Below are 1,153,433 nucleotides of genomic sequence, written 5' to 3'. Positions count from 1 at the left end.
CCAAGTATGATGGGTTTTCCTGGTATGATATGAAGGGCTTCTCTGATAGCTCAGTTGGTAAAGAATCTACCTGCAGTGTCAGAGACCCCAGTTCAATTCCTGGGTTGGGAAGTTCCCCTGGAGAAGGGAAAGGCTACTCACTCCAGTATTCTGGCCTGGAGAATTCCATGGACAATATAGTCATGGGGTCACAAAGAGTTGGATACAACTGAGCGACTTTCACTTTCATTTTCACATAATGTGTTTTCAGATAAACAAGTTAAAAAGCATTCATTAAACAATTATTAGAAATTATCTTAGAACACTTACTAGGCTCTGTCTCCTATTCCTGATTTCAAACTGTCTTATACTTTTCCTTGATTTGCATTCCACTGCCTGTGTGTGGATCACAATAAACTGTGGAAAATTCTGAAAGGGATGGGAATACCAGACCACCTGACCTGCCTCTTGAGAAATTTTTATGCAGGTCAGGAAGCAACAGTTAGAACTGGACATGGAACAACAGGCTGGTTCCAAATAGGAAAAGGAGTACTTCAAGGCTGTATATTGTCACCCTGCTTATTTAACTTCTATGCAGAGTACATCATGAGAAACGCTGGATTGGAAGAAGCACAAGCTGGAATCAAGATTGCCGGGAGAAATATCAATCACCTCAGATATGCAGATGACACCACCCTTATGGCAGGAAGTGAAGAGGAACTAAAAAGCCTCTTGATGAAGGTGAAGGTGGAGAGTGAAAAAGTTGGCTTAAAGCTCAACATTCAGAAAACGAAGAACATGGCATCTGGTCCCATCACTTAATGGGAAATAGATGAGGAAACAGTGGAAACAGTGTCAGACTTTATTTTTCTGGGCTCCAAAATCACTGCAGATGGTGACTGCAGCCATGAAATTAAAAGACACTTGCTCCTTGGAAGGAAAGTTATGACCAACCCAGAGAGCATATTCAAAAGCAGAGACATTACTTTGCCAATAAAGGTCCGTCTAGTCAAGGCTATGGTTTTTCCAGTGGTCATGTATGGATGTGAGAGTTGGACTGTGAAGAAGGCTGAGCGCAGAAGAATTGATGCTTTTGAACTGTGGTGTTGGAGAAGACTCTTGAGCGTCTCTTGGACTGCAAGGAGATCCAACCAGTCCATTCTGAAGGAGATCAGCCCTGGGATTTCTTTGGAAGGAATGATGCTAAAGCTGAAACTCTAGTACTTTGGCCACCTCATGCGAAGAGTTGACTCACTGGAAAAGACTCTGATGCTGGCAGGGATTGGGCGCAGGAGGAGAAAGGGACGACAGAGGATGAGATGGCTGGATAGCATCACTGACTCGATGGATGTGAGTCTGGGTGAACTCCAGGAGTAGGTGATGGACAGGGAGGCCTGGCATGCTGCGATTCATGGGGTTGCAAAGAGTCGGACACGACTGAGCGACTGGACTGAACTGAACTGAACTGCCTATCCTTCAACCCCTACTGATGAAAGTAGGGGTTGATTTTGGGATGATTTACCTAATTGCCTTGAGGAAATGATATTCATGCCCACATAATATTTGTACATTAACAGTAACTGCCTTTAGTACTCCAGACCCTGCTTTTCAACAGTAGGAATGAGATCTTGAACCGAGAGAAAACTAACCATAACTAAACTGGGTATTGTATTTTACCTCTTGGTTGAAGCTATGACACTAGGGACATCTGAAGATCATCATCTGCTCAACTGCATGCTATCAGGAAAGATAACAAGACTGGAAATCAAGGACCCAGAATTCTGTTTGACAGAATCTGGTCCTTCTTTTGATATATAAGTGCTCTGCTGTGCTTAGTCACTCAGTCATGTCCAACTCTTTGCCATCCCATGGACTGTAGCCCACCAGGCTCTTCTGTCCATGGAGATTGTTCAGGCAAGAATACCGGAGTGGGTTGCCATGCCCTCCTCCAGGGGATCTTGCCAACCCAGGGATCGAACCCAGGTCTCCTGCACTGCAGGCAGATTCTTTACTATCCGATCCACTACAGAAGCCCTTTGATACATATATTTAGATTCATTTCCATTGTAGGTTATTGCAAGATACTGAATGTAGTTCCCTGAGCTATACAGAAAGTCCCTGTTGTTTATCTATTTTACATATAGTAGTTTGCATCTGTTAGTCCCAAACTCCTAATTTATTCCATCCTTCCTTTTTTCACCTTTGGTAGCCCCAAGTTGGCCTTTCCCAAGTTGGCCTTTTGTCTGAAAGTCTCTTTCTGTTTTGTAGATAACGTCATTTGTATCATCTTTTTAGAGTCTACATATAAGTGGTATCATATGATATTTGTCTTTCTCTTGTCTGACCTACTCTACTTAATATAATAATCTCTAGGTCCATCCATGTTACTGCAAATGGCATGGATCACATTCTCTTTTAAGCTGAACAATATTCCATTTTATATATATGTGTGTGTGTATACACATAACGCTCAGTAAGTCATGTCTGACTCTTTGTGGCCCCATGGACTGTAGCCTGCCAGGCTCCTCTGTCCATGGAATTTTCCAGGCAAGAATATTAGAGTAGGGCTCCATTTCTTCCTCTGGGGGTCTTCCCAACCCAGGGATCGAACTTGTGTTTCTCAAGTCTCCTGCACTGTCAGGGAGATTTTTTACCAATAGCCAACACACACATACACACATTCGTTTATTCTTTATTCATTCATCTGTGGATGGACATTTAGGATGCTTCTGAGTCTTGACTGTTGTAAATAGTGCTGCTATGAACACTGGGGTACATCTTTTCAAATTACAGTTTGTACCTCTTCTGGATATATGCCTAGAATAGGGATTGCTGGATTGTATAGTAACTCTACTTTTAGCTTTTTAAGGATGCTCTATACTGGCCCTTTTTCTTCTACTTCAGCTCTTACACATTTTCAGTACTGCTGTTTCATCTCTTGTTCTTCTTGCCACTGAAATTTAGAGGTATAATGGGTTTTTATTGTTCTTTTTTTCAATGTCCTATATGTTGTTGGTTTCCCCAATCCTTTCTACACTTTTGTAAATAGCCTCTTTAGCTTATTTCAACAGTATTGTTTCCTATACCCTCTCTAAGCCACAGGTTTCTGATCTGTAAAATTATGAGAACATAGTATTTGCTTTATAGGATTGTCCTGAGGGTTAGTAAAATGATATAAACATTTATGATAGACCCTGACAATTGTGTACTAAGTGTGAGGTATTTCTATTATTATTAATAGCTTACAGAGGAGTTAATGTAATATGCTAGAAATGAAAAATTTCATTGGCTAATCAACACAGTCCTTTCAGTTCACAGCTTATTAGATGCCTCACTTATGATCCTTGCTCAATAAAATCTGTTCTCAAGATCAAAGCAAAATATTGAATATATTACTTAGTGATGACTGTTAGTTACATAAGCATCTTGTAATAATGCAAGAATAGAGTCTAAAAACTTAGAGAAAAATAGTAATTTTCATTCTTTAGAAAAAACAATATGAATAGCCAGTTTCATTGTCATGTTCCATGGAAAACTGGGTGTGTATTACCAATGATATTAATAAACTTAAATAACCTCAGCTATGCAAATTATACCACTCTAATGGCAAAAAATAAAGAGGAACTAAAGAGAACCTTGGTGAGGATGAAAGAAGAGACAAAAAAAGCTGGCTTAAAACTCAGAATTCAAAAAACTAAGATCATGGCATGCAGCCCCATCACTTCATGGCAAAACAGATGGAGAGAATGTGTAAACAGTGACAGACTTCATTTTCTTGGGTTCCAAAATAACTGCAGATGGTAACTACAGCCATGAGATTAAAAGATACTTGCTTCTTGGAAGAAAAGTTATGATCAACCTAGACAGCATAATAAAAAGCAGAGACATTACTTTGCCGACAAAGGTACGTCTAGTCAAAGCTATGGTTTTTCCAGTAGTCATGTATGGATGTAAGAGTTGGACTACAAACAAAGCTGAGTGCCAAAGAATTGATGCTTTTGAACCGTGGTGTTGGAGAAGACTCTTGAGAGTCTCTTGGTCAGCTAGGAGATCCAACCATTCCATCCTAAATAAAATCAGTCCTGAATAATCATTGAAAAGACTGATGCTGAAGCTGAAACTCCAATACTTTGGCCATCTCATGTAATGAGCCTGACTCCTTGAAAAAGACCCTGATACCAGGAAAGATTGAGGGCAGGAGGAAAAGGGAATGACAGAGGATGAGATGGTTGGATGGCATTACCGACTGAATGGACATGAGTTTGAGCAAACTCCAGGAGTTGATGATGGACAGGGCGGCCTGGCATACTGCAGTCCATGGGGTCACAAAGAGTAAGACATAACTTAGCGAGTGAACAGCAACAAAAACTAAGTAATACAAGCATTATAAAAATCCCAAACAATGCTGGTCTGTGTTTCCAAATGCATAGCCTAGTTAAACACCTGGTGTTATCAAAGATCTGATGATCTCCTGTGTGTCCTTTGTAATATTACTGACCTACAGAAAGATTATGATCAAGGGTACTTTTTGTAAGGTTCTTTTGTAAACTTTTATAAAAGTCTATAGTCTTTCATTTTTCATCAATTTAGATAAAAATATGCTACTTCCAGTAATATACATCAAATATTTGTTATCTGGTTTTCTGCTAACCTGAAATTGCTTTCTTATGTTTTATTCTTTTCATTTTTGTTGTCTGCTGCTATTAGTGTTTTCACTATTGACTGCTTTCTTTCTGCTGTTGAGTTGAATCTATACTGTGCCTTTAGCAGAAGAGCCATTTTTGGTATATATTCTAAGCATTTGCAGATGGTCCACTGCCCAGGACCAGACACTTTTTGATAACATTTCTTAAGCAAGAAAAGTTTAGGGGCATTACTGCAATACTTAGTCATCACACCTACTTTTTATGTCCTATACTAGATATTGACTAAATGTTCACTGCATTGCCACACATATGTGTGGTTATTATAATCTGAGCCTTTCATAAACTGAGTTTATCATCAACATGAGCCTCAGTAACACAAATGTGAAAATCACTCATCGACTGTAGCCTGCTAGGCTCCTCTGTTCATGGAATTCTCCAGGCCAGAATACTGGAGTGGGTAGCCATTATCTTTTGCAGGGTATCTTCCCAACCCAGGGATTGAACCCAGGTCTCCTACATTGCAGGTGAATTCTTTACTGTCTGAGCCACCAGGGAAGCCCCTGTAACACAAAAGACCTAAGAAAAGTAAAATCTTCATTGATCTTTGAACTATCACTCACTGTGTTAACCCTCACCTAGTACTCATAGTCATGTAGAAAGACATTTATAACTGGACCATCTGAATATAAACAAGCTGATAAATCTCACTCATATTATTATTTAAGATTAGTTAATATAAACTGATATAAACTGCTAAAAGAACTGATAGATTCCTTTTGTATAGTTTTAAGTCTAGTATATTTTAAGTGGCACAGTGTTAGGAAGAGTTCTTACAAATCTGTATTCTTTGTTCTCAAAGCTACATGTGTACACTGACTGGATGTCACATTCCCCTAGGACAGGACCAAATGAAAACATTTTTGTGGTATGACAGATATTTTATAACTTATTTGAAGGACAGATATCTTGACTAAATATTTCTATAACAGGATATAGAAGGGTTTGCGCTACTGGTGTTGTTTTCAAAATTCATATTTTTATGGAGAAAAAATAAGTTACAAAATAAATAAATCACCTATTGGAATGAGAATTATTTCCATGTAACATACAGTCAGCCTCATCACAAAATATACAGATCTATTAGAATACAAGACACTGTCATTACAAAGTAATATTCCTTTGCCCTTTCTGATGTATGAACAAAGTAATCTTCACATCTTACATGTGTTGGTCATGGTTACAAGGACTTGAATAGATCCCTGAATCCGAGGGTAAACACCAAGTGGATTGAAGTAGTAAGATTCCTTCCCCTCAAAGGTCCATAAACTAGAACACAGATAGATTCAGTCAGTTTTCAATGGGCAGTTAAGCTAAGAAACTAGGGTCATGTAGACTCAAAGCCTGGCAGTGGTATTGTACTGAGCATGAGGAGGCATAGTGTACTTTACATGGGAACAGGCAGACCTGGACAGAAAAGACGAGAGGGAAATCAGAGAAGCTGAGAAAGGAATTCTTTCAGATCCAGTAAGAGAGGAACACAGTGTCAATCCCAACCATCATTTTATAAAGCCTAATTTGTCTCCCTACATTAAATATTTTGTTCCTTTTATTTACTTGACCAATAATTAGTTATTAGTTATTGACCTAGAAGTCAAGTTTTGTCCCCTTTTAAAAAACTTCTTTAAAAAAAGACAAACTAAATTTCTATTGGGAGCATTAGCAGGTATTTCCCAGGATCTGTTTACTGTGAAACAATTTTAATTAATTTGCATCAGAAAAAGTCTCAGTTCCTCATCTTCTTGCTCAAGTTGCCTTAACTTTCTTTTAGGTGACTTATACATGGGGCTTCCCTGGTGGCTCAGAGGGTAAAGAGTCTGCCTGCAATGCAGGAGACCTGGGTTCGATCCCTGGATCAGGAAGATCCCCTGGAGAAGGAAATGGCAACCCGCTCCAGTACTGTTGCCTGGAAAATCCCATGGACAGAGAAGCCTTGTAGACAACAGTCCATGGGATCACAAAGAGTCAACACGACTGAGCAACTTCACTTTCTGTCTTCCATATGTGACTTATCTCATCCTTGTCTCTCTTGAGAAGTTAACATTCTTGTATCAGAGTCTTTACCTATGTCTCCATAGGAACTGGCTTTAAACACACATAGCCATCATCCAAATTATTTGTCTTTTCAAAATGATTTACTTCCTCCAGTGTTCTGCAAAATGTCTGTTATTGATTATTACCAGGAAATATAACAGTATGATATATAGACAAATATCAAAGTATATCAACATGCATACAATGACCCTCTATATTTGTGAGTTCTGCAACAGTGAATTCAACCAACCACAGATTGAAAATACTGGGAAAAAGAGTTTAGGAAGTTCAGAAAAGCAAAGCTTGAAGTTGCCACACACTGGGCAACTATTTAAAGAGTACTCACATGTATTTACAACTATTTACATAACAAATGTTCAAGCTGGTTTTAAAAAAGGCAGAGGAAGCAGAGATCAAATTGCCAACATCCTCTGGATCATCAAAAAGCAAGAGAGTTCCAGAAAAACATCTATTTCTGCTTTATTGACTAGGACAAAGCCTTTGACTGTGTGGATCACAATAAACTGCAGAACATTCTGAAAGAGATGGGAATACCAGACCACCTGACCTGCCTCTTGAGAAACCTATAATCAAGTCAGGAAGCAACAGTTAGAACTGGACATGGAACAACACACTGGTTCCAAATAGGAAAAGGAATACGTCAAGGCTGTATATTGTCACCCTGCTTATTTAACTTATATGCAGAGTACATCATGAGAAACACTGGGCTGGAAGAAGCACAAGCTGGAATCAAGATTGCTGGGAGAAATATCAATAACCTCAGATATGCAGATGACACCACCCTTATGGCAGAAAGTGAAGAGGAACTCAAAAGCCTCTTAATGAAAGTGAAAGAGGAGAGTGAAACAGCTGGCTTAAAGCTCAACATTCAGAAAACGAAGATCATGACATCTGGTCCCATCACTTCATGGCAAATAGATGGGGAAACAGTGGAAACAGTGTTAGACTTTATTTGGGGGGGCTCCAAAATCACTGCAGATGGTGACTGCAGCCATGAAATTAAAAGACGCTTACTCCTTGGAAGAAAAGTTATGACCAACCTAGACAGCATATTGAAAAGCAGAGACATTACTTTGCCAACAAAGGTCCGTCTAGTCAAGGCTATGGTTTTTTCAGTGGTCATGTATGAATGTGAGAGTTGGACTGTGAAGAAAGCTGAGTGACAAAGAATTGATGCTTTTGGACTGTGGTATTGGAGAAGACTCCTGAGAGTCCCTTAGACTGCAAGGAGATCCAACCAGTCCATTCTGAAGGAGATCAGCCCCGGGATTTCTTTGGAAGGAATGATGCTAAAGCTGAAACTCCAGTACTTTGGCCACCTCATGCAAAGAGTTGACTCACTGGAAAAGACTCTGATGCTAGGAGGAATTGGGGGCAGGAGGAAAAGGGGATGACAGAGGATGAGATGGCTGGATGGCATCACCGACTTGATGGACGGGAGTTTGAGTGAACTCTGGGAGCTGGTGATGGACAGGGAGGCCTGGCGTGTTGCGATTCATGAGGTCGCAAAGAGTCCGACATGACTGAGTGACTGAACTGAACTGAACATTCATTAGGTATTATTAGTATAATCTAGCTGCTGCTGCTAAAATATACAAGAGAATGTGCTTAGGCTGCATGCAAATACTACTTAATTTTATATAAGGCACTTGAGCATCTGTAGATTTTGGTATCCTGTGGGTAGGTGGGGAATAAGTGTGGGGTCTTCAAGCTAATCCACTGTGGATGCCAAGGAAGAACTGCAATATAAATAGAATCTCCTTCCCACCCCTATTCGGAGAAGGCAATGGCACCCGAGGCAATTAGTACTGTCACACTCTTGTTTATCTACAAGTTAACAATGTCTTTGTCTTTTATAATGGTTTATACTTTTAATATTTTGAGTATATATTGTACTCATATGGTTCAATAATGTAAAGTTACCAAAAAAAAAGCACAAAAATTTGCTCCCACCTTCAGCCTCAGTCACATAAGTTCCTCTTCCTGGAGAAGTAAATCTTACCATTTTTTTGTGTGCCCTTTTGGAGGTATTTTATGCATATGCAAGTAATGACTCAGTTCAATTCACTGTTATCATGAAATAGTGCTGTATTTTGCCCTGTACTTTGGTTTTTCTAATTAATATATATCAGAAGTTATTCCATAATGGTACCTAAAAGGCTTTCCCATTCATTTTTATGGCAGGTTTTAGGTCTTCCCATCTGTGGATTACTTGCACAACTTACTGACTGACAGTCTTCTTTCCTTCTTCAAGAATTACAAATAGTGCTGCATATATTCATTTTATACCTATGTCTACTTGTAATATTAATAGATATTACTAAGTTGTACTCTACAGAAGCTACACCAATTTATTATCCACTTTATCTTTGTATCGATGCAGCTGTGTATCAATCAACCAATCATTATATATATTACTAGGCATATTATTCAATTATATAACTATTAGATATATATGTCAATATTAGATTGTTTTATATTTGCTAATCTAAGAGATAAAACATTATATCTCACTGAATATTTTATCAACATTTTATGTATAATAAAAGTGTTCAACTCAGTGAAATTTTGTATATGTATATGCCTGTGCAACCTCTACTCAAAAATCAAGGCTTATAACCAGTATTCCAAAATCTCTTGATCTTTTTCAAGTCAATATCCAACCTACCAAGAGACAAACACCACTCAGAATTTTATCACAATAAAAGGCATGCTTATTCATGAATATAAATTAAATTATGTTGTTTTAGTTCAGCCGCACGCTAGGCTTCCCTGTCTTTTTACGGATATTTTTGTTTTTGACTTTTTTATGCAACATGATGTTCCTTCAAATATTAGTAATTCACTTTTTCATGTTATATATAGAATTCTATTAGTTGTGTTAGATAGTTTGAATAGGAAAAAGGAGTCCAAAATGGCAGTGGCTAAAAGACAAAGAAGGGAAAAGCCTTCAAAAATAGAACAAAGGAGGGTTCGAGGATGGAAGTGAGGACCTCACATAAAACAAACAGCCCTCCTGGCTAGCCCAATTTACATAGGGCAGGCTTAGGTGGAAGAGAAAAAAACATATATAAAGAGGAGCCAAAATTGAGCTGGGGGCTTCTCTTCTCATCTTTTGGGTCGTCCCACTCTCACATCTCAAGGATGTATTTTCCTTTGCGTTCTAAAAAAATTGAGTTGTAACATGGAGCTGTAACACTAGTCTGTCCATTGCTTCAAATTTTTGTTGCAACAAGACAGAACCAAGGAAATTACAAACTCCCCTGACAGTTGATTGTATCACATTGTCTTTTTAATTTTGTTTTTGAAGTTTCAGAATGAATTTCTAGTTAAATGAAGGTGAATTCACTTTTTTCTTTTTTAATTCTGTTTTATTATTTTTTTACTTTTATTTTTTAATCATTTATCATTTCTTTATTATTATTATTATTTTTTTTTATTTTACAATATTGTATTGGTTTTGCCATACATCAACATGAATCCACCACAGGTGTACACGTGTTCCCCTTCCTGAACCCCGCTCCCACCTCCCTCCTCATACCATCCCTCTGGGTCATCCCACATTTTATTTTTTTAAAAAGACCATTTGTATCTTTAAATGCACTTTCCATGGGTGGTCTGATAGTCTTTGTTCCTCTTTCTATTAGAAATATATATAAGACACTGTTTATGTTACAACTATTTTTTCCTGTTTGTCAATTACCTTTTGATTTTCTGTGCATCATCTAAACATTTCACATTCCTAATGTGACTTTTTAACATTTATACAAAAATTTAGCATTTTAACAGAAATCAATTTTTAACACTCAGACTTTGATTTTTTAAAATATTAATGCTTTCTTCAATAATTTTATGGTTTAATTTTCTACATTTAAATATCTGATCAATTGCAATAAACTGCATCCTAGTGAAAGGTGAAAGTATGAGTTCAACTCCATCACCCTGGCAATCCCACTCTTTTGGATCCTGGCCTTCAGATCTTGCCTTTGGGGAAAGTCATGTGGATGGTTTCCTCCCTATTGGATACTCATCACATGAAAGCAAAACTGACCTTAAACATGACATTAGGGCAGGAAAAAGGCTCTACTTTCCTCAGATGGATCTCAAAACTGTTAAATGTTGTATAACTAGACCACAAACTAGCACAAGATGATCCCTTGTGAATATTTTTTCACAAAGCTGACCAAAACTAAGAACTGAGCATGCTTTCAATAAAAGACCATTCTCACTGCAAAAGAATCTCTCCTGGCTCCCAAATCACCTCTCTCACTGACTGTGGGGATTAAAAGGAGCAAATACCCACTCCCCCATAATGAACAGTAGAGACTTTATCAGTATGGTAATACAAGGCTCATCAATTTTCATTCCAATAAAATGCTCTTAGTTATTTTGAAATAAAACCAACCAAAAACTAAATAAATAAATCTTCTCAGTAGTAAAGTCTTCTATAATCAATACATTCCCCATAGAAATCATAGAAGTGGAAGAAAGGAAAAGAGATGTAAATCTAAAATTGCACCAATATCACTGTGATGTGGTTTATGTAGTATAAAATGGAAATAAAATGACACACTATTTGACACTTAACTGCAATATTACTCACTTTCTCCAAGCTGTTGTATGTCATATTGAACTAAGACATACTTTTCAGAAGCTATCATATTACCTAAAATCATTCTATGGGCATGATGGCCATGAGCCTCCTGCCAGTATTTTAGAAAATACACAGTATTTAGAGGAAGAGTGAAGCTGCTCAGTCATGTCCTACTCTTTGCGACCCCATGGACTGTAGCCTACCATGTTCCTCCATCCATGGGATTTTCCAGGCTAGAATACTGGAGTGGGTTGCCATTTCCTTCTCCAGGGGATCTTCCTGACTCAGGGATCAAGCCCGGGTCTCCCGCATTGGAGGCAGATGCTCTACCATTTGAGCCACCAGGGAAGGAGGCCTAAAATTTAAGAATGCAACTAGCTGAAACACTGGAAGAATTAACCAGGTTTGTAAAGCATTATTTCAAGGTTCTCATTCTACATTAACCTTTTCTCATCACATGATCTCTCTGTGTGGTTCAAAATTAGAGGAAAGACCTTTCTGTGCTTGATAGATATATTAATATCTGCCTTTTTCTGAAAAAGCCTAATACTTATATAATAATACTAAATTACTCAGATATTTTAAGAAATGATTATTTTTAAATGAGGTTAACTTCAGAGTTCATCTCTAAAGCAAACTTTTGTTTACCTTAGGTCAAATTCTATTACTTTTGTACAAAATCTATTATAGAATTTAGGGAGTAAGAAGCAAATAAAGTAAAATTATCAGAAAAAGTTGCTAAGTTAGAGTGAGTTTCTGAGCATAAGCATCTGTAACATTTCAGGTTATACCATAAATATTAGAAAAGAAAATCCTGCCCCCTGTGTCAAGTGAATGACAGTTTTTAATTTACATTATCTAATTATGATTTTTTTTAGTAAGTTAATGAAGACATCCTATAAAATTATGCATTTTTCAGTGTAAAGGATAGATGACTTAAGGAAGTGATAATGAAGGACGATTAGTTAGAATTTCCATATAAAGAGGCGCCATGTAATAGATCTGGATTCTGTACTGAGGAGTTGTACTGTGGCATATTCTGTGATTTAGTAAATAAATGACTTTGTATTATTATAAGTGTGTGTATTATCTGAAAATGAATAGCAATAAAGGATTGTTTGATTTTGAAAAAGATAGTTAAATATTAAGATTTATGCTTATTACATTTTAATTACATGAAAGTATAAAATTCAACATAAGCAAGGATAGTAATACATTCTAAGGACTCTGTAGACACTTTAAAGTTTCCATTATAAGAATAACTTAGTATTTTATACATCTAGATAATGAAATCATGTTTAAATTCCCCTCATCTATACATAACCTGAAAAATGACAGAAAATATATGAAAATTAAACTTAGTATAATATTACAAATGCAAACTCCTAAAGAGGAAAAGTAACTTACAGTAGACAGGAGCTTTAACGGCATGCCTGACAAGTGATGTCTCAGAGTATAAGCTAGTGCTTGCCATAGGCAAGGGCATCCCAAAAGATGGCACAGTTCCAACTAAAAACACTTAGTCTGTCATTTTAGTAGGTGTTCACTTCACTGGATCCATAGAGAAAACAGCTGCAGCTACCAGGGCTGGTGAGGATTCAGAGAGTAAGGGGAAAAATCCAAAAAAGGCTAATATTTTGAAAGAGAAAATGCAGAAGAACATTTTAAGGTTAACTGCCTAGGAGGGTTTTCAGGTTCCAGGGATATGAAGATAGGGCAGTCCTGATACAATGTGACACTCCCTCAGTATCTTACAGGCTAAGAGTGATATTTTATTCCTTCTTCCTGGGTCTTACTCAACTGCTGCTGAAATCTGCAGTAGAAGATTGGGGTAAAAATTTCCAAGTTCTCCATTTCATCTCCTGGGAGTGACATAAACTAGCAAGGGAAAATTTGGCACTAGATTAGATAAGTGAATATGGAGGGAATACGGGTAACTGTAGAGAAATGTCAGAAGTAAAATTTTCAGAGAAACAAATAGTAGAGACATCATTGCACAAAGCGAATAAAAAAAAAGAAAGAAATTAGTTACTAAAAAATCAGAAAAGAGCTTTAAAAATGAGTCTATGAGACAATGAAAGGAATCATTGCTAAAATTAAAGCAGGATAGTATAAAACAAAAGAGAGGACAAGAAAACAAGTTAGATATTTAATAAATTTAGTTATTGGTATGAGACAAAATATATGGATAAAGAGCACATTATACGTAGTTGGTAACTGTACAATGAACTTTTCAGAAGACTCCTTAGAGTGCCTTGGACAGCAAGATCAAACCCATCAATCCTAAAAGAAATCAACCCTAAATATATATTAGAAGGATTGATGCTGAAGCTGAAGCTCCAGTACTTTGGCCACCTGATGCGAAGAGTTGACTCACTGGAAAAAACCCTGGTGCTGAGAAAGACTGAGGGCAGGAGAAGAAGGGGATGACAGAGGATGAGATGGTTGGATGGCATCACTGACTCAGTGGACATGAGTCTGAGCAAACTCTGGTGTGCTGATGTTCATGCGGTCACAAAGAGTCAGACGTGGCTCAACAACTGAACAACAACACGGTGAACTGAAAGATCAAATTTAGAAATCCTTTCAGAATCAAGCAAAACAAACAACAGCAGCAAAACCCAACTGTACCACTCCAAAACACAGAAATAATCTAAACATAAAATAAAAACCAAAAGAGCAGAAAATTATAGGGAAAATGAAAGATTGTTGCTTACCAAAGAACAATCACTAAAAAAACAAAAAAAGAACAAATACTGAAAAAAAAAAAAAAAACAACCACACAACCTAATCAATGAGGGAGAGAATAGACACTGGGAGGAATTAATGAAGAAAAACAATAGTAATTAAGTACCAGTAGAAAAAAGAACTAAAATAGAGTAATGTTGGCAAATTTATACAAGTAAGATTGAAAAAGCTAGATAAAATGAGTTTCTAGTGATACAAATATTATTAAAAACAAATTTAAGATATAATTAAAACATACACAGACATATACAAAATTACCCAAGCTCATATACTACTCAAGGAAAAAAAGTAATTATCATTTTACCAATTGTTTTAGAGCAAAGAACCAGATGAGTTATAAACCAATTGATCTAACAAGGCATTACCTAAGGATAGAAGAAAACATAGGTTTTTTTCCTATAAACAAAGTGAATCAACAGCTTTAAAATGCATAGAAGTGATATAACTCAACAAGCTTGCTTTATACAGGATCAACATAAGAGTTCAATTCTTTCTTATTATTTTGTGTTCTCTACACAAGCAACAACCAATTAAAACCTATAATAGAAAAATGATGCATTGCTGCAACAATACTAATATTATCTTACATTTACAAAATGTAAATTGAAAATTTTGTAATTTATAAAAAGCGGTGCAAGAATTTTATGGACACAATACAAAGACAAATTATAGAAAGACGAAAGTCTAAAATTCCAGAGTCATGCTATTTTGAGGGTGACAATGGCAGTTTTATGTAGATACAGATTCCTTTTATAACACTTTATAATCCAAATTAATACCTTTCAAAATCCTACCAAAGTTTTACAAACTCTCACAGTTGAGTTAAAAAGTTATTAAAAGGATAACTGTGTTTTTTAAAAAAAAAGGACAATTTTTTTTAAAGTACAAGGTTGAATTCACACAAAAATCACTGAATATGAAAAACAAGATATGAAGCTAAAATAATTAAACAATAGTGTTAGAGCAGGAGTAGAATAATGGAAACCCTGCTGAAATTATTACTACTATTGGAGTACATAGTGTATGCATAATTCACAAATAATCACAAGTGAGCATATTTGCAATTTATATGTGTCAGATCAGATCAGTCGCTCAGTCATGTCCGACTCTTTGCGACCCCATGAATCACAGCACGCCAGGCCTCTCTGTCCATCATCAACTCCTGGAGTTCACTCAGACTCACGTCCATCGAGTCAGTGATGCTATCCAGCCATCTCATCCTCTGTCATCCCCTTCTCCTCCTGCCCCCAATCCCTCCCAGCATCAGAGTCTTTTCCAATGAGTCAACTCTCCACATGAGGTGGCCAAAGTACTGGAGTTTTAGCTTTAGCATCATTCCTTCCAAAGAAACCCCAGGGCTGATCTCCTTCAGAATGGACTGGTTGGATCTCCTTGCAGTCCAAGAGACTCTCAAGAGTCTTCTCCAACATCACAGTTCAAAAGCATCAATTCTTCAGCGCTCAGCCTTCTTCATAGTCCAACTCTCACATCCATACATGACCACAGGAAAAACCATAGCCTTGACTAGACGAACCTTTGTTGGCAAAGTAATGTCTCTGCTTTTGAATATGCTATCTAGGTTGGTCATAACTTTCCTTCCAAGGAGTAAGCGTCTTTTAATTTCATGGCTGCAGTCACCATCTGCAGTGATTTTGGAGCCCAGAAAAATAAAGTCTGACACTGTTTCCACTGTTTCCCCATCTATTTCCCATCAAGTGATGGGAACAGATGCCATGATCTTCGTTTTCTGAATGTTGAGCTTTAAGCCAGCTTTTCCTCTCTCCTTTTTCACTTTCATCCAGAGGCTTTTTAGTTCCTCTTCACTTTCTGCCATAAGGGTGATGTCATCTGCATATCTGAGGTTATTGATATTTCTCCCAGCAATCTTGATTCCAGCTTGTGCTTCTTCCAGCCCAGCATTTCTCATGATGTACTCTGCATATAAGTTAAATAAACAGGGTGACAATATACAGCCTTGACATACTCCTTTTCCTATTTGGAACCAGTCTGTTGTTCCATGTCCAGTTCTAACTGTTGCTTCCTGACCTGCATATAGGTTTCTCAAGAGGCAGGTCAGGTGGTCTGGTATTCCCATCTCTTTCAGAATTTTCCACAGTTTATTGCGGGGCGGAGGCTGGGAGGAGCTACCCCACACCCAAGGTCAGGGGCGGTGGCCGAGAGGAGCAACCCCATGTCCAAGGAATGGTGGCTGCATGGGCACAGGAGGGCCGAGAGGAGCTACTCCACGTTCAAGGTCAGGAGGGGCGGCAATGAGGAGATACCCTTCGCCCAAGGTAAGGAGCAGCGGCTGTGCTTTGCTGGAGCAGCTGTGAGGAGATACCCCACGTCAAAGGTAAGAGAAACCCAAGTAAGACAGTAGGTTTTGTGAGAAGGCACCAGAGGGCAGACACACTGAAACCATATTCACAGAAATTTAGTCAATCTAATCACACCACAGCCTTGTCTAACTCAATAAAACTAAGCCAGGCCCTGTGGGGCCACCCAAGATGGGTGGGTCATGGTGGAGAGGTCTAACATAATGTGGTCCACTGGAGAAGGGAATGACAAACCACTTCATTATTCTTGCCTTGAGAACCCCATGAACAGTATGAAAAGGCAAAATGATAGGATATTGAAAGAGGAACTCCCCAGGTCAATAGGTGCCCAATATGCTACTGGAGATCAGTGGAGAAATAACTCCAGAAAGAATGAAGGGATGGAGCCAAAGCAAAAACAATACCCAGTTCTGGATGTGACTGGTGATAGAAGTAAGATCCGATCATGTAAAGAGCAATATTGCATAGGAACCTGGAATGTCAGGTCCATGAATCAAGGCAAATTGGAAGTTGTCAAACAGGAGATGGCAAGAGTGAATGTCGACATTCTAGGAATCAGTGAACTAAGATGGACTGGAATGGGTGAATTTAACTCAGATAACCATTATATCTACTACTGTGGGCAGGGATCCCTTAGAAGAAATGGAGTAGCCATAATAGTCAACAGAAGAGTCTGAAATGCAGTACTTGGATGCAATCTTAAAAATGACAGAATGATCTCTGTTCGTTTCCAAGGCAAACCATTCAATATCACAGTAATCCAAGTCTACGCCCAAACCAGTAATGCTGAAGAAGCTGAAGTTGAACGGTTCTATAAAGACCCACAAGACCTTTTAGAACTAACACCCAAAAAAGATGTCCTTTTCATTATAGGGGACTGGAATGCAAAAGTAGGAAGTCAAGAAACACCTGGAGTAACAGGCAAATTTGGCCTTGGAGTACGGAATGAAGCAGGGCAAAGGCTAATCGAGTTTTGCCAAGAGAATGCACCGGTCACAGCAAACACCCTCTTCCAACAACACAAGAGAAGACTCTACACATGGACATCACCAGATGGTCAACACCAAAATCAGATTGATTATATTCTTTGCAGCCAAAGATGGAGAAGCTCTATACAATCAGCAGAAACAAGACTGGGAGCTGACTGTGGCTCAGATCATGAACTCCTTATTGCCAAATTCAGATGGTCAGTAACCAAAGCCAAACTGATTATATTCTTTGCAGCCAAAGATGGAGAAGTTGTATACAGTCATGGAAAACAAGACCTGGAGCCAATTGTGGCTCAGATCATCCACTCTTATTGCAAAATTCAGGCTCAAATTGAAGAAAGTATGGAAAATCACTAGGTCATTCAGGTATGACCTAAATCAAACCCCTTATGATTATACAGTAGAGGTATGAATAGATTCAAGGGACTAAATCTGGTAGACAGAGTGCCTGAAGAACTGAGGACTGAGGTTCATAATATTATACGGGGGTGATGACCAAAATCATCCCAAGAAAAAGAAATGCAACAAGGCAAAATGGTTGTCTGAGGAGGCCTTACAAATAGTTGAGAAAAGAAGAGAAACAAAAGGCGAAGGAGAAAGGGAAAGATATATCCAGTTGAACACAGAGTTCCAAAAGACAGGAGAGATAAGAAAGGCTTCTTAGGTGAAGAGTGCAAAAAAATAGATGAAAGCAATACAATGGGAAAGACTAGAGATCTCTTTAAGAAAACTGGAGCTACCAAGTGAATATATCATGCACAATAAAGGAAAAAAAATGGCAAGAATCTTAAAGAAGCAGAAGAGATTAAGAAAAGGTGGCAAGAATACACATAAGAACTGTACAAAAAAGCTCTTAATGACCTGGATAACCACGATGGTGTGGTCACTTACTTAGAGCCGAATATTCTGGAGTGTGAAGTCAAGTGGGCCTTTGGAAGTGTTACAATGAACAAAGCTAGTGGAGGTGATGGAATTCCAGCTGAGCTATTTCAAGTCCTAAAAGATGATGTGGTTAAAGACTGGCACTCATTAGGCCAGCAAAACTGGAAAACTCCGCATTGGCCACAGGACTGGAAAAGGTCAGTTTTCATTCTAATGCCAAAGAATGTTCAAATTACCATATAATTACATCCATTTCACATGCCAGCAAGATTATGCTCAAAATCTTTCAAGCTAGGTTTCAGCAGTATGTGAATCAAGAACTTCCAGATGCACAAGCTGAATTTAGAAAAGGCAGAGGAACCAGAGAGGAATCAGCAGAGGAATCAAATAGCCAACACATGTTTGATCATTGAGAAAACAAGGAAATTCCTCCCCCCCCAAAAAATCTGATTCTGCTTCATTGACTATGCTAAGTCCTTTGAATGTATGGATTATAACAAACTGTGGAATATTCTTAATGAGATGGGACTACGAGACCACATTACCTGCCTCCTGAGAAACATGTGCACAGGGCAAGAAGCAACAGTTAGAACTGGACAGGGAACAATGGACTGGTTGCAAATTGGGAAATAAGTACCCCAAGGCTGTATATTGTCACCCCACTTATTTAACTTACATGCTGAATACATCATATGAAATGCCAGGCTGGATGAATCATAAGCTGGAATCAAGATTGCTGGGAGAAATATCAACAAACTCAGATATGCAGATGATACCACTTTAATGGCAGAAAGTGAAGAGGAACTGAAGAGCCTCTTGATAAAAGTGAAAGAGAAGAGTGAAAAAAACTGGCTTAAAACTCAACATTCAAAAAACAAATATCATGGCATCAGGTCCTATCACTTCATGGCAAATAGATGGGGAATATGTGAAAATAGTGTCAGATTTCATCTTCTTGGCTCCAAAATAAATGCAGTCAGTAACTGCATCCATGAAATCAAAGGACACTTACTCCTTGAAAGAATAGCTTTGAAAAACCTAGACAATGTATTAAAAATCAGAGACAACTCTTTGCCGACAAAGGTCTGTATAGCAAAGCTATGGCTTTTCTAGTAGTCATGTATGGATGTGACAGTTGGATTGTAAAAAGGCTGAGCACCAAAGAACTGATGCTTTTGAACTGTGGTGTTAGATAAGACTCTTGAGACTCCCTTGGACAGCAAGGAGATCAAACCAGTCAATCAACCCTGAATATTCATTGGAAGAACTGATGCTGAAGCTGAAACTCCAGTACTTTGGCTACCTGATGCCAAGAGTTGACTCATTTGAAAGTACCCTGATGCTGGGAAAGATTAAGGGCAAGAGGAGAAGTGGATGACAGAGGATGAGATAGTTGGATGGCATCACTGACTCAATGGATATGAGTTTGAGCAAACTCAAGGCGATAGTAAAGGACAGGGAAGCTTGCTATGTGGGAGTCCAAGGTGTTGCAGAGTTGGATATGACTTAGCGACTGCAAAACAACAACAATAATATATCTGTAATAACCATACTATATAATTAGTCTCATTTAAGAATAAATACAGTCCTCATTGCTGTAAATACAGTCCTCATTGATCACCTCATGGTGATCAACATATACAACAACGACATTCATTCTGGCATTTATTCTCATTTATTCTGGCATTCAACAATGTTCGGGTTTCACTCTCCAAGGAGAAACCAACACATTTGACAAGTTCACCTCAACTAAACTAAACCAGATAGGTAAATGTGCTTTAAAAATTCAATAATCTCAAGTTGAATCTATATGACATAGGATTGTCCCTGGTCTTCTGGCCAATCTCTGTTATCACTGTATTCCATTAGCAACAGTGTGGGAGAGAGTCCTGAAATCACATTTTCACCATAGGTAACATTTAAAATCATATTTCTCAAGAACTTTCACTAAGTTATCTTTAGAAATTGACAGGCACATTCATTTATACTCAAGTGTTAAAGTATATAACTAAGAATCTAACTATCCATTGCTGAGAGAAACAGAGCATGTACAAACGAATAAGAAAACAGAATGATCCATTTTGATGTATGGCAAAACCCAACACAATATTATAATTATTCTTCAATTAAAAATAAATTTAAAAAAACCAATCATGGGAAATCACTAGCTTCAGGAGTTTGGGCCCCTATGGTGCCTATTCTGGTTCATATTTCTGGAGATGGAAATGTTAATCTATTTGGGATCATATTCCAAGAGAAATATTAATCTCTAATGAAGGATAAAAAATATATTGCTTCTTTATTCACCATTTCCTTTGTCTCCTCTCAGATAGGATTTATAACAGACTGATCATTTTAAAATGTTGAAGTTATTAACAGATAGGAAATCTGGATTCACTTGAGTGAATTTAAATATATGATCAGAGTACTATAAAATATTCTGGTCAGCCAAAGAGATGTCAAAAGCAACAGAATCTTATGAAATTTAGTGTAAAACTGCATGAAAATCTACTAATAACAATTAAGTTGTTGGCTTTGTAGTACTTTAAGAAATTGACCTTAACTAGTTCCTGTTTCTCCTAAATTAATTTTCAAATTGAAGCAAACCAACAATTTGTGCTGGGAAATCCCTTTGTTACTACTCACTGTGCGAGTAGATAGAAAAATTACCACATTATGGGAAAAATCTTTGCAGATAATTCATCATTTGCTTAGCTGTAGCCTGAATAGTAATGTAAGAATGACTATCAGGAGCTTCATAAGCCTTCTCCAAGAATTAGGATCATCACAAAGAGAAAACTCAGTCCACTCAACCAAAGCTTTCTCAGACATTTGACCTCTGTGGCAGCAAGACGAAAAGCATTTTAAGTAACATTTCTGCTCTGTAATTGGCCCAATCTTAATGGAAAATATTCACTAACAGTAAAATACCAAGACAGGATTTTGGTAAATGGTAAGTTATTTCAAAAAGATCAGTGTTCAAGGTAATTTACAAGAAAGAAGAAGGCTTACTTAAAGCTGCCACTTAGGATTGTATCAAGTCAAATCAATTTCATAGTTCCTTTAAATTTTATTGATGTTTCTTCAGCGTTTGTATTTCACAGAGTTGAAATAACAAAATGATCTCTAAAGATGTCTCAATTTTAAGTCCACTTTAAACTCAAATTTTATCTTATTTTCTTTTTCAAGAAAAAAGCTTGTTTCCATTTCAGGGACTCTGAATACAGAGGTAGAAACCATTGTACTAAAGAGTGTTCTGACAACTCTTGGTATTTAACTGAAGTGTGGGCAGAAAGCCAAAAACCTTGTTCTTCCTGTGTGAAGGTATAGATTATAATATTTGGGACTTGTGTTTTTAGAGTGAAGGAGAAATAAGGGCTCTACACATTGTATATGGAGCAAACTGTGCTGCGGAGAGTTGTGGCAAACTCTTTGGTGGAGTCTGTCACCTGACTTGGCTCTGCTCTAGGCCCTATGAACCAGATCAGCTTTGCAGCTCAAAGTCTGCCGCATTTCCATTTGTTACCATTAGGCAATCACTGTCCTGAAACTGATATTTCACTTATTTTCCTTCACTTGTAACTTCAGAATATTTCTGGTAATTATCACACTGTTTGCATTTTTATATATACATCAGATCATCAGATCAGATCAGTTGCTCAGTCGTGTCCGACTCTTTGCGACCCCATGAATCGCAGCATGCCAGGCCTCCCTGTCCATCACCAACTCCCGGAGTTCACCCAGACTCATGTCCATCGAGTCAGTGATGCCATCCAGCCATCTCATCCTCTGTCGTCCCCTTCTCCTCCTGCCCCCAATCCCTCCCAGCATCAGAGTCTTTTCCAATGAGTCAACTCTTCGCATGAGATGGCCAAAGTACTGGACTTTCAGCTTTAGCATCATTCCTTCCAAAGAAATCCCAGGGCTGATCTCCTTCAGAATGGACTGGTTGGATCTCCTTGCAGTCCAAGGGACTCTCAAGAGTCTTCTCCAATACCACAGTTCAAAAGCATCAATTCTTCGGCGCTCAGCCTTCTTCACAGTCCAACTCTCACATCCATACATGACCACAGGAAAAACCATAGCCTTGACTAGACAAACCTTTATTGGCAAAGTAATGTCTCTGCTTTTGAATATGCTATCTAGGTTGGTCATAACCTTCCTTCCAAGGAGTAAGCGTCTTTTAATTTCATGGCTGCAGTCACCATCTGCAGTGATTTTGGAGCCCAGAAAAATAAAGTCTGATACTGTTTCCCCATCTATTTCCCATGAAGTGGTGGGACCGGATGCCATGATCTTCATTTTCTAAATGTTGAGCTTTAAGCCAACTTTTTCACTCTCCACTTATAAATATATATATATATATATATATATATATATATATATATATATATTTTGGTCAGAGCCTACTTCATCAGAGTCTATTTCCAAAATTTGATTATCACTACTAATTTTGAGCAATAATGCTAGCCAAGGAAGCAGTGGGAGGTACTTAATTTTTGCATTCCAGGAGAACCTGAAAGCATCCTACATTTAATTCCAATCTCTTCCAGCCACAGTTCATGAGCAGTTCTGGTGACAGAGATAAGATGCAAGACGGTCATGTCTGTACCTGAGAAATTTCTTAAAAGATCCCTAAACTCGGTTCTGATACGAAGTGTTAACTCATTGGAAAAGACCCTGATGCTGAAAAGATTGAAGGTAGGAGGAGAAGGGAGCAATAGAGGATGAGATGGTTGGATGGCATCACCGACTCAATGGACAAGAGTTTGAGTAAACTCTGGGAGATAGTGAAGGGTAGGGAAGCCTGGTGTGCTGCAGTCCATGGGGTCACAAAGAGTCAGGCACAACTTAGTAATTACAAGAACAACAAAACTCAGCTCTAGACACTCCAAATTTGTTAATGGATGTAACAAACTTAAAAAGATACACAGTATGGCCTCAGTAGCCTAAAATGTGGGGAAAGAGGTGAAAGTACAGAATTTTTGTGTGCAATTGAAGATAAGTTGTTAGAGCTTAAAATGGACTGGGAGGTCTGTAAGATGTTTCAAGGAAGACTAGTGGTAATCACAAAGAAAAAATCTACACTAATTACACAAACAGAAAGAGAAAGGAATTAAAGCACACTTAACAAATCTCCAAGCAAAAGATACAAAGTGACTGAATGGATAAAAAATAAGATCCAATAATATGCTGCCTACAAGAGATTCACTTTAGCTTTAAAGACATGTGTAGTGTCCCTAAATGAAGAGATAGAAAAATATATTCTATGAAAATTGTTAAAAAGAGAGAGAGAGAGAGCTTATATAAGGAGAGAGAAAAAAAAAAAAAGACTTTCAGAAAAAATCAGTCACTAAGCTATGCAGGTCATTACACAGAGACTGTTAACATTCATACACACACACACACACACACAAACCTCCATCCATTCATCCAAAATTGGAGCAAGTAAATATATAAAGTAAACATTAATAGTACTTAAGGGAAAATAGAGAGCAACAAAATAATAGTATGCAACTGCAATATCCCATTTCAATATTGGATAGCTCATTCAGACGAAAAATTAAGGAAAGAGTGAACCTGAATAATACTGTAGACCAATGGACCTTACAAACATATACAAAACATTCCATCCAACACACCAGAATATGCATGATAGTCATATACAAAGGAATGAAATTGGACATATACCACTCATAAATTTAACTCAAAATGAATTAAAAACACACAGAAAACACAGGGAAAATAAATCTTGGCATTGGTTTTGGCAATGGGTTTTTGGATATAACTTTCAAGCACTAGCAAAAAATGACCAAGTAGGACTGTATCAGACTAAAAAGCTTTTGCACAGCAAAAGCTACAGTCAACAGAAAGAGGCAAACTACACAATGGAAGAAAATATTTGCAAACCATGTATCGGACACGGAGTTACTATTTAAAACCTATAAGGAATTCATGTATCTCATAGCAGAAAAATTCAGACTGATTGAAAATTGGGCAGGGGACTGAAATAGACTTTTTTCCAAAGAAACCATACAAATGGTCAACAGGCATCACTAATCATCAGAGAAATGTACATCAAAATCTCAATGAGACATCACCTCATACTTTTTAGAATGGCTATCGTCAAAAAACAAGGACCTACTGTATGGAACTTTGCTCAGTGTTAATGTGGCAGCCTGGATGGGAGGGGAGTTTGAGGGTGAATGGATATATGTATACATATGGCTGAATCTCCTCACTGTTCACTTGAAACTACCACAACATTGTTAGTTGGTTATACTCCAATAAAAAATAAAAAGTTTAAAGTTTGGGGGGAATTAAAAATAGAATTATCATAAGATCCAGTAATTTCACTTCTCAGTATACAATCAAAGGAAATGAAAACAGGATACTGAAAAGATATTGTGCTCTCATGTTTGTTGCAGCATTACTTACAGTCACCAAGATATGGGAACAATCTGTTAGTGGATGAAAGAATAAACTAAGATGGTGTGGTTGTATATATACAATTTAATATTATTCAGTCATGGGAAAAAAGGAAATCTTGCTATTTGGAATAACATGGATGGACCTTGAGGACACAGTTGTTGTTTAGTCACTAAGTTGTGTCCATCTCTTTTGCAATCCCATGGACTGTAGCCCACTAGGCTTTTCTGTCCTTGGTGGTTTCCTAGATGGATAAGGTGAGGAGGGAGATGGGAAGGGGTTTCAGGATGAGGGGGACACATGTATACCTGTGGCTGATTCACGCTGATGTATGGCAGAAACCATCACAATACTGTAATTATCCTCCAATTAATTAAAAAAAAAAAAAAGAATACTGGAGTGGGTTGCTATTTGCTTCTTCACGGGAGCCTTCCAACCCAGGGATGGAACTTACATCTTTTGTACTGGCAGGTAATTCTTTACCACTGAGCCACCAGGGAATTCCCTGAGGGCATCATGCTAAGCTAAATAAATCAGAGAAAGACAAATACTGTATAATCTCACTTAAATGTGATATCTAAAAAGAAACTTAGCCCATAGAAACAGTAGAATGGTGGTTGCCAGGGCCTGGAATGTGAAGGAAAAGAGGGTATACACTTCCAGTTATAAAATGAATACATTCTGGGTATCTAATATTTGGCATGGTGACTTATGCCAAATATTAGATTGTCAAATACATTTAACAAAAATGTATTATATTGTTGAAAGTTGTTAAGAGTAAATCTTGAATGTTCTCACCATAAAAAAATAAAATTGTGAACATGTGAGGAGATGGATATGTTTAGCTAACTTTAACTTGTTAATCATTTTGGATTATCTACATGTATCAAATCATCACATTGTACATCTTAAACTGATGCTGCTGCTGCTGCTGCGTCGCTTCAGTCGTGTCCGACTCAGTGTGACCCTATAGGCGGCAGCCCATCAGGCTTCCCGTCCCTGGGATTCTCCAGGCAAGAACACTGGAGTGGGTTGCCATTTCCTTCTCCATCTTAAACTGATACAACCCACTATATACCAATTATAAATTAATGTGTGTGTGTGCTCAATCGTGTCCAACTCTTTGTATTCCCCTGGACTATAGCCTGCCAGGATCTTCTGTCCATGGAATTTTCCAAGCAAAAATACTGGAGTGGGTACAGGTAAGGAGAAACAAAACTCATTGTTGTTAATAGTGAATTGTAAATTAAAACCACAAGTAATGTAATTGCATATATAATAAATAGGGGTTCCCAGGTGGCGTAGTGGTAAAGAATCCACCTGCCAATGCAGAAAATGCAGGAGATGCAGGTTTGATCCCTGGGTTGGGAAGATCCATTGGAGAGAGAAATGGCAAGCCACTCCAGTATTCTTGCCTGGAAAATCCCATGGACCGAGGAGCCTTGTGGGCTACAGTCCATAGGGTCACAGATTTGGACATGACGGAGCACAAGCACATAAATAAATAGCTGAAGTTAGAACCACTGGAGATGATACAGAACAAGAGGAAATATCATATACTATTTATGGGAATTTGATATAACCAGTCTGAAAAACTGTCTGTATTCACTAAAGATTAACACATACATATCATGTGACTTGACTTCCTTGTTGTTGTTGTTTAGTTGCTAAATCATGTTGACTCTTTTGTAACCCCACAGACTGTAGCCCCAACAGGCTCCTCTGTCCATAGGATGTCCCAGCACTGGAATGGGTTGTCATTTGCTTCTCCAGGGGATGTTCCTTGGATGTTCCCGACCCAGGGATTGAACCCATGTCTCCTGCACTACAGGTAGATTCTTTACTGCTGAGCCACCTGGGAAAGCTAGATTTTCTAATACTTGGTATATAATCAATCAAAACACATACATATTTGCACCAAAAGATAAGTACACAATGTTCAGAGCAGAATTATTCTCAATGGCTACAAACTTGAAAAAACAAATAAGCATCAAAAAAAGAATACGTAAGCAACTCAGGGTATATTCATACAAGGGAACCCACCCATCTGCCTGGCTTTATAAAGAATTATTTCTGCATGAGAGGTCATGGTCAATTTCACAAACCCAGTCTTGAGGGAAATGTCTGAAACATAAAAGAGTACAAATGATGTCATTGTATTTAATATAAGGGCTTCCCTGGTGGCTCAGCTGAAGTTCAAGATCAGGCAAAATTAATCTTTTGTAATTAACTTTTAATAGAAATTAGTGATAATGACAAGGAGGTCCTAGATGGGGCTTCTGTGGTGCTGGAGATATTCTATAGCTTGATATCTTGACATGTGGTAAGTACATGGGTATGTTCAATTTGTAAAAAAGAACTATTACTTATATCTGTATAATTTATGGGATTTATATATACTATACTTCATTAAATATTAAAATTTAGAATGTCCAACTATATAAAACATTGCAACTAGTTAAGCAACACAGTAAAAATTAAATGGTGATTTATATTTCATATAAAGAATGGCCTTGGTGATCCTTTCATAAGCTATTTGAAAGTAGTAATGAGGATGATGAATTCTTGGAGTTAAATGAGTACAGATGTTATTGAAAAATTAGGTAAAGTGATGTAAATGGTTACCAATAAGTTTAATGATAAGTATATGATAGAAATATCCAGAATGCAATGGAAGTCTAGGTTAAAGCCTAAGTCTAACTAAGCCATAAGTGAAGATTTAGGGAGAACATCATTGAGGAAATGATGTTTAAATTTGGTAATGAAGGATCAATTAAGACTTAGAAGAGGAAGAAAGAAGGTGGGGTGGGAAAGGTGGGCATTCCAGGCAACACAAATAAAATCAAGCAGTTATGAAACTGCATAGATACAAAAATCAGCTTGGTATTAATCCACTAACTGTAAAGTGGAGGGGTTTAGGAAACATGGCTGAAGAATCAGGCAAGGCACCAACAAAGGAGGAACATTTTTATGTTCCATGTCTAGAGGGCTGTTTGTTTGTTTTTTTTTCTTTCTTATTGATTCTGGGTATCTATTCACAGGTTATAAACAGAGATGAGTCATGATTAGATCTGTCATTAATGAATTGGTTAATTAACTTAAAAATTTTACCTATTTATATTTTTCCTACCTCTCTGTATAAGTTTAAGGTGTACAGCATAATGGTTTGACTCATATACATTATATCTTTTAAACAGACACCTAGGAGAAGGAAATGGCAACCCACTCCAGTGTTCTTGCCTAGAGAATCCTGTGGACAGAGGAGCCTGGTGGGCTGCTGTCCATAGGGTCTCACAGAGTTGGACACGAATGAAGCAACTTAGTACGCATGCATGCATTGGAGAAGGAAATGGCAACCCACTCCAGTATTTTTGCCTGGAGAATCCCAGGGACAGAGGAGCCTGGTGGGCTGCCGTCTATGGGGTCACACAGAGTCGGACACAACTGAAGCGACTTAGCAGCAGGAGCAGCAGGATTGAAGTGGAGGCTTGAAAGCAATGTGATAAAAACAGAATATGGGAATAATTTTTTTCCTGAAAAATTGCAATAAGCTAAAATGGAAAAATCATAGGGGATCAATAGATATACACAATAGCCAGCTCTTGAATGCCTCAAAAGATGATTTTCCTTTGAATGACTTATTTTCCTAACATTGGCCAATAATTGTGAGGTTTGCACCGACTCATCCATACTTCATTCAGTTTCCTATTTGGCCAGTGACATATATTTGTAAATAGTTTGCAATCATTAGTACTCAATAACTTTACTGTTGATTTGTTGTTGTTGCTACACACAGTTGCCCACAAAGGTCCGTCTAGTCAAGGCTATGGTTTTTCCAGTGGTCATGTATGGATGTGAGAGTTGGACTGTGAAGAAAGCTGAGTGCTGAAGAATTGATTCTTTTGAACTGTGGTTCAAAAGAAGACTCTTTTATGGAGAAGACTCTTGAGAGTCCCTTGGACTACAAGGAAATCCAACCAATCCATCTTAAAGGAAATCAGTCCTGAATATTCATTGGAAGGATGATGCTGAAGCTGAAACTCTAAGACTTTGGCCACCTGATGCAAAGGATTGACTCATTTGAAAAGACCCTGATGCTGGGAAAGATTGAAGGCAGGAGCAGAAGGGGATGACAGAGGATGAGATGGTTGGATGGCATCACCGACTCAATGGACCTAAGTTTGAGTAAACTCTGGGAGTTGGTGATGGACAGGGAGGCCTGGCGTGCTGCAGTCCATGGGGTCACAAAGAGTCGGACACGACTGAGCTGAACTGAACACATGGTTGACAGTAAAAATCACGGAGTCATGTAATAGCTGTGTATGTGTGGGTTTTTTTGTTTGTTTGTTTGTTTGTTTCCTCTGTGTGAAGTTAATTGGACTATGTAGAAATTAAATTCTCTCCTTGGCCTGAAAAAAATCCTTTTTATCATCTCAGCAGGAAACTCATTTTAGGCTTTTTAAACATACTTGCATGATTTTGATGAGATTATCATTACCATAATGATTATTATTATCCCTCATTAAGTGCCTGGAATACAAGGACATACCATCTCAAGCTTTCACTATTTTTAAACTGCAATAATTACAGCAAATTCTGAATTCTAAGACTCTTTGCATCATCTGGGTTAAAATGCTTAGGGTCTTTGGTTAATAGTTGTCTTCATCTTTATAGAGACATGTTGATAACTTTAAACAACCAAATGAGACTTTGTTAAACACACAGACACGCAACGAACAGCTGCTTTGGGAAATATGTATAATGTATGATATTTAACAGATTTAAATAATAGATTTCCTTTAGTTTAAAACCTGTTTCTAGTCTAAATAGCTACTATACTGTACAAAGAAATATAACTTAGAGCATTATTTTCCACATCAACTAGGGAAAGAGCAATCTGACACCCTTATTTTTCCTGGACTCCCTGTGCCAGGGTCTCTCTTCTTTAATCCAGACTGCATATTGCCACCAATATAATTTCAGTTCAGTTCAGTCGCTCAGTCGTGTCTGACTCTTTGTGACCCCATGAATCGCAGCGACCCCATGAATCGCAGCATGCCAGGCCTCCCTGTCCATCACCAACTCCCAGAGTCCACCCAGCCTCACGTCCATCGAGTCAGTGATGCCATCCAGCCATCTCATCCTCTGTCGTCCCCTTTTCCTCCTGCCCCCAATCCCTCCCAACATCAGAATCTTTTCCAATGAGTCAACTCTTCGCTTGAGGTTGCCAAAGTACTGGAGTTTCAGCTTTAGCATCATTCCTTCCAAAGAAATCCCAGGGCTGATCTCCTTCAGAATGGACTGGTTGGATCTCCTTGCATCTCTGAGGCACAATTCTGGACATGTGCCCTCTCACAGCTAAAGGAATTCCAATGAATTTCCCTTTTGTACACTCAAAAAAATCTAGAATTCAAAGCCCTTTACCACCCCCCAGTAAGTCTCCACCAAGTTACTTAACACCCTTGGCCAGGCACCTGGACATAGCAATGGAAAGGAATGACTGGAAAGAGTTTAAAACTGTCATATACCTAGGAAACATGAAAAAAAAATGTAAAATATTGTTCAGTGCTATGAAGAGTATAAAATAGGCTAATGTTACAGACCAACAGGGAAGTGCTTTAGTTAGGTAGTCAAGGAAGGATCTCTGCAGAGAGGAAATTTGACTTGTGTCTGAATGTGGTGAATTAAAAATTCATGAAATGATATAGGTAAATGACCTTCCCAAAGGAAGAAACAAAAATCCTGACGTGGGACAACCTCACCATAGATAAGGGACAGAAAGAAGACTGCTTTGCCCAAACCTATCCTTCCAGACCTCAGCTTTTCTTTCACTGAAAATCTAAACATCGAACTGAAATATGTTTCTCTTCTTTCTGTGTGCTGTGTATTTGTTCCCCTTGGGAATTTACTTGTGAGCATCTTTCCATAAGGTACAACGTATCCTATCTCTGCATGAGAAAGCCCTGTCTTCAGAATCCACTGGGACCTGGCATCAGTAAGAGTTATTCCACATGCCTTTAGGGAACATTTGGACTTAATCTGGTGTCTGGATATCAAATACAGAGCTTAGCTAAAAGACCCTCTCCCCCCAAAAAAAAAGGTAGCAGTGGAGAAATCAGGCAGGTGAACTCTCCCAGGTTTTTCCAACACTAAAGCTGTGCCCTGTCCACTAGAGAGTCCAGTAAGGTAAGGGACCTTGGGGGCATTACACTAAGTGAAATAAGTCAGACAGGTGAGACTTATGAGCATATGATCTCACTAATATGTGGAGTAAAAAAAAAAAAAAACAAAACTGTGAACTCATAGATACAGAGAACAGTCTGGTGGTTACCAGAGACAGGGAGGTAGGGGATGGATGAAATGGATAAAGGGGGTCCAAAAGTTTATTCCAGTTACGAAATAAACAAGTCATGGGATGTAAAGTAAAGCCTGGTGAATATATAATGTGCTGTGCTTAGTCGCTCAGTCCTGTTTGATTCTTTTTGACCCCATGGATGGTAGCCCGCCAGGTTCCTCTGTCCATGGGCATTCTCCAGGCAAGAATACTGGAGTGGGTTGCCATGCCCTCCTCCAGGGGATCATCCCAACCCAGGGATCGAACCCAGGTCTCTTGCACTGCTCGCGGATTCTTTACCATCTGATCCACCAGGGAAGCCCATAGTTAATAGTACTGTATTGCATATTTTCAAGTTTCTAAGAGAGTAGATCTTAAAAGTTCTCATCACAAGAAAAAAGTTGTATCTGTACAGTGACAGATGTTAACTAGACTTGCAGTGATCAATTCACACAGAAAGAAAACCAAATAAAAGAGTTACAATTGTAGGGCTGTAAATTTTCCCAGCTGTGTTTGGGGTTATTAATTAAAGACAGTTTATCCAAAGTGTCATCTCTGGTCCCATTATAGGACAGTCAAAGATCCCAAAAGGCAAAATGTTTTATTTTTCTAAGATAATTCACATGACCTTTTCTAGCATCAGGATTTATTCATTTATTAATTAATTTATTCATTTGGTAAACACTGGGGGTTCACTATGTGCCAAAAATATATATTTTCTGGAAATAACATGGTGAATAAAACCAACAGTTGCCTCCAGTCTTTATTTCTGAATGACAAAGGTCTTAAGAATACAATTGTATACGTCCATTGTTATCTTCTATATGTGAATGTGGTTCACACATTTTCTCAGCAAGATTCTAATACTTTGAGAATACTTGAATTGAAAAAAAAAAATGGAACAGGAATGAACATTTGCTTGGACCCAAAATCAAAGCGATAAAATGTCCAGGGAAAGCTGCAGCTCTGAAACTTGTTGAGGGAAAGGCTGGGCTGTCCCTTGACAAATGTGATGGGACTCGGGGACAGGCGCAAGGAAAAATCTCTAAACTCGACCCATAGGGAGGACACATTAGGATGGAAAACTAACCCCACATCAAAAGCCTAGATTCCTAGATGCTTTATTGAAACTCTTGCTGGATGTACATTTTGACTCTTAGTGGGAATTTATTTATGAAGAATGATTTAACAATCCGAGAAAGAGGCATTTGGGCAACTTGTTTAATTTACAAAAGATGCCTTCCAGCAAATTTATGGAACCTTTTAGGTTTCTAGTCCTGAGGACTTAACATAATTCTACCATAATTTAAGTACAAAAATACCACCCCCCCAAAAAAATTATACAGCTCTTAAATTAAAAAGCTAAGATTCATTAGTCTTCCCTGATGGCTCAGTCTGTAAAGAGTCTGCCTGCAATGCAGGAGACCTGGATTCAATCCCTGAGTCAGGAAGATCCCCTGGAGAAGGAAATGGCAACCTACTCTAGTATTCTTGCCTGGAGAATCCTATGGACAGAGAAGCCTGATGGGCTCTAGTCCATGGGGTCACAGAGTTGGACATGACTGAATGACTAACACACAAGTCTAAAGAATTCACGGCATCCTTCTTTGTCAACACAACTAGATATTCTGCATGGCATGTATATGTTAATACTGCTGCTGCTAAGTCACCTCAGTCGGGTCCGACTCTGTGTGACCCACAAAGGGCAGCCCACCAGGCTCCCCCATCCCTGGGATTCTCCAGGCAAGAACACTGGAATGGGTTGCCATTTCCTTCTCCAATGCATGAAAGTGAAGTCACTCAATTGTGTTCGACTCTAGCGACCCCATGGACTGCAGCCTACCAGGCTCCTCTGTCCATGGGATTTTCCAGGCAAAAGTACTGGAGTGGGGTGCCACTGCCTTCTCCAATATGTTAATACTGATTTCTACTAACTCCAACTTAAAAATGCAGAGAAGGCTTTGCTGCAGAGTAACCCACCTCCCCGCATCTCAAAGTATAGGTTTTTCTTCATGAAAAAAAAAAATGCACGTGAACAGGGAGCAGGTTGAACACTGTTACTGAAGGCCTGCAGTAAAGGGATGTAGGAGAGAGCCTCCAGAAGCTTCCACTGTAGTAAAAAGAGCAGCAGCAGTTGCTCCAAGCCTGGCCCTGGATGAGTGGAGGATTTCCCTAAGCATCAGCCCATCTGGGGCTGTTACAGGGGCTGCTGCATCTTTCATAACAGGACACAACCCCTTCTTTAGGTCTTAGGGCATTCATGATTATTTGGGGCTTCTAATCCTTCCAAGGGGTATGATTCCCAGAACTGTCCCTACTGCAACTCTTGTTCTCAGTACATGTAAAGGCAAAATATAACTATCATTTTTATGACCTTATAAGCCATGTCATCCTGTGTAAGTTATTCCGGTTTAGATGGTAGGATTTTTCATTTAAGTCATTGATATTCTTAATTGGAATGAAATAGTTTGGAGACTGATCTCACCTGCTGCTTCATTTGTTGGGACTACCTCCTGTAGCTATATCTCAGTACATAACCCAATGCAAAGCGCATTCATTTCAGAACTTAATACAAAATTGTCCAATTCTTGCATAATTTACACTGTGACCAGACTTTGCTAGAGTATCTGATAGAAGATTCCAGTGCCTTGTCATGAATTAATTTATTACAGATAAGATAGGAATAATAATATACTTTATTCTAATAATATTTTCTTAACTGATTCACCTTTTTATATGGCAGAAATCAATACAACATTGTAAAACAATTATCCTCCAATTAAAAAAAAAAAAGAAATCAGTCCATCAGTCCCTAGCATGGCATAACAGAGACACAGGGACAGTACAAGTGACTGAAGATTTATGAGAGCAACAAGCAGTTAAACTACCACACTGTTGTGACTACAGATCTATTACTGTGCATATTGCTGCTGTGATTAGATGCTGTTCAATTCCCAAAGTCTGTGTATTCTCTTTCCTAAGACTTGAAGGGGAGGTATGACATAAACTTCAGAATCCAAAGAGGCTTGATATAACCCAGGTTTAATTTCAGAGCTGAGACTTTATGATAAAATTAGATACCAAAAAAAACAAATTCAGCATCAACTGAGTTCAAACAGGGAAGGTTCACAGCAACCTCATGATTGATGTTAAAGAAATGCCAATAGTTTGGGAGGTAGAAATAGAGCTGAACATGGAAATTGCAATGCTTGGCTTTATAACAAGAGCTTGGGGAAACCAGCCACATTTTAAGTGATTAGTACTGAAGAGTGGTTCTCCAAAAGTGGCCTCCAGCGTGCACTGCCGCCTCCCTCTCATCACCAGACCTTGACTTCTTTTCAGCTCCCATCTCCCAGCTCCTTGTTGGGCTCTGGGTCATGAAAGAACTTCAGAGTCAACACTGAGCAGGTATGTGGCACAACGTCAGACCCTGGGAGAACACCACAAGGCAAGATTGAACCCGATGACTACATTTCTCTGGGGCACAGATACCTGCACAGGTATCTTTCACCTGTAGAGCTTCCTGTAAAAGTCAGACCTACTGATTAAGACCACTTAGAGAGTTGCAGCATTTCACCCCAAGAATGAGGTATTCAAAGCAAACTGAGGAAGCACACATTAGAACGGACATGATTTTTATTTTATTATTCTTCAAGCTCATAAAAGAGCATGAAAGTTGGAGTCAGAGGAAAAGCAGTCCAGAGTGTCACAGTGATTTCCCTAGGGCACTGAGGTTCACAGTGGGGCCCTGACATTTTTGTTTTGCCTCAGAAGATACAATGCTTTTTTCCCCTTGAAGTATAGTTGATTTATAATGTTTCAGATGTACAGCAAAGTGATTCAGTTATACATATATATTAGTATTGTATAAGAACATATATATTTATAAACATATTGTTACACACATATATTCTTTTTCATGTTCTTTTCTATTATAGGTTATTACAGGATATTGATTATAGTTCCCAGTGCTATAGAATAGGTTACAATGTTTTTATTATCAGGTGAAATTTTCAGAGTAAAAACCCATTGTCTATTTATCATGATATAAGTATGTGTGTGCTAAATCGCTTCAGGCATGTCTGATTCTTTTTTACCCTATGGACTGTAGCCCAGCAGGCTTCTCTGTCCATGAAATTCTTCAGGCAAGAATCCGGGAGTGGGCTGCCATGACTTTCTCTGGCGTATCTTTGAAACCCAGGGATTGAACTCACATCTCTCATGTCTTCTGCATTGACAGGTGGGTTCTTTACCATTAGCACCATTTGGGAAGCCCCTATATAAAGCATATACCCAACTCATCTTGAAGAAGTTAAAAGCAGAAACTTCTGGCTAAACATGACAACAGATCAGCTTTGTCAAAAGATTCTTATCTTTCTCTGAAATTTTATGTGTACTGAAACCTACAGAATGAAACAGAAGATGAATGACAGCAATATGAAGTAAAAGGCCAATGAGACCTCGGAGATAAACCTAACCATAAGCGGATAAGAGTCTGAATTTGTGTTTAATATTCTATATTATCTGAGTATTGGGACAGAAGTAGTTTGGTCTCTGCATCCTGAGTACCCACTGATATCACTCTAAGCACCTTGTTAGGGAAACAACTCTGTGTTTGTGTGTGAACATGCACACTGCATGTGCATGACAATCTGGGTGACAATGAGTTCCAATACTTGGTGCTCAAGTGGGTTTTACTATGGGATACTTGAGCCATATACATAGTCCTGGGAGAAACAGCAGATACTTACCTCAGCACCACAGAGGCAGTGAGATGGCACTGCGACAGCAGTGATGGGTGCTACATGTGAGGCATTTCTTCATGTAGTAATGGTTTAATCAGTAACTCTAAGAGCTCAATGTGGTTAGTGGAAGGAACCAAGAACAGCAGACCAGGAGGGCACCATTGTGGTAGTGGGCTCGGAGGAACACCCCTGAACCTTCAGTTTCACAGTAGATAACTTTCATACAAAGGAGGAATGACACAAAGATCTGAGTAAAGAACCCTGGGGATCCATGAGAGAATTTGCAGAGAGACTACAGATGGAAAAGAATGGACCTCCAGCTAACCTGGGAGGTACTGTCATTTGGCCATGCTGTGAATCCATGCTGTGAATCCATGCTGTGTTACAGATGTGAGATCTGAAGCTAGAGCAATGACTTTATATTATAGACTGAATGTTCATGCCCCCATTCCCTAAATTCACATAGTGTAGCCCTAACCCCCAATGCAATACTATTTGGAGATGGGGCTTTGGGGACGTAATTAGGGTTGAATTTAATTGAGTGGCGGGTGGTCCTCATGATGCAATAAGTATCCTTTTAAGAAGAGATACCAACAAGCTTGCTCTGTCTCCCCCACGTGCATACAGAAGAGGTTATGTGAGCACCCAGCAAGATGGCAGCCACCTACAAGCTCAAGAGAAAAGGCCTCAACATGAAATCTACCTTGCTGGCCTTTTAGTGGTAGACCTCCCAGCTTCTAGAACTATGATAAATAAACTCCTGTTGTTTAAATCACCTTATTTGTGATATTTTGTTGTGAAAACCTGAACTAAGATACTAGCAGAAAAAAATAGTGATTTTTTTTTTCTTCTACCTTTTTTGGTCATATGGAATTCTATCTGCAAAGTGCAGTAAAATTAGCTCTGAGTTTCTTTCTTTCTCTGTTTCTGTAGTCCAAGATAGACTACAAATTTTTCTTTTCATAAATCATTTATAATTTGCTACAAAATTCCACCACATCTGAATGTTTTGAAATGTTAATGAGAAGTCTGACCCATGTATATTTGGAAGCTTGGTAAATTGGTTATTGTCACTGGTTTGAAGTTTAATGCTCTTTTCTGTAAAGTCAGGTTTGTAATTGGTTATGTTATTATTTTTGGTTATCATTTTCTGTATTGTTTAAACTAGTAAACAGTGATAAAAGGAAAACAAAACTGAAGGGAAAGGTTACTATTTATAGATTTGGAAACATATCAGGATATTTGAATATTCATTTGTTTGTACAATCATGAAAAGTGAAAATGAAGTTGCTCAGTCATGTCTGACTCTTTGAGACCCCATGGACTGTAATCTACAAGGGTCCTCCATCCATGGGATTTTCCAGGTAAGATTACTGGAGTGGGCTGCCATTTCCTTCTCCAATCATAAGGAGCATCAATTAACAAAGCACAATATTAATGCAGATTGTTGCTTATATTCTGTTTTAACATACTGATCTGCCTGAGTCTGTAAGTTTCATGTAATTAGTTCTCTATCATAATTTATCTTAGTATATATAATAACAACTAGAGATCATGCTTGCTCAGGGAATTATTTATATCTCTAGAGTTGGGTAATAGTTAAACCTAAACAAAAAATTTGAACATCACAGTTGTCTTTGGAGTTTACTGTGATATTCACAATCAAAGGCATAAGGGGTGTTCTGGAAATCAGTGGAAGCTGAGGGGAGGGGGTGGGGACCCAAGCCAATGTCTGAGTAGAAGAGGTGGTGCAATCTCATCATTGCAGAGTGGAGATATTGTTGAGGAAGAGGTTCAAGAATCAGGTGATTTGGTGACCATGAAGTATCCTCTCATTTATCTCATGGCAAGGAGAATAACTGATGGATGGAACCAAGTGATATATACTGAAACTCACCGATGTGTCTGCTCAGGGGTTACACTTCCCACCAGGTTGCTCACAGCCAGTGACTGAATAAAACAAAGGAATAAAGCCCGGCCATCTCCTAGGAGATATGAGACTCCTATGACTGGTAGCTTGAGTTACCCTCATTAGCTTTGCTAAAACTTCCTTTCAACTGCATTACAAAAATTTGTCCTACTCAACCTTTCTTGCTTCCTTCTCTTCTTCAGAAGAATTAGACCTGCATCTTGGTCTGAGAGTTCTGCCAGTCTTTGCTGACAACTTCCTGAGTTTTCCTCAAACGCATTTTCTCCAATAATTTTCTTACACAGATAATCCCACTTTGGCATCCACTTCTCAGAAGACCCTAACTTACTCAGGTGAAAAGCTGGAGATCAATAAAATTGTTCATAATCATGTTATGAGTTTCTGCTGATATCAATAATTTAGATAGTAAGTTTGCCAATTTAGGAATTTTCTCTAAGATAATAAAAGTTGAATCTTCAGGGTATGTCAGGATCCTATTTTATATATTAATACCAGTGTGATATGGAGAAGGCAATGGCACCCCACTCCAGTGCTCTTGCCTGGAAAATCCCATGGACGGAGGAGCCTGGTAGGCTGCAGTCCATGGGGTCGCAAAGAGTCGGACACAACTGAGCGACTTCACTTTCACTTTTCACTTTCATGCATTGGAGAAGGAAATGGCAACCCACTCCAGTGTTCTTGCCTGGAGAATCCCAGGGACGGGAGAGCCTGGTGGGCTGCCGTCTGTGGGGTCGCACAGAGTCGGACACGACTGAAGCGACTTAGCAGCAGCAACCAGTGTGATATATGGTTCAAAGATCAGGAGGTGTGTTTAGGGCTCAGTCAATTGAGGCAACTGAGGAAAGCAGGGGTTCCATTCCTCTCTACCCTGAAGTCCACAGATAAGCAAAGAAACTGGAAATAAATGAGTATGAGTGACTGGGTCCATCTAAGGTGTTGTGAGGCTTATGGTCTTTTTAATTTATGCTGAATTCAAACTGAGTCCCCCCTTCCCTGCCCCATTCTCCTTACTGTGGTAAAATACTTTGCTTTTAAATGGAAGGTAAACAATCCTACCAGTAGTTGATAGTAACTAAACCTTTATTTGTGCCAGACTCTAAACACTTTAAACTACAAACTCATAAGGTAGAAATTTATCACTATTATTCTGATAGAGGAGAAACTTGAGGTTCAGAAGGGTAAGGAGTTTCCCATTTCCATAGCTATCAAAAGATGGAGCTGGAATCTGAACTTAGGCAGTAGGAGCCCACAGGTCTTGTTCTCAATCCTCTGTAGCATGCCTTTCAGAGGCTATACTTTTTAAGATACAGATTATTGGGCAAAAAATTAAAGTTTAACTATCACATACCAGTTTATTCTAGTCATATTGTATATAAAATATACAGAACAATTTGTTGTTATCTGGAGCTTCCTGTAGTACCTGCAGTAACACTGGTCCCTAGAAATATTGCAGAGACACTCTCCTGGGAGTGTAGGTACTGACAAGTATCTACCCAGTACAGGCCATTCAGCCTTGAAATCAGCCGTGTCTTAACCTGAATATATTTATTTTAAGTTGCTCAAATGCTATTAGCATATTATGTTAATATGCATGGTTTTGAATAGTTTTTTTCCTGGTATGTAGGGATTTTTTTTTTTTTTTGCTTTTTTACTAATACTCAAAAATGAACCAGGATAAAGAGGAAATAAAGCTGGGTTATTTAAAAGTGCTGGGTTGAAAACCAGACATACCATCAAAATATTCTCTGAACAGACATGAATTTGTTCAGTTCAAAATATTTTTTGAAAATGTCTGTTTTTCTCCCATTGGTTCTTAACTTTCCTTCCATCTTTATTTCTGATTGAAAACAAACTTGTATGAAAGAAAATACACTTCGTAGTATATCTGTATTTATAAATATCTATGAAGAAACAGAATCCTAAATAAGAAAAATAAATGTATAAAGAATGGAAGCAATATTGAGGGAGTATCTGAAATATTTCAAATTTTTCAAATGTATACTTTTTCTCTGAGAGAAAAAAACAATATGAAATGTCAGACCTAAATTCCTATCATCTAATTTTTTATCTGCCTTCTATTAATTGGTTTGATAATTTTAAGCCATCAGTTAAAGTTTATACTGACAAAATGGTAGTGATGTCTAATTTCATCATCTAAGTATACACCACCTTCCTGGAAACCAGAGATGAGAAGTAATTCTCCCTCCTTCTCCCTCTCTCCCTTCTTGGTCCTCCCTTTACATCTGAAATATTGGTTCCAGGTATAAGAGATCTGAAATGATGACTCAGAGTAACATCTACCGAGGATATGCTTATCCCCAGGTTAGGTCATATACCATGAGGGATTAGTGTAGCTGTGACATCCTCAGTGCTCATTTTGGTAATGTTGTCATACCTCAATCCAACAGAGATGAAGTTATTGTTGAAAGGGAATTTAGCCTGACTGTATCTATACACTTGCCGGGGACTTGGCCAAATAAGAATAAGTATTATAAACATAAGCAATGTTTATTAGTAATAAATATATAATTCCATTGATCAGTGGGATATCACCAAGAACTAATAGGCAAGTTCAGTTGAGTTACACAGTCATGTCTGACTCTTTGCGACCCCATGGACTGAAGCATGCCAGGCCTCCTTGTCTATCACCAACTCCTGGAATTTACTCAAACTCATGTACGTTGAGTCAGTGATGCCATCCAACCATCTCACCCTCTGTCATCCCCTTCTCCTCCCACCTTCACTCTTTCCCAGTATCAGGGTCTTTTCAAATGAGTTAGCTCTTCACATCAGGTGGCCAAAGGATAGAAGTTTTCAGCTTCAGCATCGGTCTTTCCAATGAATATTCAGGACTGATTTCCTTTAGGATGGACTGGTTGGATCTCCTAGAGTCCTGTCCAAGGGACTCTCAAGAGTCTTCTCCAACACCACAGTTCAAAAGCATCAATTCCTCAGCACTCAGCTTTCTTTACAGTCCAACTCTCACATCTATACATAACCACTGGAAAAACCATAGCTTGGACTAGACAGACCTTTGTTGGCAAAGTAATATCTCTGCTTTTTAATATGCTGTCTAGGTTTGTCATAGCTTTTCTTCCAAGGAGCAAGCATCTTTTAATTTCATGGCTGACATCATCATCTGCAGTGATTTTGGAGCCCCCCAAAATAAAGACTGTCACTGTTTCTACTGTTTCCCCATTTATTTGCCATGAAGCGATGGGACCAGATGCCATGATCTTAGTTTTCTGAACGTTGAGCTTTAAGCCAACTTTTTACTCTCCTCTTTCACTTTCATCAAGAGGCTCTTTAGTTCTTCTTTGCTTTCTGCCATAAGGGTGGTGTCATCCGCATACCTGAGGTTATTGATATCTCTCCCAGCAATCTTGATTCCAGCTTGTGCTTCCTCCAGTCCAGCATTTCTCATGATGTACTCTGCATATAAGTTAAATAAGCAGGGTGACAATATACAGCCCTGATGTACTACTTTCCCGACTTGGAACCAGTCTTTTGTTCCACGTCCAGTTCTAACTATTGCTTCTTGACCTGCATAAAGATTTCTCAGGAAGCAGATCAAGTGGTCTGGTATTCCCATCTCTTTAAGAATTTTTCACAGTTTATTGTGATCCACACAGTCAAAGGCTTTGGCGTAGTCATTAAAGCAGAAATAGATGGTTTTATGGAACTCTCTTACTTTTTTGATGATCCAACAGATGCTGGCAATTTGACCTCTGGCCTTTTCGAAATCCAGCTTGAACATCTGGAAGTTCACAGTTCAAGCACTGTTGGAGCCTGGCTTGGAGAATTTTGAGCGTTACTTCGCTAGTGTGTGAGATGAGTGCAATTGTGTGGTAGTTTGAGCATTCTTTGGCATTGCCTTTCTTTGGGATTGGAATGCAAAGTGACCTTTTCCAGTGCTGTGGCCACTGCTGAGTTTTCCAAACAGGCAAGAACTTATATAAAACCTCAGTTGTCTATTGTATAGACTTTTGCAGTAGATCTGCAAGATTAAGAATTATGCAGTGAAATTTTCTGTTACTTAATGAACTGGAAGGTGGGGTATGGAAATTTAGTAACAGATGCAATGTTTAAGAAACTATACTTGCAATGGAGAAATACTAGTTCTTTTCAGTTTTTAAAAAGTCTAATATTTTGGAACTAAAAGACAGCAAATGTCAGGAGAAAAGGGTGGTATGAGTCAGAGGTTGCATAACTGACCTGGACCATATCAGACTATCAGAACAGCACAATTTCCATTCCTAAACCCCAGGGTTCTGCAACTGTGTATTTCCATATCCATGAGACTAGCAAACACCATCTCTCCACTCTTTTATTCTTGCCACAGGATTTGAGACAAGAGAAGGAGGAAGAGAAGCAACATTCAGCTTTATGATAAAAAGTAGAAACGGTAAGAACAAAAGGAAGAATCTTAAACATTTTGCTTTTCTTTCACTCAAGAGAAGAAATGGATATTTAAGACTGCCAGAATCAGACCTATTTTTTCACTCTCCTTGAAGAAGTAAAGACACCCATCACACAGGATGGCGCATGTATAAAAGAATCGAGCTGTCTCTAGACAGAGTTGTGAGAATAGATGTGATGGAAATTTTGCATTTGCCAATTTCACTTTGTGAGCTACCTGCCTGTGTTTCTCCCCACTCCCCCATCAATGAAAAGACTTACAATGAATTAGAGCCAGTAGGAAAGCACGTGATAAACTCATCCTTTCCAAGGTATAAATGGCTGATAACATTTATCCCTGATGATGTAATTTGTATTTTAATTGGAAATTACACCAGAAATGCCTCTAGTAAGTTTCTACAGTGAATACCAAAAGCTTGAAATGTAAATGGGGAAATTTTAGGCAAAAGGGACCAACCAGTGAAAAATAACATTTTTTTTCAGTTGTGCTAGGCAAGAGAGTATTTCATTGAAGGGGAGGACTTTAATGAAATAATCAATGGCCACTTAATTGTTATTGACTACTTTCTTCCAGGACTTAATGGGGATGCACAGAAAGTATATAAAAAATTAACAGTGATATACTAAATTGCTAGTATTGCATTTTCTCCTCTTCTTCTGCAGATATGCTCTATTTCCCAGACTCCCTTGCAGTTAGATGTGTCTATATGACCAAGATGTAGTCAACAGAATGTAAGTTAAAATTATTTCTAGGCTTAAACTATATAGACATTTCCTATTTTCTAATTTTTTTTTTCCCATGACTTCTGTTCAGATGAATTAGAGATGACATCCAAGGAAGATTTGGGTACCAGAAGGTGAAGACACAAGGTTCTCTGAGTTTTTTGTATACCACAAAACAGCAGCCCCACAGATGTATATACCCAGTACTTACTAAAAATAACTTTAATAAAGTTATTTTCTTGAGCTTGCATTATACTAATTTTTGCAGTCTATTTGTTATGATAGATAATCAAGCATTCTATACAGTACAATAATGAGTGGTTCAATTATAAGGAAATACAGAGGTAAATTTTCCATTCCTCTTTTTACCAACAGAAAAATAAGGCCAAAATTTTAAGTGATTATACCCACAGTATTTTCTTCTGGAAAAGGAGATTCCAGCCTTAGGTGAAAGTAAGTGGGAAATGCTATATTACATTGTAATAAAAACCACAGACTTTTTAAATGCCAACTTATTACTTACTAAAAATAGTTGCTTAAACCATTTGAAAAGTGGCTTTATAGTAACATCTTAGAGTGTTCCCAAAGGTTAAATAAAACATATTAAAAAATGACTAGCCCTTGTTGTCATAATATTTATTGATCATGAAGAACCTGAACCTTTAATTATAATAGAGAACACTTGTAACAATCATTGCATCCAGTTCCTATTCTTAGTATTTCACATAGTCTGAACCATTTAAGTCTCACAATAACTCTGAGATATCGCGGTAACTTTTGACATCACCTACCCACAGTTAACAACAGACACCATAGATGAAGTGCACAGTCCTCCATGATACTGCCCCTCACTTCAGACACCAGCTTCAAGTTCAAGGGTCCACAGGCCATCCTTACTCCTGACCAACTGGCTACAAATTCAGATATTTTCACTACCTCCTCAGGTTTAATGACTTACAGAACTTAAGAAACTACTATATATATGTGAGCATAGCTTTATTACAGTCAAAAAACAAGCACATCAGAACCATCCAAAAACAGAGGCATATAGAGCAAGGTCAAGAAGGGTTCCCAATGTGAAGCTTCCACTATCCTTTTGTGCCTTCTGTGGCGTCAGGACATAGATTGTTACCAAACAGGGAACATAGCTTATTTGTCCACAGTTACAATGAGGCTTCTTCATATAAGCATGATTGATTAAAATCTTAGCCATGTAACTCAGTCTCCAATCTACTTCTCCCTAGAGGTTGACCCCATATCATGTGGCTCAAAGCCCCAACCTTCTAATAACATGATTGGTCTTCTTGGCACAGCTAACTTCTATCCTGAGTCAAGAGCTTAAACTTTCTAGGAACAGATCTGAGTGATCTTATTAGGATAAATTATCAGGGGTTACAATGAATAGCAAAGACATTTCTATTACTTAGGAAGTAGTATTTGTGGGATTTCCTAGGAACCCAGGTCAAATACCAGCCAAATTCTTTTTCCTAAGGGTTAGGAGTCTATCTCTGAGCCAAATTTCCTATTACACAGATATGTGCTATCATTATCTACACTTTTAAATGAAGAAATTGAGGCTCAAAGTGGTTAAGGGACTTAACCTCAGGTCACACAGCTGGGAAGCAAAAGAGATGTTTTGAAGTTGCACAATTTGATACTGAAGTCCAAACTTTGAGCTTTTATTACTAATACTCAAATAAAACCATTCATTCAAATCTATTAATAAATAGATGGCAGAGTATTGTAACAAACTAGTTTATTTTTTTATAGAATACCAGTTCATCTGGGCAAAGTCATTTGTACTTCTGGGACAAACTTTTAAAAACAGTGTGTACAAAGTTAAACCTGTTACTTTATCCATTAAGTCAAGAGAATTTTACTTAGTGTCTACAAGGTAGTAGCCACTGTTCTGGGTCTAAATGAGCTCTGAAGTCTCTTAACTGTAAGAACACATGATACTCCACTATACCGGTACAGCAGGTTTCCATTACAAATAGCTCTGAAACGGCTAGTCTAAACTTATTTTTGGTGCAATTTTCTCTTCTTAAAAGAAATACAAAAAATACCATGCCAAGAAACAAGACCCTAGAGGAGAATATTTGATTCCTAGTCAGGCAATTACATATTTGGATGGTGTATAAAGTACCTGCATGCAAGTCAAGGAATAAAAACACACAGCATGATGATTAAGGCACAGCATTATTTGTAGTCCATTAAAAAACAGAAACCACATGCTCTCACAAGCATTCTCATTTTATGTAAATTCCAAACCAGTGAACTGGTGAAGCTGCTCACAGTCATTTCCAGCTCTCTGTGATCTCAAGGACTGTAGCCTACCAGGCTCCTCTATCCATGGAATTTTCCAGGCAAGAGTACTGGAGTAGGTTGCCATTTCCTTCTCCAGGGGATCTTCCCGACCCAGGGATTGAACCCAGGTCTCCTACATTGCAGGCAGACGCTTTACTGTCTGAGCTACCCAAAATATATAACTATAACTCATATACATATACATACATCTATACACTAAGTAGGACCCACAGCTAGGAAAATTTTTTACATTTATAGGAACAGGAGTGAACACATGGAGAGGGCCACACAGGTCCTTCCTGACTTAACATCCTTTTACAAGAACTATTTATGGACCAGGTGCCATGGAGAAAATCCTAGAACACAGGGGTTGTAACACAAAGACCAAGACAGACTACTTTAGAAGGGTAAGAAAAGAAGTTTTAGGTTGATAGCACTATCTCTCCCCCAGGCCTGCACAGCAGTATGGTCAGAGGTCTACCCAAGTCTACCTTTCCTCCAGTGGGAAAAGAGAGACTAGCGTCACTTTGGGGGAGTGTCCATTCTGGTCTTACCCTTACAAGGACTGAAGGGGAATCTGTGGGGAGAGATGGGGGAAGGGGTTTGCAACAACCAGAACTAGAATCTTGATAAATGGGGATTCCTACCTGCAGCATCCAAGTTGTTGTCTCAGCCAGTAGCTCTGCTGTTTGCAGAGCCAAGATGGTGGAAGTCTCGGGAGAAAACGCGGTGGGATGCAGGGGTCATCAGGCAAAGTTGCTGAGTCATAGCCTGGCTCCCTGCTAAAGTAAGCTCCCTGGCTTCTTCCCAAATTGAAAGCCTGATCAGCAACACCTGGACACTGCATAGCCCAACAGTGCTTGAGCCAAGGATATAACAAGCAGAACTTGCAGTCTACAGAGCAAAGTCAGTGACAGTACTCGACCAGTGAACTTTGAGAGCAGGTCAGCTTGAGTCAAGACTAAAGATTAAAAGCCTTGCCAAGCTTGGAGGCTTCCCTTACTTCACCAAGCAGAAGAGCTAATCCATAGCCCCTCCCACTGCTGAGTGTAGCTCCAGGTCCTTAGCAGCCAAAAAGCCTAAGTAGGAACACCTGAAGTTTGTTTGGACCAGGCCTTACAGTCCTGACTTCACCAGAAAATTGCTAGATCTAGTAAAGAAATTCAATAAAGTTGCAGGTAGAAGTTAACATGCAAAAATCAGTAGTGTTACTAACAATAAATTTTCTGAAAAAGTAATAAATAAAATAACCCTATTTACAATAGAATAAAAATAATATAATGCTGAAAATTAAATTTAACCAAAGAAATGAAAGATTTCTTTACTTAAAACTACATGACACTGATGCAAAAAGCTGGAGGGAGAGTCTAAAGAACAATAAAATGAGAAATGACTGTGTAAGTTGTGGTATTCTCACTCCATGAAATTTTCTGTGTAATTTAAAATGCTAGCTAAGAATGCTAGCTAAGAAATAATGTATTATGAAAGTTATAATAGTAAGTAAAAAAATAGTCACCAGTACACCACTGCTCTAGATCTTGAGAATTGTGGCATAGTGCAGTAATGTTTCTATCATTTCTCTGAGTCAAGATGAGACAAGGAGACTGTGCCAACTATGTTTTAACCATCAACTTGGGTTGCTATGCTCTTTCCTACTGTAGAGCTGCAGATCTTGACTGAGGAGATAGAACACTGACAACTTCTGGATTAACTAACTCTTCTATTAAAATATTTAAATACCCTTATCTCTGAAGTCTTTGTTAGTGATAGTCCCCTCAAATTGGCATCTGAACCCATTGTCTCTTAAGGAACACTGTCCCTGGCACTGTGTCCTATATCAAGAACCAAGGAGACAAAGTGACTATGTGGCCCCAAACAATTTATGAGAATTTTTCTACATGTCACAGCCAGTTTCTGAATTCTAAGGCAAATACCACCCCCACAATCTCAGCAGGCAGAATAAAATCCCCACCGGTCATGGTTCAGGATGCATTTGCTTCTTCAAATTGACAACGTGATTGTGAAAACACAACTCTGACAGGACTGGCATGTGAAGAAAATTGATGAGGGCAGCAGAATATCTAAGAAACGGAAGAGGCCTCCAGGATGGGCAGTGTAATGCTTCAAGCTTGTGCCAGAAATCAGCCAGAAGCATTGAAACATCTCTATAAGCAGCAAAAGAACAAATTTCATGCTGCCAAACCAGGTGAAATAGCTCAATTGGAAACAAGGGAGTCAAGGCTGGTGCTGCAATTCAAAGTATGATCTTCCAAGGAGACTTACTGGATATGAACCAAACAACACCATTCCCTTTAAAACAGTATTGCCAAAAGAGCCTCATTTATCAGTCAGACTTTATCGACAGCACATTTCTTTCTCATTGGCAAAGACAACTAATCAGAAGTTAGGAAATCTGGAAGAGACTTTTCCTAAAGAGTTCAGATTTTCATATGGCTTTTTTTTTTTTTTTTCTGTTTTCCTTCTGCTCAAGTTAGAATAAAAAGGAATCTGGCTATTATTCAAGTTGGTGAGAAAAAATAAAATGATTGGGATAATAGACAATAAAAAACACTTAGTAGAGGGCTGCTGGTTATAAAATATGTAAGACAATAGCTGCATATCAGAGACATAAGAAACGGTCACACTTGAATAAGTACAGCAACTATTTGAATTGAGTAGCAACAAATCCTAGAGTGCCTAGCCTCTTAATAAAATGAGATTTCTCCGGAAAGTTCCAAAAGCTTTAAGTTTGCCTCATACAAAACTACTTCCCTAAAATAGACATCTCAAAAGACAACTTCACCAGTCCTTTTCTAATATTGGATTTCCCCTTCCTGGACGTGCAGTAGTTGCCAATGACAGCAGAAGAATCTACCATAGCACATTCCCCTATCTATGTAAATATGTCATGAGTCCATATTTCATTATTACCTCTCCCATACATAGCCATCGCATTTTTAATTATTCAGTACCAACAGATTTTGAACTAGTATAATTACAGTCTCAAAGTCAATATGTAGATAACATTCGGGTAAATTCTCTAAAGATTCTCTGAAGGCCATTCAAAAGAAATGGATTTTCTTCTACTCATCATTCTTCTTTGAAGGAAGCAACCAAACAAAGAAGCATTATTTATTAACCAGACATGGATGTCTATCTTACACCATGTCAGGTAATAGAAGAAACATGGATTTGGGAACCAAACAGATACGTAGGTACAAATACAGCCTCTTCCATTGTGCACAGACTGCCAATAACTTTTCAGCATTTGCTATCATTTTCTTAACACATAGTTTGCTTATTTAGTTTTCTTCCTCCTCCAGTAAAATGTAAGCTCCATAAGAACAAGGTATATCACTATATCTGTCTTGCATATAGTAGCTAAAAACTTTATTTTTATTGAATAATTGAGGAAATCAATATCCAGGAGAAATTCCAGCTTGTCTCACCACTTGCAGAGAGCAGTAGAAGCATTATGTATGGAGGAGTAGAAATATGCACCCAGATGATAATAGTGATACTGTCTCTGACCAACAGGATCAAACAAAATCCTGGAATTTATAGAGATTATATGATAAATATCTCTACAAATCAATGTAAACTCTCAAGTATGTGTTAAAGCTTTATGTAGGCCTGTGAATTTTATATCTTCAAGAAAATACATCATACCTGTGGATAATCTGAAAATTAAAATAACTAAACAACACCTCACATCCATTAAATATTTTATCAATTAATCAAGAAAGTTTTTTTTCACATCTACTCTTTGGTTGAAAATCTAGGCTTTAATATATAAATTATATAATGTATTTAATAAATTGCATGAAACTTTGCAGACTGGTGCTCTGTGAATTTGTATTACCCCAAATCAACTGACAAGCTAAGAAAGTTTTTCATCTCATTCTATTACTCAACAAATATTTATAAGGTCTCCTGTGTTCCTCATACGAGTCTAAGAAATTAAAAAATAACATTGAACAAGAGAGGAAAAATTCCTGCTCTCATAAAATGTCTCCTCTCAAAAATGTATTTCTAGGATGAGACAATTAAAAAAATATATAAACACAAATACAAAAGTAAATGTATTACCAGCTGAGCCACAAGGGAAGCCCAAGAATACTGGACTGGGTAACCAATCCTTTCTCCAAGGGATCTTCCTGACCCAGAAATTGAACCAGGGTCTTCTGCATTATAGGAGGATTCTTTACCAACTGAACTATGAGGGAACCCATATAGTAAAATAGTAGATTACAAATTGCTGGAATAAATAATTCAAGGCTAAATGTATGAATAATAAAGTAAATATTCTGTTAGACTGGTGGTTAAAAAAATCCTCTCAGGGGAGGAGATATTTGTAAAAATACTTGATTGAAAAGAGAAAGGAATAATGAGAGTACTTCAGAAAAGAACCTTCTAGTCAGAGAAAACAGTACCTGCATGGGAAATGTGTGGTCTGTTTGAGAAACTGCAAGGTCCCTGTGACCAAAAGACAGTTGAAGAAGAGGAAGTTGTAGAGATTGCAGATGAAACAGAATCTTAAAGGGTGTTGTGAGAACACTGGATTTTATTCCAAAACAGTGTGAAGCAATTTAAAAAATTTCTACTTTTATGATAGTAATCTGTCTTCTCACTGTAATTTAAGCTCTAGGACCGTGAGATGCAGGGCGACAAGGTAGGAGGTTATTTCTATCTTAACAATAGCAAGTGGGAAAAGATGATGAACTATACTATGGTGGTAGTAATAGAGATGAGGAAAAGAGATAGATCAGCTTGGGATATATTGTGAAGGTAGGATTAGAGGGACATGATGATAAGTTGGTGATAAGGATGTGTGATTCATAAGAGGCAGATCCAAGAGGATGCTCAACAGTTTAAAATGAGAACTTGAGGGGCTGATCGAGCTCTTTTCTGAGATGTGGAGCACTGGGGAAGGAATGAATTTGTGAAGGCAAACCGAGAGTTCATTTTGGACCTTAAGTTCCTGATTACTAGGAGGCATTAAATGGTGGTTTTGAGTTGGCTGTTGAATACACAAGGAAAGTCATACCCAAAGAAACAAAGTTAAGTACCAGCAGTGTATAAAGGATTCTTTAAGCCCAGATACTGAATAAGATAACATAGTTTGTGTAATAGAGACAAGATGATATCTGAAGACTAAGCCCTGGGTTACGCCAACATTTAAAGACTGGGGATATAAAGAGGCTCTGGAAGAGAAAAAAGCTACAAATAAGAAACCAAGCAGGCTTAAGGACAAAATATAAATACATCCTGTTCGAGTCAAAAATGAAGAAATTGTTCCAAATAAGAAGATCAATAAATGCTGTTGAGAACAGATTATTATGAGGTTTGAACAGGACCTTTCTTGGGAATGTTCTGGCTGAATAAGATGTGTTATTTGAGTTCATCTCATGTCCTGAGTACTTTAAATACAATATATTTGAATTCATTTCTGAAATTCAATTATAGCACTGTTTCCAATATTACATACTTCATGTATTGTATACAGATAATTTTTAGAATTCTACAAACTCCATGAAGCCTATTGAAATTTCTTGCATTAAGATTAAAATTAAGTATTTTATTACTTATGATAAATATTAAGATTAAATACTTGTTTTAAGATTAAAATTAAGTCAAGTTGAAGGTAAATGTTAGTTCTAACAGGATAATGTAATGTCATTAAACTAAATTGAGAGCTTGATAGTCAACATCAGTGTATACAGATAAGGATGCACATCCAGATAAAAAAACAATCCACAATGACTAGACTCATCACATAATTTTTTCCACTCAACATTAATTTTGCCTTTGTTTCAGTCAATGTTGAATATACCTAACAACTATATAAGGAATGAGTAATTCGAAGACTATGTTAGTTGTTTCCTAATGAACTATTTCTATAACAAATTATCTTTAGTTTCTCAAAGTCTTAGAAATATGTAAGTAATCTTTTTGCCCAGAAACTATGAATAACTAATGACAAAGGATGAGAGCCTATTAAAATATTTTCTTAAAGAATGAAACAGTCTCATGAAGAGACTCATGAACAGTCTCATGAAGAGACTTCTCTGAAGATGTTATATGCTATACCCATGCCAAATAATTGAAATATGTATTTGAACTATCTCTCTGATAAAATGGAAGTGAGGAAAATATTTAATTTATAAATTGTTTCCCCTAAGACTTTTTAAAGTAACATAGCACTCTCATGAGTGTGCCAGGGCTGTGAAGTACCTCTCATTTATTTATGGCTGAGCAAATTCACTGCTGCTACTGCTGCTAAGTCGCCTCAGTCGTGTCCGACTCTGTGCAACCCCATAGACGGAAGCTCACCAGGCTCCCCCATCCTTGGGATTCTCCAGGCAAGAACACTGGAGTGGGTTGCCATTTCCTTCTCCAATGCATGGAAGTGAAAAGTGAAAGGGAAGTTGCTCAGTCATGTCCGACTCTTAGTGACCCCATGGACTACAGCCTACCAGGCTCCTCCATCCATGGGATTTTCCAGGCAAGAGGACTGGAGTGGGGTGCCATTGCCTTCTCTGGAGCAAATTCACAAGTTCACATAATTTTATCTCTATGATTCAAACCATTAAAAATTGCCATTTGGGAATTGACTCAATTCTACTAGATGTAATAAGAGAACACAACCTCAAGAGTATGTAATACCCATCTTATGTCAGAGCCAAATATTTCCATGATGAACAGAAAATTACACAGATGGTGAACAAAGACAGTGAAAGCTTCACATATGAGGGAGGAGAAGACACCAAGTATACAGGTCAAGCATCACCATTTGCTTCTACATCTCTGTGCAATTAGTAATATCATTTTTTATTTTCAAGCAAAATTGGCTTTCGTACTCAAGGGAAATTCAGGATATTAGTTAGTGTGGAGGATAGCTGAACAAGACATGATCCTCACAGGTGATCAATAAATGGTGACAAATTGACTAAGAAATGAGAGTTCCTATCATGACCCTTGTCAATAACCAATGTATGTATGTGTGAGTGTGTGTGTGTGTGTGTGTGTGTGTTGTGTGAAAGGTACTTCTTAATCCTTAGGAGATTTCTGAAAAAGCATCCGAATAGAAATAGAGAAAGTAGGATGAAGTCTGGGGAGACAGATAATTGGCAACTGAAGAATTTCTCCATTGAAAACTTGGGTTTAACACCAGGTTTGTGCTCGCAAAGCAGAGTTCTTTTCTATTAATACACAGGCAGCAACACGGCATCCAATTAAAGTGCAGAAGCAAGAAGCTTTTGGACTTGGATAAAGCTTGGTAGAGGGTAGGAGAAAGAATAAGGATCAACATGATTTAAGAACAAGAGAGCAACTAGTGTTCATTTCTAGGAACACCTAGTCTGAGTTTTTGCACAGAATAAATTATACTAAAATCTAGCAGATAAGGGCTAAAAGATGTGGCAAGAATACACAGGACTGTACAAAAAAGATCCTCATGATGCAGATAATCATGATGGTGTGATCACTGACCTAGAGCCAGACATCCTGGAATGTGAAGTCAAGTGGGCCTTAGAAAGCATCACTACAAACAAAGCTAGTGGAGGTGATGGAATTCCAGTTGAGCTATTTCAAATCCTGAAAGATGATGCTGTGAAAGTGCTACACTCAATATGCCAGCAAATTTGGAAAACTCAGCAGTGGCCACAGGACTGGAAAAGGTCAGTTTTCATTCCAATCCCAAAGAAAGGCAATGCCAAAGAATGCTCAAACTACTGCACAATTGCACTCATCTCACATGTTAGTAAAGTAATGCTCAAAATTCTCCAAGCCAGGCTTCAGCAATACGTGAACTGTGAACTTCCAGATGTTCAAGCTGGTTTTAGAAAAGGCAGAGGAACCAGAGATCAAATTCCCAACATCTGCTGGATCATGGAACGAGCAAGAGAGTTCCAGAAAAACATCTATTTCTGCTTTATTGACTATGCCAAAGCCTTTGACTGTGTTGGATCACAATAAACTGTGGAAAATTGTGAAAGAGATGGGAATACCAGACGACCTGACCTGCCTCTTGAGAAACCTATATGCAGAAAGCAACAGTTAGAACTGGACATGGAACAACAGACTGGTTCCAAATAGGAAAAGGAGTACATCAAGGCTGTGTATTGTCACCCTGCTTATTTAACTTCTATGCAGAGTACATCATGAGAAACGCTGGGCTGGAAGAAGCACAAGCTGGAATCAAGATTGCTGGAAGAAATATCAATAACCTCAGATATGCAGATGACACCACCCTTATGGCAGAAAGTGAAGAGGAACTAAAAAGTCTCTTGATGAAAGTGAAAGAGGAGAATGAAAAAGTTGGCTTAAAGCTCAACATTCAGAAAACTAAGATCATGGCATCTGGTCCCATCACTTCATGGGAAATAGATGGGAAAACAGTGGAAACAGTGGCTGACTTTATTTTGGGGGGCTCCAAAATCACTGCAGATGGTGATTGCAGCCATGAAATTAAAAGACGCTTACTCCTTGCTGCTAAATCACTTCAGTCGTGTCCAACTCTGTGCAACCCCATAGACGGCAGCCCACCAGGCTCCCCGTACCTGGGATTCTCCAGGCAAGAACACTGGAGTGGGTTGCCATTTCCTTCTCCAATGCATGAAAGTGAAAAGTGAAACTGAAGTCGCTCAGTTGTGTCCAACTCTTAGCGACCCCATGGACTGCAACCTACCAGGTTCCTCCACCCATGGGATTTTCCAGGCGAGAGAACTGGAGTGGGTTGCCATGCTTACTCCTTGGAAGGAAAGTTATGACCAACCTAGATAACATATTCAAAAGCAGAGACATTACTTTGCCAACAAAGGTCCGTCTAGTCAAGGCTATGGTTTTTCCAGTGGTCATGTATGGATGTGAGAGTTGGACTGTGAAGAAAGCTGAGCGCTGAAGTTGATGCTTTTGAACTCTAGTGTTGGAGAAGACTCTTGAGAGTCCCTTAGACTGAAAGGAGGTCCAACCAGTCCATCTTAAAGAAGATCAGTCCTGGGTGTTCATTGGAAGGACTGATGCTAAAGCTGAAACTCCAATACTTTGGCCATCTTACGTGAAGAGTTGACTCATTGGAAAAGACCCTGATGCTTGGAGGGATTGGGAGCAGGAGGAGAAGGGGATGACAGAGGATGAGATGGCTGGATGGCATCACCGACTTGATGGATGTGAGTTTAAGTGAACTCCGGGAGTTGGTGATGGACAGGGAGGCCTGGCATGCTGCAATTCATGGGGTCGCATAGAGTCGTACTTGACTGGGTGACTAAACCGAACTGATTGTTGTCTTGGGAAAAGCAAAGGCAAAGAAAATAAAGTGAGGAGTGACAGTTAAGTGAAGTCTAAAGTTGTAATCCCACATCATTGGTCGTGCTTGATTAAAGAGATTTCCTAGTGAGTTGAGTCCTTCTGAGGATAACAATTGATTGGGGTCATTAATTATTTTTCTAAGTTTACATTAAAATTATTGTAACAGGCAGAATTCCAGTGTGTCTAGAATATATTCCAGAGAGTGTTTATAAAGCTTTGTCGGACCTTTAAAAACTATTAGATCACAGTTTGTTTGTTTGTTTTTTTATATAAGCAGACAGAAACAGGGCTTCACATAGTATATTAGGTTTCAACAAAGAATACATCTAGGTAACTTTTAAAGTCATATTTATTTTCAGCTTGAGGAAACAGCTTTATTTTGTAACACTAAAATTTTAAGAAATATTCTAAGAAATTTCAGTCTTTAAATATATAATATAAATATATACAATAATAAATAAAATGTTAAATGCATTTTAAATTCAGCAATGTAAAATACAGCATATTTCCATATCATTTGCTTCTGATTTTTGTTCTTTTATTTTGGCATGTTTTTTGTTAGAAATGCATGACTAACACTCTTATACCATTATGCTTTTTATTGAAAAAAAATATTATTGCATTGAACTACAGTCCAGGTAATTTACTGAATAACTAAAAAAGCTGCTTTGTATGTACAATAGTGCAAGTTACTTCACCACAGTATAATAAAAAATGTTTTGTACAGAGGATACAAAATAAAATTATTGGATTATGTATGATATTGCTGGATTATTGTCCAGTTTAGTTACAAAGTAAATACTTTAAATAGAATTAAACTGAGAATTTGTTTTAAAAAGCTACATAACCAGTTTACATTATTAGCTATTTTATAATTTCTCACAAATAGAAGGAAGTGACAATTTCGGTTGGAAGAAAATAAATATATCTAGACGTTGACTGTTTTAAAATGTGGCTGTGTTTTGAAAAACATTATTCTGAACAAACGTCAAGATCTTTAAAGACTAAAGAGTATATTTCTAAGAACACACACTCATATGTACACACACACACACACACACAATTTTACAGATTCCAATTTGCCTGATTTATCTTTCTTTCCTAGTCTCGCTATTTAAGAAAAGGGGGTGGGGTGCAAAAGGAGGCACTGACTTTGGGAAAGGATTTAAGAGAAGGATTGGGAGGTCTCCCTCTGATTCAAGACTGCATAAAATGAAAAAAAGACCCTTTGGCTTATCTTTCTAATATTGGCTTATTCTAAACCTAACTGATTCAGCCACTGTTTCCATTTTAATACAGCTTAATCCAAAGCAACACAGCAATCACCTTCAAATGTCTACATAATAGAAGTGGATAATGTTTTCGCTGGTATGAAATGATAACCTTTGAAAATCCTCTAGACCCAGGAAAATATACTTTAGGAGGAAATTTAGTTTCAGTCTGAGACACAAGGGCAGTCAACTGTTTTCCTAGCTACTTGTGTGCGTGTGGTCACATACTTGCTTTTTAATACTTTAGTTTCTAATGAGAGGACATTTCTTTTCAGGCATTCATTCATTTAAGGAATCAAAATTAAAATTCTTCCTGACCCCTGCTGGGCCAGAGATAAGCCCTAGGTCAGTTTTGCTCCTAAGTACATTAGCTACATACACAGATGTGTGAGATTTGTATTCTTTGGATCTGATACTCACATATATGTCTTCAGAATGTTTCAGAAAACCATCTTTCTGAAAAGTCATGGAAAAGTTTTTAGGGAAGATAGAAAAATATGCTACTGATTCAAAATGTTTGGCAATGTCATTTCACTATTTATTTTTTATATAAATTTATTTTAATTGGAGTTTAATTACTTTACAACGGAGAGGGAGAGGGTGGGAAGACTTGGGAGAATGGCATTGAAACATGTAAAATATCATGTATGAAACGAGATGCCAGTCCAGGTTCGATGCACGATACTGGATGCTTGGGGCTAGTGCACTGGGACGACCCAGAGGGATGGTATGGGGAGGGAGGAGGGAGGAGGGTTCAGGATGGGGAACACATGTATACCTGTGGCGGATTCATTTTGATATTTGGCAAAACTAATACAATTATGTAAAGTTTAAAAATAAAATAAAATTAAAAAAAAATAAAATGATATGAGAGAAGCATTGAAAAAAAATAAAGTAAAGAATATATGTATATGAATAACTGAATCACTCTGTTGTATAACAGGAATTAACAACATCTGAAATCAACTAGACTTCAACAAACATAAATAAGATTAAAAAAAAACACAATATTGTAGACTATCATTTCACTATTTAAATAGCAGTGAATTCTCCATACAGCCTGGGGAGGGCACTAGACGTTTCATTTATGGACATCTAGAACATTGGGAATGGTAGGCTCTCCACGAGGGAGAGCCATCTTCACTATCTCCAGTTATTGATCCAAATGCTTGAAATACAAGTCTTTAGATCAGCTTGAAAGTACTATGGTAAAATTCAGAAGCTGTGTTGCTGCCGTTATTGGGAACTTTATAAGTAACCAAAAATTTCATGCATGAGGGAGATAGCCAGAGCTGGAAATATGATTCTGAGTAATTTTTGCTTATTACATATTCTGTCTAATGGGAAGGCTGTATAGGATTAATTTCTTTGAATATATTTCTATTCAGAAATAACAGGGAGATTCCATTAAGTCCTGGCAGAAACTGAAGAAAAGGAGTCACTGTCAAAATCCATTTTCTATAAGTGAAATAGAAATTCCAGGGGATCATTCTATGAAATGTCTGCCTGAGTGAAAAATTCCTGGGAGCTTGGAATTTTCCAAACTACTCCCCGTGTTCTAATTACTTCCTTTATTTTACAACATACATAAAAGTGAACTCAAAGGAAATATTGAAATATAGTTTTTTATAACCCACTCTAGTTATTCTTGCTAAATATGACAGGGAATGAAAATGTAGATGAAGTTTTCCAAATTTACAGTTCTTTATACAAAGCACTTATTTTATTTAATGATCCCTTGAATCCAGTGAGTCTGGATTCCTTCTCAATCTCCAAGAAAAATATATTGATAGCTGTGTGCATGTATTTGTGTGTGTAAAGATTTTATAGTCTTTCTTAAAACATTTTCATTTTTAATTAAGCATTTATAGCTTAAGACACACAAAAATTTGTCTCTATGATCCAAGTGTGAAAGAGTAATCCCATAAAGAGAATAATTCCATAAAAAAACAAGTAATAGGCACAAAAGGAAAGTCAACTGTTAAATAATTATGCACGTGAAAGAAACAAAGTTGAAAATAAAATCTGTCACAGTGGAAATTATTTAAAAATAATCTATTTTATAATTCAATATATAATTAGAATTTTTATTTAATTTTCTTCCAAAGTATGCTTCAAGTGAAAAAGAGAAAATTGAGCCCACAAACTAATTTGGGGGAAGTAAGAGAATGGCTCAGAATGTTCTCTAGAGCAGGAATATTTTGAGTATAATCAGATGAAAAAAATGTTAATTTAAAAAGAAGCCCTATGAATCAACATTTGGAAATTATACTAGAGAATAACTGGATATGTCATTGATCATAAGCAAAATTCTAGAAAAAGTATTCTGAAAAGCTCTATTTTTTTTTTTTTTTGCTCATCCAAATATGCAAAAGTTCTTGAATATTTCAGGATGGAGATTTTTACAACTTTATACAAATAACTTAAATTGTTGAGTTATTCTTCATGTTGAGTCAACATCTACATTTTTGTAGTATTTACTGTTTCTGCCTTAAAGATAATAAATATGATCTTCCACTGTATACATTTCTGTGCTAACTTTTAGATATTTAAAGTTAGAAAGTTATTCTCATATATTTCTTTTACAGCAAGTGTTCTTTTCTTTGCAGTGCACATATTGATTTCTTTATTTTTCATATGGCAATTACCAGAGTCTGTTCTACAAAGCATTAATTCCATAAGAGAGTGCACAGGCAAAAAAAAAAAATCTGTTTTCATTACTTTTGGAAATTCAACATATTCTATCCTTCTGGAAATGTCTAGTGCATGCTGCTTGTCAATTATTCTGAGATACACCAAAGTAAAGTAAAACTATTTAGCCCAATATTTCTCTAGAATATTTAAAAATTTAACTTGTATTTAGTTAATAATTTTTGTTAATTCACAGAGCTGATGTTATTCATAAGTGTAAAAGCATAAAATTAATCTGATCTCTTAACTGGTCACATCTGCCACTTAGGCATCCAATTCAGTTTGCCAACAACTCTCTTAAATTGTGTCCTGGAACAGCACAGAGTTTTCCACAAATGGTCTATTCTATCCAAGTTCCAAAAAAATAAAAAATCCTTAAAGAATAAAAAGTGCTATCTTATACTACACAAAAATATTAACTCAAAGAGGATTAGAGACTTGAATGTAAGATTGGAAAACATGCAACACCTTGAAGAAAACATAGTATGTAAATTTCTTGACATAGGTCTTTACAATGATTTTTTTGGATATGACACCAAAACCTAAGGCAAATAAAAGCAAAAATAAACAGTTCATCAAACTAAAATTTTTCTGCACAGTAAAGGAAACCATTGACAAAATGAAAAGTCTAACCTATTGAATTGGAGAAAATATTTGTAAGTCATATATCTGATAAGGTGTTAACATTCAAAATATATAAAGAATTCATACAACTCAATAGCAAAATAAAGTTATTAAAAAATGGGCAGAGGATCTGAACAAACAATTTTCAGAAGGTATACAGATAGCCCACATGTGTATGGAAAGACTTGCAACGTCACTAATCATCAGAAATAAAAATAAAAACCACAATGAGATATCACCTCACATTTGTTAGAATGGCCGATATTTAAAAAGACAAGAGATCAAAGAGATGTAGAAAAGGGAACGAACCCTCATACACCTATAGTGGGAATATAAATTGGTGTAGCCATTATGGAAAAGAGTATAGAAGCTCTTCAAAAAATTAAAAATAGAACTACCATATGATCTAGTAGTTCTACCTTTAGGTATTTGAAAAAGCAACATAAAAAACACTAATTTGAAAAGATGCATGCACTTCCATGTTCATAGCAGTATTATTTACAATAGCCAAGACATGGAAACACCCTAAATGTCCATTGACAGATGAATGGATAAGGAAACGTGATATATATATAAATGTGTGTGTGTGTGTGTATATATATACATATATGTATACATATATATATGTATATGTATACAATGGAATATTATTTATCAATAAAAAAGAATGAAATCTTGACATCTGCAACAACAGGGGTGAAACTAGAGGGCATTATACAAAGCAAAATAATTCAGAGAAAGTAAATACCATGTGATCGCACCTACAAGTGAAATCTAAAAATCAAAACAAAGCAACAATCAACACATAAAAACCTTAAACTCGTGGATATAGAGAACAGATTGATGGTTGCCGGAGGCAGGGAAGTAGGGCTCAGAGGTTGTCAAAAAGAAAGGGTTTAAAAGTAAAAATTTCCAGTTATAAAGTGAATAAATCAAGGGTGTATAATGTACAGAATGGTGACTATAGTTAATAATACTGCATTGCATATGTGAAAGTAGCTAGGAGAGTGGATCTTGAAAGTACTCATCAGAAAAAATTTGTAATGATGTATGATGATGAATGGTAACTGGACTTATTATGATGACCATTTTGTAATATAGCAAATAGCAAATGATTATGGTTTATACCTTAAGTTAATGTTATATAAGTTATATATTAATAAAGTCTTAAAAACATGAACCCCTTTTTACTAATTTTGTATAATTCCTATGCTATAACTTAATATTTCATAACTTTTTGCAACTTCTTAAACATCATTGAATCATATGCACCTTGAGCCTACTAAATCTTTCATTTTATTGATGAACTAGAGTTAGGTTCTGTCTCCCCAATAATCTACATATACAAAGCTCTGTTAATTAAAGATAAATGTAGAATTTGACATTTATTTATGCTAAATTTCTCCTTTCAAATTTTGTCCCATTTTTATCCTTTCAAATTTATTTCACATTGCATTGTGCATTCACTACATTCCTAGTCTTGGGTTTGTGTTTCCCTATTTGATAGACATGTCTTCCATGATTTTGTCCTTGTTTATAAAAGGTTGACTGTAACAGAGTACTGCACAAAGACTTATAAGCAGTCTCTATAACCCTCTCTCAAATTTGAAATTAGTCCAGGTCTCAATATACCTTGTTTAACGAGCACATTTGTCATACAGGGCTGACTACAGTTCATAAGAATATTTATAAAATGTCTCTCTATAAAATACCATACATTTTAATGTATTTCGCTCCCAGTCACTTCACCACATCTCTGATGAAGGTAACAAAGAAAAACTACGTGACTAACGAGATACTTAATTTTCTGTCTTCTTACCTGACTTAGCAACATGTGACAGAAATGATTATTCTCACTTCTTTGAGTCACTTTCTTTACTTGCCTGATAGGCACACACATTTTTCTGATTTTTTCCTATGAAACCTGGAAGTTCATCACGGTCTTGTTTTTATGGAAAAAAAAAATTCTGAAAAAGAACTGGATATATGGTTCCTCCTACTTCCACTCTTAAAGTCAGAGTGACCTAGGGTTCAGTCTCTGAACCTCTTATCCATCATACCTATCCCTTTTGGTATTATTCAGGGTAATGGCTGCAGACTCTTTCAATAAATTAATAATTTCAGAAATTATTTGTCCTTTCACACCGCTACTCAAACTTTAGATTCTTATTACCAACTACCAATGCAATGTTTCTACTTCAATATTTAAAGGGATCTCAGAATAGTTAAACTAATTATCCTCCTGCAGTGTTCTGCATTTCAGTTAACAGTAAATCCATCCTTCTAGTCGCTTGTACAAAAAGTATGATGTTACCTCTGATTTCTTTCTTTGTCTTATACTTTACACCCAATAGGAAGCACATTTTCTCAGCCCTACATTTTACCTTTTCTCAATATTTCCACTAGACTAACACTGAGCAAGTCTTTGCATTCTCTTGCCAGAAACAGTCAAAAAATGAAAGTATTAGGCACTCAGTCATGTTTAACTCTTTGTGACTCCATGGACTGTGGACCTCCAGGCTCCTCCGTCCATGGTATTTTCCAGGCAAGAATACTGGAGTGGGTTGACATTTCCTTCTCCAGGGGATCTTCCTGACCTGCAATCTACATATTGGTCTCTGTTCTCCAAATTCACTTCCCCAGCAACTATTCACAATGCAATAGCTGAATGAGCCCGGTAAAATCTAGTGAGAATCATGTTGCTCATCTGCTAAAATTATCCAATAGATTCTCATCTCACAGTAAAAGCCAGTCATTATAATGGTTGGTGTGATTCCCACATGATTTTGCTCCAAAATTACTTCTCTAACCTTATCTCCCATAATTCTCTGAAACCCTCTTTTCTAGTCACAGTGTTCTCATAGTTGATGTTTGATGAACACATGCAAAGACTTGTTGAAACCTGATCTTAGCCTAGAATGCTCACTTCCTTCAGGTTATTGTGAAATATCACTGCACAGTACAGCTTCCTCTAACTAACCTACCTAAAATTGTATTTTAGCTACTACTCCTGACCAAGCATCTTTATTTACTTTCCCTATTTATTTTCCTCAGTAGCATTTATCACCATCTAGGATAGTATTATATCATTTTAGTTGTCTATTCTGGTTTTTATTTCTATAACTCAATTAGAATTAAATTACATTATGGTATTATTTTTAGTTTTGATTATTATTATATCCACACTAGTCAGATTACTGCCTAGCACATGGTCCTTAGTACATATTTGTTAAATAAGAAATAAAATAAAATGAATACATGAGAAAAAAATAATTTTGCTTTCATATTATCTGGTCTTAGTGTTAGACCACTCTAACTAGTTATTAATTCTAACTCTAACTGTTAGAGTTACTAGTGACTGTCTTTTAATTAAAGACCATCATTAAATATTCTGCTTAAGCAAATTTGGTATTGTAGTACAGAATGAAGCAGAGCAAAGGCTAAGAGTTTTGCCAAGAGAATGCACTGGTCATAGCAAACACCCTCTTCCAACAACACAGGAGAAGACTTTATACATGGACATCACCAGATGGTCAACACCAAAATCAGATTGATTATATTCTTTGCAGCCAAAGATGGAGAAGATCTATACAATCAGCAGAAACAAGACTGGGAGCTGACTGTGGCTCAGATCATGAACTCCTTATTTCCAAATTCAGACTAAATTGGAGAAAGTAGGGAAAACCACTAGACCATTCAGGTATGACCAAAATCAAATCTCTTACAATTATACAGTGGAAGTGACAAATAGATTCAAGGGACTAGATTTGGTAGACATAGTGCCTGAAGAACTATGGATGGAGGTTCATAACATTTTACAGGAGGTAGGGATCAAGACCATCCCCAAAAAACAAATGCAAAAAGAAAAATGCTTGTCTGAGAAGGCCTTACAAATAGCTGAGAAAAGAAGAGAAGCAAAAGGCAAAGAACAAAAGGAAAGACAAACCATTTGAATGCAGAGTTCCAAAGAATAGCAAGGAGAGATAAGAAAGCCTTCTTCAGTGATCAGTGCAAAGAAATAGAGGAAAACAGTAGAATGGAAAGACTAGAGATCTCTTCAAGAAAATTAGAGATACAAAGGGAATATTTCATGCAAAGATGGGCACAATAAAAGACAGAAATGGTATGGACCTAACAGAAGCAGAAGATATTAAGAAGAGGTGGCAAGAATACACAGAAGAACTGTACAAAAAAGATCTTCATGACCAAGATAATCATGATGGTGTGATCGCTCACTTAGAGCCAGACATACTGGAATGTGAAGTCAAGTGGGTCTTAGGAAGCATCACTATGAACAAAGCTAGTGGAGGTGATGGAATCCCAGTTGAGCTATTTCAAATCCTAAAAGATGATGCTATGAAAGTGCTGCACTCACTATGCCAGCAAAGTTGGATAACTCAGCAGTGGCGACAGGACTGGAAAAGGTCAGTCTTCATTCCAATCCCAAAGAAAGGCAATGCCAAAGAATGCTCAAACCACCACACAATTGCACTCATCTCACGTGCTAGTAGAGTAATGCTCAAAATTTTCCAAGCCAGGCTTCAACAGTACATGAACCATGAAATTCCAGAGATTCAAACTGGATTTAGAAAAGGCAGAGGAACCAGAGATCAAATTGCCAACATCTATTGGATCATTGAAAAAGCAAGAGAGTTCCAGAAGAACATCTACTTCTGCTTTATTGACTATGCCAAAGCCTTTGACTGTGTGGATCACAAAAAACTGTGGAAAATTCTGAAAGAGATGGAAATACCAGACCACCTGACTTGCCTCCTGAGAAATCTGTGTGTGGTTCAGGAAGCAACAGTTAGAACTGGACACAAAACAAGAGACTGGTTCCAAATAGGGAAAGGAGTATATCAAGGCTATATATTGTCACCTTGCTTATTTATCTTTTACAAAGAGAACATCATGAGAAATGCTGGGCTGAATGCAGCACAAGCTGGTATCAAGATTCCTAGAAGAAATATCAATAACCTCAGATATGCAGATGACACCACCCTTATGGCAGAAAGTGAAGAGGAACTAAAGATCCTCTTGATGAAAGTGAAATAGAAGAGTAAAAAAGTTGGCTTAAAACTCAACATTCAGAAACCTAAGATCATGGCATCTGATCCCATCACTTCATGGCAAATAGATGGGGAAACAGTGGAAATAGTGACAGACTTTATTTTGGGGGGATATAAAATCCCTGCTATACCAGGTTGAAGGTCAGGAAGGGAGGTAGTGAGGAGATAGCCCTCGTCAAAGGTAAGGAGCAGCGGCTGTGCTTTGCTGGAGCAGCCGTGAAGAGATTCCCCACACCCAAGATAAGAGAAATCCAAGTAAGATGGAAGGTGTTGCAAGAGGGCATCAGAGGGCAGACACACTGAAACCATACTCACAGAAAACTAGTCAGTCTAATCACACTAGGACCACAGTCTTGTCTAACTCAATGAAACTAAGCCGTGCCCGTGGGGCAACCCAAGATGGGCGGATCATGGTGGAGAGATCTGACAGAATGTGGTCCACTGGAGAAGGGAATGGCAAATCACTTCAGTTATCTTGCCTTGAGAACCCCATGAACAGTACAAAATGGCAAAATGATAGGATACTGAAAGAGGAACTCCCCAGGTCAGTAGGTGCCCAATATGCTACTGGAGATCAGTGGAGAAATAACTCCAGAAAGAATGAAGGAATGGAGCCAAAGCAAAAACAATACCCAGCTGTGGATGTGACTGGTGATAGAAGCAAGGTCCGATGCTGTAAAGAGCAATATTGCATAGGAACCTGGAATGTCAGGTCCATGAATCAAGGCAAATTGGAAGTGGTCAAACAAGAGATGGCAAGTCGACATTCTAGGAATCAGTGAACTAAAATGGACTGGAATGAGTGAATTTAACTCAGATGACCATTATATCTACTACTATGGGCAATAATCCCTCAGAAGAAATGGAGTAGCCATCATGGTCAACAAAAGAGTCTGAAATGTAGTACTTGGATGCAATCTCAAAAACAACAGAATGATCTCTGTTCATTTCCAAGGCAAACCATACAATATCAAAGTAATCTAAGTCTATGCCCCAACCAGTAATGCTGAAGAAGCTGAAGTTGAACGGTTCTATGAAAACCTACAAGATCTTTTAGAACTAACACCCAAAAAAGATGTCCTTTTCATTATAGGGGACTGGAATGCAAAAGTAGGAAGTCAAGAAACACCTGGAGTAACAGGCAAATTTGGCCTTGGAGTACGGAATAAAGCAGGGCAAAGACTAATAGAGTTTTGCCAAGAAATTGCACAGATCATAACGAACACCCTCTTCCAACAACACGAGAAGACTCTATACATCACCAGATGGTCAACACCGAAATCAGATTGATTATATTCTTTGCAGCCAAAGATGGAGAAGCTCTATACAGTCAGCAAAAACAAGACCAGGAGCTGACTGTGGCTCAGATCATGAACTCCTTATTACCAAATTCAGACTTAAATTGAAAAAAGTAGGGAAAACCACTAGACCATACAGGTATGACCTAAATCAAATCCCTTATGATTATACAGTGGAAGTGAGAAATAGATTTAAGGGACTAGATCTGATAGACAGAGTGCCTGATGAACTATGGAATGAGGTTCGTGACGTTGTACAGGAGACAGGGATCAAGACAATCCCCATGGAAAAGAAATGCAAAAAAGCAAAATGGCTGTCTGGGGAGGCCTTACAAATAGCTGTGAAAAGAAGAGAAGTGAAAAGAAAAGGAGAAAAGGGATGATATAAGTCTCTGAATGCAGAGTTCCAAAGAATAGCAAGGAGAGATAAGAAAGCCTTCCTCAGCGATCAATGCAAAGAAATAGAGGAAAACAACAGAATGGGAAAGACTAGAGAACTCTTCATGAAAATTAGAGATACCAAGGGAATATTTCATGCAAAGATGGGCTCGATAAAGGACAGAAATGGTATGGACCCAATAGAAGCAGAAGATATTAAGAAGAGGTGGCAAGAATACACAGAGGAACTGTACAAAAAAGATCTTCACAACCCAGAAATAATTTTCTCTGTATGTCCCAAACTTCCTCTCCATGTTGGTTCTACAATTTCCACTTTAAATAACGTGTCTCCTTAATAAGGAAAGCAAAACAAAATCAGATTGAAGTGACATTATTATTATTAGATCATCTCTTCATTCATCAAAATTAAAAAAGCAATTTGTTTTGATTTTCCCAATATTTGGGTTACCTAAGTGGTTTTAACTTGGTCTCTCTGTTCATTTTTGATTTATGGCTATTGTCTTACTGTTTATGAATGTACAAGAATTTTTCTGTTACTCTGAATGTTTTTCTTATTCTGTTTATACTGGGATGTTTAAAGGACTACATTTTTCTTTTCATTGAAATCTTTTGTAATGGTAGATTTGCTCATGTTATGCTACAACTTTTATAATTTCCTACCCAGAGTACAAGTTATCTTTTATTTAGATTGCAAGGTCTGTCTTCTCACCGTCCAAGAGAGTAAGTATATCCAATGAACATTTTCATCATTGATAGTATAAGATAGTCATTTCCATGCCATCAATTCTTATCAGTCTACCCTTGGTAGTCAAAATTAAGTGCCCAAGTAGAAGTTCCCTGTTTTAACCTTCTGAGATATTAAATTGTCACCAAGACAATTATAAATATTAATCAGGTGCTGTTTTTTTCATGATAAGTCTCCTGGTGAGTTCCTGTAATTCTGTCTTGGCTCTATGTCAACTTCATAATGTTTTAGGAAACAGTCATTCACTTTAGTTTTCCTTTTATGTGTTGGGTCATTTGTCATCTATTTTTTTAAAAATCATTTATGTTTATCAAAGGTCTTTCATAATAACTTTTATGGAGTTCCACACAAGTATAGAATTTTTTGCTATTTGATGATTTTTTTCCCCATTTTTTTCTATTTCTTTTAGATAAAATAGGATTTTTCACTGCCATACTCCAGTCAAAACTTCCATCCCACAAGTTTCTGGTGGTATCTAGGAAACTATGTCACTTCTTTATGCTAAAATTTTTTATTCAATTTATTCTCTATCTCTCCCTTACCAGCATCAATTGTTAGCAAGTGTTAAGGACTTAATCCTTCAACTTCATTTTTCCTCATCTGTACAGAGGAATGATAATATTGATCTCAAAATACATTTATGAAGATTAAATGAGATAATGAGGGTCTAGTGCTCAGCCTGACTCTCTTGATACACAGGAGAGTTTCTGTAAGGACAGCTCTCTTACCTGTGAAGCCAAGGCTGAGTAAGCCATCATTCTCATGTTTTAGTGATAAAGGAGTTTGCATCATCATACACACTGTGGTGATGGCTGATTACCTCCAGTTTTGTTTAATTTGAATCGCTCTGAAACCTGTGCTTGTGGGAGCTGTGTAGTCACACAAGTTTTCTATGCTTTTAAGAATATAAAACAATGAACTGAAGGGCCAGTCAGAAATATAGATGCAAGAAATGCAAATTCTGTGGGTCAGAAAGTATTTTGAATGAATGTTTAAAATTGTTTGCAAAATTACAGGAATGGTGACTTTATTCATAATTCACTGTATTTTATTAGTTTCTAATAAAATTGAACAAAACACACCAAATACTTTAAAGTTTTCTCAATAAATATCAGGTAAAACTTTTGACATTGTCAAACTTTTACCTCTGTATGTAATTGATATACATATGTTGGCTGAACACAGATTTCTGAGAATAAAGAAAACTTAATATTTTAATCCCAATAATATTTGAAAGTTTGACCAATGTATTAAAATATTATTCATAGTATATTTTAGTTTTATTTTGCATGATCAAATACTAAAGATTGCAAATATGTGTTTTCTTATACAAAAATTAAATATTCTTAACTTCAGATATTGGTGATTCTTACAATTACAAAATTCTCTTAACATAGAAGTGTGTGAAATGAAGATAACTCAATTTTCCACATAAACTCAGCCATACAATGTGGATAAGATTGTTTTGCATTGAAGAGTAATTTTTAATCTGAATTAGTTAGAAAATTTCTTGCCATCTCTCATTTCTTATGAAAATATAGTTTATATTGGTTGAAACAGATTACATTGATTGAAAGCTTAGTAAATAGTGAACCATAGGAACTATTTTTACCACATAATTAGCTTGTTTCACTGACCTTCTATTATTACCTGATGAATAAAAACAAATGTGCATTCATTCATTCATTCACTCACTCGTTCAATGAACACCTAGAAGATAGAGTATTATGTTCCATTTAATTTTTTTCATATTAATATGCCTAAATTTTTTGTTTTTTTACATTACATGAGAACTCATCCAAAAATACTCCTCTGCCTTTCTATCAAATTACTTTGCTGCTGCTGCTGCTGCTGCTAAGTCGCTTCAGTCGTGTCTGACTCTGTGCAACTCCATAGACGGCAGCCCACCAGGCTCCTCTGTCCCTGGGATTCTCCAGGCAAGAGTACCATTGCCTTCTCCGTCAAATGACTTTAAATTTGTCTAATTAATTTCAGCAAATTAAGAGATTCTTAAAATGCTTCTATTACAATATTGGCAATTCAGTTTACATTTCTATATTGGTCACATTTTGCATTGGGGTACCACTCTTTTAAATATAATAATAATCAGACCACTTTAAATACATCACTTTGTAGGTACTGACAATTTGTTTTATTTATCCAGAAGAAGGGCTTTTAGTTCAAGCGAGCTGACACATTTAAGGCCTCTTTCACTCCATTTAATGGTTGCATCTGACTGGAGCAAGAATGATGGCAAAGATCTTGACCTTGAAACACTGGTTGAATTAGAGGATTCAAGTGGATGATAGAAGTTGTAGCTGGGTTGAAGTGAGGGCCAAACAAGGTGGGGATAAATGCTGCAGGGGGCAAGGGCTGAAATGTTATGTGAGATGGGTGGAAGGGAGCAGTGGTGACTAAATGCAGGGGATGACCTGCTAAGAAAGTGGGGTGTGCAGGGATGATGGTTGGGGTCAAAGGTGAAAATGTGAATGGATTAAAACGTGGCTGGGAAAGAGGATGTAGATGAGCTATAGGAAGATGACTGCTATGGGCATTTATGGAAGCAGAAACAATATGCTGCAGGAATGTGTGGTGGATGGTGGTTATAGAAGCCTGCTGGTGACCTGGAACTGTCTGTACAGTGGAGGCCGAAGAAAAAGCGGTGGGCCCTGCAGCAGGCAAAACTCGAAGATGCTTTGATAGGAGCTGTTTCTGCATATGCTGCTGGGCTTGTAGCTGTAGGAGCTTATATTTATCTATTTCATCAGGAGAATATGTTATAGGCTGTTGAATTAATGGAGGAGAGAGAGATTTATGACACACTTCTAAGTCATCTGCTACTTTGTCATGCTTCTGCATAGTTCTGTCATAGTAAGAGTTTATATTCCCCTCTATCTGATTCATTTGCATGCTTCCATCCTGTAAGTCTAGATTCATATCGTTCTCTTTGGTCTCCATTGAATCAGTAATACCACTATATCTGTTAGATGGAAAAGCACCAGGGAAACCATTTGGTACTGGGTCACAGCTTTGAATAGAAGGTTGGACTTCACTAATTAATGATTTTGGTTGTTCTTTTGTTGTTGGGTTCTTTTTCATGTTTGGTGAGTGAGATTCTGCTACTACATGAATTATATCTTTAGAAAAATGATTATCACAATCAGTGCCCACTAAAACAGTAAAATCATTTGTCGGGGAACTTTTGACTTTGTTTTTATCAATAGTTCTTTGCATCGCACTGCCTTTATCCTTTCTTCTTCTGCCTTTGTTTGGTGTTTTTTCAGGCAAAGGCAATGAAGGTCTGTTACAGCCTTGTGGCGTAAATGGAATTACACATTGGATTTGTGGAAGAGTCTCTGATTCATTTTTACAGCTGTTTGATGAGATCTCAAACTGAATTGATTGTTCCTGACATTTCTTGGCTTGTACTCTTTCTAAAAGGCTTTTGGCTGTCAGGGAGGTCCTCTCTCCTTCTATAGGGTTCAACTCTGTGGTATCTGAAGGACTTCTTGAACAGTTCCTTAGAAGGTAGCTGATATTCCCAGAGTTACATTGCATGGGTTTTACTTTTCCCAGATCACAAATATGAGGGCTGTCCAAAGACTGTTGATTCATTTTACTTTTATTTAAGTAATACATTTTCTCTCTTGAGTGAGAGCCCAATCTGCTGTGCTGAGGTCCCTGGCAATTAGGTGGATTTTCACTGTTTCCAGCACAAAAAACCTGTGAGCTAAAATCACACTGGGTGATTCTTTTGGATTTTTGCCCTGAAAATTGTTGATTTTTGCCCAGTTTATGTTTTTCTCTGCAATAACCATAAGCATGTTTTGAATATTTTTCGTTTTTAATTGATTCCCACAATTTGCAGCTCCTGCCTCTCTCGGTTTCAGACTGTGGGCAGTCACTCTTTGCTAGCTCCTCAGACAAGCAGAAACAGCTGTGCTTTCGGCGTTTCCGTTTGTGTCTTTCAACTGAGTTATGCTCTCGCTTGCAAAAGTAGAGCAAATTACCTCTATCATGTCCACTGGACCCATAATTGGAATGAGAACGTCTCAAGCTGGATGTACTGACATGGGATGTGTCTGAAGGGCTAGAACATCTATTCAGAGACACCTTCGGAGAACTTATCTTGTAACTTGCTCTTCCACATCCAGAAACCCCGCTGGTTGTACTGATGTAGTTACTATTCAAAATTACACTGAAATCCTTCCCATGGTCACTGTGATCCCTTATTGTGTAAGGACTAGACTTCCAGGTGAACTGATTCACTTCTTCAACATCCAGATGAGGATCACAAGAAATCAGTTTATGTTTTTTCGTCCTAGAGGTGCAAGGAGAAAAAGATAGGCCCTTATTTGCATCATTTAAAATTACCCTTTGACAGCTTTGCCAATGGGCCCTTGAAGGTTCTTGAAGTTCATTACCACCATTTTTATTGTTTCCTACACAATTCTTTAGAGAGATATCAAGGTAAGCAGGCACTTCAGGATTTTTCATTTCCAAATCGCTTGCACTAAAATTGCGTTCACTCATACTGGACTCAGAATTGTTGCCGCCCAAATTATATTTCCTCTGGAAATTTTCCCAATCTGGATTAGCTATCTTCATCTTTGGTTTCAGAGACCGATTATCTTCTTGGATCAATTTTTGTTGGTCTTTAATTAAACCTGAGACTTGATTCTCCATTGTAGTCTTCATTTCTGAGGCCTCTTTCTGCAATTCTGTTTTTAAATCCTCTGGATCACGGCCATCCTTTGTGTTTCGAGAAAGCTTAAAATCAAAATATAATGGGTTGCAGCCATAAGAGATACAGGGCTCTGTTTTTGTAAAGAGAAGAAGTTCTGTTGGCCATTGGAGAGTGGTATGGCCATCCTTGCTTTTTACGTGGAGAAAAGGCAATGCTTTGGACTTCACATCATGGGGATATGCTTCTCTTATAAAACTTTGTGCATTTCTGCTAACTCTTTCTGTTTTATCTAATGATTTTTCTCTCTTCTGTTTTCTGGAGTTGGGATTCAGATGAACTGAACTGCTTTGTTCGCTTGGCTCTATTGATGAAATCTCACCCAGACATCCAAACACCCTGGCATCACTATGCTTGTAAATGTTTGTTGGGCTAGAGGAAACATTGGCTTGGCATGAGTGACTAATGTGGTTTTCTGAAGTGTTCTTCAATGTATTTCTGGTTTCCTTTGCTCTGCTTGAAGGAGTAAAATCCACATCTGAAAGATGAATGTTAGACTTACTGAATGAAGCATGAATGCCAATCGAATTTTCCAGCATTTCATCAACAAAGTCATTCTTGTCTTGCAAAATTTGAGAGTTTATGGGGAGGGTATTGTGTAAAATACTTTCCAGATGGTTTGATGAGATGTTTATATCTTTTTCCTTAGTGAGATGTGTATCTTCATTTGCAAACCTGCAACACATGCATTTCTCTGCAGTTGATTTTGTCTTATAGATGGGTGACTTGTTACAATCGTGGGTTTCTTCTGTGTTCTCACTGAAAACTGATGCTGAAGATTCTAATTTTAGATGCACTTTTTTGGAAAAAGAAAATGACACTCCCGTCCTTTGATTTGCATTGCTGAGATCTGAGGATGTTTGTGGTACCCTATTTCCAAACAAACGACGTCGGTCTGTTTGCAACTGGTGTCGATTTGCTGTGGTGGACCGCTGCTTATCGGCAATGCTTCTGGAGAGATTTTTTCCTTTAAGGAGAAGAGCATTCTTCATGCACGATACCTTTCTGCCATTCTTAACTGGGAAAATTCCTTGCTGAAGTTGTTTTTCTATAGGTACTTTGGAGGCTTTGTATGCTGGTCCATTTTCAGAAACACTGCAAATAAAACAAATATTTAAATGATTAAGACATCAGATTTGAAATCTTATCTATATATGAACATTCATAGTGTATGATGATGGGTTCTGATACTATTTTTGAACTACATCTATTGCAGTACAACAATTTCACTGCATTTATGTAACTTAGTATCTCTATGTCTTACAGTAGCTATTTCTAAAATGCTTTGCTTAAGTCAGTTTTTTTGAAGTTAGCAAAAAGCAATAGCCGTGAATATCTTATGCTAGTGCTGCTAAAGAAAATAAAGCATTGTATTTACATCACAATATGTCCCCCAGAGACTACTAATTCTTTGGAATATAGATTTAACCTTATTTTGCAAAGAGTTTTCCAGTCAGTGCCTTCACCTAAATAGGAAAAAAAATGGAACTGAAAGTCACTCACAAAGCATAAATATATCTCTTTTATTCACTTTTTTAGTTTAAAGTTCAGTTCAGTTCAGTTCATTTGCTCAGTCATGTTTGACTCTTTGCGACCCCATGGATTGCAACAGGCCAGGCTTCCCTGTTCATCACCAACTCCCAGAGCTTCTCAAACTCATGTTCATTGAGTTGGTGATGCCAAGTTCAAGCACTATATAATTTTTGTTTCCTCAGTCTTAAAATCCCTTCATGTTTGTTTTCTTACAAAACAGGGTGATTAGTTCTGTCTTTATGACTTGTCACTAATTTGATCAATTCTAAGAAAGTAACACACATTTTTACATGCCACCTCAATGTCTTCAATTAGTCTAAAACCCTTTTTTTAGCTTCTTACTCGTCATAATATTTTCCTTGTAACTTTTTTGCATATATATGTTTTATCTTTTGACAGATTTTTAAAGATTATTTTTTTGAGCTTGACTAGCAATTCAATCAGAAACTGGAAAGGGTGATACATAAAATAGATGAAACTCTTTAGATTAAAATTTTCTCTAATGTTCTGTGAAACATCTACTACAAAACAAATCTTATTGCAGGGGAAACAATACAAATTGCATAATTGTGAGCTGGCTTTGTTTTCCTTTTTCTTGCTTTGAGCTGACTTGCTTTCAGCTGCTTTGCTTGTTGGTTTTGAGCTGGCTTTCTTTTCCTTTTTTATTTCCCTCCACATTTTTGGACATGCTTTGTTGGCTTTTTCCTATTTTAGATTTTTACTTCATTTTTATACAGTCATTTATTGCATGCGCAAATAGTACTAAAATAACAGATATCTTTTTCACATGTAGCATAACTTCTAATGGGGAGGAGTCCTTTCCTAGCCTTTGTTCTGACAAATTCTTTCTTATTGTTTTTACTTAACTATTTGATCAACTGCCATAGAACTCTGGTGTCCTGATATTCTTTGTGTTCACCAAATTTCATTGCTTTCCTTCACTGTCTTTATATGTTTAATATTACAGAAACATATTTAATTAGCCTACTTTTATTCATATTGAAACAAATCCACTTATGTATTTGCATGATTTTATAAACTTTCCTTTTTCTGTATACATAATATATTTTTATACTGATTTCAAACAATGAACTATGTATTATACATAATTTACATATATATATTTTATTATATATACATCGGAGAAGGCAATGGCACCCCACTCCAGTACTCTTGCCTGGAAAATCCCATGGATGGAAGAGCCTGGTAGGCTGCAGTCCATGGGGCCGCTAGGAGTCGGACACGACTGAGCAACTTCACTTTCACTTTTCACTTTCATACATTGGAGAAGGAAATGGTAACCCACTCCAGTGTTCTTGCCTGGAGAATCCCAGGGACGGGGGAGCCTGATGGGCTGCTATCTCTGGGGTCACACAGAGTCGGACACGACTGAAGCAACTTAGCAACAGCAGCATACATATACATATATGTGGGGCTTCCCTGATAGCTCAGTTGGTAAAGAATCCACCTGCAATGCAGGATACCCCAGTTTGATTCCTAGGTTGGGAAGATTCGCTGGAGAAGGGCTAGGCTACCCACTCCAGTATTCTTGGGCTTCCCTGGTGGCTCAGCTGGTAAAGAATCTGCCTGCAATGCAGGAGACTTGGGTTTGATCCCTGGGTTGGGAAGATCCCCTGGAGAAGGGAAAGGTTAGCCACTCCAGCATTCTGTCTGGAGAATTCCATGGGCTACAGTCCATGGGGTCACAAAGAGTTGGACACAACTGAGCAACTTTCACTTTCACACTCACACATACATATCAGTTCAGTTCAGTCGCTCAGTCGTGTCCGACTCTTTGAGACTCCAGGAATCCCAGCACTCCAGGCCTCCCTGTCCATCACCAACTCCCGGAGTTCACCCAAACTCATGTCCATCGAGTTGGTGATGTCATCCAGCCATCTCATCCTCCGTCGTCCGCTTCTCCTCCTGCCCCCAATCCCTCCCAGCATCCGAGTCTTTTCCAATGAGTCAACTCTTCACATGAGGTGGCCAAAGTATTGGAGTTTCAGCTTTAGCATCAGTCCTTCCAATGAACACCCAGGACTGATCTCCTTTAGGATGGACTGGTTGGATCTCCTTGCAACACCACACTTCAAAAGTATCAATTCTTCAGCACTCAGATTTCTTCACAGTCCAACTCTCACATCCATACATGACCATTGGAAAAACCATAGTCTTGACTAGACGGACCTTTGTTGGCAAAGTAATGTCTCTGCTTTTGAATATGCTATCTAGGTTGGTCATAACTTTCCTTCCAAGGAGTAAGCGTCTTTTAATTTCATGGCTGCAATCACCATCTGCAGTGATTTTGGAGCCCAGAAAAATAAAGTCTGACACTGTTTCCACTGTTTTCCCATCTATTTGCCATGAAGTGATGGGACCAGATGCCATGATCTTCGTTTTCTGAATGTAGAGCTTTAAGCCAACTTTTTCACTCTCCACTTTCACTTTCATCAAGAGGGTCTTTAGTTCCTCTTCATTTTCTGCCATAAGGGTGGTGTCATCTGCATATCTGAGGTTATTGATATTTATCCTGGCAATCTTGATTCCAGCTTGTGTTCTTCCAGCCCAGCGTTTCTCATGATGTACTCTGCATATAAGTTAAGTAAGCAGGGTGACAATATACAGCCTTGATGTACACCTTTTCCTATTTGGAACGAGTCTGTTGTTCCATGTCCAGTTCTAACTGTTGCTTCTGACCTGCATACAGATTTCTCAAGAGGAAGGTCAGGTGGTCTGGTATTCCCATCTCTTATAGAATTTTCCACAGTTTATTGTAATGCACACAGTCAAAGGCTTTGGCATAGTCAATAAAGCAGAAATAGATGTTTTTCTGGAACTCTCTTGCTTTTTTCCATGATCCAGCGGATGTTGGCAATTTGATCTCTGGTTCCTCTGCCTTTTCTAAAACCAGCTTGAACACTGGAAGTTCATGGTTCATGTATTGCTGAAGCCTGGCTTGGAGAATTTTGAGCATTACTTTACTAGAGTGTGAGATGAGTGCAATTATTCGGTAGTTTGAGCATTCTTTGGCATTGCCTTTCTTTGGGATTGGAATGAAAACTGACCTTTTCCAGTCCTGTGGCCACTGCTGAGTTTTCCAAATTTGCTGGCATGTTGAGTGCAGCACTTTCACAGCATCATCTTTCAGGATTTGAAATAGCTCTACTGGAATTCCCACCTCCACTAGCTTTGTTTGTAGTGATGCATTCTAAGGCCAACTTGACTTCACATTCCAGGATGTCTGGCTCTAGGTGAGTGATCACACCATTGTGATTATCTGGGTCATGAAGCTGGTTTTTGTACAGTTCGTCTGTGTATTCTTTCCACCTCTTTTTAATATCTTCTGCTTCTGTTAGATCCTTACCATTTCTGTCCTTTATCGAGCCCATCTTTGCATGAAATGTTCCCTTGGTATCTCTAATTTTCCTGAAGAGATCTCTATTCTTTCCCATTCTTTTGTTTTATGTATATGTATTTTGGTATACTTAATACATACAAATAATTATGTGTATATCTCACTTTACCAAGCTATAGTTACAAACTGATTTCTTTTGGTTAATTTTTGCCAGCATTTCTGGGAACTTTCAATTCAACTTCTTCAGCTTAGATACATTTTCTTCTCTGATTTATCTGATTATTGCCCCTCCCTGTCCTAGTATCTTATCCTAGAATTTATACATTAAATTTATTTGCTCTCATGATATGCTTGGGTCTTATTACTTATATTAATACTCTAGTTGTTTTAGTCTCTTGTTCAGAAAAAGAATTTGTTTTTAATTTCTATTTTATGGATTCAATATTTTTCAATGTCCAATCTGTTGTTTATTATATCCATATGGATTTTGTTTTACAAACAATAAATTTAGTCACCAGTTAATAATTTCAGATGGCTCTTTTTCCATGAATTAATAATGCCTGAAACTTTAGAGTTGTATTCTTGAATATTGTAGAAAACTAAATTTGGAAAAATTTTAAAGTGTCTGCTCCTTACTCCTTTAAAGTGTAACTATTTCATAATGAAAACTTTTCTCTTATTCATCACATTGATCTCCTTTCTTGAATTATTCCATTATGATCTAGATACTGAACTATTTTTTATATTCTCTTTTTCCTTAATAATGGTTTTGCTTATTATTCTGGCACTGTTTTGTGCATTTTCTTTCTTTACTTTATGTTAGTCTAAATATTCTTTTCTATATTGCTGTTTCAGTTCACCATTTATCTTTCTAATATGGGTAAATCTTCTTCCTTTTGTAGTATTCCAAATATGTTTAAACTTCTTTGCTCTTATATGTTACATTCTGCTCTTCTTGTCCTTATTCTGTTCTCACTTTACAATTCAATATACATTTATGATTATATTTTCACAATGTTAACATGTCATCCTTATTATTCATATCTATATCTTATATTTATGCTTTAAACTTTTTATCTCATTGTTTTATAAAATTTAATTTCCTATACCTTAAATCTAATTTATTTTTATTACTTTTGAAGACTCTAGTTTTCTATCTCTGTGATATTTTAAACTTTATTATTTTAATTCAAGTTTATACCTTGTGACATAATTAAAAGCTTAATCTTTGCTGTCATCCTCCCATTTACAATTTCACTCTCTCCTCTAGAATAATTTTTAGTTTATTTCTGTATTTTTACCTAATTATTTTTATTTATAATTTTGAAATGACATTAGTTACCCTTTAGTTCTTATTAATGGATTGTCCATTTCACTTGGTAACTCAACACATGCATAATTTAATTCTCTCCTGGGCAAAAAGTACACTTTTCAAATAGGAAGCAAAGCATATCAAAATAACATGATTTCTTTAAGTGATGTAATTTCCTAATGTTCCACATTATCCAGCTCTTATATAAAGAATGTCATACTCTCAGAAGCATGGTCACAACTTTTAAAACTTGAAAAAAAAATCCATATCAAGATGCATTAGACTTATACATAGTAGAAATTTATGAACAGAGTGAATCTCCTTCCTCTCCCAATAAGAGAATTAGTTTTACTGAAGAATCATGTTGTGTTGATCTACCTAAGAGGTCGCTAAGGTTGACTGCCCTTTATAAGATTCATTAACAATTTTCTGCCATCATTTCTTTTAATTAATCTTATTCAAATATTCTTACTACCTGTAAATTCACCTCTCATCTCCATAGGGTCATGGAAGAATTCTATTATCTATGTCATCTTACTCAGAAGCCCTCATTATGAGAACAAAGGACAAAGAAGGGTTATCCGAGGAGAAGTAACACAGATGACTTTTTTCCCTTGTCAATTCCGTTGCCAAAATGAAAATATTTAATAATGCTATGAACAGACCTCCCATAGAGCAAGCGGCTACTAATCTGAGAGAACAATTGTCTGGAGGGCAGATGGTGGGTAATAGAAAAAAAAAAAAAGAAGTAATTTTCCTAGTTCCAAGTTCTGGAAATTAGGAACAAGTATCTGGGAAGTTGAATACCTATCATTTCCTAACAATATGATCAGGTTGGGACCCAGAGAGCCTAACTACTCTATGGAAGAAAATGCCTAGTTTTGTTTTCATTTAGTTATTAAGATTTCCAAAGGCAGATCAACCCCAATAGAGTTTATCACTTATTTTAATTTTCAAGACACTTCCTAGATAATTCTGTATACTTAGAACTTTTAAATAAAAGCATCATCACCATCATTGTCCTACCATCAAGGCTCCTCTGATCCTTTGTCTACCTCTTCCAAAAGAAAATAAGGAATGAGTGAGGAGAAATGTAGAAATGTGACAACTTTCATAATAACAAAGGAATCAAAATTCTGTATATTAAGACTACTAGGATTTCTTTTTTGTTGTGTGACTTTAAAGAACCTACCTAAAGGGTCTGTCTACAGTGAGACTCGCCCTGCTTTTATAATTTGACTTTTTGTACTTCATAATTAATCACTCAGGAATTAACACATTCCCTCAATTATCTCCTGAATACGATCCTAATGACCATAAGACCTTTCCTTCTAAGCCCTGCTTTGACAAGATATACTGTCTGATATCTTATTGGCAATGTGTTTGATCTCTATTGTGTTGACAAGTAATAAGTTCAGTACCAGTTATGTGTCCTGTTTCTGTGATCGCATGTGCCCTAAAATCATGCATTTTTGTATTAACCTCACCTCTAGACACATGGTCTTCTAACCTTTATTATTTTTTTTCTTTATACTAAATTTCTCACTTATTTTTTCATATTACGTTTTTATAACTTTATAAGCAAATTAAAATATTCTAGTGACAAAAATACTTGAGAACTTGCAAGGTGAATGCTAACTGAAACAATTCAAAGTTGATCTTAAAAAATATTTTCTTAAAGTAAATATGAAATCTAATATTTTATGCTACTATAATTGAGTCATTCACTCCCAAGCTTACTGTATATTGTTTCTCATTTAAACAATAGGAGTTTAAATTTTGGCACAGAACTACAAATGTCACAATTCACCAGCTTGCTGTCAGCTACATTAATTAGCTACATTAGTGTTCTACATTATGATTCATATGAACACAAATCACAATCTGCAAATGTAATTGAGCTCCAGGTAACAATCTCCTTACTACAAAACATTCAGGAGTTCCGAGCTCATGTAAAACTGCTATTTTTCAGCTACAAGAATGTATCAGTGTAATACTTGTTACAATTATCAATTTAAATGGCACCATGTGGTAAATTTAACTGCATTAATTACATCTTGTTTGTCATACAGAGGATAGTGCCATTTATTCTAGTTTCAGGTGTGTACAGAGGAATGTACAGATTTATTTCCTCTCCCAGAAGATGCATTGTTACTTATGATTTTTTAAAAATTAACATTATAAGACAAAATAACTGTGAAGCACCATAGAGATACATAAGATACCTATAAATCACCTGGATACAATAAATGCCTGTATATTAGAATCATTCTTGGGTCGTTTCGTTAAAGAACACATTAACAATATTAGACAAGAAAAAACTCAGATGTCAAACTCATTAATTTATAACGCTTTAGCTATTAGGAATATGTACCTTCAGATGTATCTTTGATTAATTATATTTGTTTACAATGTTTAGAGAACCAAAAAAATATATCATTGAAATTTCCTGAGAAGCTGAAGAGGGTTTTGAACAACCTGCTGCTGCTGCTAAGTCACTTCAGTCGTGTCCGACTCTGTGCAACCCCATAGATGGCAGCCCACCAGGCTCCTCCGTCCCTGGGATTCTCCAGGCAAGAACAACCTGAGGCACCTTGAATTCTTACCATTCAGACTGTTGCCTTAACTCAGCCAGCTGATGAAGTCGCTTAAGTGCTTTTTCTTGTTTCTTTTCATCTTTCCATGACTTGGAAGCTACATTTCGAGCAAATTCACGTTGCTTTAATTCTTTCAGTCTCTGTGGACAAAGAAGCAAAACAGAAAGGACGCTATGAATAAGTAATATATCTTTTTCCATCCAAAAGCTTCATTATTAAACTCGGTCCAGGATACAGGGTGACTTTCTGGATAGGGAAGCACCTTTTCCATCAATTCTCTTCTCTGCTCCAAGATCAATTAAGTTGTCAACTGGGATATTTATCAAAGCTTGTCACAATCACTACAGAATTGTACTGCAAAGCTGGACCCCAGTCTTTACCAGGACCACCCTGGGTATGTAATTGCAATCATCTCTGTGCCTGTGAAAACATAAATGGAGGATACTGTGCAGTATATGAATGGGTATAAAGGGAGAGAAAGTTATGCAATGCACTTTCCTCCATGCAATGTCACCAGCTTTCTGGCTTATAAAACATAAATACTCTTATTCCTGAAAATTGACATAATGAAATACACTGGGTAAAATGAGTTTATTTCAGTAAAGAAATATGTTATTGTGTAAGATTTAGTTCAAAGCTCTAAATGCAATTCTTAATTCATTTTTTTCTCTCATGGAGATATTTATCCAACTCTGATTTCTTTTTTTTTTTTTTGTCATAAATATATCATTTTATTTCTCACTATGTTCTTTTTTTTTAATTTAAATTTATTTATTTTAATTGGAGGATAATTACTTTACAATACTGTATTGGTTTTGCCATACATCAACATGAATCCACCACGAGTGTACACGTGTTCCCCATCCTGAACACCCCTCCCATCTCCCTCCCTGTACCATCCCTCTGGGTCATCCCAGTGCACCAGCCCCGAGCATCCTGTATCCTGCATCCTGCATAGAACCTGGACTGGTGATTCATTTCTTATATGATATTATACATGTTTCAATGCCATTCTCCCAAATCATCCCACCCTCTCCCTCTCCCACAGAGTCCAAAAGACTGTTCTATACATCTGTGTCTCTTTTGCTATATTGCATACAGGGTTATCGTTACCGTTTTACTAAATTCCATATATATGCGTTAGTGTACTGTATTGTTGTTTTTCTTTCTGGCTTACTTCACTCTGTATAATAGGCTACAGTTTCATCCACCTCATTAGAATTGATTCAAATGTATTCTTTTTAATGGCTGACTAATACTCCATTGTGTATATGTACCACAGCTTTCTTATCCATTCATCTGCTGATGGACATCTAAGTTGCTTCCATGTCCTGGCTATTATAAACAGCACTGCGACGAACATTGGGGTACACGTGTCTCTTTCAATTCTGGTTTCCTCGGTGTGTATGCCCAGCAGTGGGACTGCTGGGTCATAAGGCAGTTCTATCTCCAGTTTTAAGGAATCTCCACACTGTTCTCCATAGTGGCTGTGCTAGTTTGCATTCCCACCAACAGTGTAAGAGGGTTCCCTTTTCTCCACACGCTCTCAGTATTTATTGCTTGTAGACTTTTGGATAGCAGCCATTCTGACTGGCATGAAATGGTACCTCATTGTGGTTTTGATTTGCATTTCTATATTATAACCAGGAGGACAAGAATGGGTCAGGGATTTAAATTCAGGATAGAGGTTTGGCCTACAACTTCTTTTAATTAATCTTGTCTCTAAAACAATTGGCTTATGTGAAGACTGGATGCTACTCATTACCTGTTTGGATCACTACTTCAGAATATGCCATTGTGCTTAGCCGCTCAGTTGTGTCCAACTCTTTGCAACCCCATGGGCTATATCCTGCTAGGCTCCTCTGTCCATGGGGATTCTCCAGGCAAGAATACTGCAGTGGGTTGACATGCCCTCCTCCAGGGGATCTTCCCAACCCAGGGACTGAACCCAGATCTCCCACACTGCAGGCAGATTCTTTTACCACATGAGCCACCAGGAAAGCCTAATGATAATGAACAAATTGAGATACAGACACAATCAAATGAGCATCTTGAAGTTTGGGGCTTAATCCTGATTTAAGAGTATATTTGAAGAGTAGTCCTCTTAACCCATATAAAATGATTTTAAACCACCTGAAATCTGTGTCATTTAATCTGCTTTTATTTGCCAAATCAAGTATAAGAAGACATTTTCCAGGAAAGGCAAAATAGGCAATTACATTGTGGTAGACTATTTCTCACCTATAGAATAAGGGCCAAGACCATGATCATTAGTTTCCTTTTTGAAAGGGAACATGCTCAGAGGAGATTGTAGTCAAATCACTGTTCCCAGGCTAAGTATTTAAGGAGGGAAACAGAATACTCTTCCAAAGAAAATATTCTGAGCAGAAAGAGCAAGAGTTTCACAAAACTAGAAACAACCACAGAGAGAAAAGTAGAGTTAACCTAAATTTGGTTTTTGACAAATGCTTCAAGGCCTTTTAAAAAGCAAGAGACTTCAAAAAATAAAAGTATGGCCCATGTATTATCAGAAAAAAAAAAAAAAAGGATCAACAATTCTCTAGAGCTGATAACTCTCTAGAGCTGCACGACCTAAACCTTAAAGGCTAGCCTTGGTCAGAAGACTGCTGCTAAGTCGCTTCAGTCGTGTCCGACTCTGTGCGACCCCATAGACAGCAGCCCACCAGGCTCCCCCGTCCCTGGGATTCTCCAGGCAAGAACACTGGAGTGGGTTGCCATTTCCTTCTCCAGTGCATGAACGTGAAAAGTGAAAGTGAAGTCACTCAGCAGTGTCCAACTCTGTGCGACCCCATGGACTGTAGCCCACCAGGCTCCTCCATCCATGGGATTTTCCAGGCAAGAGTACTAGAGTGGGGTGCCATTGCCTTCTCCGTCAGAAGACTGAGAGGCTTATAAAAAAACCCATTTCTACTTACCCTCCTACTTTCACCTCCTCAGCCCCCATATGCATAATTATCTAGTTACTGGGTTAAATTATCTTATGAGCAAAGACATTTTGGAAATTGTCCAATATAAGAGACCACAGAGAATGCAGTTCAACTGAGTGAAAGACAGACCATGGCTACTTTGATAAAGAGGAGAGGGATTTATTTTATTTTTTACTCTTAATTACTACTGAACATAAAATACTCTATGATATATTTATTTAATATTTGAGATTCAGTTCAGTTCAGTTCAGTTCAGTCACTCAGTTGTGTCCGACTCTTTCAACCCCATGAATCGCAGCATGCCGGGCCTCCCTGTCCATCACCATCTCCTGGAGTTCAAACTCATGTCCATTGAGTCGGTGATGCCATCCAGCCATATCATCCTCTGTTGTCCCCTTTTCCTCCTGCCTCCAATCCCTCCCAGCATCAGAGTCTTTTCCAATGAGTCAACTCCTTGCCTGAGGTGGCCAAAGTACTGGAGTTTCAGCTTTAGCATCATTCCTTCCAAGGAACACCCAGGGCTGATCTCCTTTAGAATGGACTGGTTGGATCTCCTTGCAGTCCAAGGGACTCTCAAGAGTCGTCTTCAACACCACAGTTCAAAAGTTCTTCGGTGCTCGGCTTTCTTCAAAGTCCAAATCTCACATCCATACATGATCACTGGAAAACCATAGCCTTGACTAGATGGACCTTTGTTGGCAAAGTAATGTCTCTGCTTTTCAATATACTGTCTAGGTTGGTCATATTACTAGGATATAAAACCTGAATAGCCTACAAGAGGAAACCTGTTCTCATTTACTCACAATATCTGATGAATCTCATTATTCAAATCTTGTTTGAAATTTCCAGGTATACCTGGTTCTTTCAATAGCCTTTCAGATTCCAATATTGTACTCCTATTTCCGAGTTACAGAGATGATTGAGAATTTTGTCTCATTCATCCTACAACAAATACTGTTAATTTCTACTATGTACTGCAGATATAGAAATGCACAAATCAACTATCTTTCCCTCAAGGGAGACAAACAAGTGAACAGATATTTTTATAATATGGTATTGAGTTTCTTAAGAGTGGACAAGTTGCTTTAGAAGTATACAGGAAAAGTTAAGATAGACTGGGAGGTGGGGATGGAGAACTGCTGTGTTTAGGAAATCAGCAAAGCTAAAATATTTTTAAGGAACACAGAAAACTAGAAAATGACCTGAAGGCACAGTCTTGTCTTGGCCAAAGCAGAGTGCTCAAGACTATACAAGTAAATCCCTTCAGAGATCTGCAGAGAGGGCCCTTCAAAGTTCAGCACTCATTAGCACTACATGTGTATGAGAAAACTATTCCAGGTCAAGAAAATAACCAACTGAAATAACTAAAGGAAACAATACCTAGCATTCATATAGAACCAGAAATAGTGCCTGTTGTTGCCAACAAAATTGGAAAAGCTCTTGGGACAATGAGTAGAGAATTCAGGGAGTCTTGCTTCAGCAGAGGATAATTAGCCACATATTGAGCACTACATTACATTTGCCTAAGAAATGATTTTTATCATTTTATCAAAGCTAAAAGTATAAATCTGATTCCAAGCAACTAAACTGCATTTCAGAACCAATCTCAAGAATATTTATAAAAATATAAACTTTCACAAACAAGGAAAACTAAATGACATCTAATCAAAGATTTTTAGGCATGCAAAGAAGTGAGAAAACACATCAAAAAATGAGGAAGTCAACCAATCAAAACCAATACAGAACCAACACAGATGCTAGAATTGGCAGAAAAGTATATTAAGACAGTTATAACTGCATACCATATATTCAAAAAAGTAGAAAAGAGACAGTGGACAAATGTGTGGTTGGAGTCTCTGAAGAAAGAGGAGGGAATATTTGAAAATACAGTGGGTGATAATATTTCAAATTTTGTCAAAATTATAAATACACAGATTCTCTCCCCTCTCCCCTAAAAAAAACTTCAAACACAAGTGATGTGAAGACAACTACACCAAGGCTCAGCATAATCAAATTTTTCAAAGCCAGGAAAAAAGTGAAAATTTTAAAAAAGTATCCAGAGAGAAAAGACATATTTCTGTACAGAAGAATGAATATGAGGATGGCAGAATTCTCACTAGAAACAAGCAATTGAGGATATAGTGGAGCAACATTTTCAAATTTCTGAAAGAAAATACAAAACTTTTAAAAATCAAATTCCAGACCCAGTGAACATAATATCATTGGACAAAAGTAAAACATTAACAGGTAGATGGATATCTCTCTCTCTCTCTCTCTCTCTCTCTCTCTCTCTCTCTCTCTCTCTCTCTCTCTCTCTACAGAAAACAATGACACTAGAAAGAGTAGCCATAATGATGACTAAGACATCGGGACAGTTTTACAAGGTCAGTGGGTGGAGACTTTTCTAAAGGAGAGGACAGAAAAGGGAAGCATGTTGAGTATATTCCTCACCTTGTGTTGAATAACTTATAATGTTTCATGGAAATATTTGTATTTTCTGTGAATCCAAGATCATATGTAACTACTGAAGAAAATAATAAATTTAGGATTACAGCATTGATTTGTTGTCAAATTTTTCCTTGATAAATTTTATTTGAAGCTTGTCCTTGGGCTTCTCTGGTAGCTCAGCTGGTAAAGAATTCACCTGCAATGAAGGAGACCCTGGTTCTATCCCTGGGTCAGGAAGTTCCCCTGGAGAAGGGATAGGTTACCCACCCCAGTATTCTTGGGCTTCCCTGGTGGCTCAGACGGTAAAGAACCTGTCTGCAATGAGACCTGAGTTTGATCCCTGGGTTGGGAAGATCCCCTGGAGAAGGGAATGGCTACCCACCCCAGCATTTTTGCCTGAAGAATTCCATGGACAAAGGATCCGGGAAGGCTACAGTCCATGGGGTCACAAAGAGTTGGACACGACTGAGCAACTTTCATTTCTTTCACTTTTGCCCTTGGTTATTAGAATCTATCAAACCTATCGCTCAGTTGTGTCTGACTCTTTGCAACCCCATGGACTGTAACCTACTAGGCTCCTCTGTCCATGGGATTTTCCAGCCAAGTGTACTGGAGGGGGTTGCCATTTCCTTCTCCAGGAGATCTTCTCAACCCAGGGATTGAACCCAGGTCTCCTGCATTGAAGGCAGACACCTTACCATCTGAGCCACCAAGAAGGCCCTATGATATCCTACGCCTTCCAATATATAGGATATCATATTTGCACTACCAAAACAAAACATTTCCCTTTTAAACCTTTAGATAGCTGTCTGTCTGTGATGAAAAGTAAAAATTTGTGTTCCTCAATATTTCTCTGTAAAACGGAATGTATCTTATGCATATGTGTGTGTCATAGAACAGTAATGATATTGGATATGTTTCTTTGTATTACAATTTCCTTATTTGCCCAGTGGAGATGATGCAGGTCCCTAACAAGTTCACTGCTGCTGCTGCTGCTAAATTGCTTTAGTCGTTTCCAACTCATGGTGACCCCATGGACTGGAGCCTACCAGGCTCCTCCATCCATGGGATTTTCCAAGAAAGAGTACTGGAGTGGGTTGCCATTGCCTTCTTGGAACAAGTTCACTAGGCTATTGCAAACATCAAAGAGATCATTTATGTGCATGTTTTTAGAGATAAGTAAAGCATTATGGAAAATGTCCTTATGCTGATAGCAGCTACTAGGGATTAAGTTAGATCCCTTTGCGTAAAGAATACAGAACTTCGTCTATTATAGCTAGGTGATAAGTCCTGCCTGTTCTTTGGTTCACAGCTGGATAAACCTAGAGAAGAAAAAACAAAACAAAAAACAATTGAGATCTTTCTAAAGCTGGTAGGCGTATTAAAAAGCAGAAACACTACTTTGTCAACAAAGGTCCATTGAGTCAAAGCTATGGTTTTACCAGTAGTCATGTATGGATGTGAGAGTTGGACTATAAAGAAAGCTGAGCACCGAAGAATTGATGCTTTTGAACTGTGGTGTTGGAGAAGACTCTTGAGAGTCCCTTGGACTGCAAGGAGATCCAACCAGTCCATCCTAAAGGAAATCAGTCCTGAATGTTCATTGGAAGGACTGATGTTGAAGCCCAAACTCCAATACTTTGGCCACCATGCAAAAAGCTGACTCATTTGAAAAAGCCCTGATGTTGGGAAAGATTGAAGGTGGGAGGAGAAGGGGATGACAGAGGGTGAGATGATTGGATGGCATCACCAACTCAATGAACGTGAGTTTGAATAAACTCTGGGAGTTGATTGACAGGGAGGCCTGGCGTGCTACAGTGCATGGGGTCGCAAAGAGTCGAACATGACTGAGAGACTGAACTGAATTAAAGGCTGGTAGGAAGATGAATTTTCTTGTGGATACAGTTGGTACATATTACATTTAAACTTGGCCTTTAATTTCCACCTATTGCCCAAGAGTTTAAAGAGACATGGCCACACCTGCCAAAGTAAGAGATAAAATGGTTTTGTCTATGGGTAAACACAAAATCACATCTCTGCCAAACAGACTGCTTAGGTTTAACATCACTACTGAAATTTTCCTTTCAGAAGCTGTCACTGAATAGACATGTCTTATGATTGGGGAAAAGATGCCTGGATAGCATCACTGACTCAATGGACAGGAGGTTGAGCAAACTTCAGGGGACAGTGAAAGGCAGGGAAGCCTGGCGTGCTGCAGACCATGGGGTCACAAAGAGTCGGACATGACTTGGAAACTAAACAACAACAATTTTTCTTAAAAAAAACACCCCCAAATATGCTTCACCCTTTATCACTGCCCAATTAGCTAAAATTTGAATGCTCCTCCCATATTTTTAAGTAGAAAAGGATAGCTTTATTGTTTTGCCAGGTAAAGGGGGACATAGCTGGTTCCTGCCTGAAAAACTAAGTGCCTCAAGCTTAAAGAATTGATGAGGGACTTTGTAACAGTGGTTCAAGGCAGGGATCTCTGACAAGACTACGGTGTGTGCGCAGCTTTGCACTCCCTTAATCTCATCTCAGGTGGTCTCCTACTCTTGATGAGCTTCTCTGTCCCAGACACATTTTAAATAAAGCACTGTAAACATAAGCATCTTGTCTAAATTTTTAGCTCCTACATAAAAACCTCAGCATAGGGTTATTAATATTATCCAAAATAGAACTCAATCAGGGAAGAGGGTAAAAGACCAGATGTCTAATATTTTCTAGAGGAAAACAGGGACATCCAGTTTATATCCTTGTATTTGTAAAAGGAATTTAAGAGAAATGGTAGAGAGATATTCTTCATGGTCCTGAATGGCAGCTACCTAACTTGGTCTTTGGCCAGATAAAAGCAGTGCAGTAAAAGACTAATGCAGAGGTCAAGGTAAAGAAAAGTATCGACAGCTCTTAGATATCTTCTCCAACTTTCACAGTGCATTTTATTCTCTCTCAGCAATAAACAAAATAAGGCTTAGGGAGGCAAACTTGTTTAAACACCTTTATGAAATATGTGCGATTTAATTTCTTTCTCAGGTTCATTTTAACAGCACAAATTAAGCAATCTTTACTTCCCTACCTGCCAACAAGAGTTCTTGGCACATGCATTGCGAAAGTGGAATTCAGCTATGAATAAATAAAGAGGCAAATTGATCAGGGCAGTGAGTTTCCATGTGTTTTGAATAGCAATACTCCCAATATTATTGCTTCTGAGTCAGAACATGCCTGCAAACAGCATCCCACTCCAGTGAACACTCTCCGTTCACCTTCAGTGAAGCAGAACACACATGTGAGATGAATTTACTCAAGCATATTTACGTTTTCCTCTCTGATATAGAATAATTCCTTCCATCTCTAGACTCTCATCCATAGATCCCTGGGCACTTTGCAGACATTAATGTTTTTCTTCACAGTGGAGCAAAACCCCAATGCAAAAGGTTAAAATGATTAACCTCATATTAGATATGAAGAACCAAAGACATAGAAGTTAAATGACTTGATCCACATCAAAGAATAGGCCAAGGAAAGAACTGTGACTTGAAAACAGGAGATCTAATCTTCATTAGAGTAAAGAAAAATGAGAAGAGTTTAAAGTCTAGACACTGAAAACAGTTCCACTTTGTGAAATTAAAAGTCTTGAAATGTTTAATTAATTGCCTTGAAATGTTTTGTACCAAAATGATTTGGAAGACATTTATAGATCGTTAAACAATAATTGAGAACAAGAGTGGATATAACTTGAACAGCAATATGGTCATGATATAAGAATTAAATTATATAAAAAGTAGTATGTGTCAAAAAATTCTCCATGTTGAAATGGGACTTTCCTTATTTCCTGTTTTTTTGCATGCCATCATTTTTACTGCAGTCTAGAAGCTGTAGAAATACAGATAGTAAAATAAAATAGAATATTATTTTTAAGTCTCCCATTTTATTTTAAATACATTTTTATTGACATGTAGTTGATTTGCAATGTTATGTTAATTTCTGTTGTACAGCAAAGTGATTCAGTTGTACATATATGTACAATTCCTTTTCATGTTCTTTTCCATTATGGTTTATCACAGGATAGTGAACATAGATCCCTGTGCTATATATAGGGATATATATATAGATCCCTTTGTTGTTTTAAAGGGACTTCCCTGGTGGCTCAGATGGTAAAGCGTCTGTCTACAATGAGGGAGACCCAGGTTCAATCCCTGGGTTGGGAAGATCCCCTGGAGAAGGAAATGGCAATCCACTCCAGTACTATTGCCTGGAAAATCCCATGGACAGAGGAGCCTGGTAGGCTACAGTCCATGGGTTCTCAAAGACTCAGACACGCCTGAGCAACTTCACTTTCACTTCACATTTGTTGTTTTAAAAAGCCCTTATTAAAAAAAAGTGTTTTTTTTGGCCACCCCATGCAGCATGCAGAATCTCAGTTCCCCAAGCAGGGATTGAACCTGTGCCCTCTACAGTGGAAGTGTGGAGTCCTAAGCACTGGAGCACTTGGGAATTCACTGTGCTCAGTTGCTCATTCGTGTCCAACTCTTTGAGGCCCCAGGGACTGTAGCCCACCAGGCTCCTCTGTCCATGGGATTTCCCAGGCAAGAATACGAAGTGGGTTGCCATTTCCTCCTCCAGGGCATCTTCCAGACCAAGGGATGGAATCTGTACCTCCTGCATCTCCTGCATTGGCAGGCAGATTCTTCACCATTAGGCGACCTAGGAAGCCCTGGGTAATTCACTATCCTCCCTTTTTTTTTTTTTTCTTTACATTTTATTATTATTTTATTTATTTATTTATTTTTAAATTTTATTTAATTTTTAAACTTTACATAATTGTATTAGTTTTGCCAAATATCAAAATGAATCCACCACAGGTATACATGTGTTCCCCATCCCCCATTTTTGAAGCTACAGTTCAGTCTACTGACCAGAAGGAGGTCCCTGGTCCTTTAAGTATAATCTCTCAATGTGATCATTTAAGTATAATCTCTCAATGTGATTCCCTGCTCCAAGGACCAGTCATGCCACAAGCAAGCTAAAAATAGCTGAGAAGAAATGAACCTGGGATAGATACTCTGTCTCAAACTTCTTCACATTCAAGCACTAAGTTAAATACTTAAAACAGGATCTGGAAGTTTCTTCTTACACATGTTGGAACATGAATTTCTGGTCTCTAGATTTAATTGCTGGTAGTCAGTCAACTGTACTTCGACAATTAGGATCTGGAGATGCCATATTGGGCTCATATATGGATTCTTTGATGGGCTGAATCTGATGTTCCGAACAGACAGAGCCAAGCCTGAAGACACCACTGTCTAAATTCTAGGATGGGGATGTTTCTAGATTCTAGAACAACCTGCAAATGTGGTTCATGCAGAAAATAATATTGTTTCTAACTCAAAGTAGCTTGTGACACTTCCACAGCTTACAGAGGAGCATATAACTAGGTAATTAAAGTATATGCCCCAAGCAAGGCAACCAACCATCCCATTCCAAGGCCCATGATTCCCTGTCTTCAAATAGAAAATGGATGGCTGCAGTGTTCCCATTATTTCTGAGAAGTTAGCCAGATCCTTCCATTCTCTAGATATTATGGTCAGGATCCAAGTCAGCAGTGATACAGGCACAGACTTTCATTTGGTTTAACTGCAAGGTTTATTTTCTGCACCATGGCATAACTAAATCTAAGGTTTGTAATACCTTTGTAAGCCACATTAAATCAGGTAGGAATATAGCCAATACTATACAAATATCCCTAGTGATTGCTGTTGTGAAATAATTAACAGCAATACAAAGGAAGTACTTTGGTGATTGGGTGCTAAAATTGCTTTTTATACTGGTTTTGTAGGAGAAGTTAAAGGGCTTTCAATCTCTACTCTTCTTGATGTTCCTAGTGTGATAAGAACACACCTGCCACGTTAGAATACTATTAATTCCCATGAACTATCTACAGATAGTATGTTCAGATTTGGAGAAATCTACAATTTCTGAAATGAGCAAATGAAAATTCATTAATTAAAGATTAAGTCTTGAGTAAACATGGATTAGACTAATAGTTAATAAGACCTCAGAAAAAACCATTTTGCATTCTATAACAGCCTAGGCCATGGAGAATAAACTCAATATGGGAAACAAAAGAACAATTCTAGACCAGGAAAATCCACACACTTTTCTTCATGCAACAAAATTTCAAAATTATTTCCGTAGAAAAATACTGGAAAGTGTCAGAATGTTTCATACATTACAGTCTATTTTGGAAATTACATATAATTTCTCTTAAAAATGTTATTCGTGCCAAAAAGTGCTCAAATATTTTATAAACCTCTTTCTTTTATAAATACTTCCAAATATCAAAATACAGAGTTAGAATGGGTATCAGGAGATTTTGGTTATCAGGAGAGTTAGAATGAGTATTGTGAGAAAAATCATTATGGAGATTTTTCTGTGAGGCTAATTTTTATTTCTATCACTCTCAGTTACATGTGTAAAAGACCAAGGCATTAAAAGAAACTATTTATTTTTAAATATAAAGAGAATTAACCACATTCCTTTTGGCGACATTTTAGGAAATAAATGTTTCTACACTAGGTTCTAGGAGTCTCAAAAGAAAATCTTAAGAAACCCCATGGACAACCTCTGCCCTCCTGGAAGGCTGCTCGGTTTCCGTCATGACACAATCTTTATTTAGCAGGTTATTATCTGCTCTGTAGCTTTCTTTCCCAGCTGTGTAACGCCTCCACGGTCAGCTCCTCCTAGTTCAGTTCATAGAGAAAACTTGACCTAATGCACTCTGACCCAGCTCTCCAGCTGTTTCTTTAAGAGCAATTTCTTGTATTTCAGCATCTTATACAACCTAGCATTATATTGATTTTTAAAAGCTCTTTCCGCTTCCACTTCATCCTCCCACTCTTTCATACCCTAGTTTAGGGCCAGCAATGCCTGCTGAGAATATTGCAGGTGAAAGTACTTAACCTGAACAAACCTGCAAACTAAGATTGTCTTAGCACAGAGAAAGTGTTTCTGAGATTTTTTTCATGTCTTAGCACAGAGAAAGTGTTTCTGAGATTTTTTTTTCTTCAATTCCCTGTCTAAATGCTTTTCTGAAATAGAACTGTCTTTAAGAAGAAACTATTAAAATAAAGATAGAACAGACATGAGAAATCAATGAAATTAGACTCTGGTATAAAATTGAATTTTGTATCATGTGACTCATACAAATAGAGTTGATGTTTTAAAGCTCATGATACCAGATACCAGTTAATAATGAGTAGAGCTATATGTATCAGAAACTTGGCTATAGTGACATAATCAAATGAAGTTTATTTCACTCTTAACCAAGAATCTATATTCAAGCAAACCATGGTACTTATGCCTTCTTAAGGAAGTCCACAGCCCAATCTTCTTTCAGCAATCAGTTTTTAGCAATTTTATCCTTCTGGTTGCAATATACTTGAGAAATATCAGTTATCAGAATTGCTCTCCAAGTAAGAAGAAAGAAAGAAGTTCAGTTCAGTTCAGTTGCTCAGTTGTGTCCGACTCTTTGCAACCCCATGAACTGCAGCACGTCATGCCTCCCTGTCCATCACCAACTCCCAGAGTTCACTCAGACTCACATCCATCGAGTCGGTGATGCCATCCAGCCATCTCATCCTCTGTCGTCCCCTTCTCCGCCTGCCCCCAATCCCTCCCAGCATCAGTCTTTTCCAATGAGTCAACTCTTCACATGAGGTGTAAAAGTACTGGAGTTTCAGCTTTAGCATTATTCCTTACAAAGAAATTCCAGGGCTGATCTCCTTCAGAATAGACTGGTTGGATCTCCTTGCAGTCCAAGGGACTCTCAAGAGTCTTCTCCAACACCACAGTTCAAAAGCATCAATTCTTCAGCGCTCAGCTTTCTTCACAGTCCAACTCTCACATCCATACATGACCACTGGAAAAACCATAGCCTTGACTAGATGAACCTTTGTTGGCAAAGTAATGTCTCTGCTTTTGAATATGCTATCTAGGTTGGTCATAACTTTCCTTCCAAGGAGTAAGCGTCTTTTAATTTCATGGCTGCAATCACCATCTGTGGTGATTTTTGGAGCCCCCCAAAATAAATTCTAACACTGTTTCCACTGTTTCCCCATCTATTTCCCATGAAGTGATTCGACCGGATGCCCTGATCTTTGTTTTCTGAATGTTGAGCTTTAAGCCAACTTTTTCACTCTCCTCTTTCACTTTCATCAAGAGGCTTTTTAGTTCCTCTTAACTTTCTGCCATAAGGGTGGTGTCATCTGCATATCTGAGGTTATTGATATTTCTTCCAGCAATCTTGATTCCAGCTTGTGCTTCATCCAGCCCAGCGTTTCTCATGATGAACTCTACATATAAGTTAAATAAGCAGGGTGACAATATACAGCCTTGACGTACTCCTTTTCGTATTTGGAACCAGTCTGTTGTTCTATGTCCAGTTCTAACTGTTGGTTCCCGCCCTGCATATAGATTTCTCAAGAGGTAGGTCAGGTTGTCTGGTATTCCCATCTCTTTCAGAATTTTCCACAGTTTATTGTGATCCACACAGTCAAAGGCTTTGGAAGAGCCTAGAATAAAAGCTGACTCTACTATTTTTTCTTAAAGACAGCAGTGTTTTGGAAACTGGACCAAGTAGACTTCATTGCAATATCATTTGCTAGAGGTTGTCACATGCTATTAACATTTAAGCAAGTGGTATGAGAAATTTCAAGATTTTAGTGAGGTGTGTGGCCATGCCTTATACAAATCTGGATTTTTTCATAAGGAAAAAGAGTGGAATAGTCAGTGAGTAGCTGACTAGTAGCGTCTGCCCAAATGAAGTTGCCAAATGTTGTCAAAAGAGATGAGTGCAGTTAGTGTTCAATTAAGAGCATGGCTTCCTTCAAATATAAAATTCTCCTCTAAACGATCTAAGGCATTGGACAGCAATGCAGGATAGAGAGAAATTTCCAGATCCTTTTACTCCACAACATTATAAAGGCCTTAATTTAAAATTACTAATTATTTCAAGAAGGTTTGGAATTGATTTTCTACTTAGGTATACAGTGTTAGGTCCCTGAGTCAAATTTGGCCTTCAGCCCATCTTTGTCAATGAAGTATTACTGGAATATAGCCACAACCACTTGATTACGTCTCCTCTCTGGTTACTGTCAAGCTATAATGGTGGAGGTAAAGTCCCTGAGACACACCACGTACATACAAGTTCAAAATATGTACTATGTGACCTTTTCTAGAAAGTTTGCCAACTGCAGGGAGAGAAACCACCCTGTTCTTGTAAGTTCAGGTTAAGGGCAATATTAATTCCATATTTACACGCCACATGAGATATTTTCCCAGTGAGAAATACATAACACAGTCAAGGAAAGCAGTAAAGAAGCAGACAGTAGTGGTGGGAGAAAGACATACGGTATTTGGAGGAATATCCAGTTTCATTTAACTGATAGTAATAAATATGAAACTCAAGAACCTCCAGTGCTTCTGGGATAACTTCTAGAATAGGTATACCTCGGAGATACCACAGCTTCAATTTCAGATGACTACAATAAGGTGAATATCAAAATAAAGCAAGTCACAATAATTTTTTTGGTTTCCTATTCCACATAAAAGTTCTGTTTATACTCTACTGTACTCTATTAAGTGTGCAACAACGTTATGTCTTTAAAAATACACATACCTTAGTTAACAAAACTTTGTTGCAAAACAGGTTAAACATTATCTGATAGCTCAGGGGGTCCTACAAACCTTCAATTTCTAAAAAGTATAAAATCTGTAAAGAATAATAAAATGAGATACGTTTGTATTTCTATTAACATGTTAACTTACCTTTAACATTCCCAACTTTCCTACAGCAAGTCTAACTGAAAAAAGCCTGGCTTTGTTAAGAGATCAAGCCCTGAATACTCTTGCTGGATAGAATCCCCCAGAGCAACTTAATGCACAACTAATTTCAGAACTCAACAGATAGAATCATCTCTTATTTCAAGTGTTTCTCCAGCATTGTTCACACAAAACAACATTAAGCAGATATGAGATTCATGGTCTTTTTTTATACCTTGCCTATCTTTGCCTGGAGGTACTGCAGAGAAAAGAAATAAGAGAAATATAGTTAAGTGTTTGGACATCCGGCCCCACTCCAATTCAGCCAAAAATAAAAAGAAGCATTGATTTTGCATAATACTAAAAAAAAAAAAAAGTCAGACGTCTTTGTTTTTTGCAAGTGAAAATGATAAGTGGTCTTTTAAAATACTTTTATTTTGTTTTTGTTTTTCAAAAATATAGCTCCATTTATTAGATGCATTGTGAGAAACCATATCACATGCCTTGTTGCTAATTTTAAGAGTCTGGGAAACCACAGTTGTAACTGAATATATACTTGATTGAAAGTGGATTTTGGGCAAGGTTGGGCAAACGTCTTCTCTTTCAATATTAACTCGATTTATCTCCTAAAATAAATTGGATTTTATTTATTTTTAGAGAAGAGTTTATTTTCAAAAATTTTACTTCCTAGATAATAGAAAGTTAGGTTCACATTAGCTATTTTCTCAATAATTGGCACTTTTTTGACAAGCAAATAATTTGATTGGCAATGTAGTCCTTGCAAAATTGAAATTACTTGAATAAAATTTTATCGACATCCATAGCCATTGCTAATCAAAAATAGCACTTCATATGTTCTTTCTTTTTCTCTTAGTGATTGCAAAATCTTCTTGGAAAAGTATTCCAAGTGGATGAATTACCACCGAGATCAAACTTATACTTTACTTTGAAATAGCAAGATACTTTACAAATTTTAAACTTTTAAAACATTGAAAGAAGTTTTTTCAAAATTAGTTTTCTCAGGTTTTTCAGTAAATTTTGATATGTAAGTAGAATATAATCATTAGTGTGCCTTTAAATGTATAACATTTATATAAAATTTGTCCAGGGTTTAAATGACTTAAAATTTTGAGGAATGCTATTTACTGTTTTAAAAATATTAAAACAAAGGGTTATATTCATAATTTTTTCTAAAACTGCATTATTCATTGTGTGTTTTGTATTAATATCTCCAAATGTGCTTATTACTCAAACTTCTAGGTTGAAATGCAGAAGTACTAAGAAAGGTGACCTAGATTCATTTTTACTGTTAAAAATAAAATAATCATATTCATAAAGAAATATATCCATCAAAGAGACTCCATTTTTCTCACTTTTCAAACTAACAGTCATTTTGTTTTTTAACTTTTTTTTTTTTTAATTGGAGGATAAATGCTTTACAACATTGCATTGGCCTCTGCCATATATCAACAAGAATCAGCCACAGGTATACATATGTCCCCTCCCTCCTGAACCCTGCTCCCATCTCTCACCCCATCCCACCCCTCTAGATTGTCACAGAGCACTGGGTTGAGCTCCTGTGTCACATAGCAAATTCCCACTTGCTATCTATTTTACATATGGTAATATAAGTGTTTCCATGCTATCCTCTCAATTTGTCCTGCCTTCTCCTTCCCCTGACGTGGAATCTAGAAAGACGGTACTGATGAACCTATTCGCAGGGCAGCAATGGAGATGCAGACATAGGGAACAGACTTGTCATTGTGTTTTATAATTACTGTTGCTGGTTAGTTACTAAGTCGTGTCTGACTCTTTTTGCAACCGCATGAACTGTAACCCATCAGGCTCCTCTGTCCATGGGATTTCCGCAGTAGTACTGGATGTATGAGGAAATGGCACATCCATTCACTTTTGGTGTGAGTCAAAAGGGGTGCAATCCCTTCAGAAGGGAATTTGGCAACAGCAATTATATTTCTATATATACTATCCCATTGGCTGTGCAATTCCTTATCTAGAAATTCATCCCTAGATAAAACTGTACAAATGAACAAAATCTGTTCCTTGTAATAATATTGCCAGGATTAGTAATAAGTTTTGGGAAAAAAGTCTAATTCTTGAATCTTTGTTCTTAACAACTACTCAAATTGCCTATGATAGCTTCTTTCTGGGAATGATATGCAAGTTATAGTCATGTCATAAGATGTCTTGCTTTAATTCCTTCATATATTAGTATCTTTACCATCAGTTCTGAAATTAGCTGACTTAAAAAAGAGAAAGTCTACCACATTATTTCTGCTGTTTTTGTTATCTTAAGAAACATCTGAAACTAATGAATTCAGTGCCTCAAAATTTTATCTTCTCAATGTAAGAGTCACATAATATTATAGCGTTTAATATGCCTATAAAAAAAAAGAACACCAGTTGATATGAGGATATTTCAAGCAAAATAAATAAATACAATTTACAGTTGTGAGTCAAAGTACAGTGGAAAGATTTCAGGACTTGACAGAATAAGAAGAGAGATAGGCAAAGTGAGATTCTTGACCTTGGCAAAGGTTATCTTTTTCTTCTATTTCCTTCCTTATTAGTATTTGACCTGCTTTCACATTCAAATCAAAAAATACCATGAAGACACAACTATAATTTGATTATGCAATGAACTGAAATTTGGAGATAAATTATGCCTCACAAAATGAAATCTGTTTAGATAATTCAGCTATCAACAGCTATTTAATGGTGTTCTCTATTTACCCATTATTTCATTTAGTCTATTTTTAATCAAATTTCCTAAACCTCATTAACTATGGTAATTCAAAACTTGGGCAAAAATTATTAAATATATTAGAAATGATAAGTTCAGAAGGCCACATATGTCATTTTTCCTAAACAAAATCATCCAACCATTGTGTGTGTGTGTGTGCATGTGTGCTCAGTCATGCCTGACTCTTTGTGACCATTAGCTGCTTTACAAATTTATTAGAATAAATATGATCATAAAATAGCATACATCAATATTCAAGTATAACAGGTATGAAACCATAAGTGAATCAATTTCATATGAAGTTCAAATATAAGTGAGCTGAAAAAAAACCCTTTTTAAAAAATAATACCAGAAAAAGGAAAATATGAATATATAAAATAATCTGGTGGAGCTTGAAACCTTATTAGCAAAGCCCTTTTTTTCCTTGGGGATATATAATATTTATGTTTATCATACTTATTATGATGAAATATTGAAAATCAGTTACTAGGTCTTTGGGGCTGACACTCCCCTCATCCCTAGAGCTAAGTGTTGGAAGCCAGCAGGTTGTGCAGAAATACAACTACTATAATCTGCTAAGAAACAAGTCTGTCTGAAGGCAAATGCTTTAAGAGACCGAACTTCAGGTCTTCTTTAGATATTTTAGTTAGCAAACATTCTCTTATGTACACAGAGACAAACATGTCCCCCTTGTGTTTTCATTTTTACCATAAATATGCTTGTGATATAAAAAAGACTGCACCAGACAAGCTGAATAATCAAGGAAGATTGTATTCAATAAAGGAGGTGGACTGTTGCAACAGGGGAGAGACACTGAAGGTAAATCCAGTGAAACAAAAAGCAGGAGGATTTTCAAAGGCTGCTGCTGCTGCTGCTAAGTCACTTCAGTTGTGTCCGACTCTGTGTGACCCCATAGACGGCAGCCCACCAGGCTCCCCCGTCCCTGGGATTCTCCAGGCAAGAACACTGGAGTGGGTTGCCATTTCCTTCTCCAATGCAGGAAAGTGAAAAGTGAAAGTGAAGTCCCTCAGTCATGTCTGACTCTCAGCGACCCCATGGACTGCAGCCTACCAGGCTCCTCCATCCGTGGGATTTTCCAGGCAAGAGTACTGGAGTGGGGTGCCATTGCCTTCTCCGTTTCAAAGGCTAGGATGTGCTAATGAAATAGTACTAAAGGATACTCCAGGGAGGCCCATCAATGGAAGCAGGCCATCTGTGTTTATTAACTGTCCCATCTTGAAATTAGGCTTCCATCCTCCCCCAAAGACTAGGTGACAGGGACTCTTTCTCATCCCATGATTGTATTTCAAAGGACTGACTCTCAGGTCTTAAGAAAGACATTTCTGGAATATAGAACATTTACATCTTAAACTGACAGAGAAAACACTTACAATTGCATGTTTTCCAAAATAAATGCTCTAAGGAAAGGAAAGTCAGGGGTCTATAGCAAGGAAGAAACTTGTCTAAAGTTCAGTAAAAACTGAGCGGAGCTTTATGGCCATTTTTATTGCACAAAATAGAAAGAATTAAAAATATTCATTCAGCTAATTTATTAGCAAAGATCCTTGTTAACATTTTGATGTTTGCCCTTTCAAGTTTCAAGTACCATTTATTTATAAATAAATGATGAAGTTTTATAGTCCTTTCCAACCAATTTATAAGAGTCATAAAACAAGTAAAATCAGATGAAAATCTGCCTATAATGGCTACAACAAAGCAAGAACAGCACCCGCCCACATAAATTATGAGATTTTCACATGTTAGGCATTACACTAAGCCCTTTACTTAAATAATATGATTTAATTTCCCATGAAGCCCTGTAGCTACTATTTGTACCCACAACTTACTTTTTTCTGAGGAGAAAATTGAGGCTGAGAGATGCTGAGTAACTTGCCCAGGAGTATACAACTAAAAACCAGTTTTACAGAATTTACCTGAAGTCCATGCTGCTTGACTCCATCTGGCTGGTAACCTCTACACTCTATTTTCCCTTATAGATTCTTTACGTACTTTGTTACCCAGCATCACTTTCCCTTAGCATCATGCCATTGCCATCCTCACAGGGCCAAGATTTTTACATTACATTTCATGTTATATTTTTCATTTCACTTAAATTGTAGTTTTAAAAACATGCATCTGTGAAAGCTTTGAAATGTTCACTTGGGATTTAACATCCGAAACTTAGAATGTCTCTGGGCCAACAACCTAAGAACATCTGCCTTCTCCTTGGTTAACAAGTAAAACCTTTGGAATACAATTCTACTGCATAAAAATTATTATTTACTAAGGTTCCTATTCAGGAAATAGCTTTGCTTTTTCCAAATGCATGTAAATTACTAATATGAAAAGCCAATTATGCTCCTTATTATACTTGAGTCAAATTTAGTAATTCCCAGCACAGGTTTATCCAAATCCAGGGGCTTAGAGAAAATCTCAAGGATTTTTATAAAATGCTACCAAAGTTCTCAAAGAAAATCAATTTAATTCTCTTGTTAAATATGTCTGATTCAGTACTCTGAGCAGCACGGTATTAAATTCAAGATTATAAATGGTAAAAACAATCGACTTCCCTGGTGGCTCAGACAGTTAAGAATCTGCCTGCAATGCAGGAGACCCAGGTTTAATGCCTTGGTCGGGAAAGTCCCTTGAGGAAGGGAATGGCTACCCACTCTAGTATTCTTGCCTGGAGAATTCCACGGACAGAGGAGTCTGGTGGGCTACAGTCTATGGGATTGCAAAATCCGACATGACTGAGCAACTAGCACTTTCACTTTCAAAACAATTAAGCGTTATCCAGATTGTTAATACCGTTCTGTGTGAGGCACTGAGCTAGGGGTTGTGCATAAAAGAAGTTGAAAAAGATGCTCATATGGCTACTAGCACATAAAAGGAAAGAAGATATGGATGTAGTCTCCAACAAGGATGACTTTCTTGTTAGTAACAGAAACTTGCTCAAAGCAGAGATGATTTCATGCAAGGGCATAGGATACCTCAATTTAAAGACCTGGCAGGAAGTGTGGTTAGGCTTCAGAAAGTACTGACACTAGAAAAAAGAAAGTTTTGAATTTAGATGATTTTATCTGTCAATAGATTAGATGATTTCCATCTCTCCTTCTTTGGGCACTCAAATGCCATTCTAGTATGTCTTTCCATCATGCCTTTGTCTGTTTTGGAACATATTAGACTTCAACATGGCCACTCCAGGCTCTGGCTTTACTGGGCTCAAAGTGACAGATTCTCTAACTTTAATTTCTTTTTTTTTTTTTTAATTTTATTTAATTTTTAAACTTTACATAATTGTATTAGTTTTGCCAAATATCAAAATGAATCCGCCACAGGTATACATGTGTTCCCCATCCTGAACCCTCCTCCCTCCTCCCTCCCCATACCATCCCTCTGGGTCATCCCAGTGCACTAGCCCCAAGCGTCCAGTATCGTGCATCGAACCTGGACTGGCATCTCATTTCATACATGATATTTTACATGTTTCAATGCCATTCTCCCAAATCTTCCCACCCTCTCCCTCTCCCACAGAGTCCATAAGACTGTTCTATACATCACTGTCTCTTTTGCTGTCTCGTTCACAGGGTTATTGTTACCATCTTTCTAAATTCCATATATATGCGTTAGTATACTGTATTGGTGTTTTTCCTTCTGGCTTACTTCACTCTGTATAATAGGCTCCAGTTTCATCCACCTCATTAGAACTGATTCAAATGTATTCTTTTTAATTGCTGAGTAATACTCCATTGTGTATATGTACCACAGCTTCCTTATCCATTCATCTGCTGATGGGCATCTAGGTTGCTTCCATGTCCTGGCTATTATAAACAGTGCTGCGATGAACATTGGGGTACACGTGTCTCTTTCCCTTCTGGTTTCCTCAGTGTGTATGCCTAGCAGTGAGATTGCTGGATCATAAGGCAGTTCTATCTCCAGTTTTTTAAGGAATCTCCACACTGTTCTCCATAGTGGCTGTACTAGTTTGCATTCCCACCAATAGTGTAAGAGGGTTCCCTTTTCTCCACACCCTCTCCAGCATTTATTATTTGTAGACTTTTGGATCGCAGCCATTCTGACTGGTGTGAACTTTAATTTCTATGTCAAGAAGGGAAAGAATATACCACACAAAACAAGGGCCAGGGTTCTAGCCAAGTCCCAGTTACCTGTAACAGAGGAGTGAGAGCTGTGGCTTACTCTCATTTAGTAGAAGCTGCGAGTACAAGCAATTTGGAAAAAGGAAACAAGTCTTCTAAAAACTTGGTGTAGAGCAGAGGAAAAAATGTTCAGCACCTGAAATTATTCAGTGGTATATACACACACTTAATGTTCATCAGAATAAGATAAGTATGTCACAGATGATAAAATTGTTATGATAGTGAAAATGTAAGAGGTTATTTTTGGTCACATATATATGAGTGTGTGTGTGTGTGTGCTTATGTGGATATGTATAAAGAATTGTAATATATAACATTCCATTTAAGTTGATAGTTCAAACCAATATCATGAGATTTTTATAATATAGTTATAACATTTAAGGCTTCTCTGGTGGCTCAGTGGTAAAGAATCCGCCTGCAATGCAGGAGATATAGGAAATGCTGGTTCGATCCCTGGGTCACAAAGATCCTCTGGAGAAGGACATGGCAACCCACTCCAGTATTTTTGCCTGGAGAATCCCATGGACAGAGGAGCCTGGTGGGTTACATTCCATGGTATTCCCAAGAGTTGGACACAACTGAGTGACTAACACTTCCATAGCATTTAAAGTGAGTCTTAATAAAGCTATCAATATCAATCATTACATGCTTATTTTTATGTCACTCTTGTGAAATCTGTTATTACAATATGCCACTTAATTTTTAAAGCAAGATTATAAGATAGATACTGCTTTTTTCCCCATCTTAGAAAAAGGGAAATTGGCCCTTAGGAGAAGGTAAGAATGTGGCTCAGCAGGTTCGACCTGCCTGCAACACAGGAGATGCAGGAGATGTGGGTTCAGTCCCTGAGTTAGGAAGATTTCTTGGAGGAATAAATGGCAACCCACACCAGTGTTCTTCCCTGAAAAACCCCACAGATATAAGAGCCTGGTGGGCTAGTCCATGGTGGTTGTAGAGAGTCAGACACAACTGAGCACAAGTATTAGTTGAAGGCCACATACCCAATAAGTTAGAGGGGCAGATTCTAACCCATGTTTCCTCATTAATTCTCTTACTCACTATGCATTATCATCATTCCAATCCCTGATGATGGTAGAATTTTATTAGACAGATAGGATTCTAATATGTCTTACTGAAGACTACAGAACAAAGCGAGAGGATAGCAAGATTCTGGAGTGCTTAAGGAACACAGAGTAGTTATTTTTTGCTGAAACATGGGATGTATAAGTGATAACAAGCCTGAAAGATAAATTTTGTCCTGAACATTGTGGGTCATGAAAACCATGTTTAGCAGGAGAGAACATTAATAGAATTTGTTACTGAGGAAAATTAATGTGATGGTAGTGAGATAGGTTTACAGTTTGGGTTGGAAGGTAGAATAACATGTCATATCAATTCGGCAAGGAGAGCAATGCATTGTCCTGACAAGATCATCTATTGCAGTCCACTTTATTAGATAATATAAATAACGAGCATCTTGTAGTCATACATGAATGCACCTGGATAGCCAAGAGATCAGCTAAAGTCTAGCAAGGTGGAAAGTTGTTAAAATAAGTGAGCGTGTAAGCTTCAGGCATCTATTACAGTTTCTTGTCTATCAGCTGTTATTTCAGGGGGAAAAAGGGAAAAACTTGAAAAATACTAGTCTTTAAATTCTCTACCTAAATGTAAGACAATTTTCTTCAACTCTCTATCCATTAGCACATCTATTTGACTCTACTTCTAAATTATAGCTTATATTAATAGCTTTTTTGATCCAATACTTCCACTCTAACCCAAGCTATCATCATATCCTTTCCAAACATCATAGAAACTTTCTAGCTGGGCTCTCACCTGCCAATTTCATTCTCCCTCACATTTACCCACTATTAATAAAGCAAACAGATAAATCATTTAAAATATCTTTAGACTAAGCCTCTTGTCTGATTAAAACTTATCAGTGATTTAGAAATGATCATCGACTAAATCCAAATCCTTTGAATAGTCTGTAACTCTATACATGATTTAAACACTCTATCCCTCTCCAGCTTTATATTTTACCATTTTTCCTACCCTGGTTATTCCATTCTATAGCTCTTCAGCTCGGCTGGCTTCTTTCTATTGCTTTAGTGCTCCATAATCTTTTTGAACTCAAGAATCATGCCCTTTCTGGAATATCTTCATTTTTTCCCTAGATGCTAATGTATTCTCATCTTTGGAATACAAGATCCCAGAGTCAGAGATGTATACATGGCCAATTAAAAATAATCATCAGCTCCTTCCCCTAGTCACTAGTAAGTACATCAAGGAAGAATAATTAACTGGTAAAGGGCAAAAACACTGTGGAGTTTTCCGGATCAAAGAAAGAACATGCACACAGTTCCATACACATAAGTGCACCTATAAGGCTATAGAGTACAGTTGCAAGCAGATTAGGGGTGAAAAGTAGGCAAAAGTAAGAGAGGAGATAGGAGAGGTAAGATGGGATCTGCAGAGTTTTGGCTCAGAGGGTAAAGCGTCTGCCTACAATGCAGGAGACCTGGATTCGATCCCTGGGTCAGGAAGACACCCTGGAGAAGGAAATGGCAACCCACTCCGGTACTCTTACCTGGAAAATCCCATGAACAGAGAACCCTGGTAGGCTACAGTCCACGGGGTAGCAAAGAGTCAGACACGACTGAGCTATTTCACTTTTCAAGAAGGTTAAGCATTATTTTGAATTATAGAGAGGTACTTGGGAAGGAATGTAATGAAATGTTCTAAGCAGAGAAGTGGGATATAGATATAACAGCATTTTAGAAAGATGAGTTTGGCTGCTGGTGGGGGGGGGGGGGGAGTTGGGGAATGGGGCACAAGATGGGAGCCAAAAAAACTAACCAAGCAGGAGATGATGGGTCCTGACCTAAGATGAGAAGCAGTGTGATGAGTGGTTAGCAGAAGGGGAATACTTAGGCGCAGAACTAATTGTTGGGATATTGTTCATCAATTAAAGATCTATTTGTACTCTTGACATCTTTTTTTGGGTGTTAGTTCTAAAAAGGTCTTGTAGGTCTTCATAGAATTATTCAACTTCAGCTTCTTCAGCGTTACTGGTTGGGGCATAGACTTGGATTACTGTGATATTGAATGGTTTGCCTTGGAAACGAACAGAGATCATTCTGTCGTTTTTGAGATTGCATCCAAGTACTGCATTTCGGACTCTTTTGTTGACCATGATGGCCACTCCATTTCTTCTGAGGGATTCCTGCCCACAGTAGTAGATATAATGGTCATCTGAGTTAAATTCACCCATTCCACTCCATTTCAGTTCGCTGATTCCTAGAATGTCGACATTCACTCTTGCCATCTCTTGTTTGACCACTTCCAATTTGCCTTGATTCATGGACCTGACATTCCAGGTTCCTATGCAATATTGCTCTTTACAGCATCGGACCTTGCTTCTATCACCAGTCACATCCACAGCTGGGTATTCTTTTTCCTTTGGCTCCATCCCTTCATTCTTTCTAGAGTTATTTCTCCACTGATCTCCAGTAGCATATTAGGTACCTACTGATCTGGGGAGGTCCTCTTTCAGTATCCTATCATTTTGCCTTTTCATGCTGTTCATGGGGTTCTCAAGGCAAGAATACTGAAGTGGTTTGCCATTTCCTTCTCCAGATGTCCTTTGCATTATAGGGGACTGGAATGCAAAAGTAGGAAGTCAAGAAACACCTGGAGTAACAGGCAAATTTGGCCTTGGAATATGGAATGAAGCAGGGCAAAGACTGATAGAGTTTTGCCAAGAAAATGCACTGGTCATAACAAACACCCTCTTCCAACAGCACAAGAGAAGAGTCTATACATGGATATCACCAGATGGTCAACACTGAAATCAGATTGATTATATTCTTTGTAGCCAGAGATGGAGAAGCTCTATACAGTCAGCAAAAACAAGACCAGGAGCTGACTGTGGCTCAGATCATGAACTCCTTATTGCCAAATTCAGACTTAAATTGAAGAAAGTAGGGAAAACCACTAGACCATTCAGGTATGACCTAAATCAAATCCCTTATGATTATACAGTGGAAGTGAGAAATAGATTTAAGGGCCTAGATCTGATAGATAGAGTGCCTGATGAACTATGGAATGAGGTTCATGACATTGTACAGGAGACAGGGATCAAGACCATTCCCATGGAAAAGAAATGCAAAAAAGCAAAATGGCTGTCTGGGGAGGCCTTACAAATAGCTGTGAAAAGAAGAGAAGCGAAAAGCAAAGGAGAAAAGGAAAGATATAAACGTCTGAATGCAGAGTTCCAAAGAATAGCAAGAAGAGATAAGAAAGCCTTCTTCAGTGATCAATGCAAAGAAATAGAGGAAAACAACAGAATGGGAAAGACTAGGGATCTCTTCAAGAAAATCAGAGATACCAAAGGAACATTTCATGCAAAGATGAGCTTGATAAAGGACAGAAATGGTATGGACCTAACAGAAGCAGAAGATATTAAGAAGAGATGGCAAGAATACACAGAAGAACTGTACAAAAAAGAGCTTCATGAACCAGATAATCACGATGGTGTGATCACTGACCTAGAGCCAGACATCCTGGAATGTGAAGTCAAGTGGGCCCTAGAAAGCATCACTACGAACAAAGCTAGTGGAGGTGATGGAATTCCAGTTGAGCTATTTCAAATCCTGAAAGATGATGCTGTGAAAGTGCTGCACTCAATATGCCAGCAAATTTTGAAAACTCAGCAGTGGCCACAGGACTGGAAAAGGTCAGTTTTCATTCTAATCCCAAAGAAAAGCAATGCCAAAGAATGCTCAAAGTACCACACAATTGCATTCATCTCACACGCTAGTAAAGTAATGCTCAAAATTCTCCAAGCCAGGCTTGAGTAATATGTGAACCGTGAACTTCCTGATGTTCAAGCTGGTTTTAGAAAAGGCAGAGGAACCAGAGATCAAATTGCCAACATCCGCTGGATCATGGAAAAAGCAAGAGAGTTCCAGAAAAACATCTATTTCTGCTTTATTGACTATGCCAAAGCCTTTGACTGTGCGGATCACAATAAACTGTGGAAAATTCTGAAAGAGATGGGAATACCAGATCACCTGATCTGCCTCTTGAGAAATTTGTATGCAGGTCAGGAAGCAACAGTTAGAACTGGACATGGAACAACAGACTGGTTCCAAATAGGAAAAGGAGTTCGTCAAGGCTGTATATTGTCACCCTGTTTATTTAACTTATATGCAGAGTACATCTGAGAAATGCTGGACTGGAAGAAACACAAGCTGAAATGAAGATTGCCAAGAGAAACATCAATAACCTCAGATATGCAGATGACACCACCCTGATGGCAGAAAGTGAAGAGGAACTCAGAAGCCTCTTGATGAAAGTGAAAGTGGAGAGTGAAAAAGTTGGCTTAAAGCTCAGCATTCAGAAAACGAAGATCATGGCATCTGGTCCCATCACTTCATGGGAAATAGATGGGGAAACAGTGGAAACAGTGTCAGACTTTATTTTGGGGGGCTCCAAAATCCCTGCAGATGGTGACTGCAGCCATGAAATTAAAAGACGCTTACTCCTTGGAAGGAAAGTTATGACCAACCTAGATAGCATATTCAAAAGCAGAGACATTACTTTGCCAACAAAGGTCCGTCTAGTCAAGGCTATGGATTTTCCTGTGGTCATGTATGGATGTGAGAGTTGGACTGTGAAGAAGGCTGAGTGCCGAAGAATTGATGCTTTTGAACTGTGGTGTTGGAGAAGACTCTTGAGAGTCCCTTGGACTGCAAGGAGATCCAACCAGTCCATTCTGAAGGAGATCAGCCCTGGGATTTCTTTGGAAGGAATGATGCTAAAGCTGAAACTCCAGTACTTTGGCCACCTCATGTGAAGAGTTGACTCATTGGAAAAGACTCTGATGCTGGGAGGGATTGGGGGCAGGAGGAGAAGGGGACGACAGAGGATGAGATGGCTGGATGGCATCACTGACTCGATGGACGTGAGTCTGAGTGAACTCCGGGAGTTGGTGCTGGACAGGGAGGCCTGGCGTGCTGTGATTCATGGGGTCGCAAAGAGTCAGACATGACTGAGCGACTGATCTGATCTGTACTCTTGACACTACTATTTTCAAAACAAATAATTTGTTTCAGTAAGATATTTTCCTTTGGTTAAGGCCATTAGTGGTCTAGTTAAACAAGAAACTCTTCTCTGATAATGACAAAGAGATATTGTAAATAGACACACGTATTTTATTTTTAAGAGCTAAAATGCAGTTAAACCTCAGACCCTTAGGGAAAATAAAACTAAGCCTGTTATCAGGCACTGGAGATTTTAAAGCAGTAAGTCAGGTCAAAGGTGTTTAGTCCACAATGAAAACTAGACACTCCCCAAATGACAATGTTGCTGAAGACGTTCAGAATGAAGCAGATGAGTTTTGTTGTTACTATTCTTGGAATTTTTGTTTGCATTTGTTTTTGAAGGTTTAAATACATGATATCTCACTTCTTTAAAAATGCATTTAGTTGTCATACATGATAAAACTTAAGGCAGAATCAGATATCATAATCCCAGAAAGAAGAAAGAAACAACTTCTCCCATTTATAAAGTTCAATTTCAAGAGTGACATCACCAAGATGGAGACATGGGAGACTTCAGTCTCTATTTCCCTTTCTCCCTTACAAAGTAACAACTAGACAGCTATCCATGAATGAAAACAGCTCTGGGAGAGCTCTACAGTCCACATAAGAAATTTCAGCAACATGACAGAACTAAAGACTTGAGAATAACAGCACAAACAAGGGAAGAAGTTGGCTTGTTTTGCCTGCAACACCCTATTCCCTAAGTTGGCACTGCTTGGCATGAAACTGAACTCCCTAGCTACGAAGAGTGTATAGATGTTGAAGTATAAGTTCTGTCTTTGCTGATGACATATTCCTGTACATAGGAAATCCTAAAGACTACCAAAAACCTGTCAGACATAAATAACGAATTCAGTAAAGTTTCAAGATACTAAATTAATGTACAAAAATCAATTGCACTGCTATACACTAATAATGAGCTATTTAAAAGAGAAATAAAGAAGGCAATCTAGCTTATATCATCAGAAACAATAAAGTTCTTATGAATAAATTTAAACAAGGAAACAGAAGATTTATGTACAAAAAATACAGAATGTTGAAGAAAGAAATGAATACACAAATAACTGGAAGGATACCTTATGTTCACATTCAGAAGAATTAACATCATTAAAATGTCTATACTATCCAAAGTCATCTATAGATTCAATTGCAATTCCTATAAAAATTCCAATGACATTTTTCACAGTAACAGAAAAGCAATGAAATACATATATATAACTATAACAGACTCAAAATAGACAAAGTATTCATGAGCTAGAATGAAGTTGGAGGTATCAAACTTCCTGATTTCAAACTATATTACAAAATTATAGTAATCAAAACGTGGCATTAAAACAGACACATAGACCAATGGACACTGGTATAAAAATAGACATAACGACCCATGGAACATATTCAAGACCTCAGAAATAAATTCACACACATATGGTCAACCAATATTTGATAAGGAAGCCAATAATTCTCTACTGGGAAATAAGATTCTCTGATAAATGGTGTTAGAGAAAGTAGATATTCACAGGCAAAATAGTGGAGTTGGATTCCTATTCTATAGTACATATAAAAATTAACTCAAAATGGGTTGAAGATTTAATGTAAGACGTGAAACCACAACTCCCAAAAGAAAGCAGAGAGAATAATCTTGATAAGAGTCTTGGCAATGACTTTATGGCTATGCCATCTAAAACATAAGCCACAATGCAAAAATCAACAAATGGTAGTACATTAAACCATTAAACTAAAAATCTTCTCCACAACAAAAGAAACAGTCAACAACATTAAAAGGCAATGTATGAAATGAAAGAAACTATTGACAAACTATATATGATGGGCTTCCCAGGAGGCACTAATGGTAAAGAACGCACCTACCACTGCAGGAAATGCAAGAGATGCAGGTTCAATCCCTGGGTTGGGAAGATTCTCTGGAGAAGGGCATGGCAACCCACTCAAGTATTCATACCTGGAGAATTCAATGGACAGGTGGGCTACAGTCCATAGGGTTGATAAGAGTCAGACATGACTGAAGTGACTTAGCACACACACATATGACAAAGGGTTAATATGCAAAATACATAAGAAATCCATAAACATCATTAATAAAAAATGAACAACCTGATTTTTAAAATTGGTAGTGGACTTGAATAGAAATTTTCCCAAAGAAAGCAGACAAATATCCAACAAGTATGAAAATATACTTAGAATTACTAATAATCATCAAAAGCAAATAAAAAATGCAGTGAGATATCACTTCTAACCTGTTAGAATAGGTATTATCAAGACATAAATGGGTATTGAATTCACATTGTTCACCTTGATTATATCATGTTATATGCCAGTTATATGTCAATAAAGCTGAAAAAAATCAATGAAGTTTCACCTTCAAAGTAACAACATTAAGAAAAATATTATTTTAAATTGCAAAGGAAATTTGTGAGTGGCAAAATAACATATTCCAGATAACTGTATTAAGGGCTGTCTAACTTGATAATCAAACATAACATAGAATTCCTACAATAATGCATGAATAGTTGGTTGAATGGACTATTCAACCTGAATATTAAGTCCCTCAGTTAAACTTGTGAAAAAGTTGAAAAGCAGACAACTCTTAAGATCTTGGAGAAGAGCTTGGCAATCTGCATAACTGTATAATTGACAGATCATAAGCTTCAGAAAACAGAGGTGGAAAGAAGGGCTGAATATTTATTAGGGAGTTCTAGAAATCTGACTAGTAATCTTATCAAGGTACAGGGGTGTTATCTGTGAAAATGGGCATTGGCTACAAAAATAATTGTTGTGGAATTATTCCAACTCTAAAAAAAAAATTTTTTTTTTTAAATCATCGATTAATTTTACCTATTCTAGTACTGGCAACTCTCATACATATTTGGTAGGAATACAAAATGAAACAACTACTTCAGAAACAGTTTAGGCAAGTTTTTGTAAAAGTAAAACAGTATTTATCCTATGATATAGCAATTTATTCTTAAGTATTTACTCAAAATAATTTTAAATGGACATACACAAAATTAAATTAAAAAGAACTTGCACAAAATATTTAAATTCAATTAATCACAACATCCAAAAAAGTAACAATTTCCCACCAATTCAAACTGCTAAATAAACATAAAATATATACAAATAATATAACAGTAACACACAGTGTGAACAACTGCTCTCTGCAAAGACATGAGCACATTACAAAGTCATTATGCTGAGCTCAAGAAGCCGAACACAAGATATAAAAACTATGTTTGCACCTATAAGGAGGACTGAGATGATGGGGATATCTTATGTATTGAGGTAGTGCTGATCACAGGCATTCATCATAATTAAATATATGCAGTCTACTACACAAAAATTTTACCTCCCCATCCAAGAAAAGAACTATACACAAAAGGATCATGGATTAGCAGTATTTCAAATTAGAAGGGACCAGAAAAGATGCAGGGAAATGTGATCTCTGATCCCTGTTTGGATCCTAGTCCCAGGAAAAAAACAGTTCTAAAGGATATTATTAATACAATTGATGAAATTTGAATATGGGCATTAGAAAACAGTGCTATCTCAATCTTTAATTTTCTGTATTGGTAACTCGTTTATGTTTATGTCAGATGCTCAAAATTCTCCAAGCCAGGCTTCAACAATACATGAACTGTGAACTTCCAGATGTTCAAGCTAGTTTTAGAAAAAGCAGAGGAACCAGAGATCAAATTGCCAACATCTGCTGGATCATCAAAAAAGCAAGAGAGTTCCAGAAAAACATCTATTTCTGCTCTATTGACTATGTCAAAGCCTTTGACTGTGTGGACCACAGCAAACTCTGGAAAATCCTGAAAGAGATGGGAATACCAGACCACCTGACCTGCCTTGTGAGAAATCTGTATGCAGGTCAGGAAGCAACAGTTAGAACTAGACATGGAACACACTGGTTCCAAATAGGAAAAGGAGTACGTCAAGGCTGTATATTGTCACCCTGCTTATTTAACATATATGCAGAGTACATCATGAGAAACACTGGGCTGGATGGAACACAAGCTGGAATCAAGATTGCTGGGAGAAATATCAATAACCTCAGATATGCAGATGACACCACCCTTATGGCAGAAAGTGAAGAGAACTAAAGAGCCTCTTGATGAAGGTGAAAGTGGAGAGTGAAAAAGTTGGCTTAAAGCTCAACATTCAGAAAACTAAGATCATGGCATCTGGTCCCATCACTTCACGGCAAATAGATGGGGAAACAGTGGAAACAGTGACAGGCTTTATTTTGGGGGGCTCCAAAATCACTGTAGATAGTGACTGCAGCCATGAAATTAAAAGACACTTGCTCCTTGGAAGAAAAGTTATGACCAGCTTAGACTGCATATTAAAAAGCAGAGACATTACTTTGCCAACAAAGGTCTGTCTAGTTGAGGTTATGGTTTGTCCAGTAGTCATGTATGGATGTAAGAGTTGGACTATAAAGAAAGCTGAGCACCAAAGAATTGATGCTTTTGAACTGTGGTGTTGGAGAAAACTCTTGAGAGTCCCTTGGACTGCAAGGAGATACAACCAGTCTATCCTAAAGGAGATCAGTCCTGAATGTTCATTGGAAGGACTGATGTTGAAGCTGAAACTCCAATGCTTTGGCCACCTGATATGAAGAACTGACTCATATGAAAAGACCCTGATGCTGGGAAAGATTGAAGGCAGGAGGAGAAGAGGAGGACAGAGGATGAGATGGTTGGATGGCATTACCGACTCAATGGACATAATTTTGGGTAAACTCTGGGAGTTCGTGATGGACAGGGAGGCCTGGTGTGCTGAAGTCCATTGGGTTGCAAAGAGTCAGACACAACTGAGGGACTGAACTGAACTGAAATAAAGACAATGCTCCTACTCTTCAATAATTCACACTCGATTTATAGGGACATGAGGTCTCCAACTTATTCTTAAATGGTTAGAGGAAAAAATATAGTTGCATTTCTAGAGAAAGAAAACAAACAAACAAAATAATAAAAATACAAACAATTCGTGAATTGGATATATCATAATTCTTTGCACTATTCTTATAAATATATATAATTCTTATATATACATATATAAAAACATATATATATATATCTTTCAAGTATAAATTTAAAATTATATTAAAATAAAAAGTGTCCACATACAACACCAAAGAAAAGTGACAAATGTAAAATTGAAATTTCAAAGTTCTAAGGGATATATTATATACATCAGAGTTAATTTGGGCACAACTCCTTTCAGAAACTATTTCACAATTTATGTATCACAGACAGAACAGAATCTCAGACAAGCTTCTCTGAACTGTGATTAAACTTATGGTTATATTTCTGGAAGTGGGATACACTGAAATAGACAATTTATTTTTGGAAAATAGCTTTCAAAGGTGATGATTATAACTTAGTAGTTTAAGAGTAAGTGATTCTTTTCTATTTAGATAACAAGACCAGTTGTCTCCAGGGATGACCAGCCATCCCTAAAGAGAAAGCATTTCATCAATACAAAGAAATGCATATATTTCTAGTTTTATTACTCCAGGTTAGCATGTGTGCAATTAATTGACTTAGTATAAGGTCATTTAAAAGGAAATATAGTGAAAGGGAATTAAAACATAGTCCTAGCATACATTATTTGAAATAGTGACTATGTCAGCCACAACATTTTTTACCTATACCAGTTAAGATGGTATTGAAAGATTTAGATTTCATGAGAATGTTAACACCTGAAGAACTATGTTAACTGTATACCACTTGAATCAGTCCAATTACATGCTCACAATTATTTAGCTAATATAGAGCAGCAAAAACTACAAGTAGTCATACTTGACTCAAATGATTTTCCAACAAAGTGAGTACATAACAAATTAATATTAAAATACTTTCTTTGGAAACTCAGGCTCCCACATTTAAGGCAGGAGATAGGAGAGATGGGCCAGCAGCTCATTAGGGAAAAAGTTGAATGGCTCTAAAAAGTTTAAAAAAGTTTTGTGCACTTAAATATTCCCTAGCTAAAGACACCATAAATGAGTATATCTTAAAATATACCTTCTTTCTTAGCCCTTGATTATCACCCATCATAAAACTTCATAATACTAAAAATTAGATGAAAATAAAAAGGTCAGGAAAAATAATGAAAATCTAGATAAATGAGGATGATATTAATAGATCCAGAGTTTTACCTTGTCTTGAATAGTCCAATTTTAAACACTCAATAATTTCATGAAGGGAGTCTGCCATACTCTAAAAAAGCCAATTTTTTATTATCAGTTCAGATCAGTTGCTCAGTCGTGTCCAACTCTTTGCAACCCCATAGACTGCAGCACACCAGGCCTCCCTATCCAGTGCCAGCTCCTGGAGTTTGCTCAAACTCATGTCCATTGAGTTGGTGATGCCATCCAACCATCTGATCTTCTGTCCTTCCCCTCTCCTCCCACCTTGCATGTTTCCCAGCACCAGGGTCTTTTCAAATGGGTCAGTTCTTCATATCAGGTGGCCAAAGTCTTAGAGTGTCAGCTTCAGCATCAGTCCTTCCAATGAATATTCAGGACTGATCTCCTTTACGATGGACTGGTTGAACCTCCTTGCAGTCCAAGGGACTCTCAAGAGTATTCTCCAACACCACAGTTCACAAGCATCAATTCTGGAGTGCTCAGCTTTCTTTATAGACCAACTCTCATATCCATACATGACTACTGGAAAAACCATAGCCTTGACTAGATGGACCTCTGTTGGCAAAATAATGTCTCTACTTTTTAAAATGCTGTCTAGGTTGGTCATAACTTTTCTTCCAAGGTACAAGCGTCTTTTAATTTCATGGCTACAGTCACCATCTGCAGTGGTTTTGGAGCCCCCCCCCCAAAATAAAGTCTATCATTGTTTTCCCATCTATTTGCCATGAAGTGACGGGACCAGATGCCATGATCTTAGTTTCCTGAATGTTGAGCTTTAAGTCAACTTTTTCACTCTCCTTTTTCACTTTCATCAAGAGGCTCTTTAGTTCTTCTTCACTTTCTGCCATAAGGGTGGTATCATCTGCATATCTGAGGTTATTGATATTTCTCCCGGCAATCTTGATTCCAGCTTGTGCTTCATACAGCCCAGCATTTCTCATAATGTACACTGCATATAAGTTAAATAAGCAGAGTGATAATATACAGCCTGATGTATTCCTTTTCCTATTTGGAACCAGTCTGTTGTTCCATGTCCAGGTCTAACCATGTCTGGTTGCTTCCTGTCCTGCATACAGATTTCTCAAGAGTCAGGTCAGGTGGTCTGGTATTCCCATCTCTTCCAGAATTTTCCAGAGTTTGTTGTGGTCCACACAATCAAGACTTTGGCATAGTCAATAAAGCAGAAGTAGATGTTTTTCTGGAAATCTCTTGCTTTTTTCAGTGATGCAACAGATGTTGGCAATTTGATCTCTGATTCCTCTGCCTTTTGTTAATTCAGCTTCAACCATGGAATTTCATATTTCATGTACTATTGAAGCCTGGCTTGGAGAATTTTGAACATTACTTTACTAGCATGTGAGATGAGTGCAATTGTGTGGTAGTTTGAGCATTCTTTGGCATTGCCTTTCTTTGGGATTGGAATGAAAGCTGACTTTTTCCAGTCCTATGGCTACTGCCGAGTTTTCCAAATCTGCTGGCACATTGAGTGCAACAGATGATACTTTCACAGCATCATCTTTTAGGATTTGAAATAGCTCAACTGGAATTCCATCACCTCCATTAGCTTTGCTCGTAGTGATGCTTCCTAAGGCCCACTTGACTTTGCATTCCAGAATATCTGGCTCTAGGATGGTGATTACACCATCTTGATTGTTTGGGTCATGAAGATCTTTTTTGTACAGTTCTTCTGTGCATTCTTGCCACCTCTTCTTAATGTCTTCTGTTTCTTTTAGGTCCATACCATTTCTGTCCTTTATTGTGCCCATCTTTGCATGAAATGTTCCCTTGGTATCTCTAATTTTCTTGAAGAGATCTCTAGACTTTCCCATTCTATTGTTTTCTCCTATTTTTTTGCAATGATCACTGAGGAAGGTTTTCTTATCTTGCCTTGCTATTCTTTAGAACTCTGCATTCAAATGGGTATATCTTTCCTTTTCTCCTTTGCCTTTCACTTCTCTTTTATTCACAGCTATTTGTAAGGCCTCCTCAGACAACCATTTTGCATTTTTGCATTTCCTTTTCTTGGGGATGGTCTTGATCCCTGTCTCCTGTACAACGTCATGAACCTCTGTGCATAGTTCTTCAGGCACTCTATCAGATCTAATCCCTTGAATCTATTTGTCACTTTCACTATATAATCATAAGGGGTTTGATTTAGGTTATACCTGAATGGTCTAGTGGTTTTCTCTACTTTCTTCAATTTCAGTCTGATTTTGGCAATAAGGAGTTCATGATCTGAGCCACAGTCACCTCCTGGTCTTTTTTTTGCTGACTGGATAGAGCTTCTCCATCTTTGGCTACAAAGAATATAATCAATCTGATTTCGGTGATGTCCATATGTAGAGTCTTCTCTTGTGTTGTTGGTAGAGTGTGTTTGATATGGCCAGTGCATTTTCTTGGCAAAACTCTGTTAGCCTTTGCCCTGCTTCATTCTGTAGTCCAAGGCCAAATTTGCCTGTTACTCCAGGTATTTCTTGACTCCCTACTTTTGCATTCCCATCCCCTATAATGAAAAGTACATCTTTTTTTGGTGTTAGTTCTAGAAGTTCTTGTAGGTCTTCATAGAACCAGTCAACTTCAGCTTCTTCAGCATTACTGGTCAGGGCATAGACTTAGTTTACTGTGATATTGAATGGTTTGCCTTGGAAATGAATAGACATCATTATAATCAAATAATATATTTGAACTTGAGATGATTCAAATTTGCATATTTAACATAATCTGTATTTTCCATCCTGACCCAAATCCAATGAAATGAGACAACACAACTTTATGATACAAAATTTAACAGTGGAAAACAATCAAACAAAAATGAGACTGATTATTTTGACCATTTCAGAAAGACAATAAATTAAGGGAAATCATTCAGTAGGAAACTGAAACACAAAACATTTGCAGAAAAATAGTCTTCGAGGTGAGAAAGTTTCCAGGTAATATGCAAAGTCAGAGTCAATAAGAGAGCTTCACAGAAATCCAAAAAGTGAATCACTGCAGAATTGCATTTTGAGTAACTATGCTACCCAGCATCTTGTGTTGAACAGTGGACAACAGTGGTATTTACTCCTACTTTAGGGTGGGATACAGACATTGAGAGCAGAGAGCTGTAAAAATGAGCCCAGAGAGTTGCTGGCTTTTAGGAGAAGCAAGAAGCCCTCACCTTCAAAATAAAACCTATCAGAAATCTCACATAATGACACAGGCTGATCTTCTACATTACTATCAGAGATAGAATAAGATCTGTTGAACTACCATCCAAAGACCAGGCAGCAGGAACATGCAAACACAAAAATTACTCCCTGCCAAGAATCATCATAATTGAGAACTAGTGTCATGAAAATCTTTGCACTGAACTTGAAAAACTGCAATTATCATTATCAATATTCATTACTAGGTGACAATGGAGCTATATCATTAATGGTCTGAGGGAAAATGATTTTGAATCTTGAATTTTGTACTTTATTAAATCAGCATTCATATTTGAGGGCAAAATACAAATATTTTCAAAGATATTGAAATTAAAATCTAAAATAGACTGGGTTCTGCTTAAAATGTAGAAATTTGACAATGTCATTATTCCCAACAACCAGGAGAAAAGGGATTAGAAAATTTCAATGAAATAAGTTCCCTTTCATTTCATACTTTGATTCATTTTGTTAGCTGTATTGGTTATTATATTAGTTTCCTATGGCTGCTGTAATAAACTTCCACAAACTCTGTGGCTTGAAAACAAGAGAAACGTACTATCTCCCTTTCTGGCAGCCAGAAGTTTGTAATCAGTTTCACTGGGCTGAAATCTATGTGCTGAGAGGCCCAAGCATTCTCCACTGGGCCTTGGGGAGAATGTGTTCCTTTTTACTTCCAGCTTCTGGTAGCCCCAAGCTTCCTGGATTGTGGCTGCATCACTCCAGTCTCTGCCTCTGTCTGAAGGAGATCAGCCCTGGGATTTCTTTGGAAGGAATGATGCTAAAGCTGAAACTCCAGTACTTTGGCCACCTCATGCGAAGAGTTGACTCAGTGGAAAAGACTCTGATGCTGGGAGGGATTGGGGGCAGGAGGTGAAGGGGACGACAGACAATGAGATGGCTGGATGGCATCACTGACTTGATGGACGTGAGTCTGAGTGAACCCCGGGAGTTGGTGATAGACAGGGAGGCCTGGCGTGCTGCGACTCATGGGGTCGCAAAGAGTCGGACACGACTGAGTGACTGATCTGATCTGATGGGCACTTAAAATGTTATCTTAATATTTGAGAGAATACTGATGGAAATCCAGTCCTCCAGAAGTTTCTAAGACTCCTACATAAGGTAATTAATGTAGAGCTGTTGTTTTTTTCTCCCCTGAGAGCAAAATGAAGATTACTAATTAATGTTTGCAGTCCAACTTAGAAAATAAATTTAATACCATCCCAGCCTATCACCTATAGCTATTATAATAGTATGCACACCTTAAAGAAGTGTCCTTTAAAGAAAAAATATTCTATAATACAAACCCATGAGCACCAGGATATATGAGTAGATCCACCAGACACAATTATGCTGCTAAAATCTCAGCATCAGTCATGAAGTTAAAGGTGCAGATGGTCACGATACTTTTGAAGTTTCATATAAAGCCTAATAATTGAATTCAGATTAGCTATTATATCACAGATATTAAAATATAAGCATCTTAAAAAATTCTTTTACATGTTGTTGATGGTGGATCTTTAGCATAAAATATGAATTATAGCACACAAACTACTAGTACTAAACTGAAAAATTCAACTAAATTTGACAGTCAACCAAATTATATTAAATTATTTGAGTGTACATTTCTATTGCCCATGCAAGCAAATTCAGGATATACACACAACCCTCAAACAAAAATATATACACTAAAACACACATAATAATTTTTAGGAAAAGTGAAAAAACTTATTAATACAGCTTCTATGATTTAGAGAATTCTATCTCTGTTGTTAAACAGATTGATGTGCTAAAAAGACTCTGAGGCGTATTGCAACACCTATAGATTCATATTAAGTACAAACACAAAAGAAAGTTTTAAAATGGTCAATTCTCCAAATATGTTAATACAAGCTAAGTTCAAAATTTATCTAAATATGGTCAAGTGTCCAGTTAGGTCTTATGATTATAATAAAAATCATTTCAGAGAGCCTCACACTCCTAAGTACTGAATTAAATTTTTATGATTTTAGTTTGACTGTCACAATATATTTAAAATTTCACCTTTAAACATGCATAAAATAGCTTTTTAAATATATCTTCAGTTTATCTCAGAATTTTCAATCTACTGTACTCTTAAAAAAAAAAAAAAACATACGTTTTTGGTAAATTTAAAAGTAAGTATTTATTTTTACTAAATCTTCCCCATTAAAACACAACAGAGCTTTTGGGAATAACATGCAGCTGATTAGCAATGCATATATCTAAAAGCACTTTTTGAGCCTGGTTACCCATGTAACTAGCTTTGGGCAATTTATACAAAGCCAGTAGGTCACTTTTCAGTTCAGTTCAGTTCAGTTCAGGTGCTCAGTCGTGTCCGACTCTTTGTGACCCCATGAATTGCAGCACGCCAGGCCTCCCTGTCCATCACCAACTCCCGGAGTTCACCCAGACTCACATCCATCAAGTCAGTGATGCCATCCAGCCATCTCATCGTCTGTCGTCCCCTTCACCTCCTGCCCCCAATCCCTCCCAGCATCAGAGTCTTTTCCACTGAGTCAACTCTTCGCATGAGGTGGCCAAAGTACTGGAGTTTCAGCTTTAGCATCATTCCCTCCAAAGAAATCCCAGGGTTGATTTCCTTCAGAATGGACTGGCTGGATCTCCTTGCAGTCCAAGGGACTCTCAAGAGTCTTCTCCAACACCACAGTTCAAAAGCATCAATTCTTCAGTGCTCAGCCTTCTTCACAGTCCAACTCTCACATCCATACATGACCACTAGAAAAACCATAGCCTTGACTAGGTCACTTTTATAGTCTAATAGGTATAGGTAAACTGTCTAGGTGTTGGGAAAACAGTATCACAACAGGAAATAATCTTCGTCCTTGTGGCACTTACTTTCTTGTAGGAGGAAAACAAAAAAATAAATTCATAAGAAAAATATACAGAATAACAGATGATGAAAACTCTAAAAAATAACAAAGTAGGAAATGAGCGATGTGAAATAACAAATGGATGGGCTGCTGCTGCTGCTGCTGCTAAGTCGCTTCAGTCGTGTCCAACTCTGTGCGACCCCATAGACGGCAGCCCACCAGGCTCCCCCATCCCTGGGATTCTCCAGGCAAGAACACTGGAGTGGACTGCTATTTCCTTCTCCAATGCATGAAAGTGAAAAGTGAAAGTGAAGTCACTCAGTCGTGTCCGACTCCTAGGGACCCCAAGGACTACAGCCCACCAGGCCCCTCCGTCCATGGGATTTTCCAGGCAAGAGTACTGGAGTGGGTTACCATTGCCTTCTCCAAATAGACAATCAGAAAAGGCCCTTTTGCAAAAGATGGAATTAAATCAAAGATCTGAAATAAACTGATGAATTTGCCATGTGGGGAACAAACATTCCAGCCAGATAAAACTATAAGTGCTGGAGTACTGAGGACAGAGCAGCTAGGGCTTAGAGAGCAATGAAATAGAATAAATGAGTAAGAGGGGGTGAATCCTTCTCAGCTTTGGCTTCTACTTTGAGGCAGATGCAAGAGGTGAAGGTTTTGATACATGATAAGAATGATTTGACTATTTTTTTGAGAGTACAGTAAGTGGGGAATGGGCAAGAGCAGAAGCAGGCGGACTGGTTGAAATGCTATTACAGTTAGGCCAAGGTAATAATCAAGAAGGTGGTAAGTAGTTGCTATCTTTTTATAGTTACAGCATGTTTTCCTGACTTTATATTCAATAAGAGAGAAAAAGAGAAGTCAAAGTTTTCAGCTTGAGTGACTAAAAGGCTGGAATTTCCATATATAGGGACACAGTGCTTAGGGTTGTTATAAAAATTGAGAAACAGTCTTTTAATCAGTTAAAACATTTTCTAGAATCAAAAGAAAGAGCTGTTTTAGTTTTTAAACCTGAAGCTACACAAGCATTTGAAAATCAATTTAATAGTATTTGTTTTTCTCTGCTTCACAAACGCTGTCAGAAGACATGAAGGCAGTATAAATGCAATGTTTGTCCAAAAGCCAAGGAGTAGGTAAACAGAATTGGAGTTGGCCTTTCCAATGTTCTGTCTGAGAGAGTTAATTAAATGCTTGTTTAGTTTTCTTGATCTGATGGTGGGTGGTATATATATTGTTTCTTTAAAAAAAAAAAATTCACCTATAAATCTGAGAGAGAGAAACAGAGAGGATGAAATAATACTTTTCTTCTATAACTCTCAGAGTGTTGATGTGCTACAAATAAAGTTCAAATGATCATTTTAAGAAGTGACAGGAAAATAAAGGGATAGCCACAAAATGAAAGCAACTTCTTTTGCTCCTTTCCTGTTTGCCCATTTCTGCTCCCCTCTAACCTTAAAACACCTAATTTTATGAATGAGATCAGTAGGGAATTTAACCTGACTCCTGGCTTATCATGACTTACCTAACCTATTGATTCTTTTCCTGGGTTAAAAGAATAAAGAATTAAGTAAAGAATGAAGCTGGATTTAGAAAATGCAGAGAAACCAAGGATCAAATTGCCAACATCCATTGGATCATCGAAAAAGCAAGAGAGCTCCAGAGAAACATCTACTTCTGCTTTATTGACTACGCCAAAGCCTTTGTGTGGATCACAACAAACTGTGGAAAATTCTTAAAGAGATGGGAATACCAGACCACCTGAGAAATCTATGTGCAGGTCAAGAAGCAACAGTTAGAACTGGATGTGGAATAACAGACTATTTCCAAATTGGAAAAGGAGTACATCAAAACTGCATATTGTCACCCAGGTTGTTTAAATTATATGCAGGGTACATCATGCCAAGTGCTAGGCTGGATGAAGCACAAGCTGGAATCAAGATTGCTGGGAGAAATATCAATAACCTCAGATATGCAGATGACACCACACTTATGGCAGAAAGTGAAGAAGAACTAAAGAGCCTCCTGATGAAAGTGAAAGAGGAGAGTGAAAAAGTTGGCTTAAAACTCAACATTTAGACAACTAAGATCATGGCATCCTATCCAAACACTTCATGGCAAATAGATGGGGAAACAATGGAAACAGTGACAGACTTTATTTTCTTGGGCTCCAAAATCACTGCAGATGGTGACTGCAGCCATGAAATTAAGACATTTGATCCTTGGAAGAAAACCTATGACCAACCTAGACAGCATATTGAAAAGCAGAGACATTACTTTGCCAACAAGTACCTTTGTTGGCAAAGTAATGTCTCTGCCAGTAGTCATTTATGGATGTGAGAGTTGGACTATAAAGAAAGCTGAGTCCTGAGGAACTGATGCTTTTGAACTGTGATGTTGGAGAAGACTCTTGAGAGTCTCTTGGACTGCAAGGAGATCCAACTAGTCCATCCTAAAGGAAATCAGTCCTGAATATTCATTGGAAGGACTGATGCTAAAGCTGGAACTCCAATATTTTGGCCACCGGATGTGAAGTGACTCTCTAGAAAAGACCCTGATTCTGGAAAAGATTGAAGGCAGGAGAAGAAGAGGATGACAGAGGATGAAGTGGGTGGATAGCATCACTGACTCGATAGACATGAGTTTGAATAAGCTCCAGGAGTTGGTGATGGACAGGGAGGCCTGGCACGCTGCAATCCATAGGGTTGCAAAGAGTCGGACATGACTGAGCGACTGACCTGAGTTCTCTGGCGCCGACAGCCCCCTTAGCGATTCTGCATGCCGTAGATCATGCAGCAAGATAACATCTGAAGAGAGAGTCAGGCATTCTGCATGTAATGGAGAATGATCCAGAATCCAAACTCCTGCCTCAGTGATTTGCACCGATTCTTACACACTCTATTCTTTTTAAAAACTATCATAGCTGAGCAGAATCTTTGGAGTTAGTCTCCTTGGGACATGAGTGCATTTACTGCTAAGATTACTGGTTTTTCTGATTAAATCATTTTTCCTTTCTATGGACTCTTGCCTCTCAATTATTGGCTTCTGAACAGTAAGCAACTAAACCCGAGTTCAGTAACAAAATCTCAATAGTCATTTTATGGAATATATTAAAGGATAATACTCTGAGAAGGAATCTTGATTTTGAACCCTGTTTTTGACTTTCATTAACTTTATTTAAAATTATTAAGAACATTTCTCCAATTAATTAAGCTGTAAATATGTGCACAGTTTTTTTTTTTCGCCCCTGTTTTACTTGTTTAAGGGACAAGTTTACCACATTAGGTATCACATCACCACCTGATTAAAATATGTATTTCAGTTAATAAATTGTAACCAATTTTGAAAAAAAAATCTTATACTTTTTTATCCGAACTTAGAAACTATGAAAATGAAGATAAGTTAAGTGCTATCTAATTCATTTATTCATAAATCAATATATATTTTTTGAGCATCTACTATGTGCTAAGGACCTTTCTATATCATTTGAGTATGAGTTCAGTGGGGAAGGGTTTCCTGGCAGAAGGAACAGTATGAGCAAAGAAATGAAGCTGTCCAGAAATATAACATGTTGGGAAAATGGCAAATATTTTAAGGTGGATGAAATATGGAATGGGCAATTGTGGGACTGAGAAAATGAGACACTAAAAGAAAAATTTAATGTTAAGCAGTTTGAACCTTACCCTGTAAGCCAAAGAGACACCTTGAAATGTTTTAATAATCCTCAGTTTCCTAAAAGACAGCCATCTGGTTTAGGTGCATTATGCCTGCTACCTAGAATGAGGGAAGATTGGAAACTGTTGACACAATAGAAAGCTATTGAAATAGTTTAAGGAAGTTCTATTGATGAGATGGCTTCAATGTTTATGGGAAATAGGAAATAGTCTCCAGATAAGATTTGCTGACATTTTTCATGTGCAGATGAAAAAGTAAGAAGCCAATATTGATTCTTATATTCTTAGGTGCTTTAATTAGGAATTCAGTGGTCATTCAATCATGTGGAAAAAGAAGAGGGAAAGAGAGGGGTTATTACAAAAAGTCTGATTTTTTTTTTATATAGGTTGTTTTTTGTTTGTACCCACTGATGTGCAGTTGGAAAAACTGGCTTGTACTTTTGGATAATGTCCTGGAAAACAGATAATGAATTTGTGTGTATTGTCATTTAGGGATAATCAGTTCAGTTCAGTTCAGTTCAGTCATTCAGTCATGTCCGACTCTTTGCAACTCCATGAATCGCAGCACGCCAGGCCTCCCTGTCCATCACCAACTCGTGGAGTCTACCGAAACTCATGTCCATAGCGTCAGTGATGCCATCCAGCCATCTCATCCTCTGTTGTCCCCTTCTCCTCCTGCCCCCAATCCCTCCCAGCATCAGGGTCTTTTCCAATGAGTCAACTCTTTGCATGAGGTGGCCAAAGTATTGGAGTTTCAGCTTTAGCATCAGTCCTTCCAATGAACACCCAAGACTGATCTCCTTTAGGATGGACTGGTTGGATCTCCTTGCAGTCCAAGGGACTCTCAAGAGTTTTCTCCAACACCACAGTTCAAAAGCATCAACTCTTTGGTGCTCAGCTTTATTCACAGTCCAACTCTCACATCCATACATGACCACTGGAAAAACCATAGCCTTGACTAGATGGACCATTGTTGGCAAAGTATTGTCTCTGTTTTTTAATAAAAGCTATGAAAATTATATCAAATATGAAAGGACATTGCATGTTGGAATAAAAACAGAACTCAGGGGAAGATTTATTTAATGGATAGAGGAGGAAAAGAAAGAAATTCAAAAGGAGGTACAAGTTAGAAAATATCCTGTAGTATAGAGATGTATTATAAAGGCTAAGACTCGGCCTCGAAAAAAGATGATGTGATCAGGTACTATGTAAAAAAAGAAAAAACAGGCAATAATTGTAGGAAGGATTATGTCCTTAATAAAATATAGGAAAAAAAAAACCTTTCAGTAGATTTTGGGTCAAAGTATCCATCTCAGCAAGATGAATAGAAAGAGTAAGGTGAAATGTGCCACCATTTATATGACAAGAGAGAGAATCAGTTGCAGAAAAAGTAAGAATGAAATCATAATGAAGGAGGGTTGAGAAACAAACATATTTAAAGGATTTCTGTTGCTTGCATATTCCTCCCTCTCTTCTCTCAATAAGAAAAATCCTTCTATTAGAAAACAACTTCTTCCCCACTATTCATTTTTTTTTTTTATTCTCTCAGTAGTTCTAACCTAAGAATGTGTGTCAATCACTCAATCATGTCTGACTCTTTGCGACCCCATGGACGGTCACTCTCCAGGCTGCTCTGTCCATGGAATTCTCCAGGAAAGAATACTAGAAATGGGTTGCCATTCCTTTGTCCAAGGGATCGTCCTGCCCCAGGGATCGAAACTGGATCTCCTACATTGCGGGCAGATGCTTTACCATCTGAGCCACCAGGGAAGACCCAACCTAAAGAATATATCAGACATCTGGAAATTCTCTCTTTTCTTAAGCTACTGGCTTGGAGAAACAAAGTATCTAGGTACCTACAAGTGACCCATGTGGAACTAGACCATATTTGGTGGAAGCAAGTTTAACCAAAATAGAGAAGTAGAATGAGTAGATGAAAGAAAGATATAATCATTTGAGTACCTGAATGCAGTCATGTCTAAAACTAGGTTTTTCTTTGGCTTCTCAAATTTTTAAACCAGTAAATTTCATAGATAATCACACTATTTTGATTTGACATTTGCAACCACCAGAATCCTGACAATATCAGCCAATGTCAAATATACAGAAGAGAAATATTACTAATGGATAGAATTAAGTTCACAGAGGATAAGGGAGATCTAATTTCCAGCAGTGAGAAATGTATCTTTGAAAAGAAGTAGGGGTATTCCATAGTCTAGAGGTACCAATAAGAGGAAACAAAGTATCTATATCAAAAAAATCAAGTCAGGGAATGCAAGGATATAAAATAGGGCTTAAATCAAGGTCTGAAGAAGGATAAAATAACCAGTTGGCCAGCTTCCCAGGTGGTGCAGTGGTAAAGAATCTGCCTGCCAATGCCTGAAATGCAGGAGACGTGGATTTGATCCCTAGGTTGAAAGGATCCCCTGGAGGAGGAAATGGTAAGACACTCCAGCATTCTTCCCTGGGAAATTCCATGGACAGAGAAGCTTGGTGGACTACAGTCCATGGGCTCAAAAAGAGTTGGATATGACTGAGTGACTGAGCAAGCACAAATGCAGATCACTCCAACCAATGAACTTCTTAATTATGGAAAAAAAAAAAAACTTTCAAGTAAGTAATTTTCCCAATATATCTAGGTAGCACAAATTTATTCCAGTTGATTTACAAGATACTGATACAACTCATTATATGCAGCTTTAGTAAAATTTTCTGCATTGCTCATAAGTTTTTAGAACCATTTTTCAACCTTTTTATTTCTGGAAAAGGAGAAATAAATCTTTTTATAACACCTGATGAAAACTATTCTTATCACAATTACAATAATTCTGGAATCAAATAAGGAAAGATAATGAAAAAGGTTGTGTGGCTAAAGTGGCAAAAGAAGTACAAAGTCTGATTCCTCAGAGTGACAATTTAGCTCACCTTGAAGTTAAAAGAGAGATCAATATTAGGATAACATCTGTAGGAAGGTGATTCGTCCAAGAAGAACTTTGGGATTATTTGGACTGCACTTCTCATTTTGGCTGCATATGTTGAATTGTATTACATATTAAATAAAAGAATGTTCTAGGTTAAATCTACATTTTTGTAACTAGATAGAATCAGTGGTATGTAGCCCTCCTATAATTCTTGCTGTGGTGTAATTATTTATGGTCATTGCTACTCAGAAATGTGAGAGTCCATCTTATCTACTATATGCATTAACATGTGGCAATGCGGTCACTCAAAATTCCTAAATGTAAATATGGCCTTTGTTGTGAAGAACACTTCTTTTGTCCTAAATGATTATGTGAAGAGGAAAGATGTCAACCTTGGTGCTAGACTGGTAACATCAGAAATAGCAACAGCAGGGCAGTAAGGGCAGCTATTCTGGTGGTTTGTTTAAGACAAATAGACAAGTGGTTCAGAAGAGGAATAGAAATGACCATTTCCGAGGTCAGTGAAAGCCCCGAATGGCATCTTCAGGAACAGATTTGTAAACCTCAAACCCTCTGACAAGTAGTGGGAGGAAAAAATATAAGCACAGGTACCAGTAGAACACTTGCATCAATTACTTGTGCTCATTGTTACAAAGAATCCTTAAAATTCTTACTTCTTCCACTAGCCAAGATGTCTGTCGCAAAGTGGAGTGACCAGAAGTCATGCCCTGAAAGGACTGCAATGTGGGAACTTACTCTGAGCCCTTAATGCAAATTAATGTGGCTGTATCCACTCCAGGGGCTGGTTTTTATCTCTGCCTGGAACTATTGCCAAGGATCAAGGGACAAACAGATGGCAGGTCACACTGCAGACAGAAAATGCCTTATTCCTGTTGCTCTTGGTTCTTAACTAATGTGGAAAAATCATCTGCATTTTCACAAAATACTTCTATTTTCTTCTAATATTATTAATGTATCATTTCATTCTTTCAAATTATCCTATAAAAATGGTTTTAAAAAATGCAAAGTTCAAGTGAAATAAAACAGTAAATTTCAGCAATGCAAGAAAGGACAGGGGTCTATCTTTTCATATTATTTTAAATATCAACTCTTTAACTTAGCATGGATGGCCTTAACCAGTTAGGGCCCAACCTGACTTTCTCCCATCACTTATATTTGAACAGGAGCTTTGGCTCCACACAAATTAAGTTCTGAATTTCTCCTTAGTGTCTCCTTTCCCCGCCTCCAATCCTTTCTGGTTTTGTTTCCACTGCCTAACACTTGCTTTTGGGGCTCATCCATTTATTTGCTGTAATAATTTATCATAAATCACAAACATACAAATACATACTTGTCCTATGATTTTTATAATCTATAATCCTGGAAAATAAATTCAGGGCCAGATGCTGCCTTGCCATTTTGTCCGTCTGTCATCAATCGTAGCAGTTTTTCTTCTGACTCTGGAGGTGACCTCTCTCTCCTTCTCAACCCTCACTTTAGGCAGCCTCTACAAGTCAATAGGATATAGTGCTTGAGATAAAAATGATATATCATTCTAGATCCAATTTGAACATCCCCTACACCATAAAAAATAATTGCTTAAATCAGATACAGTGGTAAGATATAGGAGGACAGGATATGATTGTTATCATATACCAAAATAAAGAAATACATAGCACCACTCAAAAAAGTCACTCTGCATAAACCAGAAACTAGAGAATCCCTGAGGAATAGAAAGCAAAAAGAGAAAATGCCACAGAGCAAACCATAGTGGTGAAATATACAAACAACATCATGATAGTCTACAGGGAGGATATGAAGCTCATGAGCAGGAGGGGCCTGAGAAAGAACCCGCTGAGTTATTAGCTATGGTATCATAGAAGCAGCCAGCTAGATTACCCTTGGCAACAGCGAAGAAAAGTTTTCCAGGTAGAAATGGTAAGTGAAGGAGATTAAAGAAAGGGAGGCACAGACAAATCACAAATGGCTAACAATATTTTGAATAACCAGCCTCAGAAAGCCAACTGCCAAGGGATGCCACTCTCTCAGTCACTTAAAAAGAAGACAGCCGCAAACCAGCCTGCATGCATCTCTCTAAACAAAAAAGAGGAGACAGCCATTTTAGGACTCTTCAGCTACAGAGATAAGTGCACAAATGAGTCACAAATACTAAACAATCCTGAAAGAAAGACAGGAAATCTAATCAACGGATAACTTACCTGTGTCCGGAGAGTTAAGAGTAATTCAAATAGAGTTTTTAAAATATATATTAATAGTAACAGAGAGCTAGAGGATGATATCATCCTCATAGCAGTCTTAGTCATCATGCTTAACTGTTAGAGCATGAAAATAACAAGCTTGGACAGGAGGCCTAATTGAATAAATGATAGTAGAGAAACTCTCTTAACTGAAGAAAGACATAGAACTTCTCTGAGAGCAAAACTGATTAAAAAGTTTAAAAACCCAAAATGACAAATGCCCTATCTCTACTCTATTTTTATCTTCTTTTGTAGGGCCCAGGAGAATCAACAAAGTTGATAATGGAAGAATGTGTGTTTCTGTAATTCACAAGGTGTTTTTATTCCCTTAAAAGATTTACTAAAAACCTCTTTCTTCTTTCAAATTAAGATTAATTAGGGAACGATTCTTAAATCCTGGAGTTGCATTTTCCAAAATATTATTTCTAGATAATCAACATTAAAACATAAACACACCCAGAGAGAGTGATTCACATGGAAAGAAGATTCAAATGACTAGACTATGGGATACTCTCTCATTATGTGATGTGCTTAGTTGCTTAGTCCTGTCTGACTCTTTGCAACCCACGGACTGTAGCCTGCCAGGCTCCTCTGTCCATGGGAATTCTCCAGGCAAGAATACTAGAATGGGTTGCCATGCCCTCCTCCAGGGGATCTTCCTGATCCAGGGATTGAACCAAGGTCTCCTGCATTGCTGGTGGATTCTTTACTGTCTGAGCCACCAGAGAAGCCCTAGCTGATTATAAGTATACTATAAATTTTCTTACTATTTACACCTGTATTTTATTCTCCAGTTACAAAAGTGTTGTCTTGCCTATTTATTTGGGCTTCCAAGGCGGCACTAGTGGTAAAGAACCCAACTGCCAATATAGGAGATGTAAGAGATGCACGTTCGATACCTGGGCCCTAGGTGGAGAAGTTCCCCTAGAGGAGGGTGTGGCAACCCACTCCAGTATTCTTGCATGGAGAATCCCAGGGACAGAGGAGCCTGGCAATCTATAATTCATAGGGTCGCAAAGATTCATCCTATATGATTTTTTTTTAATTATTTTGTTACAATACAACTATACAATCAAAATCAATAAGCATACCATGACATTATTACTCATACCTCTCTGACATGGCTAAATGTTAAATACTTAGCTTGGGAGAACAGGACACTGAGCAGCTAAGGGGAATAAAAATGTCTTTTGATGAGGGATCATTCAAGGTTGGCACATTTGGATGGGGTGATTATGATATACCAATGTATATTGTACCAGAAAGACAGGTAGAGTTTCTCATTGAAAAAAAAAAAAAAAGTGATTACAGCTAAAGAGTCGTAATCTGCTTCATATGTAAAGGACATTATTGTTAGCTTAATTCTGTGTGACTATTTACATAACAAAAGTATGGATATTATATGATGAAATTAGGGTTCAGAAATTAGATTTATAATACACAAACCCAACATGAACTGAAATTCTTCTTTCAGTATTCTTTCCGCCACACCATGATATATGGCATTTTGTTTAGGGCCAACCATATAGAACTTTATATATATCATATGCTGATTTCAAAGCAAATTTTAAAAAGATTCATAGAAGGATGTTTGATAATTTCTTTTAGGAATTAATTTCAGGATATAATGTTGTTGTGTAATTGAGGGAAATTTCTTCTGCTACAAGAGAGAATCCAGCCTCTTAGTTCAGGTAATTATGTGTAATTTTAATTAAACTCAGAACAACTGATGAGAAGAAAATATTCTAAAATTTGTTCTTTAATAAGCCATTTTGCAGAGTACTAACACACTAGGAAAAGTAGCAACTTGTCTAACTCAAACGTCTGGCCCACAATGGCATTTTATATTTCATAAGCATTTACTATACTAAAAAATAGTAATTCTAATATTTGTCATAAATTAAAAGTAGATGGCTCAGTGGTGAAGAATCCACCTGCCATGTGGGAGTCATGGGTTTGATCCTTAGGTTGGGAAGATTCCCTGGAGCAGGGAGAGGCTACCTACTCTAGTATTCTGATCTGGAGAATTCCATGGACTGTATATGGGGTTGCAAAGAGTTGGATGCTACTGAGCGACTTTCACTTTCAAAAGTAAACTTAAGACATGCAGCTTAGAGAATAAGTTTAAAAGGACCTATGCAATCACTACCAAACTTAAGAAGGTATCATCAGCTGCCAGCACTATAAATGTCTCCGTTGTACCAACACTGCACCTCTAACCTGCCCCCCACCCCCCGTCCCAGAGGTAACCATTCTTCTGAAGAGTATAAATCATTCACCTAACTTGCATTATAATTTTACCACCAAAGCATGTAAACCTAGACAATATGCTATTGCTTCACATGGTTTGCAGATTTATGTGAATCAAAGTATATTGTGTGCCTTCTCCTATGAATTGACTTGGTTTGATCAGTATGTATTTGAAGTTTATCCATCTGGATATAATAGTGATAGAATGTTTATTTACTATATTTTATAGCATTTCAATGCATAGCTATTCCTCAGTACTTTTTGTCAGTCATTTTTGATAGTTTATTTGAGTTGTTTCCAATTTCTTGCCATTACAAGTAATCTTGTTAAGAATATACCCTTCCGCATAATACTGGATGCTTGGGGCTAGTGCACTGGGACGACCCAGAGGGATGGTATGGGGTGGGAGCGGGGAGGAGGGTTCAGGATAGGGAACACATGTATACCTGTGATGGATTCATTTTGATATTTGGCAAAACTAATACAATTTGTAAAGTTTAAAAAAAAAAAAAAAGAATATACCCTTCATAGTAGAAAAATATCTCTTGAAACAAATGTGAATTAGTCTATATGCATGGGAAAAGATTTGCTTGTGCACAAAGTATATTCATGCTTAACTATTTTTAGTTAAAATCACCAAAGTGGTTTCTATCATCTATACTCATCTCAACATAAATATTGAAAAATTATTAACTTTTGCAATCTGTTGTCTATGTTTTGGAAATGGGTGGGGTTTTAATGTCAAGTTTTCTGATGACTACTAAAGTTTAAGTATTTGTAAAATAAGTTTATGGACCATTTATATTTCTTCTTGTACAAAATGCCTATCCAAGTTTTTCATCTATTTTTTATTAACTACCTATTATTACTGCTTGTATTCTTAATATTGATTTTCTGCCAGTTGTAAATACCAGAAATATCTTTTAAATTATTACTTGTATTGTGCTTATCTATAAAGTGTCTTTTGATAAATGCTAAAATTATCAATTTCTTCCTTTGGACTTTATACTTCCCATAATTTGATTTCAAAATTCCCTCCATTATAATTATAAAATATTTTCATATAATTGTGCATACATATAAATCTTTAATACATTTATTTGTATAGAATATGAGACAGAAATCTAATTTCATTTTATTATTAAAATAGATGACCAAATTTCCCAATATTATTTATTTAATAGTCTCTGTTTTTGCCCATAGATTTGCAATGCCCACTCTGATATAAAACAAATTTGCATTCATGAAAAAGATGGTTTCTGGGCTTGTTGTTTTATTCCATTTGTTTACTTGCCTCTCTCTTCATCAACATTTTTCTGTCTTAGTAACTGCAGTATTCAATAAAACCTGCTGCCTAAAAGGAAATTCCCTCACCTTACTTTTCATCTTAAATGGTTCCCTGGGTGTTTTCAATCATTCACTCTTTTATATAGAATCACTTTACCACATTCCACAGAAAATACTGTTGAGTTGTTGTTGTTGTTATTGTTATTTTTTGAGTATCATAAGTTGACAGAGTATTGACATATGCAATACCAAAATTTTATATCTAAGGTCATGTTGTTTCCTTTATTCGGGTGTTTTTCTAATATCTTTCAATAAAATCATATGTATTTTTCTTCCCAAAGAGCTTGCTTATTTCTTGGTAGTTTAGTTAATATTGTTTTTCAGTAGCTTAGTTGTGTCTGACTCTTTGTGACCCCGTGAACTGCAGCATGCCAGGCTTCCCTGTCTTTCACTATCTCCCAGAGTTTGCTCATATTCATGTCCATTGAGTCCATGATGCCATCCAACCATCTTATCCTCTGTGGCCTGCTTCTTCTCTCACCTTCAATTTTTTGCAGCTTCAGAGTCTTTTCCAGTGAGTCAGTTTTTCCCATCAAATGGCCAGATATTAGAACTTCAGTACGAATTCTTCCAATGAATATTCAAGGTTGATTTCAAGAGCCTACTCTAGCACTACAGTTTGAAAGCATCAGTTCTTTGGCACTCAACCTTCTTTATCGCCCAACTCTCGTATCCATACATGACTAATGGAAAAACCATAGCTTTGACTATATGGACCTTTGTCAGCAATGTGATGTCTCTACTTTTTAATATGCTGTCTAGATTTTTCTTTCAAGGGGCAAGTGTCCTTTAATTTCATGGCTGTAGTCACCATCTGCAGTGATATTGGAGCTTAAGAAAATAAAATCTATCATAATTTCCACTTTAGGTATTTTATATTTTTGATATAATTGCAATTACTATATTTTTATATGGATTTCTCCCAGGTGGCTTGATAGTAAAGAATCTACCTACCAATGTAGGAGATGCAGGACACATGAGTTCAATCCTTGGGTCAGGAAGATCCCCTGGAGGAGGATGTGGCAACTCACTCCAGTATTCTTGACTGGAAAATCCCTTGGACAGAGGAGCCTGGCAAGCTCCAAAAGAGTGGGATACAACTGAGCATGCATGCATGTGTATCTTTTAATAAAATTGTATTCTCCAATTGATGGGAATACCAGACTACCTTACCTGTCTCCTGAGAAAAACATCTACTTCTGCTTTATTGATGATACCAAAGCCTTTGACTGTGTGGATCACAACAAACTGTGGAAAACTCTTAAAGAGATGGGAATACCAGACCACCTTATGTGCCTCCTGAGAAATCTGTATGCAGCTCAAGAAGCATCAGTTAGAACTGGACATGGAACAATGTACTGGCTCCAAATTAGGAAAGGAGTACATCAAGGCTGTATATTGTCACCCTGCTTATTTAACTTTTATGCAGAATACATCATGTGAAATGCCAGACTGGATGAAGCACAAGCTGGAATCAAGTTTGCTGGGAGAAATATCAATAACCTTAGATATGCAGATGACACCACCCTTATGGCAGAAAGTGAAGAAGAACTAAAGAGCCTCTTGATGAAAGAGGAAAGTGAAAAGCTGGCATAAAACTCAACATTCAAAAAATGAAGATCATGGCATCTGGTCCCATCACTTCATGGCAAATAGATGGGGAAACAATGGAAACAGTGAGAGACTATTTTCTTGGGCTCCAAAATCACTGCAGATGGTGACTATATCCATGAAGACAAGTTATGACAAACCAAGACAGGGTATAAAAAAGCAGAGACAGTACTTTGCCAACAAAGGTCCATGTAGCCAAAACTATGGTTTTTCCAGTAGTCATGTGTGGATGTGAGGGTTGGATCACAAAGAAGTCTGAATGCAGAAGAATTGATGCTTTCAAACTTTAGTATTGGAGAAGACTCTTGAGAATCCCTTGGACTGCAAGGAAATCAAGCCAGATAATCCTAAAGGAAATCAACTCTGAATATTCATCAGAAGGACTGATACTGAAGCTGAAGCTCCAATACTTTGGCCACTTGATGTGAAGACCCAAATCATTGAAAAAGACCCTGATGCTGGGAAAGATTGAAGGCAGGAGAAGAAGGGGATGACAGAGGATGAGATAGCTGGACGGCATCACCAACTCAATGGACATGAATTTGAGCAAGCTCCAAGAAATGGTAAATGACAGGGAAGCCTGGCGTGCTGCAGTCCATAGGGGTTACAAAGAGTCAGACACGACTGAGCAAATGAACAACAATTGATGTTTACTGTTGTATACCATGTAGTTTCCTCCTGAATATTTATGTTTAAACAATAACCTGACTAAATTCTATTTTCAGTTTGTTCAATTATGTGTTAGATATAATGACAGCATTGTATCTTCCTTTCTAATTCATCTCTCTGTATTTTATCTGTCTGCATTAACTTGGGTTAATACAATTTTTAATAGAAACTGTGATACTAGGATATTTGTTTCTTATTCCTATTTGAACTGGGAGCTTTCAACATGTACCATTAACATGACAGTACATATTATACATATATATTTAATAAGAATCATTTACCATTCTAACAATGTTTCCTTCTATTTTTAGTGGGCTAAGAATTTTTATCCTGAAGCAATATTGAATGTTAAAATTTCCCCCTACATCTACTATAGGAATAATGAGATGAATTATTTGATTCATTTTCTAGTAGTAAATGAATTTTGCATTCTTGGGAAAAATTTAGTCCAGATCATATATTTTTATTTCATAAGTGGATTTAGGTGCAAATAATATATTTAACATTTTTGTTTCTGCTTATGAGTCATTTTGGCCTGCAATTTCTTTTTAAACTTTTTATATTCTTTACTCTTCGTTGTCAATCTTTCTTTTTTAATATGGTCTAGAAGAAATGGTGTCAATTGAAATTATCTGAATAAAAAAGCTTGCTTTTGTAACTACCTAGACCCACTCCAGTATTCTTGTCTGGGAGCCTGGTGGGCTGCCGTCTATGGGGTCGCACAGAGTGAGACACGACTGAAGCGACTTAGCAGCAGCAGCAGACCTAGCATTATCACGATGAGAATGTTGAAAATCAATTGCTTATTTCTTGATGGTAATAAAACCACTCAGATTTACTATGTCTTCTGGAGTCAGTTTGAATGGATTCTTATAAGAATTTGTTCATTGCTTCTAAGTTTCCATATGTATAAAGTTTTCATAATATTGTTTTATTAGCTATATAATACCAATAGCATCTCCAGATGTAACTATTTTGTGTTTCAAATTAGTGTGTTTGGGGTGCCTTTTTTATTAGCCATCAGGGAGTTATATTGTTTATTCAAATATTTCTCTTTGGGCTCTGTTGATCCTCTCTGCAGGAACCCCAAGACCTAACTAAGAAGCAGAAAGGCACAGAATAGGCTTGCTTTTCAGATCTGGGATAGAACAGCATTTGGATAAAATTTCAGTGCTTTAGGTAATGTTGTTACCTGAACTTACTCAGATCTTAAGCAGTTCACCAAATGATGCAGAACATTATTGCAACAACTCTTTCTCTTGTACCATCCCCACTTAACACATCCACAGTTTCCATCTGGGTGTTTTTGTTTCCACTCTTCCGGAAGAATTAAACATCAGTACACAAACAAAATAATAAAACATTTTCTGCCAGGCAGGACTTGTCATTCATTCTGTTCTAAATACAGAAGTCTGATAATGTGCTTCTGTAATTTTTTATATAATGAAATATGAAGAATCATCTGACAGTGATTTGGCTGTCGCTAACAACTATGAAATTAACTGTCCCAAGGGTTTTTTTTTCCAATTTAAAGAGGGTTAAATTGCTTATTTGCATGTTGATTAGTATTCACTTAAAAAATGTGGCAAATTTAATTCCTCTGTATCCAACATTTAATGACAAACTTAGCTTATCTAGCCATTAAATATAAAGGGATCACTGTTCTGTTTGCTAGATATTTCTTAGATAGTAATGATCAAAATAAACTTCTTATTCCAAACATACTGTTTCCAAATATTAAAACTGCCAATTTATTTGTTTTCTTCGCCATAAAAGAAAATGTTCCCAGTGTGGCAGGTATAGCATTTCTTAATAAAACCCAGCTGTCTTCACAAATGCATATATTTAAAGTTAAAAACAAATTGTGCAAGCTGACATTTAAAACTGAAATTTAACTGAAATTTATTCCCTTAAGGCAAAAGCAATCACTGCCCTGTGTTCAGTGGCATTTGATTATTTAAGTTTTTCTCCTACAGCACTGCTCTGATACATAGTTATTTAATAAGCAAATAAAGCACATCATTTAACCCTTTATCAAACTAATAAATTCTATGTTCCAGCATTTAGAAGATCAGTAGATAAAAATTTAAGTGATAAATAATTGTTTTTCAGTTTGCTATGCCATGTCTTTTTGCAACCCCATGGGCTGCAGCATGCCAGCCTTCCCTGTCTTTAATTATTTCCCAGAGTTTGCTCAAATTCATGTCCATTGAGTCAATAATATAAATATAAGAAATGAAATAATTAAATGTTATTTTCATGTCATATAGGCTTTGGAAATAGTACATATTTTGACATCTAGTTTTCTCTGCTTTCACTTATGCAGAAATTAAATAAAATTCTAATGTTTTAAGTTGTTTTTACCTTTTTTAATAGTGCAAGAGATGATTTAATGCCTTCTTTGTATATAAAACCAAAAATATTCAGAGATCATCTGCCAGCAAGTTTAATGGTGGTTACAAATTGGAAATGAAGGGATATGGTTAATTGCATGATACCATAAAAGTAAAGTCAATAAATGAGAAGGCCAGTATTAACTGTGCTCATTTGAGGCAGTAGGATAGAAAATATTCCATAACTGTACAGATTTCATTAAAACCATTTCAAAATCTAACAATAACTTATTTCTTTTTAACACTATTGATAAGTATAATTTATTATCTGTTTAGTGTCTGGACATGCTAAATACTGGTCTAGGTGCTGGATTCACAATAATAACAAATCCAGTCCAACCAATTTAGGACATTGCTAATGGGATAAACAGGAAGTTTGTAATTCAGTAGATAATATGCCATGAAAGGAATAAATATTGGAGGCTATGGCAGTTTATAAACAAAGGTAAAAAAATATTTGAAAGAGTAGGACAAGGTTTGTAGAAGACCTGTAAACTGAGTTTTACATTATGTGTGGGAAATAGTCTGGGAAGAGAAGTTGGTGAAAAGTGTAAAAGATCATAGTATATTGTTCTTCTATGGGGATAAAAAAGAAAATTAAAAAGATAGGCTCTTCCATAGCCTTTCATTGGAACTTCTTTTTCTGTAGTGTTTGTAGTGATTCAGACAGAACTGCAAGAGAAAGACTATTCTCACCACATGACATTGTATTACTGTTGATGGAATCACAGACATCGATGACAGTGTGCAAGCTTCTCATAGGCAACCATGAGTTTTGTCACACTGGTGACCACTGGGATGGTTCTATCCACCCAATGTGAAATAACTCATCCTATTGAGACACAGAAGAACCAGAGTTATATCTAGGAGAGAATACTTAGAAGCAGGAGATTATAAAACTTATTTTAACTAGATGCAATGACTTTAGAGCATGTACTAGTACGTTAGGCTCTGTACAATACTTCTCCCCAAATTTACTCCTTTACAGATGAGGGAACTGTGACTGCAAGAAAATGCTGAAGGAGATGCTGAGACAAGGATTAGAAGGCAAGCACTGTATTTAGGAGAGCCAGGAAAACTGGCAGGGAATAAGTCTAGTGGTAGAGAGAGAAGAAAGCCAATAAATAAAGGGTATGTCCATCTAGTCAAGGCTATGGTTTTTCCAGTGGTCATGTATGAATGTAAGAGTTGAACTGTAAAGAAAGCTGAGTGCCGAAGAATTGATGCTTTTGAACTGTGGTGTTGGAGAAGATTCTTGAGAGTCCCATGGACTGCAAGGAGATCCAATCAGTCCATCCTAAAGGAGATCAGTCCTGGGTGTTCATTGGAAGGACTGATGTTGAAGCTGAAACTCTACTACTTTGGCCACCTTATGTGAAGAACTGACTCATATGAAAAGACCCTGATGCTGGGAAAGATTGAGGGCAGGAGGAGAAGGGAAGGACAGAGGATGAGATGGTTGGATGGCATCACTGACTTAATGGACCTGAGTTTGGGTAAATTCTGGGAGTTGGTAATGGACAGGGAGGCCTGGCGTGCTGCAGTTCATGGGGTCACAAAGAGTCGAACACTGAGCAACTGAACTGACTGACTGACTGACGCTATTTAACCGTTGATCTAGTGAGCAGCTGAAGCTTCATTTCAGAGAAAGTACAGGTTTCCCCCGTATCTGAAACTAGTCTGTTCCTATGAAAACTCTTGTACGTTAAAATGGTTTAAAGTGTGATCTTAGGACACACCTTGCTAATGGATGCAAGTAAAAAGTGAAAGTGTTAGTCATTCAGTCGAGTCTGACTCTTTGAGATGCCATTGCCTGTATGTAGCTCGCCAGGCATCTCTGTCCATGGAATTCTTCAGGATAGAATACTGGAGTGGGTATCCATTCCCTTCTCCAGGGAATCTTCCTGACCCAGGGTAGTTTATAGGCAGATTCTTTACCAACTGAGCCCATCAGAGAAGCCCAATGGATATAAGACTAAGATAAAGCATAGATGCCCACAGGCAGAGTTCAAAGGTGTGCAGGCTTAAATGCTGAGTGCAGTTCCCAAGGAAGAAGCCTGGTGGCGCCATTCTGATGCTTGGGGTGCACAGGGCCTTTATAAGCGCTCACAGTGAAACAACGCTAAACACTATTTTTCCTTTATATATATATTTTTTTAACAAAAGCAAAAAAACCTCTTTTGATTTATTTCAGTTAGCAGAAAACAGATATAAATATAAGTGATTCAGAAAAGCAAAGTGATGCAATGTAAACTTTCAAAAGGCAGGGGACACCTGTACTGTGAAAGAGATGAAACCCATGCCTGGGAATTCTCCTGTAAGTAGAGAAAGGGACTGGGATATTTATACTCAGGAGAGTCATTTGTTTGGGATTCCTGGGGATGGGTCAGTGTTAGCACAGTCTCTTTTATACGTAAGATTGGGTTTCTGTTGTTTCAGGTAGAGAAATGGAAATAAACAATTCAGGTTGAGAGATAGGTATTGACAGTTGAGAGAAATTCAGGGAACATTGGAAATTCTGAATGATGAGGATGGGGCACTGTGGGCATCTGTGACAGAAACTGTACAGTTTGGAAGAGTAATTAAATCTAAATAAAGACTAAATCACAACTACAAATGGGCTAAAATAAGTTGAGTCTATCATGTCTTTAAAGCAATGTACTAAGCCCATTCTGAAATACTGAAGTCTTATCATCTTACTAACCAGTGGATAAAGTAATTTTAGATTAAAATTTAATAGGAAAATTTCAAGTGCTGAGTAAGAAATTATGCTCTGCCCCCAAGGTTTGAGACTATGTTTTTAATAATAATATTTGGAGGAGAGCGTTGAAGATGAATATGAATGAGAAAAAAATCTAAGGTAAAGTAAAAAATAAACCTGAGATGTACCAAAATAAAATAAAGCTGAGATGTATCAAAATAAAATAGAGATGTACCTAATATGAAATACGGGTATAAGCAGAAAATATAAGAACCATGTCAATTATAAATCAAGCAAGAGGTCAGCAAAGAGAAAATTCATTTCTAACTTATAAATAGCAGAGGTTATTTAGGGAGGGACGAGATACATGGTCAACTACATACTGAGTTTTCAGTTTAAAAAGTAACCACAAGACAATGCCAGTGGCACAAAACACACTTTTTATAGAAAAAGAAGAGAGGGGAAAGGCCTTTCACCCCATCATAGGCTTTGTATAAACAAGTACAGGCAAAGCTCACATAATCATGAGGGGATCTATAGACATATTCTTTCTAAAAGTACTTCAGAAATACCTCATAAAAACTGGAGGAAGATAAAAATTATTTTCAAACTAGAAATAAATGTCAGGTTCTGTCAATACTCACAAGCAAAATGACTTTAGAAAATTATTAAAAGAACCCAGTTTCTAAAGAACTGTTTTCTACTTGTAAAATGATAGTTTGATTATGATGATATATAAGATAAAAGGGAACCTTTTTAAACATATTAGTAATTGGAAACCAGAATAGCTTATTCAACATATTTATAATACTTAATGAACTGTTATTTCATCCCTGTTTAATGAGCAATTTACAGTTGTAAGGATGGACAAGTATTTATTTTAATTTAGAATTTAGATCTGATTTACCAATGTGAGAATGTGCTTGCCCAATATTGAATACTCATGAATAAAAAGAAATCATATATATTGAAAGTGATATCCATAAAACTTTGAATATTTTCAATAATAGTTCTGAAACCATTGGAATAAAAAGTCAATCAGTTAAATTCCACGTGTATCAAGAAATTCCATATTGTTAAAAGCTTAGTAAAAGTATTAGCAAAACATCTATTCATGTCATTGTGTCTCTAGGTATAAATAAACTGATCTGTGTTAAGGAGCCCCTATGGCTAGATGGGCTACCAATAATGCCAAACACAGAATACGTCATTAAAAAAATAAAAGCTTACATAGCTGAATACTTTTCAAGAGCTTAATTTGAAATTCAACTGATAAATACCTTACATATTCACACACATAATAAATCAGCCAGTAACAGACACTTGATGTGCTGTAGAAAGAATAAGGTTGAGAATAGGATTTAGAAAAGTTAAAGTGCTATGTTGTTCTGAGAATGTGAGAAGGGCTGAAAAACTATGATTTGAGAAAAAGCTGAAGAACTAGGAGGACTTAGGATATAAAAGGGTCACACTTCTGACCTCTGGAGCACTATGTCATCTCTCCACCCAGGACCTCTTCAAAGAGAGGGAAGGGTTCAGATAATGATGCTATGGCTTCAGTTTCATTTCATGATATACATTTAATTTTACATTCTGGCCTCTACTGATCCATGTACATATTCCATTCACTTTGGGAATCTTCAAATCCGCCAGACTCTGTCCTATATAGACCAGCCCTTTACCATGCTTAGAACTTCAGCCAACTTGTACCTGCCATTCTGAATATCAGAGCCTCTGAGGCTTTCAGATTGAGCCCCTACATTTAGACACAAATTAATCCGAATGACAGGCTCTGTTTTCAAATACATAAAAATCCTTATTGTACAGAAGTGATTAGATTTATAGTGTGGCACCAGAAGAGAGAACTATAGATAGTACAGGTAGACTTTAAAAGAAGGTAGACTTGAGGTTCAAAGGAAAAGCTATTTTCTAACAGCTAAAGTTGTTTAAAATAGATGATTACCCTATACTAGTCTAGAAGCTCAGTTCTGCCACCTTAGACCAGGACACAACAACCAGCAGGATATCGTCACTAATGATTTTGCTTCCACTGGGCCTAATTTCTAACCTTAGATCAACATCATTAGTTTCTTTCTGTATTTGTGCTCTGGCTTCCTGGCAATCACTACAGAAAGGCAGGGCATCAAAGTCTCTAGCCCAGTGATCTATATCAGCAAACTATATCCCAGCTCTATTTGCCTTTTGGCAACATTTTTATTCCATTCATAGAGATCCTGCAGTTCAGTGGCCTTTGAATTTTTTTTTTATTATACTCCACAGAAAAACAATCTATTTTATATAATGATCCCAGATACCCATACATATATGTTTAACAGCAATTAAACTGTTCAATTAAATTGCTGCATTAAACAGCAATAAAATTGCTTGAGTTACCCTTACAAAATGTATTCTGATATTTTTTTGTTTTAATTCTATTTTTGAATATACAGTTTTATTTTGAACATTTCATTTGCAGCCCACTGAAATGATTTTATGATCTGAAAATGAGTTATGACCCAGAAATTGATCATAACTTTATGTGTGGAAAACTTCTAGTTTTATGATTTAGGCATGTATGCTCGGTAAAATGCAGTGAAAGTCAAGATGCTAAGATTTAAGTTTCTTCATCCTTCTCTTCTACATGTCAAATATGCATTGTTATAAACAGTCTTCTACTAATGCTTTGATTCTCAGTGTTCTGCTCCTCTCCTCCTTTCCAATCTGCTTTGTTCATGCTTTGATCCAATCCCATTTTGACTACTGAAAACTTTTTGTTTGATTATTACCACTACCCTCATCCTCTTAAACTTCACCTTCCCCAACTTGGATCTCCCACTTTATAGATAAATATACTCAGGTCAGTTTGCTCATAATTTGGGAGGAAAAAAGAGCCTTGTTTTGAGTCAGCCTTATTAATATCATTTGCCAATTAATTTATATTCTTTGTGACTCCTGACAAGTGATTTAAAGAATTTATTTTTTATCATAGTTTTATGTTTATTTATTATTTATCTGCCAGGACTTGTAAGTGCTTTGAGAGTAGAAACTGCCTATCATTAGTACATACTTTTTTTCTGAATCTCATAGCTTAGTGCTGGCAGCAGTCAGCATGCATTGAATAACTGAAATAGTTGACAACTTCATGACAGGCAGTGCCTGTGGTCCAGCTTCTCTGGAGCATCCCCGGCTTTGAACCTAAAATTCGGCAGATCTGAGTTGGGCCCAGGATCTACTAACTACCTCATCCCAGCTTTTCTGGACTGCTCTCATCTCTGTAGTTCCTGCCTCAAGTTAAGATACTATGCAGCTAGACTTGTTTTGAAAGTTAAGATGAGAAAAATAAAGTCTGTTTTTGTTTCAGAGTTGATGGAGTACTTTAACACACATCATCTTAATTCATCATCATCATCACATCAACTTTCTCAGATGGATGGGGCCAGTCTGCAAGCCCAGCTTCACATCTGAGGAAACAGAAGCTTAAAAGACTTGGCTGAAATAATGAAGTCAAAAAGTGAATGAGCCAGGGAACCGCCCTGTCTTCTGACTGTGAAAGCAAGGCCTTTTCACCGTGTCAGCCTCTTCCATACTCCTGAGTCAGCTGTAAGCACGTTTTCTACTAGCCGGCTAGGATTTTAAGAATATATTTTGAAAATTACTAGCTCTACACAAATATTGAGTTATAAATTTTATTGTTATTCAGGTTTACATAATACCTTATATTTTTAGAACCCTCCTAAGCTTTTTCACAATTACTCTTTCCCTGTGGGCTAGGGGAGACAGGTATTATTATCATAGTTTTCAGACGAAGAACTGTAACTAAGAGAAGCTATGTGACTTTCCCAAATTCTCATGGCTCATTAGTGGCGGAGTCATAATTTTAGCCTCTGGCCAGGCCGTTTGCCCACTTTCCACATTACCTTTATATCCTTCACAATGTTAAAATCCTTCCTGATATTTGGCATATAAAGTCTGAAAAACAGATTTGAATTTTAAAATTTGAATCCAATTTTAATTAATTGGAAAACAATATCCTAACCCTAAAAATAAGATTGCAGGATTCTAAACTTACTCATCAAAACACTTCAATGGAAATCCAAAAATTATATCATGAGATATGATTTACTAACATAAGCCATGCTTATTTCCTTGTATAACAGCATCAACTCTGAAATTTAAAATTATACATGCTTATATATATATACACACACACATATATATAATTCACTTATAATTAATGAATTCATTATATATAATAAATATATAAAATAAGTATAAATTCAAATCTCATGACAGTCTAGGATCCTAAAAGCCTTATAGCTTGCAAAAAAATGAATACAATAAAATAAACATTTCTAATAATACTAAGTGAACAGTTGAATGCCGCATGTACTGCAGATAAACTGGAATGTTCCACTGTTAATCTTGAGAGGGAACCAATTTTCCCTGTGTGAATGGACCTTTGCTATACATTATTGGGCTTGCCAGCGGGCGCAGTGGTAAGAAAATCATCTGCAGACACAGGAGACACAGATTTGATTCCTGGGTTGGGAAGATACCCACTCCAGTATTCTTGTCTGGAAAATTCCATGGACAGAGGAGTCTGATGGGTTACAGTCCATGGGGTCACAGAGTCAGACGTGACTGAGCATACACACACATTGAACTGCATATTGACTTCTCCTCCCTATTTTCAGTCTCCACGGAAAATTTTGTATCTGTCATAATACTCGACTTAGCATATTAGAATATGTGGATATCTGTCTTACTCTCCTCATCTTACTTTTCTAGGCACCTCACAGTTTCTGTTCACCAGTTTCAAAAATAAAATCTGGATAGTTGTTTACTACGCATATATCTACTTCCTGAAGACTGGCAACATGTCTTCCTCAGATTTTCCTCATGAATCAATTTGGGCAGGTATTGGCAAATAGCAGGGGCTAAACAAATGTTTGTTGAATTGAATTTGAAGGTTGACTATAAGAGTAGGAAGAATTTACCCATTACAGTCATTAGTAAAGGCACTTAGCCTTACATACATTACAATTTTATTTGTATTTAAGGAGCTACATAAACTTGGCAATGAACTTTAAGAATACATATGTGGTTCTCAAATAATTACTCAGAATGAAAATGACTTTCGAAGGTAGCTTTGATTAAAAATATTTTAAAATTTTAGGTTTTAAACAAATATTCATTTAGTACCTATTACTAAACATTTGTTCTGAGTACACATTATGGAAAGTGATAAGAAGACCATTTTATATAGCCAATAAAGTTAATATTTTGTAATTAGTTCAGAAAAAAATTTAAAAAGAAAGCAAATTTATTTTCAGTTTTGCCAATTGTTCAGTTCTTCAAAATAATAATGTTGGCCCAAATTAAGGTGGTCATCAAGTTTTTCCTGTATAAGAAGAATAACTTTGTCATCCATAATCATAAAAAAAAAAACTGTTTTGAAGAATAGGTGACCATGAGTCTTAGTATTATGATCAATTAAATTATTTTTTTAAGTCATATGTCTGGATTCAGAATACTTTCTTACAAAGGGCAACTTTTACACTTCAAATTTTATACACATTAGCTTATTCAAAATTGAATCTCAAATTGATTTCAGTTTCTTTAATGATGCATTGAACATATGGACTTCCATAAAGTCTGAAGATCATTCAGACTTTATTATAGATCAAGGCCATATTTATCACCATTACTTTGTGGGGGAAAAAATCTCATTTTGTTTATTTCCCTTTAGCTTTTGAATTTATGAAGAGGATTTGGATATGGTATAAGAAATGAATGCTCAATAAACTACTATCTGCTAATGCTCATGAAGCTTTTATACCTCAAAAGTCTTTAAGATTCAAATTCTTTGATATTCCTCTGGAATAAGAATTTGATTATATTTTAATTTTTAGGTTTGTCATTTGATGATATTCTACGAGATTGAAAACTGAAACTCTCAATAGAAAAGAACAAGATAAAAATTCTACTATACACATAATTTTAAGAGTGTCTTTATACAAGTAGCATTTATTTGGATCAAGAACTGCATTCAGCAATTTTATTATGATTTTTTTTTTTAATTCTATGAAGTAGGTATCATTACAGCTCAAAGAGGCTGAGTAGATTATTATATCTTGGGTTAGAACCTAGTCTGATTGCAAGAGTTCTTTTCAGTTTGGTTCAGTTCATTTCAGTCACTCAGTCATGTCCAACTCTTTCCAACCCCATGGACTGCAGCACGCCAGGTCTCCCTGTCCATCACCAACTCCTGGAACTTGCTCAAACTCATGTCCATCAAGTCAGTTATGCCATCCAACCATCTCATCTGCTGTCGTCCCCTTCTTCTCCTGCCTTCAATCTTTCCCAGCATCATGGTCTTCTCTAATGAGTCAGTTCTTCACATCAGGTGGCCAAAGTATTGGAGTTGCGGCATTAGTCCTTCCAATGAATATTCAGGACTGATCTCCTGTAGGATTGACTGGTTTGATCTCCTTGCAGTCCAAGGGACTCTCAAGAATGTTCTCTAACACCACAGTGCAAAAGCATTAATTCTTCAGTGCTCAGCTTTCTTTATGATCCAACTCTCACTCACATCCATGCATGACTACTGGAAAAACCATAGCTTTGACTAGATGGGCCTTTGTCAGCAAAGTAATGTCTCTGCTTTTTAATATGCTGTCTAGGTGGTCAGAGCTTTTCTTCCAAGGAGCAAGCATTTTTTAAATTTCACGGCTGAAGTCACTATCTGCAGTGATTTTGAAGCCCAAGAAAATAAAGTCTGTCACTGTTTCCATTGTTTCCCCATCTATCTGCCATGAAGTGTTGGGACTGGATGCTATGATCTTTGGTTTTTCAATATTGAAATTAAAGCCAACTTTTTCACTCTCTTCTTTCATCAGAGGGCAAACAGAATGAAAACCACAATCACTGAAAACTAACTGAACTGATCACAGGGATGCAGCCTTGTCTAACTCAATGAAACTATGAGCCATATCATGTAGGGCCACCCAAGATGGAGAGTTCTGACAAAGCAGGGTCCACTGAAGAAGGGAATGGCAAACCACTTCAGTGTTCTTGCCTTGAAAACCCCATGAAAAGTATGAAAAGCTATTTTACTCAAAGTCAATTCAGTATAATTCTTCCCATTTAGTTGATTATTACAAAACAAAAGATTTTTTACCACAATTAAAAAATTTAAAAAAAAGAAAGAAAAGGGAGAAAATCTACTACAGAATCATAATTTCAATCAAAAGGAGTAAATGCAAGTTTATATACTTTAACCATTAATTGGCTTGTATTTAATAACTCCACTTTGATAACAAGCTCATTATATTAACTAGGTATGCATTTCATAGTTCATCTTGGGGTATAAGTCAGAAAGCTATATCATTGAGCTAAAAATTTTAATGGCTATTGACTGAGATGACTTTATTACTACATTGAAAATATAGTTCACTTTTTTACAAGTTGTTCAGACTTCATTTCTAAAAGTTTTCTGTCTAAAATTGAGTCAAACTCACTTATAAAATATTGAGAATTTTACTCTCTGCACCAGAATAGATATAAAACTACCTCTTAAGAAAAATCTTGGCTATGTTTTTCAGTGTTCCTCCAAACTAGTCCTCAAACAGAAGCCCATTTCCACACTGAGATGAACTTGAGTTTGTTTCTCTCACAGAACCAAAGCATAGGGGTATATCTTTAGCCTGCAAATGAAATGACTATATTCATACTTAACAAAAACATCTCAAATTTATGGCTATTGAAAGAAAACTTCACTATGCACTTACTGTTCTGCTCAGAATTAATTTCTGAGCAACTCATACAATCACATATATTTATGTGTGCTATGCTTAGTCACTCCGACTAAGTCATGTCCAACTTTTTGCGACCCCACGGATTGTCGCCCTCCAGGTACTCTGTCCCTGGGGATTCTCTGGACAATACTGGAGTGGGTTGCCATGCCCTCCTCCAGGGGATCTTCCCAACCCAGGAATCAAACTGAGGTCTCCTCCATTGCAGGCTGATTCTTTACCAGGTGAACGACCAGGGAAGTCCACATATATTTATACCCTGGCATAATTTCTTTGGTTCTCCCACTGAATTAACTTTATGAAAGCCATTGCTACTATTGCTCAAAGAATCAGAATTGGTGAAAAATATTTTAAGAAAGAAAAAAGTTATCAATTTTATAGGCATATAGTTGTTCATAATACTCCTTTATTATCCTTTCAAATTCCATGAGATCAGTAGAGATGTTTCCTGTTTCATTTTTAATATTATTTTGATATTTCATTTTTAATATTAGTAATTTGTGTCTAGGCTCTCTCTTTTTTTCAGTTAGCCTGGCTGGAGGTGCACCAATTTGATTGATCTTTTTTTCAAGAACCAGCTTTCAGTTCAGTTCAGTTCAGTCACTCAGTTGTGTCCGACTCTTTGCAACCCCATGAATCACAGCACGCCAGGCCTCCCTGTCCATCAACAACTCCTGGAGTTCACCCAGCCTCATGTCCATCGAGTCGGTGATGCCATCCAGCCATCTCATCCTCTGCCGTCCCCTTCTCCTCCTGCCCCCAATCCATCCCAGCATCAGAGTCTTCTCCAGTGAGTCAACTCTTCTCATGAGGTGGCCAAAGTACTGTAGTTTCAGCTTTAGCATCATTCCTTCCAAAGAAATCCCAGGGCTGATCTCCTTCAGAATGGACTGGTTGGATCTCCTTGCAGTCCAAGGGACTCTCAAGAGTCTTCTCCAACACCACAGTTCAAAAGCATCAGTTCTTCGGCACTCAGCCTTCTTCACAGTCCAACTCTCACATCCATACATGACCACAGGAAAAACCATAGCCTTGACTTTAGGTTGTATTAAATTTATTGCTTTCCTGTTTTTAATTTCATTGGTTTGCTCTAATTTTCATTTACTTTGAAATTAATTTGCTCTTTTCTGTAGTTTCCTAAGGTAAAAGCTTAAATTGTTGATTTTAGATCTTCTAAAATAACATTCAATTCTATAATTTTTTCTAGGCTCTGTTTTGATTGCAGCCCACAAATCTTGATAAATTACCTTTTATTTGAACATGTCAAAATATTTAAAATTTTTTCATTGAGACTTTCTTCTTTGATTCAATTTATTTAGAAATAGCTTTAGCCTCCAATTATTTTGGGAGGAGGTTCCAGTATCTTTCCATTATTGATTTCTAGCTTAATTTCATTTTTATCTGAGAGCATATTTTGTGTGATTTCTATTTTTTTAATATAAGTTGTGTTTTATGACTAGAATATCTTGGTGAATGTTCCATGTGAGCTTGTGAGGAGTATGCATTTTCATGCTGTTGGACGAAGTAGTGTATAGATGACACTTGGACCTGTCAGGATTCAGTTCAGCCATGTGTTTATGGATTTTCTCCCTGTTTGATATATCAATTACTAATAGAAACACTAAAAGTGTTAGTAGTGGGTTATCAGTTTCTCTTTGTAGTTCTGTCAGATTCTGGCTCATGTATTTTGATGCTTTGTTGTTAGGCACACACACATCAAGTATTATTATGTCTTTGATGTTTTGGGGCTTCCCTTGTGGCCCAGCTGGTAAAGAATACGCCTGCAATGCAGGTGACCCTGGTTCGATTCCTGAGTCAGAAAGATCCACTGGAGAAGGAATAGGTTATTTTCTCCAGTATCCTTGGGCTTCCCTGGTGTCTCAGCTGGTAGAGAATTAAAGAATCTGCTTGCAATGTGGGACACCTGGGTTCAATCCCTGGGTTGGGAAGATCCCCTGGAGAAGGGAAAGACTACCCACTCCAGTATTCTGGCCTGGAGAATTTCAGGGACTATACAGTCCATGAGGTCATAGAGAGTCAGACTTCAGACACGACTGAGTCACTTTCACTTTCACTTATGTTTTGACCTCTTTATTGTTATGTAATGCCTGTCTTTTTATCTGATAATTTTCCTTTCTTTAATGGCAGCTTTGTCTAAAATTAACATAGTTACTCCAACTTTCTTTTGATTAGTGTTATCAAGGCATATACTTCTCCATCACTTTTAATCTGTCTTCCTATTTAAAGTGGGTTTCTTTCAAACAAAATATATTTGGGTCTCTCTTTTTTTTTTCTTTTTTAATGAACACTGACAGTCTCTGTCTTTTAATTGATAAATTCAGAACATTAACATTTAAAGTGATTATTGATATAGTTGGATTAATATCTATCATACTTGTAACTCTTTTCTATTAACTGCTCTTATTGTTCTTATTTTTTGGTTTTAACTCTTTTTCTGCCTTTTCTAGTTTTAATTGGGATTCTATTTTTTTTTCCTTTCTTAGCATATCAATTATACTTCTTTAACTTCTTTTAGCAGTTTCCCTTGAGTCTATAAAAAAAAATATTTACAAGAAATCCAAGTCTTTCAGATAACACTCTAGCTACTTCCTGGGTAGTGCAATTATCTTATAGCACAATATTTCCAACTCCTCCCTCCTGTCACTTATTTCCAGTTCTTTCCTGCTGTCATTCATGGCTCTTATCCATAAGCCTTAATTATTGACTACATGGTTGATACTATTATTATTTTGAATAAATAGTTATTTGTTAAAACAAGAATAAGAAAATATGATTTATTTTACCTTCATTATTTCTTTGATTTTTCATTATCTCTTCTTGAATGCTCTTCCTTTCATTATATAAATGGAATTTCTGACATATATTTTCCTTCTTTCTGATACATTTAACACTTCTTATAAGCTAAATCTACTGGCAACAAATTCCCTCAATTTTTCTTTGCCTGAGAAAGTGTTTACTTAGCCACCACTTTTAAAGGACAGTTTTACTGAACACAGGATTCTAAACTGGCATTTTTTTTTTCTTTCAACTTTAATATTTCACTCTGTTCTTCCTGATTGCATGGTTTCTAAGGAGAGATGTAGTGTAATTCTTATCCTTGCTTCTCTATATCTAAGGTGTTTTCCACTGACCAATGGCTTCTTTCAAGGTTCTCTCTTTGTTCTTAAATTTATGCAGTTTGAATATGATATGCCTGGATAAGTGTTGTTGTTTAGTCCTAAGTCATGTCCAACTCTTTTGTGACCCCAATGACTACATACTACAAGGCTCTTCTGTCCATGGGATTTCCCAGGCAAGAATACTGAAGTAGGTTATCATTTCCTTGCCCAGAGAATCTTCCCAACCCAGGGATTGAACCCTACTTCCTGCATTGGGTGGAATCTTTACTGCTGAGACATAAATATATATGTATCTGTTAAGCATTTTGGTATTTCTGAGCTACCTGAATCTTTAGTTTATTGTCTGTAATTAATTTTGGGAAATTCTCAGTCATGATTACTTCAAACATCTTGTTTTTTTTTCTTCTGTAATTATTCCTTCTGTAATTGTCCATTGAGTCTTGGATACTCTGTCTTCTCCTTTTCATTTTTTTCTTTTTCCCATTCAGTTTTGGGAGCTTCTATTAGCTCCCAAGCTCACTGATTATTTCCTTAGCCGTATCTGCTTTCATTACTCACCTGTCTTTATGTATCCACTGTTACCATTAGAATCATTAGCAAAATAATCATAGTTGCTTTAAATTCCTAATTTAAATTCCTAATCTTAGAACTCCAACAACTTTGCATATTTGAGTCTTGTGCTGATTTTGGATCTGTTTCTTCAAATTGTGCTTTTTGTTTTTTAGTATGTCTTGCAATTATTTTCTTGAAAGCCAGACATACTGTACTGGGTAAATGGAACAGAAACAAACAGATCTTTAGAGTAAGGTTTTGCAGTTATTTGGCAAGTAGTTTGGTTGTCTTTACTGTTTGGTACAACTGCAGCTATAAGGAGCTAAATTTCATCTGATATACATGTTTTTATTTCCTCTGTAACACTTCAGGTTTTCTTAGAGACTTCTTAAGTAAGGTTAGAAATATATTCTTTCTGATGTATTCTTCTATTATTTTGTAGGAGCCCTACTGATGTGATGGTAAAAGCTTGGTGGGAAAAGACAAGGAGTTCTGTAGTCCTCTAATTATGTCTCAGTCTCTAGTGATCCCCTGGGCTATAACCTTCATAAATGCTTCTCAGGGCTGGCTATCCCTGTCCACACCACCACTGGTTGAGAGAGGAAGGTTAGAGACAGAGATGGGTATTTCTATTTCCAATGTTGGTTGCTGCTGCTAAGTCACGTCAATCGTGTCCGACTCTGTGCAACCCCATAGACAGCAGCCCACCAGGCTCCCAAGTCTCTGGGATTCTCCAGGCAAGAATACTGGAGTGGGTTGCCATTTCCTTCTCCAATGCGTGAAAGTGGTCGCTCAGTCGTGTCCGACTCTTCGCGACCCCATGGACTGCAGTCCACCGGGCTCCTCCATCTATGGGATTTCCCAGGCAAGAGTACTGGAGTGGGGTGCCATTGCCTTCTCCTCCAATGTTGGTTAGGCTCTGGTAAAACAGCTTTTCTTGAGGACAAATCCTGTTAAGAACACCAGAATTCTCTGACATTTTTAAATGGCTACTTTTCCTCTACCTCTGCCAAAAGCACAAGGGAATCCCCCCGCCCCATCTTCACTATAAAATAGAGCTTCCAAAGGTAAAATGCATAAACTCATGATGGTCTACCTAAGGTTGCACCCTCCCCACTAGAGTTTTAATTCAAACTCTTCTACTTTGAGCTTCTGGCATTTCCTCAACTATAGTTTATTTTTTCCTACCCTGCTACCGATTCCTTGGGTTTCCCTGGTGGCTCAGACAGTAAAATAAATTCCCCTGCAATGCAGGAGACTCGGGTTTAATCCCTGGATCAGAAAGACCCCCCTCGAGAAGGGAATGGCTACTCATTCTGGTATTCCTTCTGAATTCCTATACTTCAACAAGTTGTGATTTCTGTATCCACTCATCTATCTCTCCAGTTTTGAGTGGAGCAATTTTCCCCGGAATCTTAGTTCTCTGATGGATCAAAGAAATGTTGCTGATTTTCAGGTTGTTCAATTTTTTTTCCTGGTTATGTGGATAGGAGTGACAAATTCCAAGTTCCATATATAATGAACTAGAAATTAGAGGTGCTTATTTTTATATTTATAGAACACACAGTTCTATATACACAGCACAAATGATTTTTGAACAAATGCCTAAAATAGTAAATTACTGAATGATTGCCATGTATGCCTGGTAGAATTACATGACTATAGGATAAAAACAATGAATTAAAAATGATTTACATATAAAGTATTGCTCCTCTTTCTATCCTCTGGCTTTATCATTAACATATGTTTGCAGTGAGCTCAGGCCTGACCTACACCTCTGGAATATTTTAGCTATTTTATTATACTGGGTATTATTTTATTACCTAAATTACCAGCAGTTAATTTATATTGTTGTATGGAGAATCTCATCTAGAACCAGATATTCAAAATATAGTACCACTCAATAGGTAAAAAGAATAATATTGTCACTTGTAAATTTTGAACAATGAGATAATAGATGCTATCATTAAACACAGCAGAATTAATTTCATGCAATACTCACTTAGTATGGAGCTGTCATAATATGCTGGAATATTGTGTCAGGAAGCTATAATGGAAGCTGAAAAAACTAAAAATTAAGCTAGGAAAATGGAACCTATAGATCTGCAAACACAAAAAGCCTATGCATGTTTTAGAACCAAGACTCTGCCATACAGTTTTTCATGCTGTCTGAAATCTGACCTACACCCAAGTGAAGTTGCTAAATTATGTTCATGAAGTAAAAGGCCAGTAGATGTTATGGCTCTAGGGACTGAAGAGCAGTAGCAAATTACTATTTTTTTCTCACTGCCTAGTCCAGGCTCAAGATTAAATTAAATGAGAGAAAGTTGTATTTAACCACAAAGTTATACAATAATAACTTCAGAGATAAAAGATACATTCGAGGTTTTTTTTCAGTTTACTTTCCATTTGATGAACAAATTTCTCATACATTATTCTTAAAAAATCACCCTCTAGCCTCCCTTTGATGAGGGCTTCCCAGGTGGCTCAGTGGTAAAGAATCTTCCTACCAATGCAGTAGGTGCAGGAGATATGAGTTCAGTCACTGGGCTGAGAAGATCCCTGGTGAAGAAAAGGGCAACCCACTCCAGTATTCTTGCCTGGAAAATCCAATGGACAGAGGAGCCTGGTGGGCTACAGTCCATGGGGTCAAAAAGAGCCAGACATGAAGACAGTATGAATTTCCCTGGGAAAGCATACCTAATAAAATATGCCTCCATCAGCTCTACTGTGTACTTATGCTAGACATGGGTTAGGGGTTGTTGTGCATTTTTAAATTTAATTGTCACAGTACCTCTCTGAGGAACATAGCATTGGTTCAGTTTTACTAAGAAATAAAGGAGATAGTGGGGTACATGGAAAGAAAGAGAATGAGAGAGAGAGGGAGGGAGGGAGGGAAGGAGAGTAAGAGGGAGGCAGAGAAGAAGAGGGTGGAAGGGACAGAGGCAGGCAGGGAGGGGAAAGAAGATGTGCATCAAGGCAGACCAGACTGCTGAGATGAGGATAAGTTGACATTAATCTAACAAACCCCTGCTATGAAAGTAGAAGTGGAAAAGCAGAGACTGGGACTAAAAACAAGAGAACTGGCTAAAGTACACAAGAATAAATGAGCTACCAGGCTCCTATCCTGTTCTGACAGATATCCTGTTCTGAGCAGGCCTACTCTCTTGAGAGAGTGAACCAGCTAGAAATCTAGGTTTAGGAATATCTGATTCTGTGACTGGTGATGGAAATAAAGTCTAATACTGTAAAGAGTAATATTACATAGGAACCTGGAATGTTAGGTACATGAATCAAGGAAAATTGGAAGTGGTCAGACAGGAAACAGCAAGAGTGAATATGGACATTCTAGGAATCAGTGAACTAAAATGGACTGGAATGGGTGAATTTAATTCAGATGACCATTATATCTAATACTGGGGGCAAGAATCCCTTAGAAGAAATGGAGTAGCCACCATAGTCAACAAGAGTTTGAAATGCAGTGCTTGGATACAATCTCAAAAGTGACGGAATGATCTCTGTTCGTTTCCAAGGCAAACCATTCAATATCACAGTAATCCAAGTCTATGCCCCAAACAATAATGCTGAAGAAGCTGAAATTGAATGGTTCTATGAAGACCTATTTCAAATCCTGAAAGATGATGCTGTGAAAGTGCTGCACTCAATATGCCAGCAAATTTGGAAAACTCAGCAGTGGCCACAGGACTGGAAAAGGTCAGTTTTTATTCCAATCTCAAAGAAAGGCAATGCCAAAGAATGCTCAAACTACTGCACAATTGCACTCACATCACACGCTAGTAAAGAAATGCTCAAAATTCTCCAATCCAGACTTTAGCAATACGTGAACTATGAACTTGCAGATGTTCAAGCTGGTTTTAGAAAAGGCAGAGGAACCAGAGATCAAATTGCCAACATCTGATGGATCATAGAAAAGGCAAGAGAGTTCCAGAAAAACATCTATTTCTGCTTTATTGACTATGCCAAAGCCTTTGACTGTGTGGATCACAATCAACTGTAGAAAATTCTGAAAGAGATGGGAATACCAGACCACCTGACCTGCCTCTTGAGAAACCTGTATGCAGGTCAAGAAGCAACAGTTAGAACTGGACATGGAACAACAGACTGGTTCCAAATAGAAAAAGGAGTATGTCAAGGCTGTGTATTGTCACCTTGCTTATTTAACTTATATGCAGAGTATATCATGAGAAATGCTAGGCTGGAAGAAACACAAGCTGGAATCAAGACTGCTGGGAGAAATATCAATAACCTCAGATATGCAGATGACACCACCCTTATGGCAGAAAGTGAAGAGGAACTAAAGAGCCTCTTGAAAGTGAAAGAGGAGAGTGAAAAAGTTGGCTTAAAACTCAACATTCAGAAAACGAAGATCATGGCATCTGGTTCCATCACTTCATGGGAAATGGATGGGGAAACATTGGAAACAGTGGCAGACTTTATTTTTCTGGGCTCCAAAATCACTGCAGATGGTGACTGCAGCCATGAAATTAAAAGATGCTTACTCCTTGGAAGGAAAGTTATGACCAACCTAGATAGAATATTCAAAAGCAGAGACATTACTTTGCCAACAAAGGTCTGTCTAGTCAAGGCTATGGTTTTTCCAGTAGTCATGTATGGATGTGAGAGTTGGACTGTGAAGAAAGCTGAGCATTGAAGAACTGATCCTTTTGAACTGTGGTGTTGGAGAAGACTCCTGAGAGTCCTTTGGACTGCAAGGAGATCCAACCAGTCCATCCTAAAGGAAATCAGTCCTGGCTGTTCATTGGAAGGACTGATGCTAAGGCTGAAACTCCAGTACTTTGGCCACCTCATGCAAAGAGTCGACTCATTGGAAAAGACTCTGATGCTGGGAGGGATTAGGGGCAGGAGGAAAAGGGGACGACCGAGGATGAGGTGGCTGGATGGCATACTGACTTGATGGACATGAGTCTGAGTGAACTCCGGGAGTTGGTGATGGACAGGGAGGCCTGGCGTGCTGCAATTCATGGGGTCGCAAAGAGTCGGACATGACTTAGTGAGTGAACTGAACTGAACTGATGAAGACCTACATGACCATCTAGAACTAACACCCAAAAAAAGATGTACTTTTCATTATAGGGCACTGGAATGCAAAAGTAGGAAATCAAGAAACACCTGGAGTAACAGGCAAATTTGGCCTTGGAGTAAGAATGAAGCAGGGCAAAGGCTATTGAGTTTTACAAGACGATGCACTGGTCATAGCAAACACCCTCTTCCAACAACACAAGAGAAGACTTTACACATGGATATTACCATATGGTCAATACCACAATCAGATTGATTATATTCTTTGCAGCCAAAGATGGAGAAGCTCTATACAGTCAGCAAAAACAAGACTGGGAGCTGACTGTGGCTCAGATCATGAACTCCTTATTGCCAAATGCATAGTGAAATTTAAGAAAGTAGGGAAAACCACTAGACCATTTAGGTATGACCTAAACTATGAATATAGAGTGGAAGTGACAAATAGATTCAAGGGATTAGATCTGATAGAGTGCCTGAAGAACTATGGATGGAGGTTCATGACATTGTATAGGAGGCAGTGATCAAGACCATCTTAATGAAAAAGAAATGCAAAATGGCAAAATGTTGTCTGAGGAGGCCTTACAAATAGCTGTGAAAAGAAGAGAACTGAAAGGCAATGGAGACAAGGAAAGATATACCCATTTGAATGCAAAGTTCCAAAGAATGGAAAGGAGAGATAAGAAAGCATTCCTTAGCAATCAGTGCAAAGAAATAGACAAAAATAATAGAATGGGAAGGACTAAAGATCTCTTCAAGAAAATTAGAGATACCAAAGGAACATTTCATGCAAAGATGGGCAAAATAAAGGACAGAAATTGTATGGATCTAATAGACACAGAAGATATTAAGAAGAGGTGTCAAGAAAACACAGAAGAACTATATAAAAAAGATCTTCACGATGATGGTGTGATCATTCACTTGGAGCCAGACATCCTGGAATGTGAAGTCAAGTGGGCCTTAGAAAGCTTCATTACAAACAAAGCTAGTGGAGGGATGAAATTCCAGTTGAGCTATTTCAAATCCTAAAAGATGATGCTGTGAAAGTGCTGCACTCAACATGCCAGCAAATTTGGAAAACTCAGCAGTGGCCACAGGACTGGAAAAGGTCAGTATTCAATACAATCCCAAAGAAAGGCAATGCCAAAGAATGCTCAAACTACTGCACAATTTTACTCATTTCACACACTGATAAAGTAATGCTCAAAATTCTTTAAGCCAAAAAAAAAAAAAAAAAATTCTTTAAGCCAGGCTTCAGCAATACATGAACCATGAACTTCCAGATGTTCAAGCTGGTTTTAGAAAATGCAGAGGAACCAGAGATCAAATTGCCAACATCTGCTGGATCATCAAAAAGGCAAGAGAGTTCCAGAAAAACATCTATTTCTGCTGTATTGACTATGCCAAAACCTTTGACTGTGTGGATCACAATAAACTGTGGAAAATTCTGAAAGAGTTGGGAATACCAGATCACCTGACCTGCCTGTTGAGAAACCTGTATGCAGGTCAGGAAGCAACAGTTAGAACTTGACATGGAACAACAGACTGGTTCAAAATTGGGAAAGGAGTATGTCAAGGCTGTATATTGTCACCCTGCTTATTTAACTTATACGCAGAGTACCTCATTGTCACCCTGCTTATTTAACTTATATGCAGAGTACCTCATGAGAAATGCTGGGCTGGATGAAGCACAGGCTGGAATCAAGATTGCTGGGAGAAATATCAATAACCTCAGATATGCAGATGATACCACCCTTATGGCAGAAAGCTTAAAAGAACTAAAGAACCTCTTGATGAAAGTGAAAGAGGAGAGTGAAAAAGTTGGCTTAAAGCTCAACATTCAGAAAACTAAGATCATGGCATCTGGTCCCATCTCTTCATGGCAAGTAGATGGGGAAACAGTGGGAACAGTGTCAGACTTTATTTTCTTGGGCTCCAAAATCATTGCAGATGGTGACTGTAGCCATGAAATTAAAAGGTGCTTGCTACTTGGAAGAAAAGTTATGACCAACATAGACAGCATTTTAAAAAGCAGAGACATTACTTTGCCAACAAAGGTCTGTCTAGTCAAAGCTATAGTTTTTCCAGTAGCATTTATGGGTGTGAGAGCTGGACTATAAAGAGGGCTGAGCACCAAAGAATTGATGCTTTTGAACTGTGGTGTTGGAGAAGACTCTTGAGAGTCCCTTGGACTGCAAGGAGATCAAACCATCCATCCTAAAGGAAATCAGTCTTGAATATTCATTGGAAAGACTGATGCTGAAGCTGAAACTCCAATACTTTGGCCACCTGATGTGAAGAACAGACTCATTTTAGAGACCTTGATGCTGGGAAAGTTTGAAGGCAGGAGGAGAAGGGGACGACAAAGGATGAAATGGTTGGATAGCATCACCAACTGAATGGACATGAGTTTGAGTAAACTCCGGGAGTTGGTGATGGACAGGGAGTCCTAGCATGCTGTAGTCCATGGGGTCACAGAGTCAGACACGACTGAGTGCCTGAACTGAACTGAACTGGTACCTCCTAGCAGGCACTATGAAAATGTTTGATATGAAATGAAATGCTGCTGCTGTTGCTGCTAAGTCGCTTCAGTCGTGTCCGACTCTGTGCGACCCCATAGACGGCAGCCCACCAGGCTCCCCCGTCCCTGGAATTCTCCAGGCAAGAACACTGGAGTGGGTTGCCATTTCCTTCTCCAATGCATGAAAGTGAAAAGTGAAAGTGAAGTTGCTCAGTCGTGTCCAACTCCTGGCAACCCCATGGACTGCAGCCTACCAGGCTCCTCCATCCATGGGATTTTCTAGGCAAGAGTACTACAGTGGGGTGCCATTGCCTTCTCCGTAAAATGAAATGAGGAAGAGTAGAGTCTATAAGTTTCTGAAAGGAAGAATTAGGATCCCAAAGGACATATAACTTTTCAGGAGCAACACTAAAGGCTAAAAGCCAGTTGAAAAATAAATAAAATGTAAGTGTAGAATAAACACATTTATATTTACTGATAGACAAGGGCCGTAAAATTTTACCTTGTAAGTACGCGCTTAGGAAGCTTCTGCAGAATAGATTCCACCAAAAGGAGGAAATATGATATAGAAAGTCATGAGATCAAGGAAACAAGGAATATAATCTAGGAGAGAAATAAAAGCAATCTAGGAGAGAAATAAAAGCATTCATAGGATGGTGACAAAGATAAATCCTGAAAGAAGATCTGTGCAGATCTGGAGAGCAACCTGGTAACACTGGAGCAGAAAGACAGAGGACTTCGTCCGAAAGGGGAGGGGCTGGACTAGGACTGATTGACCTAGTATTTCATTTATCTGATATTTTGTAATGATACTTTTTTCTTATTTATGGTAGATAGGTCAGAGATGAATTAGAAATAGGCAGCAACTTTAAATAATGAAGCACATATAAGAATAAGGCAGTTTCTAACTCCAGCAATAAAATAAGTGTAAAAGAAAGAAAATATGATCATAAAGTAAGCATAGTACCTTATGCAGATCAAATTAAAAATATTTACAAGTCACAATGACATAAATTCTGAGCACTGAATTAACACAATAAAATATAAGTCCTATGGATTGCTAAGATATAAACAAAAACATATGAGGCAGATTAATATGTGTAATATAATCATATTTTATGTCTATCTTTTATACAAAGTTTATGATTTGATAATAAGCATTTAGAAACTTATGGACCAAATTGCAATTAAGTACTATTACTCAGTGTTCCGTATTTATGTATTCCTTAATTTTTTAATATGAACAAGTATTCAAGCATTCCTTTTAAGAATTAATTTTATATAAAATATAGATCCAAAATGATTTTAAATTGTACACAGAACTTTGGTTTATGTGTATCATAATTTAGTTATTCTCTTTTCACTTTATGTTTAGATTACTTATGGTATTTTTCTATTTTATATATCCTTGTGTATAAGTCTTTGGCATTAATGCGATTATTCTTCTAGAATATATGCCAGATGGAAATGTTAATAGGAAAAATTCACATTTTAAGTCTTTTGATAAATAATCCAAAGCTGAACATCAAAGACTGAAACAATTTATATCCCCCCAGTAATGTTTTACAGTTTCTAGTGTCTTACATCATGTCAACAGTGGGTAGTAAAATTCTATTTCATATTTGACATTGATCACAAGTGATATAAGATCATGTGTTCACATACTGCAAGCCATGGACAATGTTCTAGATGTACCCTTCTCCCTTCCTCTCCTTGTCACTGCTGTAAATACTTGAGTCATCTCTCTTAGGCTCCCTTCTGACTGCAGAACTGAGCTCTCTTACCTTCTGATCCTTAAACTGCTTTTAGGTTTTTTCTTCTAAATCACTAATCTGATACTATCATTTGCTTACTTAAAAGCCCATGGAGACTAGTAATTTCCCACAGAGTAAAGTCTAAAAGTCTTAGAGCAGAACACTGCTGCTGCTGCTAAGTCACTTCAGTCATGTCCGACTCTGTGTGACCCCATAGACGGCAGCCCACCAGGCTCCCCCGTCCCTGGGATTCTCCAGGCAAGAACACTGGAGTGGGTTGCCATTTCCTTCTCCAATGCATGGAAGTGAAAAGTGAAAGTGAAGTTACACAGTCATGCCCAACATTAATATAGGTCCAAGCATTTTCTAAAATTGTAAAAATGGATTTTCATGACAGCCTTTTCTTAACAATTATAAAGAACTTGTGATGTTGCTCACTACATTCACGTTACTTACCTAAGGAGTGATTAAGGGTAACATCACAAAGATAGTGACATAGGTCATTCCTGACTTTGTTCCCTCTGGTGAGAACAGCTAATAACCATCCAAGAACAAGACATCACTGAGAAAATCCTAGAATAAAGAGGTGAGGCTAAAGCACCCCTTGCACCATGGAGACCATGATGCTGAATTGCAAGGTGAGAGAAGCAGTTACTCATGGATATTACTGTCCCTTCCCTAGGAGGCCAGCACTTACCACGTGGAAGGGTATCCCCTCAGTCTTCAGATTCTCCGGTGAGCAAGGACAATCCAGGGTGGACAGCCAACCCCTACCCCCAACACTGTGTGTCACTTTGTGGGAGCCCGTTCCTTGATCTTGCCCCAAATTGCAAGGGAATCTGTAGGGCTCGACCACTGGGAATCTTATTATGACAGAGAAGTGAGGTGGAGGGTCTTAAAACAGCCAGCACTTGGACTTGGCAGACTGAGTTCATACCTACAGTGCCCAAGTAGAAATCCTAATCAATAACAAAGTGAAAAGATAACCGATGAAATGGGAAAAACATTTTCAAGTTATCTTTCTGATAAGGGATTAATATCTAACATATATGAAGAACTCATATAACTTAGTAAAAAGCTCAATACCATCTATTGTGGTTATCATTTCATAGTATATGTAAATCAAATCATGCTGTAACCTAAAACTTACACATTGATGTACAACAATTATATTTCAATAAACAGCAGAAAAAAGAAGCTGTGATTAATCAATGATGTGTGAATATATTGATATAGGACAGAGTAGCATGATAAATTCTAGAAACTCACTTATTCAACTACTCATTCATTAAAAAATTTTTATTAAGTCTTTCCTATGTGCTGCTGCTGCTGCTAAGTCGCTTCAGTCATGTCCGACTCTGTGCGACCCCATAGACGGCAGCCCACCAGGCTCCCCCGTCCCTGGGATTTTCCAGGCAAGAACACTGGAGTGGGTTCCTATGTGCTAGACCTGCTCTAATTCCAGAAGTACGGGGATACATAGCCAATAGAGACAATGATGTCTCGTTCTTCTCTTTGTGAAGTTAATGGCAGGGAACAGGGTAAGGGGCAAAAATTTCAAAAGGCAAAATTTTTTTTCTTTTTAAAAGAGTATTAAACAATGGTGTGCTGGTATATCAAGTCTAAGGAAAAATCAAATGAAATATATAAAGCCCTATTTGAATGTTTGTGGATCTCTTAACATGGATAATTTCAAGCTACCAATGGTTTAAGAACCAGTTCACAAAATTCTTAAATATTAGACAGTTGGCTCTGGAGAGCCAGAATAAGTTGATTCCAACCCATAGACAATACCAATAAGGTACTGGAATTTGGAAAACTGGCAACTGACTACCCAAGTTAGAATGTAAAAGAAAGACCATGCATAATAGATGACACTGAGCTAAGGTTCAAATGAAGAGAGGAATCAGAAATTTGAAAATCATCTGAAAGAAAATTTATGGAAGAAAGAGATATGACAAATGCACTAAGGCAAGAAATCACTTAGCACATCTGAAAAACAAAGCCAGAACATAGATTTTTAAATTGATTTTTCAGTTAGGAGGTAATCTTAAGATTAAAAAGCCTCTAACTAGGGTGAAACCAGTATTATGATCCAGAAGCTATTATAAGATCAGTCTTGGTTCTTTTATACTTCTTTGCTAATAGAGTTTCCAATTACTGGTGGGTAATTCTTGGGTGAGAGGGGTGTGGATCAGATATAGGAATTTAAAATCTACAAGAAACCTCAGGTTATAGAATGCAAAATACAGCAGGAAATAAGTGTGATTTTGTTTTACCAACATTTATGGTTCTGAGAGTGTTCATTCTAGACACTATAATTTGTATTTCTTCTTTAATCTTACAAACCATACAAATAAAATATACTTTGAAATGCTGTTGCCATATAAGATGAGTAGTAGTTTAAATATGATATAATGAAATGCATCATTGAGCAATATTTGGATAAAACATAAATCAAATTATAGGAACAATGCAAGGGTAATTAAATCGAATTCATTTAGCATCTTTGAGAATCTTTTCCACTTGGAGTCAAGATAAAAAGAGATAATTTTGTTTTGCTTATTTTATCTGCAGCAAGTAAAGATGGAGGAAAATCTGAGACAATAATTTAAGAATGAATCAGTTGGAGTTCAAATCCAAGCTTGAGAAGTGAACAGCTACTCCTGAGTGAAAATAAATCCTATTGAGAAGCAAATGAAGATTAGTAGGATTAAATGTCACATGTGGAGGATCTAAAAGTGGATTTGTTTTTTATTACTGAAGATATATTTATGGGTTAATTGTACGGAGATTCGGCTCATTTGTGTTTTCTAAACTGAGATGAGTCAGAATGTCTCTGGGGCAGAATAAACTTGTATTCCTTCTGAGAATGTGTATTATTTGTTTCAGTATTATGCATTTGCAGCTAACAGTCCCGAAAAAAAGATTATAACTTGATAGTCTCAGAAGGAATTAGATGTTATTGACATGGTAGTTATATTAATAGTTACAATATTTTCTTTATCCAAGCAATAGTAATTTGTATACACATTCAAATTGCTTTAGTATTAATGCCCAGTATTTCACACAAAATTTTAAGAAGTTCAAGGCAATAGCTAAAAAAATCATTATTTCTAAAAACTTGAGTTACATATAGAACATGATTGTCAAATCTAGAAATTCATTTTTTATTGTTGAAATTGAAAAAAAAATAGCTTTGTAATTATTGATAAGCTTTTTCTAAAAGAAGCATATCTCAATTTTTATTAAATTATAGAAAACATTATTTGGAGAAGGCAAAGGCAACCCATTCCAGTACTCTTGCCTGGAAAATCCCCTGGACAGAGGAGCCTCCTACGCTGCAGTCCATGGGGGCGCTAAGAGTCAGACGTGACTGAGTGACTTCACTTTCACTCTTCACTTTCATTCATTGGGGAAGGAAATAGCAACCCACTCCAGTGTTCTTGCCTGGAGAATCCCAGGGATGGAGGAGCCTGGTGGGCTGCCATCTATGGGGTCACACAGAGTCGGACATGATTGAAGAGACTTAGTAGCAACAGCAGCGGCAGCAGAAAACATTATTAAATGTCCAGTGGAATTAGTTCAAAGCTATGAGTCCCAGATTATTTTACTTCATTCTTAAAAGTTATGTGTTAACTTCAATTCAGTTCAGTTCAGTTCAGTTCAGTCACTCACTTGTGCCCGGCTCTTTGCCACCCCATGACCTGCAGTACGCCAGGCCTCCCTGTCCATCACCAACGCCTGGAGCCTACCCAAATTCATGTCCATTGAATCCATGATGCCATCCAACCATCTCATTCCCCATTGTCCACTTTTCCTCCTGCCCTCAATCTTTGCCAGCATCAGGCTCTTTTCCAATGAGTCAGCTCTTCGAATCAGATGGCCAAAGTATTGGAGTTTCAGCTTCAACATCAGTCCTTCCAATGAATACCCAGGACTGATCTCCTTGAGGACTGAATGGTTGGATCTCCTTGCAGTACAAGGGACTCTCAAGAGTGTTCTCCAACACCACAGTTCAAACGCATCAATTATTCAGCATTCATCTTTTTTATAGTCCAACTCTCACATCCATACATGACCACTGGAAAAACCATAGCCTTGACTAGACGGACCTTTGTTGGCAAAGTAATGTCTCTGCTTTTTTAATATGCTGGCAAGGTTGGTCATAACTTTCCTTTCAAGGAGTAAGCATCTTTTAAATTCAGGGCTGCAATCACCATCTGCAGTGATTTTGGAGCCCCCCCCCCCAAATAAATTATCTCATTGTTTCCACTGTTTCCCCATCTATTTGCCATGAAGTGATGGGACCAAATGCCATGATCTTAGTTTTCTGAATGTTAATGTTTAAGCCAACTTTTTCTCTCTCCTCTTTCACTTTTATCAAGAGGCTCCATAGTTCTTCACTTTCTGCCATAAGGGTGGTGTCATCTGCATATCTGAGGTTATTGATATTTCTCGTGACAATCTTTATTCCAGCTTGTGCTTCACCCAGCCCACCATTTCTCATGATGTACTCTGTATATAAGTTAAATAAGCAGGGTGACAATATACAGCCTTGACATACTCCTTTCCCAATTTTGAACCAGTGTGTTGTTCCATGTCCAGTTCTCACTGTTGCTTCCTGACCTGCACACAGGTTTCTCAAGAGGCAGGTCAGGTGGTCTGGTAATCCCATCTCTTTCAGAATTTTCCACAGTTTATTGTGACCCACATAATCAAAGCTTTGGCATAGTCAGTAAAGCAGAAATAGATGTTTTTCTGGAACTCTCTTGCTTTTTCCATGATCCAGCAGATGTTGGCAATTTGATCTCTGGTTCCTCTGCCTTTTCTAAAACCAGCTTGAACATCTGCAAGTTCATGGTTCACATATTGCTGAAGCCTGACTTGGATAATTTTGAGCATTTCTTTACTAGCGTGTGAGATGAGGGCAATTATGCGGTAGTTTGAGCATTCTTTGGCATTGCCTTTCTTTGGGATTGGAATGAAAATTGACCTTTTCCAGTCCTGTGGCCACTGCTGAGTTTTCCAGATTTGCTGGCATATTGAGTGCAGCACTTTCACAGCATCATCTTTCAGGATTTGAAATAGCTCAACTGGGATTCCATCAACTCCACTCGCTTTGTTTGTAGTGGTGCTTCCTAAGACCCACTTCACATTCCAGAATGTGGCTCTAGGTGAGTGATCACACCATTGTCATTAACTGGTGTCTGAAGATCTTTTTTGTAAAGATGGCAGAAAGTGAAGAGGAACTAAAAAGCCTCTTGATGAAAGTGAAAGTGGAGAGTGAAAAAGTCGGCTTAAAGCTCAACATTCAGAAAACGAAGATCATGGCATCTGGTCCCACCACTTCATGGGAAATAGATGGGGATACAGTGGAAACAGTGTCAGACTTTATTTTTCTGGGCTCCAAAATCACTACAGATGGTGACTGCAGCCATGAAATTAAAAGACACTTACTCCTTGGAAGGAAAGTTATGACCAACCTAGATAGCATATTCAAAAGCAGAGACATTACTTTGCCAACAAAGGTCCATCTAGTCAAGGCTATGGTTTTTCCAGTAGTCATGTATGGATGTGAGAGTTGGACTGTGAAGAAGGCTGAGTGCCGAAGAACTGATGCTTTTGAACTGTGGTGTTGGAGAACACTCGTGAGAGTCCCTTGGACTGCAAGGAGATCCAACCAGTCCATTCTGAAGGAGATCAGCCCTGGGATTTCTTTGGAAGGACTGATGCTAAAGCTGAAACTCCAGTATTTTGGCCACCTCATGTGAAGAGTTGACTCATTGGAAAAGACTCTGATGCTGGGAGGGATTGGGGGCAGGAGGAGAAGGGGACGACAGAGGATGAGAGGGCTGGATGGCATCACTGACTCGATGGACATGAGTCTCAGTGAACCCCGGGAGTTGGTGATGGACAGGGAAGCCTGGCGTGCTGCGATTCATGGGATCGCAAAGAGTCGGACATAACTGAGCGAATGATCTGATCTGATCTGATCTGATCTGTGTATTCTTGCCACCTCTTCTTAATATCTTCTGTGTCTGTCAGGTGCATACCATTTCTGTCCTTTAGAGCCCATCTTTGCATGAAATGTTTTCCCTTGGTATCTCTAATTTTCTTGAAGAGATCTCTAGTCTTTTCCATTCTATTGTTTTCCTCTATTTCTTGGCATTGATCACTGAGGAAGTCTTTCTTATGTCTCCTTGCTATTCTTTGGAACTCTGCATTCAAATGGATATATCTATGCTTTTCTCCTTTGCTTCTCTTCTTTTCTCAGCTATTTTTTAAGGCCTCCGCAGACAGCCATTTTGCTTTTTTGCATTTCTTTTTCCTGGGGTTAGTCTTGATCCCTGTCTCCTGTACAATGTCATGAACGTCTGTCCATAGTTCATCAAGCACTCTATCAGATCTAGTCCTTTAAATCTATTTGTCCCTTCCACTGTATAATCATAAGTGTTAACTTACTTCTCTATAATTACAATAAATCTGTGAATAATATGATCTCTGCAATAAAGTGAATTAAACACATAGGACTGCTATTTAGATACAAGGTAACATAAATGCTTTAGAAATCACTTATTAAACTGCAGGATCCTGAGTAATTATAAATGAGAAGAGGAAAGTAGAGAGGGTTATCCTGTCAACAGAAGAGGCCAGATATTTACTCTGAATCCCCATGGAAAATAAAATTAAGGCAACTGTTCCTGTTAGGCTAGAAAATACTCCCATCCAAAACCCTACCACCGTTATTATAATCAGCATCACAATCAAGAAGAGCTGTTAGTGAAGCAAGAACCAAATAGACATATTTAGCTTCGGAATTTGAAAACAAAAAAAAAAAGTTTTTGTATATTTTACTTTAGTGCATACTTCCTATTTTCTGTATCTAAAATTGTTTCATTTAAAAGGCAAATTGTAAACTCAGCTTCATTTAGAGTTCAGGTAATTTTCAAAATATTTTGGGCCAAAATAAATCTTTAGATGGAAGTATTTCAATATTGATCTAGGAAAGTAATCTTACAAGGTCTGTGGTAAATTTAATTATTTCAGTGTTACCCAAAGTGGGCAGCAAGTACAAAATTCTGCACAATATTAATGATCCTTTGATCAAAAGGAATTTAGAAAATGTTGATAAGTCCGCTTACCATGAGATCTCAGCTTTTTTCATATCAAGATGTAAGTCATCAATCTGTGTATTAAATCTACTGAAGCGTATGTTGAAATATAGCCATAAGATAGGAGGGGATCCCAGACAGAGGGAAGATTATGAGCCAATATGAGCAGGTGGAAAAGCATAATGAATTTTTTAAGAAACTAGGAAAATTCTGGGTTTGAAGGAGATAAATCTGGAAATAGATGCCAGAGCCAAACTGTGGGTATCTTGAATGACAAACTAAGTAATTCAGACTTTTACAAAATGTCAGCCAGCAGTCATTGAAGATTTCCAAGGGGAGTGATTGTATAAATGTGAGAGTTTGGGAAGATCAATCTGGCTGGAAATGGATAGGTCAGTGTAGAACATGGAAAATACTAGAAGCAGGGAGTCCAGTTAGAAGGCGCTAGCAAAGAATCAGGAGTGAGATTAACATAGATGGTGAAAAGAGAATGCAAAGGGAAGATGGAGAATGAGGTCTATTGCAAGAGAAGAATGGGAGGGATGAAGAAGAGCTTCAAAGATTTTTAAAGTCCCCAAGACACTGATGATGACTTTAGTGATCACAATGGATCCTTTTGCAGCTTCTTTATGTGTGGGTCATGCTTTATAACTGCCCCCATGCCTTTCTACCATAAAGGTAACTTTCCATTCTTAGTTGGTTAACATGGCTAACTTCTAATTCATTTTTAGGATTTCTATTTCATTTGTCAACTCGTCATTGCTAAACAATTTTTATATGTTCTCTTAGTATCCTAGATAATAATTTCTCTAATATTGAATCTTTGCCACTGCATGGACTGTAACCTACTAAACTACTCTGTCCATGGAATTTTCCAGGCAAGATAATAGGCCTCCTGAAATTAGGGATCATTTTTTCCACTCTCTATAATCAGCACAAAAATAAATAATGGAAACTCAATCACTGCTTGAACAAGGAGCATGCCTAGGAATGTTAGAAAGCTAGGAAGCCTTAAAAAAAAAACAAAAAAAAGCAGAAATGGGGAAATAGATGGAATATAAGGATTGAGGAAGGGTTGTTTTATCAAAATGTGAGAAAGACAATAGAAATAAAATTAAGGAAAGTGATAAAAAAGGGAACTGATGAGGCAGAATTCCAGAGTGAAAGGCAGGCTGTAGAAGGCAGATCAAGTGTGGACAATTCACCCTCCTGGAGTCCAATACTTTCTACAAAAGAGGCCTTGTACTCCTCCATTTCCTCACCTTAGCTCCTTGTGTTTCCACTATCAAGAATGCTATCCCATCTTGAATCTCTTTTTCCATATTTACTTGTATATATCTAAAACACAGATCAAATATCGCTGTCCCATGAGACCTTCCATGGTCACTTTTGGAGATTTCTCCAAACCTCCAGAATAAATTTTTTCTTAAAATGCAGCCTGAAGCACTCCTACATAAAATTCACTTCGGGTGATACTTTCGGGAAATTTGTCTTTATAGACATATTTTATCTAATAAAAGACACAGAGATAATATAATCATTTTACAGCTCCAAATGAAGTAATAGATTTAAGCAAACTGTAGGTGGGGTAATTAACGATCAAGGCAATTGTACCTAAACCCACTCATAAACGGCAAGTCATAGAAAGAAAGAAAACTTGATCTCATATACTTCCTTATGGAAAGATACAACACACTCTCTACTCCGTTTTTGCTAAGGAACCAGCATTTGACAGGTTTTATCTGTAACAATCAGTTTAAAGGAAATACAGAAGACAGAAAAAATGTGAAAAGACAACACTGATTCATATTCAGCAAAATCTCAAATGTGTGAAAAAATCCAATTTTTCAACAAACAAACTGCAAGGGGCACAATTTAAAGGGGGAGTGGAAAACCCATAGTTTAAATAAATATTAAAAGAAACTTATGTATCAGCTAAAATTGTGACACATTTGGATTTCAACAAATCCAAACTTACAAATCATTTATGAGGCAAATGACCTATACCAAGACACTGTTAACTTTAGGTATGATGATGGCTATGTTGTCTAAGCATAATTAAACATCTTGAAATATTTTCACATGAAATGATACGATATCTGGAGCTTGCTTCAAAATAATCCAAGGTGGTGGCAGGTGTGAGGAGTAAATTGTGGTACTATGAATGAAACAAGACAGATCGTTGTTGGAGTTGGATGGTAGTCACATACTTCATTTTTATATATACATTTGAAAAATTATATTTTGTATCACTTTAAAATGCAAGTTCCTGAGCCCTATCTTAGAACTACTGAGTTAGAATAGCTAAAGGAGAATCTAGATATCTGCATTATTAACAGATTCCAAAGTGATGATTACGCACATTAAGATTTGGAAATCTCAATCCTGAACAATGATTCCTGTTGTTCTTGTTCTTGTCAGAGACATCCAGTCAATTATATACTCATGCTCTAGCTTTAAGGATATTAATAGAAACTGTAAAAGCCATATATTTTATATGTACTCAATACATATTAGTGATGTTATTCAAAATATTTATTGCTTTTCACTCTGAATAAATATTATAGGTCTAGATTATACATGATTTATCCATATATTCCATGATATTAGGATTGTGCAGCTTTTAGCAATAATCCTATGGCCATATGGGATTTCTTTCTTAGTGGTGTTTGATACCTATAATTCCTAAAGTGCTAATATCCTCATACATCATGCAGCAATGATAAAATTTAACAGATAAGAACAATAACCTGCTCTTTAACAGACAAATGGAAAAAGATAATCTTAGAATTTTGTGTAGAATGTCAACACTGATTTTATTTATATATTTATATATCTTCCATTACCCCCCAACTTTGCCTTTGTCTGAGATTGTCTTCGTTAGCTTGTCTGCAATGGTTCATTTATTAAGTAATCACTTTGATTTTCCTAAAAGGATATTCTTGCGAAAAATATAACATTCTCTTGAAAAAATTTTCTCCCAAAACTTAGTATTCCCTATACCTTGGAACTCAAAAATATTCTATGCTACATCTTATCCTAATACTTGTCCAATATTCTAGATCTGCCACTAAGTAGCTAGGTGGTTTTGAATCTCGCCTTATTTTTACTGAGTCCTGGTTTCCTCACACATATAATCCTAAAATAAATGTCAATCTACTATTGGATCCTATATTCTTTCTAGGAAAAAGTATTTCACTTAATATTTAAACAAAAAAACACAACTTTCGAGGAAAAAAAAATGGTATAACATCTCAGGAACTTAGATGAGGATAAATAAGGCCAGTTACATACGTTGTATTCTGAAAGTAGAAATCCAGGAATACGAAGGTTATTTCCCACTTCAACTTACCTGCTTATGAGCATGGTCATAGGAATTAATATGATTGTCAAACTCCTGGTGTTTGTGGTACTGCTTGTCACATAACTCACAGTAAAAGTTCGCCTTTACATCTTCCAGGGCCTTTGCTGTGGACTTCTCCTTTTCTGGAAAATCCTTTGGAAAAAAAAAAAAAGGTAAAAATGTTGGTTATATTTCTAATAGCATAACCAGATCTCATATTAATCAAGTTGGTAATTTAATTTTACTGTGACTCAAAGGAAATGGTTAGCCTCGTTACATTTAAGAACTCTATGGCACAATTGAAGCAACTTTCAGCCTGGCCTAATACTAAAGTATCAATGAACATATAGTGACTTATCCTAAAGGAGCTGAGCCCTCAGCTTCAGTATGGTCATTACTCTTTGTCTTCTTGCCACCTGTTTCCGGATGTGGTACTTCTGACCCATCTAACTATAATATCACCACTATGTCCTCTACCTATCCAGTGACCCATCCCGAAACTGTGACCTCTCTACTATCATATTTTATCGGGCATTGATTGCATTGTTTTGTATTATTCACCTACTGCTTCATGTACTTTAGCCTACCTGAGATCTTAAGTGTTGGGATTACTATTCTCTCTTTACATTATGCATTCCCCACCTTGATAACTGGTGAGAGCCTTTTCTCAACACCCAGTTCTTGGACCCTCTTGGAATCCTTTTCCATGGTATTTCAGGGAGGAGAAAGCCTCCATTATGTTTCTTACTACCAAACACATCTATGATCATGCCTACTTTGTTTTTTCCACAGACATTTCTTTGATATTACCCCTTATATTTTTGTATTCCACACAATTCCATCTTCAGTCAACAGATTTATCCAATCCACACACTCTCCCAGGGTGATCCCTTTCATACCATAGTTCAGTTTAGTTCAGTCACTCAGTCGTATCCAACTCTTTGTGACCCCACGAATCACAGCACGCCAGGCCTCCCTGTCCATCACCAACGCCCAGAGTTCACTCAAACTCATGTTATACCACAGTTAGAGCCTTATTTATCCAAAACCTCTAACTTCAGCCTAAGCTTCTTCCACAAACATTAGCTCCTGCTAGGCATTGCTAATGAGTGTGTTACAATTTTCAAAGTTATTTTTAATTAATTTTCATCAGGGTATAATTGCTTTAAAATGTTGTTAGTTTCTATTGTACAGCAAAGTGAATCAGCTATATGTATACATATATCCCCTCTTTTTTGGATTTCCTTCCTATTTAGGTCAACAGAGAGCATTGAATAGAGAGCTCCCTGAGTTATATAGTAAATTCCCATTAGTTAACTGTTTACAATTTTAACTATGCTCTATCTCAAACAGAATTCTGGCCACATAATTCCCCCACTTAAAATCCTCTTGAATTCGCTCATTGCCTATAGAATAGTAGTGAAAAATGCATATGTTCCCATATTACCCTCTTTAATTTTATCATCAGACATGCCATATGATATTAAAAAATTGTTTTCATGTCTATGGTTCCCATAAATCTTTTAAAGGCAAGAACTGTTTTATTCATTTTTGTGTCAACAGTACCAAACATATTATCTAGCCCAGAATAGGTCCTTACTTAATATGCATGACATAAATTAATGGATAATGATGGCTTACATATTCATGCCTCTTACCATCCTGCAAGTTCTGCTCTATTATCCCAGTGCCTAGATGAAAGAATGGCTGGCACATAAAGAATGCCAAATAAATATGCATAAAGAATGGGTGAACAAAATAAAGAATGGATTTTAGCTTTGTTTCTCCAAAATGACTAACCTTCTATGAAAAGAAACTGGGCCATAAGTCTAAATCATAGGGGTATCATTGCCCAGACAAAAAAGCAATCTGGGCAGATTCTCACAGGGTTGGGTGAACTGATGAGGCAATTAATCTAGATATGGGAACATAGTGATTCAAGTCCCAATATGGCAAGAAGCAGGAAGGGCATTAGTACATTCATAAAGAGCAAATTAGACTAAATATCTAGAGTGCCTAGCTAAGAGAGTTGAAGTAAAAATCTGGTTACATTCTAGGTTAATGGGGCATATCAAAGCTACTTGATAGGATATATTCAGAAACAAGAATGTGGACACCAATTTTAAGACCAAAAAACCAGTTGTTGAAGGAATTGAGATCATACAGTTACTTAATAACTGTGGGAGCAGTAGTAGTAGGCTACTATTTAGTAGTAGACTTAGGATCAGGGGAAATAATTATTTTTTCATCCAGTCTCTCTCACTAAAAATTACGGTCTTTCTCAGTATAATTTTAGCAATTGGATTGGAAAGAGGGTCTACGTTGGTTTACCCATAGCTCTTACTCTACAATGACACAGCCTCAGAAAATTGACCATGTGCTTGGACATTAAGCAACTCTGCCTCAGCTTCATTAACTGGAGTTGCAGTAGGGGTAGCAACTGAGAATTCAGGGTGAATTTGTCATTAAAAATGTATTTTCATATTATTCCAGATTATGTATTACACAGAGGATTTTATGACAATAGCTCCATGGCCAGAGTAGAGCTTTTCCAGTTAGTCTCAACATCTATATCTAAACATCTTTTATTTCTAAAACACCCTTTAATTATGATATTACATGGCTCTCAATGAAAAAAGTTATGAGAGTTCTACCAATATTTTAGTCTATATCATTCCCTATAAATATTCACATTTTACAAAGCCATCTGACTAAATTAAATACCCTGTTTCTTGCTTAATTTTTCTTGTCAGGATATGGGGCTGATATATCTCTTTCCTCTAAGAGACTATTGATATTCCCCATGGCATATCCTAGTCCCCTGATTAAAAGAGGAAGGATACATAAGTGGATAAATTAGCAAACTATACAGGGTTCACAATACAGTTTGTCCTTCAAAGCCAGAAGTAAACGCATAAGCCCAAGAGCAGAGACTAGGAATAGAAATGGGAAAAAACCTGAGAGTCTCAGGCAGAGGAGACTACAATCCAAGAGTTGGGTAGGCATAGCAGGAAAAAGAAAAGGAAAAAAAAGAAAAAAAAAAAAAAAGATTTCTTAAGGATTTTTGGCAAAACTTGAAACTGAGAATAGAGCAAGAGCTGACTTTCAGTAAAAGAACTACAATCTAGTCGTTCATGGCATTGCTTGGAATAAAGTAGACCAGTTCTGATGTGTGAAAGTAGACTATGGAGATGAAGCTGAGTTGGTCCAGTTGTATATGTGCCAGCAGGCTGGAGCGTAAGGTCTCAGACTAGTAGAGAAGCCATCATGTAATTTAATCTTGCAATTTATTAATAGCAGAACAGGCAACAAATACTTAGTAATTTAATGATTTGAATAAAATCAGGTAACATTAAAGCAGGGGTGCATTTTCCATTGTATCATGCTGTCATCCACTCATTTTTCCACTTGTCTAACCATACTTTCATCCTGCTATTATCAAGCACTTGTACAGGCAAGAATCTCTTATTAGGCAACTTTAACAGTTAATTTCTTAATAAGTCTTTCTTCAGACTTTAACAGTGTAGCATGGGAGAATTACAGGCTTCCCTAGTGGCATCATCGACTCAATGGACATGAGTTTAAGCAAACCCCAGGTGATCGTGAAGGACAGGGAAGCTTGGTATGCTAAAGACCGTGGGATCTCAAAGAGTCGGACACGACTGAGCGACTGAACAACAACCGATATCTCAGTGGTAAAAGATCCACCTGCAATGCAGGACATGTTCATTCGATCCCTGGTTTGGAAAGATCCCCTGGAGAAGGAAGTGGCAACCAACTCCAGTATTCTTGCCTGGGAAATCCCATGGACAGAGAAGCCTGGTGGGCTACAGTTCACAGGGTCACAAAAGATTCAGACATAACTCAGCACCTAAACAAAAACAGCAGCAAAGTGGAAGAATTACATGTGAAGAGATGAACACTGTAAATTGCAATACAGTAATAATCATAAGCTGTTATAGAATGTACCTAGTTCACACTAGTTAAGAATAATTGAAGAAAATGTCAGAGTCTTTTTCCTCTCTTTTTCACACATAGCGTTAGATATGCTGCAAATTCTTGGCATTCCTTGCCTTCTTTGTTGAATGACAAGATATTTTTGCTGGTCAAATACCCTTGAAGGCAAATTAAGGTGAGATTTACTATCTGAAATAATTACACAGTCTTTAAACATATTCACAGTTAAGTTCAGTTCAGTCACTCAGTCGTGTCCGACTCTTTGCGATCCCATGAATCGCAGCACACCAGGCCTCCCTGTCCATAACCAAATCCTGGAGTTCACTCAAACTCATGTCCGTCGAGTTGGTGATGCCATCCAGCCATCTCTTTCTCTGTCGTCCCCTTCTCCTCCTGCCCCCAGTTCCTCCCAGCATCAGGGTCTTTTCCAATGAGTCAACTCTTTGCATGAGGTGGCCAAAGTATTGGAGTTTCAGCTTTAGCATCATTCCTTCCAAAGAACACCCAAGACTGATCTCCCTTAGAATGGACTGGTTGGATCTCCTTGCAGTCCAAGGAACTCTCAAGAGTCTTCTCCAATACCACAGTTCAAAAGCATCAATTCTTTGGTGCTCAGCTTTCTTCACAGTCCAACTCTCACATCCATACATGACTACTGGAAAAACCATAGCCTTGACTAGACAGACCTTTGTTGGCAAAGTTATGTCTCTGTTTTTGAATATGCTATCTAGGTTGGTCATAACTTTCCTTCCACGGAATAAGCTTCTTTTAATTTCATGGCTGCAGTCACCATCTGCAGTGATTTTGGAGCCCCCAGAAATAAAGTCTGTCACTGTTTCCACTGTTTCCCCATCTATTTCCTGTGAAGTGATGGGACCACATGCCATGATCTTTGTTTTCTGAATGTTGAGCTTTAGGCCAACTTTTTCACTCTCCTCTTTCACTTTCATCAAGAGGGTCTTTAGTTCCTCTTCACTTTCTGCCATAAGGGTGGTGTCATCTGCATATCTGAGGTTATTGATATTTCTCCCAGCAATCTTGATTCCAGCTTGTGTTTCTTCCAGCCCAGCATTTCTCATGATGTACTCTGCATATAAGTTAAATAAGCAGAGTGACAATATACAGCCTTGACATACTTCTTTTCCTATTTGGAACCAGTCTGTTGTTCCATGTCCAGTTCTAACTGTTGCTTCCTGACCTGCATATAGGTTTCTCGAGAGGCAGGTCAGGTGGTCTGGTATTCCCATCTCTTTTAGAACTTTCCACAGTGTATTGTGATCCACATAGTCAAAGGCTTTGGCATAGTCAATAAAGCAGAAATAGATGTTTGTCTGGAACTCTCTTGCTTTTTCCATGATCCAGCGGATGTTGGCAATTTGATCTCTGGTTCCTCTGCCTTTTCTAAAACCAGCTTGAGCATCTGGAAGTTCGTGGTTCACGTATTCCTGAAGCCTGGCTTGGAGAATTTTGAGCATTACTTTACTAGCGTGTGAGATGAGTGCAATTGCAGGTATGGATTAAATATGAAAGGAGCAAAAATACCCACCTATTCTCAGTATCAGTATTTTTAAAAATAAAAATGAATAAAATTCATAGAAATACAGTAGATATATAACATATGATGTAAAGTTCCATCATTGATTTGCTAGTCATAAAAAGCTCCCTTCTCAAAGACTGCCTAGGAGACTGGAAGCTTATTCAATAAAAAAATAACATTTATTAAATAAAAGAAAACTTGTTAAACATTCTCAATGATTCATTAAATGTTGAAAAAGTATCATAAATTTAATATGAGTTATCTGAATAAGTCATTTTAAAACAGTATGCATTGCCAGTAGGCATTTATGTTACAATTCAGTAAGAATTTTGTAGTAATTAATTACTTTTCATAACTCATATTTTGGGTGCAATGAGAGAAAATACACTTTTTCACACCAAGAATTTCATATTCATACATATAACAGGTATGCCTGTAAGGTGGCAAGTGTTCTGACTAGCATAAAGCATTTAGTTAGAAACATGAGTGCTTTCTACCAAATTATTCTTATTATTGTAATGATGATGCTTACACTCTAAAACCTCTTTTTGATAAACAGAAAACTGTCAAGCACTTCACACTTGTTGACTCTTTTAGTCTTCACAGCAACTTTATAAAATATCATCTCTTCTTTTCCCATATAAAGAAGGCAAGCCAAAAACACATCTAGAAATTCGCTCAATGTTGATGAGCAGGGACAGGATTCAGACTCAGATCCATCTGACTTCAGAGCTATTAATCACCAGGCTCATGGCTGCCCTAATTACTTAGCCTGTATCTAGATGCCGCCTAATTCTGAGGTACCTCTGCTACCTGTTTTAGTAGATTTGAAATGATACAGAACCCCTAGGTCCCAGAAAGAGTCAGAGGACTGATTATAATTTTTAAAATCTATAAAGCTCTTGAAGCTGAGACAGGCACTAGGAAAGAACAAAGTGGCAGTCCTGTTTCTACTGGATGTACATATGTGTCCTGATTATTGAAAAGGAAAAGAAGGAATCAACTGCTCTTCTTAGTATCTCCTTGATGGTATTGGAGCTTTGAGGATGGAATTCATATTCTTTCCATGAAAGTTTCATATTTGACCTTTCACTGTTATGTGTAAGAGACTGCTTTAAGAATTTTAATATTCTCTAATTTGTTCTGTTACACTGGCCACGAATAAAATCCTGTTTCAAAAACAGTGAATTTTCCTCCTCCTCTGACCAAGTGACTAACGCTGATTGAAAACCCTCTGTAGGTCCCCACTGTTTTCCTGGATCTCTGTAACAGTTTGGGTAATGAAACACTTGCTTTAGACAGTTTTCTTTATGTGTTTATTTTATGTTTGTGACAGGGAAAAATAATCCTTGAAGACTGACTAACTTGGATCTCAGCCTCTTTCTTAAAAGTTTAAATTCTTAAGTTTTTAGTTTTATCAGTATTAGAAATTAAGGGGAATAATGAGTAGCTTGCAGGATTGTTGAGAGTATAAAATGAGATCAGTTTCATGAAGTACTTACTAGAGTATATGCTAAAAGTGGGTACTTGATGTTTTTGGACATTTTGTGTGTGTATGTGTCTGTCTTTTGTGTGTATCACTGTATTCATGTGACATTAATTTTTTAAAAATATCATACCATTCTCCTACAAGTCTACAAAGTAACTTTCATTTTCTGATGAAAATATGAGCAAGTGATAGGAGTCCTTATCCTCTTCAACCCACCATCTCATATGAAAGCACAATCCCTGATAGTAAATTCAAACCTGGTTTATTTGAATAGAATTTTCAGGGTGTTTTTATCTCACAATTTCTTTTTAACATTTGGACTGTTTAGAAATTCCACAAATAGGCAAATGAGCATTGGATGCCCTAACATTAATATTACTAATATTGATTTCCCTAAATATGTGACTGGCTTATTTTATTAAAAAATGGTCTTGTATTGTATCTAGTTTGTTACCTGTTACTTAGAAAATACTCAGTATTTGTTGAATAAATTAAATTAATGATAAGAAGTATAACTTCCTACTATGTAACAGATAGCTTGGCTTACCTTGGCAATGTTAAATCATATCATAGGGAATTAAACTGTTGAACCTATGGCAGAATAAATAGATGAGTATGATTCTAAATATATGGAAATTTTGGAACAATCCTTTTAAAAACTATAGATCCTACGGAGCCTACTAAAGAATTATCCTAAAGTAATACTGGGTGGCAACTGCATACAGATTCATAATCAGATCTATAGATTACTGATTTCCAATGCTCTTCTCATTTTACCATAACCAATAGTTCTCCTTACAATTTCTTAAGAATCAAGTATTGGTTTCCCAGACTGAAACTGGACATAACTAAATTTAGACCTTTCCATCAATGGCCAGGTAAATATAACATCAGCCACATCCTGGATTTTAAAAAAAAGAGCTTTCCTCTGTTATTAGTGATTCATTCAAGCTGATCAGAAGACAACCATATTAAATATATGAACTTGTCACCGGGTAGCATGCTTTGGGTACATCTTAGTATCATTTCTAATTTGGAAAGAATGACACATTTCTAACTCACTGGCAAGATGCCAGAGTGATGATTGCCTTTATATTCATGAAACAACAATTAAATATTTAAAACTTGCTTATATAACTGCTTACTTATTTTGGAGAAGATTCCTAATGGCTGCATCTGAACAGAGATTATTTTTGAAAAGCACATATTTTGTTCATCAGTATTCTATACTACCAACTTCATCTTTCTCAGTATAAATTAATATACAATTCTTCTATTAGAAAAACACGTAAGCATATAATGCAATTCCAGTTGCACCCTAAAATAATCATAAGAGTAGCTATTGCTCTATTACTTGTGAATGTCTGACATAAAGGAAAAAAAGGGGGCAGGTATAATTTCCATATCGCTTACAGATACTGCATTGCACAAGTTCATAAGGGTTATGAACTGGTTTCCAGAGTATTTCTAGCAATCTGTGAAATAGTAAAACACATGTAAACCAATGAGATTTAACTGGACACCATGTAGTATGAGCCCATGAAGATGCAAGGACTACCAGTCTCTTACAGAGAACATCAGCCCTCACCAGTAAAAATAGGCAATATTCTAAGGTGGGGTGGAAAAAGAGGGTGCATGAAAATATGTGTAAATTTGCCCAAGGTCAGAAACAAGGTTGAATCTATTAAATAGCAGTCCTTGGCCTAGAGTGCATGCCTATCAAAACCCATTAACGAATTCATGAATGAATATATGTAGTAAGTGAAGGAATAAATACATTTAATGTCCTTCTAACTTTTTGTCTATTTATTTATTGTGTCAAAAGGGAGAGAACCAGAAAGTCTGAAATGAGTATGGTGATATCAAAACCCATATAATTGTATGCTTTAAAGAGTGAACCCTAATGTGACCTATGAAGTGAAGTGAAGTCGCTCAGTCATGCCTGACTCTTTGCGACCCCATGGATAGTAGTCTGCACCAAGCTCCTCCATCCATGGGATTTTCAAGGCAAGAGTACTTGAGTGGGTTGCCATTTCCTTCTCCATCAGCTCAGTTCAGTCGCTCAGTCGTGTCCGACTCTTTGCGACCCCATGAATTGCAGCATGCCAGGCCTCCCTGTGCATCACCAACTCCTGGATTTCACTCAGACTCACATCCATCGAGTCAGTGATGCCATCCAGCCATCTCATCCTCTGGTGTCCCCTTCTCCTCCTGACCCCAATCCCTCCTAGCATCAGGGTCTTTTCCAATGAGTCAGCTCTTTGCATGAGGTGGCCTAAGTACTGGAGTTTCAGCTTTAGCATCATTCCCTCCAAAGAAATCCCAGGGCTAATCTCCTTCAGAATGGACTGGTTGATCTCCTTGCAGTCCCAGGGACTCTCAAGAGTCTTCTCCAACACCACAGTTCAAAACCATCAATTCTTCGGCACTCAGCCTTCTTCACAGTCCAACTCTCACATCCATACATGACCACAGGAAAAACCATAGCCTTAACTAGACGGACCTTTGTTGGCAAAGTAACGTCTCTGCTTTTGAATATGCTATCTAGGTCCTTCTCCATAGACTTTAGCTAATAATAACACATTGATATCAGTTCATCAACTGTAACATGTTCATCTAACACACTAATGTAAAATGTTAATACTAAGGGAAACTATGTATAAAATTAGAACAGAGTATATGGGTAGTCTCTGTACTTTCTGATCTATATTTCTATGAGCCTAAAGCCTTGGTGGTTCATGGTAAAGAATCCACCTGCCAGTGCAGGAGACATGGGTGGGATCCCTGATCTGGCAAGATCCCACATGCTGCGGAGCAACTAAGCCTGTGTGCCACAGCTACTCAGCCTATTCCAGTGCTCTAGAGCCTAGGAGCTGCAACTACCGAGCCCACATGCCCTAGAGTACTGAAGCCTACATGCCCTAGAGCCCATGCTACTCAATGAGAGAAGCCACCACAATGAGAAGCCTATGCATGGCAACTACAGAGTAGCCCATGTTCATCACAACTAGAGGAAAGTCTGTGCAACAATGAAGATTCAGCAAAGCCAAAAATAAAGAAAATTATAATAAATTGCCTATTACTTAAAAAAATAAAAATGTACAATGAAATCACATTTTGATAGTCCTACCTTCACTGAACTTAGGAAGAACAATGGATGGTATAAAAATAATTCTTGTTATGTAATGTACATGGCTGAGTTCCAGGTGGACCAGATGACAAAGAGAGCTCCTCTTTATGGAGATATCTTGAAATCCCCAGTTCTGTTCTGTTATTTTTCATGAGAGAGAGAGACCCTCAGCAACCCTTGAGCAAAGCAGAACTACTGACAGATCGTATTTACAATCATTAGATACACTGGAAATTCAAAGGGTGAAATTTAGACATTCAAAAGAAAGATTTTGGAATGTGTCTATTATGCAGGTGTGTAAAATATGGTAATAAAATGTATTTTCTTCCCCCAGAATGACAATAGTGCCCCATTTATAAATGTAGTAATTACTACCACATCAATTCAGCCCACAGATATGTATAACTGTAATGAATATAGACATATTACATTCATCTAAATTGAATACATTGAAATTAATAAACTATTGTGCATTAGACAGGAAATACTTTCATTTAGCCATTACTCCTGCTGTAACTACTTATTGTAAAAATGCAATTAATAGTGTCTGACATTTCATTTTCTAATATAGGAGAAATCAATGAAAACTGTCAGGTAACTAAGTTTTCTGGAAAGTTGCTAGTGACACCGGCTCAATTACAAATCATTTTTTAAAATTCAACATCTGCAACAGCTGTCTAGGGGAGAAATGGTCATTAAATGATGTTGACATAGACATTGTTTCACTTTTGCTTGAGAATTAACTGCAAACAAGTTTCCTTCAAAACGATCCAGGTTATTGTCAAATAAATTCCTGTTATAAGGCCTTCTCAGGTGGTTCTGGAATCAATCTGTACATTTCTAAAAAGCCCTGTTTCCCATCCCCTTTCACTAAAATAGGCTTAGCAACTCCTAAAATGATGGGCTAAAATAATATAAAGCCAAAGTCTTTGCTTTTAAAAAAGGACATATGAGCCAGATAAATGCCAAAACTCCAAGGACTTTCCCTCTGTTTTTCTGAATGTTTGCTATCTTGTTTGATAAAAAGTCAGCTACATTTGGTTTACTTGTTCTATAACCAGAAATGTTTAAAAAGTGATTGTGCTCACAAAGGCACTTCATTGTTTCAAACTGGCTGCTGCAAGTTTCTATCTATTGAAATTCTAATAGGTAATTTACTTTCAAACTTAGAGAAAACTAGCAATTGTGAAAGAAGTATGCTATACAAAAGCTCGGTGTCTCAAATCTTGAAATATTAACTTCAAGCTGGGAAAAATGTCTCAAAAGTGAGGAAAGTCTATTAGAATGCTAGTTTTCTTTGAGAGGAAGTCATTCATATGGACTAAAGGAAAAGCTCTAAACTACATTATATTCATTTTAAGATCATGAACTGATGTACAAAAGCTTGGGTCTGCTTTCAGATATTTTGGAAGAAATATTTGTCACATATTTTATCTATTATTATTCTCATAGAACTTTGTAAAACTTGGGTCACTGACTTTACAAATCCTTAAAAGAAATTGTGCATACCAGTTTTATAGATACACTTTTGCTTTATTGAAAACAAATACAATTGTCAATTGAAGTCAAAGTCTGATGAGCTGAAAACTGGAGTAAAAGTTAATATGTGTCACAATAGCAGAACCCATAGTACAGCCTATCTAGACTTTGGTGAAGAGTTGAAACAGATTTTCACAGTTGCTTGAGCAGTTGGAGCATCTGTACTTATTGTTAACATGAGCACCAATTCAATAAGCCATACAGCTGTGTCATAATCTATTGTGTGTGTTCTCACTGTGTAGAGCTAGACTAAAAAGAAAGTCAGCTACACAGAACAGAAATTGTGGGTCTATTGTAAAAGAAGTGGGAAAGAAAGTTAGAATCATCTTGTAGGCACGCACGGGACTTCAGAAATTCTTTTCTAATTAAAAGATATTTAATCCAGAAGTTCTTTGGTTTTGCCCAGATTGATGTAGAATGATAAGTAGTAGATCTGGACTAATTCAACTCCTTGACTTCAACTTCTGAGAAAAACAGCAGAGCCACAAATTCTATGAAGTCTATTTTCTTTCTTGGAAGAGGAGATTGATCTAAAGGATGAGCTTTTGCATCTCTGAAACTTAACATATATAAATGAGTATATAGTATTTAAGCTGATATATTAGATACAAATATATACTCTTTCTCTTCTTAACACAATCAAAATCTAAGAACTTATTTAGAAAGTATGTTCTGACTCCTGAAATGCCAGAAATAAAATACTTTGTTACTTCTTACAGAAGGAGATAGAATCACTCTCAGTAGAGGACTTCTTTCTCCTTTTATTTTCCTAAGGTTTAAAAAAATATTAAGAGCTTTGCTAGTCTATAGATTGTTAGTTATAGATAGTTTCAGTGGATTGAACACTGAACTGAGCCAGTACTAAAACTGGCTTTAGAAAGGGAGAAGCTACCTTCTTTTCTGATATTGGAGGGATATCTTAGATAAAAAGGAAGGAAAAGCAGAAGAAAAAAGAATTTATTTCTAAAATGATTTTTTGTTAACTCCTGTGTTGTCCTTGAAGCAATTTAGCATATGGCGGAGATTTAGTTATATTATAAACGTTTGGATTATTTGCTGTGTTATTCTACTGTGCAAGATAATAATAACACATTACTCCTATTTTCAAGAGGCTCTCAGACCACCCGAAGGGATAGAATTAATTCACAAATTGCAAGTGACAGTAGAAAGGAATATACAGTCACATGGTGGGGATTTTAAGTGCTATGTATTTTCAAAGAAGGGAAATAACTTGGTTCTTTATAAGGTGCCTACATACCAGAGCAGAATAAACCTATTAAGAGAATTTTACAAAAAGACTAAATTAGTTGTCTTGCATTCCACTCTTACATACAAAATATAAATGGCAGTTGATGATCTAATTCTGGAGTTTAAGAAGGTGACATAAAATATTGCTGAGAATGAATAAACTCACATTTTGCAATGAGAGTAATATAGATTTTACTCTACGTATTGATAAACAGGAAGTCATACACACTTTAGAGAGAGGATGAATTCCTATTCTCTGACTCCTATTACAGCTGGTGTCATTTCTGAGCAATAGTTAACACAGGAATTATGATTCTGCCCATATTGTTCCTCAGTGTTCTCCTTGTGATTATTTTCCCTGGACATCTCTCTTGGACTGTCTGCTCGTGTTTCAGAGTGTTTACACAAAGTCTGAATTCACTTTGAACACTAAAGCATAATTAAGTTATTTTTTTAATTGATTCATATATATATATATATATATATATATATATAAAATTTCCCCCTCCACTCATTATGCCCTGGAAAATCTTGACTGACTGCTGTCTGAATATTCTATTACAACTCTGGGCTGGAATCTATGTTCTCACTAGTGGCCATTCCTCAGCAAATCTCTCTTCTGTGCCAGCTGCAGTGATGGCAGGGATGCATATAAACCCTTTAGTAGGAAAAAAAGTCATTATAGTATTAAAAAATACAAATTTCACTGATAAGAAATGACAATGCCCTTAAACTTCTAAATACCCTTAGGGCACTCCATAGGGGTAGCAGCAAACACTCACAAAGGAGCAGTCCTCTTGGTCTATTGTGTGCCCAAATACCATAAGCGGGCACTTTGATGCCCATCTAGGGAGGAACAGGACCAGGTTAAGACTCTGAATCCTTGATCAACTGCTTGCAAACTCCATGGTTTTCAACAGTGAAAAAGTGAAAGTCATTCAGTCGTGCCTGACTCTTTGTGACCCAGCAGACTAGTCCATGGAATTCTCCAAGCAAGAATACTGGAGTGGTATAGCCTTTATCCATTCCAGGCAATGTTCCCGAAACAAGGACTGAACCCAGGTCTCCTGTATTGCAGGTGGATTCTTTACCAGATGAGCCACAAGGGAAACCCAAGAATACTGGAGTGGATAGCCTCCAGCGGATCTTCCAGACCCAGGAATCAAACTGAGGTCCTGCACTGAAGTTGGATTCTTTACCAACTGAGCTATCAGGGAAACTCTGTACAGCAAGGATAATAATGTCACCTTCCCATAATGAGTATAATGATTAAATAAGTTCAAACATAAAAATGACCTAAAATCATTCTTGGTGGAGCAGACATTAAAGAATTTGTCTGTAATGCAAAGACTTGAGTTCCATCCGAGGGTCAAGAAGATGCCCTGGAGAAGGGAACGGCAACCCACTCCAGTATTCTTGCCTGAAAAATTCCATGACGGAAGAGCATGGCTGGCTACAGTTCATGAGGTGGCAGAGCCAGACACAATGGAGTCACTAACACGGTCACATTCAATACCCTTCTAGGTATACTCAGCAGTCACATTATCTATCTGTTTACTGACCTACCTACCAACCTACCTACATACTTATCATCTATAGCTATAGATTTAAAAAAACAACAACAACTATAGCATTAAATGCTGAAAAGTGAAAAGAAAGTGAAGTCACTCAGTCGTGTCCGACTGTTTGTGATCCCATGGACTGCAGTCTACCAGGCTTGTCTGTCCATGGGATTTTCCAGGGAAGAGTACTGGAGTGGGTTGCCATTTCCTTCTCCAGGGGATCTTCCTCACCCAGGGATCGAACCCAGGTCTCCAACTATAGTGTTAAATGCTGAAGCAGTGGCCAAAATGAAAATATGCCAGGAGGAAGGGTGTCTAGGAGTTCTAAGTTTTGAAATTAATTAGTAAGAATCATGCTCCCTATCCATGGAATTCTCCAGGCCAGAATACTTGAGTGGGTAGCTGTTCCCTTCTCCAGGGGATCTTCCTAACCCAGGGATTGAACCCAGGTCTCCCACTCCACAGGCGGATTCTTTACCATCTGAACCACCAGGGAAGTCCATTAAAAATAGATGAGGTGATATGTCCTCGTGGTTAGGAATATAGTTCTGAATCAGATGGACTGAGTTTAAATCAAAGGTCTATTCTTCATGAAGGGCACCCAGAAATTTCATCTTTATCTGTGTCTTCACTCAAATCAAGAGTGCTTGATAACAGTAACAACTCATAGGACTGTGACACTTATTGTGAAAACAAATCAAATGAAATGCTTTGCATAGTACCGGCTGTATATTGCTATTTGTTTATACTTTCTCAATTTTGTTTTGTTCCATTTTGTTTTTATAGAGTTTAACAGGAAAGACAAAAACATGGCATTAGATTTGAATGCAGTACACAGTGACAGCTGAAGACAGACATCTGGCTCGTGAGAACAAGAAGTGTCTGGATTGGGAGTGGAGATTTGATGGGAGTTGGGTGGAAGGTGGTCCATGAGGACTGAACTAAAAAATGCTGGCTCTGTTGGGGAAGGGGAGCCTAACTTCGCATAACTGAAACCTAAACAATGTATAAAGAATGGGCCCACAAAGTTCAATAAAAAGTATTTTTCCCCCCACAGGGAAGAGATGAAGTTATCTTCCCAGCTGAGTGATGTACTATGTGGATGACAAGTTTTTCTTCCCATGGAGATCTGTCTTTGTGTTGCAAACTAAAGGTGGGGAAATCCAATGCAAAAGCAAGCAGAAACCTCAGCCAGACACTTAATTCTGTTCCTATGAGGACACAGTGCCCTTTATTGCTGACTCTTTTATTTTTAAACTCCCCACGGTGCCATATACTGGATAAGTTACTTGTTAGAAACAATGTTCCTTGCAGTAAACATACATTTTTGTCTTTCTATAAACAGGCTCTGCTTTCTACTATAGACAGTGAACTGAGCTGGCTTCCTGACCTGTCCTTTTGCTACTGTATCTTTTAGATTTCTGCCTTTGGCAGAAGTACCGAGGGACTAATGTTTTAAGGACTTTGCTTTTGATTTTTTTAAAGTTTTGGATATTTTCTATTAAATTTTTACTACGCTATAGAAAAATCATGATTTGAAAGTTTATCAGTTTATAACATACAGAAATGTACCTCAGATATTAGCAGTAAATAACATATACTTATTCTATAAGGATGTGTATTAACTTTCATTGCATTTATGTGACCATATTCCTGATGTGACATGACAAATAACTTCAGGGTCTCAAGGTTAATTTTTTATTTAGTATAAAACATGTACCAACTTAGTGTTTTTCACTAACAGCCTTATGATCTAAGTGATTCTATAATGTTTTCATTAAAGGAAGAAAAAAATGTATTCTTACAAATACTACTGTTATTGTACAGAAATAAACACTCACCCAGGGTGAGCACAAATTTAGAAGGTGATTTAAATGTTAAGCATTTTATTATTAATAACAAAATGACAAAGATAAAATTTTATGGACTTTCACTAAAAAGCCTGTCTAGACCCACATCATTTATTATGTTTAGCAAGTAAAAACTTTAAAAATAACTTGCATGTGTATATGCATTTGTGTGGTAGTATTTCCAAAAAACATTTCCCACTTAACTTATGAGCCTTAAATCAACTCGTAAGTTTATCCAGATAGTATCATAATCAAACATGAGTTTGTAAAGTTTTAATCATAAGGACAGAAATGGTAAGGATTTAACAGAAACAGAAGAGATTAAGAAGAATGACAATAGTAAACATAAGAACTGTACAAATAAGTTCTTAATGGTCTGGATAACCAAGATGGTATAGTCATTCATCTAAAAAGCTAGTGGAGGTGATAGAATTCCAGCTGAGCTTTTCAAATCCTTGAAAATGATGCTTAAGTGCTGCACTCAATATGCCAACAAATTTGGAAAACTCAGCAGTGGCCACAGGGCTGGAAAAGGTCAGTTTTCATTCTATTTGCAAAAAAAGGCAATGCCAAAGAATGTTCAAATTACCACACAGTTGCACTCATTCCACATGTTAGCAAAGTAATTCTCAAATCCTTCAAGTTAGGCTTCAACAGTATGTGAACCGAGAACTTCCAGATGTACAAGGTAGATTTAGAAAAGGTAGACGAACCAGAGATCAAACGGCCTACATCTGTTGGATCATAGAAAAAGCAAGGGATTTTAGAAAACATCTACTTCTGCTTCATTGACTACGCTAAACCCTTTGATTGTGTGGATCACAACAAGCTGTGGGAAATTCTTAAAGTGATGGGAATACCAGACCACCTTACCTGCTTCCTGAGAAAACTGTATACAGGTCAAGAAGGAACATTGCAACTGGACATGGAACAATGGACTGGTTCAAAATTGGGAAAGGAGTATGTCAAGGCTGTATATTGTCACTCTGCTTATTTAACTTATATACAGAGTACATTATGTGAAATCCCAGACTGGTTGAATTACAAGCTAGAATCAAGATTGCTGGGAGAAATATCAATAACCTCATATATGGAGATGACACCATTCTAAGGGCAGAAAGTGAACAGGATCTGAAAAGCCTTCTGATGAAAGTTAAAGAGGAGAGTAAAAGCTGGCTTAGAGTTCAACATTCAAAAACTAAGATCATGGCATCCAGTCACATCACTTCATGGCAAATACCTGGGGAACAAATGGAAACAGTGACAGACTTTATTTTCTTGGCCTCCAAAATCACTGTGGACGGTGACTGCAGTCAAGAAATTTAAAGACACTTGCTCCTTGGAAGAAAAACTCTGACAAACCTAGAAAGCATATTCAAAAGCAGAAACATCACTTTGCCGACAAAAGCCCATATAGTCAAAACTATGCTTTGTTTTGTTTTTCCCATTAGTTATGAATGGATGTGAGAGTTGGACCATAAAGAAGGCAGAGTGCCAAAGAATTTATGCTTTTGAACTGTGGTGCTGGAGGATACTCTTGAGAGTCCCTTAAACAGCAGGATCAAGGTAGTCAATCCTAAAGGAAATGAACCCTGAATATTCATTGGAAGAACTGAAGCTAAAGCTGAAGATCCAATAATTTGGCCACCTGATGCAAAGAGCTAATTCATTGGAAAAGAACTAATGCTGGGAAAGATTGAGGGCAGGAGGAGAAGAGGATGACAGAGGATGAGACAGTTGGATGGCATTAGTTAGCTATTAGCTAATGACTCAATGGATATGAATTTGAGCAAACTCCCGGAGACAGTGAAGGACAGGGAGGGGGGTTGCAAAGAGTCGGACACGACTAAGAGACCAAACAACAATTATCTGCTGATGTTTGCCAGTCCTTCTTTTGTTTTTCCATTTAACATTTTCATGAAAAATTGGGTGGCCTAAGGTCAATGTTCCATTCATCAATCTTTAATGTCCATATCTGTATGTCAAAATAAACTCATAAAAGTCATTACTTTAAAAGATATTTAGTAACATCTAAACATTCAATTTGCTAATCAATTGAAGAATAATTTATTCAAATAAAAATGAAGTCATGTTTCCTCAATATTAAAAATTTTAAATGCAGAAAAATATCCACTTTCTTGTGTCTCCATTTAGCTAAATTTCACCAACCTATGTGTAAACCATCTATTATAATAAGGGGGAAAATCATGACCCTAAGTGGTTCTTATGAACTTAATATGGGTTCCAGTGAATGACAAAGATATTATTAATAAATTAATAGCTAAGATTCCCATTTCCTCATAAGTAAAATTTCAAAAATATTTCTCCCCTTCTTATATTAATGCAGAAGTCACAAGATAGAAATAACATATGAAAACATAACATATATAAAAACAATTATAGTCATACAGCCAATGCAAGGGAATAAAAGGAAAAAATGGAAGAAGTATCATATAGATATGCTGTTTAGTAAAAACAAATTTGCAAAAACAAGCCAACAACAAACGGAGAGTTGGTTTTGTGACAACTTTTTACATATTTTGCATCTGCTTTTTATCCATTTCCTGTCACACTTTTGTGGAAACCTGTATTAGTATTAAAGGAATTCTTAAACTTGCTACAGTCAGGCACTGAGGACTTTTTGTTTGTACTGTTTTGTTTGGGCCATAGGAACTGAAGGATATGAAACTGAATTCTTAATTAAATAACATACACGCCTTATCAAAAATAACTAATTAAATATTGTTTTACTTTTTGTCTACAGAATATAGAATCCAATAGGTTTGTATTTCGTAAAATTTTATAAAAATGTATTCTTTTTTGTCTGACTTTTCACTCAGCATAGTTGTTTTGACATTAATCCATGTTGTGTATATTACTTGATCATTTTAATTGTGGGATGGCATTCTATGATATGGATTTGTCACAATTATGTATCCCCTTGTTAAGAGGCACTTGGTTACTTTTTAGTGGTATTTTCAACTGGGAGACAAGAGGGAGGGGTAGAAGGAAGGAAGCATAAGTGGGTAGTAGGAAATGTTTGGTAGTGACATGTGAAACCATCTTGATTATAGTTGTGACTTTGTGTAATGTATGTCATAACTCATTAAACTGCACACTTTAAATATGTACATGAAAAAGTTAATGATTTGTTTTCCTAATTTATTTCCTGTACTCTTGATAGGAATTCTTTATTCTTGCACTGTTGAGAAAAGATCTGGGCAGATACTATCCCAAACAGAACAGCATGAGTAATATTTTTTCAGTATATACCTATTTTTCTTTTATTGGAATAAAATTGCTTTACATTGTTTTTCATTCTGCTCCCTATGTAATATCCTCAGGCAAGTATTTTTCTCTTTTTCATGTGTTTGGTCTGGTGATATATTTTACCTTTATCTTATGAAGGAGTAGAGAATGCTTGAGTGTAAAATGAGAATACAATGAATATCATTCAAATTTTTTAATATAGATTTCATTAGAGAGAGATCAAAATATTCCTGAAGTGATAACAAGTAATTCAGTTGATAAGATAGCTAACTCATACTCTGTAGGCATCAACATAACAGCTGATAAGTTATTCAGCATCTAGTTGAAAGCAAATTCAATAATTTGGTGAGCTATTCTTTGCATTCCATCAGTGTTTATGAGGCATTAACAACATTTAGGTGACAATTTTATGTCATAAAAGGTAATTTTGTGTACCTTATGACTACTTGACAGTGGTTGCTGAACATCATGGCTAATCAATATTAAATTATATATTGCAATTAATGGCTCACTTGAACATTTTGTAAATTCATAATAAATATTGAAAATTAAAACATTGATACAAATGTATATGGAAATAGCTAAAACTTACTTTTGTGGAATACACAGGAAAATTTTATATTTAAAAGAATATTTTAAAATTATGCAAATTTTAATTTATGTTATTCTTAAAATTTTGGTTCTATTTATGTTTTTTTTTTTTTTAATTCTGTGTTTAGCAAGCATTTATCTTACCTAAACTGGACAGTTTTTAAAAGTCATTCATATAAAGAAAATGCAATAAATGATGTGAGACTCTTCTTTTGAGGTAGGAGACAGGGAAATTAGCTAAGTTAATATCTAGCCTTACTTCCAGATTGATTTGCATGACTACCTATCTCTAGTGTCTTGTCTCTAGCTTTCGTATTTCTAAAATAGGGGTTTGGTTAATTAACAAGTTTCTTTTGAACTCCAAGACTATGCCATTAATTTTTGTCTTTTAAGGACAGTCTTCTTAAATATGAATGTGTGTTTTTGAGGAGAAAAGAGTTAGTTAATACAATCTTTCTGACAATAAAATATGAAAGTGAGGAAAGAATTTGGGAATAGGAAGCTGAATTTTTCAGCCTCCTTAGTTTCCCAGGGATTCATTCATTTAGAATGGATGGATACTCATTTACTTCTCCAAACCTTTTCTACTGTAGACAAAGCCCAGGACACATAAAGACACTATACTAAATGGCATTTGTTAAACCCTCTTTTGATTTAACAGCATATCAAAATCTTCCAAATATCTTGATTCAACTTATTTATGCCAAAATGAAAGACTAATAGAAATAAAGACACAGATAAACAAATGGAAACTAATTAAATTCAAACACTTATGCACAGCAAAGGAAACCACACCAAACAGAAAGGCTACTCACAAAAAGGCAGGAAATATCTGTAAAAGATGCAACCAACAAGAGATTAGTCTCAAAAATTTACAAACAGTTTGAGTGGCTCAATTATCAAAACAAACAACCCAATCAAAAAATGGACAGAAGACCTAAATGAACATTTCTCCAAAGAAGGCATACAGATGGCCAAGACATGTAAAGATGCTCAACATGATTAATTATTAGAGAAATGCAAGTCAAAACTACAAGGAGTATCACCTCACACCAGTTAGAATGGCCATCATTTAAAAAATCTACAAGCAAAAAATGCCAGAGAGGGTGTAGAGAAAGGGAACCCTTCTACACTGTTGGTGGGAATGTAAACTGGTACAGCCGCTATGGACAACAGTATGGAGGTTTCTTAAAATACTAAAAATAGAGCTACCATATGAGCCAGAAATCCTGCTTCTGGGCATATATCCAGAGAAACACATGGTTCAAAAGGATACGTGTACCAGAATGTTCATTGCAGTGCTGCTTATAATAGCCAAGACACGGAAGCGACCTTACTGTCCACCAATAAATACCTAGATAAGAAGATACAGTACACATACATAAATGGAATACTACTCAGCCATCAAAAAAGAATGAAATATTGCTATTTGCAACAACATGAATGGACTTGGAGATGTACATACTATGTGAATAAGTCAGACAGAGAAAAACAAATATCATATGCTATTGTCTATATTCAGAATCTAAAAAAGTGAAGCAAATGAACTTATTTACAAAACAGAGGCTCACAGACTTAGAGACTGAACTTACAGTTACTAGGGAGAAGGATGGGAGTGGAGGGATAGAGTAGGTGTTTGGGACTGCCATGTATACACTACCACATTCAAAACAGATAACCAATAAGGACCTACTGCACGGCACAGGAATTTCTCTCAAAATTCTGTAAAACTTAGATGGAAAAATAATTTGAAAAAGAGTAGATACATGTATACTTACAACTGAATCACTTTGCTGATGCTCCTTAGAAAATGATATGAGCCCTTCGCAATATAATCTCCAAGGAAACAATCATTCTGAATACAACACTGTTAATCAATTATGTTTTGATATAAAATTGAATTTTTTTTTAAAAAAAGACATCTGATTATACAATTATAATCTAGATGTGTGACACCACTTATTTAGCCTGATTTTCATTTTGTTTTTATTTGTTTTCAGTTGCTTGTTTTGGTGCTCCCTTAGCTTCTACTTACCCAAGATAAATGACTCAAAGAAATTAACATAATTTTTTATTGCTGAACTGCCATATTTACAATTCACTAACAAGAAAGAATACAATCGATTGAAATTTTCAGGTAGAAAATATTCTTTTTCAGTTAAATGAGTTTCCATGTCAGGAAACAAAAGAAAAAGATGGAAAATTGAGAGGATCAAGCCCAACCACTAAGAACCAAGTTTATTTCTCTGCCCATGGTGGTGAATGCAATGATTAGAGGAGATACACCCTTGCATTTCAAATGTGGAGCACCACAAGGCAACATTCCAAGTGCAGAGCTAAGGATTAAGTGAATTTCCAAAAAAATCAAAGGACTCTGATATCTGTGCTTTTGCGAACAAAATGCTGAGAGTAACTTTGGAATTGCATCCTAAGAGAGTTATCATGGTTGACAGAATCTATCAGATACCTTGGTAGAAAGATTTAGATTAGAAAGGCAGAGGCTTGTCTATCTAGGTCCTCAGAATGATTGTTTCCTTGGAGATTATATTGCAAAGGGCTCTTATCATTTTCTAAGTGAGTATAAGAAAAGTGATTTTCTCAGTTGCCAAAAGATGTATTTATAAATGCAACATAACTACTAAGCCATATCACTCCTGGCTCATGTAGGTGAACAAATATATTGTTTCCTTTTTCTAAATGTCATTTTTAATCAAGAAAAGATTACTCTGGCAGGGAGAGAGAATTACTTTTTTTAAAATCAGATGGTTGGTATAAGGCATATCAGGAATAATCCTTCAGATAGGAACAAAGTCCTTTGCCTTATTCTGCACAAACGAAGAGTTGGGGCAAGAGATGTAATCTTTAAAAGTAATATACATGTTGGGGAAAATGAACTCTGAAAGTATTTATATTTAGATGTTTGTTTTTATGCATTTGACTTCATGACAGGAATAGCTTTCTTTCTCTTAATTTTCATGTTTTTGCCCCTATTTTGGGGGGTAGCTCTTATAAAATAATATAGAAATATTACTATATCCAATGATTGAAGACTTTTTCTATGTAAGAATAAAACTGTTGTTATTTATAGTGAGATATCTTCTTACTCAAAGACTAACTTTTAGCTGGCACAAAATAAACTTGCTTTTATAAAGTTCATCAATTTTTTTTTAAAACAGAAATTAGCATTATACTATGCATAATAATATTTTTAAGATATTCTCACTTGTTGCAGTGGTAATTTATTTCATAAGTACTTTCACTTTCATTATATATGTGGAAAAGGTGTTTTATACCTTTTATTTATAAAATTATTTTGTTAATACCATGTCAACATCTGTGTATTTTTATTGATTGTTTAATTTTCATAGTTTCCTTTTAATAGCTAACCTTTGACTGTAAAACTACAAGGCTTAAATAGTCAGTTTAACATATCAATATTTGTGTGTAGGCACAATAAATTTTAATACAATGATAGAATCCTTTCACATGCCTTCCATATTTTTAATGCAGTAAGTGTTTTAAACAAAACTCAAAACTCAAAAATGTTCCCAGGCTTTCTGCGAGAGTCCTAACACCGAATATCCTGGTTGTCGCTAGGACAACCAAGTTTAGGTTTGGAAAATAGGTTGATTATAATATTGATATCAAATAGGCATCTAGGTTAGAAGTTGTGGGCTGTCTTATATATGGTTCTCTAGAATCTCTAGAACAACTTGGGTTTTAGCCTCTAAAGGTGGGATAGTAGCTTATATAAGTAGGATGACACAAAGTCATAGAAATTATAGAACTCAATGATGAAATTTGTCTGTAGGAAAGGAAGAGAGTTAGGAGTATTCTTTAAATACTAGGGGAAATAAGCACCAAAATAGCACTGTTTCTAAATATTGAAATCATGAAACATCATTAACAAAGAACACTAAAAGAATATAAGAGAGAAATAAATTGCATTTAAAGTTAACATAATCTATGTTAAATACCTTATAAAGACTATATTATTAACCATTCGTTCTCTAACAGAAGGGGAAGAAGAAGAAGCAAAAGACAAATCATTTATCCTTTTCGAAACTGTTTATAGCATCTATGAAATGAATCCTTAAACTGGATCCCATGAGCTGCTGTACTAGGCATGCAGTTTCCACTGCTATTTTATCAGAGAAAAATTCAGTACTCTATTTAAAGCAGACAAAGAGATGCTGCTTTGATGGAAGTGTGTGTGCATGTGCATGTGTGAGTGTCTGTGTGCTCGTGTGTTTGTGTATGTAGGTTGCAGTCCTTGAAACTCAAGGGCTTGTCCAGAGTTCTTTACAGCATCTCTGCACACGGTAAAGCTCAGCTCAGATGATTCCATCATCCAAGTCTGATCTTATTCTGAACCACCTTCCATACATCTCCTTTTCAACCAGACTAGCCTTTGCATGACGGAGAGCCAAGAAACTGTGTACCTATGTACTGGCATTTGCTTGATTCCACAGTGACAACCACTCATAAAAAGGCTAACTGTATCAAAGATTGTAATTAAGGGCCCACAAAAAAGATTCATTGGTGCCTGTCATTCCTGCTGGCTTCTGAGTGACTCAGGCCTCCCCACAAGATCCTGTATTTGGAAACTGAATATTTAAATCCCAGAAGGATTTAGATATGAATGTGCAGATGGCTGTATAAATAAATGACTGTCACTGACTTCTTATTTTTCTTCATAAAATGGGTGTTATGATCCTGGTCAATCTTGTCACAGCCATTTTGCCAGTAAGGAAGTATTAGTCACTCAGTCATGTCCGACTTTTTGTGACCCCATGGACTGTAGCCCGCCAAGCTTTTCTGTCCATGGGATTCTCTAAGCAAAAATACTGGAGTGGGTCGCCATTTCCTCCTCTGTATTCTATTCGCAACTGAGATTTGTTCTACCTGAGTTTGCAAATGTACTTAAGACTGTGGATTCAGGGGTAAAGGAACAAAAAACAACAACAAAAAAATTAGCAGGAGGAAAGCTTTCTACCTTAAAGAATATTCCTTCCTTAAAGAATAAAAGAAAAAAAAATACGAGTTTTGTCATTTTTTTTTTTTTTTGCTATTGCTTATCCTAACTTTTCTCTTGCATAGATGAGTAGACCAAGTTACAGTGTTCCTTCAGGGGTTCTTTGTATGCAGCGATGCATCCTACAATATGCAGCAATACATCTTACATACTGTTGCCCAATGGGCTTCCCGGATGGCCCTAGAGGTAAAGAACCTGCCTGCCAGTGTAGCGGGCTTAAAGAGATGTGGGTTTGATTCATGGGTATGGAAGATCCTCTGGAGGAGGGCATGGCAACCCACTCTAGTATTCATCCTTGGAGAATTCCTTTGACAGAGAAGCCTGGTGGGCTGTGGTCCATAGGGTTGCAAAGAGTTGGACACAACTGAAGCAACTTAGGACACACACACACACACACACACGCAGTTCCCCAATAAATAATGTCATTTGGGTCACTTGCCTAATGAACAAAATACCAATTCTAATTCCTCCGTGATCTGGCTCCAATACATATTTCAGTCTAATTTCTCATGGTGTTCCTGTACATGTCTCATGTTCCTGTCACAGTAAATGATTCACTATTACTATGAGTGACCATTATTTTTCCTCCTCTGTACCTTTGCTCAAACCCTTCTTCTTCCTGGAGTGCCATTCTCATGTCACTTCACATTTATGCTTCAGCCAGCTCAATGCATTTGCTATGCCTATGCCACTTTTAGATATAAACTGGCACTTGCCGTGGGTCCTAGCAATCTACCTCTACAAGAATTAAATCATATGCTGCTGCTGCTGCTGACCTCCCTCCAACACCCCCTGAAGGAGTTTGTGGTGAAGAGCAGAAATGAGGCACTCTGCTCTGGGAAAACTGGCAGCAAAGGTCTTCAGACAGATACTCTTAGGAGCTGATTTTATGAGCCCAATTCATTTATCTCCTCAAATCTAGAAAAGTACTAAAATCCTTCAGGGTGATGACTCTTTCTCATGACTAGCAGGAGCTTCATGAGACCAGAAGAAACTTTTTACACACACACACACACACACACACATATACATACACACTTGACTGCATGTATTCTCCCTTTACCAAAATCATATATATACTGTCCTTCCCCTTTGCCTCTTTGGAGCAGATTTTCAGACCAGCTAAGGTGCTATATCCCAGGTTGTAGTCCTCATTTTGCTCCAAATAAAACTTAACTCATAGCTCTCAGGCTGTACATTTTTTTAAAGTTGATATCAAGAAGTCATCTCTATCATGATAGCCAAAGGTAATATTTTGCCATAAGCTCCCATTGCCTTCTACTCTTTTTATATGATCTGTAACAATTTTGTCCTTCCTACTTATATTGTTTTTAGTGTTTATTTCATGAAAAAGATCATTCACTCATTTCTGTATTTTTCTAGAATTTAACACACTTCCTGGTAAGGAATAGACATTCAAAGTATATGTTTTTGAACAAATAAATGGACATGCCCTCACATGTGGGGAGAGAAGCTCTGCTGCTGCTGCTAAGTCACTTCAGTCGTGTCTGACTCTGTGCAACCCCATAGACAGCAGCCCACCAGGCTCCCCGTCCCTGGGATTCTCTAGGCAAGAACACTGGAGTGGGTTGCCATTTCCTTCTCCAATCAGGGAAGCTCTAGTTGTAGCCAAAATGCAATCATGAGTAGAATTAGATAATTGTTAGATCAAATCAGAGACTACAGGTAAGCAATGAAAATATTCAGTTCAATTTTGATAATTTCCACTAAACAATAACTTTCCATAATCATGGCATATTCTCTGTACTACCCATCATTATGAAAACAGAAGCAGAGAAGCATTCACACTGTCTCTCTTAGTTTTCTGGAGGGAGAGGCAAGCTTGTCTTTTACAAAGTAGTCAAGAAAAGCTTAATTTAACATTCCCTCTTTCATGTCACTTCAAAACTATGTTTCTGATAACTAATGATAAGGTACATTTCTTCAAATTTGTTGGTCAACAATAGTAAGATATTATTCCTCGGGTTTTTACCTAGTACATGCTTATTATGGACAGTAACTACAACTATACTAGTTCTGTCTTACCACATCTTGACATCTAAAGTCTTCTAGCATCATATATAATTTTTATGAACATCTCAGGATGTTGCATTTGCTGAATTTGGATTGCTGATAAGGTTAAGCTCAAATTAGCTTCATCTGACTTTGGAGAATGTTCTTTAACAATACCCCTAGGTGTCTTCTCACATGTTACTTAAATTTTTGATTCATGAATGTTACCAACCATATCATGCTTCTAAAAATAGAGTGAACAAAAGCAAGTGATTTAGTATCTGCAATTAGGTAGTACACAACCGTAATAGCATCTTTAGGAAAGGGCAATTTCCTATTTGATCTTACTTGAATTAAATGTCATCTACTCAAAGTTAATTTGTTGTAGTTTCCATTTCAATTAATTCAGAAAGCTTATAGGTTGAAATATTAAGACTGCATCCTATTGGTTTGTTTGCTAATAAGGAATAAACTGGCACATAATATGCTTCTTAGGAAGCTTCTCTCAGCAAATATGCTTTTTAAAGTACAATTTTTGTTAAACATAACTTACATACAGTAAGGGAATGAACCATAAGCTCAATGAATGTTTATAAAGTGAACATTTTCTTTTCACCAGCAACCAGATCAAGAAACAGCAAATCATCAGTGCTATATAATATCATCAACCTTTCTCATACTTTGACTCCCCCTCTGAGAGATAATTATTATCCCAACTTTTAACTCTGTACTGATCAGTTTTGCCTGTGATAGACTGTCTTAGTCCACTCATAATGCTATAACAAAAATACCATAAACCGGGTGGCTTAAACATTCATTTCTCACAGTTCTCAAGGCTAGAAAGTCCAGTATCAAGAACCAACAGATTCAATGTCTGATGAGGGCTCACTTCCAGTTCAAAAAGGGCAATTCCATTTCACAAAATGTGCTATTTATAACAATTCTATGAATAGTTCTTGCTTTGTCTTAATATGGGAAGACAAGCAAGGAGCTCTTTGAGGTCTCTTTAGTAAGGGCACTAATCCTATTCATGAGGCCTGTACCCTTATAACCTAATCACTTCCCACTGACTCTGCCTTCAAATAATATCACACTGTGGATTAAGATCTTAAGATATGAATTAGGATGGGATGTAAATGTTTAGTTCATAACAGAAAGGTAGGTAGGTAGGAAGATAATTAGACTCATTAGCATATGTGCTTTTGTGTCTTGCTTTTTTTTTTTTTTTTTGCTTTAAAGTATAGTTATCAGATTTATGTAACTACTTATGATATTGTGTTCATTTTCATTACTATGTGGTATCCCCTTGTAGGAATATATTGTCATTCACTTATCCATTCCATTCTTGAAGAACATCTAAATATTTTAGTTTGGGACTCTGTTGAATTGAACTGCTATAAATATTTTAACATATCTTCTAAAGTAAATTTGCTGGGTCATAACATACACAAATGTTCAGCTTTGTTCAATATTTTATATAAAGACTTAATGTAACCATTTTCATACTTACATGATATTCAGTGATCTATAAAACCTTTATGTCAAATTACTCAAATGTTAAAATTTGACTAGATAAGGAGAATTTGGGTACCACTATAATAATAAAAAATACAGGGGAGAGATGAGATTACTGTTGAGTGGGTAACAGTGGGATTTAATGTAAAATTCTATAACTTTGAATCTCAATTTACAAGGAAAGCCAGACACATGTTTCGTACAGTCAAGGATTAACTTTTGGAGTCAAAGAAGTCGTGCCATTAATATTAGGACCTTTGTTAAATAATGTGTAACAGCAAGAGTTCAAGGGATTAATTGATGCCCCAGGTGGGCTCATGCAGCAGCTTTCAAATTGCAATCAGTGCCTTGAATTGTTTCTAGAAGCCATGAGTCTCTATGGCACCACTAGAATCACTCATTACCTTCTGTTTTAAGCATTCTAAGCAAATATTGTGATGGAATTAGCTCTGTTTTTCAAAGCTTATTCATTTTGAGGGAAAATGAAGATGAAATATATGCTATTGGTGCATCAAAATACTTGCTTAAACTTTTATTCCATTAAAAGGGCAATTCTGAACCAAAGATCATGTTTTATTACTTCAAACAAGAGTGGAGGAGTGGGAGAGGATAAGCCTGCTTTAAATTTTAAACTATGAATGAGATTCAATTCTCTTTCTTTTGCTTAACCACAATAAATTCTGGTTATTTATAAAAACCTATATTTCAAATGCCAAGTTCTATATATATAAATTAAGCACACTAAATTTGTTACGTGGCTATAAAACCTATCTGGTAAGATATCTCAAGTTTATTCTATTAGGTGGGGGAAAAAGTAACTCTACAGTCAGTGGGGGGAAAAAAACTACATTGGAGGGAATAAAAGCAACCCTTGTTGCTAGGTGACCTTCTATTTATAAATAGTTGACAGCCCTTGGCATAAGCTCTCTAGACATGATTTTTGCTTAACTGAAGAGTTTTACTGGGGTATCTATTTAAATATTTGGAAAGACAGACGATACTGACTCTATACTATACTCCACGTTGGAGTATAGTTGCTTTATAATGTTGTGTTATTGTCTGCTGTACAGCAAAGTGATCATCTCGTGCTTAGAGAGGCCTAGCAGTGAAATAATCTCTCATTTCACTGCTGTAAAGAACAAGGGCAAAGTCATTAGTGTAACTATAGTTTCTACATGCATATGTTAATTACTAAATAAAAAAAAAAAGATGGACACATTTAGTAATTTGCCAAAAGATTCAAGGTTATGACGTCAAACTTCAGGTATTCAGTTCAATTCAGTTCAATCGCTCAGTCGTGTCTGACTCTTTGCGACCCCATGAACCGCAGCACGCCAGGCCTCCTGGTCCATCACCAACTCCTGGAGTTTACCCAAACTCATGTCCATTGAGTCGGTGATGCCATCCAACCATCTCATCCTCTGTCGTCCCCTTGTCTTCTTGCCTTCAATCTTTCCCAACATCAGGGTCTTTTCCAATGAGTCAGCTCTTCGCATGAGGTGGCCAAAGTATCAGAGTTTCAGCTTCAACATCAGTCCTTCCAATGAATACCCAGGGCTGATTTCCTTTAGGATGGACTGGTTGGATCTCCTTGCAGTCCAAGGGACTCTCAAGAGTCTTCTCCAACACCACAGTTCAAAAGCATCAATTCTTTGGTGCTCAGCTTTCTTTATAGTCCAACTCTCACATCCATACATGACTACTGGAAAAACCATAGCCTTGACTGTGGTTTGACAAAGGAATGTCTCTGCTTTTTAATATGCTGTCTAGGCTGGTCATAACTTTCTTTCCAAGGAGTAAGCGACTTACTGCATTATGAAAAAGAAAAAAGTATCTATTTTTCCCCTCTTTTGATATCAGTTGTGTCTGTTTGCAATCCCATGGACTGTAGCCCAACAGGCTCCTCTGTCCTTGGGGATTCTCCAGGCAAGAATACTAGAATGGGTTGCCATGCCCTCCTCCAGGGGATCTTCCCAACCTAGGAACTGAACCCAGGTCTCCTGCATTGCAGGTGGATTCTTTCTAGTCTCAGCCAGGGAAGCCCCAATTTTGATATAAAGAGTAAAATTTTATAATTCTGGTCATATCAAACTCAACTCTATTTTCACACAAAACTTCACAAAAACATGTTTAGTGACTTCATTTAAAGTCAGTAGCTACAAAACCTTCCAAATAACTATTTCATTGTTCTTTTCTGTCTGGATTCTAAGTGTACAAACAGAAAGTTGAAGTAGATTTGAAGTGCACTATAAGTTGGTTTTTCATTTTATCCAGAGATCTTTGAAAGTTTTCAGTAAAAGCACTCTGAATTGATCTCTAAATAACTGACTTGAAGGCTTACCTGTAACTTCTTGTTCTTTCTTAACCATACTCTCTGAATCCTAGGATGTGGTGAAAGCTTGTCCTGTATACCATGCTTCTGAATTTGAGCACTTGACATCCCAACATTCAAGTCGTATGCTTTCATAAATTATTCATATTTCTTCCCCAATCTATTCATGGCACTACATTCTTGCATGGAGTTATATTTAATTGAGTATTTTATATATTGTTAAAATAAATATTTAAAATGTAAAAGCTGTTTCTATGAAAAACAGGTTCAGTGGTTTGGAAAGACTCAAGAATTGATGTTATTGAATTACATGTGAGAAAAATGACATTAAAATAGGAGAAATAGCACACATCTAGAAAGCTTTGGCATTCATATTGCTTCACAATTATCAATTAAGATCTCATTCTACTTTGAGTAATCCAAAGAAATTGTGGATGATGAATTACACTATGTTTTATGTAAAAAGACATAAAATGCAGCCCCACTTCAATAAGTATTTTCATGCTCAAAGAAAAGTATTTAATTGAACTAAAAAATATTAAGAAATATTCTAAATAAAAATCTGTAAGCTCTCTATGTACTATGTCTTATAATCTCTGGGTTTGATGATTCGCTTTTTATGAACAAACCACTAACCACAAGTCCAGTAATAGTAACTAAGGTTTCAACTGCGCATTAGGACTTTTGAAGCCCAAAGTGAAGAATATCAAATTCCCTTTTAAATGCATAAAAAAATTAAGAGGTATTAGCACAACTGCTGGAGAAGGCAATGGCACCCCACTCCAGTACTCTTGCCTGGAAAATCCCATGGACGGAGGAGCCTGGTGGGCTACAGTCCATGGGGTCGCTAAGAGTTGGACACGACTGAGCAACTTCCCTTTCACTTTTCACTTTCATGCACTGGAGAAGGAAATGGCAACCCGCTCCAGTGTTCTTGCCTGGAGAATCCCAGGGATAGGGAGCCTGGTGAGCTGCAGTCTATGGGGTCTCACAGAGTCAGACACGACTGAAGCAACTTAGCAGCAGCAGCAGCAGCAGCAGCACAACTGCAGCTCAATCTTTTACTATCTTTTTCTCTCCCTCAATTTAGCTTTGAGATGTGTTAAAATAATGTAGTGGAACAGCTTGCCCATGTATCTAAAAAAACACTATAGGGATTTCATTTAGCTTCAGAAGGTCTGTAAACACTTATTTTCACACCATAGGTTTGTGTTTTCCTAACACGATTTACTACTGAAAAAGCTTATGATAATCGGTATATACTACGAAAACTACAGAAGGAAGAAATAAAAGAAAAAAATCCCCATTTTTAAGAGAGAGTAATGGGATAGACATGAGTTTGGGTAAACTCCGGGAGTTGGTGATGGACAGGGAAGTCTGGCATGCTGCAGTTCATGGGGTAGCAAAGAGTCAGACACGACTGAGCGCCTGAACTGAACTGAATGGGATAGTTATATTTTTTTAGTTGATAAGTCTATCTCTGTTCATAGTTAATTTCCCTAATCATTTTATTGAATGCCATGTTTAAACTTAGATTATTGGTACTCAAAGTTAAGAACAATGTACTGATTTTGTTTGAATAGGTACTGTATGTTATTATTAAATCTTTGTGTCTGTGCTTTAAAGACTATTTTACTTCACTATTCTTGCTAGAAAAGGTCTTTTCTTGGTGGTTTCTTTAGTTTGCATTTAAGATGTAATAAAAGGTGAGGCTACATAGAATAGTAGAATAATAAGATAGTTTATAACAAGTTGTATAATTTAATGGTCACCACTTGGGCCCCTCATTTTTCTGTTGGAGATTCAAGTCCAGTTTCATAATAAATGTCATAATTTGCAGTTCTACCTGAGCTGGAATATGCAGCATTCAATGAACTCTAAAAAATTTTTATAGCAGGACTTCTCTTTTATTCTCCTCATAAAAGTTATTCTTTAATTTTGGCAACTCTCATACCAACTGTTCACAATCTTTTAAAAGCATTGTAGAATCGAGTACACTCTGCATATGTTCTAACTTCCTTTGTTGGGAATGAGTTGCTTTGTTTAAAATCCAACATGGTAATTAAGTCCCATGCTTTTCTGATGCATAGAAATTCGTTTCATGTTGGAATCCCAATGTACACGAATGCATGTTAAAGAAAATAACGGCCTACTGAGCAGTATAACCTGCAAGCACTGCATGTTTGGGGACCGGAGGGTGGAATCTCAGTCTAGAGACTCTTTTTAAAATTATGCAAATCATGGTGGCATTCTGAAATCACTTCTATGCCAAAAAGGGTCACTAGTAACATAAAAGTCATTTTATAAGGAAACACAATGTAATTTTCAAGGCATAAAGTGAAATGCTTTATAAAACTACCTAAAACACATTCTGATAACAAATGCATGGGAAACCATGCAGGATGTTCACACTGATACGCAATGATTCTATTTAAGAACTCTCTTATTTCTCCTCCAAAATCATCTAATAACATTATTGTATATTTGGGTTGTTTAATTTCATAGTTCCTCAGAGAAGGTGAGTCAAATTGATGTATTTTTTTTTAAGTCTGGGTTTCTATAATCTAAGCCTGGCACAGCACCTCATAATCACATGTTCTAAACAGAATCTGCTGCTTGGAGTGCAGTGTAAATTTTCTTTACAGACTGTATAAAGAGAAAAATTATTACCCAAAAAATTTGTGTTAATTTCAGCTAGATATAGGCCAACCCATAATACAGGCATTTAAACATGTCTCTACAGGTGATTTCAGATGTTGCATTCTGGTGCTTTTATCTAGTTCTTGTTTGATTACCTTTCTTTGGGTTCTTTAAGAAATCTAAAAAAAAAAAAAATCTTCCTGCAGTTTCCATGCTAAAACCCCTGTCTTGGATTACTCCCGAGCTATAAGTTAGAGATGTTTCTGACTTTCAAAAAATTTTAAAATCTGAATCATTGGACAAATGTGCTTGCCCCCAAATTTCTCATTTCTTTTAATTGTTTCCCTCATTCTGCTGCTAAGTCACTTCAGTCGTGTCCGACTCTGTGCGACCCCAGAGACAGCAGCCCATCAGGCTCCCCCGTCCCTGGGATTCTCCAGGCAAGAACACTGGAGTGGGTTGCCATTTCCTTCTCCAATGCATGAAAGTGAAAAGTGAAAGGGAAGTTGCTCAGTCGTGTCCGACTCCTAGCAACCCCATGGACTGCAGCCTACCAGGCTCCTCCGTCCATGGATTTTCCAGGCAAGAGTACTGGAGTGGGGTGCCATTGCCTTCTCCTCCCTCATTCTACTTTGCCATTTTTTATGTTTTTGAGAAATAAAATATTTTCATTATATTCATCAATCCAATCTAACTCTCTTGTATTTATCATCTTCTGAAATTCCTCTCTGTATCCTCTATACCTTGTAGAGACCCCAGACACTTCACTATCTGCAGAGTCCATATCTCATTAGCAGAATATCTAAAATTCAGAGAGAGCTTAGTGGTGGATGGACTTCCTCAGTTATACATATATTTCCACACTGGTGGAAAGACAGAGAATACTATAAAAATAAACTAATTCCATTTGTAGCTTTCTAGTTGTAGTGTGAGGTAGAATAATCAGTTTAGAATACAAGCTCTGAATCTGGCAGATGTGGGTTTGAATCCTGAATATTCTACCTGTTAGCTCTATAATATTGGGTAAACTATTTAATCTTAAAACACTATTTACACATATTTGAAAATAAGGTAGAAATATATGTCATTTATAGCTACCATCAGGATTAAGCGACATAACATGGGAAATATGTGGTACACAGTCACATGGAAAACACTTCGTAAATTGTCACTATTAAATTATTATTCTCATTATTTATCATAAAAACAAACAGTCTTGAATATAATTAATAGACATTAGTGTTAATGTTCAGTAGCATCACTGACTCAGTGGACATGAATCTGAGCAAACTCCGGGATATAGTGGAGGACAGAGGATCCTGGTATGCTACAAGCCGTGGGGTCTCAAAGAGCCTGACATGATTTTGCAACCGAACACCAACAACAGTAAAATAGGGTTTGCAATACATCTAAACCATCAAACTTATATGAGTCTTTAAGAAAATCTGGAAGCCTGTAATAAATTTTAGAAAGTTTGCCATCAAAATAGTAAAGATAAAGATAAGTCTGGTATTGAAATAAACACAAAAGGAGGACATTTTTTCTGTGTTGTTTAAAGGCGTGATGGAGAGTTACTGGGAACATCGATGTCAAGAACAAAACCCACAACAAGGGAGTCACGTAAGTGCCCAAAACCTTCTCCCTGGGAGCTTTCCTTAGACTATGACAACAGAAGCAAGATTGTTTATCATAATGCTTGCTTTACAAAATATCCAATCTATTAAAGTTAATTTACTCATAATTTTTCCCAATGATACTCTCCTCAGAGGTGTAAAGAACTGGGACACTTATGAGATCACATGAATGGTTTTATACAACTATAATTAGCTCACTTCAGTGTTTCTTAAATTGCTGTCCCTGGGAAAAGAGTGCCACATAATATTAATTGGTGAGACACAGAAATTTTTGCAGTTATTTTCACTTATCTCTTTATATACTAATGTCAATAAGACTGTTTTAGACAGCATGGAGATCAAACCAGTTAGTCCTAAAGGAAATCAACCATGAATATTCATTTGAAGGACTAATGCTGAAACTGAAGCTCCAATGCACTTGATGCAAAGAGCCAACTCACTGGGAAAAACCCTGATGCTGGGAAAGACTGAGGGTAGGAGAAGAGGGTGATAGAGGATGAGAAGGTTGGATGGCATCACTGACTCAATGGACAGGGGTTTGGGTGGACTCCGAGAGTTGGTGACGGACAGGGAGGCCTGGTGCGCTGCGGTTCCTAGGGTCACAAAGAGTTAGACATGACTGAGTGACTGAACTGAACTGAACTGAAGAACTATTTACAGGGCAACAATGGAGAAACAGACATGGAGAATAGACTTATGGACATGGGGAGAGGAGAGGAGAGGGTGAGATATATGGAAAGAATAACATGGAAACTTATATTACCATATATAAAATTGATAGCCAATAGGAATTTGCTATCTGGCTCAGGAAACTCAAACAGGGGCTCTGTATCAACCTAGAGGAGTAGGATGGGGAAGGAGATGGGAGAGAGGTTCAAAAGGGAGAGGATATATGTTTATCTATGGCCAATTCATGTTGAGGTTTGACAGAAAACACCAAAATTCTGTAAACCAATTATCCTTCAATAAAAAAAATAAATTAAAAAAGAAGAATTTCCTATTCAGAAAAAAGAAAAGTGTTTAAATTAAAGCAAAACTTTTGTTTCTTAATCATTTTAATTCCAATTTTACTATCTTCAGTTTAATACTAATAAAATTATGAAAATTCTAATATTACCTTAGTCATTGTTTCATGTACATCAGTTTGTTCCAATAGGAGAATTGTTTTTAATATAAAATCATAGAATGTTGAGTTCACAACACCCAGGAAATATTCTGTGGGCTTCAGTGTCAAAGCTTAGCACCAAATTTAGTACGTATAGGTTTAAGAAGAGTGTTGACAGGGCTTTCTCTAGATGAATCCTGCTGGGTTTTAGAAATTGCTTGATTTCAGAAGTCATGCTGTGCTGCTAATCAGAGCAGAATTGCACAATATGCTTTCACAGGCGACAAAGGTCTCTCTGCACAGCTGTGGGAGTCAGTCCTCAGCTCTCAGGCAGAAATCACCTCTTCCCTTCCTGGTGAATACAAGTCTAGCCACGAGGCAAGCTCTACAGGAAAGGTGATTTGAATGCCACAAGGATATGGTGTCTGGGCAGGACATTCAGTTTTGTTTAAGAGGACAAGTGAGCAGCAGAACCTGGAGACTGCAGTTTTTGTAAACAGAACAAAATATTTGGATTCTAGTCATCTCTCCATTACTTATTAGCTATGTGACTTTTGTTAATTTCACTGGCTTAGTCTCAGTCTCTTCAACTAGCAAATGGCAATATTGATACGGGAAAGCAGCAAAACTAAGTGCTGTAAAGTGCTTACCATGGGCAAAGCATTCAGTTCAGAATCTAGCTCAACAGTATATAAATAATGACGATTTCAGGAGACAGACTCATCCAAAAGCCAACCAAAAGAAAAAAAAATACAGATTAAGTTTTTAATCTGTGATGTCTTTATTCTTTCATGTCATTGTCTTATAGCTCTTGTATTCATATAAAATATGGAATTTTTTTGCAATATTAGGTATGTTACATTTTATAACCCTGTGTTATATAATGGCTATTGATAAGCTTAATGTGAATATCTCTCCATGAGTTTTGTACTAAAGTCCTAAATTGATCTTTGTGGCTGGAGAATTTTATTTTATAAAGGTTACTTCAACAACTTGGAAGTACATGTAAGGTTTTGAAACCACTGCAGAGCATATTTTTTAAGCATTCTCCAAGTTGTCACCACATATGGTTATTCATCACAAGGTCCCAGAGCATGTCAAATTTTATTAGTGTTATATGATGGAATATGACAGGGGAGACACTACTGAGCCTGATTTATTGCACACGTGCACACATACAAAGTGTAAACAAAGATTTCACAGGAAGTGCTGTCTCAAAGTGCAGCTGCCAAAATTATAGATCGTCTAAGCCAAATTAAACCAGAATAATTCATTATGAAGTAAAAATTCCTTCGGAAATATGTTGAACAATGGGATGTTCTAAAGGGTAGTATCTGCCCTGGAATTACCATTATTTAAAAGCATCAAGATGAAGAGAAAATTAGTAGATATGAATATCACAGCATCATTTGGCTGCCCAAATACTCTTACGTCACCACTCAGCTGGGCAGCTATCTTTATAAGAGATATTAGCTTGATTTAGACTTGACTTTGAGTGCTCGTGAGTGTTCCCATGATTCTTTAGAAAGGATGACTGTTTGAGGAACATTGCAGATAATTTATATTCTTAATCAACTTAGAGTTGGTTCTTAAACCTTCCCTAACCTGATGCAGGATTTTAAACCATGGATAAAGGCTTCTTATTTTACCCTGAATATTTTCCTGTTAAAGGATTACTGAGCAGAAACTATGTAAATATTTTATTTCATGTCAGTGAGCACAATTCTATACTGATAGTTAAAGATTTCAGAGATAAATGTTAGAAGAAAGTACTCATTTATGAAATATTATCAGATGTTGACTCATGAAGTTAGTGAAGATCACTAAAGGTTTGTAATAACAGGGGCCGCCGTTGAATATATGCCTATTCTGTTCTGTGCTTTCCCTTCACCAGCTCTGTTAATTCTCCCAACTCTCTACAGTAATGTAATCTTATACCAGTTTTACATATGAAGAATCTGGGGCTCAGATTAATTAGGTAACATATCCAAGATTACAGAACTAGAAAGTGGTAAAGCCAGAATCTGTCCACCTTCAAAGCCGTTGCTCTATTTGTTCTGTTACATGAGCTCTTTGATCTATAAAGTTCTATACATTTCCAGTTGCTTATCTACTCTGAGCTTTAGTAGGTACTAGCCCAAGCTATCACCAGATTAATGTCAAAGATGAGGGTGGAGTAAACTTGCAGATCTGAGTGGAGGACAGATTGACTAATGGACTTCACCTTTTCTCTGGCCAGCACTCACTAATGTCTTTTCCTGTACAAGGCAACACCCTCACAGTTGGGAATAAAAAGATGACTAAGCAAATCCATTGTTTTCAAGTCCTGGAAGCTTCTGGGACTCCATTCCCAGAAATAACTCTAAAGAAATGTACAGTAGAGTTCCATAGATTGTGTAGTTCTCTTGTTTAAAAGTTCCTCAAGAGATTCGGGTAATCAGCAAGTGTAAGGAACAAGCTCTGCATTATATTATAAATAAGGATTTTCTAAAAGTACTATGAAGTTCATAGCAAGAGGAGGTTGACCTTTGTTGGGGTCTTAGGTAAATGTGTCACAGAGAAGGGACATTTGAACAGACACTTAAAGAATCACTATTTATTTGCCAGCTGGAGAAAGACATATGTAAGGTTGTGAACAGGAATTTTAGTAGAGGAAAATCTTCTTCAAAGATATGGAGGATGAAAAGGTGGATTGAAGAAGAAAAGAAAAAAGTATAAAAGAATAATTTAAGAGAATTGTTTAGGGTCATGTTGGAAGATAACATAAATATAAACACTAATTCATTTACAAACAGGCATTTTAAGCAAGGGGAGAAGATTTATATTTATACTATTATTTTGGTGGCAGTTAGAAGAAGAAATAGAGTGCATGAGAATAGGACCAAGACAGCAGTTAGAAAGTCAGAGTAATAATTAAATTTAGGAAAGGTGAGAGCAGGAACTGATACATTGGTCCTGAGCAAAAGAAAGAGAAAATAATCCTAGAGGTGTTTCAGAAATGAAGCTGACAGAACTTGGCAGCAGAAAAGGATGGAGGGTTGAAGAGAGGATAGTAAAAGGTGACTGGGGCTTCCCTGGTGGCTCAGTTGGTAAAGAATCCATGTGCAATGCAGGAGACTGCCTGGATTCGTTCCCTGGGTCCAGAAGATCCCCTGGAGAAGGAAATGGCAACCCATGCCAGTATTCTCGCCTGGAGAATCCCATGGACAGAGGAGCCTGGCAGGCTACAGTCCATAGAGTCACAAAGAGTTGGACACGGCTGGGTGACTTAACAACAGGAGATTTTCAGCTTAGGATATTTTATGGAAGGCAGTACCTTTAACTTAAACATAATACTATATGAAGAATTGACGCTTTCAAATTGTGGTGCTGGAGAAGACTCTTGAGAGTCCCTTGGACTCAAGGTGATCAAACTAGTCAATCCTAAGTGAAATCAACCTGGAATATTCATTGGAAGGACTGATGCTAAAGCTGTCCAATGTTTTGGTCACTTGATGAAAAGAGTCAACTCATTGGTAAAGACCCCATTGCTGGGAAAGACTAAAGGCAAAAGAAGGGGACAGCATAGGATGAGATGGTTAGATAGTATCACTGACTCAATGGACATGAATTTGGCAAACTCCAGGAGATAATAAAGGACAGGGGAGCTTGGCATGTTGCAGTCCATGTGGTCACAAAGAGTTGAATGTGACTTAGAAATGGAACAACAATATGATGATTTACTTTAAGGAGATAAGAAATCTAGTGACAAACATTTTTAAATTGAACAACTCTGGATAATTTAGCACATGTTTGAACCAGAGTCTGGATCTTATAAAGGAGTTTGAGGCTAAATCAAAGAAAATAATTTAAACTATATTCATCATGTAAGTTTGTTGAGATGTATTCCTTTTTGAAAGCTTAAGTTGGGGTTAGGATTTAATAAGATTCTTGCCTGGAGAATCCCAGGGACGGGGGAGCCTGGTGGGCTGCCGTCTATGGGGTTGCACAGAGTCGGACATGACTGAAGCAACTTAGCAGCAGCAGTTGTCATAAAAACATCCTTATGACATTTTCAGAAATTAGTACATGTATTCCAAAATATTAAAATAATAGGTTAATTTCCACCAATTGTACTTTGTGCTGTTAGTCATTAAGCTAAGTATATTTGGCAAGTTCATCTAATTTACAGTATCAAATTTCAGTGTATTTTCTACTTTTGTTTCAATTAGTTATTCTCAGCCTCTTATGAAAGCAATTTTTCAAATTATATCTACTTTCCTGGCTCAGAGTCAAATTCACACCTGACCTGTGTTTTAGATTCTCTATATAACTGTGCACAAACAAAGGAGAAGACAGAAAATGTTTGAACCAGACACTAGAGAAAAATTTGGCCTTATGTGCCTCCCATCGATTTAGCTTATGAGCTTATTTGTAAAATGAGACACACCTGGGGAGTTGAGGGAAGCACAGTATGGTTAAGTCTAGGAAATGTTGATGTTCACGTCCACACAATCTGCTGTGTGATACCCTGTCACTTGTTCCTGTTGAAAGGTCAATGTCAATTCTGTAGTAAACTCAGGAGTAAGCCCTGGAGGTCATTACATGATTATAGAGCTATGCTTTTTACACTACATACTCTCTTTCAAATATAGCTTGTTGTACTTGGGAATCTTTGTTCACCAAACACCATGAATATTCTATTCCTCTCCACTGTATAATAACATTCACCTTCAGGGCTTTTCATGACTCAGAGAAAGATGACTGCCAAAGATAATTACTCCACTGTGATTAATGAATCCCCTTCAAAATTGCAGGCACCAGATTGGAAGTCTGATAACTTTTATAACATCAAAGAATACTATTATCAAAGACTTTATTCTTTGTCATTTTGTTGAAAAAAAAAATAATGTCCCATTACATTTTACTAGGTGACAATATGTTCATCAAAGAAATGTTTGAGTACATGTTTCACAGCTTATAAAAAGAGAAAATGACAGCTACAACAATCAAGAGCTTTCTCGCTAATCATGGAGGAAAAGTGATAGTTGAGAAAGATAGACCACTAATTAGTTTAGGAGATCTTGACATTTCCTTTTTATTACATAGGATGTGTTAATTAATTTGTGTTTCAGATAACACTATTTGTGTTTTAAATGATTTGAAAGAATAAGAGGAATTTTGCAGTTAACTATGCTCAACCTAATTGTATCCCATGTATAGAGGTAGCTCCTCCAGGGCCTCCAAGTCATATTGTTCCTGTTTGTGTGCCCTTGGCTTAAATATAAAGAGCAACCCTAGCAGACGGCCTGTCACACATCGGTTTTGTTATGCCTCCCCTCCTACATCTGTGCCGTTCTCAAGTACATGAGGGTGATTAAAATGCCTGGTTTGTGAGAGGAAAAGGAAACAGGAAGAAGGGTAAACTCCACAACTGTCTTTTCCTCTTTTCCTCAGTGTTTATCAGGCTCTGAATTACTCTTATTACAACAATAAGGTTTTCCCAGGTGGCATGAGAGGTAAAGAACCCTCCTGTCAATGCAAGGAGACAGAAGAGGCACAGGTCCCATCCCTGGGTTGGAAAGATCTCTTGGAAGAGGGCATGGCAACCCACTCCAGTATCCTTGCCTGGTGAATCCCATGGACAGAGGAGCCTGGCTGGCTTATAGTCCATAGGGTCTCAAAAAGTTGGACTTGACTGAAGTGACAACGCACACGCATCACACAACAATAAAATACCCAGTAACTGCCACCTTTGGGGGAAAAAGAAGGCAAGGCTAAATTACTTGAGCCTATTTTATCCTTGACAGGTGGAGACCTTCAGTCTTGATGTATGTAGATACCATCACTTACACCTCTCATATTTTTCAAACTCAGAGATAATGTCCAAAGGAAATGTATTTTAACATTGTCTAATGGAAGTGGTACAAAAGCAATCATTTAATTGAATTATAATAATAATAATAATATAATATATATGAAATATATAATATAATATATTAACAATATAATAACAACAAAACTACAGAGGAGGCAAGTTTCTACAACAACATAGAGATAAAGAAAAAAGAGTCAATGCTGAATACTCACTATGCATTCCTGGCATTTTTAAACTACCTTATCTCATTTTACTCTCACAGCCGTGTTCAGAAGGGTAAGTTATTATTCCCATTTTATAGCTGTGAAGTGGATAATCAGAAAGGACTGTAATATGACAAATTTACTCACCCAGAAAAGGTCTGCCAAGATATTAAAAACTGATTCTCCTATAGATGGCATACTGCATCTTTTCAAATAAATGTCATTTTTAATTTGTATTCATTCATTGCAAATTTTATATTAATTACCTCCAATTTACAGGCAAATAGAAATTTACAAAAAGAAGACATAATTCCTACCTGAAAGGAGATATAATCCAGAAGAGGGGATAAGACAAAAGTGTTATCACTGTCAGTGCTATAAATGAAGTAACACTAAAGCTCAGCAAAGGAACACATGCCAGGGAAATAAATTCTTCTTGTGAAAGAAGAGGTCAGGAAACTTCTTAGATACTGCAATGTTTATAGAAAATGCTGGGGTTGTGGGGGGCGGAGGAAAAGAAAGCAAGTGTTCATAATCAAAAAAGGCATTCTAGGAAAATCTATAGAATGAAAAATTATATAAAGACACAAGAGAGACTGTTATGTTTAGACATATGCAGGGCATTCAGGATGGTTGAAGTAGCAATAATGAGACTGCGAGGTGGAGGGAGCACAGGAGAGGAAGGCTGGTGAGACCAAAAAGAGCCACGTAAAGAAACCCCCCCTATGCCAAGACATGATGCCATGACACAGAGATTTTATAGAAAATGGAGGAGAGAAGTGGCAGAGAACAAAATAGGTGTGTATTTTAGAAACCTTGGTGACAGAAAATTGGAAGGCAGATCAGAGGATGTGAGGCTGGAGGATGGAAGGCCAAGTAGGAAAGAGTCTGCAATGATCCGAGTGAGAGATGGTGAGATAGAAACAGAGGACAGAAACATGGGGCATTTGGTGAAGGGAGAACTCTGGGCTGACTTTTGTCTTTATGGTTGGGCGATCACATGGATGTGTCAGATTCATCCTACATGAAATACTGCAGAGCAGCCAGTTAGAGACATCAAAATAAAAGCCAAACAGTTCCACCCTCTTTCCTTTTGGGGATCCCTGTTGGTTTAAATACTTCTGGATGTTCAGTCTCCTGTCCTGCCTGTTCTTTCCTCACTTCTCCTCCAACCCTCATTCTACTCAGGCTGTTGTCTGGGCATCTGATTGGAGTCCTTCCCAAGATTCAAACAATAATACGATAAAAGGATTTACAGAGCACATGTAAGTTTCATGCTGGTGATAAAAAAAATAAGAAAATACTTACAAAATAGTATACTTTTTAGTACACTTTTTAAGTTGTAGCATCGTTTTTTTTTTTTTTTTTGCCTTCATGACTTTTTTATTGTGGTAAAATATTCATAACATGAAACTTACTATCAACCATTTATAAGTGTACAGTTCAGTGGTATTAGGGCTTCCCAGGTGACTCAGTGGGAAAGAATCTGCCCACCAAAGCAGGAGACACAGTTTCGATCCTTGGGTTGGAAAGATCCCCTGGAGAAGGAAATGGCAACCGACTCTAGTATTCTTGCTTGAGAAATCCCATGGACAGAAGAGCCTGGTGGGTTACAGTCCATGGGGTCACAAAAGAGTCGGACATGACAAAATGACTAAACAACAACAATAATCAGTAGTATTAAGTATACTCATATTTTTGTGCAACTGTTACATCCATCCATCTCTGGAACTCGTTTCATTTTGCAAAACTAAGCCTATCGACTAAACAGTGCTCATGACGCCCTGGGCTCTCCCAGCCCTGGCAACCACTCTTCATTTTTCTTCCTCCCTTCCCCCATCCTCTCTCCCTCCCATCCTTTACTTTTTCTTTTTGCTCTCTTTTCTCTCCCTGTTTTTCTTTTTCTTTCTTCCTCCCTCCTTCCCTCTTCCTTCCCTTCTTCCCTTTATCTTTCTTCCTTCACTTCCATCTTCCCTCCCTTCCCTCCATGCCACAGGCACTGGTAACCACCACTAAGCCTAAAGGGCATTATACTAAATTAAATAGGCCGGTTACAGAAAGAAAAATATTGTGTGATCACATTTATATGTGAGATAGATAAGATTTATATGTTACATAGAGATATAGTCAGACTCATTATAAAAGAGTAAGCTGGTAGATATTGGGGTCTCCTGAATTGCAGGCAGATTCTTTACTAACAGCTATGAGGGAAGCCTGGTAGATATCTAAAGATATTAAAATAGTTTATAATATTCATTTTAAAAGATCTTGTTATGGAAACCATGACATCAGAAAGAGATAGGTGGCACTCAAAGATGCAGAACAGGGTTTATTCAGCACTGGTGAGGGCCCAGTGGAGTCACCTCCAAAGGCTGAGCACCCTGACTTTGTTCTGGATATCTTTTATAAATGATATCTTCCCACTCAAACATCTCGGATCCCTCCCCTCACCAGGTAGCCCTACTTCCCACGGATGTAACCAGCAAGCAAGATTAGAGAAAGGAAAGCAGTGATTGATAAGCAGCAGCTGTTTAAAACAAGATAACGGAAGGGAAAGCAAACAGTTATTACTTTAATTGAGGGCTTTGATCTTGCTCCTATCTCAATATGACATTTTAGTTTTTGTTGTTAATATCTTTGTATATACCTGTGCTGCTACTGCTACTGCTAAGTCGCTTCAGTTGTGTCCAACTCTGTGCCGACCCCATAGACGGCAGCCCACTAGGCTCCTCTATCCCTGGGATTCTCCAGGCAAGAATACTGGAGTAGGTTGCCATTTCCTTCTCCAATGCATGAAAGTGAAAAGTGAAAAGTATATACCCATGGATGATACTAAAAATGCTTAAGGACAAAGGGACATGGGAAAGGCCAGTCAGAACAGATGGTCAATGATCTACAACATGCCCCAGTCTTCACTCCCTACAGGTTCTTGTCATCTGAACATCAGTTGGCATAAGCTCAGTATATATACAAATATGTCTATCAGCAACACTTTAGTAATTTAGACTAAATTTTGGAACAAGAAAATATCAAGGTGAATTTAGTTTAGTTGATATTAACAGCAAGAAAATAAGTAAATATATCTTGTATTTTTAAATAGATAATTCTGTTTTTTTTTCTTGAAAGATTAAGGCATGTTTATGAAAAAAATAAAACAACAGAAAAGACAGTGAATAAAAATTTAAATGAAATAAAACTGAGAAATCAGTTCAGTTCAGTCGCTCAGTCCTGTCTGACTCTTTGCAGCCCCGTGGACTGTAGCACACCAGGCTTCCCTGTCCATCTCCAAGTCCTGGAGCTTGCTCAAACTCATATCCAAGTCAGTGATACCATCTAACCATCTCATCCTCTGTCATCCTCCTCTCCTCCTGCCTCCAATCTTTCCCAGCATCAGGGTCTTTTCCAATAAATCAATTCTTTGCATCAGGTGTCCAAAGTATTGGAGTTGCAGCTTCAGCATCAGTCCTTTCAATGAATATTCAGGACTGATTTCCTTTAGGATGGACTGGTTGGATCTCCTTGCAGTCCAAGGGACCCTCAACAGTCTTCTCCAACACCACAGTGCAAAAGCAACAATTCCTCGGTGCTCAGCTTTCTTTCTAGTCCAACTCTCACATCCATACATGACTACTGGAAAAACCATAGCTTTGACTAGATGGACCTTTGTCGGCAAAGTAATGTCTCTGCTTTTTAATGTGCTATCTAGGTTGGTCATAGCTTTTCTTCCAAGGAGCAAGTGTCTTTTAATTTCATGGCTGCAGTTCACCATCTGCAGTGATTTTGGAGCCCAAGAAAATAAAGTCTCTCACACTTTCCATTGTTTCCCCATCTTTTTGCCATGAAGTGATAAGACCAGATGTCATGTTCTTAGTTTTATGAATGTTGAGTTGTAAACCAACTTTTTTACTCTCCTCTTTCACTTTCATCAAGAGGCTCTTTAGTTCTTCTTTGCTTTCTACCATAAGGGTGGTGTCATCTGTGTATCTCAGATTATTAATATTTCTCCTGGTAACCTTTATTCCAGCTTGTGCTTCTTCTAGCCTGGCATTTCACATGATATACTCTGCACATAAGTTAAATAAGCAGGGTGACAATAACAATGATCATTTAATAATGTATGACCATTATTTTTGACACCTCTTTTTCCATGTGTCTGGAATGTTCAACAGACTAAAAAAAACAAAAAATTAATTTTTAAATAAAAATGTCTTAATTTTGTTTAAATTTAGCAGAAGGAAAGGAAGTTCATTGAAACTTAAGAAACTGCTGAACTGTACACAAATGTTCTCTTAATAAGACCTATGAATTCCTAAAATATTTCCCTAAAGTAAGGGCAATTGGAAAACCAAATTTAAAATGTACTGTGATTTGAAACAGTATTATTTGACTCCTTGCTATGAAAGACAAAGTAATTAGTTCACTTATATGAAATAAATCTGGGAAAACTCTAAACAAAATATCCAAATCCATATAAATATATATAATAAATCAATAAAAATAATGTAAACTATTTATAAATCTATATAAATAATAGTGTACCTTGTCCAGCAGCTTCCCAGGTGGGGTTAGTGGTAAAGAACTCACATGCCAACTCAGGAGAATTAAGAGACATGGTTTGATCCATGGGTCAGGAAGATCCCCTGAAGGAGGGCATGGCAACTCACTCCAGTATTCTTGCCTGGAGAAGCTCATGGGCAATGGAGCCTCGTGGGCTATGGTCCATTGCGTCGTAGAGTTGGATATGACTGAAGTGACTTAGCATGCACACAGATACAAACATACGCATATTGTCCAATTGGGTTAATTCCAGGGACACCAGGATGATTTAACATTGATATTTCTATTAGTGTAATTCATATGTTAACATCTAAAAAAGAGAAAATTAAAAGGATTATCAAAATTAATGCCCCCAATTTTTCAATAATATCTAACACCTGTACCTGAAAAACAGGCAAACAAACCAACAAACAAAACCATATCTGCATCCTGTGGTATAACCCTTACACAGTGTTCCTTCCTGGTGGTAGGTCTTCAACAGCAAATATGGCCCATGAATGTGGATTCTCCTGTACCTCCATCTACCCTGCCTAACAGTGCTCTGGATTTATAGCTCTAATCGGAGAGTCTTGAGACAGGCCTCTTAGGACTGTGCCACTTATTTTGAGGGAAATTGCTTTTCTCAGGAGGTAATAGGTTTGTTTAGATGCCCATTCTCTATTACAACTTGGTCTATATTCTAGAATACTTAAAAGAGTTTCACATTTTGTAGCAAATTCATTTACCATCTTGCAGCCAAAACCACATTCTGAATGATGAAGCTTAATGACAGTAATCATGAAAAACACCTGTGGTCTCCCTACTCAATGAAATAAGTTATTTTCTGTGAGTTCAGTTCCACTTTGGCATTAATTTGTTTCTTGAGAAGAGACCACAGGTGTTTTTAATAATTAAAACAATTTCTAAATCAAAGTATGTGTCTTACTATCATATAGGAATGGATAGATCAAGATGTCAGTGATAAGACTGGTGGTGGTTTAGTCATTAAGTCATGTCCAACTCTTTGAGCCTCCAAGGATTGTAGCCTGCCAGGATCCTCTGTCCATGGGATTCTTCAGGCAAGAATACTGGAGTGGGTTGCCATTTCCTTCTTCAGGGGATCTTCCCGACCCAAGAATAGAACCTGGGTCTCCTGCATTACAGGCAGATTCTTTACCTACTGATCTACCAGGGAATACCTATTATTAATAAAATAATACATTGGATCAAAAAATAATACAGCAAAATCTCAATGTAGTCTTTACTAGGAATGGAGAAGTTTCAAGGGTCAAAAAAATACCATCTTTTGCTTTCCCCCACTTCTCACATAAACACCAAATGTAGTATTCCAAATTTCAGATGTGGTGGTGGCTGGGAAGGGAGACATTCAATTGAGTCTTCTGTGTTTAATTTAATCATTTTGAAAAATGGATCAAACTAAACATTATTTTTTTCACAATCTGATAATTTTATGTCCATATCTCTTTTATCTTTTTCTTTTCTTTCTGAAATGTCCACTCTAGTATACTCTGCAACAGTTATTCTAGTTCTAATATACTAATTTTAGTTTAATCTTTAATAACCTATCCTTCTCTTTTTAGTCTAACACTCCTTAAAGTCCCAATTTCTCACCTGCTTAAAGTGTGTACCAGCTTCGTAAGTAGAATAGAAACTCACAGAATAATATTTAAGGACATCGCAATATTGAGACAACATCCAAAGAGCCTACTATGTACTCCAGGAAAGATTAGCCCCTCAGAAAGCCTGAGCTAGTTCTCCTTCCTCCTGCCTTTTCCAGAATATTGCTTACACTTTTTCTTGACTCTGAGCTTTCCCATTTTGTCCGTGGGGATAAGCACTTAACTTCTCAACTCCATCTCTTGACAGTTACTTAGCAGTGACTCAACATAGAAATATCACTTTAGAAATGAAAGAGCTATTAGAAGATCTATGATCGCTATAGCTCTTATATCTTTTAAACAATCTTAAAATCCTCACACTTTCCAGATAAAGTGAGATACAGAGACATTAAGTTATGTACCTAACAGCAGAGATTTAACTTTTGCAAAAAGTGGGATTACAGGTCAGGCCAACAGATTCCTAGCTGTGTGCTTCTCTAGTTTTCCTGTGTTCCCTAGATTTTCTCAATAAGAATGCATTTGCATATACATTTGTAGCTCCCTGGGCCCTACCGCATAATCACTGAATCAGGTTTTCCAGAGAGACAGTGACCTACCATATTCAAAATATTTAATAATCATTCTGGCACAGATATGGACCATTCAGAATGGAGCCAAATCTGGTCCAGTTGTCAACAATGGATGTTTTGAAGTGGTGTTTAGTAGATAAACATCAGTGCTGACTTCACATGATGTTGAAAACTCCTGAATAAACCCTTGGCTCCTGCCAGGATGTGTTTCAAAAAGGGGTCTACTGTTTGCTTCCTTGGGCTGGGATTGCATGAGTTTTCAGAAGGATGGAATCTCTAAGATTAAGCACTTACAATGAAAATAGAATTCAGGATTTTTCTCACTACATGTTAAGTGATAAAACTCTTATCTCAGGTTTTAGATAATGACTATTTTGACATTAAGATTTGAAAAGTGCCTTACCATTTTTACAATAGCTGAGAAGACAAAAATTACCACCTCTGTATATTCACTCACTACATATTATTTACAAAGAAACAAAATAATAATTCCCTTGTTAAGTTATTAACAGTACTAGCTAACACCAGGTAACTATAATTACCTTGAATGGAATGACAACTTTGTATATATTGTATAATTGTATACAATTTGTATAATTATATATATATATGATTGAAATTCTTGATCAAGCTTTTGTAACTTTATTTAGAATGGATCACACTAGCAAAGATAAGACAGGTAAGTTCATGACTGGCAGTTCAAATTCTGTTCTTTTGTACATGTTTTCCTAGGAAGCCCTTGGGAAATTGATTTAAAATACTGAATGGGAATTCAGTGAAAAGACACTAAAATTTTACAATGGACAAATAAGATATGACCCATCCCGGGGAACAAAATGAAAGGTTCATGCAGTAGGGTCAGTGACTCTGACTTCAATTTCAGCTCAGTGGTAATCTTCTTGTGCCTTCTTCTATTAAGTGACAGGATAAGGAGTCAGAAGCAGAAAATCAGCCTAAGTCTCCAGGGCAGAAACTCAGTTTCTAAAGAAGCCCTGGGAGTGACTTAGAAAGAGCAACATAATTCTCATAGGTATCCATCGACTTGATTGTTTATGGCTGGCTTGTTCCTTTTTTTTAAAGGCAGCAATAGAGAGAAAGGGAGTGAAACTTAAAACATATATATATATTCTTCAGAGAATAGAAAAAAACTGAAGTGAGTTCACATAAGGGACTACTGAGCAGATGCAGTCAATGCCACATAATTTATTAGATTCTGCTAAGTATTTTCTATCTGACAAAATGGCCTGTGTTATGTGATTATCAAAAGTTCTATTCACAAACCTCTTGAGTTTCTGCATTTCAGTAGCAGATGTTGGGAAGGGGGGTGAGTAGGTAAATCAACTTCTTTTGATTTCTTTAGAGAAAATACTGATTTAATTTCCAAATTAGTTTTTATTTTACTCAGCAAGATACTGATACTAATATTATAAAATAGATAAAATTATTTTGGAATTGCTTCAGTAATATAATCCTCGTTTTTCTTTGTTTATAGTAGACAGAGTTAAAAGTAAAAGTAAGATTGAATCTTACAAGAAAATGAGCATCTTGCCTATTTCTTTTCTCTTTCTTGCTCCTATACTCATATTTGTGGTTTGTCTGCTAGAAGTATCTGGAAGCCGTTTACTTATACTATGAATGCTGGGAAAACTTTTACGAGCAACTAATACAACTGAATTATAATCAATCAGTAAAATAACTAACAATCTGTTGAAAAAGGACTATCTGTGAGGTGCCCTGCTATGTATTTTACAAGAAGTAGTTTAACTAACCATTTATAAAATCCTCTGTTATAGACATTACATCCTACTTGAAAGCTTGGAAAATGCAAATTTACAGAGGTTAAGTGATTTGTTCAAGGTTATAGGTATTGAATAGGAAAAGGTATACGTGAAGGCTGTATATTGTCACTCTGCCTATTTAACTTATATGCAGAGTACATCATGAGGAACGCTGGGCTGGAAGAAGCACAAGCTGGAATCAAGATTGCCAGGAGAAATATCAGTAACCTCAGATATGCAGACGACACCACCCTTATGGCAGAAAGTGAAGAGGAACTAAAAAGCCTCTTGATGAAAGTGAAAGAGGAGAGTGAAAAAGTTGGCTTCAAGCTCAACATTCAGAAAACTAAGATCATGGCATCTGGTCGAATAACTTCATGGGAAATAGATGGGGAAACAGTGTCCGACTTTACTTTTCTGGGCTCCAAAATCACTGCAGATGGTGACTACAGCCATGAAATTAAAAGACACTTAGTCCTTGGAAGGAAAGTTATGACCAACCTAGATAGCATATTGAAAAGCAGAGACATTACGTTGCCAACAAAAGTCCATCTAGCTAAGGCTATGGTTTTTCCAGTGGTCATGTATGGATGTGAGAGTTGGACTGTGAAGAAAGCCGAGCACCGAAGAATTGATGCTTTTGCACTGTGGTGTTGGAGAAGAGTCTTGAGAGTCCCTTGGACTGCAAGGACATCCAACCAGTCCATTCTAAAGGAGATCAGTCCTTCTTTGGAAGGACCAATGCTAAAGCTGAAACTCTAATACTTTGGCCACCTCGTGCAAAGAGTTGACTCACTGGAAAAGACTCTGATGCTGGGAGGGATTGGGGGCAGGAGGAGAAGGGATGAGATGGCTAGATGGCATCATGACTCGATGGACATGAGTTTGAGTGATCTCCAGGAGTTGGTGATGGACAGGGAGGCCTGGCGTGCTGCAATTCATGGGGTGGCAAGGAGTCACACACGACTGAGCAACTGAGCTAATAGGTATTGAAAGTAGCAGAGCTGCAATATGAACTCATGTCAGCCACACTCCTGAACACCTCCACTCTGTGGTATATTTCCTCTCATTATATGTATGCAAATCATGTTAAGTGTTAGTTACTACATTCAAGAACCAAAAAAAATGCTGTTTAATTCAACATGACAATTATTTTGACCTTTCCCTCATGAATATTAGATCATTTTTTATATCACCTGCTAATATTTGCTAATGGGAAAACAAACACAGGTGCAAGATGAGAAATGGAACCATTATCATTCTATAGTTGATAATTAAACCAATGAAAATGGTCTTTGCTCCCCAATGTCTGGGTTAGAGATTCAGCTGGTGATTGGTCAGAGGATGGAAGCATATACATGGTCTGCCTAAAACATGATAAAATTTCTTTTAGGACTACTTGTAGAATCACATTTTAGTCATGGATTTCTTTACATTTTACATGTTCATGTATCAACACTTTCAGGATGTGACTTATCTTTAACACTTTTAATTTACATACAGTTCATTTTATCCTGGTTCATCTGAGCCACAGAATACCTGTTTGTCCCAATTAGTTATCTTTGCTATTCTGATTTCCTTAGCTTAAAACATGTGCAGGAATTACTTCTGAAATATTTTAAGGTGTATCAATTTGAGAACTGTATACTTATATGGAAGATAATAGGAAGAAAAAAATATTGTCTGTTAACATCTGAATGACTTTATTTCCATATGTCTACAAGACATCTATGGGAAAACTACCTCCAGATTGTCAATTAAGCTCACTGTTGGATTTTAAATTTAACACAATTTATAGGCCCATAATTTCAATACAAGCGCTCTTAGAAATTCTTGATTGGCAGTTTCAATTGCCATGTTCATTATCCCCACATTTAGATAAATGTCATATCCTAATATATTTATAAGTAATTCTGTAGTTTCATGGGTACATTATTGCATCCTACAAAATGGGCTAATGTTATAAGGTCATTTTTTTCTCTCATTATTGATAAATGTTCATTGATTTTTTTCTATCTTCTTTTGAGTCATGTTTAAATTTACAAAAAAGTGGATCCCATCAATATCTTTGACCATGTACTAATGTTTACAGATGTTCTATTTTTACCATAGAAAATAGAATGGCAAAAATAGAACATCTATATCTATCTCATCTCACACGCTAGTAAAGTAATGCTCAAAATCCTCCAAGCCAGGCTTCAGCAATACGTGAACCGTGAACTTCCAGATGTTCAAGCTGGTTTTAGAAAAGGCAGAGGAACCAGAGATCAAATTGCCAACATCCGCTGGATCATAGACAAAGCAAGAGAGTTACAGAAAAATATCTATTTCTGTTTTATTGACTATGCCAAAGCCTTTAACTGTGTGGATCACAATAAACTGTGGAAAATTCTGAAAGAGATGGGAATACCAGACCACCTGACCTGCCTCTTGAGAAACCTATATGCAGGTCAGGAAGCAACAGTTAGAACAGGACATGGAACAACAGACTGGTTCCAAATAGGAAAAGGAGTACGTCAAGGCTGTATACTGTCACCCTGCTTATTTAACTTACATGCAGAGTACATCATGAGAAACGCTGGGCTGGAAGAAGCACAAGCTGGAATCAAGATTGCTGGGAGAAATATCAATAACCTCAGATATGCAGATGACATCAACCCTTATGGCAGAAAGTGAAGAGGAACTCAAAAGCCTCTTGATGAAAGTGAAAGTGGAGAGTGAAAAGTTGGCTTAAAGCTCAACATTCAGAAAACGAAGATCATGGCATCTGGTCCCATCACTTCATGGGAAATAGATGGGGAAACAGTGGAAACAGTGTCAGACTTTATTTTTGGGGGCTCCAAAATCACTGCAGATGGTGACTGCAGCCATGAAATTAAAAGATGCTTACTCCTTGGAAGGAAAGTCATGACCAACCTAGATAGCATATTGAAAAGTAGAGACATTACTTTGCCAACAAAGGTCTGTTTAGTCAAGGCTATGGTTTTTCCAGTGGTCGTGTATGGATGTGAGAGTTGGACTGTGAAGAAAGCTGAGCGCCGAAGAATGGATGCTTTTGTACTGTGGTGTTGGAGAAGACTCTGGAGAGTCCCTTGGACTGCAAAGAGATCCAACCAGTCCATTCTAAAGGAGATCAGCCCAGGGTGTTCTTTGGAAGGAATGATGTTAAAGCTTAAACTCCAGTACTTTGGCCCCCTATGTGAAGAGTTGACTCATTGGAAAAGTCTCTGATGCTGGGAGGCATTGGGGGCAGGAGGAGAAGGGGACAACAGAGGATGAGATGGCTGGATGGCATCACTGACTCGATGGACGTGAGTTTGAGTGAACTCCAGGAGTTGGTGATGGACAAGGAAGCCTGGTGTGCTGCAATTCATAGGGTTGCAAAATGTCAGACAAGACTGAGCAACTGAACTGAACTGAACTGATGGTAAAAATGTGTCTAAGGGGTGATAGTTTAATGCTTCCCTGTTGGAAGATAATGAGTTTATATGTCATTTGGAACCTCAATGTTCTCTTTATTTGGACACTGATTCAGAGCATGCTGAAGATCCCAATTCATTTTGGTATCATGCCAAAAACTTTTTGAGAATGGCTAATGCAGTGCAGAATTCAGGAAGTAAATAGAAAATATGCCTAATTTTTGTGACTTTAAATTTAGAAGATTAAGGAACAGATTTTTTTTTTTAATTTCCTAAACTAAGCTTTACAGAACTAACTAAAAATTAAAAAAAAAAAAAAAAAGAGAGAGAGAGAGAGGATTTATCCTCTGGGTTAGTACACTGAACCAGAATCCATTGTAACAAATGATTCCAAGTAACCTAGGCAAGGAAGTACATTGCATTTGTCACACTTGCTCACTAACATGGAACAGCGGATCTGGCCCACAGTGGGAAATAAGTATATTTTTATGGAATGAATCGATTAATATACCAAAGTGATCAGAATTTGTTATTTTCTTTAGGGTTCTAATTGTTTTATAAGGTATAAACCACTCTTTAAATCAAAATCTGATGGTTTTAAAGGCTGACATTTGAACAGATATTTGTATAACCATATTCATTGCTTCATTTTTCACAATAGCCCAAAAGGTGGATGCAACCCAAATGTTTACTTATGAATAAATGAACAAAATTAATATATACATACAAGTAATATTATTCAGGCTTAACAAGGAATTAAATTCTGATACATGCTACAACACACATGATCCTTGAAAGCATGACAAGTGAAAGAAGTCAGACAAAATGACAAATATTGCATGATTTCACTGAAATGAGCTATCTACATAGTCAAATTGATACAGACATAAGATAGAATAGTAATTACCAGAATCTGGAGTTAGGGTGGATGAGAAATTATTATTTGTTGGTGTATCATTTCAGTTTGAGATTCGAGATTCCCTGGTCGCTCAGACAGTAAAAATCTGCCTGCAATGCAAGAGACCTAGGTTTGATCCCTGGATTAGGAAGATGCCCTGGAGAAGAGAATGGCAGCCCACTCCAGTATTCTTGCCTGGAGAATTCCCATGGACAGAGAAGCCTGGAGGGCTACAGTCCATGGGTTTCAAAGCGTCGTACACAACTGAGTGACTAACACTTTCACTTTTCATTTCAGTTTGGGATGATGATGATAAAGTTTTGGAAATGAGTTGTAATGACTGTACAACAATGTGAATGAACTTAGCGTTACTTAATTGTACCCTCAAAAATATTACATGCAAGTATCAAAAAAAAAGACAGCTAGTGCTGGTGAGGATGTGGAGAAATTGAAACAAGAACAATGTTGGTGGGAATGCAAAATGCACATTCATTCTGGAAAGCAGCATGAAAGTTCTTCAAAAAGTTATTATATGATCCAGCAATTATACTTCTGGGTATTTATCCAGAATAATTGAAATCAGGATCTTGAATAAATACATGCATTGACATGCTCATTATAGCATTATTCATTTTAGCTAAGATACAGAAACAACATAAATGTCTATCAACAGATACATGGATTAAGAAAATATGGTATATATATATACAGTTGGATATTCTTCTTGGGTCTTAGAAAAAAAAGAGAATTCTGCAATATGCAACAACATGAATGAATTTTAAGGATATTATGTTAAGTGAAATAAGCCCACAGAAAGAAAAACACTTTTATTTAAATCTTTGATTCCCCTCATATGAAGAAATAAAAGTGAAACTGTTAATTACTTAGTTATGTCCAACTTTTTGTGACCCCATGGACTTTAGTCCACCAGGCTCCTCTGTCCATGGGAATTCTCCAGGCAAGAGTACTGAGGTTGCCATTCCCTTCTCCAGGGGATATTCCCAACCCAGGAACTGAACCCAGGTATCCTGCACTGCAGACAGATTCTTTACCATCTGAGCCACCAGATAAGTCCTCCCATTATATGGGGTATCTAAAATAGTCAAATTCATAGAATAAGAATGGTGATTTCAAGAGGCTAGAGTAGCTTTAGTTGCTGCAAAGAAGATCAAAGATCCTGTGTGCTGCAACTAAGTCCCAGAGCCGACAAATAAATAAATATATATATATATATATATATATATATATATATATTTATACACACACACACACACACACAAATTAAAAGAGGCTAGAGGAAAGTGGAAATAGGGAGTTACTAATCAGTGGGCATAAAATTTCAGTTATGTATGATGAGTAAATTCTAGAGATCTGCTGTATAATCATTGTGCCGATAATCAACAACACTAATGTACACTTAAAAATTAAGAGGCTAGTTCTCATGTTATAGTCACAATAAAGTAAAAAAGAATGGGTTAAGAATGTATAATAGTTTAGAGTGCATAATCTCTCTTGGGTACAGAGAGACTAAAATTTATACAAAAAATTTAAAGGTATTAAAAAGTTAAAATTATTCTGTGTGGTTTTTTATCATAATGAAAAATAGTACAAAGACAAACAGAAGAAAATACCATTCCTACCTGGTGAAACAAATGTGGTTAAGTACTCTTTTAGCAAAATATTAACCAGGCCACACAAAATACAAAAAAGGTCAAAGTACCCTTACTTAAAGGAAATATCAAAATGCCTGAGTTTATTTCTTCTTAAGTGGAAAAACAAACGAAGATTATTTGGAATCCTAGCAGTTATGTTAAAAAATCATCTTGTTCTACATAAAATCTGCTGCTTATATTGTTATCATTTTAGGACATGACATCAGCATGCCATAAGTAAGTGCCAAGCTCATAAATTTAAAACCACTTTCCAAAATTAAAAAATAATTCCAATACAAAAATGCAGTTGATATTTCTCAGTTTTCTCTTTACTATTATATAATCTATCACTACAGAATATTAAGCTAAATGATAGCTTCACATTCTGTTAATTTATGCCAGTTTCAAATGTATTTTAGAACATCTAAGTCACCAATCTTGTCTTCTCTCTAGGGGTAAACACATGTAAGGTGGTAAGAGGCACGTTCGTGTTACCTGTCAGACAAGAATATGTAGAAAGATGTCAAAAGTATATAGATTTGTAATACTATTTTTCAGAACAAAAATATGTTAAAAATATTAAAATCAAGTCTGATAGTAGGAGTAAGATAACAATGAGCTCAGAAAAAGCCTTCATCTGAATACTCTCCCTGTGCATCACATGGGGTCTGTGAAAGTACAAGGAAGAAAGTACAAGGAAGATATGAGAATATCAACATATCTAATGGCTTGTACAGTTAAAGAATTTACAGCTAACAAAGACCTTTATGATAGGAGTCCTGATGGGAAATAGCTACATGAGATAAAGCAAATGTTATTCAGCTATACCTTTTCAAAGTCAAAACGTGGCAAATCAAATTAAACTCTGATACAAGCAGAAGAAAATGTGACTCTAAAGAGCTGCTTAGGTGGAGTAAAGGAGGAACAGAGGCACCACTGGCTTAGAGAAAAGACAGTTGCACAGAAAGTTTTTGCAACATTTGGAAAATATCCAAGAGCAACGAATATGTAAGCTACTTTCTTGGCTTACATATGGCTTCATATCTCATGTAAATATGTACCAGAGAATGTCCAACTTTCTCAGGTTTTTTGAATTAGAAAAAATAACTTAGGGTTTAACACCTGTAGATTTCAACTGGAGGTCAGACATGAAAAAGAAAGGTGATAAGCATTTCAATTAAGTCCTCATTAACTTTATAATTGCCAAATAAAATTATTGTTTTCTAATCAGTAATTACGGAGAAGGCAATGGCAGCTCACTCCAGTACTCTTGCCTGGAAAATCCCATGGATCGCGGAGCCTGGTGGGCTACCATCCATGGGGTCGCAAAGAGTCGGACACGACTGAGCAACTTCACTTTCACTTTTCACTTTCATGCATTGGAGAAGGAAATGGCAACCCACTACAGTGTTCTTGCCTGGAAAATCCCAGGATGGGGGAACCTGATGGGCCGCCATCTATGGGGTCGCACAGAGTCGGACACGACTGAAGCAACTTAGCAGCAGCAGCAATCAGTGATTAATAACCAAATACAATTAGTGTTTTCTAATAATTTTGTAGGTGAGAACAAGGGTTCATATTGAGTGATTTAACAGATCATCAATGTAGGTTTTATAATACAAATACTGCTTCCCTACTATTGAGATATATATACATAAAGGAAAAAACTTTATACATATGGAAACTTAAAAGCAATGAACAAATTCTTATAAGAATCCATTCAAATTGACTCCAGAAGAAATAGTAAATCTGAATGGTTTTATCACCATCAAGAAATAAACACTTTCTTTTTAATCTTCTTACAGCATCCCTGGCGGCTCAGTTGGTAAAGAGTCTGCCTGCAAAGCAGAAGATACAGGTTCAGTCCCTGGGTTGGGTAGATCCCCTGGAGAAGGGAATGGCAACCCACTCCAGTATTCTTGGCTGAGAATCCCATGGAGAGAGGAGCGTGGCCAGCTACAGTCCATGGGGTCACAAAGAGTTGAATACGACTGAGCAACTAAACCTACGTATCTAAAGGAAAAAGGCCAAGGAGATAGAATTGTTTAAAAATAACAAATTTTAATTAGCCAGAGATCTGCATCCACAAAGAAGGCTATAATTAGCAGTTAAAGTGGGTTAACAGGAGAACAGGATATTTAGCAATACATACAATTACTAGCAAAGGAAATAGGAAATATTATCTCTAGGAATAAAGATCAAGCATAATGACGGTAACTGCTTTACACAGAAGTTACCCCAAAAGACCACCAAAGATGACAAGCATTAGAATCTTTCAGAACTGACTCGAGTGATTCTTGAATCTATAAACTTGAGGTGAGCGGGAGTGATGGGGGCAGTTGTGGGAACCATGTGCAGAGAGCAGTAGGGCAGATGCTCCTCCTGAGCAGTGAGTAGTAGGTATTCCATTGAGCAGCACACCTAAATGAGTTAGCGGATGTCACTGCAATTTCCTTAGAAACTCCAAGGAATTCTTTATTGTCATTCTTTATTGTCACTTCTGGGTGCAAAGATCATGCTCTGGTGGGGATGTCAATTTGTCACTGAGCAGAGCTGGCCTGAGACAATGAAGCCCAGAAAATGGCAGCTCCATTCTTGTTGTCACACATTTGCCCAGAAGCCTCATATTTCACACATTTTCTCTTGAAAATTTCATCTTTCTCACCAAGAACTTTCAAATAACTACATGGTTAGTTACTCTAACAGACACAGAATTATTCTATACTTAGTTTTATTTATTAAATTCAAACAAGTCCACAAAGTGTTGCCAAAATACATATTGAAATAGGTAAAGGTTTTTTTCTGGCTTATTGATTTCTACAGATAACATTAATTGTGTTTTTTCCCCCTTAAATTGAGTGACTAATTTCATGAGACACTAAACCAATTCATTGAAACAATCCTTTCCATGAAATAAATAATCCACTTCTATGTACTAACAAGTCACTTTATTGTGACTAGTTAGTACACAGAAGTCACAATTCCCTGTGACTTAGGTCCTTATATAAAAATTGGAGAAAATGATGCTTTTTACGTATTTCTCAGAGGTACTCAAAATAGTAATGAGATGGTGTCTTTTGAGCACTTGGAGTTCCCCAAGGAGAGGTATAGTATTAACTCAAATTACCACTCCATTATGATTTATCTTTACTTTATACAAAACATTTACTGTTAGCAGCATTTTTCTTGTAGAAACCTCTTATATTGCTGAAGTGCATTAGCCCTGATGTATATTTCTACCCCTTGCTCATAAAGGGTCTAAGGCTACAAAACAGAGAACTCAACTGCATGAGGAGGAGTTAATATTGTCTGTCTCTTTCAGACAATACTTTGTCCTTCTGTAAGTGACTTTTGTATAGCAAGCAGCTCAGAGAATGTCATGTCAACAAGAGCCCCTGAGGGGTTAGTGAAATGCAACACAGGTTAACAGGAGAGTTAATTTCAAATCTCATGAAGACAAGGAGGATGGGTCCAGCTAGCATCATAAAAAATAAGGAGATGAATGACAGGCTCCATAGCTCTGGGCTTATGTGGAAGGTATGGTACCACTCTCCATGCCAGCCCTTCAGAAGCCACCATTCTCCTGGTCTTTTGGACTCCATAACCAAGAGTCACTATCTCTTATGTTCAAATCCCAGAAAAACATCCTATCCACTTTCTTTCCTGCTGAGGGAATCTAGTGCCCTGATTCTGCTTTCTCAGTCTCAGTGACACCAGGCTCTTCCGTCCATGGGATTTTCTAGGCAAGAATACTGGAATGGGTTGCCATTTCCTTCTCCAGGGGATCTTCCCGACCCAGGGATCGAACCCAGGTCTCCCGCATTATAGACAGACGCTTTACCATATGAGCCACCAGGGAGGTCTCCCTCAGTGACACCATCTTGGTTCATTCACCTCACCTTACCTAGAGTACTGCCACTGACACCAATGGCTACCTGGCTGGTGTTCTTGAGTTTGGACTCTTTTCTGCACTGAATTCATCTAGCACACTTCTGTCTGATCCCTTGCCAAAATCTCAGTGCTCTCTAAGATTTAAGTTAAAGCAAGGTAATGCATTAATTCGGAGAAGGCAGTGGCAACCCACTCCAGTACTCTTGCCTGGAAAATCCCATGAGCGGAGGAGCCTGGTAGGCTGCAGTCCATGGGGTCGCTAAGAGTCCGACATGACTGAGCGACTTCCCTTTCACTTTTCATTTTCATGCACTGGAGAAGGAAATGGCAACCCACTCCAATGCTCTTGCCTGGAGAATCCCAGGCACGGGGGAGCCTGGTGGGCCGCAATCTATGGGGTCGCATAGAGTCGGACACGACTGGAGCAACTTAGCAATGCATTAATTTAAAACATCAGGGTGAAGACCAAAAGACCTGAGTTCAAACTCTTGGCTGTTCTCTATTAGCTACAGAATTTTTGAGGAAAAAAAAATGCTTCTCTAATTATTAGACCCTTTATCTGTAAAGTGAGAAGAATTGTGCTTCCTTATCCAGGAGGTGGTGGCTGGGAATACAAGAGAAAATGCAGGCAAACTATTGAGCACAGAGTCCACCAGACTGTAACAAGGGGTATTTCCTGTTGTTACACATTTCAGTTTCGCTGTAGCCATGAAAATCACATATTATAACAGTGCACAACAACAATAACAAAAGTAATAACTAACATTTGTTGATTGTTTTCTTGATAGTCCTAATATAAGTGTTTTACATATATAAACCCATTAGTGCTCAAAATAATCCCTTAAAATGGAAGTGCTATTTTACTGACAAGCAAAATATGACATAGAATGACCACATAATGTCTAAGGTTACACCTGTTGGGACTCAAATCCAGATAAACCTGGCTCCAGAGGCTGTTCTTAGTTACTGTGCTACACTGGTTCCCTAGTTCAATCTCCTTGCCTCTCCTTTTCTTGAACTTTTTGGCTGCTATCTTTCTTTCTTGAAATATCCTTCCTTTCAATCTCTGAATTTTTGTCGCTCATACATTTTCCAAGCTCCAGTTCAAGTTCTTCCTTTTCCAGAACATCCTTTCAGTCTCTTTGCATTAATTTTTTTCTGAAGTGTCATAATCCTATGTTCTATAACACAGTACTTAATTGCACAATACATTATATATATATTTTTAATTTTTCTCATGTATGTTGCTTTTTTTCTCCCTAAGAGCCTTCAGGTAAGTAGAAAGCTAGGAGTTCTTTAGGGCTTCCTTGGTAGCTCAGCTGGTAAAGAATCTGCCTTTAATGCAGGAGAGCCCAATTTAGTTCCTGGGTCAGGAAGATTCCCTGGAGAAGGGATAGGCTACCCATTCCGGTATTCTTGGGCTTCCCTGGTGGCTCAGCTGCTAAAGCATCTGCCTGCAATGTGGGAGACCTGGGTTCGATCCCTGGGTTGGGAAGATCCCCTAGAGAAGGGAAAGGCTACCCACTCCAGAATTCTGGCCTGGAGAATTCCATGGACTGTATAGTCCATGGGGTCGCAGAGTCAGACATGACTGTGCAACTTTCATTTTAGGGTTCCTTTATCCTCCCCATCCAGGGTACCGTATTGAGTTCATTTTAACAAATACTCAATACATATACACAATATCACCTTACCTATATAGTACTGTACTAGATTATCTCATTCAAAATTGTGTAATTATTCGTATATGATATCACTCAAGTAAATGTTGATGAGGTCTTATCTCAATTTTTGTGTTACCCAACTTGAATGGGAATTAAGTGTCTCTCTGAAACTACTTTACAGCCCAAACTCAGGCAAATCCTGAGTCTCTGAAGAATGGGGTGCTATGTAGAAATAATTTCTCTACAGTCTGAAAATACTAAGCTTGATGTATAGGATGCTTAGTTACGTCCATTTCTTATTTAAGACATTTTGAGAACTTACAATTTCCTAAGAAGACAATTTTCTTAAGAGTCATACGTAAGTAGAGTTCTTACCAAGCAATTTCCTCTGACATTTTCCTTTAAATTTTCCCATCCTTTCCCCTTCATCAGATGACTCTTCCTTGCAGCTTTTGCTATTTTCTGAGCATTTTCTCCCCAAGTCCTCTGTGATTACAACCTTCAGACACAGCTAGGGCAGTTCTGAAGTCTACCCTTTAATCAACATTTGTACATGTTATGTATAATGGATCTTTTCATCTTGTCTGGGTCTCAGTAGTGATGACGGCTGCCTATGGAGGCTGGCAATATTTTATTACTCTCACTAATTAATATGTGTCCTGTAAAACTGAAATAACTTAATGTGTGGATCATTTTGGCAGCCTTTTTATTTTTCAAATAAATTATGCTAAATTTAAATCCCTGTTTACTGAGAGACCTCCCACAGTGAAGATACTGTGATTATCTTTTAAATTAGAACAAAGCAGATTTAGATATTAAGTTTCTTTCACCTAATTCTCTAAAAAGTGTTGCATAAATTAAATTTTAGTTCTATGTTCTCTGAAATCAAAGCTCTTTGCAAATATATGAACTTACCTCTAACCTTTGTAAGAACAGTAGACAGGAATCCAAAGCCATACCATGTCTGGCTTTGGTACCAGGATCATCACAATCTAAAGAAGGAGAAGCTTGTGAGATGTGTTTGCATATATTGGGACGGCCAAGAAATTTGTTTTTTCCTAATGTGGTACAGAAAAACCCAAACAAGCCCTTTGGCCAACAAAAACAAAATGGAAAATAGAAATAAGTCAGCTTAAGAGTAGTTGATGAAACAGTTCTTCAAAACTATGAGTTTTTTAATAGTTTGGGTTAATAAAAAGATTTCATAAAACTTAGTCCTAAAGTTCCTAAAATACTGGAAAACTTGACATAACTTTTCTCAAATGTGTTTCTTCAGTAAGAAAACGCCCTATTTCTAAAGGGAAAATACAATCATTCTTGAATTCTACTTTGTGCCAAGCAGTGGGCTACACATTTTTCATGGTCGTCTGTACTGAAATTTCCTTTATGTGGTCAATGCCTTCCCCAGAAATCTGCTTTGTTCTACTTCGGCTGCTCACTGCTCTCCCAGGTCTTTCTGCTTTGGTCAACCTCCTGGGATATGTCCCTTCACAGTGGCAGATGGACTACCTACATCTTCCCAAGGTTAAGTCCCTCATGTTGTCCCAGGTATAAAGGCCCCCTCACCTACTTTTACTCTATGGCCAGACAAACCATTTTAGTTGGTAAGTTCTCTTGTTAAGGATCAACACTAATCACTATAATAAAGTCTCCAAAAGGTTCCCTTGAAACCTCTTTCTTATTTAAGGGGAGAGGGGAAGAATATACAGTTTTTCCAGGAGGGGATGAAGAGAATAATGACTTTTCTTCAAATACATTCTCACTGTTAGTGGTAGGAACCTCTACATCTTGCCAAATTCATCTTTTTTCTTTGCAGGCTGATGCCACTGATTTCATTATCCCTCAGGATAGAAGGGAGCTAGTCTGGTTTGGTAGCTAAGAGCATTGTTCTGGAGCCAGGCAATCTGGGTACAAACCCTGGCTCTGCCATCAACCTGCTAAATAAACTTAATGAAGTTCTTAAACTCCTCATGCCTGATATCCTAATATGTGAATGGAGATACTAATAGGTAGTAGCATTTTACCTAACCCAAGAGAAGGAAATGGCAACTCACTCCAGTATTCTTGCCTGGAGAATTCCATGGACAGAGGAGCCTGGCGGGCCTATAGTCTATGGGGTCGCAAAGAGTCGGGCATGACTGAGCAACTAACACACACACACACACAAAACCCAATAGGGTAGAGGATCAATAAACATAAAGGTGTTAGTACAGTTACTCAAATGTAATAAGGACTCAAAATTTTTAGTTATTATGTACATAATAATCTGGCATTTACTATATTATTCTCAGCCTTGGAGGCCTTAAGTGCAGCTAGCAAGAGAAGATCACATTCTACTGTTGTTACATTAGCTTACTTGAATACACATTTATTATTTTTCCTTCCTAGTTTCCAAATGGTTTGTGGTAGTTTATAATAAATGACAGAAATGCAATAGAAGAATTATGATAAGGTTAAAGGCTATAATGTCATGTAATATATTTCTGGTATAGATAATTATACCAGAAATGTAAATCAATGGAATATTTCTAAACTGAGCATTAATTTTAACTTTGGACTAAGTGGAAGTCATAGTGACCAAAGGAAAAAAAGGTTATATGCAGTTCTCATCTAACAAAATGATATCACTTACTGAGCTACTAAGCTTCTTAAAGTATTGAAAATGTAAGATAAAAGATAAAAAAATAACATGAATATCTTTTTTTATAATGATGTCCTGAATATACACAGGAATTAAAGAAAAGTTATGACCAACCTAGACAGCATATTCAAAAGCAGAGACATTACTTTGCCAACAAAAGTCCGTCTAGTCAAGGCTATGGTTTTTCCAGTGGTCATGTATAGATGTGAGATTTGGACTGTGAAGAAGGCTGAGCGCCGAAGAATTGATGCTTTTGAACTGTGGTGTTGGAGAAGACTCTGGAGAGTCCCTTGGACTGCAAAGAGATCCAACCAGTCCATTCTAAAGGAGATCAGTCCTGGGTGTTCTTTGGAAGGAATGATGCTAAAGCTGAAACTCCAGTATTTTGGCCACCTCATGCGAAGAGTTGACTCATTGGAAAAGACTCTGATGCTGGGACGGATTGGGGGCAGGAGGAGAAGGGGACGACAGAGGATGAGATGGCTGGATGGTATCACCAACTCGATGGACGTGAGTTTGAGTGAACTCCGGGAGTTGGTGATAGACAGGGAGGCCTGGCGTGTTGTGATTCATGGGGTTGCAAAGAGTCGGACACGACTGAGTAACTGAACTGAACTGAACTGAATGTTCAAGTATTAATGAAATCAGGGGTCTCAAAATTGACCATATGTAAGAAACACCTAGCAACTAAATGCAGGTTTCTAGGTCTGCCCTGGAAATAATAGGATTGCAGAGGGAGCAAAAAGTGGCTGTGGAGCAAGCATCACAGTGAACTCTGATGTAAGGAGGATAGGAGGAAACCCTCAGCCAAACATGGGCATGACTGATCTTATCTGAGACCAACCATTAAAGAGCCACAGATAAGGCATGCTTATGAAGATCTCACATCAGTGGGTCAGGCTGTTATTGGAAGGCCTAGATCTCATGCCCATAAGCTCCACTCTCATTTTCAGAGTATAAGAGATATTTATAATAGCCAACACATGGAAACACCTAAGTGTCCCTCAACAGATGAATAGGTAAAGAAGATGTGGTATATATATACATTGGAATATTACTCAGCCATAAAAAGAATGAAATAATGCCATTTTCAATAACATGGTTGGTCCTAGAGATTATTATACTAAGTAAAATAAGTCAAAGAGAGAAAGACAAATGTCATATGATATCACTTATACATAGAATCTAAAATATGACAAAATAAACATCTATGAAAGAGAAACTGACTCACAGAGAACAGACTGGTGATTGCCAAAAAGGTAGGGGTTAGAGGATGGATGGATTGGGAGTTTGGGATTAGCAGATGCAAACCATTAGATAGAGAATGTATAAACAACAAAGTCATACTGCACAGTACAAGGAACTAAATTAAATATTCTGTGGTAAATAATAATGGAAAAGAATATGAAACAGAATGTATATATATGTATAACTGAATCACTTTGCTATACAGTAGAAATTAACACAATATTGTAAATCAGTACTTCAATATACTTCAATAAAATACATTGGGAAAAAACAGGTATTTACTTGTAATGATGCATCACACACAAAGACAATTACCCACAAGAATAGAAAAATACAGATAAATGAGAAAGTATCTTTAAAATAAAGTGTTAATACTAATTTAAAAGTTATGAGCAAATTATATGCAAAAGGGAGAAAGAAAAATCAGCAAATTGCACAAAGGGAAAATCAAAGGCCAATATAGATATGGAAAAATGTTTGACCTCATTGCGAAAGTCACTCAGTCATGTCGGATTCTTTGCAACCCCATGGACTCTACAGGGGCATTCTCCAGGCCAGAATACTGGATTGGTTAGCCGTTCCCTTCTCCAGGGGATCTTCCCAACAGAGGGTCCCAACCCAGGGACCCAACCCAGGTCTCCCACATTCCGGGCAGATTCTTTACCAGCTGATCCACAAGGGAAGGCCAAGAATAGTGGAGTGGGTAGCCTATCCCTTCTCCAGTGGATCTTCCCAACCCAGGAAGATAACCAAGGTCTCCTGCATTGCATGTGGATTATTCACCAACTGTGCTATTAGGGAAGCCTTGACCTCATTACTAATATGTAAATACAGACTGAAATAATGTGACATCACATTTTACCCATCAGATTGGGTAAGGGAAAAACACATTTGTTAACACCTTGATCATAATAAGAATATGGGGAAAGGGCATTTTCATATAATTTTGTTGAGAAAATGGCCATTTTTCCAAAGGAGATCTAGCCATATGTATAAAATTTTAGGAGTGCTATTTTGATTAAGTATAACAATTGCATATCTAATTGAATCTTAATAAACAATTGTCTAATGTTAATATTTAAATGTTAATTTAAAATATTTTGTCATCATAGGTTTTACACTAGGAAAAAAAACTAAAAAAAAAGTCGTATAATTGTAACAGGCTAAAAATTATGATATTAATTTCAATGGAATACCATGAAAGTATGAAATATTATTATCTGCAATTATGATATCCACAAAAAATATTAAGTACCAAAAGCTTATGAAACTTTATACATGACATGATCCCATTTTTCTAAAGAAAATCTCTTCTCACATGGTAGAGCAACATGCTCAGGATTTTATATCAAAGTGGTAATTATAAATATTTTAGATAAAGTAAAATCGAATATTAGATGAATTTTCTTTGCCTTTCCCTTTGTTTTTGCTTGAATTTATCACCAGAAAGTACAATTGCATTTTACTTTTTTTTTAATTAAAAAATGTATTAATTGTGTTTAAACTAGATCTCTGTGTGATTTGTGTTAACCTAAAAATATATTATTCAGTAATGTAATAACAGTATGGCCTTCCTATGGGACCAAAAAGAACTACATGTTTTCTGGGTTTACATTTTCTTTCCTTAACTATTTCCGTAGAGACCCAAATGTTGTTGAAGCATCTGGGAGTATATAAAAATCAAAATTGAGAGCAAAGACACATTCTGACCTGTATCTTTAAAAATTACTGTATAACTTTTCCAAGAAGAAAACATTCTGATCATTGAGGCACTTTCAGTATATTTTTTCACTGTCTCAGAGACTTGCACTTAAAATAACTCTCCCTTGAACAACACAGTAACTTTAAAAAAATATATTCATAGGTATGTGTGCTCTTCCAATGTTGTAAGAAGAAAAATAGTCAAAAACTAACCACTTCAAAACAAAAATTACCAGACTTAATTATTTTCACTTTCATAGCTTTTTAAAGAGCTGATCTCTAAATATTTAGAAAGTGCTTAAAATCAATATCAACATTTATTTATCTCTTCTAGTATTTTTTCAAAATGAATTATGCTTTGAAGTAAACATTTGCCTTGACAAATCTGTGTTTGAACGAATGTTTTGCTTTTGTTAGCTTATGAGCTGTTATATCTTTCAGAAATCATCAGGTACAATTAGGACTCATGATCATTATCATTATTGAATTCTCTGGTCTTTGTAGACTGCTTTGCAATTTATAAAAGACTTTTACACATAGTGTATTATTTTCATTTTGATTTTCTGACAACCCTATTAAGTAGGCAGTACAGGTATCTATTTCCTTAGAAAAATCCACATTATAAAAGGTAAAGCTATTTGTGTAAGATCTATTTATCATGCCACTATTTCAGTATTCTAATGGTGCTTTAACAGGTTACTGGCCTTCATATGGGATCATATCATGTAAAATTTACAGAAGAAGTGGAAGATCTTAATCTCAAAAGATCCTGCAAACTAAAAAATCCCTGATCCCTGAATATGTAGAAAAATATGAACATTTGAGTCTTTCATATATTTCAAAAACCATTGGGTCATCAAAACAAAACAAACAAAAAAATCTTAAAATTTGCCAAAAGCAGAAGGAGTCTTTAAATTCTAGCAATTTGATATAAAATTCTGATACTCCATTTTTTAAATAACTAACAATATTGTCCTTGTATTCTGATTTTTGACATGAATAAGCTCTAAAACTTATTATTTGTAAGATAAGTAGGCATCATGAATAAAGTAAACTCAGCAGTCTATGTGGGGATTATTTCATGTTTTGACTAAAAATTGGTATTAATCCAAAACTGGCTTCAGTTCCATTTTCCAGAAGCTTTAAAATGTTCTAATCCAGTATTTCCCAAAGAACAATCCATGACCATGGAATCATCAAGAAGTTCCTCTTTAAAAAAGATTCGGAGGTAAGTATTTTTGGAAAATCCAGTATATGGCACTACACTTTTAGATATTATGTAAGAAAATTAGCATAGTACAGATTAATATAAAAGAACTTTATGCAATATGGATTGCCCAGAATTTTTCAATTTCTTCCCACCAAAATCCACTTTATAGCTGGCTTAAAACTCAACATTCAAAAAACTAAGTTCATGGCATCTGGTCCCATAACTTCACGGCAAATAGATGGAGAAACAATGGAAACAGTGACAGAATTTATTTTCTTGGGCTCCAAAATCACTGCAGATGGTGACTGCAGCCATGATATTAAAAAACGCTCGCTCCTTGGAAGAAAAGCTACGACAAACCTTGACAACATATTAAAAAGCAGAGATATCACTTTGGCAACAAAGGTGTATATAGCCAAATCTATGGTTTTTCCAGTAGTTATATACAGATGTGAGAGTTGGACCATAAAGAAGGCTGAGCACCAAAGAATTGATGCTTTTGAACTGTAGTGAAGACACTTGAGAGTCCCTTGGAAAGCAAGGAGATCAAACCATTCAGTCCTAAAGGAAATCAACCTGAAGCTCCAATACTTTGACCACCTAATGCAAAGAGCCGACTCATTGGAAAACACCTGACTCATTAGAAAAGACACTGAGGTGGGAAAGATTGAAGGCAGGAGGAGAAGGGGATGACAGAAGATGAGATGATTGGATGGCATCACTGACTCGATGGACATGAGTTTGAGCAAACTCAGGGAGATGGCAAAAGACAGGGAGATTTGGTGTGCTGCAGTCCATGGGATCACAGAGTTGGACACAACTGAGTGACTGAACAACAAATAAACATTTCAAGAAACCAAAATATCAATAGGTCACTGGAGTCATTTTTTTTTGCTCAGAAACTCAAACCACTTTTGAAATAATTGAATATCTGGTATAAAAATATGTTATTTTATCATAAACATTACATTATACTTTAAACTATCTTAGGTGGAGTTTAGCATAGTGCTCTGAAATTAGCAGTTTGAAGGCACTTGAGAGCAAAGGATGTGTACACAAACTATGATGGCTATAATGTACTCATTCTGTTCTATAAAAAAACATAAAGATCTAGAGGTGTGAATTAAAGGAAAAATATGTATAAGGTATATCCATTACACTGGAATTAATAAAAATTTTGTCTTTGAGCATTTAAAAAGAGTATGTTCCTCACGAGCTATCTTTTTATACGTATACAAGGTATACGTATGTCAGTGCTACTATCCCAATTCATTTCACCCTCCCCTCCCCGCACAGCTCCTGTGCCCCTTCCCCCACTGTCCCTTCTCTATGTCTGCATCTCATTCCCGCCCTGCAAAAGGTTCATCAGCACCACTTCTCTAGATCCCACATATATGCTTTAATACATTTGTTGTACTCTTTCTGACTCACTTCATTCTGTATGACAGACTCTAGGTGCATCCACACCACTACAGGTGAGTATAGGTGTGTAACACAAGGGGCTCAGCTGCATGCTCTGTGATGACCTAGAGGGGTGAAATGAGGGTGGGGTGAGACGCTTCAAGAGGAAGGAGATATATGTGTACATAGAGCTGATTCACTTCATGTAGCAAAAGCTAAAACCATACTGTAAAGCAATTATACTCCAATCTAAAAATAGTATTCTCAATTTAAAAAATTTTATTTAAAAAATTAAGCTAAAATCCATACCCATATTCCTTTTCTCCTTAACAGAATACTTGTGAATGCTTGACAGTAACCTATACTGTTTACTAAAATTATTAGGATTTTTAAATTTATCTTGATAGAAATTAGTTTCCTTGAACTTTTTAAAGAATTAAGAATAACAAAAGCAAGGATTTTAGAAGTCAGTACAAAAATAACTTATTTTGATAACTCATATTTCTGACAAGCTAATTAATCACACATATTATATGCATTATATATGTATTCTTCACCCATGAACCATATATACAATGTATATTATCTGTGGTTAATTAGCTTATGTAAATATATCATACATATATTTCCATGGTAACATATAATATAATAGAGTATGAATAAGACCACTTTGGAAACAGACTACTGTTTACAGTAATTTTACTAGTATACCATTAAGTTCTCAAAGTCTATTTAGGTCTTCTCCTTGGTGCTACTTACAGAAGGGACAGCCAGCTCATCACCAGAATCAGGCCTGCTGTTAGACACCCATGCAAGCTTATGAGATTAAGAAGAAAGCCAAGAAGTTTCCCTGACATCTGTTATTTTGACACACCAAAATTAGTACATCTGTAAAATATTAGGAAACATTGCCTCTAGAGTTTTCCTCTTGAGAAGAGGGAAGGTCAATGGTGATGCCAAGCATTGGTCCTGAGAACAATAAAGAACATAACCCTACTCAACCAATTCTAGACTGTCCTACAAAGGTGGAACAAAAAAGGATGCTTAAATGAGAGCAAGTTTTTCTGGGCTGAGACTACTTTTAACACTTTCTCCAAGGATCTTGAAGTTATCTAGGACAAGAAAGCTGTACATTGGAATTACCAACCAGATCCCTTTGTGTATCTGGTCCTGAATAAAACTACAAATCTCTCCTGGCCTTCACCTACAGACCACATTGTAAAATTATAATCACTGACTTTTGAAACAGGCTGATAGAGTTTTACTAGAAGGGATATATATGGCTGATTCACTTTGCTGTACGATAGAAACTGACACAGCAGTGTAAAACTATACTCCAATTTAAAATGGAGAAGGAAAATGGCAACCCACTCCAGTATTCTTGCCTGGAGAATCCCCATAGACAGGAGCCTGGCAAGCTACAGTCCATGGGGTCGCAAGAGTCAGATATGACTTAGCGGCTACACCACTGCCACCACCACCAATTTAAAAAAGTAGGATTTATGATGTGCTGTTTAAGTCAGGATTCCCCAAGCTACCTCCAGAATCAGTTTGCTTACTGATGCTTTTCACAGCTCATAACCTGTTTGACAGCCAGGTTTGACTAGTAACTAAAGTGAAATGAAGTGGCTCAGTCATGTCCTACTCTTTGTGACCCCATGGACTATAGCCTATCAGGCTTCTCCATCCATGGGATTTTCCAGGCTAGAATACTGGAGTGGGTTGCCATTCCCCAGGACGCTTTACCGTCTGAGCCACCAGGGAAGTCCTAGTAAGACTAGTAACTAAAGGGTATAACATACCGTGCCAGCAACTTCTACATTAAACTTTCCCAAAGCCAAATTTATTACAAAGCTCTTGGTGGCACAATGTGGGGGCAAAGCTCATGTGTGTGTGAATAAGGACCTGAGGGGAGTTTGCACCTAGCTGTGTCTTAGAACCCGAATGATTGCCTGTATTCTCTCTTACCATATCACATCTCTTGGGTTAAAGTGAAGGTCATAGGTAATTATGCTCTGTGCTAAGACTGCAAGGTCTTAAAAATATCTAAAATTGTCATACTATTCCTAGATACAATACCAACTCCACCAATTACTCTCCGTATGCCCTTTGGCAAATTACTTGTTCTCTCTTTGTGTCTGGTTCCTCACCTGTGACATGGTAATAATGTTACCACCTACTTCATAGGCTGTTAGAAAAAATGAGTGAGGAAATGCAAAAGAAGCCCTTAGGGCTGAAGAATGGTGAGTGGTACATGGACATTAGCTATCACCATCATCATAGTTAACTTTAATTTTTTTGTGTTTTATTCCTAACAAGTAAACTTACATATTAAGGTCAGATAAAATATATTAGTCCTGTTAGTATTCTCAGTATCTACCAGAGTGCTTAACATGAAGTGAGCTCTTTATTATGTTTTATACTGAGTTAAGTAGAGCCATGAAGAATTTCAGAATATTGATTACACCTGTAATAATTTGAACATTATGGAGAATTTTGATATATGCAAAAATAATTTGCTTGCCATATTAACAAATCTTATGTGCTCTATCCTGATGCTGCTAAATCGCTTCAGTCGTGTCCAACTCTGTGTGATCCCAGAGACGGCAGCCCACCAGGCTCCCCCATCCCTGGGATTCTCCAGGCAAGAACACTGGAGTGGGTTGCCATTTCCTTCTCCAATGCATGAAAGTGAAAAGTGAAAGTGAAGTCACTCAGTCGTGTCCGACTCCTCGAGACCCCATGACTGCAGCCTACCAGGCTCCTCCATCCATGGGATTTTCCAGGCAAGAGTACTGGAGTGGGGTGCCATTGCCTTCTCCGACATGCTCTATAGTCCTGACAATATAGCTAACATACATGCACTTCATTTTAACTCTGGTCCTCTTGCCCCTACTCCGAACTTACAACTAAGTTATTCAAAATAATGGTAAAACTCCCTCCCTTCTTTCCTTCTTCCACAAATGTTTACTTAGTGACCCTCACAAACAAGCCCTGAACTGAGTCCTGAAGGCTCAGAATTGGATGTGTCATTTCTAATATATTCTAGGATTTCATATTTTCTCAAGCTTGAGACAAGCAAATCCCCCTGTCAAATGCACTGTAAAAGCAGTATGAAAACAGTATGCACTGATGCTGTTGAAGCACAAAAGTGGGCCAAGGATGACTTCCTATGGACCTTGGAATGGCTATGACCCGAGAAGGTTTTGCAGAATATAGATTACAGTGGAACAAAGAATGAATGGGAGACAACCATGGAATATCATTTCAGGAAATCAGAATGTGAAAAGAAATTAGCACATTTGGTTACCTTTTAATAAACCCTATATTTTATATGAATATTAATTCAGGCTTTTTTTAGTTATGCAGTTGCCCTTTTACACACATGGAACCAATCACACACAGTTTGTGCTGAGAATAAGTTCAAAGCAGTTTGGAATCATTAGGGCTTGTCTCCGTGCAGGTTATGTCTCCGTGGCACTACCTGCGTTGTTGCATGCTCAGCCACTCCGTCCTGCCTGACTTTGCAAGCCCATGGACTGTAGCTGTCCAGGCTCCTCCTTCCATGGGATTTTTCAGGAAATAGTACTGGGGTGGGTTGCCATTTCCTCCTCCAGGGGATCTTCCCAACCCAGGGATTGAACCTACATCTCTTGTGTTTCCTACATTGGTTGGTGGCACTACCCAGGGCTCCATTAATGATGTTAATAACATAATGATTATAAAAATGGAAAAAGAAGTCATGCTATCTTTCTGTATAACTTGTAGGAATCTATGTATTAAAAAATTTTAATTGACAGAAGACTAGAAAAATAACTTGTAATTTTATGATCAGTTACTATGAACAACCCACATGTAGGTATTTTGTGTTTTTTAGAAACAAATTTATGTAATTTAAAAGTACTACAGGTCACTTTTTTGTACTATAGCATTTATTTGTTTTCTTTTCTTTTTTTTCTTTAATTTTATTTTATTTTTAAACTTTACAATATTGTATTAGTTTTGCCAAATATCGAAATGAATCCGCCACAGGTATACTCGCGTTCCCCATCCTGAACTCTCCTCCCTCCTCCCTCCCCTCGCCTCCCTCTGGGTCGTCCCAGTGCACCAGCCCCAAGCATCCAGTACCGTGCATCGAACCTGGACTGGCGACTCGTTTCATACATGATATTATACATGTTTCAATGCTATTCTCCCAAATCTCCCCACCCTCGAATTAAGTATGTTTATGTAAAATTTCAATAAACTTTTTTAAATTGCATTACTTCTCTAGTGATTTTTGCCATTTATTCCATTCCATGATTATTACTACTTCTGTACTAGAGAGGATATATTAAAAATGGGCTGTCAAGTATGCTAGGTATACCTCCAAACTGAAGATACCTTAACACTTCACATAGAGACTTTGTAGAATTTATGTTCCCAGGTAAAATTATAAGTAGTACTCATGTGGGTCTTATATATCAGTCCAACTCCTAGAGGAAATCAAGAGGTTTTTGTGAATTCCAAGCCAAATAGCAAGTTGTTACTCTAACCACAAAGCAGTTAGCTCTCTACAGACAGGCCATAAAGTCTTGAGAAGCAGAGGGCTTGGTGGTATGAAGTTCAGCAAGGGCTGCGAAATCACATTTTGGCTCTGCCACCTCTTAGGCAAGTTTGTTAATCTCCCCAGTTCTCAGCAGCTACCCTTACAAGATGAGGAAATGAAAGTCTTGTACAGTACACGCCATATCAATGACAGCTCTACTTTTACTAGAAAAAGTTTCCTAAGTATTTCGTTTCCCTAAGTATTTCAACTCAACACATTAGGCATTAACACAGTCCTACTTTTAAACAATCACTACAATTATTGTTGTTTTCCGCTTGCAAAATATTTGAAGAGTTGACAAAAAATTTTGTCTTCTGCCACATCAAAAAAAAAGGAAGTAAAAAACAAACAAACAAATAAAAAATACCTATATTAAAAGCCAAGGCATCAAACTTTAGCTGTTGATGATTAATAATAGTTTGGGGCTTTGTTTTTTTAGGGAAAAGTGGTGTGTTTTTCTTTTTTATTTTTTTATTGAAAGATAATTGCTTTACAGAATTTTGTTGTTTTCTGTCAAACCTCAACATGAATCAGCCATAGGTATGCATATATCCCCTCCCTTTTGAACCTCCCTCCCATCTCCTGCCCCATCCCACCCCTCTAGATTGATACAGAGTCCCTGTTTGAGTTTCCTGAGCCATACAGCAAATTCCCATTGGCTATCTATTTTACATATGGTAATGTAAGTTTCCATGTTACTCTTTCCGTACATCTAATCTTTGTTTTTTGAAGGATCAGAAAAGCTGTACCTGAAATAGTGTTATTTTAAGAAACAATTTTCTGTTTGTGTTAACTCTTCTGTGACTCATGAGGGTTATTAGTTGAATTTTACTAATAACTCTATACCTTATTCCATCTCTTTTTCAACCAACGAGATGAAAAAAGATGCTACACAGGTTAAAGGAACCCAACCCACTTGGAAAAATAAACTTTGCTAGAGATATAGAACATGTTGGGTAAACAAACAAAAATGAAGAGAGAAAATCAATAAAAGCTCATATTTTTTAAAATTATGTACTTTTATTTGATTTTTATGCCTTAGTAGTCTCCCATGTTAGAATTATCAAACAAGGTTGGTTCTGCCTGAGTGATTAGTTTGCTATACTGAAGTAAATGGACACAGCCAGGTGTAGTGTTTTATGCTCCCTTTCCTAATTCTCTTCCCTAGAATTCCCCAGAAAAGATACATGTTTTTGACTTATAGAAGGAATGAGTAAATTAAATATAAAGAAGATAAACTGAACTGTATCAGAGCTAGAGGTGAGAATCCTTTGGGAAAATTATTTTATTATTGATTTATTTTGATTATGAGGAAGAATGAGGGACAGCAAATTGAATTAATATTTCAATATCTCATACATAATACAGGTTGTTTTTGGCCAGAAAGATTGTTCAATGAAGAAAGGCCTCTCGAATTTTATAAGCTGACCAAATAGAGGTAAATGGTATAACATTTTTACCTAAAAGCTTATGATCTTTCCATAACCCAGGTTTCATATTTTAATTCAGATGGGAGACTTAGAAAAATAAAAAGACAAAAACAAAAACTGATACTTGTCTCAGACCTTTTGACAGTGTCTGATGTGATTTTTCTAGAATGCTTTTTAGGCCAGGCTTCAATAATTTTCAATGTCTCTAGATATTGCTGACATGCAGCCAGGATAGGAAATCACTGTTAGTGATTTAAAGACCACAGTGGCCATGTGAGGTAACGTACGACAAGAGTTCAGTCTAGTGTCTGGAATATCAGTAAGTCCTTACTTATCAGTAAGTACTCAAATGTCATATTCCTTTACTCTTTCATTGAACTGAGTCTAAAGATGATGCATTAATAGATGCAATTGGCTTATAAAATTTAAAAAGGGTGCATATGTTGAAAAAAATCTAATGTTGACCTGGTCATGACTGGGAATGTATCACAGAATTCTTCATGGTGGAACTTTCTTTCTTGTCAGATATGCCATCATCTATCATCATCATCATCACCATTATCATCAGTTCAGTTCAGTTCAATTTATTTTTTTTTAATTTTATTTTATTTTTTAACTTTACAAATTGCATTAGTTTTGCCAAATATCAAAATGAATATGCCACAGGTGTATACATGTGTTCCCCATTCTGAACCCTCCTCCCTCCTCACTCCCCATACCCTCCCTCTGGGTCATCCCAGTGCACCAGCCCCAAGCATCCAGTATCGTGCATCGAACCTGGACTGGCAACTCGTTTCATACATGATATTATACATGTTTCAATGCCATTCTCCCAAATCTTCCCACCCTCTCCCTCTCCCACAGAGTCCATAAGACTGTTCTATAATCTGTGTCTCTTTTGCTGTCTTGTACACAGGGTTATTGTCACCATCTTTCTAAATTCCATATATATGCATTAGTATACTGTATTGGTGTTTTTCTTTCTGACTTACTTCACTCTGTATAATAGGCTCCAGTTTCATCCACCTCGTTAGAACTGATTCAAATGTATTATTTTTAATGGCTGAGTAATACTCCATTGTGTATATGTACCACTGCTTTCTTATCCATTCATCTGCTGATGGGCATCTAGGTTGCTTCCATGTCCTGGCTATTATAAACAGTGCTGCGATGAACATTGGGGTACACGTGTCTCTTTCCCTTCTGGTTTCCTCAGTGTGTATGCCCAGCAGTGGGATTGCTGGATCATAAGGCAGTTCTATTTCCAGTTTTTTAAGGAATCTCCACACTGTTCTCCATAGTGGCTGTACTAGTTTGCATTCCCACCAACAGTGGAAGAGGGTTCCCTTTTCTCCACACCCTCTCCAGCATTTATTGCTTGTAGACTTTTGGATCACAGCCATTCTGACTGGTGTGAAATGGTACCTCATAGTGGTTTTGATTTGCATTTCTCTGATAATGAGTGATGTTGAGCATCTTTTCATGTGTTTGTTAGCCATCTGTATCTCTTCTTTGGAGAAATGTTTATTTAGTTCCTCATTCGTGTCCTACTCTTTGGACAACATGGACTGCAGCATGCCATGCTTCCCTGTCCATCATCGACTCCCGGAGTCTACTCAAACTCATGTCCACTGAGTAGGTACCATCCAACCATCTCATCCTCTGTCATCCCCTTCTCCTCCCACCATCAATCTTTCCCAGCATCATGGTCTTTCCCAATAAATCAGTTCTTTGCATCAGGTGGCCAAAGTATTGGAGTTTCAGCTTCAGCAACAGTCCTTCCAATGAACACTCAAGACTGATCTCCTTTAGAATGGACTGGTTGGATCTCCTTGTAGTCCAACAGAGTCTCAAGAGCCTTCTCCAACACCACAGTTAAAAAGCATCAATTATAGTCCAACTCTCACACCCATACATGACTACTGGAAACACCGTAGCCTTGACTCGACGGACCTTTGTTGGCAAAGTAATGTCTGCTTTGTAATATGCTGTCTAGGTTGGTCATAACTTTCCTTCAAAGGAGTAAGTGGCTGCAGTCACCATCTGCAGTGATTTTGGAGCCCCCCAAAATAAAGTCTGCCACTGTTTCCATTTTTTCCCCATCTATTTGCCATGAAGTGATGGGACCAGATGCCATGATCTTAGTTTTCTGAATGTTGAGCTTTAAGCCCAGTTTTTCACTCTCCTCTTTCACTTTCATCAAGTGGCTCTTTCGTTCTTCCTCACTTTCTGCCATAAGGGTGGTGTTATCTGTGTTCTGAAGTTACTGATATTTCTCCTGGCAATCTTGTTTCTAGCTTGTGCTTCATCCAGCCCAGCGATTCTCATGATGTACTCTGCATATAGTTAAATAAACAGGGTGACACTCTACATGAAAGTGTTATAGTTTTATAAAGTGAAAGTGAAAGTCACTCAGTCTTGTCCAACTCTTTGCAACCCCATGGACTATACAGTCCATGGAATTCTTCAGGCCAGAATACTGGAGTGGGTAGCCTTTCCCTTTTCCATTGGCTCTTACCTATTCAGGAATTGAACCCGGGTCTCCTGCATTGCAGGTGGATTCTTTACCAACTGAGCCACAGGGGAAGCCACCATTATCATTGACCTCATCTAAATTATATGCATGCCTTCCTAGAGAGAACTCTAGAGTTATAAAAAGGGAATGTTGGACAGAAGTATGATAAGGACAAATCTTGCAATTTTTAATGAGGACTTAGATTTTTATAACTTCCTGCTGAAACAAATTTGAGCCTGCTTACCTTTTAGTTAACTGAAATAATCCAAAACTAATAACTAGGTTGTTAGTGCATTTGGGGATAGAATTTAATTTCATGACATTAAAAGTATGAGGTCCGGGGGCACTTTATGTTACAGTGTCCTCCCGCCCTTCCTCTGAAAAATTCATTACACTGCATTATAAAACTCAAGAGGTGACATTTTGTTTTTATTTAATCAAACTAAGCCCTATTTCATTATCTGCTGAATGACATTTTTCTGTAATTTCTGAGAGAAGATGGATTTTATAAAGTGTATGGACAATTAAAATCCCATTTTCTATATGCAAATAAAGTTAAATGGTCTAGGAACCATGGGGTTGTTACAATAATTAATTAAATGATTGCAATATTAAGATAATGCTAAATGAAGGCAGGAAAGAGCCAGTTGGACCTGGCTCCCAGGCCTGACTCAGTACTCCAAAGAGAAGATATTTAATTGTTCTAAGCCTTAGCTATTTTAGCTGTAAAATGAGAACAAAAATAAATATTTCATAAAATAATTATAAGATTAAGAGCACAGCATGTGGTAGCATTCAAATGTGTATGTCAATTTTCAAAATAATTTTTTTTCAGTTCACTTGTGAAATAAGGTGTATTCATTTTCCTTCTGATCTAGGTTAAGATTAATTGCTCCTTGATTGAATTTTCTTTGTTCAAACACAAAAACCTTCTAGGCACAAAAGAATTTTACCTATTGTACATCAAGTGTACAACACAATTAAAAGTCTGCTGACAAATGGTACGCTTTTCATCACTTTTTAAAAAGGTAGCTTGAAATGCAGAAAACGTATTCATGATCAGCCTTGAGAAAATGTCACAGAACTCAAACTCTAAAAACTTTACTGGAATATTTTAAAACTTCAATGTAAGATTTTATATTTATGTACAAACTCTAAAAGAAAGCATCATGATTACAAGCTTTTAAAGCTTGTTTTCAACAGTCATATGGTTTATGAATAAGAGAATATGAATGATAAATTTTCTCAATGCCAAAAATATCATGTTTAATATACCTACAGTTCAGTCTAGACAGCATCAGCGTTATGGCTGACAAGTATCACAATCTGAACCTTTTCAGACTTCACTCCACTGAGCAAATTACTTGAACTTATCCAGCCAGGTATTATACTGGGTAATGGCTCTTTTGATTCATGATTGGAGAAAGTCTTCACAAAGTACAATTTAAGTTATTTTAAAAGGTAACCAGGGAGTTAATTGATTACAGTGAATAAGCTATAATAACATAAAATGTAGTGTTTTTTTTTAAAAAAATGATGTTTTGAGAATTCTTTTATCTGAGTAATATTCAATTTAAAAGAAACATATGAAAGTCATATTGACCTAGTATAACCTAGCTGTTGTCATAAAATATGATTATCTGCAGATAATGCATGGTGCCCAATTTAATTTCTATGGCTGCTATAACATATAGCTACCAAATTGTCTTAAAGCAAAAGAAACTTATGCTGTCTTACTTCAGCGAGCTGTGCTGTGCTTAGTTCCTCAGTCATGTTCAACTCTTTGCGACCCCATGGACTGTAGACTGCCAGGCTTCTCTGTCCATGGAGAATCTCCAGGCAAGAATACTGGAGTGAGTTGCCATGCTCTTCTCCAGGGGATCTTCCCAACACGGGGATTGAATCCAGGTCTCCCACATTGCAGGTGGATTCTTTACTGTTTTAGCCATCAGGGAAGCCTGAAAGCCTGAAATCAATAACACTAGGCCAAAATCAGGTAGTCAGCTGGGGCACACTCCCCTGAAGGCTGTAGAGGAGAATCCGCCTCTTGCTTATTCCAGCTTCTGATGACTAACAGAAGTTGTTGGTTTATGGCACATTACTCCAATCTTAAAGGCCAGCATCTTCAAGCCTCTCTCAGCTCCATCTTCACATTTCTTTCTCCTTTCTGTGTAGTTCATCTCCCTCTGCCTCCTTTTAATAAAGACATACATGATTGCATTTAGGGTCCATGGTAATCATGGGCTTCCCTTGTAGCTCAGCTGGTAAAGAATCCACCTGCAATGTGGGAGACCTGGGTTCGATCCCTGGGTTGGAAAGATCCCCTGGAGAATGGAAAGGCTACCCATGATAGTATTCTGGCCTGGGGAATTCCATGGACTGTATAGTCCATGAGGTTGCAAAGAGTCAGACATGACTGAGTACCTTTCACTCACTTATGGCAATCGAGGATATGTCTATCTCAGTATTCTTAATCACATCTGAAAAGTCTTTGCCATATAAGGTAGCATTTACAGGTGCTAGGCATCAGGATCCACTATTTCGGGGACCATTATTCAATCTACAGCAGTGCTCTAATGGAATCCATTCCATTGAAGAGTCTGTGAAAGTGACTCAGTCATGTCTGTCTTTTCATGGCCCCATAGACTCTACAGTCCATGGAATTCTCTAGGCCAGAATACTGGAGTAGGTAGCTGTTCCCTTCTCCAGGGATCTTTACAACCCAGGGATTGAACCCAGGTGTCCTGCATTGCAGGCAGATTCTATACCAGCTGAGCAACCAGAGAAGCCCACTGAAGAGTCTACTCATGGAAAAAAAAAATTTTTTTTTCCAATTATTACCTCCAAATTTCATCATTAGAAGAAGAAGATATAAGGAACTATGCTGGTGCATCAATAAACAATGAAGGTGAGGGTTGTAAGTTACTTTCATGAAAATGCAATCTATGCACTATTAATTAGCATAATTGGTAAGAAGACTTTATTACCTCTGGAACTGAAGCTTAATCTTTGAATCTTTAAAATAAATTTTAGGAATAATTTATTTCATATTCTTTATACAAGACATAAGTTTTTATAATTTTATTTTAATCACAGAGATTATGAAGACTCAAAATTTCCCATTTGGGGATTTAAGGGACAAATATAGAAATGGAGACTCACTCTTTTGAGGACTTTTCACATGGATTTGGAGATGCAGAATCCTCAGTTATAATGAAGCTACCTTGTTTTCCAAGTCTTTTAATTAAGATAGCAACATAAAGTTTTTAATAACCATGCCTGTCATAAATTATACACCTACTGAGCCAGTCCTCCCCTGTGGCTCAGCAGTAAGGAATCCACCCGCAACACCGGAGACACAGGAGGTGGAGGTTCTACCCCTGGGTTGGTAAGATCCCCTGGAGGAGGGCGTGGAAATCCACTCCAGCATTCTTGCTGGGAAATTCTTATAGACCGAGGAGCCTGGACGCTACAGTCCACAGGGTTGCAAAGAGTCAGACAAGACAAGCAATTGAGCATGAGCAGACAATGCAAATACCTTATTCAGGACTGATGGTCTTTTCTTTCTGTCCTCAATTAAAAGAAAAATCTTTTTCATTGATTTTTTTAAAAAATAACTAATTAATATTCACTAATAATGATGACTGTAATTAGCCAAATCTCAATCTTCTTTCTGTTAAGAAATTAGACATGTTCACAATAGGTAAAACCTTGCAAGAATTTTTGTTTCACATTTAAGGCCACGGTACAATATCCTTAGAACTTTATCATTATTAAAATACACATAATTTCTAAAATACACATAATCAAAAACATGTCTAATCGGAGAACTATGAAAAAGCCAAGGGAGATAGAACTCAAGTAGTCTACCTTCTTGGAGAAGGCAATGGCACCCCACTCCAGTACTCTTGCCTGGAAAATCCCATGGACGGAGGAGCCTGGTAGGCTGCAGTCCGTGGGGTGGCCAGGAGTCGGACACGACTGAGCGACTTCACTTTCACTTTTCACTTTCATGCATTGAAGAAGGAAATGGCAACCCACTCCAGTGTTCTTGCCTGGAGAATCCCAGGGACTGGGGAGCCTGATGGGTTGCCATCTATGGGGTTGCACAGAGTCGGACAGGACTGAAGTGACTTAGCAGTAGCAGTCTACCTTCTATTGAGATTCTCAAATCTATCAGAGTTCAGACAATCAGAACACTAGCAGCCTAGAAAAATAAACATGTTTCAGAAATTCTATACCTATTGTTTCTTAGGACAAAGAGCATATTGGAAAAAACCTTTAAATAGAGAAAATGTGGCTGTAATGAGAATGCATCACTGTTGGTAGCTTGAATAACCTAAATAAAGTGGAAATTGGTGACATACTAAAAAAAATGGAGATTTTTCTTTTTTTAACTACACCGTAACCATACACTTGTAGGTCTGTCCCTGGTGGCTCAGCTGGTAAAGAATCTGACTGCAGTGCAGGAGACCTGGGTTTGATCCCTGGGTTGGGAAGATCCTCTGGAGAAGGGAAAGGCTACCCACTCCAGTATTTTGGCCTGGAGAATTCCATGGACTGTGTAGTTCACAGGGTCGCAAAGAGTTGAACACAACTGATCAACTTTCATTAGCCACACACTTGTAGTTCTGTACAGCATGAGCAGAGGTCAAATGGGAATGGTTTTGGTTTCAATAGAAATATGGTTTCAATTCAGTTTCAATTATTTTTCCTGAGAATTTAAACAATGTATCTATATCATTAATAAGGGGTTCTATAGACTTATGATTTATGAATATATCTGTATGCCTGTAATAAATAAATAAGCATATTGTAAAAACCTCTAGCCAAAAACATACTTATAGTCCCTTCAGATCATTTAACTTCATTTTGTTACTATATCCAAGGGACATATGGATACGTTAAGTACTTAACAAAGTTATAATTGGAGTTTAAAACAATATTATACCTGCAATATAATTTATTTTCTCAAACAACATATTTTATGGATGTTTGACCTTATATAAGGCAGAATGAGCTATTTGGAAAGCCAGATTATGTAAAAAATGAATATTTTTTTAGTTCTACCCATAAAATACTTGAGAAGGAAATTGCAACCCACTCCAGTATTCTTGCCTGGAAAATCTCATGGACAGAGAAGCAGGCTACAGTCCATGAGGTTGCAAGGGTCAGACATGATTTAGCAACTAAACCCCACACCCATAAAATACACATAAAGACAGAAACAGTTTTTTGAGGTAGCATGTTCACTGATTGGTTGGCTGTTTCATCTATTCAATGTGAAGCATTAATTTTCAGGAATATAGCTTTCTGCACACAGATTTTTGTTTCTATAGGTAGGTTTATTCCTAGGTATTCTATTTTTTTTGTTGCAATGGTGAATGGGATTGTTCCCTTAATCTCTCTTTCTGATTTTTCATTGTCAGTGTATAGGAATTCAAGGGACTTCTGTGTATTAATTTTATATCCTGTGACTTTACTATATTCATTGGCTAGTTCTAATAATTTTCTGGTGGCATCTCTAGGGTTTTCTATGTTGAGAATCATGTTATCTGCAGTCAGTGAGAGTTTTACTTCTTTTCCAATCTGGATTCCTTTTATTTATTTTTCTCCTCTGATTGCTGTTGTTGGGACTTCCAAAATTATGTTGAATAACAGTGGTGAGAGTGGGTACCCTTGTCTTGTTCCTGATGTTAGAGGAAATGCTTTCAGTTTTTCACCATTGAGAATAACGTTTGCTGTGGATTTGTCTTATATGGCTTTATTATGTTGAGGTAGTTTACTTCAATGCTTACTTTCTGGAGACTTTTTATCATAAATGGGTGTTGAAATTTATCAAATATTTTCTCTACATCTATTGAGATGATCATAATGTTTTTATCTTTCAGTTTGAGAATATGGTGTATCTTATTGATTTGCTTATATTGCAAAGTCATTGCATCTCTAGGATAAAGCCCACTTGATCATGAGGTATGGTCCTTTTAATGTGTTGTCTGTTTCTGTTAGCTAGAATTCTGTTGAGGATTTTTGCATCTTTGTTCATCAGCGATATTGGCCTGTAATTTTCTTTTTGTGTGTGTGTGCAAAACCAGATCTTTGTGTGGTTTTGGTATTAGGGTGATAGTGGACTTGTAGAATGAGTTTGGGAGTTTTCCTTCTGTACATTTTCTGGAAGAATTTGAGCAGGATATGTATTAGTTCTTTAAACTTTTGGTAGAATTTGCCTGTGAAGCCATCTGGCCTTTGGCTTTTGGTTGTCGGAAGATTTTTTATTACAGTTTCAATTTCCATGCTTGTGATTGGTCTGTTCATATTTTCTATTTCTTCCTGGTTCAGTTTTGGAAGGTTATACTTTTCTAAGAATTTATTCCTTTCTTCCAGGCTGTCCATTTTATTAAAATATAGTTGTTCAGTGTAGCTCTTAAAGGATCTTTAAGATCTTTTTTCTGAATTGCCTGTTTTAACTTCTTTTTCATTTCTAATTTTATTGATTTGAGTATGCTCCCTTTTTTTCTTGACGAGTCTGGCTAATGGTTTGCCAATTTTGTTTATCTTCTCAAAGAAACAGCTTTTAGTTTTATTGACCTTTGCAACTGTCTTTTCCATTCTTTTTCATTGATTTCTGCTCTATTCTCTATGATTTCTTTCCTTCTTCTAAAGTTGGGACTTTTTTGTTTTATTTTTTCTAGTTGTTTTAGGTGTAAGATTAGGTTGCGTATTTGATGTTTCTCTTGTTTATTGAGACAGTCTTGTATTGCCATAAATTTCCCTCTTAGCATTGCTTTTACTGCTCCCATAGATTTTGAGTTGTCATGTTTTCATTGTTATTATTTCTAGGTGTTTTTTTTTTTAATTTCCTCTTTGATTTCTTCAGTGGCCTCTAGGTTATTGAGAAGTGTATTGTTTGGCACAAAAATATAAATATAGACCAATGGAACATGATAGAAAGCACAGCAACAAATGCCCACACCTATGGGCACCTTATCTTTGACAAAAGAGGCAAGAATGTACAATGAAACAAAGAGAGCTTCATCAGTAAATAGTGCTGGGAAAACTGGACAGCTACATGTAAAAGAATGAAACTAGAACATTTCCTAACATCATACACAAAAATAAACTCAGACTGGATTAAAGACTCAAATGTAAGACCACACATGCATCCTAGGTCCGCTCAGTCGTGTCTGATTCTGTGTGACCCTGTGAAATGTAGCCTACTTGGCTACTCTTGTCCACAAGATTCTTCAGGCAAGAATACTGGAGTGGGTTTCCATACTGTCCCCCAGGGGATCTTCCCGACCCAGGGATTAAACCCACATCTCTTACATCTCCTGCATTGGCAGGCAGTTCCTTACCACTAGTGCCCCCTGGACCAGAAACTATAAAGCTCTTAGAGGAAAATATAGGCAGTACACTCTTTGACATAAATCACAGCAAGATCTTATTTGTCTTAAAGAAGTCATTCCTAAAGTAATGTCCATTCCTAAAGTAATGGAAATAAAAACAAATGGACCTAATTAAACTTAAAAGCTTTTGCACAGCAAAGGAAACAATAAACAAGATTAAAAGACAGCTTCAGAAAGAGAGAAAATAATTGCAAATGAAACAACTGTCATACAGCTCAGTATCAGAGAAACAAATTGCTCAATCAAAACAAACAAACAAATGGGGAGAAGACCTAACCAGACATTTCTCCAAAGACATACAGATGGCCAAGAAACACACAAAAAGATGTTCAACATCATCATTAATTGCTAGAGAAATGCAAATTAAAACTATAATGAGGTAGTAGCATATACCCTGAGAAAACCACAATTCTAAAAAAAATCACAATTTCCCCAATGTTCATTGCAGTACTATCTACAATAGCAGGACATGGAATCAACCTAGATGTACATCTACAGATGAACGCATGAAGATGTGGTACATATACACAATGGAATATTACTCAGCCATAACAGAGAATGGATTTGAGTCAGTTCTAGTGAGCTGGATGAACCTAGAGCCTGTTATACAGAATGAAGTCAGAAAGAGAAAAATATGCTTATATTAATACATATATATAGATTCTAGAAAAATGGTATGGGTGAATCTAAAAATGGTATCAATGAATCCAGGAAAGGAATGGAGATGTAGGGAACAGACTTGTGGACACAGCAAGGGAAGGAGAGAGTGGAACAAATGAAGAAAATAGCATCGACATATATACACAGTCATGTGTAAAATACATAGCTGCTGAGAAGTTGCTATATTACACAGGGAGCCAAGGCTGGCACTCTGTGATGACCTAGAGGTGTGGGATGGGGAGGGAGGGAGGAGAGAAAGGCTCAGAGGGAGGGGATATATATATATATAGTTATAGCTGATTCTCATTATTGTATGGCAGAAACCAATACAACAATGCAAAGCAATTTTCTTCCATTTAAAAAATTTTAGGAATAGAGCAGATTAACTCTGGAACAAAAGGATCAATGCTTATTTTGAGTCTCAAACTAGTTATGTTCTTAGTAGTACTTTATTATTAAATGAGATTATTAAAGATAGAGATTAGGATTGAGACCAAACTGCCTCTTATTTATGGATCTAAAGCTGGAGTGCAGATGTGTGTTTTAAACAGGGATGGGGTAGGGGATTCATCTTCTATTTTTATCAATGGGATATATTTAGCTGTACACTCTCATGATGGGGCCATTACATACTTGAGGCAGTGTGTAAGGTTGAGGAGGATAGTGTTTCCACTTGCTCTTGGCCTATGCCAATAATATAGCAATTTGCCAGAGGAACCTAGATGGAAACATAGAAAATGAGATAATGTGAACCTTCAAAAGTGGCCAGAAGTTGACGGGAGGAGACCTCAGATACGGAATCTGATAAAAAGAGACAATACTCCCAACTTTAGCAGCTAGAAACCTGTCTAAAAGATTGGACTGATCATCAAGCAATCTGCAGAAGCCCCTCAGAGGGGAAGATGGCTGTTTTAAGTGAAGGCAGCAGAAAACAACCATTGAATACACATACCCACCTCAACCTCTAAACAGCACCCTTGGGAAGAGGAGTATGATAGGAAACCCTTTGCAAAAGTAAAATCATTCTTGATGGATAAATTAAACATTAAATTGAATCAAAGTGATCACTTCAAATTTTAAACTGACCTTTAAATAGAGCATTTAAGTTCCATGTTACCCAAGTCACATTAATAGTAATTAACAGAAGAATTCAGAGCAAGGTGAAAGCATTATAGAAAAGAATGTTTCTTTTCTCTTTTACATGTTTTGAGTATAAATTTTGACTCCCTACCACATTTTTCAAAGTTACCTATTTCAGCAGTCTTCAAAGTGAAGTACATGTAGACATTCACAAAAATTCCCAAGAAATACAGAGTTATGATACTTTTACAAGAATCCATTTTCAGACCCTCAACTTCCATAGTGATTTAAAAATGTATCTACTTGAAGATGCGTCTGGGGTCAAGACGTCTTGCTCTTCATTTCTACCATGTTGTCCTGTCTGCCCCTGAACAGTTATGGGTGTAATCTCGCCTAGTGTTATTTTAATATCATGTTGCTCCCTGGGGTGGGAAAATCTCCAGGACACCAGACAATGATGCATCAGCTTCAACCATCAGTCTCTGTGATTCTCCTCAGATAATAAGTTTGTTGCAGATGTCTTATTTCTCCATTAACAGTAAAGATTGGCATTAGATATTGAGTCTTTTTCTCCATGTTTGGAATGTCCTGAATTCAGATACATTGTTGAGTGGTTAGTAGAAAAGATGGCTATTTTTGCTGAAAACCCTCTTCTACCCTACAATCTTGTCAAAAATGCTTCTAATGGAAAGTTCATTTTGCCAGTCATAATTTTGTTTTGCCCTTGGTTCCCTTGCCTACTTCTCCGTGTTCTGCTGTGCATTTTAAGGAAGCCAAGGCCCTTCCTGTAAACTACATTTTCCAGATTCCTTGGCCACATTTTTTTTTCCCGCTATAGAAACTGCAAGACAGGAAAAAGATTCTCTTGCTGCCAGTCTCTGCAGACACAGTAAAGCTAAATGCAATTCTGATGCCTATAGGGGAAAACACCATACTTAGCCCAAGCCTCAGTACTCAAATCCTCACAGAGTTCCCAGCACCTTCATGGGTTTCCTTCATCTCTCTGAACTAGATCCAGGAAATACTTCAGGATTATGAGCTCTGGTAACCTCATATCTTATTACTCTTCCCCCAGCTATGATCATTTAACTCTGGAGTTAAAATCTAGATGTTTCTCTGTCCTGCACTTCCAAGCCTTTCAATGTCTATGTAATCAATTCTCTGCATTAAATTCTCTATAACTGGATTATGAAAGGCCAAGAAAAACGAACATCAATAAGAAATATAAAAATCAGTGGCACCAGATTTCATTCAAGGAACAAACTTATAAGCAGAATCTATGCCTTATCTATCCATCTATCTGAGAACTGTACTGTTCAAAGTTTGTATAAATTTGCAACAATGTCTGATATTGCTGCCTTGTCCTTACTCTCAGGAATGAGAGAGAGCGTGAGGAACTGCCTTCTTGACTCGTGTCTCAATTTTATCTGTATATTTTGCACAAATTCAGGAAGAAGGAGTCAAAAATTTCTGCTTCCAACAAATCAATGCTAAGTTTTAAAGTAGGACATTGGAGGTAAGTTAGTTGAATATTTTCTTGAATATTTATTCAGGATCAGAGGAAAAAAATCTGTATTAACTTTTGAAAATGATTATTAAACACTTGGAATTTATATTCCTTTTTTTCTAGGGCCCAAACATCAAGTTTTCTGTCATTTGATCATTTCTCTATTCATTTTCTTAATTGCTTGAGAGAAAATTCCTTGTCCAGGTTAATTTCTGCATTTGTGATTGGAATCACATTCCTATTCATCACTTTGGGAAAACATCCTTCTATCTCACCCCCCAGGCTTCTACTAGTTCTTTGCCCTCAATATATAAAGGCGCTTCAATTTATACCGGCTAGATGACGACGATGACGACAATGATGCTAATGGTGACAATAGTAACGATGATTACTATAATTCTCCCTAGGCTCCTCCATCCTTAATTACAGTGCTCTCTCTCTCAGGATAAGCATTTTTTAATGAGTCGTCTACATTCATGGCTCTATTAATTCATATTCGTGAGTTATATAACTTTCTCACTTTTACTCTTCATGCTATTTTATTACATTTGGCACTACTGGGATGTTGCTTTCTTTAAATTCTTTTCTCTTGTAGCTTCCAAAGCAACTTTTTCTACTGTTTATTGTTTTATTTCATTTCACCTCTGGCATTTTCACAGTGGTTCCTTTCTGGGTTCCTTTCTTATATATACCCTTAACTCTTTATATATTCTAACATGTTTTTATATCTCTTTTCACATCATCTGTTCTCCCTAGGCAATATCATGCATACCCATGGGTTCAATTATAGGTATGCTGAAGATTTCCAAATCTTTATATCCCAACCAGCCCCAGTATTCCAGATCATTTTGTTTGATTGCATCTTGGTTGTATGTCTCTGATTTTTCATGTAGAAATTCAAATTCTAAATAGTCAATAGCCAGTTTATCATTATCACATCAAAATCTTATGCCGAACTCACTGACAAGACCCAATCAAAGATCTGAAAGTGATCCCTAAATTCCTGTGTTTTTACTCTCCATTTAAAATAAGCACTGAACAACTTAACATTGCAATGTTCATAGCAATTTACAAAATTGTTAATATTATTAAGATGTCAGTTATTTCCAATTTGACCTATATTTTCAACATGTTTATAATCAAAATTCTAGTGGTTACTTTGTGTTTATTTATAAACTGATTCTAAAGATTGTATGAAAAAGCAGAACACCTGGAGTAAGCATCGCATTATTAAAGAAAAAGAAGGACTTTTTGTAAAAAGGAGGACTAACATTGCTCAACCTTAAGACTAAGGACAAGGATAGAGTGATCAAGAAAGTGTGGTATTGAACAAAGGATAAAGAAATATGTCAATGGAACAGAATAGAGAGCCTTGAAATAGACCTACAGGAATAGAACCAACAAATATTTGATGAAAGGGCAAAGGCAATTTCATAGAGAAAGGATAGTCTTCTCAACAAATGGTGCTGGAAAAACAAGACATCCACAGACAACAAGGTGAATCTGCACATTGACTTTACACCTTTCACAACCATTAACTCAAGTAGATCACAGGCCTAAGTGTGAAACGTAAAACTGTCAAACTTGTAGAAGATAACGTAGGTGAAAATCTTGGTGATCTTGGGTATGAAAATGAATTTGTGTATATGTGCCCTTGTGTGTGTGTGTGAAAATGTACATGACATAAAGCCTGATATTTTAATGACTTTTAAGTGTACAATTCAGTGGTTTCACATAGTTGTACTGGTAAATAGTTTTTAGATACAATACTAAAAGGATGATCCTTGAAAGAAAAACTTTAAAAGTAGGATTTTATCCAAATTAAAAACCTCTGCTGTGCAGAGACAGTGTCAAAAAATGAATGCACAGATATAAACTAGGAGAAAATATTTTCAAACACATCTACTAAACACACCCATTCAAAATATATGAATAACTATTAAAACTCAACAATATGGAAGAAACAACCCAATTAAAAAGTGATGAAAAAATTTGAACAGATAGCTTGTTAAGAATATTGGAAATAAAAGCAAAAATAAACAAATGGGACCTAATTAAACTTAAAAGCTTCTGCACAACAAAGGAAACTATAAGCAAGGTGAAAAGACAGCCTTCAGAATGGGAGAAAATAATAGCAAATAAAGGATTGACAAACAACTAATCTCAAAAATGTACAAGCAACTCCTACAGCTCAATTCCAGAAAAATAAATGACCCAATCAAAAAATGGGCCAAAGAACTAAATAGACATTTCTCCAAAGAAGACATACAGATGGCTAACACATGAAAAGATGCTCGAAATCATTCATTATCAGAGAAATGCAAATCAAAACCACTATGAGGTACCATTTCACACCAGTCAGAATGGCTGCGATCCAAAAGTCTACAAGCTATAAATGCTGGAGAGGGTGTGGAGAAAAGGGAACCCTCTTACACTGTTGGTGGGAATGCAAACTAGTTCAGCCACTATGGAGAACAGTGTGGAGATTCCTTAAAAAACTGGAAATAGAATTGCCTTGTGATCCAGCAATCCCACTGCTGGGCATACACACTGAGGAAACCAGAAGGGAAAGAGACACGTGTACCCCAATGTTCATCGCAGCACTGTTTATAATAGCCAGGACATGGAAGCAACCTAGATGCCCATCAGCAGATGAATGGATAAGAAAGCAGTGGTACATATACACAATGGAGTATTACTCAGCCATTAAAAAGAATACATTTGAATCAGTTCTAATGAGGTGGATGAAACTGGAGCCTATTATACAGAGTGAAGAAAACCAGAAAGAAAAACACCAATACAGTATACTAACGCATATATATGGAATTTAGAAAGATGGTAACAATAACCCTGTATACGAGACAGCAAAAGAGACACTGATGTATAGAACAGTCTTTTGGACTCTGTGGGAGAGGGAGAGGGTGGGATGATTTGTGAGAATGGCATTGAAACATGTATAATATCATATAAGAAACGAATCGCCAATCCAGGTTCGATGCAGGATACTGGATGCTTGGGGCTGGTGCACTGGAACGACCCAGAGGGATGGTACAGGGAGGGAGGAGGGTTCAGGATGGGGAACACGTGTATACCTGTGGCAGATTCATGTTGATATATGGCAAAACCAATACAATATTGTAAAGTTAAAAAATTAAAAAAAGATACATAGATCGTAAATAAGCATATGAAGATATGTTCAATATTATATGTCATTAGGGAACTACAAATTAAAACAAGATACTACTATACACCTGTTAGAATGCTAGAAACCCCAAACACACACGGAATGCTGTCAAAGTTATGGAGCAACAGGAACTGTTGTCCAGTTCAGTTCAGTCAGTTTAGTCGCTCAGTCGTGTCTCTTTGCAACCCCATGAATTGCAGCATGCCAGGCCTCCCTGTCCATCGCCAACTCCCGGTGCTCACTCAGATTCACATCCATCAAGTCGGTGATGCCATCCAGCCATCTCATCCTCTGTCATCCCCTTCTCCTCCTGCCCCCAATCCCTCCCAGCATCAGAGTCTTTTCCAATGAGTCAACTCTTCACATGAGGTGGCCAAAGGACTGGAGTTTTCAGCTGTAGCATCATTCCTTCCAAAGAACACCCAGGACTGATCTGGGTGATGGACTGATTGGATCTCCTTGCAGTCCAAGGGACTCATTGTTAATGGGAATCAAATATGGTACAGCTACTTCGGAAGACAGTTTGTAGTTTCTTGAAAACTAGGCATACCCTGACTGAATAATCCAGCAATCACATTTCTTGGTATTTATTAAAATGAGTTAAAAACTTATGTCCACACATAAAACACTATACTTTGGTATTTACAACAGTTTTATCCATAATTGCCAAAAATTGGAAGTAACCAAGATGTCTTTCTGTATGTGAATAGATAGCAAACTAAGGCAAACTCATATACTAGATTATACACAATAAAAAGAAATGAGCTATCAAGCCACAAAAAACATAGAGAAACCTTAAAGCATATTGCTAACTTAGAGAAGGCAGTCTAAAAAGATTACATACTGTATGATTCAACTGAATGACAAAAGGTAAAAAAGTAAAAAGATCAGTGGTTTCCTTGGAGTTAGTGAGGTGGGGGATGAATCTGTAAACACAGGATATATTTAAGGAAGAGAAATTATTCTGTTATCATAGTGTATTGGTAGACATGGTATTGTGAATTCTTGTTGATTCACATTGATTCACAGTTGGTCCCCATTGATTCACAGTTGATCCCATAAAACTGTATAACACAAAGAGTGAACACTAATGTAAACTATGGACTGGAGTTAATAATGCATCAATGCATCATTCATCAGTGGTGGCAAATGTACCACCGTAAAACAAGACGTTTATGATAGAGAAAATTGAAGTGTCAGTGGAGCAAGTATATGGAAATCTCAGCACTTTCTGTTAAATTTCTCTGCAAACCTAAAACTACTCTAAAATATAAAGTCAATCAACTTAAAGGAAAAGCAGAGTTTTTTCTTAAACTTGTCCATCCATGCTGGTACCCCTCCGTCCAGAGCCACATTATAGCTCAGCTGTCTCGCTGTCATAGCCCTCCATCTAGTCAACTTGCCCTCAGTTCATTCAACTTGAGTACATCCTCCACACTGCTTCCAACTGTTTGCTTCAACACTGAAAAATGTATTATGGTATTTCACTGTTTCAAGTCATTTAGGTCCTGCCCACTTGCTCACTATTTACCCCATACTGTCTTTTATCATCTGGCAATAGCGAACTAATTATACCTTTGTGAACGCACTAAATGGTATGACATTTCTGTTGTGCTATTTTATTTGCTTGGGACACCCCCGACTCAACTACCCACCTGTACCTAGCAACTCACCCACTAGCTTATTCTTCTGAAACGTTAACTTGTCTTTGCATTTCTGTGCTCTTCTTCTGAATTCTAATGTTGAAGCCATTGGTTTGTCACCTGCTGGCTACACCACATGGGTGTGCTCCTCAAAGGCAAATGTGATAGATGTTTGTCTTTTCCCTGTTGCAGAGCCATCTTTATAATTATTAGGATCCAGAACAGAATTTTGTTCAAATAAGCATACATTTAATTTCCACATGTAAATTAAGCATATCACATGAGAAGAATGACTTATGCAATGGTGAACATATAATTCTCTCTAGGGGCAGAGTGGCAAAATATAATGTTTCATCTGCTAGATAAGAGAAGAAAATGAATAACTGATAACAAAGGAGAAGTTCAGGGGTGCTATTGGTTTTTTGAAAAAGAGAGTAAAAGTGATTACAGATGTGCTTAAGACCAACTAGGTATTAGATTTAAAAAGAGAATTAAAAAAAAGATGCGTCATGAGATTGACCCCTGACTCCAACAGTGATGCAAAGATGTGACAATAAGAGTCTGTGGAAGGGAAGTGGCAATGAAGATAAAATCAGAAGGCAAAAGGATGACAAAATTCAATGGTTTCTGGTGCTGAGTCCAAGGGACTGTGTCATGGCTCAGATTCTACCAGATCAGCAACCAGCACTGGGACAGCTGACAGACTATAAAATGACTTGCAGAAATGGTCTTTCCCATTAAAGAAAGAGAGATTTAATTTCAAATAAATTAAAATGATAGAAACTTTAATAAAGTTAGAACATTTTGACTACTATCACAACTCTTTAGGAGCACAGGCAGTCCTTTGCTATCTCACAATAGTTTTATTCTCACTTCAATGTGCTGTTACAATAAATAGACAATAAAATACATCACAAGCATCATGTTTTCATTTAAAATAGGTCGGTAAATTAAATAGAATCATGCTGTCAAATTACTTGCAAAGATCTAAGTATTCTTCCAGTAATTATACCTAATGCATGATTTATTCCAGGACTATTAGTGATTAAAAATATTTTTTTCCTTTATTGATGCTCTCTTACTAATTATACCCCAACATGATTTACTTTTGCTTATGAATAGATGATAACTATTAGCTGGACATTTTTTTCTCCTACACTAATGACACAACTCTGCAGGAAAACATTTATTTATTAAATAGATCTACAGTTTAAATGTAACAGCAAATCAGGAGCTCTTTTTCTTCTCTCCCTCCAGGATTTTAAAGCACTATCTCTCTATTGGAGTCTTCCTTTCCAGCATACATTTTACATAAGTTATCCTAACATTTGCCCTTTTACCAACCACTTTATTGTGGGCACATATCTTGATTTTCAGCCATTTCTCTCCTCCCTTCAAGAATTTCTTACTTAACCCCTGTAATTTGTCTTCTGCCAGGCTCTCTACAGACGTGGTTTTCTAAAAGGTCACTATTGACCTAGATCTTTCCACATCTGATAGAATCATCCTCCTTGACCTTCTGTGAGCTGTCTGCTGCACTGTCCCTGCATTTCCAAGTAAGCATGACCCTCATTCCAGAGAGGACCTGTAAGATTACTTAAAAGAAGTGAAATCATTCTAGAATAGGGGAAAGTTTTAAAATGTGAGTCACTTTTGAGGTAAGTTCTGTATTCTGTAACATAAAAGGTATTGAAGATATTTCTTTCTTGAAATGTTTTACTTCCTTATTGTTTGTGGTGATGATCAGCCATCTTTCTCTTATCTCATGCCTCATCTTTCTTTAGAAACCACTGACCCCATGACAACTTTTATTTCTTCTCTCCCTGAGAATCCCTTGAAAGATCAATAGTCAAGTCAGTGCTCTTCTCTCTGCACTTTCTGTCTGAGATACAAGCCACCCATCCCAGCTCTCTGTGGATGGAAAAAGAAGAAAATAAAACAACTAACTACTTTTATTATATCATAACTTATGCTCACTAATAGGTGAATGGGAGGAAATGATTAATCTATTTTAATCACAAATTGTTTATGCCTACATTCCTCTTTTTCATATAGAAAAATTATATTCTACATTGCGTTAGTTGTTGAGACAAGCAAACAAGAAACGCCAAGTTGTTATGGTTATGCTGTCACCTCTCGTTATTTGGGACACTTGTGATTTGTTCCATGCAGTCATACCAAATCATAATGATAAAGGTTTTGTTTTTGTATTGAAATTGCTTATAATATGGCTAGCAACAGAAAGCATAAAATAGATGTGTCATTGCTACAGCCATGTAAAGACTTGTGCACCCATATGGATATAGGATGGTAGTTGATCATAGAGAAATAAACGTGGTTTTCCTAAGAAACTGTTGAAAAGAAAAAATATTCATTATATTATTAATTATTGTTCAGATGATTCATGTTTGCTTTTTTTTCCTTCTGATAACTGACTTCCTGGTTCTGACAGTCCTAGAAGATTGAGATGTTTCCTTCTCTAGCCCCAGACAGGTGACCCACGCCACAACTTGTTGAAGTCTTGTTCTTCACCCAAATCAGGAGACTTCCTGGGAGCATCCACTCTTGCTCCCATTTCAGTTCAGCACCCTGCACAGAACTCACAGGAAATGAGTTCTGGTTACCTCCTGAGTACAGGTTACCTCCTATGCCACTTGGTAATTGCTGAGAGCTTTTGAAAGTTGTCAATGGCCCACTCCACTTGTCCGTTTTGTTTAGATTAAGTCTGAGATGTAGGACACAGTTCTGCCATGTTCTCACAATTGCAAGGGAATCCCTCACCCCAGGTTCATGGGAGAGGGCACAGAGTGCATGTGAATATATGCACACATTGCACCTTTCTTCTTCCCCAAATTAACCATTCTACCCCCAGTTCTCTCTAGCCTCAGTTCAGTTCAGCTGTGCAAGCATGTCCAACTCTTTGGATTATAGACCTGTGTTCTCAACCCTGAGGGTTACACTGGGGTTCAGCACCACTGCTCAGTCCCTTGTTAACTCAAGTATCATCTGGATCAACAGCATACACATTACTGGAAGCTTCAGTTTAGTCACTCAGTCATATCTGACTCTTTGCAACTCCATGGACTACAGCACGCCAGGCTTCCCTGTCCATCACCAACTCCCGGAGCCTGCTCAAACTCATGTCCATCAAGTCAGTGATGCCATCCAACTATTTAATCTCATCTCATCTCGTCCCCTTCTCCTCCTGCCCCAGCATCAGGGTCTTTTCCTACGAGTCAGTTCTTCGCATCAGGTGCCTAAAGTACTGGAGTTTCAGCTTGAGAATCAGTCTTTCCAATGAATATTCAGGACTGATTTTCTTTAGGATTGACTGGATGATCTCCTTGCAGTCCAGGGGACTCTCAAGAGTCTTCTCCAACATCACAGTTCAAAAGCATCAATTCTTAGGCACTCAGCCTTCCTTCTGGTCTAGCTCCCACATGTGTACATGGCTACGGGAGAAACCATAGCTTTTACTAGACAGACCTTTGTCAATAAAGTAATGTTTCTGCTTTTTAATATGCTATTTAGGTTGGTCATAGCTTTTCTTCTAAGGAGTAAGCATCTTTTAATTTCATGGCTGCAGTCACCATCTGCAGTGATTTTACTATAGTGGTAGTGTTAGTCGCTCAGTCATGTCTGACTCTTTGCAGCCCCACGGAGCCAGGCTCCTCTGTCCATGGGATACTGCAGGAAAGAATACTTGAGTGGATTGCCATTCCCTACTCCAGAAGATCTTCCTGATCCAGGGATTAAACCCGGGTCTCCTGGATTGCAGGCAGATTCTTTACTGTCTTAGCCACCGAGAAAATAAAGTCTGTTACTGTTTCCATTGTTTCCCCATCTATTTGCCAGAGTCAAAAATCTTGTCTAACAGCAAGACAAATTCTGGCTTTATCTATGCACACATACACACACAGACAAACCCAAAAGGTTGGTCACTCAGTCATGTGTAACTCATTGCAACCCCATGGACTCTAGCCCACCAGGCTCCTCTGTCCATGGAAATCTCCAGTCAAGAATACTGGAGTTGCTTGCCATCCGCTTTTCCAAGGGATCTTCCTGACTCAGGGATCAAATCCAGGTCTCCTGCACTGCAGGCAGATTCTTTACCATCCGAGCCACAAGGGAAGCCCTTATCTATTCATGCACATCCCTTAATCAATTGAAAATCTCTATATTTAAAACTCAGAATCTTAAAAATGTAAAACGTTTTCAGCTATGGATTCTTCCTAAGGCACTAGGAATCTTCCCCTGTTAACAAGGGAGTCTCAGTGACTGTAACAGAAAGTCTGGGAAAAGCTTATCAACTTATATTTCACATGCCACTCTACCATAGATATCTCATAATATACAAAAATATTCCAAATATACTTAGTGGTAGATATACTTAGTGGTAATGATTAATATAAATTTTCATGTAAAACATCACTGAGTTTATAGTTCATCAGTATATTTTCACATATTAAGAAAATAACTTAACTCTCATCATGCATGATGATAAAAAGTGATCCTCAGTATTAAAAGAATTAGAAATTACTGCAGCTTATGACACTAATTATAAATAAAAATTGTTTATATGTTAGCTAATATTTAAAACTAGCAGGTTAATTTTTCATTTGGACTGCATTCTTGAAAATTTACCCATTTTCTTCATTTTACTTTTAATAACCAAGCTTTTAACAACTATAGCTCCATCTCAGAATATGTTCTTTATCTGAGTTCCATAATGATATTTACAATTTCTGCTGAACACTTCCAGTAGGAATCACAGTCATCAAATGCCTTTAGCTCCAAACCAAAGTATTCATCTCCAAAATAAAACTTCTGGTGTCCAAAGTATATTCAGTGACATCGCCTGCCTGCAATGATGTTACCATCTCCTGCTTAGAGAACTGATCTATCTTTTGTTCCCCCTATTCTAGTCCTTCCTCCATATTTAACTGGTCCTCTTTCCATTTTATAAAACATAGCACTGAATTGCCTTTTCACTCATAAATTTCTCCTACCACATCTCAGTCCAGGCTTTTTTAAACCTTATGTCTGCATTGCCACAATAACATTCTACCTGGTCTCCCCACTTTCCAGCACATCTTGGTAGAAGTAATGGACTTTTGTAAAATATACTTTTTTTGTCTTATTTTATTTCTCTTCACTGGGATTCAAAATAGCTTTAATTGTATTACCAATTATTCATTTAGAAGTCTGATAGTCAAACCTCTCGGTTAAGAGTCTCCACTTTTCTCATCTAACTCTCCTGTTTCTCCCTACATGAACTCTCTGCCTCCAGCTAGCCTCCAAAGGCATTCATTCATGGTCACTTGCCCATCCCTCCTTTTAGCTTATATCATATATCTTACCTTAAAAGCGTTTTGTATTTTCTTGTTCTATTCCTATGTATTCTAAAATACTGAATTTTACTTCTCTAACTTCTGAATGCTAAATTGAGTGGTATAGAGCCATAGACTATGAGCATCTTGCTGTGTCACTTGATTTAAAACACTGAAAAAGTAGCACATAATACTAAACATCCTTAGAGCTGCTATAGTATAAAGACTAGTTCCCAAGAGTTTAAATAATTACATAAAGTGTCGCAGAAACCTCATGATAAATGGGTATGTTTTTAACAGCTGTCCACCGAGAAAACAAAAGTGTAATGTTAAATTATATGTCATAAATCTATTAAATTTGCTTTGAATTCATGCTTCAGCAAGTGTGTCCTGAGGGCCTTCACATGCTGAACTCCATGCTAGGTACTACATATAAAGTAGACGCTAAGACTGACACCACCTCTGCCCTCTTGCAACTTATATTTCATTTAGAAGTTCTTTTAAATAAATTGATAGCATTATCCAAAAATTAAATGTAAAAAGCAATATAATTTTTGCATTGTGTACACACTAGTTATTTAAAATGAATTACTTCTGATTCTACATACAAAATTAGTCAACTTTTTGTATAGTCAACTTTCCTCTTACAGGAAATTGAAATTTTTGCTCCTTTTATAAATGTGAGCTAATTTGCTTTATAGTTTTAAAAGTGAAAAATAATTGAGATATTTGATCATTATAAATAGATATGATTGTATATTTTAAGAGGGGTAGCTATTTATGTTCACCTCTAACATCACACTAAGTTTAATGAATGCAGATTACTGTGAAGAGTTTGAGGATAGCAATATTGTCATGAATGAAATATATCTGATAATGCAAAATACTCACTTCTGACCTGTCTGTGTGAATGCCAACCGTGCCAAATTGGCAATCTGCACACCATGCAAATAGCTCAAAGCTAAGCTTGCCTGCTGGAGGAGCTAGTGTATATAATGAATACAGATTATTGAGTTTTGCTGTAGTGACTGTGAGGAAATGAGATGCTTTGGAGTGTTCGTATGCACTAAAACTGCTACATTAAAGGATTTCATTCTGAAATTGTATTGCTTTTTGTATTCCATTAATGAATTCTAGTTTGAAGAAAAATGATTAAAATAAAAAGAATGGGTTCCTTTATTTCCAGCAGTAGCTTGATATAAATTACATTTGAAAGTTTTTGATGAAACAGAGGTAAAATATGTATCTAATATCAATATAAGCCTGATATACATATATCATACACATGGTATATAACCTTGAAACTACCTTGACAATATGGTTTATTGCTGTCATTTTCCTGAGAAAAAATATGTTGGTAAAATACATGTGCTTCATACACTAGTTAAATTAATCTGAGGTGATTTAAATGCATACTTTTACCCTCCACCTGGATTACAGGTTTCAAAATTTACCTTCTTTAAACTGTGCTATATGAGTCAACATACAAAGGTTGAAGCCTCTCCAAGATTGAAAAAAAAAAAAAAAAGAGTAACAACACTTTTGTGCAAGTGTCTTGGGATTGCCATGGGGTCATCTCTGCAGATAGTTTGGTTCAGATATCACACCACCGAGTTACTATACCCAACCTGCTTCAGCTTTGCATCTCTGAGTCTGACTTTCGTCTTTATAACTTCACTAACACTTCTAAAACTAGAGGTGTGCCTTATTCTTGGCAGTTGATGTCTTACCTCAAAATCCCAGTCCAAACCCTACTGAGCATTTTCCCCCAGGCAGAGATCTCTCCACAAGAAAACCATGGAGATGATTTGGCCCTGAACTCGTGATCACTACTCCAATCCACCACCTACAGCACTTCCATTTTATAGGTTTGATACCCATGATGCCCATCTCTGCCTAAACCTCCAGCTCCTTGTGTTTGTCACATCTGAATACCATTTTTCTTTCACTATGTCTTGTCCCAGTCCCTAGGACTGAGTCTATTTCTTCGAGGCTGCTCCTTTCCCAGGGAACAGGGAGATTTCAAAACACGTCTCCATATATATAAGACATTAGGACATGTAATTTAACATTTTGGGGAAAATAATTTGCATTCTATTCTCCCTTTTACCTTTTTTTCTTGCACAGCAATCGTTAGATCATCACTTCAAAGAAAGGATATAAAGTTATGATGTAGCATAAGAGCAGGTACTTCACAGGTCTTAGCTCTATGATCTCACTTTCTGGGGGTGTCCTCAAGGATTTCCAATACAAAGTTCATCACAGTATCTAGCTAGTCTATTGTTTTGTTCTTAGCATATTTCTGAACAAAACACTCAGTTTAGAAAAAAAAACTGATATAACACAAGGTGTTTATTAATAACTGTCTCAGTTACTATATTTCCACATGTCCTGAATGCACTGATAGAATCCAGGCATTTCATTTAAGAAAATATTTCAGCTAAATTCAAATTTTACTATAGGGAAAAGTTGATTAAGGTATTTATGATTAAAGCTTTCAGAAGGATTGGTTTATCTATGCTCATTATGGCCATGGGTAAAAATGCAAATTTCAAAGGACTTAGAACAGGTATCTGAGCAAGTAAACAATTATTTATTGAAATTATAACATCCTGGCAGTTTACAGTCTAGAATCATGGGCTTTTCTCTGTCATTCTGTTTTGTACCCAAAGGTGGAAAGGTAAGAGTTTGGGGAGTATAGAAAGCATATGTGGTATAGGAAGAGCATGAAATTCAAAGTTAGACAACTGGGATTTGAGTGCAGAGCCACTGAATGGCCACATTAAGATGGCCGCATTAATGGGCACATTAAGATAACTACTCTGTACCTCAGTTTCTTCATTAGCAAAACTTACTACAATGCTTTTTGCTTTGCACAGAATTTGTAAGGATAGCATGGTGATGAAGAACATGCATTTTGAAGGTAATCCAGGGCTTGAACCTAGGCTCCCTTTCTTACTGTGTATGATCTTAGACAACTTACATCTCAGCCTCCCTTAACCCCCCCATCCCAGATTTAAAATTGAGATATAAATTGTTCATTGATCCTACTTCAAAGGATTTTTTGTAAAAGATTATACTTGATAATATATGTAAAATGTGAAGTTTTTGAGTCATTGTCCAAGCTAGTACACTATCAGCATTAAATATAATTATTACATTATTATGGAACTTTGGAATTTTTTTAAAATGCCAAGTATATGACAGCTCAATGATATGATGAGGCAATCACAACTTTATCAAAGCAGATAATTTTACTGAAAAGTTTTATAACCCCCTTTATGCAAAAAGGGGGTGGTTCATTTGCAATAAAACAAAATTTCCTTCAAGAAACTTCATCATAAGATAAATCAGAGTTTGCAAGTTTGTGAGATGTCCAACTCAATAAAGTCCTTCACAAATTTATGTAAATGAGAATATTTCTACAATTATATAATCAAGGTTCTGAATTATAATTTTTTAATTGTCATGATGAAAAGGAAAAGTTACAATTTTACATAACCTCCTGCTTGTTCTGCCTCTGTAACTCAGCTTGCTCCTTGCAAAGTCTGGATCATGTAGGTCACTGTAGTCTCAGAAAGTGGGGACTTACAATAATAGGAACTGGAGCTTATCTCACTCACCATTGTCCTGTTCTTCGCAATTGCCCAGCCCCTGCAAACCTGCTTAATCATGCCTGTCCCTGTAAAGGTCAGGCATACCCGTCCCCATCTTGACTGCTGTTCCCTGCACAAAAACCCTTTGTTTAAACCAGCGTATTAGAAGCTAGTGTTGCCCGTTATAGTCTGTCTATAAAAACTTTGTAACCCCTTTGTTCCAGGCTCAGAGCTTGGAGTGTTAACTCCTCTGGGCCTGCCTCTGTAATAAACCTGAGTTCACCAACTCTCTGAGTGTGGTGTTTGGTTTCTTGATCACTGCTTTCTGCAACAGTGTTAGGGATCCTATTGCTTCCAAAATATAAACTGTTATTATGTTTCTATTGATTTCTTGTTAGGTTTTGAGTTGAAAGCTTTTGTGATTTTCTATAATAACTTTCAAACCATATACTTATTGGTTTATGCTGATACATTCTTCTATTTAACTGATAGTCTCCAGCTTGGTTCTTTTCGCCTAAATTATTTAATACTTGTCATCATTTAAGTTGATTGAGTGCCTCTTAGTACTCACACTCAAACTTTCTTCTCCTTGAATCAGGTTTCATTGCCCTTCATTATTTCCTCTGCTTCCAATTCCAGCTTCATTTGCAGACTCAGAAATTTTGTTTCACTGCTTTCATCCAACTCATTTATGTGTATTACAAACATCCACACTGCCGAAATTGATCTGTGGCCCAAGTACAAGAAAATTCAGCCTTCAAGTGGAATAAGCCAGCAAGAAAGTCATTGCAACAGAGTGTGTGCTTTGCTCTGAAGCAGTCACAACAACCCTTCAAATGGTTAAAAGGCAAGTGAGGAGGACTAAAGGGAGCAAGGGAAGATGAGGTCCACCTGGAGATGCAGCTGCACGTTTCCCATTAATTTCGGTTGGGGACTCAGCATGAACTTGAATATAGGATTTAGCTGGAAGCAATCTGTGAGGCTTTGAGGATGTTGGTCTTTGCAACTGAAACGACTTTCATGATAAGCAAAGATTAAGGATCAATGATGCCAGGGATGAAATGTAAGGTGGGAATAATTCAACACTGCATGCATGAGGATGACAGGAGGATCTGAGGAAGTGTCTGCTGGGACTGTCTGCAGCTGAATAAAATACCCAATTTCGTGGTATAATTTCAACTTGATTTCCTTTTATATACATGTAGTACCCTATAAGTGGATCTGTTTGTCAGCCATCTAGATTAAAAGTAGCTAATCAACTCAGAAAACGTACATGTATGATAAAAATTACTTTGAAGAGGAGTGCAATAGGAAACCTGCATTCAAAAATACAAATGAAATAGATAATCTAATTTTAAGGGGTACAGAAAAAATTAAGACATCTTTCTGAAATTCCATACTTATCTTTCAGACTAAATTATTTTAAAATCAGGAACTGAAAAACAAACAAAAAAAAAACAACACTCACCAAAAAAACAATTTGGCAGCAATAGCAGCAAACATATTACTTCTCATACTACAATGTATAGGTCACTTTGGGTCAAAAAAGACCACAAAAGGCAACCAAAGAAGGCTCTAGGCAACTCCAAGGAAAAGGAGCATTTGATAAGAACTACTGGTCAACACCTGCCACGTGATCAATGCTCCCATTGAGTGCTCCTTGGACAACTGTATGTCCATGGTTCCTTTCTGCCTATCAGACTTGTCTCATCCTTGCCTGTATCACCAGACCTGTCATACTTCTTCCTGGTGTTCAGTTTTGATACTTATTTATCTGGTCAAGCCTTAGATTAATACATTTCTTATTTGCTGGGATATTGATTTTTCAAACTGGGCTCTGCAGGGATGGATTTTTAATAAGCCCTACAGGAAGCTCTAGGAGAGCTGCAGAAGTTCAACCCAAAACACTTTTGTATATATTTTTAAAGAGTTAAAAAACTTGAAAGAAAAAAAATACAAATGTATTGTGTATCAAATTTTAACATGTTGGAGATCCCATTTGCTAACTTCTGTAGTATAATTTAATTTTATACAGATCTTGAAACAGTTTTCTTGCTTTCCCATAGCATATACTTAAACTTTTGTAAGCTTATCACTGATTATGAAAAATGATGATTTACACTGAATTTTGTTTCATACTTGTGCATGTCTGTATAATCATTGGTCTAACATCAGGCAAGACCCACATATACCTTTCAATATATACTCTCATTTTGGCACAACTGTCTCTTGTACAACCATAAATAATAGAACATGCTGTATTGTGACAATAGAAGTTTATAAGAATTTTCATGTTTATATTTTTTGGAATGCTTACCTTTTAGCTTTTCCATTTATGAAAAATGTAGTCCATTATAGATATTTCTAGAGACTTAACTCTGAAACAAAGAGTATTGCTGCTCTCCTTTAAATGTTTTCAATCAGATTAAATTGAATCATATCCTGCGACTACAAGTCAAATTATTTTTTTAGGTCTGTTGTCATAGGCACTGACTTTTTAACGTGAATTTTAACAGCACCAATCTTGTATAAGCAAAATAAAGAATTCAACTCATACTGAAATTGATATAAAAGTGCAATCATCATTTATGTTTTGGAAAACAGGCACAGACTCAAAATGTATAAACAAGCTTTTACTATTAATAAGAACTACATTGTAGGAATGGAGGAATGCGCCCATTGTCAGAGTCTATAAATAACTGCACCTCAGGTGCAAATGCATCAAAATTCCTTGTTTTTCCTTGTTATAAAAATTACCTGAACATACTCACACCATCCATTTTCAGATTCTTCTCCATTATAGGTTATTACAAAAATATTAAAGTATGACATATTTTAAATGAGGTCAGACGTGTTTTGGGTCCCCCCCCCAGCTTTACTGAGATATAATCAACACATAATGTTGTATAAGTTGGGCTTCTACAGCTGGTACATATATATATATGTGTGTGTGTGTGTGTGTGTGTGTGTGTGTGTGTGTGTGTGTGTACCTGGTAGCTCAGCTGGTAAACAATCTGCCTGCAATGTAGGATACCCTGGTTCAACTTCTGGGTCAGGAAGATCCTCAGGAGAAAGTATAGGTTAACCACTCCAGTATTCTTGGGCTTCCCTGGTTGTATAAATTGAATTTGCATTACCACAAAAGTTTACTTAACACATTCAACACTTCACATTGTGTGTGTGTGTGTGTGTGTGTGTGTGTGTTTACTGAGAACATTAAAGATCTACTCTCTTAGCAATTTCAAGTATATAATAGAATATTGGGAAATTTTAGGGCGGTTGCAACTGTTCTGACACTGTAGGGGTCAATAATGAAGCTATGTAGTTGTCAATACTCATAGACTAAGGCACAACAAGCTAACTTTAAATTTTAAGACTTAAAAAATCATTTAGAAGTTTGAGGGGTTTCTAGAATGGAATGTGATAAAATAATTTCACTATATTTCAAATTATGAAACAATCTCACTTCAAGAATAGAGGGGGAGTGTGCTGCCCTGACTAACTTTAGAAATGAGAGGGGTCCTCAAGACTAGAGGCAAGGGGACTTGTACACAGCACTGTATTTTAGTTGAAGAACTTATTCCCCACAGTGATAGAGGTAATAGTTCTGAAACTACTTTTCATGTATACTGGAAAAGTAAGTAAATGGGTTAGAGTCAGTTTTCTTACAGTCAGAGTGGGAGATCATAGACAAATAAGAGAAAGCTAGGATTCATGTGGTCATAGGTCAAAGTTGGAGAGAACAGAATGAACACCTTTTTAGTCTAGTATAGATATCTGTGGTTACACATAAAAATTTATAGATCTAGACTCTTTGTGACTCCATGGACTGCAGCCCATGAGGCTTCTCTGCCCATGGAATTTTATAGGTAAGAACAGTGGAGTGGATAGCCATTCCCTTCTCCAGGGGAAGTTCCTGACCCAGGGATTAAACCTGGGTCTCCTGCATTGCAGGAAGATTTTTCACTGTCTGAGCCACCAGGTAAGCCCTTGCATGGGTTAGTATGCACATATTAAAAACCAAGATGTAAATGTTAGGTATATTCATTGCTACTGATGTGCCATTGCTTCTAGGCTCTTTCAACTGAAACAGCAGGGAAAATAATGACAAGAATGGAAGTATGTAAAGGGGCCAAACAAACAATGGAAAGAGCTCCCAATGGTCAAAACTGGAAAAGTCTGAGCAACAAAATAAATATTGGAACATAACCCTAAGTATAAAATAAATATTTAAAGTCCATATAACATGAATAAATAGGGAGAACAGAGAATTTTTCTGTCTCTAACAATTGCACATACTCTATGTAGAGACTGACCACCCAAGCAGGTAGAACATAAGATTCTGAACAGGCACATGTTGATGAAGGAAAAGGAAATAAACACAAAATGCCTGGAACTCACAGTTTCACTCATTTACTGAAACCCTGTGTGGGAAGCCCTGAGCAGACGGTGTGGCATAGGAAGGCACAGAATCTTGGTGGGTGGTTTCAGGGAAAAGAAGAAGAGGCCACGGAGTGGAAGTGAAGCCACAAGCCAGCTCATTACTACTATGTACCATTGCTCCTGGCAAAATATATTCAAAGTCCTAGGAACCAAGTGTTTATTCTCTTTCAATTAATAAGACTGTGTCATGTTTTATTTTGTACATACTTTTAGTTTGAGGCTACTTACTTATCTGTGCTCTGTTTTTACTCAGATGTATTTACTCACAGCTGTGAGATTATTCATCCCCCCAAACTAAGGCAAATCTGGTGGAAGATTTTTATAAAATAATAAACCATTTGCCTTACAGTAAAGGTGAAACCTGTTACTACTACTGTTACTGTTTTAGTCAGGTCTTACCATGTTTGGCTTTCCTGTGGCTCAGTCGGTAGAGAATCAGCCTGCAATGCAGGAAACCTGGATTCGATCCCTGGTTGGGAAGATCCCCTGGAGAAGAGCATGGCAACCCACTCTAGTATTTTTGCCTTGAGAATTCCATGGACAGAGGAGCCTGGTGGGCTGTAGTCCATGGGTTGCAAAGAGTCAGACATAACTGAGCGACTAACTACCCTACCATGTTTGAAAGAAAATTGTTGGTTTCTCTTTAAAATGATGTGATTTGCATCTAATTTACATCTAAGTTAGCTAATTTGAAAGACTTTAATTGCTTTACTTTCCCTTACTGACATTACCCAAGGTGATTGACAACCCTAAACCCATACAATTTTAGCCTTGCTCCAAACTGTTTTGATAAAAATGAAGTAGAATTCATAAAAAGATAAAATGAAGGATATAATGAAAATTAGATAAAAGTAATAAGTAAATCTGCTCTTTGCTGCTCAATGCATGTCCAAACTTTCCTCAAAAGTGTTACTTGCTGTCTTTTATTCTGAATGACACATGTGTTCCCTCAGCATTTTTGCATTTGACTCAGTCTGTATCAATCTGTGCTTATTAATTGTTTATTAAATGTTTTTGGTGCCTTAATATCATGCGCATATAAGTGTGCATGTCTCTGCCTTACACATGTATGTATGTGTTTGTATTCAGTCTACCAAAATAAATCACAAAACTCTTTAAGATCAGCATAGTATCTTTGAATTTTATGAAGGGTTAAAGGAGGTATAGAAAAGCCTTTACATTATAAGAGGTCATATTATGGAGGTCCTTTGTATTATGGGGAACTGAGAAGGCAATGGCACCCCACTCCAGTACTCTTGCCTGGAAAATCCCATGGATGGAGGAGCCTGGTAGGCTGTGGTCCATGGGGTCGCTAAGATTTGGACACGACTGAGCGACTTCCCTTGCACTTTTCACTTTCATGCATTGGAGAAGGAAATGGCAACCCACTCTAGCGTTCTTGCCTGGAGAATCCCAGGGGCGTGGGAGCCTGGGGGGGCTGACGTCTATGGGGTCACACAGAGTCGATACAACTAAAGTGACTTAGCAGTAGCAGAGCAGTCCAACATTCCCAAATAACCAGATAGGTTTTCTTGATAAAGTAGTCAGTAATGCTGAATGTTCTATTTTCCTACCTTTATACTCTAATAATCATCATGAGGCAACTGATTATACAGAAGTAGTCAAGAAACTAAAACTACACTTATATACAATGATTTGGTTTAAATTTACTTTGTCAACCTTTTTTGATAACCCTTCTTTCCTATATGCTAAACATTTTTACTATTCATTTAGGAGATAAAGAGAAAGAAAATAATCACATCTTGAAAACCCTGAGTATCAATCACTATCCCCTGATACATTTAATCTCTTCTTATATCTTTCTAACATTTTTATTTTCATATTTATTCAGGCCACAAATATTTATCGAACACTTACTATATGCAAGGAAGCCTTCTATAAGCTAGAGCTATAGAAATGAACAAAACAGAAATTTTATCATGTGGACATTTCATTCTCTTCCTGCTTGGATATTGAAATTTTGATGAGAAAAAGTTAATATATAAGGCATGAATGCAATCAATTATCCACCACTAATTAATGATAAGAAGAGAAAGCCCAGTTGCCCACTAGATATTTAAAGCTCAGAATATGCTTTCAGTTTCTTTTTGTGTTTCACAGTTATAATGACTAACTGTATTTGTTTTACTTTCTCTAAATTTAACAACTACTTTAAAAATCTGAGAAAAAACTCAGGCCTCGTAATTTTTTTCTAACCAATCCAAATATATAGATCTCTGGAAGGTTCTTCCTCATAGATTCCAGATAGTTCAGCCTAGAATCCATTCTAGGTAAATACTGTCTCGCTGAGGATTATTCAGTGTAATTTTCCTTAAGAATCAGTACATGGAAAAGGGAACTCTCTTACACTGTTGGTGGGAATGCAAACTAGTACAGCCACTATGGAGAACAGTGTGGAGATTCCTTAAAAAACTGGAAATAGAACTGCCTTATGATCCAGCAATCCCACTGCTGGGCATACACACTGAGGAAACCAGAAGGGAAAGAGACACGTGTACCCCAATGTTCATCGCAGCACTGTTTATAATAGCCAGGACATGGAAGCAACCTAGATGCCCATCAGCAGATGAATGGATAAGAAAGCAGTGGTACATATACACAATGGAGTATTACTCAGCCATTAAAAAGAAGACATTTGAATCAGTTCTAATGAGGTGGATGAAACTGGAGCCTATTATACAGAGTGAAGTAAGGCAGATAGAAAAACACCAATACAGTATACTAATGCATATATATGGAATTTAGAAAGATGGTAACAATAACCCTGTATAGGAGACAGCAAAAGAGACACCGATGTATAGATCAGTCTTATGGACTCTGTGGGAGAGGGAGAGGGTGGGGAGATTTGGGAGAATAGCATTGAAACATGTATAATATCATGTATGAAACGAGTCGCCAGTCCAGGTTCGATGCACGGTACTGGATGCTTGGGGCTGGTGCACTGGGACGACCCAGAGGGAGGGGAGGGGAGGGAGGAGGGAGGAGGGTTCAGGATGGGGAACGGTGGTATACCTGTGGTGGATTCATTTCGATATTTGGCAAAACTAATACAATATTGTAAAGTTTAAAAATAAAATAAAATTTAAAAAAAAAAGAATCAGTACATGAAATGTCTTTAGAAAGTAAAATTAGCAGAAAATAAAACAGCTGCATTTTGAATATGCACTTGCCACCTGCACATTTGCAAGTACATAGTATCAAATCAAAATTACAGTGACCTGAGAATGAATTGAATTTAGTTCTGTTTGAATATTTATATTGCAACATATTTAGATGTTTTATTTGAAGGTGTTTCTGCCTTTGGACTAGGCAAGTGTACTGGGTGTGTGTGTGTGTGCATTGATATGTTGTACATGCATTTTGCATACGTACAATAAATAAAAAGAGTTTTTCCTCTACCTCTTATAAAGCATTTTAAAATAAAAATACTTGATTTAAAGTACCACTCACTTTTCCTTTTAGGAAATCTTTCAGACATTATTTGCTGTCATAGCAGAATACAAATAAAAACTCTACATACTTAAGTGTGTGATTCCATAGACACCTATCCAGAGAAGTGAGAAAATGTTTCCCAAGATACAGTGATATGTATCTAAGCACAGTGCATTTTTAGGCAACTAATAATCACAACTAACAATCACAATAAAACATTGTATCTTGTTATAGCAAAAGAATAGTAATTTTAACATTGTAGAATTCCTGTTCAAGAGTTAGCACTGAGCTGAGAAATACATTTTACTATATAAAATAACAATAAACATCAGTTAAGGAAAATTCTTGAAGGCCACTGCATGAAGCATTACATGGGTATTGCTCTAGAGGAGGCTGATGGCTCAGTCCCACCAGACCTCTTCAGAGAGGCATTGTAATAATAGCTGCATCTTTGAAGAGTAGCTTAGGAGGAGAGAGAAAATAACTGCTAGCTACCATCTTCCGTTGTTAAGCTTTACCTCCACATGGTGCTAAATCCCAGTATGTTCAGATTGAGTGGAGCTGGTTCAAGGCAACAAGGAAACCCAGAAACTGGAGGCATAGGCCACGGTAGGGTTTTGCTTCCCAACATCAAAAGCAACATTTGAGGCAGGAGCTAACCTGTCTCCAGGATGCAGAAGTGTGCAAGTATTATCTAGGCCATTCTGAAGAAAAAGTAAAGGCAAGTGCAGGACCCAAGGGAAAGTGTCAGTTGAATCCACATTGCCTGAGAACTTTACCCATGGGTCTAACTCAGATTGTATCTCTTTGCTCTACTAAAAGCCAGCAAGAACACGTCATAGGTAAATAATAGCTTGTAATGAATTGTAAGGGACTACCATATAGCCTAAACTTTTTAATAGTTTAGGATCCATTACGGACTCCTATTGCCATTCTGTATTTTTTATGTCTTCATGAATGGAAAATGTTTTACTTGTTATTTCCCTCTTAGAATTTGTATTTTACTTGTTATTTCCCTTTTAGTATTTAGTTATTTCCCTTTTCATATTTCCCTTTTAGTGTCTGATTGATCTAGTTTTCAGATATCTCCCCCTGTCTGTTTGACCTTATTTATCATGCTTTAATATGAATAATTACCAAAACATAAAACACATAAGCCACAGAACACTGATAGAAAAGCAGCTTCTCAAGTCATCCTGATGAATTGTAATGCTATCTCTAATTCTTAGAAACTGCATGGATCCAGGGAAAACTTACTCTCTTGTCCATAGTATCGAACATGCCTATCTTGTAGAGTAGTGGTGGAAATTAAATAAGTTAATACATAAAAACACCTAGAAAAGGGCCTGCTACAATATAAGTGCTGTATAGATCACAGCCATCTGATTGCTGAGAGATTTTTACTGTGAAAGATTTTCTAACTGAACATGGCCATCGCCTCTACAATCTCTTTTTGGTTGTGGCCAAGAAGAGAGCACTCTGCCCAGCACACAATATATATTCTTGTAGTAGGTAATGAGAATAATACAATAAAAGATTTGGGAAAAGGAAAAAAATGGGAAATGGAATCAATCACCCAATTATTTGTATTACATATAAGACAAACATAAGTGGAACACTTTAGGGTAAATCCTCATGGCCAATGGGTTCCACAGTCAAAAATTTTTAGTTAAGTATATTTTAAGATTTAAAAATCAACAGATACTAAAAGCAAGAATTAAATATATGATGTGTTGAAATATGTGAATAAAAACTTTAAGTATATACTTAAACTATTTAAGTGAGCAACTGTGCTTGTACATTCAATTAATTTTAATATTTACTCTTTTTACATTAATGCTATATTTTTAAAATTAATGTTGATCTTTATTTATTTCTTATCTACCTAGTCACTTAAAGGATTTGAAATGACTTCCGGGATTTTCAAGCTTAATGGTCATATTAACTGCTTAAAATGTGGACCTTTTTTTTTTTTTTTAATCAGAAAACATACAATAATTGAGATGAATATCATTTTGGCACAACTGCAAACTTAAATGAGGGGAAATCAAAAATTGAAAATAATGACTGTCTTATCCATTTTCACACTTATGCATTAAACCTCTCAGTTACATTACCAAAAAAATGAAATCCATTTAAACCTTTGAGCATACATCAATTTTGTCTTGTCACTTCACTGATGCATTCTAAAAAATCAATAAATACACTGAGTTCTTTGAAAATTATGCTTCCTTTCATTTTCAAGTATCTATGCTCTGAACACTAAAGAGTATAATTTGGCATGGATTCCATTTTATACAAAGACAGATTTCCATTATAACTATATTGACAAATTACTTATACACAAGCTTCCAGGCAGAACTAACTTGTAATAAAAGTCATGTACTAGATCTCACTTCAGCAAACTTTCCAAAAGCACCCATGAAATGTTGCATTCTGTAATTCTACCATCTGCTGCATGGTTCAACATCATATAACCTTTGCCAGATAGGACTGTTAAATAATTCCATTGTACTTGCAACTAAGATAGGGTAATTTTACCCCAATTTATTAAGTATGAAAGGGTCTAGAGAGTCTATCTTATGTCTAATACCAAAACTTTTTGCATTTTCTTATCTTTCATATTAGTCTTATATCAATTAATTGTTCCCACCAACCAAACACCATAAATTACTAATTAGAGTATACCTTATAAAATGGCTATGTGGTAAATGCACTAGCTACAGAAGAATGAGATACGATCTCAAGATACATATTTGGATGTGAATTGTCATTTTCATATACAGGAGATCATATGCATGATAAAAAATGCTCTTTAATAGAATAAATAACAGCTGAATATCACATTTTTGCATCATGAAACACATAATAAGTCATTTTTTACAAATTCACTTCAGTGTTATTGCTAGACCCTGAAAAGGCTTACAAATATTTTTGTCAGTACCTGAATCTGCACAGTGAAAGCTTATTGCTTGTAAGTTAAAAAAAAAAAAATCAAATCATATCAGGCAAGCAGAACAGGAAATGATAACAGACTCTCCCCTCACTGCCTTACCAACTATCTCATATTTAGTCAGTAGATTAAGTCATGGAAGATTAAAATAGAAGCTTGCTCAGGACATGTAGAAAATGTAAAATACTTTATTTGCAAAAATGTAAAGAGGAAAAATGGGTTGGAAAAGCAATCAAGTTTAAAAAGTCCCTGAAGAATCTAAATACCTTTCTATTATATTTTTGAGGGATTGCCATAGTTTGAAGATAAACCATTAAATCTTTAAAATTAACCAACAGGAGGGCAATCTGAATGATAAAGCCATTCTAATGAAATGCAGACAAACACTAAAAAGTATTAAAAGTGACAAGTAAAATCCATTAGAGAACAGCATTTAACTACTGGAATCAGAAGACTACTTACTTTATCAATTTATAGCTCCTTTGCACAGAAACAAAACATCCTACAGAGTGTCACAGTCACACTTGTAAGGCAAACAGAATGTGGTCATTTGAGTGGTATACAGAGTATTCATGCTTCCAAGTGAAACATCCAAATATCATTGAATCTACAAGCCCACAATTAACTATGCTTCAATGGGTTAACACTCACTCTTGCAAAATGAACATAGCAGATTTAGGAAGTAATTAAAAGCCAGAAAATTGCAGTTCAATTCATCAACTACAAGAATGTTTCTCAACAACTAGAAAAGCTATCCTTAGGTGAGCAAATAAGAGTTCCTGTTCAAAACTCTTCAGAAACTGTAAGTGAAAGTGAAGTCGCTCAGTTGTGTCTGACTCTTCATGACCCCATGGACTGCAGCCTACCAGGCTCCTCCGTCCTTGGGATTCTCCAGGCATGAGTACTGGAATGGGGTGCCATATCCTTCTCCAGGGGATCTTCCCAACCCAGGGATCGAACCTGGGTCTGCCGCTTTGCAGGCAGATTCTTTACCATCTTAGCCAGCAGGGAAGCCCTCAGAAACTGTAGGTGACCAATAAAAACAATAGATGATTCCCTACTTGGAGTTCTATAAACACTAAAAATCCAATCATTTCTTCTGGCAAACTGTTGTAAACCTTAAAATATGCAGAAAAAAGGGATGAGAGTAGAACTTTCCAAACACAGAAAACATCTCCATTTATAAATGCTCACCAACAAAGGCAGCATTGATTTTTGAAGAGAACTTTGATTTGAACAAGCATATTCTAAGCTTATAGAATGCATGCTGAACAGGGTTACTACTTTTGGAAACATTAATCTAAGAAGGGATCAAGGAAAATGAAATTGTATACAGAATCAATTCATCCCCTTGAAATGAAAAAAGCTACAGTGCATGTTTTTCAAAGACTATATTCATCTTTTTTATTAGTAATACAATAAACTGATAGCTTAAATGATTATTTAAAGAAATTACTATATTTCAGATTTCACTATGATAATTTTATTCATTAGAAAACATTAGTAAAAAATATTAGGAAATAAGCACTAAAAATCTAGCTTGAAAAAGAAAAATATGTAAAAATAAATCAGACAAATAATTAGCAGTTATTTTAGAGAATTCATGTGATTCAGGGAAACTATTTTGTTAAATAAAACTACTTGCTATTATCTAAACATTTCAAGGCATTTACAGATATGGCAACCCAGTCTAGTTTCCTGCCTGAAAAATTCCATGGACAGAGGAGTCTGGCAGACTGCAGTCCATGGAGTCACAAAGAGTCAGACATGACTGAGTGACTGAGTGCACACACATACATGTAGAGAGATTCCAAAATCAGTCTCAGTAATGTATGCCTCTTACCTGAACTTTTTGATACAATATTCTATGTCAGTTCCAGCAGTACCAAAATAAATGGTTAGAGTTTCAATACTAATATGAATAAGCCTATTTCTGGTGTCACTAAGACTGGCCTGTCATGCATAGCAATGCTAAGCCCTTGCCATGGTGGGAAATATTAGCAGCCATTGCCCAGTAAGGTTGGCTCCACTGTGCCGGAGATAAGGGTCTGTGATCTACAGACTCTGCTAATAGCACAGCATAGTTTATTCTGTATCAGCCAACCTCTCTTTGAGTATTTCAATTTTACAATAGGTCCTCCTGAGATTCAAACTTTCTCTTGAAATCCAATCAGCCTGCTAGGTTTCTATCATTCTCTCTCCCACGTTCCAACCCTCTTCTACCCACTCACCCTCACTCTGTGAGACTGGCAAGAGTACTCAATGGCTGTGAAACTCCCCTGGAATAGTATTCCTCATATAGTTTATGGGATTGTGACAGTTGAATTTCATCATCTTCTGGGCTCTACCCATAGATCAAGTTGCTTTGCCATTTTGATCAGGGACCTGAATACCTAGACCACTCCCCAAGAGCATTTGGCCTACAAGCTGTTTCGTAATCTTTGTCCTATTTCATCTGTGCCCAGCTTCTTCTATTTCCCCAACTGTTCTCAAGAGCCTTTATAACCAAACCACAGGAGATACAACAACATGGCTGAAATCATGGTCCTGTACCGGAGCTGGGCCTCAGGCGTGATCAAATGGTCCCTACGGCACATCTGAAATACCCTTGGAGACATTTAGTCACCATATCTTCCTATCCTCTAGGATTCAATTCAAAGACAAACAGGAGAAATAAGTTTCTCTCCAGTATGAACCTGCTGCATAGGCTGCAGCTGTTACTTTTTGGAAACAAAAATACCTCCAGAGGTAAAATATCTTACGATGCTTAACTAAGTTAGAGGAAACAGTATTTATAATGGTTGCAATTCTTTTCAAAGTATATGCGATGAATTTGAGCAAGCTCTGGGAGTTGGTGATGGATAGTGAAGCCTGGCATGATGCAGTCCATGGGGTAGCAAAGAGTTGGACATGACTGAGCGACCGAACTGAACTGAAGCCTGGAATGTGTGAACATGTCTTATCTAGCCATAAAAAGTTATTCACATATCCTTAAATACATGGATTTCTTAATATGATATCATAATAAACAATTTGGGAAGAAATGGGAAATAAGAGTATCTGAAGTATATAGTAACAATCATGATCATTCCTTCTTGGTTTGGTTTTATATTTAATTTTTGTAACCTTGCTCTGATTTGCCCCCAGACGATTAGAGAGTCAAAATTAGGAGAGTTGATTTGGAAAGGAGGCAATGAGCTGAAATTACTAACAAATTTGATTATAAGCACCTACTGTTTTTTATTTCACAATATTTCAGAAAGTTCAAATAATTGCACATATTTATTCAGAAAAATTTTGTAATATTAATGGTTTTATCTGTATTGCTGGGAGAAATTTCAATCATCTCAGATATGCAGAGTTTGAGCAAGCTCTGGGAGATGGACAGGGATGCCTGGTGTGCTGCAGCCCCTGGGGTCGCAAAGAGTTGGACACGACTGAGCAACTGAACAGCAACAATCTGTGTGTGTGTTTGTGAAATATGCTTCATACTATATTTATTTCTAGTAAACATAGTATATTTACCCTTGCTAGGCTAATTTTCAGAATTTCAATTAAATGGTATACTAAAATATTTTGCAAAGAGGATCTTTTTTTGTCAAAAATTCACAAAAAATAAAATCCCTTTGAAACTTCTTAACTCCAAATAGCATTGAACATAAAAGCATATCACAAACTATTACATTTAAAATAGATAAACAACGAGGTCCTACTGTATAGCACAGGGAAGTGTATTGGATATTTTGTGATTAACCATAATGGAAAAGAATACAAAAAAAGAATGCACACATGTGTATAAGTGAGTCACTTTGCTATACAGCAGAGATTGGCACAATATTGTAAATCAACTATACTTCAATAATTTTTTTAAAAAGGAACATCAAATAAAACAGGTTGTTATTAAAATACTTTTTATGTTAATAGTAGATATCAACCCTCATGTTCCCAATAAATGTGGTCACCTAAAAACTGAGTATCTAGGGAACTGTCAACTGTCACTAATTTAGTTGAAGAATTGAAATTATCTTCAGCAAATTAATTTATTTTACACGCCATAAGATTTTTACACTTATTTAAATCATTAAGAATATTTTCCATTGAATACTGTGAGATCCATAAAGCATCACATTTTTTTCAAATAAGGGTTTCATCCAAGTTGGTGATTTATTTTGTTTTTAACTACTTCGGTTAGTCCTTACAGGTTAGCTTAGTTAGAAGGAAAGTAAGAGTACAATTTCAGGTTTATGAACCTTGAACCCACTCCCACTCCAAGCACTAACTTGATTATCAATGGCCCTTCACTCAGAGATAATTTTTTTTTCTTTCTTCTTTTTTTTTTTTTTTAAACTTCATGTGGGTCATACAACAAACTATATAGTACAGTCTTCTACTCCTTCAAGTGAGGAAGATTTAAAGATTTTTATTTTGTTTTGAATTTGAATGGAAAAATATAAAGTGAGTATTAGTCTAGTAGGTATTTGTGAGAAAAAGAAATGATAAGGAATACTTAAATCCAGTTGTCTTAATATACAATTTTGAGTTTGAGAAAGCCTAACTGGGAAACATATGTAGACAAAACAAAGAGATAATCTGGATCTTATTTTCTATTATTTCAATGATCTATTTTGCAGTTGAATAGACACATATATGTCTCAAAATTATTTAGGATGACTCGCTAGTTGTCTCTTTCATTTATTATATTTCACCAGCTCAATATTATTATTATTAGTGGCATTTACATATAATATGCAGGTGCATTTACCAAGATCCCTTCATATGTAGTTTGGTTATTTGGTTGCTCATAGAAAAATAAATACCATATAGATCTTGAACAACTGATACAATATATATTTCAAAATGCACAAGCTGAAAGGTTGAAATGTTCCCTCCGTATTCTATAAAGAAATAATTATTAGAACTGGATAGTGTTAGAGTTTCCTGAAGCTTAGAAATCATTTCATTAAATTTATAGAATTTAAAGGAAGAGAAGATGGCTCTTTAGATTTGAAAAAAGGACTAAATTGTTTCAAATATAAGGGATGTTTCAAAGAAGAAAACTATAGAAAATTGAATATAAAGTAATTTGCTTTTTCACAGGTTATCAACAGGATAATCCATAAGACTAAAGTAGAGAAATATGAACAATTTGCTCAGTAGAGATGGGAAAGTGAGAAGAATGAACACAGATTTTTTTAAATAGTGAAGGAATGTAGGAAAATCCATTTTCCCAAAATGTTCATTTTAGAGATCATTTAAATTTATAGTTATACCTTAGAATGATCTTCATGTAATTTAAAATTAATTTGCTCAAACCTTGATCCTCTGATGACCTATTTTCCTTCATCTCTCCCTCATTTCCTTCAACAACTGACTGAGTTCATTTACTTACCATATGCTAAGCTTACGCATAATGTTCCCAGTGGTGAACAAAACCAGCCCTGGAGGAATTTACAAGCATATAGTGGATTTGAAGTGAGCAATACTGATCAAATATAAAAATGTAAATTTATAACTATGATAAGGGACCATTCAACAAGTTATGAGAACATCCAATGAGGCAAGTATATCAAGTTGGAAAGGTTAGGAGGGTGTTTTCAAAGAATAGGGGGTCCAGCTCAGTTCCTTCCCTGACTAGTTGATAATTTGATTCAATTCTACCTTCAATTTTATTTCTCATTTTCTTTTCCTATCACTAAATTTCAAATTTCTGGCCCTGAAATTGACCAATGTCTCTGATGAAGGGTGAGTTCTTTCTCCCATGAGAGCAACTATATGCAAAATAACAAAAGCCAGCTTATCTCTATTGTTTCAACATCCCTTTGGCTATCTGCTCCTTGTCTCTGAAAGTCCAACTCTGTTATAGCATTTATAGAACCCTACATCAACTTTTATGTATCAAACCAAAACACTCAGGACACATCACACTTTTCATATTTCAGTGTAAAGAAAATTTAGTTATTGCTTTTTGATAGATAACTGTGGATGGATTTGAATATGTAGTTAAGATTTAGTTTTTTTTTTTTCCCAATAAGATTAAAGTGCCTATGTGGATTCTTTATTATAAAAAAAAAAATGAAAACACTATATCATGCTTTAGACTTGCTACAAAATGCACTTAAAATTTACAGGAGGACCACTCTTTATTGCAGATCTCCTCTCACATTTCTGGAGATTTCCAGATGGAGCATGCTGGAGCAGAACTGAACTGATCCACTTATCAAAGGGAATATTCCTCAGGACACAGGCTGAGGCCAGATGACACAGCTGCCAGAGATGGACTATGAAGAGTTGCTTTGATTTCTGCAGATCAGTATCCTTATTAATCAAAATCCTGACAAATGCAAATTCAATAAGGTTTCTTTGGACCTAAAGAGATCAAATTGCTAACATCCATTGGATCATCAAAAAGACAAGAGAGTTCCAGAAAAAAAAGATGTTTTTCTGCTTTATTGACTATTTCTGCTTTATTGACTATGCCAAAGCCTTTGACTGTGTGGATTACAACAAACAGTGGAAAATGCTTAAAGAGATGGGAATACCAGACCACCTGACCTGCCTCCTGAGAAATCTGTATGCAGGTCAAGAAGCAATAGTTAGAACTGGACATGGAACAACAGACTGGTTCCAAATCGGGAAAGGAGTACATCAAAGTTGTATACTGTCACCCTGCTTATTTAACTTATATACAGAGTACATCTTGAAGAAATGCTGGGCTGGGTGAAGCACAAGTTGGAATCAAGATTGCTAGGAGAAATATCAATAACCTTAGATATGCAGATAACCACCACCCTTATTGCATAAAGCAAAGAAGAACTAAAGATCCTCTTGATGAAAGTGAAAGAGGAGAGGAAAAAGTTGGCTTCAAACTCAACATTCAGAAAACTAAGATCATGGCATCTGGGCCCGTCACTTCATGGCAAATAGATGGGGAAAGAGTGGAAACAGTGAGAGACTCTATTTTGGGGGGCTCCAAAATTACTGCAGATGATGACTGTAGCCATAAAATTAAAAGATGCTTGGAAGAAAAGTTATGACAGCATATTAAAAAGCAGAGACATTATTTTGCCAACAAAGGTCTGTCTAGTCAAGGCTATGGTTTTTCCAGTGGTCATGTATGGATGTGAGAGTTGAACTATAAAGAAAGCTGAGTGCCTAAGGATTGATGCTTTTGAACTGTGATGTTGGAGAAGACTCTTGAGCGTCCCTTGGACTGCAAAGAAATCCAACTAGTCCATCCTAAAGGAGGTCAGTCCTGAATATTCATTGGAAGGACTGATGCTGAAGCTGAAACTCCAATACTTTGGCCACCTGATGCAAAGAACTGACTCATTTGAAAAGACCCTAATGCTGGGAAAAAATGAAGGCAAGAGGAGAAGGGAACGACAGAGGATGAGATGGTTGGATGGCATCACCGACTCGATGGACATGAGTTTGAGTCACCTCCAGGAACTGGTGATGGACAGGGAAGCCTGGCATGCTGCAGTCCATGGGGCTGCAAAGAGTCAGACATGACTGAGCAACTGAACTGAACTTAACTGGACATAAGGAGCTTATTATATGGATTCCTATATTCAAAAAGAAAGTATAGCACCTCCTGAAAATGATGTAATCCTGCACATTCAGGCTCTGGAAAAGTCTAATTTTAGATACTGCAAATGCCCCAAATAGCAACTGGCACTTATTTAATTCTTACAACATGTATTTCACAATAATTCTGTAAGCAAAAGTGCAAATAAGATGCTTTTTTTTTTTTTGTATGTGAATAGACCAAAGATGCAATATTCTTCTCATTTTCTCTCACAATGTCTTTTTTTTTCAAATTCAATTAATTTCTATGGATTTGACTAAAATATCTTCAAAATGTGTCTAGACTTTGATTACTTCTTACCACCACCATCACCACCCTGATCCAAGCCACCTTATTTCTCCTAAATGACTGCAATATCTCCTAATTGCCTTCCCTGTGTCAGGGACTTCCTATCTTCAGTCTATTCTCAACACAGTGGCCAGAGTGATCCTGTAAAAGTATATGTCAAATCACATCGTGCCTATGGTGAAAGCCTTCACTGGTTTCCAAGGACCTGTAGGGTGCTTCAGAATCACATGCCCCAGGTGACTCTGTTCTCATCGTTTTCATCTTCTCCTCTCCTACCACCATCCTCAAGCTTGTGCACTACCTAACAGCCATGCAGGCCTCTTGCTGCTCCTTTAACATGCCAGTATGAATCTTATCTCAAAGCTGTAGACAAAGTATGTCCTCATTTTAGAAAGCTTTTACACTAGATATCTGCATGGTTAGTTTACTCAGCAGTCACTTCTGAGAGGAGCCTTCTCTGGGCCATATCTAAAATATCAGTCCTCATGGATCAGTTATTGTCCACATTCTATGTGTGTATCTCCCCTTCACTTAATATCTAAATTATATATATTTTACTTTTTCATCTTTTTAAGTTATCTGTCTGCCCCAGCTAGAATGTAAGTCTTGTAAGGACAGCTTTATTTACTGTAGTATTTGCATAAGGGTACTTGAAGAGAGAAAAGTGTTTAATCGCTATTTGACTCTAAATAAGTGAAGTTCTCAGATGTTGAATAATTGATTGAAGGCCATATGGCTAAGAGTAAAGGACTCTGTAGTCAAATTGGGTCGTTCTTATTTCATAGTATTTTATTAATTTGTGACACCTGCCTAACTTTCTTAAGCTGCATTTGCTTCTAAACATAGAACTGCAAAGAGAATGTCCAGATATAAAGGCTGTGCCCCACAGCTTGACTCTGGGTAGAAAAATGATCAAATAACATTTAATTTTTCAACTTGAGCTAGAATATCTATATCTATATTCAAGAATCACAGCCAAGGCTGCACTTCCATACCTTTATTTTTCCTTCCAAAATGACATCTCTGTAGTTCTTGAAGGAGATTGTGAAGTGCAGTTGCTCAGTCATGTCCAACTCTTCACGACCTCATGGACTGTAGCTTACCAGGCTCCCCTGTCCATGGGATTTTCCAGGCACGAGTACTAGAGTAGGTTGCCATTTCCTTCTCCAGGGGATCTTCCCGACCCAGGGATCTAACCCAGGTCTCCCACATCGCAGGCAGATGCTTTACCGTCTGAGCCACCAGGGAAGTCCATTAGTTCTTGGCCTTTGCCAAAATGTATTCTTTGTTAAATGGATATGTATATTTTGGAAATTTAAGAGGGATTTTGTACACTTGAATGTGAGATGAGGCAGTTCTACACTGAGCCTTTCAAAGCTAAAAGAGTTATGGATAAAAGAGAAATTTAAAAAAATTAAATGGAGGAAAAGAACAAGAGCCATAAATGCTACTTCCTAATTGTCATATTATATAGCCCCATACCCCATCTCTTTCTGTCTCCTGAAGAAGTTAAACTTGTTCTATCTTATATTAACAAAATTATGGTTTAAATCCAATGAAAGATTTTTGAAAACTTAAATACTTTTTCAAATGTGTAATGATTGAAAGAAAAGGAAGTTAAAGAACTGAAAAATTCTATTTCTTAGACTCCTGAATTTCTTCTTCTTCAATAGTCATTTTACTTCCTTATAAGAGGAACAGGCAAAACTGTAGATCCTTTGGAAACAACTGAAAAGGTTTTAGGCAGAAAGAAAATATTTAACAGGTTTGATAGGTAACAAACTTTTAAACCACAATACTTTTGTTGTTATTGTTGGTTTGTGTGTGTGGTAAAAATTACATAATGTAAAACATATAGTTTTAACCATATTTATATTGCTGTAACATCTTATTCATCAGATTACAAAATATTTAGATAATATTTTAGGAAGAAGAAAACCCTTACTATGGCAGGCTTTCCTATCATAGTAAATATCCCTCATTGATGAGAATAAAATGCCCTGAACTTTCATGTACTGGTAGAGAAGAGTAAGAAAACAAACATTTTCTAGCTAAAATAAGAAAAATATTCTATTTTCACAACAATCTATTAATTCCAGAGACTGTTGCATACTGGTCTTTAGAGGATATCACAAATTAGAAGCAAGACCAATGATTTCTAAAATTCTTAATTGAGTATTTCCAATGACTTCACGCTATGCTAAACGGAGATGAAACTTGGGGATTTTTTTCCTAGCACATAATATACTGATTACACTTTATTGCCCTCAGTGCTCAAGTCACTGAAGCAGTAATATACTCTGAGATACTGTGGAAGTCCGAAAAAGTTAGTTTCTCTTCATGGTACAATCTACCATACTAATGGAAAACAATTTATACACTTGCAACATTCTAACTTATTATCCCACTAGTAAGTTTGTAAACGTTTAATGTCAATAAAATCTTGTCCTCCTGACTTTCAATAGTCATAGAAAGCTTCTGTTAAAGAGTAATACCTTCTGAGTATGGTTCTTATTAGTCTTATTTATTACAAAAACTATTTAAATATGAAAGAGGCTTTAATAGAATGCATAATTAATTAACCTGAATAAATGTGAAAATAATAGTTCAACCAGATGTCATGTAAAAAGTTTCCCTGGTGGTCTTTCTGGAAATATTTTTAAGTTGGATAACACTTTAGGTGCTTTTATTTATACTGATATAGTTAAATATTTTTCATTGTTAATTCACCTAGCTTTTGTTGAATTCCCTTGATTAGCTTAAGAAAGGCAGAACCTTGGGGGAATCTAATATAATGTTTTTCCTTAAAAGAAAAAAAAATAAATGATTAGGAAGGAGCAGTGTTTCTAATCAAAAGATCAATCATATCTTCAAATTCAAGACTCCTAAAAAGTTATTTTTTGAACTTGAGCAGGACATAAGTTGCTATAGCACCAAGAGCCATTAGGTTTTCTCCTTTTCTCTGTTATTTCAAAATCTTACTGAAGAATAATCAACTTCATTAACTTACCTCCCTGAAAACAACACCCAACTAAAACAATTCCAGTTTTTAAATGTTTAATTTTTGTGAGCAATTTTATACCTTCTAGAAGTTAGAAACTTCTACATTAAAAACTGTCAGGAATCACACATCAAAACCACAGTGAAATAACATTTCATGCCAGTTAGGATGGCTATTATCAAAAGAGACAAGTGATAAGTTGCGGCAAGGATGTGGAGGAAAGAGAACTCTTCCTTGCACCCTGTTGGTAGGAATGTAAACGGATATAACCGCGATAGAAAACACTACAGAGGCACCTCAAGAAGTTAAAGATAAAACCATCACGATTTAGAAAATCATTTCTGGGTACATATCTAAAGGAAATGAAATCATTATCTCAAAGAAATAGCTGTACTCCCTTGTTCATTGCAACATTATTCATAATATCCTTAAAAACAACCTGAGTTTCCATTGACAGATGAATGAATACAGAAAATGTGGCATATTATTCAGCCTTAAAAAAGAAGGAAATCCTGTCATCTGTTATAGCATGGATGAAGCAGGAGAGCATTAAGTGAAATAAGTCAGAGAAAGACAAATACTGTTTGGCATTACTTATATGTGGAAACCTCTCCTCCCCTCAAAAAAAGAAAATTGAACTCAAGCAGTAGAATGGCTTGAGGATAGGAGAAATGTTGAGAAGTTGGTAAAATGGTACAAACTTTCAGTTATAAGATGAAAAAGTTCTTAGTATCTAATTCATAATGTGGTGACTATAGTTGACAGTACTATATTACATCATTGAAATTTGTTACGATCTTAAGGATTCACAATTTTAAAAAGGTAAATATGTAAGGTGATGGATGTGTTAATTCAATTGTGGGTACCTGTTCATAATATATATATGTATCAAATCCCACATTGTACACTTTAAACATATTACAATTATATTTGTCAATTATACATTAATAAAACTAAAGAACATTGTCAAACTTCCTTCTTCACTGATTTGCTATGATTCTGTGGTCCATTATTTTAATCAATAACTCTCCTGTCAAAAGTCTGCAGCCTGCTACCTTTCTGCTTTTACTCCTACCCTCACTCCCCATTTAAACTTCTGCAGTTCTTAAGGATCCCATGAAACCAGCTCCCTGTAGCTTCCCTGAAGCGGTCAAGTCTTTTGAAAAAAGTGACACAATAGAACTGATTATTGAGTCTGAATTTACAGAGAAAACAACATCAGAGGAGCCTTCTAAACTGCCTGTGTAGATAGCTCTTTACTGTCACTATGTCAAATATCCTCCATTGTTCTCCTAACTATAGCCCCTGAACATATCCTCTGACTATAGACTGGGCTTCCCTGGTGGCTCAGACTACAGATTATCTCACCTAATATTTTGTAGGAAATTGAAGCCATTAGACAGGAGCCATCAGCCATTCTCACTGACCTAACACACTACACACTGCCCCTTTTGGGCTACCCCAGAAGGGCTCTTCTTATTGCTTTCACCTCCTTCTTCCAGCAGTACTTTAATTCCTGCTGCTGCTGCTAAGTTGCTTCAGTCATGTCTGACTCTGTGCGACCCCACCAGGCTCCGCCATCCCTGGGATTCTCCAGGCAAACACTGGAGTGGGCTGCCATTTCCTTCTCCAATGCATGAAAGTGAAAAGTGAAAAGTGAAAGTGAATTTGCTCAGTCGTGTCCGACTCTTAGCGACCCCATGGACTGCAGCCCACCAGGCTCCTCCATCCATGGGATTTCCCAGGCAAGAGTACTGGAGTGGGGTGCCATTGCCTTCTCCAACTTTAACTCCTAATAAATGGAATATTGCCTTCCATATCAGTAAACAAAGGATGCCACAGTCATCAGTGATTGCGGTCACAGCCTATGGTAAACTAGTGATCCCTGAGGGAACTCAGGAAGAAAAAGAATACCTGCCTTCTAGCAGCCACTAGACTGCAGTAAAAAGAATACCTGCCTTCTAGCGGCCATCAGACTGCAGCCACTTGCTCCAGTGATACCTGAGGAAACTCAGGATGTGCAAACACAGGATACTGTTCCCAGATAGCTGAGGCGCATGCTAAAAAGAGTAATTTCTGTGAGGCCAGACTCTTGCATCATCCCATAAATAGAAAAGCACTAAATTCCTTAGCTTGAGATTTCTATTAATAGTTCTCTTTAATTAAAAGTAATCTTTTGCTCACATTACCTGCCCTTTGGTGCAAAGCTCCTACATATCAATTAGCTCCACCCCCTCCCCCACCCTCACTCTCTCAGAGTTACTTGTGATGCTGCCTCCTGGGTTTAAAGTCCTAAAAAGTCCTGCCAAATAAAACATAACTCTCACCTTTTATGTTGTGAGTATGTTTTTTTAGTTGACATTCCCAACCCCTTCTGTCCTCAGAAAACCATCTTAGCATCAACTCTTTTTCTCAAACATTCACAATTCCATCCTTCCTATAAGTTTGCAAACATGCTTAAGCCTCTACCATTTTTAATAATTCTCATTACCATCATGCTGCTTAGCTACTACAGTTCATTTTATACAAAAATTTTCTTTAAGAATCTTTCTGTAATAATTACTAAATATCACAATCATATTATTAAAAAGTTATTTGGACTTAAGTAATTGTATTGCTCAGCAATGTTTTTTCTTATAAGGAGAGAAAGATTCTTAATAACTGATTTTTTGATCTGAATATATGTATCTACATATTTTTTTCCTAGAAAGGGAGTATAGATCATTTTAACCAAACTCTTTTGACTCTACAAAATGCCCAGCTCCAACTGGCGTCAAATAATTGGAATTTATTGACTCACAGAAATGAACACTCAAGGAGATAGCTTTTGTTTCTGGCATGGTTGTATCCAGAACTTAAATATCATCATCAATACTCTACCTTTCTCCATTTCTCATCTTTACTTCCCCTGGTGTTTTGTTTTGTGTTATGCTATTCCTACAGATATTTGCCTTGTGGTGTCCCCTGGCATCACCGGGGAATAATCCTATTCATGGCAGCAAAAGACTTTTGTGGATGCTAAATTCCTGACTGGGATTATGAGATCATCTCAGACTCGATCTCTGTAACCTGACAGAGGGAATTTAAGATTGGCACCATCTTGAATATTTTGTTAAACTCTGCCAAGAAAATTAAAATTTAGAAGCAAAGAGTAATTTTATAATAATAATTCAATGATCAGTGGTTAATAATAATTGATAGATCAAAAATATTTAAAGATCTGCAGGCAACAGTTATTTTACAGGTGACTTTCATATAACTTTGAAAAATAAATAAGTCTGATATTATTCAAATACTAAATTTTATCCTGAATCCAACAAAACCAATACAACAAAATGGATTAAAACAAAATAATATACTAACTTCACTTATGAATACAGCCAAGCTCCAGAAAGTATTAAGAATCTAGCAGCATTACAAATACAAAAATGCAAGAATGGTCTGATATAAGAAATCTATTAAAATAAAGGAAATGATCATATCATTATGCTGGTATGCTCAGAAAACCAATTAAGTACAAATAAGTAGTGTTTTATAATAAAACTTAAAGTATAATAGCAATATAAGAAATTCTTTTTTCTACTAAAAATCTATTTTAGTAAGCACCTTATTCACTCATACATTTGAGCACCCTTCCCCAATGTAGAGAATGCCTCATCTTATTAATTCATACCTCCTCAAGGTGCAAGCTGAATACTTTCTAAGCTGTACTTACAAACTACTATTTTGTAAAATATGTACATAATTTCTACAAAGCAATAAGGGACTTAATTAAAAGTGTTCATGTGTTCCTTTGTGTGTGTGTGTTCTACAGTGGCGACTATCTTATTTTAGTCACTAAACCCCAATCTTTTTAAAGTTCACTTAACATGTTTTGACAGAAATTTAACAGCAAAATTCTGAAAAGCAATTACCCTTTGATAAAAAATAAATTAATTAAAAAAATGTTTGTGGAATTTATTATTTTATCAGTTTTTATAATGGGTCATCATTTCAAGCTTTGGTTTTCTACAAGCTCTGGTTGAAGACTTTTAACTATTTTCTAGTTTCTTGAACAAACTATTTGAAGACCCTGACCTGAATGCATTTCAAAAATCTAATTGTTCATTACCCAAGTGCATCTCTGAGTCTTGAGTTTCTCTTTATGATATATAGTAGAAGATCAAAATAAAAGAGCTCATCTGTGATTGCCAGGCAAGAGCCTTATTTCCTCTTTGTGTATTTTCATTTTCTGAATACAGTTGAAACAAGAAAAATATAACAAAAAGGGTCCCTAGAGTTCTTCTTTAAACAACAGGTTATTCTATGTTGCCTTTCTGATTATATTTATATATCCTCATGCCACTCTTTTGAAATCACTTTTATTGGGAGTATTCTTATTCATTTTGTATGGAATTTTTATTCACAGAGATATATTAAGTCACTTACCCAGATACCTAAAGGGAGAATATAATACTTGGCCCCCCCTGCTGCAGTGTCCCAGATTTCAGGTAATAATTTTGAAGAGAAGGTCAGTTTAGATGGATTAAAGACAGTTCATGCTCTATCAGATACCCACATGTTTAAGAATTATTAAAAGAATATTTCAAGTATAGTCCAGTTCCAGTGTTCATTCTTTTACTGAAAAGCATTGACTGTGTAGTTATATAATCTCTGGGCAGTAGGAACTAAAAAAGGAAAGGAAAGCACAGAAGTACTTTCTATAAGCCTGGATCCCTAGAGTTTCAAGAGGTGGCTGCCCAAGTCATTCTAACCATGGGGAAAGAAATGTACCTAAAGCCTCAGAGAAAACTGGACTCAAGATCATGGGAGACAAGTGTGTTCTATCATTTATGCAGCTTTCTGTCTTTTGCAGACTGATCTCATTTCTTTCTATTTCAGACTAAATAGAAAGTCTGGGTCATGGAAGTTCAGTTCAGTCACTCAGCTGTGTTCGACTCCTTGGGACCCCATGGACTGTAGCATGCCAGGCCTTCCTGTCCATCACCAACTCCCGGAGTTTACTCAAACTCATGTCTATTGAGTCGTTGATGCCATCCAACCATCTCATCCTCTGTCATCCCCTTCTTCCTCGTGCCTTCAATCTTTCCCAGCATTAGGGTCTTTTCAAATGAGTCAGTTCTTCACATCAGGTGGCCAAAATATTGGAGTTTCAGCTTCAGCTGAAAACTTCAGCTCAGCTTCCAGTGAATATTCAGGACTGATCTCCTTTAGGATGGACTGGTTGGATCTCCTTGCCGTCCAAGGGATTCTCAAGAGTCTTCTCCAACACCATAGTTCAAAAGCATCAATTCTTCGGTGCTCAGCTTTCTCTATTGTCCAACTCTTACATCCATACATAACGACTGGAAAAACCATAGCCTTGACTAGATGGACCTTTGTTGGCAAAGTAATGTCTCTGCTTTTGAATATGCTGTCTAGGTTGGTCATAACTTTTCTCCCAAGGAGTAAGCGTCTTTTAATTTCATGGCTGCAGTCACCATCTGCAGTGATTTCAGAGCCTCCCAAAATAAAGTCTCTCACTGTTTCCACTGTTTCCCCATCTATTTGCCATGACGTGGTGGGACTGGATGCCATGATCTTAGTTTTCTGAATGTTGAGCTTTAAGCCAACTATTTCACTCTCCTCTTTCACTTTTATCAAGAGGCTCTTTAGTTCTTTTTCACTTTCTGCCATAAGGGTGGTGTCATCTGCATATCTGAGGTTATTGATATTTCTCCTGGAAATCTTGATTCCAGCTTGTGCTTCATCCAGCCCAAGGTGGATGGATCCAGCCAAGCTGGATGGGTCATGGAAAGCACTCCTCTAAAGCTTCATATTTCTCTCTGAAGAGAAGGGTGGGCGAAAATTTTTTAGGGCTGTGTCATGAAAAGCACTTCTCTAAAGCCTCATATTTCCACCTGCAGAGAAGCTAAGACTTAACCCTTTTATTTCCAAGTTTAACTTTCTGGAAAATCTCTGCCCTTAGGTTAGCTCAACCTCTCTTCCCCATTCTAATCACCTTCTGCCAGGGTGTATTGGTCTTTCCAGCATGGGATACGTCCCAACTCTGATAAATTAGACAGAGAGCAAATGGAGTTTGTTAGCAAATTGCAGGAATGACAAAAAGGATTTCATGATCAGGAGGGGAAAAGAAGCATTTCTTAGAAGGATGCACTTGGAAGGTAATTATATGTGTGTGACTGTATTGTATGTGTGTGTGTGTGTGTGTGTGTGTGTGTGTGTGTACATACACACCATCTCTTCTGCATACTTGAAACATTTTATTTAAATAAATTACAAATATTTATACTATTAGATAAGCACATTTCCTTTGTTAAAATGTGGTCCTATCGTATATTTTAAATTGAAAATTGAGCAAAATGGACCTGAAATTGAGAATAAGAAAACTGTGATCTAATGAGACAGAAATCAGGCTACAAGCTAGTGCCTGAATTTGCCATTTACTGATTATTTCTGGGAATAAGGTTTTATGGGAAGGACTCTCTTCTGATACTATAGTTTCATTTCTATATTTCTTAGATAATCATGCCTTTGTCTGAGTCCCTTGATCCCTTCATCACATGAAATGATCCTACAGAAACATTAACTTTAAAAATGCCTAAGTCAGAGATGGCAATTTAAAATTTAACATTCCTATCAAAGATTTATTTATGCACTGAGATTTCCCGATTAAGCCAGTCTTTGTAGTATTTTGAAATCTTGATAACTAGGAATTGGGATAATGTTATAATATGAGAGGAATTTTTTCTCTTTCTCTACAAGTGGAATCTTGAATACCCATTTAGGAACAGCATACCCTTTAGTTCGAGGCAAGGGTACTATTAATAGGCTATTTGGCTTTACCAAAGTTGTACCTACAATTAGCCAGAGAGGCTAAATTTTATTAAATTTTTACTATGTGCTAGGCAGCATGTTAAGAATTGTTACATGCTATAACTCATTTAGTCCTCAAAACAGACCAAGGAGGTAGATCCTGTTATTGCCATCAATCTATATATGAAGAATATATATGGTTTAGGAGAGGCTAGTTAACTTGCTCCCAGCTCACCCAACTAAGGAATTAATCTCAGCCAAGATGAAATTAGTAGCCTAATGCTAATGTTTAACTCACCATGGGGTTTAAGCCCTCCAGTGATGTCACAGTACACACTACACCACATTGGGATCTCTATCCTGACCTTGAGGTCGGGCTGAGCCCTCCCCTCTGTACTCACTCATTCTTAGTGTGCCTCAGCCACTCATCAACTTTCTGTTTCTCAAACTTGCTAAACTCTTTCACAAACCAGGATTTTGTGTTATTACTGTTTCCTCAAATTTTTTTTCACTTGGACCACAACAAAAGTACCTTCTAACTGCCTCCAACCCATTACCACAAGTGTTGCTAAACTCCAGGACACCTTACAGTTCGCTTCCTTCATAGCACAAAACACAATCTAAAATACCTTGTTGACTGATGTGTTTAGTTCTTAATTATCTGTGTTTGAAAACATATTTAGGCAGGAGGTATAAAACAAACAATAATTTGCTTGTTTTTAGGAAAACAAACTCAATGGAAGTTAACATTTATCAAACACTAAGTATGTGGTAGCATATTTCTTCTTGTTTTGTGTCTATTATCTCATTTAACTCTGTGCCACTAGCTGGCATATTATCTTAACCTTCAGATGATAATATTGAAACTTTGTGAGGAGAAATACTTTCCAAGGTCATTCAAACAAAAGGTGGTTAAAATTGAGTTTATCCAGTTTGAGCATCTATGCTTTCAAGCAGAACGTTAAATACTGAAACAAAATACTGTAAAACAGATGATAGTGATTATTTTCAATAGTGTGAAGATCTTAGCGTACAGATCCAAATACAACACAATCACAAAGTAGAATATTGTGTAGTCATGAAAATTATTATATAAATATCATAGAAAATCACTCAAAATGCTTATTGAATGTTTAAGTTCAAAAAGTATAAAATCATGTGATCAATTACATAAATGAAAAAATTAATTGTGCATTAAAAATATTGAAGGGAAGGAATCAGTGATTGTCTTTGGATGACTAGACTATGCATAATATCTTTTTTTCTCCTTTAAAAAATGTTCTACCTATCCTTAATGAGCTTCAAATATACTTCTGCAATGGCATAGACTTTTCATTTCATATACACAGTCTCATTAGAGACATTTAGATTCTAACTGTATGTGAGACCTCCTGGGGGAAAGGATTGCCCTTTAAACCCTCTGTACCCCTTCACACTCTGTCTACTCAGTTGAAGTCTTCTGGATAAAGAGGCTTAAGGAATTTTTCTTGTTACCTTGTTCAGGGTCATTATGGCAGGAAAGCGTGGAACTTATGTGTCTCCCTCTTTCATTAGTGCAGACACATGATAAATAAATAGGCCAACCCTGGAAATTCCCCTTCTTTTGTCTTCTGTCTACTGTAAGTCAATGCTGGTTTTGTTGATGTGGGAAAGTGCCTGACTGTCCAATCATGCTCAGTGAAACCCAGTCATCAGCTTGGAGCACTGGACTTGATTCAGTTATCTCAGAGGTCTTTTCTCCTGGGCACAAAGTCAGCTCTGCTTCTACAACTGTCTGCAGCCTTCTAAGTGTCTGTAAGAGTTTTTTTTTTTTCCTTACAATGGAAATTTTTCTAGACTAGTTAGGCACAATTGGCTCTTTTTTCAATTACACATTCTTGGAAGACTTTTTGATTAATCTTGTTCACATGATGGTTAATGGTGAGATTCTCAGTCACAATGTGGATTTTTAAATGGCAAATCACAAGTTTTAAAGATCCCAGATAGACCTCTTCAGGACTATAATATATCTAGTCTGTAGCTTTATTTCTTGTCTAGTAATTTGCTCTCTATTTTCAATTCAGGGCAACTAAACCTAGCATAAGATTTCGTTTAGAAAAATGTAAGGATAACTTTCTTTCAAATGAAGTGTTTCTTTTTAGTAATGTACTAACACTTTTGATGGCATCCACTCTCCTTGCAAAGAGATAAATGAATAGAAGTTATTTATAAATTGATAATGACGTCAGGCAAACATTTGGGTTTTAGGGACATTGTTTCTACATCATAAAATATTCATACAACAGCATACATAATTAGGTAGAATATAATACAAATATTATCAAGCTACAGTAATATATACATTATTCCAAATGTCATAGTTAGTTAGCTCAGTCTCTCAGTTGTGGCCGACTCTTTAAGACCCCATAGACTACAGCACACCAGGCTTCCCTGTCCATCACCAACTTCTGGAGCCTACTCAAACTCCTGTCCATCGCGTCGGTGATGCCATCCAACCATCTCATCCTCTATCGTCCCCTTCTCTTCCTGCCTTCAGTTTTTCCCAGCATCAAGATCTTTTCCAATGAGCTGGTTCTTTGCATCAGGTGGCCAAACTATTGGAGCTTCAGCTTCCGCATCAGTCCTTCCAATGAATATTCAGAACTGATTTCCTTTAGGATGGACTGGTTGGATCTCCTTGAAGTCCAAGGGACTCTCAAGAGTCTTCTTCAACACCACAGGTCAAAAGCATCAATTCTGTGGGGCTCAGCTTTCTTTATGGCTCAACTCTCTCATCTATACATGATTACTTAAATACATGTCATACTTATACAATATATAAAAAGTCACAGGATGGGATATGTTGCTGTGACTTTAAAAAGATAAAGCTCATAGTATCTTCCTAATCACCCAGCCCTGTCATTATAACTTTCCAACAATAACTACAAAGGTTAAATGAAAAGGTATAAACAAAAGAATTAATTATGTTGTCTGGTAGAAAATAGTTGATATTTAAGATACTCTTGAATACCAACATTCAAGTGTTTTGTCACCCCACTGTGTTCAGCATTTTGCATGGATTATCTCATTTAAACTTTCTACTTTTTAAGCATTAGCTCTCTAAGAAGTTACCATGGTTCACCTATTTAAAGTCATACAAGTTGAATGTGATGAATACTGGACTTAAACTTAGATCCTGTGACATCAGAGCTCCTATGGTTAATTACTGTTATTGCCTACATACACGCTCAGTCACTCAGTTGTGACCAACACAGTGTCTTTGTGACACTGTGGACTGTAGCCTGCCAGTGTCCTCTGTCCATGGAATTTTCCAGGCAATAATACTGGGGTGGGTTGCCATTTCCTCCTTGAGGGGATATTCTTGACCCTGGGATCTAACTTGTGTCTCCTGCATTGGCAGACAGATTCTTTACCACTGATTCACCTGGGACTAGCCTGCTTCAGTTCCTCAGAATTTACTGGCTGGGATACTTGTGAATCCAATAAGATAATAAGCACAAAACAGAATAAGAGAAGTACAATCTTCTAACTCTCATCGTTATTTTCACTAACAACACTAAGAGTATTGTCATGGAGTTTTGATGTGTTAGTTTTACTAGACTTAGCTATGGGAAAGGAAGGGAGAGGAGCAGTCACTTTGTTCCAGACACATATCTTTTCCCAGTTATTCAAACAAACACTAATCTCAGTTCTGGTATAAAGGTATTTCTGCAGATATAATTAACCATTGAACAACACAGGGGTTAGGGCACCAACCTTCCAAATAGTTGAAAATCCATATGTAACTTATAGTAAGCCCTCATTGTCTGTGGACCCAACCAAAAATTGTATAGTATTATGATACTTAGTGTAAAAAAAAAAAAAAAAAATTCCATGTATAAGTGGACCCACACTTTAAATCATCTTGTTCAAGGGGCGAATGTATGAGTAGCTGACTTTAAAGAAGAGAGATTATTTTAAACAGGCCCACTCTAGCCAAGTGAGCCCTTAAAAGGAGCTAAACTCTTCCTGGTAAAAGAGAACCCCAGCAATGGTTTGGTCTACTGCTACCCCTTCCCTGGATTTTCCCTTTTTCACTACCTTCCTTATAGATCTCAGACTTGCTTAACCAGCCTTCAAACATAATCCCATAAACTAGTTTCTTACACTACACATTTCCCTATAGATAGGTATGTGATAGGTGTGTGGATAGATAGATGAAAGATAGGTAGGCAGGTAGGTAAACACATAGAGATAGATAATCTGCTTTTCTGTTTAAACCCTGGCTGATACAAGTGTTATCAGTGACAGATTCTGATTCTGTGAGGCCTGCATCTTACATAGATGGAGGTGTATGTAGAACTATGGGATCCTCTTTAAGACAAAAAAATAAGACATTTAGGTATCAAAGTAAGTATGCAAGATAAGAAAAAACTCACAAAAAGTAAAATTTTTATATCTGACAAGGATCACAAGATCACATAACCCAGAAAAAAATTATTTTCTAGTATCTTTGCTAATATTTTTATCATGAACTGTTTGGTACAGGTTTAAAATACTTTTTTTCTCTAAATATTTTTAACTCATTGTCTCTTCATATAACAAAAATTTGGTAATACATTTTCTATAAAGAGAATAAAAAATGTAGTTTGTTCTGCAGTTCAGGGTTTGTATCTATAAAGAAAGCTGAGTGCCAAAGAATTGATGCTTTTGAATGGTGGTGTTGGACAAGACTCTTGAGAATCCCTGCAAGGAGATCCAACCAGTCCATCCTAAAGGAAATCAGTTCTGAATATTCATTGGAAAGACTGATGCTGAAGCTGAAACGCCAATACTTTGGCCATCTGATGTGAAGAACCAACTCATTGGAAAATATCCTGATGCTGGGAAAGATTGAAGGCATGAGGAGAAGGGGACGACAGAGGATGAGCAGCAGCAGCAGTAGTCCTAAAACAGAATCTTCCTGAGGGCAGGAATTTTTTAATTCATTATCTATAGTCAGCACCAGAACAGTGCCTAGCTACTCATGCATTTACTCAACAAATTGCGATTCACTGTCTGCTATATGTCTTGATATTTAGAGCACATTAAGTGAACAAATAAACAAATGGATTATTGAGTGAGATAGTAAGCTCTTCCTCCACAAATGTAAACAACTTTAGTTAAATGCGGAGAAGGGGATGGCACCCTACTCCAGTTCTCTTGCCTGGAAAATTCCATGGACGGAGGAACCCCCTAGGCTGCAGTCCATGGGGTCGAGAAGAGTCGGACATGACTGAAGCAACTTAGCAGCAGCAGCAACTTAGTTAAATCATTTGAATGCAAAGACAGTATTTTAAACTTTTTCATGGTCTTCCTCCTTCTCCAAATGAACAATTCTCTGTTTTTTTCACTTCCTATAAATCATAGTGTATAGGGTGGTTTACATATACTTTCCTTATTACATATTCACTGGCCCACCTTATTCACTGCTAACATTCCTTTACAATAATCATATGAATAGTATGAAACTTCCTTCTGTGAGTCCCACTGGGATGAAATGTAATAGGTATTTGTTGATTGATCATTTGTGCTGCTGACATTTCAGTTTAATTTACATTTAAGACAGGTCTCTATTTTTCTTTTGCTTCCATCCTGCATTCCAGGATGAACATTTTGAAGAGGATGAAACATAGACCATGAGATCCTAGACTGAGGATTCAGTCTTACACAGCTATGCTCTCTGAGACTAGCACAGCATCTGATATATATATAAAGTCTCCAAAATGCCCCGAATTTGACCTCTCTTATGATGGTAAAGGGGCTTCCCTAGTGGTTCAGATGATAAAAAATCTGTTGTAATAAGGAGACCCAGGTTCAATTGCTGGGTTGGGAAGATTCCCTGGAGAAGGGAATGGAACCGACTCCAGTATTCTTGCTGGGAGAATCCCATGGGGTCACAAATCAGACACAACTGAGCAACTTACACTACTACTACAACTCTGATGATAAAAGAAGGCTTCCCAGGTGGTACAGTGGTAAAGAATACACCTCCCAGTGCAGGAGACACAAGAGAAGCAGGTTTGATCCCTGTGTTGGGAAGATCCCCTGGAGTAGGAAATGGCAACCCACTCCAGTATTCTTGCCTGGAAAATTTCATGGACAGAGTAGCCTGACAGGCTACAATTCACTGTGTTACAAAGAGTCAGAAATGACTAAGCATCCACAACAGCATGATGATAAAGAGCAGAGAAAGTTGCTTAGTCTGACTAGCACTTCCGAATATTTGTTTCCAGTGGGGAGGAGTGTGTTGAGTATAAATGATATTTATTGCTAGTAATTACAAAGCATTTACTTTCATGTCCAACAGTGTACCAAGTATTATGTATATAGATTATCTCCTCACAAAATCTATGTGAAATAAAATTTTATTATTATATTAAATGTGAGGATGTATCTGAGGAAGTTAAAGTATATTACCTAAGTATATATTACCTGAAGTATATTACTCATTTCTTAAATGAGTAAGAGCAAAGTAAACTTTCAAAAGAAGTCTGTCATTAGTCTGTCTTAAGTTCTAATTATAGCAAGTTTCTTTAGATGCCATAAATGAACTATTTCATAACTGAATCCTTAGAATATCAGCAAGTAGAAAAAGACCATAAAAATTTAAATATATATATATATAAAACTACATGCATATATTTAAATTATTATTAAATCTACTCACCTCAGTTAACCTGAGAAATTGAGTTGATATATGTCCACTCAATAGGAAATTATAGGTGAACAGTTATCTCAAATTATTTTATTTACCAATTCAACAGATATTTATTTGAATGCCTAATATATTCTGGGATCTTCTTTAGGTACGAGGAAGCAAAAATTACAAGCTATAAACTTGCCCTCAAGAGCTTATGATCATGTAAAGACAAAAGTTAATGTGTAAGTAAGAAATCATAAGATAATATAACAAATGCCAGGTCTGATGGACTGATTGTTCCTCTCTGACTGGAGCACAGAGAGAAACGACTTTTAGGGGCTGTATGGTGAGTTGAAGTCAGGAAAGCTGTCACAAATAAGGCTCCCTTCAACTGAGGGGCAAATAGGAAATAGGTGGACAAAGTAGTACCTAGAGAGTACATTCTGGCAGGCAGTCAAAATAGACAAAGGCATGGAAGCCTGTTATGATTCAGTATAACAACATGAGCATTCATTTCAATATTGCTTATAGCAAGAGTATTTTGGAGGGATAGAAATGGGGAGGTGACATGTTCCAATAGGAGGTAGGGGACAAAAGGCAAGAAGCTGCTAAGAAAGTAACCATGAGTGCCGATCACTTCTTGTCAAGAAGTTCAAATGCTCTTCTGTGTAGAGTGAAGACACACAGAAGGACTGTCAAGCAGAAGGTGGACAGGATTGTATTTTCTGGATCAGTAGTTCAGAAATACTCCTCTGGCAACAGTGCTAAGGGTGGACTAGAAGAGCCCACAGGTTGGAAAATAAGTTCATCAGAAGGCTATTATGGAGGTCCAGTCTGGACTTGGTGTAAGTTGAGTCATGTGAAGGAAGCTGGGATGAAGGTGACGGCACTTTTGATAGGTATAGGAGGCAGAACTGCTGGATTGAGGAACTAACTAGATGCAGTGGAATTCTGAGGAAACCAAAATTCCTGACCTGGGTAATAGTCAACATTTGGTATAGCCAGAAAGAAGAGATTAAGCAGAAGGGAGAGAGATGACACATACTGAGCTCAGGTGTTTGCGAGACATCCCCATAGAGATGAACTAGAGGCAGAAGAAAAAATATTAATGATAAATATCATTATTTACATGGCATTGTTCTCAGCATTTCATATTAACCCCTTTGATCATGATGCAATCTAAGAAGAAGGAAGTGAGTTGTAGAAGCAATTAACTCACAGATGCTCACACAGCTGGTACAAGGGAAAACTAAGACCATCTTGTTCCAAAGCTTACATTTTACTCAAAGACTTTTGGAGGTTATTGAACCTTTTATGTATGACATGTTATATTTAGATGGCTTTTAAGGAAAACTATTGCTAGTTGGGCAATATTGGGAGGAGCGGAATCATTTCTTCAACTAAAAAGTGAACACAACTACTAACTGGCAGGGATTATTTGTGATCCATGTTGTGCCACTTGGCACAATGGGGCAAACAATTTAATATGGAGCCAAACACAGACCCTGGCACAAAGTCTACATGTAATACATCTTGGTCTCTCCCCATTCATTTCTGATTTCCTTTCCTCTTGCTTTATTGAAAACAAACAAACAAACAAAAAACACCCTGCATTATCCACAGTTGTACTGCCTTGCAGAAACAAGTGTGGGTCTAGGGAGAGAGCATGAGCAGTTTTGGATATGTACATCTCAGAATTAAATACACAGGTGGCAGTTAAATCTTTGAACACAGACAAGGTGAAATTCACGCTCTCTGATGTGTCCTTTCCCCTGATATCAATACACACACATGGAGGTTCATAAGTATAGTCTCGGCATATTTGAATAGGGCAAATGAATTTGGTCAAAAGAGGATTATTTGACTTGAAAAGAACCTGTGAGTTCTGAGGGGTAATTTTGGCTTCTCTCAGTGGACTACAGTCTTCCTTTTGTTCTTTGATTTTTGTCAGACTTACCTATTCCTCATTCTGCATCCTCATGATAAGTCTGATAAAAGGTAAAACTTTAAAATGCTTGCTTTAAATAAAAGAAAAATATTTATTTAGCAGCAATGTTGTAGCACACTGCAGAGTACATAGAATATTATAGTAAAAATACTAATCAGAAGTGTGGAAAGTAAAATCCATTAAGACACTTTTCTGGTGAATCATTTTATAGTGATAATATCAGTATAAAATTATGTTATACCATAAAGGATCTTTCTCAAGCTTGTACTAAATTTTCTGGTTTATGATCTTTAAACAATTAAAAAGCTATAAAGGTAGAAACCTGATGACAATAATTATTAAGATATAACTGAAAGCATTAGCCTCTATCATACCTAAGCAGTTTCAAAATGTCCCCATATTTCAACACATTTTATTTGCAGATCTTCAATATAAAAGTTGTTTTTATAATAAATATAAGGAAATTATCTTACTACCAGTTATCAGGGCAAGTAAGCATCTTGAAAAATGTAATCAAGTCAGTGAAATGGGATGTTATGTTAATGTTGTTTTGATGTTACCAAGCCTGAAAATTGACCTCTCCCCAGAAAGTCTGTAATACTTCTCTCCTTTCCTGGGACCGAGTATGCCTCAGTTTCCTCCTCACCTCTACATTTAGGCTAGGTCACCATCTAGATGGATTTTCATACTGATGTACTTTACTACTCAATTGTGCATTTCTTTATGTTGGACAGGAGGATGCCTTAGCCTAATTTCTAAGCAGAAATCAGGCACTAAACTCTTCAATCTGGGGAGGAAACTGAGAAGCTTTTGGTTGGTAATGTAATAGCACAAGAGTAAACTATAGAATCAATATTTCATTTACTCACTTGAAAAAAAAAATAATCCCCACTTGCTCCTACTTCAAGTCCACTCCACAGACATACTCCCACCACTGCTGCTCTCAATGGCTATTTATCATCTGACTCCTCCCTGCTCTAACAAGACCCATCTCTCTCCATCTTCCACACCCCTTCAGTGTCCTACTATTAACCTGGACATTCATGAAGCCAAGGATAATGTAAATTTTATTTCTACTTCTCTGTATCCAGAAATAAATATTTTTCATTAATTAATAATTTTTAAAAGCTAAATGAAGAGAGTCTGTTTTGCATCCTAAGTCCTTGAAGGAGCTGTGGTCCTCACTCTGAACCCCTGCCACCAGCCAGGACTGTACAACCTGCTTCATGGCCTCCTTTTCCCTTTAATCTTTCCCTTTACTGCCCTCTGCTTAGATGTCTAGTTGGTTTCAGGAAATTAGGTGTATCTGGTCAAATTCAAGCCCATTCTGACAGATAATTAACCTTCTACCTCATCCCATTTAAAGAAAAGTAATTCATTGACTACTTCTCTGAAACCTGAATGCTGTTATGCTTTTCCTGCAATGGTTCCATCCTGTTTGAGTGTTATAACAACAAAACTGCTCCACACAAAGGACACATCAGGTTTACAAATGGGAGGTATTTTATTTTCTTTATTAGTAGGCTTCTAGTTTTGTCATTCAGTTCAGTTCAGTCGCTCATTCGTGTCCGACTCTTTGCGACCCCATGAATCGCAGCATGCGAGGCCTCCCTGTCCATCACCAACTCCCAGAGTTCACTCAAACTCACGTCCATCAAGTCGGTGATGCCATCCAGCCATCTCATCCTCTGTCGTCCCTTCTCCTCCTGCCCCCAATCCATCCCAGCATCAGAGTCTTTTCCAATGAGTCAGCTCTTCTCATGAGGTAGCCAAAGTACTGGAGTTTCAGCTTTAGTATCATTCCTTCCAAAGAACACCCAGGACTGATCTCCTTTAGAATGGACTGGTTGGATCTCCTTGCAGTCCAAGGGACTCAAAAGAGTCTTCTCCAACACCACAGTTTTGTCATAGTCTCTTCCTAATCTTATGCTTACTTTCCCTGTGACAAAGAAGACACACACTATTTTCCTCAAGACCCTATGATCACTCATTTGACTTTACTTCCAAATTGTGCCATTATATCTACTCTACTCCTTATTTAAATTAGCATCAGCACTTCCCTTATAGCTAAACAACCAGCATGCCTGTCCTTAGGCTCCTAGCTTTACTAGGCCCACTCTTGCCCACCTTCAGCTTCACCCTTCCCTAAGGGCAAGGAATCACTGAGTCAAGGCATTCATACCTCTCAACACTCCACCATCCCATTTCCACATCTATTTCCAAATACAAGGGTTCATGGAATTTCCTGCTCAAGTGACTGTAGTGTTCACTTGTATGTGTGAGGCTCTGCACAGAGGGAAAGAGTGTCCTCAGTTCAGTTCAGTCACTCAGTTGTGTCTGACTCTTTGCAACCCCATGGACTGAAGCACGCCAGCTTCCTGCGGTGGGTGGGGTGGATAGGCTGTTTGGTCAGGATTCTTCATTTGTTCCTAGACTAGTTTCTTGCCTGGAGAATTCCACGGACAGAAGAGCCTGGTGAGCTACAGTCCATGGGCTTGCAAAGAGGTGGGCACGACTAAATGACTAACGCACACAACACACAAATCTTAGAGATGGACCTCGTCATCCTAATTATGATGCTAATCCATTTATCCTGTCCCCGAAATGATCTCTCTGCTGATCCCCAACCATACTTTCTCAACACAGCAACCAACTCCAGATCAGATCTTAGCATTTTGCTACTTATAACAATTCATTTTCCTCCCATTGAACTCACAGTGGCCTCCAGGATCTCATCCACTATCCAGCCACGAGGCCTCCTCCACCAGTTCAGTCCTTCCTCAGAAGTGTTTCACCCTCTGTCCTAGAACTCCAGACGAATGGTTTTTCTCTTTTGTTCATACAGCTTCTCAGGTAGGTCTTCCATGGCCACCCAATCTAACACTCAACAATACCCTGATTGCTCATCACACTACATTTTATAGCAACCACAATGATCTTAAAATTTTGTACCTAAGTATTTGTTTTAATTATTTGCCTCCCAGCTTTAAAATATAAGGCTTCACAGTAGCAAGGGTCTTGCCCATTGTGTTTACAGATCTATTGCAATGACAGCATGGTAGACATTCAAGAATACTTGTTGAAAGAAGGAGGAAAACAAGGAAGAAAAAAGATAAAATGTAGGGAGAGGAGAAAGATGCCAGTAGGGAGGGTCTATCATCAGAGAGGGGTAGAGATCAGCTTCCCAGAAAATATCTGACTGCTTCTTCATTCCACACTGTAAAAATGAAAGAAAGAATGATTCAGACTTTTCTACTACAATAAGCAAGGCATTTTCCTGTTGGAAGATGGAGACATTTGGGAAGAAGATGTGCCTTTTCTTAGTACCTTGTGTCCACTGAGAAATAAAAATGAAAAGATTTACTCAGTGCTTGATTGTCCCTTCTTGGGTCTCATTTCTTAGTTTTCTTCATTTCTATGCCACAACCATTTCTAAGTGGCAATATGCTCTGGAATTTCTTCAAAACACTAGTCTTTAGGGGAAAATCACGTGCCAGGCACTGCACTGGTGTCTGGTTTTTCCCACCCCAGGAGGTCTGAATGGTTTTATTATTACATAGTGACCATATAAAAGGTAAGAATTAATTTTCTGAAAGACAGCATGAATGCCAGGAAAGAGAACACTGAAGGAGAGGATCAGGCTAATTAAGGACAACTGCTCCTATGAAAGCCTCTGCCTGCCAGGTAAGTCACATACCTAGGAGACAGTTAGGGCTCTGAACTCTGCATGAAACTTGGTGGGTAAAGAAGAGCTTTTTGTTGTTGTTTTTAATGTTTATTAGAGTATAGTTGATTTACAATGTTGTGTTAGTTTAAAGTGTACAGCAAAGTGAATCAGTTATACATGTACCTGTATCCACTCTTTTTAGATCCTTTTCCCATATAGGCTACTATAGTGTACTGAGTAGATTTCCCTGCACTACACAGCAGGTCCTGATTAGCTGCCTATTTTATATATAGCAGTGTGTATGTGTTGTACTGAGTGAAACAAATCAGACAGAGAAAGACAAATATCATATGGTATCACTTACATGCAGAATCTAAAACAGAGGGGCACAAACGGACTTATTTACAAAACAGAAATAGAGTCGCCGATGTAGAAAACAAACTATGGTTAGGAGTTTGGAGTAGAAGTAGGAGAGGGACAAACTGGGAGATTGGTATTAACAAATATATACTATTATATACTACATATAATATTTTGTGTGTGTATATATATATATATATATATATATAAAGAAGGGTTTTAAGGATTAACACTACATATTAAGCAGCAGGATGGCTACAGTTGTGAATATGTGATTTTTCCAGGGTAAGAAGAGATTTAAGTCACATGAGAGTGCTTACACTGGAAATGGTGGTGATGACTCTTCAACATAGAACCTATGACCTATGTTCTATGTTCTGTAACACTACTATATCAATAGAAGACCAGTAACGAGCATTATGTTGGAACTTCAATTTCTACCTGCAATTCTCTTATTATTCTCATATTATTAATATTACCTTCAATACAAGAGGGTCTCTATACAGATTTGGGGATTTTTTCAAAATCAGTAAGAACATCTGATCTGTTTTATTCAACAAAAGACAGAAAGAAAAAGAGAGAGAAGGAGAGAAGAAAATCACTGAGGAAGACAGAAAGGGAAGAAGGAAGTTACAAAGAATGGTTGTTATCCTAAAACAAAAAGCAATTATTATGGCAAAAAACAACAACAAAAAAAGGCATAAGCCTCTGTCAAAAATGATAACATTTATGCAAAACTCTGCTTTGATCCCCACAGGAAAGTTCAAATACAAATTAGTTTATTTTTAATATTAATATTACTACAGTAGATATTCAATATTAGTAGCTGAAGAAAGAATTCATCCAAATCAACTTTACAATTCAGCTTAAGCTGCCAATATATTTTTATTGTTTTCTAGATACTAGAGTTAACACAGAAATGAAAGCACCTAAGAGTGACAAGAAACATCGCTGAGTTCAGCAACAAGATTCCAAGTGTCTGTCAGATTAGAATTTATTACTTTTTGCTATAAAGACAATGAGAAGGTAAATGGAATAAGGGCATGGTTTTGACTAAAGTACTGTAACTTATTCATTCATTTGATAGAATATCCTTCTGACAACTAGTATTATAAAAATCGCAATCAGAATTTTGCAAATTCTCCCATAAGAAACAGATTCTATTCAATTCTATAAAATATTATGAAGCTATTATATTTATATCAACAGAATTTTTGGTAGTGTTTAAAATGTTTTAATTCTATGGAAGAAATGAATGATTTTGTTAAGCACAGTTAGGTGTAAGTAATATATTAGAAGACAAATTTGGTAATATTTATTAAAATTAAAATTCAGAGAGCAATACAAGTAAACTTTCTTATATATATTTTTTTTTATTGCAGTAAAAGTAGGTAATGAACACACACAGGGATGCACACAAGGTTTGTGAGTGAGTGTATGAGTGAAAAAATGATACCTATAAGAAACTTTTGAGTAAAAACCTAGTTGGAGGACAAAGTTCATGCTATTCTTTCATAGTAGTAAAATGTCAAACAAAATAATAATGAAATATATTTATGTGTGTATGTATTTGTACATATTTTGAGAACAATATGAAATGACATACACACTGTCAAAAATTATTGCTATAGAAGGTAAGAATTAGGAAGAACTAGAGTTATGATTAATTTTTTCTCTATTTGTCTCTATTATTTCACTTATTTAACAAGCAAGTTTTGTTAAATGAAAAATGAACCCTGTTTTGGAAAAGGAAGACAATTTCCTAACTATTTTACTGAAAGGTCTTTTAATAAGTAACACTTTAGCAGATGAAGATATTTAACGCACCTTTAAAAGATCAGCACTGTATTCTCTATTGAACATTAAACCATCTCTGAGAAGAAAAAGTCTATTATAAATGAGTCGTGATGGACAGTGAATTAATAAAGTGACTCTGATCACTCAGGACATAACTTCAAGGCTCATGTACTTATAAGAAATGAGTTGTAGAACCGTTAACTATAGAGCAAGCATTGGAATTTTGCCAATTTTCCATTTAAATTATAATATAGATTGAAAATGGTGTGACTTTTAGAGAAACAATTATTTAAAACCACTTGAATATTAATTTAAGATTCTCTTCCATGATGCCTTATTTGGCAATAAACTATAACTCCCTTTCATCTGGGACTAGAAAGGAAGTCTTACAGAAAATTTATGATGTTGCATTGGTGGATAAAATTCCATATGTAAGTCACCTGGTAATAATCTTTTTTGTCATCTCCATTTAAATATGTTATAAAACTTTAATCTATCTTCTAACATATGTTTTTAAATTGAAAGCATCAGCACTTTGAACCTAGAACAGCCAAACTGTGGTACTCTGTTTATTAATGGAAAATTACATTTATTTCTATGTGTACTTATTTCTGGACTTAGATGGAAATTTTTGAAAGGAGTTATATCCAGAGTAGTATAGATTCAGAAGTATATTTTAAATCTTTTTCACTTGAAACTTGATAACAGAGAATGAATATATGCATCAGGATCCTGTTGCTTTTGGTAATAGCTAAGTTAAACAGAAATCAGGTTTCCTCAACCAACTCCTGATATCTGTATCTCTGCCCCATAGTGATTAAATTTAGGGTTATGTGACATTCACTTTGAATCCTGAAGTTGTGGAAGTGAACCAGATACGCTAACAAATGTTGAACAACAGGATCTTTATGGGTTAGAAGGGCAGAAGCATTTGCAACGTATGTGCTATAAATATTTACACTATGGCCAATCTCAAGCTATTAAATATTTAAAAACTAGGTGGCAAATGTCCTAAAATTTTAATAGTCAGCTCTTACAAATCAGTACAGGTCAACTCCAACACATCATCCAAGTGAACCACAGGTTATTCTGATCTTCCAAGAGAACCACAGGTTATTCTGATCTTCCAAGAGTGATGGTCAAGCTGATATGGAGCAAAATGGCAGCCTCCATTTGGTGGAATATTGGATTTGGTGAGAAAATTTGCTTCTTCCTATCATCTCCCACATAACATGCTCATTGACCTTGTACTAATCAAGGTGATTTCCCATTCTTATTGTATACAAAGTACCTCAAAAAGTCCCAGAACATGCCAGCATTATTAAATGTTCACAATACTTGATTATTAATGATATGATAATGATGAACAATAACTAGTTTTAACAAGCCAAAAAGGAGAGACTTGTGAAATCTGACTACAAACGTGTTTGGCTATTTAATGAGAAAATAAAAATATATTTTTATTTGTCAGCAAATGTTTTATACTGAAACATAATCGTGAAACTGAAGCAAAAGTCTAGACAATTTGTCATATAAATTTAATATCTAAGATCTTTGCTTTACCTAAAAGAAATCCTTAGTCTACATTGAACTCGGCTTTGACTTATCTAATAAAATGCACAAGAAGAGGTTAAGCAAAATCATTAGCTAATCCAAAGAAAGGAAATAATTAAGAGCAGTACTAAAGGAATGGTAAGACATGTACTATAACCAGTTAAGTAAATATTGTAAAGGAAATTTTTGTAATAAAAGCTTAGAATTTTCTCTCTTTAACATTTTTGCATTACATAATTTCTTATTTCAAGACCATCTTTCAACCTGGCATGCATGCTAAGTTACTTCAGTTATGTCCAACTCTCTGTGACACTATGGACTGTAGCCCACCAGTCTCCTCTTTCCATGGGATTCTCTAGGCAAGGATACTGGAGTGGGTTGACCTTTCCTCTTTGAGGGGATCTTCCTGACAAAGAGAAATAGCAGTACCAGAGTTAGCAGATTTATATTCTAATTAACTTACCTTCTTAACATAATTGAATTAAGACACTTACTTTTAATTATAATGTATTATCAATAGTTAAATGATTATCATCATAGTTTATATGTAAAAGGGCTTCCCAGGTGGTACTATGGTAAAGAACTCACCTGCCAATGCAGGAGACAAGTAAGAGATGCAGGTTCAGTCTCTGGGTCAGGAAGATCCCTTGGAGGAGGGCATGGCAACCCACTCCAGTATTCTTGCCTGGAGAATCTCATGGACAGAGGAGCCTAGTAGGCTACGTCCACAGGGTCACAAAGAATCAGACACAACTGAAGCGACCTACCACACCACAGCACAGCAATATGTAAAAACTGCCAATCACTATTCTTGATCTTTTAATATATGCTATATCTAATATTTTTGGTGAAAAGGTCAAACTGTTCTTTTTCCCTATGAGTAAATGAAGGAAATAAGAGTTTGGGAGAATTAACATTTAAAATCACACAAACAACAAAAACAGTAAATATTAGTGCCAAGATCTGAATTCAGCTCTATTTTGATAGTCTATACTATATTTTCCGTATTTTTTAATAAGAGAACTGGCATTTGCATTACTGAGAATTGTCTTTACTTAATGGTATTTGATTGTCAATATTACTTCCAATAAATATTTCCCAACAGTTCCCATAAAATGTTCCCAGCAGTCAACATTACTTCCAATAAACTCCAAGGCATGAAAGCCTACATGTTATTGGTGTTAAGGAATTATCGGTGGCTGCTGATATTTGTGCGCACAAAGAAGTGAGGTGAGTAATGTGAGGTATAATGTGAGGGCTTCCCAGATGACACAGTGGTAAAGAATCTGCCTGCAATGCAGAAGACACAGGAGATATGGGTTCAATCCCTGGGTTGGGATGATCCCCTGGAGGAGGAAATGACAACCTACTCCAGTACACTTGCCTGAAAAACCCAATGGAAAGAGGAGCCTGGTGGGCTATGGTCCATGGGGTTACAAAGAGCTGGACATGACTGAGCAACTGAGTATGCACATCACAATGTTAGCTGTGGGCTATATATTGGCATTCCAATCAGTCCTTGATTTTAATCATTTCCAGTCCCTTGAAATGAAATGAAATGAGATTAAACAATGAGACATGAAAACTTTGCAGAAAAAGTTTGTCACTTCACTCAATGAGAGCCAATACAATATGGTTTATATTCTCTATGAGCACTGATTTAGAATTTAGAATATGTAAAGACCTAATAACATTTCAGAATATCTTGTCTTGTTCCACTATTCATTCCATAAACGCTTAGCCAAATTTAGTGCCCTGCCTATATCACAGTAGTAAATTAGCATAAACTCAGAATTACAATCTAGGCCTTCTAATTATCAGTTTCTCAATCAGTAAATTGAGAAACTGACAATTTCACAAAGTATTAAACAGGGAAACATCTAAGTTAGTCTATGAAATACAAAGTTAAATAAGACACTTATTTTGAGTATAGGAGAGTCAGAAAGGCAAATCAATAAGCCATAATTCAGTGGAGCAATTAATCCAAAATCTTGTGAAAAGAGAGTCACAAAATACACAAGGAAGAGATCAAGTGAGGTTTTTAAAAAGCTTCAGAAAAAGCAACACTTAGAACCAAATATGTAACAACAGCCTGGTTCCAAATTGGGAAAGGAGTGCATCAAGGCTGTGTATTGTCACCCTGTTTATTTTACTTATATGCAGAGTACATCATGCAAAATGCTGGGCTGGATGAAGCACAAGCTGGAATCAAGATTGCTGGGAGAAATACCAATAACCTCAGATACGCAGGTGACACCACCCTTATGGCAGAATAAGAGGAACCAAAGAGCCTCTTGAAGGTGAAAGAGGAGAGTGAAAAAGCTGGCTTAAAATTCAACATTCAAAAAAATAAGATTATGGCATCTGTCCCATCACTTCATGGCAAATAGATTGGGAAACAACAGAAATAGTGTTGAAATAGAAAGACTTTATTTTCTTGGGCTATAAAATCACTGTGGATGGTGACTGCAACCATAACATTAAAAAGACTTTTGTTCTTGGAAGAAAAGCTATGACAAACCTAGACAGCGTATTAAAGAGCAGAGACATTACTTTTCCGACAAAGGTCCATCTAGTCAAAGCTATGGTTTTTCCAGTAGTCATGTATGGATGTGATAGTTGGACCATAAAGAAGGCTGAGCACTGAAGAATTGATGCTTTTCAACTGTTGTGCTGGAAAAGATCTTGAGAGTCCCTTAGACTGCAAGGAACTAACCAGGCAATCCTAAAGCAAAACAACCCTGAATATTCATTAGGACTGATGCTGAAACTGAAGCCCAATACTTCAGCCACCTGATGCAAAGAGCCAATTCATTGGAAAAGAGTGCTGGGAAAGATTGAAGGCAGGAGGAGAAGGGGTTGACAGAGGATGAGATGGTTGGATGGCATCGTCAACTCAATGGACATGAATTTGAGCAAGCTCTGGGAGATGGTGAAGGACAGGAAAGTCTGCTGTGCTGCAGTCCATGGGGTCACAAAGGTTCATACACAACTAAGTAACTGAACAACAAGAACTAATAGATGAGAAGCATAATTTGCAGTAATTTAAATAGTGGATGTATTAACACACAGCAAGAAGTACTCAGGATATACCAAGACCTGGAAGCCAAGAAAGCAACAAGTAGCTGAAATATAGCAGGAAAGTCAGAAAAGAGCTGAATGAGACAAGAAATAGGGCTAGAAAACACATTTCAGAATGCTTTTCAAGCAGGAACAGGGAGACAACAGAGGATGAGATGGTTGGATGGCATCACTGACTCAATGGACATGGGTTTGGGTAGACTCCAGCAGTTGGTGATGGACAGGGAGGCCTGGCATGCTGCAGTTCATGGGGGCCCAAAGAGAGTTGGTCACGACTGAGCGCCTGAATTGAACTGAAAGCACGATGCTAGAGCACTTGGACTTAATTCTGTGAAAGGACAAAACAATGAAATGTTCAAGCAGCTATATTCAAGATTGTGGTTCTTAAGTTCTCTTTGACCACAGAGTGGAGGATATAATGAAGAGAGTTAACAGAGATGGAGGCAGGAAAACAACAACAAAAGAAGAAATAATGATAACACATAAAGAGAGAACGTTAAGATCTGGATTTGCTTTAATATGGAAGAAGCTAGAAAATAAGTAAATTCAGGATGACTCTGAAGTTTCTAACTGAACCCTTGGATACAAGATGACACCACTAACTCAGCATAAGGAAAAGAAGAAATAATCTAAGGAGGAGGGAGGAGAGGGTCAGGTCATGAATTTTTCCTAAGTCTGAGGCACCTGGGAGAATATCCTGGTACATATAGGCAACAGACAGTTCTACCACAATCTTTTCCTGATTTTTCCCCCCTCTATAAACTTATTTTGGCCCCTAATATCTCTTAACATATATTCAGTGAAGCTGGTCTTATTACAAGGATGTCACTGACCCCTTTTGGAAGGTGGCTGATGCTCTGAATTTAAACAATTATCCTTACTGTCCTTAAAAGGGGGTTTTGTGTTCTGTGAGCACTTTGCCCTTAGCCAGATCAGCAGATAGAGTGAATCATAATTGCTTTTAACTATAAACTACATAGTGCTTTTAAATGTAAACCACAGTACATTTGGTAAAATGTTTTCCCATAAAGATTTACAGATTCAAAGCGTGCATTTGCAAAAGTTAATAGAGAAATCCTTTGAATGGCTTTCAGTGAGTTTCTCATCAACCATGACATTTTATGGCTGATGCTATATTATGTTTTCTCAATGACATCGTTTCAGACACTTCCATGGCTAAATGTACTCTATAACCCACTCAAAATATTCCATTTAATTAAACAAAAAATAATTAGATGTTTGTAATTAAAAGTAGGAATTAGTTTTATTGTGCCATATTTGAAACAATGAAGGTTGATGATGTAAGACGATTTAAACACCATTGTGTTTAACTGTAAATATTTACATCAAAGCAATTTCTACCTTAGGCTGCAAATATTTGTGATTAAATAATAAATCTTGGGAATGCATATCTTTAAAATGGCCCTCATCTTTCATCAAAAACTTAAATTTTTCCTTCTGTATGCTATTAGTAAGCCTCAGAGAACTCTGGTATTAATCTGGAGGAATGTCAGACATCCATGAGTTGATTTAGGAATCACTTTATTTTTTTAAAAGGAGCATCTCAAATTTCTTCTTTCAGCATTTTGACTTTGATTTACTTCACAGCTATCCTTGATTTCCACATTAGTTTTACACATACAATCCCTGTATAAGAAGTCAATAAAACATGTAAGAAAGCATAGAAATGAATATACTCTCATATTTTATTAGAAAAAATTGAATTGCTAATTATGTCTTGTGTACACTATATACAGTATTTTGTTATCTCTCATCCAGATTTTAAAAATCTGCTTCCATCTCATATCTCTACAATACTAGTATCATATATTCTGTATCATTTTATTCTAGTATCATTTTATTCTATGAAAAAAAAGTGTTTTCAGCTAATTTTGCCTCAGAAGCCTAAAAGGAAAAAACTCGTTCATAGACTCTAGATTTCAATGTCATCACTGATTCTCTTGGTTATCTTAGAGGGGATGGAGAACTCATTAAGTAGAACACATTTCTTTCCATCTTTCAGAGTAGCACCAGTTCTGCACTGTCAGAAAAATATTATAGCTGAAATTAGAGCTCATTTCACATTGAGATCTTTTCTCTCCTAAAACATAGAGGGACTTTATGCTAATGATATAGGAAAGCAAAGTTTAAAAATCATTAGGAATCCAAATCCTTTAATATGAAGGTCAGTAGTGAAAAATTCTCATTTAGCAAACATTTTAAGGCAATCACTCAGTTCAGTCCAGTAGCTCAGTCGTGTACGACTCTTTGTGACACCCTGAACCGCAGCACGCCAGGCCTCCCTGTCCATCACCAACTCCTGGACTCCACCCAACCCATGTCCATCGAGTTGATGATGCCATCCAACCATCTAATCCTCTGCTGTCCCCTTCTCCTCTTGCCCTCAATCTTTCCCAGCATCAAGGTCTTTTCAAATGAGTCAGCTCTTCACATCAGGTGGCCAAAGCATTGGAGTTTCAGCTTCAACATCAGCCCTTCCAATGAACATTCAGGACTGATCTCCTTTAGGATGGACTGGTTGGATCTCCTTGCAATCCAAGGGACTCTCAAGAGTCTTCTCCAACACCACAGTTCAAAAGCATCAACTCTTCGGTGCTCAGCTTTCTTTATAGTCCAACTCGCACATCCATACATGACCACTGGAAAAACCATAGCCTTGACTAGGTGGACCTTTGTTGGCAAGGTATGTCTCTGCTTTTTAATATGCTATCTAGGTTGGTCATAACTTTCCTGCCAAGGAGTAAACATCTTTTAATTTCATGGCTGCAATCACCATCTGCAGTGATTTTGGAGCCCCCAAAAATAAAGTCTGACAGTTTCCACTGTTTCTCCATCTATTTCCCATGAAGTGATGGGACCGGATGCCATGATTTTCGGTTTCTGAATGTTGAGCTTTAAGCCAACTTTTTCACTCTCCACTTTCACTTTCATCAAGAGGCTTTTTAGTTCCTCTTCACCTTCTGCCATAAGGGTGGTGTCATCTGCATATCTGAGGTTATTGATATTTCTCCCGGCAATCTTGATTCCAGTTTGTGCTTCTTCCAACCCAGCATTTCTCATGATGTACTCTGCATATAAGTTAAATAAGCAGGGTGACTGTATACAGCCTTGACGTACTCCTTTTCCTATTTGGAATCAGTCTGTTATTCCATGTCCAGTTCCAACTGTTGCTTCCTGACAGAATGTAGCCCACTGGAGAAGGGAATGGCAAAGCACTTCAATATTCTTGCTTTGAGAACCCCATGAACAGAATGAAAAGACAAAAAGATAGGACACTGAAAGATGAACTCCCCATGTCAGTAGGTGCCCAGTATGTTACTGGAGATCAGTGGAGAAATAACTCCAGAAAGAATGAAGGGATGTAGCCAAAGCAAAAACAACACCCAGTTGTGAATGGGACTGGTGATAGAAGCAAGATTCGATGCTGTAAAGAGCAATATTGCATAGGAACCTGGAATGTCAGGTCCATGAATCAAGGCAAATTGGAAGTGGTCAAACAGGAGATGACAAGAGTGAACATGGACATTCTAGGAATCAGTGAACTAAGATGGACTGGAATCGGTGAATTTAATTCAGATGACCATTATATTTACTACTGTGGGCAGGAATCCCATAGAAGAAATGCAGTAGCCATCATAGTCAACAACAGAGTCCGAAATGGATTACTTGGGTGCAATCTCAAAAATGACAGAATGATCTCTGTTCATTTCCAAGGCAAAGCATTCAATATCACGGTAATTCAAGTCTATGCCCTGACCAGTAACACCGAAGAAGCTGAAGTTGAACAGTTCTATGAAGACTTACAAGACCTTCTAGAACTAATACCCAAAAAAGATGTCCTTTTCATTATAGGGGACTGGAATGCAAAAGTAGGAAGTCAAGAAACACCTGGAGTAACAGGCAAATTTGGCCTTGGAGTCCAGAATGAAGCATGGCAAAGGCTAATAGAGTTCTTCCAAGAGAATGCACTGGTCATAGCAAACACCCTCTTCCAACCACACAAGAGAAGACTCTACACATGGACATCACCAGATGGTCAACACCAAAATCAGATTGATTATATTCTTTGCAGCCAAAGATGGAGAAGCTCTATACAGTCAGCAAAAACAAGACCAGGAGCTGACTGCGGCTTGGATCATGAACTCCTTATTGCCAAATTCAGACTGAAATTGAAGAAAGTGGGGAAAACCACTAGACCATTCAGGTATGACCTAAATCAAATCCCTTATTACTATACAGTGGAATTGAGAAATAGATTTAAGGGACTAGATCTGATAGACAGAGTGCCTGATGAACTATGGTTGGAGGTTCATGACATTGTACAGGAGACAGTAATCAAGGCAATAATTATCACTATCTCAATCAACACCAAGTAGGCATGTCCTATATCTAATCCAAAGTGAGACAATTTTAACTATAGTTTCTATTTAAAAAAATCCTCATGAAATTCCTCAAATAGGTTTTTTCATCTTCCAAAGTCAGAGAACTTCAAACAGAACTTTCAGAAATATTCTCCTATCTATATACAGTAAGCGGAGAAGGCAATGGCACCCCACTCCAGTACTCTTGCCTGGAAAATCCCATGGGCAGAGGAGCCTGGTAGGCTGCAGTCCATGGGGTCACTAAGAGTCGGATAAGACTGAGTGACTTCACTTTCACTGTTCACTTTCATGCATTGGAGAAGGAAATGGCAACCCACTCCAGTGTTCTTGCCTGGAAAATCCCAGGGACGGGGGAGCCTGGTGGGCTGCCGTCTGTGGGGTCGCACAGAGTCGGACATGACTGAAGTGACTTAGCAGCAGCAGCAGCAGCATATACAGTAAGAACACAGCAAGTAAACATTAAAACTGAGACTAAAGTTCAATTCCTTCTCTAAATCCATAGCCAGAATTGGTGTTCTTTACCAGTACCCTTGTGACTATCTGTAGTTGAGCTGAACTAGAAAAATTGTAACTCATTTCTCAGTCTTTGATCTTTTATCATATTTCTACCCCACTAGAAGGAATAGCTTATTAAAAACTAACTCTGAATCTTAAGTTTGATGCTGCTGCTAAGTCGCTTCCGTCATGTCCGACCCCATAGACAGCAGCCCACCAGGCTCCTCTGTCCCTGGGATTCTCCAGGCAAGAATACTGGAGTGCGTTGCCATTTCCTTCTCCAATGCATGAAAGTGAAAAGTGAAAGTGAAATCACTCAGTCGTGCCCGACTCTTAGCGACTCCATGGACTGCAGCCCATCAGTCTCCTCCGTCCATGGGATTTTCCAGGCAGTGGTTCCCAAAACAGCCCCATGGTGTAGGTACTATTATCTCCTCTCGTACTTGAGGATTATAGTGTGCTTAAATTTTGCTCAGTCATGTCCAACTTTGTGACCCCATGGACTGGAGCCCTCTGTCCATGGGGATTCTCTAGGAAATAATACTGGAGTGGGTTGCCATGCCCTTCTCCAGCAGATGTTCCCAATCCAAGGATTGAACCCAGGTCTCCTGAATTGCAGGCAGATTCCTTACTGTCTGAGCCACCAGGGAAGCCCTGAGGATTAGAGAGGAAGAGAGAAAATAAATAATTTACTTATAGCTATTAAGTTGATGAGTCAAACCAGCAACCCAGCAAATCTAAGAACTATATATCCCAATATAGGTTTCATTTTGCTTTGGTTTACAGGAAATTCAGAGTTAAAACTGAGTGCTCAACTATTGTGAGAATTGTAGATGCCTCATATTCTGTTTTGCTCTATTCCTTTTAACTAGAATCCTGTGTTTAGTTTTACAATCCACATCAAATAAATGTAGAGGAAAGAGTTTCAAATCGTAAATAAATCACATATATATGAATGATCACAAAGTACTCAGTGTACTGTTTTCCCTTCAACGTCCTACCAGAAATACCACATTTTAATGTGTCCAGTATGCTTGAATCTTCATAAATTTTGGAATCTGCCAACTTTTTCCTTTGTTCCTTACATTTCTGAAATAGGATCATATTACCTGAGTAATGCCTGAAAGCCTAATTCATTGTTAACCAATCAAGAAATTGCCTAAGGTTAAGAAAGACTAATCAAAAGCTTGTCACTTAGAGCTTTGCCCAGAATATCCACTTCATTCCCAGGCTTTATTCTAAAGATTTATGTCTAACTCAACTCATCTCTTGCATCACAAGTGAAACATAGTCTCTTCAAAATAAAAAGCCAATGGAGGTGATTAAGAAAATATACCATCTTGTTATTCTAATAACACAATTGGCTCCCAGAGCAAGAAATCAGAATAACACCCTTGGGAGACTTTTGAACCATAATGAAATTAAATCCTATTCATTGCTAGTGATAGAATTTTTTTTAATATAAATTTATTTATTTTAATTGGAGGTTAATTACTTTACAATATTGTATTGGTTTTGCCATACATCAACATGAATCCGCCACGGGTATACACCATGTTCCCCATCCTGAACCCCCCTCCCACCTCCCTCCCCATACTATCCCTCTGGGTCTTTTTTTAAATGAATTGCCTGTGATATTCCTGCTCCCACAGCATCCCCTCAGAATAAAAAATTACAACAGTAATCATGTTGTTCTTTCTTTGAACAGGTAGGTCTTTTCCAAATAGGCTGTGTAACAAAAAATAAATGATACCTGGTGTTCAATTCAGTTCAGTTGCTCAGTCATGTCCAATTCTTTGCAATCCCATGGACTGCAGCATACCAGGCTTCCACTCCAGGCTTCCCTGTCCATCACCAACTCCCAGAGTTTACTCAAACTTATGTCCATTGAGTCAGTGATGCCATCTAACCATCTCAACCTGTCATCCCCTTCTCCTCCCACCTTCAATCTTTCCCACCATCAGGGTCTTTTCTAATGAGTCAGTTCTTCGCATCAGGTGGCCAAAGTATTGGAGTTTCAGCATCAGTCATTCCAATGAATATTCAGGACTGATTTCCTTTAGGATGGACTAATTGGATCTCGTTGCAGTCCAAGAGACTCTCAAGAGTCTTCTCCAACACCACAGTTCAAAAGCATCAATTCTTTGGTTCTCCAACACCACAGTTCAAAAGCATCAATTCTTTGGTGCTCAACTTTCTTTACAGTCCAACTCTCACATCCATACATGACTACTGGAAAAACCATAGATTTGACTAGATGGACCTTTGTTGGAAAAGTAACGTCTCTGCATTTTAATATACTGTCTAGGTTGGTACTAGCTTTTCTTCCAAGGAGCAAGCATCTTTAAATTTCAGCAGTATTTTAAAACATAAGATTTTTTAAGTTATACCTGGTGTAAAGCACTTTAAAAAATTCTCTTTTAAAATACTGTTGAGAGAGTTAATTGCTGGGCAGGTTGATAAGAAGTCTGGGATCCCCAAGGAAGAGAAAGGAGTCTGGGGGTCTTGAGGAGATAGGGATCTGGAATTCTCAAGGAGGAGGAAAGGACAAATGTCTTTTTTTTCTTCTACATTCCTTAGTCTTAGTCACATAAATGGTTTTTTATCTTTAAACCTGGAACTGCAACAAACAACAAACAACTCAGTTTAAAGATTATACTAAAGATTATATAACAACAGCAGTATCCAGTTTGAGGTCAGTTTGTCCTTCTTGAAAACCTTCTGACTAATCCTGTTAAAATGTATATTATGGGAGTGGGTCTGGTAAGATCTTTCTGTTGTTAAGGTCTAATTCTGTTACCTTAAAATGTAAATTGTGGGAGTGGGTCTGGTAAAATTTTACAACCTTCTTTTGATTTATTGTAATGACTAACTAAAAATATATAACTCCCTTGCTTAGACTAGTGAGGGGGACACTCTCCACCCCCTTCTGATGTCTATGTCAGAAGCTTGTTCTGTCCCTCTTCACTGTAATAAAACTTGTGTCACACAAGAGCCCTGAGTGGTCAAACCTGGTCCCTGGTGTTGAAGCTAAATCTTCTTCAGAGATCAGGAATCTGAAATCTTTCACTGTAAGCTATCAATGCTTTCACCATTATATTTCTCCAGAATGCTTATTAGTATCGTTTCTGGATGCAACTGTCTGTGCTGATATGTGAATGCACAGTGTACAACTATAGAAATTTAGTCTCTATTGTTCCCTCAACAGAAAATTGAGTGATTAACTATCAGCTCTAAATTTTATATATGATGAGAGTAGCAAGTAATCAGTAAATTATGCACTAACTTTTAAACTTCATTTTTCTAATAAAGTATATTGAATCAGACAGGAAAAGTTATATTCAAGCATGGGCACTCTGGGTTTAGTGGATGTGATTTGACAGTTAACAATATTTTTCCAAAAATCTATTCTATTTGATTATAGGGCAGAGACTGCATTTTATTTACCTATTATCTCCAACCTCCAGAAGAATTAATGCATGTGATCCTCACTAGATTCTTACTGAGTGGATTAGACATAAAATGACTTTGAAATTATTTACTGGTATTCAATCCAAATAATACCATAAATATGAATACATAGGAAGAGATTGAATATACTTCAAAATTCATTCAGATTGTACTACAAAGCTGTAGTCATCAAGACAGTATGGTACTAGCACAAAAACAGAAATATAGATCAATGGAACAAGACAGAAAGCCCAGAAATAAACCCACACACCTATGGGCATCTTATTTTTGACAAAGGAGGCAAGAATGTACAACAGGGCAAAGATAGCCTCTTCAATAAATGGTGCTGGGAAAACTGGACAGCTAAATGTAAAAGAATGAAATTAGAACACCTTCTAACACCACACACAAAGATAAACTCAAAATGGATTAAAGAGCTAAATGTAAGATCAGAAACTATAAAACTCTTGGAGGAAAGCATAGGCAGAACAATCAGCAACATAAATCAAACAAGATCCTCCATGACCCACCTCTTGGAGTAATGGAAATGAAAACAAGAGTAAAGAAAGTGGGCCTAGTTAAACTTAAAAGTTTTTGCATAGCAAAAGAAACTATAAACAAGGTGAAAAGGAATGGGAGAAAATAGTACCAAATGAAACAACTAACAAATAATTAATTTCCAAAATATACAAGCAGCTCATACAACTCAATGCCAGAAAAATAAACAACCAAATCAAAAAGTGGGGGAAAGACCTAAATAGAAATTTCTCTAAAGAAGGCATACAGATGACTAACAAACAGATGAAAAGATGCTCAAAATTGCTCATTTTTAGAGAAATGCAAATCAAAACTACAACGAGATATCACCTCACACCAGTCAGAATGGCCATCATCACAAAGACTACAAACAATAAATGCTGGAGAGGGTGTGGAGGATGCTGTGAAAGTGTTGCACTCAATATGCCAGCAAATTTGGAAAACTCAGCAGTGGCCACAGGACTGGAAAAGGTCAGTTTTCATTCCAATCCCAAAGAAAGGCAATGCCAAAGAATGCTCAAACTACCGAACAATTGCACTCATCTCACACGCTAGTAAATTAATGCTCAAAATTCTCCAAGCCAGGCTTCAACAATGTGTGAACCGTGAACTTCAAGAGGCTTAAGCTGGTTTTAGAAAAGGCAGAGGAACTAGAGACCCATTGCCAACATCTTCTGGGTCATCAAAAAATCAAGAGAGTTCCAGAAAAATATCTATTTCTGCTTTATTGACGATGCCAAAGCCTTTGACTGTGTGGATCACAATAAACTGTGGAAAATTCTGAAAGAGATGGGAATACCAGACCACCTGACCTACCTCTTCAGAAATCTGTATGCAGGTCAGGTAGCAACAGTTAGAACTGGACATGGAACAACAGACTGGTTCCAAATAGGACAAGGAGTATGTCAAGGCTGTACATTGTCACCCTGCTTATTTAACTTCTATGCAGAGTACATCATGAGAAATTCTGGGCTGGATGAAGCACAAGCTGGAATCAAGATTGCCAGGAGAAATATCAATAACCTCAGATACACAGATGACACCACCCTTATGGCAGAAAGTGAAGAATTACTAAACAGTCTCTTGATGAAAGTGAAAGAGGAGAGTCAAAAAGTTTGCTTAAAGCTCAACATTCAGAAAACAAAGATCATGGCATCCATTCCCATCACTTTATGGAAAATAAATGGAGAAACGGTGGAAACTGGCTGACTTTATTTTTGGGGGCTACAAAATCACTGCAGATGATGACTGCAGCCAGGAAATTAAGAGACACTTGATCCTTAGAAGAAAGGTTATGACCAACCTAGACAGCATATTAAAAAGCAGAGATATCACTTTGCCAACAAATGTCCATCTAGTCAAGGCTATGGTTTTTCCAGTAGTCATGTATGGATGTAAGAGTCGAACTATAAAGAAAGCTGAGCACCCAAGAATTTATGCTTTTGGACTGTGGTGTTGGAAAAGACTCTTGAGAGACCCTTGGACTGCAAGGAGACCAAACCAGTCCATCCTAAAGGAAATCAGTCCTGAATGATCACTGGAAGGACTGATGCTGAAGCTGAAACTCTAATACTTTGGCCACCTGATGTGAAGAGCTGAGTCATTAGAAAAGACCCTGATGCTGGGAAAGATTGAAGGTGGGAGGAGAGGGGATGACAGAGGATGAGATGGTTGGATGGTGTCACTGACTCAATGGACATGAGTTTGAGTAAACTCTGGGAGTTGGTGATGGACAGGGATGCCTGGTGTGCTGCAGTCCATGGGGTTGCAAAGAGTCAGACGTGACTGAGTGACTGAACTGGACTGACCTTGTACTGTTGGTGGGAATGCAAATTGATATAGTCACTATGGAAGACAGTATAAAAAACTAGGAATAAAATCAACATATGATCCAACAATCCCACTCCTAGGGATATATAGAGGAAACCGAAATTGAAAGAGATACATGTACCCCAATGTTCATTGAAGCACTATTTATAATAGCTAGGACATGAAAGCAACCTATATGTCTATCAACATATGAATGGCTAAAGAAGCTGTGGTATAGATATGCAATGGAATATTACTAAGCCATAAAAAGGAACACATTTGAGTCAGTTCTAATGAGGTGGCTGAAACTAGAGCCTATTGTCCAGAGTGAAGTAAGTCAAAAAAAAGAGAAAGATAATGGTAAAGATGAATTTATTTGCAAGACAGCAATGGAAAAACAGACATAGAGAACAGACTTATGCACACAGGGAGAGGGAGGAGAAGTTGAGATGTATGGAGAGAGTATCATGGAAACATGTTACTGTATGTAAAATAGATAGCCAATGTGAATTTTGTGTATGTCTCAGGGAACTCAAACAGGGACTCTGTGTCAACTTAGACGGGTGGGAAGGGGAGGGAGACCAGAGAGGGGTCCAAGAGGGAGGGGACATATATACACCTATGCCTGATTCATGTTTGTGTTTGACAGAAAACAACAAAATTCTTAAAGCAAGTATCCTTCAATTAAAAAAATAAATAAATTTTTTAAAAAAAAGAAAAAGAGAAGATATAAATCTCCAATAGTAGGAGTGATGAAAGGCATATTACTTGAGAAATTTCAGACATTAAAAGGATAATAAAGTAAAAACAACTTAGGCCAATGCACTCAACAACTTAGAGGAGGAAACTGACCGCAAAAGGGTACTAGAGAATTTTTGAGGTGCTGGAAATATTCTACATCATTATTGTTGTAGTTCCTGAACAAATGTAACCACTTGTTAAGATTCATCAACCTATACAATTAAATGCTGAATTATACTTCTTGTAAATTATACCTTAATAAAGCAAATATCAAAAAATTATATTTTAATGTGCTTTGTGGAGAAGGCAATGGCAACCCACTCCAGTACTCTTGCCTGGAAAATCCCGTGGATGGAGGAGCCTGGTAGGCTGCAGTCCATGGGGTCGCTAAGAGTCAGACACAACTGAGCGACTTCATTTTCACTTTTCACTTTCACACATTGGAAAAGGAAATGGCAACCCACTCCAGTGTTCTGGCCTAGAGTATCCCAGGGATGGGGAGCCTGGTGGGCTGCCATCTGTGGGGTTGCACAGAGTCGGATACAACTGAAGCTACTTACCAGCAATGTGCTTTGTGTTTAAAATAGAATAATGAAACATATACTTGTAAATGTTGATACTAGTGATAAATAAAATTTAAAATGATATAGTGAATGATGTTCATAATTCCTTAACTAGCTAGTGGTTAATTTCATGAATGTTATGATTGGGAAATCTGAAAGTTCAGAAAAAAATTACTTCTCATCTGCCTATTAATAAACTTCTCATTATTTCCTAGCTATATCATAATGGCTAATCATACCCAGTCTTTGAACTGCTATTTCTTTCACAGTATCTTTAATTATGTTATTTATCTAAGATGGCATTTTTTCTTTATGGATAAAAGCATTCACATGGAAATTTTATAAATTCATGTTTCAAATTTCACCTTAAATTCAAAAGGAAATATGTTTGTCTTCCAAAGGCAATGGCAACCCACTCCAGTACTCTTGCCTGGAGAATCCCAGGGACGGCGGGGCCTGGTGGGCTGCCATCTATGGGGTCTCACAGAGTCAGACACGACTGAAGCGACTTAGCATATTTGTCTTCCAAAGGTAAAGGTTTCTGCATTCTCAAGCAGATCTTGTTCAGAAATTGTAACAATTTCACATCTAATTTCTGCTCATTTGAAAGTGAAATGAAAGTTGCTCAATCATGTATATTTGCGACCCCATGGATTATATAGTCCATGGAATTCGCGCGAGGCCAGAATACTGGAGTGGGTGGCCTTTCCCTTCTCTACTCATTTATGTCCCTTCTGTTTTCAAACTGACATTCATACTCAAGGCTGCTCAAGTCCCTGCTCAAGGCTTCTCAAGCTTGTAAAGTCCCAAGCCTTCTTCCTGATCATATATTTACATGCAGTGCTTCTTATACCCAGTTTTATATATATTATTTTGTCTCTGGATCGGAAATCTCTTTACATGTAAAAAAGCCTTATTAAAGTAAGGCTGATCTCATGATTTTAAAAGTATTCTGGAAAAAATAAAATAAAAGTATTGTGAAGTCAAGATAAAGAAAGGTAAGCATATAAATCTATTTTGTCTGTCTCATATAAAATGAAAAACTTATTATTCTTGCTTCCCATGTATTAGTTCCTAACATTTAACACTTACTTTAAAACCTAGCCAGATTATCTCCAGAAATATTTAGGTATTTATTGACTCTAAGTTTTTTCCCTAAATAGTTCCCTAGTGGCTCAAAAGGTAAAGAATCTGCCTGTAATGTGAGAAATCAGGATTTGATCCCTGGGTTGGGAAGATCCCCTGGAGAAGGGAATGCCCATTAACTCTAGAATTCTTGCCTGGAGAATACCATGGACAGAGGAGCCTGATGAGCTACAGTTCACGAGGTTGCAAAGAGTTGGAAACGAGTGACTAACACTCTTTCCCCCATATACATTCTCTCTATTCCCTTCCTTCTCCCTATCACCCCACCAACACATACACATTCTCCAGGTACCTGGAATGTATTACAAAAATCTATCAGGGCATATATTTTCCACATCTGAAGTAACAAAAGTTTGAAATCATTTCTGACTTTCTTTGAAATACCGTGTATTTGAAAGTATACTTTCAAATACTTTCTTTGAAATATCACTGACATAAAAATTGAGGGAAAAATTCAGCCTCCTGAAAATGCTACAAGATTAGCTAATCCTATCATATTGAGTAGCTTGATGTTTATTTCAACTCAAAGTAAAATAGTTGATGTGATCTTGGCCTGAAACTTAGATAATATATTACTCATACTCCAAAACTGAAAGCTTGAAAACAAAGGAGAACACAGAGTATTTGCCTCCAAGTCATTGAATAGGTTGTATCAGGAGAAAAAAAAGTAGTGTGGAAATATTAAAGTACTGGCCAATACAAAATGAATTCTAGCTATGCCAAACAAACCTGCTCCCTTTATGTACCTCAGCTTTGGAACCACATTGATTATTGAAAAGGCTGCCTTTCACCTAAAGATGTAAATTCACCTTTAATAGTCCTTCCCAGGAAGTAACCTACTAGTCTCTAGAATATGGTATTTGCATGATATTGCTGGAGGAGTGTGTAATTTCCTTGGTTCTGTCTTGCTGCAGCAAAGATTTGAAACAGCAGACCAGTGTTACAGCTAGGTTACAGCTCAGAGTTTTATTCTCAAGCAAAGGATAGTACATCCTTGAGGCATGAGGGCGGGCCAAGGGTGGCCCAAAGGAGAGGCCTCAATCTGTCTTGGCTTCCTCCTTTTATACATTTGTCTTCTCCCTGCAGAGCCTGCCCTATGCAAATTGGGCTAGCCAAGAAAGGGGTGTGTTTGTTTCACCTGAAGTTCTCACTCCGGTCCACATGTCTTCTTTTGTTCCATTTTCACAGGTTTTTCTCTTTCTTTGTCTTTTAGCCACCACCATTTTGGACTCCTTTTTCCTATTGTAACTGCCTAACAATATGATATAAATTGTTTGAAAAATAAGATCATGCAGCCATTATAAGAGACACAAAAAGAGTTTGTTTAGCTTATTCCAGTGGTCTCAATATAGGCTTAAAATATATTTTTGCTGAAAAGGGACTTGACTATTCAACTCTCTGTAACTATGTGGAAAGCCAAAGTCTACAGAGAATATCTATCTTTTCTACATCCTATAAATTTTAATGGCAAAGTAAGGAAAACAAGTAGAATTCATTGTTTATGCTTTGTTTATACTATGTTGTTGATGAAATTTACCATTATCTATAATTTGTGAATTGAGTTCAACAAAATTTTTTTTTTATCCTCTACCCTGTATCAAGTCTTCTGGAAATTAAAGAGAAGAAGCTGAATGTGCTATGCCCATAAGTAGCTCAGTGTCTAGTGGTAAAGGTAGTTATAGAAACCATGATGGGAAGAGAGATATAGGCAGCCATAGAAGAATACTGTACATGGTGGCACAGGGACAAGAGTGAGTATCTCATTCTACATGAGACACAGGGAAAGTTTAACAGTAGAAGAAATAACTGAGTGGAGTTTTGAAGGAAGAACTAACATTTGACAAGTGATGAAGGCCAAAAGAAGGACAGCCCAGGAAAGGCTCACGGTACATACAAACAGACATCAGCAAGAATACATACAAAAGAAACATGCATTTAATAGCTACAACAGTATAATGTCAGAAGAAGAAACCACAAGTCAGTAAGACTGGAGAGGAGGTCAAGGTTACATGTCTTTACGAAGGGCCATTAATGTTAAGTGAATGTGGAAACTCAGGGGAGCAACTGAAGAGAAGTGATGTGAATGATTTGGTTTTGAGAATGATACTTTTCATCTATTGTGAAAAATAACTCAGGGAAAACACAGGGAAATCAAAACTATTTTTTTCAAAAAATTTATTGATAAATGAAGCTGGACCAATAGGAATGGACATACTGCATTTAAGGGTAGAACCTTAAAATATAAGACTGGTGAGTGAGAGAGAAAGAGAAAAATGAAAACAATGTAGTAAACCATGAGGTTGAAAGAAGTATTAATGGATTTACTTATCTTTCATCTTTTCTTTGTCATAAACAGCTGTTCACATTAATTAAGAAATAAATATACTCTCTAACACTTGGATTCAAGATGGGGAAATGACTGCCTAAACTCAACCCTCTCTCACTCCACCAAAGTCAAGAATCAAAGAACTGGTTCACTTTCCCTTGGTCCTTGAAAATACAGTTTAAAAAAAAAAATGTAATGGGAAAACTTAAATTGTTTATGAATCAATGAGGTCCTACTGGGCACTAAACTATTTTTCTCTGAGTTTACTATTGGTCTGTGACTGTTTAGAGAGGCTGATCTTGCAATGTAGCAACCAATTAGGAATCAGAGCTTTCTTCAACCGTTATGTTATTTTCTGTTATAATCACAGTGACTCATCTCATCAGAAGACTGTGTTAGACTTCCTTCTGCATCTCTTTCACCCAAGGAACTGAATTAACTCATTTGTAAGACACTCATGACTAATGCCTACAGCTGTTAACTTAAATACAACCCTAGTATTTTCAGTTGTTTTGTTCCCAAAATAAGTCTCTTTGTATATCAGATTTTGTATCAAAATCGAGCCCTGTCTTTTGTGCAGCATTGCTGCTCCTCTATTTAGGTAAACATCAGAATATTACTAACATCGTACCACCTGAAATTTGTAAGCAGCGCCCATCACTCCAACTTTCACCACCCAGGAGAATTACATTACTAGATGGAGAAGTTAATTAAAATTAAGATGAAAATTACATTTTAGGAAGGAGAAAAATTACTATCCTGAGATGCTTTGTCATAATATTTTAAGTCTAACAACTGAAAGGTAAAAAGTGACAGGAGAAAGGCAACAGTGACCTCAGTGATGAAGCTGGTGGTCACCTCTTTGGCTTCCCTGGTGGCTCGGTCAGTAATGAATCTGCCTGCAATGCAGGAGACACAGGTTCGATCCCTGGGTTGGGAAGATCCCCTGGAGAAGGAAATGGCAGCCCACTCCAGTATTCTTGCCTGGGAAATCCCATAGACAGAAGAGTCTGGTGATCTATAGTCCATGTGGTCACAAAGAGTCAGACACAACTTAGCGACTAAAACACCACCACCACACCACCATTCACTTCTTGAGTGAAACTATGTATAGTCATCACTACAACTCCATGAGTTAATACCATCATATTCATTTTTCAAATGAACAACTTTAAACTCAGGGAAATTTAGCAATCTGCTCAATCAAGATCAACCAGCTACAAACTCAGTATGATTCCAAAGTCTGTATGTTTCTTTCTTTTACTTCATATTACATCTCAGAATATCCTTCCACTGTTACTATCAGTTTTTCCCAAAAAAAAAGGTATTTATTATCTTACCCACTGTCATTCATTTGTTCAACAAGCACTTGACATAGAACTGCTACACTTGTTAAGCCTGCACTAAGCTCAATAATAAGAATATCATTGATAAATAATATATATGAGCAATTTTAATTGAGCATTTAAACTGTGTCAGACACTGCTTCACATTCTTCTTATGTGTTAACTCATATGTGTGAACTTGTTTAACCTACAAAATAGCCCTAAGAAATAGGCATTATTAATATCCATGTTTGACAGGTAAAGAAACTGAAGCACTAAGAACTTAAGAAAATGACCATAGAAGAGTAAGCATAAAGGAAGCATAATTTTTAATCTAACAAAAATGTATTGTATAGCATCTCTTGCTTGAAAACGCCTCACAGAGAATGAAGCATGTGAGTTGATACTTAAAGGATCAGGCTTCTCTTAATAAATTAATAGAAGTAGAAAAGAGCATTCAAAGCCACAAAGACCGCTCCATAAATGCACTATCACCATCACGCATTTGACAGTTGTATGCAATCAGGACACTATATCTCCATGGTTTCCAACCTCAAATGGCTTGTGAAGTTGCCCAGCAATCCTATTTTTCTTGCTAGAGTGTTCTCTCCAATGCCATTTCATGCTTCTTCATCATACTGAAACCTACAAATACCCTACTTCCTGCTCACTCCTGGTACATGGCTCTGCTTTCTATTTCATAGGAGCTAATCAAGTTAATGTTTGTAATCACCTCAAATTCCTACAATGTTTGGGCTAAGATTATCAGAGAAAATACCCATCTACCTTATTTATGTTATATATTGGTATTTTTAAAAATAAGTAACATGTAACAAATCATTATATAATTATTTGTCACCTAAATATTCCAGAGGTCTCAGGCTAAATAAATATGATGAGCCTAGGAATCATGGGTTCAATAAATATGTAAAGTAAATCCTTCTTAGACAAATGATAATAAACAAAATCCAGAGGTAAAACAAAGGATTATCTAACTAGCCAGTCTGATAAGCTTCCATATTTGCAGACAAGCCAAATAAGGAGCTGACCAACTGCAGAATCTTTCCTGTAACAAGAAGCAGAACACTGAGGATGTCAAGTGAGACAGGTAGGGTCATTAGGCCAGAGAGTCATGTGTCTGTCTCAGAGATGAGATTAAGATTTGCATCTGCCCTAAACCAACCCCTAGGGTCTTGCCATGCAAAAAAAGACATGCTCTAAGGACAGATTCTTCCACAACATTTTCTGTTTCTACATTTAAATTTTGCATGTACCAATGTAGAATCATCTAGAAGAGGTCCTCTCTTCCTATATATAACCAAAAAGAAAAAAAATAAATAAAAGGAAAAAAGAGAGCAATACATATAGTATTCTGTGTTTTGACCACTACACCCTCGTAGTTTTAGAGTCTGGATGTCAAAATTACAAAGTTTTAATTAGCCTCCTGCATGGCAGCAAGAAGTACTGAGAAATCTATGGTTGGTTTCTTTTCTCATCCATAGGCTCTAAAATTGCCATTCTAACTACGTTTTTGCTTATATTTTACTTCATTGAAATTCCTTTCCCATATTAAGATCAATTTTGTGCAGAACGTTGTCTCATCCAATATCCTCAGAGAGCTAGCCCTTAAAGATTCTTCTTTCTGTTCCCTGTATCTTCAAATATTTCTCTCTTGTCTCCTTTTCTCTGGCATTTAAACATATTAAGCTCTATCACTATCGCATAAGCCAACAATGATTTGCTTTTTACACAAACCAGTGGAGACTTCTCAGTCAATGCTTTACTTTATTTGATCTATCACTCTTTGAAACTCTGTATCTCAAGAATTTTCTTTATTATCATCATTTTCTTCCTGCTTTTCTAGTCATGTTTTATTTCACTTGTGAACTCTTTCCTCCTTATTGACACTTCAAATATTGATATTTTAAGTGACACAATCTTAGATGTAGAACATCCAAAGGACTACACACACACAAAATTATTAGAACTACTACATGCATATAGTAAAGTTGCAGGATACATATTAACATACAAAAATAAGTTGCATTTATATATACTAATGATGAACTACCTGAAAAGGAAATTAAGAACACAATCTCATTGAAAATACTAAAATAATTAGGAATAAACTTAATCAAGAAGGTGAAAGATTAGTACAAAATTCCCTAATTTTGAAAGATACTACAAAGTTAAACGTCTTAAACTATACACAAAAATAAACTCAAAATGTACTGAATATTTAGATGTAAAACCTGTAATTATAAAACTCCTAGAAGAAAATAGAGGTGAAAATCTTCATAACACTGGGCTTGGCGGTGATTTCTTGGCTACAACACCAAAAGAACGATCTATAGAAGCAAAATCAGACAAGTGGGAATACATCAAAACAAAAAGCTTCTTCACAGCAAAGGAATCAATCAACAAAATGAAAAGGCAGTATAAAGAATATGAGAAATACTTATAAACCATGTATCTGATAATTATTAATATCCAAAATATCAAGGAACTCCTACAACTCACTAACAAAACAAAAAACAAATAATCTGATTTTAAAATCAGGAAAGGACTCAAACATTTCTCCAAAAGAAGATAAACAAATGACCAAGACATATATGAGAAGATGCTCAACATCACTACCCAGGAAATGCAAATCAAAACCACAATGAAATATTGTTTTATACATGTTCGGATAGCCATTATTAAGGGAAAAAGGAAAATAACAAGTGTCAGTTAGGATATGAAGAAACCAGAACTCTCATGGCACTGTTGGTGAGATTACTAAATTGTACAGCCTCTATGAGAAACAGTTTCTTCAAAAAATTAAAAATAGAATTATCATATGAGCAATCTTATTTGTAGATATATCTATTTATATATATCATACTTATATGTCCAAAAGTGTTGAAATCATGAACTCAGAGAGATATCTTCCCCTCCATGTTCATAGCAGAACTATCTACAATAGCCAATATATGGAAACAACCTAAATGTCCATCAACATATGAATGGGTAAAGAAATGTGGTACATATATGTACCACATATGTGCAATTGCTTTTGAAAATAAAAAAAAATTTAATTAAATTTCATCTTGACAAACTATGAGGAAATAGCAGTGGTTTGAAATTGCTTCAAGAAATAATTTGTCTTATTAAACATGTGAATAACCTCAAAGCAGCTTGATTTTCTATAATGCATTAAATAAAATCATATTTAATTCTGGAATGGTGTCCAGACACAGCATCTCGATTATCCAAATACTAACACGTTCCCTTGTAATACAGACTTTAATTAACAGACAGGTTATCTTAATTACTTTGTAATTCACTGATTTCATAACAAATGACAAGTCAAGGACTCAAACTGTAGCATGCTTAATTTTATATCTAGGTTAACTAATTACAAATAATAAGACCTATATCACTCATCAAGTACAACATCCGCCCACTTCAATTTCATTTTAAAGTGTCTCTACTGCCATGACTGAGTTGCCTCTGCAGATTTAAAATACCTCTGAGTTCAATCAGTTCAAACTCAGTTATAAGTACTTGAAAATCAAGAAAATGTTTAAGACTAATTCTTAAGTCACTACTTTAAATTGTGTAGTAAGCACTAAGAAGAAAAGTAAAAAGAGTTGAGAAGTAGTAAAAGTGGGCAAATCATGTACCGTAAGAGTGACTTGTGTGACTGTCTCCGTAAGAAGATGTAATTAGCTACGTGAAAAATGTCATCCCTTCCCATTCCCTACAGGCCTGAAATGGGCACCATATGCTTCTGTTAAGATACATTTCTATATTCATAGGGTTCATATAGATATGTACTTTAAGGCCTGTTAGCATTAATCACCAGTGCATTTTGGTGCTATATAGCCATGCATGGCTGTGGTGCAGAGATTAGAAAGAAACAGTTTTTCCCCAAAGAGACAAACTCAAAGCTCAGAATATGCCCTAACTTCTTTTGCCATCAAGCCTTTAAGGGTTCCTTTTAAAGACAACTCTAAATGGATCCTGCAATGCAGAGGCCGAAGATACCTGAGATTAGTGGGTATTTTGAGATTCAAGCTAAAGCAAATGTAGGTTTTTTTTTTTCCCCAAATCCTGGCTAAGGCAATGCTTCTGGTTAGTAGTGCTTTCAAGGAAATTTCAATTCTCTCAGACATTTACTCGTGTGTGTTTTTTTTTTTTTAATTTACATTGCAGGAAATAGCAACAACTTCAGGTATCTCTCACTATGTTTGTCTCTGAGCCCAAGAGACATTAAGTACCATAAATGCAGGTACATGGGAAGTGGTATTAATCAGGACCACCCAAGGGAGTAAACACTGTCCTAGTTACTCTTCAGAAAAAAAAAGGAAACCCTTCTATGAGAGGACTCTGGAAACTGTTTATAAAGAAAGCAATAGCTTTTTCAACAAGTCCCAGAAGAGGCAGTTACAGAGCCTCCTACTGACTATGCCACTGCTTATAAATGAACAGCTAACCATGTGTGAAGGCAGTGATTGTCCAGATTTTGGAGTACACAGAGCCTTAGTGACAGTCACATTTTTACCCCATATGTAAAATAAATATTATCATCTATAGGTGTTATGATAGGTAAAAGGAAAGGTAACCATAAGTTAGTGAGCTAAATTATTAGTTAATTCGGGAGAGAGAAGCTAAAACTCCGTAACAATAAACTATCAAAAGCTAAGCAGTGAAACATAACTCCCACACTCAATATTGTCACCGAAAATAAATGATTATCAAATACTGTGAAGGAAATTATGGGGTAGGTTCTATCAGGAGAAGAAATCATGCCTGCTTTCTCTCAACAAATAAGTGGTTATTCATAGTCTAGTTTCATGAGGGCTAAGCTATATCTCATCTACTCAATTGAGATATTATTAGACATGAGAGTTCTGCAAAAATCACAGCTGCTTGGCAAAGAAGCCTTCACTATTTTAATCTAAAATATGAAGCATCTAAAGACATGTCATGGACTGTAAGAAGACATACAGAAAGGGTCAAAGTGCAGCTCCAGACATCTTCCACTTGGCAGGGTCTTGTCTGTTGCTGCTGCTGCTAAGTCGCTTCAGTCATGTCTGACTCTGTGTGACCCCATAGATGGCAGCCCACCACCACCATCCCTGGGATTCTCCAGGCAAGAACACTGGAATGGGTTGCCATTTCCTTCTCCAATGCATGAAAGTGAAAAGTGAAGTCGCTCAGTCATGTCTGACTCTTAGCGACCCCATGGACTGCAGCCTACCAAGCTCCTCTATCCATGGCAAGAGTACTGGAGTGGGTTGCCAATTTGACAAAGAATCCTATGCCAGCTTAGTTTCATTATACTTTATTCTCCATTTCAAACTTCTTTATTCCATGGGAAAATGTGGGGTGAACAATGACACAAGAGCAATCCCATGCTGCAGTCAAGAAAAGTTTAAGTATAAGAGCTGAGGCCTGAAAGGAAGGAGCAGCTGAAGTGGGGGGTCAAGAATGGTCATACAAGAGAATTAATGAAAAAAGCATTACACAGAATATTACCCCTCCATGGCTTGATTTTCTGTGTGTTCCTCGTGTAAATGTTTGTGAATCCTGAATGTGGCTGGTGTGAACAAATGCATTTGTCTTTAGTGATATGAGACACTGAGGCTTGCACAAGACTACATTCCTAATGGGAAATTATTAAATGTGATGAAATGTCCAAGAACATTGACATGATTGAAAAGTGAAAGTGTTAGTCACTCAATCATCCAATTTTTTGTGATCCCATGGACTATAGCCCTCTGCCCATGGAATTCTCCAGGCCAGAATACTGGAGTGGGTAGCCATTTCCTTCTCCAGGGGACCTTTCCAACCTAGGGATCAAGCCTGGGTCAGCTACATGGCAGGCAGATTCTTTACTATCTGAGCCACCAAGGAAACTCCTTGAAATGATTAGTAGAGATGAATTAATCAATGTAAAATTCCATCTTTTAAAGTATTAGTTTAGCTGAACTTCATGTATAATCTTACTTCATTCCTGTGTCAATAAAACAGAATTCTTGGGGTGTTTTTCCTTAAAGCAGAGGAATGATAATCTGTTTCTGTCAAGACATACTGACCACTGTGTTCAGTGAGGAAAGACCTCTATCATCTTAACATATTTTCCCACTAGGGACTTAAACACAAGTCTTTGGATTCCTCAGTTGGGTGTTTGAACAAACTGAGCCAATTAAGTTCACTAGTGAGACAGACCCACTGGGAAACTTCATATTATGCGGTTCACTGTTAGAAATTGCATTTGAAAAAACACCTAAGGCAGTCACCACCTACCTATTCAGCTATTAAAGTGGTAGAATTGGCAAAGGAATACCAGTAACAAAGGAGCAAATAGCATGATTCTTTTTGTGATCGACATTTGATATTTCTGGATTTGGAAGTCTGATGTGTGGATATGGCCAACTTCTCTCATTGTCCTTGATGACAAAAATCTGTGGAAGTCAGTGCTTGTGGTATGTATGTTTATTTACCCACCAGGTTAATTTTTTCTTAGACTGTGTGAAACTTGCCTCATGGATGAAGGTGGACTACAATGAGTTATTATTTAAAGCACTTGATTCCCCTTCTATTTTCTTTCTCTATCCAGCCACTGTTTTCTTCTATTTAATTTCGCCTTGCTCTACTCACATGGGGGTATCCCATGTTCTCTTTCACTGATGAGCAAAAAGTGGACGTTAAAAATAGTTAAGTAGCTTGCACAGTGCGGAGTCGCCAGCATCCTGTTCTTTCATCGCTGGTTTACCGGCCTAGTTACTCTTACTCATCTTCAGTCGTCCTGTCATCTGATCTGGTCGTTAGAGTCCTTGGGAAGGACTCAGATAATCCCAGGAAACCTGGAAATGGACTCATTGGTCTTTGAGGATGTGGCTATGAACTTCACCCTGAGCAGTGGGGTTTACTGGATTCTTCACAGAGGAAACTCTACAGAGATGTGATGTTAGAAAACTTCAGGAATTTGGAATCAGTAGAAGCAAGATAGGAAGATCATGACATTGAAGATCAGTTCAAAAACCAGAGGAGAAAATTAAGGTGAGCCATGCTTCTCAGGCGGTGGTAGTGGTAAAGAATCATGCTGCCAGTGCAGGAGATTCAGAAGTGGGTTCAGTTCCTGGGTGTGGAAGATCCCCTGGAAAAGGAAATGGCAAACTACTCCAGTATTGTTGCCTGGAGAGTCCAATGGGCAGGGGCGCTTGGCAGGCTATAGTCCATGGGATCACAGAATTGGACATAACTGAGCGTGCAAGCGAAACTCCCAATGCAAAGCATGTCTTCTGTGGGAATCATGGTCTGAAATGAAAATTCTAAAAGAAGCAATCAAAACAGAATGCCCATCTTCAAATTTAGTTATTCTTAGAAAATGTCTCTGAAAAATATTTTCTTGAATTTGATATAAATGTTCAGTGTTTGCAATATAGTGCATGTACAGTCAGTTTTCACGAGCCCTATATTTCAGTATCACTTTTTAATAGCAAAGGGGGTAGTCCTATTGCCAAACATTCAGTATATTCAACTTCTAACAACTCACAAAAGATTTAAAACCTCACTCTTCCTACAAATGATAATAAATATCATAAATATAATTAAGAAGTAAATCATTAATAATGTGCTTCTCATTACTTATGGAAGTCCTATGATAGACTCTCTGAAAGGAAAGATATTCATTCTTGGGGAGAAAATGTGAAGCTTATTCCAACTCTCAGTGTGAAGAAGAAAACTGCTGGTTTTAAACCAAGGGAATGCAGTGCATGTGGAAAATTCTTCTTGAGTCATTCATCCCTTAATAGACACATGTTATGTCACATTGAATACAAACCAAGAGAGCATCAAAAGTGCCATGAGAAGGTATATAAATGTAAAGATTGTGGGGAGACATTCATTTCTCCCAGTGCTCTCAGAACACATAAAAGGAGTCATACTGGAGAAGCTCTATGAATGTAAACAATGTGGAAAAGTCTTTCAGTATGAAAAATCACTCTAGAGCCACAAAAATACTCACACAGGGGTGAAACCCTATGAATATAAAGAATGTGGGAATGCCTTGACATGGAGATCAACTTTTTGAATAGATGTGGTAACATGCACTGGAGATTTACCTTGTAAATATAAGAAATGTGAGAAAACATTCATTTATCCCCATTCTCTTACAATGCATCAAAGCAGTCACAATGGAGGGAAACCCTATCAATGTAAACAGTGTGGAAAAGCCTTTAAAAGTCCTAAAAGAATCCAAATACATGAAATAATTCACACCAGAGAGCAACCCTATGATTGTAAGCAATGTGGTACAGCCTTCAAACATTTTGGTTCCTTATAGGCACACGTACGACTTCACAGAGGAAAGATACCACATGTATGTATAACATGTTCTAAAGAATTGACTACTGCCCAGAATCTTTGAGATCATGAAAGAATCCACACTGGAGAAAAGCCCTATGAGTGTAAGGAATGTGGGAAAGCCTTCATGTGGCAAGTAACTTTTCGAAAGCACATGGTAACACACAGTGAAAAAGCATTCCTTTATCCCCGTTTTCTTCAAACACATGAAAGGAATCACTGGAGAGAAACCCTATGAATGTGAGCAGTGTGGAAAAGCCTTTCCATATAAAAAAATCATTGCAAATACACAAAAGAACTCACTGAAGGGAGAAATCCTATGAATGTAAAGAATGTGGGAAAACTTTCCTATGCAAAACAACTTTTCAAAAACACATGGCAATACGCACTGGAGGTTTACTTTATAAATGTCAGAAATGTGAGAAAACATTCATTTCTCCCAGTTGTCTTAGAATGCATGAAAACAGTCACAATGAAGAAAACCCTATCAATGTAAACAGTATGGAAAAACATTTAGAACTCCTAAACCTGTTGGAATACATGGAAGAATTCACAGAGGTGAGAAAACACTATGAATGTAACCTGTGTGGTAAAGCCTTCAATTATTTCAGTGCCTTCCAATCACACAAAAGATTTCACATAGGAGAGACACCATATGCATGTAAAAAATGTTCTCAAGTGTTGAGTAGTGTCTGCTTGCTTAAAAACCGTGAAAGAATCCACACTGGAGAAAAACCTTATAAGTGTAAGGAATGTGGGAAAGCCTTCACATTGAATATAACCCTTCAGAAACACATGATAATACACACTGGAGATGGACCTTATACATGCAAAGAATGTGAGAAAGTATTCATTAATCCCAGTTCTCTTAAAATACATGAAAGTAGTCATACTGGAGAGAGACCCTATCAGTGTGGCCAAAGTATTGGAGTTTCAGCTTTAGCATCATTCCTTCCAAAGAAATCCCAGGGCTGATCTCCTTCAGAATGGACTGGCTGGATCTCCTTGCAGTCCAAGTGACTCTCAAGAGTCTTCTCCAACACCACAGTTCAAAAGCATCAACTCTTCGGCACTCAGCTTTGCTTGTGAGTAATATTAGGACCAAACTTTCCAGAATCCATCCCATTTGTAGTTCCATATCTGCAATCACCAATAGCTTGTGTGTGTGATTTAAAACCAAATGCATTGAAGACATTCTTCAGATATTGGAGCTCCCACACTGGGAGAGAGACAAATACATAAGAGCTTCAAGGACACCATCTTCCAGCTTATTTTCCAGAATCTGTGTCCATGTAGTCAACAGTAGCCTCAACACCAGCAAGCAATATTTGATTTCCATTTATATAGAAGTGTGGTTTCCCCTCATGTCTTCAGACCTTCCACATCAAAGATCCAGCAGAGGTTGAATTTCTTCTGTAAGGGAACTTGTATCTACTATGACAGTATTTCAGTGTTTTATGGTAGGGAATAGTCTCTGATTCCACCCTTCTCTGGACTGTATTTTTGTTTCTCTCCTACATGTCAGTTTGCTTCTTCAGTGCGTTGTGCAGTGCCATTCTTGATCCATTGTTTCCCTGTAAGAAGAAGCACCTTCCTTCTGTCAGGAAGGCTGTGGGTGTTTCCTGTTACTTGTAGCTGAACATAATTCTTCAATGTGTTTTTTTTTATTGTATTTTATTTTCTATGCCCAAAAGTATGAATTTTTTTGTGAAACAACTATTTCTGTACTCATTTCAAATATACCAACTCTTTGTGAAGCATTTTTAGCTAACATATGTTGTTTTTCATATCCTCAAAGAATGTATTAAAGTACCAATTTTATTCATAAAAAAATAAATAAATAAAAATAGTTAAGTATCTCTGTGATACTATGCCCTTATCTCAGAATTAGGGAAGCAACTCTCAAGCTTATTTTCAAAGGAGATACTGCTGATCAAGAAATCTTCCCTTTAGGAAATTATAGAAACCCTGTCCCACACACCTGTATGCCCTTCAGTAATCATTCACAGCACAAACAAGCAAAGAAATTTAAATTAGATTTTCATCAAAACTTGGAATTTTAAGAAAACAAAGTAATTTAAAACAAAACAACAAGAAAAGCCTAAGATACAGTCTAACAAGATTCTCAGGTTTAAGTGAAGAAAGGAAGGTAAGTTCCACATTAATGGAACCCTCACAAGTGCACAGATGCCAGCTGTCCACCATCATGAAAAAATGAGGTAGATTCAATGCTTCACTTTTAAGTAAATGGCTCATGAGCTAGAGCTTTTTTAATAGTGAGTACTAGCTTTTCTAATTCCCACCTGTTTCTTCTGTCTTAATTGCTCTGAGGAGCATGACTAATTTAAAATTACCTTTCTGTGATAAAATCTTATTACTCTCAGGATAAAATACTGAAATAACTATATTTTCACTCTGACAAAACCTTTTACACAATAATAAATTATCTCTGTACAACAGAAATCCTGGACTTTTCCTGTGAAGAAGCTTAGCAATGAAAATCTAATATTTTATAGAAGAAATGTGTTCCAAAGTGGGATTAAAAACTGTAAATTTTATATGACCTTTCAGTAGCCTTAAACTCTGGTTTGAAACACACAGTAACTTTAGCTCCCTAATGGTGGGTGAGAAAAGCAGCCCTTGAATGAGTTTTATAAGATGTAAAGATAACCCTTTACAGCAAGGCTATCTGCTCTCAGAAGCTTTGGGTGGGAAACGAAGCAAATAACACTTAACAAAAGTTTTGCTTTCCCAGAGTAAGGTGAAAAATCCTATTAAATGCTTCTGTGGAGACCGTATTTTCAATAAGTGAATGTTGCCCATTTTGTAGAGAAGCTTCTCAATTTTCCATATCTTTTTTTACTCTACAAACCCTACCACCCACTCCAGGAATAATCCTGCTACCTAAATGCTAAAAAAGGAAAAAAAGATAATCTTTACTAAGAAAGAATTAGTAGCAACAGCTTTAGATTAACAGTTAAATATGGGCTTTTTTTCTAAGTTATATCATTCTAGATGACTGAGAAGTTGATAAATAGTTATGAATAAGCATCGAAGCAAGTTCAGGCAACACAGTTTTCTCTTGTTTGTCCTTTACAGGCTATGAAACTTAGCAACATCCTTTGACCTCTCTGAGCTTCAGTCACTAGATTACATTAGAAAATAATATGCTTTGAAGATTATAAAGTTATGCAATGTATTAATATGTTAATTACTAATTAGTTACTTGAACTGTTTAAGAAAAAGATAAAATCCTTTTGTTCAGGTGGCTTATAATTTAGCTGGGAAGTAAAATAAGTGCATACACACAAAAAATAAATATAACACTAATACAAGGATTTGGTGATGGATTTAAAGCTGAGGACAAATTTGGGAGATAACATTCAATAACACTGATAAGATTTAATAATAACATTGTGTTTATGGAAGTAAATGAAAGTCTTTCTTCCCATGAGATTTGGAAAAAATGTGTTAATATTTTTGAAACTAGTTTGGCCTAATAGGAACTCCATTTTGTGAAGAGATATAGTGTTTTTGAGATGTATTAAGTTGTCCATGAGAAATATTTATCTTTTAGGAGCAACTGGAATTATATGACTAGAATTTGAGAGGTTCAACCTGGAGGTATATTTTTGGATCAAGTACTAAAACAATGAAATTATGAGTATGGCTCATATTCAGAGATTGATTGAGAATCAAGGGTAGAGTCCTGACAATAAATGCTATAATAACCAGGCAAAGAGAGTGGCAAGGAGAAGCCTCCAGAGAATGCTGAATCACAGATGTAAGAAAGAAAACTGAAAATCAAGACGCTGATACGGCAGGATTTATGAAAAAAATTTGACACTAGAGGATAACATTTGAGAAAGGATTTTTTTAGTAACATGGCAGCAAAGGTGAACCTCAAACTCCCAAAGTTTAGTAATGAAATAAACAATTACCTTGTGGAAGCAGCAAGGATGAGGACTCCTTATCTAGGAGTTCAGCTGGCATATGAAGGAAAAAAAAGTCTTCACAGAAAGAAAGGGAGCCGAGAGCGGTGAAAACATGTAATGTGAAAGAAACTTGAACACAGGTGAAAAGAAAATAGTCATTGGAATAGGAGAGTTGAAAACACTTAAGAATGAGAGGTTAAAGCTGGGAGGGACTCAAAGAAATGGGAATGAAAAGAGTAGAAAGATTTACTTGCAAGAGAAAGAAAATCTCTGGCTGAGTGGAATCCTGCGAGGCATGTACTAAATAGGAGACAGAAATGCAGGAGGGAAAGTGTGCCAGGTGGTCTCAATATTTCTTAAGTAGAGGCTAAGGTCATCTGGTACAGGTGAGATCGGAGAGCAGGAGAGGTGAAAGCTAATGAGAAATTCTCATTCAATAGAGGTATGTACTTTTAATTAATTTTCCATTAACTAGACCACAATAGAAGTTGAAGTTACCTTGCACAGAACTGTCAAGCAAATGATTACTATCCATAGCAATGCAAATGAATTTCATTTGAGATAAAATTGATTTCCTTTCTCTAGAAAACATGACATTTTATTGCTCTACATGTAATTAACTAGTTTTATATGCATTAGCAAACTTCAACATCCTGACCACCTATATTCTTTAAATTTCTCTTTTTAACTGGTCTTAATATCTGGGCCTCTTTTTATTTGCTTCTATACAACTATTTTTTCCTAAATTTTTAATGCTTTTAAATGTTTGTCTATGTCCCTTCAATTTGTAAAAGCATTATAATATTTTTTATATATATATATATATATATATATAAATTGCACCATGGATAGCTTTATATAACACATTCAAAGACTGAGTTCCTCTTAAGAGTTTCCTAAACCTGGAAAACCCAACCAAATAAGCACCCCAACCTTGTGGACTTAAGTAACTATAAACATAAATTAGGTTAACAACAAAAGACCTTTAGTAAAATGCCTTTTACATTTTGGAAAGTGTAAGTGAGAAATGGAGGCTCATTTAGCATAAATGATAGATTAAGGTTTGCTTCTTCCAACTCAGGTATAAAATCCTGCTGTAAAAAAATCATGCTCTATCCACGGTAAGCCACTTTATCCTCCAAAGACTGCCTAGTTACCCTTTCCCTCTTGTGAAGGCTGAGAAACCAACTTGCAGCTTGGAATGAAATAAAAATGAGTTTAACTAAATGAGAGCTATTGCATCTAAGGGTGAAAACTGTATGACCCAGAGGGCTCAGCCAGAAAACAAGGGAGGCAGACACCAGTTTGCGCTGGGAGCCAAGTCTGGCCGTCCCGGTTATTAAGAAGGATACCTTTTGTCACTCACAGAGGTGTTTAATGGTCTATGGTGACATTGTTAGTGCATAAGAAAATAATATACATGATCAAAAAAATAGTTAAAATATCCACATTTACAGAGGAGGTCAACTGAGACAAACAGCTGAGAAACCTCTCGTGAAAAAGATGCCTCTTATGGAGTCTATCAGCAGAGCTTGCTGGTAGAGAACTGTTTTCAGAACTTTTTGTTCCTTCTTATCTTATGTGAGGTAAGTACAGACATCGAATGTAACAGGAAATTTTGATATGGCCATGACATCCAATCACATGTAATTTTTGTTATATAATTATTATAAATAAAATAAACACTAATTGTTTTAATGGATTTTTGTTATATTTTTCAAAGTATTATTCCATATAAGATTGAAAATCAGATAAGCAAAATACTGGTCCTTCACAATGATGAAAATGAGTAGATTACACCTGATTTATATAAATTTGTTGTATATTCTGCTGGATATTTTCCTATGTGTGACCATATAAAATATAAAGTGTCTTAAAAATGAAATGTATCCATGATGAAAATCATCTGAATACAGGGAATTAAACAGAAAAGAAATGTTAGTTTAATAGATTAAAACAATTAAAAAAACAAGATCTCTTTGGATTGTAATCTGGGAGATTAACATTGTATGGTAGCAACAATAAAAAACATTATTTATCTAGCACTGAATTCTCTTTTCTTGAACCCCCTTTAAATCCAAAGGATTTGTTGCCAAATTCCAGTACAGTCTGTTCTACAAAGCATGATGTATACCTTGCTATAAAATTGTCTATCAAAAATCTAGTTACAAAAACAGTTACTTTTGTGACTGAAAACTATCTGGGCCAAAGAGAATACCTAGTCGGATTTTCCCTTTGTTCCCTAAATTACAGAAGAATAATTATGCCTTGTAGAGAACTGCCAGGTGCGTTTACATAATAAAAAATCTGGGGCAGTAAAGAAAAAAAAAATACTCAAAGCTCATTGGAGGGTGAGTTTCTGAGGAGTGTTACAGGTCTGCAATGAAGGCAGTTTCAGGGGAAAAAAGGAGAAATTTATTAGTGTTATGTTTTGAAACACTTCACATTTTTTAAGACACCCAAGTAAAGACTTTGAACTATTTGATATAACTTTTGATTACTGGACTCCATTTCTTTGATCATAACACTGCTTTCAGATTGAATCAGTGGCTCTAGAATTTATGAGTAACTTTCATATAAGCGGTATCATATTTTATGTCTGCAATAACTAACTTTTCCTCAGTAGAAAATCTCACTAATGAAGGGTTTTATTAACTTGAGTATTTCGTTTTTACCTGGGAAAAATAAATTGGCTTACCTAAATCAACAGCAATAGTTTATTTGTACTTCAATCTACATACTTATAAGTATTTCAGCTATAAAATCCTCCTTGACCTTGACCTTGTAATTTTGCTTACGATAAAATTCATAACTATTAAAAGAATGACAACAACCAAAAAACTGTGATGTATACTACAAAGCTTCCAAATTCCCTGACATTCAGTGCTTTGTACCCAGCCAGTGGAAGACCCCATAAAACCTACAGTGCTCCCCACTTGGATAATTCATTTTACATTCACATCAAGTTCTACAATCTGACATTAGAAATGCCCAGTTTGGGAAAACTTTGTGTAATAGAAAAGATGCTGCATTGGAATGGAATAAGGTAGAAAGAAATGAGTCAGAAGGGTTAGTGAGATGAGATGAATTCACAAATAATGAGAAGAATGGTGAAAAGCCCAGTCAGAAGGGTATTTCAATGATCAGTATATGGTGAAGGCTTGATATTTGTGTGAATGGGCTAGAAGGGGAGGATTTTAGAACTCTCATAATAAAGAATGGTGCTGTTGTTGTTTAGTTACTAAGTCCCTCTGACCCTTGCAACCCCATGGACTGTAGCCTGCCAGGCTCCTCTGTCCATGGGATTTCCTATGCAAAAATACTGGATGCTGCTGCTAAGTCACTTCAGTTGTGTCTGACTCTGTGCGACCCCATAGATGGCAGCCCACCAGGCTCCCCTGTCCCTGGGATTCTCCAGGCAAGAACACTGGAGTGGGTTGCCATTTCCTTCTCCAATGCATGAAAGTGAAAAGTGAAAGTGAAGTCGCTCAGTCATGTCCGACCCTCAGCGACCCCATGGACTGCAGCCTACCAGGCTCCTCTGTCCATGGGATTCTCCAGGCAAGAGTACTGGAGTGGGGTGCCATCGCCTTCTCCGAAAAATACTGGCATAGGTTGTCATTTCCTTCTCCAGCGGATGGATCTTCCTGACTCAGGGATTGAACCCACAGCTCCTACACTGGCAGGCAGATTCTTTACCACCGTGTCACCAGAAAAGCCCATAATAAAGAATAGCAGGTAACTAATGATTATAGTGAGAGAAAAGCTAGAAAGAAATTTTAAGAAATATAAATATTATACTCTGGGAAACAAGGAAGACAGTGGCCTTATTGACAGACATTTATTGTTTAAATTAGAAGACTCTTGCCCAAGCTTCCTTTCTGGTATTCCATACCTAAATATCTGAAAGGAGGAAACACTGCATAAAATTATGCAAGATTTAAAAAAAATAGAAGTGACTTCTAATTTAGGTTCCAAATTTTAAAACAGAAAATAATAGAACCACTAAAAATATCCACTGCTGCATAGAGCAAAAGCTGATGGAACAATAGTAGTAGTCATGGTTACCTGTGTGGCATCAGCACACTATTATTATACAATTCATTCCTATGAATAACACAATCATAGCCTAACATAATACAAAATAATCTTGCAACAGTGATACAAAAAAACCCAAACCAGAAACTGTTTAAATCAACTAGGCTCACAGCTTCAAAATATAAATTTGCATTTCTTGTGTGAGTAATTCAACTGTTCTATATGTATTTCCTTAATTTTATAATCACACTTCATATTATTCTTTTGAAATCATTAAGTCATGTCTGACTCTTTGCGACACCATGGACTGCAACATGCCAGACTTCCCTGTCCTTCATTATACTGGAGTTTGCTCAAATTCATGTTCATTGAGTCCATGATGCTATCTATCCATCACATTCTCTGCCAGCCCTTTCTCCTCTTGCCTTCAATCTTTCCCAGTATCAGTGAGTCAACTCTTATTAATGAGTCAACTCTTTGCGTCATGTGGGCAAAGGATTGGAGCTTCAGCTTCAGCATTAGTCCTTCCAATGAATATTAAGGGTTTATTTCCTTTAGGATTGACTGGTTTGATCTCCTTGCAATCCAAGGGACTCTCAAGAGTCTTCTCCAGCACTACAGTTTAAAAGCATCAATTTTTTGGCAATCAACCTGCTTTTGGTCCAGATCTCACATTCATACACGACCACTAGAAAAACCATCGCTTTGAGGGTACAGACCTTTGAAGGCAAAGTAATGTCTCTGCTTTTTAATATGCTGTCTAGGTCTGTCACAGCTTTCCTTCCAAACAGAAAGCATCTTTTAATTTCATGGCTGCAGTCATCATCTGCATTGATTTTTGGAACCCAAGAAAATAAAATCTGTCACCACTTCCTCTTATTCCCCTTTTATATGCCATGAAGGGATGGGACTGGATGCTATGGTCTTAGTTTTTTGAATGTTGAGTTTCAAGGCAGCTTTTTCACACTCATCTTTTATCTTCATCAAGAGCCTGTTTAGTTCCTCTTCACTTTCTGCCTTTAGCGTGGTTATCATCTGCATATCTGAAGTTGTTGATATTTTTCAGACAATCTTGATTTCAGCTTGTGATTCATCCAGCCTGACATTTCACATAATGTACTCTGTATATAAGTTAAATAAGCAGGATGAGAATATACAGCCTTGATATACTGCTTTCCCAATTTGGGACCAGTCAGTTATTCCATGTCCAGTTCTAACTGTTGCTTCTTTACCTGCATACAGATTTGTCAGGAGACAGGTAAGGTGATCCAGCATTCCCATCTCTTTAAAATTTTTCTAGTTTGTTATGATTCACACAGTCAAAGGCTTCCTAAAAAAACCTTCATATTGTTATTGTTCAGTCACTAAGTTGTGTCTGAGTCTTTGGGACCCCACGGACTGCAGCACACCACATCTCCCTGTCCCTCATTATTTCCTAGAGTTTACCCAAGTTCATATCCATTGACAAAACAGCTTCATAGTAAAATGACTAAATTATTCATGGGAGTCCAAAGTTTAAAAAGTATTATTTTGAAAATATATAACCAAATTCAGAAGAAAAACAAAAATCACCCTTTCTTAAATAGGTCAGTTTTATATCAACTGTTTTAAAAAATAACAGTTAAATGCAATTTAAAAATCATTTCACTTTCATTGACTTTTTTTTAATTAATATGTTTAAAGATCTCCAAACAGATATTACTGGCAACAAATCCATTAATTCTTGCCTAACATGGAAATAAATTTTGAATTGTTGGAATGTCTTTAAAAAAAAATATTCAATATCTGATCCTCACATTATATTGTAAAATCCTTCTTATCTTGTTACTTAATAAACTGAACATACAAATTTATGCCTGAAACTCCAATTTCAGAATAGCTACACAAATGTATTCCTCCTGAGACTATGGTATTCAGAGTGAACTCTACCACATGTTGAAACACAACTGATATAATTGATTTGGCATGAGTAATGAATGGGTTTTCTTTCACATTAATTATATCCTGGCTATGAGAACAGAACACTATTTATAAATTGACTAACTGCATTAAGCTTATGAAACAGGGGTAGACTAATATGAGACAGCGGGAGGTAAGATAGGGCTTCCCAGGTGGCGCTAGTGGTAAAGAACCCACCTGCCAATGAAGGAGGGACAATAACAGACTTGGGTTTGATCCCTGGGTTGGGAAGATCCCTTGGAGGAGGTCATGGTAACTCACTCCAGCATTCTTGCCTGGAGAATCCCATGTAGAGAGGAGCCTGGTAGGCTCCAGTCCATAGGACTGCAAAGAGTAAGACATGACTGAAGTGACTTGGCATGCAGTAGGTAAGATGCTCAATATATTAATAGTACTTGGTTTTGAATCTGAAAATTTAGATTACATTCTGATTCTGAACCCATTTGACTTCAGACAAGTCACTTAACTTCTTTGAGCCTTAATTTCTTTACGGATAAATTGAGGGAGTAGATGCTAGATGACTCAGTCTGGTACTAAAACATTATGACCAAAAATCATTCTGTATACTAGTCACACAGCTCTCTAGTTTCTAGGAATTGCATACAAAGTTTTGCCAATATCTTCTTTCTGCCAATTTGTCTCAGCTCTTACATGCATTCAGCAAACTCCAGATCACAAATTATGCCAGTGAACATTTTGAACCTGGCAAAGTGAAGTGTACTATTTTGAAATATCTGCACAATATCCAGCAAAACGACTAAAGGTATTATGAGCTTTTCAAAATCAAACATCTCAGCTAACTCTGCAGTGACTTATCCCCATATTCAACTATGGGTCTTTTTCTTTTGGAGCATTCTGTTACATTGCTTCATCCTAAAGTAGTAAATGAACCTTGGATACACTATATATACCATTTCTGTGCTTTTATAGTCGAGATGAAACTTCTCAGATAGGAAATAGTTAGCTATTACTCTGCAAATGAAATTGAAATGCAGGGGTTGTACATCCACTTATCCCAACCCTGGCCTCTGGAAATTGGTAAGGATTTGGGGGGGAAAAAAGTACAGGATAGCAGTGTGAAAGCAATTGTAATTGGTTATTTTGTGTAATAACTATGTCTCAAATCACTACTGAAGACTTCTTCAGAATTAGACTGATTCACATTTAAGAATTGAGTTGACTTCTATCTTAGCATGGACTCCAGCTGTGCCCATATAGAAAGCAGTGTGATCAGCTGATTTTTAACAATTGTTGGCTTTATCTTCCTCTATCATTTTTATGAATACATTGTTCCCAACAAAATATTTGGTTCACTTTCCTTTTTTTCTCATCCAATTGTTTATTGTTCATAGATCTAGCTTGAAGATATCCTCCAATATGAGATGAAAAGGCAGCAGCTAATTTGCTTCCCTGAATATGGCACAAGAGCTTTTAAGTCCATGAAAGGCAGGGTCAATAAAACTTTAACAACATAGCACTTGAAGGGAAATAACTGTGGATTCCAGTCCCTTTTCGAGTATTTATAACAAGGGACTTCATCTTTTGTATCATTGCTAAAGATGAATTGCTAAAATAAATTTGTAAACTGTTGTTCATTGTGAAGCTTATTATATCTTCCTATATTTACTTTATAACTTAAGCACTTAAAAAGTATGGCCTTATCTATACATTACACTCAAAAATCATTTATATGATGGTTGCTTAGAAGTGCTTTAAATTTATATATATTATAAAATTTTTACATTTAAAAATCCTAATTTTTTATCCAAAGAAGTTTCACATTGTTTCCTAGTGATACAGCAAATCCTTTATCTAAAGCACAAGAGTAGTAGCAGTATTTTTGAGTAAAAAAACTCTATCTTCTCTTTGTCTACAAATGAAATGACCTCCTTTCAAACTACCACTTCTTTGAGTCAGTGTAGAAATTGTCCCATGATGTTTCACGATACCCTTGGTAATCTTTCTTGTAATTAGCTGGCAAAGGAAACTCATAAGAGTAGGGATGTGCTTTCTGGGATACCATATGCATTGCATCATTATACAAAGAAACTGTGAGAACCTTCAGAAGAGACTTAGACTTGCCTAAGGCCACAGTATTGGAACTGAGATCTTCTGGGATCTGGACCAGCCATCTTTCTCATTAGACTCAGCTCCTTGCTGCTTCCATCACAGTTACAAAAGAAAGTAGGAAATGATTCATCTTTGTATAGTCATATAAAAATGATTCTTTCTTCCCATTTCATTCAAATGGGCTTAGGTAGAACAGCTGCTGCTGCTAAGTCGCTTCAGTCATGTCCGACCCTGTGCGACCCCACAGACGGCAGCCCACCAGGCTCCCCCGTCCCTGGGATTCTCCAGTCAAGAACACTGGAGTGGGTTGCCATTTCCTTCTCCAAGGTAGAACAGAGAAGTAGGCAATTATCTCCTTTTCTATCTCAAGTGTCTCTAGAGGGTGTGACCCTCTGTTTGAAGGGTGTTTCTCTCCTATTTGCCCTCCCTTCCCAGGAGTGTTATAGGGTTGGATTTAAATGACTGGATTCACAGAGAGGATCTTCAAAGGACAAAAAGAAACCAGAATTGCCCATAGAGTCCTATAAAGTGCTCCAGGAGCATGCAACAATGGAGTCCTGCTCTCCATTCACCTGCTCTGCACTCACTCAATTCCTGTGTTAGCAATACCAGATTGTTCCCTGTTTAGAAGTTATTAACTAAATACTAGGAAAGATTTTTTAGAAGATAAATCATTTTAATTTATATTGTGCATATTATACCTGTTTCAGGTTCTCAGTAAGCATGTGTTGACTGAACCAGCAAGTACTCTTATACTGTTAACATTACAGCTCTAATAGCCTGCACTGAATAGAAGCGCGGAGTCCCCCTTATGATGACCACATTCCCAGTGAAGTTTTATTGAGCCTTTTCTATTTGTTATGATCTATGTGACTATGCGTGCTTAGTCATTCAGTCATGGCTGACTCTTTGAGACCCTTTAACTGAAGCCTGCCAGGCTCCCATGTCCATGGGATTTTTCAGCAAAGGATACTGGAATAGGCTGCCATTTTCTTCTCCAGAGGATCTTCCAGGCCCAGGAATCGAAACCGCCTCTCCTATGTCTCCTGCATTGCAGGTGAATTCGTTACCTGCTGAGCTATTGGGGAAGCCCCTGTGTGATTTAATGAGCACCAAATGTCATAATCAGATTATTCAGCAAGAAGTAAGAAATATATAACTGGGACTAAACATGAGAAAATTTGGTCTGTCCATTATTGATATAAAATAATTTGAAGAACCAATTAATATCCCCTATAATTACAAAATGTGAATATTCTTTAAGGAAATCACTCACTTATAATTTAGTATCAGTTTTCTGGATGAATATGTACTAAGTGTCTAACAGTCTCCACCCTTGAAGAGGTCAAAGCTTGCAGATAGACAGATGGGGAAGGAAGCTTTGTCTAGTGAAGAAGGGACTGCAAGAGACCAGCAAAAGTCCTGGAAGCACAGAAGAGGTAATGGTACTTGTGGGCTGTCACAGGAGGTTCCAGGGAAAGAATTAGTGGAGACAGGTGGAGTTTACAGAAGAAAATAAAACAGAAAGACATTGCAGAGAAAGAAAGTGGAATAAACAAAGGCACCGTAGTATAGAAGTAGAAGATGTACTCGTGAATAAAATGACATTCAACAAGGGAAATATGTAGGGCATTTAAAAAAATAATTGGATAAGATCATGCCGCATTAGCAGTTTTTAATATTATCCAGTAAGAAATATGGAGACATACTTGAATTTTAACCAAGGAGGGACAGTGGAATAGAAAGAGAATTGTGTCTAATCTGTCTCCTCCTTTTCCTTTTCTACCACTATTACACATTCTAACTGACTTTTATTTTACCCTGACTCTTAGTCTTCATACCTTGAGATATTCTGGAGTGGGAATTAACTGGAATTTATGACAAATCTAATGTAGTGTAAGGGAGGCGGAAATCTAAAAGAACATTTTGGGAATTCTTGAAGATATGGATGGATGTTGACGCCATTAAAGAGACACAAATTATTCAGGACTCGAAACAGTGTGGCTGTGCAGAGTATGGAGGGTAACGTAACACATTTATTTGGATCATCTGGTACTTGAAATACTTGAATGTTCTTTGCAGGAATGGGAAAGAAATGAAATGCCAAGAAAGGGAAGAGTTTGGAGCCTGGTAGTGGAGTTATAGGGGTCCCTAGCATACAGACGGAGAAGGCAATGGCACCCCACTCCAGTACTCTTGCCTGGAAAATCCCATGGATGGAGGAGCCTGGTGGGCTGCAGTTCATGGGGTCGCGAAGAGTCGGACATGACTGAGCGACTTCACTTTCACTTTTCACTTTCATGCATTGGAGAGAAGGAAATGGCAATCCACTCCAGTGTTCTTGCCTGGAGAATCCCAGGGACAGGGGAGCCTGGTGGGCTGCCGTCTATGGGATCTCGCAGAGTTGGACACGACTGAAGCAACTTAGCAGCAGCAGCAGCTAGCATACAGACCATGACCATATGTGTGATTGTATAAGAGTATATGTTTGCTGTACACCTGAAACTAATATAATATTGCAAATCAACTATACTACATTTTTTTTAAAAAGAGGATTATAAAATAAGGAGAAAAAAGAACCTTGACTAAAACCCTGGAGAGTACTGAGGAGATGAAATCAGATTGAGGGAAATATTAATACTATGTACACAAAAGAAGAGAACATTTCAAGAAGACCTGAGTCAGCAGCAACAATACTTCAGAGGACAAGGGAGATGAGACCACAGAGAACCTACTGGGTTTTGCAAATTAGGAGCTAACTTTTGTTACCACCAAACCTGTTTTAGCACACTAGTAGGTTGAGGTATGAAGAAGACCTGAGCAAGAGAAGGCAAGAAGTATGAAATTCTTTCCCCAAAAGTCAGTTCACAACATAAATGGGAAACCAGTAAAATTATTGGATTGGATACCTTTTGATGCTATTTTTCTTTTCAGACTTTAAAGGTTTATTTAGAATTTCATCAAGAAACTGGGTATTTATCTTGGAATCACCCTACAGACATATGACCAAAGCACTTACCTACTGAAACAATCAAATTATCTTCACATTATTCTTCTACAGTCCATTGTGTAATGATGTATTGTTGCTGTACATAAAATATAAGTCAATCAAAATCACAAATGATTAACTCGCCTAAACATAAAATTTATTGTTAATAATGCATCCTTCCTCTACTTAGACATTTAAATGCATCATAGTATGTATAATTATGAAATTACATATAAAACTGTAATTTAAGACAAGTGTATTTTGAGTTATGATAACCTTCACCACCATCTGGAAAATGTATCTATCATTTTGTTTGTGTCATGTATATTTCTTCAAAGAAGACATACTGATGGCCAAGAGGTACATGAAAAAAAATGTTCAATATCACTAATTATTAGAGAAATACAAATCAAAACTACAATGAGATATCACTTCATACCAGTTAGAATGTCCACCACCAAAAAGTCTACAAAAACTAAATGCTGGAGATGGAAAGGGTTTCCTCCAACACTATTGGTAGGAATGTAAATTGGTATAGCCACTATGGAAAACAGTATGGGGTTTCCTTAAATTCTAAAAATAGAGCTACCATATTATCCATCAATCACACTCCTGGGCATACATACAGAAAAAAACAAAACAAAACAAAACATGGTTCTAAAGGATACATGCACCCAAAATATTCACTATAATGCTGTTCACAGTAGCCAAGACATGGAAGAAACCTAGATGTCCATCGACAGATGAATGGATAAAGAAGATGTGGTACATATACACAATGGAATATTACTTGGCCATTACAAACATTTTGAAATAGTGTCATCTGCAGCAATATGGATGGACCTGGAGATTATCATACCAAGTGAAGCAGTATAGTAAGTCAGAGGTAAGTGAAGTAAGTGAGAAAGACAAATATATCACTTAAATGCAGCACCTAACAACAAAAAAAGGATACACGTGAATTTATTTACAAAACAGAAAGAGACTCGAAGACTTAGGAAATGAACTTATGGCTACCATAAGGGAAAAGTCAAGGAGAGGGTGAGATTGGGAATTTGGGACTGACATGTATGTGTGTATGTTAGTTGCTCAGTCCTGTCCAACTCTTTGCAGCCCCGTGGACTGTACCTGATCAGGCTTCTCTGGCCATGGAATTTTCCAGGCAAGAATACTGGAGTGGGTTGCCATTCCCTTCTCCAGGGGATCTTCCTAACCCAGGGACTGAATCCCACTCTCCTATATCACAGGCAGATCCTTTATAGTCTGAGTCACTAAGGAAGCCCAACGTGTATGCATTGCCGTATTTAAAATAGAAAACCAACAAGGTCCTATGCACAGGGAACTCTGCTCAATATTCTGTAATTAGCTAAATGGGAAAAGAATTTGAAAATTAAATCAATACATGTGTATGTATAACTGAATCATTTTGCTGTATACCTGAAACTAACACATTGTTAATTATACTCTAATATAAAATAAAAAATATCTTGAATTAGAGAATCAGTGAAGGAATATTTAATAACAATTGTTGCAGATGTTGATGTCTTTTTGAGTCTTCTTGGGACAGCAGGTTTATGTTAAAAGACAGTTCCATTCCAAGAGTCTTCTAGAACCTTGAATTCTTTCTTAGCAAATAACATTTCTCAGTCCTACTCAAGGAAATAATGAAAATACTGAATAATCAAGGGATTTCTCCTTTATGCATTGCGTTAAGAAAGATATTTTATTTTTAAATATCACTGAGGGAGGAAACAAAGAATATAGTTGTTAACAAATTTTCAAAGGGATTAGACTAAATAGAATGTTAATTAGGTGCCTAAAGAAAATATGTGGAAGTAAATTTTTTTCTAGTAACCAGTGGAACATACACAAATCTCCCTTCTGCTTATCCCTTTGTGAATTTTCTGAATTGAATGTTAAAAATTAAATCATCTTTTCATAAAAAGGAAAAACATTGTGATATACTGATTCATTTGTCCCCTATTCTTCATAAAATGCTATTTTTAAATTTCAAACAGCTATTCATTTTTTTACTAAGAAAAGTATCAACATTTTAAAGAATAAGATGATAAAAATGCTTTGATTACAATTAATCTTTGTGTACACTGAATGAGAAACAGAATCTTTATTGGAGAAGCAGCAATCAAATCAGTAGATACTACAAAACAAGTTATAAAAAGTTCTTTAATTATGAATTGCCCTTGTCCACACTTTTCTCTTTCAATGATTCAAATTATAAATCTAGTTGAAAAAAAATCAATAAAACATGATGAATAAGCAAATTATTTTCCTCTAGTGCTAGTCTTTAGGTTAAAATAGGGACAGCAGATTTACATACCATTGGTATGAGACATTTTAGTGCTAATATGAAATATGTATTATTTTTATTAAAAAATTTAGGTAAATTGTACTGTTTTAATTTTATCAGTAATGAACAGGAGTCTAGGATGATTCTCTGAAAATATATTGGTAATCTCTAAAGCATAAATTATTGGCTTTGTTCTAAAATTGATGGAAATCTTGTGATTGCTGTATATGCCATTCAAACAATATTTCCAAGTGTTCTGCCACAGGTTGAGAAATTCTGAACAAAAAAGAGAATAAAGTTATGGCTAAATACTAATAGCAAATGATTGCTTCAGATGAAGTAAACATCCCACATGTTTTCCTTAATGGTTAAACATATTTAACAAAATCTTGGTAGTCTTATTGGAAAAGCCATTTTACTTCTATTTTACTGAGAAGTATTTGCAGCCAGCAGAGTTAATGCAGGCTCATTAAGGAAGCCACAGCACTCTGTGCATTAGGACTTTGCACTTACCCCTGCTTTTAGCCCAATTATCCCATATTGTGGGATGAGGAAGACCATTGTTCCTGCTCACTAGTTCTCTTGACATTTTATGTCTCTGTGAGCTTACCACCAATTTATCCAGGGTTTTTCAAAATTAACCAATCTTAAGTAGCACTCTGGAACTTTAAAAATCAGATTTCTAGACCCCTTCCTCACAGGATTATGATTTGCTGAACTTAGGGTAGAGTATCTGAATCTACATTTTAACAAAGGGGCAAGGTACCTTTTAAGATTAAGTAACTTTGGAAATAACATCTACTTCTCTGCTCTTCTTATATCCTGGGCATGATCTCTCTCATGCATCGTGATTCTAGGCCATGGAATAGTCTTTTCTCTACAGTTCTGCATCCAGTGTGTCTTCTATGTCTTGCATACATGGAGTTGTCACTCGCATGCTTTCATTTTGAAGGGCAAATCCCACTTTTCTACTTTCTTCTTCAGTATCCTGTGGGGTAGAGTATCTTCCTCCAAAGCTCTGAGGTTTATGAGCAGAAAATGAGTAGAGGACTCGCTTCTACTAGATGAGTTGAGGACTAGGGCTTCCCTGGTGGCTCAGTCAGTAAAGAATCTGACTACAATGCAGGAGATCTGGGTTCAAACCCTGGTCAGGAAGATCCCTTGGAGAAGGAAATGGCAACCCACTCCAATATTCTTGCCTGGGAAATCCCATGGACAGAGGAGTCTGTCAGGCTACAGTCCATGGGATGCAAGAGTTGGACATGACTTCTCAACTAAACCACTACCACAACCAGAGGACTAGCTAGGATTAAATGGACAGGAGGATACTAGAAATAATAGATGCTCAGAACAGGAGGACTAGAGATGACATACCTGGGGCAGAGTATGGATGTGAGTAGGAGGAGCAAAATTTAAAAAACAGGGTGGAAACATAAGGTTTTGGCTAGTGACCTTACCTGGAAGGCATAGTGCCTCTGCCTGGTAAGACTAAGAGTGATAAAGGGGAAGACAGTCCTCTCCAGGAGTGAGAGACTAAAAAGGGTATTGGTACCAAGACATGTACAGAATTTCAATCACATCCCTTATTAACTGGATATGATGATAACCACAAAAAGTGACCACTCTAAATACACAGTCTCCTGCCTGCAGTGCAGGAGACCCAGTTTCAATCCCTGGGTTGGGAAGATCCCCTGGAGAAGGGAATGGCAACCCACTCCAGTATTCTTGCCTGGAGAATTCCATGATCAGAGGAGACTGGCAGGCTATAGCCCAGGGGGGTCACAAAGAGTCAGACAGGACTGAGCAACTAACACTTTCACTAAATATAAAGAAGTGATGATGGATTTAAAAAAAAATGATGCTGACTTAAAGGTTGATTAGATGGTTCTAAGGGTATCTCCCAAATCTAGTTTGGGATGGTGGCCCCCAGGTCACATTTTAAACATTCCAAATGTATATCAGTAAAACACATACTGCTTTTAAAATGTTATGCACAACGTTTCTAATAAAGAATTGCATTCAATATGCTAGACAGTCTAGTTTATACAAACACACACACACACACACACTCACCCTCTATGTGCACAAATCTTTTAGGGTGCCCATCTGTTGAGTCAGATGGAAGGAAACTACAGATGTCTTCCAACCTAAATGTCATGGTAGTGAGGGCATCAGTCTTGGCTCCCTACCAATCAATTCTACTTTATATCTCATTATGTCAAGATTTTCAAATTCCCCTTGAGGCCATTCACACACTCTTGCTACTTAATAGAGTAGTGATTTGTTCTTTGTCAATCTATGTTGCAAATGTTTTAAATAATGTAACAAGAAAAAAAGTCATACTACTGCTTTAAAGTAAATAGCCTGTGATAGCTAGACTCTACATATAGGAAAGACTGTAAATGCTGAAAATTTTAGATTGTTGTATTTCAACTGAATTTTTCACAACCTCCCATTCAGAGTTGTCATCCAAAGGCACAATGCATTGCTTCAGGTAGGCATGGTAAAGGTAATCTTAATATGTGATTAAAAAAACGCTTGAGGGAGATAGATGGTGGTATCTGTTCACTAAAATGTATCAGAAGGCTAGTCCAAGAACATTAAATATGCAGAAGAATCATGGTCAAGAGCCAGTAAAAAAGAATCACATAAAAGAGCATTCTGTGTGTGAACACTAGCAATGGGATGTGCCAGCTGAAACCAATGCAATTTTTTTCCCCAAAGGATGAAAGGTTTAACCTTATATGATAGAAACTCCTTTTTGCAAAAACATAAAGTCACTATTTTTATGCAAAAATACAAGAGGGATGTATAAATTATTTTCTTTGAAAATACATAGAATTTGCAATCAAGAGACTTTTACTATTTCCTATATTATTAACACCCTGTTGGCATTATATATTTGTTAAAATTAAGGAATCAATATCAATACAAATGATCTACTAAAGTTCACAGCTAATTCATATTCTCTTAGTTTTTACTGAATGCCCATTTCTGTTCCAGGATCTCATTCCTGACACCACATTATATTTAGTCATGATATTTTTTTAGATCCTCTATACTGCAACAGTTTCTCAGACTTTCTTTGTTTTATATGACTCTGACAGTTTTGAATATTGGTCAGATATTTGCAGAATGTCTTTCATTAGGAATTGTCTGAAGTTTCCCCATTATCAAGCTAATGTTATAGGGTTTGGGAGGAAAATCACAGAGGTAAACAGCTATCCTTATTACACCATAACAAAGGTATATATTATCAACATAATTTATCATTACTAGTATAAACCTTCTCACCTGGCTAAAGAGATATCTGTCAGGTTTACGTACTGCGTGATTTACTCTGTTTCCTCCTTTCCACATTATACTGTGGAAGAAAGTCACAATGCACAGCCTGGAATGAAGGAGTGGCAGTTATCGTCCTCTTCCTTGATGGCTAAAAATCTACATTAATTATCTGGGATTCTACTGCACAAGAGATTTGTCTATGCTTTCATTTGTTTCTTTACTCAATCATTTATATCATCATGGACTAACTGGCATTTGTTTTATACTTTGGGTGATAATCCACTATACTTTATATATTTTGTTGGTCAAATTATTCCAGTTTTGGACTTTCCAGTTGACTCGTATGTCTCCTTGACATACAATCATCAATGACATGTGTTGGTTTGTTTTTTGAGTACTTCCTTACTTTCTAGGATATCAAGATGCTCCAAGATAATCTTGTATATTTTCTGCCAAGCCCTAGAATCAGTCCACTAAGCATTTCTCTAATTGTCCTTGGTTTCTTTATTTGGAGAAGGGTATTAGAAACCAATACATGGGTGCTTGTGTGCTTATTGCTACTGGGGTGTCATTGCCTTCTAGGCTCTCTCAGCTGACAAAGCAAGATAATATATTTATGTATACTATCCTGTGTGCATATGTATGTCTATGTGTGTGTTTACTGCTCCACTAAACATACTTCTCCTCTTACTTATCTATAATCTCCCACTCAAACAGTAAGAAACTCAACTCTACTATTTGCCATCCATTATTCAGTTAAGTGCTTAATTCCCTGCTGCTGCTGCTGCTGCTAAGTCACTTCAGTCGTGTCCAACTCTGTGTGACCCCATAGACGGCAGCCCACCAGGCTCCCCCGTCCCTGGGATTCTCCAGGCAGGAACACTGGAGTGGGCTGCCATTTCCTTCTCCAGTGCATGAAAGTGAAAAGTGAAAGTGAAGTCTCTCAGTCATGTCCGACCCTCAGCAACCCCATGGACTGCACCCTACTAGGCTCCTCCATCCATGGGATTTTCCAGTCAAGAGTACTGGAGTGTGGTGCCATTGCCTTCTCCAGCTTAATTCCCTAGTAGTAGTTTTTAAACTTAGAGCCAAACCCTGTTGTTTCTAGAATTTTTATTGTGTATAAATAGCATCTGGCATTTAATTTAATATTAAATAGAAATATACCTTTCTTTATTCTCTCATGCCTACATCACTAGAAACATATGTTTTATTTTATTTATTTATTTTTTTATTCTTCCAATTTTATTTTATTTTTAAACTTTACATAATTGTATTAGTTTTGCCAAATATCAAAATGAATCTGCCACAGGTATACATGTGTTCCCCCTCCCGAACCCTCCTCCCTCCTCCCTCCCCATACCATCCCTCTGGGCCGTCCCAGTGCACCAGCCCCAAGCATCCAGCATCATGCATCGAACCTGGACTGGCAACTCGTTTCCTACATGATATTTTCCATGTTTCATTGCCATTCTCCCACATCTTCCCACCCTCTCCCTCTCCCACAGAGTCCATAAGACTGTTCTATACATCAGTGTCTCTTTTGCTGTCTCGTACACCGGGTTATTGTTACCATCTTTCTAAATTCTATATATATGCGTTAGTATACTGTATTTATGTTTTTCCTTCTGGCTTACTTCACTCTGTATAATAGGCTCCAGTTTCATCCACCTCATTTGAACTGATTCAAATGTATTCTTTTTAATGGCTGAGTAATACTCCATTGTGTATATGTACCACAGCTTTCTTATCCATTCATCTGCTGATGGACATCTAGGTTGCTTCCACGTCTTGGCTATTATAAACAGTGCTGCGATGAACATTGGGGTACACGTGTCTCTTTCCCTTCTGGTTTCCTCAGTGTGTATGCCCAGCAGTGGGGTTGCTGGATCATAAGGCAGTTCTATTTCCAGTTTTTTAAGGAATCTCCACACTGTTCTCCATAGTGGCTGTACTAGTTTGCATTCCCACCAACAGTGTAAGAGGGTTCCCTTTTCTCCACACCCTCTCCAGCATTTATTATTTGTAGACTTTTGGATCGCAGCCATTCTGACTGGTGTGAAATGGTACCTCATAGTGGTTTTGATTTGCATTTCTCTGATAATGAGTGATGTTGAGCATCTTTTCATGTGTTTGTTAGCCATCTGTATGTCTTTTTTGGAGAAATGTCTATTTAGTTCTTTGGCCCATTTTTTGATTGGGTCGTTTATTTTTCTGGAGTTGAGCTGTAGGAGTTGCTTGTATATTTTTGAGATTAGTTGTTTGTCGGTTGCTTCATTTGCTATTATTTTCTCCCATTCTGAAGGCTGTCTTTTCACCTTGCTTATAGTTTCCTTTGATGTGCAGAAGCTTTTAAGGTTAATTAGGTCCCATTTGTTTATTTTTGCTTTTATTTCCAATATTCTGGGAGGTGGGTCATAGAGGATCCTGCTGTGATGTATGTCGGAGAGTGTTTTGCCTATGTTCTCCTCTAGGAGTTTTATAGTTTCTGGTCTTACGTTTAGATCTTTAATCCATTTTGAGTTTATTTTTGTGTATGGTGTTAGAAAGTGGTCCAGTTTCATTCTTTTACAAGTGGTTGACCAGATTTCCCAGCACCACTTGTTAAAGAGATTGTCTTTAATCCATTGTATATTCTTGCCTCCTTTGTCGAAGATAAGGTGTCCATATGTGCGTGGATTTATCTCTGGGCTTTCTATTTTATTCCATTGATCAATATTTCTGTCTTTGTGCCAGTACCATACTGTCTTGATAACTGTGGCTTTGTAGTAGAGCCTGAAGTCAGGTAAGTTGATTCCTCCAGTTCCATTCTTCTTTCTCAAGATCGCTTTGGCTATTCGAGGTTTTTTGTATTTCCATACAAATTGTGAAATTATTTGTTCTAGCTCTGTGAAGAATACTGTTGGTAGCTTGATAGGGATTGCGTTGAATCTATAAATTGCTTTGGGTAGTATACTCATTTTCACTATATTGATTCTTCCAATCCATGAACATGGTATATTTCTCCATCTATTACTGTCCTCTTTGATTTCTTTCACCAGTGTTTTATAGTTTTCTATATATAGGTCTTTAGTTTCTTTAGGTAGATATATTCCTAAGTATTTTATTCTTTCCATTGCAATGGTGAATGGAATTGTTTCCTTAATTTCTCTTTCTGTTTTCTCATTATTAGTGTATAGGAATGCAAGGGATTTCTGTGTGTTGATTTTATATCCTGCAACTTTACTGTAGTCATTGATTATTTCTAGTAATTTTCTGGTGGACTCTTTAGGGTTTTCTATGTAGAGGATCATGTCATCTGCAAATAGTGAGAGTTTTACTTCTTCTTTTCCAATTTGGATTCCTTTTATTTCTTTTTCTGCTCTGATTGCTGTGGCCAAAACTTCCAAAACTATGTTGAATAGTAATGGTGAAAGTGGGCACCCTTGTCTTGTTCCTGACTTTAGAGGAAATGCTTTCAATTTTTCACCATTGAGGATAATGTTTGCAGTGGGTTTGTCATATATAGCTTTTATTATGTTGAGGTATGTTCCTTCTATTCCTGCTTTCTGGAGAGTTTTTATCATAAATGGATGTTGAATTTTGTCAAAGGCTTTCTCTGCATCTATTGAGGTAATCATATGGTTTTTATTTTTCAATTTGTTAATGTGGTGTATTACATTGATTGATTTGCGGATATTGAAGAATCCTTGCATCCCTGGGATAAAGCCCACTTGATCATGGTGTATGATCTTTTTAATGTGTTGTTGGATTCTGATTGCTAGAATTTTGTTAAGGATTTTTGCATCTATGTTCATCAGTGATATTGGCCTGTAGTTTTCTTTTTTTGTGGGATCTTTGTCAGGTTTTGGTATTAGGGTGATGGTGGCCTCATAGAATGAGTTTGGAAGTTTACCTTCCTCTGCAATTTTCTGGAAGAGTTTGAGCAGGATAGGTGTTAGCTCTTCTCTAAATTTTTGGTAGAATTCAGCTGTGAAGCCGTCTGGACCGGGGCTTTTGTTTGCTGGAAGATTTTTGATTACAGTTTCAATTTCCATGCTTGTGATGGGTCTGTTAAGATTTTCTATTTCTTCCTGGTCCAGTTTTGGAAAGTTGTACTTTTCTAAGAATTTGTCCATTTCTTCCACGTTGTCCATTTTATTGGCATATAATTGTTGATAGTAGTCTCTTATGATCCTTTGTATTTCTGTGTTGTCTGTTGTGATCTCTCCATTTTCGTTTCTAATTTTGTTGATTTGATTTTTCTCCCTTTGTTTCTTGATGAGTCTGGCTAATGGTTTGTCAATTTTATTTATCCTTTCAAAGAACCAGCTTTTGGTTTTGTTGATTTTTGCTATGGTCTCTTTTGTTTCTTTTGCATTTATTTCTGCTCTAATTTTTAAGATTTCTTTCCTTCTACTAACCCTGGGGTTCTTCATTTCTTCCTTTTCTAGTTGCTTTAGGTGTAGAGTTAGGTTATTTATTTGACTTTTTTCTTGTTTCTTGAGGTGTGCCTGTATTGCTATGAACTTTCCCCTTAGGACTGCTTTTACCGTGTCCCACAGGTTTTGGGTTGTTGTGTTTTCATTTTCATTCGTTTCTATGCAGATTTTGATTTCTTTTTTGATTTCTTCTGTGATTTGTTGGTTATTCAGCAGCGTGTTGTTCAGCCTCCATATGTTGGAATTTTTAATAGTTTTTCTCCTGTAATTGAGATCTAATCTTACTGCATTGTGGTCAGAAAAAATGCTTGGGATGATTTCTATTTTTTTGAATTTACCAAGGCTAGCTTTATGGCCCAGGATGTGATCTATCCTGGAGAAGGTTCCATGTGCGCTTGAGAAAAAGGTGAAATTCATTGTTTTGGGATGAAATGACCTATAGATATCAATTAGGTCTAACTGGTCTATTGTATCGTTTAAAGTTTGTGTTTCCTTGTTAATTTTCTGTTTAGTTGATCTATCCATAGGTGTAAGTGGGGTATTAAAGTCTCCCACTATTATTGTGTTATTGTTAATTTCTCCTTTCATACTTGTTAGCATTTGTCTTACGTACTGTGGTGCTCCCGTGTTGGGTGCATATATGTTTATAATTGTTATATCTTCTTCTTGGATTGATCCTTTGATCATTATGTAGTGACCTTCTTTGTCTCTTTTCACAGCCTTTGTTTTAAAGTCTATTTTATCTGATATGAGTATTGCTACTCCTGCTTTCTTTTGGTCCCTATTTGCATGGAAAATCTTTTTCCAGCCCTTCACTTTCAGTCTGTATGTGTCCCCTGTTTTGAGGTGGGTCTCTTGTAGACAACATATGTAGGGGTCTTGTTTTTGTATCCATTCAGCCAGTCTTTGTCTTTTGGTTGGGGCATTCAACCCATTTACATTTAAGGTAATTACTGATAAGTATGTTCCCGTTGCCATTTACTTTATTGTTTTGGGTTCGAGTTTATACACCGTTTTTGTGTTTCCTGTCTAGAGAATATCCTTTAGTATTTGTTGGAGAGCTGGTTTGGTGGTGCAGAATTCTCTCAGCTTTTGCTTGTCTGAAAAGCTTTTGATTTCTCCTTCATACTTGAATGAGATCCTTGCTGGGTACAATAATCTGGGCTGTAGGTTATTTTCTTTCATCATTTTAAGTATGTCTTGCCATTCCCTCCTGGCTTGAAGAGTTTCTATTGAAAGATCAGCTGTTATCCTTATGGGAATTCCCTTGTGTGTTATTTGTTGTTTTTCCCTTGCTGCTTTTAATATTTGTTCTTTGTGTTTGATCTTTGTTAATTTGATTAATATGTGTCTTGGGGTGTTTCTCCTTGGGTTTATCCTGTTTGGGACTCTCTGGGTTTCTTGGACTTGGGTGATTATTTCCTTCCCCATTTTAGGGAAGTTTTCCACTATTATCTCCTCAAGTATTTTCTCATGGTCTTTCTTTTTGTCTTCTTCTTCTGGAACCCCTATGATTCGAATGTTGTAGCGTTTAATATTGTCCTGGAGGTCTCTGAGATTGTCCTCATTTCTTTTAATTCGTTTTTCTTTTATCCTCTCTGATTCATTTATTTCTACCATTCTATCTTCTAATTCACTAATCCTGTCTTCTGCCTCTGTTATTCTACTATTTGTTGCCTCCAGAGTGTTTTTAATTTCACTTATTGCATTATTCATTATATATTGACTCTTTTTTTATTTCTTCTAGGTCCTTGTTAAACCTTTCTTGCATCTTCTCAATCCTTGTCTCCAGGCTATTTATCTGTGATTCCATTTTAGTTTCAAGATTTTGGATCAATTTCACTATCATTATTCGGAATTCTTTATCAGGTAGATTCCCTATCTCTTCCTCTTTTGTTTGGTTTGGTGGGCATTTATCCTGTTCCTTTATCTGCTGAGTATTCCTCTGTCTCTTCATCTTGTTTAAATTGCTGAGTTTGGGGTGTCCTTTCTGTATTCTGGCAGTTTGTGGAGTTCTCTGTATTATGGCGTTTCCTCACTGTGTGTGGGTTTGTACAGGTGGCTTGTCAAGGTTTCCTGGTTAGGGAAGCTTGTGTCGGTGTTCTGGTGGGTGGAGCTGTATTTCTTCTCTCTGGAGTGCAATGAAATGTCCAGTAATGAGTTATGAGATGTCTATAGTTTTGGGGTGACTTTGGGCAGCCTGTATCTTGAAGCTCAGGGCTGTGTTCCTTTGTTGCTGGAGAATTTGCTTGGTATGTCTTGCCCTGGAACTTATTGGCCCTTGTGTGGTGCTTGGTTTCAGTGTCGGTATGGAGGCATTTGATGAGCTCCTGTCAATGAATGTTCCTTGGAGTCAGGAGTTCCCTGGAGTCAGGGTTTGGACTTAAGTCTCCTGCTTCCGATTATTGGTCTTATTTTTACAGTAGTTTCAAAACTTCTCCTTCTATACAGCACCATTGATAAAACATCTACATTAAAGATGATAAGTTTCTCTACAGTGAGGGTCACTCATAGAGGTTCACAGGGTTACATGGAGAAGAGAAGAGGGAGGAGGGAGTTAGAGGTGACCCAAATGAGATGAGGTGAATCAATAGTGGAGAGAGTGGGCTAGCCAGTAGTCACTTCCTTATGTGCACTCCACAACTGGACCACTCAGAGATGTTCACAGGGTTATACAGAGAAGTGAAGAAGGAGGAAGGTAACAGAGGTGGCCAGAAGGATAAAAGGGGGAATGAAAAGGAGGGAGACAGATCCAGCCAGTAATCAGTTCCCTAAGTGTTCTCCACCGTCTGGAACACACAGAAATTCACAGAGTTGGGTAGAGTAGAGAGGGGTTAGGGAGGAGACACAGGCGACCTGGTGGAGAAAAAGGAGGGTCCAAAGGGAGAGAGAGCAGTCAAGCCAGTAATCTCACTCCCTAGTGAAAAATGGGTCCTGAAGATTGGGTCCTTAAAGGTACAAAATTGGTAACAAATACATAAAAGCAAAAATTAAAAATCTAGAGTAGAGTTTGGAATTTCAAAAATACGATGTTAAAGAAAAGAAGGAAAAGAAAGAGAGAAAGAACGAACAAACAAAAACAAACAAGGTCGCGAAAATTATAAAGAAAGTACAGGTACAAAATTGATAACTAATACCAGAAAGCGAAAATTAAAAATCTAGAGTAGAGTTTGGAATTTCAAAAATACGATGTTAAAGAAAAGAAGAAGGAAAAGAAAGAGAGAAAGAACGAACAAACAAAAACAAACAAAGTCGCGAAAATTATAAAGAAAGTACAGGTACAAAATTGATAACTAATACCAGAGAGCGAAAATTAAAAATCTAGAGTATAGTTTGGAATTTCAAAAATACGATGTTAAAGAAAAGAAGAAGGAAAAGAAAGAGAGAAAAAATGAACAAACAAAAACAAACAAGGTCGCGAAAATTATAAAGAAAGTACAGGTACAAAATTGATAACTAATACCAGAAAGCAAAAATTAAAAATCTAGAGTAGAGTTTGGAATTTCAAAAATACAATGTTAAAAAAAAAAAAAAGAAGAAGAAAAATAAAGAGAGAAAACAAACAAACAAATACGAACAATGTCACAAAAATTATAAAGAAAATACAGGTACAAAATTGATATCAAATACCAAAAAGCATAAATTGAAAATCTAGAGTAAAGTTTGGAATTTCAGATATACAATGTTATATAAAAGAAGAAGAGAAAGAAACAGAGAAGAAGAAGAAAAAAGAAAAAAAAAATCACAGAAATTATATAAAAAAAAACTATAGGTACAAAATTGATAACATATACCAAAAAGCGAAAATTAAAAATCTAGAGTAGAGTTTGGAATTTCAAAAATACAATGTTAAAGAAAAGAAGAAAAAAACAAAAACCAACAACAACAACAAAAAAAAACAACTAGGTCAAAAAATTATAAAATATATATATATGAAGTTTGCTGAAGAAGAAAAAAATAGGGTCTTTTTTTTTTTTTTTTTTTTTGCAAAGTAATAGGTTATAAAAGTGAAAATTAAAGGAACAATAGAGGACTTAAAATTTTTTTTTTTTTTAATAAAAAAAAAAAAAGAAAGAATGATCGTAAAAATAATAAAAATATATCTAGGACTTTTTTGTTTCTTTTTTTGTGGGTGTTGTGGGTTCAGTTCATTTTTGGCTAGTTCCTTGGTCAGATTTATATTTCTCAAGATCTATAGGCCCCTTCCTATGTAGTCCGTAGTAACCACAGGGTTTTGATCTATTGCCTGTAGCTTCCAAGGCGTTTCCCTCTGTTATATCTTCTTCTGTTTGCTAGTCTCTTCAGTATCTGGTTTCCGCCCTGACTCAAAGGGCATGGTGGAGGACACTTTTTTTTTTTTTTTTTTTTTTAGGCTTACTTGTTCAGTCGCGCTGTGGGGAGGGAGGGAGGGAGGGTGCAAACAAATAACACTGGCGTGGGCTCGCAGTGCCTCAGCCACCCTGGGTCTGCCCCCGCTCACGGCGCGTGTAGCCTCCCTGTCCACACTGCTCGGACTCTAGGTTGTTCCGCCGGGAACAATCCGAGGCTGGCCCTGGGCTGCATGCACCTCCCAGGTCCAAGCCGCTCAGGTTCAGGCACTCGGGTAGTCCTCAGAGGCGCAGACTCAGTTGGGCCTGCGTTTTGTACTCTTTCCAGGTCCGAGCGCCAATTTGCTCTTCCCAGGCGAGCGCCAATGCTGCGACTTATCGCCTCCCCGCCACTCGGTTATCTGGATGTAAAACCGGCGCACCTTCTCAGGCAGATGTTGACCGTCCAGACCCCCAAGAAGTTTTAGTTAGCAAAGAAGCCTGCTTACAATTTTATAGATAATGTCTCTCTGGGGCTGCGATTGCCCCCTTCCGGCTCTGGCTGCCTGTCACCGGAGGGGGAAGATCTGCAGCCGGCTATCTCTGTTCAGTCCTTTGTTCCGTGCGCGGGCCTGGCGGTCTTAGGTTAGGGCTGGCTTTTCGCGTGGTAGGTATCCCACAGTCTGGTTTGCTAGCCCAAATTATTTCGCTCAGATAGCGCTCAGGGTATTCAGGCCAGATTCTTACTCTCAGCGATGCAGCCCACGCCGCGCCTCCCTGCCCAGCCCCGATTCGCTAATGGCGGATGCAGGCGTCTGCGCTGCTTCTCTGCTGGGGGAGTTACCGTAGGGCTCGCAATCTGCGAGTTTTAAATTGTTTATTTATTTTTTCTCCCTGTTATGTTGCCCTCTGTGCTTCCAAAGCTCGGCACAGATTCGGCAGTGAGAAGGTTTCCTGATGTTTGGAAACTTCTCTCTTTTTAAGATCCCCTTCCCGGGACGGAACTCCGTCCCTCCCTCTTTTGTCTCTTTTTTTTTGTTTTTAATATTTTTTCCTACCTCCTTTTGAAGAGTTGGGTTGCTTTTCTGGGTGCCTGATGTCCTCTGCCGGCATTCAGAAGTTGTTTTGTGGAATTTACTCGACGTTTAAATGCTCTTTTGATGAATTTGTGGGGGAGAAAGTGTTCTCCCTGTCCTACTCCTCCGCCATCTTGGCTCCTCCCCCTCGAAACATATGTTTTAACAAGCAAGCAAAGTCTTCCTCTGAGATTTGATCTTGTTTCTTCATTTGGTGTTATAACCAGTGGGAATGAAATTACAAATAGATTATGTTCCAAATATTTGCTTTCCAGTCAGTCATTTGGAACTTGTGGCTTTCGTTTTAATTGAAACACTTTACAAATAATGGTAAGATTTCTAGGCTAGCTCACAACGGCCTATTTAACCCAGAATATAATTGTAAGGGTATATAATTGCAATTAAACATGATAGAATGTAACATTAGTAAGTAGAAAGGGAAACATTAAAACAAATAAGAAGTAGTGTTATATTAATCTTAGATATAATTGCTTAGGCAAAGAAAGCAAGGCCTGAGAGTAAGAAGTCTACTAAATGCAGAGAAAACATCTGTGAAGGGGCAAACCAGCATGATGAATTCTGAGATGGCTACAACACACAGAGTGTGATGTCGAGTGGATTCTAATAAGCCTGGGCAGGCGAGCCTTGCAATTATTGTAGCCTTCATGTGCCATGCCAAGAAGATGGGGTTTAAGTTTAGGGGATGGGAAGTTAATGATGAATTGTATGTAAAAGTATGGTGTGATCTGATTAGCAACTTGAAATCTTACCCTGATGACAATCTTAAGGATAGATAAGAAAGGGGTGACAAAAGAGGCAGGATCAATTAAAAAATATTGAAATGGTGGAAAGAAGAGATGAAAGCCTGACTTAAGTTATAATCCAGTATTCCGAGGAAGGGGAAAAGTGGTCGGATATGAGAGGTGATAAAGAGATAGACATTTGGTTTCAATTACTAGTTATTATCATTGGGGTGGGGGAAGAATGAACCTTTATGATTTCCCCTTCACTGGTTTGAGAGATGGAAAAATTAATTGGGCATCTCTTGGTGCCATTAATCAAGAAACAGGGTGTGGTATGAAGAGAAGTCTGGAAGAAAACGTAATGAGTATTTAGTAACATGATTTGCATGAAAAGTAGTCTTATCTTTCAATCATAATCCAGATATTTTATAATAATTTATAGTGGGAGTGATTTCCTAAGATAACCTGCCAGAAAAGGGAGAACAGAAAGGGTACAGAGGTGTTATAAAGAATTTATGTGTACTTACAGAAAAGGATTATCAAAGGTGTACTTTCATGACTATAAGAAATGCCAGCAGGAAAAATTAGATGAAAACAGCTTACATTAGATCTCTTGAGAGGGAAGAAGGAAAATTCGACAAAGAGCCAAGGAGTTACCAAACCAGGCTCCAGTTTGGAATGGGTACCATCAGTCCAACTGGAGGTGGGGCTTGTTTGGGTTTAAGGGAAAGAATTTAGGAGGAAATGTGTAATGGCTTGTTTAGTCAGATGCATGTTTTTATAGTATTGGAATAGCACCATGGATTATTTTAGTTGTGATTTCCACTCTTAAAGTTTTCCTAAGACTCTCTTTGAGATATAACTTGATAAAATTAAAATCATCCTTGCTAGGTAGATAGTATGTCTATTATATGTGCTATACCTATAGTGTATTTCACATGACTTAAAATTTATAACTCCTTATAATATTTTGTAACACAGGTTCAATTTTCTCACCACTTAATTTCATCTTTGCCCATCTGTTTTCCCACATGCAAATCAAAGATCTTCCTCCTCTGACACCTAATCTTCCCTCTCATTATTTTTCATGTCATTTACATGCCTGCGGGTACAGGGAGAATAGAACTGTAGCAATAAAAAAGCAGGCAATATGCCGGTATCTTTGGAAATTTGAAAGTTCTTGAAGGACTAGTCATCACTTAGCATTTAGTTTTCTTCCAGAAAACAAAACAAAATGAATGACATTATCAACAACAAAATCAAACAATCTAGTCCAGACCATCAGCTGTTTTTTGTGTGCGTTAATTGATTTCAATCTGAAAGCTGGCATATGGCCTGGAATTAATTTTTATAATTTGCTTCTTCTCTACAGAAAATGGATCCACAGGAAACTGATGAAGATGATAAGTTTTTATAACCAACTCCTATGTAAGCCTTATTATACTTATGAATGTGATAAAAATAAGTGAATGTGACTAAAACAAAGCAAAAACAATATAAGTATTTTTAAGAAAGTGTTGCAAAAAATAAATATGTGATGAACCGATAAAGTGGGGGAAGATCTCTAAACAGAATCATTTTCCTTGAAGGATGACATTAAAGATAGGAATATTTCTATGGAAGATTTCTGAAGTGTACACTTAAGTCAAACAATCTAAATAAATACAATATTATCTTAGTTGAAGGTTTTAGCTGACAAGTAGCTGAAAACTACACTAGCAAACTTAAAAGTATCCAAGAAAAAACTTCAACATTTAGCTTATCATTTGAAAACTGCCATGGCAACAAATATTGTCTACTTTTTAAGCCAAACATATTTTTCATATGTTTTAGAGGCTTTGTAGATACATTCAAACAACATAATAAAAGTTACACAAATGCATTAATTAATTAATTTACTAAAACTTTAGTTAGTTCTAATCTGTTATGAGAACTAAGATATACATCAGTCAAGGAAGAACATATGAGCAATCTTACTTAAGAGACAGACAGGAGCACAAATAAAGTAAAATACAATGTTCTTTAGCAAAATCAATATCCTAAATTTGAGTAAAATTAATTATAAATGTCATGAAATATCTTAAAAAACAATTTCACTGGCATGTTGTAATAGGTCAAAATTACATAAATGCATTGCCATCATCTCTGCACATTTAATGAATATGAAAGAGATGCTATAGAAATAAGACACATAATTTCTTATAATAATACTGCTGCTGAATTTTATATAAATACTGCATCATATTATATTTTGAAATTTTCTACAACTGAGTGCATTAGACAAAAGTCAGTTGGATAAAAGAAATTAATAGGGAAGAGTTAGCCTATGATGAAAGAATTAAATCACTCAGATTTAACAACATTAACTCAAGCACAGTGAAAATTATGTAAGATAATATTGTTTATGATGAAATTTATGTAAGATGAAGAATCAAGGAGATAAAACTGATTTTATGAACAAGTTGTAATATTAATTGAATAAATCACTACACATATATGATCAAAACTAAGAAAAATCTGCTTAGAAAGAAAGTCTGGAAAAAACATATCTAATACTATATTGATAGTGAAAGCTTTTGGGAGAGAGCCTGGATAATCTCTTGTTACTTTACATTTTATTCCAACGCTTAGAACAAAGACTTATTAGTTTTATAAGGATAAAATCAAGTAAACTTTCTTAAAATGAATGAAATGAAGCCTTACTCCAATAATGGCATTGCTTTTCTCAAAGCCCAGCAGCAAGACCCTATACTTTCATTTATATATTACACAGATGTCCTAGCATGTGAATGAGCTTGTGCATGATTGAAATGAGCAGATGCTTATTTCTCATTGCTTTGTTGCCACTTTTGGGGTGGAGTTAGATGTAAAGGCCAGTGTAAGAAAGTTGGAAGAGAACTGCAATTCTGCCATATCTACTCAAAAACGACAGAAAGATCTCTGTTCGTTTCCAAGGCAAACCATTCAATATCACAGTAATCCAAGTCTATGCCCTAACCAGTAATGCTGAAGAGGCTGAAGTTGAACAGTTCTATGAAGACCTACAAGACGTTTTAGAACTAACACCCAAAAAAGATGTCCTTTTCATTATAGGGGACTGGAATGCAAAAGTAGGAAGTCAAGAAACACCTGGAGTAACAGGCAAATTTGGCCTTGGAGTCCAGAATGAAGCAGGGCAAAGACTAATAGAGTTTTGCCAAGAAAATACACTGGTCATAACAAACACCCTCTTCCAACAACACAAGAGAAGACTCTATACATGGACATCACCCGATGGTCAACACCGAAATCGGATTGATTGTATTCTTTGCAGCCAAAGATGGAGAAGCTCTATACAGTCAGCAAAAACAAGACCAGGAGCTGACTGTGGCTCAGACCATGAACTCCTTATTGCCAAATTCAGACTTAAATTGAAGAAAGTAGGGAAAACCACTAGACCATTCAGGAATGACCTAAATCAAATCCCTTATGATTATACAGTGGAAGTGAGAAATAGATTTAAGGGACTAGATCTGATAGATAGAGTGCCTGATGAACTATGGAATGAGGTTTGTGACACTGTACAGGGGACAGGGATCAAGACCATCCCCATGGAAAAGAAATGCAAAAAAAGCAAAATGGCTGTCTGGGGAGGCCTTACAAATAGCTGTGAAAAGAAGAGAAGCGAAAAGGAAAGGAGAAAAGGAAAGATATAAACATCTGAATGCAGAGTTCCAAAGAACAGCAAGAAGAGATAAGAAAGCCTTCTTCAGCGATCAATGCAAAGAAATAGAGGAAAACAACAGAATGGGAAAGACTAGGGATCTCTTCAAGAAAATCAGAGATACCAAAGGAACATTTCATGCAAAGATGGGCTCGATAAAGGACAGAAATGGTATGGACCTAACAGAAGCAGAAGATATTAAGAAGAGATGGCAAGAATACACAGAAAACTGTACAAAAAAGATCTTCACGACCCAGATAATAACGATGGTGTGATCACTGACCTAGAGCCAGACAACCTGGAATGTGAAGTCCAGTGGGCCTTAGAAAGCATCACTACGAACAAAGCTAGTGGAGGTGATGGAATTCCAGTGGAGCTCTTCCAAATCCTGAAAGATGATGCTGTGAAAGTGCTGCACTCAATATGCCAGCAAATGTGGAAAACTCAGAAGTGGCCACAGGACTGGAAAAGGTCAGTTTTCATTCCAATCCCAAAGAAAGGCAATGCCAAAGAATGCTCAAACTACTGCACAATTGCACTCATCTCACACTCTAGTAAAGTACTGCTTAAAATTCTCCAAGCCAGGCTTTGGCAATACGTGAACTGTGAACTTCCTGATGTTCAAGCTGGTTTTAGAAAAGGCAGAGGAACCAGAGATCAAATTGCCAACATCCGCTGGATCATGGAAAAAGCAAGAGAGTTCCAGAAAAAACATCTATTTCTGCTTTATTGACTATGCCAAAGCCTTTGACTGTGTGGATCATAATAAACTGTGGAAAATTCTGAAAGAGATTGGAATACCAGACCACCTGACCTGCCTCTTGAGAAATGTGTATGCAGGTCAGGAAGCAACAGTTAGAACTGGACATGGAACAACAGACTGGTTCCAAATAGGAAAAGGAGTTCGTCAAGGCTGTACATTGTCACCCTGTTTATTTAACTTACATGCAGAGTACATCATGAGAAACGCTGGAATGGAAGAAACACAAGCTGGAGTCAAGATTGCCGGGAGAAATATCAATAACCTCAGATATGCAGATGACACCACCCTTATGGCAGAAAGTGAAGAGGAACTAAAAAGCCTCTTGATGAAAGTGAAAGTGGAGAGTGAAAAAGTTGGCTTAAAGCTCAACATTCAGAAAACGAAGATCATGGCATCCGGTCCCATCACTTCATGGGAATCAGATGGGGAAACAGTGGAAATAGTGTCAGGCTTTATTTTTCTGGGCTCCAAAATCACTGCAGATGGTGACTGCAGCCATGAAATTAAAAGACGCTTGCTCCTTGAAAGCAAAGTTATGACCAATCTAGATAGCATATTCAAAAGCAGAGACATTACTTTGCCAACAAGGGTTCGTCTAGTCAAAGCAATGGTTTTTCCTGTGGTCATGTATGGATATAAGAGTTGGACTGTGAAGAAGGCTGAGCGCTGAAGAGTTGATGCTTTTGAACTACGCTGTTGGAGAAAACTCTTGAGAGTTCCTTGGACTGCAAAGAGATCCAACCAGTCCATTCTGAAGGAGATCAGCCCTGGGATTTCTTTGGAAGGAATGATGCTAAAGCTGAAACTCCAGTACTTTGGCCACCTCATGTGAAGAGTTGACTCATTGGAAAAGACTCTGATGCTGGGAGGAATTGGGGGCAGGAGAAGAAGGGGACGACAGAGGATAAGATGGCTGGATGGCATCACTGACTTCGCTGGACGTGAGTCTCAGTGAACTCCGGGAGTTGGTGATGGACAGGGAGGCCTGGCGTGCTGCGATTCATGGGATCGTTAAGAGTCGGACACGACTGAGCGACTGATCTGATCTAATCTGATCTCTGACAGTGCAAGTAGTATCTCTAGTTATATCTAGCAATAACCTATATTTTTCCTCTTTTTTAGGAAATAATCAAAGCAGCATTGACACAAACCGCCTGAAAATTTAAAAACAAACACTAATTAGTGTTTGCTTTGAAAGGACATATATTAAAATTGGAAAAATATAGACAGAAAAGATTAGCCTGGCCCCTGTGCAAAGATGACATTCAAATTTTTAAAGCATTCCATATTTTTATCAAAAGGTAACTGGATTAAAATGTGGTATACATATACAACAGAATATTACTCAGACATAAAAAAGAATGAGATATTGTTGTTAGCAGCAAAATGGATGAGCCTAGAGAATACTACATTTGGTGAAGTAAGTCAAAGACAAATATTATATGATATAACTTATATGTGGAATATAAAAAATAATACAAATGAATTTATATACAAAACAGAAAGACTCACAGATACAAAAAAGAAACTTATGATTTGATCTCTGCTCCTTTTCTTATTAAAGCTTTCCAATAACTAGTGTTATAATTAAGCATTTATGCTGTACACAGATCAGTGAACACATAGATTCTTGCCCATTTGAAAATGGTGTTTAAAATATATGCTCCTATGTCAAGTATCACTCTATGTGAAAGAGAAGAATAAATCTCTCTCACGTTGACCAACAATTCAGACAGTAACTTTGAATATCCACAACTCCATGTTTTCAAAAGAACAAATAAAACTTTGATCTCTCTCTGGTGATATTTTATTTTCATTCCACATCTCATTTCTTTGTCATTTGAATTCATACTCTCATAATGTAGAGAGATTTTATTTTTCTTTTTATGGTGGTAAAACAGTTTTTAGTGTGTTCTTACTCCTTTAGCTACAGAGAAGTTTTGTTTAATACACCAATAAGAAATGTGTTCTCAAAATAAAATTAAAGTATGAAAAAGGAGGCCAATTGGTTCAGCAGTAAAAATCCACCTGCAGTGTAGGAGTTGCAGTTTCCATCCCTGGGTCGGGAAGATCCCCTGGAGAAGGAAATGGCAACCCACTCCAGTATTCTTGCTTGGGAGATCTCAGGGACAGAGGAGACTGGCAGACTACAGTCCATAGGATTGCAAAAGAGTCGGACACGACTTAGCAACTAAACAACAACAATAACAATTCCTTACAAAGCCAAGACTGTTGATGTTTATTATGTTTCTATCAGTAATATGTTAGGTTTTCACGCAACTCAAAGATATATAGACAAGATATATGATTTCTTTCTAGTGCTTAGAGTCCAGTAGGGGAGATAAGCCTTACACTTGAAACTTTTCCTTATAACAATGTAAAAATATAAATTCTATACAAATCAAACTCCTGTATGTTCACTCTGAAATAGGTGAGGCCGCATGGCTGATGTCATAAGGGTATGCTCGATTGCTTATTGAAAGAGCTTCAGCTGAAGGATGTTTTGAAATAGTTACAAATGTTTATTGTACAGAAGACAATGACATACAAATGTAAGAATTAAGCATTTGAGGATTATGTAAATAACCATCTTCTGGGAAAAGCATAGGAAAAAAACCCAAGCTGTACTACACAGAGCTATTTGATGGAGGACTTTGAATAATAGACTCAAAGAGAGGAAATGACTTAAATTATTTCAAGTTAAGAAAGTATCACCATTATTTAAGAAATGATTTTCTTGGAAATGAGGTACCACTTAAGTTTATTTAGTAAGTACGTTTGTCTTTGTCCAACTTCATTCAACTTTAAGCCCACTTATCTTCTGTAGAATGAAATCGCCCTAACATAGGATCTTAAGGTCTAGAACTAGATTTAGGGGGAGAAGAAAAGATAAGCATCAAGCTCCGGAAGTACACTGTGATGAGGGCAAATGCAGCCTGGTATGTAAGGTGAGTCAGAGGTAAATGCCAGAAGAGATACATCAAGTAAAAGTGATACACTGTGTAGAGAGCAAACAAAGAAAAATATAGTAAGATGTTAGCAACAGGGAATAAAGCAAGCTACAGAGCAGAGCAAGGCAAACAAGAGCTGGAATTTGTTTATGTACTGGAATCCTTGGTGTTTCCTTTTACTGGATACATGGTTCTTAAGTATATTGTGTCTTTCATTTTACTGGTGTTTCATTTACTTGGTGTATACTTAGTGTTTCATTTTACTGGATACATGGTTCTTAAGTATACTGTGTGTGTATGAGTGTATGTGTGTGTGTGTGTGTGTGTACTCTCAGTTGTGTCCAACTCTTTGCAACCCTAGGATTCTAGGACCCTGCTAGGCTCCTCTGTCCATGAGGTTTCCCAACAAGGATACTGAAGTGGGTTGCCATTTCCTCCTACAGGGGATCTTCCCAACCCAGGGACTGAACCCATGTCTCCCGGGTCTCCTGCATTGGCAAGAAGACTCTTTACCACTAAACCACTGAAATGCTCATCATTTGTGTAGGCAGTAAGCATTAGGCACTTTGGAAAGGAATTTGATTTCACTCCTTAAGAAGCTAAACACAAAAAGCTAGAAAATAGACTGGTATTATTTTCTAAAAATAGATTATTTGTGCTGTGGGGCAGGAAGGAAATTCCACAATTAATAAAAATATGGTGAATCACAAATCATTAGTAGTCATTAGTGCCATAAGAGAATCGGAGGTATGAGAAGGAAATAAATTGAATGAGGATGTTCGAAAATATTTATTATCGGAATAGGGACTAGAAAAAGGGAGGAGGAATTTAAACAATTAGGCCTTCTAACCCAGCTATATTGCTTTAATATTACATTAATGTATTGTATGACTATCAGAATCTTTGTTTGCCAGAACTTGGATATGCCCTGTTACCTTTTTATGAATTGCGGATCCATCCAAAGAAAAAAAATACTGGAAATTATATTTCCATTTACGTGGGAATATTTGAGGCACAGGGTGCATTATAGTGAAGGAATACTTAGGTTTATTGGCTCCTATTAGAAGAAAAATGTATCATCCATAATGTTTTTTTTTTTTACATCTAAATTTACTTCTGCTTCCAATCTATTCATTTTGGCATGTATGCAATCAGTTTGTCAACAAGAAAGAATCAATAAATCATCCATGGTGGGTATAGAACTATTTTATAATGCTAAAGGGTCTGTGGTCGCTGTACCTGTTACAGTCTTCTAGTATTTCTGATCCTTGCCCTTTATATAAGGTATGTTGATTCACATCTTCCTATTAAAACAGGACATACGACCTTTCCTGGTGATTCAGATGGTAAAGAGCTCGCCTGCAATGCAAGAGACCCAGATTCAATCTCTGGGTCAGAAAGATCCCCTGGAGAAGGAAATGGCAACCCACTCTAGTACTCTTGCCTGGAAAATCCCATGGACAGAGGAGCCTGGCAGATTACAGTTCATGGGGTTGTAAAGAGTCAGACACGACTGAGTGACTTCACTTTTTCAACTGTTTTAGAGCATGAATTTTTATGCTTCTTCCTTTTTCTGTAATGGTAGTGCTACTAAGCCAAAGATGCAAGGTTAAGGAACTCAGACACTTGAACTGGTCACAGAGGAGTTTCTGCTGTGTGCTGTGTACAGAAGTCCCTGCAAATAAGGAAGAGTCACCATATTTCCCTTACTACCCTTCATACATCTACACACAATGGCCTGCATCTCACAGAAGCTGCCCTCTCCTAGTTCATGGACCACTGCCAAGTAGAATACATGCAGGAAAGAGCAAGATTTCAGTAAATTAAATTTTTAAATAAAAATGAATTTATATTTTAAAAAAAGGCATTTTAGGTTTTTTAATTAATTTTATTTTTTAACTTTACAATATTGTATTGGTTTTGCCATATATCAAAATGAATCCGCCACAAGTATACATGTGTTCCCCATCCTGAACCCTCCTCCCACCTCCCTCCCCATACCCTCCCTCTGGGTCGTCCCAGTGCACCAGCCCCAAGCATCCAGTATCGTGCATCGAACCTGGACTGGCGACTTGTTTCGTATATGATATTATACATGTTTCAATGCCATTCTCCCAAATTATCCCACCCTCTCCCTCTCCCACAGAGTCCAAAAGACTGTTCTATACATCAGTGTCTCTTTTGCTGTCTCGTATACAGGGTTATTGTTACCATCTTTCTAAATTCCATATATATGCGTTAGTATACTGTATTGGTGTTTTTCTTTCTGGCTTACTTCACTCTGTATAATAGGCTCCAGTTTCATCCACCTCATTTGAACTGATTCAAATGTATTCTTTTTAATGGCTGAGTAATACTCCATTGTGTATATGTACCACAGCTTTCTTTATCCATTCATCTGCTGATGGGCATCTAGGTTGCTTCCATGTCCTGGCTATTATAAACAGTGCTGCAATGAACATTGGGGTACACATGTCTCTTTCAATTCTGGTTTCCTCGGTGTGTATGCCCAGCAGTGGGATTGCTGGATCATAAGGCAGTTCTATTCCCAGTTTTTTAAGGACTCTCCACACTGTTCTCCATAGTGGCTGTACTAGTTTGCATTCCCACCAACAGTGTAAGAGGGTTCCCTTTTCGCCACACCCTCTCCAGCATTGATTATTTGTAGACTTTTGGATCGCAGCCATTCTGACTGGTGTGAAATGGTACCTCATATTGGGTTTTGATTTGCATTTCTCTGATAATGAGTGATGTTGAGCATCTTTTCATGTGTTTGTTAGCCCTCTGTATGTCTTCTTTGGAGAAATGTCTATTTAGTTCTTTGGCCCATTTTTTGATTGGGTCATTTATTTTTCTGGAGTTGAGCTGTAGGAGTTGCTTGTATATTTTTGAGATTAGTTGTTTGTCAGTTGCTTCATTTGCTATTATTTTCTCCCATTCTGAAGGCTGTCTTTTCACCTTGCTTATAGTTTCCTTTGTTGTGCAGAAGCTTTTAAGTTTAATTAGGTCCCATTTGTTTATTTTTGCTTTTATTTCCAATATTCTGGGAGGTGGGTCATAGAGGATCCTGCTGTGATGTATGTCAGAGAGTGTTTGCCTATGTTCTCCTCTAGGAGTTTTATAGTTTCTGGTCTTATGTTTAGATCTTTAATCCATTTTGAGTTTATTTTTGTGTATGGTGTTAGAAAGTGTTCTAGTTTCATTCTTTTGCAAGTGGTTGACCAGTTTTCCCAGCACCACTTGTTAAAGAGATTGTCTTTAATCCATTGTATATTCCTGCCTCCTTTGTTAAAGATAGTGTGTCCATATGTGTGTGGATTTATCTCTGGGCTTTCTATTTTGTTCCATTGACCTATTTTAAAGGATTACATTCTTTAAAAATTAACTTCTTTATAAAATGAGTGAGATGGTGGATTTTTTTCTTGATAGAAACACAAATGTTTAATGGTTTTGCATACCAATATAAAGCTAGCAGATGCGGTGAAATTCTAGCAGAACTATTCAAATTGCTAAAGTATGATGCCATCAAGATTTTGCATTCATTATGTCAGCAAATCTGGAAAACCCAGCAATGGCCAAAGGACTGGAAAACATCAGTCCTCATACACAATTCCCAAGAAAGGTAGTACCAAAGAATGTGCTAACCATCAGACAGTTACACTCATCTCCCATGCTAGTAAAGTCATGTTTAAAATCTTGAATGCTAGGCTTCAGCATTATATGAACCAAGAACTTCCAGATGTCCAAGCTGGGTTTAAAAAAGGAAGAGGAATCAGAAATCAAATTGCCAATGTTCTCTGGATTATAGAAAAGCAAGGGAATTTCAGAAACATTTATTTCTGTTTCGTCGACTATGCTATAAAACCTTTGACTGTGTGTATCCTGACAAACTGTGGAAAGCTATTCAGTTTAGTTCAGTTCAGTCGCTCAGTCGTGTCCGACTCTTTGCGACCCATGAATCGCAGCACACCAGGCCTCTCTGTCCATCACCAACTCCCAGAGTTCACTCAGACTCATGTCCATTGAGTCAGTGATGCCATCCAGCCATCTCATTCTCTGTTGTCCCCTTCTCCTCCTTCCCCCAATCCCTCCCAGCATCAGAGTCTTTTCCAATGAGTCAACTGTTCGCATGAGGTGGCCAAAGTACTGGAGTTTCAGCTTTAGCATTATTCCTTCCAAAGAACACGCAGGACTGATTTCCTTTAGAGTGGAAAGCTATTAGAGAGATGTTAATACCATACAATCTTATCTGTTTCCTGAAAACCCATATGCTGGTCAATAAACAACAGTTAGAACTCTATATGGAGCCACTGATTGGCTCAAAATGGAGAAAGGAGTATGACAGGGATGTCTGCTGTCACCGTTTGTTTAACTTATATGCTAAGCACATCATGAGAAATGCTAGACTGGATGAGTTACAAGTTGGAATCAAGATAGGAAGGAGAAACATCAACAACGTCAGATATGTGGATCAGTCAGTTCAGTTGCTCAGTCATGTCTGACTCTTTGCAACCCCATGGACTGAAATATTCCAGGCTTCCCTGCCCATCAACAACACCCAGAGCTTGCTCGAACTTGTGTCCATCAAGTCATTAATGCCATCCAACCATCTCAACCTCTGTCATCCCCTTCTCCTCCTGCCTTCAATCTTTCCCAGCATCAGGGTCTTTTCTAATGAGTCAGTTTTGTGCATCAGGTGGCCAAAGTATTGGAGCTTCAGCTTCAGCATCAGTCCTTCCAGTGAATATTCAGGACTGATTTCCTTTAGAACTGACTGGTTTATCTCCTTGCAATTCTAGGGACTCTCAAGAGTCTTCTCCAACACAGTTCAAAAGCATCAATTCTTTGGTGCTCAGCTTTCTTTATGCAGATAATGCCACTCAAATGGCAGAAAGTAAAGAGGAACTGAAGAGTCTCTTGATGAGGGTGAAGGAGGAGAGTAAAAGAGCCAGTTTAGGACTAAATATTTAAAAAACTAATATCATGGCATCTGGCCCCATTACTCCATGGCAAATAGAAGGGAGAAAGCTGGAAATAGTGACAGATTTCCTCTCCTGGGCTCCAAAATCACTGCGGCTGCAGACATGAAAACAGAAGACAATTGCTTCTTGGCAGGAAAGTGATGATAAACTTAGACAGCCTGTTGAAAAGCAGAGACATTACTCTGCTAACAAATGTCCATATAAGTCAAGGCTATGGTCTTCCCAGTGGTTAGGTACAGTTATGAGAGTTGGATCATAAAGAAGGCAGAGCACTGAAGAATTGATTTCTTCAAACTCTGGTGCTGGAGAAGACTCCTGAAAGTTCCTTGGACAGCAAGAAAGGAGATCAAACCAGTCAATCATAAGGGATATCAACCCTGAATATTCACTGGAAAGACTGATGTTGAAGCTGAAATTCCCATATTTTGGTCATCTGATGCAAACAGATGACTCATTGGAAAAGTCCCTGATGATGGGAAAAGAGGAGGGCAGGAGAAGAGGATCACAAGGAGGCCTAGTGTGACCCCTCTTTCCATGGGGTCGCAAAGAGTCGGACACAACTAGGCAACTGAAGAACAACAACAATAAAAATCTGATTCCCAATATTTTTGGAAAAATATTAGTCATTCATCCATATACCTTTAAACCTCTACTACAGACTATAGAATGTTTAAAATAGAGATATTCTGATGTCTGCAAAATGGAAAGTTTAACGTGATAAAACTGTAACTCTTGGTACTCATTTAGACAGTCAAGTGAAAACTATGAATGAAGGGAAAGGATTTCTCTGATAGATTTAAAAACCATTTCAACATTGGGTTAATTTCAAGGCAAACCATTCACTGAATGCATATGTATTTATACAAATACATACATATATACATATATAATGTGGACACACACACATACACATACAGACATATTTCACCCATGTCCTTAAGAAAATCATCTTCTAATCAGAGGGATGAACATGCAGTAGACAACTTCAATAAAACTGTAAGTGCTATACTTATAATTATTAAAAAGGTTATAGGAATTTAGAAGAGAAAGATACTGTCTACTTATTAAAGAAAACAACATACAGTTCAGTTCAGTTCAGTCACTTAGTCATGTCTGACTCATTGCGACCCCATGGACTGCAGCTTGCCAAGCTTCCCTGGGTTTACTCAAACTCATGTCAATCACGTCGGTGATGGCATCCATTTTATCCTCTGTCGTCCCTTTCTCCTCCCACCTGCAATCTTTCCCAGCATCAGGGTCTTTTCTAATGAGTCAGTTCTTTGCATCAGGTGGCCAAAGTATGGGAGTTTCAGCTTCAGCAACAGTCCTTCCAATGAATATTCTGGACTGATTTCCTTTCAGATGGACTGGTTGGATCTCCTTGCAGCACAAGGGACTCTCAAGAATCTTCTACAACACCACAGTTCAAAAGCATCAATTCTTCAGTGCTCAGCTTTCTTTATAGTTCAATTCTCACATCCATACATGACTACTGGAAAAACCATAGCTTTGACTAAAGCTGTGGGCCTTTGTTGGCAATGTAATGTCTCTGATTTTTAATATGCTGTCTAGGTTGGTCATAACTTTTCTTCCAAGGGACAAGCACCTATTAATTTCATGGCTGCAGTCACCATCTGGAGTGATTTTGGAGCCCCCAAAATAAAGTCTGTCACTGTTTCTCCATCTATTTGCCATGAAATGATGGGACCAGATGCCATGATCTTCACTCTCTTCTTTCACTTTCATCAAGAGGCTCTTTAGTTCTTTTTTGCTTTCTGCCATAAGTATGGTGTCATCTGCATATCTGAGGTTATTATATTTCTCCCAGCAATCTTGATTACAGCTTGTGTAATTACATCCAGTCCAGCATTTCTTATGATGTACTCTTCATATAAATTAAATAAGCAAGGTGACAATATACAGCCTTGATGTACTCCTTTCTCATTTGGAAGTCCAGTTCTAACTGTTGCTTCTTGACCTGCATACAGCTTTCTCAGGAGGCAGGTCAGGTGGTCTGGTATTCCCATCTCTTTAAGAACTTTTCACAGTTTGTTGTGATCCACACAGTCAGAGGCTTTGTTATAATCAATAAAGCAGAAGTGGATGTTTTTCCTGAACTCTCTTGCTTTTTCGATGATCCCAGCAGATGTTGGCAATTTAATCTTTGGTTCCTCTGCCTTTTCTAAATCCAGCTTGAACATCTGGAAGTGCATGGTTCATGTACTGTTGAAGCCTGGCTTGGGGAATTTTGAGCATTACTTTGGTAGTGTATGATGTGAGTGAAATTGGGCATTAGTTTGAACATTCTTTGGCTTTGCCTTTCTTTTGGATTGGAATGAAAACTGGCCTTTTCCAGTCCTATGGCCACTGCTGAGTTTTCCAAATTTGCTGGCATATTGAGTGCAGCACTTTCACAGCATCATCTTTTAGGATTTGAAATAGCGCAACTGGAATTCCATCACCTCCACTACCTTTGTTGTGGTGATGCTTCCCACTTGACTTCACATTCCAGGATGTCTGGCTCTAGGTAAGTGATCATACCATCGTGATTATCACCACACAGAGGTACATCAAATAGCTTGAGTCATTTATTTCCACATGGCTGACTTGGAATGTAATAGTCAAGGATACTTTCCATTGACCCAACCAATGCTTTGCATCATTACTTGTGTCTGAACCACTCAAGAAGTCTAAGAGAAAAAGGACTACTCAGAAGTCTGTCACACATATAGAAGAAACAGCTAAATAGCGTCCAGTTTCATAGAATGTACTATAATTAAATAATAACTAAAAAATGATACAACATATCTAATGGTATCTGAGTCTAAGAACAGCACTGAACTGGCCAATCAACAAAAAGCAATTTGAGAGGCAATACATTTAAAAGTACTAAGATTTGCAGCATGAAAATTACACTGCTCCATTAAGAAGGAATGATGGCTTATTCAAAAATAAGCTGCCAACAGACAGTATTTACTCCTATGTAAAATTCTTATAGATTTCAATTTGTACAAGCTGAGCAGACCGTCTCTAACTAACTCAAAAGAACAAATTTTCTCACATTGCTGTTCCAGAGTAGAGGCTGCACAGTGAGGTAGAAAAGAATAGACTTGAAAGTCAGAAAACCTATCCTTGGATTTCACTTGCTGGAAGAGGAAATTCAGTATGTTGTTTCTTAGGATTCTCCTTTGAAAAAAGCAGACAATAATAGCCTTTGGGCTTCTCAGGTGGCCCATTCAGTATAGAATCCACATGCAATGCAGGAGACCTGCGTTTGATCTCTGGGTCTGGAAGATACCCTGGAGAAGGAAATGGCAAAATACTCCAGTAATCTTACCTGGGAAATCACAGAGGAACCTAGCAGTCCCTGGGGTTATAGTCATTACAATGACTTGGACATGACTTAGAGACTAAACCCCCATCACCCTATGTTTCTTGGGCTTCCCAGGTGGTGCAGTGGTAAAGAATCCACTTGACAATATAGGAGACATAGGTGACGTGGGATCAGTTCCTAGGTTAGAAAGATCCCCTGGAGGAGGAAATAGCAAGCCACTCTAGTATTCTGGCCTGGAGAATCTCACGGACAGAGGAATCTGGCAGGCTACAGCCCATGGGGTCTCAAAGAGTCGGACACAACAGAACACTCATAGGTTTTAATAAGAATCAACAGGCTATTAGACATATAACCCAAAATGTTAAAATTGTAACTTTCCCTAAGTTGCCAAGATTTGTTAGTTATGACATACCAAAGATACATTGCCAAATAATAAATCTGTAATGGAAGTGACCAAGAATCAGGTTCAGAAATCCCTCAGGAATCCCTCAGTCAGATAGAGATCAAAATAAAAAATGCTGGTCAATAGGAATATAAGGTAAAGCCATACATGCAATTTGAAAGTTTCCAGTAGTCACATTAAAAATAATAAAAACAACAAAGGTGAAAATAATTTAATAATATATTTTATTGGACTCAATAGATTTAATAGCATTTCAACATGTAATAAACATAAAAATTATGTGATGTATTGCATTTTCAATACTAAATCTGAAATTAGGTGTGTATTCTATATTCATACGCACATGTCAATGCAGAGCACAATTCATGTGCGTGATAATACCACATGACCATACTGTAGTATCAGATAGAGTAAGGACTAACACAGTGGTTCTCAAAGTGTAATTCCTGGACTATATCACCTGGGAACTTGGTTAGAAGTACAGATTCTCAGACTCATTCCAGATATATTGAATAAGAAATTCTGGAGGTGAGAGCTAGCATTCTGTGTTTTAACAAGCTCTTCAGTTAATTAGGATATCTACTAAAGTTTGAGCACCACTAGTTTAAAACAGCATGATTCTCAAATACTGATATGGATGCACATCACTTAGGGAGCTTGCTAAGTGTGGAATTTGGTTCATAGGTCCCATGTGGGGCCTGAGCTATTTCATTTTTAATAAGCTTCCAGTTACAAAAAAGCTACCAGGTACAAAAAAGATCATGACCAAGATGACCATGATGGTGTGATCACTCACCTAGAGCCACACATCCTGGAATATGAAGTCAAGTGGGCCTTAGGAAGCATCACTATGAACAAAGCTAGTGGAAGCAGTAGAATTCCAGTTGAGCTATTTCAAATTCTAAAAGATGATGCTGTTAAAGTGCTACACTCAATACGCCAGCAAATATGGAAATCTCAGCAATGGCCACAGGACTGGAAAAGGTCAGTTTTCATTCCAATCCCAAAGAAAGGTAATGCCAAAGAATGTTCAATCTACCACACAATTGCACTCATCTCACACATTAGCAAAGTAATGTTCAAAATTCTCTAAGCCAGGCTTCAACAGTACATGAACCATGCACTTCCAGATGTTCAAGCTGGATTTAGAAAAGGCAGAGAACAAGAGATCAAATTTCCAACATCCATTGGATCATAGGAAAAGCAAGATAATACTGTGGAAAATTCTTAGATAAATACCTGATCACATGACCTGCCTCCTGAGAAATCTGTATGCAGGTCAAGAAGCAACAGTTATAACCAGACATGGAACAACAGACTGGTTCCAAATCGGGAAAGGAGTACATCAAGGCTGTATACTGTCACCCTGCTTATTTAACTTATATGCTTATTTAACTTATATACATCAGGTGAAATGCTGGGCTGGATGAAGATTGTAATTAAGGTGGAATCAAGCTGGAGTTAAGACTGCTGAGAGAAATATCAATAACCTCAGATATGTAAATGCCACCACATTGGCAGAAATTTAAGAGGAACTGTAGAGCCTCTTGATGAAAGTAAAAGAAGAGAGTGAAAAAAACTGGCTTAAAACTCAACATTCAATAAGTTAAGATCATGGCACCTGGTCCCATCACTTCATGGCAAATAGATAGGGAAACAATGGGAACTGAAAGAATTCATTTTGGGGGGCTTCAAAATCACTGCAGGTGATGACTGCAGCAATGAAATTAAAAGATGCTTACTCCTTGGAAGAAAAGCTATGACCAACTTAGACAGCATAATAAAAAAAAGAGACATTACTTTGCTGACAAAGGTCTGTCTAGTCAAGCTATGATGTTTCCAGTAGTCATGTATGAATGTGAGAGTTGAACTAGAAAGAAAGCTGAATACAGAAGAACTGATGTTTTTGAACTGTGGTGTTGGAGAAGACTCTTGAGAGTCCCTTGGACTGCAAGGAGAGCCAACCAGTTCATCCTAAAGGAAATCAGTCCTGTACATTCATTGGAGAGACTGATGCTAAAGTTGAAACTCCAATATTTTGGGCATCTGATATGAAGAAATGGCTCATTGGAAAAGACCTTGATGCTGGGAAAGATTAAAAGCAGGAGGAGAAGGGGATGACAGAAGATGAGATGGTTAGATGGCATCACTGATGTGATGGACATGAGTTTAAGGAGGCTCTGGGCGTTGGTGGTGGGCAGGGAAGCCTTGTGTGCTGCAATCCATGGGGTCACAGAGAGTCAGAGATGACTGAGCGACTGAACTGAAGCTTCCAGTAATGTGGATGCTGTTGATCCAGATGATACTTGAGTTAATCAGGGACTGAGCAGTGGTGCTCAACCCCAGTGTAATCCCCAGGGTTGAGAACACAGGTCTATAATCTGAAAGAGGCTAGGGAGAGTTTTATAAGGCAGATTATTGGAGAAAGAATGGCAAGTCCCATCCTCCCTTGGTAAGCTATAATGTCATTTGTACTTCTTTCATCTAAAGCTTAGTATGGGTAACTTTAAGGAGGCTTCTTGAAGAATTTGCGATAGTTCTCCTGTAGTTGGGAGGACTTGGTGTTCCATCCTCAAGTTCCTGCCCATGATACCTGTAGTAGTAGGAATGATGGCAGTGAGTTTACTCTGGCAGGGGAGCCAAGGTGAGTTGGTGCCTGGGAATAAATTCCCTTTTAAGGTGGATAAATGGATGTTTGTGATTTTCTGTGGTCTAAATATGAACGCTGAAGAAATGAAAACTTATGTCAAAACACCTTTAGTCCTGACCAAGAGGATTACATGAAAGCTACAACAGGATTTCAAAGCCAGATCCTGGATTCAATGGAGCAGAGAAAATGTGGAAGATGGCTGGTCATCCAAGAGCCCCAGCCAGAAAGAGAAAAGCAAATATCATATGATATCACTTATATATTGAATCTTTATATATATATACATACATACATATATGAATAAACGTATTTACAAAACAGAGATAGACTCACAAACATAGAAAACAATCTTATAGTTTCCAAAGTGGAAAGGTGGAGGAGGGATAAACTAGGAGTTTGGGATTAATAGGTACACACTACTTTATATAAAGAGATGGTTGGAAGACACCACGGATTCAATGGACATGTACTAGGGCAAACTCTGGGAGAAGGTGAAGTACAGGGAGGCCTAGCATGCTGCAGTCCAAGAGGTTACAAAGAGTCCAAGACTTGGCGAATGAACAACAACAACAACACCCTATATAAAATAGATAACCAACAATGACCTTCTGTATAGCACATGGAAATATACTCAAGAACAAACACATGAAAAAAAAAAAGAGAGAGAGAGAGCCTCAGTGCTATTCTGGGAATTACAGCTAAAGGGGCTCTGCATGGGAGACTGTTTTGTATCTATGAGAGCACACATGAGGGAAAGAGTATTTTAAATATTATAACATTTTATTTATATATGATACATACTTATATATGTACAAAATAAGTATTATTATATGCTTATACTTATTATTTTTAATATTTTTACATACCCAGAAGAGGTCAATTAAGAAACAGCTCTGAAACCCCGCATTCTAAACCAGGAAGGATCTCTAAAGATCTTCTGATGATTACCTTTGTCCATCTCATAAGGAATTTTAGCCAAGTTTCTGGTGGAAAAGGGTCTTCTACCAGAGACCCAAGGCTCAGAACATTAATATAGAGAACATTAGCATTCATTTTCCTACTGAAGGAAATTGTAATGCCTCTTGCCTCACCCTCCCCTTAGCAACAAAAGGATAATAGTCTTTTACTGATCTTTAGCTCCTTCTCTAATCTAATTAGTGTTTTCTCTAGAACATCACAGGGCAAAGGTGATGCAGGGACTCCAGTCACTCCCCACAACAGATCCTGTTGCAATAACAACAGAAGTCACCCGGGGGCCCCTTTAATGAGACAGGACCAGAGCTCAATGACCCCAACTAGATAGCCCCTCGTCAGGCTGAAGAAGTTACAGAAGATAGATCTCTGCCTTTCATCTTCCCAATAAAGTTTTTTGGGGGTTTATGTTTCTCAGGGAGGATTTGAGGCTGAAGGTAGATGCCACCTTACTCTCTGCCCCCCAGCATGAATCAATTGGAGATTCGTCCCCTGTGGACTGAAATTCTAAGACAAGAATAGCAGGACAATTAAGAGAGGATGGTGGGCCTTGCCCGGAACACATAGTTCTCATCTTTGAAGTCAGGAGACCTGCCTAACCATGCATATGCAGAAAAGCTCCTTGGAGGCCAAAAGGGGAATGATACCAAGGGATGTTCTACCCATACACCTTTTTGGTAGAATCCATCTTGGCTAAGAGATGTGTGCATGCACATCGGAGGTTCCTGAGATATAGCAAATATGGACCTGAACCAGGCAAATTAAAATGATTGGCCAAAAGAAACCTCAAAGAAATGCCCCATAAAAGTAACTCAAACTGCCATAAGGGTACAACTCAGGGGCTTCTTTCTATCCCATATGTCTATCCACATATACTGCATGCTTTTTCCTCTTAATAAATATTTTATTGCTTCACTAAAAAAAAAAAAGAAAAGAAAAGAAAAGAGAGAAGGGTTGTGGAGATTAAAAGAATGTGTTGGGCTGTGCTGTGCTGTCACTTCAGTTGTGTCCAACTCTGTGCGACCCTATGGCCTGTACCCCACCAGCCTCTCTGTCCTTGGGATTCTCCAGGCAAGAATAGTGGAACAGGTTGCCATTTCCTTCTCCAGGGGATCTTCTCAATGATCAAACCCATGTCTCTTAAGTCATCTGCATTGGCAGGAGGGTTCTTTACCACTAGCGCCACTTGGGAAGAGCAAAAATGAATAGTCATGTCAATGTCATAATGGCATCTTGTGAGTCCTGCTTATTCAATACAAAGACTAGGTGTTTTATAAAGTCCTATATGCACTGTCTGTAGTTTTTTTCCTTCAAATAAGCAAAGGCTAGATGAAAAGGGAAACCACTGATCATTAAATCAATTACAAAGAAAAGCTGGATCCTAAAATTAACACTGAATTTTATCACGGCATCATAAATAATCAATAAAATAAACATTTTCTACCAAGATCAAGAGAATATGTCACTACAGAATGAAAGTCTGTTAAAATTATTTACTTTGAAGTTTCCTGTTAACGGCATATCTGCATGCTATAGCTTTGACTCAATAACATTTTTTCTTACAAAAGAAAAAAAAAATCCATTTCAAAGTGCTCTAGAAGAGAACACTGACTGCTAAGAAATTAAAAATCACAATTAAATGAGTTTCTAGGTTTTACTGATGTATGTTGGTTTTTGATCAAAACATATTAACTTCCAAGTTTGAAAAGAAAAAGATATACAAGGAAATTTACTGTAATTGACCTGCTTTCTTGTGAGTTTTAATTTCTATTATTTCAAAACAAAATATTTCCTGTTAATTCAGAGCTTATAAGCTCTGAGTTGAACCAATTTGGCATTATGTATCATGCATGATACTTTATTCACAAAGATACAGGTTTCCTCCCTAAAGATCCCCTTACACTGCTTAGAAGACATGATGGATTATAGAATGTACAGAAAAAAAACCCTCCACATGATTTCAATGAATGCTTAAAAGTGGCGCATGTGAGAAACAGTTATTGTGGGTGTAAAGAGTGGCTGAATTTTCTTCAGGAGAAAAGCATTAAAATACCAATAGTTAGTTCAACAGTCAATAAATAATTGCATTAATCTCTGGGGGACATCTATACGCCAGGCTTTGGCTTTGGAAGATATGAAAATTTGCCTCCTAAAAAATATGAAATAAGTATAGTAACATAGTTTCATAGCCCATAATAAGGCCTTGTTAGCCTAGAAGTTGTTGAAATTCAATCTGCAAGTCTAATTATCACTCATAACACTATATTGACTCAAATATGTCACCTTTTCCCCACACAGCTTCCCTTTTTGATTTAAAGTTAGGTATACTACTAGGAAGGAGAAGGCAATGGCAACCCACTCCAGTACTCTTGCCTGGAAAATCCCATGGACGGAGGAGCCTGGTAGGCTGCAGTCTGTGGGGTTGCAGAGTGGAACACGACTGAGCGACTTGACTTTGACTTTTCACTTTCATGCATTGGAGAAGGAAATGGCAACCCACTCCAGTGTTCTTGCCTGGAGAATCCCAGGGATGGGGGAGCCTGTCTATGGGGTCGCACAGAGTTGGACACAACTGAAGCAACTTAGCAGCAGCAGCAGCATACTACTAGGAAGAAGAATTATAGAAGTATTAGAATTCTGAATTATTTCAGACTCAGCAGTCTCCAAATATTGTTGACATTATCAATTCTAACAAAATATTTGAAGTGACAATAAATCCTAAAGATGATTAAATGTTGACCTAAAAGTAATCTTTTAGATCAGAACCGTCTTCTATTTCTCAAAGGAATGTTATATTTTCTGGTTGAATGTGTGCTTATGAAAAACTGATAATGAAGGGGAAATTTTTTAAAAATCATACTCTATTATTAGTATCTATTAAGCACTGATGCTATGCCAGGCAGGAACTATGTTGGAATCTAGGGGAAAAAATGAGTGAAACACATCTCCTGACCTCTGAAAGCTACAATTCGGAATAGAGTCTGACAAGTAAATACACAATTCACAAAAAATATTAGGTATTGCTACAAGAGATGAATAACGGGCTATTTTAACAGAGATTGGAACAATTAACTTTGTCTGGATAAACTGGAAACAATTTCAAAAGAGAAGACATTTTAAAAGGGGAAAAGGGAGGAGAGACTGGGACATATTTGTTGCATATGAATGATTGAAAGATGGAGGAAAATGACAATTCAGAATCCATTTTTTACTGAAGTTTCAGGCTTGTGTCATCACTTAGTACCTTAGTGGACATGTAATAGCTTTTCAGTAAACATGTGATGATTGAATGATTCCAGCAGATGCAGGATAAGGAAATATTGATGCCTCATCCTATACTTGTATCTGTTCAGCACGTTCGACCTTCTTAAAAAAAAAAAAAAACACCTGCAGCTCTCCATCCATAGCTCTGATGAACTAGGAAAGAGGTAAGAGCTACAACGAGTTACAGAGAGAATGTTCTGCTTCATGTCTTCCAGTCTGGGCCCCCAGAGTATCCCTTTAATTAATGCCAAGCAAGTATGTCCTCGAAAAGTACATGCTGCTAGAAGAAAATTCTGGAGCAACACAAAAGTTTCTGTTTAAAGAAAAATAAAAAGGTAATGTTCAAAAAAGGAAGAAGGACATGCATCTTGAGTTTAATTCTAAAAATATGCATGAAAGAATAGATAAGGAGGCAAATCCAAAAGATAGAATAATTATTCTAGTAAAACCAATACTGTTCTTATAGCTATGTGGCCTATAATTTATGAAAATTCTGTGCATATCATAAAAGGTTTGCAGAAGAGTGATTTCAGAAGTTAAAGGCACTGCTTCCCTCTTCAGAGAATTACTAATTAGAAGAACTGGAAAGGTGGAGGGACACATATAACTTTCACAGTATGCCCACAAAGTGAGTAAGAGTGGCAGAATGAAGGTCTCTACTAGAGGTTGGCACATTATATTAAAATTTATAACTGTATATCTCCATATCATCAAGGGCTATCTTATCAGGTTTTGTCTTCTCATCACATGGAAAAATACCTAGCCCACAGGAAATGCTTAAGAAAGGTTGAATAAATAAATAAATGTCTAAATGGTGAATTGTATATTATGAAGCAGCAGCCTGCCAAACTAATGATATGTGACTATTCAGTCTTTGACTACAAGGTCAAAATATCAAATGAAATGTATGCTCTAGTGCAGTAGTTGGTAAACTTTGGCTGTAAAGGGATAGACAGTAAATATTTCAGGTTTTTAGGGCCAGAGAGTAACTGTTGCAACCTTTCAACTCCTTCATTGTAGTGTGAAAACAGCCAGTGTTAGTCAGTCATGTCTGACTCTTTGAGACCCTATAGACTGTAGCCCACCAGACTCCTCTGTCCACTCCAGACAAGAATGTTGGAGTGGGTTGCCATTCCCTACTCCAGGGGATCTTCCTGATCCAGGGGTCAAACCCTGGTCTCCTGTATTTCAGACAGATTACTTACTGTCTGAGCCACCAGAGGGAGGGTGACAGCCAGGAGCAACAGATAAAGAAATAGACATGGCTAGTTCCAATAAAACTTTATTTATAAGAACAGGCAGTGAGAAGGATTCCCAAGCCCCACTTACTTTGTACACTCATGTTAAAGATATGGATAAGAAATAAAACTTTAAATAATTTTATACCATTAAAAGTTAGGTATTAGAGAAAAACAAATTAAAATTAGATCTATAAAATTACAAAAAGAAATTTCAGAACTTGTTGGTTTACTATAAGGTGAGCCTGGTAGGCTGCAGCCCACGGGGTCCCGAAGAGTCGGACACGACTGAGCGACTTCCCTTTCACTTTTCGCTTTCATGCATTGGAGGAGGAAATGGCAACCCACTCCAGTGTTCTTGCCTGGAGAATCCCAGGGACGGGGGAGCCTGGTGGGCTGCCGTCTATGGGGTCACACAGAGCCGGACACGACTGAAGTGACTTAGCAGCAGGGATATAAAGTTTTTAATCTCCTTTGATCTAGAGGAGTCTATAAGAAAAGTATGCAATGTACTACTGAATTATATTGCTTAAAGATCTATTTTCATTGAAAGTTGCAAAGGCTTTGGACTATTATTGCTTTGTGGAAGAAAGATGAGAAGAGGGCAGAAATGAGGAAGGAAAATAAGGGGGAAGAGGAGAGGAAGGGAAGGAAGAAAAAATAAGAGAAGGAAGAGACCAGTTGTATGTTATTGCTTCAGGTTTTATAGCCATACGAAAATGTATTTGCCTGGCAAGATTCACATTTTCAGAAATAACTCTGTTCCATGTTCTACTGCAATACTAAAGCTAAAAAATTTTACAACCCTGATATTTATGCAATTTATACAGAAAGTTTCTATCTTGTTTCCAAAATTGGAAGAAAGTGATGAATGCTATGATACAAAACACAGCTTAAAAAAAAAAAAAAAAAAACTCCCTTCTCTCTAAGCAATCATGTATATGGCATATAATTTTAACTAATAACCGCAAAGTATGCAAAAATTTATTGGTTTCTTCAGCTACATAATGAGTTTGACTTGCAGGCACCAGAATTTAATGTTAGAAGTAAACAATTTGTCCTCCTTTCCTCCTCCCTCTTATTTTTTTCCTAGATTTGACTAGAGATAAAAGGGAAAAAAAGTCACTCTAATGACAGTAATTGTTGCCTAATGGCAAACATGATGTCAAATTAGCCTAAGTGTCCATTTAGAAGCAAACTTTAATGTGGCTTGCTAAACTATTAAGGGTATTAGTTAAGACATGGAATTGATTTCCTTTACCCATTGCATTAACCTCATCTTGCATACTCATCAGTTTCTTATACAGGGCAAAGCAAATGCACCTTGATGTTTTATAAAACTGAATTTAACATCAAGCCATTCACTTTTAAATGCTACACATTCCTATAATAGTAAGAGGGTGACTAAGACAGTCAGAATCCTCATTACCGGTAACTAAATGAATTTTCAGTATTAGAGTCCTCATGGAAAATGAATTTCATGTCACTGTACACCAAATGTAATTAGTAGCAAATAGGCTTTATTTTGATAGGGTTATAGGTTCTTTGATCCATAAAACCTAGAGATAGGTACTTTTTAACCTAACTGAAGGAAGTTAGAGAAAGATCAGCACTTTAATGACAATCCAATTTCTACTTAACAATGAAAAAGGAAATAATCTGATAAAGGGTTAATATAAACATTGTGTACATAAAACAATAAAATTCTAAAATGTATATTTAATAATAAGTATATATGTGAAAATAATAAATATATATGTCTAATAAAATTGTGTATATTCAGAAATCAAACCTAATAATGCCATATAGATTGAGGATGTAAACAGGATATAGTCAACCGTACAAGGCAGCACAGTGCTTCTGGTCACCACTCTGGACTAGAAAACAGCTGAGCTTTTATCAATAATTTAATGCTATGAATTAATTACTTCAGTAATTAAATGTTATGGAGCAACATTTCCTGTTTGAAGAATCTGCTTATATTTTTAAAGCAATTTATAAATCTTTTCTTCCTACAAATTTATCCATTCATAACCTAGCCCATTTTAGGCACCTCATTCACAGTAGGCACCATGTTCCAGACACTGTGTGATCCCTACACTCAGCACATTGGTTGAAACTAAATAGTCTTGTAGTTAAGAGAAGATATGAACCAACACCACATCAAACTGTATAAAACTGTGAAAGTGAAGAGAACTAGCCAGATAATAGGACAGCACAATACTGAGAATATTAGAGAGCACTCACATTTACAGAAAAGAAAAAAAGGATACAAATTAGTGGCAAGAGCAAAGAAGATTCACTTAGACAAGGAAATAAGGAGTCAGGGGTTTTTTTTTGTTTGTTTGTTTGTTTTTTTCATCATTGAAGATATAATTTATGCACTGATTTTTGACCATAGAGAGCCCCAATTCTATTTTAACAAAACATTGTTTAAAAAAAGTGTAATAATATTAGTAAGTTTCAACATAATATAAGGACCCTAGCAACTTAATTATTGTCTTACTAAATATCATTACATGATAAGTATATAAGATCACTTTTGGATAATTACTACTGGTAAAAAGTTAAGACTGACAATTTTTATTATTAAATTTCCAGTATATCTAGAAAAGACAAACCCAATTAACATATCTTAGAAATGTCTGAATAGTAAATTCCTATTATTTTTAAATGTTTTTAATAACTCTAAGGAAGTTAGCATTAGGGAAGGGCTACAATGTTGAATCACAGTCTTCTCCAGTTTCACAGACACTTTAGGGTGAGGGTGGTTGTAGAGTATTTTTAAATTTCTGTTTGTAATTTTTCTATATATAAACCTCTTTATACATAGTTTTTATTTTTTTATTTTATTTTATTTTTTAACTTTACAATATTGTATTGGTTTTGCCATATATCAACATGAATCTGCCACAGGTATACACGTGTTCCCCATCCTGAACCCTCCTCCCTCCTCCCTCCCCGTACCATCCCTCTGGGTCGTCCCATTTACCAGTTCTAGTCGTCATTTATGAACTCCACACTCAAAAGAACATGTCCATTTATATTGTTCATCAACTTTTTCTTGCTTCTTCAAAATCATTTACTATTCTTTTATTAGTAATATTATTGGTTACTTTTTCAATTTAAATTGTATTCATAAATCTCTGCCTCTTTTATCATCAACCTTAGATCTTTACATAAAGATGACTTTCCTTTATTCATCATCTCCTGAATCTCCTCCAAATCTATTAACTATATCTTTCCTTTTATGCTACTGAAGCTGAAAAATGCACATGTTATTCTCTAGGTGCGTGCTAAGTTGTTTCAGTCACATCCAACTCTTTATGACCCCTATGGCTGTAGCCTGCCTGGCTCCTCTGTTCATGGGATTCTCCAGGCCAGAAAACTGGAATGGGTTTCCATGCTCTCCTCCAGGGATCTTCCTGATCCAAGGATGGAACCTGCATCTCATGTCTCCCATATTGGCAGATGGGTTCTTTACCAATAGGGCTACCTGGGAAGCCATTATTCTGTAAATTATATGTAAATTAAATGAAAATTTGATGAAAGACATTTTAAGTTGACCATTTGGAAGCTTGGTAGGTGTGTTCTACCTAGACTTTTTAGGACACCATGGACTAAGGCTGACTTATACCTGAAAAATGTAGAATGCTGGATTCCATGGGTGGCAGGCTTATCTGTTATGCAACAAAGTCCAGTTTAATCACTAAAGCTGTGCTGGAGTAGGGGGAGGTTTTAACTTTGATAGAAGCTCACAGAGATGTTTACAATATTACACCTGTCAAGAAATACTAATGACTGCAGTGAGAATACTCTGTGTGCATGTTTGTGTATAACCAGATGACTTTTATTATTTGAAAATGACTCTAAAAGTCCAACTACCCAAAATTCACACACAGTTGAGAAAATATAGCCACTTGCCATGAGGACAGGAAGCGATATAAACAAACATGGTTACAGTTATAACACATATTTTAGGGGGCAATTAGCTAATACAGAAATGCTAAGGTTTCCCTCCTATATATAAATATAAAGACAAAGCAAGTGAGAATTTCCAGAATCAGTATTTTTTTTAAAAAAGTACAGATGAGGCTTAGCTTTATCCCAAACCCACTGAAACAGTTTAAAAAGTGAGGTCTAGGTCACTTGGTCTTTCAGCTAGTTCCTCTTGTAGTTTTGATGCACAGTTCTGATTGTTTATTGCAGTTGAATGTTGGAATCAGTTTAGTTATCCCCTATGCCTGTTCTCATTCCCCCCTCCAAAAAAAATCTGGAAGTTCTATGCAACATATATAAAATTATAAAAACGTATATCCAATAAAATTATACGTAACACTATATTATGTATAAGTATGCACATGTAAAATATACACAAACACATATACACATACTAGCTACTGTTATATATGATATTAAAAAGAAATATCTAAAGAATTTGGTGGAGAGATTTAGAATGTTGCTTGGTTGTCTTCAAGGTTCAATCTATACACAAGAATTTGTGAAAGACTTCTTCCCTGAAGAAGTTTAATATACATGAATTCCTTGATTCCCGCTTAACAGAAGATAGCATATATTAAAATAACAAGATAATTTAAACTCAGAATTTTTGCCTCCTAAGTTTGTGATCTTCTACCCACAAACTTCATAATTGTGCTTCATTTGGGGTTATACATTTATAATAAACATTTGAAAAAGTCAAGTGATTCTAACTGATTGCCATACCAATCCCTGTCTGCTTTGTATTACTTAAAGATAAATGACATGTCATTAGATACCAAAATTATCCCAATAAGCAGCAAATACTCTCAATTCAGTGGAACAAGGGAAACATAATGCAGCAATTAACAAATGGCTTATAAGGAAAGACTTATGAAATGATAGAGTAGTCAGATTTCAATTTATATGATTGACATTTCTTTCCAATGCTCTACAATTCATATAGACAGAAATAGATGGGCCATCTGTTTTCAAGTTTCTCATCTTTTTATAGCTCAGACATATTTGTGAGAGCCAAACATTAAGGGGGAAATGGCCTTCCTCATATGTGGTTTGCCATTTCTCATTTCTCCTTTACAAGGTTAAACTTTTGTAGAAGAACATCCAACATTCTAAGAGCAGAAAATAGTTTCTACTCATACATCCACTTTATGTGTGGACTTACAGATTTATACAGAACTGATTTTGCTTAATGGTGTTAGACAAATCCACTGATTTAGCTTCTAAAGCACATAGAAAAGAAGTAGGGAATCTCCTTGATCAATGTCTCCAAGTCTTCTGAACACATAATTTCAGCCCATGATATAAGAAAAAAAACATTTTTCCTATAAGAAAATAAGATGCTGAGTCAAGGTGAAATTTCTGCTTATACCATGATGAGATAAAGGTAGAATGACTAGGTAGCCTTGTCAAGAAAAATACCTCTTTCTGTTATATTGTTTCTATCCTTTATCATTTAAGAGTTCAAGTGTTTACATTCCTTCCTGGGTTGTAAAGCAAGATTCTATTCAACTATTGACACCTGCATGTCACAAATCTTCATATCCTATGAAATCTGTATCTCAAACAGAAAGCTCTCACCCAAGAGTTCTCTCTGAACTGCAATGGATATTTAGGCAAACCATGGTCTAACTTTGTGTGAATTATCCACATATCCAGGAGAAATATCAATAAACTCAGATATGCCTATAACATTACCCTTATGGCAGAAAGTGAAGAAGAACTTAAAAGCTTCTTGATGAAAGTGAAAGAGGAGAGTGAAAAAGTTGGCTTAAAGCTCAACATTCAGAAAACTAAGATCATGACATCTGGTCCCATCACTTCATGGGAAATAGATGGGGAAAGAGTGGAAACAGTGTCAGACTTTATTTTTGGGGGGCTCCAAAATCACTGTAGATGGTGATTGCAGCCATGAAATTAAAAGACACTTATTCCTTGGAAGGAAAGTTATGACCAACCTAGATAGCATATTCAAAAGCAGAGACATTACTTTGCCAACAAAGGTCTGTCTAGTTAAGACTATGGTTTTTCCAGTGGTCATGTATGGATGTGAGAGTTGGACTGTGAAGAAAGCTGAGGGCCAGAGAATTGATGCTTTTGAACTGAAGGGTTGGAGAAGACTCTTGAGAGTCCCTTGGACTGCAAGGAGATCCAACCAGTCCATTCTAAAGGAGATCAGTCCTGGGTGTTCTTTGGAAGGACTGATGCTAAAGCTGAAACTCCAATACTTTGGCCACCTCATGCGAAGAGTTGACTCATTGGAAAAGACCCTGATGCTGGGAGGGATTGGGGGCAGGAGGAGAACTGGACGACAGAGGATGAGATGGTTGTATGGCATCACTGATTCAATGGACATGAGTTTGAGTGAACTCTGGGAGTGGTGATGGACAGGGAGGCCTGGCGTGCTGCGATTCATGGGGTCGCAAAGAGTTGGACATGACTGAGCGACTGAACTGAACTGAACTGAAGTGTGTATTAATATATGTGTAAGTATATATGAAATTATATATATTATATATGTGTTATTATACACATGTTGTGTATATAATTCACAACACTCTGAAAATAATGTCATAGAGCTATTTTGACTAATTTCACATAAAGGAAATAATTTTAAAAATATTATATATTTTTTTTCATAAATAGCTCAAGACTTAGACATAATTTGTAAAATAGAGCAGTCATGAACTATGCTTCCTCTTAAGTGTAGACACCTGGCCATTCTCCTACACACTATTCCTTCTGAGTCTTTAAAAAAAGTGACCTAAAAAGGAACAGTATTGAGTTCAGTGAGGAGAGAGTTCAAATCAGATTACAGCATGTATTACTCTTCCTTTCCAGGTACCTGACTAGTGATTTTCTAGTTATTTTGATACAGCTCCATATTCTCTTCTAGCCATCTGCTTGCTACATAAATTGACGCATTAGATAGTATACTGAGTGGACAGAAGAGCACTTACAGGTGCTATTAAAGAAAAGACCACAATTTGTCAGTACAAAAAATGTTCTATACAAATTCTACAAAAGCAACTTTCTGGTCCTTATGAAAGTAGATACAGAGACAATGCATTTCAGGTCTATAAAAACCTCAGGAAAATGAATTGTAACTACAAGTTTCTTCAATGCAATTAAAGATATTGCAGTTGGATACCATTTTGACCATAAAACTAGACAGTTTTTACAAGGAAAAGCTTTTCCAGGCAGCAGAGTGTGTTTTAATCAAATTCCACACTAAAAGCTTACGGACTACAGAGAAAATTCGAAAGTAAAATGTAAAAGCTGCCTTCTTTTGAAAAATGTACTGTTTGGTATTCCCTAAGAGCCTGTGAGGTCCCCTTTTCATAGGAGATACAACTTAGAAAAGATTGATGAAATGTGCCAGGGCAGCATCAAGGCTTTAGGACCATTAATTTAAGACGCCTTTGCCTTGCATCCTCTGGTGTAAATTGCTGAGCAATTATCATTTTTCTTTACCTTTTTCTTTTGGTGACATAGTTTGTGTTGTGCCAAATCATAGTTCCGTGACATTAATTATGAACCACTGAGATCTTACATTGTTTTTTACTTCATGCTCATGAAGGCAAATTCTGTGAGAAGATATGGAATAAACTAAACACTAGAGCTCTTGAAGAATTTCATTTCAGGGTCTACTTTATAAGCCAGTGCTTGATATTTTCTTCCTTTTTATTTTTCATTTTAAAAGCTATAAGGAGGTCAATGCTGCATTCAGGGCTACATGCTGTTGAAAACTTCAAAACAGAATAGTCCTGTAGAAAAAGAGACTGCACCAAAGATGCAGTCAGGACAAAAGTAAACTTTCATCTAGCATGTGAACCTTCACAAACCACTCTACTTATGAGACATAATTGTAGAAAATCAGCAACCAACCACCTTAAAAATCAGTAAAGGATGGTTCCATACAACCAAAGAAGTTATACATTGTCCATTTTAAATCATAAGACACTAACCATTCTAACAGCATTTTAATACATATATAAATATTTAAACATAACTATTCTCCACTTAGGAAACTTTCCTTTGCACTCTAAAGGACAAGTGAAATTTCAAGTCAAAGTTCTTTGGAGAGAATTGAGCCTTTTCTCATTATTTGTGCCTTAGCGCACATATGATAGGATGGGCGTGGGGGTGGACTCACACTCAGTTCTTAAATGTCTAAAATATATTTCATAAACTAACACTCTCCACAGGTATTATCTATTCAGAGTTACTATACTGAATAAATCTTAATCATCTAAGTCTGCTTTTAAATGACAAAATCACTGGTAAATTCAAAAGGAGAAGAAGAATAAAAATTTTCTTTGCTTTATCCAAATAGAAAACTAACAGCCTATTAAATGCTGGATTTTTTTTTCTTGTTTTAGTAGCTTTTTATTGTTAAAAATCAACTACACTTTATCTAAAAGATGATGACATTGACTCAGGCATACACAATACCTTGTGTAGGTAGCTTTTCAACTCAATGTATTTTCACAAAGCTCCTACTTTATCATTAACAAAGCATTGCTGCAAACAATCTAAACCCACATATTTGTTAAAACAAGAGCTCACCTGATGCATAAAATGTATTAATAAGGTAATGTAACAAAGTTGAGTTGTTCTCATCTCAAATCATACTTGAAAGGGTAAACTTGCCATAAACAGTGATGATACGTGAAACATTGTGTACTAGGTGACAAGAAAAACCTAAGAATCTGACTGGAATTGAAGAAAATCACTTCGCAGAGACCAATCCTGGTATGAAAATGAGAAATCAGGAAGCAGCCAACCTCGAGGAGAGTAATGGGATATGTGAAACAGTGAACAAAGCTCAACACATCAAGCAGATGAGTAATTCTCAGTACAAAGAGAATGACAATTTTTCGCTTTATTTTGTAGGCATAGATGAAGTAAGCCCTGAGAGGATACTGTGTCTCTAGGAATCCCGAGTCTACTTTTGGGGATTAGGTTTAAAATCATAATTCCTCTGTGGAAAGACAATGTGAAAGAGAAAACATGTATGCCTCTTCATTTTTTAGATTAATACAGAACAGAATGGGTGCAAATTCTTCCCAACACCATCATTAATCTGTACTTGTCTTGAACAAGGGACAGATCATGAATAACACAGGCACCCTACCTCATGAGAATCTGCATCTGAAACACAAAAGGTGACTGTTGGCCTTGGCATTAAATCTGAAAATCTTTAGAGGTGAGTTGAAAGCCATACTGTATGTCTATAACTTCAAAGTCAAAAGTATTATGGTGAGAGATATGGTAAGCCACATGGTGGCCAGTCATTTTAAGTTACATATACTTTACAATGACTAGAGTGAATGGAACAGAGCAAATGCTATGAAGCTAGTAATATTTCATGGTGACATCTGTGGATGGCTCTGTGTATCTCATACAGAATTATTTTCTTTTGCATGCAACAAAAAAGAAAAAAAAACAGTTACATAAATAAGATATGTGAAAAGGTTTTGGTCTTTGAATAAAACATATGAGTATTGGAATCATCACTTAAATGTATGTTTTGTCATACAAATAAAGAAATATTCATTTTATGAATGATTTTAAGGGTGACAAAACTTTTGGTTATATTTTATGTGCTTAGGTCCATTAAATTTACGAAATAAAATAATCATACAAGAGAAATAACAACATACAAAAGCAAATTACCAACTGTCATCATCAATTGAATTTCTAAGGGAAATTCTGGATCCAGCGGGTCTCAAATGTTTAGCAAGTGTTGTTCATGATAAATATTCATGGTTCTTGCCTTTGAATTGATTGTCTTCCTTTCGTGGCTAAGAAATCTAGGATGCTATGATCTGATGTCATTGTTCACTATTGTGGAACATAATCTGCCTTTAAGAAATATTGTCAGCTGTTGTTCTACTTCAAATTAAATAAAGGAAGAAAAGAAAGTGAAGTCACTCAGTCATGTCTGACTCTTTGCAACCCCACGGATTGTAGCCTACCACACTTCTCCATCCATGGGATTTTCCAGGCAAGAGTACTGGAGTGGGTTGCCATTTCCTTCTCCAGGGGATCTTCCCGACCCAAGGATGGAACCTGGGTCTCCTGCATTGTAGGCAGATGCTTTTACTGTCTGAGCCACCAGTGAAGATGGAATAAATTAAATAAATCTATAACTAAAAAATGTAAGTTCTCTCTCTCTCTCTACATATATACATATATATACACACACACACACACATATATATACACATATATATATTTATATACACACACATACATTTATGTGTACATATATGCACATACTCATATATATTTCTATGAATGAAGAAACTATCTCAATACTTTTAAAGTAAATTATCAATTATAATTTCATTTCCACTATAGTTCTCTGCTTAGAGAAATTCCTTTAAAAGAATTTCAAAAATTTAGAGATTTGGACAAGAAAAAAACAATTAAATAACTCAATGAAATTGTAGCTTAGAGTTGAATTTCTCTATCAATGTTGTTAGAAAAAAACTTTAGTTCAAAATAATAGTTTTTTTTTTTTTTCCTCAAAATCCCATCTAAAGAAAAGCCAAATTCCAATAGTGAGAATGATTTAAAAGTCTTGCACCAGCCACAGACGCTGAGACCTGGTGAGAGAGGGCCGTGGCACCTGGGCTACGCTGCTTGGCAGCTGCGGGACCCCCGACCGCAGAGGTTTACCGCCTTCACCGAAGCTGGGCCCTTGGCGGGCAGCGGGCAGCGGGCAGGGGGCGCCAGACTGGGTCGCCGGGAACCTCGCAGCCACAAGGAAAGAGCACAACCTGTACAGGAGCGGGTACTAGGCAGCGGTTTTTGCGCTGGACTCCCCAGAAGTGCCGGATTGGTTGGAAGTACGGGCTCCATTATAAGGACTCTGAACTTTAAAAAAAAAAAAAGTCTTGCAAAAAGTAGCCAGAATTGTCTTCCAAATGTTATATAAGAGTATCAGAAAATACTACTTACTTAACTGATATGTTTGATAACTTATGCATTAAAGAAACACACATACATACCACTCTTCAGGTACTTTTCATACAGTAACACTCTATCAGTATACAATTGTGCTCGAGGAGATCTACATAAATTCACTTTAGTCTCTTTATTCTGCCTATAAATAAGCAGACACTGATGCAAAAGCTATTGTTCTATTGGCAAATTATGGTTGTTAGTCAAATGTTTCTTAATTATTAAATTGGAAGAAACAAGGTTTAGGATAACTCAATGAGCAAATGCTTTGAATGTGTCCTCTTATTATATCACACAAATAGGTCTTCTGGATAAATACAAATCTAACAGAAAGGACAGGAAACATAAAATATCAAATGGACCAAAAGCTTGCGACTTCAAATGGACTTCTTTCCATAACTATACAACACTGGTGCTGAGTCAGAGCTGAGAAAAGACAAGGTGACAGGTTCCAAGTCCTACTATTGAGCTTTCATGCACTTGCCATTCAAGGTGTTCTACAGGATTTAGTTATCAACATGTAATAACAGAACTATCATCCTTAGGCACTATTCATCCTCTAAGGAAGAAAAATACTGCTCTAATTAATGCAGCATGAATAAGACAGGGTACATGGTTTGCTGTATCTAAACTGAACTTTCATGATATGAGAAAAGCAGGTGCCAAAGATAATACAAAAGAAACACTGAACGGCGTGGAATCCTACAAATAGGATTTCCATAGTATGGAATAACATGATAGAATAACATACTGGAATTATTATGATGGTAATTATAGGGTAGCATCAATTTTATATGAATGTGTTTAATGAAGTACAAAAGTGAAATCACTGTATTTAATGGTTTTCCTTCTCTTCTTCTGTCCATCACATTACAAACCTATATCCAAGTTAAAGGGAGCCCAGTTGACAGCCAGGTATTCTGCTGTCAAATTAATTTAGCTTAGAAAATTAAATGTTTAGATGGCAAGCACTTCTCTAAAAATCAACATATTATCACTTCCTTTGCTTTTAGATATGGGGCTAATTTTTTCATAATATGGAAATACAGTGTCAACAAAATTATTTTTTTTAATTTTTTATTTTTTTTTTACTTTACAATTTTGTATTCATTCTGCCACACATCAACATGAATCTGCCACAGGCGTATGTGTGTTCCCCATCCTGAACCCCCCTCCCACCTCCCTCCCCATACCATCCCTCCGAGTCATCCCAGTGCACCAGCCCCAAGCATCCTGTATTGAACCTGGACTGGTGATTTGTTTCTTATATGATATTATACATGTTTCACTTATTGTTATATTACTAACTTAACTTCTTAGGCAGGATAACATCAAGGTCAGTGACATTTTTTAACTGGTTTGAAAGAGATCTAGAAGACTTACAGACATTGCTATTATTTTTTCCCTTTAACATCAGATATATAACATTGACTACTTAGCAACCTAAAATGAAAGGTTTTACATACTCAACATTCTTTCTGCCATTTTTCAGATGAAACTATATCAAATACACCTGTGGCACAGAAATATAAGTCCAAACAAGCAACAAAAAGATAATGATTCAGAAAACCACTCTGAAGCTTTAACAGGGCTCCAGAAGACCAGGAGAGAGCCTGAGAATGAGGAAAATGATTGGTTGATTCAGTTCAGTTCAGCAGCTCAGTCATGTCTGACTCTTTGCAACCCCATGAGCTGCAGCACACCAGGCCTCCCTATCCATCACAACTCCCAGAGTCTACCTAAACCCATGTCCACTGAGTCAGTGATGCCATCTAACCATCTCATCCTCTGTCGTCCCCTTCTCCTCCTGCCCTCAATTTTCCCAGCATCAAGGTCTTTTCCAATGAGTCAGCTCTTTGCATCAGGTGGCCAAAGTATTAGAGCTTCAGCTTCAGCATCAGTCCTTCCAATGAATATTCAGGACTGATCTGCTTTAGGATGGACTGGTTTGATCTCCTTGCAGTCCAAGGGACTCTCAAGAGTCTTCTCCAACACCACAGTTCAAAAGCATCAATTCTTTGGCACTCAGCCTTCTTTATGATCCAACTCTCACATCCATACATGACTACTGGAAAAACCATAGCTTTGACTAGACAGATCTTTGTTGACAAAGTAATGTCTCTGCTTTTGAATATGCTGTCTAGGTTGGTCATAACTTTCCTTCCAAGGAGTAAGTGTCTTTTAATTTCATGGCTGCAATCACCATCTGCAGTGATTTTGGAGCCCCAAAATATAAAGTCAGCCACTGTTCCCACTGTTTCCCCATCAATTTACCATGAAGTGATGGGACCAGATGCCATGATCTTAGTTTTCTGAGTGTTGAGCTTTAAGCCAACTTTTTCACTCTTCTCTTTCACTTTCATCAAGAGGCTCTTTAGTTCTTCTTCACTTTCTGCCATAAGGGTGGTGTCATCTGCATATCTGAGGTTATTGATATTTCTCCTGGCAATCTTAATTCCAGCGTGTGCTTCTTCCAGCCCAGTGTTTCTCATGATGTACTCTGCATATAAGTTAAATAAGCAGGGTGACAATATACAGCCTTGACGTACTCCTTTTCCTATTTGGAACCAGTCTGTTGTTCCATGTCCAGTTCTAACTGTTGCTTCCTGACCTGCATATAGGTTTCTCAAGAGGCAGGTCAGGTTGTCTGGTACAATCACCTAGTTAAAAAAGCCTATGTCAGAGGGTTTGTAGTATCAAATTGATTAAATGGTTCTATCCAAAAAAAAAAAAAAAAAAGATTAGGTATAACCAGTCACTAGACCATACTGGAGATAAACATAGGAGGAAAAAAGCCACTTTTCATTCTTTCTTAAAATTAATAGACATCATTTTTAGAACAGTTTAGATTTATAGAAAAATAGAGAAGGTAGCACTAAATGTTTCCATATATCACTATTTCCCAGCATACAGTTTCCCCTTTTATGAACATATTGCTTTAGTGCTACATTTGTAACAATTAACAAGTCAGTGTCAATCACTTATTATAACTAAAGTCCACAGTTCATATTAAGGCTTGATCTTTATGTTGTACAGTTCTGTGCATTTTCCCAAATATATAATGTCAAGTATCAATATTAGAGTATCTATAATATAATTTCACTGAACTAAAAGTCTCTATTCATCCTTATCTCTCTCCCTCTATGTCCCTGGCAACCACTGTCTGTGCTTGTGGAACCCCATGTTCCTACTGTCTCTATAGGTTTGCCTCAGAATGTCATATAGTTTGTATTATACAATATACAGCCTTTTCACATAGGCTTCTTTTATTATAGTAATATGCACTTTCAGTTCCTCCATGCCTTTTGGTGGCTTGATAGAACATTTCTTTATATCACTAGTATTTCATTTTATGCACACAACACAATTTGTTTATCCATTCATCTATTTAAGAATGTCTTGTTTTGTTTCCATGTTTTGACAATTATAAATAAAACTGCTATTAATATTTGTGTAGGTTTCTGTGTGGACAGAAGTTTTCAAGTCAATTGTGTAAATACCTGAGTGTGATTGCTAGACTGTATGTTAAGAAAAAGTGAAAAAGTGAAAGTGAAGTCACTCAGTCGTGTCTGACTCTTTGCAACCCCACAAACTGTAGCCTACCAGAATCCTCTGTCCGTGGGATTTTCCAGGGAAGAGTACTCGAATGGGTTGCCATTTCCTTCTCCGGGGAATCTTCCCAACACAGGGATCAAACCCAGGTCTCCCGCATTGTAGGCAGATGCTTTACTATCTGAGCCACCAGGGAAGTTGTATGTTAAGAATATGACCACACATGACAAATATTATGCCTTCCTTTCTTTTTAATTGAGACATTTTTGGAACATAATATAACTGGTGTTTTTCACAGGGCAGCGAGTGCATTGTATTTCTTTGCTCATGCCAAGTTGGGGGGAAAAAACCCTCTTGCATTGGAAAGCATTCTTACAGTCTTATATCAAGGAATTGCCATCCTTTCGAGAGAAAACATAAAGTTTAACTTTTGAGAAAAGAGTCACATCTCTGTAAGTAGGCTTAAAGGATTCTATTTATTAACACTGTGAGCATTATGGATACTATTGCTTTTTTTGGTATATGTTGAGCCTAGTTTCTTCTGAACTTCATTTATTTAAAGAGTAATGTAGTAAATAAGAGCAAAAAAAGAGTGACAAATTGAAGCCAGTCACATTCCTACTTTGGTTGCACTGGCTATAGAGTGAGACAGACAAATTACTTTTCTCTGGCTCTTCTGGGGGAAAAAAAATCAATCTTTATTCACTTTAATAATGCAGTTAAATTGAAATTAAAACTAGGAAGCTCACAAGTGGATTCAAGAATTCTAAACTTTTCTGAAAAGATCTATTTTTTTATAAGTGTCTCAAATATTAGTATGTTAAGAGATAGGCTATCATATAATAGTATGGGAAGTATTCAAAGAGAGGAATCCATTTTAATACGGCAATTTGATTTCAAGGAATGTAGCTGAAGGAAATGATAAAAAGTGTACAGAAGACATATGTACAAAGATATCCATGGAGATGACACTGACAATACAGAAAAGATAGAAGGAATAAAACCAGATGACCAAAACTAAGGGATTGGTGATTTAAAATGTGTTATATCCATATGATAAAATATAATAAGTCATTAAAGCTATACTGTAGTATGCACATATTTACCTTAGGAAGGAATGAAAATTATTTCTCATTTTCTCTGGGGAAAGTGGAGAGCCTTTTTGTTTTTGCAGATGAGCCCTCCACTGTCCCAAAAGAGTGTAAAAAGACTCTCAAGATTCCATGATCTGGAACTTATTCAGTAATCACATTCATCCTATGGGATAACCAAGCTCTAATAACCAGCATCCATTTAGCATTTCTGATACTTTCTGAAAGTATCATTCAGATACTTCCTCTGTGCTCCGTTCAGTTCAGTTCAGTTCAGTCTCTCAGTCGTGTCCAGCTCTTTGTGACCCCATGAGTTGCAAGACTAACATAAACAAGGGAAACATAGAGGTGAGTGAAACAAGCTCCTATTCACATGGAGCTTAAATGGTAGTGTAAGAATGAGCAGAGGGCAGTGGGCAAGAATCAAGACAGACAATGAATTCATTAACACCAAGCAATTTTAGGCAATGTATGCTATTAAAAAATGGGATCCATAAGTTTGCTTTCTATGTCTGTGAGTAAATTTCTCTTTTGTAAATAAGTTTATTTGTATCATTTTTTTAGATTCCACATGTAAGTGATATCATATAATATTTGTCTTTATCTTCACTTAATATGATAATCTCTAAGGTCCATCCATGTTATTGCAAATGGAATTATTTCATTCTTTTCCATGACTAATATTCCACTGTATATGTGTACTATATGTTCTTTATCCACTCATCTGTTGATGAACATTTAGGTTTCTTCTATTTCTTGGCTATTGAAAATAGTGCTCTATGAACACTGATAGAGAAGGAAATGGCAACTCGCTCCAGTATTCTTGCCTGGAGAATCCCATGGATAGAGCAGCCTGGCAGGCTACAGTCCATGGGGTTGCAAAGAGTCAGACACAACTAAGCGACTAACACACACACACGGACATTGGGATGCATATATCTTTTAGAATTAGGATTTTCACATTTTCTGGATATATGCCTAGCAGTGGATATGCTGGTTCATATAGTAACTCTACTTCTAGAGGAGATAGGGGTAGGGAGAAATAAATTAGGAGTTTGAAATTAACAGATACACACTACTATACAGAAAATAAATAACAATAAGGACCTACTATATAGCACTGGCAACTATATTCAGTATCTTGTAATTACCTATAAAAGAAAAGAATCTGAAAAAGAATATATATATATATATATATATGATTCACAGAATACCTGAAACTAACACAACATTGTAAATCAACTATTCTTCAATTTAAAAAAATAAAAATGGAATCAAGAAAAGGAAGGGTTTTCTTACTAAAGAGTTACTTGGACAAGGCAGTCAAGGAAGACTTATCTGAGAGGTTACATCTAGGCTAGGAACCAGTAAAGATCAAGGATATGAACATTCCAGATGTGTTAACATAGTACAGAGCCCTGAGTAGGAAATGATCTTGATGTGTTATAAGGGGAAACAAACAAACAAACACAAACAGAAGAATATAAAACTAGTTCTCATTGAACAAAAGGGAAGATGACAGCAGATCAGTTTGGAGTGGAAGCCTCAAGCCAAACCAAGTAGTGCTTTATAGGCCATCTAAGGTCCAAGAGAAGAATGAGGGAAAACCAGGGAAGAAGTTCTAAGCCTGGGAGATTGGACATGTGACTCAATCCTGACACCAATAGAGTTCACATGTAGTAGTGGGAAGGCTTGGAATAGGGGGCCAAGGGACAGGAGACATCTGTTGCCAGGGGTATCAGAAGCATGCACAAGCAAGAGGACAGCTCCAAGAACTGAGATCCAGGCACAGCGTACCAACACAACTTACTCCATAGTTTAACAGGATACCTCTCATTGCCTGTGCTCAGAGATATCATCTCCAGTCTGTCACTCTTTTGTTGACTCAGTGTGTGAGGACATGGTTCAACACCAACCTAGGAGAGAGTTCAAGGCCTCATACTTAGAGACCCAACTTTGTTTGCACAGAGTTCCCTAAGCTGGGGAAGACAAGCAGATCCAGAATACAAAAAACATCTGTGGGAATAAGGGTTGTACATCATTTTGTTTGGGCTTTCTTATTCCACTGTTTTTCAAGTTGCCTAATATGACAATATTTTACTTTTAGTAAATAAGAATAAAAGATATTCAAAAATCAATCAGTAGAGGAAGGCTTTTTCCTTCTTTAACCTGGTTTATTAATGGATTCATAAAAGCCTGGACATGCAACTATAATATAATCAGTGACATCAAAATACTAAAACATAAGCAGAGATAGTAACAAATGAGATAATATCACAAACCAAAAGTGCACATACAAAAACAAACGCATTTTGTTCTAAACCACATCATTTTAATGTCCAACTCACTCCCAAGCCTGTTAATAATACATTGCTCTTGCTTTAAAAATTAAAACAAGCATGTTCATCAGTTTGAAGCCTTACCAACAGTCAGCTCCTCTGAAAATTCCAAACAGATCCAGAGATCAAGGAGAATGTATGCATATTAATGATACTAATGACAGTAATTCCATCAGTACGGATATGGCATAAGCCCAGTCACATCAGGCACATCACAGTATACAGCATGGTCAACAAAGCCATCAGTACCTGACAAAACCCATTAATCTGAGAACTGAGCATTACAGAGTCTGCCAAAGCACAGCCACATTTCTCTCTCTTTCATCAGGGACTTTTCAAAATGACATTTCAGAGCTGGAGACACCACTGTTCATGGCTAAATGAATATTCCCCTAAGCATTTGCTTTTCAAGATAGGAATTTCCAGGAATGAGATACCACCCACGGCCAGATGGGTACAGATATAAATAAAGAGAAATTTACCCTTGGCTAAGGAATCCACATTTTTTTTTAGTGTTTATATAGTTCAAACTTGAAGATTCGTTTGTTTTTATTTTTTTTTCTTTTTAACTTGTCTTTTAGAAGATATTCAGAAATATGTTAAAATGTGAAGGACTTGCCTACATTTGCATTAATTGGTATTTTTTAAAAATGTTTGCATTCAGTTCAGTTGGTGAGTGCTTGATGGTCATTTAGCCTATCTTCAAATGCCAATCTCTTGTGTCCAGGTATATATAGTTCTATATTTCCTAAGAAACCTTTTGTGATATAAAAGGTATCCTGAATTCTTTGAATGCAAAAGCAATTTGTCACAGAAGTAAGTGTATTTAAAAATTTTCAATAATTTTCAAAGAGACTATCATAAAAGGCATTAAGTATATCATGACAGAATTGATGACAAAAGATAACAGTAGACACTATACATAATAAGTATTAATATACACATATAGATGGTGTATCTGTGTGTGTGCTTACAAAATCTATTGCCCTTTGAATCAGTATGTAATGGGTAGGATTCAAAGTCATTTTCTTGTTCAAATCAAAATTATCATGATTGTTGACCATAGGCTCCATCGTAATACTAAATAATGAAATATGATGAGTGTATAACTAAGTTGTTCCTGCAATTTTCTATTCAAAAATATTTGCAAAAGACAGAGGAAGGAAGCAAAGACTTCCTTATGCAGGAAAGAAACATCATCCTTCCTATAGGTGGTGTTAGGCACTTCAGACCCACTGAAATCTTTTTGTCATATTGGAGTTCTTCACATATTTCTTATTGAAAATAACCTGCAAAAATTCCTACAAAGTATAAACATTCCTTAGGCACTATGTACATTGGTTGGATGACATTTAAAAGATTACACTGAATCTCACAAGAGCAACATTTTCCTAATTGCTTGCTATTTTTTTCCAAAGTATTTTATGTAATAATAAATACATATTTTATGTAATAATAACTAGAATAAAATCAAAGCAGTAAAACATAGCTTTCTTTCCTTTTTTCTCAAGGCTTTTAAGGTTCTACAGAAATTTTCTGCATCCCTAATGTACTGCCAATCCAAAAAGTGTTGGATCTATAAACTATATTACTAAGATTTCTCTCTCATCATATAGCTCAAAATATGATTTCATACACATAATCTAATTTGACCATTATAACAAATATAAGGTTTCAAATATAACTAGAAATTTCTTGAAACCTGCAAAAACACAAAGAGAAAAAAATGTGTGTTTTTTTTATGCACATGTAACATAATTCTCTTGCTACTTTGACTAAACTTCTGTTGGTGTACAACAACTTATCAATAGCACAGAGATTTACAAATGGAAGGAGAGGGCACTGAGTGCTAAATGTTCTATAGAGTAAAGCTTTAGTCTACATGTCAGCCATTGGGAAGAGATAAAGAATCCTACCTGTGTTTCCATAGACTCAAGGTTATGTGATTGCTATTTAGACTCCCGATACAAAGTAAAATAATAAATTGTTGGATAGAAAAAATTTTAAGTTTTGTTATTTAAAAGAAACTCTGATTATTTATTTTATTGAATGGCTTATTTTTCAAAATTTCTCTTCAAAAATCATTTGATGGAGGAAACACATTATAGATAAGGATTAAGCAGACAAAATCACTGTGGACAGTGACTACAGCCATGAAATTAAAAGACACATGCTATTAGGAAGAAAAGCTATGACAAACATAGACAGCATATTAAAAAAACAGAGACATAATTTTTCTGACATAATCCATGTAGTCAAAGCTGTAGTTTCTCCAGGAGTCATGTACGGACGTGAGAGTTGGACCATAAAGAAGGCTGAGAGTCTAAAAATTGGTGCTTTCAAACTGTGGTGCTGGAGAAAACTCTTTAGAGTCCATTGGACTGCAAGGAAATCAAACCAGTCAATCCTAAAGGAAATCAACCCTGATTATTCATTGGAAGGACCGATGCTAAAGCTGAAGCTACAATATTTGGCAACCTGATGCAAAGAACCAACTCATGGAAAAGACCCTGATGCTAGGAAAGATTGAGGGCAGGAGGAGAAGGAAGCAACAAAGGATACGATAGTTGGATGGCATCACCAACTCAATGGATGTGAGTTTGAGCAAACTTCGGGAGACGTGAAGGACAGGGAAGTCTGGCATGCTGCAATACATGGGGTCACAAAGTGTTGGACATGACTGAGTGACTGAAAAAGAACAGGTGATATTTAGCTGTATGCTGTAAGACAGGAGCCAGAAATGCTGCTAAACATCCTATGATGACCATGACATCCTGTATAACCAAGAATTATCTGGTGCAAAATGCCAATAATTCCACAGCTGAGACAACATGGACTAGAACAACCAAACACATTTGAAAAAGAACAACTCTGGATGGCTCACAGTACCTAATACCGGTGTGATATTGGTATACATGTTGTGGATCAGATCAGTCACTCAGTCGTGTCCGACTCTTTGCAACCCCATGAATGGCAGCACGCCAGGCCTCCCTGTCCATCACCAACTCCCAGAGTCCACTCAGACTCACATCCATCAAGTAGGTGATGCCACCCAGCCATCTCATCCTCTGTCGTGCCCTTCTCCTCTTGCCCCCAATCCCTCCCAGCATCAGATTCTTTTCCAATGAGTCAGCTCTTCGCACGAGGTGGCCAAAGTACTGGAGTTTCAGCTTTAGTATCATTCCTTCCAAAGAAATCCCAGGGCTGATCTCCTTCAGAATGGACTGGTTGGATCTCCTTGCAGTCCAAGGGACTCTCAAGAGTCTTCTCCAACACCACAGTTCAAAGGCATCAATTATTTGGTGCTCAGCCTTCTTCACAGTCCAACTCTCACATCCATACATGACCACAGGAAAAACCATAGCCTTGATTAGACGAACCTTTGTTGGCAAAGTCATGTCTCTGCTATTGAATATGCTAACTAGGTTGGTCATAACTTTCCTTCCAAGGAGTAAGCATCTTTTAATTTCATGGCTGCAGTCACCATCTGCAGTGATTTTGGAGCCCAGAAAAATAAAGTCTGACACTGTTTCCACTGTTTTCCCAACTATTTCCCATGAAGTGATGGGACCGGATCCCATTATCTTCATTTTCTGAATGTTGAGCTTTAAGCCAACTTTTTCACTCTCCACTTTCACTTTCATCAAGAGGCTTTTGAGTTCCTCTTCACTTTCTGCCATAAGGGTGGTGTCATCTGTATATCTGAGGTTATTGATATTTCTCCCGGCAATCTTGATTCCAGCTTGTGTTTCTTCCAGTCCAGTGTTTCTCATGATGTACTCTGCATAGAAGTTAAATAAACAGGGTGACAATATATAGCCTTGACGAACTCCTTTTCCTATTTGGAACCAGTCTGTTGTTCCATGTCCAGTTCTAACTGTTGCTTCCTGACCTGCATACAAATTTCTCAAGAGGCAGATCAAGTGGTCTGGTATTCCCATCTCTTTCAGAGTTTTCCACAGTTTATTGTGATCCACACAGTCAAAGGCTTTGGCATAGTCAAGAAAGCAGAAATAGATGCTTTTCTGGAACTCTCTTGCTTTTTCCATGATCCAGCAGATGTTGGCAATTTGATCTCTGGTTCCTCTGCCTTTTCTAAAACCAGCTTGAACATCAGGAAGTTCACGGTACACATATTGCTGAAGCCTGGCTTTGAGAATTTTGAGCATTACTTTACTAGCGTGTGAGATGAGTGCAACTGTGCGGTAGTTTGAGCATTCTTTGGTATTGCCTTTCTTTGGGATTGGAATGAAAACTGACCTTTTCCAGTCCTGTGGCCACTGCTGAGTTTTCCAAACTTGCTGGCATATTGAGTGCAGCACTTTCACAGCATCATCTTTCAGAATTTGGAATAGCTCAACTGGAATTCCATCACCTCCACTAGCTTTGTTCGTAGTGATGCTTTCTAAGGCCCACTAAAATCTAATAGTAAAAGCATATATTTATGACAAATTAATTTTTTAAAAAAGGAACTAAACCTTCTTGATTTATGTTTCACGTAATATAATATACAAAATCAATTTTAAAGTAATGTATCATATATCAAAATGTAAAATATAAATCTATGAAATTCTAGAGAAAAAAATACAAAACATCTCTGATCTTCAGTTAAAGATTTGTTAAACAGGATTCAAAAATGCCATGTAAAATAAAAATTGGGAAATAGGACTTCATCAAAATTAAAACCAAAACAAAACACAAACTTGGCCCTTTGAAGACACATACAAAGCTAAAAGACAGCTACAGACAAGAACAAAGTATTTGTAAACATCTGTATGATAAAGACTTGCATCCAGAATAAATAACTTAATCTGTGACTCAATGTTGCAAGATAAAAAATGTGATAAAAATACGCAGAATATTTGAACACTTCATGAAAATGATACAAATGCCAAAAGCATATAAAAAGATAGTCATCATCATTATATACTAGGAAAATTCAAACAAAAATTGCACTCTGAAACCTCTAAACACCTACTAGAATGGCTAACATTGTTTTCTTTCTTTTTTTTTTTTTCAATGACAGTTCCAAGTTCTGATGAGGCAAGAAAGTAGAGCAATCTTGAGCTCTCATATGCTGTTAGTGAGACTGTAGTATAATACAGTCTGCTTTTATAAGAGACTGATATAATACAGCCCACTTTGGAAACACTTGGGGTATTTTGTATAAAGGTAAATATTTATTTATCAAAATCCAGCAATATCTCTTCTAGATTTTTACTCAGGTAAAATGAAACATTTTCAACATATTTTTATTGGTAAATATTGATAGTTGCTTCATGTACAGTGGCCCCAAACTGGAAACAATCAACATGTCCAACAAACGGTGAATGGATAATATTTGACACATCACATATCAGACTACTAGTCAGTCATAAAAAGACATAAGCCACTGCTACAAAGAATAATTGTGATAAATCTCAAAAGCATTTAAGTGAAAGAAGTCAGATACAGAGGGGTACATAATCATACGATTCAATCTCTATGAAATTCTAAAAAATGCCACTAAAAATTCATAGTGGCAGAAATTAGACCTGTTTCTCAAGGGCTGGGTATAGGGGGGAAACTGACAACACACGAGCCAAGGAAACTCTTTGGAGTCACGGGGATATTCTGCATCCTGATTGTAGCAGCGGTGACACTGTTTACATTTGCTAAAACCATGGACATACCCCAGAAAGGGTAGATTTTATCACGACAATAAACCAGACCAAGAAAGCAAATGAAAACCTGGGCTTTGGTTTTCTGTAAAAGAGAAATTAAAGCTCAAAACTTTTCCGTTTATTCAGTTCACTGTTTTATGGCTTTGCTGCTAAGTCACTTCAGTCATGTCCGACTCTGTGCGACCCCACAGACAGCAGCCCACCAGGCTCCTCCGTCCCTGGGATTCCCCAGGCAAGGACACTGGAGTGGGTTGCTATTTCCTTCTCCAATGCATGAAAGTGAAAAGTCAAAGTGAAGTCGCTCAGTCGTGTCCAACCCTCCGTGACCCCATGGACTGCAGCCCACCAGGCTCCTCCATCCATAGGATTTTCCAGGCAAGAGTACTGGAGTGGGGTGCCATTGCCTTCTTTACGTAGTCAGAAATTACAAAGACAAATATTTTAACATAAGAAAGTACTTGTTCACAGTCCAAATATAGTACATTACCTACAAAGGACATTGTGGTATGTTTCTTAAACTACATTCTAATAGCTGTAGAAAATAAAAAAGTATATGGTCAAAAATATTGGGAAATCTTGGTTTAAACAATATCAAATAGACATATTTCCGTCTTATATTAGAGCCTTTAGTGTGTGAGACATGGAATTACTAAAAGGAATTGTAAGAACATCATGTAGCATAAAGAGCATGTTCTAGATGATAGCTAAATTAAACATCCTTTAAGGTTCTCTTCTAATGCCAAGACTCTTTAAGCCTTTTTTGTTTGTTTGTTTAAAAGAAGATTTTAGACAGTAGCTTACAAATAAAAAATCATCAGAAATATAAATTCTTTATAGCAAGGACTTGCAGCATTCCTAGTGGCAGGGACAATATTCCTATTTCTTTTCTGTTCCTAATCATACAGTGAAACACATCAAACATTGACTGATTTGGGTATGAGTAAAAGTCCCATCAATATGGAAACAAACCAAACCATGAAAAATGAAGTTGCAGTGTAAGATTGCGTGGTCTAGAATAGGGTCCCCAACCTCCAGGATGTGGACTGGCACCTCTTGTCAGATTAACCATGGCCTTAAATTAGAAATAAAGTGCACAATAAATGTAAATGTGCTTGAATCATCCTGAAACCACCCTTCCAACCTCTGGTCAGTGGAAACATTGTTTTCTATGAAATCAGTTCTTGGTGCCAAGGTTGGGGACCACTGCTCTAGAACACAGAAGGGAGAAAATGTCATTTTCTCTCTCTCTCTCTCAATACCTACGCTGGTATTTACACTCCTGTAGTTTATACATCTTTACTTTCTGAACCCAGAGAGGAGTGGAGGGGATGGCTGCCAGGTAATGAGCTTTAGCAGAGATTGTCTCCAACTTCACTTACATAAAATAGAGAAATATCCCTTCTGAATATCTATGAAAAAAATCTATGAATCCTGATAAATTACCTTTGATATTCAGTATTTAGTAAAACTAAGTGAAAACAGACAGAGAAGCTTTTTCCTATTTATTATTTGCTCCATTAGAATTGTTGAGAATTTTCTATCATGATTATTTTCAGCTGGAAAATATAATGGTAAAATGCATCAGCATGTATGACAAGTCACATCCACACACTCATGCATCCAATCATCATTCTGGTCTTTGGGAAAAAATACAATCAATGAACCTTATTGCATCTAAATGTTGTTATGTGACTCCAAATCAGTGAGCCTCAATATTGCCCCTAAAAATGAGGTCTATTATAGTCAGTGCAATAGAGTTGACTCATTGGAAAAGACTCTGATGCTGCGAGGGATTGGGGTCAGGAGGAGAAGGGGACGACAGAGGATGAGATGGCTGGATGGCATCACTGACTCGATGGACATGAGTCTGGGTGAACTCCGGGAGTTGGTGATGGACAGGGAGGCCTGGCGTGCTGCGATTCATGGGGTCACAAAGAGTCGGACATGACTGAGCGACTGAACTGAACTGAATAAGATATACATATATAATATAAAAAGATGGTGAAAAAAAACACTTAAAGGAAAATGAAATGTTTAAGAAAAATGTCAAGAAGAACCAATATACACTTACATATAAGAACTCAAGACTAGAAAAGACCTCTTCATGCTTTCACTGGATATTAGCACTTCATTTAGTCTCAATATCATTGGCCTTTTGTCTCCTATAATTCTCTGTTTATTCATACACTCATTCAAAATTTTAACTGAGTACCTAGATTATGCTAGGCTTCTTTTCCAGGATGAAAAGATATACCAGTGGCTAAGATAAAGACCCAGCAAAATTCAGTAACAACAACAACACAAAATAAAATGCAAATATCTATCCCCAAATAAAATCTCTCTTCACTCTACCCTACTCTCCTTCAATCTCTTATGATTACTACTCACAGCTATCCACTTGCTGCAAAAGGTTTATCTGACAACAGAACTTGAAGCAAGAAAAGGTTGAAAGTAATGGTCTAGTAGAAAATGGGAAGTGGAAATCAAAGATCAAGTAGAAAGTGAAATGTTGATGATGAAAGAAAAATAAGGATTTGTTGAAGCAGTAATTTGGTATAGGCAAAATTAGAAGGGATCTGATGCAGAGTTGGGGAGAATTTTTTAAAGAAAAGCACAGATAATTGGGATATGGGATAAGTGTGTGCAAGTGAAAATATCATAGATGAATAAATATTTTGTGGGAGTTTTTAGAGGTTCTCTTTGGATTATTTCAATTTTCTTTTTGAAGTGGAAATGAAGACTTCCACTTCTGAGAAAACAGAAGAGCATCCTCCAGTTAATTATAAGTAGACACCTAAGACACTCTATATAAAATAAACATAAGGAGACTCTGAAAGCAGAGATAAGAAACACACTGAGAAGTGACTTCAGGATTCAAGGAAGGAAATATGGAAGAGTAACCTGGGTTATTTGTTTGTTTATTTTGCCTTATATATTCTAGACTTGGAGCTGAGGAAGCTGGTGATTCAGAAACGACTATGGGTACAAATATAAAGCCACAACACAAACTTGTTTGTTCAAGCAAAAGAAGAAAAATGGGGCAGGGGCAGATTACCAAGACAGAAATTTTACACAGTAACTGCTCTATTTCAGCCAAATCTAAGGAAAAGCCTTTGGTCATACTAATACCGACACTAGTAAAAGCAGGGTGAAGTCTAAACTCCCACACTCTTCAGCCTATAACAGGGCACCCCGACTTTTCCACTAAGGTATTGCCCGAAATGGTCATATAGAGAGTTGGGACTTTTAGCCAGGCTCCACCCCACCCCATCCCCCACCTGTGTCAATGCAGAGGGAAGTCTGGACTTTCATCCCTCACAAAGCAATAAAGAGGAAAGAGGTGCCTTATTTCTCATGCTTCCTCTGGAGTGATGTCAATGGAAGCCAAATGTGGAGTCAGAACTCTCATCCCTGCCCAGCAGTAATGAGGAACCCCAGTCCCAGGATTCAGTGGAGGCCAGTATAAGAATCTGTGTTCTATTCTCACCTGGCAGTAATAAGGTAGTGACATTTTCATTCCTGCCAGAGTGGTGGCAGGGAAAACCTGCCAAAATATGAGGTTTAAATAAAATCCAGAGTCTCATAACATAATACTCCAAATGGCTACGTTTCATTTGAAAATCAGTTGTTTTACTATAACCAGGAAGATCTCAAACTGAATGAGAATGGGCAATCTATAGAAGACATAATTAAAATGACAAAGATATTAGAATTATTTTCAAAAATTTAAAGCAGCCATCAAAAAAAAAAAAAAAAGCCCAAAACATACTCAAAAAGCAATTATGAGCATGTGTAAAGCAAAAAATTAAAAGTTTCAGCAATGGAACTGAAGATATAAAAAAAGAATTAAATAAAAATTTTAGATCTAAAAAATACAATAACCAAAATTTTAAAAGATAGTATAGGGGTTCAACAGCAGAATGAACAGAGAAGAAAGATCCACTCAACTGGAAAGTAGAACAGTAGAAATCACGAAGTTTGAACAGAGGGAAACATACTAAAAAAAAAAAGAGAGAGAGAGAAGAAAGGGGGTAAAAAATGAGAAACAAGAGAATGTAATAAAAGACCTAAATTTATGTCAGAATCCTAGAAGGAGATAAGAATGAGGGTGGGGATGAGAAAGTGTTGAAAAAAATGGATTAAAACTTTTCAGTTTTGTCCAAGACATAATACAGCCAAAGACTCAATAAGCTGAATGAACTAAAAAGGCCAAATACCAAAATGCATAATATTCAAACTTTGAAAACTAAAAACACAGAAAAGTCCTAGGATCAGCAAGAGAGAAATGGCCCATTACTTACAAAAATGTTCAAAGGACAATAGATTTCTCAGCTGAAACCATGGAAATGTCATGAGGGTTTTCACATGCTAATGTGATTTAGAGTTCTTTACTCCACAAAAATGTTCTTCAAGGTGAAAGGGAAATAAATACATTCTCAGATGAAGGAAAACTGAATTTTGTTGCCAGCCTATCCATAGCTGATAAGAGAGAAAGCATGTTGGGAAGAGGGGAAAAAAAAAAAAAGATCAGAGAGTTACGTAAAACAAAATCATGGTGGAGTTAAGTTACTGATAATGAAAACTCTGGATGGGACCTTAGAATTGAATGGATGAAACAGGAGAGAAGTTAAAATCACTTTAGGAGAGCAGATTAAGGGTATCTGAACAGCCAGGATATTGGAAGCATCATCTCCATGTCCATGTATCTAAGAATTCAGAAAAAAGTATCTTTAGAGAGAATGATAGGAGACCAGGAATAAGTCTCTGAGAAATAAAGGGAAATCAATGACATTATTTAGTAAGAGTAAAGTCAAATTTGAGAGTTTCAGGGAGGAAGGGAGTAGAATATCTGAAAGTGCTATCATACAAGGGCATTTTTGGGAAGAAAAAGAAAACAAACTGCTTGGTCATAATATTTTGTTGTTAAATATAGTTGTACTGATAGTTACATAAATTGTTGATTATAGGTAGTTAATATTTACTTAGGATTTCTGCATGCAGTCTCAAAGAGTTGGACACGACTGAGCGACTGAACTGAACCACATCTATTATCGTAAATGGTATTTTGCTTCTTTCTGATAATGCTATTAATCTGCTTTTTATTTTCATATTATTTTTGTGATAAAAAGTATTATATATCTATGTAGCAATTTATTCTCCTTAATGCTTATGGAGCTAGAAAGTTCTTTATTTTTTCATGAGAAATGTCATCTAATTTTTGTGTATCCAAATGAACTTTCTATGGTTTTAAAACCACTATTGAATCTATAATTACGTCACCTATTTTATACTTAAAGTCTTTTTTTCATGTCTTATCCTCTAAATTTTCTATTTTATTGGCCTGTTGATATGCTCTATCTTTTAATAGATTTTTTAAGAGTTGTTTCAGGTTCACAGCAGAATTGAATGCTCACACATTCACAGCCTCCCTCATTATCAACATCCTGTACCAGAGGGGTACATTTGTTACAACTGATGAATCTACATTAAAATATCATTATCATGCAAAGTTCATGTCTACATTAGGGTTCTTTCTTGGTGTAATATAGTCTATGGGTTTTGACAAATGTATAATGACATGTATCTACCATTATTGTGTCATCCAGAATAATTTTACAGACTGAAATATTCTCTATGCTATAGCTATTCACCCTTCACCTCTTGCCCAATTCTTGGCAACCATTGACTTTTTCACCTGTCTCCATAGTTTTGCTTTTTCTAGAATATTATATAGTTGAAAATCATACAGCATGTATGGTCTTTTCAGATTGGTTTTCTTAGTGACACAGGTTGACATTTTCTCCGTGTTTCTATGGTTTGATAGTTCATTTCCTTTTAAATAATATTGTATTGTCCAGATGTACCAGTTTATTTACCATTCATCTATCCAAGGATATTTGGGGGCTTTCAAGTCTGGGCAAAAAACCTGCATGCAGGTTTTTACGTGGACCTAAATTTTCAATTCATTTTGACAAATACCAAGGAGAATGGTTGCTGGGTAGTATGGTAAGAATACATTAAGTCATTTTGCATTCCCAAAGCAATGAATCAGAGTTCCCGCTGCTCCGCTTCCTCACCAGCATTTGGTCTCGTCAGTGTGCTGCATTTTGGCCATTCTAACCAAGTATAGTGACATCTGTTTCATTTGCACCTTTCTACTGATACATGATGTTGAGCTCTTTTTCGTATGCTTACTTGCCCTCTCTATATTTTCTTTGTTGAAGTATCCAGGGGTTTTGCCCATTTTAAAATTGAGTTGCTTCTTAATGTGCTTGAGTATAAACTCTAAGTTGATTTTTTTTTTCTTTCAGTACTTTGTATTTTTTTCACTGTTTTGCTGACAAGACTTCATCTTCTACTCCAACCATTATTCTTTTTTAGATAACCAGGTGTGATTTGTTGTGTTTTTTCTCTTTTTCTTTCCCTCAAAGATTTAGGATTGTTTCATTTTAGCATTTTGGAGTTAAATTTAGGTGGGGTTGCAGATTATCCTGGTTCTTCAATACTGTGATTCTTCAATATGGAGATACATATTGACTTTTCATTTCTGAAAACATTATTGACCACTCTCTCTTTGACACTTGGTTCTTATTCATTTTATTTTCTTCTTTTAGACATCTTACTAACTAAATAGTAATCCAAATCTAAATATTAGATTATTCATGTATAGATGTGTGCCCTAGACTATGAAAATGCCATTATGAGGAAGTCTGAGACTTGTTTTTGTCTAGTGATTGAAAGTGAAGTGAAGTAGCTCAATCGTGTCTGACTCTTTGCGATCCCATGGATTGTAGCCTACCAGGCTAGGTCAGTGAGTAGTTTTCTTACTCAGTAAGAGCAGAGAACAATCTCAGACTCTTTTAAATGCAAAGATCTAGGTTCTAGTCCATTGTTTGAGATGAAGCATTCATCTAAAAATAGGCATTAGACCTCTAGCCCATAGTCTCTATGGTTTCTATCACAGAATTCTAGTGAATCATTATAGAATGGGCTTTTGCATATAATTATATTTAATTTCTCTGTTTATTTTTGGACTTTGGGGAATATTTGATTCTGTCAAATTCACCTCTGTGGATAAAAAACTTTTTTGTTGTTCTTATAATATTTTCAATTATTTACTTCTCTGAATTATCATGCATGAAATAACCATGAATTTGATTTCATGGGCTTAATGTCTAAATTTAGATCTTCTAGACTAAAATTAGAATTTTATGAACATTTTAAAGTCTATGGCAAGAAGCATCTTTCCCAGGAAAGTTGGTCCTATTTATGCAACTTTTACAACAAGAGCATCAATAAAACTGGCTCACTGAGGCAAAACTCATACATCAAATCCCCCTGAGCCAGTGACAAAGTAAGACAGGTATGTAGAAACCACTGAATTATAAATGCTATGGTTCAATTCCTAAGCTATTGACCAAGGAAAGAAATCCAATGTAATGGCCAGTGATGGCTGGACTGTATTATCTACTGATGACAGGAATGACATTTTCTCATAGGAAAAAAGCCTTTGATAACTCTCTACTTTATTTCAGCACTTGCAGTACTTGCAGTATCATCTCACAAGTATAGTGATAAAGGACCATCTTTCTGATTTTGGGTGGTGGGAAGAAGAAAATATTTTAACCTTAATTTATTTGAGGAATCATTAATATCAGAAGCATCAAAAGTTTTCCCTTTCCTAATGAATACTCTCTTCAACAATCCATAAAAGGTCAGCATGCCAAGCCATTAACACTCCCTCAGTTTCTAATCAACTATCACAAAACACAGTGTCTTAATTCACTCAGACACATATATCTCTAGTAATTCCCGTTAATGGTAACAAAAGTTCAGTACATGAATCATAAAGATAATTCAAGAGACATGAATTGAAGCACTTTTCAAATGCAATCTGAGACTTGTTTTGGAACATAGGTTTAGATTTACATTCAGATACTTGCTCAAGTAGAAAATATGACTTTTTAAAGATACAATTTTCTTGCCAGCTCTCTCTCTCTGTCTTAGGATCAAACAGGTTGCCTTTTACATTGTCAAAAGGTTAGTTGGCTATTTGTGATGAAATCTGACACAGAAACTCTTTCCATCTCTTCTCAAAGATGTTATAGAAACTTACCAAATGTCAGTACTGCTGACAACTGTGTCCCAGCAGACAATGAAGTAAATTTCTCTTCTCATTGCATTTTAAAATGTGATTTAAAACTTGAGACATTGTGACCAAATAGAAACTTTAAAAAATATCAGTAATATTACATATGTACAATTTATCTTCTAGTGAATACTGAAACCTAACCTTTTGGTTTTATGACAATTTTAAGTTCTGTAGAGAATTAACAGATATGACAAATTTAAGATTTCTGTAAATATTTACACAGGTACCCCACAGCTACAATGATTATCCCAAACACATTTTCCTGAACATACTTTCTATAAAGAAAAATCTAAATTAAATACATTTCTGCAGTTGGAAAAAAAAAATCTTGATCACCAGAAGGTTGAAATGATTTTGGAGACATAAATATACTAAATATAAATTTATGATAATTGTGAATTGAAATTTGTAAATTTAAATCACTGAGAAAAGACAAGTCAAAAAATTATTGTATCTTGGAAATACTTAAAAATCACCATTATAAGGGAATTGCAGTAAAAGTCTTCTAACATATTGTTTCCAAAACAGAGCTATATTTTGTCAAATAATACACTCTCTTGACAAATAGACTCAGGAAATATTTACAGCAACCCAAAGCTATCACAAAGAGAGAATGAAATTTTCATGTGGATGGAGAAAGTGGCAGATTTTTAAAGAAAAGCCTGTTCATCAAATGTTCTTTTTACAAACTGTAGAAGCTTTGACAGGAAGATGACAAGAAAGCAATGGTTTCATAATCCATAGCATAAAAGGAAAACAGATGTGAAAACTGGATAAAGATCTGTTGATGATCAACACTCACCTTTAGCTAAAATCTTTAATTAGCAGACTTTATGGGTAAGTGTGTAAATTTGAGACACTTAACCCACAAATTAATCATATATTTTTTTCTTTTTTTCAGGACCCTAGTTCAGTTCAGTTCAGTTCAGTCATTCAGTCGTGTCCAACTCTTTGAGACCCCATGGACTCGAGGAGCCTAGTGGGCTGCCATCTATGGGGTGGCACAGAGTCGGACACAACGGAAGCGACTTAGCAGCAGCAGCAATGCTATATTCAAGCTGAGAATAGAAGTCAGGATATATGCTGAGAACTGGTAATATTAGACTAGAACATAAAATAAACGTTATCACAAAATTTTATTTTTCCTTAGATTTCATTCTCTTTCACTGAACTACTTATGATAAGAATTCAATTAAATATACTGTATGAAATATATGAACTAGATATAAACCAAAAAAAAAAAGAATTTGCTGAAAGGTTTGCAAGTCAATAAAAATAACTAGGAAAACAATCATGGCAATGATAACACTCATAGCTGTAACCAAAAAACAAAACGTTTTAATGTTACAATCTGTGTGTTATCACTCATAATATCATTTTTTATCCAAAGTTTTCTTATTATTTATGATTTAATTTTAATTTGAAGGACAAAAGGAAGGGAGAGAGAAAACTTCAGAGATTATCTTGTTCACTAAAGACAGTCTGTCATTTTGCTTCCTTTTTAGGGAAACACCCCTGGATCTCTGCAGAAATCAAAAAACAGACTAAAAATAGGACATCCTAAAAATGTATGCCAGATGTATCTTATCTAGGGCTTTTCTCACCCCAAGGTATTTGCCAACTCCCACTTGACACATCCCAAATATTTTTAGAACTTCAAAGTCTCTTACTTATTGCTTGCACAGCTGGTAGCTAAAAATACACTGTATAATGCTACTTTATTATAAGTCAAAGATTGTTTTTCCAAGTATCATTTATTTGCAATATGCTTTCATGATTAGAGCTCAGGTGGAAGCAGGATGGCTCAGAATGGAAAGATTAGTTCAAGAAGCTCAAATTCCCTATACATAGGAGTGAAGTCAATGGTATGTGAGTGTGGGATAGACGATTGTATAACTAAAGGAAGGTATCAAAATTTAAGAGCATTCCATAAAATTAAGGAGGCAGATGGGACTTACAGCTAAATTTCCACAAGAATTCTAATGACTGGGCTATCTATCACAGCTGGACTGAACCTAACAGCTTGGAAATGTAAAGATGGTCAATGATCACACTAATGAGGTTTTCGAGGTGACATTAAGGATATAGTCATGGATAAACCAGGGTTCAGAAAGGCAAAATATAGCCTTGTGGAAGGCAGATTTACAAAATAATTCAGTCATGAGAAGAAGTAAGCATGTAGAAGAAAAGTTTAAAGCATGTTAATTCAAGGACACGTTTCACACAAGGTACACTTTCTATTACTGTAAATGAAGATGTAATGAGGATACAGTTATGAAACTGACAAAGGGGCAAAAGTTGCCAGGACATACACATATTTGAAAGTAAAGTGGTGATCACCTGGGAAAAGGCTAGAAACCAATTACTGGAAACTATATTGGTTACATCAGAGAGATATCCAGGAGAAGAGAGAGGAAACTGGAGAGAAGGTGTCAGAGAAATTCTGCCATCAACAAATTTGTGTCCTAAGACAAGACCTGTTTAAAGGAAGGGATAAGGCCAATTTTCTGCTACCTATAAGATGGGAAATAGAATCATGAATTCACTAATCTCTCTCTGAATGTTTAAATTATGACTCCAAGTGGGCATGATGTTTTGGCCTTCCACAAAATGATGCTCTTCCTCACATCTTGAAAGCAATGAAATAAAAACCCCTTAGTTTAAATCACAATATTGTTTTCTAGTACAGACACTAACCATTTGTTTCTTTACCAAAATGACTCTGCTTTTCTCAGAAAATCCCCTGATTTTCTGAAGCTTTTAAAAAAATCTTTACTTCTATATTTCTATTTCTAATATATCCAATTTAATCAAAGTTGCTAACTGCCTTTGATGCTACAGAATGAATATTCACTCAATCACGGCTGCTCCAAATGATACTATTCAATGGGGCAGTTTTGAGAGTTGCCTCTGACTTGCCATATCTGAATTGTAAGTTTTAAAAATTCTTAAAAAAAAAATCCGCCAATTTTTGCACTGTTTTTATGATCATGGCACACCTGGGAACATAGGAACATTTCCAACAAGATCTTGAAGGACCTAGTTCCTCTTCCCTAAATCCCCAGAATATATGAGTGGCCACTCAAATTTTAATTCTTTGAGAAGACCTACCCTTGTGTAACAAACTGCAGAGCAGCTGCTTCTTTTCTTTCCTGGAAAACATCTAGCTCTGAACTGTAATTTAGCAGAACCTAAGACATCAGAATAAAGCAGCATGCTAAAAAAATTAGATCAGAGACACAAAACATTCAGCAAATACACAAATTCTACATGCATGCAAGTTGGTGTTATTTTAGATTAGTGTTACAGGTAATTCTGTAGCAGGAATTAAGAAAAATGCCCAGTAGCTGATGTTATGTACGTTTCAATGTGGATGAGGGGAAAGATGGATTAGGAAACATTACATAACAACAGTGGGGAGTGATATTACTCCCCTCTCTTGTACCTCCATTTGGGGCTTTGTAAAGAAATCATATGATGTGGACAATTCCTTTCATGTTAAATAAAAGAAGACAGCAGAATTAAATACATGTGTCACAGCTTCCCCAGACCCTCCTCACTGAAACCACAGATGGTCGCCACTTTTTCCTCAAGCCATGTTTGCATTAGGTTTAGCGGGTCTGCAGCTTGCTGTCTGGAATGAAGTAATGACTTCTAAATTGTCACATATTGACATAGTCTCAGCATTTCCTATTTGCTGCCTGCTGTGGTAACCTACGGAGAAGGCAATAGCACCCCACTCCAGTACTCTTGCCTGGAAAATCCCATGGATGGAGGAGCCTGGTAGGCTGCAGCCCCTGGGGTCACGAAGAGTCGGACATGACTGAGCGACTTCCCTTTTACTTTTCACTTTCATGCACTGGTGAAGGAAATGGCAACCCACTCCAGTGTTCTTGCCTGGAGAATCCCAGGGACGGGGGAGCCTAGTGTGCTGCAGTCTATGGGGTCGCACAGAGTCAGGTACAACTGAAGCGACTTAGCAGCAGCAGCAGCAGTGGTAACCTGGTCTAACGGATGAGGTTTCTGTTTTAAGATTTTGGCCTAGAAAACCCATTTCTTTCTGGGACCCAACCCCAGTCTACAGGTGGGTCCCTTAGCATCCAGCTCATATTTTCCATCTCTTGCCTCCAATTTGGCTGTGCCTCACAGAAAACATGCCACAGTTGTAAAATTCACCTAGAGTCATAATCTGTCTCCTCACTCTGATTTCAGTCTTTTTCACTACCAGGCCTCTCTTCTGTTACGCTTTGCCTTGTCTGAGGACCAGAACTCTTTCCATTGACACTGGACTCTTAATAAACGAATCCCATCCTTTCTATTCTGTGTATTTGATGGGCCAGCTGCCACAGCCAGATTGGTTTCCTCAGCTTCTTTGAGAAGGACATCCAGAGATGACTTTTTTCTCTTTTCTATTATCCTTGTTGTTTTCAGTTCCTTGTATTCTTCATATAGAAGCCATCACCAATTATAATAAAATACAGGCAATCCACTATTCAAATGTGTTATTTTCAGAATGGTCATTTTCCCCTCAGAAATAACACTTTAGGTATTATATGATATCTTCAATTTATCATGTATTAACCAAAACATTAAACTAGATTGTAGGTATAGATCCCTGACCACATCACTAGAGTCTAACCAAACCATTCATTTTTCTTTTTATTCATGACCCCGTGGAGGCTATGCTGTCCTTAGATGCTACTGTTACCCCCAGCTGCTGCTGCTAAGTCACTTCAGTCGTGTCCGATTCTGTGAGACCCCATAGACGGCAGCCCACCAGGCTCCCCCGTCCCTGGGATTCTCCAGGGAAGAACACTGGAGTGGGTTGCCATTTCCTTCTCCAATGCATGAAAGTGAAAACTGAAAGTGAAGTCGCTCAGTCGTGTCTGACCCACTAGGCTCCTCCATCCATGGGATTTTCCAGGCAAGAGTACTGGAGTGGGGTGCCACGAGCAGTACAAAATTAGGAAGGACTAAACCTCTTTGGACATAGATACCATAAGAAACTCAGAGCCACTGAGAACGTGGCTTGTGTATACCTCCAGGCATATGGTTTGTGTCCAGTGGAAGAGCAGGATGTGGCAGTTTATTAGTCTGTTACAGTAGCCGTAACAAAATGGCAGAGACTAGGTGATTTAAAAATAGAAATTCATGCTCTTATTGTTCTGGAGGCTAGAAGTTCAAGCACTTCTGGTCCTACCTGAGGTCTTTTTCTTTGCCTTTCAGATGGTCATCTTCTCACTATGTCCTCAAATGGCATTTCTTCTGGAAACATACATTCCTGATGTCCCTCCATGTACACAAATTTCCTCTTCTTATAAGGACACAAGTCAGGATGGATAAGAGCTCAACTTTAACTTAATCACCTCTTCAAAAACCTTATCTTCAAATAGGGTCACATTCTCAGATGCTGGAAGTTAGAACTTCAACATATGGATTTAGGAAGTACATGACTCAGCCCATAACAGGTAGGAAGCACCAATTTCCTTGGGGGTGGCATAGGCCCTAGAATGGTACATATGCTTACCTACATAATGATTGCCAAAAACTTCACTCATGGGAGACTTTGGAACAGTAAATGAAGAATAATTCCTTGGCAGATCATTAGGAACTAATACTAAGTGATGCCTATATTGCTGTACACAAGTTTTGGAAAAGGAAGTTGTTTAACCAAACTTATACCCACAACATAATCCTAGGTCAAAAATTTTTATTACAATTTACTTGAAAGATTTCAATGATTTCTAAATATTTTTTACTATTATAGGCACCACTGACTGAGATTAAAATTAAAATGAATAAATGTACTTATAAAATCTAAAGTATGCAGGTCAAGAAGCAATAGTTAAACTGGACATAGAACAATGGACTAGATCCAAATTGGGAAAGGAGTATGTCAAGGCTGTATATTGTCACCCTGCTTATTTTACTTACATGCAGAGTACAGCTTGCAAAATGCCAGGCTGGATAAAGTACAAGCTGGAATCAAGATTACCGAGAGAAATATCAGTAACTTCAGATATGCAGGTGACAACACTCCTATGGCAGAAATCGAAGAGGAACTAAAGAGCTTTGTGATTAAAGAGAAAGAAGAGATTGAAAAAGCTGGCTTAAAACTCAACTTTAAAAAATGAAGACCATGCATCTGCTTCCATCACTTAGTGGCAAATAGATGGGGAAACAGTGGAAACGGTGGCAGACTTTATTTTCTTGGGCTCCAAAATCACTGCAGATGGTGACTGCAGTCATGAAGCTAAAAGATGCTTGCTCCTTGGAATAAAAACTATGACCAACCTAGACAGCATATTCAAAAGCAGAGACATTACTTTGCCAACAAAGGTCCATCTAGTCAAAGCTATGGTTTTTCCAGTAGTCATATGTGGATGTGAGAGTTGGAACATAAAGAAGCCTGAGCACCAAAGGAATGATGCTTTTCAACTGTGGTGTTGGAGAAGACTCTTGAGAGTCCCTTGGACTGCAAGGAGATCAAACCAGCCAATCCTAAAGGAGATCAATCCTGACTATTCATTGGAAGGACTGATGCTGAAGTTGAAGCTCCAATACTTTGGCCACCTGATGTGAAGAAATGACTCATTAGAAAGACTCTGACGCTGGGAAAGACTGAAGGCAGGAGGAGAAGGGGACGACAGAGGATGAGACTGTTGTATGGCATCACCGTCTCAACGGGCATGAGTTTGAGCAAGCTCCAGGAGATGGTGAACAACTAGGAAGCCTGGCTTACTACAGTCCATGGGGTCGGAAACAGCTGGACATGACTGAGAGACTGAACAACAAGGGCCATTTTAGATGCTGTGGGCAGAGGAGTAAAGAAAACAATGTCATTCCTGTCCTCGTTGGGACTGCTGTATCTCAGAGGAGATCATGAACAAAATGGAAGGTATGTAATACATAGTAAGGAGAAATGTTACTTCTACAAATAAAAATAAAGCTCAGCATGGAATCAGAGTTACAGCAGTGTTATTTCACTTCTGAATAAAATGAGAGGACCATGTGGATGTCTTGTGGGAGAGCTTTTCAGGTGGAGGGTTTAGAGGGTACAAATGTTCAGTTGTTTGCAGAGAACTCAGGAAATCAGGGTGGCTGCAGGTGAGTTAGAGGTAGAGATGTAAGATACGATGTGGAAGAGTGTCTTATTTTGAAATAACTTACAAGGAAAAAATATTTGCCGAACATGCAATGAATAAATGTTTTATGTCTATATACATTAAGAGTACCTATAATTGATGAGAAAGTTATAAATGCAGACATAAGAACATGAAAGTCAGATAAGGAAATCTAATAAGGTTAAAGAAAGCATGAAAGCATGTTCAAGATATTGTGTAGAGAGATAATTTCAAGTTCAAACAATAAATGAATCTTTCACTGATTAGATTTTTTTAAAAGAGGATGAGAAAAAAGGTTAGAAATGACAGTCTAGAATGCCAAAAATACACATAATGGACAATCTCAGAAATAATTGTTTAGGATGTAATTTGTATTGTTGGAGACAATCCAGCAATAACCTTTAAATGGACACACATCTTCTGGCTCAGCAATTCAGCTGTTAGAAATCTACCCTAAAGTGAAAAGTGTACCATCTGGGAAGGTATGTTGAAATATTATTTGTAATAGCCATGAAAAAACACAACTAGAAACAATATAAATATGTGTAGCTAGGAGAATGGTTGCATGAATCAAAATATGTTATACTTAGGAAATATTGTACAACTATTTTAAATGATTTTTAAACTGTTTCTGTTAACTTGGAAAAATAGCTAAACATAGAAAGCAAACTTAACTGCTATAGCCCTATTTTTGTAAAATACACTTAAAATATCTCCATTTTATTTCTGTACATTTATATGAGGACAGAGTAAGTTGTGAAAAGATATATATGGATCTAATAATATTCATTGCTTCAGAAGGAAAATGAGGAAGATGTTAGAATTATTATTATTTTTACTATCATTTTTCAAGTGAGAGAAAGACATGTATTCAAGTGACATTTTCACTAAATCATATTCTTTCAAGATATTTGAGTATGTCAAGGCTGTCATACATATTTGTCATGCATACATATGTCAAGCTTTCAGCCATATTTTTGTCTCTGCAGCACCACCTAACTAGGTTGAACATTTCAATGAATTGACCATGTGGAACAGGTTGAATCAGTTACTTTGCCTTTGATAAATAAAACCTTAGTCTTATAAATTTAAAAAAGGGGTAGGTAGGCATTACAGCGGAGAAGGCAATGGCATCCCACTCCAGTACTCTTGTCTGGAGAATCCTAGGGATGGCGGAGCCTGGTGGACTGCAGTCTATGGGGTCGCACAGAGTCAGATGTGATTGAAGTGACTTAGCTAGCTAGGCATTACAGATTTTGTTTTTATTCCAACAGCAAAAAGATAGGAGCCAATTTCTCAGAAGTGACTAGTTGAGCTTCATTTTTAAAATAAAACTCAACAACAAGCAGATTGTAACATGGATAGGAACTTGATGGTATCTTTATTCACTGATGGGAAATTATTATGAGGCAGTACTATGGCATAGACTTACAAAATAGCATAATGGAATTCTATATGGCCTCTTATGTACATATAAACTCAGTAATGAACACTCTGAGACATCTTTATTATCAAAGCCAACTCCTGTCATCCATGATACCAAAACAGAAAGCCTGCATCCATCCGATCTTCGTTTCGGATATCAGTATGAGATCCTAATTTCCTGAGCCTTATAATTAAGAACAGAAAATGATGACAGACATCTAAGAACAGAAAGATATGGGATATAAAATGCTTCTCTGAGAGTTATTTTGTCCTCAATAAGTTCTTAATCTATTAGCGGAATTGAATATAAAGTCATATAGCTTTATATGGCCTTTTTTGATATTCAATTTTTTTTCTTTCCAATTATAGAAATGTAAGATGAATAACTTGTAGCTGTCTAACTTATTAGAAGGCCATGAATTGAATTTATTCTTCCTCCAAGGCAAAGTATAATTGAAAACCAAAGATTAATGCAGCACTTAGTCTTTTAAACTAATCCATTACTATTATGGAAATCAAAATTACATAATAGATGAAATGCTGTCACAATAATTATTGTAAAGATCGCATAGTATATCCTTTATCAACTATACAATATACTTTTCCATGAGGCAAATAAAAAAATTAATGTGTCTGAAATTAGCATTTAGTTCTAAGTACTAAATTTTGTAAGATTTGGAATCTTTGGTACATAAATGTTTTTTTATAAATATATATTGTAAATATGAATTATACAGATATCATTTGATGATGAACCAGGTTAGGGAGCAAATGAATTAGATAATTCAATAAGCTTATTTCCAAGTCTAGATTTGAGGTCTACATAATCTATTTATGGGGAAAACAATTTACTAATATTGAGGTTTATTCTACTAATATGTGCTTATAAAATATTTTTTACTAATGAAGATCTTCAGGTAAATTGGTATAAGCAAAGTTGATTTCAACTGAATTCTTGAATAAGTCTATCCTGTATGAAATATGTTATAAACACCATCTTTATGTAATTTTCTAAGATTTGTGGTAAGAAACAACATAAATCATTATGTTACACTGAGGTAAAGGATTACAATTTTTCCTAAAAAATGTGGAGTTACGTTATTTTACTGTGTCCTATTATATGTAAAATCAGGAGTGACTTGATTTTTGCACATCTGAACACACAAACCGTATTTCCTAGAGAATGTTACTAAAACATTGTTAAAATTATAATTTCCTTTTTATTAGACCCATAAGAGAAATATCTCCTATATTTTAGTATTTCTAGACAACAGTTCTTTCTTTATCGTGTGGGCAGAGGTGGACAACTGATCCTGTTTCTTAGTCCCACTGTTCCCTAGAGACCAGGAGTCAAATTTAAGGCACACCTCCAACAAGACAGCACTTCCACAACATGCATTTGGTTTGTTAACTTCAACTTAGTGCTTCATTTTAAATGTTGTAATCACATTCCTATCTCCCCTAGATTTCTTCATGGATTTGCTTTTCTCATTTAGAGGGCATAGTTTTACAAACTGCATTAAATACTTCTTAGAACAGTGTAAGGATAAATGAGAGCTTCCCAGTTGGTGCTAGAGGTAAAGAATCTGCCTCCCAATGCAGGAGACAAAAGAGATGCTGGTTTGATCCCTGAGTTGGAAAGATCCCCTAGAGAAGGGTATGGTAACCGTCTCCAATATTCTTGCCTAGAGAATCCAATAGACAGAGGAACCTGGTGGGGTCTAGTTCATAGGGTTGCAAAGAATCAGACACGATTAAGCAACTTAGCACACAAGCACAATGCTGCTGCTGCTACTGCTAAGTTGCTTCAGTCATGCCCAACTCTGTGTGACACTAGAGACAGCAGCCCACCAGGCTCCCCCATCCCTGGGATTCTCCAGGCAAGAACACAGGAGTGGGTTGCCATTTCCTTCTCCAATGCATGAAAGTGAAAAGTAAAAGTGAAGACGCTCAGTCGTGTCCGACTCCTAGCAACCCCATGGACTGCAGCCTACCAGGCTCCTCCATCCATGGGATTTGCCAGGCAAGAGTACTGGAGTGGGTTGCTATTGCCTTCTCTGGACACAAGCACACTAGGATAAATAAAATCCCAGATACATAAATGCATTTATTGCTAGAGTCTATTGGATACTATATATGAAAATGAACTTTTGGTTCAGTTTTCACAATGACCCGCAATCCTGTTCATTTGTCATCCAACCCCATGAAACACTACCCATCCTCACCAGGCCAAAAGCTGGTAATAGTGATTTGGTACATTTAGCTTAAAAGTTACCAGATGAATGTTAGTAACAATGTTATATTAGTAGAAAAAATCTCATCCATGACTCCAACTATCTACAATTAAAAATAAAAACACAAGAGTTAGTTTCCTTTTAAATGATTATACACTTTTATAGACAATATTTTCTAAATTACAAGACAGTTACTAAGGAGGGTCCTGACTTATGCTGATTTTTAAAAGCAGTTCCAAATTTTTTAAAAAAATGATTTTAAACCTTCTGTACTAACTTCAGTACTTAATCTGGTTATATTTTGGTGATAAGATGTAATTCCTTCTTTAACTAGACTTGAATTGTATTCACCTAAAATTCTTCTTTCTACATCTGTCAATCCTACCTCATAATATGCAGGCTCAGAGTTTGTGGCCATTTTCTTCTTTGAACTCCTTTGAAAGATAGACCTTCGCTTCTGATGGGTTCTTCACTTAACACATAAATACAAATTCAACTATTTTTCTTCTCTACTGATCTGTGTAATGATTAGGATATAGGAAATCATGTCTGACATTCAGAATCAGGCTTATCTCAGAAATCAGGCTGTTAATCAGAATTATTACACTGTTCAGTTCAGTTCAGTCACTCAATCGTGTCCAACTCTTTGCGATCCCATGAATCGCAGCACGCCAGGCCTCCCTGTCCATTACCAACTCCCAGAGTTCACTCAGACTCATGTCCATCAAGTCAGTGATGCCATCCAGCCATCTCATCCTCTGTTGTCCCCTTCTCCTCCTGCCCCCAATCCCTCCCAGTATCAGACTCTTTTCCAATGAGTCAACTCTTCGCATGAGGTGGCCAAAGTACTGGAGTTTCAGCTTTAGCATCATTCCTTCCAAAGAAATCCCAGGGCTGATCTCCTTCAGAATGGACTGGTTGGATCTCCTTGCAGTCCAAGGGACTCTCGAGAGCCTTCTCCAGCACCACAGTTCAAAAACATCAATTCTTCGGCGCTCAGCCTTCTTCACAGTCCAACTCTCACATCCATACATGACCATTGGAAAAACCATAGCCTTGACTAGATGGACCGTTGTCGGCAAAGTAATGTCTCTGCTTCACTGTGGATATCTATTATTTTTCCAGTTTTAGTAGAGCTATGATAAAGTGTACCTGGATCACAGCTTCTGAGTCATTCAAGGATCAGATCTATGTGACTACAGGAAATAGACTAAACTTTTATTCAGTTTGAAAATTTTGGAATCACAGTTACTAAAATACAGCTACTCATGAGCCAATTATAACAGGCTTTTACAAAAAAAAAAAAAAAAAAAAGGAACTCATTTTCCTTAGCAAAATCTTAAATGTTTTATTAGAGAGTGATTCTTTTGAAAAGGACCCAATGTATTTTATAATGTCTTGCTTTAAGAATATTATCCTTCTCATAAAGAGGATATGGGGTAGGGGTGTGTGTGTGTGTGTGTGTGTGTGTGTGTGTAAATGAATACTGCTCAGCCATCAATAAGGATGAAATAATGCCATTTGCAGCAACATGGATGCAACTAGAGATTATCACACTAAGTAAAGTAACTCAGAAAGAGATAGACAAGTACCACATGATGTCACTTATATGTGGAATTTAAAATACGACACAAGTGAACCTGAGAGGGTAACAGGCAGGAAGGCCAGGGGTCTCCAAATAGAGGAAATAGCCTGCAAGTGTCAGACATTTTTATCTCTCTTAAGCGGCAGGAGGAAACAAACTAGCAATATTTTTTCCTTCTCTATACAAATTTAAAGGGAGGTTTCTCTTAAAATATTGTGTTGCCATAATGACACCCGGTTTCGCCTGAAGTTAGCTATTCTCGAGTCTAGAGATAACCAATGCCTTTTTCTTATGGAAATGTTTGTCTTAAGCTATGCTAATGTACTATGCCTTTACCCCAAAACTCTGTCTCCAAGTCGGTTCCGCCTCTTGGCCCAGAACCTACTTGACAAACCAGTATGGATATTGTTCCCCTAATCTATGTAAATGAAACTATTTGTATGGTGGTCTGCCCTTCTTCAAGATTCAAGTTAATCATTTTATGGCCCAGGATAAACCATTTATCCCAAAATGCATCTTATGGGTGAGGGGCCTGGTGCCATTCTGAATTTTAAGACATTCCTTTCTTTTATTAACAGACTGCTAGTGACTATATAACATCCAGCTAAACACTAGCAGGGGGGTACTCTTTCTGCCCCCTTCTGATGCCTATGTCAGAAGCTTTCTCTATCTCCTTTATACTTTAATAAAACTTTATTACACAAAAGCTCTGAGCGATCAAGCCTCGTCTTTGGCCCCGGATTGAATTCTTCTCCTCCGGGGGCCAAGAATCCCGGTGTATTCGCGTGATTCAACAACAACCTTTCAAACCTATCTATGAAACACACAGAATCATTTAGAAAACAAACTAGTAATTGCTAGGGGAAAGGTTTGGGGGGAGGGTGGAGTGGGAGGTTAGGGTTAGCTAATGTAAGCTCTGATACACAGAATGAATAAACAACAAGGTCCTACAATACAGCACAGAAAACTATGTTGAAGATCCTATATAAACCACAATGGAAAAGAATATTAAAAATCATATATATGTAAAACAGAATCATTTTGCTGTATAGCAGAAATTAATACAACATTGTACATAAACTATACTTCAACTAAAAAATTGAAAAAAAAGAATACTATCCTTCTCAACATATAGGCTATCAGTACTGTTGGTCCAGAGTGCAGCACCTTTTCCTGGTTATCAACTGAGCCTGATTTCCATTTTCTCTTGCATCATTAAAGTTCCTTTTCTCTCTAGTCCAATGAATGAATCTGTTTCATATTACCCAATAACTAAATCCCAATTATTAAAAAAAAAATTTCACTACACTTCCTGGTGAGCTCATTTGCCTTAAAACATCAACAATTTATAAGAATAAGCTCTATCCAAGACTCTCCAAGCACAAATAGAAGGATCTAGATATGCAGTGTATGATGATACTTCCACAGTTATATTTAAACATGAAGCTCTAAAGTGAAATAAAATGTACTCAGAAATAATAAATACAATATTGTAAAGTAATTAGCCGCTAATTAAAATAAATAAAATTTAAAAAGAAATAATAAATAATACCGTTCAGGATTAAAAGCTGAGCAACTAAATCCCCTTCCAAAATAAAGCATTACTTTAACTAACATTTTCCTAGCCCAAGTCAACTAAAATTTTCATCCCTTCTGTTTGCTTTTTGTTGAATCTCATATATTCTTTTGATGTGTTTCAAATGCTTTTCACCCTGTGTGTAAGAAATATAGTTAGAGAATTCACTACAAAAATAGATGTGCATACATACAAGCTCCTTGTGAAACTCCTTTTACTACAGAAGGATCTATATTTTGTCACAAGGCCTTAGGCATTGAAGCCATAGAGCATTTTACTGAAATAAAAATTCATCTTGATTTATGAATATATACAACCATTCCAGTCCCATTTGAGAAACTACTATATAATGTTTGAGTGGTACAATTAATTACATTCATTTTTTTTTATATGAAGAGGCATGAATGATACTCTACAATTCATTTTCCATTGTGAAATTTTAAATCTTAATGTATGATTTTATTATAATATATACATTTTATGTAAATGTTTATAATTAATGTAAGATTCTAATAAAATAAGATACATATCTCAACTCTGCTTAGCAGATAAAGCTGATAACTCATGCAAAGAACCATTATGAAATTTAATTCAACAGAAATCCCTTGAATGAACCAGCCAATGATGCTCCTGAATTTTAGCTTATGCTAAGAAATCTAAAATCTCCTAATCATAACTGAACTGAACCCAAAACCAGCAAATTCAATAGCCTATATAATTCAAATATTGCCAATAATTTGAATATTTTATAAATTCTTAAAAGCACATGGCAATAAGTTCTCATGTTTCTTTAAAAGAATTTATTGATCTATGATACTAAAACTAGCTGCTTATCTTTTTTTTTTTTTTGCATGACATTAGCACTGCTGCTGATGGTTTATCTTGCTGAGTTTCAAAATGCTCTAAGTGAAAAGAAATTCTATTATCTTTCCATGAGAGATCATTCTCTTTTATTACTCTCATTATTAAGGTGGTTTTTGCTGATAATAATGTACACATATTCCTTAATCTATTTTTGTTATTTCTAGATAAATCTCAAAATAATAATTTCTTTCTTTAAATGGTACTTTGGTCTCTTTCAGTTATTGACTAATGTTGAATTCTTATTTCCTGATTTATCTATGTATTCTAAACAACTCAAAATTCAAAGCTTCTCTGCATTACCTTCAATTTGTTCACAACTTTCTCCTAACTAAAAATAAATTAAAATGAAAGAAATGGCATCAGGTTTTCAGAGCAATCTTCCAAAATCATGTGGCAAGAAAATACCCTCTCACATCTTTTGGTATTGCATCATCAAAATTTAGTACTTAGCCATCACATTTAGCCTGGAATTTTGGTGCCATTCTTAAGATTCTCAGAAAATACCTTAAAATCATTGTTTTACTAAATAAATGCTTGAGTATGTATATGAAGGTTGTATAATGTTCAGCTCAGTTCAGTTCAGTCACTCAGTCATGTCTGACTCTTTGCAACCCCATGAACTGCAGCACACCAGGCCTCCCTGTCCATCACCAACTCCCGGAGTCCACCCAAACCCATGTCCATTGAGTCGGTGATGCTATCCAACCATCTCATCCTCTGTCATCCCCTTCTCCTCCTGCCCTCAATCTTTCCCAGCATCAGGATCTTTTCAAATAAGTCTGCTCTTAGCATCAGGTGGCCAAAGTATTGGAGTTTCAGCTTCAACATTAGTCCTTTCAATGAACACCCAGGACTGATCTGCTTTAGGATGGACTGGTTGGATCTCCTTGCAGTCCAAGGGACTCTTAAGAGTCTTCTCCAACACCACAGTTCAAAAGCATCAACTCTTCGGTGCTCAGCTTTCTTTATAGTTCAACTCTCACATTCATGCATGACTACTGGAAAAACCATAGCCTTGACTAGACAGACGTTTGTGGACATGGGTGTTACCCTATTCTAAGAACAGCATCTTGGTCTCCTGATTCCAAGATACACTTAAAAAGAGCAAGATGTTGAGTCTCTCTTATTACCAATTGAATCAAATACTATACCAGACCAAAATGTTGTAGACAACTGTAGAAAATCGATAACAGAAATGTTTAGGTGTATTTCCTGTAGAATCTTTATATTCTTTTTTAGTTTCAGCACATACAATCACAACCATTTACAAATATCAACATTTTAGCAGATTCTAATAACAGCAATGTCACTACTTCAGTCAATGTATTCAGATTATTTAAATATTCATTTTTAAAGCACTTTACATATCAGCTAGTTCTGTCAGTTGAAAGGCCTAGCCCTGCATATTTGAACAAATAATCTTTCACTAAAATCACTAAAAACTATATTATTGAAATTCGTAAGTACACACATAGCCTTAGTATGAGTGATATTATGCTCCTAAAACCACAGCGCATAATTTTCTTAAATTTCAAGTAGATGTTGGTGATTTGTAACACTATATCTGTCTGAAAGTAGAGTATTCTGTTTTATAATGTAACAGTAATAAAAGCCACAGAGAAATATGACAATCTAACTTGTATATATTAGGTAGGTATTCCTTTAGATTTCTAAATAGTGGGGAAAAGTCAGCAGCACATGATGTTTATGTATTATTCCACTGAGTCAAAGATAGAACTGCCACCAATCTTTAATCTTTCTTTGTCAAACTAGGGCTCCCAAGATGCATAGAATCTCCAAAGTAGTTCAGTAGCAACACAACACAGTGGATGGAGCAATTATGGTCAACTGCAACCACTGGCATTGCCTCATTACCAATATCATTATGACAGTTATTAAATACAAGACTCATAAAATACCTTATAAACATTATTTTCCTTAAGAAACTCTCAAGTCTTTATGAGAATTGGTGATGTCATTCATTCACACTTAATAGATGAGTTCAGCTGTTCAAGTCTGAGCTGTCTATATCTTAACCTCAATTGTGACACAATTTTATGTGACATAAAGAATGTGGGATCCAGTTATACAAATTATAAATAAATAAATGGAAATAAATAAATATATAAACTCTTTAGGCACACACATTCTTTCAACCAAAGTCAAAAGGATCTTGGAAGTCAGTGTAGCTCAAGAACTTCTCCCAAATAAGCTTTAATTTTAAATGACTAATATGGTTTTTAAATCCAAAGGGACATTTTGCTTTCTTTAAAAAATAAGATGGCTATTTATCTTAAATGTATACATTCCAAAATTTTTTCATTGGAGCTATTTGAAGTATTTCTGATACCACTGACTAAATGAACCTCTTGTACTACAGGGTACAAATTCTTTCATAACATTTTTCATATATAGTTTTAAATATATTACAACATAGATGTTATTACCTACTCCTACTTTTATGATGAACCTACAGTTTCAGCAAGTGTCTATTTAATTCGAGGAATGAATCTCAACTGCCAACATTAATAACTGTTTTCACATCCTGCCAATTCTTTCCTGTTTCCAATATAACAGTGTGTTTAAGTATTTTTTAGATTTTGGGGGATCATATTAAGTTCTAGCTATTGAAAATAATTCAGTGTCCATTAACCTCTTCTTTATGGTTCAATTTCTGTAAGACTAAAACATAAAAGGTAAATATGAAACAAAAAATCTCTTTCTGAAGATTAAATAATTCATAAAGCTACCTAATATAATTTTATTCCACTAATCTTCCTCCTATTTATGAGGCATAGGCCATCTCACCACTAGATTCAGCTATATATTTGTACATCATGTGTGCTCATTTTTAACTTTATGGATAAGGTATAACAGAATCTCTATTGGGAATATTTGTCCAATAGCATTTCATGCATAACCACAGAGAGTTTTTAATATATCATTGATTCTGTTTGTGACAATGTGCACTTTGGGAATTTAAGATTCATGAACTAACACTGCTAGTCAGAGCAGGTAAAATTATTGGCAGTGTCTAGTGTAAGGATGTGTATCTGGAAAATGTTTGTATTGTTAGGAAATTGCACTATTAAAATAAAAATCAGTGGTAGTGGAAATTTCCATTAAAGATAAACAACTTATTTTCCTGTAATTCTTGATTATTATTATCAAAGCGGTGCTAAACTACCTGAAAGTATACATATAGTATATGTACTCCAATTTGTCTTAGGAGATCAATAAATAATAACAGATTGCTAAAAGAAGGTAGAGTGATAATGTACTATCAGTTCAGTTCAGTTCAGTCGTTCAGTCGTGTCCGACTCTTTGTGACCCCATGAATTGCAGCACGCCAGGCCTCCCTGTCCATCACCATCTCCCAGAGTTCACTCAGACTCATGTCCATCGAGTCAGTGATGCCATCCAGCCATCTCATCCTCTGTCGTCCCCTTTTCCTCCTGCCCCCAATCCCTCCCAGCATCAGAGTCTTTCCCAATGAATCAACTCTTCACATGAGGTGGCCAAAGTACTAGAGTTTCAAATTTAGCATCATTCCTTCCAAAGAAATCCCAGGGCTGATCTCCTTCAGAATGGACTGGTTGGATCTCCTTGCAGTCCAAGGGACTTTCAAGAGTCTTCTCCAACACCACAGTTCAAAAGCATCAATTCTTCAGCGCTCAGCTTTCTTCACAGTCCAACTCTCACATCCATACATGACTACTGGAAAAACCATAGCCTTGACTAGATGGACCTTTGTTGGCAAAGTAATGTCTCTGCTTTTGAATATGCTATCTAGGTTGGTCATAACTTTTCTTCCAAGGAGTAAGCATCTTTTAATTTCTGGCTGCAGTCACCATCTGCAGTGATTTTGGATAATGTGCTATAGGCTAGTCCAATTTTTATAAATTGAATTGGGCTAAATTTAAATCTGTATACAACTCATAAGGTTCTCAATTGGAAACACTTAAAATTATAATTTGGAGTAAAGCATTTTTATCACAAGAATGTACTATTGCATATGCTAATAAATCTCTTGATTTATATTTTCTTCTCCAGTTTGTTTAATAAACATACATACCAAAATAAAAATCATATTTAAGTTAAAATATAATTCATTTGTCAACAATGTCTTTTGAAAAATTAAATCCATGTATTCAATTTGCAAAGTGCACTATCATTTTTATTTATCTATTAATGATTCTCAGATATTTCTATATAATTCACAATGAAATATAACCATTAAAATATGTATTACTGAATTTTGCAAAGAAAAGAAAATTGAACACTTTCTCCTGTGAAAAGGAATAAAAGAAACCTCACTTAAAATAGAATCATGAAGCACTTAAGAGAGAGTTCTCAGGCAAGTATTACACAACTGCAGCTTGCAGACCCCAGCAGGAGAGAAGATTTCCTTCTGATCCATAAACAATCTGCCCACCTCCTGCAGTCAATAAAGAGCCCCCACAATCATTCACAGTTTCCCCCTTTCCTCTATAAACGCCGACACCTTTCCTCTATTCTTAGAGGTTTACCATAATTGACTTGTCTTGAATTGCAATTCTCTGTTATTCCTGAATAAAATCACTTTACTAGTAAAATAATTGGCTTTTTTTTTTTTCAGGTCACTAGTTGTCATTATTTGTGTGAAAAATTCTAAAGACTATATTGGTGATTCAGCAGTCAGTTCTTTAATGTATCTCAGACACAGGGCAGATCCTAACTAGGGTCAAAAGATGGACACTCCATGTCTGGCACTGGTTATCTGTCACCAGGAAAGAAAATCTTTTGAGGCCACCCTTATTTCATATGTAATTAGAGGAAGAGTGTTAGCAGGGGTATTAGTTAAAAAGAGAAAGAGAAAACAAAACTAAGGAAAATTGTGAGGGCATGCCAGACATGACCCTTCTAGTATGAAAAGCCCTATGAAGTCCTCTATAAGATTTTAGATTTTCCTTTATCGGAATAAAAGTGAAGCCAAAGTTTGCAGAAGAGAAGCTTTATTTTCAGCTTCAAATCTAGGTTTAATTTGTTGTTGATGTCCTAAATTTAAAGAGGTAAAAGTGAAGTTGTAGAGAAACAAGCAGAACATCTGCCCACAACCCCACCTGGCATCTAGCAACCCCTTAGGCATATTCAATGGGAATCAGTAAGACTTCTTCCCAGAATTCACATCTCAACTACAATCAGTGCTTGGGGTTTAGTTTCCCTTTTTGAAAAGTCTGCAAATTTCCCTTGGCAACTTGGCTCAGTTTGCTCTATTTACAGCCTGCCACTTTAGCAGCCATAGCCTCTTAGCAATCCTCAGGCATTCACAAAGTCAGGCTTCTTGGAAAGCAGGTTATCTTTTACTATTTTTGCTAGAAATTATTACCATTTTGACAGCTAACTAAATTATTTCATCAACAAGTCTACGTGGATATAGACAAAAAGACTGTAGAGTGCTTAATATGTAGATGATACTTAAAAATGCATCAGATTCTAAGCTTCTTTAGAAACAATACTGCTCGTGCCATTTCTAGAAACTTACAGAAGTAATCAATTTAATACATTTTCCTAAATACATTATGAAAAGTCATGTCTGACTCTGAGACTCCATGGAGCCGGCTAAGCTCCTTTGTCCATGGAATATCCTAGGCAAGAATAGTGGAGTGGGTAGCCATTCCCTTCTCCAGACATCTTCCTAACCCAAGATCAAACCTCGGTCTCCTGCATTGCAGGCAGATTCTTTACCATCTGAGCCACCAGTGAAACCTAAATATGTTATATCTGTAACTTTTTCATAAAGAGAGGTATAATATTATTTCAATATTTCATTAACTCTTTACATTCTAGTCTCACTTCTCAAGGAATCATATAGCACAATGATATTAAATAAGAAAGAATCCTATTATACAGAGTGAAGCCAGAAAGAAAAACACCAATACAGTATATAACACATATATATGGAATTTAGAAAGATGGTAATGATAACCCTGTATGCGAGACAGCAAAAGAGACACAGATGTATAGAACAGTCTTTTGGACTCTGTGGGAGAGGGAGAGGGTAGGATGATTTGGGAGAATGGCATTGAATCATGTATAATATCATATATGAAACGAATCACCAGTGCAGGTTCGATGCAGGATACAGGATGCTTGGGGCTGGTGCACTGGGACGACCCAGAGGGATGGTACGGGGAGGGAAGTGGGAGAGGGGGTTCAGGATGGGGAGCACGTGTATACCCGTGGCAGATTCATGTTGATGTATGGCAAAACCAATACAATATTGTAAAGTAACTAGCCTCTAATTAAAATAAATTTATATTAAAAAAAAGAAATAAAAAAAAATAAAGTGTAACAAGCATCTCAAAACTAACATGGATAAAACAGAAAAAAAAAAGAAAGAAAGAATCCATTCAATCAAAGCACTGAGATAACTCCATCAGATACTGCTGCATGCCTGTGAAGCCACATATTTTGTCTAAATAAAAGAGGATTGCTGCCTTCATTCACCAAAAAACTCCCTATGCTATTGATATGGCAAACAACCTTATCTAATGTTTTGAAAATATCAAGACCAATCTAACTCCAAAAGTTTATTCTAATAGCTTCTGAGAGAAAATGTCTTGGAAATACTAATCTTTCCTTTTTTTTTTTTTTTTAATAGTTTTCTTCTTCTGTTCCATCTGCAAGTCCTACACAAGTTGTGATTCATTTTAATATATTAATCTAGGTTTTAAAAAAAACTAAGCAATTTAAGACTAACAATTATAATAATAATATGCACAACATTTAGAATCACTTCAAATACAATTTTTATTTTTTAAAAAAGCAAAACTCCTGAATCTATGCTATGAAGATAAAAAGAAGTATTGAAAAAACCATCGGTTCTCAATAGACTTACAACTAAATGAAGAAGACTAGGCTTTCATGTGAAAAGAAATTGACTAATACAAAGAATGAAGAACTTATTGTTAAATTTGTTGTAAAACCCACAAGGCTTAAAATGGAGATAAATGAACTTTGGTTTTTTATCTCATTCCATACACAAAAATTAACCTGGGATGGTTATATGACAAAATGTGAAATTTAAAACCATCAAGCTTCCAAAAGAATACACAAGAGAATATATGTGTGGCCTTTGTGTCAACAAAGGTCCCTGAAGCAGTACACACAAGGCAGCAACCGTAAAAGGGAAACACTGATACACTGCACTTGATCAAAATTTAAAATATCCACTCACCAAGAAACAGCATTAAGAAACTTCAGAACTTCAGAAACTTAAAGGCATGCCACAGGCTGGGGAAATAAATATTTGGTATATATAAAAATATACGTATATGTATATATATACACACACTTACATATATATGTCTGACATAAGATTACATCAGAATGTATGAAGAGTTCTGAAAAACCAATAATGAAAAAACAAGCAACCCAATTAAAATAGACTAAAGACTTGAACACACACTTCCCCAATGAAGGTATACCAATCAATAGAAAGCACATGTAAAAGTATTAAACATAATTAGTCATTCAGTTCAGTTCAGTTCAGTCACTCAGTCATGTCCAACAATTTGCGACCCCAAGAATCGCAGCACGCCAGGCCTCCCTGTCCATCACCAACTCCCAGAGTTCACTCAGACTCACGTCCATCAAGTCAGTGATCCATCCAACTATCTCATCCTCTATTGTCCCCTTCTCCTCCTGCCCCCAATCCCTCCCAGCATCAGAGTCTTTTCCAATGAGTCAACTCTTCGCATGAGGTGGCCAAAGTACTGGAGTTTCAGCTTTAGCATCATTCCTTCCAAAGATTTCCCAGGGCTGATCTCCTTCAGAATGGACTGGTTGGATCTCCTTGCAGTCCAAGGGACTCTCAAGAGTCTTCTCCAACACCACAGTTCAAAAGCATCAATTCTTCAGCGCTCAGCTTTCTTCACAGTCCAAATGTCACATCCATACATGACTACTGGAAAAACCGTAGCTTTGACTAGACGGACCTTTGTTGGCAAAGTAATGTCTCTGCTGTTGAATATACTATCTAGGTTGGTCATAACCTTCCTTCCAAGGAGTAAGTGTCTTTTAATTTCATGGTTGCAGTCACCATCTGCAGTGATTTTGGAGCCCCCAAAAATAAAGTCTGACACTGTTTCCACTGTTTCCCCATCTATTTCCTATGAAGTGATGGGACCAGATGCCATGATCTTAGTTTTCTGATGTTGAGCTTTAAACCAATTTTTTCACTCTCCTTTTTCACTTTCATCAAGAAGCTTTTTACTTCCTCTTCACTTTCTGCCCCTGGTGGCTCAGAGGGTAAAGTGTCTGCCTGCAATGCAGGAGACCTGGGTTTGATCCCTGGGTCAGGAAGATCCCCTGGAGAAGGAAATGCAACCCACTCCAGTACTCTTGCCTGGAAAATCCCATGGACAGAGAAGCCTGGTAGACTAGAGTCCATGGGATCGCAAAGAATTGGACAGGACTGAGGGACTTCACTTTCACTTTCACTTTATGCCATAAGGGTGGTGTCATCTGCATATCTGAGGTTATTGATATTTCTCCCAGCTATCTTGATTCCAGCTTTTGCTTCTTCCAGCCCAGCATTTCTCATGATGTACTCTGCATATAAGTTAAATAAGCGGGGTGACAATATACAGCCTTGACGTACTCCTTTTCCTATTTGGAACCAGTCTGTTGTTCCATGTCCAGTTCTAACTGTTGCTTCCTGACCTGTATATAGGTTTCTCAAGAGGCAGGTCAGGTGGTCTGGTATTCCCATCTCTTTCAGAATTTTCCACAGTTTATTGTGATCCACACAGTCAAAGGCTTTGGCATAGTCAATAAAGCAGAAATAGATGTTTTTCTGGAACTCTCTTGCTTTTTCCATGATCCAGTGGATGTTGGCAATTTGATCTCTGGTTCCTCTGCCTTTTCTAAAACCAGCTTGAACATCTGAAAGTTAACTGTTTACGTATTGCTGAAGCCTGGCTTGGGGAATTTTGAGCATTACTTTACTAGCATGTGAGATGAGTGCAAGAGATACAAATTGCAGGTACAATTAAACAATGCTCTTTTACAACTATTAATATGGCTAAAATCAAGAAGACATGTAGCAATAAATGTTGACAAGTATGTGGAGCAACTGGAAGTCTCACACATTTCTGATGGGCAGGCAAATTAGTATTAACACCTTGGAGAACTATTTTTGTGGTTTCTTACAAAGTTAACATAGGCCAATCATTTTCTAACTGGAAATAACACAATGTGTAATAGAAAAATGGGTTAGTAAATTTTTGTATATTCATACAATAGAATATTACTTAGTAATACAGAAGAACAATCTATGAAACAAAAGTTTTTGTTTTCTTTTGTACATAAATTTTACTCAATTAAAAACAATAGCAAAAACAAAACTTGGCTTCAAAACAATAACAGAGTGTTGAGTGAGTGGACCGGAAGAGAGACACTGTTGGGTGATGCAGTCTTATAAACGTGTATTTATTAAGCATGTGTATATATATATATTATTAAGCATACATATACACACAAACACACACACACACTGATACATTTGTGTTGTGCCCTAAAGACAAAATAGAATTTGAATGATAGACAAAAGGCCTTCTTCCAAGGGGTAAAGAGGTAAGAAATAGATACTGAAAAGCTTACCATGTCAGAAAAGTCAAAGGCGTTTTATAGGAGCAAAATCTGCCACCCCAAATATGTGTTTCTTTGGCATGCAAATTATTTCAAGCTGAGATCAATCAAGACTCCAAAGACTCAGAAAGAACCTTTTACCTTCCTGAGCTCCTGAAAGAATTTAGAGGACCTGTGCCAGGAAGGGCTGCTATCACCAGTTAACTCTAGTATAATATGAACTGGATGTGTTAGACAACGGAGAATGTAGTAAAATCTGTTTCTTAAAATTCCTTTCTGTGTCCCATCATTTCCCTACAAAAAATGTTTACTAAGCATTTGTTCTTTTTTATCTTCCTGTGAATTGCCTTCCTTTCTTTGGAAGTCTCAAAGTCCAACCTCGTTCTCCTTAATCCTGGATGACATATACACCTCATTTTACCTGGTTTTCTTTGAAAACTCTCCTGCTCTGATTCCCCATACATTCATATTTCTATGATACAGTACTTATTATTATTCTAGATTTGAAACTTCTTAACTCTTATCACATCTGGAAGACCCAAGAATGCAGAAAAAACTTCTGAGGGGATATTGTGTGTTTTCAGAATTGGTAGGATTACCAGAGGTAGAGAGAGCCTAATCTCAGTTTGCAGAACTTCTTTCCTTTTGATTCTTCAATTGCACTTGCTTTGGACCTAGTCTTCACAAATATTGAGCTAATATGAGGATTATAAAACAGTTTGCTTAAGGTAGAGAGCAGGTAAGATATACACTCAGCTGAATAAAAAGAAGGAAAGTATAAAGGGCTTCCCTGGTGGGCTCAGATGATAAAGAATTTGCCTATAATTCAGGAGACCTGGGTTTGATCCATGGGTTGGGAAGATTACTTGGAGAAGGGAATGACAACCCAATCCAGCCTTCTTGTCTGCAGAATTCGATGGACAGAGGAGACTGGTGGGCTACAGTCCATAGAGTCGCAAACAGTCAGACATGACTGAATGACTAGCACACATACATACACACACATACATAAAGATTCACAACTTGAATCTCTTAGATTATAAAGCAGATCCAAGAGCAGTTTCTCCACCTTGAATGTGAATCTAGTATTTACCAGCCACTGAATAAGTCCTTTGGATAATTAAGTTTCAAAGTTTTTAAGATATTATAGGGTTGAGTGTTTAAATCTTTATTAAAGTGAGTATGGCAGTTCATGGGACCAAGCAAAGCATTGCTTTAATATACAGAAAATGCAATCAGATTTCTGTGAACTATTAGAAATATGATATTCCAAAGAAGCTTCTACTTTACCTTGATGCAATTTAAATTGAGGGATCTTTACTTCAAATTCTCTGAAACATGAAGAATTTATTCAGTTTATCAATGCTGTCTGAAATTACTTTCAGAAACAGAGACTAGTTTTAGTGACCTAGTTTATTTTTTAAAAATTCACAATGGTGAGAAATAGACCTGATGTGCAGGGTATGCCTGCTGTGTTCTAAGATAGCCTAAGGCTGTCTCCACAGTCTATCTGTATCCACCAACTCAGTCTTTCCCCTGGTTATGTTTTTTAATCCACTGGAGACTTTTAAAAAATAATCGGTATAATGTATCTCATGACAATGTAATATGTTATTTTACATTCCAAGTTAGAAATATACATTATAAATTCCAAAATTGTCCACATTGACAGTGGCAATTGTTTACATGAAGTTATTTAATCATAGAAACATAAAATATGTGGAGAAAACCAAATTCACATGTGGGTATGCCAGCAATTAGGGCACTTAAGCAATCTTGCAATATCAACAGGTCAGGAAGTAAACAGCAATCAAGTCAAACTGATTGCTAGAAAGTAGGAAAAAAGCTCTGTAAATGAAATTCAAGTGAAGGGAACTTACTAAGCTGCATAACAAATATCAATCAAACTAAATTGATTGCTAGGGAATAAGAGCAAGGCAATCAAGCAAACTCCAAGCTTGCGCAACAAAAAATCTGTAACTTCTTAACAATAAATATTAACTCTTTTTTCTCATCTATTTTCACTGAAAGGTAATTTTTTTGCAGTCAGGATACTTATATTAAATCTTTGAATTTCTCCTGCAGTGGTGTATATATACATATATATATGTGTATACATATATATATATATATCAATAAATACTTCAAAAATGATAAAATGTTATGCTTTATCTGGTCCAATCTTATAATTTTTAAGATAAATAAATTAAATGTTCAGAGATAAGCAGAAATGCTGTTTATCAAACTGCAACAGTGGTAGATGGAGAATGAGACAGATTCCCCATTCCCAAACCATGCTCATCACATCATGCTACCTTGAGACAGTGAACACATCTTTGTGAATAATCACATGACAGTCATAGTAAGTGAAATGCTGCCCTTCTCAAAAATCTTCTATAAAGTAAACTTGGGGAGGGGAGGATTGGCAAAGTAAAAGTGAGCAGAAAAATAAAAATTTGTTCAACGTGTATATTATAAGTCTTAGCACAGGGAACTCTACTCAATATTCTGTAATAAGCTATATGAGAAGAAAATCTGAGAAGTTACATATATATATATATATATATATATATATATATATAAACTGAGTTACTTTGCTATACACCTGAAATTAACAAACTATAAATTCATTATAATCCAATGATTTTCAAAAAAAAAAAAAATGCCTTAAAGATTCTTTTGAATTCTAACATGCATGCTGAGTTACTTCAGTCATGTCTGACTGCTCTGACCCTAGGGACTGCAGCCTTCCAGGCTCCTCTGTCCATGGGATTCTCCAGGACATACTGGAGAACACTGGACTGGGTTGCCATGCCCTCCTCAAGGGTATCTTCCCAACCCAGTCATTGAATCAGTGTCTGTTACCTCTAACCTGCATTGGCAGGCGGGTTCTTTACCACTAGCATCACCTGGGAGGCCCTGAGTTTGAACAGATATTCTTTGAAAATGATAAATGACTACATGAACACTGGTAGAAGTGTTTTTAATTCGTTTCAAATACATTTTCAGCAATGTTTATTTAGATAATAAAAGATATGCTTCCCAAAGTTTAATATGATTGTTTTTAGCCATCTGTGACAGAAAATCTGTGATTTCTTTTCAAATTATAACATAAAGGCATTAATTATTTTTCTTAAAATAAGTATAATTCATAAGAAAAGCCAGACCCCAAACACTATATGTTTGTTACCCTCTCAAGGAGTGCATTCAGTAAATATTATTAACCAATGAATCTTACCAAGATTATTTGTTCCTAAGCTTCTAATTCAGAGTCAGACAGTTTTTGCATATCAGTTCAGTTCAGTGGCTCAGGAGTATCTGACTCTTTGTGATCCCATGGACTACAGCACTCCAGGCTTCCCTGTCCATCACCAACTTCTGGAGCTTACTCAAACTCACGTCCGTTGAGTCAGTGATGCCATCCAACCATCTCATCCTCTGTCGTCCCCTTCTCCTCCTGCCTTCAATCTTTCCCAGCATCAGGGTCTTCTCCAAAGAGTCAGTTCTTTGCATCAGGTGGCAAAATATTAGAGCTTCAGCATTAGCATCAGTCCTTCCAATGAATATTCAGGACTGATTTCCTTTAGGATAGACTGGTTTGAACTCTTTGCAGTCCAAGGGACTCTCAAGAGTCTTCTCCAACACCACGGTTCAAAAGCATCAATTCTTTGGCACTCAGCCTTCTTTATGGTCCAACTCTCACATCCATACATGATTACTGGAAAAACCATAGCTTTGACTAGATGGACCTTTGTCGCCAAAGTAATGTCTCTGCTTTTTAATATACTATCTAGGTTGGTCATAGCTTTTCTACTAAGGAGTAAGCTTCTTCTAATTTCATGGCTGAAGTCACCATCTACAGTGATTTTGGAGCCCAAGAAAATAAAGTCTGTCACTTTAATTCAGAGTCAGACAGTTTTTGCATATTCTCCCAGCCAATTTAGTCATATAGGTAATGCAGTTTAAAAACAAAATAAATTTAAAACTAGCTATTTAATTGAACAGATTGATTTTTCTTGAATGAAGTCAGTTAACATGGATTTATTTGATAGGTGATTAAAATTTAACTTTTTAGTTAATACATGTCTTTGTCAGGGGAGAATTGAAAGCTAAAATTCAGGCACATAGAATCTGGCTTTGGGTTTTTGTAAGAAAATGGTACTGGTACTGATTTAAGGCATGGACTCTGGAGCCAAAGTGCCTGGTTTTAAATGCTGTCTCCACTACTTACAAGGCCTTACAACTTTGGGCTAATTAATTAATCTGTTTGAGCCTCAACTTCATCATGTATAATACGGACATTAATAATAGTAACTCATTGAAGGATTAAATTAATTCTTGGTATATAGTAATGCTATACTAGTGCTGCTGCTGCTGCTAAGTCGCTTCAGTCGTATCCGACTCTGTGCGACCCCATAGACGGCAACCCGCCAGGCTCCCCCGTCCCTGGGATTCTCCAGGCAAGAACACTGGAGTGGGTTGCCATTTCCTTCTCTGATACTAGTGCTAGCTTTTGTTGTTATTATTATTATTATAGTAGCATTAGTTTATTAATATGCAAAAATGATTCTTTTACAGTCACAAACTACTATTCCACAGTGGGAACAGAAAATTCACAATGATTTGTGTCAAAAGACAGCAAACGTTGTTTTAGAATTTACAGCCTTTGTTTGTTGATTGACTGAAACTCAAAAATAAATACATACCTGTATTTAAAATGAATGTACCCACACTCTCATGCACCACAATATATTTTCATTCACAAGACAGAGTATTTAAATAAATTTACTTTCAGAACTGATGATGTTTAAAGTAGAAAATAGAAAGGAAATCATTTTTTCCCTAGTAGAATTTTTATGTAAGCTCTTGAAAAACATTAATCATCCTTCCCTTAATGGACTGACCACATTAACTTCTACTCAAAATCAAAATACCAGTAAATTTAATGAAATTTACTGAAGGAAGACAAATGGCATTTTTACTGACTAATGGCTACTCATTTCTACTCTAACCATGTAAATTATTTTCATCCAAAATCAGTAGCCTTTCCCCAAATTATTTACCATTTCTTCTTTTATTGCATTTATAAAATTAAATTTAAAAATTAAAACATATAGGAGATTGAGAAAAGGAGTTATAGCACTGTGGTACTAATTTGAATACTTTGGGAAGACTCTACAAAGGTTAAGTTGCTGAGCAAAACTAGTCAAAATAGATGTGGGTTAGGCAATTATGATATGTGAAAATTATGAAAACTTACAGTTATATCTCAGGATTGCTTCTCAAAGACTTTATCCCACTCTAGTTTAAAGAAACCAAAATTGAATATTTTATACAGTGTATGAGCATATGGCTTAGCCATGAAAGTCTGTATGTTGCAAACTCAAGAGAAAGATCTTAGATCTAAATAAAAAGAATGATGAATGTAGAAATATTCATCCAATTACGATTAATGTTAAAATATATAAGCTATGCATATGCCTTTGTTTAATATCCCCTGCTTTGGGTGCCGTTGGCCCATTAACTAAAAGATTTTGTGTTCTGATAACATTTTATGAAGCTTCTCTAGAATTGCAGTGAGAACATAGGCTTAAAAACAATATTTTCATCATTAGTAAAATATTAAACTAAGATTATTCTAGATATATAGGCAAGTTAAGCTTACCAGAATAAAAAATATCTCTAAGTATTAATTATAATTACATTACCAATACTAGAAAAACTTTATGAATTCAAAGTCTGAATTTTTGCAACTTAACTCATTTCAATAAATGTGTGCTGAGTGGTCAATATATTTAATGCATGTAGCTTCCAAATTTATCCCCTAAAATCTAATCCAGAATAGCTCTGTCTCCACTCTACACATCTGTATAACCATTAAACACCAACAAATATCTAGATGAATGAGAGTAGAGAAAAATAATTACCACAATAATTGCAGACCTCTTAATCTGTTTGAGACTCAACTTCATCATGTATAATATGGATGTTAATAATAGTAACTCATTGAAGGATTCTCGGAGAAGGCTTTGGCACCCCACTCCAGTACTCTTGCCTGTAAAATCTCATGGACGGAGGAGCCTGGTGGGCTGCAGTCCATGGGGTCGCTAAGAGTCGGACACAACTGAGCGACTTCACTTTCACTTTTCACTTTCATGCATTGGAGAAGGAAATGGCAACCCACTCCAGTGTTCTTGCCTGGAGAATTCCAGGATGGCAGAGCCTGGTGGGCTGCTGTCTATGGGGTCGCACCGAGTTGGACACGACTGAAGCGACTTAGCAGCAGCAGCAGCATTGAAGGATTAAATTAATTATTGGTATACAGTGATGCTATACCTCCAAGGAGTAAGCGTCTTTTAATTTCATGGCTGCAATCACCATCTGCAGTGATTTTGGAGCCCAAAAAAATAAAGTCTGACTTTCCACTGTTTCCCCATCAATTTCCCATAAAGTGATGGGACCAGATGCCATGATCTTCGTTTTCTTAATGTTGAGCTTTAAGCCAACTTTTTCAACTCTCCTCTTTCACTTTCATCAAGAGGCTTTTTAGTTCCTCTTCACTTTCTGCCATAAGGGTGGTGTCATCTGCATATCTGAGATTATTGATATTTCTCCCAGCAATCTTAATTCCAGTTTGTGCTTCATCCAGCCCAGCATTTCTCATGATGTACTCTGCATATAAGTTAAATAAGCGGGGTGACAGTATACAGCCTTGACATACTCCTTTTCCTATTTGGAACTAGTCTGTTGTTCCATGTCCAGTTCTAACTGTTGCTTCCTGACATGCATATAGGTTTCTCAAGAGGCAGGTCAGGTGCTCTGGTATTCCCATCTCTTGAAAAATTTTCCACAGTTTATTGTGATCCACACAGTCAAAGGCTTTGGCATAGTCAATAAAGCAGAAATAGATGTTTTTCTGGAACTCTCTTACTTTTTCCATGATCCAGTGGATGTTGGCAATTTGACCTCTGGTTCCTCTGCCTTTTCTAAATCCAGCTTGAACATCTAGAATTTAACTGTTCACGTATTGCTGAAGCCTGGCTTGGAGAATTTTGAGCATTACTTTACTAGAGTGTGAGATGAGTGCAATTGTGCGGTAGTTTGAGCATTCTTTGGCATTGCCTTTCTTTGGGATTGGAATGAAAACTGACCTTTTCCAGTCCTGTGGCCACTGCTGAGTTTTCCAAATTTGCTGGCATATTGAGTGCAGCACTTTCACAGCATCATCTGTCAGGATTTGAAAGAGCTCAACTGGAATTCCATCACCTCCACTAGCTTTGTTCGTACTGATGCTTTCTACGGCCCATTTGACTTCACATTCCAGGATGTCTGGCTCTAGGTCAGTGATCACACCATCATGAATATCTTGGTCATGAAGATCTTTTTTGTACAATTCTTCTGTGTCTTCTTGCCACCTTTTCTTAATATCTTCTGCTTCTGTTAGGTCCATACCATTTCTGTCCTTTATTGAGCCCATTTTTGGAAAAGATGCTTACTCCTTGAAAGAAAAGTTATGACCAACCTAGATGGCATATTCAAAAGCAGAGACATTACTTTGCCAACAAAGGTCCGTCTAGTCAAGGCTATGGTTTTTCCAGTGGTCATGTATGTATGTGAGAGTTGGACTGTGAAGAAATTGAGTGCTGAAGAATTGATGCTTTTGAACTGTGGTGTTGGAGAAGACTCTTGAGAGTCCCTTGGACTGCAAGGAGATCCAACCAGTCCATTCTAAAAGAGATCAGTCCTGAATGTTCTTTAGAAGGAATGATGCTAAAGCTGAAACTCCAGTACTTTGGCCACCTGATGCAAAGAGTTGACTCATTGGAAAAGACTCTGATGCTGGGAGGGATTGGGGGCAGGAGGAAAAGAGGACGACAGAGGATGAGATGGATGGATGGCATCACCGATTTGATAGACATCAGTCTGAGTGAACTCCGGGAGTTGGTGATGGACAGGGAGGCCTGGCATGCTGCGATTCATGAGATCGCAAAGAATTAGACACGACTGAGCGACTGAACTGAACTGAATGCTATACTGCTGCTGCTACTGCTGCTAAGTCGCTTCAGTCGTGTCCAACTCTTTGCAACCCCATAGACGGCAGCCCACCAGGCTTCCCTGTCCCTGGGATTCTCCAGGCAAGAACACTGGAGTGGGTACTAGTGCTAGCTTAATCCTAAAGCCAATGAGAAGGGAATGCAAATATCAAAGTTGTTTTTTCTATTTCTAATTTCCAGGCTTGATTCATGTTGGTAATGTTATACATTTTATGAATGAAGAACAAATACTAATTCCACGATTTGGTGAATTCTATAGAAACTGATCATTAAAAACTTTCAGTAATTATCTGAGATGAGAAATGAATTGTTAATATGCTGAATAGAAAATAACTTTTTAAGCTTTGGTTTTATACAACTTTACTTCAGGCAAGTAAATAGGATTAATGCACTTGGTCCTTAATGATTATTTCTTTGATTTTAGATTGAAATGTTAACATTGAAACATATTGAAAGTGAAAAGTGAAAGTAAAGTCGCTCAGTAGTATTCAACTCTTTGTGACCCCATGGACTGCAGCCTACCAGGATCCTCCATCCATGGGATTTTCCAGGCAAGAATACTGGAGTGGGGTGCCATTTCCTTTTTCATGAGATCTTCCCAACCCAGGGATTGAACCCAGGTCTCCCACATTGTAGGCTGATGCTTACCATTTGAGCCACCAGGGAAGTCTGTGAAACATATTGAAAAGGGATAAAAATGTTGAACTCTTATTCAAATAAATTATGTTAAAAGATAGCTCATTCATAAACTTCCATTTTATTTTTGTTGAAGAAAAAACTCATTGATTCAGTATGATTATACTTTAGAGTACCAAGATAAAGGTGGAAAAGGCCACTAACAACTTGAAAAAAGAAAAAGATAACAGAGGATACATTTGACAAATTGACATAAGAGGTAACAAGCCTCTATGAACATAATTAAAGTTACTTTTTTGAGCCACCTTATAGAATAGTTATTTTAAACATAGATTTTACCTTTGCTTGCCTTGAACATGAACAAAAAGTAGAACAAATTTATATGAAGTTATCCCCACGGGTCAATCTGATAATACAGCTAATCATTTGTTCTTAAAATTATAACCATTAACTTAAAAAGAAGAAAAGAAATATCTGATGGCCATCTAAAGTACAAAAGACATGGCATAAATACTTTTATATAGTATTGCAATTACTATTTCTTATGTCTGTGTCAACCTGGAAAGGGAGTATATTATCAAGTCTCAATAAGAAGGAGAATTGTCTTGTTTTTCTCTCCAACATTTAACACAATGCCTGGTGCACACCTGGTGCTTAACAAATGCTCTCGAAATCATCAAATTTAAATGAAATTTATTATCAAAAAGTTCATAGATGAAAATAAAAAAAATTCTCCATTTGTAATAGTCTTTTAATTTCAAACTAATAGTATTCTGGCTTATATAAATTTTCAAATAGATTTTGTTCTATATTCTTTTTTTTAAGGCAGTATAATCTAATAGAAACACAATACCCATATATTTATTCATTTCAATTTACATATATATATATATTAAAGTATATGAATGGTTCATCATGTGTAATGATTTTTAACCCAAGAATCAAACAAAATGATCTAAATAAGAATGTACACCCCTAAACTAAGGTAAACTAAAAGTAAGGAAAGTCGACTAGACACCTGAATATATATTACTGTGTAAGTTTCAAAAACATTATGGATCACCTTGCACATGCTATTCAGTTATTTCCAAACCCATGGATTTTAATATCAGTAAAAGTACTTGACTTACAGTCAAGCTTTTAAACTATCATTCTAAGTATTGGAAGTTGACACATTCATGGTGATTCGGTGGATATAAACGTTTGTAACATACAGATGATCCCTATATGTTCAAAGAAAGCATGAAAATAAAGAAAAGTAGAATGCCATGCTCATTCTTTTACTTATTCCATTTATCCACTAATAATTTATGGAACTCCTACTGTATGCCAGACCTGTTCTAGATGATAGCCATACAGCCTTGGACAAAACAGCAGACAGTAAGCTATATAACATGTCTGCTACTGCTGCTGCTGCTAAGTCGCTTCAGTTGTGTCTGACTCTGTGTGACCCCAGAGACGGCAGCCCACCAGGCTCCCCCATCCCTGGGATTCTCCAGGCAAGAACACTGGAGTGGGTCGCCATTTCCTTCTCCAATGCATGAAAATGAAAAGTGAAAGTGAAGTCGTTCAGTCATGTCCGACTCCTAGCAACCCCATGGACTGCAGCCTACCAGGCTCTTCCATCCATGGGACTTTCCAGGCAAGAGTACTGGAGTGGGGTGCCATTGTCTTCTCTGATAAAACATGTCAGAAGGTGTTAAATGCTATGGAAAACAAACGAAGCAAAGCAGTTTTCTATTTACATTACTTGTTCAGGGGTGGCCTCATGGAGCAAAGACAGGAAGGAGATAAGAACATTAGCCATGAGGACATATAGGGGCATGAATTTCAAAAGACAAAAGACACAGCAAAGAGGCAGGAGTAGGTCTAGTGTGTTTCAGAAACTCCAAGAAGGCCAGAGTGGCAAAAAGAAGGGAGAAAACAGAAAATTAGGTCAGAGGCAAGGGCCCGATTGAATTAGTCCTGGCAACATTATAAGAATGTGCATCTTAACACTCAATGACATGGGAAACCACTAAGGACACTCAATGACATGGGAAACCACTAAGGAGGAGCAATAGGATTTGACGTTTCTGTGTAGATGATAATCTGCTTCCCTGTGAATAGACTGTATGGTAGAATAAACAGCAGAGAAAAGAGCTCACAAATCAGAGTTGTTATCACATTTCAAGAATTTTTCTGTGTTACCATTACCTGTAATTAGCTGTCACAAGCAGTTTTTCTTGTATCAGATCTCTATATAATGCTATATAATATTAATATCTCCTATTTTAGAATTTGGGGCTTCCCTGGTGGCTCAGAGGTTAAAGCATCTGCCTGCAATGCGGGAGACCTAGGTTTGATCCCTGGGTTGGGAAGATCCCCTGGAGAAGGAAATGGCAACTCACTCCAGTATTCTTGCCTGGAGAATCCCATGGATGGAGGATTCTGGTGAGCTAGAGTCCACGGGGTCACAAAGAGTCAGACACGATGTATAAAATGGTTATTTCATTATTGGAATAGAATTTTTTAATGGATTAATTGTACCGATTTAAATTTATCTCAATGATACAATACCCCCCCTCACCAAATCTCCCTGTTCTGCATCATTTTCTTCTTACTTTTACTTCCTTCCATGAGAGTTCTACCTTCTTCTGTTCTGGTACTTACTTCACTTTTGAGCTTGGCTTTCATGAAGGAATTTGATTTCTTTACTCTGAGGAGTAAGTGATTGGTACAATCTAATGTTTCACCTTCCAGAATGATTTTTTTTTTCCATTTCCTTAAACCAGGGACAAAATCTATTTGTGACACAAGAAAAGACAGATGCAGCAGACGGACTGGGATGAATGCTTTGGTTGAGAAGTAGGAATGAAGGAAACATGAGGTCACAACTCTATGAAGGAACTTTTTCTATATCCTTCTGCCAACCTGAGATATCTTTGCTTTCTCCATATACATCCTCAGAGTTACATAGTATTAAGCTGAACTGAAGTATCCTGGCTCTGCATGGCCCTACAGTCAGGAGGACAAATCCCGTGCAGGCAGCTAGTTCTGCATTTTTCAAAAATTTATAAAATTGTATTGTTGCCAGATTGTCACTTCATATATAGAAGCAATACATATTTACAGCTCAGGAGGGGAGGAGTTAAAATAGTTGTTTTTATTCAGTAGCTATGTCCAACTCTTTGCAACCCCATGGACTGCAGCACACCAGGCTGCCCTGTCCTTCACTAACTCCCAGTTTTTAAAATGATAACCATTAATAATTAAGAGAAAATTTACTGTCTGTTTTCATTTAGTTTTAAATTTTAATGACGTTTTAACCAACTTTCAGAAAGACACTCGATTGGGCTTAAAATAAGTAGTCAAGGTTGAGCACATTACTGAAACAACTGCTGGGCAGCCATGTTATCTAAGTAACATTTAACTAGAACACTCTATGCGCACACATATCTGAATGAGTTCCATTTTTAGATTATAAAAGCAGTAATTTGAGTCCATTTTAACATGCCAACAAAGATTAAACAAAATCCCCTCAAAAGAAAGGGGGGCTCACATTTATGAGGCCATGACATGCCAAGTGATTTATGTCTGTACAGAATCTCTGCATGAAAGGTACATGCTGAGTATTTTTAATCTGTTTATAAAAGACCACTGTAGTTCATAACTGGTTAACTTAAGGCTACACAACTAGACTAGTTCCAGGTCTATCACTAACATCTGGATACTTTCCTCTGCACCTCAATGGGAGTCAATTTGCACAAGAGCTTCTAGAATTCTATGCACATTGTGAATAGGCTTTATATAGATACTACTTTTAAGTTTTTTTAACTTTTTTTTTACTTTTAAATTTTAAGTCAAATGCCCTATGTTTTCTGTCCTTCTATGTCTCAACTTTCAGCCTCTTTTTTGTTTTCATCTATAACCTCCAAAATTCTACAACCTAGGTTTCAACAGTACATGAATCAAGAACTTCCAGATGTTCAACTAGATTTAGAAAAGGCAGAGGAACCAGAGATCAAATTGCCAACATCCATTGGCTCATAGAAAAAGCAAGATAATTCCAGAAAAGCATCTACTTCTGCTTCATTGACTATGCTAAAACATTTGACTGTGTGGATCACAAAAAACCATGGAAAATTTGTAAAGATATAGGAATACCATATCACCATACCTGCCCCCTGAAAAATCTGTATGGAGGTCAAGAAGCAACAGTTAGAACCAGAAATGGAAAAACAGCCTGGTTCCAAATTGAGAAAGGAATAGTACAAGGCTGTATATTGTCACCCTGCTTATTTAACTTATATGCAGAGTACATCAGGCAAAATGCTGGAGTGGATGAAGCACAAACTGGAATACAAATTGCATGGAGAAATATCAATAACCTCAGATATGCAGATGACACCACCCTTACCACTGACTGAGGGACCTGAGATTGAGTAAACCCTGGGAGTTGGTGATGGACAGGGAGGCCTGGCATGCTGCAGTTCATGGGGTCACAAAGAGTCAGACATGACTGCGCAACTGAACTGAACTAAACTATGGAAGAAAGCGAAGAGGAACTAAAGAACCTCTTGATGAAAGTAAAAGAGGAGAGTGAAAAAGCTGGCTTAAAACTCAACATTAGAAAAACTAAGATCATGGCATCCGGTCCCATCACTTCATAGAAAAATGGTTGGGAAAATTATGGAAAATGTGACAGACTACTTTCTTGGGCTCAAAAATCACTGCAGATGGTGTCTTCAGCCATGATATTAAAAGGTGCTTGCTCCGTGGAAGAAAAGCTATGACCAACTTAGAATATTAAAAAGCAGGACATTACTTACCAACAAAGATTCATCTAGTCAAAGCTATGGTTTTTCCCGTAGTCATGTGTGGATGTGAGAATTGAACCATAAAGGAAGCTGAGTGCCAAAGAATTGAAGCTTTTGAACTGTGGTGCTGGAAAAGACTCTTGAGTCCCTTGGACTGCAAGGAGATCAAACCAGTAAATCCTAAAGGAAATCAGTCCTGAATATTTATTGGAAGGACTGATGCTGAAGCTGAAGCTCTAATACTTTGGCCACCTGATGCAAAGAACTGACTCATTGGAAAAGACCCGGTTGCTGGGAAAATTGAAGGCAGGAGAAAAAGGAGATGACAGAGGATAAGATGGTTGGATGGCATTACCTACTCAATGAACATGAGTTTGAGTAAGCTCCAGGAGTTGGTGATAGATAGGGAAGCCTAGCATACTACAGTCCATAGGGTCGCAAAGAATTGGACATGACTGAGTGACTGAATTGAACTGAATTCTGCTCCTAGCTTCCTATGATTCTCTCTTTTTGCTTCCTTATCCAAAATTACTCTTTTATCTTTCTCATTCTTTCTGCAGATAAGGAAGAACTTGAGTATGACAATCTAGGTTTCAGTAAGCAGAGTACCCAAATGCTTTTTAATAGATGAACTGGTTCTACTAATGGAGGCAAGAATTTCTATGAGGTACATGAAACCCAGATGACCTCTTCTGATTTCTTTTCTTTCCACTCCTTTGATCTGTTATTTCCCTCAGTGGTGCTAGTGGGAAAGAACCTGCTTGCTGATGCAGGAGATGCAAGAGATGCAGGGTACAATCCCTGGGTTGGGATGATCCCTTGGAGGAGGAAATGGAAACCCTGTACAGTATTCTTGCCTGGAGAATCCCATGGACAGAGGAGCATGGTGGGCAACAGTCCATAGGGTCTCAAAGATTTGGACAAGACTGAAGAGACTTAGAACACGTCTATGCATGTCTTGGCATTCTCACAGACTGTATATTGCCTTGCTTTGATTGCTGTTTTTAAAAGCATTTTCAATTCTTCACTGATAAACAAAGATAACTTTTATTTTTCAGATAGATGTGCATAGCAGTTACAATATACTAATTCCTAAACAGGAGTAAAAAAAAAAAATCATTGCTAGCAAGCACCTACAAATGAAAAGAAAAGTTATCAGATGTCTTGATCAGTCTATCTGTCCGTCAGTTCATTCACTCAGTAGTATCTGACTCTTTGCAACCCAATGGACTACAGCACTCCTGGCTTCCTTGTCCATAACCAACGCCGGAAGTCTACTCAAACTCATGTCCATCATGTTGGTGATGCCATTCAATCACCTCATCATCTGCCATCCCCTTCTCCTCCCGCCTTCAATCTTTCCCAGCATCAGCGTCTTTTCCAATGAGTAGGTTCTTCACATCAAGTGGCCAAAGTATTGGAGTTTCAGCTTTAGCATCAGTCCTTTCAATGCATATTCAGGACTGATTTCCTTTAGGATGGACTGGTTGGATCTCCTTGCTGTCCAAGGGACTCTCAAGAGTCTTCTCCAACACCACAGTTCAAAAGCATCAATTCTTCAGCACTCAGTTTTCTTTATAGTCCAACTCTCACATCTATACATTTCTACTGGAAAAACCATAGCTTTGACTAGATGGACTTTTGTCAGCAAGGTAATGTCTCTGCTTTTTAATATGCTGTCTAGACTGGTCATAGCTTTTCTTTCCAGGAGCAAGCATCTTTTAATTTCATGGCTGCAGTCACCATCTGCAGTGATTTTAGAGCCCTCAAAAATAAAGTCTGTCACTGTATGCACTGTTTCCCCATCTATTTGCCATGAAATAATGGGACCAGATGCCATGATCTTCGTTTTCTGAATGTTGAGCTTTAAGCCAAGTTTTCACTCTCCTTATTCACTTTCATCAAGAGGCTCTTTAGTTCCTCTTTGCTTTCTGCCTCAAAGGTGGTGTCATCTGCATATCTGAGGTTATTGATATTTCTCCTGGCAATCTTGATTCTAGCTTGTACTTCATCCAGCCCAGCATTTCTCATGATGTACTCTGCATAGAAGTTAAATAAGCAGGGTGACAATACACAGCCTTGATGTACTCCTTTCCAGATTTGGAACTAGTCTGTTGTTCCATGTCCAGTTCTAACTGTTGATTCTTGACCCACACACAGATTTCTCAGGAGGCAGTTCAGGTGGTCTGGTATTCCCATCTCTTTCAGAATTTTCCACAGTTTGTTGTGATCCACACAGTTAAAGGATTTGGCATAGTCAATAAAGCAGAAATAGATATTTTTCTGGAACTCTCTTGCTTTTCCAATGATCTAGTTGATGTTGGCAATTTGATCTCTGGTTCCTCTGCCTTTTCTAAATCTAGCTTGAACATCTGGAAATTCACAGTTCATATATTGTTGAAGCCTAGCTTGGAGACTGTTGAGCATTACTTTGCTAGCTCAATTGTGCAGTAGTTTGAGCATTCTTTGGCATTGCCTTTCTTTGGGATTGGAATGAAAACTGACCTTTTCCAGTCCTGTGGCCATGCTGAGTTTTCCAGATTTGCTGGCATATTCGTTGCAGCACTTTCACAGCATCATCTTTTAGGACTTGAAATAGCTCAATTGGAATTCCATCACCTCCACTAGCTTTGTTCGTAGTGATGTTTCCTAAGGCTTACTTGACTTTGCATTCCAGGATGTCTGGCTCTAGTTGAGTGATCACACCATCGTGGTTATCTGGATCATGAAGATTTTTTTTGCACAGTTCTGTGTATTCTTGCCACCTCTTCTTAATATCTTCTGCTTCTGTTAGGTCCATAACATTTCTGCCCTTTATTGTGCCCATCTTTTCATGAAATGTTCCCTTGGTGTCTCTAATTTTCTTGAAGAGATCTCTAGTCTTTCCCATTCTATTGTTTTCCTCTATTACTTTGCATTGATCACTGGGGAAGGCTTTCTTATCTCTCTTTACTATTCTTTTGAACTCTGCATTCAAATGGGTATATCTTTCCTTTTCTCCTTTGCCTTTAGTTTCTCTTTTTTCTCAGCTATTTGTAAGGCCTCATCAGACAACCATTTTGCCTTTTTGCATTTCTGTTTCTTGGGACTGGTCTTATTCCCGCCTCCTGTACGATGTCATGAACCTCTGTCCATAGTTCTTCAGGTACTCTGTCTATCAGATCTAATCCCTTGAATCTATTTGTCACTTCCACTGTATAATCGTAAGGGATTTGATTTAGGTCATACCTGAACGGTCTACTGGTTTTCCCTACTTTCTTCAACCGAAACCAGATTTCTTGATGGCAAAAAATTTCTTTCTGTCAATCTAATTGAACTCAGTTTTGGAATATAAAAGTTATAGCAACTATTAAAATGTGCAAAATCAGTCAATTTGAACAGAAATGAATGGTTTCATAATGTCATTGAGAATGATTAACACATATACTATTTTTTTAACTGAATATATAGGTATTCACTGGTTGTAAATGAAAGACAAAACTCCAATTTACATAGTAAACAGGTAGCATATCATTTGATTGTTTCCAATTTTCTTAAACACACACACACACACACACACACACACACATACACACATTCTAAAAGGGAGGCATCAACTGGTTTCTAATTGGTTTCTTTAAAAAATAAATAGCAATATACAGTATTTCTACTACAATGCATTATAATGTACTCTGTGTGTTTTTTAAAATACAGTCCATCACCTACTAGCAGTTCACAAAATCCATTTAGTGGCTCATAGGAAATATTTTTAATGATTTAAGCTGGTATATTTTCCAAATTGTAGTTAAACTATAATAAATGCTTTTATATTAATTTGACTTTATTTTATTGTACATTCAGGTTAAACACTACCTGAAGTAATTTTAATTACATAATATATAATATGTATGTAGGTAGGTATATGTATAATTTTAAATATAAAATGTATTTTTAAAATTTTATTGAAGTACAGTTGATTTGCAATATGTTAATTTTTACTGTATATCAAAGTAGTTTAGTTATATATATATATTCTTTTCTCAGACTTGTGGTTAGCAAGATGAGGGTGGGAAAGGGAAGGACTGGTAGCTTAGGATTCGCAGATGCAAACTAGTACATATCGGATGGATAAACATCAAAGTCCTACTGTGTAGCACAGGGAACCATATTCAATATCGTGTGATAAACCATAATGGAAAAGAACAAAATGTATTATTACTGGAAGTCTCAGATTAAAAAAAATTGGATAGTTTTATATTTTGTACACTAAATATGTAGCAAATTTTATATAATTGTTATGGAATTATACTCAACGATTCTTTTGTAGCTTGTCCAAATATCACCACATTATTGTTTAGTCACTAAGTTGTGTTTGAGTCTTTGTGACCCCATGGACTGCAGCACTCCAGGCTCCTCTGTCTTTCACTATCTTCTGGAGTTTGCTCAAATTCCACTGACTCAGTCCACTGAACAAGTGATGTTATCTAACCATCTCATCCTCTGCCTCCCCCTTCTCCTTTTGTCTTCAGTCATTCCCAGCATCAAGATTTTTTCCAATGAGTCAGCTGTTTACAGGTGGCCAAAGTATTGAAGCTTCAGCTTCAGCATCGGTACTTCCAATGAATATTCAGGACTGATTTCCTTTAAGATTGACTGGTTTGATCCTTGCAGCCCAAAGAACCTCTTAAGAGTCTTCTCTACTGCCACAATTTGAAAGCATCAATGCTTTGGCACTCAGCCTTATTTATTGTCCAACTCTCACACCTATACATGACAACTGGAAAAATCATAGTGTTGAATATACAGACCTTTGTCAGCAAGTGATGTCTCTGGTTTTTAATATGCTGCTAGATTTGTCATTGGAGAAGGCAATGGCACCCCACTCCAGTACTTTTGCCTGGAGAATCCCATGGATGGAGGAGCCTGGTAGGCTGCAGTCCATGGGGTTGCGAAGAGTCGGACACGACTGAGCGACTTCACTTTTACTTTTCACTTTCCTGCATTGGAGAAGGAAATGGCAACCCACTCCAGTGTTCTTGCCTAGAGAATCCCAGGGACGGGGGAGCCTGGTGGCTGCCGTCTATGGGGTCACACAGAGTCGGACACGACTGAAGTGACTTAGCATAGCATAGATTTGTCATAGCTTTCCTTCCAAGGAGCAAGCATCCTTTAATTTCAACCTGCAGTCACTGTCTGTAATGATTTTGGAGCCCAAGAAAAGAATCTATCACTGCTTCCACTTTTTCCCCTTCACTACATTATGGATACCCTTAAATTTTGTGGATTAAACCAACATATGAGAGAGTGAGAGGACTAAAACCAATTTTTTAAAGGACTGAAATACGTTCTTAATTTAACATGTAAAAGGATGTGTCTGGTAGAGGTTATCTGTGATCACCCATGTTAACTACTAGTATGTTTTATTTTTGTATTTTGTTGGCAGAAAGATACAGAACTGAGCCAATAAAATTAAACACGTTTCAGAGGTGTTTGCAAGAAAGAGGGAAAGTGGAGTTTGGGAAGAACTTCTGAAAAGGACAGCAATTAGGATTCTGCAGAGAAGGCCTATATTGAGCCTTGAGTTTCTGCACTTCTTGGCATGTCATTTTTCCTGCAACGTGGTGGTGACGACAGCGAATAAACCAGGTGCTCGTAGATCCACATCGGCAGCACTGTCCTTGTCCAGACACCTGTGTCAAGAAATCCCTGCTGAAAGACAGCAAGGCTTACTCTTGAGGTGTTTTCTGTTTGCTGGTTCGTGTCGCTAGTGACTGTGGCCACAATCTGTCACTCACCCTGCTTCCTGCCGCTACTGGAGAGTAGCCAACCTGCCCAGAGGGTATGATACAATGAGTGAAAACAATTTTTCTATACCTGATAAGCTTCACCACGTCCATTTCAGAGTGTCACTAAGAGCTCAGATTTTTTCTACCTGTTCATCTCCAAGAATATTAATCCATATCTGCATTCAATAAACACTAACACATCTCTTGAAGGTCTAAAATGTCCAGTCTATGTAAAAGGACATAAACATGAGCTCAGAATGTCAACACGATATGTTAAGACATGGTCACTGCACTTGGAAAAATCAAACGAGGCTTCACTGGAGTGTGTGGGGTGGGAGGCAGGGCCAGTATTTTAATAATGTGTGAGCAAGATTAAGCCAAAGTGATGAGACAAAGTGAGAGGCAGAGGCACAAAACGTGTACTATGGTCCGATAAAATAAAATTCCACCATGTCCACACTATTTGCCCTATTTTCCAGGCATATTATTTGAACTGACCTAATATCACTATATTTTTCATTGCTGTCCTGGCTTTTCATATATATTCCTTAAATAAGACAAAAGTGTCAAAACTACATATTCTCCACATTTTTATTTGCATTTTTATTAGGCATTCTAGTCTATCATGATTTGAATTCAGGTTTGCTATTTAGCATTTGACATCCAGCTAGCTCTCCAACTTCCAATTTTCGTTTTTACTGCAGCCAGCCATTCGGCCATTTTTCTGTTGATGAATATTATCATCTGAAGACGAGAAAGCCACTCAGATATATTAACTATAATTTGTAGCTATTTAATTTTCCTTTTATTTGTTCCTCACTTTAAAATTCTGGTGGAGAGGGAATTACAGGAAGCTTATATTTAAAATAGAGATTTGGCTTATCAGAATTTTTCACTTTAACAATTTCTGATCTAATTCCTGTGGATAATGAAAATATGAATACCTATATTTAGCCATTTATTGCCCCAACCAAGACCCCTCAACATGGAATGACAATAATATACTGTTTTTAAACTTTTTAGTACACATTCATTAATCTTAGCATGAATGACTATAAATCTTTCTTACATGTCACTAATATTTAACTAACACATTTTATAGGAAAAGTTTTCTCTGAAATATTTAGAGTTTATAATGAGACATAAATGTTTCATAAGAGAATAAAGCCCAATTAATTAGAGCCACATTTAGTCTGAGAATCTATCTGATTTTAACTTATTTTTAATGTATTAATTTGGAGTAATTTTCTTCTCATTGAAGACAATCATGTGACAGTATTTCTTTAAAATCCATATATTGTTACTTGGGTAAATAAATAATTCCACAGGGAAGGCATTTTGAGTTATTTCCTAGACTGTTTTCTATTGTATAGTAAATCTATTCAATGTGTATCTGTGTTTACTCACTGACTATCTTGCTGCCCTGTTGCATAAATCAAAAGAAACCCAAATGATTACACATAGAGTGTGTGTGCCAGCTAATATTGTTGCCCTAAAACCAATTTTTAAAATTTATTAATATTATTTTATTGAAATCTCAAAAGAAATTGAAACTCTCAACCTACAATGTTAAACATAGTTTTAGAAAACAAGCTCATTATTTCATTGGACTATTTATTTATGAAGTTTAAATTTTGAAAAACATCAGATTCATAATACTTTATATCATATAAATCACAGTGGTTTTCTATAGAATGCACATATCTTGGAACAATGGTTTTTATGTATATAGAAGATTTGCGTAACTATGGATGGTATTAGTGCTGGGATTTCAGCCTGGAAAGTTAGGTTATAGCCCATTTCTACTGAACTTTATATCAAAATTTGTTGAATTGTATTGAAACCGATCCCATAAGCAATGAAATGTTTTTTAAAAAAATTTTATGCAAAAGAGCAAATAATCCATTATTTTTGTTTGAAGGGAAAAGTGAAAGTAGTGGGCAGACTAGAAAGGGGAGAGTCTTGAGGTGAGAAGATTAATTAGAAGCTGAGGAGGTCTCAGGTGAAAGGTGATACAGGTTTGAATGAAGACTAGGGCATTGAATATGAACAGGGGAGGTCAGCTTTGAGAGAGGTCAGAGCTATGCCATCCAGTAACAAAGAGAAATAGCATAACCAGTGAAACACAGTTGTAGAAATTATGTCATCTGAATATTTATATATGGAGACATATGTAAGTTGGAGACGATTTTTCTTATTATGAGAGGTTACATAGTGAAGTGAAATCACTCAGTCATGTCCGACTCTTTGTGACCCCATGGACAGTAGCCTGCACCAGGCTCCTCAGTCCATAGGATTTTCTAGGCAAGAGTACTGGAGTGGGTTGCCATTGCCTTCTCCAGGGAATCTTACCGACCCAGGAATCAAACCCAGGTCTCCCACTGAGCCACCAGGGGACCTGGTGGTTACATAAGGTGACTAGACATTCATTGTCAGAAAGTTTTGATAGGATTATTTCCTTGACTTATTTTAGCTGTTCTTTTTCAATATCTCTTAGTGTACTGAGAGTGTAAGAAAAAACTTAAATACCGCACATGGAGAACACAGACTTTTTTGGAATAAAACTATTAATGCTTTAAGAACAAAATGTTAATCTTTTCTTCTCACACTGATCAGATAATAGAAACTATGCCACTATGAACCAGGAAGATGTCTGAAGGGAAGAAAGGACCCCACAATGGAATTTACTGTAAGTTGGTGAGTTGTGCTGAGTGAGGACATGTGTCTGATTTGTTGACTTGGTGTCAGAACTGGAACTAAAGAGTTGTGTTTGATTGGTTCTGGAAAAGATAATGGTTAAGAATGCATGCATTCAGGACTCACCAACCTGGCCTGGGTGTACGTTTCTAGGAAACAGTACCTGAACATGACAACATAAACCAAGAGAGTCACAACCATGAAGCAGAAACCCATGGGCACCTGCTCCCTGTGCTGGGACCTGAACCAATGGAGACATCACTGCAGAGTAAACAAAGCCCCCAGGCCTCTCTATATCAGCAACTCCCTTTATCAGTGTACTTTATCAGTGTAAAGCTTCATCTAGCCCTTGGAAGAAAAAGTGACTTTCTTTGAATGGAATCAGTTTCTGGAATTCTTTAACAATTTCTAAGGGAAGGTAAAGCCTAAAGAGGGAGATCTTAGAAAATACTGGTAATCACAGGAGGATAAGCTTCTAGATTGTGTGGGAGGGAAGAAAGGAAGACAATTGACCATATAAATGAGATGCAATACCCATAACTGGGTTCCAAGTGATACATTTTTCATGTAAACAACTAGATTTTCAGAATGTGTATACAACAGAAGGGAAAGTCACAGGTGACAAGTTTTCTAGCTGGAGGTTGGAAGAGAAAATAACGTGCAAAAAATATAGGGTAGATGATGAAGCTATAAGAATCCAGAGACTATATAGGAGGTGAGGCAGGTTTGAGAGTTTGGATAATAAATTAAATTGTGGATGTATTTGGTTATAAAGGACTCCAGACTATATAGATAGATATGAAGATGTATTACTAAATACTAGACTATTTCCTTTACTTCCTATGACAAAACTGTAGATTAGGTACTGTTATTCTACTGTTTTGTTGATGAAGAATCCTAGGAAAAATGGAGTTATGATTCTTTCTGGAGATGTTGAATAACTCTGCCCTGGAAAAAATAAAGTGGAATTCCAACTGAGGCAGCTGAGCACCAGGGCCTCTGCACTATGCTGGTGATGGAAGGGCTGAAAGAGTATAAAGTTCAGAGGAAGAGGAACCCACGTTCAAATCTCAACTTTGTGAAGAGAAGCTGAACACATTCCTTAATTTGCCAAAATTAAATCTTCATCTATAAATTGAAAATCTGAGTCCCAATTTAGAGAATTCTGGTGGGATTTCATAATACAATGTATTTGTTCCCTATTGTCACTATAACAAATTACCAGAAACTCAGTGGTATAAAACAGCAAAAATAAAGTTCCTTAAATTTTTGAACATCAGAAGCCCCAAAGCAGTGTCACTAGGGCTGTGCTCCTTCTGGAAGCTTGAGAAGACAATCTATTATCTTGTCTTTTCCAGTTTGTAGAAGCTGCATTATGGACATTTCCTCAATCTTCGAACCACATCACTTAAACCTCTGATTCCATTGCCACATCTCTTTTTCTTGACTCATCCTTCACCCTTCTTATGAGGACTCATGTGATTACAGTAGACCACCCACAGAATCTAAGATGATATCCTTGTTTTAAGATTTTACATTTGATCTCATCTGCAAAATTCCTTATGCCATATAAGACCATTTATTCACAGATTCTGAGAATTAGCACCTAGATATCTTTCATTATCCAGCCTACCACAATGTATGTACAGTGGCTGCAGAACATGGGTAATCATAAAATTAATACTAAAATAGCAATAAAATAAGTTTATTGAACATCTCTCTTGATTATCAATTCTCTATGCACAGCCTTCAACAGAAGTTGGAAAGCAGTCAACTTGTGATTGAGCTCATAATAGGCATAAATAAAGTGCAGCTATTATTATTACTTTGGACATTATTATTCACTTTTTTAAAGAGAATTAATATGCATAATTCTCAGAGCATACCCCTTTAAATGCCCAGCCAAATAAATTTCTCACTTTGGAAAGATGACCTTTCTAACTTTCCTCTTATAAAAGTACTGGGCACATCACATAATTGCAGTTTCATACTCCAACTTCAAATTCGAATCAATTATAGCTATAGCATTCCAATTAAATTCATTGGCTAGTTGAGTACATACCACCTTCCAGAAAAACCTGAGTAGCCTAGCCCTTAGAATATCTTTCATCATCTCTGTACCACTGCTGCTGCTGCTGCTAAGTCGCTTCAGTCATGTCTGACTCTGTGCGACCCCATAGAAGGTAGCCCACCAGACTTCCCCACCCCTGGGATTCTCCAGGAAAGAACACTGGAGTGGGTTGTCATTTCCTTCTCCAATGCATGAAAGTGAAAAGTGAAAGTAAAGTCACTCAGTCATGTCTGACTCTTCGCGACCCCATGGACTGCAGCCCACCAGGTGCCTTCGTCCTTGGATTTTCCAGGCAAGAGTCTGTACCACTAATCATCAGGTAATCATTACTTTTTTAAAGTTGTAAAATATATATACATAATAGTTTGTGAAGTATACATGAATATTAAGAACAATAAAATATAAATATCACCTATTTAAGAAAATATTAGTCCCCCGTGTGTCTCATTCCTCTCACTTTTCCTGCTTGAGACAAACACTATCTTGAATTTTGCTTTCAATCTTCTTGGATTTTCTGTGGTGTTTTAATAAGCTTTTTATTTTAGAAAAATTTAAGTACAGGAAAGGTGTATGAAAGTACAGAGTTCCCATATATCCCATACCAAAATTTCCATATTATTAGCATCTTAGATTAGCATCATCTATTTGACAAAACTAATGAATCAATCTTATAATTAATATAAACTAAACCCCATACTTTATTTGGATTCCCTCAGCTGTCTTTCTCATGGTTAGACTAGGGAAGTGGGTTGGAGGAGAAAGACCACAGTGATAAGCATTATCTCAGCACATTATGTTAAGGGTACATTCTGTCAACATGAATTGCATTAATGATGTTAAGCTTCATCCCCTGAGGCAATACTTGTCCAGTTTCTCCATTGTACTTAATTCTCTCTACCCTCTACCCTTTAAATATTCTACTCTTTGGAATGAAATTGCAATGTGCAGCCCACATATAAGGAGTGGGGAATTATGATCTACCTTTTAATAGAATTACTTCTATGTATATTATTTGGCATTCTTCACAATTTGTCTATTCTCCCCATTTAGTTATTCAGTCATTTTTTTCTATCACCACAGATTCTAGACAGTCATTCTATACTTCATATTATAATCCAATATAGTTTATATTGTTGCTCAAATTGTTTCAGCGTTGAGCACTGAGATCTTTTGCAGTTGGCTCCTTTATCCTTTTGATGTACTCCATCGTTTTATTTATGAAGCACTTCCTTATTTTCTAGCACTACCAGATGCTAGGCTCATCTTGATTATTTCCCATCAGCTTCTTGAAGTCATTTCTTCAAGGAGCTCTGGTGTTATTGGATAATGATATTAGAAACCAAGATCTTGGTGCTGGATATGCTCTTTAGCTTCTAGGTCCTCTCAGAGGACAGAGCTAGGAAATTAGGTCCGTACACTAACCCATACATATATTAACACATATCTATAAATATTTCTCTGTGTATACATCTGTGCCTTTATTAAGCTAAACATCAAGTTATACGGATGCCTCCAACTTTAATCCATACCACAAAGTTCATTCTAGCCTTCCCTCTTTCTTATCTGTGTTCCCACTTCTGTAAGAAACCTGGCTCCCACCACCTGCCATCCATTTACATGTTCAATCTTTATATATAATGGTTTCAGAATTAAACTTCTTTGGAAACAAGTTTATCAACTAGAGTATAGTATCTATGTATAGTTCCTTTATCATTAGGCTTAAATCTCCAATAGTTTCCTAAATTACACCGATTAAAAGAAAGTAAAACAAAGCTCAACAAATCTTAATCCCCCATTTCAATGAGATTGTTTTACTCACATTTTAATAAAGTTATATTCTTTCATTATTTAGTTACACTCCTAAATTAATGAAATTATAGTATTGTATTAGCTGCTCAGAAGCCTGACAGGCTCCTCTGTCCATGAAATCATCCAGGCAAGAATACTGGAGTGGGTAGCCATTCCCTTCTCCAGGGGATCTTCCCAATCCAGGGATCAAACTTGAGTCTCCTGCATTGCAGGCAGATCCTTTACCATCTGAGCTACCAGGGAAGCCCTAAGTGTAAAGTTAATTTTATTTTTATATCTTTTCTTAAAAACAAAAGGGCCTTATAATGTGTTCTACCCAACCACCCTACTAATAACTTCAATGCTTTCATTTCATTATTGCTTGATACAGTTAGTATTTATTTCAATTTACATATTGTTTCTAGTTTCCTTGATTTCTAGCTTTTTTTTTTCCTTTGGTAGTGTCTTAAGCCTTCCTTCTCAGATAATTTTCATTATCCCTAAAGTATAGACATTATGTGCTACTTTAGGAAGTGATAGCTTTTAAGATGTATTCGTAAGCAGATTGTGTCTATACAAAGATCTTAATATCACTTTCATTGATGAAAAAACTTGCTTTGTTAGGAGTATATCTGTAGCTTAATAGCAAATCTTTCTCATTCAATTGTCTTCTGCCTATTATTTTAGTTGGAAAGTCATTTTAATTGTCAATCCTTTGTATGAGACATCTTTTACCTCTGACTCCTTTATAAGTTCTACAGTCTCACTGCCATTTATTTTATCGTAGACTTTAAAAAAAATATATTCTCCTTGGGATCCACTGGGCTTCTTATAAAGGCAAAATATCATTATTCATTAATTCTGGAAATTCTGAGTTATTAATTATGTCAATATTCACTTTTTTTCTTTAGTCTCCCTCTAAAATAGTATCTCTTTCTCCTGTAAGTCTCTTAAACTTTCATATCTTCTGTCTCTTTGTCCCTGGCAACACATATTAGTAGGAGCACTAACTAAGGGTACATCAAAGAGAATAGTTTTTTTTTTTTTTTAATTATATAAGTATTGTCACATCTAGGACTAAACTTGCTTAGATTTAGAATTTTCATCAGAAATTTTTAGAAAAAAAATTTTATACTTCTCTGATTATTTTCCTTTTCAGAGTAATTTTTAACTAGTTTGTCTGCAGAGGAGGTTGCCCTTTGTGGAGTTTCTATGGGGTTTTAATGGTGGTTTCAGATTTGGACTATTTGTTGCATTCCAAGTTTTGCTTCATATGCCTCAAGAACTTTGGTCATTACATTCAGAATCTAGGTCAAAAGTTCTCAAATATACCTCCAGGGTAAATGCCAATTCTAGTGATTGCTTACCATATGAATTACTTTTTTATTATAGTTTTGGTCCTCTGCAGAATATAGTTGCTTTCTCACCATCTAAGCCAAGAATTTTAAAAGGTATTTAAAATATGTCATCTATCATTTGGGGGTATGCTTATCTGAAGTGGATTCATTTTGAAATGATTAATCCATTATTATATTAAACTCTAATATAATAAATGTTAAATAATAATATTTTAAATAATTTTGAAATGAGGTGTATATATTTGCTAAATACAAATTGTGTCTATTTCTAGCTTTTAAAAAACAGTATATAAACTATGCAATCATTAAAATATCTCCAAAATATCAAAAGCCATACAGTAGAATATAAATTAACATACTAGGAATTGACACAAAGAATACCTGTTAAAATAGAATGTTCAACTTGACAGAACCCAGCTTAAAAGTGTGGCCATCAAAGGATAATAGACTTAAAGAAACATGACAAGAAAAAGTACTCAGACACATCTGCTTCTTGGCCTTTAGCCTGAAAAGCCATGTGTCACATGGATCTTTATAAGATACTTTCAACAACCTAACAGATGATAGCTTCCAATAGCTTTATAAAATGGCAGGAACAGTAATTACATAGCTATTTCTAATTTTTATTCTCAGTGTCCATCATAATTTTCAAAATCAGCATTCATTATAGGCATTGTTATAGGGAGTTAAAGTGGGCAAGGGATAGAACAATCTGATGATTTGCTTTAAAATAGCAAAACAGCACAGAAAAGCAGATAAATGTACTATTAGCATGTCCCTGAAATAAGTAGCATCTACATCTATCTAACTACTATCTGTCTACCAACCTACCTATTCTACAAAAGGACCTTTTAGAGATGTTAAAAAACAATTTCAGATTGAATATTATTTCTCAATTATGGATCTAAATGACTTATATGTAAAACCCTTTAGCAATCTGATAGTATGAATGTCACAGTTTTAGCTGGAAAAGCATGGGGAAAACATCATACAACACTTTTTTGTAACTTTATGTGTAAGAGGTTTTTTTTTTTTTGTCCCTTCTACTTTCACTTTCACTTTCTAGTTTACAGGTTTTAATAAATCAGACACTTGTTCTTATGAGATTCTTTAAAAACCTCCACTGGGTCTTTGTACTTGTTGTTCTCACAAAGAAAATTTCAGCTAAAGAACTATGGTAAATTACCAATTTGTTGAGCTTTCCTGACAGCTCAATTGGTAAAGAATCCATCTGTAATGCAGGAGACCCAGGTTCGATTCCTGGGTTGGGAAGATCTGCTGGAGAAGGGATAGGCTACCCACTCCAGTATTCTTGGGCTTCCCTTGTGGCTCAGCTGGTAAAGAATCTGCCTGCAATGTGGGAGACCTCGGTTGGATCTCTGGGTTGGGAAGATCCTCTGGAGAAGGGAAGGCTATACACTTCAGTATTCTGGCCTGGAGAATTCCTTGGACTGTATAGTCCATGGGGTTGCGAAGAGTTGGACACAACTGAGCGACTTTCACTTCACTTCACCAATTTTGTACTAAATAATTGAAATACATAACACATTTGCATATTATTATAAATTAAAGTCTACTACTTGATTAAGAATCCCTGCAAAATACAATAGTTTATTTCCTCAACTAATTAGACTTATTGTTAATATAATGTAAAAAATAAAAGGCAGTAATGTGGTTAACATTTTACCTGCAAATTGTATTATTTGCAAAATACGCAATTTAATCAGTTATAAAGATAATGAAAACACTATTTACTATCATACAAACCAATAATTTTAACATTTTAATTTAAAATTAAGAAAATAATGTTGAAAAATTGAGATTATATTATTTGTAAACTGTACTTCTGCATCCATGGGAAAGTGTTATTGTGAATTTTCTAAAATTACTCCTAATTAAAATAACCTATTGTCTCTGTTGGAGAAGGCAATGGCACCCCACTCCAGTACTCTTGCCTGGAAAATCCCATGGATGGAGGAGCCTGGTAGGCTGCCGTCCATGGGGTTGCTAAGAGTCGGACACGACTGAACGACTTCACTTTCACTTTTCACTTTCATGCATTGGAGAAGGAAACAGCAATCCACTCCAGTATTCTTGCCTGGAGAATCCCAGGGATGGAGGAGTCTGGTGGGCCGCCGTCTATGGGGTCACACAGAGTTGGACACGACTGAAGTGACTTAGCAGCAACTTAGCAGCAGCATTGTCTCTGTAAAGGTTTTTCTTTAAGTTTATAGTAATAATTTCCAATGAATAATTTTCATTGTATTTTAAGTAGCATTCCCCTCCGCTCTTCAATTAAAGACATGGTCAGGGATCAATAGCCAATCTCTCCATGATACTACAATTCAAAAGAGAAATAGTGCAGTGTGGCCAATATAATAAAATCATTTTTATTACAAAACATACAAATATCATCAGCAACAGAAAAATATGCCAATTTTCCGTGTGGCATATATGACTGGCAATCAATTTTTAAATAATATTTCTAATTAAAATGAAATGTTTCAGCTGATAATTGCTTCTAGTTTCTAGCACTGACCATCTTTCAGAGCTAAATTACAGATACAGTGTATATGAATATAGAAAACAAAGAATAAAATTATTATTAATGTATGATTCACTGGAAAGATTATTGTGAGATGACATGGGAAGAGGGTGCATGTGAAGTGAATATGGATCCATGCTTTTCTTTTTGCAAAAACACATACAGAGCTTACTTTAATACTTTTTAAACATAAACTTGATGTGATAACATTATGATCAATATTCACAGCTAAGATTTGTGGAACACTCAAATTTCTTAAGGAATGGCATAATGATAGTGCTATCTACTAATGGCAAGAACAATAGGGGATTCCAAGGAATGAACAATATTCCAAGAAACCTCAGAAGTGGGACCTGGAGGTGGTACAGACTACGCTTATCTATGGACAAGAAGATATTAGGATAAGACAGATTTAAAATCTGGTGCATGTGCTGACCTTTGATTTTTTTTTTAGTTTCAGTGTCTAAGTAGGTAATGAAATGGCAATTGTAAGGTGAGTTCAAATATTTTGTCTGGTATCATATTTACATATTGTGAGAATAATCAGTTATAAAACAAGCAAATGATTTTGAGATAAAGACATAGGTTTAAAGGTTGATTAACCATAGGGTACTATGAATAGTTTGATCACTTAATTATATGATATGTGGCTTACATTATACTTGAGAATACTTCCCACTTTGTGACACATAATTAAAGAAGTTTATTCTCCAGTGATCTCAGAAAAGCAGGAGCTCTCAATGCTACCTGACTTGGGAAAGCAGTAACAAAAGGAGGTAGAGACACTGCTGCTGCTGCTAAGTCACTTCAGTCGTGTCCAACTCTGTGCGACCCCATAGACGGCAGCCCACCAGGCTCCCCCGTCCCTGGGATTCTCCAGGCAAGAACACTGGAGTGGGCTGCCATTTCCTTCTCCAATGCATGAAAGGGAAAAGTGAAAGTGAAGTCGCTCAGTCGTGTCCAACTCTTAGTGACCCCATGGACTGCAGCCCACCAGGCTCCTCTGTCCATGGGATTTCCAGGCAAGAGTACTGGAGTGGGGTGCCATTGCCTTCTCCGGTAGAGACACTAGATATAGGTTTATAATTTACCTCAGTTCTGCAATATAGAAGGAATCACAGGTTCCTTGTGGGAACAGGTGCCAGGAATTTTATTAAATCATGGCTTACTGTTTGTCCCAAGTTATAATGTTAGTGTAATAACAGCGATAGTGGAAGATGATTCTATGAAGTTCAATGTCAAGCTAAAAGGAAGATTAAAATATATATTTCAAGGCTTAATACAAATGGCAGAGGAAGGGTTGTGTAGAAAGAGACAACTAAGTAAATAAAATCCAATATAGTAAGTGCTATAAAGTAGCAGTTAATATGCTCTGGATCTTAAGGAAAACTAAAGTTGGGAGGTGCTGCTTGTAGGTAATAAGTGACACCAATAACAGACAGAAATGGCAGAAATAGCAGCCCACAGATATAACAGTGAATAAATAATACATTCTAGAATCAACTGACACTTTACTGTGGCTACAGAGTAAGTTGTGTGCAGGGGAAAAGAAAAGGTAAATAAAGATGTAAACAAAGTGGAATCTATGCATGTGAGATTTTCAAGTCCATATTAAGAAATTTGGACTCCATATTTACAGGTAAACGATGGATATTTATAAGCAAAGAAGTAAAACAGAATCATATATTACAACATATTATAGTCATATATTACAATCTGTGCCTGCATGGGTCAGAGATCATGTGGGGAGTGATTTAGCAGCAAAATGGAGTGGGAAGTTAGAAGACTGAGAAGCAGAAGGTGGAGAGGAATTACCTACATAAGGGAAAAGGAAGAGAACTCTCACTTATTGAGCAATGCTTCTGTGTAGGAGCTGTGCTAGGCTTCAAGTGAATATATGTTCCCTTGACTTGTGCTGCAAACACATGTAAGCAGATATAATATCCATCTTACAGATCAGTTTAAATTTTATGAAAATAAAACACAGAGCCATACCCAAGCCATACCCATACTCGACTACTGACAGTTACACAACTAATTTAAGTGACTTATGCTACTAAAATTGACTTTTGTTGGGCAAACTATCTTTCACTGAGTTTAAAAGTTATGGTTTGCAGGATAGAATTTAGGAAACATAAAGAGAAAGCTAAACATTGATAGGCGAGGAAAGCATAGCACGGTAAGAGGAAGAAGAATACAAATTAAAGTGGGGAAAGAAGAGCAATTGACACTAAAAGCAATGTCAATGGAAAGACTATGGTGGCCTCAAACTGTAAAAACCAGACTATTTAATAAGGCCCATGCAAATGCACACCTTGTGTGGGAAGGTTAGGGGCAGTTCATATAAAGGAGTCATGTTCCTTTTCTGAATTTACTTGGAGCAGAAACAAAGAGTTTTGGAGAGACAAGGAGTTCAGTTCTAGTCAGAGAACACCGGGAGGAATTTATGATTCTTAAGAACTCTCTGAGATATTAGAAGGAGTGGGGGATCCCCATTGGGTGTAATTCAAACCAAAATGCATTCAACTATCAATAGTGAAGTTGCTCAGTCGTGTCCAACTCTTTGCGACCCCATGGACAGTAGCCAACCAGGCTCTTCTGTCCATGGGATTTTCCAGGCAAGAATACTAGAATGGGTTGCCATTTCCTTCTCCAGGGGATCTTTCCAACCCAGGGATCGAACCCGGGTCTCCCGCATGGTAGGCAGACGCTTTACCATCTGAGCCACCAGGGAAGTCAAAGGAGAGGGCAATTATCATTAATACCTGGCTTTTCATAAGGAAGATGATAGCAAATACCTGGGTTAATTTACCAAGTAGCCCAGAGAACCAAGTATCTGTAAGCAAGCAAGGCCTCTACACCCTCACCTACTTACACTTACAAATGTCCTTTCCCTCTTAACAGAGAAACACCAAGAGAAGAGAAATAGCATCCCTGACCCCTTCTACCTTCACCAAAAAAACTCCCAGATTTTAGCAATAATTTTGGAATAAATGCATGTTATAATCACTTTATTTGTATTAACATCCTATAATAGATTTTCTATTGCTCTGGATTAACTCATCTGCTAAATTTTTAAAATACTTTATGATAAAATTTAAGATATGCCTGTATTTGTTGCTAATGGACAATTAACAAAATACCTCAGTTTCCTAAAAAAAAAAAAAAAAAGACAGCTACAAGACCATTGCATTTAGACTCCCATTGAACAACTTTCTTCAGTAATAAATTCTCAGAGCAAAAGGTTAACTTGTAAATTCAATAAAGAACATTTTACTTTCTTAGTGACCTGAGTGCTAATATAATGAATAAAGCATCATTTTATTGCATACAACATATGGGGATTAATTTCCAATTTCATTACAATGTTTCATCAGGTGTAAACAGGCCTTTATGTCTTACAGATTTAACTGTGAAAAAATAATTTAGATATTCTGGTAAGTAATCTAAAGGAAGGTTATGAAAATTTCAAATCTAATTTCTGAAAGAGGCACACAAGAGATATAATTCCTAATAGACTTATTCTTTTCAATGGATTGCCTATATCTAGTATGGGATAAAATTGTCCATAGTTGCTTCTCTCACTTCTGCATTTTTAATATTGTCTGACTTAGGAAAGATAGACTATTCAAAGGAGAAAATCAAAGTCTCTAATAGGAAATGGTATAAAGTTGTACTAATTTATCTTATGTGCTCCTCAGTCTTTTTAACCAGACTTTAGCAATGTTGTATTGTTCAGCCAAAATCAGATCAATACCTAACTGAAACAGCAACAGCCACAGAGAAAAACCTGTATTGTTTTAAGACAAAAGATGAATTAGCATAGTGAACACAAGCTAGTGATCTCATTTAGAGATTTGGATTCTAAACTATGAACAGTTCAATACCCTGCTGAAGAAAAACAAAAGACAATTTTTATCCAAAATAGAATATTCACACCCTGAGAAAGATGTCAGGTAATGTAATGTGATCTCCAACTATTTTCACTTTGATAGTAGCATCCTGAATACATAAACTCTTGATTTCACTCAAAAATTAGAATCACCAAATATGGGTGACTAAAAATCAAACATTGCATTTGAAGAAGATATACAATTATATATGCATTAAAGTGCTTTCTTTTTTCCATTGGTTGATGGGAGGATTTAGTTTGATAATGTATTCAGGACCACTTGGAGCTCAAAGTGGAAAAGCATTAAGAGAAAATTATTATTAGTACCCTTCTCGGGAGGAAATGTGTGCACCGTGATTCAATAGATAAAACTAATATACATAATTGTAGACCGCCGGTTCGGCAACTTCCACTCGATAGCGGAAGCGTTATGATGAAAATTCATTTCACAAAATAAGAAGTATCTATAGAAAATTGTTAATTATAAAAGATTTTCTCACAAGCTTTAATATTTTGTAGACAAAAGAATAAGAAAGAATGTTAATTTGCAATGCAATTTTCTAGGTGAATGATATTGAGCAAGTAGATTATCACATCTAAGCCCTATTTCTTCATCTTTCATATGGAATGAAACATAAATGGCTATTTCAAATATTAAATTTCTATAACATGCCAAGCTCTTTGTTTTGAATGTATAATAATTCCTCAACACGCAGATAGGAAACCACTAGAGGGAAATCAAGGCCAAAGGCCATAAAGATGTATATAGTATTGTAGGTCTTTTTTTAATTTAAAGAGGAAAAAAACTTAAGGTTATTTTTTAAAGTGCAAGAATAACTCAGGTATGTAAATAAATAAGGTGCACATACTTCACATTTGAAAGTACCATATATTTAGGAAACTGAATAATGTTTAATATTTAAAATATATGATATAAATAAAGCATATTTAAGTAAAAACCAATAATTTCTGTAATATTCTGCATTGTTAATATTCATCAGAATGTTCTATTTTGCTTTATTTTTCAAAAGAGGTAAAGGGTATGGAGAACACTCAGAAGGAAAAAAAAAAAGGAAATGATTTTGGATATAAAATAGTACCTTAAGGGAATGATTGAAATAGCTGGTATTATTTAGTTTGAGATAAAGTGGCTAACAAAGGGGAAGATTAGACATCTATCTTCATTAGGATATGAATTGAACTAGATGACTTATTGAAATCCATTTTCCTTTTTCAGTAATATATAATGCTACTTTCTTCTAAGGTAAATATATACTGATGTAGATACAGATATAGTTCAATAGGTGAAGTGACAACAAACATTAAGAACACTGAATATTCCTTACACACACACATACACACATTCACATTTCTCAAAGCTGAGACCCAGAATCATACATATCAAAATCACCCAGTAATTGTTTAAAATGCAGATTCCTGGATACCTCCCAGGGCCTACTGAATCAAAAACTTTAGTGATGGGATTTGAGAATCTACAGATGTAAAAAGCACACAAGATGATATATAAGTTCACTGGAATTGGAGAACCACTGATTTAAAAGAAAATGCTTAGTTCTGTGTATTTTTCAGTTGACTGTCAAGGTCACCATGGCGGTCACCTCCATGTAAGCTAGCCTGGAAAGGGAAAAGAGTTTTAACCAAGTGTGTTGAAGATTTATGAGCCAAAACTGATAGTTGCTTTGCATTCACATTCTATTGGCTACAATTTAGTTAAACGACCACACCTTACATAAGGGTGTCCTGGAAATCTAATCCAGTTGTATGCACACGAAAAGGAAACAGGAAGTCTCTGACTAAATCTAACTCCACTGGAGGCAGTGGAAGAAGATTCCTTTTCGTTGTTTCTCAAAGTGGGGTAGATGCAATCTCTGGAGTTTCCTAGACACCACCGTAACTTTATTAGAATCTTGGCATTGTGGCCTAGAAATAATCATTTTAAACAACTTTCTTATGATATTCTTAGACATAGAGAAATTTGAGAATGATTCCTATTTTTTCTCCCTTTTTCTCTACCATGTTTTCCTTCAAGAGTAATTTAAAAAATTTTTTTCACCTGATTTTCTAGAAGAAGCAGCCATTTAAAAATATTTTGAGGACATATTTTAATGAAGAATTGTATCAGTATTAATTTTTGAATTGAAGATCATCTAGACATTATAGACAATCTTAAATGCCAAGTGAAGAAAGAAATGTTCATGAGCTGATACTAATCACTGAAGCTTTTGTTGTTTCCTCCAACAGTTTTGCTCCATATTAAAGGGAGAAAGGATTAAGAGCTATGGTTTTTACTAAAACAAACAAAAATTTAACTTCTGCATCAGCTATTTTTTTTTTCTATTGAAGAATTTTTTTAAAAAGAAATGTTAATGTTCTCCTTTCAGGGATTATTTTTTTAAATCATTCTAAGTTGAAGTACTCCATAGTTTTTTGTTTACTAGGCTATTCGACATACATTTGGCAGCTACTAGTCACTCATGATCCCTGAAACCCAAGATGCTCACAGTAATGTGGTAATTTCAATTACCTCTTGTCAAGACCAATATCTTCAAAAATGACCAGAATAAATATATAGTGGGAAGTTGCAAGACTATGATGATAATTTTAGAAAAGGAAATGCACAAGTCTACTGATTTCTTATTTTTTTTATATTTTGGTCCTGCTGTGAAATGCCCTATAATTGCATTCTCCAAACAAAAAGATGAGTTAAAAAGCAAAGTATTTATAAACAAAACCATTTTACTATGTTCTCTCAATAACCAATAAATATTCTGAAACATGTTCAGATGTTTTAGACTTTCTTTGTGAAAGTTGGAAGATTGGCTAAATCTAAATTCTAACAAATACTGATGGAGAAGCTGCCTTATGCCAGGTATCTAGCAGAGAAAATATATGTGGTTTCATATATTTTTGACAGGCCCAAACAGTCAATATATTCTCATGATGTATTTGTAATTACAGAATGAAATCTTCATTTAGACATAGGTTTTTCACTGTTCAAAAAATATTATTTGTATGACAAAAGGCTATTGTATGAAAAATAGCTTATTCTAATTTCTCTTTATATGCCATTTATTCTTTTCTACAAACAGCCTATACTTCATTACGAATCATTCCATGACTGTTGTTATAATGTAAAATATCTCTATGATACGTTAGTGATTATAAAGATATTCTTTTATACTTAAAGCACCATTTGAAAAATAGAAAGATCCTTATACTCATTTTACGACGAGAGAAAATATTTATGAGATACCCTTAGTTCCATGGTGAAATAATGGTCATATATGTCTTTAATGAAATACTGTTAATCTGTTTCTACTAATCTCTTTAACTAAATGTTTTGATGTTAAAGGAAATTTCAATTAAAATAATCCTCACTGACCATTAAATTAATGACTGAAATAGTAGAACACAAGTATTAATACATGTAAGGATCACAAAAGAAGCAAAATTTCTATTCATCATAATAAAAATGGATAACTTTCCATCCAAGATTCTTTATCACATATAACCAAACTATAATTATGACACTCTTTCTTCAGTTCAGTTCAGTCACTCAGTCATGTCTGACTCTTTGTGACCCCATGAACCACAGCACACCAGGCCTCCCTGAACATCACCAACTCCTGGAGTCTACCCAAACTCATGTTCATTGAGTCGGTGACACCATCCAACCATCTCATCCTCTGTCACCCCCTTCTCCTTCTGCCCTCAATCTTTCCCAGCATGAGAGTCCTTCCCAATGAGTCAACTCTTCACATCAGGTGGCCAGAGTATTGGAGTTTCAGTTTTAACATCAGTCTTTCCAAAGAACATCCAGGACTGATCTCCTTTAGGATGGACTGGTTGGATCTCCTTGCAGTTCAAGGGACTCTCAAGAGTTTTCTCCAACACCACAGTTCAAAAGCATCAATTCTTCAGCGATCAGCTTTCTTTATAGTCCAACTCTCAGATCCATACATGACTACTAGAAAAACCATAGCCTTGACTAGCCTTGTCAACATTACTTTGTTGACAAAGTAATGCCCCTGCTTTTTAATATGCTGTCTAAGTTGGTCATAACTTTCCTTTCAAGGAGTATGCATCTTTTAATTTCATGGCTGCAGGCACCATCAGCAGTGATTTTGGAGCCCAGAGAAATAAATTATCTCATTGTTTCCAATGTTTCTCCATCTGTTTGCCATGAAATGATGGGACTGGAGGCCATGATCTTAGTTTTTTGAATGTTGAGCTTTAAGCCAACTTTTTCTTTCTCCTCTTTCACTTTCATTAAGAGGCTCTTAAGTTCTTCTTTGCTTTCTACCATAAGGGTGGTGTCATCTGCATATCTGAGGTTATTGATATTTCTCCCGGCAATCTTGATTCCAGCTTGTGCTTCTTCCAGCCCAGCGTTTCTCATGATGTACTCTGCAGAGAAGTTAAATAAGCAGGGTGACAGTATACAGCCTTGACATACTCCTTTTCCTATTTGGAACCAGTCTGTTGTTCCACGTCCAGTTCTAACTGTTGCTTCCTGACCTGCATACTGGTTTCTTAAGAGGCAGGTCTGGTGGTCTGGTATTCCCATCTCTTTCAGAATTTTCCACAGTTTATTGTGATCCACACAATCAAAGGCTTTGGTATAGTCAATAAAGCAGAAATAGATGTTTTCCTGGAACTCTTGCTTTTTTGATGCTCCAACAGATGTTGGCAATTTGATCTCTGGTTCCTCTGCCTTTTCTAAAACCAGCTTGAACATCAGGAAGTTCACACTTCATGTACTGCTGAAGCCTGGCTTGGAGAATTTTGAGCATTACTTTACTAGCGTGTGAGATGAATGCAATTGTGCGGTAGTTTGAACATTCTTTGGCATTGCCTTTCTTTGGGGTTAGAATGAACATTGACCTTTTCCAGTCCTGTGGCCACTGCTGAATTTTCCAAATTTGCTGGCATATTCAGTGCAACACTTTCACAGCATCATCTTTTAGGATTTGAAATAGCTCAACTGAAATTCCATCACCTCCACTAGCTTTGTTCCTAGTGATGCTTCCTAAGACCCACTTGACTTCACATTCCAGGATGTCTAGGTCTAGGTGAGTGTCACAGCATCATGATTATCTGCATCATGAAGATCTTTTTTGTACTCAGTGAACTCTGGGAGTTGGTGATGAACAGGGAGGCCTAGCGTGCTGTGATTCATGGGGTCACAAAGAGTCGGACACGACTGAGCGACTGATCTGATCTGATCTGATGTATTCTTGCCATCTCTTCTTAATATCTTCTGCTTAAGTCCATACCATTTCTGTCCTTTTTTGAGCCCATCTTTGCGTGAAATGTTCCCTTGGTATCTCTCATTTTCTTTAAGAGATATCTAGTCTTTCCCATTCTGTTGTTTTCCTCTATTTCTTTGCATTGATCGCTGAGGAAGGCTTTCTTATCTTTCCTTGCTATTCTTTGGAACTCTGCATTCAGAAGGGTATATCTTTCCTTTTCTCCTTTGCTTTTCACTTCTCTTCTTTTCACAGCTATTTGTAAGGCCTCCTCAGATAGCCACTTTGCTTTTTTTGTATTTCTTTTTCTTGGGAATAGTCTTGACCCTGTCTCCTGTACAATGTCATGAACCTCCGTCCGGAGTTCATCAGGCACTCTATTAGATCTGGTCCCTTAAATCTATTTCTTACTTCTACTGTATAATCATAAGGGATTTGATTAATGGTCTAGTGGTTCTCCCTACTTTCTTCAATTTAAGTCTGAATTTGGCAATAAGGAGTTCATGATCTGAGCCACAGACACTCTTTCTTAATTTGCCCTATATATATATATATAGGGCAAATATATATATATCCCTCATATCTCAACTGGTAAAGAATCCACCTGCAATGCAGGAGACCCTGGTTTGATTCCTGGGGTGGGATGATCCGCTGGAGAATGGATAAGCAACCCAGTACAGTCTTCTTGGGCTTCCCTGTGGCTCAGCTGGTAAAGAATCCGCCTGCAATGTGGGAAACCTGGGTTCCATCCCTGGGTTCGGAATATCCCCTGGAGAAAGGAAAGGCTACCTACTGCAATATTCTGGCCTGGAGAATTCCAAGGACTTGTGTAGTCCATGGGCTTGCAAAGAGTCAGACACGTTGTTGCTTAGTTGCATCCGACTCTTTGAGACCCGACAGACTGTAGCCCACTAGGCTCCTGTATCCATGGGATTTTCCAGGCAAGAATATTGGAGTGAGTTGCCATTTCCTTCTCAGGGGATCTTCCCAACCCAAGGATTGGACTCAGGTCTCTCACATTGTAGGCAGACCCTTTACTGTCTGAGACACTAGGGAATTCCTTTATATACATATAAAAGCTGCTTCTACCTAGTGTCTGCTCTCAGGTTGTTCTACCACATTTGGTATAATAGGGTGCATAATATTTTAACTTTGAAAAAGCATATACAAAACATTAAATTTAAAAGGAATACAATAAAAAACAAAGCAAACTTTTAAAAAGTCTGAAATACAGTTGCCAAATGATGTTTTCTTTATTTATGTTTTTCTATGTGGAAACAGTATCAGACTTTATTTTTCTGGGCTCCAAAATCACTGCAGATGGTGACTGCAGCCATGAAATTAAAAGACGCTTACTCCTTAGAGGGAAAGTTATGACCAACCTAGATAGCATATTCAAAAGCAGAGACATTACTTTGCCAACAAAGGTTCGTCTAGTCAAAGCCATAGTTTTTCCTGTGGTCATGTATGGATGTGAGAGTTGGACTGTGAAGAAGGCTGAGCGCTGAAGAATTGATGCTTTTGAACTGTGGTGTTGGAGAAGACTCTTGAGAGTCCCTTGGACTGCAAGGAGATCCAACCAGTCCATTCTGAAGGAGATCAGCCCTGGGATTTCTTTGGAAGGAATGATGCTAAAGCTGAAACTCCAGTACTTTGGCCACCTCATGCGAAGAGTTGACTCATTGGAAAAGACTCTGATGCTGGGAGGGACTGGGGGCAAGAGGAGAAGGGCACGACAGAGGATGAGATGGCTGGATGGCATCACTGACTCGCTGGATGTGAGTCTGAGTGAACTCCGGGATTTGGTGATGGACAGGGAGGCCTGGCGTGCTGCAATTCATGGGGTCGCAAAGAGTCAGACACGAGTGAGCGACTGATCTGATCTGATATCAATAAAAAAATGACAATCGAAAGGATTATAATTAAATATGGCCTTTTAGGAAAAATATACAAACTAGACAACCAATATAGAAATAAATGCTTAACCTCACTCAAAATTACTTTCAAACAAAACAAACTAGTTATCTAATGTATTTTCAAAGACTAAAATATCTCTAATATTTATGTCTGTCTAGCATATGAAAATGTGATGTAATCTCAAATTATCAGATGGAGTGAAACTTTGTACAATAATCTTGAGAGACAATTAACATCTATCAAAAGTTTAAATCTATCTTCAAATATATAATTTCACTCTACAACATAGTTTTGCATTTAAAGAAAAGAATCTCACTAGTTTCTAGTCTTCCTTTTCCTTTTTTTTTTTTTTGCTTGTTTTTCTTTTTCTTTCCTTATTGTTCTGGAGTGTGTTTTCAAGTAGCTTTCTCAAAATGGTATGTGCAAGAGGTTTTTAGTTATCTAAAGGCGTCTTTCTTCATTCTTCCAAGGAACAAAAATCTGTGTCACTTAGTACACTTAAGGTTGAGGTTATGTTCTTAGGTAGAACCAGAAACTGCAAAAGAGGAAAGACAGAGCCTTCCTAATGGTACTGCCTCAAACTAAGCAAATATTAAATCTTCTATTAGAAAATTCCTGTATTTTGTTATGCTACAAAATGTGTCTCCATTCACGAGAGTTGTCTGTATTCATTGTCTCCAGTTTCTAACAGTTCCCTCAACTCACTATAACTTGTCTTCAACTCTCCTTTGCTTCCCCAAGACAACTTTAAGAAAACCAATGATCTCCCTTGTATTAAATCCAATGAACATTATTATGAAATGCTTTAAATTCTCAGCATAATCAGTAGACATAAAATTCAGTCTCTCAAAAAAAAAAAAAATTCAGTCTCTCATCGGAATTTTTTCATGCCTTTTCTAGGGAAACATTATATTTTTTGGTATTCTGAATTGGCCTCTTTGGGAGCTAACTCCACAAGGCTTAGTCACAGAATCCTTATTCATTATATACACCTATTCATTAGTCAGTAGAGTTTAACCCTGGCTGTGTTTTAGACTTAATTCAGAAGACATGAATAGTGGTATTTCCATAGTATTATGCCCAGAAAATTTTGTATATATAGTTGTTCAGTTGTTAAATCATGTCTGACTCTTTGCAACCAAATGGACTGCAGCATGCCAGGCTTCCCAGTCCTTTCCTATCTTCTGGAGTTTGCTGAAACTCATGTCCATTGAGTCAGTAATGCCATCCAATCATCTCATCCTCTGTCGCCCCCTTCTCCTCCTGCCCTATATGTGCGTACGTGTGTGTGTGTGTGTGTGTGTGTGTGTGTGTAGGCTTCCCTGGAGGTTTAATGGTAAAGAACCTGCTTACCAATGCAGGAGACACAGGAGACTCGAGTTCAATCGCTAGGTCAGGAAGATTCCTCTGGAGAAGGAAATGGCAACCCACTCCATTATTATTGCCTGGGAAATCCCATGGACAGAGGAGCCTGGCAAGCTACAGTCCATAGGGTGCAAAGAGATGGACCTGACTTAGCGACTGAATAACAGTGACAATACATATGAGAGGGTAACAGGCAGGAAGACTAGAGGTTTCCAAATGGAGGAAACAGGCTGCAAGTGTCAGACATTTTCTCGTCTCTCTTAAGCAGCAGGAAAAAACGAACAACAAGTGTCAGAATTTTTTTCCCCTTCTCTATACAAATTTAAAAGGAAGTTTCTTTTAAAATTCTGTGTTGCCATTATGACACCTGGTTCCACCTGAACTTAAAACTTTTCTCAAATCTTGAGCTAACCAATGCTTTTTCTTATGGAAATATTTTTCAATATTTCCAGTGTTTTTCTTAAGCTATGTTAATGAACTATGTATTTACCCTAGACTCTGTCTTCACATAAGTTCCCCTAAGACTCAGAACCAACTTGACAAACCAGTATGTTTTACTCTTGCAAATGTTCTCTTAAGCTATGTTAATGAGACTATGACTTTGCTTGGAAATCAGCCTTTCTTCAAGATTCATGTCGATTGTTTTCTGTTCTGGGACAACTCACCTTGTGCCAATGTTATCTCAGAATGCATGTTGTGGGTGCCAGTCTCTGAGTTTTGAGACATTTCCTTTCTCTAACTAGCAGCGTGCTGGCATGCTGCAGTCCATGGGATCACAGAGTTGGACACAACTGAGTGACTGAACTGAACTGAGTAGCTATATAACACCCAGCTAAAGACTAGCAGTGGGGCACTCTTTCTGCCCCCTTCTGATATCTATGTCAGAAGCTTTCTCTATCTCTTTTATACTTTAATAAAACTTTATTACACAAAAGCTCTGGGTGATAAAGCCTCATTACTGGTCCTGGATTGAATTCCTCTCCTCTGGAGACCAAGAATCTTAGCGTCTTTGACAGCTCAGCAACAACCTTTCATCTATATGTGTGTATATGTCTTTTCCCAAAGAGTCTTAGACACTGTTTAACTACTTATCACCTATGAAATTTTAATATCATTATGTACTTTATATACCATGATACCATTATTGCCATTACCATTAATACTATTATATACTGTATATTTGTATTATGTGCCTCTCGGTGCTTGTGCATAAACATGTGAGATATTTGTCACCACTCAAGAAATAAGTTTCACCCCTTTGGAGATGATATCACCTTCATTGAGACTACATGGATAATACAGTCCATGGGCACTTTAAATTGTACATGTCCAGAACAAATGTGATTGTTTCACCTCAAACAATTCCACCAAGGATTTTTATATAAGTAAATGGAACTAACATGTAATCAGCTATAGCAGCCAGACACTTAGAAGGCATCTTTGCAATCCCCTGCTCCTAGCTAAACCCCTGTGCTGGGTCTGTTAATATTTTCTAATTCATTTCATGAATATCTCAGTCACCTGCCAACATTTTTACATCTCCCTTTCCACCATCCTAACAGATTCTTGCCTTTATAGAGCCAACAGGGTAGCCTTTGGCCTCGATGACTTGAAGCATGAATATGATTGGTAGCTTTCCTGGTGGCTTAGATGGTAAAGACTCTGCCTGCAATGCAGAAGCCCCATATTCGATCCCTGGGTCAAGAAGATTCCCTGGAAAAGGGAATGGCAACCCACTCCAGTGTGCTTGCCTGCAGAATTCCATTGACAGAGGAGTCTGGCAGGCTACAGACCATGGAGTCACAAAGAGTCGGACATGAAGAAAACGACTAACACACACACACACACACACACACACACAAGTATTTAGGCATAGTTGCATATATTAAGATATGGAGAAAGGAAATTAAGTGGTATATTTAGGAGATGTACAAACAAAAGATTAATTTGGAGAATTATTTACACCACTAATCTTAGAGACTTTTAAGTACTTTCTAGCTCTTATCAGTCAATATCCACACAGAATTTCATCAGTGATTTGATTTTGTTTCAATATTATATTTTCCCAAATGTCCTCTATTGCCCCACACCCACACCCACACACACATGCCTATGATGGCTTAGGGGATAATAATTGTTAACAAAGGCACAGACAGTGGAATAATAATCTCTGATTCATTTGAATTCAAGAAGCCTAGACTCATTTGGGGGCAGGAATGTATTGAGAATGAGTAGTGAAATAAGATTCAGCTAAATCAGATGCAACCATACTATTGAGGGTTTGGAAAGAGAAGTTTAGATCTAATGTGACAGGAAAGAGTCAGTCAAAAGACCTATTCAGAGAAAGCTGGGATCTGGCAGTTCTGAAAAGACTGGATAGAGTAAGAAAGCCTTGAGTTAAAGATGTTGTTAGAGAAGCTAAGCCTGTCTGTCCTGGAAACCTGGAAAAGAAGAGAAAAAGATGGACTTGTGGAAAATAAGGGGAAATCATTTTCATCAGCCAACATGCAAATCAATTCTTTCTAGTAGGAATTATCACATAGTATGGTGGAGAGATCATAGATTTTAAAACATCAATTCAATTTCTCCTAGATCTACTATTTGTCATCTAGATAACCCAGTATTTGACTCTGCCTATTCAAACTCTATGAATCTTAATTCAATGTGTTTACCTATTTTCTAGTGTTTCAATAAAAAAAGATGGCATGCAAAATTCCTAGTTGAGTCTCCATAAAACACTTAAGAAATGCTGCTTTTGTTTAAAAAAAATCATATTTTACTATGGAGATTTTTCACCATAGAAACCTATTATGTACATTTTATAAACCAAAAAACATCTCCTACATATTATTATTTATTTTACTTAGCTTTCATTTCTGGTTCTCAATTAGGCAGGGTATTCTCAGATGGTAATTCTGAAATTTGTAACTGAAAAAAAATCCTATAAGTAGCATCATATTGTCTAATTAAGTTTAAATATATAATATATCTTATGTGTTATTTTATATATTTGTATTTTCTTCAGGTTCCATATGGTATAATTTTTCTCTTATATATCATTCATGAATTTTATATTACATTTTAACTGCTATTGATGAATTAAAAAATTTAAAAAGCATACAGTTGTCCCATGGGATCTGTGGGGGATCAGCTGCAATCCCATGGACTGTAGCTCAACCAGGCTCCTCTGTCCATGGGATTCTCCAGGCAAGAATACTTGATGGGTTGCCATTCCCTTCTCCAGGGGATCTTCCCAACTGAGGGTTTGAACCCAGGTCCCTGGCATTGCAGGCAGATTCTTTACCATCTAAGCCACTAAGGAAGCCCTGAGGAATCTCTAGGGATACCCAAATTCACAGATGTGCAAGTCCTTTATAAATAATGGTGTAATACAGTCAGACCTCCCTCTGTATCTGTGAACATGAAAGCCATGGATAGACTGTGTTTCCTTTACTGTCTTTAAGATTTTTATATTGCCTTCTTTGACTAAAGTAAGTTGTACTTTTACTTCTCTACTAGTATTCTTGCCTGAGAAATCCCATGGACAGAGGAGCCTGGTGGACTACAGTTCATGGGGTTGCAAAGAGTCGGACATGACTGAGTGATTAACACTTTCACTTTCATAATAACTATAAGTTATTCCCTTTTCCCTCTAGTTGCACTGGACCAAGGCACCTTCTCATCTGCCTGCCATAGGCCTCAGTTAAGATTTCTTTGTATTTGCATAGCTAATTAGAGTTCACAGAGATGGTTCATATTATCATACTTGATCTTTTTCAATCACCTCAGTAAGAATGAAAAAATAGTATGTTTTATTTTCTAGGTACCTTTACCTCACTGCAGGAACCAATTCCATATAAAGTTATTTATCCCTCAATGATTTCCAGGTTTATTTTAAAAATTCATTTATATCATTCCCCTGACCTTGTAGAACTGATCTAGAATTACCAGTCCTTTCATAAGATATATTTTGAAATTAATATGGAATTAGACATAGTGAGAAGCAAATGCTATTAAATTATTATCTTATTACTGAATCTTATTAAAAGTTAATATCCTTCCTTACAGAAAACATGTTAGATATTAATATCTAATTAACATCAGTAATAAACACACAAAGAAAAAAGTCCTAAAAATAAACAAAGTAAAGACCCTCCTCACAGTATTCTACTTTACAGCAAATGATTCAGTAATTTTCACCTATATATGTAATGCTTTCTTATGTTAGGTGTAACTGTTTAAATTGGAGAGATAAAAATTGTTCTTAAGCACTTAAATTTTGAACAAATTTTTAACATTTTGAACAACAACAAAAAATGACTCCTTTTGGCCTCTTTTCCAATATCTTTCAGTGCTACAGTGTATAGGAAACTAAACTCTACATTTTCAAGACTACCTTGCAGCTAGATCTATGAAAGTTCTCACAATCATTGGTAAGATTTTAATTTGAATTTCAATTAAGGTTGGGGGTGGAGGAAATGTCTTTGATGCATCCATTTTCAGCTGATATAGTTCTAAGAAGATGACAAGACAGTTACCTTATCTCTGAATCTCAGTCTCTGTAAAAGAAGGCAATATAAAAATCTTAAGACCAATAGGAAGTGTCCATTTTCCAGCTGCCTAACTTTCTATTAGCAGGATTATTGGAGAGACTGTTTTATACTGAGATTATGGTACTCAACCTAATGTCTGGTCATTCAGCCCTTCCAAATACTTTATAATTGTGCATTTCCCTACTTTTAAATGATTTTCTCTTAGGATTGGTTTCAATTATCTATATGTGAGTAAACTCTACTTGATGCATTCTTAAACCTTGGAGACAAATAATTAGCAAGAAAAAACTTGTTACTCTGTGAATTATCTCTTCTCCTAAGAAAGACATAGGGGGTTTGCCTTCCCTACAACACCCCTCCAGTCTCCATATCAATAATACCTTCAGACCTATCCTTGGATAAAACATGCACTTCAGAAGCCCTTTATCCTTAAACATCTCACCTCTCATTCTTTAATACCAAAAAATGTTTCAGTTCAGTTCAGTTCAGTCGCTCAGTCGTGTCTGACTCTTTGCAACCCCATGAATCACAGCATGCCAGGCCTCCCTGTCTCAAACTCATGTCCATCTAGTCGGTGATGCCATCCATCCATCTCATCCTCTGTCGTCCCCTTCTCCTCCTGCCCCCAATCCCTCCCAGCATCAGAGTCTTTTCCAATGAGTCAACTCTTTGCATGAGGTGGCCAAAGTACTGGAGTTTCAGCTATAGCATCATTCCTTCCAAAGAAATCCCAAGGCTGATCTCCTTCAGAATGGACTGGTTGGATGTCCTTGCAGTCCAAGGGACTCTCAAGAGTCTTCTCCAACACCACAGTTCAAAAGCATCAATTCTTCGGCACTCAGCTTTCTTCACAGTCCAACTCTCACATCCATAAATGACTACTGGAAAAACCATAGCCTTGCTAGATGGACCTTTGTTGGCAAAGAGAGGCTAAAACCTTACATTGCCAAAATGAGAAGTTAAAAAACAAATTTTAGTAAAGTACATATTTGGTTTAAAAACTACTTTTTTTTTTGGCTTATGATTAGACAATGAAAAATGATTGTCAACATCAGTTTTCCTTGCTTTATGGCTTGTTGAAGGAAAGAGGAGGTTTTCTAACACCTGAAGGAAGAGGAGGTGATGAGAGATGGGGAATGTTGAAAGCTGTCAGAAAGACCAAAAAAGGGATGATTAATTAACTTTTAGTTTTGCCCACAATAAAAACTGTTGACTTTAACAGTAGTGGGTTGTAGCTGTGAGTTCAAAGACTGAAAGGTGGGTCCCAGGATAGTTTTGCCTAATGGGGAAAAAATGAAACTGGGAGAAAGGTGAAAGTGCCTTAAAAATAAAATCATATTTTACAGCTGAGGCTCATGCCAGACCTATTCTCCAAGAAATTATGATGAAAAGTTTTTACAAATACTTAAAAGCTAGTGTGAGCATCTTAATCTGCTTTTGCCTCATACTTCTGGTTAAGAATTATTTTATTACTAAGTATCTTTTAAGAGGAAAATATGTGATTTTTACAAATGTATTATTTCTCTAATATGTGTGAGGGTTGTATTTAAAGAAGGAAAACAGGCTATATATATATATATATATATATATAGCAAAACATCTTCAATAGGTTATTCTTCTCACCCTACTAAAAATGATTTTGTTGTACTTGTGATATAACTAGACTTAAATCATTAAAATGAGATTTCCTTCTTTTTTTCTCCCACAAGGAACTGACATCTAAGAAAGCTTTTGAGTTGTTTCAAACTAACATTTCAAAGCTACTTTGCTGGTTTAAATCTAGATTTGGCTTAGCAGATTTTACCACTGAGTTCAAAAATAGTTCTAAATTTGACCCAATATGTTTTCCTGTCTTTAGATATGCTGTAAAGCATCTGAGATTAATGGGAAATATGAATAAAAGGTCCTGACAACATCAATAAAGGCTGTCAGCCAACTGCAGCTGGCAGTGATTGGCCATGACTGTGAGTCAAATAAACTGTTGGTGGCAAAGAGTTGATGGGTGAAATAGCATTCAGAATGTGTATGGGTGTATGTGCCTGAATGGTTAAAATTGACTTCTCCAACCCTCCTATTCTGGTCACTGCATATTTTATAAGAGTGATCACAGAGGAGGTAAAAAGAATTTTTCTGACTTGTAAAACTAGGGAATAATAATTAATTGGGGTAATAGTAATGAGCAAGGCCTTCCCTCGTACTCAGCTGGTAAAGAATCTGACTGCAATGCAGGAGACCCCAGTTTGATTCCTGGGTTGGGAAGATCCCCTGCAGAAGGGATAGGCTACCCACTCCAGTATTCTTGGGCTTCCCTGGTTGTTTAGATGGTAAAGAACCCACCTGTAATGTGGAAGACCTGGATTTGATCCCTGGGTTGGGAAAATTCCCCAGAGGAGGGTATGGCAACCCACTCCAGTATTACTGCCTGAAGAATCTCCATGGACTGAGGAGCTTACCATCTGTGGGGTTGCAAAGAATCAGACATGACTGAGTGACTAAGCACAGCACAGCACAGTAATGAGTAAATAACAGATTTTGATATGTTCAAAATGTATTTAATCTCTTCGACCATCAGATTCTCACTCTTTAGTAATGGATATGCATGGCAAGTTGGTTCATGCTCTGACCAATGAGCAGTGAAGGGGACTGGAGAATTTTACAACAATGTCCAGATAAGGGAAGGAAGGAGGGGGAGGCCAGAGTGATCAGACTGTCAATAAGCCACTAATCAAGGCAAATCACTACATCAATGTTCCAACACATCTTGGAACAGCAGAATGCATTATTAAGATAATAAATAATGTATACTTATATATACATACATAGATAGTAGGTTTATGAATACTCTGTTACATTGTATGTTTTATATGTGTATACATCTATAATATAGGTTATTATACAAACAAAAATTACATATTAGTACAACTAGTAGTTAACCCTGAAGGCTGCCGTGTCAGAGAACTTTTCAGACTTTAACTCCTGCTGTGTGGCTTGGCATAAGTTATTTAACTTCTCTATATTTCAATTTCATGGACTGTAAAGTGGATTTCCTAATAGTAACTGTCTTACGTGATTGTTCTGAGTATTAAATGAGATGCTATTCCCTGGGCACATAGAAAACCTCCATAAAAGTTTTCTTATGGCTATTGTCATTACTACATTATACTGGACAAATTATTAGGGAATTGCATGATTTCAGGTTAGTAAGTTTATTCTTAATTATGTCAATGCTTTTCCTTTACTTACTATCTCCTTACCAGTTGCTCTTTTTTCTAGGTCTCCTGTACTCATTATTCATCTAATGATGGTTTACTGTGTGCTTATCACCACTGGGCAAGGTGCACAGTTCTGGTTGTGCTCATTCCATAGTGCACTCCATAAGGGTCCATCCACGGAAACACTCAATGGATTCTTATAAACTGAGTGACCATGCTTGACTTCCTTCATAGCTAGGGCCATAATTAGAAATCAACCTTTTTAGTACAAAGTTATAATGTCAAGATAGATTTTTAAAGGGAATGCAAAGTTAAACCTGGTAATTTAGTAATCCATTGATGTACAACAAGCCACCCAACTTTTATGAATTAAAGCAATGATTTGTTATTTCTGTTGGTTTGTTTAACTCAGTTGAGTGGTTATTCTGTTCCAGCTGGAAGTGCCTGGCACTACACACTTGGGTGCATTTAACTTGGCTGCAGGACTGGGTTAAAATGTACAGAAGGGCTTGACTCATAAATCTGGGCCTCAGTTTTCCTTCACATGGCCTGTTTTCCTTCATGTGGCCTCTCTTCCTCCACATGACTATTTGTCCTGACAGTATGGTGGTATCACAGTAGATATACCACATATATTACAGTCAAATGCCCACAAAGTGAAAATTAAAGCCTTTAATCTTCTTACAGTCACTTCTTCCACATTTTGTTGACCAAAACAAGTCAACAACTCAGCTTATATTTAAGGGAATGTGAAATCGACACTACCTCGTGGAAAAGCAAGTAACGCAGGAAGGGAAATAACTGATCAGACCCATTTGAAAGACTATCGTAGATAATCATTACTCTAAGATTTCTGGAATATTATTTTTAATTATAACAACTAAAGACTGAATTAAATACTTTATTAGTGGTCAGGTGAAAATATATTTACTGTTCTTTGTCCCTGCAGATTAAAAGTAGATAAGACAAAAGATCTACATTGTTCACCAAGATTTTTGGATCATTTAGCCCAACTAGTACAACTTTTTAAAACCATTTATTAACTGCTCATTCTGGAGCAGTTGATATATAATTGATATATAAATATGAATGAACCTAACAATTGATATATAAATATGAATGAAAAAAGTGAGATAATTCAAACTTAGGAGACTGCATAAAACATACCATATTAAACCAAAGCAATAAATATGATTTGAGTAAGGGCAGGATGCCAGAATTACTAAGAGAGGCACAACACTCAGACTGAGCTGAGGAAAGGGTCAGCAAAGGTCTCCTGACAAATACGCCATCTGGACTGAGTCACAAAGAGAGAAAGAAGCAGAAAAGTTCATTCAAGGTAGAGGGGACCACAGGATCAAAAGAGTGAAGCCGTGTGAGAGGACAGGGGACATAGGGATTTGAAGAGCGCTGGGACCCAGCCCTTCTGTGTGTCAAGTATAAGACACAGAAAAGCTAGACATAAGTTTGGGCAAAAAAGAGAGAAAAAGAGGGTAGAAAATTGAAGAAGAATTTTGGGTACCAGCAGTTTGTTTCATTTTTGTTGTTGCTTTTTAGATTGACTTACATGTTCTTATGGACGGAGAAGAAGGAGCCTAGGAGAAAGCAAGGTTTGACGATTTCATTAATCAGTGCTTTTGCACCTTCTCAGAGTCTCTCATCTTCACTTGTATCTCAGATCCTTGGCCATTTGCTCCATCACAGCTGTCACAGCAACAACAGACCCACAATGCACCCACTGTCTGAGACAAATGCCAGAGGTCTGGTTCTTCCCATTGCATCTCAGATGAAACAAGCATGGGATCTAGCTTCCCCAGGGACCACCGGAGGCCAGGTCATCCAGGAGTGTTAATAGCAGGACATTGCCTAATGGGGAACAAGAGGAAGGGCAATGCCAACAGATAAATCCCCCCCCACCCCCGTATTCCCTCAGGGGTGGATTTTCTGTACAGCCCATCTGATACCTCACATAGCCAAACATCTAGTTGGTCTCCTTGGGATCCAACTGTAACATCATATCTCTCATTCTGCCTGCCTCACTGCCCACTTCCAGGCTCTGAGATTACTCACCTCAATAAGTACACTACCACTTAAGTCTCACCTCAGATTCTGTTTTCCAGGAAACCTCAACCAATGTAAAAATAGAGTGGATGGCAGAGATAAGACATACATTCATTGTCTCATTCATTGCAAAACACAAATTATTGAATGCTAATTAACTTATTATGATAAGCATTGAAGCCATTAAAAATATTTAAATGAATCAGAAAGATTCCCTACCTTCAAGACACTGAGAGAAAAAAGAGAGGTATAAAAACATGAGTACAAGAAAGTACCCTTCCATTTAAAGATAAAATATGAATGCAGTAGCAGGGAATTTATGAAGGGGGAGCAGGTCTATTTAGGGTGATTGTAGGTGTGTTGCTATCTGGTGGGGATGGCCAGGAAGTAGGAGGTAGGCACACAAAATTTCCACAAAGGAGGTAACTGCTGAGCCAAGTTTTAAAATGTGATTCAGTACAGGAAGCCTTAGAGATAAATGAAATGGAACCCACCTTTCAGACAGCTGCAGTCTAGAGAAAGAGACAGGTCAATTTGAATTAAATCTCCTCTGCCTCTTTCCAACTGCCAAACCTGATTCTGCCTCCAAACATTTGCACTGGTCTTTCCCTTTGTTTGGAAATTCTGTAGCCTAATCCCAATATCTCTACTCATATCACAAACTACCACACAATTGCACTCAACTCACATGCTAGTAAAGTGATGCTTAAAATTCTCCAAGCCAGGCTTCAGCAATACGTGAACTGTGAACTTCCAGATGTTCAAGCTGGTTTTAGAAAAAGCAGAGGAACCAGAGGTCAAATTGCCAATATCCACTGGATCATCAGAGAAGCAAGAGAGTTCCAGAAAAACATCTATTTGTGCTTTATTGACTATGCCAAAGCCTTTGACTGTGTGGATCACAACAAACTGTGGAAAATTCTGAAAGAGATGGGAATACCAGATCACCTGACCTGCCTCTTAAGAAACCTATATGCAGGTCAGGAAGCAACAGTTAGAACTGGACATGGAACAACAGACTGGTTCCAAATAGGAAAAGGAGTACGTCAAGGCTGTATATTGTCACCCTGCTTATTTAACTTATATGCAGAGTACATCATGAGAAATGCTGGGCTGGAGGAAGCACAAGCTGGAATCAAGACTGCTGGGAGAAATATCAATAACCTCAGATATGCAGATGCATTTTCTACCACCCTTATGGCAGAAAATGAAGAAGAACTAAAGGGCCTCTTGATGAAAGTGAAGGAGGAGAATGAAAAGTTGGCTTAAAGCTCAACATTCAGAAAACTAAGATCATGGCCTCCAGTCCCATCACTTCATGGCAAATAGATGGGGAAACAGTGGAAACAGTGTCAGATTTTATTTTTCTGGGCTCCAAAATCACTGCAAATGGTGCCTGCAGCCATGAAATTAAAAGATGCTTATTTCTTGGAAGGAAAGTTATGACCAACCTAGACAGCATTATTATAAAGCAGAGACATTACTCTGCCAACAAAAGTCCATGTAGTCAAAGCTATGGTTTTTCCCATAGTCATGTATGGATGTGAGAGTTGGACTGTAAAGAAAGCTGAGCACTAAAGAATTGATGCTTTTGAACTATGGTGTTGGAGAAGACTCTCGAGAGTCCCTTAGACCGCAAGGAGATCCAACCAGTCCATCCTAAAGGAGATCAGTCCTGGGTGTTTATTGGAAGGACTGATGATGAAGCTGAAATGCCAATACTTTGGCCACCTGATGCAAAGAGCTGACTCATTTGAAAAGACCCTGATGCCGGGAAAGATTGAAGGCAGGAGGAGAAGGGGATAACAGAGGATGAGATGGTTGGATGGCATCACTGACTCAATGGACATGGGTTTGAGTGGACTCCAGGAGTTGGTGACGGACAAGGAGGCCTGGTGTGCTGCAGTTCATGGGGTTGCAAAGAAAGCAACTGAACTGAACTGTACTGAACTCATATCACTTTCTACCAAATTGCCTGGTATTATTTTATCTATAGCAACTAGGACTATGTAAACCTGTTTTAAACATAAGTCCAGTGTAAAAGACAGCATGTTCATCTTTCTCATCAATATAATTCCATAATTCCAATATAATTCTTTTCAATATAACATCTTTCTCTTCAATATAATTCCACAGTGTTTAGTAAATACTGTAAATACTTGCTAATGAATGAATCAGATTATTTTTAAAATACAAAAATTTACAGATTGAGATTAAAACTATGAATGGGCAAAGCAAAGTCTAGAAAGACATCCAACCTTTTCTGAAAGACAAGGAAAGGGTTCCCTAAGGCAGGGTTTTTTGAGCTGATAACAGGATACCTAAGCATTAAGGGAGTGAGGGATGGGATGGGGAGGGAGGTGGTAGGAGGGATTCAGGATGGGGAACACATGTATACCCATGGCTGATTCAGGTGAATGCATGGCAAAGAACACCACAATATTGTAAAGTAATTAGCCTCCAATTAAAAAAAAAAGAAAGGTGGGAAGCAGAAGGACAGAGTATCAGAGCATTGCAGGGAGAGGGAATAACACGTGAACAGCCCTGAGACAGGAAGCAGTAAAACGTATTCCTATACCTGAAAGTTGGTCAGTTTCACTGAGACATTGTGAACGAGGGAAAGGTTGTACTGTTGCAGAAACCAGTACTTGAGAAACCAAGCACCAAACTCAGAGAGTTGGAGAACTTGGGTTTATTTTGCCGGTGGGCAGATAGGAGTTAACACTCCAAGCTCTGAGCCCCGAACAAAGGGATTACAGAGTTTTTATAGACAGACTGTGGTGGGCAACACTAGCTGTTAATAGGCTGGTTTAAACTAAGGGGTTTCATGCTCAGAAACAGCAGTCAAGATGGGGAGGGGGATGCCTGGCCTGGACAGGCATGATTAAACAGATTTGCAGGGTCTGGGTGATTTCATAGAGCAGAACAAGGGTAAGTGAGATAAACTCCAGTTCCTAGTATTCCAACTTCCCACTTTCTGAGACTACATGACCTACTTGATCTAGACTTTGCAAGGGGCAAGCTGAGTTACAGAGGCAGAAGGAGATTATCTAAAATTTTAATTTTTCCTCTTCAGTATGAGAAGAGGCTGGAAGGAGAGGCAAGGATCAAACCACTGAAGGGCCTTGTAGCATATTAGAGGCTTTGATCCCATAAGGCCAATGATGGGTATTATGAAGGGGAGTGATAATCTGATTTGTCATTCAAAAAGATTCTTGTGACTACAATGAAATGTAGGGTGAAAGGAAAGACCACTGCATTCATTCAGGTGAGATGGTGGATTCTCAGTGTGAGACAAAGCTGAGGACAAAGAGAAAAGCAGTGCAGAGGAGTGAATGATCTAATTAAGAGTCAAGGATGACAGGTTAAAAAAAAATCACAATGTAAATATCCAAGAATCAACAGCAACACAATACAGTTTTACAGTTTGTACTTACTGAGTACAAGAGGGAGGTCAGTTTATAAAAATGAACTCAGGATAAGAGGATAAAAATCATAAAATGGTATACATATTAAACTTTTTGATTGAGAAATTATTCTTTTATCCTAGTCAAAGCCACACAAATATAACATGGTGATTATACATTTCATGAAAGTAACACAAGCTTTGTAACATTTCATAGACTGAATTTTTCAATTTCAAATTTGAATAATAAGAAATAATAAAACAAATAATCTATGAAGAGATGATTTTAAGACCCATGGTGCAAATTATCACCTAGAACATTCTGACTTTCCATTTCGGCATATTTATAGTGATAGCTACAATTCATAACATTGTTTTCTGTGTATTTGGGCTTGATTTCCCCATCTATCCTCTTGTGTTCTCCACCACTATTCTTATGTCCTTTTTTCACCATGAATAATTAGATGCTCTCTAATCAATGGAATGACTGCATTATTGACTCAATGGTTAGCTCCCTAAGGCCCTTTCATCTTTGTAGTCTTTGCATTCTCAGTACCATACATGGTGCTTTGAATCTAGAATAATTTTTTTTTTAATTATCAAGATCTTAAAGGATTTGGTAACCCTAAAGTAAATTTTGAATGATCAAAGAATGCTTAAAATATTGGCTGCATAATTTTATATATTATATGTCTTTTTATCCACTTATTTGAAAGCACATAATTCAGTCTAAATGTTACATTAAATAGAATATTTGATTTTTTGAAACATTCCACACCCAAACAATGCCGGATAGCAGTTTGATATAGAAGCAATGTTGTCAGTGTCTGAGTGAAGTCAGCTGATGGGAGATGATGAAGTGATTGCTAGTTGCCCTTACTCTCATCTCTCCTTCCCTACTCACCAATGACTCTCCCCTAAAACACACTGCTGAGTCTCTTTCTTGTTCACATGATTCTAGATGTTTTCTATTGATAAATACCCAAAAGGATATTATGGTGGTCACTAGGGCACTTTGCTGTTTTTGGATATAAACAAAATGGATATAAAGTGTACACTAGATTTTGATGAGAATAAAATAAGATCTTTTATTTGAAACTATACTGAAAATATAAAGAATGAATACAGATTTAAAATATAAAAAGGATCCTTAATGCAGTGAACATTTGGCTAGAGACTGTGGGTATCAAAGATTTTAGGGACCAGGGTAGAAAACTTGACAGGCAAACCTAGAAGATCAGTAATACCCAAGCAAATAAAAATATTAATAGCTTCCTACTTCTGCTAAAAATGAAGTCCAAAATCCTCAGTATCATATACTAAATGCCGTGCAATTAGATTTGTGGCATTCAGTTTCCAGCCTCATGCACTTCCATCAGTTCATCATCAGCAGAATCTTCTGCTTCTGTTAGGTCCATACCCTTTCTGTCCTTTATTGTGCCCATCTTTGCATGAAATGTTACCTTAGTATCTCTAATTTTCTTGAAGAGATCTCTAGTCTTCCCCATTCTATTGTTTTCCTCTGTTTCTTTGTGCTGATCACTGAGGAAGGCTTTCTTATCTCTCCTTACTATTCTTTGGATGTCTGCATTCAGATGGGTATATCTTTCCTTTTCTCCTTTGCTTTTCACTTCTCTTCTTTTCACAGCTATTTGTAAGGCCTCCCCAGACAGCCATTTTGTTTTTTGCATTTCTTTTCCATGGGGATGGTCTTGATCCCTGTCTCCTGTACAATGTCATGAACCTCATTCCATTGTTCATCAGGCACTATGTCTATCAGATGTAGTCCCTTAAATCTATTTCTCACTTCCACTGTATAATCATAAGAGATTTGATTTAGGTCATACCTGAATGGTCTAGCGGTTTCCCCTACTTTCTTAAATTTAAGTCTGAATTTGGCAATAAGGAGTTCATGGTCTGAGCCACAGTCAGCTCCCAGTCTTGTTTTTGCTGACTGTGTAGAGCTTCTTCATCTTTGGCTGCAAAGAATATAATCAATCTGATTTCAGTGTTGACCATCTGGTGATGTCCATGTATAGAGTCTTCTTTTGTGTTGTTGGAGGAGGGTGTTTGTTATGACCAGTGCATTTTCTTGGCAAAACTCTATTAGTCTTTACCCTGCTTCATTCCGTATTCCAAGGCCAAATTTGCCTGTTACACCAGGTGTTTCTTGACTTCCTACTTTTGCATTCCAGTCCCCTATAATGAAAAGGACATCTTTTTTGGGTGTTAGTTCTAAAAGGTCTTGTAGGTCTTCATAGAACCGTTCAACTTCAGCTTCTTCAGCATTACTGTTTGGGGCATAGACTTGGATTACTGTGATATTGAATGGTTTGCCTTGGAAACGAAAAGAGATCATTATGTCATTTTTGAGATTGCATCCACGTACTGCATTTTGGACTCTTGTGTTGACCATGATGGCCACTCATTTCTTCTGAGGGATTCCTGCCCACAGTAGTAGATATAATGGTCATCTGAGTTAAATTCACCCATTCCAGTCCATTTCAGTTCGCTGATTCCTAGAATGTTGACATTCACTCTTGCCATCTCTTGTTTGACCACTTCCAATTTGCCTTGATTCTTAGATCTGACATTCCAGGTTCCTATGCAATATTGTTCTTTACAGCATCGAATCTTGCTTCTATCACCAGTCACATCCACAGCTGGGTATTCTTTTTGCTTTGGCTCCATCCCTTCATTCTTTCTGGAGTTATTTCTCCACTGATCTCCAGTAGCATATTGGGCACCTACTGACCTGGGGAGTTTCTCTTTCAGTATCCTATCATTTTGCCTTTTCATACTGTTAATGGGGTTTTCAAGGCAAGAATACTGAAGTGGTTTGCCATTCCCTTCTCCAGTGGACCACATTCTGTCAGATTTCTCCACCATGACCTGCCTGTCTTGGGTTGCCCCATGGGCATGGCTTAGTTTCATTGAATTAGACAAGGCTGTGGTCCTAGTGTGATTAGACTGACTAGTTTTCTGTGAGTATGGTTTCAGTGTGTTTGCCCTCTGACGCCCTCTTGCAACACCTACCGTCTTACTTGGGTTTCTCTTACCTTGGGCGTGGGGTATCTCTTCACAGCTGCTCCAGCAAAGCACAGCCATTGCTCCTTACCTTGGATGAGGGGTATCTCCTCACTGCCGCCCTTCCTGACCTTCAAGGTGGGATAGCTCCTCTAGGCCCTCCTGCGCCTGTGCAGCCACGGCTCCTTGGAGGTGGGGTTGGTCCTCCCGGCTGCCGCCCTTGGCCGCGGGTGTGGGGGCTTGGGGTAGCTCCTCCCACCTGATGCCCCTGGCCTCGGGCTTGGGGCATGGGGTATCTCCTCCGGGCCACCGCCCCTGACCTTGGACGTGGGGTAACTCCTCTCATCGCTGCCCCTGACCTCAGATGTGGGGTAGCTCCTCTGGGCCGTTCCTGCGCCATCGCAGTCTGGTACTCTCGGCTGCTACCCCTGACCTTGAACGTGGGGTAACTCCTCTTGGCCGCTGCCCTTTGGGCATGGGGTCCTCCTGGCTTCCGCCCCTGACTTCAGACGTGGGGTGGCTCCTCTCCGCCGTGCTTAGTGCTCCCGTTGCAGCCGCCTGTGCTTTAGTGCGCCTGTCACAGCCGCCTGCGCTTTCAAGAAAATCAGAGATACCAAAGGAACATTTCATGCAAAGATGAGCTCGATAAAGGACAGAAATGATATGGACCTAACAGAAGCAGAAGATATTAAGAAGAAATGGCAAGAATACACAGAAGAACTGTGCAAAAAAGATCTTCACGACCCAGATAATCACGATGGTGTGATCACTGACCTAGAGCCAGACACCCTGGAATGTGAAGTCAAGTGGGCCTTAGAAAGCATCACTATGAACAAATCTAGTGGAAGTGATGGAATTCCAGTTGAGCTATTCCAAATCCTGAAAGATGATGCTGTGAAAGTGCTGCACTCAATATGCCAGCAAATTTGGAAAACTCAGCAGTGGCCACAGGACTGGAAAAGGTCAGTTTTCATTCCAATCCCAAAGAAAGGCAATGCCAAAGAATGCTCAAACTACTGCACAATTGCACTCATCTCACACGCTAGTAAAGTAATACTCAAAATTCTCCAAGCCAGGCTTTAGCAATATGTGAACTGTGAACTTCCCGATGTTCAAGCTGGTTTTAGAAAAGGCAGAGGAACCAGAGATCAAATTGCCAAAATCCGCTGGATCATGGAAAAAGCAAGAGAGTTCCAGGAAAACATCTATTTCTGCTTTATTGACTATGCCAAAGGCTTTGACTGTGTGGATCACAATAAACTGTGGAAAATTCTGAAAGAGATGGGAATACCAGACCACCTCCCCTGCCTCTTGAGAAATCTGTATGCAGGTCAGGAAGCGACAGTTAGAACTGGACATGGAACAACAGACTGGTTCCAAATAGGAAAAGGAGTACGTCAAGGCTGTATATTGTCACCCTGCTTATTTAACTTATATGCAGAACACATCATGAGAAACGCTGGACTGGAAGAAACACAAGCTGGAATCAAGATTGCCAGGAGAAATATCAATAACCTCAGATATGCAGATGACAACACCCTTGTGGCAGAAAGTAAAGAGGAACTAAAAAGCCTCTTGATAAAAGTGAAAGTGGAGAGTGAAAAAGTTGGCTTAAAGCTCAACATTCAGAAAACTAAGATCATGGCATCTGGTCCCATCACTTCATGGGAAATAGATGGGGAAACAGTGGAAACGGTGTCAGACTTTATTTTTCTGGGCTCCAAAATCACTACAGATGGTGACTGCAGCCATGAAATTAAAAGACACTTACTCCTTGGAAGGAAAGTTATGACCAACCTAGATAGCATATTCAAAAGCAGAGACATTACTTTGCCAACAAAGTTTCGTCTAGTCAAGGCTATGGTTTTTCCTGTGGTCATTTATGGATGTGAGAGTTGGACTGTGAAGAAGGCTGAGCGCCAAAGAATTGATGCTTTTGAACTGTGGTGTTGGAGAAGACTCTTGAGGGTCCCTTGGACTGCAAGGACATCCAACCAGTCCATTCTGAAGGAGATCAGCCCTGGGATTTCTTTGGAAGGAATGATGCTAAAGCTGAAACTCCAGTACTTTGGGCACCTCATGCGAAGAATTGACTCATTGGAAAAGACTCTGATGCTGGGAGGGATTGGGGGCAAAAGGAAAAGGGGACAACAGAGGATGAGATGGCTGGATGGCATCACTGACTCGATGGACGTGAGGCTCAATGAACTCCGGGAGATGGTGATGGACAGGGAGGCCTGGAGTGCTGTGATTCATGGGGTCGCAAAGAGTCAGACATGACTGAGTGACTGATCTGATCTGATCTAGAAGGTCTTGTAGGTCTTCATAGAATCGTTCCAGTTCAGCTTTTTCAGCATTACTGGTCGAGGGGCATAGACTTGGATTACCATGGTTTTGAATGGTTTGCCTTGGAAATGAACAGAAATGATTCTGTTGTTTTTGAGATTGCATCTAAGTACTGCATTTTGGGCTCCTTTATTGACTAGGTGGCTACTCCATTTCTTTGAAGGGTTTCTTGCCAACAGTAGTGGATATAATGGTCATCTAAGTTAAATTCCCCCATTCCAGTCCATTTTAGTTCAGATTCCTAAAATGTCAACGTTCACTGTTATCATCTCCTATTTGACCACTTCCAATTTGCCTTGATTCATGGACCTAACATTTCAGGTTCCTATGCAATATTGCTCTTGACAGTATCAGACCTTGCTTCTATCACCAGTCACATCCACAACTGGGTTTGTTGTTGTTGTTGTTTGCTTTGGCTCTGTCTCTTCATTCTTTCTAGAGTTATTTCTTCACTGATCTCCAGTAGCATACTGGGCATCTACCGACGTGGGGAGTTCATCTTTCAGTGTCCTATTGTTTTGCTTTTTCATACTGTTCATGGGGTTTTCAAGGCAAGAATACTGAAGTGGTTTGCCATTCCCTTCTCCTATGCTCTTCCATAATCTGACTTAAGTATCTTTCCTTAGCAGAAAAATTCTCTAATGTATTACTCTCTCCTTTCTGAAGCCTCCTGATCCCAGATTTTTTCTTTGATTCTGTGGCATTCTTAATCCACTCATACTATAGAAATGTTAGTAGAACTAATACAGATCTTTTAGTAGCAGTTTGGTATTTAACTAGTGCTTTAAATAACTGTTCATGTTAAATGTTTCCCTGGTGGCTCAGTGGTAAAGAATCCACCTGCAATGTAGGAGATGCAGGAGACACGGGTTTGATCCCTGGGTCAGAAGATCCCCCTAGAGGCGGGCATGACAACAGACCCCAATATCTTGCCTGGGGAATCCCATGGACAAAGGAGCCTGGCAGGCTATCGTCTATAGGATCCCAAAAGTGGGACATGACTAAATGACTGAGCATGCATGCAAACTCATGTTAAAAGCTATATTTTTAAGAAACAGGGTTTCTCCTGTGGTAGACTGAGACCACCATGGGGACAGATTATGTCTCTCACTCATCTTTATGTTCCCTGGCACTTAAAACAATGTTTGTAACTCTATAGTAGATTAATATATAATTGTTGAACAAAGAATGAAACTGAAAATAAGGAAATAAGTTAGACTCATATGTTAAAACAAGGCAGTCAGCAACCTGGACAGGAATTTCTTGTGATAAACTAGTGTGATTCTGTGATAGACTTTGCTGAATTTTATTTTTGCCAGGAATGAATAGCTTACTTTGAATATGGAATGAAAAACATAAAGTGTTACCCAAAGCAATATAACATCATCAAAGTTCTGCTGCTAAATTGGTATTTGAAGATGCCATTTAAAGACAAGAAAAAGTCTTACAGGTCCATTGTTTTAAACAAATTAAATATTCTGATTTCTTTAAAGTTCACATTAGTTAATGAATTGATTTTATATGAATCAAGCTTCTTGTTTTCTCATTCTCTTTTCATTTTTATTTTGTTAACATAATTCTTTGCAAAAGCAATCCAGTTATTTCAGGCACACGCCTATAAATATGAACCTTAAATTCTTATAACTAAATATCCTACAGAGTTCAGATGAATTTGGGGTAACTTGCTTTGTTCCAATTAAAAAGATTATTTCTGAACGCTAAAAATTAAAAATTTACTGAAGACAAAGATATCTAAAAAAAAGTTTAACTACCCAACAGGTATGTACAAAAATATTCAACAAAGTACATTTTTTAATATAAATTTATTTATTTTAATTGGAGGCTAAAAATATTCAACAAAGTACACTTTAACTTGCTTTTAATGTAAACAACAAATACATCACCTGAAGTACTTCAGAGCAAGTACAAAGTAAATATATTCCAACATTAAGCAAACAAAATTTAAAATATTATGTTTAATTGCACATGTATAAATGTAATAAGCTTAATGCTATACAAATAGGAAAAGAGCATATCAAGCCTGCATATTGTCACCCTGCTTATTTAACTTATATGCAGAGTACATCATGAGAAATGCTGGGCTGGATGAAGCACAAGCTGAAATTAAGATTGCTGGGAGAAATATCAATAACCTCAGATATGCAGATGACACCACCCTTATGGCAGAAAGTGAAGAACTAAAGAGCCTCTTGATAAAAATGAAGGAGGAGAGTGAAAAAGTTGGCTTAAAGCTCAACATTCAGAAAACGAAGATCATGGCATCTGGTCCCATCACTTCATAGGAAATAGATGGGGAAACAGTGGAAACAGTGTCAGACTTTATTTTTCTGGGCTCCAAATTCACTGCAGATGGTGATTGCAGCCACGAAATTAAAAGACACTTACTCCTTGGAAGGAAAGTTATGACCAACCTAGACAGCATAATGAAAAGCAGAGACATTACTTTGTCAACAAAGGTCCGTCTAGTCAAGGCTATGGTTTTTCCATCAGTCATGTATGGATGTGAGAGTTGGACTATAAAGAAAGCTGATCACTGAAGAATTGATGCTTTTGAACTGTGGTGTTGGAGAAGACTCTTGAGAGTCCCTTGGACTACAAGGAGATCCAGCCAGTCCATCCTAAAGGAGATCAGTTCTGGGTGTTCATTGGAAGGACTGATGTTGAAGCTGAAACTCCAGTACTTTGGCCACCTCATGCGAAAGGTTGACTCATTTGAAAAGACCCTGATGCTAGGAAAGATTGAGGGAAGGAGGAGAAGGGGATGTCAGAGGATGAGATGGTTGGATGGCATCACCAACTCAATGGACACGGGTTTGGGTGGACTCTGGGTGTTGGTGATGGATAGGGAGGCCTGGCATGCTGCGGTTCATGGGGTCACAAAGAGTCGGACATGACTGAGCGACCAAACTGAACTGAAAACTATATTTACATATAAGTGTATGGATACTTATGTAAATATTCCCTTGGGATCTTAGTTACACATAGTTGCTTGTGGAAAATATTTTTACTTTAGGGGTCTGATGATTAACAAACTATTTTTCAAATCATCAGATCTAAATTATAAGATCTAAATCAAAATACATTATTTATGCCTCTGTAAATTGTGATCCCTAGAGAGTTTTCAAATTAGTAGGAAAGAACATCAAAGAGTGTATTTATTCTTATTACCCAAATAAAATTTTGCTAGGTCAAGTCCACTCATAAAAACTTAATTAACTATAATTCTGCAATGCCTGATAATATCACCAGTTAGAAGAAAGTTACACTCTTTTATTAACATATAGCTTATCTTAACTTTTGAAAAACACATGAAAAAATGGCCTGATCCAATTTTTGTGTTTAATTCATTGATTTTAAGCCATTCCATTGAGTTGGTTTGTAAATACTTGCTAGTAAAACATCCCCCTCTACAACCTATACGGAAACATAATCCCCCCAAAAACACAAAGCTCTTGATATAACATTCCTACATTTTCCTTCATCTTATTGATGAAGAGTGTTGCCTGAAAAATCAACCCAAGAAAGTCTACCTGCTCACTGGACAAAGAGGCCCAGTATTAAGCAAAATGTATACTTCGTTTAATGTACTATATTTTTAACGCTTTCATAAGACTGTTTGTTCATTTATATATCTATCCCTTAACATTCAGGAAATGTTTATAAGAATCTCCATTAGTATCTATCTCAAGCTTCTTTATTTCCTGAAAATACTATTGAAAATATTTCTGTCTTAAAGCTGTAGGACCAGAAAAACAGAATATAAAGCTGGAAAATATTGGCATCATCAAGTCTACAGTTGCTGCTGATTGTGTTTCCCTAAATTCATAATGTAGTAGTTCTTTTTTAAAGTCATTATTCTTTGGAATATCACTGCATTTTTCTATTCTACAACATTCTAAAACTCTTTATGAAACAGTAACATTAATAGTAACATTATTAATCTGATTTTAATATAAATATAATTCAGTATGATATTACTGTCCATGATTTCCCTACCAGGTCTGTACTTGTCTCAGAGTCCTTCATTATATTCAGTTTGCCCTAGCTCTTCAGGGACCATGAAATTTGGCAGCATTTATTGAATAGTTTCTGTTTTTTCATCTACTATAAAATACTCTTCAAATTCAGTTACATGTTGTATTCTCTCCATCTCATCTTAACTATTATCAACTGTATATAAAATGGTCAGCCTTATTCCATGGAAGAAATTATAACCCCAGCTCTATTCTTTGACTTCAAGTTGAGTGAGTTCTTAGTTTTGATTTTTATTCTTTTTTGTTGTTTTTGTTTTTACTAAAGTTACTTTCTATCTTTTGCAAGAAAGGATCAAAAATTTATCAATTTTAACTCTTACTGCCACAAGAGGTTTTATACTCAACAGAAAATCCTGAAGAAAGGAACTTATGTGGGTAATATTCATCTACGAAAGGCCAGAAATTGTTCTAATGTGAGGGGTGGGGTATTTAAATCTCCTTTGGTATTTATGAATTAGAAAAACTGTGGGTCAGGAAGAACAGATAATTATAGGTAAAGGCATACACTACTTGGGAGTACAGCTTCTGGAATCAGACTTCTTGATTTTAAGGGTGGGTCCCAATATTTCCTAAATGTGTGAAACTTGGATAAATGAAAACTTCACTTAAGCATTTGTTTAGCATATATAAAATGGAGGTAAAACAGTTAATTCATCAGAGCTACCTGAGGTTTGAACAAGGTAAACCCTGTTAAAAGTCTAGCACATTGCTTGGCTTAGAATAAAAGTTAAAAAAAAAAGTTATTACTCTGAGGCTGGAATACCCATGAATTATCGAAACCATAAATTTGTTGCACAATTTTAAAATTTCCTCTTGCAACTTCAGCTGCTTGTGTAGAAGAGCAATTAAGAATAGTAGGTAGTGTAGAGTTCTGGGGTTGAGGATTTGCAAAGCTTATCAAGATATTCAAAAGTTAAATCTTACTTTTTGTTTAAAAACAAAGGCAGTTAGATAAACCCCCAACTGATTATTACCAACTATATGTCCTAAATATTTTCTTCATGGGATTCTATATTTTTTAAAAATGTACAATTTCAAAAAAACTTTCAAAACATTCAAATATCTTCATTATTATCATCATTAAGCATACATTTACAAAGTCCTCATACGTGTTTAAAGCTCTGAAAGTTAGAATTAAATGAGAACAGTCTATATCCAAAGAGGCCACATCATCTTAATGGCTATCATTCTTTGCGTAGTCATCTTTCTGAGGGTTACTATACATTGGTTAAATTCTTGGCCAAAAATTAAACTTATAATTTGAAGAAACATAACATATTGCTAGTTCAGTGAATATATATATATATGTATGTATATATATATATATACACACACATTTATGAAATAACAGAGGAATCAATTTCTCTATATTGGGGGTTATTTCACTTTAATATGATATAATATCACTTATCCTATATTTTGAACTATTCATTTTAGTGATAGATAGGGACTCTGTTTAGTTCAGTAAATGTTTGGAGAGAATGTGAAAAATTAATGATAGCATAACCCAGATATCTCTTCATCACAAGTTCTTTAACATTGGAATCTCTGCATTCCCCACAGTAAATCCACTTTACCATGAAGTCTTAGAGAGCAATGCAGATTTTCACTTATGACTTGATAAAGACGACATCACACAACCCTCCTCATGTAACTAAATAAATCTTTCACACATCTCATGTGCCAACTCTGCTGGCTCTGCTTTCAACTGTGTTCCTCCTTATTCACCATTTGCTTGTCTTGGAAAGTGTAAAACAGACTTGGGGCCACTATTTTCGCTTGTTTCAGCATATGTTTGTCTCTCTGATGAAAGAGTAATTTTCCAATTCTAGCAGATACTAAAGCAGGTTATCTTTTCTCCAGATAGTTGATAGCAATTCATACACTATGTCTAAAAACACATGTGTGCATGCATGCACACACACACAAACACAGCTGTTTTGCAGTGTAGTCCTTCATTCCTCCTGAGATGTGGTTAAAGAGGAGTGCAGGGTTTGGTCACTCCTATGGCACAGAAAGGGGTTGGAGGAGAAGAAAACCATTGCTTAACAGCAGTCATGTGTCCTAAAAAGCTACGATGCTTCTACTCTAGCAAGAAAAGAGAACAGCTTTATCAGTGTAGGTAAGAGGCAGTATAGTGTGGACAGCACAGGAATAAAGAACATAACCTTGGATGTTGCCTGGTTTGACTCTGAGCTCCATCATTTGCTAGCTCTGTGGTCGTACAGTGACTTAAATGTTTCAGTCACCTCATCTGTACAATAATGATAGCACTGGCCTCATAGGGATTATTTACTGTGTGTGTGAGAATCCATGATGTAGTTAGTTTGTGTAAACTGCTCAGTATCATGATGGAACAGAGTAAACACTGAATGTCAGCCATTGTTATCAGAAGTTTATTCTGGATCTCAATAAAAAATATAGCATGGTTAGATATGTATCTTAAAGAACTGGCCAGTGGGCCTGTTTTTTCTCATAGGGTCAGCCAGATTTAATCTGAGTCTTACTTGGAGGTAACTGGAGTTGAGTAGCAAAATTCAGTGTGAGTATTGAGTACCTAGAGGTCAGGCAGCCTGATCCAAAGAAAGGGAGTCAACCATTCAGGGACTTCATCAGTCAAGGCAAAAAAAAAAAAAAAAAAAAAATCCTCAAGTTGTTTTTACACTCATAGCTACTGAGTAGAATTTATCTGAAAAGAAACACATAAAACATTACTTATTGGCTGCTTCTAGGAAGGGAAAGTGAAAGTCTAGTAGAAAAAGGTTGGAGTGGATATTTTTATTGTACACACGTGGAAACTCAAAATTTTAGAGCTTGAGAATTTGATGCTTACCCAGAAAATAAAGTAACTAAAATTTTTGAAATATAGCCCAAAGTGAATTGCGTATGTATTTTCAAACATAGCTTAGTTACCTAAATTCAAATTGCTATACTGCAATGAACTTCCACCAGCTGATCTTTTTAGCTAAGTTCCAAGACTTTAACTCCTCTCAGAACATTCGCTTGCAAACATGTTTTGGCCCTGATTCACAATAAGAAATATATTTTGTATTGCACCAAAGCTATATGTGTTAATTGGAAAGTTAGAGATCAAACAATACTTAGTTTTTGTTCAGTTGCCCACCTGTGTCCAACTCTTTGTGACCCCATGGACTGCAGCATGCCAGGCCTCCCTGTCCCTCACCATCTCCTGGAGTTTGCTCAAGTTCATGTTCATTGCATCAGCAATGCCATCCAGCCATCTCATCCTCGGCACCCTCTTCTCCTTCTGCCCCCAATCTTTCTGCGCATCAGGGACTTTTGCAATGAGTTGTCTGGGAAATACTAGATATCTCCTCAGGAAAATTGGAAACATTAAGGGAGCTTTCCACCTAAAGATGAGCACAGTAAAGGATAAAAATTGTGGAGACCTAGTAGATGCTGCGGAGAAAGCAATGGCATCCCACTCCAGTACTCTTGCCTGGAAACTCCCATGAATGGAGGAGCCTGGTGGGCTGCAGTCCATGTGGGCGCACAGAGTCGGACATGACTGAAGCGACTTATCCGCAGCAGCAGCAGTAGATGCTGAAAAGATCAAGAAGAGATGGAAAGAATACGTGGAAGAACTGTATAAAAAAGATCTTAATGAACCAGATTTCTATGATGGTGTGGTTAGTCTTCCAGGGCCATTCTGGAGTGCGATGTCAAGTGGGCTTTAAGAAGCACTGCTGTTAATAAAGCTAGTGAATGCAATGAAATTTCAGAACTATTCAAATCCCTAAAGGAGGATGCCATCAAGTTTTTGTATTCATTATGTCAAACAATACTTTGCTGCTGCTAAGTCGCTTCAGTCGTGTCTGACTCTGTGCGACCCCATAGATGGCAGCCCACCAGGTTACGCCGTCCGTGGGATTCTCCAGGCAAGAACACTGGAGTGGGTTGCCATTTCCTTCTCCAATGCATGAAAGTGAAAAGTGAAAGTGAAGTTGCTCTGTCCTGTCTGACTCTTAGCAAACCCATGGACTGCAGCCTACCAGGCTCCTCCATCCATGGGATTTTCCAGGCAAGAGTACTGGAGTGGGGTGCCATTGCCTTCTCCACAAACAATACTTTACTGATCTCCAAATTTTACATTGATGATGCATGTTCTTGGGGTACCAAGCCTCAGTTTTGCCCTGTCTGTAAGAAGAATCTGATGCTGAATCATTCTTTTGACTTTTACATCCCTTCTTTTTTTTTTTTTTTACATCCCTTCTTTAAGAAAGTTTTTCAAACTTCTTTCACTGTGGGATTCCTTTCAAACACGACATCTAGCACAATGAATTTCCTGCCTTCCTGTAATCACCACAGGCTCATTAATTAGACTTGGAGATACTATGAGTGGAAAACTAGATATTCCTTTATGTAGAGTAGCCATCTGCATCCCTGAGGTCTTTTATATTAGATGGTGCTCATGCCAAGGAACTGCATGATCACTTAGGGACCCTGCTTGCTGCTTGTACTCTCCAATCTTCCCTGTTTTCCTATAATCCATTTCCTAGCATATCTCTGAGAGAACTGTGTACTGACAAAAGGACAAAACGTATCTCATTCCTTTTCCCAATACTTGAAGGTGAAAAGGAAATTACCTCAATTTTTTATTTATTAATTGGCCTCTGCTTCCTTCCTTTTGCATTTCATAGAGTCTAATATGTTCTGAAAATTATGAAAAACTAGCTTTTTTTCAAGACTTTTAATCCCTGCTCCTTTTTTCAATGCAAATCAGTTTATAAGACTTTCCTGGTGGCTCGGTGGTAGAATCCACCTGCAGTACAGGGGATGTAAGAGACATGGGTTTGATCTTTGGGCTGACAGACCCCCTGGAGAAGGAAATGGCAATCCACTCCAGTATTCTCACCTGGGAAATCCCATGGACAGTGGTGCCTAATGGCCTACCATCCATGGGGTTGCAAGAGTTAGACACAACTTAACAACTAAACAGCAACCAGTTTGCATGCAGATACATGGCTGTATGGAGAAATTACCTACTGGCCTTTGCACCATAATCTAGCAGATTCTCTGCTCTAAGGTACTTAGCAAAGTGTTGAAAAATGCACTGTTATAGGAATCCAAGCCAGTTATGAGATGCAGACAAAGCCAACCTATAGGAGCTCAGTGCCCGCCCACAGTCTACATATCAAATGGAGTCTTACAGTGATTAGTGTGAGTAAAGTCCATTTATTACCATCCTTTTACTTTATTATTCATCCTTTAAATGCTAACCTATGTGTGTCCTTACTTTTAAAGTGGACTTTTTATAGGCAGCGTAAAGTTGAGTTTCTTTTATCCAACCTAACAATATCTTCCTTATATTTTTTAACTTTGTATTTAATGTATCATTGATATTTTAAAACACCATCTTGCTATTTTTTTCTATTTGTCCCAACTCTTTTTTCTTCCTTTTTTTCTTCGTTTTCTATCTTTCAGATTGACAATTCTTTGTAATTCTATTTTATCTCCTTAGCAACAATTCTTTGTTGTGATATTTTACTGGTTTTTGAAGCTTATAGTATACATTTTTAATATAACACAATCTACTAACAAGACACCTTATACTAATGGTCAGTAGGTAAAGAATCCATTTGCAGTTTAGAAGACACAAGAGACATGGGTTTGATCAATCCCTGGTTCAGGAAGATCCCCTGGAGGAGCAAATGGCAACCCGTTCCAGTATTCTTGTCTGGAGAAACCCATGGACAGAGGAACCTGGTGGAGTATATACAGTCCATGGGGTCTCAAAGAGTTGGACACAACTGAGTGACTGAGCACACACACACACACACTATCAAGACACCTTATATTAATACTATTACGTATACCACACAAGCAGAGAAGGCAATGGCACCCCACTCCAGTACTCTTGCCTGGAAAATCCCATGGATGGAGGAGCCTGGTAGGCTGCAGTCCATGGGGTCGCTGAGGTTCGGACATGACTGAGTGACTTCACTTGCACTTTTCACTTTCATGCATTGGAGAAGGAAATGGCAACCCACTCCAGTGTTCTTGCCTGGAGAATCCCAGGGACGGGGGAGCCTGGTGGGCTGCCGTCTATGGGGTCACACAGAGTTGGATATGACTGAAGTGACTTAGCAGCAGCAGCAGCAGCATACCATATAAGAACCATAAAATGGTATGTGTCCATTTATCCCCTTCAAAATGTTGTACTCTTGTTTTTAAACACTTAACTTCTGAATGTGTTATAAACTCTATGATGCATTATTGTCAGTGTTGCTTTTAAAAAGAAAAACTTGTTTCAGATAGCTAAATTCAGTCTATTGTCTGCTGTGGAAATTTCTTTATTATATTTAATCTGTCGAGCTTAGAAAGAATTTCTAGATTGATTTACATTCAACTATTTCGCTGGTGAATTTTTATTTTATTTATAATGGAAGACAAGAGGATGTCAGATTATTTTCAGTAATCAAGAATATAAAGATTAAAAAAAAAGAATATAAGGAGAACTTAACTCTATATGTTTAAAATAAACTTGCCTTAACTGCAATTATTTAAAAAATTATGTTGCTTTAATGCAATGGCTTTGAATAAAGACTGAAGACAAGTTTATATTTGCAAGAAATAACATTTAACATATTACTTTTCCTTATTCTCACATTTGTTAATCAGTTATTTAACATCTTGTTACCTATTCAGTATTTATAAAAAATATAAAACATTAGATTGAATCTATCCTTCCCTTTTTATATCTTCAATTCCTTAAATATATATAGGCAGATCTATCTATCTATATATATATGATCTCTTTTGAATATACTTTCCTTCTCATGAGTTTTGATCTGAACCGTATTAGCATATACTATTCAATCTGAATCATCATTGTAAATGAAGTGAGATATATTATAGAAAAAACACAATTGAAAAAAGGAAGATAAATCACTCAAATGTTGGGAAATGTACTTGAAGAAGAAAGGCTAAAAAACTAAGTAAGTGTACATACCCAAGAAAATTGAAAAGACACTTACAAGCATGGTTCATGTATATGAAAGGATATTTTATGGATGCCAGCTATTTTGTTTGTAAATTGAGGGCAGAACTTCAACAGTCTCCCTGTCATATGCTTCATTTTCTTCATGCTATGATCTGTCTAACACAGGATTGTAAAACCAATATCACTCAATGGCCATTTTCATTCATCTCTTTCCTATTCAGTAACTTAACAAGGACTCTAACTCTCTGCATCAAATCTAAACTTCCAACAAACAGCCCTCCATAAAATATTGTTATATGTCTTTATCTCCTGGCTTAGTATTTCCCATACTAGCCCCTCCATTTATTTATTTTTTAGAAACTAACTTTATTTATTTATAGGCACCATAGCCTAGATAATGCACTTCCTATATGAGTTTCATGCATACCTGAACAGTTTTACGTTTGGACAGCATCTCTCCTTATCTTTTTATTTTGTCATCACTGATGATAATACTCATGCTATTCTTTTACTCCCGAGGTTGATATGCAAAGTCATCCCCACCATTCCCAGAACATAAATACTGTCTGCCTTATCTCCTTCTATTTCTCCTTCTTATCACTTCAGTTTTCCTGTTTTAGTCAAGGCCTTCTCAAGCTTAGCATCGTCAACATTTAAGACTAGGCAATTCTTTGTTGTGGGGCATGTCCTATTCATACTGCAAGATGTTGAGTAGAATTGCTGTCCTCTTTGCACTAGATGCTACATTACCCTGACCCCATCAGAGCCAAAAATGTCTCCAGCCATTGCCAAACATTTTTGTGGAGGCAAAAATGATCCCTGATGAAGAACCACTACTCCAGCCATACCAGCTTAGTAATAATTCCCCAAACAGTGCCACTGATTCATGTCCCATGCCTCTATCAGCATGATTCTTTCTCCCCTTTATACTATTCCTGTAAGTGAAAACTTAAAGAATTGTGTTCACAGTTAGAAGACAAACCAACAAAGAATAAAGCAACAACCATAAAACTACCACAATGACCACAGTAACTTAGGTATCTCTGCATTGATGAAGCATAACCAGGTCCATAGGCAGAATTTATCTTTTTCTTCTTACTGCTTCTATCATGTGCATTTTCCCATTGCTGCCTTCATCGTACTTCTTCAGTATTTATTTTCTTAAAATTTATCTCAACTAAAGGAATGTGAAAATAATGTGAATCCAGACAATCCCTGTAGCCCCCAGCCAGGCATGAATGTACCAGACAGTTATTGAAGAAAGCATTCAATATAATCTTTTCTGATGATTATCTTGATTAAACAACCTGTACATATATCCAATTGTATTAAAAGCTCTTAATATTTATTTTATGGTTTTAATAACCGTGGTAGATTAAAAATTGTTTTATTTGTTGTACAAGGATATATTGCATCAATACAACACAGAGAATAGAGCCAAGATTGTATAATAATTATACATGGAGTATAACGTTTAAAAATGTTGAATCACTATTTTGTAAAGGGATCTCTGATGGCACAGCATTAAAGAGTCTGCCTGCAATGGCAGAAGACCACCTGCAATGCAGGAGGTGTGGGAAGATTCCCTGGAGACGGAAACGGCAACCCATGCCAGTATTCTTGCCTGAGGAATCCCATGGACAGAGGAACCTGGTGGGCTACATAGTCCATGGAGTGGCAAGAGTCAGATAAGACTTAGCGACCACACCACCACGTTTTGCATACCTATAATTTAAATAGTATTGTACAGCAATGATATGTCCAAAATAAATAAATAAGATAAAAATTAAGCTTAAAAAGTCAGTGTCTAAAAAAAGAAACAGTTTAAAAATGAAGCTTCAAAACTTATATAACTTTTTAATAAAAATAAATATTTTATTGAAGAAAAGAAACTTTTTTTCTTAATGCAGCATTAGAAACACAGTTTTTGTGTGAACAACTGTTTTGATTGGATAGTAACATAATTGAGGAAAATATTAACTCACAAGAATTAGCCTAAGTAATATTACAATGCATAGGATTTTGTTGAAGAGTTTTCTGTGCTTTACTTTTTTACTTCATATACATATGTATATACCATTTTAATATGTTTTCTAAAATATAGGTCATTTTGAAAATTTAATAAACTCTACTTTAGACTAAATGCATCTTTAAGCATTCTAGATACATCTTCAAACTTAAAACATTACTTTTGATATAATCTTTACCAAAATTTGAAAGTTTGTTTCTAGTTGTTTTTTTTTTTCCTTCCATCAATTTCTATTTTCTTCTAAGTTTCTTGGCCAATATTTGGTAGTGGCATATCTTTAAATAATCATGTGTGTGTGTGGTCTACATATGTTTATATATGTCATACATATATTTTATATATATATATATATATATACACACATACATACAAAGTATTTGCTCTTTTTCATCATCCCATTGAACCAAATATGAAACTAAAGAGGAAATGAACCTCCATCCTTCCTGTTGCTCCTTGTGCCTATGGAAAGAAGTGTTGTGAACAGCTGAGCTCCAACCCCTGGTTATCCTGCTCTCTGGTAATAACTGGACAATGACAAACTCCAAGGCATCCAGAGTGAGTCTGTGGATAAACAAATGTCTGCTCACAGGTTCTGACTAGCACATCCCTAAAGACACTGAGGAAACGCTAGATAACATTTGTCTTTTGGAGCCTCTTTCCCCTGTATCTTGGTTCTTATCCTTCATGGGGCTCTGTAAACTATCAGAAAGCTGGACACGTTCTGGTCTCTTCTTGGGATCTTTATTTCACAGTTATCATTTTTTGGAAGGTAGTTATTCCTGCTTAGCTCAATAAGCATACAGAATATCTACTAGTGACTCTGTGGGAGATTTTATGAATACAAAATGCACTAGGCTCAGCTCCAGTATATCATACTCTAAAGGATCTTGTTTGAGAATTTAAAACAATAAGGGGGTTGTTGGACATCAAGAGTTATGGACGTTAAGCTAATGTTATAGTTAAATGTTCGGCTTAACGCACAATGTTATGCCAGAGTCAGCATATCTTTGACCATTGGTGCCTTTCTGCTTTAGAAGTTGGTGACATTCCAAAGCTGGAGACTTAAATCAGACCTCAGACTACCATACTGATTACTACTCTCCTTCCCCACAACCCCTCCCTACAGCTTTCTCTTCTTTATCTCTTTTCCAGTTGTTACATAGGCTTACAATTTTTTCCATACATTTATTAAACACATATTCATTTTTTACATAATTCAAGGCACTAACAGAGATGAAAAGGACATTGTACCTAACTCTGAGGCCACTCAGTTTAGAAAGAAAACAGTTCCACCAACAGATCAATTGAAAACTGGTAAGTTCTATACTAAGAAGCTAGAACAGAGGCTCAGGGAAGGCTTTAGTTTTGAGACAACTTGTACACTGCTTTGAAAGGATAATTAAGAGTTGTCATGGCAGGAAAAAGAAGGAAGAACAGTGCCATGAGAGGAAAAAAAATAAAAAAACAGCCTGAACAAAAGCTGTCTTGAAATAGAGAGTGTCATTTGAAAAGTGATAAAACTATTTTATGGACCACATCTCTGGGTTCTACTAGCAAACTTTGCATGGCTGTCTAATGCCCCTCAGCTTGAGAAGGTAGCAGTGATCAGGATTTCCAGCTTCTTCCTCAGGGGTGATGCCATCTGAGTGATTCTCAAGCCCCTACACCATGTACTAAGATCCACATGGATAAGAATTGGAACTTTCTTGTGTAATGCTTGTTGTTATGTGCATATGTGAGTGCTTTATTTGTCCTTTTATCATAAAGCTTAAATAAAATTTTACATAGAATCAGGAGCTCAATAGAAAATAGATGATGAGGGAGGTGACGTGATCTAGGTGAAGAAAGAACCTTTTGCTAGTATGATTTTCCACTGAACAGCCACTCCCCTCACTACAGCATCAACAACTTGCCTTGTAAGTTTTCCACAAGCAAACGGTGCTTTTGCTTGCCTTGTGGAATTACAGAAAAGGAAGAAACTAGGCCCCTTCAAACATAAACCTATAGAAGAATATTTCTATGATGGTTCTGCTTTACTGGGAGAATTTCCAGCTTGCAAACCACAAACAAGAAAAGTTCTATATTTTTTGAAGTTTAATCCAATTAGAATAAGGCCAAAAAATTCAAGGATGAACTTCCCTTGTCTCCTGCTATAAAACCCAGAATTATATGTCAAGTAACAGAAAATGTAAAATAGAATGAATATGGTTAGAACTTGGAGCAATTAGCGTGAAACTCTAAATTTAAAACGTATAGCCCCCAGTTGTATTTTACACAGCAAGATTCAGATAAGGAAGGTAAAGTAGAATCTACCACGGAGAATCCAAAATATTACCACCTGAACCCATAGATCATTTATAGAAAAAATGAATCCTGGGACAAGTAGACTTTGTGTGCATTCAGATAGAATGGAATGAGTTTATAGCATCACTTACAGGGAATTCTTCCTAAGATTCAATAACATGATTATAACCAGACTGCTAAATCTAACTTCTTGTCCATGGAATTCTCCAGGTAAGAATACTGGATTGGGTTGCCATTTCCTTCTCCAATAAGAGGAATGGCAAAAACAAGTTAGATGACACTATGAGGTGGAAGAAGCAGTTGGATAAATAAGCAGGACCCATTCGTCAATAAGTCAATGTCAAAAAAAGATGGGGAGAGGGTAGGAGAGGAAAGGTGCCCAGTCTAACAAGATTAAGGAAATATAGCAACTAAAAACAATGCTTTACCTTAACTGGATCTTAAACAAATGAACTTTATAAAACATTTTTGACTAATTGGTGAAATTTTAAAATGTAATAGATGAACTTTTGTTAATGATAATATTAATATTAATGATTTCATGATATTTTCTGATATTTTAATGGTAGAAAATGTCCCATTTTAGAATTGGTACAAAAATATTTAGGTTTGAGATGTTCTCAATATATATGTAATTTACTTTAAAATTATTCAGCAAGAAAGTGAAAGAGCAAATGTGGCAAAATGTTGGTATTTGTTAAATCAAGGTAATGAGTATATGGGAGTCATTTTATATTCTACATTTTTCCATATAATTGAAAATTTTTATTAAGAATTGGATTTTAAAAATTGATATGTTTGATGTTAACTTGTTAACATTTTTTTACTTTTTTATGTCTAAATGGATTAATGACATCAGTAGGAATATTTTATATATAATGTTCCTAAAACAGCCCAAAAATATTTCATAATTGCTATTATTATTCAGATGTAAGATACAATGAGTTTGACACTAACTTCATTTGTTCATTCATTCTTCATTTATTCTTCTCGTTCAGTAAATGATTTATAGTCTCAACATTCTCCAGAAATTACTGAATTTTTAATTTTTATGTATCATAGATCTACTTGCTCAAGTTACTAAAACCATCTGAGTTTAAATTTTATCAGCTATAAAATGAGGATATTAATAAATATTTCATATTATATAGGGCTTCCTTGGTAGTTTTAAAGAATCTGCCTGAAGTGTAGATCACGTAGTGATGAATAATCTACTTCCAAATGCAGTAGATACAAAGGTGTGGGTTTGACCCTTGGTTCAGGAAGATCCCCTGCAATCTGCTCCAGTATTGTTGCCTAGAAAATACCATGGAAAGAGGAGACTGGCGGGCTACAGCCCATGGGGTCAAAGAGTCAGACATGACTGAGTACACACACACACACACACACACACACACCTTTTTCGAGGAATAAGTAAGTTACTAAATATAAGGTGTTAGAATTCAATGGTAACAAAGTGAATGGTGGCATTTTAAAAAATAATGGTGTCACTGACATTAAAAGTATAATTATAAAGGTAGACTATTTTCCAAAAGTTTTTTTTCCTGCTTCAGAGCATTCTTCATCTCCTTTTAAGCAGTTTTCTTATTGAAGAATTACAGCAAACTTTATTGCATATGCCAGATTAGCTATTTCTTAAAAAATAGAACCAAAATCCTAAATTCTCCTTATGATTTAAGGATTAAAAAAATTATAAGCATGGACATGTTTCAAAGAAAGATTTTTCTCCTGTATTGTGGAATCATTCAGATTATTTCTGTTAGTGAGCATTTTAAATAAAAATTATAAAATACTCAAAAGGTTTCAGGAATAATTTTCAAACACTTTGTTACATTTTGAAAGATACCAGATGAATTTATCCAGTAAGTTTGCATTAGAGATTGGATAACTGGTGCAGAACAGTGCAATTATTTCTTATATATGTTCCTTTGAAACAACGGTGCCCATGAAATCTCTGGATTATACTTTCTAAATAAAACAGCACACTGTTAAAGTTTCAGAGTCTAGAAATATTTGATATCAGAAACAGACTCCATAATTAAATAGTTCATGCACAGAAAGATCAGGTGACCCACCTTCCTTAATTGAATTTTAATAATTCGATAACTATAGTGCTACCATTTATGCAGTTGTCCTCAAAGGCTCTGTTTCAATTTCCATTCCTCATTTTCTTACCTGTTTATAAATGTCTGCCTTAGGCTGAAGCCCACAGTGCAAGGTTTTGTTAATAATAGATTTAAGATAAAACTGTGATAGAACGTATGTTCCCCCAGTAGAGAAGGCAGTGTTGTACTTCACAGGAGAGGTGGTCTCTCTAAGCTCACTTCCCAAGAATTGATCACAGCTGAAACAGAATGAGTTGGAACTAATCAAATGAAACCAACTTTCTTGGGTGGTTCAATTCATTTGTACAATTGATGAGGACACAACAAAATAATTAGTTACTATTCTTAAGTCACTAAGACAGCCTTAGGGAAAATTAGACTGGGGAAAAAGTACCAATCAAAAAGTGCTTGATTTAACCCATGGTAAAAACACAAAAATTGAGATGGATGTGGACTAGAATGTAACTACTGTACCCAAATATTTATGTTGTATCACTAAATGGAAAATGTACTGTTTATATTGAATAGTCTATTCAGAAGGCAGAGCATGGCTAAAACTATGACATATACCTAACAATAAAATACCTAGAGTAATAAAATAATTATATATATCAGCCAGAAATATATGGTAAGTAGCCAATATATATTCTATTACTTGAGTGTTTATCTCTTCTTAAGAAATAGGACACTTCCAAAATAACAATAAAACTGCACTAAATATAATTTAGGCTGAGAAAATTCAGAAGGCAATTCAGGATTTAACAATGCTTATAATGTTTATTAAGAATGCCTAGAAATAGTCAAATTCTGAAGCGTGAAAGCATAGTTTCCAACACTGTTCCAATTTCTAACAAGTTCAGGGGGATTCTAAAACCACTTTCAGGTTCAAGAATTTTCATAGAACTCCCTGAAATCTTATATTTATGGCTACTGTTTATTAAAGTGAAAAATACAAATTTTGCAAACAGTCAAAGGAAGAAACACATAAAGCAGAGTCTAGTAGGATTCCAAACATGAAACTTGCATTCTGCTTTCCTGGAAATGACATGTAACAATGGGCAAAGATTTTGCCAAACAAGGAAGCACAACCAAAATTCTGTCTCTATACTTTCCGCTGTAGCTTTAATACACAGATATCGTTGGTTGATTGCTCACGCGGCTGAACCAGTCTCTAGGTCAACTGATACCAAAAGAGCCAAAGCTGCCACTCTAGGTCACACTGTTGGTCTTTATAGTGGGGACAGCCCCCATCCTCAAGCCATTGGGTATAGATGACCTGACCCCAACATCCAGTGTAGCCAGCCCCCACCTCAAACAAAGATGCTCCTATCAGGTATTAAATAGATATCTCAGAAACCAAGGGCAAAAGCAAGATATTTCTTTGAGCAAAGCCAAATTCTTTACTATACAATGAATATTAAATGATTATTTCACACCTAGATGTGAAGTTAAAGAAAATAAGTAATATCAATAGATAAGTATATTGTGAATCTCTGGTTTCACTATGAATTTTCTTAACTAGGACAATATAATCATCTACTCTTAAATATTCTATTCCCTAGAAGTCAATGAGTATTCAGTTTATGCAGTTGGATGTATAACCAACCTCTCTACTATTGAGACTGCCAAAAGCATTTTAATCTCAAGTCAATTTATTTTAATCATCAAATATTTTTACAGATACATGTCTACTCTGAGGTGTTTTTTGACTCACCAAGAAAGCTTTTCATCACACCACATGCCGCCTTCTCCCACCTTCTTAAACATAATTATAACAATATTAACTCTTGGCTCACCCTTTGTCCGGTTCAGGGACTTCTCAGCTAATTTATTCAGCTCAGTCTCATTTCAGTTTAAAACTATCCCTTGGAAGATAATTTAATTTGATGGAAATGAGTTAATGACCATCAAATAGACCTGAATTAAATATTTTAGGAATTCTAATTATTGAGTCTGATCAGTTCTAACATATGATTACTAATATCCCCATTTTTAAGGAGATTATTCATAAGGATTAACATTTTCAAAATGAATAAGATTATCTGGTGCCACTCTGAGAACAAAATACAAGGCATATTGATTTTATAAATACTTGTATAAATAAAATTGTATAATTTTTTCATGAAAATTTCCATTTAGAATATTATTTATCCAGAGGGAGAATATCTATAAGCAGAGAACCCAGCAATAGGAAAGAAAAAGCTGCCAATCAATTACCCTAATGCCATGATCATGAAGAAGGAAACACTTTAGATGAACAACTGATTGCAGAGTTGGGAGTCAGAACATAGCTTTGCCATGAAAGTCTCTGAAAAACACCCTTGTATCCATGGAAGGCTTCAGGAATGCTGCTTCTGTGCCAGAACTTAGTATTAGTCTGTAGGAATATTTTTCTCTAGAGGATGTCTCCTATGTGGATATTACTTCATATTACACTTCTCTAAGGATCATATACAATGATCTGGCATTCACCATGAAGGGGCCAACATACGATCAGCCTTACAGAAATCTTGAGCATAAATGTCTTTTTTAAAGAGCTTTCTAGTGGAAAATGACTACTTTTAATCAAAGTAAAACTAGTTCCCAGTCTAAAGAACAAGATGACATATATTGAGTGCTTATTATATGTCATGAGCTGTGTATATATTATTAATTCATTCCTCCTGCACAGATGATTCTATTTTTATTTTTGAGGAAGAAATTAGGTACACAAGGGTTGAAGAACCTCTCCCAGATGAAGCTGCTAAAGTGGCCAGTGAAAGATTCAATCCCTTCTTTATAGTATTCCAAAGAATATTATTTCTCACACTCTTGTCTTACCTGTTGCAAGGTCATACCAAAATGGCCCAGTTGCTCTGAATCTAGTGTTGTGAATAGCTTTACTGATGGATCTGATTGTTTCAATGCTTTTCCTTGAGGCTAAGACAGAGATGCTAATAACTTTCAGGGAATGAGATGGTCAGCCTGCCTTCAAATCTCTATCTGCCACTTGCTAGCGTGCAACCTTCAGCACATTACTCAACTCTCTACACAAGTTTTCCTCCTAAGTGAACTAGGTATGACATAGCCAACTTCGTAAGTTTTCTGTACAGAAAATGTAAATAAAGCACTTAGCATAGTACTTGATACTAAGGTGTGGGGCAGCTCAGCAACTTCTCTGGGAGACAAACACAAGGGACCCCAGCATTAAACTGATTGAAAATTTGATGCTAGGAACCCAGGTTTTTTTGATAAAGCATCTTAAATACCAGGCAAATATAAACTGGACCCAGTACTGTCAAAAAAGAGTGAAGATAAGTCATGCCTAAGGTAATTGATCTGCTTATCTTTTTTTTTTAAGGCTAACAAAGTTGAGAGTTGCAATTACAAGAGCTAAAACTGCCTAATGATCATACATGAAGATGGAAGATATAGTTAATTGAACATCCGAACTGAAATCATACAAGCTCTAGTTACATTTAACTGAAATGCTGAACTCAAGGAGTTCAAGGTCTGATTCTATGTATAAGACTTTTAGTTCTTTTTAAGTAAGTGATATTAGTGACTGATCAGTGACTGCCTAAGCTCTTTGCTTATTACAACAGAAGCAGTTAATATGTATTGAAGTGTTACCATGCTGCTAGAAAGGGTCTAAGATGTTTGCATATGTTAATTCAAGGAATTCTCACAAGTTTCTTATGAGGTAGCTTCTATAATTATCTCAGTTCTACAGACTAGTAAACAGGCACATAGAATTGAAATGGCTTGCCCAAGGACTCACAAGATCAGAACCAAAGAAATTTGAGCCCCATTTCTTACTACTACAATGTATTGATTCTCTAAGTCAAAAGTGGCTGATATCTATGAAATAAGAGATATTAAGTGTTATTAACACCTACTTGATAGTATAGGTAAAAGATTTCTATCTAAGGATTCAAAACTAAGCATACACTTTGTTTATAGAAAATTACTTTCAATGCCCTTCCAAGTAAATATAAAAGGAATGTTAAGAACTCTAACAAGGAGCTCCCATGTGACTCCCTGTGGCCTTGAACACAATACAAGGAAGCATACTTCAAAAACTACATTTGCTTCTGTTTTCAATCCTAGTTTTCACATGGAGTTCTTTCTCTCATTCCTAAATTTTACTGTAAAAACTTTCATTTACACAGAAAAGTATTTTGAAATGATAGTACAATCAATAAGCATCTACACACTCTATCTAGATTAATCAGTGGTACCATTTGGCTATACATACTTTGTCTTTCCTTTACAAACAACGTGTGTGTGCTAAGTCACATCAGTTATGTGTGACTCTTTGCAAACCTATGGACTGTAGCCTGTGAGGCTCCTCTGTCCATGGGATTCTCCAGGCAAGAACACCGGAGTAGGCTGTCATTCTCCCCTCCAGGGGATCTTCCTGACCCAGGGGTCAAACTGCATTTCTCCTGTTTCCTGAATTGGAAGGTTAAGTTCTTTACCACTAGTGCCATCTGGGAAGCTCCTCTCCACACACACACACACACACACACACACACGGTGGGTTGGTATTTTGAAACTAAGTTGTATACCTGGTATTTCACTTCTTAATATATCCTCATGAATCCCTCAAGAACAAAGTATTCATTTGATACTTTATTGGGAATATTCTTAATTTGATTTTCTGTATCTCAGCTTTATAAGTGAGACTAAATCAAAAGATACCCAAGTCTTATAAATCTTAACTGATTCAGAAAGTCTGAATATGAATAGAATGACTTTTGTCTGGAATTGCTAGTGAAAGTATCTGTAAGTCTTTAGTAAATGCTCCTGTCACAGTCAAGTACTATCATCATCCCCAAATGAAAAAGATGTATAAATCACAGGGTTGCTACATGCTGAATTCAAGTACAGCTCAAGGCTCTCATGTGGTTTGTCATCATTTTTAAAATTATATCTGGGATCCAGATGGTGCTCATCCCCAAAACTTCAGCTTTTATACTTGGAGAGGAGCCCTCACTATTCACTCTACTTGTTTTAACACTCAGCATACAAGTCTTAAAACTCCAATATACACTGAATGTTCTTTAGAAATTAAACAATGAATATTCCTCAATGCTAACTCAATGCTGTCACACACAAAAAAGTTGTGAATTTGGTAAATTTTCTCCCATATTTAAAACTGATTGCAAACTTAATCAGATCAGATCAGTCGCTCAGTCGTGTCCAACTCTTTGCGACCCCATGAATCCCAGCACGCCAGGCCTCCCTGTCCATCACCAACTCCCGGAGTTCACTCAGACTCATGTCCATCAAGTCAGTGATGCCATCCAGCCATCTCATCCTCTGTCATCCCCTTCTCCTCCTGCCCCCAATCCCTCCCAGCATCAGAGTCTTTTCCAATGAGTCAACTCTTCGCATGAGGTGGCCAAAGTACTGGAGTTTCAGCTTTAGCATCATTCCTTCCAAAGAAATCCCAGGGCTGATCTCCTTCAGAATGGACTGGTTGGATCTCCTTGCAGTCCAAAGGACTCTCAAGAGTCTTCTCCAACACCACAGTTCAAAAGCATCGATTCTTTGGTGCTCAGCCTTCTTCACAGTCCAGTTCTCACATCCATACATGACCAAAGGAAAAACCATAGCCTCGACTATACGAACTTTTGTTGGCAAAATAATGTGTCTGCTTTTGAATATGCTATCTAGGTTGGTCATAACTTTCCTTCCAAGGAGTAAGCGTCTTTTAATTTCATGGCTCCAGTCACCATCTGCAGTGATTTTGGAGCCCAGAAAAATAAAGTCTGACACTGTTTCCCCATCTATTTCCCATGAAGTGATGGGACCAGATGCCATGATCTTCGTTTTCTGAATGCTGAGCTTTAAGCCAACTTTTTCACTCTCCACTTTCACTTTCATCAAGAGGCTTTTGAGTTCCTCTTCACTTTCTGCCATAAGGGTGGTGTCATCTGCATATCTGAGGTTATTGATATTTCTCCTGGCAATCTTGATTCCAGCTTGTGCTTCTTCCAGCCCAGCGTTTCTCATGATGTACTCTGCATATAAGTTAAATAAACAGGGTGACAATATACAGCCTTGAGGTACTCCTTTTCCTATTTGGAACTAGTCTGTTGTTCCATGTCCAGTTCTAACTGTTGCTTCCTGACCTGCATACAAATTTCTCAAGAGGCAGATCAGGTGGTCGAGTATTCCCATCTCTTTCAGAATTTTCCACAGTTTATTGTGATCCACACAGTCAAAGCCTTTGGCATAGTCAGTAAAGCAGAAATAGATGTTTTTCTGGAACTCTCTTGCTTTTTCCATGATCCAGCAGATGTTGGCAATTTGATCTCTGGTTCCTCTGCCTTTTATAAAACCAGCTTAAACATCAGGAAGTTCATGGTTCACATATTGCTGAAGCCTGGCTTGGAGAATTTTGAGCATTACTTTACTAGCGTGTGAGATGAGTGCAATTGTGTGGTAGTTTGAGCACTCTTTGGCATTGCCTTTCTTCAGGATTGAAATGAAAACTGACCTTTTCCAGTCCTGTGGCCACTGCTGAGTTTTCCAAATTTGCTGGCATATTGAGTGCAGCACTTTCACAGCATCATCTACTACAAATATTGGAATTTGAGAAAAACATATACTCCTGCTTCATTGACAATGCTAAAGCCATTGTGTGAATCATACAAACTGTGGAAAATTCTTAGAGAGTTGGGAATACCAGCCCACCTTACCAGTCTTCTGAGAAACCTGTATGCAGGTCAAGAAGCAACAGTTAGAACTGGACATGGAACACCTGACTGCTTCAAAATTTTGAAAGACTATGACAAGGCTGTATATTCTCACCTTGCTTATTTAACTTTTATGCAGAGTGCATCATGCAAAATGCCGGGTGGGATAAATTACAAGCTGGAATCAAGTTTGCCAGGAGAAACAACAACTTCAGATATGCACATGATCTCACTCTGATGGCAGAAAGTAAAGAGGAACTAAAGAGCTTCTTGATGAAGGTGAAAGAGGAGAGTGAAAAAGCTGCTTTGGAACTCAACATTAAAAATCTAAGATCATGGCATCTGCTCCCATTACTCATGGCAAATAGATGGTGTAAAAGTGGAAATGGTGACAGATTTTATTTTTCTGACCTCTAAAATCACTGTGAATGGTGACTGCAGCCATGAAATTAAAAGACACTTGCTCCTTGGAACGAAAGCTGTGACAAACCTAGACAGTGTTTTTAAAAAACAAACAAACAAACAAACAAAAAAACAGAGACATCATTTTGTCAACAAAGTTCCATATAGTCAAAGTTATGGTTTTTTCCAGTAATCATGCATGGATGTGAGACTTGGACCATAAAGAAGGCTGAGTGCTGAAGTATGGATGCTTTTGAATTGTGGTATGCTGGAGAAGGCTCTTGAGAATTCCTTGGACAGCAAGGGGATCAAACCAGTCAATCCTAAAGGAAAACAACCCTGACTATTCATTGGAAAGACTGATGTTGAAGCCAAATCTCCAATACTTTGGCCACCTGATGCAAAGAGCTGACTCATTGGAAAAGACACTGGTGCTCAGGAAGATTGAGAGCAAGAGGAGAAGGAGGTGGCAGAGGATAACATGGTTAGATAGCATCATCAACTCAATGGACATGAGTTTGAACAAACTCTGGGAGATAGGGAAGGACAGGAAAGCCTGGCATGATATACTCCATGGGATCACAAAGAGTCAGACAATACTTTTATGACTGAACAATAACAAGAAAATACTTCTAATATAAACTCTTTGTAATATTGAAAGCACTGCAAGATTTAGACAGAACATAGCATAGGAATATAAAATGAGGTGTCAGAGTACAGACTATGGAGCCATACCACCATATGGCTCCAAATTCAGCCATATCCAAATTCTGATTTCCTCCACTTAATATCTGCATGAGTTTGAGTAAATTGTGCCTCATTTCTCACACCTATAAAAAAGAGATTATAATATTTATCTCATTGTCCAATTGTGAGAATTTTTGAGAGTCATGAGTATATCAGCAAAACTTTGATAACATCGCATACAGTCAGTTAAAGTGTTAGTTATAGCTGAAAATATCACAATGATTAGAGAAGCAGTTCTCAAAAATTTCTGGTCTCTGAATTCCTATATTGAGAATCTCAAGATGTTTTGTTTAAGTTGTTATGTATAACCATGTAAGAAATTAAAATTAATTCATTTAAAAAATAAAATATGTTCAAATAAACAATATATTTTAGTAGAAAATAACTACATCTTCTCCCAAGAAATAATGAGAAGAGTGGTGGTATTTTACATCTTGGCACAAGTCTTTACCTGACGTCTATGGTGTCAGACATTAGATTTTCATATTTGCTTCTGAATGCGGTATGTAATATTATGGCCTTTTGGTTGAAGTATCCGAAGAAAATCCAGACTCACACAGATATGTAGTTGGAAATAAGAGGACTATTTTAATAGATTTTTTTCAGAAAACTTCAGATATTCCATTCTTCTTGACACTGACACCAAAATTTGACAAGTGATTGTCTACTAAAACTTTACTGCAGTGTGCATTCTGAAACTGAGTCAACACACATTGCTACATTCTCTTACATTATACTCTGTTACACTGAACGGTTCTATTTTTCACTTTGGTCTCTTCTTATAGAAAATGGATCAGTTTTCTACATTGATTGCTTGAAAAATACTGGCTCACTGAGTTATGCCATTCTTTCAAATATTAACATATTTTATAAAAATATATTTGTTAATATCACCAACACCTTTATCTGAAAACTCTGTAAAGATTGGGAATCTCTCGAACTCACGGTGGCTATCTCAATTTTTCCTGAATTCTAATTTTCTCTTAAAAGCATGAATTTTTCATTGCCAACAAATAGTACCAGTTGATTTTCTTTGAAGTGACAAGATGACTTCTTTTATTTTAAAGTAAATGTGTGCCAAATACTCAAAGCCATATTTTGTCTGTCAGTTAATTTTTCAAGTAAAAATTGTATTCCATGAAAAGAGGGAGATTGTTACAACTCTCAACTCAAATGGACAAGTGCTCTTTCCGAAGAAAGCCATGATAGTCAAAAATGCTTTTTTGTGTACTTCTCAATTTGTCAAAGAAAATATTAAGCAGACATGCATTCTCTTGCTTGTGGACAAGATGGAATAAAAGGGACAGAATAGATCCTCCTCCCATTTCTGCAAAAACATAGACAAAATATATGAATCAAATGTTTTCAAAAACACTGGGTAACAACTGAAAAAGCACTGATTGTTGGCAGACAGAAAACAAAAGAAGTCATCCCTACAAGTGCCCTATTTTATTCCTTCAAGAGAGTTTCTAGGTCATGGCACAAAGAGAGAGAAAGTAGAGGGCTCATGGACTCTCCGAGTTGAGGAGACTGAGAATCCAAGTGTCTAAGTGTTCACAGGAAAGAAAAGTGAACAACATAAAGACAGAGCCCTGGAAATCTTTTCAGGGTCTCCCTCAAGTGTTCATTAGGATGCTGATTAGCAATACATTTATTTTTAATGTGTGTGTTTATAATATTTATTCATTCATGTTATTATTATATTATTATTATTCCTACTTTTATATCCTCCTGAGGCTTAGCATTTTAACTAGATATTTATTTTGGAAGCCTCCTAGATTAACAAAAAATTTCTCACTTCAAAATAGCAAGAATTCTACCACAGGTTAAACGTCATTGCTTGTTCTGGATTAAGGACTAAGTGATTCTTGGCAAAACTCAGATGACTTGATTTGTTGCACTGAGCAAATCCTATTCTTTTTCTTCAATTCCAGGAAATACTGTTTATTTTTTTGTTATTTACTTTCTAAATGGTCAGTGTTACTTAGGTTATAATATTAGTATAGTTACCTATACAAATTTTTTATTATGCTTAAAAGCTTCTGTTGGCTTTATCTGTAATTTAAGATCACTTGAATGCTCATCCAGCCATTTTATCCACTAGAAAATGAAGGTTTGAATCTGATACAGTAATTCTTCCATTTAGAACATCTGGCTAAATTAGCATCCTGAAGTAGGATGTTATAATAATTAACGCATATGACCACCAGAATTGATCAACTGATGGATAACCTTCCCACCTAGCCATCATGAGCTGAAATTATTTGGTAAATAGGCATCTGCTGGGAGAAGGCAATGGCACCCCACTCCAGTACTCTTGCCTGGAAAATCCCATGGATGGAGGAGCCTGGTAGGCTGCAGTCCATGGGGTTTCGAAGAGTCGGACACGACTGAGCGACTTCACTTTCACTTTTCACTTTCATGAATTGGGGAAGGAAATGGCAACCCACTCCAGTGTTCTTGCCTGGGGAATCCCAGGGACGGGGGAGCCTGATGGGCTGCTGTCTACGGGGTCACACAGAGTCGAACACGACTGAAGTGACTTAGCAGGCATCTGCTACAATGTCTTATCTTGTAGACCTCTCAGCAGAATTCTTACCGTTAGAGAATATGTGGCTACTCAAAATTAATCCTCTTCATTCTTTCTTTTAGATTCTGATTATACACAGACACTCACATATATACATATTTAATTTGTACATGCAGGAAAAAGTAAAAAAATATTTATATTGACTTCCTCTTTTAGGCATATGTTTCTATCTTGCTTATCAGTAATAATTATATATATGTGTGTGTATATATATATGTATACGTATATATGTATAATTATAATTAAACATTGCAAAAATATATGTATATGTAGAATATATATACATGTACTAAAATTATTAAAATCAATAAAAATGTACTAAAATCAATAAAAAACCAACCATCTACCATCTATCAAGGTTTTCCATTTTTGGCATTACAACTACTCCAGTGTGTATTTCATTTTCACTTTTTAAGTTTCATTTTTAACTTATGGCCTTTAATAGACTTGAAAAGTTTCCATTACTTAAGATTTCAAGCTTACATTTTTTTCTCTTAGCTGATGACCAACTCCTTCAGCTAGATTATGCATCTATTTAGTAATTGTCTTGATATATTTTTTAAACTTCCCTTATTTTTGGCAATGATAGAACATTTTATGCCCATGAATTATCTCTGTCCAAGAATAGAATAAAATCTTCTCTAAGAGACACCAGTTCACTTTTTTTTGCAATTGAGATTAAAAATCATAATCTTGGCATAAGGAGGTGCACATGAGAAGATGTAACAGCTTCTATTAACATATGTGATTTTAAAGTAATACAAACATCAGTTAGGTAAGACAATGATCACTGTAGTTTTGTTCAGGAGTGATAGAACAATGAAAGTTCAGGGGTGTTTTTTTTCTATATGTGCATGAATTCCTTTTTTTTTTTTTTAAAGAAACACTTTCTCTCACACTTATTTCTATTTTATATTTTCTATTTTAAAGTCTGAATGAACCACTTCAGGCTACTCAGGCTTGTACCTATCCATTCAGTGACCTAAGCAGTATGGGTTGCAGACCAGTCTTCAGTGATGGGCTGAGCACCTCCGCCTGCCATAGGGACTGCTGAACCTCTAGATACCTCTGTGATCTCAATTGAATAGCAGTTAACTCAGGTACTAGACCAGCCTATTAACGCCGAACAGTTCCTATTTGGTCACTCTGCCTTTTCAGCAATGGCTCATTTTGCTTTGCAATCTCTTCAGGATGAGGTGTGACCTCCTATGATGTTGCTGCTGCTACAGCTAAGTCACTTCAGTCGTGTCCGACTCTGTGCGACCCCATAGACAGCAGCCCACCAGGCTCCCCCATCCCTGGGATTCTCCAGGCAAGAATACTGGAGTGGGTTGCCATTTCCTTCTCCAATGCATGAAAGTGAAAAGTCAAAGTGAAGTCGTTCAGTCGTGTTACTACCATGGAAATGGTACCACACATGTGCAGAGCCTCCTGAGCTAGCATCCACCACTCAGATCCACTGAGTGAGTTCCCTTGTTGCTGCCTAGGATGGCAATGTCCATAAAGTCCAGAAGAGAGTCTCTGTTACACAGAGCAAGGTGGACAGGTTAGCATAAGACATCCCTGTGAGAGGCTGGTGGTCTAATGGGATCAGTAACCTCCTGAAGGCTGTTCTCAGAAGGCTAGCAGTTCCCAGAAGGCTGTCTGGATCTGGTGAATGAAGGTTCCAGAAGTGAAACAGCCAGCAATATGAGTAGCTCTAGTGGCAGCAGCAAACATCAGCCCAACTCTCTGGTCAGTATTCCTGGAGGAAATGACACTGACATCAGTCAGGTTTTTCCTGCGAACAATGGCATAAGCTTCTAGCAGAAGCTTCCCTCAGATTTTCTTCAGATTTATGATGTAAGACATTATTACTTTTCCTTTTGTAGATGTAGTGTTCCATATGGAAGTCAAGATCCATGCCAGCTCAGAGTATTCCCACTGTAAGGAACTTGAGGACATCCCCTTCCTTCATTCGCTGGACACCAAGAGCTCTGGACATTGTGAAAGCTTCCCTTAAATCATGACAGGAGCCCAGAACAATGCTACATGAACCCCTATCCAGGTAGCTCTGTGCACACAATATTGCTGTGCAACTTCATGGAAAGTAGGTGCCTTCCATAGATAGCAACATTTCATTATATATTGTTCTAAGACATTCTGCATGTCAGCATTCCATCATATATTTTGTTAAGACTTTTAAAATATTTATTCCCCAAAGCTACATTTCTGGTAACCCAAAGTTCAAGGATCTAAGAAACCAAAGAAAAGCAAACTGATAAACCGAACATCTGAGGTCAAATTTCAACATAATGTTTTGTTAAATCTACTTTATTATGGTACAATTTAATAATTTTTAATTAAACTTATTCAAACTAAGAAAAAAATGAAGACAGCTCACCTATTTCTCTCACCTTTCACACCATGGCTCTGGCAACCACTAATCCATTCTCTGTATCTATAAGCTTGTTTAGTCTTTATTATTTAGATTCCATATAAAAGAGAGATGATAGGGTACTTGTCTTTCTCTGAGTTATTTCCCTTAGTATAAAGCTCTCAAGGTCCATTCATGTTGTCACAAATGGTGAGATTTTATTATTTTTATGGCTAAATAATATTACTATTGGAGAAGGAAATGGCACCCCACTCCAGTGTTCTTGCCTGGAGAATCCCAGGGACGGGGGAGCCTGGTGGGCTGCTGTCTATGGGGTTGCACAGAGTCAGACACGACTGAAGCGACTTAGCAGACTTAGCAGCAATATTACTATATATAATGGTATATGTATGTGTATTATAGTTTCCCTATCTACTCATCCATTGATGATAGATACTTTGTTCTCATATCTTGGCTATGGTAAATAATGATGTAATACATCCTTTGTTATACAGAATCATTTTGGTTTGTTGTAGTCTCATTCATTTTATTTTTGCTTTTGTTGCCATTATTTTTGGTGTCAAATTCAAAAAAGAAAAAACTCATGTCCAGGACCAATGTTAACATGCTTACAGCCTATGCTTTTTTTTTTAATATATTTTATGGTTTCAGGCTTTACAGACTATGTTTTCTTCTATGTTTTATAGTTTCAGGCTTTGCCTTCTAGTATTTAATTCTATTTAAAATATTTGTGTATGGTATAAGATAGTGATCTACTTTCATTCACTTTCATGTGTCTGTCTAGTTTTCCCAATACCATATATTGAAGAGACTATAATTTCCCCATTGTATATTCTTTGCTCCTTTGTTGTGAATTAATTAACATACATGGATAGATTTACTTCTGGATTCTCTACTGTGGTCTGTTGATCCATGTGTCTATTTTTATGCCAATAACATATTGTTTTAATTATATAGCTCTGTAGTATAGTTGAAATCAGAGAGCATGATGCACCCAGCATTGTTCTTCTTTCCAAACATTGCTTTGTTATCCAGGATCTTTCACGGTTTTATATAAAATTTAGAAATGTTCATGAATTTGTATATTACTAAGGCTGTCACCAAGTATACCAGCTCCAAGTAAATATAATATGCCTAGCTGCTGTTAACGGAGAAGGCAATGGCACCCCACTCCAGTACTCTTGCCTGGAAAATCCCATGGACGGAGGGCCTGGTGGGCTGTAGTCCATGGGGTCGCTAAGAGTCGGACACGACTGAGTGACTTCACTTTCACTTTGGTAATATGAATCTTTAGACTAGATTACAATATAGGCTACATTCCTCTGTAATTTTTATGTTATTACAATTGCATTTTGTTAAAGTATAGTTATAAAGAGAATTTTGTGCATAATTTTTCTTATTTAAAGACTTTTTGCACAGAACTGACACTCTCAATAAGTATCTATAAAATATGGAGCTCAAATTATTTCTGATTATAGCCTCCCATTTAAAGGGAAACTTCAAATGACTACAGCTCACTGGTATGTGTTAAAAAGTAAGTAGATGCTGAAAATTAGCCCCATTCATAGAGAAGACCTTTTTTAAAAATTAGAAGACCTGATTTTTTAAAATTGTTTTACTTACCTGAAAAAGTCTGACCTCACTTTCTTAATAGTGTTTCTGGTAGAAAAAAAATTCAGCAATTTTGATGTAACTGTGAAAATGTTTTTAATGGAAAACAACTAGGAACCTGGATCTAGCCCTAGTCTAATCACTGAACTGTGAGGTTCCCTGGTGGCTCAGATGGTAAAGAATCTGCCTGCAGTGTGGGAGGCCTGGGTTTGCTCCCTGGCTTGGGAAGCTCCCTGGAGAAGGAAATGGCTATCCACTCTAGAATTCTTGCCTGCAGAATGCCATGGACAGAGGAGCTTACAATGTGGTCACAAGGAGTTAGGACAGAATGACCAACACTCTCACTTTTCTGAGTATCTCTGGTTCTGTTTCCTTACCCAACCGAGATAAACTCACAAATGTAGAATCAGCTATTCTCAAACTTCTTTTTTTAATCTTTTTGGCTCTTATTTTACAAATAGCAGAGACTATTTGAGAAACTTGACCTTCTTACATTAGATGAATAGAATTAAAGCTCTCCATTAAACTAATGATAAAACAGACATTTAAATAGAATGGCAAGATACTTTTTTCATATTATTAGCAGAAATAATGAAATTGAAACTACATTGGCCTCCTAGACCAGTCTTTTTGAAACCCTTAAACTCTTTCCATATTCTTTGTCTAAAATCGCCTAAGGGCTGAGTGCCTACCTTCCTAATTTTAATACCCTAGCAACATACCCTGCACATGTAATCGCCTAATTTTTCTTTTAATTTAACTGAAGTACCTCAGTTAATCCTCACTGCCACCTTAAAAGATAAGCTGTTTTCAATCCATTTTATTGATTATGAAAATAGGATCAGAAAGGTTAAGTAATTGCCTTGAAATCCCAAGGACTGTACATGACAAAAGTAAGATTACACTGTCAGATCTTAAAGTTTAAAAAAATAAATAGATAAAAGGTGGATAACTCTAATTACTGGAGAAGGCAATGGCACCCCACTCCAGTACTCTTGCCTGGAAAATCCCGTGGATGGAGGAGCCTGGTGGGCCTCGGCCCATGGGATCGAGAAGAGTCAGACATGCCTGAGCGACTTCCCTTTCACTTTTCACTTTCATGAATTGGAGAAGGAAATGGCAACCCACTCCAGTGTTCTTGCCTGGAGAATCCCAGGGATGGGGGAGCCTGGTGGGCTGCCATCTGTGGGGTGACACAGAGTTGGACACAACTGAGGTGACTTAGCAGTAGTAGTAGCAGCAACTCTAATTACAGAGGTGATCCTTTTTTCCTTGAAATCCTTGAAAAGGATTAATTTTACACTTTCAGTAAAATGTTTTCTTAAGAAGAAGAAGATAGCTGATCCAAAGAAAGCAGAAAGGAAACACTGAAAGGTGGATAGGAAATTTAGATTTGAAAATTTGCATTACTTGAGTCTAAATTCATAGGAGGTTAAATAAAAGTATCAAATATAAATTGAGTTTAGCACTAAAAAGATACACTGAGATACTTTCAAACACAGTCCAGCTGAAATCCTTCAGAGTTCATATCTATACACGAGTATAGATCTCATGTTAAGTGCTCTTACTACAATAAAATTTAAAAAAAAATTAAAGGAAAAGATAAATGGCTGGATCAGATGTAGAACAGCTCTGCTTCTTCAATCTGACTACGAGATCTGTTTCTAGGGAAAAAATGGTAGAAGAAAGTTAATATTTTTGCCCATATTGTTTTGTTGTGCTTTTCCCACAGATAAAAAGCAGGTGGAACGTTTGGCTGGGTTCAGCCTAGAAGAAATCTCAACAGCAATGACTGAAGTCAATAACACTTAAAATGACTGAGGATAAGTTGAGAAAGTAGCACTGACAAATACACACTGCCGTGTGCTAAGTCACTTTAGTCATGAAGTGAAGTCGTGAAGTCATAAAGGGTTGCAACTCTGCAACCCCATGACTGTAGCCCACCAGACTCCTCTATCTATCGGATTCTCCAGGCAAGAATACTAGAGTGGTTGCATTTCCAACTCCAGGGGATCTTCCAGACCCAGGGATCAAACCCTAGTCTCTTATGTCTCCTGCATTGGCAGGCACATTCTTTACCACCAGTGACACCTGGGAGGCCCCACACTACCACCTATAAGACAGATAACTAGAATGAAACTGCTTTGTAACACAGGGAGCCCACCCTGGGGCTCTGTGAAAGCCTACAGGGCTGGGATGGAAAGGGGAAGGAAAGCTCAAGAGGGAGGGGCATATATATATGTACACACACACGCACACACACATGACAGACTTCCACTATTATACAGCAGAAATCAACGCAATATTGTAAAGCAATTATCCTCCAATTAAAACAAAATGACTGATAAAGAAAATTACAACACTATTTTTAGTACGAACACTTCTCTTGAATTTTTGTGAGACCAAGATGATCTGTGTTGTAATTACAGATTGAGAGTGAAAGGAAAAAGAGAAACATATGAAATTCTAAATTAGTGCATGTTTAGTGATTTAATAATTTAAATAACTTTATAGCAAATGTGTAAGATAAATTTCAGTATTTATGGGATGGGAAGATACAAAACAATTTTTACTGATGGGTTTTCTGAGTAGAAATAGTGTAAATTTGGCCTGAAATACAAAACCATTGCCTTCCAGGGAACACATGGCAAACTTCATAAATTAATTGGAGAAACAGAGTTCTACCTAATATTCATGGCAAGCCAGTAAGTTCTACATATACTGATGGGTAAAAGAAATAAATTAATTAGAAAGAGTATTTCTTTGGGTGTATAAAGACTGATAACAATAATTATAAATATTTTAAGATTTATACAACATAAAGAGCAAAAACAAAATAAAAAGATGCAACTAGAGCAGAGAAAATTGGCAACATATATGATAGAAAATTTGTCATTTTACCTATGAACAGCTTGTAGAAATCAATCAATTTTAAAGGGGCAAAGAACATTAATAGGCATTCCATCATAAGAAAAACACAAATATTTAATTATTTGAGGAAGAAAAGTTTAGAATCTCTGTTAATCAAAGAATTAGAGGCACCTTTCAAGTAAGATTTTTTTTTTTTAATCTCTGATTCTAGTTTTTGGTAAAGGTGCATGCTGTTGAAAACAGTTTATACTGGAAATCTCTCTCAAAATTAAGGGACAAAACATGACGAAAACATTAAAAAATGTGCCTACACTTTAACCAAACTACCTGATTCCTTAAAAATTATATTTAGGACATGACAAGGAATCCATTAGGATGTTAATTGTATCATTTTTAATATAAAAATTTGGATATGATCTAAATATTTAATAATCATTGATGGCTTAAATAAATATTGAAGCATGGCTACCAAATAAAGAGTTTACTCGCTAAGATTTAAATAACCCTTGAAATTTGTGGTAAGACATATGAAAACTTTTATGCAGAGTACATCATGCAAAATGACAGGCTGAATGAATCACAAGCTGAAATCAAAATTTCCAGGAGAAATAAACAACCTCATATATGCAGAGAATACCATTCCAATGGCAAACAGCAAAGAGGCACTAAAGAGCTTTTGGATGAGCATGAAAGACGAATGTGAAAAAGTTGGCTTAGAACTCAACATTCAGAAAACTAAGATCGTGGAACCCAGTCCCATCACTTCATGGCAAACAGACGGGGGCTCCAAAATCACTGCAGATGGTGACTGCAGCCACAAAATTAAAAGATGCTTGCTCATTGGAAGAAAAACTATGATAGACCTAGACAGTGTATTAAAAAGCAGAAGCATCAGTGTGCCAACAAAGGTCTGTATAGTCAAAGTTATGTACAGATGTGAGAGTGGGACCATAAATACAGCTGAGTTCCTTGAACGGCAAGGAGATCAAACCCATAAATCTTAAAGGAAATCAAGTCTGAATACTCATTGGAAGGACTGATGCTGAAGCTGTAGCTCCAACACTTTGGCCACCTCATACAAAGAGCCAACTCATTGGAAAAGACCCTCATTCTGGGAAAGACTGAGGGCAAGAGGAGAATGGGGCAGCAGAAAATAAGATGGTTAGATAGCATCACCAATTCAGTGGACATGACTTTGAGCAAACTCTGGGAAAGAATGACAAACAGGGAATCCTGGCATGGTGCAGTTCATGAGGTCATAAAGAGTCAGACAAAACTTAACAACTTAATAATGAACAACATCTGAAAATCAGAAAAATGAGTAAAATACACGAACAGACAAAAAAGTGAAAATGATGTTTAACCTTATGAAAAGATATTTATTTAATTCCCCAAAGAAGAAACACAAATATAAGCACACTGAAGATAAAATTTAACAGAACATATATACATACACACAGTGGGCTTGTGTAAAAATAAAAGCTAGAAAAATCTGAATGAGATCTTTAGACAAAATTATTGTGCCAATGTAAATTCCTGCTTTTGATCAATGTACTCTGTGATTATATAAAATGTTATATAAACATATAAATGTGGTTATATAAAATGTTATCAATGGGGGATGCTGGGCATAGACCACAGAGAAAAATTACTATTTTTACAACTTAATTTAAATCTAAAACCATTACAAAGTAAAACATTTTTGTAAACATGTAAAGAAATATTAACATATCAAATATAAAAGGAAAGATAAAAAGGAATGCGTCAGGTCAGTTCAGTTGCTCAGTCGTGTCCAACTTTCTGTGACCCCATTGATTTCAGCACACCAGCATTCCCTGTCCATCACCAACTCCTGGGGCTTACTCAAACTCATGTCCATTGACTCGGTGATGCTATCCAACCATCTCATTCTCTGTCATCTCCTTCTCTTCCCACCTTCAATCTTTCCCAGCATCAGGGTCCTTTCAAATGAGTCAGTTCCTCACAGCAGGTGGCCAAAGTATTGGAGTCTCAGGTTCAGCATCAGTCCTTCCAATGAATATTCAGGACTGATTTCCTTTAGGATGGACTGGCTGGATCTCCTTGCAGCCCAAGAGACTCTCAAGAGTCTTCTCCAACACCACACTTTAAAAGCATCAAATTTTCAGTGCTCAGCTTCCATTATGGTCCAACTCTCACATCTGTACATGACTACAGGTAAAACCATAGGTTTGACTAGATGGATTTTGTTGGCTAAGTAATGTCTCTGCTTTTTAATATGCTGTCTAGGTTGGTTATTGGAGAAGGCAATGGCATCCCACTCCAGTACTCTTGCCTGGAAAATCCCATGGATGGAGGAGCCTGGAAGGCTGCAGTCCATGGGGTTGATGAGGGTCGGACATGACTGAGCGACTTCACTTTCACTGCTCACTTTCATGCATTGGAGAAGGAAATGGCAATCCACTCCAGTGTTCTTGCCTGGAGAATCCCAGGTACGGGGGAGCCTGGTGGGCTGCTATCTATGGGGTCACACAGAGTCAGACACAACTGAAGTGACTTAGCAGCAACAGCAGGTTGGTTATAGCTTTTCTTCCAAGGAGCAAGCATCTTTTAATTTCACGGCTGCAGTCACCATCAGCAGTGATTTAGGAACCCAGGAAAATAAAGTCTGTCACTGTTTCCACTGTTTCCCATCTATTTGCCAGGAAGTGATGGGTTGTGGGGCGCTGGAGTGGTGGCTGCATGGCACTGGAGCAGCTGTGAGGAGATACCCCATGACCAAGGGCAAAGGAGAAGCCCCAGCAAGAGTGTAGGTGGGGTGAAATCACATTTAGAATCAAACCCCATACCCACCAGAGATACTCAAAGGGCTCAAACAAAGCTTGTGCACACCAAGACCCAGAGACCCCACAGAGACTGAGACAGAACTGTGTTTGAGCATCTCCTGTGGAGGTATGGGTCAGCAGTGGACTGACGCAGAGGCAGGGGCTCTGGGTGCAGCAGACTTGGGTATGGCATAAGCCCTATTGGAGGAGGCCACCGTTAACTCCACCATAGAGCTGCTAGAACTTACACAGGACTGGGAAAATAGACTCTTGGAGGGCACAAAATGAACCTTGTGCACATCAGGACCCAGGAGAAAAGAGCAGTGACTGCAGAAGAGACTGACCCAGACTTGCCCGTGAATGTCCAGGAGTCTCTGGCGGAGGTGTGGGTCTGCAGTAGCCTGCTGTAGGCTTGGGGCACTGAGTATAGCAGTGTGTGCGTGGGACCTTTGGAAGGAGGTCGCCATTTACCTCCACCATAGTTTGACCCCAAAAGGCAATGAGAAAGAATGCTCAAACTACCGCACAGTTACCCTCATCTTACACGTTAGTAAAGTGATGCTCAAAATTCTCCAATCCAGGCTTCAACAATATGTGAACCGTGAACTTCCAGATGTTCAAGTTCAATTTGGAAAAGGCAGAGGAACCAGAGATCAAATTGCCAACATCTGTTGGATCATCGAGAAAGCAACAGAGTTCCAGAAAAACATCTACTTATGCTTTATTGAATAAGCCAAAGCCTTTGACTGTGTGGATCACAATAAATTGTGGAAAATTCTTAAATAGATGTGAATACCAGACCACTTAACCTGCCTCCTAAGAAATCTATATGCAGGTCAGGAAGCAACAGTTAGAACTGGACATGGAATAACAGACAGGTTCCAAATAGGAAAAGGAGTACATCAAGGCTATATACTGTCACTCTGTTTATTTAACTTGTATGCAGAGTACATCATGAGAAACACTGGTCTAGATGAAGCACAAGCTGGAATCAAGAATGCTGGGGAAAATATCAACAACCTAAGATATGCAGATGACACCACACTTATGGCAGAAAGCAAAGAAGAACTAAAGAGCCTCTTGATGAAAGTGAAAGAGAAGAGTAAATGTTGGCTTAAAATTCAACATTCAGAAAATGAAGATCATAGCATCTGATCCCATCACTTCAAGGCAAATAGATTGGGAAACAGTGGAAATAGTGACAGACTTTATTTTGGGGGACTCCAAAATCACTGCAGACGGCGACTGCAGCCATGAAATTAAAAGACGCTTGCTGCTTGGGAAAAAAGTTATAATCAACCTAGACAGCATATTAAAAAACAGACGCATTACTTTGCCAACAAAGGTCCAATTAGTCAAAGCTATGGTTTTTCCAGTAGTCATGTATGGACATGAGAGTTGGACTACAAAGAAAGCTGAGTGCCAAAGAATTGATGCTTTTGAACTGTTGTGTTGGAAAAGACTCTTGAGAGTCCCTGGACAGCAAGGAGATCCAGCCAATCCATCCTAAAGGAAATCAGTTCTGAATATTCATTGGAAGGAGAGATGCTGAACCTGAAATGCCAATACTTTGGCCACCTGCTGTGAAGAACTGACTCATTTGAAAAGACCCTGTTGCTGGGAAAGATTGAAGGCGGGAGGAGAAGGGGAGGACGGAGGATGAGATGGTTGGATGGCATCACCAACTCAATGGACATGAGTTTGAGTAACTCTGGGAGTTAGTGATGGACAGGGAGCATGGGGTGCTGCAGTCCATAGGGTTGCAAAGAGTCAGACATGACTGAGCTACTGAACTGAAATAGCAGGGAGGGAACACAGCTCCACCCATCAAAGAAAATTGGATTAAAGATTTACTGAGCATGGCCCTGCCCATCAGAACAAGACCCAGGTTCCCCTTCAGTCAGTCTCTCCCATTTAGAAGATTCCATAAACCTCTTATCCTTCTCCATCAGAGGGTAGACAAACTGAAAACCACAATCACAGAAAACTAACCAATCTGATCACATGGACCACAGCCTTGTCTAACTCAATGAAACTATGAGCCATGCCTTTAGGGCCACACAAGATGGATGGGTCATAGTGGAAAAAGTGAAAGAAAGTGAAGTCACTCAGTCATGTCCAACTCTTTGCAACCCCATGGCCTGTAGCCTACCAGGCTCCTCTGTCCATGGGATTCTCCAGGCAATAGTCCTGGAGTGGACTGCCATTTCCTTCTCCAAGTGGAGAGTTCTGACAAAACGTTTTCCACTGGAGAAGGGAATGGCAAACCACTTCAGTATTCTTGCCTCTGAGAACCCCATGAACAGTATGAAAAGTCAAAAAGAGAGGACACTGAAAGATGAACTCCCCAGGTCAGTAAGTGCCCAATATGCTACTGGAGATCAGTGGAGAAATAACTCCAGAAAGAATGAAGAGACGGAGCCAAAGCAAAAACAACACAGTTGTGGATGTGACTGGTGATAGAAGTAAAGGCCGATGCTGTAAAGAGCAATAATACAAAGGAACCTGTAAAGTTAGGTCTATGAATCAAGGCAAATCGGAAACGGTCAAGTAGGAGATGGCAAGATTGAATGCCAACATTTTAGGAATCAGCAAACTAAAATGGACTGGAATGGGTGAATTTAACTTAGATGACCATTATATCTACTACTGTGGCCAAGAATTCCTTAGAAGAAATGGAGTAGCCATCACAGTCAACAAAAGAGTCTGAAATGCAGTACTTGGATACAGTCTCAAAAAGAGCAGAATGATCTCTGTTCATTTCCAAGGCAAACCACTCAATATCACAATAATCCAAGTCTATGCCCTGACCAGTAATGCTGAAGAAACTAAAGTTGAATAGTTCAGTGAAGATCCACAAGACATTCTAGAACTAACACCCAAAGAGATGTCCTTTTCATTATAGGGGAAAGAAAGTGAAGGTGAAGTCGCTTCAGTCGTGTCCGACTCTTTGCAACCCTGTGGACTGTAGCCCACCAAGCTCTTCCGTCCATGGGATTCTCCAGGCAAGAATACTGGAGGGGGTTGCCATTTCCTTCTCCAGAGGATCTTCCTGACCCAGGGATTGAACCCAGGTCTCCCACATTGCAGGCAAATGCTTTAACCTCTGAGCCACCAGGGAAGATCTCATTATAGGGGACTGGAATGCAAAAGTAGGAAGTCAAGAGACACATGGAGTAACAGGTAAGTTTGCCCTTGGAGTACAAAATGAAGCAGGGCAAAAGCTAAGAGTTTTGCCGAGAGAACGAACTGGTCATAGCAAACACTCTTTTCCAACACAAGAGATAAATCTACACGTGGACATCACCAGATGGTCCATACTGAAATCAGATTGATTATTCTTTACAGCCAAAGATGGAAAAGCTCTATACAGTCAGCAAAAACAAGACTGGGAGCTGACTATGGCTCAGATCATGAATTCCTTATTGCCAAATTCAGACTTAAATTCAAGAAAGTAGGGCAAATCACTAGACCATTTAGGTATGACTTAAATCAAATACCTTACGATTATACAGTGCAGGTGAGAAATAGATTCAAGGGACTAGATCTGATAGAGAGAGTACCTGAAGAACTATGGACAGAGGTTCATGACATTGTACTGGAGATGGGGATCAAGACCATCCCCCCAAAAAAGAAATGCAAAGGCAAAATGCTTGTCTATTTGTCTATTCAAATAGCTGTGAAAAGAAGAGAAGCAAAAGGCAAAGGAGAAAAGGAAATATATACACATTTGAATCCTGAGTTCCAAAGAATAGCAAGGAGAGATAAGAAAGCTTTCCTCGGTGATCAGTGCAAAGAAATAGAAGAAAACATTAGAATGGGAAAGACTAGAGATCTCTTCACAAAAATTAGAGATACCAAGAGAACATTTCATGCAAAGATGGGCACAAGAAAGGTTAGAAATGGTATGGACCTAACAGAAGCAGAAGATATTAAGAAGAGGTGGCAAGAATACACAGAAGACCATACAAAAAAGATCTTCCTGACACAGATAATCACAATGGTATGACCACTCAACTAGAGCCAGACATCCTGGAATGCGAAGTCAAATGGGTCTTAGAAAGCATCACTATGAAAAAAGCTAGTGGAGGTGATAGAACTCCAGTTGAGCTATTTCAAATCCTGAAAGTTGATGCTGTTAAAGTGCTGTACTCAATATGCAAGCAAATTTGGAAAACTCAGCAGTGGCCAAAGGACTGGAAAAGGTCAGTTTTCATTCAAATTCTAAAGAAAGGCAATGCTGAAGAATGTTCAAACTAGCACACAATTGCACTCATCTCACACGCTAGTAAAGTAATGGTTAAAATTCTCCAAGTCAGGTTTCAACAATACATGAACCGAGAACTTCCAGATGTTCAAGCTGGATTTAGAAAAGGGAGAGGAACCAGAGATCAAATTGCCAATATCTGTTGGATCATCGAAAAAGCTACAGAGTTCCAGAAAAGCATCTACTCTGCTTTATTGACTATGCCAAAGCCTTTGACTATGTGGATCATAAAAAACTGTGGAAAATTCTTAAAGAGATAGGAATACCAGACCACTTGACCTGCCTCTTGAGAAATCTGTATGCAGATCAAGAAGCAACAGTTAGAACTGAACTTGGAACAGACTGGTTCCAAATCGGGAAAGGAGTACGTCAAGGCTATTATATTGTCACCGTGCTTATTTAACTTCTATGCAGAGTACATCATGAGAAACACTGGGCTGGATGAAGCACAAGCTGGAATGAAGATTGCTGGAAAAAATATCAATAACCTCAGATATGCAGATGACACCACCCTTATGGCAGAAAGTGAAGAAGAACTAAAGAGCCTATTGATGAAAGTGAAAGAGGAGAGTAAAAAATTTGGCTTAAAACTCAACATTCAGAAAACTAAGATCATGGCATCTGATCCCATCACTCCATGTCAAATAGATGGGGAAACAGTGGAAACAGTGACAGACTTTATATTTGGGGGCTCCAAAATCACTGCAGATTTTGACTGTAGCCATGAAATTAAAAGATGCTTGCTGCTTGGAAGAAAAGTTATGACCAACCTAGACAGCATATTAAAAAGCAGAGACATTACTTTGCCAACAAAGGTCCATATAGTCAAAGCTATGTTTTTTCCAGTAGTTATGTATGGATGTGAGAGTTGGACTATAAAGAAAGCTGAGTGCCAAAAAACTGATGCTTTTAAACTATGGTGTTGGAGAAGACTTGAGAGTTTCTTGGACTGCAAGGAGATCCAGCCAGTCCATCCTAAAGGAACTCAGTCCTGAATATTCATTGGAAAGACTGATGCTGAAGCTAAAACTCCCATACTTTTGGCCACCTGATGCGAAGAACTGACTCATTTGAAAAGATCCTGGTGCTGGGAATGATTGAAGGTGGTAGAAGGGGACAACAGAGGATGAGATGGCTGGGTGGCATCACCGACTCAATGGACATGAGTTTGAATGACTCTGGGAGCTGGTGATGGACAGGGAGGCCTGGCGTGCTGCAGTCCATGGGGTCACAAAGAGTCAGACACGACTGAGTGACTGAACTGAACTGAACTGATGGGCTGGATGCCATGATGTTAGTGTTCTGAATGTTGAGTTTTAAGCCAGCTTTTTCACTCTCCTGGTCACTTTTATCAAGAGGCTCTTCAGTTCTTTGGTTTCTGCCATAAGGGTATGCATAATATCTGTATATCTGAGGTTACTGATATTTTTCCCACCAATGTTGATTCCAGCTTGTGCTTCATCCAGCCCGGTATTTCATATGATGTACTCTGCATGTAAGTTAAATAAGCAGGGTAACAATATACAGCCTTGATGTACTCCTTTCCTGATTTGGAATCAGTCTGTTGTTTCATGTATAACAGACACTTCAAACAAAGCAAAAAGATAGAATAAAAAATTATTTTATCTTTAAGAGGTAGAGTTTTAAATGATTTGTACTTTTGTGTGTGTATGTACATGGATGGGTACTTATATATTTTCTAAAATTTCTAACTTGAACATGTTTGTAGTGTGGAGAAATTATAATTAAAATAATAGGGAAAAAAAACAGTAAATGCTGTGGCTATATCTTTACCTGCCTGAGAGAAGTAAGCAAGCAGGAATGGCCTTTGCATATTTTTTTTCCTAATTTTTCTACAAATATACAATCTATATTTTAGACTATATTCTGCAATCTATTATAAATCTCTGACACATTATTACCAGAAAAATCAGAGCATACAGTTGCTTTTAGAATTTCAGAAGGAAATTACATTTACATATAAAATAACATATAACTGACTTTGCTGTTGTATGTCTAAAGCACTTCTTCAGATAAAACCTGCCATACATCATTCAACTTGACAAGATTTTAAAAAATATAACTCTTCATCCTTATTACAGATTACTCTGTGCTCTGGTTAATTTGATCAACATAAACACTTTAATTATATAATTTTTGTTCCCTAATGCCCTTTGGCAATACAAGCTTCAGTCTAATTCCTTTTTTAATAATCAAGCATGAGCTGGTTTGTAAGAAATTCTCCAGAAGTACCTGCAGTATTTTTTATTTTCCTCTTAGACCCATTAGAACACACTCATTAAGCAAATCACGCCAGTGCAGCACTGTGCCAAAATGTCAGTGGGCCCAATGAGAGATTACAGAATCATAAATCAGTGATGAATAGTAGCTTAACTTTCTCCAAACCACTAAAATATATGGTTCAGAAATGCTTTTAATATGTGAACAAAAATCAAAAGATTCATGGATATTCAAGATGATTATAAGCAACAACATAATTGATGACACTATTAAAATTAGTGTAACAGCATATATTCAGAGTAAAATATATAGCACAACTTATGATTAAACAAATAACATGACCTTATTTTCATCTCAAAGAGAATTTTATATAAAAAAATGAATGCTTTAACTCTTCAACATTTTAACAAACAAATCATGATTTCCTTCCAGGCTACAAGAGGTTCAGGAAACTCATGAATAAAAGTCACATAAGCTATTAAAATAACACATTACCAACATTTTCTTTTTGTTAGTTAAAACAGACTATGGGACATTACATCATTTTGTTATATGAAACTTTCTTGGCTCTCTTAGTATGGGAAATCATTTAAATGATCAATTGTGATGTTTAACCTTAAATCCTGATGCGAAAATGGTTTTAACTGATGGTTAAAATGAGTTAGCTACTTTCCCTTTAAGAGGACCATGAAGGGTCACTGGTTACTCCTTTAACTGTCTTCTTTGAGCTTTAAGATTCATTACCGCCAGAAGACACGTCTCACCAAGGAGGCATTCCTGAAACAATGATTGATATTTAATTAGAGAACAGACCTTGGGTCCATGTTGCTTTGGTAGAATGGATTCAGCACTATGATCTGGTCAGAGCTCTCACAGTGACCTCAAAGATCATTAAAAAAAAAAAAAAGACAGCTAATCTCCACAATAGATATGTGATAACAGATAAAGGATAATGAAAAAGCCCAGAGAAACAATCTACTTCCTCCTCTGTCTATGCTCATAACAAACAGTTCAGTAACTGAGCAAAGACAAAAGTATTTGGTGGAGCAGTAAAGAGAACACAAGGCACTCCTACAACTACAGGGTACTTAATGTTAGATAATCTGATCTGGGGCAGGGCTTCCCTGGTGGCTCAGATGGTAAAGAATCTGCTTGCAATGCAGGAGACCCAGGTTCAATCCCTGGGTCAGGAAGATCCCCTGGAGAAGGGAATGGCAACCCACTACATTATTCTTGCCTGGAGAATTCCATGGATAGAGGAGCCTATTGGGCCACAGTCACAGGCCTGCAGAGTCAGATGCAACTGAGCAACTAACACTTTCATTTTCACTGTCTTTGATGATCTCAGGAAACTCACTGACCACATCACCAACTCAATGGACATGAGTTTGAGTAAACTCTGGGAGATAGTGATGGACAGGTAAGCCTGGCGTGCTGCAGTCTATGAGACTCTTTCAGACGTCGGACACAACTTAGCGACTGAACAACAACAACAAAGCTAGAGAAAAAATAAGTTCTTCTGATTTCAGGAAATTGCCAAAATGAATACCGGATCCTCTTCAAAACAATCTCACTTTGTGTGTGTATGTGTTTTTGAAAAGCTGGCAGAACTGCTATCCATTTTTTTCAATGATTTTATTACAGAAAAATCCTATTCTTCAAACTAATTTATTATTGTGTGAAGGAAACGTATTATGGTATTTGTGTTTCAAGTGTTTATCAATACAACAATTAAAAAAAAAGAACTTGGGAAAGTATACTGGAGAGATGATTAGGAGGCTATTATACCTGTGCATACAAAAGAGATCAGTAATCCATAACAGAGATGAAAAGTTACATTTTTTAAAAGCTTGTCAAGTTGAGTGAAGTATAATGGGTTTTCTCTGAAGCAGTTTTTTGGACACAGAACATCAAAGTAAGTTATATGTTGTTGTTCAGTCACACAGTCACGTCCAGCTCTGCGATCCCATGGATCAACAAATTTAGTTTAAATTTGTTGGCAGCAGAGATAGAAAGAGTGGGATGTGTTCAAGAGATTCTTAGAAGGTCAAATTAACAGGACTTAGTAATTATGTAATTATTTGTTAGTAATTCATTGGAAGAACGGTCCCCAGATTTTTGACATACAAGACAAGGTGCATTGTGTTTACTGAGATGAGGCATCTTCCTCTTCGAGAAGCCACATGAAGAGGAAGACGGACAAAGTGAGATAGTAAAGTTCAGATACTAAGTAAGAAGTTAAAAAGTGGACCTAGTGCTGAGATGAGAGGAAAAACTGAAAACGCAACTCTGGGAGACAGATCAGAACAAAGGCAAGTCCTTTTAAATATTTGCCCAAATGATTGTTAGTTTAAAAATAAACACACACATACACTTGCACAAGCAACATAAACCACAAATATTTTTAAGCTGAATGTTTTATAACACATAGTAGAATTTTAAATTTTACACCAACATCCTTTCTTTATAATTATTAAACTATATTTTAATATGTATAAAAATTCTTAAAGTTGCCCTGATTCTAAAGGTTATTTAAAAGAACTGTGTGTTATCTATATGAAATCTTCCAATCAATGCATGAGGTCCATATATTTACTGCCTTGTTTTAAGCATTGTTCCTATACAAGTTGAAAGTGAAAGCTTTAGTCCAACTCTTTGTGACCTCAGGGACTGTAGCCCTCTGTCCATGGGATTCTCCAGGCAAGAATACTGGAGTGGGTTGCCATTCTGTTCTCTGGGGGATATACGCGACCCAGGGATTGAACCCAGATCTCCTGTGTTGCAGGAAGATTCTTTACCATCTGAGCCACCAGGGAATCCTACACAAGTTAAGTCTACATAAAATTTCCAGTATCCCTTCTGTCTCAGAAATTATGTAATCCTATGCAAAGCATACTCAGAATCCTCCTTAAAAAAAAAAAAAAAAAAAAAAATTCCCCATTATCAGAATCTTTTTACACCATAACCTTTTAACAGTAAGTGACATCACCCTTAAGGCAGAAAGCAAAAAGAAACTAAAGATCCTCTTGATGAAGGTGAAAGAGGAGAGTGAAAAAGCTGGCTTAAAACTCAACATTCAAAAAACAAAGATCATGGCATTTGGTCCCATCACTTCATGGCAAATAGATGGGGAAACAATGGAAACAGTGACAGACTTTATTTTCTTGGGCTCCAAAATCACTGCAGATGGTGACTGTAGCCATGAAATTAAAAGACACTTGCTCCTTGGAAGAAGAGCTATGATCAACCTAGACAGCATATTAAAAAGCAGAGACATCACTTTTGTCAACAAAGGTCATATAGTCAAAGCCATGGTTTTTTCATTAGTCATGTATGGATGTGAGAGTTGGACTGTAAAGAAAGCTGAGCGCCGAAGACTTGATGCTTTTGAACTGTGGTGTTGGAGAAGACTCTTGAGAGTCCCTTGGACTGCAAGGAGATCCAACCAGTCCATCCTAAAGGAAATAAATCCTGAATATTCATTGGAAGGAATGATGCTGAAGCCGAAGCTCCAATATTTTGGCCACCTGATGCAAAGAAATGACTCATTGGAAAAGACCCTGATACTGGGAGAGATTGAAGGCAGGAGGAGAAGGGGACAACAGAGGATGAGATGGTTGGCTGGCATCACTGACTCAATGGACATGAGTTTGAGCAAGCTCCAGGAGATGGTGAAGGACAGGGAAGCCTGGCATGCTGCAGTCAATGGAGGCGCAACGAGACACTACTAAGTGACTGAACAACAACAGTATGACTTTATTGTAAGGCAAAAATATTGGAGCCATGAAATAAAGATACTTTGGAATTCACCCAAGCCTAGTAATATCCCTTAAAACCACCATTCAAGCAAGTCTCATGAGAAAGACCTTGGCATAAGTTGAATTTATATCTAAATGCCCTAATTAGACCACTGTTGAAGCCATAATCATTAGTTTTCCTATTGTGCCTGGCTGCTAAAATAGTTTTTCTCACTGTGTACAATAAATGAGCAGCAACATCAAATTATAACATTTGCAAACTGGAAGGCACCTTTGAGATTAGCTATTTCAACCTCTTCAATTTACACATGAGAAAGAGGAGGTTCAGTGAGGTTAAGTGAATTGCTTAGAAACAACGTGCAAAATCAAAATTTGTTACCGATATTGAAGGGTATTGCATGAGTTAAAAGGTTTTGAAATGTTGCAAAATAGCTCCTCTAATCAAAAACATAAAATCAGTTGTAGAAAATAAAAGAAATAGGAGTATTAAACTCATTGGATTTAAGTGTGAGCACCTAGATTACAGTGTTTTCTGACACTATTGTATCAATCATTTTTAAGTATTTTTTCACATAGTTCACTTATGATAACAAAGTGAATAGTCATTAAACTGTGAGTTCGATCCCTGGGTCAGGAAGATACACCAGAATAGGAAATGGCAACCTGCTCCAGTATTCTTGCCTGGAGAATCCCATGGAAAGAAGAGACTGGTCCCCAAGACTCAGACATGACTAAAGTGACTTAGCACACAGGCTTGCAGGAATTTTCAATCATCTGTTATGAGAACATTTCCTGATTTATTAAAAAAATAATAAGCTGATCGTTCTCAACAAAATATTTGCTGACTTTGTAGTTCAAAATTAAATTCTCAAAAAGGACATACACATATAAAGAAAGTGCTCCTTATTTTATATTGCCCTGTCTTAAATGAGGCAGGAATGGACCAGACCATTGTTGATCCAAAGAGAAAGATGAGTCAAACAGAACTTAATGGACCTTGGTTGAGACACAGGAAGGGCTTAAGACAAAAGAATCATCAGTTCACTTCAGTTCAGTCCCTCAGTTATGTCCGACTTTTTGCGACCCCATGGACTGCAGCACGCCAGGCCTCTCTCCATCACCAACTCCCGGAGTTTACATAAACTCATGTCCATGGAGTCAGTGATGCCATCCAACCATCTCATTGTCTGTCGTCCCCTTCTCCTCCTGCCAACAATCTTTCCCAGCATCAGGGTCTTTTCAAATGAGTCAGTTCTTTGCATCAGGTGGCCAAAGTATTGGAGTTTCAGCTTCATCATGAGTCCTTCCAGTGAATATTCAGGACTGATTTCCTTTAGGATGGACTGGTTGGATCTCCTTGCTGTCCAGGGACTCTCAAGAGTTTGCTCCAACACCACAGTTCAAAAGCATCTATTCTTTAGCACTCAGTTTTCTTTATAATCCAACTCTCACATCCATACATAACTACTGGAAAAACTTTGACTAAATGGAACTTTGTTGGCAAAGAAATGTCTCCATTTTTTAATATGCTGTCTAGGTTGGTCATAACTTTTCTTCCAAGGAGGCAACATCTTTTAACTTCATGCAGTCACCATCTGCAGTGATTTTGGAACCCCCAAAAATAAAGTCTCTCACTGTTTCCCCATCTATTTGACATGGAGTGTTGGGACCAGATGCCATACTCTTAGTTTTCTGAATGATGAGTTTTAAGCCAACTTTTTCACTCTCCTCTTTCACCTTCATCAAGAAGTTCTCCTTTAGTTCTTCTTTGCTTTCTGCCATAAGGGTGGTGTCATCTGCATATCTGAGGTTATTGATATTTCTCCCAGCTATCTTGATTCCAGCTTGTGCTTCATCCAGTTTAGCATTTCACTGATGTACTCTGCATAGAAGTTAAATAAGTAGGATGACAATACACAGCCTTGACCTACTCCTTCCCGATTTGGAACCAGTCTGTTGTTCCATGTCCAGTTCTAACTGTTGCTTCCTGACCTGCATACAGATTTCTCAGGAGGCAGGTCAGGTGGTCTGGTATTCCCATCTCTTTAAGAATTTTCCACATCATTGTGATCTGCACAGTCAAAGGCTTTGGTGTAGTCAATAAAGCAGAAGTAGATATTTTCCTGGAACTCTCTTGCTTTTTTGATGATCCAACAGATATTGGCAATTGGCTGTCTGGTTCCTCTGCCTTTTCCAAATCAAGCATGAACATCTGGAAGTTCACGGTTCGCATACTGTTGAAGCCTGGCTTGGAGAATTTTGAGCATTACTTTGCTAGCGTGTGAGATGAGTGTAAAGAATCATCAGATCGGTGCAGAATGGTACTGAGCAAGATTTTCTCAAAAGATAAAGTGAAAGATCCAATACTGGAAGAAATATGAGAAATAAGCAAGATGCAAATTCTTTTTAAAAAGATGAGGAAACTGAGGGCCAGAGGAAAAGAGTGACTTACTTGGGTTTTTGTACTAGTCAAGGGAATAAGTCAGGGTTAGAGGCCAGGTCTCCTGGGATATAATAGAATGTATCGCTTGACTTTACCACTCTGTGGAGACCAGTTTTCTGCAGACTATCACACGTGTGGAGAATTCAGGGATACAAGCTGGGCTATAATCTGAGAGTGCCCCTGGGTTCTCAAGAGTATCTTGTTACCTCTGGTCTTCCACACACCAGATGCTCAGAGGCTAGCACCTTGTAGTCTTTGGATTCCATAAATAAGTCATTTCTTCCTCATGCAATCTTCTCTTCCTTTGTTGATGATTGAGAGAGATTCCATAGCACATAAACAGTGGTATTAAAACTATCCCCAATGACAATGCTTGTTAACTCTGCTCACAAAGTACCTGGCATTCTAAGAAATGTGATTCTCAATAATGTAATCAATATCTTTGCTTCTGCCCAGGATCATTCCTCACAGGACTCTACTCAGTTCTTCCTACTCTCCCAAAGCCATCCTTCTGTCTTTTTAAAATGGTGACCCTTTGAACACAGAACTAGATGAGGACAAAAAGGTACCAGAAAAACTCTAATTTTTCATTCATTCCCTTATAGGCCTGGGATTTATCAAGGCCATTGTCAAAATCTTGATTATTGAATTTTCCTTCAGTTATAGAGCTTTAGTTGATGAATCTTGCCTTCTTCACTAAGAAGCATTATCATCTACTAGCCATTTGCCTTAAGCTTCCTTCATAGACCTAGTTAATCATTACTGCTGATTGTAAAACTCTGGCTCATATTATTTTGGCAAAGCCACCCACTGAAATGACAGGACAAATTTAACTTGGATTCTAGGATAGTGTTGCAGGCTCTGGGATGTGTCAGATGTAATTTAAAAATTAAGAACAGAGCCAGAAAGCCAATGATAATACAAAAGGGGCTAAACTCAGCATCAGGTTTATAGGAGATTGCAAAGAATTTGGCAAAAGACTCAGCAAGGGACCAGGAACATATCAAGGAGTGGTGTTTAAACAACACTAATTTGAAAGTGGTCGACAAATTTAGGTCTCTACCCATAGTCTTCTACTGAATTGGAAGTCTTTATTTACCAGATACTCAAGCTGCTTTCTTTGTTCAAATTCTCTCAGAATCATGGGGATTGGGAAGAAGGTGATCACATGTAAACCAAATCCCAGAGTCAGAATCAGGACAGAGGTCCCTTGGCTGCAGCTGTCTTACTCCCCTTTCCCTTCTGGGCATTGAGGCTGCTGGCCATTCTTTCTGGTATCACCACTATGGGAATATTTGGCTTCTGCTGCCCCTAGGAACTTAATGCTTTTATCAGTAGTTTTTTGGTTTCCAGATCTTTTCATCTCATGTTCATCTCAAACCAGTAAAGAAACATTCTCCTTTTCTAGTGTCCAGCCATTAGCAAATGTATCCCCCCAAATAGCAGAAGGTATCCTGTTAATCTAGCACTTTACAGTTTTCCAGAAGTTGCCCTTGAATATTCATTGGAGGGACTGATACCGAAGCTCCAATACTTTGGCTACCTGATGCAAAGAGCCAATTCAGTGGGGAAAAAAACCCTGATGCTGGGAAGACTGAGGGCAGGAGGATAAGTGGGCAAACAGAGAATGATATGGTTGGATGGCATCACCGACTCAATGGACATAAGTTTGAGCAAACTTTAGGAGAAAAGTGAAGGACAGGGTAGCCTGGCATGCTGCAGTCCATGGGGTCACAAAGAGCCAGACACAGCTTAGCCACTGAACAACATGTTGTCTGGGGACTAAGAAGGGCTGTGGCCAAGTGTATTCATCTCACTGTACCAGGAATTGATACCATTCCTGATCACTCTCCTCCCTACTTGCACACTCACCAACTTCCAACTAAGTCTGATGCCCCCTGCCAACTCCTAACATCCTCATGGTGACCTTTTACTCTTAGAAACTTCTTTGTCCCATCATTGTGGCATTATTCAGGAGATACTGAATTTGCCAAACATAGCAGCGTATATGAACCTCCAATACGGACAGGCTGAATGCTTACATTGCTAGGAGTACCACGGGCCCAGGTGGGCTGTGTAGCAGCCATCATGGAGATGGCCTTTGAGGTTTTCACTCTGAGTGCTTTGTGCTCTGATGCCAGCTCTATGTGTACATACACTATGTTTTTACTGAACTTTTATAAGTTCATCTTTCTATCAAGTGAATGCTTGATTAGAGGGTCCTAGATTACTTAAGATAATGGAACCAAGAATGAGGCTAAATCAAAATTGAAAATCACTCATATTGTGTTTGCTTATTTTATTTGTACTTAAAAGTAGTCATGAACAGAGTTATTCTTGTAAATTATATTACTTCAAAATTGTGGCGCTACTGTCAAGCCTCATTGAATTTTTATCATTTTCCACCCTGCTTCTCTGTGGGATTATCTCTTTTTCTCTCTACAATACTGATTAAGAGGATCAATTTTACAATTGAGGAAAAGCATCAGACTAAATAGAACTTTGTTCAACTGTTCTTACACTAAAGCTCACTGTCTTTTTGCCCATACTTTCCCAGGCTGAAAGAGCTAATTAAACATTCTAGGAGAAAACAGCTTCCCCTCATTACCAGCTGGCCTGTGGGCTGCATTTAGTGAAAACTATAAACAGGGGTGTCAATGATGTTAATGAACTTGAAGCAGAAAAAATGACCAAACGAACCAGGATTATTTGTGGATAGACAATCACAAGGCTGTCTGATCAGGGTTTAGTGTCCTTTTGTTGTTGTTACTGTTCCCATAAAAATAAAGGTTGGCTTTGGTATTTCACTTTTGTATAAAAATTTCATAAAACTGGAGATATTTCAAAAGTCTCAACTCGAATGTGATTTTAAAACTGACAAGTAAGGCAGAAAGAAAAACACCAATACAGTATACTAACACATATATATGGAATTTAGAAAGATGGTAACAATAACCCTGTGTACGAGACAGCAAAAGAGACACTGATGTATAGATCAGTCTTATGGACTCTGTGGGAGAGGGAGAGGCTAAATCAAAATGGAACATCATTCATATTGTGTTTGGGGGAGATTTGGGACAATGGCATTGAAACGTATAATATCATGTATGAAACGAGTCGCCAGTCCAGGTTCAATGCACAATACGGGATGCTTGGGGCTGGTGCACTGGGATGACCCAGAGGGATGGTATGGGGAGGGAGGAGGGAGGAGGGTTCAGGATGGGGAACACAGGTATACCTGTGGTGGATTCATTTTGATATTTGGCAAAACTAATACAATATTGTAAAGTTTAAAAAATAAAATAAAATTAAAAATAAATAAGTAAATAAAACTGACATGTATACACTGCTCTATTTAAAATAGATAACCAACAAGGACCTACAATTTAACACAGGGAACTCTGCTCAAGACTCTATTATAATCTAAATGGGAAAAGAATTTGAAAAAGGATAGATACATATGCATAATTAAATCACTTTGTTGTATATCTGAAACTAACACATCATTAATCAAATATACTTCAATTTAAAAATGAAGAATCCATAAAATCTGCTTCAGAAAAATAAAAAAAACAAAATCAAAAGTCTTAACTCATAATAATAAAATAATAAAAAATTTTCTGCACAGTTCCATTGTCTTGAGAACTCTGATTAGAACAAAATGGTAAAACATTATGGTAAAACAAAATGAATAAATATAATATTACTAGTTGGTGTTATACTCATGTAATTTTTCCAAATAACGCTGCAGCTGGTTTTGGATATCTATCAATATCCAAATATTGGACAGTTCATATTATCATCACACCACAGAGAAAATTTTAGATTTTCCATCTATAGCAAACTATTGCATTATCATAAAAGAATGTTTTCAAATGATGATCCAGTATTCCTCCTCATGATGTAAAGAGCCTCAAATAAAGCACAAATAGTATAAATTGTGAAGGAATAAAAATAGGAATAGACCTGTGATCTAAAAGCTGTGTATATGTAATAGGGTGGATTATGTTACATGTGTTATAACAACTTCATCTTCCCCCACTGGTTATGAGGCTGTAATTTTTAATTTCTGCAAGTACCTGATAACCTTTCATGCAGCTAAAGGATATTGTATAAAGATGTGAGTCACTACTGAGTAATTGTCATTGTATCTGTAAATGCTACTCCTTCACAATCCTTGCTATTACTGCTTTGTCACTACTATCTTCCTCATTCCCAGGTTCATATACAAGACACGTATTTCAAAATTTAAACTAAATCTGTGTTGAAAACTTTGAGGGGTTATGAATACCATTCATGATTGTTGAAAACACAAAAAACAACTGAGAATATTGGGTAAAATCACAAATTCTTTTTATGTGGTCATCTTTTAAAAAATAATTCTTTCATTTGAAGCAAGATTTCAACAATTACAAATTGCAGTCTTGGGATCACTATGAGCACGTAGCTATGCCCCCCGGACCTGGACATTTTGACTTGGCTAGGCGTTTATCGTGACCAGGGGATTATGGTTTTATTGTAGTTTCTTTGTAAACTCACATCACAAAGGTGGTTCTTGACATTTACACAATAGATACTTTTGTGTATTATAAATCCATGCCCTAAACCACCTTTCATAGGCCAAATTCAGAATTTCCCACTAGAAGTGATTGTGAGTGATTTAGAGAAACCCATGGAGATTTGGAAAGGGAAGGGAGGTCAGCCTTCATGATGTGACTGTGGCATTTGTAGACTATTTTTTTGTAGCAGCACCAGCTAAACCAAGCAATGCAAATGCTTTCTGACCATGTTCACCACAGGACAGTACAGGCTTCTCTATCCCACCCCTCTCTTCCATACTGAGGAGTTTTATGCAGATTCCTAGCACTAGAGGACATCTTTAACTTACCAGTTAATTCATTTTATCATGCACAACTAAAATTACCCCTTACCCCACTGAATCTCCCCTTTCCTTCCAAACCCTTTTTGCCTCCTCAGTCCTAATTCTACTCTAGGCTATGAGAGTGGCAATAAGAAGAGGAAGCACCTGTGGAAGGCAGCTGGCGAGTCTCCTCACCCCGGGGTCTGTGAACAAGTGTGGGCTATCTCCCTACTTCCTTCTGTCTTAGCCATGCTCCAGAACACTGTGAACATCCACTCTAGATTTAAAGGCTGAAGGCCACTCAACATTCAGATCAAGGCTCTATGGAAGAGATCAGACAGAGGCAGGAGACCTATGAGGGAGGTTCAGACTGATGTCTGATTTCTAGGAGGGAGCTGGCAGGATTCCATTCTGCTGCTGCTTCCCCTTGTCCTGCAAGGTTCATACCCACCCACTGGAATGCCTGCAGGGATGGTATTTAACAAAATAGTGCTAATTTTTAGCTTTCCAAAAATGGAACACTACACACACATCACTAAAATAATCATGTATTTTGTTTGTTTTTCAAACATTCAATTTCTCAAATATATCTGTCAAGCATATGTTATATACTAAACTACGTTGTTGTTCAGTCACTAAGTCGTGACCAACTCTTTGCAACCCCATGGACTGCAGCACGCCAGGCTACACTGTCCTTCACTATCTCCTGGAGTTTGCTCAAACTCCTGTCCATGGAGTTGGTGATGCTGTCCAACCATCTCATCCTCTGCCACCCCCTTCTCCTCCTGCCCTCAATCTTTCTCAGCATTAGGGTCTTTCCAATGAGTCAGCACTTTGCATCACGTGGTCAAAGTATTGGAGTTTCAGCTTCAGCCTCAGTTCTTCCAATGAATACTCAGGATTGAGTTCCTCTAGGATTGACTGGTTTGATCTCCATGCAGTCCAAGGGACTCTCAAAAGTCCTCTCCAGCACCACAGTTCAAAAGCATCAATTCTATGGTACTCAGCCTTCTTTATGGTCCAATTCTTACATCCATATATGACTACTGGAAAAACCGTAACTTGAACTATATGGACCTTTGTTGGCTCAGTGAAGTCTCTGCTTTTTAACACACTGTGTAGGTTTGTCCTTTCTTTCCAAGGAGCATCTTTTAATTTCATGGCTACAGTCCCCATCTTCAGTGATTTTGGAGCCCAAGAAAATAAAGTCTGTCACTGTTTCCCCAACTGTCTGCCAAGAAGTAGGGACAGTTGCCAGATGGGACCAGATGCCATGATCTTAGTTTTTTGAATGTTGAGTTTTAAACTAACTTTTTCACTGTCCTCTTTCACTTTTGTCAAGAGGCTCTTTAGCTCTTGAGTCCTTCCAATGAAATTCAAGGTTTTAGGATGGACTGGTTTGATCTTCTTGCAGTCCAAGGGACTCTCAAGAGTCTTCTCCAATGCCACAGTTCAAAAGCCTCAATTCTTTAGAGCATTAAGCATTCTTTATGGTCCAACTCTCACATCCATACATGACTACTGGGAAAAGCCATAGCTTTGACTATACAGACCTTTGCCAGTAGAGTGATGTCTCTGCTTTTAAAAACACTGCCTAGGCTTTTCATAGCTTTTCTTTCAAGGAGCAAGTTTGTCATAGCTTTTCTTGGGAGAAAAGCTATGATAAGCCTAGACATTAAGTCCATAATAAAGTATCTATCCTGCAAAAGATATCACCAATTAAGAATCTATATGCCCACCTTAGAGTTCTTAAATTAGCTTGGAACTAAAAGAAAAGGTCATGGCTGTACCATTAAAGGAAATAGGAAAAAGGAGTCATTACTTGTCCTTCCATACAACATTTGGGATAGAGCTTTCATTACGACTTAAAATGATACTAAGTTCAGAAAAGTGATGAAAAATTATTAGAGGATCTTAAAAACTTACCTTTAAAGCTTAACATAACAAACTATACTTCCTGAGCAAAACTTGGATCAGTTTCTTGACCTTGCCAAGACATAAGGATCAACCATTTTGAGGAATTAAATATTCAATAAATGCCAGTCTGTCAATTAAACAAGAGAACTAGATCTTTGTTTTGTCTTTTAGAACTATTTTGCTAAACTTTTTGGTGAATAGGCGTTTTTCAGTTTATAGGTTTTTATAATGACTCACTACCTAAAAATTCAGATTCTTCATATAATTGTTCATAGAGGAAAATTTAATAGATATTTTTCCATCTTTCTAGATTTCTAAAACCTATGAGAAAGGCTAAAGCCATAGCACTGTTGTTGTCTCTGGGACAAATCAGGATGGAGAAAGCATTGTAGATGAGTGCTTATCATCTAATACAGTTGATGAAACTTATCACTGGGTGATGGTCCTAAAATGCCTCAGGCATCACACTCTTCACTGGAACCAAGAATAAATCAAGATGGCAGAGAAGGTAGGGATGCACTTTCATAGGGAATTACAATGGTGAGTGGAGAGAATATAGCCAAGCACTCTAATGTTTCCTACTGCTGTTTACTTAAAAACTGTCATTTAAAACTATGGGAAGAGCCTAAAATATTCTGATTATGGCAACTTTATCATTTCTAACATATATCTAAATCAACACCATAGTGGGGCCGACAATAAGAATTATGATCAGTAATTTCATTTAACATTTTGATAGTCAGGTAAGTCAGGTAAATTGCTTACCTGACTGTTCACAGTAAGCGATTTCACAAGCATTACTTCCATGTAGATACACAGGTACAATTAGTACTCCCGTTTTCAGATGATGCAGTGGAAACCAGATTGAAATTTAGGAGCAAATAAGTGACAGAGCAAGTAAGTCAGCAAAAGCTTCAGCCTACAAGCCTGGGTTTCTTCTCACTGTATCCTATTTTTACTATATTCTTCAAAATGAATTAAAATCACCAGATCTGTTGAAATTTGCCAGTGAATGTAGTTTATACATTATCAAGTCATTATTCCCTATGGTATAAATTATTCATTCAAAGAGAGAAAAATCAGGAAAGAAAAATAACATTCGCTGGTGACTCATTATTTACTAGGTGGGACATTTTTATGATTGTCACAGATATTCTAACAAGCTAACAAGCACAATAAAATTCATTCCTGTCCCACATTAAAATAATTTTAGCTGGGAAAAAAAAGACATAATTACTATTATCATTTTGCTTTTGAAATTATTGGCTACAAGTCTCTCATCTAATTAGGATAAGCTCTGATTTCTCAGCAATCATTTTGTAGAAAATCTAGTCTACAGATTATTTTCAAATATGACATTTTTATGAACACTAAATTTAACAACTCATGAAGTTGACAATAACGTTATGCTTCATAGACATTTAATAAAACATGTATTCATTTAGATTTTGCCTTTTTATCATAATCTCCAGAGAATTTTCTTTCTTGGTTTCAAGCCTATTTTTTGCAGACCACTGAAAAACCTGTAGCCCCCTAATGCTATGTTCTGGTGCCTGATAAATAAAGTGACCTGGGGCACTATGCCAGGCAGTTTGCAGACCTTACCTCATAGGATTATCTGTCCAGTAAAAAAAAAAAAAAAAAAAAAAGCACTCTGAGCTACAGATAATAGTTTGCTGCAGCAAAACCCCAGAAAATCTATAAGGAGGATGATCTCCTAGGAATTCCTACCACACCAGCAATTTTAGTGTTTTCTATTTAAATAACAATCAAGTTCAGGGGGAGGGGAAGGGGACTGCAGTGAAAATAGAATATTGGAGATACAGGGATATAATCATTTTTTTCCTTTATAAATGTTACTAGAAATGTTAATCATTTATGGACTTTATTTCATTAAAATATATCAATGTCAGTTCATTAGTTGTGACACATATACTAATGTATGATCTTAACAACAGGTAAGAAGCATGTGAGGTAAACCAGAACTCTCTGTATTATCTTTGCGATTTTTCACTAGCCTAAAATGATTCTAAATATTTATTTTTATAAATAGAATCATGAACAAAAGTTTTTAAACAGAAAAAATATAGCCCTAATATTTTCTTTGTACCCTTTCCCTTTCATTCCTTCCCCTTCATGGATATTTCAGTCATAAAGCCACTGGATGGGGAAGTGCTAACTGCCTACGTAGAGGATGAAGTTCAAGTGTGGTGATTAAGTAATCACACAGAGAGAAGGCACCAGACATCCTGCTGTTAAAGAGTTACAAATGTGGAAAGAAAGAAAATTAGAACACCATGCTGTGGCAATGAATTAGAATTGGAGGTTTCAGCATGAACAATGGTTTTCAATATATGCATAGAAATATCAATGTAAGTGTGTGTATGTGCCCTGTTCACTGAGAATGACCTGGGTTCAGTTTCACTTCAATAACAACTCGTAGACCTAAAGCCCCGATATTAATTTCAAAACATCATTCTTAACTAGAAGAAACTAGGGCCCTTTAGAGTATTAACTGGGTAGTAACTGGTTCTTATTTTTGGAGGGGAACTTGATAATATGATTCTAAATCCTTAAAGAACATATAATCATTTCTCCAGATATTTCACATATGTAAGTATCTTAATGAAATTATGAAATGAATTAACAAAAATGAAATCTGTCCATTGGCATGAGTCAAAGAGGTATACTTAGTTTTGCTTATTTTAACAAAGAGGTAGACAAAATGCTCAAGAGTTGAGGTTTGGTTAGTAAGGGCCTATATAGCCATTAAACAAAATTTTATTGACTTACATTTTATTAACACATTGTATGCTTTTATATACTTTTACACAGGTTTTTAAAATATATTTTTATGTACTTTTGTACTTATTTATGTTTTATTAACTCTAAAAGGCATTCATAATATATTGCTGAGTGGTGAAAACAAAGTAGAAAGCCATATAATAACAACATGGTATGGAAAGTGTGTGTGTGTGTCAGATCAGTGATCCTTATTGTGTAAACTCACTATATGTGAAACTAAATAAAGCTGAGTGCCGAAGAATTGATGCTTTTGAACTGTGGTGTTGGAGAAGACTTTTGAGAGTCTCTTGGACTGCAAGGAGATCCAACCAGTCCATTCTAAAGGAGATCAGTCCTGGGTGTTGTTTGGAAGGAATGATGCTAAAGCTGAAACTCAAGTACTTTGGCCACCTCATGCGAAGAATTGACTCATTGGAAAAGACTTTGATGGTGGAAGGGATTGAGGGCAGGAGGAGAAGGGGACGACAGAGGATGAGATGGCTAGATGGCATCACTGACTCGATGGACATGAGTCTGAGTGAACTCCGGGAGTTGGTGATGGACAGGGAGGCCTGGCGTGCTGCAGTTCATGGGGTCGCAAAGAGTCCGACACGACTAACCAACTGAACTGAACTGAACTGAACCATACCTACACACAACTGCAATTAGAAAAAGATAATCACAGAATATGCACAATTGTTAATTTCTTAAATTATGATGTTCAGGTAAATATCATTTTCCTTTTCTTTGTTTTCCACATTTTCTATAAGAAATGTATACAACCTAGTTATATAAAATAATAAAGAAGTGGAAGCCTTGCCAGAATGCATGTGAGCCATTTCTCAAGTGGATTCATCCTACTTAGCCTTGATCTCCGAGACTCCGGGCTAATCACCATTATTGAAAATGGCAACCTTCTGCTGGCAGAGAAAGCAACAAAGCTGAGAGGCTGAAAACACCTGGGCAGGAGGCATTCACTCTAATGGAAAGTGTTGACTGCTCTCTCTTCACAATCTGATAAGGGACAAGACAAATCAATGTTGTCAATAAAAAGTGTTTCTGTGTCCTTGAGAGAAGACTTTATGCATAGAAAAGATCATTCCTAGGTTTCCTTTAGTTTTAAAGCTTAAAGTTAAATCTATTCAAGGTGCACATCTAAAAGCCTAACTCACCTTTAAGTTTTTAGATCAATTTACAAATTATTAGTGTAAAATATTTTAATAGTAACTTAAAAGATTTTGATTGATCACTTGTCTAATTTTTAAAAATAATTATTTTAAAAGTAATCCCTTTAAAAATTGTCTGTCTGATAAACTGAATAGGTTAGATAGGTAGATAAACAGATGGATAGATATAGATACCTATGAAATCTTAAAGGATTCCCAGGTGGCACAGTGGTAAAGAATCTGCTTGCTAATACAGGAGACACAAGAGACGTGAGTTCCATCCCTGGGTTGAGAAGATACCCTGGAGTAGGAAATGGCAACTCACTCCAGTATTCCTGCCAGAAAATCCCATGGACAGAGGAACCTGGCAGGATACAGTCTATGGGGTCACAAAGAGTTGGACATGACTGAGCATGAGCATGCACACAAGATAAAATCTTGAATGATCCAACACTATATGTAACTTGGTAAGATTTCAACTTAAAATGAGTCAATCTAAAAATTTAAATCATTTACACTATTACACATTTTAAGACAGAATCATTTTAAGATGTCACATGGTAGGGCAAATTCTCTTATACACTAGAAATTCTTAAATACCACATACACACAGATCTCTTCTTTACACAAAAATATTGCTGCAAAACATTTAACTATTTTAAATATTTCTACTGTAAATTATAAATCTTCCAAGGTTAAAAACTCTTTATCCATGAAGGAATGAATATCACTAAAAATAGTTTTGAGGTTACCTTTTCAATCAATTGAAACTGTATGTTGGTTGGAGATTTCAATCAAGCTGGATTTGGTCAGTGCCATTAAGGGTCACCTTGAGCCCTATTCATGGTCTATTGAAGTGAAGTGAAGGTCGCTCAGTCGTGTCCGACAGTCGCTCAGTCGTGTCCGACTCTTTGCAACCCCAGGGACTATACAGCCCGGGAATTCTCCAAGTCAGAATACTGGATTGGGTAGCCTTTCCTTCTCCAGGGGAATCTTCCCAACCCAGGGATCGAACCCAGGTCTCCAGCACTGCAGGTGGATTCTTTACCAAATGAGCCACAATCCAGGGAAGCATGGTCTATTACAGGGATTTAATGAGGGTTGAGTTCAAGAGCCTTGAAAGTGACATAGCACATGTTATAGATTTACTTATACCCTTCCCAAATTTTTAAGTTAGATTAACTTTCATCCCGTTAACTATGATATTTAATTGAATCCAACAATGTGAGTCACTGCTTTTCAGTTCTGAATTATTTTCAGATTCTTTCCGTTAGGACTACAATTCCTACACTTGCATATATTCCATAACATTTGACCAAAAGTTAGATCTCTCACACCAAGCAGTCATAATGCATAAAGTTTTTCTCCTGATGAACATGTATGTATGCACATACATGTATTTTGTAGAGAAAGCAGGAGTGAGAAAATGGTTAAATTGTTGGTAAACTGGTCAGTTTAGGGGCAAAGAAATTTTGCTGTTTTTTGCTATCTTATTTTCTAACCCAGGCAAGTTGATAATATAATGTTTAACTGACAAAGCTTAGGAAGTAAGTTCTACTTCTTAAAAATTTATTATTTATTTCTAAAGAATCGGATCACTTCTCCAGCCTACTTTTTTGGAAAAGAGAGTTTAAAGTGCAAGCTCAATTGCTTGGCCCACAATGCGGTGTCACATGGGCATAGGAGGTCAGCTGCATCAGAGCCACCACGCTACCACTCACCCTAGAGCTCCCACTGACAGCAGAGTCCCAACACCTGCAAAACCTAGCAGCTTAGTGAAGTTATTTTCATTTCAGCTATAGGAACGCCATTGACTAAAGAATTTAAAAGTGAAGGAGGAAAAAATGCTGCCTCCTCATATTTAGAATACCTTGTTTATACTCTCCTGAAGGCAGAAAGGTACAATAGACCTAGTTGTGCTCAAGAAGTTATTCAAGAAACAATTATTTACTGATTCTCAATGCCAAAAGAATGTCAGAACGTAAAAAAAGCAGTCCATGATCTTGCAGAAGAGTTACAGCTGGAAATCCTTATATAGTTCTCACCAATCTAAAAAGAGCTCCCATTTTATCTGTGTCATGAATAAAAAGACATTGGCATCCAGCACCAGGATTATCATCTGCCTACTCGGAAAAATGATTAATTTAAGATAAATAGATGCTGGCTTCAAACACCCTGATTGTATTTCCCAGATACTGCTGTAGCAACACTCTCTCCACTCAGATGTTATCTAGTATTCAGAGGATGGCTCTTTCCTACTCACAAAACACAGAGCATTCAAGATTTAATCTAGCTCCCTGTACGATGTGGTTGAATTTTTTTTTTTCCACTTTACCATCACCCCTACCAATACAAATCTCTTTTTTAACTTTTCATAGCATAAACTTTTTTTTCCCTTTCCATTTCATTATAGAAAAATAGCTTAACTATAAAGGATGATAGTAAAAGTATGCCACTCAAAACAAATAAGTAGAAAATAGCAATCACAATCTGATTATTTAATTTTAAAATTTTGCAGAGCATGAGTATGCTCTAGTTAACCCTGAAAAGATTTTTATTCTAAAGATCCTCTTTTTAAAAGTATACCTTATAAGTATAAAGTTGTCTTCATTCCAAAAGGCTACTACATTTTTAAATTTCTTTAATTCAGTTTGTTAAAGGCAGAGGATATGTACTACCAGTATTTTTTTTTTTACAATAAAAACATGACCTAGAACAATTTTCCTCTTTTTATGAGACATAGATCTTAGAGAATGACCTTATAAAAAATCTAAGGCTATTCTGATCCTAAAATATATCACTGAAAGCAAATTCTAACAACTAAGGATGATCACTGAACACACATCACACTACTTGTCTTCACATCTGGAAACTCATTGAATATCACTCCCCACAATCCTGGGAGCCTTCAGTCAAGAGATGAAGCTTAAAAGTATGTTTTCTTTTTACCAGAGTGCTGTCTTACTGAAAAGTCACACACACACACATACACACACCCACACAAATGAGATATGGGTCCATGGTAATTGAATATGGTTCCATGGTAATTAGGTATAATATTTTGTGGAATAGAGATTTAACTTGTCAAGCAATGACTTAGGCCAGGCTATTTCTCTACCTTGTGAAAGACTCCATAAAACTGCCAGATATGAAAGTAATCTTATACCTTCAGCTCTGTTTATGATGAAAACAAAGTTATCCTGCTCATCAAGTCAAAACCAAAAAGTGTAGACTTAAAAATAAAATTTAATAAAAATTATCATTGTAAACAGGTATAATCACAGCAATTATAACACAAACAAAAAGTTGTTTGTCCAAAAGAGTTGATAATTCTAAGGAGTAGTTGATCCAAAGGGCCTCAATATTTGATCCTAAAATTTGCAATATGACTCTGAGAATTTTGTGTTTATAGTTATGTTTTTAGACATCTTATAACAATAGCTGGATTTTTCTGAGTATATCACAACTGAACAAAAGTGGCATAGCCAATTGAAAAGTTTTGCAAGAATACAAAATAATCACACAAAAATCATAATTATTTCTACTAACTAGATCCTATTGGGTTAGGAGTTAAGACCTTCTAGTTAGTTCAGCCAATATCTTACAAAATGTAAACCTCAGAGCCTCTCAAGGCTGAAAGAGGCACAATATAATTATTTATCAATATTTAAGCATACAACAACACACTAAGTCCAGGATAGATTTGCCTAGAATCCCTCCAAGAATAAGTGTACATATTGAAATGGTTTTTCTATGAGGTCAACAGTGGCATATATATAGCTGAGAGGTCTCTGTAGTAGAAACAAGGAAGTATAGTGACAGGTAAGGAATGGACCAAAATGGCTTTTATGCATCTCCAGCAGATGCAACACTGCAAAGCGGTGATGGAGGACCAGATGCCTACACTGCCCCCCACTGTCATGCCACTTAAGACTCTGGGAATTTGTCCTCCAAAGTAGTCACCTCAGTAAACTTTCATTTTCTGTAACTCACTTCACAAATAAAGTGACATTTATAATCACATATATTAAAACAATGATATTTAGTATCCCACAAGGCTCTGAAATGTCCAAAACCGCTATGTTTCTGAAGAAATATGAAATTTTCCTGAATTAGAATGAGCAAAAGAGCTTTGAATTCAGCATAGGCTGAAAAGGTTGCACAATAATAAAGATTTGCTGGCTAAATTAACAAAAATCCATTTACATGTCTAGGACAGCCAATTTTTCAAAATATTTCACTATTCTTTCTTTTACTATTTACATTGTTTCTCTGGTTACTTAAAAATATATGATTACTTAGACTTATTTAACTTCTATGCAGAGTACATCATGAGAAATGCTGGACTGGAAGAAACACAAGCTGGAATCAAGATTGCCGGGAGAAATATCAATAACCTCAGATATGCAGATGACACCACCCTTATGGCAGAAAGTGAAGAGGAACTAAAAAGCCTCTTGATGAAAGTGAAAGTGGAGAGTGAAAAAGTTGGCTTAAAGCTCAACATTCAGAAAACAAAGATCATGGCATCCGATCCCATCACGTCATGGAAAATAGATGGGGAAACAGTGGAAACAGTGCTAGACTTTATTTTTGGGGGCTCCAAAATCACTACAGATGGTGACTGCAGCCATGAAATTAAAAGACGCTTACTCCTTGGAAGGAAAGTTATGACCAACCTACATAGCATATTCAAAAGCAGAGACATTACTTTGCCAACAAAGGTCCGTCTAGTCAAGGCTATGGTTTTTCCTGTGGTCACGTATGGATGTGAGAGTTGGACTGTGAAGAAGGCTGAGTGCCGAAGAACTGATGCTTTTGAACTGTGGTGTTGGAGAAGACTCTTGAGAGTCCCTTGGACTGCAAGGACATCCAACCAGTCCATTCTGAAGGAGATCAGCCCTGGGATTTCTTTGGAAGGAATGATGCTAAAGCTGAAACTCCAATACTTTGGCCACCTCATGCGAAGAGTTGACTCATTGGAAAAGACTCTGATGCTGGGAGGGATTGGGGGCAGGAGGAGAAGGGGACAACAGAGGATGAGATGACTGGATGGCATCACTGACTCGATGGACGTGAGTCTGAGTGAACTCCGGGAGTTGGTGATGGACAGGGAGGCCTGGCATGCTGCGATTCATGGGGTCGCAAAGAGTTGGACACAGCTGAGCGACTGAACTGAACTGAACTTAGAATAATATTCTCCCTTTAAAAACAAATGCTTTTAAAAGTATCATTGTAGCCTAAATCTTCATTACATTTATGGAATACAACAATATTTTAGCAGGCATTTCTGACTCTAAAATTGTGCCTTTCCAAACATCATGAATACAGTTATTAATACCGTTAAATGTGGCACCCGCATAGTATTTCCCTGTGTAAAAATATGTAATGGTTCTCTATTGAGCATCACTAAATTCATATTCCTATAACTTTCTTGAATAGCTCTAGCACCACTTTACTCATTGAAACATCTATCGTATTTCCTCAAAAGTACTCTAGGAAGAAATATCATTTCCCTCTTTCAGTATTTCATGTATACATGTTCTTGTCATCCTTCCTATAAGATAAGCAACTGGAGTGTCATATTATTAATTAGACTCTTTGTCCTATGTCTTCCTTAACAGCAAGAGGAATTTGTTATGTCAGCAATTTGAAGCTCCCTCTCAGAGTTCATTTTGTTCATTCCCCACAGCACATTGATCAGAGGTAAGCCAAAAGCAAGAACCAAAGTAGATATTAGCTTATTGATGCTGTTGTTCTAATAAATATAATATATAGACCAGAGTAAATATTTGTACTGAAATTATAAAAATTATTCCAATCATAATTATATCCAATACTTTGGCTACCTGATGCAAAGAACCAACTTATTGGAAGACCTTGATGCTGGGAAAGATTGAAGACAGGAGGAGAAGGGGACAACAGAGGAGATGGTTGGATGGCATCACCGACGTGATGGACATGGGTTTGAGTAGGCTCTGGGAGTTGGTGATGGACAGGGAAGCCTGGTGTGTTGAAGTTAATGGGGTCGCAAAGAGTCGGACACGACTGAGAAACTAAACTGAAGTGAATCATAATTATCTTTGTGTACAGAAAGATACTTAGATATTTTTGATACTCAAAAATCCATTACTCAGAGATTTTTGAAAACCTAAATGTGATTTGTTGTGTTAATGTCACATGACATATAGCTCACAGCAAGTTTAAGTAAGCCATATATCTTTAGAGTTCTTCCAAACATCAAATAACCAGAAAATAAATCTTGTAAGGGAGGAAAAGTAACAAAGCTCAGAGTTTAGTTTTATTAGCAGTCTCCAACTTCTCTATTAGAAGGGATGATCCTAAAATATTTCAAAGCATATAACACATGGATTCCATTCTCCGGCTCCACTTTACCAGCTGGACACAACAGCAATTTAGTAAAACACAGCATTTTAGTTTTTAATAGAGAAAAACTTAGGATTACTGAAGCATAATTACCCTATAATCTTCCTCCTCTATAATTTACTATCAGATACTTTCATTCTTTACCACCAAATGTTTTGAAGAGTGGTCTACTCTTTGACCACATTGACTGACTAATCAATTGCAAACTGGTTTCTCTCAGCCACTTTATTATTTTTTAAGACTCCAGGAAACCTGTAATTGCCAATATTAGTAGGTCATCTCAGTCCTCAAGTTTTTTGACCTCTCTAGAATTTTACTCTAGCATCTACTTTTTTTTTTTTTTAAATCTTGACAAGATTTTTTTTAATTTTATTTTATTTTTAAACTTTACAATATTGTATTAGTTTTGCCAAACATCGAAATGAATCCACCACAGGTATACCTGTGCTCCCCATTCTGAACCCTCCTCCCTCCTCCCTCCCCATACTCTCCCTCTGGGTCATCCCAGTGCACCAGCCCCAAGCATCCAGTATTGTGCATCGATCCTGGACTGGCGACTCGTTTCATACATGATATTATACATGTTTCAATGCCATTCTCCCAAATCTCCCCACCCTCTCCCTCTCCCACAGAGTCCATAAGACTGATCTATAGCATCTACTTTTATACCTCTCTCTTATATTGACCTTCATGGCCCCGTGTTTCCTCTGTTCTGCACCTGTAATGCTCTGCCACCTCTTTCATTGAGTCCAATTTGCCCACTTCTTAAAATTAGGTTGACATGGTACTCTTCTCCACCTACACTGTCTTGTTTCCTTTCATTATCTCACAATCATTTTGGTTCCCATGGTTTCAACTCTTCCCTCAATGTAGAAGACTATCAAATTTGCATCACAATCCAGACTTCTCCAGTTCTCCAGACTCTAATTGCATTTATACCTACACCTTTCTATGGAAACTCCATTTCAACATAATACATACAAACTATTTTTCTTCCAAAATCTAGGTTTCCTCCTTTATCCTCCATTTCTATTAAAAAAAAAAAAAGCATAGACTTTGTAGTTACTGACATTCAAACCCACAGAGCGTCTTTATATCCTTGCATCTCTCACGTCTCACGTCCAATTAAGTCATGAAAATCTTGGTGATGACATGCATATTTTCTCCATCTCAGCAACTCCTTTAGTTGAAATTCTAACTGTCCAACTGAGCTAAAAATTTTAAAGACCTACCTTTCTCTCAGTAGTATGCCTTAGGCTAGTTATGCAAACATTTCACTTCATGTAAGATTTTTCTGGACTCCTACACTGTGTCTTGGTAACTGCTCCATCTTTCATCTCTATGTCTTCCTATCTTGACTCATTCATTAGGCCCAAACACCCCTTGTTGAGCCTGATTCAGGATCCAACATTTTATGAATTCTATCCATCAGTGGGCTGATAAGTGAGCCTATCCCAGAGTCACAAGCGGAACAAAATGTGCATTACCTTTCATCAAACCATCACCACAGCCTTTTTTTTTTTTTTTAGCGTCAATTTCTTTTTCTAAACAGAACAATAATGTAGACAAGCTTAGAATATAATGAATATACAATGCAAATATCACCACCAAATTCCACTAATTTTAACATTTGGCTAGATTTCTCTCTACTCTGGTTTCTATATTTTTTAAATAAAATTAGGATCACATAGTACATATAATTTTGTATATTATATTCTTTATTTAGAGAATGCCATTTTTCCCTCCACTTAAAATATTCTTCAGAAATTGTTTCAGGGCACCATAGCAATCCATAATTAATACATCTATTCAATTTTCAAAGTTTTCTTTTAATTCCATAATAACCATCTTTACATTAAAATCCTTGTCAATTTTATTTCTTTATGACATGTATCTGGAAGACATTATTTAATCAAAGATTATGAGTTTTTAAGCTTATGATCTAGACCATCAAATTGCTTTCCAGAAAAGCTAAATCAAAGTCATCGACTAGCAGACAGTAAGGGCACTAATTTGCCAACTGCAGAATTCTGAAAAGTGCTCTGGCTGCCTCCAGTATCCCCCACCTCTAATTTCTCTGCACTTCACAGGCAACTTTCTAAAACACAGTTAGGATTACATGTGCTCAATCATTCTCTCCTACCTCTGAGCACATGTCCGGGTTCTCCAAACACTGGATGCAACTTCCTTTCTTGTTTTCCACTCCCTTCTTCTGCTTACCCTCAAGTCTATGCCAGCAAGTCTCCTCCAGGAGAGACTTTTGCAAATATATAGAGTTCCATTCTACACTAATTAAATAAGAACAGGAGTCAGCTTTAAAAAAAAAAAAAATTCTCCACAAGATGATTCTAATAGCCAAGGTTTAAATCACCACAAGCCAGACCATTCTGCCTTAAAGTGAAATAGACAGAGCTATTGGGAGAACCTGTCAGAAAGTCACTTGACTTTAAGCAGACCTCACTTTAAGTGGACCTCACTTTAAGCAGACTAACTCACACCTTTTAGGGCTAGAGACCAGGAATCAACAATTTAACAAACCTGCAGGTTCTGTGGTCTGAGAACTACTCTAGTCAAGCCAGACTATTCTCATTTTCTTAATGAAGTGAATGTATGTCTTCTGCTCTCTCTGTTTCAAGCTTACAGTCATTTCCAAACCCTCCCTGACCCCCATCTCTACTCCACCACCCCCCACCAGACATACAAATCACATCTTTTTGCATGCCTGGCTTTGCTTATCCTTTCAGCAACATTTAATCGTTCTGGCATTTGTGTTTTCAGTGTTCGTTGTTTGTCTTTACTGTAGTATTTCTTCTCTCCAGCCCTGTGTTAAATGTAATTGTGTAGACTTTAAGCTCCACTAAGAGGACTGAGAGGAGAAGGCAATGGCAAGCCACTTCAGTACTCTTGCCTAGAAAATCCCATGGATGGAGGAGCCTGATAGGCTGCAGTCCATGGGGTCGCTACGAGTCTGATGGGACTGCGCGACTTCACTTTCACTTTTCACTTTCACACAATGGAGAAGGCAATGGCAACCCACTCCAGTGTTCTTGCCTGGAGAATTCCAGGGACTGCAGAGCCTGGGGGCTGCTGTCTACGGGGTCGCACAGAGTCGGAAACGACTGAAGCAACTTAGCAGCAGCAGCAGCAAGAGGACTGAGTTTTTCATGTGCGGGTCCAATATCTGACTCACAAGAATACCTCCACACTGTCTGCATATTTTTCTACAAAAACAGGACGTCTGTTACATGCTTATACTAAATAAAAAAGTATTTCTAGCCTGAATCTCCTTGATAAATAATTACCCAACACTGTTCCATAATGTTTTTGCCAAGAGAAAAAACACTCGAGAATTAAACTAGTTTCCCTTTTTTTTTTTTTAATAAATCTTAAAACACCTAAGTATTCTCTTGGTAACTAAGCTTACTCTGGTTTGCTCTGCTAAATCAAGTATGTTTTGTCTACTTAACAATTTATGTATACCTCAGTTCAGTTCAGTTCAGTCGCTCAGTCGCGTCCGACTCTTTGTGATATGTATACCTGAACTACTGTAAATTTAAATCAACTGTGTACCACATGCATGTTTGCTCAGTCTTGTTCAGCTCTTTGCAACCCCAATGGCCTGTAGCCTGCAAGGCTACTCTGTCCATAGAATTTTCCAGGCAAGAATACTGGAGTGGGTTGCCATTTCTTATTCCAGGGGATCTTCCCAAGCCAGACACTGAATCCATGTCTCCGGCATTGGCAGGAAGATTCTCTACCACAGTGCCACCTGGAAAGCCCAAGTTAACTATACTTCAATTAAAAAAATAATAATAAAATGCTTAGTGAAAAGTTCTACCCCAGTTGTTAGCCATTTTTTTTAGACCATTGATTCTCTTACACTAAAGGTATACGTGGGTCAACACATTGAGAGAAATAGTAGAAGGGATTTAGAGTATTCTGTTTCCCGAGTATATGAGCACAAATGAAAGGTTAGAGTGGGATCTGATATTCCAGGTAGAAATCAAGTTCAGCTAATCCTGACATTCTAAAGTAATAAGCTTACACAAAGCCACTCCCCAGTGTCCCTGAAGGCCATGCCCAAATACGAACTCTCTCATTAAACTTTCTAAGAAATCCCAGCCATCCTTTCTACCTTGGTGTTCTAAAGCACCAACATTTGTCTGGTTTTATTATGTTGTTCATAGACATCTCCCACCCCAATGGCCTCTAAACCCCTAAAATTAGCAACCAGGCATTTTCCACATTTGTGATTCTTACAGTGAAAATGATATTATCTGGTACATCAAAGGTGTAAATAAATCCAAAATGAATGAGAAATTAAAGACAGTACATAAAATTTTTGGATCATAGGTATAATGTAGGAGTTTTCTCTCAATTTACTTTATTAACACCATATGCTAACTTCCATTTGCAGTCGAACTTTCATATCATAGAAGAGCAAAGAATGACCCTGTGATGATGAAAAGATGGAATAATTCATCTTCTCTTTACCTCAGGTAGACAGAGTACAGAGGCCATTGAGAGCATGTTTAAATTGTGTGCAAGGTACTTGCACACCCCATACCTTAGTTTCCTCTTCTATAAATTCTTGGCAAAATTAGATGTTCCTGGGGGCTTCCCTGGTGGCTCAGATGGTAAAGAATCCACCTGCAATGTAGAAGACCTGGGTTGGATCCCTGGGTTGAGAAGATCCCCTCGAGTAGGACATGGCAACTCCAGTATTCTTGCCTGGAGAATCTCTTGGACAGAGAAGCCTGGTGGGCTACAGTCCCTGGGATCACAAAGAGTTGGACACTGAATGACTGAGCACATCACACAGCTGTGGGAAAGAGGGCAGGAGAATAACAATTGTATGTGGTTTCTGAAAGAAGATATGAGGGAAGCTCTAAATTTTCAGCTAGAGATGAAAATTATTAATATGTGTGATTAATGAACAGAAAAGGGACATGCATGCTCAAGTTGGGGAGCAGACAGAATGGGGTGGTTCTTACAATTTGCAGAGACCCATGCCTCTGAAGTAAGAAGTATATGCCAACATTTAGTCATGAACCAAAAAAGATATTGAAGAAATGGTAACCATGCTAATGAAAGAAATAAAGATTAATGGCAAGAAGAATAACAGGGAGGTAAAAGATTGCTTAGGGAAAAAAATAGCTAATTGGCAGTACTCATTTCAAAATAAACTATATTCTGCTTCTTATACCCACACAAAAATGAAATCAAACTTGCCAAAAGGAATTTGCCAATTGTCAAAGCAAAAAATTGGCAGCTCTAATTATACTTGCTACAAATGAACAAAATGAATACTCTCCATGAATCACATTCAAAGCTGTCTAAAATCCTGAGTAGCATCCTAATAGTTGGATAGTCTATATTTGATTATTTTTTATAGCCTGACTTGCTTTCACAACAGACTCGAGTCATCTAAAAGAAATTTGTAAATTAAAACAAAAAATTTAAAACAATGAGGATTAAATAAAATAAAAATAAAAGCTAGACCAGGAATAGGAGATAAGTAGGGGTGGGAACATCATCCTGCTTTGAAGGTCAGCATCAATCCTTCTCACTCTGGGAAGCCAGAGATTGGTCTTTAGGTTTCCTAACAGTCGAAGAAGAAAGGGAATATAGTTCATGATACAACTCTCTTTATCTCTCAAGGTAATTACATTATCATTTTTTCAGAAGGTAACATTTAAATTTTAGGTATCAAATTTAAATGAAAGAAGTGTTCACTTTTGATTCAGTGTATGCTATTAGGGGGGATTCCCTAGTAGCTCAGACAGCAAAGAATCTGCCTGCAATGAGGGAGACCTGAGTTCAATCCCTGGGTTGGGAAGATCCCTGGGGGAGGGTATGGCAACCCACTCCAGTATTCTTGCCTGGAGAATCCCCATGGACAGAGGAGCCTGGGGGGCTACAGTCCATGGGGCTGCAAAGAGTCAGACACGCCTGAAACAACAAAGCACAGCACAGATGTTCTTGACTAGATGCTTACATGACACAGGGTAATAACCAATTAATGGTATTTAGTCTGTTCTACTTGTCTTACAAAGACAAAAGGACATTGGGAGATTGTTTCTTCAGAAACATCCGGTTCCAGCGCATAAAGGTGCGTGCTGAGAAAAATAGCAGAAGTAATTTAGAGTGTTCTAAAGTGAAAGGTTAGAAAGAAATTTTAAAACAAAATTCTATAATCTGATATTCCCTGTAGAAATCAAGTTCAGCTAATTGCATGCAAGGTACAGAGCTAATCCATGCTTTGGTTTCCTCTTCTATAAACTGTGGACAAAAAGAAGAGAAAATGTCTGGGATTTCCAGGTCCACCATCCAGCTGAGTTGCCAGTGTACTTTGGCCCTTTAATACCATTGACATTCTGATTTCCCAGGGCACCATGGAAACCAGAATAGAACACAGGGCACCTGAGAGCACCCAAGATACTGGCAGTTGCAACAGTGATGGAGCCAGTGGGGGGACCTCGAGGACAGGTAAAAGGGAGAGGCACTAGAAGAAAGAAAGAAATGTTAAGTTGACTTGCAGGGAAGAGAAAAAGATGGGTAAGAACACTAAGTCAAAAGTAACAGCATTTTATATCCCACCCCTACAACAACAACAAAAGAAAAAAAAAGCCATTTCTGAGGTCTATTAATAGGAGCTTAAAAAGAAGAACCCAAACTACTTACTTCAAAAGTTCACTCTAATTATCCAAGCAATACTATTAACTTTCACTGTACTGAGTAAAGGTTAAAGAAGCCAGTTACTAGTTAAAAGATCCCCAGATTTTTAAAAATTTATTGATCAGTTAAATGTATAAATTGAGGAATTATCGTAAAAGATATCCTTTAAAATTTTTGACCAAAAAGAATCTATTTACCATTAGATAAATGAAAAGACATTTTAATGCAATGCCAAGGCTACTGTTAGTATCAGCAGATACATTCATCTTTGTGTGTGTGTATATATGGTTCAAGATGGGGAGAAAAACATTCTATAAATTAAAAAATAATAATAATAATGTAAACATTGACACAGTGAACTTATTCTAGATTAAGCTCTATCTTCTTCCTACCACCCAGTTTGTTGGAGAGTTTCTTCCTAGGATATGAATGTTAGTTATCTCATTGTAAATTTTAAAACAAAATTCTATAATTTGATTCTTGTTTCAACAGTCTCTTTTATTTCAAAGACACTATTTATTGATAACACTTGGAAGCATTTGAACAACTAATTTTTTTTTTTTTTTTGTCACAAGAAACAAAAATGAGTTTATCACCAAAGAAGTAGCCTGGTAATGTAACTATTTTAGTAAGCTAAAAACTGGAATCATCTGGCAGAATAAATAAGACTCATCATGTCCTTCGGAACCCATCCCCGAAAGACCAACAAAAAGAATTTGCCACTGGAATCTCTAATGCCACAAGTTCCACGTAGCAATTACTTGCAATTTCAGGAAGAAAAGCAAAGACTACAACTAAAGAAATTCCTTCTTCATAGGATGTTCCTAGTGGCCAGGATAATAGCAAACATAGAAAAAAAAGATATTGCTGACTACTACGAACAGTTGTTTCAGTCAATTTTGAAACGTCACCTGGGAGAAGCAGTGACAGGACTGCTGCTCATATATCCTACTTCCATTCTGCATATCCTGGAGTCCTCCAGTGGTACTTTTTACCAAATTCTCTTAGATTACCTGAGCCATAAAAAGGATGAAATGGAATTTTTTATCCAAGGAATGAAGATTATCGTCATGTCCCACAATATCCCAACAAGGCTCTTTATGCAGTGGCATGTTTCAGTAATAAAAGCGCCGGTCATGTATCTAGATGATGTGACACAGACACAGTCCCTACAAGAGGTCATGACGGAATTTCTCATCCAAACACACAAGCTAGCACTTCACCTTTTTAAGACTGTGAAAGTGAGCCCTAAAGGACCAGGAGACAGTTTGCACCAAGCTGCACCTGAATTACTCCTCCCAGAACAAATAATAAAGTACTTGTGCAACTCTGCAGAATTAATGGACCCGGAAGGTTTTATAAACATGTACAATAAACCCATACATGTCACCTTAGATTCTGAGGTGGTATGGCCCGCTCCTTCCCGTTTCTAGGATGAAGAGAGATGATGTGGTCAATGTGGTCAAATCTCTTAAGGAATGTATGCTACTTAAATAAAAGGAAAATATGCCTAAAGTTCCCTCCTTAAAAAAGAAACAACATGGAGACCTACACAAAGGTAATAGATTAATCTTTAAAAAATATGTTGAGTTAAACTTGAAAATTTATCTGGTCTAATATTAAATTCAACACATTATTTTCAACAGTGAAGGGTTTTCTTAAGGTTATAAGTTTCTCAAAGGCTTATATCATATTGATGGAAAAACTTAATTTTTTAATGAAAAATGGAGATGAAAGAGGCCAAACACTAGATTCAGATTCTCATTCATTCTCTCAACCATCAATGAGAAGCTGTCACCACACAGTAATGTGTTCTAAGAGTATACTATTTCAGGGAAAAATACAACCCTTCAGTTGGTTGCAACCTAAAATTGGAGGCAAATATGTGTAAAATGAAATATGGCATATGATATGATATGTGATTGTTATTACAGTAGCAGTATGTAGGAAAGGCTGTAACAGCACAAGTGAGGGAGTAATTTCTATATATATGATCCCTGAACTCAAAACACAAAACCTAAACTTTCAAAATAGTTTCAAACTCTCATATTCTGGATGACATAATCAAGAATATCGAGGCAATTATAAAGCTAAATAACACAATAGTTTTTTGAAATGACTAGAAAATACACTGTCAGAAAGCACTGAATTCTTTCATGCAAATCATTTACTGAGCACCATTCACAGGACAGACATTTATGACAGGGATATGTTAGGATGATTCCTCCCTTGGAAAGTCTTTGTAAGATAACAATTTGGTTATTTTTCCATTTAATTCCTAAATAGCAATTAATTTTTAAATGAAGTATTTCTTTCTGACTGTGTTGGGTCTTCATTGCTGCTCGGGCTTTTCTCTAGTTGTGCGGAATGGGGGCTACTCTCTAGTTATAATATGCAGGCTTCTCATTGAGGTGGCCTCCCTTTTTGCAGAGCACAGGCTCTAGGGCATGGGAGTTTCAGCAGTTGTGTTTCCTGGGCTGTAGAGTGTGGGCTCAGTAGTTGTGGTGCACAGGCCTACTTGCCCTGTGCCATGTGGGATTTTCCAGGACCAGGGATCAAACAAACCCTTGTCTCCTACCTTGGCAGGCAGATTCTTTACCACTGAGCCACCGGGGAAGTCCCCATTTACTAAGTTCAAAACAATTTTTTTAAAGCATTGATTGTAACTTCATTGTAGCTGGGGAAGGGTCAACATACTTGTTTAATATAGCTTGAATGAACAGCACAGAAATTTTGTGTAATTATGGGACAGTCAGAAAGTTAATAAATATGTATTGGCAACTGGAACCAAAACCCCAAGTCAAACTACAAATTAGACAACAAAGGGTTAAGGGGTTTTGAAAGGTTCAAGTTTATTTTATTTGTTTGTTTCTAGTTGCTAAGTTGTTTCCAACTCTTCTGCAACCCCATGTACTGTAGCCCACCAAGCTCCTTTGTCAATGGGATTTTCCAGGCAACAATATTGGAGTGGGTTGCCATTTCCTTCTCCGTGGATAGCAATTAATTATATGCAATTCCTATACAACTTACTTCAAGTTGGTCTCCCCCTTCCTTTACTAAGGTTAATGCTTTTTTGCACTATTTAAAATTTTCTACTTTAAGCAATTAAACAACATAAATGTCTTACTACTTCAGTGATTTATTTATCCCCAGATTGCTTCAATATCCTATGAAACAGACTTTGGACTGAATAGAGGAAATACTGTTATATCATTTTAGTTTCTTTTTTTACTGTTTATTTCAGTCACTTTTTGGGAAAAAAGCCATTTCAGTACTCACCTCAGATTTGTCATTATGCAGAAAATATCATAATTTGTTCCATATCAGAATCAAATTTCAGGAAAGACAATTCCTATTTTTTAATTTAGTAAAATAGATTTAGAAAAAGAATGGCATTTTTCACTTTAAGCTGAACTTGAAGTTCCTTTCATTTAAATTTAAGAACAAAAACTATATTTTAGAGAAAGAAAACTCTTCAAATTAAGAAAGAATACATAATTTATAAATGTTTTATCAATGTGGTAAATATTAAACACCTAATATACATCAATGTGATTTTTACTCTTTGAACTATGAGAAGTCACCTATTAGATACTGTTTACTTGACAAAATGAGTTTAGAGTAAAAGCTTTCCAGGCCTCCCCCCCACCCCCCCCCAAAAAACAAAACAAAACAAAACAAAAAAACAGAAGAAAGAAATAGAAGTGAAGAAAGGAAGAGAGGCAGGGAGGAAAAAAGAAAGCGAGTATGTTTCAGTCTTAGTCTTTGAATGTATGTGAGGAAGAGGTTTTGAAGGGCAGGTGAGTATATTTAAGAGAACAGATACAAGCAAAAGCAGGAAAGAGAAAATGACCCATAAATGTTCATTGGAGCAGATGAATCCATTTAACAGGGTAAATTTTGTTTGGGAACAATATTTTCTAAAGTGAATAGAAGTAGTTTACAAGTAAAACTACATATCTGAGTATAAAAAGTACGGCACATTGTATTTTCAAAAAAAAAAAAGACCACTGCAATATATCTCACCCAATATGCTCTTACAATAATGACCTTAAACACTTCTCATCTCATGGTGGGTTCTGAATCCCTTCTCCTTGAAATCAGGTAGACCTTTGTGACTGCCTAGACCAACACTACAACAGAAGTGATCCAATGTGACCTCCAAGGTCTTAAAATTGCCTTGCACTTTGCCTTGATCACTTGAATGGAACTAAAATATGCTGTGAGCAATCCAAGCAGGTTTCTAGATAACATCCCCAGCTGAGGTTCCAGCCAACAGCCAGTATCACCACTAGACATGTGACTGAGTGAACCTTCAGATAATTCCAGACTCTAGGCTCCCAGCCAACCCTGGATTTCAAGCCAGAGCAGCTGACACCGTGTGGGGGAGCAGAGTAGAGATGGACTGTTCCCACTGGGCCCTGTCTAAACTGATCTGTGAACAACAGAAATTCTTGTGTTGACTCCAGCTACCAAGTTTTGAGTGGATGTTTATAATAGCAGCATGGAACACCAATATATAACAGGAATAATTTTATATGTATATTTTATATATATATGTGTGTATATATATGCATTTTTATATATTTGTTTATTTAGATATGTACATATTTATTTATTCATTCATGTATGCAACTAATATTTTGTAAATATTTACTAGGGGACCAAGCACTGTGCTAGTTACTGGGTATAGAAGCAGAAGTAAGATGTGTGTAATTGTAAGGAAATTATAACCCTCATTGGGGTGAGAATTACTTCATGAGACTTCCTAGCATAGATCTTTTATTGATCTATAATACTTTCTGGTGTGAAACATACTGACAGAAACTTAATTCATCTAGTCAAAGAAAAACATAAAAAACCTGAGTCATTTTTGAAAGAAGTTATAGAAAATTTCTAAATGAAAACACTGATTTACTTAGTAGACTATTATGTCATATTTTTTTTTTTTGCCAATTTTGTCATTTTTATTATACGGATTTACTAAAATCAACAATTCTCTGAACTATTAAGGAGTTAAGTTATTAACTCATAACTATTATTATGTCATATTTAAAGGATTTTTGAAGTATCAATTGTGAAAACTGGAATATAAGCACAAAGTGAGCATAAATGAAACTACTTATTTGTTAAGTGAACATTTTAGAATGAGTTTATTCATATGAAAGTAGTTACCTTTAGGAGAGTTTAAACTCATTTCAGTAACAGCATTATTACTAAAAACATTGTGTGACTCTTTTATGACAGATAAGTTAAGGAGGTTTATAAATCAAAGGGAGTTAAAATATCTTAGTGATATCTAGTTTTTTGGACCCCAAATAATATATGTTCCAATTTGACCTGCTTCCTTAATAGTTCAGTTGATAAAGAATCTGCCTACAATGCAGGAGAACCCAGTTTGATTCCTGGGTCAGGAAGGTCTGCTGGAGAAGGGATAGGCTACCCACTCCAGTATTCTTGGGCTTCCTTTGTGGCTCAGCTGGTAAAGAATCTGCCTGCAACATGGGAGAGCTGGGTTCAATCCCTGCATTGGGAAGATCCTGAAGGGAATGGCTACCTACTTCAGTATTCTGGCCTGGAGAACTCCATGGAGGATATAATCCATGGGATCACAAAGAGTCAGACATGACTGAGCCACTTTCACTTAAAATTCAACCTTCATTCATAGAAAGACTTATTTTTAAATATCAAACTCCCTCTCAAAGGAAAATCTGCTGACACTGAACATATTAAAAGGGCATGACACTGCCTTCAAGGGGAAGCACAAATAGGTTTTCCAATAACAGCTGCATTATTGAAAGCCCTATAGAGCTCACCAATATCATATCTTCAAAGGGGACAATACTCATTTAGCTGTGTCTGTTTCGGTATAATGATAAAACGCAGAAATACTATACTCATATCTTAACAAATGTAATTTAATTTGATCAAGTCCAAAAATGTAGCTCATTAAAAATTAGAAAGTCTCATAAGATAATTTTCATCCCTAATGAGGATTAGTTTCTTTACAATTACACTTTACATAAAACCAGGGCACAGAAATTAAACTGAAAAGAAAATGAGCATTTAAATACTGAACATACAATGTTCACTGCCAATATAACAATGACCATGTAACATGTACTCATATATATTCAAGGAACATATGACATTTATATGGCCAGCACCATTCTAGTCCATTTGTTTTGATACCTATAACTTTACAACAGAGTGACAGGTTGACTTTCTTCTTGTTTCAGTATAACCAAGGACTTTCAGAAAGATTATAGTTTTCTTGAAGGACAACTGAAATAATGTTATTTGGAAGGAAAAACCCTCCCAGGGTGAATTTTAAAATTCATACTGTCTTCATTTTAATTAAAGAAGCATCTGGATTCCTTCCTGGAGAATTATTGCTTAATACAAAGAGATTCTTACATTCAGTGACTTTATCATAACTTTAACACCACAACACATTTCAATTCAGTGAAACCTATCTCTAGCAGAGAACTCCCCAAACTTCCATGAGGAAGTGGAAATGGTATTAAGCTGAATACCCACTGAAAATAGCAAGTACTTTAAGGCTATTTTACAGTTGTAGTGACTTAATGTAGAATTAGAGTTCTCCCCCTTGTGGTCAATTATGTAAATTTCCAGATTACCTGCTGATAGGATTTATACAATAAACATAGTGCATAGTTTTCAAGAAAATATAAAGATAAAACCCCAAAGGTACCTGTCAAATGTCTGTTCTACCCATCCCCCTGACCCTTCACTGTTTTGCAGAAAAAGACATTAAGCGTTTGGCTCACAGTAAAAGCAATAGTTGGTAACACTAGTCCCCTATCTCCACTTCATCACTTTAAATAATTAACTGTAGCCAGGCACTTAGTCACGGTTAGTGTCTAGATTTGACTCTAAGTGCTAGTGGCGCTAGTGGTAAAGAACCTGGTACCAACGCAAGGGACTTAAGAGATGCGTGTTCGATCCCTGGGTCGGGAAGATCCCCTGGAGGAGAGCACAGCAACCCACTCCAGCATTCTTGCCTGGAGAAGCCCATGGACAGAAGAGTCTGGCAGGCTGAAGTCCAGAGGATCACAAAGGGTCAGACACCACTGAAGTGATTTAACCCAAACACAGCTCTCTTCACTACTATGCCACACCCCTTCTGTGCTCCAGCCCTCACATAATGCCTTTTCTAAATATCTGACTGACATCTCCATCGCCACATGTTCTGGATAGAATTCATCATTCCTTGTCTCTATTATTCCTTCAGTGTGCTCCCTGCATTCCCCATTACTGTAAAATGGACACTCTCCATACAGTTGCTAAGTCAGAACTTGAAAGTGAAAGCCGTTCAGTTGTGTCTGACTCTTTACAACCCCATGGACTGTATAGTCCGTGGAATTCTCCAGGCCAGAATACTGGAGTGGGTAGCCTTTCCCTTCTCCACGGGATCTTCCCAACCCAGGGATCTAACCCAGGTCTCCCGCATTGCAGGCAGATTCTTTACCAGCTGAGCCACAGGGAAATCCAAGAATACTGAAGTGTGTAGCCTCTCCCTTCACCAGTGGATCTTCAGGACCCAGGAAACAAAATGGGTCTCATCCATTGCAGGTGGATTCTTTACCAACTGAGCTATCAGAGAAGCCAAAAAAAAAAAAATCAGAACTTGAGTGTTGTCCTAACTTCCTCCCTTCCTTTTTATCTCACTGACAGGCAATCAATCCAAGCCCCACTCATTTTTTCCCACAGTGTTTCCTGTCTGGCCTTGTTTTTGTGACATCCTTAGGGATCTCCCTCACTCCAATCTTTTCCTCCTTTCTGTCTTTCTACTCCGTGTAGTATGTCTATCAAAGTTAAAGGCAGTATAGCAGAAGAGGTAGAGAACCCACCTACGGCATTGGACTGCTGTATTGAAAGTTGGATCTGAAAGTTTGTAGAGCCGTAATTTGCTTCTTTACCTTTTTGCACCTCAGTTTTCTCATATGCAAAGTGAGTGTGATAAATAGTACCTACATTATAATATTGGTTATGGATACTGCATGAAATAATGGTGTAAAGATCCTGCTGCTGCTGCTAAGTCGCTTCAGTTGTGTCTGACTCTGCGTGACCCCAGAGACGGCAGCCCACCAGGCTCCTCCATCCCTGGGATTCTCCAGGCAAGAACACTGGAGTGGGTTGCCATTTCCTTCTCCAATGCAGGAAAGTGAAAAGTGAAAGTGAAGTTGCTCAGTCGTGTCTGACTCTTAGCAACCCCATGGACTGCAGCCTACCAGGCTCCTCCATCCATGGGATTTCCCAGGCAAGAGTACTGGAGTAGGGTGCCATTGCCTTCTCCAATAAAGATCCTAGCATACAGTACGTAATAATAAACATTATTCCTCTGATCAAAATTCTTCAATGGCTTCCATTTCATCAAGATAAAAAGCAAAATTCTAAAATGATCTCTCCTTGATTCTCTGATCTTTGCTTACTAAGTGACCCACCCTCATCTGTAACCACCATTATCTTTCTCACACTTTGTTCTCTAAAGATTTCCTAATATTTTCATGCTTTTTGTCTTTAACTTCCTTCCTCACTTCTCTTAGTAAAATTCGATTAAATCTTATTTCTTCTGTGAAGCCTGGCAAGTTCAAGATACTCTTTTCTGTCTTCATCGTACATGATCCTCAACCACATTTTGGCAAGTCTTCTGTCTTATTGCTGCTGTTTAATTTTATATTCATTTCCCAACAACTTGTAAACAATAATCATGAGATTTTTTTGATATTTGTATCTTTAGCTCCTCATTTTTAAAAGAAGTCATTAAAATATCTGTAAGAATCTCTCCATAAGGTTAATTCTACTTTTATCAAAATGGTTATGAAATCTCAATATATTAAAATTTCCTATCTGACCCATCAGGGTTTGGCCATTGTTCATGAAGCTCTCTAAAATAGCAAGTCTAAACATGGTGACACCTTCTCTGAAATCTTCAGTTTTAAGCACACAATAATTTCTTCCACCCAAATTTGGAAGGATACTAGGAATATATTCTGGGAGTGATTCAGTCGAATTTTTGTTTTTATATAACACTACCCATTGAAAAAAAGAGCTCATTCCCAATTCACTTGATTAAAAATACTTTCTGAATAAGGTACTAGTAAGGTATATGACCTTTATTCCATATTTAAGAGTGACTTATTTATGTTCTTTAAGTCCTTTTTTCAGTATCTATACTTATCTGTTGTTTGAGACATATGCTTGATAAGACTAAAATTTATATCCGTATTTGCTTGAAAGTGAAAGTGAAGTCGCTCAGTTGTGTCCGACTCTTTGCAACTCCGTGGACTGTAGCCTACCAGGCTTCTCCGTCCATGGGATTCTCCAGGCAAGAATACTGGAGTGCGTTGCCATTTCCTTCTCCAGGGGATCTTCCTGACGCCGGGATAGAACCAGGGTCTCCTGTATTGGAGGCAGACACTTTAACCTCTGAGCCACCAAGGAAGCCTTTGCTTAGGTTATTATAAAAGTATAAATTTGATTCCATTTTAACTATGTAATTTGCATTTCTGATCTGTTTTTATAATATTCAGCTATTTTTAAGGATTTTTTTAAAAACAAGACATTAAATGTAAAGTGTTGATTTATGAAGGGAAAAATAAATGTCTGAGTACTGAATATATTTACATTTTTACCAAAATCCATACTAATGTAATGATCTCCTCTCAGGGATCTCTCTGACTCAAGTCTCACCCTCCTTCTCCCTCCCTTCCCAGTTTATATTCTACTTTGCATTTTGAAATAAAAAATAATAGACTACTCAACAAGATGGTGCATTTTACCATAGACAAAAACTACACACCTTGTAACATTTTAATTCTTTGATTCTTCACTTTCAGTCCTATAAAGTGACAGTTCTTAAGCACATACCTTATTCTCACCAAAATCAAAATTAAAAAAAAAAAAAGAACATTAAAGCAAGATGACTGATCTCTTCCATGTACTCTTATTATGTGCTCTTGAACAAGTGATTTTTTCCTTCAGGGATCTCTGCTCATCTACACTGTAGAATCTACAGGCATCACAAAGAAAGCACATGAGCCCTTGAACTTATCCAAAAATATGGGCAAAAGGAAAGACTATGTTAACTTACAGTCAGTCAGAGGGTAGGATTAAGTATTTTTATTGAAACTGAAATCTAATGTCTAAATGGATGACTAATTCACCCTATCAGAGAGTATTTGTGGTGAAATACCAACATCTTCATTTTTTTAAAAAAATCTATCTTATTGCATCCATTTAAATGAAAAGATGAATGGGAATTTGAAAAGTCAGGAATTGATATATGAGATTATGACATCTAAATATTAACTGTGGTAGCACTGTGGAGTCAGAAGATACAGTGAAGAGTGGGACATTTTTATTTAAGGTTGATGAGAAGTCACTGAAGATTTTAAGCAGAGCATAATCAGATTGGTTTGGCTGCTGAGTGGAGAGTGAGCTGGCAGGGGACATGGTGGTGCAGATAGACTCCTTAGCAGGTTGTAACAAATTTTCTGGCAGGAGAAGATAATAGCCTGGACTAGATTAACGACAGTGAAAATGGATCCAGGAGACCAATTTGATAGCTAATCAAGAGGTAAATGAACATAGGTTATGAGGGAGAGAAAAGTGTCAAATACATTAGTTTTTATAGTTTTTTCAACAGGATAGTACTATTCCTGAGTTATGAAATATACAAGGAGTATAGAGTTTGTAGGAAAATATTGTCCTTTTAATTAGTGACATATAACCACATCAGACTGGAACAATCTTTGATATTTCCATTATTAATATCTTTGGATGAACTTTAGAGCATATGCATTATATTAAATCTGACACATGCATTATTTTAAATCTGATACTTTGTTGAAATAGATAAATAGTAAGATATGTTTTCTGATATAAGTAAGTAACTTCTAGAAAAGAAAAGTGAATGAAAGCAGTGTAGTAAATTAAAAAAAAAAAAAAGCTGAAGAAGAAATTATCCCCCAAATTACCCTGCATTCTAATATTCACCACCACAGCTCCCCTTAATCTTATATTTAGTGGATCCAAAAATAAACAGCCCTTAATGAGCTTAATGCCTTCCCTTATTCAAATAAATGTCATTGCAAATATTTAATTCAATAATTATTGATTGCCTTCTATAGATGCAGTCATGTGTTAGGAGCCATGTAAGCCACAAACATAAAAGGTTCCATAGAGTCCTCTCCAGATTCATTGGTACACCATTTACTCCATTTGCAATAAACATTTAAGTGAAAACGTATCCTTTGGCATTATCGTAAAATGACTTGCCTCTTGCTTTTCTCATACAATGAGTTTTATTCTCTCTCTGCATTTGTCATTCAGCAAGCATGAACTGAAAAACTGTGTCAGACAGTTTGTCAGTCATGGGGGCTCAGGGGTGCAATGTAATCACAAGCAAATACATATCATTTCTACCTTAGAGAGTACACAGTCTCTGTCTCCCACTACCCCAAACACATAAAAGAAAATGAAACAATTATGATAATTGTTATCATAGTGGGTATACAAATTGCAGTTGTTTCCTTTCCTAACTTTACCTAGTTTAAAGGATCAGGGGATGCTTCTGAGGGGGAAAAAAAAATAGAAGGATTTCTGAAAGTTAAATAGAAGTGAGCCAAATTAAAGGCAAGGAGTAGGAGGGGAGTGTTCCTGGCAGAGGATATACATTCATATTTATGGGCAAGAAGAGTCATACTGTGCTAGAAGAATGGAAAGAATTTCAGTAAGTGAAGACGTGAAATATGAAGGGAAATCACAAGAGATGAGACTAGACAGTAGTTAGTCACGCATGCATGTGCGCGTGCTAAGTCGCTTCAGTCGTGTCTGACCCTGTGACCATATGGACCACGGTGCACCAGGCTTCTCTATCCATGGGATTCTTCAGGCAAGAACACTGGAGTGGGTTGCCATGCCCTTCTCCAGGGGATCTTTCCAACCCAGGAATCAAACCTGTGTCTCCTATGTCTCCTGCATTGACAGGTGGGTTTTTAAGCTCCACCTGGGAAGCCTTTAGTATTTGGGCAATGGAGCAAATTATACAGACACTTAAAGTTACATACAGAGAAGGCAATGGCACCCCACTCCAGTACTCTTGCCTGGAAAATCCCATGGATGGAGGAGCCTGGTAGGCTGCAGTCCATGAGGTCACTAAGAGTCAGACACGACTGAATGACTTCACTTTCGCTTTTCACTTTTATGCATTAGAGAAAGAAATAACAACCCACTCCATTGTTCTTACCTGGAGAATTTCAGGGACAGAGGAGCCTGGTAGGAGGCCATCTATGGGGTCGCACAGAGTTGGACACAACTGAAGCGACTTAGCAGCAGCAGGAGCAAAGTTACATAATCACCATGATTTCTTCTCAAGTGAAACAGGATACAGACACGGTTTAATCATAAAAGTGCACTGATTAGAAATGCATTAGAGAAGGACCACTTGGAATTGAGAGAAGAGCCTGGAAGTGAACTAGAGAACTAGCCAGGATAGATATACTAATTAGGAGACCATTACAGTATTTAAGGAAAGAAATGATAGGAAATCTAAGATAATGATGGGAAATGCAAAGATAATGGCAACAAGAATAGGAAGAGGAAGCAAAAATCAAGAGATCATATCTTGATATTTGACTGAAAGAAGAAAGCGTGAAAAGCATCAAAGACAAAAAGCAATTGACAGGTGGTGGTGCCACGCTCTGAGACAATAATACTGGAAGAGAAGCAAGCTGTAGTCGCACAGAGTGTAAGATGAAGTTTTCCATTGGGAATATGTTGAATTTGAGGTGTATGAGAAACATCAATATTAAACTCTCAATAAGAGAAATAGATACATTGTCCTGAAGCTCAGGAGATGGGTCATGCTTGGAGACAGAGATTTGAAAATCACAAAGACAATGACTGATGCTTCAAGAGTAATACTATCATCTGGTACAAGTATACAGAGTGCAAGGGAAGAGAGCCTACTTCAAAATCCCAAGGAAGGCAAAGGACGGAAGAATATGGACTCACAAAGAAGCCTAAGAGGTCATTGTTTAAATTGCCCAGAAGCAGACAAAAGAAGAGCAGAAGAGGGCAGTAGTGTCATGGATGCCAAAGGAAAATAACATTTCCTAAAGAAGAGAGTACTTATCAGCATCAACTACTGTCCCAAAGTCAAGTGAGAAACGGACTAAAAAAGTAGATTTTATGACAAGGAGGTCATTGGTGACTTGGAAAGAGTGACTTACATAGTTTAGGAGGCAAAAGAAGGATGCCCCAGGCTCAGGAGTGAGTATAAAGTGAAAATATAGACTAAGTATACACAACATTTCTAAAGGCTTGGGTGTTGAGTTGTCAGTAAATTTGTAGCATCAAATGAGGAATATAATAGCCCTTTTTAAAAATCTTTTTTGTTAAAAGGAAGACCACCGATTTATTCAGGTTTCAAGGAAAGAATCTGTGATTTTATGTGACATGACCCAAGGGGTAAAAAGCTCTATTCAGTTTCAAAATGCAAAAATACAGTATTGTACCATCAAGGTCCTCAAGTGACTCTTTATACCGTTCTGGACAAGAAATTTTGCTCAATAAACATTTGGATTAGATAAAAAATTGCACTAATTTCTAGAAAAAAACCTAGCTGCACAGAAAGCGACTTTAGAATATGTGTGAACTCTGATGTTAGAACTCAAAGTTTGGATATTTTATTGGTATTTCTGAAACTAAGTCCACCTTAAATCAAGTTCCCTTGTCAAGTTTATGATTAATCTCTATTCCCTTTCTTGTCTGACCCCTGTTCCTGTCAAGATCTATGAGTTTCAAAGAAAAGGGGGGTCTGAAACCAAGCAGAACCCTGAAAGACAGTCCCAAGTAAATATGCCTTTCTGTTTATAGAAAAAAGGCTTTAGAGTCCTAGAACTTCGCTCAGTTCCAAAGTACAGATCCAAACTGTGAAGTGAGGGAACTCAACATTAAAGAGAAAGCAAGTGCAACATAATCTTTCCCGTGATAATTAGCTTAAGCCAATGCCTTGATTAATGACCCCAAACTGACAAGGTAACACCTTGGCTTCAACCAGCTGGCCCCAAGCAGACCTAAAAATAGGGTCACTTGAGAATTGAAACTCCTGAACCATCATATAGGCCCTAAACAGATAACAGAATGCCTCAGCTACTGTCTCTGCTCTCTTCTAGAGGAAAGTGGAAGGATCACTAGATCAAACTAGGATCAAGTAGAATAACCACCATCACGGGGGGCAAAGGAAGTTACAAAGTGCTGCCAGAAAGTCTGCAGCATCTTATCTGAACTCAGGATTACAAAGACCTTCTCCTCCCCATTTGCCTTTAACAATCTTGCACCCTAGTCAGTCAGCAAGATGGATTTGAGATCAATCTGGGTCTCCCATCTTCCACGCTGGTGCCTCTGTGATTAATAAACCTTTTTCTGCTTGAAACTCTGATGTTCCCATTGGTTTGGCCTCACTGTGCTTTGGGCAAATGGACTTGGGTTCAACAACCATTTCCATGGTCAAACTTTATAGTTGATTGCAGATTATGTGCTTTATCTACTTTATGGATCAAGCACTTTGCATCTGTAAATTTTGCTCTGAAATCTGGCCCTTATCCAGATTGCTTCCTTTTTTGCCCAGTCAGAGCATGCTAAGAGATTGCAAATTACAATCAAATCCCAATTTTCCAAACTAATGAATTTAAAGAGCAATAATGCATAATCCAAAATGATGGTGCATTCATGAACCATTTATCTCTGTAATGTATATTCATTAAACTTGACTCTAAGTACATTTCATATGGCATTCACAACAAAATGATAAAGCATTTCAACTGAAATGATTCAAGGAGACTTGCAAGGTTTTCCAGATTCTCTATTTCTGCTTCCTACTACATCCTATCACTTCTCTCACATTTCATGCTTAGGTGCCCCAGAAAAATGAACATACCACGATTTTTAGGATGAAGATGTTTCATCTTCTCCTTGCAACATTTCCTTATCATTGCCACTATTTTTACAGCTATGTCCCTCTTTCTCTCTCTAAAAAGTATCATTCAAAAAAGTAAATAGTCCATAAGAGGAATGGTATGGGGAGGGAGGAGGGAGGAGGGTTCAGGATGGGGAACACATGTATACCTGTGGCGGATTCATTTTGATATTTGGCAAAACTAATACAATTATGTAAAGTTTAAAAATAAAATAAAATTTAAAAAAATTTAAAAAAAAAGTAAATAGTAAAATGAACCCATATATCAATTACCCACCATGAACAAAGACCAACACCTTTTAAAAATCTATAGTTTGTTGGGAGTTTCCTAGTGGTCAAGTGGTTAGGATTCTGGGCTTTCACTCCTGTGATCTGGATTCAATCTCTGGTCTGAGAGTTGAGATCCCACAAGTCAGGTAAGTGTAGCAAAAAAGAAAAAAAATCTACTGCTTATCAAGAACATGACTATTTTCTCTCTAAGATAATATAGGTTAAGAAAACACATGACTGCTATATATATAATAGATAATCAATAAGAACCTACTATATAGCACAGGGATTTGTACTTAGTACCTTGTAATAACCCATGAAGGAAAAGAATCTGAAAAAAAAAAATATATATATGTATGTATAATTGAATTATTTTGATACACACCTGAAATTAATACAACATTGTAAACAACTATACTTCAATTTAAAAAAAAATCAAGAAAACAACCCCCTCTCAAAAGAAAGCACATCAATACTAGAGTTATAAGGAGCTAACTAAATATTGTCCATCCCAGCCTAAGTCTCTCAGTAAGGAAAATGAGCAAGTAGGGACTTAATAAAGCACAGAACTGACTGATAATAAAGCAAGAACTAGACATTGTCCACACCTATCTTACTCCCTCTGGTGAAATCAAGACTACAGCTCTTCTGTCTTATTCTTGGAACACAATATTTCTCCAAATCCACATAACAATAAGTATTACTTTCTACAGTCATACGAAGCACAAATAATATGCAAAAATGTAAAGTATTTAAAGTTTGATACATTAGTCACATGATTATTGAGTTGAATTTTGAGGGGTGGACAGCTCAGTGATCAGTTGTAAGAAACAAAGAAGGTTCTTACCTTGGATGTTTTTTAACCAGGATGTCACCCAAGAATGTACTCAATATCTATGTTTATTAGAAAGACGGGCTTCCCTAATAGCTCATTGGCAAAGAATCTGCCTGCAATGAAGGAGACCCCGGTTTGATTACTGGGTCAGGAAGATCTGCTGGAGAGGGATAGGCTACCCACTCCAGTATTCTTGGGCTTCCCTTGTGGCTCAGTGGGTAAAGCAAGAAGAGAGACCTGGGTTTGATCCCTGGGTTGGGAAGATCCCTGGAGAAGGGAAAGGCTACCTGCTTCAGTATTCTGGTCTGAAGAATTCCATGGACTGAAGTCCATGGGGTTGCAAAGAGTAGGACATGACTGAGCAACTTTCACTTTCACTTTCTTTCACTTTCATTAGAAAGATAAGATGATTTTTATAAAGGGATGACTTCAGTGGTTCCTGTATTATTTTCACCACATACAAGGGAAGGTAATTATGGGTTTGACATTTTCAGTTTTGACCTTCAAATACAAATACAAGGTTTTAGAAACTGAAAATTTAAGGCTTTCATATAGCATTAACTTGAAAAGAGTTGTGATGGTTTCCTCAAGGGTCCTCTTGTCCATAAAAACCTCTTTGGAGGATAATTCTTCGGAGGACCACTCACCCATGTCTGTTGCTAAAGATGTCTACTCAGAGTATTTTAATTATGTCAGGGGAGCTCGAAACCCACAGTTTCAGGTTGACATGTTCTACTAACAGAAGTGTCATTTCTTATCTTTGGCACTACTTTGTTCTTCTTGCTAATATTAACCAAACGATAGTTGTATAAGCACAAGTAATTAGTCTACAAATGATAATAAGACAATGTTTTCCCCATTGTATTTTTAAAAGACATCAAAATATCTCTTTAATGAAGATGCCTCTCAGTTGACTAGTAGGAATAAAATGCTTGCATAAATAGAATTGTGTGCATTTTCAGAATATAATCACAGACATAAAGACATCACTGTGTATATTCATGCATGCATATTAAGCCCCTTCAGTCTTGTCCAACCCTTTGTAACCCTATGGATTGTAGCTCGCAAGTTCCTCTGTCCATGGGATTCTCAGACTCAACTGAAATGACTTAACACATACAAGAGAAACCCAAACAAGAGAAACCAATTAATATTCATAAAATTGCTCTAAATCAAGTTGGAGAATCAGATTTAACTATCAAAGTTCAATACCATAGTACAAGAAAGGCTTTGTATGAATAATGCAGATCATTTATCTACCAATTATGTCCTCCTCACCTCTACTGACTCCCATATCAGATGTTCTGAGTATGGGTCACAACTGTGGGACTCTGTTATCCACCCCTTCTCCTAATCTCTCTCCTTCTGTACACACACAGCAGACAGGCTGGACTAGTAGTATCTACCAGGAGCAGAGAAATCCCATGTGTATGGCAGCAAATGATGAAGCTGAAGTCAGAAGCAGAGATGAGATGCCTAAGAATAGCAGAGAAACAAAAGCACTTCAGCTCCTGATTCCATTCTCCAGCCCTAGCTGAGACCTGGTAGCATTTCCTAGGCCTGAATCTTTCCAATAATCTTTTCTTTTGCTCAAGTCAATTGAAGTAGTGTTGGTGGGGTGGAGGGTCGGGGTGGGGAATGTATATCTGTTTCCCTCTTGAAGCAAACAATTCCTTAGCAGCCTGAAAAATATTTGTCAAAGCAACCTACTGACACACAGGGCAAGGGGTTCTCAGTTTCGTATTAGAAGATTCATGTTCAAATCTCCTAATTTCTGCTGGCTGACTGCAACCTTGAGAAAATTATATAACTTTTCTGGGCCTCTGTTTTGTCACCTATAAATTGAATGAGCACCCAAATATTCAATGAGATAAAATGCATAAGAAAATAACCAGCAGCTCAATAAATGTTATTTTAGAGAGTGCTCTGCAAATTTGCCATTTCCATACAGCAAATTTGCGAGTTATGACAATAAGCTTTGTGACAAGGGCATGAGATGGTTTGAATTCTGACCCACAGCCTTGGGATACTTCAGGAATGTTGGGCCAGTCAGCCAAGTTGTTGTTATATAATGCTTTCATAGCAAGAGTCAGGTGGTCTAGACACATTTTAGAAAACCTTCCAGCAGGGTGAACCACAGGATAAATGCTCTAGCAGGTTTTTGCTGCTGCTTTTAATATCATAGGAAGAATTTGAGCTACCCTTTGATAAATGCTCAAATACCAATTCAGAAAACTGTAGCCCTGATCAGTTAATTAACTTTTATTAATGTGTTGTGAATGCCCAATTTATATTATTTACTAATAATGAGAACATTAAAAATATCACAAACCATTGTAATTAAATGGTTTAATACACGTAAAAAGAAATTTTCTTATTATTTCAAGAATCTCAAATTCTAGTAAGATGAAAATGAACTTATGTTGGTTTTAGGGGGGTTTGTGTCCATTATGTTTCTAACAAGAAATTGGCTACTTAATCATATGTACCTGATAGAAATAAGGTAATAACCCCACTGTGCCTTGTTACCTGACATATAAAATTGATGGTTAATATTCACACCTATGAGCAGAATTGAAGGCAGAAGGAGAAGAGAACTACAGTGGATGAGATAGTTGGATGGCAGCACTGATTCAAGGGACATAAACTTGGGCAGGGCAAACTCCAAGAGCTGATGGGGGACAGGGAGGCCTGGCATGCTGCAGTCCATGTATTAGCAAAGGGTCAGACAGGACTTGGCAACTGAACAACAACAACTACATGAGCAGAATTAGTGTAGGACAAAATCAGAAAACTACATAATAGGAGTGGAAGCAACACATACATTTTAATTTCCTTCTATGGACAGATAATTTGGGGGTTTCACCTTGAAAAATTATGTTATTTTCAATTATTTATGTGAGATAAAATTTCTGGAAAGTCCCTCATTTTGAATTATTATGCATTCTTAGTGTCTTTGGGTTCTTGGAAAGTACTTTATAGTTTTGTGTAATTGACAATAACAAGAGTTTAAGTCAGAACATTTATTAATTACACTTACACATTGGCCTGCCTCCTGAGAAATTTGTATGGAGGTCAAGAAGCAATAGTTAGAACTGGACATGGAACATTAGACTGGTTCCAAATAGGAAAAGGAGTACGTCAAGGCTGTATATTGTCACCCTGCTTATTTAACTTATAAGCAGAGTACATCATGAGAAATGTTGGGCTGGATGAAGCACAAGCTGGAATCAAGATTGCTGGGAGAAATATCAATAACCTAAGATATGCAGATGACACCATCCGTATGGCAGAAAGCAAAGAACTAGAGAGCCTCTTGATGAAAGTGAAAGAGGAGAGTGAAAAAGTTGACTTAAAGCTCAACATTCAGAAAACTAAGACCATGGCATCCGGTCCCATCACTTCATGGCAAATAGACAGGGGAAAAATGGAAACAGTGAGATACATTATTTTGGGGGGCTCCAAAATCACTGCAGATGGTGACTGCAGCCATGAAATTAAAAGATGCTTGCTCCGTGGAAGAAAAGCTGTGAGCAACCTAGACAAGATATTAAAAAGCAGAGATATTACTTTGCCAACAAAGATTCATCTAGTCAAAGCTATGGTTTTTCCAGTAGTCATGTATCGATGTGAGAGTTGTACTATAAAGAAAGCTGAGCACCAAAGAATTGATACTTTAGAACTGTGGTGTTGGAGAGACTCTTGAAAGTCCCTTGGACTGTAAGGAGATCCAACCAGTCCATCCTAAAAGAAATCAGTCCTGAATATTCATTGGAAAGACTGATGCTGAAGCTGAAACTCCAATATTTTGGCCACCTGATGCAAAGAACTGACTCATTTGAAAAGACCCTGATGCTGTAAAAGATTGAAGGCAGGAGAAGGGGATGACAGAAGATGAAACGGTTGGATGGCATCACCAACTCTATGACATGAGTTTGGACAGGAGTTGGTGATGGACAGGAACGTCTGGTGTGCTGCAGTCCATGGGGTCACAAAGTGCTGGACACGACTGAGTGACTGAACTGAACCGAACTGAATACATTGCTGTTCAAATGAATGTTTTGTCAAAATTTAATTTTTCCATATGTGTAGTTACTCAAAATGTTACATTTACTTCAAGTTAATATTTTCACTTTTACCCAATCTAATCAACTAAGATTGAATGAATGCATAAAGAAATGACCAAGGGGTTACAGGTTTATTAAGTGCCTACTAAGCCCCAAACCCTGCAGCATCCAAGTGCCATCATTTATCTGGATGAAGAAGACACATATCGTACTGCCAGGAGACTCAAGGAAAGAGAAACAAGCATGTGAGCCAACAATTAAAACACAATTCTGTTTTAAGAAGGGAATGTGAAAACTGTCATGGTCGCATGACAGTCAAATGGTTTCACACTTGAGATTAGCTTCTGAAGATACAGAGTCCTAATACAACTCTCTCCCCCTCAGTAGCTGTAAAATGTGGAGGCACGTCTCATTTGCAAACAGAATAGTGACACCATCTTAAGATTGTTTTACAAATTAAATAAGACAATGTGTGAAAGGTGTATTTGGGAACAGTATGTCTGATGTAGAGTGAGTGCTCCTGATCTGTTACTATCTCTATGTACTGGGCATTAGAGAGGTGTTTTGAATTCCAGGCACACACTACAGAGGATCCCTAAGAGTTACCAGTGGAGGAGAGCAGAATGAGCAAGTCATAAAACCTTCCTGAGTGCTGGCCTCTGAAGTTCTAAACCACAAGGGTATTTGCAAGTCCACACTGGTTTGATAATTTTACAAAATGTTAATATATAAAACAAACTCATGGGCTGCTTGTTTAAACTATACATCCAGGCCTGACTCAAGGTACATTGATTCTTTAAATCTGCAGCTTAATCCCCTTTAGATAATAACCAATGAAGATGAGCTCTTAAGGCCATTCTAGCTTGATTTTGCCAGGCCATTCTGTCACTGAAGCTGAAGCTCCAATACTTTGGCCACCTGATGCAAAGAGCTGACTCATTGGAAAAGACACTGATGCTGGGAAACATTAAACATTAAAGGAGAAGTGGGTGGCAGAGGATGAGATGGTTAGATAACATCACTGACTCAATGGACATGAATCAGAGCAAACTCTAGGAAATAGTGGAGGACAGAGGAGCCTGGCATGCTGCAGTTCATGGAGTTGCAAAGAGTCAGACCTGACTTAGTGAATGAACAACAACAACAAGCTTGATTTTTACTACAATTAACTCAGTTGCCGTATTTGACATGCAATTTATTTTCCCTCTTAATCTTCCAGAATCAGGACAAAGTAACATACATACACCAAAGATTCTCATTACTGATTGCATTTAAATCAGACAAATTGATGGTTTTCCTCTAGAATACTCACAATATTTTAATGCTAATTATTGAAAAATGAATCAAAAATGAGAAAAGTCCACTTCCAAAACATATATCATACAAGTTTATTTGTCTAATGTGTGCTTTCCATTCTAGACTGTAAATTCCATAACAGATAACAAGGGGACTCATTCATATCAATAACTTCACTATCACAATGCCAGACACAGTTAAACAAGAATTATTTTCAGGAAAATGTAAAATACTTCCATGCCAGGAAATTGGAGTGGTAGGAAAGATGGAAGGGATAGAATGGAGAAATAGTTAGGAGCTAAAATGAGCAGATGTACTAATCTGATGAGGGATTAAAGAAAAATATTCTCAAAATTCAAGCCTAGACTGTTCAGTGATGTCCCCAGCCAAGAAAGCATGCACTCAGTAGAAGATTAACTTCATTTTAGATATTATATGTTTAAGATATCTATGGGAGATAATGACTAGTGGATAACCACAGATGTCTATGAATCTAAAATTCTGTATTGTGGTAAACAGAATAATGGTCCCATAGACGCCCATAATTTAATTCTCAGAACCTGTGAATACTATCTTCATGTCAAAAGGGACTTTGCAGATGTGATTAAAACTTTAAAACTAAGACCCTTCAGATGAGGAGAGGAGATTGGGTTGTCCAGGTGGGCCCAATATAATCCCCAAAATCCTTTAAAGCATAGAGTTTTTTCTAGCTACAGAGAATCAGAGAGATGGCAGCCAGAGAAAAACTTGCTGGCTTTGAAAATAGAGATGGGAAGCCATGATCCGGGGAACATAGGCAAATTCTAGAAGCTGGAAGAGACAAATGAATTGGTTCTTCTTTAAAGACTCCTGAAGGAAAAGCAGCCCTAGCTATACCTCGATTTTATCCCAGTGAGACCTCTGTGGGAATTCTACAGAACTGAAGAATAATAAATTTGTGTTGTTTGAAGCCACTAAGTTTGTGGTAATTTATTACAGTAGCAATAGAAAACTAATACACATAAAATCTGGGGTGAACATATACATCCTTCAGATTTCTATATAAAAATATAGTATAATTTCCTCTATTATTTAATGTCCCCCCTCTTACTTTCTGCAATCTTGAAGTAAGTGATGTAAATGTAATGCTGGGTATTTCTCTGTTGCCAGTCAGTTCTATCCTAACCATTCCTCTCTCCCTAGGAACTGGGACACAAACATTGTGTATCCCGTAACTCCTTGCCAGTTGGTTTCTGGTTAGGTCTGCCAATGGAAAGAGCAAGCCTAATCAGAGAAGGATGAGAGTGGAAGTTAGCAAAAGGAAGGAAGCCATGATTTTCGTCCTTGGCTCTGTCTCCTGACACCTTGCACTTAGCACTCAAAGGTTCTAGCAGTGGTGGCAGCAGCCTCAGACAACTGCCAGCCTCTGCAGTAGGAGCACAGTGGTGCCAGCAGCCAGCAGTTGTAGATACGAGTCACTCAGGCAGCAAATCCACCAGCACCAGTGGGGTTGTCAGCTCTTGGATGACTGCAGAGCAGTGGCGACATGGTGTCAGAAGCAGAATCACAACCAGAGAAAGGCTTGTAGGGTTTAGGCACCACTTTCCCCTTTGTTTCTCCAGCCCTAGGAGCTGCAGTGATTTCCTATAGTTACTAACCTCTTGGTAGTAGCATCTTCCCTTTTCTCTCCCTCAGCCTTTTCAACACATTCATAAACAAATCCTTGCATTGTATTCCCTCTGTTTGAAAAGCTGAGAATGTTTTTTTTTCCCCCTAAGAGGAGAATATATGTGCATAAAAGCTTATACCTACACAAAGACTTTAATATTTGCTGATAAAGCAACATAGAACATAGATATGTACCTTTATTTACCTAATATGTCTTCACTTCAAATAGTTTACTATTAAAGCAGGTTGTTCCTGGGGAGAGAAAATAATGGAAGGGAAAATCACATGATTGATCCATCAGAATTTTCAAAGGAAGTGAAATAAAGATATTTAAACAGTAAGAGTATGAATGCTTATCATCACAGAGTTAGTAGTTTTAGATTAAATATCTATCTCTATAGAAAAGAAGAGGAAAATTACACATGGCAGCAAGATCATAAAAACAATTCATGTTAACGCAATTCACTTTGATGAAAACAAGAAAAATGGAAAAACAACTTCAAATGTATCATTGTCTTGAATTAAAGCTGTATCAGGAAAGCAGGGCATACTGGGCATTTTCATGATAAAAGTTGTGAAAGCACAGGGCTTCTACTTGCAACAGTTCTTTTAAACAGAAAGCTAACCAGCCTGCACTTGTCTTCCAAGAAAACACAGCTACAGTAAAGAGCCATCTTAAAGGACCATTCAAAACAGCAACAGTTTCAACAAGTTGTTTGAGTGCTGACTTCCCAGTCTGTGCTTAAAACAGTTCAAGGGGTCAAGGAAACCTGTTTATAACAGAACAAGCCACGTGCTATAGGAGTAACCATCAACTGCCTTTCATTGCACACTTAGTATATACCTAACACTTTGCTAAGAATCTAGCATTCATTAGCTCATTCACATCTTGCAGTGGCCCCATAAGGTGATTATCATCACCAATGAACAAGCTGAGGCTCTTAGTGCTGAAGCAGTCATACAGCAAGTTAGAACTGGAGTTGGCGGTCAAACTAGTTCACTCCAACTCATCTATATGTTTAACTACTTCTCTATTCTAAATACAGGAAGGTAAAATGTCCATGCTCTCACCTTAAAAGTCTAGGGGGTGGAGAGTACAGACATGGAGAAAATAGGCAAAATAGGTATACAGACAACACCACAAAACCCTACACACATCATGGTTTTTATTTTAAAATTTTAAATAGATATAAAAAACATGCAACCTTTGTCACCAAGCAACACTGGAAGGAACTCCTCTTTTAGTGACCACACATGTATTTCAGAGATGCAGAGGCAACTCATCTAAGGAAGTCAGTGATTATTACTTCGGGTCTTTAATGTTATTGTCTAAATTGTTTCTAATACCGTCTGATTGAATTTTCCTAAAAAAGACAAAATGAGTTTCTATAATTAATTCAAAACATTCTAAAAACCCTCTATTTTCCTTTGCTTTCTGGATAGAAAAATGCTATATATCCATAAAACAAGAAAATATTCATTTGGCCAGATCACCCCAGGTTACCCTAAAACAGCAAAGAGGGATATTTTGGGTGAAGCTGAAATCACAGTATCATTTTTCTGTATAGATCTATAAAGTCAGTCCTCAGTTCTTCTTCCCTTATAATGCCTATTTTAATGGACATGATTAATGATGATCCAACTCCCATACTCTTATTTTCTTATTTTTAAATCATTTCTGATTCTTGTTTGTAACAACATAAAAAGCCATGGTTCCTATCTCATTTGGTACAACCCACAAGAAGTAATTAGGAGTACCCATGTCAGGACCACAGAGTATTTAGTTCTGTACTAAGATTAAAAACCGTATTTCCAACTTAGACGGTATCTTTATTTCCTTGTCAGATGGCCTACAGGAGCCCATGTGGTTGGCCCTTACCTGCCAGTCCTCCCTTATTTTGCACCCCTTAAGCCCCTTAGATGGGGCTTTCCTCATAGCTCAGTCAGTAAAGAATCCACCTGTAATACAGGAGACCCGGATTCAATTTCTGGGTTGGGAAGATCCCCTGGAGAAATAAATGAAAACCCACTCCAGCATTCTTGCCTGGAGAATCCCATGAACAGAGGAGCCTGGCAGGCTACAGTCCATGGGTTCACAAGAATTGGACATGACAGCAACTAAACCACCACCAAACCCCTTAGATACCATTTCTATTGTGTTTACCTCACTCTCATCAGCACCTTGGACAGTGCCCGCACTGTATGTGGTAAGGGTCCCAAGTGATTTGTGGAAAATGGATCTGAACTTCATGAGTTTTGAGGTTGTTGTTGTTGCTCAGTTGCTCAATCTTGTCTGATTCTTTGTGACTTGATGGACTGCAACATGCTAGGCTTCCTTGATCTTCACTAGCTCAGAGAGTTTGCTCAAATTCGTGTCCATTGAGTCAGTAATGCCATTTAACCATCTCATCCTCTGCCACCCCTTTCTCCTTTGCCTTCAATCTTTCCCTGCATCAGGGTCTTTTCCTATGTGTCAGCTTTTTGCATCAGGTGACCAAAGTATTGGAGTTTCAGCTTCAGCATCTGTCCTTCCGATGAATATCCAGGGCTGATTTCCTTTTAGGTTGACTGCTTTGATCTCCTTGCAGTCCAAGGGCCTCTCAAGAGTCTCCTCTAGCACCACAGTTTGAAAGCATCAATTCTTTGGTGCTCAGCCTTCTGTTTGGAACTGTGCAAAAATAAAAACAACTTTCATATCCATGCATGACTACTGGAAAAACCATAGCTTTGACTATACAGACCTTTGTGATGGTACCAGATGCCATGATCTTTTTTAATGTTGAGTTTTAAGCCACCTTTTTCACTCTCCTCTCTCACCCTAATCAACAGACTTTTTAGTTCCTCTTTAGTTTCTGCCATTTGAGTGGTATCATCCATCATATCTGAGGCTGCTGATATTTCTCCTGACAATCTTGATTCCACCTTGTGATTCATCCAACCTGGCATTTTGCATGATGTACGTTGCTGCTGCTGCTGCTGCTAAGTCGCTTCAGTTGTGTCCAACTCTGTGCGACCCCACAGACAGCAGCCCAACAGGCTCCTCTATCCCTGGGATTCTCCAGGTAAGAATACTGGAGTGGGTTGCCATTTCCTTCTCCAATTCAGGAAAGTGAAAAGTGAAAGTGAAGTCACTCAGTCGTGTCTGACTCTTAGCGACCCCATAGACTATAGCCTACCAGGCTCCTCCGTCCATGGGATTCTCCAGGCAAGGGTACTGGAGTGGGTTGCATATAAGTGAAATAAGCAGGGTGACGATATATAGCCTTCTTCTACACCTTTTCCAATTTTGAACCAGTCCATTGTACCATGTCTGGTTCTAGCTGTTGCTTCTTGACCTGCATACAGGTTTCTCAGGAGACAGGAAAAGTGGTTTGGTACTCCCATTTCTTTAAGAATTTTCCACAATTTGTCGTGATCCACACAATTAAAAGCCAATTTAACATAATCAATGAAATAGAAGTAGGTGTGTTTCTGGAATTCCCTTGTTTTCTCCATGATCCAATGTATGCTGGTAATTTGATCTCTGGTTCCTCTGTCTTTTCTAAACTCAGCTTGTTTCTACATCTGGAAGTTTTCAGGTCACATACTGCTGAAGCATAGCTTAAAGGATTTGGAGCATAACCTTATAGCATGTGAAATAAGCACAATCATATGGTAGTTGAACATTCATTGGCATTGCATTTCTTTGGGACTGAAATGAAAACTGACCTTTACCAGCCCTATGGCTATGGCTCTGAAGACAATTATAACTGTCCTAAGAATCTTTCATTGGGAACCTGGGTGACAGGTGAGTTTATCTTCTAAGCAGGATAGCAAAGAGCTATTCCAGGACCTGTTAAGTCTTATTTCTCTTGGGGCCTTCCTCTTAATGGTCTTCACTCTCAAGGGGCACCTAAAGACCTTTCAAATCAGAACTTTGAATTAAGATTCATCTTTGCTGCTCCCTTCTTATGCTTTCATTTCCTCAGTGGTCTTCTACATTTTCTTTTGGGCACCTAACACCTGAGCTATTAGGTTAAGAGAAGAATTTTTTCCAGCTCCTTCATTTACATCAAAGAGTACATCAGTAGCAGGATAAAGGATATTTCTTATATATATATTTGCATCTGGTGGTTCCTGCAGTGCAGGAGACCTGGGTTCAATCCCTGGGTTGGCAAGATCCCTGAAGACAGAAATGGCAATCCACTCCAGTATTCTTACCTGGAGAATCCCATGGACGGACAAGCCTGGCAGGATATAATCCATGGCATCACAAAGAGTTGGACATGACTGAACACACGCACACACACACACACACATAAATGGGAATGTCTGGCATTAGCCACTAAGAACAGAGGATTCTCCACAGAATAGAAACAGCATCTTCTCTAAGAGGGTGGCCAACCATGCCTTTTCCCAAGGGAAAGGGAAGCACTCAGATCCTCACACCCCCACACAAAGTCCTATCTAGTGCTCTGATGCAGTCTCTCCTCTAGGAACTCTCTCTACCACATCCCTTCATCCCTCAGCCAATTATACTTTCAATGCTGGCCTAGTAGGCTTCATCCCACAATGACATCAGCAGGATCACAGAAACCCTGCATCAACTGCTGTCATTCCCTTGGTCTCACATAAGCAGTCAAAGTCTAAAAGAAAACAAACAAAAAAAATTTACTAAGATCCAAAATAAAACAAAGCAAAAAGAACAAAATGGCAAAATCTACAGATAAAAGTTTAGAACAGTCTAGGTAAAAATTACTTTTAAGCTCTGACCTAAGTGTTCAGTGCCATGGGCCAACCAACCATCATCTCTCTTCATACAATTCAGATGCCTCCCTCACCTTCTTTCTTATGCTTTATCCAAATGAATTTGGTCACTTACCAAAGCGTGCAGATAGAACTACTTTCAAGTGTATTTGCTGCATGGAAAATATACCTTCGTTTCTGATAGTGTGATTTATCTTTCAGTTTTGCTACATAGCCAATAAGGGTTGGACACATAGCAGACCCTTACAATACTTGTTAAACATGATTGGATGAATAAATGAATTAATGATGTTGACTTCCCAATTGAAATGTTCTTCTGTTTTCAGTTCTAGAAACCTTAGGCTTCTCCCAGACCAGGTTCCTATATCCAGATTTCTGTCCCATACAATGGTTATTTCCCACTGACTCTGAAGTCTGCTCAGGGACTCCGTTTAGGAAAAAAATTGAGCTTCCTTGAGTTTATTCATGAAGGTGTTCCTGAAATCCCAAAGTCACCTTAATGTTTTTTTAATAAAAACTTCAAACTTAGAGTGAATGTAATAGATAATCAATGTCTAGTGATGGAATTAACTGGCAATGTGTCAAATAGTTAATTAAGTTACTCTGGATAAGATATATGCATTTTAATTATGTTTTGGAAACAGCAGATACTTGACCCTCATGATCCATCTAAGTGGTATTCAAATCATAAAGTCCCAGGGCTCATGCCTAGATGTATCTTCCCTGCCCAGAGGAAAAAGAGAAGGTTTTCACCATTCAAAGCTTCCCCCCATCTTTAGCCAAAGGTTCCATCTATTTTGGGCTTCCCGGTGATTCAGCAGTAAAGAATATGTCTGCAATGCAGGAGACACAGGAGATATGGGTTCAATCCCTGGGTGGGAAAGATCCCCTGGAGGAGAGCATGACAACCCACTCCAGCCTTCTTTCCTAGAGAATTCCCTGGACAAAGGAGTCTGGCAGGCTACAGTCCAAAGGGTCGCAAAGAGTTGGACACAACTGAAGTGACTGAGTGTACATGCATGTGTCCATCTATTTTGCCTGGCTCCAAAGATTTCCTTTGAACTAAGAATATATCAAAAAATATAAACAACATGAAAACCACTGATCAAACATTAGTGAGTTGTTTCCAAACAGGCTGTTAAGAAATTGTGAGGTTGTAGGTTCCTCCTATATTGCATCAAACACAGTGCTAATCATAATCAGAAACTGAATCTCAGAGCTATCCTTATATTCACAACTTAATGAAGAATTTAAAACTTTATGTACCCAAATTGGTGTCACACAAGTAGATCACAAGTTGTATTCCAGTTACTGTCTATTGGATCTAATTCTAGGGTCTTCAGATTCAGTGATGCTTATATAAGTTCACGTAATACTCCCTATGAATATGTTTATGCCAATTATAATTTTGTTCTGGATATGCTTTCTCAGGGATTCCCAGGAGGCTCAGTGGTAAAAGAATCCCCTTGCTAATGCAGGAGACATGGATTCGATCCCTGGGTCAGGAATAGCCCCTGAAGGAGGAAATGACACCCGTTCCAGTCTTCTTGCTTGGAAAATCCCATGGACAGAGGAGCCTGGTGGGCTACAGTCCATGAGTTTGCAAAGAGTTGAACGTGACTTAGTGATTGAGCACACATGCATGCATGCTTTCCCACCTGTCCCATTTCTTGTAGGAAACTGATTTTCTCTATCTTTTTCAGGGGTGGAGTCTATCCTGATGATCACAGAGGATGTAACTGAGTATGATTATTAAAAAGTTTACAGCAAAGTGACTTACTATTGGTAGGAACACAGAAAGAAAATTTATTGCAGTTTATTACTTTTCCTTTATAACACAATTTCACAAATCTTCCTTCTATAATGATAAGAAAACAAATCATCAGTGATCGTCACTAAAGGTTGCTCCAGCAATGTCATGCAGAGCTCTTGAACTCACAGCATGTAGCATATGGATACTGGAAGTTGAACATTTTATTGAAAATACATGATCAGTTCTTTAAACATATTTAATTTCATTTAATTTAGGGTTGATTAATATGAGCATTGTTTGTTTGGGTTTTATCTATAATCTTCTTGGCAATAATCCTGTTTCCATAGCAACACAGGCCTGTATTTTATCCTTATGCATATGTGTGAGATTATAACAACTTTTGTAATAAAGTTTACATATCATTTGCACATAAATTTCATTTTTTTATGAGAAGTCCAAGATAGAGGTTTCTTTCCTTTAATCATTTACTAGCTCGCCACTAAATACATAATTCACATATCCTCGAATAATGAGAATTCTACAGAGCCATTCCTAACCACAGATATTGAAATCTACATGATGGTCAGATCTTTGAATTTCAGCATGTACTATTAAAGGAAAAATAATGAAATACTTCACAAATGTCACCCTGGATATGACCTATGTGTTGTATTAGCATGAATCCATTCATTCTTACCAGATCAGTATTCTTTTGTTCATTTCAAATAGTTAACAAGTTAGCTGTGTCAGTCAAAGTGAAGTAGGATAGTAAGCAGCTGAAACATTGTCTAGTTACCTATACCTACCCAAAAAGAGGATTTGCTGTCAGCTGAACTGCAAGGATATGTATTTCTTACTACAACTCTTTCTAATATTATTTTTTAAAAAAATAAGGCAGTTTATGATCTGCAATTAGGACAATAGTCGCCTTTGGTTTGGGTGATGCTTGATAAGAGGCACATTTGATGCTTCCAGGAAATTGTAATATATCCACATCTGGGGTATTAAAAAGCTATACATTAACAATTTGTGACAATTTATATATTATGTTATTATTTATACAAAATGTAAAAAGTAACTTTCTATTTAGATACTGCTATGTCTACAATAGGAATGTTGAAGATTTTTGAAATTATAATTGTTACTTTGACTCATCCCATTACTTTTTATTTAAAGCTAATGTGTTTCATCACCTAGGAAATTTGCAGATATCTAAATCAAAGACTCAACAAACCAAGAAAAATGGCCTTAAAACATGCTCTTAAGTTTATCTTCTGTATAAAGGATTCATACAGTATGAAAGGGAACTATTAAAAAAATAGACATGATTTAAAAGTGTGGATATTTTTCTAAACATATGATAATATTATACCAACTTTATTGTCACCTTTCAAGAATATAAGAAACATCAGCATAATGCTGCTGCTGCTGCTGCTGCTAAGTCGCTTCAGTCGTGTCTGACTCTGTGCGACCCCAGAGATGGCAGCTCACCAGGCTCTGCCATCCCTGGGATTCTCCAGGCAAGAACACTGGAGTGGGTTGCCATTTCCTTCTTTTCTTCATGAAAGTGAAAAGTGAAAGTGGAGTCACTCAGTCGTGTCCGACTCTTAGTGACCCCATGGACTGCAGCTACCAAGCTCCTCCATCCATGGGATTTTCCCATGGATGTACTGGAGTAGGGTGACATTGCCTTCCCCGAAACATCAGCATATTGTACTTCAAAACATCTATTACATTAAACAGTGTAATAAAGTATTCTGAGTTGCACAAAATTCAATTAATAAATAAGAAAATAATGCAAGTAATATATATGAAGAAGGTTAGTTCTCATAAATTTTTCAGTCCTCTACTGAAAAATCACCAACTGTCTCTGAATAGTTGAAAGGATATAATACTGATGACAGAGTAGATCTAGCCTTTTGTTTCCAAGGGGCACACTGAGGAAGGATACTGAGTAAATAGGAGGAAGAGACATTGGGGGAGGGCAGAAGGAGACACAGTCTCACTAGAGGATCAGTCACTTTGGTAAGCAGAGGCACCCTACCACTGGAAATGTTTGCCCATGTTAAGCGTAGTTGTATTCATTTCCTATGGCTATTCTAACAAATAAACACAAATTTACAGGCTTAAAAGATAACACATTTATTATCTTATAGTCTATTAAGTCCGGAGAAGGCAATGGCACCCCACTCCAGTACTCGTGCCTGGAAAATCCCATGGGTGGAGGAGCCTGGTAGGCTGCAGTCCATGGGGTTGCTAAGAGTCGGACACAACTGAGCAACTTCACTTTCACTTTTCACTTTCATGCATTGGAGAAGGAAATGGCAACCCACTCCAGTGTTCTTGCCTGGAGAATCCCAGGGACAGGGGAGCCTGGTGAGCTGCCATCTATGGGGTGGCACAGAATTGGACACGACTGAAGCAACTTAGCAGCAACAGCAGCAGCAGCAGTCTATTAAGTCAGAAGTCTTACTAGGCTAAAATCAAGGTGTTAGCAGGGCTGTGATTTTTTTCTGGAGACTCTACAGGAGAATCTATTGACTTGCCTTTTCTTGCTTCAAGAAGTCATATGCATTCCTTGACTTGTGGCCTTTTCCTCTATCTTCAAAGCCAGCAGCATAACAACTCAAAGCTCTCCCTCTGACTCTGACACTTCTGCCTCCCTCTTATAAAGGTCCTTGTGATTCTACTGAGTTCACCTGCATAATCCAGGAAAATTTTCTCAACATCCTTAATTTAGTCACATCTGCACAGTCTTTTTTGCTATGTTAAGTTAAAGCCAAAGGTTTTAAGGATTATAATGTGGGCATCTTTGAGGAGTCATTAGTCTGCTATCATAATGATATCTTAAAACGTATATAGTGGGAGGCTAACCCAGATTGTTAAAATTCCTTCCAATTTTTATATCCTCTAAATAAGACAAATAAGTCAAATATTTGTTAACAACTGTAAAAAAAAGAAAAGAAAAAAACCCTGACCATACGAAAGGCCTGATTCTCTCCACTCCAGAGAGTATTACTATCTTTCTGTATGTCTAGTTGAAATGGCTGGATATTTTAATTAAAACTCATTATTTAGAAAAAAGTCCAAGATTCTTTTGAAGATAGTGACCACATCCTGACTTATCCAAGACAAAAAAAAGTATCAGTACTAGCAAAACCTTATTGGAAACTGTGTGATTGCTAAGTTTAAGCCATTGGAGAGGGCAGGCAATTATGCAACAACCACTTTGCAGCTGCTCCAGAATGGTGCTTTCTCAAGGGCTACAGTGGCCAGTGACAAGGAAATGATTGTCTCTTTTTCAAAAGAAAGAAAATGAGAACAAGATAGAGAGAAATGGTGTGAAAACAACTATCTTTCCTTCTTACTACACACTTCTAAATGGGAAGGGAACGGTCAATTTCCTAACGGTCAATTTCCTAATTCATTTCACAGAAGCTATTAAACATGTGCCAATGAAAAATATGGCTCAACTAACTCAGGTATGAATTTCATCCATTTATATATAGCCATTCTTCAGCCTCTTGTGGCCTTTACAAAAGATGTTCTGAAACAGTTACATGGAATAAAGCACTTTGCAATTTGGAATAATAGGAAGTATTATATTATACTTGAGGCAATTGACCAAAGCATCTTGGTAGAATTTAACGTGAGAAGCATCACCGTGGAAAGATTGACCACAAAATCCAGTAGAACAGTTTGCATTCTAACAGATTCTAACTAACTTGGGGAAAAACAATTCTCTAAGAAAATATTTTCTTCTTGGAGCTACCAGAAGGACCAAAGGGAATATATATAACAATTAAATTTCGATTGGAATTCTTTTGTTTTCTACTGAAATCGATAATAAACCAGAAGCTATGCCCAGCTCTGAGAATATAAAGAAAATGACAAACATGACTTCAAGGATCTCACAACTCATGGAGAAATGGAGACAAATAAACACAGTGATTACAAGCAATTCTGTGACTGTGGCCTGAAATAGAAGAGCCTGATTCATGAGATAAGGGACTTCATGTAGATTCACATGAGAACACAACTCTTTCAGTTTGATAGAATAATTTAAACATATCCCAAGAAATGATAGCAAAAAAAGAGAAGATTTATAGCAAACAGAATAGCATGTGCAATGACAAAAAGGTCCATAAACACATGTCATAGTAAAGAATTTTGAGTACTTCAGTATGACTGGACCATAGGATTAGGCAGAAGAAGACAGTTAAAGCTGAAGATGTCAAAGGGGCTAGATCATGAAGACTCTTAGATACCACCCAAGGACTACGAACATGTCCAGATAATGTGAATGTAAGTAATATGGACACCTCTTGTCTATTGACTTCATATTCAGGTGAAGCAAATTAACAAGAAGGGTCAGATTTCAGTGGAGCCTCCTCCATTCTCTCCATCATTCAATAAGGGGCTCAATAGTTACTTTCTCTTTACAAAATGGTATTCATATCGTTCCCAAAGAGGAAATGCCTATCATCTTTGCTTGCCAAGGAACATGTTACAGAATAAAATTATTCATAGAAAAATGGGGATCTGAAAAGGATATCATATGTAGGGAGAAACTGACAGTATTTTTCTGCTATTGAGGAGGCAACATGAGACAAATGAACTGCTGTGTAACAGTGGGAAAGGCTTCCCAAACAGCTCAGTAGTAAAGAATCTGCCTGCCAATGCAGGAGATGCAGAAGACTTGGGTTCAATCCCTGAGTTGGGAATATCCTCTGGAGAAGGAAATGGCAACCCACTCCAGTACTCTTGCCTGGAAAATCCCATGAACGGAGGAGCCTGGTAGGCTGCAGTCCATGCGGTCGCTAAGAGTCGGACACGACTGAGTGACTTCACTTTCACTTTTCACTTTCCTGAATTGGAGAAGAAAATGTCAACCCACTCTAGTGTTCTTGCCTGGAGAATCCTGGGGACAGGGGAGCCTGGTGGGCTGCTGTCTATGGGGTCGCACAGAGTCTGACACAACTGAAGTGATTTAGCAGCAGCAGCAGCCAGTATTCCTGCCTGGGGAATCTCTTGGACAGAGGAGCCTGGCAGGATACAATCCATGGGGTCACAAAGAGTTGGACACGACTGAGTAACTGAGCACAGCATAGCACATAACTGTAGGAAAAAGGGCAAGGGAATAGCAATGGAAGCTCTAAATTTTCAGCTAGAGATGAAAATTATTACTATGTGTGATTGATGAACAGAGAAGGGACATGCATGCTCAAGTTGGGGAGCAGACAGAATGGGGTGGTTCTTAAAATTTTGCAGAGACCCATACCTCTGACGTTAGGAGTATATGCCAACATTTAGTCATGAACCAAAAACGATGTTGAAGAAACTGGCAACCATGCTAATGAAAGGAATAAGGATCAATGGCAAGAAGAATAACAGGGAGGTAAAAGACTGTTCAGAAAAAAAAAAGCTAATTGGCAGTACTCCTTTCAAAATAAACTGTATTCTGCTTCTTACACCCACACAAAAGTGAAATCAAACTTGCCAAAAGGAATTTGCCAATTGTCAAAGCAAAAAATTGGCAGCTCTAATTATACTTGCTACAAATGAATAAAATGCATACTATCCATGAATCACATTCAAAGCTGTCTAGTAGCATCCTGATAGTTGGATAGTCTATATTTTATTATTTATTTATAGCCTGACTTGCTTTCACAACAGACTTAAGTCATCTAAAAGAAACTTTATACATTAAAACAATAAATGTAAAAGAATAAAAGTTACAGAAAATAAACTAAAAATAAAAGCTAGACCAGGAATAGGAGGTAAGTAGGAATGAGAACCTCATGCTGCTTTGAAGGTCAGCATCACTCTGGGAAGCCAGAGATTGGTCTTTAGGTTTCCTAACAGTCCAAGAAGGAAGGGAATACAGATCATGATACAGCTCTCTTTAATTCTCAAGGAAAATTACATTATCAGTTTTTTAGAAGGTAATGTTTAAATTTTAGGTATCAAATTTAAATGAAAGAGGTGTTCACTTTTAATTCAATGTATGCTATTAGGGATACATCTTAGGAAAAGTAAGATGGGTAGTGAATACTTTTAAAAGTCCTTTCCATTTTAAATAGTATATAATATTCCTTTGCATTCTTGTGTTCAATAAGCTAATAATGTCTTAGTTACAAATGAGAATGCTGTTTACCTATGATGTAATTCATCTTTCCACAGGTTCTTTTCATATCCAATAAGCATTTCCAATGCAAGAAAGACTCTGGAACTTGGTGATTGATATATTCCTATTATCATCATAACTCTGCATTTTATGAGAGCATATCAAATATTTAATATCTCTCTCTAGACCTTATCCACTAAGTAAGCCTGATCTATCTACAAGACTGCTGCTTGTCATTTTATAAGAATTACCTGGAAAACTCTGTTAAAACCAAAAGTATTTTCAAGCAAAGTAGCATTTTTATCTCAATTTTGATTCAAATTATTTTCTACACAATATATATGTGTATCCTAAAGAATTATTCTAGCATTGTGTAGTTTAACAAACCAAATTCATACTGAAACACACTTCATAAAGTTATTCAAAATACATATTACTCTTCTCAATCTTTGCTCTCAGTACAGCTTTAATCATATTGACATCTCAAGCCCTATTAATATTTAACACATGAAAACTCTGTCTATAAGTGAAATCTTACACAGCAAGGATTTCATAGTTACGACTAAGTCTTTTTTTTAACAAAAGTACAAATGATTAAGTTCTATGTTAAATAGCATCCCCATTTAGCCACCTGATGAAAATATGTTTTATTCTGTTTCCAAAATATGGGAAATAAACCAAAAATAGAGTTTATATTAATTGTTTGTCTAAAAGAAACAAATCAAGAAATTGACCCATTAAATTATAATTGTGAAATAAATTCAGTATGAGCTAATAAAGCCACAAGTTATAGCACTCAAATACTCATTGGATTCTTATTGTAGAAACTTTCTGAAGTTACAGAAACATAAATTAAGTCCTATAAAGTTGAGAGTTATTCTGGAAAGCACAAATGCCAACTACAAGTTTCTATAATCATTTACTTGGGGGAGAGAAGAAATGGGTTGAAAAGGCTATAAGAGAAAAGGAGAGTGCTTAGTACAATATTGGACATACCAAAGAAAACCTGCTGTGTAAGAACTGTAACTGTGTCTTCCTTAAAGAAAACATCTGAAAGTTTCAATATGAAAGGCACTATATGTATTCATGAATTCAAGAAGAGGCAGGTGACTTCTCTATTGGAGAACATATCTTCATAATTACTCTTGGCACATGAAAAGTGCAACAATTTGAGAACATTTTTGGATACGTTTCACCATGTACTTATTAAACATAATGGAAATACATACAATTATTATAGTCATTAAAAAAAGCAAGGTCATAATTGCACTCATTTCCTCATAAGGGGTTCTCTGAATAAATGCATTCTCGAGGTAATTAATCTGTACTAGAACTTCATTCATTTACACATATGCATTGATAATTCTTAAAAGAGAACTTTATAGAAATTTTTAGTCCATTTAAAATGCTCATTTGTTTATATATCACCTCTTTCAATTAGGTAATGCAGTCAGTCATATAACTTAGAATAAGATCACTAAACAAAACAAGATAAAAATTAAACAATATCATCATCCAAGGATCCTGATATGTCGCTGAGATGAAAATCCCAAGAATTTTCTTCACATCAAATGTTTCAGGGGAAGACAACAGATATTCCCAGAAACAGATATTTCTGGGTGTCTATACAGTTCCCAGGAATAAGTACTTTTGAAGAAGTATCATTTTTTTATGTTTTATTTTATTATTATTACTTTTAATTTAATTTAATTTTATTTTATTTTTTAACTTTACAATATTGTATTGGTTTTGCCATATATCAACATCCAAAGACTGATAATAAGCTGACCATGTACCACAGATAAAACTATGATTATTGTTAACATTTAATCACTAGATAAACTGAATGACAGTCTTACTATTGTTCACACACAGATTAAATAAACTATAATAAACTATCACAACTCTTAAATTTGATATCGTATTTTACATTACTTAAGATAGCTAAGAATATATTCAAATATTTTTGACACTACATAGAGAAGACTCTTGAGAGTCCCTTGGACTGCAAGGAGATCCAACCAGTCCATTCTGAAGGAGATCAGCCCTGGGATTTCTTTGGAAGGAATGATGCTAAAGCTGAAACTCCAGTACTTTGGCCACCTCATGCAAAGAGTTGCCTCATTGGAAAAGATTCTGATGCTGGGAGGGATTGGGGGCAGGAGGAGAAAGGGACGACAGAGGACGAGATGGCTGGATGGCATCACTGACTCGATGGACATGAGTCTCAGTGAACTCCAGGAGTTGGCGATGGACAGGGAGGTCTGGTGTGCTGCGATTCATGGGGTCACAAAGAGTCAGACATGACTGAGCTACTGAACTGAACTTAGAGTATATTACTTGTTTATTTGAATTCAAACATGGTGGTAGAAGAACTTTTAAGTTCCTGAGTTGTAAGAAAGTTTAACTTTTAACAGTTCTGACAGTAAAGGTTACAATATATAGGTAGCTTCCTGTACTTGAGCACTGGTAACAAGTGTGTATCTGTATGCATGTGTGCTAAGTTGCTTCAGTCATGTCCGACTCTGTGTGACCCTATGGACTGTAGCCCTCCAGGCTCCTCTGTCCATGGGGATGAGGATTCTCCAGGCAAGAATACTGGAGTGGGTTGCCACGCCCTCCTCCAAAGAATCATACTGACACAGGTATAAAACTGTGTCTCTTTTGTCTCCTACATTGGCAGGCAGGTTCTTTACAGCTAGCGCCAACTGGGAAGCCCATGTATCTGTATATTTATGCATAAATATATGCAGGCATGCGCGGGCACGTGTGTGTGTGTGTGTGTGTGTGTGTGCATCTGTGATTTTTAAAGTCATCATTCAATCTTATTATATATTTGGAATATGATGGGAGATAAATATACTAAAATGTGGGAGTTATAATATTTTCTAAACTTGGAGACTTTTACCAGTAAGCACTATGTGATGCTCTGTCATTTTTTTCTCTAATCTCCTGTATTTAAAGTAACATAAACTATCTCAAATCAAGTATTCACATCTTAATTAGGATAAAAAGCAATAAGCTATTTCTTCATGCCAAGTCACCAAAGAGAAGAGAGATGCAACAGATAAGACATTTTAACGTTTTCACTTTGATGATAGGAACTGAATTTCACTCTAGGATTTTTAGTTTACTGATCTGTGAAAACTGTTTAGGGGTAAAATGCTTTATTTATTTCTCAAGTATCCCATTAAGTATTTATTACAAGAGTTCCATGTAATGATTCAATGTTTTCTAAATGAAATCCTTTGAAATAAAATGTATATAAATAAAAGCATCCCCTTTTTACTGTCAGTTTAATACATCATGTGTTCAGATTCTACAGACACGTCATTTTAACATGACAAATTATACAACTACTTTAAATAACTAGAAGACATTCACATGTTAAATTCATAATACCCAGGTATATTTATATCAGAACTATCAAAGAAAGAAACTCTTATTACATCAAAAAGGAATTGTGGCTATTCTCCATTCTAAACAAAGTTATAAAATAATCTTATTCAATGATTCTGTTATGTGCTACTTTCAAACAGCTCTACTAAAACAGAAAAACATGGATTAAAATAGGAAAGACAGTCAGATTAAGAAAGTAAGAACCAATATTTAAATTACTGTAGAACTAAGTGAAAATGAGTTAAATACCCCAATCCATAGTCCCAGATGAGCTGAGTTTCAGTGAGTAGAAATAACTAAATTATTGACACAGAGGTCAATTTGAGACCATTCTGGGCATTAAATTTGAAAAACATACCTTCAGAGTAGCTATGTTTTCATAAAAAATAAATGATTATATACCATAGATCTGTGCGTTTGCTGATGATAAATACTTATAAATACTCAATACTTATGCTGATGAAAAAAATCAATATACTTCTGCTAACCTGAAAGTAACTAAAAAAAAAAAAGAATGATGTGTAACCAGTTTTCACCTTTATGCTTCACAACTCATTCATGAAGAAGGCATATATAAACTCATCTGGACCAGGAAACTGTTACTTAAGTTCTCAAGGGTCTAGGGTCCAGAGGATAGTGACCTATTTCAACTTAAGGAGAAAGACTAAATGTTATGCAAGGTGAAGGAAAATCTGACTTGTCTCAACAACCTGCCAGTGACAGAGAATGAATAAATATCACTTTTCATGCACTGCTCACCTCATGTGAGAAACTTTTCAAACCTTGAAATAATCATTCGAATTCCATAGTAAAATGCAAAAGAAGACCAAATATATCAGATTTAGGAAATACACAGACTAATTCAGAGATTTTTAAATGACGCAAATGTAATTTAAGTATAGTCAAACATGTAAACTGTAAACATTGGAGAGAACAGTCCAGTGAGTCAAAATGTGACACCTAGGTAAAAGTAAATAAATCAGTATTTTAGTGAAAACCAGCCCAATAATAAATAATAATAGCGTCCTGTAGATGTGAGCTCTGGTCAGCCAGGAGAGAAATGTGGATTATGGGCTATTTTCTTATATCCACATTCATATGTCCAGTCCCTAATGGGGTCATTCAGGCTCCTAGGAAATGAATGAGCATAGTGAGATGGGGAGTATGGAGAGAGGAAGGACCCTTTTCGACCATATAACAGAAATTTTCTTTGCAAACCTTTCAGATTTTGGAAGATTAATACTTTCATATTCTAACCAACTTAAATAGAACTGAACAATGTAAGAACTATGAAGTAATTCTCCCTTTATTCCTTGAGTGATTAAGGGACATACACCTAAGGCACTATGGATTTCTACAATCAGAGAGTTTGGGAAGACAGCCACAGAGCTTATCAAAGGGTGGGAAAAATTACCTGTGAGGAAGATGGAACATTCTAGGTTTTCTAGATGAAATGAGCTTATAGAAAAGTTTGAAGGATTTAAGTCTGCTCTAAGGAAGATTCTGACACCATGGGTTGTTAAATAATAAGGTGGTTTGCTGAGACTGCAGAAACTAGTCCTGAGAATCCTTAAAAACAGGAAGGATTCAGACCAACTGCTTAGAAACACTGAATATGGGCTTTATTCAACTAAAACTCTCCAAGACCCTTCTAACTCTATGATTGAATTGTAAATGCCAATATGAACAGTATATTCTGTCTTACACTTTTGACTCAGTGCTAAACAGTTGCAGGGGGATTGCAATGACCTACTTTTTACAGTGCATGAAAGCATGTGAGGAAATAGTTAGTCATAATCAGGAGTCCTAGTGATATCTCTGGTACCTGCACTTTCTGATTTCAGATTTCTCATGCAAATCATACATAGTCTTTAATCACAGGTTTTTATAATATATTGCAGTTTTTGAATAATTCATGCTAATGAAGAATTAAAAACCAATGGAAAGTACCAAAAAATAAAAATCAGACAAATTCAGTTTTCCCTCTTTAAACTATACATTAAGGTACTGGTTTTTCACATTAAACTGGAAAAAAATGTTCTTCAAGTTTAGACCCTTAGTCGCTTACTAATAATTCAAAACTTTAAAAAGTAAATGATGATGTTTTTGGAAAAACATTTGAATCCTTAAAAAATTCATCTATAGTATATACTAAGAATGAACTAAAATATATACTGAAGCCATAGATTCTGATTAAAATCATTTAACAAAAAATACTAAAACAAATACTAAACTAAATTGAATAGTTTACTAAGTAGCAGTCACTCCAATTTGCATATCAATCCATCTATACATAGTACAAAAAAACTAATTTACATTTTCACAAAGAACTCTTTGCCTTTTCTTAAAGTACCTGCATAGTGAAACATTATATTTCACCATATGGGCATCCAACATTTTTCCTTTGGCTAGAACTCTGATGCAAAAATCTTTAAAGAGTTTATTTTCTTATAAAGTAAGTGCAGCATGATTAAACTAATCCCAACTGATGACTTCACAAAGCACGGATATGAAGTGCCACTCAAACTTTCTATACTGCCCAAATCAGCAGATTCATAACTTGACACAGCACTCAAGAGCTACTTTCACAAGCCCACACTTTACTGAATCAGTAAATAGTTGCATGCTAAATACTATAGATACTAATGACTGTGTTGAAAATACACATGTAAATCCACACCCCTCATGTGCAAGTCTCTCAACAAATTGCATAAACAGACACAATATACTTATGAGCAAGGTAGATACCCATCTCCCCCTTATTATGCCAGGACAGCATTTCTTTCTATTTATATTAATTCTGATGGTGGTACGCGTGTGTGTCTGCGCGCGCGTGTGTGCAGGTTACCGGAGAGGGAGATCCATTCTTGCAGAGGGGCCCTCTGAAGACTCCTTTAATGCCCCGGTAGTGCCCATTGCTGAGATGTCTCGAACTGATGACCAGGTAACAAGCCATGTGGGTTCCGGGCGGGAGGTGTAGAGTCTCAACTCCTCACCAGGCGACCAGCCTCGGAAATGCGGACTGGTTTCTCAGCAGCAACAGTGATTGCCACCTCCCGAGATGAAGCGGCCAGCAGTAAGCAGGGGACGCTGCGTCCGCGCGTCCCGGCTCCTTGCCCCGCGCGGGGCTCCTGCTGTCGACAGCAGCTGCTCTGACGGCGGCGGTGGCGGCAGCGGCAGCCACAGAGCACTTAGGGAACCCGGCGAGCCAGTCCACATACTGCTCTGGCCAGGTGGCTGCTCAACCGCCGATCGACGATGTATATTTTTTAAGGACAACTTCCTGGATCCGCTAGATGACCAGCAACTCCTCCTCCCTTTCCCTCCCGCCCCCACCTTCGCACTCAGTGCGCGCTCAGGGGATGCTCAGGCGCGGGTCCCCACGGTCTGGCCCGGGCGTCCGCGGCCGGGCTGTGTCTGCGGTGCGGCGAATCAGCAGCAGCGGCAGCCTTCGCGGGGAGAGTGGCGGGGAATCCTCGGAGCGCCAGATCGCTGCCCCCGCTGCAGTGGCGGGAAGGGGGCTGGGAAGGACGGGCGGGCTGGGGTGAGAACTGGGAGTTGGGGACGCGGAGACTTGTGAGTGGGGGCTGTCAACGCGACGGCTAGGAGCCACCTGGGAGGCCAGGGGCTCGCCAGTGGCTCGGCGTGGCGGTGACAGCTGCGGCGGCGTCAGGAGGCTCTCCCGGGTGCGGGAGGCGCCGCTCCATCATCCCATCAGCAGCCCTGAACCCCTGTCCCTCTCAGCCCTCTGTCTCTGGGCCAACTTTGTGTTGTACTGGGGGCGGGGTCCTGCCGGGGGGGCGGGGGTGTGCACGGTGGAGGAGTTGAGCGGGAGGAGAGCGTTTTCTTTACTCTTTCCCTGCCTGCTCGCCTTCAGCGTTTCTTCCGCGCTCAGGCTGACGGCTGCGCTGGCCAAAGCAACAGCTCCCCACCCGGCTGTAGGGATGTGCTGTGCAGCCCCAAATAGGGCAAACAGATTAGAGGCGCTACAGTAGGTAATGGATGGAGGAGGAAGTAAGTTTTAGATAGAAAACTTGTATAAGGAATAGAAACGAAACACACATACGTGTGTCTCCATTTATTTATCTGTCTTCAGAGTTATAAACATGCACTTACAAGTCTTTCTTGTTTCCTTAAAGAGGCAGATATTTTTGCTCTTTATAGGCCGTTTGTTTCTTCACAAGCTTGAACAATCACCCTTAAAAAGTTGTGTTTTGTTTGTTTGTTTGGTTTGGTTTGTTTTGTTTGTGCTTTTTGTTTTTGGTTTTTTTTTTTTAATGGACGTTGTATCGTTTAGAGCAAATAAAGTCACCAGGGAGGAAGCCGCAGAGCTCTGGAAGAAGGAAGCTCTTGCAGAGTCAGGTATCAGTACGCCCTCTCCCCCACCCGCTAGCTGATCTTCCTAGATGATTTCTCTCATCCTCTTCAGATCTGTGTTGGGCGAAAAGGAAAGGTCATCCCTTTCCCCTCTTTTGCCTTAGCACTGGAATTAATCGCAAGATTAAGGCTAATGTACCCAGGCCTCGCCCCAGTTTTCTCCTCTTCTAACATAATCCCCATCTGCATCCTGGATAACATTGAAGACCTCTTACAAAAGACAAAAACCGGTAAAAAAAAGAAAGCAGGAAATTAAAATTCTCCTATTTGGTAACTCATAAAACTCTTAAAAATAGTCCCATGAATATAACCTCTGTAACTGCCCAATAAAGGCTTGATTTTTGTTTATATTATTGCAATATCCTTAATGTCTTATTAAGAAACACACAAGTGTATTTCTCGTTTTAAAGGTTTCATATAATATCTTTCAAGCGTTTTAAAAGTGTTTACATACTAGAAAGTGACTTAGTATATAAGGTGAAAATACCAATTTCTTTCAAACTTCAAGTTGAAAATTACTGATAATGAGGTATTGCAATGTAAATCTTGCAGGAATTAATTATTTTGTAACTACCTTGTTGGGAAGAACTTTTGAAATTTTTAAAAAATTTGCAGAAACAGTAGATACAATATAAACACTTTTCCTTTTCTACTAAGATGTGTTTACTTAATAATTATGTATTTATTTGATGTAGAGTTGCAAAATGTTTCCATAAAGCTGCAAGTGAGTAATGTTGCTCAAACATATACTTTCAGATATATTCTATGCAAAGAAAATGTGTTCATAAAGAGTGAAATTTCAAAATTAGGTGAAATTTTTGCCAGAAAAAAAGCAGGGATTTTAAAAGGAGATCGTGTGTCTCAGTCTATAATTACAATCTCACTCTTCGTAAATGTAAGTAGCAAACAGTATTCAGGACCTAAGTGTAAACATTCTTGAATGGAATAGAAAAAAATTAATGATGTCACATGCTGTGAATAACAATTCCAAGGATGCTTTGTCTTCTTCATTAAATAAATATGATTCCTAATAATGCTTGATTATTTTGAAGGATTAGGTATGCTTTTCTAAAATGAAAGGATTGACTTAAGTAATGAAAAAGTATATAATTCAAATATACCATCCTATTTTTTTTTTATTTAAAGTATCCATTAGCTATCCTGACAATCTTGTTCATTTAATTATTATGTGCATTTGAGTTTTCCCATAGAAAACAAAGTAATCTAATCCCTTTTTTTAGTAATGTTTCAAAGACTGGAGTCATTTTTCTAAATTCTTTAAAAAATTCTAATTTCTTAAAAATTATTTACTTTTTGAGGTCCTTCTTTGTTAGAAATGAATGATACCAATTCTGTTAATTTGCCATGTTTTTTAAATCAATTAGGGTGGACTTCCCTGGTGTCTCAGCGGTAAAGAATCCACCTGCAATGCAGGTCTAAAGGTTCGATCCCTGGGTCAGGAAGATCCCCTAGAGGAGGAAATGGCAATACACTCCAGTATATTTGCCTAGGAAATCTCACGGACAGAGAAACCTGGAGGGCTACAGGCCATAGGGGTCACAAGAGTCATAAACTCATAGACTAAATCACCACCATGGTTGTTCTTGGCTTTCTAATTTTTTTTGCCACCCATCTTAAAATATTTAGGCAAAAAAAAAAAAAAACTGACACAATTGTTATTCTCAGCCAATTTTAGTAATAGTCTTTAAAACAAACAAAGGAACAGTTCCCTGTTCCTTGCCAGATTGTGACTGATATTTATTAGTGTGGTGTCATCATATGCAACAATTCTCCATCACTCCTGGCCTCTATTTTAAATGTGTTTTGCCCATTCTAAACAACAGAAATGTGTGCTTTTATTTGCAGAGTTGCTATAAATACAAAGTTGACAAGTTGTGTTGACTTATCAAAGGAGATTCCTTCCAACTTCAGTAACTAAAAATTTTCAGAAAAGGTGAAAGAAAAGGAAAACACTTTAAGGCTATATTAAATGAATTTTAGGTACACGTCAAGTCCTCTTACAACAAGTGTGAAAAGCAAACATCATGCACAGTTTTACAAGCCCCTTTTATTAAAAAGCAATATCTGGTCTGATGAATTCTCATTCTAAGGAAGGGGATATGAATGGCCAAATAGATTTCAGCCTATAACCAAATGATATTTCACATGATTCCAGGTTCATGGCTGTGTCATAGATGATTGATATCATAAGAAACCCACTCTTTATCAACACATCCCAAATTGCTCCCCTTATCTCCATATCCACAGCCCCCACCTTAGCCCAAACCACCATTACTTTTTGCTTGAATCATTGCATTATTTTCTTAGCTAACCTCCTGCTTTTGATGTTGCCTCCATATAAAATTTATTCTTTGTATCTCACAGCCAGAGTGATATTTTTAAAACATAGAGCATATCTTAACCCATCCCTATTAAATCATCTGATTGTTTCATATCATCAGGTTTATAGAAAAACTGAGCGGAAAGTATAGAGGGCGCATATTTTTTCTCCCCCTTCCCCACACAGTTTTCCCTTTATTAATGTCTTGTTTTTGTGTGGTACATTTGTTACAATTGATGAGTCAGTATTAATACATATTATTAACTAAAGGCCATAGTTTACATTAGGGTTCTTTCTTGGTGTTGTATATTCTACGAGTTTTGAAAAAATATATAATGACATGTATGTATCATTATAGTTGCACAGAGAATAGTTTTAATGCTCTAAAAATCATCTATGTTCCACCTATTCATCTCTCCTCCAATTCCTCTGAATCCCTATCAAACAATAATCTTTTCATTGTGCCCTTTTTTATGTCATTTCAAGAATGTCATATATTTGGAATTATATAGTATAATGTTTTTTCAGATTGGCTTCTGTCATTTAGCAATATGCATTTTAAACTTCCTTCTAGACTCTCAGTGGCTTGATACCACATTCAGTTTTATTACTGGAAGAGTTTTATTGTATTCCATTACATGGAATTGTGCCCCCCATAACCCACCCTGCAATGTTGAAGTCCTAACTCCTTTTTAAACGTGACGTTATTTGGAAATAAATTTTTTGAAGATGACAAACTTAAGATGAGGTCATTAGGGTGAGCCTTAATCCAGTATGGTTTGTTTTCCTTTAGTTTCTTAAGTTGTGTCTGACTCTGTGATCCTATGGACTTCAGCAAGTCAGGCTCCCCTGTCCTTCACTATTTCACGGAGTTTGCTCAGATTCATGTCCATTACGTCTATGATGCTATCTAACCATCTCATCCTCTACTATCCCCTTTTTCTTTGCCTTCAATCTTTTCCAGCATCAGAATCTTTTCCGGTGAGTCAGCTTTTCACATCAGGTGGCCCAAGCATTGGAGCTTCAGTTTCAGCATCAGTCCTTCAAATGAATATTCAGGGTTGATTTCCTTTAGGATTGACTGATTTGATCTCCTTGTAGTCCAAAGGACTTTCAAGAGTCTTCACCAGCAACACAGTTTGAAAGCATCGAATCTTCTGCACTCAGCCTTCTTTATGGTCCAACTCTCACATCCATACATGACTACTGGAAAAACCATAGCTTTGATTAGATGGACCTTTGTCAGCAAAGTGATGTCTTTGCTTTTTAATATATTGTCTAGGTTTCTTATAGCTTTTCTTCCAAGGAGCACATGTCTTTTAATTTCATGACTATAGTCACCATCAGTAGTGATTTTGAAGTCTAAGAAAGTAAAATATGTCATTGTTTCTACTTTTTCCCCTTCTATTTGCCATGAAGTGATGGGACAGGATGCCATGATTTTAGTTTTTTGAATGTTGAGTTTCAGGCCAGCTTTTTCACTCTCCTCTTTCACCTTCATCAAGAGGTTCTTTAGTTCTTCTTCAGTTTCTGCCATTAGAGTGGTGTCATCTGCATATCTGAGGTAGTTGATATTTTTCCCAGCAACCTTGATTCCAAATTGTGATTTATCCAACCTGGCATTTTGCATGATGTCTCTGCATATAAGTTAAATAAACAGGGTGACGATAAAAGCCTTGACATAACTCCTTTCCCAATTTTGAACCAGTCAGTTGTTTCATCTCCAGTTCTAACTGTTGCTTCTTGACCCACATAAAGGTTTCTCAGGAGACAGCAAAGGTGGTCTGGTACTTCTATCTCTTCAAGAATTTTCCACAATTTGTTGTGATCCACATAGTCAAAAGCTTTAGTGGAGTCAGTGAAGCAGAAGTATATGTTTTTCTGGAATTCTCTTGCTTTCTTTATGATCCAATGGATGTTGGCAAGTTGATCTCTGGTTCTCCTATCTCTAAGAATTTTCCACAATTTGTTGTGGTCCACACAGTCAAAGGCTTTAGTGTAGTCAGTGAAGCAGAAGTAGATGTTTTTCTGGAATGCTCTTGCTTTCTTTATGATCTAACAGATGTTGGCAATTTGATCTCTGGTTTCTCTACCTTTTCTAAACCTAACTTGTTTGTACATCTGGAATTTTTCAGTTCACATACTGCTGAAGCCTCACTTGAAGAATTTTGAGCATAACCAAGCTAGCATGTGACATTAGTGCAATTATATGCTCCTTTAAACATTCTTTGGCATTGCCCGTCCTTGGGAATGGAATTGAAAACTGACCTTTTCCAGTCCTGTGGCCACTGCTGAGTTTTCCAAATTTGTTGAAATGCAGCAAATTTAAAGTTAAAGTGAAGCACTTTAACAGGATCACTTTTAAGATTTTAAACTGCTCAGCTGGAATTCTATCACCTCCAGGAGCTTTGCTCATAATAATGGTTCCTACGGCCCACTTTACTTCACACTCCAGGATGCCCAAATCTAGGTGAGTGGCCACACCATCCTGGTTATCTGGATCATCTTAATGATGCCTTTTCTGTATATTAGTTCTGTGTATTCTTGTCACCTCTTCTTAACCTCTTCTGCTTTTGTTAGGTTCTTACCATTTAATGCCCTTTATCATGCCCATCCTTACATTAAATGTGCCTTTGATATCTCCAATTTTCTTGATGAGATCTCTGCTGCTAAGTCACTTCAGTCGTGTCCAACTCTGTGAGACCCCATAGACAGCAACCCACCAGGCTCCCCCATCCCTGGGACTCTCCAGGCAAGAACACTGGAGTGGGTTGCCATTTCCTTCTCCAATGCATGAAAGCGAAAAGTGAAATTGAAGTCGCTCAGTTGTGTCCAACTCCTAGCGACCCCATGGACTGCAGCCTACCAGGCCTCTCCGTCCATGGGATTTTCCAGGCAAGAGTACTGGAGTGGGTTGCCATTGCCTTCTCTGCCTTTCCCATTTTCTTGTTTTCCTCTATTTCTTTGCATTCTTCATTGAAGAAGGCCTTCTTACCTCTCCTTGCTATTTTCTGGAACTCTGCATTCTGTTGGATATATCTTTCCCTTTCTCCGTTGCCTTTCACTTCTCTTCTTTCCTCAGCTGTTTGTACAGCCTCCTTAGACAACCACTTTGCCTTCTTGCATTTCTTTTTCTTTGGGATGATTTTGGTCACCATTTCCTATACAATGTTACAAATCTCTATCCATAGTTCTACCAAATCTAATCTCTTGAATCTATTTGTCACCTCCATTATATAATGATAAGGGATTTGATTTAGGTCATTTCTGAATAGCCTAGTGGTTTTCCCTACTTTCTTCAATTTAAGCCTGAATTTTGAAATAAGGAGTTCATGATCTGAGCCACAGTCAGCTCCAGGTCTTGTTTTTGCTAAGGAACAGAGCTTCTCCATCTTCAGCTGTAAAGAACATAATCAATCTAATTTCAGTATTGATCATCTGGTGATGACCATGGATGGAGTCATCTCTTATGTTGTTGGTAAGGGGTGTTTGCTATAACCAGCATGTTCTCTTGATAAACACTTTGTTAGCCTTTGCTCTGCTTCATTTTGTACTCCAAGATCCAACTCACCTGTTATTCAGGGTATCTCTTGACTTCCTACTTTTGCATTCCAATCCCCTATGATGAAAAAGACATCTATTTTTGGTGTTATTTCTAGAAGGTCTTGTAGGTTTTCACAGAATTGGTCAATTTCAGTTTCTTTAGCATCAGTGGTAGGAGCATAGCCTTGGATTCCTGTAATGTTGAACTGTTTGCCTTGGAAATGAATGGAGATCATTCTGTCATTTTTGAGACTGTACCCAAGAACTGTATTTCCAACTCTATTGTTGACTATTACTGCTATTCCATTTCTTCTAAGGGATTCTTGCCCATAGTAGTAGATATAATGGCCATCTGAATTAAATTCACCCATTCCCATACATTTTAGTTCACTGATTCCTAAGATGTTTAGCTCTGTGGGCTCCACTTTGGGCTTCACTCAACAGAAGTGAATTAGGCTGCCCCCTTCCATGGGGGGAAAAGAACTAGCAGCAAAAAAGTCTAGCACCCTGCTGCCCCATCAATGCTAACCTGGACCACCACAGAGCCAGGGGGAAAAAAGAAAGAATTTCTTAATTTTGTCAGATGTATATGTATGCGAGACCACAGATACATTTGATTCTTTCATTAAAATTAATCATTCTGATTGTATGACTAAATAGAAATTTTCAGAGGTAAAGTCCCACTTATGCTTAAGGCATTCCAAGAAAGAGAGACTGCCAGAAAGAAAAAAAAGGGAAGGTGGGGAGGAGGGAGAAAAGAAGAGAGGAAGAAAGGTGAGGAGAGAAGATGAGAAAGCATTCTTTTTCTGCAGCAACTTTAAAACCCTTAAGATAGTGAGATAGTGATATTTCCTCTCTGAAATGAACCTACAGGAGTTTAAAACTGGGTTAAGAGAGACTAAGGGGCCCTCTCTCTGTTAACACACAAGGTATAGCATTTTGACTACTGTCTCCTAACAAATCAAATAACAAAGACTGTGCTGATGAATTAATCAAAGTCAAGAAAACAGGATAAGATTCCTTCAGACTTCAACATTTAATTTGGCAAGAAGACAACAGTAAGTCATACAGCTAAATCTATACTGTGAACTATAAGAATACAGCGCAAAGAATATGAAACCAAACTGACTTCATGGAATTCGTTAAAATTATTTTCCAAGACAAGTGTTCAAGTAAAGAATCAGTTCAATCATTTGCATTAATTAAAACTACATCATAGAGAAATGACTAATACTGACTGATGTTGCCCCGAGTCATCAAGAGAAGGACACAACAGCTCCACAATAATTCAGAGATACACAACCAATCAAATATGACCTATCCAAAACTCTCCAACTACAGAACACCAAATTCATTCTACACTATTTTCTCTCTTCAAGGAGGAGTCTTTGAAGGATACAGGAGGTGGAAAAAAACTTTAGATGACAGAATCATACACACACACACACACACACACACACATAAGCAAGCAAATGAAACAGGAGTCCTTGCTGCTTACCTAGCATTTTGTTCACTTCACAGTTTCCCAAAGCTATGCCACTAATCTGACAACACTGTGGAGAGAGAAGAGGGCTCTGCTGCCTACAAATGCCAAGAAAAACAGCTACTATCCTGCCTGCTGGTGCTCAGAATCCCAGTAGTGTCTGGAAGGATGGATGGTAGTACAATTCATTATAACTCTGATCCCCTTCTTCTTTTCCTAGAACATGGCCCTTTCATATTTAGAGACAACACCAATTCATTTAAACACAAAGAGCCTTTTCCAGATTTGACCATTCTTGATTTCCCAGGATCACATTTCTAAAATTCAACCTCAGTGTATGTACTCTTCAAATTTAAAATGAATTTTAGTACCAGTTCAGTTCAGTTCAGTCACTCAGTCATGTCCAACTCTTTGCGACCCTATGGACTGCAGCATACCAGGCCTCCCTGTCCATCACCAACTCCCGGAGTTTACTCAAACTCTTGTCCATTGAGTCGGTGATGCCATCCAACCATCTCATCCTCTGTTGTCCCCTTCTCTTCCTGCCTTCACTCTTTCCCAGCATCAGGGTTTTCTCCCAGTGAGTCAGTTCTTTGCATCAGGTGGCCAAAGTATTGGAGTTTCAGCTTCAGCGTCAGTCCTTCCAATGAATATTCAGGACTGATTTCCTTTAGCATGGACTGGTTGGATCTCCTTGCTGTCCAAGGGGGACTGTCAAGAGTCTTTTCCAACACCACAGTTGTGTTATAAAATTGCTTCTCATCACTTTAGACATGATACAAGACATATAAATCCTTAAGAATATAGAACTTTTCCCTTTTTTCTTCTTCTCAATCCCACTCTGCATATTGAAAAAAAGAAACAATACCAGGATCTCAGTATCAGCATAAATTAAGGAAAGGAAGTTGAGGAAATATTTATGGAGAGCCATCCATTTGCCAGTTACTTTATATTCATCATGCCATTCCATCTCTGCACCAATTGCTTTAATGCAGGTAACATAACTGAAGTTCAGAGAATTTAAAGATTTTATCTAAGGTCACAGAGCTAAATGATAGAGCTAGAATTCATGTGGGTCTGACTCAAAGCCTAGGCTCTTTACACCTATGCTGTCTTTTTATCTGCATCATTCAGCCTTTGGATGATCAGAGAAGGATAAGCCATGGGCTCCTACTTTCATCAAGCTGAAAATCCTCTGGAGGAAAATTAGCAAATGTGAATGTTTTTACTAAAGTAGAAGTATGAGAACCAATCATAATTCTGCATTGGAGGCTAGGTTTTATCAAAATCTATATAGGACTTTGGGGAAGCCAGGTGATACGAGTGGTAAAGAACCCACCTGCCAATGCAGGAGACATAAATAAGGGTTCAGTCCCTGATCAAGAAGATCCCCTGGAGGAGGGCATGGCAACCCACGCCAGTATTCTTGTCTGGAGAATCCCATGAACAGAGGAGCCTGATAGTCTACAATCCATGGGGTTGCAAAAGTTTGGCGACAACTGAAGCAACTTAGCATACACATACACACACACATATTTAAAATATAATTTTATATATTTATCATTCATATCATGTGACTCAGAGCTCTTATATCTTATATTTTATGAAAGGTATATAAAAGCAGTTATGCCATTAGCTATATAAAAAGTCCCATATGAGTTATAAAATGGATCTGGTCTTCTTAAAGGTATTCCTGCTTTCAAACAAAAGGAAACAGAGAGTGTAATCTAGCAACAAAATAATAATATACCAGAAGACTTCAGTTTTTACTATGTTTATTTTCATATTTTAAATTATTTACAGATGAATTGTTTTGTAATGTTTCGATTTGTGCTGTCAAATTGTGCTGAACTGGTTATTTACCTTGTGACTTTGTGCAGTTTCTAGAAAGGAGTGGGACTGTGAGCCTTTCTCCTAGAAAACTCATTCCTGGGGTAAACAAATCAAACTCATACTGACTAATAAGTTTATCTCGTTAACATTTCACATAGCTTTTTTATGTCATAAAATTTTAATAAATCGAGGGTTTTTTTGTTGTTGAAATGGTTGTCCTATAAAATTTTCTTTTACGAGGGTAATTTTTCATCTCCCTCTACCTGTAAGACTGTTTCTTTACTTATCATTAATCACACTTCATGCAAATCAACTACACAGGCAAAATGCCAACACCAAAAGTCTTAATGAAAATTTAAACATTTTTTAAATGAAATACTTTCATTATGAATTAAACTACATTAGTTATAAGACATGATATCTAATTAGCTTCTAGATATAAATATAGTTCCATTCCCCCCTCAAAGAGCTTTACTTCTTAATTTCCTTCAATATTGAACATTTCATTTTAACCCTTGAACTGTGAAAGTGTTGGTTGCCCAGTGGTGTCAAACTCTTGGCGACCCTGCCAGGCTCCTCTGTCCCTGGGAAACTCCAGGCAAGAATACTGGAGTGGGTTGCCATTCCCTTCTCCAGGAAATCTTCCCAACCCAGGGATTGAACCCAGGTCTCCTGCATTGCAGCAGATTGTTTGCCATTCGAGTCATTGCAGCTAATCTTCTTATAAATTTCTAGAGTTCCATATTAAAGGAAATGCAGAATGTGAGAACAATGCAGTTATCATGGATGGTGGGCATGCATGCGTGCATACTCAGTAGCTCATTTGTGTCCAAATCTTTGAGACCACATGGACTATAGCCCGCCAGGCTCCTCTGCCCCTGGAATTTCCCTGGCAAGAATACTGGAATGGGTTGCCATGCCCTCTTTCAGGGGATCTTCCTGACCCAAGGATTGAACTGAATGCATGTCTCCTGCAGCTCCTGCAGGCTGGTTCTTTACCATTAAGACACCAGGGAAGCCCTGATGGGGTTTTTATGTCATAATTTTTTTAACATAGCTTTTTTTCTGTGTTGGTGATATTTTAAGACAAAATCCCTGCAATATACATATATATTTGAATTTAAAATAAAAGAGAACCCTTCATATACTACTATTTATTTTAATTTCATTTTAAGCAATAAATAACATATTTTTAGTTCTCAAAAATACCTGTTTTTCAAATAATAAAACAAAAATGAGCTCACAGATATAGAATACAGATCAGTAGTTGCCTGAGGTAGGGTGGTGGGAAGAGGTTCAAAATGTACAAATTTCCAGTTATAAAGTGAATATCTCATAGGGCTATAATGCACACCATGGTGACTCTAGTTAATAATACTGTGTTGCATATTTGAAAGTAACTAGGAGAATGGATCTTGAAAAAAAATACTGTAACTACATGTGGTGATGAATGCTAACTGGACTTATTGTTGTGATTATTTTTATCATCACTTGTATATATGCTGCTGCTAAGTCGCTTCAGTCATGTCTGACTCTGTGCGACCCCATAGACGGCAGCCCACCAGGCTCCCCCGTCCCTGGGATTCTCCAGGCAAGAACACTGGAGTGGGTTGCCATTTCTTTCTCCAATGCATGAAAGTGAAAAGTGAAAGTGAAGTCGTTCTGTCGTGTCCGACTCTTAGCTACCCCATGGACTGCAGCCTTCCAGGCTCCTCCATCCATGGGATTTTCTAGGCAAGAGTACTGGAGTGGGGTGCCATTGCCTTCTCTGCTTGTATATATACAACCCATATAAAAAATTGCAGATTTATTCCTACCATTTTTCTGTATTTCCACATTTCTGGGAAATTCATACAAGCATTTAATTTACCATTGGAAATTTCTATGTAGAAAATATTCTATGACAGCAAAATAGCAATGAATAATTAGAAGAATATATAAGGGTTAACCTTGAAAAAAAAATGCTAGAATTAATCATCTTACATCAGCTACAGCCTTAACAATTTCTCTTAAGACTCTTTAGGAAAATTGCCAACATGATTATAATGGTCATGTCCAAGAATAAATGTAAGAGAATCTCTAGAAAGTGTTGGCAGGCCTTTTCTTTAAATATTAAACTTGATTATAAACATGTGAGTATAACTTTGTTGAAAAACAGCTAGGATAGACTCACTACTCAGACTTTGGGAAATGCAACTTAACATGAAGGATCAAAACTTCTAAAACCAAGTGGATTACTTAGCCTGGAACAATAATTTTTAAAAGAGGCAAAATGCATAATGGCTCAACCACAACAGAAGTTAATTTTCAATTGAGTAATCTCTGAGGTAGACATTCCTGGTCCAGTAAAAGGGTCTCTCCCTCCACCTGGTGACTAAGGGACACAGCTTTCTTTTGTCCTTCAGACCTCTTTCTCTGATGCTTACAGGCAGCCTAGGGGAAAGAGAGCCCAGAGGAAGTACATCTGCTTGTAAAGAAGCTAGCCCACAGATGGTGTGAAATAACACTCTTCTATCCATTGGTTAGAACTCAGTCACGTGGTCACCTGCAACTGTACATGAAACTGGGAAATAAAATTCCTGGGACCTAAAAAGCAGAGAACAGAAATTTGGATGGATGACTGACTACCAGTCTCTGCCACAACATACATACTCTATGATTCAGCAAATTCACCAATGAGAATCCTAAAGAAATAATTATATATATTTATAAAGACTATACACAATTAATTTTAAGAGAATAATTACATATATTTATAAAGACTGTAGTAAAGTATGTTTATTAAGTGTTCATTTTAATAATGAAAATAATCTCAAATGAAACTAATTTATAGAGCATCAAAATGGTATACCATATATATACATATATATTGTATATAGAATAATAATACTATTATAAAGCAATTTAAAATAAAAAGTATATCATAACATTAACTGGAAAAATGAAAAAAAATCAATTCTAAACAAGAATGATATGATTTTTGTTCTAATTAAAACTATAAATAAATGCAGATTTAAAGGAGATCAGCCCTGGGATTTCTTTGGAAGGAATGATGCTAAAGCTGAAACTCCAGTACTTTGGCCACCTCATGTGAAGAGTTGATTCACTGGAAAAGACTCTGATGCTGGGAGGGATTGCGGGCAGGAGGAGAAGGGGACGACAGAGGATGAGATGGCTGGATGGCATCACTGACTCGATGGACGTGAGTCTCAGTGAACTCCGGGAGTTGGTGATGGACAGGGAGGCCTGGCGTGCTGAGATTCATGGGGTTGCAAAGAGTCGGACACGACTGAGCAACTGATCTGATCTGATCTGATCTGATAGATTCATATACCTGTTACAGGTATAGGTTTATGGAGACATAACTGCATGAGAAAAATAAGGATGTATGTGTCCCCAAATTGATTATTTTGGGGGTATAATTTTAAATAATTAATTTTTCCATTTGTATTTTCTTACAATTATTAAATATTTCCTCATTAAAATGAAAAATGAAAAATAATAAATTAAATATGCTAAAATACTGAAGAGATTTCTTATATGTTAAGATTAAGAACAGTATAGATCTGTAAACACATCATGATTACAGTATGTATTTTTACAAATACATGTATATACAAACACATATACAAATATAAATTATAAAGGCATTTATATAAATATATATTAGCTTCTGGTATTATAAATAATTTTCCCTTCTTTTTAAATGTTATGCTCTTTTAACCATATTTTGAAGGTTGGGGTATTTTTAGGAGAAGACAAACATCACTTAAAATCTAACAGTATGCTATGCTATGCTATGCTATGCTAAGTCACTTCAGTCGTGTCCGACTCTGTGTGACCCCATAGACAGCAGCCCACCAGGCTCCCCCGTCCCTGGGATTCTCCAGGCAAGAACACTGGAGTAGGTTGCCATTTCCTTCTCCAATGCATGAAAGTGAAAAGTGAAAGTGAAGTCGCTCAGTCGTGTCTGACTCTAAAAGCCCCAAAAGGACTATAGAATTATTCTGAGAAACAGTATTATTTTTTCTTCTTTAAATTGGGAAATTTTATCTGTCTTTTGTTGTGAAGGTTGAGAAAATTAGTCTGCTTAGACAGACTGTGTAATGGGCTGAGTGATGGCTTGCCAAAAGATATGCCCTAAGGATCCTGAGATGAAACCATTTGGATTACTCAAGTGAACCCTAAATTCAGTGACAAGAATCCTTGTGAGAGACAGAGAAGGTCATGTGAAGAAAGAGGCAGAAATCAGTGATGCAGCCAGAAACCAAGGAACACCAAGGAATGCTTGGCCTCACCAGAGACTGGGAAGAGGCGAGGCAAGGAATCTCCCCTAGAATGTGGGAGAGAGCATGGCCTTGCTGACACCTTGATTTCAGACTTCCGACCTCGAAAACTGTGAGACAGTTTCTGTTGTTTTAAGCCACAGTCTGGGGTAAATTGGTACAGCATCCATGGGAAATACATGCAGAGTGGTTATACAAAATGAAATAAACCACTCTGCTTAATAAAATAGCAAGAACATTGAATATTTTCCTGACCATGGGGAAGCATGTTTGGGGATCCCTGAATGGGAGGAAGGGAAGGATGTGGGAAACCAATCTCTTGGGAGAGAATAAGTGAAGTCACTTAGTCGTGTCCGACTCTTTGCGACCCCATGGACTGTAGCCTATCAGGCTCCTTCGTCCATGGGATTTTCCAGACAAGAGTACTGGAGTGGATTACCATTTCCTTCGCCAGGGGATCTTTCCAACCCGAGTCGAACCCAGGTCACCCACATTGCAGGCGGACGCTTTACCGTCTGAGCTAGAGAACAATGTAGTATGAAATGCAAGCCAGACCAAGACAGGGATGAACAAGAAGCTGTCAAACTAAACAATCTTGTTTTACTTTGACGTTATTATCTGCTGCTATGATGTTCTGAGCTTGCTGCTGCTGCTGCTAAGTCGCTTCAGTCGTGTCCGACTCTGTGCGACCCCATAGACGGCAGCCCACCAGGCTTCCCCGTCCCTGGGATTCTCCAGGCAAGAATACTGGAGTGGGTTGCCATTTCCTTCTCCAGTGTGTGAAAGTGAAAAGTGAAAGTGAAGTCACTCAGTCGTGTCCGACTCTTCGCGCGACCCCATCAACTGCAGCCGACCAGGCTCCTCCATCCATGGGATTTTCTAGGCAAGAGTACTAGAGTGGCTTGCCATTGCCTTCTCCGGATGTTCTGAGCTTAATCACTATCTTTTACCCCTTATTCTTCAGTAAATGTTTTTTTGTTTTTCTTAAAAGAATGGTGCTTCAGGGATTGCGTGACCATGGTATGCACTTCATGTATATGGAGAAACAGGACAGGGAAGAGAAAGCAGTGCACGGAAGGGGAGAAACGGAGTAGGAATCCAGCCTTCGGCAGTAGCATGAGAGTAGTCATGAGCAGTGAGCAGCAGAAACAAAAACCTGGAGATCTTCAGAGATTTGGAGGAGGCAGGGGACCTTTCATATAGTACATAGGACGGGGCTCCAGTGAGTACATTTGGAGAAATGTATTTCCAAAGTATTTAAATTCTCTTAGAGTGCAGTAAGTCCAAAATCCTATGGTCTTTGGAAAGTAGTACTCAAATTAAAATTTAAATTTACTATACTTCTTATTAAAAGCCAGAAATTGAAATGATTCTATATAGGCTCTAAAAATATTCAAGTTTAATATAAACTGCCATATTCTGCTGATATAGTGTTCTGTATTCTAAGCCTTCTTTCATCTCCATTTCTACCTCTTTTTTTTCCTGCTGAACTCTCCTTTCATCTCTTACAACTTTTCCTGACTTTTCACTGTTTATTCGATTTTTACCCTACTTTTATTATTATTTCACTCCTATATCATCCTACTTTTTCATCCCTCTACCCATTTGCACAAGCTTCTCTCAGTTTACTGTTCTCTTCTGCTTGCATTTCTTTCCTTTTCTACCTTTTCCCTGCTCTTTGATTTTTTTTTAAAATTATTTATTTTAATTGGAGGCTAATTACTTTACAACATGTACACCCATGGCTGATTCATGTCAATGTATGGCAAAAACCGCTCTTTGATATTTTAGACTTCCACTTTAATTTTTCCCCACCCCTGAGGTTGAGTCCTCACCATCTCTGTTATTTGATAGTTTGTTGTTGGTAACAAAGCAGGAGAAAACTGAGGATGAAATAGCACTTGACTCCTGTTTTTAGTAAATTATTGGTCTTTTCTAATTCCAACATTCATTTTGTTATTTATGTGAATTAATACAAACTCTGAAAACAAACTATTCCATGTTATAAAATTTGAAAAATGTGACTTTGGAAAACTTACAGTCATCCCTTTTAGTTTTGTAGGAAAGAAGTTCTTACAAAAAGATGAAATGTGAAGGTGATGAATATGTAATAATGTTTTCATACACTTGCCAATTTAATGTGTTTGCATAAATATTTAATACATCAATCTTTTCAAGAACATGTTCTGCATTTCAATGTATTTTTTTCATTTTCATCAGATTGGTCTATTAATAATGTCCCCAGAGACGGTTTTATTATTTTGTGGACATTTCCAAAGCAGTGATCAAATCCCTTTAATTTGTGAGTATATAAGAAAAGGTAATTTTTTAGACTGTATGCAAAATCATCATTACATATATATATATGTGTGTGTGTGTGTGTGTGTGTATACACACATATATATTTATGTATATGTGTATATGTGTGAGTTATATGAGTAAAATATGCTTTAGTTGATTTGTATTCTAAAAAGCGTAATTTGTATCAGATATGTAGAATGAAAAAAATTGTTGAAATTATTTTAAATTTCAGTCTAAAGTATAAAAGATTTTGGTAGATGCCAACACCACAATTTTGTTCAAGTAATATGTACAAAACACATGAACATTTTTCATGAAATTTAGTCTAGCTTCACTCAAATTATCTTTTTAGTTTCTATTCATCTAAACACAATCCCTCATTGAACTGATATCTCCAAATTTCATTCAAATTCAATTATTTTTCCAATATGTCTTCTCAAGTCATTGCCTGATCATTCTGCCTATAACTTTTCCCAATAACACTCTGAAGTTGTGAGTTTACTTCTTTACACATACTCTTTGAAGTTATATTTTTTATATATGTGCTTGCTGCTTAATAAAACCATCTACTTTATCACTCAATGTTCCTATTCTTGTCTCATTTTTTCCATACATCATGTACTGGGGTATATGATTTTGAAATGCAAAAATTAATAAACAGATCTCAATTAAATAGAGTTAGAAGACCAGAAGAGGGTGCTCTCACACCCTGCTACAGTAACAGAGCCCAAGAGGAAGAAGAAAGTTCCTCTTTCCTGGCAAGGACTCAAGCAGTGAAAAGCCACAGACCTTTTGTTGTTTCCCCAACTTTATTTTTCTGTCTATAAAAGCTTTTTCCTTCCCTTGTTGTGTGGGGATTTGCACATAGCTTGCCATATTTGCAGATCCCCAAGTGCAAGTCTCTGCTGGTCCTCAATAAACCCAACTTTGTTGGACAAATATCTGGCAGTCTATTTGTTTCAAGTCAATAGAAACAACAGACAAAATGATGGCAAAACAAAACTACAGACCAGATATCAACTACTGAGAATCTTTCTAGTGTCTTACATTTAACAGGCAGCCCTCTCTCAGTTTTTAACTTTCCTGCAGGTCCTGAGGGTCAGCAGGACAGAGGCTACACTCCCAGGACTCTTCATGTGCGGGTGGGCACTACTTTCCCCCAGGGATATCACAGATTATCAAGTATTAAACCTCTCTGGGACTGGTAGAGTATTCTTGCTGCCTCCTTCAACAAAGAAACAATTGAGAGGTGGAGTGTTGGTGAGCATTCAAGCTGCCATTCTCCTCAGAACCCTTTCGCAAAAGGTTTAGTTTAGTAAAAATAAAGTTTGAAGACACAAGAAGGGGAAGGAGTGGAAAAGAGAGAATATATACGAGAATACCAACATTTGAATGTAGAACAGACACTCCTTTGAGAACAGAGATTTAATTTTCAAAAGCTTTTGCACAGCAAAGGAAACTGTAAATAAAACGAAAAGACAAATTACAGAATAGCAGAAAATATTTGCAAACAGTACAAACTACAAGGGACTAATCCTCAAAACAACTCATGGGACTCAATATCAAAAAATGGGCATAAGACTGAAATAGATATTTCTCCAAAGAGGAACATACAGATGGCTGAGAGGCACATGAAAAGATGCTCAACATTGCTAATGATTAGAGAAATGCAAATCAAAAGTACAATGATATATCACCTCACACCAGTCAGATGGCCATCATCAAAAAGTCTACAAACAATAAATGCTGGAGAGGGTGTGGGTAAATGGGAACCCTCCTACACTGTTATGGGAATGTAAATTGGTACAGCCACAATGGAGAAGACTATGGAAGTTCCTCAAAAATACAGCAATAAACTATTAGGCATCTATCTGGAGAAAAATGTAATTCAAAATGATAATGCACCCCAATGTTCATTGCAGCACTGTTTATAATAGCCAAGATATGGAAGCAACTTAAATGTCCATTGAAGATGAATGGATAACAAAGATGTGGTACATATACACAATGGAATATTATTCAACCATAAAAAGGATGAAATAATGCCACTTGCAGCAATATGGATGGAACTGGAGATCATCATACTAAATGAAGTAAGACAGACAGAAAGATGAATATTACATGGTATTGTTTATAGGTGAAATCTTTAAAAAATGATACAAATGAAGTTATTTACAAAACATGAACGGGCTCATAGGCTTCAGTTCAGTTCAGTTCAGTCACTCAGTAGTGTCCAACTCTTTGCAACACCATGAATTTCAGCACGCCAGGCCTCCCTGTCCATCACCAACTCCTGGAGTTCACTCAGACTCACATCCATCGAGTCAGTGATGCCATCCGGCCATCTCATCCTCTGTCATCCCCTTCTCCTCCTGCTCCCAATCCCTCCCAGCATCAGAGTCTTTTCCAGTGAGTCAACTCTTCGCATGAGGTAGCCAAAGTACTGGAGTTTCAGCTTTAGAATCATTCCTTCCAAAGAAATCCCAGGGCTGATCTCCTTCAGAATGGACTGGTTGGATCTCCTTGCAGTCCAAGGGACTCTCAAGAGTCTTCTCCAACACCACAGTTCAAAAGCATCAATTCTTCGGTGCTCAGCCTTCTTCACACTCCAACTCTCACATCCATACATGACCACAGGAAAAACCATAACCTTGACTAGACAGACCTTTGTTGCCAAAGTAATGTCTCTGCCTTTGAATATGCTATCTAGGTTGGTCATAACTTTCCTTCCAAGGAGTAAGCGTCTTTTAATTTCATGGCTGCAGTCACCATCTGCAGTGATTTTGGAGCCCCCAAAAATAAAGTCTGACACTGTTTCCACTGTTTCCCCATCTATTTCCCATGAAGTGATGGGACCAGATGCCATGATCTTCGTTTTCTGAATGTTGAGCTTTAAGCCAACTTTTTCACTCTCCACTTTCACTTTCATCAAGAGGCTTTTGAATTCCTCTTCACTCTCTGCCATAAGGGTGGTGTCATCTGCATATCTGAGGTTATTGATATTTCTCCCAGAAATCTTGATTCCAGCTTGTGCTTCTTTCAGTCCAGCGTTTCTCATGATGTACTCTGCATATAAGTTAAATAAGCAGGGTGACAATATACAGCCTTGACGAACTCCTTTTCCTATTTGGAACCAGTCTGTTGTTCCATGTCCAGTTCTAACTGTTGCTTCTTGACCTGCAGACAGATTTCTCAAGAGGCGGGTCAGGTGGTCTGGTATTCCCATCTCTTTCAGAATTTAGAGAACAAATTTTTGGTTACTGAGGGGAAGGTTAGGGGGAGGGGAAGATTAGGAGCTTGGGATAGACATGTATACACTCTTATATTTAAAACAGATAACCAACAAGGACCTAATTATATCAGAGAGAATTCTGTTTAATATTCTATGATAACCTATATAGGAAAACAATTTGAAAAGAATGCTGCTGCTAAGTCACTTCAGTCGTGTCAGACTCTTCGACCCCATAGACGGCAGCCCAAGAGGCTCCCCCGTCCCTGGGATTCTCCAGGCAAGAACACTGGAGTGGGTTGCTATTTCCTTCTCCAATGCATGAAAGTGAAAAGTGAAAGTGAAGTCGCTCAGTCGTGTCTGACTCTTAGCAACCCCATGGACTGCAGCCTACTAGGCTCCTCCATTCATGGGATTTTCCAGGCAAGAGTACTGGAGTGGGGTGCCATTGCCTTCTCCATTGAAAAGAATAGATATTATTATTTCTGTGTGGTTGGAAAACAGCCTCATGCATGCTAAGGGCTCACTAGTTAGTGGTAAGGTAAATAAATTATAGAAAGGCAATAATTTTAAAATAAAAAAAATAAGTAGCTTCATGCTGTGTCATTTATAAGTCAAATAATGAAATAAATCTCTAATAAATAAAGATGATCAAAATTGGACAGGCCTAACTTCAAGGCAGATTTGGTAAAAAAGAAAAAAAAAATATATCATCACCAACAAGTCCCTAACTTGGTCTTCTCTGATAACATGCTATCAAATAACAACAATCTCTTTTTGCCTTGTATTCTGGGAGTTTTGGTTTCCTATCAGTCCATTCAATAAACATTTCAGTGTGGGATCAGAAGAAAAGACACAATTCAATTGGCTGAGGTTTAGAGAATAGCTACTATCAGCAAACATTCTGTTAAGAAAGATATATAAGATACCTTTAAACCATTGAGGGAAGAGGTTCATAAAAAACAATAGACTTTCAAATGAGAATATATGTTAAAAATGTAGCCCTGTATAAATCACTTTGACCTTTTTCAGAGGATGATTTTCTAATTTAAATTATGTCATGTGGTTTTGAATAAACACAGTAGTTATGTTCCTGGAACTTAATGAGCACAGCATAGATATATTCACCAAAGCTATGTAGCAACCTGGTGACATGCATTCTACATATATTTATGGAAAGAGGCAGAGAAAATATAATTTTTATTTTATCTTTATATTACTTCTAAAGATTCAGGAGACATAAAACCCCAAGTATTTAAACAAGGCTCTGTAAACAAGGACTATTTACTGAACAGAAATGTCTCAATTATTTAGTTAAAAGACTGACAGTTTTTCCATAAATTGCTCATCAAATCACACAAAAATGCTAAAATATATAAACTAGGAATTGACATGAAGCATTTATTAAAAGTGAAAGAAATTGCTGGTAGCCAAAACAGCCGTTAACATCTAAGTCAATAGTTGAGTAGAGTAATTCAAACCTAAAAAGCAATAATTGTTCTTAAATATAATTTAAATATTCCATTACTTATAACAAGGGTCCATAAGATTTTTTCTGTAAATGATCAAATGGTTAATATTTTAGGCTTTTCAGTTCTTAAACAGTTTCTGTTGCAATTGCTAATCTTGTCATTGTAGGAGGAAAGTAACCTAGACAAGCATAAAATAATGTATTTGTGTTGCAATAAAACTTATTTACAAAGAACATGTTTGCTAAATCCCCTGTCATGGCATATAAAGCTCTTCACAATACAGCAAATACATATCATTTTGATATTTGGCAAAACTAATACAATTATGTAAAGTTTAAAAATAAATAAAATTAGAAAAAAAAAAAAAAAGATTCCACATCTAAATCCATGCCCCAGTTAACTGCTTGCTAACTTTCTCTTCCCCCTCCCCATCTCTTACTCACACTTCTTATCTTCTGCAGTAGCCAACCAAGGGCAGGGTTCCAAAAGTGCAATTGGAATGGTGACCCCAAGGGAGATACAGAGGAGACTGGCATGCTGAAGTCCATGGGGTCACAAAGAGTCAGACACAACTTAGCGACTGAACTACAAACAGCAAACTCAGAGGAAAGAGTATTTTTTAACTTATATTGTGTAAATTGCCAGCTCATGGTAACAATTAAAGGCAGACCACTTTTAGTTGGTTTTATTACTGAACTGAAATTCTCTATCATTTTTATTGCCCATATTGCCTGCGCTCAAAACAGACTGTTATCACGGTGCTTGCCTTCCAGTTTAACATTATCTTCTGCATCTTTTTTTCTTTTCTTTTTTTTTTTTAATGTGGACCATTTTTATAGTCTTTACTGAATTTGTTACAGTATTGCTTCTGTTTTATGCTTTGTTTTTTTGGACAGGAGGCAGATACAATCTTAGCTCCACAACCAAGGATTGAACCTGCATCACCTGATTAGATGGTGAAGTCTTCATCACTGAACCATTAGGGAAGTCTCCTCTTCTGTATCTTAAGTGGAAAACATAACTGCGTATGTTGGACTTTTCTTTCTAATTAATATTCTTTAACTGTTGTCTAGAGGTTATATGATGTGTTGTAACTTATTTAATAAATCCTACATGATAAATATTTAAGCTATTTCCAATGTTCCCTGATACAAACAATGCTCTATTGAATTTACTTGAACACTCATCTTTGCACACTTGTGGTAGTGTTCTGTGTGGATAAATTCCTAGAAACTGAATTGATGACACTACAATTTTAACCACGTTACTCTTCAAAAATGCTGAGTCAATTTAAACTCTAGCCAAGAGTAAATGATAGTATCTTTTCTCCATGCTCTCTCCATGAGAGATAAGATCAATATTTTTAACTTTTGCCAATTTGTGAACTCAAATATTCTATCTCATTTTATTTCAAATTGTATTTCTTTTAATAAATTATCAACTATTTTTTATTTTTTCCTCTGAAAATTCTCTTTGACATATAATGATGTGTAATTTAAGGTCAGGTGGAGGGAAGGTCCAGAAAGGCAGTCTTAAAAACACACAAGTAAAGTTTAATATATTCTAATAGAGTATCAAAATTATACTGCTTGGTCAGTTAAATCCACCTGGTTAAGATTGATTATCTAGCTGCTGTAGGGGAATGTGTTTGGATATTTCTGTCTTGTTACACTTAAAAACTCCCACAGCTCATCAATAAATTATTCGTATTTTTGTCAGTAAGAAACAGTTATAAATATTTGTTTGTATTTAGTATCAATAATTTCACTCTAATTTAAGTATGATATTTGTCAAACACATACCTCCTCTCCAACAAACTATGTTTCTCTTCTTTTATTTTGGAATGAGGGTGGGGTGGACCTATCCATAAACATCCACAATATTTACTAATAAAATTAAACATTTCTAATCTAATTTCATAAGTATATCATTTGGCCCCTGGTATGAGATGACAACTTCAGACATGTACGTGATGATCTTGAAACCACATCGGACATTTGACTTTCATGGGGGAAGCCTTGAGGTATGCTTCTTTTGAGTGTTAAAGTCCTATTAAACAAGATATGTGTGCTCAGCCTTCCTACTATTTGACAGTAGTAAGGCTCTTACCCTAGGGTCTGCCCAAGGGCTTTGTCCCTGTACTCTTCTAATCTTGATTTATGTCCACTTTCTAAATGATCTTATACAAATTCTTGTCTTTAAATGCAGTCTACTGAAAATTCTTTATTTGCATCTCAAAGCCAAACCTCACTCCTGAACTCTAAATTAATGTATTCAAATAGCTTACTTAAACTCTCCAGCTACGTAAAGAAGAGGCATCTTTAACATTTTTAAAAGTGGTCTCTTGACCTCCTTCATAGCATTTCCTCCCATGGTTCCACTTCTCAGAAAATGGCAATTCCACTTTTTCATGTTGTTCAGATCAAAACATAAGAGGCATAACTGAGTTTTCTCCTTTCCTTATAACTATATAGAACCAACAACAAATACTCTCAGTGTTTCTTCAAAATTGGTCCATAATTTAATAATTCTGAGGAAACTAACTCTAATTACCTCTATGCCTATCACCCTGGTCCAAGTCACTATCTTTATCTTATCTCCTTGCAGTTTCTTCTTCACACAGTATCCTTAGCCATCTTTTTTTTTTTTTTTTTTTTTAGCAATCCTTTTAAAACAAAAGTCAGTTCATGTTCCTCCTCCCATGGCTTTCCAACATGCTCAGAATAAAAGCCTAAGTCCTTGCCACGATTTGTAAGCATTTCACCACCTAGCCCAACAAGATGTCTCTCTGACTCCATCTTACACCGTTCCGTCCTGTTTACCTCTAGTCACAGTGGCATATTTTCTATTTTCTAGAATACATCTGGCCCTTACTCATCCCAGGAGTCTGTGTTCTTTTTGCCTATGAATCTCTTTTCTAGGTAAATCAGCACTGCAGTCTTCTTCATTGTCTTCAATTTTCTGGTAATTTATCTTAAAGACCTGATATCATATAGAATATTAATAAAAACTAGGACATACATAATAGCAAATGTGTGCTAAACCTATCATTAGATATTACATACAAATAGATATTATATGTAATTAGAGAAATACAGTTTCAATGTATAATAGAAATCTAGTAGGTTTTAAAACAGGATAAGTATCTTTAATGTAACTGTGAAGGAGAAATACAAATAGCTAACATTTACTGAATGCTGTTCTCCTGGACCCTGTAAGAAAGAAAAAAGTAGAAGTGTCAACATTAACAGAGTAGATATTTTAAAACTGCAGAGGCAACTAGGATTATTTACATTGACCAAAGAGTTATAATCTACCCTATAGCTGTAACAGCCACACACTTGTGTCTGCTACATAAAATACACAAAGTCAAACATGAGATGTACAAGAAGAATTAATAGAAAGATTTCTGAGAGTTGGTAGTACACCTTTGTCAAGCTCAGATGGAACTCACAGAGTTTATATGTTTAAGGGAGCTTGGGGGCAACAAGAACAGATAAGAAACAATATGGACAGATTGAGAAATAGCATTTCAGTTCTGCCCTTAGTTCTAGCCTGAAGGAATAACAATTTCTTGCTCGTTTCCCCTTATTTGGTAAGATATACAAAAAGTTGAGTGTTTTAACCAAATAATAAAAAACCTGCTACATTTCTTTGACTTAATTTTACACTATATCCTGGCTTATGCATAGTTATGTCAGTGTTTGGAAGACCATTATTGACAAAATCCGGGATAAAAAAATTACATGCAGTGTGATTTCAACTAATCAGAAACAAATCTTGTGACATTTGGTTATTGTGTACTTCAACTACTTTTATTAAAATTTGTATTGTTTTATTGGAGCTTCCCTAGTGGCTCAGCGGTAAAGAATCTGCCTGCAATGCACGAGCCACAGAAGATGTGGGTTCAGTCCTTGGGTCAGAAGATCCCTTGGAGGAGGGCGTGGCAGCCCACTCCAGTATTTTTGCCTGGAGAACTCCATGGACAGAGAAGCCTCGTGGCTACAGTCCTGGTTGCAAACAATCGCACATGACTGAAGGGATTAGCATAAATAGTTTTATTGAAATTGAATACCTGTTCATCCTTTTCAAATAGACCGCAACTTCCATAGTGTGGGGTAGAGCACTGGTTTTCATACTGGTTGGATATACACACACACACACACACACATATATACATATATATACATATACATACATATATATCAGAGGACACACAAAGCTTTTCCAAAGGGTTAAATTTTTCAAAGAACATTGATCCTTTTCATATCCTTAGCTTCTGTGTGAATTCTTCCAATAACGATCTTAGGAAGATATAGGTTTTGCTGATTCTTTATTCCCAACTCCCCTTTCATAATCCTTTCTCCCACATTACACAAGAAATGACTCTCTCTTACCATCCAGAATCTTACTATGAAGTGTAATCCTGGCAAATAAAACTAGCCCAGGCATTAAATGAAAGACTGTTACCAAGTCCAAGCTCACTCTGCTTGTTGCATGACAGGCCAATGAATCTGAGAGAGAAGTTGAGGCAAGGAATATAACTATTCAGAAAGATGACTGACCAAGATGACAAACAAATGTCTCAAAACAATCATCCTGTGGGGTCTGGATGCCAGGTTCTTTTATGGATCAGAGATGGGGAAGGGGGAAATGAGGAAACAAAGTAAAAAGGCCATCAATCTTGAAAATATTTCCTAGTGTGGCATTGACAGGTGGACAGGGTTCTGAACTTTAGCTTAATTGTTAGGCTGAGGAGTAGGATTCTCTGAGGCTGGTCATTACGTATGATTAAATTAATAATAACGAAAACAATGGAAAACAGTTCAAAGAAATAGTTCCAACATGGAGTCAGAATAGACTTCTCTCTGCAACAAGGCCAGTTTGATTAAAATACTGGTGTTGATGTTGACCAAGTGAATGACTCTAATGACTGTTTTTAACAACTTGTTTTGCAAGTCAGTTGAACTTAAGTTATTTGCTGTCAACAAAATTGACAGCATGTCCTGTCAAATCAGTAACCTACACTACTAAAAACAATTTTTGTGCCTTTGGTATATCTATAAAAATTTCAAAAGAATAACATTGATACTTCTACTCCCATCCACTTAATTATGTGAAATGGATTCTCAGCAATCACATTAATAAAAGCAGAAATTAAGACCAACAAATGATTGAACTACAGCTTATTCTAATGATTCTTAATATTCATCCATAGTTAGAGGAATTGAAAAGTTTTATCTTTCTCATTTAGAAATGTATGACCAATAAATCTTAATTTTCATATGTAATAATTATCAATCTTTTAATATATATATTGTTCTGATCACATTAGAACTAATAAAAATTGTATTGACAGATTATTTATGAAGGTATTTTTAGTACCTTAGAGCCTTATGATTATAGGAAATTAAAAATTAATTTTTAATTATACCTATTTTTATTATAAAGAAGTATAATAGGATGATCAATAAAAGATATCAAGCATAAAAGTATTACTCAAAGACAAAAATTTTTTGAAGATTGTAAAATCAAACTCAAAGATTGAGGAGAAAAAGGTATTATGTGAAGTACTCAGACACTCAGTCATGTCTGACTCTTTGCAACTCCATGGACTATGGCCCACCTGGGTCTTCTGTCCATGGAATTCTTCAGGCAAGAGTACTGGAGTGGGTTGTCATTTCCTCCTCCAGAGGCTCTTCCTGACTCAGGGATTGGACCTGCATCTCTTATGGCCCCTGGAGTGGCAGGCGGTTCTTTAACACTAGCACCACCAAACATAATGTCTGTGTGCTTTTAAAAAACAGACTGAAAACATCAAATCATTGTGATACTTAGGTTTGATTAGACACACTTTTAAGAGAGTGATCTGGAGGTCAATTTTTAAGTGAAAATATAATATGTAAAATTGTACTTTTATGACTATTGAAAATTTCAACTAAGATTTTTAGCTATCAGCTTAAACCTACATGGGGAGCATATTTTTCATAATTCATTCAAAGGCTATGTGAGCAAAAACGTTTGAAGGTATTACCATAGAGCAAGGAACTTTATATTTTTGCATTTCTGGAATCTAATAATTTTTATCCTACTTAGTAACCAAGAACCTATTTCATCAGCCATAAAATGAAACAAATATCATTTTCTATCTTTCTGGGAATAAATAAAATAATGTTTGTAATTGGCTAACCCAGTACTTGGTACCAGAACCTTTCTCATATTTTCTACTAAAGATAGTATGGTTCCTAACCAATGTACTATTCAATGAATATGTTGATTTGATTTCAAATAATCAGCTTTAATCATAACAAATTTCATAGAAAAAGCTTCTTGATGGTGACAAGTAGAGCTGTGGGCTGCAACATTTGGAAAACACAGATATAATTAAAATGAAATGAAAATGAAATGAAAGTGGCTCAGTTGTGTCCGACTCTTTGCAACCCCATGGACTATACAGTCCATGGAATTGTCTAGGTCAGAATACTGGCGTGGGTAGCCTTTCCCTTCTCTAGGGGATCTTCCCAACCCAGGGATCGAATCCAGCTCTCCTGCACTGCAGGCAGATTCTTTACCAGCTGAGCCAAGGGAAGCTCTATAATTAAAACAGATAGTTTATTTTTTTAAACTGGTTTATGGCCCACCTAGCTGAATTCAATTATTATAGAAACTATCTCAACACTACACATGTAATTCATGTATTATAAAACATACTTGTCATTAAAATAATAAAAAGTCAGATTTTCCAAGAGAATGCCAACCTTACTCTATAAAACAGTCCATCAAAACACTTATTTCCTGAAATTAGCGTATTCTATTATGGCTAGTAGAGACTTCAATCTAGATTTTCTTTTTTTGTTGTTGTTGAGGGGGAGCCTAATGGGAAAGTCAAAATTACTGTGTCTTTATTTTCAGCAAACTTTATGATCGACATTTGCCTGACAAATACAATGTGTCAGTGATCATTATATAGATATGAGTAAAGCAGAGACTGTGTGTTTATAAGAAACATGGATAAAATTTTTAAATTAAAAGTCTTAATAGATCACTCAGAATCATGCATGGCAGTGAGTGGAAGACACTGCTTCTCTGAAACTTATCCCTCAAGTTAGGAGAAAGAATAAAGAAATCAGTGATCCTCAGAAATGATTTAATAGGAATCAAGTCTAAACAGGACTAACATTACATAGTAAATGATGGCATACTTACTCGAGTGGTTTTAGTTCCAACTATCAAGTACAATTTATTAACTTCTGTAAATCAGAGCCATTTGTTAATGAATCAATCTAAAACATAAACTGTGGAAAATGATTCATATATTAGATTTCTGATTCATCATGACAGCTGAATGCCCTGGGTCTATTTTTGATTCTCATAAAGAAACTCCTTAAATCTTTCTGGTTGAATGGACTACTGGCAAATGGGTAGGACAGACTCCCTAAGTATAACTGTGGTTTGAACAGACAAAAGATAAGACTACTTTTACATATATACTTTTATTACTTCTTATCCAAATGTAAATTAAAATTTTTTTCACCATCCCTTTAAATAATTTCTGATGTAGACAAATTGAATTGGGCTGAATTGTTAACTATTTAGAAATAGATATACATTTATTTAATAAATGTATCTATTTATGATTCAGTCTTAGTAAGGATATTTGAAAGATGCTTATGCCTAATTTTATTTAATCATCTCTATTCCCATCTTTTTATTACCATTGTCTTTAGGATTTTTTAGGAAATAACTGCTTATGCAAAAGTGTAAACTTTTTTGAAAGGAGTCATTTAAAACTAAGTGCAAGCAAAGATGAGAATCACATGAATTTGTTATTCAATATTAACAAAATGTTTATGCCCAAAGATTTTACAACATTCACTTCCTTGAAAAGAAATAAAATACATATGTTATAATGTGTTCTGCCTTGATTTTTTGCACATTACATATTCTAATTATTATAATCTAATTTATAAACAATGCATGCTGTGGTTCTGACAGTGAAATTGTGATGAAACACAGAGTACCAATTTTAATTACATACAGTTCTAATACAGCGAGCACTGCAGCATTTCTGTCATCTTTGAAATGGTAACAGAATGAAAAAAAGTTTTTGAAATATGAGCATGAAGGTAATGAGATCAATAAATGTCAGCTAGAAAAAGTAATCACAACTCCTGAGACTCACTGACCTTTCTACAAATTCCAGAAATAATAGAGTAGCTTGGGATGAGGAATTCTTTAACAATGAGAAACTGATACTATTATAAAAAGAAAGGGAAGCAGAGATTGCCCTCTGACATCAAAAACATTGCCTATAAAGGTAATTTTGACACAATAATTTATTCCCTTGATTTTTTTCCTAAGGTCACCACCAACATAGATCACAAACCTTTGGACTTTACAGAGACAAAATTCCCACTGAAGCCTTCTGAATACTGAAATACCTGCTTCATAGACTTTTAGTTTGCTTCACAATATTCAGCATCCCAATAGAGTTTAATCATACTGTTGGTTAATTTAAATGCCCAAAGTGAAAAACATTCTATTTTCGTAGTTGTAAAATCACTCTATCAGTATCTGAATATAATTTGGGAGAATTCAATTTTGGAAAGTGTTTGAAGGAGTGTTCAGAAAGATTTAATCATCATGAAATATTCAGCATTTGAATATAAAATGAGGTGATAATATAAAACTCTAAATTATGATATTAAAATAATTTTAAAGTCCACAAAATTTTAGAAGATACTGCAAAACCAGTCTTCTGTAATAACTAAGTTTCTACAGGACTAGAAGCGGCTAGGTTAGAGTAAGTTTTTGGTTATTACAGGTTTTATCCTGATGGCAAACTGAAGTTAGCACCATAAAAGTGGCTGAGATTTCAATACAAAACCCACAGCCTTTCTATACTAGAAGATGAGAGAAAAGTTCAGGAAACTCACAGATATTCAAAAGTAAAGGTGAAATCAAAGAAATAACAAAGTCATAGTTGTGAATCCAAATTTATGCTTTTATACTCTGTTGATATATTTAGCTGACCCCTGAACTACACAGGTACTGGGAAAACTCAAACACATACAGTTAAAGATAAAATAACTGAACTGATATCTAAGTTGCCAGCCAAGAGACAAAGTTTGTAATTTGACTCCAACCAAAGGAATGACCAACTAAAACAAGTCACCAACACACTTCTGAGAAATATAACAAAATCCAGAGACTCCATAAGATAAAATCCACGATGCACAGGAAACAATTAAAAACTGCTTTATTCATGAAGTATCAGGAATGTGTAACCCAGATTCTGGAAAAAAAAATCAACTAAAATCCATCCCAAGAAGAAGCAGTTACTAAAATTATAAGAAGATGATATAAAATAACTGTTATAACTATGTTCCATAAAAATATGATCGCAATGAGAAAAGAAAATCAAATATTGGAGAAGAAATAAAAATCTACAAAAGAGAACCAAATAAGAGAGGATTCTGGAAAGATGGTAAAGTAGGAATCATCAGGAATCTGTTTCTCCAACTAGACAACATTACACTTGAAGAATCTGATATAACTGTTTTGGAACTCTAGTGCCTAGAAGGTTTGCAACTTCAAGGAAAGGCCTGATTAGGAAGATGCAGGTAATTTCAGCCCTTAGCACAGTAGCATCTACTCAAATCCATTCTACACCTGCTGTCAGGTAGCTGTGCCCATATTCCTAAATAAGCCAGCACATAGTTTGCCGGAGACAGGATGAACAAGCTTTAGGTATCCCCAATAAGACCGTCAACAGATTTCTCATCAGAAACTTTGGAAGCCAGAAAGCAAAGTCTGGTATATTCAAAGTGCTAAAAGGGAAAACAAACACTTCCAACTAAGAATACTATATATTGAAAAACTGTTTAAGAGTGAGAGTAAAATGAAGATATTTCCAGATAAACAAAAGCTGAAGGAATCCATTATCACTAGAACTGCCCTTCAGGAAATGGTTTGAAAGAGTCCTAGAAGGGGAAGTAAAAGGATGCTACACAATAACAGAAGGAATAATATTCTGTCTAGGTTTGTCACTGCTTTTCTTCCAAGGAGCAGGAGTCTTTTAATTTCATGGCTGTAGTCACCATCTGCAGTGATTTTGGAGCCCAAAAAAGTAAAGTCTCTCACTGTTTCCACTGTTTCCCAATCTATTTGCCATGAAGTAATAGGACCAGACAGAGAAGGCAATGGCAGCCCACTCCAGTACTCTTGCCTGGAAAATCCCATGGACGGAGGAGCCTGGTGGGCTGCAGTCCATGGGGTTGCTAGGAGTCGGACACGACTGAGCGACTTCACTTTCACTTTTCACTTTCATTCACTGCAGAAGGAAATGGCAACCCACTCCAGTGTTCTTGCCTGGAGAATCCCAGGGACGGGGGAGCCTGGTGTGCTGCCCTCTATGGGGTCGCACAGAGTTGGACACGACTGAAGCGACTTAGCAGCAGTAATAGGACCGGATGCCATGATCTTCGTTTTTTGAAGGTTGAGTTTTAAGCAATCTTTTTCACTCTCCTTTTTCAGTTTCATCAAGACGCTCTTTAGTTTCTCTTTGCTTTCTGCCATAAGGATGGTGTCATCTGCATACCTGAGGTTATTGATATTTCTCCTGGCAATCTTGATTCCAGCTTGTACTTCATCCAGCCTGGGATTTCCTATGGTGTATTCTGGAGAAGGCAATGGCAGCCCACTCCAGTACTCTTGCCTGGAAAATCCCATGGACAGAGGAGCCTGGTAGGCTGCAGTCCATGGGGTCGCAAAGAGTTGGACATGACTGAGCGACTTCACTTTCACTTTTCACTTTCATGCGTCAGAGAAGGAAATGGCAACCCACTCCAGTGTTCTCGCCTGGAGAATCCCAGGGGCGGGGGAGCCTGATGGGCTGCCATCTATGGGGTTGCACAGAATCGGACACGACTGAAGTGATTTAGCAGCAGCAGCAGCAGCAGCAGCATTCTGCATATAAGTTAAATAAGCAGGATGACAATATATAGCCTTGACCTTCTCCTTTCCCGGGCTTTCCTGGTAGCTCAGACAGTAAAGCATCTGCCTACAATGCAGGAGACCTGGGTTCAATCCCTGGGTCGGAAAGATCCCCTGGAGAAGGAAATGGCATACTCCAGTATTCTTGTTTGGAAAATCCCATGGACCGAGGAGCCTGATAGGCTACAGTCCATGGAGTTGCAAAGAGTCGGACATGACTAAGCGATTTCACTCTCCTTTCCCAATTTGGAACCAGTCTAATGTTCCATGTCCGGTTCTAACTGTTGCTTCTTGACCTGCATACGAATTTTTTAGGAGGCAGGTAAGGTGGTCTGGGATTCCCATCCCTTCAAGAATTTTCCACAGTTTGTTGTGATCCACACAGTCAAAGGTTTTTAGCATAGTCAGTGAAGATGAAATAGATTTATTTTTTTTTAATTCTTTTGCTTTTTATATTATCCAATGGATGTTAGCAATTTGATCTCCGGTTCTTCTGCCTTTCCTAAATCCAGATTGAACATCTAGACATTCTTGGTTTATATACTGCTGAAACCTAGCTTGAAGGATTTTGAGCATAATCTTGCTAGCATGTGAAGAGTGCAGTTGTACGGTAGTCTGCACATTCTTTGGAATTGTCTTTCCTTGGGATTGGAATGAAAACTGACCTTTTCCCACCATGTGGCCACTGCTGAGTTTTCCAAATTTGCTGGCATATTGAGTGCAGCACTGCGACAGCATCATTGTTTAGGATGAAGGGTACACTTTAAAATACTTAAATGGTAAAACTTCTATTATATGCATTTTACCACAATAATTTTTTTTCTTTGATGAAAGAAATGAGATTCTAGAACTGAAGAGAATAATATTTGAGATTTTTTTTAAAAAAAAACTAGATTTACTACAAAGCAGGATAGAGAAGACAGAAAAGTCATTGAATATAAAAATTGATCAACATGATCTAATTACCTAATGTAAATAAATCAAAATAGATTGAAAACAAAATGAGCCATACCTTAGAGAACTCTTGAATGAAAGCAAAATATCTAATATATGTGCAATTGAAGTCCCATAAGAAGAGATGATTTAAAAAAAAACATGAAGCATAAAAAATTTAAAGAGATAATAGCTAAAATTTTTATGAATTTAGTAAAAGAAAAGTTTACAGATTCAAACAGCTATGTGAATCCCAAACAACAGATATTCATGTAGAAACAGACTGAAGCACATCACAGCCAATGTTCTGAAAGAGAAATCTTGAAAGCAGCCAGTGGAAAATGATAAACAACAGTTTGAATTACTAATAACTCTTCGTCAGAAATCACTGTGGCCAAAAAGCAGAGGAATGGCATCACTAAAGTAGTAAAAGAAAGCTACCAATCTTAAATTTTATATTAATAAACACATTTAATGAAACAAAATATTCTTAGTTAAAAACAAGATAATTCACTACTAGCTGAAATTCATTACTATAAGAAATGTCAAATGGAGTCCTCAGCCTGAAGGGAAATCATACCATGTGAAAACTCAGTTCCTTGGGAAGGAATGAAAAACCTAGAGAAGATTTTCTGTTTGCTTTTTTTTTTTTAATGTGGAGGAGGCAAATAGAAAAGGCTGTATTTCCCTTTTACTACATTAAAATCCATGGGATTGTTTAAAATAAATATTACATATGTTTGATATAAGTGTAAAGCATAATAGCCATAGTGTAGATGGTGAAGGGAAGGAGGAGACCTTTATAGTTACTACATCTTATATTAAATGATACATTATTATTTATATATAGATGCATATGGGAATCTCTAGAGAAACTACAAAATATTATGTACAAGTTATAGCTCAAAAAATCAAGAGTTTATCAAGTATGTAAAAATTGCTCAAATAATCCAAGAGAAGTCAAGGAAAGAACAGAGGGTCAAAAAAATAAGGGCAAACAGAAAGAAATGAGCTAAACATGCCAATTAAAAGGCAGATATTATCAGAACAGATTTTAAGAGTGAGAATAATGAAAGGCAATAATGAAAGGCTTCCCTGGTGGATCAGATGGTAAAGAATCTGCTTGGAATACAGGAGACCTGAGTTCAATCCCTGCGTTGGCAAGATCCCCTGGAGAAGGGAATGGCACTCCAGTATTTTTGGTTGGAGAATTACATGGATAGAGGAACCTGGTGGACTACAGTTAATGGGGTTGCAAAGTGTCAGACACAACTGAGCAACTAACACATTCACTGTCAGTAATGAAAGTAAAAGACCTAGGATAGCTTCTAGTTACCTCAATGGAACCTAAGTTTCTTGAGTCAGAATTCTTCCCTATTCTAATCAGAACCTAAATCAAGGTGAGAATTTCAGGCTATTAAAATAGTAAATAACATGTTAGAGAATTCTCTGGTGGTCCAGTGGTTAGGACTTCATGCTTTCACTGCAAGGAGCTTGGATTTGATTCCAGTTAGGGAACTAAGATGTCAGAACTAAGATACTGTGCCAGGGCCAAAAAAAAAAAAAAAGAATGTTAAACAGTAGCACTGGTGAAACAATCGCTAGAGCAGAGGGATCCACATAGTCTTTCATAGTATTATTAAGAAGCTGCATGGCCCTTTGCATCTATTCCTCAACTGAGATTTCAAGATAAAAGGAAATTTCCCAAGAAAAGGATACTCTTGGTCACATTTGTCTATCAGAAGTTAACAAAAGAACACACATTTAAGAAAAAGTGAAAGCTATATAACCTGACAGATAGAAGGCAGTCCTGCAAAATGCAGCCAGCATTCTGTAAAACATAATAGCAGGGAGCAAAATCACTGTAGACTTTACCTAAGCTATGATGTGTAAATCAATTTTGAATACTTATTAATGCAAAAATGAGAATTTTTAGGAATTAACCAAAAATAATGACTATCACAGTATCAAACTGTGGTGCAATAATGACATGGGGCATACACATGTGGGATGAGGAGGATAGGTTAACTCGAGAAATGCCGTCTATAAAAAATAGAGTCTATAGCTCTGACAGTACTACATTTGAAAGCTAAGAAGATTCAGTACTGATGTCAGAAAGTGCTTTACAATATTTATATAAATTTTGTATGTGTTTTCAAATGTATCAATACATATTAAAAAATGCATGGTTCAATTCCTATATACATGTTTGTTCTCAAGTACTATTTTTATTCATTTAAGAAATTTCCAATAAAGAGAATTGAGCCTATTATTGATATATCTGTATATCTGACTTGGGTGACCCTCCACCTGAAAACAGTAGGTAGAAGTCTAATGTAAATAGCAGTCAAGATTAGCATAGCACATCTTCATAATGTTTCTTTCTTTTCAGGGATGGTGCATGTAACAACTGCATTTTCTAAAAAAGCTTCCCTGGTGGCTCAGGAGGTAAAGCATCTGCCTCCAATGCAGGAGACCCGGGTTTGATCCCTGGATCAGGAAGCTCCCCTGGAGAAGGAAATGGCAACCCACTCCAGTATTTTTCCCTGGGGAATCCCATGGACGGAGGAGTCTGGTAGGCTACAGTCCATGGGGTTGCAAAGAATCAGATACGACTGAGCGACTTCACTTTCACTTTCAACAAAAGGTAGTACATGTATTCCCATTCCACAGTTATTTCTGATATTCTCTTTGAGTAAAATAATAAAAATTCAGCATTAATGAAAAGAACTAAGGCTTACATGTTAACCAAATATTCCTGATGTTTCTAGAAACTTAAAAGTTTTCATAAGGCAATCTTTAATTTTCTATTGAAAAGATAATTACCTGACATATATGCAACTTCTGAAAGACCTCTGAAAAGAAACACATACATCAACCTGTCATATTCTGATTTTCTGATAAGTCAAATTTCATTCCTATGTTTGGGAGAGTGCTGAGCATACCATCACCTGCTATAAAAGTGTAAAATAATACTAGCTTCAGTAATAACTCAGCCTCTAGTTATGACCAAGTAAAAAATCAAGCCTAGGCCAAATTCTTCATGAATCTGGATTATTTATTAAATGTAAAAACTATAATTCTACCATATATAATTTTAGTATATTATTATTAATGGTTTATTAACATGCAGTGAAAAAATACATGCTTTAGTGAGTAATTATAAGCAAAAAATAATGTAGTTCTATCATCAGAACTTTCACTATTTCTCCTATATGTTGGTAACTTAAAACTGTCTTTGAAAATAATCAATAGATTTTCATCTAACATATTCATAAGCTATTGTGATTGTCTGCCTCAGATTTAGTTCCAAAACTATAGGGAAAAAAAAATCACTTAGTGATATTAATGTCAGGCAAAGGGGCAATAATGTGATGATACTCCCCTGCTCAGTGATGAATGAAATAGGATTATCCTAAATACGGTCAATTAAAAAATTTATACTTTGCCTGGGCTTAAAAGTCTACAAAAGAATCACTTGATCCTATTAAGATGGTTTTACAAGCAGTAACCATAAATTGAATGGCTCTGTTTGATTATAAACATCAGGCAACCTAAGGGGCAGAATCAGTACCATGTTAGTAAGGATTCCATAGGTATGACTGATATTCACTGAGCCAAGGGCTAGATTATAGGTAATTCCTGAGCACTTCACATAAAACTGCAGGTAATACCAACAATAGGGACATTTCCATATGCAATATCATGGCTTCAGTTCAGTTCAGTTCAGTCGCTCAGTCGTGTTCGACTCTTTGCGACCCCATGGACTACAGCACGCCAGGCCTCCCTGTCCATCACCAACTCCCGGAGTTTACTCAAACTCATTTCCACTGAGTTGGTGATGCCATGCAACCATCTCATCCTCTGTTGTCCCCTTATCCTCCTGCCTTCAGTCTTTCCCAGCATCAGGGTCTTTTCCAATGAGTCAGTTCTTCATATCAGGTGGCCGAAGTATTGGAATTTCAGCTTCAACATCAGTCCTTCCAAGGAATATTCAGGACTGATCTCCTTGCCGTCCAAGGGACTCTCAAGACTCTTCTCCAAAAAACACAGTTCAAAACCATCAGTTCTTTGGTGTTCAGCTTTCTTTGATAGTCCAACTCTCACATCCACACATGACTATGGGAAAAACCATAGCTTTGACTAGACAGACCTTTGTTGGTAAAGTAATGTCTTTGCTTTTTAGTATGCTGTTTAGGTTGGTCATAACTTTTCTTCCAAGGAGTAAGTGTCTTTTAATTCCATAGCTGCAGTCACCATCTGCAGTGATTTTGCAATCCAAAAAAAAAAAAAAAAAACCAAAGTCTCTCACTGTTTACACTGTTTCCCCATCTATTTGCCATTAAATGATGGGATTGCATGCCATGATTTCAGTTTTCTGAATGTTGAGTTTTAAGCCAACTTGTTCACTCTCCTCTTTCACTTTTATCAAGAGGCTCTTTAGTTCTTCTTCGCTTTCTGCCATAAGTATGGTGTCATCTGCATAACTGAGGCTATTGATATTTCTCCTGGCAATCTTGATTCAAGCCTGTGCTTCATCCAGTCCAGCATTTCTCATGATGTACTCTGCATATGAGTTAAATAAGCAGGGTGACAATGTACAGCCTTGCTGTACTCCTTTTCTGATTTGGAACAAGTCTGTTGTTCCATGTCTGGTTCTCACTATTGCTTCTTGACCTGCACACAGATTTCTCAGGAGGCAGGTAAAGTGGTCTGGGATTCCCATCTCTTTAAGAATTTTCCACAGCTTGTTATGATCCACACAGTCAAAGGCTTTGGCATAATCAATGAAGCAGAAGAAAATATTTTTCTGGACCTCTCTTGCTTCTTCAACGATCCAACAGATGTTGGCAATTCGATCTCTGGTTCCTCTGCCTTTTCTAAAATCCAGATTGAACATCTGGAAGTTCACGGTTCACATACTGATGAAGCCTGGCTTGGAGAATTTTGAGCATTACTTTGCTAGCGTGCGAGATGAGTACAATTGTGCCTTAGTTTGAACATTCTTTGACATTGCCTTTCTTAGGGATTGGAATGAAAACTGACCTTTTCCAGTCCTGTGGCCACTGCTGAGTTTTCCAAATTTGCTGGCATATTGAGTGCAGCACTTTCATAGCATCATCTTTCAGGATTTGAAATAGCTCAACTGGAATTCCATCACTTCCACTAGCTTTGTTCATAGGGATGCTTCCTAAGGCCCATTTGATTTCACATTGCAGGATGTCTGGCTCTAGGTGAGTGATCACACCATGATGATTATCTGGGTCATGAAGATAATTTTATTATAGTTCTTCTGTGTATTCTTGCCACCTCTTCTTAATATCTTCTGCTTCTGTTAGGTCCATATCATTTCTGCCTTTTATTGTGCCCATCTTTGCATGAAATGTTTCCTTGGTATCTGTAACTTTCTTGAAGAGATCTCTAGATTTCCTTTCTATTTAGGAAATAGAAAACAACTTTCTATTGTTTTCCTCTATTTGCATTGATTACTGAGGAAGGTTTTATTATCTCTCCTTGCTATTCTTTGGAACTCTGTATTCAAATGGGGATAGCTTTTCTTTTCTCCTTTGCCTTTCACTTTTCTTCTTTTCTCAGCTATTTTTAAGGCCTCATCAGACAACCATTTTGCCTTTTTGCATTTCTTTTTCTTGGGAATGGTGTTGATCACTGCCTCCTGTACAATGTCACAACCTCCATCTATAGTTCTTCAGGCACTCTGTCTATCAGATCTAGTCCCTTGAATCTATTTGCCACTCCACTGTATAATTGTAAGGGATTTGATTTAGGTCATACTTAATGGTCTGGTGGTTTTCCCTACTTTCTTCAATTTCAGTCTGAATTTGGCAAAAGGAGTTCATGATCTGAGACACAGTTAGCTCCTGGTCTTGTTTTTGCTGAGTATATAGGGCTTATCCATCTTTGGCTGCAAATATACTCAATCTGATTTCAGTATTGACCATCTGGTGATGTCCATGTGTAGAGTCTTCTCTTGTGTTGTTGGAAGAGGGTGTTTGCTATGACCAGTGCGTTCTCTTAGCAAAATTCTATTAGCTTTTGCCCTGCTTCATTCTGTACTCCAAGCCATAAATTTCCTGTTACTCCAGGTATCTCTTGACTTCCTACCTTTGCATTCCAGTCCCCTATAGTGAAAAGGACATCTTTTTTTGGGTGTTAATTCTAGAAGGTCTTGTAGGTCTTTATAGAACCATTCAATTTCAGCTTCTTCAGTATTACTGGCTGGGTCGTAGACTTGGATCACTGTAGTATTGAATGGTTTCCCTTGGAAATAAACAGAGATCATTCTATCATTTTTGAGATTGCATCCAAGTACTGCATTTCAGACTATTGTTGACTGTGATGGCTACTCCATTTCTTCTAAGTGATTCTTGCCCATGGTAGTAGATACAATGGCCATCTGAGTTAACTTCACCCATTCCAGTCCATTTTAGTTCACTGATTCCTAAAATGTTGACGTTCACTCTTGCGTCTCCTGTTTGACCACTTCCAATTTGCCTTGATTCATGGACTTAGCACTCCAGGTTCCTATGCAGTATTGCTCTTTATAGCATCTGACTTTACTTCCACTACCCTATTATGGATTACTCATGATATCATGGCTTACTCATAGAAAAAATACTATAGAGTATTCATAATTGCCATTTACAGCACAGAGGAATGAGGTGAAGAAGGGTTAAATGACTTGTCTAATTCACACAGAAAGTGAATTATGAAGCAGAAACCATAGCCCAGAAGAGAGAAAACATAGCTTTCAAATAGCTGAAATACAATGCAGTGGTGTATAGTAGTTACTTCATGCTGAGTTGCCATTTTTTTTTTTTTAATTATGAAACAGAAGGCCACTAAAAGCATTAGAGCCATTGGATTTTCTTAAGAAAATGTGTATTTCAGCATAAACATTGCACTTTTCTCCATGTTCCTACTGTTTTTGTTTTGAAAAAGCCATACATCTTACCATAGATGAGTCCTTAAATGAAAGAAAATACACATATTTTCCTTTAATAATATTTCAAGAGGCATTAGTTATATAATCACTCAAAATACTTCGTTATTGCACATTCTCGAGTAAATGTTCTCAATATTTTCCTAAAAATCTATACAGTGTTTTTGGTATTTAATATTTGGGAGTTCTTTTCAAAGAAAGATATCTTTAAAAAGACAAATAAAATTGATAAATATTTAGCCAGATTCATCCAGAACAAAAGTGATAAGGCCCATATAAATAAAATTAAAAATGAGAAAGGAGAAGTTACAACCAATATTACTAAAATACAAAGGACCCTAAGAGATCACTATGAACAATTATACACCAATAAAATGGACAATCTAGAAGAAATGGACATATTCATAGAGAGGTACAAGCTCCTTAAACTGAATCAGAAAAAAATAAAAATATTACAGATCAATTACCAGTGATATAAATCAGTACTAATAATAACCAAAAAGAAAAACTTCAAACAAACAAAAGTCTAGAACCAGACAACTTCACAGGTATAAAGTCTACCAAACACTTATAGAAAAGTTAACACCTATCTTTCTCAAATGATTCCCAAAAACACTGCAAAAGGGATGCTTCTGAATTCATTCTATGAGGTCAGCATCACCTTGATAACAAAAATCAAAGATATCACACAAAGAAAGAAATATACCATAGCCAGTAACATATTCAATAGTGAAAAATTTCCTGATTTCCTCTAATATCAGGAACAGGACAAAGAGATGCACTCTCATCACTTTTATTCAACATAGTATTGGAAGTCCTAGCCACAATAATCAGACAAGGAGATGCATTCTTATCACTTTTATTCAATACAGTATTGGAAGTCCTAGCCACAATAATCAGACAAGAAAAAGAAATAAAAGTAATCCAAGTTGGGAAGGAAGAAGTAAAACTGTCAATGTTTGCTGATGACATGAACTATACATAGAAAATCCTAACATCACCACTAAAAAACAACTCATCAATAAATTTGGTAAAGTTTCAAGATACCATATTAAAAGAAACCCATGGCAATTCTATACACTTACAGTGAACTATCAGAAAGAGAAATTAAGAAAATAGTTCCATTTACCAAAGCATCAAAAAGAATAAAATACCTGGGAATGAATCTAAGTAATGAGGTAAAAGACTTGTACTCTGAAAAGTATAAGACACTGATGAGAGAAACTGAAGACAACACAAGCAGATAGAAAGACAATACTGTGTTCATGGATTGGAATAATGAATATTGTTAAAATGACCGTAATACCCAAGGCAATCTACAGAATCAATGAAATACTTATCAAAAATTTAATGACATTTTTCACAAAACTGGAATAAATAACTCTAAAATTTGTATGGGAAGCAAAAAGAACCTGAGTAGCCAAAACAATCTTGATAAAGAAAAACAAAGCTAGAGGTATCAATTTCCCTGATCTCAAACTATAGTACAAAACTGCAGTAATCAAAACAGTACAGTACAGATACAAAAACAGATACATAGACCAATGTAACAAACAGAGAACCCAGAAATTAATCTACATTTATGTGAGCAATTAATTTATGACAAAAAGGGCAAGAATATTCATTGGGAAAAAAAGACTTCAATAATCGGTGTTGGGGAAACTGGGCAGTGACATACAAAAGAATCAAACTGGCCTTCTTTCTCATGCTGTATACAAAAATACAATCAGAATGAGTGAAAAACTTATTAGATAAAAATAATACTTAAAACCATAAAAGTTTTCATGAAAATATAGGCAGTATACTTGCTGAAACTGGTCTTAGCAATATTTTTTTTTTTGGATATGACTCCTCAGGCAAGGGAAACAAAAGCAAAAATGAAAAAACAGAGGTCATCAGCTAAAATGCATTTGCACATTGAAGGAAGCTATCAACAAAATAAAAAGGCTCCCTACTGAATTGGTAAAGATATTTATAAATGATGTATCTGATAAGTAATTAATATCCAAGATTCATAGTACTCATGCAGATATATATATATATATATATATATATATATATATATGTACTGAGTTAAAAAGTTGGCAGAATATCTGAATAGACACTTTTCTTCAAAAAAGACATACAGATGGCCAAATGGCACAAGAAAAGTTGCTCAGTGTTGCTCACTGATCATCAGGGAAATACAAATCAAAACCACAGTGAGATATTACCTCACACCTGTTAAAATGGCTATTATCAAAAGGACAACAAATAACAAGTGTTGACAAGTGTAGAAGAGGGAATTGTCATACTCTTGGTGGGAGTGAAAATTGGTGCAGCCTCTATGGAAAACAGTATCAGTTCCCTTAAAAAATTAAAAATAGAACTACCATAAAATCCAGCAATTCTCCTGGGTGTTTATCCAAAGACAATGAAAATACTATTTCAAAGGATATGGGCAATCCTACATTCATTGCAGCATTATTTGCAATAGCCAAAAGATGGAAATAACCTAGATGACTATCAGTAAATTAATAGAAATGCAGATGTGGTATATATAACAAAAGAATATTACTCAGCCTTATAAAGAAGAGAATTTTGCTATTTGCAACTAATTTGGATGGACCTAGAGGGCACTATGCTAAGTGAAATAAGTCAGACAGAGAAATACAAATACTGAATAGAAACAGAATCATATATACAGAGAACAATCAGGTTGTTGTCAGAGGGGAAAGGGTGAGATGACAAGAGAAATAGATGAGGGACATAAAGAGGTACAAACTTTCAGTTACAAAATAAATAAGTGATAGGTATGAAATGCACAGTGTGGAGAATATAGTCAATAATTATGTAATATGTTTGTATGGGGACAGATGGTAACTAGACTTATTATGCTGATCATTGTGAAATGTATAGAAATATTAAATCACTATGCTGTATACCAGGATCTAATATAGTGTTGTAGGTCAATTACACTTCAAAGACAAATTCATAGAAAAAGATATTTGATTTGTGACTACCTAGACAGAAGGAGGGGAGGATTTGTTGAAGGTAGTAAAAAGGTACAAACTTCCAGTTATAAGATAAACAAATACTCAGATGTAAGGTACAATATGATACATATAATTAACACTGCTATACATTATATATGAAAGCTGTTATGAGCATATATCCTAAGAGTTTTTAACATATGGAAAACAATTTTCTACTTCTAAAATTTTGTATCTAAGGAAGTGGATGTTCACTAAACTTACTGTAATAATCATTTCATGATATACACAAGCAAATAATTATGCTACACATGTTAAATATATACAGAATTGTATGTCAATTTTAGCTCAATAAAACTAGAAGAAAAAATTAAAAATAAAAATGGAAGTGTCTTTTTTAGGAAGTCAACCAATGAAGTCTTGCTTAAAATAAAAATGGTCAAACCAGTAAGATTTACCAGTTAATTATGATACTTTGTCATTCTAAATCCACTTTTTTATATTGCTTTAATTTACTACATTTTAAAAATAGATAGTCAAAGGAGATAAAGTTAAATGTTGTTGGTTAGTTGCTAAGTCAAATCTGACTCTTTGCAACCCTTTGGACTGTAGTTTTCCAGACTCCTCTGTCCATGGGATTTCCCAGGCAAGAATATTGGAGTGGGTTGCCATTTCCTTCTCCAGGGGATCTCCCTGACCCGGGAAATAAACCTACATCTCCTGCATTGCAGGTGGATTCTTTAGCACTGAGCCACCTGGGAAGCCTAGTTAAACATAGTAGTAAAAAATAGCTTTTTAATGGTAGCAGTATTGTGCTTAATGATTAGATCATTTTAGGCATAAGGATGAGATTTTTATCCCCTTTATTTGATATCCATGTATCACATCATGTATATGGTTGCTCTTCTCTAATTCGCTAGTCAGTAGAACATCACATTATAGTACTTTCTCCTTAAACTAGTTCCTTGATGAAAACTATTTACAATATTTTATTCTACCTGATGTAGCAAATGACAATGTTCATCTACATGCAAAAGTGAAGCCCACTGACTATTTTCAAAGAGAGATCATTTTGATGAAGGTGCATAATACAAGCATGCATTATTTTTGTGACTATCCACTTAAAACATGGCTTCCCAGGTGGCACTAGGGGTAAAGAATCCACCAGTTTATGCAGTAGACACAAGAGACTCTGACCCCTGGGTAGGGAAGAGACACTGGAGTAGGAAATGGTACCCCATTCAAGTATTCTTGCCTGAAAAATACCATGGGTACAGAAGCCTGGTGGGCTACAGTCCATGTGGCTGCAAAGAATTGGACAAGACTGAATAAACACACACTTAAAACATATTTTTAATTACTAGCAATTACTTATTATATTTTATAATTTGCAGTGAAACTTTCCAGGTTCACTTTGTAACCCAGATTCTTGAAAAATTTGTCATTGATTTGATATCTCTAAAAATCATGTTTATATCTTGAGAAATAATGAGCAATTACTGATGCAAATATTATTTAACATATAGAGACAATGGAAATATGTTCAGCACTTTGAAAACCATTAGTAGTGAAGTTTGACATATTAAGAAACCAGATTATGACAAATTGATGCCTGTTAACATTTCTTGAGTCATTTAGTTAGTAAATGTACAACAATTAGGTAAATCATATTTATGACAGATCTATGTAGTAAAGTATACTGCATCTACTTTTCCTTCTTGGACAAAATATTGTTCTTTGGCCTGTTGTTGTTCAGTAGCCAAGTCATATTCAACTCTTCACAACCCTATGGGTTGCAGCATGCTAGGCTTCCCCGTCCTCCACCATCTCCCAGAGTTTGCCCAAGTTTTTGTCCATTGCATCACTAATGCCATCAAAGCATCTCATCCTCTGTCGCCTTCTTCTCCTTTTGCCTTCAATCTTTCCCAGCATCAGGGTCTTTTCCAATGAGTTGGCTGTTCACAACAGGTGGCCAAATATTGGAGTTCAGCTTCAGCATCAGTCCTTCCAATGAATATTCAGAGTTGATTTCCTTTAAGATTGACTGATTTGATCTCAGTCAATCTGAGATCAAGAGTCCAAGGACTCTCATAGTCTTCTCCAGGACCACAATTTTAAAGCATCAATTCTTCAGTGCTCTGCCTTCTTTATGGTCCAGTTCTCATGACCATACATGACTACTGGAAAGACCATAGCCTTGACCATATGGACCTTTGTCAGCAAAGTGATGTCTTGGCTTTTTAGCACACTGTCTTAGGTTTGTCATAGCTTTCCTGCCAAGAAGCAATTATCTTCTAATTTTAAGGCTGTAGTCACCATCTGCAGTGATTTTAGAGCTCAAGAAGAGGAAATCTTTCACTGCTTTCACGTTTTCCCTTTCTATTTGCCATGAAGTGATGGGATCAGATGCCATGATTTTCATTTTTTAAATATTTAGCTTTAAGCTGACTTTTTTACTCTCCTCCTTCACCCTCATCAAGAGGTTCTTTAGTTCCTCTTCACTTTCTACCATTAGAGTGGCATCATCCACATATCTGAGGTGGTTGATATATCTCCTGGCAATCTTTATTGGCCCAATATTCTAGATATTCATCATTTTTCATCCCCAAATAATGCCTCAATTATGTAAATCTTCACTCAATGTATCTATGTGTGTGTCTGCTCAGTCATATCCAACTGTTTGCGACACTGTGAACTGTAGCCCACCATTCTCCTTGGTCCACGGAATTTTCCAGGCAAGAATACTGGAGGGAGGTGCCATTCCCTACACCAGGGGATTTTCCCAACCCAGGAATCAAACTTGCATTTCTTGAGTATCCTGCATTGGCAGATGGATTCTTTACCACTACTGCTACCTTGGAAGTGCCAATGTATCTAAATACATCAGAAATCCTAACAATCTATCTTCACAGATAAATTTTTCCTAGACATCTCTGACTTGCTCAGTCTAGTCACATCACTCTGCAGTTATTTTCTTTATAAACTCTTTTGTCATCATCCTGGGATTCCCTTCACTTCTCGCTTGTATTAGACTCCCATTTCCTAGGTTCCATATATTCTCTTTTTTTGATTTACTCCCTGGTTTATGGAAAGTATATCCTTCAAAAGCTTTTTTTGTCCTGCCATCCAGTATGTGGGATCTTAGTTCCGCAAGCAGGGACTGCACCCATGCCCCCTAAAGTGGAAGTGTGGAATCTTAACCACTGGATTGCCAGAGAAGTATCAAGACGTATATATATTATCTTGCATGTCCGAAAGATTCTATTTTCATTCCTATATTTGATTGATAGTATAAAAATTCTAGATTAGATGTAATCTTCACTGGAAATTTTTAAAACAGTCTTTGAGCTTCCAGTACTGCTAAGACGTCCAGTATTATTCTGATTCTTAATCTCTTGAGGGAAATGTATGTTTCTCTGGAAATTTGTACAGCCTCCTCATGGCTCAGGTTTTCTCATTTGGACAGATGAAACAAAAACAAAATGGGACATCAAGTGTCTTTAGCTGAAGACTTTACATCTTTCAACCTTCTCAAAATGTTTGTGTACTTAAAGAGAGAAACCAAAGGAGTTAATTCATGTCTTAAACATCTCATAACTAAAAAAAAAAAAACAAAACAAAAACTCATAAACCTCAGAAAAGCAGTGTTCTCAAAAGCAACACATCCTGGCTAGGGCTTTATTTAGAATGTGCCCCAATTCTCCTCACCATCAAAACCATGGGTTTTTCTTCAGGGGCTGACCTCCCACAGGGCTGTAATTGTGGGAGTAGGGACTTCATTTCATTGGCTTATTTAATCTTAAAATCCAATCAGAGGAAAAGACTCTAGAGATATAAAGCTTTATAACACTGGAAGCTAATATTTTATTTAAGTGACCAGGTCATGTTAAACAATAAAAAACTATCTCAAAATCATTATAATCACAATATGCTGATGATGAGTGTTAGTGTCTTTTGTCCCAAAGAGAAATTTCAAAAAGAGTTAAAAAGAAAACACAGAAAGGAATGAAAAAGATGATTACCTAGATAAAGGCCCAGGATATTTGCTCATATCATCCTTTTCTCAATTCTGTCTCCAAAATTATGGACTTTATTCATGGTTTCAAAAGCTACTTGAATTGATCAAGGTAATGATTTAAATATCAATAACCTCAGATATGGAGATGACACCACCCTTAGGGCAGAAAGTGAAGAGGAACTAAAGAACCTCTTGATGAAAGTGAAAGAGGAGAGTGAAAAAGTTGGCTTAAAGCTCAACATTCAGAGAACTAAGATCATGGCATTTGGTCCCATCACTGCATGGGAAATAGATGGGGAAACAGTGGAAACAGTGTCTGACTTAATTTTGGGGGGCTCCAAAATCACTGCAGATGGTGATTACAGCCATGAAATTAAGACGCTTACTCCTTGGAAGAAAAGTTATGACCAACCTAGATAGCATATTCAAAAGCAGAAACATTAGTTTGCCAACAAAGGTCCATCTAGTCAAGGCTATGGTTTTTCCAGTGGTCATGTATGGATGTGAGAGTTAGACTGTGAAGAAAGCTGAGTGTCAAAGAATTGATGATTTTGAACTGTGGTGTTGGAGAAGACTCTTGAGAGTCCCTTGGACTGCAAGGAGATCCAACCAGTCCATTCTAAAGAGATTGGTCCTGGGTGTTCTTTGGTAGGAATGATGCTGAAGCTGAAACTCCAGTACTTTGGCCACCTGATGTGAAGAGTTGACTCATTGGAAAAGACTCTGATGCTGGGAGGGATTGGGGGCAGGAGGAGAAGGGGATGACAGAGGATGAGATGGCTGGATGGCATCACCGACTCGATGGACGTGAATTTGAGTGAACTCTAGGAGTTGCAATTCATGGGGTCACAAAGAGTCAGACATGACTAAGTGACTGAACTGAACTGAATGAGGTAAAAGAAAAACAAGACATATCTTTCAGATTCAATGTATTACATTCCCTTTATTAACAGTATTCTTTTGGAAAATTCAGGCTAGATGTTTGAAATATTCTTCAGAAATCATAACCAGTGTTCTCTTTATTATCTAGCATAATTTAAAGACATTAACCATATTAGCTTCTGTTTGTATTACTATTGTCATTATAACTTTGGGGGCAAAACAATGAAACCTGTTCTCTTTGCGATTTGTGCAGAATTTTCTATATACGTTTCCTATAACGTTATCCTGGTGTTTCCTGATATCTTTATGCTCATGAGGTAACATTAAGGAATTCACATTGGGGAATTTTTCCAGTTATCCAGAGAAGTTTTCTTTTTTTTTTTTTTAAGTTGAACAAATACTATACAATAGGCACTATATATGTCATCTTCATTGGTTCACCTCATACTATTTAATTACCACTTGAATACTGCACAGTAAATCTTATCAACATTTTGACAAATTTTAAAAACTGAAGCTCAGAGAGATTAAGTAACTTGACCTACTTTTCAAAGTTATAAATGGCAACATCAGAGTTTACATACAAGTTTTAACTCAGGTTCTTATGCTTTCTCACTTTTGATGATTAGATTTAAATATAATATGATGATGTCTGCTTGGCTGCCACTAATACAATATTCAAATGTTTTAGATATTTTCCTTCTAATGGGAAAGAGGTCATACATTTAATAAAGATTGGTTTACAAAACTTTACAACTGTTATGAAAGTGTAGAAAAGTCACTAGTAATATGAAATGGCCAGATAGATCACTTATATGATAGAAAGTATTTCTGTTTCACCCTCTGCTTCTGAAACTGGTGAAGCAGGTACTTCAGATGAGAACCTGACTAAAGATCCACTCTGAGAACAAGCTTGTTTGTTCTCATTTGTCTCATACATCTCTAATTTATTTATCTCATAAATCTCATTTATCTCAGAGATTCTAATGAAATATTGAATTGAAGTAAAAATTATTGAAGTAATCATTAGGAATGTAGGTGTGGGATGTCTGCAGTAGGTCAAGAAATCAAAAACATTTCTGGAAGAGAGAAAACATATTGGAACATCGCTGTTGAGATTGGAACATCAATCTCAACAAGAGGTTGAGAGTATATTACATGGAAATCACAGCTCCAGAGTTGCTCAGTCTGTCCACTGAAATCCCAAAGGCAGCAGATGTAATGGAGGATGGTGTGAGGTAGGGTCTGAAAACAGTGAAATTAGCTGAAGATCTAAGTATCTAGCCTCATAACAATAGGAGCAGATATCCTCTTGCTCTTCTCCCCCCATCAACTCAGGGCACAAACATGTGGCATTTACCCTAGTCTTATTTCAATCCTAAAAGGTTCCTCTCTTAAAAAAAAAAAATCAAGAAAGCTAGTATAAACTTTTCCTTCCCGCTGACATTTCAGGGCCTATAGCCTGATCCCTAGCTCCCCATTTATTTATTCTGTCTGTCTGGAGTCAGTAAAGGAATAAAAGCACTCTGATCTTCTTTGTTTTTGCTTCTTTTAAGCAAGACAGGGAATTAGGTGATTCTAAAAATCAATGGAAGTTATAGAGCAGTAGTATATACAGTCAGGTTTTAAACATGACTCTCAGAACAGTATAGAACTGATCCTGATCACTAAAACAGTTGCTACTTCTGCAAAAAGCAGAACTCTGGAAACAACTGAAATTGTGAACATACAGATCAGAAAACAGAGATTAGAAAAGAACTGCTGCCTACAACCTGACAAGCTTCAGAAAACTGGAGATGAGAAACTGAAACCTTCCGGCAGAGGTACATTTCCGATACCTTTATTGCCAGACGAAAACAGCCAAAAGACAGCAGGAAGAAGCTCTTTTTTCTAATATGTAGAACCTATTTCACTCCCAAATCCTGGTTGCTGGAAAGTCTAGGGGAAAAAAGTCTCTAGCTTTCCAGACAGTGAAAAAAAAAAAAAAAGGGCTCACTTAGAAGGAAGTGGATCCTGATGCTGAAAGTGATTAGACCACATCCACCACTCACCTTCAAAGAAGAGCCTTGCACATACATTGGTGCTCTATGCCTTACACTATGGAGAGTTCACAGTCAGAATACCACCTGCAGCAAAGATCTGAAAGGAAAACACACCTATTTACACAATAGTAAGAAACACCATACCACCTACTCAACCCTTCATCTGATGACTGTTAATGACAACCAATAATTCTTAATTATAAGAGGAGAACCAACGCTGTGAAAGAAAATGACAAAAATTTAAAATCACTCGGGTATCAGAAGAGAAACCTCTGACATGATCAGAGAAATTAGACAAACTAGGATTCTGAGTAAAGTGTCACCTAGAGAATTTTTTAAGCACTCAGAGATTTATATTAAAATTGCTCAAATTAAGCAGCATAAAATATCTTAATGTGCAGAGAATAAAATATGGACATAAAATATGAATGAAAAGAGGAAAATAAAAGACCAATCTATGAGATACAGCCTCTGAATAAGAGAATGTCCTTAAATGCAGCCAACCCAAAGAATACTTGTACAGAATGCAATATAAATGCTGTTCACTGATTCTTCACTTTTAGAGTCAAGCTAAAATCATCTGCTTTTTGAATACTGGCCTAAATATATAAGGCCTAAATACACAAAATACTCCACAGACCAAATAAAACACACACACTGCCTAAGTCCAGGCCATAGGCACCAGCTGACAACCATTATATGGAAACCATCAGCCGACAGAACCTCCAAAATGGTAGTCGTCAGCCAGAGGTTTTCAAAAGTTTTATTTATTTGAGCAGTTGGTAGCTGTTATTACACTTGATTCTGGCAGTCAGGCCAGGGAGGAAAAGCATTAGATAACATGATTGTGGTTCAGAAAAAGAATATAAAATGTCAACACACTGAACAATACACAAGTAAACTATAGTTGATTGACGATAGGAAGCAAAAAGTGGGACAGGTGAAGGAAAGGCTGGGACACTGGAGTCCTTCTCTCATTAGTGGGAGCTAAGAGGTATTGGTAGTTGAGAATACATTCAAAAAAACAAAAACAAAAAGATGATGAAGAAGAAGAAGACTAAACATAGCATTAGAATTGCAGTGGAGATAAACAGAAAAACTTAAAATAATTACTTTAAACATTTGAGAGGAGGGGGAGGAAAACATGAGCCAAACCCCACCTTTCAGCAAAGGAGTGAACAATGTTTTCTAAAGACCTAATCACTGCCAATCCAGTCCATTTTAGTTCTCTGATTCCTAGAATTCCTGCCATTTCCTGTTTAACCAAAAGATGATACTGTGAAAGTGCTGCACTCAATATGCCAGCAAATTTGGAAAACTCAGCAGTGGCCACGGGACTGGAAAAGGTCAGTTTCATTCCAATCCCAAAGAAAGGCAATGCCAAAGAATGCTCAAACTACCGCACAATTGCATTCATCTCACACGCTAGTAAAGTAATGCTCAAAATTCTCCAAGCCAGGCTTCAGCAGTACGTGAACCATGAACTTCCAGATATTCAAGAGGTTTTCGAAAAGGCAGAGGAACCAGAGATCAAATTGCCAACATCCGCTGGATCATTGAAAAAGCAAGAGAGTTCCAGAAAAACATCTATTTCTGCTTTACTGACTATGCCAAAGCCTTTGAATGTGTCAATCACAAGAAACTGTGGAAAATTCTGAAAGAAATGGGAATGCCAGACTACCTGACCAGCCTGTTGAGAAACCTATATGCAGGTCAGGAAGCAACGGTTGGAAGTGGACATGGAACAACAGACTCGTTCCAAATAGGAAAAGCAGTACATCAAGGCTGTATATTGTCACCCTGCTTATTCAACTTATATGCAGAGTACATCATGAGAAATGCTGGGCTGGAAGAAGCATAAGCTGGAATCAAGCTTGCTGGGAGAAATATCAATAACCTCAGATATGCAGATGACACCACCCTTATGGCAGAAAGTGAAGAAGAACTAAAAAGCCTCTTGATGAAAGTGAAAAGGAGGTGAAAAAGCTGGCTTAAAGCTCAACATTCAGAAAACTAAGATCATGGCATCCTGTCCCATCTTTGCATGGGAAATAGATGAGAAACAGTGGAAACAGTGTCAGACTTTATTTTTGGGGGCTCCAAAATCACTGCAGATGGTGACTGCAGCCATGAAATTAAAAGACACTTACTCCTTGGAAGGAAAGTTATGACCAACCTAGATAGCATATTGAAAAACAGAGACATTACTTTGCCAACAAGGGTCCGTCTAGTCAAGGCTATGGTTTCTCCAGTGATCATGTGTGGATGTAAGAGTTGGACTGTGAAGAAAGCTGAGCACCGAAGAATTGATGCTTTTGAACTGTGGTGTTGGAGAAGACTCTTGAGAGTCCCTTGGACTGCAAGGAGATCCAACTAGTCCATTCTAAAGGAGATCAGTCCAGGGTGTTCATTGGAAGGACTGATGCTAAAGCTGAAACTCCAATACTTTGGCCACCTCATGAGAAGACTTGACTAATTAGAAAAGACCCTGATGCTGAGAGTGACTGAGGGCAGGAGGAGAAGGGGATGACAGAGGATGAGATGGCCGGATGACATCACCGACTCGATGGACGTGAGTTTGAGTGAACTCCAGGAGTTGGTGATGGACAGGGAGGCCTGGCGTGCTGTGATTCATGGAGTCGCAAAGAATCAGACACGACTGAGCAAATGAACTAAACTGAACTGAACTGAATCATTGCCAAGCACTGTGCCAGGTGCTGAGGACACAGTATTGCACACGGGAGGGAGAGGAAGAGGCTGATGCTTTAGAGACATCTCACTGCCGTTCTCCCTTTCTCCTCTGCATAGAATATTTTATTACTTACTCTTCTGGCAAGTGTCTCTCCCTCCAAAACAAATCCATGCTTAAAAGCATAGCACCTCACCATGACTGAAGAAACAGAGTATATATAAAAGTATATAACCTATAACTCAAGAGTAATCACTAGAAAATACCCAAACAGGAATCACAGAAAAAAAATATTGGCTGAGGGGAGTAGGACTGGTGATAGGATGGGGGTGGAGAAGGAGACTCCTTTTCCTGAAATACTTTCTGAACCATCTATAAAGAGATAGTACCGGCTGCCAACAGGGCTGCTGACAGTCCCCTTCAACTATCAGCCTTTTCTGCAATGGTCTTAGCTGACAAAAACCATGTCTTCCAAAGTAAAGTAGCTTCCCAGTCAGCCTGTATTTAATGATGGACTGAAGTTGGGCCAGGCCATCTCAACCCAACTTGGGACAGATAACTCTTAAAGGACATTCTAGCTCCATTTTAGCTGGACATTCAGCTGATACTGTCCTTGGATCCCCACCACAGCTTGACTTCTCCTTCGGCTTTCCTTTTATTCCTTTCTACAAGGCTTAATCTCAAGAAAGCTCAGTATTAAACAAGTTGTATTCTAAGTTGCGTGTTTCCCAGGAAACCCATCCTATGGCAACTAGTGTGGACAGGTGTTACACTGACAAATACAAGGTTTAAAGGCTAGAAAAGTACCAGTGATGTTTTATTTGCTATACACAACAAATGAACAATTAGCCAGTAAAACAGAGAATATATGTGTCTATAAAATTCACTTTCACTAACATGGTTTTCTCTTCATTTTATTCCAATTTTTTCTTTTATTTTTGCATTTTTGTCAAGGATGAACTGCTTTCTACCTTATTATTTACCCTCAAACTTGAAATTATGTGTTTGGGATACACAGAAAATATTATTAGTTGTTTATTGCTGTGTGTTTCCTTTATATTACATTCTTAAATCTCATCAGTAAGTTTATCATGACAAGTTGTTATTACTGATTGGGCAAAAATCACATTTAAGTTATGAAATCTATTAACTCATATATATGTCTTTTACTTTATTACCAAATGATAGTAAATTCTTTTACCTATCTTATTTTAAAGGGATGATTCCTGGCATGTAAATATCATAATCAACACTGGAGATTTGATTGGTATAAAAAAAGTTCTTATTTAGCATGCTAATAGTACATAATAGAGATAATTGTTTGGTTGTATTATCTAGGTATCAGTTTACTAGCTTTTATTTCTAGAAATGCTGCCAATAAAAGTGATAATTTCTGTGTCTGTCTTCTTCAAAGCTCTTGTTTGAAATATTTAAAGTGTATCTCTGCAAGTCAGGGACTCTAGCTTCATTATTTATATATCTTATTTCTAAATATTTTATATAATAGTGGTTAATAAATTTTTAAAGAAGGAACAAATGAATGAATGAATGATTAGACTTGCTTCAAACAATATTTTATCCAGAAATCTTTATTCACTTATTTGCATATATTGACTTTTTGCTATTTTTCCCATCATATTCTAATTTCCAAGTATGTCAGCCTCCTTGCAGTTCCTGGAAACTCCAAGTCTCAGTCATTAAATTCATTAATATTTATTAAATACCTACTCTTTGCCAGACAGCATGCCAGGTACTGAGGATGGAATAATGTATATGAGTAGAAGGACGAGTGCTTGAAATGCACCTCCTGGTTGTCCACCTCCTCTCTTCTGCCTGAAATGCTTTATCATTTTGGTTTTCTGTTTACCTGCTACTCCTCAAACCCAAAGCTGTGGCTAAGAACACAGAGTCAGAGCACCAACATTCAAATCTTGACTCCAATTACTATGGAGTCTTTGTGACTTTGGGCAATTCTTCCTTAACTAGTCTTCATTTTTCTCATATTTGGAGTAAGAAAGATAATGATATCTAACACATACAGTTGTTGGTGTTATATGAAAATATCTCAGGTGAGTTCCCGTTTCAAAATTGTTGAATAAGTGTCATCTATGATTGCCAATATTATTACGCCCTGCTGTTAGAAAAATAGTTAAATCTTGACAAGAAATGCTAAGGTATATCAGCTGCCATCAAAGTACAGTGACTTTAGAATATTAGCAAAGCCCTTTTACTCACTACTTTTTACAAGAAAAAATTTTAAATCAACAAAACAAAAAAAGATCTGCAAAAAATAAAATATTGTCTATATGTACAATATAATAGAGCATTAATAAGCAAGTTAGTTCACATTACCCAGCAATAACTGTGAAGACCGTGAAAAGAGTGGGAAGGATAGAAAATTTGGATGAAAGTGAAAGAAGATAACCCACATTGTTCTGAAAGATAACCCACGTTCCAGGAAGCAAGCGTTTCAAAACATATTCATATTGCTTTATTTGGTCCTTCCATCACTCCTATGAGGCAAGTAAAGCTTCCATAATTGTCCTCATTAGATTGCTGAAGACTCTGAGTTGGAAAGATGAAATTCTTCTCATGGTTTTCTTTCATTATGGAACAGAACTGGTACTAGAAACAAGACCCTACAGCCTCTTGTCAAATATTCTTTCTACTATTCAAAATTCTCATATATTCACAGGGGTTTACATCAAAGCCATAAAAAGTCCATTCCTGGGTCAAGGTTAAATTATCTATGGGGTCATTGATGTGAGGGCATGGATGGGCAGTCTCCCCATCAAAATGGCACAGAGTAACACAAGAAGGATGATGCGGAAGATGTGTTGCCAGGAAGAGAGTGGACTACTACCTCCTCCAGCCTTTCTTTCAATATGTATTTTTGTGTGTGTGCGGGGGGCGGGGGGAGATTATTTTATTTTATTTTAATCGGAGGCTAATTACTTTACAATATTGTGGTGGTTTTTGCCATACATTCACATGAATCAGCCATGGGTGTACATGTGTTCCCCATCCTGACCCTCCCTCCCCATCCCAACCCTCAGGGTCATCCCAATGCACCAGGCCTGAGCACCCTGTCTCATGCATCAAACCTGGACTGGTGATCTATTTCACATATGATATAATATATATGTTTCAATGCTATTCTCTTAAATCATCCCACCCTCGCCTTCTCCCACAGAGTCCAAAAGTCTGTTCTTTACATCTGTGTCTCTTTTGCTGTCTTGCATATAGGGGCATTGTTACCATCTTTCTAAATTCCGTATACGTGTATTAATATACTGTATTGGTGTTTCTCTTTCTGACATACTTCACTCTGTATAATAGGCTCCAGTTTCACCCACCTCATTAGAACTGATTCAAATGCATTCTTTTTAATAGCTGAGTAATACTCCATTGTGTATATGTATCACAACTTTCTTATCCATTCATCTTCTGATGGACATCTAGGTTGTTTCCATGTCCTGGCTATTGTAAACAGTGCTGCGATGAACATTGGGGAACAGGTGTCTCTTTCAATTCTGGTTTCCTCGGTGTGTATGCCCAGTAGTGGGATTGCTGGGTCATATGACAGTTCTGTTTCCAGATTTTTAAGGAATCTCCACACTGTTCTCCATAGTGGCTTTATTAGTTTGCATTCCCACCAACAGTGTAAGAGGTTTCCCTTCTCTCTGTACCCTCTCAAGCATTTATTGTTTGTAGATTTTTTGATAGCAGCCATTCTGACCGGCATGAGATGGTACCTCATTGTGGTTTTGATTTGCATTTCTCTGATAATGAGTGATGTCGAGCATCTTTTCACGTATTTGTTAGCCATCTATATGTCTTCTTTGGAGAAATGTCTGTTTAGTTCTTTGGCCCATTTTTTGACTGGGTCACTTATTTTTCTGGAATTGAGCTGTAGGAGTTGCTTGTATATTTTTGAGATTAATTCTTTGTCAGTTGCTTCATTTGCTATTATTTTCTCCCATTCTGAAGGCTGTATTTTCACCTTTCTTATAGTTTCCTTTGTTGTGCAAAAACTTTTAAGTTTAATTAGGTCCCCGTTTGTTTATTTTTGCTTTTATTCCCATTACTCTGGGAGGTGGGTCATAGAAGATCCTGCTCTGATTTACTTCAGAGAATGTTTTGCCTATGTTCTCCTCTAGGAATTTTATAGTTTCTGGTCTTATATTTAGATCTTTAATCCATTTTGAGTTTATTTTTGTGTATGGTGTTATAAAGTGTTCTAGTTTCCTTCTTTTACAAGTGGTTGACCAGTTTTCCCAGCACACTTGTTAAAGAGACTGTCTTTTCTCCATTGTATATTCTTGCCTCCTTTGTCAAAGATAAGGTGTCCATAGGTGTGTGGATTTATCTCTGGGCTTTCTATTTTGTTCCATTGATCTATGTTTCTGTCTTTGTGCTGGTACCATACTGTCTTGATGACTGTTGCTTTATAGTATAGCCTGAAGTCAGTCAGGTGGATTCCTCCAGTTCTATTCTTCTTTCTCAAGATTGCTTTGTCTATTTGAGGTTTTTTTGTATTTCCATACAAATTGTGAAATTATTTGTTCTAGTTCTCTGAAAAATCCTGTTGGTAGCTTGATAGGGATGCATTGAATCTATAGATTGCTTTGGGTAGTATATTCATTTTCACTATATTGATTCTTCCAAACCATGAACATGGTATATTTCTCCATCTATTTGTATCATCTTTGATTTCTTTCATCAGTGTTTTATAGTTTTGTATATATAGGTCTTTTGTTTCTTTAGGTAGATTTATTTCTAAGTATTTTATTCTTTTTTTTGCAGTGGTGAATGGAATTGTTTCCTTAATTTCTCTGTTTTCTCATCTTTAGTGTATAGGAATGAGAGGGATTCCTGTGTGTTAATTTTATATTCTGCAACTTTACTATATTCATTGATTAGCTCTAGTAATTTTCTGGTGGAGTCTTTAGGGTTTTCTATATAGAGGATCATGTCATCTGTAAACAGTGAGAGTTTTGCTTCTTCTTTTACAATCTGGATTTCTTTTATTTCTTTTTCTTCTCTGATTTCTGTGGCTAAAACTTCCAAAACTATGTTGAATAGTAGTAGTAAGAGTGGGCATCCTTGTCTTGTTCCTGACTTTTGGGGAAATTTCAATTTTCACCATTTAGGATAATGTTGGCTGTGGGTTTATCATATATGGCTTTTATTGTGTTGAGGTATGTTCCTTCTATGCCTGCTTTCTGGAGGGTTTTTATCATAAATGGATGCTGAATTTTGTCAAAGGCTTTCTCTGCATCTATTGAGATAATCATATGGTTTTTATCTTTAAATTTGTTAATGTGGTATACCACTTTGATTGATTTGCAAATATTGAAGAATCCTTGCATCCCTGGGAGAAAGCCCACTTGGTCATGATGTATGATCTTTTTATTATGTTGTTGGATTCTGTTTGCTAGAATTTTGTTGAGGATTTTTGCCTCTATGTTCATCAGTGATATTGACCTGTAGTTTTCTTTTTTTGTGGCATCTTTGTCTGGTTTTGGTATTAGGGTGATTGTGGCCTTATAGAATGAGTTTGAAAGTTTACCTTCCTCTATAATTTTCTGGAAGAGTTTGAGTAGGATTGATGTTAGTTCTTTTCTAAATTTTTGGTATAATTCAGCTGTGAAGCCATGTGGTCCTGGGCTTTTGTTTGTTGGAAGATTTCTGATTACAGTTTTGACTTCTGTGCTTGTGATGGGTCTGTTAAGATTTTCTATTTCTTCCTGGTTCAGTTATGGAAAGTTATACTTTTCTAAGAATTTTTTCATTTCTTCCAAGTTGTCCATTTTATTGGCATATAGTTGCTGATAGTAGTCTCTTATGATCCTTTGTATTTCTGTGTTGTCTGTTGTGATTTCTTCATTTTCATTTCTAATTTTGTTGATTTGATTCTTCTCCCTTTTTTTCTTGATGAGTCTGGCTAATGGTTTGTCTATTTTATTTATCTTCTCAAAGAACCAGCTTTTATCTTTGTTAATTTTGGCTATGGTCTCCTTTGTTTCTTTTACATTTATTTCTGCACTAATTTTTAGATTTCTTTCCTTCTACTAACCCTGGGGTTCTTCATTTCTTCTTTTTCTAGTTACTTTAGGTGTAGAGTCAGTTATTTATTTGATTTCTCTCCTGTTTCTTGAGGTAGGCTTGTATTGCTATGAACCTCCCCTTTAGCACTGCTTTTACTAAATCCCATAGGTTTGGGTTGTTGTGTTTTCATTTTCATTTGTTGCTATGCATATTTTGATTTCTTTTTTTAATTTATTCTGTGATTTGTTGGTTATTCAGAACTGTGTTGTTTAGCCTCCACATGTTTGTATTTTTAATAGTTTTTTTTTCCCCCTATAGTTGACATCTAATCTTACCACATTATGATCAGAAAATATGCTTGAGATGATTTCAATTTTTTTGAATTTACCAAGGCTAGATTTATGGCCCAGGATGTGATCTATCCTGCAGAAGGTTCCGTGTGCACTTGAGAAAAAGGTGAAATTCATTGTTTTAGGGTGAAATGTCCTATAGATCCGAGAAGGTAATGGCACCCCACTCCAGTACTCTTGCCTGGAAAATCCGATGGATGGAGCAGCCTGGTAGGCTGCAGTCCATGGGGTCGCTAAGAGTCGGGCACGACCGAGCGACTTTACTTTCACTTTTCACTTTCATGCATTGGAGAAGGAAATGGCAGCCCACTCCAGTGTTCTTGCCTGGAGAATCTCAGGGACGGTGGAGCCTGGTGGGTTGCCATCTATGGGGTCGCACAGAGTCAGACACGACTTAAGCAACTTAGCAGCAGCAGCAGCAGTCCTATAGATATCAATTAGATCTAACTGGTCCATTGTATCATTTAAAGTTTGTGTTTCCTTGCTAATTTTCTGTTTAGTTGATCTATCCATAGGTGTGAGTGGGGTATTAAAGTCTCCTGCTATTAGTGTGTTACTGTTAATTTCCCCTTTCATACTTGTTAGCATTTGTCTTACATATTGCAGTGCTCCTATGTTGAGTGCATATATATTTATAATAGTTATATCTTCTTCTTGGATTGATCCTTTAATCATTATGTAATGTCCTTTGTCTCTTTTCATGGCCTTTATTTCAAAGTCTATTTTATCTGATATGAGTATTGCTGCTCCTGCTTTCTTTTGGTCTCCATTTGCATGAAATATCTTTTTCCAGCCATTCACTTTCAGTCTGTATGTGTCCCTAGGTTTGAGTTGGGTCTCTTGTAGACAGCATATATAGGGGTCTTGTTTTTATATCCATTCAACCAGTCTTTGTCTTTTGATTAGGGCATTCAACCCATTTACATTTAAGGTAATTATTGATAAGAAGATCCCATTACAATTTACTTTGTTGTCTTGGGTTCAATTTTATAAACCTTTTCTGTGTTTCCTGTCTAGAGAAGATTCTTTATAATTTGTTGAAGAGCTGGTTTGGTGATGCTGAATTCTCTCAGCTTTTGTTTGTCTGTAAAGCTTTTGATTTCTCCTTCATATTTGAATGAGATCCTTGCTGGGTACAGTAATCTGGGGTTGTAGATCTTCTGAGACTCCTATGATTCGAATGGTGGGGCATTTGACATTGTCCCAGAGGTTTCTGAGGTTGTCCTCATTTCTTTTAATTCTTTTTTCTTTTTTCCTCTCTGCCCATTTATTTCCACCATTCTATCTTCTACCTCACTTATCCTGTCTTCTGCCTCAGTTATTCTACTGTTGGTTCCCTCCAGCATGTTTTTGATCTCACTTATTACATTATTCATTCTTGATTGACTCTTTTTTATTTCTTCTATGTCCTTGTTAAACGTTTCTTGCATCTTCTCAATCCTTGTCTCCAGACTATTTATCTGTAACTCCATTTTGTTTTCAAGAGTTTGGATTATGTTTACTATCATTATTCTGAATTCTTTTTCAGGTAGACTCCCTATCTCCTCTTTTGTTTGGTTTGTGGGCTTTTATAATGTTCTTTTACCTGCTGAATATTTCTCTGCCTTTTCATCTTATTTAGGTTGCTGTGTTTGGGGTGATCTTTCTGTATGCTGGAAGTTTGTGGTTCCTCTTTATTATGGAGGTTCCTCTGTGTGGGTGGGGTTGGACGAGTGGCTTGTCAAGATTTCCTGGTTAGGGAAGCTTGAGTCAGTGTTCTGGTGGGTAGAGCTGGATCTCTTTTCTCTGGAGTGCAATGAAGTGTCCAGTAGTGAGTTTTGAGGTGTCTTTGGGTTTGGTGTGACTTTTGGCTGCCTGTATTTTTGTGCTCAGAGTTATGTTCCTGTGTTGTTGGAGAATTAGCTTGATATGTCTTGCTCTGAAACTTGTTGGCTTTTGGGTGCAGCTTGGTTTCAGTGTAGGTATGGAGGCTTTTGGATGAGCTCTTGTCTATTAATGTTCCCTGGAGTCAGGAGTTTTCTGGTGTTCTCGAGTTTGGGATTTAAGCCTCCTGCCTCTGGCTTTCAGTCTTACTCTTATAGTAGCCTCAAGAGTTCTCCATCCATACAGCACTGATGCTAAAACATTTAGGTTAATGGTGAAAAGGTTCTCAACAGTGGGGGACACCCAGAGAGGTTCACAGAGTTACACGGAGAAGAGAAAAGGGAGGAAGGAGACAGAGGTGACCAGGATGATAGGAGGGGGAGTCAAAAGGAGAGAGACCAATCTAGCCTGTGATCAGTTCCTTAAGTGTTCTCCACAGCCCAGAACACACAAAGAGATTCACAGAGTTAAGTAGAGAAGAGAAGTGGGAGGGAGGAGATAGAGGTGACCTGGGGGAGAAAAAGGAGAGTCAAAGGGGATAAAGCAATCAAGCAAGTAATCACACTCCTAAGTAAAAATGGGTACTGCAGATTGGATTCTTAAAGGTACAGAGTTGATAATAAATACCAAAAAGCAAAGATTAAAAATCTAGAGTAGAGGTTAGACTTTCAAAATACAAAATAAAAAAAAAAAAAAATCACAAAAGTCATAAAAAAATATGAAATTTGCTTTAAAGATAGGGTCTTTTTTTTTTGCATGGTAATAGTAGGTTTTAAAAATGAAAATTAAAGGAGTAATAAAGAACTTAAAAATTAAAACAAATTAAAAATGTTAATAGTAAAATATATCTAGTAATCTCTCTGGAGCTTTTGAGGGCAGTGTGGGGTCAGTTCAGTTTCAGATAGTTCCTTGTTCCAGCTTATATTTCATCTCAAGGTCTATATAGGTCCCTTCCAATGTAGCCAATGCTAACTACAGGGTTTTAATCTGTTGCACCTGTCACTTCTAAAGGGGTTCCCTTTTCCTTGTTTATTTTGGCTTCCTCTGTTTGCAAGTCTCTTCAAGATCTAACTTCTGCCCTGACACAAGGGGGTGAAGGTGGTCATTTATTTAGGCTCACTTGTTCAATTTTGCTGCAGGGAGGGAGGAACACTGCAAACAAATATCACTGGCGTGTGGAGGGAGTGCTTGCAGTGTCTGGGACACACTGGGTTTGCCCCTACTCACAGCATGTGTGCTTTCCCAGTCTATGCTGCTCAGGCTCCAGGTTGCTCTGCAGGGGAACTGTCTAAGGTGGGCCCTGGGTTGCGTGCACTTCCCAGGTCTAAGCCACTCAGGTTCAGGTTCCCGGGTACTCCGCAAAGGCACAGACTCAGTTGGGCCTGCTTTTTGTGCCCTTCCTGGATCTGAGCAGCTCAGGTGACCAGGTGATTGGTGAGCGCACACTCCCCAGGTGGGGCGGTGTATCTTATCACCTCCCCTGCCCAAGCTGCTCAGTTTCCTGGGTGCTCAGCAGGACGCAGTCTCAGGTGTTCCGTGTGTCTCCTCTGGGGAGCTGATCTCTGGCTGCCACCCTCCTGGCAGATGTCAATCGTCCAGGATCCCAGGAAGACTTGGTTAGCAACTGGGAGCCTGCTTGCAGTTTGGTAGAAGATGCCATCTCTGGGGCCAAGTTTGCCCCTTGCCTTCCAGCTCTGGCTGTCGCCTGTCTGCCTCCCTGCCTCCAGCGGGGGATGGGCCTGTCCTCAGCCTACTAGCTCTCCTCTGGTATTCTCTCAAACCTTTGTTCTGTGAGCGGGCCTGGCAGTGCCTTAGGTTAGAGTTTTTAGTGGGAAAGTTCTCTCTCTTTCCTCTTTTTTTTTTTCACTCTCTGGCTATCCCACAGTTTGGGTTGCTATCTCACATTAGCTCCCTCAGATTGTCCTCAGGGCATTCAGGCCCAGTCCTTACCCTAAGCATGCAGCCCACGCCTCCCTGTTCAGCCCCCACTGGCTGGTGCCTGATGCAAGCATCTGGGCTACTTCTCTGCAGGGAGTTGCAGTTAGGAGCATAATCTGTGGGTTTTATTTATTTTTTCCTCCTGCTTATGTTGCCCTCTGAGATTCCAAAACTCCCCACAGACCTGCTGGTGAGAGGGTTTCCTGGTGTTTGGAAACTTCTCCTGTTTTAGGACTTCCTCCCCGGGATGGGTCTCCATCCCTAACTCTTTCGTCTCTCCTTTTATCTTTTATATTTTGTCTTATGTCCTTTCAAAAACAATAGGCTGCCTTTCTGGGTGCCTTGTGTCCTCCACCAGCGTTCAGAAGTTGTTTTGTGGTATTTGCTCAGCATTCAAATGATCTTTCGATGAATTTGTGGGGAGAAAGTGGTCTCCCCGTCCTATTCCTCCACCATCTTAGGGGGAGATTTTCAATATGTATTTAAGTACCAATCATCTACTGGGTCTATGGGTAATCTAAGATATTGAATCTGATCTTAATTAGCTTGCAATTTAATTGAATGCCAACATTCTGCCCAAGAAACAATGAACATTGTTTAAATGAATAATGGTCCTTGGACTCAAGTCCTTTATCTGTAGGAATATATAGTAACTTCCAGAACAGTGAGAATTAGTTGAGGTATCTTATGAAAATCACTAGTGCATTGCCTAGCACATTTTGTTGTGTTAGTCATTTAGTCGTGTCCAACTCTTTGTGACCCCATGGATTGTAGCCCACCAGGCTCCTGTGTCCATGGGATTCTCCAGGCAAGAATACTGGAGTGGATTTCCATTTCCTTCTCTAGGGGATCTTCCTGCCAGAGATAGAACCCAGGTCTCCTGCATGCAGGCAGATTTTTTTTATCATCTGAACTATAGGGAAGTCCCTTATACTAGCACACAGATGAGCTCAATAAATAATAGCTAGTAATGTGGCTAATGACAGCAGCATCTGTAGTATAGACAGCTAAATTTTTAGTAGTTTAAACCTTATGGGGTCAAATGGGAGTGCATGTTCATGGAAACATTAATCAATATTAGTTTGATGTCTACTTTCAGATGTACAGCTAGAATCAAGTTCTTTTTTCTCCTAAATGAAGTAGCCTTTTGTATTTATTTTCTAGGGCTGTCATAACAAAGTACTACAGTGGTATCAAATACAGAAATGTATTTTATCACAGTTCTGGAGGGTAGTGCTCAAAGATAAAGTTGTAAGCATATTTAATTCCTTCTGAGGCCTCTCTCCTTGGCTTGCAGATAATTGCCTCCTTGTGTGTTTAATTGGTTGTTTCTGTGTATGCATGTGTCCAGTATCTGTACATCCAAATTTCCTCTTCACATAAGGGTTCCAGTCACATTGGATTGTGGCTGACCCTAGAGACCTTGCCTTAATTTAACCAGCTCTTTAAAGACCTTCAAATATGGTTACATTCTGAAGTACAAGGGGTTAGGACTTCAACATACAAATTTGGGGATGACACAATTCTGCCCATATTGCCTTTGCATGAATACACAGAATCACAGAGACAGATTATGTACCGCAGTTCTATTATTGCCTAGTCCAAGAACCCAATGCAAAAGAAAGGGAAAGATTCTTAGCTAAAATGATGCAGATAGGGAACAGTCTCTGATCATCACTGAAGAATTTGGCACACACCAAAATACTGACACTCTGTGGATAGATATGCAGGAGATTTAGCCCAATTTTATAAAGAAAGGAGGAATGGAATTTTTCTCAGTAGGTTTCCGAATGTGTAACTCAGGACTCAGAAAGAGTGCATGTCCTAATACCTCAGCATCTGGAGAAGTGATCATTGGAACAAGCCAATCTCCTTCTTATAGGCTCCTTACAGCATCACTTTCTTTTCAGAGTCACCAGGTAACAGAGAAGAGGGTGCCTACTGATATTTGTGGTGTCTATGCACTCAGAGTCTAGAAATGCCCAGAAAAATAAACAAACTGACACTTGAAAAATACACTTAACACTTCTAAGAATGAATGATTATAAAAGTGTCATAGCAGGTGTCACTATCAAGTATATTTCCTGGAGCAACTTTAGGCACCAGTAAAAGGCTGTTGTTCCACAGAAGCTGTAATATGTAATGATTAAGACTCTGTTGTATATATAAGATATAGTATAGAATGGATAAACAAAGTCCTCATAGGTATAGCACAGGGAACCATATTCAATATCCTGTGATACACCATAGTGAAAAAGAATACATATACATACACACACACACACACACACACACACACACACACACACATATATTTCAAGCTCTTGCTCCAGAGTTGCTGGCCCAGAGTCAGAAATTATATTTATTAGCTGAGTTGGGTGACTTTGGGCAAGTTTATTGACTATTGCTTCTCAACAGCTTCATATGTAAATGGGGGATAATCTGGTTCTTACACCAGTGGATAGTTCTGAGGATTACCTGACTTAAGATGTGTAAAGCACTAAGAATATTATATTATCACCAAGAAATCCACAGTGAAGCACTCAGTCTCCACAAAGGGAAGGAAATTTCTAAAATGCTCCTTGCCAGATATAGCAAATAAAAACATAGATTGCTCAGTCAAATTTTATGATATAAACAATGAATACTTTTAGAATAACTATGTCCCAGATATTGCATTAATACTCTTATACCAAAAAAGTATTGTTTATCTGAAATTCAGACTAATGGGGCATCCTGTATTTTTTTAATCTGGCTTTCCAAAGGGAAACATATTAAGTCATATTAGGAAAGAATATCAGAGAGCACAATTCTTTGAGTGCCACAGTTGTTTAATAAACACATGTATTACAACTGGTAAACTTAAGGGGACTATAATGCAGATAACTTGGAAAAAATGAAAGCATTTGGATTGACCTTGTGCATTAGGAAAACTAGGTAGCATGCACACAGAAAAATGAATTACCAAGCCCCATTAAAGTGGCCACTGAATTATAATCTCAGTTCTCTTACAGAATTTGTATCATGAATAAGGTATTTAGTAATATTTTTACCTTTGAAAAATTAGTTTATGATGAAACAACAAAGAATAAATGGAAAAATATTTCAGGTGGTAAATTAGAAAATATGAGGCAAATGAAAGGGTTCATGAACTCAGAGATAAATCAAGAATGACTTGTAGTCCAGCTGAAAGTAATAAGGAGCAATCTAGAAACAGATGGAGTTGAAATAGAGATGCTGCTGCTGGTAAGTCGCTTCAGTCATGTCCGACTCTGTGAGACCCCGGAGACGGCAGCCCACAAGGCTCCCCTGTCCCTGGGATTCTCCAGGCAAGAATACTGGAGTGGCTTGTCATTTCCTTCTCCAATGCATGAAAGTGAAAAGTGAAAGTGAAGTCGCTCCGTCGTGCCCAACTCTTAGCGACCCCATGGACTGCAGCCTACCAGGCTTCTCCGTCCATGGGATTTTCCAGGCAAGAGTACTGGAGTGGGTTGCCATTGAGATGAGACAGATTCTAAAAGTGTTTCAAGACAAAAGTCATGGAACAGGGGAACTATGCCTAACTTTATTACCACCATCCAGCTATGATATTCTCCTCAGAAATGGTTTGGTTCGGTTGCCTCAGATTTTGTAAAAAATACATTCCAAGGGGAAAAACACTTCGTTGTGAATTCATCAAGGCTTTCCATTTCAAGGGCAGAGTGTAATAGGAACAATAACAACAACCAAAAATGTTGCTGTTTACATTTTTAAAGTAGAAAAAAAGAAAGTTTAATCATAACCTACAGCAAATATTCTCCATACAAAAAAAGAGTCACATTGTCTCTAAGGGAATTCTAAAAGTAAGACAGGATATATACATGCAAGCATTTGAGAGTCTCAATGTAAATAAGTTTTATCTAAGATTTTTTTTCAAGTGTTCTGATTCCTACACACATGAACACTTCTAAACACTCATTCCTCTTAAATGTAATACAAGAGAACAATACAATTCAACCCACTCAAATTGGCAAATCACTAAAGATTTCTCTTTGAACAGGTACATATTTAGTTCTTATTGTTGCTCTATCATCACAACTGCTAATGCACAAACCAACAAAGAAAAAGAATTAAAGAAAATGAAGCTAAAAGCTTTATTTATATAAATGAAATTTGTCTCTCACAAGCACAGAAAGAATTTTCAAATTGATCAGAAATTATATGTAACATTTTTAAAAATTTCACAGCAATCAAAAATATGGAGTAGGAATAATTTTTATTATTTTTATTAAAAATAAGTATTATGGATATGGTTGAGTATTTTGGAATTCATGGAGATAATACAGTGATTTATGGTTTTCAAATATTTGATGGGTTTGACAATGTAAATCAATTTTTAAAAAACATTTTATAATTTTCAAACACACATTTTTCAAAAGAAAAGGACTCATGTTTTTATGATGTAATTAACCCTAGCTCAAAATTTTAAACTTTAATTGATTTCACTAGCATAATTTTTTTCCTTCAACTGAGAGGGAGACAAATACGTTACCCAAAAGTCTCTCTGCTAAGGGTTGAATCTTGAAATTTTCTCTATGGAAGTCCTAACAGGATAGTAGGTTGTCTAATACAACACATGTAGGTGGACAATATAAAAATAATCATGTTACAATCCCCCAGATGATCAGTTTCTTCACTCACACAATTCCACTTTCATCCCTGTGACAGTTTTGCCAAAGAATGATGATCTTGGATATATACTTAGAAAATTCAGTTTCATAGTTTTTGAATGGTCTACAATCCAGCACTTAAGGGTTATAGTGGCAATAAAGGTAGATCAGAATTAAAGCAGAGAACAAAATGTAGATATCAGCAAAATCATGTACACTTCTAACTCTCCCACAAAACTTAGACCAATTCAAAACTCACTAACAGTGATGTGGAAGTGGAAAGTTCAAATTCAGCCTATAGTCTATGTTTAAATATTTGCTACTAGTATTAGCCAACTACTCTTAGCAATATTTAAAATAAACAGCTAAGAATCAAAATAATTCAAAGAAAGATTTCTTTTTTCCAAACCCTTATTCTTATTTTTATCTTAGATTGATCCTGTAAACACAAGAGAAGACTCTACACATGGACATCACCAGACGACACCAAAATCAGATTGATTATATTCTTTGCAGCCAAAGATGGAGAAGCTCTACACACTCAGCAAAAATAAGACCGGGACCTGACTGTGGCTCAGATCATGAACTCCTTTTACCAAATTCAGACTGAAATTGAAGAAAGTGGAGAAAATCACTTGACCATTCAGGTATGACCTAAATCAAAGCACTTATGACTATACACTGGAAGTGAGAAATAGATTTAAGGGACTAGATCTGATAGACAGAGTGCCTGATGAACTATGGATGGAGGTTCATGACATTGTACAGGAGAGAGGAGTCAAGACCATCCCCAAGAAAAAGAAATGCAAAAAAGAAAAATGGCTGTCTGAAGAGGCCTTACAAATAGCTGTTAAAAGATGGGAAGTGAAAAGTGAAGGAGAAAAGGAAAGATATAGCCATTTGAATGCAGAGCTCCAAATAGCAAGGAGAGATAAGAAAGCCTTCCTCAGAGATCAATGCAAAGAAATAGAGGAAAACAATGGAATAGGAAAGACTAGAGATCTCAAGAAAATTAGAGATACCAAAGGAACATTTCTTGCAAAGATGGGCTCAATAAAGGACAGAAATGGTAAGGACCTAACAGAAGCAGAAGATATTAGGAAGAGGTGGCAAGAATACACAGAAGAACTGTACAAAAAAGATCTTCACGGCCCAGATATTCACAATGGTATGATCACTCAACTAGAGCCAGACATCCAGACATGATTTAGCTACTGAATTGAACTGAACTGATCCTGTAAAATGATTCCTTCAAAAATTATTGAGAGTAATTCAAAAGTTGTAATATTCAGTTCAGTTCAGTTCAGTCACTCAGCCGTGTCCAACTCTTTGCATCCCCATGAATCCCAGCACGCCAGGCCTCCCTGTCCATCACCAACTCCCAGAGTTCACTCACACTCACATCCATCGAGTCAGTGATGCCATCCACCATCTCATCCTCTGTCATCCCCTTCTCCTCCTGCCCTCAATCCCTCCCAGCATCAGAGTCTTTTCCAATGAGTCAACTCTTCACATGAGGTGGCCAAAGTACTGGAGTTTCAGCTTTAGCATCATTCCTTCCAAAGAAATCCCAGGGCTGATCTCCTTCAGAACGGACTGGTTGGATCTCCTTGCAGTCCAAGGGACTCTCAAGAGTCTTCTCCAACACCACAGTTCAAAAGCATCAATTCTTCGGCACTCAGCTTTCTTCACAGTCCAACTCTCACATCCATACATGACCACTGGAAAAACCATAGCCTTGACTAGACAGACCTTTGTTGGCAAAGTCATGTCTCTGCTTTTCAATATGCTATCTAGGTTGGTCATAACTTTCCTTCCAAGCAGTAAGCGTCTTTTAATTTCATGGCTGCAATCAAGATCTCCAGTGATTTTGGAGCCCCAAAAAATAAAGTCTGACACCGTTTCCACTGTTTCCCATCTAATTCCCATTAAGTGATGGGACCAGATGCCATGATCTTCATTTTCTGAATGTTGAGCTTTAAGCCAACTTTTTCACTCTCCACTTTCACCTTCATCAAGAGGCTTTTTAGTTCCTCTTCACTTTCTGCCATAAAGGTGGTGTCATCTGCATATTTGAGGTTATTAATATTTCTCCCAGAAATCTTGATTCCAGCTTGTGCTTCTTTCAGCCCAGCGTTTCTCATGATGTACTCTGCATATAAGTTAAATAAGCAGGGTGACAATATACAGCCTTGACGAACTCCTTTTCCTATTTGGAACCAGTCTGTTGTTCCATGTCCAGTTCTAACTGTTGCTTCCTGACCTGCATATAGGTTTCTCAAGAGGCAGGTCAGGTGGTCTGGTATTCCCATCTCTTTCAGAGTTTTCCAGTTTATTGTGATACACATAGTCAAAGGTATTGGCATAGTCAATAAAGCAGAAATAGATGGTTTTCTGGAACTCGCTTGCTTTTTTCATGATCCAGTGGATGTTGGCAATTTGATCTCTGGTTCCTCTGCCTTTTCTAAAACCAGCTTGAACATCAGGAATTTCACAGTTCACGTATTGCTGAAGCCTGGCTTAGAGAATTTTGAGCATTACTTTACTAGCGTGTGAGATGAGTGCAATTGTGTGGTAGTTTGAGCATTCTTTGGCATTGCCTTTCTTTGGGATTGGAATGGAAACTGACCTTTTCCAGTCCTGTGGCCACTGGTGAGTTTTCCAAATTTGCTGGCATATTGAGTGCAGCACTTTCACAGCATCATCTTTCAGGATTTGAAATAGCTCAACTTAGAAAGCATCACTATGAACAATGCTAATGGAGGTTGTAATGTTAGCAATAAATTAAAATGTACTTAATATTTATTAAATCATAATTCAAATCCAGGAATTACATTAACATGTTAATACAAAGGCTTTCCAGGTGGTGCTAATGGTAAATAACCTGCATGCTAATCTAGAAGACAAAAAAAGAGGCTTTGATTGCTATTTCAGTAATATCCCTTGGAGGAGGGCATGACAACCCATTCCAGTATTTTTGCCTCAAGAATCCCATGCACAGAGGAGCCTGGTTGCCTAGAGTCTATGTGTCAGGTTGCAAAGAGTCAGACACAACTGAAGTGACTTAGCACACACACATATTAATAAGTACCAACTAATACCAATCAATATAAATATATTAAGCATAATATAATATGTATTATTAGGTTGGTGCAAAAGTAATTGGAAAAGACCCTGATTTGGGGAAAGATTGAAGACAGGAGGAGAAAGGGACGACAGAGGATGAGGTGGTTGGATGGCATCACTGACCTGATGGACATGAGTTTGAGCAAGCTCTGGGAGTTAGTGATGGACAATAAAGCCTGGCGTGCTGCAGTCCATGAGGTCACAAAGAGTCCGACATGACTAAGCCTGAATTGAACTGAAAGAGTAATTGTGGTTTTTGCATTGTTGAAATTAGCCATTTGATATGGAATATATTTTAAATAAATGTGGTTATGTTATACATTATTTTAATATACATTTCTCTCTTTGTGTTTTTTGATAATGACTCATTACTTGCTGTTTATTTTATATATATTTTAGGCAATGGAAATTACATTAGACAAAAAGCAAATTTTCTTATTTGAGTTCAAAATGGGTCGTAAAGCAGCAGACACAACTCACAGCATCAACAATGCACTTGGCCCAGGAACTGTTAACAAACATACATACAGTGGTGGTTCAAAAAGTTTTGCAAACGAGATGAGAGCCCTGAAGATGAGGAGGATAGTGACCAGCCATCGGAATTTGACAACAACTAAGAGTCATCATCGAAGCTGATCCTCTGATAACTACATGAGAAGTTGCTGAAGAACTCAGGGATCATTCTATGGTTGTTTTGCATTGGAAGCAAATTGGAAAAGTGAAGAAGCTCGATAAGTGGGTGACTCATGAGCTAACCAAAAATCAAAAAATCATTTTGAAGCGTTGTCTTCTCTTACTACATGCAACACTCATGAACTATTTCTTAATCAAAATGTCACGTGAGACAAAAAGTGTGAAAAAAAGATACACAACAACTGGTGACAGCCAGCTCAGTGGTTGGACCAAGAAGCTCCAAAGCGCTTTCCAAAGCCAATCTGACACCAAAAAACGGCCATGGTCACTATTTGGTGGTCTGCTGTCCATCTGATCTACTACAGCTTTTTGAATCCCAGTGAAATCACTACATCTGAGAGGTACGTTCAGCTAATCAACGAGATGTACCAAAAACTGCAATGCCTGCAGCTGGCATTGGTCAATAGAAAGGGCCCAACTCTTTTCTATGACCACGCGCAACTCCACATTACATAACCAGTGCTTCAAAAGTTGAACGAATTGGGTTACAAAGCTTTGCCTCATCCACTGTATTCACCTAACTTCTCGCCAACTGACTACCATTTCTTCAAGCATCTCAACAGCTTTTTGCAGGGAAAATGCTTCCACAACCAGGAGGACACAGAAAAAGTTTTCCAAAAACTCATCAAACCCCAAAACATGGATTTTTATACTACATGAATAAACTTATTTCTCATTGGCAAAAATATGTTGATTGTAGTGGTTCCTATTTTGATTAATAAAGAATTGTTTGAGCCTAGCTTTAATCATTTAAAACTCAGTCTGAAACCATAATTATGTTTGCACCAACCTACTATAAATAAATAATATAATAAAATCATAATTAAGTATAAAATAATAGGGCTTCCCAGGCAGCACTAGCGGTAAAGAACCTGCCTGCCAATGCAGGAGACATAAGGATGCAGGTTCGATTCCTGGGTCAGGAAGATTCCCTGCAGGAGGGAATGGCAATCTACTCCAGTCTTCTTACCTAGAGAATCCCATGGAGAGAGGAGGCTAGCAAGTCCATAGGATTGCAAAGAGTCAGATACAACTGAAGTGATTTAGCACAAGCACATTAATACAATAAATAATTATATTAAGTATTATATAATAAATAAGTCTCTAATGTGGTTTCAAAATGCTTATCTCTATGAAGTTTAGTTCTTAGACTGCCTGTGATAGAGTAGGAATTAGTAACCTAAATTATCTTTCAAAAGTAAACAGTTTATCTTTCAATAAAAATATTAGGTTCCTATGATATTATTGAAGACAAACATAAGAGGTCATCAGAGAAAAATGAATAAATAAATGGAATACCGTCAGCTTGGAAAAAACAAAAGTTAACATTCAGTATTACCTTAAATCAGAATTATAAGCTTTACTTCAACGAGTCACAGTCTAGAAAAAAATCGCTGATATCTAAATAGCTATAATACAAAACAGAACATGATTAAGTGCCATGAAAGAGGACTAGAATATAAGAGGAAAGAGAAGCTATCCAGTTAGGAAATTTGCCATATTCCATGTGGGGAAAAAAAAATGAGTTGCGCATAGGAGGACATTCTCCATCAAGGGAATATCACAAGCAAAGCTGCAGAAATGAAAATTTTCTGAGGTATATACTATGTCCAGAGAATAGTTCCATTGGCAAAACATGCTATATATGAAGGAGAAACTTTGATAATAATAGTAGGAGGATAGTGAAAGCACATAGTAAATTAAAATTCCCTTAGACTTCTTAGTGCTGCTGTAAAAAAAGTACTGCTCTCCTGAGACATGGAAATATAAAAATGCTTTGTTTTCACTTTCTCTAATAACATTTTTAATTTCCATATCCCATAAGGGTTAGATCTGCACTTATCTGTACAGTTAATTGCTCTGATCCAAAAGTATGATAAAAATTCTCTTATCTTTTCTAGAGAGCAAACAGTTACAGTCCGAATTAGGGCCCTAGGTTAAGTCATCAAGGTACTACCAAAAAGAGCTTCTCCCTAGGACTTTATAATTCAAAAAGGATGAAACCCAGACCTTGGTTATATTTTCAGGTCATAAATGCTGTAGACTCCAGGGTAACTTGTTCCTGAAAAGATGTATTTACATTCCAAAGGTTAGAGTGAGTGAGAATCTAGGATCATTTCCATCCCATTTCAAAAGATCAAAAAAACACATTTTTTCTCTCTCTCTCTTCAGAAGGGGAGAGAGTAGCTGTCTTTCTGGTGAATAAATCCTTTATTCCCCATTTCTTCTCTATAGAGTGAAACTCAACACTAGCCTTGAAGGTTTTCATAAGAGCTCATTTAGAAGTGGGTAGACTAGCTCTGGCGAACCAATGCTGCAATGTTAAGGTAAATCTGGTTGTAAGCATCAATATAGAACTCTTTTTTCCTGACCCAGACACTTCCTATTCTTATTTCTATGTGTGTGTCTGTGTGTATAGGAGCTTCCTTGGTGGCTCAGACATTAAAGAATCTGCCTGCAATATGGGAGACCGGGGTCCAATCCCTGGATTGGCAAGATTCCCTGGATAAGGGAATGGCAACCCACTTCAGTATTCTTGCCTGGAGAATCCCAAGGACAGAGCCTGGCAGACTACAGTCCATGGGGTTGCAAAGAGTCAAATACCACTGAGTAACTAACACTTTTACCTCACTTTCATGTCATATATATGTATTTCATGTCTACATACACAGAATCCATAAATATACATATTGCACACACACACAACACACACACACAGAACAGTCAACATGAAGAAATTTCCCTGGCAAGTCAAAGGTTTTAATTCGAAAATGCTTCATTTGGAATTGTGTATGCCTCTTCCAAAAGTTGCAGGAGAGTGGTGCCTTATCCTGCAAACATAACAACTGCTTCCAAAATAACATCAACACAGAAAGGAACAGCGCTATAAACTGTTGCTGCAGTCTACAACACAGAATGTGGAACCAGTAACAATCAGAAAAGACAGAGGTTGAGACCTGGGCCAATTTAGACTAAAAAGCTTAATTGTATTCAGTTATTCCTCTTTCTTGGGAACTTGGGGATACTAAAGAAAAACATAATCAAGAAGACTGCCTTTAAAGAACTGACTTTTCCCCCCAATGGGACAAGACAAAAATATACATCCAAACTAGACTAATGCTAAGATTTTTAGATCAGATAATAGTTGCTAAAGATGGTCAGGAAGAGGGAACTCAGTGTGGTTAGACCATATTTCTGAAGAAGGGGCATTCACAAAGACTCTCTTCCCTCACTACTTAGTCATTAGTAACTTCATTGTTTTATAACTCCTCAAGTAGATCTGATCAATCTAAACAAAACTGTGCCTGCCACCCTCAACCCTTTCCCAAAGCAAGAGAAGACAATGACCCTAGGATAGGCAAGGCTGGGTTGAACAAGCTTAGAAATCATTTAGAAGAGTGCCTAGACTTTTGAATTTTCTCATCAAAATCCTTACACCTCTGAGCTATGGAGTGAGATAAGCTTGAGTTTGCTCTTGGATGGCTTACTTAATCTCTCTGACACAAAGTGATGCCTTCTGTGAAATAATGAGGCCATGAGGATGAAGTGAGATACTGGATTTAAGATGCTCATCACAGCCTCAGACTCACAGACACTCAACAAATATTATTCCTTACCCTTCTGAAGTCACTCCTCCCATACTTCCCTGGTTCTGGAAAGTCTTTGAAGTGAAATGTGGGACAACAGGGATGTCATTGTTTTGAACAAAGGTGGATAGTCAGCAGTATGGAAGAACATAAAATCGCTTGTGATTTTCAGCTTCAGTCATAAATACGGAAGATGACAGACATAGGAAAAATATTAAGAGAGAGTTCCCTGTGGTATTGCAAGCTGCCAAATCAGGGAAAAGATGAAAAATAAGTGTTCAATCAAATTGCTTCTCCTCACTGAAGAAGTAATAGCAATGACAGACATACTACTGGATAAAGAAAGAAATCAAATCGAATATATAAAAATATATAAACAAACAGGAAAGTGTTCAGTTATAGGAAAAGTATCACCATCTCATAGGGTGATCAAACACATTTCTAAGTTAAAGGGAAAAAAATAATAATAAATCTATGTCTTTTAGATCTATTTTTGAAAGCTTTTTGGCTTTGATTTTTAATAAATTGCAAAACATTTCCATAAAATAAAAGAAGTTATTTAGATATCAAAAAATGAAAATAACATTTTAATTGAGCAGCGCTGAATCTGAAAATATGCTGGAAACTCAGGGAAGTCTGATTCACTCTCGGATTTCTTGAATGACTGAACCTGGGTAAATGATCTTTTCTGTTAATACTGATAATACTCCTTGTGTCTTTTACTTCTCAGGTTTGCAATCGCTATCATCATTTGATGGAGAGAATGTTTCTAATTATAATAAATCAGTAGGTTTTCATAGTGCTGCATGGTTGCAAATCTGCCTGGTTACAAATTGGGCTTTCTTTATAAGTTTGGAGGAGGTACACATCTAATTTGGTCTGAATATTTTATTTTATTTTTATTTTATTTTTGTTTTTTCAAGAGGGACTATTGTTTTTTTAAGACTTTCTGTTTGGGAATTCTCTAGGCTAGAACACTGGAGTGGGTAGCCTTTCCCTTCTCCAGGGGATCTTCCCAACCCAGGGATCTAACCCGCGTCTCCCACGTTGCAGGCAGCTTCTGTACCAGCTGAGCCACAAGGAAGCCCTGTTTTATATTAGTCTCTTATAAAACTCTATTGACCTTAGTTATTTGATATCAAGATTTTGCTGTCTAAACAGAATATTTTAAGCTTCTGCTTTATTATCTGATTACAGATTTCTTGATTACTGATATTCTGTTGAGGATAAGAATTTTGTGCCACGCTTTTTTTTTCCCCTCCATATCGTATCTCCAGTGCAACACAATTCTTAGTCAATTTCCCTTCTTGGCTTTAAGTCCCTTTAATACCCAGAAAAGCAAGAGAGTTCCAGAAAACATCTATTTCTGCTTTATTGACTATGCCAAAGTCTTTGTGTGGATCACAATAAACTGTGGAAAATTCTGAAAGAGATGAGAATACCAGACCACCTGACCTGCCTCTTGAAAAACCTATATGCAGGTCAGGAAGCAACAGCTAGAACTGGACATGGAACAACAGACTGGTTCCAAATAGGAAAAGGAGTACGTCAAGGCTGTATATTGTCACCCTGCTTATTTAACTTATATGCAGAGTACATCATGAGAAACGCTGGGCTGGAAGAAGCACAAGCTGGAATCAAGATTGCCGGGAGAAATATCAATAACCTCAGATATGCAGGTGACACCACCCTTATGGCAGAAAGTGAAGAGGAACTAAAAAGCCTCTTGATGAAAGTGAAAGAGGAGAGTGAAAAAGTTGGCTTAAAGCTCAACATTCAGAAAACGAATATCATGGCATCCGGTCCCATCACTTCATGGGAAATAGATGGGGAAACAGTGGAAACAGTGTCAGATTTTATTTTTCTGGGCTCCAAAATCACTGCAGATGGTGACTGCAGCCATGAAATTAAAAGACGCTTACTCCTTGGAAGGAAAGTTATGACCAACCTAGATAGCATATTGAAAAGCAGAGACATTACTTTGCCAACAAAGGTCTGTCTAGTCAAGGCTATGGTTTTTCCAGTGGTCATGTATGGATGTGAGAGTTGGACTGTGAAGAAAGCTAAGCGCTGAAGAATTGATGCCTTTGAATTGTGGTGTTGGAGAAGACCCTTGAGAGTCCCTTGGACTGCAAGGAGATCCAGCGAGTCCATTCTAAAGGAGATCAGCCCTGGGATTTCTTTGGAAGGAATGATGCTAAAGTTGAAACTCCAGTACTTTGGCAACCTCATGCGAAGAGTTGACTCATTGGAAAAGACTCTGATGCTGGGAGGGATTGGGGGCAGGAGGAGAAGAGGACGACAGAGGATGAGATGGCTGGATGGCATCATTGACTCGATGGATGTGAGTCTGAGTGAACTCCGAGAGTTGGTGATGGACAGGGAAGCCTGGCGTGCTGCGGTTCATGGGGTCACAAAGAGTCGGAAATGACTCAGTGACTGAACTGAACTGAATACCCAGAAATTCATTCACCGTTTTTCTGTAAGTTGGAATATGGAAATAACCAATTCATGGTGTTTTTTTTATTCTCTCAAGTATATGTACCATTTTGACAGGATACATTTCTCAGATAAATAAAATTTAAGCTATTTCAATAAGTTCACAAAATTACAATTAGAAGCAGTTTGTCAAAAACAGTGCTTGGTTGCTTTTAAATAGTGTTATTAAAGAGCAGAGTGGGACTGCTTAATCTGTTTCACGTGAAGTAATGGAATTATGATTGTGCTTGTGCTTAGTTGCTCAGTCGTGTCTGAGTCTTTGCAACCCCTTGGATTGTAGCCTGCCAGGCTCCTCTGTCCATAGAGATTCTCCAGGCAAGCATACTGGAGTGTGTTGTCATGCCCTCCTCTCCGAGATCTTCCCAACCCAGGAATCAAACCCAGGTCTCCCGCATTGTGGGCAGATTTTACCGTCCGAGCCACCAGGGAAGCCCAAGAATATTGGAGTGGGTACCCTATCCCTTCTTCAGGGGATCTTCCCAACCCAGGAATCAAACCAGGATCTCCTGAGTTGCAGGCAGATTCTTTACCAGCTGAGCTACCAGGGAAGCCCAGAATTATGATTAGATAATATCAATGCCAAGGGAGGCTATGAGAAAACTTAGAACACCTGTTCCCACCTCTGCCCACGTTCTTACCTTTTTATTGAATTATAACATGTATATAGAGACATATACAAATCATTAGAATATAACTCAATGCATTGCCACAAATTTAACCTACCTGTATGATAGTAAGACAGGCAAAATCACCAGTGCCTCAGCAGCCCCTTATGAACTAATGTTCTGGTCACTGCTCCCAAAAGAACAATCACTCTCTTTCCCTGGTGGCTCATTGGTAAAGAATCCACCTGACAATGCAGGAAATGTGGGTCTAATCCCAGATGGGGAAGATCCCCTGGAAAAGGAAATGGCAACCCACTCCAGGATTCTTGTCTGAGAAATCCCATGGACTGAGGAGCCTGGCGGGCCACAGTCTATGGGGTCACAAGAGTGTCAGACATGACTTAGTGACTAAACAGAACAGAACAAACTTTTAAACCACAGCTTCACTTTGCCTGTTTTGAAATATAAATGGAGTCATAGTACAATTTATTTGGAGTCACAGTACAATTTATTTTGCTCAATATTAGGCTTATGAAATTTATCTATGTTATTGAGTATGGTCAGCTCACCTTTTAGGGTGTGAGACTAGTTATGGACAAATCTGTATTTCCTGCCTCCCAAATGTGTGGACATTCTAATTCTGCTTCATCTTTGTAGCATGCTGAAACTTGTGAAGTCTTAAATTCCGTACAATTGTCAACTTATTATGGAAATCAATAAGCATATATTATACAAAAGTAAAGAGACTGATGTATTGAAACTACATGTAGCCCTCTTCTACTGTCAATAATTTTATCAACTCAGGAATTTCTGTTTCATCTGTAATTTCACTTGCCTCTCCCTCTTCACTCCACAATGTGGGATTATCACTTCATCTCTTATAAATATTTCAGCGTTGAACTCAGAAAACAATGACTCATATTGAAACAAAATTTTAAATGCTATCATCATACCTAAAAATAATTTCTTATTTATTTAGTGTTTGCACAAATGTCCCACTTTTCTCATTTTTTTCCAGTTTTGTTTGTTGTTTGGTTGGTTAGCTGGTTGGCTGCTTGCTTAAGGTAGATATCAAATGAAGTTCTTTGGTTTAAATGGTTAAAAGGTTCTTCTTAACCATCTAACTACCCCCTGTTTGTTTTTTCTCCTTGCAATTGTTTGTGTGTTTGTAGAAATGGTTATTTTTTCCTGAGGATTTTGCCACAATATGAATTTTAATGCTTACCTTTCCGTGGTTCCAATTTTTCTTTTGATAAATTAGCTAGTGGTTTATCTGTTTTGTATACCTTTTCTGAAAGAAACCAGCTTTTACATTTATTCATTGATTCTATTGTTTTTATTTTTTCCAACTCATTAACTTTTGTCTTTATTAATTCTTTCTACTTTCTTTCTTTCTACTTTACTTTTTCCTTAGCTTATTGCACTGAGTGTTTAATTCTTTTGAGGGACTTTGTTTTACTTATATAGGTATTTATATTTTTTGGTGGTTGTTCTACTGCTATCCCACAGACTTTTTATATATCATACTGTATCATTAGTTTGAAAGAATTTTAAAATTTTACTCTTTAATTTTCACCTGAACATTTCTTAACATTTTGCTGTTGTTGTCTTCTGGTAGAATATTCTATTTGAGTTTTATTTTCAGGAGGAGAGGTGTCATTATTCTTTTGTTTGTAAGTTGTATTCCTGTGTATTTTCCTTTGAATTTTTTGATTTTTATGCTTCATGAGAACTATTGCTGTGTTAGTTTACACATAAGTATTCATCCCTTAAGCAGTTTGTGATACATAGCCTTTAAGATTATTAAGTATGCTTATTTATCTCTTTGATTTTTAATCTGATTTCTGCCTTGAGAGGTATGATTATGAGCTCTACTTTCAATCTGCTATCACCTAGTAGTATACCTTTGCCCATGTTTTATTATATCCAAATAGGTTCAAGATAAAATTCACATATAGTAAAATTCACCTTGTTAGCTGGACAGTTATATGAATTTGGACAGCTGTAGTCATGTTGCCACAAACACAATCAAGATAATAGAATAACCTTGTAGATCACAACAAACTGGAAAATTCTTAAGGAGATAGGAATACCAGACCACCTTACCTTCCTCCTGAGAAACGTGTATGCGGGTCAAGACGCAACAGTTAGACTTGGACATGGAACAATTGACTGGTTTCAAATTGGGAAAGGTATAGAACAAGGCTGTATATCATCATCTTGCTTATTTTAACTTATATGCAGAGTATATCATGCAAAATGCCAGGCTGGATGAATAACAATTTGAAATCAAGATTACCAGGAGAAATATCAATAGTCTCAGATATGCAGATGATAATCACTCTGATGGCAGAAAGTCAAGAGGAAGTAAAGAGCCTCTTGGTGAGGGTGAAAGAGGAGAGCAAAAAGGCTGGCTTAAAACTCAACATTCAAAAATCTAAGAGCATGGCATCCTGTCCCATCACTTCATGGCAAATAGATGGGAAAAAATTAGAAACAGTGACAGATTTTATTTTCTTGGGGTCCAAAATCACTGAGGATTGTGACTGTAGCCATGAAATTAAAAGAGGCTTGCTCCTTGGAAGGAAAGTTATGACAAACCTAGACAGCATATTAAAAAGTAGAGACATCACTTTGCTGACAAAAGTCTGTATCGTCAAGGCTATGGTTTTTCCAGTGGCCCTGTACAGATGTGAGAGTTGGACCGTTAAGAAGGCTGAGCACTAAAAAACTGATGCTCTAAATTGTGGTGCTGGTGGAGACTCTTAAGAGTCCCCTGGACTGCAAGGATATCAAACCAGTCAATCCTAAAGGAAATCAACACTGAATATTCTTTGGAAAGACTGATGCTGAAGCTGAAGCTCCAATACTTGGGCCATCTGATGTGAAAAGCTGACTCATTGGAAAATACCCTGATGCTGGGAAAGGTTGAGGGCAGGAGGGGAAGGAGGCAGCAGAGGATGAGGTGATCAAATAGCATCATGGACTCAATGGACATGTGTTAGAGCAAACACCAAGAGATAGTGAAGGACAGGGAAGTCTGGTGTGCTACAGTCCATGGAGTCATAAAGAATCAGACACAACTTAGTGACTGAACAATAACAAGAAAATCATGTTGCCACCAATACAGTCAAGACATAGAATAACTACTACCACAAAAGCTCCTGTTTTTAGTTAACTATTAACACACTTCAATGCATTGTCAATTACTGATCTGATTTTACCACAAAGTAAAATTTCTGCTTTTTCATGGATATTGAGCCTCAATTTTTATCTTCACCTCAGGTATCTGCCATCAGTTCAGGACTGTGACCACTGAATTTGGGACTAGAGAAGTGTTAGAATCTCCCCAGATCCTTGAGTTTTCCCTTCTACCCCAAAGGCTTATTTCATCTGACCCTCTAAGTACAACTGATTTATAAACAAGTCCGTCTACCACGCCCCCTCCCAGAGTGATATTAACTTGCAGATTGCCTATTTGTTTCATGAGCATACCATTACTCTTCCTTGGTGGTTTCTTCAGGTTGGCAAAATTGAGCAAAAGATACAGATAACCTTTTCAAAAGTAGGGTGAGAGGAGAGAAAGCAGTGGTATGTGTTCAACAACCATCTCTGGGGAAATAAAGGCCTGATGTGTTTTTTTCCAATGCCTATGATATAAACACTTTCACCAGGACGGATCTCAAGCTACCAAGAGGTTGTAAACCAGCATGCAAATTTCCTGAAAATGTAAAAGTGACAGGGTTTAAAAATTCTGTTTTGGAAAATACTTCATTATGTTTACGAATACTTATCATCTATCATTACCAAAATCACACCATTAAATTCACCTTTTTCCTTCTTTTTCTTGCATCCTACAGGTCATTCTTGGAGAAACAAAAAACTAATCTGACTGCTAGCTTTTCTAACTTCAAAGGGACACAACCCCTGTTACTTAACATAATCATCCCATCAACTGTTCAAAATCCTTTCTGATCAAGTCAAGCCTTCAGTCTCATATTCAACATCAGTGGCTTTGGATAGAACCTAATTTCCAAAATAAAATGAAATGAAATGAATTAATAAAATAAATATAAGGAAACTTCATATGTGTTTTCTTTCTTGCCATCAATTCCATTTCAAGCTATGTCTGACTCACTCATTCTTCCCTTAAATATCAGAAACATGAGTGATCCCTTTTACTTAATGTCTCCCGTCTATTTTTGCTATCTATTAATTCCTATTACCTATTGTTTATATCTTCAGTTGTACCATTTTATTATTTTAGTCTGCTACACTGCAACTTTTCTCTCTTAACCAAATGTACTTATTGTTCATATTCTTTTAAAACAATCATTTTATACCCAATTCTCAGATTTTGTTTTCTAGTACCATTCTCCATTTCAAGAAACCAGGGCTTCTTCCTTGAGGGTAGAGTTGAATAGTAAAAATATATCAAGAGCCTAGAGTGTCTAGAAGTATCACAAAGTAAGAAAGTGCTTAAAAAGTAACTCCATTTGGCCATGTTAAGAAGACACTGAGCAAATCTTGAAAGAGCTCTTAATGGCCAAAGTTAGGGGGAAATGGAGTGATGGATTATAACCTAAATTGTAAAATAAACATACATGAGTCTATATTTACTAAATAAACAAATTTATTGAATAAATAAATAAAAAGAAAAGATACAAAGTTGTCATAAATGGAGGTGGAGTTTAATTCCAATGAGTATGGGCTGGACTTAGTGACTCATTTCTATATAATAGAAACTGGAAAGGGAAGACTAGTAACTTTATAGCACAAAAACCTAGCAAAGTCTATCTACCTAAGAAACAGGACTAATGATGCCATGTGGATATCATGTACCCCTAATACAAAGGGTTGAAAAACGCATATCATCTCTATAGCATTCTTTCTGACAGTACATAACTCCAGTCTAATCATGAGAAATGATATATCAGACAAAACCAAACTGACGGAAACTTTACAAAATACTTGACTGGCACTCTTTAAAACTGTCAAGGCCACCAAATACAGCAAAGAATGAGAAACCATTAAAGACCAGACGAAACTAAGGAGACAAGATTACTAAATGGCATATGTTAGACTGGATTGCTTTCTGGAAGAGAAAAAAAAACATATAATGGAAAAAAATGGTAAAATCCTAATAAAATGAAGTATTTAGTTAATAATAAAATATTAGTGGGCTTCCCTGGTAGCTCAGCTGGTAAAGAATCCACCTGTAATGAAGGAGACCCATGTTAGATTCCTGGGTCAGGAAGATCCCCTGGAGAAGTGATAGTCTACCCACGCCAGTATTCTTGGACTTCCCTGATGGTTCAAATAGTAAAGAATCCATCTGCAGTGTGGGAGACCTGAATTCAATCCCTGGGTTTGGAAGATCCCCTGGAGGAGCACATGGCAACCCCCTCCAGTATTCTTTCCTGAAGAATCCCCATGGACGGAGGAGCCTGGCTGGCTACAGTCCATGGGGTTACAAAGAGTCAGACATGACTGAGCAACTAAGCACAGCACAAAGTATCAGTACTATTTTCTTAGTTTTGAAAAAGGTACATGGCAATGGAAGCTACCAACAACAGGGGGAACTGAAACAGGATGCAGGGTTTATAGCAACTGTAAAGCAAAGAGTGTGGTTCCATAAGAATGAAGTCATCAGCTACAGCAGTCACTGACCTACAATACACCCTGAAAGGAATTCAGGGAAAGATCAGGATGAGGCACTCTGTGCTTTGGGAAAACAAATCCTTAGATAATCACAAATATTTCAGGAGAAAATTTTTTATGAACCTGGATTCTTGTATCTTCCCATGTAAGAAAAGCACTAACATCATTAACTGAGTTGCTGATGATTAACAGTATTCTTTTACTCAGATGTATGCTTGATTGCATGCACTCCTTCACCAAAATCATATATATATCAACCCTTTCCCTTTACCTTTTTGGAGCAGTTCCTCAGAGCTATCTGAGAGGCTGTCACTCACGGAGTAGTCCTCAGCATAAAACTAAAACTCATAGTCTTATGTTGTATATTTTTATTTCAGCCAACACAAGTCTCTGCTCTCTATGTATTTTTTTTCTGTAAATCTAAAATTACCCCAAAAGAAAAAAAAATTTTTTAACAATTGCTTTATTCTATTATCCCCTCTAGCTATTATCTCTACTCTCTGCCTGGCAAACAAATCATGGTAATGATGATAAAATATTTTAAAATAAATTTTTCTCAGAATACTTTTAATCACAACTACTACATGGAAATATAAATATAAAAAGCAATATTAAATTTTACAGGGAAAATGGGATATCACTGAAGGAAACTTCCCCAAAATTTAGTCTTCAAGACTCCCCCAAATAAAGTCAAATATCTATCAAATATCTTAGTTATAGAAAGAAATCGCACTTATGCAAGGAGCAATAAGTTCTGTATATGTAATAACTTCAGATTGCCAGCAAATTTAGGAAATTCACATTACTTATTACTTAGCAATCTCCTTCTCTGAAGCAGCAGATTTCATGTTAATATCAAAATGTATTAACAGTTCCTTAGACAATTTTCATCTATTTTTCAACAAAAGCTGTTGAGATAACTGTAATACACAAAGAAGTACTATTCAAGGTTAAGAAGAAAAAATGTGCAACAAGAATAAAATCTTTGTGTCACCAAGTTATATAGCTGATAGCTAGAAAAATACTGTGCAGACCTTCTCAAACTGGCATCTCAGAAATCCTTTGTGTATGACTAACTGCCTTGATAAACTGCAATTACATCTGCAGCAAAAGGTCCTGGAGAGAAAAGGTTTGACCCAGTGAAAATGAAAAAATCCCAAGGCACTCTTCGAAGGGTATTTGTGTCCATACTTAAATAATTGCAGTATGAGCTCAGCTCCTTTAACCATAAAGGTCTTGAATTCATGTGTTGAACCATAAGTGTGTAATGCAGGTTAATTCATTCTTGGTAAGATACAATTCAGTAAAAGTAAAACCAAACTGCTATGTAAACATTGTACAAGTGCTGATTTTAAGGTCAATGTCAAATGGTTACCCTTTTTTTTGATAATGAGGTTTATAGGTGATCATTTAAAATTTTAACTCAAAGTTCACTATTAAAATTACACACACAGTTTTTTTTTTTAACTTTACATAATTGTATTAGTTTTGCCAAATATCACACAGTTTTGAGTCAAAGAGATAAAATGCTTGTAATAAGAAAAAGAGCCTTGATATCACTGATATCAATTCTATTAACCAATTTTGAAATAACCAAATTCAATTATTTTAGATGATTCTTATAAGTTTTTTCACTTATACAAATTAATTTTATCCTAACAGTAAACATTAGGTTTTAGTACCATAGGCAGACCTATTATTTCCCTACAGAATACCTTTGCTCAGTTCTCCACATTCTATTTTCATCCACAGGGCAACAAGATGATGGAAGATATCACTTTGCTGCATGTGTGTGTATGTGTGTGTGTGTGTGTGTGTTGGGGGCAGGAGGTATCTATATATCTGATTCCAGAAATTATGAAATTAGGAGATTATATAGGAGATATCACATATATTCCTCCTCCCCTCCAGCAAGAGACAGAGGGAGAGACAGTAACAAGACAAAGAACCTTTCTTAAGGAAAGAGAAGAAGGTATCTACCCTCAAATATAGGTCTTGTCTTTGCGGGAGATAAAAGTTTTATTGCCCTAATTGCCTTTTAGGGGGACCAGAGAGTTCCAAGATGAAGGACAAGTGGTTTCTACCCTTAATGGTATGAAGAGCAGTTGGGGAAAGAAACATTTTCTATCTTCTGTTACACTGTTCAGAAAACCTTGGCCATGAAGACAAATGAAAATATTCACATTACTTCCTGATGTATTCCATATTTCTAAATGATATACAGTTGACCCTTAAACAATGGGGGTTTACAGGATCCACGGTTGGTTAAATCTGGAATGGATGTGGAGAAATCAAGGATGCAGGGGACTGACTATGAGTTATACATGATTTTTAACTGTGGGGAGGATAAGTACATCTAACACCTCTCCCCAGTCCCCACCACCCCACTGAAATGTTCAAGGGTCCAATGTCCAATGTGTTAGTCGTTGAGTCATGTCTGACTCTGCAACCTCTGTCCATGGGATTCTCCAGGCAAGAATACTGGAATGGGTTTCCATTTCCTTCTCCAGGGGATCTTCCTGACCCAGGGATGGAACCTGGGTCTCCTGCATTGCAGGTGGATCCTTTACTGTCTGAGCCACCAGGGAAGTTGTATTTATATTGCTACTTCTAACTTCTAACATTTTACTTACTACTATTGGCACCTCATTCTTTCATTGACCCCCCAAATGAATACTCCCATTACCTACAACTCTCAACGTAGTTATATCATAATTTTAGTTAGCTCAGTATTCGGTATTTATATTGTTATTACCATGTAAATAATACTCACTATTGAGGCATGTGTGTGCATATATGCTAATGACTGTTATCCTTTGGGTTCCCAGATGGTACTAGTGGTATAGAATCTTTCTGCCAATGCAAGAGATGCAAGAGATGTGGGTTCTATCCCTAAGTCGGAAAGATCCCCTGAAGAAGGAAATGGCAACCCACTCCAGGATTCTAGCTTGGAAAATTCCAATTTAATGCCCAATAGTAGTATTCTTTGGAATTAATACTTTTTCCTTAGTTTTCTATTTTTTTAGAGATATAATCTATAAGTACATTTTCTAAGCCTACTCTCTCCCATCAGTTGTGTCTTCAGTTATGTTAAAAAGTCAATATTGTAAAGTAATTAGCCTTCAATTAAATAAATTTATATTAAAATTTTTTTTAAAAATGAAAACCATATGCATTTCTAGGAAGAGTAATGGCATATGTATATTTGTTTAAATAGCAAAAAAAAAAAAAAATCAAGACAATCTATCCAGTTTGCCTTCCTGAAGAACTCTTTTGAAGAATTATGACTTGCTACAATCTCAGGAAAGAGCTCTCTAGCCCTGAATTGTAGGGATCTATGGCAGCCACCACTGCTGTCTTAATTCAAAGTCTCTCTACTTCTCTGATTTCAGCTAAAGTGGGATAAAATGTGGCCTGTGATCTCAGACTTACCTTGCACTGATATCATTCCATCTCATGTTCTCTTTGCATGTCTTTTTGTCCTCTGACTTGGTACCTTAGCCTACTCTCAAATATGGGCCAGAATTGAGGAGTTAACTTTCCAGGGCTAACAGTGAACAACTGAAATAGAAACATAGATATGGAGAATGGACACAGAGGGGGAAGGGCCGGATGAGACAAATTGGGAGAGTAGGACTGACGTATATGCACTACTGTATTCAGTGCAGTTCAGTCCCTCAGTCGTGTCTGACTCTTTCGACCCCATGAACTGAGCACACCAGGCCTCCCTGTCCATCACCAATTCCTGGAGTCCACCCAAACCCATGTCCATTGAGTTGGTGATGCCATCCAACCATCTCATCCTCTGTCATCCCCTTCTCCTCCTGCCTTCAATCTATCCCAGTATCAAGTTCTTTTCAAATCAGTCAGTTCTTCGCATCAGGTGGCCAAATTATTGGAGTTTTAGCTTCAATATCAGTCCTTCCAATGAACAACCAGGACTGATCTCCTTTAGGATGGACTGGTTGGATCTCTTTGCAGTCCAAGGGACTCTCAAGAGTCTTGTCCAACACCACAGTTCAAAAGCATCAATTTGGTGCTCAGCTTTCTTTATACTCCAACTCTCACATTCATACATGACTACTGGAAAAACCATAGCCTTGAATTGATGGACCTTATTGACAAAATAATGTCTCTGCTTATTAATATGTTGTCTAGGTTGGTCATAACTTTCCTTCCAAGGAGTAAGAATCTTTTAATCTCAAGGCTGCAATCACCATCTGCAGTGATTTTGGAACCCAGAAAAATAAAGTCAGCCACTCTTTCCACTGTTTTCCCATCTATCTGCCATCAAGTGATGGGACCAGATGCCATGATCTTAGTTTTCTGAATGTTGAGCTCTAAGCCAACTTTTACACTCTCGTCTTTCACTTTCATCAAGAGGCTCTTTAGTTCTTCTTCACTTTCTGCCATAAGGGTGGTGTCATCTGCATATCTGAAGTTATTGGTATTTCTCCTGGCAATCTTGATTCCAGCTTGTGCTTCTTCCAGCCCAGCGTTTCTCATGCTGTACTCTGCATACAAGTTAAATAAGCAGGGTGACAATATACAGCTTTGATGTACTTCTTTTTCTATTTGGAACCAGTCTGTTGTTCCATGTCCAGTTCTAACTGTTGCTTCCTGATCTGCATACAGATTTCTCAAGAGGCAGGTCAGGTGGTCTGATATTCCCACCTCTTTAAGAATTTTCCACAATTTATTGTGATCCACACAGTTAAAGGCTTTGGCATAGTCAATAAAGCAGAAATAGATGTTTTTCTGGAACTCTCTTGCTTTTTCCATGATCCAGTGGATGTTGGCCATTTGATCTCTGGTTCCTCTGCCTTTTCTAAAACCAGCTTGAACATCTGGAAGTTCACAGTTCATATATTGCTGAAGCCTGGCTTGGAGAATTTTAAGCATCACTTTACTAGCGTGTGAGATGAGTGCAATTGTGTGGTAGTTTGAGCATTCTTTGGCATTGCCTTTCTTTGGGACTGGAATGAAAAATGACCTTTCCAGTCCTGTGGCCACTGCTGAGTTTTCCAAATTTGCTAGCATGTTGAGTGTAGCACTTTCACAGCATCATCTTTTAGGATTTGAAATAGCTCAACTGGAATTCCACCACCTCCACTAGCTTTGTTCATAGTGATGTTTCCTAAGGCCCACTTGACTTCACATTCCAGGATGTCTAGCTCTAGGGAAGTGATCACACCATCGTGATTATCTGGCTCATGAATATCTTTTTTGTACTACACTGTATAAAATATTAATAGATAACGGGAAGCTGCTGAATAGCACAGGGAGCTCAACTCGGTGCTTCGTGATGACCTAGAGGGGTAGGATGAGGGGAGGGTTGAAGGGATGTTCAAGAGGGAGAGGATATATGAATACATATAGCTAATTCACTTCGTTGTACAGCATAAACTAACAGAACCTTGTACAGCAATTATACTCCAATGAAAATAGATAAATAAATAATGGGGTACCTCTACAACTTCCCTGGTGGCTCAGATGGTAAAAGCATCTGCCTACAGTGTGGGAAACTCGGGTTTGATCCCTGCATCGGGAAGATCCTCTGGAGAAGGAAATGGCAACCCATTCCAGTACTCTTGCTTGGAAAACCCTATGGATGTAAGATCCTGGTGGGCATATACTCCATGGGGTCTCAAAGAGTTGGACACAACTGAGCGAATTCACTTTCACTTTCTACAACTAGAGATAACAAGTTGATATCAAGAAGTAACTAAAACCTGACACTTTGGAGAAATTTCATTTGCAAATCAGTTGTCTTTACCACAACCAATAATAAAAGTCAACTTTCTTGAGTCTGCTAGGTCATTTCCACTTGTCTATGTACTTTCCAGTTAATAAAATTCTGTTCCTTTTTTCTCTCTCCTCTCCCAGCTTTTTGTCCACTTGTTTTATACCCATTTAAAAAATTCTATTACTATTATTTTAGTGGCATGTCAGGAGGAGGTGATATAAGTTTGTGTGCCCAATGTCAGTTTTAGCTGGATGTGCTAGATGCTTTCCAAGTCAATAAAATGTTCTATTTGGCAGAAATATCTATTATGTTTTCTTATCTTCTTAAACAGTGTTTATCATAAATAATTTTACCTTTTGTGAGAATTCATGGTAATTTAATACATCAATTATAGTGTTTTGGTATAAGAAATGATATCCTCAAGATTTTATTTCATAATATGCAATGCTACTTATACTAAATGATCTCAAATTTTTCTAGTTTTTCTTGTTTTTTACTTCTCTTCTCTATTTATTTTTAATCAATTCTTGTAATGTATCATTACCAACAGGATGAACTTGTGGTTTCTAGTCTACTTTATTTAACATACAACTTTCAAAATTAGGTTGGCTCTACAATTGAATAAGACATAAAGAAAGCTTTTTGATAATTACATTTTGGAGGTCCATCATCCTCAATTCTTATTCTCTTGGCTTGTGAGTTGACAATTATTTTTAATGTGATTTGCATCATTATAATATAGTCTGACTAAATTAGGCCTTGTTGTACCTTAATAACAAAAATAAAGATGATAATAGTGACAGAAATAATAATTCCTAAAATTTATTGATGACTCCCAAGTGTCAAGCATTGTTTTGCATGCCTTACATGCATGTCTCATTACAATCCTACAAAGTAGCAAGTATTATCATCTGTACTATGGTACAGGAAAGAAAACAGTGGACTAGAGAAACAATATCACCTTTTCTTAGAGTAAATAAACATGTATCTTGGATTTTACTTCCAGTCTGAGTCTAAAATCTCTGTTCTGCCGTCACCAGTCTATACTGACTCTGCAAATCATCATACTAAAAGTCATAAATAGACAATGGGTATCACTATTGGATTTTTATATAATTTATAAAGCTTGGTTCATAACATTTGAGGTCACAGACTAAGATCGACTCTTTAATAAGAAGCTCAATGAAAGTAAATCTTGTGGTCACAAGGTGATGCTTGGGTAATGGCTGCTAATCACCAGTCCTATAATGTACAACCTTGCTCCTGAGTGTTACACAGAATTTGATATAAAAGCTGTGTAACATCTACTACTATACTTCTTAAATCAAGGCAATATACATTTACTAACAGTTCATAGTATGTTAAACCATGTGCTGCGGCTGAGGTCACAACAAATAATTGTGAATAGAAAATAAAGAAGATATGTATCCTCTGCCTTCAAGGCACTTACAGTCTAATTGGAAATTTAAAAAATCATATGAAAAATGTAGGAACTTTACAATATCAGAAAAGTTTTAAAGGTTTGAAATGCTTGCAGTACATCATGTATTTAGGAGAGCTGAGGCAGGAATAGGCTGAGATGGCTGGTAGAGCACAATCTGAAAGGTTATGCAGCTTTCAGATTGATGAAAAGGAGTTCAAAGGTTTGCTCACCAGGAAGAGATATCAAATAAAAGACAGAAATGATAATAATACAGTCACAGTGCAGGGAAGGTAAACAACCAAGAGGACTCTACCTATAACAGGAGAATTTGAGGAATACAGTTGGAGAAGAAAGGCAAGGTAATACAGAGAAATGTCTTGCACAGGGAACCATTCTATAAATAGTGGCCAAAATTGAAGACGCCTAGAAATCAGGCTGAGGAACATGGGCAATATCCCTTGACCGAAGATCTTAATTTTTTCTAAGAGGAATGATCTAATGAATCCTGAGGTTTATGGGGGGAAAATGATTAGAAAGTAATATGAAGGAAAAATTAGGGAGAAGGACTGATATCACAGTTGATGTCAGTTAGGAATAAAACATAGAAATGTGAGTTTAGGTTATAACTGCCTAGATACATGAAAATGAAGAAATAGAAAATTTTCTATAAGGGAAGAATTGGAAGGTTTTATAGGAACTTCCCTGGTGGCTCAGATGGAAAAGTGTCTGCCTGCAATGTGGGAGACCCAGGTTCAATCCCTGGGTCGGGAAGATCTACTGGAGAAGGAAATGGCAACCCACTCCAGTATTCTTGCCTGGAAAATCCCATGAATGGTGGAACCTGGTAGGTTACAGTCCTTGGGGTCACAAAGAGTCGGACATGACTAAGCAACTTCACTTTCCCCTGCAGTGGAGGCACAGAGTTTTAACCACTGGATCACCAGGGAAGTCCCAGGATATATAACATCTTAGTCATCCCCACAGGACAGGCTCCATGCCCCTCTACAGTGAATTAGTATTTTGATCTGGACTCAGCTTGTGATGGTGGGATCTTTGCCAGAGGATCTGGAGACCAGTTTAATAATTACATGTTGCTTGTGTCATCATGTGTCGTCACTCAGAAATATCTGACTCTTTGTGACCCCATGGACTGTAGCCTACGAGGCTCCTCCCTCCATGGGATTTTCCAGGCTAGAGTACTGGAGTGGGTTCCCATTTCCTTCTCCAGGGGATCTTCCCGACCCAGGGATTGAACCCGAGTCTCCTGCATTGCAGCCAGATGCTGTACCCTCTAAGCCACCAGGGAAGGGGCTTATAATTTAGGTAAACAAACTTAAAAAATAAACTCAAGACTGCCTAGAATAAAAGAAATCTTATCAAACACATAAATACAATTAATTTATTAATCTGAGCCTACCCTGGAAAAGAGAATAAAATGTCATAGTGAATTACATGGAAAATCCAATTATTATTTATTCATCTAATTAACCACTCATTTAAGCACTTCTCTGATGGCTTAGATGGTAAACTGTCTGCATGCAGTGCTGGAGACCCAGGTTTGAACCCTGGGTTGGGAAGATCCCCTGGAGAAGGAAATGGCAACCCGTTCCAGTACGCTTGCCTGGAAAATCCAATGGACAAAGGAGCTTGGTAGGCTACCATCCACGGGGTCACAAAGAGTCAGACATGACTGAGTGACTTTACTTACTTAAGCAAATAGCATATTCATTCAACAAATCTTACATGTACTATTTACTGCATGCCAGATATTGTACTAGGTACAATATCTGAAGATAGAAATAACAGTAAAACAATATCCCTCCCCAAGAGGCTCATGGATTGGTCAAAAAGGTAACTTGGGGTGCTAGGAAATCACAAAGGGGAGACACTTTCCCACGTCACCTCAGAATTGGGCAAGACAAAAAGTGTGCAGGACTCTGATGTGGAAAAATAAAAAATGTTGTTATATTTTAAGTGACATTAACTTCATTCTTTCTCTCTCTCCAGACTCATTTTTTTAAACTTCTCTCTTTATATGTAATTTCCAATCCATTAGAGAATTTTAATGGGTCTACCTTCTCAACCTATACCAAATTGGGTTTTTTCTCACATTCTCCATGGCTACATAGGAACCCAGCTTGAGTATCAATAATCTCACATGTGGATTACGGTAACAGTCTTCTCACTGGTCTCTTGCCTCCATCTTTGATGTCCTAGCATCTATTTTCCACCCAATATTCAGAACGAGCCTTCCGAAGTTAAGTCAGAACTTTTAACTCCACTGGTCAAAACCTACACTCATTGAGAGTATAATGCAAAGTTCTAACAATGCCCTATAAAGCCCTATATAGAGCACATTTGTCTCCAACTTCCTCTCCATTCCCCATTCCAACTTTACATGTACCATATCACCTCCTTGCCATTCCCCAGCAAACTAAGCACACTCCCACCCTAGGGTTTCACGCTTACTGTTCTTTCTGTGTGGAATGTTCTTCCTTAAATAACTTCTTCTCTTATATCTTTTTGTCTTTGCATAAATGTCACTAAATGTGGATGTCTTTCTCTAACTATCCTCTAAAAATAGCACCCCCCATAAATCTCTAGTCTTATTATCGCTTTCTTCTTCTTTGTTTATCACATATATGGTTGTTTATGGTTTGTCTCACCTTGCCAGAATGAAAATTCCACAAGTGCAGAAATTTGTTATATTTTGTTTGCTGCAATATCCCTAGAAGAATGCCTGGCATATAGTACACCCACAGTCAGTATTTGTTGAATTAGTGAGTCAAATGCAAATGATATGGGCTTAGGTTTTATTTTTTTAGCCTACTTAAGTGGGCAAGTAAACAAGGGATAAATATTTATGAGATAACCCTTTTTTTTTAATAGTCAGTGATTGTAACTTGTAACCCCTCTAAGGAGCCCATGTGTTACTATTTTTTATTTTAACATTTGAATAGGGTTTTACTGAGATTTTGAACTAAAAGGTTATACAAATCATTTTAGGAAATTTATAAAACAGATAAGAATGCTTTAAAAAAATCAGCTATATTTATCCATGGCTAATATCTCCACGTGAGTGTCATACTATACAGAAAATTGTATGCCCTGATTTCACTGCCTATTATTAGGTTTTCCTTTGTGTTATGTACTTAAGGTTCTTGGAAGCTAATACATGCGTGGATGTATGTGTGCTTCCATACTAACTGGTTTCTAGAAGTGATGCATCCATCAATATACACTTTGACGGGCACAGTCTCACCTTGACCTTAACTGGGAATTGAGAGGCAAAGTAGTGGGAGCGGCTGACAGCACAGAGTCAAAGCCAGAACATCCACAGTCAAGCCTCAGGTCACCACTTAGCTTTGTGACTTTGAGAGACTTACATAATATCTTAATGCTTTGATTTTTTTAGTTATAAAAAGAAGATAATAATGGTACCAAACTCATAGGTGTATCATGAAAATAACATTGAGTGAATATATGCAAAGTGCTTAGGAAAGTGCCTAGCAAATATTTAGTATGTATAAATGTTAGCTGAGAATAAGAAGGAAGCAAAATTCAATATTATTTGTGTACATTTCAAATGTTTACAAATATGGGGGAAGAGTGATAATACCCCACGTATTTCTTTGATTATGAATGATATTGAATAACTTGATTTCCTGACCATTTTCATTCCTTTTTAATTCATCTATTTAAGTCCTTCATCATTACTTATTCATTTGTAAGAGATATATATATTGAGATTAACTCTTCATATATTTATTAAAAATATTTCTCTAATTCATTACATCATTTGTTCATAACTATCATGTATTATATTTGTAATGTACCAAATTTTTAAAAAATGTATGTTGTCAAACCCACTTTATGCTTCTATATTTTCTCCAGTATTTTATGATTTAAAATTTTTCTTTAGTTCTCCATCTGGAAATTAGAATATGGTATGATGTGAAATTTTGTTTTGAATTTCTTTTGAACAAAATTTCTCAATATCATTTACTTAAAAAAATGCAGCCACACACATTCTTTTACAATCCTTCCTCCATATTGTTTATTTGTATGTATATATGTACACATATAAAGTTAAATTTATATTTATAGATATAAATGTAAACATATTAAGTTTATGTGAACTATATATATACACAGATTTTGTTTTATATCAATTTTGTGGAATAAATAAATATGAGTTGAATCGAGCATAAGGATAAAAATGGCATTAGATTGGTTTTCTTTTGTCTGTCCAATTGAAGCTAAATATTTCCTTCGTAGGGGAACTTTCAATACAAAATTCCAATTAAAAGTAGACAGCAGTGTATGAGAACCTCCTGCTGCATTTGCTGCATGTAAATGATCTGGCAACGCTAATAGCTTCATACACTCAATGTGATCGTGCATGAGTCTGTTACTAATAAGCCCGCTCAAATAAACTGGCTAACATATAGCACAATAAATAGAACAGTTAGAAATGTCATGGGGTCAATCCAAGCATTTGTGAGATTCTAATCTTTGTTTCTAACCATTTAGGCTTGTTTTCCTGCTGCTGTTTCTAAAGCCCACACTCTTATTAGCACTGAAAGGATGAGAGGTTTAAAGAGTAGTATAGAAGGCCTGCTGCTGATCACTTATCCTTATACCTTTAATGAACCTGAATATTTAAAATTAAATGAATTTTAAATTCAGGGTCTTGAACTCATTTCAAAATGAAAATACAGGTTTTATTTCTAGCCCTTCAGTTGTTAGAAATGGATAAATGAATGAATAAGTGAACGTATGAATGAATCAATCAATAGGTTGTCCACTGCTTGCTTATATTTTTAAACAAGATGACTGCAAGTAAACTGCTCAAGGCCCCTCCAGGAGGATGGAAGCATAGCATGCCTCTAGGCATCCAGGAGAAGAGATGGCAGGGCTAAGACTAGGTCTAGGAGACATAAGCAATAAAGTAATTAGCCTCCAATTAAAATGAATAAATAAATTTTTAAAAATTAAAAAAAAAAAAAACAGTTAAGGACACTTGCATCCACATAATATAATCTTTTTAGTTCATTCTGGCCAATTGTTCCAGGTCAAATATGCTATAGTAAGAAGAATCTGTCTCCTAACAACCAACTCCAGAGAAGGCAATGGCACCCCACTCCAGTACTCTTGCCTGGAAAATCCCATGGACGGAGGAGCCTGGTGGGCTGCAGTCCATGGGGTCGCTAAGAGTCTGACACGACTGAGCGACTTCACTTTCACTTTTCATTTTCATGTATTGGAGAAGGAAATGGCAACCCATTCCAGTGTTTTTGCCTGGAGAATCCCAGGGACGGGGGAGCCTGGTGGGCTGCCGTCTATGAGGTTGCACAGACTCATACACAACTGAAGTGACTTAGCATAAGCAGCAGCAACAACAAACTCTAATGTTCATTTTCTTTTTGTGGCAAGATGTCTTTGGTGTTTCTGGTAAATTTTTGTATGTCAGTGGGCAATTTTTCCGAATTTCACTTTTTTTTTTTTTTTTTTGGTGGGGGGTGGCGTTAAGATTTGTGATAGATTTGCCCAAACAAATGTTGAAGCAATAAAGAACTAATTTGTTATATCTTCTTGAGGTATATACTACATCATTTCATAACACAAATAGACTCCAATTAGGGCAACATGGAGAATGTGGGGTTTTAAAAGAAAGGTATGCACTTTATAAAAATGATGCTGATACCCAGTTTGCTAGTTAGGAATATAGTCTCACATATCAATTTAGAGAGACAGAAATGGCAACCCACTCCAGTGTTCTTGCCTGGAGAATCCCAGGGACGGGGGAGCCTGGTGGGCTGCCGTCTATGGGGTCACACAGAGTCGGACACGACTGAAGCGACTTAGCAGCAGCAGCAGCAGCATGTCATTCAAAACTCCTTACCAAATAAAGAAACTGTAATGGCATTTTACCACATTTAATCATAAGATAACACCATATTTTCACAGTAGAGTGATACCCAGGTATCACATTATTTTCAAAGGGTCCTGAGCAAGCTATAACAGAAAACTGGGGAATTTGCTGATATGGCCATCAATGACTAGGAGAAAAAGACCAAAGTCATTCAGAGTTGTGCTTGTAGAGACTCCTAATCCTGCACTCTTTCCAAGTACAGTCACATCATAGCTCTCTCCAACTACAGTCACATCATAGCTAAAAGATAAGAATATAGTAAAGGCTCTGAGTGAACTACAAATAAGGCTCTTACATGTGAACCATGTCCACAGGCCATATGCAATCAAGTATTCTATTTTCCCAGGAGAAATGTATTTTAATTATTAATTATGACCAACCTATGAAAAACTAATCATCAAGGCGGCTTCTGCAGATACCAAATTATCTCTCACCAACGAACATTCCAAACTTAAATACTTCACATTGTAATATCCGTTATCTTTTGTATTCTCATCAAGGCTTTCCAGGATTCTGAAATGATTGTTCTTTCACTGATGTGTTAACTATCAGTTCAGTTCAGTTCAGTCACTCAGGTATGTCCGACTATTTGCAATCCCATGAACCGCAGCACACCAGGCCTCCCTGTCCATCACCAACTCCCGGAGTTCACTCAAACTCATGTCCATCGAGTCGGTGATGCCATCCAGCCATCTCATCCTATGTCGTCCTCTTCTCCTCCTGCCCCCAATCCCTCCCAGCATCAGAGTCTTTTCAAGTGAGTCAGCTCTTCACATCAGGTGGCCAAAATATTGGAGTTTCAGCTTCAACATCAGTTCTTCCAATGAACACCCAGGATTGATCTCCTTTAGAATGGACTGGTTGGATCTCCTTGCAGTCCAAGGGACTCTCAAGAGTCTTCTCCAACACCACAGTTCAAAAGCATCAATTCTCCGGCGCTCAGCCTTCTTCACAGTTCAACTCTCACATCCATACATGACCACTGGAAAAACCATAGCCTTGACTAGACGGACCTTTGTTGGCAAAGTAATGTCTCTGCTTTTGAATATGCTAAGTAGGTTGATCATAACTTTCCTTCCAAGGAGTAAGCGTCTTTTAATTTCATGGCTGCAGTCACCATCTGTAGTGATTTTGGAGCCCCAAAAATAAAGTCTGACACTGTTTCCACTGTTTCCCCATCTATTTCCCATGAAGTGATGGGACCGGATACCATGATCTTCGTTTTCTGAATGTTGAGCTTTAAGCCAACTTTTTCACTCTCCTCTTTCACTTTTATCAAGAGGCTTTTTAGTTCCTCTTCACTTTCTGCCATAAGGGTGGTGTTGTCTGCATATCTGAGGTTATTGATATTTCTCCTGGCAATCTTGATTCCAGCTTGTGCTTCTTCCAGCCCGGCGTTTCTCATGATGTACTCTGCATATAAGTTAAATAAGCAGGGTGACAATATACAGCCTTGACGTACTCCTTTTCCTATTTGGAACCAGTCTGTTGTTCTATGTCCAGTTCTAACCATCAAGGTAACCATCAGGTAACAAAAATAAAGGATGTAGCAGATCATAAGTTACAGAATTATTTTTTCACTTTATTACACCAGGAACACAAGTGAAAAGAGAGAAATAGGAAATCAGACCTTTCAATGGAATCTTAATCAACCTCAGCTATGGTTCAGAAAATGTAGAGGATGCCCAGTAATACACACCACTAACAACACACATGATTGTCTGGTAAGAGTCACCAACAAAAACTGAAGACCATAATATAAGGATTCCCTGATCCTGCACTGCTACTCCACAGAGAGAAGTGAGCTTGGGCTGCAGAGCTGGACCTGCTGAAAGGGAACAGAGCTCCATACTACTTTCCATGTTTATGGGACAGCTAAGGAGGGGTGTCCCTTGGACTGCAAAAAGATCAAACCAGTCAATCTTAAAGGAAATGAGTCCTGAATATTTACTGGAAGGATGATACTGAAGTTGAAACTCCAATACTTTGGCCACATGATGAGAAGAACTGACTCATTTGAAAAGACCCTGATGCTGGGAAAGATTGAAGGCAGGAGGAGAAGGGCATGACAGAGGGTAAGATGGTTGGATGGCATTACAACTAGATGGACATGAGTTTGAGCAAGCTCTAGGAGTTGGTGAAGGACAGGGAGGCCTGGCATGCTGCAGTCCATGGGGTTGCAAAGAGTCAGACACGACTGAGTGACTGAACTGAACAAAAGAGGGGGATGGGACATCCAATTTTCTGTGTAATGAAGAGATCTCAAAATTTCTAACCCAGGAAATAGTCTCAAGGTTACTCAAGATCTTATAATGGCCCCACTATTGACATTAGACAGAAGCTTTGTTTCTCTTCGTAAATACCTCCATCAAGCCACCAAAATAAAACAATGGAAAGGAAGACGATGGTCTCAGGAACACAAAAATCCATAACTTTCTTACCCCAATTTAAAAAGTGGATAAGAAAGCTATGGTACATATACACAATGGAGTATTACTCAGCCATTAAAAAGAATACATTTGAATCAGTTCTAATGAGGTGGATGAAACTGGAGCCTATTATACAGAGTGAAGTAAGCCAGAAAGAAAAACACCAATACAGTATACTAACTCATATATATGGAATTTAGAAAGATGGTAACAATAACCCTGTATATGAGACAGCAAAAGAGACACTGATGTATAGAACAGTCTTTTGGACTCTGTGGGAGAGGGAGAGGGTGGGATGATTTGGGAGAATGGCATTGAATTGATATATGATTCAATATCATATATGAAATGATTCAATATCATATATCAATGATTCAATATCATATATGAAATGAGTCGCTAGTCCAGGTTCGATGCATGATACTGGATGCTTGGGGCTGGTGCACTGGGACGACCCAGAGGGATGGTATGGGGAGGGAAGAGGGAGGAGGGTTCAGGATGGGGAACACATGTATACCTGTGGCATGTTCATTTTGATATATGGCAAAACCAATACAATATTGTAAAGTTAAAAAATATAATAAAATTTTTAAAAAAATACACCATTCCCAGGTTCAGTTTCAGTACTGATGAACTGACCTGTTTTATTGACCCCAGAAAAATTATTTCTTGATGCTAGTTTCTCTCACAGAAAGACATTTTTCAGAATGACAAGAAGTTATGAACTTCTGAATCTATGCATACTGCAATAAATAATGACCATTGGTTTCTGCTCCTGATTCTTCACTTTACAGCCTTCATCTTACATCCTTCACAAACAATTTTACTCCATGGCACACAGAGAAAATGATAATACCTATACTACACACTGGACCAAATTGGGATGGATTGTAGAATAGGTAGGAGGAACTTGGTACAAAAATTCATTAGGTGTTCTTTGTATTATATAATTGGAATAAAAATAAATGATAAATAATTAATAGACAAGTTAAACTTTGAATTTATATAAAACTTTCAAAGAAAATCTTAAATTCAAATTTAAGAGAGAAACTTGGAATTGTTTTCATGTTCATAATTTTTTTTATGCTTGGAATGTCTACATACAGTTTCTGATTGATGTATTTTAATGATGATGTCTTCAAATGTATTGTAGTCAACACTGATGAGAAATTTTTGCACACGTGATAGCAAAATGCAGAAGTGTATTTATTGCTTTACTGCTTCGTTGATGAATATTTTTTTCCAGTAACATGATTTCTGATAATTTTATTTCCTATCATTGTATTTCAGAGTATGATCATTCTTCAGCTTTAATAGTTCTTCTTTTTCAGTGAAACATGAAATATTAGAAAGTCTTGAGATAATTCAAAATGGATTTAAATTGCAATAGAAGTTTTTCATATTAAATATTTAAAATAATGATAAAGAGATTTCCAGGATCAGTTCTGACATGCAAAGTGATTGGAAATTGTCACTCCCATTGTTAACAACAAGAAAGCTAGGCACACTGAAAATCAATGACTTGTTTTGGACGATCAGAGAAATGATATCACAAGACAAATTAAAACCCTGATATCTGACGAGATATGCGTAACAAGAAACACAGACTTGATCTGCTTACTGAGAGCAGATGCCTGCAGAGCCAAATATCAGTAATTTTGATAAAGGCTGAATAATCCTAGTTGTCCAGTAAAACAACAAAAAGAAGTACAAGTTATACAGTTTAGAAAGTTAAAAAATTAGATCAGTTTGATTGTTTATGTATACAATCCCTAAGAATCTACCAAAAATTCCTGGAACTAATAAGCAAGAATGCAAAACCTAATGATACAAAGTGAACAAACAAAATTCAATTCTTTTACCGTATTTCAGTAACAATTGGAATTTGAAGTCTAATAAGCAATACCATTTACCATGGGGTTGCAAAGAGTCAGACATGACTGAGCATCTAACAATTCCACTTTTTCACCATTTACCATAACATTCAAAAACTGAAGTACTTTGTTATCAATCTAATAGAATAGCACATGATCTGTAAAGAAAATTAAAAGAAAAATGTTGAAGAAAGAAGTTGAGGGAAATTCATATTGATGGAAAAATATTCTATATTCATGGATTGGCAGATTTAGTATCAATTAAGGGAGCACATCATAGCTATAACTTACACAGCTAAGTTTTTCCCAACTTGATCTATATATTTAATTGAATCCCAATCAAAATTCTAGTTGGTTACTATGTAGATACTCATAAACTAATTCTAAAACTTCTATGGAAAAGCAAAGGATCTAGAATCGTTAACACAATATTGAAGAAAAATGCAGTTGAGGAACTTAAACTACTTGATTTAAATATTTAATATAAAGTTCTAGGAATTGAGACAGCATGTCATTGGAGAAAGAACAAATAGGAAAATCAATGGAACAAAACAGAAAGCCCAGAAATAAAACTGTAATTCAATGGAGAAAGGATAGTCTTTTTCTCAATAAATGATGCTAGAACAATTGGACATCCACAAATAAACAAAATTTTTAAATTTTTACATGCCCTTGACACAGCCGTTACATCTTACACAAAAATTAACTCACAATGAATTTTAGAGCAAAATGTAAAACAAACAAACAAAACTATAAAACTTCTAGAAGAAACTTGGGAAAGAATCTGTTACCTTGGATTTGGTAATGAGTTTTTAGGTAAAATATCAAAAGCACAATCCAATTAAGAAAGAAACTAGTAATTTGGACTTCGTTAAAACTAAAGTTTCCGATACTGATTAGAAAATGAAAAGGTAAGCCACAGACTGAGAGAAAATATTTGTAAAATACCAATTTGATTTCAAAAACTTATATACAAATTATAAAAAAGAACACTTAAAACTCAACAATAAGAAAGCAAACAACCAAATTAAAAAACAGGCAAAAGATCCAAAAATACATCTCAATAAAAAAGATATTTAAAAATATCATTTGTCATCATAAAAGTTAAAACTAAAATATCAAGATAGCACTAAACAACCGTTAACACTTGCTAAAATACATTTGACAATGATAAATTGTCAAAGATGTAGAGCAATAAGAACTCTCATTCCTTGCTGTTGGAATGCAAAAGTGCATAGCTACTTTGAAAGATCATTTATCTGCTTCTTACAAAACCAAACATAATCTTACCATGTGATCAAGCAGTTGTGCTCCTAGTTACTTACCCTACTGTTCTCAATACTTAATTCCACACAAAATCCTGCACTAGACTGTTTACAGCAGCTTCATTCATAGTTGTCAAAAATTAGTAGCAAGCAAGATGTTCTTCAATGGGTGAATTAATAAGCAAATTATCGTACATACATATAATGGAATGTATAGAATATTAGTCAGCAATTAAAATAAATGAACCATCAAGCTATGTAAATAACAAGGATGAGTTTTAGCTGAATATTTCTAGTAAAAGTAGCCAGTCTGAAAGGTTACATACTGTATGACTCCATTTATATGATGTTTGGGGAAAGGTAAACAACAGGGATGGTAAATAATCAGGACTGCACGGGTTCAATGGAAGAGAGGAGGGATGAATAAATGGAACACAGGATATTTTTAAGGTGGTAAAACTCTTCTGCATGGTACCGTAATGGTAGCTTCACACATGGATTTGTGAAAAACCCATAGTACTTCACAGCATACAGCAGAGTGAACCCAAATGGATATATACTTTAAAAAATCGTTTAGGAGGTTGGGAAAATCCCAAGAGAGAATACAGACAGTGACAAAATAATCGAAGTGTGTCACAAGTGTGAGGTTTCCCAGGTGGCGCTAGGGGTAAAGACCCTGCCTGCTAATACAGGAGACATATGAGACATGGGTAGAATTCCTGGATTGGGAAGCTCCCCTGGAGGAGGGCATGGCAACTCACTCCAGTATTCTTGCCTAGGGAACTCCATAAACAGAGAGACCTGGTAGGCTATAGTCCATGGGGTTGCAAAGAGTCGGACACGACTGAAGTGACTCAACACACACTCATAACATCACAAAAGTACAAAGCAATCTCACTGAAGTGGATTGGGAAGAAGTATGCTCACCTAAGTATTGAATAATTTTCCAAATGAGCAGACGCAGTAAGACTAAAATCAAAATGGACAGTACATAGCACTATTCCAGAGTTGATAAAGTTACTTATTTTTCCTTCCACAGGAGCAACAATCTAAATTGTTTTTAGATTAACAATTTAAAAATTCCAATCCAAATTAAATATTATTAGGAAGTACTTTAAACTTCATTTTTCCAAAGCTGAATTTTGACTGTGAATCCACAAGACTTTTCAGTATACATATATAATCTTTGTACTTGTCTGTAATTTTATTTGAATGTTACAGAATTTTCATTAGGTAAGTCATTTCTGAAAACAAATAACTCTTTCAATCATATCTCGTGATAATCACACCGATGCATTCACCACCCACAAATACACAGATACCAGTTCTTTTAATTTACAAACTCTTGACAAATTTCTTTCTTTTTATAATCAGCATATTTCAGTATTAAGCAGTAGAGTGTGGTGTTCTAATCCTATTTCTTTAAATAAAGCTGAAGATAGAATTGGAATACTGAAGCTTATATTTTAATAGAGTCATCGTTTTGACAACATTATTTAATGTGGATTTCAGAACTCCAGGCAAAACTTTATATGTAAGAGATTCTCTGAAAAGAAAAACGTAATACTTCAGTTTCAGGGTTTTCAAATTGAGCGTAATGTGTAAACCTTCCACATCGCTGCTGCACCATTAACTACAAACTTGCAGTGTTTCAACATGCTGCCATTTTTTTTTTTACAAAGGGTTCATCTACATGTGAATATGTCATCTCTAAAGTTTACTCTATTGTCTCTTTCAAATCACGTTGTTTTTTCTCAGCATTTTCCTTCAGAGATTCTAAATGAGAGGTAAGAAGAATTAACTTTTCCAAGGCTGATTCCATGCAGCCTGGTCTTCCTGAGCATGTTGGGTAAATGCAGATCAGGATTAATAGGAAACTCAAACTGCTCCATAGAAAAGAGGTACAGACAAGCAGTAAGGAATTTAATTCTGTGAGAAAGCTGAGGTGGTGTGGATTAGGGTTGGAAGCCAGGGATTTGTTATATCATATATTTACAACTGTAAAGCACGGACCCCAGTCTTTGATCATGGGGTCTCTGATCTTTGTGCTCTCCTAATGGAAAATATTACTGTGACAGAGCAGGGTTGATGAGCAAAACTCTATCAATTAATAGAGCTGTGACTACAATCCTCAGCCCAAGGTCCAGGTCATGCAATGGTTCTTCAGCCAGGGGACCATCTCTGATCATGGTATCTGCTGCTGCTGCTATTGCTACTAAGTTGCTTCAGTCGTGTCCGACTCTGTGCGACCCCATAGATGGCAGCCCACCAGGCTCCCCCATCCCTGGGATTCTCCAGGCAAGAACACTGGAGTAGGTTGCCACTTCCTTCTCCAATGCATGAAAGTGAAAAATGAAAGTGAAGTCACTCAGTCGTGTCCTACTCTTTGTGACCCCATGGACTGCAGCCTACCAGGCTCCTCCGTCCATGGGATTTTCCAGGCAACAGTACTGGAGTGGGGTGTCATGGCCTTCTCCGGATCATGGTATCTAGATGCCTTATATTCCTATGTGCTGCTCCATTACCATTACAGAGGAAACTACAAATCCATTAATTCTCCTATATTAGAAATTTCTCTTTAGAAATATCATTCCATGCCTGATGTGTGTATTATTGGGTTAATTGTTCTCACTTGTTTGACAATTTGGTGCAGAGAGCTAAACCCATGATAACCTTCAAAGGGAGCCTAGTAATTCAAGATCAAAAGCATATCAATGAAAGGTTAAGAAAGTAGTCTGGATTGAAAACAGAATATTGCTGCAATCTATGTCAGAGAGTGTTCTGCCTATGTTTTCCTCTAGGAGTTTTACCATGTCTGATCTCACATTTAGGTCTTTGAATCACTTACAGCTTATTTTTGTGGATGGCATCAAGTAATGATCTAATTTCATTTTTTTTTTAACATGTAGCTGTCCAGTTTTCCAAGCACCACTTGTTGAAGAGACTGTCTTTCCAACATTGTATAATCTTACCTCCTTTGCCACATATTAACTGACCATAGGTGCATGGATTCGTTTCTCGGTCTTCTATCCTGTTCCACTGATCTATATTTCTATGTTTGTGCCAGTACCATACATTTTTGATGACTGTAGAGTAATGGAAAAAAAAAACAAAAATAAACAATAGAACCTACTTAAACTCAAAAGCTTTTCCACAACAAAGAAAACAATAAACAAAACAAAACAAAAACACAAATTGGGAGAAAATATTTTCAAATTATGTGCCTGGCAAGGGATTAGTCTCCACAATTTACAAACAGCACATGAGGCTTAACAGCATTAAAAAAAAAAAAAAAAACAGGCCAATCAATAAATGGGTAGAATACCTAAACAGATATTTCTCCAAGGAAGACATACAGATGGCCAAGAGGCGCATGAAAAGATGTTCAATATCACTAATTATTAGAGAAATACAAATCAAAACTACATTGAGATATCACCTTACACCAACAGAAAATGCGAGAGAGGGTGTGGAGAGAAGGGAACCCTCCTATACCATTGGTGGGAATGTAAATTGGTATAGCCACAATGGAGAACAGTGTGAAAGTTCCTTAAAACCATACCTGTGGCAGATTCATTTTGATATTTGGCAAAACTAATACAATTATGTAAAGTTTAAAAATAAAATTAAAAAAAAAAACCTGAAAATAGAGCTACCATATGACCCTGCAATCACATTCCTTAGGCGTATCTCTGGAGAAAAATATACTCTGAAAGGATACATGCACCCCAATGCTCATTGCAGCATGTGTTGTGCTTAGTCGCTTAGTTGTGTCTGATTCTTTGTGATCCCATGGACTGCGGCCCGCCAAGCTCCTCTGCCCATGGAATTTTCCAGGCAAGAATACTACACTGGGTAGCCATATCCTTCTCCAGGGGATTTTCCCAACCCAGGGATCAAACTCGTGTCTCTTGTGTCTCCTGCATTGACAGGCAGATTCTTTACCACTGTGCCACTGGTTTACTGCAGCACTATTTACAATAGCCAAGCCATGGAAGCAACCTACATGTGCATCAACAGAAGGATGAATGAAGATGCGGAGATGTGGTGTATACACACACACACACACACACGTACAATGGAATATTACTCAGCCATAAAAAAATGAAATAATGTAACTTGTAGCAACATGGATGGATCTATAGATTGTCATAGTGAGAGAAGTCAGACAGTGAAGGAGAAATGTATGATAACCTTTATATGTGAAATCTAAAAAGAAATTAAACAATGGACTTACTTAGGAAACAGAAACAAGCTCACAGACATAGAGAACAAACTTATGGTTGCTAGCAGGAAGGGAGAGGTAGGAAGTTTGGGATAGACATGTGTACATTGCTATATTTAAACTGGATAAGCAACAAGGACCTACTTTATAGCACATGGAACTCTGCTCAGTGTTACGTGGCAGCCTGGATGGGAAGCGAGTTTGGAGGGAAAATGGATACATGTATATGTATGGCTGAGTCTCTTTACTGTTTACCTGAAACTATCTCAACATTGTTAATCAGCTATACCCCAATACAAAATAAAAGGTTTAAATTTTAAAAAAATAATTTTTAAAAAAAGTACTTTTCTGGAAGTGGTAAGATTCAACAATGACAAAGATCCAAATTGCAGGTGACTAATTGCCACTTATCTCCTGTGTTGACTGTATCATGAACCAGAGGCCAAGGAGAATATTCTTTCATTGTCATTAATGGTCTTTAAGGGAGATTGCCAGAAATAAGCAGGCTCCATGAAGAGGAGCAGGCAAAGTGTTACAACTTGCTAAACTATTCAGGAGGAATAATGCTCTTATTCTTTCATCTTTCACTTTCCTCTGAATATAAGTGTATTAGTCCAAGACAGGATAGTGTTTCTAGGGTGCTAGTTATTCTGTGTAAAAAGAAATGAAAATAGAAAATGCCTTAAATGCATGGCTTGGGTAACTACACCTCCTCCCAGAAAAACAGGTAACATTCAAGGGTACCAAACAACCTAACATAGTCACTAGATAGATTCTTATAAGGAATCTTCCTCTTACAAGGCTATGCATAATAGCTTATAGAATAAAAAAAAATAGCTAAAAAAGATGATGGTGTTCCCAATTATAATTTATATGAAATAGATTAAAAATAAAATAGATTAACAAAATAAAGTACTGATAGGTAGGGATGGGGGCTTCTTTCAATTGACAAAAAAGTGTATGGAATTGAACTAATTAATACTTACAAGGAGAGGGCTCAGAACTTCCCAGAAATGAAGACAAAAGGGATTTAAAAACTACAGCCTCTCCCTATGAGATTAAGGTCATTAAATGATTAGTTCAAAAGGGTGGCCAGGGGCTCTGATTTGCAGAAGCAGTGCCTATGCAACTGAAGATTATACCATAATATAGTTCCAGCTTTAGGGATATTGTTCTATTTTAGGAATATTTTTATGTTTTCCACTGTAATACCCAGGTTATCATCCAAATAAAACCCTCTTCACTGAATCAGAAATACAACAGTCTATTTCTGGTATGGAATTTTTTTATCATGCTCCGTATAGGCCACAGACTAGAGAAGGAAATGGCAACCCATTCCAATATTCCTGCCTTGAAAATCCTATGGACAGAGGAGACTGGTGGGCTACAGTCCATGGGGGTCACGAAAGAATCAGACACAACTTAGTGACTAAACAACAACAATAGGCTACAGAACACAGCACACAGGAGAAGCTTACTGCAAAACCCTAGGAGTCTGCATTATCTTCTCTTTGGGATGAAGCAGAGGCTCCATGCAGCAACCTTTCTAGCCTTTGCAAGTGGATCTATTGGATTTAAAATAGGTTATCCTGAAATCTCTATCTGTTACAGACCCTTGTGTTATTTTGAGTTCCTTGCAAAATCTGAAGTTCACTCAGTAAAAGGGTTGAAAGAGCATCTCCAAATATGAAATATGTCAACTTTAATATACAAAGAAGCCCACTGAAGAATCACCAAAGTGGTTCTTTCTTTGTGTGGAGCAGTATATAATGGGAGGAGAGAGGGCTACCTACTATGCATGTCAGGGCCACCAGAGTTTGATATAAATAACAAATATAGGTTGCAATATAACAATAACAAATATAGGTTGCAGGTTTTGGGTTAGGTTTGTCTAGACAAACATTTTTTTGCAAGAAAAGGATGAACAACTGTGAACCAAAGGCTCGTTATCTCCTTCCAAATTAATGACAGTCAATATAATTCATAATTAAATTATTGAATTGAAATGCTGTTCAGTGGCATTTGCCATACAGATAAATTTTAGTGTTAACACTAATTTGATTATAAATATTACCAAATAGTAGTTTTTCTGGATCCAGTTATAATGTGTTTTTTTTTAAACCATCTACCCATGCTTTATCTTTCATTCCCCCTCAGTTGTTGAGCCCTATGGTTGCTAGTCTATGTTTTAATGTTTACACACATATACATCATATACATATATTTTTTGCCCATTAAATGTTTTGTTCCTTGGAGTCTTAAAAATATATATATATTTTTTTTTTTCTTTCTAGTGCAAAGCTTTGTTCATAGAGGATGTCTTTATGCTGTTTCTAGAGAATAAAACACTGGCCAACATAGGTGGTGGGGTGTCCACTAGAAAGCCTCACACTCTGTAAGAATGCTTTTACTTCAAACAAGCAGGTACTACCATCACAATGATTTACTTACCTTGCCTCTTTGTGGGATTATACCCTGTGGGAATAAATATACATTAAAAATCCTAAATAATGGCAGTGAATTTGCCTAGAAATTACACATGTGGGTTGTATAATGTTTTGACATGCCTCAAATTCATCATAATAGGTTTGGATACCTTGTCACAATAATTTACTTAAAAAAATACATTTAAATTTTTACATCTTGTATAATGTGGTTCATGTCAACAGAGAGATTACTAATTCCCTTAATGATTCATTCCATACTCCAGAGAATGCAGGAATCTAGAAGAAGGTATCATTTTGCAATAAATGTCAAAAACATGTTTTATCTAAATAGCTCAACACACAGTACTGACAAAATTTAGTTAGACATAATTTATACTCTTCAGTGGCCAAAGTAATCTATGGGTTTCTTCAAGTTGCTTTTGTCTATAAAATAAATTCAATTTGCTTTATTACATGAAGCACAAATTTAAAGCAATATTTCATAAATCTTTGCCACTGAAGATTAAAGCAATATTTAATTTACAAATACTGCTACCAGTCTGTAAGCTTTATGTTGCTGGAGATTGAAAATTGAGTTAGACAACATAAAGCTGATTTTCAACCTCACCTGCTAATAAAAGCAATTTTTTAATAAAATAAGAAGAAATAAGCCATTATTAAATGTCCCTAAGGATCTCATATGTGCACTAACATTGTTCTAATTTTTTATTTGTCTGAAGGATTGTTTTAATAGAGCACTAGGGATGATGCATTTAAGATGCATCCACAGCTATCTGTTACAGTAACTCCATTTAGTAAATTTCATGCAATGTTTGCATCTGCTGCATAAAGACAAGAAGCTGCATAGGTTCTTTAGCCCTCATTGGAAAACACATATTACCAGAAGATTCTCTCATTTAAGATGATTGTCTCAACACTATGTACCAGTCACAAATCAGAAACGTAATGAAATTAAGCTCTATGCCGATGTATATATTAAATTTCTAACAGGCTAGTGTCCAGCTATGTCAAAATTTTCCACTTCAAAAACAAATGCAAATATGTGATATTTATGAAACTCCAACATCTCTTTAACTAGACAGAACATGCTTGACTACCTGCTACACACAAGGCACTGTGCTAAGTGATTTACATGTCTTATCACATTTAATTTTCACAACTCTATAAAGTAGTTCTGTTATTAGTCCTTTTTGGCAGAAGAGAAAACTGAGGCACAGACCTCACAACTACTAAAGGTTAAAGTGTATTTTTCTTAATGAATAAACCAATTTTTAGAGTAGTTTAAGGTCTACAGAAAATTGAGCAGAAAGTATAGGGAACTCTCACATACTTTCTCACAACCATCCTGCATAGTTTTCCCTATTATTAACACCTTGCTATTATGGTACATTTGTTAGATAATGATACATTTACATTACTAAAATCATAGCTTACATAGGGTTCACTGTTTGTGTTCTATCATTTCATGGGGACAAATGGATAAAGTCATATATTTCTGTAACAGTATCAGACAATAGTTTCACTTCCCTAAAAATAACCTGTACTCCACATTTTCATCCTTTTTCCCTCTTGCCAGATCCCTAGCAACCACTGATCATTTACTGTATCTATAGTTATGCCTTTTCCAGAATGTCATATCTTTGGAATCATACAGAATGCAGTCTTTTCAAACTGTTTTCTTTCACTTAGCAACTCTGCATTTAAAGTTCTTCCATGTGTCTTCATGGTTTGATAGCTCGTTTTTTTAATCACTGAAAAATATTCCTTTGCTTAGATGCATCAAAGTTTTTCATTCACCTACTGAAGTTCATCTTGGATGCTCCCAAATTTTGGAGACCATGGATAGAGCTGCTATAAACATTCATATGAGGGCCTCCCTGATAGCTCAAATGGTAAAGAATATGCCTACAATGCAGGAGACCCTGGTTTGATTCCTGGGTTTGGAAGATCCACTGGAGAAGGGATAGGCTACCCACTCCAGTATTCTGGCCTGGAGAATTCCTTGGACTTTATGTCCATGGGGTCACAAGGAGTCAGACACGACTGAGCAACTTTCAATTCAAACATTCATATACAGATTTTTGAGTGGACATAAATTTTTGATTCATCTGAGTAATTACCCAGAAGTTCTGTATTAGTTTCCTAGGGCTGCTGAAACAAAGTACCACAAACAGTCCCTACGAACAACAGAAATTTATCGCAGTTCTAGAGGCTAGAAGTCTGAAACGAAGATAACAGGATGGGTTCCTTCTGACAGCTGTAAGGAAGAATCTGTTCCATTCTGCTCTCCTAGGTGAGGTGCTGGCAATCTTTGGTGTTCCTGGAAAGATTTACTCCAATCTCTGCCTTCTGCATGTGGTGTTTTCCTCCGTGTCATCATTTCATTTTGACAGTGATGTGTCTCTCTGTGTTCTCTTTCCCCATTTTATAAGGACACCAGTCATGCTGGATTTGGGCTCATTCAAGAAACTCATTTTTAACCTTAACAACTTTTCTGAAAGACTCTGTTTTGAAACAAGATCACATCCTGAAGTACCAAGAGTTAAGATTTCAATGTATCTTTCTTGGGCAATGCAAATCAATCTACAATAAGGGCAATTGCTGGAGCATATTTTAAGACTAGGCTAAGCTTTTTTTTTTTTTAATACCAAACTGTCTTGCATAACCTTTGTACGATTTTTGCATTGCCACAGCAATAAATCAGAGTTTCTGTTCTTTCACATCCTCATGAGCATTTAGTGTTGGCAGTGTCCTAGAGTTTAGTAATTCGAATTGGTGTACAGTGGTTCAGTTCAGTTTAGAAAAGGCAGAGGAACCAGAGATCAAATTGCCAACATCTGATGGATCATCGAAAAAAGCAAGAGTTCCAGAAAAACATCTATTTCTGCTTTATTGACTATTCCAAAGCCTTTGACTGTGTGGATCACAATAAACTGTGGAAAATTCTGAAAGAGATGGGCATACCAGAGCACCTGATCTGCCTCTTGAGAAACCTATATGCAGGTCAGAAAGCAACAGTTAGAACTGGACATGGAACAACAGACTGGTTCCAAATAGGAAAAGGAGTACGTCAAGGCTGTATATTGTCACCCTGCTTATTTAACCTACATGCAGATTACATCATGAGAAACGCTGGGCTGGAGGAAGCACAAGCTGGAATCAAGATTGCTGGGAGAAATATCAATAACCTCAGATATGCAGATGACACCACCCATATGGCAGAAAGTGAAGAAGAACTAAAGAGCCCCTTGATGAAAGTGAAAGAGGAGACTGAAAAAGTTGGCTTGAAGCTCAACATTCAGAAAACTAAGATCGTGGCATCTGGTCCCATCACTTCATGGGATATAGATGGGGAAACAGTGGCTGACTTTATTTTTCTGGGCTCCAAAATCACTGCAGATAGTAACTGCAGCCATGAAATTAAGAGATACTTACTCCTTGGAAGGAAAGTTATGACCAACCTAGACAGCATATTAAAAAGCAGAGACATCACTTTGCCAACAAAGGTCCGTCTAGTCAAGGCTATGGTTTTTCCAGTGGTCATGTATGGATGTGAGAGTTGGACTATAAAAAAATCTGAGAGCCAAAGAATTGATGCTTTTGAACTGTGGTGTTGGAGAAGTCTCTTGAGAGTCCCTTGGACTGCAACGAGATCCAACCGACTATTCTAAAGGGTGTTCATTGGAAGGACTGATGTTGAAGCTGAAACTCCAGTAATTTGGCCACCTCATGCTAAGAGCCAACTCATTTGGAAAGACCCTGGTGCTGGGAAAGATTGAGGGCAGGAGGAGAAGGGGATGAGAGAGGATAAGATGGTTGGATGGCATCATCGACTCGATGGACATGGGTTCAGGTGGACTCCAGGAGTTGGTGATAGACAGGGAGGCCTGGTGTGCCGCAATTCATGGGGTCGCAAAGAGTTGGACACAACTGAGTGACTGATCTGAACTGATGATATAGGATGTTGAACGTATTTTATATGCTTACTTGTTATCTACATATTTTTTCATGGAGTTATCTGTTCATATATTTCCCATTTTTAAATTGGGTATTTGTTTTATTATTGAGTTTTAAGTGTTTCTTGTATATTTGGAGACAATACTCTATTATCAAATGATGCGTGTGTTGCAAAGATTTTCTCCAAGTCTATGCCTTGTATTTTAATTGTCTTAACAGTGACTTTCATAGAGCAAAAGCATGTAACTTTAATGAAGTTGAACTTATCATTTTTTTCTTTCTTAGGTCATGATTTTTGTTTGTATGTAAGAAGTCATCACTAAATTCAAGGTCACCTAGATTTTCTCCTTTGTTATCTTCTCAAAGTTGTATAGTTTTGTGTTTTACAGGTAGGTCTATGAGCTACTTTTAGTAAACTTCTGCAAAAGTGTAAGATTATTTTTTAAATGTTATTAATTTATTTATTTGACAGCACTGGGTTTTAGGTGTGGCGTGCAGGGTCTTCAATCTTCATTGCAGCAAGAGAACTCTTAGTTGCAGCATATGAGAACGAGTTCCATGACCAAGGATAGAACCCAGCTTCCTGCACTGGGAGTGCGGTGTCTTACCCACTGGATTGCAAGGGAAGTCCCAAAAGTGTAGGATTATTTAACTTACTAATTTTTGTATATGGATATCCAGTAGTTCCAGGGCCATTTCTTGAAAAGTTTATCATTTCTCTATTGAGTTTTTGTCATGACTTGGTGGTAACTTTTTTTTAATTGTCTTAGTTTCTTTGTCAAATATCAGCTGACTAATTTTTGTGAGTCTATTTCTAGGCTGTAATTCTGTTCCATTGATCTATTTGTCTACTGTTTTACCGTTACCATACACTCTTGTTTAGTTCTGTAGTAAATATAATAAGTCAGATAGTGCCAGTCTTTCAGCTTCCTTCTTCAATACTGTTTTGCTAATTTGGATCTTTTGCAAATCAGTTTGACAGTATTCACAGAATAATTTGCTGGGATTTTTAATTGGCATTGCACTGAGTCTATAAATAAAGTTAAGAAGAATTGACATCTTAACAACTCAAATCTTCCTATGCATGAACACAGAATATCTTTCCATTTACTCATATCTTATTAGATTTCCCTCATCAAAGTTTTCTAGGTTTTCTCAGGCAGATCTATCATGTTAGATTATACTTAAATATTTCATTTTTTGAAACACAAACGATGTTTTGTTTTTATTTCCATACAAGTAGCATTATCTTTTTAATTTAAAATACAATTGTTCACTGCTGTTATATAGAAAACAACTGATATTTTAATATTAAAATAATTATTGCTGCATCTTGCAACATTGCTATATTTTCTTATTAGTTTCTGGAATGGTTTTCTTGGTTCTTTGGTATTTCTATATAAAAATGTCATCTATAAACAAAGAGAACATTACTGTTTCCTTCCATTTTGTCTAATTTTTAGTTCCTTTTCTTGTCGTATTGCATTAACTAGGACTTTCACTACAAAGTTGATGGAGTAGTGAGAAGGGACATTCTTGCTATGTTCCTGATCTTAGGGAGGTTTCTACTTTCTCATCATGTAAATATAATGTTAGGTGTAGGGTTTTTTGCAGATTTTGTTTACCTATCTTCCTCACTTGCTGTTTTTTGTCATGAATAGGTGTTAGACTTCTTTTGAATGCAGTTTATACATCTATTGATTATGTTTTTTCTCTGTTAACCTATCAATGTGATGAGTTATGTAAGGGCTTCCTAGATTGCTCAGTGGTAAAGAATCCGCCTGCCAATGCAGGAAATGCAGCAGACACATGTTTGATTTCTTGGTTGGAAAGATCCCCTGGAGGAAGAAATGGCATCCCACTCCAGTATTCTTACCTGGAAAATCTCCTGGATAGAGGAGCCTCCAGGCTACAGTTCATGGGGTCATAAAAAGTCAGACATGACTGAGCTACTAAGCGCATAGACATGTAATAAGTTGTAGCCATTGATTTTGGAATTTTGAACCAACCTTGCCTAACCCGGGGCTTCCTTGGTGGCTCAGAGGTTAAAGCGTCTGCCTATAATGCAGGAGACCTAAGTTCGATCCCTGGGTCGGGAAGATCCCCTGGAGAAGGAAATGGCAACCCACTCCAGTATTCTTGCCTGGACAATACCATGGACGGAGGAGCCTGGTGGGCTAGAGTCCATGGGATCACAAAGAGTCGGACACGACTCAGCGACTTCACTTTCACTTTCACTTTGCCTACTCCAGATAAATCTACTCAGTCATGATGTATAATTCTTTTCCACATTGCTGGATTTGATTTGCTAACATTTTGTTAAGGGTGTTGACATGTTAAGCTCATAGGAGATATTGGTCTATAGTTTCCTCTCTTATAATATCTTTGTTCAGTTTTGGCATTTTGAAACCATAGTCTGATTGCAGAACTCATGCTCTTCTACTATATCTAAATTGGTTGAGGTTCAACCGTGAACCAGGCATTGTTAGATGTTTTCAAACATATTGTCTCACTTTTCTGAATTATATAAGAGGACAAAAGATACTGCTGGTAGAAAAAGCAAAGTTGTCTCATTTCTAAAATGAGTGATAATAACAATACTCCCCACAAAGTTTTTGTGAATAAATTGTGCAGTGAATGCTAAACATTTAATACAACACTTAACACTTTACAAACATATAATGTGTTGATTAGGTGATAGCATATGACTGTTGAATTCTTTTTTCTATACCAATAACTATACTACTGTTATACATTTCTAGCTGTATGATACATTGGTTCTTCACAATTAATCTTTTCAAACTAAAATCTCTATTTCCATTTTTAAAACCTATTCTCTTCCACGTTATTCATCTCCTTTAAGAGTTTCAAAGCTGGCTTGGATAGCAAGCTATAAAATGTGGTTTCATTTTTTTAACTTCTTCCTTACCCCACATCAAATGATCAAATTCTGCCCAAATTTATTCCCAACTACTTTAAAATTCTAAGAGTCCCTTGTATTGTCATATTACTTGTTTAATTTTATGTTTATGGCAACCCACTCCAGTACTCTTGCCTGGGAAATCCCATAAACGGGGGAGCCTGATGAGCTACACCATGGGGTCACGAGGAGTCAGACGTGACTGAGCGACTTCACTTTCATTTTTCACTTTCATGCACTGCAGAAGGAAATGGCAACCCACTCCAGTGTTCTTGCCTGGAAAATCCCAGGGACGGAGGAGCCTGGTGGGCTGCCGTCTATGGTGTCGCACAGAGTCGGACATGACTGATGCAACTTAGAAGCAGCAGCAGCATACTATTTACCTTATCTATTGAAAGAGCTTCCTATGGCATCATCCTACCTTAATTTTTTGATCCAATCATTTTTATACCCTGCCACCAGAATCAAATTTCTAAATAAAGCCAAGGCTATGCTTAAATTCATCTCACTGCCTATTTTATTATAGCATTCAGTAATTTTAGTAAGTCACACAGATTAACCACAAATCTAGACACATATCTTACCATCCTACATTCACAATTGCTAGTCAAGCAAAATTATACTCTCCTTTCTCTGAGTACTTATTCCAAGTGTGTGTATGTGTGTGCGATGCATATATGCATTTTATTTGTTTCATACAGCAGGACTTGGCTCGCTCTCTCATTTCTAAAATATCTCATTCATCCATAAATCCAAAAAGCCCTAAAGAGATGCCTCGTCCCTTCTAAAGATTTTATAGATATTACTCTGGTACAGTTCTTTGCTCCTGTCTTCCACATTTTTTTCTTAAATAACTTATATTGCACTTCATATACTGCTTTACAGATTTTTGTGCCTGCCTTCCTGCTACATCTGAGTTCCTTGAGATCAGGAATTACATAATCGATTTTTACCCCCAGTGCTTAGCATAATATTTGGCACATAGTTGATATTCAACAATCTTGTTAAATTGCATACATAAATATTTTAAATAATACTCTTAAATTTTACTTTTATGTTTTTAAAGCAAGTAAAGATTTAAAACCTAAGGTTACTTTTACAAATGGCGATGACTAAAGAAGAAATATAAAATAAAATATTTTGAAATTTAATAATAAAAAATAACAGATGTTCACATTTTCATGATACAAATATTTACACAAACTTCAATCATTTACACAAACTGCAAGTATAAAAAAAGATTTATTTTAAAGATACTAAATACTCTATGAGATTCTACTTTACCACATTAAACATTTAGAAAAAAATTTTAGACTAATTACAATGAGATTGCATCAGAGCATAGAAACATTTTCATCAATACATATTTTTATTATTTTATTGATATAAAATTGCCAAGTATGCAAAGATTGATGCTTCCAGAGCAAACAAATTATGATATTGTAATAAATTTTTTCAAGTTCCATCATCCAGAATCACTGAAATGAAGGATACAATCTGGCTTATCTGGGCACAGCATAGAAACTACAGACCAAATCATGTTCCTTAGCAGAGGAAAAATTTCTTGCTTAAGCTTCAACCTGAAGCATAAGTACCCATCTTAGACAGAGCAAAACTTTTTACTGTGAACCTATTTCTGATCTCCTAACCTGCATTTACCAGAAGAAAGGAATGAGATGCTCTAGAATGGGAGAAACCAACTGTGTTCAGTCTGAAGCCAATTATTGTACAATCCATGAGCAAAGAATGTTTTTTATATTTTTAAAAGGTTATAAAAATATAAGACATAGACCTTGCAGGGCCACTGAGCCTAGAATATTGACTCTACAGCCCTCTGGAAAAAGTTTGTCAATCCCTCCTTTAGAGCAGCTCTGTCGAGTAGAACTGTCTATGATGGTTGAAATATTCTGTATCTCTGCTGTCCCAGAATGGCAGTCATAAAACTCATGCAGCTATTGAGTATTTGAAATATGGCCAGCACAACTGAGGAAATGGATTTTAATTACATTTAATTTTAATTAACTTAATTTAAATAGCTGTATTTGTCTAGTAGCTACCACAATTTTTCCTGTCCCAATAATCTGAAACTTTACATGCCATAAACAACAGAGAGAATAGAAGACAAGCTGCCATTACCTAAACAATACTTAGTTATTTGGGTAATCTACCTCCAAAAATATTTTCTTCCTCTTCCATTTTGTATCTTCTATTATTGTCTCTCAATTATTTTCTTTGAATGCATCTTCAGCCACCTTGCCATCTCATTCTCTTGTGTTTCAAAGGGAAAAGCGAACACAAAGGCAATGCAGGGCCTTACTGAAGGGAGCAAATATATTTCAGAACTGAAGGTCAAAACTCTAAATCATTGCCCTTAAGATCATAGCTAGATTTCTTTGATACCATGTTGAATTCCACAGATCTCTCTGACACATGATGAATTAGCCTAAAGATTTAACCATCATGTATAATGTAATTTCTATAGAAAATTCTATACTGAACTCCAAACACCTGACTTTAAAACTTGCCACAAACTTTCCGACAAATTAGGAATAAACTGTATATAGTTTAACAATAAAAATCACTTATAAGTTTTAAAGTATGGTGAGTCATGTAAAATGTTTACTAGACTAGTATGGAAATTATCCCACAACTTCATAGATGATACAAATGCTTTGCATTTAGAACTAGTTAGTGCTTCCCTGGGCCTTCCTCGTGGCTCAAACTGTAAAGAGTCTGCTTGCAGTGTGGGAAACCCAGATTCAATCCCTGGGTGGGGAAGACTCCCTGGAGAAGGAATTGGCAACCCACTGTAGCATTCTTGCCTGGAGACTTCCATGGACAGAGATTGGCAGGCTACAGTTCATGGGAATGCAAAGAGTCAGACATGACTGAGTGACTAGCTTTCACTTTTCAGTGCTTTAGTAGTTGCGTGCCCTTAACAGTCACCTCTATACTAAGGCAATTTTGTTCTATCAGAGTCACACTTGCAAAATTAAGCACATTCTCCTCAGCCTAAAGGTAAAAGAGATTTGCAAAAAGAGTTAGACAACAATACCATCTTTAACACATTTTCCAAAACTGCATTCTTTTTATTTTATTTCATTGGCCACAAGGTTCAGAACAAGATCCTCTGTGTAATTTACATGCATTATTTCTTAGAAGTCAGAATTACAGTTCCAGTTTGCTAATTCCAAAATAAATTAATTCAGGAAATTAAATTTAGTTTTTGTGCCAAAGCAACTGTTGCTATTAGTTTCTTTCGAACTGTAAATTAGCCTATCTTCAATGCGTTTCTCTGTTAGGTAAAAATATAAGATGAACAGCAGATAAACATTTAGACTATAATTCAATCATTTTTAAGTAGCTGCCAAATGCTGTCTTCAGAAAGTGTCCCATGGGGAAATGGCTATTCTGAGAGTAAATGCTACAAAGTATCTTAAAAACATGCCAAATGCTTTTTATCTGTCAAAAATGGCTAGTAAAGGAAAAGTACAATTTTAATAAGAGATCAGGGAGAAAAGAAGGAAGACCTGTTCCTTTCCAGTCTTTTGAGAGTTTTTCACGCAATACAATTATATGGGAAATTAAAGGGTGTGCTTACATGAACATTTAGAAATTCCAGGGTCCTTTTCAAAACAAGGACAAGGTAACCAGACAATTGACTGTAAACAGACAATTTTTAACTTAAGTGTATTTTTCTATCAATAAAAAAATCAGCCAAATTTCCCAAAAAATATTTGACAAATAATATATTAAAAACTCAGCTTAAAACCTGCTGACAAATTGAAAAAACTAATCACTGGCAAATTATAAGAGAAAACTTTGTATATAGAAATATACCAGTGATAATTTCAGGTTTAAATTTTCTTGGAAGAATCCATAGACCTTCAAAGTTACTATGGTTTTACATGACTTACCAATTATGAGATCTGATTAAACTGTATATTTAATTGGGCAAATAGAAGAATTTCAATTTTTGTTTTGCCTATGTTCAGGACAAGGATGTTCACAGCATAATACTTCATTTAACATTATCTCACAGATTTAGCTCCATAAAAATGAGAAAGTGAAGTCAGTTACAACTAGCATTCAAGGAATAATAATTAAATGGGATAGTAATAATAGCTCTGGCTGGACAGATGGCAAATCTAAATACTCTGAGATTAAGAAGAGTATTTAAAAGGGCCTTATAAATCAAATAGTCTGCTTTTTCACCCAGTACAGTGATTCCTTTCAGTTTCCACTAGTTAACAGGGAGTTCTCTACTTGGTGGCTCAAACAGTAAAGGATCCACCTGCAATGCGGGAGACCTCGGTTTGATCCCTGGTCTGTGAAGATCCCTTGGAGAAGGGCATGGCAACCCACTCCAGTATTCTTGCCTGGAGAATTCCATGGATGGAGGAGCTTTTTGGGCTACAGTCTATGGGGTCGCAAAGAGTCGGACATGACAGTGACTTTCATTTCACTTCACTTCTCTACCTCCCATACCAGTAAATTCTATCTTTGGAACATTCTAAATGTTATAAAAGTCTTTTGAAAAAGATATAAATCTATTCATAATTACTTCCTTATGTTTCTTACTTTAAATTCTGGATTGGGCTTCCCTGGTGGCCCAGAGAGTAAAGAATCTGCCTGCAATGCAGGAGACCTGGGTTTGGTCTCTGGGTTTGGTCTCTGGGTTGGGAAGATCCCCTGGAAAAGGGAATGGAAACCCCCCCCAGTATTCTTGCCTGGAGAATCCCATGAACAAAGGAGCCTGGCGGGCTATAGTCCATGTGTTTGCAAAGAGTCTTACTCGACTGAGAGACTAACCCTTTTCTTTCACTTTCACTCTGGCTATATCAGGAATCAATAGTAATTCAAATAATTAATCCAAAGCCTGATATGGAGTGTCACAAGTCTACTATAAGACATATGTGTCCACCATGAATATAATGTGTCCTAAGGATTTGAGGTATAAATATAGCTCATTTCAGGGCATTGACACAGTGAAGGTTAAGAAAACAGTTTCCAAAAACTCTCTTCTGTGTATATAATTTTAGTTTTGACTTTTATTTTCATTTGGAAAGTTTCTGAGGAAGTTATTTTCTTTTGCCATACAATGTTGTCATAAGGTGTTAATAAGAAGATAAAAATATTTTGAAAAAAATCTACTATAAAATCACTGACATTATTGGTATAATGTCATAAGTTATAGTAAGTTATAGTGGTAGTAGCTTTGATAGACTAGCTTTTTCATGAGGATTTGCATAAGAATAAAAATAGATTGATCAAGATGTGATAGGAGAATTAAAAATCAGAGCCAGTGTATCTTAAACCACAATGTACACAGAGTCCTCTGGAACCTTCTTTAATGCAGATTCTTTGCACCCACTTCCACAGATTCTCATATAATGCTTGTATTCTGTACTTTATTCCAAGAGGAAACATAATGGAACATACTTTGAAAATTGCCAGTTTGGACCCCAAATAAGGAAACTAACTCTAACATAAACTATGAAAGTGTTAACAATGAAATAACATTTTATAAACATTAGAAGTCAAGGAATAATTTGAAACACATATAAAACTAAAGATTTGCTGATAAAAGTAAATATATACATATGGATGTACAAGAAATATAAGGTGTCTACCCATTTACAATAAAGAAATTAAATGTTTTTGGTTGTCTTAATATTTGATGAAGTTTTGAAAAAGCAATTAGGAGGAGTATCCAAAAGTCACAGGAATGACAACATTATTCAGCCTAATGTTTGCTCAATTATTTGGACATTATCTCTTTAATAGGAAGACAGATTTGCTCAAAAACCCGCAAAACAAAAACAATATATGTGCCTCAGAAAATCTCACTTTGGCTGAGTTACAAGTAGAGGATTAGAGTATTAGTAATATTTGGGAGAAGGCAGTGGCAACTCATTCCAGTACTCTTGCCTGGAAAATCCCATGGATGGAGGAGCCAGGTAGGCTGCAGTCCATGGGGTTGCTGAGTCGGGCATGACTGAGTGACTTCATTTCATTTTTCACTTTCCTGCATTGGAGAAGGAAATGGCAACCCACTCCAGTGTTCTTGCCTGGAGAATCCCAGGGACGGGGGAGCCTGATGGGCTTCCGTCTATGGGGTCGCACAGAATCAGACACAACTGAAGCGACTTAGCAGCAGCAGCAGCAGCAGCAACAGTATTTGGGAAGACTTAACCTGGATATAAAAGTAAAAGGTAGCTCTACTAATTGTTTTCTATATCCTTGGATAAGTTGCTTAGCTTCTGGGCGTCTTTATTTTGTCTCTTTTAAAAAGGTGGTCATCATATCTGTTCCCTTCTGCTTCAAGACATTCTTGTACAGATCAAATGAAAAAAGAATAAAAAAGTGCTTTTGAGACTATAAGCCCTATCACATGGTTGATGCATGGCTATATCAGAATCTTACTATATAACCTGCTTTTTCAAATGCCAAAATCAGTTAAATACTTTTAGAAAGGTCATGACTTCAGGGGAAATAATGACATGTTCTGGATTTCTATCATATACACTTCTGTGAGAGAGTGAGAATGAATGAGGAGTATGACTTATACAAATGGGAGCAAAATTATCACCTTCTGAATGGGTTTCATAGTGATTTCAAAAGTGTGCTAAATGAATACATCATCATAACCATAACTGACTCTATGAGGAATAAACACTGGAATATGGTAGTTACTAAATTTTGAAATTCATCTAACCATTTGCCATTTTTTTGAGGTTTTCGTCATCCACATCAGTTCTTACAACTGACTCCCAATAATACCTGTGATTAAGATGGACTTAAAGTTCCTGTCAACTTGATTAAACTTTAGACAGCTTATTCTTGACTCTAGGCCTTTGATATCCCTTTCTTGGAGCATTTACTTAAAAAAAAAAAAATTAAATTCCTTCTCTGCCCATTTGTGATGTAAATTTTTAAAAATCTTGTCAGTCTGACAACCCAGGACTGTCTTTCTCCAGACCTGGGAGCCCTTGCTTTGATATGTCAACATAAAGGAAGGCACAGTAGTCCAATCCCCCAATCTCTGTGTGAAGTTAAGAGCCTAGCTGCAGTGGACGCCTTACTCCAAGTTGTGAAACTTTTTCCTTTTACAAAGACATGAGAAAGTTTACTTTTCGTTCAGGTAAAACCAGTTAGTCAAAGCAAATGTCCTGTACTCTCCCTCTCACCTCAGTGCTTAAAAGTCTTCCCACCCTTTGTTCAGTGGAACTGAGTTCAGACTTTAGTCTGGCCCATTCTATTGCAATAAACAAAATCTTGAATAAAGCTGTATATTGTCACCGTGCTTATTTAACTTATATGCAGAGTACATCATGAGAAACGCTGGGCTGGAGGAAGCACAAGCTGGAATCAAGATTGCTGGGAGAAATATCAATAACCTCAGATATGCAGATGACACCACCCTTATGGCAGAAAGTGAAGAGGAACTCAAAAGCCTCTTGATGAAAGTGAAAGAGGAGAGTGAAAAAGTTGGCTTAAAGCTCAACATTCAGAAAACAAAGATCATGGCATCTGGTCCCATCACTTCATGGGAAATAGATGCGCTAACTGTAGAAACAGTGACAGACTTTTGTTTTTTGGGTCTCCAAAATCACTGCAGATGGTGACTGCAGCCATGAAATTAAAAGAAGCTTACTCCTTGGAAGGAAAGTTATGACCAACCTAGATAGTATGTTCAAAAGCAGAGACATTACTTTGCCAACAAAGGTCCGTCTAGTCAAGGCTATGGTTTTTCCAGTGGTCAGGTATGGATGTGAGAGTTGGACTGTGAAGAAAGCTGAGCACCCAAAGAATTGATGCTTTTGAACTGTGGTATTGGAGAAGACTCGTGAGAGTCCCTTGGACTGCAAGGAGACCCAACCAGTCCATCCTAAAGGAGATCAGTCCTGGGTGTTCATTGGAAGGACTGATGTTGAAGCTGAAACTCCAATACTTTGGCCACCTCATGTGAAGAGTTGACTCATTGGGAAAGACCCTGATGATGGTAGGGATTGGGGGCAGGAGGAGAAGGGGACGACAGAAGATGAGATGGCTGGATGGCCATGAGTCTGAGTGGACTCTGGGAGTTGGTGATGGACAGGGAGGCCTGGTGTGCTGTGATTCATGGGGTCGCAAAGAGTCGGAAACGACTGAGTGACTGAAATGAACTGAACTGAACTGAAGCTGTTTAACACTTGTGTAACTTTTTAGAACAGGAAAAAAAATACTTCCAATTTGCAATCATGAAAAGGCAGATTAGAAGCAGCATTTGATACAAGATATAATCAGAAACTATCTTTTTGTGAAAAGTCTGCTGTCACTTACATAAATTAGCATTAAGTTTGGAATTACTAATTTAAACAAAGCCTAAATAGAATTGATGTTGGGCAAGGAAAATTTTGTGCATAATTGTAACACTGTCCACTAGAATCAGAATAGTCTTTTACAGGTTGCCAAAATTTAACACATGGCTGATAGCTGGAGCTTTGACAAATATGAAAGAATGCTAAAGAAAATCTTGCCATCTGGTAAAAGAGAAAGAGAGGTGGGCTGCAGACTTTTTTCTATTTTTTATGAAACTTTACATGTTCTCAAAGACTAAAATGATTATATCCATATAGAAAACCTGCACTATTATTTTAATAAATTTAAATATTAAATAATTAATGAGATTACTGTGCTTAACAAATTACATTTCCATGTAATATAATGAAAACATGATTTGGTATATGTACGGTCTGTACAAGCACAGAGTGTAGTTTTAACTATTCATATATCATGTTGTAATTGCATATGGTCCTTCAATGAATGTGCTTATGTATTATATGCCTGATAAACTTTCACTAAACCTAAATTCTAAGTCATTCAAAAATTATGTTGTAAAGCATACTCATTTTTATTTTTAATTTAGTGTCATACTGTACAATCTCATTCCTAAATCATGGCTATGTTTCCACTTGGAATCATTTAACTTTTCCGCCTTTTATCATGTTAACTGGTGGGAAGAGTAATATTTTACAGTTAAATATTGTGTGATTAATATCCATAATTATAAGATGTGACTGAATTAAAATCAATAACCCTTTATTTGAAGTAGATATCTCTTAACCCTTAATTGCTGATTTAGTAGTTAATTGAGAAAATCCTTGTTAATGATCTGATGTAGCTCTGAAGACTGTTGAATGAGTAAGAGATTTCTCTCCAGTAGAAATAGTTTTCCCAACAGCATACGACTGATTCAAAAGAAAGATTGGTGGAGGGGACAAGGAAATTCAGTGGTTCAGTCTCTCTCAGCCACAGTCAGCCATGACATACACACAGAAAAAAATTACGTAATAGGAATTTTTCGTCTCAATGCGAATGTTGATCAATGGCACTCAACATAAAGGAAAAAGTCAGAAAGAATAATATTCCCTAGAAGCTATGTTTTAGGAGCACATGAAACATACATATTTTGTTACAGAACACCTATCTGTTCATCCTTCTTTGTCTCATCTGTCTTTTGCTTGACTACTTCTTCCTTCTTATTCACTCACTGCTTACTTTGCTGCTGAGATAATTGTTCCTGGAAAGGAGATTGTTAATGGTTCTGGCAGCAAAAATTCTCCAGAATTAAACATCTGATCTCATCTGTATTATATTCCTTATGCTAATTTTAAAAACCATTGCCCTTCACAGACTTTACAGAGGGATTTCTCATTTTAAATATGTGTTATGTAGGAAAGAAACATGATCAATTTTATGAGATATTCTGTGTAGAGGAAGGTAGAAGGAAAACCATATTCACTGAAGCCCATAAGGCATCAAGTATTGTGGTAGATATTTCAGATACAGTATTTACTCAAATTCTGACAACCACCATGCTGCTGCTGCTACTAAGTCACTTCAGTCATGTCTGACTCTGTGCGACCCCATAGATGGCAGCCCCTTGGCTCCCCCATCCCTGGGATTCTCCAGGCAAGAATACTGGAGTGGGTTACCATTTCCTTCTCCAATGCATGAAAGTGAAAAGTGAAAGGGAAGTCGCTCAGTCGTGTCTGACTCTTCGAGACCCCATGGACTGCAGCCTACCAGGCTCCTCCATCCATGGGATTTTCCAGGCAAGAGTACTGGAGTGGGGTGCCATTGCCTTCTCCGATAACCACCATAAGAAGAACTTATTATTATTATTTCCATGTTAAAGATTAAAAAAAAAAAGACTCACAGTTGTTGGGTAACTTGATCAAAGACAAACTGCTGGTTAATAATCAAACACAGATTTTAAACATTGACTTCAAATCCATGCCTTTTCCCCCACCCCCAGCAACTGGATGCTTCTATAAAATAATCTGTATTTGGAATAGAAACATCAAGTGTGAAAACGTATCTTGAATTAATCATGCTTGAATGCAAATTGTAATGTGTTCAGGTTAACATTCTCGATATGTGTCACATAATGTATACCCATGTTTCCCAAACTACATCTGTGCCCGAGGATGTCATCACAAATTTACCAGGAACTAAGGGATACTTTAAATTTTAAGGATAACAATGAAACTCAACATCTATCAGATTACTGCAAACTACTAACTTGAAGTTCCGTTTCAGAAGTAGATTGTTCTAACCTCCTCTTAATGGCATATCTTTGTGTAACTGGTTTTTAAGTGACTGCTGTGATAAAAAACAAATAGCAAGCAAAAATCAATGTGGAATGAGTAAAATGAGGGTCCTGGTGATATCTAGTTTAGTTCCAGTATCTGAGAGTTGTGCAGTCCTCAATTGATGCATAGATTCCACTAGTAAGTAATTGTGCTTATCTAAAAATAAATATATGTATGCATATAATTTGCTTCAAACATCTATTAAGTCATAGAACATAAATGTTTACTGAGTTATTGGACTTCACTGCTTAATAAGTGGAACTCATAAGTCTTTCTTTTGGCCTTAGGACATGGTGGTGATGTGTTTGAGACACTAAAGATTCAACAAAACAAGAAAGCTTGGGAATCTCAAGAAGTATTTAACATCTTCCTCTTAATAAAGAGGTCTTTGAACTTGTACCTTTAAGTTAGTCATATGAGTAACTCAGAAATAGATGAAGATTTCTTTAATCATGCCTCAATCTGTTGTTCTTTAGCTATAAAGCGAAGGCAATCTCAGAGATTACTTCAAAGAAACATTTATTTCAAAACATTTCTCAAGATGAGAACATAGCCAAGTCTTTGGAGATTGTGTGACTGGCAAACTTACCTTCTGAGCTGAGCACAGCCATCAGAGCTATATAGTGTAAGGGACAGAGAGGACTTGACTCCAAATTCCATTTCTACCACTTGCTGACAAAGCTAGTCAAAAATTAGTATTGCTATCCTTATCTGCAGGATGAGCAAAATTCAGTGAGAAGCCATATTTCATATGATTCCATTGTGAGAACTGAAAACAATATGAACCAAAGTTGATTCCAGGCACAAAGTAGATATTTAATAAACATTCCTGCCTGCCTTCTGAATTCACCCTTCCATTGCAGAGAGGATTAATAATCAATACATAAACCTCATGGCTGAAAAATAGTCAACACTTCCTTCTGTTTTATTCTATTCTGAATTTGCACAATAGATAAGAAGACCACAGCCTCAGAAAGCCTCTCTAAGGCTTTATTATTCAGTCAAGGTTCAGATTGATTTTCTTTAGGTCATTTCTATCACTCCCCTCAAATAATACTTCATTCTTTCACTATTTAATATCTGCCCTATCCACAAGTACAAGACCCATGTCTCCCAAACACAAGTCCAAATATATCATTTATGTCTACTCAGAGTCTTCAGTGGCTTCCTCTGTCTGCAGAATAAAGTCTTAAGTTATTGAGTACAATCATCAAGGACCTCCTTCACAGAGACAACTATCCTTTTTTAAAGCAATATAGTCCAAGGGTTAAGAGTAGAGTCTAGAGATAGACCTTCTAAAATCAGAGCTCTGTGAATGTAAGCAAGTTACTCATCCTCTGCATGCCTCAATTTGCTCATCTGAAAATGGGAAAACTAATAGAACCTACCTGAAATGGTGGCTGTGCAGAGTAAATGAATTAAGATAAACTCAGATCAGTGTTCAAAATAGAGAACATGCTGTTTAAGTGTTAGATTATAACTAATACTACTCAACATGCAACTTCAACAAACAGGACTGTATAATACTCTGAATAAATCCCACATTTTTGGGTATCTGTCATTTTTCTTATATTTTCCATATATTTAAATACCCTTTCTAAGCTTATCATCAGCTTATTAATCTTTACAAATTCTATTAGCCCATCAAAAGCCTCTCTAGGATGCTCTCCCAGATTTATTTATTTTGCTTCTTAAGGAAATTAATTTCTAAAATTGACTTTACTGACAAGTTTCTACCTTATATGGCTAGCTACTTATTTTCATCATAGTCTTAATCATAATTTATAAGCAAATGTTTCTTTGTTGGTTAATCTGTTTAGGGCCTATCATTAAAATTTCAGATATCTATGTATGTGTTTTATTTACCTTGCACATTCAGATTAGAGTATCTTTATATCATTGATGCATAATTACATGATGGGTAAATGAATGAATGCATATCTACTACTGAAATACAGATTTCCTTTTCATCTTATATATACTACAAACAGTCCTTTCCACTGATGGATTTTCCTTAGGATGGCCCAAATACCCCTTTTTTTCAATATTGTGTGCTGAGTTTATAAAACCTATAAAGAGAATATTATTCTCTTAATATGTCAAAAGATATATGGCTTTAATTTCTTAAATTATTCTATGAAAAAAAAAGATAAGGTAAACTAAGACCCATTGCCTACTTGCTTCATTCATTTTATTGTGATTGATATAAATAATGGCTTAAAATCACAAAACCTAATACACACTGAAAATTTATGTTTAAATATCTATATATGACACAGCCAGATATCTCTGAAAAATCTTTCAGAAAGTGCATATTGCTACAGAAATTCAGCCCTTACATCTGCCTTTTGTTTTGACTATAGCCTCTGTATGATTTTTTTCCACAACACAAACATGCAAGTATATTACTGATTTTTTTTTAAGTTCACAGCAGAAAAACAATGGGTGAGCCAATAAATATGAACAATAACTTAAGTGAAAAGTACAACATTTAATAAAACTAAAAACAAGAAAATTAAGCAACTGACTGTTCAGGGAAACATAAACATGTGATGAACCATAAAAATTCATGGGAGAATAAACACAAAATTTGGTAAGTGGTTCCCCTAAGGAAGTGGCAGAGTGATGGAAGGGAGGAGTGCAAGGGGGTGAAAGTTATTGGTGATGGTACTTAGATTGCATGGTAGGTTCAGGAAGGTCTTTACATGTTCTTCTTTTAATACACATATCTATAATTTACATTTAAATACATGTTAAATATATCTTAAAAGAAAATTAAGACCATTGTGTAACATTAAAAAAGAAATAAAATGAAGAATAGGAGATAAAAGAATTGAAGGAATTAAAGCTGCATAAAACAAAACAAATAACACAAAGGGAATTGTCTAGACTGCTTCAGAGTACAACTGCCATCTGGATACGTGTAATATTACTTACACTTTATGTATGTGTATGGCTGTTTTCTAGTTATGGAAAGTGATGATGGATTTTCCATGTATGACTGTCAACATAAAATTTCCTCTTGTGTGTATAATATTTATGTAAAAATGTAAAACCACGTGTATTTTTCTAAAATAATAGCATTGGGGGGCCTCACTGTAATTTCAGCAAATTAAGATAACATGAAAAATATTTTAGGTAAAGAAACATTGTATCAAAAGGGATTTTTCAGGAGCCATAAATTTGAGAGTGTTAACACTGGAGAAAAAAATATCAGGTTACTAAAAAGAAGAGGTTAACAGAATTCTGTGACAGAAATGGCTATTTTTCTCTCAATATCTTGGCCTTTGATACCTGTTTTTCCTCAATATTTTGATGGACCGTGGTGTCCTACAATAGAGGCTACGTTGCTCAGTATACATCACAGCAATACAAAGTAGTCCTGCAAGTTGTCAATAAAGAAATATAAAGAGAGGCAAATATAAAACTTTCAGAACATGTCCTTTTTACTACTGGATGGGATGAGGATAAAAGTTAGAATGGAAGCATTCATCTCATTGCATGAGGTTATCATGGAAACTGAGGTCTTTGCAGAGTAAAAAGGGAAGTCATGAGGTTTTCAGACACCTGAGTGTCACAGCATCTTTTAACTGACTACTTTCAGACTCAAGAAAGAAAGAAACTTCTCATTTATAAAAACCAGTATTGTGTGCGATTTTCTGTTACCTGTAACCAAATCTATATTCAATTATCACATAATCATAAGCAATCAGATTGTTATTCATTTTTTCATTGTTTTTTTTTTTAAAGAACTTTGTACATCTAATAGCAAGGACTATACAAGGTCCTTGAAATTTTTACCCATGACTTAGTTGTAAAACCTCCAAAGATATAATAATTTGAAATGTCATTTATTTAAATTTGGAATCCATTATCAACTGTGAGAATTAAAATGAGACAATTACTTTACATTTTATGTAGTATATATTGGAGGCATTTTGCCTACTTTCATTGCATCTAGCAATTTTATTCAGAGGAAATGTTGACTCCTGGTGATGTAAGCAGACCAATCATATTTTTCCCCCCAGGAATTAGAAGGTTGGGATAAGGCACACAGAATTGGAAAGTGAAGTAGGTGAGCATACTAGAGCAGCACTGTAGCAAAAGCCCCTATGTTCCTGCTGCTGCCCATACCAGGAAGCTCAGGCTCTTGGTGGCACAAATTTTTGGTCACCTTTCTAGCATTCAAGGCTTCCCAAGTGGCACAATGGTAAAGAATCTACCTGCCAATGCAGAGATGCAGAAGACGTGAGTTCAGTCCCTGAGTTGGGAATATCCCCTAGAGAAGGAAACAGCAACCCACTCCAGTATTCTTGCCTGGAAAATTCCACGGACAGAGGAGCCTGGTGGGCTACAGTCCATGGGCTCACAAAGAGTTGGACATGACTGAGCATGCATGCACACACTGGTCACACGATACTAGCATTCACTTTCCCTTTCCCAGTTATAACAGTACCCTAAGGCCTCATTCATGTAGTTTGAGTGGTATTTGATCCATCATTCAGGACCCGTCCTAATTTGCTGAAGCCAATAGCATAATCCATCCCCATGTCACCATTATGAATTAGGAATATGTAGCCTAGACCTCAGCCTGGGGTGTGCAGGAGCTGTTTCATACCAGCTCTGAAGAGCCAGCTGCTAAATTTCTTGAAAATGTGCAGTCCTTTACTAACACCACCATTAATTAGAAAATAAATCATATAAACTCATTTAAATTCTATGAAAATATAATAAATACTCAAACCAGATCCATTTCTAAGTGTTTTGTGTGATTTTACTACACTTTATTAGAATCCATGTACTTGAGATTATTCATATTTACTGCACAAGGTGGAAATTCTATGTAATGATGTGCAACTGCATGGTGGTGGTGGTGGTTTAGTTGCTAAGTCGTGTCCAACTCTTATAACCCCATGGATTATAGCCTTCCAGGATCCTCCGTCCATGGGATTTCCCAGCCAAGAACACTGAAATGGGTTGCCATTTCCTTCTCCAGGGGATCTTCCAAACCCAGGCGTGGAACCTGGGTCTCCTGCATTGCCAGCAGATGCTTTACTGACTGAGCCACCAGCGAAGCCCATATAAGTGCATACCTTTTCCTGACTCTGTAGTCAATGGCATCATATCAATAGCCAAATAATATATATTCTTCCAGTATTTGAAAAGTATTGTCCAAATGAACAAATAATTACCATAATCAATGAATGAATCAGTAAGGTTTCCGAGCAGCTAGACTATTTTCAAATCATGACTAGATTGCAACTATACATTGGCTACAGACATGAGTCTGGCAAAAGTTAACAGAAGTACTATGTGAAAATTAATCGGCCATATGAAATTCATATTGAAAAGTATTCTATCCTTATTATTTATAAATTGTGTGCTAAACATCTTTTACACAAGTAAAGTTCATAATAATCTTATGTACATATAGAACATGCTTAAATTTTTTTTCAGAGAACTGCTTTTCATCATTTACCAAGAAACCCATGTCTAAGCCAGCTAGTTAGTACGTGACTTTCCATGAATGAACATGGGCCAAATTAGTTCAATCCCAGAGAAGGTTGGGACTTTCTTTTTTCAATGACTGAAACAGACATTTCTATCTCTCTAAAACTCTGAAGCTCTTTCTTTGCCTTCCACACATACACTCACTCTCGACATAAGGAAGAATGAAGACTTATGAGCTTATTATTGTGTATGGTGACACTACAAATGAGTTTCCCTGGTGGTTCAGATGGTAAAGAATCTGCCTGCAATGCTGGAGACCTGGGTTCAATCCCTGAGTTGGGAAGATCCCGTGAAGGAGGGCATGGCAACCCACTCTCCCATTCTTGCCTGGAGTATCCCGATGGTCAGAGGGGCCTGGTGGACTACAGTCCTTGGAGTCACAAAGAGTTAGACACAACTGAGTGACTATGCACACATGACATGACAAAGGAGTCAACTTTAGGATACAAAAAGCAGGTAAGAGAAAAGAAAGAAGCTAATTTCTTGTTGAAAGTTTTGAGGTGCTGGGTCAAACTGACATTATAGTAGCCCTAATAGCTAATGAGTTTTTTTCATTCCTTAAGACAGTTTCAGCTGAATTTTCTGTGCTTCCTGAGACCCAAAACTATCCAGCTATTTTGTCTGTAAACTATACCACTTCCTTTCTATGAAGCATTTCTTTTTTTCTCATATTTACCAAAGTTTGTGAATCAATCGTCTAAAAAGATTAGGTTGGAGGCTTAATATGTTAGAAGAAAGGAATAATTCTGATATATTTTTCTTACAGAAGGTACAAAGAAGGAGCAAAGAAGCTTTGGGGTGAGTGTTGTTTTTCAAGACTCTCCAGGTAGTCTTAGACAATACACTTAGGTTGGTGGGGATGTTATTCTTTTACTCAGGCCCTAGATCCCAACTAGTCATGAGAAACCATAAGAGAGCTTACTACAGGCTTACAGGCCTCCTATACTATCCATTTTATGGCCCTGAAACTACAAAATGATGATCTTTTGTGACTGTGAAATCATTTAGCAGGCCAGGTCATGTATATCCTAATAACCAAGTCTCACATATAATTTTGTATTACGTCTCCAATGCCATCTCTGCAGATATAAAGTAATGAAAACATATTTTTGTGTTAAGATTCTCTGCATCATACTATGTAATGCTGGCAGGTCTGTGGCAAGCAGCTGAGTCCACTGCTTACAACCACAAACACCCCAACAAACACAGAATTGGCAACTAGGAGTAGTACAAGGGCCATAGATCCTCGGGTAAATTTAGCTTTCGGGAATTTGTCATCAGGTTGACATAAAACAAACAAACAAAACCACTGGGATACTTTCCCATTAGGAAAGTGCCAGCCCATGACACAGAGTAGTGAATTTGTCAGTCAACTTGGTAACTTTGGCTACTGGAAAAACAACAAAGAATGAAAAAGCCCAGGGCTATGGTAGGATCTTTGCTACATCCAATAGCAAAGTGTAACTTAAAATAAGAGAACCCTAAAAAGCAATTCTTGAAAATCCTACCTCAATGTGATGACTGATACTCAGTTTCTATATGTTGCAATGCTAAAAAAAATCTTCTATCTCTTGTAGCCATAGAGTGAAGCTGCTAAAGGTCATAGAAACTGATTCCAGGGGATGCTTAACTAAGAAATTAGTTAAATTCACAACATCACTAATTTTTATGCAATGTATGATATATGAATACGAAATTAGGGAATTCTGAAATAAGAAAATTAGAGAATCCATTGAAATTAACATATCCAGGAGTATTCTTAGGATTTGGAGAACCCCAACCCATAGAGCTGCTCTAAAATGTTCCCATTGTATCTTTCTTGCTGTATGGATCTAATAATTTACCTAATTCTAACATTCATAGCCTCTCAATTTTCCCAGTCACTGAAATGCAAAATCAGAGTAGAGAATAAAATAATTAAATCCAGAAAAATTTCATGGATTTAAAATTTTATATCCAGAAAAAGTTTCATGGATTTAAAATTTTATATCCAGAAAAAGTTTCATGGATTTAAAATTTTATATCATTAAAAATGAAAAATTGTAGAGAAGTATTTTGGTAGCTCTCAATCATGAAGAATAGAGTATGATTTTGGATAAGGCTTAAATCATTGCTATTGGTGAACACAGAGCAATTTGGAACTCAGCAGCTTGCAAGCAGCTAACTATGATTCGAAGAATTTGTTGGTTTGGTCAAAGCAAAACTGTATGAAAAGGTGACCCATGTTGCTGTTGCTGCTGCTGCTGTTAAGTTACTTTAGTCCTGTCTGACTCTTCGCAACCCCATGGACTGCAGCCTATCAGGCTCCTCTGTCCATGGGATTTTCCAGGCAAGAGTCCTGGAGTTACTCATGTTCAGTCAGTTCAGTTCAGTTCAGTCTCTCAGTCATGTCCGACTCTTTGCGATCCCATGAATCGCAGCACGCCAGGCCTCCCTGTCCATCACCAACACGCAGAGTCCACTCAGACTCACATCCATTGAGTCAGTGATGCCATCCAGCCATCTAATCCTCTGTCGTCCCCTTCTCCTCCTGCCCCCAATCCCTCCCAGCATCAGAGTCTTTTCCAATGAGTCAACTCTTCTCACGAGGTGGCCAAAGTACTGGAGTTTCAGCTTCAGCATCATTCCCTCCAAAGAAATCCCAGGGCTGATCTCCTTCAGAATGGACTGGCTGGATCTCCTTGCAGTCCAAGGGACTCTCAAGAGTCTTCTCCAAAACCACAGTTAAAAAGCATTAATTCTTCGGCACTCAGCTTCCTTCACAATCCAATTCTCACATCCACACATGACCACTGGAAAAACCATAGCCTTGACTAGACGGACCTTTGTTGGCAAAGTTATGTGTCTGCTTTTCAATATGCTATCTAGGTTGGTCATAACTTTCCTTCCAAGGAGTAAGCTTCTTTTAATTTCATGGCTGCAGTCACCATCTGCAGTGATTTTGGAGCCCCAAAAAATAAAGTCTGACATTGTTTCCACTGTTTCCCCATCTATTTCCCATGAAGTGATGGGACCAGATGCCATGATCTTTGTTTTCTGAATGTTGAGCTTTAAGCCAACTTTTCACTCTCCTCTTTCACTTTCATCAAGAGGCTGTTTGGTTCCTCTTCACTTTCTGCCATAAGGGTGGTGTCATCTGCATATCCGAGGTTATTGATGTTTCTCCCAGCAATCTTAATTCCAGCTTGTGCTCCTTCCAGCCCTATGTTAGGTAATATTAAAAAGCCAGAAAGCCTTTAGTTGATGTCAAAGAAAGAATTCAAAGACTACAGGAAAACGTGATATTAGATTGGATACATCTTGTACATTTCACCCATACATCCCCCTCACCGTGTTCATTGCCAGGGTTCAGACAATTATTCATTCTACTTTTTTTTTTTTTAATTTTTAAAATTAAAAAAAATTTCAGGTATACACGTGCTCCCCATCCTGAACCCTCCTCCCTCCCCCCTCCCCATACCATCCCCCTGGGCCGTCCCAGCGCACCAGCCCCAAGCATCCAGCATCGTGCACTGAACCTGGACTGGCATCTCGTTTCATACATGACATTTCACATGTTTCAATGCCATTCTCCCAAATCTTCCCACCCTCTCCCTCTCCCACAGAGTCCATAAGACTGTTCTATACATCAGTGTCTCTTTTGCTGTCTCGTATACAGGGTTATCGTTACCATCTTTCTAAATTCCATATATATGCGTTAGTATACTGTATTTATGTTTTTCCTTCTGGCTTACTTCACTCTGTATAATAGGCTCCAGTTTCATCCACCTCATTAGAACTGATTCAAATGTATTCTTTTTAATGGCTGAGTAATACTCCATTGTGTATATGTACCTCAGCTTTCTTATCCATTCATCTGCTGATGGACATCTAGGTTGCTTCCATGTCCTGGCTATTATAAACAGTGCTGCGATGAACATTGGGGTACACGTGTCTCTTTCCCTTCTGGTTTCCTCAGTGTGTATGCCAAGCAGTGGGATTGCTGGATCATAAGGCAGTTCTATTTCCAGTTTTTTAAGGAATCTCCACACTGTTTTCCATAGTGGCTGTACTAGTTTGCATTCCCACCAACAGTGTAAGAGGGTTCCCTTTTCTCCACACCCTCTCCAGCATTTATTATTTGTAGACTTTTGGATCGCAGCCATTCTGACTGGCATGAAATGGTACCTCATAGTGGTTTTGATTTGCATTTCTCTGATAAGGAGTGATGTTGAGCATCTTTTCATGTGTTTGTTAGCCATCTGTATGTCTTCTTTGGAGAAATGTCTATTTAGATCTTTGGCCCATTTTTTGATTGGGTCATTTATTTTTCTGGAGTTGAGCTGTAGGAGTTGCTTGTATATTTTTGAGATTAGTTGTTTGTCGGTTGCTTCATTTGCTATTATTTTCTCCCATTCTGAAGGCTGTCTTTTCACCTTGCTGATAGTTTCCTTTGATGTGCAGAAGCTTTTAAGTTTAATTAGGTCCCATTTGTTTATTTTTGCTTTTATTTCCAATATTCTGGGAGGTGGGTCATAGAGGATCCTGCTGTGATGTATGTCAGAGAGTGTTTTGCCTATGTTCTCCTCTAGGAGTTTTATAGTTTCTGGTCTTACGTTGAGATCTTTAATCCATTTTGAGTTTATTTTTGTGTATGGTGTTAGAAAGTGTTCTAGTTTCATTCTTTTACAAGTGGTTGACCAGATTTCCCAGCACCACTTGTTAAAGAGATTGTCTTTAATCCACTGTATATTCTTGCCTCCTTTGTCAAAGATAAGCTGTCCATATGTGCGTGGATTTATCTCTGGGCTTTCTATTTTGTTCCATTGATCTATATTTCTGTCATTCTACTTTTTAATTAGGAACAAAGTGGTGATGGAAGTCCTGCTGCTGCTAAGTGGCTTCAGTCATGTCCGACTCTGTGTGACCCCATAGATGGCAGTCCAGCAGGCTCCACCATCCCCGGGATTCTCCAGGCAAGAACACTGGAGTGGGTTGCCATTTTCTTCTCCAATGCATGAAGTGAAAAGTGAAAGTGAAGTCGCTCAGTCATGTCTGACTCTTAGCAACCCCATGGACTGCAGCCTACCAGGCTCCTCCATCCATGGGATTTTCCAGGCAAGAATACTGGAGTGGGTTGCCATTGCCTTCTCAGGATGGAAGTCCTAGTTTCTTTGAAAAATACTTTGCTGCTGCTGTTACTAAGTCACTTCAGTCGTGTCCGACTCTGTGCGACCCCATGGACTGCAGCCCACCAGGCTCCTTCACCCACAGGATTTCCCAGGCAAGAGTACTGGAGTGGGGTGCCATTGCCTTCTCCGGAAAAACACTTTACTAGGCTGATAATTCTAGTGAACAAGGGAAGAATAAAAATGTGATCCTTGATCTCACTAGGGTTGAAATAAGCTAAGCCCAGTGAGGCCAAGACTGTATGTTATTACCCTCCAGAAACAAAATATCATTTTGCCATAGATTATATATCTCTTATGACCTCCATCTTCCAAATGTCTCAGTTCACATTCAAATCCAGTGATAGTAAATTTGATTATTCAAATGTGGGTCTGATATCTGTCCTAGAATTAATCAATCATGGCCAGAAACAAGGCTTGGTAACAATCACTGAGGCATCACTGAGCCCATGAAGTGTCACTCTACTTTAATCCATTATGTTCTTTTTTACTTGATTCTCAACACATGTACATGAGGACAGGAACACATGCATGCACATGCACACCCACACACACACACACACACATACACACACATTTTTGTTTCCTTAATCCCAAAATGTCATCATCTAATAAGATCTAAACTCTCCTATGCACAACTACATCCTCTTCCCCACCAGCACACAATTTCTAGTTTATATCTTGCAACTCAACCAGAATTTTCTCTCCTATAGCCATACCCCAAATTTCCCCACTGCCTTTCCAACCTAATAACTCATATTAAAAATTAAAGGGAACCAGTATAGGGATTTGCTGTTTGCCTTTTGACAGTAAATTGTTAATAACAGCATTCTGGTAGGAGAGATGTCTTGATTTACAGTGTTTGCTAATTTCCATAAACATTTCTACCATAGTCAACTTTGAGCTACTAATGTGAAGTCACTGAATTGCAGAGTTGGAAAGAGACATATATAATCAACTCTGTAAGTAAATGCAAATTGGCTCCAGCACACCTATATAACTATACAATCAGGAATTAGGGGAAATTCAGGAGTTTTATGCCTGATTGATTGTCTCTCTAGGCATATTTAACTAACTTTCATTTATTATCTTACCCTCAATGCCTCCCTTTATTAGTAGATTTCAGTGATGTTCTATAACATCAGGAATTAGTGTAAGCACCGAGCCAGGATCCAATAATCTCCACCAATTTTTTAAATATCTTTTTCTATATATTTACTAAATTAAGCAATCAATTGGAACAAAGATTAATACATTTACAACTCATATATTTAGTGTTATAATAGCATCATTTTATTAAGCTTCTTCTTGTTCCAGAAAGGAGATGGTCAGCTCACAAAATTAGGTAATAAAATGAGTATGCAGTAATAAAATATGCATTTGGTTGTTTCAGATTGAAGTTTTTAAGTTTTCTGCAAATTAAGTAGGTTTTAATTAATTAAATCAAGTAGAAACAGTCCATTTTATTTCCTTAGAACACATGGTTAATTGACCATAATTGGTATGCCCTTTGGCATACTATGCACCATCTCTGTGGTACTGCACTGATCCTATGCTCCTACCACCATTATATACCCATAGACTTATTTTCCTTCAACTTATGGTTATTATAAACTCTATAAAGGCAGAGTTGTTGTATATTTTACTCCAAGAATAGTTTCTGACATCAAGACGAAGGAGAGAGGTAAGGAAGGAAGGGAAACAGTGAAGGAGACATGTTGAAAGATTGATCAAACATGCTAAAGTCATAGAATCTGGAAGTCTGAAGACACCTGATGCTAATTCAGAAGCCTCCTCTACAGATTAGGAAACGGAATACTGAAACAGGTCAAAATACTTGTCCATGAATTTGTTGTTATTCAGTCACTCAGTTGTGTCTGATTTTGCAACCCCATGGACTGCAGCATGTCAGGCTCCCTTGTCCTTCACTAACTCCCACAGTTCACTCAAATTCATGTCCATTCAGTTGGTGACATTATCTCACCCTTCATCCTCTACCACCCAATTCTCCTTTTGCCTTCAATGTTTCCCAGCATCAGTGTCTTTTCCAATAAGTTGACTCTTCCTATCAGGTGGCCAAAGTACTAGAGCCTCAGCTTCAGCATCAGTCCTTCCAACAAATGTTCAGGGTTGATTTACTTTAGGATTGACTGGTTTGATCTCCTGGCAGTCCAAAGGACTCTCAAGAGTCTTCTCCAGCACCACAATTCGAAAGTATCAACTCTTCAGTGCTCAGCTTTCTTTATGGTCCAACTCTCACATCCATACATGACTATTGGAAAAAGCATAGCTTTGGCTATACAAACTTTTGTCAGCAAAGTGATAACTCTGTTTTTTAATACTCTGTTTAGGTTTGTCATAGCTTTCCTTCCAAGGAGCAAACCTCTTTTATTTTCATGGCTGCAATGACCATCCACAGTGGTTTTAGAGCCTCAGAAAATAAAATCTGTCAGTTTCCACTTTTCCCCTTCTATTTGCCATAAATTGATGGGACCTGGTGCTATGATCTTAGTTTTTTGAATGTTGAATTTCAAAACAGCTTTTTCAGTCTCCTCTTTCACCCTCATCAAGAGACTCTTTAGTTCCTCTCCACTTTTGCCATTAGTGTTATCGTCTACATATGTGAAGTTGTTAATATTTCTCCAGACAATCTTGATTCCAGTTTGTGTTTCATCCAGCCCAGCGTTTCACATGATGTACTCTGCATAGAAGTGAAAGAAGCAGGGTGACAGTATACAGCCTTGTTGTACTCCTTCTGCAATTTTGAAATGGTCAGTTGTTCAATGTCCAGTTCTAACTGTTGCATCTTGACCTGCCTACAGTTCTTAGGAGACAGGCAAGGTGGTCTGGTATTCCTATCTCTTTAAAAATTTTCTACAGTTTGTTGTGATCCACACAGTCAAAGGCTTTAGCATAGTTAGTGAAGCAGAAGTAAATGTTTTTTTTTTTCTCGAATTTGCTTGCTTTCTTTATGATCCAACGGATGTTGGCAATTTGATCTTTTGTTGCTCTGCCTTCTCTAAACCCAGCTTACCTTCCTAAACATATGGGAGTGCCTGGTTCACATACTACTGAAGTCCAGCTTGAATGATTTTCAGCATTACCTTGCTAGCATGTGAAATGAGTGCAATTATACAGTACTTTGAACATTCTTTGGCATTGCCCTTCTTTGGATTGGAATGAAACTGATCTTTTCCAGTTATGTGGCCACTGCTGAGTTTTGTAAATTTGCTCAGCATATTGGGTACAGCACTTTAACAGCATCATCATTAGCGTTTGAAATACCTCAGCTGGAGTTTTGTCACCTCCTCTAGCTTTTTTCATAGTACTTCTTTCTAAGGCCCACCTGACTTCATACTCCATAATGTCCAGCTCTAAATGATTGACCACATCATCAAGGTTATCCAGGTCATTAAGACCTTTTCTGTTTAGTTCTTCTGTGTATTCTTGCCACCCATTCTTAATGGTTTCTGCTTCTGTTAGGTTCCTACTGTTTCTGTCCTTTATTATGTCTGAAGAGATCTCTAGTCTTTCCCATTCTATTGTTTTCCTCTATTTCTTTGCATTGGTCATTGAAGAAAGCCTTCTTCTCTCTCCTTGCTATTCTCTGGAACTGTACACTCAGTTTGGTACATTTTTTCTCTTTCTTCTTCAGCTATTTGTAAAGCCTCCTCAGACAACCATTTTGCCTTCTAGACTTTCTTTTTCTTTGGGATGATTTTGGCCATTGCCCTCTGTTCGGTGTTACAAAGCTCTGTCCATAGTTCTCCAGACACTCTGTCTATGAGATTAATCCTTGAATCTATTTGTCACCTCCACTGTATGACCATAAGGGATTTTATTTAGGTCATACCTTAATGGCCTAGTAGTTTTCCCTCCTTTATTCAACTTAGGTCTGAATTTTCAATAAGAAATTTATGATCTGAGACATAGTCAGCTCCAGGTCATATTTTTGCGGACTGTATAGAGCTTCTCCATCTTTGGCTGCAAAGAACATAATCAATCTGGTTTTGGTATTGACCATCTGGTGATGTCCATGTGTAGAGTCATCTCTTGGGTTGTTGAAAAAATTTTTTTTTTCCTGTAGTTTTCATACTGTGCCCAGCATTTTCTGTTGATGAAACTCTGTTAGCCTTTGCTCTGCTTCACTTTGTACTCCAAGGCCAAAGTCACTAGTAATTCTGAGTATCTCTTGTCTTCTTACTTTTGCATTCCAATCCCCTATGCTGAAAGGACATTTTTTTTTTTTTTTTTGGTGCAACACCTCCAGAAGGTGTTGTGGGTCTTCATAGAACTGATCAACTCAGCTTCTTTGGCATTAGTGGTGGGGCATAGACCTGGATTACCATAATGTTGAATGGTTTGCCTTGGAAATGACCTGAGATCATTCTGTCATTTTTGAAGTTGCACTCAGGTATTGCATTTCCAATTATTTTGTTGACTATGAGGGCTACTCCATTTCTTCTAAAGTTTTCTTGTCCACAGTAGAAGGTTAATGGTCATCTGCATTAAATTTGCCTATTCCCATACATTTTAGTTCACTGATTCCTAAGATTTTGATGTTTAATCTTGCTATCTCCTGCTTGACAACATCCAATTTGCCTTGATTCATGACCTAACATTCCACCTATACAATACTGTTCTTTACAGCATCAGACTTCACTTTCACCACCAGACACATGCACACCTGAGTGACATTTCTGCTGCAGCCCAGCCACTTCATTCTTTCTGGAACTATTAGCAATTGCCCTTTGCTCTTCCCCAGTAGCATATTGGACACCTTCCAACTAGGGGGGGCTCATCTTCCAGTTTCACATGTTTTGCTTTTCATACTGCTCATTAGATTCTCTATGCAAGCATACAGAGTTGTCATCTCCTCCTCCAGTGGACCATGTTTTGTCAGAACTCTTCACTATGATTTGTCCAACTTGGGTGACTCTGCATGGCCTGACTCATAGCTTCATCAAGTTATGGAAGGCCCTTTGCTATGACAAGGCTGTGATCCATGAAGGATTGTCCATGAATAGCCCCTGTATAAGTGCCAAGTCAGAACACAAGTCAGAGAACATAGGTATCTCAATTTTATAAAGGCAGTTTATTTTAAGAAAAGACTATAAAATAAATACAGAATGGAAAAACACCATGAAGGTATACCAAGGTATACAGAGAAGAGTGAAGTAAAAAGAGAGAGATTTTTAATGCACCACAATTTTGTAAAAAGCATACTATTTTTTTTTTAAATTAAACTAGGTAAAATTCACCAAAACTCTTGGATTCTTGCTTTCAGCTTTCTGATTCCTGGCCATCACAGTGACTCCAAAGGTGCTGAAGCTGACATTTTTTTGTTTGTTTGTTTGTTTGTTTTGGTCAAAATGGAAATAACTTCCCTCTACATGGCCTCCAAAACATTTTGTGGAGAGGTCACTCCAAACTCTTGATACTTTGGTATACACTATTTGTAGGGTCACAAACTATTTATAGAATCAGGCAGATTCTCCGAAATGCAAAGCGCTTTGTAATTACAACCTTCATTTATCCTGAAAAATACAAATTTTTGTATCCCCAAAATGGAAAGATAAAAGAATCATCTGTCAGGAAGCAACAGAACTGGACATGGAACAACAGACTGGTTTGAAATCAGGAGAGGAGCACATCAGTGCTGTATATTGTCACCCTGCTTATTTAACTTATATGCAGAGTACATCATGAGAAATGCTGGGCTGGATGAAGCACAAGCTGGAATCAAGATTGCCGGGAGAAATATCAATAACCTGAGATATACAGATGACACCACCCTTATGGCAGAAAGCGAAGAACTAAAGAGGCTCTTGATGAAAGTAAAAGAGGAGAGTGAAAAAGTAAGCTTAAAACTCAACATTCAGAAAACTAAGATTATAGCTTCGAATCCCATTACTTCATGGCAAATAGATGGGAAACAGTGGAAACAGTGACAGACTTTATTTTGGGGGACTCCAAAATCACTGGAGATGGTGACTGCAGCCGTGAAATTAAAAGACACTTGCTCCTTGGAAGAAAAGTTATTATAAACAAATAGTATATTAAAAAGCAGAGACATTACCTTGCCAACAAAGGTCCGTCTAGTCAAAGCTATATTCTTTCCAGTAGTCATGTATGGATGTGAGAGTTGAACTATTAAGAAAGTTGAACACCGAAGAATTGATGCTTTTTAACTGTGGTGTTGGAGAAGACTCTGGAGAGTCCCTTGGATGGCAAGGAGACCCAACCAGCCCATCCTAAAGGAAATCAGTCCTGAATATTCATTGAAAGGATGATGCTGAAGCGGAAAACTCCAATACTTTGGCCACCTGATGCGAAGAACTGACTCATTTGAAAAGACCCTGATACTGGGAAGATTGAAGGCAGGAGGAGAAGGGGATGACGGAGGATGAGATGGTTGGATGGCATCACCAATTCAATGGACATGAGTTTGAGTAAATTTCAGGAGTTGGTGATGGACAGGGAGGCCTGGCGTGCTGCAGTCCATGGGGTTGCAAAGGGTCAGACATGACTGAATGACTGGACTGAACTGAACTGATTCTATTCAGGAAGGTTATGCTTTGAAATGCTAAAAGATATATTTATACATTATAGTTATAATGAAATAAGTTGGACTTTGTTCCCATATTTTGATTTTTGAATCAAAATATATATCTCAAAGTATAAATTAATTTCTGAATGCATAAATATTGCTTTATCAAAATGTTTAAGACAAAAAACTAAGTCATTTTGAGTATCAGGAAAGACTTAACTCTCTCATTATCATTGCAGGACAGAACATTCAGTTAAGCTTTCTTAGAATTTTAGGAAGCTTCAGTTCTGGGCAAGAGTTCTGTAATGATACTCAGTAGAATGAAGCTTCACTTTTCCTTGGTGAAAGCTGCTTTTTTTCTGAGAGATGAAAATTGTGCCAATCAAATTTGAATTTTTCTAGAACAAGTAGGTAATTTAGGAAAAGACTAATGCATATCATTTGTAACAGTTTTAAAAAATCATGCATTTCAGTAATCCTTCCAATATAACTTTAGCTGCTAAGGTATATAAAGTTTCTAAAAAAATTAAAACTGAATATTAAATGGGTGAGTTATGGCTAACAAAGGTAACACATTGGAAAGAGTAAGATAATTTGAATAATAATTCACTCAGTATTTCTATGATCCAAGTAATCCAGTGTTTCATTTATGGAATGATGATGAAGAGGAAGAAATAGAATTATCAACCAACCACATACTCTGAAAGGGATTGGGTAATTATAAATCTTTCTGACTTTAAAATATTGTTGTTGAGAAGATATGTTAAAAAGATAAGGTGTCTACAAGGAATGAGCTTCATAGGAGATGTTTAAACAAACCTTAACAGATGTGAATCCTTGGAAGTTTAGTAAGGTATTTAAAACCAGTGAAGCAAGGGAAAAGGGTTATAACATTACACCTTGCAGAAAATCCAAAGAGATAAATATTTATCACACATGTGAAGTTGGAATCAGATTGCCCTAACACTTACAAGACAGAAACCTAGTCTTAATCATGTAAAATAACAATATGATAAATACTAAGTGCTTGTTATTTGTCAATGATTATTTTAAGTGTTTTACATGCATTAATTTATACAATCTTCATAAAACCTATGACATCATTAGTATGATCATTCTTGATTTACAGATGCTGGAATTTAAATATACAGATATTATGAAATTTTTCCAAGTTCATATACCTAATAAATGGTGCAAAAAGGATTTTAACATAGGTACTCAATAAATGGAAGCTATTTTTTACTTAAAATATTTTAAAGTGATGAACTAAAAATCTCTATAAAATACTGGCTGAAACAACTTTTCAAACTGAAAAAACTCTGCAAACATCATATTTTTATTGCTGGTTCCCCATTTCCAGAGATTAATGTATTACATATTTCTTATATAAAGACTATTCAAAAGAAGAGTAGATTATACAGAAATGGAAATCAGCCTAAAATATTCGTTAGCCAGGAGGCATTGTTCTACTAAAAATTACTGGATATAGTAAATTAACCTAGGGCAATACTGTATTGCTGTATCTAAATGATAAAAAATGTAATTTCATGAGTCATTTATCAAATGCAACTGAATAAATTACTAAGAGTTCAAACAAACATGTTAGGAAAAAATTAACAAGTGTTTAAAAAAGAAAACATTCAACATTATGTCCACATATTTATAGGGTGTGTGTGTGTGTGTGTGTGTGTGTGTAAATTCACAGTAATCTGTATACATGTTACGGATTGTCTATAAATTTTAATTAATTTATTTATTATAATTGGAGGCTAATTACAATATTGTGGTGGTTTTTGCCATATGTTGACACAAATCAGCCATGGGTGTATTTAAATTTATTATAATATACAGCTTGCTTCTGAAGTGCTATCTTGTTATTTTCAACCAAATAAACTAGGCAGATCAATAAAAAGCAAGTCAATGACACAGCTTAATCAGATAAAAGTATATAGAAAATATTCATGGACTGTAGCCCGCCAGGCTCCTCTTTCCATGGAATTTTCCAGGCAAGAATATTGGAATGGTTAGCCATTTCCTGCTTCACGGGATCTTCCTGAACCAGGGATCGAATATGCATCTCCTTCATGGCAGGCAGATTCTTTACCACTGAGCCACCAGGGAAACCCCTCCTAGAGATGTAAGGATAAAATTTGAAATCTTTATCTGTAATCAATCAGTTCGGTCGCTCAGTTGTGTCCACCTCTTTGCAACCCCATGGACTGCAGCACACCAGGCTTTCCTGTCCAACATCAACTCCAAGAGCTTGCTCAAACTCATGTTTTGGTGATGTCATGCAACCATCTCATCCTCTGTTATTCCCTTCTCTTCCTGCTTTCAATCTCTCCCAGCATCAGGGTCTTTTCTAAGGAGTCACTTCTTCACATCAGGTGGCCAAAATATTGGAGTTTCAGCTTCAGCATCATCCTTCCAATGAATATTTAGGGCTGATTTCCTTTAGGATGGATTGGTTGGATCTCCTTGCAGTCCAAGGGACTCTCAACAGTCTTTTCCGACACCACAGTTCAACAGCATCAATTCTTTGGTGCTCAACTTTCTTTATAGTCCAACTCTCACATCCATACATGACTACTGGAAAAACCAAAGCTTTGACCAGACAGACCTTTGTTGGCAAAGTAATGTCTCTGCTTTTTCATATGTTATCTAGGTTGGTCATAACTTTTCTTCCAAGGAGCAAGCGTCTTAATTTCATGGCTGCAGTCATCATTTGCAGTGATTTTGGAGCCCACCAAAAATTCTCCAGGCAAGAATACTAGAATGAGTTGCCATTTCCTTCTTCACAGGGTCTTCCTGACCCAGTGATTTAATCTGGGTTTCCTGCATTGCAGGCAGATTCTTTACCATCTGAGCCACCAGGGTCAGTATTAAACAACGCCTCCACAAATAAGGCAACTAGATTTGCTTAAGGACTTCTCCCATAGGTCAGGTGGTAAAGAATCCACCTACAATGCAGGAGACTCTGTTTCAATTCCTGGGTCAGGAAGATACCCTGGAGAAGGGATGGCTACCCATAACTCCAGTATTCTTGGGCTTCCCCCTCCAGTATTCTTGGGCTTCCCTGGTGGCTCAGATGGTATGCAATGTGGGAGACCTGGGTTTGATCCCTGGGTTGGGAAGATCCCCTGGAGGAAGATATGACAACCCAATCCAGTATTATTGCTTGGAGAATTCCCCATGGACAGAGTAGCCTGGAAGGCTACAGTCCATGGGGGTTACAAAGAGTCAGACAGGACTGAGCAACTAAGCACAGAATACTTGCTTAAAAGTGTTTATAAAAGATAAAGCAATAAAATATTTCTCAAATAAGAAATAACTTAACTCAATAAATATTTCTTGAATAGGCAGACCACATAGATTGTAAACACACCATAATTCCAAATCCAACATCCCTCATTTTACTAGTTTAAAAAAATTCTGTGAATAAATCCAACCATTCTTTTCAGAAGAAAATAAGTAAGACTTTTAAAAATTGTTTTTAACGAATGCTTTTGTGAAGCAAATAACCACTTTCTGTTTCCTTCCCATGCCTTCTATTCTCTATTCTTACATTTATGATTACCCATTCTTTCCGTGCAATTCCAGGAGATAAGCAAACCTACAGGCAAAATAATTACTGTTTGTCTTATATAATTAGGTCAAGGATGGAAAGGTCATAAAGTTTGGAAGGTGGCAAAGAAAATTTATATTAACACGAGTGTTGCTTCTCTCTAGTGCTTGAGGACATGGAAAGGGAATTTATGATATTTGGGTTGTGAATTCACTCTTCTGAATAGGTCAGCAGGTATCTTTGAAAGAGTTATAAAAGCTGGGATTTGGATGTCTCCCAAATGTCACAACATTTTAATCTGTTTCAAGCTCTATATACTATAATACGTTTACTTGAATTCTACATGATAAAATTCTGTTATATTGTTATCAATCATTTTAAATTCCAGTAAGTGGTACTCAGTCTCAGATAGTCACATGAAATTTAGGTTAATTCCTGCCTGTCTAAAAATCTGTTATTCACAAATGCCAAAAGAATGCATTTAAGCAATTCATCATCAAAATAAGTGAGAAGAGAATACCTGACTAATTTAAAGCCAGAAAATGACATTGCTCAAGTATAAATAATAATAGTGGCTACATTAGCGATATGAAGGTACAGATGAATGGCTTCTATTTTTACCTGTTTTCTAATTTTTAAACTTTACTTAATGAAAACTATATAATTCTTATTCTTCAATTAAATTATTTCATTTCATTCTTTAATAAAATTTTTAAAGGTATATTTTAAACAATGAAACAAAGAAATAAAAGGAATTCAAATTGACAAGTAACTTTTTGCAGATTGCATAATACTATACATAGAAAACACTCATGATTCCATAAAAAAAACTATTGGAACTAATCAATGAGTTCAGCAAACAAGATAAAAAATTAGCATAATGAAATCTGTTGCCTTTCTATATACTAATAACAAACTATCAGGAACCAAAATTAAAACACAATGCCATTTGCAGTTATATTAAAAAGAATAAAATAACTAGGAGTAAATCTAACTAAAGAAGTGAAAGACCTATACTTTGAAAACTATACAATGTTGATGAAATAAATTTAAAATGATACAAATAATTGGAAAGCTATATCATGCTCAGCTCATAAGCTAGAAGAATTAATGTTATTAAAATATCCATATTAACTAAGTCAATTTATGGATTTAATGCAATCTTTATCAAAATCTCATTGATAATTTTAAAGAACTAAAAGAAACAATTCTAAAATTTATATGAAAACAAAAATGACCTAAATTAGTCAAAGCAAATTTAAGAAAGAAGAACAAAGCTGGATGTATCACACTTCCTGATTTCAAATAGCCCTCCTCCCAAAAAAAATAGACAAATAGATCAACAGAACAGAGAGCCCAGATATAAACCCATATAATTTATAATATGAAATAACCTATGATAAAAGAGATAAGAATATACAATGGGGGAAAGACAACCTTTTCAATAAATTATATGGGGAAACTGGACAGCTACATGGAAAAGAATAAATCTGGACCATTCACTCCCATCATATATAAAAATAAACTCAAGATAGATTGAAGACTTAAATGTAAGACTTGAAACCATAAAACTTATAGAAGAAAATATAGGCAATATGTTCTTTCACATCAGTCTTAGCTGTATTTTTTGGATATATCTCCTCAAGTAAGGGAAACAAAAGCAAAAATAAATGTTAACACAACAAATTAAAATGATTTTGCATGGCAAAACAAAAAAGACAGCAAACTGAGTAGGAGAATATATTCATAAACAATATATTTAATAAGGCAAATATTCAAAGGTTAATATTCAAAATATCAAATATTTCATACAATTCAGTATCCAAAAAAAATCTGATTTTAAAATGGGTAGAAGACCTGAAAAGATATTTTTCCAAAGAAGACACACAGATGGCCAACACATATGGGAAAAAATACTCAACATCATTAATTATCAGGAAAATGCAAATCAAAACCACCATGAAATTTAACCTTATATCTTTCAGAATGGCTATCATCAAATACAGGACAAATAACAAGTGCTGGTGGGGATGCAGAGAAAAGGGAATCTTGATACACTATTGGTCAGAATATAAATTGGTACAGTCACTACAGAAAACAGTATGGATATTCTTCAAAACATTAAAAATAGAACTACCATATGGTCCTACAATTCAGCCATGGGCTATGTTTCTAAAGAAAACAAAAGCACTAATTCAAAAAGATTTCTACACCCCTCTATTCACTGTAGCATTATTTATAAAAGGCAAGATATGGAAGCAACCTAGGTGTCCCCTGATAGATGAATGGGAGTAGAAGTGGTATGTATAGATATAAACACACACACAATGGAATATTATTCATCCTAAAAAATGAAATCTTGTCATTTGTGACAATACTGATGGATCTAGAGGGTATTGTGCTGAATGAAATATGTCAGACAAAGACAAATACCCATTACTTCACTTATATGTGCAATCTTAAAAGCAAAACAAACAAAATGAAAACACATTCACAGAGAGGAAGTCCACACGGGGCTAGGGAATCAGGCAAAATAGATAAAGGGGATTTAGAGACAATCTCCCAACTATAAAATAAATAAGTCATAGGGATGTAATATACACCATAAGAAATATGGTCACTGTAATAATTTTGTATGAGGCCAAATGGGTACTAGGCTCATTGTGGTCATAATTTTTAATGTAATTAAAGGTCACATCATTATGTTGTACACTTGAATCTAACATAACATGGATACAAATATATTCAATAAAAAATAAAATGATTGATTTTAGTCAGTTAATTTTTGTGTACATAGAGCAATGAAGATAAATGAGGAAACAACCTATACTGCATTGCCTGATAGGTAGAATAAAGTTAATTATCATCTCCCACTAAAAATAAGTAGCATCTGGAAACTCTGTATGATCCCTCATTAAATAATATGTGTGATAATCATAATACAAGAGTTTATTTTTTCAAACCCCTCTCAGTATTATATAGGTTTAATTTAACAAAACTCAGTGGATTTCTTGAATGTCTAATTTGTCAAAAATTTATTAGAAAATAAATGGAGTATGATAATAGTTTTTAAAGTGACTTGACAGGTACCAAAGAGAAAAAAAATAATATTATTTAATTAATGAATTAAACCTTTAAAACTCTGGAATCACTAATTGTAGAACTCCAGGGACTTTAGATATCATTTGAAGCCAACATTCATATTTTCCCATTAAGCTATCTACAGACCAGAGAGGTAAATTTACTTTCACAATAAATGTCACACAGTGACATTCTGCACTTCCTAAATCCTAAGAGGTAATGATAATCTATAAGAAACCTAGGGAAAAGAACCCCTTCAGATATATGACATTTGTTAAGATTTAATGTATCAAGTACTTTTAATATTATGGCTCATTTAATCTTCAGAGAATCTATACAAGCTATGACTTATTATCTCCACTTAATAGATGAGAAAATTGGTTCAAACTGTGAATAACTTACTCTGCCATACAGTGAGGGGTACAGTCAAATTTGATGTATGACTGCAAATTTCAAACTCTTTCCACTAAGCCATACAAATAAAAGGGACTACTAGCAGAGTAGCCTCAGAAGCCAGATGGGAATAGTTTATCTGCGATTAATACTAATGGTACTACTACCACTAATAATAATTTTTTATATCTCAGTTCAGTTCAGTTCAGTCACTCAGTCATGTCCAAATCTTTGTAGAGTCAGACTGCAGCATGCCAGGCCTCCCGGTCCATCACCAACTCCTGGAGTTTACCCAAACCCATGTCCACTGAGTCGGTGATGCCATCCATCTCATGCTCTGTCGTTCCTTCTCCTACCACCTTCAATCTTTCCCAGCATCAGGGTCTTTTCCAATGAGTCAGCTCTTTGCATCAGGTGGCCAAAGTGTTGGAGTTTCAGCTTCAACATCAGTCCTTCCAATGAACACCCAAGACTGATCTTTACGATGGACTGGTTGGATCTCCTTGCAGTCCAAGGGACTCTCAAGAGTCTTCTCCAACACCACAGTTCAAAAGCATCAATTCTTTACCACTCAGCTTTCTTTTTTTTTTTTTTTAATTTATTTTACTTTATTTTTTAACTTTACAATATTGTATTGGTTTTGACATATATCAACATGAATCCTCCAAAGGTATACACGTGTTCCCCATCCTGAACCCTCCTCCCTCCTCCCTCCCCATACCATCCCTCTATACAAGCAATAAGTGCTGGAGAGGGTGTGGAGAAAAGGGAACCCTCTTACACTGTTGGTGGGAATGCAAACTAGTACAGCCACTATGGAGAACAGTGTGGAGATTCCTTAAAAAACTGGATATAGAACTGCTTTATGACCCAACAATCCCACTGCTGGGCATACACACTGAGGAAACCAGAATTGAAAGAGACACATGTACCCCAATGTTCATTGCAGCACTGTTTATAATAGCCAGGACATGGAAGCAACCTAGATGTCCATCAGCAGATGAATGGATAAGAAAGCTGTGGTACATATACACAATGGAGTATTACTCAGCCATTAAAAAGAATACATTTGAATCAGTTCTAATGAGGTGGATGAAACTGGAGCCTATTACACAGAGTGAATAAGCCAGAAAGAAAAACACCAATACAGCACTCAGCTTTCTTTTTAGTCCAACTCTCACATCCATAGATGACTACTAGAAAAACCATAGCCTTGACTAGATGGATCTTTGTTGGCAAAGTAATGTCTCTCATTTGTAATATGTTGTCTAGGTTGGTCATAACTTTCCTTCCAAGGAGCAAGTGTCTTTTAATTTCATGGCTGCAGTCACCATCTGCAGTGATTTTGGAGCCCCCAAAAATAAAGTCTGACACTCTTTCCACTGTTTTCCCATCTATTTCCCATGAAGTGATGGGACCAGATGCCATGATCATAGTTTTCTGAATATTGAGTATTAAGCCAACTTTTTCACTCTCCTCTTTCACTTTCATCAAGAAGCTCTTTAGTTCTTCTTCATTTTCTGCCATAAGGGGGGTGTCTTCTGCATATCTGAGGTTATTGATATTTCTCCCGGAAATGTTAATTCCAGCTTGTGCTTCTTCCAGCCCAGTGTTTCTCATGATGTACTCTGCATAGAAGTTAAATAAGCAGGGTGACAATATACAGCCTTGACGTACTCCTTTTCCTATTTGGAACCAGTCTGTTGTTCCATGTCCAGTTCTAACTGTTGCTTTCTGACCTGCATACAGATTTCTCAAGAGGCAGGTCAGGTGGTCTGGTATCCCATCTCTTTCAGAATTTTCCACAGTTTATTGTGATACACAATAAAGCTTTGGCATAATCAATAAAGCAGAAATAGATGTTTTTCTGGAACTCACTTGCTTTTTCCATGATCCAGCGGATGTTGGCAATTTGATCTCTGGTTCCTCTGCCTTTTCTAAAACCAGCTTGAACATCTGGAAGTTCATGGTTCACATATTGCTGAAGCCTGGCTTGGAGAATTTTAAGCATCACTTTACTAGCGTGTGCGATGAGTGCAATTGTGCGGTAGTTTAGGCATTCTTTGGCATTGCCTTTCTTTGGGATTGGAATGATATCTGACCTTTTCCATCTTGTGGCCAGTGCTGAGTTCTCCAAATTTCCTGACATATTGAGTACAGCACTTTAACAGCATCATCTTTTAGGATTTGAAATAGCTCAACTGGAATTCCGTCACCTCCACTAGCTTTGTTCATAGTGAAGCTTCCTAAGGCCCACTTGACTTTGCATTCCAGGATGTCTGGCTCTAGGTGAGTAATCACACCATCATGATTATCTTGGTCATGGAGACCTTTTTTGTACAGTTCTTCTGTGTATTCTTGCCACCTCTTCTTAATATCTTCTGCTTATATCTAAGTGTAACTCTAAAATTTAAAGTAAACTCACACATATGCTATTTTATTTGATTGTCAGTACAACCTCTGAACTGTGAAATAAATATAAATGGTAGGAAAATTGTACCCACTATTCCCAGCTTACCTAAAACAGCTCATATATATGAGACAGTTATATATATCAAGTATTTTATGTATATGAGTAATATATATGAGTAATGAGTAACTCACTCATTGCCTTTCTAAATCAATGCCTATATTAGTATTACCTCCTCTTTCTAAAGTTGAAGTCCCATTTATGAACATCTACTTGATAGTGGCGATCCATATCACTCAGATAATGATAGAAAATTTAGTGTCCTAAGAGTAAATCGTAGATGAAAGACTCTGCAATAGGAAAATCAATGTGATACAAGAACAAGATACTTCTAATCTGAAGGTATGTGTCCTTGTGCTAATTGCCTGTCCCTTTATTAAGAAGATTGCAGCTAATTATTAGAGGTGTTATGAACCATTCTAAAATATTTATTCCCACCAACAAATACTTTTGAATGTTCAGTAAAAGAGAAGCCTTGATTTGGCAGAAATTGAAATGGCTTTTGTGGGCTCCACAACCTCTCAGGAATCTAGGCACTGATAATTTGCTTTGGTGGAAAAGGAATCTGTGAGAAGTAGATTTCTGCATGAGTTCTATAACTAAGAAAGATAAATACTTCCCACCCTTTTCCTCAGTCCAGGCCCATGACTGGGATTGAAGCCGTAAGAAAAAAAGGCATTTCTAAACTGGTTCTGAGGCAGAGAGATTGTAGGAAATACATCATAGTCTTGGATCTCAAAGGTGTACAGCTTGGGAGTTCCAGGAGACAGTGTCTGGATAACATGGCAACTGACCAGCAGAGCAACAGCAAGGCTTTGGTAGGTGTGGTGGAGCTGAGTGTCCCTGACAGAGACTCAGTGAACAGCCCTGGCCACTGGCAAGACTGAGGTTTATACCAAGCACATGCAAACAAATATCTCCAGAAATACATGGGTGAATTTTTCAAAAAGCTGAGGTCTATGGGCAAAAAAGGAGAAGAAATGTTTTCAGTAAAATCTGGGTAGATATGCTAAAAACTACCACACAATTGCACTCATCTCACATGCTAGTAAAGTAATGCTCAAAATTCTCCAAGCCAGGCTTCAGCAATATGTGAACCGTGAACTTCCAGATGTTCAAGCTGGTTTTAGAAAAGGCAGAGGAACCAGAGATCAAATTGCCAACATCCTCTGGATCATGGAAAAAGCAGGAGAGTTCCAGAAAAACATCTATTTCTGCTTTATTGACTATGCCAAAGCCTTTGACTGTGTGGATCACAATAAACTGTGGAAAATTCTGAAAGAGATGGGAATACCAGACCACCTGACCTGCCTCTTGAGAAACCTGTATGCAGGTCAGGCAGCAACAGTTAGAACTGGACATGGAACAACAGACTGGTTCCAAATAGGAAAAGGAGTTCGTCAAGGCTGTATATTGTCACCCTGTTTATTTAACTTATATGCAGAGAACATCATGAGAAACGCTGGACTGGAAGAAACACAAACTGGAGTCAAGATTGCCGGGAGAAATATCAATAACCTCAGATATGCAGATGACACCACTCTTATGGCAGAAAGTGAAGAGGAACTCAAAAGCCTCTGAATGAAAGTGAAAGTGGAGAGTGAAAAAGTTGGCTTAAAGCTCAATATTCAGAAAATGAAGATCATAGCATCTGGTCCCATCACTTCATGGGAAATAGATGGGGAAACAGTGGAAACAGTGTCAGACTTTATTTTTCTGGGCTCCAAAATCACTGCAGATGGTGACTGCAGCCATGAAATTAAAAGACGCTTACTCCTTGGAAGAAAAGTTATGACCAACCTAGATAGCATATTGAAAAGCAGAGACATTACTCTGCCAACAAAGGTCCGTCTAGTCAAGGCTATGATTTTTCCTGTGGTCATGTATGCATGTGAGAGTTGGACTGTGAAGAAAGCTAAGCACCGAAGAATTGATGCTTTTGAACTGTGGTGTTGGAGAAGACTCTTGAGAGTCCCTTGGACTGCAAGGAGATCCAACCAGTCCTTTCTGAAGGAGATCAGCCCTGGGATTTCTTTGGAAGGAATGATGCTAAAGCTGAAACTCCAGTACTTTGGCCACCTCGTGAGAAGAGTTGACTCATTGGAAAAGACTCTGTTGCTGGGAGGGATTGAGGGCAGGAGGAGAAAGGGACGACAGAGGATGAGATGGCTGGATGGCATCACTGACTCGATGGATGTGAGTCTGAGAGAACTCCGGGAGTTGGTGATGGACAGGGAGGCCTGGCGTGCTGCGATTCATGGGGTCACAAAGAGTCGGACACGACTGAGCGACTGAACTGAACTGATATAAAACAAGTTTATTTGCTAGGCTGGTGAGGGAGTCAAATCCAAACATGTAATGCTATAAAATGTAGGCTTTACAACCATAGGTTATTAAAACTGAAATGATGCTTACATATTATAGAGTCCAACCCCATTTGGTCTCTCATGAGGAAACTGAGGTCTCATGTTACTTCCTTCTCAAGGAAACAAGCCTCGAGAGTGATTAAGGCAGAGCTTATGACCATTGCTTTCCACCGGATCATGGTGCAGATTTTTCTCACAGCTGGTCCATTTCATTTACTTAAAAGAGCTTTGCATTTAGCACTCTTGGGCTTCTTTAAATTTTTGAGAAGTGAGAATTCTTTTTAATAGAACATGGGCTTTGCAGTTTTAGAAATACTAGTTTTTGTAAATATCAAATTCTTCCCTGAACCAGCTCTTTGAAAAGGCTTTGATGTAAAAAGAAAATTATTTCTAAAATAACTTTTTTGTAACACCAGCAAGGGCACCTCAGGACAATTTATCTTTTCTGTGCTATTCATCTAATATCCTTACATTTAAAATGCTAGTACAAGACAAAAATATTGAAATCAAATGCAACATTGACTTAGAAATTTGTCCAGTTAAGTCTTGCTGTTGCCTCTGGTCTTTTTTATACTTTCAGAATGAAATGATTTAAATTTGGAAAAGAAGGATGCCACATGTTGCCTGGAAAGTCAATGATAGTTTTAAATTTAATATCATATGTAATGTGTAGTTAAATATTGAATTGGAAGGATGTGGCTAGTGTCTACCATATATACATACATATTTATAGTCTAAGCCTATGTATACAGGCTCAGACTGCCTCTACATTAAATAATTAGCAGAGACCATCTTCTTTATCAGTATTAGAATAAGAGTAAGAATTTTGAGTTCTAATTTCAGCTCACTTTCTAATTGCTTTGTGGTCTTGTGTGATTTAATTTCTATCTTCAGTTCTTGGTTTCTAGAAGAGTATGCATGTATGTTTCCTTCCTAACCTAATAAAACAGTGTCATATATATTGGTATTGATTTAGAAGGGCAATGAATGAGTTATTGATATACAATATAATATTGATTTATGTTGTCTCATACAGATCATTAGCTGTTTTAGTAAATCAGGAAATAGTGAGTATACTTTTCCTACCATTTGCATTTATTTTATAGTTTAGGGATTGTACTGACAATCAAGTAAATAGCATATGTTGGTGATTACTTTAAATTCTAGAGTCCCATTGAGATATGTGTGTGTGTGTGCCAAGTCACTTCAGTCATTTTCAACTCTTTGCAAACCTATGGACTGAAACTGGCCAGGCTCCTCTGTCCATGGGATTCTCCAGGCAAGAATACTGAAGTGGGTTGCCACACCTTCCTCCAGGGGATCTTCCCGACCCAGGGACTAAACCCATGTCTGTTACATCTCCTGCATCAGCAGGAGGGTTCTTTACCAGTAGCACCACCTGGGAAGCCCCCATTGAGATATAAGGAATTATTATTGTTTACTTAGAAAATCTTTCCATCTAGCTGTTGAGACTACACCACTAGCAATCTCTTCCATCAGTAGGCTGAGGTCTTGCAGTTGGTTAGCAGTGCACTGAGGGTGAATCAGAAGGAGAGAGTCCTATTTCATACTCAAATATCCTAAGGGTTGCTGATAACTTAGCCATAGTTTATCTTGACTGACAGACAATATCCTATTATCCTCATCAGATCAACTCTATGGTCACTTCTTTCTCCTTGAACGTAAATCCTAAAATACTGTGTTGGGTTTGAATTCTCGAAGTCCTATCTAGAGTAAATAACTAATACTTTTATTTCCATGCCTACTTAAGAACCAAAAACAAAGGCAAAGTCGGGCTCCTCTAGAAGGAAGGCATCACAATCTATTAGCTGGGAGAATAGCAACCCTTCATCACAAATGGAGGTATGAGGAGGGAAAGTAAGATGGCATGCGATCTTTTTATTCTAATTACTGACTCAAAAGAGAAAAGTCTCATCCTAACCCACAACACACAAACGCATGATGGCAAGTCCAAACAACCATCACCCATGGCACCTAGAAAGTGACCAGAAAAGAATTATCTCCAAGAATTCTGAACTGGCTGTGCTCTGTCTCTCTTTCACCCTGGAATTGCTCTTCCCTTAATTGGTCATTGTGAGTGTGTGTGCTTAGTCGCTCAGTAGTGTCTGACTCTTGTGCAGCCCCATGCACGGCAGGCTGCCAGGCTCCTCTGTCCATGGAATTCTCTAGGCAAGAATACTGGAGTGGGTAGCCATTCCCTTCTCTAGGGGATCTTCCCAACTCAGGGATTGAAGCCAGGTCTCCTGCATTACAAGCAGATTCTTTACTGTCTGAGCCACCAGGAAAGATAAATTTGTCATTGATTGATACATAAGGTACCAATCCAATCAAGAATCAAGTCATCACTGTCATTCTACAGATGCTGTGCCTTACCCGTTTATCTATAGGTATATCTCACCCATGTTCTCAGTTATCACAGTCTTCCCTGTATTGACTGATGATTTTATTATGTATTACAAGCAGTTTTCTGTCTGGCAATATATCATAATCCTTTCCATGCTTAACATTTTTAGCCAACACCCTATTCTATCATCATTTGGGAATTTTAGAATACAGCATATACATATCACTTCCCATTCTCTATGGTATGTTAAACTCTAGTTTTGTACTAGCATCAGCTTGTTATGTTTGGCACATTCTGATGAGCCAGCCTGATTATTCTGAATTAATGATGTTTCTTCACTATTCTTAATGAAATCTGGTTGATCACAATCTTCAAAAAGGCAAATGAGAGATATGAGAAATCACCACCATGTAGGAAGTTGGAAAACTTAAATTCTCTATTTAAGAGGGGAAGGTGAAAGTGAAAGTGAAGTCTCCCAGTCATGTCTTACTCTTAGCAACCCCATGGACTGCAGCCTACCAGGCTCCTCCGTCCATGGGATTTTCCAGGCAAAAGTACTGGAGTGGGCAAGGGATTAGTTTGAATTCACTCTCTGAACTCATGGCTGACACTTCTGTTGTCCTCTGTATTCTTTAAGGCTCAGTGTCTAATGTGATTCCTTTGTCTCCTTGAACAGCCTCATGGGCATAGGGCACACTCATATCATCTGAGGAAGCCTGCAGAGCACCTAGCAGACCAGGATGCATAGCCATTGTTGATAATTTCAACTTTAATCTTTTGTACTTACAGTGAGTTTACAGAAAAACAATTCATGTTGGATTAATAACAACCTTGTATATAAAATTGTCTAATAAGCTCTTCATTAAATAAAATAAAATGACTCAGTTTATCCAGCATATTTCCATTAGAAATGAACAGTTTATAAATTATCTGTAAAGTTTGGTGAGCAATTCCTCAGCATCAAGAATTAATCTGCATTCAACAAGTGAGCAATTTAACCTCCTTCCCATCCATACAATCAGCAGCAACATCATATCCAAGGGGAGGAAAGCATAAAACATGTTTGGATATCATAATGAATTCGATTACAATAACACCAAATTAAGCCTATTTTCATTTTGATATTATAAAAAAGCAGCAGGAGGTTTGACTAGATAACTTGCTTTTACTTTATTAAATTCCTTATGTTACAGTCAGCTGGATTGAGTGCTCCCTGGGAGTAAATTAAGAACATTTGGGCCTTGTCTTTACATTCCAAACAGTGTGGCTTTTACAATTCATTTTACTTGGGATGCCAGAGGGAAATTAAGAAGAGCTCCCTAGTTCCTTGGCTTGTTTATTGCCTTCTTTATGCAGAAGGGTTTACTCCCACCTTCAGGTCATGAAATATCACACTGTGGCATGAGGCAAATAAGACTGACTTGTCCCAAGAGCACCATCTCTGTTGTCCAGGACAAATGTCACACAAATACGGGAATTGTCCACATCCTGTTCACTTAGGAGTGAACCGAAACCCTAAGCCCTCCCTCCTTTTCGGTCAACACATATTTATGGCTCCATCTCAACAATGCTAATTAATTAAATGTTTGCTTAGTGGACTAAAAGAGCACACCTCCCAAAGCTTCAGGCAGACACTAAGAGGATTTTAAGTTTGGCTATAAAGGGAAAAGGGCACTTCTGAAATGTTAGAATCCTAATTTACAATGGCATACTGGTACAAGAAGGAAAAAAAGGCCCCTAAATAAAACTGAGTCAACTTCAGCAGTCCTCAAACAGTTCATACCACTAACTTGGAGCACATGTCCAACTGCAGCCAAGTCTAATGAAAGCTTGAATACTCAGTTCTCTAATGGCCCTGCCACTTTCCCTTTGCAGCTTCCTGTTTCTCCATACGTTATGGTGTTCGAAATCTATTTTTATAGCAAGTTTATTACATTTCATTTCCTAACAGTTGGCACATTTTGTCTTACTGCAGCCATGTTATGAAGTCAGCCACACGTTATCCTATCATCAATTGCTGGGGCTGTGAATCTTCTTGTCTATTGTCAGGGATTTGATTTTCTCTAGTAAAATGTGTTTTCCTCTGCAGGCTTCACCAGAGCATTCACAGCAGCTGAAAAGGGAAGGCTGAGAGGCAGGGCTAGCCACCGGCCCAAACCCAAACGGAATGCTGTTGGGTCCTATGGTGGGGCAAGAAGGGAGGGAGGCCTCCTTCCCCAGACAGGACAGCACGTGTTCGCCATGTGTTTCCTCTCAGTGCATGCCACTGGATTTTTTTTTTTTTTTTTTTGCAGGGCCAGTTCTGGACTGAAGATGAGAAAGTTGTACCTTCCAACTCAAGAACAAAGCAATTTTAGAAACCATTGGTCAAACTGTAGAGAAAAGGTTTCCGGTACCCAGGAAGAGAGTTCATTAACTTTTATTGAAATAAGCACAGGAAAAAGCAACGTCCACTTTTTCATGCCATATTTTACATGTGAGCAGGTGCAAAGGGTTCTGCTATGAAAACATCATCAATATTGACAGACATAAAAAAATGGTTATGCATTTGGATATGTTATAAATCGATTTGGATATATTCTTATTAGAATATTGATAGACACGAGAAATGTTCATATTATACAATAGAGTGTTTGGCATAATTGTAAAGCACTCCTTTTCATATCCCCTCCACTCTCCTGTTCTCACTCTGTCATGCTCATTTTACACTCCGTAAGCCTTGGTTAAATCCAACTGTCTGTCTAATCACACCTGAACCTGAGCATCAGAGAACTGTTAAGAAAAAGCACTCAATCTTGCTGAGTGACTTCACCTAAAATTTTCAATATGTGTGTGTGTGTGAATCTATCTATTTATCTATCTATCTGCAGAATCACCCAATCCCCTGGTTTAAATGTATAAATGTTGGTTTAAATGTAAATATATTCATTGATTATACAACACACAAATTGTATCTTCAGTGCTGATTTCCCTCCTGAACTATATAGATTTATAGAAATAATAAGATTAGTATTAACTGAGCATCTTTTATACATAATGAGAAGTTCACATGTATTATGACCAAAAGAGAATTATGTCCTCTCCACTTTCCCCCAATTATTCTTTCCCCCATCACTATTCTCAAGAAATGGTACATCATTGTTCCTGCACCTCACTCCAAAAAATCTGCAGTCATTTTTTTTACCACTCTTTGTTCCCCATAGCCTATGTCCAATCTGCTAACAATAATTGCATTGTTATGCAAAATTACAGTTAACAGCAACCATTCCTTACTAACAGCGTCAGTTCAACTTATAATTTTTTTTGTCTAGAATAGCTTTCAAATGGTCAAGCACTTCTGTTTTTTCCCCCCAAAGGTCACTTTTGCATGGTATACAAAGTGATATTTTTGTAAAGCATAATTCAGGTTATATCACTCATATGACTAAAACCATCCAATGACTTCACACATACTGTAATGTTATACATTGGTATATTTTTAATATATTCATCATCCTATGAGGCGTTGTTGTTGTTATTGTTCAGTCGCTAAGTCATGTCTGACTCTTTTGCGACACCATGGACCATGCTCCTCTGTCCACAGGATTCCCCAGGCAAGAATGCTGGAGTGGGTTGCCATTTCCTTCTCCAGAGGATCTTCCAGACCCAGGGGTTGAACCCATGTCTCCTGCATTGGCAGTAGTAAACACCACTGAGCCACCAGGGAAGCCCCATATGAGGCATATTTTTCTGCAGTTTTTTTCAAGATGAATTAATTCTTCCACTCAGCAAATATTTATTGAGTGCCGACAAGGATCCAGGCACTACACTCACCTCTGGAAATACAGGAATGGAGAAGGAAGAAATCTTGTAAGAACTTACACTATTTGCTCTGCTGTCTCACTGCACATTTGTCCTGTTGAGAAAAATAATACATGTTCACTACATGAAATTTGGAAGACACAGAAAATCATACAGAAGAAACATAATATACTACATAATTAGATTAATGTTACTTCCAGTGTCCTCTCATGCTTTTCTGTATTTCCTTACTGTATTATTCCTGTGGCCATAGCCTATGTTTCTGCATTCCTTAGTACCCAGGTCAGGATAGTCCATCCCAGCTGGGTTTTGGAAATTACTTCAGTCCTGAGCTATCTTCCCAATGACTGAGATCATGCCTTATCAAAGTCTTGTACTGTAGGGGGGCAAGCTTGTCCTTCTGTCTACCTTTCTAGAGAATCCTTCCTTGATGTATGCATCACATTTAGTATCTATCTCTAGGTTACAAAGGATCTATCTCTAACCCTCAATTAAAAAAGCAGGAGAAGCTCCAAACTTTAGGTGTGTATCTTATGGTTTTGTTGATTTAACCTCCAAAGCAAGCAAAGGAAAGGGGCTGCTGGTGGTTGTTCTTTTATAAAAACAGCCAGATCAGACATCCTGGGGGACTTCTTGGCTGATTCTAAAACTGCCATCAAGCTCATATGCCATTCATAAATATTAAGAAATAGAAAACTCAAGCATAAGCACGAGAACTTCAAATAAAATCAAAAGCCCTGTGAGAATGTAGTTTTACTGCGGAACTACTGCACAGCCTGAAGTCATAAAGAGAAGCACCAGGGAACTGATTAACTAGGACTGCAGTGACAGTAAGCCAGAAAATACGTTTTCCCTTCAAAGGCAGAGAATCTGATAGCCCTGCATGATACAGTGCAATGCCACATGCCTCATGGACACCAATTTAAATCCAAGCAGGGTCAGTTGTCAGAGTACAAGTCATTTGTGTCCAATAGCATTTTATTAGCACATGCACTATGTTTCAAAGTTCTGAACCCCATTCTTCGCGGGTATGAGTACATCAATAAGAACATGGAAGGGGGATTAACATATACACACTACTATATATAAAACAGATAACCAACAAGTACCTAATTTACAGCACAAGGAACTCTATTAAATATTCTATAATAACCTATATGGGAAAAGGATCTGGAAAAGAATGGATATATGTGTGTAAATATATGTGTGTGTGTGTGTATATATATATATATATAAAGTGAATCACTTTGTTGTACACCTGAAACTAACCCAACACTGTAAATCAACTCTACTCAAATATAAAATAAAAATTAAAAATAAATTAATTAAAATAATATTACTCAATTTGTTCTCACTTGGACTCCAAAACAAACCATGTCCACATAATACAAGAAACTAGCAAATAATGAGTAGCAGAGAAACTCAATTTTATAATAATTATAATAATAGCCACAGCAAGGTGTTTTTACACCTTGTATTTATGTACTACTTTACAACTTTTACATTTATGGTTTTGTTATTTCTTTTAGCAACTCAATGAAATTAACTAATTTACAAATTTTTATTGGTTTTATTTTACAAAGGTGAAAAACTGAAGTTCAGATTGCTAAGTAACTTGCACCTTGATTTGTAACCTAACTCAAATCCTAACCATGAAGAGAAGGGAACTAGGACTCTAATGTGGGCCTTCTGATTTCAAGTCTACAATTCTTTCTTAAACAGCATGTTGTCTCTTTTTAAGGGTTTTGTAACAACTCAGTCTTTAGAAAAAAGTAATTTCATCAATTGGACAATTTAGAGAATAAACCATTGTCCAGGTATTTTTTCCCTAGTGCAGAAATACTATATTCTTTCACAGTAGAGCAATTATGCAGTACTTTTAGAATAATCAGTTGAACATACTATAATTATTCACAGTAGAAAATGTATATCTGTTCTTTCCTCAAGTTGATAATAATAAAGCCAAAAATTAAATAACAGCATTATGTTTATTGATTACTTTACATGTGACAGTTTTTACTTTTAAATCTTGTAAGAACTTAGCAAAATGAGCATTATACCCTGTTTTTCAGATGGAAACTCAAGAATATAAAGGTTAAGTACGTTGAACAAGCACAGAGAAAATGTAGCAGGGCTGGGGCAAAATTTCTATTGATCTGATTTCAAAGCTTGTGGTCAATCATTACAATTTTACCAAGAGGATAAGAAGCACACAGCAGAATCACTAAGGAACCTTCTCTGAGGATGGTACAAGGAATACCAGACTTTGAAAACCTGTGTCATTTTTTTTTTTAAGGACTCACTGGATCAAGAGAAAATATGTAAAATTATTTTCTCAAGTACTCTGCTATTTTTCTAGGGAAAATATCCAATATATATATTTTACAACTAATGTACTGACATACCAAAGTCAAGTATAATATCAACTTAACAGCAAATATTCATTAATACTGAATGCAAAATACTGTAAACTCCATGGTCTTAGCAATATGAGGAGTTCAAGATAAAAAAAAAAAAAAGACTAAACAGACATACCTAAAGCCTTGGAGAGCCAGTGGAGGAATCGTTGCAAGCTACAATAAAACAGAAATGAAATATTGTACGAGTTGCGAAAGCCATAGTTCTCAAGTTTTAGTGGGGATTGGAAACACCTGGAGGACTTAACAGACTGTTGGATCCCACCCCCTGAGTTTCTGCCTCAGACAGTCTGGGAAGAATCTGAGAATTTGCATTTCTAACAAGTTTCCAGGTGATACTCGTGTTGCTTGATCCTTGGTCTCCTCCCTCCATGGGATTCTCCAGGCCAGAGTACTGGAGTGGGTGGCTATTTCCTTCTCCAGGGGATCTTCCTGACCTAGGGATTGAACCTGAGTCTCCCACATTCCAGGCAGACGCTTTAACCCAATTCTAAGAGAGTGTAGAGGGAGATGTGATAAGCCTTCCAAAGCAGAAGTAATACTTCACGGAGGACTCAACTTTTGAACTGCATTTTGACAAAGAAGCAGAATTTCAGATATTGAGAGATAATTGCTTCAGTCTCAAGAAGAGGCATAATCCTTCAGGCTCTTCTTTCTCATTTTAGTGATTTGGTTATTCTACTCTTGCAAAATGAATATGAAACCATGTCTCCTTATTCAACAACTCAGTATACTTTGTTTTCTAGGCTTAAACCAATGTACTGATATCCAGAAAAGAATGAAAGAACAGTTTCAGCACATTTTAAGCCTTTAATTAAATTCTTTCTTTTTTCCATTTTGAATAATTTCAATTTCCTCTGAAACTTTACATTTTGTTTTACTTGGCCCTCACCTGACTCTCACATTCTAGGGATGACTAAGAAAATGAATGAAGTGTTGATCAAGTTTTATTTTGTAGGCTTGTTTGATTATAATGGCCAAAATAGTCACAACTTCTCATGTAAGTATGTGTCCTAGTTTTAAACCAAGAGGCAAAAAAGAAAAAAAAAAGAGTTGGAAACATTTCTAAAAGCATTTAAACTGTATGCTGAAGCTGGAGAATAATCAAGAGATAAAATAATACTAACTTGTGAGAATAATTTTGTTCCCAGTTCCTCTATCATTTTACCACCTGGTTCTAATGAAGTAATTTAAGTTCTCATTGCTCTGAATTTTATATTTGTAAAACAGGGATAATATTTGCCAGGAGGCTTAGTTAATGATTGAAAATCATTTTGAGATCACTGGGAAAGGACAATAAAACACCATTTCTCTTCTTTGAGTTTTGATAATCAAATGATCAAAAAAGAGGAATTAATACTCTTTCAGCAACAAATCCTTTTAAAGTCATTTTCCTACTACTAAGTTGCTTATTGTCATGATAAATGTATATTAGATTCCAATATCGTCAAGTACGTACAATCATTTCCACGAATGGTTTTTATTCCATTTCTCTTGCAGATGTAACAACTAAGTGGAAGATAATTCAAATGTTTTCAGTCTAGACATGAGAAAACTTTTCCCATAAAGGGCCAGGTAGTAAATAATTTAGATTTTGCAGGCCACATAGGAGCATGTGATCACAATGATCATGCTCACGAGTCATTGAAAAGTGGGACAAAGTATCACAACTAATCATTATCATTTTTCATTTCCATCCCCCAAAGCATCAGCATCTCTTCCCTCTTCTTTTACTTACTCAGAGTTAGTCAGTAATAAAAATTGAGGTAGAATTCACTGATCTTAGCTTTTTTTGTTATAAAATGGATTGCTTTCAAAAATAACACTGTTGTTTTCAAGTTTTGTTTGGCTTCCCCAAAATAATTTATTAAGTCAAGCTGGTTGATTTCAGTATCCCAAATGTAAGCCATCCTGTTTCATTCACATTTTCTATTTTGTTTTGCCTGCTGCTTTACTTCTTGTGTTTCCTCATGAGCCTTTACAGAAAATAATACTATTCCTTCAGTTGTGCAAATTGAAAACCTATTTTTAAGGAGCTGTGTTCCAGCCATCTTGATTATCCTACTTTCCATTCCCCTCTTCATTTATTTAAAAAGAAAAGACCATATACAAGCCCCCATCTCTCTCCTGAGTGTAGTTGTGGAAGCCTGTTGTATTCTTATTAACGCTTTTACACACATTTCATTTTGTTTCCTATTGCAGCGATAATTTACCTTCGTGTTTGCTTTTCTGTTTAGACTTCGTTTAAGAAGTTTTGTCTAAAGTGCTTTATATAAAGATTCCTAATTAGGTCTCCTTTTAAAATGATTTAAAGTGGAAATTGAGAGTCTCACAATTTAAGTTGCAACAATTTACAAAAATTGTTTAAAGATTTTTGCTACTTTGTGGTTATAATTAAGGTTTTTAAGATTAAGAGCTTCTTTTAACTGAGATGGACTTTTACACAAAGATCCTCAAAACTTCATAAAAATCAATAAAACATTTCTTATTTTAGTCTAATATAGAAGTAATATATTTTATGCTATAGAAAATGGAAAAGATACTCATTTTTAATATTTGACCATAATTTCACAATTTAATATTAAGTTCTTCCCCCGCCCCCATTTCTACGGTGTGCACTTCAGAAATCAGCCTATCAGTCCTAGACACGAGTCACACTGTCACGTTTCCCTTCAGTTCATAATTGGAAATCAGTCAGTCACAGAAATGTCTTCATAGCACTGTGATTTAGCCTTATGTCCTCGGCTTTTATTGAGGGCTGACATAATAAAGGGCTCTGTGAAGAAACTCTTTGGATAAAACTGCTGCTAAAGACACCCCCATTACATTGTTCAATGTTCCTATAAAAAGTATCCAATTTATGTTTTCCTAGTTTCCAAACAAGCAAGAGATTTCCCCTTTTGATGATTTTATTTGGTCTCTTTCATTTTACATAATTTAAAAAGCTGCTGCTGCTGCTGCTAAGTCGCTTCAGTCATGTCCGACTCTGTGCGACCCCATAGACGGCAGCCCACCAGGCTCCCCTGTCCCTGGGATTCTCCAGGCAAGAACACTGGAGTGGGTTGCCATTTCCTTCTCCAATGCATCAAAGTGAAAAGTGAAAGTGAAGTCGCTCAGTCATGTCCAACTCTTCGAGACCCCATAGACTGCAGCCTACCAGGCTCCTCCGTCCATGGGATTTTCCAGGCAAGAGTACTGGAGTGGGGTGCCATTGCCTTCTCCCAATTCAAAAAGAGTTGTAAACTAATAAACAAATTCAATAAAGTTGCAGGGTACAAAAACAATATACAAAAGTGAGTTGAATTTCTATACACTAACAGTGAACAGCTCAAGATGGAAATTAAAAAAAACATTTCTGGGTAAATTGCCTATCTCTAAGTGACTTAGTTCTTCTTCTGGGTTTTTAGCTCATTCTTTCCTCTGAAATATATTCCTTTGTCACCTCATTTTGTCTAAATTGCTATTTGTATTTCTATGCATGTGGTAGGTTGATTAGGTTTATCAACCTTAACAGAGAAAAACAAATATCATATGATATCATTTATATGTGGACCCTAAACAAACACACAAATGAACTAACTTACAAAACAGAAACATACCCACAGACTTAGAAAATAAACTTAGAGAACAAACCAAAAGGGAAAGGTGAGGGGGAGGAAAACCTAGGAGGTTGGGATTAACATATACATACTACTATATATAAAATATGTAAACAACAGGACCTACTATATAGCACAGGGAACTATAATCAGTGTTTTGTAATAACCTTTCATGGAAAATAATCTACTGTAACTGGAAACTAACATAACATTGTAAATTAATTATGCTTCAATTTTGAAAATAGAAGAAAAAAAGGAAACATTCCTGTTTCCAACAACATGGGGGGAAAAAAATGAAATGCTCAGATTGTTAACCAAAAAGGTAAAGAACTTGTGCATTGAAAACTACCAAACATATCTAAATTCATCCAACTCAGAGAAGCAGAAAGCAGAATGGTGGTTGTGTAACCCAGCAGGACCCAAGGGGACCTTCCTGGAACAGTCTCCCTTCCCCTATATCCTCTGCTGTAGCTCCTCTTTGATGTACTGGATAATAGTATTTCATGCAGATTTCCTGAGTTTTTCAGATGCTAAAATCCACTACCCAAAGGAATAAATGAACTACTTGATGATCATGAGCATGTACCCCAGATCTTCTGGCACTTAAGGATTGATAATGTTAGCACCTGTGACACTACCTTGTTACCTCAACATCAACCAATCAGAATTGTGCACAAGGTGATCACATACCCTGGGATGGCCCTCCCTCAAGTTGCCTTGAAAAAAAAATGCTTTGCTGAAACTCTTTGGGGGAGTAGGGGAGTCCCATGTTTTTTGAGCATGAGCCACTCATTTTCCTTCCATGGCCCTGCAACAAAACTTTTTCTGTTCCAAACTCCAGTGTTTTGGTTTGTTGGCCTCACTGTGCATCAGGCAAAGAAACTGGCATTTGGTAACACTTAATAGTGTCTGCAGGAAGGGGAAACAGAATACTGTTAAATAGTATAGAGTTTCAGTCATGTGAGAAGGAAGAGTTTGGGAGATCTACTGTACTACACTGTGCTTACAGTTACCAACACAGTAGTTGAACAAAAAATTTGTTGAGAGAGTAAATCTCATGCTAGCCATATTTTTACCACCAATAAATAAATTAAAAACCTACAAAATTTCTGGAGAAGAACATAAGAGAAAAATCTTTGTGAATGTCATCAAAATTTTGTACTTCTACTATTTGAAAGGTATCATTAAAGTGTTTAAAAGATAAGCTGCCAACTGGGAGAAAATATTTGCAAATTATATATCTAATAAAACAAATCTGTACCCTGAATGTATAAATGACTCTTAAAAGGTAAGAAAAATAGACAAAATATTTGAATAGTCTACCATACAAGATATAAGGTCTGAATGGACAGTACACCACAGAAAATACATGACTTAAGCACATAAATATATATTCAGTATCATTAGTCCTTAAGACAATGAGATGCCACAACATACTGATTAGAATTTCTTTTTTTAAAACATTTAAGACAGTGCTTTCGATGCTGGATGCTTGGGGCTGGTGCACTGGGACGACCCAGAGGGATGGTATGGGGAGGGAGGAGGGAGGAGGGTTCAGGATGGGGAACACATGTATAATTTTTTTTTAATTAAAATTGAAAAAAAAAAAAAGAAACTCGGAAGAAAGAGAAAAAAAAAAAAAAAGACAGTGCTTTATTTTTTTTCTTTTAGCTTTCAATTTATTTTTTAATTGAAGGATAATTGCTTTACAGCCTTATGTTGGTTTCTGTCAAACATCAACTTTTTTTTAATATTACTGCATTTTTATTACTTTAATTCTCTGATATTTCTTCATTATTGTGGCGGTGGAAATAAAAAAGTAAAATTTCTCCATGCACAAACAGTGTCCACTGACAGAAAATGATGCAGGAAGGATGTCTTTCTTTTGGCAACATTTCTAAATATGCTCGCCAGCTGAAGTCAGCTGGCAGTGTAATTTCAAAGCAAATTCCAGTGTCTGAGATGGTCCATCATATGTCAAGAAGCATATTGGGGAGGAACCCTTCCCCTCCCTGGTGGTTAGCCCTGGCTCAGGAACCTGAGGGAAAAAGTTGCCCAGGTTCTAAGATCCCTTCACTCCTGGCCCTGGGCCAAGAAATGCACACCAGGTGGATGGGGAGGAAGCTATAGGCCTGGGATTCCCGCTGTTACCCTGGGATCCAGATGCATCCTAGAGTGCCAGTTGTCCAAGAATTTCTGAAATTAAAAAAATGTTATCATACGAAGTGATGATGAGACTGTGAAGTAACTAGAACTCTCAAGTGCCATTGATCAGAATATAAAATGTCACATGCACTTTTGAAAACAATGAGTAGTTCCTAAAATATTTAAATACACACATATCACTTGACCTGGTTATCCCAGTCCTTGTCTTTACCTGCTGCTGCTGCTGCTGCTAAGTGGCTTCAGTCATGTCCGACTCTGTGCGACCCCATAGACGGCAGCCCACCAGGCTTCCCTGTCGCTGGGATTATCCAGGCAAGAACATTGGAGTGGGTTGCCATTTCCTTCTCCAATGCATAAAAGTGAAAAGTGAAAGTGAAGTCGCTCATTCGTGTCCGACTCCTAGCAACCCCATAGACTGCAGCCCACTAGGCCCCTCTGTCCATGGGATTTTCCAGGCAAGAGTACTGGAATGGGGTGCCATTGCCTTCTCCTTGTATTTACCTAAGAGAAAGGAAAGAATGTGCCCATACAAAGTCTGGTATCTTATTCAGAACAACTTTATTAACAATTTATTTACCACAGACATATTAATACGTCTTTTGTTACCTCAATGTTATAGACTGGTGTGTTTCAATAGTCACTTACATAACAAGTTGCTGGCTACAGGCATTAATTTCTGCAAAAACCTCTCAATGTGTCAGTCAACAATGTGTTCAGTTCAGTTCAGTCGTTCAGTCGTGTCTGACTCTTTGCGACCCCATGAATCGCAGCACTCCAGGCCTCCCTGTCCATCACCAACTCCTGGAGTTCACTCAGACTCATGTCCATCGAGTCGGTGATGCCATCCAGCCATCTCATCCTCTGTTGTCCCCTTCTCCTCCTGCCTCCAATCCCTCCCAGAATCAGAGTCTTTTCCAATGAGTCAACTCTTCACATGAGGTGGCCCAAGAATTGGAGTTTCAGCTTTAGCATCATTCCTTCCAAAGAAATCCCAGGGCTGATCTCCTTCAGAATGGACTGGTTGGATCTCCTTGCAGTCCAAGGGACTCTCAAGAGTCTTCTCCAACACCACAGCTCAAAAGCATCAATTCTTCAGCCCTCAGCTTTCTTCACAGTCCAACTCTCACATCCACACATGACCACTGGAAAAACCATAGCCTTGACTAGATGGACCGTTGTTGGCAAAGTAATGTCTCTGTTTGTTAATATGCTGTCTAGGTTGGTCATAACTTTCCTTCCAAGGAGTAAGCATGTCTTAATTCCATGGCTGTAGTCACCATCTGCAGTGATTTTGGAGCCCCAAAAAATAAAGTCAGCCTCTGTTTCCACTGTTTCCCCATCTATTTGCCATAAACTGATGGGACCAGATGCCATGATCTTAGTTTTCTGAATGTTGAGATTAAAGCCAACTTTTTCACTCTCCTCTTTCACTTTCATCAAGAGGCTCTAGTTCTTCACTTCTGCCATAAGGGCGGTGTCATCTGCATATCTGAGATTATTGATATTTCTCCCAGCAAGAAATAACCCTAATTGCCAACATCCGGTGGATCATCAAAAAAGCAAGAGAGTTCCAGAAAAATGTCTATTTCTGCCTTATTGACTATGCCAAAGCCTTTGATTGTGTGGATCACAATAAACTGTGGAAAATTCTGAAAGAGATGGGAATACCAGACCACCTGACCTGCCTCTTGAGAAACCTGTATGCAGCTCAGGAAGCAACAGTTAAAACTAGACGTGGAACAACAGACTGGCTCCAAATAGGAAAAGGAGTATGTCAAGGCTGTATATTGTCACCCTGCTTATTTAACTTCTATTAAGAGTACATCATGAGAAATGCTGGGCTGGAAGAAGCACAAGCCAGAATCAGGACTGCCAGGAGATATAGCAATAACCTCAGATATGCAGATGACACCACCCTTATGACAGAAATGATCTGAGTTATGCTTAAAAAGGAGTTACTGAGGCAGCATTCTCTAAGGTAAAGAAAAGATATAAAGATAGGAATTCAGTGAAGATGCATTTAATAGGGGGTCCTGTGAGAATTCATGAAAGACTGGGTTGGTATATTCTCTTTGGGAATTATCTTGCTCGGTACTGTTGGTTTACCTAAGAGAATATTCCCCTTTCTCCTACACAAAAACTGGAAACTCATTTGGCCCATAAAAGTCCACTCTAGTTTTATGAAGCATAACCACTTTTCCCCCTCCAAGTCAGTCTCAAGTTTAAAATAATTCTTGGAGTCGAAGAAGGCTTTGGAATGCTCCATAAACTTTATTGTATTAATTAAACTCATCATCATGTATTCAATCAAGAAGTATCTTTTGATCACTTACTTACTTTGTGCAAGTCTATAGACTAATCACCAAAATTTTGCGAGTTCTGTGAACAGGTGATAGCAGATAGCAACTGCCATACACGTTTAGCAAGATGAACCAAAGAATTAAACAATTGCCTTTCAAACAGAGCCATCAGTCTTATGTTGATGGCTAAGGTTTCCAGATTTGGCTTTAAATTTTTATCCTACATAATTATATAATTTTTAGGGAATTATACATGTACCAGTTACTATGTTGATAGGTATTATACAAAAGTCCAACATCTATCTTGAGCAAAAACTTTGTGCCCTACATCAGCCTTTGCTTCTCTGGTAGTCAGGCTGGCCTCAGGACAAATAAAATTACATATAAATGCAACCTTGAGTTTTATTTTCCCCCACAGGTTCTAAATGATTTGGCTGTAACTCTTTGGGGATGATGTTCATGAAAAACCCTATAATCTTCGTTATTGTATTTCTCAGTTGCAGGTATTTACAAAGCTGTGATTTGTCTAAATTATATTTTTGTCAAAGGGTTATAAAGGGGATAATGTGAAAAGTCTATTGGGATAGTTAGTAAATTTATAAAATTACTTTCTGTATCCAGTTAGACCAAGTAATTTTTTCACTCCTTGTTTTTAGAGCAAGCTTATGCATCATTGAAGACTTCAAGGGAGTAAAAGTTAAGTGTCCAAACAAAAATTCTTTGTTTAAAAGCATATCTGTTAGGTCTAAGTTATCATTCATGGGGCTCAAGGAAAGCTTTTAGTGAGTGAATAATCTAAGCCTAAAGGTACAAAATTGCATGCAGATATTTCCAGAATTCTTCATCTTACCCACTATGTTGTTCCAAGTAGTGAGTTATTGGTCCCAGTGCAATATACAGAGCCCTGGGGGTACATTCTCACTGCTGCTGGATCCAATCAAGGTCAGAGTCCATACACCAGGGGGATTTCCTCCAAAGAGGATTGTCTTATGTAATGGATGCTCTTTAGCACACCATCCCCTTATGTAGCTAGCAAGGAGCCAGTTGTACCAAATACTGAGGCGTGTCTGATATCCTCTGGTCTTGTGGACATGAAGGAACTATTGAATTTACAATGCTAGAGCTCTAAAGAATTGTGAGATCTCACCTTATCCCTTGATGTTATTTTGAGCAGTCAGTGGATATGAAATATTGGAGCTTATCAGTTTTGTAAATTTTAACCATATGTTTGGAAATTTTTCATATTAGCCAGCCAGGAAGTTCCTGTGGCCCCAAAGTAGGAAATGCCTATGAAGTAACTAGCATAAAGCCCAAAGGTAAAGCTAGCTGGCACTAGAGTCAGAGATTTGTGTATTGCATAAAGCAGCAAATTTTTAGCAGCAGGTACAAACATCAAAACTGAGCAAACAGCAAAATGAGAGAGCAGAACTATAAAAGCCTGAATAATTCATTGTCTATATCTAAGATATCAGTTTAAATCACTTAGTTGCTGGGTTATAAAACTGAATAAGAAAAACAAGCAAAGACTGATAAATTGTCATAGATCCCCAAAGGCTAAGGAGGTATGATAACTGAATGCAATATAGCATCCTGGACAGAATTCTGAAACAGAAGTAAATTAATGGAAAAACTGGTGAAATCCAAGTAAAGTTTGCAATTTAGTTAATAAAATGTGTCAATGTTGGTTTCTTAGATTTGACAGATATGCCATAAATGATAGCGCTAGAGAAAGTAAAATCAGATGGGGATTTTACAGGGATTCTCTGCACTCTTTTAGCAACTTTTCTATAAGTCTGACATTATTTCAAAATAGAACATCTGTTTTAAAATGAATAAGACAAGACTCTTATCCTGCAGTAATTGGAGCATACTTGGGAAGATACAGTAATGAAGAGATCAACTCAATTCTAGCACTAAATGGTTTAATAGAAAGATTCTCCAGGTGCAATGGTACACAGGACAAGGAGAACTCTTAGTGCAAACTAGGGTTTAATGAGAATATCTGAGATCGATTCTGAAGGGTTTGTCAGGAAAGGAAAAGTGACCAGAATTACAGGTAGAAGGAAGGGTATGAGGCATGTGGAGAACTAAGATGATCTGGAAGCGCAAAGGATCAGACTAGAGATGGGAAGAGATTTGGGTTTGTGACCTGGATAAGGAGCTGGAACTCCACCTAGGGACAACGGTGAATAAGATAATCAGATCTGCAATAGCACAGGGATATATATTTCGGAAACAGAACTAATTTTAAAAATCTAAAAGATATTGCATACATAAATACAATAGAAGGAAAATGACCAAATATAAAAGATATTATTAATGATAGAAGAGCAAAGAAAAGAGAATATCAACAAAATCAAAGAAGGGCTCTTGGAGAAAATTTTAAAGAGTAACAAATCTCTAAAAGATATGTTCAAGAAAAGAAGGCATTAAATAAAGAATATTAGAAAGGAAAGTGGATACATAGAAATTAGAAGTAATACAATAATTTTTTAAGAATTAAAAACATAAAATTTTAAAAATTGGAAAAATATAAATTCTGAAACAGATTCAGGAATAATTAAATTAAACAATAAAAAGACTAAAAAACACACTAAAAATACATTTCTCCCTCTAAAACTATTAACCTAAGATAATATTAGACCAATTATACTAAACTTTTTGACACTTTTGGTATCATCATGATTACAAAATTTGATAATATGTGATCTTTTAAGTTTTAATCAATGCAATAAAGTAATAAAAATAAAATTAAGTAATAAAAATTAGAAATAAACAAAAATTGTCATTTTTCACTGGAGATATAACTGTTGCACAGAAAACCCAAGAGTATCTGTGGGGAAACTATAACATAAATTGTGCTACATCTAGAAAATGAAATATCATTCAGCACTAAAAATAAATGAACTATCCTGCCATGAAAACTCATGGTGGAATTGTAAGTGTACATTACTAAGTATAATCTGAAAAGTCTATATAATGTATTATTTCAACAAAATGACAATCTGGAAATGCAAAAATATGGAGACAGTAAAAAGACTGCCAGGAGTTGAGTAGGAGGGTAGGATGAATAAATGAAACACGGAGGATTCTTAAAGTAGTGAAAATAAGCTATATGATACTATAATGATGGATACATGTCATTATACATTTATTTAAGCTCGCACCATATTGCAACAGCAGGAGTAAACTGTAAGGTAAGCTATGGGTTTGGGGTATCAATTGTAACAAATACACACGTTGCCTATTCATATTACACTGCCAAATGTATGTGTGTGCTCATGATCAGCTGTGTTCAACTCTTTGCAACCTTTCGGACTGTAGCCCACCAGGGTCCTCAGTCCATGGAATTCTCCAGGCAACAATACTGGAGGGGGTTGCCATTTCCTCCTCCAGGGGATCCTTCCAACTCAGGGATTAAACTTGGGTCTCCTGCATCTCCTTCATTGCAGGTGGATTTTTTACCACTGAGAAGAAGTCCAATTGCCAAATGAAAGATGCCAATAACTGTAAATTCAATAAATAAACACCTGAATGGTAATGGTAGATGGTATTCATATCTTTTAAGCACCAAACATGTACAAGAAATTACATATTTTTATGTTAAATTATGTGTTCCTCATGACATAAAACTCATAATACGCTATACATCTATGTTACATTTTTTACAAAACCAATTATTTGTACAATGTCTATTTTGATTTTGTTAACTAGGATAAAAGCTTCATGAAGATAGATTTTCTTGATCTATCAAGATATTCTTAACCCTTTCTGCATTTCCAAGACCTATCAAAACACCTGTGACACACAAGAGGCATTCAACAAACATGTATTGATGCTGAATAAACAGATAAATAGCTATATGATGTCGGTATTATTATTTCAGTTTTGCTGATAAAACAGGAGCATCAAATGACTTGCCCAAAATAACATAGCTAGGTGGCAGAACCAGATTTAAATGCATACTTTTTCAATGTTCAATGAAAAACTTGCTTCTTAGTCAGTTCAGTTCAGTTCAGTTGCTCAGTTGTGTCTGACTCTTTGCAACCCCATGGACTGCAGCACACCAGGCTTCCCTGTCTGTCCATCACGAACTCCCGGAGCCTGCTCAAACTCATATCCATCGAATCGGTGATACCATCCAACAAGTTCATCCTCTGTCATTCCCTTCTTCTCCTGCCTTCAATCTTTTCCAGATTAGGGTCTTTTCCAGTGAGTTAGTTCCTCACATCAGATGACCAAAGTATTCTTATTGGTACCCAATAATTGTAGCCCAGAGTACATTCACAAATCTCCTGTGAACTTTCCCCAAGGAAACTTTAGCATGCTTCATGAGTTTCTTCTTAAAGATAATGAAAAATGATATTAAATACATTAGTAAGGTTATCCTTAGCTCTTTAAAATAAGTTCAGCCTATTTGTCTTCTGGGAAGCAGGGTAGAAAGTTCAGAGACCAGTTCTAGCCAACTGGCTGGGCAAAATTATTGAGCATCATTTTAGTTACATACTGGCAGGCCCTGAATTATTTCCATTTGCACTTCAGTTCTTTCTACATGTTTCAAATTGATCATGTTCTTGCATTATCTATCTTTAGCAGTAGGGTCTCATTTATAACACCTGAAGACAATCAGATAATTGTTACTAAATATCTACTAAACAGTAATGGCATGAGAATGAAGCTTTTGGGGGACATGAAACAAAACATATGTGTTTGATCTTTGTTTTCTATGACTCAGTATCAACCCCATGGAATGAACAGAATGAACAGAATCATTACCCTTTTCTAATCAGAAACTTTTTCACCAGATTTGTGACACAGGTTAGGTAATACACTATCCTTCAGTAGTTAAGCTCACAAATATATTTCATCATGTGATGATGGTACCAATATTCTTGTCACTTTGTTAACTTCCTAAGTGTGAATATCACTTTCTGTTCACAGAGTGAAGTAAAAGTAATTCCAACATTATAAAAAGGTTCAATCAATATGTTAACTGTGTATACATAGACACACATATGTGTATATGTGTAATACATGCACATGCTCATTTGAAGATAAATTATAGATCCTGATTTTTTTTTCAAAAAACAGAGATAATTGATACAGAAAATATCATGCTTGAAAGGTTGAAGTATTTTTTAGGCCAGTGAAGCAGTATGCTTTAGAGCAGTATCTTTATGATTCTATAATGGTCAATAAGCTAAGTTGCTTCAGTCGTGTCCGACTCTGTGAGACCGCATAGACGGCAGCCCACCAGGCTCCCCCGTCCCTGGGATTCTCCAGGCAAGAACACTGCAGTGGGTTGCCATTTCCTTCTCCAAAGCAGGAAAGTGAAAAAGTGAAAGTGAAGTCGCTCAGTCCTGTCCGACTCTTCGCAACCCCGTAGACTGCAGCCTACCAGGCTCCTCCGTCCACGGGAGTTTCCAGGCAAGAGTACTGGAGTGGGGTGCCATTGCCTTCTCCGATAATGGTCAATACATTAAAAAACTCATAGAACATTACAGAAAAAAAAGGAAACCTTAATGTATGTACGTTATTAAAAAATCACTTAAGAGGTTGGCAAATGTCAATATGGAATGCAGACTATTACAAAAGACTCTGTGTTACAAATGTATGAAATCTCACTGAAGAGAATGGAATAACAGGGACTTAAGTAGTTTTGGAAATGAGTGAATTCTGCAATACTGAAAGTAAAGTAAATATTCACGAGCACTGGGCAATGTTGTTTCTCATTAGAGCATGGGTTAACAATTAACTGAAATAACCATATATGTACATTTTTTATTGTTTATTGTTTTAGTCACTCAGTTTTGTCTGATTCTTTTGCAACTCCAGGGACTTTAGCCTGCCAGCCAGAAGTATTTCATCCATGGGATTTCCCTGGCAAGAATATCAGAGGGGGTTGCCATTTCCTTCTCCAAGGGATGTTCCTGATCAGGTATCAAACCTGTGTTCCTGCATTAGTAGGCAGGTTCTTTACCACTAAGCCAACAGGGAAGTATACATGTACATTGGAATTAAACAATTAAGTATACAGATGGCAAGGAGAAGGATTCTGCTTTCTCATGCTTGGGAGTGGGAGATTACATATAAGCAAGGTTTGAAGGTTAGAATGGTCATTATGTAGAGAATTAGAGTTGGAGACACCAGCATGAGCTCATACTTAGCTTAATATATATATAGAAAGCTGTGTATATAAAAATTTATAGCTATGGACCTCACAGAAGCAGAAGATATTAAGAAAAGGTGGCAAGAATACACAGAAAAAATATATCCCCCCCCAAAAAATTTTAATGACCCAGATAAGCACTAAAAATCCTCTACCTAGAGCCAGTCATCCTGGAATGTGAAGTCAAGTGGGCCCTAGGAAGCATCATTACTAACAGAGCTAGTGGGGGTGATGGAATTCCAACTGAGCTATTTCAACTCCTAAAAGATGATGCTGTTAAAGTGCTGCACTAAGTTCAGTTCAGTGGCTCACTCGTGTCCGACTCTTTGTAACCCCATGAACCGCAGCACACCAGGCCTCCCTGTCCATCACCAACTCCTGGAGTTCACCCAAACTTATGTCCATTGAGTCCGTGATGCCATCCAGCCATCTCATCCTCTGTCATCCCTTTCTCCTCCTGCCCTCAATCTTTCCCAGAATCAGGGTCTTTTCAAATGAGTCAGCTCAGGTGGCCAAAGTATTGGAATTTCAGCTTCAACATCAGTCCTTCCAATGAACACCCAGGACTGATCTCCTTTAGGATGGACTGGTTGGATCTCCTTGCAGTCCAAGGGACTCTCAAGAGTCTTCTCCAACACCACAGTTCAAAAGCATCAATTCTTCAGTGCTCAGCTTTCTTATAGTCCAACTCTCACATCCATACATGACCACTGGAAAAACCATAGCCTTGGCTGGATGGACCTTTGTTGGCAAATAATATCTCTGCTTTTTAATATGCTGTCTAGGTTGGTCATAACTTTCCTTCCAAGGAGTAAGCATCTTTTAATTTCATGGCTGTAATCATCATCTGCACTGATTTTGGAGCCCAAAAATAAAATTTTAGTGCACTATTTTTAGTGCAAAAATAAAATTTTGCTGCACTAAATATGCCAGCAAATTTGGAAAACTCAGCAATGGCCACAGGAATGGAAAAGGTCAGTTTTCATTCCAATCCCAAAGAAGGGCAATGCCAAAGATTGTTCAAACTATTGCACAATTGCACTCAATTCACATGCTAGCAAAGTCAGGCTCAAAATCCTCTAAGCTAGGTTCAATAGCACATAAACCAAGAACTTCCAGATGTACAAGCTGAATTTAGAAAAGGAAGAGAAACCAGAGATCAAATTGCCGACATTCATTGGATCATAGAAAAAGCAAGAGAATTCCCCAAAAACATCTATTTCTCCTTCACTGACTATGTTAAAGCCTTTGACTTTGTGGATCACAACAAATTGTAGAAAATTCGAAAAGAGATGGGAATACTAGACCATCTAACATTCCTCCTGAGAAACCTGTATGCAGATCAAGAAGCAACAGTTAGAATCAGACATGGAACAATGGACAATTCAAAATTGGGAAAGGGGTATGTCAAGGTTGTATATTGTCACCTTGCTTATTTAACTTATATACACAGTACATCATCTTAGAAATGCCGGGCTGGATGAAGCACAAACTGGAATCAAGATTGCAGGGAGAAATATCAATAACCTCAGATATACAGATGACACCACGCTTAAGCAGAAAGCAAAGAGGAACTAAAGAGACTCTTGATGAAGGTGAAAGAGAGGAGTGAGAATGTTGGCTTAAAATTCAACATTCAAAAAAACTAAGATCATGGCATCCAGTCCCATTATTTCATGGCAAATAGATGGTGAAACAATGGAAACAGTGACAGACTTTATTTTCTTGGGCTTCAAAATCACTGTGCATGGTGACTACATCCATGGACTCTGTGGGAGAGGGAAAGGGTGGGAAGATTTGGGAGAATGGCATTGAAACATGTAAAATATCATGTATGAAACGAGATGCCAGTCCAGGTTCAATGCATGATACTGGATGCTTGGGGCTAGTGCACTGGGACGACCCAGAGGGATGGTATGGGGAGGGAGGAGGGAGGAGGGTTCAGGATGGGGAGCACATGTATACCTGTGATGGATTCATTTTGATATTTGGCAAAACTAATACAATTATATAAAGTTTAAAAATAAAATTAAATTAAAAAAAAAAAGACACTTGCTTCTTGGCAGAAAAGATATGACAAACCTAGACAGCATATTAAAAAGCAGAAATGCTACTTTGCCAACAAGTTCTGTATAGTCAAAGCTATGGTTTTTCCAGTGTCATGTATGGATGTGAGAGTCAAACCACAAAGAAGGCTAAATGCTAAAAAATTAATGCTTTCAAACTAGTGTTGAAGAAGACTCTTGAGAGTCCCTTGGACAGCAAGGAGATCAAACCAGTCAATCCTGAAGGAAACAAGACCTGAATATTCTTTATAAGGACTGATGCTGAAGCTGAAGCTCCAATATTTTGGCCATCTGATACAAAGAGCCAACTCACTGGAAAGGACCCTGATGCTGGGAAAGATTGAAGGCAGGAGGAGAATGGGACAACAGAGGACAAGGTGGCTGGTTGGCATCACTGACTCAATAGACATAAATTTGAGCAAGTTCTGGGAGATGTTGAAGGACAGGGAAGCCTGATGTGCTGCAGTCCATGGAGTTGCAAATATTCGGACACTACTGAGTAACTGAGCAGCAACAACAAATGGCTGTGTACATGAGTTAGTAAACACACATGTTTTTCCTTGTTCTGGTAGCTAAGAGAGTATAGAAGTATGATACTCAAGGAGCGAAAATATATCTAGTATCCAGATCTTGGTTCCAAATACCTTTATCCAATAAAAGGAACAAATGCTCTTTAAATAAATATCTAATACAAGATTCGGAGAAGGCAATGGCACCCCACTCCAGTGCTTCTGCCTGGAAAATCCCATGAATGGAGAAGCCTGGAAGGCTGCAGTCCATGGGGTCGCTAAGGGTCAGACATGACTGAGTGACTTCACTTTCACTTTTCACTTTTCACTTTCATGCATTGGAGAAAGAAATGGCAACCCACTCCAGTGTTCTTGCCTGGAGAATCCCAGGGACTGGGGAGCCTGGTGGGCTGCCATCTATGGGGTCACACAGAGTCGGACATGACTGAAGTGACTTAGCAGCAGCAGCAGCAATACAAGATTATGACAGAAAACACACATAAGATGATATTGAAGTCTGAAAAGTAACAACATGCTCAAAAAAAAAAAAAAAATTCACAATGATAGGGGTATATTTAAGGGTTATTGGAACCAACTGGAAGATTTCCCAATGGCCACAATTAGAATAATTTGAGCAAGAAAATAATAGAATGATTTTGGATTACAACCACAAAAATGAATATCCATCAGTCCATACTGATACAAATAAATAATCAAATTAACTTTAAATGGGGGACAAATATTTAATGGAGAGGAATTACAATTTATGTAGATACTCTATCCTCAAGGAAGGAATGTAACTTCCCATTATATTAATGGAGGCTGCACCTTAAGACATTCTTCCTAAGAATAAATATGGATCCCAGTAAATAAAAGAGTAACTTTAAAGTGAAGAAATTTGAATACACGACCTCAGCCAGGGGATCAAAAACAATATAAAGTGGTGTCATACTGATAGTCCCTTGATATATGATGAGAATGGCACTTTGGTTCTGTGTGCTAATCCCCGAGAAACCATAACACCAGTCTAGTCAGACAAATGCAAATTTAGAAACACTAAAAAAATACATATCCATACAAAACAAGATGAGAAGTTGTCACAGTCAGAGGATCTGTCACAGTCAAAGGACTCCAAGGACATAGGACAACTAAATGTAATATAAATAATATCCTGGCTCAGTCTTAGAAAACAAAGGACATTAGGGAAAAATTTAGGTAATCTGAATAAATTATGGACATGAGTTGAGGACAATAATGTATCAGTATTTGTTATTTAATTGTAACAAATGTACCATACAAACTATGAAATTGACAGTAGAGGAAAATAGGTATGAGAGAGTACTGGAGCTCTCTGTACTATCTTCACAGTAACTCTATAAATTAAGACTTTTAAATATTTTCTCCCATTCTGAAGGCTATCTTTTCACCTTGCTAATAGTTTCCTTTGTTGTGCAGAAGCTTTTAAGTTTAATTAGGTCCCATTTGTTTAATTTTGATTTTATTTCCAATATTCTGGGAGGTGGGTCATAGAGGATCCTGCTGTGATGTATGTCGGAGAGTGTTTTGCCTATGTTCTCCTCCAGGAGTTTTATAGTTTCTGGTCTTACATTTAGATCTTTAATCCATTTTGAGTTTATTTTTGTGTATGGTGTTAGAAAGTGTTCTAGTTTCATTCTTTTACAAGTGGTTGACCAGTTTTCCCAGCACCACTTGTTAAAGAGATTGTCTTTAATCCATTGTATATTTTTGCCTCCTTTGTCAAAGATAAGGTGTCCATATGTGCGTGGATTAATCTCTGGGCTTTCTATTTTGTTCCATTGATCTATATTTCTGTCTTTGTGCCAGTACCATACTGTCTTGATGACTGTGGCTTTGTAGTAGAGCCTGAAGTCAGGTAGGTTGATTCCTCCAGTTCCATTCTTCTTTCTCAAGATAGCTTTGGCTAATCGAGGTTTTTTGTATTTCCATACAAATTGTGAAATTATTTGTTCTAGCTCTGTGAAGAATACCGTTGGTAGCTTGATAGGGATTGCATTGAATCTATAAATTGCTTTGGGTAGTATACTCATTTTCACTATATTGATGCTTCCAATCCATGAACATGGTATATTTCTCCATCTATTAGTGTCCTCTTTGATTTCTTTCACCAGTGTTTTATAGTTTTCTATATATAGGTCTTTAGTTTCTTTAGGTAGATATATTCCTAAGTATTTTATTCTTTTTTTTGCAATGGTGAATGGAATTGTTTCCTTAATTTCTCTTTCTGTTTTCTCATTATTAGTGTATAGGAATGCAAGGGATTTCTGTGTGTTGGTTTTATATCCTACAATTTTACTATAATCATTGATTAGTTCTAGTAATTTTCTGGTGGAGTCTTTAGGGTTTTCTATGTAGAGGATCATGTCATCTGCAAATAGTGAGAGTTTTACTTCTTCTTTTCCAATTTGGATTCCTTTTGAAACATGTATACTATCATGTATGAAACGAGTCGCCAGTCCAGGTTCGATGCACGATACTGGATGCTTGCGGCTGGTGCACTGGGATGACCCAGAGGGATGGTATGGGGAGGAAGGAGGGAGGAGGGTTCAGGATGGGGAACACATGTATACCTGTGGCGGATTCATTTCGATATTTGGCAAAACCAATACAATATTGTAAAGTTTAAAAATAAAATAAAATTTAAAAAAAACTTTTAAATAAAAAGCTTGTATTTGAGAAAAAGGAAATGGGGAGGCAAGTTTTTTTTGTTGTTGTTTTTTTTAATTTTATTTTATTTTTAAACTTTACATAATTGTTTTTGGTTACTCTCTTTCTGTAAATAGTACCACCATTATTCCCGGCTTGACATCTCAAATTAATCTTTTAATCTTCTATCTTCTTGTTCAATTCAACTAGCCATCATCCCCTACCCTCATACCTACCCCCCAAAAATACAATAAAGTGCTCCTTAAATCTTTCTCATATCTGTCCAGTTCTTTCTTTTGCAATCTCCAGCATTAGGGTTTACAAAACTCATTCCTGGCTAGCCTTATTATATGCTGATTTTCTTATTTCTCATGTCTCCTCATAGTAAAATTTCCTCTTCCAACATTGTGTAAATATTTCATTGAATCAGCTTGACTTAATAGGGTACAGAGACCAGGTTTATTCTTTCTTCCATTCTACTTCCAAACATGTTTGTGAACTAATTCTTTCCCTGCGTCTTCTGGAACAGGCAGAGCCCTTCAAATTTCAAAGTTATTTTAGTCACAGACTGTCTCAATCTGGTTTAATTCAATTTAAAAGCCTTCTCCTTCCTCCCCTCATCTCCCTGTCCCTGATAGAATCTGCATCAGACTTAAGCAAGCAAGGGAGGATGGAGACTGTTTTGCTTCTTCTCTATTCCTCTTTCACCTTCTCTATTCATTTTTGTTCTGATACCTCAAGTACCAAGACCAGGAAAAAAGGTAATTAGAGATAAGCTGTGTAGTATCACATAGCTATTAGAGGTGTTCCTCCTGCTGGATGTAAGGCATGTGCAAGTACTGTTTCATTTTGACTAATTTCTCACTTGGGAGGCACCTGCATAGGTTATTCAAAGTTCTACTACTAGGCCTGCTGACTACAGTTCCCAGAACACAGTCCATAACTCTTCTCCATTGTAGGGAACAGGGGGACATATACTGGACAGACACCCCTGTCCCGAGAAACTCTTTCTCTCCAATCTCTTCACTCCCATACATTTAAAAAAAAAATGAAATGAAAGCTCATAACACTGGTAGCAATATATTTCTAATATGTTAGCATGATCTGCATTAGACAGTCCTATGGGATCCAAAGTAGGTATTTGACCTTTATTCAGTTATTCTCAGTTAAGTTCAATCTCTCAGTTGTGTCTGACTCTTTGTGACGCCATGGATGGCAGCATGCCAGGCTTCCCTGTCCATCACCAAATCCCAGAGCTTATTCAAATTCATGTCCATCAAGTTGGTGATGTCATCCAATCATCTCATCCTCTGTCATCCCCTTCTCCTCTTGCCTTCAATCTTTCCCAGCATCAGGGTCTTTTCCAATGAGTCAGTTCTTCTCATCATGTGGCCAAAGTATTGGAGTTTCAGCTTCAGCATCAGTCCTTCCAATGAACATCCAGGACTGTTTCCTTTAGGATCAACCAGTTGGATCTCCTTGCAGTCCAAGGGACTCCCAAGAGTCTTCTTCAACACGACAGTTCAAAAGCATCAATTCTTAGTGCTCAGCTTTCTTTATAGTACAACTCTCACATCCATACATGACTGCTGGAAAAACCATAGCCTTGACTAGATGGCAAAGTAATGTCTCTGCTTTTCAATATGCTGTCTAGGTTGGTCATAACTTACCTTCCAAGAAGCAAGCATCTTTTAATTTCACGGCTGCACTAACCATCTGCAGTGATTTTGGAGCCCCCCAAAATAAAGTCAGCCACAGTTTCCACTGTTTCCCCATCTATTCGCCCTGAAGTAATGGGACCAGATGCCATGATCTTCATTTTCTGAATGTTGAGCTTTAAGCCAACTTTTTCACTCTCCTCTTTCACTTTCATCAAGAGGCTTTTTAGTTCTTCTTCACTTTCTGCCATAAGGGTGGTGTCATCTGCATATCTGAGGTTATTGATATTTCTCCCGGCAATCTTGATTCCTGCTTGTGCTTCTTCCAGCCCTGTGTTTCTCATGATGTACTCTGCATAGAAGTTAAATAAGCAAGGTGACAATATACAGCTTTGATGCACTCCTTTTCCTATTTGGAACCCGTATGTTGTTCCATGTCTAGTTCTAACTGTTGCTTCCTGACCTGCATATAGGTTTCTCAAGAGGCAGGTCAGGTGGTCTGGTATTCCCATCTCGTTCAGAATTTTCCACAGTTTATTGTGATCTACACAGTCAAAGGCTTTGGCATAGTCAATAAAGCAGAAATAGATGTTTTTCTGGAACTCTCTTGCTTTTTCGATGATCCACCAGACGTTGGCAATTTGATCTCTGGTTTCTCTGTCTTTTCTAAAACCAGCTTGAACATCTGGAAGTTCACAGCTCATGTACTGTTGAAGCCTGGCTTGGAGAATTTTGAGCATTACTTTACTAGCATGTGAGATGAGTGCAATTGTGCGGTAGTTTGAGCATTCTTTGGCATTGCCTTTCTTTGGGATTGGAATGAAAACTGACCTTTTCCAGTCCTGTGGCCACTGCTGAGTTTTCCAAATTTGCTGGCATATTGAGTGCAGCACTTTCACAGCATCATCTTTTAGGATTTGAAATAGCTCAACTAGAATTCCATCACCTCCACTAGCTTTGCTCATAGTGATGCTTTCTAAGGCCCACTTGACTTCACATTCCAGAATGTCTGCCTCTAGGTGAGTGATTACATCATCGTGGTTATTGTACAGTTCTTCTGTGTATTCTTGCCACCTCTTGTTAATATCTTCTGCTTCTGTTAGGTCATACCATTTTTGTCCTTTATTGTGCCCATCTTTGCATGAAATTGTTCTCTTGGTATCTCTAATTTTCTTGAAGAGATCTTTAGTCTTTCCAATTCTCTTGTTATCCTCTATTTCTTTGCATTGATAACTGAGGAAGGCTTTCTTATCGCTCTTTGGAACTCTGCATTCAAATGGATATATCGTTTTCTCTGCCTTTTGCGTCTTTTCTTTTCCCTTTGCCTTTTGTGTCTTTTCTTTTCTCAGCTATTTGTAAGGCCTCCTTGGACAACCATTTTGCCTTTTTGCATTTCTTTTTCTTGGTGATGGTCTTGATCACTGATAAGTTTTATCTTTATAGGCTGTTTAAAGTACTTTCAACTCACACTTATGAAAAATCATCATATGCTCGTAAAACCCATAGGGTATTTTCTTAGTGTAAGATTTGTAATCTAAAGCCTTATCTAATCTTCTCTGACTGGTCATTCTAACACATTCCCTACTACTTAATTAATCTGAACATCATTTGCTGCTCCATATCTAATTATTATTTTCTAAATTCTGCCCTTATTGCTTCTTCATCCTCTATTCCTATCCTCACTTCCCCAGTCAGGATCCTTTGGAAATAAATTAAGGAAAGGAGAAAGCCCAGTCCCTTTAATAGAAATATTATCAGAAATATCATCAGTGATGCAAGGGGACATGACTTAGCATTAGAAATTAGTCAAATTTACTATTTTTGGCACATAATATGACTGTTTATATAAAAATCCCAAGATAATATCTTAAAATAATTAGAATTCATGTGAGATATCCACAAAAGTGACTAGGCACTACATTTGTATGTAAAAATCAATGTATTCCTTATACAAAAATAATTAGAGAAAAAATTATGAAAAAGATGCCAATCACCAAACAATACAAAATATAGACTCTTATAAAGAAAACTACAAACACTAATTCCGATTTGTAACAGAAGATTTGAATAAAAACAACCTTTTTTTGAATGAAAAGACTCTTAGGGTAGCTCTTGTTTACTTTACCTATGATACAGGATGAATTTGGACTATATGTAACCACACTTATACAGAACAGTATAAATTTAGTGTGTAAGTTAAATTTTGTTGATTTGATTGAACTTTAGTGTGTGAGTTAAATTTTGTTGATTTGATTGAACTTTAGTGTGTGAGTTAAATTTTGTTGATTTGATTGAACTTTAGTGTGTGAGTTAAATTTTGTTGATTTGATTGAACTTTTTTATATTAAAAGGAAGGGGTGGTGTTTATTTGGTGTGTGTGTGTATACACATGTGTATATTCTGACTCCGAGGGCACTAAGGCTGTCACCAAGTATACCAGCTCCAAGTAAATATAATATGCCTTGCCGCTGTTAACGGAGAAGGCAATGGCACCCCACTCCAGTACTCTTGCCTGGAAAATCCCATGTACGGAGGGCCTGGTGGGCTGTAGTCCATGGGGTTGCAAGAATCCGACAGGACTGAGCGACTTCACTTTCACTTTCACTCTTTTATAGACACTGAGATGTATAGAATTACAGATTATAGGCTAACAGGGTTGATATTAAATATGAAATAATTGAGCAGAAAAAATATCTAAGTTTAAGCCAGAGTCATGACACCCATATTTCTACCCAAAGAGGTGTTCATATTTTAAACCTAAAATTCCATTAAGGATGCTATGTTAACTTTTAGTTTATTTTCCATTCTGGCAATACGGTCACTTAATCCTGGATGGATTTCATATACCTTTCAGAAATTAGAGAGCTATTTATTCTTAGTTGTTTTCTGCTACTTTTTTCTGCTATTAGAGGCTTGGGTAGATGACAAGATAGGAACTAAGATTGTTAAATCTCAACTTGAAGAACCTCACATGTTAGTTACCAGTTTATCTTCAAGAAAAAAAAAAGATGTCATTTTTAAAGGAGATAAATGAGGGTGGAGAATTAAAACAAAAATAAAGTTAGAATAATTAGGGAATTATAGTCAAATTGGGGGTATACAGTGAATGCTCAAAACAAGACTTGCTTATTATTTCCCTGCATTTAATAGCTCTCCTTTAGCAAATGCTATGACTAAAGACTATCGGAATATCAAAAGCCCTGTGTAACCAAATTTCAATAGGGAAGAACAAATCTGACTCCATATTAGATGTTTCTTTTACTTTAACCTTTGTATTCTATTGCTATTGCTTTGAGTTAAGAATGTTGCCTCCAGAGTGAAATATATGGGATAGCTCTTTCTGAAGGCTCTGACCTTTCAGGGTATAACACTTTTCCATTCATATAGAGATAAAAAGTTGCACAACAGAGAATAAATTTGTCTTGATGAAGGTTTACAGAAACATCTGACCTACATGGACTACTTGCTATAAGAACAAAAGATTCCTACACAAAGAAATTTGCAACAGCCACCACATGCCTCCATCATCTCGCCTTTTAAAATGCTTTGCTGAAACCCTTTGGGGGAGTTTGGGGTTTGTGGAGAGTGGGGGGCAGGAGCCATCCATTCTCCTTCATGGTCCTGCAACAAAATTTTTTCTGCTCAAAACTCTGATGTTTTGGTTTGTTTGGTCTCACTGTATATGCGGCACATGAACTTGCTTTGGTAACAATATGAAACCCTGAGGTCCTATCCAATATCACTAATATCTCCAAGTGCGTTTGCTAAATCTCCAAATCCATTGTGTGTTTGATGTAGAGCCATTCAGGGGAGCTAAACAACCCTGTGCTGTGCCCCATTGTGCAGTCCTCATGTTCTCTCAAGAACACATCAACGTGCTCTCATTATTCATTTTATCTTGAAATAATGTGTGAATTATTTATAAAAACAAGGAAACAAATTATTACTAACCTCAAAGTTCCCCCCTCAGATATAAATAGGGTTAAGTGGATCCATTGGTTACTTAACTACTTACTGGTAATCCCTCTTGACTAAAATATTTCTTACATTAATTAAAAATGTTTAAACTGCTGTTGTTTGGAGAGAGGATATAATGTAAAAAGTAACCAAAGCTACCCATAGCCCAGCCCCCTCACAGTGTTCTATGGTGTTCTAGTAGTCTCTGAGGTGGACAGGGATGTCCCTCCAACTCGCCCATTCAGAAGGACAAGGCATTCATTCATTCAACAAATATTTACTATTCTGAATGAGTACTGTGTGCCAAACACTGGGGATCTGACAACAAATTAAAAAAGACAAAAATCCAGTGGGGAGAGACAGACATAAGCAAAATAAATAGATAAGCCACTCTCTGGTTCTATATCAGGCTATTTCAAGCACATCATCCCTTGAGGCCACAAAGATTATGGTGTCTGTTGACTTCTAGCTAGTTCAGATCTTGTTTCCGGTAATTTTCTCAGCTACTTTTCCTTTTTGCTGGGTATCTCTGCTGCAGGGTTTTCTCTGCTTTCACATCCAATTCCAGAAATGTCTGCAATGTAATGAGTTTCTGCTAAAAACAGTACTACCCCCAGCAAGGTCCATTAAACACACAGAGGTGCAATGACTGGAAAAGAGCCATTGTTTACGATATTGCAAGAAGAAATAAGCTGGGAATGTACATTATTTATGAACTGTTTATGATGTCATCTAATCCTGTCATAAACATGGACTGACAAAACTATATAATAAACACAGCAGCTGTTTCCTCCACCATCTCACTGCTCCACTGTTTTAACTGCTAATGCAGGTTTTAATTTTCACTCTCAACCTTCTATGATACTGATTGACCTAGCAATATACTAATCAATCTTCATGCAAAATCTCATTATATAGCCAGCTAAGTACAATAAATCATGCATTCAAGATGTAAAAACACAGCATGCAGTTTTGAAGCAACTTTATTAGAAATGAAAGTTATGAAACTTTATTGGGCACTGTGATTTTGGTGGGTGTGGGTACTCTGTGCTCTGAACTCAAAAGCTAAATTTCTAATTGTCTCTTTTTGAAGCAACAGTTTCTGATTGTTTTACACTTCTGGTGTGAAAATAAGTCTTTGCAGAAATAGAGATAAGTTAGCATTGCTTTGGAAGTATTTACACTTTATCCTTTTGATAAGCATCTTTTGATCAACAAAGGAATTTATTTTAGTCGATAGTGAAAATACAATCAGTGCCTGCTGCTACTTTGGTGTTGCATCAAAGGCATGGTATATTTGTGGCAATTGAAGCTTGAAAGAAGGGGGACAGGACAAAATGCATCAAGCCATGGGAAGTAGGGCAGGGCAAGGAAGAAAAGCTTGAACATATGCCCTTCTACTTTTTCCTAATAGACTACATATTTAGGAAAATCAAACTACCCGTATCTGTAAGATAATATCTATTAACAAATGCATTGATTATGGTACTTTATAAGTCTTATCATGAAGGGCAGTCATTTTAGATTACAACTCTGTATTAAGAACTCTGCTTTATTGAAAATAATGGCTTATTAAAAATGTTAAGTGGAAGTTTATCCTATGAAATTAAACAATTTATCAACTTATGATACAGAAGCCACTAACAACCAGTAAACACTCTAGGAATTGTAAATGGAAGAGTCAATATTATTCTAAAGAATGAACTGTGGGTCCTGATTAGTTTGCTTTGCTGTGCATCTGAATCCAGTACAACATTGTAAATCAACTATACTCCAATTAAAATTTTTTAAAAAAGGAAAAAAAATAATGAACTGTGGGGGCAGGGTGATATGGATAAGGGGTTCAACTGTACAATGGAGGAGAGAAACCTACAGTTTTGGTGGTGAGCAGGATGCAGGTTACACAGAAAAGCAAATATAACATTGTACACATGAAACTGATACAGTGTTATAACCCAATGTTACCTCAATACAAATGAATTAAAAAATAGAAATGGATACGTTATTGCTATATATTTATTCTGGTGTTTGTTGTAGTTTGGTCAGTAAGTTGTGTCTTACTCTTTTGTGACCCAGTGGACTATAGCTCACCTGGCTCCTCCATCCATGGGATTTCACAAGCAAGAATACTGGAGTGAGTTGCCAATTCTTCTCCTGGGGATCTTCCCAAACCAGGGATTGAACCACATCTCCTGTATTGGCAGACAGATTCTTAACCACTGAGTCAACCAGGGAAACCCTTCTTCTGGCAAATTAACCTTCAAAACAGTAATGATTGCCTTTATTAACTCAGTTCTGCTCACATTGCTGCCCATGACTGTCAGCTCCTGATACACAACATGCTAATCAGAGAAACTGAAAGGAGGTGTTTGTAAACTTTTGTGGCTGTTTGATATACTGATTTTGATATCTGCTTAATTTAATAAAAACCAAATCCAGATTGTGAAAAATTCTTCCAGATCTACTTTGGTTTTCAACAAATAAATAGCAATGAGAAAAAGGGGAAGCAGAAATTATTAGAGAGAAAAAAAAATGTATATAAACATTAAGCAAGTGCAATACATGGTACTTGTTTAGATTCTGATTTAAACAAACTATAAAAAGATGCTTTACACAACTGGCAAACTGAATATGGACTGATCATTAGATAGCATGGTTGGTATTATTAATAATGAAAATGGCAATGTATTCATGAAAAGTCACTACCTGTAAGGAATGTGTTCTGAAGAATTTATGGTACCTGGCTATTGTTTTTAAAATAATTTAGAGTTTTGTGTACCCCAATGTTCATCGCAGCACTGTTTATAATAGCCAGGACATGGAAGCAACCTAGATGTCCATCAGCGGATGAATGGATAAGAAGTCTGTGGTACATATACACAATGGAGTATTACTCAGCCATTAAAAAGAATACATTTGAATCAGTTCTAATGAGGTGGATGAAACTGGAGCCTATTATACAGAGTGAAGTAAGCCAGAAAGAAAAACACCAATACAGTATACTAACGCATATATATGGAATTTAGAAAGATGGTAACGATAACCCTGTATGCGAGACAGCAAAAGAGACACAGATGTATAGAACAGTCTTTTGGACTCTGTGGGAGAGGGAGAGGGTGGGATGATTTGGGAGAATGGCATTGAAACATGTATAATATCATATAAGAAATGAATCGCCAGTCCCAGTTCGATGCAGGATACAGGATGCTTGGGGCTGGTGCACTGGGATGACCCAGAAGGATAGTATGGGGAGGGAGGAGGGAGGGGGGTTCAGGATGGGGAGCACGTGTACACCAGTGGCGGATTCATGTTGATGTATGGCAAAACCAATACAATATTGTAAAGTAATTAGCCTCCAATTAAAATAAATTTAAATTTAAAAAAATGCAAAAAGGCAAATGGTTGTCTGAGGAGGCCTTACAAATAGCTGTGAAAAGAAGAGAAGCTAAAGACAAAGGACAAAAGGAAAGATTTACCCATTTGAATGCAGAGTTCCAAAGAACAGCAAGAAGAGATAAGAAAGCCTTCCCCAGTGATCAATGCAAAGAAATAGAGGAAAACAAGAAAATGGGAAAGACTAGAGATCTCTTCAGGAAAATTAGAGATACAAAGGGAACATTTCATGCAAAGACGGGCACAATAAAGGACAGAAATGGTATGGAGCTAACAGAAGCAGAAGATATTAAGAAGAGGTGGCAAGAATACACAGAAGATCTATACAGAAAAAGATCTTCATGACCCAGATAACCATGATGGTGTGATCACTCACCTAGAGCCAGACATCCTGGAATGCAAAGTCAAGTGGGCCTTAGAAAGCATCTCTACAAACAAAGTTAGTGGAAGTGATGGAACTCCAGTTGAGCTATTTTAAATCCTAAAAGATGATGCTATGAAAGTGTTGCACTCAATATGCCAGCAAATTTGGAAAACTCAACATTGACCAACCAGACTGAAAAAGGTCAGACATCATTCCAATCTCAAATAAAGGCAATGCCAAAGAATGTGGAAACTACCACACATTGCACTCATCAGATCAGATCAGATCAGTCGTTCAGTTGTGTCCGACTCTTTGCAACCCCATGAATCGCAGCACGCCAGGCCTCCCTGTCCATCACCAACTCCGGGAGTTCACTGAAAACTCACGTCCATCAAGTCAGTGATGTCATCCAGCCATCTCATCCTTTGTCGTCCCCTTCTCCTCCTGCCCCCAATCCCTCCCAGCATCAGAGTCTTTTCCAATGAGTCAACTCTTCGCATGAGGTGGCCAAAGGACTGGAGTTTCAGCTTTAGCATCATTCCTTCCAAAGAAATCCCAGGGCTGATCTCCTTCAGAATGGACTGGTTGGATCTCCTTGCAGTCCAAGGGACTCTCAAGAGTCTTCTCCAACACCACAGTTCAAAAGCATCAATTCTTCGGCGCTCAGCCTTCTTGACAGTCCAACTCTCACATCCATACATGACCACAGGAAAAACCATCGCCTTGACTAGATGAACCTTTGTTGGCAAAATAATGTCTCTGCTTTTGAATATGCTATCTAGGTTGGTCATAGCTTTCCTTCCAAGGAGTAAGCGTCTTTTAATTTCATGGCTGCAGTCACCATCTGCAGTGATTTTGGAGCCCAGAAAAATAAAGTCTGACACTGTTTCCACTGTTTCCCCATCTATTTCCCATGAAGTGGTGGGCCCGGATGTCATGATCTTCATTTTCTGAATGTTGAGATTTAAGCCAACTTTTTCACTCTCCTCTTTCACTTTCATCAAGAGGCATTTTAGTTCCTCTTCACTTTCTGCCATAAGAGTGGTGTCATCTGCATATCTGAGGTTATTGCTGTTTCTCCCGGCAATCTTGATTCCAGCTTGTGTCTCTTCTAGTCCAGTGTTTCTCATGATGTTCTCTGCATATAAGTTAAATAAACAGGGTGACAATATACAGCCTTGACGAACTCCTTTTCCTATTTGGAACCAGTCTATTGTTCCATGTCCAGTTCTAACTGTTGCTTCCTGACCTGCATACAAATTTCTCAAGACGCACATCAGGTGGTCTGGTATTCCCATCTCTTTCAGAATTTTCCACAGTTTATTGTGATCCACACAGTCAAAGGCTTTGGCATAGTCAATAAAGCAGAAATAGATGTTTTTCTGGAACTCTCTTGCTTTTTTGATGATCCAGCGGATGTTGGCGATTTGATCTCTGGTTCCTCTGCCTTTTCTAAAACCAGCTTGAACATCAGGAAATTCACGGTTCACATATTGCTGAAGCCTGGCTTGGAGAATTTTGAGCATTACTTTACTAGCATGTGAGATGAGTGCAATTGTGCAGTAGTTTGAGCATTCTTTGGCATTGCCTTTCTTTGGGATTGGAATGAAAACTGACCTTTTCCAGTCCTGTGGTCACTGCTGATTTTTCCAAATTTGCTGGCATATTGAGTGCAGCACTTTCACAGCATCATCTTTTAGGATTTGGACTAGCTCCACTGGAATTCCATCACCTCCACTAGCTTTGTTCGTAGTGATGCTTTCTAAGGCCCACTTGACTTCACATTCCAGGATGTCTGCCTCTAGGTCAGTGATCACACCATCATGATTATTTGGGTTGTGAAGATCTTTTTTGTACAATTCTGGCACATGCTATTAAGGTAATGTTCAAAATTCTCCAAGCCAGGCTTCAACAGTATGTGAACCATGAACTTCCAGGTGTTCAAACTGGATTTAGAAAAAACAAAGGAACCAGAGATCAAATTGCCAACATCCGCTGGATCATCGAAAAAGCAAGAGAGTTCCAGAAAAACATCTATTTCTGCTTTATTGACTATGCCAAAGCCTTTGACTGTGTGGATCACAATAAACTGTGGAAAATTCTGAAAGAGATGGGAATACCAGACCACCTGATCTGCGTCTTGAGAAATTTGTATGCAGGTCATCTATCTACTACTACTAGCTACTACTATCTACTACTACTATCTACTACTAGCAATAAAGACTGGGTTTGCCCAGTGGCTCAGTGGTAAAGAATCCATCTGCAATGCTGAACACATAGGCTCAATCCCCGGGTCAAGAAGTCGGGAAATCTTTCCTGAAGAATCCCACAGTCAGAGGAGCCTGGCAGGCTACAGTTCATCGGATCACAAAGAGTTGGACATGACTGAAGCTACTGAGCACTCACACAAGCATGCACAGCAATAAAGACTGAACTGCTATATTCACATGTGTAAATTTCAGACTCCAAAGAGTACATATAATATGCATTCATTTACATGGAGTTCTACTGAGCAACTTCACTTTCACCTTTCCCTTTCATGCATTGGAGAAGGAAATGGCAACCCACTCCAGTGTTCTTGCCTGGAGAATCCCAGGGACGGGGGAGCCTGGTGGGCTGCCGTCAATGGGGTCACACAGAGTTGGACACAACTGAAGAGACTTAGCAGCAGCAGCTACCAAAAAAACTAAATAGTGGTGAAAAACATCATCATAATTGTTACATACTGAATATGAGGAACAGAAGTGGGTATTAACTTAGTATTCATGGTAACATTCAATATCTTGATAGGAGTTTGGATTATGCATGTCTATACATTAGTTCAGTTCAGTTCAGTTCAGTCACTCTCATCAAATGCTACACTTAAGATGTATGCATTTCCCAGTTGGTAAAACCTACCTTAATAATGGAAACATAAGTGTAGAGTCAGTTAATTATATGCATGCTGATGTGTCTAGCGTAAAGTATAGAGCTGTCTGCAACTAACTTTGAAATTAATTCAAAAACCAAGATTGGTAGATAAAGATAAGGATAGATGGATTGATATATGATTAAGAAAATATGGCAAAATATTAATTATAGAATCTAGGTTAAGACTATACAATCTTTAACTATTTTGTATACTTTATTTTTTTTTTTTTTTATAATGGATGGGTGGGAAAAGGACAGTTTTCCCTCTTTAAGTTTTCAACTCTTTTGAATTGAAATACTCAAAAGTACTTCCTCACAACCTGTCGGGCCTTCAGAAATGCCCTTTATTAAATAATATAAGACTTGTTAGGGCTTCCCAGGTGACATAGTGGTAAATAAGTCACCTGCCAATGCAGGAGACACAGGAGATGTGCGCTTGAGACCTGGGTGGGGAAGATTCCCTCAAGTAGGAAATGGCAAACCACTCCAGTATTCTTGGAAAATTCCATGGACAGAGGAACCTAGAGAGCCCCAGTTCACGGGGTTGCAAAGAGACACAACTGAGCAACTGAATACACATGCACATAAGACTTATTAGATTATTTTCCAGTATCTTTCTTTTGAAATGCAAACTCAGACACATGCAAAATATAGGGCATTGCTAGAAGAAAATCTGTGTTTAAGCAACTAGTTATGTACTTGGTACTGTCATTATCTAATTTAATTCTTGAGAAAATTTTTAAAATTAGGTATTATTTTAGGTGCCAAGGTCATGATTGTAGTATCAGTGGCCCCTTAAATTCTATAATAACTTAGAAATCAGTATTCCATACAACACTGTAGATTTTATTAATATCTTGACATCTTTGGGGCAACAAGATCAAAAATGTTTTAAAAACTCTGAATACACATTCTGAAGAATCATTTTAAAAAGGAGAAAAGATCTTCCTTACTTTCCATCAAAATCCAGCCCTGTATGTTAACAAGGGAGCTCCTTAGGAGATGCTTTTCTGTCTTATCGTAAGTCTCAGTTCAGTTCAATTCGGTTCAGTCACCCAGTCGTGTCCTACTCTTTGTGACCCCATGAACCGCAGCACTTCAGGCCTCCCTGTCCATCACCAACTGCCAGAGTCTACCCAAACCCACGTCTATTGAGTCGGTGATGCCATCCAACCATCTCATCCTCTGTCGTCCCCTTCTCCTGCCCTCAATCTTTCCCAGCATCAGGGTCCTTTCAAATGAGTCAGCTCTTCGCATCAGGGGGCCAAAGTATTGGAGTTTCAGCTTCAGCATCAGTCCTTCCAATGAACACCCAGGACTGATCTGCTTTAGGATGGACTGGTTGGATCTCTTTGCAGTCCAAGGGACTCTCAAGAGTCTTCTCCAACACCACAGATCAAAAGCATCAATTCTTTGGTGCTCAGCTTTCTTTATAGTCCAACTCTCACACCCATACATGACTACTGGAAAAACCTAAGTCTCAACTATCTACATTAAACTCAACATCTTGGCATTTGATGACCATAGTCAAGCCAATTATTAATATTTAAAAAACATAATAATTATAATCAGAGAATGTCTTCCTCTATCTACATCTCAGATCCTGGAGAACTACAGCTGGCTCTAAGCAAAGAAATAAAAGGTAGGAAAGGAGACTTGTTCTCTGAGAAAACAATTTCTTTGGGAAGATCTAATGTCATGTTGGCTTAAGCTTATAAAATTGGGGTGGATAATAGATTCTCAAGTTTGTAGCTCTCCAAGTTGGGCATATAGCAGAGCCCACTCCATTATAACTGAACAAACTGCTTTAATCCCATAAACAGATACCATCCAAACATTTCTAGAGAACAGTTTGTAGAGCTTATGAACTTGTCAGGAGCCCCATAGCCAGACAGAGTAGGGACACAATTCAAACCTGTAATTGTTCGTTTGTTTGTTTAATGTGCTTTTTCTCTGTACCAAGTTACAGTTTACACACAGTGTGAATTGGTTGGATAAGATTCCGGCACATAACTAACAACTGAGAATGGTGGACCATGGCAGCTTCATTTGAACAACACTGGCATTGGTACTACCTAAGCTGAGCGCTGAAGAATTGATGCTTTTGAACTGTGGTGTTGGAGAAGACTCTTGAGAGTCCCTTGGACTGCAAGGAGATCCAACCAGCCCATCTTAAAGGAGACCAGTCCTGGGTGTTCATCGGAAGGACTGATGCTGAAGCTGAAACTCCAATACTTTGGCCACCTCATGCGAAGAGTTGACTCATTGGAAAAGACCCTGATGATGGGAGGGGTTGGGGGCAGGAGGAGAAGGGGACGACAGAGGATGAGATGGCTAGATGACATCACCGACTCGATGGACATGAGTTTGAGTGAATTCCGGGAGTTGGTGATGGACAGGAAGGCATGGCTGTGATTCATGGGGTCACAAAGAGTCGGACACGACTGAGTGACTGAACTGAACTGAACTGAGCGATGGCAGGACTGGGGGTGTCAAGAAAGCCTGGAGCACAGTGAAAGAGTTTACAACAGGTAAACAGTGCAAAGAAAGGAAGAGGAAGGCATCAAAAATAAACTTCATCCATCTCCCAATTTGTCAACCCCATGCATTATTCTAATTGGTTATATGTGTAACAGAGGTAGAATTATTGTAGACTCTGGTTTGCCCAGGATGGTCCTGGTTTATGTTTGTTGTCTCTGTGGATTATAAATTTTATGGTCATCCTATTTAGAAAGGAAAAAAGAAATGTATTAACAAATGTTCATTAGGAAAAAAAGTATACCTTATGAGAAGAAAACTTTTTTTAAGTTGAATGTAATTGTAATTAAATGGCAGCCAAAAGTATTTTGTGCAGCTACCATTTTATTTGCCCTGCTTTTCACTCACTGGCTAACCACTTCTTGGAGAATCAATCCAACTAGAATGACTGTTTATGGAAAAGCTTTGAGGTCATAGAAAGTTCATTTTTCTCCTTTCAGAAAGCGATCTCTGGTCTAGGCATATTGCTCAGATACCCAGGTATTTTACATAACTATCACACATACATTATTATATAAATGTCTATTTCATGTTCAGTGTGAATTTTCATTTGTCCTTTCAAATATGAAATGAAATCTGTCTAAAGAATGAGAAACCACCATCTCTAGTTCTTACGTGTTAGTCCCCAATTTACTTTGTATTTATGTCTTATTTTATAGAGATAGTGAAATAAATACTCACAATGCTTTAAAGATTAAATAGATCAAAGAAAATCTCCTTTAACTCCCTACAAAAGCTAGATAACCTTTCTAAGTTTGTTGAGATAGTACATAGTGACAGTTTATTAGAAGCCATTTAAACTTTGTCAAACTGCTACAAAGATATGTGTTCTGCAAAGGATTCCTTGGCAGAGTTCAAAGTAAATTCTGATTATGCATGCTAAGTCATTGATAAGACTGATCAGGGAAGAAGTAAATATAGGTGTGTATCTTCCTAAGGGATCTCAGTAGAATTAAAGCCTCTCCTGTTCACATCACATTATCAATTAACTAGGTAACCTTGGACACATCACTTCACTTCTCTACACCTCAGTTTCCTCATTTGAAGAACTAAGATGTTGGGTTTAAAATTTTTTCAGTTGAGAAACTTTAGAAAACAGTGTGATATTTTGATCACACCTGGAAAAAAAATATTTTTGTTCTAATATCTTAAGCCTTTAAAATTTGGAACAGGAGAGTATGACTTTAAGGACATACAAAATGCTTAGTGTGCATCAAACCCCTTGCCAGGCAATTTCCTTACGTTGTAGCACTGGATACTTAAAATAATCCTGGAAAGAATAAATAGCATACCTGAGGATGATCTACTAAAGAATAAATATACCAGACAGATTTTAAAGATTGCTCAAGACCATATGTTAGTAACTGGCAGCACCAAGGGTCAATGTCAGGACTCCCCATTCCAAACTCCATGATACTAATCAATATGACGCCCTAACCCCACACCAAGCCCAGTCTGGGCATGTGGAGTTAGGACTCTGAGAAACCACTGTCTATGGCCTTGACACTAAATAACTATATACCTTTGACAAATCTTTTCTTAGTTTCCTAATTTTTAAGTGACAGACTTAACAAGATGGCTTCCAAAATTTATTTCTTACTCCACAGCAATCATCTGAAAGTTTATCATGTCTAATCTCAAGTCCTTTTCTGATGCCCATAAAGTCTTAACTTAGGAAATTACATAGTTCACTTCCTTATTGCAATGATCAATGCAAATATGTGATGGTGGCTCAAAATTGGTTATAGTGAAGATGGAGAAGACTCAGGAGATTATAAGGCTATTTAGGGAATAAAGCCTGTAGAATTCAGTTACAGATTAGGATACAGGATATAGAGTAGGAGAGAAATAGTAATAAGAAGAGGACCCTTCAGTTCCTAGTTTTTATAGAAGGGTGAAGGTGGTGTGATTCACAGTTGGCCAAGAGTATTTGGCTAAAGCACAAGGGTGTTTATGCAGAGGGTAATTTTCCATTTTCTAGGTAAAAAAGGTTGTCCAATATGACATTTGCTGCTGGTTTTTTACAGTGAAAAAAACTGCTAGTCTCAGATGAAAACACACTTGCACCACAATCTGCTGAAGTAGATGGTTAGAGGAATCCATGAAGTAAGAAAGAAAATGTGTCTCAGTCCTTTCTTTTCAAGCCATAAACTTGATTACATGGATGGTCATATCTATTCAAAGACTCAGGCCTAGAACCGTACACATGACTCTGGCTCTCGAAAGACTCTCTCCCTGACTCAGCCATCCTCAGGTGCAGAGCACGATTTGTAAGAGCCTCATTCCAAGCTGCGGTGAAAGAAACAAGATTAAAATTGTACTAATGAGAGGCACTAGTGCTTCTCATTACTAGTGCTTTCCTTTTCTTCCACACAGCTTAGCCTAAATGTTTCATATTTCGGTTCATAATCTTAAATCTGTTTTCATATGATAATGTTCTACTGAGGAATATGCAGAAGGTTGGCTCTCCATGACACTTACAAGAGAATAAATCTCATAATAATGTAATATTGGCAAAAACCCTGAGTATCTATTTCAGTTTCTCTATAAAACTTCCCATGAGTATCTGTCTTCAATTTCATTGTATTATTGCATCCTTTATTTTGTCCAGATGTAATATGATAATTAATATTCAAACTTTGCAGCTGTCTGGGAAGGAAGGAGGATTTTACTGTGTAATTCTGCAGCTGCTGTAATTGCTGCTACAGTAGCTCACCATTCTTGAGTTTTAGCAAAATGAAGATCCAATACATAGGTTATTATCTCTGTTTTCAAGTGTCATTTTTGATGGTTCCCAGAGAATATTTTTGAATTATACATTTTAGAAGTTGCTAAAAGGCAGAGCCTAGTGGCTTATGATTTTCATCTCTATAACAGCCAAGGGAGTATTAGTACCATAGTAGAAAATAGTACATAATGTTAACACACAAAATGTCATTTATTTTAATACATCATTTCCCAAATGTATGTGCTTTCTTCTACTGTCTTATTATTATTATTACCTATATTATTATTTACTGAATTTTTCTTTGACTTAATATATTTTACTCAATATATTTATTTATAAAGTAAATGTTATCACTATAGTTTAACTGGGAAAAAGTGAGTCTTTTTTCAAATATACACTAAGATAAACATAAGTGCCATCATGTAGATAGCTTTGAAAGATGTTTCTAGTGATCCTCTCCACCCTATGTTCACACCCTTGTGTGATTCCCTCCCCTTCAGTGTGGACTGGAACCTTGTTTAATCCCTTCCCCTTCAGTGTGGACTGGAACCTGTATAATCCACTCCCCTTCAGTATGGACTGGAATCTTGTGTAATCTCCTCCCCTGCAGTGTGGACTGGAGCTCATGACTTGCTTCTAATGACTTAGATAAGTACAGCAAAGGTGACGGGATGCAACTGCCATAGAACTTGGGCTGCCCCATGACAGGCACAAGTAAATCTGAACCATTAAGGTTGAGATCCCTCATTAGGTATTTTTAAAGGTCTCCAGGTAATTCCCATGTGCAGCTAAAGTTGAGAAATACTAACTGAATTTTAGGACTGCCCCAGGGAATGGCCCTTGGACCTTCTCTTCCTTTAGTGATCTCAACAAAGACTTCCAATAACACCTAGGTGCCTGAAACTTCTACATAGCTAAAACTCCAGCATGGATTTCTCCCTTCAAATCTAGATTCCTATAGCCAACTGGACTATTTCAAATTAGTACTGTGAAACTGAACTACTGACCCTACTCCAAAATTCGTTTCTCCATTATCTTCCCCTCAGAAATTGGCAACTTCACCCTTAAAATACTCAGGAAGAAAGACTGTATATCTCATATGCCACCTACTAACAAATCCTGTTGGTTCTATTTTTAAAATATATCCAGAATTCAACTTTTCCTGTACCACCACTACTACTACCCAGGTCCAAGCCACCATCATATCTTATCTAAAACCCTTTAATCTGCCCCAATTGCTTCCTTTCTTGTTCCTTCAGTTTCAGTTCAGTTCAGTCACTCAGTCATGTCCGACTCTTTGCGACCCCGTGAATCGCAGCATGCCAGGCCTCCCTATCCATCACCAATTCCCGGAGTTCACTTAAACTCACGTCCATCAAGTCAGTGATGCCATCCAGCCATCTCATCCTCTGTCATCCCTTCTCCTCCTGCCCCCAATCCCTCCCAGAATCAGAGTCTTTTCCAATGAGTCAACTCTTCGCATGGGGTGGCCAAAGTATTGGAGTTTCAGCTTTAGCATCAGTCCTTCCAAAGAACACCCAGGACTGATCTCCTTTAGAATGGACTGGTTGGATCTCCTTGCAGTCCAAGGGACTCTCAAGAGCCTTCTCCAACACCACAGTTCAAAAGCATCAGTTCTTCGGCACTCAGCTTTCTTCACAGTCCAACTCTCACATCCATACATGACTACTGGAAAAACCATAGCCTTGACTAGACGGACCTTTATTGGCAAAGTAATGTCTCTGCTTTTGAATATGCTATCTAGGTTGGTCATAACTTTCCTTCCAAGGAGTAAGCGTCTTTTAATTTCATGGCTGCAGTCACCATCTGCAGTGATTTTGGAGCCCCCAAAAAATAAAGTCTGACACCTCTTGTTCCTTACAGTCCATGAATTACCCAACAACCGGGGCATACCTTTTAAAATATGATTGATTATTTCACTCATGAGATCAGTGATTCACACTCTCACCAAGTAAAAATGAAAGTCATTAGAGACCTATGAGAACTTATAAGATCTAATTTTCCCAATTATGACCACCCTGACTTCATCTTCTACAAAACACACATGTACACATTAATATAGCCATCTGCCTCTGACCACAAAAGCTTCTCAAGGGAAGAAATTCCTGCCTGCTCTGTTCATTACCAATTTTGTTCTCAAGAACAGTTTTTGACATAGAGTAAGTGCTGTACTAATACTTGCTGATTTCCATATGAATTTTTAGTGGTAAATATAATTTTCAGAAACAAATTGTGATAAATATATTTTACCATTCCCCCAAAGAATGGCAATTATATAAATCTTATAGGGGAAAGGGTGTTTTAGAATTTAGAGGATAAACTATTTTATATTTTACTTTGAATTCTTCATGAATTTTTATTAAGCCTTTCATCTGAGGCTGCACCCTTAGACCCCATGAACCTCTCATTCTCACAGATGTACTATACAATATTCCTCTGCCACAGATTACATTGCAAAGGCTATCCACAGAGTCAGGGAAAAAAATAAATCTATATAAATGTTTAATTACATCCAGCTTTCCATTCCTGTCCTGTGAAATACATGTTTTTGTACATGAAGAAAGATGATAACAGCCTCATGCTTTATTATTAATCACCATTGATCCTTTTGGGCTTTTTACTTGTCAGGAACATCATTTTTCAACCTGATGTGGTTGTACTCCAAGTAACTGAATCATTGCTTAAAAATTCACTGTTACTTTTCCAGTTATAATCTTTAAAAATTAACTGTTTAAATTTCTACCGAGCTTTAAGCTAAGTACCAAGAGGATCTGTTTTGTGTTCATTTAAATGGATTTTCTCATTCTGCAGATTGTTTAATGAGGATATAAGCTTTTTTGTGTGAAAAGCAAATTTTGTAAAAGAATGTTTGTTGCTGAAAATCCATTTGAAAACACAGTTAAATGGTAGATTGCACTGATATATTAGAGAAAATTATTCCAAGATAAGTGATTCTGAATAAAAGAGTTTGACAGAATGATTGTATCTTTTCCTGGAGTCTGAGGCAAAGAGAAATTGTTTCTAATATGATAATGGCCACAATTTACATAATGCTAAATATATGCCAGGAACTTCACATATATTTACTTATATACACCACACAATATCCTTTGAGATATGTCTGATTCTCCCATCTTATAATAATAGGAAAAACAAAACAATAATGAAGAAAAACAAGACCTGTCAAGATTACACAATTTATGCAATACCAAGATTCCAACAAATTTTCTTTCCAAAACTAATTCCTCTTAAGCATGCTGCTGTACTGATTCTGTTGTCAAAATACAACAAACAATTTAAAAAGAGCTAAGGACAGACTTACCTGTCTGTCCTTTACATATTCAAAGTAAAATGTATGACTATGCTGCTACTAGAAATATTTGGACCAAAAGTTCCCAACTCTTGGAAATATTTTCCAAGTCTATACATAATTGAGACTGCCACAGTTCAAGCAAAATCAGCCTTGGACTTGGTGACCATTTCATATCAGCTTCTTTGATATTTTTCCAAAGGCAGAGATTCTCCATTTGTAAGGATAATGTCCTCATCATGCTTCCCTGACAGCTCAGTTGGTAAAGAATTCGCCTGCAGTGCGGGAGACCTGGGTTTGATCCCTGGGTTGGGAAGATCCCCTGGAGAAGGGAAAGGCTGCCCACTCCAGTATTCTGGGCTGGAGAATTCCGTGGACTATATAGTCCATGGGCTCACAAGGAGCCAGACACAACTGAGCAACTTTCACTTTCACTTTCTGTCCTCATCATGGTGCTTTCAGATCCTAGATATGATTCCAGAATTCTACTTGGATTGCCTACTGTTTCCACTTTCCAGTTGTATCCTCCTTTCTACTTTCCTCACCTATTTTTTTTCTAATTTTAATATCTATGAAACCAGAGTCAGTTGCAATAGCAACAGAATGGGAGTTTTTGAGCACATCTGAAGTAGCTCTAATTATTTCCCCATCATATGGTTATAAATACAAATTACTAGAATAACGCATTTTATAAAGCTCATCTGAAAGTTGGCCCATAAATTAAAGGGATAGCCTTACTAATAATGTAGGTTTGTGAGTGTGATAATTTATACCAGCAAAGAAATGTTTCTTCTAAAGGATTTCCACCAACCACAAAAATGAGTATATGACTGTCATTGAGGTTTTACCATAAATACTGTCACAACTGTTGAAATAAATTTCTAGGCCCAAGGCTGAGTGGCTCCTGCCCAAAATGCCACATCAGCAAACTGAAACTGAGATAACTTTCCTGTTCCTGCAAATGCTCCAGAGTATATCCAGTCAGCCAGTTCACAAAATGCTGAGCCAGTTCTGAGCCCTTTACTTATTTCCTTGCTTCCTCTTCATTTCCCATCTTTCTCTTCCTTGTTCCTTATACTTTCTTCTATAAAAGTTTCCCAACCTTTGTCCCATTTTGCAGTTCTCTGGACCCTTGAGAAGAGAGACTGCTCACTTCATGAAGTGTTGAATAAAGTTTTCTTGTATCAACTAAATTGCTTCTTTGTTAAAAAAAAATGAAATACAGTTGATTTACAATGTTGTGTTAATCAAGGAAGTGATTCAGTTACATTAACTTGTCTTCTTTAATAGTTTTTAATACAAGAGTTCTGAGATGAGTATGAATAATATCTCAAAGAAACCAAAATAGCTTATCTAAGTTTACACAGTAAGGAAGTAACAGAAACAAAATATGAACTGAGAGTGTCTGACTCCAGAGTGAAGTAATATACTATATAATAGTATACTATGCTTATTCATGTTACCAGCACTATATTCTCAATATATGTGAACCTAAAAGTCTTATAAGGATTCGACAAAGATCAACTGAATATATTAGTGACAGAAGCAAAATGTGGACAATAAAATAGTTTATCAAATGTGTTAGTCTATCAAAAAAATTAAAATGTATAGTGTCAAAACATTTTTCCTTTAAATAATTTAAATGCATTAAAGAGCAAGGAAACAAGGCTAAACATATGGTTACATAATATATCCAGAGACAAATTCTAGATCAGGGATGAGCAAACTTTTCTCCAAAGGCTAAACCATGAATATTTTAGGCTTTTCAGGTAATACAGCTCTCTCTCTAGCAACCTCTCAATGACACTGTAAGGAGAAGCCAGATGTAGATATACATAAATTAATGTGTGGTATGTCACAGTAAAAAAAGTTCATGGACACTCAAATTTGAATTTCACATAATTTTCACAGATCATGAAATACTATCCTACTTTTGATTTTTTCCAACCATTCAACAATTCAGAATTTATTCTCAACTCATGGGCTTCCCAGCTGGTGCCAGTGGTAAGGAACCCTCCTGCCAGCACAGTAGACATAAGAGACATGGGTTTGATCCCTGGGTCAGAAAGATCCCCTTAAGAAGGAAATGGCAACCCACTCTAGTATTCTTGCTTGGAGAATCCCATGGACAGGAGAGCCTGGTGGGCTACAGTCCATGGGGTTGCAGAGTCAGACACAACTGAAGCACAGGACATGGGCCACATACACAATTCAGGCAGCAGTTTGGAAGTGGGACACAGACCATAGTTTGCTGTACCCTATCCAAGCCTCTTTTGCAGTATCCTTGCAAATAGTGAGATTTTGAAACAGAACAGGAATGTGATTTCAACCTGAATGAGAGTCATAGAAATGTGCTGGAATTGCAGTGTGTGTGTGAAATAATATACAGGAAGTAGAGTCATTTGAACATGAGTTGTGACAGATAAACAAGACAAAGACCAGTGAAGTAGTACAAATGAGAGGAAGAATTCTGTTATCCAGTTAACTAGCAGGAGTTATGCCATTTATAAGATAATGGGAGAGACAAGGAGCCCCTTACTTTAAACACCAGGCATGTTCAGAACAGATAGGTCAGAAAAATAGCACCAGCCACCTAAGGTCTAATTACATCTCCTTCAGCTAAGACGGCAATCAAATGATCCTTTTTAAATGAGCTGATTCAAATGTTTCACACTCAGTCGTTAAAATGTACAGAAGGCAGAATACAGATCTGAGTGTGCTATTTTCCATTTATACCAGAAGATGTAAGACTGCTGAACAGGGCTGCAGAAAAGTGCACAGTCATTCAGGGGGGGACCCATGCAAAGCTTTCGGTCCTTCTCTAGCCAGACCTCTCCCCTGTCCTCACAATAGCCATACACAGAGTTCTTCTCTTTCTCAAGGGCCACCCCAACCCTTCCCCCACCTCCAGATCTCCCCCACCGATGACCTTGTTTCTGCTGCAGAGAGAAATTGAAGCTATCAAGAATAGCCTTCAGCTTCTTGCTTTTTGAGTGACAAACATCAGGATCTGGTTTAACTCCTTCTTTCAAATCTCAGAAGCTGAAAATGTCCTTTGGTCTTCTTTCAGGCCAATCCCTGCACCTGTGACCTCAGTCACATCTGTTCTCCTTTCTCTAGAACAAAGACTCTGTTCCACTCTAGACCCCATTTCTGCTATATTTTCATGTGCTCCTCTCCCTGCTCCTTGTGCATGGCCTGCAAATATACTCGACCCTTTCCTTAGTTAAAAACAAATCCAGGCAAAAAACATGGATTGCCCTAAAGGTTGTTACACTGAGTGACTTAAGTCAAACAGAGAGACAAATATCATATGATATCACTTATGTGTGGAATCTAAAAAGAAAGTACAAATAAACTTATCTACAAAACAGAAATAGAGTTAGCAAAACAAGACCAGGGGCTGACTGTGGCTCAGATCATGAATTCCTTATTGTCAAATTTAGACTTAAATTGAAGAAAGTGGGGAAAACCACTAGACTATTCAGGTATGACCTAAATCAAATTCCTTATGATTATACAGTGGAAGTGAGAAATAGATTTAAGGGACTAGTTCTGATAGAGTGCCTGATGGACTATGGTTGGAGGTTCATAACATTGTACAGGAAAGAGGGATCAAGACCACCCCCAAGAAAAACAAATGCAAAAAAAGAAAAATGGCTGGCTGAGGAGGCCTTACAAATAGCTGTGAAAAGAAGAGAAGCAAAAGGCAAAGGAGAAAGGAAAGATATACCCATTTGAATGCAGAGTTCCAAAGAATAGCAAGGAGAGGTAAGAAAGCCTTCCTCAGTGATCAATGCAAAGAAATAGAGGAAATCAAAAGAACAGAAAAGACTAGAAATCTCTTCAAGAAAATTAGAGATATCAAGGGAACATTTCATGCAAAGATGGACTCAATAAAGGACAGAAATGGTATGGACCTAACAGAAGCACAAGATATTAGCAAGACGTGGCAAGAATACATAGAAGAGCTATGCAAAAAAGATTTTCATGACCCAGATAATCACGATGGTGTGATCACTCATCTAGAGCCAGACATCCTGGAATGTGATGTCAAGTGGGCCTTAGGAAGAATCACTACAAACAAAGCTAGTGGAGGTCATAGAATTCCAGTTGAGCTATTTCAAATCCTAAAAGATGATGCTGTGAAAGTGCTGCACTTGTTATGTCAGCAAATTTGGAAAACTCAGCAGTGGCCACAGGACTGGAAAAGGTCAGTTTTCATTACAATCCCCAAAAACGGCAATACCAAGGAATGCTCAAACTACCGCACAATTGCACTCATCTCACATGCTAGTAAAGTAACGCTCAAAATTCTCCAAGCCAGGCTTCAGCAATATGTGAACCGTAAACTTCCAGATGTTCAAGCTGGTTTTAGAAAACGCAGAGGAACCAGAGATCAAATTGCCAACATCCACTGGATCATCAAAAAAGCAAGAGAGTTCCAGAAAAACATCTATTTCTGCTTTATTGACTATGCCAAAGCCTTTGACTGTGGTCACAATAAACTGTGGAAAATTCTGAAAGAGATGGGAATACCAGACCACCTGACCTGCCTCTTGAGACACCTATATGCAGGTCAGGAAGCAATAGTTAGAACTGGACATGGAACAACAGACTGGTTCCAAATAGGAAAAGGAGTACGTCAAGCCTGTATATTGTCACCCTGCTTATTTAACTTCTATGCAGAGTACATCATGAGAAATGCTGGGCTGGATGAAGCACAAGCTGGAATCAAGTTTGCCAGGAGAAATATCAATAACCTCAGATACGCAGATGACACCACCCTTATGGCAGAAAGTGAAGAAGAACTAAAGAGCCTCTTGATGAAAGTGAAAGAGGAGAGGGAAAAGTTGGCTTAAAGCTCAACATTCAGAAAACTAAGATCATGGTATCTGGTCCCATCAGTTCATGGCAAATAGATGGGTAAACAGTGGAAATAGTGTCAGACTTTATTTTGGGGGGCTCCAAAATCACTGCAGATGGTGGTTGTAGCTATGAAATCAAAAGACACTTACTCCCTGGAAGGAAAGTTATGACCAACCTAGATAGCATTAAAAAGCAGAGATATCACTTTGTCAACAAAGATCCTTCTAGTCAAGGCTGTGGTTTTTCCAGTAGTCATGTATGGATGTGAGAGTTGGACTATAAAGAAAGCTGAGCACCAAAGAATTGATGGTTTTGAACTGTGGTGTTGCAGAAGACTCTTGCGAGTCCCTTGGACTGTAAGCAGATCCAACTAGTCCATCCTAAAGGAAATCAGTCCTGGGTGTTCATTGGAAGGACTGATGTTGAAGCTGAAACTCCAATATTTTGGCCACCTGATGCAAAGAGCTGACTCATTTGAAAAGACCCTGATATTCGGAAAGATTGACGGCAGGAGGAGAAGGGGACAACAGAGGATGAGATGGTTAGTTGGCATCATCATCAATGGACATGAGTTTGGGTGAACTCTGGGAGTTGGTGATGGACAGGGAGGCCTGGCATGCTGCGGTTCATGGGGTCGCAAAGTGTCAGACACGACTGAGCAACTGAACTGAACTGAACTGAAAAGTGAAAGTGAAAGTGTTAGTCGCTCAGTCCTGTCCCACTCTTTACTACCCCATGTACTATAGCCCATTAGGCTCCTCTGCCCATGGGATTCTCTAGGCAAAAATACTGTGTGGGTTGCCATGCCGTCCTCCAGGGGAAATAGAGTTATAGATGAAGAAAATAAACTTATGGTTATCAAGAGGCAAAGGGGTGGGAAGGGATAAATTGAAAGTCTGAGATTGACATAAACACATTACTATATACAAAATAGACGGCTCTTAAGAACCTATTGCATAGCACAGGGAAGTCTACTTCATACTCTGTAATGGCCTATATGGGAAAGAGTGTAAAAAAGAGTGGATGTATGTATTGTATAAATGATTCACTTTGCTGTACACATGAAACTAACACAACATTGTAAATCAACTATTTTGTTGTGGTTGTTGCTCAGTTGTCAAGTCCGTCCAACTCTTTGCAATCCCATGGACTGCAGCATGCCAGACTTCCCTGTCTTTCACTATCTCCCGGAGTTTGCTCAAACTCTTGTCCATTGAGTCAGTGATGCGATCCAGCCATCTTATCCTCTGTCATCCCCTTCTCCTCCTGCCTTCAATATTTCTTAGCATCAGGGTCTTTTCCAACGAGTCAATTCTTCGCATCAGGTGGCCAAGCTGTTTCAGCTTCAGCATTAGTCCTTCCATTGAATATTCAGGACTAATTTCCTTTAGGATGGACTGGTTTGATCTCCTTGCAGTCCAATGGACTTTCAAGAGTCTTCTTCAAATCACAGTTCAAAAGCATCAATTCTTTGGCACTCAGCTTTCTTTATGGTCCAACTATCTCATTCATACATGACTACTGGAAAAAACCACAGCTTTGACTAGCCAGACCTTTGTCAGCAAAGTAGTGTCTCTGCTTTTCCAGATGCTTAGAAATGGTTTCAATGACCAATCATATTGGGAGAAAAAAGTTTCTATTTGTTAATACACTGAATACCTCTAGAAGAATTTTTCCCTTCAATTTTTTAAACGTTTGAACTCCCTTGTGTATAATTAACATTGTCTTCAACATTTGTATGGCCTTTTCTAGGATTAGAAGAAAATGGAGAAACACAATGCAGAAAATATTCTGCTTATAATTAGATCCCTCTGAAATACTTTCAATAAAACCAAGATTACTAGAAAAGATCCTTGCATTGCCTTTGAATTTGAAATCACAAAGTCTATTCTGATTAGTTTTGAAATAGAAATTAAAAATTAACTGCTATATTCACTGGAGTTTTTGAGTGGAAAAAGTTCCACCATATTATTTTGAAATGCAAATTATGTGAATAGCATTTATCCTATAGGTGTCATTCATGAAATAGTAGTTTCAAGTCATCTTTGTTAAATGTAAACATGAAAGATATTGAGGTGAATTCCAATCTGGAGCAACTTTATGCAGAAGCTGCAAAAATCAAATCACATTAAATATGTGTATATAAATTGATGAGTCAAATTCATCATTTTTGTGAGGTTCAGTTCAGTTCAGTCACTCAGTTGTGTTCGGTCTTTGCAACCCAATGGACTGCAGCATGCCAGGCCTCCCTGTCCATCACCAACTCCCAGAGTTTACCCAAACTCATGTCCATTGAGGCAGTGATGCCATCCAACCATCTCATCCTCAGTCATCCCCTTTTCCTCCCACCCTCAATCTTTCCCAGCATCAGGGTCTTTTCCAATGAGTCAGTTCTTCATATCAGGTGGCCAAGTATTGGAGTTTCAGCTTCACCATCAGTCCTTCCAATGAACACTCAGGAATAATCTTTAGGATGGACTGGTTGGATCTCCTTGTAGTCCAATGGACTCTCAAGAGTCTTCAACACCACAGTACAAAAGCATCAATTCTTTGGCGCTCAGCTTTCTTTATAGTCCAACTCTCACATCCATACATGACCACTGAAAAAACCATAGCCTTGACTAGACGGACCTTTGTTGGCAAGTCTGTGAGGTTACAGAGAAGTAAAGTGTATAATTAAACCTAATACTTCATTTTATGTTTTTCCAAATATCTTGAATAATTTTCTTTAGTTATTACTTACCACTCAACTGCTTACAGTTTACATCCTTTCAACTTTACCTTTTCTTAAAATAAATGATGTTGACAACAGAATCACAGAATCAACTAGGATTAACGTTCATTTTTCTCTACACATCCATGTCTGTTCTTTTTCAGTTTGTTCTGTGCGTGTGGGAGAGGGGGAGAGGACTCACTAACCAGGATCAGCTGCCTTAAGATTTTCCCTGTGAACTTAACCAAATGTGAACACCGTTAAGACATGAAGGAGGAAACAGAATTGGTCACAGTGCTTATTCCCCTAGTTCTATCCTGCAGGCTTGCCTGGAGGCTGGCTGTATCTATTCAACCTGAATCCAGTTTATGTCATATATGCATATGCAGCTCTCCATATGCAGCTGTCTCTGTCTCTCCATATGCAGCTGTCTCTATCTCAAGGTACAGGTAATCATGCCCTCTCTTCATACTTTGAGGCCTAGGATTAGTAAAATCTTCTTGTTACTAACTCTAGCATGTTGCCTGATTTCTCTTGGTATATCTCTATTCTTCTTATATTTGTGAATATGAGAGCTTTTTATTAAACTCTGTTCAAACTATTCTAATTTGAGTAACTCATCTAATCCCTGATGGAACCAAGACTGATATTGTAATTAATCTAAATATATATGTACATATATGTATGTGTGGCTCAGCAGTAAAGAATCTGCCTGCCAACACAGGAGGTAGGGAGACATGGGTTGGAGTTCTGAGTTGGGAAGAATTCCTGGAGGAGGAAATAGTAACCCACCCACTCCAGTATTCTTGCCTGGAAAATCCCATGGATAGAGGACCGTGGTGGGCTATTGTTCATAGATTCGCGAAGAGTCAGAAAGGACTGTATGGCAGAACACACACAAAAAAAAACACAGAACACACACACACACATATATTATATATACACTAAAAATCTGGTGGAGAGATGTTTATTGATTTAGAAAATCAAAGAAAACTGAATCCTAAACCGACAGTGGGGTAAACTATGAAGAAATGGATGTATACAGAAAAACAAAATGAATCTGATAGTAGAGGTGGTGATAACCAAAAATAGGATTAAAGTTTGAAAAATCTGTTAAAGAACTATCTGGACTTTAAGATCCCATCTGCTTATTCCATCCAACCAGGTGGCAGCCCCATTCCAGGTCAGGGAGAAGATCAGGGGTTTGCATAAATCATAGAACCACACTTAAAAGCTGTATCACTTATAGTATACAAGGGTAAACAAAGAAATTAAGGAAAAATTAATACCCTGGCTCCTAATTAGGCTCCAAATTTTCTTCCCCAATTTGGCTCACCAAACACTTCAGATGAGATTTTAGAAAGATACCTGGAGAATCCAACAAGATCAGAGAAGAGACCCAAAGACACTGATAGCAGGAACTTCTTAAGCAAATGGAAATGTACAATCCTCCCATGGAGAAATTCACAATTGTCTAACTCAGTCCATGAGACTAGAGCAACTATTAATATATTTTTAAATGTCCTATAATTTTATATGAACATGTAATCAAATACCACCAAGTACCATAGATATAGAATTTCTACTATGAAAGACAACTTTCATAAGGATTAAAACAACTTTCCAAAAAAAGCAGCATGAAGATAGCAAAGACTGTACATAGAGATAAACTTCAAAAATTTATCAGCAATATATTAACATTTTCCAGAAGGTAATAAAAGATCTTGCACTCATGAATAAGAACAGGATACTATAAAAAAGAAACATTCTGGGAAAAAATGAAGAATATTTGGAAATTTAAAGTATGATAGCAGAAAGTGAAAACTCAATTGGAGAGTGTTGGAAGATGAAGTTGTCAAATTCTTCCTGAAAGTATAACAAAACACAAAGTAATTAAAAATAGAAAAAGGAAAAAGATAAAGAAAAATAGAAAAGCAATGAAGGAAGTCTAATATCTGAAATAGTAATAATTACAGAAAACAGAACAGATATGGAAGCAGAAATCATCAAAGAAATAATTTTAGAAAATTCTCTATAACTGAAAGACATGGTTTATCATACTAAAAGAAACAAATTGAGTAAACAGATTATTGACTCAAAGAGAAACCAAAGAACATTTAGAACACTAAGAATAAAGAAAAGACACTACATGCCTACAGGAAAGGATGCAAAGGGCCATAAAATCTCAAAAATTATATTCTAAGATTTCTCAACAGCAACTATAGATACTTGAAAATAAACGATTTCAACAACATGAGGAAACCAGAATTGAAAGAGACACATGTACCCCAATGTTCATTGCAGCACTGTTTATAATAGCCGGGACATGGAAGCAACCTAGATGTCCATCAGGAGATGAATGGATAAGAAAGCTGTGGTACATATACACAATGGAGTATTACTCAGCCATTAAAAAGAATACATTTGAATCAGTTCTAATGAGGTGGATGAAACTGGAGCCTATTATACAGAGTGAAGTAAGCCAGAAAGAAAAACACCAATACAGTATACTAACTCATATATATGGAATTTAGAAAGATGGTAATGATAACCCTGTATGCGAGACAGCAAAAGAGACACTGATGTATAGAACAGTCTTTTGGACTCTGTGGGAGAGGGAGGGGGGGATGATTTGGGAGAATGGCATTGAAACATGTATAATATCATATATGACACGAATCGTCAGTCCCGGTTCGATGTATGATACAGGATGCTTGGGGTTGGTGCACTGGGATGACCCAGAGGGATGGTACAGGGAGGGAGGTGGGAAGGGGGTTCAGGATGGGGAACACGTGTACACCCATGGCAGATTCATGATGATGCATGCCAAAACCAATACAATATTGTAAAGTAATTATCCTCCAATTAAAATAAATAAATTTATATTAAAAAAATGAGGGAAAATGTTGTCCAATCTAGAACTGTATATCCATCCAAATTATTAGTCAAATGTGAGGATAAAGTGATGACATTTTCAGACATGAAAAGTCTCAGAAATTTAACTGTATGTATAGAGGGTAACGGAGAAGGCAATGGCACCCCACTCCAGTACTCTTGCTTGGAAAATCCCATGGACTGAGGAGCCTGGTAGGCTGCAGTCCATGAGGTCGCTAGGAGTCAGACATGACTGAGCGACTTCACTTTCACCTTTCACTTTCATGCATTGGAAAAGGAAATGGCAACCCACTCCGGTGTTCTTGCCTGGAGAATCCCAGGGACGGGGGAGCCTGGTGGGCTGCTGTCTATGGGGTCGCACAGAGTCGGACACGACTGAAGCGACTTAGCAGCAGCAGCAGCATAGAGGGCAAGCAGTATAGGTAGAAGCAGTCAGAATGCTCTGAGAAGAACATATGTTACTGATATAATACCTGAAAGGAATGAACACCTTGAAAAGAAATTTATATATCTGGAAGAGAGAATGAGATTAAATCATTGATAAATACCTTATCCAAAAATCAAGCAAAAACAACAGAATTACTAATACTACTTAATAGGTGAGGTTATATTAGTAATAAATATATTTTTAGATAAAGAAAAAACAATATAATCTTCAATTAAGCAAGAAATAGTGTAATTATAGTTTACTTCATGGCTCATCTTAATTTGCATATTTAGGAAGATAAATATGAACATTAATATAACCAAAATGATGATTAAAAATAATACTGGGACATTGAAGGAAAGGGAGGTGTGTATGTGAATAGTGGCAAAATGGGAGAATTAGGTAAATCCTTAAGGGAAAAAAATCAAAAGATAAAGCCTAAAATTTTAAAAATAATAACATAGCAATATACACATATTATTTAGATGTAGAAGTTAATAAAGAATCAACTAATAAATTATTAAATTTTTACATTTAGTTTTTATTGAAGTACAGCTAAACCACAATTCTGTGCCACTTTCAAATTTTAATAGTTGACTCATTATTCTTAAACTCAGTACCGTTTCAACACCCTGGCATTCAACCTACTCAACTATATTTCCTCCCTTCATTATAAGCAATGGTAACATCAACCCATGTTTTCCAACCCAGCTTTTTCATGGGTACAAATCCTCGATGAAAATTATTCAATATAAATTGAATCCATTCATTCATTAATATATGTGAATTATGTATTTCCTCAACCTAAATTATTCCTAAGAATGTATTTCCTCAACCTAAATTATTCTCAATGGTAGGCAAGTATGAAGAATCCAATCACTATTTCTGCCCTTTCCTGAGCTCTCTGCCATTGGACTTTTCAGTTAGTACAATGGTATTTGGGAATTGGCCTTGTCAACATATTTTTCAACATTTCCAAAATCACAAAGAAACATTTACATCATTCTTTTTTTAAAATGTGAAGTATTGGGATTTTTAAATAATGGTGTTTTGATACTCAGCACTAAAAATTCTGTCACCCTTCAAATAAGATTTAGTTTCAATATCAGAATAAGAAAGGGTTGTTCCTAATTCCTGTATTAAATGGGATATATTATCCCTGAAGGACTTTACCCAATTGTCAAAGATGAGGGGTTCTGAACAGGACATATGTTTTAGCTGTACATAAGTTAATCAACTCCTTTCAGTAGGTAGGGGCTTTAGAGTGCCAGGCTTCAAGAGCACAAAATGAACAGCAGGAGTAAGCAAGGCACAAGAGCTTCCTCAGGTGTATAGGCAACCCACTTTCTGTCTGTCCCCAAGTCTACATATCTTTCCATAACTCTGTGACCTGGATGTTAAATGCAGTAGTCAGGGATACTGCAGGGATTGATGGACTTTTCTGGAGCACTGAGGGATTCATGCCTTGGGCAAGGAATGTAATCATTCATATATACAGGGTTTCTTTTTTGCTTCTGTGACAGATATAACATTGATTTCTTATTTCAGGAAGTCATTTAAATATCACTCAAACCAAAGATATGTTAGGAACCCATTTAACTATTTATTGGCCTAAATACATATATAAATGGAATGAAATGGGGAGTGTTCCTGTAGCAAGAGGCAAGACCTTTACTGAAGCAGTGGTTTCCCTGGGGACAATTAGCAATGACCACAAAGGGTCTTTTAGGGTCACAAAGAGTCGGACAGGACTGAAACAACTTAGCATGCACACACACATGTTAATACAAAGTGAAAAGTGAAAGTGTTAGTCACTCAGTCGTGTCCTACTCTGCTCCCCATGGACTATAGCCCGCCAGGCTCTTCTGTCCATGGGATTCTGTAGGCAAGATTACTGAAGTGGGTAGCCATTTCCTTCTCCAGGGGATCTTCCTGACCCAAGGGTCAAACCCTGGTTTCCGGCATTGCAGGCAAATTCTTTACTGTCTGAGTCACCAGGGAAGCCCCCTTAATACAAGGTTATACACTTTAACCTGGGCTAACACAGAGGCTGCTGGAGAGGGGCAGGCTAAAGGGAGAGGGATTTGGTTACTTTAGTATTTGCCAGCTTCAACTTCAAATCAAATTCAAACATTCCATATTTCATGATAATTCCCTAAAAATCCCTGGGACCATATTTATAGCACTTGTACATTTCAGCTGCAGTGCTCCTGCAAGGAAAGAAGAGCCCTGTGTCATTTAGTGCATTATGGTCGATTACAGTTCTGAACTGATATATCAATGCCAGGCTCTGATCTGGGCATGTCACATACATTATCTCACATAAACATCACAATGATCCTTGAGGTAAGTATGGTAACATTCAGTCTACATATGAGAAAACTGAATTTTATAGAAGTTGAGCACCTTGCTTACAAGTGTCATAGCCATGATTAGAAATCACTTTGTCGTACTGCCTATTCCTCATCTGTCAGTGACATTAACATGGAAGTTTTTTCCTGAGAGAAGCTATATCTGCTGAGATCTTCTACCATCCCCAAATCCCAGCCCTCTTTCGTGTCACAGCCACCAAGAACATGGGATGAGAAAGGAAAGGGTAAATGAGGTAGATAGATACCAAGGACAGAGGGAAAGGGGTTGAAGAGACAGCATTTTAGATTTTACTTTAAAATATGTAAATAAAAATATGAAACAAATATGGAAAATATCAACAAATGCTAATTATAAGTAGCTGGTGTATTAACTTCTGTTGTATAATCTTTATACTTAGCCTATATGGTTGAAATAGTTCATGTTAATTTTTTAAATATTTATTTAATATAAAAAGCACCTCTGGGTCAAATTGGGACATAAACATGACTATCACACTGATGTTTTAGACTGTAATCTAAAAGAAATAGTCAAGTTTTCCATAAAGAAAATGACAGTCTTGAGACTGTGACAACTCTCATAGCTGAGTGAAGAATGGATTGAAAAGGGAAAGTAAAGGGTCAGAGAAATCAGTGAAAAGGCCACTCCCACAATTATGACAGAATATGACAAGGTGTGAGGCATGATGAGGATCGAGGAAATTGAGAAGATAGAATGGAAGTGAAAAATTTCCAGGAGTGGGTTCGCTGTGACTTTGTGACTGATGGACTGTCAAGGACAGAGAAATCAAATATAATCCCAGACTTCCCAGGCCGGTTGGTTAAATTGACAAACAGTCAAGGAAAAAGTGGCACAGGCCTGAAAGGAAAAGCTATCAGTTCAGTCTGGCACTCCTATTTAGAAGTGCTGACAGGATATCAAACGTGAGACATCCGCAGGCAATTAGAAATATGGGCCAAGAGCTGTCAAGAAAGATCAGGGCTGAAGGTAGACCATTGCTGGTCTTCTGCACAAGAGTGATCAGCAAGGACAGGAAGCTGAATAAGGTTGTCCAGAAAAGAGAACCCCAAAAAAACAGAAAGACAGGATAGGGAGAAAAGCTGGGGACTCTAACAGTACAATACAGTTAAGAAATATCTGCCTCATGTAAACATACCCTTAGCAAAGAAATTCTCAGGATCTGGAATTCATCCTGAGGGAGTCGAGGCAGAAGAGCACTGCCAGTATTTGTAGGATGTTCCAGGAATAGCTGTAAGTATTTCATGTGATCTTACTTGTTTCTCACAACAGCTCTGTAAGGTGATATTATGATGTCAGTTACATAAAAGGGGAACCCAAAGCTCCGAGTTAGGAACTAATTTACCCAAATTCACACAGTTAACAAGTGGCACAAGTGAAGAAGTGAAGTGAAGTGAAAGTCACTCAGCCGTGTTCGACTCTTTGTGACCCCATGGACTATACAGTCCATGGAATTCTCCAGGCCAGAATACTGGAGTGGGTAGCCTTTCCCTCATCCCAGGGATCTTCCCAACCCAGGGATCGAACCCAGGTCTCCCACATCAACACTGGAATGATTCCGAAGCAGATATTCTTTCCTATGAGTTCTGAAACAGTCTGTATGGAGCAATCTCATGATTGGTCATATCTTCTGAATGGTCATATCTTTAAAAAGGACATGGAATAGTTCAACTGTGCTAGACTCCATGGTGCATTGTTGAGGGTATCTTAACATTTCTTCAATTAACCATTTGTTTGGATTTAAACTGAACCTGTCTGTTTTCTATGCTGGCATTTTGGGCTTTTCTTTTTTGCAGAGGGGAGTGGTTACAAAGAATTTATGTATTTGCTCTAGATAATTGTTTCTTTAACAAGGGAATCAAGGCAAAACATTTGTTTCAATTCAGTTTTTCTTCCACTCTGAAGCAAGGTGTTTAGTCAAAGAAATAAGCAGTAAACTTTAGAGGCCCTGTCTTAGTGCTGTCCCTATGCTTTCTGTCTGTAATGAAGTAATAAGTGAGAACATGAAAACAGAGCTTTCAGAATCAGAAGTAATGGATGAACTGTGCTGTAATCTGACCTTAGCAGGTGCCCAGTAAGATTGCCATCCACTTTAATACCCCCTAAACACTGCAATCCATAGCACATGGAGTAGGTAAGAAATCTGCTTTAGAAATATCAATGTTGTTTATAAGTCCTGCTCCTTACAAACAGAACCCATGAGTACCTGGGTTTAAGCCTCCAATTCCCATGTATAATTTGAGTCTCAGCCCATTTCAAATAGCCCACTGGCAGCTCATACTCAATGCACTGTCTATGATATAGAAGGTAAAGCAAAAAAAAAAAAAAAAATCAAAATCAATACCGTTGTTACCATTCTATAATAGGCGTAGTACCTCAGGGATCAAGGCTTCTGAGAGATCAAAAGAAATAAGGAAAAGAGTTAAGTTCCAAATCTGTACTTGGTTTCTGCCACTACCCATGGGGTAGGATAATACTGACCAAGCTCTCCCTATTAGCACTCAATCAGTACCAATTTTTTTAAACCTCAAAATCTGCCACACTGTTTTTTAAATGGCTCTTTAATATGGTAGTGTCCTAAATATCCCAATATATTATGTCACCTGTATTGCTCCAAAAACCTATGACCTGAACTGGCCCCCAGACAGAATAAATTTTGCACATAGAAACAGAAAATATTGTGTACCTTGGTCACTGGCCTTGAAGGATGGAAATTATCAGGAAACTACAGTACTAGTGGATTGCTACAAAGTACGTATTTGCTTATTGCTGTTTTGGGTAAACCTTATCATACAGTAGCCTGCAAAATGCTGAGAGGACATGGAATGAATGATCTGAAGACTATAAGTTTGAACTGTTGCCAGCACATCAGTAAAACACACAGAAATCTTTCCAGACAGACCAAAGAACTACGTAAATGCCAAGTCTCTCTTTTCTCTCATCTGGTATGAAAGAGATAAACAGACTGAAAACCAACCTTGGGTTGATTCCTCCCTTTAATGCACTGACTTGTTAATCTAATAGCTTAGTTTTATGGGCTAGCTATTTCGGATCAAGAGTCGCACTCCACAAACCCATAGTTTATACTACCAACAGTGCACCAGATGTAAATGAGTACAGTAAGCACATGAATCAATGGGACACATGAATAAACATGCCCAAGTGGCAGTAGAATACTGTTAAAAGAAAAAGAAACAGTAGTTGAAGAAAAAAAGCTCTGCTGAGGGGAATTTTATATTCACTCTTCCTCTTTTTAATGGCTTTGAAAATTGAAAGCAGAAAGATATGATAGATACATTACTAAAACTGTAAATATTCTTGTATGATATTTTTGCATAAAGTGTGTACATTCATTTTGGTTTCTTTAAATCTCTCATTCTTGAAACATTGACTCAAATCAAAAGAAATACTGACAAATGTGAGGTGCTTTGCAGAATTTATTTTAATGTTTTAACTTTGCATTAAGTAGTTTTTGTAAATGTTCTGTTTTAAGCCAGTTCAGTAAACTGCCATGCATATACATCCATGAGTATATGCTTTGAATGTGTTTTAAAAAATAGTTTTGACTTGCTAGTACCATAGAAAAATAGCATAATTTGAATATGGATTGAAATTCAGCAACTTAAAAACGCTTTCATTTTAGGACATAGTTGATGTCCGTGATCAAGGTACATTTTTGTGGAATGTACAGTACATACAAGTTTTCCAAATTTGGCCCATTTGAAGCAAAAGCCTATTGGTACTGCCAGGAGGATCTGGGAAATCATCAATGTAGCTCAGAAATATGGATGATCTCGCCTGCTGCTTCTGTGTTTTAATCTCAAACTATCACAACTCATGAGTGAAGGGAAAAATCTGACTCATTGATTTTATTACCATATTTCATCAGTTCTAAGACATTTTTGCTTATTGCAGTTCAGTTCAGTTGCTCAGTCATGTCCAACACTTTGAAGCCCCATGGACTGCAGCACGCCAGTCTTCCCTGTCTTCACCAACTCCCAGAGCTTCCTCAAACTCATATCCATTGAGTCAGTGATGCCATTCAATCATTTCATTCTCTGTTGTCCCCTTCTCCTCCCACCTTCAATCTTTCCCAGCATCAGGGTCTTTTCCAATGAGTCAGTTCTTCACATCAGGTGGCCTAAGTATTAGAGTTTCAGCTTCAGCACCAGTCCTTCCGATGAATATTCAGGACTGATTTCCTTTAGGATGGACAGGTTGGATCTCCTTGCAGTCCAAGGGACTCTCAAGAGTCTTCTCCAACACCACAGTTCCAAAGCATCAATTCTTCAGCGCTCAGCTTTCTTTATAGTCCAACTCTCACATCCATACATTTCTAATGGGAAAAACCATAGCTTCTGCATTTTTAACCCCCCCCCCAAATTGTGATGTATCTTTAATCTATTGCATCATAGAATTAATTAGAAGCATTTGTCTTTCTTAATGGCATATAAAATAAATGTATATACTACTTTTGCTGGCATTTTGGATTAGATGAAGTATGAAATAGTTATATCTCACTATATCTTAGTAAAATAAATAACATTTCCAATTAGTAAAAGCAAAAGATTTGAATCATAGAGTATGGTTTTAAAATGCATTTTTATTCATTTTAACTAGTCTTAATTCACACCTTAATGTTCTTAGAGGAATTTCATAGTATGAATTTGCTATAGGGATTATATTTAAGTCATAACAGTAAATATAATAAGGGCTTAATAAGTACCAGATTATATTTTGTAAGCTTTCTATATGCATTTTTTATCTAGCCCTTGCATCAACCTTATTTGTTAGGGACTTGAAGGGGAACAAAAACCTTTCCCATGCCTAAGTTTGAATCAACTGAAAACCAAACTTGCCAGGGACCAGCCCCGGCTGATCCAGGGTATTAGAAGGAGAGATGGCGTCGGCGAGGGTCAGGATACGATAGCTTCAATTAGATATTAATTAAAGATATAAAGAGTAATAGAATAAGGATAGCTCAGTAGGAAAATTCAGTGGAGAAAAGAGGCTGAGTAGCTTGGTTTACGCGGGAGACCAATAAAACTTCAAGACAAGAAGTTTGCACCACTTACGTAGGCCGCAGGCGTCCTTCCGTTCTCCCGAAGGAGAGGAGACACTGAGGCCTCCCCGGTCGGATCTTAGAAGCCCAGGCATAATTAGTAAGCATGGTGGGTTCCGCGCTCCAGATGGAGACTCAACCAGAGTGAGAGAGAGAGCGACATGGGGAGACCAGTATTTCGAGAAACTGATCCCAATTCTTTATTTTCCAGAGTCTGTTTTTATACACTAAGATGTTATACAAAAGTCACGTGGGGACAGCAGTCCTGACTTTTATTAAAGTCAGGTGCTTCACACAAATGTATACAGAGGTCTTAGGGGTGTTACATCATCTTCTGGCCAGGGGGGCCTGCTGACAATTTATGACCCTCTCCTTGTGACAGCGGTCAGTCAATCAAGACACTTATTTCTCCAGGGCTGATTATTCTCAAAACAGACGCCACCCAAATAAAGTTACATTCCTACAGGGTGAGGGTGTAGTGGGTTTTAGTTAAGGAAAGAATTTACTTAGCCTAAGGTCTAACGTGATTAATATCAAAGGTTAATTCTATATATTCATTAATGTGTGTAAGGGCAGGGGATGTGGAGACTTAGCAACAAACATTGGCTCAACAAATGAAAAACCCTTCACCAACACAATTTCTAATCAGCCCATTATACTTATACTAATAGTTTTCTAACTTCTCTAAAGAACCTGTTTTTAGAGGGTTTAAAGCATCTCGTGCCTCTCACGGTTGGGAGGCTGTGAGCAATCACGTGTGGCCCGACGAGCCTGTCAGGCAGGCTAGAGAACCTTCAGAGGAGTTTGTAGGTTAAAACACTCTTGTCACACCCAAGAGTTTTTATTGACTGGAGCTCTAGGTTAACTCCTTCTCCGAAAGAGGTGGTGGGGGACAGCCCCCCGTAAAGTCAGAGGTGTAGGTAAGAGCACAAAGTAGTAAAGTAGGCAGGCTCTGGTTATGGGGGTAGATGCTCGAGGAGTTCCAGGGGGACTCCTGAGGCTCGATCCCGCCTTTGCATATGTCGAGCCTCCTTCCTCATGACCTTTGTCACGGGCGGAGTACCTCACTCTGGCCCCCAACACAAACTGATGGTAAGATAGAGGGGAGATTAAAATACAACCTTTGTAGCTTAAATGCTTGATGTGTTGTCGACAATATGGCCTGCTGCAGTCAACAGGGCTGACACACAAAGAAACATTCAGGTGGGAAAATACTTGCTCCCTACTAATATACATAAAGTAGGAATAATATTAATCCCATTATAAAGAGGAAAACTGAGGTATGGAGAGGTCCAACTGTCATATGCTTGCATGCAACAAGAGTGACTTTTCTAAAAGCCTACCAACAATCTCTACAGTCACTAATCTGTTCATACTTTTTCTTCACAGATATCAGTACAACATGGGTGAATTTCATAGCTATCTTCCTAATCACTGGCAACACTGGGCAAGCATCTTAACCTCTCTGCACCTCAGTTTTCTCATCTATGAAATGAAGAATAGTAATAGGACCCACCTTAAAAGGATGCTACGAAGAAGATGACTGATACGTGTGACACGGCTTAGGAAAGAGTCTAGCAGTAATAAGCACTAAAGAAATACTGCTGACTGATGGGCTGAACCACAGCAACACACCATTTCAAAGTAAAAAATGGCCAAGCATGAGCAATGTCTTATGGTTCAATTCACTATTATCTGAAAGAATCATATTTGGCTATCATCTCAGGGTTAAACATGGATTCACTGTGGTATCTTTAACCAAAGAATGTTACAATCATGAAAATGCTTCGGGTTTCTGAATGGAAACTGGCAAAATCAAGATGTGAACAAAATGAAAAGGAAGTTTCTCTACTATAATACAATCCCATCAGACACCTGACCAGATGAGGACACTGCTCTGATTATTAGGTTTTCTACAGCTAAAGCAGTCAGGCATGAAGATTAAGTAACAATACTGCATTAATTTATCCTTTTGAAATTTTAGCAATTCTGAATAAGCTCTTTGGCTCCTGTTGTTTCATCTCAATGTACTTGTCAACAAGAAGATTGTGCTTGTAAGGAAGCTACTGCCTACTGTAAACCCTAATAATATAATTAAAACACTAATGAGAAAGCATAACTTTTTCATTGAAAGTTCTTAGTGCTATGAGTTTAGGAAAGCAAATATAAATTATTGCTTAATTTATTTTCCATAGCTTTCTCAAATTTGTATAAATAAAGTGAAAGAAATAAAAGCATTTTTTACATGTTAGGAATGTATCTAAAGACCACCTAACCTCAACTGCCCTTTTCTAAAAATAATATTTGATTTTTAAAAATCCACTAATGTTCAGTTCCATCTTCCATGGATTTGAATTTCTTTTTTTTTAATTTTATTTTATTTTTTAACTTTACAATATTGTATTGGTTTTGCCATATATCAACATGAATCCGCCACAGGTATACACGTGTTCCCCATCCTGAACCCTCCTCCCTCCCCGTACTATCCCTCTGGGCCGTCCCAGTGCACCAAATTTCTTATTTCTCTAGAATCTTAGAAGCTGGAACCAATTTCCTTCTGGCTTTGGTGACCATTTGCATCTTTGAAAATTTAAGATTATGCCCATTCCATTTTTTTTTGTTATAACATTTATCTTATTTTGTTGTTTTCATTAATTACATCCCACATTTCCTTCATTTGTTCCTATGGGGTGAAATCTATTATAAAATTAAATTTTGAAATACACAACAAAATTTTTTAAAGAATTCCCCATTCCTTGTGAATTGTAAATTCAGTGTTCATGTAATGGTATGTAATGGAAAAGGAATCCATTATATGCCTTGCTCTTGGTAATGCTAGTTGTCACTAGCCAGATTTAGGCCTTTGAGAGTAAATTCCAAAGAAAATACTATACTAATACACTCCCTTTTCATCCTTCTAGCTAAACATACATTTCTTCATTCCTAATATTTATCACAACTCATTATGGCAATGTTTACAAAGCAAAGGCCTTTGAATATTTAAATTCCCTATAGAAATAAGCAGAGCTGCAGCATATTTTATGTGTTCAGTGCATAGTTGGTGAATGAATTTATCTCTCCAAAGACTCCATACTGCTGAATCTATAATCAATACGTACTGAAAATCTCTTGGGATTTTCACTCGATCTGAGCTCTGACTTTACAAGGTGACTTGGGGTGGGGGGTTGGGGGGTTGTTTCCTAGAAGAAATGATCTTTCAGTGATATTTTGAACATACAAAGAGGAAACTGAAAGCAAACAATGTGGGAGAAATAGTAGAAAATCATTTAAATAAGTAACGAGAAAGACAACATAGTCATAAAAAAGTAAAAAACTGTGCTGGAAGGAGGCACTATCTAAAAGGGTTAAAACTGGGACTATTGTTTAACAGAAAAAATAACAAGGGATCATGGAAGATGATGTGGCCATGAGCATACAAACTTAAGAAGACACCTGAATACACAATACTTAGCCTGCGCTAAACTCATTCAGCTGCAGCATCAATACCCTGAATGAATGTTGGGCTAATTGGAACAAACACCCATCCATTTTACTTGAGTAACATGGCATTGATGACACTGTATGATTTATGGGCGCTGCCATCTGCACTTTACCACCATTCTTTGGCTGTATGTTCTATTAATAGACATATTTCTCTGCTGAACTCTCACAAATTTACTGGTTTGGGAGTTGTTTACCTGGGAAATTCCTGAGAGGATTCTTGATCTATATATTTACATGATAAATGGATTTTGTGGATAGAGCTTTTTTAGGTGCAAAAATGTAACCCAGAGTCTTTGGAAATTTTCCAGATTCCTTTTAACACTTGTTAAAAGATCCGTGTTGTAGCATAAAATTCTTCAGGTTCCAGTTTGAAACCCAGGAAGTTATTTAACTTCCTATAATCAACTTTCTATAATATCTACTATTTCTTTAGAGAAGCAATATGAAAAAGCATATTTAATAAATATTTACAAATCATATAGTCTTGTAGATTTGAAATGTTTTACATAAAGAGGTTCTTAACTCTATGAAGACTAGCATTTGAAGTATTCCAATAAAAAGGTTGTTTACTGATAGCTTTTTCTTTTTTTTTTTTTTTTGCTGGTTGCATAACTCAAAAATAACACAGGCAAAATTGTGAGAGGTATTGCTTACATAATGAATTGAACCAAAGATCTTCAGAAGCCAGCTGATCTTTGAACTCCCCTCAAACTTTTGGCTTTGAGGATTACTCATGTTTATATACCAACTATGTTTCTACATTTCATTAGGAAACCCATATTTCCAAATGCATACACGTGATAGTGGGGTCACTTCATTACATTTTAATAATTTAAATGTAGTGAACCAACATGGTATGAGACTAAATAAGACCCAGTAGAAATTTTAATGTGACAGATGATAATTTCACAGGCCAAAACCTTTATATATCATTCTAATTTTGTCAAACATAATAGCAAGGGTAAAGTTACTCATAGCCCTAAAGAGATGTTCTTTATCCTTATTCTTAATTTGCTGTACAAACTCAACCAAGTTATTTAGGTTTCTTCTGCTATGACTCTTTCTCCACCAAACAGAAGATTGGCAATTATACCGTGAGCTAGTTCTATGTGGTCAGTGAGAGAATTTAGGTTAATAAGTAGAATTTTAATCCTAGATAATCCAGTGACCCTCTCTCTGTTTATGGAAATTTTGCATTAGAAGCAGGAAGAGCAATTAACTTTCAAAGGACAGATGGCATTGGATTACAAATAACACCAGACTTCTCTAAATAATGCATGGAGCAAAGGACAGCACTATTTTAACCCCAATAACTCAAAAATCTCTGAAAATCAAGTACCAGGAAAAAAAAAAAAATACCAGACACTTCTTTCAAATGTATATAGTTTGCTGCTGCTAAGTCGCTTCAGTTGTGTCCGACTCTGTGCAACCCAGAATGGCAGTCCACCAGGCTCTCCTGTCCCTGGGATTCTCCAGGCAAGAACACTGGAGTGGGTTGCCATTTCCTTCTCCAGTATATATTATAGGAAACCTCTAAATAAAATAGAGATGAGCGTCACTCAGTTTGATGTTATTTATCCAGAGAGAGGCTATGCAGTTTGTCTTTATGGTTGACCCTGATTTTACTGCCTCTGTGTGTCATGTCTTGGCATGGATGAATTCAGCTACTGAATGCAAGCTTCTGATGGGCCTGTTATGCACTGCCTATAAAGGCATGATTTTATGGCTCCCCATGCAAAGACACACAAAGAACCCACCTTTTGCCAGGCCCTGGGGGGGCATGGGCTTCCCAGGTGGTGCTGGTGGTAAAGAACCCATCTGCCAATGCAAGAGACATAAGAGACACAGGTTTGATACCTGGATCAGAAAGATCCCCTGGAGGAGGACATGGCAACCCATTCCAGTATTCTTGCTTGGAGAATCCCATGGACAGAGGATGGTGGTGGGCTACAGTCCATAGGGTTGCAAAGAGTCAGACATGACTGAAGCAACTTAGCACACTTGCACAGGGATGCCATAGTGAATAAGAAGTTCCCATTTCACTGCTTTCCTATATATTATTTAAGACACAGTACTTGTCCTCAGAAGTGGAAAGAAGAGACTAATCCAACAGAAGAATATGAAGTCATCTGAAACAGCAAAAGCAAAATAGACTCAAAATCACTGACACTGAGAAAAAGGTCTCTCTATGGCCTAGGACCTTCAGTGGGGTGATACAACAACCTGGGGTTCTCTATAGCTATATTACAGTGAAGATACTTTTTACATCATAGGATTCTTATAAACAGTACTGTGTTCCCTGAATTTTCATAAGTTTCTGCTGCCACATAAAATGCTGCTGGCACTAGGTGTCCAACATATTCATTTTATAAATATCCGTGGAGAGTCTGTGTGGCAAGCATAGTGCATATGCCAAGTTTGAAAACAGGAAAGGCAATAATGAATAAATGTGCGTCCCTAAATTACAAGGGAATCACAATTAAGGGAGGAGAGACAGATAAACAATTGTATAATATGATCTATTCATTATAAGATTATGAAGTAGAAAGGAATTGTAATTATGTGTGGGGATTTATTTGTGGGGCAGATTTATGAAAGCAGTGCATTGAACTGAACATGGGAAAAAGGTCAGAATTTTGTTAGGTAAATAAAGAGGACATTTCAGGCAAAGAGAATGTCACAATTATATTCATGGAAGGAGGACAGCACCAGATGTTTTCAGAGAATAACAAATACCATATTTCATTCTTGCTGGTTAGTAGCAAAAAAAAAAAAAACAGGAGAAGAATGAGATAATGCTGGGGCTACGGTTTGGAACCAAAGCAGGAAAATTCTTTGAATGTCATGATTCGGGATACATGTTGCACAGAACAGGCGATGGAGAATCAAAGTTACAGAATCAATCTTTTTGCTATTAGCATTCAGGCCTAACTCTCATGGGAGAGGTGAAAAAAAACTAAAGCCAGAGAGGTTTAGTGATTTGCTGATATCACACAAATGATTAACTAGAGAACTACTGAATATTTTTCAATTGGGCGCCAGAACGATCTGCTTTTGCTTCTGGAATGGTAACTTTAAAATATCTTATGAAATGAAGTAGAATAAGGAAAGATTGAGGATGGAAGAAAACAATTAAAGATATCTATCTTGGGACTGAACAAGATATTATGAAACAGGATAGATATGAAAACAGAAGATTAGAGATGATGGTGATGGTGATGATAGTGATAATGAGGAGAAGAACAGCAAACGTGTTACACAGTGATGTCTGTAGTAAGCACTACATGAAATACTTTACATATGCTAACACATTCAATCATTATCACTACACCCTTACTAGTATCCCATTTTACAGAAAGTGAAAAGTAGAAAGATAGTGAAGTTGCTCAGTCATGTCTGACTATTTGCAACCACATGGACTGTAGCCTACCAGGCTCCTCATCCAGGGGATTCTCCAGGCAAGAATATTGGAATGGGTTGCCATTTCCTTCCTGACCCAGGGATCGAGCCCAAGTCCCCTGCATTGCAGGCAGATGTTTTACTGTTTGAGCCACCAGGAAAGCAACTCCATTTTACAGAAGAAGGAAATACTTACTGCCAAAATAACAGAATTTCATTGGAAGATCAAGGATTTGAATTTGGCATTCTGGTTCTAAAGTCTAAATTCCTAATTAATGGATATTGAGTCTCATGGAATAGAGTCCACAGACAGAACAAGAAGCCAGTATTGTTATTGAAAGAGAAAGATTTAAAGCCATGATAAAAAGTTTGAATTTGGAAAAATGGTGTCTTTTTAAAAAATGGAAATAGGCATGTCCTTAAAAAGTGTTTGAGATCAGTTGAGAGGTATTAAGAAATATGAGTCAAATCTAATAAAGGGATTTAAAGCTTAGAAAAGTAGATGACATTGGAAGTCAACCTTAGAGAGATGAGAGCTCAAGTCCCAGGCATGAATGAAACTCTCAAGGAAGTGAAAACGTCTTGTCATTAAGGAATGAAGGTAAGAGGAGTTCATGAAAGATTCTGAGAGCCTTTCAGAGAACAAACAGGGGAAACCAAGAAAGGCCAGGTCATGGAATCCAGGAACTGAGCATTTTGAGAAAGGACTTGTGTTGAGCAGAGACCAATTAAAGAAGAGGAGGATGAGAAAATGTGATGTGATTGGTAGGTAGGAGTCGCTGACAACTCCTGATGTGGCTGTATAAAACAGCTGTGGGAGCAGAAATCTGATTGTTGTTTAGTCGCTAAGTCATTGACTCTTTTGCGACCCCATGGACTATAGTTCACCAGCCTCCTCTGCTGATGGGATTTCCCAGGCAAGAATACTGGAATGGGTTGTCCTTTCCTTCTCCAGAGAATCTTCCCAACTCAAGGATTGAACCTGCACTCATGTATTGGCAGCTGGATTCTTTACTCCTGAGCCACCTGGGAAGCCCAACGTTGATTATCTTTGCAGAAATCTGATTAGAAACCATGTAGAAAGGATGAGGAGACCATGATACTCTGGTGATTCAAGGAAAGAGAGGCATAGGCTGGTAATGACAGTAGCAGAGAATCATGTGAAGTTTTTGAAACTGCTGACAGCCAATCATATCTGTAGACAATATATGTCTACATCGGCCATGTGATTTTTTTAATCTAAACATTAATATCATTTCTAAAATAGCCAAGTTGCTGCATGAGTTCAGAGAGGGCTCAGTATTTAGGAAATAAAATAATTGTTCAAAAAGACAACCAATGAAGATAATGGTGATATTAATGCACTGCTTAAGCACAAAGCCTCTGAAGGAATTTTAATTCTAGATCAATTAGTATTGTTTCTCTGCACATTAATATGATATCAAGGATAGGACACAATGTATTTTTTAAAAATAGAACATAAAACTATAAGAAAGAGAAACTAAAATGGCAAATCATTCTACCATCGTCATCAGTAACACCACAACTACCTAGGAAATGGTGTCATTTCTTCCTCTCTACTTTCAAAATTCTTGTATTACTGCACTCACCATCAGTTTTACTACTATTGAATTGTTACTTTGAGCAAGTGTATTTGTTTCCATTTAAATACTTAAAGAATGTTTACTAGAGAGGATTGTGCCAAATATTATAGATCTGAAAATATCAGCTTGATGCTTAGATAGAAACTGTGAAAAGCACAATTCCACTGTTCTGAGGGCTTTTATTTTATATAAAAAAGAATATAGTGTATTGCATTTAGGAGCATCAGCTATGGTATCAGAAAGACTTGGGTTCAAATCCTACCTCTCTCTTGCCTATATATGTGTCCTTGGCAAAATTATTTATTTTCGATAAACTCTAGTTTCCCTATATATGAAATAAGACTGCTGCTGCTGCTGCTGCAGCTGCAGCTAAGTCGCTTCAGTCGTGTCCAACTCTGTGAGACCCCATAGACGGCAGCCCATGAGGCTCCCCCGTCCCTGGGATTCTCCAGGCAAGAACACTGGAGTGGGTTGCCATTTCCTTCTCCAATGCATGACAGTGAAAAGTGAAAGTGAAGGCGCTCAGTCGTGTCCGACTCTTTGCGACCCATGGACTGCGGCCCACCAGGTTCCTCCGTCCATGGGATTTTCCAATAGGGTTAATAATAAGACCATTTTATTTCTCATTTGTATACAATATTGTTAGGTAGATCATTTGTTTCCCCTTGGTCAATGTCATTATTTCTAATACAAGAAAACATATAAAGAAATTGAAAATAATTTCCCTACAGTAAAGGAGTATCCATTTTACAGAATACACTTTAATTTAACCTAGTGTTATTTGGGAAAGGTATAACGACATTAGCACATTTAGAACTATATCGAATATATTGGGATGAAATCCTAAGTACATAGCATAGGTAGTTACATTTCAATTACACTTTGTTGATTAGTGAAAAGAAAAAGGCATTATAAATACACTGCTTAAATATAAAACATCAAAAGCAGAATTTTTTTTTATGTATAACAATTGGCAAAGTGTAAACACAGAATGTTGATGTTTTTCATCTTTCTCTTAAAACGCTGAACTGAGTTCAGTGCCAGAGGCAGAGTGCCAGACTATCGGCTTTGACAAGCTCAGCAGAGAGAAAGCCTGCCTTCCAAAATAGGAAGGGCAAGAAGCCCAGAAAAATACCTCATCCCTGAAACACATGAACACTTTAAGCACTTGACTCTACCTTAATACACATCAGTTTTTCAGCACACCTAGAGAAATTATTTTAATATATGAATATGCTTATATGAATCTTATAAATGTGCCTGGTATTGGTAAAATACAAGGCATTAAGTTAGTCTGAAGTATCTTTTTAACCCATACTGGGGAAAAAAATTCTTCAACGCAACTTTTAGACTCTTTCATTATTTAATGAAAATTAAGATTTTAATGCATAGTTTTTTGAAATGTACCTTGACTCTGTTGAGTATCATACACTGAAGAGCACCTAAAAACAAATCCTGGGATTTCCTGAAGGATGTGGAGAGATCTGTGATCTCTGCTTATTAATATCAAAATAGAGTTTGACACAAAGCAAACATGAGAAAGTAAATGTTAGAAAGTTGCCTGTGTGAGTAAAATCATTCTATGTTTAATTTGGAAAAAAATTAAGAATAACATCAAAAGACATAAGATAAAACTCTGCTGGGAATTTACACTTTTCTGCAATAAAGCCTACTCCTATTAATATACATGTACACAGAAAATTCATGTGTGTTATATATAGTGCATAGTGTTAGTCGCTCAGTCATGCCCGATTCTTTGAGGCCCCATGGACTGTAGCTGGCCAGGGTCATCTGTCCATGGAATTATCCAGGCGAGAACACTGAAGTGGGTCACCACTTCCTTCTCCAGGGGAACTTCCCAACACAGGGATCGAACCTGGGTCTCCTGCATTGCCAGCAGATTCTTTACTGTCTGAGCCACCCGGGAAGCACTGCCCTCCCCCACCCCCATAATAACTGAACACTGAGAGCTCAATTAGCAAGACAGATACATTACTTAGTAGAAGAGTCATCCCCTCATAATCACATTATTTCATTTCTCCACTTTCTTTCACTAAAGCACAGATACTTTTCAAAGTCTTTGGGCTTTCCAAATGAGTAACAAGAGAAGCCACCTTTCTCAAGAGACAGAAATCAGCCAAAATGGGATTCCCAGGGTGAAAAGTTTATTTGCCTCCAACACCTCCTTGATATAGGCACATGGTCTTGCAGTCTGTCACTAGCTGGCCAGTTAAAAAAGGGAGGAGAGTGGGAGGTAAGAAGAAGAGAGGAAGGGCAGGAAAAGAGTAGGAGGAGAGAAGCATAAGGAAGAGGAGAGAAAAAGCAAGCTCAACCAACTTCAGATACTCGCAGTAAAATGAAAAGTTGAAAGAGACTGAGTCATCCTTGGACCTTGTCTAGTACTTTATCCAACCTTGCTGATGGCTAATATTTATAGAAATGATATAAGATGCTCATATGGACATGCTGCCAAGAGGCAAAACTGAGCCTCCGTGGAAGCAATTTTTAATCAACAATTATGCTTGAGAATCCAAAGAAGATGTCACATTAAAGCAACCTAGCTAATAATACACACTCACTTGATGATTTATAATAGTCCAGTAACAAACAACACCAACTCAATTTATCTAACTGTCTGTGCACCTCCTCAGGGAAGGGAAGACTTATAATTTTGATAGTCTGATAAATGATTTGTATTTATGTAGTAGCTGTGTTAAGCCATGTTTGATTATTTCCCCAGCTTTCCCTATAGGAGTGCCTGAGCAAGTGGAATGCCTAGAATATTCTTCCCATCTTTCTCATATAAATTCAGGCTGATCTGAAATGTGGCCAGGACAGTAGAGTAATAGATATGGATTAGATTCTGAAATAGAATAGATTAGATTAGATTCTGAATAGAATAGATTCTGAAATATTGGAATAGTTTAGGTTCCAAAAATGTTCCCAAATATCTATTCTTAAACACATTGAAAGTGAAAGTCACTCAGTCATGTCCAATTCTTTGCAACCCCATGGACTATACAGTCCATGGAGTTCTCCACACCAGAATACTGGAGTGGGTAGCCGTTCCCTTCTCCAGGGTATCTTCCCAATCCAGGGATCAAACCCAGGTCTCCCACATTGCAGGCAGATTCTTTACCAGCTGAGCCACCAGGGAAGACCAAGAATACTAAACTGGGTATCCGTTCCCTTCTCCAGTTCATTTTCCCCACCCAGGAAAATCAGAAGATCCAACCAGGATCTTCTGCATTGCAGGCAGATTCTTTACCAGCTGAGCTCCCAGGGAATCCTTAAACACATTATACACACAGATATTAGACATTTAAATAAACACATATTTTATTCATTCAACAGCATCTGTTAAACATCTCCTGAGTGTCAGTGAATGTAGCTGCTAGGAACACGTTAATAAAATATGATTCTTGCCTTCAGAGAAGGTAAAAGAAAAAAGGAAACATAATTTATTGAACATCTGTCATGCACCTAATATATGTGATCATGACACTGCTGTGGAGTTTGTACTATTTTCCATATTTTACTGACAAAGAAACTAGATAGGATTCAAGGAGACTAAGTGATTGTTTATGATCAATTACCCAGTTAAGTAGCAAAGTCAATATTTCAACCAAAATATGTCAAACTGCAAATTCCAAGTTCTCTCCACTATTCTGCCAAGAGCTAAAGCAAGGTGGGCAAGTAAACACTTGCAATAAAATATTTAAAGTAGTAGGATGGAAATATACACATTGTAAAGTAATGGCAGGAGGAGGAAATGGCAACCCACTCCAATATTCTTGCCTGTAGAATCCCATGGACAAAGAAACCTGGCGAACTACTGTCCATGGGGTCGCAAAGCAACACGACTGAGCAACTAAGCACAAAGTAATGGCAAAAAGAAGCAGTAAATTCTGACTGGGGTGAAAGAAAAGCAAAAAGTTCTGATGAATCTTTTCCAAAGAGAGAATATATGAGCACTGTGTCTAGTTAACAGTGGTTCTTTAGTCTTTATTGGTTCAGATCGTTCTATGCTCCTATTAAACACTTTGCTGTTCCCAAATACACATTTGTGTGAGTTCAGTCTCTTCAGTCGTGCCCAAGTCTTGTGACTCTATGGACTGTAGCCTGCCAGGCTCCTCTGACCATGGGATTCTTCAGGCACAAACACTGGAGTGGGCTGCCATGCCCTTCTCCAGGGGACTTTCCTGACCCAGGGATTGAACCCCCATCTCCCGTGTCTTCCGCACTGCAAGTGGATTCTTTACTGCTGAGCCACCAGGGAAGCCTCCCCCCGCAATTATACTCTTCACCTATCCTCTCTCTGTCCATACGGTATAATTTGCCTAAAATAGCTCATCCTTTTTCTACCTGCTGAATTTCTAGAAGGAAATCTAGTAGACTTAGAGACATGAAAATGTATAGAAATTTGCCCAGTGATCTGTTCATTCAGCAAATATGTGAGTCCCTATTTATATACAAGACACTGAATATTCAGGAAAAGGACTAATAAATTTTGACTTGTTGAAAATCTAGTTGGAGAAGTAGAAAATTAGCATTATCATTATAATAAAATATATGCTATGTTAAAAGAAATGACACAGGATATGACAGAACAGCTCAGGGCAACAAAAGGGGTTTCCCAGAAAAGGACACCTTGGTCTGTGTCTTAAAGACTAAGTTGTTTCTGATATACAGTGAAAAAAATTAAATTAAAAAGAGTTAACTTCCTGGTTTGCTTTGTATTGTTGGAAAATATCATTAAAATCTTGGCAGTACTGCAGTGAATTGTTAATTGTGTAATGAACAAAAGAGCTGATTGAATGAATGAAACCAGCAAAGTACAGTAACAGTTTCATAGTGCAGTTCATATCTTCCCTATGCACCAGCCAGGAGAAATTTGACAATCAAAGATGTGTTCATTGGTGAAAGTTAATTCTTAATCTAAGACTCTATCAGACTTAATTTACTAACAATATTGATTTTTTGATATAATCTGAAAATGAAATGAAATTTACTTGATTGATTGGCCTCAAAGAGGAGAAATAATCATGACTGAATTGACAAAGAATGAATGATAACCCTATTCTGACCTGAAAGCCATGTCTATGTGAAGGACTTTTCTGGAACAGTTCAGCCCAACAAGAGGATGCTTACTGCAGGTTCTGTGATCCTTTCTCCTTCATCTGTTTCTCCAAACTCTCTCCCTTCCTCCCATCCACCTCCCCACTTTTCTGTAGATAGATATATAAATTGCCCTTTAAACCCTTTACAAAGGACATATATGTGTATGTAATAAATATATATTACATAGAGACTTGATAACATTTTATATACATTTATTTATTTTAATTGGAGGTTAATTACTTTACAATATAGTATTGGTTTTGCCATACATCAACATGAATCCACCACAGGTAACCTTTTTAACCCCTTGATACTTTTTAAGGGGTTAAAAAGGTGATCTTATACAAAAATAATTATGGCTAAAATGTGGATTAAGAAAAATGACAAATAGTATTCTATAAAGATAATTTTTATACCAATGACAATAATTTCCTTTCAATTTCTCTTATTACAATCTAATTCTAAACATATTAATCCCTGATGTTGTTCATTTCCAAATACCTTTTACATTTGAATTATAAGAACAAGTCTATAATTCACCTACCTTTGCAGCGAAACAGAGGTTAGCCTTGACATTTTTCACCTTTATAACAAATTCAGGCTTTTAGTTATTATGATCCTAATTCTATTTTTTAGTTTTTTGCTAGCAATGATTTCTATACAATTTTTATGGTGAAGTGCATTTCTAAATAAGTGTGAAAATTCATTTGCAAAAACAGCACTGTGTTATAGGGACTGCTGTAGCAATATTTCAATTATGTTATAAATATCTTCATTTAGTACTGAAATTGCCTCTCTATTCAAGTCTATACTAACAAAATAACACTTAGATATAAATCAGTTACTAAAACTCAAAAAAGGCAAGGGAATGAGTAGCACATAAATGCTAGAAGGGTCTTAAAGTAATAAATAAAAATGCCCATTTTGCTTAAAATATCTGGATAATTCCCTCAAATCTTTTTTTTTTTTTTTAATTTGCTGATATAGGTCTGCCCCATATCTCTAAGAGAGATGATTTTCATGAAATGTCGATGATAAAATTCTCATTATTTTCTCTTACTTTTCAGATGTTTAAGACATAAAGGTAGACATGAAAACCTTTAATTTTAGGATTTTGGAAGGAAACATTAGCTAAGCCTCCAAATTAAACAAGAGGTTTATTCTCTATTGTTATATTTTTATAATGCCATCTATTTATTTATAGAAAAATGTTCAATTATCAACTAGATGTTAAGCTGTCAGTACAGAATTTTAAATCTGGGAAAATTTCCATAAGAAACTGAATCTAAATAAAGTGCTGGTATATGTTTCCTTATAATTTTAGCACCAAAGTATATTATATGCTCCTCAACATTTTCTACATGAGCTCTTAGGCCCACGTTCCTACTGATGTTCTCCAGAAATGCAAAGTAAGACATGAGTTGGCAGCTTCCTGGAAAGATGAAAGAGGTTTTAGAAGCCAAGCTGTGCACCTGGCCAGATTCCAGATGAGTGGTTCCTTCCTGAGATGAGGCTGTATCAGCCGGGAATAGCCTAAAGGCAGTAAAAGTGAATGGCAAATAAGTAAAATGACAGAAGATTAAGGGAAGACAAAATATTTGATCTCTAATTTTATACCAAAGACTTGTTAATTATGAAAAATCTGATCCCTTGATTGTGTTTATTGCATTTATGTTCAGAATTGGTTCAGAATTAGAGATGAAAACTCAATGAGCAATACATTTCTTCAACATTCTTTCCTCAAAGAATAAAAGATAAACATTCTGAGAAGCAAGCAAAACTGATTTTTTAAGAGCAGGCCCATGATGCCAGCGAAGACTTTGCCTTCATTTTCCAAAATAGCCACTAAAAAAATCATCACCATGTGTATTATTCAGAGTTCTTCAGAGAAATAGAACATGTATGTGTGTGTGTGTGTGTGTGTATCATGACACACATATATATCATGATATATATATATAGCTATAGATATAGATATATGTCATGATAGTCCCATCACTTCATGATAGTGGTCCCATCTTTTCATGGCAAAGAGATGGGGTTACAGTGGAAACACTGACATGCTTTTTTTGGGCTCCAAAATCACTGCAGATGGTGATTGCAGTCATGAAATTAAAAAATGGTTGCTTCTTGGAAGAAGAGCTATGACAAACCTTGACAGCATATTAAAAAGCAGAGACATTACTTTGCTGTCAAAGGTCCATATGGTAAAAGCTATGGTTTTTCCAGTAGTCATCTATTGATGTGAGAGCTGGACTGAGCACCAAATAATTGATGCTTTTGAACTACGAATGTTGGAGAAGACTTTTGAGAGTGCCTTGGACTGCAAGGAGATCCAACCAGTCCATCCTAAAGGAAATCAGTCCTGAATATTCATTGGAAGGACAGATGCTGAAGCTGAAACTCCAATACTTTGGCCACCTGATGTGAAGGACTGACTTATTAGAATAGACCCTAGTGCTGGGAAATATTGAAGATGGGAGGAGAAGGGGATGATGGAGGATGAGATGGTTGGATGGCATCACCAACTCAATGGACATGATTTGAGCAAGCTCCAAGAGTTGGTAATGTACAGGGAAGGAAGCCTGGCATGCTTCAGTCCATGGGGTCGCAAAGAATTGGACACAACTGAGTGACTAATGCGTTCGGTTATACCATACACACACACACACACACACACACACACACACACACACACACACATATATATGAGAGAGAGAGAGAATTGGCTCAAGCAATTATGGAGGCTTTCAAGTCCCAAGATCTGAAAACAGGAATCTGGAGACTCAGGAGAGATGATTGTGTAGTTTCCAAATCTATAGGTCTGCAGGCTTGAGATGCAGAAAGAGCCAATGTTTCAGTCTGAGTTAGAAGGCAGGAATAATCAAGACAGTTGGGCAGGGGAAATTCCTTCTTATTCACCTGAGATTCAGTCTTTTTGTTCTTTTCAGACCATTAAGTGATTAGATGAGTCCCACCCACATTAGTATTAGTGCCTTGGACTTTCCAGCTGGCTCAGTAGTAAAGTGTTCAGTTGCTCAGTGCTGTCTGACTCTTTGAGACCCCATGGAATGTAGCCTGCTAGGCTCCACTGTCCTTGGAATTTTCCAAGCAAGAATATTGGATTGGATTGCCATTTCCTCCTCCAGGGAATCTTGTCAACCTAGGGATCATACCTGCATCACTTGTGTCCCCTGAGTATCCTGAATTGGCAGGTAGATTCTTTACCACAGCCACTGGGAAGCCCAGGGAAGCAATTCAGTAGATGCTGGTTTTATGCCTGGATTAGGGAGAACCCTGGAAGAAGGAAATGGCAACTCACTCCAGTATTCTTGTCCAATCTCATTGACAGAGAAGCCTGATGGCTTACAGTCATCAGGTTTACAAAGACTCGAACACAATTTAGCAACTAAACAACAATACCACCCATATCAGGGAGGGGAACCTGCTTTACTCAGTATACTGCTAAATATTAATCTTGTCTATACCCTCACAGACATACTAAGGACACCTGGCTGGTCCCCCATTGGCCCTATCAACTTGGCACATAAAATTAACCATTACAGTATAGTAAGTTACAGGAGGAAAAATAAGACAGCATTTCATCTATTCGAATCTGTTTTTAATTTATGAAATTTGAGCCACCAGCATATCAAATCATTTGTCCAAGACTGTAAAGATCATTAGTATTGAAGCTCAAATTAGATCACAGATGTCTCATCTCATAATTGTGGAAATTACTACTTTTCAAAAAAAGTGCATTTGAAACTTGAAAGTGTGACCTTTTACCTTTTTTTTCTCTCTCTCTCTTTCTCTCTTTCATTTTTGATTTGTCTTCATTCAATGCAGGGCTACTTTCTCTTCTCACAATTTCAGACAATTTTAATCTGTTCTCCAAACACACACTGACCACCTTTTAACACTTAGGGGAAAAAAAAAATCTGTTGACAAGAAATCTCATTAGACTTCTCCCCAAAATCTCTTCTCACTGAAAAAAGATAAAGTGTATTCTAACAATGAAGTGGCAGCTGCGCGGCACTGGAGTGACGTTGAGGAGATACCCCACATCTAAGGGCAAAGGAGAAGCCCCAGCAAGACAGTAGGAGGGGTGAAATCGTATTTAGAATCAAAGCCCATACCTTCCAGAGATGTTCAGAGGACTCAAGCAAACGTTGTGTGCACCAGGACACAGAGACCCCACAGAGACTGTGATAGAATTGTTTGAGCAACTCATGTGGAGGTCAGCAGTGGACTTTGCAGGGGCAGGGGCTCTGGGTGCAGTAGACCTGGGTATGGTATAAGCCCTCTTGGAGGAGGTCACCATTAACCCCACCATAGAGCCCCCAGAGCTTACACAGGACTGGGGAAACAGACTCTGAGGGCACAAACAAAACCTTGTGCTCACGAGGACCCAGGAGAAAGGAGAAGTGACCCCACAAGAGACTGACTCAGACTTGCCCTTAAGTGTCCAGGAGTCTCCAGCAGAGGCATGGGTCAAATAGCTGTGAAAAGAAGAGAAGTGAAATGCAGAGGAGAAAAGGAAGGATATACCCATTTGAATGCAGAGTTCCAAAGAACATTAAGGAGAGATAAGAAAGCCTTCCTAAGTGTTCAATGCAAAGAAGTAAGAAAAAAAAGAGAATGGGAAAGACTAACGATCTCTTCAAGAAAATTAGAGATACCAAGGGAACTTTTCATGCAAAGATGGGTACAATAAAGAACAGATATGGTATGGACCTAACATAAGCAGAAGATATTAACAAGAGGTGGCAAGAATACACAGAACTGTACAAAAAAGATCTTCATGACCCAGATAATCACAAAGGTATGATCACTCACCTAGAGCCAGACATCCTGGAATGTGAAGTCAAGTGGGCCTTAGGAAGCATCACTACTAACAGAGCTAGTTGGGGTGATGGAATTCCAGCTGAGCTATTTCAAATCCTAAAAGATGATGCTGTGAAAGTGCTTCATTCAATATGCCAGGAAATTTGGAAAACTCAGCAGTGGCCACAGGACTGGAAAAGGTCAGTTTTCATTCCAATTCCAAAGAAAGGCAATGCCAAAGAATGCTCAAACTACCACACAATTACACTCATCTCCCACGCTAGCAAAGTAATTCAAAATTCTCCAAGCCAGACTTCAAAAGTACATGAACCATGAACTTCCAGATGTTCAAGCTGGATTTAGAAAAGGCAGAGGAACCAGAGATCAAATTGCCAACATCCATTGGATCATTGAAAAAGTGAGAGAGTTCCAGAAAACCAGCTACTACTGCCACTGCCAAGTCACTTTAGTCATGTCCGACTCCATGCGACCCCATAGACGGCAGCCCACCAGGCTACCCCATCCCCGGGACTCTCCAGGCAAGAACACTGGAGTGGGTTGCCATTTCCTTCTCCAATGCATGAAAGTGAAAAGTGAAAGTGAAGTCTCTCAGCTACTTCTGCTTTATTGACTATGCCAAAGCCTTTGACTGTGTGGATCAAAACAAACCACTGAAAATTCTGAAAGAGATGGGAATAACAGACCACCTGACCTGTCTCCTGAGAAATATGTATGCAGGTCAAGAAGCAACAGTTAGAACTGGACATGGAACAACAGACTGGTTCCAAATTGGGAAAGGAGTACGTCAAGGTTGTATGTTGTCACCCAGCTTATCTAACTTCTATGCAGAGTACATCATGCAAAATGCTGGGCTAGATGAAGCACAAGTTGGAATCAAGATTGCCAGGAGAAATATCAATAACCTCAGATATGTAGATGATATCACCTTTATGACAGAAAGTGAAGAAGAACTAAAGAGCCTCTTGATGAAAGTGAAAGAGGAGAGTGAAAAGGTTGGCTTCAAACTCAACATTCAGAAAACTAAGATCATGGCATCTGGTCCCATAACTTCATGGGAAATAGATGCGGAAACAGTGGAAACAGTGTCAGACTTTATTTTGGGGGGCTCCAAAATCACTGCAGATGGTAATTGCAGCCATGAAATTAAAAGACGCTTACTCCTTGGAAGGAAAGTTATGACCAAACTAGACAGCATATTACAAAGCAGAGACATTACTTTTTCAACAAAGAGCCGTCTAGTCAAAGCTTTTGTTCTTCCAGTAGTCACATATGGATGTAAGAGTTGAACCATAAAGAAAACTGAGCGCTGAAGTATTGATGCTTTTGAACTGTGGTGTTGGAGAAGACTCTTGAGAGTCCTTTGGACTGCAAGGAGATCCAGCAGTCCATCCTAAAGGAAATAAGTCCTGAACATTCATTGGAAAGACTGATGCTGAAGCTGAAACTCCAATACTTCGGCCACCTGATGGGAAGAACTGATTCATTTGAAAAGACCCTCGTGCTGGGAGAGATTGAAGGCGAGAAGAGAAGGGGACGACAGAGGATGAGATGGTTGGATTGCATCACTGACTCAATGGACATGAGTTTGAGTAAGCTCTGGGAGTTGGTGATGGACCGGGAAGCCTGGAGTCCTGCCATCCATGAGGTCACAAAGAATTGGACATGAATGAGTCACTGAACTGAACTGAACTGATTCTAACACTGGAAATAACAAATGCTGAATTTAGGCTGAGTTATGTTATTTCAAAGAGTGCAAGTGCTTCACGGGAGGCAGAAAACCAATTTCAATATTTATCTTTTACAAATAAACAACAGGTAATGCAAACCTACCTGTACAAATAGTTCTATCCAAGCCTCAGTCCTCTCTCTTAGCTGGATAATAACAGTAAGCTATAATACAACAAGCAGTGTAGTTTTTGCACACATTGACTTGAAGGAAAGGCCCATAACTCAGACTGTACATACTGCTTTGAAATGTTTCCCTATGGTTTCACTGTTCTCCTTTCTGCTGTCTACAGAGACCAAAATCAGGTTCTAAAACTGTCACCAAGAAGACCAGCAGGCCTATAAGGTCCTGGTGCAATCTGGGCCTGGAATCTGCTTCCTCTTTCTCTTTGCCACAACTAGTAATGATGACAGCATATAAGAATAGAAAAAAGTAACACATCTTTAACACAACAACCCCCACCCTGTAAATCACCTTATGATCATCCTGGGATGATCATCTATGGGTTTCTGGTTCAGCATCTATTCTTACTTATTTCATGGAAGCATGAAAGTTATCAGATCTTAGACTAAAATAAAATGCAAACAGGATGCCCAGAAGAGGGAGGATTTTTTTTGCTGCTTCTTATTTGTGCTTTTTGAAGATTCAGAAGAAACCACAGCCAGGTTCCTTACCTGGATAGAAACATTTTCTACAGACCCCTTTCACATGGTCTAGGAGGCGCTTCATTAACTGGTCGGCACTTCCTTCAGCCTCATTTCCTAGGACCCTAGTAGTTCCCGCCTCCATTCTGCCCATACTGGCCTTATTCCTTCCCACCCCAGGGACTCTCAATACATTGTTCCTTCTGTCTGGAATATCTTTCCCTACTCTATAGCAGGATGATACACTGTAAAATATTCCCTGATGGTATTTTTCCCTGTCTGTAACTGGACGTTTTCTCTGCAGCTCTTCAGCTATTAGTATAGATATGACTTTGGTACTTATTTCTACAAGCAAGTGGAGGGCAAATACCATCTTGGGAAGCAAAAAGAAATGATTTAGGACCATCCTTACCTGACAGAAGGAGAATGAAAGGAGAATTCTGAGGGGAAGATGGAAGGCTTTTTTAAACAACCTTCCAAGGCAGCTCCAGAGTCAAACAGGGAGACTGGGAGAAGATGTGACTGTAAAAACATGCAAATAGTTTGGTAGAATTCCAAGATAAATGAGTTATTCCTTATCACAACCTCCAAGGACCACATGCCTTTCAGAGGAGCCCTGAGGCTTTTTTGGTGCCATGTTGAACACAGTGTCTGAGTGATAAGAATATAAATGACAGAGGGGAGGGTCCAGGTGGATGGACTTGAAATAGCTCTCTGTTTTGGTTCAATCTGTTTGACATTTAGGGGATCCAGAAATTCCTTTTTGTCTTCCTGAGAAATTCAGAAGATAGCTAAAGATGCAAGATTATGATCTTCTAGCAGAATGATACAGAATCAACTTCCCAAACTAGAAACCAAAAGAGAGATCATGGGAATCTGCAGCACCAGTGAAAGGTTGAGGGCAGGGGCTAAAAATACTGGTGGACAGTCACAGTAGGATAAAGTACATGGACTGCCTATGTTGAGAAAGGAGACTACAGGTTACGGCAGCCAAAGATAGATCAGAAGCAAAGGCAGCAAGGATATAAATCAACTTCCAAAGAGCTGGCAAGAGGAGCTACACATCAACCAGAAGTCAACAGGAGCCAGTGAACCATACTCCCCATAACTATAATGTTCTATAATCTTTCTCCTGGTCTTGAATGTTGGCAGGAGGTAGGACTTTGGTGGTGGTGGTAGTGATAGTGAGGAGACATCAGCCAAGAAGCAGAGAAAGAAATATAAAAAGGAAAGAAGGCAGAGATGCTAAGAAACCAATCACTAACCCAAAGGGTTTTTGTTTTTGTTTTTGTTTTTTTAATCAAAGAAGGACTAAGTTTAAAATTTTAAGAGACCCAGAGCTGTCCAACAGCAAAGTCAAGATCAACATTTTCTGGAACACAAGTCAAAATCATCTACAGTAAAGAAAGTAGACCTACTTGGCAAACGATTCATCATGTGTAAATTTCACCCTATCACGTACCAGTATCCCTGTCTTAGTTTCTTAAAATCTCTATGGAACATTAACTTGCACATGGGCTGTGTACAAAACCTGGACTTGGAACCAAGTTATCTTCAGAACAGTGGCATGACCCAGTTAGAGAAATAAGCAGAGATGAGTATAACCTCTGTAAAAAGGAAAGAAGGAAGAAACAAGGAAGAAAGGAGGGAAGGGAAAGAAGCAAAATGGTAAGATGGAAGAAGAAGAAGAAAATATGGAGGGAGAAAAGGGGATAAGAAGGAGAAAAGGGGATAAGAAGGAGAAAAGAGGAGAAAGGAGAGGGGGGGAAAGGAAGAGGAAAGAAGAGGAGGAAGACGGGAGAAGAAGGGATCTTTTAGACCTCTTGCTTCTATGAGAACTAGATCTCTTCCCAGAGAGAATGAATCCTTAAGCTCACATTAAATGATCACTTCCTGGATTTCTTTCATTGGGTAAATACCACTAGTATTATGTTCCCCTGATGCCATTTGACTTTCTTCACAATTACTTCCGCTCCAATTTCACACTTAATTGTGTGATGATCTGAGTAACTGCTTGCTCTCTTTCTTCCTGGCAGGGACCAAGGTGGCTTGGGCTTACCATTTTAATGACAGTGTCTAGATCAGTACTGAAACATACTATGTACTTAATAATATGCATTTGTCAAATGCATGATGGAATTAGTATATTCTATTAGATTGCCTTTTTCTCCTTCTATCCAATGCTTCTTTTCCTACTATTCATTCATTTCAAAGGTTTTATTGACAGTGGATCAATCTTGATGGGTTCATGAAGTAGAATCTGTCTGATCACTTTAAATTTTTCTAAATGTTTATTCGAAATTTGCCAGAAATTCAGGTTACAAATCGGTAATTGTTAGAAAAGCTGTCCAAGGCCCAAAGAATTAATGTGCAGAGGCTACTAGTAGTCCCCTTGATATCCATCCTCTGCTTCACTCACAATATTAAGCTTAGCTCCACATTTGTTCAGAATAAAGACCAAATTCCCCATTATAATTTTCAGCAAAAATAGACCTTTGACTAAGGTCCATCGGTGAGATATAAAAGAAAGTAAATTGTGCAATTTCTGGATTATATTCTTAAAGTGAGAGACATGTCCTTTTTTCCTTGCTTACTTCCATCTAATATGGCTCACTCTAATAATCATGATGGTAAGCTCTATTGGACCGATGATGGCAACATTCTAGCAGGACATTTAAATAGAAAGAGTAAATGATAACAGGATACTGAAAATAAATCCACACTCCAATATTTATTGCAGCATTATTCACAATAGCCAAGATGAGGAAACAATCTAAATGCCCACTGACAGCTGAATAGATGAAGAATGTGTGGTACATAAATACAATGGCATACTGCTACTGCTGCTACTGCCAAGTCGCTTCAGTCATGTCCGACTCTCTGCGACCCCATAGACGGCAGCCCACCAGGCTCCCCCATCCCTGGGATTCTCCAGGCAAGAACACTGGAGTGGGTTGCCATTTCCTTCTCCACACAATGGCATACTACTCAGCCATAAAAAAAAAAGAATGAAATAATGCCATTTACAACTAGAGATTATCAAACTAAGTGAAGTAAGTCAGAAAGAGAAAGACAAACACCATAAAAAAGGACTTATATGTGGAATCTAAAATATAACAAATGAACCTATCTACGAAACAGAAACAGATTCATAGAGAACAGACTTGTGGTTGCCACTGGGGAGAAGAAGGAGGGGTGAACTGGGAGTTTAGGGTTGGCAGATGCAAATTATTATACATAAAATGGATAAACAACCAGGTTCTACTGTATAGCACAGGGAACTCTACTCAATATCCCAGGATAAATCATCATGGGAAAAAATACAAAAAAGAATGTATATAATGTGTATAATTAAATCACTTTACTGTACAATAGAAATTGACACGTCATTGTAAATCAACTATACTTAATTAAAAATAAAAAAAGAAAACACCTAGGTATCATTCTACCATTTTTTTACATTGGTGAAGTCAGATCATTGGGGGTGGGGAATAGTCTTTCTAGATATTATATAATCCTCCTTAAAAGGTAAACACAAAATAACTTAACAGACAACTAACTCTGTCTTACTTTCTTACAGTTGGTCATTTCATTTCTTGTTACTTTTATTATTAACATTATTATCATTGGTTAATATATAAAGTCTTTGTTAGATTTAAAAATGTTAAAACTATACATTTTCAATAATTTTATCATCATCATTTAACAGATTTTTTAAATTGATACTCAAAAAGGCTAAATAGTATATAAGCTTATCCTTTAGAAATTTTCAAATGTCTTTGAAACTCAAGATTATTGAATCCTGGTTCCTGGATCCTCGGTTTTCCTTATTCCGAAGGATGTCTTAAAATATTTTTTATACACATTTTCAGCAATTTGTATGCCTCAATTTTGTCTCAGCATTTTCCCCCATATTACTAGTCACTAATGGATATGTCTTTCACATTTATGGACATGACCTTTTTTTTTTAATGTTTATCAGGATGTTCACTACACATATATATCCTATATACTTAAGTTATTTAAATTTTTCCTACCCTTAATTTCCTCTGATCCCCAGAACTTTCTAAAATTTAAAGTAATGAGGGACATTCCAATGGACATGGTAGATATAACTATCTACACTGAAAGTATAAAATTTACTTTATCCATTAACAACACAAAGGAAAGCAAAAAGTAAGAAAATATCCTTATTTTAATATTTACATTAAAACATTTCTATTAAAATTGCAGGGAACATAATGATATCCATAATAGATAAGTAGCTCATAAAATCAATTTTAAAAAACAAAGACCCTAAAGGATAAATGGGCAAGAGAATGAACAGATGCTTTGTAAAATAGGACATCAGTTTGTGAAAAAAATATTTACTCAACATAGTAGGAACTTCTGGTTCCTGACCATATGGCAACTTAACATGGGACTTCTGGCTCCCTCTATAAAATTAACCCTGAATTAACTACAGAAGAAGGAAAATGTATTTCAGCAACTAACCTTTCTGTAAAGATGCTAAAGCTGATTTTAAAGATGTGTTGAGCGAAAGTAGTTGCCTAAAACTTGGGACAGGACAGTTGGAGGACCAATTAGAGAATACATTAGAATAATTTTGTAAATACTGCTTTGCCCTCTCCTCTGTGTTTGGGATCATCATTTCCTATGTCTTCACCTTAAAAATCAGTGGCAGCCTTTTAGATGCCAGTGCAGATGGTCCAAGGAGCAGAAGTCCCACAGGGGTGTGTGTTCTGTATAAATAGGTGCCCATTAAGCAGCAGTGCCCAGACATTTGCTTCTACCTCCCTCCCTGTCCAATCCCCGAGTGCTGGTTAGTTATAACCTAGGGAGGCATCTTCCTAATGCTGTTTCTCCTGCAGGCTTCATAGGAGGCAGAAGAGAGATGATATACAGGAGGAAAATGGGAGTGATCAAGACTGGTCTGTTGTACCTGAGGCTCTCTGCACTGGGGTTCATTCCCACCACCCTCTTAAGTTCAAGAGACAAGTGAACACTTGGAAGCCTGTTTTCAACCCTTTCTCAACTCACAGTATTAAACAGAGTAACTCATTCCCCCAAGTGACAATGGGTTCACAGGTCAAAAAAAGGAGCATCAGCATTTCAATGGAATTTTTAAAAACTAGATAAAATATGTCAACTGAATTTATTGAAAATACTAGATCAAACTGTAAAATAAGCTTTAAAATACATTAAGAAGCTAAACAAAGAGTTACAAAAAATTAAATAAAAGGTTGTGGACTGAAAAGGCTCAGAGAGTGAGAGATAAGAAAAAAAATCCTACAAGGACAAACAGTGAATTTAAGATTAATGAAGGCAATGATACAACTCTAAATGTTCGTAGATGAAAATAGTAGATCTTTTACAAAGAAACAAGCTTGATATTAGACTTCTCTGCATGCAAAAATACAATTGAGAAATATATTTAAATGCTATAGTAACTTTAAACTTACAATTTTCTGTCCAGCACAGTATCATTTGAGCGTAAAAATAAAAAATTAAATAAATAAATAAAAATAAGTCCAGATATATTCCCTCAAAAAATGTAAAACAAAAAGCCAACAGTGAAAATATTTTTGAAATAAATATTCAAATAAAGGAGAAACAATCCAGGAGAGTTGAAAAATAAGTGGAAATTAGGAAATTAGGGCTTATCAATACCTTAATAAAGTGATTGCTGTTTTTCAAGCAAAGATCAAAGAATGGGAAAAGAGAATATATGAATAATCACTCCAATATTGATTGTGATAGGGCTGGAGAATAATTGGGAAAATAATGATCATGTTCCAAAAAACTCCATAGATATGATTAGGCAATTAAAAATGCACACATGCATACATAAATTTAGCAAGCATATTACAAGATGCCAAAAATCATTGATTTTGAAGAAATGCAAATTAAATCAATGAGATAATACATATTTTAGCCTGCAAAATTAGAACACTAAATGTTGATGAAAATGTGGGTATATAAAAAAAATTATTGTACTGCTTACAGAAATAAATCCTATGATACTATTTAGTCAAATTAACTACTACATACACAACGTTCAGAAATTCCAGGGAAATTTTCATAGGTCCAAATGGGAATATTTATGATGGTGGTAAATTAAAGGGTCCTTAGAAATCCGTCACAGGAAAGAAGGGAAGGGAAATCACTCAGTCATGCCTGACTCTTTGCGACTCCATGGACAGTAGCCTGCACCAAGCTCCTCCGTCCATGAGATTTTCTAGGCAAGAGTACTGGAATGGGTTGCCATTTCCTTCTCCAGAGAATCTTCCCGACTCAGGGATCGAACCCAGGTCTCCCTCATTGTAGACAGACACTTTACCGTCTGAGCCACCAGGGAATGAGAAGTGGGCAATATGTGGCACATAATGAAGAATTTTTTAGTGGTTAGAGCAAAGTGGTTATTTGCTGTACAAATAGCAACAAATATAGATTCTAGGAATTAATATTTAATGGGAAAAAATAGGAAAAAAAATGATATACATAACTGAACCCAGGGCTCTTGCATTGCAGGCAGATTCTTTACCTTCTGAGCTACTAGAGAAGCCTCATAAATTAAAATACCTATACAAAAACAATACACATTTTGAAAGAAAATATTTGAGCCAAAAGTTATACATGAAATACAATAAAATAGTTACATGCAACACCAGGAGAATGGAATGAAGTACAGAAACACATAGAAACCAATATATAAGTTGATATAGACAAATGATGTGAAATGGATAAAGATAGATAAGAATAGATGGATGAGTGGTACATGGATGGATAGATAGTCTCGCATGCATGCATAGGAAGAATGTACCATGTTCCACAGAGTGCAGTTAACTCAAAAGATTGCCCCTGAATTCAAAAATTAAAAATTCAACCTCACTAATAATTAAAGACAAATAAAAATTTAAAAAATTTCCTTCCACTGCTTTCTGTTAAGGATAACAGCAAATTGACAAGAGTATAGGATAGTTTCACTTATAAATACTGCTGGCATAAACACAAATTGGTATAATCTTTTCAGGGACAGTTTGGAAATATGTAACAACAGCATTAAAAGAATGATGCTCTATGACAGAGGAATTCTTAAAATCTATCCTTACAAAGTTATCAGAAGTTAAGAAAGAAAGCTGTCTGCAAAAGATGTTAATACTGGAAATATTTATAAAAGTAAAAGTTTTAACATAATATAATGACTTATAAAAGTTTTAAAGTTTGGTATGATTTTCCCCTAATTGGTACTAGGACAATAAAGAGAAATTGCTGCTCTCAGTTCAGGGACAAGAAATTCACAAGAGCTAGGCATATTTTTCTTTGTGACAGAAAGCAAGGGTAACATCCAATATAAACAGGGTCATGTCAAGGGGACACAAGAACGAGCTTAAAGGGGATCCCACTGACGAAAGATGGGCAATTGGATTATCAAAAAGAATAAAAACTGTAGCATGAGATGCATTCATTTATCATGAAATTTAAAAAACAAAACAGCTCTTTGGTCACCCTTGGATATGGAGGTACCAACTCTTTATAAGGGAAAGTGAGAAATGAGAAAGGATCAGACTTCATTTGCACAATTTTTTGAAGTAACCAAATTATTAATGAGGGAAGGTTCTTTGTGAATCTTAAGTACAAAAGGGAAGGTGAAATTTGAAAATTAACATTTTTCAAAGCCCTAATGAAGTTATGGATCTAAACAATCTTCATTAATGGATGTTAAAATGATTGAAAATAAGGGTGAAGGGAGTACTAAGTGGACTGAAACACCTGATCTACTTCCAGCATCATTCAATGTGGGCAACCAGATGGTATGGGCCTTTGATGCAATGCATAAGGAGAAAACAGCACCAACTGTGACATATTCTTGACAAAAAGAATTGAGTTTGACTCCATTCAAGTCTCTAGATATAACTATGCATTTACAAGAAATACAGGGGTGAAAAGAACAAGACAAATCATGAAGAATCAGTAAGTCAAGTCAACAATGTGGAACTGACTAGGAGACATAACCAAATATAGTGTCTGGCTATTTAAACAAGCCAACTCTTAAAAAAAAATTTATTTAGTCAACTGGAAATATCTAAATATATTTTCTCTATTTCTATATTTGAAAATAACCATTATAAGCTAAAAAATTAAAAACAACACATTAGTTTGATAGTTTCATACCCTATACTATAGGGTATGAATGAATGAAGATTGTCCAATCAGGATTCTACTTTTAGAATTTCTTACCCTCAAGAGTCAGATACTTTAAAAACATCCTCATCATGGCAACATACCTATGTTTCTCTGCTCTTTGGGAAAGAAGATTTTCTAAAGTTTCAGCTATAAATCTTAAGTATTTAAAAATCATTTATCAGTGCATTGAGCTTCAAAATTGCCTGCCCATTTCCTCTCCAGATTTCTACTAATTCATAGATCAAATCAGTTTTCCATATTGACTGAGCCATAGGATCTCAATGTCTATACATTAATACGTGAGACAATAAAATTATAATAATTTGCTTTTAGTCAGCAGTCATCTTTTGAGTCCCAGCTATATAATTAATATATGCATTGTGTTTTGCATGTATGGCCGCTTGTGCCCGACTCTTTGAGATCCCATGGATTATAGCCCACCAAGTTCCTCTGTCCATGCGCTTATCCTTGCAAAAATACTGGAGTGGGTTGCCATGGCCTCCTTCAGGGGATCTTTCTGACCTGTGGATCAAACCTGCATCCCTTGCATTGGTAGGTGGATTCTTCACCACTCAGCCACCTGGGAAGCTTATAATTAATATGTGATAATGACTAAAATATAATATCCATATGATAAATGTTATTTTGATAGAAATCTATTTCTAATTAACTGCAGGGTTCATTCCCTGGGTCAGGAAGATCTGCTGGAGGCAGGCATGGCAACCCACTCCAGTATTCTTGCCAGAATAAGCCCATGGACAGAGAAGCCTGGCAGGCTACGGTCCATGGGGTCGCAAAGAGTCAGACACAACTGAAGCAACTGAGCACATACACTTCTTCCATCAAGAAATCGCGTGAATTAAAACTTGAAACATATCATAGAAATAAGTATATTCATTTACTTGTCTAAAGACCTGTCAGGAATGATGTGACAGCTGTATAACCTCTCCCAAAATAAGTTTCTTCTCAACTTGTCTTTTCTCAACCTTTTGAAGAATGGCAATAAAATCCATGTGTTCTTTCTCCCTGAACTAAAAATTGCACGTTATTTCATATTTTGTACCATGTGCTAATCTTCTGAATGGGTGAAATTAAGAAATATTATCAGACTGTTAGACTTCATTATCCACCATACAACCATTACCATCTGTTATCTGCACAATTGAAATGGTTTCCTAACCAATCATTCTGGTATTTGCTCTTGCCTAATTCGTTCTCCAGAATAAAAATAAGGTAAAAACCAAATCTGATTATGTCACTCTCCTTAAGGTTCTGTTAGCACTCTGTTGTATTTAGAATAAAACCTAACAGCTAAGTCTCAAAATCTAAACTCTTGGCCTCCATTTCATATGTCAAATGATGGACTTTTGAGGGTGTATTGGGGTGTTCTAAGACACAATTTCCAGTGTGGGGGGTGGGGTTGGGGGTTGTTCCTTACACTGATAAGCAATTCTCTGGACCCCATTGTGTGTGCTATAATTCAACTCAATTCTGACACTATCTACCCAGAGGTAGTATCAGATCCCAAAGGTTAAGAGTTCAGTCCTACAAGACTGCCAGCCCTCTCACTGCAGACACCATCATAAGTCTAGGTCATTATCTGTGCTTCTGACCAATTGAACATATATCAAAGGTTTCCATGACCCCTTTCCTCAAGTTGGATTAATTTGCTAGAGTGGCTCACAGAACCCAGAGAAAAACTTTACTCATCATTAATTTATTATAAAAAAGATATAACTCAGGAATGGCTGTTGGAAGAAATGCATTGTGTAGCACAAGGTATGGGGAAAAGATCTGGAGCTTCCAAGACCTCTTCAGACACAGCACCTGCCCCACATCTCCACATGTTCATCTACCCAGATGTTCTCTGAACCTTGTCCTTTTGGGGTTTTATGGAGCTTGATTGACTAAATAATTGGCCTTTGGTGACTAAACTCAACCTGTTGCACTGCTTGCCTCCCAAGAAACTGGACAGGGAGACTGAAAGTTCCAGCCCTGCAATCACAATCATGTGGTTGGTTCTCCTGGAAACCAGACCCTATTCTTAGGCACTTCCTAAAAGTTACTTTATTAACATAATAAAAGCCCTTTGTAGTCTTATCACTTACGAAAGTCCAAGAGATTAAAGAGCTCTGTGACAGAAACAGGATAAAAACAGAATCTTATAAATATTTCTTATGATAAATTACAATATCCAGGTGTATAAAAACCTCATACAAATCAACTCAATGAGATCACTTTGTGAGCCACTTGTACCTGACCTTCAAAGTTTTGCTATAATTTTGTTGCTTCTGCATCCTTTGACCTAAGAATTAAGAAATACACACACACATTGTCCTTTACCTCTCTCTCTATTTTTACTCTCTTTCTCTATACAAAGAGGAATGAAAGTGGAGATATTGCATGAAATGTTTTCATGAAGGCTTAATCTGCATTCCTAATTAGTAGAGAATCAAATTATCATTTACAAAGGAAATTGTATGCCCTATTTGGGATTACGGATTTTGAATTCAAGTCCAGCTCATGAAGACAGAGAATATATTTAAATAAAAAAATAATAAGGAACCAAATAAATACATTTAAACTTTTTATATGTATGTAGTTTGATATAGTTTAGGAAATTTTGCTTTCTTTATTGTCTGTGTTTTAGTTTGATTTGGTGTGACATTGTACATGTGGTTTGATTTCATTATATTTAATAAGAAAAGTTTTATTTTTTATCATTTAAAGACCTCATATATTTCTAGAACTTTAGAATAAACATATACCTACTCTTCTGAACTCTTCTAAATTTAGATGTGGTTTGGCTCAGACAATAAAGAATCTGCCTGCAGTGCAGGATACAGGTTTGATCCCTGGGCTGGGAAGATTCCCTGGAGAAGGGAAGAGCCACCCACTCCAGTATTTTTGCCTGGAGAATTCCACGGACATAGGAGCCTGGCAGGCTACAGTCATGGGGTTATGGAGAGTTGGACAGAACTGAGGAACTAACAGTTCCACCTTGAGGGATGCTACTACCTGAAACCCTTGTACTCCGAGATTATTCATAAACCAAAAGAAAGTCAAACTGTAGGACCCAAGCAACTTTTAGAATTGATGGTGGTGGTTTAGTAGCTAAGTCATGTCCGACTCTTGCGACCCCATGGATTGTACCCTGCCAGGCTCCTCTGTCCATGGGATTCTCCAAGCAAGAATACTGGAGTGGGTTGCCGTTTTCTTCTCCAGGGAATCTTCCCAACCAAGGAATCAAACCCAGGTCTCCTGCATCACAGGCAGATTCTTTATTGAATGAGCTATGAGGGAAGTCCAAATTTTAGAATTAAAAAGTGTTTAAATCCCTTATAGGTCATATTATTTTCAAATTTCCTCCCATTCATAAAGTTGTCTTTTCATTTTGTCAACGGTTTCCTTTGCAGTGCAAAAGCTTTTAAGCTTAATTAGGTCCCGTTTATTTATTTTTTTTTCCTTTTATTTCCTTTGCTGTAGGGGATAGATCAAAACATATATATATATTGCTGTGATTTAAGCCGAAGAGTGTTCTGTCTATGTTCTCCTCCAGGAGTTTTATAGTAACCAGTCTTACATTTAGTGCTTTAATCCATTTAAGTTAATTTTTGTATATGGTGTTAGAGAATGTTCCAATTTCATTGTTTTATAAGTAGCTGAAGTTTTCCAAGCACCATTTATTGAAGAAACTATCTTTCCTTCATTGTATATTTTTGCCTCTTTTGTTATAGATTAATTGATCATAAGTGCATGGATTTATTTCTGAGCTCTCTATTCTGTTCCATTGATCTCTTTGTCTGTTTTTGTGCCAGAACGGTACTGCTTTGTAGTATAGTCTAAGTCTAAGCTAGGGAGCATGATTCCTCTAGCTCTTTTCTTCTTGTTTTCACTATTCAGGGTCATAGTGTTTTCATACAAATGAGTGTTTTCATACAAATCTTAAAAATATTTGTCCTAGTTCTGTGAAATACATACACCATTGGCAATTTGACAGGGATTGCACTGAATCTGTAGATTTCCTTGGGTAGTATGGGAGTTTTAATAATATTGATTATTTCAATCCAAGGACATGATACATCTTTCCATCTGTTTGTGTCACCTTAATTTCTTTCATCAGTGTCTCATAGTTTTCCCAGGTCTTTTACCTCCTCAGGTAGGTTTATTTCTAGGTATTTCATTCTTTTTGATGCAATGGTAAATGGAATTAATTTCTCTTTCTGACAATAATCCACTTAAAAATGAGCAAAAGGACTTTATTTCCAAAGAGGAAATGCAGTGGCCAACAGGGACATGAAAAGATGTTTAGTATTGTTAAGCATCAGGAAAATGCAAATCAAAAATATAGTGAGATATCACCTCATACTTGTCAGAATAGCTATCATCAAAAAGAACACAGATAACAAATGTTGGGAGGAATGCAGAAAAAAAGGGATTCTTCCTACATTTTTTATGAGAATATAAGTTGATGCAACCACTATGGAAAACAGTTTGTATGTTGCTCAAAAAAACTGAAAATAGAACTGACATATAACTCAGAAATCCACTCCTGAGTATATATCAAAAAAAAAAAAAAAACACTAATTTGAAAAGATACCTGCCCTTCAATATTCAAAACAGTATTATTTACAATTGCCAAGGTATGGAAGTAACTGAAGCGTCCATCAGCATATGAAGATGTATATATACACAATGGAATACTGTTCTGTCATATAAAAGGATGAGACTTTCCCGTTTGTGGGCTTCCCTGTGGCTCAGCTGGTAAAGAATCCGCCTGCAATGTGGGAAACCTGGGTTCAATCCCTGGTTGGGGAGAAGGGAAAGGTTACCCACTCCAGTATTCTGGCCTGGAGAATTCCATGGGCTGTATAGTCCGTGGGGTTGCAAAGAGTCAGACACTACTGAGCGACTTTCACTTTTTGCCATTTGTAGCAACTTGGATGGACTTGAAGGACACTATGCTAAGTGAAATAGGCCAGAGAAATACAAAAACTGTATGTTTCCCTCATATGTGGAATCTAAAAAATACAACAAACTACTACAGAAAACAAAAAGTTAGCAGCCTCCCAGACATAGAGAACAAGCTAGTGGTTACCAGTGGGAAGAGCGAATGGGGGAGGGGTAATACAGGGGAAGAGGAAAAAAGGGTTATTATGAGAATATATGAAATCATGAATGTGAAACCTTTTGAAAATTGTAGAGCACTATACAATTTAAATAAACTTTCATTCAATTTTTTAAAAAGATCACATGATAAATAAATAGTACTTAAAGCCCAATTCCTTAAGTACTAAGGCTACCCACTCCAGTATTCTGACCTGGAGAATCCCAGGCCAGATTCTCACAAAGAGTCACAAAGAGTCAGACACGACTAAGCGACTTTCACACATTCAAAGCCTAATTTCTGCTCTCTGAAATTTAAAACTAGGGAACTTTTTATCAGGATTTACTAGATAGCTCTGACAACAGTCCGGTATCAGGGTATGGTTATGGAACCCCCAAAGTAACATGACCATCAAGGTTGGTGACACTGGATTCATACTAAGAGTATAGGAGGAAAGCTGATTTCTGAATATTTCTAATGCTGGAAAACCTAAAGGCCCAGCCAGGCTGGTGAGGACACTGGAAACAATGAGGTAAAATGGATCAGCTTTGCTGGGTAAGCTAAAGAATTTGGGTCCTGGAAGGCCTAGAATATAGACCCGTTGGCAGTGCTCATCACTTGGGAGTGGGGGTGGAGGGATGAAGGTTAACCTTCCTCCCCAGAAGAACAACAGCTGCATGGAGGGATGAGCCCAGGCTATAGTGGACAACTGTCCATGGGATGTACAAACTCAGCATCAACAGTGACACCATGAATACGCAGGTTCCCAGTTTCCTTGGATAATTCAGCAAAGGAGAGTGTGGTCCCTGCCAGCACGAAGCTTGGGGCTCAGCAAAGTATTTGGGACAATAAGATAAGGTGATTATATGTGTACTCTGTAAGTTTGAGAAGTAGCCCATATTGGTTATAAACATAATTTGAACTATCAGGAGTCTTCAGTATTACTCCCAGGATAACACTGACTCTCCTTGGCAATAATTACTGACTTTGACACCTACTGGGACATGAATCCTGTACATATTGGCATAATTTATAGGATAATATGCCAGCTGATTGAAATTAGTCACTTCTGTAAAGACTTGAAATGTGCCAGACACATAATACGTCCTATATAAGTGTTTACTATTATTTGCTACATTCATATTTTCATGCATTATGGGTTAGAAGAAAATTGCCTATAATGCTCAATTAAGTCTTTGATGTGTTTTAAAATAGAAAGTCACAGAAACCCATCAATTATGCCCCACTTCGCATATGCTGGTGAATATTTTTACCACTGTCGTAAGTGGAATTGAATGTGATATATATTCTGATACATCAGTACCACTTAATAAAATTTCATTCCATAAATTATTTGATAAAGGGCACTGAAATAAGTACAAAAGATTTTTAAATCATTACCTAGGCTACTTATGCTTCTAAAATGTGCTAAAAATGTTTAAGAGGAGCACAAGTCTAGTTTCTTCCAAATTTTAAATAACTTACACCAGAAATAAAAAAGTCTTCTCTGGACTACTATACATATGAACCACCTGTGAATGTCCTAAATGGACTTAATATCTTGGGTACTAGATGAAAGTTTTCATAATTTACTGAAGTCCTAAAATGTCATACAGAGACTTAGTTTTTTAAATATATTCCCATTGACAGAAGACAATTTCTTTTCAACATGATCTGAATGTTTGATAGTCTAAACTTTTAAATAAGGTCTGATATGTGCTTGTGTGCGCTCAGGTGTGTCCAAACTTTGCCAACGCATGACTGAAGCCCACTAAGCTTCTCTGTCCATGGGATTCTCTTGGCAAGAATACTGGAGTGGCTTACCATTTCCTATTTCAGGAATCTTCCTGACTCAGGGATCAAACCCTCATCTCTTGCGTCTCCAGAACCAGTAGGTGGATTCTTTATCACTGTGCAACCAGGGATAGTTATATTAAAATGCTATTTCAATCTAAGAAAATAAAATAGTCCTGGGATATTAGAAAGTCCCAAGTCAGAAACACAGGAAAAAATGTATGTTAATCTTTATTAACTAAAATATTTTTGTAATTATCATAGCTTGTCTTTATATGAATTTATAAAGCTGATCTTGAAACTTAATTCCACACACAGGTTGAAGGATGATACCTTAGAAATAACTGGTAAGATATATTTGAGAATAAATAAACATACCCGCTAACATAAAATTAATCTTCCTTCCCAGCAAACCTGAGTCCAGTTCAGTTCAGTTTAATCGCTCAGTCAGGTCTGACTCTGTGACCCCATGGACTGCAACATGTCAGGCTTCCCTGTCTATCACCAATTCCCGGAGCTTGCTGAAACTCATGTCCGTAGAGTTGGTGATGCCATCCAACCATCTCATCCTCTGTCAGTCCCTTCTCCTCCTGCCTTCAATCTTTCCCAGCATCAAGGTATTTTCCAATGAGTCAATTCTTTGCATCAGATGGCCAAAGTATTGGAGTTTCAGCTTCAGCATCAATCCTTCCAATGAATATTCAGGACTGATTTCCTTTAGGATTGACTGGTTTCATCTCCTTGCAATTCAAGGGACTCTCAAGAGTCTTCGACCACACCATAGTTCAAAAACATCAATTCTTCAGCGCTCATATTTCTTTAGAGTCCAACTCTCACATCCATACATGACTACTGGAAAAACCATAGCTTGATTAGACAGATCTTTGTTAGCAAAGTAACGTCTCTGCTTTTTAATATGCTGTCTAGATTGGTCATAACTTTCCTTTCAAGGAGCAAGTGTCTCTTAATTTCATGGCTTCAGTGACCATCTGCAGTGATTTTGGAGCCCCAAAAAATAAGGTCTGTCACTGTTTCCATCGTTTCTCCATCTCTTTGCCATGAAGGGATGGGACCAGATGCCATGATCTTCGTTTTCTGAATGTTGAGATTTAAGCCAACTTTTTCCACTCTCCTCTTTCATTTTCATCAAGAGGCTCTTTAGTTCTTCTTCACTTTCTGCCATAAGGGTGGTGTCATCTGCATATCTGAGGTTATTGATATTTCTCCTGGCAATCTTGATTCCAGCTTGTGCTTCCTTCAGCCCAGCATTTCTCATGATGCACTCTGCATGTAAGTTGAATAAGCAGGGTAACAATATACAGCCTTGATGTACTCCTTTCCTGGTTTGGAACCAGTCTGTTGTTCCATGTCCAGTTATAACTCTTCCTGATCTGCATACAGGTTTCTCAGGAGGCAGATAATGTGGTCTGGTATGCCCATGTCTTTCAGAATTTTCCACAGTTTGTTGTGATCCACACAGTCAAAGGCTTTGGCATAGTCAATAAAGCAGAAGCAGATGTTTTTCTGGAACTCTCTTGCTTTTCTGATGATCCAATGGATGTTGGCAATTTGTTCTCTGGTTCCTCTGCCTTTTCTAAATCCAGTTTGAACATCTGAAGTTCACAGCTCACGTTCTGTTGAAGTCTGGCTCGGAAAATTTTGAGCATTACTTTGCTAGCATGTGAGATGAGTGCAATTGTGCAGTAGTTTGAGCATTCTTTGGCATTGCCTTTCTTAGGGATTGGAATGAAAACTGACCTTTTCCGGTCCTGTGGCCACTTCTGAGTTTTCCAAATCTGCTGGTACACTGAGTGCAGCGTTTTCACAGCATCATCTTTTAGGATTTGAAATAGCTCAACTGGAATTCCATCACCTCCACTATCTTTGTCCATAGTGATGCTTCCTAAGGCCCACTTGACTTTGCATTCCAGGATGTCTGGCTCTAGGTGAGTGATCACACCACCATGGTTATCTAGGTCATGAAGATCTTTTTTGTATAGTTCTTCTGTGTATTCTTGCCACGTCTTCTTAATATTATCTGCTTCTGTTAGGTCCATACCATTTCTGTCCTTTATTGTGCCACCTTTGCATGAAATGTTCCCTGCTTGAATTCCCACCATAAAGAATAATGTCACAAAATCAATAAACAATTTTTAATTTTCTACAAATGGAGGTATATGCTCCTCTCCTGCATAAACCTGTAAAGGCCCTTTCCAGTCTCCCTGCCTTTACTTGTGTCTCTTCACAAACTTCCTGAGCACACAGGAGAAATTTCTAAAATGATAACCTGATCATGTCTCCTCTTTCCTGTTCTAGTATTTACATGGATTCCAATCCCTTACAACCAACTTTCAAATTCCTCAGCTTCACAAGCAAATCATGATGTAGATGGATGGACTAACACTCCAAACTCATCTTCCACTACCACTTCCTCACACTTGCTCCAGCAATTCAGAACAGTTTACAACCTCTCAAGCACACTATATCACTTATACTTCCATGTCATCTGGCACTCCTGTTCTTTATAAAGGATGTGGCCTCTCCTGGAATACCCACCTTTTCATGTCTTGCTCCCAAATAACCCACATACACACTCCTATGTCCTGTCTGGATAATTCCAACTTCAAAACCCAGTTCAAAATCTGCTTGCTTAAGGCTTTATAGTCATCTGCCTTTTGATAACTCAGAGGAAAAATAATCAGCCCCTGCTCTATATCTTCTACGTGCATTCATTCTTGCAGTGTTCGTATGCTATTAAGTATATTCTGCCTCCTGCATTAGATTATGAGCTTCTTATAACAGAGCCTGTGTCTGACTTGCATTTATTCCAGAACCTAGCAAAGGAGCACACAGGAGGCACTGAATCCTATTTGTGCTTGACTGGCTAGAATTAAGGGGACCTTTAAATACTGTTTTCTTGCTTTTGTTCCCTTCAAATTCAGAATAGAACTCTGAGATCTTGGCAGGCTCTGTTGTTCTATATGAAAAAGTCTTTATCAACACCAAGCCATTCAACAAAGAAGCTCTTTCTAAAAAATTAGACCTATCTTCAATTATTTAAATTTTCAAAAACCTGCAGTAGCAAGCCTTACTGCCACCTTTGAACAAATTATACAACCTATTTCCATTTCTGAACTTTCATAATTTCTAAGGGCAGATGTAAGGAGAGAAATAAAAATGCTTCCTCAGATAAAGGTTGTGAACCTGCTTTAAATCACATAGAAGCTCTTCTCTAAGGGGCAAAAAATTATATTAAAACAAAATATTTTTACCAAAAATGGAATGTCTAAGATACTAATCCTTCAAAGTGACAACATAATGGCAAATTATAACCCACTAAACTCAAAGGAGCAACGTTATATCTGAAGAAATATAGATCAGATTGGTGCTAAGCAGTGAACCTTTTTCATGGGAAATTAACAAGGTAACCACCCAGGCTTTTGGGTGCTGAATCACTTACTATCTGATGGAGGACCACATCTGGAGAAGAACACTGAAATCATCTTAGAGAGCTCCAGGCCAACCATTCATTGATACATGAAGATTTAAAAAGTCATCACGGGGTCATCAATAACCAATAGGTTTATATATAATCTGAGGACTGCAGGAGGCCTTGTGAATGCTACCCAAAAGATATAAAACTAATCTTTGCCTTCAATGAGTTTATAGTCTGGAAAGGGAAATAAGCCTAAAACGGAGAAAATGCAAATAACATGCAAGTTATGTGATTCTCCAACACAATGCAAAGTAATAAAGATTAAGTTTCTGACTATTTATTTCACTAATATCTATTGAGTTTGACTGAATACCTAATACTTTCCCCAGAGAGATACAGGCAATAGGAACAAAAAGAGTTAAAAGGAAGGAGATCTTAATAGATTAAACTGTTGTTGGAGAATTCCCAATAGTGGAAGAGGAGAGCTGAACTGGAGTAAATGATATTTAGATTTGCAGAGAAAAAGGGAAATGACTCAGACATAGGAAAATGGTATCAATCAAAATACATTCCCAGGTTATATTTTAAATTTTGTCTAAATTCTAAAATGACTTGTGGTTTGATATTTCAAAGCCCTGGACTTGTGCATATACAGTATGCTATGCTAAGTCACTTCAGTCGTGTCCAACTCTGTGCGACCCCATAAACGGCAGCCCACCAATACACAATGGAAATCTCCATTCCTTTATGCTGATTCCTTGACATTACTGAGCTGTACAATTCTACCCACTTTTCTGCCTATTTAGCAACAGAAAAGGGATAGAAGGGACCTTTCCTGAACAACATAAGAGTAAGTCTATAAAACGACTTGTGCACTCAAGTATGTGTAGAAAGAGGGATGCACAAAGCTAATCTGGTTTGAATGTTTACTTGCTGAAATTTTAAAATATCCCCTGTGGCTAATAGGCTCATCTAATAAGCATATTCAATACTTCAATAAGTAGCATATACTTCTCCTTGCTTCTTGGGGATTGCTTTCATCCAACTTGCTCAAAGCTCTTCAAAGACATTGAGCCAAATTTTCCACATTTCTAAGTCACTCTCTGGAGGTAATTTGGGCAGTTAAGTAGGTGCATTAATTCTTTCAGGCCACAAGGGGCCCATTTACTGGATATATGGTGAGAAACCAAAAGAGAAACAAAATTCCCCTGAGCCCCAAAAATGGGTGAGGACTCTTCCCTGAGCCAGTGAGAAACATCAAGCTCTCTACAGCATTGTTAATTAACACAGAAGAAGCAGAACTTTGCATTTTGTTTTTACTAAAGCTAAGCAGAACATCCACCAATCACTGAGCCCCTTATTCTGAAATGAATTATTTCTTCACAATTTAATCATTAATTAAAAAAATACTTCCAGATATAAGTATAATTGTAGCAGCCAAGCAAATATGCCAACAACAACAAAAAAATGAATCAATGCAACTTTAATGATAAACTGTATCCAGAGTTTAGAGATATCAAGTGTTCTGTTAATTTTATTATTTTACACTTTGGTTTTCTTTCACCTTGCTGAGGTACTAGGCAATTTGCAAAGATGATGACCTACCCTAGAAGGCTCTTATATACATATTGAGACTTACTCAATTCTGATCTCGAAAGCACCCTGGAGTACTGTTTAGCCTTGAGAAAGCAGATCCAGACAAGTACTCATTGAGAGAATAAAAAAATGAAGATAATCTTCTGCAGTTAGATCTGTGTTTAGCTAAATCCAGGCTGATTTGCATCAAAAAGAAGAAATCATGTCTTTCAACCAGTTTCCAGGGACAGAAGAATCATCAAGATGTGTGTTTCATCTTAACTCCCTACCCCTGTCATGTTATGTCTATTCTTACAAACTCAATCAGGAAGTGACTATTAAGAATGTTTTTGCTTAATAGATTCAATTATTTACAAGTATAACTGGAACAGCATATAACCAAGAAAAATGAAGAATGTGGAGAAAAAGATAAATTTGCAATTACTTTTTGTGGTTTGTGTTTGCATAGGATTTGGTTATCTGAATCACTTTGAGCTTCTTAGAATTAAGCTGTCTCATTTTAGAAAATCTAACTTTATCAAATAACCTGTGTCAAAACTCATAATCTATTTTCTATGATGGTGTTTAAAATGAATCTGTAAATTAGGCTTATGGAGTCTATCAATTTGTGTAAGATAAGGAAAACATAATTTAATCCAGGTATCCCAGTAGAGGAAATTTAGTACAGGTAACAACGTACAGAGATGTTGGAAGAGATGAAAACAAGGAAAGTTGAGGCGACCAGAAAATAACAACAGCAGGAAATTGCTACTATTTAAAGGCAAATAAGCAAACAGATTAGATGGTATTATCAGAAGCAAATTGAAAAGGCGTGAATATGTGAGCTGGAACTAGACAGAAGCGACTAGGAGGGAGTGCCTTTCTTTTCTTTTTTTTTAGCAATATCATTGGTGGCCTCCTTAGGATGTGAATGTCCATAGACATTAACACCATTTTTCTGAATTCTTATTGAAATATAGTTGATTTTCAATGTTGTGTTAGTTTCAAGTATACAGCAAAGTGATTCAGTTATACACCTATTCTTTTATGACACAGTCTTCCATTGTAGGTAATTTTAAGAGATTGAGTAGTGTTCCCTATGCTATACAGTAGGTCTTGTTAGTTATTTATTTTATATATAGTAGTGTGTATAACTGGATCTACAACCACAGAGATGTAGCTACTCTCTTGAATATCACTAGAAGCACCATTAGCTGCTTCTTAATGCCTCCAGGCCAATGTCCTGGCACCTCTCCCGCTCCAGCCAAGCCCAATCAGAAGCCAGTGGGAAAGGAAGCCTGGGTAGTGCAGGTGATAGTGATCAGGCTCCCTGAAACCAAGCAGTGTCGTGGAAGAAAAGGGGACTCTATTTGTGAGTGAACCACCCACCAGATGTTTACACAGTTTATCTTGTCTGCTCCTCAGCATCTGTCTTCACCCTCTATGCCTATTATAGCTTCATACAACAGGAACTACTTGCTTTTGCCTATATCTTTCATGCTACAAACTAATATACACTCACCTTCTCCTTCAAAAAGGGAGAGAATGTCCCATCAATGCGAGTTTCTCATCTAACCCAGTGAAAATTCTACCAAGGTATTCTCTAACCTAAAAACTACTTGTTAATTAAGGAGTATGCTTCTTTTATGAAATGGTAGGACAAGGAAAAGGCAGAAAAAAGAAATGAGTGGTTAATACTGTCAATGTCTTTTAGCCAAAGACCATCCATTGAACAAGTTAGGCTTTATTACCTGATGCATTCACACAGAACACATAGTATGGGAACTAAAAGGTGTCATGGTAATATGGTGTTAAAAAAAAACCTGTTATAGGATAGGATTTGGATTTTAGTTGGTTTATTAATGGAGGCTCTGAGGAAGTGGGGGTTCCCCCTAGATGGAATACTGTCAGAAAGCAGGGGCAAGTCTATAATCTGGTAACTCAATAAAACTTATCTATAACGTGTTAAACTAGAATAAAGACAAATCTATAAATGAAAAGGAAGCAGCAGTCACTCTTATTATCTATAATAAGAATGTTTGCTTGTGGCTGGCTCAATGGCTTTGCTTTTGTCTCATTTCATTCTGGTATCAGATGACCTTGTCTGATATTGATGTTCTGTGAAACTGCTTATATCCAGCAGGAGAAAACAGGGCCTGGCTACGAGCAGCAGACCAGTTACCAGATATTGGAGGCTTCTTTTCTTCCTTTTCAATATTCACAGAACTCTTTTTCATTACATATATGAATATCTGTATATGTAAAAACATGCATATCTTTTCTGGCCTTTCTTCTAGTAACTGATCATGAGTGACTATTAATATTTTAACACATCCTTTTCCTACCACCCATTCCAAGTTCCCTTCACCCTTCCTTTTCATATCACCCTAGCAAGGATTCAATGTTCAGCAGAGACAGAAATGTTTTAATCAAAATCACATATTTTCTTTATGTTCAAAGTAAGTAATTATTGTACTTATGTGATATAGCATTTTAGCTTATTTGAAAATGTCATGAATTACAGGATTCTTTTTCCCAATTAAGCCTGCTCAAAATAGGTTTAAAATGTTTTTATTTTTGTCTTTTATTTCCAGAGCAACAAAGCATTTCCATCTTTTATATAGATTTTGTTCTACATGCACGTTTTTCTTAAATTTTTGAGAATGTTCTTTGTGGGGATTGAGCATATATTTTTCAAAAAGTTCAGTTCAGTTCAGTTGCTCAGCCATGTCTGACTCTTTGTGACCCCATGGACCACAGCATGCCAGGCCTCCTTGTTCATCATCAACTCCTGGAGTCTACTCAAACTCATGTCCATTGAGTTGGTGATGCCATCCAACCATCTCATCCTCTTTCATCCTCTTCTCCTCCTGCCTTTCAAAAAGATTTTAAATTTTAAATACTGAAACAAATATGCTCAATCTTAATGATTAAGTAATGTTTGAATTCCTTGGGAATTTCAGCTGTGTATTTGGTTGTTCGCTGGATTGGTGGCCTGCCCCATCTCCTCAACTTGAATTTGCTCTGCCCATTAGAAAAATGCTCAGTGGATAAACCAGTTAAACCAGTGTGGAGGAGTACCTGTGATGTACTGTGTTTTTATTTTCAATCAAGGGTACTATCTCCTTTGGCAGAAAAAGAAACAGTTTAAAATTTTTGTCTGGTCATTAGAGGCATTGCACTTAAATACATGAGTTAACTGATCTCATATTTCTCATTTCTTCTAATCACATTTCAGCATCTTCAAATGACTGGTACCTGGAACAGCCACCCAACTGACCTCCTGAATCTGGCCTTAGCAGAGGGAAGAATATAGTTGTGAGACTGAAACAGTCTACTGTCTGAACCATTTTCTCAATTTTTTTTTTAATTTAATTCTATTTTTTTTTTTAAATAATACTCAACCTTTGCTCAACTGAGGTTTCTTGGTAATTGAATTAAGTCTTATACAGATAATTGTGAGAGATGAGGAAGGCAGAAGAGATAAACCATGATGATCAGAAGATGAAGGACCTGACAAGCAATGCCATAATAAATGAATTGAGAAGTTTAAATGTGTACTTGATCCATTAAGGGAGGCAGGAAATGGTAGCAGGCATGGGAATGGTTAGATCAGATTAGCATATTTGAAATCTATTTGGATTACAAGCTTCATTTTCAATATGCAGATAAACCTAAGTAGTTAAGCCTTTGTCACTCAGAACTTGCTGTGAGTTATTTTGATCAGCTCAACACAGAGCAACTGGAGAGGACTGGGTTTTGAGGAGGTGGAGGCAGTCATGCTCAGAACAGACTTTGTCTAGAGGCTGCCGTGTACAGGATGTCACTCCTGAAGTGGGTCCCCTGTCACCTTCAGCAAATGCTGCAAATTGTATACATTTAAGAGCATAAGGACAGTAGGCACAATTTTGTCCCAGGATATGGCCCTTAAAGAACTATCTAGGCTCTATCTAGTCAAAGCTATGGTTTTTCCAGCAATCATGTATGGATGTGAGAGTTGGACCATAAAGAAAGCTGACAGCCAAAGAATTGATGCTTTTGAACTGTGGTGTTGGAGAAGACTCTTGAAAGTCCCGTGGACTGCAAGGAGATGAAACCAGTCAATCCTCAAGGAAATCAGTCTTGAATATTCATTGGAAGGACTGATACTGAAGCTGAAGCTCCAATGCTTTGGCAGCCTGATGCGAAGAGCTCACTGGAAAAGACCCTGATGCTGGGAAAGTTTGAAGGCAGGAGGAGAAGGGATTGACAGGATGAAATGGTTGGATGGCATCACTGACTCAATGGACATGAGTTTGAGCCAGCTCCAGCAGTTGGTGATGGACAGGGAAGCCTGGTGTGCTGCAGTCCATGGGGTGGCAAAGAGTCGGACATGACTGAGTGACTGAACTGAACCGAGGCTCTATTTTGAAAATTAAATCAATTATTTGTGTGATCTGGATAATTAGAATATTACTAAATGAAAAGTTATTATATGTGGGGTCTTAAACATATAACCTGGCTCAGAATAACACCTAATCTAACATTCCCACACCACCTCTTCAAAAGAGCAAACCTTTCCCTGAAAAATAGTCACTAAATACAATAAAATACCAGATAATTTTAAAAGCAGGATTTCAGAGAAAAAAGTCAGGACTTGTCCATGACTTGAATTGTCTTCTCAGTCTTCTACTTTGCTCTAAGAATATATAACTTTCATTTTTAACATTTTTTTTTTCTTATTTACCCCTTGTACATCATTTCCTTAAAAAAGCCAAATGTCTTTGTGATATGCTTATAAGCAACTCTAGTTTGGAACTGGTAATTTGTGCATCCAGTTTACACTCAACAAAGCATGAATCATATAGATCCCATTATGTGATTATGCAAATACACACTAAATATACAATTACAAGCATATATGGGCAGTGAAATTTAATTAATTATTATGACTTAGCCCACTTGCTGAATGTAGTTTTATTAACTAACTGTCCACAAATGTGTTTCCTCTCTTGATTCATTTACATTTTAAAATCATGTAGAAATGATAAATTATTGTAACAACAGATGATAAAAACAGATGGAATAAACATAATTGAACCCAAAATAATTTACATAGGTTTGAATTGAACAGTTTGTATATTTAAGCCAGTCTTTAATGCTTTACTCTTGTATTGTAGCTATTTAGGAAAAACTTCACAAACACACAAAGACATTCAAAGCAGCCAAAGGCATTTGAAAATGCATGTTTAAAGGTAAGTAAATACTTTTTAAATTGATGAGCAATCACTAATTATATTTGAAGGTATAAATATTAAAAGAAAAAGTGATCAAAAAGATCAGACATTGTAACCTAGAGATTATAAAAATCATCAACAAGCATTCATGCTAAGTGAAGTAGACATTCGACAAAAAATTAGATATAATTTAAAATCTCAACCACTTATAGATTACATTCTCCCCTGGAGGGCTGCATTCCAAACTTAAATAATTGATGATCTTTCTAAAGAAGAATCTAAAACCATCAGAATCACTTCATTCCATTCCAAAACAGTATTTGTAGGTGTATATGTGTATTCACATCACTAAGTCTTTTAACGGCATATATTTGAATTGACACCCAGGACTATTACTCCCATTTGTTTGAAATTCCATCAGATAAAAGTGCAATTACATTGAAAAGTCAATATTAGGGGCATCAGATTTCTCTGATGACCAAAAGGTGAAGAAAATTCATTCTTGTTTGTCAAAAAAAAGATTATAGGAATAGGATAGGACATGAACTGGTTACCAGAAAATAAGTGCTCAGTGGTCTGTGGAAAGCCTCCCTTCTCCCCCATTATATCATATGGTACTCCTGGCAGAATCCTCCTTTAGCAGAAAGCAGAGATTTAGAACTGTGTGGACTTCAAATCACCTTCGCTCTCCTTCAACAGTTATTTTAACCATAATTCATTTCTCAGGTGGTATCTTCACCCTTCATACTTTACTTCTATTTTATTTCTACTTTATGTGCATGCTGCTAAAAGACAGAGCCTAAAATTGTATGAATAGAAAAAGATCATTTTCTAAAACTAAGTTATTTTATAGTTAGATAAGCACTTTTAAAAGAAGTTAAGAATAGGTATTTCCTTGTAGGGCTTCATACTGCCATACTGCAGAAAAATGACTTTCCATTCCTGGCTTGCCTTTCAAACTCAGAGATATATGAGAACTGTGCTTACCTCTCTAGGTTGAAAAGGGCAAGTGTATCTGATGGGAGGCATCAAGGCTGATCGATACCTCAATACCAGGAGAACTGGTCCTCTTAAATTGTACCATGAAGGGAAGAAGGCACAGGCTGGCGATTAGTCAGCTGCAAAGATATAATTTAAGATATCTAATTAGAAGAAGAAGAACTGAAGTGGGTGAGAATTAAGCGTTAGGTTGTTAACAGGTATTTGTTTGTTTATTTTGAAACTTACAAGAAATTATAAAACTAAGCAGGCAAAATAGCCTTGCTAGAAAGAGAATGATAATATTTATACAATAAAATCATCCCTTAGCCACAGTCATCATTTGTGCTTGAGGTAAGTTTAGTGGCTTATTTTTATTTCTAATTATATCTTTGAATAAAAAGATATAATGCAGTTTGGAAAACGGATCACATCTCCCTATACCCACACTACACGTCCACATTCACTGCCTTTGCAAACCCTCATTCACCACTTTTATGTCCTTCTCCAGTCATCAAGAAGTTTCTTGAATGGTTACAAGTAGAACAGAATGGTTGTGATGAAACAGGTATACAAAAGAGCTAACTGACCTCATGAACAACTTCATTTCAGTTCAGTTCAGTCGTTCAGTCATATCCAACTCTTTGCAACCCCATGGACTGCAGCACTCCAGGCTTCCCTGTCCATTACCAAATTCCCAGAGCTTACTCAAACTCATGTCCATCGAGTCAATGATGTCATCCAACCATCTCATCCTCTGTCATCCCCTTCTCATCCTGCCATCAATCTTTCCCAGCATCAGGGTCTTTCCTAGTGAGTCAGTTCTTCTGAACAGCTTAAAACTTTTAAATAATTTTTAAACTCTATATTTAAAGTTATTAGCAAATATGTTTTTGTTGCCTTATCTATCCTCAAATAAGTTTTAAAATCTTGATAAAATTTTCTGGGAATTATAATAGTTTTCTGTATAATATACTAGCCACAGGAGACAGGGGTTTGATCCTTGGGTGGGATCCCCTGGAGGAGGAAATGACAACCCAGTCCAGTATTCTTGCTGGGATAATCCCATGGACAGAGGAGCCTGGCAGGCTATAATCCATGTGGACATAGATTGAGCAACCAATTGAAGAGTTGGACACAATTGAGCAACTGATCAAGCACACATTGATAGTGATAAAATTTTTGCATCTTCATAAACAAAAAACATGTTTATAACAGCAAGTCTATATTCTCTATAGAATTGTGTGATTTCTAATAACTTTGATACCCATAATGAGCTTAGTAAATTATGTTTGATGATGACATCATACCACCTTTGTGCCAATGATCAAAAACTGTGCAGAAATGTCAAAGCAGAGCCTTGATGACTGAGTTGACTGATTTGAAGTTTCCATGGAGCTCCATTCTATTTGAAGTGTGACTGCATTTTCATTATTAATTGTCATCCCCACTTTAGCACCATAAATAAATGTGTTCAAAATGGTTTCTATGTCCTCCTGGAAAATACCACCTTGAAAATTCCCTGTTCATAGGTATATTTCCAAACATTACCAATCAAAGTAGTAAATTATCTCTTTCATGGAATCCTAGTTTTTTCTTCCATTCATAGAAATTTAAAACACTGTTGCTGGGGCACCTCTATACATGCTGATTCAAATCTTTGGTTTGCTGTGCCAGCCTCCAGCAAGCAGACTACATGACTAAACAGCATATTCAGCTTCTTTGGGGTTCCAGAGATTTGATAATTTGTTCATTTGTTTTTGTTTGTTGTTGTTTTACTTTCTAGTTCCTCACAATTTTGTTGTTATCTGTTTAGAGCAATTGTTCATATATCCTAGCTCTACATCTTCTGTGAGTTGACATGCTAGCTTCTCTTGGTCATCTGGGTTCATCTGTTTATCAGCATTCCAATTCATACACATAGAGATTTGACAACCAGGTCACTCTGCTGCATTCCATAGGAGACACTTCATTCTGAATTACTCAGTCTGTGAAACCTTAAATGACACTGGAAACATGATTCTATAAGCCTACTTTCTATTTCAATTGGATGCATGTCCATTCATGAAGGCTGATCCTTCCCATTCAACTCAGTCATAAATTAACAGTCCCAAGTCTTCAAAGTCAGTGATGTGACTTGTGTCTATTGTATGCTAATGTGAGACACCTTCCTGGGTCTGTGCTGTGTGTTTAACATGCCTTATGTCAGATCTGACTATAGACCATTCCCAGAATTCACCTCTCACTGTTCTCCCTCTACATTAGATTCTGACTATCTTCCCTTCCTTTAACAAAGGAAGCTCATTCTGCGTTAGGGATTCTTGAAATTGCTGTTCCTAGAAATTTCTGCTCCACAACTTTCCCAGTTTGCACCTTCCTACCAGTTAAGTCTTAAATGAAATGTCAGGGGTGCCTTACCGGATTCCTCACTCAGAATTAGTATCCCCACTCCCATACACTCATCATATTCAAATAAGGACATTTCTAGAGATAGTAGGGACTTCCCAAAGTAGGTAAGAATGACTAGCTGCTTAAGTTGGTAAACAGGCCATTAATTTGTAAAGTCAAAGCTCTGAATATTAATAAACTTTTTCAGAGTTTCAGAAGTTGATATAAGGCGCAAGTCTTAAATGTCTCATAATATAGTCTTGAAGTGCTTTCTTTAACAGAATAATAATCCACACTATGTTCATGATAAGGTCATTTACTTCCACTTTAAATCTTCATAAAACAGCTTTTTTCAGCTTTTCATGTGAGAACATTCATGAGATGAATAAGTCTGAAACAGTTCGTGAAGGCAGGTCCTAGCACTGTGTCTGGAACATGGCAGACGCTTGATAATGCTTGCTGGCCAACTATACAAGTAGCATCTTTCAAAATGACAGCTAAATTCTCTAACAGGCCCAGGGTTAGAGAAGTCACCACTGCAGTTTGAATTAAGGGGTGCTAAAATGAGGGACAGCCATAAAATCTCTCTCCCACACTGATTCTACCAACAGTATGTCATTTTAAAGTCATTCCTTTCCATTAGAGACCTCTTTTTGAAATGCAAGACTTCAGGAAATTGTAGCAAACCCCTGTTGTTTTGTTTACTCAGGTTCTCTTCTGCAGGAACCATCCCACCTTGACCCCAACTAACAGGGAAACTCCTGGAAGCCAAGTATTTATTACACTACATGATTTTGCCCTAACTAGGCCAATCAGACATTTTCTTCCAGGAAGTTAAAATTCTAATCTAAAACATAGAAAAACTGAGAATTTTGAATCTTCTTCAGATAACAGCAGAGTTCTATGTCTGTCCAATACAACAGCAACTATTCACAGCTGGCTCTTTAAAATCAAATTTCAATAAATTAAAATTTAAAATTCAGCTCCTCAGTTGCATTAGCCATATTTCAAGTATTTGATATTATAGAACATTTTCACCATCACAGAATGTTCTATTAAACAGAGGTGCTTTAAAGCAGGGCTCAACAAACTACAGTCCCTAAGCCAGGGTTTTTTGATGAGATGAGTGGTTTGTTTGTTTGTTTTCATTTTTAAATAGTTGGAAAAAATTAAAGAAGAAAATTCTAAAATGTTAAAATTACTTGGCATTGATATTTCAGAGTCCCCAAATAAATTTTTATTGGAACACAGCCATGCTGATTCATTTACCTGTTATAGATAATGTTGATTATTTTCAGCAAATCATATGACCAGAGAAGTCTAAAATATTATCTGAACCTTCATAGAAAAAGTTTGTTAAGCCCTGCTCTAGAGGAAGTGCTAAGGTTCCAAAGCTTTCTCAGATTTTGAAAAGTTACAAGGAGATCAGAAAACACTTATATTAAAGTATTAATGATGTGTCAGGTAAGTGGAATGGCTTTTCACTTCTGTGTTTAAGGTTGAAAAAGGAAAAGGAACGATGCCAAGAGTGTTAATATTGGGTGGATTAAGTGGGAAGAGTGTCTTCTTCCCCAGTAACAGGTATGAGAGCATTGCATTTTACTGTGCTTACCATGGCATGCCCAGGTCTACCATTGTCATAAAGGAGAGGTGAAAAAATGAATGCCCTAGCATTTCTATAGTCTAAACAAAAGACTCCAAGATGTCCTCTGCAAGAGAACTGCTAAATTTCCTTTATGTAAGCACAGCACCTTCTCTGCCTCTGCACAGCTAGACACACAAGCCAGAGCTGATGAGCCTCAAACCAAGTGTAAACATCATCCAAGTGGAAATTATGTGACAGCATCCTGGGTGAACTATGAACTCCTCCCAACACTAAAAGGAGGCACACTTATTGTATGTGTTTCTTGAAAAGATTTCATTACAGAAGGGTAATTGACAAAAGTCAAGAAGTGGCCAAGGTCATCTACACCATAGGAGTTATACTTTCCTGGGACTCACCATAAATTGACAGAAAAAGGGGATCCCAGACAGAAGGATACAATAGATCAAGACAGAATTCCTGAAATGGGTACCGAGATGAAAGTGTTTAAAGGCTAAGAAGAGAGACTGTGCTTTATGGAAATTCTGGGTCACTTGCTGTGACAAATAACTCTCAGCTCAAGACTCTCTTATAGAAAACTCCAGAGAATCTTCCCTCGATTAATAAGCTTGACAAATCATGCTTCATTTTCTCTGAGAGATGCCAGGACTTTGCCTCTAGTTCTATCTAATACAATCATTGTGGAAAAGTGGGTGAGAGAACCAGCATGACATCAGAGGGCCTGAGTTTGAATCATGCCCCCATCACCTATTAGCTGCCTTGTTTTTCACAACTACAAAATGATATATATACTTAAAACTGTGTTTATTAATAATATTATTTCAAATAAAGGTGGTTACCACTGAGACAGGCAAGAACAGTAAAATGGATGCTGATTTGGAAGATATTGCTAATGGCCCAGCAAATGTCCATCCTGCCCCCACTTTCTTTGCAAATAGATTCTGAGAATGTACAGAGTCAGTATGTAATTCCAAGCAGTGAATCATGATCTGTTTAGACCAAATCTGACAACTCTGTCCTCACATTCCTCACTTCCTCTACATCTAGGGCTTATTGAATGCCCCATTTCTAGTCAATGAGACATTAGTAGAAAGTTCCTGGATATTAAGTAGGGTGGAGGTAGAGGTAGTTCTGGGAAATCTTTGGTTTTCTCAGATGAAAGTAGACAAACAGTAAAGTAACAAATATGAAGACAAAGCCACAAGAATTAGAGTCATAGCCATAACAACCCTCAACCACTGAACCAATAATCAATACTCCAGACTTCTTATGTCATGAGAAAAATAGTCTGTTAGGCATTATTTTTCTGTCACCCATTCCTTAAAATGAATTAGATACAATTTATTGGGTACCTTTAGGTACCCAGGTTGCACTGAGAACAAATTTTTAATTTCCCTAGAAATATGTTCATTATCAGTATGAAAATGGGAAAAGAAAGAAGCAAAAAATGTCAACTAGAGTTTCCTTCTCTCACAGTTCCTTCTAGAGAGTGTCTTTAAGCCCTACTTCTCTGTTAGTGGTGGTGGCACTCAATCGTGTCTGACTCTCTGTGACCCCTGTAGCCTGTCAGGCTCCTCTGCCATGGTATTTTCCAGGCAAGAATACTGAAGTGGGTTGCCACCTCCTACTCCAGAGGATCCTCCTGACCCAGAGATTGAACCCACATCTCTTGTGTCTCCTGTTACCCTGTTAGAATCTATGTCAGGGCTGCCACAAGTAGTCACATTTTCCTCTGGTTGTGAACCATCTAATACTACAGGAAGACAAACACAAGGACAATAAAACCATATTCAAGTGCTTACTGTAAGCCAGAGGCTGTTCTAAGAGTTTTACAGATCAGGGTCATACAAATGGGTTAATACAAATGATTACAAATGGGTCAATATCTGTAAAACTCTTAGAAGGGCCTCTGGCACACAGTAAGCACTGGAATATGTTTTTATTGTCTTTGTGTCTGTCTTCCTGTAGTATTAGATGGTTCTCAACCAGAGGAAAATGTGGCTGCTTGTGGCAGCCATGACTACCTCCCCATCACATTATAGATTCCAACAGGGTAACAGGAGACACAGCAGGCATGGGTTCAATCCCTGGGTCAGGAAGAACCCTTGGAGTAGGAAATGGCAACTCACTTCAGTATTCTTGCCTGGAGAATTCCATGGACAGAGAAGCCTGGCGGGCTACAGTCCATGGGGTCGCAGAGTCGGACAGGGCTAAGTGACTGAGCATACACACAGGCTAATATCAATAACTATTACCAACCCTGTTTCACAAATGGAGAAACCGAAGCACAGAAGAGTTAAGTAATCTGCCTAAGGTCACATAGCTAGAAAGTAATGGAACCAGAATCCAAACTCAAGTAAAAATGTGAATTTAAGCCATATATGCCAGCACCTCTCCCTCTGAGATGGCAATACACATGATGTTCAGCAAGATAAGGAGATGAAATTGACCTGATAAACTGATCCAGTGGAGACTTTTTTAAAACTCCACATCTCACATTTTGCCAAGCCATTTATTTACCAGACTCTTTGAGGTATCCAACTAGTGAGGAAATAGGATAGTCAACTTAGAAATTTAAACCATCTAAATGTCTACCAACTACAAGAAAAGAGGAGAAGTGTTTAGCTTTGAAAACAAAGCTAAAGGGACCCATCTAAGCAAGAAAAACTCTCCAGAAGAAAGATATGAAGGTGGCAACCCCAAATTTAGAAGGTTGGGTAATATTTATCCCCACCTATGTTAGCTCGCTTGGCTGTCAGGATGTGGTTCTTACTCTCCCATCCTTCCCCCTACTCAAGGTACTGAGCTGAAATCTGCCTATCATCAGTATTATCAGCATCTAACCTGGGTAACTACCCCTCTGTATCTTTAAGTAACAGTCTAAAAGGAAAACAAGCTAAAGGTTATCTGATTTGACACAAGTCTATTGGTGGGGAGTAGGAACACTATACTATTTTGGACAAAGTTGTCCTGTTTGGGATGGATAACTCAGTTAAACAAGGTAACTGTAAAATTATCTTTCATATTGTACCTGAAGTAAATCATGTACAATATCATTTTAAGAGAAAGGAGTGGTTTAAGTGACCAGTAAAAGCACCATTTATTTCTATTGGCTCTTGGTAACCATATTAGCTTTCCCAATGGAACACAAATTGGTCTTTGTCGCATACTCACTCATTTGAGATACAAATTATTGTGTTCTAGCAATGTGACAAGCATGGTGTAAAATATATATTAACAGAGCAAGCTGCTGCTGCTGCTAAGTTGCTTCAGTCGTGTCCAACTCTGTGCGACCCCATAGACAGCAGTCCACCAGGCTCCCCCGTTCCTGGGATTCTCCAGGCAAGAACACTGGAATGGGGTGTCATTGCCTTCTCCAACAGAGCAAGAGATGTGCCCATATCCCTTCTATTTGTTCCTAGAAGTTTAGGAGTGGAAACTAAATTTTGTGCTGGTCCATTAATGTATCTCATATTTACTCATGAAGTAGAACCTTGAATTATCTGATAAGCATGATGTGGCAAAGTACAGATAGGCAGCTTTTCTGAAGAAGGCCTATTTGAAAAGCACTTAGTATCAGTATTGAGAAATGAATGATGGCTTAGGATATCAGAATGTCCAAGGCAGGGGTTCTGAAAAGGGAAGCCTGAATTAGAAAGCATTTGATAAATGCCTGAAGATTTCACCCTAGTAACCCACTGTCTCTTACTCTAAAACACGTATTCCTTTCTTTGTTCCATGACATTTCCTACACTGGCTACTGCTGTCAGGGACACAGACACCCTCAACGAGGACTATCACCACCCGCTCTAATGCCTTTTCCCCAAAACACAGACGTAGGAAAGTAAAAACTGCTTTCTCACACAAACACACATAAATGTCAAGCTGAAATTGCTTGTTTTGATGGGTGATCATTGTTCTAAAGGAATCTGTCTGCATTTATTTTATTGATCATCTTTAAGAAACACAGTAACCTACTGAATTTCAACTACTTTTTAAAGAACAGAAATAGGTTCTGCTATCTTTAAGTGTAAGCCTCTAGGGCTATTTTTCGTGAAAGTCACTCATGTCTGACTCTTTGCAACCCCATGGACCATACAGTTCATGGAATTCTCTAGGCCAGAATACTGGAGTGGGTAGCCTTTCCCTTCTCTAGGGATCCTCCCAACCCAGGGATCAAACCCAGGTCTCCCACATTCCAGGCGGATTCTTTACCAGCTGGGCCAAAAGGGAAGCCAGGGCTATTTTTAAGGGGTGGAAATAAACTGCCTACTTAAAAAGAGAGTCTGAGGGAATGAAAGAGAGATATCATCCAAATTCATGTCATTAAGCTAGATAAATGCAGACAGATTCAGATTCCCACCTCTCTTTTTTGACACCAAGAAAAGAGAAAGGAGTCTAGGACCATGAATGGCATGACTACTGCCCCATTCTGGAAGAATGACACTGAGTGTGATGTGAGGAGACCAGGTGACAAGTAAGAATACAAGTTTATCTGACAAGATAAAGGGATGTATGTGTATGTTTCCTTAATTGTGGCTCTGTGGCCATCACCCAGTTGAAAAGCCTGATGATCAGTAGAATCAGCACTCATGAAAATGAAGGGGACGATTCATGAAGAAAACTCTAGGTGGTGACATGGCCCACCTCTTTTGTACATTTGCAACAATTGCCCTGTTCAGGTTCTTACTGTCTTTAGCAGCACCACTTGCCAGAAACCCTAAATAGAGATGAAGGAAACCAAAACTGTCAGCCGCAACAGCAGCCCACAACAGATGAATATATTTCCAAATAAACTGAGTAAGAACATTTGGCTATGTCTGCCAGATTTATTTTATTGTATGATTTTCAGGCTAATAATGAAGACTAAGTTCTTAATTATAAGATTTGCATTCCTCCACTCTGTTATGAAAGCTCATACAAAAGCTGTTTTTCCCTTCATTGAAATAAGGGTTTGAATACATGATAGAGAAAGGATGGGTTGGCAAATCAAAGGCCTTTCTAACTAGTATTCAGGATTAACAGTCCTTCTCAAGTTACCAAATGGTGTAAGTAATAAAATTCAGCTCCTGGTTTCATAATTTTATATGTTCCATTTCTTGTACTACAGGCAGGAAGAAAAGGTAGTGCACTTGCTCAAAAATGAAGAAACCCATGTTACTCAGTATTATCTAAGATGTGTACTGTGAGTCATTTTACAAGATAGATTTTAGTTTTATGTGAAACCCTATGTGTAAGTGATTTGGCAGGTGTGAGGTGAAAGACTAAGCATAGGGATATGGTCCTAAACTCCTGACAAAATGGGTGTAACAGGTTCAAGGCTAAAGAAGACCCAGAATGCTAACTTCAAAAGCTCATTCATACCATGTCCTGAGCAACTGCATGAAATCTCCACTTCCCAGCACTGACTCGCTGGAGGACAAAGCTCCAGCTTTAGACAATGCACGGAGTGGACCAGACTTGGGAAACCAAAGCACAGGATTGACCATTGCCAGTATTTTAGAACAACACAACAGAAGACACACTTGCTGGGAAGGAGGTTTCTTTGGGACAGAGAACTAGAGACAGACAAGAAGACCACCAGACAAGAAGGTTCTTGAGGTAGAAGAAATTGTTGTGAAGGGTCTTGACTTCAGATTTTAGCTACTGGTCAAAGTAAAAGGTTGAATAGAAAGCAAAAATTCACTTCTTTTTAAAAGGCTGGAAAAGAAGAAGATAGAAATATCCATTTCAGTGGCTCTTGAACTTTAGCATGTATCAGAATCCCCCAGAGTGTTTGTTAAAAGTACAGTTGCTGGGCTCACTCTGAATAGGAAGCCCAAGGTGAGACTTTGAGAGTGTACATGTTTAACAAGTTCCCAGCTGATCCTGATGCTGCAGATCTGGGGACCACGTTCTGAGAACCACTGATCCTTGTCAGGGTTTCTTACCCTCAGCACGATTGACGTTTGGGGCCAGATAATTCTTGTTGTGAGGAACTGTCCTGTGCAGTTTAGTATGGTTAGCATCATCCCTTGTCTTTACCCACTCGATGCCAGTAGCAACTCACACAAATGTGGCAACTAAAAATGTCTCCAGACATTGTCAAATATTCCACAGAGGGGACTAATGCCCACTGAAAACTGCTAATCTAGACAGATGACAAAAGACTACCTTTCTATCGCTGAATGCAATTTTTCTAATTTTTTAAAGAGTTTTTATCCCAGCCTTATTTTTAATTTTTTTCTGAAAATCTATTTGGTAACTGTAAATATTACTCATTTATTTAAAGGTCAGGTTTTTCACACTAAGAAAATAAGAGTCTTATTTCAGTTCTAAGTTATAAAGCTACTGAGGACATAAAACAACTGTTTGTCACTCATTCTATGATATATGATCCTTCCTTAAATTTCAGATATGTGGGTTGGATTGAGATATATTCCTCAAAGTGCTTTCAAATTCAAATAATTTACCCAACTCCCTAGAGGAATCATCATAGAATAGATTCTGGAGTCACCTTAAACTAGGAAAATAATGCTAAACACAAGTCTGACAAGAGAGAAAGAAATAATATACATGTAAAAAAATCCCAGAGAGAAATAATAATTATCAAAGACAAGGGAAATGCCCACGGGAGGGGGAAGAGAAGCACACAGATTCTAACAGCAAATAATAAGCAATGGTTCATAAATAAACTTTCTATTTAAAAAGCAAATCAAGTGTGAATGTAAGTTTTTGGACACAGACACTACTGAATAAAAACTCCAACACAACTGCCCTCAAGAAATACAGTGTATAAATATTTCTTCTTTTGAAGCTCTTCTTTGTTTCTTCTTTAGAGTTCATATAAATGTTAATTTAAGAGTAAGTTTAACTTTAAAAGGATTGCTGGTAGAAAAAAAGGCACAAAAATTCATTCTAGCAGCTTATAGTCCAAGAGCAAGGCAGATTTTCTGTAGATCCCTCTATTATTTCAAGCATAATTTTCTGGAATTTTCTTAGTAGAAGGAACTAATGAAGATTATCCTTATGTGAGGGTCTTAGTGTAAAAGTTATGCTAAAGATAACAGTTAAGGTAGCAATTTCTTTTCTAGATCATGCATCATTTTTGGTTTGTTTGTGTATTTTTGATCACTCCTATTTCGTAGTTTGCTGTGCATGTGCTTGTGTGTGTGTGCATGCTCAGTCATGTCCAACTCTTTGTGAACCCATAGACTATAGCCTGCCAGAATCCTGTCCATGGAATCTTCCAGGCATGAATACTAGAGTGGATGGACATTTTCTACTCCAGGGGATCTTCACGACCCAGGAACTGAACCCCTGTCTCCTGAGTCTCCTGAGCTGGCAGGTGATTCTGTACCACCGCACCACCTGAAAGCCTGTAGTTTGCTAGATGTGGTATCATTTGTTCAGTCAGTATACTGTGAATGAATGTGAGTCATGCACAGAAAAGCCCTGTAAGATGAAGCAGGAAACATATCAGGCCAAGCTTTCAGTAGATGCCCTACAGCCCTGAGTATGCCTCTAAACTACAATTTGGTGATCTTTGAAGAGGAGAACTTGGGAGAGAGATTTAATTTTGTTTCCTGCCTGTATAGATTGGCCACAAGGACCCAAACGAGTGGTTGAGTAGAAGAGTGAGCTCTGTGCAGAAGGGATTTGTCAGAACCTTGAGAAAAAATAGGTGGACAGTGGATCAACAAACCTAACAGGGACTTGGACCTTGGACCACCCCACTCCATCTCACAATCCAGTGATGCAGGATAGGAAGTAAAAAAGTTTTTCACTCAAAATAATGGTTATCAGTGTAGCAGATGGAAATAAGGGAGAGAGGGCAGAAAAAAGAGTCCTTTGGGTTACTATATACCTCTTCAGACTGCAAAAGACACTTTATATATACTGTGCCATTGAATTATTTTTAAATATGTCATTTTTTTAAATCAAGAATCTTAAACAGGGTTTTGGCTTTTTTTGTTTGTTTGTTTTATTTTTTATCAGAAATACCTGGATCTAAGTGGCTCCTAGGAGCCATCAGTTCACTATATAGTTTTTCCTGGGAAAAAAGACTGTATTAGCATCTATTTGCAACACTATTTATTGGATAAAAAGTGAATGTGGCAGCCATAGAAATGACCTCCTAATTACATGTGCACCACATCCATATCCATTAGTTTAGAATACTGATGTAATGCTTGTAGGTCTTTAGGTGTATCCTATGGAATAATAGCACAAAGGGATGTTAGTAGATGTTAGGTTTAAAAAAAAAAAGTTCTATTTATAAATTTAGCTAAATACTGTTTTAAACAAATTTAAAGGTATTCCTTTATTGCACAAGTTCCCAGATCTTTAATATCTTAATGTGATTTGTGACCCTTCAAGAGAGGTATATATGATATAAAAGTTTCCTAAATCATTTTATCATGCACTTTCATTTGCAAACAAAGCATCCTGGGAGAGTACACAGTAGCTGACCATAGTTTAGAAAACACTGAAGAGTACACATTTGTATATTATATTTCAATGCCATTTTTTAAAATTTCAATCATCTAGCATCTTCAACTGCCATTTAATTTCCTTTAATTAATCTCTCTCAAGATACATTAAGCATATAGCAAAATTATTATTTTATCAGGTTACACTATTAACTTTAAAATTTTATAGGCTAGCATAGTGATTACTTGTTTTATTTTTTTAATTAAAAATATTTTTAATTGAAGTATAGTCAATTTACAATACCATGTTAGTTTCAGCTATATAGCAGTGATTTATATGTATATACATTTTCACATTCTTTTCCCTTATAGGTTATTATGAAATATTGAGTATAGTTCTTTGTGCTATACAGTACAGTAGGTCCTTTTTGGTTGTCTGCTGCTGCTGCTGCTAAGTCGCTTCAGTTGTATCCGACTCTGTACGACCCCATAGACAGCAGCCCACCAGGCTCCCCGTCCCTGGGATTCTCCAGGCAAGAACACTGGAGTGGGTTGCCATTTCCTTCTCCAATGCATGAAAGTGAAAAGTAAAAGTGAAGTCGCTCAGTCGTGTCCGACTCCTAGCGACCCCATGGACTGCAGCCTACCAGGCCCCTCCGTCCATGGGATTTTCCAGGCAAGAGTACTGGAGTGGGGTGCCATTGCCTTCACCGTTTGGTTGTCTAGTTTATATATAATTGTGTGCATGCTAAGTCACTTCAGTTATGTCCAGCTCTTTGCAACCCTATGGACTGTAACCTCTGTCCAAGGGATTCTCTAAGCAAAAACACTGGAGTGGGTTTGCTGACAGAGTCAATTCCTAGACAGGTTGATAAGAAGTCCAGGGTCCCTGAGGAGGAGAAAGGGGGCTGGGGGTCTTAAGGAGGAGAAAAGGACAATAGTTGTTTTTTTTTTTTTCCCACCATATTCCTTAATATTAGTCACATAAAACTTTGTTGTTGTTGTTGTAGTTGTTTCTTTAAGCCCAGAACTGAAGATTACACAACAAAAAACTCAGTTTAAACTCTGTACTAAGGATTATATAACAACAATGTATCCTGCTTGAGGACAATTTCTCCTTTCTGAAAACCTTCTGATTAACCCTGATATCTTAGAATGTATATTATGGGAATGGGTCTGGTAAAGTCTTTCTATTGTTAAATTCTAATCCTGTTATCTTAAAACTTAAATTGTGGAAGTGGGTCTGGTAAAATTTTTACAACCATGAGACATTCTTTTGATTTATTGTAATAACGAATTTAAAAAGTATATAGCTCTCTTGCCAAAGACTAGTGAGGGGGATACTCTCTGTCCCCATTCTGATGTCTATCAGAAGCTTTCTCTGTCTCTTTTTCAGTTTAATAAAAATCTGCTACTCAAAAGCTCTTGAGTGATCAAGACTAGTCCCTTGTCCCAAAACTAAATCTTCTTATTCAGAGATCACAAATCCCAAATCCAACATCATTCACTGTGAGCTATCATTGCCATGCCCTCCTCCCAACCCAGGAATCAAACCCACATCTCTCTTGCATTGGCAACTGGGTTCTTTACCACTAGTGCCACCTGGGAATCCCATATAATTATGTATCTAATGATATTTTACTTTGGACTATGATAGTGCATGTAACACTGAGAAATGTTATCTCATATCCCTCTTCTTTTGTCCACATAGGGTTTCATCTCTGGCCTTATCCTTATACACTTCGGAGTAGAAGATTAGTGCTGAAGAAAGTGAGAATTTTGTCTGTGTAAGGTTTTCTGGATTGGACCCAGAGGTTTTTAACTGCTTTAGTCAATTACTTATTCCTTAAAGCCTGTGGTTTCACACCAAAATTGTTTAATTGAGATGAAAAAGGTTATTTACAGTATTTTCCACATAACTGACTTTTTCAGCCAACTGATTTCCATACAGTATAAAATTGCTAATTTATGTTAATGACTGAGAGGGCAGTGGAGATTACACATTTAAGAATTAGCTAATACAGTAAGGGAAAGCATGAAATTAAAAGCAATTAGAGACATTGCATCACAAAAGGGACTTGATTAGTCCATGCTTATTATTTATGGTAGTGATTTATAACACGTCATCATTTTCTTGGTAATGAAACCTTCGTGATGTGACATTTTCTCTCATCCTACAAGAAAGATGAACATAGCTGCCAGAGAGCTGGTAAAGTTTGTCAGCTTTCCTGATAGACCCATTCACTGTTCTAGCCCCTGCCCTGTGCAAAGCACTAAGCATAATTTTAATGGTTTTTTCCTACTGTTATCAGATTCATAGATTTTCACTGTAACCCAGAAAGCATTGAAAATGCAAAGAATAGAACAAAAAAGAACACCAATAATCTCATCACCTAGAGATGACCACTGCTAACATTTGCCATGTTTACTTCTGATATATCCTGTGCATATATGTACATGAAGAAAATGTGAAGTATGTAAATGCTTTTGCATAATTAAGGTCATAGTTTATTTTCAATTTTGTATTCTGGTTTTTCACTTAGCTGTTGATGAGGACATACCAAATTATATACATAACTTTATTATTGCTGCATATTAAAGTGTATCTTAAAGCCATCATTTATGTCAACCTAGTTAATACTTAGAAAGCAGCAGTTGTTTTGTTGCAATCATTTGAAAATAAATTAAAATAGTTCCAAGAGTCCAAACTGGTTTTGCATCATGTGAATATGACATTTGTACATTTTTCTGAATAGCTGAAAATAACTCAGTATGGAAGACTAGACAAATTCAATTCAAAGTTGTTATTACTCACATTGGCTACCAAAGTGTTACCTTCCTGCTGTAAGCAGCAGCAACTTCAGGGAAAAGGGAACAAACACTAATTCAATCTATACTTAGTCTTCTAATGAAATTGAACTTCCTCAGTCGTCACATGGCATTATAATTTCCATAGTCAATTTCAGCCCACTTCAATTTTGGAGAACTTCGATTAGAGGTTTCCAAAAAATAATTCTTATTTGCATTGTTACTATTTCTATTTCACAGGCAAATTAATTGTAGCACTAAATGGGTAGGTGATTTTTAGAGGACTACATAGGAATTGAATTTCTTAACATTCTTAAGGGTTTTTCTTTCATCCTCAATCTCCAACACACTCTCTCAAATGAAGACTAAAGTTGTGCCTGAAGGAAACAGATGTGGTGCAGTCATTCTCAGTTGAAACTATGGCCACCACATGAGAATAATTGGCTTTAATTAATGTGTTTAGCAGCTTTAAGCTGACTATGCATTTGCACAACTCTCCTAAAAGCTTCCTAATAGCATCCTCTGAAGTGTGCCTAACAATCTCTGAGAAAGTCCCTTAGAAGCTCTTCAATTGTCTTGATAAAAATATTTTGCCCAGTGCTACTAAAGCACATTAACGTTTAGTAGTTTTGGAATTCACAAGTCCCGTCTGTTCTATACTCAGTTCTATAAGACATCTACTACTGCTCACAGTAGGTTCTCAATAAATATTCACAATCACATATTCTTAATGAAAATTTAAATGGCTACTTAGTTCTTTTATCTCCAGAAATGATGATTTGTAGTCTTTTCATTGGTATTCCCTAGAAAACTGCTAGAGCTTGTAATTTCCATTGTAAATCTGAGGCATTCAGAGTTAATAAAAGAGAAGCAAGAAGTCCTTTGTTCTGTTTCTTCCAGTTCATAAATTAATCTCTTTGGTGTATGTTCATATATTGAGGCAAGGTAAATTCTTTTGTGATGCCCAGAAAATAACAGGAGATAATGCAGAGTTCTTTTCCAGGAAAAGAAAATTCACCCTTAATGGTCCTGCTCTATGCCTGCCTTGAGTTGGCAACATTATACACACTATTTCATGAGAACCTTGCAATGACTTTATAGTAAAGAAGAGGCTTGGAGCATTAAATCCAGGATCTGATGTGATCCTACATCTAACTTCAGACTTCTGTTGTTTCTACCTCAACATGAACTACTTAACAACCATTGCATAATCCAAGGGCTTCCCTTGTGGCTCAGCTGGTGAAGAATCTGCCTGCAATGCTAGAGACCTGGGTTCAACAATCCAGTAGATCAGCAATGACCCACAAGTGGCCATGAGGTCCAAGGAGCTGGCCATGAAGGGGACCCAGAGGGTTCTCTGCTCTCCAGTACGTTCTAGAACTCATATCACTTTATAAGAATTCAAAGTCCAGATAAAGTCTGGAGCTTTTCTCCTTTATTTGTTAGTATACCAGATAATGTGCTAAACATGTGGGATTCTTTTGTAAAACCTTAGGAAAAGAGAATTTTTATGTCTTCCAAAAGAAATCCATCCTTGGCCAATAGAGCCTCACAGAAAATCTTGATTCCAATAAAGAATCATCTGGGCCCAGGAATAGAAAACCACAAACCCCAAAATATTCCAAGGCCAATTCTATCTATAACTGCAACACTAAGGCAGCAGGATTCATAAATCATTATTCACTAAACAAATGTGTTTCAAGCATCTGCTTTTTGCATGATACAACTGTAATTTCTCAGGATACATCAGTGAAAAAAGCAGGCAATTCCAGCCCCCAGGGAGCTTACTTTCTGGCAGACAGAGACAAGAAACAATAGATTAAATAAATAAGCAAATTTTTAATAAAATAAATAAGCAAATATATCAGGAAGTGACTAGGACCATAGAAAAATACCCAGTATTGCAAGGAGACTCAGGCAATGTGCAGATGGTGAAAGCGAAAGTCACTCAGTCGTGTCTGACTCTCTACTACCCCCATGGACTGCAGCCCACCAGGCTCCTTGTCCATGGGATTCTCCAGGCAAGAATACTGGAGTGGGTTGCTGTTCCCTTCTCTAGGGGATCTTCCTGATCCAGGGATGAACCCTGGTCTCCTGCATTACAAGCAGATACTTTACCATTTGAGCCACCAGGCAGATGGTATAAGCTGTAATTTTAAATTGGACAACAGATTAGACCCCATGGAGAAGCTGACATTTGAGCAAAGGCTTAAATGAAGTTAAGTGATTAGCTATATGCACATCTGGGAAAGATGGCTTCTGAGAGATGTACAAAAGTCCTAGGACAGAAGCATGCTTGACAAGTTTGAAGAAGCAAGGAGGGCTATGTTGCCCAGGTCAAGTGGACCTGAGGCAGAATAACAGGATGGAGGGGGAGAGAGGTTGGGCTCTGACAATGAAGGGCTCTTTACTAGACTGGATTTTATCCTAAATGGGATCTGCTGCTAGAGTTTGGGCAGAAAAGTGATAAGACAAACACATTAAAAAGTTTCACTCAGGGTGTTATGTTTTGAGTAAACAATACAGTGGTGGGAGAAGGGCAGAGGGATATGGACAGAAGCAGGAAGCCCATGTGACAAGGCTATTAAGTAAGACGGGAGGGGATGGTGCCTTGGAACAGTGGGAGCAGTCAAGGTGGTGAGAAATGGCCAAATTCTGGCAAAATATCTGGAAATACATTGCAGAAAGAACTAACAGTATTTTCTGCTAAATTGAATGTGGGGTACGAGAGAAAGAAGAGTGAACGATGATTCCTCTGGTGTGTGCACGAGCAGAAGGAAAGATGGATTTACTATCACCTATAATGAGAAGAACAGGGTTTAAGAGGTGGATCAGAAACTCAGTTGAATCTGGGACATTGAATTTGAACTATTTGTTAGATATCTGGGAGAAAATAATCAAAAATATCACTTTGGAGGTGGTAAGAAATATCCAATTGAATGATGTAAGTTTAGGAGTTATTTTTTTATTTGTTCATCTAAGCCACACAGTTGTATGTCATCACAGATTGAACAACCAAGGACTCTGTCCTGGGTGTGCCAATATTAAGAGGTCTATGAGATGAAAAGGAAAAAGCAAAGGCATCAGAGAAGGAGCAGCCAGTGATGCAGAAAAAAAAAAAAAAAAACAGAAGACATGGTGTCCTGAAAGCCAGTGGAAGAAAGTCTATTAAAGAGAAGAGAGATCAGTGTGTCCACTGCTACAGAACTAAAAGGAGCACTGAAGTGACCACTATATTTAGCAATAAGCAAGACAGCTTTTGAACTGTGGTGTTGGAAAAGACTCTTAAGAGTCCCTTGGACTGCAAGGAGATCCAACCAGTCCATTCTAAAAGAGATCAGTCCTGGGTGTTCTTTGGAAGGAATGATGCTAAAGCTGAAACTCCAGTACTTTGGCCACCTCATGCGAAGAGCTGACTCATAGGAAAAGACTCTGATGCTGGGAGGGATTGGGGGCAGGAGGAGAAGGGGATGACAGAGGATGAGATAGCTGGATGGCATCATTGACTCGATGGACGTGAGTCTGAGTGAACTCGGGGAGTTGGTGATGGACAGGGAGGCCTGGCGTGCTGCAATTCATGGGGTCGCAGAGTCGGACACGACTGAGCCACTGAACTGAACTGAACTGAACTGAAGACATCTAAAATGAGTTTAGACAACTCGGCTTCAAAGAGTTTTGTTGAAAAGAAAGTGGGCAACAAAAAGTACTTTCTCTACTGGAGAAAGTAGAAGTCAAAGAAGAGTTGCTTTCTTACTTCTCTTTGGTTTTCTTTTGTTTTTAGTAGAATAAAAATGTTTGAATGCTAATAGTAATGATTAAGTACTATATATATAGTAATAATGTAATATTTATATAATAATATATACTATATATATAGTAATATATATAATAATAATAATAATAAGTAACCTAATGATACCAGAGAGAAAGGAGAGAATTTCTGGAGAAATGTCCTTGAGTAGGTGAGAGAAGAGAGGACCTGGGGGCTGAGATTGGCGTACAGACACACAACTATGGTTACAGCTAAGCCTGCAGGGTATAGGGACAGCAGACCCTGGAAGGCTTTTTGAAAGTAAAATGTCATGAGAATTTTTGGAAATCCTTTCCAATGTCCCAGTTTTCCCTGAAAATGAAGGTAGGGATGAAAGTGTTGAGCCTGGACAAAAGAAAAGAAAATAGTAAACGAGCTATCAAATAGAGTAGAAGAGTGAATGGATTAGTGAAGTTTGGAATGATTGTTGGTGGGCATTCAGAGTCCAAATGAAGTTCAAGGTCATGAATTTAAGGAGTCTAGTCAGTCTCAGTATGTATTTTTCTTAAGCCATATGGATGCTGGTCTAGAGAAATTAGAGTTATATTTAACCAGAAAGTTGGTTTGGAGAAGTGAGTATAATAAAAGGAATGGGACCAAAGAAAGATTATAGCCACCGAGCATGGACATTATGCTGGACGTGAGGATGTGAAAGTGATTGGTCACTGGTTGATTAATCCCTCCTATTTGGCAGATTCTGAGAAGTAGACTCAAGGTGGCGTGTGTTACATTCCTGAGTAGTTACTGGTGACCTTGTACATTCAGGCTCCTGGACCAAAACAGTGAAGGCCTAGAAAGAGCCAGGGCAAGTCTCTACTTCTCATTCATTGTGTGACTTTGCTCGCATCATATTATCTCTGTGCATCTTCTTCTCCTCACATCCATAATTTAGAGATAATACCTTCCTCATTGGAAAAGGTAATAGCAACCTACTCCAGTATTCTTACCTGGAGAATTCCTTGGACAGAGGAGCCTGGCAGGCTACAGTCCATGGGGTCACGAAGAGTCAGACATGACTGAGCAACTGACAGACAGACAGACAGACACACGTGCACATGCACACATCTTCCTCACAGGATTCTTAAAACTTACTGAAAACATGGGTGAAAACTTCAAAATCCTTGAGTGAAAGCCTAAGCATTATGATAAATTAACTTAAAAATAAAATTTAAAGTCTTTTTATATTTGAATTCTTTGCAGAAGTTGTGTTCTCCATATGGTTTATACAAGAATACATCTATCCTTATTACTTGTGTAAATAAATCTTATATTGACATTAATTATTTCAACTCCCTTTCTTTTAAATTTCCTTAACTTTTGCCAATTTAACATCTGATGTTGAGATGTCAAGAACTGAATGAAGAATTTAGAACAGAGATACTAGTTTCCTGGCATTTATTACATTAAAAAACAAAAAAAGGGAACTACTAGGTAACAGACAGTAAACATTTAATATTCAATTTAATCTTCAAAGCAATGTCATGGGCTTGCTATGATTATCAGCCTCATTTTACAATGAGAAAACTGAGCTCAGAGAGATGATGGAATTTGTATGAAAACACATAGATTGTGACTGGTGAGCCCAGATTTGAACACTGTCATACATGATCTCAAATTACATACCCTTACATACTATTTTATTTCAGTAAAACTCCAAATGTAGAAAATGGATTGAAGCCAATGTGGTCCCACTTTAGAAACAACAATCCAAAAGTGGAGCAACTAAGAATTATGGAGAACCTATGCTACACTACTCAGGGAAGCTTAAATTGGCTAGTTTCCACACAGAATTATCTGACAGCCTCTTTCCCCCACTCGTAACTCCCACTGTCAGAAAAGGCAATGGCACCCAACTCCAGCACTCTTGCCTGGAAAGTCCCATGGACAGAGGAGCCTGGTAGGCTGCAGTCCATGGGGTCGCTAAGAGTTGGACACGACTGAGCGACTTCCCTTTCACTTTTCACTTTCATGCATTGGAGAAGGAAATGGCAACCCACTCCAGTGTTCTTGCCTGGAGAATTCCAGGGACGGCGGAGCCTGGTGGGCTGCTGTCTATGGGGTCACACAGAGTCGGACACGACTGAAGCAACTTAGCAGCAGCAGCAGCAACTCCCACTGTACCATCTATGAATCCATGTCCCCACCACGGAGGTAAAGGATCACTTACAGATGGGAAAAAATTAAGTACTTCTAAAAACAAATTCAAAAAAGTTCTCACAGCCTGTAGTATGGGACACAACAGGATTATTTGGTGGGAGGACCACACTCAGGGAAGGAAACCAGATTTTCGTAAAGGTCTGTATTCTTGTCAGTGCTTAGCACTCAGTGCTTAGAAAAGGTCTGTTCAGTGACCAGAGGGATGGGTTATATTGGTGAAAAGATAAGTGGAAACATGGATTCAACCTGTATAAGTGATTTGGAATGCTTTCATAAATTGAATTCCACTTTGATTTGTTTTCATTGTTGTTTCCAAAGGATGCTTTAGGTCCTTAAATTTAAGGGTTCTATGTCAGAAACAAATAAATAAGGACAAAATAATGTCACAGTCAGGGCCAGCAAGTTTCCCAAACAGCATACTCAAACAGTGAAGCATTAGTTGCTAAAAAGCTGGCTGAATGAAGCCAGATTGGTGAGAGGGTAGCTAACCAAATATAGTATTTCACAGTACTTTACAGGTATTTTAATCGTGTGTTTATTTCTTGAAAAACAAAACTCCGATCCTGAAGCAACAAACTTCCCCTAGTGGAAGAATTCATATAGTTTTCTTATGCTGGCCAATTCCTAAACAATGTGCCCTAGAAATAATAGTATTACAGCTTCATAACAAAGTGCACTGAAAGTAGATTCTATTTGAATGAAGCAAAAAAACTGACATAAAATGAAACCTGTTCATTCAAGCCATTTGAATGCCTTTTACAGGAGCATTAAGAGAAAAATTAGGAGAGTTTTATACTGCCAGGTTGTTCATTTAATAAAACCAGGATTTCCTTAGGAAAAGTAGTATATAAAATCACGATGGTACTATAGGCCCTTGTCCATGCCAAATATGCTTTCTGTTAGAAGTTACTTTAGAGCAAATTACCCCATAATTCTCTGCAAGAAGGAACAGATGGGGCAAATGGCTGTTTAAAGTATGTTATTGCCCCAACACATAGCCGTTATCTATCATCCCACAGGCTAGATACAGTGCCCACCTCTCCTGAAATTCCACACGGACCAACCATGTCAGTGAACTGATTCTGTAACGCTCACGTCGACCTAACAGATCATTTTACCCAGTCAGCCTGGGAAGAGAGAACCTTACTTTCAACCCAACCACATTAATTATAATTATCAAGTCTTGAGATAATTTATTCCAGTCGGGAATAAATGCTCTTAGTTCAAAAAGTCATCTCCTCATTCTTATTGACTGCAAAGGTGCTTCTCTCTGGAAGTTGTACTCCAAGCAGAGAAGCGTTTTTTCAGCACATCCTTGAATTAAATCAGCACATTAGTGCAGGCAGCCCGGGGAGCCATGAGGTACCACTTTGCTGTCCTCATCACATTCTCCCCCAAATACATCCCTAGTGAGGCTTGGGATAAAAACTTTGCAGTCAGCATGCAGCACAAATGGGATCCCTGTCATTAGAGAGAAGGATGTTCACATTTCTAACCAGTTCCATATCCGAGGGCCCATTCCATGTGGGATGTCTGTAGTCTTGAGGGAAAATGGTATTAATTTAGGAACACCAATGGCAGATTTCTGGATCTGGTGGCAAATTGGCAAATCTCAATTTATACTGTTTGGCCACAAAATTGGGCTTCCCTGGTAGCTCAGCTGGTAAAGAATCTGCCTGAAATGCAGGAGACCCCGGTTCAATTCCTGGGTTGTAAATACCCTCTGGAGAAGGGATAGGCTACCCACTCCAGTATTCTTGGGATTCGTTGGTGGCTCAGCTGGTAAAGAATCCACCTGCATTGGTTCACATGTTCACATGTTCTGAGGCTTATATGTTCCCTTTGTAAGATATATGTTTCTTCCCATATAACAACACAAGTGTATGGTTTATTCTCAGGATCTGCAGCCAAATGTGCAGTTGAGTCCAATAGGGTATATGAGGTCTGCAAATGCAACAAAACTCCAGCCTCCTCTCATTATTCCATTCACTCGTGAATTGGAGGTCTCCTGTGGTGCCTTGCTGATTGTTGTAATACTGTTTATTTTCTAAGAATGCATAGTGCTGTTGTTTCTTACCTAGTGAAAAGATGATATAATCTTATAAAACTGTAAAGAGATTTTAGTTCAATTCAGTTCAGTCGTTCAGCCGTGTGTGACTCTTTGCGACCCCATGGACTGCAGCACGCCAGGCTTCCCTATCCATCACCAATTCCTGAAGTTTACTCCAACTCATGTCCATTGAGTCTGTGATGCCATCCAACCATCTCATCCTCTGTTGTCCCCTTCTCCTCCCGCCTTCAATCTTGCTCAGCATCAGAGTCTTTTCAAATGAGTCAGCTCTTCGCATCAGGTGGCCAAAGTATTAGAGTTTCAGCTTCAACATCAGTCCTTCCAATGAAATTTCAGGACTGATTTCCTTTAGGATGGACTGGTTGGATCTCCTTGCAGTCCAAGGGACTCTCAAGAGTCTTCTCCAACACCACAGTTCAAAAGCATCAAGTCTTCAGTGCTCAGCTTTCTTTATAGTCCAATTCTCACATCCATACATAACTACTAGAAAAGCCATAGCCTTGACTAGATGGACCTTTGTTGCCAAAGTAATGTCTCTGCTTTTTTAATACGCTGTCTAGGTTGGTCATAACTTTCCTTCCAAGGAGTAAGCGTCTTTTAATTTCATGGTTGCAGTCACCATCTGCAGTGATTTTGGAGCACCCCCAAAATAAAGTCTGCCACTGCTTCCACTGTTTCCCCATCTATTTGCCATGAAGTGATGGGACCGGATGCCAAGAACTTTGTTTTCTGAATGTTGAGCTTTAAGCCAACTTTTCCCCTCTCGTCTTTCACTTTCAGCAAGAGGCTCTTTAGTTCTTCTTCACTTTCTGCCATAAGGGTGGTGTCATCTGCATATCTGAGATTATTGATATTTCCCCCAGCAATCTTATTTCCAGCTCTGCTTCATCCACCCAGCGTTTCTCATGATGTACTCTGCGTAGAAGTTAAATAAGCAGGGTGACAATATACAGCCTTGACGTACTCCTTTTCCTATTTGGAATCAGTCTGTTGTTCCACGTCCAGTTCTAACTGTCGCTTCCTGACCTGTATACAGATTTCTCAAGAGGCAGGTCAGGTGGTCTGGTATTCCCAAGAGACTTAAAAAATTTAAATAATAATTTAATTTAAATAATTTAAAGAGAGTTAAATAATTTAAAAAACTTCTTCATGGCCAAAAGGTAGTTCACACAAAAGACAGAAACATTGTACCAAAGACTGTAAAAGGCCAAAAAACAAACAAACAAACAAAAACCAACACCCAGTATTTCCAAAAGCTTTGGCGACTTCTAGTATGAATACCTACAGGGTAAGAGGTAGGGAGAAAAATACTAAAAGTAGAGTAAGGCATATGAAGAAGAGAAAGAATAGTCAAGAATGTCAACTTTGGGGTGAAATCCAGTTCTTCAATCCTTAAACTCAAAGAAAAGAAAGAAAAACACTTAATATCACTCTGAAATGACTGACCCAGCCAACAAGGATGTGACACTTGTGGACCTAGAATAAAATCAAATTATCTTCAGGGAAGATTGGATTATAGCAAAGAAATCTCCTAAAGAAAATGATTAGCTGGTATAGGATAGTGATTGTCTAGAACAAAAGAAAAACTTGCCTGACTTCTCAAAATAAAAAAGCCAATAAGAACACAGTGGATGTGCAGCTAGCAAATGGGTATCTATAAAATGCCCAGAACTGCATGCCCAATTATTTCAGTGGTATTTTGTGGCTTTCTTGTAACCCACTTTTCTGAAGGCAGCAAACACAGGGCAAGGCATTTTACAGATAGATGATAATGGCTTTCAATGTTTCTCAAATTGGCGCAAAGCCCATACTGTGTAAATTGCTAAAAGTCCATATGTAATTCTGAACCTCTTGCAGGCTCTGAGACTCCGTGTGCTGGTAATAATTACATAGACTGGATAATTAACTTCTGACATAAAAAGGAATGAAGGTGAGAGAAGAAAATGCAGACCTTATCAACTTTTACTTAAAGTAAGGCACAAATTGACAAAAACCCCAAGGCATTCATTTGGGAAAAAAGCACTACAGTCTTTCTCTCCAATGTTTCCCTATAAGAAAGGGAAGAAATTTCTCCGTGTTTATACTGTTATTCTGTTCCAATATTTCCCAATGTTACAAAGTTACCCATTTAAATTTCTGTTTGGACAGTCTTCCCTTATCAATCCTAAGATTTTTTAGAGAAGACATAGGCCCAGGGCACATGTGAGCATGGAGTGTTTACACTTCCCCTGGAACAGAAGGTTGGCCTCTGCCTGCTGTTAAGCAGAAAAGCTGAAATGGAACCTTTTGCAAAATATACAGTGTTGAAGAGCTGTCACTTCTATGGGAAAACAAACAAACAAACAAAACTGAAAAGCCTGAGGAAAGAGCAAGAAAGTTTGCCATCTGTCCAGGACTCTAAGTGGGGATCAAAGTAAACTCATGAGACATCAAACCCCAGATATGCAGAGTCTCAATCTACACTAATCAGAAGGTAAGGTATCTTGACAAGAAATTAAGATATAGATCTCTCCACAACCACTGAAAATTGTTAGGACTCCAGAAGAAGCATCCCCAGAAGCACTCTAGGAATATTTTCACAACCAGGATCCCAAGGGACTCCTATGGGGAAAAGTAACTGAGCTGAAGAGAAACTCAGGGCAAAATTTTAAATCTCCTAAAGAAAGGTAATTCCATGAGGCACAAAACAGATTCCTCCGACAGGTGAAGTTGGCCCCTGAGAGCTGAAAAATACTACAAAATGAACTATTTAGAATTATTAAGAAACTAAAACAATAAATAAGATGAAAAAAGCTCCAGCTGAGCTTTAATAACTAAATAGAACTTCTGTGAATATAAAGATTGTTATAATTTAAAATTCAATAGATGACAATAATCTTCACAGCAGATAAGGAAATATATATATATTCATAAGTGAAAATAATAACCAAGTACAAAACAGAATGGGATAAGTAATTCCATATGGAATAGCATTGAAAAAGATAAAATGCCATGAATAAATGTAAGTGCACAAGGCCAGTATGAAGAAAGTCTTAAAATGCTACAAAAAGACACAAAAGACAGGAACAAATGGAAAGATACACCACGTTCTTGAGAAGGAAGACTCAATATCATAATCTTAATTCTCCTTGAAGAAATATATAAATTTAACAATCCTTAAAAAAATTTTTCTTAACTAGATGAGTAGATCTTTGAGTTCATACAGATAAATAATTAAATAGAAGAGTCAGGAAAAAACTAGAATAAAAGATCAAAGGGGGATTACTATTATCAGATATTAAAACATTATATTATATACAAATAATCAAATCAGTGTTGTAGTGAGACATGAATAGACCAGTGGTGTAGAAAAGGAAATCCAGAATTAACCCAAATATCTATGATGATTCACTGTATGCTAAAGATGGAGTGAGGCTCATGCCAGTGGTGAAAATAGATTAATCAAGAAAGTATTGAGACAATTTGGTAACCATTTGAAAAAATAAATATGTAATTCCTACCTACACGAAGGTAAATTACACATGGAACAAAGGTTTAAATATTTTTTAAATGAAGTGATAAAAGTAGCAAGAGGAAACATGGAAGAATTATATTGTAAGGTCACTTTATGACTCAAAATCCAAAATCTACATGAGATAAGGTAGATTTTCATGTAGATTCTGGATATAGTCACAGATAAACTGAACTACTCAAAACAATCTTTTTAATATTTTTGGTAATAAAAATGATAAGCAAAGTCAAAAGACAACTGAAAAAGAAGAAAAATAATTTTCAAATCAGAGAGAAAATGTTCCTAATACACACAGGATTCTTTGAAATTGATAAGGAAATGAACAATTGAATATAAAAATGACCAAAAGATATGAACCAGAATGTTCACATTAAAAAAAAAATGGTTCTCAAATATATAAAAAGATATTCCATTCACATAAAATAATACAAAATTAGGATAGAAATACACTTAGAAAACTTTTCATTTATCACATTGGCAAAGTTTCAAAAGTTTGATCATATCTCAGTAAGACAATGAAGAAATAGGGACTCCATGCATTTCCTGAGTGAAGTAAATTGGTACAACACTTAATGAGGACAATACAATATCTATCAAATTACAAATAAACATACCCTTTGACTTGACCAATTGATTGACACACATTTGAAGTAACTCATGTCAAAGCTATGTGTAGTAGGAAAAGTAAGGAAACAATCCAAATATCTACCAATCAGTTCAGTTCAGTCGCCTGGAAAATCCCATGGATGGAGAAGCCTGGTAGGCTGCAGTCCATGGGGTCACTAAGAGTCAGACACGACTGAGCGACTTCACTTTCACTTTTCACTTTCATGCATTGGAGAAGGAAATGGCAACCCACTCCAGTGTTCTTGCCTGGAGAATCCCAGGGACGGGGGAGCCTGGTGGGAGGCCTTCTATGGATTTGCACAGAGTCGGACACGACTGAGCGACTTCACTTTTTACTTTCTTATGCTGGTGCCCAGGGAATCTGCATTTTAGGAAGCACTGTGGCTTATTCTGATACTTTTAAAAACACTGGTAAAGATCATTGATTTTTTTTTTCTTTGTCACTTAGAAAGAACTCTGCTCAAGATACAGCTGGAGGGATGAAGAATAAGTAGAAGGCAAGAGTTGATTAAGTGTCCAAAGGTGTTTCCAAAGGAGGTTATAAAATCTACTGTTCTGGAAACACTAGAAAATGCAGACTTGCTTGGCAGCAGAAGGCTAAACTAATGACCTCTGGAAAGCTTTCATAGACCTATAAGATTTTAGATAAATTAAATGCCCAAAAGTAAAGAAGAATAAGAAATTGAATAGATTTTTGCATGTTAAAGAAATTTTGGTGTTCCTTTGAAGTATCACAATGAGTTTCCAAACACTTTAGTACTGCAGGAATATGTGAGACCAAACGTGGTACCTTAAACTTTATTGACCACCCCCTCCCCACACCAAGGGATAGTAGGTGAGTAGAACACATGCTTTGCTTTATTTTGGCCGTACAACTGACAGTGGCCTGAACTGATTTTGCCACTGTCATCTTGTCTTCCCCTAAGCATTGCCTCTAGCTCCAAGCAAACAGGGAATACACAGGCAGATGTAAAACACACACACACACACACACTCAAAGCTTTCTTATGAACACAATTTCTAACCAAGTAAATCTAAATGGCTGAAATTGAGAGAAGGAAGATGTTCATTTTCATTAAGCTCAGAGTCAAAGTTTTTGCAGCCCTGCTGTGAAAGTGTAAAAGTGTAAAAGTCCCCTTCAAACCTCACAGCATCCTACGTGTGCATATGTACTCATGCACACATATTCAAACACTAAGAAGCATTTTTTTAAGGAAAATCACTGCACTGTACTGAAACAACCAACTGCACATCCCTTCCAACTCAACTACTTTTAGTTTCAGAATCTGAAAACAAGAATAAATTGTGTCATGAAGGAGAGAAAGCTGGACTTAGATTGAAGCTCTGAGTTTAAATTTGAATTCTCACCTTTACTGGATACATTACTCATATACTGTTGTGTGTGTGTAGCAGCTCTTAACTTCATTAAATACAAGATTATTTTCAAGAGTAAGTAAAGTGGACTGAGGATAAAAGTAGGAAATGAAATAAAATTCACTACAAGATCAACATGCAAAGCGTGTGTCACTATTACCTTAATCTTTTGTTATTATGGGCCACAAATCTTGTTCTGAACCTTCTAGAAAGCAAGATAAGTGAAAAAAACATGCTAAGTTTCATAATTTGGCATCCCGAAGACTTAAAAGATATTCATGAAAAGTTCAACTAGTACTAGCACTGAGTCCAGAGAGAATGTTTTTCCCATTAGTTTTTTATAAGGAGGACTAGCACAGTGAACGGTGTCCTCCAAATAACCTTACAATAAATACAAGAGTGAGTTTATCATGGATCACATGTGCCTCAGTGTAAGCCAAAAGTACCACATCCCAAAATCACAATGCTGTAAAACCGTTTCTACAAAGAAGAATAAATGGTGTTAGGTGCAGTCCCCTGATGGGGTCTTAAAGTTTCTGGAGAAGAGGAAATGAAACGAATAGAACAAAAATAGGCTAAATATAGCCCAAACATGTATTTTCATTGACCCAAATGGGGTTGTATTATTATTATTTCCCACATTTACATTGGGATTTTAAAATAAGATTCAATTCCAGTGTGTGTTTGATTTTATTTAGTAAACCTAGCCCCACTGGAAGCCCACTCTAACCTGAGGAGGTCACTGGAAACTGAAGAGCAGCTCCCCCAGGACCCATTGTCCCCTCTGTGCCCACTTCAGTCATCAACTCTGCCTGCTTGGTCCCTGTAACTCACTCAAATGTGGAACTCCTCACCTAGAGGAATAGTTAGAATATATTTACCTCAGACAGTAGAGCATCAGTATTTCTCTCACTAAGCTTCCACTCAGTAGAGAGCAGAAACAGAATTCAATGTGTGGCCTTCAACAAATGATTCAATTATATCTGAGTCTCCATTTCCTCCTCTTAAGAAAGGAATTAATAATAACCATCACCCTGAGTTTCAACGATTAAATGAGACATTTCCAAAAACAATGAACTGCTAATTGCTATCAAATGAACACTGAAGAATTTATGCTTTTGAACTGTGGTGTTGGAGAAGACTCTTGAGAGTCCCTTGGATGCAAGGAGATCCAACCAGTCCATCCTAAAGGAGATCAGTCTGGGGTGTTCATTGGAAGGACTGATGTTGAAGCTGAAACTCCAATACTTTGGCCACCTGATGCGAAGAGCTGACTCATTTGAAAAGATCCTGATGCTGGGAAAGATAGAGGGCAGGAGGAGATGGGGACGAAAGGATGAGATGGCTGGATGGCATCACCAACTCGATGGACATGGGTTTGGGTGAACTCCAGGAGTTGGTGATGGACAGGGAAGCCTGGTGTGCTGCGGTTCATGGGGTCGCAAAGAGTCAGACATGACTGAGTGACTAAACTGAACTGAACTGAACCATATTATTACCAGAAATGATCCATAATGTTAGTTTACTTCATCTTAATCATCATGGGCAACAGACTGTTTCCAAACCAGGAAAGGAGTACGTCAAGGATGTATATTGTCACCGTGCTTATTTAGCTTATATGCAGAGTACATCAGGAGAAACACTGGGCTGGATGAAGCATAAGCTGGAATCAAGATTGCTGGGAGAAATATCAATAACCTCAGATATGCAGATGACACCACCCTTATGGCAGAAAGTGAAGAAGAACTAAAGAGCCTCTTGATGAAAGTGAAAGAGGAGAGTGAAAAAGTTGACTTAAAACTCAACATTCAGAAAACTAAGATCATGGCATCTGGTCCCATCACTTCATGGCAAGTAGATGGGGAAGCAATGGAAACAGTGACAGACTTTATTTTCTTGGGCTCCAAAATCATTGCATATTGTGACTGCAGCCATGAAATTAAAGGACGCTTGCTCCTTGGAAGAAAATTTATGACAAACCTAGACATCATATTAAAAAGTGGAGACATTACTTTGCCAAAAAAAAGTCCACCTAGTCAAAGCTGTGATTTTTCCAGTAGTCGTGAGAGTTAGACCATAAAGAAAGCTGAGCACCAAAGAATTGATGCTTTTAAACAGTGGTGTTGAAGAAGACTCTTGAGAGTCCCTTGGATGCAAGGAGATCCAACCAGTCCATCCTAAAGGAAATCAGTCCTGAATATTCATTGGGAAGACTGATGCTGAAGCTGAAGCTCCAATACTTTGGCCACCTGATGAAAAGAACTGACTCATTGGAAAAGACCCTAATGCTGGGAAGGACTAAAGGCAGGAGGAGAAGGGGGCAACAGAAGACTAGATGGTTGGATGGTATCACCAACTGAATGGACATGAGTTTGAGCAAGCTTGGGGAGTTGGTGATGGACAGGGAGGCTGGCGTGCTGCAGTCCAAGTGGTCACAAAGATTCGGACACGACTGAGGAACTGAACTGAATTGACAGTATTTCTGTTCAGTTCAGTTCAGTTCAGTCACTCATTTGTGTCTGACTCTTTGTGACCCCATGAACCGCAGCACGCCAGGCCTCCCTGTCCATCACCAACTCCCAGAGTTTACCCAAACCCATGTCCATTGAGTCGGTGATGCCATCTAACCATCTCAGCCTCTGTCATCCCTTTTTCCTCCCACCTTCAATCTTTCCCAATATCAGGGTCTTTTCAAATGAGTCAGCTCTTTGCATCAGGTGGCCAAAATATTGGAGTTTCAGCTTCAGCATCATTCCTTCCAAAGAATATTCAGGACTGATTTCCTTTAGGATGGACTGGTTGGATCTCCTTGCATCCAAGGGACTCTCAAGAGTCTTCTCCAACACCACAGTTCAAAAGCATCAATTCTTCTGCACTCTGTTTTTTTAATAATCCAACTCTCAATCCATACGTGACCACTGGAAAAACCATAGCCTTGACTAGATGGACCTTTGTTGACAAAGTGATATCTCTGCTTTTTAATATGCTGTCTAGGTTGGTCATAACTTTCCTTCCAAGGAGTAAGTATCTTTTAATTTCATGGCTGCAGTCACCATCTGCAGTGATTATGGAGCTCAAAAAATAAAGTATGTTGTTACCCATTAGAATAAATGTCACTTGTGCACCACTACAGATCCTTTTGATTCACCTCTTACTTCAGCCCCTCCTATAATGACAAGTTCAAGGGAAGTTCAACCAGGTTAGTGCAGGACTGACAGTCCTTTACCTGGTATCTGTAGGATATACCTGTTATTGCTTCTTACCCCATGACCTCTCCAAGGCATCATGAGACACCATCAGAAACCAGCTTGGCATTCACCATGCACATCTCAGAAGTCAATGCCCTTGAGATCACTGTTGACAAGTGGGTAAATGGGAATCAGTAGCTAAATATTCCCTTCTTTGGCACACAGATGAAGTGTTCAGACACATATTTTATAAAGTTTCTCAGAAAATCCTAGCAAGGATCAAGTACCATCCACTCATACCATTTAGTCAGTATCACAGTAACATAGGACAGAAGACAGGTTGATGAAAAATTCATCCACATGTGTTTCACTGTGTATCACTCTAAATATCTTACACCTTGGATTCTACTTTGAATCTCATTCTCAGAGACAAAGAAACAATGAGTGTTCAACCTTTCTGGAAAATGATATTTTGCTGCGTTTCAGAATAACAATAGACATTTCTGGCATTTATCCTAGTCAGATGCATATCTCCTGAAATTCCATTGATGAGTATTTCTAGCCTTAGACTGAAAGAAATCTATACCAAGAAATTCTTGTCCCAGTAGCAAAACCAATGGATGTATTGCTGTATTGCCTACAAACTTAGCTCTTGGTTAAAAGAGTCACTATAGTTTTCAACACTTTGAGAATTTCTCAGTTTTTAATATCAGGAATTATTTTCTCTACAAACAGTGATCCACATATCCAATGAGTTGAAATGAGCTGACTTCATTGCCCAGTGTCAGCATGTGAACCTGATCCAGGAAAGATGTTCAAGAATTATGGTAAGTTTCACTGGATGACATAGATTATTTCTACTATTATCCTTAGTTCCATATTTCTTTTCATTCTGGACCTTAGGCCAGACCTGCTGGGACACTAGAAGAGAGAAGAAACAAAATTGGTTTGCCAAAATCTTTTTTTCAAGCTGGGCATGGAATTATCACAATTTTAGCTCAGAAACAGCCTAACAACTGCAGGAAGGAAGTCCATCCCTCATTTCAGCTTTTCAAATTTCAGTCATAGAAGGTTTGGAAATACAGTTTTTTAGCTTTGCAATTCCTTCAGGTTTAAAAAAAAAAATGAACTTTTGAAAAATTTGCCCATCAGGAAAAAGAATCTCATATATATATATATACATATACATATATTTATGTAAAAATTATATCTGTTATTTTACTCATACTATGTATACTATTTTCAGATACAAAAATAGAAATTATAAATGAAAAATTAATATCAAGAAATAATATTTTGAGAGGTTTATTCTCTCTACTAACAGTACTGAACTGTTTTCCTCACACTAAACTATAATGCCCTAGTGAGGTAAAGTAGGGGTGATAGAATCATTCTCTAACACAGTCAAAAATGTAGCGAAAATCATCGAACAAGGCAAGTGTCATTTTCTTGCTGTTCATTTGTGTTACCATTAACTTTATAGTTTATTTCCTGAAATATTATTAAGTCATTTACCCATCTTGTGAGGATTAGTTTAGTTAAAACTAGAGAATACAATTTATAACTCTTAACCAGGGCAAGTAAAATACTGAATGCTATAATATACTAAAAAGAAACCAAGAATTGAGACTGATACCACCAGTCTTTCCAAGCTATAGAACTTCCTTTAAGCTACATGATTGTCCAGCATTTAAATAGAGTAAAGATATTGCAGTCAATTCACTAATTAAATGTGAATAACCCTTAACTTCATTATTCCATTATTGCTAGATTTTTTTAAAGAAATGCTTTAATATTTTCATCCTATATCCCAATGTTTCTTGCACATATTGCAGTACACAGTTTCTCCTTTCAGAAAGCAGACTGACCTTTAGAGGTCAGTCTAGCTACAAAGGAGCTTCCCAGGTGGCCCAGTAGTAAAGAACCCACCTGCTAATGCAGGAGCAACGGGAAATGTGAGTTTGATCCCTGGGTCAGGAAGATTCCCTGGAGGAAATGGCAACCCACTCCAATATTCTTGCCAGAATAATCCTATGAACAGAGGAGCGTGGCAGGCTACAGTCCATGGGGTCACAAAGAGTAGTACATGACTGAGCATGCACACACGCTAACTACAAAGTGACAGCTCTTTGATTATATATCAAATCCTTGGAATAAAATATACATGTCATTAGAAATGAGTTATAAAGTTTTAAAAATAAAATAAAATTTAAAAAAAAAGAAAGAAATGAATTTTGTTGCATGTTACAGAATACACAAAAATAGAGTGGATTGAACAAGACCGAGTTTGTTTCTTTTTCAAGTAAACAAATTTTTGTAGATAAGAATCCAGGAGCTAACTTGGTGCTCCAGGATGTCAGGCTCCTTATGTCTTCCTCCTCTGGGCCATCCACACACATGCTTCCCCTTCAACATCCAAAATGACTGCTTGGGGTCTGGAAATCATATCTATATCTCAATCAGCAATAAAGAGAAATAGACAAAGAAAGACACTTTTTATAAATTCCACACAACATATTAATAATAGCCCATTGGAGATAAATTATTCAAAAGGCTATACCTAGCTTCAAGAATCAGGGATTCTATTATAAAAGAGGACAGCCAAGACACTCAGTCATAATACATAAAGAAGTACCAATAAATATACATAAAAACAAAGGAATTCTACTCTCTTACTATCATCTTCTTGTTCTACCTCTGTGTTCTATCTGGAATAAAAACTTCAAAGACTATCTAGCCAAAACAATCTATGGGCCAGCATGTCTCTCAAAAATATAAGAACCCAGCTGAAATAATCAAAACCTAAAAATACATTTCTAGTTTTCTTGATTATAGTCTGGTTTGAAAACTATGAGATTATATTGTAACAGAAAACTTTTTTATTCCCTAAAACAGTTTTATATCTTCTAAGGAGAGCAATTAAAGTATTATTGCTTTAATAAGCCCCTTTCTGAACTTGTGTGGACAATTTTTCATGTGGGAGTCAGGTCAGAAGTGAATTGCTCCATATGATAGAAGAGAGCTGAAGGAGGGCAGAGGTTAGAATCCAGCAGGAAAGAAGAGGTGGCATAAAAGCAGAGCACTTACTGGGAAATGGTCAAAGAGACTTCCCACAGAAGAACCATTGAGAAAGGACATTGTTTAAGATGGAGATTAAGTCGTTTCCTGTGGGGTGCAGGATATAAATCCCCTCCTTCCTTTTGTCTCCTTCAGTAAAATCTACCATGCTTATTCAAGCTTTCTTTCAAAGAAATGAAGTTCTGAATTCTGTGTCTAATTGACTTTGGGCTCTAATAGAGACAGAAATTAGAGGACAAGGAAGGATCAACATGAGAATGACAATGATAATGTGAAAATAGAGATCACCACATTTCATTAAAACCAAATTTACATATGATTAGGTAAACTGATAAGGGATTTTCTTACCCTCCATATTTCCTCTAATAGAACCAGAAATTAAACATAGATCTATTCACATGCCTTGAAGTATTTTTAAATATATTTGAAATCTGCATTGAATATATTGCCTAAGGGTGGGAAACTTCACCACACTTTAAAATCTTTATAGAGTTCATTTATATGAATGCACTGTAGTTTAAAGCACTGAATAAGAAACTTCCTATAAATAGGGTTTGACTGAACAAAGCAGAGACAGAAGAAAATGGATAGAGAGAAAATGAGGCTGATTCAGGGCAGAAAGGAGCAGCAGTACTTTATGGAAGGGAGAAAGCCAGACAGCTCTGCATAATTGAACTAGAAGTCTGAAAAGCCCACTAGCCTGCGTAGACTCAGATTGGATCTTGGTCAGGAGAGAGACCATGTCTAAGAGAGCTGAAATAAAAGGTCAGCACAGACAGGCCAAGAGCTAGGAAAAATGACCCAATAACTCAGGCACAGCGTCTGTGCTGACACTGTGGGTTGACTAAGCAGCTTCTATCTAAAGCACACCTGTCCTATCCAGGGATTGGGTGAGTGCAGACCACGTGACCTATGGCAAGCCAATTAGCTATAAGCAGAGGTTGCTAGGTGGGATTTAAGGAAAACTTTATCAAAGGTGAAAAAGCAGGTGTCCCCATTTTCCTTCTCCCTAGAAGGTAGAAGGCACAGCAACCAACTCACAACCACAAGAGTGAAAAACACACATTAAGGATGGCAAATCCAGAAGACAGAGAATGTCTTTGAGCAGCTGGACTATGAGTATCCAGACACATTAAGTGAAAACAGAAAACAAAATGTAAACAAACAAAAAACCCTTACCTGTTTAAACCACCATTAATTTTGTTTTTTGATACCAACAGCTGAATAAATTAATAACTGATTCAGCTAGAATTTGGAGCCCAAAAGCAGGGTTCTGCAAGCAACAGAATCTAAAATATAGAGCTGCCTGAGTGGAGGAGACAACAATCGGATATCAAATACCCATACATTCCAGGCTGCATAGTAGAAACCTTTCTCACTCTAGGGCAGAACACATTCTGGAACACAAACCAGGAGTTCAACACAGAATGTAGTTTTAAAATGGGGCTTTTCAGAATCTGGGAATATGATGATTAGTTCTTGCAGTCTTCAGCCAATTACTACAACAACAACAGTAAAAAAGATAAACTCAGACTAGAGCAAGCCATTCTGCTTGCACAAGTGGAAAGTAATACATTGTTCCTGAGGTACACTTGGCCTTCAGCAAGCAATCTAGATTGACTGGGAGCCCATAGCAAGGATTCTTACAGGGTGAAAAAAACAATTACTTCTCTACCCCATATTGAAACTCTTACAAGTTGTTAAGTAGCAACCTTGACAGAAAATTAAATCGGTGACCCTGGGCTGTCTTAAGCATATTCCATTAAAAGTTTCTTGGCAGGAAAGAAAAAAAGGGCTCAGTCTACAGGAAGAGTAGTCATTCCACCCAAGAGGTTATTTCAGATTTCTAAAAAGCAGCAGCCTTTAAGCTAATGAAGGTGTTCAAAACACAGAAGCCAAAAGCCCAAAATTCTCAAGTTTCAGAGTTAAACAACATTGTCATTGTTGTAGTTCCTCACATTTAAATCTACTGGAAGCAACTAGACTAGAAGCCTGCCAAGTTTCTGAGGGAACCACACTGCCAAAGAAAACCCAAGTCTCACTGGCAAGGGCTAATAACTGTATTACTCCTAGATAATCAATCCCCAGGACTATAAATGAGAACAGCCTGCCATACACATAGAAAAGTTTGGGGACTAACAAAATAAAAAGAGGCTTAAATTTAAAACATAGTAACACTGTTTAAAACTCATTAGAAGAGTTGGAAGATTAATTTGGAGAATTCAACTGGAAGAGGTTAAAAAATATGGACTCTGTGGGAGAGGGAGAGGGTGGGAAGATTTGGGAGAATGGCATTGAAACATGTAAAATATCATGTATGAAACGAGATGCCAGTCCAGGTTCGATGCACGATATTGGATGCTTGGGGCTAGAGCACTGGGACGACCCAGAGGGATGGAATGGGGAGGGAGGAGGGAGGAGGGTTCAGAATGGGGAACACATATATACCTGTGGCGGATTCATTTTGATATTTGGCAAAACTAATACAATATTGTAAAGTTTAAAAATAAAATAAAATTTAAAAAAAAACCCAATACTGTAAAAAAAAAAAAAATACAGATAAATATGAGAAACAGAAAAAACAAATAAAACATTAAAGTTCAGAGTTCAACAATCGAATAGTAGGAGAACCAAAAATTAAAAAACAGAAAAGGGGAAAGACTATTAAAGAAACTGTTCAGAGTGCTCAGAACTGAAGAATGTGTGTCCAAATTAAAAGGACCCATCAAGTTTTCAGGACTACATGAAAATAGGTTTTCACCAAGGCATATCATGGTAAAATTTCAAAACACTGAAAACTGAAAGATTACCCTAAGTGTCCAGAGATGAAAAGCAGATCATAGTCAAATGATCAGGAAAGAGGATAGCTTCAGATGTAAAATGGAAGCAAAGCTTCAAAAATCTTGAGGAAAAGTTATTTACAACCTAGAATCCAGTAAAGTGTATACCTGGAAATAGACATTATCTGACTTTAAAATCTAAAATTTTAACCCTATGGACTTGGAAGGTGCAAAGAATAAGAGGGAGTCAACACCAAAAAAGGAATGTCCGAGGTGCAGGACAATGCAATACTAAAGAAACAGAAAGAAATCATATAGCTGAAAATAAAGGGAGATCACAGGACACCACCTGTGTTCCAGGTATAGAAGACCACCAGTCTATACCAGAGTAGTTATAACTCTCTGGCAAAGAAAGGAGAATGGATTTGATAGAAAATCTATCAGAAAAGAGATTAGGAACTTGGAAGACAATTTGATGTTAAGCTATTTGTAAATACAGAGAAAACTAAGCAAATAAAGAAAATAGACAAGTTGTTTTTTTTTAGACTTTTAACCATGGAGAAACACAATATACAAACAACAAACAAGAATATTGTGCCAGAAGGGAAATTAAGCTTAATTTAACACAATTCATCTTTAAAAATGCATACTCATAATAATACAAACAGTGAATAATGAGTTAATCAAAATGATGGTATAAATATAGCATGAGAATTGAGAGATGAATGTAAGCATGCTGGGGAAGTAGTGAGGGGAAAGAGCTGCATGTTCATATTCTATAATGGAAAATCAATTTGCCACATGTTTTACAGATAAAGAGATGCCAGAACAATCAATTCAAAGTACTGAAAGGGGTTGCCTCTGGGGAAGAGGAAATGAATGGAAAGCAGGAGAAATGAGAAATGAGAAAAGAGACTACTTCTCTTTTTTCTTGGCCATACATTTATAGGATCAACCAGGGATTAAACCTGGGTCAAGTCAGTGAAAGTGTCAAGTCCTAACCACTAGACCACCAGGAAATTCTCAGGACTACCGTCTTCTTAAATTATGTGTTTAAGTGGCTCCTTAAACTATGTGCATTTGTAATGTTGATTAAAAATAAATACATTAAAATTCAGTAATAAGAGGCCAAATACTCTAGTAGAAATTTGGCAAAGGGCATGGAGACATTTCACAAAATGAGAAATAACATGCAAATAACAATTAACATTTTAAAATATTCTCAGTCTCACTAGCAATTAAAGAAATGCTGTGAGATACTATCAAACTTGTATTGAGAAAGATCAATGTTAAGGATGAGAACCTAGGATATGTAAAAACACTATTATACTATTGATGTAAGAAGAAATTGGTACAGCCCTCAATAGAAATCTTTACCAATATTTACGAAAATCTTGGATTGTTCATATTCATTCACCCAATAATTACAGGCACTGGAATTTATCCTAAAGAAATAAGAAAAGTGGCAAAAATTTATCTACAAGTATGGTTATCACCACTTTGTTCACAAAATAGCAAAAAATTGGAAATAATTTCACATGTCCAACAATCACAGAATATATAAATATAATATAAAAGGAAAATTGCAGTTCTATTAAAAGTGATGATATAGATCATACTAGCCTAGAGAAATGTTCACACGAATTTTAGGTGAAAAAGTAGATTACAAAGTAACATATATACTAGGATCTCTTTTTGATTAAAAATAAATGTGCAATATTGCATAAGAAAAATCAAAGGATGTACAAAAAAATTCTTTGTGCCTCTGAACACAGTTTGTCAGGTTTATTTTTTTAGTAAATATGTGCACAATTCCTAAAATAGTACCCAACATATAATATGTACTACCCATAAATGTTGGTAATGACTAGCAATTTTTATCCATAGAAAAATCAGAAAAATTTTCTACAATGACTACTTTTTACTTAGGCATTTAAAACTGTAAATGCAAATTTTAAAAACAGCAAGGATCTCAGCAAAGGCATAATTGGCATTCCCACCTCACAAATTTTATGAAATTCACACAGAATCCTGGGAGTCCTATGAAGACCATGACAGTCCACAGAATAAATGATGACTTTGAGAATCATATGTCTCTCAAAATGAAGTCAAGGACTACCTGATGATTGCACTGAATAAAGTGGAGAAATAAACTTTAGCAGAGGAGAATAAGAAAATAGGTGATCTACCAGTCAGAACCCTGGTAGGCAACCAATGACATTCTCTAATTGAGTGGTGAAGGGCAGTTCATTAAAGCAACCATTTACAAAAGTGTGGGCAAGTCAATGTGCCAGCAAATTTGGAAAACTCAGCAGTGGCCACAGAACTGGGAAAGTCAGTTTTCATCCCAATCCCAAAGAAAGGCAATGCCAAAGAATGCTCAAACTACTGCAAAAAGGCACTCATCTCGGTTCAGTTCAGTCATACAGTCGTGTCTGACTCTTTGTGACCCCATGAACTGCAGAACACCAGGCCTCCCTGTCCATCACCAACTGCCAGAGTCCACCCAAACCCATGTCCATTGAGTTGGTGATGCCATCTAACCGTCTCAGCCTCTGTCATCCCCTTCTCCTCCTGCCCTCAATCTTTCCCAGCATCAGGGTCTTTTCAAATGAGTCAGCTCTTCACATAAGGTGGCCAAAGTATTGGAGTTTCAGCTTCAACATCAGTCCTTCCAATGAACACTCAGGACTGATCTCCTTCAGAATGGACTGGTGGGATCTCCTTGCAGTCCAAGGGACTCTCAAGAGTCTTCTCCAACACCACAGTTCAAAAGCATCAATTCTTTGGTGCTCAGCTTTCTTTATAGTCCAACTCTCACATCCATACATGACTACTGGAAAAACCATAGCCTTGACTAGATGGACCTTTGTTGGCAAAGTAATATCTCTGCTTTTCAATATACTATCTAGGTTGGTCATAACTTTCCTTCCAAGGAATAAGTGTCTTTTAATTTCATGGCTGCAATCACTATCTGCAGTGATTTTGGAGCCCAGAAAAATAAAGTCAGCCACTGTTCCCACTGTTTCCCCATTTATTTGCCATGAAGTGATGGGACTGGATGCCATGATCTTTGTTTTCTGAATGTTGAGCTTTAAGCCAAATTTTTCACTCTCCTCTTTCACTTTCGTCAAGAAGCTCTTTACTTCTTCTTCACTTTCTGCCATAAAGGTGGTGTTATTTGCATATCTAGGTTATTGATATTTCCCCCAGCACTTTTGATTCCAGCTTGTGATTCATCCAGCCCAACATTTCTCATGATGTACTCTGCATAGAAGTTAAATAAGCATGGTGACAATATATAGCCTTGATGTACTCCTCTTCCTATTTGGAACCAGTCTGTTATTACATGTCCAGTTCTAACTGTTGCTTCCTGACCTGAATACAGATTTCTCAAGAGGCAGATCAGGTGGTCTGGTATTCCCATCTCTTTCAGAATTTTCCACACACTAGCAAAGTGATGCTCAAATTCTCCAAGCCAGGCTCCAAGAGTACATGAATCATGAACTTCCAGATGTTAAGCTGGATTTAAAAATGGCAGAGGAACCAGACATCAAATTGCCAACATCCAGTGGATCATCTAAAAAGCAAGAGAGTTCCAAAAACAACATCTACTTCTGCTTGATTGACTACACCAAAGACTTTGACTGTGTGGATCACAGTAAACTGTGGAAAATTCTTCAAAAGATAGGAAGACCAGACAACCTGACCTGCCTCCTGAGAAATCTGTATGCAGGTCAGGTCAGGAAGCAACAGTTAGAACTGGACATGGAACAACAGACTGGTTCCAAATCAGGAAAGGAATACATCAAGGATGTATATTGTCACTGTGCTTATTTAACTTATATGCAGAGTACATCAGGAGAAACATTGGGCTGGATGAAGCACAAGCTGGAATCAAGACTGCCAGGAGAAATATCAATGCAAATGACACCACCATTATGGCAGAAAGTGAAGAAGAACTAAAGAGCCTCTGGATGAAAATGAAAGAGGAGAGTGAAAAAGTTGACTTAAAATTCAACATGCAGAAAACTAAGATCATGGCATCTGGTCCCATCACTTCATGGCAAATAGATGGGGAAGCAATGGAAACAGTGACAGATTTATTTTGGGGGGCTCCAAAACCACTGCACATTGTGGCTACAGCCATGAAATTAAAAGACGCTTTCTCCTTGGAAGGAAAGTTATGACCAACCTAGAGAGCATATTACAAAGCAGAGATATTACTTTGCCAACAAAGTAATATCTAGTCAAGGCTATGGTTTTTCCAGTAGTCATGTATGGATGTGAGAGTTGAACTATAAAGAAAGCTGAGCACTGAAGAATTGATGCTTTTGAACTGTGGTGTTGGAGAAGACTCTTGAGAGTCCCTTGGACTGCAAGGAGATCCAACCAGTCTATCCTAAAGGAAATAAGTCCTGAATATTCATTGGAAGGACTGAAGCTGAAGCTGAAACTCCAATACTTCGGCCACCTGATGTGAAGAATTGATTCATTTGAAAAGACCCTGATGCTGGAAAAGATTCAAGGCAGGAAGAAAAGGGGATGACAGGGGACGAGATGGTTGGATTGCATCACCGACTTGATGGACATGAGTTTGAGTAAACTCTGAGAGTTGGTGATGGACAGGGAGGCCTGGTGTCCTGCAATCCATGGAGGTCACAAAGAATCAGACATGACTGAGTGACTGAAATGAACTGGGCAAGTTTAAGGGGACCAGCAAGGAAAGTTGCAGTATCCCAGGCCAGAAACAGCAGTCTGCTATTAATACATCTCAGTCAGAGCAATGAAAAAAGGGAGCAGTTTCAGCACCTTGAGAAAATGTCTGTCTGGAGAGAGTCACTCCCAGGAGCTATGACTCTGAGTGGAGGGTTACAACCAACCCCCAGAAACTTGGCACAGATATAGCCAGGAGACCGACGACAGCTGTCTCGTTCTCCCTTCGTCTTTGATCATCTGATCGTTCCTCCCATTGCCCAAACTTAGTTAAAAACCAGAGATCAAGGCAACTCATAGAAGGTCACATTCCCTGTGAAAGGAGTAGCACAGAGAAAGATATAGAATGCTTCTGGAAGAGCAAATGTAAAATACTCAAACTATCCCACATCAGGGTGTGGGTTGTGTTAGAGAGGAATGTACTTGTCCATTCCTCAGCAGGGATTTTAGTTGCCACCCTAATTCTAGCAGGATATGGGAAGTACCATAAAAGAAATCTTCTGCCACATGCCTATTGTTTCTTAAATGCCTGCCCTTACTAACATCCTAATAGTTACCCCGTTTGTTTCCCTCTCTTTGCAGTAAAAATCACTGATTCTATTTTAGTGTCTTGTAAGACAACTTGATGTAAGATCCAGTTGCTCCTGAACTTCACCTCCAGTTCTTTCCTAGCTATGCTTTCATCTTTCCTTTTCCATGGATAATATTGCTCCTAGCTCAGTTGGAACATATTACAGGTAAATTCCAACTGACTATTCCTAGGCATGTGTGTGAGAATAAAACACTCCTTCTTTCCCCTGTTGAATCAGCCAGAATAAGCTAAGTCAAACTAGGCCAACAACAACAACAAAAAAAAAATCTAGTGGCTTTAAAATAACAAGGTTTATTACTCCCCACTACACCATATATAAGCCAGGGATCACTCAAGGTTATCATTTAGGAACCCAGCTAACAGAAAACTTTTTGTCAACTCATCATTTTCATGATTTTAGAGGCAGAGAACAACATAGTGAATTATACAACAGCTCTTAAAGTTTCTTCGTGGAAGTTACACACATAGATCACTTCAGCTCACATTTCACTGTCCAAATGAAGCTACATGACCAAAGCTAAGTCCAAACTGGCAGAGAAAAACAATCCTAGTATATGCTCAGGGTGAGACAAATTTCATTTTTAAGCCAACCCTAATGACTAACACGTATGCTCTATTTGTTGCACCTTATTCTTAGGGGGCTGTAACATTGAAAAAGATAAAGTCACAATGTGAGGTACAAAAATTGTTCTTAAAGTTGCAAAGGTTATAATAATTTATTATAGGCATCAGCAACCATTTGAAACTAGTGGACCAAGCTGAAAGATTTGTTAGAAGCTAGACAGGGTCAGAAGACCTTCATGAACTAGTTTCTCCCTTCAGATTTCTCTAGAATGCAATAAATATTAACATTGTCAGTCATCATGGGAGGCAAGAAAATCGTGGGAAGAAAGCGCGACCTTAGAGGTTAGGCTTTAGAATAGAAACAGAAGGGTCATATAATTCTCTCTGACTTGAGAGAAGTGGAAAGTGTGGACTCTGCCCCCAGGCAGTAGAGGGACTTTCTTATTCTCTCCAGGTCTCAGTTGAAATATCATTTGATCAGAAACACTTAATCTGCACACTTTCTACTCAATAGCGTCCTTCCCACCCTCACCTCCATCTTTCCCTTCTGCCTCATATGCTTTCTCTTCATAACACTTATCACCATCTTGCGTGCTAAGTCACTTCAGTCATGCCCGACTCTTTGTGACCCTATGGACTATAGCCAGCCAGGCTGCTCTATCGATGGGTTCTCCAGTTCTCCAGACAAGAATACTGGAGTGGGTTGTCATGCCCTCCCTCCAGGGGATCTTCCCAAGCCAGGGGAGGAACACATATCTCTTACATCTTCTGCATTGACAAGAGAGTTCTTTACCACTAGCACCACCTGGGAAGGCTATCACCATCTTATGTGTCTCATATTTATCCGTCTTCCTACCCACTAGAATAAACACTTTGAGGCAGGGACTTGTAGATATCTCCAGTGCCTAAAAGAGTGCTTACCAGTTCAGTTCAGTTCAGTAGCTCAGTCGTGTCAGACTCTTTGCGACCCCATGAATCGCAGCACGCCAGGCCTCCCTGTCCATCACCAACTCCCGGAGTTCACTCAGACTCATGTCCATCGAGTCAGTGATGCCATCCAGCCATCTCATCCTCTGTCGTCCCCTTCTCCTCCTGCCTCCAATCCCTCCCAGCATCAGAGTCTTTTCCAATGAGTCAACTCTTCACATGAGGTGGCCAAAGTACTGGAGTTTCAGCTTTAGCTTCAGTCCTTCCAAAGAACACCCAGGGCTGATCTCCTTCAGAATGGACTGGTTGGATCTCCTTGCAGTCCAAGGCACTCTCAAGAGTCTTCTCCAACACCACAGTTCAAAAGCATCAATTCTTCGGTGCTCAGCCTTCTTCACAGTCCAACTCTCACATCTATACATGACCACAGGAAAAACCATAGCCTTGACTAGACGGACCTTTGTTGGAAAAGTAATGTCTGTGCTTTTGAATATGCTGTCTAGGTTGGTCATAACTTTCCTTCCAAGGAGTAAGCATCTTTAAATTTCATGGCTGTAGTCACCATCTTCAGTGATTTTGGAGCCCAAAAATATAAAGTCTGACACTGTTTCCACTGTTTCCCCATCTATTTCCCATGAAGTGATGGGACCAGATGCTTATAGGAGGCATTTATTACATATTTGTTTAATAAATAAATGACTACAGGAGAGTTCCATCATATGTGTGGAGGGAAGACTAGCCCTTCCTTGCAGGAGAGACTTTTATGCTTTGGAGGAAGCACACATGATGTGCCTCTGATAAATCCATACTGAGGATCCCATTGTAGGAATTTCCCATGTAAGTCCTTTACACTGATAACCCATGCCTTCACTAAGGCCTTGCGAGACATTTTGACATGGTCTCAATTATTCCACAGCATTCATTCAATGGAGAATATTATGAGGGTGTCACACATGCTTCTATTATTCCATAGGAAACAGCTCTGGGCAGGAGCTGGATCTGCAGCCAATGGGTTTTAGCACTGTGGCCATTCTACAACATCCCCAAAGCTGCACATCCCTGAAGTTTCAGAAAAAGACACTGACTCAAGAAGTCTTCTCTGACGCCCAAGCTAGGCAGAGTGCCATGACTAATGCCCTTCTGGTACCATGAAAACTTCCTCCATTACACACTTCATACTCAAGACTCTGAGATGTCAGGAACCAGCCTATATGACCACTTCTGTATGCCTACTGCCTTACAGAGTGCCTAGCATGTAGTGCATGCTCTGTCAATACCTTTTAAATGAAAAGTTAATGCAATGAGTGAATGAATGAATGAAGTGGTATTATGGCAACCTACAAAAATCCAAATCCCTTATGATTATACAGTGGAAGTGAGAAATAGATTTAAGGGCCTAGATCTGATAGATAGAGTGCCTGATGAACTATGGAATGAGGTTCGTGACACTGTACAGGAGACAGGAATCAAGACCATCCCCATGGAAAAGAAATGCAAAAAAGTAAAATGGCTGTCTGGGGAGGCCTTACAAATAGCTGTAGAAGAGAAGCAAAAAGCAAAGGAGAAAAGGAAAGATATAAGCATCTGAAAGCAGAGTTCCAAAGAATAGCAAGAAGAGATAAGAAAGCCTTCTTCAGCGATCAATGCAAAGAAATAGAGGAAACAACAGAATGGGAAAGACTAGAGACCTCTTCAAGAAAATTAAAGATACCAAGGGAACATTTCATGCAAAGATGGGCTCGATAAAGGACAGAAATGGTATGGATCTAACAGAAGCAGAAGATATTAAGAAGAGGTGGCAAGAATACACAGAACTATACAAAAAAAATCTTCATGTCCCAGATAATCATGATGGTATGATCACTGACCTAGAGCCAGACACCCTGGAATGTGAAGTCAAGTGGGCCTTAGAAAGCATCACTATGAACAAAGCTAGTGGAGGTGATGGAATTCCAATGGAGCTATTTCAAGTCCTGAAAGATGATGCTGTGAAACTCAATATGCCAGCAAATTTGGAAAACTCAGCAGTGGCCACAGGACTGGAAAAGGTCAGTTTTCATTCCAATCCCAAGGAAAGGCAATGCCAAAGAATGCTCAATCTACCACACAATTGCACTCATCTCACACGCTAGTAAAGTAATGCTCAAAATTCTCCAAGCCAGGCTTCAGCAATATGTGAACTGTGAACTTCCTGATATTCAAGCTGGATTCAGAAAAGGCAGAGGAACCAGAGATCAAATTGCCAACTTCTGGTGGATCATCGAAAAAGCAAGAGAGTTCCAGAAAAACATCTATTTCTGCTTTATTGACTATGCCAAAGCCTTTGACTGTGTGGATCACAATAAACTGTGGAAAATTCTGAAAGAGATGGGAATACCAGACCACCTGACCTGCCTCTTGAGAAATCTGTATGCAGGTCAGGAAGCAACAGTTAGAACTGGACATGGAACAACAGACTGGTTCCAAATAGGAAAAGGAGTACGTCAAGGCTGTATATTGTCACCCTGCTTATTTAACTTACATGCAGAGTACATCATGAGAAACGCTGGACTGGAAGAAACACAAGCTGGAATCAAGATTGCTGGGAGAAATATCAATAACCTCAGATATGCAGATGACACCACCCTTATGGCAGAAAGTGAAGAGGAACTAAAAAGCCTCTTGATGAAAGTGAAAGTGAAAGTGGAGAGTGAAAAAGTTGGCTTAAAGGTCAACATTCAGAAAACAAAGATCATGGCATCCGGTCCCATCACGTCATGGGAAATAGATGGGGAAACAGTGGAAAAAGTGTCAGACTTTATTTTGGGGGGCTCCAAAATCACTACAGATGGTGACTGCAGCCATGAAATTAAAAGACGCTTACTCCTTGGAAGGAAAGTTACGTCCAACCTAGACAGCATATTCAAAAGTAGAGACATTACTTTGCCAACAAAGGTTCGTCTAGTCAAAGCTATGGTTTTTCCTGTGGTCATGTATGGATGTGAGAGTTGGACTGTGAAGGCTGAGCACCGAAGAATTGATGCTTTTGAACTGTGGTGTTGGAGAAGACTCCTGAGAGTGCCTTGGACTGCAAGGAGATCCAACCAGTCCATTCTGAAGGAGATCAGCCCTGGGATTTCTTTGGAAGGAATGATTCGAAAGCTGAAACTCCAGTACTTTGGCCACCTCATGAGAAGAATTGACTCATTGGAAAAGACTCTGATGCTGGGAGGGGTTGGGGGCAACAGGAGAAGGAGAGGACAGAGGATGAGATGGCTGGATGGCATCACTGACTCGATGGACGTGAGTCTGAGTGAACTCCGGGAGTTCGTGATGGACAGGGAGGCCCGGAATGCTGCAGTTCATGAGGTCGCAAAGAGTCGGACATGACTGAGACTGAACTGAACTGAAAAAAATCCATGTGTACATCAGATATATCTACATACTGAATAAATAGTTCCCTTGCATATATTTACTGCTACTGCTGTTGCTGCTAAGTTGCTTCAGTCGTGTCTGACTCTTAGCAACCCCATGGACTGCAGCCTATCAGGCTCCTCCATCCATGGGATTTTCCACGCAAGAGTACTGGAGTGGGGTGCCATTGCCTTCTCCGGCATATATTTACTACTATCATTCAAATGTGAGGAGATGCGTTTGTCATTCATGAAATACAAGAGTATTCAAAAGAGTTATTGAATTAAGAGTAACTATTTGAAATTATGTCTTTTCTCAATTAGTAATGCTAAAAATATTACTATTATAGGAATTCAAATAATGTTTTAATTTTTTTAAAAAATATTCTCATACTTGAAGAGGGTTGAAAATAGTGAGCTAGAATAAGATGATGAAATTAAATTCACATACAAAAAGGTATAATACAGGCTGCAAATATACTGGCTCCATTAAGTAAGCATATGAAGTATACAGAAAATTAATTCAGTCATAATTTTAATTGCCTCAACATAAAAGGTGCAGCAGACTCATGTTAATTCCTCTCACAGACTATAGATTTCTATTTCCTTTGGATGGGAGTCTCTCAGATGCAACAATATGATTATACTTTCTCCAAATGAATATGACAGTCTAGTCCACACCTCCAATACAGGCATATAAACATGAAACAGCATTCTCTCAGCCAATCTCACACACATTATGAACAAACAAAAACCCTATAAAATGAGAGGATCAAGACGTAAAATCTTTAAGGTCTTCTTTTTAAGTTTATATTTTGCAACTTTCCAAGAAACCTAGCTGAGAAATTTATTTTACTGTTACTCAAGAGACTATATTGATAAAATCAACTTAATAAGTCAATCTAAAGTTATCATGCTGCTGCTACTGCTGCTAAGTCGCTTCAGTCATGTCCGACTCTGTTCGACCCCATAGACGGCAGCCCACCAGGCTCCCCGTCCCTGGGATTCTCCAGGCAAGAACACTGGAGTGGGTTGCCATTTCCTTCTCCAATGCATGAAAGTGAAAAGTGAAGGTGAAGTTGCTCAGTTGTGTCCAACTCTTAGTGACCCCATGGACTGTAACCCATAAGGCTCCTCCATCCATGGGATTTTCCAGGCAAGAGTACTTGAGTGGGGTGCCATTGCCTTCTCATACAGTCTCTAAAAATAACTGGATAGATTATTCATGTCTATTTTTGCCTTCCAAATAATAGACTCCAATCATTTCTTCAGAGAGGTGAGGATATCTCTGCATCAGCAATACTAACTTAACTTTAAACTACTTTGGTCTGTAGGAGTAAAGTAGTTACAAGCACAAGTCTGGAACCATGCAGATCAAGATTGAAACTTACTTCTCTGCATTTATAAGCTATTGGCTATTGGACAAATCACTTCAGACCTCTAGGATTATTTCCTTCATTATAAAGTGGAGGTCACCATATCTACTTCACAGGATATAGCATAGTGCCTGTCATGTGTGAAAAACTAACTAAATGGCACATCTCTATATATTTTTTTTGTTATTCAGTCACTCACTTGTGTCCAACTCTTTGCCACCCCATGGACTGTAGCACACAAGGTTTCCCTCTCCTGTACCATCTCCTGGAGCTTGCTCAAATTCATGTCTATTGAGTCACTGATGCCATCCAACCATCTCATCCTCTGTCATCCCCTTCTCCTGCCTCAGTCTTTCCCAGCATCAGGGTTTTTCCAAGGAGTCAGCTCTTTGCATCAGGTGGCCAAAGTATTGGTGCTTCAGCTTCAGCATCAGTCCTTTCAATGAATATTTAGGACTGATTTCCTTTAGGATGGACTGGTTGGATATCCTTGCAGTTCAAGGGACTCTCAAGAATCTTCTCTAACATGACAGATCAAAAGCATCAATTCTTCAGTGCTCAGCCTTCTTTATGGTCCAACTCTCACATCCATACATGACTACTGGAAAAACCATAGCTTTCACTATACAGACCTTTGTCAACACAGTAATGCCTCTGCTTTTTTAATACGCTGTCTAGGTTGGTCATAGCTTTTCTTCCGAGGAGCAAGTGTCTTTTAATTTCATGACTGCAGTCACCATCTGCAGTGATTTTGGGCCCCAAGAAAATAAAGTCTGTCACTGTTTCCATTGTTTCCCCATCTTTTTTCCCATGAAGTGATGGGGTCAGATGCCATGATCTTAGTTTTTTGAATGTTGAGTTTTATGCCAGCTTTTCCACTCCCTTTTCATATTCATCAAGAGGCTCTTCAGTTCCTCTTTGCATTCTGCCATTAGGGTGGTGTCATCTGCATATATGAGGTTACTGATATCTCTTGACAATCTTGATTCCACCTTGTGCTACATCCAGCCCAGCATTTCATATGATGTAATCTGCATATAAGTTAAATAAGCAGGGTGACAATATACAGCCTTGATATACTCCTGTCCCAACTTGGAACCAGTCCGTTTTTCTGTTTGGTTCTAATTATTTATTGTTGACTTGCATACAGGTTTTGCAGGAGACAGGTAAGATGGTCTGGTATTCCCATCTCTTTGAGAATTTTCCACAGTTTGTTGTGATCCACAGAGTCAAAGGCTTTAGTGTAGTTAATGAAACAGAACTGGATATTTTTCTGGAACTCTCTAGCTTTTTCTATGATCCAACAGATGTTGGCAATTTGATCCCTGGTTCCTCTATTTTTTCCTAAATCCAGTTTGTACATCTGGAAGCTCTCAGTTCATGTACTGTTGAAGCCTGGCTTGGAGAATTTTGAGCATTACTTTACTAGCGTGTGAGATGAGTGCCATTGTGCGGCAGTTTGAGCATTTTTTGGCATTGCCTTTCTTTGGATTGGAATGAAAACTGACCTTTTCCAGTCCTGTGGCCACTGCTGAGTTTTCCAAGTTTGATGGCATATTGAGTGCAGCACTTTCACAGCATCATCTTTTAGGATTTGAAATAGCCCAACTGGAATTCCATCACCTCCACTAGCTTTGTTCATAGTGATGCTTCCTAAGGCCCACTTGACTTTGCACTGCAAGATGTCTGACTCCAGGCGAGTGATCACACCATCATGGTTATCTGGGTCATTCATTAAGATCTTTTCCGTAGAGTTTTTCTGTGTATTCTTGCCACCTCTTATTAATATTTTCTGCTTCTGTTAAGTCCATACAGTTTCTGTCCTTTAGACCACTGCCTCCTGTACAATGTACAAACCTCCCTCCATAATTCTTCAGGCACTCTGTGTACCAGATCTAATCCCTTGAATCTATTTATCACTTCCACTGTATAATCATAAGGTATTCTATTTAGGTAATGAATGGCCTAGTGGTTTTCCCTACTTTCTTCAATTTAAGTCTGAATTTTGCAATAAGGATTTGAGCCACAGTCAGTTCAAGTCTTATTTTTGCTGACTGTATAGAGCTTCTCCATCTTTGGCTGCAAAGAATATAATCAATCTGATTCCAGTATTGACCATCTGGTGATGTCCATGTGTAGAGTCATCTCTTGTGTTATTAAAAGAGGGTGTTTGCAAGGACCGTGCATTCTCTTGACAAAACCCTGTTAGCCTTTGCCCTGCTTCATGTTGTACTCCAAGGCCAAACTTGCCTGTTATTCTAGATATTTCTTGACTTCCTAGTTTTGTATTCCAGTCCCCTATAATGAAAAGGACATCTTTTTTTTGGCTATTAATTATAGAAGGTCTTGTAGGTCTTCATAGAACTGTTCAACTTCAGCTTCTTCAGCATTACTCATTGGGGCATAGACCTGTATTACTGTGATATTGGAACATCTTACTTGGTCAATTCCTCCATTACTGAGTTATAGAATATGTTTCCACTTTTGGACCTTGAATTGAGTGATATGCATTTTTAAGTTCCTCTTCAATTACATGAGCTTGGTTCAAATCTTATTCATTATAGGACCCTCCTCTAAACAGTCAGATGAAAAGTGGACTGTGTGCTCCATATCATCATCCTTTGCCTTGTATATCCAGAAGATTTGTAAATAGAAAAGATTCTTTCCCTGACGGTCTTATACCTTGTAATTAAGAGAAGGCTAAAATATTCTATGGAAGTTTTTCCTTCCATAGAAAACATATTTGAAATCATGGGCCTTCCCAGGGGCTCAGTGGTAAAGAATCCACCTGCCAGTTCAGGAGATGTGGGTTTGATCCTTGGGTTGGCAAAATCCCTGGAGAAGGGAAAGACAACCCATTCCAGTATTCTTACTTGGCAAATCCCATGCACAGAGGAGCCTGGCAGGCTACAGTCCATGGAGTCACAAAGAACCAGACATGACTTAGCAACTAAACACACACACACACACACACACTTGAAGTCACATACATAAAGGTATGATACAGAATACAAATGTACTTTTTTTGTAGTGAGTAAACATATAGTGTTTATAGGCAATGTATCAGTCATGATTTTTATCACTGATTCAGTATAAGTGAAGACACAGACAAAAGTAGAATTAAATGCTGAATACTTTCATATCTTACCAACAAAGTAGGTGATTATTTATTGATATTTCTGTCTCATTCCCCTCTCCAACACAGACATACTTTTCATTTCGAGAATTTTCCATAATAGCCCACAAATCTATATGTTCAGGGGGATGAAAAATAAAATACTCTAAAAAACAATTGTACATCCCAGAGATATTTCTTCAATTGCCCTATGCCACTGCTAGAGACCCAAAGTTACACAAAGAAACCAGGTAAGTGAAATTCTTTCTGCAGAGGCTCTAGCTAGACTATGCTTATGGGAGAATCAATCTGAATTCTAACTCCAAGGCTAGAAATGGAAAATAATAGAGCAATTTCTCCCTGAAGGAGAAAGCTTTTGATCCTAGCACCTATAAAATGCTATTGCCTTTGTTCTTCACAGATTCTGATATACCCAGGCTCTGAAAGGTCTGACTCTTAAAAGTAGCTGAGGTAGCCAGGTTTATCAGAGACCTGATGCTCCTCTTTCATGTGCTACTTGCCATCCAATGGGCTTTATTTAATGGGTGAGAGGACCGAAATGAGTTAAGAACAAATTCCTAGTTTATTTTGAAACCAGTTTGTTCCCTTTCTAGCACAAATATCATTCTACCACTTCATTCTGTTCAACTTTTTAATATTCACACACATTTAATTCCTACACTGGGATCTTAAGCAAGAAAATGTGTATATGTGTGCTGTATTAATTTAAATGTATTCTAAGGAATAATTTAGGGTTCCAAGTGCAAATATCTCATTCTGAAAGGATCTTCATACTTGAAGAAATTCTACACAAAGAAGAGCTTGCTGAAGGCTCTTCATAAATAGAAAATCAGAGAAGTTAAAGATAAGGAAATGAGCAAGTCTGAATTGTTCTACTCTGCCTTAAAGAGAAGCTGGTCATTTTACCAGAACAAGAATGAAAGAGTGTCAGCTGAGTAAAGTGAACTTGTAAGAGTACACATTGAGAAGAAAGGATAACTAATAGACAAAAGGAGTATTTCAGAAGAAAAAATATTTTTAAGCCACTGATCAATTATCTCAGTTATTTACAGCTGCGTGATCATCAGATTTATCTGACTGGTTAATATAGTTGGATTTTTAAGAAATATTAAAATTTCAAATACTAAATAGCCTTAAATAGACTAGCTAGATAAAAATTGGGGGGAAAACTATTGTCTTGTGTTGATTTAAGTGAGAGATAGCATAATAGAAAGGTTGTTTCATTTTAAACATTAATGAAAGCATACTACATTTCACTGCACTCCTACATTGTTATTGTCTGGTCTAAATGTAGTATTTATGTCCTATATGATGTACTAGTTGGCTGTATTGTCAATTGATTGGTGCATAATGTACCATATATTTATGCATATAACATATTCAATTACAGTGAGTTATTTTGTATACATCATCTACAATTTGTGTTACCTTATTGTTCAATTTAAAAACACAGCCTTATTTCCATAAATGTGATTTTCATCACACAATTTCAAAATAAGGTACTAGGTACCAACTGTGTACAACACTAGTGGAAATATACCTAATGTCTCTGAAGAAATAATGCATCCATATTAAAATAGATATGTCAAGTCTATGCACCTGAAACTCCATAATGGCAGGTCAATTTAAATTAGACAAAGACTAATTGATGAAACAAATGGACCATATCTGTATACTGAGTATATGTACACATAGAACCAGAGCTTCCTGTCAATGTCACTGACCAGAGTTGCTTCATGGATGCTCTATTAAAACAAAGATTCACAGAATAGACAGAATATAAACCACCAGCTTCTACATAGAAGATATCAAAAGAATTGTAGTATAGTTGCTTTCTTCACATCAGGTTATTAATGGAAGTAACATCAGTGAAATGTAGGCTTGTACTTACTGACAAGCTACTGTTTTTCCGTTAGTCATATACGGATGTGAGAGCTAGTCCATAAAGAATGCTGAGCACCAAAGAATCGATGCTTTTGAACTGTGATGTTGAATAAAATTTTTGAGAGTCCCTTGGAATGCAAGGAGATCAAACCAGTCAATCCTAAAGGAAATCAACCCTGAGTATTCACTGGAAGGACTGATGCTGAAGCTGAAGCTGCAATATTTTGGCCACGTGATGGGAAGAGCTGACTCATTGCATTCGAAGGCAGGAAGAGAAGGGACAACAGAGGATTAGATGGTTGGATGGCATCACCAACTCAATGGGCATGAGTTTGAGCAAGGTCCAGGAGATGGTGAAGGAAAGGGAAGCCTGGCATGCTGCAGTCCATGGGGTCGCAGAGTTGGACATGAATTAGCCACTGAACAGCAACAACTTACTGACAAGTTTTAGTGATAAATCCTGAAGTAAATATTCATATTTTATGTTATTCTATGGTTATGGACAGCAGAATACTTTGATTAACCATTCCTTGAAAACGTCAATCTTTACCTTCTTTGAAAATAAATGCTTCTGTAAGTAGGATGTGTATATGGGGAGACAATAGATGCATGTAGTTATTGTTTATTCTCTCAGGCAAGTTGTCCATTCAGAAAATGAAAAAAAAAAAAGACTTTCCATGGTAGCATTCCTCTATGACAGAAGTGTAGGAATTTAAAATGTAGTGTGTCTGTGCTATGCTTAGTCACTCGGTCCTAATGTGTCTCTCTCTCTATTACCTGCTTTCTACTCTTTTTCCTCTCGACTAGTCTGGTCTTGGAGAAGGCAATGGCACCCCACTCCAGTACTCTTGCCTGGAAAATCCCATGGGCAGAGGAGCCTGGTAGACTGCAGTCCATGGGTTTGCTAAGAGTCAGACACGACTGAGCGACTTCACTTTCACTTTTCACTTTCATGCATTGGAGAAGGAAATGGCAACTCACTTCAGTGTTCTTGCCTGGAGAATCCCAGGGACGGGGAGCCTGGTGGGCTGCCGTCTATGGGGTCGCACAGAGTCGGACATGACTGAAGTGACTTAGCAGCAGCAGTCTGGTCTTATGTCTAGTTTAGGCTCCCCAACTTCTCCACATTGTCCTCACTTCTGCCACTGCCCACTCTCCTACATGTCCAGACTCTTTCCTATGGTGTGAGCCATTTGTCATTATTTGAAAGTAGAAACACTTGTTCATTTGTAGTTTTCAACACTCATTCAATTCAACATATGTATATTTCATGACTGTTATGTGTCACATATTTTTCTTGTCACTGGGGACGCCTATGTAAATAAGAAACTTCTGACTTGTCCTAATGCACAAACACCATCATTCCACCAGAGGTCATGGCAATGGGGCTAGAGAAAGAAGGGAAGAAGACAGGGGAAGTAATTTGGATTAGTAGTAAAATGGCTTGAACTCATCAAATTTTACATTTATTTCAAGATGCTGAAGTTTTACCTGAAACAGAAATGTCTACTGAGTTCCTGGGTTTCAGTAAGTTTTTATGACAGGTCATATTTTGTGCCTCATGGTTACTTGAATTGAGTTGACAGTTTTATATGTAACAGGAGAAACATCCTACACCTAATTTGTGGACTTCCTTTGCTTTAGAATGATCTGCACTCATTTAACCTGCTATTAAGAACACATTGGATGTGAGAGATGAATAGCTTGAGAGCCACTATTTTTTCCCTTATTACAACAAACCACATTAGAAGTTAAGACACATGAAAAAACATTTGGAAATCTGTGTACCCATCTCTTCTTCAGGTAAAATGACTACAAGTGCCTTTAAAATGACATAAATGGGCCACTATTTATATTCCACAAATTACGGGTTTTTTAAGCCTATAACAATCTATATTTTTGAGAATTTTTTAGATGACAATTCAAACTTAGTATTTACATGTACAAAGGGTTGTTTTTTTTTTAATTTGGGAACATTATTAAATCTATTGTTACTGTTTTCTAACATTTTATGTTATTATACCAATAACTCACAACATGTAAGGCAATAGTACTTCATAACATTAAATATTTGAGTTTCCACACAATATCATTTAGAAAGAAAATCCATGTCAAAAGGGGTACAAAAGATCTTTTTATTTTCTTCCTTAGATTACCTTTATTAAGGTATAATTTACATTCAATAACATACATCTATTTTATGTGTACAAGTCTTATAAGTTTTGGTAAGTGTGCACAACCATGTAATCAACTAATCAACACTCCAACCCAGATTTGGAACATTTTCATGCCACCAAAATTCCCTCATACATCTTCATATTCAATCCCCCAACCCCTGGCCACAAATTATCACTAATCCACTATTGCTGTAGATTTGTTTTCCCTTTTCTAGAATTACATACACAGTAGATCCCCCTTATCCAAAGTTTCACTTTCCATAGTTTCAGTTATCTGTGGTCAACTCGGGGTCCAAAAATAATAAATGAAATATAAACAATTCATAAATTTTAAACTGTACACCATCCTGAGTACTGACGAAATCTCATACCATCCTGCTCTTTCTCACCCAGGACGTGAACCAACCCTTTGTCTAGCATATCCATGCTGTATATGCTACATGCACTTAATCTACATATTGTAGTTAATAATACTCATAAAATACTCAAAACTAAGTACAAAGACTACCTCTACAAGTGACCATGAGCACTAGAGAGACCCAGAGCAGCTACAAAGATAGTGAACAACTGCTATCACCATCTGTTAGCAGCAAATAAATTGTTCTGCCTTTACTCTGCAGGGTAGATCCATTTGGATTAGGAAAAGTTCATAACTGGAAGTTTGTAAGCAGAGGAACTTCTGTAATTCTTATTTTACAGGCTTCCTGTGAGGCATAAATGATCTAATTTATGGGAAGGCACTTTGTTAATTATGAAAATGAAACTGTTAGTTGCTCAGTTGTGTCCAACTCTTTGTGACCCCATGGACTGTAACTCACCAGGCTACTCCATCCATGGAATTTTCTAGGCAAGAATCCTGGAGTGGGTTGCCATTTCCTTCTCCAGGAGCTCTTCCCAACCCAGGGACTGAACGCAGGTCTCCCACATTGTAGGTAGATTCTTTACCATTTGAGCCACCAAGGAAGCAGAAAACATATAAATTTTAGTTTTATATAAAATTTAAGGAAGGGTTTGAAGTCTCATCTCTGTTCTGAGTCCAGATTCAAAGGCTCATCTTGTAACTAGATATATATCAGGTCCTAGAGTTTACAGAATGCTGTTTTTACTTTTGCCTGGGCCTGCAACATCCATTCTGTGATTTCCACCTGCTAGAAGTCAAAGTCACATGCAGACGTCACCCAAGAAAATATTATTTCCTTCCCTATATGTCCTGTGCATCATCACTAAGACAGCACTTACCACTTTACTTTATGTTTCATTATAAACATTTGTCTGGCCTCACTCAACAGTGAACTTCTTGGAAGCAAGGACTACATCTGATTCCTCTTTGTATGCTTAGCATGTAGCATTATATTGGGCATATACTATGCATTCGATAAATGTTTGTTGAAATTGTTGAATTAATTTGCCATCAAATAACAACAGCCTCCTTCCTATTTAGCTGTGTCTCACAGCAAGCAGCCGGGCCCAGCAGGGAGGAAGAGATGAAGGGAATTCATCTAAAATCAATTTCAGAAGAAAATGTATTGTATTCAATGAAATTATTGTTTCATCTTTTTTGTACATAGCTTCAGAGCTGTACATGATCATAATTTTATGTCAAATATCAACTCCCTTAAGTCATGTGGAGACATATTACTTTTTGGACACAGTATATCACTGTAAAAATAATACTATCAATCCTGCAGGAACTAAATCCTGGAGTCACAGAAAGGGAAAAACCTAACAAATCACCTGGTAATGGCTGGATATTATACAGTTAAAAATAAAACAAAAACAAAAACTCCTACAAATTTATAGATACTTAGATAATGCACATCAGAGAAGGCAATGGCACCCCCCTCCAGTACTCTTGCCTGGAAAATCCCATGGACGGAGGAGCCTGGTAGGCTGCAGTACATGGGGTCGCTAGGAGTTGGACACGACTGAGCAACTTCACTTTCACTTTTCACTTTCATGCATTGGAGAAGGAAATGGCAACCCACTCCAGTGTTCTTGCCTGGAGAATCCCAGGGACGGGGGAGCCTGGTGGGCTGCCGTCTCTGGGGTCACACAGAGTCGGACACTACTGAAGCGACTTAATAGCAGCAGATAATGCACATACTCATAAAATGATCAACTTTAAGAAGAAGAAAGACATCTCTCCCAAAAGAGAGAGAGCCATATGGTTTATTTTGAAATCAGTAGGTTCCATTCCAATTTACAAGATGGCAGACCAGAAGATTATTTGTGATGTCTTCATGAGAACCTCTTCTATTTTGAGGGGAACTAAAGAAAAATACTCAGGATCTGTCAAGGCATGAGGCATGGATCATAAAAATATGTACACCTGATTGTGTGATAACACCTCAGAACTGGAAAAAATCCTTGTTAAAATGAAGCACCTTAATTGACTTAGTATGCCATCCAAGTGTAGTTAGTTTAATGTAGCTATGCTATAAATTATACCTTCTTCCCAGTAGGTGAAAACAACTGCCAAGTGGGATTTGGAAAACTTAAAAAAAAAATTCCTTTTGAAGCTCAATGATTGTCTGTCCTGCACAAATATCAGGATTTGACTAGCTCATTTGCAATATCATTTTAATACAGGTAAAGTCAATGGCTATAGAGAAAAGAGTTGCCCTGTCTGACAGAGTTGCAACCCCACCTTCATCAGCTGCTCAGAATCTCAGGTCCTTTGCTGAGGTGGGGCCCATGAGAAGTTACTACTTTCTGCTCACTTCATCTTCCAAACCTTCCTACAAAACGTACTGACCTTGCTGAAGGGACCCTGGTCCCTTCCAACTCACAGCTACAGGCACACATCCTCAAGCTGACATTTACTGATGTGCCACAGCCTCAAAGGTAACATTTATTTTTAATGGAGGCTTTTCTGGAGAACACAGTGAGAGTCCTTCTAATGGTGGAAATGGACAGCTCCAGGTCAAGCCAATGAGGAAGATATTTTCTGACAGCCCTTTTAGCACATCGCAGGTCACACCATAAATAGTCTTTCCCTCTCCCTTCTCCCAGGGCAGGACTTCTTGGTCAGCCAACAGAAGTATGAAGGTTCCCAGGTCTTGATGACTTATCAAGAGCATTTTGGGGGCTCCTATAACAGTGACCCAATTTCCTCGCCCCAAGAGTCTTATTCTTTACATCCCGTGATCCTTGTAAACCACTCATGAAGAAACAGTGAAACGGTTTCCAAAAACTTGTTAACAAGTTATTGTCAACAGCAGTCCATAAAATTCATGTGTAATAGTTTATTCTGTTATTTTCTCAAAGCAGTGTCAGGAATGATTTGGGGACAAGAGATAGAGACTCCCTCATTTTCTCAGAGGGGAAAAAAAGACTATTTCCTTGAAAATAGAACTATTTGGAAAATGTTATCCAAAAAAATAAATAAATAAATTTGGGAGGAGGGGTTATCCTTTTTTTTCCTCCCTGAAATCCTATAACTGAAAAGTTGTAGCTCACTTACCACCCTGGTCCTGTTCTTTGCAACTATTTAAAATCTATCTTCTTTTCTCTTTCTCTCCAATTGCCTCTGTTTTCTCCATGTCATCTTTTAGAACTCTCTGAAAAGGTTGAATGGGAAATGGAATTCTGGGGCAGAAGGAAACTGTGCCCTTGACAGAACATTTGCTCAGGCCCAAGGTCCTAGCACATGTGTCCCTTCCACAAAACAGGTAGGCCTTGCTTTGCCAATGGTTATAAAAATTCTAAAAAGAATGTAAAAGAATGTCTAATCTCATCTGAAAGATACATAACATAACATAACATTCACCGTTGCATCCACCTACTTGCTACATCTAGTTCCTATCCTCAAATCTGTAGTGAAGAAACCACTATGCTAAATTTTATGCTTATAATTCCTATCTTTATTATTATGATTTTATCATATATGTTATAATATGTATGTAAATATACATATTTCTGAACCCCATGAAAATAGCATTGCATTGCATGTACTTATTTTTCCAAACTTACTTCCAAGTTTTATCCGTGTTGTTACACATATGTATAACACATTCAGGTCATTGATTCCCATAATTATTCTCCAGTCTGAAAAGTTAAGTATAGGAGATTTGAAAACAAGTTTACTTTTTTATAGAGATTCAACAATGGAGGGATAACTTGAGCTGATTCTTAAAAGGTTGTTGGTTTGCTGGAATAGAACAGAGGAAGGTAAACATTTGAGGGGGCAAAAGAAGACCATGAGTAAAGTATAAAGGCAGGAACATTCAAGACATGTTCAGATTAAAACATGTTTTGCTTAGAACAATACATTGAGGCCAGGATAGGAGGACCATCTCCAAGCCAAAGAGACTGAGAAGGTACAGAGAGGTGGGAGAAAAATGGGGAATGTGTGATGTTTTAGGAGCAAAAAGAGAGGTGTTTCTAGAAATAAAGGAGATAATCAAGTAAGTTGAAAACTGCTATGGAGAAAACTTCCCTTTGGATTTTTTAATACTATCATCAAATTATCTTTTTAACATTCAATTCATCTAATACCTTTTGTTCTAATTCCATGGTCACTCAATCACTGTCTGATTAAGGACTGATTTTCCATGTAACTCAGCTGGTAGAGGGAGAATTCATCAAGAAGAATAGGACTTCAGGTATTTCTAGTCCTTCTGTTAAGGTATTTTATGGTAAATTAATAAAGCAGTTTCTGAATGAGTTTGCATTCCATATGTGACTACAAGAGTGTATTAGTCTGCTTGAGCTGCTATAACAAAATATCATAACCTTGGTGGCTTAAGCAACAGACATTTATTTCTCAAAGTTCTAGAGCCTGGGAAGCCAAAGAACAAGGTGCCAATCAATTCAGTTCCTGACAGGAGCTCTCTTGCTCACTTGCAGCTTCTTCTGTGTATCCTTACATAATGAAGAGAAAGCAATTGCTCCCTTCCCCTTCTTATAGAGCTACTATTCCAATATGAGGGCCTCGCCCTTTGTTACCTCATCTAATGCTTATTACCTCCCTAATGTCCCTTCTCCAAATACCATCATATTGGGATTTAGGGGTTCCACACATAAAATTTAGGAGACTACAATTCAATCCACAGCATGGGGAATTGTGGGTGTTCCCATATGGCCATAATTGTCTCTAGCACCAACTATATTATACAGATTTTGTATTCTCATCTGCATTGAACACATAACATGAGTCCATCTCAAGTCCTTATCATTCTTGTCCTGCAAAAAGCACATCTCTGGCTTCACAGTGCTAGCAAAATCCTGAAATTTGGCACCCAAACAATACTAAGTGAGGGTTAACTTATTTACAAGCAGCTTGCCACAGTAATAAGCATAGTCTCCAGAGTGAAATCTCATCAACTAAACTCTGCAGAGACCTTCAACCTCCTTGTATAGCATGAACTATACACATTTCCTCAGCTGGGGCTGGGGCAAAAAGTGGGCATGGTGACTGGCTAGTACCACCTGACTCTCAAGGGACTTGATGAAGTGCCAGGCAGGTGGGACACCAGTTGGGGTTGAGGCCAGGAGGAAAACTATGGAGAAGGCTCTGCCACACAGTAGCTCCAAGTCAGTGGAATTCTTACACCTCAGTTTTCTCCTCTATCAGTTGGGTCCATTCATTCACAAAGCTCTTAGAAAGATTTGAGCCAAGGGAGGGCTTCACAAATAGTCTGATCATTGCTAGTCCTACTGCTGCTATAACTGTGGGCTATGACATGCCAAGGTGTCACCTGCATCCTCTCAGGTCACCTGCACCATGGCTAGAATGTTCATTTTATAAGTGAGGAAATAGGCACAAAGTGACCAGTGCAAGGCTACACAACGGTTTCTCCTAACTCGTAGCACCCACCCATAAAAAAAGAAGAAAAAGAATCATACACATTTCCTTATGTATAAATGCAAATAGGACAGATGAAGTTATGAGAGCAATTTCCAACTTCACTAAGAAGTGGATGTAGCCCCTCAAGATACAACGATCAAAGAATATTGTATTCTCTCTCTGGGCCTACAGTCCTCTACTTTCAGGTCCAGGGATCTTTACTGTGTGCCACATGCTAGTCCAATTTTAAGTTTTCTAACAAATTGCACAAAATGTTTTATTGTTGCTCTTGTACTGGTTATAGTAAAATCATTAAGCACCAGGAATTATCCACTGATTTACACACCACTTTCCTTAACATGTTCTGCAAAATACAGTCTTCCTCCTCTACTTGCTAAAAGAAAAGACTGAATGGATCAGTGACTTGTTTTTCTCCAACTAATTTCAGTATATTGGGTCTTTGTTCTATCTTCAAGGATCAGTATCACTAGCCTTCAAATGTCGACGGTACCAAAGTATTTTTTCCCTTTTCGCAGGAAAGTTACTTCCTGTATGATGTCAAGACTGAAAATGCATTCTTCCCATGGTAAGTTCCTAGGTTTTAAAAGTGACATCATTAACCAACCCTCTACCCACAATACCCACCACCATCCCACACTTCCCAACATGAGTCATAGTTAATAAACTTCATTAATATATGAATGTTAACATATTTTATTTATCTCAAATTTTAAAAATTAAAAATTTGGTTTAATCTTTTTTCCTAGAATCTTGATGGTTACTTCTACATGTGTTCTCACAACATGTTTTCATACTTAGTTGAGGACTTGCTTTGCTTTTTATATGTTTTAATAGACTCTTGGTTTTTCTAGACAGAGCTTTTCATTTCTATATTTCACTCTTTGGTACCTAATTCTTTTTCGTTTCTTCCCCCATTGGGGTGTACTATTTTGCTGCTGTTGCTGCTGCTAAGTTCTTCAGTCATGTCTGACTCTGTGCGACCCCATAGACTGCAGCCCACCAGGCTCCCCATCCTACTTTGCTACTTCCCCAGAATTAAGCTATAGCACAGAACCAACCTGTCCATTTTTCATATCCTCCATTCTGAAGCAACTGCTGTTTCTGAAACTTTTCAATTGCATCAATATTCCATTTCTCAAATATTTATCTACAACACAGTTATATGTCAAGTCAATTTCACCACTGCCAAGATGTGGTCATTTTGCAACTGATTTAGACCTAAATGGTGTCATTCGTTTTGTAGAAGCATGGGGCTATGACAGTTTCTTACAACAAAAATAGCACTGCTTACTGGCAAGAAAATCATAGATTGTGAAATTGCACTTTCCTTTTCTTGACTCTAATAATGCTTTCTTTTAAAATTAAAAATAAACTATGAGATCTAACTATTTATTTCCTTAATGAAATATATCCTTCTTGATTTCAGGAATTGGTGAGCAAATTTTGCTTCAAAATAAACAATCTAGTTTTCAGAATATGTGCTTCCATAATCACATATCACCAAGCTTGTTCTAATGCTTGACTCTGTTAAAAGGTATAGTATCACCCATGTCTTGGTTTCCAAATACCTCTTCCCACTAAAAAGAACCATGAGTCCTTGGAGAAATGGTTGAATCCCAAGACTGCTATCAAAAATGCATCTGGAACATCATCTTATGCCAGAGAAAAAGTACTCAAAAATTATGATATTTACAGAATTTAGAGTCAGCTTTGATGAGACTCTGGTCAAATCTAGGATAATTTTAACATCAAAATAGATACAACAGAAACCTGCACACAGATGTTTATAGCAGCTTTATTCATAACTATTAAAACATTGGAGGAAAAAAAAAAACAACTTGGAAGCAATCAAGATGTTTTTCAGTAAGTAAATAGATAAATAAATTGTGGACCATTCAGACAATATCACATTGGCATGGTGGTGTTCAGTTGTGTCTGACTCTTTGTGACCCCATGGACTATAGCCCACCAGGCTCCTCTGTCCATGGGATTTCCCAGTCAAGAATACCAGAGTGCATTGACATTTCTTTCTCCAGGGGATCTATTCTTGACCTAGGGATCAAACCCCCATCTTTTGCACCTCCTGAATTGGTAGGAGGATTCTTTAACACTGAGCTACCTGGGAAGCCCAATGTAATATTACTCAGCACTCAAAAGAAATAGCATGTTGATTGATAAATTGTCTAGTTTGCCCAAAGCTACCTACAGATTAAATGTAATTCCTATCAAAATTCCAATGATATTTACCACAGAAATAAAACAAACAATAATAAAATTTGTACAGAATGACAAAAGACCCCAGATAGCCAAAGCAATCTTGAGAGAGAAGAACAAAGCTGGAAGCATCTCATTCCCTGACTTCAAAGCTAACAGTAAGCAAAATAGTATGGTATTGACATAAAAACAGACATATAGATCAATGGAACAAAATACAGAGCCCAGAAATTGACCACATATATATGGTCAATTAAATTATGCCAAAAGATCCAAGAATACACAGTGACAAAAGGACAGTCTCTTCAGTAAATGGTGCTAGGAAATGGACAGCCACATGCAAAAGAATAAAACTGGACTACTATGTTACACCATACACAAAAATGAACTTAAAATGGATTAAAATTTTGAATATAAGTCCTGAAAACATAAAACTCCTAGAAGAAAACATAAGGGAAAATCCCCTAGATGTTGGGGTTTGTGACAATTTTTTGGATTTGACACCAAAGCAGAGGCAACAAAGGCAAAAATAAAACAGTGGGACACATGAAACTGAAAAGCTTTTTTACAGAGAAAGAAACTCAACAAAATAAAAAGGCAACCTACCAAATTGGAGAAAATATTTATAAACAATTTACCTTACAAAGGATTACTATCCAAAATATACAAAGAACTCGTACAAATTCATAGCAAGAGCAAATTATCCAATTTAAAATGGGCAGAAGATATGAATAAACGTATTTCCAAAGAGACATACAGATAGCTAACAAGCATATGAAAAGATGCTCAAAATCACTCATCATCGGGAAAATACAAATCAAAATTACAATATGGTATCACCTCACACCTGTTAGAATGGCTAGTAATGAAAAACCAAGATATAAAAAGCATTGGTCAGAATGTAGAGAAAAGGAAATCTTCATGCATTACTGATGGCAATATAAATTGGTGCTGCCACTATGGAAAACAATATGAAGGATCCTCAAAAAATTAAAAATAGAGCTACTGTATGATCCATCACCCCACTTCTGAGTATGTATCTGAAAGAAATAGAATCAATACCTTGGAAAGATCTGCACCTCCATATTCATTGCGGCATTATTCACAATAGCAAAGATATGGATGCAACCTAGGTGTCCCCCAGTGGATGAATGGATAAAGGTATGTATTCATACATACACAAAGGAATATTATTTGGCTGTAAAAACAAGTACATTCTGACTTTTGTAACAACATGGGTGGAGTTTTAGGGCATTATGCTAAATAAGTCAGAGAAGGACAAATACTGTATCTTCTCACTTATATGTGGAATCTAAAAAAAGCCAAACTCATAGAAATAGAGAGTAGAATAGTGGTTGCCTGAAGCTGGGTGGTGGGAGAAATGGGAGATGTTGGTTAAAGTACACAAACTTCCAGCTATAAGATTAATAAACTCTAAGAATCTAATGTACAACATGGTGACTATCATCAACAATACTGTATTATATATTTGGAAGTTAAGAAAGTTTGAAATTTGTGGTAATCACATTGCATCACATCTCAAATGTGACTCACACACAAACACACACCAAAAAAAACTGGTAATGATGGGAGGGGATGGAGATGTTAGTAAACTTTATTGTTGTAATCATTTCATCATATATACATGTGTCAAATCATCAGGTTGTATACCGTTATACATCAACAGTATCTCAATAAACCTGGTAAAATCTATAATTTTTCAAAAGCTAAAAAATAAACTTGTTGTCAAAATATACTTCAAACAGTTCAGAAAAATATCAAGCTATATAGAGGAAACAATAAAGCAAATGTGGGAATATGTTAAGAATTGTTAAGTGTAAAGAGTATAATTGAATTCTTTCAACTTTTCTGTAAGATTTAATTTATTTCCAAACAAAAACTGGAGAGAGATTTCCTAACCCCACAACTGTAGAATCATCAACGTTAAAAGTTCTTATTTAACTGATTCAGGATAAAATCTAGATTTAGGATTTTTAAAGCTCTCCCAGTGATTCAAAAGTACAACCAGACTTGAGAATCATGTAACTGAAAGGACTTACTCTCACCTGTAAAATGGGTCCATGATATGGTACATTAAATCTACACCCTAAATCTTCCCCTCGGCCTTTTTAATGAAATAAAATTTCATCATCATTATAATCAATAATAAATATCGACATACCAATAAAGCAAATTTCACAAAAGGAATTTCTGGGGTCCACTTTATACATGAAATCCTCAGTCTTTGTCCACCTGGCATCTGTGAGTCTTCCTCTCATGCCTTCTATGGGGTCACACATACAAACTAAATATTTGAAGTCAAATGCTCTGTAAATTTCATTCCCCAGAAAACTGTCCTTCCTTGAAGCTGTATGAGTGACAAGAGTCCTTCTTCCTAAGCATGATAGATAATCCTAAAACAACCAGTTGCAGACAACATAGTGAGTAATGAACTTCAGTAGGGCAGTAGACCACATGATTTATATTTATTAAAACTAATTAAAACCATAAGCAGAAACTAAAGTTGGTAACTTTTATAATCAACGATTATTGGACTATACCACAAACTACTTCTAACAATTCTTTTAAAAATGGCCCTATCCAGTTAACTCTCTCTACCCCACACTCTAGATTGGAGTTTAGTATTGGATTTTGCATTTTGTCAGAGATGCTATTATTCTGCAATAGGGACCCTAACTATCACAACACTATCCCCAGTGTAAAATGTAAATAGTCTAAGCAGATATATGGGACTTTATCTGATCCAAGGGAGATGTGGTGTCCTCATACATCTCTTCTTTCTTTCCACAAAAATTTGTCAATTCATACTCTGAAAAATACAATACAGGTATTTCTATGATCTAAGAATCACAGTATTTAAAAATTACATAGATTAAAATTTGACCTCTAAGCTGAAGCCATCTGTGAGTATAGTTAGACCCACATTTTATTTAATGATTGAAAATAAAGTTGTGATTTAATCTCTAATTCAACAATATAATCAATCCTCAAGTGAAGTTCTTTAACTAGACAATAAACAGCACCTCCATTCAACTCCAAGATCTTTAATAAATGTTTTAACATTTATAAAGTCAAAGGGTACATTCAGCAAAGAAATTAGGATCAGTTTTCAATTCAGTATTCAGTGATTATAATTCTGTATCTTTTAATATTCAGGGATTGAGCTTAGTTGACCCTCGGCATAGCTCAGTTCCTCAGTTGTGTCCAACTCTCTGCAATCTCATGGACTGTAGCCCATCAGGCTCCTCTGTCCATGGGATTTTTTAGGCAAGAATACTGGAGTCGGTTGCCATTTCCTTCTCCAGGGGATCTTCCTGACCCAGGATTTAAACTTGTGTCTCCTGTGTCTCCTGCATTGCAACTGGATTCTTTACCCACTGAGCCATCAAGGAAGCTGGGATCTTAATTCCCCGACCAGGGACTAAACTCAAGTCCCCTGCATTGGATGGCAGATTCTTAACCACTGGATCACTACAGGACTCATAAGAAATAGAGTAGAAAGACAGTTAAAGAAGATGACCAAGCTCTCGGCATTTATCAGAAGTAGAAACAAACTATGTTGTATTTTACCACAAGCTGGACCACACGTGGTTAACTAATTGCTGTGTGAACTGTCATAGCTCTCGGCCTCGACACATCATATTTCTCAACTGGGAATCCTTTTTCCTTTCTCCTCCTGAAAAACAGTCCATCCCCCAAAAAGTGAAGCCTTATTTGTTTCACTTCAATCTAGTAATACACATTATATTTAGTATTTTTTGTTTGTAGTTTTGATTGTTTGGTTTTGTCTTTTAGGAGTCAGTACCACCCTTATTTCATTAATTCCTATAGGACTAGAATAGTCCTTTACTACCCTATAGGACTAAAATAGCCCCAACTACCTAGTAAAGAGCTTGGCACAGTGTACAGCCCCAAAATAGATTAAACAAACTTGAACCAAATCGATTACAAAAAATAATAAATTTATACAAATTAATGAAAGCAATGGGTTGTGCATCATAGTAATTAATCGAAAGGAATACTATCATTTTGAATTACTATGATGCACAACCCATTGCTTTCACTAATTTGTATAAATTTATTATTTTTTGTAAACAAATATTTTTATTGAAGTATAACAACTACAACACTATATCATTTCCAGGTGCATAGCATATTCAATATTTCTATATACTACAAACTGATTATTACAATGAGTCTGAATATGATCTATCACCATACAAAGGTATTAAAATATTATTGACTATACTCTCTATGCTGTACATCATCCCTGTGACTCATTTATTCTGTAACTAAAAGTTTGTTCCTCTTAATCTGCCTCACCTATTTCAATCATAGATACAGAGAACAGACAGATGACTGCCAGAGGGAAGGGGTTTGTTTATTTTTGCTTTTGTTTCCCTTGCTTGAGAGGACAGATCATTGCTAAGATTAATGTCTAAAAGTATACATCCTATGTTTTCTTATAGAAGTTTTGTGATTTGAGGTCTTACATATGATTTTTTAATCCATTTTGACTTCTGTGTACAGTGAGAAAGTGGTCCAGTTTAATTCTTTTGAATGTAGGTGTCCAGTTTCCCAAGTCTATTTACTGAAGAGACTGTCTTTTCTCTGTTGTACATTCTTGACTCCTTTGTTATAGATTGATTGAACATGTAAGTGTGGGTTTATTTCTAAGCTCTCTATTCTGTTACATTGATCTCTAGGCCTGCTTTTTGCCATTATCTTGCTTTTGGTATGTAGTTTTGATTACCATGACACTGCAGTACAGTCAGGGAGCATGACACCACCACATTTGTTCTTCTTTCTCAAGACTGTTTTGGCTATGTGGGGTCTTTTAAGTTGCCATACAAATTTTATAACTATTTATTATAGTTCTGTGAAGAACACTATTAAATATCTCGATAGTGATTTCACTAAATCTGTAGATTGCCTTGAGGACTATGGCATCCTTGTCTTGTTGCTGATCTTAGAGGAAATGCTTTCAGCTTTTCACAACTGAATACAATATTAGCTTATGGGCCTGTCATATATATCCTTTAACTATTTGAATAAATGTTCTCTCCAAATCCACTTTGTAACATATTTTTATCATAAATAGGATGCTGAGTTTTTAAGCTTTTTATGAATTTTGATGGCCATATAATCTTCAGTCTTCAATTTGTTAATATGATTCATCATATTGATTGATTTGTGGATATGAACCATCCTCCTATCCATAAGATAAATCCCCCTCAATAAATGTGTATGATTATTTTAACATATGGTTGAATTAATTTTCTAATATTTTTGAGGATTTGTGCATCTATGTTCATTAGTGATATTGAATTGTATTTTTTTTTTATTTTGTTTTTTTAGGTATCTTTGTGTGGTTTTGGTATCAGAGTTATGCTAGCTTAATAGAATGAATTCAGAAGTATTTTTATACTCAGTCTTTTGGAATAGTTTGAGAACAGAGTTAACTTTTCTTTAAATATTTGGTAGAATTCACCTATGAAACCATTTAGTCCTGGACTTTCTTTTGTTATAGATGCAAAGTCTACAGTGATACATTCTCTGTGCTTTCACTCTGAATCTGGGGGCAAAATTTTAGAAGTAGCTGTAAACCCACAGTTCCCAAGCTCTTCTGGGGTCTCTATTATAGGAACCCCCTCAGGCACCTCCTCAGCAGGCTCCCCCACTGCAGTGTCACCCCATCCTCCCCTCCAGTTACAGTTTCACTCCTTCCACACCCGCTCAGTCACCTTGGGACTACGAGGGGGAATTATGGTTATTACAGAGATAACCTCTAATTGACGGTAATATAAAGAAAGCAAAGCATCCACAGACTCGTGTATTTGTAACTCTTATTATTATCTTATACCTCCCGTGACATCAGCAGTAAGAATGCTGCCCCTGGGGCTGTTTCCATGGATCTCAGCAGGATGAGGAAAAGGGAGTCCTCCTCCCCATCTTTCATTCTGTAATTTCTCTGTTACTCGGGCCTGTCTTCTGGGTGGCTTTTTTTTTTGCCTCAGGTGAGGCCAAATTACTGGAACTTGTTTTCTGTTCCACTTGGACGATTGCCTAGTAAGTCTATTCAGGCCACCAAAAATGAATTTAGATCCTTCTCTGGAGTGAGAGGAGAGAAGGTCAGATGATAAAGCAGGATAAAGGTACCTCTCTTGAACTGTAGGAGACAGGTAGATTATGATAGATTGGGACAATATAATTTGGATTGTTGGAATGTTACATGAATCCAGTAGTGAAGATTTTATGAAGTTTGCTCCTAAAACAAAATAAAACTTGGAATTACTGGGTGTGTCCCAGTGAACATTTACTTAAGTCATATGCCTTTGTAGCTGGACACAGGTTTACTTTACCTACTTATTTAGGTGTTTGGTAGATAGCTGCACTCATCAGCTTTTAGTGTGCTATTGTTTTTTGTTGATGTTTCCCCTTCTCTTGTATGGGGATTCCCTTGTGGCTCAGCTGATGTATCTTAAATACAGTTTAAAGAGAAGCTCTAAGTAGGATCTGCTAGGTCACGTTTAGGTCTATAGCTTTCTTGGTATAAATTGCCCTACCGTTATAAAGATAGTTTTTCTTATTTATATGTTTACACCTGTTTGAATTTTTATTTTGGAGTACTTTCCAGCCTGTAATACACTGGACAGCTTCCTTGCCATCTTGACTCAAGAAGGAAGTATTGCTTTTGTTCTTCTTAATGTTGTAATATACTTGCTGGGGAAATGTTACAAGTGCCTTTTGTGTCCGCTGGAGGAATTTGAAGTCTATCTTAAGCCCCTCTATTCCATCCATTTGGGCCAATTGAATCGGGTACTCTTAACACCACCTGTTTGGAGAAGGCAATGGCACCCCACTCCAGTACTCTTTCCTGGAAAATCCCATGGACGGAGGAGCCTGGTAGGCTGCAGTCTATGGGGTCGCGAAGAGTCAGACACTACTGAGTGACTTCACTTTTTTTTTGTTGGGAGTTTTTTCATTACCAATTCAGTTTCAGTACTGGTAATTAGTTTGTTCATGTTTTCTATATCTTCCTGGTTCAGTCTCAGGAGATTTCTAAGAATTTATCCATGTCTTGTAGGTTGTCCAAGTTCAGTTCAGTCACTCAGTCATGTCCGACTCTTTGCAACCCCATGAATCGCAGCACGCCAGGCCTCCCTGTCCATCACCAACTCCCAGAGTTCACTCAGACTCATGTCCATCGAGTCAGTGATACCATCCAGCCATCTCATCCTCTGTCGTCCCCTTCTCCTCCTGCCCCCAATCCCTCCCAGCATCAGGGTCTTTTCCAATGAGTCAACTCTTCGCATCAGGTGGCCAAAGTACTGGAGTTTCAGCTTTTGAATCATTCCTTCCAAAGAAATCCCAGGGCTGATCTCCTTCAGAATGGACTGGTTGGATCTCCTTGCGGTCCAAGGGACCCTCAAGAGTCCTCTCCAACACCACAGTTCAAAAGCATCAATTCTTTGGCACTCAGCCTTCTTCACAGTCCAACTTTCACATCCATACGTGACCACAGGAAAAACCATAGCCTTGACTAGACGAACCTTTGTTGTCCAGTTTACTGCTGCATAATTGCTTAGAGTAATCACATAGGATCCTTTGTATTTCTCTCATATTGGTTGTAACTTCTCCTCTTTCATTTCTAATTTTATTTATTTTGGCCCTCTCCCTCTTTTCTTAATGAATCTGGCTAAAGTTTGACCAGTTGTGTTTATCTTTTCCAAGAATCAGTTCTTAGTTTTGTTGATCTTTTCTATTTTTTTAAGTCTCTATTTCATTTATTTCTGCTCTGAATTTATGATTTATTTCTTTCTTCTAACTTTTGGTTTTCTTTGTTCTTTTTATAGATCCTTTAGGTGTAAGATTAGGTTGTTTATTTGAGATCTTTCTTTTGTCCTGAGGTAGACTTGTATTGCTATAGAAGACTTCTAGAAATGCTTTTACTGCATCCCATAGACGTATTTTTTTTTACTTCCTGTTTGATTTCTTCAGTAACTCATTTATACTTAATAGCATGTTGTTTAGCCTCTATATGTCTCTGGGTTTCACAGCATTTTCTTCTTATATTTGTTTTCTAATCTCACAGCATTCTGGTTGAAAAAGATGCTTCATATGATTTCAGCTTTCTTAAACTGAGATTTGTTTTGTGGCCTAAAATGTGATCTATCCTGGAAAATGTTCCATGTGCATTTTAAAAGAATGTATATTCTGCTGCTTTTGAATGAAATGTTATACACACACATATATACACACACATCTATATATAGAGAGAGTACTGTTTGTTTTATGTAAGGGCTGCTGCTGCTGCTAAGTCGCTTCAGTCGTGTCCAACTCTGTGCGACCCCATAGACGGCGGCCCACCAGGCTCCCCCGTCCCTGGGATTCTCCAGGCAAGAACACTGGAGTGGGTTGCCATTTCCTTCTCCAATGCATGAAAGGGAAAAGTGAAAGGCAATGTTTCCTTATGGATTTCTGTTTGGATGATCTATCCACTAATGTAAGTGAGGTGTTATATTCTCCTACTATTATCATGCTAATTTCACTGTATGTATTTCAGTGCTCCTGTGTTGGATCTATATACGGTTTACCCTTGAACAACACAGGGTTGAATTTTGTGGGTTCACTTATAGAAAGGTTTTTAAAAATAATACATAGTACAATACTACATGATCCCTTCATCTTAGTTTCAGAAACATGGATACAGAGGGAAGACTTTAAAGTTATATAAAAACTTTTGACTGCCTGGGTGTTTGTGCCCCTGACATCCACATTATTTAAGGATCAACTGTATATTTAACATTGTTGTATCTTTTTACACTGATCCCTTTATCACTATATAATGTTTGTCCTTTATAACTATCTTGACTTTAAAATGTATTTTGTCTGATTCAAGCATTGCAACCCCAGCTTTATTTTCACTAACTTGTACATGGACTATCTTTTTCCATCCTCTTATTTTCAGTCTGTGTATGTCTTTAGCTCAGAAGTGTGGGCAGCATATTGAAGACTTTTTTTTTTTTTTAATCCATGCAGTCATCCTGTGTCTTTTGAGCACTTAACCTATTTACATTTAAATTACTAACACTTATGTACTTATTGTCATTTTGTTCATTGTTTTCTTATTGGTTTTGTAGTTCTTTTGTGTTATTTTCTCCTTTTGCTCTCTTCCCTTGTGATTTGATGACTATCTTTAGTATTATGTTTGAATTCCATTCTCTTTCTTGTGTGTGTTTATTACAGATTTTTGGTTTATAGTTACCAAGAGGGTTATATATAAGGATACCAAGAGGGTTATATATAAGGATAGATAGATAATTATTTTAAATTGATAACATCTTAAGTTCAAATGCATTCTAGCAACTCTGCATTTTGATGCTCTTTAACTTCATGTTTTACATCTTTTTTGTGTGTGTATCCTTTACCCACCTTTTGTGAATATAGGTGATTTTATTACTTTTTTGTTTTAACCTTCCTACTAGCTTTTTAAGTGGTTGATTTATTATCCTTCTGTATATTTGCTTTTACCAATGATACTTTTACTTTTATAATTTTCATATTTCTAGTGTATTTTTTTCTTTTCCACTTAAAGAAGTCCTTTTAACATTTTTTGTAAAGCCAGTTTAGTGTTGCAGAACTCTTTCAGCTTTTGCTTGTTTGCAACACTTTTTAATCTATCCTTCAAAACTGAATGATAGCCTTACTGGCTGGACTATTCTTGGTTATGGGTTTTTACTTTCATCACTTTAAATATATCATGCCACTCCCTTCTGGCCTACTTATGCTATTTTCTTTTTCTCCACAGCTTGGGTAATTTGCACTACTCTGTCTTCAAGTTCACTTATCTGTTCCTCTGTATCATGTAATCTGTTGATTCCTTCTAGTGCATTTTTTAGTTATTACAGTCTTCAACTCCATTTGGTACTTCTTTATATCTTCTAACTTCTTGCTAAATTTCTCACTGTGTTCATCCATTCTTCTCCCAAGTTTGAATTCATTATCAGGTAGACTGCTTATCTCCACTTAAATTAGTTCTTCTAGGATTTTGAAATTCCAGTTCATTTAGTTCTTGTTCCTTCATTGTAACACATTCCTCTGTCTCCTCATTTTGCCTCTCTGTTTTTATTTCTATTGTTAACTATGTCAGTTTTGTGTCCCAATCTTGGAGAAGTGGGCATATACAGAAGGTGTCCTATAGGCCCAGCAGCATACTATCTGCTGGTCACAGTGCTATATGATTGAGGGGTGCTCCCATGTGGGTTGTGTGGGCCCTTTTGCTATGGCAAAGCCACTTAGTGCCAGTGCACCAGTCAGCATGCTGGCCCCTGGCCCAGTTAGCTGCCAGATCCTGCCTCAAAGGTTACTTAGATATGCTTGTAGGTAGGGCAGCATCAAGCATGGCTGGATATGATGCCTGGTAGTAGACAAATTGTATGAGCCTGCTGCTAGGTAAGGCAGGTCCCAGCACAGGTGGATGTGGGACCCAGAGGTATCAGGGCTGCACTACCTCTCTGGTGAATGGCACTATATCCAAGGGTGGCTGGCTGTATCACCTGGGGATCTCGGGACTTGTGATGACCAGACAGTAGGAAGGTAAGGCCCTGGCACTAATTCACTAGAGTGAGGACTTTAAGATGATGCTTGCCCATACCAGTGTCTTCAAGATAGAACAAGCTCCCAAAATGGCTGCTACCAGCATCTAGGTCCCTGGGAGAAATGCACTCACCTCCTGCCTCTCTAAGAAGCTCTCCAAGATCAGCAAGTGGGTCTGAAACAAGTTCCTTCCAAATTACTTCCTCTGGACTTGATCTCAGAGCATGTGAGACTTTGTTTGAGCCCTTAAGAGTGGAAGCTGTTTTCTGTAGACCTCCAGCTCTCCCATACACAAGCTCTGTTGCTAGCCTTAAAAGCAGAGACATTCTGGAAGTTTGTCTTCCTGTTGAAGGATTCCACACTGGGGAGCCTAATCTGGGGCTTGAACTCCTCATTCCATAGGGAGAACCTCTATAATTGTGAATATCCTCCCATTTGTGGGTTACCTTCCTAGGTATGTGGATTTTAATTATCCTACATCTCTACCCTGCCTACCCATTTCATTGTGGTTCCTTATGTATATATCCTTTCTTATGGGAAATCTTTTCTGCTAGTCTTTGGGTCATCCTCATTGATGGTTGCTCTGTGAATACTTGTAGTTTTGGTATACCCATGAAAGGAGGTAAGCTCAGAGTCTTTCTACTCCACAGTCTCAGGCACCAAACCCACTGCTTTTACAGACTCCTTAAGGAATTATACAATTCCTTTTCCCAAGGAGATGTAGCATATAGTTAGTTTTCAATGACTGTCATATTGTGACCTAAAGCAAAACATAGCATGGTAAACACATATACTGTAGCAGGCCACATCTCTCCAGCTTAAGGCTTCAGATTCAAATAAAGAAAATCAGTTTCCTGTTTTCTCTGGGAATTCAAACCAAGGATTATTATTAATAACCCTTTGGTCCTAGAATGTTTACTGATGTGCCACTTCCCTTTAGTCAACAATGAAGATTTAGCTAGTCCTATAAAAATGACAGAGTCCATCATAGTTCTATTGACGGTCAGAATGGTAATACAGAGAGCCATCCTTCACTTCTTTGAATTTTTTCTTTTTAATGCTTTGTGATTCTAGCTTGTATACTCTTATGCTAAAATCACTGTACCTTTAGCCAAAATTAAAGGTACTAGGCCAAACTCACTTCTATAAACTTTCCTTAACCTTCCCAAAAAGTAATTCTCTAAGGATATTCAAAAAGAACATTTTTCAACTTTTCAAAAAAAGATTACATCTACTCATCTTTATGCTGTTCTTTTTCAAGGCCATCCACATAGCCAGTTCAATGGCCTGTATTATTTGAAAACTAACAGCTTTATAGGAAAGCATTTTCACACATTTTTGAAGGATTTATCTTTTAACTCCAGGTGAGGATATTGCATTCACTTAAAAAGTCCAGTTTCTATAGTTTTACCTAGTTAGAATATTTGTATTTAGAATATCAAATGATAATCCAAACAGACTTTTAAGTCCCTAGCATCATCGTATAGCCCTTAAAAATAAAATATTTATAAATTTATCTATGTCATTATAACTTGATAGAAAAAAATTTTAGGCAATTACAACAATTTTTAACCTGAAAGACATGAGGAATATGGTTAATAAATGGCTTAAATACCAATGTTTCAGATAAAATAAAGTATTACAAGAAAAAAAAACCCTATTCTTTATCAATTTCATGCTAAACAGTGTATGTCACAAATGAGAATTCATTACTGTATTGCAGCTGGAGCAAACATTAAATTTCCTTCTTCTGTTCAATTATTTTCATTATCTAAATTGATCTTAATTCTTTTTTTCCAAGCATTTCACTTCTGCAAATCAATATCAGAGAAAGAAAGGCCTAGTCAGAGTGAGATACTGAAATTTGTATTTCTCAAATATAATTTTGTGCTATTCTCTCTTCAACTAGAAAATCAGATCAAATAACAAAACTCAGAAATGAGAAAAAATTGCAATTTGGGGTCTGCAACTATGTCAAGTCATTTGTAAATCCCCATACCACAGGAGAGGAGAACTCTTTAAAGAGGGGAAAGAAAGTTGGGAAGGCTATAATAAACAAAGAGTTCATTGATGAAGTTAAGAGCTTGAAGTATAGTGGCTTTTTTCTTTCTGGCTGAGCTGTGACAGTCTCTCACTGGCTGAGCTCTTACTAGATAATAAGTCTTCCTTTTTCTTGTTGGGCTCTTCTATCATTTCAAGGTAAAAGAGTAACCTCTCTAGCATTCTGATTTTATTTTAATTGAGGTTTCTGTTCATTGATTTTCAGAATTCATATAATTTCTACACATATTTTACTTTAAATGTAATACTGGGACAAGATCATTGCAGGAGTCACTTCAATTAGAAATTGGTTGAGAAGGAAGAGGAAAGAAATTAACTAGAAATTTTTGTGATTCTAATTAGGGTCATTGTCAATTAATTAGAAGTTAAATACTAGGAGAAAATATTCCAATCCGATAGGAGCCACCTCAGCTCATACTTTGTTTAAAATATTTGGCAAGATAGTATTTAATCCAGCATAACAGTCATGTAACTTATCACTCCAAATGCCTCATAATAACCAAAAAGGCAGGTACCACCATTACTCTTGTTTTTCAGGGAAGAATAAGAAGTTTAGGTAGAGTAAATAACTTGCTGAAAGTTCTGTGGAGTAACTGAAATTCAAGGTCAGGGTATCTGACTCCAGGGCCTCACTCCTTTTCAGTCCTCTAAATTATGCCCAAACAGTACACTTTCTCAGATATAGCCTCACATCTCAATGCCAAGGTTCCAGAAAGTAGGAAAGTGGGCTGTAGGAAGAGTGCTCTCAGTAGAAAAAAGGGATAAAGGCATCTATTTCTTTTGACTTTGATGATTCTAACCTTAGATGATGTGAATGAAGAATGGTAGATTCACTTAATTTGTTTTCTACACAGCTTTACTACTTGATGTCTCAATATGTTACAGGCATACTTCATTTTATTGCACTCTGCTTTCCTGCACTTCACAGATACTGTGCTTGTTTACCTTTTGAACATATGTGGCAACCTGTGTTGAGCAAGTCTACTGCCACCTTTTTTTCCAATAGCATTTGCTCACTTTGTGTCTCCGTCACATTTTGGTAATTCTCACAACATCTCAAGCCTTTCCATTAGTATTATATTTGTTATGGTGATCTGCAACCACTGATCTTCTATGTTATTACTACTACTACTACTTACTGAAGCCTCAGAGGATGGTTATCATATTTTAGCAATCAAGTATTTTTTAATTAAAGTATGTACTTTGGTTTTTCTAGACATAATGCTATTGCACACTTAGTAGGCTACAGTATAGTGTAAACATAACTTTCATATGCACTAGGAAATGAAAAAAATGCATGTGACTAACTTTATTGTGATATTTGCTTTACTGCTGTGGTCTCAAAGTAAACCTACAATATCTCTGAGGTACGCCTGTGTGCGGTTTTATAGTTTGTGGGAAAGGAGCCCTTTTCTTTATGAGAAATATTATATCCAAGTAAGCTTTGATTCATTGATCTGAATCACCATGTAGGCAACATGACAAGAATTCACCATTCAGGAGAGAATTCAAATGACCAAACTGTTGTCAAATAGAAAAAAAAAAAAAAAATCTCCTTTTAAGTGAAAAATGAAAATAGTAGAAAGAAGGGGATTTGCATAGTTTTAAGGGCAGGAATGAGGAATAAGAAACAGATTTATGCTGATTGGGATTACGAATGAAGAAACTGGAAAGGATGTGTTAGAATCTAGAGGTACTTTTGTTGTCATGCTGCTGCAGTAATGGTACAAGATGTATGAAAAAGTACAGTAGAAGAGAGGAAATAAATGGTCCTGATGCCCATAAAGCTATGTCAAGCATTTAATCCTATCCACTGCTGAAACTGACTATCTCTTTGAATAGACAAAAAGGTAGAAGAGATGGTATTTTTAAAACAGGAAAGAGAAAAACTGTCAGATCTTTTCCAGTACTGTTGGTTGTTGCTAAATTAATGGAATATTTCATACATGAGCAAATTACCAAATCTCTAAATACAATTATGGTACATTTTAAAATATTAGTTCTAATTATATTTTCTTTTCACAAAGTAATGATACTTCAAGAAACTGTGATCGGAACAATTTTTTGCTGCCAAATATGAGAACAGAAGGTGGAAAAGGTGGATTTAGATTATCTTACCAAAAGCTGGCTAAACTTTATATAACCTTCTTTCCTAGCCTTATAAAAGAAAGGCTTAAAAATAGACTAACAAACACAAATTTTAATCTCCTTTCAAGTCACTCATTGATTTGTAATTTAATGTTCTTTAGTACAATGTGGTCACATACTGTAGACTTCTTTTCCTTTCTTGGATATGTTTTGTTCATATTTAAAATCACAGGGTAGAGCCAGAAACTTTTTTTGTTATTAGTCCAAAACAAATGAATTGAACTCTTAGGCTTCTTTTTCCCAAGAGGAAGCAGTACAATACTCTCAGTTGGTACTTTAAGATTTCCAACAATATCTCTTCCCAGGAGTCTTTCTTTCCTTCAGAGGTCTGTAGCCCCTTACACTTCCTCTTCCCTTCAACTTATGTCTTAATGAATAAATGTTTCTCTATTCACCTGAATAGGATTTATTTTGCCTCTCTCTGCCCTGAAATTGCTCCCTCAGGATCCTGTCTGGCTTGCCTGCAAAATTCCTAGCACAAAGGTTTAGGGGCAGCCTCCAGCTATAAGTCCTAGTATTTGTCAATTTTACCATTTTGTTCATGGCTTTTCTTACTCCATTAGGTTAAGAAGTCCATAAAATGAAAATGCACAATGAATAAACCAAAAAGTGCAGATCTACTGGTGAATTGGTTGGCACAGATTTTTCTCTCTCTAGTTAGTGTAATTTTGAATTAAGAATTTTAACAGTAAATATTATGAATGATCTCTATCTTCTGAAATAAGGGGTGGGGGGCTGGAGAAGGCAGGAGAAGCAAAGGCCACATTGATGGGTTGAAGAAAGAAGCAAAGAAAAAGGAAACACAAGACACAGTACCTGCCCAGGAGCCTGGCAAACTGCAAGGGCACATTTATATGCATGAACACTTTGAGAAGGACAGAAGAGAGCATATAAAGTGCCAACTTATGTAATACTTTGTGGCTTTTTCAGGTGTGTCTAGACATTTTAATAAGTCCCATTAAACTATTAGAGGCTTCAATGTTTCAGGTTTTCTCTGCTATAGATAGAAAAAACTGAAGCTGACACAAAACTGAAAATAGAGATAAAGGAGGAGTCATGCCCAGATTTAAATTCCAGGAATGTTCATTCTCTGGTAAGGGCAAATCATTGATCAGTACACCAAGTAATCAGAGATCTTGAGTTAAATACTTTCCATTCCTACCCTGTTGGAGACCATAAATGAAGATGTATTTTTGTGTATGGGTTAAGAATAAACATCCTAGAGAAGGAATTATGTAGAAAATGTATAACAAATGATAAACTTTGTCTTCCTACATGATTGTTCCTAATCATCTTGGTAAATGAGTCTATTTCAGTTTTTAAAAACCTCTGTGTAACATTATCTTTCTCTGCTGTCCATAAACATTTATAGATGTTATCAGAATACAAGAGTATGCCCATTTTATGGAACTTTAAATAGTTTGGTCTGCCTTATCCTGACAAGTCATATACTTTAAAAGATGACACTAAATGTGAATGTCATACTTATATTTCTTCTCTTCCAACATATGTATAAAACTTGTATCCGTCACAAACTATAAGGAGGTCCTATGACTCATTTTTTTTTAAAAAAATCTAAGGGAGAAGAACCTTGCTTATTTGTATCCACTCTTCAATGCAAAGCACCACCCAAAAAATCCTCCTTGATTATTGCATTATTTTTTTTTTTATGTTTTGTAAGTTGCTCTCTCACCCAGTAGTTAAATGTCTAAGCTTTGTAATTTCTCCCACAGATAGTAGGGATCAGGAAAAAATAATCCATCTTTGGTGGGAATCATCAATATTGGGTGTGTAGAGAAATTTTTAGTAATTTCTTGGCTAAATTTCAATATTTCTTCTATACATTCTGAAAAATCTAGTACAAGTCTTGACAAATACAATTAACACTTTAAAAAATTTTTTTGTCTTTAACACTATCCACAAGAAAATTTACCAACAATGCTAGGCAGATCAATTATGTAATCAGAGAGAATTCAATGAGGCAGGTTTCAGTTCAGTTGTTCAGTTATTTCCAACTCTTTGTGACCCCATAGACTTCAGCATGCAAGGCTCCCCTGTCCATCACCAACTCCTGGAGCCTACCCAAACTCATGTCCATCACATGGGTGATACCATCCAACCATCTCATCCTCTGTTGTCCCCTTCTCCTCCCACCTTCAATCTTTCCCAGCATCAAGGTCTTTTCAAATGAGTCAGTTCTTCACATGAGGTGGCCAAAGTATTGGATTTCAGCTTCACCATCAGTCCTTCCGATGAATATTCAGGATTGATTTCCTTTAGGATGGACTGGTTGGATCTCCTTGCAGTCCAAGGGACTCTCAAGAGTCTGCTCCAATACCACAGTTAAAAGCATCAATTCTTTGGTGCTCAGCTTTCTTTATAGTCCAACCCTGATATTCATACATGACTACAGGAAAAACCATAGCTTTGACTAGACGGACCTTTGTTGGCAAAATAATGTCTCTGCTTTCCAATATGCTGTCTAGGTTAGTTATAACTTCTCTTCCAAGGAGCAAGTGTCTTTTAATTTCACCATCCACAGTGATTTGGAAGTCCAAAAATAAATAAATAAATAAAATCTGTCACTGTTTCTATTGCTTCGCTATCTATTTGCCATGAAGTGATCGGACCAGATGCCATGATCTTAGTTTTCTGAATGTTGAGTTTTAATCAACTTTTTCACTCTCCTCCTTTCACTTTCATCAAGAGGCTCTTTTGTTCTTCTTCACTTTCTGCCATAAGGGTGGTATCATCTGCATTGATATTTCTCCTGGCAATCTTGATTCCAGCTTGTGCTTTATCCAGCCAAGTGTTTCTCATGATATACTCTGCATATAAGTTAAATAAGCAGGGTGATGTACTCCTTTCCCGATTTGGAACTAGTCTGTTGTTCCAAGTCCAGTTCTAACTGTTGTTTCCTGACCTGCATACAGATTTCTCAAGAGGCAGGTCAGGTGGTCTGCTATTCCTATCTCTTGAAGAATTTTCCATAGTTTGTTGTGATCCACACAGTCGAAGGCTTTGGCATAGTCAATAAAGCAAAAGTAGATGTTTTTCTGGAACTCTCTTGCTTTTTTGATGATCCAGTGGATGTTGGCAATTTGACCTTTGGTTCCTCTGCCTCAAGATAAGCTTAAAGATGGCAGAGGAACAGAATGGGGAGACCACTTTCTCCCCCACAAATTCATCAAAAGATCATTTGAATGCTGAACAACTTTCACAGAATAACTTCTCAACACTGGCAGAGGATACCAGGCACCCAGAAAGGCAGCCCATTCTCTTTGAAAGGAGGTAGGACAAAATATAAAAGACAAAAAAAGTTAAGGACAGAGACCTGTCCTGTGTAGGGAGTCGTGAAGGAGGAGATGTTTCCATACAGTAGGAAACCCTTTCACAGGCGAGTCTGTGGTGAATTTTGGAATCTCAGAAGGCAATATAACCGGGAGGGGGAAAAAATAAATAAAAAACATGACAGAATACATGCCTAAGGCAACTGAGGAAAAGAGAACTTTTCTGCAAAAGGCTCTAACCTAACAACCTAATGTGCAGCCTGGCCCGCTCATGGAACAAAGGATTGAGGGAATACCAAAGGAGAGCTAGCTGGCTGTGTACAGGCCCCTCCCTGCCAGAGGTAGAGAGGCAGGCTTGTGACAGCCAGAGCTGGAAGGCAAGGGACTGCTACAATCTCAGCCCGAGAGACAGCATCTTCTACCAAACTGTAAGTAGGCTCCCATCTGCTAACCATGTCTTCCTGAGATCCGGGATGGTTGACATCCGCCAGGAGGATCACAGCCTGAGATCAGCTCTCCAGAGGAGACATGCGGCATACCTGAGATGGTGCTCTCATGGCACATCTGGGAAACCAAGCTGCCAGGACCAGGGAGAGGATTAAGATGCATGGCCCACCTGGGACAGTGTGTTTGCCAAGCACCTGGTTGCCTGAGCTGCTCAGACCTGGAAAGGGCACGAAACGCACACCTAACCTGCAGAGACTGAACCAGAGCTGTGCCTGAGTGTCTCCTGTGGAGGTATGGGTCAGCAGACGCCTGCTGCAGGGTCTCTCAGTGCAGCATACCTGGGTACGGCATAAGCCCTCTTGGAGGAGGTCGCCATAAACCCCACCATAGAACCTTAAGAACTTACACTGGACTGGGGAAACAGATTCTTGGAGGGTACAAACAAAAACTTGTATGCACCGGGACCCAAGAGAAAGGAGCAGTGGCCCCTCAAGAAACTGACCCTGACATGCCCATGAGTGTCCAGGAGTTTCCGGCAGAAGCATGGGTCAGCAGTGGCCTGCTTCAGGGTCAGAGGCACTGAGTACAGCAGTGCACGCATGGGACCTTTTGAAGGAGGTCGCCTTATCATTACCTCCACCATAGTTTGGCCTCAGGTCAAGCAACAGGAAGGGAACACAGACCTGCCCATTAAGATATTTAATCTCTCCTAAAGTCAAAAGTCAACAATCTAGAGAAGCAACATGGAATCAAATTATCTCACGGACAATGCAGCAAACAGAAATATCAGTGTACTAACTAAAGGGCATACTAGCCTTCTTGACAAGCCTAAAGACACACTATCTTTTCTAAACCAGTTCCTAACATGTGTTTAACACTCAGCAGGTTCCTGACACAGCTTCCCTGCTTAAAACTCTTCTCTTCCTGGAAACCTTCCCCATGAAGTCTTCCCAGGCCTAATCACCTATACTTATGGTAACCTTTCTCTTATTTTGAATTCCTATTAAACCTAGAAACTCAACCTGCTCTCTAGTCATATGCTTGCCTTAGAATCTTTCTCAAACTATTCCGTGATTTCTGTCTTGGGCTTCTCAGCTGAACCCTCATGGGTAGAGAGCAACTGTGATATTTTCTGTATTCCCCATGAATCTTAGCAGAATCCATTGCCCAGCAGTCATCACTCAATAAATTCTTCTAAAGTAATGAATGAGTAAACAGAACAAAAGGACCTATTCATTAGCCTGAAGCACCAGCATTCTAGTAACCAAGAAGGGGAAAATAATTGCTTCTATTCATGACCAATGTCCAAGTGAAAAAGTTTGCTTTATAATATATTTTGATTTGTTTGACTTCTTGTTCATTTCTCACTATCAACCTGGGTGGTGACAGACAATGGTTTCTGTTTGATTTTATCACCTCACTTTGCTGCTCCCCATTAGCATTTATATGCTTTGGAGGATTTCGACTAAAGAAAGACACACGGTTGGCCTTGGTGTTGGTTTAAACAGTGAGAAAATATTAGTAACTCTGTGTGGCTCAATCTAAGAACTTCTTTTTAAAGATTTTATCAATGTCAGTCCATCACATCAACTGTGATGTGTGTTTTTGGGTCCTGGAGAGCAGGAGATTGGATGAGGAAATCTGAAAATTGGCAGACAGAGAAACTCAGAGGGAGTAATGAAGTAATTTGCTCAAATATTATGTTGCTTGTATCTAAAATTAAAAAAACAAAACCAAACAGATATACATCTACTCTGATCTGAGTTGTGTGAGTATTGTTGCTGTTTCCTGTTTGTATATGTTGTTTTGCTCCCCCAAAGGATTTCTATATTCAGTCTTTTCCCTTAGAATACAAGTTAATGAATTAATGAATACAAACTAATGAAAAAGGAGGCCTGGGGTCCAAAACTCCAATGAGAAGGAAGCCTAGGGAAGACCTGGCAGCTGTAGGAAGGAAAGGAACTGACTCACTAAGCCAGGCAGGGTAGACATGCTCTAATGCTGAGCTGTCTCTGATAAACAGAGACTTTAAAGTTGCTTAGTGGTTATGTGAGTGCTGTGGCTATAGAAGTGTTATTAATAGGTTGGGAAACCCATTTACATTACTATAAGACTAAGGAGGATTTTTTTTTCCAATTCACAGTGTCTGTAGCTCCTAGTCAATGATAGTTTGATAATTTTTGCTTTAAGATTTCTTTTCAAGTAAATAAAAATGTGTTTAATTTAGCTTTGTTTCCTAAAGGATTCATTAAGTATCTCATTATGCTCTTTTTCTTCTAGCTCTATTGTCATAAAATTAGTGTTAATATAGTTATGGATAAGCAAAAGTACTATTAGATCTCATGGGGTTGTTTAATCATTCAAGCCAACTATATTGTAATTACTTTAATGATCTTTAAATTCATTGTATATTTTATTTGAAGAAGAGTATTTATTAGAATTGTGAAACTTCATTCTTCTATTGTGTCTGCTTACTGTCTATATAAAATTCAGAATAGCATTCCAGGAAAACAGAGAAAAACAGAAATTCCTTTTAATAAAAGGAAAAATAATTTACCAATTATTCCATTAAAATAAAACAGAAAAGATGAATAAATTGATTTTTAAATAAAAGTGCATCTTCACCTTCAAATAATCAAACAAATGCAAATCAAAATAATTTTAAGGTGCCATGATACAATTATTAAACTAGGGGGGGAAAAGGAAATAAAAATGTTAAAACATTAGAAAGATTGGAGGAAATAAAAGTTGGGGGTTCTGCAAATTGCTCACTCTTTTTGGAGAGCAATCAGGCATTTATGACAAGACCTATAAAATTAAGGGGAGAAACCGTATCTTTTTTATCTTTTAATAATCACCATCATATGCCCAGCAGCAAGTACAATTTCTGATATATATGAGGAAATGAATAAATATTTGATGAAGGAATGACTGAATGAAATTGTTCCTGCCCGTTAACTTGTTAATTCCACTTTGGATAATATGGACAGAAGAATTAATCTAAAAGAAAAAGTGAGACTTTTTACAACTATTCATAGCAGTGGCTCAGACAGTAAAAAATCTTCCTGGAGTACAGGAGACACAGGTTCGATCCTTGGATCAGGAAGATCCCCTACATAAGGAAATGGCAACTCACTCTAGTATTCTTGCCTGGAGAATTCCATGGACAGAGGACCCTGGTGGTCTACAGTCCATGGGGTCACCAAGAGTCAGACAGGACTGAGAGACTCACACACACACACACATAGTAGTGAAAACCTGTAGACATTCCAGGTTAGGCATGTTAGACATGCCTAACAAAAAGGGAGTGTACAAGCTTGATTAAATGCTACCTGTAGCACAGTATACATATCATATTCAAACAATAAAATATGAGAAACATGAGTTAATATTAAGTCTCTATGGGGACTCAGGGAGCACAGTAGATAGAGCAAAGGGGGACATCCAGGTGGGTTCTGTTCAGGTATCCTGATAAGAAATTTCAATTACCAAGTGGAAAAAAAAGAATTGAAACTGACCAAAATCATTCCAGGAAGGCTAAGACAGACAGTATAGAAACATTGACATATGAAGTGGAGAAGTCCTGATCAATGAGGACAGAATGGAAGGAATACATGGAGCATCCCCATGGCTCACACTACTCTGCAGATTATAAAGATTTCCTTACCTTTGATTACCTAGCTCTATAAATGAAGCAATTTTAGAGATTTAAAAAGGAAAGTTCCAACTGAAAACTAAAACTGAACTGCTTAGAAACTCTGATCCATAATCAACTCATTACTGAATATCTCTTTTAAGACAACTTGACTTTGAGTCTATATAAAGCTATGTCTTAGGTATTGCAAGGAAGACATTTATGGAGAAAACACAATATGGCAGCAAATGTTCATCACTAAATGTTAACATTAACATATGTAGAAAGATGCTGACTTTTTCAATCAATTAATGTGCTAAAGTATAACAATGGAGCTGGAGCTGGAGCCAATTTTCAATTGATTTAATGTCATTATAATTTCCAATTTTTAAATAAATTTAGATAGAATTTTTGACAGTAAGATAATAAAAACGTTTGAGGCTAACAATAATGGGATACTAAAATAGTTGGGCCTCTCATGGTTATCCTGTATATTTCAGTTCTGTCATTTGAACAGTAAAAGTAAAGGAACAGGTAAAAAATCATTTGTATATGACATGTTGGAATTAAACAGTATAACCATTTCTTTACAATGTTTGACAGGTACTAACTAACCTGTCAATATCCCATAATAACATACTAAAAAATAATTTTTAAAATCACTTCTGGTGCCCAGATAACAATTCCTGAGCCTATTAAAGAAGTTACAATGAATTACTCTATTTCTTTATTAAGTTCATGTAAATAACTTAATAATAAATGAAAGTCTTTTGTTCATTTTTATTAACCTACAACAATCCCGGCCGTAAGTATACAAATCAAAAGATTTTAAAAATTTAGAAAAGAAAACATTTACGAAATTAAACTTTAGGACTTTCAACATCTTAGATTTTTGTTCATCTTAAGTTTGTTTCCTAGGGAGAGCAGTTTATTTGTTCCTATCTTGAGTAGGAACTTCCTCAATAGCTCAAAAGTAAAGAATTTGCTGCAGTGCAAGAGACCTAGGAGACATGGGTTCAGTCTCTGCATTGGGAAGATTCCCTGGAGGAGGAAATGGCAACCCACTCCAGTATTCTTGCCTGAAAAATCTCATGAACAGAGGGGCCTGATGGGCTACAGTCCATGGGGTCACAAAGAGTCAGACACGACTGAGCACATACACTCATCTTGAGTAGTTCCAGAAAGAAAGGGAAATTTCTGTTATTTTAGTATATGACTCCTATTTGATTAAAAACAAACTATTTACCCCAATCTTACAGTTTGTAAAGATGAAGAAAACATTCTATAAATCAGAGGTAAGAGAAGTCATCTTAATTAGGACTCAACCACACAGAACAGAAACCATTCTAGGACCTTTATATCTAAGAATGGATTATGGCAACCCACTCCAGTATTCTTGCCTGGGAAATTCCATGGACAGAGGTCCTGGTGGGCTATAGTCAACGGGGTCACAAAGAGTCAGGCACGACTGAGCGACTGAGCACGTTAGGGCCTTACAACATTGTTGGAAGGGTGTGAGGAGAAATGACCCTCAAAACACTGCCCAAGAATTGTCCTTTCAAAGAGTCTACTACCACTGCTGTAACCAGAAAGTTATGCCCAGGATCACACCATAATTGGCCATGATCTAAGAAATAGATGTCACCAGGACTGTGGCCTCCAGAGCCCATCCCACCTGATGTATCCGCACAAGCATATGGGTGTTACATATCCAAATTCTAACCTCCTGTAGGTGCTCCTGATTGACAGAACCTAAACCATGTGGGGACTTCCAGCTGCAAGGTTGTCTAGGAAATGAAATATTTAGCCTACCACCCTCTGCAGGACAGGAAAGAGCACTGCAGGGAGATTGAAGCAGATGTTGAAGCAGTTCTGCTACCATACTGAAGCCCTTTAATATTTGATGATTCTTCTTTGGTGTTTAACCATTTATAGGAAAATAAAGATCATACCAAGACATGTTGAGAGAATATTATTTTCATATTCAGTTGGACTTATTTCCAGATATGTACTTTTTCAAATAAATTAGGAAAAATATGAATATGAATATAAAAGAGAACTACAGAGTGCTTATGGAAATGTTATAAAGTTTGTACATATATTGATAAATAACAAAAGGGAATATAAATGAAAAGCATAGTATTTCTGACCGGGAAAATATCACCAAGTCCTTAGCTTGTAGTTTAGAAAAAGTATACCAACATGGTTGAAAACTTGAGCATTAGGTCATTGGAAACTCAGCCCCAACACTATATTAGCACTGTGACCTTGATAAAGTTATTTCACATCTTTTAGCCTTAGACTCACTTCCTAATTTAATTTTAAAAGGGGAGGCTATGGTAATACCATATTATATGTTTGCTATGATGCTTAAGTAAGGCAATGATATATTTCATTCTTGCCATTTATTTAATTATAGGATGCACATTTTATGATTTCTGAAATCTGGCATTTTTAAATTTTTATTATTAAAAAAAACTGAAAACATCCACACAGAAGAGAAATTATCACTGCCAGGAAGCTACAGTAACTGTTTATCCAATTGTCAGTTCTATTGACACTGCTGTTGGTTTATTTGGGGGGCATTTAGTGTATGATTGTATTTTTTATGACATCACATTTTTTGCTATTCCTTAAAATGCTTTCTAAAAATCACACTAGTATAAAGCTTTAGGGGAAAAGGTAATGTATAACAGTCATTTTAAAGCTAGGAGCTGTTGGTATGTCTGTCTAGTTTATATGTGGTGAAAGCCTGTCACAAAGCATCGATGATTTATTTAGCAAAAGCTTCCAGCTGACTTTCAAGTGATGTTTAATGTCCAGCAAGACATAGTTCCATTAAAAAAGTGAAGCTATAAGTTAACAATATACTAACACAAAGAAATACCAGTACTTTTTGATATGCCTTATTGTAATGCTAAAAGTGCTTTAAAAAGATCACAATCCCAAATACAGAGAGTAGTAGCTTATCATAGGGCTGGGTAGACTGTGGCTGGCCAAAATGATTTTTTAAATTTTTGTATTGATATTGATGACTACTAACATGGTCTAGACTCAATCTCCAGCTGTAATACAAGAAAAAATATTAGGTTTATTATTTTAGAGTTTGTTTCTTCCTTTTTTTTCTTATCTTATTCCAAAAGTTGTTATCAAATCAATGCCAAATTGATGCTACTTAAAGGTCATAGTATGAGAAGTGAGCAGTTGCTAGAGATAAATTCGCTTCAACGTTATTATATTTCCAAGACTCTGGATTCTTCTCCTTATATTTTGCTAATGAGTTTTGTCCATCAACTTCGTTCAGTGTAGACCACATAGGTTTCCATCAGCGAACAAACAAACAGGTTAGACCACCCCAAGCTGCACAAGATAACATTAAATTCATAAAAAATAAATTTAGTTCAATTTAAATTGTGTTTCTCCTTTTTCTCTCCAGTATATGCCCTGAGAATTCATATCTACCTATATTCTCAGGTCTCATATATATTAAAAAAAATTTTAAGTGAATTTCTCTGTTGTCTTATGCTCAAGTTGATTATCAAAGTAACAATTAGAAACCAAGATGCAAAAAAGCATAACCATTTGACCCAGGTCACATAGAGAATTAATGACAAACCCCAGTAAGGTAGGTCTAGGGATACACATACTTGTCACTACTCAACTCCAGTGACAGAGATGGTTCTGATAGAGATGGTTCTCCCAGAGATGCTTCAACTCTTAAAGAGGCTGAAGTTCTCTCCCCTGACTAGTCACCATTAAGTAATTGCTTCTTATATTTTTCCCCTATCAAATCATTAAGTTACTTGCAGTGTCAACTTACATCTGCTCTATTTTCTAAAATATACCTTGAGCCCTCTTAATGTGTTAGAAACTGTGCTAGGAACCAATAGGATAGATAAATCTCTACAACCAAAGAAGATTTTATCATTTTACTTTTTTTTTCTAGGCTTCAGAACCCTCTAGGTTCATTCTGTTGTTTGTTAGCAGCAGTTTTATTTTTTTTTTATAAGGAAAGAAACAAAAATTATGGTTGAATCTTCTGTATTATTTTCACTTTTCCATCTCACTGTATTTAGTTAGTAGTTGCCTATGGATCAGAAAAAATCATGGTCTTGGCTTCCACTAAAAAGAATAAATGGTCAACAAGCATTTCTCAAACTCCCCCCCAAAAGGCAAATGCAACTGGTTCCTTTTCAAGTCACTGTAAACCTTAAAATACTGGTAGTTCCAAGGAGAAATAGAGGGTTAGATTTCTGCAAGCCTCTGATCAAAGTATTTTCATCAACCAACCAATGCCTAACTTTGTATTAATGTGTGTTTCAGTTTAAAGATGTCTTTTAAAATATATACTGTTGACTCAATATAGAAATCATGGCCAACATACCCATGTGAAGTTTGCCCCACATATTCTCTCCATAAGTCACATTAAAGCCTTCCCATGCACAGAAACACTTGAGAGCCCCTCAGCACTAAGCTTAGATACCATTTAAATCACCAACTAAAAGTAGGAGAATGGAATAAACATGGCACTAAACAGACCAAGTCAAGGATGTGTGTCTTCCATAGGAAAGCTAAATCAAAAGGGCAGAATGTCAGCCTTGTTTAACCTCAGCTGGGACTGTGTACATGGCTCAAATCAAATTTTTCACTAACATGTCCAGGAATGACCTCAAAAGTGGCATGACAGAGGAATGGATAAAAAGATGTGGTACACTGTTGTATGGCAGAAACCAACACAACATTGTAAAGCAATATCTTCCTGTTAAAAAATAAAATTTTAAAAAAGACACCTCTCCCCATTCCTGGTGGCTCAGACAGTAAAGAATCCACCTGTAACACAGGAGACCCAGGTTTGATCCCTTGGTAGGAAAGATCCCTTGGAGAAGGGAATGGGTATCCACTCTAGTGTTCTTGCCTGGAGAATTCCACTGACATAGGAGCCTGGTGACCTACAGTCCATGGAGTCACAAAGAGTTGGACATGATTGAACGACTTTCACTTTCACTTTTGATCCTCCCCCTCAAAAAAGATGTGGTACTTATATACAATGGAATATTATTCAGTAATAAAAAAGAATGAAATAATGCCATTGGCAGCAACATGGATGAACCAAGGAAATATCATACTAAGTGGAGTAAGTCAGACAGAGAAAAACAAATATCCTATGAAATCACCCATATGTGGAATCTACTTTTAAAAATGATATAAATGAACTTATTTCCAAAATAGAAAAAGACTCACAGATTTCAAAAACAATCTTATGGTTACCAAAGGGGAAATGTGCGGAAGAGAGAGAAATTAGGAGTTCAAGATTAAAATATACACACTACTATATATTAAACAAATAACCAAAAAAGACCTACTATATAAGCAGAGGGAACTCGACTCAATATTCTATAATAACCTATATGGGAAAAGAATATGAAAAAGAATGAATATATGTATAACTGAATCACTATGCTATAAACCTGAAACTAATACAACATTGCAAATCAACTATACTCCAATAAAATTTAATTTAAAAATAAAAATATACACATAAAAAAAGATATATAGCAGTTCCATCAGAAAAAAGAAACAAACTACCATGAGTTGATTTTAGGGTTACAGAGAAATTCTAGGACTAGAAGTTACAAAAATGGAACTCATGAATAATATAGATCAACTGAACCTGTCCTGGATGAAACCTAATTGGAACCTCAATGGAATTTTCAGTAAGTTCTAATGAAAGCTATATGTAGCTAATAAATTTCTTAAGAATTAATCAAGAATACTCAGTGATAGTACACTAAAAAGACTAGAAAAAAGTACATAATTGCTGAGAAAGTTTATGCCCTACTCTCTTTTCTAATGGCTAAGCACATAGCAGCAATCACAAATATTTGTGGAATAAAAGAACTGAGTTGGGAACATGGCTTCCTTTGCCTACAGAATATGAAGATAATTACAAGGCTGAGGGACTTGGAAGGTACAATGAAATTTCATTATTTGGGCTTCCATAAATTTTATAATTTCTTGCCTTGAGAACCCCATGAAGAGGATGAAAAGGCAAAAAGATAGGACACTGAAAGATGAACTCCCGAGGCTGGTAGGTGCCCAATATGCTACTGAGATCAGAGGAGAAATAACTCCAGAAAGAATGAAGAGAAGGAGTCAAAGTGAAAACAACACCCAGTTGTGGATATGACTGGTTATGGAAGTAAAGTCTGATGCTGTAAAGAGCAATATTGAATAGGAACCTGGAAGGTTAGGTCCATGAATTGAGGCAAATTGGAAGTGGCCAAACAGGAGATGGCAAGAGTGAACATCAACATTTTAAAAATCAATGAACTAAAATGGACTGGATTGGGTGAATTTAACTCAGATGACCATTATATCTACTACTTTGGGTAAGAATCCCTTATAAAGAAATGGAGTAGCCATCATAATCAACAAAAGATTCTGAAACGCAGTACTTGGGTGCAAACTCAAAAATGACAGGATGATCTCTGTTCGTTTCCAAGGCTAACCATTCAATATCATGATAATCCAAGTCTATGCCCCTACCAGTAATGCTGAAGAAGCTGAACAGTTCTATGAAGACCTACAAGACCTTCTAAAATTAACACCCCAAAAAGATGTTCTTTTCATTATAGGGGACTGGAAGGTAAGAGTAGGAAGTCAAGAAACACCTGGAGTAACAGGCAAATTTGGCCTTGGAGTACAGAATAAACAGGTCAAAGGCTAATAGGCTTTTGCCAAGAGAAGGCACTGGTCATAGCAAACACCTTCTTCCAACAACACGAGAGAAGACTCTACACATGAACATCACCAGATGGTCAATACCAAAATCAGATTGATTATATTCTTAGCAGCCAAACATGGAGAAGCTCTATAGAGTCAGCAAAAACAAGACTGGGTGCTGACTGTGTCTCAGATCATGAATTCCTTATTGCTAAATTCAGACTTAAATTGAAAAAAGTAGGGAAAACCACTAGACCATTCAAGTAGACCTAAATCAAATACTTTATGATTATACACTGGAAGTGAGAAATAGATTCAAAGGATTAGATCTGATAGAGTGCCTGAAGAACTATGGATGGAGATTTGTGACATTATATAGGAGGCAAGGATCAAGACCATCCCCAAGAAAAAGAAATGCAAAAAGGAAACATGTTTCTCTGAGGAGGCCTTACAAATAGCTGCAAAAAGGAGAGAAGCAAAAGGCAAAGAAGAGTTCCAAAGAATAACAAGGAGAGATAATAAAGCCTTCCTCAGTAATCAATGCAAATAGAGAAAAACAATAGAATGGGAAAGACTAGAGATCTCTTCAAGAAAGTTAGATACCAAGGAAACATTTCATGAAAAGAAGGGCACAATAAAGACAGAAATGATATGGACCTAACAGCAGCAGAAGATATTAAGAAGAGGTGGCAAGAATACACAGAAGAACTATACAAAAATGATCTTCATGACCCAGATAATCACGATGGTGTGATTACTCACCTAGAGCCAGACATCCTAGAATGCAAAGTTAAGTGGACCTTAGGAAGCATACTATGAACAAAGCTAGCAGAGGTGATGGAATTCCAGTGGAGCTATTTCAAATCCTAAAAGATGATGTTGTGAAAGTGCTGCACTCAATATGCCAGCAAATTTGGAAAACTCAGCAGTGGCCACAGGACTGGAAAAGGTCCATTTTTGTCCCAGTCCCAAAGAAAGGCAATGCCAAAGAATGTGGAAACTACCACACAATTGCACTCATCTCACATGCCTGCAAAGTAATGCTCAGAATTCTCAAAGCTAGGCTTCAACAGTATGTGAACCATGAACTTCCAGATGTTTAAGCTGGATTTAGAAAAGACAGAGGAACCAGAGAATAAATTACAAACATTTGTTGGATCATCGAAAAAGCAAGAGAGTTTCAGAAAAACATCTACTTCTGCTTTATTGATTATGCCAAAACCTTTGACTGTGTGGATCACAACAAACTCTGGAAAATTCTTAGAGATGGGAATACCAGACTACCTGACCCGACTCTTGAGAAACCTGTATGCAGGTCAGGAAGCAACAGTTAGAACTGGACATAGAACAACAGACTGGTTCCAAATAGGGAGAGGAGTATGTCAATGCTGTATATTGTCACCCTGCTTATTTAACTTATATGCAGAGTACATCAGAAGAAACACTGGGTTGGATGAAGCAAAAGCTGGAATCAAGAATGCCGGGAGAAATATTAATAACCTCAGATATGCAGATGACACCACCCTTATGGCAGAAAACAAAGAACTAAAGAGCCTCTTGATGAAAGTGGAAGAGGAGAGGGGAAAAGTTGGCTTAAAGCTCAACATTCAGAAAACGAAGATCATGGCATCTGGTCCCATCAATTCATGGCAAACAGATGGGGGAACAGTGGAAACAGTGACAGACTTTTTTTTTTGGGGGGGGGGGGCTCTAAAATCACTGCAGATGGTGACTGCAGCCATGAAATTAAAAGACACTTGCTCTGTGGAAGAGAAGTTATGAGCAACCTAGACAGCATATTAAAAATCAGAGACATTACTTTGTTAAGAAAGGTCCATCTAGTCAAAGCTATGGTTTTTCCAGTAGTCACGTATGGATGTGAGAGCTGGACTGTAAAGAACACCAAAGAATTGATGCTTTTGAATTGTGGTGTTGAAGAAGACTCGAGAGTCCTTTGGACTGCAAGGAGATCCAACCAGTCCAACCTGAAGATCAGTCCTGGGAGTTCACTGGAAGGACTGATGCTGAAGCTGAAATCCAATACTTTGGCCACCTCATGAAAAGAGTTGACCCATTTGAAAAGACTTTGATGCTGGGAAAGATTGAAGTGGGGTGGAGAAGGGGACGACAGAGGATGAGATGGCTGGATGGCATCACTGACTCAAGGGACATGAGTTTGGGTAAACTCCGGAGTTGGTGATGGACAGTGAGGCCTGACATGCTGCAGTCCATAGGGCTGCAAAGAGTTGGACGTGACTGAGTGACTGAATTGAACTGAAGTGAAGTTTTGTAATTCATATCATCAGGAAAAATCCACAAGTGCAAATTTTACATTTAAACTTTCCTCTAGAAAAGTGTTCTTTAATCACAAAGGAAAAATCTTCAAAAAATCTAATAAATCAGGGAGGAGGAGCCAAGATGGCGGAGGAGTAGGACTGGGAGAACACTTTCTCCCCCACAAATTCATCAAAAGAGCATTTAAACGTCGAGTAAATTCCACAAAACAACTTCTGAATGCCGGCAGAGGACATCAGGCACTCAGAAAAGCAACCCAACTCTTCGAAAGGAGGCAACCCTGTGAACCTCTCTGAGTGACCCTCACTGTAGAGAAACTTATCATCTTTAATGTAGATGTTTTATCAATGGTGCTGTATAGAAGGAGAAGTTTTGAAACTACTGTAAAAATAAGACCGATAATCGGAAGCAGGAGACTTAAGTCCAAACCCTGACTCCAGGGAACTCCTGACTCCAAGGAACATTCATTGACAGGAGCTCATCAAATGCCTCCATACCGACACTGAAACCAAGCACCACACAAGGGCCAATAAGTTCCAGGGCAAGACATACCAAGCAAATTCTCCAGCAACAAAGGAACACAGTCCTGAGCTTCAAGATACAGGCTGCCCAAAGTCACCCCAAAACTATAGACATCTCATAACTCATTACTGGACATTTCATTGCACTCCAGAGAGAAGAAATACAGCTCCACCCACCAGAACACCGACACAAGCTTCCCTAACCAGGAAACCTTGACAAGCCACCTGTACAAACCCACACACAGTGAGGAAACGCCATAATAAAGAGAACTCCACAAACTGCCAGAATACAGAAAGGACACCCCAAACTCAGCAATTTAAACAAGATGAAGAGACAGAGGAATACACAGCAGATAAAGGAACAGGATAAATGCCCACCAAACCAAACAAAAGAGGAAGAGATAGGGAATCTACCTGATAAAGAATTCCGAATAATGATAGTGAAATTGATCCAAAATCTTGAAACTAAAATGGAATCACAGATAAATAGCCTGCAGACAAGGATTGAAAAGATGCAAGAAAGGTTTAACAAGGACCTAGAAGAAATAAAAAAGAGTCAATATATAATGAATAATGAAAAGTGAAATTAAAAACACTCTGGAGGCAACAAATAGTAGAATAACAGAGGCAGAAGACAGGATTAGTGAATTAGAAGATAGAATGGTAGAAATAAATGAATCAGAGAGGATAAAAGAAAAACGAATTGAAAGAAATGAGGACAATCTCAGAGACCTCCAGGACAATATTAAACGCTACAACATTCGAATCATAGGGGTTCCAGAAGAAGAAGAAAAAAAGAAAGACCATGAGAAAATACTTGAGGAGATAATAGTGGAAAACTTCCCTAAAATGGGGAAGGAAATAATCACCCAAGTCCAAGAAACCCAGAGAGTACCAAACAGGATAAACCCAAGGAGAAACACCCCAAGACACATATTAATCAAATTAACAAAGATCAAACACAAAGAGCAAATATTAAAAGCAGCAAGGGAAAAACAACAAATAACACACAAGGGAATTCCCATAAGGATAACAGCTGATCTTTCAATAGAAACTCTTCAAGCCAGGAGGGAATGGCAAGACATACTTAAAATGATGAAAGAAAATAACCTACAGCCCAGATTATTGTACCCAGCAAGGATCTCATTCAAGTATGAAGGAGAAATCAAAAGCTTTTCAGACAAGCAAAAGCTGAGAGAATTCTGCACCACCAAACCAGCTCTCCAACAAATACTAAAGGATATTCTCTAGACAGGAAACACAAAAACGGTGTATAAACTCGAACCCAAAACAATAAAGTAAATGGCAACGGGAACATACTTATCAGTAATTACCTTAAATGTAAATGGGTTGAATGCCCCAACCAAAAGACAAAGACTGGCTGAATGGATACAAAAACAAGACCCCTACATATGTTGTCTACAAGAGACCCACCTCAAAACAGGGGACACATACAGACTGAAAGTGAAGGGCTGGAAAAAGATTTTCCATGCAAATAGGGACCAAAAGAAAGCAGGAGTAGCAATACTCATATCAGATAAAATAGACTTTAAAACAAAGGCGGTGAAAAGAGACAAAGAAGGTCACTACATAATGATCAAAGGATCAATCCAAGAAGAAGATATAACAATTATAAACATATATGCACCCAACACGGGAGCACCACAGTACGTAAGACAAATGCTAACAAGTATGAAAGGAGAAATTAACAATAACACAATAATAGTGGGAGACTTTAATACCCCACTTACACCTATGGATAGATCAACTAAACAGAAAATTAACAAGGAAACACGAACTTTAAACCATACAATAGACCAGTTAGACCTAATTGATATCTATAGGTCATTTCATCCCCAAACAATGAATTTCACCTTTTTCTCAAGCGCACATGGAACCTTCTCCAGGATAGATCACATCCTGGGCCATAAAGCTAGCCTTGGTAAATTCAAAAAAATAGAAATCATTCCAAGCATTTTTTCTGACCACAATGCAGTAAGATTAGATCTCAATTACAGGAGAAAAACTATTAAAAATTCCAACATATGGAGGCTGAACAACACGCTGCTGAATAACCAACAAATCACAGAAGAAATCAAAAAAGAAATCAAAATTTGCATAGAAACGAATGAAAATGAAAACACAACAACCCAAAACCTGTGGGACACGGTAAAAGCAGTCCTAAGGGGAAAGTTCATAGCAATACAGGCACACCTCAAGAAACAAGAAAAAAGTCAAATAAATAACCTAACTCTACACCTAAAGCAACTAGAAAAGGAAGAAATGAAGAACCCCAGGATTAGTAGAAGGAAAGAAATCTTAAAAATTAGAGCAGAAATAAATGCAAAAGAAACAAAAGAGACCATAGCAAAAATCAACAAAACCAAAAGCTGGTTCTTTGAAAGGATAAATAAAATTGACAAACCATTAGCCAGACTCATCAAGAAACAAAGGGAGAAAAATCAAATCAACAAAATTAGAAACGAAAATGGAGAGATCACAACAGACAACACAGAAATACAAAGGATCATAAGAGACCACTATCAACAATTATATGCCAATAAAATGGACAACGTGGAAGAAATGGACAAATTCTTAGAAAAGTACAACTTTCCAAAACTGGACCAGGAAGAAATAGAAAATCTTAACAGACCCATCACAAGCATGGAAATTGAAACTGTAATCAAAAATCTTCCAGCAAACAAAAGCCCCGGTCCAGACGGCTTCACAGCTGAATTCTACCAAAAATTTAGAGAAGAGCTAACACCTATCCTGCTCAAACTCTTCCAGAAAATTGCAGAGGAAGGTAAACTTCCAAACTCATTCTATGAGGCCACCATCACCCTAATACCAAAACCTGACAAAGATCCCACAAAAAAAGAAAACTACAGGCCAATATCACTGATGAACATAGATGCAAAAATCCTTAACAAAATTCTAGCAATCAGAATCCAACAACACATTAAAAAGATCATACACCATGATCAAGTGGGCTTTATCCCAGGGATGCAAGGATTCTTCAATATCCGCAAATCAATCAATGTAATACACCACATTAACAAATTGAAAAATAAAAACCATGTGATTATCTCAATAGATGCAGAGAAAGCCTTTGACAAAATTCAACATCCATTTATGATAAAAACTCTCCAGAAAGCAGGAATAGAAGGAACATACCTCAACATAATAAAAGCTATATATGACAAACCCACTGCAAACATTATCCTCAATGGTGAAAAATTGAAAGCATTTCCTCTAAAGTCAGGAACAAGACAAGGGTGCCCACTTTCACCATTACTATTCAACATAGTTTTGGAAGTTTTGGCCACAGCAATCAGAGCAGAAAAAGAAATAAAAGGAATCCAAATTGGAAAAGAAGAAGTAAAACTCTCACTATTTGCAGATGACATGATCCTCTACATAGAAAACCCTAAAGACTCCACCAGAAAATTACTAGAAATAATCAATGACTACAGTAAAGTTGCAGGATATAAAATCAACACACAGAAATCCCTTGCATTCCTATACACTAATAATGAGAAAACAGAAAGAGAAATTAAGGAAACAATTCCATTCACCATTGCAACGGAAAGAATAAAATACTTAGGAATATATCTACCTAAAGAAACTAAAGACCTATATATAGAAAACTATAAAACACTGGTGAAAGAAATCAAAGAGGACACTAATAGATGGAGAAATATACCATGTTCATGGATTGGAAGAATCAATATAGTGAAAATGAGTATACTACCCAAAGCAATTTATAGATTCAACGCAATCCCTATCAAGCTACCAACAGTATTCTTCACAGAGCTAGAACAAATAATTTCACAATTTGTATGGAAATACAAAAAACCTTGAATAGCCAAAGCGATCTTGAGAAAGAAGAATGGAACTGGAGGAATCAACCTACCTGACTTCAGGCTCTACTACAAAGCCACAGTTATCAAGACAGTATGGTACTGGCACAAAGACAGAAATATTGATCAATGGAATAAAATAGAAAGCCCAGAGATAAATCCACGCACATATGGACACCTTATCTTCAACAAAGGAGGCAAGAATATACAATGGATTAAAGACAATCTCTTTAACAAGTGGTGCTGGGAAATCTGGTCAACCACGTGTAAAAGAATGAAACTGGACCACTTTCTAACACCATACACAAAAATAAACTCAAAATGGATTAAAGATCTAAACGTAAGACCAGAAACTATAAAACTCCTAGAGGAGAACATAGGCAAAACACTCTCCGACATACATCACAGCAGGATCCTCTATGACCCACCTCCCAGAATATTGGAAATAAAAGCAAAAATAAACAAATGGGACCTAATTAACCTTAAAAGCTTCTGCACATCAAAGGAAACTATTAGCAAGGTGAAAAGACAGCCTTCAGAATGGGAGAAAATAATAGCAAATGAAGCAACCGACAAACAACTAATCTCAAAAATATACAAGCAACTCCTACAGCTCAACTCCAGAAAAATAAACGACCCAATCAAAAAATGGGCCAAAGAACTAAATAGACATTTCTCAAAAAAAGACATACAGATGGCTAACAAACACATGAAAAGATGCTCAACATCACTCATTTTCAGAGAAATGCAAATCAAAACCACTATGAGGTACCATTTCACGCCAGTCAGAATGGCTGCGATCCAAAAGTCTACAAATAATAAATGCTGGAGAGGGTGTGGAGAGAAGGGAACCCTCTTACACTGTTGGTGGGAATGCAAACTAGTACAGCCACTATGGAGAACAGTGTGGAGATTCCTTAAAAAACTGGAAATAGAACTGCCTTATGATCCAGCAACCCCACTGCTGGGCATACACACTGAGGAAACCAGAAGGGAAAGAGACACGTGTACCCCAGTGTTCATCGCAGCACTGTTTATAATAGCCAAGACATGGAAGCAACCTAGATGTCCATCAGCAGATGAATGGATAAGAAAGCTGTGGTACATATACACAATGGAGTATTACTCAGCCATTAAAAAGAATACATTTGAATCAGTTCTAATGAGGTGGATGAAACTGGAGCCTATTATACAGAGTGAAGTAAGCCAGAAGGAAAAACATAAATACAGTATACTAACGCATATATATGGAATTTAGAAAGATGGTAACAATAACCCGGTGTACGAGACAGCAAAAGAGACACTGATGTATAGAACAGTCTTATGGACTCTGTGGGAGAGGGAGAGGGTGGGAAGATGTGGGAGAATGGCAATGAAACATGTAAAATATCATGTAGGAAACGAGTTGCCAGTCCAGGTTTGATGCATGATGCTGGATGCTTGGGGCTGGTGCACTGGGACGGCCCAGAGGGATGGTATGGGGAGGGAAGAGGGAGGAGGGTTCGGGATGGGGAACACATGTATACCTGTGGCGGATTCATTTTGATATTTGGCAAAACTAATACAATTATGTAAAGTTTAAAAATAAAATAAAATTGGAAGAAAAAAAAAATAAAAAGACACTGGTCAAAAAAAAAAAAATCTAATAAATCAGAAAACAAGCTTTCAGAAAATATATTAGATGTACCTGTATATATATATTTAAATTCTTGCTCAATTAATTCTTCTTCAGTTGTCAAAGGGATTTTTTACTTTTCTGGATTTTTGACTTTTCTAGATTTTTGTTTGTATAGTTTCTTTTTCTGAGCGAACTTTGAAAAAATAAGATGCCATTTAAAAAATCATGGTGAAAACATTCCAATATTAAATTTACTAACCCATAACCTAAGAACTGAATCATATCCTATATAATCTGTATACACAAACATTTGATGATTCTGTGATTTGTCCACATCAGTGAGGACATTTTTGCACTGACTCTGTATATGTACAATATGTCTTCATCTTATGCACAGAGCTTGCTTTCTCTGTTTTTAGTCTATGCATGGGAATGCACTTAGAGGTATTTTCTCCTCCTCCTCCTACTTTTCTCTATCTCCTATTACTCTTTCTCCTTTCCAGATTTGAGATCAGTTCTAAAAATTCATACCCATTTCCAAAATCCTAGCCATATTTCTAGTTTAAAAAAAGAAATCTGCAATTCTCATATTTGGTAAATCTGTGGTCTTTAGAATTAATTCATATTCATAAAAATGACTTTCTTTTATTGGACACATATATTACATACCATTGCAAAAATCTAGAAAGGCAGGCTATTCATATTTCCATGCTTATAGATGATGAAAAAGAAACTGGCTTAGAAAGGCTGAAAAAATTGCTCTACATCTCACAGTTAGGAAGTAGAAGAGCTGCCATAAGTTGCAAAGCCACTAATTTAACCACTATGCTGTCCTGCCTCCAGACAGATACCAGATACGAGTACTAAAGGGATGCCTGACCCTAGTTCTTCATTAACATTCATCCAACTAAAGGGAACATCATGATTTTATCTCCTCTTAACATATTAATTACAAGGTTGTTTAAGTCCTTTAAAATATTAAATATTTAATTAGTCCTATTACAGCATCTCCCTGAGGCGAATGGTTAGCCTGCATAATTGTTATGTTGGTTAAAAAGAAGAGCAAAAGGAAGTTTGAGCATAAATTAACAATAATAAAACAGACCATTACATTCCATGCCTGTAGATTAACATGGATAACTTGCATCAAATAAAATTGTAAGGTGATTATTAAGATCAGTCTTTACAGATGACCTTCATCATTACACTTTAACTGGGTCTCCAAGCATCCAAACTGACCAGTCATTCCATTAAATATAAGGTTACCATTCTCATCTATTATTTCTCAAAGTGTCCACCAAAGACTGCATCTGGATCACCTGGGAATTTTGTTTAAAATGGAGATTTTGGAACTCACATGAATTATCTTTCTGCCCTTTTAGCAAGTATTTCCAAGTGATTCTAGGGTAAAATATCAACCAGTTTTTATAGGACTATATCCTTATTTGTAATAAAAATGCACAAAATATTATTTCTACTTAAGTAAGGGTTAAGAGAGTTAATTCCTTTACCAGTCTGGGAACACCTTGAGATTTGAGTCCTGCTTTGTTCAATAATTATGCCACTGTTCAGCAAATGATTTAAGCTGAATGAACTTAAACATGGTTGACTGGATTTTTCATTTTTAAAAACTCTGCCTTCAGCAGACTATATACATACCCACGTAGTCATAGTTTTAAATAATCATCCATAACAGTTAGGGAAGATACTGAGATTTGCTTCTTTTGTTACAGGGTTTCCAACTAACCTATATGCTCTCAAGAATTGGTTTCTTCCATTACCTCATCAGAAGAGATTTGCAACAGTGAGTTTCCTTAAATAAAAGAAAAATGCCTTTCACAATGGGATATCAACACTCCTGCCGACATGCCTGGTATTCTAAGCCTCCTTGAACCAATAGCAGAATATTTTGTTACTTAACACACTCATCTGAAAATCCAGGCTTTACTGCCAAAAAACCCACTTCCCATATACCTAATGCAAGAGGGAGGCTCAGTCCAAAGGACATTTTAAGTTACACATTTAGATAAAGCTCTCAAGCTTATGTCATTGTATTCAGCTGTTTAATCATCAAGAAGCAATATACTATCATCATACTATTTTCATTCCATGCCCAAAATCACTTCATGAAATCTAAATTTCATGACTTTTAGCATTTATTGAAGACTAACCTAAAGAATATCAATAACCTCAGATATGCAGATACCACCCTTATGGCAGAAAGTGAAGAGGAACTAAAAAGCCTCTTGATGAAAGTGAAAGAGGAGAGTGAAAAAGTTGGCTTAAAGCTCAACATTCAGAAAACAAAGATCATGGCATCTGATCCCATCTCTTCATGGGAAATAGATGAGGAAACAGTGGAAACAGTGTCAGACTTTATTTTTGGGGACTCCAAAATCACTGCAGATGGTGACCACAGCCATGAAATTAAAAGACGCTTACTCCTTGGAAGAAAAGTTATGACCAACCTAGACAGCATATTAAAAAACAGAGACATTACTTTGCCAACAAAGGTCCGTCTAGTCAAGGCTATGGTTTTTCCAGTGGTCATGTATGGATGTGAGAGTTGGACTGTGAAGAAAGCTGAGAGCTGGAGGATTGATGCTTCTGAACTGTGGTGTTGGAGAAGACTCTTGAGAGTCCCTTGGACTGCAAGGAGAGCCAACCAGTCCACCATAAAGGAGATCAGTCCTGGGTGTTTATTGGAAGGACTGATGCTGAAGCTGAAACTCCAATACTTTGGCCACCTCATGCGAAGAGTTGACTCATTAGAAAAGACCCTGATGCTGGAGGGAGGGATTGAAGGGCAGGTGGAGAAGGAGATGATAGAGGATGAGATGGCTGGATGGCATCACCGACTTGATGGACATGAGTTTGGGTAAACTCCGGAAGTTGGTGATGGACAGGGAGGCCTGGCGTGCTGTGATTCATGGGGTCGCAAAGAGTCAGACATGACTGAGCGACTGAACTGAACTGAACTGAACCTAAAGAAAAGTACATTTTAAAATTCTTTTCATTTTCTTTTTAAAAAATATGACATTATAGATTATGTTACATTATGGCCTTCTATACAAAGAGATACCTAATATATTCTTCTTAGTATTCAGTAGCAAGAAAATGTGTTTCTCTCCAGATGAACATGAATGATTATATTCATCCTGCTTTGACAGCTCGGCAGCCTCTTATATTTCCCTATTTGACTTCACTGCCCAAAAGAAGAGAATTAAATTCAGTTTTCAATGGTAATAACTAATTCATTTCATATGCATGATATAAGTATGTTTTAACTTCTGAAACTTGTTTCTATGATTTTTCCTTTTATCTTGTCGTATGTTAAGTGGGTTTCATCATTGAAACTAACTTTTAGTGTTTTGAACGACAAGGAAAAAGTCAACTGTTTTCAAGAATTAAACAAGCAAAAGTAAGTCTGGCAAGGAATGTGACAAGAAGATTACCTGGATACACAGAAAAATCAAGCAGTTAGGAGAGAATCAATATTTCTTGTTTTATAGTCACAAGGTCATTTTAACTAACGATAATACCACCAAAACAGATCACTACGAAACATCACAGAAGCCAGCACTACACCTGACCCTTGTCAGACTAGCTGAAAGCCAGATGCAGAAGCAAAACAGCTGAAGGATAACGAACTATAATCTAATTTGTAATTAGGTAAAAAGCACAAAGGCCCAAAGATGAAAAGCATCTTAAATAGAATGTTTTCAATGTCTGATATTTAACTGCCTGCAAGTTTTTTTAAGAACCATACATCCCATCTCAAATTTTCATGCAAACATAAGTCACCTGATTATCTTAAAATGCAGATTCAGACCCCATAATATAAGCACCCAGGATTCTGCATTTTAATATTGTCCAAGGAGACACTGAGACAGCTAGTCCAAGGACCACACTGAAAACATGCTGCCTTTAGAGCTAGCCGTGACTGAATCCATCCCAGCTTTACCACTTAAAAGCTGTAACATTAACCGAGTCCTTTAACATCTCAGACCTTCAGTTAGGCTATCAGTTATGTGAGGATAAAAATATCTACCTTGTATAGCCCATGGGAAGATTTAAAATGATAACTGCATGGTCCAGTAAGACCCTTGATAGATACTATTTTAGTGAGAGGGCTGTCTTTACTATGACAGAACACCACTGTTAGGGAAAACACTGACTGAAACCACCCACCACGGCCAGTCAAGACAGTAGCCACATGCATCACTTATCCTTTTTTTTAAAGATTTTTAAAATTTATTTTTAATTGAAGGATAATTGCTTTACAGAATTTTGCTGTTTTCTGTCAAACCTCAACATGAATTAACCACAGGTATACATATATCCCCTCCCTTTGAACCTCCCTCCCATCTCTCTCCCAATCCCACCCCTCTAGGTTGATACAGAGCCCCTGTTTGAGTTTCCTGAGCCATACAGCAAATTCCTGTTGGCTCTCTATTTTACATATGGTACTGTAAGTCTCCATGTTACTCTTTCCACACATCTCCCTCTCTCCTCCCCTCTCCCCATGTCTATAAGTCTATTCTCTATGTCTGTTTCTCCACTGTTGCCCTGTAAATAAATTCTTCAGTACCATTTTTCTAGATTCTATATATATATGTGTTATGATATTTATCTTTCTCTTTCTGACTCACTTCACTCTGTATAATAGGTTGTGGGTTCATCCACTTCATTAGAACTGACTCAAATGCATTCCTTTTTATGGCTGAGTAATATTCCATTGTGTATATGTATCACAACTTCTTTATCCATTTATCTGTCGATGGACATCTAGGTTGCTTCCATGTTCTAGCTATTGTAAATAGTGCTGCAGTAAACAATGGGATACACATGTCTCTTTCAATTTTGGTTTCCTCAGGGTATATGCCTAGGAGTGGGATTGCTGGGTCATATGGTGGTTTTATTCCTAGTTTTTTAAGGAATCTCCATACCATCTTCCATAGTGGCTGTATCAATTTACATTCCCACCAACAGTGCAAGAGCATTCCCTTTTCTCCACATCCTCTCTAGCATTTATTGTTTGCAGACTTTTTTTTTTTAAACTTTACAATATTGTATTCGTTTTGCCAAATATCGAAATGAATCCACCACAGGTATACATGTGTTCCCCATCCTGAACCCTCCTCCCTCCTCCCTCCCCATACCCTCCCTCTGGGTCGTCCCAGTGCACCAGCCCCAAGCATCCAGTACCGTGCATCGAACCTGGACTGGCGACTCGTTTCATACATGATATTATACATGCTTCAATGTCATTCTCCCAAATCTCCCCACCCTCGCCCTCTCGCACAGAGTCCATAAAGCTGATCTATACATCAGTGTCTCTTTTGCTGTCTCGTACGCAGGGTTATTGTTACCATCTTTCTAAATTCCATATATATGTGTTAGTATACTGTATTGGTGTTTTTCTTTCTGGCTTACTTCACTCTCTATAATAGGTTCCAGTTTGATCCATCTCATTAGAACTGATTCAAATGTATTGTTTCTAATGGCTGAGTAATACTCCATTGTGTATATGTACCACAGCTTTCTTTATCCATTCATCTGCTGATGGGCATCTAGGTTGCTTCCATGTCCTGGCTATTATAAACAGTGCTGCGATGAACACTGGGGTACACGTGTCTCTTTCCCTTCTGGTTTCCTCAGTGTGTATGCCCAGCAGTGGGATTGCTGGATCATAAGGCAGTTCTATTTCCAGTTTTTTAAGGAATCTCCACACTGTTCTCCATAGTGGCTGTACTAGTTTGCATTCCCACCAACAGTGTAAGAGAGTTCCCTTTTCTCCACACCCTCTCCAGCATTTATTGCTTGTAGACTTTTGGATCGCCGCCATTCTGACTGGCGTGAAATGGTACCTCATAGTGGTTTTGATTTGCATTTCTCTGATAATGAGTGATGTTGAGCATCTTTTCATGTGTTTGTTAGCCATCTGTATGTCTTCTTTGGAGAAATGTCTATTTAGTTCCTTGGCCCATTTTTTGATTGGGTCATTTATTTTTCTGGAGTTGAGCTGTAGGAGTTGCTTGTATATTTTTGAGATTAGTTGTTTGTCAGTTGCTTCATTTGCTATTATTTTCTCCCATTCTGAAGGCTGCCTTTTCACCTTGCTAATAGTTTCCTTTGTTGTGCAGAAGCTTTTAAGTTTGATTAGGTTCCATTTGTTTATTTTTGCTTTTATTTCCAATATTCTGGGAGGTGGGTCATAGAGGATCCTGCTGTGATGTATGTCGGAGAGTGTTTTGCCTATGTTCTCCTCTAGGAGTTTTATAGTTTCTGGTCTTACATTGAGATCTTTAATCCATTTTGAGTTTATTTTTGTGTATGGTGTTAGAAACTGTTCTAGTTTCATTCTTTTACAAGTGAAAAATATGGAACGCTTCACGAATTTGCGTGTCATCCTTGTGCAGGAGCCATGCTAATCTTCTCTGTATCGTTCCAATTTTAGTATATGTGCTGCCAAAGCAAGCACTGTTTGTAGACTTTTTGATGGTGGCCATTCTGACTGGTGTGAGGTGATATCTCATTGTGGTTTTGATTTGCATTTCTCTAAAAATGAGCAATGTTGAGCATCTTTTCATATGTTTGTTAGCCATCTGTAAGTCTTCTTTGGATAAATGTTGGTCTAGGTCTTTATCCCACTTTTTGATTGGCTTGTTCGTTTTTCTGGTTTTGAGTTGTATGAGCTTCTTGTATATTTTGGAAATTAATCCTTTATTAGTTGTTTCATTTGCTATTATTTTCTCCCATTCTGAGGGTTGTCTTTTCACCTTGCTTATAGTTTCCTTTGCTGTGCACAAGCTTTTAAGTTTAATCAGGTCCCACTTGTTTACTTTTGTTTTTATTTCCATTACTCTAGGAGGTGGGTCATAGAGGATCTTGCTTTGATTTATGTCATCGAGTGTTCTGCCTATGTTTTTCTCTAAGAGCTTTATAGTTTCTGGTCTTACATTTAGATCTTTAAACCATTTTGAGTTTATCTTTGTGCATGGTATTAGGAGGTGTTCTAATTTCATTCTTTTACATGTAGCTGTCCAGTTTTTCCAGCACCATTTATTGAAGAGGCTGTCTTTGCCCCATTGTATATTCTCTCCTCCTTTGTCAAAAATAAGGTAACCATAGATGAATGGGTTTATTTCTGGATCTTGTGCCATTGGTCTATATTTCTGTTTTTGTGCCAGTACCATACTGTCTTGATGACAGTAGCTTTGTAGTATAATCTGAAGTCAGGAAGGTTGATTCCTCCAGCTCCATCCTTCTTTCTCAAGACTGCTTTGGCTATTTGGGATCTTTTGTGTTTCCATATGAATTTTGAAATTTTTTGTTCTAGTTCTATAAAATATGTCATTGGTAATTTGATAGGGATCACATTGAATCTGTAGATTGTGTTTGGTAGTATAGTCATTTTCAAAATATTGATTCTACCCAGGAACATGGAATATCTCTCCATCTGTTTATGTCACCTTTGATTTCTTACATTACTGTCTTATAATTTCCTGTGTACAGGTCTTTCATCTCCTTAGGTAAGTTTATTCCTAGATATTTAATTCTTTTTGTTGCAATAGTGAATGGGATTGATTCCTTAATTTCTCTTTTTTATTTTTTCATTGCTAGTATATAGAAATGCAAGTGATTTCTGTATTTTGATTTTGTATCCTGCAACTTTGCTAAATTCACTGATTAGCTCCAGTAATTTTCTGATACTATCTTTAGGGTTTTCTATGTAAAGTATCATGTCATCTGCACACAGTGAGAGCTTTACTTATTTTCTGATCTGGATTCCTTTTATTTCTTTTTCTTCTCTGATTGCTATAGCTAGGACTTCCAGAACTATGTTGAATAATAGTGGTGAAAGTAGACACCCTTATCTTATTCCTCCTTTTAGGGGGAATGCTTTCAGTTTTTCCCCATTGAGAACAATGTTTGCTGCAGGGTTATCATATATGGCCTTTACCATGTTGAGGTAGGTTCCTTCTATGTCCATTTTTTTAAGAGTTTTAATCATAAATGGGTGAGGAAATTTGTCAAAGGCTTTTTCTGCATCTATTGAGACTATCATATGGGTTTTATCTTTAAATTTGTTAATATGGTGTATCACATTGATTGATTTGCATATATTGAAGAATCCTTGCATCCCTGGAATAAACCCAATTTGATCATGGTGTATGAGTTTTTCGATGTATTGCTGAATTGTTTTTGCTAAAATTTTGAGGATTTTTGCATCTATGTTCATCAGTGATATTGGCTTGTAGTTTTCTTTTTTAAAAAAAATATTTATTTTAATTGGAGGTTAATTACTTTACAATATTATAGTGGGTTTTGCCATCCATTGACATGAATCAGCCATGGGTACAGATGTGTCCCCCATCCTGAACCCCGCCTCCCACCTCTATCCCCATCCCATCCCTCAGGGTTGTACCAGTGCACTGGCCATGAACACCCTGTCCCATGCATTGAACCTGTACTGGTGATCTATTCACATATGGTAATATACATGTTTCAGTGGTATTCTCTCAAATCATCCCACCCTCACCTTCTCCCACAGAGTCCAAAAGTCTGTTCTTTATATCTGTGTATCTTTTGCTGTCTCGCATATAGGGTCATTATTACCATCTTTCTAAATTACATATATCTGCATTAATATACTATATTGGTGTTTTTGTTTCTGACTTCACTCTATAGTAGGCTCCAGTTTCATCCATCTCATTAGAACTGATTCAAATGCATTCTTTTTAATGGCTAAGTAATATTCCATTGTGTATATGTACCACAGCTTTTTTATCCATTTGTCTGCCAATGGATATCTAGGTTGCTTCCATGTCCTAGCTATTGTAAAGAGTGCTGCGATGAACATTGGGATACACGTGTCTCTTTCAATTCTGGTTTCCTCAGTGTGTACACCCAGCAGTGGGATTGCTGGGTCATATGGCAGTTCTATTTCCAGTGTTTTTAAGGAATCTCCACACTGTTCTCCATAGTGGCTGTACTAGTTTTCATTCCAACAGCGTAAGAGGGTTCATTTTTCTCCACAACCTCCCCAGCATTTATTGTTTGTAGATTTTTTTTATCTCAACCATTCTGACCAGCATGAGATGGTACCTCATTGCAGGTTTGAGTTGAATTTCTATGATAATGAGGGATGTAGAGCATCTTTTCATGTATTTTTTAGTCATCTGTATGTCTTCTTTGGAGAAATGTCTGTTTTGTTTTTTGGCTAATTTTTTATTGGGTCATTTATTTTTCTGGTATTGAGCTGCATGAGCTGCTTGTATATTTTTAAGATTAATTCTTGGTCAGTTTCTTCATTTGTTATTATTTTCTCTATTTCTGAAGGCTGTCTTTTCAACTTACTTATAGTTTCCTTCGTTGTGCAAAAGTTTTTAAGTTTAATTAGGTCCCACTTGTTTATTTTTGCTTTTATTTCCATTACTCTGGGAAGTGGGTCATAGAGGATCCTGCTGTGATTTATGTCAGAGAGTGTTTTGCCTGTGTTTTCCTCTAGGAGTTTTATGGTTTCTGGGCTTACATTTAGATCTTTAATCCATTTTGAGGTTATTTTTGTGTATGGTATTAGAAAGTGTTCTAATTTGACCAGTTTTCCCAGCACCACTTGTTAAAGAGACTGTCTTTTCTCCATTGTATATTCTTGCCTCCTTTGTCAAAGATAAGGAGGATTTATCTTTGACTAAATAAATGTGTGGATTTATTTCTGGGCTTTCTATTTTGTTCCATTGATGTATATTTCTGTCTTTGTGCCAGTACCATACTGTCTTGATGACTGTAGCTTTGTAGTATAGCCTGAAGTCAGGCTGGTTGATTCCTCCAGTTCCAATCTTCTTTCTCAAGATTGCATTGGCTATTCAAAGTTGTTTGTATTTCCGAACAAATTGTGAAATTATTTGTTCTAGTTATGTGAAAAATACTGTTGGTAGCTTGATAGGGATTGCATTGAATCCATAGATTGCTTTGGGTCAGTCAGTTCAGTTCACTTGCTCAGTCTTGTCCAACTCTTTCTTACCCCATGGACTGAAGCACGCCAGGCCTCCCTGTCCATCACCAGCTCCCGGAGTCTACTGAAACATGTCCTTTGAGTCGGTTATGCCACCCAACCATCACATCTTCTGCCACCCCCTTCTCCTCCTACTACTGTGGGCAAGAATCCCTTAGAAGAAATGGAGTAGCCATCACAGTCAACAAAAGAGTCCAAAATGCAGTACTTGGATGCAATCTCAAAAGCGACGGAATGATCTCTATTCGTTTCCAAGGCAAACCATTCAATATCACGGTAATCCAAGTCTATGCCCAGACCAGTAATGCTGAAGAAGCCTGAAGTTGAATGGTTCTATGAAGATCTGCAAGACCTTCTAGGACTAACACCCAAAAAAGATGTGCTTTTCATTATAAGGGACTGGAACGCAAAAATTGGGGTAGTATACTCATTTTCACTATATTGATTCTTCTGATCCATGAACATGGCATATTTCTCCACCTATTTGTATCATCTTTGATTTCTTTTATCAATGTTTTGTAGTTTTATCTATATAGGTCTTTTGTTTCTTTAGGTAGATTTATTACTATTTTATTCTTTGCATTGCAATGGTGAATGGAATTGTTTCCTTAATTTCTCTTTCCCTTTTCTCATTGTTAGTGTATAGGAATGCAAGGGATTTTTGTGTTGATGTTACATCCTGCAGCTTTACTAAATTCATTGATCAGCTCTAGTAATTTTCTGGTGATGTCTTTTGGGTTTTCTATGTAGAGGATCATGTCATTTACAAACAGTGAGAGTTTTACTTCCTCTTTTCCAATATGGATTCCTTTTATTTCTTTTTCTTCTCTGACTGCTGTGGCTGAAACTTCCAAAAGTATGTTGAATAGTAGAGATGAGAGTGGGCACCCTTGTTCCTGACTTTAGGGGAAAGGCTTTCAGTTTGTCACCATTGAGGATAATGTTTGCTGTGGGTTTGTCATATATGGCTTTTATTATGTTGAGGTATGTTCCTTCTATGCCTGCTTTTTGGAGGGTTTTTATCATAAATGGATGTCGAATTTTGTCAAAGGCTTTCTCTGCATCTATTGAGATAATCATATGGTTTTTATCTTTCAATTTGTTAATGTGATGTATCACATTGATTGATTTGTGAATATTGAAGAATCCTTGCATCCCTGGAATAAAGCCCACTTGGTCATGATGTATGATCTTTTTACTATGTTGCTGGATTCTGTTTGCTAGAATTTTATTGAGGATTTGTGCATCTATGTTCATCAGTGATATTGGCCTGTAGTTTTCTTTTTTGTGTGTGTTGTCTTTGTCTGGTTTTGGGGTCATGGAGTTGGTGGCCTCATAGAATGAGTTTGGAAGTGTTCCTTCCTCTGCAATTTTTTGAAATAGTTTTAGAAGGCTAAGCATTAGCTGTTTTCTAAATGATAGAATTCTCTTGTGAAGCCATCTGGTCCTGGGCTTTTGTTTTTGGGGAGATTTTTGATCACGGCTTCAATTTCAGTGCTTATAATTGGGTTGTTCATAATTTCTATTTCTTCCTGGTTCAGTCTTGGAAGATTGAACGTTTCTAAAAATCTATCCTTTTCTTCCAGGTTATCCATTTTATTGTCATATAGTTGTTCATAATAGTCTCTTATTTCTTCATTGTCTGTTGTAAACTCTCCTTTTTCATTTCTAATTTTGTTGATTTGATTCTTCTTTTTTTCTTGATGAGTTTGGCTAAATGTCAGCTTTGTTTATCTTCTCAAAAAAAACAGCTTTTATTTTTATTAATCTTTACTATTGTTGCTTTAATTTCTTTTTCATTTATTTCTGATCAGATCTTTATGTTTTCTTTCCTTCTACTAATTTTGGGGGTGGTTTTTTTTTGGCTCTTTTTTTTTTTCAGTTGTTTTAGGTGTAAAGTTTGGTTGTCTATTCGATGTTTTTCTTGTTTCTTGAGGTAGGATTGTATTGCTCTAAACTTCCGTCTTAGAACTGCTTTTGCTGCATCCAACAGGTTTTGAATTGTCATATTTTCATTGTCATTTGTTTCTAGAAATTTTTTTATTTCCCTTTTCTTCAGTAACTTGTTGGTTATTTAGAAATGTGTTGTTTAATCTCCATGTGTTTGTGTTTCTTACAATTTTTTCTTGTAACTGATATCTAGTCTCACAGTGTTGTGGTCAGAGAAGATGCTTGATATAATTTCAATTTTCTTAAATTTACTGAGGTTTGATTTGTGACTCAAGATGTGGTCTATCCTGGAGAATGTTCCATGTGTACTTGAGCAGAAGGTATATTCTTCTGCATTTGGATGGGATGTCCTGAAGATATCAATAAGATCCATCTCATCTAATGTATCATTTAAGACTTGTGTTTCCTTATTAATTTTCTGTTTTGATGATCTGTCTATTGATGCCAGTGGAGTGTTAAAGTCCCCTACTATCATGTGTTACTGTTAATTTTTCCTTTTATCTCTGTTAGTGTTTGTCTTACGTATTGAGGTGCTCCTATATTTGGTACACAGATATTTACAATTGCTATGTCTTCCTTTTAGATTGATCCCTTGATCATTATATAGTGTCTTTCCTTATCTCTTGTAATTTTCTTTATTTTAAGGTCTATTTTGTCTGATACGAGTATTGCTACTCCAGCTTTCTTTTTCTTCCCATTTTCATTGAATATATTTTTCCATCCTCTCACTTTCAATCTATATGTGTCTTGAGGTCTGAAGTGGGTTTCTTGCATATATGTGGGTCTTGTTTTTTATCCATTCAGCCAGTCTGTGTCTTTTGGTTGGAGCATTTAATTCATTTATATTTAAAGTGATTATTGATATATATGTTCCTATTGCCATTTTCTTAACTGCTTGGGGTTGATTTTGTAGATCTTTTTCCTTCTCTTGTATTTCTTGACTATATAAGTCCCTTTAACATCTGTTGTAAAGCTGGTTTGGTGGTACTGAATTCTCTTAACTTTTGCTTGTCTGAAAAGCTTTTTATTTCTCTATCAATTTTGAATGAGATCCTTTCCAGGTAGTTATCTTTGTTGTAGATTTTTCCCTTTCAGTACTTTATATCCTGCCATTCCCTTCTGGCCTGCAGACTTTCTGCTGAAAGATCAGTTGTTAAGCATATGGGGTTTCCTGTGTATGTTACTTGTTGCTTCTCCCTTGCTGCTTTTAATATTCTTTGTGTTCAGTCTTTGTTAGTTTGATTAGTATGTGTCTTGGTGTGTTTCTCCTTGGGTTTATCCTGTATGGGATTTTTTGTGCCTCTTGGATTTGACTATTTCCTTTTCCATGTTGGGGAAATTTTCAACTATAATCTCTTCAAACATTTTCTCATACTCTTTCTTTTTCTCTTCTTCTTCTGGGACCCCTATAATTCAAATGTTGGTGTGTTTGATATTGTCCCAGAGGTCTCTGAGACTGTCCTCAGTTCTTTTCATTATTTTACTTTATTATGCTCTTCAGAAGTTATTTTCACCATTTTATCTTCCAGCTCACTGATCCATTCTTCTGCTTAATATATTCTGCTATTGATTCCTTCTAGAGTATTTTTAATTTCAGTAATTGTGCTGTTTGTCTCTGTATGTTTATTTTTAATTCTTCTAGGTCTTTGTTAATTGATTCTTGCATTTTCCCCATTTTGTTTTCAAGGTTTTTGATCATCTTTACTATTATTATTCTGAATTATTTTTCAGGGAGTTTGCCTATTTCCTCTTCATTTATTTGGACTTCTGTGTTTCTACTTTGTTCCCTCACTTGTGCAGTATTTCTCTGCCTTTTAATTATTTTTTTTTAACTTATCATGTTTTGAGGTCTCCTTTTCCCAGGCTTCAAGGAATGTTGAATTCTTTCCTCAAAAATGGTTGAATTCTTTCTTCCTTTTGGCTTCTATCTTCCTGAGGTTGGTCCAGTGATTTGTGTGAGCTTCTTATAGGGTGAGATTTGTGCTGAGTTTTTGTTTGTTTTTCCTCTGATGGGCAAAGCTGAGTGAGGTGGTATCCTGTCTGCTGTTGGTTGGGTTTTTATTTTTGTCTTGTTTGTTGTTTAGATGAGGTGTCCTGTACAGGGTGCTACTGGTAATTGGGTGATCCTGGGTCTTGTATTCAAGTGGTTTCCTTTGGTGTGATTTCTTACTATTTGACACTCCCTAGGGTTAGTTCTCTGGTAGTCTAGGGTTTTGGAGTCAGTGTTCCCACTCCAAAGGCTCAGGGCTTGATTTCTGGACAGGAATGAATATTCCACAAGTGGTTTGTTATGGCACTATGAGATTAAAACAAATAACCAAAAATGAAAAACCAAAGATGAACCCCAGACAAATGGCAGTTACAAAATCAGACATATAATAATTAAAATAATGGAACATACACATATTCATATATACCCATGCTGCTGCTGCTGCTAAGTCACTTCAGTTGTGTCTGACTCTGTGCAACACCATAGACGGCAGCCCACCAGGCTTCCCCATCCCTGGGATTCTCCAGGCAAGAACACTGGAGTGGGTTGCCACTTCCTTCTCCAATGCATGAAAGTGAAAAGTGGAAGTGAAGTCGCTCAGTCGTGTCCAACTCCTAGCGACCCCATGGACTTCAGCCTTCCAGGCCCCTCCGTCCATAAGCAAAGTGCAAACAATCCAACAAAAATAAAGTACAGTAGATTGACCTGGTGAACAAAGGAAATCAAAAATTATATTTACCAGTTGAGAGCAAAACTAAATAAAGCACAAACTGAAAAACAAAACTAATGCAAGTTGCCAAGTGGGGAATAAAGCAATGAAAACAAATCTAACAAATATGTTGAGAGGAAAGGAAAGAAAGAAAGAATAGATATGCAAAGTTAAATAGGGGTAGATATGGAAGATTTGTATACATTAAAGATTAACTGAAAGGGGAAAAAAGCCATAGGAAAGGCAAACAAAGGAATAAATGTAGAAAAAAATATAGTAGGTTAATAAATTAAAAATTAAAATTATAAAAAAGAGAAAAGAAAAAAATGAAAGAAGAAAGAAAAATGGGGAAAAAGGAAAACCCCACAGTACTGCAAAAGCCCAATGCAGAGGCAGAAGTTTATAACAAAAATAGAACATTTGACTGAATATACACATACACATACACACCCATAAGCAAAATCAAAAGTGTCCAACAAAAAATACAATAGATTGACCCGGTGAACAAAGGAAACCAAAAATTATATCTATCAGAACAAAACTAAATAAGGAACAAACTAGAAAACAATACTAAAGCAAGGTGCCAATTGGGGAATAAAGCAATGAAAATATGTTGAGAGGAAAGGAGAGAAAGAAAAGATAAAAGGAATAGATATGCAAAGTTAAATAGAGGTAGATGAAGAAGATTTATATATGTTAAAGATTAACTGCAAGGGGAAAAGAACAGTAGGAAAAGCAAACAAAGGAATAAATGTAGAAAAATAATAATTGGTTTAAAAAATTTAAATTTAAAAAAGAGAAAAGAAAAAAGAGAGAGAGCAAGAACTCCATAGAACTGCAAAAGCCTAATATAGAGGCAGAGGTTTATGACAATAAAAAATGTGACTGAGAAAAAAAAATCTCAAAAGCTTAATTGGATTTCTTAGTGCCAAAAAAATTGACAACTACAACAGAGGGAGAAATGGGGCGGGGGGGATGGAAATCCAAAAGAATCTACAGAACAAATCAAAAAATAATAAGAATAAGAAATGTTTTTCTTAAGTCACTGCTGTCAGAGTCCTTTCACTCACTGGGAGTCACAGTCCACCTCACCTCTCTAGGATGCCCTCCAACACTGTGCTGATCTCTGGACCTCCTGTGGGGGCAGCTCAGATTCTAACCTGGTCCTACTCCTGTGTGTTCTTGCCTCCAATGTCCACAGCTATCAGAACTAGTGTGTTTTCTTTTGTGGGAGCTCTCGATGGCCTTTTATATATTCCAGAGACACAGAGTTTGCCTAGTTGATTTAATCTGCAGTGTGGATTTAATCTGCAGCTTGTACAGCTGGTGGGAAAGTTTTGGGTCTACTTCCATAGCCACACTGCCTCTGGGTTTCTATTGTGGTTTTATTTCCACCTCTACATGTGGGTCTTCCATGGGGGTTTGCTCCTGAGGATGCCCTGGAGGACTTGGGTTTGCCCCTGTGAGGATCAGATGTGGAGGTGGTGCAGCTGCTTGGGTCACAGGGGTTCTGGCAGCATCAGGTACTCAGGAGGGTTGGCGGCTAGGGCAGCAGGAAATATGGTTCTCTAGAAGGGTATGGTAAACAGTATTGGTCAATATGCTTCAGTATTCTTGCCTGGAGAACCCCCTCTCTGACAGAGAAGACTGGCAGGCCACAGTCTACAGGGTCGCAAAGAGTTGGACACGACCGAAGCGACCCTGTGTGCATAGATGCAAGATATTTTTGCCTGTGGCAGCTCTGCCCCAGTGAGAGTTGAGTGTGAAGGTGGCATAGCTGTTTGGCTTGTGGGGACCCTGGTGGCACCAAGTGTGCAGGGACACGGACTGCTTCCGCCACAGGAGTTATGACCCTATCAGAGTCTTTTTTCAAGCCTCTTGTAGCTGGCGATCAGAAAGCCTCTATGGCCAATCCTTCTCCATAACTTCACCCGTTCAGACACTTAGAGGGCTCCCTTGCCCAGGGTTGCCTCTGTTGTTTTGCATGTCAGGCAGAGAGGGGGCCCCCTGGCTGGGGTCCTACCCTGTAGTTCAGTGCATCAGGTATTTGATGGGCCAGCCTATTGTTCAGTTCTTGATGCTGGCATGTGGGGAGAGAAAGGCTATAGTGATGGCTCCATCCCCTACACGTGACTTAGCAGTATCGCCTTGCTTCCATGGCTGCCTGGCATTTCCCATGAATATCTCCTCCCTCACATCCCCTCAATCTGCCTCTCTGCAATCAACAGCAGCCCTCACTCTGGGATTGCTCCACAATCCCTAAACTCCAGCTCCTAGCTACTGTGTTTTCCAGGGAACCAGTGTTCCTGTCTGGGGTATGTATGGCTACGGCGAGGACTGTCTGATTCTCATTCCATTTAGGCTGCCACAGATCAGCTGTTTCACTCTCAGCCTTAAATGTTTCTCCTCTGACTCAGACAATTGCCCCAATGTGGGGCTTGTACCCATGCTTAAGTTCCCCTACCCGCTAAGGGCAGGTCCAGTCCTACTAACACTCTTGTTTTTTCCCCTAGTTCCTTCGTCCTACAGAGTTTTGCGTGGTTCTATATATTCTTTTCCAACTGGTCAGGTACTCCTGTCTGCTCTCAGCTGGTGTTCTGAATGCACTTCTGTGTCTGAAGGTGTATTCCTGATGTATCCATGGAGAGAGATATACTCCATGTCCACCTACTCCCCTGCCATCTTGTTCTTCAATGCATGAGTTATCTTAAAAACAATAGGTCCTGGTAAAGAATAAAAAGCTAGCACCAACCAAAGAATTTGGGAAAAGTCAAAAGGAGAGAGGAAACGCCAGCCCGTATATCCTACTAACCTTCCAGGATCCTTCTCACTGGAATCCATCTTTGCTGAGCAATGCACATGCCACAGGGAAGGATCCTGAGTCAGAATGTTTGGCCAGAGACAACCCAGAAATTAACCCGTTTACTATAAAACCCAAGACTGTGAGCCATGTGGCAGAGCAGTTCTCTGCCCAGGTGTCCCTTCCCAATAAAGGCACATGGGTCAACACTTGTATCTCCTTGGACAATTAATTTCTGAGTGTTATTTAAGAGCCCAGTCTTGGATTCTGGAAGGGGTCTCCCTTTCCTACAACACCACCTTTAGGATTTGGAATGTTATACTTTGCATTAAAGTATGCAAGATGAAAACCTAGATTTCTTAAAATAAATTTTACACATAAAAACAGATGTGTGTGTATAAATGAAGTTACACTAAGGAAAGTTAAGTTTCACACCCCTGTATTGACTACTATATAACCAAAATCTGGTATAATACACACATGTTTATCTAATCATGTCATTGAGAAAGAAGGGCTATATATTTCAGAGAAAAGACAGGCAGCAAAGGCAAGAAATTAAACACTACTCTCAAACCCACTTTTCTTGTAATGACTCAGAGCCAAGTTGTCATTAGCACAAAATAGGGTTTGTCAACTTACACTCTTTGTTAAGTGAAGCAAGACATAAACAACAGGTAAACAAATAATTTCTAAAATTACACAAACCATATTAACAACCTCAGCAGTTAATTAAGAAATGTGTTAGTAATGTCCAGAAAACTGTTACCAATAAAGGTTTCTAACAGCACTCATGACCAATTTTTGCTGGCTTTTCAATTGATTTTTGACTTCAGGTTATATTCAGGGTCCAGGAAAATCATTTTTTTCTGCTTTGAAAAATCAAACCCTAGACTGAAGTAGACAGAAACTTTGGCGAGTTTCCTTCTAACAAGCAGAAATGGTGGTATTTTGCTACACCTAAACCAAGATGAAATCTCTAAAACTGCATTGCCAGAAGCAAAATTCTCAGGAGACTAATAATACTTTAACATTTTCTGTTCACTTGTGAATGTTAATTCTAATCTGAAAACCACCAAAATGGCATTCGTTAAAACCATATTACTACAAAAATGGGAAATTTATATGTATGGTTACTATAAAATAAAAATACTGCCAAAGAATTGGTCTCTACTGAGTTCTCTCTACACCTATTCCTTTGCAAAGTTAAATCACACTGGTGAAGCATTTCATAAAGCGGAATAAAATTATTAAGTAGCTGGTATTAGCTTCTCTGCTGCCAACGTAGCCCCGCAGGTTTTTGACAATTGTGTGCCCCTATGAATGCCCACATATGCTCAGGGAACAAGCAAATGGCCCTGGTAATGGAGGCGGACAGCAAACATTTCAGACTTCAGCATCTGGCAAAGTGGAAGAGGCTCCTGCAAAACACAACTTCTGATTGGGCCTGTCTTGCCCTTGGATCAAACATCTTACCTGGTTAAGTCTTTTGAAGAATGTTATTTGCAATGGCTTTTTTCATGATTCCAAAGAAACAAGCAAAAGAAAGGGTTATTGAAAAAGCAGACAGTTTATTTCAGAGTTATATTTTTTCACGGTGTTTTAACAGGCAATATTTAAACACAGTACTGAGAAATAGCAATATTCAAATTCATGATTCATTACTGGGACTGCTTGGTCTAAGAGAAAGGGAGTAATGAGAAAGAATATAGATTTGAAGAGGGACTAAAGCATGAAGGGGAAAAATGTGAGAAACAATAGTAAGAGCTAAAGGATATATGGTGATTTATACATACTAACTCATAGGATCTTCCTAATAATTCTATAACTCAATAAATTTTGCATTACTCCTGTTTACATCTGAGGAAACTGGGGCATAAGGTGGTTTAAGAGCTTCCATGAAGCCCCAAAGTGTAATCTCATTCCAGGTTATCTGGCTTTTATACAGTACTCTCTACCACTTCTTATTCACTGTAGTATGGCTGAGTGTCTGCAGATAACAGTGCTCAATAAATATATGCACAGTGAATGAGAAATTTCCACAATCCCTATAGCCATCATGTCCTAGACACAATGTCTCTGAAGATAGGAACTGACTTCTTCATCTGGTCCTAATCCTCAGCACCTGGCACAATACCATCCACACACAGTAGATACTCACAAGTTGTCTGATGAATGAATCAATGCAGACTCAAATAGTTATAGGTAATATGGACCATAAACAGAATCACATGGTAAAATGGGCAAGAGTGGGTACAGTTCAGTATCTTCTCACAGTTCCATAAGGTGGTCTAGAATAACAAACTCAATTCTCAATTTTATTATCCAATTTCTCCTATCCAACTACTCATAAGACATAGAACAGACATTCTAAATTCCTCTTTGCAAAAGAAAACCTTGTTTTCACGACAAATGTAACAATGGGTTCCTAAAGGAGCTCCATTTTCAAAAACATGATATGATCATTTGCACTAAAATGAAGACAACTAAGGAAATATCCAAATCAAGGGTAACAAGATAGGTACACAAACTAGTGTTTCTTAGCCCTATCTAGTGAAGTCACCTTGGTCGCAGAGGAAAGTACATATGTTCCTCTGAGACACAGCTAAAAGCAACCTGCTTGAGCATAAAACTTCATTGAGGTCTTACATTTTATCTTAAAAATTCAACATTTTTTGGTATTCTGACATATGTTTGTTTTTGTTTCACCACAAAAATAATGTTGTGATTATTTACCATTATACAATAAACTGTGGAAAATTCTGAAAGAGATGGAAATACCAGACCACCTGACCTGCCTCTTGAGAAACCTATATGCAGGTCAGGAAGCAACAGTTAGAACTGGACATAGAACAGCCTGGTTCCAAATAGGAAAAGGAGTACGTCAAGGCTGTATATTGTCACCCTGCTTATTTAACTTCTGTACAGAGTACATCATGAGAAATGCTGGGCTGGAAGAAGCACAAGCTGGAATCAACATTGCTGGGAGAAATATCAATAACCTCAGATATGCAGATGACACCATCCTTATGGCACAAAGTGAAGAGGAACTCAAAAGCCTCTTGATGAAAGTGAAAGAGGAGAGTGAAAAAGTTGGCTTAAAGCTCAACATTCAGAAAACTAAGAGCATGGCATCTGGTCCCATCAGTTCATGGGAAATAGATGGGGAAACGGTAGAAACAGTGTCAGACTTTATTTTTGGGACCTCCAAAATCACTGCAGATGGTGATTTCAGCCATGAAATTAAAAGACACTTGCTCCTTGGAAGGAAAGTTATGACCAACCTAGATAGCATATTCAAAAGCAGAGATAATACTTTGCCAACAAAAGTCCATGTAGTCAAGGCTATGGTTTTTCAGTAGTCATGTATGGATGTGAGAGTTGGACTGTCAAGAAAGCTGAGTGCTGAAGAATTGATGCTTTTGAACTGTGGTGTTGGAGAAGACTCTTGAGAGTCCCTTGGACTGCAAGGAGATCCAACCAGTCCAATCTGAAGGAGATCAGTCCTGGGTGTTCTTTGGAAGGACTGATGCTAAAGCTGAAACTCCAATACTTTGGTCACCTCATGAGAAGAGTTGACTCATTGGAAAAGACTCTGATGCTGGGAGGGATTGGGGGCAGGAGGACAAGGGGATGACAGAGGATGAGATGGTTGGATGGCATCACCAACTCGATGGACATGAGTTTGAGTGAACTCCAGGAGTTGGTGATGGACAGGGAGGCCTGGCATGCTGCAATTCATGGGGTCACAAAAGTTGGACACAACTGAGTGACTGAACTGAACTGAAGATACAAAGGTTACCATTTTTATCCTTTAGCATCCAAAACCCTGTCAAATGTGTCAGCCCATTTGAGAAACCAGGGACTATAGCATCCGATACAAACTCTTAGAAGCCCAAACATTTAGAGGCAAATTACAAATACATTAAGTGAAATATAAATATAGTGAGATATAAATAAAATATAAATACTGACCCCAAGTAAGCATAGTGGAAGTAGGATAATGTGGTGTGAGATATGGTGTCTGTGCACTTAGCAAATACCTTCCTAATCACCTTTCTAATAATCAACACCTTCTAAATAACCACATATAAAGGTAAACAAATATGAAAAGCTAATTAGGATAGCTTCTTCTCACATTCAGGAATATTCCTGCTTCTCCAATGCAATATGGGAGGATTAAAAATTCCCCAAGTGCCTAAATATACCAGTATAATTTCCTAGGTCAATAAAATGATTGGAAGTCACCAATGTCCATTCCAGGTGAAAGTAGTAAAGATTAAACACACAATTTCCTATGTTCTCTCTTTCCACATGACTAATAAAGCCATATGTTCCAAGACGGTGGAATCTTCTTCACTCTGGAAGCCTGAGTTGTCACACAGAGACAATTATCTGAGAGAGTCATACAGATGCACAGTGGACTCTAACGAAGAAATAAACCTTGGTTGGATTTAAATCACTGAGATGTTGTTACTGTGCCAAAAACTACCCTGTCCTGGCTCATATTCTCCCAGATGTTAAACAAAAAATCAAACAGATCAAGCTCTAAAAACATTAAAGAGGCCTACCTTCTTTCTGTTTTATTGGTCCAGAGCTATTAAAAAAAAAATCTGTAAGCAATATGGTTATTTGTATGCTCTGCCCAACAGATTTAGGTAAATTGGCTCAATAAACTGCTCTCTTAAAAAGAATTCTGTCAAATTGGCCATTTAGAAGTGTGTAAACAAGCAGTCAGTTGACATTTTTCAAATCACTTCAACTAGATGTAAAGGGAAAACCTATATAACACACTACAAAGTTCTCTACTGACACAGTAAATGTTGGTGAATACACTAAATACTAACTTCTACTTAATTACCAATAAATCATACCACAGTCAGTCAGTTCAGTCACTGAGTCATGTCCAACTATTTGTGATCCCATGAATCACAGCACACCAGGCCTCCCTGTCCACCACCAACTCCCGGAGTTTACCCAAATTCATGTCCATTGAGTCGGTAATGCCATCCAACCATCTCATCCTCTGTTGTCCCCTTCTCCTCCTGCCCTCAATCTTTCCCTGCATCAGGGTCTTTTCAAATGAGTCAGCGCTTTGCATCAGGTAGCCAAAGTACTGGAGTTTCAGCTTCAACATCAGTCCTTCTAATGAACACCCAGGACTGATCTCCTTTAGGATGGACTGGTTGGATCTACTTGCAGTCCAAGGGACTCTCAAGAGTCTTCTCCAACACCACAGTTCAAAAGCATAAATTCTTCTGTGCTCAGCTTTCTTCACAGTCCAACTCTCACATCTATACATGACTACTGGAAAAACCATAGCCTTGACAAGACAGATCTTTGTTGACAAAGTAATGTCTCTGTGTTTTAATATGCTGTCTAGGTTGGTATAACTTTCCTTCCAAAGAGTACCTTTTAATTTCAGGCCAGCAGTCACCATCTGCAGTGATTTTGGAGCCCCCCAAAAATAAAGTCAGCCACTGTTTCCACTGTTTTCCCATCTATTTGCCATGAAGTGATGGAACTGGATGCCATGATCTTAGTTTTCTGAATGTTGAGCTTTAAGCCAAACTTTTCACTCTTCTCTTTCACTTTCATCAAGAGGCTCTTTAGTTCTTCTTCACTTTCTGCCATAAGGGTGGTGTCATCTGCATATCTGAGGTTACTGATATGTCTCTCGGCATTCTTTATTCCAACTTGTGCTTCTTCCAGCCCACCATTTCTCATGATGTACTCTGCATATAAGTTAAATAAGGAGGGTGACAATATACAGCCTTGATGTACTCCTTTTCCTATTTGGAACAAATCTGTTGTCCTATGTCCAGTTCTAACTGTTGCTTCCTGACCTGCATACAGGTTTCTTAAGAGGCAGGTTAGGTGGTCTGGTATACCCAACTGGTCAAACAGGAGATGGTTAAAGAGGAAGTGGTCAAACAGGAGTTGGCAAGAGTAAACGTCAACATTCTAGGAATCAGCAAACTAAAATGGACTGGAATGGGTAAATTTAACCCAGATGACCATTATATCTACTACTGTGGGCAGGAATCCCTTAGAAGAAATGGAGTAGCCATCATAGTCAACAAAAGAGTCCAAAATGCAGTACTTGGATGCAATCTCAAAAATGACAATGATCTCTGTTCATTTCCAAGGCAAACCATTCAATATCACAGTAATCCAAGTCTATGCCCCAACCAGTAATGCTGAAAAAGGTGAAATAGAACAGTTCTATGAAGACCTACAAGACCTTTTAAAACACCCAAAAAAGATGTCCTTTTCATTATAGGGGACTGGAAGGCAAAAGTAGGAAGTCAAGAAACACCTGGAGTAACAGGCAAATTTGGCCTTGGAGTACAGAATGGAGCAGGGTAAAGGCTAACAGACTTTTGCCAAGAGAAGGCACTGGTCATAGCAAACACCCTGTTTCAACAACACAAGAGAAGACTTGATACATAGACATCACCAGATGGCCAAGACTGAAATCAGATTGATTATATTCTTTGCAGCCAAAGATGGAGAAGCTCTACACAGTCAGCAAAAACAAGACCGGGAGCTTGACTGTGGCTCAGATCATGAACTGCTTATTGCCAAATTCAGACTGAAATTGAAGAAAGTGGGGAAAACCACTAGACCATTCAGGTATGACCTAAATCAAATCCATTATGATTATACAGTGAAAGTGAGAAATAGATTTAAGGGACTAGATCTGATAGACAGAGTACCTGATGAACTATGGACAGAGGTTTGTGACATTGTACAGGAGACAGGGATCAAAACCATCCCCAAGAAAAAGAAATGGAAAAAAGCAAAGTGGCTGTCTGAGGAGGCCTTACAAATAGCTGTGAAAAGAAGAGAATTGAAAAACAGGCGAGAAAAGGAAAGATATACCCATTTGAATGCAGAGTTCCAAAGGATAGCAAGGAGAGATAAGAAGGCCTTCCTCAGCATTCAGTGCAAAGAAATAGAGGTAAACAATACAGTGGGAAAGACTAGAGATCTCTTCAAGAAAATTAGAGATACCAAGGGAAACATTTCATTTTATTGAGCCCAAAGATGGACTCAATAAAGGACAGAAATGATATGGACCTAACAGAAGCAGATGATATTAAGAAGAGGTGGCAAGAATACACAGAAGAACTGTACAAAAATGGTCTTCAAGACCCAGATAATCATGATGGTGTGATCACTCACCTAGAGCCAGACATCCTGAAATGTGAAGTCAAGTTCACTACGAACAAAGCTAGTAGAGGTGATGGAATTCCAGTGGAGCTATTTCAAATCCTAAAAGATGATGCTGTTAAAGTGTTGCACTCAATATGCCAGCAAATTTGGAAAACTCAGCAGTGGCTACAGGACTGGAAAAGGTCAGTCTTCATTCCAATCCAAAGAAAGGCAATGCTAAAGAATGCTCAAACTACCGTACAATTGAACTCATCTCACATGCTAGTAAAGTAATGCTCAAAATTCTCCAAGCCAGGCTTGGAGAATATGTGAACCGTGAACTTCCAGATGTTCAAGCTGGATTCAGAAAAGGCAGAGGAACCAGAGATCAAATTGCCAACATCCACTGGATCATCGAAAAAGCAAGAGAGTTCCAGAGCAACATCTAGTTATGCTTTATTGACTATGCCAAAGCCTTTGACTGTGTGGATCACAATAAACTGTGCAAAATCATACCAGAAAGCAAATATAAACCAGTATTTATTTTTTAAAGTCATAATCAATTTTTATTAACTTTCAAAATTCTGATGTTCTATTTAACTTATATGCAGAGTACATCATGAGAAACGCTGGACTGGAAGAAACACAAGCTGGAGTCAAGATTTCCGGGAGAAATATCAATAACCTCAGATATGCAGATGACACCACCCTTATGGCAGAAAGTGAAGAGGAACTAAAAAGCCTCTTGATGAAAGTGAAAGTTGACAGTGAAAAAGTTGACTTAAAGCTCAACATTCAGAAAACGAAGATCATGGCATCCAGTCCCATCACTTCATGGGAAATAGATGCGGAAACAGTGGAAACAGTGTCAGACTTTATTTTGGGGGGCTCCAAAATCACCGCAGATGGTGATTTCAGCCATGAAATTAAAAGACACTTACTCCTTGGAAGGAAAGTTATGACCAACCTAGATAGCATATTCAAAAGCAGAGACATTGCTTTGCCAACAAAGGTCCGTCTAGTCAAGGCTATGGTTTTTCCAGTGGTCATGTATGGATGTGAGAGTTGGACTGTCAAGAAGGCTGAGCACCGAAGAATTGATGCTTTTGAACTGTGGTGTTAGAGAAGACTCTTGAGAGTCCCTTGGACTGCAAGGAGATCCAACCAGTCCATTCTGAAGGAGATCAGCCCTGGGATTTCTTTGGAAGGAATGATGCTAAAGCTGAAACTCCAGTACTTTGGCCACCTCATGAGAAGAGTTGACTCATTGGAAAAGACTCTGATGCTGGGAGGGATTGGGGGCAAGAGGATAAGAGGACGACAGAGGATGAGATGGCTGGATGGCATCACTGACTCTATGGACGTTGAGTCTGAGTGAACTCTGGGAGTTGGTGATGGACAGGGAGGCCTGGCGTGCTGCAATTCATGGGGTCGCAAAGAGTCGGACACAATTGAGCAACTGAACTGAACTGATTACTTAACAGCTCACCAAACTTAAAAGTTACATGAACTCAATTTTTGCAGATGTCTCCATCTGGTCAGGTTTCTTAAACTTGGCACTATCAACATTTGGAACTGGATTGTTTTCATTAGCAGAGGAAGCTGTCCTGTGGGTCATAGGATGTTTTGAAGAACCCTAGCCTCTTTACACTAGTCACAGATAGCGACTTCTCAAGTCAAGACAACCAAAAAGTGTCTCCAAACATTTCCATACGTCTTCTAGCAGACAAAATCATCCCCAATTAAGAACCACCTATGCACTCCAATGTCCCCCACTACCAAAAAAAAGTGACTGTAACCAGCTCTCTGCAGGTATCCGCTCTCCGCTGGAATCAGCTTTCTGCAGGAGATCCTTTATCTTGTCACTTTCAAAGAGCTGCTGCTGCTGCTAAGTCGCTTCAGTCGTGTCTGACTCTGTGCGACACCATAGACGGCAGCCCACCAGGCTCCCCTGTCCCTGGGATTCTCCAGGCAAGAACACTGGAGTGGGTTGCCATTTCCTTCTCCAATGCATGAAAGTGAAAAGTGAAAGTTAAGTCGCTCAGTCGTGTCCGACTCTATTCTAACTAACCTTTACACCAGATGCCCCTCTACTCAACTAACCTCTGGCCCAATCATACTTTTCGTATCTTTTGATTACATAATTCCTTGCCTAATCTGTTGATTCATTTCTTAAAGAAGTTGAAATGAAGAATAAGTAATTAATAGATGACTGGCTGTTTTCCCCAGCTCCCCCTTTAGGAAGATCATGAGAAGATGGTGTGAATAAGTTAGCATGTAAGGAAGGATCGCAAGGAGCCAACAAGCCTGTACACAGTAGGAGATGATAAGTCTGATCTCCTGCCTCAGTGATTAACTGAGATACTTCACCATTTTCCTTTTAAGAACTTCCACAAGCAAGCAAAATCTTCAGAGTTTTGGGACACGAATCTGCCTTCTCCCCAGGTTGCTGGCCTCCTGAATAAAGCAACCTTCCTTTTTCTAGCCAACATCTGTCTCTGTACTGTCTTTTGAGCGGTGGGAAGCTAAACCCAAGTTTGGTGACATGAATTCCATCCTATGGCTCCTTAGGCTGCCTCACTGCAGTGACTTCACAATAGCACAATAAACGAGGTCTAACAGAATTTTACTTTATTACATAAAGAAAACACATTAATTGTAAAAATTAGAAAATAAAAATTTGCAAAACTAGCAAGATAATTACTTGTAATCTCATCTCAATTAGCATGTTTACAGACAGGCTCCCTGGATTCACTCATTCAACAGTAACCGAGTGACGTGCTGGGCCCTGTCCCAAATGTCAGAAATAGAGTGTTGAGGCAGACATATTACAGCCTTTCTGGAGTTTACAGCTTCACAGGAGAAACAGATTAATTGCCTTCAGTACCAATAGAAATGATGATAAGAATCATAAGGCAAAGTCTAGGCTCTTATAGCCATATGTCACTGGCTTAAGGTGTTGTCTCAGGGAAGAATCTTTGAAGAAACAGCATCTTAGCTGAGATCAGAAAGGTTCTCAACTATGGCTAGTTGAGAATAACAATGGTTAGTGCTTGCTACCTGCCAGGAATTTTTCTAAGTTTCTATATATCAAAGTCAGTCATGTCCCACTCAGTCGTGTCCGACTCTTTGGGACCCCATGGACTGTAGCCTACCAGGCTCCTCCCTCCATGGGATTCTCCAGGCAAGAGTACTGGAGTGGGTTGCCATTTTAATCCTGTGAACATCGCTATAAGATAACTGCAATTATTATCCCTGTTTTAAAGATAGCATATGGGTTCAGAGATTACATATCTTGCCCCAGGCCATAAAGCTAATATGTGGAAGAAACAGAATCTGAACCTGGCCCATGTCTCTAATGACTAAGACAAGGAAAGTCAGCCCAGCACTGCCCCAAAGTGAGCCAGGCAGAGTGGGAGGAAGAGGGCTTCTGACAGAGGAGGCTATGGTGGACTGTATTCCCAGGCAAGGAAAGTGACCTTCCAGCCACCAAGAGAGAAGAGAGAGGACACTATATTTGTGGTAGTTTCTGAGTTAAATGTGGCCTCCTTAAATCCTTTCTTGGGAGAAGAAGGGATATAAATTATTTATAAATTAAATAATTATGATGAGAAATAAACAACAAAAGAGTCTAAAAACAAAATTGAAAGAGAGGTGAGAAGTTCCAAAAGGTTGAGTTCTTAACAGCAATTCACTTAAATACATATTGTGGATAAGTCAGGAAGTCTGAAATTCTAAGCTAAGAGCTCATATGTTTTGAACTGAAGTAAATGTTCTCATCATGCTTCTCTAAGTTGTATGTTTGCAATAAAATGAAGGAACTGTCCTCACTAAAATAATTTCCAAAAATTTCAGTGCTCTATCTCACTCCGTAACTCTAGTGATGACAGTTAATTTTATAAATCTAAGAACATTCACTATGATAATGATTTCAATATTACTGAATATCTTCACTTTATTGCTTTTATTATTTGAGACCACTGGTTTGATTTATATATGACCATATTATATATAAATTCTAAATATTACAAAAGAAAATAAAAGTAACTATTTTGCTTTTTAACTCACTTCCTATAAGAATGATACATCTTTTCAGAATTTAGAATATATATAATTATCTGTTGGTTAGAATACTAAGCTAATAAAACTACATTTATGTATTTGATCTATGTCAAATTACTCTGTGGACACAGCTGCTTTGGGTATCTCAACATAATCTACCATGATATTTGGAAAATAACTCAAAATTGCTAGGGGACCACTAATTTCATTTTCATCTATGAAGTGACACCAAAATCTCAAGGATGAGTTTCTCTGATTAATTGCATTTTTTTGGATAACTGAGACTTATCTTGAAAAGATTTAGTATCCATCCTATCCTTAAGGTTGAAAATATTTGGTAGATGTTCCTGCCATCACATACTTTAATCTTTGTGTGATAACATGATAAAAAAACCATCATCATACGGAAATTAAAAATAATCTTACAGAATTGTAAACAGAAGCAACAGAAAGAGCACAACATCGTGTTGAAAGTGTACTCATCTCTGAACAGAACCTATTACTTTTGAAAAAAAAATACTAATCTTTCATTCTATTATCACTTGTCTGATTATTAAAAAGTGAATTGCAAAAGAAAACAGGTTTGATTCTCGTTGGTGTTATTGCATGAGGATAACTGAGAGGGATAAAAAGAATTTGTGGATATTTAATTCCCATGATATTTTTATTTTCCCCAACAAGGAAAAATAGTCTTCCTTTTCTATTACGAATTATTAAATGTAATGGTCAGCTATTTTGAAACTCACACAGCAATGTCAACCATAATTTTGATACTGCTTTAGTCTACTGTTGCTCATTTATCAGTCAATTAAGAAGTAGTAGGATATTGGATTAAAAAGTGATATGAGTACATGAGCATTTGTTTTTTAAACTACCTCACATATGCAGTCAAGACTCAAGTCTTGTTGGGAACTTCTGATACAATTCTATCTTGCTTTTACTCTTATGAGTGTTTTTTCCTTTGAGGGAAAATGTATTAAATAATTTTGTTGAGACCAACGGAAGATGTTTGTTCCCCTTTCAAATTGTGTGTTGCAACCATTTCTTGCCTACATCTTACAGAAGTAACTATAACTCAAAGAGAAAATGGCATGTTTATAATTATACTCTCATTCATAAAGTATTGTAGAAGGCAGGCACTTTTATATTCTGTAGTCCAGAGATTGTCAAAGTCTAGCCCCAGACCTAGATCATCAGCATCACCTGAGACCCTGTTAGAAATGCACGTCCTCAGGCCCCACCCCAAAGCTACTAATTCAGAAACTGAGGATGAGACCCACTTAAGTCCTCCAGGTGATTCAGATGTACATCTAAGTCTGAGAAGCACTGCTGTCAGCTGGAGAGTATTTTGAAAGATAAGCAGACTTAGCCAAGGTCAGAAACTACTTCAACAGGTTCTTCTTATTTTAACACCTCATTTCTCCAGACTAAGTCTCTAATTAAGATTTTGATTTTTTTATATTTACAGTTGGTTTATTCAAATTTATTTATATTCTTTTTTAATTAGAATGTAATTGCTTTACAATGTTTTGTTGGTTTCTGCTGTACAACAACCCAAATCAGTATATATATACATATTCCCTCCCACCACTCTAGGTCATCACAGAGTGCCAGGCTGGGCTCCCAAATATATGTATATTCTTCTAATTTTAAATCAGAGGATAATTGCTTTATAATGTTGTGTTGATTTCTGCCATACATCAACATGAAGTGAGTCAAAATGGATCTAATTTAAACTTTTCAAAACAACAGCACTGATCTGCCATCAAGGATTGGTCAGTGATTCCATCTAGTTGTCTCTAAATGCATAAAGAAGAGAACTTGGATATTGTCCATAGTATACTCTTATGATATATCCCCCAAATAACTCTGAGAGAATCTGGTCCTTCTCAATTATACTGTCTCCAACTAGCTCACTTTGGATGCTTCTGCTAGAACCACAAGATGGAGATGAGTGTTGCTGCCACTGTTGCTAGTTAAACTTGATCAGAATTTCCTATTTTGACCAGATTTTTTAAACATTGCAAAACCAAACGTGGATTGTTCTCAGAAATATTAGTATTTTACACTACTTCATGCAGATAATATTGTCATTACTAAAATAATAAAATCTTCCCAATAAATCTCAATGTACTGTAATAAAGGGAACTGAAATTCCTAATGAAATTGAGAAAGAGCATAATGCCCTTTTGTACAAACCAATCTGGAAAACAAGTCAACAAAGATTTTGTGACCAGTTGCCATTTCAATAAAGGACAAATAGAGTTATGAAGCCAACCAACTAGTTTCCTTTCTTAATGGCTCCCCTCCTGCTAGCTGGACTGGGAAGACTAGGTTGGAGAGGGAGGGGAAAAGGCATGGTTCTAGGCACACAGAGAAAGTGAGGCATGAAACCAGCTGGACTCGAACTAGAAGATTGTTAATGGCACAGGGCAAGTGATGACGAGAGGAAATCAACCAATGAACAAGGTCAGGAGTAGACAGCTACTTATCATGAAGGACGAAGTAGGGTTTGATCCTAAAGGCAATCAGAATTCATTATAACATTTTAAGTAAGGAAGTGTCATGATCGATCCAGAATTACAATGCCACCACTTTGCCAACAAGTGATGGATTCTAAAGAGAAAATGCTGAAGAGCAACTGCCATCAGGACAAAGGTGATTAAAAACCAAAGCTAAAGCAATATTGCTACCAAAACCCAAATCTGTGTGCCCAAAGCACAGCTGAGGCCAAACAATATGAAAACATTAGAGTCTGAAACAGAGAAAGGTTTACTGCAGGGCCCAACCAAGGATGGTTCATGCCTTATAAACTCCAAACTCCCCAAAAGCTTTCAGCAAAGCCCTTTTCTAGGAAAGATGAGGGAGGGGTGTGATTATTTGTTGCACACTTTTTGGTGTCAGATCCTTTGCCTTTGAGGTCAGGTCATGGGCAGGTAACTGTGTTCCTGTAAACCTCTACCAAGTAAATGCTATTCTCTGTTGTGACAAGAACGGGTGGGGTCACCAGGCACAACTTTCCCTCTCCGAGGTCCAGATCCTGGCTAAGAGGAGGCAGATCTCAGCTGACGGTTCCCTCAGGGCCAGGTCCCCAGATTCTGTCCAGCTGCCATGGCTGAGGAAGCCAGGCACCCAGGACCCAGCTGGTCCTCAAGCTCCTCAGGCTACCTGGACAGCAGGGGCCAGGTTCTGCAGACTGTGACCCAGGCAGACAGTAACTGCCAGCATGTCGCAGAGGCAGGAGAGGGGGAAAAGGTTCACCGCTGCTTCAAGGTCTGGACAGGGTCAGTGCACAACCTTGTCAAGGGCTCTGGAAGGACAGAGCTCCCAGCCTGTTTCCTAGACCCCCTAACTCACCCGCTGGCCGAGGCCGGGTGAGATGGAGGGCACCAGGGAGAAGGCCAGGATCCACTTTTTACCTCATTCTCCACCTGACAACCACCATTCTGACGACCGTTTGCTGAATCGGCCACTAACTGTTGCTCAGTGACAGTTGCTCACTTGGGGGAGGAGCCCACAGCAGAGCCAACCAATGGCTGAGCACAACTACTAATAGTCACTCAATGACAGTTGTTTGCTTGGGGGAAGGACCCACTGTGGTGCTGACCAATGGCAGAACGGACCTCTAATCGCCACTCTAGCCCTCTGGATGTTAGTGGTCTGGTAACCGTTGCTGGTAATGGGTTGCACAGTAACGGCTCCAGCAACTGGCTGACTGCTAAGGGCTGTGCACTGTCCTGCTCTATTACCCTGTAGCCTTCTCTCAAGAGTTTCTTGCACTACCAAAAAAAAAAAAAAAAAAGGCTTACAAATTTTTAAAAGATTAAATCACCTCTGAATTAACATACAAATGTATGCTGGAGAGGAAAGGTGCCACTAATCCTCTGACAAACACAACCAGATTTTGAAGCTTATTTTAGATTCAACTAGAGAATCATTCCTACATATATCTATGTACATACACACACACACACACGCTATACCTTTAGAAAACGGGCTTACAATTGAGTTACGAAAGATGTCTGTCCAAACGACGTTATCCACACCAAAGTCTGGGCGATTCTCCTCCTCAGCCTCCCCTAGTCCCTACCTAGCCAGTTCTTTAGGTGGTCTACTGGAATTGCTTTCTAAATTGCCTGTGCCCACCTCACTGAGCACAGGTTTTTCTGGTTACTTTCCAGTTTAACTTTTAAAATGCCATGGTTATTTCAAAGAAAAGAACCATTTGTAGGCACCATTTTTTTCAATCCTTTTCCTTTCACCTGTCTCCACTCAAGGTTACACCCTCCATTTGTCCATCTTTTCTGTTTTTTCACTACCAGCTAGCTGTTTCAAGGTTCCACAGTGGGGAATACGGGTAGTCTCACTATGCTTTACTTTTTCACTCTGTCATTTTTGAGTACTCTTGGGCAGCACTCATGCTTGTTTGCTAAAGCATGGTTACCATGGTAACATCAACATTATTTTTAAAAGAAAATGGCAAATCAAAAGCTTATTTTAAATGAAACAGTGAGCAAAATAGGTAGAACTCAGTCAAGTCTCAGATTACTATAGAGTAATTCCCTTCTCCTGAGCACACAATATTTCTTAAAAAGCAGCCATTCTCCAGGGGAATATTAAAGATAAACAGTCTACTTGTTTGTTTTTTACTTATCTCTCAAAGTATCTTTTAGCAGAGAAAGTTCCTGGTTTTTCAGTAGTTAGCCTAGGTGAGGAAGCGATCGTGTCTACTCTCCCAAATGTTGCTAACCTCTCTGAGCATTCTATTGAAGTCAGAGTGGAACTTTGCAGTCCTCAAATCTTTCAAAGAAATGTTCAGCCTCTCACTATTTTATCTATCTCTCAAGAATTCATGTACAGAAATCCCACTACAGTAAAACCTCAACAAGGGAGAATAAAAATAATGAACATGTCAGTCCCCTGGCAGCTGATACTAATAGCCAGCCTTATGCAAAACTAATTTCTTGAGTTGAAATTGGTTTATTATGTGAGTTATGGCATTATATAATGTAATATTTAGCTGTCCTATTTAATAAAAAACTGTTACTATTCTTGGCAACTTAAAAAGTGCTAATATTAAACTATGCAATTTCCATACCTTTCAATTTCTTATGTGCCCATGTTATAGAAAGCCTGATTTGAAATATAAATAAATAAGAGAATATTACATTTTGTACAAGGAGAGATTCAATAGTGATCTGATTTTTTTCCTTTAAAGTATGTCTTTTAAATGCACACGTGATAGCTCCTGCATTTTCATAACATCGGAATTCTGAAGTTCTAAGCAATCAAAGCTGCAGGAGCTGACCTATTGCAATTTTGCTGCCATGGCAAAATCAGCCCCTTTATTCTAAACTACTCATTTTCAAAGACAGTCTCAGCAGTGTGTTTTTTGTTATGACTCCAGTTTATGCAACTTTTCCTTAGGACCTTACCTCATCCATATATCTGAGATTCCTAAATGCAGTGAGCTATCAAGTCATAGCATTATTTTCTTTTTCATCTGTAAAGTATGAGTACAGAACAGAGGATGAGCAATAAATTGGGGTCACAGATGTGCTGGGCATGTATTCTCTCTGATATCCATTCAGAAGTTATGAAAATGTAGGAGCTGACACTTGCATATTTAAAGGCAAATATAATCACAAAAGGGGGGAAAGAGTTCACATCATTGTGAATGAAAGGCAAGCATCCTAATGGATACTGTAGGCTCGCATGGGGCCACAGCTGAAATTAATAGTGAGTAACTTCTAAGCAAGACTTCCAAAGGGAATGATTCAAAAGAGGAAAACCAAAGTGCATGCATTCTCTTGCTCCCTGCCAGAAAATCGGGGTATCATAAATTCACTGAGACATCCAATGAGAACACAAATGGGATTTTCCTATTTGCAGAAAAATCAAAGATGTCCATGTAGAAGGGATGACAAGAGGGCTTCTTAATTAAGGATTATAGGACTGGACTATTCAATTCAGAGACAAAGTTTTTTTTTTTTTCCCCTCAAAAAATGCCATTCTTTGATTAATTATGTATTATCTGTGTTCCTATGGGCTTCCCTGGTGGCTCAGAGGTTAAAGCGTCTGCCTGGAATGCGGGAGACCCAGGTTCGATCCCTCGGTTGGGAAGATCCCCTGGAGAAGGAACTGGCAACCCACTCCAGTACTCTTGCCTGGAGAATCCCATGGACAGAGGAGCCTGGTGGGCTACAGTCCATGGGGTCACAAAGAGTCGGACACGACTGAGCGACTTCACTTCACTTCACTTCACTTCACTTCACTTCACTTTGTGTTCCTATAGTGCCTGGAGCTATGGAACCAATGTATACCAACATATTTTTTTATATATATTTTATGAAACTTCTGCATTTATATCTTTGTCCATACCTAAGCTTTTGGCTGGAAGTGTCAGTTTGAGTAGAACCCCAGGAGTAGGAGCATAATCCCTCTACATGGGTCTAAAGAACAGAGAAGTACATGGATGAACTTCCTGTAGCCCCTAACACCAAAGAGCTCTTCACCTCCCACACACAGAACTCTTGAACTTTGTGATTCTGAGGATACCAAGGATAGTTTCAGTGAAAAGGAGTTTCTCACCCAACAGACAAGAAAAAGATCCATTCGACTCAATAGTGTGTGAGCTGAGCTTCCACTAAAGCAAGTAACTCAACATGTCATAGTTTTCAAGGCAGCTTATAAAATCCAATTTCATCTCTCAGCAATGCATTGTTGATGATGCTTGTTACCTGGATGGCCTGCAGATGTGTTTTAGGGATTAAAAAAAAGACACTGAATTTAATTTACAACTGTCCCTAAAAACAAGGGAGCTCCTCCGAATTAGAAAATACAACCTTAGAAATCAGTACACCTATTCAGATACAAATAAATATTAATCATATTAGCAAAGCAAAGGAATTTTTATCTATTTCAGTTAAAATATCTGCCTTTGCTTAAATTATGTAACTAGTAAGAATTTTTGAGAGTAATTCAAATAACTGCTTTAGTTTTCAACTAACTTTTATTGCTCATTTGCCCTAAAGACTGAGAAGAACTTTAAAATTAACACAGTTACCTTTTACTTATTCATGGGGAAAAGGTTAACAATGTGAGAATCCGTTTTACTTTCTGACTTCCATTGCCATGATTAAAGAAATTATTATAATCATTTGCCAGTTACTCTTCTGCTACCTTTATGTTTGTGTTCTTTTGTTTATTATTTGAAACTAAAATCTTTTATCACCATCCTACCTGGGATGAAGCACAAACTGAAATCAAGATTGCTGGGAGAAATATCAATAACCTCAGATATGCAGATGACACCATTCTAAGGGCAGAAAGCAAAGAGGAACTAAAGAGCTTCTTGATGAAGGTGAAAGAGGAGAGTAAAAGAGCTAGCTTAAAACCCAACATTCAAAAAACTAAGATCATGGCATCCAGTACCATCACTTCATGGCCAATAGATGGGGAAGCAAAGGAAACAGTGACAGACTTTATTTTCTTGGGCTCCAAAATCACTACAGATGGTGACTGCAGCCATGAAATTAAAAGATGCTTGCTCCTTGGAAGAAAAGCTATGACAAACCTAGACAGTATATTAAAATGCAGAGACATTACTTTGCTGACAAAGGTTCATATAGTCAAAGCTATGGTTTTTCCAGTAGTCATGTGTGGATGTGAGAGTTGGACCATAAAGAAGGCTGAGCACCGAAGAATTGATGCTTTTGAACTGTGGTTTTCAAACCAGTCAATCCTAAAGGAAATCAACTCTGAATATTTACTGAAAGGACTAAAGCTGAAGCTGAAGCTCCAATACTTTGGCCACCTGATGCAAAGAGCTGACTCATTGGGGAAAACCTTGATGCTGGGAAAGACTGAAGGCATCAGGAGAAGAGGATGACAGAGGATGAGATGGTTGGATGGTATCATCGACTTGATGAACATGAGTTTGAGCAAGCTCTGGGAGATGGTGAAGGACAGGGAAGCCTGGCGTGCTGAAGTATGGTGTCACAAAGAGTCATCCATGGGGTTGCAAAGAATCAGATACAACTGAGCGACTGAACAACAACAACCTGTGGAAAGGTTAAAAGACAGAGTTTTCTTTACTATGGTGATTTATTTCTCCAAGAAATTACAGCATCGCATTCCCACATGGATTGGGAAGCAAAAGAAAAAAAAAGAAAAGAAACAGAGCTGAGTCAGTTTTCAATTATATGACTGAATCATTGGGCATAAATTTTGAATTCCCACACATTTCAATAAAACCACTGATAATTAAGCAAACTCAAAGCACACAGTGAGACACTAGAACAAATACTTGCAGATTAACTATGTAAAAGCTACTTCCCTTAAAGGAAGACAACCCAAAATTAACTTCAAATAGCTATGCATTAATTGAACATGTACTCTGCATGATCATGTAACACACTAAATGCCAACATTTATTTCTAATTGAAAAACCATCCTAGAGGAGGGAAATCACTGACCTCTGCACATATATAAAATTGAAGAGAATATGCTTATATAAGTCCCATGACCTTTCTGCACTTAGACTTTTGCATTTCAAAAACTATCTCACTTTCCTTAAATACTGTGATGCTTTGATAAATCATGCTGTCACACTGAAAGCCAAAGGTAGTATACATATAGCACTGTTTTTTTAACATAACAAAATTAAGATTTTTATTCTATGTTTGCAGTAGCAGTATGTATCTGTTTGCATCCAAGAACAAAAATGGAACAAAATAAATTTTCAGAATCGACAAATTAAGTGATACATCTGTCCAGACATGGAAACAAATTGTTGAAAATAGTGTTATTTACTACAAAACCGCAGGACTCATTTTGCAATGCCTGTGCTCAAGGAGGAAAGGGAAGAGGGGATGTATTAATTATACATGACGAATGACTTGACACTTCCTGGGTGTTAAGATGGAGTTTTGAAAGACTTTCCTGGGGCCTTGCTTCATGCTTCAGATGAATATGTGTTTCTTCAAATTTTTACATTTCAAAGACTTTTAATAAAGATGGCAGAAACACATTATAAATTTTGAATACACACACATATACATTACTCATATTCAATTGCTCTCAACATTCAAAGAGTCAACCTCTGAGTTTCTGTAAGAAAGATGGATGGTCCCCATTTATTCATGTGCCTCCAGTAATCTAATGATTCTAGTTCTCCCTTAGGTTCTAGATGGTAGCGTGCATCTTGTTAGTGTTAATATTTCATTCAAAGAAACCTGAATGACATGATGCAGTAGTATTTATGTGTACAATAAAATTATGATTACTTATGAGAAAAGGGATAGTAATAAAATCTCACATTTGAAAATGACATTACACCAAATTTCAACTTCCAAACATTGTACCAATATTGGCTTTTATCTTAAAATTGTGCCATTAAAAGACAATTAAACTATTACTTTACTGTATACCTAAAACTAACAAAACATTGAAAATGAACTATACTGTAATATAAAATTAAAATTCAACTTGAACAACAAAATAAAATAAAAGACCATTATACCTATTTATATATCTGTTATTTCCAAAGCTGTCAGTTCAAGTTATCCAGAGTTTGTTCCATAGTCTCATACATTAAGTATTCATACAAGAAATCAAGAGAACTAACATCGCCAGATCCTAACCAATTCCCCTCTTCCTCCTTCCAGTTGAATAAAGAAGTAATAAGCTTATCTCTCTCCTCTTGCCTCAGATTTCAGGAAGCTCACAGTACATATAGAGATGGGTGTTTCCAACAGAGAGAGACAGAAATCGGCAAAGAAAAAAATGGTCATTCTGAGTTACCATGAACATGACAGATTGCCCCCTACAACCCTGAAATTCCCTAATAAAGTAGGTTATAAAACATAAGGCCCAACTCGCCACATTTTTTTTGCTGGAATGGCTGCTCTGTGATATGTAATGCTGAGATCATCCTGACATAACGTGCAAGGCTGAGATCTCTTTTTTTCTTTTTTTTCCTGCCCTCACACCAGCTCACCGCCTGCACAATTAATTCATCACCAGCAACCCCAGCTCTCAAAGAAAAGGAAAGCAGGGAAGCAGTAGGCTAATCACATACTAGATGTGCCGGCAGTATAATGCCTTCTTTGTCTTTCTCTGCTTGTCACTCTCATTAATACCTGAGAGCAGGGACCACATCCTACTCTATTACGTGTCTGTGTAGCACTCAGCACAGGACCTGGCATCTAATAGGCACAAAATAACTGCAACTGGAAAGAATGAATTTAAGCCATGATTAGAGCAGAATCTATGGAAGCCTATGTAGTGTCTCCAAGCTTCAAAACCTAAGTACACAGGGATGGCTTAGATCACTGAGACTAAGAAGACCTCATGGTCCTGGGCAAGGGTTGGAACTTCTGCTTCACACGGAGGTGCCCCTGCTTCAGGCCCACAGAGCCACTGATATTCCTGCTTGAGGTCATCTGACCACGGGAGGTGAGGAGGGACAGGGCAAGTAGAGGCCAGTTTAGCAGAGCGGTGAAGACAAGGAGAAGGACAGGTCCACAGTCATGCACAGCTGCCCACAGATGCGGACTCAAGAACTACAAAACCGATTTCCCTATTCCTTGACTCTCCAGGGCACAAAGAATAGGGAGTAAGTTAAATATTGGCATTTAGATATGCTGCTTCTTCTGAATAAAAAACAAGTGTTTATTTTTTCCATTCATTTTTTCAGATAAATATATCTCTGGGTACCTACACGTGCATGCTAAATTGCTTCAGTAGTGTCTGACTCTTTGCAACCCTATAGACTATAGCCCGCCAAGCTCTCCTGTCCATGGAATTCTCCAGGCAAGCATACTGGAGTGGGTTGCCATTTCCTTCTCCATGGAATCCTCCTGACCCAGGGAGCAAACCCACGACTCTCATCTCCAGTATTGGCAAGAGGGTTCTTTCCCACTGTATCCACCAGGGAAGCCCCTGTGGGTACCCATAAAGTACTTAAAGCTCTACCTCCTTTAAGTTCTGGCATCACTATCTACCTGATTCCCAGATAATTTATGGCTGAAAGTTCACTGAGAATGAAAAGATTAGGCCAAAATATAAAAAGATGAGGACAGGGTGATTTTATAAAAGATTGCCTCTCAGCCCTTGCTGCTATTTTTCTTGTTTAAAATGTCATGTTTTCCCCTAACTCCTACATTTACTTAGCTGTAATACACTGTTTCAGTTACTATAGGAAAACTATTCAAATCCCTTTCTGTGACTTTTCTGAGCTTCCCTGGTGGCTCAGACAGTAAACAATCTGCCTGCAATGCGGGAAACCTGGGTTCGATCCCTGGGTTAGGAAGCTGAAAGTGACTTCTCTATGATTCCTTTGAAGATGCTTACTGAGGGCAGCAACTGTAACCAGAATCTGGTAGCATAAAGCCCTGTTCCCAGACTTCAGGAAAAATACCCGCTCCTCCCTCTCCTTTCTGAACATCAGCTGTTGACAAGATTCTTTATGCTGACTTTTAAGAAAGCAATATAATTCTATTGAGAAGCTACATTGGGGTGTTGTGCTAAAGTGTACCCTGAAAATCCTGTCAGAACTTTGCAGTCACCCATCCCCCCTCCAAAACATTCTGTCAGCCAGACATAGAGAATTAGGCATATTCCTTCGTTTAAATAGCAAGGAATAGAAAGCTGATAGGATGCTTAATCACTGCTTCAGATTAAGAGATGTCTCACGTTCCCATGATGCGGATTGTTCAACTTCAATAAACCAATTTAACTCGTATTAGTGCTTCACCAAGTTCCAATTTTGTCATTTATTGGGTACTTACTGCGTGTCAATCTCTTTGCCAAGTGCTTTACTACAAACGCTCTTTATTCTTTACAACCACCTAATGAAGAAGGCGCCCTTGTTATCTCCAGACTACAAACCAAAGCTCAGAGAGTGTCTATACCTTATCCAAGAACGCAGAGAGACTCAGGTGACCGGCGATTCAAACTCACACACCATTTCTGAGTCTTGACCATAAACCTTTGTTCTCAGGTCGCTCTCCGAGGGTCTCGCACCTCCCCGCCACCCCCCCAAAAAGGTGACTGCTTCTCAAACACTAAAAGGCCAGTCGCCTGAACACGCTTTCCTTTTAGAAAAAGTGATGCGTTGCTGAATTACACATCGTGCTTCCTTATATTTAAGCAACTATTCTTTTAAGGCAGGGGTACACAGTGGCCTGAAAATATGAGTTCGGCGTTTATGTTGAGAATATAATTAATAACTTGCGGAATTGGTGTTGCAATCCAAACGGCTCCGCGTGCGGGCTGTTAAATCACCGGAGCTCTCAGCGCTTCCACCGCCTCCGAGCCGTGCAAAAGCCGTGCAGTCTCCGCGGTGTTCCTTCGCCATCTAGAGGCTCCGCTCTGCAGCGAGATGTGTCCCCGGAAGGTCAGACTGGCTTCTGAGATTCATCCTTGTACTCCTGTTCAGATCACCCCCTTCTGATATTTCAGTGTCCTTTTCTCCTCCTTTAAAAGCACAGTTACTTTCTTCGTAAGTCTCCAAACTTAATAAAGTCTAATTGCATTAAATAAAATATGTTGTTGATATTTTATGATATTGAATTTGAGAATAACAGCAATGAGAAAAATAAGAGCTCTCCTTTGGCATTTTAGAAATATATACACTACTTTCTATACACTGTGATCAATTACCAGATTATATGAGCAATTATTCATCCCTCTTTGAAGAGGTCCAGTATTTGAATGTTCATCATCTAAGTTACTAGATGCTTTCAGATAGCAATAAAAAATAAATATTTCTCAAATACCAATAAGAAACAAATAAAAACAGCAATATCTAATTTCCTAATCTTTGCCTTATATGGAAAATTTAGAGAAAAATTTGCTAGCAGATATTTTGTCTGATCAGTCATAACAATAATGATAATGATAATTATCAAACAGTGAACATTTATTGAGTCCTACTGAGTTTAGACAGCTTGGTATGTTTAAGTAATTAGTATCATCATTTGAGGAAAAAAAACTTAAGTCATATAAATTATAAAGCTGGTAAATTAAAACCAGTAATTGATGAAACCAGCATTTAAAACCAGACTCCAAAACTCCATTCTTTTCCACTAAATCATCTTAACTCGAAAATAATAAAGAGATATTGATTATCCAAAATGATGAGTGATAGGTTAATATCATTAGTCTAAATATTTTACATTAAAGATAAATAAATTTTTTAACTTGTTTAAAGTTGGATTGCAAACCAATGAAATAGGATACATTTTAAAACTGAGTGTACAATTTAATTTGCCACCACGTAAGATGGAATTGTTTAACCTGAGGAATACCCCAGGGTGAATATAATAGAGAACATAAAGGGGTATGGAGAAAGCAGAGGTGAGGGTGATGGGATAAAATGATGGTGTGGGACATTTTAAAGCATCTTTCAAAAATGAATTCACTGCTTCCATGTTCATAGGCAGGCATCCTGGTTCTAAATGAAGAGTAAGACTACAGTATATTCCTTTCCAGTAGAGCCGAATCCTTCCAGAGTGAGAAAGCAGATGGTCCTACAGAGCATAGGTCAACATCACAATGTCTGTTTCTGATATCCACGCTCTGAGTACTGCTGGCTTCTCCAGAGTCTGTCTATTGTCGAAGATTTTCACTGAGATTCATACTTCGTGACATTTTATTCACTCAGAAATACTTTGACCAAAGAAAAATGTCATAAATGTTGAATATTTAATGTCCTAGGAGACTTTTTAATGCAAATATTTACATACCATGACAAGTTCTAATATATTCCTGCCACCTCCAGATGGAAAAAAATAATTATGAATACTTGGAGGGGTATCCACAAATAGGAAGGGTCACAATTGTTCTTCTTAGTATATAAATGTGGATTCTTGGGTATTTTGAAATTGTAAAAGTAGCATATGGGCATTATGATCTTAGAATGTTAAAACTAGAAGGGATGTAAATATCATCTATTCTAGTCAACATTACATTTTTCACAGATGAGAAAGCTGGGGCCCATAGAGAAGAAAGAGCTTGTCCAATATTCACAGCAAGATAAGGGCAAATCCAAGGATAGAACTTGGTGTCCCAGTTGCCAGTCTTGATCTTTTGACAGACAGTGCAATATGTGTTGTCCATGCATAGTCCTTCCAACTCACACTCAATCTAGTAAATGTCATGAATACCCAATGTCAGTCTTTGCTGGGCCATAACAGATCATGCTAGGTGCCTGTAACAGTGTCTGGCATATAGCAGACACTCCATGAATACTGGCTGAATGATGATTGGCTATATGAAGGCATTCACTGATGGCAACGTCTACATCTATCTACACAGAATAGAATGAAATGGAAAAGATGATACTCAGAGGACAATTTCTGACAGGAAACTTCTCCATTATTTTGTCCTTCACATGATGGAAATGGAGACAGAATTTCAGATTTGCCGTAATGAGAAAGCATTACTCTTTTGTCATAATTCCAGAGCACTTAAAAAGGAAATAGAAAGTGTTATCACAGATAAAGACAAATAATTGAATCAAACTGCTAGTCTTAGAATACATAAACTATCAGAAGAAAACACAAATTAGTAGCTATGAAATTCAGTATTTTGATAGACACATATCGGGTTCATTCTAAGAGAAATAGTGGAACACACTTAAGCACATTCTCTGAGCTGTGTTAATGTTAACATCCAGACAGAGCTGGAGAGTCCTACCTTCCAAGTAGCCCCCATATGACTTCATATTGCATAAAATTATTAGAGCTCCACAGGCACAATCTAACAAGAATTCAAAATGCCCAATCAAGATTAAGCCATAGATCTCAGCCTCATTCATAAAAAGAGAAATGTGAATTTAAACTATCCCATTTTTATCTCGCATTGTTATAACTCAAAACTGTGTTAACACTCAGTTGGCCAGGCTATGGGGAAACAGGCACTCTCATACGTTGCTGTTAAGATTATCCTTATGGCAGACAGTTTTCCAGTATCTATCAAAATTAGAACTGCACATACCCCTGGACCCTGCAGTTTCACTCTGTGAATTTATCCTGCATATGTACTTGCACTTGTACAAAACATAATGGTTAAATGTTCTTCACTACTAATGTGATAGTGAAAGAATGGAACTAATGCAAGTGTCCATCTATATGGGAATAAATAAATTATGTACATTCATATAATGAACGATATTGCAGCTATAAGAAAGAATAATCAAGCTCTTTGTGTACTACTATGGAAAGGTCCCCCAGGGAAAACTGGTAAGTGGAAAAAGCAATGTGCTCCTCTTCATGTATGGCGTCTTCTCTTTTGAAGAAGAAAGAAAAGAGATAATGGTATGTGCTTGAATATATATATATATAAATTCTGGAAGGACACATAAGAAACTGACAATAGTGGTTAACTGTAGCTGGAAGAAGACAGAAAATGGGCAGATGAGGAACAAGAGTCAAATATAAGATTTCCACAATTTTCTTTAAGTTTTGAAAAATGTGAATTATCTTGAAGAAAGGGGGGTGGTGAAGATGATGGGAGAAAATAAACTGCACAACCTAGCATACTTATTCGAGAATTTGCCAAGATGTTCAGACTAGCTGTGGGGTAGCACTACAGGGCGTCCTGGGCAGGCAAGCAGCAGTGGAAGTAAACACATGCCTTGAAAGGCCAGAGCAGTCTGTCCCAGGGAAGTCAGACCACTGCACGTACACCTGACTAGAGAGAGGAAGATGACCGAGCTTTTGTTCTTTAAGGGTATTCCGATTCCTACAATGCATTTTGATGCAAAATCTGGATCTGACTAAATTTAAACTAAAAAATGTTGAAAATATCTTTTCCTAAGGACAACATACATGCTGTAGGTGGAAGACATGTTGAAGGAGAGACTTATAAATGGACATAAAAAGGCAGGCCAACTTGGGGTTCCTCCAAGAACTCATCCATACACACTTGTATGTATGCATAAAAGTCAAATGGTAAGGCCAATTGTCGTAAATCCTAAAGCCAAATGTATTGTGAATCCATTTTTATTTAACTCTAGAGAAATATAAATAAGTTTAACAAAAACATAAAAGGAAAAACAGAAGAGTATATAGGAACAGTTGTTGACAGAAAAATATTAACCATAGTGGTACTCTCAACCCTATACTTGCATACTATAACTGAGAAAATCATGTGGACAAAGGATGAAAATATGATTCTCCACAGCAACATCACTGAGAAAAGGCCTGATTTTGTTTCCATGGTCTTTGGTATAGTTAGACTTACCAAGAGATTTCCCAAAGCTGCTGACAACTTCTTTCTCTCTAAATCTAAACGCTATTTTCCTTTTTGAAATGAAGACAATATGAGAATTACACAATTTATACTTCAGTAACTTTAGCTGTAATTTTCAAAACATGCCATTGGATTCTATGGGCTTGAAAACAGAAAAGCCTTGAAGTCTCTCCTCCTCTAAATGTCTCACTAAATCATAGCACTGGAAAGTTCACACAAAGACATTTTTTTCTAGCCACTGTGTGCCAGATATATGATATAGTTCCCTTTTTTAATCTTCTTAGCAAAGATTATAGATCTTTCAAATATTTTCCATAGGTAAATTTTGTGTTTAAATTATAATATGAAAAAAAAATAAAAAATAAATTATAATATGGAACGTCACCATGAAACCCAGGAGTCTTTAGTGTACAGATTCTCCACTAAGGTAATTTGCCCCTTCCCCCACACCCAGGACACTTGACTATGTCTGGAGATATTTTTGGTTGTCATGGTTGGGGAAGGGGGAGATTGGAGGTGCTACCAATGTCTAGGAGCTTCCCTGGTGTCTCAGACAGTAAAGGATCTGCCTACAATGCAGGAACCCTGGGTTTAATCCCTGGGTTAGGAAAATTCCCCTGGAGAAGGAAATGGCAACCCACTCCAGTTTTCTTGCCTGGAGAATCCCATGGACAGAGGAAACTGATGGGCTGCAGTCCATGGGATCACAAAGAGTCGGACACGACTGAGCGACTAACACTTCACTTCACCAACATCTACTGGCTGAATGCTAAGGATGCTACTAAACATTCTACAATGCAGAACAAGGAATTCTCCAGCACAAAATGTCAATACAGCTAAGACTGAGATAACCCTGACCTGTGTTAAAAGACGAATAATTGTATTTACGTGCATGCTAACTTGCTTCAGTCCTGTCCGATTCTTTGCAACCATGTGGACTGTACCCCACCAGGCTCCACAGTCCATGAGATTCTCCAGGCAAGAATAGTGGAGTGGGCTGCCGTGCCCTCCTCCAGGGAATCTTCCCAACCCAACAGCTGAACTACATCTCTTAAGTCTCTGGCACTGGTTCTTTACCACTCATGCCACCTGGGAAGCCCCTCATAATTGTATTTACATTCCTCAGATTAAAATAGGAATTTTGACTAGACCACACACACGAAGGATGCTTCTGCTATGATATCCATTCCTAAGGCTAATTGTTGTTTTAAGTATATCGTGTCTCCAATATTTTATAAATGAAAACATGAAACAATTTTTTAATGGTCTTCGTGAGTTTTGCATCTTACGCCAAGGGACATTTTTCATTTGTTCACAATTCTGAGTCAAAGGACAACAACAGTTTTGGGAACAAAAGAGTAAAATAAACATGTTCAACATTTTACTATTTTTTCTTCTCTGCTACAAATCACAACCAGAATTGTCTTTAGCTATAATATAGGCTTCCCTGGTAGCTCAGCTGGTAAAGAATCCACCTGCAATGGGAGAGACCTGGGTTCAATCTCTGAGTTGGGAAGATCCCCTGGAGGAAGTCATAGCAACCCACTCCAGTATTCTTGCCTAGAGAATCCCCATGGACAGAGGGGCACAGTGGGCTATGGTCCATGAGGTCTCAAAGAGTCGGACATGACTGAGTAAGCACACACATGATATGTATAGCTATATTGTTTTATAATTTGATATGTTATGCTACATCATGCCCCAAACATTAGACAAGTCTATACTACCAACACATAATTAAATGTCGGTCATTTGCATTGACTTGTTCATGCAGTGATAAGAAACATAGCCACAGCAGACATGTTTTCAAGTTGCCGTTGAAGCCAAGGAAACTGTGGTTAAACAAATGAACCATTTTGGACTTAGTCTCTCTATAATTACAGAAAGAATTTTCCTATTCATTTTAACCATCCTAGAAACATTGCAATACCTTTTCAAATAATTTCTCCTGCCAAAAAAGGCTTGACTTTTTAATCTAGGTCAAGTGGAGACAAAAAGTAAACAAACTAGTGACATGAGAATCCATTGACCTCTACTGAACTTGCTACCCTGGAGAATCTGGAACTCACTAAATGAAGCCAGAGGGGAGAAAATAAACATGAGAAAACCCAGAACTTTAGACCTAATGGTTCAGGAGTAATACCTTTGGTCAAATACTACATGTTAGTAGTAACATTTGATTATTTTCCAAGAAAGAAGAAGAAGCAGCAAAAAATTCGATCAAAACATGGACTTTTTTAGAAAGGTAACTATGAGACACATGTAAAAGTGGGCTTTCACAACAACACGGAGATACTATTTCAATCCCAATCGAAACACGCTGCTGGGTACATGTATGTGCTCAAAACAACTTCTTTTCTTTAGAGTTTTGTGTGTCACGTAAAATATTTCACACACCAGTGGCAAGAAGCCTTACATATAGAGTTGTGAGCTTTTTTTTTTTCAAATTGGTAGAGGTACCACAGCCTGGTTCTTTTCCATGACTACCTCACCTTTTAAAAAATGGGTCCTGAAAGTCAAAGTCAATAAAGTTCAAGCTGACATATATGCTGTGAGTCACCTTGACAATTTAAGAGTCTGGCCCAGACTCCCAGAGCCTGTTCCAAGCTCCTTTAATGTCTCTCTCCCTCCATAACAGGAGCCCGCATCACTGTCACTGATGGTCGTATTTTTATCCCTGAAGGACAACACTTCTTTCATTTCCTTACCCTAAGCACAACTCTCACAGAGTAAAGTTCAGCTCAGAATATGTGAGCCGAATTTACTAAACTTTCAAAGAGTGAACCAGAAAAATTGAAACATCAGTTAGAGAAACTGGAGACAGCATGATGCCCTGTGCCTTTTAGAGGTTGACTAGGAGAGATTTTCTAGGATCCTGTGTAAACCTTCTCTCCTTTTTTTCAGGATGGATTAGACCATGGCTGACTTCCCTGGTGGCTCAGATGGTGAAGAATCTGCATGCGATGCAGAAGACTGGGTTTGATCCCTGAGTTGGGAAGATCTGGAGAAGGAAATGGCAACCCTAGAGGATTGCCATTGCCTAGAGAACTGCCTAGAGAATTCCATGGACAGAAGAGCCTGGCAGGCTACAGTCCATGGGATTGCAGAGTCAGACACAACTAAGCAACTAAAACACTAACAGACCATTCCCATCTCTTACTGATGACGAAAACAATTTTGAGGAACACTGATACTGACTCAATTTTTTCGGCAACTTATGACTTGTAAATTTCTTTCATTCAATTCTCATAACAACCATGTAAGTTAGGGGTTATTTGCCATTATAAGTCTTAGTATTATTCATGTTATTTCTATTGCTGAGTGAATTGGCCAAAATAAGAATTTACATTTGGAACACATGAGACTGCATTTTCTGTACAAATTCAAGCAAACTACTCTCATGTTCATGTCTCTGAGGATTTGTCTGCTTATTAGTATACTACTACTACTATTAAGTCGCTTCAGTCGTGTCCGACTCTGTGCGACCCCATGGACTGCAGCCTACCAGGCTCCTCCATCCATGGGATTTTCCGGGCAACAGTACTGGAGTAGGGTGCCAATGATGCCATAGACTTGTAGAGAGAATTAAACAATACAGCCTAAGTGAAAATATCCTCCAAAGTGCTTACAACATTCTTTATTTAATGCTATTTTTAAAATGAGGTTTGTTCATTTGGTTTGGTTGGGTTCACTTTTTTATGAGGACATGATGATTCAAATAAATCAGATGATCTTCCCAAGACATCACAGGCCAGTGTGGTAGGGAAGAATTGAAATTTAAGTCTGGAGTATATGCTATGATGGATGAAGGAGACCCTCCCTGTCCCCAACCTGCAATTCTGAGATGAATACTCATTCTCTAGCTGCTTCTCGGATTGGAGGCTGGGAGTTGGAATCCCTCTCAGGACCCGGCCTTAGACCTAAGAAAGCTATCTCACCTAAGACAAGCCCTTGCCCCATACTGATCACTGCCATGTACAGAGTCCTGGTTCCCTTGCCTCTTTTCCAGTGGAGGTCCATCCTAGCTCCAGAGATCCCTGTAGGATTGGCTGGAGTCTCTGTTGCTATGGCACCCCAGTTTACCTCCTCCCTCTGCCCACTCTAGCTTCCCTCACAGGTGCTGATCCCCAGAACATTCCCCAATAGAATTCCTGCTCACAATCTCCACCTCAGAGTTTTCTAGGAACCAGATTTAATATAGTTTCCTGACTCTGAATTCCATGTTCTTGGCACAACAGTACATGTGAGAATGGGCAAAATTTCTTCACAATAAAACCGTATCTGCCTGCCAAGTTATCAGCAAATCTTTTAAGAATGTAAAACAGAACCTGTAGGGCAGCTTCAGGATCAAAAGGAACCTAGGGCTTTGAAGCAAAATTAAACATCAGAAATTCCTCTGCCCTACACTTTGTTCAAGGAGCTACAAAATGGGATAAAAGTGTCCCTTCCTATCAAGCACTTTGCAACCAAATTGCCCAGGATATCACCTCTCCATAGAGGAAGAAAGTGGAGACATGGTTACTACCCAGAAGCCCTTGCTTCAAGGGTCTGCCTCCATCAAAGTACATAAACAAAGCATCTGGGTGCTTGCCCACAGAGCTGTCAGAAACCACTAGAAAGTTGTCTGTCCAGCCTTGTCTTTGGGAACCATGCACCTTACCCACATGGGACTTCTCAGAGCTGTTTTATTTCTGTTGTCATTGCACCCTTGACTAGAACTCACTGATTTGGAAGAAGAGGATGCCTGAGTCAAGCTGAACCAATCAAATTCTCTCTCTTAATAATGTGGACTTTTAATGTGAAACTGCAGAAGAGGGATCAAAACTAGCTGCTGTGAAGGCCCCTTGGAGAGCCTTGCTCCCCAATGTCCAGAGGGACCTCTTCCTTGGATTCTGAAAGACATACCATCAATTTCCAATGAAGACTGCTTGAGTAATCTATGTTTGATTCTGTTACTTGAAAGAAACTTCATCACTCCAAGCCCTCTGTAAAGTTTTATATATAGCCTCAGACATTTTAATTATGCCTTTGGCAGAGAGAGAACATCTATATGTCTAAACTATTTCCCACATGGCGATGTTGACAAAAGCAAATGGAATTTGGAAAAATGTCCTCCTATCTTAATGCCATAGGGAAAGACCATAAAAGTAAAATTTTCAAAAATCCACAAAAGCAACAGAAAGTTAATAGGTGACATTGCTTCTTTCTCAAAATCCTCCACTAGCTTCCTATCACACTTCAAATAAGTTCAGCCTATCCACTGGTGGGTACCCTACATTACCTACCTTACTTGACCCTTGACTATCTCCAACCTCACTTTCTCCTACCCACCCCTTGACTTACTCATCCACACTTCATTCTTTTCAAGCACACTCCCATGCCAGGGCCTTTGCACTTAGTTTTCCCAAGCAGCACATCTATAAGTCCTATAGATGGACTTACAGTCCATCTGTAAGTCCTATGGCTTATTCTTGCTCTTCCTTTAGGTCTCTGCTGAAATGCCATCTCTTAAGAAAAACCTTCTCTGACCTCCTGTCCAGAAAAGTAGCCTCTCTCTCTCTCTTTATCCTCATACGCCACTTAATTTGTCTTCATAGCATTTGTTACTACCTAACATCACATGATAAACTGCTACATGTTTATTAACTATCTAACACCCCTACTAGGTTGTAATCTCCATGATGATCATGAATTTAGTATTTTTTCAATGTGGAGTCCACATCACTTACAAGTGTCTGACACATAGAAAGTTCTCAATTTACAATTATTAGTTGAGTGAATAAATAAACAGTTAAAATCTAAGCATTGAGATATTTCCATTTGGAGGCACAGTGTCAAGAGTGTATGTGCAGGATTAAAAACAACCTTTCTTCAGTCTCTCATGGCTCCTGGGTTGGACAAGGACAGTAGATATAAACCCTAGGAAGAGAATGTAGGCTGAATCCCATTAAGGGAGCAGGCCTCCTTCTAATGTCACTTCAGCTCATGCCTGCCATTGGACCAGGTGATGAGTGCCTTGAGGCTTTAAGAAGGCAGAAGGCCTCTGTGACGTAGAGTTCCAGGTAGCTTTAATGGCTGCAACCAGAACAATGTGGCAGTGAGTACTGACAAGGGCAATCCCAGGCTGGCGTGCAGGAGGAGAGATGAGACTCAGGGAGGAGGCAAAAGGATGTTCAACTAGCTAACTCTGTTGAAACATCTGCTCTGAAAATGACCAGGTTTCTCTTACAAGTCTTTTCCTTCTCGCTAAGTGACTTTTCTAATAATTCTACATGAACTAGGCACATTCTCTTCTAGTTTTGAAAACTAGCCCACATTGTGCATGTTCACCTCTGCTTGTTCCGCAGTCTCACTTCACCCGCAAAATAGTTTCCCTTGGGTTCAAAGGAAAAATCAAGTTTTTAAATATTAAATGTTATGTCTCACAAAATAAATTTTGTTAGAATTTCCTAACCTTCTTTAAAATGTGCCAGAGCAAGTAGGACAGTCATTCTGGTTTACACAGGGATGATGAATTGCATTACAAATGATCTCCAAACAAACAGAGCTGGGATACAGCCCCATAATGACAGGTCCTTTTCCTGCCATTCTTAACAAACCGACTGGGCATGGGCGGAGGAACAGGTTACAAGGGGCTTGGAAGAGAAAGTGTCCCAGAGAGATGGACTCACACCACTGCTAAATGTCAGTTTTCCTTTATAAAGTAAAATATGTGAGGACATATACACGACATATATGTGTACTTATGTCACGTACTTAGTTGATTGAAGATCAAATTGATCCTTGCTTAGCCATGAGGTATCATCCTAGTTGACAATGGAATATAAAATTCATGTTGTCAAAAGGAACAAAAATATGAAAATGGACTCTTAGAGGGTGAAAATAGGTATGATCACTTCAAGAAAAAATTTATCAAAAGCCTCAAAAATGTACTTCTCTTTGATCTTTGATTTCTGGTGATTTAGACTAAGAGCATAATCATAGATATGCAGCAAAGTTCACTTAGAAAGATGTTGGTATTGTGTGTAATAAAAATCATGGAAATTTGAAAATAAATGTCTAATGAAAGGGGTTGAGTGAAATAAACCGTGAACATTCACAGTGCAAGGAGATATAATGAAGCCATTAACAAGATGTTAAAATATTTAGACTTTGAAAAATACAATATAGTTTTAAGTTTTAAAATGTATTCTATTTTTTAACATACTATAATGTCAAATTAGTCAAAAAATAAATGTGCATTTTTACCCAAGCATTTATTCAAAAAAATCTGGAATGAAATATACCAAATGTTATTAGTGGTTGTTCCTAAATATTTTAATTATACATAATTTTTATTTATTGCCTCTGTACCCTTACTCCAAAAATCAGCTATAATGAATGTATATTGCCTTTTAAATATGAATTTTTAAACTATATGATAAAGAAAATGCACCTATGTACAGCAGAAGATTGGAAAGAAAAGCAATGGTTCATTGCAACAATGGAGAATAATTTGTGTGCTACCTCTTAGAGATATAGCTCTATCTTGCCATTCTGAAATGATAATAAATAACAACCACTCTTACAATGAAGTAGTGTCAGAATGCTACTATGGGAAGCCAAAGTAATATTAATAGTTCCAAAGTTGTATGTCAAGCAAATGCAAAAGTTCTCTAGAAAAAGGATGCTGGTAGAATAAATAATCAAAAATAGAAGACTGTACTCTTCATAGATAGTGCTCTTTGTGAGATGGCATAAGCAGAATAAGATAACAGCATTTAAAATATTAATTACTATTCTAAGTTTTGAGGTATGTTGATAAGTAAAGAGTTATGTTGCTAGATTTACAATCACCACATCAATAGTTTATGAAACAAAACAATTTGAAAATTTTGGTCCACATAATCACAAAAAAATCTGTTTTGAAGGGTTTATAAAATCATTATGCAAGTTGATGAATATATTTATCCTTCAAATGTAACTTCTTTGCTTTAATTTCTCCCTACCTTGCCCAAGCTTGCACTCTCCCCAATACACACACACACACACACACACACACACTCCTGTTGTCATGATATCATAAAACAATCGGTATTTTTCTATAGTTTTACCTGGTATATTTTCTACTCTGGTAAGAAAGGGAACTGAAGCAAAATACCTGGAAACAGGAGTTCATAAACTATCATCTTCCAAGGACACTGGTCACTGATGGCAATAGTATGGCTTCCAAGTGGGAATCTTCTGATATACCCAGAAATAGTAAGTCCTCAGAATAGTAATGAAGCCTCGTCTGTGAATGGTACAAGCAGCACACATTTATCCTTCAAAGTGATGTAAACCATCTAGAATGGGTAGCTTCATTTATTCTAATGATTGAAGTTTGTTTCCAATTCTAATACTATTATTATTACTTTTTAATTCCCAGGACCATAACATGCATGAAGAGTAGCATTCAGCAGCCATTAATTGATTCATGGGTAAAACAATGGCATAGTTGCCCGCAGGCCCCATTAAGCAGCTATGTACCAACTGGAAATGTCTCATAGAATTTGAGCTAATAGGCAACTTGTTCAACAATCACTACTCAGTGTTCACAGATACTGTTTCTCTTCTCACTGAGAGCAATTAATTCTAAGCTAGCCTAGTTTTAGATAGTGTTACACTGTGTCTTTGCATCTGACCAATGAGTAACGAGCAAGTCCTCAGCAAACAGCTTCTGAAATGGAGTTATCAGAGAAGAGGGGTGATAACATTATTTCAATCACTTTGAATCAGGTGTAACTAAAACCTCAAATCCACAATGTGATATTAGAAACATAACTTTTTTTGTTTATAAAATATTTCTGTTTAATATAGAGTAAAGTAGTATAGTTTTCTGAATATTGAGCTTTAAGCCAAATTTTTCACTCTCCTCTTTCACTTTCATCAAGAGGCTTTACAGTTCTTCACTTTCTGCCATAAGGGTGGTGTCATCTGAGATTATTGATATTTCTCCCAGCAATCTTGATTCCAGCTTGTGCTTCTTCCAGCCCAGCGTTTCTTATGATGTACTCTGCATAGAAGTTAAATAAGCAGGGTGACAACATACAGCCTTGATGTACTCCTTTTCCTATTTGGAACCAGTCTGTTGCTCCATGTCCAGTTCTAACTGTTGCTTCCTAACCTGCATATAGGTTTCTAAGAAGCAGGTCAGTTGGTCTGGTATTCCCATCTCTTTCAGAATTTTCCACAGTTAATTGTGATCCACACAGTCAAAGGCTTTGGCATAGTCAATAAAGCAGAAATAGATGTTCCTCTGGAACTCTATTGCTTTTTCGATGATCCAGCAGATGTTGGCAATTTGATCTCTGGTTCCTCTGCCTTTTCTAAAACCAGCATGAACATCTGGAAGTTCACGGTTCACGTATTGCTCAAGCCTGGCTTGGAGAATTTTGAGCATTACTTTACTAGCATGTGAGATGAGTGCAATTATGACGTAGTTTGAATGTTCTTTGACATTGCCTTTCTTTGGGATTGGAATGAAAATTGACCTTTTCCAGTCCTGTGGCCACTGCTGAGTTTTTCAAATTTGCTGACATATTGAGTGCAACATTTTCACAGCATCATGTTTCAGGATTTGAAATAGCTCAACTGGAATTCCATCACCTCCACTAGCTTTGTTCGTAGTGATGCTTTCTAAGGCCCACTTGACTTCACATTCCAGAATGTCTGGCTCTAGGTGAGTGATCACACCATTGTGATTATCTGGATCATGAAGATCTTTTTTGTACAGTTCTTCTGTGTATTCTTGCCACCTCTTCTTAATATCTTCTGCTTCTGTTAAGTCCATACAATTTCTGCCCTTTATGGAGCCCATCTGTGCATGAAATGTTCCCTTGGCATCTGATCCCATCACTCCAGGGGAAATAGATGGGGAAACAGTACAAACAGTGTCAGACTTTATTTTGGGGGGCTCCAAAATCACTGCAGATGGTGACTGCAGCCATGAAATTAAAAGACGCTTACTCCTTGGAAGGAAAGTTATGACCAACCTAGATAGCATATTAAAAAGCAGAGATATTACTTGGCCAACAAAGGTCCATCTAGTCAAGGCTATGGTTTTTCCAGTGGTCAGGTATGGATGTGAGAGTTGGACTATGAAGAAAGCTGAGCACCGAAGAATTGATGCTTTTGAACTGTGGTGTTGGAGAAGACTCTTGAGAGTCCCTTGGACTGCAAGGAGATCCAACCAGTCCATCCTAAAGGAGATCAGTTCTGGGTGTTCATTGGAAGGACTGATGCTGAGGCTGAAACTCCAATACTTTGGCCACCTCATGAGAAGAGTTGACTCATCGGAAAAGACTCTTATGCTAGGAGAGATTGGGGGCAGGAGGAGAAGGGGACGACAGAGGATGAGATGGCTGGATGACATCACTGACTCAATGCACATGAGTTTGTTTGAATTCCTGGAGTTGGTGATGGACAGGGAGGCCTGGCGTGCTGCGATTCATGGGGTCGCAAAGAGTCGGACACGACTGAGCGACTGAACTGAACTGAACTGAAAGTAGTATAGAGTAGAGGCCAAGGTCATGGACTCAGAATTTGATGCTTGGGCTGGAATTCTGGCCTGCCACAAACCAGCCATGCAGCTTTGACAATTCGATAAAGTTCTCCATGCCTCCATTCTTTTATTTATAAAATGAAGGTGATAATGTTTGTGATCCCAAAGAATAGTATTAAGGATCAACACATGTAACACTCTTAGAACAATACTGGGTAACATGGATGACTGTTAACTATTTTTAGTACTGAATCACCATTTCCACATACTGACTAGTAAGTACTCCGAGTTTATTGAGTTCACAAGAATTATTTGAAAACAGAAGCTGGAAAAGGTTTACTAACATGATTTTATGGCACCCAGATGTTAGTTAATACTTTGAGGAAATTAAACTCTGTAAAAGTTGAAAACAAGCAGTTCTGATTTCAGTAGATTCAAACTTTTTTATCATTGACTTCTTGGTAAGAAATAAATTATCCACTGCATTGGATAATGCAGTATCCAATTTACTGTACTGTATTGTATCCAATTTACAATACTCATGAAAGTTAAACTGTTAACGGCTCAGTCTTGTCCAACTCTTTGCAACCCCATGGACTATAGTCTGCCAGGCTTCTCTGTCCATGGAATTTCCCAGGAAAGAATACTGGAGGGGGTTGCCATTTCCTTCTACAGATGATCTTCCCAACCCAGGGATCAAGCCCAGCTCTCCTGCATTGCAAGCCATGGTAAATACAATACTCAGATGGTAAATACTATTTACTCAGATGGTAAATACAATACTCATACCCACACATAAACAAATGAATATGTACATATAAACCTAAAAAATGTTTTCTGAAGCAGCACTCATGAAATTCTATACTGTCTTTTTATTTGAGTTTATTAAGATATTGGTGGAAACCTACTATTGATTTCACCATCCTTAACGGTTCATGACCTAAGATTTGAAAAATTCCTGTATAACCAATCTTGTCCACTAGATAATTACATGTGAAAAATATGTGCTTTTCCTATTTCTGGCCACTGTTAGGTTCACTCCTGCCCGGTAGCACCAGGGTTAAGCTTTCCCTTAGTACAAAAGGAACCAGACTTTTTTTCTAGACCTCAAAAATTCAAAACTAGATCAGAATACTCTGATTTCTAGTTCTGACATCAGTTACTCATCCTCAGCACTTATCTGAATATGAAGGATGTGGACAATAATTGCTCCTTCCTAGGAAAATAAAGGACTTTATGGGTGGTGCTCGTGGTAAAGAATTCACCTGCCAATGTAGGAGACACAATAGATGCAGGTTTGATGCCTGGGTCAAGGAGATCCCCTGGAGGAGGAAATGGCAACCCATTCCAGTATTCTTGCCTGGAAAATTCTGTGGACAGAGAAGCGTGGTGGGCTACAGTCCATAGGGTGGCAAAGAGTTGGATACGACTGAATGACTAAGCACCAGAAAAATAAAAATATCTCTCTGACCTAAAGTTCTTCTCCAGTCATTACTGTGAGAGGCCTGAGATTGTAGCAAGAAGAGAGTCATCAAACCCCTAGAGAACTGTGAAGAGCCTCTTCCCGGCCCCAGAATAGACATGGTGACCCCTGCCCTTGCATCCAATTTGTAGCCAAAGCAGCACTCAACAGAGCATCAAATTTAATCCTTGACAATTAAACACATAGCAAGGTTTAAAGGATGGAAATTTTCCAGGAACAAAGCCAGATGGAGTATATTTTTAGATCAATAAAGTTGACTCCCACCACAAAATCACTTAAACCATGGCCCATTTGCTTTCTCCTCTTTTTCTACACATATAAGTTGTATATTTTTAAATTCTACCTTGGACTTCCCTGGTGGCTCAGCAGTAAAGAATCCACCTGCCAATATAGGAGAAATAGGTTCAATCCCTGGGTCGGGAAGATCCCATGGAGAAGGAAATGGCAACTCACTCCAGGATTCTTGCTTGGACAGAAGAGCCATGGACAGAAGAGCCTGGTGAGCCACAGTCCATGGGCTTGCAAAGAGTCAGACACAACTTAGCGACTGTGGCTGCTGCTGCTGCTGCTAAGTCACTTCAGTCGTGTCCGACTCTGTGCGACCCCAAAGACAGCAGCCCACCAGGCTCCCCCATCCCTGGGATTCTCCTCTACCTTAGTCATGATTCACATTTCTTATAAAGTAGCTCTACTCCTTCATTTCCACACTTGGCAGCTTGAATTTGAGATGTGATAATTTCACTTCACAAAACAGTATTAAAAAAGAGTTATAGAGATAAATAGTGATGATTAATTAGGATTGCATAGTGGGAATACACTTAATGCTGCTCATCTGTGCACTGAAAAATGGTTAGGATAGTAAATTTCATGTCATGTATATTTTAACATGAATAAAAAATAATTTTTAAAGTATTAAATAGAAGTTCTTTCAGATTACATATTTATAAAATCTTCCCAACTCACCCCCTCATTACTAAAAAAAGAAAAATATATAAGCAAGTGTTGCATTTTAATGTCGCTAGTCAAGTAAAATTTAGTTAGTTATTTAGATCTTTGAATCTAAATGTCATCCATCACCACTTGCTAATTTTTGTGGTTGTGGGGAATAACCAGAGGAAACAGAAGTATCCCTCTTAATCTTGTATTTACTTAAGTTTCCACATATCCAACCACCCCACTGAAAATGTTCTCCTTAATAAACATGTATCCACAAATAGCATGATATTTTTCCTGATGCCAGAATTGACATAGTAACTTAAGCTTTGGGTCAGAAACCCACTGACTTACCCAAATTGAGAAGTCAAAAGTAATAAAGATATATTCAAAGAATTATATAAACATGCTGTTCTAAAAAATATGAAAATAGAGGATATATTCAAAATTTCTGCTTGGCTACAGAAAACTCAAGACAACAAGGACATTTGATTTGGGTACCTCTACTAAATGAAGCCTTGAAGAAAACCAAAGGAGCGGTTCATTAAACATGTGTTTCTCATTGACCTTGGGAGGCATTCGTCCAGCATCTTAAATAAAAGAATGCTGTTAGTAAGCATACGCTCTTACTGTTGAATTTTCATGGCCTTATAAGCCACTCAAGCTTCACCTTTGCGGTTAATGTGTCATCAGAATCTAGTTCTAGTCATTTCTGGATAGCTTTGTTGTAGTTTCCAATTACCATAGTATATATGTTTCTCTCTCATGCCCCTGTTAATATCCAAACCAAACATCCTACTTACTAGAACAAACGCACTTCACGTAAGATTCATTTTTAAAAATATTTTAAGCTTAGGCTTTTTTTACACAGTACTTGAATAACGCATTTACATGTCAGTCTTAATTCTAATCTTGAAAATCTACCTTATTCAAACATAATGGCTTGACGGTACGCCTATGTCCCAGCACAGGTACCTAGGAACATGCCTCTGTGCTTAGTTGTGTGTGACTCTTTGTGACCCTTTGGTCTACAGCCCATCAGGTTCCTCTCTCCATGGGATTTTCCAGGCAAGGATACTGGAGTGGGTAGCCGTTTCCTTCTCTAGGGGATCTTCCTGACCCAAGCATCAAACCCAGGTCCCCAACATTGCAGGTGTATTCTTTACCCTCTGAGCCAGCCCACACCTCCTGATTTCCCCCAAATAATTGATTATATAAAAAAGAGAGCATTTCTAAAGAGACTGAAGGAAATACACTTAAATTTTATGACTGGCTATACAAATATTAATACTTGCTTCTCAAGGAACAGTTCTACTTAAGCTAAAGGCATTAAGTACAGCATATTTTGTGGCACCATCCTCATCTAGAACTAAAAGGAAGTTCTAGACAAAAACAGCAGGCCAAAGTTTCCAGGTAAAAAATGTGCAGCTCTGTTATACTATGTAATATCCAACTACAGTACTATAAGGAGTTGAAAGGAGATAGTCAAATATATCTAGAATTTCAAGGACAAACAATATAAAGAGATTATACTTCATACAACTACCAAAAACCAAATTATATCAACAGCAAGACTTTTTTTTTTTAACTTGCCCAAAGAGATTTTGAAACTAGCATAATGGGTGAAAAATGGAGTTACATATGCACACTTTGAAGTATCTGTTGTTGTTCAGTTACTCAGTCGTGTCCAACTTTTTGCGAGCCCATACACTGCTGCATGCCAGACTTCCCTGTGCTTCACTATCTCCAGGAGTTTGCTCAAACTCGTGTCCATTGAGTTGATGATGCCATTCAACCATTTCATCTACTGTTGCCCCCTTCTCCTGCTGCCCTCAATCTTTTCCAGCATCAGTTGGCTGTTCACATCAGGTGGCCAAAGTATTGGAACTTCAGCTTCAGTATCAGTGATGAATCAATGAATATTCGGGTTGATTTCCTTTAGGATTGACTGGTTCGATCACCTGGCTCTCCAACGAACCCTCAAGAGTATTCTCCAGCACCACAGTTTGAAAACATCAATTCTTCAGTGCTCAGCCTGTTTTATGATTCAAATCTCACATGCTTACATGACTACTGGAAACACCATAGATTTGACTATACAGACCTTTGTTGGCAAAGTGATGTCTCTGCTTTTTATTATGCTGTCTAGGTTGGTCATAGCTTTTCTTCGAAGGAGAAAGTGTCTTTTAATTTCATGGCTGAAGTCACCATCTGAAGTGATTTTGGAGACCAAGAAAATAAAGTCTGTCACTGTTTTCATTGTTTCCCCATCTATTAGCCGTGAAGTGATGGGGCTAGATGCCATGATCTTAGTTTTTTGAATGTTGAGTTTTAAGCCAGCTTTTTTGCTCTCCTCTTTCACCTTCATCAAGAGGCTCTTTAGTTCCTCTTCACTTTCTGTTCTAAGGGTGGTATAATCTGCATATCTGAGGTTATTTGTAATTCTCCCAGCAATCTTGATTCCAGCCTGTGCTTCATCCAGTCCAGCATTTCTCATGATGTACTCTGCATATAAGTTAAATAAGCAGGGAGACAATATACAGCCCTGAAGTACTCCTTTCCCAATTTAGAACCAATCTGTTGTTCCATGTCTTGTTCTGTTGCTTCTTGACATGCATAACAGTTTCGCAGGAGGCAGGTAAGGTGGTCTGGTATTCCCATCTCTTAAAGAATTTTCCACAGTTTGTTGTGATCCACATAGTCAAAGGTTTTAGCAGAGTCCATGAAGCAGAAGTAGATGTTTTTTCTGGAATTCCCTTGCTTTTTCTATGATTCAGTGGATGTTGGCAATTTGATCTCTGGTTCCTCTGCCTTTTCTAAATCTAGCTTGTACATCTGGAAGTTCTCAGTTCATGTACTATCGAAGCCTAGCTTGAAGGGTTCTGAGTATTACTTTGCTAGCATGTGAAATGAGTGCAATTGAGGAGTAGTTTGAACAATCTTTGGCATTGTCCTTCTTTAGGACTGGAATGAAAATTGATCTTTTCCAGTCCAGTGGCCACTGCTGAGTTTCCAAATTTGCTAGAATATTGAGTGCAATATTTTAACGGCATCATCCTTTAGGATTTGAAATAGTCTAGCTGGAACTCCATCATCTACACTAGGTTTTTTCATACTAATTCTTCCTAAGACCCACTTGACTTCACACTCCAGGATGTCTGGCTCTAGGTTAGTGACCACACCACCATGGTTATCCCAGTCATTAAGACCATTTTTGTTTTGTCTTATTTTTGTACAGTTCTTCTGTATATACTTGCCACCTCTTCTTAATATCTTCTGCTTCTGTTAGGTCCATACCTTTTCTGTCCCTTATTGTTCCCATCTTTGCATGACATGTTCCCTTGGTATCTCTAACTTTCTTGAAGAGATCTCTAGTCTTTCCCATTCTCTTGTTTTCCTCTATTTATTTGTATTGATGACTGAAGAAGGCTTTCTTATCTCTCCTAGCTATGTTTTTGGAACTCTGCATTCAGATGGGTATATATTTTCTTTTCTCCTTTGCCTTTTGCTTCTCTTCTTCTCTCAGCTACTTGTAAGGCCTCCTCAGACAGCCATTTAGCATTGTTATATTTCTTTTCCTTGCAGATGGTTTTGGTCACTGTCTTTTGTACAATGTCATGAATCTTCATCCATAGTACAAGCCCCTTAAAAATAAGGAAATCTCAATCTTGGACCCTTGAAGTTCTAAATCTATAAACAAGGAGGTATAGTTGACCCAAAATGTTAGTAGCATTGTATTTGCATTTAACAAAGAACTGTTAAATAGCCAAGAAGGGTGACAGATGTTGAATGCGTTTCATACAATGGCCAGTTTACATTCCTTTCATCTTTGGATATTCCTTCTGAAACCTGTTAGGCCTACATCCATGAAACCTTTCCAAATGACTCATATATATCACAATCCTGTTATTATCACAGTCTACTCTGCTCAGTCTAGGGACTTCCAAAAACTGTTGCTTTTTCAACTCCCAATCCTGACTTAGATTACTACTAACAGGACCTCTCACTCAATAAGAAAGGGAACAGAATAGAAAAGTAAAAGAAAAAAAAAGGGAAATCAATGTTAGAAATAAATAAAATCATTATTATAATAGAGCAAAATACCTCATTCCACTCTTTTTCCATTCTCTAAATTATTAACACTGCAGTGGTAAAGAATCTGCTTGCCAATGCAGGAGACTCAAGAGGTGTGGGTTTTATCCCTTGGTTGGAAAGATACTCTGGAGGAAATGGCAACATACTCCCGTATTCTTGCCTGGAAAATTCCATGGCAGAGGAGCCTAGTGGGCTACAGTCCACGGGGTCACAAAGAGTTGGACATGACTGAGCACACACATGCAATTTACTAAATTCAGTAGCCATGTATTGAAAAATTTTCTAATAACAATAGATAGTGTATACAGGGTGCCTATTATGAGCCTATTATTTCTAAGCACCTTACAAATATTATCTCACTTGATAAAACAATTTATTGAGGTGGATAATATTCATATTCCACTCTACAGACAAAGTGTAAGGTATAGTTCTGGCCGAGGCAGAAAAGCAGGAAAGAAAACCTCAACGGAGGTAGGTTACCTTTATTCAGGCAAGGAGGGGTAACAGTCAGCCTAACAGCCAGGCTGAGCCCGAGAGGGATCAGGGAGGCTTCATATTTAAAGGGAGGTTTGTGGAAGCAATAAGGGAAACATTATTCATGCGGGACATTTTGCATAATCTTTAGCTGAGATGGCATTTGTAGTTGAACAGGGGGTGGGAGATTTTGGGCAGGGGGTGATAAGTCCCCTGGGCAGGGGGGTGATAAGTCCCGGGCAGACGTAGGGGTGATAAATCCCAGGTAGATGCAACTGTAAGAGCATCGAGGCGGGACTTAAAGTTCAGTTTTGTTTTCCCCGAAGTTAGATGATTCAGCAAGGGCCTCTGAGACCGTTGTTTTCTATTCTAGGCCCACGGAATCCTTCACAAAGAAGCTGAGACACAGAGAAGCTAAGTAACTGACCCAAGTTACACAGTTAGTAGTACCAAATTTGGAATTCGACATAAGCAATCTAATTCTGGAGGTCACATTTTTGCCTTGTAAGTTACATTGCCTTTCTGTATTAGAAGACCTGCTAATCACATCATTTGTGGCTTCCATTACAATAACAAGCAATCAGTGGGGAGGGAGAGCCTAAGGATTCATGCCTTCAATAAACTTTCATGATGAATTGATTCTAGCTTTAGCTGCCTGAAAGAAACACAGAAATGAATGACTCATAGTTCAAGCCCTAGATAAACTCACACTCTAGAGGAGGATATGTAATTACAACACAGTGGAAACAGTGCTTAAACATGGATAATGAAAATGCTACAGGGGCATGGGAGTGGAGACACTAACTGCTTGGAAAATTCAGGGAGATGTCCCAGAGAAGGTGATGATAAACAACCTAAGTTTTCTGAAAGACAAGTAGGCATTTTCAGAAAATAGGAAAGATAGAAGGAGTAAGTAGGTATCCATGTTCTGGATAATGAAGAATTCACTTGTTAAGAGAAGAACTGTTAGGTGCATGTATGCATAAGTGTTTGTGCTGGGGTGTTATAAATTAAAGTTTCTATAAAATAAAATTTTATATAAAATAAATTATAGTCCCTTCCCAAAAGGTTTATAATCTAGGAGAGAGGATAATACACAAATGAATATTAGAAGACTATGTTTTTTTTTTTTTTTTAATGTTCTAAGACTTCTAGGTTATGCCTTTTACATGATTTAAGAGCTTCCTAAAATGGATCCAAAGAATTCTGGGGAATTGATGCCTATTCTCATTCTACAATCCTGAATTTAGGAACGTGTTTGGATCAGCTTAAGAGTCTGAGGCTAATGGATGAGGACTGAATGCACTGCCTCAGTCATGTGCTGCATTAAACAATGCTGAGCCTGATAAGGGTGTCCCTGGTGGCTCAGCAGTAAAGAATCCACCTGCAATGCAGTAGACATGCCAGAGACAAGGGTTTGATCCCTGGGTTGGGAGGATCCTCTGGAGGAGGGCATGGCAACCGTCTCCAGTATTCTTGCCAGGAAAATCCCATGGACAAAGGAGCCTGGCAGGCTACAGACCAAGGGGTCCCAAAGATGAGACTGATGCAACTAAGCATGCACACACAAGCCTGATAAAGTGTATCTAGACCAAGTGAGGGAGATCAGTAGAGATCCAGACAAAACAACATGTAGACATTCTCCGGCCTTTTGCATAAACGCTCCACAAGGCAAGGGATAAGTTGCACTTCCAGAAAGACTTGCAGTCTGCACTCCCAATCCCTGGTTAGATGGGGGTGCAGTCTGCACTCCTAATCCCTGGTTAGATGGGGGCGCTCTGAAACTTGCATCTTTGTACTCAATGATGATGCTAATCCTGCCACTGTTTATCCTAACTGCACTCTGTATTGCACTCCTACGATGAATAAATGTATTTCCTCAAAGAGTATCTATGTCTTATCTTTCTGTTAATCCAAGTCTTCTAAGGAAATTTTTCAGTATGATAGTTGGGCAAGGAGTTGAATAAATCATATAGGAGTATAGCAGAAGAGACTAATGCTGATTCATTAATTAAAGAGTTCTTGGAGGAAATGACAATGAAAGTATGACTAATTGAATCTATCACCAAACAATCAAGATTTCCATCTGAATCATACCCCGACTGACTGATACATTCACTCATTAGAAAGGTTAATATATGCTAAAATATTAGAATTGAGTTTTATTGGTCTTGGAAATGTCCTGCACTTTACAAAGTCTAATCTTACAATTTATTTATAAAGATAAAATGTTTAATTCCTAGGTTCTTATTGGCATCTTACAATACTAAGTATGTCAACAATAATAATAAACATCAATTACATAGTGGCAGACTTTATTTTGGGGGGCTCCAAAATCACTGCAGATGGTGACTGCAGCCATGAAATTAAAAGATGCTTACTCCTTGGAAGGAAAATTATGACCAACCTGGACAGTATATTAAAAAGCAGAGACATTACTTTGCCAACAAAGGTCCATCTAGTCAAGGCTATAGTTTTTCCAGTAGTCGTATATTGATGTGAGAGTTGGACTGTAAAGAAAGCTGAGCACTGAAGAATTGATGATTTTGAACTGTGGTTTTGGAGAAGACTCTTGAGAGTCCCTTGGACTGCAAGGAGATCCAACCAGTCCATCCTAAAAGAGATCAGCCCTGGGTATTCACTGGAAGGATTGGTATTGAAGCTAAAACTCCAATACTTTGGTTACCTGATGTGAAGAGCTGACTCATTTGAAAAGACCCCGATGCTGGGAAAGATTGAGGTCAGGAGGAGAACAGGATGACAAAGGATGAGATGGTTGGATGGCATCATTGACTCAATGGACATGAATCTGGGTAAACTCCAGGATTTGGTGATGGACAGGGAGGCCTGGCGTGCTGTAGTCCATGGGGTTGCAAAGAGTAGGACATGGCTGAGTGACTGAACTGAACTGAACATAGTTCTTTACCATTTACAAATCATTTTTCAGATTACTGTCTCATTTGATCCCCCAGTAACCCTATAAAATATGAGTCAAGTTTAGTGACTTGCCCCAGACCACATGCTTAGAAAGTGGACAAGCCAGTTTTTTACCATTATCCTACCACTGAGTCCTGGTTCTGCCTGAGCCCACTTTGGAACCTCCTCTCAATACAGGAATTATTCCTCCCCTCTCCTTTTTCTGAGAACTGCCCTCTCCATTACTATCATAAAAGTGTACCCAGCCATGTACCATACAACATCTCCACTCCACTTGTGCTTAGTCACTCAGGCATGTCTGACTCTTTGCAACCCATTGGACTGTAGCTCACCAGGCTCCTCTGTCCACGGGATTTTCCAGGCAAGAATACTGGAGTGGGTTGTCATTTCCTCCTCCAGGAGATCTTCCTAACCCAGGGATCAAACTGGCATCTCCTGTGTCTCCTGCATTGGCAGGCAGATTCTTTACCTGCTGAGCCATCAGGGAAGCCTCAACATCTTCAACCAGGCCCTAGTTAATCGGCCTCAAGTATACATAGATCCAATCCAGAGAAGCGGGTTGTCTAAAGGAAGCCTTTGGATATTGATATCATCATAAGGAGAGTTTTTCTCTCCACCTGCCAGGAAATGAAGTATGTAAATTTAAAAGCTCTTAGGGGCCATGTTGGAGAAGGCAATGGCACCCCACTCCAGTACTCTTGCCTGGAAAATCCCATGGATGGAGGCACCTGGAAGGCTGCAGTCCATGGGGTTGCTGAGGGTCAGACACGACTGAGTGACTTCACTTTCACTTTTCACTTTCATGCATTGGAGAAGGAAATGGCAACCCACCCCAGTGTTCTTGCCTGGAGAATCCCAGGGACAGGGGAGCCTGGTGGGCTGCCGTCTATGGGGTCGCACAGAGTCGGACCTGACTGAAGTGACTTAGCAGCAGCAGCAGGGGCCATGTTCCTCCCTGAAAACAAATGTTAGAGAAGAATTGGCAGAAAGAAGGATGAAGGAGAAGCACAAAGAGAATCAAGGAACGGACACAAAGAAAGTACCCAGTGGCTTTGTCACCTGCATTTTAGTCCTAGGAGACCTAGCTGTACTCTTAGCCCTGTATTCCATCCTTTCATCTTATTTTAAAGCACTTTCTCACGTCATATACAAAAATAAACTCAAGATGGATTAAAGACTTAAATGTAAAACCTGAAACCATTAAACTTCTGGAGGAACACACAGTAGTATGCTCTTTGACATCAGTCTTAACAATATTTTTTTGGATATGGCTCCTTAGGCCAAGGAAACAAAAGCAGAAAAAAAAAAATGGGACTACATCAAACTAAAAACCTTTTGCACAGTGAAGGAAACTATCAGCAAAACTAAAAGGTACCTACTAAATGGGAGAAGATATTTGCAAATGATATATCCAACAAAGGGTAAGTTAATATACAAAATATACACTCATACCACTCAACATCAAAAAACAAACAACCCAATTTAAAAGTGGGCAGAGGAAGTGAATACTCATTTTTACAAAGAAGACAGATGACCAACAGGCACAAAAAAAGATGCTTCAACATCACTAATCAACATGGAAGTGCAAATCAAAGTCACAATTAGATATCACCTCACGTGTGTCAGAATGCCTATTGTCGAAAACACAACAAATAACGAGTGTTGGTGTGAATGGAGAAAAGGGGACACTTGTGCACTATTGATGGGGATGTAAATTGGTGCAGCCACTATGTAAAACAGTATTGGGATTCAGCAAAGAATTAAAAATAGAACTACTATATGATCCAGCCATTCCACTTCTGGGTATTCACCCAAGGAAAACAAAAACACTAATTCGGAAGGATATATGCACCCTAAGTTCACTGGAGCATTATTTACAGTATCTAAGACATGGAAGTAACCTAAATAAATAATAAATAAGATGTGGTGTGTATATATGTGTGTGTGTGTGTGTGTGTATGTATTATTCAGCCACCAAAAAAGAATGAAATCTTTCCATTTGTGATAGCATGATAGACCTAGAGGTCTATTATGCTAAGTGAAATAAGTCAGACAGGGATAGACAAATACAGAATGACTTCACTTATATACATATATGCATATATGAGTATTCCATTTACTTATGTACAGAATCTACAAAACAAACAAATGAGAAATCACAAGCAAACAGAAGCAAACAGAAGCAGAGTCATAGATACAGAGAATAAGTAGGTGGTTGCCGGAGGGGAGGGTGTTGAGGGGAGGAGGAAAATAAGTGAGGGAGATTCAGAGGTACATACTTTCAGTTACAAAATAAATGAATCAAAGCTATGAAATGTACATTGTGGATAATACAGTCAGCAATTGTGTAATATCTTTGTGTAATGGCAGATGGTGGCTAGACTTACTGTGGTGATCGTTTAGAAATGTAAAGGAATATCGAATCACTATGTTGTGTACCAGGTCAATTACAGTGTTGTAAGTTAATTATACTTCAAAAGCAAACAAACTCATAGAGAAAGAAATCAGATTTGTGGTTACTAGAGACACGGAGTGTGGGAGGGGAATTAGATGAAGGTTATTAAAAGGGATAATTTTCAGTTACAAGGTAAATAAGTAATAGGGATGTAATATATGATATAATAAAGATAATTAACATTGAAAGTTGAAAAGAGAAAGCTGTGAAGACACTAAATCCAAAGAATTCTTATCACAAGGAAAAATATATTCTTTCCATTTTTTGATGTTGTATCTATGTGAGATGATGGATCTTTACTAAACCTACTGTGGTCATCATGTCATGATGTATGCAATTCAAATCACGAAGCTGAACACCGTAAGCATACAGTAATGTCTGTCAATTATACATTAGTGCAATAAAACTAGAAAAATTAAAATGCAACAAAGATTCTGGAAGGGTTAAGAAGAACCAGTGTGTTCCTGAAATAGAAAATGTGATTTAGAGAGGAAAACAGCTACCTGACCATGGTGTCTTGCATTCTCTCGGTAACATCGTGGGCGAGGTCTAAGAGAGACAATGCCAGCACTGACATCACAGTCTGTAGCAGAGGCAAGGGAGACAATCAGCACTTAACAAATGTTCGTCAAATGAATTAATGAATCTGTTACTCAAATATGTATGCGTGAATATATACATAAGTACTTTCACTGCTCATGTGTTTTTTTTTGTTGTTGTTGTTGTTGTTAATTGGTTCAGAAAAGAGAGCATTCTATGGCTCTTCATCCTAAGGAGAATCAAAAACAACAACGAGCCTGCTTGCTTTGAACATCAGAGAAGAGGAATGTAATTACATGTCATAACCGAGATAATTCAGCCCAACCTGTACACTCAGAAGCCATATCATCAGCAGAATAACTTGCCATTATAAAAGGCAAAGTGATATAAACAGAGAGCATTTTCATTTTCATAAAGGAAATTCTATCATCCTGTTTTCACATGACCTTTCTCCAATGTCACTATTTTCCTATGAAATGACTTGGTGCCTCCAGCCTTAACATTCCAGGGGTTGCATGCTTCCCATTTCTAGTGATAAATCAAATAAGGTCTATGAGTAATGTAGGGTAAAGATTCTCACATGCTCCAGATCAAAACTGAGAGCTGTTAATGACTGATGATTACAACCTTTTGTAACCTTAGGCAGAAAATCTAATCAAACTTGCCCAATATTACACCAAAAATAAAATTGTTACACAAAGTGTAAATAAAATGTAAAGTAACTAAAGAAAATAAGGGCTTGGATCATTTTTGGAAAACTAGAAAACACATATTGCTATATGTCTATGCCATCGAAAGGAAATATGCTCAATAACCCAGTTTTCTGAAGAAGTAAATGATTTTGTGACCTCGGACCTCAGTTGTCTTTCTTTCTAAGAGCTAATGCAGGGGTTCTTAAAATTGTAACATTGATGTCTTTGACAGTCTGGTGAAACCTGTTAACTCCTCCCAAAAGAAAATGTATAAATTCATAAAAAGAAAGAGATTTACAAATGTAGCTGAAATCAAATTACAATTGAAAAGCAACTGAAACAAAACTAAGAAAATATTAAATGAAAGTGTTATGATATGGTAACAGGCAACTTCTTTAATAACATATTACATAACAGCTCTACTGATGGAGCTAATAACTACTATATTTCTAATATAGCTATTAGCATGAACAACATTTTAAAAATACTATAACGTGTAAGGAAATCCAGAAATATTAATAATTTCTATTGTGACAAAATCACAGGTTTATATTAATACATTATAGTTTTAGCCTCCATAGTTTGAAGCCTAAATTCATAATTGAAAGAAATCTTTAGTTTCTGTTTGAGCTTAATATAAATAAAGAAGGTTTGCTATGAACCTAAGATTACAGAATCTGGGATAAAAACCCTTGGCTGTCCCTTTTATAAATGGTATAAATGCAATTGGTGTTCACCAACTTTGGGGCTTCCTTGGTGGCTCAGTGGTAAAAAAAAAAAAAAAAAAAAAAATGCCTGTCAATGCAGGAGATACAGTTTCAATCTTTGGTCCGGGAAGAGCCCCTGGAGGAGGAAATGGCAACCCACCTCAGTATTCTTGCCTGGGATTTGAAATCCCATGAACACAGAAGCCTGGCAGGCTACAGTCCTTGGGGTTGCACAGAACTGGACACGACTTAGGAACTGAGTAACAACAACTGATTATTAACTAAATTAAGTTTTTATGTCCTAGAACTACTAAGACTTCACCAAGTGATCAGAAAGGGTAGACACAGAACTGTGAAGGCTGTTGACAAGCACGGAAAAGATTAAAGTATATACATGAATGTGGAGAATCTCTGATACACTTTGAGACGCAAGATCCAAGAAATTCACTAACCTGGCGCCAAGAAGGGCCCTGAAGAAGGATCCTGAAAATCCATACTGTGCAAATGACAATCTTAAGTATCTAAGATCATGTTGCTAAGTATGTTTCTCTCTGCAATATTTTGATTAAAATTCTACCAGAAAATTTATTTCACCAAAATTCTAAGTGTGGTATTATTCATTAAAATATTAATAAAAATGTGGCCATTGAAATTTTCTAATAAGATCATATGTAAAACACACATGAAATACTTTAAAAACAAAAGCACAGAAGTACAGCTTTCTTTTTTGGTAGTTGGTAGGCTGATTGCCTGGAAAATCCCATAGACAGAGGAGCCTGGTAGGCTGCAGTCCATGAGGTCACTAAGAGTAGGACACGACTGAGCGACTTCACTTTCACTTTTCACTTTTCATGCATTGGAGAAAGAAATGGCAACCCACTTCAGTGTTCTTGCCTGGAGAATCCCAGGGACGGGGGAGCCTGGTGGGAGGCTGTCTATGGGTTCGCACAGAGTCAGACACTACTGAGCGACTTCACTTTCACTTTTCACGTTCGTGCATTGGAGAAGGAAATGGCAACCCACTCCAGTGTTCTTGCCTGTAGAATCCCAGGGACAGAGGACCCTGGTAGGAGGCCATCTATGGGGTCACACAGAGTCGGACATGACTGAAGCGACTTGGCAGTAGCAGCAGCAGCAGGCTGATAGTTAGTATTGGATTGTTCTTACTATAAAGATTGGGAGAAATAGCCCCTATCCCAGGTACTAGAAACAAAGCATGCATTTGATAATATATGAGACAGGAATGAACCATAAAGTAGACAAGGATCTTCATGGCATTACCCAAGCCGAATTTATTATTTGCCCACCTAAAACGAAGTGAAAGTGTTAATTGCTCAGTGGTGTCTGACTCTTTGCAACCACATGGACTGTAACCCACCAGGCTCCTCTGGCCATGGAATTTTCCAGACAAGGATACTGGCATGGGTAGCCATTCCCTACTTCAGGGGAATCTTCCCAACCCAAGAATTGAACTTGGGTCTCCTGCAGGCAAATTCTTTACCATTTGAGCCACCAGGGAAACCTTAAATCTAGTGCATTTGTTTCCTAAAGCAGTCACAACAAATTGCATCAAAATGCTGGCTTAAAACAACAGAAATTGATTCCATCACACTTCTAGAGGCCAGAAGAACAGAATCAAGGCATGGGCAGGGTGGATCCCTCTGCAGGATCTGAGGGAGACTCTGTTCCCTGCTCCTCTCCCTTCCTGTGTGGCCAGCAACCTTTGGCATGCCTTGGCTTAAGACTGTATAACTATCTACTTCTGTCTTCCCCTGGCCTTCTCCTTTCTGTGTTTGTGTCTCAAATCTCTCTCTCCTATAAGGACACTAGTTACAGCACACCCTAAAGTCAGGAGGATCTCACCTCAAGGTCCTTAATTATGGCCACAAAGGCCCGATTTCCAAATAAGGTCACATTCACAGGTACTGGCTGTGAGGACTGGCATATACCTCTCGGGGGCTAAGGGGGACACAATTCAAACTATTCCACCAAGAAATCCTAAAATTCCACACGTCTTTGACACAGAGGCTTTGAATAAAAGGTGACAAAAGGCAGTACAAAACACATGTTTTTCCTTATAGAAAGTATTAGTAGATACTTGTATATGAAAAAACTGCACATCATACATTTCTAGCACTGCAGGGAAGGTATGGATCTACAGAACTGAAATAGAGTTAGTGCAGACCGTGTAGTTTAGATAGAAAGTTAAGATATTTTAGGGACTTAACTTACAGAAATTACAGACACAAACCAGGTACTCCTGGCAATCATGTCTGAAATGAGCTCTTCCCAGGCTGGCCCTGGAGGATGTGGGCTAGTGTCGGATGTAAAACCAGGATGAAGAGACAAGCTCCCTTAGTCACTGTTGCCTAAGGATATTTCCAGTGGTGTAATGAAATAGGCTGAGTGTCACCCAGCCTATGCTGGAGCTATGACTGGATTGTTTAAGATATGCTGTCTATATTGGTCCTTAAATTACCTCTTTGTGAGTTAAAAAAAAAAATCATAGTTCATCTAGTGGTATGTAGAGAACTTTACTGATGTTTTTATGTTTACATAAAGACTGAAACTAGTGGGAAAAAAGACTCAGTATAGTACAGAGAAAAGTAGTATTTGAACCAGGTAATATTTCCAGTCATGGTGTTCAGAGAGGGCAGACTAATGTACAAACATAAATATTCTTGTTTAGATCCAACACTCTTTATATATCCTAAGATTTCAGAAGTTGGTGCCAACATATGGTAATGTGGCCACTTAATAAATATTGTCCATATCTTCGAAACAGAAATCACATTGTCATCTAAAAATTAGAAGTGTGCATGCAAAGGAATATTTTATCAATTTGTTCATTTTGTTTAATGATATTATACAGGTTTTTTTGTAATGATATAGCCCTATTACTACATAGATTACCCCCTGTATTTCTAGTAAGGACCGTGTTTTATTCTTCTTTGGTATCCTCCATAATACCTAGTCTGTTCCTGGGGTACAGTGAATCAACAACGATCACAGGTAACTACAAGATTTCCTAATATTTTGTACTAAATGGTTGTTCTTTCTTATGGAAATGACCACATACAGATGTGATGATATAAGGGGATTCATATTAGATAAACACTGCTCAATATTTTTCCCACTGAAGCAACAATAAAGCCTGAGTTTGGAGAAACTCCTAATTGTGCTGGTGCACTGGGTGCCTCAGTTTCCCCATTTGTAAAATGGGTGTAATAGCTGTATGTGTTTCAAAGGGTAGGTGTGAGATTTAAGTAACTTAATATTTGGAGGGTCCAGAAGAGTGTCTGGCACATAGAGAGTGCTAGACAAGCATTTTTATTACTAGAGATGTTTATAATATTATTATTATTCACTGGCTGTTGATTAGTTGCTAAGTTGTGGCCAACTCTTTGTGACCCCATGGATTGCAGCTCTCCAGGCTTCCCTGTCCTTCACTATTTCCCAGAGTTTGCTCAAATTCATGTCCATTGAGTCAGTGATGCTACCTAACCATCTCATCTTCTGCCACCCTCTTCTCTTTTTGCCTTCAATCTTTCTAAGCATCAGGATCTTTTCTAGTGCGTCAACTGTTTGCATCAGGTGGCCAAAGAATTGGAGCTTCACTTCAGTATCAGTCCTTCCAATGAATATTCAGGATTGATTTCCTTTAGGATTGACTGGTTTGATGTTCTTACAGTCCAAGGGACTCCCAAGAGTCTTCTCTAGCACCACAATTCAAAAGCATCAATTTTTCAGTGCTCAGCCTTCTTTATGATCCAACTCTCAAGTCCATACATGACTACTGGAGAAACCATAGTTTGACTATACAGACCTTTTTGGCAAAGTGGTATCTCTGCTTTTTGACACGTTGTCATAGCTTTCTTTCCAAAGAGCAAGCATCTTTTAATTTCATGGCTGAAGTCACCATCCACAGTGATTTTTGAACCCAGGAAAATAAAATCTGGTACTGCTTCCACATTTTCCCCTTCTATTTGACACGAAGTGATAGGACCGGATGCCATGATCTTAGTTTTTCAAATGTTGACTTTTAAGCCAGCTTTTTCACTTTCCTCTCTCATCCTCATCAAGAGGCTCTTTAATTCCTCTTCATTTTCTACAATTAGAGTGGTATCATCTGCTATTATTCACTAGCCTTCCAGAAATAGGTTTGTTTGAAGGAATAAGTACAGTAATATATCTCTTACTGAGTGTTGCTGGGGAACAATATCTTCATAGTCAGTCAATCCGCCAGTCAGTATTTATCGAGAATCTATGCTGGGCCAGGTACAGTAACACAGTAATGAAGAAGAGGCAGTCTATGCCCTCAATAAGCTTACTCTCCAGTGGGAAAAGAAATATACAACCACAGTGATTAAAAACACAATAATATGTACCATGAAGAAAATAAAACCATACAATGTGACATACAGTACCTGCCTGAAAGGTGGTGGATGGGAGAGCTACTTTAAGTTAAGAAGCTCCTCAAAGATTAAGAAGTTGAGCTGAGACCAGAATAATGAAGCCATTGGTATAGATCTGAGAAAAGAGCTTTCCAAGCAGAAGCAATAAAAACTACAACATACAAATATCCTAAGAAAAGAACAAATGCTCAAGATTGGTGTATTAAGTCATTACCTGAGTGCTGTCAGATGTAAGACAGTGGAGAGAGATGAACTGATAACTGGGAGAAAGAAGAGGATAGTTAGAGGAGTGAAGCCTTTATGAAGATGGCATGGGGTCGGATCCAGGAACACTTGGAGAATGGCCTTAGAGACGACCAAGAGACATGGTAGAGTTAAGTATCTGTATCATGGGCTCTCAGAATTAGGGTTAAAAAAAAAAAAAACAGAGATCATAACATGTAATTGACGGGGGAGGCGGGGGAGAAAAGTAGAGGTTTAAGGCATCATTTCAGACACTGAGAAATTCAATATACTCAGCAAGTACAACAGGATGGCACTCAGGTTACTGTGCCTTTACCACAGTGGTCATGTTTTGAAACGACTCTAGCTGGCAGAATCGTTGGATTTTCTCCAGCAACATTTAGCTGCTTAGAGGTGTATGAAAGTGAAAGTGAAAGTGAAGTCGCTCAGTCGTGTCCGACTCTTAGCGACCCCATGGTCTCTAAGGAGCCTCTGCCAGGCTCCTCGGTCCATGGGATTTTCCAGGCAAGAGTACTAGAGTGGGGTGCCATTGCTGGGCAGTTATTTGGGTTAAATCAGGGCTGGTATTTGCCAGGCAAGGAAAGTGAACAAAAATATGGCCAAAGGAATCAAGAAGCATTTGCAAGAAAATAATCATAGTAGTACATGAAATATCAGCTAGGTAGGAAGATTAAGTGAAAAGATGAGGGAAGCAACTGAGAAACATCAAACAATAAAGGATGAGGGCAGGGGATCAGAGATACTGATGAAGTTAGAAACTAGCAAGGGTGGGATTAAACAGGGTAAGTGAGCTGGAGAGACAAGAGGTAATGATCAGAAAATGAGATGTTTGAAATGAAAGTACGGCAGTTGTTGGTAATGAAAAGGTGGATGTGATAACTCCATGAGTGGTGTCTATGGTAGGAGGGTGGATCAATATCAAAAACTGACCTTAAATTCCTTATGATAATCATTTTGGATAGAAAAGCCATTAAAATGGTTTTTACACCATTCCTTGGAGTACATCAAACATATTTTTCTGGTCATAATAAGGTTAACAACATAAAGATTAATTGTGTTATGTGGTAATTGGCTCAGTATTTTCTGATTGTTTTGCCCCTATAATAAATTATTTTTGATACTTTTATTTGAAGACCTTAAGGTTTTCTTAGAGTTTTCCTGTCTCTTTCTTTGTTCCTTTCAGGCATAGTAGCCAGAAAAGTGGGCTTCTCAGAATCAGTTTTCTCAGGTATCCTTTGCTTGGTTTCCCTCCCTCTCTCAAATGATGCTTTATTCTTTAAAAAGGAAAAGTGGATACAGGAAGTCAGCCCCCACTAAAAACAATAAAAGCTTTTATTTCTAAGAAGTGGATTTTGATGAGATTTTTTACAAACTTCTCTTTCTAATTTCTAGTGTTCAATTAAAATACATCATTTGCTTATGAATGACCTCCTTGGAGGATAGCTATTAAGTTATGAAGAGCACTGGATTTAAGTTCAACATTAAAATAGTTCTGATGTAGGGTTTTATAGAATTCATATTTGACTGACACAGAAAATCATAACCTACCTCCCCACAGCCTCTAAACATTCTTTCTCTTGTGGCCCTTTTCATGTACAATATCTATCACTCCTTTACAAAATGCAAAAAACACAAATTAAGAATATTCCCAAATAGCCACTAGTCCAACCAAATTAGGTATCTAAAGGGGGCCATTAGAGTAAGCCCTTTATTTTGTTTTTCTCCACTCCTTTTAATGATGAAAGTATTTTTTACTTAGGTCAATTAAAAGCACATGTCCACATCTCTTTTTCCTGCAATTATCACATAAAAACACAGATGACATTTCTGAGAAATCAAAACTCAGTGGCTACTGTGCATTTCCAAAATGTGAAGAGGGGAGTCTCTGCTCCCTGTCATATAGCGAATTCTGGACATCGTTCTACAGCCTGTTGACAACTGCTAACTCCTGGGACTTAGCAAGCAATATCTCACTACAGAGGCACTCTACAAAAAAGGCCCAAGAACTCTATTATATTTTCACAAAATGCTATTACAGACGTAGGTGATATGGAGTTGGGAAAGAAGTAATTAAGTGAAAAGATTATAGATGAAAAAAAAGTCTGAAGAAAAGCAGAACCCTGGGAATAGGAAGAGATAAAGTAGCTGAAGGCATTTGGCCTTTTTTGAACAACTCAAGCACAAACCTGTGTGGAAATCAGCAGAGATGGCTACGTGAGTATTTCACTTTAGCTACTGAAGCACAGGTTTAATCTCACCGATGTTTTTGACATGAATGATTTCAAATATCTTATATTTCTACATATCTCCTTTACGTATGGGTTTCTATCAGTCCATCATTTTCCCTTCAAACCATTCATTCATTCATCAGTATTTGTTGAAATAGTTCAAATGATATTTGAAAAAAAAAATATTTTTGTTTTTTAAAGAAAATTTATGACTGTCTACAATAATCCTTTGAAGATTTCTTACTAGAATGGAATATCTGTTGATTTAGTTGAGGGGGGTAGGGTAGAAGAAGCAATAGTTACAGTATTTTCAAAAAGTGTAACAATTCAGTGAAGATTTTGATGCTGCCTTAAGTTTTTTGTTTTTTTCCCCCAGTTTTAAAATGACTTTTTAATTGCAAAGGAAAAGCTTTAAACACAGGAAATAAAATCTAGACCAGTCCATTATGCCCTTTTTGAGACCCTATTTTGCACTAGTCACTTAGGTATTACGTATATAACAAAGCTCACATTACACAAGAATTTTCTGTCTTCATGGTGCTTCCGTTCCAAGGGAAAGACAAACAATAAACATAATAAATAATTTAAGTACAGTGTGTTACAAAGTAAGGAGTGGTTTAGAAATAAAAGAAAAGGGAAGCAAGGGAAGGGAGCTAGGTATGTATGTGTGTAATTTTAAATAGAATTGCCTTAACTGCTCTATTCTGAATGATCTCTGATTTACAATAAGTGAAAAAGCAAGATGTAAAAGAATGTGACTAGTAGGCTCCACTTGTATTTTTAAGAATAAGTATGTGTTTTAATGTGCACTGTCTGTCTGTGAAAGGAGCCCAACAAATCATCCGAATGGTCGCCTCCAGGCAGGAAAACTCATTGTCTGAGGGAAAAAAATGTGTTTTTCAAGTACCCTTTTCATATCTTGAATTTTGCACCTTGCATTATTTGTTCAAATATTTTAATTAATACTTTAAAAAGAAGTTTTATATAACCCAAAACAACCTACAGTAGTTAAATCAATGGTGTGGCAAATAATCTGTGAATATAAAATAAATCACCTAGATTTGGTATTTCCCTGCCAGCATGACAGAGGAAGTTTTATAGTTATCTTTAAGGCTATTCCAAGAAAAATAACTCTTACAAGTAATTTATCTTTACAAATATTTAAAATTATGCAAAAATAAAAATATACCTAATATTTTAATTCTTCTGGTCCTTTTCTTTTCCTCCTATGATTGACTCATTGCTAACTTTGTTTGAAGGTGAACAGGACAATGCATGAAGCTAAATGCACTTGAATCTTTTTTCCCTCTATAGCATCTGAAAATCCAACTAACCTGCCTTTACTGGCACCAAGCATAGATTGACTGGACTGGAATTGACTTTACTAATAATACCTGCAGTGCTAACAGTAGTCACCACCCTCTGTTGAATCAGAGCTCTTCCCATAGCTTGATAAATCAGCGTGTCTACTGGGAGGCTGGGGTGAAACTGATTCACCTTATCTTCATTTTTAGGATTACCAAAGAACATCTCCCTTAGTAACAGTGTCATTTATCAAAACATGAACTCAACTTAAAAGTTTCCCTATCTCTTCAAACTATTTTGAACATCTTGTTCTTTGATAGTGTCCCAACTAATTGACCACCTCTGAGGTCAGCAGGTGTGGCTTGGCCCACATCCAGATTTCTACTGGGGATGATTAGTTCACTGCCCTGCCAGTGGCTTTGGAATCTCCAACATTAACACAGACCTTGTGACCTGGAGAATCAGAGGCCCAGATAAAGAGGACTGGGATTTCTTGCCCATTTCTAATTCCCGGAAGTAGCCACCCTTCACCTGCAGTCAGGGACTTTTAAAAATATTACTATTCACTCATCTCACACGCTCAACTCTTCCACTTATACCTCCTCTTGAATTTCTAGTGAGAGTTTCTTTAGGGCACGTTTTATTTTTAAGTTCTTGATTGTCCTTCCTGACATCATCTAGCCCAGTCTCCACTATTGTCAGTGTCTGGCATATTTTCCCATCAGGACTGTTTTTGGGTACAAGTGGGTGGCAAAATGTTCGGTTTTGCTTCCTTCTCTGTGTTGGCAGGAATCCTAAAAATAAGTTAAAACCAGGTCCATGGTGTGGATTTCTTTACTGTACCCTTTACAATTTTATAGTTGGGGGGAGGCGGGGGTTGATGGTTCAATTAGTACACTTCTTGGAAAAGTAGGAGAAGAGTAGGAAGAGAAATTTGTTGGGACAAGAAATTAAATTTCCAAGTCCACCAGGAAGTAGCCTAGAAGCGTTAACCACAGAGGTTGATTGCTTACCCATGTCCCAAATCTGCTACAAGAAAATTGGGAAGCTTTTTTCCAAAACAACAAATGTCATCCTTGTCTGTGATGAAAGTACCTTAAATATGTGGTAGGACTGGAGAAGCAAGACTGATCAGGTGACCTTCTCATTGTACCCAATCCCATTTTTTTAGGCAAACATCCAAATATCAACTCTTGTAACTGAAAATCCCAGCGGTATGAAGTTCCAGCAACTTCAGAAATCTGTCTCTTCCCATCTCTTTGCTCTCCTTTCCCTGGAAGTGGCTACTTTCTCAGGCCCACTCTCTCTTCACAGCCACCCAGGTTTACATTCTAGCAGTTCAACAACCCTCTGGAAAGATTCCTACTGGCCCAGCTTAGGTAATCACTGAGCCAATTTCTGTGTATTGGCCAGACCTAAGTAATGGATCTATTCCTGAAATCCTAGCAGTGTTACCACTTCCAACCAGACCAGGGATTGTGCAAGGGTGTTTCTCAAAGAAAAAAAAAAAAAATGGGTCTATGATTAGCAGAAAGGAAATGGATTCTACAAGGCCAGGACAAGAGTCCAGAGAAGCACCAAGAGGCAAAATTTAAGTCAATCAGACACTCATTTTTAATTCATGGAAGTTTGGTTTTGACAGTGACCTTTTCCTCAAATATTCTGCCCTAGGCTCCTCATTCACTTCACCCTCATCTTGGCCCTGAATGATGGGCCAACAAAAAATAAAACATCATTATACTCATATTCAAAACTATCTCCCAGTGCGCTTGCAACTCCCAACTTGAGACTCATTCCTTTGAGTAGGCAGAGACATCCCGAGGGGTTCTTCAAATTTTTTTTCCCTCAAAATAGCTAGAAGATAAATCTTTAAGCTGATAAAAATTTCCTCAATACATGCTAGTTAGATAGGCGGCTGCTGCTGTTAAGTCACTTCAGTTGTGTCCAACTCTGTGCGACCCCATAGACGGCAGCCCACCAGGCTCCCCCTTCCCTGGGATTCTCTAAGCAAGAACACTGGAGTGGGTTGCCATTTCCTTCTCCAATGCATGAAAGTGAAAAGTGAAACTGAAGTCGCTCAGTCGTGTCCGACTCCTAGCAACCCCATGGACTGCAGCCCTCCAGGCTCCTCCGTCCATGGGATTCCCCAGGCAAGAGTACTGGAGTGGGTTGCCATTGCCTTCTCCAGTTAGATAGGCTATCAAGTCAATAACATCTAGGGCCAGCAAATGTTGAAAGCCCCACCCCATAAAAATGTGTGTGGTATATATACTATGAGCACAGACAATAAGGAAGAGGGACAAATGGGTAAGACCTGGAGCTGCACAGAAGAAGGTCCCTAAAGATGAGAAAAATGAGAGAAAAAAAGGAGATACAAGATATTAAGGCACACTTTAATCCAATCACTTACTAATAGTTAATGAACACTAGCTCTAGCTCTACTTCATCAATTTTCTTAAGTTCTGCCATGTGGAAAAATGGACATAGTAGGGTGGCAGGAAGAGATGGAGCAGCCATGAAGAGATTCCCCACGTCCAAGGTAAGAGAAACCCAAGTAAGATGGTAGGTGTTGCAAGAGGGCATCAGAGGGCAGACACACTGAAACCCTAAGCACAGAAAACTAGTCAATCTGATCACACTTACCACAGCCTTATCTAACTCAATGAAACTAAGCCATGCCCGTGGGGCCACCTAAGATGGGCGGGTCATGATGGAGAGGTCTGACAGAATGTGGTCCACTGGAGAAGGGAATGGCAAACCACTTCAGTATTCTTGCCTTGAGAACCGCATGAACAGTATGAAAAGGCAAAATGATAGGATACTGAAAGAGGAACTCCCCAGGTCAATAGGGGCCCAATATGCTACTGGAGGTCAGTGGAGAAATAACTCCAGAAAGAATGAAGGGATGGAGCCAAAGCAAAAACAATACCCAGTTGTGGATGTGACTGGTGATAGAAGCAAGGCCCAATGCTGTAAGAGCAATATTGCATAGGAACCTGGAATGTCAGGTCCATGAATCAGGCAAACTGGAAGTGGTCAAACTAGATGGCAAGAGTGAACGTCGACATTCTAGGAATCAGCGAACTGAAATGGACTGGAATGGGTGAATTTAACTCGGATGACCATTATATCTACTACTGTGGGCAGGAATCCCTTAGAAGAAATGGAGTAGTCATCATGGTCAACAAAAGAGTCCGAAATGCAGTACTTGGAGGCAAGCTCAAAAACGACAGAATGATCTCTGTTCGTTTCCAAGGCAAACCATTCAATATCACAGTAATCCAAGTCTATGCCCCAACCAGTAACGCTGAAGAAGCTGAACGGTTCTAGGAAGACCTACAAGACCTTTTAGAACTAACACCCAAAAAAGATGTCCTTTTCATTATAGGGGACTAGAAGGCAAAAGTAGAAAGTCAAGAAACACCTGGAGTAACAGGCAAATTTGGCCTTGGAATAGGGAATGAAGCAGGGCAAAGACTAATAGAGTTTTGCCAAGAAAATGCACTGGTCATAGCAAACACCCTCTTCCAACAACACAAGAGAAGACTCTACACATGGACATCACCAGATGGTCAACACTGAAATCAGATTAATTATATTCTTTGCAGTCAAAGATGGAAAAGCTGTATACAGTCAACAAAAACAAGACCAGGAACTGACTGTGGCTCAGATTGTGAACTCTTTATTGCCAAATTCAGACTTAAATAGAAGAAAGTAGGGAAAACCACTAGACCATTCAAGAATGACCTAAATCAAATCCCTTATGATTATACAGTGGAAGTGAGAAATAGATTTAAGGGACTAGATCTGATAGATAGAGTGCCTGATGAACTGTGGATGGAGGTTCATGACATTGTACAGGAGACAGGGATCAAGACCATCCCCATGGAAAAGAAATGCAAAAAAGCAAAGTGGCCGTCTGAGGAGGCCTTACAAATAGCTGTGAAAAGAAGAGAAGCGAAAAGCAAAGGAGAAAAGGAAAGATATAAGCATCTGAATGCAAAGTTCCAAAGAATAGCAAGAAGAGAGAAGAAAGCCTTCCTCAGCAACCAGTGCAAAGAAATAGAGGAAAACAACAGAATGGGAAAGACTAGATATCTCTGCAAGAAAATTAGAGATACCAAGGGAACATTTCATGCAAAGATGGGCTCAATAAAGGACAGAAATGTTATGGACCTAACAGAAGCAGTAGATATTAAGAAGAGGTGGGAAGAATACACAGAAGAACTGTACAAAAAATCTTCATGACCAAGATAATCACGATGGTGTGATCACTCACCTAGAGACAGACATCCTGGAATGTGAAGTCAAGGGGGCCTTAGAAAGCATCACTACGAACAAAGCTAGTAGAGGTGACGGAATTCCAGTTGAGCTATCCCAAATCCTGAAAGATGATGCTGTGAAAGTGCTGTACTCAATATGCCAGCAAATTTGGAAAACTCAGAAGTGGCCCAGGACTGGAAAAGATCAGTTTTCATTCCAATCCCAAAGAAAGGCAATGCCAAAGAATGCTCAAACTACCACACAATTGCACTCATCTCACACGCTAGTAAAGTAATGCTCAAAATTCTCCAAGCCAGGCTTCAGCAATATGTGAACCATGAACTTCCTGATGTTCAAGCTGGTTTTAGAAAAGGCAGAGGAACCAGAGATCAAATTGCCAACATCTGTTGGATCATCAAAAAAGCAAAAGAGTTCCAGAAAAGCATCTATTTCTGCTTTATTGACTATGCCAAAGCCTTTGACTGTGTGGATCACAATAAACTGTGGAAAATTCTGAAAGAGATGGGAATACCAGATCACCTGACCTGCCTCTTGAGAAACCTGTATGCAAGTCAGGAAGCAACAGTTACAACTGGACATGGAACAACAGACTGGTTCCAAATAGGAAAAGGAGTACATGAAGGCTGTATACTGTCACCCTGCTTATTTAACTTATATGCAGAGTACATCATGAGAAACCCTGGGCTGGAAGGAGCACAAGCTGGAATCAAGATTTCTGGAAGAAATATCAATAACCTCAGATATGCAGATGACACCACCCTTATGGCAGAAAGTGAAAAGGAACTAAAAAGCCTCTTGGTGAAAGTGAAAGTGGAGAGTGAAAAAGTTGGCTTATAGCTCAACATTCAGAAAACGAAGATCATGGCATCCGGTCCCATCACTTCATCGAAATAGATGGGGAAACAGTGGAAACAGTGTCAGACTTTATTTTTCTGGACTCCAAAATCACTGCAGATGGTGACTGCAGCCATGAAATTAAAAGATTCTTACTCCTTGGAAGGAAAGTTATGACCAACCTAGATAGCATATTGAAAAGCAGAGACATTACTTTGCCAACAAAGGTCCATCTAGTCAAGGCTATGGTTTTTCCAGTGGTCATGTATGGATGTGAGAGTTGGACTGTCAAGAAAGCTGAGCACTGAAGAATTGATGCTTTTAAACTGTGGTGTTGGAGAAGACTCTTGAGAGTCCCTTGGACTTCAAGGAGATCCAACCAGTCCATTCTGAAGGAGATCAGCCCTGGGATTTCTTTGGAAGGATGATGCTAAAGCTGAAACTCCAGTACTTTGGCCATCTCATGCGAAGAGTTGACTCATTGGAAAAGACTCTGATGCTGGGAGGGATTGAGGGCAGGAGGAGAAGGGGACGACAGAGGATGATATGACTGGATGGCATCACTGACTCGATGGACCTGAGTCTGAGTGAACTCTGGGAGTTGGTGATGGACAGGGAGGCCTGGCGTGCTGCGATTCATGGGGTTGCAAAGAGTCGGACATGACTGAGCGACTGAAATGAACTGAGGCTGGCAGAAGAAGAAATAACAGGAAAGACTTAGGGCATAGTCCCCATGGAAATCTCTGAACAGGACCTGTTTGATGGCGTGCAACATCTGGGAAGGGTTATCTGGAGTTCCAATGATAATGCTACATGGAGAAGGGTGAATCCTGCCAAGAGAAAAATCCTCAGGTTTTCCAGTACCTGGCATCTTTGGAAGCTTAATTTTGCCCTATAGTAAAGGCTTAAGGAAAGACTTGGAGACTTATGAACTGTGTGTCCTTCCTAAGACCAAGGGAAAAATCAGTTCTTAAACCACAAGATAAATAAGCCAAGTACCTCATAAATTTCGTACTAATAAAGACAATTTTTTTTAATCTTTCATATTCCAGTCATTTTAATCTTCCCTTTCTGGGGAGTTGCCTTTGGCAAAAAAAGAGCTTATATAACTGAAATACATCTGCCTCTAATAAAATTGGGCTTCAAAATGTTTTGTCCATCTGATGTTTATCTACAGCAATGATTATTTATCTAATCACCTAAAGAAATGATTCAGTTATTAATGGGAGGCTGCATTTGGGAATATGATTTTCTATTTTGTCAACTTATAAAGGATCCAAACACTGCCCAGAAACCAGAGTGACCAGGTCCAGACCTCAGCTGTCTGCTTCTGGTGGCATGTATGTAATCACCGTGTGACTGGTGGATGGCTAGATGCCAGCAACTTTGCAATCTTACAACTCATTTCCTCTGTTTATGGAGCAGCCTTTTATATAAAACGGCCTCCACGGGATGTGCCTACTGGGAGACCATGCGGTGGCCACAATGTCTGGTGCCCATAGCAACCATATTTCACACTAACTATTTGCTTTATACTCCATTGACCACTAACAAATCAGCATTCTAATTGTAAGTACCCGGTTCAATGTGCTAAGAATTGAGTTTTTGTGCCCACAAGGATTAAAGCCAGATGCTAGACCAGGAGCAAGTCACAGCAACTGTGTTGATCAACTGTGAGGCTTCTTAGAGACACAGAAAGAAGCCTTCTTTCTTTGCTACACCCTTCTCTCACCCTGTGAGTCTTTAGACTGGGAAAATCAGATGCTATAAAAGCAATGAATACCTTTTTATGTTCTTCCATCCCCGAAGAATTATACGTGATGAACTTTCTGCAAAATATAACTGGCAGTAGATTTACTAATGAGTGCAATAAATGTTGAGTACCTATTATATGCCAACTACTGTGCTAGGTGTGGTGGAGAATTCCAGGCTGAAAAAAATAGAGTGTCAACCCTTGAAGCTTGCAGACCAGGAAAGGAGATACACAATAATTTTCTTAAGAGGCAAATTATCCTAACTTCTGTAGTAGAAGAATAAATTACACTGTATGGAGAAAGAAAAGCTTAATTATAACAAGTGGCTCAAAGAAGACCTCTTGGAAGACATGGTGTCTGACCTGACTCCATGAGATGCTCTGGGGAGAGTCGCAATCCAGGCAGAAAGGGATTTGACTCAAAAGTGCTAGGAAAAGGCCCCCCATGTGGCTGAACATCTTGCCCTGGGCAAGCACATGATTAAGACCAGGTGATTGGGTGGGAGACAGATTGAGAAGGCTCTGGGCTCTAGACCACAGAATTTTGGAGTGCAGTTGTGTTTTGCCCCATAGATTATCATGGTTAGTTAAATTTTAAGCCATCACAGGTGTGACTCTTGAGCTCTTTCTAAGTAGAAAGACCTATTAGTCCAATATATATAATTGCACCATTATTATCCAATATTATATAAGTATAGACACACATTGGCATCCTCATTAGTATCCCTCTCTCTTACTTGGTTTGTTTCCTTTGAACCACTTAGTACCTAAATTAAGACCTCCAAATTCAAGATCATCCAATTTATGCACCCCCGCCCCTCCCCAAACCCAAGGTTTCCAGGTAGAGGAGAAAGATGTCACCTCTGAATTAAGACACTATAGCACAGGCAGAAATGCCTAGAAACCAAAACCAGGTGATGTCTTCTCAGCTTTTCAAAGTAGCCTCTCTGGTTCCTTCAGAAAAGGGGTCCTCCTCAGCCTCTCCAAGCCTCAATCTGCCAGGGATAAACAAGATCTCAAAGGGTCTGGGGAAAATCCTTTAAAAACTCCACTGGCCCGAGATGAATGTCAACATCTGCAGCAACGGTGGCAGCACCGGAATTTCTGGTCCTCCCAGCTGTCTGGGATTCCCAGCTTGAACTCTTCCTGGAAGCGCTTTCTTCACCACTTCTCTTGCGCAATCTAGCGAGCCCTCCCTCCGCTCTGGGCTTCTTAAATTGAGTGTGGCAAAGCGCCGGAGCACAGAGCACCGAGCAGCGTCCCCTCCCAGCCTGGCCCTCGTTGCGCCCTGCAGCAGCGGCGCTGGACCACAGCCGCTTCGGAAGCACCTCTCCCGCAGGTGGGTCATATTGCTGCCGGCCTACGCCTGCTACCTTTCTCCACAGGGCTCCCCTCCCTTATCAGCTTCTGCCCACCTCGAATCCCTGCTTCCAGGACTCTGCTCCGCAAACCTGCTCACCCTGGGAAGAAGGTGCAAGACCACCCCAGGGTGTGGCAGGATGAGTTAAGCAATTCAGCAAGCGGCTTGCTTCCAGGAGTTTTCTCTCTTGCTTCCTCGGGGTGCAGAGGAGCCCTAAAAAGGAAGACTTAAGGCTTTGGACTTCTCTCTGTGTCTTACTTCTAGATAAAGGCAATCTCAGATCTGACTACACTTCCTGGCCAAGAGCTGAAACTGCGTCCTGAGATTTGCAACTGCTTCGTTCATTGATCTTTAGCAATTGTTTTTCCAGAGAAATTCTGCTTTGGAATGTAATCGATGTGAAGAGTAAATAAAACCTTTGGTTCCCTGTTTGTCCAGAGGCAGCTGGAAGGTACTTTTCCCCTCTGGATAGTAATTTTAAAACTTTCTTTAGAAGATGACTGGTCTAAAGGAAAGTCAACTGGGTGGAGAATAGGGCAGGGGTGGGACTGGAGAATTCTATTCTTAGTTCTAATTAGAAGTTCAACACCTCAGCCTCAGTTTCCACACATATAAAATAAAAGACTATTGGAGCAGAGTAGCCACAAAATCCACCTCTAACAAGGTAAAAACCCATGACTAAAGATGCTTGTAGGTTTGAAAGACATTGAAAACTTCATCAATGACATATGTCTAACTAAGAAATTTCTTTCTTCATAATAAAGCAGGTTTCACTTTTTTAGGGAAACGACCCAGTTGTGGAGAGACAGTCTTTTTCTACTGAATACCTTGGATTTGCACCACTTTTATCATTCAGAGAATACTCTCAGCTTTCCAAACCAATTCTTCAGCCTTGCTGTGTGAGAATGTCCTATTCCGTATAAATGACAGTCATATAAATGTCACTCACATGAAAGAACATTTTTTTCTGATACAGTAGGTGTAATTTTATAAAATGGCACATTTATCTGAAGCAGTAACTTTTTTGAGATATGGCCTTTTGCAAGGCCCCAAGTTTTTCAGAATGCTGTGATTTAGCACGGTATCAATACCTGCCTGTGTTCCACCTGCATGGCACACACCGCCACCCCAGAAAACAGGATGGAGCACTCCTTATTTATCAGGCTTGGAGGTTGTAAAGTAAATGGAACATGTGTATGGAGAAATTGGGTCATGGCACTCTCTCCATCCAGCAACGTTTATGGTGTTGCTGAAGCTCACGCAGCAACCTGAGGTTCAGAAACCAGCCTGTTCAAGGCCTCACCCCTAATTTCAGAATGATTTCCAGATGCCTACCTTGCTTAAGCTTGCTAACTGGTGTTAGAAGTAACCAAATAAATTTTTATAAACCTGTGCTTAAATTGAAAACCCTGAGCCTTGTTCTGAACAGTTTTGAGAAAAATGGATTCATTTATCATAAAATTTCAAAATTGAAGAACACTTGAGCAGTCATTCCACATTTCCTCAAGGATCAACCCTCATCATGCTACCATTATTCATGACATTATTAAAAGGGTATAAATTCTCTTTTTAAAGTTTCCTGAGTAGCTGATTCTGAAGTTGCCCTCAGAAACACATCCAGTGTTTCCTGATCCTCACCACCCAGTTCTCTTTGGAAGTCATTTGAATCTTTTGTTAACTGCTATTTCAAAATTATTTGCTTTTAAAATCTTAATAAAGTTAATAAGCTGCTAGCAGAAAAAAAAAATACAATCACTTTTCAAACTTGAAGACTTGCCAGGGCATCTTGTAGGTTTCCTCTGGATTATCCTCTGAAAAAGTGAAAAACTCTTTTTAAAATGTTGGTCACTCAGTTGTGTCCAGCTCTTTGCTACCCTGTGGACTGTAGCCTGTCAGACTCCTCTGGCCATGGAATTCTCCAGGCAAGAATAGCGGAGTGGGTAACCATTCCCTTCTCCAGGGGATCTTCCCCACCCAGGGATCAAACCTAGGTCTCCTGCATGGAAGGCAGATTCTTTACCATCTGAGCGACCAGGGAGAAATTGAAAATTAGTCACTCAGTCACGTCTGCCTCTTTGCTACCCCGTGGACTGTAGCCTGTCAGGCTCCTCTGCCCATGAAATTCTCCATGCAAGAGTATTGGAGTGGGTTGCCATTTCCTTCTCCAGGGCATCTTCCTTACCCAGGGATTGAACCTGGTCTCCAGCATTGCATGCAGATTCTTTACTGTCTGAGCCACCAGGGAGAGAAGTCAATTATTAAGTGTCTGCAACTACATTTACCTATAAGTCCTACTCTAACAGTCTAGGACATGCTGTGGATAGTGAAGTTTTCTGTGTGGGATTTTTTTTTTTTTCTAAGTTACAATTAGGCCAGAAGTAATAAACTTTACAAGGCCTCTGAAGTCACCTGTATGACTGCTTTTGTACATCCTTCTGTGCTTTGTACATCCAAAGAGAACAGGTCATTAGTTAACTATGAGGACAGTTAACTATGAAGAGGTCCACATTACATGTCCCACCTACCATGATATTTTAAATGACTTTTGGGTCATTTCCAAAATGATTTTAATTAACACTTGTTATTTTATTGAGAAAAATCAGGCCTGCAAGGAATAGAGCTAATAACTAAAGGGTAACTAATGCTGAAAACAATACATGATAAGAAAACATATTTGGCCAACATACTTAAGCAATTTGTTCTTACCAAATTATTATGGAAAAAGGATCAAAGAGTGTTTGCACTGTTTGAAGATCATCTTTCAGAAATACATCACTGCAAAAAAATATGCAATGTTCTACTCAAAGAAGCATTTCCACCCTAATTAACTAGGCAGGACATGACATCCAAATCTGAATGCTTCTCTACAATTTTCTAGAAGAGTGTTGTCTGCCATGTGTAAAGAAGCCTTACCATACTGAATTTTGATGGCTGAGTATTTTGAAGTTATTTTGAGAGATATATGTTACTTTTAAATGTAGATTATATGATCAGTCTTCATGTCAGGATGAAGTTCACTTTTCATCTTATAAGGAAGGCAAATGTATGCAAAGGATAATTTTGAAAAGTCAGGAACTATAATTCTGAATACAAAGAAATCTAAGAAGCAACTTAATATAACAATATAGCATACCTCTTGGGGAGGGGGGTATCAGAAAACACACTAGATCATCGCTTTTGCCTTAGCTCCAAATAAATTGAGGGAAAATAATGGTTCAAGCACAGAGCCAAGTGCTCCAATCAGATTTTCACTGGCGATGGCTCAATAACTGAGAAGAATCAGAATAGGAGAACGTGGCTAATGGTCCACTCTGATCATACATCTTTCATTTATACATCTCAGTTTATAAGGTATGGAAATAGCTTTGAGCCCAAATAGAGCAGTGGCTGAAACAGTTATGCACAGACTTTGGTAAACTTTCTTGTTCTGCTTCCCAGGCAGATTAGCGCCCTTCTCTGTACATTCAATGTCTTCACATGTTGTTTTACAGCAGTTTATGTGTCTATATCCTCCCCAAGACAGGAGCCCCATGAGGACAAGAACAGTCTAGTTTATCACTTTACCCCTCTTATGTAGCACAGGGCCTTGCACAGAGAGGTTTTTCAATAAATCTGTCAAAAACATGCAGTGTTTTTGTGTATCAAGACATTGTTTTAGTGTATCAAGACATTGCTGATACACTAATTTTTGTTTTTGAAAGATGCTAATAATTATGGACATAGGAGGTTATATGCACAGATACCTCCTGTGCTATACTAGTTAAGAGGGTCAAAGTGTTCAGATTTCAACTACCTGCCCTTTGGGAAGAAGCATGAGATTGCTTTATACTCTACAATACATATAAAGTAAGTAGTGGAAATTATTCTGCTTTTTTAAAAGAATAAATAAATTGTAGGAATCTTGGTGTTTCTTCTAATTAACCTTAATTTAATAACCCTATTATGTTGCTATCCTGGGTAAGATTCATAATAAATTTGTAACTATAATACTTTGGCGTTTAATTCATTTTAAAGAGTGACATAATGCAATTAATGCATTTAACTGAGGTCATGAAAGTTGGAATATTGAATTTTTAAAGGTTTTAATTAGTTTAACTTAAATAAAACACTTGAGCCTTTCTTTTAATACCTGAAGGCATGGCATAAGAGATGAAGCCTGATGCTAAGTCATTTCAGTCTTGTCCGACTCTGTGCAACCCCAGAGACGGCAGCCCACCAGGCTCCCCCGTCCCTGGGATTCTCCAGGCAAGAACACTGGAGTGGGCTGCCATTTCCTTCTCCAATGCATGAAAGTGAAAAGTGAAAGTGAAGTTGCTCAGTCATATCCGACTCTTAGCGACCCATGGACTGCAGCCTACCAGGCTCCTCTGTCCATGGGATTTTCCAGGCAAGAGTACTGGAGTGGGTTGCCATTGCCTTCTCCAAAATGAAGCCTACTGATTAGCTAAAAAGAACTAAGTTACATCAAATCACTCTTATTGTAGAAATGGCTATTTCTTTTCCAGTACCCAAGTACTGCTATTAAAGTGATTTCTTCTTTGTATTCAATTGCCCTGATATAGCAGTATGGGATATGGGAGGCACTTGAAGAGAAAGCAGTCAGTAAGTTGGTAAATGATACATTGCAGCCAATAATGTTTATCCCAAACTAAGATCCTAAACTCCTTTTTTTTTTTAATGCATGTCTGAAAACTTCAAAACTATGTGTTTGGGAATGATGATACACAAAGAGGTCCCTGTATCTATCTTCTGAAGGGAGCCAAGAGTCTAGCAGTGTCAGACTTATAGTCCAAATTGTGTTAACTCCATGTGTGGGGTTGAAAGGGCCTGGGACCTTTGCTGGGGTAGAGGGACCCACATGGCTTCTGTTTTCATTAAGAACCTATGAGCCTGAGCCTCCCTAGAAGAGGGGGAGAGGCTCTAAGGAAAGAGATTTTAAGGCTTAAAGTCCAGAGTCAGGATTGAGAAAGTGTATCATCCTATCAGTCCAACCATTTTCCCATTTCCATGGTCCCAGGCAGAGTCTTGGAGAGAAGATGAGAGACGGAGAAAGAGCCAGTGTGTGCCGGTAAATGGCTAAGGAAAAAAGATATCCTAAATAGAAGCACTTGCTGATTTCTATGGCGTGAAATCTCCAAAGTTGGCTGATTTAAAACTTTCAGCTGGCAAGCCAGCTCCAGCCACACCACACCACTAAAAAGAGCCGCGGTTAAAAATCTAGGAATTAAAAAGGAGGAACTGATTCACTAAAATATATTTATCAACCAGCAGTGCTCTCAGGCTAGTATAACATGAGAAGAGGGAAGGAGTTTCAAGAGCACTTTCTCTCCTGGGGTAAGAAATGGAGCAGCTGCAAGGCCAGATCATTCCATACAGCTCGAGCTCATGGGGTCTTGGAAAATATTAAAGGTACTCTGGCCATTGGGGATCCTTGCCTCCAAAGCCAAATTAAAACTGAAAGAAAATGGTACTGAAAAGAAGATGAAGGAAACTATATAAAGGACATATAAAGCACCCCCAGGAGATTTCTAAACATTGTAAGGAGATGCTTTGAAGCAGATTGGAGTTACACCATAAGCAAGGTTAAAGGGAGAGAGGGAAACAGGATCAGATCCACAGGTTGGCAGTAATCAATATTCAGATAATTCCCAGTGGCTTCAAGGTGAGGATAAATGACTATTTATAGAAAATTTATTTAAACAAAGTTAATTTTGAAATGATCAAATAAATTCCTAAATGTTTCTGACTGACTACAGCAATCCTAGAAAAGCAAAATCCACTAATTGACACTAAATATTAAGTGGGCTTTTACAATCACCAGATTAACCAATAAGCAAATGCTCAGGTATTAATAGTATGTACAAGTCAAATGCCACCAAGTCAGTGAGATAGAGTTGTTTTCCTGATGGTGAATTGAGGTGAATGACAGATCTATAAGAGGTTGCTCAGAATTTAGTATGTAAACAGAGGTCAAGGTAAATTAACTTAGACACGACTGAACCCCTGACCTTTCTGTCATGAGCCCCAGCTTTAATCAAATGAACTAACCAGCCTAGACAGGGGCTAATGAACCTACATGATAAAACTCTTAGTCAGGGAATCATAAAACAATCTTCATGTCTCTTGACAGATGCAACTGAGACCTAAATGTGAAAACACATATGAGAAAGATCTTTAATTGGATCAGAATTTCACCAAAGAACTAATATTAAAAATAGAGTTTCATCTAAACTATAATTCAAATAGGTAACACAGAGCTGCGTCACATTGCTCTCCTGATAATTCATTGGACGGTAGTGAAACGCTACTGACAGAATCATTTTAGCTATACCGCATGTCACAGCTAGTTTTACTTACTAGCAATCCACGTGGATATTTATCCCCATAGAACATCAACGTAAAAGTTTTATATTTAGTTATGTTCTTGTTACTTGATCAAGTTGTACAACTTGATTAGTTTCCTTTTGTGTCATTCTATTAGATAGCATAAAAACTAATCATCAGTAAATTAGGGTGCCATGAGATATGTAACATTTTCTCCCAAAACAATTGAAATAATTAGTTTTTTAGCAACCAATCTGCAGTGGTTTCTTTATTTAAACTAAGGGCTTTAGATGACAGATTTATGTTAGTCTATAGCTATTACTAACAGAGGTACTTCTAACTACAAGGCTAAAATACGAAATGTACTATTATATTTTCAAATAACATATATAGACTGAAGATTGAACTGTCAAAAATTAGAAAACTCCACTGATTATGGGCACATTACATTTTTTTAATAAACTACAGTCAGTGGTCTTTTTAAATCAAGGTCTTCTGATTTTGCTACAATAATATATAACTGTCAGTAAAAGAATATGTACTTAAATGTAAGCATGCTTGCTCTCCCTAAAAAGCCTTGACCTCACTAAATACAGAAATAGCTCCATGAATAAATAGGATGAGTTCATGTATTATTGTAAGGTTTTTCTTAAAAAAATTTTTTTTGACTATTTTTTGCTTTCCAGTTATCCCTGGGATATATTAAAACAAATGCTCTGAATCCTACAGGAAGGCTGGACTAGTTGCAGAACTCCCTCCTGCCCCTATGCCTGGTGAGGAAAGGAAATATTTGATTGATGGGCTTCAGCTCATTACAAATATGTTGTCAAGTCATGTAGGGCTTTCAGAGTGAAATTCAGAAGGGATAATAAAACAGAAAGAAGGACTGAGAAGAATCCCTGTTTACAGGCATCAAATTAAAATGAAAAATCCTGCCACAGCGTATGGAGTTTTAAAGTGTTATTTCTATTCTGACTCTCTGGGAGGTGCCAAGCCAGATCACTGGACTTGGAAACAGCAACCCTGAAGGAGGGGAGATGGGTGTCTGGAGAGGACAATGTAGGAGGAATTCAAAACCTTGTGTGAAAACTCAGTTCAGAATTCAAAGCTGAATTCTCAAAGGGAGACAGGGACAGAATATGTCTAATACTAGTTTCATCCAAATGTAACCAGGATGTTATATGGCACCAAAGGAGAGATGCTATGGAAGAATAACTGTAGTGGATTCATGGCTGAATTTGATCAAATTATAACTTGTGGCTCATGGAAGACAACTCATTAGTTTCCTTAAGGGAGTTACAGAGCAAAGCTACCAAGTGTTGTATCTGGCATCCCTTGATCCTCTCCCTTGGGGTGTCTGAACACTCTTCAGTTACCATAAAAATAGGAATTCTAGGTTATCAATTATACCTAGCCAATTATTACTTAGAGGAAGAAATTTTAAAGTAAGTGAAATGTTTCTGCAGCCCCTTATAAGCTCATCCATAGCCTGCTCTCCCTCTGCCTTTTCCTTCCCCAGCATATCTCTCCAGTGGTTCTCAGCTCTGGATGCTCTTGAGAACTCAGTTGTTTGATTTGTTCTTTTACCAAAAAATACAGATTCCTGGGCCCAATCTCAGAACAATTGATTCAGAATCTCAGGAGGTGCTACCTGAGCATTTAATAGCATTGATTTTTTTAAGTATAAGCATTTAAAACATGCAAATTTTGTAATTCTATTCCAACATTTCCAAACAAGACATTCAGATAGCAAATAAGCAAATGAAAAAGTCTGTACCATGGACTGAACACTAAAAAAGAACAAACTATTTGTACAAACTATTTACACATGCACCAACTTGGATTGATCTTAAGGGTATTATGCTAAGTGGAAAAAAAAAAAAAGCCAATATGAAAATGTTTCCTTTTGTGTGGTTTCACTTACATAAAATTCTCAAAATGATAAAATTACAGAGTAAAGATTAATGACTTTCAGAGGTGGGGGAGGTGTCAGAGAGGGAGTCAGGTATGACTATAAAGGGAGTAGTAATGGAATAGCTCTGCATCTTGCTTGCAATAGTGGCCACATGAAACTACGCATGAGATAAAACAGCACAGAGCGACACAGCCAATGTGCTCGTGTCAGTCTCCCAGCTTTGATGTTGTCCTCTAGCTATGTGAAAGTAAGTGTTGGAGGAAATGGAAAAGGATGCACAAGAACCTCTTGTACTATCTTTAAACTTCCTGTGAATCTATCATTGCTCCCAATAAAAAGGTTTCTTTACTAATATCATTGATTTGTTAAATATAATCATTTAAAACATGAAATTTTTGTATCCTGTTTGGACATTTCCAAATTCTTAATACTCTGCTGCTGCTGCTGCTGAGTTGCTTCAGTCATGTCCAACTCTGTGCAACCTCATAGACAGCAGCCCACCAGGCTCCCCCATCCCTGGGATTCTCCAGGAAAGAACACTGGAGTGGGTTGCCATTTCCTTCTCCAATGCATGAAGTGAAAAGTGAAAGTGAAGTCGCTCAGTCGTGTCCGACTCTGGCGACTCCATGGACTGCAGCCTACCAGGCTCCTCCATTCATGGGATTTTCCAGGCAAGAGTACTGGAGTGGAGTGCCATTGCCTTTTCCACTTAATACTCTAGAATCCTCTAAAACTGACTCTACATGACTGAAATTAGTGCCCCCTCATCACACACACATAGGTGTGCACACACACACACACACACACACATACATATTCATGCTTCTTAGTGGTGGCTTCTCCCATGGCCCTTACAGTTGTCTCTGCCACATTTGCATCTGCATCATTGGTTGGCAATCTCTGATGTATACAAACACTCTTGTGGGTTTGCTTTACCTGTCTTGGTCTCCCTCTATGGGACATGCTTCCAGAGGAGGCAAAGTGAAGTCATTCAGTTGTGTCCAACTTTTTACAGCCCCATGGACTGTAGCCTGCCAGGCTTCTCCATCCATGGGATTTGCCAGGCAAGAATACTGAGTGGGTTGCCATTTCCTTCTCCAGGGGATCTTCCCAACCCAGGAACTGAACCTGTGTCTCACGCACTGCATGCATACTCTTTACCATCTGATCCACCAGGGAAGCCAAAACCTGGAGATTTTCCAAACCAGGGGATAGTCTTATTTTCCTTCCTGTTATGTAACTGAGGTTTGCAAAGAGCTGAAGGAAGGACACCACTGTGCCATAATTTAGCCATAACTAAATTACCCCAACTTTCCCTTAATAACTCTGCTTCCTGTTTACCACCTTCCTTATTTTCTTTATTCCCTCCATCATACATCTGCAAATAAAAGAGGACTAGGAAAGTTTTTGTTTGTTTGTTTTTCCCTAGTCTTTAAACAAAAAGCCCTTCAGATCAGATCAGATCAGTTGCTCAGTCGTGTCCGACTCTTTGCGACCCCATGAATCGCAGCACGCCAGGCCTCCCTGTCCATCACCAACTCCCGGAGTTCACTCAGACTCACGTCCATTGAGTCAGTGATGCCATCCAGCCATCTCATCCTCTGTCATCCCCTTCTCCTCCTGCCCCCAATCCCTCCCAGCATCAGAATCTTTTCCAATGAGTCAACTCTTCGCATGAGATGGCCAAAGTACTGGAGTTTCAGCTTTAGCATCAGTCCTTCCAAGAAATCCCAGGGCTGATCTCCTTCAGAATGGACTGGTTGGATCTCCTTGCAGTCCAAGGGACTCTCAAGAGTCTTCTCCAACACCACAGTTCAAAAGCATCAATTCTTCAGCGCTCAGCCTTCTTCACAGTCCAACTCTCACATCCATACATGACCACTGGAAAAACCATAGTCTTGACTAAATGGACCTTTGTTGGCAAAGTAATGTCTTTGCTTTTGAATATGCTATCTAGGTTGGTCATAACTTTCCTTCCAAGGAGTAAGTGTCTTTTAATTTCATGGCTGCAGTCACCATCTGTAGTGATTTTGGAGCCCAGAAAAATAAAGTCTGACACTGTTTCCACTGTTTCCCCATCTACTTCCCATGAAGAGGTGGGACCAGATGCCATGATCTTCGTTTTCTGAATGTTGAGCTTTAAGCCAACTTTTTCACTCTCCTCTTTCACTTTCATCAAGAGGCTTTTGAGTTCCTCTCTACTTTCTGCCATAAGGGTGGTGTCATCTGCATATCTGAGGTTATTGATATTTCTCCTGGCAATCTTGATTCCAGCTTGTGTTTCTTCCAGTCCAGTGTTTCTCATGATGTACTCTGCATAGAAGTTAAATAAACAGGGTGACAATATACAGCCTTGACGAACTCCTTTTCCTATTTGGAACCAGTCTGTTGCTCCATGTCCAGTTCTAACTGTTGCTTCCTGACCTGCATACAAATTTCTCAAGAGGCAGATTAGGTGCTCTGGTATTCCCATCTCTTTCAGAATTTTCCACAGTTTATTGTGATCCACGCAGTCAAAGGCTTTGGCATAGCCAATAAAGCAGAAATAGATGTTTTTCTGGAACTCTCTTGCTTTTTCCATGATCCAGTGGATGTTGGCAATTTGATCTCTGGTTCCTCTGCCTTTTCTAAAACCAGCTTGAACATCGGGAAGTTCATGGTTCACATATTGTTGAAGCCTGGCTTGGAGAATTTTGAGCATTACTTTACTAGCGTGTGAGATGAGTGCAATTGTGTGGTAGTTTGAGCATTCTTTGGCATTGTCTTTCTTTGGGATTGGAATGAAAACTGACCTTTTCCAGTCCTGTGGCCACTGCTGAGTTTTCCAAATTTGCTGGCATATTGAGTACAGCACTTTCACAGCATCATCTTTCAGGATTTGGGATAGCTCAACTGGAATTCCATCACCTCCACTAGCTTTGTTCATAGTGATGCTTTCTAAGGCCCACTTGACTTCGCATTACAGGATGTCTGGCTCTAGGTCAGTGATCACACCATCGTGATTATCTGGGTCATGAAGATCTTTTTTGTACAGTTCTTCTGTGTATTCTTGCCATCTCTTCTTAATATCTTCTGCTTCTGTTAGGTCCATACCATTTCTGTCCTTTCAAGAAAATCAGAGATACCAAAGGAACATTTCATGCAAAGAAGCCCTTACTAACTCCATAAATCCAAGTTTATAAGTGGGAATTATTTTGAGTTACAAAGTCTGAAATGGGTATAACTTCTTTCTTTACCTAGTACTTCCTGTAAAATACACCCTTAATGAGATCTCCCTTGTGGTTTAGAGTATGTGTACATCTCATTTTCATGAACTCCTATCATTAGGTTATTTTTTTCAAGAATGTAGAATCAAATTCTTCCAGAAAATTAATTAACATTTTATTTTTTACATCTATTTTATTATCCTAGTTATGATAACCTTAGGTCTGATCATTTTTCTTGTATCATAAAACATAATAATAATAATCAAAATATTATATTACCCTGGGTTGATTTGCAAGCAAAGCCTGTGATGAAGGTTTGCATGCAGATAGTTTATTACAGAAGTGATTGCAAGGAGAAGGAATGAGGAGCAAGGGACTTAAAACAGTGAACAAGGGAAAGACAGGACAAGAGCCCATTAAGTTGGCCACTGTTACAGATGAGTGAGGGCTTCCCAGGCGATGCTAGTGATAATAACCCACATATCAACGCAGGAGACATAAGAGATGCGGGTTTGATCCCTGGGTCAGGAAGATTCCCTGGAGGAGGAAATGGCAACCCACTCTATGCAGTGCTCTTACCTGGAGAATTCCCATGGACAGAGGAGCTGGGCAGGCTATAGCCCATGGGGTTGCAAAGAGTCAGACACGACTGAGGCAACTTGGCACACACACAGATGAGTGGTGCTCTATTGCTCTGGGACTTCCAGAATTGCTCTGGCACTTCCAAAGAAATCTTATGAAATGTGTCAGAACTGTGTTCCAGACAATGAAAAGGGAAGCCCTTATCCATGGATTCCTGTTCCCCACTGGCTTCTGATGGGGACATGGGTTGTACATGTCTGAGTGCCAAACAGGTACAGGTTTCAGAGAAGCCCAGAACAAAGATCAAGAGCCCCAAAGTGAGCTTCTGTTAGGCAGTGGAAACTGCAGAGCTCAGTTATTGCCCAGTGACTAGAAATAGAACCAGGAGGATTTGAAGTGCAACTCAAGATGTATGCAACACAATCATCAACATTAAAACTTCCATAACTTAATACAGAGTGACTAACTGCCCAATGGAATAACTATATTTCTTTCTATTAACTCTATCAGTGATATTTTAATATCTCCTTATTGTTTCTGTATCTTCAATTTGCCCAGGGATGTCTCTGAAGATTTAAGAGTGAAAACAAATTTTAATGGTTGGGGTAACAGCCCAAATGTGTTATATTGGATTTCCAGCTGCATTTTAAGAGGAAAGTATTAAAATGTGTAAGATTACAAATGAGGGAAATTCACACTTGAGCTGTTTTTACATCTATGTTTTGATAAATTCTTATGTGCAGAAGCCATTTCATACATGGATACATTAATTCATCTGGCCCTTACAATGTCTCTAAAGTAGGTACTACAGAGCTCTCATTTCAAAGATAACGTAACTGAAACACAAAGAGCTTGAGTAATTTGCCCAAGGTCACACACTAGTAAGTAGAGAACAAAATACTAGTGTAGTAAAAAAAAAAAAAAAAAAAATACTAGTGTAGTGTAATTAATATTTTCAGTGTTTTTTAAGTTTATGAAAGTTTAGAATAGATGCATGTGGGGGCCACATGATCAAAATAAAGTCTGGACTCTCTCTGCAATGATTCAGTTGAGTTCAGTTCAGTCGCTTGATCATGTCTGACTTTGCGACCCCATGAATCACAGCATCCCAGGCCTCCCTGTCCATCACCAACTCCTGGAGTTCACTCAAACTCATGTCCATTGAGTTGGTGATGCCATCCAGCCATCTCATCTTCTGTCATCCCCTTCTCCTCCTGCCCCCAATCCCTCCCAGCATCAGGGTCTTTTCCAATGAGTCAACTCTTCGCATCAGGTGGCCAAAGTATTGGAGTTTCAGCTTTAGCATCAGTCCTTCCAATGAACACCCAGGACTGATCTCCTTTAGGATGGGCTCGTTGGATCTCCTTGCAGTCCAAGGGACTCTCAATAGTCTTCTCCAACACCACAATTCAAAAGCATCAATTCTTTGGTGATCAGCTTTCTTCACAGCCCAACTCTCACATCCATACATGACCACTGGAAAAACCATAGCCTTAACTAGATGGACCTTTGTTGGCCAAGTAATATCTCTGCTTTTTAATATGCTATCTAGGTTGGTCATTCCGGAGAAGACAATGGCAACCCACTCCAGTACTTTTGCCTGAAAAAAGCCAGGGACAGAGGAGCCTGGTAGGCTATAGTCCATGGGGTCGCTAAGAGTCAGACACGACTGAGTGACTTCACTTTCACTTTTCACTTTCATGCATTGGAGAAGGAAATGGCAACCCACTCCAGTGTTCTTGCCTGGAGAATCCCAGGGATGGAGGAGCCTGGTGGGCGCCACGACTGATGCGACTTAGCAGCAGCAGCAGCAGGTTGGTCATAACTTTCCTTCCAAGGAGTAAGCGTCTTTTAATTTCATGGCTGCAATCAGCATCTGCAGTGATTTTGGAGCCCAAAAAAATAAAGTCTGACACTGTTTCCACTGTTTCCCCATCTATTTCCCATGAAGTGATGGGGCCAGAATCCATGATCTTTGTTTTCTGAATGTTGAGCTTTAAGCCAACTTTTTCACTCTCCTCTTTCACTTTCATCAAGAGGCTCTTTAGTTCCTCTTCACTTTCTGCCATAAGGGTGGTGTCATCTGCATATCTGAGGTTATTGATATTTCTCATGGCTATCTTGATTCCAGCTTGTGATTCTTTCAGCCCAGTGTCTCTCATTATGTACTCTGCATAGAAGTTTAATAAGCAAGGTGACAATATACAGCCTTGACGAACTCCTTTTCCTATTTGGAACCAGTCTGTCGTTCCATGTCCAGTTCTAACTGTTGCTTCCTGACCTGCATATAGGTTTCTAAGAGGCAGGTCAGGTGGTCTGGTATTCCCATCTCTTTCAGAATTTTCCACAGTTTATTGTGATACACACAATCAAAGGCTTTGGCATAGTCAATAAAGCAGAAATAGATGATTAAGATGATCCAAATGAGAATATGTCAATATAGGCATCATCCATCTCACTGCAGGACACCAGGAACTTTGTCAAATCTGTATTTTGCTTGCAAATGTTCATTCCAATATAAAAAAGAGAAAAATAATATATTATGACAAATAATGAAAAAAAATGATAGGACACACAGGCACACAGGCATTCTTTCAGTACACTTACAAACCAGTTCCACAAAGTAAAAAATTAAAGCATCATTCAGCAGTTTGAGGGTTTGAGTTATAACAACTAATTGTTAACTGATTAGAAATATAAATTGCTACACTAGTTTGTATTTGAAGATGCTCCTAAGAATTTTTCAAAGGCATAGCTGTATTTCCATATGATAGGCTGTGCTCATCTCCAGGTGCTTTCTCATATAAAGTCATACCCTTCTCTGATACAGTTCAAGATATTAGTCATCAGCTAGTTTATAAAATGATTCAGCTGTTGTGGTTAATTCAATTATTCAAAGAGTTTCTGTGGAAGTATATAAAAGTCTTATATGTCTTGTCCCTTTTCTCTATAACTTATGATTATTTATAAAAGTCTGAATGATCTGCCTGTGATATAGATATTAATACACAGCTTCAGATAAGCTCAGGTAAGAATTCCTTTTTTCTAATTTGAAAAGATACATGCATTCCCATAGAAGCACTATTTACAATAGACAAGACAAGGAAAAAACTAAATGTCCATCAAGAGATGAATGGATAAAGAAGACATTGTATATATAAACACTGGAATATAAGCCAGTCTTAAAAAAGAATGAAATAATTTAATTTGGATGCACTGAAATAAAGAAACAATGGAAAAAAAAAAAAAAGAATGAAATAATGCAACATGGCTGGCCCTGCATGTTAAGTCTCTTCAGAGGGGTCCAACTCTTTTCTACCCTATGGACGGTAGCTGGCCAGGCTCCCCTGACCATGGGATTCTCCAAGCAAGAATACTGGAGTGGGCTGACATGCCCTCCTCTAGGGGATCGTCCTGACCAGAGATCAAACTCACATCTCTAATGTCTCTTGCATTGTCAGGCAAGTTCCTTACCACTAGCACCACCTGGGAAGACCCCAAAGTAATTTAGACAAAAACAAACGTCATATGGTATCACTTACATGTGGAATCTTTTTAAAATGATACTAATAAACTTATTTACAAAAAAGAAATAGACTCACAGGTGTAGAAAACAAAATGGATGGTTATCAAAGCAGAGGGGTAGTAGGGAGGGGAGATAAATTAGGAGTTTGGGATTAACATACAAACACTAATATATATATATAATATATAATATATATATATATTATAGATAAATAAGGACTGACTATATAGCACAGGGAACTATATTCAACATCTTGTAAGAACCTATAATGGAAAAGAATATGAAAAAGAATACACACACACACATATATATATTTGCTATACCCTGAAACTAACACAACACTGGAAAAAAACAAAAACAAAAAAATTTAGGTATTTTCCATAGGCTAAAATGAAAAGGGCAAATTTCTGAACTTCTTTTTAAAAGGTGAAAGCTTCATATGCTCTGCAATCTGCATGAAATTCACTATGTCAGAAGTGAATAGTGATTAGGTCTGGTTTGAAATTCCACATCAAATTCATGGAGTTTTACTTTAAATCCATTTGGGTGAAAGAAGTAATGTCCTTAATAGCTCCCCCACCACCAACTTTCTCTCTTTACTCCTCCCTTCCTCCCAGTGTTCACTCTATTCTCATTCAGCTTCCTCTTCATCATGCACCTCTCACTGTGCCAGACACACAGAGCAAACTGCAGCTTACAACTCTAACGATCCACCCCTCCAATATCATCCCATAAATATTTATCAACAAATGCCTGGCCCATCACAGTCAGTGCTCTTTTTAGCACTGAGGTTGCATCACTGAACACAAGAGACTACTACCCACTGCCCCCCCAAAAAAGATTAACTAAAAGCTTACACTATATACTAAATATTGGAAAGAGAATTTTTTTGAGAAAATTCAGAATCAAAATAAGAAATAATATTCTTTGAGAATGGAGAATATCCTAGATGATTTTATTAGATCATAAAAACTTCAAGAAGTTTTATTTGATTTATTATTAATTTAAATTTCAAAATCTTAAAAAGCAACACAGTCAGATGGTTTATAACTTTATATCAGTTTAGTTTTGCCCTGCATTTCTTTTACATTGGGTAAGATTAAGAAATCTTTTACTATATTGAAGTCATAAAGTTTATAACCTTTCCCCTCTAAGGTTATAAAATAATTCTCCATGGCCTCTTACAGTTCTATTATAGGTCCATTTCTTTAAAAAAAAAATACATTTCAAGTCTTAATATATTTTAAATTTACCTTGGGGAAGAGTGTGAGTATAGATTAAGCTTTTTATTCCAATTGGTTATTTAGTTGTCATAATATTAGCTACTGAATAAGCAATCTTTTCTACATCGACTTGAGATGCTCATCTTTATCATATAAATTTAGGTTCATTTCTGATTTTTTTTTACTCTATTCCACTGAACATTTGTTATTTCTGTGACAGCAGAATAATATTTTAGATTTAAAATATTTAATAAAACTGGTCCTCTATTTATTAGAATAGAACTAGCACACTTTTCAGAATGTATAGATTAAACCAGAGAAAACTGACATTTTTGTGAAGCTGAGGCTACCCACCCAGAGACATGCTGTACAGTTCTATTTACATGAATTTTCTGAGTCTTAGGGGATTTTTAAATTTTTCTTCATTTGGATCTTGTACATATCTGGTGTGTGTGCATGCTCAGTTGCCAAGTCATGTCTGACTCTTTATGACCCCACAGACTCTAGCCCACCAGGCTCTTCTATCCATGAGATTTCCCAGGCAAGAACACTGGAGTGGGTTGCCATTTCCTTCTCCAGGGGATCTTCCCCATATATACGATATATACCCTGTATCTTAAGTTCATTCTTAAATACTATCTCTATTTTGTTGCAGCCATAAATAGGGCCTTTTCTTCTATTAAATCTTCAAATTGGTTTTTCTCATATGAGAAGAGCATTGATATTAATTGAGTGCCCAGACAAGATATTGAATTGCTTTTATGTGTATAGCACTTTTTCAATTGACTTTTGAGTTTCCCAAGATTACAGTTTGATTTTCTACAACCCCTTTTGAATTTCTATACCTCTAATTTCTTTCTCCAGTACAATTGTGTTAGCTAGAATCCAAACAATAATATAGGATATATATATTTACCTCATTTATGACTTTATTAGGAATATTTCTAGTAATTCTCTTTAAAGTATGAAACTGAATTTTAGGTTAAGAAAGATACTTTGTATGTTAAGGAAATATGTATTTGTTCCTTTTTAAAAAAATAATAAAAATAAAGAAAAACTGTCAAATTTTAATGTAGGTCCACTTAGCATACATAAATATGGTCTGCTGGGAGCCAGTGTGAGGAAATAATTTTCTAATATGGTGTATTCTATTAATAGATTTTATAATATTGAATTTATAGAACTAATCTTTACATTTTTAGAATAATCCTATCTGATCCAAGTGCACTGTCTCATAACAGGCTACCAGATACTGTTGGTTAATTTGGGATTTTGCATCACTAAATATAAATAAGTTGGTCTATAATTTCCATATTAGTGCATTCTTTGTTAGATTTTGCTCTTGAGAATTTTGGGAACTCAATAATGTAAGTACTAATGTAATAATGTAAGTACTCAATAATGCAGTATCATTGTGATACACATCCACAGTTTAAGACCGCAACTGGTAAATGTCTTGGGTTTTCACTGCGTTTCTTCATCCAATACAAGATTTTGTTAAATAAGACATATGAGAATATATGAGACAGTTTTTACTCCTTCCAAATTTTGTAGGGAATGTGCTTGAGATAATTCATCAGAAGATTCAAACATCACTCAATCACTGTTTCCTTGATATAATTTTCATTCCTTTTTACCAGAACATTCATATTTTGTTTGGGTATTTGATTATCTTTCAGTTATGGAGAAAACTTCTACAGATGCATCTCCTCTCACTATGTATTCTTCAGAAAAGCAAGAAACTGTATGCATTTTTGGAACTGGAGATTTTGGAAGATCACTGGGACTTAAAATGCTCCAGTGTGGTTATTCTATTGTTTTTGGAAGTCGAACCCCTGGGATGTCCAGCCTGCTGCCCAATGATGCAGAGGTCATGAGCTACTCTGATGCAGCCCAGAAATCTGACATTATAATCATAACAATACACAGGGAACATTATGATTTTCTCACAGAATTAACCGAGGTTCTCAAGGGGAAAATATTGGTTGATGTCAGCAACAACCTCAAAATCAATCAGTATCCAGAGTCAAATGCAGAGTACCTTGCTCAGTTGGTGCCGGGAACCCACGTGGTAAAAGCATTTAACACCATCTCAGCCTGGGCTCTCCAGTCAGGGGCGCTGGATGCAAGTCGGCAGGTAAGATTACAAGATAGATTTACACTCCATCTTTAAAAAGTAAATGTCTTAATATGCACTTACCTCAAAGATTCCAAAACATAATTTCAAAATAAAATATTTTATTTTGCTAATATGTGCCATGAATAGCTTTCTTGGGTTTGACAAAGTAGGGTAACCAATTGTAGTGATCTCCCATTATCTATACCCTGAGCTTTCAGCTTGATAGAACCCAATGGTGTCAACCTCTAGAGGCCTCCTGTCAGTACTAGAAAGTAACACTGCTAAATTGTTGATGGATATCCTTTCTACTCCCATTACTTTGTATGAAATGGGTTTCATTTATTCATCAAGATTAAAAACAATCCGTAAGTGATGTGGCACCCACAAATACAGAAGAGAACTCAAGTTGTCTGTACTGCAGAAAACCAAGTCTAATCATATCAAGGCCATATGCCTAAGCCACTCTCAACTTAAAAGCCTGGTACTTAACTATCCAACATACATGTGCAAGTCTAAACCATTATCTCATTAAATATGTTCACTCTACAGCCTTATTTTAGAAGCAGTTAACTACTATATAACAACGTCCTCCATTACTAAAGAAAGAATAAATACAAAATTAATTATTTTAACCCAGGTGTTTATCTGCGGAAATGACAGCAAAGCCAAGCAAAGAGTGATGGACGTCGTTCGTAGTCTTGGACTTACTCCATTGGATAAAGGATCTCTCATGGCAGCCAATGAGATTGAAAACTACCCGCTACAACTCTTTCCAATGTGGAGGTTCCCCTTCTATTTGTCTGCTGTTCTGTGTGTCTTCTTCTTTTTCTACTGTGTAATAAGAGAAGTAATCTACCCTTATGTTTATGAAAAAAGTGACAGGACATTCCGTCTGCCTATTTCTATTCCAAATCGGGTCTTTCCAATAGCAGCACTCACACTGCTCGCCTTGGTTTACCTCCCTGGTGTTATTGCTGCCATTCTGCAGCTGTACCGAGGTACAAAATACCGCCGATTCCCAGACTGGCTTGACCACTGGATGCTTTGCAGAAAGCAGCTTGGCTTGATAGCACTGGGATTTGCCTTCCTTCATGTCCTCTACACACTTGTGATCCCTATTCGTTATTACGTACGGTGGACATCGAACAACAGAACCATTACCCAGGTACATCTCTACTCACTTGAATTCTCCTATTTTTAAGTCAAAGAGCAATCTTGCTACATCATATTCCACTTCATAATTATAGAAAACCACTCTTCTAAACATCTTTAATTTTTAAAGCAGCTACAGTTAGATAGTTCATGTTTGTCTTGGGGAGCTTATTGTTTTACTTTGGTTTTTTAACAAATCCTGTTGAAATCTCATATAACTATTGAAGAGTCAGAGTTAGATTCCCAGGTTCACTTGAATCCATATCTGTATTCTCAGGATTCACTGGTACACAGATGTAAGGGCTCAGGAAAACCTAATGAACCTACTTGAGTTACTTCAATAAATGGAAGCCAAAATTTAAAGTTTCTATTTTTATGCATGCTACTTTCTTTTGGAAGTCAAAACCAACCATCTTATAAGTGAGGGGGCTTCATGTCCAAACATGAATCAGAGGAATGTAAACAAATTTACAAAAGGGTGTTTATAACTCTGTTAATGTTTGTCTTGTGGGATGCCATCCTCAATGACTAGAAAACTAAACAATTCTGAGCAAATGTCAAAAACTATATTTTGCACAGTCACAATATTCAGAGAGAATCAGCTCAGGGAGTCTTAAAGCAGTTCCAGAGAAAGTTCTATACATCAGTTCTGGTTTGGAAATAATTGGTTTTGATCAATCCTACTGCAGTGTCAAAGTTTATTAGTCAATAACTCATTGATGGTGTGTCTGTGGGATTTCTATACATTATTTCCATAACAAATACATAGCATGTCCTCGGGTAATAGTCATGTTACAGGGGCCAGATTTCTCTCAAGATGTGTTACAACAGACCTGAAGCTACATTCCAAAAAAAAAGAAAAGAACTCAAACTTCATGTGTGTGAATAATCAGCATATAAAGCAGGAAAACAGAACCCTAATGTAATCGTTTGAGAACATCAATTTTTGCTTGGGGAACAAGAAGCCATATGGTAAAGAAGGTTTAAGTAAATGTTTATTTTGTTTTAGGATTTACAGGGTCAATTAAAATTCTCTATACAATTTCCGGAGTCAACTATCATAGTAAAGTCCTAATAGAACCAATTACTTTTTCTATCAAAAAACATAATATCTAAGTATATTTTTCTAAGTGTAATTATTTTGAGTGACTCTTCAGAAATGTTATACAACTTGCATTGAGCAAAGAAACGATGTAGAGGTATTTTTTCATCACCTTAAAAGTTTGGGCAATTTGTAAAAAATGAAATTTTTAAAAATTGCTTCTAACTATTTTAGGTAATAACCAAGAAAGAAAATCCATTTAGTACCACTAACTCCTGGCTCAGTGATTCATATATCGCTTTGGGAATGCTCGGATTTTTCCTGTTTGTACTCTTGGGAATCACTTCCTTGCCATCAGTTAGCAACATGGTCAACTGGAGAGAGTTTCGATTTGTCCAGGTAAAAGGACTTTATGATTTAATCTACTTTTTAGTGCAAAATGATTCTGAGTTAACAAATATTCTGATTTTTCTCTCATACGTGCATAAATTTTCATTTTGCTCCATCAGTTCCCTAGCAATCACATAAAAATAGCAACTGAAACAATTTCAGATTAGAAAAGCTAAACTCTGGAACCCAAAGGCAAATTCCATAATGGTTTGATTTCCCAGCAGGACAAGATTCCTGACCACTCCCAGAGACACAGCTAAGAGTACATAGTGAAAAGCATCAACTACTACTGAACCCTGTGCATGGAGCTATACTAGGCTCAAGGTGGAAAGAAACCCACACACAAAACTTCTACTTCTGAAAATCAACTTTAGAATATGGACTTATGGGTATAAAACTTTCTATGCTAGCCTGTCATCATACCAGATTCAGTGCTGGTCTGTAAGATGGAATATCAGTGTTTCCACACATCAACCACCAGATACATCATTAAAGGCAGTTAGTAACTAATTTTGTAGACCAGGGGTCTTCAAAGTGTGGCATCTGGACCACCAGCAGCAGCAGCATCACCTGGGATCATGTTAGATACAAATCCTCATGCCCCACCCCTACCAAACTGAATCAGAAACTCTGGAGGTATTGAGGCAGGAGTTAGATAGGCCCCAGGTTGAACAAGTTCTCCCCTGTGAACAAAAACCCCATGATAGGAGAAACTCCATAAAAGCAGGATGATGGAGGAGGCTGTGCCCTGCACAGATACCAAATTAAAAAAGAAACACACACACATTCCTCCTTCTTAAAGTTACGGAGTGAGTTGCCATTTCCTTCTCCAATGCATGAAAGTGAAAAGTGAAAGTGAAGTCGCTCAGTCGTGTCCGACTCTTAGCCACCCCATGGACTGCAGCCTACTAGGCTTCTCCATCCATGGGATTTTCCAGGCAAGAGTACTGGAGTGGGGTGCCATCACCTTCTCCGACAATTCAGCTAGTATCTGTTTTTAGTCAGCAACATGCACTAAAGTGGTATTTCTTGAGGACATACTGTGTTTTGTTCATCTCTGGCCTCCAGAAAAGATGATCCAGGAAAGAGTGTTACCCTTGAAAAAGAAGGTACATTACTTATTCAAATGCAAAAGAATCTATTCCTGGGAACCTTTCTTATCCAGTTAGGTTAAGATGAAACCACCAAGTCATTTGTAAGCAGTCTTTTCTTTTTTTTTTTTTAAATGATACAATGATCATCCTAAAGCAGAGTTAATGTTTTTTCCATTCTTGGCAGTGTTCTAAATACTACAGGTTTCAAAGGCTTGTCGCTTTGACAAATACCCTTCACTGACTCACAGTATTTCACGTGAAAATGTAAACAGTGTTAATGTACATGTTTTTGTTTCTTGTTTATAGTCCAAACTGGGTTATTTGACCCTGATCTTGTGCACAGCCCACACCTTGGTGTACGGTGGGAAGAGATTCCTCAACCCTTCGAATCTTGTGTGGTATCTCCCTTCAGCCTACGTGATTGCGCTGATCATCCCTTGCACAGTGCTGGTGATCAAGTTCATCCTCATCTTGCCATGTATAGACAACACCCTTATGCGGATCCGCCAGGGTTGGGAAAGGAACCCGAAATACTCAGAATCATCACTGAATGGAAAAACAGATATTTAAAGCAAAATTCAATTCCCCTGGACTTCTTAACCGTGGTGTTGCATGTTTAGAGAAGAATAATTAGTGCAGTGAAGAAAGTATTTTTCTCCCACCATGGGCTGAAGTTTGTGAACAGAGAAAGAAATCATGCCTGACTTTGAGAAATGGGACACCATTTAATCTCAGGTCCGCATTGAATCACTGCTGGTCTCTGCCTCTCCGTTTTTTGGAGGTGGGGGGGCTGAATCACCATTAGCTTTGTGGTTTCACAATAAGAAGCTTCTTTGCTGTGGGCAACATGCATGACCTAATGTCTTGCAAAATCCAGGGGAAGTACATGCAGTTTCCTTCTCTGGTTTCAAGGGCTAAGTAGAGTGAAAGAGAAAATACTAAGATGGTGGCCGCTGATAAGGGCTTTATTAGATCTGTCTGAAAAAGAGGGCCAAGGAAGCAAAAGGAATGAGATTTTTATTCTGGTTTTTGGAAGTGCAGGTGATTATAAATATTGCCATGGTAAATTCTGTAGTTACGTGTACTTTTTGATATTTTTTTTAACCAACCTGGACATGTAGTGTGGAGAATTATTTTGTAAAACAATAAAAATTTCACAATAGATTAGAAATAATCATGGACTGGATATATGCAAACTTATACAGTTGTCATAAAATCATTCCTCCACAAAGGAATAAGTGTAAAAAAGATTGAGTTAAAAATGAGGGATATCCACTTGGATTTTCTCAATGTACCGTACGTGAAGAAGAGTTGATAAAAGCTCTTGTGCAAAAAGTTTAAAAAAATTAAATAAATTTTATAAAGTTTGTACTACATCAGGTTTACTATTATTTAGGTTATGTGCTATGCTTTGTAAATAACATATTTCAAATTTGTTCAATATTAATCATCTATGAAATGAATTGCTAGTATAAAAAAGTAGCTTCTATAATTTATCATAGTTTGTTATAAATGTAAGCAGTGAAATTAAATGAATATTGAAAGTATAAGTTGGACCAATACACAGATGAGACAGAATTTCGAAGTCTTAGGCAGAAGAGGTGTGAGCAGCAGTTTGTAATAGGAGACTTGGTTCTTTCTCAAGTCCTAGCTGGAAGGCAGGATGGTTTTCTCTGCTTTTCTGTGGTAATGATGCCATTTCCAAGATGACCTTCAGCAGGAGTAGCCTTCCTGGCTCATATATGGAGCTGAGAGGAGCCTTATGTATGACCTTTTCACAAGCCGAAATAACCAAAAGTCTTCGGATTTGACAATTTTCTGCCTGCCTCACATAGGCCATTTCTTTTACTTTTTACTTTCACTATCATATATTCTATATGACATTATACAAAATGATTACAATATATTAAAACATCACCCACAATCCAGAATATTTTTCTATAAAACGTTTTGAAAATAGTTCTACCTATACTGTATATTCAATTGTGTATCCTTCCTTTTTTACTTAATATACTGCAGCTTTGTTTGCTTACTTATATGCTTTATGTATTGAATCAGTGGCTGCATGATATTACATCAAATATGCATTTATTTTACCACTGCTCTAATTCAACATTTAGGTTATACCCATTTTTTACTAAAACAACATTTCAGAGGATACCTTAGCACTTATAACTTTAGTGTGTATTTTAAGTTACTTCTTCAGAATACTTGCGAAGAATTGGGATTAAAAATTAAAAAACATTTAATGTAATTGCTGAATTATTTCTGAAGTTAATATCATTGGTACCATTTGAAGATGTTGGTTTCATTATACCCTTGAGTTCAGTTCAGTTCAGTCGCTCAGTCATGTCTGACTTTGCGATCCCATGGACTCCAGCACACCAGGCTTCCCTGTCCATGACCAACTCCCAGAGCTCACTCAAACTCATGTCCATCAAGTCAGTGGTGCCATCCAACCATCTCATCCTCTGTCGTCCCCTTCTCCTCCCATCTTCAATCTTTCCCATTATACCCTTACAGATTTTTTAATTTCAGCTTGTGTTAATGAAAAGACACCCAGAATATATGTTCCATTCATTTATCCTTGATCTACTCAAGGATTCAAAAAAGCTTGAGACTTTGAGCAGAGCTGTGCTGTGTGGTGAAGACCCCAGGGCATCAGTGAGAAAGACAGGGTAACTGTCACTACTCATTCATTCTATTTTATGCAAAATACCCAAGTGTACTAGGGTTGGCCACTGACTTTTGGCTAGAGAATTGGTTATCTAAAGGTTAAGTACTATCCAGGCTAATCTAAAGGAAACCTTTGGGGTTAACCATGTTCCTTTTTTGGTAAAAGAGTAAGATTTTTACTGGCTATCTGGTTCATTACTAAGACTAGAAAATGCCACTCTTAGGTTAAACAAGGGGCTTCTTAGGTGGCTCAATGGGTAAAGAATCCGCCTGCAGTGCAGGAGACATAAGAGATATGGGTTCAGTCCCTGGGTCAGGAAGATACCTTGGGATTTAACATGGCAACCCACTCAAGCTTTAGAAAAAAAAGCTTACCTACAGTAAAAAGGATTCTGCTTTTATAACCTAGTAAAAATGTTCTTCTTGGGTATTTCACAAAAGGCATCCAGGGAGCCAGACATTCCAGAGCACCCCTGGTGGTTTTGGCATCACAGGGCATTGCTGGGCACGACCCTGGCCTCACCCACAAGGCTCCAAGCCCCACCAGCTGACCAGAGAAGCCAGTGCCCTCCTTTCACCCCTCCCAATATCCATTCCCAAGCCATCAAACCAATGTGCCCATCCTAACACAGCTGATTCCCCCAGTCTCCATAAGGTGGAAAAGAGTTTGAAACAGAAATAGGTGTGTTGTGTGAACTATAGTCCTTTTTAACTGTTCTAAACTATTCTTCTACATTAAAAAAGTCAGACTAAACTTCCTCACTCCTCATACATTTCCTGTATTCTAGGAACATTTTTATTATATGATACACCTTTTATTTTTGTATATATTCCCCAGATTAAGGGATGACTGCTTTTGGAAATGTGTACTCATTAAACATTATTTTAAAAGTTTTTCCAGTTGTATAATCATTCTGGTGTTGACTCATCTGCATTCCAAAGAAAGTGACTTGAAGGTTTTGGTTCACAGTAGTTCCAGCATCTGGAACTAAAAATAGTTCCTTTCAGGGATAAGGAAAAGGAAAGGAAGTACAGTGGTTGGAAAGCACGTTAGTGGATTTGCAGCTTCATGTGATACATGCCTACGCTCAGCACATGACGCATTCCAACATTCTGCATGTTTCAGTTTTTACCCTCAGAGATGGAAAAAGCATTGTCAGGTCAAATAGGTAGGGGTCAAACTATCCCACACTGGACTTTTGTGGAAGAAAAAAAAAAGGCCTTCCTTCCTTCTCCCAGGTGGATGCCACCCAGACAGGGCAACTGCCTTAATGGGTAGACTGATTTCAAGCTAAATTTTAACCTGTGGGACCAGATATGAAATGCCTTGGGCAACGGAACAACTTCAGCCCTGATGAGTGTTACCTTTCTTTCAAAAGCAAAATAAAAACAGATAAATAAAGAGTCAGCAACCTTAAGTAAGCTAGAAAAAGACAGAACAAAGTCCCTTCTAGAAAGCTACTTTAACTAGAAATTGCATTCAAGAGCTCTCCATATGTTTACAGTTCAAGGATCACAGAAGAGTCATGATAAAAATGAATGCAAATATAATGAATTTGATCACTAGCAGCTCAAAAGGTTCTGGACCTCCTCCCCAAAGCAAGGTGGAATGGCAGTCAAGTTGCTGCACACAGAGCTTGCAATTTCCATTCTCCATTGCAACTGTCCACACCACTACCTGTTTAATACACACACACCAAAAATCTCCTTATATGATTGATCCTCCTCTACTTTTCTACAGTGAGTTAAGATCACAATGTAGAAAAATCCTCCAGTCTTCCAAAGCTTCATTTAGTAGCATTCAGGAGAAGGGGAGTAAGTCACCCTTCTCTGCATTACCTTTCTGAAGTTTACAGCAAAGCCCTGAGCTCTCAGATATGAAGAAACAAGAAATTGATCCAACTGAGTGGGGAGAAGGATCAGGGGTGAAGGGGAAAGCAATGAAAATTGGAGTAAAGGGGAGCACAGACCAGCAGGGTCCTGCACCCTGCCTTAGCCCAGCCAGTTTCCTCCTTTCGTCCCTTCCAATGTCTTTCCCTCCCCAAACCATCAAACCAGTTTGACTATCCAAACACAGCTGATTCCTCCAGTTCACATAAGGCTCTACCTGTTTCCTGCTAGGAAGGTATCTTTGAAGGCTTTTAATAGTGTTGACTGTATGATATTATGACCAAACACTAAGCACTTCACATGCAGTACCTTATTTCACCCTCATAACAACTGTCTAAAATACTCTTATTATTACCATTTTCCAGAAGAAACTGAGCCTCAAAAACACTGAGTGCCTTGCCTAGATAGAGGCAAACATGGGATTTGAATCCAGGTCATCTGAGTCCAGGACCACCACCTTTCAACACCATAGTACAATGGAGGACCCTCATGTGCTCCTCCAAAATATGCCTGAGGATCCATATATTAGGCCGAGTAGACTGAACCACTGGCAACCTTTTTTTTTAAATATTTTTTAACGGGAGCCTTAAATATTCCTGATCGCCCCATCCTTAGCACTCCATATTTGCCTACTGTTGGTATTAGGATGCCATTTAAGGTTGTAGGGACCTGTGATGCCTTGGTTTCAGCATTGAACACAGCTCTGTTGTAAGCACCACTTTAATCTTCCCACCACAGTCTGGCCACAAGCTTTTTTAAGCAGCAGAAAGACTGCTGGAGGCAGGTACTAGGTAGTTCAGGTGTAGGTAGGCAAAAGCCCCTGACCGGAGGACTCAGAGGACCAATGAAAATACAGCTCTACAGACGCTGAAAGGCAAATGTTTTCTTTCTGTTTGGTTTCACCTTGGTGCTTTGTGCACTGAGAGGACTTATTTGTTCTTGAGATCCAGTAACACACCCAAGAAATTTCATAACACTTTTCACTTCGTATTTTAAGACTAGTTGAGAAATCTTAGTGCTAAAGAAAACAAGATTCAGTCTCACTACCTAAAGTGGCCGGTCTCTCGGTTTTGTAAATATGAAGGGCTGTTAAAATGGAACTCACAATGCATCAAAACAATCAGAACAGGATTAACTACAATTAAACTCTCCTTTAGGATTTTTAGAGAATTAGCATGCATTAACTAACTATGTATTAAAGAATACAACTCATATATTGGTTTCACTTTTACTAATCTTTTCTTTCACAGAAAGAAATGAAGAGTAAGAGAATTACTGTTCAAGTTTCATTAAGGCAGAGAAGTAAAATCTTCTTAAAAGACGAAAGGTCTGCCCTCAAACTCAAGAATTCTTTATAGTCTCAACTGTCCAGCCAGCCAAGCAGGCTTAGCACTTCTCAAGATAAGCGTACTGACTGCCACCAATAGGAAATCTGTCCATTCTTAGGTTCACAGGGCAATTAGAAAACTCTCTCATACCAAACCAAAATTGTCCTAATTGTTCTTCCATCCACTGGTCTCAGTGCCATCATTTAAAGTTGTGCCTTCTTCACCTATGCAGTGTTTTACTGTATTTATTTATTTATTAACTTATTTATATATTTTTGGCTGTGCCGGGTCTTCACTGCTGTGTGCAGGCTTTCTTTAGTTGCGGTGAGCAAGGGCTACGCTTCGTTGCAGTGTGCGGGCATCTCATTGTGATGGGTGGCTTCTCTTGCTGTGAAGATGGGCTCTAGGGCACATGCGTTTCAGTAGTTGTGACACCCGGGCTTACTTGCTGCAAGGCGTGTGGAATCCTCCCCAACAAGGGATCAAACTCATGTCCCCTGCATTGGCAGGCAGATTCCTAACCACTGGACCACCAGGGAAGTCCTACAGTGTTTTTATTTTTTTCAGTTAATCACAGACATTTGTGTGTGTGTGTGTGTGTGTGTGCGTGTGTGTGTGTCTGTAAAACACAAAATCACCACACTTAAATATCACAGCAACATCAAATTTCTATAGAAGTTTCTAAACTTTCAAGCTCAATTTCTGACTTTATCAGACAGGTGATAAATAGATCACAAACCATCTGCAGGCCACACTTTGAGAGGCACTCATAGATAGGTCTCACAACCTGGCCTGACTTGGGTTCCCCCAGAAGCCAACTCTGAGGCATGGATTCTAATGCAAATGTGTAGTTTATTCTGGAAATGAAACCATTAAGTATGGGGCATAGAGTAGGGAAGGAATAAAGTGTGGGTCCTCAAATCAGTTACCACCTTACCACCGCAGGTCCAACTCCACTGGGAAACTCTGGGAAACAGTGTCATACCTGTTATCCTCATCCAGAGGAAAGGAAAATGGTGTGGGCGGGTGGCAGTTCTACACCAAATTCCTGTTTATTACCAGGTGAGAGAAGCTTCTAGGCACTAATTTTTTGGCTCTTCTGAAGTTTTCCCATATGCTCACTGTACATGCCACCATGGCCAAAGAGAAAGCCTGCAGTCAAGGTGTCACAGGTGCTCACAGAAGCAGTTTCCAGCTCATAGGGAGGGTAAGGGGTCAGCACCAACACACCTACAGAATTGAACAGAACAGCCGGTCAGAACAGTTCACAGTGGGACAAAGGTACTTCAACATGTGAAAAGACACTCAACTTCATTCATAAAGAAATGCATGAAAACTCAACCTGCATTTATTTATTTTTTTTTTATTTCATTTTATTTTTTACTTTACAATATTGTATTGGTTTCGCCATACATCAACATGCATCAGCCTGCATTTAAATGCCATTTCTTACCTCACAGATGGGCAAAATCCAAATCCAAAAGTTTGAGCACATACTCTGTGAGTAAGGCTGTGGAAACACACATTCTCATATATCACTCTAGGGTATTTAAATCTGGACAATCCTAAGGAGAAAAATTAGGCATTAACTTTCAAAATTAAAAATGTACTCTGTATAACAGGCTCTAGGTTCATCACCTCATTAGAACTGACTCAAATGCATTCCTTTTTATAGCTGAGTAATATTGCATTGTGTATATGTACCACAACTTCCTTATCCATTCATCTGCCAATGGATATCTAGGTTGCTTCCATATCCTGGCTACTGTAAATAGTGCTGCAATGAACAGTAGGATACATATGTCTTTTTCAATTATGGTTTCCTCAGGGTATACGACCAGTAGTGGGATTGCTGGGTCGTACAGAAGTTTTATGGGCTTTCCTGGTGGCTCAGTGGTAAACAATCCATCTGCAATTCAGGAGACGTAAAGAGACATGGGTTTGATCCCTGGGTCAGGAAGATCCCCTGGAGTAGGAAATGGCAACCCACTCCGGTATTCTTGCCTGGAGAATCCCATGGACAGAGGAGCCTGGTGGTCTACAGTCCTTAGGGTCACAAAGAGTCAGACATGACTGAAGTGAGTAAACACACATGCACAAATGGTAGTTTATTACAAGTTTTCTAAGGAATCTCCACACTGTTCTCCATAGTGGCTGTATCAATTTACAGAGTCAGAAGAGAAAGACAAATACCATATATTGGTGGTTTAGTTGCTAAGCCATGCCCAACTCTTGCAAACCAACTTGCAGGGCAGCAAACAAAACAGACATAAAGAGCAGACTTTTCAACACAGTGAGGGAAGGAGAGGGTGGGATGATTTGAGAGAATAGCATTGAAACATTGCCATATGTTAAATACATAACCAGTGGGAGTTCGCTGTATTACGCAGGGAACCCAAAGCCAGTGCTCTCTGACAATCTAGAAGGGTGGGATGGAGTGGGAAAAGGGAGTGGGGTTCAAGAGGAAAGAGATATATGTATAACTATAGCTGATTCATGTTGATGTATGGCAAAAACCACAACAATATTGTAAAGTAATTATCCTCTAATTTTAAAAAAAAAGGAAAAAAATTGAGAAAACCTGAACTTCGGGCTTAAGAAAAAAATCTGGTTATGAAGGTTTTCATTTGTGTTTTCTATTTATGTGACTTTAAAATAAATTTTCATGTTCAAATAAAAAATTAAAAATACAGAGTTAAGTTTTGACCCAGGGACTCTGCACGAGAGCATTTATCCTACAGATATGCCTGCAAGCATTTGAGATGACGAATAAACATTACTATTAATTTTTCTTATTTTTCAAGAACAACAACATTGTAAAAACAAAATATAGGCAAAAACTCAAGCATTCATCTTCAGGATGGATCAAGTAAACTATAATGCTTTCACAGAAAGAAATTCTAGGTAGCTATTTAAAACAAACAAGTCACCTTATTTATACACATACAAAAAGATCTCCAAAATATATTATCAAGTAAAAAGAAAAAATCAAGGTGCAAAATAACATGTAAAGTTTGATTCCTTTGTATATGTGTATTTGCTGGTATTGCCTAAAGAAACAATGAAAGGATTCAAAAAAAAGTAATAAAAAAAATCACACCTAAACAGGATGGAGAGAGGGAGGAGTAGAAGTAAGAGTAGATGCACTACATGTGTTTTGCATCATTTTTGATGTTTTAATTATATGAATAGTTTCCTAATTTTGAAAATAAATTTAATTTAAAAAGTAATTGGTCACCAAAAGAAAAAAAAAAAAAAGGTAATTGGTTGCAGATCCCTGCTAAGTCCTCTCTTGTTCATACCAAACCTCTCCAGCTCATTCAGTCTCTCCTCTTACATAATTTCCATATCTCTCATCATCCTGCTCCCTCTTCTTTGGATCACCTACAAATATTTCAGTGTCCCTTTGAAAACAAAACTCAGAACTTCAGATAAGATATAGCTAAGTTAGACTGTTATATAGTCTATAGACTGTTTATAGCTAAGTTATGACTGTTGCTTCCCTTATTCTGGATGATGAGTCTCTGTTAATGTACTAATAGTTAAGCATTTATTAGGGTTTTTTTTTTCCCTTTTTTGGAAAGTCACATATATCAGGATCACATCACAGAATATGCCTAAATTCTTTTCACATAAAATGTGGAGTCCAGCCTTTCTACCACCCACCTCACTGGCTCTTTCCCTGCCCCCTTTCATCACTAATACCACCCACTCAGCATTGATTTCCACCAATATTTCTAAAATTCTGTAAAGCAAAAATAAATAAGCACTCTGTACTATCTTCACAGCAATTCTGTAAATCTAAAACTTTCTTAAACAATTTATTTATAAAACACAAACAAATCCACTCTATTAAAGTTTATCTTGTGGAAAGTAATCTCTCATTTCAGCCTGGAAGATTTCTTTAAGTTACGTTTTCCTATATGTGTGCTGTCCACACATCTCCTAAATACAGCGTTTCACTTTTGATAATAAACATAGAAACATTTTAACTGTAACCTCCACTTTCAACTACAAAATTTCATACCCTAGATGAAGCCTGGAGATTATCTAATCTAATAAACTCATTTCACAGATTGGGAAACTAAAGCCCAAGGGGGTAAAGTAATTTCCTCAAGGTCACATAGCTACATGGTAACAAAGAAGAATTAGACCACAGATGATCTGCTTCCAATTCCCAGGCCAGGAGTTTTCTCTTGTCCTTTTGGAAGCAAGTGATTCACTTGAAAACAAATTGGTTGCAGATCAAAATCAAAAGGGTCTAAAGGACAAACTGATCAGAAATAGGTATATCCAGTTGGCAATTTTGGTCTTTTCACTAAGTGCTAGCATGGTAAACAACTTTGTTGTTGTTCAGTCACTAAGTCGTGCCTGACTCTTCGACCCCATGAACTGCAGCACACCAGGCTTCCCTGTCTTTCACCATTTCCTTGAGTTGACTCAAACTCATGTCCACTGAGTCAGCGATGTTTACCTTAAACAAATGACAGGACTAAAGGAACAGCATTATCTAATGGTATGTTTAGATATCCTAAATATGATTACTAGAGTGGTAAATAATAAAATCTTATTTTTACCTCCTTTCGCATTCTCTAAGTTAAAATAATATTTAAATTCTTAGTAGACATTTTAGGAATATCCAACAACAAAAAGTTGCCCATTATTTAATGTTAGGATTCTTCTCCCCCTTATGAAGGAGACTTTGTCAAACTGTTTTAAAATAAAAGAAATTCACAGTAGAAATATTTCTCTGAAACTGGCTCAATATATCAAGTAGACATCAAGGCAGCCATGGAGATAGTCACATGTCCCTTCAAGAGCACCTGCTACACGGGAGCATAGCTGATTGACAGCCTCCAGCTGCCGCACCCTGCAATGCACCACCTCCTTCACTGGACTCATGATTCATGTAGCCCTTGGCTGTTCTACTGTGCATGACAGAGATACCGGAACCATTACTTCCTCATGCAAGATTCCTCTAATGGGCAATATCTGCTTGGGTATTTCCTGTAAACCTAAGAGTGTTTCACAACTGCACTGAAATCTGAGTATCTTCCTATACAATTTTCCCCTTCCTTTGCTCTTTCACAGGTGTAACACCTGAGCAGTATGAAAGCTTCAGTTGAGTTCAGTTCAGTCGAGGTCGTGTCCGACTCTTTGCGACCCCATGAATCGCAGCACACCAGGCCTCCCTGTCCATCACCAACTCCCGGAGTTCACTCAGACTCACATCCATCGAGTCAGTGATGCCATCCAGCCATCTCATCCTCTGTCGTCCCCTTCTCCTCCTGCCCTCAATCCCTCCCAGCATCAGAGTCTTTTCCAATGAGTCAGCTCTTCGAATGAGGTGGCCAAGGTACTGGAGTTTCAGCTTTAGCATCATTCCTTCCAAAGAAATCCCAGGGCTGATCTCCTTCAGAATGGACTAGTTGGATCTCCTGGCAGTCCAAGGGACTCTCAAGAGTCTTCTCCAACACCACAGTTCAAAAGCATCAATTCTTCGGCGCTCAGCCTTCTTCACACTCCAACTCTCACATCCATACATGACCACAGGAAAAACCATAGCCTTGACTAGACGGACCTTTGTTGGCAAAGTAATGTCTCTGCTTTTCAATATGCTATCTAGGTTGGTCATAACTTTTCTTCCAAGGAGTAAGCGTCTTTTAATTTTATGGCCGCAGTCACCATCTGCAGTGATTTTGGAGTCCAGAAAAATAAAGTCTGACACTGTTTCCACTGTTTCCCCATCTATTTCGATGAAGTGATGGGACCAGATGCCATGATCTTCGTTTTCTGGATGTTGAGCTTTAAGCCAACTTTTTCACTCTCCACTTTCACTTTCACCAAGAGGCTTTTTAGTTCCTCTTCACTTTCTGCCATAAGGGTGGTGTCATCTGCATATCTGAGGTTATTGATATTTCTCCCGGCAATCTTGATTCCAGCTTGTGTTTCTTCCAGTCCAGCATTTCTCATGATGTACTCTGCATAGAAGTTAAATAAGCAGGGTGACAATATACAGCCTTGACGTACTCCTTTTCCTATTTGGAACCAGTCTGTTGTTCTATGTCCAGTTCTAACTGTTGCTTCCTGACCTTGCATATAGGTTTCTCAAGAGGCAGGTCAGGTGGTCTGGTATTCCTATCTCTTTCAGAATTTTCCACAGTTTATTTTGATCCACACAGTCAAAGGCTTTGGCATAATCAATAAAGCAGAAATAGATGTTTTTTCTGGAACTTTCTTGCTTTTTCCACGATTCAGCGGATGTTGGCAATTTGATCTCTGGTTCCTCTGCCTTTTCTAAAACCAGCTTGAACATCAGGAAGTTCACAGTTCACGTATTGCTGAAGCCTGGCTTGGAGAATTTTGAGCATTACTTTACTAGCATGTGAGATGAGTGCAATTGTGCGGTAGTCTGAGCATTCTTTGGCATTGCCTTTCTTTGGGATTGGAATGAAAACTGACCTTTTCCAGTCCTGTGGCCACTGCTGAGTTTTCCAAATTTGCTGGCATATTGAGTGCAGCACTTTCACAGCATCATCTTTCAGGATTTGAAATAGCTCAACTGGAATTCCATCACCTCCACTAGCTTTGTTCGTAGTGAAACCTTGTCTAACTCAATGAAACTAAGCCATGCCTGTGGGGCAACCCAAGACGGGCAGGTCATGGTGGAGAGATCTGACAGAATGTGGTCCACTAGAGAAGGGAATGGCAAACCACTTCAGTATTCTTGCCTTGAGAACCCCATGTACAGTATGAAAGCTTACCCCTCCTTTATCCTTCAAGGCATTTCCTCCAATGTGTCTCTACACCGATCTTGATGTCTGCTTTCTTATAGGACCAAACTGGCAAGCATCTTTGGTTTAAAAGTTGCAAAATAATTATTTTTATTATGAAAGTGGAAATGTTAGTCTCTCAGTCGTGTCCAATTGTGACCCCATGACTGTAGCCTGCCAGGTTCCTCTGTCCATGGAGTTCTCCAGGCAAGAATACTAGAGTGGGTTGCCATGCCTTCCTCCAGGGGATCTCCCCAACTCAGGGATCAAACCTGGGTCTCCTGCATTGCAGGCTGATTATTTACTGTCTGAACTACCAGGGGAGCCCATTATGCGTGCATGCTAAGTCACTTCAGTCACATCTGATTCTTTGTGACCCTATGGACTGTAACCCGCCGGGCTCCTCTGTCCATGGGATTCTCCAGGCAAGAATACTGGAGTCGGTTGCCATTCCTTTATCCATGGGATCTTTCTGACCCAGGGATCGAACCCACATCTCTTGCAGCTCCTGCACTGTAGGTGTATTCTTTACTGCTGAGCCAATGAGGAAGTCCTACTTTTTATATTTTAATTATCATACCATTTATTGTGTCCTTCACCCAAATATATCCTTCAACAATTATGTTCATTAACTATTTATATTAAAATAAGGTAAGCATAAATGAGTGAAAAACCACATCACAGAGTGTGTTAGTAAAGTGTTAAATAGAGCTTGCATCTACTTTTCCAAGCTCTAATCCCCTTCCCATGAAAGGGAAGACAATGTTTCTAAAGGCCTAAAGATATAAAATACCCTTTAAAACACCCACACAGAAGAACAAAAATGTGTTTCTATTGCACTGAAAATTGTGAAGCTGATGGTCTCAGAGAGGGGCTAATGTGGTAAGAAAGCAAGAGGCTTGGGCAACAAAAGTGAAAATGGCCAAATCTGAGAAAAAGGTGTGGATTTAATCCCTCCTGTCTTGAGTCTGAGGCAGACAAAGGAATGAAGTCTGTGGAGTGAAGCATCTCCAATGTTGTGTGATGTCTTATTGAGCTGTGCTGTGGTGTGAAACAAAGGTTTTAGTAAGATTCTTAGCCACTGGAGTGGAATGCTCTAAGAAACACCTTTAAGGCCACCCAAAGCAAAGTGCCTAAAATGAGCTAATTCTTAACAGGAGTATCCTGAATCCAGAGGAGCCACAATGAAGATGTTAACCATCTTGGGCCCAGAGCCAAACCCCTACCCCCACCATCTTCAAACCCTAAACAATCCCTAGATTCAGCTTTGATAAAACAGTGAGAAGAATCAGCCACTCTATGAACTTGCTTTTAGCTAGGTAAGGGGTAACTCCATAAAGAGTTTTCTGATTGAGAGAATGAAAGAATTGCAACATTCTTTATTGGTAGAAGTTGTGCAGCAAAAAATATGGAAGGATAGAAAAATGAGAATTGAAAAAGGTCAAGAATGAACTGGGGGGGAAAGAGCAAAAATTAGCAATAGGGACTATTTCAAATTACTGAGGGAAAAGGTTATTATAGTTAATAGGACAATTAGAGGTTTTTCCAGTGGTCATGTATGGATGCGAGAGTTGGACTATAAAGAAAGCTGAGCCCCAAAGAATTGATGCTTTTGAACTGTAGTGTTGGAGAAGACTCTTAAGAGTCCCTTAGACTGCAAGGAGATCCAACCAGTCCATTCTAAAGGAGATCAGTCCTGGGTGTTCTTTGGAAGGACTGATGTTGAAGCTGAAACTCCAATACTTTGACCACCTAATGTGAAGAGCTGACTCATTTGAAAAGACCCTGATGCTGGGAAAGATTGACAGCAGGAGGAGAAGGGGACGACAGAGGATAAGATGGTTGGATGGCATCACCGACTTGATGGACATGGGTTTGGGTGGACTCCGGGAGTTGGTGATGGACAGGGAGACCTGGCGTGCTGTGGTTCATGGGGTCACAAAGAGTCGGACACAACTGAGTGACTGAACTGAACTGAACTGAGACTTAAATAAAATCAGGTCAGTACTTCATACTGGAATACATTCCAAATGAATCAAAATTTAAATGTATAAACTAAAAACACACTAAAATAAAACATGGGAAAGTTGCCTTATAATCTGATCTGAAGATAACCTTACTAATTCAAGAACTAAAAGCTATGAGATAAAATATTGATCAATCTAATTAAGTCAGTTTTCCTTAAAATACTGGCATGACACAAAAACAAAACAAAGTTAAATGATAAATGATGAACTGATAAAAATATTTGCATTTAAAATGTTAATAATCTTAATATATTAATCATTCCTACAAACTGAGAAGAAACAAAATAACAATCTGATAGGAAAGTGCCAAAATATATGAGCAGAATTTCACAAAAGAAATGAAAATGGCACCTAAATGTACACAAAGATGCTCAAACTTGCTCTTATTCAGGGAAATGTAAATGAAAATTACAACGAGCTATAGCTCTTCATATATCTGATTGTCAAACATCCAAAAATCTGGCAACATATTCTGCTGGGAAGGTTATTTCAGGAAACAGCTGAAGAGAATACAAAATGTACAGCTCCTAGTAAAAGAAACTTGACAATATCTTTAAAAAAAATTACTAGCAATCTACATAGCAAATTCAGTTCTAGGATTCTACAATCAAAAAATTCTGGTTAAAAAAAATACAAAATGTCTTGTATGCAAAGTGTATTTTTCCAATGGCAAGATACAGAATAGTACATATACTCTACTAACATTTAGATAAGAAAAGAAATTGTTAATATATACACAAATGTGTTATATTTGGAAAAAAAAAAAAAACCTAATAAGAATGGTTATCACCAGATCAGTGGTTCTCAGATTTTAGTGTACATAAAAATAACCTTCAGAGCCTGATTCCCAAAGTTTCTGATTTCAAAGTTCTGAGATGAGGCCCCAAAGTCTGCATTTGTAATAAGTCCACAAGTAACAGTGAAGCAGCTGTTCTAAAGATCACACTTTGTCTCCAAACTTAAGACAAATGGAAACAATCGGATCTATCAATATCAAATTAATGACATTACTATATAAAAATAGATTTAGTTATAATTATAGTGACTTTTGAGTATTTTGAGAGTGTATCCTAAGTGGTGTGTGCGTGTACTTAGCCACTCAGTTGTGTCCAACTCCTTGCGGCCCTTTGGCCTGTAGCCCACTAGGCTCCTCTGTCTATGGGATTTTTCAGGCAAGTATACTGGAGCGGGTTGCCATTTCCTCTTCCAGGGATCAAACCCACATCTTCTGCATCACTTGCATCATAGGCAGACTACTGCTGAGCCACTGGGGAAGCCCCTTAAGTGAAATGAGTTCCAATCACAAAGAGATCTTCAAATAAATCCTATATTCAATTCAATATTTATTATAAATGTTAGTATTACTAATTTGAAACTAGCTTATACATATACAAATACACACAAATATTTATGTTGTTGCTCACTCACTAAGTTGTGTATGACTCTTTGTGACCCCATAGACTATACACACCAGGCTTCCCTATCCTTTTGTATTTCCAGGAGTTGGTTCAAACTCATGTCCATTGAACTGATGCTACCATCCAACCATCTACTCTTCGGTCATCCCCTTCTCCTCCTGTCCTCAATCTTTCCCAGTATCAGGGCCTTTTCCAGTGAGTTGGTTCTTCACATCAAGCGGCCAAAGGATTGGAGCTTCAGCTTCAGCATCAGTCTCTCCAATGAATATTCAGGACTAATTTCCTTTAGAACTGACTGGTTTGATCTCCTTGCTTTCCAAGGGACTCTCAAGAGTCTTCTCCAGCACCAGAATTTGAAAGCATCAATTTTTTAGCACTCAGCCTTCTTTATTGTCCAACTCTCACATCCATACATGACTATTGGAAAAACCATAGCTTTGACTACATGGAACTTTGTTGGCAAAGTGATATCTCTGCTTTTTAATATGCTGTCTAGGTTTGTCATATCTTTTCTTCCAAGGAGCAAGCATCTTTTAATTTCCTGGCAGGAGTCACTATGCACAGTGATTTGGGAGACCAAGAAAATAAAATTCTTCACTGTTTCTACTTTTTTCCCATCTATTTGCCATGAGGTGATGGGACTCTTGATGAAAGTGAAAGAGGAGAGTGAAAAAGTTAGCTTAAAGCTCAACATTCAGAAAACTGAGATCATGGCATCTGGTCCCATCACTTCATGGGAAACTGATGGGGAAACAGTGGAAACAGTGTCAGACTTTATTTTGGGGGGCTCCAAAATCACTGCAGATGGTGACCTGCAGCCATGAAATTAAAAGATGCTTACTCCTTGGAAGGAAAGTTATGACCAACCTAGATAGCATATTCAAAAGCAGAGACATTACTTTGCCAACAAAGGTCCTTTAGTCAAGGCTATGGTTTTTCCAGTGATCATGTATGGATGTGAGATTTAGACTGTGAAGAAAGCTGAGCACCAAAGAATTGATGCTTTTGAACTGTGGTGTTGGAGAAGACTCTTGAGAGTCCCTTAGACTGCAAGGAGATCCAACCAGTCCATTCTAAAGGAGATCAGTCCTGGGTGTTCTTTGGAAGGATTGATGGTAAAGCTGAAAGTCCAATACTTTGGCCACCTCATGCGAAGAGTTGACTCATTGGAAAAGACCCTGATGCTGGGAGGGATTGGGGGCAGGAGGAGAAGGGGACGACAGAGGATGAGATGGCTGGATGACATCACCGACTCGATGTACATGAGTTTGGGTGAACTCTGGGAGTTGGTGATGGACAGGGAGCCCTGGCGTGCTGCAATTCATGGGGTCACAAAGAGTCAGACACTACTGAGTGACTGAAATGAACTGAACTGAACTGAACTGATGGGATTGGATACCATGATCTTCGTTTTTTGAATGTTGAGTTTTAAGCCAGCTTTCCTGCTCTCCTCTTTCACCTTCATCAAGAGGCTCTTTAGTTCCTCTTTGTTTTCTGCCATTAGGGTAGCATCATCTGCATATCTGTGATTCATCCAGCCCAACAATTCTCATGATATACACTACATATAAGGTAAATAAGGAGGGTGACAATATACCCTTGATGTACTCCTTTCCCAATTTGGAATCAGTCCACTGTTCCATATCCGGTTCTCACTGTTTCTTCTTGAGTTGCACACAGGTTTCTCAGTAGGCAGGTAAGGTGTTCTGGTACTCCAATCTCTTTAAGAATCTTCCAGTTTGTTGTGATCTACATTTTTCCATAAAGTCAAATAATAGTGTCAATATTGTTATGAACTAAAATTATTGGTGTAAAAGAGTTTAAAGTTAAAAAAGTTAAATTAAAATTCCCCGATATTAAATTTGAATTGAATATTGATATTGAATATTAAATACAGACAAATCAGCATTATTGCATGATTGGTTTTTTTCTCTTCAAAATGTATATTTGTTAGCTCTGTAACTGCAAAGATCTATAGGACAGGCAGTGACTACCCAAAAACAAGAGTACCCCTAGTGCCCACATTTTGGTCTCTAAGTAGCATTTCCCAGTACAGGATACAAAGCCTATGGCAGAATTCTGATCTCAGATTTGGAGAAGAAAATGCATTCAATGGGTTTGTGACAAGTTATGCCAGAAAGCAAGGAGGCAACCAAAGACTAATGGGATATGTCAGAAACAAATATAAGCAAACAGGAGCAAATATAAGCAAGAATCCCATTGGAAAAGTATGGGAACCTATTAAAAATAGTGACTGCTGTTAATTAATTAGAATTCATGAATTCATTCTATCACTGAAATCAACAGCAACAAAAGTGAAAATAAACAAAACACACAAGCAAAAATCTAGTTGGTCACTATTGTATTTAGAACACTTCCTTATTTTGAAAATTGACAGTAGAAAGAAAAAAATTAGGCATTTTCCCTGCTTTCTTTGTACAAAAGAGTTGATGACAGAATGTTCTTCTCCATAGGAAACACCCAGTTAATAAAAGTTAAAAGAAAATTAGAAAAGTGCAACTTTGCCCAGTGAAAATGCTTTTAGCAGTAGATGAAATGGCCAGGTGAAAAGTTTCCAGGTAATTATATCATGTCAGCATCACAAAACCATATGCTGTCTATGAAGCACCCAAAGGCCACAAATGTTTGCTAATAAAGTTGAACCCAAATCTCTTCAAGCCTTGAATGCTCACTTCGATTTTAGGAAATAACAGTGGGTGGGGTAACAATTAAAAGTCACCAACAGGAAGCAGATAGACAAATCCAGAATATGGAAAATTCTCAGGGTTAAAGCACCCAATTTTTTTTTTCAATAAATCAAGGGCAAGGAGGGTATGGAACTACTCTAGATGTAGTTAAATGCAGAATGTGAATCTTGTGAGTTCTTTAATTAAATAAATCAAATATTAAAAGATACTTTTGAAACAGTTGGAGAGTTATAAATATTGACTGTATTAGACTATACCAAGGAACTGTCAATGTTATTAGTGGCGATAATGGTTTCATGATTTTTAAGTCCATTTTTAGCAAAGCATAGTAATATATGCCAAGTTAAAATAACAACATTTGGGATTTGTTTCAAAATATATCAGCAAAAAAGAAAAAAAAAAAAAGAATGGATTAAGCAAGTGAGGTAAAATGATGATAATGATTGAATCTGGCACATGGACATTCATTATACTACCATTTCTATTTTTATGTGTATTTAAATTTTCAAAATATATTTTTAAAAGTACAGTTGGCCCAAAGACCTCTGTCAACTTTCTTAAGTATTTCACGTTACTTTTGCTGAAATACAATGGAAGATTCTAGATTACTAGTAATTACTGCTTTCTAATCACCTAAGAATTTAATCGAAACCCTACTGCAATAGAAAGTGCCCTAGAATACAAGTCCAGAAGAAAGTTAGGGTCAGGCCCTCACACTAATCTTCTGAATTTGACAAATCATTTAATCTTTTCAGATCTCATGATCTGTAATGATGGGAAATTAGATCACTTTATATCTCATCTTTACCCCAATCGCTAGAAAGTAATATGACTGTCCCTTTTCAGGTGAGCAGAGGGCACAAAATTGAGTTTAAAAAAAAAAAAAAGCTTGAAAATGTAGCTTAAACAGAATAACTTTCTTGAATTCCTATCTGGGAAATAAGTGGGTTAGATTACATTGTTTCTAAGATGTCTCTTAGTTCTAAAATTTTATGACATGTAAAAGCTGTAGCCATAGCCCAGACAAATGTTTTATATCAAATTCCAGTGGCTGATGCTGGCACCCAATTTCAGTAAGGCACTTGTTTCTATATTCTCAGTAGACGGAATACTTACTCACCAATAGACAGAAAAACAAAGACCTGTCGTTTTCAAACATTCTTATCCCTGGTTTGTAATCCATGGTCCCTGTTAAAGAGCCTTCTAATGATGACAGGGAGCAGGAACCGGCAACCCACTCCAGTATTCCTGCCTGGGAAATTACGTGGAAGGAGGACCCTGGCAGGCTACAGTACCCGGGATTGCAAAAAGTCGGAACTAAGCACGCACACGCTAAAGACGAAGAGCGGGCGAGTTCACCTCTTTCAGTGTTGGGTCGCAGTACATCAGAGACAGCCAGTGCTGTAACCCCAGATGAAGATCCAGGCTCTCAGGGGAAAAAAACTTACAATTAAGACAACAATTGATCCTGAGCTGGAGAGTGCAGTGTCAGCACTCTAAAGGAAAGTCAGAATTTAAAATGTGGCAAATGATATCTGTCCTTCAGTATGACATTTGATGAGCTGCCATGGTGGGTGGAAACGGTGAGGAGATGCTTTGGCCTTTACTAGGACCAGTGAGTGAAAGTCATCGAGAGATGCTTTCCATGGAACCTCCAGGACAAGATTCTTCTTCATAAGGGCTACTGCTGCCTGAAGACACAATTGATCATCTCGGGGAGAATGAATTCAGTCACTGGAGGCTGTTTCACCAGTGGAGGTTAGTCTGTCTTATACAAATAGATTCCAAGCATCAGAAATCACATGATTCATAAAATTTATATATTATAAATAGTGCCATTGGGACTCAAAAAAGCTATTCTGAGAATTTCAACTACCAATTAATGAAATGTTTAACTGGAAATTCCAATTTGTCTAATCCATATATGAAATAAAGAAAATGGCTGCAAATACTTTGTTAAATAAGTGAATACTTAAGAACTCATAACATGAAATTTCCAAGGGAAAATACAATTCATGCAACAATGAATGAAAGTACTTTTTGAAAGTCAACCATGTGCCAGAAGTTGGTAAATTCTGTCTTTATGGAACTTTTATTCTATCAAGGGACTATAATGCTAGCAATACATTCTTGCATTATACTGAAATTAATGTAATGCTATATGTTATTATACATCAATAAAAATATTTTGGCAGGTGGTTAAGTTCTAAAAACAAAAGTAAACCAGATTAAGTGAACAGGATGGGGAGGCTGCAACTTAGACTGGGTCTCCTGGAAAGGACATGTGAGAGGTAACACTGCGGCAAGGGTCTGAAGAGGGGCATGAGGGAGTGAACCACGTGGATACCTGAGGGGAAATCCCAGGGAGGTACAAGAACAGGTACAAAGACCCCAAGGCAGGACGGTGTTTGGTGCTCATGGAAGAACCAGGAAGCAAGCGAGGTGGGAACAGGATGAAGCAGAACAGACAGAAGCAGGCCACAGGTCCTATGCCTCCAGAGGCCTGGGCAAGGATAAGAGCTGTGTAGGCTCACTGAAAGGGGCATAGACGTAGAGTTTTAGATGGAAGAGTGACTTGTTTCAAAAGGATCACTCACTTGGCTGGGTGAGGGAAAGGAAAAAAGAAGAGGATCATTCAGAAACACATTAATTGTGGTTTTGACTGAAGTGGTCGTAGTGAATATGGTGAGGCATGGTCAGGTTGGGAAGCAACTGGCTTGAAGAGAGGAAATTTCATTTGAGACCTGTCAAAAGTGAAATGCTCATTAGACATATAGGTAAGAGTGTCAGATATGAAGGTAGATGTACATGTCTAAGAACCAAATTGAAGATGTAAATTCAGGAGCCCTCAGCATACAGACCTGGAATTGAATGAATAATCTGAGACATGAGTGTAGATAGAGAAGTGAAGTGTAAGTTGCTCAGGCATATCCGACTCTTCGCAATCCCATGGACTGTAGCCTGCCAGGCTCCTCTGTCCATGGAATTCTCCCGTGTCTGCTGCATTACCAGTGATTCTTTACAACTGAGCCAGTGGGGAAGCCCCAGATATAAAAAAGATAACTGATAAGAACCTACTGTATAGCACAAGGAACTCTACTCAATATTCTGTAATGACCTCTATGGAAACAGTCTCCTTTGCTGGAGATTCCTTCCATCATCTTCCCACCCTCCAGGTTTAGGATGCATTGTGTCTCAGTCTCTAGACTTGATTTCTTCTCTATCTGGGCTTTCCTGGTAGCTCAGCTGGTAAAGAATCTGCCTGCAAAGCAGGAACCCCTGATTCAATTTCTAGGTCAGGAAGATCCCCTGGAGAAGACAATGGCAACCTACTTCAGTATTCTTACCTGGAGAATCTCATGGACAGAGGCTTGTTGTTGGTATTCAGTTAACTAAGTCGTGTCTGACTCTCTGCGACCCCATGGACTGAAGCACACCAGGCTTCCCTATCCTTCACCATCTCCTGGAGGTTGCTCAAACTCATGTCCATTGAGTCAGTGATGCCATCCAACCATCTCATCCTCTGTCATCCCCTTCTCCTCCTGCTTTCAATCTTTCTCAGCATCAGGGTCTTTTCAGATCGGTCAGCTCTTCTCATCAGGTGACCAAAGTATTAGAGCTTCAGCTACAGCATAAGTTCTTCCAATGAATATTCAGGATTGACTGGTTTGATCTCTGTGCTGTCCAAGGGACTCTCAAGAGTCTTCTCCAGCACCACAGAGGAGCCTGGCAGGCTACAATCCATAGGGTCGCAAAGATATCTAGTAGTGTGTGTATGTCAATCCCAATCTACCAATTTATACCTCTTACCTGCCAGCCCCTTGGTAACCATAAGTTTACTCTCTATATCTGTACACAGTATCTATCCATTTACAAGGATTTGAAAATACACTATAGAGGGAATATAAAGAAATATAAGAAATGACCAACCTGATTTACAACTAGCACATTGTACAATTCACATTTGTGCCAATAGTTTGAATTTGACTAACATTTTCTGAGTATCTTATATGACCCAGAAATTAAAAACAAGAATTTCTAACACATTTTCCTACTTATGAATTTTATAACCTAGAGATTGTTTTCTCCCTTATTCCAAGGTAAGACCGGTTGGTTGAAATTACTGACTAAAGTGAAGGAAAGTTAAGCAAGTCAGCTTTGGAGGTAGAACAGCATAAGGTTTTGTTATCTAAACAGCTATGAAAATGAAAGAGAAATACAATGCAAAATGGGTAACTCGGTTAATTGGAATATGGACTGGAATTATAATCATTCCCAATTATTAGGAAATTTGTTACATATAACAATGGTATTCTGGTCATGTTAGAAAATGTTCTTATTGTATACAGATAGATAATAACATATTTAGGAGCAAAATGAAAAGATATTACTTATTTAAACCACTTCAAAAAATAAAAAGAGAGAGAGAACTGAATTGAAAGGGTATTCTCCACTTTTGCCTAATGCAAATGTTTGTCAGCTATGGAATTTTGACCCATAGAATTAAAGAAATCTTTATCTTTGTCTCCCCAATGTGTACCCATTTTCTGAGAACCATAAGGGCAGACTGGAATTATAGCTCAGTTGGGAATTAGATGTTTTTAAGCTCCTATCCATACTGAACAGAATATGTCATATAATCTGATTTTTCTCTCATTTCCCTTGGCCTTCTTTCTGTTGGTACTTACTTGCCTTTTACTCCCTGCCCAATCTCTGTTTTTTTAAGTTCCTCATCTTTCTGGATATCTATATTTGAGGGTATATATTAAAAGAGCATAAAATAGATACTTTTAAATTTTAATCTATTTTATTTGGAATGTTTAATCCATTGAAACTGATTGTGATTGTGATAATTGATATATTTGGATTTATTTCAAATACCTTATTTTGTTTTTTCCATATCTGTTAGTTTATAATAATCCATTTTCCTCCTTTCTTGTCCTCTTCTGGATTGATGGACTATCTCCTTTCATTCCACTTTTTCCTTCTCCCCCTTTGAAAATTATAGTCTATTTGTGTTCTTATAGTAAGCACCCTGGGCTTCCCTGATGGCTTAGATGGAAAAGAATCTGTCTGCAATGCAGGAGTCCCAGGTTTGATCTCTGAGTCAGGAAGATCCCGTAGAGAAGGGAATGGCAACCCACTCCAGTATTCTTGCCTGGAGAATTCCATGGACAGAGAAGCCTGGTGGGCTATAGTTCATGGGGTGCCACAGCTGGACACGACTGAGCAACTAATGCTTTCACTTTCAGTAAGTACCTTAGAGATTGTAACATGTATATTTAACTTTTAAAAGGTTTAAAGATAATCGATGTCTTTTGTTGTTGTTGTTCAGTCACTCAGTCATGTACGACTCTTTGTGACCCCATGGACCGCAGCACATTAGGCTTCCCTGTCCTTCCCCATCTCAAACTCATATCCATTGAGTCAGTGATGCCATCCAATCATCTCATCCTCTGTCATCCCCTTCTCCTCCTGCTTTCAATCTTTCTCAGCATCAGGGTCTTTTCCAATGAGTCAGCTCTTTGCATCAAGTGGCCAAAGTATTGGAGTTTCAGCTTCAACTTCAGTCCTTCCAATGAATATTCAGGATTGATTTCCTTTAGAATGGACTGGTTGGATCTCCTTGCAGTCCAAGGGTCTCTCAAGAGTCTTCTCCAACACCACAGTTCAAAAGCATTGCTTCTTCAGCACTCAGACTTTTTTATGGTCCAAATCTCACATCCATACATGACTACTGGAAAAACCATAGCTTTGACTATACAGACCTTTGTAGGAAAAGTAATGTCTCCGCTTTTTAATATGCTGTTTATATTTGTAATAGTTTTTCTTCCAAGGAGCAAAAGCATCTTTTAATTTCCTGGCTGCAGTCACCATCTGCAGTGATTTTAGGGCCCAAGAAAATAAAGTCCTTGCTGTTTCCATTGTTTCCCCATCTATCTGCCATGAAGTGATGATACCAGATGCCATGATCTTTGTTTTCTGAATGCTGAGTTTTAAGTCAACTTTTTTACTTTCTTCTTTCACTTTCATCAAGAGGCTCTTTAGTTCTTCTTCACTTTCTGTCATAAGGGTGGTGTCATCTGCATATCTGAGGTTATTGATATTTCTCCCGGTAATCTTGATTCCAGCTTGTGCTTCTTCTAGCCCAGTGTTTCTCATGATGTACTCTGCATATAAGTTAAATAAGCAGGGTGACAATATACAGCTTTGACGTACTCCTTTCCCAATTTGGAACCAGTCTGTTGTTCCATGTCTGATTCTAACTGTTTCTTCCTGACCTGCACACAGGTTTCACAGGAGGCAGGTAAAGTGGTCTGGTATTCCCATATCTTTAAGAATTTTTAGTGTCTTCACTCTCCTAAATAACACAAACACCAATAATGTTTCAACTCCAGCCACTACCTTCTTCTACTATGAGGTCTGATTATTTGGTTTATTCATGCTGCTTATTTACTCACTGTCTCTCTCGTCCAAGCCCACTCTGCTCTGTGCTGAGACTACAAACTGTGTTCCCCTATTTTGCCCACTGACTTCCTATTGTGTTGTTTGTAGGGATACAAAAGGGAGGTAAAAGATAAGTGGAGATGAGAAAAGCACTCCTTTCAATTTTTCAATTCTAGTGGGCATTGCCCACTAGATCAGCAACTTTATTAGTTCAGCCCTCAGATTTTTTGAGAACTCCTGGGAGCAAACTCTCCAGCAGTCTCCCTCTGAGCAGCCAGCAGCCTCCAGGGGCATCCCTGTATGTCCAAGCTGTAGCTGACTACAGCAACAGTGGAAATGCTAGGGAGGCTCCAAAATAAATATAATGTTGCAGTGCCACCTCGTGGACATTATCAGTATAGCATGAACCCAAGCATTAGTGAAACAACATGAGCTACATAACCAACCAAAGATACTACTTTGGAATTTCAAAAAAATCAAATATATATATGTGTGTGTCTTAGTTAATCTATAAAACTGAATAACAAATAACACAGGACAACAGTATAAATTGACAAAATCATTTTTATATCCCTTGTGGTAGAGCACTAGCTCATTCCTTAGACTAGCTTTCTCTAGTTCAGTTTACTGTCATTTTAAATTTCCCAAGTTTATAAAATAAATAAATAAATTTCCTAAGTTTAAAGACCTCATTTTTTCCCCAAACAAATCAATGATCCTCACCTTTTCTCAGAATTAAAATGTTTTTCCTATTCATTATATGTTTTTTCTGTTGATTTTTATCTTTTTTAATTAAAACTTTCAACCTTCAAAAAGAAAATTAAACTTTTAACAACCAATCCTAGTAAATTAATTCTGTTTTTTTATGATATGATGAAATTAGCAGTGATGGAATCATGGTACATCCATAAACTTTTCTAAATTTTCCTATTTAAAAATAAAATTCTGGTCTTAAAAACTTTCTATTACTGTTTGGATGTTTGTGCCAGTTATTTTAACAGAATTAAATGACTTTTGTGTTTTAAAATGAAATTATTATGGAAAGAAGTTTAGTAGATTAACATATTAGAAAGCAAGAATGTTTGTTTAAAGCCTTCAATTCAAGTCTAACCTTTCTATTTATCAGAGATAAGGGGACAATTACTTGAATTTAATTAGCCTCAGTATAATCATCTGTAAAATGAGGATTAAAACACAACTCACAAATTTTAAAACATTAAATAGGAAAGTGTACATAAAATTTGTATTATAAACTGTTATACAAAGAGTTGAAAAACATTTATGCACTATGCTTAGTATCTTTATTCATAAATTTGCTTATTTAGAATTTTGTCTGAAAGAAATTTAAAATAGCCCATTTCATGCATCAGGCAAGCAATTATTTTTTTTAATCAGGATTTTTTTTTTTTAATTTGGTTGTGCCAGGTCTTAGTTGCAGCAAAGGAGGTATTCCTTGTGACGTATGGGACCCAATTCCCTGAAAGGGATCAAATCCAGGCACCCTGCATTGAAAGCATAGAGTCTCAGCCAATGGACCACCAGGGAACTTCCCAAACAATAATTTTGAGGGTCTATATTTTGAAAGACACTTGAAGATGATGAATAGTTCCCAGTGACCACCTTTAAAGTTTTATAAATTTTTTGAGGATTCACGTGCACTTAATAAGTCAAATTACAAAAGCAATTAAACTAATCCTTAGGTGGCATCACAGAATTGGCTCCTAAGCATATGATCACTTAACATACCGTTTTGGGCTTCCTAGGTGGCTCAGTGGTTAAAGAGCCCTCCTTCAATGCAGGAGACAAGACACAGGAGACTTGTCCTTTATCCCTGGGTTGGGAATAACCCCTGGAGGATGGCATGGCAACCCACTCCAGTATTCTTGCCTGCAGATCCCCACGGGCAGAGGAGCCTGCTGCTGCTGCTGCTGCTGCTAAGTCGCTTCAGTCCGACTCTGTGCGACCCCATAGACGGCAGCCCACCAGGCTCCCCCATCCCTGGGATTCTCCAGGCAAGAACACTGGAGTGGGTTGCCATTTCCTTCTCCAATGCATGAAAGTGAAAAGTGAAAGTGAAGGCGCTCAGTCGTGTCCAACTCTCAGAGACCCCACAGACTGCAGCCTTCCAGGCTCCTCCATCCATGGGATTTTCCAGGCAAGAGTACTGGAGTGGGGTGCCATTGCCTTCTCCAGCAAAGGAGCCTAGTGGGCTACAATCCATGGGGTCACGTAGAGTTGGACACAACTGAAGCCTCTGAACACGAACGCAACATTCTCTTTTGGTTCTTAACTATAACTTTTCACTTCTATTTAATTGAGGATGTCTGCATGCATGTTCAATTAGATTTGGTCAATGATTTTTTTTCTTCTCTTTTTGTCCTAGTTTTGCACTGTTTTCATCGTATTACCTTTTTTAAAAAAATGAACCAGATAGCATCTCATCTCTTTCCATGTTCTGTATAAGATGCAAATAATCTGTTATTTGAAAATTTAGTAGAATATGTCATTTGGGCATGGTAGAATTTTGCAATATCATTCATTTTTTTTAATAATTCCTCTATTTAATTTTTCTACTTCTTCTTGAGTCTATTTTGTCCAAATGTATTTCTTAAAAAATTATCTGGATTTAAATTTTTTTTTCAAATTTATTGCTAGAATAGCATAGCTGCAATAATGCTGTGTAATAAACCACCCCAAAATCAGTGATATAAAGCAACATTTCATTCAGCCCACACACCTCTAAGACAGTTGGGAATTGGTTAATCTGGTGGTTTGGCTCCATATCTGAAGGTATGTCCCACAGCCTTCTTGGACCACCTGGCTATGCATGAGAAAACATGAGACATGTTCTCATGGTGATGGCAGAAGTTCATGTTAGATAAGTGGAAATAGGTGATACCTCTCAAGGACCAGATTCAGAACTGGAACACTGTCAGTTCAAACTCATCAACCAGTGTAAGTCATGTGGCCCAGCCCTGTATCAAGAATGGAAATGGATATACTCTACTTTATTAGAAAGAACTGCAAATTGACATGACAAAGGTTACTGGTTTGGGAAGTGGTAATGAACTGAGCCTGGTGGGCTGCTGTCTATGGGGTCGCACAGAGTCGGACACGACTGAAGTGACTTAGCAGTAGCAATGAACTGAGAACAATTATGCCATTCACCATAGATCCTGTTAAAATGTGTGTGTGTATATATATATATGTTTTTTTTTTTTTTTTGCTCTTTTCCCCTTGGTCAATCATACCAAAGATTTTTCTACGTTATTAGATTTCTTAAATAACTGACTTTTGACTGTATTAATAAATTCAATTTTTTGGTTTCTTTCATCTTTGTGGTCTGTTGCATGGTCAATTTCCAAAGATACCCTATGCTTCAAAGAATGCACACTGCTGTTAGGTGCGCAGTAATCTGTGTATTGTATGCGCTCAGTCGCTCAGTTGAGTCCAGCTCTTTGTGACCCCATGGACTGTAGCCCGCCAGGCTCCTCTGTCCATGGGACTCTCCAAGCAAGAATACTGGAGTGGGTTACCATTTCCTCCTCCAGGGAGTTTTCCCCACCCAGGGATCAAACCTGAGGCTCCTGCATTAGCAGGCCGATTATTTACCTACCACTGAGCTACCTGGGAAATCCAGTGTGTTTTAGATTCTACGTGTTAATGATGTCAGTCTAGTCTTCTCTATTCTTATTTTCTGCTTAATTGATCTTCTAGTGTCTATGAGAACTGTGTAATAACTGCTAATAGGCTGTACTAGTCCATTCCTCCTTGTAGATCTATCAGTTTTGCTTCATAAAGTCTGAAACTGTGCTATTTTTGCATAAAAACTGATGACTAGTGTGCATTCTTTGGTAAACTGGGGTTTTTTTCCAATCTGAACTAGCATTCACTAGACCTTTTATCTCAAGAGATAAGTGAGTACAAAAGCTGGTTTTTACTCTGAGGTGCTTACTAGTGGGGCTTCCCCAGTGGCTCAGCAGTAAAGAATCCTCCTGCAATGCAGGAGTTGCAGGAGACACAGGTTCAATCCCTGAGTCCAGGAGGTCCCCTAGAGGAAGGCATGGTAACCCACTCCAGTATTCTTGCCTGGAGAATCCCATGGACAGAGGAGGCTGGTGGGGTACAGTCCATGGGGTCACAGAAGGTCAGACACGACTAAAGCAACAGCGCGTGCAGAAACACACACACACACACACACACACATGCTAACTAGTGCTCTTGGGTATCTGTATTGAAAGCTGCTCAGGGTAAGGGGGACCAAGAAGAAAATCTTTCAAGTAACAGAAAAAAAAGGAAAGAAAGAGAGAAAAACTCATGAGGGGAAATATTAGAGAATGAAAGCACAAATCCAATGGATGCAATATGCAAACAGACATTCAGAAATAAAAGAAGGAACAGGTTATCATTAAAGAATTAAGAATTTTTCCCAGGGCTAAAGAAAGGCCTCAACAAGTTCCAGGAGGGACTGATTTAAAAAAAAAAATAAATAAATATATATATATATATATACACACACACACACACACTATGGGGGTTCCGTCAAAAACTAAAAATAGAGCTACCATATGATCCAGCAATACCATGCCTGGGCATATAGGGCTTGTATCCAGAAAAGACAAAAGTTCAAATTCAAAAAGATACATTCATCCCAATGTTCACAGCAACACTATTTACAACAGCCAATACACAGAAGCACCCTAAATGTCCATTAATAGATGAATGGATAAAGAATGTGTGTGTGTGTGTGCATATACTATGGAATATTACTCAGCCATCAGAAACAGTGAAATAGTGCCATTTGCAGCAACATGGATGGACCTAGAGCTTAGCGTACTAAGTGACGCAAGTCAGAGAAAGACAAACAGCATAAGGGATCACTTACATGTGGAATACTAAAAAATAATACAAATAAACTTACTTACAAAACAGAAACAGACTCACAGATATAGAAAACAAACTTACGGTTACCAAAAGGTAACAGGGGGAGGATAAATTAGGAACTTAGGATTAACAGAGACACACCGCTATATAAAAAATAACCAACCAAGGACCTTCTGTATAGCACAGGAACTGTATTCAATGTCTTATAATAATCTTAATGAAAAAGAATTTGAAAAAGAATATATATATGCACATATATATATATACACACACACACACATATATATATATATACACACACACACACACACACATATATATATATACACACACACACACATATATATATACACACACACATGCCTGAATCACTTTGCTATACACCTGAAACATTATAAATCAACTATACTGAAATAAAAAATAAATAAAAATAAAACATATATATATGTATATATGCACACACCTCAAGGTATATTCCAGAAATTCCTAAACTCCAAAGATAAAGGGAAAACCTTACAAGCAAAGCATTCACAAAGAAATGGGTTGTCTATTAATGAGATTGGTAATGAACATCTCAAATGCGACATTAGAAAACAGATCAGCATCCACAGACCAATGAGAGAAGTCTTGTAGTCCAACTACCCCATGCTGAACACAGATTTGTGGCTATGCAAAGATTCAGAAAATACATCTGAGTTAAATAAAGATTCAAGGAAAGATTTCCAACCAAAAGTGAATATGAACAGAATAGTCAAAGTAAGGGCCTGTATCAGTGAAGTCCTGAGTTACGTGAATAGAAATGACTGGCCAAAAAAAATTATAAAATAATGTGACTGTGTATAGAGCACTTTCGGGCACTCAAGATACTGATCTAAATTGGACTCTTATCTCTATCTCTACAGATGGCTTCACAGCTCCTTTAAAGTTAATTTGGAGCTACAAATATAAAAAGATAGAGTTTATGCAATGGAGAGAATTGTTCTTCTCAAAAGCTGAAATTAGGACAATGCGTCATAATTTATTTTTTACTTAGTAAATGGGCACAAAGACTAACCCATAAACAAGTATGTTTGTCAAAATCAAAATTGTGTATTTAAAAACTGATATTTCACTATATATAAATTACACATCAATAAACCTGCATTTAAAAATAGAAAGTCTTCTCTATATTTTTAAATAAGTAATCCTAATGTATAGATAAATCCCTCGCTCTAATGTAGGTCTAGATTTTTAGGTCTATTTTTCAATAGCTATACAGTTTAGATAACTTGTCAAGATACTTAAAGAATAAAATTATATCTTAGAAATCATCTCTATTTTTCAAGGAAGATGCAAGTAACATGAGACAGTGACTCAGCTAAATGAAATAAGGAAATCTGTTGCTCGAAGGTATGGCAACTTTAGAGGCAGTAAGTCAGTGAGTGGCCTGGCTCTGTGCCCTGAGGGTATCCAGGTACATGTATGTCAGTGTCAGAAAAGTAGTGAAACATGTAACAATTCCAGACAACTATTTCTTCTTCAATTGCACTCTTAAGAGCAAGCAAACAGGTCCTCCTGCCACCCCACATGACTTTCCTTCCAATCTTACTGGACAGAATTAGATGATATGCTCCTTCTTTTTTCTTACTGTGGTTAAAACACACACACACACACACCAAGTTACCACCTAAACAATCTTTAAGTGTACAATACAGGGTGCACAGGGATGTTCAGCAGATCTCTAGAACTCTAGCTACATCTTGCATGACCTAAAAGCTATCCCAGGGAACAACTCCATATCTCCCTCCCCCTCCACTCCTAGCAACCACCACACCACTTTCTATTTCGATGAGCTTGATTACCTATTTCATATAAGTGAAATCATGCAGTATTTCTCCTTTTTGTGATTGGCTCATTTCACTCAGTACAATGTCTTCAAATTCATCTCTATTGTAACGTATGACAGATTTTCCTTAAGGCTAGACAATATTCCACTGTATGTTATGCATCACATTTTTTAAAATCCATTCATCTGTAGGTGGACACTGGGGTTGCCTCCAATTCTTGGCTATTGTGAATAATAATGAAGTTGTTGTTCAGCCCCCCAACTGTGTCCGACTCTGTGACCCCATGGACTGCAGCACACCAGGCCTTCCTGTCCTTCACCATCTCCCGAACACTGCCCAAGTTCATGTTTATTATACTGTTGATGCTGTCCAGCCATCTCATCCTTTGACGCCCTCTTCTCCTGTCCTTGATCTTTCCTAGCATCAGGGACTTTTCTGACGAGTCGTCTGTTCGGATGACCAAAATAATGGAATTTCAGTTTCAGCATCAGTCCTTCTGGTGAATATTCAAGGTTGATCTCCCTTAAGATTGACTGGTTTGATCTCCTTGCTGTCCAAGGGTATGCAAATATCTCTTGGAGATTCTGTCTTCAATTATTTTGGATGTATACCTAGAAATAAGATGGCTGAATGATATGGTAGTTTTAATGTTTTTAGGTATCTCCATACACCATTTTATAATCCCACCAACAGTGCACAAGGGTTCTTCTCACATAATGGCTAACACTTGCTATGTTCTGTTTTTTGATAATGGCCATCCTAATGGGTGTGAGGTAGTATCTCACTGTGGGTGTGATTTTAATTTCCCTGATGACTAACGGTGCTGAGCATTAGTCATCTGAATTTCTTCTTTGGAAAAATGGTCAAGTTCTCAGCTCAGTTTTCAGTTGGGTCATTTGAGGGTTTTTCTTCGTTATTGGACTGTAAGAGTTCTTTATATATTCTGGATATATATTAAACCAACCATCATGTGTGCATGCTCTGTCACTAAGTCATGTCTGACTCTTTGCAACCCTGTGGACTGCAGCTCACCAGGCTTCTCTGCTCTTGGAATTTTCCAGGCAAGAATACTGGAGCGGGTTGCCATTTCCTCCTCCAGGGGATCTTTCCAACCCAGGGATGGAACCCATGTCTTTTGCATTGGCAGGCAGATTTTTTACCATTAAGCCACCTGGGAAGCTCCAGACAACCATCACCAGGATACAATGGTTATCGGGGCATCTATTACCACGGGACATATGTGTCTCACTTTTGTTTTACATCTCAGTTTCAAATTGAGAGAAGCATTCACTAAAGACATTATCGCAGCCGCAGGTCTTATTTAAGCAGATGTGTATAGACAGGTAAGGTATAAATGGGAGGACACTGGATAGAGCCTCAGGTGACCTGAGATTTTAGGACTTAGAAATTGCTAACAGTTAGATCTTCTTAAATCACTTTATCTTTTAAAACTATCTGTAAACCAAAGGGTGGTTTCATAATTCCAGCTTTAATCATTAACCAGGGATCTGGGTTAACCATTCATTTAAGATAGTTTATAAGCCTTTGGTAAATGTGACATCAAATTGTTGGGTAGATAGGTGTGGTCAAGTGTGGATCTGTATAGATATAGGTTTGTGAGAGTAAGTATCTGTGGGCAAGGGTGTGTATGTGTAGATATAGGATTATAGGTAAGAGTGGGTGTGGGTTGATAAGGGCAGGGTGTGTGTGTGTATGTGCATATAGAATTATATATGAGGGGTGGTATGTCAAAATGCAGAGTAGGTAAAGGACAGGATGAATCTCAATCAAACACGTTTGATCATTTTAATAATTTATATTTAACAATTTAATTATTAATTTTAATTATTTAATAATTTAATGATTCATTTTAATTATTTATATTTGTGTAGTATATAAACCCATTACTAAAGATGTTGCAACTATCTTTTCTAGTTTGTATGTGGTCTTTTATTTTGTTAATGGTAGGATCTTGTTAACATTACAAACTTTACTGGGTATTTTTTGTTTTCATTAAGAGGACTCTTCTTTCCTTTTAATGGTCATTTAAAAATATGACAATTTACACACAAAGAAAATTAAATTAAAATGTCCACAAACTCAACACCTAAGGATAATCACTTTAACAACTCAGTCTACAGTCCAGTTCTATAGAGGGAGAAATATGCAATAACACTGTACAGCCTACACACCTCTCTATAAAAGACTTAAATGCTCTCATATTCTATTAATGATAATATAAATAGGTTACTTCCAAATTCATTCTATGAGACGACCATTACCCTGATACCAAAACCATACAAAGACACTACCAAAAAAAAAGTTAAAGGCCAATATCTCTGATGAATATAGATGCAAAAATGTTCTATACAGTATTAGCAAACTGAATTTATCAATATACAAAAAGGATCATTCACCCTTGATCAAATGTGATTTAGTCCAGTGATTCAAGGATGGTTTAATATTTGCAAATCAATGCGATACACCACATGAACAAAAGAAAGCATAAAACTCACATGATCATCTCAACAGGTGCAGAAAAAGCATTTGACAAAGTATAGCATCCATTCGTGATAAAAACTCACCAAAGTAGGTACAGAGGGAACATCTCAACATAATAAAAACTATTTATGACAAACAGCTAACAACATATTCAATAAAAATAAATAAATAAATAGGCCATGACGATGATTTAAAAGCTCAAGAACTCTTCAGGGAGGGCTGAACTGTGAAGTAAGGACTTTGGACAGACACAGAGGCATAAGAAGGACACCTATAAGTCCTGGATAGCTGCTCTAGATCCAAGAAGAAAAGACCAGAAAGGCGCAGGCAGTGGCCCTGAAGACAAACTGCTGAAATTTTGCCTGTGCAAGTCGATTCAGTCATGTCCAATGCTTTGCTACCACATGGACTGCAGCCCACCAGGCTCCTCTATCCATGGGATTCTCCAGGCAAGAATACTGCAATAGGTTGCCACACCCTCCTCCATGGGATCTTCCCGACCTAGGGACAGAACCTTCATCTCTTATGTCTCCTGCATTGGCAGGTGGGTTCTTTACCACTAGCACCACCTGGGAAGGAAATTTTCCCTAGATGTGCTTAAAAATCCCATGCCATCCTACTTTAGGTTTGGCAATCCATGTTAAGTTCCCAGCCTCAAACTCAGAAATAGTTCTGTAACTCCTTGAGTGCAAAGGATACTCTCTTTCCCTTTAGACGGCAGTCAGTGATATACTGGTAAATGTTTAACAACTGGCTCTCCAAGAAAAAAAAATATGCACATATACACGCATATTAAATTATTACAAGTTTTACTGATATAGGACTTCCCCGGTGGCTCAGACGGTAAAGCATCTGTCTACAATG

The 1,153,433-nt window shown here is 37.4% G+C and overlaps 3 protein-coding genes, 2 long non-coding RNA genes, 2 other non-coding genes and 1 pseudogene across 15 annotated transcripts; 4 read left to right on the top strand and 4 right to left on the bottom strand.

Annotated features, from left to right (window-relative positions):
* Positions 1–67,948: 67,948 nt before the first annotated feature.
* On the bottom strand, positions 67,949–171,866 carry ZNF804B (zinc finger protein 804B). Its single transcript, XM_061414377.1, has 3 exons — positions 171,703–171,866; positions 80,133–80,263; positions 67,949–72,418 (listed from the first exon to the last, which is right to left on the bottom strand). The coding sequence occupies exon 3, from the start codon at positions 72,313–72,315 to the stop codon at positions 68,755–68,757; it is 3,561 nt and encodes a 1,186-aa protein (XP_061270361.1). The 5' UTR covers positions 72,316–72,418; positions 80,133–80,263; positions 171,703–171,866; the 3' UTR covers positions 67,949–68,754.
* A 90,107-nt stretch (positions 171,867–261,973) lies between these two features.
* On the top strand, positions 261,974–348,311 carry LOC133246894 (zinc finger protein 44-like; annotated as a pseudogene).
* Positions 348,312–384,928: 36,617 nt separating this feature from the next.
* On the top strand, positions 384,929–385,037 carry LOC133247007 (U6 spliceosomal RNA). Its single transcript, XR_009736244.1, has one exon. It is a non-coding gene; the product is annotated as a U6 spliceosomal RNA (small nuclear RNA).
* Positions 385,038–536,817: 151,780 nt separating this feature from the next.
* LOC133246262 (uncharacterized) lies at positions 536,818–1,045,083 on the bottom strand. 6 transcript variants are annotated; one of them, XR_009735984.1, is made up of 10 exons: positions 1,041,830–1,045,083; positions 1,041,355–1,041,757; positions 907,506–907,636; positions 801,749–801,786; positions 799,226–799,307; positions 742,727–742,840; positions 719,093–719,142; positions 687,381–687,468; positions 538,037–538,205; positions 536,818–537,157 (listed from the first exon to the last, which is right to left on the bottom strand). It is a non-coding gene; the product is annotated as an uncharacterized LOC133246262 (long non-coding RNA). The 6 variants fall into 6 exon arrangements; XR_009735987.1 differs by lacking the exon at positions 687,381–687,468; XR_009735983.1 differs by lacking the exon at positions 742,727–742,840.
* TEX47 (testis expressed 47) lies at positions 594,273–596,163 on the top strand. Of its 4 annotated transcripts, none has more exons than XM_061414373.1 (2): positions 594,273–594,367; positions 595,132–596,163. In XM_061414373.1, exon 2 carries the CDS (start codon positions 595,231–595,233, stop codon positions 595,987–595,989), a length of 759 nt encoding a protein of 252 aa, XP_061270357.1. In that variant the 5' UTR covers positions 594,273–594,367; positions 595,132–595,230; the 3' UTR covers positions 595,990–596,163. The 4 variants fall into 4 exon arrangements, with proteins under 4 accessions (XP_061270357.1, XP_061270360.1, XP_061270358.1 ...); XM_061414376.1 differs by having other exon boundaries at positions 594,275–594,367; positions 595,049–596,163; XM_061414374.1 differs by having other exon boundaries at positions 594,301–594,436.
* LOC133246994 (U6 spliceosomal RNA) lies at positions 1,015,688–1,015,794 on the bottom strand. Its single transcript, XR_009736234.1, has one exon. It is a non-coding gene; the product is annotated as a U6 spliceosomal RNA (small nuclear RNA).
* Positions 1,045,084–1,095,388: 50,305 nt separating the features above from the next.
* On the top strand, positions 1,095,389–1,121,660 carry STEAP4 (STEAP4 metalloreductase). Its single transcript, XM_061414372.1, has 5 exons — positions 1,095,389–1,095,496; positions 1,113,973–1,114,430; positions 1,115,050–1,115,577; positions 1,116,841–1,117,005; positions 1,118,397–1,121,660. Exons 2-5 carry the CDS (start codon positions 1,113,975–1,113,977, stop codon positions 1,118,658–1,118,660), a joined length of 1,413 nt encoding a protein of 470 aa, XP_061270356.1. The 5' UTR covers positions 1,095,389–1,095,496; positions 1,113,973–1,113,974; the 3' UTR covers positions 1,118,661–1,121,660.
* Positions 1,119,116–1,126,107, bottom strand: LOC133246259 (uncharacterized). The gene is made up of 2 exons (XR_009735982.1): positions 1,125,438–1,126,107; positions 1,119,116–1,125,214 (listed from the first exon to the last, which is right to left on the bottom strand). It is a non-coding gene; the product is annotated as an uncharacterized LOC133246259 (long non-coding RNA).
* Between the last annotated feature and the right edge of the window lie 27,326 nt (positions 1,126,108–1,153,433).

This window comes from Bos javanicus, chromosome 4 (genome assembly GCF_032452875.1).
Source record: "Bos javanicus breed banteng chromosome 4, ARS-OSU_banteng_1.0, whole genome shotgun sequence".
Taxonomy (NCBI): Eukaryota; Metazoa; Chordata; class Mammalia; order Artiodactyla; family Bovidae; genus Bos; species Bos javanicus.
Note: the sequence above shows the minus strand (reverse complement) of the source record. Positions and strands in the feature narration are given on the sequence as shown.

Excerpts from the sequence above, each read along its gene's own strand:
- STEAP4 (XM_061414372.1), top strand. The coding sequence starts at position 1,113,975 with ATGGAGAAAACTTCTACAGATGCATCTCCTCTCACTATGTATTCTTCA. Across the intron at positions 1,114,431-1,115,049 it reads CGCTGGATGCAAGTCGGCAG|GTGTTTATCTGCGGAAATGA; the intron begins GTAAGATTACAA and ends ATTTTAACCCAG. Across the intron at positions 1,117,006-1,118,396 it reads GAGAGTTTCGATTTGTCCAG|TCCAAACTGGGTTATTTGAC; the intron begins GTAAAAGGACTT and ends TCTTGTTTATAG.
- ZNF804B (XM_061414377.1), bottom strand. The coding sequence starts at position 72,315 with ATGAAGAATGCTCTTCTCCTTAAAGGAAAAAATCTCTCCAGAAGCATT.
- TEX47 (XM_061414373.1), top strand. The coding sequence starts at position 595,231 with ATGTCCTTCGGAACCCATCCCCGAAAGACCAACAAAAAGAATTTGCCA.